This window comes from Anabrus simplex, chromosome 1 (assembly GCF_040414725.1).
Source record: "Anabrus simplex isolate iqAnaSimp1 chromosome 1, ASM4041472v1, whole genome shotgun sequence".
NCBI classification, from domain to species: Eukaryota; Metazoa; Arthropoda; class Insecta; order Orthoptera; family Tettigoniidae; genus Anabrus; species Anabrus simplex.
In genome coordinates, this window is record NC_090265.1 from 129,091,878 (window position 1) to 130,245,310 (window position 1,153,433).

Sequence of the window (1,153,433 nt, forward strand, 5' to 3'; positions counted from 1 at the left end):
TTCCAGGCCAGCGACTTTAGAAATCCTCGACAATACAGCCAAGGGTATGTTACATTTTTGCTCTAATTGTACGTAAATATTCCTTAAAGCATCACTATCGACAACATTTTCATACTTTTCTTTCTTTATCCCTCTTCTCAGATTAAAGCCGGGATTTTTTAGATTATCTTTCTGTTAGTAGACTTCATGTTAGGAGGAAAATTGTCCAGCTATTAAATGTTAATTCGCCGGGCTGAGTGGCTTAGACGGTTAAGGCGCTGGCCTTCTGACCCCTACTTGGCAGGTTCGATCCTGGCTCAGTTCGGTGGTATTTGAAGGTGCTCAAATACGTCAGCCTCGTGTCGGTAGATTTATTGGCACCTAAAAGAACTCCCGCGGGACTAAATTCCGACACCTCGGCGTCTCCGAAAACCGTAAAAGAGTAGTTAGTGGGTCGTAAAACAAAAACATTATTATTATTATTATTATTATTATTATTATTATTATTATTATTATTATTATTATTATTATTATTATTATTATTATTATTATTATTATTATTATTATTATTATTATTATTATTATTATTATTAAATGTTAATTCATTGCATCATATGTGTAAGGAATATCTTTCTGTTAGTAGGCTTCATGTTAAGAGGAATATTGTCCAGCTATTAAATGTTAAAGGAATGTGCCGATATTGTTATTGACAAGTGTCTTAATGTGATGATACAATGTTTTTAAATGAGAAAAAAGAGGAATCCAACCGTAAGAGTTCAGGCAGGAATGCTAAAGCTAACAAAGTAATGTATAAATGAAAGATCTAGCCATTTCACACCAGTCCATTTCACTTCTTGTTTATATGTCTAATTTCAGTCTTTGAATAATATTCTTCATTCATTTATCCAGAATTGCTTTAGCAACTTCGAAGTTAATATCTCAATAGCACTTTCTTTCTAGACGTAATTTATTTATCCATTTCCGTATATACAATTCCATTGATATTTGAATTTAGCGCGATTTCTTCAGGTCAAGTCACTAGGAGCGCCACCGTCGAATTGTCTCCCATTTTAGCAAGGCGAAATCCGTAAGTGTCGCGTATTATCTGTACTGTATTTGATAGGGTTAATATCTCATTTAGAAGGATTTTAGAATTGTTCTGGAGGGAATTTGAACGTAGGGGTTGGCAACGCTAGTGACAAGTCATAACAAGTACCTCGTGCATGTGTGTTGGGTGGGCTGGGCCGCACCGTTCGAAGCCGCAGGAACCGTGGTGTCTAGTGAATGTGTGTATTTTGTTTGTGATGTGATCATTGACATTCTTTTTAGTGAATTTTATCACCACCCGTAAGACTGAGACGACGAGGCTTGATTGTCAGTTTGTGACTTGGATATCTTCATACCAAACAGCCAGCTTTGGTATGTGGAAGGAAATAAGCGTAGATTCTGAAAGATATCTAGTGAAATACGCTAGGCAGAATACAACTTGTATTATACACTTAACGAACCTAGTCAACATCTGGGCCGAAGAAGTGGCGACCTCCTCTCTTATTCAAAGGTGCAAGGTAAACAATCTCTGTTAAAGAAGGTATAATTTTTTAGAGTGAATTGTTTGGCAGTTTTAATACTGTCTTTAAATTGACCAAATAGAAAACTATTCTAAAGTAAAACAGACTTGTATGTTATTGGTTAAGAGTTATATTTGCAGTTGAACATTTAAGGATAAGCACAAGGAAGAGGTAGGATGAGTTCACCCTCTCATTTCACTCTATCGTCCCATTAAAGAAATAAAACAAATAACATTCTTTCTGGGCCTTCAGTAATCATTGTACCCATTTATATTTCAGTGGCCCTTACAAGGTTGTTCCACTGGAGACACAGCACATAATGTGAGGTCCATCTGGTTTCATTACTCCAGCACCCTTTAACATAGTACCAAATCAGGAATTGCAACCTCTGCAAGTGAATGTGACAGTTAGAGCTGCCTGATTTGTAAAAACAAACAGGAGGACGCTTTATCTAAATCACATAATAATTTTTCTGCTTGTTAATACTTCATGGTTTGTCTAATTACTCTAGGCCTATTATATTATATTGTATTGTATTTTTTTTTTTTTTTTCAAGAAATGAAAACTGACAGGTTATGGTACACAAGCTGACCAAAGCCAGTTGACTTGTAGGCGCTGTCAAATGCTATTAGACTCCCCTATATTCATTAGAGTACAAGGAAGGAGTAGAGTGCAAAAATACTGGGTTTTTGTACTATTACCTGATGTGTACAAGATTGAAGAGTACACTATATATGAATAGGAGTGCACATGGCGACCATGTTTACTTGGTGACTGAGGAGTCACTTCGGAAATGATGATCGACAATACTTGATCTGCTCTCTACTACTATTTTTGAAAACTTTTCTGACTATATTAAATTTTTGACAATTGTGAAGAAAAGAAAAAAATAAGCATGAAGCAGTCAATATGAATACCATATGATAGGCCTGTATCAGATTACCCAGGTAACTCAGTAATATTACATACTTCAAATGAAGTAATTAGCGTGACGTCCCTAAATTTCACCAAACCTACCTGCTGCATTCAGTATAGGCTAATTTCAGTGTAATAGATGGGATATTCTCTTGTAATTGTCAAAGATCCCTTATTGTACAGAGGACCATTACTTTCATAACTTATTAAGATATTTGTCCATTTGAGATCAACGCCATATACGGTAATAAATGAGAAAGATGCACTCAATTGAGCGTTTGTATATAAGTTATTCCTTGCTATATTCAGTTATAGATTTTAGTCTGTTTTTGTACTTCATTATGTGATAGGCCTACATATCACAATTGTTATGGTATCTTATGTTTACACAGATTTTATGGTGAAAACTGTGTATGGCCAGTCGGGTAGTCGTACGTCTTTGTTCTTGGTACACTTTGATTCAGGTCCTCTCTAGCATAGCAGGCATGCTGTAGAATTTCCTTTTTCCATTTCTGATATTTACAAGCTCTTGGTATGGCCTTTTGGACAGTAGATGGTGTTTTGCCCAGTGGTGTATGCTGGGATCAAGACGTGGGCTACCACTAGACTTACGTTACCCCTTTTTGATAGTTGGTTATGTGAATGTCAAGCCTTAAGCGTTTTGAGCCACCGGAGTAGCCTGCTGTGTTGTCAAAGCTCTTTCACAAGCTACTGCCCTGGCCTCTGCCATTGCTAATACTTAATACTTGATCAGTGGAAATGGTAGCCTAGGGTTTAGCAAATTAAAGCCCTGCTTTATTGCTAACTGGATAAAATGCTTGCCTTTGGTCCAAAGGCTCTGGTTCAATTCTTGCAATCAACTTCCTTGTACAACAACAACATGAAAGATTGCGTTTCATTTTAGCAGATTACCTATGAAAAGAAAATTACTGGTATATTACTCCTCGAACAGTAGCCATACAGTGTCTCCCTATAAGGATGCAGAAGTAGACAAAAATAAAATTCCAGCACTCTGTTATCTATACAGCTAATTAAGTCAGAAGTATGAGATCAGGACATCTGTATGATGAGGAACGTATGGTTGTTTGGAATCGATTCCGTTTTCACAAGTCGGACACCACCACTGATCTACTGAGGAAGCTAATAAACCAGTGAAAGACGGGTAGGACCACTGGGTAATGCTGTAAAATTCCACATTTGAATTATATAATAATTAATAATAATAATAATAATAATAGCAGGTAGGGACCCTCTTCGGAGGCAGCCCTGCCCAGGGAGTGGCGCCCCTGCCTATGTGAGTCCCAGAGCACACTGACCCGGTGTGTATCATCTGGTAAGGGTCCCAGCTCAGGGTTACGAGTGAAGACCTCAACGGCAGTGAAGGCGGAGATGAAGATCATTGGTACGGCGGAACTGGCGGAGGAGGCAACCTTGCTTTTTGGGATAGTAATAAAAAGCCTGTTTAAAATCCAGGTGCGTCTGAGTGATATCCACCGGCTTCCTGGTCCGCGTCTGACACCTTGTAGGTGCGGCGGCAATATCAAGCTCCAGGAACTAACAATCCCTGGTTCTAAGCACCCAGCACTGCTGGATCTCCTATTACAAGCCAAACATGATTCGTGAGCGTAGTAACAACATTACCCCAGGTGGTATCCAATCCACCCGTCGCATTGAGACGGCAACCAGGCTTTCGAATTCTGGGGAGCCTGGACAACCACGAAAACATGGGAGTCGGAGCTCTCTGGTAAACTATCCCACAAAACCCCCACATACATTGGTACATTCAATATCAACACTTTGATACAACCAGGAAAATTACTAAATTTAGTCACAGAACTTGATCGGCAAAAAATTCTTATCCTTGCCCTGCAGGAAACTCGATTTACTGATGATGCCACCATGGATTATGGAAATTACCGTATATTCAAAAGTAAAACAGACCAAAACATTCTAAATAGGACCCCTTTATTTGGTATGAGCTTCGTTGTTCATAAAAGTATATTGAACTCGATCCAGGAAGTTAATTCCATCAGCAATCGTCTAATGACCATGAGGATTCAGTGTGCCAATAAAAAATATACATTAATAAATGCACACGCCCCTACAAATATAGACAACAAGAAGAATCCCCAAAACGTGGACAAATTTTGGAACAAACTTGAAAAAGTAATGTCAAAAATTCCAAAGGATGATGTTAAAATCCTCTTAGGCGATTTCAATGCACAAATCGGCCTAGAAAAGGAACACAGGAAAACTGTCGGACTCTACCCGGCGCACAAATTTACCAACAAAAACGGTTCAAGACTCATTGAACTATGTCAACAGTGCAACCTTAAAATCATGTCCACATCCCTCAGGAAGCATCCCAAGAAACAAAAAACCTGGAGGTCCCCCAATGAATCCATTGGTGAATTTCAGATTGATCATGTAGCTATCTCGTATCAGCTACAGAAAGAGATACATGATGTACAAGTGAGAAGAGGAGCAAACATCGACTCTGATCACTATCTCACAAGAGTTAAAGTAAAATTTACTCCAAGAAAATACCACCCCAAGAAAATCCAACAACAGAAATTTGACATAAAACGGATTCCTGTTACGGATCTAAAAGAAGCATGGGAAAATCAGCCAGCGAAAACATGGGAAGAATTCCACACCAAAATCATACAGAAGGCACGAGAAATGGTACCCTTAAAAAGGAATACAAAACACCCCTGGTGGAACTCAACATGCAATCAAGCCCTGGAGATAAGAAAATCTGCGTTTCAGAAATACAACAGTAGAAAATCCCAGAAAACTCAACGAGAATTTTATGAGACCAGAAAACAAGTATCCAAAACCATCAGGCAAGAGAAAAGAAAGCACCTGAAAGAACAACTGGAGTCAATTGAAGAAAACTTTAGAAACCACAACACAAGGGATTTCTACAGAACATTCACAGAAAAAATCCGAGGATACATTCCACAGAACTTATGTTTCAGGAAACAAGACGGAAAATTGGCGCTTACTAATAAAGAAAACTGCCAAGAACTTGCACGGTACTTCTCAGAACTTCTTAACTGCCCCGAGCCCACTGAAAGATTTCTTGAAGAAGCATCCAGTTTCACTCACCCAGAATCACCTCCACCAAGCCAGGAAGAAATTCAGAGCCACATTAAACGACTAAAGAACAACAGAACCTCGGGAAGAGACGGGATTGTTGCAGAATTCCTTAAGAATCTTGGTCCAAATTCACTCAGAGAACTTACAGAAATCATACAGAAAATTTGGAAAAATGAAAAACTCCCAGAAGACTGGAAATGTGCCTTAATTCACCCACTTCACAAAAAAGGAGACAAAACTGATGTGAACAACTATAGGGGAATCTCCCTCCTTGAAGTTGGCTACAAAATTTTCTCTGCATGCCTGTTGAAAAGAATACAAGAACAACTAGAGCATAAGATTGGTGAATATCAAGCTGGGTTCCGCCCTCACAGATCATGCACTGAACAGATATTCAACCTCAAAACCGCTCTAAAATTCAGGGCCCTCAGAAACCTTCCAATCATCTGTACCTTCGTAGATTTCAAGAAGGCTTATGATTCAATTGATCGTCAATCTTTGTTCAACATCCTGAAAGAAAAGGGACTAGACTCCAAAACGCTAAACTTGACCAAACAGACCCTCACTGACACGAAGTCAAGAGTGAAATTCATGGGAGAAATCTCAGACGAATTCCTGATAAAAACTGGTGTCAGGCGAGGAGATGGACTGTCACCCCACCTTTTCAACCTCGTCCTAGATAAGGTGATGAGGGAATGGGAAAAAGAACTGAAAGCACAAAATAGCTGGAACCCAGTAAACATCGGGACACGAAAAAAGAAGCTTGAAATTCCATGCTTAGCCTTCGCGGATGACTTGGCCCTTTTGTCCAGCGATGAAGTCACAGCAATAAAGCAAGTTGAAATTCTCCAAGAATGTGCCAGAAAGGTCGGACTCCATATCTCCTTCCAGAAAACTGAATTTTTCTGTGCAAAACTAGACATCCATAGTCTCAATACAAAATACGGAAAAATCAACAGAGTCCTTCACTTCGAATACCTGGGCGAAATTCTCGAACCAACCGGACAAGAGAAAATAGCCCAAAACAACCGTGTCCAAAACTCAGAAGAGCTTATGGGAGAACAAGAGAAATCTACAACAAAAAATGTATGTCTCTGCACGTTAAGATTAAACATTACAATACTGTAATCAAACCTGAGGCTTTATATGCAGGGGAAACTCTAACGCTTCATAGAAAGGGCGAGCTGGAAAATATCCTAAAAGAAGAGCGAAAAATCATGAGGAAAATTTTAGGACCAAGACACACGGGAGAAGGGTACCGCCTCCAAACCCAGAAATCCACAGAAAAATTATCTAATATTGCGGCAGACCTCAGGAAAAGAAGGCTGAAATTTTATGGACATGTTAAGAGGCTTCCAGAAAATAGACTAACCCACCAAGTTCTTGAAAGAGTTGATAAACTCAAGAATTTCCCTTGGATACAAGAAACAAAAGTGGACATGAAGAACGCACAAATTCAACCTGAAGACATTTTGAATCAAAATATATATAGAAAGAAAATTGACAAGTGGGAAGTTACTCCAGAGAATGAAGTACCAAAAAGAGCAGGTACCAAGTGGACGGAAGAACGGAAAAGGATCTTTAGTCAACAGATGAAAGCGTCCTGGATCCTCTGCAAACGAAATCATAAATAAAGCTTCGTGTGTTCCAAAAGGGACCATTCACATATAATAATGATAATAATAATAATAATAATAATAATAATAATAATAATAAATAGTCTCTGGAAAGGATTGGTGGTGACCTAATGAGGATAAAATGAATTGCAAAGATGTCATAAACACACAGCCTCCTAGCCAGGAGAATTAAGAATACACGGAGGTTGATTCTGAGGAGAAAGATGTGGGGTAGGCTTATCATTTTAAACTATTGGCAATTTATCTGCATTCTTCAGTTGTGAAAATGGTTTATCCAGTACTTGTTTTATTACGCAAGGTTCAGCCATAAAGTAACTCCACACAGTCAGTCATGTTATACACTGTAACTTTAAATAAACTAAAATTGTCCTCAGAACAGTAATAATACCCAATTATAGAAATGATTTTCTCAACTATAAACAGTCCATAAGAAGGCTTTGTACATGCAACAGCAAACACGTGGACTTGATACTGTAGGCCTAGTACATGGATCAGTCGTGTCTGTTTGGAGGCTTCCGGACAACTTTGAATCTGAGCTCTCCCTTTCTTGTGCTGAACTGACGGAGTGGAGTCTTCCATACCTATCTGCTCAGTCCCTGCATCTATCACACATTCAGCAGTGAGCTGGACGGACGAGGTGAGTCGAGGGGAGAGGGAAGCAGCGCTTCGGCTGCAATGTCAGTCGACAAACTTGACCATATCGGTCCTTAATTGGTCCGTATTGACTCGTAATAACAAGAATGTACAACGGGCGATTGTTTGGTTAGCCGTGTCAGTATATTTTTAATATTTGAATCATTTATACGTACATATTTCGGGAGCCTTAACTCCCTTTATCAGCATATTTACATCAAAATCTACCTTACCCAAGTCTCAAGATACAACATCTTATCTTATTAACATTAAGCACTGTTCTGTATAACCTCAACTCTAGACCACTATAGGCTATGTACACATTGCTTTTTGTATAATAATGCCTGTTGTAACCCAACACGTAAGACATAGAAGATATTTAAAAACACTTTTAAATAATTCACTCATTCCTCCTATCCTTTACACTCTTACAACATGTATCATCACCTTGGATGGATCCATTAGCTGAGTCAGCCACTGATAAAATGTTACTTGTCACTGCTTGTATTGCTGTTGCCACTACGAATCTATCATCTTAACGTCCAATTTGACATCTTTTGAAGTTAATACATTTTATGATTGCATTGATTTGTTTATAGTTATATACATATTAAAAATTTTAACCATGTATGTGCCGTCAGGGCAGATGATGTTTGCTCAATTGTTGCAGGACCAGACTTTTTAAATCAGAGCAGAACAAACCTCCTGTTATGTTTCTGCAATGCTCCTCTAGTGATAAATTGATAAAGTGGAGAAAGCCTATCCCCTCGCCGGCCAGCCACTAAACGTTTGCCCTGACGGCACATACGTGGCTAAAATTTTTAATATGTATATAACTATGAACAAATCAATGCAACCATAAATTGAATTAACTTCAAAAGATGTCAAATTGGACGTTAAGATGGTAGATTCCTAGTGGCAACAGCAATACAAGCAGTGACAAGTAACATTTTATCAGTGGCTGACTCAGCTAATGGATCCATCCAGGGTGATGATACACGTTGTAAGAGTGTAAAGGATAGGAGGAATGAGTGAACTATTCAAGAGTGCTTTTAAATATGTTCCATGTTTTACGTGTTGGGTTACAACAGGTATTATTATACAAAACGCTATGTGTACATAGCCTATAGTGGTCTAGAGTTGAGGTTATACAGGACAATGTTTAATGTTAATAAGATAAGATGTGGCATCTTGAGACTTGGGTGAGGTAGATTTTGATGTAAATATGCTGACGAAGGGAGTTAAGGCTCCCGAAACATGTATGTATAAATTATTCAAATATTAATATTATATTGACAGGGGGGACCAAACAATCACCTATTGTACATCATTGCAATATCAGTCTCCAATGCCTTGCACTCAGAAATACGAATGACGTTTTTTCTCGTTGCTTTCATGTTTTATAAAAGGAACAATGTGTCAAATGCTTACATTATAATGTGTTTTAGGTTTCCTTGGTCTAATTTGCGGTTTGGGTTTTACCGAGAGCCATGGCAGCCCTCAGTAAACACCACTGATATCCTTAATGAAGTGCGTTTCTCTCACAAGCTCGTATACTAGACGCTAGGGTGCTATTTTTCCTACCCCCATTTCTCTTTTCATGAACATTACTTTGACCTTTTCAGTTTTGATTAAATCACAGATTGTAAGATTTTTCCCATATGATGTGAATTCCATAAGTTACGGTAGTAGGAGCTATCGCTATGTTGAATAGTGACATTGCCATGCTGATAAGAGAGATTGGTTGTGCTTTTAATGTTGTACACGCAGGCACAGAAATGGTGTCCCGATATAAACAAAGCATGACGTCCCCCACCTCTGTGCTTAGCGCATTGCTGCAGGTAGACAGCCCGCTACAAGACTGTTGTAATTGAAATGGGCACAGTGGTGGTTGTATAGCGATACACACACTGTGCCTTCAATACTACCTGTTCACTCCATTCCCCTCCTTTTCTGTGATGGAGTGGCCTTCAACACTGCCCCTTCACTCCCTCCCCTCCTTGCTATTATTGGAGTAGGGTAGTGTTGATTGTTTATGTCAGGACACCATTTCTGTGCACACTTGTACATGGCTGATAGCTGGTGCTGACCACTGTTGTATGTGAATACTGTCGGATGTTGCAATTGCCTATAGTGTGATTCCTAAGTATTTATATTTCTTTACAATTTCTAGTGGGTTACCTAGTAGTGATATGATATCTCCAGCTGCAGATTCCCCTCCTTCCTTGAAGGTCATCTGTACACTCTTCTCCTGGTTGACCATGAAGTAATTCTCCCTAGCCCATTTCTCAAGTTTGTCAATTGCTTCTTGTTCTTCCTTCTTGCTTTTAGAGCCGATCACCATATCGTCTGCATATTAGATTATAGTTACTGGTACCTTTGATTATGCTGTTTTCATTTTCACTTCGTGTGCATCAATATGGGTCTAATTATGAAATTCATTGCTTATACGTATGCCGTGTAGATTTTAAACAGCGCACGATTGATTGGGTCTCCCTGCAGCATGCCATTTGTTTGAATGATTTTCTTTGAGGTTGCGACATTGTTCTTTTTCTAGTATTCTAGTTATAGGTTGGTCATTCCCCATAATTCTTTTCAGTTTTCCCATTGGATGGTAACAGATGGGAACTCATTCAACAGAAAAAGATAGTATGGGAAACCGACCCTCCAGGAAGCTGGATCAAGACCTGCTGAAACAAGCCACCGGAGAAGTGGAAAAACCAAGAGGAATGGTAGAAAATGGAAACCTCGATGAAGACATGCGGATGTCAATGAAATTAATATACAGCCACCAAACCCAGGAGGTGGCGGCATGTACCAATATGGTTTGACACGGAATGTTACGTGGAAGGAAAACTAGCCTTTTCTTAAATGATTTCAATGACATTGGAAATTTATTGAACATCTCCCTTGGTAAGTTATTCCAATCCCTAACTCCTCTTCCTATAAATTAATAATTGCCACAATTTGTCCTCTTGAATTCCAACTTTACCTTCATATTGTGGTCTTTCCTACTTTTAAAGACGCCACTCAAATTTACTCGTCTCCTAATGTCATTCCATGCCATTTCTCCGCTGAGAGCTCAGAACATACCACTTAGTCAAGCAGCTCATCTCCTTTCTCCCAGTTCTTCTCAGTCCAAACTTTGCAACATTTTTGTAACGCTGCTCTTTTGTCGGAAATCACCTAGAACAAATCAAGCTGCTTTTCTTTGGATTTTTTCCAGTTCTCGAATCAAGTAATCCTGGTGAGGGTCCCATACACTGGAACCATACCGTAGTTGTTGTCTTACTAGAGACTTATAAGCCCTCTCCTTTACATCCTTACTACAACCCCTAAACATCCTCGTAACCATGAGTGGAGATCTGTGTCCTTTATTTACAATCCCATTTATGTGATTACGCCAATGAAGATCTTTCCTTATTACTAACACCCAGATATTTACAGTGATCCCCTAAAGGAACTTTCACCCCATCAACGTAGTAATTAAAACTGAGAGGACTTTTCCTATTTGTGAAACTCACAACCAGACTTTTAACCTCGTTTATCATCATACCATTGCCTACTGTCCATATCACAACATTATCGAGGTTATTTTGCAGTTGCTCACAATCTTGTAACTTATTTATTATTCTATACAGAATAACATCATCTGAAAAAGCCTTAGCTCTGATTCCACTCCTTTACTCATGGAAACATGGGACCAGATAATATCTTTGCAGGGACGATGACCTTAGATGTTGGGCCCCTTTAAACAACAAGCATCATCATCATCAATATCTATGCAGAACACCTAAAGGACTCCATGGATATGAGGAAATATATCTGGGTGTATTTAATGAACTAGTGTTTAGAAGTAGGGGAAATACCTGAAAGTTGGAAAACTGCAACTAAGCTCACTGGACACACACACAAAAAAAAAACAAGTCACCCCTGGAGAAATCATTACAAGTATCATTTAATACTGTGTAACTCTGCCTCTGGACTTGATAACCACCTGAATTTGATTAGGAAATGAGTCCACAAGGTTGTGTAGGTATTTCACATCCTGGATAAAACCACTTGCTGAGGATTTGATCGTGCGATTCCAACAAATTGCGGGGATGTTGATGTCAGCATTTTACCCGCTGTTCCAATATATCCCACAGATTTTCAATGGGGTACAAGTTAGGTTATTTTGTAGGCCAGTCGAGATGTAATAGGGTGGGGGAGTGTTCATAAAACCAGTCACATATGCGTCCAGCCCGATGAACTTTCCTGTCGTCATCTTAAGAAATGGGGGTATCAGTAGCATACTCATCATGCAGATGTTGACTGTTAGGCAACACCTGATCATCCAGAATGTTTAAATAAACATGCTGGTTCATCTTACCCCCCTGTGAGCGGGCCCAGTTCATGAATTTAAGATACTACCAAAATTACCCAGTTCATGATACGAAAAACATCCCCAACACGACACTACCCCCGGTGAGCGGGCCCAGTTCATGGTACGGAAACACCCCCAACATGAGTCAGACCCACCTTTGGCTTGAACCTGACCTTGCACACATCCAGGATGAAATGTTTCATTTGGCCTTCACTGCACTCAGTGACGTGCATTGTTGGAATACAGGCAAAAATGTGATTCGTCAGACCACATTTTATTCTGCCAGTCAGCTACTGTCCACGTTCAGTGATTTCTAGCCCATTGAAGACGCGCGGCTATATGTGGCTGTGTGAGCAATGGCCTCTCGCGTGGTGACCAACTCCAAATGTTCATTGCATGCAGTTCCCATCGCAGTGTTCTCTCACTAACAGGTTGGAATGGACCTTCATACACTGACTGCAGCAATTCCTGTCAGGTTTGGAAGTGATTTTGATTCGCAAGCCGTGAAACGCATCTCCGGTCCCTCTCAGCTAGGATCTTTTTCAGACCAAAATTCTGCCGTCGTGTTTTGTGGCCACGTGTAGTACATCACTGCTTGTAACACATTGAACAGTCTACTGCAAAACACCAACACATCCAGCAAATTCACACACCGTATGGCCATGAGCACGACCAACCACAATTGCCCATTTTTGCCCCTCTGTCACATCCTTACATCTACCCATGTTGATGTACACTGTCTACTTGAAATATCAATGTCTCACTGATCGCATGTGGTTGAGGACGAGAGTTGTTCGCTGCGCCATCTGTACAAGCTTATGAAAGAAGTGTCTCTTGGAAGTCCACCTTTTCAATACATTATTTTTTGAGTTATTAGCAATAAAAAACTTAATTACATGTTAAAATTGAGACATGTTTTGCCTATGATGTAGGCATCATCAGCCATGCTATCCTTAACATTAAGGTTAATTGAGGAAGTAGAAATGACATAAGGCTGTGCTGAAAGATATTACATAAAAAGGCTTATAACACTTAAAAAATATAATCACACTTATTAAGCTAAAAAATGATCACTTGGGTGAAAGTAACTTATGTTGAGTTGTAAAATATCGTAGTGAATAAAATAACAAAGGTCATATCTGGCAGTTAATATTTGTGAACATTCATGTTCACTTGTATTTCTGTTCTTAAAACTTGTTTCTTCTTGGAAGGAAAGTGCTATCACTTAAGGTCGTATTTCGTAATTGTGGCTGTTTAAAATCAAAATAAATGGGCTTGACATTGTATGCTTCCTGTGGACAAGGCAGTTGAGGGGACTTCCAGAGAAGGTTCTTCCTATGAAATGAAATAGCGTATGACTTTTAGTGCCGGGAGTGTCCGAGGACAAGTTCGGCTAGCCAGATGCAGGTCTTTTGATTTGACTCCCGTAGGCGACCTGCGCGTCGTGATGAGGATGAAATTATGATGAAGACGACACATACACCCAGCCCCCGTGCCAGCGAAATTAACCAATTAAGCACGCTAACCATTTAGCCATGGAGCCGGACGGTTCTTCCTATAACTGAATGTTATCTTTAGTACTAGAAATTGCTGTTGACAGCTTTGGTGCCAGAGTATGTTGATGCAGTTGAGGCCAAAGCTGCGTGTCTAGTGTTGTATTTGCTGTGTGTGGACGGGTATGCTGGAGAAGGAGAGCGGGGAGGGAGGGAACTATGGTTGTGGGGGGATGAGGAGGCCTGTTGGTGGGCGACGTTAAAGCCAGAGAGGATTTATCTGTGATTTGAATAGACATATCTCTTAATTTCAGTTTATTTAGGAATTGTGGAAGCAGTCCGTAGAGGGGACTACCTAACTCAGTGACGTCATTCAAGTTACGATCTCGGTTGGTAAAGGCGATCATAATAAATATAGATATTTTCATATTCGTTCCTTAACCTACCCTTCTTTTAATCTCTTTAAATTAGTTAGATCTTGCTCTGTAGTAGTATAAGTATGTCCTGTTTCCCTCATGTGGATACTCATTGCCGAATATCTTTGGTATTTGTTAGAGTTAAAGTGCTGTAAATATCTGGTGGAAAAGCTTCTCCCTGTCCATCCTACATATGAAAAATGGCATTGTGAACAAGTGAGCTTTTAAATCCCTGAACTGGAAAACCGATCTTTTGCGGTGTTAACGGTGTTGTGATTCAGAGAAAGATTCTGGTTTATGTTACTAGTGGTGAACGAAGTACTGAAATTACAATTTTTAAGTGCATTGGAAATTTGATGTATGCTAGGGCTACTGTACGTGAAGGTCTTTTTTGGTTTGTCAGGGATCAATGTTGAAATTTGTTTTTTTTCTACTTTATTTATAATTTTGTTGACCATTGCCATTAAACTTAGCTATATTTTGTATGAATTGCAACTCCTTATTATGGTCCTTGCATGAAAGAGGGAGTTTGAAAGCCCAGTATATTAGGCTGTAATAAGACTCTCTTTTTCTGGCGTTTGGATGAAAGGAATTGTTTTTCATTGTAACCGGTAAAAATGTGGTCTTTCTAAAGATTTGGTAATTAAATCGTCTACTTTTCATGAATGTTCACAGATATTAACTGCCATATATGATCTTTGTTATTTTATTCATTACGATATTTTATGACTCAACATATGTTACTTTCACCCAAGTGTTCATTTTATCTTAATAAGTGTGATTATATGTTTTTTTAAAGTGTTGTAAGCCTTTTTATGTAATATCTCTAAGCTTAGCCTTAAGCCATTTCTACTTCCTCAATTTTAACCTTAATGTTAAGGAGAGCATGGCTGATGATGCCTACATTATAGGAGAAACATGTCCCGATTTTAACATGTAATTACATTTTTGAATTCTAATAAATCAAAAAATAATGTGTTGAAAAGGTGGACTTCCAAGGGACACTTCTTTCATAAGCTTATACAAAGTTCAATACGGACCCCAGTATGAAGTTTAATAACTTGCAATCTGTACAACCTTTCTGCATGAATTCTAACACTCACAATATTATAAGTACTTTCAACTTTCTCAGCTGGTCATTTCCCGCCATGTAAGAATGGTGGCGTCACGATTATGACACCGCGGCCAGATAATTTAGTTCTGATGCCAGGAAATCCTTTACCGGTACAGGCTTTATAGGTTGAAGGAAGGTAAATAAACCACTGTCGGTTGTTATGAATGACTCTAGCTCTTCCACCATAACATTTCGATTTAAAGGCAATCATACCACTAGGCGTGATTGCAAATAAAACTTTTGCAGTGTAGCAACCCTAAATTCTGTGCAGTCAGTTATGACTTGGCAATTTCTTAAATGCTGGAGGCATTGTTTCTTGAACACTTTCCTTAGTAGGCCAGAATATGAAATTTTTCATACACAGCACGAGTTGTATAAATTGTAGTCCTGTGAACACTGAATAGCACTCTCAAAGTAGAATAGGACAGTCCAGTTTTCATTTTCGCTAGGAAAATTAATAATCTGGTTTCTTTACATACTTTGGCAATGTTACAGTTTGGTAATAACGCAAGGAGTAAGGCAAAGACTTTGAAGTTTACACCTGTTAAATCATGCATTTGTATATTGTTCTTTATGGAACTGTAACCTTGGAATCGTGGGCTCTTGATGTCTGCACGATCGTCTTCAGTGCCACATGTTTGATAATGTTTTAAAATATTCCCTTCCAGACTGAAATTAAGTGGAATACATGCTTGTGTATTTATGTCGTTTTCATTATACAAGAACAAGTAAACATGAAGTCTGAATAATGAAAATCAGATACATCTGTTACCATGGATGCATCCTTGGTTATGTTACTTGCACAAACTGTAGTTGAAAATTTTCCGTCTCATTCTTCCTTTTTTAATAGCTTGAGTTGTCTGTGAAAGCACTGCAAGTTAGGGCCTGGCAACACATTCCTCTTCTTGTATTCATCAGGAAATATTTTCGGAATGTAGGCTGGGCTTAGTGGGTGTCCAGATCTTTTTCCGATGAAATGTGCACTACATATTCTTGATAAATAGTAGGTTACCAAAGTGATCCACCAATGCTAAAAATTAACACCTAAATTAAATTGGGTCTCTTGAACTTACTGCAAATATTTTCCGTATTTATGTGTGCGTACTTCCTCTGGTTAACTGTTTGTATTCATTGCTTCCTTCAGTCCACTTCTATCACTTGTTAAGGAAAACAATAAAATTGTACTTCACTTGCTGTATTTGCATAAGTATGGGAACATCTGATGACACAACAGTTGTGTTTACTTGATCTCCTTTTCTTTGCCATTATCATCTGAGTGACTACACGCTCATAGAAGTGCTCATAAAAAAATAAAAAAACTAGGGATGGCGAGTCTGGAGTCTGCCTCACGTATGGTTCTCCTCCCAGCCGCTAGAGTGACACGCATGGTGCCTATAAGCTACTTTTGATCTTTTGCAAAATCTTTGTAAAACATTGGTTTATTTTTTTAAACAAATTATCCATTAGGCCTTCACATTTTTTCTTACAGTAAAAATTTCTGAGCAAATTAATAGTTTGTGTGGGTCTTTTTGGCTGCGAGTGTCCAGCTCCCTCAGAGATTAGTGTCGAGTCTGCTGGATGACCTGGCAATACTGCGGACTGCCTGCAACTATTCACATGCTACCGAGGTAGCCACCTGATGACATATTCATCATTATTTATGTAAACTCTTGGTTGTTCATTGTGTAGTGAACAAGAGAAGTATGAACCCACTATTGTGTCTAAGTTTGGAGGTTTCAAAAATAACCTTATGCTCACGGACCATTTTAAATTTAAATGAACTCTCCCTCTTCTGCTTCATTGTCTCCATATGATGGTATTACTACTGCAATTGTAGAAAATCTAACCCAACAGTGATGAGTGCAACAGCTAGTAGATAATAAATATACATACTGGTTCGTATCCACAGCCTTCTTCCATTGAGTTCATTCCTAATATAGCCTTTATCTCTTAATTGGCAGTATGGACCTTCTATTGTTATCAGTTGTTTGTACTGACAGTCATTCTCGCTACTTTCATGTCTGTTACTTCCTGCTTCTTCTCCTTCTTTCTACTCCTCCTCCCCTTTTTCTTCTTCTCTTCTAAGGCTGTATCTCGTTTGAATGTGACGATCATCATGGTAATCCTATTCTTCTTGACAGTTCCTCTGAAGAGTTTGGTGGATGCCAGTCTGAACCATTGTTGCAGATTCCTGAGCCATGAAATGCGATGACATTCTGAGCCTCTTCTCTTGGATATATCCCTCTGAAGCCATCTCTTTTCAGTTTTCATTTAATTTATAAATGATAGGTTCTTAATTCTGCCAAAAATAATTTTGAATAAATACATTTATCAACTATATGAAAAATAAAACATATGGTAACAAAATTATACCTGAAAAAATAATTAATTTATGCGACAGTTAGGGCTGCCAGATTTTAAAAAAACAAAAAAGGACATTTTATCTAAGTCATATAATTATTCCTTTTCTGGTTTCTAATACTTCAAAGTTTGTTGTAATTACCCTAGGCCTACCATATTAGACCTATGTATATTTTTCAAGAAATAAAAACTGACATAAGGAAAAATGGCTAACATAGAAACATTACAGTACAACAGATAGGCAGAGATAAAAAGTGTTCTATAGAACACTGTCCAAGAGTGTAAACTGGAACGTTTTGGTCATATCATGCAGAATGAAGACCGTGTACTCCAGCTCAATGATTAAGGGGAAAATATCTGGGAGAAGTGGCTCAGAATATCATCACATTACTTCAAAAGAAGTAATTAGCTGATGTCGCTAAATTTCACCAAATCTACCTGCTACATTCAGTGAAATTTCAATGTATTAGATGGGGCTAGCTGATGTACCCGTGCTTCGCTACGGAATTCTACATTGTATACAGAATTCTATGTTAGGTAGTGTACACGTGAGTAAGATTGTACTAAATTGCATAACTCTTAATGTTACCCCAGACTCTCAGTGGGGAAGTCACCGTAGTCACCGTATATCTTTCCTCATGTGAAGACTGGGTTAGGGAATTTTCATTGTCACAATCAAGTTGGAGAGTTTTCATTATAATGGCAAACACTCACTCTCCACCTGCTTTTTTTACATCCTCAGAAAGATTGGATTGGACTAGACAAAAGAGTGTCCGAATGGGTTGCTATATTTCTAGAAAATAGATCTCAGAGAATTAGAGTAGGCGAAGCTTTATCTGACCCTGTAATAATTAAGAGGGGAATTCCTCAGGGCAGTATTATTGGACCTTTATATTTTCTGGTATATATAAATGATATGAGTAAAGAAGTGGAATCAGAGATAAGGCTTTTTGCAGATGATGTTATTCTGTATAGAGTAATAAATACGTTACAAGATTGCGAGCAACTGCAACGTGACCTCGATAATGTTGTGAGATGGTCAGCAGGCACTGATATGTTGATAAACGGGGTTAAAAGTCTGGTTGTAAGTTTCACAAATAGGAAAAGTCCTTTCAGTTTTAATTACTGCGTTGATGGGGTGAAAGTTCCTTTTGGAGATAATTGTAGGTATCTAGGTGTTAATATAAGGAATATAAGGGGTAATCACATAAATGGGATTGTAAATAAGGGGTACAGATCTCTGCATATGGTTATGAGGGTGTTTAGGGGTTGTAGTAAGGATGTAAAGGGAAGGGCATATAAGTCTCTGGTAAGACCCCAACTGGAGTATGGTTCCAGTGTATGGGATCCTCACCAGGATTACCTGATTCAAGAACTGGAAAAAATCCAAAGAAAAGCAGCTCGATTTGTTCTGCGTGATTTCTGACAAAAGAGTAACGTTACAAAAATGTTGCAAAGTTTGGGCTGGGAAGAATTGGGAGAAAGAAGACGAGCTGCTCGACTAAGTGGTATGTTACATGTAACTAATCTCATTATTAGACCCATATTGAACTATGCTATGATATACTAATTAATTTGTATTGAAAAGGTGGATCAAAATAACCAATTGTATTTGTATTGAAAAGGTGGATCAAAATAACCAACAAATTGTTAGTATATCATAAGTGGTATGTTCTGAGCTGTCAGTGGAGAGATGGCGTGGAATGACATTTGTAGACGAATAAGTTTGAGTGACGTCTTTAAAAGTAGGAAAGATCACAACATGAAGATACAGTTGGAATTCAAGAGGACAAATTGGGGCAAATATTCATTTATAGGAAGGGGAGTTAGGGATTGGAATAACTTACCAAGGGAGATGTTCAATAAATTTCCAATTTCTTTGAAATCATTTAAGAAAAGGCTAGGAAAACAACTGATAGGGAATCTGCCACCTGGGCGACTGCCCTAAATGCAGATCAGTATTAATTGATTGATTGATTGATTGAGACTGTCTTAGTGGTTTTCCCAACTGAAATCAACATAGGTCATTAGAATAACGTCAGTAGGAATGTCGCAATTAAAAGCAATGGTATCGTATGAAATACTGGATCAGATGAAAAACCCACACGTTTTCTCTCTTTTAACAAACCGTACTGTGTTCAAATTTCTATAGAACACTTTCACACCTTGTCAGTACTTCACACATTTTATTATACTTAATTACCATACATGTTTCGAGAGCTCACTACTCTCTTCTTCAGCGGTGCCAAAACATCGACTTGGTACATTGGTACAAATATACTTATCAACAGAATAATTATATATAAATCTTGAAATTGTTAAAATATTTCTTTGTGTTTCAACTTTTACTTACTTACTATTCATTTATTACAGACTTTAAAAAAGAAATTTTCAAATCATAAATGAATAAAATCTATTAAATTAGTCACTATATGCTAAAAATTTTAGGTACTGCTTTCAAGGAGGATTATTTGTTTAATCTTATTACTTTTATTTTACTCATTGTATTGTTTTCATATTGCATGTGGTGTCCGCCTCCATAGCGTAGCGATTAGTGTTATTAGCTGCCGTCCTCGGGGTCTGGGTTCGATTACCAGTACTGCCAGAAATTTAAGAATGGCAGGAGGGCTGGTATGTGGTTGGAATGGTACATGTAGCTCACCTCCATTAGGGGTGTGCCTGAAAAGAGCTGCACCACCTCAAAATGAGGACACAAGTTTTTTCTTATATTACATGTCTTTTGTTGTTTTTATTTTTCATTGTGCAACCTCCTTTAATTTATGTGAAATGACACAGTAACTTTGTGGTTTTTTTTTTTTTTTTTTTTAGTCAGCCAGGATCCATTTTGTATTTTGTGTGCAGGCCATTGCCTTTCCTTCCTGACATATGGATCTCAGTTTATGTCACTTATGCCCTATCCTCCTTGGCATACTTTCTTTGGGTTTCCATGTTAATTATGGCTGTGCGGGTGGAATTTCAGGTGGCCTACAAAAAGGTTTATGTGAATTGTTTTATTAATTTACCTTTTACTATTATTATTATTAGCGTATGATGTGTACACCGTAATCTATAATCTTCATTTCCGCATTGACAATTGCACAATTAAAAATAGGAGAGGATTTCCACCAATCAATACTTATTTATTGTGTATATTAAACTACAGGACCGGTTTCGACCTCATATTCAAGGTCATCTTCAGCTGAACCATACATACATATTTATATAATGAAGCTTTGATTAAGATTGTGGTGTTGAAGGAATGCCATATGATGATGATGTACATTTAGTCACATACAAATGGGGCACGTCTTAGCGTGAACTGGCGTATATGTCATTCTGTACAATATTGCAACTGTATGTCTAAAATGTTGAAGGTCTTAAAACTAGTGTATAAAACATGTCTTTGCCTAAACTAACTTATATATATGTACAAGATAAAAACAATATATAAAAACACTTCATGCATATGAACATTCCACGAACCTGCTACGCAGGCGTAGCAGGGGGAGAGGTGATACTCCCACGTGGCGCGTCCCAGGTGGCGGATAGCGGGGTCCTAACCGGCTTGCCGGCGGACTTGAGGGAAATAAAATACCTCTCGCGGACCAAACACACTACCCCCTGCGGGTGGGGGACGCACATATAGAATACACCCGCGGTATCCCCTGCCTGTCGTAAGAGTCCACTAAAAGGGACGACCAAGGGCTGACTGAATTAGAACCATGAAACTAATTTTGAATCGTACCATCATGCGGGGAACACCATAGGTTGCCTGTACTTGCGAGTAGTACCACTAAATTCGGTACGAAATAGGTTTGTGATTAGTAGCAGTAAAAGCCTGGCCTGGTGGATTCCAGTACCCGTGCGTCGTACCCATGTGAGCAACACCGCAGGTCTGGGCGTAGCCTGTGAGTTGTACCACTATATGAGCAGCACCGTGGGTCTGCGTTGCCTGTGATTAGTACCCACTATGTGAGGAACACCACGGGAATACCGGCGCCCGTGTTTAGTACACCTAGGTGGAGAACCTTCTCGGTTTGCGTTGGCTGTGAGTTGCGCCATTGTGTGAGTTACACCATAGGTCTGCGTTACTTGTACGTATTGCAATACTTGTGAGTAGTACCATCTTTTGTGGAACACCGTGAGTCTTCGCTACTTCTGATTAATACCCCAACATGACACGTACCATAGTCCTATTTTACTCGCGACATGTACCATTCTGTGGGGCCTTAGACGTGGATTTTGCACCCCTTTAGACACCAAGCATCATTTTGCTTTATAAGTGGTTCCTTGGTCGGTAATAATATTATTTTCGATCTGTTTTGAGTCTGTTCCACTGGTTTTTGTTAGTTTTTTTGTTTTGTTGGGTTCCTGTCCATCCATCCATTCATTCTTCATGACGTTTTTTTATTTTTATTTTGGTCAGTGGATGCCTTTAAAATTTTGGTTATTTCATTTCGTACCATTAGGGGCCGATGACCTTCGATGTTAGGCCCCTTAAAACAACAAGCATCATCATCATCATCATATGAACATTCATTCTTGCTTGGTGATCAATACATCGACTAACTTCCGTATTGAAGTCTTATTCACAGTTGTACACTTCAGCTGCTATTCTTGGAGTTTGTAAAATTGCATGGATAAAAGTTTTGTCTTCCTGTGCGTATGTGAGATAAAACACTTTCAATATTTTTTAAAAAGGTGCCAAATGTGTGGATGAAATTCAAGTAAAATATGTTCAGCTCTGCTGTGTGTGTTGCTCTTTTATTAGAACCAATTCATGTTGTCTTTTTGGCGTCCGTAAATTTGGATGACATTGGTTTCAAAGTAGTGGCTCCTTTCCCATTTGTAGCTGTGCAATGATGTTATGTTTATCTGTGGAAGATAAGATTGAGTTATAAGTGATATTGTGTGGAGGAATGTCTAAGGGTTATGTGTGTGAATTGGAATATGTACTTACTGTTGTTGGTGTAGCTGAGTTGTGTTTGACATGCGAGCTTGTAATGTACTACTTCGTGTTCTTCTTGGGCTTATACTAGCTGCTGTGAGGGGAAGGGAAGGAGGGGTAGGGAGAGTTGTTGTTGTGGGGGTAGGGATGGAGCTGGGTGTGTTGTTTGGTGTTTTTCTGTTGCGTGTTGCGTTCTGTTTATCGATTAACTTAAGGTAAGGGTTTTTTAGGGCGGGGATAACTGTATTGAAGATGATGTTAGTTTTTTCTGTGATTTCATTTATGTTGTAATTTGGATTGGTGTACTGATCTAGAGTGATGTAAAATTATTCTGTTATGTTGAGCAGGGGGCCTTTGGGGTTTATGTTTATGTACCCGAACATTCCCACAAAACGAACAATAGAAATCATTGAATCTAACCTAAAAAGTCATAGCAATCTAAGCACTTTGGAAATAGAAGAGTTCATTAAATTACTTAATTTTGCCATTAGTAACAACTACTTTAAATTCCATGATACTATCTATCAGCAACAGGGTTTACCAATGGGATCTCCCGCTTCTGGTATAATTGCCGAAATTTACATAGACTATTTAGAGCACACATTCATCAACAAGATAGACCATATATTTTTTTGGTGTAGATTTGTTGATGATATCTTTATCATCCTCGACAATAGGTCCACAAATGAAACTGATATATTAGATAAACTCAATACAATAGATTCCCATATAAAATTTACCATGGAATCCGAAAACAATCACAAACTGAACTACCTGGACATAACGACAACTAGACATGATGACCACCTTTCTTACAGAATATACAGAAAACCCACGCATACCTCAAATACAATTAAAATGGATTCCGTTCACCCCAACATACACAAAAGAGCAGCCTACTATAGCATGATACACAGAGCATTCAATATACCGTTAACAAAGGAAGATCTAAACAAAGAATTACAATTAATTCATGACATAGCTAAAAACAATGGATTCAAGAAAGAAATGGTTAACAAAATCATTCACAAAATAAAATCCCAACCCAAAACCAAACTAACAAAAGTAAACGAACCCAAGAAAGATTATGCACTATTCACTTTCAATAATGTACACATATACCCCATAACTAACATTTAAAAAAAACATAACCTAAGAATAGCATTCAGAACTACACACAATAGTACCAACATCATACACAATGTCAGGACAATCAACAGCAACAACAAATACAACCACTCAGGGGTATACCGTATCAAATGTAATAACTGCGAGACCAGCTACATCGGACGTACCGGTAGAAACTTCCTAACCCGATATAACGGACATATAAACGCAGTGAAACACAATAATTTTTCCTCAATAGGACAACATGTCGCAGACTATAAACACAGTTTTACAAACATCGATAACAATATGCAAATCCTAAACATAAACCCCAAAGGCCCCCTGCTCAACGTAACAGAAGAATTTTACATCACTCTAGATCAGTACACCAATCCAAATTACAACATAAATGAAATCACAGAAAAAACTAACATCATCTTCAATACAGTTATCCCCGCCCTAAAAAACCCTTACCTTAAGTTAATCGATAAACAGAACGCAACACGCAACAGAAAAACACCAAACAACACACCCAGCTCCATCCCTACCCCCACAACAACAACTCTCCCTACCCCTCCTTCCCTTCCCCTCACAGCAGCTAGTATAAGCCCAAGAAGAACACGAAGTAGTACATTACAAGCTCGCATGTCAAACACAACTCAGCTACACCAACAACAGTAAGTACATATTCCAATTCACACACATAACCCTTAGACATTCCTCCACACAATATCACTTATAACTCAATCTTATCTTCCACAGATAAACATAACATCATTGCACAGCTACAAATGGGAAAGGAGCCACTACTTTGAAACCAATGTCATCCAAATTTACGGATGCCAAAAAGACAACATGAATTGGTTCTAATAAAAGAGCAACACACACAGCAGAGCTGAACATATTTTACTTGAATTTCATCCACACATTTGGCACCTTTTTAAAAAATATTGAAAGTGTTTTATCTCACATACGCACAGGAAGACAAAACTTTTATCCATGCAGTTTTACAAACTCCAAGAATAGCAGCTGAAGTGTACAACTGTGAATAAGACTTCAATACGGAAGTTAGTCGATGTATTGACCACCAAGCAAGAATGAATGTTCATATGCATGAAGTGTTTTTATATATTGTTTTTATCTTGTACATATATATAAGTTAGTTTAGGCAAAGACATGTTTTATACACTAGTTTTAAGACCTTCAACATTTTAGACATACAGTTGCAATATTGTACAGAATGACATATACGCCAGTTCACGCTAAGATGTGCCCCATTTGTATGTGACTAAATGTACATCATCATCATATGGCATTCCTTCAACACCACAATCTTAATCAAAGCTTCATTATATAAATATGTATGTATGGTTCAGCTGAAGATGACCTTGAATATGAGGTCGAAACCGGTCCTGTAGTTTAATATACACAATAAATAAGTACTGATTGGTGGAAATCCTCTCCTATTTTTAATGATGTGTACATGACAATCAAAATATACAAATATAATACAAAATATACAAATATACAAGTTGGTGACAGCATCAGGACTTCACTTTTATATTTTAATGTCCAAATGTTTTATCCATGTAATCACTTCTGGTGTCACTTCAAAAAATTCCTCCACAGAGCCAGGAAATGCACGTAGGAGGCACTTTTGAACTATGTGCTTGATAGACTGCACTTGAGCACCACAGTCACAGCAGGGAGAATCTACCCATCCCCACAGATGTAAGGCTGCGCTAGTCCTACCGACACAACATCGGATCCTGTTCAGGGTTGACCAAACAGCACGGGGCAGACTAAAGCCAGCCAGTTTCATGCTGGGGTCGGAGATATCACATAAGCCTCTGGGTGATGACATCTTCCACTCTTCTCTCCAGGCATTCCTGGGATTGAACCGAAGACATGAGAGGTCCAAAGCTGTCTTCCACGCTGGTTTTCTTGATTTCAGCCTAGTTGTAGTGTGCTGTTTTATATCCTGGTGTATAGGAAGGGCCTCATTCTTCACTATTCTGCACCATGAGCTATTAAGTGCTTGTTGTCTCCTTATATGAGGGGGAGAGATGTTGCAAAGGACAGGTAACCATTGCACTGGAGTTGAGTACAGCGTGCCGGATACAATACGCATAGCCTGGCGAAGTTGGATATCAATTAGATTGCAGTGAGAGCTATTTAACCATATTCCGGCACAATACTCAGCTGTAGAATACACCATGGCCAAGGCGGTAGTTCGCAAAGTATTGGCGTCAGCTCCCCATGAAGTTCCAGCTAACTTGCTCAGCAGGTTATTCCGAGTCTTAAGTTTGGCGGCTGTTTTTTCTATGTGACTTCGGTATGTCAGTGAACTGTCTAATGTTACACCTAGGTATTTTGGTGTACTATTGTATTTCAAAAGTTGATTCCTGAACCGTATCCTAGGTTGATAAGTAGCCTCTAAGTTGTTCAGATGGAACGCGGCTACTTCCGTCTTCGAAGGACTTGGCTGAAGTCTCCACTTCCTGAAGTATTCATCCATCACCCATAGATCTTCAGACAGTATATCCTCAGCCTCCTTGAAAGTAGATCTCTGTACTGTTAGGTTTATATCGTCGGCATAAATGAATTTCCGAGCTGTAGTTTCTGGGATATCATGGATGTACAAATTGAACAGTATAGGGGCTAAGACTGAACCCTGCGGTAAGCCGTTATTCAATTTGTGAAATCTACTCCTGGAATTTTCAGAGAATACCTGGAATAATCGATTACTCAATACATTATCAGTGAGAGTAATCACCTTAAGACAAGGTACAATCTTGATGAGCTTCAGGAGGAGACCCTCTCTCCAGACAGTATCATAGGCCGCTGACAGATCAAGGAAGACAGAAACATTTTTAAATTTCTTCTCAAAACCAATCTCCAGATATGATGTTAAGGCAAGGACTTGGTCACTACAGTCTCGCTTGGGGCGGAACCCAGCTTGCTCTATTGGGATCAGGTGTTCAATTGCAGGAGCTATCCTGTTCAGAATTAGCCTTTCCAGTAGTTTATATGTAACACACAATAGCGAAATTGGCCTGTAGCTCTGGGGTAGAGAAGAGTCCTTTCCTGGCTTCAATATCGAGATGATTTTGGTTCTCTTAAATACTGGGGATACACGTCCAGTGTGCAGTATACTGCTAAAGAAGGATGCCAGCCAGCGTACAGTTGCGGGGCCACAGTTCTTCAGTAGCTCTGGATATACACCGTCAAATCCAGCTGCTTTACCATTCTGGAGGGACTTCAGGCCATGTTGTACTTCCTATGGGGGTTTAAGATAATGCAAGACAAAGCTTTGATGTTGCATATATTCTCAAAGACTAATCCGATATGTGTTTTGTGTTTTGATGATATATATTTTGGCAAGCTTGTTTAAGCCCGCACTTTGTTGCTGCACAAGAGTACTTTGTGAGTATTTATCCTTTGTCCATTACTTGATTTCTGTTGACCTGCTTTATTATCTCATCCCCTGGTTTTGTTTAATAAACTTCCCTTTCCTTTCAGGATGCTAGTATAGTAGATAGTTCCTTCGGGTTGTTATTTCTGACATCGGGTCCAAATTCAAACGGTTTCCTTGTTTGTTCCTGGGGGAAATCCATGGGCCATCAGTATTTTCCTTGACTGCTACCACCGTGCATCTATTTATCTCTGTGGTATTTTGTTTATTTCTGTTTGATTACTTGATGGGTATTATCATTGGGTGAGGGTCTAGGTTTCATCTTCTTCTTGGTCTCCATGTGGGGCTTCTACTAGAGATTGGAGTTGCATATTGTAACATCAGAGTAAGGTGTTCCAGAAATATTATGTTTCACTGGAGACCCTAATACAAAAGTAACTGTCTGAGCGAAACCAAGGGAAGGGTGGGGAGTTTCTGATTGACTAACGGATATTAGGAAGCATAGCAGCGTGCTTTAAGCGCGCACTCCTGCGCAGGCACAAGCGATAATTTTGTAACCATTTAGAGGCAATACTGATATTCCTACCCTGTTACTTCCTGGCCAGTTACAGATATTCTTTAGTTATTCGAAGTACTTTGCATTAGACTTACAGTTGGTGAGGCATACAGACGTGTAGTTCCTTGAAACAGTTATGCGTGGTCTTCCCACTTTGCATCTCATGTTTCACGCCGTGTTGTAGACAAGGAGCAAAAGACTTAATACGATTTATGTGGACAAAACCTCAATTATAGGGAAACGGTTTCTTAGAAATGCATTGTAAGAAGGTACCAAGTAATAATAATAATAATAATAATAATATAATTTTAAAAAATTAGAAATCAGTCACTATTGATCTGCATTTAGGGCAGTCACCCAGGTGGCAGATTCTCTATCTGTTGTTTTCCTAGCCTTTTCTTAAATGATCGCAAAGAAATTGGAAAATTATTGAACATCTCCCTTGGTAAGTTATTCCAATCCCTCACTCCCATTCCTATAAACGAATATTTGTCCCAATTTGTCCTCTTGAATTCCAACTTTATCTTCATATTGTGATCTTTCCTACTCAAACTTATTCGTCTACGTATCCATCAACCGGTTCCTGTAGTTCTCATTGATGATCATGGTACTCAAGTATCAGGACCTGAAAGACCATTGCAAGTGTCATCATATGTATCTGTCCCCCTGAAACTTCGTCATTTACTGCAACCTAGCAACAGCTGCTATCATAATTTTACTAGAGAAAAAGACTCAGGACAAGCCCTTTACACATTTGTTTACTGCATATTCCCCGCCTTCTTCCTTTCTTACTTTTGTACTGGATTTCAAGAGCGAGTTGGCTACACAGTTTGTGTCACATAGCTGTTAGGTTGTATTCGAGAGATGGTGTGTTGTAACACCACTGCCGGCAGCCCTGCAGAATGTTTTCGCTGGTTTCCCATGTACACACCAAGCAAATGGTGGGACTGTTCCTCAGTTGAGGCCATGGTTGCTTCCATCCTAGTCCTGTCCTGTTCTATCCCATCGTCACCATAAGATCTGTCTGTGTTGGTGCGACGTAAAAAGACAAAAAATAAGAAAGAAAAAAGAGTTCTGGATTAAGTTCTGCTTACATCTTGGCTGATATGACTGTTTCCCCTCATCTCTCATTCTGGTAGCACCTGAAGTGTTTATGACACTCGTTCGTCAACATATTTTATAATGTCGGGTCCCAGTGTCTGTATAACTACAAATCCTTGGACATCTAGGAATACACAGATCTACCTAGCAGTTACGGTGATTTTTATGTATTAGTTCTTGGAATGTAAATGGGTCATTGCAAATATTAAATGGGAATAGTCAAGAATGTGAGTAACGAGCTGGCGAAAGGGAGAGTGGGAGAGAAGAAAGCGAGACGATTGCTATTTATAAGTACTTAGTAAGTTGCGGTTAGGGGCTGCAAGAGGCAACATATACACTAGTGTCCAGAAGTTCAGCATAAGTTACGAGTAAGCAGGGCAACAGGAAATAGACCGCAAATCGCACAATATATGCACCTACCAACCTTACGTATTCGTTCTGTATAGGAAAGGAGTGTTCCCTGCTTTGACTAGCGGCGTAACTGCAAGGTAAACGCAGCCAATGCCTGCACCCCATATTCCCTCAGTTGTGTTTGCCCTGTTATAGTGTGCAGAGTGTAGTCTCATGGTGAACGTGAAAACATAATGGCACAACGACGCCATTTGGACCCCGTTTTGCAGGGTAGAATACTCGGCCACCTGGAAGCAGGCCAGACACAGACTGAAGTCGCCGTATCCTTGGATGTGCCACAAAGTGTCATTTTCAGGCTTTGGAGACGATTTTGAGACACAGGAGATGTTAGTCGTAGGCCAGTACCAGGTCGACGAAGAGTAACCGCCCCAAAGCAGGACCGATATTTGGCCTTAACCGCCCGACGAAATCGGAATGCACCTGCAAGACAATTGTCGGCAGAGCTTGTAGCCGTCTCAGGGGTTGCCGTTTCCCGGCAAACTGTATACCGGAGGCTCAGAACAGCAGGGCTGTTTGCCCAACGTCCAGTGGTTTGCATCCCGCTCACTCCAGCACAGTTTACTGTGGAGCCGGCAACATCGAAACTGGACCATGAATGAATGGAGGCATGTGCCTCTTCACAGATGAATCCCGCTTCAGTTTGCAGAACGATTTCCATCACGCATTAATCTGGAGAGAACTGGGTAGCCGATACAACCACAGGAACATCATGGAACGGGACCTGTATGATGGTGGTGGCGTCATGGTGTGAGGCGGCATCATGTTGAATGGCCGTACGGACATGCACATCTTCATGGGGGGTCTGAGGAACACTGTTAACGCTCGGAGATACTGGGATGAGGTACTGAGACCACATGTTCGACTCTTCAGAGGTGCGGTTGGTCCATACTTCCTCTTTATGGATGATAATGCTCGACCGCACCATGTTGTTCTGGTGGATGAATTTCTGGCTGGGGGAGACATTCATCGCATGGACTGGCCAGCGAGGTCTGAAGATCTGAATCCTATAGAACATGCCTGGGATGCATTGGGGAGGCGAATTGCATCTCGTCAGCCTCCACTAAGGACCCTCCAAGACCTTCGCATTGCCCTTTCAGAGGAATGGGATTGACTGCCACAAGAGCTGTTGGACCATCTGATAGAGAGCATGCCACGTCGCTGCGAAGCATGTGTGGCTGTTAGGGGTAACCGTACACCCTATTAACAACATTCCTATCAGGCGGTATGGCCTCGTTTAGTGATTATGATTAACTTTTGGACACTAGTGTATAATGAATGTTCCTCCCAAAAGTTGACCTGCAACTTGTATTATGTTACTTTTATATCCTAATACTCCAACCTAATACTACACTGTAATGTATACACAGGAACATAATACTGGAAAGTAACCATTTGTCCCATCTGTAGCTTGTACCTATTACTTTCCTTTCAAATACTTGCCTTGCAGTTCTCCTTTCCTCCATTTTCTCTGCAGGTGTTCAAACCATGTGACTCTTCCATCCTTTCACTGAGACAGTTTATTCTGAGCCTCTCTATTACATCTGCATTCCTTTCACGATCCCTTCTTGTTTTTCTCAGCATACTCTATTCTCTTTGCACAAATAGTTCACATTCTTTATCTTTTACTTACACTGTGCAATAGGACTTGCCAGTTGACTTGTTTCTATATCTCGGTGATAGTTATCATGTTTCCAAACACTTTTATCACATTGTTCCTTACATCCCTTTTAAGTTATAGAATCCATTCTTCCAAATAGCATGAAAATAAGACATTCAGACACCAGTATTTTTAATATTATGTGGCTGTTATTTGTAATGATTAGTGCAGTAGCTTAGCTGCTGGATTTTCATAAGAATGGGCAGGATTCAAATCCCAGTTGATCTTGACTTGAAATTTTCATCTGAAAAATTGCATGGCCTTAAATGCCTGGCCTAAACCAAAAATATGCCAAGGTGTCTCCAGAAATATCTGGGATAAGCAGAAGATAGTTTATATGAATATATTGTTGCAACTGTGAAACAAAGAATGAAATTTCAAAGGACTGAACTTTTGAATAGGCTAGTGGTGACATGCTTACCTATGGACACTTGGTCGATTCCTGGCTCACCCAAGGAATTTAATTCTGGACTGTGGGCTGGAATAAGATTCATTTAACATCGTGTGATCAACTGAGATGTCTGATATGAGTGACAGTGGACCCAGCCAAGAAAGCCAAGCTGTAGTCCGAGGATGTCATCGTGCAAATGATGTGGCACTCTGATATCTGGCAGTCATTTTGGAAGACTTATTAAATTTTAACCAGCTCAGAAATATTTAAATTGATTGCATCACACACCTCTATACACTGTGAATCATGCAACAAGGGAAGGTGGTCTTTTTCATCACAGTTCAGAATTTTGTGTTCCAGTTCTATCCATATGGTATCCTTGTCCACTTCACCACTGGAGGAGAGCTGCTACGTAGCTGTGGAGTTGCTTGCTGATGATAACAGCAATTTCTGGGAATTGGTGGTTCCATCATAAATCTATTTTTGTCCCTCTCCAGTGCCTTTTGATTTTTGACCTTTCCACCAAGTTTCTTGAAGTCAAACAGTGTCAACACTATACCGGTTCATGATGTCAGCAAGTTCTCGGCTTTGTGCTGTTAACATGCCAGTGTTTAAGATGATAATTCTTAATGATTTAGGTTGGACTCCCTTCTGTACTGGCCCCGTCTTTGGGCGAGACTGTAATATTTAACCCATGAGTTGCCAGCCAGCTTGTAGCTGCTGGGCATTTTACACCTACTGCCAGGTTTGTATTGGGCATCTGTTAACCCGGAGAACATATCCTCACAAAAGCAGTCTTCTCATCCAGTATAGATGTTACCTACAAGAAATCACACCCCAAGCTATGCAAAAGCTCAAATCAAAACATATCTAACAAATCAGTGGAACAGCCTCTGGATCCTGAGTGTTAAAGGGGTTTCTCACAAGAATCTTTCCTGACTTACATAGCAGACTTCAGTGAGAAACATTAGTAGCTGAATTCATTCTCGCTCAGTTTCTCTCTGGCAATGGAAAGTTTGCTGCTTTGAATGCTTTAAAATTAATACCGTGGAAGACTATCTTTGCTTTTGTGGATTTTCTCAAACAGTAGAGTATTTTCTGTTCGACTGCCATGTTTGGAAGGATAAGATTCAAGCTCCCATCTATTCAGAAAATCCTGCTACTGCCAACAATTCCTAAAATTAATTCATCACATCTTCAGTATCTTAGTTTCCAATTTAAGTGTCAAGGACCAAAAATAAATTAACTGATTGTAAACTATAACATATAAACTATAACAAACACCTTTGGTAGCCACTCCTAACTTGGAATACAGGCACTATTTGGAACATTTCAGTGGCTTTTCTTCCACTAAGTGTTTATCACCCTCCTAAAGGGCTCACCATCCACAGCCTTTAGCTCCCTAAGGGTGTCACATTATTTTCCGCTGTCCAACATTTAGTGTTGAGTTGCTGACTGGTACAGTAACATGATGAACCTGGTCACAGTTTTATCACTTTCATGTTATTATTTAGTATTGCATTCACCTAACCCACATCTTACTACCTCTTGTTGTGTATTTTCAAATAATATTGTTGTTGTGTTTAGAGTTAGTTACAACACTGGATTCTGAAGGCATTTGGTAAATTTACAGAGGCCTGCAGACTGAATGCTGAAAGGTATAACAGGAGACCTAGTGTTTATAGTGCACTATATCATCTGGTATGGGCTAGAGCAAATTTTGTTAACTTTCATTGCTCTGGCTCAGTCTTATCCTTGGCTTTGACAATATGAAAGTGACTGACGTATGAGCGATGCTAGTAATGCCATTCTTACCGAGCAAGTGGCTGTGCGGTTAGGGTTGCGCAGCTGTGAGCTTGCATTCGGGAATTAGTGGGTTCGAACCCCACTGTAGGCAGCCCTGAAGATGGTTTTCCATGGTTTCCCATTTTCACACCAGGCAAATGTTGGGGCTGTATCTTAATGAAGGCCACAGCCGCTTCTCTCCCATTCCTAGCCCTCTCCTATCCCATCGTCGCCATAAGACCTATCTGTGTCGATGCCACGTAAAGCAAGTAATAATAATAATATTAATAATGCCATTCCTTATGCAACCAGTCCTTGCTATGAATGGTGTGAAAATGTTGCTCACAGGGTCTGTTGTTACATGCATTTCAGTGGGCTTGGCAGACTGATATGTAATAGCAACTTCTGGCTCAGTGAGGAAAGAAACGGGAAACTACAGTACCTCATTCCCCATTCCCTAGTATACCTCTTCAGTGATGGCTAGGCCATTTATGACAGCTGATAACTGAGTTGATGAGGATCCAACCAGCCTTCGGGCTGAGGACTGAAAAAGGATGTAATGTATATATGTATGTATGTGTGTGTGTGTTTGTAGAAAATGAATAAACCTTAATTCTGTTAATTATAATAGGAGACCTTTTGCTTTCAATGTTGTTAAATGTTTTTGGATTGCTTTAGGACCAGAACCCTCTGATAGAAGCTGATGATGAATCTCTCATCCAGCATCTATTTTCATTACTTGAGGATCGAAAGGAAGATATTACATTTAGAAGCAATCTGAAGGATGGGGATCGTACGTTAGAATTGAAGAAAAGGCTTGCTGGAGTCCCATTTTACTTCACATTCAATTTGAAGTTGATGAGCCCTGAAGTTGTAAGTATAATATACCAGTAAGTTTTGATCTCTGTGTAAGATAAGTATACCTACTTCTTATAAAGTTCGAAAGCTTCACATGGCAAGCGATTTACTTTAGCTGATCATACATGAAACTGCTTGTTTGGACAGTATGGAAATATTTTTTCTTTTTTCTTTCTTTCTTTACATATTCCTTAATTCATTGATGTTCTAACCTTTTCTGGTCAAGTTTTGACTGTGGTATGTAAAACTTCCATCTCCATGTACAGTAGGAATTTGTATACATTTGCTGTCATGGGAAATGATTCAATTGGTCAGCAGTCCGATTAGAAAATGGAAAGCTTCTCATTTTACTGCATATTTGTCTGTATTCTGTTAATAAAAAGAAAGTATGATTTCTCTTCTTGTTTATTATTTAGAGTACTATATTATCACTGTCAAGCCTTTTAAGCTACCTTCCTCAAGGTGTAATATAATTTTTTTGGTAAATTTTTTCTTGTTTCTCAGCTATTCCAGGAAGTGACCAAGCCACTTTTATTACTGGTTCGTCAACTTTTCACCTCTCAGAACACCTTATGTGAGCTTTTGGAAGCCAAAGATGCTGAGATAGCAGAATACAAAGTAGAGGGAGCTCAGCTCAAGAGAAGTATGCATTTTATTTCTTCATCATCATCATTATTATCATCATCATTATCTTAGGACACTGTCTCCCTATGAAGATTGGTGATCCAATTGATTATTGATTATTCACAAACTAATGGCTAAAACTATTTCAATAGGGGCTCATCCATACTAGCAGTACCTTTTTAAAAAGAACTACAGGAAATAGAAATCTGAATTTTCATCATACCTTAAAACATGAGGTCTAGTAGAACTTGAGTGGGTGGTATCTTGTGTCACACATTAAGTGTTAAAAATGACTGAGTACCTCATGAAAGGGTGTTAGCAGTCTATTGCTCTGTGTTCAACTTTATTCAGTATAAATAAAGAACAAAAGTATGGTCCAAAAATATATTTACATATAGCATTACACTCCCTGCTGGGTGTATGTTTACTCTTTCCTTAACACTGATATTTTTGCCAAATGTAACAGATGGAGGGCAAAAGTACTGAGAATCATGATCAGCATTTTGTTCAACAGTAGTAATGCTAACACCACCAGCACTTTCACTTCTCACAAGAATGAATTTTTGGACTCATTTTCACTGTCTGAGGGAATCAAATTATCCTCTGAATCCTGATTAAATAGTATTCTGTATACCATTGATATCTGCCACGGACAAAGGCCTATCAGTTAAATAATAAGTTTTATTTCAGACACTGCGCGCAGAGTGTACGCACCAAGCACTGGCTGGCTACATTGCTGCCACATGACTTCCAATGACTAGCAGAAGCTAAATAACTTTGTTGTTCAGGCTGAAATGTTACAATGAAGTGTCCTCAGTTCCCTTATACTGACAACGAAAATTACTACCAGCTAAGTTAGTGTCATTCTTTCGGAAAAAGAACAGGAAACCTAAACACAGTCTTGGAAATGACTTAAACTCCTTTAGAAGGCAAGCGCTGGCTATCGTTAGAGGAGTTAACTCCTCCACAGCAATTTCTATATAACACTTTTCCGCCTTGTCAGTGCTTCACATTTTATTATATTTAATTAACGTACATGTTTCGAGAGTAAATACTCTCTTCTTCAGCGGTGCCAAAACATCAAACAAAATCTTTTTTTTCTTGATACATTTGTACAAATACAGTTATCAACAGAACAATTATATATAAATCTTGAAATCGTTAAAATATTTCTTTGTGTCTCAACTGATTATGTACTTACTATGTCTGTAACAGAACAAGGTATATTGAAATGAAGGAAAATTACACAATTCATAGTCTTGATATTAAAGACATGTATTCCAGCATCCCCATCACTGAAACAATAAATATTGTTAGAAGGAATTTAACAGAACATAGCGGTTTAAGTAAAATAGAGATTGAAGAATTTATCATATTGTTAGCATACACATTAGAGAAGAGCCTCCGTGGCTCAGATGGCAGCGTGTCGGCCTCTTACCACTGGATACCATGGTTCAAATCCCGATCACTCCATGTGAGATTTGTGCTGGACAAAGCGGAGGTGGGACAGGTTTTTCTCCGGGTACTCCAGTTTTCCTTGTCATCTTTCATTCCAGCAACACTCTCCATTCTTATTTCATTGCATCTATCATTCATTCATAAATCACTTTGGGAGTGGCGACCCCATCGTACTAACAGCCTATGTCTGCTTCATTCATTACATCCCTGACCCGGTCAATGACTGGAAAACAGGTTGTAGGTTTTCATTTTTTTTCACACATTAGAGAACAATTATTTAGGATTTAATAACAAAATATACAAACAGGAGAAAGGGTTGGCTATGGGTTTCCCAGCGTCGGGTATTCTGGCAAATATTTACATGGACTATTTGGAATCAAATAAAATAATTGAGAAAATTAAAGGATTAATCAAATTTGTGAGATATGTGGACGTCTTTTTCGTTATTATAGATGAAAAAGAAATAGGTCCGGTAGAAGTATTGAGAAGGGTGAACGAAATAGACAAAGATATCAAATTTACAATGGAGTCAGAGGAAGGAGGATTGCTGAACTACTTAGACGTCAAAATAACAAGAGATGGTAGGGAATTAGAGTACCAGGTTTTTAGAAAAGAAACGACCACTAGCACTATTAATAGGAAGGACTCCAACCATCCAGGGCAGCAGAAGGAGGCAACATTTTACAGTATGATCTGTAGAGCCCTTAAATTCCCCTTAAAAAGACAAGCTTTCGAAAAAGAGATGAATACTATATATGAGATTGTGAATAGAAATGGATATTCAAAGAAATATGTAGATAGTGGGTTCGAATCCCATTGTTGGCAGCCCTGAAGATGGTTCCGTGGTTTCCCATTTTCACACCAGGCAAATGCTGGGACTGTACCTTAATTAAGGCCATGGCCATTTCCTTCCCATTCCTAGGCCTTTCCTGTCCCATCGTCGCCATAAGACCTATCTGTGTTGGTGCGACGTAAAGCAAAATAGCAACAAACAAACAAAATAGATAAAGAGCAAGTTAATAAATAGGGACCAACGTTGGAAAAAGAAAAGAAAGAAAGGAAGAATGTAACGGTAATAACATGCCACAACAGACACTTGTACGGAATAAAAAATATTTTTAGCAAAAAGGGCATTGACATTGCGTTTAAGACAAACAACAGTAATAAGAGAATTTTATTCAGTTCACATAAGGTTAATAGGTCCAGTAGGTTCAATAAATCAGGAGTATATTGCATTAAGTGTCAAAGTTGGAGTAAGAAATATATAGGACAATCAGGTAGGAGTTTGGAGAGGAGATACAAGGAGCACGTGAATGCAGTAAGACACAAAAGGTTTCTCAGCAGTGGGTGAACACAGGGAAGAGTACAATCGTAATTTTATGGAAATAGATAAAGATATGGAAATACTGCACACGACAGTGAAAGGAAAATTAATGGGCGCTCTAGAGAAAATAAGTACTGTATATGTATTGTCTAGAGAAGCAATAATGAGAATAATTTAAACGAACCGCTGAATGAAGAAAATGCGGTGTACAGATTAGCATACAATCATATAAGGAAGAAGGAGGGAAAGAGAGAGCGGAAGAAATAGTTCTGGTCGGTGACACACTCCCCCTCTCGCCCCTACATTACGTAACCAGCAGCATAGCGACAAGTAGCAGCTCGTCTCGTAAGGTCATTGACAGCAAGCAAAGTAGCAAGGACATGTTTGTTTGCTTCAGATTAGTGTAATGTTATTTTAATTTTTGGATAAATTTGGCACCCGCTGAAACTGAAGTAAAATAAAATTCTCTAATCATCTGAGTTGTAGTCTTTTTTGCAAAAAATGTCTCTAAAATTAGTTTGTTGGTTGTTTATTTTATAGGAATTTGACGGTTAAATGGCTTGCATAGTTGGACGGGATTAAGAGGAAGAATTTCTGATTTATGTGAAAGGTCTCAGAAATATGGCAGTAAGGGAGTAAGTTAATTGACATATTAATGGTATAAATAAGATAATTGAATTACAGATTAGAAATGTTTTCTTTTTTTCTTAGTACTTAAAGAAAGGAGAAATTTCAAGAAGAGAGCAGAAAATATTTTAAATTCAACATATAGTGACTAACATAATAGTTTTTATTTATTTTATAAATCAGAAATTATTCTATTTAAAGTGTTTGCTAAAGATATAGGCCTAGTAAGTGTAAATTTAGACAAAAAGAAACATCTTATTTCTTTTTTAGGTGTAAATAGGGACTTGAGTTAAAGTCAAAGAAATATTAATGTTTATTTTATTCCACCTATTCAATACATAAAGAATGATTTTAATTAAGAATTAAATCTTAAGAAGAAAATTACAGGGACATGTTTCGCCCTTTATTTAAGGGCATCTTCAGCCTTAATCTCAAACCTGAAAGATAATAAATCAGGATCTTGATTGTTCTTAATTGTAGTTTTTTAAGGTAAATTACAAATGATAAAAGTGAGGATGATGTAGGTATATGCATCAAAAGATGAGCGAGAGGATTGACAGTAGTTAAAATATTCTTGCAATAAAGCCTTAAACAAATAGTCGTAATTTATGTACTTTTTTGAATTTCCTTGTCTAAAAATGTGGTAACAAGTTGCATATTGGTAGTTCTATAAGAACACAAATTGCTGTGTCGAATCTTGTTAAACGGCACCCTGTATTGGTTGGGGCATTAGAAATAAGTTTGGAGTCTAAACAGTTCAAACATCAGAATAATGACAAAGAAAAATGTTATTGACTGTTCCAAGTGGAGTTTAAATACATTTTAAAGCTAGTGATGAGACATTTCTGCCGCTCTCTCAAATTTCGCTGTAGGGGCGAGGGAAATGCTTGACAGTAAGTAGCCACAACTATAAAGTTTTATGAGAACTCAGTTAATTCTACTAAAAGGCGCCCTGTAAAGGTTGAGGGCGTAAGAAATCAAATTTGAGCTTAAACAGTTTGATCTTTAGAATAATGACGAAGAAAAGTATTTCTGATCACTCCAAGTGGGTTTTATAATAAAATTTAAAGTTGTTAATCTCGTGTGAAGAGATAAGTCTGCAGTCTTCTTAAAGCACGCACGAGTGAGGAAGAGTGCTCGATGGTAAGCAGCTGTGTTAAATATTAGCTGGAAGGTGCGACTGTAGCTGTAGGGAAATTTGGTTTAAAGTCTCTTTATTAATTATGATGTTAAATTGGTTAACGTAAAGTTGAGTTAAAGAAAAAAAAGTTGTATGTAATTTCATTCATTTTATCGACTCTATAACAGTTATCACTGTTAACACAATGTTTTTTTCTTTAACTCAACTTTACGTTAACCAATTTAACCCTGGAGTGCTCGCGATGGGTCTACGAGACCTGGACGGACATACTTTTTGGTGTTCCTGTTGTTGGAATGCACCGAGCGCTTCCCCATCCCTGGTAGCTTCTTCGCTCACAACCATCAACTGAACACAGTAGTCTGCTCTGAGTTGCCTTGGAAACTTTGCGCGTACAGGCTGTTCAGGGTCTCGCAGACCCGGTGCGACTGTTAACGTTGGTCTTTGTTGTCAAACTTCGCATTGTTAGTTTAGTACACTTTTTCTTCTGTGTAACAAAGGATGAAGCTAATTCTGCCTGGATTTGTTCCATATTGGAGGAATCTGAAGATGAAGAAGCTCTTGGTCATTTCTGCCCAACAAACAAAGACAGGAAGACATCCTTCATCTGCCCCAAGTGCCAAAATTTCATTTGCGGAGAACATGGACAACTTGTCTGCAGAATGTGCATAGAAATTGATTAAAGCGATGTATCCCTGTACTTAGATCTGTTTCTAATACTAATTTGATTTTGATTTTATGAATTATGACACATGATTCACACATACCTAAAAAGATCCATTCGCCGCCATAAGACCTATCTGTGTCGACGTGACGTAAAGCCCCTAGCAAAAAAAAAAAAAAAAAAAAAAAAATCCATATTTTTGTACCAATAGTTCAAGTGTGAAATTCTCAAAAATATGTTTTATTAAGACTGTGTAGAAAATAGATTAAAGTGTTGATTTATGCATGTAGATGCAAGAAAAAGTGAAAAAAATTATGTAAAATACATTTTACCGTTACCATGTTTTACTTTTCACAAGTTAACAGAAAACAATAATTTCTTCAGTGTAATTATAAAAATACATTTTTTTGTTAAGAAATGGGATAGTTAAATATCGTAGTCATGTAAACTGCATTAAAATAAACTAAATAATGTCATACATTACTGTAATTGGAAATAAAGTATAAAAATCTAATTGTAAAACACTGAGAAAAAATGGGTCTGAGAGCCCCGGTGCGATCATTAATATCGACAAAACCTATGCAACCACTCCAGGGTAAACATCATAATTAATAAAGAGACTTTAAACCAAATTTCCCTTTCGACTCTATATAAGAAGCTACAGTCGCACATTCCAGCTAATATTTAACACAGCTGCTTACCATCGAGCACTCTTCCTCACTCGTACGTGCTTTAAGAAAACTGTAGACTTATCTCTTCACACGAGATTAACAACTAACTAACAACTTTAAATTTTATTATAAACCCCACTTGGAGTGATCAGAAATACTTTTCTTCGTCATTATTCTAAAGATCAAACTGTTTAAGCTCAAATTTGATTTCTTACGCCCTCAACCTTTACAGGGCGCCTTTTAGTAGAATTAACTGTGTTCTAATAAAACTTTATAGTTGTGGCTACTTACTGTCAAGCATTTCCCTCGCCCCTACAGCGAAATTTGAGAGAGCGGCAGAAATGTCTCATCACTAGCTTTAAAATGTATTTAAACTCCACTTGGAATAGTCAATAACATTTTTCTTTGTCATTATTCTGATGTTTGAACTGTTTAGACTCCAAACTTATTTCTAATGCCCTCAACCGATACAGGGCGCCATTTAACAAGATTCGACACAGCAATTTGTGTTCTTATAGAACTACCAATATGTAACTTGTTACCACATTTTTAGACAAGGAAATTCAAAAAAGTACATAAATTACAACTATTTGTTTAAGGCTTTATTGCAAGAATATTTTAACTACTGTCAACCCTTTCGCTCATCTTTTGATGCATATACCTACATCATCCTCACTTTTATCATTTGTAATTTACCTTAAAAAACTACAATTAAGAACAATCAAGATCCTGATTTATTATCTTTCAGGTTTGAGATTAAGGCTGAAGATGCCCTTAAATAAAGGGCAAAACATGTCCCTATAATTTTCTTCTTAAGATTTAATTCTTAATTAAAGTCACTCTTTATGTATTGAATAGGTGGAATAAAATAAACATTAATATTTCTTTGACTTTAAAGTACAATTCAATACGGACCAAAATATGAGAATTATAACGTGTAAGGACTAAGTTCCAAGAGGAGAGCGGATTTTAAATTTTAGTATAAACAGTAGAACCTTGGTAATTCAAAATCGCTTAATTCAAAATCACGTCTAATTTGAAGAAGCTCTCATTCCTGGAAACATGACGTACGGTTTTGCAAGTTATTTAAATTGTTTATTTCAAAATATGGATGATTCGTAATTCGAAGGACAATGTCGGTCCCATTACCGAAATTCAGACTTTAATTCAAAACTGGCTTTATGTTTTTTAAAAAAAGTAGTATTTTACAGAGTAATTTAAATTCAAAATTTATCCGCGTCTTGATAGAACGCGTCTTCTGAAACGTACAGGGGTAACTAGCCCCACTTTCACTCACTTCAGTGTGTCTACAGTGTGCTTCATATTTGCTAAGTTCAAGTGAAATCGTAAGTCATTTGTATTCAGCGTTTTAAGGAACGCCATAATATCATGAAGCAGACAGTGTGTGGAGAAGCAGAATCTGTGAATACTGGCGATGCCGACAATTGGCGAAAAAAGAGTGACTCATATAATCAATTCGTACGCACTGAACAATATTGTCATTGTCAACTAAACTGCATTTTTTTAATGCTGAGCGCAAACGGACTGAAGATTTTAAACAAGAGAAGCGCCAGCCGGGATATCGCACAACGGTGGGGGTCATTGTACTGTGTTGAAACTTGTATTGCACACGGAAGTGAGAGACTTCCTCCCCTTGTCATAGGAAAGTTCGATAAGCCACGATGTTTAAGGGCATTGGGCACTTTCTGTGCAAGGCATCTAAAAAATGCAAACAGTAAAGTAATAAAAAAGGCATTTGCACAGGGGAGCCAGCAATATTTGTCTCCGTCTTTGAATCGTGTGGATTTTTTTTCGTTGCACGAGTTTATGTTTGCCAGTGATTTATCCAAGTGCATTATTTGAATAGGACTAATGTCAATGCACTTTGTTGGATACATTTCAGAAATAGTTTTCTCCATGGCACTTGAAAGGTTTAAACTGTGAATCAAAGTGATTGCATGCATCAATGGGTCTTAGAATACTTTGTGACGCGGCAAGGGCTGACATTTCTGAATTTCGAGGCAGGTGCCGTGGCAGGAAATCAAAGCATGTTGTAATGCAGACGGAAGCGAGAGACTTTCTCCCTTTGTCACAGGAAAGTTCGATATGCCGGAATGTTTTAAGGACATCGGGTACTTTCCATGCAAGAATAGGGCATCTAAAATGCATACAGTAGTCAAATGAATACAGCACGTGCACAGGGGAGACAGCATAGATTTATCCTCATGTTTGAATCATGCTTTTTTATTTCTTTCATTGCGTGGGGTTATGTTTGTCAGTCAGTTATCCAAGTGTATTGTTTACATAAAGCGCTCCTAGTGATGTGTTGAAATAGTATTTTGTCACACAGACACATGGTTGACATTATTATATGTTATGGTTAGCGGCCTCCTCTGCGAACCATGTGACCTTGCCGCGGTGGGGAGGCTTGCGTGTCCCAATGATGCAGATAGCCGAGCCGCAGGTGCAACCATATCGGATGGGTATCTGTTGAGAGACCAGACTAACGAATGGTTCATCGAAAGGGGGGTAGCAGCCTTTCGGTAGTTGCAAGGGCGGCAGTCTAGATGATTGACTGATACGGCCTTGTAATAATACTCAACATGGCTTAGCTGTGTTGATACTGCTCACGGCTGAAAGCAACGGGAAACTACAGCCGTAACCACCTCCCGAGGACATGCAGCTCTCTCTGTATGAATGATGTACTGATGATGGCTTCCTCCCGGGTAAAATATTCCGGAGGTAAACTAGTAACCCATTCGGATCTCCAGGTGGGGACTACACGAGAGGGGGCGATCATCAGGAAGATGGATACTGACATTCTGCGAGTCGGAGCGTGGAATGTTAGAAATTTGAATCGTTGTGGTAGGTTAGAGAATCTGAAAAGGGAGATGGATAGGCTAAAGTTAGATGTAGTTGGTATAAGTGAAGTACGTTGGCAGGAAGAACAGGATTTTTGGTCAGGCGACTACCGAATTATCAACACGAAATCAAACAGGGGTAATGCAGGAGTTGGTTTAATAATGAATAAGAAAATAGGGCAGTGGATAAGCTACTACGACCAGCATAGTGAAAGAATTATTGTCGTCAAGATAGACACCAAACCAATGCCCACCACAATAGTGCAGATCTATATGCCTACTAGTTCAGCGGATGATGAGGAAATTGAAAGAATATATGAGGAGATAGAAGATTTAATACAATATGTCAAAGGTGACGAGAATCTAATTGTGATGGGAGACTGGAACGCAGTGGTAGGCCAAGGAAGAGAAGGTGGCACAGTAGGAGAATTTGGATTGGGACAAAGGAACGAAAGAGGAAGTCGGCTGGTTGAATTCTGCACTGACCATAATTTAGTCCTCGCCAATACTTGGTTCAAACACCACAAACGACGGCTGTATACGTGGACGAGACCTGGAGACACTGGAAGGTATCAATTAGACTTCATTATGATTAGGCAGAGAGTCAGAAACCAGGTGTTGGATTGCAAAACTTTCCCAGGAGCAGACGTGGACTCTGACCACAACTTGTTTGTCATGAAATGCCATTTGAAGTTGAAGAAATTGAAGAAAGGAAAGAATGCAAAAAGATGGGATCTAGACAAGTTGAAAGAAAAGAGTGTGATGGATTGTTTCAAGGAACATGTTGCACAAGGACTAAATGAAAAGGCCGAAGGAAACACAGTAGAGGAAGAGTGGAGAGTCATGAAAAATGAAGTCAGTAGGGCTGCTGAAGAAATGTTAGGAAGGAAGAAAAGATCAACTAAGAATCAGTGGATAACTCAGGAGATACTAGACCTGATTGATGAACGACGAAAATACAAGAATGCTAGAAATGAAGAGGGCAGAAAAGAATACAGGCGATTAAAGAATGAAGTGGATAGAAAGTGCAAGGTAGCTAAGGAAGAATGGCTGAAGGAGAAGTGCAAGGATGTCGAAGGCTGTATGGTCCTGGGAAAGGTAGATGCTGCATACAGGAAAATCAAGGAAACCTTTGGAGAAAGGAAATCTAGGTGCATGAATATTAAGAGCTCAGATGGAAAGCCACTTCTAGGGAAAGAAGACAAAGCAGAAAGATGGCAGGAGCATATCCAACAGTTGTATCAAGGTAACGATGTAGATAATTTCGTTTTGGAACATTAAGAGGCTGTTGATGCTGATGAAATGGGAGACCCAATTTTGAGGTCAGAGTTTGACAGAGCTGTGAGTGACCTAAATAGGAACAAGGCACCTGGAATTGATGATATTCCCGCTGAATTACTGACTGCCTTAGGAGAAACCAGCATGGTAAGGTTATTTCATTTAGTGTGCAAGATGTATGAGACAGGAGAAGTCCCATCCGATTTTCAGCAGAATGTTGTTATACCTATTCCCAAGAAAGCCGGTGCTGACAGGTGTGAAAACTACCGCACTATTAGTTTAGTATCTCATGCCTGCAAAATTTTAACACGTATTATTTACAGAAGAATGGAAAAACAAGTTGAAGCTGAGTTGGGGGAAGATCAATTTGGCTTCAGAAGAAATGTAGGAACACGTGAAGCAATCCTGACTTTACGTCTGATCTTACAGGATCGAATCAAGAAGGACAAGCCCACGTACATGGCATTCATAGATCTAGAAAAGGCATTCGATAATGTTGATTGGACCAGGCTATTTATGATTCTGAAGATGATAGGGATCAGATACCGAGAACGAAGAATTATCTACAACCTGTATAAAAATCAGTCTGCAGTGATAAGAATCGAGGGCTTTGAAAAAGAAGCAGCAATCCAGAAAGGAGTGAGGCAAGGCTGCAGTTTGTCCCCTCTCCTTTTCAATGTTTACATAGAACAGGCAGTAAAGGAAATCAAAGAGAAATTTGGAAAGGGAATCACAGTCCAAGGAGAGGAAATCAAAACCTTGAGATTTGCCGATGATATTGTTATTTTATCTGAGACTGCAGAAGATCTCGAGAAGTTGCTGAATGGTATGGATGAAGTCTTAGGTAAGGAGTACAAGATGAAAATAAATAAGTCCAAAACAAAAGTAATGGAGTGCAGTCGAACGAAGGCAGGTGATGTAGGGAATATTAGATTAGGAAACGAAGTCTTAAAGGAAGTAGATGCATATTGTTACTTGGGTAGTAAAATAACCAACGATGGCAGAAGTAAGGAGGACATAAAATGCAGACTAGCACAAGCAAGGAAGAGCTTTCTTAAGAAAAGAAATTTGCTCACTTCAAACATTGATATCGGAATTAGAAAGATGTTTTTGAAGACTTTTGTGTGGAGCGTGGCATTGTATGGAAGTGAAACATGGACGATAACTAGCTCAGAAAGAAAGAGAATAGAAGCTTTTGAAATGTGGTGTTACAGAAGAATGCTGAAGGTGAGATGGATAGATCGAATCACGAATGAAGAGATACTGAATCGAATTGGTGAGAGGAGATCAATTTGGCTAAATTTGACGAGAAGAAGAGATAGAATGATAGGACACATCTTAAGACACCCAGGACTTGTTCAGTTGGTTCTTGAAGGAAGTGTAGGTGGCAAGAACGGTAGGGGTAGACCAAGGTATGAATATGACAAACAGATTAGAGCAGATGTAGGATGCAATAGCTACGTAGAAATGAAAAGGTTAGCACATGATAGGGTGGCATGGAGAGCTGCATCAAACCAGTCTATGGACTGATGACTCAAACAACAACATTGTTTGAATACTGTAAATGCACCTTCTTGGATACATTTTGAAAATATACTTTTGCCATGGCATTTGAAAGGTTTAAACTGTGAATCAAGGTTAATTGCATTCAGTACTGGGTCTTAGAATATTTTGTGATGCAGCATTTCTGAATTAGGAGTTGGCGGTTAATTTGAAATCGCATAATTCAAAGTCCGATTTTTGCGTCCCAGCGACTTCGAACTAACAAGGTTTTACTGTAGTGACTAATTTCATAGGTTTTATTCATTTTATGATTTGAAATTATTCTATTTATATTGGTATTATAAATTTACTAATTCGGGACAAATATTTCAGGTTCCCTATGGGAATCAACATCTTTATCATCTGATGGCCAGGCAGGCATCAAGTTTTGGTAATGAGATATAGTGCATTGGCACTGCCGGTAGCACCAAGTAGCCTACACAGTAGCCTCCACGGTATGCACTAGCCATGCATCTTGGTGGGTGTGCTATTTACCAACTGATGAGCCCAACTTAGCACACTGGGGCGAAACTCTGGCAACCAGAAATGAGTTAGCTGGAAAATTTATGATGTCCAATAACGGACCATTGATATTGATATTATAAATTTACTCATTCGGGACAAATATTTCAGCTTCCTTATGGGAATCAACATCTTTTTCAACTGATGGCCAGGCAGACATCAAGTTTTGGTAATGAGATAAAGTCTCTCAGAGTGCATTGGCACTGTCGGTGGCTTCACGTAGCCTACGCAGTGGCCTCCACGGTATGCACTAGCCATGCGTCTTGGTGGGTGTGCTATTTACCAACTGATGAGCCCAACTTAGCACACTGGGGCGAAACACTGGCAACCAGAAATGAGTTAGCTGGAAAATTTATAATATCCAATAATGGACCATTTATATTGGTACCGGGCGAGTTGGCCGTGCGTGTAGAGGCGCACGGCTGTGAGCTTGCATCCGGGAGATAGTAGGTTCGAATCCCACTATCGGCAGCCCTGAAGATGGTTTTCCGTGGTTTCCCATTTTCACACCAGGCAAATGCTGGGGCTGTACCTTAATTAAGGCCACGGCCGCTTCCTTCCAACTCCTAGGCCTTTCCTATCCCATCGTCGCCATAAGACCTATCTGTGTCGGTGCGATGTAAAGCCCCTAGCAAAAAAACATTTATATTGGTATTATAAATTTACTCATTCAGGTAAATATTTCAGGTTCCTTATGGGAATCAACATCTTTATCATCTGATGGCCAGGCAGGCATCAAGTTTTGGTAATGAGATAAAGTCTCTCATAGTGCATTGGCACTGCCAGTGGCTCGAAGTAGCCTACGCAGTGGCCTCCACGGTATGCACTAGCCATGCGTCTTGGTGGGTGTGCTATTTACCAACTGATGAGCCCAACTTAGCACACTGGGGCGAAAAGCTGGCAACCAGGAATGAGTTAGCTGGAAAATTTGTAACGTTCAATAACGGACCATTTATATTGGTATTATAAGGGACCTTTTGTCGAAAATTTTGGATATTGAGTTATTGATACTTTTATGTTCAGCATTGAATCCTGAACAATTTTTTTTAAAAAGTAGATTTTTATCTAAAAATGTGAGTGAGTTATGGCAGGTTGAATATTTGTGACAGGAAAACTGTGTTTTGAAAAAATGCATTTTAAAATGGTTTACAACATTACCATTGTTAAATTTTACTTATTTAAAAAACAAATTTTACATAATTATTACCTCTCAAATGTCCCTTTTTGAGATGTTGTACGTTTTTTAAGTTAAAATTAATTTACATTAACTGGTTAAAGCTCTTTTAAGTACAGCATTTTTGCCTCTACTTTGGTTCTGGTTTATTTAGTTCGTTACGTTCTTCTTCAGCATCTCCTTTGCAACTGGCTTCAGTAACTGGTTCACTTTCTACTTCAGGACACAGAACGTCTTTGTATTCTTCTTTACAAAAGGTCCTTTTGTTTTTGAACAGATAATGTTTTCGTTGCTCCGTCATCCTTGCTGGAATCAGTGTATCGGGAAAACCCACAGGTCCATTGTTCTCAGGAAAGATGCTATACACAAATTCATTTCCATCCAAGTTCATTTTACAGTGTACACTACTTTTGTAGCTAACATTGAAATCAAAAGTGGTTATGTTTAGTGATGTGAGATACTTTGTTAGCATTACTATTCTTCAGGAAATTTAGCCAGTCATACACATTCACAGAAACTTCACCTTTTTCATTTCCAATAGCTACAGCTGAGTTAACATGCGTTGTAGGTGTAGAATTCTCAGTGCAATCAACAAATTCCTAGGTACCTATACTTTCCAATATCAGATAGTTCACTTGTTTGTTTACAGGTTCTTTCACACCTGGCAAATGCTGGGGCTGTACCTTAATTAAGGCCACGGCCGCTTCCTTCCAACTCCTAGGCCTTTCCTATCCCATCGTCGCCATAAGACCTATCTGTGTCGGTGCGACGTAAAGCCCCTAGCAAAAATTGTTTACAGGTTCACACACAACACCAAATATTCCAATTCTGAATGGAAACAAAAAATAAATAGACCCAGGCTGTAACCGATTACTGGGTGTGTGAACCTGCTGGGCCTTTTCGAAGCTGTAGTGTACACAAGTTTTATCACCATTTTCAACATTTTCCTTAGACTTTTTGATAGTTCCCTTGTAAAAACCCCTTTCGTTTGCAATATGTTGTAGATGGGATCTCACTTTTTCAATAGTTTCCATTTTCATTTCTTTAGATAATAAAGCCATTGCAGTTCCAGATGTGAAATGCCTCTGGCAAAATGCACAAAGATCTGATTTGGGCTTCATAACAACTATTTCTGGGCAGACTTGCTTCCAGATGTTAGAAAACACCCTACTTGATACAGGTTTTCTGGGCATATCATTTGTAAGAGAAGACTTATAAGTTTCACAAATTTTGCCTTTACTATCACTTGAAGGCAGCAGTTTTAAATTTGCATTAAACACAGTGCTACTTCTGCGTGGCAAGGTTATAGCATGTTGTTCTGCATAACTGTGCACAAATCTTACAACAAACTCTGTATCAGAAAAGCCAGTCACATTCTTAGGAACTCTTCCTGCATTACCATGTTTTTGGGCAGTCAAGTCTGTACCATTATATATTTTTGTTAGGTTCTTCAGTCTCTTAGATTTAATATGATGGGCAAACATGTGAGTGTTTTCACAAACTTTTTGGCCTTTTACAAAATAACTGGTATGAGGCTGTTTCCTCTCAGGTTTGACTTGATGATTACGAGATGTCAAAGTAGAATCTAAAGTTAAGCACTGAAGTTGGGCTAAAATTACTTGATCTAATGTGTTAACATTGCCTTCACAATGAACAGTCTCAGCACATTCACGGCCCATTTTTCCATACTCACCAACAGAAAAGTTATTATCACATTTTTCCTTACATCCACAACCTGTTTCTAAAAACTTCAAAACCAAAGCATGATCTTCTCCAGGATCAAAAGTGTCAAGAAAATTTATGCAGTCATCAGTTATGACTAGGCCTTCCCTTCCATCATTTTCATCTATTACTTTCTCATTATTACCACATTGTTCTATTTGTATTTCAACAATAACATTTTCTTTAATATTCTTGTAGCTACCTGTAGCATCATCAAACTTCAGAAGATCTTGCAATAGAAAATTATTGGAAAGGTTACCTGACTCTTCTCTATGAGGTTCCAGTTCATCACCACTTGATTCATCACTACTACTGAGTCTTCTTTCAGTAAAATAACCTTCAAACACTTGATAGTCTTTATCACTAATATTGCTACCATTGCCAATATTATTTAATAGTTTCACAACTTCATATTCACTAACTTTAAACTTCAAACTGTAACACATTTTTGTTGTTGATCAGCATTCAATGAGAGTAACCTGACGTCAGCTGTTTTAGAGCTGCCAACCACTTCACAATTCACAACAGCCATAGTCTTATCATGCATCTGTAGACACTGGAAACATTTTTTGTCATTCTTCATCATGTCCAATATTATTAATGATAATTTGATAATTAGATTTAAAGGAAAATGCTGAATGGGGGAAAGAGAACTGCAGTTTCATAATGCCCATCGGCATTCATACCTCTCAAATGAAAAGGGACATCTTGTTGTGGCAGGCATTATTATAATCAGAAAACCTTCCTCTTTTATACAGCGCTCTTTAAAGTTCCCTAATATGCCACTAGAATTCAGGAGAGGCTATTTTGTGTAGCAATGCATACGTAGCAGCGAGATTTAGAAAAAGGCCATCTTGTCGGGCCAAGGTTATTTTCCCATAACGACAAGAGGTCCCTTTTCAGAAGGCTGACATTGATTGCTTCTAACATTATTATCAAGTTCGTTTCGGTTCCAATCACTTTTAAAATCAATATTGGTTGGTAGAGAAAGAAACAAACTATTATAATTCACAAAAATCCGAATATTTATATTTTCGACCTCAACCACTTAATTTGCTTGTACTGAAAATGTTACTTCTCCGACAAGAGGTCCCTTTTCACTTTCCATCTCATATAGAAAGTGAATATAAATCAATATGGACAGGATTGAACCAACATGGTTAAAATAATCAATTCCTCCACAGCAGTCAGTGCGTTAATCTATGAAATGTTAGTTTTCATGCCCCTATATTTTGTTATTGTATGACTGATTTTTCTATCTTGTTCATCTTTATACACAGTCATGTCACATTATTATGACCACCAGCTAATATCCAGAGTAACTGCTGTGTATAATACAGACTGTGAGTGACTCAGTAAGATGCTGGTAGGTTGTCACAGGAATCTGGAGCCATGCTGCCAGTCAGGGATCTCAAGTGCTGGTGGGTACATGGTGGAGAAACCATCAGGTGAGCAAGAAAATCAAGGTGATCTCGCAGATGTTCAATTAGTTCAAGTGCAGGGAATCTCGGAGCCAGAAAAATACTCTGAAGTCTTGGTCTTTCTCTGTTTCCTATATTTCTAGCCCAGTGACTAGTTCCATTGTCTTGCTGGATGGTTCCATCCGCCGCCGAACACGTAATCAGTATGTCTCATAGGGTTGGGAAAAATCAAAATGGCCGTCTGAACCCATAATTGTGAAATGTGATTTTCGTAAAAAAGAAGAAACTCAAGGACACAAATAAAACGATTAGAGAGGGTATAACTCCAGAGAGACTTCGGCTTCTTCAGGATGTTATCTGCAAATTTAAGGTGCGGAATGGGTGGTGCAAGCATGGTATAATGTAATTTAAGCGGGGAAACCGTAAAATATTCATATCAATCTGCGAAGATTTTGAGTGTTATCGGTAGCCACGAACCAAGATTCTATAACTAAAGACCTCTATCAAGAACCGAGCTTTCCTTTAATTAGAATTTCTACTAATCAGTATAGCTGTAAATTTTGTAATTAATTTCAGTTTTAGTCCTTAATTTATGTCCAATATAATTTTTCCTTTTATATCTGTAGTTAAGGGAGCCTCCGTGACTCAGACGGCAGCGCGTCGGCCTCTCACCGCAGGATGCCGTGGTTCAAATCCTGGTCACTCCATGTGAGATTTGTGCTGGACAAAGCGGAAGCGGGACAGGTTCTTCTCTGGGAACTCCGGTTTTCCCTGTCATCTTTCATTCCAGCAACACTCTCCATTCTCATTTCATAGCATCTATCAGTCATTAATAAGTCACTTTGGGAGTGGCGACCCCATCGTACTAATATCCTATATCTGCTTCATTCATTCCATCCCTGACCCGGTCAATGACTGGAAAACAGGTTGTAGGTTTCCATGTGTAGTTAAATTTAAAGTTGATAGCAATAAGGAACAGATGCCTCTAGTTTCAGCTTTTCCTCCCCACATTCTCAATCTGGTTACTACTTGCATCTCCCAGTCCCCACCCTTAAGATCTGCCAGTGGCTCCAAATAGCCTACGCAGTGGCCTCCACAGTATGCACTAGCCATGAGTCTTGGCGGGTGTGCTATTTACTAACTGATGACCCCGACTTAGCTCACTGGGGCGAAACACTGGCAACCAGGAATGAGTTAGCTGGAAAATTTATAATGTCCAATAACGGACCATTTATATTGGTATTATAAATTTATTCATTCAGGACAAATATTTCAGGTTTCCTATGGGAATCAACATCTATATCATCTGATGGCCAAGCAGGCATCAGTTTTTGGTAATGAGACAAGGTCTCCATGGTGCATTGGCACTGCCAGTGGCTCCAGATAGCCCACGCAGTGGCCTCCACGGTATGCACTAGCCATGCATTTTGGTGGGTGTGCTATTTACCAACTGATGAGTCCGACTTAGGACACTGGGGTAAAATGCTGGCAACTAGGAATGAGTTAGCTGGAAAATTTGTAGCCTAATGTCCAATTACAGACCATTTATATTGGTATGATAAGAGAATGAGACGGCCCAGCCATTTCTCTGCGATTGAGTAGTCTCTAGCCTGTGAAGCAAAAAAAATATATATATAGGCCTATATATCTGTGAAATATTTGCTTTTGCTTTTGGTGCTTCCCCTTCATAAGAAGAAAGAATTTTCAAGTTAGTAAGTCACAAAACATTCTCGAGATGGCAGGAAATGACATACCTTCTAAATCGAGCACCTTGAAACTCGATAGAGCATGTTTCATGTTCTATCCCTGATCGATATGAGTCAAAAGCAACAGATATGGATCAGTTTTGTATTAGTTGTAATTATGAAACAGAAGTACATAACTTCTCGATTCATAAGGTGAAAAAACATCCCGCGAAGCAGCAGTGTTACATGTGTAATGGGTATTCGAACTTCTGTCTGCACCGGCCATTTGTGGTACGATATAGATGTTGATTCCCATAGGGAACATGAAATATTTGTCCTGAATGAGTAAATTTATAATACCAATTTAATGGTCCGTTATTGGACATTATAAATTTTCCAGCTAACTCATTCTTGGTTGCTTGCATTTCGCCCTCGTGTGCCAAGTTGGGCTCATCAGTTGGTACTTAGCACACCTACCAAGACGCAAGGCTAGTGCATGCCATGGAGGCCACTGCATAGGCTGTTTGAAGCCACCAGCAGTGCCAATGCACTATGAGGGACTATGTCCCACTTCCAAAAATAGGTGCCTGCCTGGCCATCATATGATATAGATGTTGATTCCCATAGAGAACATGAAATATTTGTCCCGAATGAGTAAATTTATAATACCAATTTAATGGTCCGTTATTGGACATTATAAATTTTCCTGCTAACTCATTCTTGGTTGCTTGCGTTTCGCCCTCATGTCCCAAGTTGGGCTCATCAGTTGATACTTAGCACACCTACCAAGACGCAAGTCTAGTGCATACCATGGAGGCCACTGCATAGGCTATTTGAAGCCACCAGCTAACTCATTCTTAGTTGCTTGCATTTCGCCCTCGTGTGCCAAGTTGGGCTCATCAGTTGGTACTTAGCACACCTACCAATACGCAAGGCTAGTGCTGGTGGCTTCAAATAGCCTATGCAGTGGCCTCCACGGTATGCAGTAGCCTTGCGTCTTGGTAGGTGTGCTAAGTACCAACTGATGAGCCCAACTTGGCACACGAGGGCGAAATGCAAGCAACCAAGAATGAGTTAGCTGGAAAATTTATAATGTCCAATAATGGACCATTAAAGTGGTATTATATCATTTGTGGTACGTCGAACCAGCTGAACGAGTAGAGTCCAGATGGACGTGCAATGTACGTCGAACCATCTTGAGTGGTTAATGTACCTTAGTTTGCAAGATTAGATACTGTACACCCTCTCGAAACAGTAGTTAAAACTGAGAGGACTTGTCATCTTATTGAAACATATAACCTGACTTTTCATTCTGTTTCTCATCATACCATTCTCTGTAGTCCATCTTATAACAATGTCAAGGTATTTGTTGTAGTCGTTCAAAATCCTGTAACTTACTACTTTGTATGATATGCAAAATGCCTTATCTATGATTCAAGCTCTTTACTCATATTTATATACATTAGTAAATATAAATGTTCAGTAGTACTGCTTGCGGGACCTCCTCTTAATCACTACGGGAATAAATAATTTTCTTTGTTCTATTTTCTAGAAATTTAGCCTCCCATTCAGTGACTGTTTTGTCTAATGCAGTAGCCCTCATTTTCTTCAGTAATCTCCCACGATCTACCCTATCAAAAGCCTTGGAGCTGTGAATAGCGATACAGTCCACTTGATCTCCTGAATCTATATTTGTGGCTAACTCCAGGAAACCATACCTTAAGTCGCACTGCAACATTTTACGCTGTGAAGAAAAACGGCAACAATGGCATGAAATATAGATTTTTATATCTGAACGCAATCTGTTAGCCTGATTCTTGAACTAAGTAACATTTAGCCTTGGTGACTTAAGGTATGGTTTCTTCAATGAAGTTCCTTCATTATCTTCTGGTACCAAGATATAAAATAATGAGTTTATGCATCAAGATAACGTATGGTTAGAATTATAGACTTCAGCGCTGCATATTTTATAACGGGTAATTTTAACCAAGATGGACTGCTTACACAGGAGGTCAGTCATAGTGCTGTGATTTGTTTCTTCATGCTGACAACTGTATCACACAAAATAAAAATAACAATATCACGTGTAGAGCTTTGTCTAGTTTACATGAAGAAATACTGTAATGATTTCTTTTCTGCCCGTGGGTCATAGGAAATTTTTTGTGACTGTGCTTTGGTTTCATGAAAAGAAAGTACCGCCTGACGTATACTTCTTCTCTGACAGATAAATGGTCTCGGTCATTAAAGATAGCACTCTTCAGTCAAAATTTAATAAAGCTGTCATCATCAGAAAAAAACTGGTAAGCTGTTAGTAAATATGTAAGACTGGCAATAAATGTTCACTGCTCATGATACGAAAAAAGTGCCTCAGATCACATCTTTCAGTCATTTTACTATGAAAAAGGATATGCGTGGGGTCATTATGTATCAACAAAAATTGGATGATCCAGCAGTAATTGTGAATATTTGGGAGGCAGATAGTCTCCCTCAGATCCTATCTAACAAGTTGGAAGTAGAAAGCATGACTACAGCAAGGACTAAATATCTGTTTGACAACATTCGAAAATACTGCACAGCAGAAACAAGGAATTTGTAGTGCCCAGGGCCGGGCAACGTCAATGCTGCTGAACCTGGGCCAAGTAGTGTGATGGATTGTGTATACAAAAGGAAAAGACATACATAATTAAGAATATTCCAGAAAAATGAGCAGTAATTCAGTTTTGTTACCGTACTGCAGGATGCAAGATAGATTAGTAATTTAAATCCTTAATTGGATACTGACTTGTGTGTAGCTTCAGAACAATCTTTTACAATATCCATTATTATTAACATTAGCATTACTGCTGTTATTATTGTATCCTAATCTTCTTTGTACATCATAAGGCAGAACGTCTGCGTAGATGAGTGTCGCAAAACTGAAAAAATCCTTTTTAATGTTTTAATAAACTTTGAACATGTTTACATGTTTAATTTCCAGACAATAAAACTCCTAAATATTTATGAAAAGTATTTGTATTGTTATCTAGTGAAACAGCCAGATTTTCTTAAATCCTTAATATATTTTCTGTGTACTATACACCTTTTTCCAATAAATTTTCTCAAAATTCAATAAATCCTGTCTTACAATTTCAAAGTTACATCAAGTGATCAGTTTTAAAGCTGCAGACTTCTTGTTTTCGCAAAAATTATCACAAATTCACCTACTATCAAAATATAAAATAAACCTAAAGTGAAATTTTCCAACTTAAGATATGGTTTCCTGGAGAGCATCACATTTTAGGGAGAGGAATTATAGACTGGAATAAGTTATCAAGGTAGATGTTCGATACATTTCCAAGTTCTTTGAAATAATTTAAATAAAGACTAGGTAAGCAGTTGATAAGGAATCTGCCATCTGGACAACATGCAAGGATTTTTTATGCACAGCACAAAAATTCTCTTTTGACTTTATCATAATCAGTGGGATAAAACCAGGTCTTGTTTTTTTATAGAAGGTAACATCAAAAATATTAGCAGTATTCCTTCCACAAAAAATTGAAACCATTCACAGTAACAGATTTGTTTTTAATGATTCTTCAATGTTTCCTGTACCACTTTATGTGCTGTTGCGAGCCTAATATCTTCCTCTTGTGCCAACCTTCTCAGTAATCTTGATGAGCTGCACAACATAAAGTCAAAAATGTACAATTTCTCTTGATGTAGTTTTGGTACCCTTCTGCATTGTTCGCCAACACTGAACATTTCTTTTGAAATATTTCTAATTCAATGAACTTCATTGCTATTAGGTACAGTTGTTTCTGGGAATTTTTCAGCAAATGCATCTTACACTAAATCTGTGTATTTATTGCCTTATGAAAGACATGTTCAACAAGAAAAACACATTCCTCACTTAAAAGAACAAAACTAAATTGAACAACTGAGTATGATTTTTTCAGTAGCTGTTTACTAACTGAATATTGAAGTCAGACAGTTAAATGTCACATGACAGCAGAACAAATGAGTACCAGTACAGAAAATATCACATAACCCACAACCATGAACAATCAGTTCTGCCAATATTTCTTCTTCTTCTTGTTCGTCTACTGCTTTCCCCTCACTTTGTGGGGCCGCGGGTGCGAACTGAGTCACACTTGTGGATTTGGCTCTGGTTTATGGCCAGATGCCCTTCGTAACACCAACCCTATGTGGAGGGACGTAATCACTATTACGTGTTTCTGTGGTGGTTGGTAGTGTGTTGTGTTGTCTGAATATGAAGGGGAGAGTGTTGGGACAAACACAAACAACCAGTCCCCGAGCCAGAAGAATTAATCACACGCGATTAAAATCCCCAACCCGGGACCCTCTTAACTGAAGGCCTCAACGCTGACTATTCACCCAACGAGACGGACCAATTCTGCGAATATATCTAGCTAGAAAACCTTTCTTTGTTTCCAGCTTACAACCTATTATTATAATTATTTAGCATATGGCAACACATTGGTATATACAACAATATATAAATTATATACCAAAATAACTAGGTGTTATTACTCTTACAAGGGAACATCCACAATGGTGAAGTCGCCGATCGCAATGAAACTTAGAAAACACGTTGAGGTACATGTAAAAACAATGCCAGCATCAATTTTAGGCGCCAACATTCATTAGCGCGTTAACTAAGGGGCCTAAAAGTTGCGACATTTCAAGTTCTGCGCGATCAGCGATGAATACCTGCTGGCCAATGCTAAGCCGGCACACACACTTCCCGTCTGGAGACACACCCTCTGCACCGCCTTTTACCCTCCAAGTGGTTCTCCCCGGCACGTTCCCCTCCCTTCTCCTCGCGCTTGAAGGCTGCTTGACCGTTCAGCCAGCGAGTCTGACAGAGTTATCGGTATCAACATATCATAAACCTACAATTTCACATGCAGCGCAAAAGACCACGCTTCAATCTACGTTATTACGGCCTATGTCCGCAGTGTGACATCTCCCCGTGAGCGTCAAAACCTATTTGACAATAGTTGACTGCTTAACACTCACCCTCAATCGCGTCATAAAGCTGCAGCTCCCGAAAGTTCAGCGGACCTTCTTCACCGTGACTTCCGTGCTTTGCTTGAAGATGAAAAATAATTTTTGACACGCTCAGTGACATTGCCCCTAAGGACTCGTCGCAAACGTTTTCATAAATATTTCATAAAATGTAAACTGCCTATACAATGTGGAAATTCCAAGGGAGAGCTATGAGGAAGGCTGATAGCGTACGCAGTGTAGCACAGGTTCTGTTCGACAGGTAAGCAGACGGCAGCGCGGGGAGAGGGAAACGAGTGGTGCTGAACCAGGCGGGGCGGAGGGGAGGAGGAGCAGAGGTGTGGCACAAAGCAGTGTTCCGGCTAAGCATTGGTCAGGAGGAATTCATCGCTGTTCGCGCGGAACTTGAAATGTCGCAACTTTTAGGCCCCTTAGTTAACGCGCTAATGAATGTTGGCGCCTAAAATTGATGCTGGCATTGTTTTTACATGTACCTCAATGTGTTTGCTAAGTTTCATCGCGATCGGCGACTTCACCAATGTGGATGTTCCCTTGTTAGACATAAAACAGAGTATACAATGACAATATATGCACTTTTATAGTGAGAGTTAATTTGTCTATCCAGTTAACAGCATCTGGAGTCAATGTTAGAAAGTCTTTCATATCACCTGAGTATGATGTAATACTACACTGCTGCACAATGTGTTGGATGGTCTGGGGCGTCGCTCCACAAACACAAGATGGATCAGAAATTTTTTTCCATTTGTAGAGGAAGTCATTACATACATACTCCATGGTTTGCAAAAATCCTGTTGGCAGTTTTTCCACGTACATCAAGGCAGATCAAAACCAGCTGGTTTAATTTGAGTATTTAAAACAGTTATAATGTCTGGTGGTGCTTGCTGGATCCATTTTTCTTCCCAATTAACATTTATATTGAAGCCTGTTATTGAAAAGTTCAACAGCAGATTTTATTGCTGGATGTCTGGATTTTAACCTGCCAGGTATTGCACTTGGAATGTAGTCAGGAATTGGAAGATCAGGTTGATCCAATATTTTCTTATATTCATGGAACAAAGCATCCTGTCTTCTCAGTGCAAGTGGATGAATGTGACTAAGTTGGAAGCCAAAATGTTGGTGTAATTTTTAGACAACCTGTGATTATATGCATTGTAGTATTGAGCTGGATGTCGAGTTTGCTGGTATGGTTGCTGTTTAGCCAAACGGGAGCACAATATTCTCCTGTAGTATAAATTAGTCCCATTACAGAGCAACGAAGTGATGCAGCTGTTGATCCCCATGTAGTACCACACAACTTTTGAAGGATGTTGTTCCTGGAATGAACTTTGGCTGCAGTATTATTCAGGTGTTATCGATAAATTAGGGATCTGTCAAGTGTGACACCCAAATACTTCAAGGTAGGATTATATTTAACTAGATATTCATTAAAATAGATTTCCAGTTGTCAGTTTACCTGTTTGTTATGAAGATGAAAACATGAAGATTCTGTTTTACTTGGGCTTGGTGTGAGTTGCCATTTGTGGTAATACTCCCATAGAATTGAAAGATCGTTTGTCAATATCCTTTCAGTTTCTTCTATGCATTTCCTACTGATGCCAATGGCTAGATCATCTGCATGAACAAATTTCCTGCTTACAGTATGAGGGATATCTGCTATATATAGATTGAAAAGGATTGGTGCAAGTACAGAGCCCTGTGGAAGACTGTTTTTCAAAGTTCTTTGCTTACTGATGTCCTTGCCCAGGATAACTTGGAAATATCTATCACATAGTATGTTATTTCATAATTGGGCTAGAGTTCTGCAGGGGATTACTCTTAAGAATTTTAAAATGAGGCCTTCTCTCTCTACTGTGTCATAGGCTGCTGTCAATTTAATAAATACTACAGACGTCTTCATACCGTCTTGAAAGCCTGCTTCGATATAAGTTGTAAGACTAAGGACTTGTTCTGTACAGCTCCTCCCTGTTCGGAAACCAGCTTGTTCATGCGGGATATGATCCATAATTTTGCTATTGATTTGATTTAGAATCATTCTTTCCAGTAGTTTATAGCATGCACTGTGGAAAGCTGTAGGGCGATAGTTTTCTGCCTTATTTGTTTCCTTTCCCGGTTTAGGAATTGCTGTTATTTTTGTTTCCTTTAGCTCTTTAGGAATGTGACCAGTCTTCAGAATATCACTAAAGATCCTTGCTAACCATAGTTTGGCATTTAGACCAGTATTCAGTAGAAATTCATTATGTATACCATCAAACCCACAGGCTTTCCCAGCTTTTATGCTTTTAAGTGCTGAGCTAACCTCTTCTTACGTAAATGGTTGTGAATATTCTGTATGAGTTTGGCAATTAGCTTTGACTTTTTTAAATTCCTGTTTCACCATTCTTGTATGTATTTTATCTCTAGGAGATCTTGATAAAGAGACAATTCAATCAGCAACTTGGTAGACGATACCAGGGTTTCCTTCCTCTGAACAGGTGGGCTAGCTCCAAGCTTCTACAATAAGTTCCAATCTTTTCTACTGGAATGATTGAAGTCAAGATTTTTTGTAGTTTGCATCCATTTCTCCCGACATGCTACATCAAGTGTCCTAAGTAGCTACTCTCCAATTTCATTGTCACCACTTCTGAGAAATTCTTCATAAAGATCCTCACTTTCTTTATTCCAACCAGTTTTATACTGTACTTCTTTCAATAACCTCTTGGGATATGTTTTTTAGCTGTTGAACATATTACAGCGCCTACAAACCACTTATAATTAGATGATATGGATGGTATCCATCTCGAGCATTGGTCAAGATCTATGGAAAAATTCTGCCAGTCAGCTTTCTGGAAGTTCCATCTTGGTCTAGGAAAAGATGAGATGACAGGGACCTGGATACCAAGTTCAAGAAGAACAGGTCTGTGCTGGCTTTTGGGGAAATCTTGAAGAACCTTTCTGTTGGTGTGAAGTGGTTGATTTGTAGTATCCTTGGAGACAAAAATAAGGTTAGGATTGAAATTTTTGTTCCAAGCAGCTGATCAGAAGGAGTATGGATCTTTGGCATAAAGAATTAGGTGAAGGTTGTTTTCATCTGCCTAGTTTGAGAAGTGTTCTCCATTTATATCATTCAAGTTATATTTCCAGTCAGCATGATGGCTATTGAAATCACCACAATAGACTGATGGATGTTGATAAACTTCCATGACATGTGACGGCCAAAGGATTAGAGGAGGTTTGTATACATTTACAGTTATTAATTCACCAACTTTGATTGTAATTGTATGGATGTCATATTCGGTTGATGTTGTTAATAGACAAGTATCTGGAATATTACTGCAAACATATGTTATATTACCATAATGACGATGATAGGTTATCCCTATCACATCATATCCAGGAATTCTCGCTCTCTTTCTGGCTTGTTCTTCATTCTCTATGTGAGATTCTTGTACAAGAAGTATGTCTACTTTAAATTTTCGTAAAAGCCTTGAGATATATTGGCAGTTAGACTTACTGATGCCTTCTATGTTGATCTGACAAATACAGTTGTTCTGTCCTAGTTTCAATGTGTGGTGTTTCTCAAAAGGACCATTTACTTCTGAAGTATCATCCATGTGTATTATGGCCAGGAGATCAATGGCTGTTAATAGTTTGGCTGCCAATGAATTATTGTTGCTCGCTTAGCACCACCCAGGGGACACATGTAGGGTATTGAGGAGGTAATTCCTACATCTGTAGTCTAAGTGTACAGTGACTTTCCAAATATTCTGTATAAAGAGGGTTGACTTCAGCAACTGTGAGGATCTAGTGCCTGATTGATGTATTGTCCCAATGTATTTTGAACAACAGTGACAAAGGCATGAGTTGAAAAAGAGGAATCGTAGGAAAGAATGAGTAAATCAGAGAGGAACTGACAACTTAAGTTCTTCAACAACGAGGAGCTTTGGTGGAATTGATGTGCCAGCATTGTGATGGAGCTTTTGGTTCTAGAATTAGTCTTTCGTTTGTTTTCTAGGAACCCACGATCAGCAACACTGATAGACTTATAGAAACCCACAGTCAGCAACACCGACACACTTCTAAGCCAATCATTGTACTTGCCAGAGAGTGAATATGTAGATGATGATGAGTGCAAAAGTATTAGACTTTCATGAATCAGGTCTATTTTTTTAGTTAAGTGTCATAAAGTGCATGCTTCATCAATGAAGCAAAAAATAATTTAATGCATGTTTCTAAAATGTTATTTTCTGTAATCGCTGTTAACTTGTTTTCTGCAGGAAAGTTAGAAACCCAACAATTTAAAAGAGATGAATTCATTGGAAGCAGTGTCGTGCCTACTAGTATGATCTTCAGCAACTTGGCCATTATTAACCAAGACACACAGCATAAAGAAAACTGTATGAAGAGTAGCGGGTAAGTGAATGGTTACAAGTAACAACTCTCATTATTGTTCCGTATTGAAGATGACGTTAGGCATAGATATCAAGGATAATTAAATAAAAAACCACTTATTCAATACTTTCCACGTTTAATGTGGTTATTATCTACATGATTTTATGTAGACTCATTAGGTCAGGTACATGTTTCACCCATTATTTTGGGCATCTTCAGCCTGTAAACAACCTTTAGGTCAAGGTTTGGGACCTTTTTAACTAATATAAACATACTAATATATACATTATATACAACATATACATTATATACAATATATACAAACATAAGTCAATACAGTAAAGTTTTTTGGTCCTAATCTATTTAATATGGAAAATGTCCAAAACTAAAATGGATCTTCTTTTCGATTGCAAATCGGGGTTTATGTGACCCCTATATCATATTAAGTACTTGACGTATCCTGTCACCAGCCATGGTTAGCAATATCAAATAATATGCATCAATACAAAATATAGTACCAGATTATAATTATCCAAATTCAGACACCATGGCTAAATGGTTAGCGTGTTGGCCTTTGATCACAGGGGTCCCGGGTTTGATTCCTGACAGGGTCAGGAATTTAAACCATAATTGATTAAGTTCGTTGGCATGGGGACTGGGTGTATGTGTTGTCTTCATCATAATTTCAACCTAATCACGACACGCAGGTCGCCTACGGGAGTCAATTCAAGACACCTTCATCTGGCGAGCCGAACTTGTCCTCGGACACTCCCGGCAAAGCCATCCGCCATTTCATTTCATTTGATATTGTATCAAACTCAAAAATCAATGTACTGTATTCCCATTGAGCTACAGTTACAAGAAGTAACTGTAGAAAACAAATCTTAACATTACACCGTTATAATAAGTTAACTCTGATGCAAGTGTAGAATAGACTAATATAACTTAGAATAATATTCTTTAACCCATGGGTAAATAATGCCAATATTGAGCTTGAATTATCATTACTATTATTATGACTTGTGAGGTATGGCTATAAAGTGTTGACATGTATTAGTATTATTAGTATATACTTAGTTGTGTACAAACTTTATTTGGTAAAAATCATGATCGTATTATTTGTGAGGTTATGGCATGAAACATCTGCTGTATAATATGAGTTTAATTAATGTAAGAACACATAATTAATAGTATATAATTTATTGTTACCTGTGTATGTGAGGTATAATCCACTGCAATATTGTGCAACACACTGTAATATCCAGAATAACGTATCTTTGGCACTAGAGTTACAGAAAATTCTTTTTGTTGTAACTGGGTTATTGGAGACTCTCGAATTTACCAGAAAATATGTTGTGTCATATTCTTCTAGAAGCCCGGCCAGGCAACGTATGTAAAGAGGTAGTCTTGATGGTAGAGTTAGGTTGTTTTAATGAGACTTCTGTGGAAGCCATGTCAGCCGAGTGTTTGAAGTCAAGTATATGAATTGGTTTTGTTGGGTTGGTATTTGACATGCATCTGTTGTAGTCTTTGTCTGATTCTTTGTAGTAGGGTTTTGTTTTATGATGGCAGCTTATTAGTTTGTGTCTATAGAATTGTATAAATAAGTTGTAAATAAAACAGTGTCCACAACTGACAGCATTTTGTGTTCATCTTTGTGGATACATCAGCTTAACAACAACAGTGTTAATGACTGTTGGCTTTTCTTGTATGATGTTTTAACCTATTACGGTACTGAAAGAAATTTTGTCCATGTGAAACTTCGATATTAGAGATCAATTTAAAGTGGAAAAAGAGAGAGAATTGATTGGCCAATGTACAGAAATAATCACACTAATTATAGCAACTTAAAATTTCAGTTTGTGTTGGAATTCACCATACAGATGTAGAAGGAATGGCCCTGATGTCTTCTTTTTTTCTTTAGCGTTTGTTCTGCTATCTCTATTTCTTCCTATCTTGGGCCATGTCATAGTCGAGACTTACGCTTTTGAGGTCTTTTGTAATCTATCGGCCCATGTTGCCTCAGTTGCCCCTTTGGTCTTTTTCCAACAACTTCCAGGGTATAGCTCTTCTTCGTGATGGTATCTAGTCATGATCGCATCATGTGTCCAAATCATTATAAATGTTCATCTCACATATTCTCCTCAATAGGTGAAACATCAGAATTGTCTGCTATATATTTATAAAGTGTCTTTCAGTCCATAGGCTGTGCTGAGTGTCTCAGATGATAAAGCACTGACTTTGTGAGATCAAAGTGGCAGATTTGATCTCAGCTCAGTCCAGCTGAATTTGAGTGTTCAAATACACCAGCCTTGTGTTGTTAAGTTTAATGGCACAGAAAAGAACTCCTGCAGAACTATATTTCCATTGCCTTGGTGTGTCTGAAAACCTTACAAATTGTTAGTGGGATGTAAAATCAATACTGTTGTTATCTTCCTGTTTATACATTTTGGATGTTTGGCCAATACTTTCATTTTTATCTCAGACAAGGTGTATAATAGTCCTTTCCACTGTCGGTTAATTTTTGTCTATCTGGAAGCATTATGGCAAAACTTCTAAAGCGTTTGGCATGGAACTTGGAATGCTGCAAATTAGTACAATATTCCTAAGCAGAGGGGGAGGGGGATTGCAGGGCCCTCTTACATGATTTTTGCTCATATTTTCAAAACAGTTCACTTTTTTAAAAAGAAAAGTTCAAAGTTTCATTGTAATGGTAGGCCCTCTTGTCTGCCATCAGTCACAATCAAGTTGGGGAATTTTCATTGTAATGGCAGACTCTCACTCTCAATCTGCCTTTCTACATCCTCAGAAAGACTGTCTTAGTAGTTTTCCTAACTGAAATCAACATAGGTCATTACAATAACACGAGTAGGAATGTCACGATTAAAAGCAATGCTATCATATGATATACTTGATCAAATGGAAAACCACACATTTTCTCACTTTTAACGAACAGTAGTATGCTGCCAGTCTAACGTCCAAAGTTCCAGAGCTGGAATGACCAGGCCACAAACAGCCGTGAGCCGTGACCACACTTTAATTTTTATGATGAGAGGGGGGCAAAGAGTGGAGAGTCCCGTGGCAAAAACTATCCTTTTACTCTCTGTTTCCTGAGTACCCGATGAGTTGGAAAATCTCAATTTACTACACTACCCCCCCCCTAACCCCATGGCACTACATCTCTGAAGGGCCTGGGCCTACCAAGCGACCGCTGCTCAGCCCGAGGGCCTGCTGATTACGAGGTGTCCTGTGGTCAGCACGACGAATCCTCTCGGCCATTATTCTTGGCTTTTTAGACCGGGGCCGCTATCTCACCGTCAGATAGCTCCTCAATTGTAATTACATAGGCTGAGTGGACCTCAAAACCAGCCCTCAGATCCAGGTAAAAATCCCTGACCTGGACGGGAATCGAACCCGGGCCCTCCGAGTAAGAGGCAGGCACACTACCCCTACACCAAGAGGCCGGCCAATTCACTACACTGGTGGGGGAAAATCTACCTGACTTGGAGGCAAATTTTTTCTCCAAGCCAGAGGAGAAACCCCCTCCTGGCTGCTAATTTGGAACAAAGTGAATGTAAATTTTATAAAAGTGAATAGGAAGAAGCTTTCCTTAAGAAACGCCTCATTTCAGGGTTGAATTTTGGGTTCCTTAGTGAATTGTGGTGCTATAATTTGGAATAGGCAGAAATTATAATTCTAGGCCAGGTCATAAGTGAACATCTGCCATTATTCCATTAACTGTGCACACTGATCAATCCAATCAGCACGTCATGTGTATGAACCAGAGGAATGGTATGCTAGAGAAGAAAGCTATCTTACTTCCCTGCTATTTCCCACCAGTATTCAGGCAGGCTGTTATACTCGCTACACAGCAGTAATCCCATCTATCGGAGATGAGTGGCAGAGTAAGAGACAAAGAACATTACAACAAACAGTGGTCAGCGTAATGTTATTGTTGATTAATTTTATGAGCTTTCGATATTGTAGGCCACACTATAGTACACAACCCATTTAGCAGGCAGTTATTCTAATTCCTACCTTCCTTTTCTTCTTTCTCAGATTTTTTGACTTTACCTGAGTGGAATGCAAGTATGAAGAGGGGAGTACTCACACTTACTTTCATTGATTTCAATACGTCATACACAGCAACTTATGCCTCAACAAGAAGTCTTATAAAAAACTAGCATGTTTATCAGCAATGATATAGACTGAGAATGAGCATAGTACCTGTAAAACAAGTTACAGAACTTCATATTCTACTGAACACAACGTTCCCCGCATATTTGCGGCCCAACATTGCACTTTTGAATCTACCTTATACAACCATTGGACATAATGTTGGCATTACAGCATAAGATATTTGAACTTGACACCAGAATGTCAGTGACTCTTTAGACTCTAAGAATTGTATCCTATTTTTAACTTTATAGCAAATATAATTTTTGGAATATGTGGCATTCATGGAACTCTAGGAAGTCAAAGCCCTTTAACTTCAAAAACTGTACCATGTGTATATATCTCAACATTAATTATTTTATTAGAGTTGTGGCACTTATGTTTTATTCTGTACAGTCGCTATTGAATAAGCAGGTTCATCAACAGCTGACGATGACCTATTTAACAGGTCGAAACCAGTACTGTCTTTTAATGTAAAAAGTTTTAGACACTTCGTAAAATAAAGTATTGATTAGGTGGAAAACTCTCATCCTTCTTACTTGTGAGCTCAAACTATCAATATGGACCATGAAACTGATAGATTATAGTATTGTAGGCCTTCACATTTAGTTTTCTTCTGACTCTCAAATACCACTTTTATCATAGTCGGTACGGTAAAACTGTGTAAAAGAAAAATGATTGGAAGTTTTATTCTGTACAAATTCTGTTATGTAGTACTTTTCAATAGGACGAATAACATAGGTATTTAAGAATTAAATTTTAGGCACCTTCCCCTAAACTACCATTTCATACAGGGTGAATAATATTGTTTATAGCTTAGGCTGTAGTTTCTTATTACCTGACTATATACCGATTTTCATTAAATTCGGGTATATGGCGTTGATATGGACTTAGCAACAAAAATACAAATTCATGAATATCTCTGTTATCATAGCCGGTACGGTAAAAATGTATAAGACATAAATTATCGGAAATTTAATTCTGTATACCTTTAATTTCGCCGTATTTATCGGCAGGACTACTAATAACATCAATATTTGAGAATTAAATTTTAGGTCTTCCCGTAAACTACCATTTCACTCAGCGTGAATAAAATTTTTTATGGCCTGGATTGTAGCGACCTATTTCCCCAACTTAGCATACCAATTTTCATTAAATTTTCTTCAGCTATTTTCTTGTGATGCGTGTACATACATGCATACAGACAGAAATTACGGTAAACTAAAAAAGTGCATTTCCTTGTTACTGTGGATACGACCGATACAGAAATACCATCCTTTTTAAATTCTGAGCAATGTACAGACAAAGCTCTTATTATATATATAATGCCTTTGCTGGCGAGATGTAGTGTTTACAGTGCACTATGTCTTCTGGTATGGGCTATATCAAATTTGTTACTTTCATTGACCTGTCTCAGTCTCATCCTTGGCTTTGACAATATGAAAGTGACTGAGGTATGAGTGATCCTAGTAATACCATTGCTTATGCAGCCAGTCCCTGTTATGAATGGTGTGAAAATATCGCTCATAGGGTTGGTTGGTGCATGCATTTCAGTGGGCTTGGCAGACTGATATGCAATAGCAACGGCTGGCTCAGTGAGGAAAGCAACGGGAAACTACCTCACTCCTCATTTCCCTAGTACGCCTCTTCAGTGATGCCTAGGCGATTTATGACAGCTGTTGGCGGAGCTGCAGAGGATCAAACCAGCCTTCGGTCTGAATACCCAACATACCCAACACATACATATATATATTAATGGAAGAAAATGCAGTGAAATATTGGCACGCGGTGTGGCGCAGCAAGTCTGGAACCTATTGACATCTATAAAGCGATCATAGAACTACACTCAGCAACAAAAAGGGATGAGATAACACGTCCCACCCAGCAGATAACAGTTTGTGAAGGCTCTAGACCAGTTAACTCGTCATTACCAGACTATTGGTAGACGAATTTACTCGTCATGCGTGGTTATGAGGTTAAGATATGTCAAATATTCATAAAGTAGGTGGTTCAACACTTCCATTATCTGTTTGAGAGCATGCTAATCATATCATATTTACATTATGTTCATTATATACAATACATCCCTGCCCCATGGTCTAGGAGTGGCAGGCCTGCCTCTTAGCCAGAGGCCCTGTGTTCAATTTTCTGCCAAATCAAGAATTTTTACCTGGATCTGAGGGTTGATTTGAAGTCCACTCAGCCTACATGAGATCAATTGAGGAACTGTTTGATGGTGAGTTTGCAGCCCTAATCTGGAAAGCCGAGGATATCGGCTGGGAGGATTTGTCATGATGATCATGCATTATCTCATAATCTGCAGACCTTCAGGCTGAGCAGCGGTCACATGGTAAGTCAAGGCTTATCAGATCTTTTGTTCCATGGGGTTGGTTTGTTTGTATACAATATACGGCTATGGTGATGTGCAATTGTGATTAAATATTGTTTTGGCTGTTGACCAAACTTCGTGGGGAAACTGACTCTGTTGCTCCTAGTTCTTTTGTACTGCCACTGGTTATGTTTCCCAGCAAGTACCCTGTAGAATGTTTGAAATAGACTAACCGACTGTGTCCCATTGGGTGGTCCACAGGCCCCTGGGGATCATGGGACAAATTTAGGGTATCCATGGCTTTAGTTACATGTCATAATTTATGATGCAGTCAAGTTTTCAAAACCAACATTTTACAAGCTCTTTGACAGTACAGGTGAAAGAAGGCCACGATGTAATATGAATTTTGCAAAAGATGCAGATTCACGTGTTTGTATCTTATCTACATGAGTCAGACATGCAATTGCAGCATGACCAGTGAGCAGTGAATCCCCTATTATTGTTTGTGTACTGAACTATATCTTGCCACATCATCAAATTCATTGTTGATATTTATGGACATTTCTGAACCTGAATAGCAAAGTAAAGTCATCTCCATACAGGCCATGCAGGCCCTTGAAGGGGTAGAGTGGTTAGCGCTACGTCCAGCTACCTTTCCCCCCAAGAATTAACCTGGTACTCATTTTTGGGGTAGGCTGAGTGAACCTCAGGGCCATGTGCTTGTGGAAATCTTGTTTCTTAAATTTTACGACTTCCTGACGGGGAGTTAACGTAAGAAATTTCATTTTTGTCTGTATTGAACTGAGATTACAATGCATAAACTTTTTAATGTCCACCTATTCAATACAATAATAATATTGTTTATAGATGTAATTACAACATTCTAATTGTATTCAGCACTAGTTTCGACGCATTTTTGTGTCGTCCTTAGCTGTACAAAGAAATTGGAAAATTGGTAAATTATATAAAACTCATGATAAATATTAAATTTATGTGATATAAAACCACTATGAAATCTACATTAAAACAATGACACATAATAAAACCTTATTGAACAAGTTAAAGACTTGCGAGTCAAAAATATACTGAATTTGAATAACAATTCTCAATTGATTCATATCCCTGTGGACATACAGTAGTAAGCTCAATAAATTTGGTGAGTGATTCACAATAATAAAATAGCTTATGTTTTAAAACAGTTTTATTGAGCTATTTAAATTGAGCAATAAAAAGTTTATTCATTCCTGACGGGGATTCAAACCCACATCCTTTCGGGCGAACTGAACATGCCTTTACCGCCTCGGCTAGGCAGCCCCTTCTGAAGCTGAATCTTCTGCTAAAATCTCGTAGCTTTGTTCATTGTTATCAGTCATCACTAAAGTTCCACATGCTCACGTCAGCTCGCCATTGAGGTACTGCCAGCCAGAGAGCAGATAGGAATTTTGACAGACAGGCTATAACAAACAAATATAGGCCTAATACTGGTGGCTTTCAATTGAACAATTCTCAGTACATGCTCAAGAATTGCAAAAACATGTATGCATTATTAACTGCTGCTTTGTTAACAGTTCAGGTGTGAGCAGTAGCGGGAAAGTGCCAAGTTGACTAAAGTTGATTGTTGCAGTGAACAGTATATTGAAGTGAGTCGACAAAAGTCAATTGCCTCTGCAGAAGAGTTAATACAGTATTGATACATGCTTTTATTGCCTTCTACAGTTGGTTGTTTTTCACTTCAAAATGACAGCATGGTTAAAGAGTGGTTCTCTGCTGCAGGAAGCAGAAGATTCTGAACTGGTATCTGTTATTGTTGATTTGGAGTGCAGTGTTTGCTCTAGCATCTAGCGTCGGTAATTTGACTTCTATTACGAGTGAGGTACAGAAAAATTCTAAAATACGTAAGTCCAGCAATGATTATCTTAAGTATGGTTTCATTAAAACTAAACAAGGATCACTTCTGGAGTCAAAGCTCATGTGTGTTTTATGCTTTGATATTCTTGCTAATGAATTTATGAAGCCAGCTAATCTCAGGCGACATTTGGAAACTATACATATGAGCTCAATAGCTGCAGTCGCTAAGTGCGGTCATTATCCAGTGTTCGGGAGATAGTAGGTTCGAACCCCACTGTCAGCAGTCCTGAAGATGGTTTTCCGTGGTTTCCCATTTTCACACCAGGCAAATGCTGGGACTGTACCTTAATTAAGTCCACGGCCACTTCCCTCCCACTCCTAGCCATTTCCTATCCCATTGTCGCCTTAAGACCTATCTGTATCGGTGCAATGTAAAGCCAGTTGTTAAAAAAAATCATAATAATAAGACACAAACATTTTTAAAGATAAAAGCAGTGGGGTTGGAGAGAGGTCAATGAACTACAGAAAAGGATAGCGATGTTGGCTCCTTATGATGTTGAAAGATCATTTCCAAAGCAGGAAAGGCTCAGGCTGTAAGCGAGGAAGTGATTTAACCTGCCTGTGTGACTTACAGTATCTGCAAACATGTACTTGCCGAGTTGGCATCTAGTGAAATAGTCAAAGTGCCTCTATCAAACAACACAGTGAAACGAAGAATATATTATATGACTGCTAATAAAAAACAGATTCTGATTTCAAGGATACAGACTTGCAACATTTTTTCATTGCAGAGTGATAACAGTACTGACATCACAAAGCTATTATGCTAGTGTATATATGCTATGTATGGAAGATTTCTTGTTTTCAAGTGAACTTCTACAGTGTACTACAATAGGGTGTATTTTTAAGACTTTGAATGACGTTGTTTTGAGGAGAAATTTCTTGATGATGTTGTTAAGATTATAAATTTCATCAAATCTCAATTGTTGAATTCCAGAATCATCTCAGAATTATGTGAAGAAATTGTAAGCCACTATATGCAATTACTTTTACATACAGAAGTAGTGTATTGATTGTCCAGAGGAAATATTTTTCTGAAATTCTTTGAGTTAATCGATGAAGTATGACTATTTCTGGATGATACTAAATTTCCATGTGATGAGTTGAATAAATTCTCTTGGCTACATATGGCATCCTACTTAGCAGATATGTGCACATAAACACACTTGCTGTGAGTGGCATGAATATTTTTGACATTGGAGATAGGATTGAAGCAGCAATCATAAAAATTTGGCTATGGGCAACCATGGCTGAAGATGGTAGTCTCAACATCTTCCCAACATTGAAGTCAGTTTTGACTCCACAAATGAAGAATTGTTGCAAGAAGTTCAGTACCATTAATTGGGAAAATCTTGAATCTAGAAGAACTAGAGCTCACTTGTATGGGCTTTATAAGAGCTATACAGGAAGGACTGCCTGGAGTATTAGGAATAGGTTGGAACCTCCCTCGTACTTATCAAGAAATGATCACAAGCATAAAATTAGGGGCAAAACCAGCAAACAGATGTGGGCAAGTTTACCTTCGTAAACGGGACCCTATGGGGTTGGAATAAATTACCTGCAGCAGTCTGTGATACATTTCCTTCTGGTACCAAGTCATTTAAGATCATTAGTGCTAGTGTATAGTGAAAAGTAAACGTTGTAAATTACGGACAGTGAATTTGTGATTTTCTGCTTGATTTAGAATGTTGAACTAGTAGTATTTCTTGTAGTATTCTCTTTTCAGGGAATTGTTTGTTGTTGGGTTGGGTAATTACGTATGTTTTTTACTTTATTATCACTTGTAATGTTAAGCTAGTAGTAAGCTCAACCTATAGTATTGTAAGCTATAGTGTTAAGCACTGGAAATACTTAAGTTGTGTGTGAAATTGTATGTGATGATGCTGGATTTAGAATGTTAAACTAGTAGTATTTCTTGTCATACTTTCTTTCCATGGAATTGTTTGTTGTACTCTAGTTATTGTAGTGGTGTTGTTGGGTAGTTAGGTTTTATCTTTATTGTACTTGTAATGTTAAGCTAGTAGTAAACTCAACCTATAGCATTGTAAGCCATAATGTTAAACATTGGATGTACTTAAGAATGTTAGACTAGTAATATTTCTTGTAATATTTTCCTTCCATGGAATTGCTTGTTGTACTTTTGTTGTACATTTGTTTTGTAGTTGTTGTTATTGGGTAATTATGTTTTAACTTTACCTTATTATCACACTACTGCAAGTGACCATTGCCACTGGGATATTTCCCAATTGTGATGAATTTGTTAATAATAATAATAATAATAATAATAATAATAATAATAATAATAATAATAATAATAATAATAATTATATTATATTATATTATATTATATTATATTATATTATATTATATTATATTATATTATATTATATTATATTATATTTCAGCAACTAGCTTCAGAGGTTACTTTTCTCCATCAGATTTTGAAAACTCAGTTTTTGTATATTGTGTAGTTGATTGAATTTTTTCCATTTTGCATACCGGATAACAAACATATTGTGATCCCAGTGGCATTGTATTTTGACAAGTACATGTGTAATGGGCAGTTGATAACTGTGACATTTATTCTCGAAAGATGATGTAACAGTCCGAGCATAACATTTACACCAGGGGAGTTGTCATTCATGATGGCCTGCAGCACATTGGTAATTTTCTGCTGGCCCTAATCTAGTCTGGTGTGTTTCAATCAAAAACTTGTCTGGGGAGGAATAAAATGAATTTGTTGATGTTTCTTGTAATGGCTCATTTAAAATTTTTTTCAAAGAATCTACACTTGATCAGTTTTTCATGTAAGTATTCTCGGAGCATAAAAAAATAGGTTAAAAGGCATTGATACACCTCGTTCCAGTTTTTAGCTCATATCTTTGTGCGCGCAGCTTTGAGCTCGGATCTGGGAGATAGTGGGTTCAAACCCCACTGTCCCCAGCCCTGAAGATGGTTTACCGTGTTTTCCCATTTTCACACCAGGAACATGCTGGGGCTGTATCTTAATTAAGGCCATGGCTGCTTCCTTCCCATTCCTAGGCCTTTCCTGTCCCAACGTCGCCATAAGACCTATTTGTGTCGGTGCAATGTAAAGCAACTAGCATATCTTTGTGAAAAAAGTTTACAGCACTTTGTTTCCTGAAAAACAAAGATGTCACCTCGATGTTGAACCTGATATAAGGCTAAAAGTAGCAGATATGGAAAGAATTGTAATGAATCTTTATGGAAGCCTGGCCAGGATACCTATATAAAGAGATGATCTTGACAGTGAAATTAGTTATTATTTGGAAGTTACTGGAAGTTAGTTATTGGTTGGAGAGAGTGATTGGTTTACGAGTTGTTGTTCAGTAGAGTTATGGTATAGCAAGAATATATTTGTGACTTTGTGACATGGGTGGATGCAGTTGCCATTTTGAAGTTACAGTCAGTTGTTTTAAATGGCAGTTTGTTATGTGAGTGTTTTGTTGTGACAGCAGTGATCAAGGTTATGTGTGTGTTTAATTTGTAAATACATGTAAATAATACAGTATAATTGTACCAACTGACAGCATCTTGTGTGCTTCTTTGTGGATACGTAATGCTGACGATTTGGTCTTAATGGCAGATTGTGTTGAAAGTCTGCAGTCTAATATCTTGGAACTTGAAAATAGGTGCAATGAGTATGGTATGAAAATGAGCCTTTCGAAGACCAAATTGATGTCAGTAGGTAAGAAATTAAACAGAATTGAATGTTAGATTGGTGATACAAAGCTGAAACAGGTAGATAATTTGAAGTATTTAGGTTGTGTGTTCTCCCAGGATGGTAATACTGTATAGTAAGTGAGATTGAATCAAGGTGCGGTAAAGCTAATGCAGTGAGTTCGCAGTTCCAATCAACAGTATTCTGTAAGAAGGAAGTCAGCTCCCTGACTAAACTATCTTTACATTGGTCTGTGTTCAGACCAACTTTGCTTTACGGGAGCGAAAGCTGGATGGACTCAGGATATCTTACTCATAAGTTAGAAGTAACAGACATGAAAATAGCGAGAATGATTGCTGGTACAAACAGGTGGGAACAATGGCAGGAGGGTGGTCAGAATGAAGAGATAAAGGCTAAGTTAGGAATGAACTCGATGGATGAAGCTGTACGCGTAAACCGGCTTCGTTGGTGGGGTCATGTGAGGCGAATGGTGTGTAATGGGTTACATAGGAGAATAATGGACTCTGTTATAATGGGTAAGAGAAGTAGAGGGAGACCAAGACGATGATGGTTAGAGTCAGTTTCTGTCAATTTAAAGATAAGAGGTATCGAACTAAATGAGGCCGCAGCACTAGTTGCAAATAGAGGATTGTGACGACATTTAGTAAATTCACAGAGGCTTTCAGACTGAACACTGAAGGGCATAATGGTCTATAATGATATTGTATGCGTGTATCAATCAGTCAGTCAATATTCTAAAGGCTAATGCCTTGTCGATGCGACCACTCTTTTTTTTCATTGGCTGTTCGTTTAAATTCCATGTAATTGACACAACCTAACCTCTTCTTGATGTCGTCCAAATACTTCATCCTAGGTCTTCCTCTGCCTTTCTTTCCCAGCACTTTCCCTTCAAGTATGTTAGTGATGAAAGTATTGTGTCCATGTCCAATAAATTTTAATTTCCTGTTTTCCATTTGGTTTAAAAAACTTATCTCTTCTTTAACATCCCTTAAGACTTCCAGGTTGGTTTTTCTTTCCATTTAGCTTGTTCTGGTCATTTTCCGCCATATCCACATTTCAGCAGCTTCAAGTCGATTCCTTTCCAACTTACTCAGAGTCCAACTCTCACTTCTATACTGAAGTGTACTCCATACAAATGATTTTGCAAAGGATTTTCTGACATCTATATTCATATGTGTGCTGGTTAAAATGTTTTTCTTGCTCATAAATGCCTGTTTTGCCAATGCTATTCTTCTCTTTACTTCCAGGAAGCATCTATTCTCCTCTGTTATCATACTACCAAGATAACAGAATTGTTTGACCTGATCAATTCTGACATCATCAATTTTGATATTGGTTTTAATTTCTTCCATATTTTTCCGTACTACCATTACTTTTGTTTTCCGTTTGTTTACTTTTAATTTCCATAGTTTAAGAGTGCCCGAGAGGACTTTCAGCATTCTATTCATTTCTTTTTCTGAGTCTGCAATTAATACTATGTCATCTGCAAATCTGATACAATGTATCCTTTCACCATTGATTTTATTCCCTTTGTCTTCTCCTTCATGACCTGAATAGCTTCCTCAGCAAACATATTAAATAAATACGGTGATAGGGGACAACCTTGTCTAACTCCTTTCATAATCCTGGCCTTTTCTTCTACCTGATTGATGATTATTTTTGTGCTTTGGTTCAGATACAGTTGATTAATCATTCTTCTATCCTTCTAGTCCAGTCCTATTTTCCTCATAGTTCTAAACAGTAGTTCCCAGTTCACATTGTCAAAAGCTTTTTCTAAGTGTATGTGTGTATGTAGAAAGAAAATTGAGAAAGCGATATCTTTAAATAAATAATTAATATGAAATAAACCTTTTCTTAAGAAACATTAAATACTAGCCAGTATGTTTACTCTGATACAATCAATCTACTTAAATTGAAATTTGCTTCAACCTAATTGAGTTCCACGCAGATGTTTAAAGAATAATCATGGTAACATGGTCACATACTTGAACTCAGAATGTGACCTGAATAGAAATAAATATTACACAGATTAATAAATAATCAATTGAAATTATAAACTATTAAATAGTAGAACATTCCCTGAAACAATTAAAGAATTTAAAAGAAAAATATATTATTGTTCCACAAATACTACAGAACAATTACACACGAACAGAAAAATGCAGCTTCCCAAGCCAAGCTATCATTAACAACAGGCAAAGCCTGCAAAATCAAGGCGTACACCACAAGAGAAGTGATGCAACAAAACAATAAAAAGGAGGGTGGGTGGGGGGAAACACAGGCATGCATAGGTCTGGTGCATGTTTACTGAATGAAAATTTAAGAATTAGGAGAACCAAATTTCAACTTTCATTGCATTTAACATTTCATATTACAGAGTACCAAAATAATTGTTATTAAATGTAATGTGAGGTGGCCTTCGAATCAGCATAATGCGCATATGAGCTAGAATTTAAACCCGAGCCCAGAAGAAGCAGAAAAGAACAATCCCATTACAGGAAATCAGCCAACACGGTGTCACACAATAAATAATGGTACATTTAGAGACCACATTACAAGAACAGGGAAATATAGATATAATGAAATACACCAATAATAATAATAATAATATTAAAAAATCCCCAAAAAGTAATAGGAGGTGAAAATTAAACACAAACAATAGTCTCAATAAATGAAACTAATAGAATGACTTTAACACTCATTGGCCCATATACCACGTTTCCAAATTACCTCGTAATTTAAATACCTTTATAGAATCTGGTTTCCTAAATTTCTACTTCAGCAATAATTTATTTAATTATTTAGTTCATATTAGGAAATTTTTATTGCTGAAAAGAACGTTGTTCAAATTAACGAGATATATAATTACCGAAAAGTCGCTTAAATAGATAGGCCTAATTTTAATAATGCTCCATAACGACGCTTTCCTTGTTGATTCAGTTTACGGTAATATCTTCTTCAACTAATCCACAGCTGTTGAAATCAAACAAAAGTTTTAATAATGTATAATTACATTTTCACAGTAGAATATCCAAATATAGGTAATCCAATGACTCACACAAGTTAGCAATCACATGACTTAATTTATTTGCAGTACAAAATACTGAAGATAGTTAAATAAAATGAGAAATTAAAGTGTAGCCGTAGTTTTCATTTATGTTATCCTGGAGTATCATACTCCATTCTGTCCACAGCCAAAGATGTCTGCACCGGGCGAGTTGGCCGTGCAGTTAGGAGCACGCAGCTGTGCGTTTGCATCCGGGAGATAGTGGGTTCGAACCCCACTGTCGGCAGCCCTGAAAATGGTTTTCCGTGGTTTTCCATTTTCACACCAGGCAAATGCTGGGCCTGTACCTTAATTAAGGCTACGACCGCTTCCTTCCCACTCCTAGGCCTTTCCTGTCCCATCATCGCCATAAGACCTAGCTGTGTTGGTGCGACGTTAAGCATATAGCAAAAAAAATGTCTGCCAAGACAAGCGCCAGAGAACCACCATCTTGCAGCCTGGTCAATTTCAATTTCAGTCAATACTGATCTACTTTTAGGGCAGTCACCCAGGTGGCAGATTCCCTATCTGTTGTATTCCTAGCCTTTTCTTAAATGATTTCAATGACATTGGAAATTTATTGAACATCTCCCTTGGTAAGTTATTCCAATCCCTAACTCCCCTTCCTATAAATGAATATTTGCCCCAATTTGTCCTCTTGTATTCCAACTTTATCTTCATATTGTGATCTTTCCTACTTTTAAAGATGCCATTCAAACTTATTCGTCTACTAATGTTATAATAAATTATTATATTTATAATATATATGAAGAACCACCTTTCCAATACACAAAATCCTTATGTTTAGGATGAAACCATTAAATCACAAATTGGACATGTTTCGCTCAATCTTAGTGAGCATCATCAGCAATAGAAAACCTAAAACATTGGTAGGTCAGGGCCCTGATCCTGGTGTATATCACAAAAGAATGTCTAAAATACATTGATAAAATGTATGAATTTAACACTTTAAAAATAATCAATAAGATGATTTATGTCTATTAAAACAAAAATTAATCATTCAAATCGTTTAAAATGTAAAACGGAATGGATGGCTTAAATGTTAAAAAGCCATAGTAATTAGATGTTCTTAAAAATCGTTGCCCAATATATCTACGTTCGATTGGACTAAACTGTTTATGATAAAACCAGTTTTTTTTTAAATATCTGGGTGAGCTCTTATTATAAACTATGTTGCTGTTTTTAAAAAAATAAACATGATGAGAAACGCCAAAAATCACACATAATGGTTGAAAAACGAAGTCCACTGGTAACAAAACATCATGTAAATCGGCGTAAATTAGCCCTTATGGGATTCCTTGCGCTGTAATTTCAGCCATTATTTTGTGCAGTAATGTGTTGATTATTCTCCTAACGGAGAATTACTGATCTAGTATGTGAAATTAAATCGGATATATCCTGTAAAAGAAGAAAAAAGAGAGGGGGAATATGAGTGTCATCCATTGGAAATTTAAGGAATGTGGCACTGTAGGAGATAATAACAGAAAGCGCTTACCCGTGTGTGAACTGGTCCCTTGGTTGTTTATTGAGGTTTGATGGTAACTGGCTTACTGCTGCGTGTGTTGTACGAATGCATTCGTGTGTTATACGAATGCGGTCGTGGAGACGGGGAAGGTAGCGGTAAGGGGAAGGGGGCGGGGCATTACGCGAGTTATCGGCCAATAGAGAGAATGCAGTGGTAGGAAGCGTTGTGGGTGTGGCTACTGTTGCTACGGGAGGATTGAAAGCATGTTTATAATGGAAAATCTTCACAAAATTATTAGCATTAAATCCGAATTTAGCAATTAATTTGGGGATTTGCTCAATTATGGGGCTGTTAATGTCCGAGACTTCATTTAAATTGCTATTTTTATTAAAGTATTGGTCCAAGGAAATGTAAACATTTTCATAACCGGTCATTAAACTGCTTTTATTTACGTATTTGATTATTTGCATATCTCGATCGATAGTACTGAAATTATGCCCTGTGTCCCTCATAGGAATACTCATAGCGCAATGCTTTCTGTGTTTCAGGGCATTATAATGTTCTAAATACCTTATTCTAAAACTGCGGCCAGTTTGCCCTATATAAGAAAAATTGCACTGTGTGCATTTAAGTCTATATATTCCCGAGTTTGAGAATTTGTCGTAAATTGTATTGACGGAATTGGAATTGAAAAAGATATTACAGTTGGTGTTACAGGTTCGGTATGCAGTGTTAATATTATGCTTATTTAATGGTTTAGTGACATTGTGAATAGCTGGGTTGGTAAAAGTAAAAATAGCGAAATTTGTTTTTTTGGTTTTTTCGGGAACTAGTGTAGTTGAACTCTTTAATCTAATTTTACCTATGATTCTGGTGATCATATCAGGTTTAAAACCATTTGTCATGGCTAGTTCTTTGATGAAATGTATTTCTTTTTCTCGATTAGCATTAGAAAGGGTAATGTTCATGGCCCTGTGAATCAAGCTGTAAAATGTTGCTTGCTTATGGGAGTGAGAGTGCAAAGATTCGTTTTTTATTGTTATAGGGGCGGCAGATGGTTTCCTGTAAATTTGGTAAATGAACTTATCTTTATCTCTAGTCAAGGTTAAGTCTAAAAAGTTGAAGGAGTTGTTGATCTCGTCCTCTTTAGTAAACTGAATACTAGGGTTAAGGTTGTTAAGAAGCCTGAGTACGTTGTCACTATTATTCAATTGTTTATCTATGATTACGAATGGTTTTAAACCTGATATGATCACCAGAATCATAGGTAAAATTAGATTAAAGAGTTCAACTACACTAGTTCCCGAAAAAACCAAAAAAACAAATTTCGCTATTTTTACTTTTACCAACCCAGCTATTCACAATGTCACTAAACCATTAAATAAGCATAATATTAACACTGCATACCGAACCTGTAACACCAACTGTAATATCTTTTTCAATTCCAATTCCGTCAATACAATTTACGACAAATTCTCAAACTCGGGAATATATAGACTTAAATGCACACAGTGCAATTTTTCTTATATAGGGCAAACTGGCCGCAGTTTTAGAATAAGGTATTTAGAACATTATAATGCCCTGAAACACAGAAAGCATTGCGCTATGAGTATTCCTATGAGGGACACAGGGCATAATTTCAGTACTATCGATCGAGATATGCAAATAATCATATACGTAAATAAAAGCAGTTTAATGACCGGTTATGAAAATGTTTACATTTCCTTGGACCAATACTTTAATAAAAATAGCAATTTAAATGAAGTCTCGGACATTAACAGCCCCATAATTGAGCAAATCCCCAAATTAATTGCTAAATTCGGATTTAATGCTAATAATTTTGTGAAGATTTTCCATTATAAACATGCTTTCAATCCTCCTGTAGCAACAGTAGCCACACCCACAACGCTTCCTACCACTGCATCCTCCCTATTGGCCGATAACTCGCGTAATGCCCCGCCCCCCTTCCCCTTACCGCTAACTCCCCGTCTCCACGACCGCATTCGTATAACACACGACCGCATTCGTACAACACACGCAGCAGTAAGCCAGTTACCATCAAACCTCAATAAACAACCAAGGGACCAGTTCACACACGGGTAAGCGCTTTCCGTTATTATCTTCTATAGTGCCACATTCCTTAAATTTCCAATGGATGGCACTCATATCCCCCCTCTCTTTTTTCTTCTTTTACAGGATACATCCGATTTAATTTCACATACTAGATCAGTAATTCTCCGTTAGGAGAATAATCAACACATTACTGTACAAAATAATGGCTGAAATTACAGCGCAAGGAATCCCATAAGGGCTAATTTACGCCGATTTACATGATGTTTTGTTACCAGTGGACTTCGTTTTTCAACCATTATGTGTGATTTTTGGCGTTTCTCATCATGTTTATTTTTTAAAAAACAGCAACATAGTTTATAATAAGAGCTCACCCAGATATTTAAAAAAAACTGGTTTTATTATAAACAGTTTAGTGCAATCGAACGTAGATATATTGGACAACGATTTTTAAGAACATCTAATTACTATAAACTATTTTTAACATTTAAGCCACCCATTCCGTTTTACATTTTAAACAATTTGAATGATTAATTTTTGTTTTAATAGACATAAATCATCTTTTTGATTATTTTTAAAGTGTTAAATTCATACATTTTATCAATGTATTTTAGACATTCTTTTGTGATATACACCAGGATCAGGGCCCTGACCTACCAATGTTTTAGGTTTTCTATTGCTGATGATGCTCACTAAGATTGAGCGAAACATGTCCAATTTGTGATTTAATGGTTTCATCCTAAACATAAGGATTTTGTGTATTGGAAAGGTGGTTCTTCAAATATATTATAAATATAATAATTTATTACTCTGAACTCCAATAAGGTTGAAAAATGAGATTTATAACTTGTAATAATAATACTAATGTCATTCCACGCCATTTCTCCACAGATAGCTCGGAACATACCACAGACCTAAAACGAAACGCTGGTTAATAGAGCAAATACCTGAAAAGTCTTACATCTGTTATGTTATTGATATTTTTGACAAGCTCTATTGGTGAAAAATACCTAATTCCCTCCATGGGAATTTAGAATTTTCCATCCGGAATTGCTAGGCGGGCAATAATTCCATTGTGGAGATTTATCTCCCCTATGCAGTTATCAGACTGTGCCTCTTATAAGGGCTTCTGATAAGTCCACCTGCATACACCCCAGCGTCAGTGGGTAGGGTCCGACACATCCCACTCTGATGAGTCTAGTGTCAGACCTAAGACAAAACGCTGGTTAATAGAGCAAACGCCTAAAAAGCCTTTCATCTGATGTGTTATTGACATACCACTTAGTCAAGCAGCTCGTCTTCTTTTATCCCAGCCCAAACTTGCAACATTTTTGTAACGCTACTCTTTTGTTGGAAATCACCCAGAACAAATCGAGCTGCTTTTCTTTGGATTTTTTCCAGTTCTTGAATCAGGTGATCCTGGTGAGGGTCCCATACACTGAAACCTTACTCTAGTTGGGGTCTTACCAGAGACTTATAAGCCCTCTCCTTTACATTCTTACTGTAACCCCTATACACCCTCATAACCATGTGCAGAGATCTGTATCCTTTATTTACAATCCCATTTATGTGAATACCCCAATGAAGATATTTCCTTATATTAACACCCAGATACTTACAATGATCCCCAAAAGGAACTTTCACCCCATCAATGCAGTAATTAAAACTGAGAGGACTTTTCCTATTTGAGAAACTCACAACCTGACTTTTGACCCCGTTTATCATCATACCATTGCCTACTGTCCATCTCACAACATTATCCAGGTCATTTTCAAGTTACAATCTTGTAATTTATTACTCTATAGAGAATAAAATCATCTGCAAAAATCCCTACCTCTGATTCCACTCCTTAACTCATATCATTTATATATACACTGACTGACAGAGCAAATGCAACACCAAGAAGGAGTGGTCAGAACTTTATGCCAATTGCAGGGTAGACTGACGTCACTGAGGTATGCTCATGATGTGAAATGAGCCGCTGTGCTGCGCACGTAGCGAACGATAAATGGGACACGGCGTTGGCGAATGGCCCACTTCGTACCGTGATTTCTCAGCCGACAGTCATTGTAGAACGTGTTGTCGTGTGCCACAGGACACGTGTATAGCTAAGAATGCCCGGCCGCCGTCAACGGAGGCATTTCCAGCAGACAGACTACTTTACGAGGGGTATGGTGATCGGGCTGAGAAGGGCAGGTTGGTCGCTTCGTCAAATCGCAGCCGATACCCAAAGGGATGTGTCCACGGTGCAGCGCCTGTGGCGACGATGGTTGGCGCAGGGACATGTGGCACGTGCGAGGGGTCCAGGCGCAGCCCAAGTGACGTCAGCACGCGAGGATCGGCGCATCCGCCGCCAAGCGGTGGCAGCCCCGCACGCCACGTCAACCGCCATTCTTCAGCATGTGCAAGACACCCTGGCTGTTCCAATATCGACCAGAACAATTTCCCGTTGATTGGTTGAAGGAGGCCTGCACTCCCGGTGTCCGCTCAGAAGACTACCATTGACTCCACAGCATAGACGTGCATGCCTGGCATGGTGCTGGGCTAGAGCGACTTGGATGAGGGAATGGCGGAACGTCGTGTTCTCCGATGAGTCACGCTTCTGTTCTGTCAGTGATAGTCACCGCAGACGAGTGTGGCATCGGCATGGAGAAAGGTCAAATCCGGCAGTAACTGTGGAGCACCCTACCGCTAGACAACGCGGCATCATGGTTTGGGGCGCTATTGCGTATGATTCCACGTCACCTCTAGTGCGTATTCAAGGCACGTTAAATGCCCACCGCTACGTGCAGCATGTGCTGCGGCCGGTGGCACTCCCGTACCTTCAGGGGCTGCCCAATGCTCTGTTTCAGCAGGATAATGCCCGCCCACACACTGCTCGCATCTCCCAACAGGCTCTACGAGGTGTACAGATGCTTCCGTGGCCAGCGTACTCTCCGGATCTCTCACCAATCGAACACGTGTGGGATCTCATTGGACGCCGTTTGCAAACTCTGCCCCAGCCTCGTACGGACGACCAACTGTGGCAAATGGTTGACAGAGAATGGAGAACCATCCCTCAGGACACCATCCGCACTCTTATTGACTCTGTACCTCAACGTGTTTCTGCATGCATCGCCGCTCGCGGTGGTCCTACATCCTACTGAGTCGATGCCGTGCGCATTGTGTAACCTGCATATCGGTTTGAAATAAACATCAATTATTCATCCGTGCCGTCTCTGTTTTTTCCCCAACTTTCATCCCTTTCGAACCACTCCTTCTTGGTGTTGCATTTGCTCTGTCAGTCAGTGTATATATAAACTAGCAAGATACCCGTGCTTCGCTACGGCATTATTCTGAAATTTATAATTGAATGCTTAACGTTTTATATATAATCCTCCAAAATTCGCGATCTGACTTGTTTTCTGAGATAATCTGCCAAAATTCGCGATCTGACTCGTTTTTTGAGAGATTATGGCAAAGTTCCTCACATTTTCAATTTTTGTTTCCAGTAATCGATTTCGTACTTCCCGGGCTAGGTCCAGGTATTCCACGCGGTCAGTTGGGTCCCTAAAGCTTTGCCATCTTTTCCTATAAGCATTTTTAGTATGGATCAAATCCTGAAGGAGATCCGGCGTGGTGTCGTCTTGGGTGCCTTGGCGGTACTGAACCCGGGGACGGACTGTATTCGCAGTCGTTACCAGGCCAGGAGCCGTTTCCAGCGCGGTCCGCACAATTTGACGACGGTCCAGAACATTATTATTATTATTATTATTATTATTATTATTATTATTATTATTATTATTATTATTGGATGTTCAGGATACCACAGCAAGATGCAAGACCGCTACTTGGTGGTAAATTACATCTGCTGCCATTGTCATTGTTGACAATGTGACCAGCCCCATTGTCGCGCGGAGGCAAGTGTGCGGGATTTCTGGCGATACGAATGACATACTTCCGTGCATTATTGACCTTATTATAGAGGTGAACAATTTGACGGGCAATCTCATTCCTATCGTTTATTTCAAATGTGTTTAAATTTTTATTTATATGGCAGAAGAGTCTACTGTAATCTAAGAACGTTCTCCGAAAGAAAAGATGGCTATCGAAATCGAACCCAGGAAAGATTAAAAATGATCGATTTATGATCAGAATAAGTACATCGAAAATCTATAGCCTGTTTCCAGTCATTCGACAGGATCAGGATTGGAATGAATAAAGCCTCATCTAGCGGCGACAATAGGAATTGTGCCGGCTGCCGAAGCACTCCTCTGGGGCAATGATCGATGAATGACAAATGAAACGAAATATTGGACAGTGTTGCTGGAATGAATGATGACAGGGAAAACCGGAGTATCCGGAGAAAAACCTGTCCCGCCTTGTTTTGTCCAGCACGAATATCACATTGAGTGACCGGGATTTGAACCACGAAACCCAGTTGTGATAGGCCGGCGCGCTGCCACCTGAGCGACGGAGGCTCCTTACGAGTACATTATGAACAGTAAAATCAACTGGTCTCACCTCCATTTACAACACACCGCATTAAAGTTTATTTATCCCCCCCCCCCAAAAAAAAATTAAAAGAAGGCATGTTTCTTTATGTTTAAAGGAGATTCCAAACACCAATGTTCACGTCTGTTACCTTTAATTTTTTGAGATATAAGAATCCCCATAAAAATAATTCACTTTGTTCACTTCCTTTCACACACCTCCCCCCCCACCCCTCCACTAAGTGAATTTTACGGCAAAAAATATTGTTTCTTTAATAGTAAACGATCTTCTAAATACCAACTATCACGACTCTAACTTGTTCAGTTGTTGATTTATGTGTCCTCGTGAAAGGAATTTCTTTTCACTCACGCCCTGCAAGATGTTTTCACCCCCCCCCCCCCTCCCACCAAACGTTTTTCTTTGTTTCTAAAGGAAATCCAAATACCAATTTACATGTCTGTAACACTTTATTTTTATTAGATGTATATATTCTCATACAATTAAGTCAATTAATTTTTCAATCCTTTCACACACACACACCCCCCCCCCCCACTTCATTGGATTTTTCGAAAATACGTGTTTATTTACTTTTAAAGCAGATTCCAAACATCAAATTTCATGCCCGTAGCATCTTCATTTTTGAGATATCAGTATCCTAATTAAAAGAAATCAACACCATTTTCAGTTAATCCCCCCCTCCTCGCAAGTGATATTTCCGAAAACTAAAAATAAACGTTTCTTTATTTTAGTAGAGATAAAAAAATACCATTTTTCACTTCTGTAACACGTTACATTTTTTTATATATACTGTAGAAATTCTCATTTTAAAATTTCACCCATTTTTTCCCCTTAAGGGGAGTTTCCAAAAACAAATCACCTGTATTTCTTTACATTTACAGGAAATTCCAAATACCCACTTTTTATGTCTGTAACATTTTACGTTTCTCAGATATTCTGTAGATATAGTCTTTCAAAAAATTCACCCCAATTTGTCACTCCTGTTCAACCGCCATTAATTGGATTTTCCAAAAACAAAAAATACGTGTTTCTTTATTTTTAAAGGAGATCCCATATACAAATTTTCAGTTCTGTAATATCTTCAGTTTCTGAGATATGTGTATCCTCATTAAAGGCATTCAACCCTTTTACACCCCTCCTATTGGGATTTACAGAAAACAAAAAATACGTGTTCCTTTATTTTTAAAGGAGTTTCTAAATACCAATTTTTACATCTGTAAACATTTAAAGTTTTAAGATGTAGGCACACTCACTTTAAAAATTCACCCCCCCCCCCCTTTTCACCCCCTCCCCCCAATATTTGGATTTTCAAAAAACAAAAAAATACCTGCTTCACTATTTTTAAAGTAGATCTCAAATACCAATTTTCAGGTCTGTAATATCTTCTGGTTCTGAAATATCAGTAGCCTCATTAAAGGCATTCAACCCAATTTTCACCCTTTTCCACCCTTCCCATTGGGATTTTCCGAAAACAAAAAATACGTGTTTCTTTATTTTTAAAGGAGATTCTAAATACCAATTTTTACATCTATAAACTTAAAAAGTTTTGAGATATAGATACACTCATTTTAAAAATTCACCCCGTTTTCACCCCCCCATTAAATGGATTTTCCAAAAACAAAAAGTACGTGTTTCTTTATTTTAAAGGAGATCCCAAACACCAATTTTCAGGTCTGTAGTATCTTCAGTTTCTGAGATATAAGTATCCTCATTAAAGGCATTCAACCCATTTTTCACCCCCTTTTCACACCTTCTATTGGGATTTTCCGAAAAAAAGTACGTGTTTCTTTATTTTTAATGAAGATACTTAATACCAATTTTTACATCTGTAAACTTTAAACGTTTTGAGATAATGATGCACTCATTTTAAAAGTTCACCCCCCTTTTCACCCTCCCATAATTGGATTTTCCAAAAACAAAAAAATACATGTTTCTTCATTTATAAAGGAGATCCCAAACACCAATTTTCAGGTCTGTAATATCTTCAGTTTCTGAGATATAACTATCCTCATTAAAGGCATTCAACCCATTTTTTACCCCTTTTCACCCCTCCTATTGGGATTTTCCCAAAACAAAAAAATACGTGTTTCTTTATTTTTAATGAAGATTCTAAATACCAATTTTTACATCTGTAAACTTTAAATGTTTTGAGATATAGATGCACTCATTTTTAAAATTCACCCCACTTTTCACCCTCCCATTAATTAGATTTTCCAAAAACAAAAAATACGTGTTTATTTTTAGAAGAGATCAAAAGTACTAATTTTTAGGTCTGTAATATCTTCAGTTTCTGAGATATAAGTACCGGTATCCTGATTAAAGGCATTCAACCCCTTTTTCACCGTTTTTCACCCCTCCTATTGGGAATTTCTGAAAACAAAAAAATACGTGTTTCCTTATTTTTAAAGAAGATTCTAAATACCAATTTTTTCATCTGTAAACTTTCAAAGTTTTGAGATATAGATACACTCATTTTAAAATTTCAACCCCTTATTCACCCCCTTAGCGAAGGAATATCCAAAAATCCTCTCTTAGCGAGCACTTACATCTTAATATGAATCTATGCCCAGAATTTCATTTCTTTACGTCCAGTAGTTTTGGCTCGGCGATGATGAATCAGTCAGTCAGTCAGGACAAGTTATTTTATATATATAGATAAGAAAACATAAAGGTCCAATAATACTGCCTTGAGGAATTCCCCTCTTAATTATTACAGGGTCAGATAAAGCTTCATCTACTCTAATTCTCTGAGATCTATTTTCTAGAAATATAGCAACCCATTCAGTCACTCTTTTGTCTAGTCCAATTGCACTCATTTTTGCCAGTAGTCTCCCATCATCCACCCTATCAAATGCTTTAGACAGGTCAATCGCAATACAGTTTATTTGACCTCCAGAATCCAAAATATCTGCTATATCTTGCTGGAATCCTACAAGTTGAGCTTCAGTGGAATAACCTTTCCTAAAACCAATTTGCCTTCTACCGAACCAGTTATTAATTTTGCAAACATGTTTAATGTAATCAGAAAGAATGCCTTCCCAAAGCTTACATGCAACGCATGTCGAACTTACTGGACTGTAATTTTCAGCTTTATTTCTATCACCCTTTCCTTTATATACAGGGGCTACTATAGCAACTCTCCATTCATTTGGTATAACTCCTTCAACCAAACAATAATCAAATAAGTACTTCAGATATGGTACTATATCCCAACCCATTGTCTTTAGTATATCCCCAGAAATCTTATCAATTCCAGTTGCTTTTCTAGTTTTCAACTTTTGTATCTTATTGTAAATATCATTGTTATCAGATGTGTTGCGGTACATTGGTATAATTAAATATGAGTATGTATTTGCAAGTACTTGCAGCAATCGCTAGGCAAATATCAACAAAAGTTGGATATGAAGGAAACGAAAGACTCCCAGTAATATGTGCTGGTATGCCGCACAGAGAACTTAGCAAAGCAGAGCGCAGGGAAACGTGTAGAATGGAGTAATGGCACTATTCAAATGTCATGCTTCGAATAACCACAATCAGTACAGATCACATCCCAAGTCATGTGCCGATTACGATTATGGGCCTTTTCCCAAGGGGAATTTCCGCGGTAGGTACATATTAAGCAAAACGAAAGGGAACACAGAAATGAGAACTCCCAAAAGCACAGGTTTAGAAAAGATGAACATATATATTGAAACAACTTCAAAAGAGATAACAAATGTTTTCACAACAGAGAGTAAAATTGGACCATTTGATACACCATATAAAAAGGGAATCATACAAGTTATTGGCAGGTCTTATTTTGGTTCATACAGGCACTAAAAGGGGTAACCACACAAATCACAATAAATCTTTGGTATACTCAGGTACGAGATAAGGGCTATAGGAATAAATTAATGTTCTCATTACATTCAAGTTCCAATATGACAACGTTCACATGAATACCGCACCAAAAACAGCAAGAAATTTTAAAAAGGAACAAGTAAAAATTATACAAATTAAAGGGAACTTTCCAGTACCTAAAATGGTATGCAATAAAACGACATCATATCCCCCAAAAATCGAACACACACTTGTTTAAGACAGGAAGATACTAGAACATTCGAAATGTAAACTGCAGACGCAGTGCAAAATTGGCAGAGCACAATGTTACCAAATTCCATTAGCCAATTATGAGAAAATAGGAACGGGAGACGAAAAGGAGAATGGAAAGAGGAACGGGAAAAGAAAACCAAGAAACAAACAGCAGGGAAAGGGAAATGATCAGGCTGTCAAGTCCCACTTCAAAACGAGGGAAGGCAAAGTTCATGCACAACACTTTAGAAGTTGAAGGTCACCACAATATCGCTAGTCCATCACACTTCTTCCCTCACATTTCCACCACAAGTCTAAAGCCAATAGTTTGGCACAGCGTAATTTCGTAGAGTCCTGAAGGGACTAGAGTTCGAAATCCAAGCATTAGCCAAGCCCATATGGAGAAAGAGAGGGCAAAATTGAATAGATGACAATAATAATAATAAAAGTCTGCTCACCCAGTACGTAAAGAAGAATGAAGTAAAATTGAAATGCACACGGTCCAGCCGTGTACACTGCTCAAGCTCTCACTGCCGATTACAACATATCAATCACACCTGATCGCCGGACAAGAGAAAGCGGCGAGTATATATACGGAAGCGAAGCGAGCTCGAGAAAACACTGGAACCGGGTGACGTCACGGAGATTGCGCGTGGAGGGGCAACAGTCAAAGCAGTGGTGAGACAGACTTGTAAGCTGAAAGTTCGTGAAGCAGCGCAATATAATGTGCACTAAATCGGAGCGGAGAAGTATGCATAAGGTAAGCGAAGTTGAGCTCGTAACATACTCCCACCACCAGAAGAAATCCGAAGGATTGGTGTCCAAAGTTGACGAGACGGCACGATGAGAGCTGAAGGTGGTGAAAGCAGTACAGGTGATCCAAAGCAATGCGGACGAAGATGAAGAGTGGCGGAGATCCGACTACGGTAGAAACGACGACAGCAGAAGAAGCAAAACCGACGAAACGTAAAGATGAAGACAGGAGAAGCAGCAGGTCCCACGAAGTCCCAAGGAGGCGCCATCTCAGGGACAGGCAGGATGATGCAGCATAAAGGAAAGAAAAAATAAAGAGAATAAGTAACAAGAGAGAATAAGGGAAGAAAAGGGGGAAAAGGACGGGGGGGAAGGAGAGGGCAAGGAAACGAACCGGATAATTTTAGTAATAAAACATGATTATCTAGTGCTCTGCATGACAATTTGACAATAGAAAATTACAATATTATCAATAATATATCCCGAAGGGATAACAAACAAACAAAAAAAACTTAGTTATAAGAGGGGGAGGATCAGGCATGAAAATTTAGGCAGTGGGAGGTGAGCTGGGTGAGCAGAGGCAAAAGGAAAAAAATAAACAAGAAATATGAAGGAAGGAGAGTGATAGACAGCAAAATAATACCGTAGAACCAAGGAGATAAAAAAAAGATAACAGAGCTGATCAATACCCATCTCCCGCCCTACCAAAAAAAAAAAAAAAAAAAAAAAAGGGAGAATAGGGATTAGGTATGGAATGGCTTTAGTCGAGAGAAATGAGCCTTTCGGAGGTCAGTAGGGGATTCCACAAGACTGGAGCTGAGCGGTATTAGGCGAGGGAAAAGAAAGAATACGGAAGGGACCCAACCAAGGAGGGGAGAGTTTAGCAGAAATATTCTGAGGTGTAGAGCTGAGGGGGTGATTTTTAAGAAGAACTAAATCAAACAATTTAAATTTAGAAGGTAAGACACGAGAATTACACAGTTTCTTATGAACTTTGCTGGCCTGAAGGAGCTTTTGATAAGCAGAATACAATTGGGAATGATTAAGACGATCGGAGGGGGCGTCCAAAAGCGAGGGTAGATGCCACGTTAGAGCAAGAGGGGTATTCAACTCACGGCTGAGAAAGAGTTTAGCCGGAGTACAACCAGTAGAGGAATTAATGGTGGAGTTGAGGGCTAGAACAAAAGAAGGAAGTTCGGTGTCCCATGATTTCTGGTTGTGGGAGTGAAAAATAGATAGAAACGTTTTCAGGTTACGGTGGTAGCGTTCAATGGTATTTGCCTGAGGGTGATACGGGGAAGTGCAAACTTTTTTATGCCGAGAGAAAAACAAAAATTATAGAACTGTCTAGAGGTGAAAATCGAAGCATTATCAGAAATGAGAACTTTAGGGAGACCAGTGATAGGAAAGATGTAATTGAACAAAAGATTGATAACAATTTGTGAGGAGATATTTCTCAAAGGACGAACAATAAGAAATTTAGAAAAACCATCTAACAGAGTGAAAATATATCAATTGGATTTAGAGGATTTGACAATAGGCCCAACAATGTCAATGTAATACTTTTCAGACGAGTAAGTAGCAGGAGAGGCGGCATAGGAGCCGTAAGGAAGGTGATTTAACGGTTTATGTTTCTGACAAGAAGGGCAAGATCAAACCCACGAAAAAATGTCTTTACGCATTTGCGGCCAAAAAAATTGGGAGGCAAGGCGAGCGTAGGTCTTAGCTCTCCCAAGGTGGCCGCCCATAGGCGAATCATGGAAATATTGAAATACCATAGATTGGAGAGTGGGAGGAAGAACCAGGCGAGGAGTAGCTTTAGGGGTAGGTTTAAAAAGAAGGAGTTGGTGATGGACCCGAAATGGGCCAGAATAATTAGGAGAAGTAATTTCTTGAGAAATTTGTTGACAGTACGGGTCAAGCTGTTGATGGTGCAAGCAAGATTGAAAAGAGAGGGGAAAGTTAGTTAAAGAAGAGACGGAAATAACAGAGTTAATGGGAAGGGAATCAAGTTCGGAGGGTTGAAGCTGGTGGTCATCAAAGAGACGGGAAAGAGCATCGGCGACAGAATTATTATAACCGGAAACGAATTTTAAGGAGAATTTGAAACGAGACAGGCGGAGTAACCAACGACCAGTACGACCAATTTTTGGGGCATTATGTAGGAGCCAAGAAAGAGCCTGGTTATCAGTGCTGACAATGAATTCACGATGGTCGAGGTATTCAGAAAAATGTTCTATTGAGAGAATAAGAGCCAGGGCTTCTTTTTCGTAAGTAGAATACTTTTGTTCAACAGGGGATAACAGGCGGCTAAAATAGGCAACAGGAAGCGTACGGTCATTAAGAGTTTGTTGAAGGACAGCACCAATGGCAATGTCCGAGGCATCAGTGGATAATTCAAAGGTAAGATTAAAGTCCGGAATTTGTAAGAGGGGAGCATGGGATAATTTCGATTTAAGAAGATCAAAGGCCATTTGTTGCTGAGGGGACCAGTGAAATTTCACCCCTTTCCTTTTGAGTTTATTCAATGGATCAGCAATGGATGAAAAATTAGGGATGTACTTGGCGTAAAAGCCGACCATTCCCCAAAAGGATCGTAAATGTTTCAAGTTAGTAGGAGGGGGTATCTTATTAATGGCGGAGACACGGTCAGGATCAACAGCAATACCATCAGAGCTCAATATGTGGCCGAGAAATTTAATCGAGGTTTGGGCGATCAAAACTTTAGAGGGATTAACGGTGAGACCGACATTGCGAAGACGAGTAAGGACTTCGCGTACATGAGACAAATGCGATTCAAAATCAGGAGAAAAAACTAAGATCATCAACGAAAGGAAAAAGATACTTATACTTAATGTCAGCAAAAAGGGAGTCCACAAAACGCTGCATTATTTGGGAGCCTAGATTAAGGCCAAAAGGAACTTTTTTAAATTGATAGAGCCCATTAGGAGTAATGAACGCCGTATACCGAGAACTGAGGTCATCTAAGGGAAGCTGATTGTAGGCAGAATTGAGGTCGAAAATTGAGAAAAATTTTGAACCGGAAAAATGTTGGAATGCCGAATTTAATTTAGGCATTGGATAGGCGTCGTAGACGATTTTCTCATTGAGCTTCCTGTAATCAACAATAAACCTCGCAGAACCATCAGGCTTATCCACCACAAAGGCAGGTGAGGCATAATCGGAAGATGATGGAATAATAGTATTGTCTTTAAGCATTATCTGAATCAACTGATTTAAAGTGTTCATCCGAGGAGGGCTAAGGAAATAAGGAGAAGAGCGGACAGGAGTAGAATCCACTAGATCAATATGTGCAAAAAAAATTCTTAACCGTACCCAAATGAGGGGTAATAACGTCAGAAAACTCAGTGAGCAAAGCTTGAACCTGGTCGGAATGAATAGAGTTAATAGCAGGAAGTAGGGAATGTGAACGAAAAGGAAAATCAGAGATGTTAATCAACGGAACAAACTTGTCCGAAAAGGAAAAAAAACTTTAGACTGGGCTGAATCGAGAAGAAGACCAGTATGCGAAAAAAAAATCATATCCTAAGATAACCGGGAATGACAAGTCCTCAACAATCTGAAAAGTGAAAGGCCAAGAAAGGTGCTGTAGTTTAATATGTAACAAGATACTACCCAAAATTTGCAAGGGTTGATTAGAAACTGAAAGACATCGAAGAGGAGATGGAAGATATTTCAAATGAGGATTATTGTGAAGTAAATCTTTATAAAATCGGGAACTAATAAGTGACACTGCCGCCCCAGAATCGAGGAGCGCAACAGAAGGAAGGTTATTAACAGTAAGCAAAACATGACAACTCGGGGGTGAAAGAGAAATAGAATTATGAATGGATTGGGAAGATGCGAATACGGAGGTAAGCTGGGAGGAATGAGGCAGATTTTCCCTATGTGAACGCCTACTGCCTAAGGACGCGGGTGAAGGGTGTTTCCCGAAGGTAAATTAGTACATTGACGGGCAATATGGCCCGGTAATTTACAGCGATAGCAGGTTATGGGAGGACGAACACTAAGGGGGGGTACTGCAGACAAAAAAGAACGTAAGGGAGGAGCAGTAATAGGTGGAGGAGAGACGGAAGCATAGTAGGAACGATCCCCTAAAGAATGTATGGTATGTTGTTGAGCAAGATTGTAGAGTTGAAAGAGGGAAACAGGGGGGGGGGGCAAGAACATTAAAAAGCATGCGGAATGATGGGGCGGCATAAAACTGAATAATAGATATCAGTTCGGAAGTATTATATGAAATATTTAAAACATCACTATAAGTGATGATAGAGTCCAAATAGTCGTGCGCAGGTTCGTTGGGTAGCTGGTGGCGTCTGATGAACTCGGTACTTAATTTGTGACGGACTTCTAGGGGTAAGAAATAATTGTGTATCGCATGTCTCAATTCATACCAATTTGTAAAATTTGACATATTATCCAACCAAAAGGTGGAAAAAAAACCCGTAGTTTTGGTGGACAGGAGGCCGATTAATTGGGGAAAAGAGGCAACTTTTATGTTTAAGAACTTGCGAACCGAAAACAGCCAAATGGTAAGATTTCGGGGATCTGTTGCTAATAATTGGGAAACTTGTAATAACGACTGCTTAATGATTTGTACATTAAGTGCACTATCAACAGAGGGGGTAGTAGGTACTGGGGGTTGAGAATAAGGAGGAGGAGGTGGGGCCATGTGATGTAGTAAAACGGAAGGTTTAGTATCATCAGATTGAAAATCAGGTGTGTGGTTGGATGAAGACGGGTATAGGGAGGGAGAAGACGAAGCAGAAGAAAAGGAAATTAAATTCGGTACAGGAGGGTTGGGCAATGATAAATTTGGTGGTAGCGGAGAAGATAATAATGAAGAGTCTTCCCCTAAAGGGAAGTTATCGGAAAAGCAAGCCATGAATGAAAGCACACAAGAGAATAAGGGCAGTCAAAATAGGAAGTAATCTGCTACCATGTGGTGCGGTACATTGGTATAATTAAATATGAGTATGTATTTGCAAGTACTTGCAGCAGTCGCTAGGCAAATATCGACAAAAGTTGGATATGAAGGAAACGAAAGACTCCCAGTAATATGTGCTGGTATGCCGCACAGAGAACTTAGCAAAGCAGAGCGCAGGGAAACGTGTAGAATGGAGTAATGGCACTATTCAAATGTCATGCTTCGAATAACCACAATCAGTACAGATCACATCCCAAGTCATGTGCCGATTACGATTATGGGCCTTTTCCCAAGGGGAATTTCCGCGGTAGGTACATACTAAGCAAAACGAAAGGGAACACAGAAATGAGAACTCCCAAATGCACAGGTTTAGAAAAGATGAACATATATATTGAAACAACTTCAAAAGAGATAACAAATGTTTTCACAACAGAGAGTAAAATTGGACCATTTGATACACCATATAAAAAGGGAATCATACAAGTTATTGACAGGTCTTATTTTGGTTCATACAGGCACTAAAAGGGGTAACCACACAAATCACAATAAATCTTTGGTATACTCAGGTACGAGATAAGGGCTATAGGAATAAATTAATGTTCTCATTACATTCAAGTTCCAATATGACAACGTTCACATGAATACCGCGCCAAAAACAGCAAGAAATTTTAAAAAGGAACAAGTAAAAATTATACAAATTAAAGGGAACTTTCCAGTACCTAAAATGGTATGCAATAAAACGACATCATATCCCCCAAAAATCAAACACACACTTGTTTAAGACAGGAAGATACTAGAACATTCGAAATGTAAACTGCAGACGCAGTGCAAAATTGGCAGAGCACAATGTTACCAAATTCCATTAGCCAATTATGAGAAAATAGGAACGGGAGACGAAAAGGAGAATGGAAAGAGGAACGGAAAAGAAAACCAAGAAACAAACAGCAGGGAAAGGAAAATGATCAGGCTGTCAAGTCCCACTTCAAAACGAGGGAAGGCAAAGTTCATGCACAACACTTTAGAAGTTGAAGGTCACCACAATATCGCTAGTCCATCACACTTCTTCCCTCACATTTCCACCACAAGTCTAAAGCCAATAGTTTGGCACAGCGTAATTTCGTAGAGTCCTGAAGGGACTAGAGTTCGAAATCCAAGCATTAGCCAAGCCCATATGGAGAAAGAGAGGGCAAAATTGAATAGATGACAATAATAATAATAAAAGTCTGCTCACCCAGTACGTAAAGAAGAATGAAGTAAAATTGAAATGCACACGGTCCAGCCGTGTACACTGCTCAAGCTCTCACTGCCGATTAAAACATATCAATCACACCTGATCGCCGGACAAGAGAAAGCGGCGAGTATATATACGGAAGCGAAGCGAGCTCGAGAAAACACTGGAACCGGGTGACGTCACGGAGATTGCGCGTGGAGGGCAACAGTCAAAGCAGTGGTGAGACAGACTTGTAAGCTGAAAGTTCGTGAAGCAGCGCAATATAATGTGCACTAAATCGGAGCGGAGAAGTATGCATAAGGTAAGCGAAGTTGAGCTCGTAACAGATGTAAATTTTAATGCTTCTTTAGCATTAGTCACCTCTATCTGGACATTTTCCTTGTAACCAACAATCTTTACATACTGCTGACTGAATACTTCGCCCTTTTGAAGATCCTCACATACACGCTCTCCTTGTTCATTAATTATTCGTGGAATGTCTTCTTGGAACCTGTTTCTGCCTTAAAATACCTATACATACCTTTCCATTTTGCACTAAAATTTGTATGACTGCCAGTTATGCTTGCCACCATGTTATCATTAGCTGCCTTCTTTGCTAGATTCAATTTCCTGGTAAGTTCCTTCAATTTCTCCTTACTTCCGCAGCCATTTCTAACTATATTTCTTTCCAATCTGCACCTCTTCCTTAGTTTCTTTATTTCTCTATTATAATAAGGTGGGTCTTTACCATTCCTTACCACCTTTAAAGTTACAAACCTGTTTTCACATTCCTCAACAATTTCTTTAAACCCATGCCAGAGTCTGTTTACATTCGTATTTACCGTTTTCCACTGATCATAATTACTTTTTAAAAACTGCCTCGTGCCTGCTTTATCAGCCATATGTTACTGCCTAATAATCCTACTTTTAAAACTTTCCCTTCTATCACATTTACTGTAGAGTAAGTCCACGGCTAGAAGAAGATCGCCATCCAGAAAAGAGTCCAGCGCATGTGCGCCAGTATTGATTTCCCATTGACTGAATTGGATTCAGCTCAATTTCAATACAATAATTGCAGATCACACATTTAAATAATTTGAATTGTAGATCGCACCAGTTGACAAATGGACGATTAAGGGGAATAAAATCCCAGTACATAAGTCAAATATGTTCAAATAAATACAGTTTCTCTTATTTACATCACACTGTAAGAGATATGGCAGTTTGCAGTTATATCATGAAATTTCTCCTTGACGATTAATTTCTTCATCATGTCAAGTTGTAGACATTTCTCTCAAAATGAAGGTTTGCTATTCATCTCTTGAATATTTTTTTGAAGATTTCCAAGTTTGGTTAAAGAAAGTGAACATGACAAACTTGAAGAAGAATTTGCAATTTACCAGTGTGATATTTTCCCTGAATATATTGTACATGAACCTAACTTTGATGTGAACTGGGGCAACATTGCAGTGCTTAAAAATGAAAGTAGACAAATTAAGTATAAAACCTTAAGTAATGTTGTATTTGCAGTATTAAGTGTACCTTTCAGTAACTCTCCCACAGGAAGAGTTTTCAGTGTTGTTAGGAAAAATCAGTCAGAATTCAGGCCTACATTAAGTACATCTACACTGGAATTGCTTATGGTTCTGAAGAGGAAAATGTCCTCTCTACACTAAAAAGCAGCTGCTGGATGTGAAACAAGCTGCAAAGAATTTTTTCTCACAGAACTATCAAGTAATGAGCAAATTTTATTGTGTAATATGATATGCTGTAGAATAGATTGTTGTTGGAAAGGGCAAACGGGGTGCTTTGGATTTGACTCATAAATGTTTTGAGGGGGGTGGTGCACGAGTTAAAAATGGGATTACTGATAACCCACTTCAAAGGTTGGCATGTCTGTAATTACTGTCACATCATCATCATCATCATCTCACAGATATAAAATTACAGAAACAAAAATTAGTCACTTGCTCTTTAACAAAGCATTAACCAACAATTTTACAAAGAATACATAAAGGATTATATCTGTGCATTACAGAATTTAAAAAAAAGCATTTCTGTTATATGGATACACTTTAACTGCAACAATCAGTATCATTACTTTTATCTTCGCCATCAAAATCATTATAAGGTTAAAAAAATACATTAAAAGGATCTAAATTTAGAAACAGACCCATAATCTCAATAAAACGAAAGAAACACTAAGAATAAATTGAAAGCTATGAAAAGGTTAAGTAGTAATTAAATGTCAATTCTAAATTTCCTGCTGATAATTGTGGGTGTTCTATACAGTTATCCTCCTGATTTAATTGTTACAGCGATGTTCCTGTAGAGAGTGAAAATGCTTTGCTTCCACCAGAGATACAAGAACCCCCTGTAGATTCACTGCATGTCCAAGTTGAAATGCAAGAATCTGAATTGAATCCTCCTCCATCTGAAATCAAGGTTTGTGCCTATTTTGAAAGGAACCATTATTTATAACAATTAACAATACTCTAATACTCATCTTCTGTTCCAGGAGGAACTTGGAACCCAAACTGAATCAGGAAATGCTAAGAAACGCAAACAAGCAAGCAAGCCTAAATTGCGGCTCTGAACTTTGCTTCATTAACTCTTTTCACTGCATATTTCCCTCAGTGGTGACTAGTTCATAATTTTATTAATGTTTTAATTTTATAAAAATATAAAAATTTTAAATTATTCATAAGGAAAGCTGTTTGGCTGAATGTCACATTGTGATTAAGGTACAGCTGCTAACAAGAGCTTTTCTGTCAGAAGCCTTTATGAGTAAGTTCAGAATGATGATACAAACTTCCCTGGGTAATTGGGTAGTTTTATGATGGAACTGAACAGTGATGCAAGTTTTGTAGCTAGTATTTTAAAGAATTGGAATCGGAGATTGGTCTGTAATATATGAAGATAGGAAAAATTTAATGAGAATGTTTTTCTGAATGGAAACTGAAAATCCATAATTATTGTCTGTAGCTTTTAATTGTATATACTTGTTTAGTGGTTTTATATTTAGCTGATTTAGAAACAGTTCATGATCTGGTTTTACCCTGGCATTAAACAGAAGTCAAAATGTTGGTTTGGTGATTTCTTGCCCGAAAAGGGAACTAATGGTTTCCAAGGGTACCTGCTGTTCTAGGTTAATATTCTTTGTATCACTTTTGATTTCTTCACTACTCCTTCAAAAGTTTGAATGGCCAGGTTTCATGCAGTTTCTGTATGTTGTGTGGTTTTTCCATTTTACATATCGGATAACAAACATACTGTGATCCCAGTGGCATTATACTTTGACAAGTACCGTATTTTCTCACATAATTAAAGCACTTTTTTGACAAAAAATATAGGCAAAAACTTTGGATGCGTAAATTACTCGAGGAATTCAGGTATTTAAAAAATGATCTACAATTCATTTACCAAAAGATATATCAAATATAATATACATGCAATGGGTTCAACTCGTTTGCGGGCAATCGTCTTTTGGCATAAAATTCTGACGTGATATTTTTTTCTATAAAGTCAAATGGGTACATCAGGTAAGTTGGACATGTGAGTTTGAAGTACCGACACTGGAAAATATTCTTCCCGATACGAGCTGACAATACGACCTGAAGTAAAATAAACATGTAGGTACTAATGAAAGTACAATTCATGTAAGTACATAATAATGGCATACCGGCAAAAAAGAAAACTCTCCAACATGAGAAGGGCCGGACATCGAAAGAGGGATCCCTTCTTTATTTCCCAAAACTGTTCGTATCCAATCTCATACAAGTGGCATGTCCATCCACCCCTTTTCTTGGATACGAACGTGGATCCCTCGTGGAAATTTTACTTTAGGCATTGTTTTTTGTTTTAGAACAACAACATAAGGTGCAAGCTTTCTGCCATCACCTTTTACAGCAAGAATTGCAGGAAAGAGGATAGAAATGCATTGCAGTACATCGTTCTTTTTTCACTTCCCGTGTGATAACACTCGATGTCCCTTTCTTATCGATTGTTTGACTTTGTGGCATACGGAAACTGATCGGTGTCTGACCTGTGGTTCCTTCACTTTACATGCCTCAATCACAAAGCGATGAAAATCAATTACTTTTTGGTGTAAATCATTCGGCATTTTGTGGGCATAATGATGTTCTTTGTTGAAGAGAAAGTCCATTTCTCTTCATAAAATTAATCATCAAGCCTCGGCTAACGTTCAAATCTGAGACACAGATTCCATGTGCAGCAGGTATTTCTCGTCCTTTAAAATGCAGCATTTCGTGAGAAACGGCATATTCAACGTTGCATAACGAAATCACATATTTAAGCAGATCCTTCCCTGCTTTCAGAAACTTGCCACTTTTTGGTCTGCGAAGTGCTTTGTAGACTTGTTGGTCGCTTGAAGTGCACTTCTCTGTTACCACGGTAGTGCACGTTGCATTCGGACACTGAATACTTGCGGCCCACTGCCCTATTCCCGTATGTTTCGGCATAACTGATCACCGCGAGTTTTATTACTCGAATACTTGCTCACTGTGGACTAACAAACAATTTTGAGATCACATAAAACGCATGTTCCGTATCCGAAACACTCGTAAAATACGTTTGTACGAGACTGGAATAGACCAGCACTAGTGACTTCTGGGCTGATTCTCTCACTGAACTAGTGCAATGGTATTTCCTACCAGCTGATAACAGCATGTTGCCCGGTTTGGAATGCCCGGTTTCGCAATAGGAAGGCTGCTACCTGAGTAGTTGAAATCTTTATTTCAAAATGCACCCGGAGCTGAGTGATGGACATTCGAAGAAGTGGGTGTGTCAACTACGTGAACATTTCTTTCTCTCCACTTTGGATCCAAAGATATTGGGATGCGTAAATTATGCAAGGGTTATGCGAGAAAATACGGTACATGTGTAATGACCAGTTGATAACTGTGACATTTATTCTATAAAAGATGATGTTACAGTCTGAGCATAACATTTAGACCAGGGGAGTTGTCATTCACAATGGCCTGCAACACATTGGAAATTTTCTGCTGGCCCTAATCTAGTCAAACCAAACAAATGAACTAATGAATGAATAAATCAGTTAATCAATTGATTATTCAGTTTACAGAAGAACATTTAAAAAGTATTGTGAGAGTTGTATCAAGCCAAAAGTGTTCACCAGATTTTAAATGACTTTAAGGTGAGAAGTGATGCCAGACTTCCGTTATAAGATATTTATTTTATCCTACATGCCCATGTAACTTTTAAATACTGTATACCTGTATTGTATGTTCATATGGTGTGTATCTGTTTTTATAATTCATTCATTTACTGTATTATTTTTATACCATATTCAGTTACATAAGATTCTAAGAGAGTAGCATGTTTATTATGTCAATTGCAGTAAAATATATGGGCCAGTAATCCCACATTAAAATTTTATTGTCTCGATCAGCGGCCTGTGGTCTCCTGATGATGTTATACTAGTATGTAAGCCTGTTTTCAACAGCCAAAATTATTATGTGGAAAGTAATTTAAAATTTGAAATGAGCATGTTAATATATCTTATGAATAAAATGTACACAGGATTGACAGCCATAATTACTCCTATAGATGATGTTAATGTTGCTACTTGCACCAAAGTGACAGTCTCACCTCGCTGAACATAAAACATTTTATTGAGGAAGAACCAAGCATGCGGAATTCCACCTTGCCTGAATCGTATCTCTACTACGGAAGTACCTACAACAAAACATCACGATCAAAATATGTCAGCTTTCACTCATCAAACTCAGTATTGTTGCTGCATACATCAGAATGGTGAAGGTTCATTCACTTTACTAATAGATTTTTGTACCAAACTGTTCAAATATGATAGTAATCTATACCTGTTGCCAGTTTCAGCCTTCTAAACATTCTTGTATTCTTAGTATCACTGTGGAAGGTGGCACACATCAGAGCACAGCTGGCTTATTGCATCACTCTAGTTAGCTGAACGTAGATCTAGTTGGCCGTGTTCAAACATTTGTAGTTCAAACTCATACCGATTGATAGAGATGTGGAGATCAACATGGCGAGGATGATATGTTGCTGAAAGAAACATATCTTTCTTTGAAAAGTTCAAAAATTGTGGCCAGGAGAGATTCAATGTATTTTTCTTGTAAAGGAGAGGTAATAAGCTCAATCTGGTGGCAATTTCAACTGTTGAAATATTCTCATTTTCTCAGTATCACTATGAAAGACACAGAAATAGATAATTTATACATACAGGGTGGGCCAAAAGTAGCCTTACAGTTGTTTCACTATTGGTTTCACATTTTTAATCTAATTTTTTAAAACATTAATGCCAAACCAGTATTCTGTATCCTTTATTTTTGAAAATATTTATTAAACGACCAGCGAAAACCATCCATCAGAAAGTGTGGAAAACTTTCCATACATCGGCAGTGTTGTGTCTCAAGATACACCAGCCACAAAGGAAGTGGCAAATAGAGTACATAAGAGCTCTCACTTTTACCAGCAAGTATGAACACTCCTCTGGGATTCCAAAATACCAACAAAATCAAAGCTGGTGATGTTCAGTCAGTACTTCATACCAATCTTAACCTATGGTATTGAAACCTGCACCCTCACTAAGAAAGACTCATCAAGGTTGCAGGCATCTGAGATTAAGTTCCTTAGGTCTACAATTCAGAAGAAATAAACTGGTCAAGTTAAGGAACAGTGTGGTTAGAAAGGAAGCTGGGATTGAGACATCATCGTTCGATCGAGCCAGCATGTCCAGATTGAGGTGGTTTGGGCATGTAATGAGGATGGAGCCATCAAGGACAACATATATTAACTTGGAGAGACATGTGGCAGGAAAATGGATGGACATCATAAAGATGGACATTGCAGGTGAGGGAAGGACACTGGAGGATGTCGTCAACAACAGAACATATCTCAATAAGACAGAATGGAAGAGGTTCGCCAACAGTACCCGGGAAACTGGAACTGTAAAATATGTTGATGATTTATTAAATACTCCATGTACATAATTGTAATTTGTGTAAAATGTTAGCGAGTTAGTCCTGGTGGCCATGATCGTTAAGGCGCTGAAGTCTAAACGGTCTAACACCGAGGTTAGCCGGTTCGAGTCCCGTTGGTCGAAAAAATTTTCACCATCAGAATGTTGGCCGGCAGGGTAGGGGAGGTGGTGGTATACAATTTCTAATCACTAGATTGCGTGCCAAAAGCCTGGATTAAATTCCAAACCTCTCCGCAGTGCTCATATGGAGTGAGGGCATATGACGCTGTTGATGGTGATTCGTCCGTCGGATGGGGACGTTAAGCCTTGAGCAGACCCCTTGGTGCTATTCGACAGGAGTAGGCTATGTGCCGGCACCGGGTTTCACCCTCTCCCTACTATCATATATCACGTCATTCATTTCATCTCTCATTAACTCCTCTGATGAGGTTGACGTCAGGAAGGGCATCCGGTCATAAAAAACGCCACGACAAATTCATCTCACCTCATACCCGACCCCGTAGGGAAACGGGACAAGGGCTGGACAAACAAGTTAGCGAGTTAGTCCTCGCTTTGAAATCTAGTAAATGATACTGATAACATCGTTGTCCACATAGGATGCAGGAGCATTGAAGTCAAGCCTGGTGATATCTTCTTTGGTTACAGATTCTGAAGTAGTATCATTGTACAGCTTTTCTTGTAAATACGTGTTGCAGCGGAAACTTACATTTTAGAAATGTTATTAAGCCTTGATTTTGATTGTCTTTAAAAAAAAAAAGTCAGGTCATTATCAGCAATGGCAAAGCATTTAAGTTTAAAGCAAAGAAAGTGGATACTAAAGTAGTATTGGAGTGTGAAAATGCAGAACAGGTGTGCACAGCGTGGCAAGGAGCTTTTAACACTCCCCCACGCCAGGCAATTTATCACATAAGAAATGAATTTGAAACCGCAGGTTTGGTAGTTAATTTACCAAAATCTGGTCATCCTAAGACAGAGCAAGACAGATTCAGGTGGTGTGACATGTTGGAACGAAGAGCAAGCCTATCAGTTTGTATAATGTCACGTCAGGCGGGAGCTATGTAATGTAATGTTACTTAGATGAACGGTATTGTGAGTGTGGACAGGAGGAGTCAGCTGAAGCGCTCTTGATGACAGTAACATGTGTACTCCTGATATTGGTCTCTCTGAAGGAAAAAAGAGCAAATTCTACAAAAACTTTGTCACTAGTTTGAGTCCAGGTTTCAAAGTGTAGAAACATTTCTACTAGGTTTCCATTTTTTGCAACTCCTTATTCAGTCTATGGTAGCAGTCTTCCTAACTAACAGTTACCAATTGGAACTGTAATGTTTTACTTCATAAGAACACTGAAATGTCATAGGGTTACTGATTTATTCTTACAAAGAATCATCCTCTGCTACAACATCATCAAAACATCACCATGACTACTATACTATTACTTTCATGGAGTCCATATTAAGTAGATAGCAAGAGTATGTTAACGTCCATGGAGGCTCAAACTCCTTAGCTGTGTAGTGAACAGGTACGGTCAGTTAGATAATTCTCCACACTCCCCACCTTGAGCCGTATCACGGTTGCTCAACTCCAATGGATGTACCAGTTGAATGGGTCTTCGAAATACTCTCCCCTCTTTGTCAGTCAGCTCACAGGACCTGATCTTCCCATCTCGTCCCATGATGAGTTTGGAGATTCTAGCTATCTTCCAAATTTGCCTTGGTAGTTTATCGTCGCTTAGTAGCGCCAGATCTCCATGTTGAAGAAGTGGACGATTCTGGTTCCGTTGCTGAACTTCATGGAAACGATTTAGATCCAATAGATACTCGTTCCTCCACTGCTTCCAAAATGTGTTCAGTGCAGACTGTTTTTCTATCCACATCTGATTCATTTCTTCCTTTGTTTTGTTACTATCTTCAACATTGGTCTTTCTGTCTGGTAGCCTTGTTGTGTTATCACCAATAAGAAAATGTGCTGGTGTCAGCGCACGATGCTGAGGATCGTTTTCCACATACGTCAAGGGTCTACTGTTGATTGTTGCTTCAATTCCGACGAGAACTGTGTAAATTTCTTCATCATCGAACCGCCTGCTTCCTAAGGCTTTCTTCAAACAGCTTTTCACTGTCTGTACCATTCTCTCCCAGAATCCTCCCCACCAAGCAGCGCGTTCGACTATATATTGCCAATGAATATTTTTACCATTCAAAAAATGTACAATGTCTTCTGTTTTCAGATTTTCCCATAATGTGCTAAGTTCTCTTTCAGCTTTCTTAAATGTTCGTGCGTTATCGGACCAAATTGTTCGACATAAACCTCTTCGTCCAATAAATCGCTGTAAGGCGTGAATGAATTTCTCCGTACTCATATCTGTCACAAGCTCCAAGTGTACAGCGCGTGTGACAGCGCATGTGAACAATGCAATGTATCTTTTCCGTAATATGCCTCCATTCTTGGAATATAACGGACCTGCGAAGTCCACACCAGTGGTCTCAAATGGTCTGCTAGGAGTTACGCGTTCTGCCGGAAGAGGGGGTTCAACTTCCGAAGCTGCCTTTGCTTTAAGTTTTTTGCACGGTAAGCACTGTCTAATGATTTTCTTGATGATCTGTCGTCCTCGAAGTATCCAAAAGTCTGTCCTTAAAATACTCAACAAAATTCGAGTTCCTACATGGAATTGGGTTTTATGTTCCTCTTCTACTAACAGTTTTGTGAAATGGTGGTCACCATTTAAAATAATGGGATGTTGCTCGTTTTCATCTAAACCGGCAAATTGTAAACGTCCACCAACTCTAAGAATGCCATGTTTGATGAATGGAGAAAAGTTTCTAATTTTGGACTGCTTGGGTAGTTCTGACCTTTTCTGTAGTGCTTCTATTTCTTCTGGGAACGATTCTCTCTGTGAATGTTTAATCCAAAACAGCTTTGCAGTTTGAATTTCGTCTAATTGTAGTGGGCCTAACGTTTTTTCTTGCCAGCGTGTATTTCGTGTAAATCGCCAAATCCATGCTGTAATCCTGAGAACTTTGGTTAATCTGCTATATCTTGTAATATCGAAAATCGCTTCTGTCTGTTTAGCTGCGGTAGCATGGGAAACTGTTTTCTTTCGTTCTATTCCTGTTTTATCAAGTTCTGTTTGTGATATTTCAACTGATTTCGGCCAATACTCTTCTGGTTTTATAAGCCAGTCTGGACCATGCCACCATGAGTTACTTTCACGCAGTTGATTTGCTGTTAGCCCTCGTGTTATATGATCTGCAGGGTTTTCCTTGCCGGGGCAATGACGCCACTGTGTTGGGTGTGACCTTCGATGAATTTCATGTATTCTGTTCGAGACGAACACGTTCCATTCCGACGCGTTTCCTCTTATCCAGTGTAATACAATGGTTGAATCGGTCCAAAATTGGACGTGGTGTAGTTCCAAGTGTAGTTCACGTTTGACATACTCCGAAAGACGAACTGCTATGATAGCTCCCATGAGTTCTAGTCGTGGTAAGGATATTTTCTGAACTGGTGCGAGTCGATTTTTGGCTGTGATTAATTCGATCCTGACATGTTCGTTTATGGTCGTCTTGATGTAAACTGCTGCGCCATATATTCGTTCGCTGGCATCACTGAAAATGTGCAGTTCTCTGGTCTGGTCTTGCTTGATCCAAGATCCTATCCATCGTGGAATTTTAACTGTGTGTAAGCTTTTTAAACCTTCTAGCCAGTGGTTCCACTTCTGAACTAAATCATGTGGCAAAAGCTCATCCCAGTCGAGGTTTCTCAGCCAAGTTTCTTGGAAAATAATCTTTCCTGTAATTGTTGCTGGTGATAGGAGGCCTAATGGATCGTAGATTCTTGCTGCAGTCTTCAGAACAACTCTTTTAGTACAGGGCATGAGTGCTGCTGTACTTACGGTATTCTCGAACGAGAAGTAGAATTCATCTGTATCCGTATCAGTTGGAATGCCTAAAATAGATGTATTTTGGCGGACCACTTCTTTCGTTTCTCGCCACACGTGGTTCATTGTTATTGAGTTTGATAACCATTTGGAAAGTGGAATGCTGATCTCATTGAAACAATTCTTCATCTCTGTATAAAGGTCTATCAATTCTTCATCCGTGTCTCCACCTGCTGCTAGATCGTCAACATACACGTTGTCTTCTAGAATTCTTAATGCGTTTGGATATTTGTCTTTCATCACCGTTGCTAGTTGTCTTAAAGTTGCTGCCAGCAAATACGGGCTGCATGTCAGCCCAAATGGGAGTCGACAGAAACGGTATATTGTGGTCTCATTGGTTCTCAGCCACCCTTCTTCTGAACGAATCATTTTAAACCAGAAAAAACGAGTGGAATCTCTGTCTTTCTCATTCAGAATCAACTGTAAAAAGCTCTGATTCCCGTCTGCTGCAATGTATTTGTTGAACGTTCGTAACCGAAGTAAGGTTGCTGTTGAATCTGGATTCAGATTGGGGCCAGATTCTAAGTTGCTGTTCAAAGACAATTCGCCTTTCTCATGTGAAGAAGCGTCAAATACGATCCTCACTTTGGTTGTTTCATGATCATCCCGAATTACTGCATGATGTGGCATGAAGAATGTTTTTCCTCTTTGTGATTCCTCACTACAGAATTCAACTTGTTCGTTCTCAATGTGTTTCTGCATTGCTTGTACATAGCGTTCTTCGTATTTCTTATCTCTTGCAAATCGCTTCTTCAAACTATCGAAACGCTTTAATGCAATATTCCTGTTGTCATGTAGATTAGGTTCATCCTTTTTCCAAGGTAGGAATACTGTGCACCGTCTTTCAGTTATCGCAAATTGTTCATTGGTTGTTGTCAAGATCTTCTGTTCCTTGGCTGTGAATTTGCGAGTTTCATCATCCCTGATTCCGATGCTCTCTAGCTCCCAGAATCTCCTCAATAGGTTGTCTGTTTCTGAGTGAATGAAGTATGAATTTGTTTCTTTTATCGAAATCCCAGTGCGACTTCCAAATAGAATCCAACCAAAAATACTTCTGCGAATGGTGAGCGAGTCTGATAAGCGGATGATGTCATCTTGGAAGATACGTTCATGGTAATCAGCGCCAACTAATATTCCAATAGAGATGTTCTTCGATATTTCATCAGCATCTGCAAATTTTAAACTGCTGAATTGTTGCCTAATATCCATTGGAACTGGTCTCAGAGCTTGAAAAGTATGTGTAGCTTCTAAAGCTTCTATGTTGATTGCAGTTCCCGTGGCTGCTCCTGTAAGTTGAAATCGTACTCGGTTGCGTATTGTTGCTTTACCGTGATGTTCAAGCGTTGAAATAATTAAGGACTCTTTTCCAATGTTTTCCAAGTTTAGTTTATCTGTTAGATCTTTGACGATATAACTGCGTTCACTTCCGGCATCAAGTAGTATTTTTGTCATATGCTGATTGCCGTTGCGATCAGAAATCCATACTAAAGCTGTGTTCAAAAACATCTCATGCAATTGTGTATTCTTTGTCTCTGCAGTATGGACAGCTGTAACAGTTGTTTCTTTCGTAAGTGACTCCCCTGTGGTTACTGCCGTTATTGTATCCAAGGATGACTTGCAAATGGATTTATGATGTCCTGTGTTATTACAGACTCGACATTTCTGATCTTTCTTTCTACAGTCTTTCATTTTGTGGTTTTTGCCTAAACAGATGAAGCATCGTCCATCTTTCTTTAATTTTTCTGATCTGGCTGCAACTGAGACTATTTTATGGCATTCGTTACTCCAGTGGCCTTTTCTATCGCAAAAGGCGCATGTGATTGGGTTTGTTTTTATTTCACCGCTGTACGTTAGTTTAGGTGGATTATTTTGCTGTTCAGTATGCTTACTCTTTTTTATTTCTTTCTTGTATTGACTGGTGTGTAGATTCATTGTTGTAGAGAACTGTTCTTCTAAACTGTCACTGAACTCGTTCAACTTCTCTGATTTTTCTTTGCTGAGTACCCATTTGTCCAGGAAATTCATCAGGGCATCCAAGTTAGCATCATCGCCCTGCGTAGTGTACCAGGCGAATTTTGTTTCATCTGGAAAGGCACGTAAAATATCTGCAGATAAAAAGGAACCAAGCATGCAGGCATCAAACCCAAGTCCTTTAAGAGCTGCAATATTCATCTGGCAACTGTTATATATGCTTCTCAACTCGGTAGTAGTTGGATCTGAATGTTTTCTCAAGGTACGGAAGAAATCGATATGTTCCTGTTGCTGTAATTTAATGTTGTCGAAGCGTTCCTTCAGCTTCTGAAGTGCGTTCTTGTAATTTTCCTCTGACATTTTCAGCCCACTGATGAGATGTCTGGCTTCTCCTTCTACCAAGTTCCATAGATACAGATGTTTGTCAACTGGCGTAATTGCCGAATTATTATGAATTGCTGATTCAAATTGCTGATAAAATCTTGGCCAGTCTGAAAAGGTGCCCATGAAAGGTTTAATTTCAAGCTTAGGTAAGCGTGGTCTCACGATTGCAGACTGAAGAACAGTTGTTTCATTCTTTGCGTTTGATTGCTGCTGGGGAAACCTAATTTCTGTGATCTTCTTGTTTGCTATTGCAATTAGTTTTCGGCCTTCTATTTGACGGTTTTCACACTCTTCTGCATCCCGTTCGTTCGCATCGTCTTCCTGCAACGCCTGTATCCGTTTCTGAATTTCGCTCAAATCTAGTAGTAGTTCGTGTAATCTTTGCGCTAATATTTCCATTTCGATGTCATCATATCCATCTTCGATCGCTGTTCGTAGTCTTTGAACAAGTCTAGTTTCCGACGATCTGGTTGCTGTTCGAATGCGTCTTTCAGTTTGTAAAATGTTTGCATTTGAAACTGTAAACTGAGCAGTAGGTGCGTTAATATTCGTATTTTCCATGTTTCACTGAACTGAATTATGCACGAATACCGTTAACGAAAATAACATACACTACGTACATGGACATTACCGTATTCCTGTCTTTAACCTATATCTGTACTGTAATTGGTATTTCACTGCAACCTGAAGTTACACTGCATTCGTAAACAGTCCGGGTTTCCGTATTATGTTTTTACGACGGTTAAATCTTAAGTGTTGGTTATAGTACTGATCCTGTCAACAGAGGCTTTACACACTTGTAATATTCACTGTTTTTGCGACGCACTTTGAAATGTACACTGATGTTTCGTAACACTTCAAATGAGTCTGTTCGTAATGTATATAATTACGTATATTCCTTCAAATGTATATCCGTTGCTTAAGAAATTGAATGTAAGTAGAGATCTTACTTGGGTTAGCTGGTTTCTTGTTGATACGGCGATGTTGCGTGATGCTGCTTACCGTTGTCTGTCCGCGTTTTTCTAGCCGCTAATCGTTCCATAAACGGGTTTCGGCACCATTATGTAATGTTTTACTTCATAAGAACACTGAAATGTCATAGGGTTACTGATTTATTCTTACAAAGAATCATCCTCTGCTACAACATCATCAAAACATCACCATGACTACTATACTATTACTTTCATGGAGTCCATATTAAGTAGATAGCAAGAGTATGTTAACGTCCATGGAGGCTCAAACTCCTTAGCTGTGTAGTGAACAGGTACGGTCAGTTAGATAATTCTCCACAGGAACTGTTACATTTACAATGTGATGATTTCTTGAAGGTCAAATATAAACACAAGGAGGCCTTGGTTGATTTTTAGGAGGGTTTTAAATAGAATAGTGTAGTTTTAGTGTTCTTTTATAACATTTATGATCTATATAGCCTATATAAATCGCTAACATGTATGTTTCACAAAACTCAAGCTCTTAAACCAGAAGGAGTTAAAAGGTGCGGTTTGAACCAAATCTTCCAAATCGTCTCAATAGTAGAGGAAAAATCTTGCATTTCTTGAAAAGCCAACAGAAATATATTTATGTAATTCATCTATTCTAATAATATATTAAAGAGAGAGTGCAAATTCTAAAAATTATTTTACTAATGTAAATATACATTATCCCTGAGGGACATGGGCAGTATTTTATTTTGTCATAGAAGGATGAGACAAAGCTCATTTTAGCCCCTTGACGCAAAGAACAAAACTCTGTAAGCCCTACGGGCCCAAAAACCAACTGTTATGGAGATATTGGCACCACACTACCCCTACTCTAGGAATCGGATAAAGAAATGAACTGCCGTAACCATGGCAACGTCAGCTCCAGGATTCTAGAGCAGCGAGATTATGCATGTACGTTTGGGGATAGCTGCCATCCAGAATTGGTACATATATGACTTGCCATCTGGAAAACATATACTCTTGCGTAAGACACTCATAGGACTCCTTTGGGCAGGGATGGATAAGGGATGAAGTATAAAAATAATAGAAAACGACCTATATTAATGCAGAATCCATAGTTTTTGGGGTTGCTGTGGTGAATAGTCACACTCCAGATATAATTTAAGTACAAGATCGGCCCCATTGGCACACCGAGAGGAACTGTGACAATCTGAATGCCGTTTAAGTCATAGTTCAGCCCCAGTCGGAATGTTCAATATGACGAAGATTATGGATGTATGCATGTATTCTCAAGCATACATTTTTCATCAAGTCATAGCAATTGTACGACCGAGCTTGGTATGGTCTATCTTGTTGTGTTGAGTGTAGTCAGCAGTACGGTAATGTAGTGAGTGCTTCAAAACTTAGCCAGATAGGTTAAGAGGGGAGGGGGATATGAAAATCCCTGGTTAGCCTTATTATCTGACCTGTGATTGACTGTCCGTGAATATTTGACTGATGCTTGGTTTGGTGTGGTTTGGTGTTCTTATGGAAGTAATGACTCATGTTTGTTTTAATGCATAAGGAATGTATAATACAGTGGGGTAATTACGGTTAAATGATACTCAATACCAATGATACCACATCAAACATTGTATGCAGAGTAGCTTAATAAGTCAGATATAAATTCACCCTTCATACGGATGTGGGGAGAAATTGGGGGTGGGACTGGGGAGGCGGATTTCCACATGCAAGAGTTTTTGCACGGGAACACTAGTCTATTTTATTTTAATTATGACACACATTAGATTTCTATTAAGAGATGTTTAGAACTTGGTGTTTGATGTGTAATAATATGTTAGGAGGTCCAAGAGATAATTGGTAAAGTGAAAAATCTGCTGAGTAAGGTCCTAAAAACATGTGCGGTATATGAGGTGATAACAAATAATTAATCAAATAACTCCTAAGTATTGACAAGGCTGATTTTGAATTTCAAAGGTGTATTAATTGGAATACAGTTTGTAGTCAATACAGACCATTATAAATCAATTCACAATGGTTAAGTTAATAAACTCTGTATAGATGGCTCGCACACCAGTTGAGTTTGACCATCAGCTTCAACTTAGAAAGGAGGTTTTCTTATCTCCTGGGGAATGGAAATGTGAGGTTCATGAAATATAATGTCGGAAATAAAACGAAACGCTGGTTAATAGAGCAAACGCCTGAAAAGCCTTACATCTGATCTGTTTTTGACAAGCTCTATTGGTGGAAAATATCTAATTCCCTCCATGGGAACTTAGAATTTTCCATTCGGAATTACAAGGCATACCATCATTTATAAAATTTATAGCTTTGAATTAGGGGCTGCCTAGCCGAAACGGTAAAAGCTGGAAAAAAATGGGTTTGATTCCCTGTCAGGAATTTGAAAAAGTTATCAAGATGTCCACGTCTGGAGGGACATATGGCTCTGAGGCTCACTTAGTGTACGCCATAAATAGTGGGCAAAGGCAGCCGGGCATCGGGCTAACCACACTTGTACCCCACTTAATTCCGAGGTTACGGGTAGTGGAAACCTTCACCTTCCACTTTTCTTAGAGGCTTCGTGGCCTGTGTTATGGAGATGGCTTTACTTTCATAGCTTTGAATTAGGGAAAGTTCTGGAGCAGTGGTGTTCTGCTGGTGGTGTGCGAGTTAATTTTCTTAAGTTTGAGAGTGATGGCTTATGGAAGGAAAAGAGATTAGGAGAGGAGATTATAAGGTATTCTTAACAAGTGTGAAAAGGAGAAGGGTAGTGTGGGTTAGTACTGTGTTTCTGGAACTGGAAAACCATAGCATTCAACATGGTTTCTGGTAGGCACATAAATGAGCAGGTGATGTGGATAGATTTAGCGTTCAGAGGAAATTCTCTCAGTGTATTCACCATGTGGAGGAACAGATGAGGATCAACTAGACAAGTTTTAGGGGGCACTGAGTGGCAGTGACGATGACGATGATGATGATGATGATGATGATGATGATGATGATGATGATGATGATAATCATGTGGCCTCTGCTAACTTGTGCAGACATTTTGATTTGTTGCTGTTTAGGCTGCCTGTGTTTCAATTTTGACATTTTGTTTTACTCTACAAGATGGCAGAGTTAACTGGGTCTTGTTTGGCAGTCTGTGGCTGAGTTTTAATTATGTAAACACCAAATATGTCACCAGAGCTCCTTTATGTGCCAACATAACAGATTGTCGAGTGGACTTTTTTCTCTTCAAAAGTCTAACTAACTCTTTTGGGTTTGAACTGGTGATCTTGGGATCCAGAGGCTGACACTACCAGTGATTCATGGAGGGAGCTTCACTAAGGGTATGAACACAAAGAAAGCAGATTCATTCTTGTCAGTGCTTGTAACATGCACTCATCAGTTAACCAGATTAAATAATTTAGTTCTTGCGTGCGGATTGTTGTTACAGGTTGAGTGCAGATAGAAATGAAAATGGATAGTATTTAAAATGCTATTGCCCATAGCAAACTTGTGTGGGAGAGGGGAACAGGTATTGTAGTAACATAGTTTCAAAAAATGCTCTTTCGAGTGCCTAATAATAATAATAATAATAATAATAATAATAATAATAATAATAATAATAATAATAATAATAATAATAAAAGTGTGGTGGAAAAATATTGGACCAAGCGAGTTGGTTGTACGGTTAGGAGCGTGCAGCTGTGAGCTTGCATTCACATAATGGCAGCCCTGAACATGGTTTTCCGTGGTTTCCCCGTTTTCATACCAGGCAAATGCCATGGCCACGGTCGCTTCCTTCTGACTCGCAGCCCTTTTCTGTCCTTTTTTCCCCATAAGACCTATCTGTGTCATTGCGAAGTAAAGTAATTTGTAAAAAAAAAAAAAAAAAAAAAAAAAAAGAAGTATTGGAAAGAAAGAAATAAGTGCCAAAATGAAAGAGGGTGATGAGTACAAAATAATAATGTTATTAAAATGATGATAATTGATTGTTTACCTCAACTACAGTGATTGATTGTTGGTCTTTTTAATGATGAATATACAATAATAAATAATACAATGGTGAAAGACAATGCGATGGTAAAAACAGTGATTGAGCAAGTTGGCCCTCAGGGCTAGGTCATGTAGCTGTGATCTTACGTGGAAGATGGTGGGTTCCAATCCCACCATGGCGCTCTTTAAGATGGTTTTCCATAGTTTGCCATTTTCAGACCTGCGAATACTAGGTCTGTATATTAATTAAGGTCACAGCTGATATTTTCCTAATCCTAGCCTTCCATCACCAAAAACCTTAAACAGCATTAAACCAGTAGTAAAAAAAGGTTTCTAAAGATATTCTGTTGTGTATGAAAAAAACTTTTTTCATCTACCTTTAGCCTGCTAAATAAGTGAAGGCATTCACTGTGTCTTTTCCTACATCATTTTACACCAGTTGTTGCTGTTCTTAGGTGTAAGATGAATTTATCAAGAAGAAGAAGAAGAAGAATGTCTCCCTTAGACAAGCTGGACTATAGCAACTGTAATCAGTGTTCTTTGTGTCCACAACTCAACACCGTCCAGTACAGACAGTTTGTGCAGGCTGTCTGAAATCAGGGCATCTGCTGCCTTTTATGTACATACCCTGATGTAGTCAGAGTGAGCGCCAAGGACAGGATAGTGCTACAAGGATTAGAAATATAACTGAAAGATATAAGAATATGATAGATAAATTTGGGGAAGATATGGAAGCAAATAGGACTGGAAAGCATGTATTGTATTTCTGTGCCAGTATGGAATTAACAGTTATGAATTTTGTCTTCAAGCATTAGCTTTTCAGCCTTACACATGGGAAGGAAGGGCCTCCGTAATAAGCTATATAATCAAAACTAACATTGAATTCAGGAAATCTGTTAGGTATGTATGGGTATTCCAGGGATTTTTTGATGATCTGTAGTGGACTTAGTATCACTAGGCTTAGGATAGAGTCTGTCTCTAGATGGTTTGTACAGCCTGACATCTTAAGCTGAGGACCCATGAAATATGTGAAACTGGTGGCCTCCCATTGCCTCTCTCAGCCCTATATATTACAAGATCTACTATTATTTGTTCCTGCAGTGGGTGTGTCTTATACACTACTGCGCAGCACAAATCAATAAGAGGTAGTTTAATGCAGTGCTGTCAGATATTACACTGTGCATTTCACAACAAGCATTCACAGAGTAAAGTTCCATATACCGAGCATTTTGCCTCATCTGCTCTACGCTCTTCTGTTAACAATTGGCAGTCTGACAACACTGCCCTGGTGGGTGCATGGGTATACTTTTCCAATGTTGTAATTTGTATGTACCACATTACCTCTTGCTTGTTATCCTTATTCAGTGTGAAAAGCGAATGTGGTGGCAGCGTAAGAGGGTGTGGTGACTTATTTTGTGAAATGAATCTGTTTTAGTTGTCATTCATCACAATGTCCGCTTCCGGCGGCAAGAATAAAGTTGTTCATAGTCAAGGGAGAGAAATTGTGGCAAATAATATAGCTTTTTACGATTCGGAGAAAGCCCCTTTCAAGCGAAAAGGGAAGCCGAAGAACGAACAAGAAAGTACAACCGGAAAAATACCGTAAGTTTAAAATTACTTAACAGAAGTAGAAAAGAAACATGTGCAATTAAAAAATCAAATGTAGGCTTTGAAAGAATATGTGGGTAAAAAATAAATCATTGATCATAAAAAAAGAACGTAGATACTTTGAAATAGTATAGCCAATAAGAAAAACAAGTGCGCGGAAGAATATATTGCGTCATCAGGAACCGGTAGTAAATGAAGTTGCCGTTAACGAAACTGTAACTTGACAAAAATCATGAGAAAATTAGGTACGGTAGTTATAACATGAGCAAGACAAGCTTTCCAAGCAGGCAGTTGAGGTAGTAAAGTAGTGGTGGGAATCTCGAGACCGATTATCCTGTCCTGCGATCTGTACGACGTCCCAGTAACTACGAGCGTATGCTTGATAGTGTATCATAAGCCGTTATCGCGTGAAACGTTCTCATGTGGAAACGTGTGCCCCGTAAATGTAGTCAAAAGCATGGAAAAGTAGGTACTGCATGTTCAAATATGAGCCCCTTAGGTTACATACCATTAACGAAAGTGAAAACAGAATGTCAGTAGGTATCTTAAACGGTTCACGAGTTATTTGAGGTGGACATCTTACCTGAACAACCCTGCATAATTTGTGAATAACTGTAGATAGGATGTGCACCTACCTGGATACTAGAGGTGTGCAGTATTCGAACTTATAGACGGGTAACCAAGATGGAGCAAGATGCGCCTTGCTGCATATGCAACTACCATTACGCATGGGTGGCATGTGTAATCTAAAATGTCCGAATTTGCTCCAATTCGTTCGAGAGAGCATGTTCGCTGTAAAGCATACTGACCTTGCTTTACTGACGCTCCGAAAAAATGTGTTTCATCCAAAGATGAACAAGCCCTTCTTTACAAAGAGCACAGGCCGGGAATTAGGAGGTATAAAAGGATGATGGAATGGTTGAATTAACCATTAGTTTCGAGCTGAAGTTCACCATGCCACGTGAATCGACGGACAGCGTTATTTGGCTAAATTTAAAACGGTGATTATAAACTAATCCAGAGAGAATGGCTTACTTCTAATGTTTGGAAGAAATTCCTCCTCGTGGTCACTACAGACAGTCAGGAGACAGGTTTTACTGTATTTCCCGTGAAAGGCTGTGTGCACCGTTAACATAAATACGGCATAAATAATTAAAAACACGTTAGCAAATTTAATTCTAGCTCTTCTCACCGAGTTTTCCCCGGCAATACAAAGCAAACCCATAACTAGCGCGTGTGTTTTCGTGTGTACCAAAGATTTCCGACCATTCACTACTGGTGCTGCTAATTTTAGGAAATTAGACAGTCAAAACCGCTTATTTCGACATCGCTTTTAACGACGTATTGGGTATAACGGAGAAATCTAATGGTCCTGTCTGAATTCTATATAAGCACCCTATTTTTTTTCTTCAAAAAGTCGCTTGTGTAAAACTACGTAGTTTTGATCACATTTTTATATCGGCTGTAACGTCCAATGATTTTTTTTGTACGTATTTGGGGATTATTGGCAACAATGTACCGCTTATTACTGTACATTTCCAATCATTCTGTGTGTTAAATAGTCTAGGCAAGCATCGTTGTGAAGATGTCGCAAAAGAAAACGAAAGTGTTTAATACTGGAGAAAAGTCGCACAATTTTCCAACTGCAAAATGGGGAAACAACGTCAATATGGCGAAGGAAATAAGAGTACCACACTGAACGCTTTTTACCATTTGGAAGAACAGAGAGAAAATACATTCTCTTTCCTAATATTAAAAAAAAGTAAATCGGGGGAGATCATCTGAGCACAAAGATAGTGAGGAACAAGTAATGTGCCGATCAAGAGCCCTGTTCATCAAGTGAATGCCAATTAAATTCCTCTCAGTCCCACTCTACAGATTTTTTTAGTTTTTTTAACTTAATATTATATTAATTAGCTATGTAAGTGTGGAGCCTAAAACTTAGATATTATATTTTTAGCAAAAAATAAAAATAAAACCGGTTTGTGCGACCATCGGCTATAACGACCGTTATTTGGCGGTCCTTTCGGAGTCGAGATAGTATTGTTCATGTGTTACCACATCCTTCCACCATTAGCAGAAACAAGGAGGGGGGGGGGGAATCACGGGAATCACTTGTACCTGTGACTGAGATAGAGCGTGTAGAAGAGAGTATCAGAGGTCAAGGTCGAAATAACATAGCTCGCCTCACATTTTAGAAACAAAATTCGGTCATGGTCATGCTTGAAAAATATGAAGCGAGCATAGAGCGTTTTTTGCATGACACAACTGCATACCTTGCAATTGTTGTCGACAGAGTAGCTTCTTGTTATGAAGACCGGGCCGGAGGTGTTCCTGCGACGATTCCTCTTCAGCGATATTATGTGCTTTTAAGAACCGGATCATCGCAGAAGTAATTCTGCTGATGTACCGGTATTTTAATTCTTTTGAATAAACAACACCACAGCTAGCTGTGCTGTGTGTGCTCAAAATAATCCCGCGTCCACGGCTTACGTAGCGTTTCGGACATCGTCTTAAAGTTGTCACGTACAATTAGAAGACACAATTACACCGCCATATAGCGAAGTACCTAATTATGACGCGAATACTCGATAACACTGTATGGAATTATTTCCTTCCCATAATGTCGGTAAACACAAGCACTGGTCAAATGGATATTGAATGTGGGATCTCATAAATTATGGGTGATAACGATGTACACCTACAGTAGCTGTCAGATTGTGTACTTAGCCTACTCATTCGTAGGCATACAATGCCAGAATGCATATCCTTTATAATTACGGTATACTGCATCAAAATAGACAACGGTAGAAATGAAACAAATGCACGCCTTAGTCGCTTAGAAAAGCTGCACAAACAACATTCAGCTCCGTCTACCTGTAGGCCTATGGCACGCTGCTCGACACACAATTCGGGGACAACGCTTTTGAGATCTCTCGAAGTTTTGTCGCGAGAAACAGTGCCTGTGCTAGCCTCGAGACATTGTCTCAGACTGCCCATCACTATAGTAAAGTGTAACCCGTGAAGAAGGGCCGTAGCGTCAAAAGCAACTTCAAACTGTTGTTTAAAGTGAAGGAAGAACAAATCCTCAAACGCAAGTACAAACTTTAACTTTGATTAATTGGAACGTAATGTATTAAAACTGAGAAGGAAAAAGATGTCTAGAGCGATTAACGTACATCATACATACATCTTCATTATAGACTGTTATGTCTTTCAGCGCTCAGTCTACAAGCCTCTGTGAATTTACTAAACGCCGCCACAATCCTCTGTAACTAGTTCTGTGTCCTCGATTAGTTCTTTACCTCTTAACTTTAAATCGTTAGGAACTGAGTCTAACCATCGTCGTTTTGGTCTCCCTCTACTCCTCTTACCCGCCATAACAGAGTCCATTATTCTCCTGGGTAATCTATCCTCCTCCATTCGCCTTACACGACCCCACCACTGAAGCCGATTTATGCATACAGCTTCACCAATCGAGTTCATTCCTAACTTGGCATTTATCTCCTCATTCCGAGTACCCTCTTGCCACTGTTCCCACCTATTTGTATCAGCAATCATTCTCACTACCTTCATGTCTGTTGCTTCTAACTTGTGAATAAGATATCCTGAGTCCACCCAGCTCTCATTCCCGTACAGAAAAGTTGGTCTGAAAACAGACCGATGTAAAGATAGTTTCGTCCGGGAGATGACTTCCTCCTTACAGAATACTCTTGATCGCAACTGCCGGATGACTACATTAGCTTTACTGCATCTTTATCAATCAAATGCTCCATACTAGAAATCCTTAATTACGGTGACATTAATAAGTATCGGGACATGTTTTATCCTTCTTTTTGGACAACATCAGCCGAAAATTCTCATAGGATAAGTAAAATAGACAAAGTCACAAATACACATTAAAATACTATTCGGGTTACCGAATACGTCAAGTTAAAATACATTATATAATTCGAAGAATGCTCTTAAAATGTTGGAGCTCAATTGCTCTTTTTTGTTCTGTTGAGGATAAAATTGTTGAACACACGTAATAGTTCCATTAAAAGTTCGTTGACAGAGTTCTTCTCATGTTGGTGTGATGATGTACTGTTAATAATTCTAAGTTAAGAGGTTATGAGGCAGGCGGAATATTTGACTGTAAGCGCACAAAAGAAGAAAGGTTGTGCCATAGTTGAATATTCCTAGAACGAAAACGACAGCTATTAGCAACGTTAAAAGTAGGCAAGGTTGAAGCATCTTATACTGACAAGTGGAACTGAACTAATAGCAGACACATCTGACTACTTACGTTCTCATCTGTCCCAGAGAGTTGAGGCTCGATGCGTGTTTTCTAAGATGTTAAGTAAATTATCCTTATTGCTGAAGCAAAGAATTTTTAAGTTCTGTTCTCTGGAAGTGGACGTGTAGTTGGATTCTGTTACATGGGTACTCATGGTGGAATATTCGCTGTTTCTGGAAGCGTTGGCGTATTCTTTAAACCTAACAAAGAAGTTTCTTCCAGTTTCAACCACGTAACTCGCTGGACATTGGTTACAATTTAATATGTATACGCCTGATTTGTGGTATTTGTTATTGGTGTTATTGACTTTGTACTGGTTATAGAAGAGATTAGCAATGTTATTGAATGCTTTGCAAGCAATGTTGATATTATGCTATTTAAGAATGTTAGTAGCGTAGCGAGGGTCGGCCGATGGATGTATGGGGGTTTGTACTTACAAAATGATGGTAGAATACAATGCAGATGCATGAATGACTTGTCATTATATGGGTGCTGATTTAGTTATTTAGTTTATTGTCAGTTTATGTGTATTTTCTTTTCGTGTAAAAATTCTATGGGGGTTTATGACCGCTAGTAACCCTCCCCTGGCTACGCCCCTGATATTAGTGACTTCATAAGTATTTATGTTGGTGTAAGTGCAAGTGACATAGTTGTCTGCTTTCTTTTTGGTCTCTCTGAGTAGATTTGAGGTGGATTTGTTTACAATTTTACTGACAATCCTACGAAATGTCTGTCAAAACCGTTTTTACTCGCAATAAAGTAGATGATGTTGAGTTCTTTCCTTCGATTCGCGTCAGATAAAGGAATTTAAATGCAATATGAATTACACTATAAAAAGTCGCTAGTTTTGAGAGTCCGTGTGCGTGGAATCTTGACGAATGGTGTTTACAGTTTGGGCAGGCTTCCTATAGTTATAAGAAAGTTTGTTCGAACTACTATTAATCGTGAGATCTAAAAAGTTTAAAAAGTGATTTGTTTTCAACTTCGGAAGTGAACTTAATCCATGGGACAACTGCATTTAATTGTTCAAGGATGATATCGCCGTTGGTGATGTCGTGGTCTATTAAAGCAAAAGTGTCATCGACATTGTCCAGAACACAATTCCTTTAATTTTGTTTCGAATCTTGGTATTTTCCAAATGGTCCAATTAAATTAGCCTTTATCCCCGAAGCCCATAGGTGGACTTTCTTGCTTATAGAATTTACAATTAAAATTGAAGGAATTTCTAGAAGTAACAAATTTTGAAATATTTAAGAACTATTCAATTTCCAGTGTGCTTAATTTGCTATGTTTCCTAAGATTATCCTTGATTATCTTTAAGGTTTTTGTGACCGGTAGGTTGAGAAACATGTTTTTATGCCAAATGAATACATTTTGTGCCAAATGAATACATTTTGTGATGTGGCTGAAAAACTAAGTTTTTGGTCAATTTACAAAATTCTGTAGAATTTCTAATGTAGCTGGAGTTCTCGAATTTGCAATTTTAAAAAAGTTGTGAATAAATTTGGAAGTCGGGCTGTTCTTGTAGTCCTCCTGTGGGTGGGGGACGCAGACGAAAAATACACCCTCGGTATCCCCTGCCTGTCGTAAGAGGCGACCTAAAGGGGCGACCAAGGGATGATCGAATTAGAACCATGAGACTACTTGTAATTAGTACCACCAAGCGGGGAACACCATGGGTCGCTTTTACTTGCGCGTAGTACCACCATGTTAGGTACAAAATAGGTTTGTGATTAGTGGCAACAGTGTGCTTCCGGCTTTTACAGTATCTGTAATTAGTACCACTATATGAGCAACACCATGGGTGGGCATCACCGTGGTTCTGGCTTGCCTATGATTAGTAACCACTCTATGAGGAACACCACGGGATAGTATGAGTCCCTGTGGTTAGTACACTTCTGTGATGAACATCATAGGTTTGCGGTGCCTGTAAATGGCGCCGCAATGTGCGAAACACCATAGGTCTGTATTACATGTGCGAATTTCATTACCTATGAGTAGTACCACAATGTGTGGAATACCGCGAGTCTACGCTACTTTTGATTAGTACCGCAACATGACAAATACTATGGTTCTACTTTCTTAGCGATAAGTACTGTTGTGAGGAGCGAATGATGTGGATTTTGGACCCCTTTAGACTGCAAGCATCATCGATTCAGTAATATGCTATACAAGTAGTCCCTTGGACAGTATAACTCTCGTTATACGTCAGTTTCTGTGAATATGAGGCATTACGGGTCGGATCCACTGATTGTTTTAAATTCATTTCCATCCATTCATTCTTCGTCCTCTCGTTTTGAATTCTGATCAGTGGAGGATTTTGGACTTTTGATTTTCACTACATTTCGTCTCATTAGGGGCCGATGACCTAGATGTTAGGCCCCTTTAAACACCAAGCATCATCATCATGTTCCTGTAGTTGGCTAAGGGCCTTATGGGGATGGCCGTTTATTTAGTATTGGAAAGGTGGAACCTTTGATTGTACCCTTAAAAAGTATACTATCGACAATGCGGGCTTTACTAATATTCTTTAAATCACTATAATAATGATTTTAGCCGGTAACACCATTAAAGGAGAACACAACACAAAAATCAAGTTGCCTCAGAATCAAAGAGTGTATCGGACAGTGTTCAACTATATATTTGCTTTTGCTGTGCGCCACTCCGTAGGCCGGTGAACTAAGGAAACACGAGTACCTGTGACGTCACTGCGCTGTAAGCGCTGAGCGAGCCATCCAGTTGATTACTGTAGTACGCGCTCAGCCGCTCTTCCGTTTACTTGAAGTGTTGTTTATTATAATAGTGCGTTGACTGTTTGTCGAAATGCCTTCCTGTAGTGTGTACGGCTGTAACAACACAACGAATAGAAACCGAAAGTGTAGAGAGAAAGAAATACATTTCCATAGGTTTCCAAATCGAAGTAAGTCGCCTCGAAGGTTTAGCAGTTGGGTACAATTTTGCAAGAGGGAACACTTTTCTCCCGGTAAGGGAGCTACTGTGTGCTCAGTGCATTTCAAAAATACAGACTATGATGAAACGCAACTTTTGAAAATGAAGGGGATGCCTACGGAAAGGCTGCAAGGTCCGAAATTGAAGCCAGGGTCTGTTCCTTCAATAAGCTGTCTGGCGTCGACAGATGGAGATACTTCTCAGACAGGAATGCTAATTCATACGGAAGCCGCTTCACAAAATACACTGTGGGAGTACTCGTCAGAAACTAAAAAGAGCAGGACGGAAAGGTATGAGGCTAAAAGACGAAGGGAGTTTGTTGACACAGTATTAAACGGAAGTGATAACGATAATGGTGTACACGACGTTCAGAATGATATGAGAGAAAATATTTCACCAGACAGACACGAATGTAGTGTAGAAATACAGTGAAATACACTACGTTCACACCGGAAGCCTAGAAAGTTATCACAACCTTCGTTTGAATTTCGCTCCTAAAAGAGTTCATTTATCGTACAGAGGCTTAAAGCTCAGGTCAATGATTGCTGCATTGGACTATAATTGGAACATCAATAAATTGAAAGCTGGTGTCAAAACTCAGTACTCAAAATCAACAGGAGCCTGGGTGATAAAACAGAAATATGAAGCGTCAAGCGATGGATGGAAGAAGGCAATAATGAACAAAATAAATCTCTTGCAAACTAACTATAGTAGAGCCTCACCTGAAGATCAAGCAATGGATCTGTCACTGCCTAAAAACATCGCTCCAATACCTCGACCTTCCAATTATGATCTGATCAAGAAGCACTTCTCACAATTTCACTCGCAGCAATAAATGAGGTACCGTACTTCATATCAAAATGATACATTATCTATATTTATCATACAAACAAGCTTAGGAAACTCTTACATAATTCTACTGTTTTAATTTCATTTTTTCATTTACAGCTTGAAGCCCACATAGGTGCCATCGGATTCCGGAAATGTGTTCCTTATGGTGTTGACAACACATGATGGTATGACAACTCTTTTCTTTTTACCAATCGCAGTCCATGAATTTACCCACGAAGTAAACTGTTTGTAACAAATAAAACGCCAAGTTCTATTTCATGGATTTAAAGCTGTCAGTAAACGTTTCCTTGCCATGTTCTTTGCTTTTAAGCTCATGTTATGCCTTGTCATTGTCAATACTTCACGGTCTAAAATAAGCCTTGTAAACGAGGGATTTCTTGTTATACACATAAATTTCTCAGATTTCACTGCTTTTACATTGTCTAATTCACAACAGCGCACACTTTCTTCATCCGTATCCATGACGGTACACTCATTACATTTACACCAAATTCGCGTGGCGGCACGGCCTGTAGTGTTTAGCATATCCATGTCAAGATCGCTGTCTGAATGGACATCAGTAAACGTCGTTCGTTCTGGCTCATACTGATACGGACGAATGATATTTACATCAATTATAAATAAAAATAAGCCCACTAACACTGGCAATAGAAGAACACAGCAGTAGCAGATGGAGTGCGGGAAAAGACTGCTCGAGTTTACTCCCAGCGTCAAGGCTGCCAGGTAGACTCTACAGCGCAGTGACGTCACGACCTGTTACTACTTCCGCACATAACTTGAGAATGGTTGGATATAGAGCCACCGGATTAACGACATTGTTATTACATTCCCATAATACATCTTTAGCAATGAATAACGAAATATGGGTTTTTGTGTTGTGTTCTCCTTTAAACAAAGCTCAACGCATCCAGGAGCACATAAGAAAGCGGCGTACAAAAGCATGTTATATACAGCTTTCAAGATCCCTTTATCTAGCAAAGATTTCAAAGACGAAATTAGGACCATATACGCCATAGCTGATGGTAATTGTTATAAGAAACAGTATATAGACAATATATATAACAAAATTAAATAAACCGAACACTACTTGAATCAAGGATTCGACCTCAGACAAGAATTATGCTGCTTTCACATGCAGCAGTAATACTATTTATCAAAATACTAACACTTTCAAAAGACAAGGCATAATAATAGCTTAAAGAACTAAAAACACCAATTCAAGTGTACTATTCAATTCACATGCATAATAATAGCTTAAAGAACTAAAAACACCAATTCAAGTGTACTATTCAATTCACATGCCGTTGTTGACAATAATAATAATAATAATAATAATAATAATAATAATATCAAATATATCAGGTCAGGGGTACATAAAATCAGCTGTGAATCCTGCAAAGTATCGTACGTTGGTCAAACTGGGAGAAAACTTGCAATAAGATATCAAGAACACTTAAATGGTATTAGATATAACCGTTTCGCAGCGTAAGTATATATATGAAAGAATCCAACCATGATTACACGTCAATCGATCGAGACTTGAAGATTATTAGTCTGGCACAAAAATACCCCGTACTCAATATCTTAGGGAACATATATATTCACATGCATCAATGTACTAACCCTGAATACAATTTAAATGAAATTAATAAAAAAATATTCTTTATTTGAAACTTTTATTCCGCTACTTTGCAGATTCACGTCTAATAACGAAAGGTCCCGCCCCCAACCAATGATAACTTCGCATGCTTCGCCTACAGTTCCTTTACCAATCACGCCAAGTTCAGTCCCCCGCACCCTTCTGGCGATCCTCCTCAAGATCCTGAGCCTACAACACATGATACGCCGGGTTAGTGTGCACAAAATCACGTATGTAAACACATCGTTCAACTGGGCAAAGAAAGTTTGTCAAAACTTTGTTACTCAAAAACACATGATACCACATTTTCGTGTTTCTTTGGTATTCCATTTACTTTAACTTTCCAATTACAGGCAATCATTCCACTGAGATTTTTGCAATTATGATGATTCTTATTGGCACCAAACCAAATCACATATCAATCAATAATCAGATACCGCCTAGTCCAGTTAGTAGACTTGCAACTTATGATAACTTCAAGAGGACATCACACCAAGTGGGCATTAGTGCACACAGAAGATTTTAAACCACGACCTTATATGAACATAAACTTTTCTTAATGAGAACACTTTACATACATAATATCATCCTCATTTCAGTTTTAAATGTTTTAACTACAATATGTAATGTCAATTTTAGCAATCAAGTGTAGATGATCCAATTAGGATAGAAACATGTATAGTTGTGACGAAGGTGAAATTTAAGTTTTTTAAAAATAACATTAACTATAACGTATTCAATAAGGAGGATATGTTCAACAATAAATCATTGTTACAGTGATTTAAAAAAATTAGTTTCGCTGTCAATACGGAAACATGAAATGCATATTTTGTGGTAATACGGGCTTTGCAATGAAATTCATTTTATGCCATCTCACCGACAATACTACCATCCTGGGACAATACACATCCTAAATACTTGAAATTATCTACCTGTTCCAGCTTTGTATCCCAAATCTGACATTCAATTCTCTTGGATTTCTTACCTACTGTCCACCGGCGTAGCCAAGAGGGGCCCAGGGGGCCGGACCCCCAAAAATATTTCTTGAAACTAGAGCGAGGATCAGCCGTTCTTTTACGTACGGTGCGAACAACATAAAAACATTCACCGAAATGTTAAATTAACGTAGCGACAAAGAATCTACTAGCACGGTTCAGTAGGGCCATACATAATTCTCCATATTTGTACTGCTTGAATGAAAGGAAAACTGGGGATTGTGATGCGCAGGGATATTTTCCTGTAGAGGCCTCAGTATTGGCAATATAACCGTGTGTTGACAACAACAGATGACGAAAAGGGCAATTAGCAAGGGATTCCTCAGTAGAGGGCCGGAATGTGACTACCGAGATAACGGGGGGCCAAGGCCAGAAACAGTTGCAAGCTTTCGCACATCGGTTCCAGGGAACAACAATGTCCTAGGGCTTCATGGTTGAGAGGTGTGCTGTGTATAAGTTGCAGCGTTGGGAAGACTGTGACAGGATTGTGAGGTGCACGTTAGCTCCTCGTTTTATGTCATATTAGCGCCTTTTAATTATGAAATGCCTACAAGCTGTTGAAATTATTAAATGGATAAATGGTGACTAAAATAAGTATAAATAACAAGATTGGGCGCCACCTACAAAACAATTGCAGGAATAATTAACTCTTTAGAACAACGAGCAACTCCCTCCCCCAAGGCGACGGTCATCAGGCTGACGAAGCTCCAGAATTACTTTACAACCTTACCTGTTGCTATTTACACCTGAAATTAACTTTAGGTAGCATGCTAGGTTTTTCCTCACTCCACTTATAAAATATTTACCACATCAATTTACTCCCCAAAACAAAATAAAACAGAAACCAACAATTATCATCACGTGATGAGCGTAATATAAAGATACATAAACCATATCTACAAACTATATATCACAACTGTACATAATTCTGAAGACCAAGCTTCAAATTGATTATTCTACGGATATGAAGACTGTCGCTTCCTAACCTTAAATACATTAGCACAATGGCATCATCATCGTAGAATCTTACCACATGTCATCACTGTACAAAAAAACAAATCCAGCTACCTCACTATACTCTGTTACTAAGCCATACACATCCACAATGTAAAATGTCTGCTGCGGGATTAATAAATGACGACAAGCATGTCGTAATATTCAAAGAATGGGCAAGTAATAAACACCTCAGCTACGTTTCCGTCAAGTCGTAATCAGCTCTGTGCACAATATATTACCTCCAAATTACACATATAAAAGACGGCCCACAATGTGCATTTCCTCGGCGAGCAATCCATAGTCTTACTCACAAAAGAACACCATGTATTATTTTCCACCAACCGCTCACCGGGAATGTGAGTTAACTTGTCATTACTCGGTAATTGAGCAATAATGCACCCGTGAAGAACTCGTACAGCCAAGACTTCGCAGTGGCACTCGTCTTCCAACAACAACCTCAGTATCAGTGATCAGTAACCGCACACTCGTGCACATTATAAACTCGTAGCACGCATGCACAATATGTTTCGTCCATCACTCCATAAAAAGCAAGCTGAGAAATTCGTTGCACGTGCACACATATATAGGCTCGCTCCATGTGGCGTAGCGTCTACAAAAATCCACAGGAAACAACACTACCACTGCCACATCTTCAAGCGTCTCTTGGTTAAAGCAACCTCGTTCGAAATCGGTTTGTCCACATTAATGAATTATCATCCTCAGCATCCACATCCCGGTCTAAGCCCGGGTTTCTAAACCACACGTTGTAACACTACCAACTGACTTCAACCGTCTTTCCCGATATAGCCACTGTTTCCCGTGTTGCACAATTCTTGAACAACCTACACTGCTATGCCATGTGCAGACTCTTACACAAATTAAAGTTACATATATACAAAATTCCCTACTACAAATTCTTCTTATAATATTATGTTTTTACATATAAATGAACAAAATTACATGATTTCCATGAATTCAGTACTAAGAATTATCTGACTAAAATTTCCTAACCTAAAAATTTGGGGATCGTTCATTCGTACGGTTACAAGTATGGGCCATTTTGTCATAAAGAAGCCAAAACTATGTGCATCCTCGGTAAGTAATGAAAAAGTATTTTATTCTAACAGTAGCAAGACAGATCGCGAATGCGCGCCTTTCTATATTTAGGACTATGTATTTTATCAAATACCGGGGACTGATTGGAATCTCAAATGGCATAATCAAAAGTGCAGGTAACTATTTTGTAATTAGCGGGCGTGATATCTCAGTTCCAATGGTTCTATCTTCTCATCAAGGCGGCCGAGGCTTGAATCGCAGTTGATGCATAACACATTTTTAGAATGGGAAGTCACGTTCTATTGATTCGGGTTCTACTTAAAATACTAGATGCCGTCCCTTAGCATTCTTTAGTACTTTTGAGCCATAACTGCATCATTTATGGTGGTGTATTTTGAGTATCAAACCATTCTTCGGGCTTACCTTGTACCTTAAATGGTGAGTGGATGCAGTGGCGTACCCACAAAATAATTTCTTCCAGGCCAGTAGCGTGGACAAAACTTTTCCTTGCTAGGGGTTGTGGAAAGAATTTTTATTTAGAGTTTGCTTTACGTCGCACTGTAGATCTTATGGCGACGATGGGAAAGTAAAGGGCTGGGAGTGGGAAGGAAGCGGCCGTGGCCTCAATTAAGGTACAGCCCCAGCATTTGCTTGGTACGAAAATAGGAAACCATGGAAAACCATCCTTAGGGCTGCCGAGAGTGGGGTTCGAACCCACTATCTCCCGGATTCAAGCTCACAGCTATGCGTTCCTAACCGCGCGGCCAACTCGCCCGGTGGATATGAAAAGAAAGCCGGTCATACCGAGTGTAGTGATTGATCTTCAGTAGATATTGATAGTTTTAATTGTTACCATGCAATTATATCCAACAGTCGAAATAATGGTTTTTGTACTCTTAAAATAAACCGGTTGCATTATTGAATACGTTCCTAGAATTGATAATATCGTTCTTCGTTTGTGAGGAGGTACAATCTTCATTTAATTTGTCTTCTTAAAAAAGGAACCACTTTGGTACAACGCCCTGGGAAGTTGACTACATTCCAGGTCCAAAAACAAGGCTGTATCTTTCCTATCCCATGCCCCTCTTAACTCTGCCAGTGCCAGGAACTGAATGAAGGATACCTGAAGACAAAATTTAAAATAAGGAGATCTAAAAGTAAATAGCTGGCCCCACGGTGTAGGGGGAGTTTGTTAGCCTCTTACCGGAGGCCCCGAGTTCGATTCCCGGCCATGCCTGGGATTTTTATCTGGATCTGAGGGCTGGTTCGAGGTACACTCGACCCACGTGCTTATAATTGAGGAGCTATCTGACGATGAGATGGCGGCCCTGGTCTAGAAAGCCAAGAACAACGGCGGAGAGGATTCTTCGTGCTGACCAAACGACACCTCGTAAACTGCAGACCTTCGAGCTGAACAGCGGTCGCTTGGTAGGCGATGGCCCTTCGGGGCTGTTACGCCATGGAGTGTGGCTTGGAAAAGTAAACAGAGAAGGAAGCGACATCCCTGCAAAACTCTTTAGCTTCCAGCCCGTTCTTCCGTCCGATCTCGTGCATTTAGGACAGTTGGAAAACGTACGCCTTAACAAATGCTCCTCATAAGTACTTTGTAAACATACTAACTGCATATCTATATGATGATGATGCTTGTTGTTTAAAGGGGCCTAACATCGAGGTCATCGGCCCGCATATCTATATAACAATAATCACAAACTCCTTCTTTTCATGTGGCTCGGTTGAGTCGCTGTCCTTCTGAGTCCGAGTTCGCTGGTTCAAATCCCGGCTTGGGTTGGTGGCCCTTAAAACGGTGTTGAAATGGCAACAGCTCCATATCATCGGTTTCTGGCACGTTAATAAAAATTATACATACCAATATTAGCGTCACAAAACTGTAACTTTATACTCCTATATTCTGTATCTCAGGCTTGCGAGGAAAATTAAGAGGACAAGGTAAACCTTACCTAGCACATGTTGTGACGTGTAGTTTTCTTCACCAACTAACAAAATATCTATACCCCTTACATTCTATATATGTGATTTGTGTGTGTGTATGTGTGTATATTTCTTCACCGCATTATTTGTATAAAACGTCACTAATTTATAGCTTATCACATGACCATTATTATAATAAAATTACCGTATTTATTCTAAAACGAAATATTGCATCTTTACTCAAACTCTTTATCCTTACATTCATTTTGTTTGTACTCGAAGTATATGAAATCCTGCAGTTATGTTGGGATGGGAATAACAGAGATTGGTGTGTGGGGGGGAGGGCTTGTCGTCCAAGGAGACCAGACACCCCAGGAGTTTTAATGAATGTAGTTTCATTAAGCCTTTTATATATAATGTATATTATTGTTATTGGCTTCCGGAATCCGCACGAATCCTCCATTCTTACTTGGATCCAAGGACACTCATTTCCATTTTAGGTATTCTATACCACCAAAACTGGAAGTTTGGACACCTATCAAAATAAAATTATGGATGAAACTCTACTTGACATCAGTGTAGCCTTGGAAAGGCTACTAATCATACCATACTCATTGCACCTATTTTCAAGTTCCAAGATAAGAGACTGCAGGCTTTCGGCACAATCTGCCATTACGGCCAAGTCGTCAGCATAGGCCAAACTGCTTACTACATTTTCACCTAACTGAATCCCTCCCTGCCATTTTATACCTTTCAGCAGATGACCCGTGTAAACTACGAACAGCAAAGGTGAAATATTGCAGCCTTGTCTAACCCCTGTAAGTACCCTGAACCAAGAACTCATTCTACCATCAATTATCACTGAAGCCCAATTGTCAACATACATGCCTTTGATTGATTTTAATAATCTAACCTTAATCCCATAGTCCCCCAGTACGGGGAACATATTTTGCTTTCGTACTCTGCCATATGCTTTCTCTAGATCTACGAAACATAAATATAACTCTTTATTCCTCTCATAGCATTTTTCAGTTACCTGGCGGATACTGAAAATCTTTGTGGTGTATCAATCAGTCAGTACTGATCTGCATTTAGGGCAGTCGCCCATGTGGCAGATACCCTATCTGTTGACTCCTAGCCTTTTCATAAATGATTTCAAATAAATTGGGAATTTATTGAACATCTCCGTTGGTAAGTTACTCCAATCCCTAACTCCCCTTCCTATAAATAAATATTTACCCCAATGTGTCCACTTGAATTCCAGCTTTATCCTCATATTGTGATCTTTCCTACTTTTAAAGACACCACTCAAACTTACTCGGCTATTGATGTCAACCACGCCATCTCTCCACTGACAGTTCGGAACATACCACTTTATCGAGCAGCTCGTCTCATTTCCCTCAAGTCTTCCCACCCCCAAACTTTGAAACATTTTTTCCAACGCTACTTTTTTGTTGTTGAAAATCGCCCAGAGCAAATCGAGCTGCTTTTCTTTGGATTTTTCCAGTTTTTGAATCAAGTAATCCTGGTGAGGGTCCCATATAGATTAATTGATAAGATTAGCGTGGAGTGTTGGTAATGTACCTTCAGATTGGACAAAAGCAGTGAGCCATATTTGCTTGGCAAATTCATAAATGTAACTATTCTGTTATTGCTAATGGCCTCTTCCGGCTTCTCATTGAATACATACATACATTATCATTATAGACTGTTATGCCTTTCAGCGTTCAGTCTGCAAGCCTCTGGGAATTTACTAAACGTCGCCACAATCCTAGATTTGCAACTAGTGTTGTGGCCTCATTTAGTTCTATACATCTTATCTTTAAATCGTTAGAAACTGAGTCTAACCATTGTCGCCTTTGTCTACCTCTAATTCTCTTACCCTCCATAGAATGACTTAACTATTTCCATGATTGTGCAAGAGAGGGCAGCTCCCTCGGTTGTGAACACGGAAGATCATTCTTTCCGACGAGACTGTAATTTTATCTCTTTGGGGTCGAATCTTTGCTTTGTTTTAGAGAGTAGAATATAAAGTGGACTCCACGCAGATCGGAGTGGCTTTTCTGAGCTACAGGAGGGTTTTTAAAAGATCCAAACTTAGCCTGTACTGTCATCCTTCTTCTTACTTTGATGGTTAATATTCCAGGTATGGTAATTCTTTCATATTATTCTTTGTTTTACGGTTCTTGTGCGATGTCTGCACTATTATTCATAGCTGATAGATATGTATTTTTGCACTCCGGAGTATAAATGGGATGCGTGTTCTCTTGTGGATATTTTGATTATGATATGTTTATAATTGGGTCTCATGTTACCCCTTTTTATGTGCACTGTATTCTAATGTGTTTCGCCATCAAATGACTGTTTGCTCTTCGTGTCGATTTGAGCCTCCACTCGTTTCGTACGAGGTGCGAACCCTGATGGGTTTGTGCATGGCCACGGAATTTTTTCTGATCTCTCAGCTGATTCGTTTGTGTTGTGCACGCTACTTCTGATATTAATGGGACGTCGTTTTGACCTGGGAGTCATTCTATATGAATTTGAGTTCGCCTTTTTAACTGGAGATGGTGCTCGTTTTGGTTGCCGATACCGGCTATATTTGAAACTGTGCACGTATATTGGTATGAGAGGGGAGTGAAAGGATGACGTATCGGTCAGCTAAATTTACATTTTTAATCTTGTTTCTGTATCTTATTCTTGCATTTTCGTACGGTGCACCTCTCCTGGGCGGTCGCTTACCCATGGGGCCGCCATGTTAGTTTTTTCCTATATTTAGGCTATGTGCATACCTGAGATTCTCCTTCGGGTTATTTATATTGTTTCTTTGGTCCAGAGATGTTTCTCTCTGTGCCATGCTGTTATCTAACATATTTTATTTTTCTTCATGCCCGGGGTTTTTCTCCTTGAGGCGTGGGAGTTTGACGATCTATGGTGATTGTTGATTTAATGGTGGAGTGGAAATGCGTATGAAAAGATGGTATTGAACTCGTGGAAAGAACGACCTTTTTGATCTGTGTCACATATATTGATACTGGCATATTTAATTATGATTCTCCATTTATCTGAGTGAGCTCGTCGTAAGCTTAATTTAACCATTCTCGCGCAATAATGTTACGACAAACGACTGAACAAAATCTACTCATGCATGTACCTTTTTCTTATATCTTTAATTGGTTGATTTATTCTTTCTTTCGGTTTTTATTTACGATGTCAATAAACCCTCATTAAATTCACTTGAATTTTATTGCTTGTAGTATTAGTCTCTTAGTATTCTTATTGGTGATGAGGGTCTTTTCCAGTTCAAGGCTGTGTTATTTGGCCTTTCCTAGTCGCGGTCTACGCCTCAATTAGTATTGGGATTGTGTACGTGATGGGAGGTGGTGTGTCTCAGCAGTAATTGCACCTATCTATGAGCAAGGGAACAGGAAGGACTGCAACAACTATCGAGGTATCTCGTTGATTAGTATGCCAGGCAAAGTATTCACTGGCATCTTGGAAGGGAGGGTGCCATCAGTCGTTGAGAGGAAGTTGGATGAAAACCAGTGTGGTTTCAGACCACAGAGAGACTGTCAGTTTCAGATTTTCAGTATGCACCACGTAATTGAAAAGTGCTACGAGAGGAATAGGCAGTTGTGTTTATGTTTCGCAGATCTAGAGAAAGCATATGACAGGGTACCGAGGGAAAATATGTTCGCTATACTGGGGGACTATGAAATTAAAGGTAGGTTATTAGAATCAATCAAAGGCATTCATGTTAACAATTGGGCAAAAGTGAGAATTGATGGTAGATTGAATTCTTGGTTCAGGGCACTTAAGGGGGTTAGACAAGGCTGTAATCTTTCACCTTTGCTGTTCGTAGTTTACATGACGGGGTTAAAAGTCAGGTTGTGAGTTTCACAAATAGGAAAAGTTCTGATCCTGACAACCCCTCTGTGACCTGAAACAACACTGGTTTTCATCCAACTTTCTCTCAATCACTGATTGCACCCTCTCTCCCAAGATGCCAGTGAATAGTTTGCCTGGTATACTGATCAATGAGTTAACTCGATAGTTGTTGCAATTCTTCCCTGTTCCCTTGCTAATAGATAGGTGCAATCACTGCTTTTGTCCAATAAGAAGGAACCTTACTAACACATCATACTAATCTTATTACTCTATAAAGTAATTTCATCCCCACCTTCCCATAGTATTTCACCATTTCAGGTCTAATTTCGTCTATTTCTGCTGCTTTATGACACTGGAGTTTGTTTTCCATCCTTTCCATTCCATCAAACGTAATTTCACCAGTATTATTGTCCTCCTTCCCATGAGCTCGGTTGTTTGCGACGTCACCATAAATGTTTCCTTTTAGGATGAGAAGATTTTCAGAATATTCCTTCCAACTTTCCAGTGGTTCTCTGGGATCAACAATAAGTTAACCTTAATTACCCAAAACGCTATTAATTTCTTTTTTCCCTCCCTTCCTAAGATTCTTTATTACTGTCCAGAAAGGTTTCCCTGCTGCTTGACCTAGCCTTTCTAGATTATTTCCAAAATCTTCCTACGACTTCTTTTTGGATTCAACAACTATTTGTTTTGCTCTATTTCTTTCACCTATGTACAATTCCATGTCTGCATCAGTCCTTGTTTGGAGCCATTTCTGATACGCCTCCATTTTACGTTTACAAGCTGCTCTCATTTCATCATTCCACCAAGATATTCCCTTACTATTTCTACTACAGCATCCCTGTATGCCATACATTCCCTTTCTATTTCCTGAAACTCCTTACTATCCATTGTTTGGAACTTTTCGCTAGTCATATCCATTTACTTCTGTCTAATCTCCTCGTCCTGGAAATTTTCTACACTTATTCCTCTGCAGACAGATTTAGCTTTTTGTATCCTAGGCCTTAGTTCACTACAGATTAGATAGTGGTCTGTATCATCGAAATATCCCCGGAAAACCCAGCATTCCTAATAGATTTCTTTAATTCGAAGTCAGTTAACATATAGTCTATTATGGATCTGGTGGCCCGACGCTCCCACCTGTAGTGGAGATAAGCCTTATGCTTGAAGAATATATTCGTTACTGCTAAACGCTTACTAGCATAGAAGTCCAGCTAACGCTTCCCATTCATATTAGCTTCCATATCTTCCCCACATTTACCAATCACCTTTCCGTTCCCGTCAGTTCTACTTCCAACTCTCGCATTGAAATCGCCCATTAGCACTATCCTATCCTTGCTGTTGAATCTTACTACGATGTCACTCAATGATTCATAAAGTTTGTTAACTTCATCCCTATCTGTACCCTCACATGGTGAATATACTGAGACAGTTATCGTCCTTATTCTTCCAACTGACAAATCTACCCAAATCGTTCGCACATTTACGTGCCTAACAGAAACTATCTTGCGTGCTGTGGTATTTCTGATTAACAATCCAACCACACACTCTGCCCTCCCCTTTTTTAACACAAGTCCACTTTATAATCTCCTATCTCTTTCTCGTAATCTCTCTTTACCCGAATATGCGCTTGAGAACGGTTGGCTGTTGAGAGAGCTCTTGCATTATTGTAGTGATAAAGTAGTGAAAACCTAGTGAAATAGCTTAATTTTGTGTATATCTGATTCATTTAGTGCTGTTTATATAGTGGTGTTTAGTGCTTGTTGGTAGAAATTGGGAGTAGTAATAATTATTTAAATTTTGTAACAAGTAATTCAGTTGGTCTTCAGTAAATTACGTTTTCTAGGTTAAGTAGGCTAGTTAGGTGCACCTTGTTTCGAATTTAGGTTTAGGTAATACTTTAGGTAACAATATTAACTTTAAAAATATTTGTAAATATCTGTAGATTCGTTGGTTGTACTTACAAAGGCAGATTATCATAAGGAATAGTACCGTAACTTCTGCAGCAACTTTTCCAGTATTTCGTATAGATATACATTCAAACTATCGCGAAGGTAATAATTTACTACATTAAAAGACACGATACGCCTGTAAACTTCCATTTAAAAAGAAGTTAAAGAGATTACACGGTAATAGTTAACAGTCGTATTGTTATTGATTATTGTTGCTCCTCATATTCAAATATTGCATTGTTGGCTACAGTCGTAAACAAAGGGTGTAGTGTAGTCAAGTAAATATAAATAAAAATCAGCTGACCTTGTATTCCATTCATTTGTACTTCTGAGTAGGTAGTTAGTATCCGTAATTTATATTTCGCTCCCTCGATCTTTCAGTATTTATGAGCGGTTAGCTAATAATAATAAAGTTCATATATCCCAGTAATTGCAGTTCAAGTCCCTGGAGTAGTAGTAGTAGTAGTACCGTAGTAGTTTTGATAGAAATATTTGAGAAATTATTGTAGACAACCTCGTATTTTTCAGTAGGCCTAATTAAGGACATTTTTTTTCTCCGTCCCGTGGAGTAGGGAAAATAATAGTAATCCACCAGCTGTAATAATCACATAACCACATTTCAGTAGAATTGTAGTGAAGATAAGGTATAATATATTAGATAGTATCTTGCCAGTTATATTCGTGTTTTTTTCTTCGTGTACGGCAATCCTTTTGATACTTAAGCATTTAACCAAACGCAGTGTAGTGTAGTGTAGGTACATTGTAGTATAGATACAGTACATTTAGATAGTGCCGTATCTTGCTTGCTATATTCGTGTGTTATCTTTCGTGTATATCTATTAGACCGTAATACTAATAATAATTTGTCTAACCATTTAGCTTCGTTGGTAATCTTTGAGTACAGTAGTTCTTGCAAATTTAATTTCTGTTGTGCTTAGTAGTGACATACGGTACGGTACCGGTATCGTAATTACGATACGTCTGAAAGTAGTTTAAAAATTACTGTAGTGTACTGTACAGTAGTATACGAGTAATATCCTATTAGAATTTAGTGTGCTTATTTTATTATTGTAAAATATTTGTGTAGTACTGGTGTGGTAGAGGTATCCGTAGAAACTCTTACTAAAATATTGTTGAAATTAGGATAGGCTTAATTGCAGTTTGGAATTGCGTAGTTCTTGTGTATTACTTTCGATATTCAGTAATTAACAGCAGCTTTTATCCTGTTAGGGGTTGTAGGATTAAAAAAAATAGAGCACGACTAAGTAGTATTGTAGTGTAGTCGTATATTAATTACCTTATTGTTGTGTACTATCCCAGACAATATATCCCTCCGTTCATTTATTTATTTTTTTGCAAATAAGTTATTTTATTTTTTTAATTTAAAAATTTTCCCCCCGTAAAGAATGGCTAAGGAGCGCGAGTGTACTTATTGTGGGTGTGGTGAGGCATTGAGGGGTATGAGGGAGGAGTTGGAAAGTTTGAGGGAGATAATTAGGATTCTCACAGAAGACGGGAAGGAAGATAGGACTCCCCCAAACAATGTACAGGTTACAGTAGGAGGGGAAGGAGAGGGAGGAGTTGTAGAAGACAGGTGGTCTAATGTTCTAAGGGGAAGGAGATTGCAGGCCAAGGGGTCTATTCAGGATCAGAATTCAGGACAGGTGTCTGTGCGAAATCAGTACGAGTCACTCCAGGTAGAACAACAGAGGGAAGATGAGGGACAGGGAACTGTTGCTGAGATGCGTGGAAGTAGGAGGAAGGGAAAAGGTAGGAAAGGGAAATGTAGAGTAGAGGATAGGAAAAGACAGGTGGAACAGGGTCATGGGAAGGAGAAAAGGGAGGAGGAAGTAGCTTCTGCAGCTATCAGGAAAGATAGGGCTGACCAGGAGGGGAGGGGATCAAATGAGGTGGGTAGGGTTGAGGCTCTGGTCATGGGGGATTCCATCGTTAGACATGTGGGGAAAGTGTGTGGAGGAAAGGGAACCAGGGTAGAATGTTATCCAGGAATTAGGTTGAGGCAGATGTTGAGGAAAGTAGAAGAGAGGGAGGAGGGGAAGGAGAAGGTGGTAGTGTTTCACGTTGGTACCAACAACGTAAGGCAAGCTGATATAAGTACCAACATAGTTGGAGATGTGTGGGATCTGGTAAATGCAGCACGGGTGAAGTTTAAGAAAGCGGAGATTGTTATTAGTGGAATACTGTGTAGGAGGGATACTGACTGGAGGGTGATTGGGGATTTAAATGAGACTATGGAGTGGGTATGTGGGAAACTGGGAGTGAAATTTCTAGATCCTAATGGGTGGGTAGGAGAAAGGGATCTGCGCTCGGATGGCCTTCATTTAAACCGCAGTGGTACGTATAAGTTAGGAAATTTGTTTGGAAGGGTAATAGGGAGGTACATTCAGGGAAACGGGATGGCCTAGGGAGCGGTGATAAGGGAACAGGGAACTGGAAATCAAGTAGGGATGACATAAAATTGTTAGTGTTGAACTGTAGAAGTATTGTAAAGAAAGGAATAGAATTAAGTAATTTAATAGATATATATTTACCAGATATTGTAATAGGAGTTGAATCATGGCTGAGAAATGATATAATGGATGCAGAAATTTTCTCACGGCACTGGAGTGTGTATCGTAGAGATAGGATAGGAAAGGTGGGAGGGGGAGTTTTCATTCTGGTGAAAGAAGAATTTGTAAGCTACGAAAAAGTTAAAGATGAGACACATGAAATTCTAGGTGTAAGGCTCATTTCTAAAGATAATAGGCAACTTGATATATTTGGAGTGTACAGATCGGGAAAGGGTAGCACTGATGCGGATTCGGAATTATTTGATAGGATAGTCAGCTATGTGGGAAACGACATGGAAAGAAATGTGATTGTAGCGGGAGATCTGAATTTGCCAGATGTCAATTGGGAAGGAAATGCGAACGACAGGAAGCATGACCAACAAATGGCAAATAAGTTAATATGGGAAGGACAGCTGATTCAGAAAGTGATGGAACCAACCAGAGGGAAAAATATTTTGGATGTGGTTCTGATAAAACCAGATGAGCTCTATAGGGAAACTGAAGTAATAGATGGTATTAGTGATCATGAAGCTGTTTTTGTGGTAGTTAAAAATAAATGTGATAGAAAGGAAGGTCTTAAAAGTAGGACTGTTAGGCAGTACCATATGGCTGATAAAGCAGGTATGAGGCAGTTTCTAAAAAGTAACTATGATCGGTGGAAAACGGTAAATAAAAATGTAAACAGACTCTGGGATGGGTTTAAAGAAATTGTTGAGGAATGCGAAAACAGGTTTGTACCTTTAAGGGTGGTAAGGAATGGTAAAGACCCACCTTATTATAATAGAGAAATAAAGAGACTAAGAAGGAGGTGCAGACTGGAAAGAAATAGAGTTAGAAATGGCTGTGGAAGTAAGGAGAAATTGAAGGAACTTACTAGAAAATTGAATCTAGCAAAGAAGGCAGCTAAGGATAACATGATGGCAAGCATAATTGGCAGTCATACAAATTTTAGTGAAAAATGGAAGGGTATGTATAGGTATTTTAAGGCAGAAACAGGTTCCAAGAAGGACATTCCAGGAATAATTAATGAACAAGGGGAGTGTGTATGTGATGATCTTCAAAAGGCAGAAGTATTCAGTCAGCAGTATGTAAAGATTGTTGGTTACAAGGATAATGTCGAGATAGAGGAAGAGACTAAGGCCAAAGAAGTAATAAAATTTACGTATGATAACAATGTCATTTACAGTAAGATACAAAAGTTGAAAACTAAAAAAGCGGCTGGAATTGATCAGATTTCTGGGGATATACTAAAGACAATGGGTTGGGATATAATACCATATCTGAAGTACTTATTTGATTATTGTTTGGCCGAAGGAGCTATACCAGATGAATGGAGAGTTGCTATAGTAGCCCCTGTGTATAAAGGAAAGGGTGATAGACATAAAGCTGAAAATTACAGGCCAGTAAGTTTGACATGCATTGTATGTAAGCTTTGGGAAGGCATTCTTTCTGATTATATTAGACATGTTTGTGAAATTAATAACTGGTTCGATAGAAGGCAATTCGGTTTTAGGAAAGGTTATTCCACTGAAGCTCAACTAGTAGGATTCCAGCAAGATATAGCAGATATCTTGGATTCTGGAGGTCAAATGGACTGTATCGCGATTGACATGTCTAAAGCATTTGATAGGGTGGATCATGGGAGACTACTGGCAAAAATGAGTGCAATTGGACTAGACAAAAGAGTGACTGAATGGGTTGCTATATTTCTAGAAAATAGATCTCAGAGAGTTAGAGTAGGTGAAGCTTTGTCTGACCCTGTAATAGTTGAGAGGGGAGTTCCTCAGGGCAGTGTTATCGGACCTTTATGTTTTCTTATATATATAAATGATATGAGTAAAGGAGTGGAATCGGAGCTAAGGCTTTTTGCGGATGATGTTATTCTCTATAGAGTGATAAATAAGTTACAAGATTGTGAGCAACTGCAACGTGACCTCGAAAATATTGTGAGATGGACAGCAGGCAATGGTATGTTGATAAATGGGGCTAAAAGTCAGGTTGTGAGTTTTACAAATAGGAAAAGTCCTCTCAGTTTTAATTACTGCGTTGATGGGGTGAAAGTTCCTTTTGGGGATCATTGTAAGTATCTAGGTGTTAATATAAGGAAAGATCTTCACTGGGGTAATCACATAAATGGGATTGTAAATAAAGGGTACCGATCTCTGCACATGGTTATGAGGGTGTTTAGGGGTTGTAGTAAGGATGTAAAGGAGAGTGCATATAAGTCTCTGGTAAGACCCCAACTAGAGTATGGTTCCAGTGTATGGGACCCTCACCAGGATTACCTGATTCAAGAACTGGAAAAAATCCAAAGAAAAGCAGCTCGATTTGTTCTGGGTGATTTCCGACAAAAGAGTAGCGTTACAAAAATGTTGCAATGTTTGGGTTGGGAAGAACTGAGAGAAAGAAGAAGAGCTGCTCGACTAAGTGGTATGTTCCGAGCTGTCAGCGGAGAGATGGCGTGGAATGACATTAGTAGACGAATAGGTTTGAATGGCGTCTATAAAAGTAGGAAAGAACACAATATGAAGATAAAGTTGGAATTCAAGAGGACAAATTGGGGCAAATATTCATTTATAGGAAGGGGAGTTAGGGATTGGAATAACTTACCAAGGGAGATGTTCAATAAATTTCCAATTTCTTTGAAATCATTTCGGAAAAGGCTAGGAAAGCAACAGATAGGGAATCTGCCACCTGGGCGACTGCCCTAAATGCAGATCAGTATTGATTGATTGATATCATTAACTCCTAACACGCCTAGACGCATCCTCTTTGCTGATTCAGCCAGTTCTACTTTCTTTCTTCCAAAACCCCATTAAAACTGATAGATCCCATCAAATTTCTTTTCGTTCGCGAAGTTGTTTCCAAGGAGTCCCTCGCCTGTCAAATAGGAATGGTACTCCGTTACCCCCATAGGGCCGAGCCTTGCTTGAAACATTCTGAGCATGCTCGGTGAAAATTCTGTGAAAAAGGATGCTACCCCACTTACACATAGTCTAAGTAAGGATCACTCCTCTAACGGGACCACCGGTGGATTGTATAGTCCTAGCCGCCTGAGAACAAGGAGGACCATGACTCAGAATTTGTCTGAGATTCCCACTCCCATTTCATTGCAACTGATTTCCCGGTTCTCAGGACCACTTACTAGGCCACTCAGCCGTTCCCCATGGTTTACTTATTAGGGCATGGCTACAGTAACCCACACCATGAATCATGCGATTACTGTAGGTAGCGAAAAAGTATGAAACTTCCGGAATCTTCGTGAAAACTCCATGGTTTTATTTTGCTGCCCCACCCAGAAGGGGAAACGAATGTCTAAAATGGCAGTTTTGAATACTACTTCGGTATTCTGTTGCTGCGGACCTATCTGCGGTGTGCCTAGCCTTTACTTGATCGACTACTAGCTGATGTACCCGTGCTTCGCTACGGAATTTTACATTGTATACAGAATTCTAGGTTAGGCAGTGTACACGTTGTGAGCAAGATTGTATTAAAATGCATAGCTCTTAACGTTGCCCTAGAAAGGCGACGGGGAAGTCACAGAACGTCTTTCCTCATATGAAGACTGGGTTAGGGAGTTTTCGTTGTGATGGTAGGCCCGCTTGCCTAACGTTAGTCAAAATCATGTTGGAGAGTTTTCATTATAAATCGCTCTCCACCTACGCTTCTACATCCTCAGAAAGACTGTTAGTAGTTTTGCCAACTGAAATGAGCATAGGTCATTACAATGACGTCAGTAGGAAAGGCGCGATTAAAAGCAATGCTTTCATATGAAATACGCGATCAAATGAAAAACCATACAATTTCTCACTTTTAACGAACAGTACTTCGCAGCCGATCTAACAGTCCAAATCTCCAAAGCTGAAATGACAAAGCCGCAGACAGCCGTGTTCCGTGAACTCTCTTCGTATTTTTTCGCGGTGAGGATGGGGGTCGAATAGGGGAGAGTCCCCGGGCAAAAACTAGTCCCTTTTACTAATCTGTTTCCTAGGAATACCCGATGAGTCGGAAAATCTCAATTCACTATACTGGCGGATGAAACGTCTATCTGACTTGGAGGGAAATGTTTCCTCCAAGCCAGAGGAGAAACCCCATCTTCACTGCTAATTTGGCTACTACTAAGTGAGCCTCTGCCTTAAGTGTGCACACTGCTCATTCAAAACACCGCGTCAGAGTAGGGATCGAATAGCTGGAATACTATGATGAACCAGTGTGTTACGTACCAGCAGTATCAGAAAATGTATGAACCAGAGGAATGGCATGGTAAAGAAGAACGTTTTCTAACTCCCCAGCTATTTCACGCCAATATTCAGTCAGGCTGTTATACTCGGTACGCAGCAGTAATCCCATCTATCGTAGTTGAGTGGCAACATAAGAGACAAAGTACATCACAACAAACAGTGGTCAATGTAACATTATTGTTGATCAATGTTATGTGCTTTCGCTTTTGTAGGCCTTCGCATTTAGTTTTCTTCCGACTCTGAAATACCACTCTTATCATAGTCGGTACGGTAAAACTGAATAAAACATAAATGATGGGAAATTGTATTCTCTATAACTTTTGTTATGTGGTACTTCCCAGTAAGACCAATAACATAGGTACAAAATTTTTAGGCGCCTTCCTCTAAACTACAGTTTCATCCAGGGTAAATAAAATTGTTTATAGTTTAGACTGCAGTTTCATATTCCCCGACTCCACATACTGATTTTCATTAAATTCTGTTAACTTATTTTCTCGTGGCTCGGCGTTGATACGGACTTAACAACAAAAATACAAATTCATGATTATCTTTGTTATCATAGCCGCTACGGTAAACATGTATGAAACATAAATGATCGGAAATGTAATTCTATATAACCTAGTTATGTAGTAATTATCGATAGGACCACTAATAATATATTTGAGAATTAAATTTTTAGGCCTTCCCCTAAACTACCATTTCACTCATCGTGAATAAAATGATTTATAGCCTAGATTGTAGTGGCTCATGTCCCGACTTTACATACCAATTTTCATTAAATTATCTTCAGCCGTTCTGTCGTGATGCGTGTACATACATAGGCCTACATACATACAGGCAGACATAAATTACGGAAAAGAAAAAAAAAGCATTTCCTTGTTAACTGCGGACATGACCGATACAGAAATATAATTCTTTTCAAATTTTGAGCAATGTACAGACAAAACTCTTATTTTATTTATATAGATGTGTTATCAGTCTTAACAAGAATGTTGAGCCTCTATAATAGTTTAATGCTAATAATAGCAAACCGAGGATGTACCTTGTTTGTTGTTCACGAAAGTTAATGCAAAACCCATGGACATTGGTTGTTTGTACCATAACCCGTTATGATGTCCTTTAAGCCTCGGAAAAATACCTGCTCGCTTTGTAGCAGTTGCGGATATCTCCATTTTCGCGCTGATAGATGACCCCTGAACGCTAGCTTCAGCATGTTTTGACTGGAAGCAGCGACTTCACACCGGCAGCTTTGCCGCTGATGGGTTTGTTATTTAAATATTTCGGTTTCTCGAACACTTCCGTTTGTTGCTGAAGCTGTACGTCCCGAAATAATTGGAATGAAGTTGTTGCAGACTACTTCACCAAGTGGAATGCATTTCACTTTCAGTGCAGATGAGGAAGTTATTAACATTCAAAGCAGTAGTAAATTTTTATCCAAGTAATTTCTCTTATATATATTTGGAAACTTAGAGACAGTACTTTCTATGAACTTCTGTATTACACTTAAAAGTGCTATATTCCTAGAGGCTGAGTAACGGAAGGTACAGTTCTTGTTGCGCTTAAAAATTAGATCCACGAAGGCCGAATGGCAGTTTGTAGTGATCAGTTTGCCTTTGAAAGTAGCACAGTATACCTCAGTCACGATCTTCTTCACCACGAAACCTCTTACGCACACCAGTGAAGATAACTGTATGGTAATTTGCGTAGCAACTAAAACAAGTGAAATACTGACACTAAATTTTCGAACTAAACAGAAAGAAATTCAATGAAATTATAAATATTATTTATTCTATTACATACCCTGAATATCATTCGTAGATACGTAGATACGCATAGTGTAATTCGGTGAAGATGTTTTCGGAATATCGCATGTACTACCTTCTATTACTTGTTGACTTGTTGAGTCCATATTGGTACTGTCTTCTGCGAGATTTCAACGTTGGTGGAAGAGGGCAGACGCAAAAATACCTTTTTAAAATAATTTCATTCGTACTAAAGGTAGCAGTTCTGCAGTCCAGCATGTCGTTTGCTCCTGAAATTCGTCTTAGTCCACTGAAGTACAGTTAAACGTAATCGAAATTAAATACCCTTGTTAAAACACAGTGAAAGCCGTTCTTGATCAGGTACCTTACACAGTTTACTGTGGATGCTGTCGTAATAAAAATAAACATTTGGAATTTTCTGCACAGTCTTCCGAAAATAAGAAGTGCTCAGTGTTTCTTAAACTATCTCTGAGTTCCAAGAAAATTCGTGGTAACTGATACCTGTACTGTTAATTTTCGTCTTTTTATTTTTACAGAATGGAACGCAACAGTACACCATCTGAAAAGAATGAGATTGTATGTCTTCAGTGTGACATTGATATTGGATGCTAATCACTATGAGTACAGATAACTGTCTGAAAGATTCAATGCGAAGATCTTGAACATTATTATTGAAAACTATTATCGTAATTATTTAACTGGCTTTCAAAATTATAGGGAAACATAGATTTTAAAACAAAGAAACTCTCAACTATTGGCAATCTGCTTCATGAATACACTCACATCACAGTAAACAACGTAATCCCGTTCAAATCTGGCGAACTGCCGAGGCTTAAAGGATATCGCAGCTGGATATAATTTGTACATTACACATTTATTTCTCTAGAATGATTTTTTCCCTACCCTTGTATGATATACAAATATTTCAAACAGTTTTACATGATCAATCAATGAATCATCACTGATTTGTATTTAAGTCAGTTGCCCAGGTGGCAGATTCCCTTTGAGTTGTTTACCTAGTATTAACTTAAATAATTTTAAAAAGTTGGAAATTATCAAACATCTCCCTTGGTAAGTTATTCCAATCCCTAACTCCTCTTCCTATAAACGAATGTTTGTCCCAATTATTCCTCTTGAATTCCAACTTTATCTTCTTCCTCTACTTTTAAAAGCACCACTCTATATTATTCGTCTACTGATGTCACTCCACGCCCTCTCTCCACTGACAGCTTGTAAAATACCGCTTGCCGGGCTGAGGGACTAAGACGGTCGAGGCGCTGGCCTTCTGGCCCCAACTTGGCAGGTTCGATCCTGGCTCAGTCCGGTGGTATTTGAAGGTGCTCAAATACGTCAGCCTCGTGTCGGTAGATTTACTGGCACGTAAGAGAACTCCTGCGGGACTAAATTCCAGCTCCTCGGCGTCTCCGAAAACCGTATTATTATTATTATTATTATTATTATTATTATTATTATTATTATTATTATTATTATTATTATTAAAATACCGCTTAGACGAGTAGCTCTTTAATCCCGAAACTTCCCAGACCATTTTCGTAACATTACTCTTTTTTGTCGAAAAATCGTGGGTGGGGGACGCAGGATGATGGAATTGGAACCATGAGATTACATTGGTCGACGTTATTTTCAATTAGTACCAGTATGTGAGGAACACCATGGGTCTGGGCGTTACCTGTGATTAGTACATTCGTGTCCGGCTCCATGGCTAAATGGTTAGCGTGCTGACCTTTGGTCACAGGGGTCCCGGGTTCGATTCCCGGTAGGGTCGGGAATTTTAACCTTAATTGGTTAATTTCGCTGGCACGGGGGCTGGGTGTATGTGTTGTCTTCATCATCATTTCATTCTCATCACGGCGCGCAGGTCGCCTACGGGAGTCAAATCAAAACACCTGGACCTGGCGAGCCGAACTTGTCCTCGGAAACTCCCGGCACTAAAAGCCATACGCCATTTCAGTACATTCGTGTGTATTCCACCGAGGCGTGAGGATCTGCCGCGCTGAATAATTTACAAAATAATGTATTATTACACACATTTTGAAAACATTCTTGTTTTATCACTGAATAAGGATATTAAATTTTGAACTATGATAACACTACATTCTCAGCCTACTACTGTTCCAGCAAGAGTTGAGGAACTTTAATTCAGTCATTACACATTCAACTCACACATGGTCCCAAGCCTTCAACATCTTCAGTTTACTCCAAGGTATGGTAAAGTGGCGGTTTGAGGGATGCATGTATTCACAATAGATCTAAGATCCGTTCTTTTTCTTCCTTGCGGCAGGACCAATGCATTCACGTGGAGACTCCCCAATTGCTGCGGAAGACAATATTTTGAATTCGATGTGGTTCTCGGCGCCTCTTGAGGTCCAATTCCAGGAATTTATGGTAATCCAAATTAGTTTTATAGTACATTACTGAATTTGAATTCCTGTGGTACTGAATCCACCTGATGTTTAACCATTAGTGTTATCTTTTCTCTGTACGAAACTCTGAGAATGCTCCGATGAGAACTTCAGGAAATCATTCTGTTTAATTTCTGTTATTTGTGTTTGCAACGGATCGCTGTGACTACATTTATCCAATCTTTGGGTATATTTATTCTTACACTTGCCAAATAGTTTCTAGCTTTTTCAGTCAAAGCGTGGATGCTGTGGGCTTCAATATGCGTATGGCCTGGTAGAATATATTTGTGATCGATTATCTTCAGAGCCTTCTCAGTCTGAGGGACACAGACCTTAAACAGCCAGGGGCATAACAGAGAAATAAATGTTACGGGTTTGCCTGCTGCAGCAGTCACTGTATAGTTTACCTCACTACATGACGACGTAATGACTGAAAGTATTTAAGCATACGTGATGCCATTTCTTGGCCCACTTTGCGTGTTGTGGTTTCATCTCGCAAGTAGCAGTCTGCATGTATCCCGCAAACTATAGCTGAAAAAACTGTTCAATTGCAAGTCCATAGGGATCGCTTGTCAAAAGACAAGCCGCTACGTGATAGGAATATTGGTAGATTACTGACGCAGATCGAAACAAGCGAACATAAACTTGCAATTTTCTTTTTTCCTGGTGGTTTAAAGTCGCAGTAACACATTCAAGGTTTTCGGTGACGCAATAATGGGAAAGGGCTTGAATTGGGAAGGTACCGGGCGTAGACTTAGTTAAGGTACAGCCTATTGTGAAAATGGGAAACCACGGAAAACCATCTTCAAGGCTACCGACGGTGGGATTCAAAGCCACCATCTCCCGAATGCAATCTCACAGCTACGTGACACTAACTTGCTCGGTGCAGTTTTCTTTAGCTTTCATTTCTCGTATCACTTTTCCTCATATATCTTTTCAGGCATTATCAAGTGCTTTTCGTATTCGACCTGAAGAGATTCCGTATCTTCCGAATTAGCTGTTTCTGAAAGAACTATGAATATGTCATACCTATAACACGTGTCATTCTTTGGTTTCTTCAGCCTGAAATTAAAATCGTCGACGAATGTTTATGATAGGCTGATTCAGTCTCTGTAGTTTTAAAGAATTTTTCAAGCTTGACTGAGTTTATTCATAACAACGCTATCATCGGTGTAAACAAGACAAAGTGCGAAACACAGGTGTAAACGAAAACAATGACTTGCCTGCTATAGACTTTGTTTGTAGTCACTATCTATTTGTTGCCCACTTTCGCCGCACGTCTACAACCAATATTAACAATGGTTCTCTCCTGGCCCCCAGATTTGCGAAATACTGTATTGACGATGGAGATTGGTTGTGACAGTGCAACAAAATATTCAGAGACGATATAAGTCATTGGAAGTTGTTCGGAAATATACAGTAATATCACGTTAAAACGTGAAAATGTAACAAAAATGGACTTCGGTTTTTCTCCAAGCCACAGATATTATTATTATTATTATTATTATTATTATTATTATTATTATTATTATTATTATTATTATTATTATTATTATTATTATTATACATTTAGGTCTATGGTCTGATACAGCGTAATGATCTTGACCTCTTGACCCAAGCTTGTTTTTAAATTCTTCGATCGACTAGAACACATTCTAATTCTTTCCGAAGTCATTCAAAAGTGTTGGAAGTGTTGTAAGGCTTCTGACAAGAAAATCAGTAAGGTATTGAATTTTCTGAAAAAATCGTGGAATATATCAAGTTTGATGAACGAGCGGTTAATGCATAACTTGGTCTACCTTGCGATCTATCTACTATTTCAATATTAGTAAAAAATATGCAAAACCATGGAATCACTTATGGAGTTATCTAAATATTCCACAGAATACAAATATTCTTACCGTCTCCTCCGCCACTGTTTTTTCTTTGGTTTATAAAATAGTGTATTTACTACGTCTAACCTATTGACCATTTACGCTCATAGGTTGATAGTCGATAGTACGGTAGTTAATAGAATGGTCGAAGCTTCCGAATATTTATCAGCTCTTTTCTACCCAATATCTTTTTGGTGCTCCTTGATATAACCAAACATCAGAGCGTTATTAGCTGTCATACTTATAGGTTATGGTCACATGGTGTGTGTACATAACACGACGAATTGTTTCAAGTATGTGCCATCTCCGTAACTGGTGCCGAGGTTTATTGATTCGCTCCAATAGACAAGAAGCAGTAGACCCCGGTAAGTCTACACGTGACATGAAGCTTTGTTAATTTTACATTTGCATATCCAAATCTCCTTCCATCTCATCATTTACACGCATTTTAATCCATCGGGTAATGTTTTTAGTCTGGCTTGATGTTTGTGAAGAAATATTCTTCCTCACTGTATTATTCTCTTCATATTCTTATATAGTTGCTGGATAAATTCATTCCTTGTATATTGGGAAAGCTGTCTACAGATTGGTGGCGAAGTGGGAGATTATTGTTTCATCATCTCCTCTTAATCATTAACTGAGCGATAAAAACGAGAAATGTATACGCACTCCTTGAAGAATGAAGGTGTTAGCTGAAGAAGGGAAGGGTCGTGAAATGTGGCAAAATTAAGGTCTTCCTAGGTTGAAAGTGAACATAAGTTTACCAAGGGGAGTTCTGGCTGAAAAAACAATGCTAGACTCAGCCCACTCACCGTTTCTCACAAAACGTGAGCATCTTCAGCTGCTGTATGATAGGGTGCCAACACCAGCAAAACGCGGGATGCAAGCCAGAGACCCAATTTGAATCAACATTACTGGTCTCAAAAGTTACATAACAGTATAATTATTTAGTATTTTTCTTCTTAAAATATATAATAGGGAAAACAAGGTCATAAATTATTATTTAATTTTATTGCATGCGACCATGGAGGTTTGGCTGACGCGTGCTTGTATAGGGATTTGTGAGGATATCTTTACTGCTACACTGCTACGGACTCTGCCCAAGAGAAAACCTCTTCCCGCGCCCTTCCTCCACCAGAAACCGTCTATCAGTGCGCTTCCCACTTCCATCTCAAACCCTTAACCACACACTGTATCCTCGGACGAAAGCTCGAGAGTCCGTGCCTTTTCTTCAACCTGGAAAACCTTTACCAGTGAACTGCACGCTGAAAGTCAGTCACCTTAGTGTGATATTACCGAACACTCTTCCTTATTGATGATAATTTGCAGTTTTACAGTGAAATGTAATTGTTTTGCATTATTCGGGTCCAATATCTGACTTCAAATGTCGAGAGAAAATAAAAGAATATTTTCATTCTCTAGGGAGGACACCGTCCGGGAGTCCTTAACGGCCGGCCGTTACTGGGATTGGTGTAAGCTCACATTTTTGCTGTTAGTATTCTTGGTTCAATTATAACATAAATTACGACAGAGTTGGGTTGCTGCATTTGAAATGGAAAGCTGTTTAGAAAATTATGAGTTGGTATGTGTTTATTTCTCTCGAGCTTTCCTATGTGAAAACTGATGCCCCAATATATCCTCGTGAATTCAAAATTTATATTATGATACATCCTACTTTAAAAATCTCCAAGAGTTCCTGCGCTCGATTAACCACGCCCTCAATCAATCAATCAATCAATCAATCAATCAATCAATCAATCAATCAATCAATCAATCAACCAACCAACCAACCAATCAATCAATCAGTCAATCAATCAATCAATCAATCAATCAATCAATCAATCAATCAATCAATCAATCACAAGTGATCTGCTGCAACGAAATATGACGAGTGTTCGCCAATGTAGTAGCTACCGGTACGTGTTACTGCGCTTAAGTTCTAGGATACTGGATTATATTACAGTTATTTTTTAATGAAACCTGTGTAAGACATATATCTAAATTTCTATCACTGAATGATCCTTTCACATAAATTTAAATTATTAGTTCTGTGTGGATTGTGGTTCGTTTAGGCTATTTATTCATTTAATTATCGTATGACCTTTAGAGCCGGGAATGTCCGAGGATATGTTCGGCTTAGGTCTTTATATTTGATGCCCATGGCAGACATGCGCATAAGGATTTGGGATGACATTGTTGATGATGATGATGATGATGATGATGATCATGATCATGATGATGATGATGATTATGATGTAGGGAAACCCAGTGTCGGCACATAGTCCACTTCTGTCAAGTGATGCCAAGCGGTCTGCTCGATCCGGCTAACCACGATGTTAGACCATGTAACATTGACGCCATAACGATCATGTTTATCGGGCGAGCTGTGGATTGTGACGGTGATTATTGTTTTAAGTCCACTGGCAACCATCCTCCCATAACTGTATTTAGAAAATAAAAAAGAAGAGTTTTGCTGCTTCAAAGAATGAAAATATGAGTTGGGGGGGGAAGGAGTAGTGCCACGAAAGGGGACATAATGAAAGCCTCTCTAGGCCTCTCAAACTTAAATCCGTCGGGGTCGGAAGAGAACTGGTACTGACACGGGAAGTAGGCTAGGAAAGTTGGGAATAATTAGTCTGATCCATTTAAATAGAAACAATGACAGGCTAAGCAAGGTGCCATGGTCACAAAACGATGCCCTCAATCAATCAATTAATCAGTCAGTCAGTCAGTCAGTCAGTCACCACTGATCTGCATTTAGGACTATGGCCCAGGGAGCAGATCAACTGCTTACCTAAGCTTTTCTTGAATGATTGCAAAACAGCTGGAAATTTATCCCAGATTATCCTTGGTAAAGTATACCAATCCCTTACTTCTCGTCCTATAAATTAATATTTGCCCAAATTTGTCCTCTTGAATTTCAATTTTGTATTCATATAACGATCTTTCTACATTAAATAACTCCACTGAAGCTTATTCATCTACTAATATCATTTAACGCCATCCCTCCACTGATAACATAATTATGGCTTAGGTTAATTTTCAAATTACTTTACATCGCACCGACGCAGATAGGTCTCATGGCGATGTTGCATGAAATAGGAAAAGGCTAAGAGTCGGAAGGACGCGACATTGGGCTTAATAAAGGTACAGTCGCAGAATCTACTTGGTAAGAAAATTGGAAACCAGAAAAGCTATCTTCAGGGCTACCGACAGTGCGGTTCGAACCCACTATCTCCCAATTGCAAGATGATAGCTACGTAACCAAAACCAAGCGGCCACTTGCTCGATTATACGGCAAAGTCGAAAAGCTCGACTCCTTGCTCGTAAGTCTTCCCAGCCCAAATTTGCAACATTTTCATAACATTACTCTTTTACCGGAAATCACCCAGAACAAATCGTGCTATTTTCCTTTGGACCAAGTACAGTTCTCGAATAAAGTAATCCTTGTCAGAGTCCCATACTCGGGAACTGTACTCTAAATGGGTCTTACCAGTGACCTATACGACTTCTCCTATACATCCCTATCACAAATCCTAATTACCCTCGCAACCACTTGAAGAATTCTGTAATATTTATTTAAATTCACGTTAATATGTTTACGCCAAGGAAAATCTTTCCTGTTAACATCTATTCCATATTATGTTCTTTTTTTGTCTCACATATAGATCTGCATGTACCAGGACCTAAACCTGGTCCTTTTACATGTATGTATCTGATTATTTTTTAATTAAGGAAAGAGAAACTCACCTAAGGTGAGTTTCTTCTGACCTTAAAGATATTCGCTATCGGGGAATGCATCTTCGAGAGACTGAATCATTGTGTGACATAGGCCTGTGATACAATCATTGATCTCAATATATATCAAAAGAGTTCTCTGGATACAATCAACGAACTTTAGTGTGGATTGGATCCAGTAGCCAAATAGTAGGTACTGCAGAACTAGACGAGAAAACGTTTGAACGAGCCTATGCAGAGCCATCTGTATCGGGCATCCAGAGAAGTTGTATAAGCACTAAATACCTACGTGAGTTAATCTGGTTTATTCCTTATTTTTCAGTACTTTTTCCTTTCTACAATGGGAGAAGCTCAGAAGAGAGCTCTTATTATCAAAAGACGTGCTACCATTAAGGCTCCCGTAACTAGAATAGCTACAAATAAAGGCGGCAAACTATCGATAGTAATCGCCATCGAAATTTTCCGATATTATTAGCTCTACTATCTTTTCTTTCTGCTATTTGCTTTGCGTCGCACGGACACAGATATGTCTTATGGCGACGATGAGATAGGAAATGCCTAGGAATTGGAAGGAAGCGGCCGTGGCCTTTATTAAGATACAACCCCGGCATTTGCCTGGTGCGAAAATGGGAAACCACGGAAAACCATCTTCAGGGCTGCCGACAGTGGGGCTCGAACCCACTATCTCCCGATTACTGGATACTGGCCGAACTTAAGCGACTGCAGCTATCAAGCTCAGTAGCTCTACTATCGATAGTAATCGATACTTTTCAAAAAGTGGTACGAATCATACCATTATGCCCGAAAATAGAACATGTATTGAACACAATCTACAAAAAATCAGCAGCAAGCACAACTATTTCATGCTATGTAATTTCTTAAATTCAAATCGGAATCGCTCATAAATCTCTTCAGTGGCACGTCCGAGACATTCTCGGGCTGCACGCGCTTGCCCATAACGTGACCGCCCGAGAAATTATCGTTCAGCTGCAGTGTTCATTTTGCGATCGCCCGACATTTTCTTGGGTATTGTAGTATCTTTGGAAAAAGCCTCCGTGGCTCAGACGGCAGCGCGTCGGCCTCTCACCGCTGGATACCGTGGTTCAAATCCCAGTCACTCCATGTGATATTTGTGCTGGACAAAGCGAAGGCGGGACAGGTTTTTCTCCGGGTACTCCGGTTTTCCCTGTCATCTTTCATTCCAGCAATACTCTCCATTCTCATTTCATAGCATCTATCACTCATTAATATTAGTCACTTTGGGAGTGGCGACCCCATCGTAATAACAGCCTATATCCGATTCATTCATTACATCCCTGACCCGGTCAAAGACTGGAAAACAGGTTGTAGGTTTTCTTCTTCTGTAGTATCTTTGTAAAAATGGTTTACAACATTCTCAACAGATGGCAGGAGAGTTTTCAGGTGTTTTCATGAAGTATTTGATCTGGTGGTGGTGGTGATTATTGTTTTAAGAGGAAGTACAACTGGGCAACCATCCTCTATATAACACTAATCAGAGGGGAAAAATGGAAGGGATCCGACACTTCGAAAAATGAAGATATCGGCCAAAGGAAGACAAGGGCCACGAAGGGCGTGAAAATGAAAGACTCCCTAGCCCTCGCAAACCTAATAGCGTCGGGGTCGGAAAAGAACAAGAGTTGACCAAGAGAGGTCGAATAGGATAGATGAAGGTGAGGAGCCTGGCACAAGTAAGTGGAAGGAATGCCAGGACTCAGCTGAGGGCCCCGTGGTCGCCAACCCACGCTCCAAAGTTCAGAGCCCCTGGGGCAAGTATTTGATCTAAAATGTGCCTCATCTTCTCTCGCCTACATACAGTCTCTGACAACATATAAATCTCATTTTTTTGTCCCTTATTGGCATCAAATCAACTAAGGTTAGGTTGAATGGAGAATCCCACCTTCCAAAATCCTAAATAGTCTTTCTGCCGGCACTGAAGTCGCAGGTACTCAGAGATACTTAAATGCACACCTTTGAATTAGAACACACTCCTCAGTCCTCACCAGTTAACTGCAAAAAGCTGTACATTTTCTGTTAGCTCGAAAAATAAGCCAATGAGGCTAAAAATATCGTTGACTATCGATAATAGGTAACTAATAGGTGACTATCGTTGTATGACGATAGCGGTTGCTATCGATTACTATCGATAGCGCTATCGATAGTTTTCCGCCTCTAGCTACAAATGTTGCTAATTTCTCTATCTTAACGATATAAAAGTAAGACAGAAACACTTGTAGACTAGTATAGAGGAATACAGCGAGATTCAGACACAATTAGAAATTAATGATCCCAATGAACCTCATGATTTAGACCGAGAGTGATTTGAAGAATTCTATTTCGAGTTGCAGTCAAAGATGGAAACATTTTAGAGGTTAAACCGCCGTCATCTACATTGAACTATAGTACCTATAGTTCAATGGTCATCTATTAGTGAAAGTAGTGACATAAGCCATAACAATAATAGTGATCTGAAATTGCCTGCCATTTCTCTTCCTAAATTTAATGGACTACTGTCAGAGTTCATGCATTTTCATGACACGTTTAACAGTTTAGTAACTGATAACGATACTCTGACAAATACTCAGAGGTACAAATATTTACTGTCGTACTTATCGAATGAGCCACAAGTTGATAGAGAATTTACCAGTTACACAGAATAACTTCAAATTAGCATGGGAATTGATCTGTAACCGATACAACAATCCTAGGTTGATTATGGATAGGCTATAATAATAATAAGAAGACAAAGGTGCGCTCAGTTGAGCATCTTAGTCCTTACTGTAGTCTGTAATCGACTTCGTTCTTTTTGTGCACGTTAGTATGTGGTATGTGTCACAATTTTTGTCGCACAGCACACACACGCAATCTACGTCTGGTTTGTGAAATCGCTTGTTAATACACAGCTTGTAGTGAAAGCCGTGTACTTAAAGTCTGGTTATCACATGTCTTTGCTTCTGGTTTTCTCTGGTCCAGGACTTTTCCACCATAGCAGGTGAGCTGTAGAATTCCAGCTGTATTTCTTCGCTCTTCTTATTTCGGTTCCTTAGTAGCTCTTGATATGGTCCTGTTGATGGTAGGTGGTGTTGGGTCCTGATGTCCTCTATGAAGTAGATTTCTCCCATCATCTCGTATAGAAGTCGTGAGGGGGCTGTCTTCCCTACTCCCATTGCTCTTTTCATGTACATCGCCTTCACCTTTTCAATTTTGGTTAATTCACCTATGTTTAACTTTTCCCAGATGATGTATATGCCGTAGGTGATGATCAGGGCTATTGCACTTCTAAATAGTGCCATCGCCGTGCTGATAGACAGGTTCCTGATATTCTTTATGTAGTATATTGCCCTGATTGCTGCCGCTGTCCTTTCTTCTACGTGAAGATTGTATGATGGTGCTGTTGTTTGCAGTGTAACCCCTAGGTACCGTATTTGAATTTGTTAACTCACTCTAGTGGATTGCCTGAAAACACAATTTTGTCAGTCGCTGCTGCTTTTCCACCCTTCCTAAAAGTCAACTGTACAGTTTTCTCTTGGTTTATATTGACATCGTTTTCCCTGGCCCAATTCTCCAGCTTGTTAATTGCTTCTTTTACATCTGTCCTTATAGGAGACCCCATCACCTAGTTGTTATCGTTGCCCTCTGCCAAGAGTGATCATCCAAAGGAGCGGAGGGCATTAATAAACCAAACCTGTAGTAATTTAAGTGCCATTGAATAATGAAGATTCAAACCCCTTTACATAAAATTATAATGCCGCATTACATTTTAGAACGAATCAATGTTAGTCTTAGAAAACAATGGGAAGTCAAAACCTCAGGCCAAACGTATCCTAGGTTGTAAGAACTAATATCATTCCTTACAAGTAGTTGTCAAACTTTAGTGATAGTACTAATCAATTAATGAATGAAAGACAATCCCAAGGAACCAGATACAGCAGTAGTAAGGAGGAAAGTGTAGGGCAAGCCTTTGTGACCACATCATCAACGTGTGACTTCCGTGACGCTCCCCATGTCTTATTCCGGTGCTTAAAATGTAGGGATATGGGAATTAATAACAAATTAGAGTATATAAAACGGCATAAGCTTTGTTACAATTGCTTGAAGAGTGGTCATCAAACCAACCACTGTACCTCTCGAAACTGCAAACTGTGCAACAAAACGCATAATACATTACTACACAAGGATACCGGTAACATTTCCCAACAACAATCATATTGTTTTTAAGGGGAAATTACCACACCTGTGAAGTGTTGCTCTCAACTGTAATCATTAGGGTTAGGTCGCACTCATGACTGTCGCACTCCTCTGGATAGTGCCTCACAGATGAACTTCATGTCGGAAAAAAAGCTTGCTGATAGATTAGGATTAGCTCTCAGCCAACTCCACGTTCCTATTCAAGGAATTAGCAACTTCAGAGCCTTTGAGTCATCACACATTTGCCAAATTCACATTTCATCTAGGATGTATGATTACAGCTGCAATATTCATTTTTCAGTTTTGCCTACAATTACTGGACAGCTTGATTCTTCTCACATCGGCTGTACAGATTGATATTTACCTTCTGACATTAACTTGGCAGATCCATGATTCAACGAACCAACGATTGATTGATTTATTTATTTATTTATTTATTTATTTATTTATTGATTGATTGATTGATTGATTGATTGATTGATTGATTGATTGATTGATTGATTGATTGATTGATTGATTGATTGATTGATTGATTGATTGATTGATTGACCTACTGCTAGGAGCAAGCGTATTTCTTGAAGTTTTTCGTCCAGGCCAGTTCACCTAAGAAAGACATACTACCATCCAGAATACAGTATTTGGTTGGATGCTGGCAGGTTGCATACCTTCTACAAACGTAACTCAGGAAAAGTCTGCTGCCATAAGTTGTGTTTCTGGCAACAAGAAGAGTTTCAAGAAAAAGTTGCAAGAACATTTTATGAAACACGCAACTCAAGGCAAAACGGGAAGGTATACGGTGAAATTGCCTTTTCGAACCCAGCCAGAGCGACTTAGAGATTCCTTCAACAATGCCATGCATTGTTTTAAAAATAGGAAAAGGAGACTGAAACCCCAATCATCCATGAGGAAATCCTATGTTGAGTTCATGGATGAATATGCTGCATTAGGTCACACGGAACCCATTGAAGAAATTTGGCCGAGTCAATCATCGTACTACACGCCACATTACGCTGTTATCAAGGAAGATAGTACCACCACAAAACTTAGTGTGGTATTCAATGCATCAGCTAAATCTACTAATTCCCTGCCATTAAATGGCATTCTGATGGTGGGCTCAACAGTAAAAGAGGACCTGTTTTCCATTATTTTAAGATTTAGAATGCATAAATATTCTCTCTCTATAGACATTGAAGAAATGTACAGAGAAATAAAGGTGCATCCAGAAAATTAAGATCTGCAAAGAATAATTTGGAGAAGCTCATATCAAGAACCTATCAAAAATCTATAAATTGAACATCGTGACATACGGTACTGCAACAACTCCTTTCTCCTTTTCTGGCAACCAGGTGTCTTGTGTAGCTAGCTCATGACGAACAAGAAATATAAACTTGGACTGAGGAAATCCTGAAGAGAGACTTTTACGTGGACGACCTACTTACAGGAGCGGACACAATTCAAAACGCAGTTGAGCTGCCAAAGGAGTTGGTGAGATTGCTTCACAGCGGCGGTTTCACACGTAGAAAATGGTGTGCTAACCACCCCAAGATCATTGAAGCCATCCCTAAGGAATTTCAAGAAACTAGAGTTCCATGGAGTTTTGACAGTAAAAAAAGAATGGCGTGTGGCTTTTTGTGCCGGGAGTGTCCGAGGACAAGTTCGGCTCGCCAGATGCAGGTCTTTTGATTTGACACCCGTAGGCGACCTGCGCGTCGTGATGAAGATGAAATGATAATGAAGACGACACATACACCCAGTCCCCGTGTCAGCGAAATTGACCAGTTATGGTTAAAATTCCCGACCCCGCCTAGAATAGAACCCGAGACTCCTGTGATCAAAGGCCAGCACGCTAACCATTTAGCCATGGAGCCGGACTCTTGAGAGTAAAGAAGAACGCATAAAAACCTTGGTTTGTTATGGTACCTATCGAGTGATCGAACCCAATTTGTCGGCTTTAAGCATACACAAAAAGCAACAACTTGGATAAAACAGAAAATACCGGGCAGTGTAGCCGTAATATATGACCCACTTGCTTACTAGTTCCTGTCATAGTAAGATGCAAAATAATTCTTCAACATTTGTGGGAATTACGAGAAAATTGGGATGAAGCATTATGTGATGAGCTCCAAGAAAAGTGGCAGCAAATATACAACACAATTTCATCTCTTAATGATATACACATTCCTCGTTATGTTCTCGGAAGTAGTAATAGCACCCGTACAGAGCTTCGTGGATTTTCAGATGCTTCAGAGCAAGCGTATGGTGCTTGCATTTCCTTGCGATGTGTACGCACCAAAAGAAATGCAATTGTTTCATTGTTAACTGCCAAATATCGAATAACACCATTAAGAAAAGTATCCTTGCCACGTCTTGAGCTGTGCGGTGCCTTACTCCTAGCTAGGCTAATGAAGAAAGTGTGGACTGCTATCAAAGACGGAGCAGAACGTGAGTTCTATTGGACTGATTCTAATATAGTCTTAGCTTGGATAGCTGGACGCCCTAACTCATGGAAGACATGTGGGAAATTGTGTTTCTGAAATACAAGAGCTGTCTGATACAAAGAAGTTGAGACATGTTCCTAATAAAGATAACCCTGCCGAAATCATTCCAAGAGGAGTTGATCCTCAAAATTTGAAGCTAACTCGGTTGTGGTGGGCGGGACCTTCTTGGCCTAAGGAACTTCAAACCACTTGGCCAGAATTATGTCTAAGATTTATACACGATATCAAATACAGTGATACGAGACAACACCTGACTGGAAGTCTGACAACCACAGAGCTTAATAAATCTATGATCATCATTGTCCTTAATGTTCAGCGAAGTACTTATCATAAAGAAATCAAAACGCTGAAACAAGTTCGGTCAGTTCCTGTTGATGGCAAGTTAAAATCTCTGCATCCTTTCCTGAATGCCAATTATGGGCTCAATGTGGGCGGTCGGTTAGAGAATTCATCAGCACCCTATGATCAAAAACATCCACTGATAATGCCTCCAAAGCACCATGTAACAAAACTGTTGATATAGTACGAACATCAAAGGTTATTAAATGCCGGCCCTCAATTGCTTCTTGCATTTCGAAGACAACGTTTTTGGATACCCAGCGGGCGATCTGCCATCCGAAAGACCATCCATAAATGTCTTCGTTGTTTCAGACTGAAGGCTAATACAACAGAACAGTTCATGGGTCAGTTGCCTACTGCAAGAGTTGAACCAATTAAGCCATCTTTTAATTGTGGTATAGACTATGGTGGACCATTGTACATCAAGCAAGGCACGGTACGCAGCAAGGTGAAGATAAAATGTTATATTGCCTTCTTTGTATGCTTGGCTATTAAAACAATTCACCATGAGTTGGTGAGCAGTTTTATTACAAAGGCGTTCATGGCTGCATTACGAAGATTTTTAGCACGGAGAGGTAGATGTAGTAACATTTACAGTGACAATGCCACATGCTTCGTGGGTGCAAAAAAATGAACTTAAGGAATTGCATCTTCTATTTAAGTCACGGAGTCATCAAAGTGAAGTACTGGGCTTTGCCTCTCAAGAAGAAATTGAGTGGCATTTTGTCCCCCCTCAAGCACCACACTTTGGTGGATTGTTGGAAGTCGGGATAAAATCAGTGAAGTATCCTTTAAAGAGAGTAGTGGGGAACACAGTTCTGACATTTGAATAAATGTACACACTCCTCACACAGATTGAAGTTTGCCTCAATTCCAGACCCATTATTCCTTTGCCTAACAGCACTGATGAATTATCCTTCTGAACACCTGGCCACTTCTTGGTAGGTGAACCCTTTATTTCCATGCCGGAGCGAGATTTGCTTCCAGGTCCAGTGTCACGTTTGTAAATATGGGTACTCATTCAGCGATGCTGACAAGAGGTCTGGAAAAGATGGTCTAGCGACTATCTGTCCCAAATTCAGCAACGCAGTGAATGGTCTACAAGACAGCCCAGTCTACAAGCTGGCACACTGGTAATCGTTAAGGAGGACAATTTACCCCCTCTTGTGTGGCAGACTGGCGTAATTGAGGCGGTTTATTCTGGGACTGATGGGAAAGTTCGTGTTTTATCAGTGCGCACTCTAAAGGGCGTGTACAAACGCCCTATTACAATACTTCGTGCGTTTCCTCAAGAATAATTTGTTCAACAACGTTTAAAATTGTTCTTTTAACTTTTAAAATATCCTGAACCATTTTCTTGCTCTTGTATGTTCCTTCGTTGTTATTTATTTGAAGTTTTATTGATTCTGGTTACGTAATTTGTTCCTCAAATTAGGTGGGCGGCATGTTGGTGACGCGATCTGAGACTGATACATGTTCTTTGGATTGTTATTTATTTTAATTGCATCTTGTTATACTTACGTTTTATGTGGAAATAAACACGGCTCTGCACAAAACATTATTAAAACAGCATTGCTTACATGGACCTACAAGGAGTGAACACATCCCCTTTTAGGCACCCATGATTTCTCGTGATTAAAGAATATAATAATGTACTTTATATTGTATTCTGAAAGAAAGAGAACAGGACGAGGCATTTTTGCCCGTGTTTTATTACAATAACTGCTTACATTTTCTATTTCATAAATATATTAACAGGGAGGAAGAACAATGGCGGGAACAGCCATCAAACAGTTGACTTCCTTCATTTTCATTTTTTATTGCTTAGGTCATGTAACACGTAATCGAATGCGTTACTCTGTTAATCGCAACAAATTTATCACTGTTTAAGAAAAGTCATCTACGTATTTTTTGCCTGAGTCATTTAGCGTTTATATAAATGAATACTTGCCTTGTGTTGAGTGTTACGTGCGATTACTTTCTTTAACATTAATACAGTGATTTATTTGCTTTATGGCTGAGGCTGTTCATAGAAATGAGCAGGGAAAGATTCTTAGGAAGAAACAAAATCAAGCTGTGCTTATGTACCACTTAATTGTCTTTCTCGAAAGAATACAAATAAAAACATCAAATGAGTGATTGCAAATAAATGCTGAAACAGCAGAATTTCCTGAGAGGAAATAAGTGTGATCAGCAGCTACTATATGACCTTTGGCTCCTCCGGTTAAAATAAGTGAACGTAAGTTCCACGGAAAGACAGCAGGTCAGTCACGTTTAATCATTTCGTTCGTAGTTGTGTAAGGCGTAACGCGGGCGAATTTTTTCATAAAAACCAACCTCCAACATTACAGCAAATGCTACAGTTTGTGAATAATGATAAACAGTTTCCCGGTTCAAAAGACCAACCTTGTGTTGTTTGTTGAAGGACATGTGTTCCGTGTACTAGAAGAAAGGACATTCATCTCTTATGACGGAAATAGAGGACATATATCTCGGGGCCATATCGATTCGATAACAATTAGGAAATACAGAGCCGAGGCAAAGAACTTTTTACACTGACGAATCATGCGTTAACACAGGGCAGACTGTTGGGAAAAATCTGAAAGATAAGCCCGTTTCAACTCCACACAATGCTGTTCTGTTAGGAATCTCCTGCGGTCTTAATTTACCTACGGGGCTCCGTTCACAAAATACGACTCCGTGTAGAGTTGGAGTAGAGTATCGCGGAGTAACCAGTAAGGTTAGCTCTGAGTAGCTAATGATGATGATGATGCTTGTTATTTAAAGGAGCCTAACATCGAAGATCATCGTCCCACTCTGAGTAGCGGTATTTCGTGAACGCTTGGAGTGAATACAGAGTAACAGAATATGGCTAATAAATTGAGGCAGGTTATTTGTTTTAACATAACCTCATTTGCGAGGAATTTAATATCTAACTTCCAGGTGAATTTCCTCATAGCAGCGTGCTATATGAGTCGCTACTCCTTTCCTCACCAAGCTGTGCCTTAAGACAGTATCCGTTATTCTTTATTTCGTAGGAAAAATCTTATTACATTGATTGCATTACCAATACATCGGCTCCGCACTGGTGCAGGATAAGCTATTCAGGACAACTAGCTGTGTAGATTATGTTTTTAACAACTACGACGAAACTAAATTTAAACAACACATCCGATTGCCGGGATCAGCATTCGAACATCTACTCAGTCATTGGCCCTAAACTTTCTACATCCAAAATCGGGGAACGAGAAACACCATTGCAAGAACCACGAAAGCAACTTCTGGTTGTAATTTGGCTCTTAGCACCTGATTCGTACAGATCCGTTTTGTGAGAGTTATAAATGCACTGTGTGGTTTGTCTGATCATATAATTAAACGGTCTCATGCTGAAGGTCATCTAAAATAAAAGAGTTACGTATTACACATTTACCAAGAAAATCTTAGAAAGTTGAGCTTAATAAATCAACTGATCATTCATAATATGGGCATTCTTATAAAAATTCCATCGTGTTACTTCCGCCGATTATTAAAGTTGGTACCTATTTTTCCTGTTTTAAACGAAAATATCTCCATCTGTATTCAATACAGAACACCCTCTTTTTCTACAACTAGAAAATAACTTGAATTCATTGCCATGTCAAAATACTCGCATTTTAATATTTTACCGCCACCAATGAATGCATTACTGTGCATGTCAAGTGAAATCTACCCACTTATTTACGCGGAGCAAAAAGAGTATACTCTGAGTTAACTCGAATGCATTTTCTGAACACCTTGTAAAGTTAACTCTTTACTTATGTGAACGGATAGAGTAAACTCTGAGTTTACTCGGAGTTGGAGAGAGTAATAATTTGTGAACGCAACGTTGGTCGTTGCCCACGGTTTCCGTTAGTATATGCCAGTTAACAAGCATGGAATCATGCCAGGTGCGAAGTATGCATTTCAATACAAGATGAATACCGCAGACGTTCACGTCGAAATGGACGGTGATTATTACGAGGAATATTTTAAAAGAATGTCTGCTACAGAACCAGCCACCAGACTCTGTCACTGATCTTGAGAATGGCTCATTATCACAACCGCAAGAGAGGAGCTCTACCTACAAATGCGTGGAAAGAGATAACATCCAGGCATGACTCCGAAAAAGCGGTGTGGTGTATGAGAACACACTAATAACAGACTTGATGGCCCTCGTAAACAGTGTGCAAAGGAAATATGATCACAACAGTATGAATGAAATGGCAAGAGAAAGTGGCGTCACAGTTCTTTGTTTACCATTGCACACTACTGGACTTGTTTGGGCACATGTGAAGCACTATGTTGCTATGAACAGCACATCTTTCAAAATAAAAGGTCAAAAGTCTCATCGATGAGGGTTTCTTACATGTTTCTGTTGAACACTGACCGATGTGTGTGAAATTCTTGAATGATATAGAAGCGGGTATGTGGAAATCTGACTTAATCGAAGACGTATTGGGGCCCTTCATCACCGTTGTCAGCAGTAAATCTAAGTGATATTTGTAATGAGAGGGGTCTTCAACCTACAGTGGTGAGGAAGTAACATTTGGTGAGTGCCAGCAAGTGGTTGTCTAATGGCAGATATTTTGATTTGGATGTATATTGCATAGAATTTGTGTGTATGTTCTTATATTATCGTGCTGTACAGCAGTTGTTACTGAAGATTTTAATGCTGTGATGTACAGCGATAGGTCAATGCATAGTTTGTATTCATTGTTATTTAGCTGTTGCTTCTTAAGGACATTTTATATTTATCACTTTGTCACAAGCGCACTTAATTTATTACATTTTTCTGTGGGCCGAACAGCGGCATAGTAGTGCCCGGTGTTGCCCGGGCAAATTTGTTAAATACAATTACGTGCATCCCCCAGCGATCTATGCCATAATATGTATATGTTGTCAATTCTCTCTCCCAATTTGTCTGAACCTCATTACTGAGGTTTCGTATGTGTAGTAGTTTAGCGTTGTTGCTGTAAAACCAAAATAAATTCCCTCCAAACACTCCTTACCAGAGATATAATAAAAATAATTGTAGCTTAGATTTGTCCCCTTTTATCTTGGAAATAAGTATTGATTTTCAGAAATTGATATGCCTCCGTTTTCCCGTGGCTTTGATGGGCAGAGATGTTCGATATAACAACCCTGTTGTAATAACGCCAATACTGACTTCTTAGCAAGGAATTACTTACAGGTCACCTCGTAATCTGCAGGCTTCGGGCTGAACAGCGGTCGGTTGGTAGGCAATGGCCCTTCGGGGCTGTTACGCCATGAAGTTTGGTTTGGAAAACTAAACAGAGAAGGAAGCGACACCCCTGCAAGGTTCTTTAGCTTCCAGCTAGTTCTTTCGTCCGGTCTCGTGCATTTACGACAGTTGGAAAACGTACGCCTTAACAAATGCTCCTCATAAAACCTTTGTAAACATACTAACTGCATATCTTTATAACAATAATCACAAACGCCTCATCTTCATGTCACTCAGTTGGATGAGTCGCTGTCCTTCTGAGTCCGAGTTCGCTGGTTCAAATCCCGGCTTGAGACGGTGGCCGTTAAAACGGCGTTGAAATGGCAACAGCTCCATGTCGTCGGTTCCTTGCACGTTAAGAAAAATTATACATACGAATATTAGCGTCACAAAATAACTTTATACTACTATATTCTGTATCCCAGGCATGCGAGGAAAACTAATAGGACAAGGTAAACACTACACAGCACATGTTGTGACGTGTATTTTTCTTTACCAACTAACAAAATATCTGTACCCATACAGTTTACATTCTATACATATGTTGTGTGTGTGTATTTCTTCACCGCATTAGTTGTATAAAATGTCACGTTTTATAGCTTATCACATGACCATTATTATAATAAAATTATCGTGATTATTCTCAATCAGAATATTGCATCTTTACTCAAACTGTTTATTCTTGCATTCATTTTACTTGTACTCGGAATATATGAAAGCTGCAGTTATGTTGGGATGGGAATAACAGAGATTGGCTGGGGGCGGCGGGGTGTCGTCCAAGGAGTCGAGACACCCTAGGAGTTTCATGATGCTCTTTTAAGGCTTTTATATATAATGTATATTATTATTAGCTTCCGGAGTCCGCACGTATCCTCCACTCTTACTTGGATCAAAGGACACTCATTTCCTTTTTAGGTATTCTATACCACCAAAACTGGAAGCTTGGACAACTATTAAAATAAAATTATGGATGAAACTCTACTGCACTATTGGGCCCTACCAAAACTGAAACCCTGGCTACGTTACTGTTTCCAACACAAGTTCCAAACAGCTCCCCTCCTACTTTCTGTTCTAGCCTTGGAGGGAGGTTACGTTCGAAAGAAAAGAAAGGAAAATACTTAAGATGGAGTCCTATCTAATTTGAAAGCAGGATTTTCTGGATTCAACTATCTACTGGATACCGCTTAGCACTGCTAGAAATGACAAGAATCATGAAATGGGGTCACAAATACTAATTACTTCTGAATTGTGACATAAAAGAAACGACACTATACAATAAATACTCCGCCTATGGAGGGAAAAGGAAAATAAGGAAGCACTTCAAAGTAACTCGCCTGAGGGGAGTTCACTGACATCACTCAGCATAAACTTCATGTAGCATACAGGTATACCGAGCTCGATAGCTGCAGTCGCTTAAGTGCGGCCAGTATCCAGTATTCGGGAGATAGTACGTTCGAACCCCACTGTCGGCAGCCCTGAAAATGGTTTTCCGTGGTTTCCCATTTTCACACCATGCAAATGCTGGGGCTGTACCTTAATTAGGGCCACGGCCGCTTCCTTCCCACTCCTAGCCCTTTCCTGTCCCATCGTCGCCATAAGACCTGTCTGTGTCGCTGCGACGTAAAGCAACTAGCATACAGGTATAATTGAGGTCTGGTGATTAACATTGTCTATCTTTCCTTCGTTAATTTCATACTTCTGTCGATCACACCGTGTAATGTGAGAAGATGTCCTCTACATAATACATTATATTCTTGTTGTTGTTTGAGTCATCAGTCCACAGACTGGTTTGCTGCAGCCCTCCATGCCACCCTATCATGTGCTAAGCTTTTCATTTCTACATAACTACTGCATCCTACATCTGCTCTAATCTGCTTGTCATATTCATACCTTGATCTACCCCTACCGTTCCTTCCAACTACACTTCCTTCAAAAACCAACTGAAAAAATCGTGGGTGTCATAAGATGTGTCCTATCATTCTATCTCGTCTTCTTGTCAAATTTAGCCAAATCGATCTCCTCTCGCCAATTCGATTCAGTATCTCTTCATTTGTGATTCGATCTATCCATCTCACCTTCAACATTCTTCTGTAACACCACATTTCAAAAGCTTCCATTCTCTTTCGTTCTGAGCTGGTTATCATCCATGTTCCACTTTCATACAATGCCACGCTCCACACGAAAGTCTTCAAAACATCTTTCTAATTAGTATATATCAATGTTTGAAGTGAACAAATGTCTTTTCTTAAGAAAGCTCTTCCTTGCTTGTGCTAATCTGCATTTTATGTTCTCCTTACTTCTGCCATCGTTAGTTATTTTACTACCCAAGTAACAATATTCATCTACATCCTTTAAGACTTCATTTCCTAATTTAATATTTCCTGCATCACCTGCCTTCCTTCGACTGCAACCCATTACCTTTGTTATGGACTTATTTATTTTCATCTTGTACTCCTCACCCAAGACTTCGTCCATACCATTCAGCAGCTTCTCTAGATCTCCTGCAGTCTCAGATAAAATAAAAATATCATCGGCAAATCTCAAGGTCTGGTTTCCTCTCCTTGGATTGTGATTCCCTTTCCAAATTCCCCTTTGATTTCCTTTACTCCCTGTTCTATGTAAACATTGAAAAGGAGGGCGGACAAGCTGCAGATTTGCCTCGCTCCTTTCTGGATTGCTGCTGCTTTTTCAAAGCCCTCGATTTTTATCACTTCAGACTGATTTTTATACAGATTGTAGATAATTCTTCGTTCTCGGTATCTGATCCCAATCACCTCCAGAATCTTAAATAGCTTGGTCCAGTCAACATTATCGAATGCCTTTTCTAGATCTACGAATGCCATGTACGGGCTTGTCCTTCTTGATTCGATCCTCCAAGATCAGACGTAAAGTCAGGATTGCTTCACGTGTTCCTGCATTTCTTCTGAAGCCAAATTGATCTTCTCCCAACTCAGCTTCAACTTGTTTTTCCATTCTTCTGTAAATAATACGTGTTAAAATTTTGCAGATATGAAATACTAAACTAATGGTGCGATAGTTTTCACACCTGTCAGCACTGGCTTTCTTGGGAATAGGTATAACAACATTCTGCCGAAAATCGGATGGAACTTCTCCTGTCTCATACATCTTACACAATAAATGGAATAGCCTTGGCATGACCGTTTCTCCTAATGCAGTCAGTAATTCAGACGGAATGTCATCAATTCCAGGTGCCTTGTTCCTATGTAGGTCGCTCACAGCTCTGTCAAACTCTGACCTCAAAATTGGGTCTCCCATTTCATCAGCATCAACAGCCTCTTCTTGTTCCAGAACCAAATTATCTATATCTTCACCTTGATACAACTGTTGGATATCTTCCTGCCAACTTTCTGCTTTGTCTTCTTTCCCTAGAAGTGGCTTTCCATCTGAGCTCTTAATATTCATACAGCTAGATTTCCTTGGCTTGCCTGTATGCAGCATCTACCTTTCCTAGGACCATACAACCTTCGACATCCTTGCACTTCTCCTGCAGCCAGTCTTCCTTAGCTACCTTGCACTTTCTATCCACTTTATTCTTTAATCGCCTGTATTCTTTTCTGCCTTCTTCATTTCTAGCATTCTTGTATTTTCGTCGTTCATCATTCAGGTCTAGTATCTCCTGAGTTATCCACTGATTCTTAGTTGAACTTTTCTTCCTTCGTAAAATTTCTCAGCAGCCCTGCTGACTTCATTTTTCATGACTACCCACTCTTCCTCTATTGTGTTTCACCTTTTCACTTAGTCCTTGTGCAACATGTTCCTTGAAACAATCCATCACGCTCTTTTCTTTCAGCTTGTCTAGATCCCTTCTTTTTGCATTTTTTCCTTTCTTCAATTTCTTCAACTTCAGGTGGCATTTCATGACCAACAAGTTGTGGTCAGAGTCCACGTCTGCTCCTGGGAAAGTTTTGCAATCCAACACCTAGTTTCTGAATCTCTGCCTAATCATAATGAAGTCAATTTGATACGTTCCAGTGTCTCCAGGTCTCATCCATGTATAAAGCCGTCGTTTGTGGTGTTTGAACCAAGTATTGGCAAGGACTAAATTATGATCAGTGCAGAATTCAACCAGCCGCCTTCCTCTTTCGTTCCTTTGTCCCAATCCGAATTCTCCTACTGTATTACCTTCTCTTCCTTGGTCTACCACTGCATTTCAATCTCCCATCACAATTGGATTCTCGTCACCTTTTAAATATTGTATTATATCTTCTATCTCTTCATATATTCTTTCGATTTCCTCATAATCCGCTGAGCTAGTAGGCATATAGACCTGCACTATTGTGGTGGGCATTGGTTTGGTGTCTATCTTCACGACACTAATTATTTCACTATGCTGGTCGTAGTAGCTTAGCTGCTGTCCTATTTTCTTATTCATTATTAAGCCAACTCCTGCATTTCCTCTGTTTGATTTTGTGTTGATAATTCGGTAGTCGCCTGAACAAAAATCCTGTTCTTCCTGCAACCGTACTTCACTTATACCAACTACATCTAACTGTAGTCTATCCATCTCCCTTTTCAGATTCTCTAATCTACCACAACGATTCAAACTTCTAACATTCCACGCTCCGACTAACAGAATGTCAGTATCCATCTTCCTGATGATTGCCCCCTCTTGTGTAGTCCCCACCCGGAGATTCTAATGGGGGACTAGTTTACCTCCGGAATATTTTACCCAGGAAGAAGCCATCATCAGTACATCATTCATACAGAGAGAGCTGCACGTCCTCGGGAGTTAGTTATGGCTGTAGTTTCCCGTTGCTTTCAGCCGTGTAGCAGTATCAACACCGCTAAGCCATTTTGAGTATTATTACAAGGCCATATCAGTCAATCATCTAGACTGCCGCTCTTGCAACTTCCGAAAGGCTGCTACCCCCCTTTCGATGAAGCATTCCTTAGTCTAGTCTCTCAACAGATACTCATCCGATATTGTTGCACCTGCGGCTCGGCTATCTGCTTCACTGGGCACGCAAGTCTCCCCACCACGGCAAGGTCACATGGTTCGCATGTAATTAACAGGTCCCTACGCTACATGGCTGACACATTAGAAAAGTATAACACAAAGAAACACACAGCACTGAGCTTGAATCTCCGGACGATCCCTAATCTGGACACCAAGACAGATAACGTTGTACATCGGTTCTGTTTGAACTTAAAGAAATGCACACCAAACACTGAACACAATCATATTTTCACTTCATATATAAAGTGGGCCATTCCTGAAAGAAAAACATGGATATAATTTTCATCTGCCCCGGCGAAAGCTTAAGGTAAGCTAGAACAAGCCGGCCTATTCTGACCTGAGCTCGAACCGGGCTCCTTCTGACAGAGAGATACATATCTGAAATACCTAGACTATCCGTGACCTCATACTGAACCCTTGACGTTACCGTTCCATCGTTAGTCGTCTGCCTCGGCTGCTTCAGTAGAGCAACATCGAACTCTTAGATTTGGGGTTGTCGCGAGATTTTTCTGGCACTTCTTCGACCAAACGATAAGGTTCAGAAGAGAGCCTAACTTTTTAAATGAGGAACATATATGTGCAAATATTTATTCAAATTAAATCACGATAAAAATTTATTAAATTAGAAAAATCACTCATATTTTGACCACGTTGTAATGCAGTCACAATATATAACGCGAGTCTTAACTTTTTATTATTGTTCACCACATTGTTTCAACGAATGAAAATGGAGTGTAAAAGTCGTGGACAGCTAAAACCAGAAAACGAGAATAAAACCTGAAAATCGGGCACCATTTATCCAAACGATAACTGAGAGTTAATGCACACGATCCGTGGAAAATCTGTCCTTTAAGAAGTAGAATCCCAGATTTACATTTAATGAAGGTTATCCACCAGTTTACTCCCCTATCGGTTATTGGAACTTCCCCCGGGTGGACCCTTAATCGAACCAAATCGACTATCAGTTGGTTTGAATGGCTTGCAAAATATTACTGGAAAGCATGGTGTTCATTACAAGTTAACAGCAATTTTCACAATCAAAAATAAAGTTCAATCATGTATTGTCATCTTGTGACACCCTTAAGTTACAGAAGAATCCCGATGCTGAAACATCCATCCCCCAAACAGGTGTTCAGAAGGAAACAACAACACTTGATCCGAGGGTATCTTACGTTACGTCCTCTTTCAGGTACAAAACTGCTAAATGCAGGAAAACATTAATTCATTATGCATTTACAAGAAATACCAAACACTGAAATGACAGAAAAGTGATAGTCACTTGAAAATGTTCTTACTAAACCAACTTTCGGGTTATAAAACAATTATGTCGTTAAGTTTGTTAACATACACGTCCACAATATAAAACACATAAAAGGAAATCTTTCCAATACTCTAGAACTACGACTACCATTACAAATCTGTCTACCTACACTTGTCCCATTAAACTAAACTACGAGGGCAGATCAGAAAATAAGTTGCACTTCCCAGTTATGGCCATTTATTACACAACCTACACAACAGCAACACGACTATAACGACATATACTGTAACGTCACTTTCCACATAGTTTCCAAGTGACTCCAAACATTTCTGCGAACGCACAACCAACTTGTCAATGCCGGATGCGTAGAAATTTACTCCAGCGTTCTGCAACCACTCGGAGACAGCAGCCTTCACCTTCTCATCGGTCTGGAAACGTCGACTACCGAGCTCCGTTTTGAGTTTACCGAACACATGAAAGTCACATGGCGCTAGGTCGGGACTGTAGGGTGGATGTTGCCAGACCTCCCACTTGAAACGCTTCAGCAGTTCTCTCGTTTGGCGGGCCTTGTGAGGTGTTGCGTTATAGTGCAACAAAATCACACCGGAGCACAATTTCCCCCGGCGCTTCTCTTTAATCGCTTTACGCAACCGGTGCAACGTTTGACAATACGACGCCGCGTTGATCGTCGTTCCTTTCGGCAGCACGTCATATAAATTGAAGACATTTAAAGTGTTTGTATTGTAGCCCTAGACTTCCTCTTTCACTTGAGCCAAGTGTAATAACAGTCCGATCGGCATTTCTTACGTAATCAGGCTCCAGGCATTAATTACATCACTCGTGACCACTCGAGTGAGGAGCTACATTTGAAGGCAATTCTCGGCTGGAGAGACGCCCTGTATTCATACCTATTAGCAATACATTACAGCTGGACATCTGGTGACGTCAATGCGCCCCGTGAATAAAGTATTTCATATTTTCAGTCTGGAATACGCAGAAAATTCAACTCTATTCATTGGTGTGCCACACATAATTTTCATATGTCTGGATCAAAATATAATTTTATGCGCCAAAATTCGACATTGGCATCCGTGAAACGTGCATAAATAACAGGAAGTTACTTCTGTTAGTGTGGAACCCTGAGAATCTAGGCCACACATATGGGCGTATTAGACTATCCTTGCGACGCGTCGTATCTCCAACTCTGTCAACAACTTGAGAGGGCGTTTTCACGCGGTCTTGGCTTCAGCCCCACCTTTCCTTTGTTTGCCAGGCTATCATTCGCGGGAATGCTTCTGGCCACACGCCGCTAGTGTCCCGGGGATGTTCATTTTGTCAATCATTCTACAAATAACGCGACTTTTGAAATGATCTTAATAGGGTAGAAAGACACAGTTGTTGTCAATGAGCTGCACAGGACACTACGCGTTTTCATTACTCCCCCGCTTCACAGAAGAAAATTCACGATCTAGGGATTTTCTTTCCGTTTTCAACTGTCTCAGAAAGTAGTCTCTGGCGAATTCGCGTAACTTGCTGACCCTCTCAGTCAACTCTATGTGCTCCAGCTGGACCTGGTAACACAGTTTGATCATAGCGTGCATAAGATCGGCCCTCTCAGTGCATTCTGGACAATCTTCACAGACTGGTGCCTCGGACGCGCTTCATTCTTCCATGACGACGTGATTCACGGCATTATCTTCTTCATCAACTTCCATTTCTTCCACCGGATCCGGGTTTTTCTCGCCATCTTCTCCGGGTTCTTCATCCCCGGACCTTTTTCAGGGTCCTGTCCTGGGGCGTGGTAAAGTTTGATATTCGCAGCATTGAAAGTGGTCTCTATTCTTCTGTCCATTCACTATACCTGGTAAGCGTTATTCTCTAGGTTCTGGATTATCCTGTATGGCCCGATGTAATGTTCTGCAAATTTGAGGTAACACTTCCATGGAGGTTCGGACATAGCTGATCGCTTGACTAGGACCAGTTATTCCACACGGAGTGGCCGATGAAATCGCCAGTTTCGGTGAGGCCTCAGCCTCTTCTCTGCTTATGCTTTGATCTGGTCCAAAGCTATTTTAACACGAAGTTCAGATGAAGGCCTGGGATCTTCGGGACTCTGCATCACGCAGTGCCACGGTCTATCGGGTTTCTGGTCAAAGTGTTCCACTATAGGGATATGCCGTGTAGATTCGTGATTCGTAGTGTTGATGCACTCCATGACTGGGAGGACATCAACCCGTCGCCAATGTTGCCTGGCGTAGTAAACTCTGAAAAATTTTGCTATTTCGCGCATGTTACTTCCTGATGGATTTGACTCGGGATGCCTAATAGAACTAAATACATGCTGGACCTTGAGTGACTCGATCTCGCGTTTAAACATGGTGGACGTAAATTGAGACCCATGGTCACTCAGTATCTTGTCTGGCTTCCCCATTGATAGAATGATTTTATTTCGGATCTGTGTCAGTATCGAACTGGTAAAGTTCGCCTGTTGTACTGGGCACAGCATCACATATTACGAAGAGACGTCTACGCAGACCGAAATGAATTGTAGCACTCTAATCACCTTGGGTAGGGACCCATAAATGTCTGTCGCAAACAATTCTCGTGGGTTCTCTGGCAACAGGGAACTTGCCAGAAAACCCAGACCCTTAAATCAAGATCTATGTACAAGGATCTGGGTTCCAGGGAAGTTCTCAACTCATGAGTCAAACGTTACCCAATTGCAACAGTCAAGTTTTAGGGAGGAAGGAGGTCTGAGATTGCTCTTGGTAAACTGTCAGAGTGTAGTAAATAAACAATTAAAATTCGGTACATTGATGGAATCTTATGAGAAGGATGTGGTGATAGGAGTGGAATCGTGGTTGAGAGAAGGGGTGGGTAATACAGAAGTATTTCCAGAAGGGTATACAGTCTATCGTAGAGACCGAGGAGATAAAAAACGAGGAGGGGAATTTATTCTGGTGAAGGAAACTTATTGTTCGCATGAATGGTTTACTGATGAAAGGGATGAAATATTAGGGATAAAATTAGTTTGTGATAATATGAAGGAGATGGGAATTATAGGAACATATAGGCCTGGAAGAGAGGAAAGAGATATGGAAATATTTGAGAAAATAATAGATTATACTCATAAAAACAATAATGATACGGTAATAATTGGGGGAGATCTAAACTTGCCTGAAGTTGAATGGAATGGAGCTGCAAGTGAAGCCCATGAACAGAAACTGGCAAATAAGTTAATTTGGGAGGAAGGATTTACACAAGTAGTACAAGAACCAACTCGTCTCAATAACTTGCTAGATGTATTCTTGGTTAAACCATGGGAAATTGTTGAAAAAACTGAGGTAATTGAAGGAATAGGTGACCATAAGGCTGTAATGATGGATGTAGGACTCGTACCAAAAATGTTTAATAAGAGGGTCACAAAAGACAAGAAATTATACAGAAAAACTAAAGTTGATGAATTTGGGACTTACCTTAAATCACAATTCAGTTGTTGGATAAGTGAAGGGAATAATGTGGATACACTTTGGGCTAAATTTAAAGGAATCATTTGGGAAGGAGAGAAGAGATTTGTACCTGTTAAGAAGGGTAAAATGACCTCAGACCCTGTTTATTACACAAGGGAAATAAGAAAATTAAAAAGAAAATGTAGAATAGTAAACAGGAAAACCAGAGAAGGTAGGGAGAATAGAGAAACTAGAAAACAACTAATGAGGGAACTGAATAGAGTGAAAAAGGAAGCAAAAGAGAATTATATGAATGACATTCTTCAAGAGGGTAATGACCACAAAGGGAAATGGACAAAAGCTGTATTCATATATTAGGAATCAAAAAGGAAAGGGAATCCAAATTCCTACAATGGTGGGAGAAGAGGGTGAACACTATTTAACAGATATTGAGAAAGCAAACCTCTTTAGTAGGGAATTCCGAGATTCAGTAGAAGATTGTCAGGACTTGGAAACCGTAACAGAAGATAGAGAGGGAGAGACACAGAGGGAAACAAGAAGCTTCTCATTCACAAATGAAGATATTTTCAGAGAAATCCAACTGCTTCAGCAAGGAAAAGCAGCACGAAGTGATCAAATTACTGGGGAGGTATTAAAAACAATGGGGTGGTATATAGTGCCTTATTTAAAATTTATCTTTGACTATGTCATAAATAATAGTGTGATACCAAAGGAATGGAAGGAATCTATAATAATACCAATTTATAAAGGAAAGGGTGATAAAAGGAAACCAGAGAACTACAGACCAATCAGCCTGACCAGTATAGTTTGTAAAATACTGGAGAGTTTAATAACAAAGTACATCAGAGGGATATGTGATGATAAAAATTGGTTCATGAGGAGCCAGTATGGATTTAGAAAGAAATTTTCTTGCGAGGCACAACTGGTGGGATTTCAGCAGGACATATCAGATCAGTTAGATTCAGGAGGCCAGTTAGATTGCATAGCCATAGATCTTTCCAAAGCCTTTGATAGAGTGGAACATGGAATATTATTAAAGAAATTGGAGGGAATAGGATTAGATGTAAGGGTTATACGTTGGATAAGAACATTCCTAATTCAAGGGTTCAGAAAGTCAAAGTAGGAAATAATATATCACAGGAAGAGAAAGTCTGGAAGGGAATTGCACAGGGTAGTATAATCGGTCCGTTACTTTTCTTAATATACGCAAATGACTTAGGAAACAAAATAACATCGAAATTAAGATTGTATGCAGATGACATAATTGTTTACAGGGAAATAAATAACATTGAGGATTGTTCAGAATTACAAAGGGACCTTGACAGTATCCAAGAATGGGTTGAAGAAAATAATATGAAGATTAATGGAGGCAAATCAACTGTTACAACATTTACAAACAGGAGCTTTAAAACTGAATTTGAATATACTTTGGATGAGGTAGTTATCCCAAAAGATGGCAAGTGCAAATACTTAGGTGTGAGATTTGAAAGTAATTTGCACTGGAAGGGTCATGTTGATGACGTTGTTGGGAAAGCATACAGATCGTTACATGTCATAATGAGGCTACTTAAAGGATGCAACAAAGAATTAAAAGAAAAAAGTTACTTAAGTATGGTTCGTCCATTATTGGAATATGCAAACAGTGTTTGGGATCCTCACCAGAATACCTAATAAAAGAACTAGATGGTGTGCAGAGGAAAGCAGCAAGGTTTGTAACAGGGGATTTCAGGAGAAAGAGTAGTGTATCAGAAATGTTAAAGGAACTTGGGTGGGAAACTTTAAGTAAGAGAAGGGAGAAAAGTAGACTTATAGGATTATATAGAGCCTATACAGGAGAAGAAGCATGGGGAGATATCCGTGAGAGGCTTCGGTTGGAAAATAATTATATTGGTAGAACTGACCACAAGTACAAAATTAGAAGGAATTTTAGCAGAAGCGATTGGGGTAAATTTTCTTTCATTGGGAAGGGCGTGAAGGAGTGGAACAGTTTACCAGGGGTAGTGTTTGATCCTTTTCCAAAATCTGTACAGATATTCAAGAAGAGAATAAACAACAACAGAGATAATAAATTAAATGTTAGAGGGCATTCGACCAGTGCAGGGTATTGTAAATAATAAATGTGTGTGATTAAATTAATTCCATCCCCTGGTCTAAGGAGTTTGGACAGCCCAAGTAGGGGACTGCCTGTAGGGGTGAAGTACAGTGGGGACTTCGAGGTCCCTGGGACCGCTACGGTAGCTGTGAAGGCCCTTCAGGAACTCTGAAAAGTGGTGGCAAAAGGGGCTCTGGTTAAGACGCAGCAGGTCGTTATGCTACTTAGGTTCCAAAATGGGTAAAATATAAATATGTAAATAAATTCAATGTTAATTTTAATCTTATACCAGTTGTATAGTATTATTAGACGTAATTTCACATACCGTACTGTATATGAGTTGACTATGTTTGTAAGATATTATAAGTAGAATTTTGTAAACAATATAAATTTACTAAGGATAATGTGTGTGTTTAATAGAAAAAATTATTAGCGTAAATTGTATAATATTGTATTCTAGGAAAATTTTCTTCGTCTCCTGTTAATTTAAAATTTAGTGCTTGACAATAATGTATTTTAGTGTACCATTTGCCACCGAGGTAGACACCTCATTTGCAGATAAAGAGATTTTGATTTTGATTTGAACAGTTCTTTTGGTGGTTGCCGCAGGAGATAGGTATTGGGTTTAATCCGTTGACAGGTGTCACATGTTGTCAACACGATCCTAACCATTCGCCTCATTCTAGGCCAGATAAACGTCTCCTGCAGTGTGGAGGTCAACTTATCGATTCCCGCATGACCGATGGAATGACGCGCGAGCCAAATTAGTTCTACTTGATGCACGGGCGGAACAACAATACGATATATTGTATGGTCTTCATCTATAAATTGGTGAAAGATCCCGTTGAAATAGTTATAATATTGGACGATTGTCTACAACCTCCTGGTGCTCAGGCGATTCTGCTGGTATCCTCTTTTCGAAGAAATCGATCATCCGTCTAGTTGCGGGCCAATTCTCTTGTTCTTCGCCGATGCGTCGCAGCCTGTCCAATGTTTCACGGTCACCGTCGCTCAGCTCGATGCGGTGAATAACTTGGGTTTCCGGTTCGGGGTTTCGGGTCAAAGCCTCAGCAATCACGTTGCCCTTCCCTGCACAATGTTCGATCTCCAAGTCGAATTGTTGGATGAATAACGTCCAGCGATTTACCCTCTCGGATTCCATCGTTGACTTCAAAGCAAAGTCACAGCTTTATGATCTGTTCGCAGCACGACTTGGAACCCATATATGTATTTCCTCCAGTGACTGAGGGCTCTGACGATTGCCAAAATCTCCAACTCCATAACGGTATATTGGCATTCATGAGCCCGAAGTCTACGGCTCATGAACGCGATGTAGTTCCTGCGATTTTCTTGATCCGGCGCCTCCTGGTACAATAACGCGCCTATGCCAATAATGGATGCTTCGGTTTGGACCACGAATCTGCGCGAAAAATCGGGGTACCAAGCTTGATGCTATTGGCAAGTAATTCCTTTGTCCTTCGGAGAGCCTCGTCACAGGTCGAATCCCATTTCCATTCGTTATTCTTCTTCAGAAGGTCTTAAAGGGGAGCGACCGCGTCGGTGTATCCAGGGCAATGATCGGCGAAAAATCCGCAGATTTCTAAAAATTGTCTAATGAGCTTGACTTGTGTTGGTTTGGGGAAATTTTGAATAGCCTGAATCTTTACGGGATTCGGAGCGACACCCTCCGAATCTATGATGTGTCCCAGGAACAATATGCTTTTCTGACAAAAGTTCGACTTATCCAGTTTAAATTTGAAGTTATTTTTGCTCAGCCCCGCTAATATTATGTTCAAATGTTCCACATTCCCTTCAGAGTCTCGCTCGCAATCAGAATGTCGTCTCCATAACGCACCGTGATGTCCTTCACTTACTTTCTCAGATTCCTATCAAGTGCCCTTATCAAGGCGGATGCTGCGTTCTTGATCCCCAACGACAAGCGATTGTAGACGTACGTCTGTACGTCGAAAATGAATCCCGTCAGTACCTTGGATTCACCTGACAACTCAATGTTACGGTAGGACTATCTCAAGTCTATCCCAGAGAAATAATTTTTGTGGCTAAATTCCTTCAGAATGTCTTTAATGTTTTGTGCACTGTCGTCTTCCGGTACTAGAGGATCGTTAATGGCCCTTGTGACCAGACACACTCTAAGCGAGCCGTTCGTCTTCTCCACGATGACTAAAGGTTTTAAAATGGCGTTGGAGCCTTGGAAATTGACTGATTCTCTTCCATATCCTTGATAATAGATCGAACCTTGTCATAATGTTTCTCAGTAATCGGGTATGGAGTCCGTTGAAAAGGTTCCCAACTGGCAACGACGAAATTGTATTTGAAATTTGAAATTTTCCCCGGTTGTGATCCAAATACATCTCGCGGGGTTTCAAGATATCCTTCAGTCTAGTTCCTCCCTATTCACTTATCATGACTTCATTAACTATCGATATATAAATACAAATCTTATGCAAGAGTTCATTGCCCTCTGAAATTTCATTGTTTGTCTACAGTTCCATCGGTTAGTGCACCACAGTAATAAATTATTGGAAAAATGTGTGTATGAATAGGTTTTATTTTAATACAAAGATGAGGAACGGATTGTTAATTTTTTAGGGGATTAAGAGATTATATACCTTTCTCCGGGCGCTTGTTATGTAATCATTCCAGTTTAATGTGTCATTCATGACGACAGCTAGGTTTTTACAGACCGTAAAAGGTATAGCTTCACCACAGAGCATCAGATTAGGCAGATGTGATGTTTAGGGTATTTAAAATCCTAGGCTGTCGTATTATGTTTTCTTGCATTTTCTACGGATTAATTAATAGGCAGTTCACTTTTGCATAGGAGCCAATTGAATTTAAAATCGAGTTCATTTGATGGATTGCATTGTCAATGTCGGAGATTTCAAATGTGAATATATTTGAAGATCATCGGCATAAAGGTGATAGTTGTAGTCATCTAATAGAGAAGAAATGTCATTAATTTATATTAAGTATAAAATAGGTACCAGAACAGACCCTTGAGGAACGCTTGATAGCTTAATCCTCCATTCTGTAGTCATCGTGTGTGATACAAATCGCAATCACCTTTTTGAGGCATGAGACCAAGAGCTGAATATCAGAAGGAGCCATGCGACGTTATTGTAACTTGGCTAACAATATGTCTACATTAACAGTCTAAAACGCACTGCTGAATTCTAGAAGGATAAGTATGCTCAGTTTTCTTTCGTGCATTGCCCGTCTAATCTCGTTTGCAATATTGACTAATTTTGTTGCTGTTTTACTATATCCTTTCTTAAGACCAGACTGTGCGGGATAAATAAAGCATTCTCCAAGTATTTAACCATTGTTTATGCATGATTATCTCCATAAAATTAGAAAGTGCTGTGAGAATGTAAACAGATTGGTAGAAAGATGTATTGCTTTCTGGAGAGTTTTTGGGATTGGAACAATCATTCCATCTTTCCGTTTAACGGAGTGGTAAGTTGGTAAGAGGGTGGAGAAGAAATGGGAGAAGGTTTTGAAGGTAGGTGGGCTAATGTTTAAACGGGAAGGAAAATGAGGACTAAAAGGTATCATCAGGCAGTGACTGCAGAGAGAAAATTGGGAACAGGAAAATATTACAGAGGATTGAGGAGGCAAGAGGATAGGGTACGACAGAAAATGGAAACGTAGAGTAGAAGATAGGAAGAGTTAGGTAAACTAGGGTCGTGAGAAGGAAGGAACAAGTAGATTCTGCAGCCGCCAAAAAGTTAAGGTACACCAAGACAGGAGGGAATCTAGTGAAGTGGCTGGGGTTGAAGCTCTGGTCATGAGCGACACTATTTTTATGCATGTGGCGAATGTGTGAGGAGGAGACGGAAATAGTGTAGAGTATTGTCCAGGAATTAGGTTACGGTAAACTTTGAAGAAGAAGCGAAGGTAAGCAGGAATGATTACCTACTAATACGCAGTATTTGGGAATGTGTGAGATCTGACAGAGCGAGAGAATTTTAAGAAGCGGATGGAGTGATCATGTGGGATGTTGGAAGCGAGATTTGTAGATCCTAATAGGTGGATAGAGGATAGGGATCTACGCTCGTTTGACTTCACTTGAACCGCAATGGTACATAAATTCAGGGGGCTTGTTTGAAGGGCCAAATGCAGGTACATCCAGGGGAAATGAGTGGACTAGAGAGCGGTGATGAAAGTACACGCAGATGGAAATCAAGTAAGGATGACTTAAATTTATAAGTGTTGAATTGTACAAGTATTCTACAGAACGGACTAGAATTAAATAATTAATACATATTTACCAGACGTAATAGGGGTTGAATTACAACTGAGAAAATATATAAGGTATGCGGAATTTTTCTCACTGAAGTGGTGCGTTTTTAGTAGACAGGATAGAATTGATAGGAGGGGGAGTATTTATACTGGTGAAATAAGAATGGTAAGGTACAAAAATGTTAAGAATAAGAAATATGAAAATCCATGTGTGAGACACATCTCTAAAGATAATAAACAACTTGATGTTTTTGGAGTTACAGGCCTGGAAGGGGTGACGATGACTCTCAAGCGGAATTATTTGATAAGAAAGTGAGCAATGTTTGGAGCCATAAAGAAAGGAACATGGCTGTAGCGGGTGATCTCAATTTACCAAATATTACCCGGAATGGTAATGCGACTGACAGACCAACAAAATTATATCAATCAGTCAATGTCAATCAATCATAGATATGTATTTTGCTGGGCTGAGTAGCTCAGACGGTTGAGGTGCTAGTCTTCTGATACAAACTTAGCAGTATTATTGGACCTTCATGGTTTCTTGTATATATATCAATGATATGTGTAAAGAAGATGGATCAGAGATATGATCTTTTGCAGTTGATAGTATTATGTACAGATTAATAAATAAATAAGTTATAAGATTGTGAGCAACTGCAAAATGACCTCGATACGGTAATGTTGTGAAATGGACAGTAGGCAATGGTATGATGATAAACAGGATTAAAAGTCAGGCTGTGAGTTTCACGAATAGGAAAAGTCCTCTGTTTTAATTACTGCGTTGATGGGGTGAAAGTTCCCTTTGGGGATCATTATAAGTACCTAGGACTTAATATAAGGAAAGATCTTCATTGGGGTAATCACATAAATATGATTGTAAATAAGGGCACATATCTCTGCACATGGTTATGGGGTTATTTAGGGGTTGTAGTAAGGATGTAAAGGAGAGGGCATATAAGTCTCTGGTAAGACCTCAAATAGAGTGTGGTTCCAGTGTATGGGGCCCCTCACCAGGATTACTTGATTCAAGAACTGGAGACTATCCAAAGAAAAGCATCTCGATATGATCAAGATGATTTCCGACAAAAGTGTAGTGTTGCAAAGTTTGGGCTGTGAAGACTTGGGAGAAAGGAGACGAGCTGCTCAACTAGGTGGTATGTTCCGAGCTGTCAGTAGGAGATGGCGTGGGAGGACATCAATAGACGAATACGTTTGAGTGGTGTCTTTAAAAGTAGGAAAGATCAAAATATGAAGATAAAGTTGGAATTCAAGAGGACAAATTGGGGCAATATTCATTTATAGGAAGTGGAGTTAGGGATTGGAATAACTTACCAAGGGAGATGTTCAATAAATTTCCAATATCTTTGCAATCATTTAAGAAAATGCTAGGAGAAACCAGATGAATCTGCCATCTGGGCGACTACCCTAAATGCAGATCAGTAGTGATAGATTTAGGGCTGTCACCCTGGTGAAAGATTCCCTGTCAATTGTTACATTGTTTTAATTGATTTCGGAGAACTTGGAAATTCATCCAACATTTCCCTTGATAAATTATTCCAATCCCAGGCTCCTCTTTCTATAAATGAATATTTGCCTCAATTTTTCCTCTTGAATTCCGATCTCTCCTAACTTTAAATGTTCATCCGAGAAGGACACCTGAATACGAAAGTGGTGGAATCAACTAGATTGAAAGATATACTGCCGGAAAAAATAGAACACCATATATGGAGTTTCTAAATCAGCCAAGATTTATTGTGTAAACAATGTGGATTAAATAAAATTATTACATTTACAAATCAGTAACTCAAGAGGTTCTGAAGTACGAGGTATGGACCCTTTCTGAAATACCTATAAGTAAGCGGTGTAGCCTCTACGGGCGATAATGCAGACGCTGACTCTGGCATGCTGTCGATCATACAGGTCAAGAATACTGTCTAGTGATCCGTTATGCCTCGCCTGCTCGCAATGTCCCCGTAGTTCTGTAAGAGTAATGATTCCATCATATCCATTATGTGCTTGATTGGAGACAAGTTCAGAGATCGTGTCGGCCAGGAATTTGCTGCACGTCTCGCAGAGAACGTTGAGTTTCACGGGCAGTGTGTGGGCGAGCATTATCCTATTGGGTCAGCAGATCACCTTCCGATATTCTAAAGGCAATGGTTTGGGATATAGTACCGTATCTGAAATAATTATTCGATTAGTTTTTCATGAAGAAGTTATACGAAATGAATGGAGCGTGGCAGTAGTAGCCCCATTGAACAAGGCAAAGGGTAATAAACATAAAGCGATAATTTCAGGTCAGTCAGCTTGACATGTGTTCTTTTTTCAGGGAAAGCATTTTTCTGATTACATTGGACATGTTTGCGAATTTACTCAGTGGTTTAGTAGAAAGCAGTTGGGTTTTAGGAAATGTTATTCTAGTGAGACACAAATTGTAGGATTCCATCCAGATACTTACCAGAGATTGTAGATTTAAGTCAAATAGACTGTATAGCTATTGACTTATCTAAGGCTTTCGCTAGAGTAAATCATGGAAGACTGCTGACGAAGTATTGGACTAAACAAAACAGTGGTTGATTGAGTACTCAGAGTACAAGAGTAGATGACAATATCTGATTGTTCCCTCAAGGCGGTATTATTGGGCATATATGTTTCCTTTCGTATATAAATACTGTGAGTAAAAAAGAAGTATCACCGATAAGGCTTAATGCAAATAATATTCGACTGTTTAGATTAGTACATAAGTTACAGGATTGTGAGCGTCTGCAAAAAATCCTCAAATTCCGGTTGTAAGCTTCACAAAGAGGAAAATTCCTCTCAGTTTTAATTATGTTATTTACTGGATGGTTGTGCTTCATGTGAATCACTGTATGTAGCTAGGTGTTAAAACAATGACAGATCATTAGGTTAATCATATTATTGATACTTGTAATAAAAGTTACTGATGTCCTTCTGTGGTTATGAGAGTATTTAGAGGTTGTAATAAAGAGTGAAGGAGAGGTTGTGTAGGTTTCAATGGATGAGACCCACACCTGGAATACTTGATACGAGAATTGGAAAAAATCCTAAGGAAATCAGAATGATTTGTTCTGGGAGATTTCCAAAAGGAGAAACTAGTCATACAAAAATGTTGCAAACTTTGGGCTGGTAGGACTTTAGAGTACAGTATCAGTAATCTCTTCCGCATAGGTGTGATCAATTCTTCACAGTGTGTCATTTCCCAGACAATGTAACAATACGAGCTGTTTAAAGGTGCGTTTTCCAAGGTGCGATTATAGCCGCAACAGTGATAGCAGTCTCCATCTCCGCGCATGCGCAGTTTGAATTTGGTCTGCGACTCGCTGCGATTGCGGCTTGAGCCGCCACACTGGTGCAGTGAGCAATGCTGGCGGTCGCAGTCGGTGCGACAGAAGTGACTATTGCTCAACACCTTCTCCGCAAGCGCTCTCCTCTGTCAATCAAGGGACGATAAAAGCCGAGCCGTGCTCAGATGTAAAGTCTTGATATCTTGTCAAGATTACTGGGTCAAAATTTATAGGAATGAATATACAGTGTAATATATACTTTTTATATAAAATGCAAATCCCACTCTGCATTATCATTTTTATGCGTTTTATTGATTCCTTCATTCCCTAGATTACACCGGTGGAATGGCATGTATATAAATGACATATTGGTGCAATTAATGTTGTGTCACTCAATTAAGTTGCGGGTTTGTTAAACTTGAAGTTGACCGGGCCAGTTGACTGTGCTGTTAGGGGCGCGCAGCTGTGAGCTTGTATCCGGGAGATAATCGGCAGTGCTGAAGATGGTTTTCCGTGATTTTCCATTTATACACCAGGCAAATGCTTGGGCTATACCTTAATGAAGTCACGGCCGTTTCCTTCTAGTTCCTAGGCCTTTACTATGCCATCGTCGACATAAGACCTATCTGCGTCGGTGCGACATAAAGCCACTAGCAAAAAAATTTTGAAGTCTGTTACGACCACAGATTTACTTATCGTTATGTCTTACTGTAAAAACACTTATTCAGCTGAGCTAAACACTGTTAAAGTAAGATTAAAATATCCGTACCTGAGAGTGAGTGCAAGTTTCTCAGCTGGGCTGATAGGCTTCTTGTACCGATTGCTCGGGGTTTTCAAAATTTCACTTTTAAAAAGTTAGAGAATATAACTAAACACTCAATCTGAAATACTTCCTGAACTTTGTCTCATCACTTAAAAGATGCCTGTTAATTAAATTGTTATAGCGCCCTTCTTCATAGTGCGATGCAAATATACTGTTGACTTTCCCTTCTTTCCAGCCGAGATACCACATTAACAATTCTTCTTCTTCTTCTTCTTCCATTCAAATGTCAAGGAAAGCCCTGCCACTAACGAAATCGCCCGTTCTCTCGTCCATTTCTGACGGACTGGACTGCGCGACTGGCGGCTGGATTCGTATCTAAGAAAACATGCCACGTTCCCGTCGCTTGCGGCTGCTGTCGTCAACGTATATGTCGACCCCAGTCGTTGCGGCTCTGGCCGCCGTGGCGGCTACAGCCGCACCTTGGAAAACGCACCTTAACTAAGACGTACCGTACGTTGCGAACTGTCAGTGGAGAGATGGCGTAGAATGGCATTAGTTGACGAATAAGCTTGAATGCAGCTTTTAAATATGGGAAATATAATAATATGAAGGTAAAATTAGAATTCAATAGGACAAATAATTATTTATAAGAAGAGGAATTAGGATGGGACTATGTTATCAAGGAAAATGTTCGATAAATGTTCAAGTTCTTTGAAATCATTTAGGAAAAGACGAAGTAAATAATTAATGATAGAGGATCTGACACCTGGGAGACAACCCTAAATGTGTATCAATTATGATTGATTGATTGATTGATTGATTGATTGATTGATTGATTGATTGATTGATTGATTGATTGATTGATTGATTGATTGATTGATTGATTGATTGATTGATTGATTGATTGATTGATTGAGAGCGAGGTTGCGGAGAGCACATGTAACCTTGGATATTTTAGAGTAGGACGAATCATAATATAAATTTGAAAATCAAGACGACAAATTGCGGCAAATAGAAACAGTTTTCACATAGCAAACTTGGCAGTTTAACAGCATCTCCTTACGTCCTTGATCATTCTTCCGTCTTCCTTATTTTGTGAATGTAGTTTTGTGAATCTGACGGTGGAACTTCTCTGTGAGAATGGTTGTTCTTGGCTTGCATATTGTTGATAGGCAGGTGATCGATCAGTATTTCCTGGAATCAACTGATGCAGGCTTGGTTTTAGGGAATAGACATGTTAAGCCTTTAGTCAAGAAGCATGGAACTGTTTCAGGAACATTGATAGCGTCACTACATTACTCTGCTAAGTTTACTTGCATATATGTAAATTTCTTTTGTGGATTTTTTCGCCCCCAAATGATTTTCAGCTGTTGGCCCTTTTACAGCTCATATATCTTCGAACATCATCTCGTGAGTCACCATTTCATGCGAGTAGTTCACTCTCTCCTTTTCGGCTTGAATCGCAATGTTTGTCTTCATTCGGGAATAATTATGTTTCAACAATTAATGTTAACGCCTGGATTGTGTAATCTATATATTTAAAAAATACTAGAAACTGCTCTGAAAAGTCCGCCAGACCGTCTTACTGTACCGAATTTCTTCATCCTTTTTTATTCTCTCAAGTATTACCAACCGGTGAATCGTCAAACATTGACAGGTTTCTAAGTTCAGTCAACTTTGAGTAGTCCTAAAATCAAATCACTAAATGACCACACCAATAATTTCAGGCGAAGGCTTATCCTAGCCCGCAATACATTCTGCACGTAGCGAGTTGCTAAGCAACTAACGCTTTCGTTAATCTTCTTCTTCTTCTTCTTCTTCTTCTTCTTGATACTTATGGACTTTTATACTGTCGTCCAGCCACTATGCGTATTAAAAAGAGATCACACGCCAGATAGAGCCTAAAAAACATGGGATCAGTGCATTTTGCACATGTTATAGAGGGTTGAAAACTAATGTCCTTGAAAGCGGTCTAAGGGATCACTGTTCACATATAATCAAAACTTGCACTGAATTCAAAGATGGAAACCAGAACAGAACGTCTAAGGATAGAGATAAACTTGTGGAGAGATCAAAATATATTGAGCACCTGTAAATGTGATCGAACTGCGGAAATGTCATGTAAATACTCGTATGGAACGTAATATTTTGAAGCAGGTGAGGAAGGGGGAAAAGAAGGGAGTGCGACACAGAAAAAAGCACAGGGACACAAAGGTTCCAATCTTCACGCCGAAGTGGCCCGTCTTGGCGACTTATCTACTACTCAAAACAACACCGGGCCTACAATTGGGATAAACAAACACGTAGGAAAAGTGTAGTAGGGAGGAAGGAAAAAGTTAAAGCTAATAGGAGTATTAATTGAAGGAATATGGAGGAGTTTAGGTATATACCAGAGAATTTAGTGCAGAGATGAGAGTACTAACCTAAAAAGAGCAATGCGTAAGGTTCTGATTTAGTTGGTGAATGACGAATGTACCGGAATTACGTATGATAATGTTTGGAGCACGGGGGACGTGAGTAACAAAAGACTGTAGTTGTGGATGGTAGCGAAAAAAGAAAAACAGTAGCAACTAAAGTGAAGTATAACGGGAGCCAAAAAAAGAGATCAAATGAAAATGAGTGAATAAATGTATATACTAGTGAAATGTGTAATTAAAGGACCATGAGCGTGGAATGATTATAGGATCAATTGAGCATCGTCAACAAATTGATTAAGAACTGCAATGATATCAGGTGAGAGATCAATTAATAGACAAGTATGACTTGTAGGAAAGGGAGTTTTCATTCGTGTCAGGCTAGTGAGTAGCTTACGCTACGGGGTGCAGAATAGACAGGACATTGAAAAAATAGATGGTTACTATCCCCTTCTAATTCACCACATACACAGTTAGGCTGATTAACTAAATGAAAACGAAACTTGTATTGCGGCGTAAGGGAATGATTGAAACGTAATCTAATTATGTTAGTGATGTGTCGACGTGTGTATGCACCCCTGGCAAACCAGGGTTTTGTGGTAATTTGTGGTTGGAGTTGATAATAATACGTGCCTCTATAACGCGCAGATTGATTCCAGTCATCTTGCCAGGAGCTGTAGGCAGTGTCATTGAGACTGGGATAGAAGTCAAGAGGTGGTATAGCTACTATGAGAGGGGGGCGTTGGGAGACGGCTAGCTTCTTTAGCAGCAGTGTCAGCTAGATCATTACCAAGAATATTGGAATGTCCCGGTATCCATACAAGTGTAATATATATGCCATTTTGTTCAAGTTGATAAAGTAGAGATTTGACAGTATATATAAATTTAAGGAGGGAGTAACTGATGATAATGCCTATAATACACTTTTAGCGTCGGTATAAATGGTAGCTTTTGGCAAGGAATGTTGTTGTATGTAAATAGCTCTGCAGAAAAGATAGAGAAGTAGTCGGAAGATGAAAACGTTCAATTGTGCTGGAGTCTCTAATAACAAACGCAGCACCGACTCCTTGAGGATGTTTTGCCCCATCTGTGTAAAAGTCTACACCGATAACAGAGGGAGATATGCTTATTTTTTGACATGGGGAAGGAGCAATCAGCGATAGCTGACGATCCTGTTAATAAAGATTTATGAGAAAAAATAATTGTGGGTGTGTAGTGTAAGCTTGCAAATGGAGTAGAATACATGGGTATGGAAGGAGTCCTGAGAATCGAAGTGCAGGATCTTATACTGATATATGCAGTATATATAGCTGGAACGCGTCCAGATCTAGGCGGACATTGTTGATAGTATTCTTGTAATAGCTGTAACTTTGGAATTAAAGGGGAAGATGAAAAAGCAAGCCTTTTAATCAGATATTTTTGTGCGAGTAGTAAACGCCTTATCACAAGTTGGACTTCACTCATTTCCACTAATAATGCGTTGGTTGGAGTAGTCTTAAGTGCTCCAATACAAAGACGTAAAGATTGAAATTGAAGGGTATTGAGTGGAATAAGCGAGGTAACTGAAGCGATGTCTATTATATGAGCTGAATAATCAAAAATGGGGCGTATAGTTGCTTTGTATAACGAAAGAGCAGTATTGGGGTCAGCGCCCCAGTTACGACGAACTACAGTTTTAAGAATTTTGATAAATGCATCAACTTTTTGACGTATCGATGTAATATGTCGTTGCCAGGTGAGTTTTTGATCAAAGATTATGCCGAGGTATTTGTGATGAGTAGTAAGAGGGAAACTATATCCCTCAAAAGTAAAGGGAGAGCGTTCATAAGAACGTTTATGAGTAAATATCATTGCCGCACATTTTTCGATGGATAGTTGAAGGCCATTATCTTGAAACCATATATGCACTTGACTCATGACCTGGCTCATCAGCTGTCGTGCAATATCAGTGTTGTCTTGCGATGTGTACAGAACTATATCATCTGCATAAATAAGTACTCGGGCATATTGTGAAATGAGATGTTCCAAATCACTGATATAAAGGGCAAATAAAATTCCACTTAATAGATCACCCTGAGGCAAACCATTACAAGCAGAGCGGCTAGGTACATGATGATACGAAGATTTAATATTTAATGAGCGATATGTATATAATTTTTGCAGGATAACAATAAAGGCGGGAGGTATGCCTTTCGCAGCTAACTTTTCCCAAAGACGGTGGAGTAAAACTGAGTCATATGCACTTTTGATATCCAAAAATATAGAAAGAGTACTTTGCTTTCGATGTTTGGCTAGGAGCAGGTCAATAGTAAAAATATTAATAGGATCTTGGGTGCTTTTTCCTTTAAGGAAGGCATATTGATACTTAGGAGTTAACTGATAGTACTCAATAGTCCATAACAGCCTTTGTAATAATACTTTTAAGAATGTCTTACGAATACAGGATCCAAGTACAATACCATGATAATTATTTGGATCTGTTGGGGATTTTTGTGGTTTGAGGATCGGTATCAGAAAAATTCATTCCAATGCGGTGGAATATGCGTATTCAGTAAAATATCATTATAAGAATTTATAAGTGCATTTTGTGCTCTCAAGGGTAAGAGCCGGAGCATATTATATGAAATATAGTCCGGACCTGAGGTGGATTTAGAGGCGGAATGAAGGACAGCTGATATTTCGCTTAATTGTATGGGTTGTAGAAGAGTGGAGTACTGTGAATGAACATTATATGGGGGAAGTTCAAAATAAGGTACCACATAGTCAGGGGTCAGAGAATGCAGGAACTTATTGATGATATCACGTGGGATGATTCGATGTACCTGATGTTGAGAGGCACGCGACAACATACGAATAGCGTTCCATAAATGTAAAGCTGACATATGGGAATTGAGAGAGGAGATGAACGACTTCCACGCAGCACGTCTTATCTGATTAAAGTTTCGTTTTGGCAATATGATTCTTCAAACGTAAATAATTATCTCGCGTTAGGGAACGGCGATATGTGCGGAATAAAGCCTTGCGGGTTAATATTAGTTGGTGACATTCATTATCCCACCAATGGATATATTGGAACGGGCGAAGGGTAGAAGAAGCTAATGTTTTAGGAGGATGATAGATATCAAGATACTGATGGAGAAGTGACACAAGGGAAGAGTACGTGTTGATGTGCTCTGAGCTATGACGTAGATGATATTGCAGATAAGATATATATATGTCTGTTCATCAAATGATCGTATGTAGCGTACATTGCTAGCTGATAAAGAAGTGGGTTGGGATTGTAGGGGTCTACCAACCCCATACGTAATCCATATAGGATAATAGTCGCAGGTGTATGTATCGGAGAGTCTTGACCACGTAATTATAGGGGTCAAGATTGAGCGACAGAATGTTAAATCAACCGCACTAGGTGTGGATCCAGGTACAGTGACGCGAGTGGGGAAGCCATCATTGAGAAGGGTTAGGTCATGCTGTTGTGAAACTGTGAGGAGATATGAGCCTCGTGGGGTATCACTAGTGCCACCCCATGGTGTATGGTGCAGACTGGAGTCCCCGAAGATGATAATATGTGATAAATGATGAAATTGTTGGAAAAAGTGAGACCAACTCGAACCCGAAATATAAATATCAGGGGGGGGGGGCAATAAAGGTTAATAAGGTGTAATTGCCGATAAGAAATGGAGACAATAAAAGTATGTGGAATGTAATACTGTATAGGTAATGATTGATATGAGATCGTAGAATGAATTAGAAACCCGCCCCTCCATACCCCGGGCCATCATGCCTTACTAGATCGTATCCTGGAATTAGAAAATTTGTTTGTTCGGAAAACCATGTTTCCTGTAACGCAATAACATGTGCATGAGTTTCATTAATAATTAACTGAATGTCACTCTTCTTATGATGGACACTCCTAGCATTCCATAGGACGATATTGATCATATAAAGAAAAAATATCACTTAGTCGGTCACGTAATTGGTAAATAACATGCTGTATAGAAGGGTGACCACCTACCGCTTGCAGTAGTAGGATAAGAATTTTATGGATGTCCTGTTGTAGGTCGTCTTTTTGGCGATAAACGGGACGTTGTGGCTGGTCAGAAGATGGAAGGGGGGAAATGACATTTGCTAAAGGAGTCGGGAATTGCGGCTGTGAAAGGGGTGGGGGAGCATTAATGTTCACAGGCACATTAAGTGAATTAGGGGTATCCCGAAGGATAGCCATGTGTGCAGGTCGATCATACCCCTGAGCGGGTTGCGGTCTGGGTGATTGAGTAATAATCTGAGTAAACTTTCGTTTTCGCGGATTTGCAATAGCAGGAGGGGAATGTTCAGCAGCAAGGGGGGGAAATTGTTGGGGGTTTTGCGCAGGGCAGTAGCTAGGTGGTGAAATCTTGGACTTGGCCTCAAGAAAAGATACATGCTCGGTGCTCATTATTTTCTTAATAAGCTGTTGGTGTTTGTGCTCAGGGCATGATTCTTGTCCTGTGGGATGGTCCCCATTACAATGAGCACATTTGGTATACTGCTCTGTACACTTATCCGTAGCATGCGACAAGGTGCATTTGCCGCATCGGAACGTTTGCGAACGACTCTGTCGGACTGTATGGCCGTATCGCTGGCATTTTTTTACAAATTATGGGATTAAAGATAAACGGTTCCACCTCCAGAAAGACACTGTATAGAGATACATATCGTGGCAACTGCTGGAATCGAAAAACTACTTTTACTGATCCAGTAGGAAGGAATTCGATAGCCTCATTAACAACAGCTTTCCTTTTTAATCTCTGGACAGATTTAACAATGTAGTCAGATTTGAGATGTCGAAGGATAGATTCCTCAGTCAAATTTTTACCAACCCCTCTTATGATACCAACACGGAATATGCTTGTGCTTGGTATATATGCCCGGGCACAAATAGATTCTAATAACGGGGGACTCAACAATTTATTTGCTTGGGCAGCATGCTCGAAATGAACCTGGAGACGATTTCTGCCTTTACGTATAATGGATTTTACTGGTAAATTTCGATCATAAAATAAACGACCTAAGGTATAGGATGCAGCCCTCCAACATTTTTGTTATTTACAGATTCTACTAGAACAATGTAAGGTCCAGAATGTTCTCGAGTGTATTCTTCCAAACTAACCGGAGATGTTGACTTTTGAGTATTCTGAGTGGTTTGTTTGTTAGGTATTGGATCCTGAGAACTTTGATTATTAGATTGACTATTGATTGACTATGTTTGGGTTGGGAAGAATTGAGAGAAAGAAGAAGAGCTGCTCGACTAAGTGGTATGTTCCGAGCTGTCAGCGGAGAGATGGCGTGGAATGACATTAGTAGACGAATAGGTTTGAATGGCGTTTATAAAAGTAGGAAAGATCACAATATGAAGATCAAGTTGGAATTCAAGAGAAAAACTGGGGCAAATATTCATTTATAGGAAGGGGAGTTAGGGATTGGAATAACTTACCAAGGGAGATGTTCAATAAATTTCCAATTTCTTTGAAATCATTTAAGAAAAGGCTAGGAAAGCAACAGATAGGGAATCTGCCACCTGGGCGACTGCCCTAAATGCAGATCAGTATTGATTGATTAGAGAAATATCGTCCATTTCCACCTCAGTCTCCTTTTCAACTGGTAACTTGGAGATATCCAGAAGGGACCTCCCATCACTGGCGGCAGCCATCACACGCTAACTTCACAAGACACAAAGCACGAACAAACTCCTCACGACCACCAAGTAAATAACTTGCACACTGTACAACCGAACTGATTCGAAGCACAGCGTAGACTGTTTCGTTAATGTTCTGGCATGCGTGCACCCATGTTTGGTTACTACCTGTCAAGCCAAAGCGTACACACTTCCTCTGATCATGGAAGAATACTGTTCTCTGCTAGATGCTCTTTGATTCTCTGACATTCCCCAGCTTCTAAATATACTCAACATATGGAAGAACTTACATGCTGATAAGAGAAAACAGTCGACATACGCACAGACGGGAAGGTATCAAGTCGACTAGCCTTCAATATGACCATTGATAAAGCGCAGGGACAAAATTTTGAAAAAATATGTGTCTACTTACCCGAACCAGTATTCACTACCGATAACGGCCAATTGTATATTGCACTATCCCGGGCAAGATCGTTTGAAAATGTTTAGATCCAGATACTCCTGATTGATCGAAGCACAGTGTATGTTATATGGCCAGAAGTGCTATAAACTCCACTATGAATGAATCAGTCATTATAATGGACTAGTATTAAATGTTCATAAGACTATTGAAAAGGGTAGGCAAAACAATACGACTACGACAGGCATATCAAGAGGAGTTATCTGACCTATTTCTAACGAATGCATCACGGGTCCACTAGTTATGTAATTAAAATAGGTAAATGAATCCATTTTTGCGATTAAATGCCCTTGTTGTGCAATTACTGTAAGAGATGTCGCAGGTTCGCCAGGCAGTGTGGACATATCGACGGATTGCTGCACTCATAATGTGTCCATCCTTTGGCAATGTTCTAAAAAATGTTCAGTTAAACTGAACTAAACCCGTAGATTATGTTTGAAATGATCGTGTAGTAGCCTAAAGACGTACCGGTTCGTCAAGATAAACATATTCTAAGGTCATATTCTAGTGCATACGCAGCAGAAATCCGAGCAAACATCGCAAAATGATGTGTAGAGATTTCATTGAGAACCGTCTACGAGCAGCAGGATTATGAACACTTGTGCTTTTGGCCTGGATTCCTCTTCTGCAACAACACAATCGAGCACGTCTCATGTGGTGTCGAGCAAGGATTATCCGGAGAATGGAATGGTGCTCTGTTGTGTTTAGCCATGATTGAAGGCTCTGCCTTATGCAGTAATGGCTGATTACATGTGCGGTCGATATCTAGAGCGTTCTTTTCCAGAATAATTCTTCCCTGAATTACTGAAGTAGAATGCGGCGATGTAGTATAATAGAATAAAGATACACTGCTATCACTGACTACACTTATATATTCTCACTCAACAGAATTAAAAGATAACATTTTAAAAATATATACGCAATAATTTACAATCGATCTGCGAAGCAGTATAAATACGGTTTTACTGATCAAATATAGCTCACTACATCAACAACTAACTACTCATCACTCTTACTTGACCACGATTGATCTGCTGACTCAGTATCAACAACCCAACTCCATAATAACCCAATTCCGATCCGCGATCGCCGCGGTACCGAAACAGCTGAAATTTATAAGAGCACCAACTGACTTACATCTCTGCACAACTCCCTAGGATTCTGGTTAAATCTACTTTCATACAATATAATATTACTACGAGATACCTTGAAGATTCTATAATAAAATGCAATTTTGTTGAGTAAAAATTGTAGAATTGCCTTGAAACATGTTTGTCATTGTGGTACATAATCTAAAGGTATCTACAAACGCCCAGAATAGTATAGAACTTGTGCTTGGTAATGGAGAATCCAGAGCAAACTTACGTTAACACACACAAGTGGAGGGTCCCTGAGCAACTTGGAAAAATCGGACGACTATTTACAGTAATAAACATGTAACCTTAACCTAATTTCCATTTAGTAATATACTGTACCCTACAGGGCATAAACAACAATGCATAATCGAACTTACCTTCTTACCTGTTACTAGATAAATGCACCAGCCTAACTGCAGTCGACAGTAGGTCGTTTACAGGGTTCTTGTGACGAGAGTATGGGTTTTAGGAAATTATACTATTACATTAAATTACGAAATGAGGAACACTGTCGCTTTACTTAATTTTTTCGAGCATAAGTTTCTGTATTCATAAATCAGTTTCTCTTTACAATTGATTGCACTAGTAGTGCTAAAATAAATGCCCCAAAGGCTTATATCTATAATTCCAAAAACAAAAAAATATATACAATAGCTTGATGATGCTGTGCGGAGGAGATGATCAGTGAACCAAAAAAAGAAAGGATGTGTTCCTTACACGGAACAGCACCACTATACCTACAAATAAAAAGACATGATGGTAGGGTCAGAACTGTCTTGCAGAAATAAAGCCATTGAAAGGGTCCCCACACATATTTGGGGAGTACACACAACAAATAGCAAGTTCGAATCTACTACTACAGGCATATCTCTCCCTATCTCGCATAGAAATATATATATATATATATGGATGATAACACAGGTCCATTTAACAATCATTATATTTACAAGATATACTAATTAAACTAGTTCCTTAGTGCCCTAGTTCCTACATAAGACACCTCTATTAACAAGTAAAAAAGAAAGAAAGAAAGAAAGAAAGAAAGAAAAAAGAACCGCTGTCACATACACGTCTTGCCTGAAAAGAAAGAATTCTTCTTAACCTAGCCCTTTAAAATGGCTGAGAGCCCCCCCCCCCTCCGTCATGCGGGCTGGGGGAATGACCTCCAAGTCTCGCCAGTGAAACCTCCCTCACTACAAAAAAGTGTAACACGGCCTAGTTTCCAAGCGCTCAGAGCTCCTTCACAAAGTGCTTTTACCCTCCTCTACTCATGACAAACTAATAGCCATATAATGTGTGAGGAATCACATCACATTCTATATATCCAACGCAAGCAACAGACCGCCATGGGTCTCATTTATAACATATAAAGTACTTTGCCCTGTTATTCACATAAAACATCACCGTCAATCCATCTGACGTGTTCCTGCTAACCCTCAAGTCTAGGGTTCAAATCCTTAGTTGGCAGAGTAAAACGGGTCGCAGATATTCATGACTCAGCCGACGGTGTAGTTTCATTACACCCACAGTTGATCAAATAAAAGCAAGCATTGAAGTAAACACCCCATCCAGGCAGCATGCATGCTCTACGTTACGCAGATCAGACTACCCTTTCCAACATAGAGAAATGGAATACTGCCTTAAGTAACCCATAGTTATAAGCAGATTTTTTTTCGAGGCCAGACACCAAGGAATACTGGTCTAAGCTCATAAACAAGCTCCCGTACTACTATGTATACTACATCCTACCACATAAGCTAACTTAATCCTTGCTTCCTACGATAAAAATATATATGCCTTACACTTGAATATATATAAAAATAACATTTCAATAAATGGCCTGATGAACCGTAATCATGTCTCCTACTATATTTACAAATTTAATCACTGTATTTCTGCGTAACAACCCCCGATCCTACAAATGCGTACTAATTATGGTTCCCTTATCTATCATCTTGAAGACCTCTTCCTCTCCTTCCGGGTTGACAGTGGTTGCTTAAGCCATCATGGTGGTGATATAGTCCTGGGTCGATCCTCTAGGTCCAGTCTCCAGGTGTAGCTCGTTCATGATGTCTTCTTCTGTCTGGGTGGCCCGTTGATCGTCCTCTTGGGGTTGTGGACGGAAGTTCGTAACACCCGTCTCCTGCACACAGCACCGGTCTTCACTAGAATGAAATATCTACTTTATTAACGGCACACCATCTCCCGATATATTTTATTCCCTTTTGACATGGGAATCGGTACTGGCTATCTGTAACCTCAAAACTGAAAGCAACACTGAGTCATTCGTAGCAATTAACTATTTCCTGCTCCTCTGATCTAGTCTTCTAAGTCTAACAGGAATAATACCAACTATTCTAGCTTATTGGTATTGGTACTTCCTTTGCACTTCGCCACTTCACCCTCACCGCTTCATAATGAAGTCTATAAATACAGCATACTTTAGCGTCGATTAATTAGGCACTCGCGATCGCACTTCAAAGCGTCTAATATTGTCATACACTTGAATTGCTACCGGGAAGTTTATAAATCTCCAATCTACTGAATAAAAGTTATCGCAACTGCACTTATTATTCACAATCTTTGTCTTAGACAAAGGTTTCTGGCGTAAATATCAGCAGAGACGCGACACGCACGGACAGCGATCTTATCGTCGAAATAATCCCCTGCTTCCCCATCTCTCAGCTCTTATACAAGGCAGGAACCCACGCGACGCCCTGAGAAGCCCCGGGGAACAACTTAAGTTTGGTATGCGGCCTCTAAATATTTTTATACTGTGGTCGGCTTACTACGTGGTTATTAATCTAATTATTTGTGAACAGCACTAGACGTATCGTTGGCTTCGTAGAATTCTGGAGATAATTTCCATTCTTTTATCATCCAGGAAAACCTTCAGACAGAGGAGATATCACTCGATTCCCGTGATGTGGTGAACCTGACTGCTCCCGCTTAAGAATTTTTGTTAGGATGGCATGCTTCTCCCCCGAACAAGTTCTTATCTCTTTTTCTCCCTTCCACACATTCTGTCTCACCCATGCATCGCCTAGAGAAATCACCATCTGGATTCCCGCGTTCTATATGGCATCACGCCCTTCCAGTTGGCGTCATGTTGCGCAATATTATTTCTGCGTTAAATATCCTTTGTTAGTGACTGGACAGAATGGTACAATACATATGATCAGAAATTTCCGGAATGACTTTGGTTACGCCATGAATACATGAAATGTATTCAGTTATACATAACTTGCCTCAATCTTCACTTCTTGTAAACTCTTTATAGAGTGCAGGCTAGGTCTTGGTTCAGCATCTTCACCCGTCATGCCTCCTGGTTCCGAATATTCTTCCTGGATTTGTGGGTTCAGTTTCCTCCTTGCCTTCACTGAATTGCTCAATATCTGCGGTTATGGGAACCACGCGTTCATCCGTCTCAACTCTAGCTGGAACAGATTTCTTCGCTGCTTCTGGCTCGACCTAGATTTTCAGTGCTGGTTTCAACAGTCGCTGCTCCTTTTCGTAGACGTTGTCTGGAAGGATGGTCACCCGCACGTACACCATCCCGATCTTCTCCTTGTCATGACCGGATTGCTCTATGTTCGGGATTGTTGGCACCACGCTGTCATCCGCCTCCCCTCCAGCTGGAACATATTCCTTCGCAGCATCCGGCTCACTATGGGCATGACCCAGCTATTCATCCACTTCGGCAAGCCCAATCGACCTCTATGGGGAGATCTGGTCCTCTTCAACGCCATTTGCCTTCGTCAGGGTAAGCGTTTTCTTCTCGGCAAAGAGATGTATTCTCTGGTTCTCCTGCTCCTGGTGGTACTGCCATTCGTTGAGGGAGAGTGCCCTATGGCCTTGACCAGAAATAGGAAAAGTTTCAATTCCCCCACAAACACTGCAATGCTGTTGGTGGACTGAGAAGAAGCCCTCTGATGTCCTCTCCAGAGATGTTATTTTAATGGCCTTAGAGTCTACTTGTCCGATATTCGCTGGCAGGTTTGACGATGAAACTGTCTCACTAATATGACCTGAGATGTCTTCGGCAGTATGTAAGATATTGGCGGCTGGTGGTATCTGAAGCTGGGCGTTCCATTTTTAAATGAGAAGCTTACAGAAATAACAAAAAACACTAGTGTCCTTAAGTAATGAACTGCATTCCTATTAAAACTGAAATATATCCAGCAATTAAAACACAGAAAATAAGAGGCTAATTATACAATATAACTACAGTTATTCTTACCCCACTTGAATTGAAAATTTGACTTCCTGTTTTTCATTGATGCAAACTTTACAGTCACCCGTTGATTGAAGTCCTCGATTTCCATCACCAGATCTCCTTCTATAGAAAGCATTGCCAAGGCCGACAACCTTTACTGGGCCATAGAGTTCCTTAAGACAATTTTATTCTCTTAAAAGTAGAAACACACCTTTCTGCTTCGACGGACGTCATAGGGATTGTAAGAATTATCCTGAACAGTTTCAGGCATTCACTGAACGTCCTCTCCAGGTTGTTGGCTATTATCAACTCTGCTAGACTAACAGCACCCGACAATGATCTGAATTCTTGTGTTAAATAGATGGAAGATTTCATTTTGCCCAAAAACGTATACACTGAACACACTGTCTGTAAGGTACCTTCAGGGAACTTAGAACAGTACAAGGGGGATTCTCAGGAAGAAACAATGATGAAGCTAGAAGATGACTAAAGAAGCTCAAATGATCTTTAGCCCAGTGGCGGCTCGTGGGTTGTAAGTTTGGTGCAGCCCAGCACTCGCATCTGCAGTAAATGTGTAGCCTACATTTTGAATAGGTGTGTTGGATAATCTAGCTAGGAGGATATAAGGGATCGGGGAGATCTTTTGGTATGATAATGGTCTACAAATATCCGCTGTGTAATTTTCATGCAATTACTTTAAAATGCACACTGTAAGTATAACATTAACTAAAAAACAAATATTACATTCGGTAACGTCTATTGCTTGTATGCTAAATCTATTCTTCGGTCCTTTGAAGCAGCGAACTTGTCATTTATGACATCGTAAAAGGGCATTGTATCCATCAAGTCGCTGAGCAGTGACTTCTCCAAGGATATGGTTGCCAGCGCAGTCAACCTCTACTGCGATGTTGAATTCCTTAAGTAGGTTTTTATCCGCTTAAGGCACGAAAAGCTTCTTTCTACTGAAGAGCTGGTAGACGGTATGGTAAGTATTAAATAAAATAATTTATACGCTTCTTTGAAAACGTCCGTGAGTTCATTTTTATTGAGCGACAGAATTATTTCCTCCAAACTGGTAACTTATTTTTGTAGGTGGAATCAGAATAGATAAACTGAAGTTCATTTTTTAACCTGTGTGTGTCAAATGTCGTGGGTTAAGAGATTTTTAAGTTCTCTAGACCATCAAGAGGGAGGATTTTAGAAAATTCTTCAAACTTAGAGCTATCCCCTAAGTAAAGAAATTGGAGCTTCTGCATATCATGAAATCTTGTATCAGTCTCTACGGAGACTAAATCCAGTATCTGAAAATAAAGCACTCGATACTTTGGAAAATTTTCTCTTTCTGTTTTTAGACCAGAATGTCTTTTTAGTTCAATTTTGGTTTTCTTCTCAGCCATACGAAAACTGGTTTTAAATGTTTCTTCATTCCTTTTACCTAGTATCAGTTGCCGTGTGGGTCTTACGTTTGAGAGGCAGAACTAAACGTCCAGAGACTTCTTTTGAAGCACGTTAAATAATATATTAGCAAGCTCAAAAATGTCATTGAATACTATTGATAAAAATGTGAACTGGAAGCTATTAAAGTTATTAAACAATCCCTCTGATTGGCGAATGGTTTTTTCGTCTGACTGAGGATCGTACATGAGTCTTTCAAAAATTTATTTCAATCCCTCCCACTCCTCGACAACCACTCTCAAAAGTTTCCCATGTGACAACCAACGTGTATCCACACCAGATGGTATTCGCTTCGCAATTACTGAATCAGCGACGAAAGTTTTTTGGCTGATAAATGAATAAATGAAAGAATACCACCAAGACTCGCAAAAAAAAAAAAAAAAAATACGGCACTCTGATAATGTTGGTAATACTTTGCTGTACCACTAGATTTAATCAGTGTGCCGAGCAATGTACAAATAGTGCTTGAGGGGCATCCTCCTTGACCTAAGTTTGAAGACCATTTAGATGACCTGCCATGACACTAGCTCCGTCATAACACTGGGCAATCAATTTAGTTTTGTAGGAAATTTCACTCAATACAGTCTGCAGCAAGCTGAATAAAGTTATCGCCATACGGTCCGAACTAACTTTTAAAAAAACCAAGAAAGCGTTCAACTAGCGCACCTTTGTGGATAATATACCGAAGTATCACCGAACATTGCGATTTCTTTGTGATATCAATTGAATCGTCGACCTGAATTGAAAAGAAAGATGTTTCTAAAATTTCTTCTTTCACAGCATCCCTAATGAAGGTATAGATGCAGTCTATTAACTCACATTGTATAGTTTTCGATTCTGCGCTAAAAACTTTCTTTATAGAAGCATAATGCTGCTGCATTTCTAATGAGCTGTTGGAAACTAGAAGTTTCAACAGTTCTTTGAAATTCCCTCTATTTAAGGAGTCGCCGCTCTCATCATGGCCTCTAAATGTCATTTCCTGCTTAGAAAGAAATAAAACTGCATCGATTTGCAATCGCATGAAAAGTCTGTTAAGCCACACATTCTCATTACATGTTGTGATGTATAGACGAGCATTTTTTCTTAAAGCGTCAGCAATTTCATTCTGATTCTTCTTAAGTTCTTTAAATCCCACGGCATTTTCATGTGCTCCGAGGAACCTTCGTGCTTTTGGAAAGACCTAGTAGCACAGGACATATTTTCAAATCCTGTGTGATTCCAGACTCCGTTTCACTCCAACAATAAGACAAGGCCAACAAAAGTGTTTCTGCAAATAATGGCTACCGCATAACCACGGATAACTACTATACCAAGATACTTGGAAAGTTCGTGTGTGCATCTTTCCGGAGGCAGTATCTGTTATTTTCTGATAAGTCATATCTGGCTGGGGACGATTGACTGATAAAATTTCTCTTTTATCCTCCTCCTTCCATTTCGAAAATGGAGTTTCTCTTAAAATACAAACTAAATTCACGGAGGGTTCCATGTTAAAGCACGCTTTGGAGGGAACACTATTCTTTCACACTATAAGAAAATATTTAAATACTATAATACTACATATTTATATCCCTAATGAATTTCAAACGCACTTCCTCTCCAAACATCCATACAACAATAATTATCCTACGCTTCACATAATAACTATGAAAACGCCAAGAGCTCACCGTGTGAGCTGTGCTACTAAATGCTCTTCAAATGCGCTTATGTTATTTACAGTTCATTGACAATTAATCCGCCACACGGCCACGATTCACATTATAACAACGGGCATTTATTTTCACTATGAAAGAATACTCCGTGCACCACACGTTCAAATTTATAAGAAGCTTCTTGTTACAGCTGGTGTAACAGTAGCCACAACTCTCGCGACAAAATATACTAGTGTCTTTGTTTGATTGTGTTTTAGCGTGAGATTGAGATACTAATATTGGCAGCAATGCTGTAGGAGCCCGCATGTGTTCAACCTAAGCAGAGAGGGCGGGTTACGCGTTCGGTTGGGTTCGGATAATATCATCCCAGCTCGAGCCAAGCAGCCGAATATCCCAGAAACTCGCTGGGCTGCACCACGCAAAATACAACCGTATGCGTACTCATGACAGTCTTGAGCGTTGTCATGGCAACCGTTGTGTTACACGTCACAAGTCAGCCCGCACTGCTGTGAGCATTGAGAGGGCTGCACTCAAGGCTGCACTCAGTCCGCAGCACTCGTAAGTGAAGCGAACAGCGGTACTTGCTTAACTATGAGCGCTACGCATGTTGAGTAATCACAACATATAGAGCGCACTCTTCGGTTTTTTCAACGAATATGTTTTAAACAGAAAATGTAGGGATACGGAAAATGATAGACAATTGTTTTGAGAAGTGTTAGTGCAGCCGGGCTGTACCTGATGCACCTGAAAAGCCGCTACTGCTTTAGCCTGGGAAATTATCACATTGCACACTTCCTTTGCTTCTCTTATTCATTCGGTCTTGTCCAAATTGTTTTCCTTCAATGAGCAATCGGTAGGTTCGTTACCACTAGTGAGGTAAATTTCTTCTCGGGTCTTAAAGATATTTACTTCAAATCCTGAAACGGCCTTAACCCGCATCATTGTCTCCATGTTGTAGCTGACCGAAGAGAAGTTCGACGAGGGGCATAACTTTACGGAAGAATTCCAGTCAATATTTGAAAATACAAGTGGAAAGAACTTTTTTATGATCAAGAGCCTGACAAAATGTAGTTTCACTTATTATATAGTTACCTCCCAATATCTGGTTCATACACTGAAAAATGTCTTCCTTGCAGTCATAAACTGTATTTACACAACGCGATTGAAAATTCCACCTAGTAGGATAAGCCCGTGGTGAACGTGTCCTGATCACCTCATCAAGTTTCGCGGTCCGCTGTTGGCTGTTGGAGAAGAATTAACAAATTCCATGCAAACTTGAAAAATATATTTCCACATTGGGGCTGATTGATACCGCGTTGATCATTACAAGATTAAATTGATGGGCATAGAAACTCACATATTCTGCGTTGGGATAGGATTCTTTTTACAATAGCTTGTACCCCACCAGAGGAACACGACATAACTTATGCCCCGCTATATGTCCCTGCAATTAATGTTTGGGGAGTTTCATTTACTTTGTGCTTCTTTAATGCTTCCAATAAACACGCAGCTTATGACTGTGCGTCAGATTTTGCTGGAGACAGGAAACTCCAGAACCTTTTTGTTGGTTTGCCTCTTACTACGTAACGGTACACAACAGCCATTTGGAATATATTCGAAATGTCACTGGTTTCATCTGCTATAATAGCTAAAAATTCTGATTCCCTTATTTGTCTTTATATTTCTTCTTGGCATAACTCCAACATAATTTGCAAATGTTCATTTTGAATTCTTTTGAATGTTCCTTTGAAAACAGTTGCCTTTTGCAAACGACCTTTTAGCACGGCATACAATTCAGCGCTAAAATGAATTAGTCCACTGGAAATACCTGGGTTTGATGGTGATTCATTTTCATCGTGCCCCCTTAAGGCCAGTTAAAAAGAATCGCAGAAACGAATACAGTTTATTAAAATATTTAACACATATCAGTTATATACAATATTAAATAGAAGTAAGGGACCACCTTTCAATACTCCGTTGTTAAGTTGAACCAAATAGAAGTACGTGATATGCGCACAAGTACAACACGGTTCAACCCGGAAATTAAATTAAATAGAAGTTACAACCTGTTCATTTGGGACCCGTTTCAACACATTTGAAGTGTCATAACCAGCCAATTAGCAAAGCAGTGCAAACATTAGGTCATAAAGATCTAAAAATAATTAACACAATGATCGCAGACAAAATATTTACACTATTTCGTGCCGAAGCAATTCCAGTTGATGTTCATAACACAGTGATCACCTCAAAACACACCAAGACCTACACGTGATAAATGTAAACACAACGTCTACAGGAACACGAACAACTCCATGTCGCAATAGTCTAGCCGTTTACCCACATGTGACAATGTTGACACAAAGCTCGTTTTATGGTTGACAAAAGTATAACATGAAGTTATGCTGATGAGAAAACGTTTTCTCCAAAACAGTGATCACAGTGTCTTTACAGTAAGTTTCTCCTCGCCAGAAAGCTGGCAAAACTTTCGAACTTGTAAATTATTTACAGTATTTACTTTCACTCACTTTCAACTACACATGGGATAACGCCTTGGAAAGTTAATATTTCAACTAAACGTTCATTTACAACAAATTACTAACACACCCACAGGTGATAGATATGAGCAGTAATGCCATGAAATGACACCAACAAACAGTCAAACTAAACTACGCAAACACGGCAGCTTTGCGACGAACTCGTATTCACAATCCAGAATCCATCAGTTATAATAACGAACAGAAAAACTATCTAGAACCAAAACACTCAATCACCCCAAAACACACCAAGACCTACTCGTGATAAATGTAAACACAACGTCTACAGGAACATGAACAACTCCATGTCGCAATAGTCTAGCCGTTTACCCACATGTGACAATGTTGGCGCTAAGCTCTTTTTACGGTAGACAAAAGTATAACATGAAGTTATGCTGATGAGAAAACGTTTTCTGCAAAAGAACCATATTCTCACTACAAAAATGGGGAATGATTATGATTGCTGATGAAATAACAATGTTGGTAACATTGTGGCAGGTACGGTACGGTGTACCGTAAAAGCGTGGAGAAGAAATAACCGTTGCGAGAAGAGAGAAAGCAGGGATGAAGTCATCTCTGCAGAGTGGTGCAATCTAACGGGGACATTTAGAATTGTTCGATAGGGGATTTGCTGGTCTCGTGCAACTCCCTAGGACCGATACTTGGGGGGTGGGGGGTTCTATCTGATGCTGTACACTGTATACAGGCGTAGGCTCGTCCCTTCTGTAACTACAGAGATGCGCGCTGTGAGCTAGGGAGATGCCGTAGGAAAGTCAACCCCCTGAGTTTGATTCGAAGATGGCAGAGTTCATTGGTCCGTTACGAAGTATTAGTACATCGAACGACCAAAGATTGTTGGTTTTAACACATTTTATAGCATAATGTTAGGTTTATTAAACTCCAAAATAGGAATAAAAACAATTGAAGAGTAAAATTATTGGGAGTTGTGCAACACTGCAACAATACCACGCACCACTCTTGATGTAAGATAGATTCTTCCGTATCATGAAAGAGAACTACATTCTGCTCTAAAGAGGAAATATTTCCTTCGGTCTGTCTCTAATCCGTCCCAGCCTGATTCTAATACAGGATAACTGTTCTGTCAAGTTAGTATTCACTTGTAAGATCTGTTGCGAGAGTTATGAATTGTGTGATTTTTGTTCCTCTGCTTTTGAGTATCAAGACAGGAGTTCTGAATTTAAACACTTAATCGCAGTTATTATGTCAGAATACATGTTTAATCCTCGTAGGCTGTCCGAACATTGAACACCCTCCCTTCAACGCTTCCACTACCTTCAATGTCGTCACACACTACAAAAATACACTCTTCAATTTTTGTGAAGAACCAAACTGTCCTTCAAGTAACGGATTTCGAACAGTTTGTTGCATGACTGTGGTGCCAACTGCCGCTCGAATATCTGCTGCAGATGCAGTCCACTGCGCCAGAGCCATACGCCGAATGCGGCGGTCCTCCCTCCCGGTGGTGCCATGGTGACGTCCGGAGACCGATCTTCTTGCGAGCGTACATTCTCGTGACCATTGATGCCAGCAGACATGCATAGTGGAGACATTCCTGCCAAGTCGTTCTGCAATAGCTCGAAAGGAAAATCCCACCTTCACGTAGCCCAATTATACGGCCTCCTTCAAACACTGTAAGCTGTTGATATTGGCAGCTTCGTCGTCGTAAAGGCATTCTTCACCCGCTCACAGTCACTCTGTCCAAATCTCACAGGTAACTAACGCTCTCGCACCCAGTATTTAAAGCAAACCTAACGTGCAAAATAATGGGACCGCTACTTGCGCCACGCTAAAGCGATTTGCGGGAAATTTGAATCAACGCCATCTCTCAGATTTTAAGCACGCCTACCAACGTTCGTTTATCTAGCACAACCCCGTCTTGGTGTTTGGATATTTCATATAATACAATACGATTAAGAAATTACACTTAAAATATAGTGTGATTCAGCAGCCCCTTCCAATATCGTTTGCTGAAGCCCATCTAACGTGCACATGGGCACAGGTGTGATATTCCCCTGTAGGCGTACTGTATGGTACTAACGTTCAGTGACCACATTTTGCACATGATTCTGAACTCTAGCGAAATGTTGTACGAACCGTTCGCAAAACATGACGCCTTAAAATCATGTGAAAACATCATTTTACCATTTAACTAAGTTAATGTGTCGTGCCTCGTGACCGTGTGTAACGAAGAGGGGAATAAATACATAAAACCAGATAACAGTGCAGTAATTAATATCTTAAACACTGAAACGGATGGCGTATGTACTCTGCTCTCGTCGTACTACCAGGATGTTTCCAGCAGTGTAGCGTAGCGGATGTGGTTAGGCGTTCGCCTAGTAATGGACGGAATGTGCCAGTGGCGATTCGAATCCTGCATCGTTCAAATATTTTTGCATCGGTATGATGTTTGAATACGTCAACACAGACCCAAGTTTGCCACATTCAAACAGTAAAATGACGCAATTATTCATCTTGTGCCATGCGCATACTCCTCTGATTAGGGCCTGAATGTACTGTAATCTCTGCTGTCATTCGACATGTTTTCCACAGATCAATACCTTGACATGCTCCTCGTTTATGGGGAAGTATGGCGAAACGCGTGCGAGGCACTACGTCTGTACCACGATCGGTATCCTGTCAGGCGACACCCGGCTGCTACGACATTCCGCCGTGTTGAAAGACGCCTAAGAACAACAGGTGTGATTTCCAACCAGCCACCATTCCGCGATAGGCCCATTACATCGGGTGAAACAGAAGAGGCCGTTCTGGATGCAGCTCGTAATATTCCACACATCAGTACAAGGGCGATTGCACGACAGGTGAACACCAACCAGCCGTCCATCTGGCGAATACTGCATGAACATGAATTTCACCCATACCATCATGAGCCTTACCAAGAGCTCCATGGGGGGATTTCGAAGCTCGAATGGAGTTCTGTCGGTGGCTATTAGGCTGGACAATGGTGCAGCATTCGTATCGCATACCTTGTTCTCGGACGAATCGCGATTCCACAATACTGGGAACCTCAATCGTCACAACATGCACTGTTGGAGTCCGGACAATCCACACTTGGTGCGACAGACGGTTCGTCAAGTACAATGGTGAGTGAATGTTTTGTGTGGAATCTTGAGGGATCGCCTGATTGGACCTTAGGTATTTCTTTTGAGGACCATTGGACGGATCTACGCTACCTGCACTTTCTGCGTCAGGAACTCCCATTGCTACTGAAGGATGTGCCCTTGCACGATTATTTGACGATGTGGTTGCAAAAGGATGGAGCTCCACCACATTCGACTTTGCCCGTTCGTAACCATCTGAACGAGGAACTGCCAGGATATTGGATAGGACGAGGAGGTCCTATTGCTTGGCCCGCGAGATCACTGGATTTAACGCCGTTAGATTTCTTCATGTGGGGATATTTGAAGAATGCCGTTTACACTCAATCGCCGGAAAAGCCCAACCAGCTCCAGAAACTCTACACAGACGCCTGCCGAACAATTACACTTGGAATTCTTCAGCGCGCAAGACGATCTATTGGACACCGCGCCCGAATGAGCATAATCCAAAACAGTCATTTGCTGCGATAAAACATTGTCAGGACAGTTGTGTTCCTATACTTTCCGGTCTGTATGTCTCCGGTTTGCTAACTAATAGGCCCTTCCTAGGGCTACATACACATTCATTGACACACAATTTGCATGAAAGCGGATATAAAAGTTACATTTTGGCCTACGTCCTTAGATTTTAGGCCCCTTTAAACAAGCATCATCATCATCATCATCAAGCAAGCACGCAAGCAGGCAGGCAGAACTTACATTGCGTGCGATACGTATTAAAAAGATATGTAGTCTTAGTCCCGGACTCAAACCTCCCGCCTGACATGCAAGTCCGCTCCTCCACGCGTTCCGTACGGCACACTAGGCAGCTTATAGCAAGTATTAGGTTTATTGCGGTCACAACAACAATTTAGTGTTTCCCAGGAGTGTCAGCTTCATATGATCTGGAAGGCATACGCATGTCTTCCAGTAATTAATACGAATATAACATTACGGCGTCCTATCATGGTGAGGCAGTAAATACCAAGAGATATCCGTTTGTGTTGTCTGAGCATACCGGCAGAGCAGATGTTTTCAGGACGGAATGAATATTGTGGGTTGCATAAAACTGCATTGGAAGGGGTGGCTGAATCACGCTGTATATACACACAATTTTACAATCGATCTGTGAAGCAGTAACAATATGGTATGACAGATGTACGATAGCTCGCTACATCAACAACGGAATGTCAGCACATCGCTCTTACTAAACCACGATTGATCTATGGATGCCAACAAGCACAGAATAATATATAGTCGCCAATACACTGTAGTAGTTGAAGCCAGCGGACAAGCGCAGCCGCAATTCTGGTTGTACCATAACATTGGAGACTATATGCTCTAGTTAAGTACAGTATCAATAACTTATTTATTGTAAATTTCCTGTGCGTCGTGTGGCTGAGGAAATAGGCCGTGCTATTTACCCTTTCTGTTTTACCCAAGTATCAGCTAGCAAAATCAAAGATATGTCCCTTCATTTTAATCATTTGATGTGAGAAATACGACGGAGTACATATATAGAGTGTACTACATTTAAGATTTATTTTACAGGTGACGGGGGTCCTTATAATCACTCCCTAAACTGTAAGAGTTGTTTAATTAGACTCCTATATGTTAGTATAGGATATTTATGATGTAGACATGTCTTTAATGAAAATGGAGAAAATTGTGTTAACGTCCAAATTGACCCATTGAAGAATAAGGGAATTGCTTAAAAAAATAAAATATTACGGTGCTGAACTAAGCACCATTGTTGACAATCTTTAGGCTCGTATTGGTAATAATTACTGTATGACGTTGAGTGCTTTGTCATCATTGTATCGGTATAGACGGCAAGTAAGGCAAGACTTCAGCTAAAAAACTGAAAAATCTGAATAAAATTTTAAAAACATTAGCACATTATCCGAAATCACACCAGTATTTATTTGTGAGAAACATTTTCTGCAATTACATTTCATTGCATTATAAATTAACTCAGATAAATAAATAAATAAATAAATAAATTTATCATTATTTCGTCCAATGAGCCTCCTACACGGCTGGGAATCGAACCCGGCGGATTGAAGGTCATACGCTGTTCAGCCATGGAGCCGGACAATTTATTTTTTCAAATGTACTGATGCCTAAATTTTTCTCTTTTCCTGTGCGTCGTGTGGCTGAGGAAATAGGCCGTGCTATTTACCCTTTCTGTTTTACCCAAGTATCAGCTAGCAAAATCAAAGATATGTCCCTTCATTTTAATCATTTGATGTGAGAAATACGACGGAGTACATATTCAGTGTGTACTACATTTAAGATTTATTTTACAGGTGACGTGTACGTGTACCAAGAGTAAGCCCTCTCTGTCTATTTAAAATTGCCCATCAAGTGTCTGCTGGTACCTGTGTAAAATCCATTGAACTAACATGTATTCTAGCAGTTTTACCGTCTGGGACTAGATGTCCCTAGCATCGATTTCGGACTGCTCCCTGGTGTTCAAGCATATTATTAACAAGGAAGAATCTTAGTGTTTAGAAATTGGGCAGCCTATCTGCTTAGTTTGTTACTATTAAATCATCCAGATGTTATAAATACTGAAAGTGATTTCACCAGTGGCGTATCCTGGAATCTCCGCTGAGGCATGCAACTAGTAACCATGCAGTTAACACAATGTATTAAGTAAATTTCAATTCTACTCACCCTAATTACATGTGGGTGAACTCGAGCCAAAGAGTTTTACTGTAAGTTTCTGGATTGAACGTGCGTACACAATTCTTGTTTTCTGTTTTTAAATTTACGAGGGTCCGCCTCTGTGGTGTAGTAGTTAGTGTAATTAGGTGCCACGCCCGGAGGCCCGGGTTCGCTTCCCGGCTCTGCCACGAAATTTGAAAAGTGGTACGAGGGCTGGAACGGGGTCCACTCAGCCTCGGGAGGTCAACTGAGTAGAGGTGGGTTCGATTCCCACCTCAGCCATCCTCGAAGTGGTTTTCCGTGGTTTCCCACTTCTCCTCCAGGCAAATGCCGGGATGGTACCTAACTTCAGGCCACGGCCGCTTCCTTACCTCTTCCTTGTCTATCCCTTCCAATCTTCCCATCCCCCGCAAGGCCCCTGTTCAGCATAGCAGGTGAGGCAGCCTGGGCGAGGTACTGGTCATCCTCCCCAGTTGTATCCCCCGACCCAGAGTCTGCAGCTCCAGGACACTGCCCTTGAGGCGGTAGAGGAGGGATCTCTCGCTGAGTCCGAGGGAAAAGCCAACCCTGGAGGGTAAGAGATTAAGAAGAAGAAATTTACGAGGGAAGGTAGAGGTCTCGCGGCTTTAACTATTTGAATCTTTTCATCAAACGAACGGCCAGTAAATGGCTTTTCAAACTGATTTACAATTATATCCATTTTAGAAGCATCCATCGTTAATACCACATGTACGCAAAATATAATAAAACACCAAAAAACGACGAATAGCACAGGAACAGCACACACAGAATGAACTCACTAATCAGCAAAACACACAATGAATTAATTCACTAGTTAGCCACAACTCAAGCACGGGAGGTAAGTCACCCCAGTTGCATTGGTCAGTTTCGTCACGTTGGGTTCTCGCTGGGGGGTAATCTGTGTGTCCCGTTCGCTGTAAACATGTCGACTTTCTCCAAGTTGCTAACAGATGGCAGAGGGTAGCACGGGTATGGGGTGACAAATTCTGACCAAGTTTCAATTGCAGCGACATCGTTCGGAGGGTTTCAGAACTACGTCTGCCACTGAATGCAATTTACAGATTGAATGCCTTACATCCTTAACTCCTCCATTTGCTGTCTCTTTCTTCCGAGAGTGTAGCAGACGGCGAGACTACACCAGCAACACACGTAATCAAGCAACGGAACTTGTACAGTTGCGCGGACATTTTGAACTTCTGAGAGATGAAATCGTTAATATTTGACCTGAAACAACCTAAAATCGTAAATCAGACAGTTCTTTATGTTATCATAACGCATGCAATGAATGCCTTGCATTCAAGGAGAATACGCCCCTGGATTTCACCCACCTATCAAATTAAACGATATCCTATGGATTATCCAATCAATTTGACCCTATGAATCATCCTGCTATCCAATCCATGGAACTAAAATCTTTTGGGAATATCGAAGGATCCTCTGTGTAAAAGCGAAGTTTCTTTCTGCAAAGGTGCCTTGCATTGATCCAATAGTGTGTGTATCATCCATCGGAGATCTGAGGAAGCCTCCGCAGCGAGAGGAGGCGGGGAGCAACGTGAACAGCATTTAGTTTACCAGGTGTATGCACTATCCAGCGTATTGGTGGGTGTGCTAGGTATCAACTGATGAGCCCAGCCTAGCACACGGGGGCGAAACGCTGGCACCAGGAATGAGTTGGCTGGAAAATTTATAATGTCCAATAACGGATCATTTATATTGGTATTATAAATTTACTCATTCGGAACAATTATTTCTAATTCCCTACGGGAATCAGCATCTACATCATCTGATGGCCAAGCAGGCATCAATTTTTGATAATGACACAATGTCTCTCATAGTGCATTGGCACTGTCGGTGGCTACAATTAGCCTACGCAGTGGCCTCCACAGTATGCACTATCCAGCGTATTGGTGGGTGTGCTAGGTACCAACCGATGAGCCCAGCCTAGCACACGGTGGCGAAACGCTGGCAACCAGGAATGAGTTGGCTGGAAAATTTATAATGTCCAATAACGGACCATTTATATTGGTATTTACCAGGTGTGGCAAAAAACTTTCCTTTATAAGTGAAAATATTGAATGTGAAGCTCGGGAAGATTTCTATGGTTTTAGTTAGCATGTAACTGCTTGATTGTCCGTCTCTTTTCTTAAAATATTGTAGGGATGTTATTTTCGAATTGTAGTCATTTAGAGAGTCTTCAGACCTTGAAGAACATTCTCCAAGGGGAAAGTGTAAAATATGGAGAAGCACGAATGGTTACCCTCGTCACGTCACACAGTTTTGATTTTGAGCGACTAAAGTCTCTAACCGTCCAAAGTTAATTTTTCTCTTTTTGGGTTATACTATTCCTTTTCACTTAGTCACCCGTAGAATGCCTTAACCTCTGCGTCATCGGGGAGTGAAGTCCACTTATGGGCTTTTTGGCGTAATTTATTTCGGAGTGCATTTTCGCCATCCGTTTTCATAATGCTCTTGTAAATTAAATTTAATATTTTAATTGTAGTATGCTTTAGCCTCGGTATTTTAGTGTCATGTTCCTGAGTAGGTGTCCATTAGTAATTTTGAATTTTGGGAGTGGCGATATTCCTGCTTCCAATCTGATGTAATCTCATGCCTTTCGATTGTAAAAGCTGGAATTCCCTTCTTTCTTCTTTTGCGCCCGAGCAGCCCCCTTTTTATTGGGGGATCTTCTGATCCTCCGAGGTTTGGGTTTCATGAAGTTTAGGATAACAAAGTAACAGCCTAGTCGTGTAGGAAGTGTTATTGGGTAGTAAGCAGTTACGAGGTCAAACAATTTTAAATGATCAGCTCTACAGCCTCGACTAAGGATATCCCGTAAAACCAATGTAAATTGAATTCAGGGGTACGAAGACCCGAGTAAGGTTAAAATAATAATGGCAGCTATAAGCTCCTATGTAAAGATTAGTTCTCCAAACCTAGTGTTGATGACATTGTGCTCATAAGTGAAAATCTAGATGAGCTAGAAAGCATGATCCAAGAATTAAAAACTGCTTCTGCTAAGATTGGTTTGGAAATGAACATTAATAAAACGAAAATTCTAAGCCCAGAGAGTCGACCACTCAAAATGGGAAACCAATATATAGAAGCTGTCGATGAGTACATCTATCTTGAACACAAGATAAAACTTGGAAAAGACAACCAACGTGCAGAAATTCCTCGCAGAATAGGTATGAGTTGGACTGCATTCCGAAAACTAAGGTTCATCCTCACCAACAAGGTTGTTCGAGCTCCCTGAATTTTGTAACATTTCAGAGCTTACTGGACACAAGGAGTAATCTTTCCATATTATTGTAAACGTCTCGAGAGTAACAGCTCTATTAGCTCTATTCCAAATTGTCTTGTCGTTTACTGTTCCTTTTCCTAGAAAATAAAGGGAATACAAGTCTTAAGAGTTTATTTTAATAAATACTAACTTTTGATCAGTGATCGTGCGGCCTTTCACATTCACGCTTGTTTTCCCACTCTGCTCCGCGAATAATAACGGTAACAATGATTCACTTGAATATCCATCTTTGTTTTAAATAACCCTACATAATTATTACGACAGATTGTTTGTGTAGTATATGAAATTCATAAAATGTGCATTACTGGCCTTGTTATTATCTAATTCATTCATAGGCCTTCTGTGTATTTTTATTGTGTATGGTATAATGTGTATAGTATGTGCCAAATACTCATGAGCCGTTCATAATGTTGTTCTAATATACGCTATACCTTTTTTTTAATATTCCATTATTATAGCTATACCTTGCAAATCTGCAATACGTTTGAGCTAATAGTAGATTATTTGAACGCATAATTCTGAATCTTGAAGTTATTGCTATTTAAAAAGTGTCCTGTGGAGTCGAGTACGTAACATTACATCTAATATGATATTCTATTGGGTCAAACTGATAAAAAGACGAAGTAAAAATACGGAAATGCCTTTGAAATGACTGATTCTCTTAGGAATAAACTGTCACTTGGGATATGGCAATTATGGAGAAGCGTAAAAAACTCGGCTACAGAGAGCGAGAGTTTTGCGGTACGCCTCATCATCTCTATAATATTCTCTGCTCGTTGGCGGCCGCAGCATCATCAACACAACTCCATAACTACTCAGTCCCCATCCACGACCGTCGTGGTATCAAAACAAATAAATGCCATAACAACACCAACTCTTACATCTCTGTATACCTCCCTTTTATATAATTTCTTCTTGGTTTTGCCTCATGACTGAGGCGTCGTGACTATCACAATATTCAACCATCTAGCCGATGAACCATACTCCGCCATTCTTCCTTATCTAAAGCTTTCAGTGTGGTTGCTCTGAGAGAACTCTCTAGGGGCTGTTCACCATGTCAATCCATCGTGTTGGTACTCGTCCTCGTTGTCTAGTTGCCTGGACTTTGCCCTCAACTATCAACTTTTGAAGACTGCCATCTCGGCGCATTATATGTCCAAAGTAGCGTACGATCCGCTGGGAGACCTTACACGATAGACGAACTTTTATCTGAAATTGGTTCAGGATCGATGTGTTCGTGCGATGAGCTGTCCAAGGAATCCTCAACATTTTCCTCCAGCACCACATTTCAAAGCTTTCTGTCCGTTCACGATCACGTTTGAGGATGGTCCACGTCTCTGCGCCATACAAGAAGGCTGAGAAGACTAAAGATTCAACGAGCTTCTCTTTTGTATTGATGGTGATGTTATTATCTTTCCAGAACATCCGCAGACGGATCATTGCTACCTTTGCTATTTCAGTTCTTTATTTCATCTTTGGAATCACCAGAATTTGATAGCAAGGAGCCTAGATATACATACTGATGTACAACGTCTCAACCTCCAATCTGTTGGATATGTGGACTGTTGTTTTTCTTACGATTACAATAATGACTTTGGTTTTCTGTCGATTTAGGCGTAATCCAATTTCAAGGCTTGCTTCCTCCACTCTCTTGATCAGCTCTGTCAACTCCTCTTCCTATTATGCTATCAAGGTGGTGTCATCAGCAAATCTCAAGTTGTTTTATCTTGCATCTCCCAATGGAAACTCCTTTGTCCCAGTCATCTAATGCAGTTCTTTTAAATCTTCACAGTGGCTGCGATTTCCTTATGCAAGGACTTGCTGTGGTTTTGATTGGCAAACCCATGTCATCTAAAATTTTCCAAATATGGTTCCAGTTGACGGTATCGAAGGCCTTTTGGTAGTCAATAATGCATAGGTATACCGGAACATTGAATTCTCGAGCCTTTTCTGTGATATGTCTTAGGCTTAAGATCTGTTCTCGACTGCCTTTTCCTTTTATGAATCCAGTCTGGACTTCAGGAATTTGATACTCTAGGAATGCCCGTAGTCTCTTATGCAGAATATGAAGCATAACTTTACTGGCATGTGAAATCAAAGCAATTAAGCGATAATTTCCACATTTTTTCCTCGATCCCTTCTTGTGGATTGGGACAAAGATTGACTGTACCCATTCCTCGGGCCAGCTTCTAGAATTCCATATTGTTTGGCGTAATTTCAACAGCATTTCAATTCCAGCATCGCCTGTAGCTTTCATGACGTCTGCACTTATTCCATCAGGTCCACACGCTTTTCCAATTCTCAGCACTTTCAAAGCCAATTCTACTTCATCTCGGAGGATGTCAGGTTCAGGACCTGACTGTTTGTCTATCTTTACTTGGTCTTGTGCATTGCACTGTTCACTGTACAGATCCTGGCAGTACAGTCTCCATGTTTCCAGAACATTCTCTATATCCACAACATCATCACCCTGTGGGTTCTGTACAATCCAGGAATATGGCTTGAAATCTCGAGTGATTATTCTAATTTTGTCAAAAAGATCTTTGCTGTGGTTTTGATTTGCATGGTCTTCAATCTCATAACAAATGTTCTTATCTCTTCTACAAGAATACTGAATCCTTCGATCAAGAGCAAACATTTGCTCTCTTTTTTCTTTAGTACCGATGGCAGATTTTTGAAGTCACATTCTTTCTTCTACAAGCTGAAGGCTCAAGTCAGAGGTCCACTGTTGCCTTCTAGTATTTGGTTCTCTAGATTCATTCAAATAGGACTCTATCCAGTTTTTGGTCACATTCCACAGTCCTTCTGCAGTTGTTACTGGATCCTGTAATATGGAGGATCTTTGCGCCAGTGATTCCTTGAATGACGACATATTAACTATTTGTGGTATCCTGTAGATCTTTTAACTGGTGTTTGAAGTTTTATTCTTATTTCTGTTCTAAGAAGCTGATGATCACTGCCTCGTGCTGCACATGGACAGGTTTTGGTGTCCATTACAGAAGACCTCCATCTAGAACTGATCAGTATGTAGTCGATCTGATTTTTATAGTGACCATCGGGCGAAGTCAATCTGTACATGTGCCGGATGTGATGCTTGAAGACTGTGTTAGTTATAGTGAACCTGTTATGAATTGCAAACTCAAGAAGTCTGTTCCTCCGTTCATTTCTTTCTCGAAATCCATACCTTTCTACCGATGTTCTGACTTGCTCATCCTGTTGTATTGAACCCATTTTGGCATTGAAGTCTCCCATAACAATAGTTAGTTCCCTGCTTAGAAAAGCTGAAACAGTAGCATCAAGATCTTGATAGAAGCGGTAGATTATTTCATCAGACGCACCCGCTGTTGGGGAATAAACATGAATGATGTCGATTGAAAGTGACTTGCATTTGAGACTTAGTGTTATAATGCGATCATTATCAGGTTTATATCCTTTCAATGGGTCGCTGATCACAACTGAAACACCGTTGCTGCTTTTTTCATCATTTTCAGAAAAGTAGACCCAATGATTACCACTTCTAAAATGGCCATTGTTTTTCCAGTGAGTTTCGCTTAGCCCAGCCACTCCTATATTATACCTTTCCAGCTCTTGTATTATCAGGAAAAGTTTTCCTGAATCTAAAAGTCCTCTCACATTTCAAGTAGCCACATTGTGCTTAGTTCTTCCAGTCGCAAGTTTTGCATATGTAGCCTGGTTGCCTACATGCACATGCCTAGTAGCACATTTCACAATTTACAGCCGGGAACCGCAAAAGCGCCGGTTGTCAGCCGGGTCGCATGACGAATTAGATCCATTTAAAGCAGGTATCATGATAGTGTTCATGGGAATAATAGTGTAGTGAGGTCCCTCTTTCATCCACACCGCAGTACTACAACCGTAAAACCAGTCATTCTGGTGACGCTTGAGGCTCCCCGCTCTTGACCCATCTCGAGCATGAATTGCTCTGTGCATCAAGTCGATATTGATGGTGCTGCTGCCTGACATCTGGTTTTCAGTGGATTCCAGTGGCATTTCCTCCACTGAGGGACCACCGCCCTTCCTCAAGGAGCTCATCCGCCCGAAACCGTTGGCTCCCTGAGGGTGTCAGGTTATTTCTCGCCGCCTAACACTCGGCGTGGAGTCTCTGGCTGTACGGTCTACTCCATACCGTAGCAGAGCAAGATTCTGGCCAGACAGACCTTTTATATCATACATATATAATGGCTATGATTGTAGATCATCGGAAAACTTGGTGAGTAGAGCCTACCTGTTCTACAATTATCATGAAAAATGTTACTGTGGCATATAACCTAGGGATATATACAGTACGCGCAACTATAATGATGCCTGGGCTCCCTCGGTTATCTTCGAGATTCGGTATGGCAACCACTGAAACACAAACTATGCATCGAGTATGCATCGCCGTGAGATATCTGGCGTACACTTCTCGTACTAGTACTGTTATTTACACAACAAAGCCAAAATATAGGTTAGGATTGAACATGAGTGAGGAAAAGAGGCTTCCTAATAAAATGTATGCTGTTGACGTCATGGCTGGTGAAACAGGTTACGTTGTCCTTCGTCTTCCCCCATACAACTGTGATCTGAACGCCATTCAACTGGCATGGGAAAAAATAAAACGCTAATTGAAACGACGCAATATTACGGGAGACATGTCAGCAGTTAACTTACGACGACTGACCATCGGGGCATTCAATTTAGTATCTGCCGCAGATTGGGAGGGGTATTGTAGGTAGATGAAAGAACTGGAAGAGGAATACTGGAGGCACGACGGTATCATGGAAATAACCATGGACGAGATTGTAATTAATAGTGCTGCAGATAGCAGTGACGATTGTGAAAGTGATTGTGGAAGTGATAAGTCTGAGAATGAATAGTACTGCAGATAGGAGTGACGATTGTGAAAGTGATAGTGGAAGTGATATTTCAGAGAATACATGCTAATATAATAAAGGTTTATAAAATTCATATCGATCAATAATATTATCGATTCAATTCAGATTTAATTTCCATTCAGTTGGCAGTATTTCCGGAACCGGGAGAGCTCCCACCGTAAAACTAGGTATCACTAAAATTCGCGCGTACTGTACATACATCTAAATATACAACATGTTCTTCGTACATGAAGAATACAGAGCTCACTTTCGTTAACACACACACACACAAACAAACACAACTGGGATTTTCCTGAGCGACTTGGGAAACACGGACGACTATTTTCAGTGATAAACATGCTGTAACCATAATCTAAATTCTGTTGAGAAATATACAAAGGACCAGACGTTTTCTGAATGTATGTAAATACGTCAGAGGTTATTTACAACCTAACCTATTATACATGATTTATAAACACTTGATGAAATTCAAATACATAACCTAACCAAACATAAGTGAATACTTTTTTCAGTTATACATATAACCAAACTTGCGTCATTACACGTCCATTCCTTGTCATCACGGTGTGGGTCAAAATATGCTACATTCCGCTCACTTCGGTGTTTGTGAATGGTCCGTATTAAACAGTATTCCTACATTCAGAACATTGTTCGACCCATTCTGCAGCCACTCCTGCAAAGGGAAGTTGATGCACTGTATCAGCAGAATAATGCTCGTCCACATACTTCTATTCTAAGTGACGTCCTCTGCATGGTGTTCGATAACTGCTCTCTTATGCACATATCCAGACCGCCTTCCAATTGCACGTGTTTGGAACGACGTCCGACCCAGCCTGTACGTCTTGTTACTAGCCATCCACATTTTCACACTTGCGACAACAGGTGCATGAACCTTCAAACACTATATTGAAGGATCATACACGTCACCTGTACTTTTATGCGCATACGATAACAGAAACTTATGAAGCATTCTGTTCACTGTATATTAAAGTGATATTGAGCACTTACAGTACTTGGCGTCTATTGCCTACTTTGGGCTGTATCGGAGACCTTGTAATGTCTTCTTCTACTACTACTACTACTACTGCTACTACTACTACTACTACTACTACTAATATCACTTGGCTACTACTACTACTACAGGTGATCCCTCTCCCTAGTGTGGTCGCGTGTGCGGACTGTGTCACACATATCTACTTGGTCTTGTTTTACAGTCAGGTACCCATCCTGACGAAACACTGTGTGAAGGGAGTTAGTCACTATTTAATGTTCCTATATTGGTTGGTAGTGTGGTGTGTCGTATATACACGGGTAGGAGTGTTTTGAGACAGAAATTAAGTCCTCAAGTCAGAAGAAATAACAAGACATAGCTAAAATCCCCGCCCCTCCCGGGAATTGACTCGACGCTGACTATTCAACCAAGCGTCTGGATTATTGGTCATGTATCCTCATCAAGCTGCATTGCCTAGGACGAATCGCGAATAAATTAACATACGCAGTCAAGGTATTGCATGATTGTGACTCTGCATAATCTACCTCCAACATTAACACAAATGACACATTCTTTGTGATGTGAAGGTTTCCATTTTCACTCACAGGAAACAGCTGAGACTGGGCTCAGTGGTTCTGACGATATAGTGCTCGCGTTTTAAGCCCAAGTGGACGGGTTCGTTCCCGGCTCAGTTCTGTAATAATTTATGAAGGTTCTCAAATTCGTCAACCTCGTGTCAGAAGATTTATTGCTACATCAAAGAACATCCACGGGACAAAAATTCTCCACAGCGTCTCAGAGAACGTTTATCTTAGTTAATGTGACATAAAACCGTTCTGATTCACATTTGTATTATTATAAGTACACTGACTGACAGAGCAAATGCAACACCAAGAAGGAGTGGTCAGAACTTTATGCCAGTTGCAGGGTAGACTGACGTCACTGAAATATGCTCATGATGTGAAATGCGCCGCTGTGCTGCGCACGTAGCGAACGATAAATGGGACACGGCGTTGGCGAATGGCCCACTTCGTACCGTGATTTCTCAGCCGACAGTCATTGTAGAACGTGTTGTCGTGTGCCACAGGACACGTGTATAGCTAAGAATGCCAGGCCGCCGTCAACGGAGGCATTTCCAGCAGACAGACGACTTTACGAGGGGTATGGTGATCGGGCTGAGAAGGGCAGGTTAGTCGCTTCGTCAAATCGCAGCCGATACCCATAGGGATGTGTCCACGGTGCAGCGCCTGTGGCGAAGATGGTTGGCGCAGGGACATGTGGCACGTGCGAGGGGTCCAGGCGCAGCCCGAGTGACGTCAGCACGCGAGGATCGGCGCATCCGCCGCCAAGCGGTGGCAGCCCCGCACGCCACGTCAACCGCCATTCTTCAGCATGTGCAAGATACCCTGGCTGTTCCAATATCGACCAGAACAATTTCCCGTCGATTGGTTGAAGGAGGCCTGCACTCCCGGCGTCCGCTCAGAAGACTACCATTGACTCCACAGCATAGACGTGCACGCCTGGCATGGTGCCGGGCTAGAGCGACTTGGATGAGGGAATGGCGGAACGTCGTGTTCTCCGATGAGTCACGCTTCTGTTCTGTCAGTGATAGTCACCGCAGACGAGTGTGGCGTCGGCGTGGAGAAAGGTCAAATCCGGCAGTAACTGTGGAGCGCCCTACCGCTAGACAACGCGGCATCATGGTTTGGGGCGCTATTGCGTATGATTCCACGTCACCTCTAGTGCGTATTCAAGGCACGTTAAATGCCCACCGCTACGTGCAGCATGTGCTGCGGCCGGTGGCACTCCCGTACCTTCAGGGGCTGCCCAATGCTCTGTTTCAGCAGGATAATGCCCGCCCACACACTGCTCGCATCTCCCAACAGGCTCTACGAGGTGTACAGATCCTTCCGTGGCCAGCGTACGCTCCGGATCTCTCACCAATCGAACACGTGTGGGATCTCATTGGACGCCGTTTGCAAACTCTGCCCCAGCCTCGTACGGACGACCAACTGTGGCAAATGGTTGACAGAGAATGGAGAACCATCCCTCAGGACACCATCCGCACTCTTATTGACTCTGCACCTCGACGTGTTTCTGCGTGCATCGCCGCTCGCGGTGGTCCTACATCCTATTGAGTCGATGCCGTGCGCATTGTGTAACCTGCATATCGGTTTGAAATAAACATCAATAATTCGTCCGTGCCGTCTCTGTTTTTTCCCCAACTTTCATCCCTTTCGAACCACTCCTTCTTGGTGTTGCATTTGCTCTGTCAGTCAGTGTATTATTATTAGTAATAGTAGTAAATAAGGTTGTCTGCACGACGTTGATCCTACAGCTCTGTGCACTGATGCATACATTGTTATGTTCTTAAACATTAATAGTGTGTGTTCTTAACTTAATGTAATAATATATTATGTGCTTGCTATAGAAAACTTTTCCTGCGACTGTTTACTTAAAATATTCGTAAATACCATTTTGATTTACCTCTTGGGTTCGGAACTTAGTTCGTATTAATCCTGTAGTTTCAAATGTGTCTTAGATTAAACAACTTTTACAGATGTATCGTACTTGAGCATGTAGGACTTTGTTAACTGTGTTTCAGTTACGCTAATCGCAGTACATCCCGTGGAATCGGTTCCTCTGCAACTTAACACCGTACCTGTCGCAATGGAAACTCCATCCGTCTTCGAGCCAGAAAATTATCGGAGACAGCGTTATCCAATACTTAGCAGTCAACCTCAGCGGACTCATCTCTCTGTTTTACGGCAGGCTTTAGATGATCTACAAATCAAGTATGAGAATAAATATTACTCCAATTCTTTGAACATATATCCAAGTGTGTTCACAAATGTAAAGCAGATATAAGCTCACCGGACCAAAAATTAGTCACCCTAGTGCGCACGCAGAGATTGCCCTTATACAGATGGCGCAGAGAAGGAGTGCCGTGCTCAACCGCACGCGCACTGCCTCTTCGTGAGCATAAGGCAGTTAGTCGCGATCCGTGAGACATTAATATTTCAAGTGTACAGTGTACGTTAACATGGGTAGACGTAAGGATATGACAGATTGGCGAAAGGGGCAATCGTGTTTGGCCGTGCCCATGACGTTGTTCGATTTGTTGGTGTTTCGCGGCGGAGTGTTCAACATGTCTACAAGCAATTGTGTACTACACGTGGTCACGAAACACGATGCCAGAATTTTGGTCGGAAAAGATCTTGACTGAGAGGGACCGAAGATGAGTTTAACGGCTTGTGAATCAAAATCGCTTCCAAACCCGACAGGAATTGCTGGAGTCAGTGAATGAAGGTCCATCACAAACTGTTAGTAAGAGAACATTGCGACGGTAACTGCATTCAATGAACATTTGAAGTTGGTCACCTCGCAAGAGGCCATCTCTGACACAGACACACAAAACTGTGCAGCTTCAACTGGCTAGAAATAATCAAACATGGAACAGTAGCTGACTGCCGGAACGTAAATGTGGTCTGACGAATCACGTTTTACCCTGTATTCTAATGGCGGACGTCGTCGAATGCACCGAAAGCCGAATGAAGCATTTCTTCCTGGATGTGTGCAAGGTCAGGTTCAAGTCAGAGGTGGGTCTGTGATATTTTGGCGCTGTTTTCCGTATCATGGATTGGGCCCGCTCACTGAGTTGACCACGACCATATACCAGCATTTAAACATTCTGGATGATTAGGTGTTGCCTTTCAGTCAACATCTCCGTGATAAGTATGCTATTGAAAACCCGACTTTTCAAGATGACAGCAGCAACGTTCATCGGGCTGGACCCATATGTGACTGGTTTTATGAACAGTTCCCCATACTCTTACATATCGATTGGCCTGCAAAATGACAACGACTTGAACCCCATTGAAAATCTGTGGGACATGTTGGAACAGCGGGCAAAACGCTGACAATATCCCGCAATTTGGTGGAATAGCGCAGATCAAATCCTCAGCGAGTGTTTTAACTTGGATGCGATGTACCTGCTCAACTCTGCGGATCCTCTTCCTAAACGAATCCACGTGGTTACCAAGTCCTGAGATGGAGTTTCACATTATTAAATAATCATTAAGTAATAATTTCCCCAGGGATGACTAATTTTTAGTCCGGTGAGATTAATTGTGTCATACGACGGGCTGAATTATAGAATATTTAATAAATATTTATTGATACAGTATTCCGTGTGTTACCCGAGTGATATAAAAAACTGCCACCCTTACATTGCCGACTATTGCAAGGGTAATTTTTGAAAAGAATTTCACGACCCTGTGATCGTCTCCCAAGAAAAACTGGAGGCGCCGCGGCTATGATCACTATATTAGTCGTCACAATCAATCAATCAATCAATCAATCAATCAATCAATCAATCAATCAATCAATCAATCAATCAATCAATCATGAATGAATGAATGAATGAATGAATGAATGAATCAATCAATCAATCAATCAATCAATCAATGAATGACCTACAATTAGGACTGTCGCCCATTTGTCAGTTTCCCTATCAGTAGTTTACCTAGCGTTTTCTTAAGGGTTTTCAAAATACTTGGATATTTATTTAACATTCCCCTTATTAAATTGTTCAGATTCTTTACCCTTCATCCTGTAAATGAATATTGGCCCTAGTTTCTCCACTTGAATTCCAACTTTATCTTGATATAATGATCTTTTCTGTTTTTGAAAGCTCCGCTCAAACTTGTTCGTCTACTAATGCCATGCCACGCCATTTCTACCATTTTAGTCGAGCATCCCGTCTTCTTACTCCCAAGTCTTCCCAACCCAAAGAGTACAGTATTTTCGTAACACGTTTGTTATGTAATGATAAGGGTGACCATTTCTTACAGAAACAAATCGCTCACTCAGCCACACTCAACTGATCTTTATTTAGGGCTTTCGCCCAAGTAGCAAATCTCCTACTTACCTTATCTTCCTTAAAAGAGTTCAAAGAAGTTGGAAATTTGCTTAAGATCTCCCTTTGAAAATTAATCTAATCCCTCATTCTATACAGTCAACGTGTCAAATGTTCGACCATCCTCCGGATGGAAATACTTAATATATATTTTTAAAATAAATGAATAGGGCTTTTTTCTAAAAGTAAAACCATCGCCATTTCACCTAACCAACATTACAATACAAATATTAATTGTACCGGGCGGTACACCTCTACACCGTTTATTTAAAAGTTGCGCCAGTTGATACTCCTCTTCTGGAGGAAGGTTGAACTTTATCTATTCTATTAATTCTCTACTTTCTCAGAAGATGTCACCACGTGGAAAATTTTGAGTTTTTGAACTGTGTCACTTTTGATGTGTTTTTGTTTCGCTTGAAGTAAGAAGTGTGAACTTTCTCTTCTAGAGGACACTACTGAAGATCAACAATAGCGCACCCTAGTGCGGAGTCAAAGAACTATTTTGTTGGAGAAATTTTTATTTCAAAAGTTTGTTTCTTGTTAAATTTCTTTCTGTTATTGTTTAAGTTGGCTGTATACCCCTCTTTTTCCCCTTGTTTTAGATTTATCCAATCCCGAATTTCTTTTAGTAATTTCTGACCAATCTGGTGTATCTTCCCCCAACTTGTATCTGTTGCGGGGTCCTATCCAATAAAAACATTGTGGGCGGGTGTTTTCATTCCCCTAACGCCTAGAAACTTCCGCGAGAGTATATAAACTGCTGATTTTGGGGTCTCCGGGCCACTTCTGTTCCATCTTTCAGTGTATTAAGTACATAGCAGGAGGCGGGAAGCGCCTCTTTCTTCTTCAGCCGTTCAACACCAGGTAATGGCCTATTAATAACTTCTTTTCTTGCTAGGTCGGCAGTTTAACACTCGCGGCGGGTTCGAAGCATTTCCATCATGTAACCTTTTCCCAAAATGTAATTACTCTTTTCATCTTTTTCTTGTAAAGCTACATATTGGGATAGAGAGTGCTAACCCTCTCGAGCTCCCACTCACATTTGTTTTGAGGTGGACTTATTTTCTCAAACTATTCTTCGTTTATGTAATGTAAAGTGTTCTTCTCTAAGTCACCTCTGTAGTATGGGATTAGCCCTTGCGTTAGCGGCCCAGAGCCAGATTAGGTTTTAAAAACAAGGTGTATTAGGAGTGCAAGATCGCCTCCTCTCAAATTGTTATTTTAGAGGTCATGTAATCAACCTTCTTTTCATGTAATAGACCTCCGTAGGTTGGGTATTTTACCCCTGTGAATACGTCCTTAGAGGACAGCTTGAAGGTAGAGTTTGGTGTGGCCTTGTGATAGGCTTACAATTTTGAGAGCGGATCGCTCTTTGAAATTTGTTTCTGTATGCCTCGTGCAGGCTTTATGTGTAATGTTTGGAGCCAGTGCCCCTGGGCATGAATGGGGTTTTCTGCCCCTTGGCTAAAATTTTTTTTTTTTTGGAGTAAGGCGGGGCTGATTGCCCAAGAGTTATGAAGTAAGGGCACTGAGCCCGAATCCAGTAATATTGTACCTACTTTTTTGCTACTCTGTACCTGTTATGATTGTTATCTCTTGTTTTTGAAAAGAAAATATAATCTAGTTAAATTTTAAATTAATTTTACATTGCACGTTAATTTCGTAGCTTGAAACCCATTCACACCCGCACCTTCTTTCACCTCTACCTACCACGGATATCTCCGTAACAAGTGGTAGCAGAGCGTGGTTGAATGGGTCTCAATTTAGCCCCTTTTGACGGCTAAACATTGCTTTGATTCGAACTCTAACAATTTTCTCAGTTGCTGGAATTTTTTGAGTTTTTCAAAATTGTTCTCTCATCATGCCCGGCCCTCGCGATGTTCTCCTCCTTAACTACTTGCGCAAAGAGGAGTTGATATACGAGTTAACTATCAGAAATGTGCAATCTGGAGGCACGGTTGCAATCGACACCAACAAGCTTAGAGAGTCCCTTGATTTGCCCATTTCCATCCCCAATTTGGGAGAGAAAGAAATTGATGACTCTCTTTCCACGATCGTCGAGAATATTACTGGGCTAGCATCTGTAGTCAGCTTTTTTGATGAAAACGATCCGTCTCCTAATCAAATTAAGCGTGTGCAAGGCAGGCTGTATCACTTTGCAAATAGAGTTAATGATCTGTTGTCTCTAAAGGTGAATGACGTTCAGAGGAAGGACGCTAATACGCTCCTTGAAACTATTTCTGAATTGTCTAATAAGGTCACTCAATTGCTAACCGGCGAAGTTCCTCCCAAAACTGATCAACCCGCCACGGTGAATGTAGGTAACGAGGAAGAGCCTCCTCAGGGAGAAGTCAATAGGATAACCGTTGCTGCTCAAACTATCTCTGCCCCATCGAACAACGAATCTGAACGCCGTGCGTCATTGGGTAACATCCGCTCTGAATTAACTTCCTTGCCATTGAAACCTTTAACGACTATGTCACCTGGGTTCAGTAGCTTGCCTCATCCATTGGCAATGTTGCTTAGAGGTATCTCTAAGTTTTCCGTCAACACCACCAGTGATGTAATTTCATTTTTAAGATTTCTAGTGGAATTTCAGGATCATGCTCTTGTTTTTTCTCTTTCGCCATGTCAAATTTTGCAAATTATCTATCCGTATGCTATTGGTATTCTCTCTGATAAAATCGTAAGAGCCATTGCCGAGCAATCATCTATTGAGGATTTCCATGCCCATTTGCTAGCTAACTTCATCCCGGCTAGGGCCAGGTCCTCCCTGATTCAGAAGTACTATTACCGTGTACAGCGCTTGGATGAAAACTTGGCTGATTTCATTCAAGATATCAAATTCTACACTAGGGTGTTTGCTCTGCACTTTCCTGAAGATCAGATTGTGCAGGCTATTGTAGAAGGTATTTCGCCATCCTACAGGTCATATTTGTGTTTCGCGGCGTGTCCGCAAACCTTCTCTGAACTTGAAGCATTGGCCGTCTCAGCGGAAGGAGTTAGATACGCCGATTCTTTGCGTGTCGCGAAAGAACCCCCGCCTTCCTTTAGTAACACTCGGCCTCCACCTCGCCGACCAGTCAATCCCCGTAAATGTTATGCTTGCGGGTCGCCTGACCATCTGCGGAATAAGTGTCCTCTGATCAAGTCAAGTGGGACAAGGAATGGAGCAGGGTCATCACAAGGCTGTTTTAAGTGTGGGGCCTTCTCACATATCGCCAAGAATTGCCCAAACTCAAATAGCACCCCCTCCTGCTCAACTTCTGGTGCAAATTCCAGCTATGCCAATAATAAAAAGTGACTAGTGGCGTCGGCTGAGCCGACTAATCCATCTTCCCGAGACTTAGCCCCTAGTAAACAGGTTGTAAATGCAGAGAACGACCAGCCTTCAAATTCATCTTTTGAATGCCCTAAAGAGTGTCTTAGGATTGCGGCGGATACCCCCGCACCTGTTCCTTTTCTTAAGATTGAGTTAAATAACGAGCCTATAACAGCTCTCTTAGATTCAGGCAGTGTTTGTTCCATTATTTCGGCTGAATGGTATTCTAAATTGAAATCTGTTTGTAAACTCCCTGACTATGACTCATCTCCTGTTAAATATGTTTCGGCTAATTCATCTCCATTAGAAATTCTAGGTTCCTTACATGTCAAAATTCGGGTTTTTAAATTTACATGGAAGATCAAATTGTTTGTGGCCAAGCGTTTGTCTTGCCCCATCAAATTGGGAGCGGACTTCATTTCTCACACTGGTCTTGTGCTCGATCTCCAGAGTAGGTCGTGCACATTCAAATTTGCGTCCAATTGTAGAATTCCCTTGTTAAAGTGTAATTCTGTATCATGTTCATCTATTTCGCCTACCCAGGATGAGATGTTGTTAGACCTTAGGCATCTACCTGAGGAGCAGGCTGATAGTATTCGGAAACTGTGTCAGTCGTTTCCCGAGGTGTTCTCTGATACTCTTGGTGTTACTGACCTTATTGAATACAAAATCGAGGTCACGGATTCTATTCCTGTCCGTTTTCCACCGTATAGGCTATCTCCACCTAAAATGAAGGCTCTGAAAGAAATCATCGATCAGATGTTGAAGGATGGTATTATTAGGCCCTCTAAGTCAGCGTATTCTTCGCCTATTTTTCTAGTCCCGAAACCCCAAGGAGGCTTCAGGCCTGTCATTGATTACAGGGCTCTCAATCGGAAGGTGGTGTTGCAATCTGTGCCCCTTCCCGACCTTCATTCTTGTTTTTCATGGTTTCGTAAGGCCAAGTTCTTCACGATCTTGGATTTGAATCAGGCCTACAACCAAATTCCCCTTGCCGAAGAGTCTAAACATCTTACAGCGTTTGCCACGGACTGGAATTTATATGAATACAACCGCGTGCCTTTCGGGCTCCCCACGGGGGCAGCTGTGCTCACTAGGCTACTAGATAGGGTCTTTTCCGACATCAAATTTGAGTACTTATATCACTACTTGGATGATGTCGTCGTATTTTCCGAAACCTTTGAAGAACATCTAGATCATCTGCGAGAAGTTCTCAATCGCCTTCGTAAGGCTGGGTTAACTGTTAAGTTGTCCAAGGTTGCCTTTGCTAAGCCCTCTATGTCATTCCTAGGGCATATTGTGTTACCTGATGGTGTAGCAGTCGATCATTCTAGAACACAGGCCATCCGTGATTTTAAACCTCCCAACGACATTAAAGGTATCGCCAGGTTCATTGGCATGGTGAATTTCTTCAGGAAGTTCATTCCTAATTTTGCTAATAGAGCGGCGCCCTTAAACCTTCTCCGTAGGAAAGGCATCAAATTCGAGTGGGGACCGTCTCAACAAGCCGCTTTTGAAGACCTTAAATTAGCTCTCTGTAATGCCCCTGTACTTGCTATGCCTGATTTCTCGAAGAAATTCATCGTCCAAACCGACGCGTCGTCGTCGGCGGTAGCTGCAGTCCTTCTTCAAGAGACTGAACTAGGGAGGCGCCCCATCGCCTATGCATCTAGGACTCTCTCGGCTCAAGAAGCAAAGTACTCCATATATGAGCTTGAAGGTTTGGCAGTTTTATTTGCCTTAGAAAAGTTCCGTCTCTATCTGGAACATGTCAAATTCGACTTGGAGACAGATAATCAAGCCTTAAGCTGGGTCTTAGGTAGGCCGCGTCGTACTGGTCGTATAGCCCGTTGGGCCATCCGTATTTCTGCCTTCCAATTCGATGTACGACATATCAGAGGTACTGAAAATGTTGTTGCTGATGGACTCAGCCGTATGTTTTCTAACGACGTCGAGACCCATGAACCTGTCGACAGTTCATCACCTTCCGAGTCCATACTATCTGAGGTTAATGCCATCCTAACAGATGCTCCCATGCTCTTTAGGGATATCGAGAAATACCAACGTGAAGATCCGACGCTGGGTCCGATAATGGAAACCCTTTCTTCTGGGGAACATGTCGTCCCTTATGTTCTGAGGAATGGTGTTTTATGTTGCCCATCGAGGCATGATAAGATGATGAAGGTTGTCGTGCCAGCGGTTCTTGTGCCTATGATCTTCAAGTATTATCATGAGACCCCATTAGGAGGGCATCTTGGAATCTTTAAAACCCGTGAAAAAATTCGTGAAATGTTCATTTGGAAAGGTATGGACGGTGAAATCCGTGAACTTGTAAAAGCTTGTAAACCTTGTTTGCTTAGTAAACCCACCATGTCCACCAAGGTAGGCCTTTTGTCTTCGCATCAAGCGTCGCGCCCCATGGAACGCCTGTATATCGATTATGTAGGACCCTTCCCCCAGTCAAAGGGTAATGCTAACAAGTTCATCTTTGTGTGCGTAGATGGCTTTACTAGATTTTCTTGGTTATTTCCGACTAAGCTGGCTACCGCTCAGTCCACCATTACTTGCCTAAATTCTATTTTTGCTTCTTTTGGTCCGTGCCAATACATTGTATCTGATAATGCTAAAGCTTTTACGTCAAATCTGTTTCGTAAATTCTGTTTTGACTTGTCCATCTCTCATGTAACTACATCTGCTTATTACCCTCAACCATCTCTGGCTGAACGGGTTAACCGTAATCTCAGGTCCGCACTTATTGCCTATCATCATGAAGATCATTCTAGGTGGGACACGTCCCTGCATTGGTTAGCTTTTGCTTTGAATTCGGCGGTTCATGAATCACACAAATTTACTCCAGCTTCTTTGATGTTTAAGTTCGTTCCCAACACGCCGCTCTCTAACCTCTGGTCTCTGAATGACATTCTGCCCGAGACAATAGATCCGGACAACATTAAAGATCTTTGGAAGAAGGCTAAAGCCAATCTTAAAGTGTCTCATGAAAAGGTTAGGGAAAGGTATGATCGTGGACGGAGACCCACCACTTTGAAGGTAGGTGACCAGGTTATGGTCAAAAATTTTGTTCCCGCGGGCAAGCTTGCCCCCAGATTTCATGGGCTTTGTATCATTCTCGATTTTCTTACGCCGGTTACCTTATTGCTAAGTAATCCAGCCACCGAGAGGATATTTAGAGTTCACCTGTCCCAGGTGAAACCGTTGTAATTTCTGTGTTAACTTGCTTCATATTATTTTGAAAGGATATGAAGGTTATATTTTTTTTTGAGTTTCACTTTTAAGGCATTCTGCCCCTTCTGTAATATTTTGGTTTTAGATGTAAGCCTTGTGTAAAACCTGCCCCGACCCGTTAAACTGCCATCCTGTTCTTGCCACGGCCATTACCACGCTCCCGTCTCCTGCTCCACCTTACACTGTGGCTTCATAATAGTAAATGCCATGGATATCTACACGCCGCTGGCCCCTCAACCTCTCCACAAGCCTGTACCCTCAAAGAAGATGATAGTCCAACACAATTCTGCCGCCTAGCTTTAATGTTTCAGCGCCCCCGCAGCCGCGCAGCGCCGTGCAGCGACTGGGGAGGGGGATGGGCCCCCTCCTCTCCAGCGAGGACGACATGTGCACGGCGAGCCGGAGCTCTCCTCCCGGCCAAGGCTGATGTGCGGCGCACGACCTGCTACATGCCCGCAGCCTGTATCTGTTCACCGCGGGCGCGGCGTACTTCAACACCTCTGCTCCCCTCATAGTGCGGGCGAGCGGTATCTCAGGGTACTTGAGGGGTCCGAGCGGCCTCCGTTGGACGCAAGCTGCAACGGCCGGTCTGGCCATCCGACTCAATCTACATCAACTACATGGACAGTCACCATAAGCAATAACTACACTTGGGAATTCAACAACAATATTTGGTGGACATTGCAAAATTTTTCTTCACCTTTAAGTATTAAAAGTTTATCTTCAGAAATTCAAATTCTACAAACATAAAGACTTTCATTCACCTGTAACAACAACATTTTGAAACTGAATTAAGAAATCTTGTAAATGCTTCTGCTATCTATCTTCGTATCAAGATCATTACTTGGACTTTGTTTCAAACTGATTTCATGTGTCACCCCTGGAGGAACTTTTGGGGGGGGGAGGTCTGTACCGGGCGGTACACCTCTACACCGTTTATTTAAAAGTTGCGCCAGTTGAAACTCCTCTTCTGGAGGAAGGTTGAACTTTATCTATTCTATTAATTCTCTACTTTCTCAGAAGATGTCACCACGTGGAAAATTTTGAGTTTTTGAACTGTGTCACTTTTGATGTGTTTTTGTTTCGCTTGAAGTAAGAAGTGTGAACTTTCTCTTCTAGAGGACACTACTGAAGATCAACAATAGCGCACCCTAGTGCGGAGTCAAAGAACTATTTTGTTGGAGAAATTTTTATTTCAAAAGTTTGTTTCTTGTTAAATTTCTTTCTGTTATTGTTTAAGTTGGCTGTATACCCCTCTTTTTCCCCTTGTTTTAGATTTATCCAATCCCGAATTTCTTTTAGTAATTTCTGACCAATCTGGTGTATCTTCCCCCAACTTGTATCTGTTGCGGGGTCCTATCCAATAAAAACATTGTGGGCGGGTGTTTTCATTCCCCTAACGCCTAGAAACTTCCGCGAGAGTATATAAACTGCTGATTTTGGGGTCTCCGGGCCACTTCTGTTCCATCTTTCAGTGTATTAAGTACATAGCAGGAGGCGGGAAGCGCCTCTTTCTTCTTCAGCCGTTCAACACCAGGTAATGGCCTATTAATAACTTCTTTTCTTGCTAGGTCGGCAGTTTAACACTCGCGGCGGGTTCGAAGCATTTCCATCATGTAACCTTTTCCCAAAATGTAATTACTCTTTTCATCTTTTTCTTGTAAAGCTACATATTGGGATAGAGAGTGCTAACCCTCTCGAGCTCCCACTCACATTTGTTTTGAGGTGGACTTATTTTCTCAAACTATTCTTCGTTTATGTAATGTAAAGTGTTCTTCTCTAAGTCACCTCTGTAGTATGGGATTAGCCCTTGCGTTAGCGGCCCAGAGCCAGATTAGGTTTTAAAAACAAAGTGTATTAGGAGTGCAAGATCGCCTCCTCTCAAATTGTTATTTTAGAGGTCATGTAATCAACCTTCTTTTCATGTAATAGACCTCCGTAGGTTGGGTATTTTACCCCTGTGAATACGTCCTTAGAGGACAGCTTGAAGGTAGAGTTTGGTGTGGCCTTGTGATAGGCTTACAATTTTGAGAGCGGATCGCTCTTTGAAATTCGTTTCTGTATGCCTCGTGCAGGCTTTATGTGTAATGTTTGGAGCCAGTGCCCCTGGGCATGAATGGGGTTTTCTGCCCCTTGGCTAAATTTTTTTTTTTTGGAGTAAGGCGGGGCTGATTGCCCAAGAGTTATGAAGTAAGGGCACTGAGCCCGAATCCAGTAATATTGTACCTACTTTTTTGCTACTCTGTACCTGTTATGATTGTTATCTCTTGTTTTTGAAAAGAAAATATAACCTAGTTAAATTTTAAATTAATTTTACATTGCACGTTAATTTCGTAGCTTGAAACCCATTCACACCCGCACCTTCTTTCACCTCTACCTACCACGGATATCTCCGTAACATTAATATTTAAAGAAAAAGGTAAACATTTGACTCAGTGTTCAGGACAAGTTTCAGAATCCTTATTTCAGTAGATTTGACTTCTTCAGAAGAAAGGGGTCTTTTCTTCTTCATAAAAGGTTCAGAGCCAGTAGGTCTACAATAGATCCCAAACGAACACATCCAAGCAAAATTTCTAATAATGTTTCACTCTTTGAAACGCACCAGTCAATTGACAGCGAATCAGCTTTTGCACAGAGTATAGGTGAAACAGTACTCTTTCTTTCTTGAAGGAAATCTTCCTCTTCAAACTATACTTCGGCTTAAGGCCAACTGATACGCTGTTGGTACAACCATTCAGGTCACTCCCAGCATCATGTATCAAGTAACTTTTCCCTACAACAACCTCTAGATGGCAGTTCATCAGGGTTACAAATACCTGGAATATGATGCCGCTGTTCTACTTGAGTCAGCTTCCTTATTTCATTCAGACGGTTCACCACAAAGATAACCCACTGATCTTGCCTTCTATTCCGTGCTAAGGCTGTGGATGAATCATTCCAGGAATCAGCCAGAGAGAACAATACTTTCCCTCCCCACAGGTGAATAATTCATTTCCCGCGAAGTTCCCTTCAAGATTTAAGATCGTTGTGACCCTGTATCAATGACTGCCTTCATCGTATGTTCAGACACTTTTCCTCGAACCTTCACCAGTAGCGTAAGAACCAGCACATTAGTATCACGTGCCAGATTGACAAGGGATTCATCTTTCTGTGGAGTCATGTTTTCAAGCCTTGGAGGGAGGGGGGTGTCAGTACAGATAGCTACATTCTTAATTCTTGTTAAATAGTCGAACGAGTTAGTAGGAAAATTTAGGAATACTGCCTGGAAAGATGAGAAGTTGTAGGTCATGGGATGAAAGATAGTCATTACTTACAGCATTTTAATAACAAACTGTTATAAATACAATAATAATTTAAAATTTGAGAATTTCGCAGAGGGGACGTTGTATACTGGAAAGTTAAATAATTGATGAAATATTGCATAGTTAACTTGGAAACGAGGTGGAGTACCTCATAAATAAGTTTGATACTGTAAAATGGCGAAGAATAGCCTAAATGAATATAACAGGTTCCGAGCTTGTAAGCAAGGTTCACTAGTTGGCATGTTTTAGCGGGGAAAAGAAAATAGTCGTTGTAGATGGATGTTATAAAATATAGTTAGTTACAAATAATTTTGACGCAAGTGTGATAAACTGATATAATTTGAAAACAATAAGATACAGTCTACGACCGATGCAAATTCGACGAGTGTGACAGACTGTGGAAATTGTTACAAGTTATACGGGGATATTGACATAAGTGTGATAAACTGATATAACTTGAAAACAATATTCTCTCACTCGTGGGTAAATGATGCAAGTATCGATCTCGAATTATTATTATTATTATTATTATTATTATTATTATTATTATTATTATTATTATTATTATTATTATTATTATTATTATTATTGCTTTTAATGTATGGCTCAGATGGCTGACGGACGTGCGTGAGATCAGCTCCTCAGTCAAAGTGAATTAGCAGGTGATATTTCCTAGTGATATATATCAAACATTGTGTTAACGTGTGCAAACATAGTCTGAACGTGTTTTCAGTGAAAGTGTCTCCCTGTCGTGGCCATATTTTGTTTTATAATTTCATTCAATATTTCATTGTGAAACAAGATGACCAGGAGCAACAAGCGCAACAGCAAGGAAGCGAGCGGTAGTGCCAACCTCGTGGAAGAGACCGTCACGAGGATCCTGAATGAGACTCTCAGCTCGGGTAAGTTTCTGGACAGAATTATAGAGGCGATATCGGAGCGAGTGACCACACTTGTCGTAAAGGAACTGGAGAAATCTCTCCAATTCAACGCTGAACTCGTAGCGAATTTAAAGAACAAACTTGAGTGTCGGGACAAGGAAATCCAGGCACTTAGGGAAGAATTCGAAGCTAGAAGCGACTCTCTCGAACAATATAGTAGGAGAAATAATCTTAGAATCTTTGGAGTGCAGGAGAGCTCACAAGAGAATACTGACGAACTTGCCGCAAACGTATTCAGAGATATAGGCGTGAATATAAATAGCAGTGATATTGATAGAAGTCACCGTGTTGGGCCTAAATCTGTAGGGAAAACTCGGCCTATCATTGTAAAGTTTACTTCCTATCGTACACGACAAGAAGTATTCCGTAACAAAAGGAGGCTAAAGGGCACTGATGTTACCATCCGCGAAGATCTCACGTCCACTAGACTCTCGATACTGAAGGCTTCCATTCAACGTTTCCATGTAAGCAACTGTTGGACTGCAGACGGTGATGTCATCATTAAGAAACCCGACGGGGGCAACGTGCGCATTAACCGGCTGTGTGACTTACCGGATAGAAATAGCAACTAAGCGGACAATTCACTTGACTGTTCTGATCTCTATTTACTATATTTCATTTTATATAAATTACCACCTTTGTGTAATTTAATTAGATTAGCTTACTGTAGTTAGTTTATTCATTCACTTAATTATTAATTTTTAATAAGGTGGCTACGACAACTAATGGGTCACTCTCCTCTGACAGTACGGGACATTCCTTCCCAGCCGCAATCCCTTTCAAGGCCTCACTCACCCCTCCACTCTCCACAAACAGAACACGACCTTGTGACAACTGTCCACTTACCCCTCCTGGAATTACCCCCCTTCCTTTTCTCTCAACTAGAGACCTGCTCCTAGCTAAAGTTTCCTCTTTCACTAAAGGTCTCCATATAGCTCATCTAAATGTACATTCATTGTCTGCCCATTTCTACGAACTTAAAGGACTTGTCCCGGATGTATTTGATGTTTGTCTTCTCACTGAAACCTGGCTTCATGATCTGATCCCTTCGAAGACTTTCAACATTCCTGGCTACTGTTTACTCCGAAACGACAGAGCAGGAAAGAGGGGAGGAGGTGTGGCAGCGATAGTCAAAACCAGTTTTAAAAGCCTAGGATATTTGCATGTTCAGATAGCGAATACAATAGACTACCCGAGTTCCTGCTCGTGGAAATAATCGTAGCCCATCAGAAATGTGCTGTCTGTGTGGTTTACAAGCCACCTGCTATTGGACATTTGGAGGACGTAGAGAATGCATTGTTACGCGTACTCCCGCAATATGAACATGTAATTGTCATGGGCGACTTTAACACAGACACCGGAAACAACAATGCCGAATGTCGGCAACTCATAAACATGACTACGTCTTGCGATATGAGTATTTTGCAAACACTCCCTACTCACCACACCGGCACGTCACACACGACAATCGACTTAATGATTGTCAAGAATACAGACAAAGTACTACAACACGGACAGACATGTGTACCAGGAATTTCAGCCCATGACCTAATATACTTGTCCTACACCTTAACGACCCGAAAGACAAAACCAAGGACTATTACATTCAGAGATTTCTTTAAAATTGACTACAGTATGTTTACTGAAGACGCAGTAAATGTTCCATGGCAACATATACTGACAGTTGACGACGTGGACATTAAAGTAAATATATTTAACGAATATCTGACAGCGCTCTATGATCGACACGCCCCGCCGAAAACAGTACGGGTAACGCGAGCCCCAGCACCGTGGTTAAACCTGCAGCTAAAATAGTTAATGGCAAGACGAGATGCCGCACACAGAAAGTTTAAGCGACAACCGACACAAGACAATTTTGACGCATTTAAACAGCTACGAAATAAAACATCACAGGCAGTACGCAACGCTAGAATTAGACATGCACATACCCTGTTCAAACAAAATACTAAACCTGGTATGGCTTGGAAAGAACTAAGACACTTGGGAATAGGTACCGTAAACAAAGAGACGATCATCCTATTGACATATCCCTGGACTCCCTCAATACATATTTTACCACTCCCGGACATACCACTGACAGAGAAAGGAAACATAGAACACTATACAGCAATTACAACTCCCTTGCAACTGACAGAGAAAAATTCTACTTGTCACATGTGACACCTTCGCAAGTTAAACAAGCCATATTTAGAATAAAATCGAAGTCCAAAGGGATAGACAACATAGAAATAGAAATTAAGATGGAAAGCTACCGTTGTCGTCCTGCTCGCTAAAAAAAAATCACCGCCTGAAGACGTAACCGACTATAGACCTGTGAACATATTATCGGTCCTTTCAAAAGCCCTAGAATACATTGTACACTAACAAGTCTCCAACTACTTGCAAACACACGATATTCTTGACGAACACCAGTCTGGTTTTCGACGTTACCACAGCACTAGTACTGCACTACTTAAAGTTACCGACGACATTCGCAATGCGATGGACAAAGACAAGTTACCATCTTAGCTCTTTTTGACTTCTCTAAAGCTTTCGACTCAGTTGACATAGACACACTACTTTTCAAATTATTTAAACTTCAGTTCTCGACAAACAGTCTTCAGTGGATGAATTCATACCTCCGCGGTCGTCTGCAGTGTGTAAGAAATAACAGTAATGAATATTTCCCCTGGCGATCCATAGAAGTTGGTGTTCTACAGGGGTCTGTCCTAGGACCGCTTCTATTTTCTGTCTATATTAATGGTATTACGCCGTCGCTAAACAGATGTAGACACCACATGTACGCTGACGATATACAGTTATATTTGCACTGTGAACCGGAAAGACTAACCGACGAAATTAAAAATTTCAATAGGGACTTACAAGAAATCTGTAACTGGACTGACATGCATGGACTTAGATTAAATAACGTAAAATCTCAAGCTATATTAATTACACATCCTCGGCTTTGTTCAAAAACCATAAGCAACTTCACTTTACCAAAACTCTACCTACAAAATTCACCCATTGATTTCAGTGAATCTGTCAAAGATCTCGGTGTTACTATAGACGAACATCTTTCCTGGAAGCAGCAGGTTACCAGCATCTCCAGGAAAGTATTTGCGACACTTAACTCACTTAGAAGATTCCGCAACATATTTTCTCGAGTATTAAAAGAACGCCTCATTTGCACTCTTGTATTACCTCATTTCGACTACTGTGACACCGTGTACTGCTACTCTTAACGGCAAACTACAACGCGCGCAAAACGCCTGTATTTGCTACATATGTGACCTACGTTACTTTGACAATGTTGCACCTGCCTACGATGAACTCGGTTGGCTAAAACTCAAACAGCGCCGTAATCTTCATGCTTTATGCCTTCTTCATCGAATTTTCTCCTCATGCTCACCTCTCTACTTGTACAGTAAATTTCACCACCTCTCATCCAATCACAGTTTCAGAACACGGTCAAAATCTGATACACTCTTATCTATTCCACCTCACCGCACCATACGATACACAAACTCATTTGTTATTTCTTCGGCACGGCAGTGGAACACACTACCCGTCTCTGTTAGAGGAGCCTCACCTGCTAGTTTTAGGCAACTTTGTCACCGGTACCTAGTAAGTAATAGATGAAGTCCTATATTGTTAGTTGTATGTTATGGAAATTTTGTAGATTTAGCCTTCCTCAAATTATAGACCTTATATAATCTCACTGTTATTATCAAGGTTAATTGAAATTAGGTAATCATGTCATAATGGTGAAATAATAATAATAATAATAATAATAATAATAATAATAATAATAATAATAATAATAATAATAATAATAATAATAATCATTTTCCTATTTTTAATTTTTTGCTTTTCATAATATTGCATTGTTTAGTAGTTGCAAGATGTTTCAATTGTAGGCCTAAGTCTATTTATTTTAATTTGCACATGTAGATACTGAATTTTCTGGTTAGATGGAAGAGAGGGCCTAATGGCCTTAATCTTGCCAGACAAAATAAATCCATTGTATTGTATGGTATTGTGATGTATTGTATGAAGTGTTTACATCCATTTATTATTATTATTATTATTATTATTATTATTATTATTATTATTATTATTATTATTATTTACGTCATATGTACAGACGATAAGATCGGATTATTTGTGAGGTTATGTCATGAAACATGTGCTGTGCATATATATAAGTTTATTTAGTGTAAAATCCTGTAATTAATAGTATGCAATTTTATTACCTGTATATATGATTTGTAATCCACTCCAGTATTGTGAAACACACTGTAACATCCAGAAGGCACTACGTAGGCGAGAAATTTGGAGAATATTCTGTACATTATGTCTATGTATTAAGCACTCTAGAATTTACGAATAGGTATTTTGTAACTATCTTTGTAACGTATAGTAAAGTAAACTCGTGTCCTCATCCCGAGGTGGTGCAGCTCTTTTCAGGCACACCCCCATTGGAGGTGAGCTGCATGTACCATTTCAATCACATGCCAGCCCTCCTGCCATTCTTAAATTTCTGGCAGTACCGGGAATCGAACCCGGGCCCCCGAGGACGGCAGCTAATCACACTAACCGTTACGCTACAGAGGCGGACGGCACCTATATAAAGAGGTGGTCTTGATGGTAGAGACGAGTGACTGTTTAGCTGGAGTTATGATTTAACAGGAGGTATACATGTGACCACGTGTTGTGGATATCATGCTTGTAAGCAGTCAATTGTTGTAAAGTTTCGATATCCATGTGGCAGGTGCTTAGTGATAGGCATTTTAAAATTGTGGTTTTGTTAATGTTTTCGGAGTGAAGTGTTTTATTTGCGATGGCAGTGATATAATTTGAAAACAATAAGATACAGTCTACGATCGAGGCAAAGTCAACGAATGTGACAGACTGTGGAAATTGTTACGAGTTATATGGGGATATTGATGAAAGTGTGATAAACTGATATAACTCGAAAACAATATTCTCTCACTCACGGGTAAATGATGCAAGTATCGATATTTTCACACTTTTCACACTCATTTTCTTGATTTGGGAAACTCGAGAAGTACCTGACGACTTGAAGAATGATATTATCATCACTATCTTTAAGAAAGGCGATCGTAGTATATGTGGAAACTAACGTGGTATATCGCTCTTGATGTTTTCGTAGTGAAGTGTTTTGCGATGGCAGTAATTAAGGTTATGTATACTTTTCACATCATCCTCTTGATTTGGAAAACTCGAGAAGTACCTGACGACTTGAATAATGATATCATCACTATCTTCAAGAAAGGCGATCGTAGTGTATGTGGAAACTACCGTGGTATATCGCTTTTGCCAACTGCAGGTAAAATTCTCGCAAGAATTCTATTAAACCTGCTCCGAGTTATCTCACAGAGGATTTTGCTTGAGTCTCAGTGTGGTTTCTGAATCTCCAGAGGCACAACAGATATGATTTTCTGTATTAGACAACTCCAGCAAAAATGAAGAGAACAACAGCAGCCTGTGTATTTAGTTTTCTATGATCTGGAAAAAGCCGTTGATTCAGTACCAAGATCTGCTACGTGGAAAGTATTGAGACATTTTGGATGTCTTGTACGTTATATGGAATTGGCTCAAGCTCTTCATGATGACATGTCTGGACAGGTTCTTCATGGTAACTCAGTATCAGATTCGTTCCCGATCACTCATGGATTGAAACAAGGCTGTGTGCTGGTTCCTACACTCTTTGCACTGCACACGGCTGCCATGCTGCACTAATCATCTGCAAACAACTTAGGCATGGAGATTAAATTGCGATTTGATGGAGGCCTTTTCAATCTGGAAAGACTTCGCTCACAAAGACGTACTCTGGTTACCCGGGTGACTGAACTGCAGTATGCCGAAGACAACGCATCTCCTGCTCTAACACCTGCAGAGCTACAACAGTCAGTCAACTGCTTTAAAACTGGATGTGATCGTTTTCGTCTTGCCATTAATTCGAAAAATTTAAGGTACTTGCACAACCTGCTCCAGGATTAACTCTCCCGGAATAACTTTATTCACGCTGAGGGAAATGGTAGTTTAGGGGAAGGCCCAAAATTTAATTCTCGAATATTTGTGTTATTAGTGGTCTTAATGATAATTACTATATTGATAAAGTTACATAGTATTAAATTTCCGATCATTTATGTTTTATACATTTTGACCTACCAACTATGATAACGGAGATATTCATGAATATGGATTTTTGTTGCTAAGATCATATCAGCGCCGTCACGAGAAAATGTGCAAACAGAATTTTAATGAAAATCGGTACCGGTATATGAATTCGGGGAATAAGGAACTACAGTCTACGCTATAATTAATTGTTTAAGACGGCCTTATATTACAGAGTCGAAAGAAAATTGAATGTGAAGGCCTACAATACAGAAAACACATAACATTGATTAACAACAATATTACATTGACCATTGTTTGTTGTGATTTGCTTTGTGTCTCTGTTGCCATTCATCTCCAATAGATGTGATTCCTGCTGTATACGGAGTTTTTAAATTTGCTGTACGTCGCGCCGACACACATGGGACTCATGGCGACGATGGGATACGAAAAGGCTAGGAATGGGAACGAAGCAGCCCCTACGTTAATTAAGTTACAACCCCAGCACTTTCCTGGTGTGAAAATTGGAGACCACGGAAAACCATCTTCAGGGCTGTCGACAGTGGAGTTCGAACCCTCTACCTTCCGGATCCAAGCTCACATCTATGCGCCACTAACCGCACAGCCAACTCACCCGGTCGCACCGAGTATAACAGCCTGCCTGAAAATTGGCGGGAAGTAGCTGAGGAGTTAGATAAATTTCTGATACTACTGATACGTAACAAACTGGTTCATCATAGCATTCGAGCTATTCAATTCCTACTCTGCGTCACTGATTGGAATGAGCAGTGTGCATATTTAACGGAATAATGGCAGAGAAGTGTTCGAGGCTGTCTGCGGTCTGGTCATTGAAGCACTGGGACTTTGGACTGTTAGATCGGCACAGTAATACTGTTCGTTAGAAGTGAGAAATTTAATTTGATCGAGTAGCCTATATGTAACATTGCTTTTAATCACTACATTCCTTCTGACGACTTCAGGTAGGAAAACCACAAAGACAGTCTTTCTGAGAATCCCGTAGCGAAGCACGGGTACATCAGCTAGTTATACTAATATAATCATGCCTTGATTCAATTAGAAGGGTGTAGCGATCTATAATAAGCTTAACTTTATTATTTCCAAGTGTAAATAACATTTATTTGTAGTAGGGATGTCAATAGATGGTCGTGACCCTACATTATCTGCCTCACATGGGTTAGATATATTGGGCCGATTGCAGAAACGATATTTAGTCGATGTCTACGGTTAAACAATGCCTAAGTATGGCTGCCGCATTGCAGAGAAGTTATTTATCACGTAGACACTGTCTAAAACCGATGTCCAAACGGTCATGTTCAAACACTGCCGAGAGCACTGTTTAACCTCAAATGAGAGGAGTGAATCACAATTAGAGGTTATGTAACATGAAATATGTTATTTCTATTTATCATGTTGAGACGATTCCAGGAAGAAAACTTAGTCCGACGGCCTCTCTGTGGGTCGCCCGCTGCTAAATCGCAGCAATTCCATTGACGTGCAAATAAGGTTTCGCTTTTCGAGAGACTTATTTCTTGAGACTGACAAAGTGACAGTCCGGTAACTGTCAATTTGAATACAATTCTTGGCAACCGATACATTTTATTATATACATGGGGTAATTTCCATGGAATTATAGGTCACTTCGACTACATACATATCAGAATTACGTATCCCGATCGTCAGAGGGCTGTCTTCACTTATATTTAAAGCCAAGTAAACACAAATAATAGTGAAAACTAAAAAGTAGGTTGTATGGGGTTTATATGTATATGTAGAATCGTATAAGTTTTCCGCAACTATCAGATAGGAAAAGGTGGTGGTGATTATTCTTTAAAGAGGACTGGGGAAGAATAGCCGTGGCCTTAATAACAGCCCTAGTATTTGCCTGGTTTAAAAATAGGGAAACTACAGAAAACAATGTTCACGGCTTCCGATGATGCGTTTCGAACCTACGATCTCCAGAATGAAAGCTGCATCTATATGTCCCGCACAACACATTCGGTTACACATTACTATTGCTTCATCTTCCCTCCGTCGAAGCTACCGTAGTTATGAGTAGATTACACTCACTGTAACAACGCTATAATGAAAGCTACACTTCCTCGTACGGTGGCGTGTCGCTTTAGTGTCGATAATATTATGCGATTTAATTTCCGCCGAAAGGGATACTCCTATCTGTGGGCAAGTCATGCTCAGCATATTTGAGTAATGTGTAGGAAGACAAACAGCTGACTGGCGTTCGGCGTGCGCACCGATGAATTTCCTTGGTTGCGACAAGCAAAGAGTTGCATGAAAGATACTTCTGTCTCCATTTTCAAACCAAAACTTTAAGAGATGTCTAGTTAAACATCGACTGAACATTGTTTATGCAATGGAAGATCGTGCTCGATTTAGACGTTGTTTAGGTAGACGTAGTCTAAGGCTTAAAACTAGTCATCGTTTCTGCAATCGGCCCATTGCCATTACGTTACTATGTATTTATTTGATGAGATACACTCGTATTCACTACTAACATATGCGATCCTAGCTTGCGTCAACACAACTTGAAATATTCCATCACTTCTCCATTCACGACGTATAATCTACTTTCATTTACTTCATATATCATTCTCATATCAACTCCATAACTTCATAACTAAACATTTTAATTCGTATCTCTTCTCATGTCCGCCTCTGTGGTGTAGTGGTTAGCGTGATTAGCTGCCACCCCCGGCTCTGCTACGAAATTTTAAAAGTGGTACGAGGGCTGGAACGGGATCCACTCAGCCTCGGGAGGTCAACTGAGTAGAGGTGGGTTCGATTCCCACCTCAGCCATCCTGGAAGTGGTTTTCCGGCCACGGCCGCTTCCTTCCCTCTTCCTGGCCTATCCCTTCCAATCTTCCCATCCCTCCACATAGCATAGCAGGTGAGGCCGCCTGGGCGAGGTACTGGTCATACTCCCCAGTTGTATCCCCCGACCAAGAGTCTGAAACTCCAGGACACTGCCCTTGAGGCGGTAGAGGAGGGATCCCTCGGTAAGTCCGAGGGTAAACCTGGAGGGTAAATAGATGATGATGATGATGATGATCTCTTCTCATGATCATTACCTCTTCTTAATAATGGCCCCTTTCGACGCACACTCTCCACATATTCCTATATTACTGTATCGGATCCATAATAATGCCGTAACCTTCATCCTATCGTATGTCAGTTCAGTATTTCTTATCATTAAAAAACAATCAACATATCACCTACACGTGTAGCTGCCTCTGTGGATCAGTGGTAGAGTGTCGGCCTCCGGATCCCAAGATAGCGGGTTCAAACCCGGCAGAGGTAGTCGGATTTTTGAAGGGCGGAAAAAAGTCAATTCGACACTCCATGCCGTACGATGTCGGCATGTAAAAGATCTCTGGTGACACATTTGGTGTTTACCCGACAAAATTAATTAAATCTCAGCCATAGACGCCCAAGAGAGTTTCGGTTTACTCGGTCTGCCATCTAGTGGGCCTGGAGCAAAACGGAACATCGAAATTGACGAGCAGACAGCCATATGGCGTCAAATTGAAATGTCTGCACACGGTAGCTGAGGCCATACGATTATTATTATTATTATTATTATTATTATTATTATTATTATTATTATTATTATTATTATTATTATTATTATTCACGTGTCCTCTGGATCTGTCATCAGCATTAAAGGAGGCCACACATGCTACGTTTTGCTTGACGACTTGCATGCACAAGCCAAAGTCGTAGTATAAAACTGAACTTGTGTGTTAATGTCGTACGATTTAGTAGGGTTGCGCAGTCTTGGGCATGGCATGATTGAAGTCTGGAGCTGCTTGAAATATTCTCGCGTGTACAAGCAAAACGCCGTGCAAGTTGTAGCGCGTGTGGTGGCCGATTGCGTTCAGTTCCAACTTGAGTTAAAACTGCGTACGGAAATGTGTGATTTACATGTGTTACCGCGTACATTCTTATCAGAGTTCATTGATATCTACAGACAAAATACTTGTCTGTGGAAAATTAAATCAAAGGAATATTCAGATCGGAATAAGAAAAACATGTTGCGTACGATTTGTTGATAGAAAAACTCAAAGAAGTTGATCCCGAAGCAAATAAAGATAGAGTTATTAAAAATATTTCCTCGCTTCGAACTTGCTTCCGGAAGGAACTAGAGAAAGTGGGAGACTCAAAGAAATCGGGAACTGGCACTGATGAAGTTTTATCATCCTACGCTAAGGTATTTTTTTTTAATTTTAAATAGTTCAATATCACCTACTCTTATTTACCCACTCCAAGTTACTCCCCTAAACAAGTTCCTTCAAACGTTTCTATCAGATGCGGATAAAATATTAAAGAGTGGAACTAAAGAATTATTAAAACTACCAGCAGGCGTTCCGGATCACACGGTGTACACCGAAAGCAAGTATAAAGGACTCGGTTTGTTCGGCGTCACTTGGGAAGCCAAACTACAGCATATTAATATCTATAATAAATTAACGTTTGCAAATAACGGCTACATTAATGCAACTAGGAACTTGGAGCAAGAACGTACAAATTGTTTGCAAGATCTAGGCATAGTAATGAATGATTAAGTTATGTCAAAAACAGCCATCTCCCCAATGTAAGGAAGGTCCGACACATACTACGAGACAGAGAAATTCAGTCATGGACGAAGCCGCCAACAAAGGACAGGGCGTTGGGCTCTTCCAGGAATACACACCAGCGAACAAATGGGTAATAGATCACCGAGGCTTATCCTGTGCGGCATGGAGAGAGGCCATCAAGATGACAGGTAATATGTGCGACGTTCTCTTCGTGCCGGGAAGGTCCCATAACAACATCCTCTGTCATCGTTTCCACAGAGAGCACGAAACTCTTGCCCATGTCCTGGGTGCCTGTCCTCACGGGGAGGTATTGAGAAATTCCTGCCATCATACAATTCGATACATGATCGCGACCTCGCTGAGGGATCACGGTTTCACGGTGCACGAAGAGATTTCTGGTCTACCTACCGGCGGGAGTAACAGGTGTACTGACATGATAGCCTTTCAACCAGCTAGCAAGCAAGGATTAATCTCAGATCCCACAATACGTTTCGAGTCGCACGCTGGCCAGGCCGAAGAGGTGGACATCGAGAAGAAGTCAATTTACCAGCCAACCGTGAACTACTATAAGGACTTATATCACCTAGATAATATTTCCGTCAATGGACTCATGATCGGAGCTCGAGGCAAAATCCCTAAATTTCTCGTACAGGTATGGGATTCTCTCGGCCTCAACCGAACACGACTTCGTGACATCTCTATCGCCACAATACAAGGTTCAGTAACCATACTCCGCAACCATCTATATAACATTTAGAGAACCATACATCATGCCATATTCCAAATTACTTCCAAACTTATTCCTGAGCCTTGTGACGGGTATTTCTATCTGGCATACTAGCAAACTTAGAAGACTAAATACTGTGTAGTGGATATACTTTGTCCTTGTGGCAGCCTCCTCATGGAGGAAGTTGTATTAATAAAAAAATTGGTAGATCAAGAAACCCCAAGTTCAAGTGTCTGTACAATGCAGGAATCATTGCAAGAAGATGACATAACAAATCAGGTAAGGTAAAAATGTATTTAGGGATATTATTGCGATTCAATTATCTAATTAGTACAAAACATATGGAAGCCTTTCTTTTACATGCAAGTTAAATTATTGTTTCCAGAACGATGACGACAATATTGATGAGGTTGAAATGGAAGAAGTGATATCGCCGTCTGCTCCATCCTCTGCGTCCTCTTCATCAAGGCGTCCAAAGTGTAGTCAAAATCCCGTCCCAGCTGATGAGGTACTGAAAATTATTGCAAAAATCTCAAGTCACAAGAGGAGAGAAAATATTTGACATTTGGCAGGCACACTGCAGAAGAATTGGCTGCACTTGGTGACAACATGGCAACATTCTGCAAGAAAGTCATCAATGATGCAATTTTTGAGGCTCAGATGGGGACACATAAACGAACAACAACTGTAGTGACGCAGGGAGTGTCATCCCACCTACAGTCAGTTGTGTACATCCGGACGGAGGACGACATGCACTACGGAAACTCACAGACTTCCTCCAGCAGTGTCACTGGCTAATACCTGTCAAGTTTTCAAGTAAGTAATAGCATAACGTTATGTAAGCCTACATTGAAAATCACTGCTACGCTTAATCGATCATTTGGCCCTGCCATTCTACCCTGCCTTCATTATTAAAGAATTGCATGAACTCCTCTCTTACATCCTTCGCCTCTTGACCATAATTCCTATTGAATCCTCTTTGTAGTGGAATGAGCACATTATCAGCTAGCTCTGTATCCGCCGCGTTGAATCCTTCATGACTGAAAGTTTGTGGAGACCAGTACGACGTAGATCGACGTAAATAGTTATGCAACCAGCAACAAGCCAAAACAAACAGTTTCTATACGATATAAAAACGATTTATGTGTGAAAAATTCGAAATCGTGAGGCCATTTTTCGTAAACATTTTCCACTATCCTTCTTGCTCGTGGAAGCCGGTAGTTCAACACTCTTCATTCTATAGTGAGATCCTTTTGCCCGAAGGTCTTTTTAAAGTCTCTGCGCAAGGCGAATGCTTCACCTCCCACAAACACAAACGGAAGTTCGATTGTCCTATTTTGTGGACGTCTTGGTTTCGGCAAGTGGAGATGACCACCCGTTAATTTTTGGTAGAACCTTGCGTTTTCCAATATTCCCCATCTGAAATTCGACCATTAGTTCCAATGTCACAGTAAATACATTCATAACTTGCATTCACAGTAGCCATTAACACTAAACTGTTTGATCCCTTGCAATTCAAAAAAACGATCCTCTTCCTCCAGGAGGGATTATTTTTATGTATTTCCCGTCAACAGCCCCCAAGCAAAGCGGGAATTGCCATCTGTCTTCAAATTCTGTTGCAATTTGTAACCACTGTTTCTCGCTTGACGGGAACTGAAAAAATAACAGAAGTACAAATATTAGAACTTTTCTCTTTCTTTTCAGGAAGCAGAAAATGATCTGTGAAGAGCTGTGCATATGCACGAGTTGCAAATAACGACGAAATATTTTTCCTACCGATGCTTATATTTTTATAATTATAAATTTTGTTCTACTCATCAATTTGAATAAATAATACCATACCCTGCAGTATTCTTTCTTTAGTTCCTCACAAATTGCTCCACATGTTTCTGAAATAATTACTCCAAAGGCCTGACTTGAAATAGCAGCAGAGAAATTCCGATCTTCATAATTCCTTCCAATGGCTAAGAAACGGAGTGTTGCAGTGAGCCCTTCGTGTGGAGTAATTGCTTGTCACATGACTGTGTCTGATTTTTAAATTCGATGAGTTATCTTATTAAGAAGAGTTAAATATGTCTCTTCATCCATGCGCAAGTAATAATACCAGACACTTGGATCTAACCTCAATTCACTCAGTATGTTCATGTGCGAAAAATCTTTACGTTTCAGTAGCCAGTTCTTCGACCATCTCTTTCTAGAAAGTGTTTTTCTCCCTTTCTCTTTTTGCACATTATGGCAAGAGCTACGTATATACTATCGTCCGACATGTTTCCACATAAGCCTGCGAACATAACTTGTGAGAAAGAATGAATGGTGTGTGTCAGTCTCCGCGTTCCGGCTTGCTAGCGACGTAGGTTTGCGCATGCAAATCGTCAAGCAAAACGTAGCGTGTGCGGCATCCTTTCTTGGTGACAACATAAATAATAATTATACCGGGAGGTACACCCCAACGCCGCGCATTTAAATCTAGCGCCTAAAAGACTCCACTACTGGTGAAGCAGTGAAATTGAAACTAGATCAAATTATACATTTACTCAGAAGATGTCACCAGAGAAATCTGATGTAATTTTGTTTTTGTGAAGATTCCTGTACTGTGTGCATTTCTACTTGTTTTGTTTGCCATTCATCAAGAAGTTTGGATATCTCCCATAGATGACACTACCAAAAAACTATGATCATGCACCCTGGTGCGAAGTGAATGAACTTTTGATTTAAAGAAGTTTTATATTCATAAGCTTTTTCTAATTGATGTTCATTTATTTTTTGGGTTGGCAATATTTATATTTTCTTTCCACCACTTTTGAATCTAGCCAATCCCAAATTTCTTTAATTAATTTTCAACCTATCACAGCCTTCTTCTCCGATTCTGAGTGTCACTTTTGAACTCAACCAATAAAATTCTGTGGGTGTGTCTTGATCATTCATGAATGATATCGAACCTTCCCTGAGTGTTTATAAACTGCGGATTTTCACGTCTCTTGGCCAATTGATCGTCATCTTACTGAGTGTGTGTGTTAAGCAGGAGGCGGGAGGCCTCTTCGCCAGCTGCTAGAACTTCTACAAGGTAATGGCCACATAACATCTTTCTTTCTTTCTTGCTAGCTCCGCAGTTTAACCCGGCGGAAAGGCCCGAATCATCAACCATGTAACCTACTTTTATGAAAATGTAACTTCTGCCGGCTAATATAAAAACTCCATAAAACCTTTAACTGTAAATCGGGGATAGAGAGTGAAGTACCCTCTCGAGCTCCCCTTCATCTTGGTTTGAGGTGACTACGTTTGTAACTGTTCTTCTTCCTTTCCGTAATGGTTTAATTTAACGTTATACGAGTCACCTCAGTAGTTTGGGAATAGCCCCTGTTTTAACGGCCTAGTGCCCCTTAGGTTTAGAAGATTTCACTGTCTTGGAGCACTGTACGCCTCCATTCAGTTTGTATTTTGGGCCATTTTACTTAACCTGTTCTTTCCCACAAAGGTCCTGTAGGTTGGGTACAAGATACCCCTGTTTCATATTGTAAGTTGGGCCATGGAAGGCCAGAGAGTGTACGATTTTTTATATTGTCTCGAGGAGGCTGAAAGGAAACGGAGAGTCTGTTGGCTCTTTCTCAAATTTTGTAATTGTAAAGTGTGCCTCTGGGAGGCTAGATATTTCAAATTTAAGAGCAAGTGCTCTTTGATTTAGGGGATTTCTGCCCCTTACTAAAGTTGTCCTCCTTTAAATTGTATATTTGAGCTGGGAGCTCAAGTATTGTAAAGCGAGGGTCTCGAAGCCCAGGACCTGTCGAATTCACTAATATTGCATTTTCCTTGACTTGTTCCAAAATTGCTAATTGTACCTGTTATATTATTATTTGTTGATTTTTGAAATTCTAAAGAAATATAACCTTTGTTATAGTTTTAAATTAACTTTGATATTGTAGTTAGACCCATCACCCCAGCAACTTCTTTCACCTCTTTCTGCTCCACGGGTACCCTCGTAACAAGTGGTAGCAGAGCGTGGTTGAATGGGTCTCAATTAAGCCCCTTTTGACGGCTAAACATAGTATCCACACCAAACTCTAAGAATTTTCTCAGTCGCTGGATTCTTCTTTTCTAAATCTGTAAATTGCTTTCACCATGTCTGGCCCTCGCGAAGTCCTCCATCCGGGCTACTTGCGCAAGGAGGAATTGATTTATGAATTACTTATTAGAAATGTTCAATCTGGAGGCAAGGTTGCGGCAGATACAACCAAACTGAAAGAGTCATTAGAATTACCAATTAGTATCCCGACTTTGGGAGAGAAGGATATTGATGAGGCTCTATCCACTATCACGGATAAAAAGCAACAAAGGTAATATTTCACTACACTGCCACCTACTAAATTAGTCTTAGTCTGAAGCACATCATAAAATGCACATATCACATTTGAAGTACAAATAACAGGAGGTAACATCTGTAGAAAAAAAGAAAACATCTAGCAGTGTTCTTCCCCTAGTACAGAAACAAGACTTGCCAATAGGTGAAGTAGTTTAAGAATTAAATTTATGCACATCAACCTGACTCACTGACAGAGTGATTAGAGGGAATATGAAAAAGGACTTATGCCTATGAAGTAGAACACTAGGTAATACAAAATCATCCTTCGTCATGAACCTACACACTATAACGTGTCTACTTGGTAAATATAATAATTTGTATATTATAATGTACCCTAACCTTACATTATTTGCTCCGGAAGAGACCAGTTTTTTGTGAAAGCTTTGTATCTGATAACTATGAAGATTTTCTGTTTCAAGTCATGTTTTATTTTGGAATCTCACTTAGAAATACTCCATCAAAGTTCCCCACTTCAGCTTAGAGATGTGGTTGTCAAAGCGTGGTGAATGAAATGTATGCCATGCTTTACTGTCTTTGAAATACTCCATCAAAACTCCTCACTTCAGCTGATGAATGTGGTTGTCAAGGAGTGGTGAATAAATGCATGCTAAAAATCAGTTTTAAATATGCTGTTCACTATTACTGCCTATAACACAATGTTCAAAACTCTCCTGGTATCCCACAGTCAGCTTATCGAGATCTCAACTACGTATGAGTTCCAAGATCGAAGGTTGTAATTGTGTACTAATGTGGTACAGAACTGTGCCATTAAAAAGTACCCAACCAGTAGTATCACTAAGCAAATTTTTATTTTCTGCAAATGGCAATTTAGGTAGGAGTGAGTGTAGCATCAAGAAAATGTACTTTATCATTTTAAATGTGAACGTTTTACTTCTTCACATATGTATACATCTATATTGTAGACTTTTCTTCTTTTTAGGATTCAGTCTGTAACCCTCTGTGAATTTAAAAAAATGTCACCGCAATTTTCTATTTCTAATTCCATGGTGTTGTTTAGTCCCATAACTCGTATCTATTATTAAAGAAAGTGAGTCTAACCATCTTTGTCTTGGTCTTCCTCTACTTCTCTTACCCACCTTGACCGAGTCCATTATCCTCCCACGTAACCTATCCCCCTCCATTCGTCTCACATGACTCTCGCCACCAGGGCCAGTTTAGGTATGCAGCTTCATCAATAGAGTTCATTCCTAACTTCGCCTTCATCTCCTCATTTCGTGAACACTCCTGCCATTGTTTACACCTGTTTGCACCACTGATTATTCTTTCTAATTTCATATTTGTTACTTCTTACTTATAAATAAGATATCCTGAGTCCACTCAGCTTTCACGCCCATAAAACAAGGGTAGTCTGCTTCATAAAACTTGTAAACTTCATCCTCATCTGCACCCTCACATGGTGAATAAGGTGAGGCCATATTTGTCCTAATTCCTCCCAGCAGATAGATATACCCCCGTCATTCACTCATTTACATGCCTAACAGAAACTGTGTTGCGTGCATAGTTTTCCTGATTAACAGTCATACCCTACACTCTGCCCTTCCCTTTTCAGCAACTGTTAATGATACTTCATAATCTCCTCTCTCGTCCTCGATATCTCCCCTTATCCTATTATTATTAACTCTTAACATATCCAGACGCAACCTCTTCGCTGACTCAGCCAGTTCTACTTTCTTTCTTTCACAAGCCACATTAATATTCATAGCTCCCCATCAAATTCCATTTTGTTTGCCAAGTTGGTTCCTAACGGTCCCTCACCTGTCAAACTGAAGTTGGACAATGTTACTCCCATACGTCCAATGCTTGCTTAGAATGTTCTGAACTCTGTAAATTCTGTGAAGCAGGATGCTACCCAACTTACACATTATCCCAATAAGGATCTCTCCTTCAACGGGTTAGGGAACATCGGTGGATTGTATAGTCCTAGCCGCCTGAGCACAAGGATGGCCATGAATCGGAATATACCCGAGATGCCCACTCCCATTCCCTAGCTACTGGTATCCCGACTCTCGGGACCACTTACTAGACCACTCAGCCGTTGCCCATGGTTCACGAAATAGGACGCAACTACAGTAACCCACCACAAACCACTACTGTACAGAAATATACTATATACACAAAGCTATATAACAACAAAAATAAGTGCACGGAACTAGAACAAAACGATTATCCAATAACAATGAAAATTGAAGTGTCTATTAACAAATCCTGAAAGAGAAACTAGGCCTGAAACAAAAATTTTATACTATTATAAGCAAAACAGGGTAAATGATGATTAAAAAATATAGGATAACACTACAAAGAACACGGTGCAATAAGAAAAGGGAAGGGGTGAGGAAATGGATAGCAATTCAACATCATAAACAATTTTATAGCATGATTACAGAAGGGAGATAATGGCAATTCTGCAAGAAATATAGAGTTACCGGTACGTATAATAATGAAAAAGTCATACCATGTTGTTTGTTGGACGAAGTATTCAGCACTGGCCCTTGAATAGGATGAGCTTAGTGAGAGTTTGTCTTACTTGAGTTCCTCTCAGTATGTGTAAATTTTTCCTAAGGTCATGATGGAATCTTCAGGAATAATACTTCTGTAAAATAAGTTTGATAAGAGCAACGTAATGAGAATCCTCACTGGGTTCGGTATCAGTAAAAATAATGTTCATGGCCTGAGAATAAACATGTAACATTCCTTAGAGGATGGAGGTAATGATAATGTACTTGTAATTCTCTCTTTATTGCAACAGAATATACAAGCATTAAAAGCGGAGAATGAGATTTTAAAGGAGAAGGTACGTTTACTGGAATCGAAAGTACCGGTACCAGTAAACACTCAGAACACAGATGACTCTGTGAATTCTAGCGTGTGGTATCAAGTTGCTTCAGATTCTAGGAGGAAAAGTGTACACTTAAATAAGGACAATTTTGTAATTGACACCAAAAATAGATTTTCAGCCCTGAGGGAAGTAAGCGATACGCAAGGTATCCGTACGGGAAGCAGTCAAACGTATAGCGCAAAATCCGTTACGAGAAGCGGCAAAGTTAGGCCTAAAATCCCACACAGTGCACCGGCGAAAGTGTCGAACATTCTTATATTTGGTGATAGCCAGGCGAGGGGAATTGCGGAGAAAATGAACAATAAAGATATTGCAGCATCGGTTGTCGTCTATCCTGGGGCCCCAATGAAGAAGGTATTGGAAAACACGAAGCAGGCGGCAAGAAATCTCGGAAGTCGTGATGCAGTATTGATCATCGGCGGGACGAACGACGTAGCTCACAACGACTCTAAGAATGTCATTTCTGAACTTAAATGTACACTAGGTAAGCTGACTCACATTAACATCTTTGTAGTGAACGTGCCCCACAGGCATGATTTGATTAGAGACTCGTGAGTGAACATTGAAGTGGACAAAGTTAATACAGATATGGTTAAAATTTGTAAACATTTTCGTAATACGCAGGTAATTGATAGCAGCAGTTTCGAGAGACTCTGTTACACAAAGCATGGCCTTCATCTAAACAATTCAGGTAAACGAAAGATAGCAAATATTGTTCTAGATTTTATTAAATCATTAGTCCAGCCCGGGAGGCACTCACGCGTAGCGACTGTCGTTTGTTTCCTCGCTCGCGGCTTACTCGGAAAGGATGTTCTCTAGCAGTGCTCAGCGCTGCCAACCTCTGTACTTAGGAACTATGCTTGCTTCGATAGCTGGTAGTAGTGGTGGTGGTGGCGGTGATTATTAGTTTGATTCTTGCCGTGGACAAGACCATTGGTCTGGATAGTTAGGATTCTTGCCGTGGACAAGACTATTGGTCTGGATAGTTAGGATTCTTGCCGTGGACAAGACCATTGGTCAGGACGTTTAGAAGCCGCGAAGCGGCGTTAGGCCCCTAGTTCCGTGAGGAAAGACGATTGGTCTGGACAGTTAGGATTCTTGCCGTGGAGAAAACCATTGGTCTGGATAGTTAGGATTCTTGCCGTGGACAAGACCATTGGTCTGGTCGGTTAGAAGCCGCGAAGCGGCGTTAGGCCCCTAGTTTCCTGAGCGCAGCCGTAGCCCTCTAGTTTCGTGGACTGGGACGACGACACATTTACTTGCGCTTTTATTGTGCTGCGGTTGGTAACGCATTATGATGAAGTTCCTTCTCGGGAAGGAGATCACGTGCCAGTTTACATTGACCAATAGGAATACAAGAAGCTACTTGAGAAATGAATATGGCGTGTAATAATCTTCATTAGGTTATAAAAGTAAATGTCATTTTTGGGGCGGGTTGGTAGGTTCCTGGACATCGCAATGAACACCTCTCTCCTCTCGGACGTTCTCCAAGTAAGATTGCATTAATTTCCACTCACTTATAACATTACAAATGTAGTGCCTCCCGAGCTGGATTAATACCTTTATTAATCTTAGGATATGTACTGTAATAAATGGCAACTCCCTTGAGATATAATACTGACCAGGAAAACTAGTAGAAAGAGCCAGCTGTACTTCAAGCTGGCTCAGCCAACTAGAAAATGAAACTCAGGAAAGTAAGGAAATTCAGGTTACCCAATTGCAACAGTCAAGTTTTTAGGGAGGAAGGGGGTCTGAGATTGCTCTTAGTAAACTGTCAGAGTGTAGTAAATAAACAATTAAAATTCGATGCATTGATGGAATCATCTGAGACTGATGTGGTGATAGGAGTGGAATCGTGGTTCAGAGAAGGGGTGGGTAATAGAGAAGTATTTCCAGAATGGTACACAGTCTATCGTAGAGACCGAGAAAATAAAAAGGGAGGGGGGTGTTTATTCTGATGAAGGAAACTTATTGTTCACATGAATGGTTTACCGATGAAAGGGGTGAAATATCAGGCATAAAATTAATTTGTGATAATATGAAGGAGGTGGGAATTATAGGGCCATACAGGCCTGGAAGAGAGGAAAGAGACATTGAAATATTTGAGAAAATAATAGATTATACTCATAAAAACAATAATAATGATGTGGTAACAATTGGGGGAGATCTAAACTTGCCGGAAGTTGAATGGAATGGAACTGCAAGTGAAGCCCATGAACAGAAACTGGCAAATAAGTTAATTTGGGAGGGAGGATTTACACAAGTAGTACAAGAACCAACTCGTCTCATTAACTTACTAGATGTATTCTTGGTTAAACCATGGGAAATTGTTGATAAAACTGAGGTAATTGAAGGAATAGGTGACCATAAGGCTGTAATAATGGATGTGGGACTGGTACCAAAAAGGCTTAATGAGAGGGTCACACAAGACAAGAAATTGTACAGAAAAACTAAAGTTGATGAATTTGGGACTTACCTTAAATCACAATTCAATTGTTGGATAAGTGAAGGGAGCAATGTGGATACACTTTGGGCTAAATTCAAAGGAATCATTTGGGAAGGAGAGAAGAGTAAAGAAGGGTAAAATGACCTCAGACCCTGTTTATTATACAAGGGAAATAAGAAAATTAAAAAGAAAATGTAGAATAGTAAACAGAAAAATCAAAGAAGGTAGGGAGAGTAGAGAAACTAGAAAACAGCTAATGAGGGAACTGAATAGAGTGAAAAAGGAAGCAAAAGAGAATTATATGAATGGCATTCTTCAAGAGCATAATGACCACAAAGGGAAATGAAAAAGCTGTATTCATATATCAGGAATCAAAAAGGAAAAGGAATCCAAATACCTACAATGGTGGGAGAAGGGGATGAACACTACTTAACAGATACTGAGAAAGCAAACCTCTTTAGTAGGAAATTCAGAGATTCAGTAGATGATTGTCAGGAGTTGGAAATCGAAACAGAAGATAGAGAGGGAGAGACACAGAGGGAAACAAGAAGCTTCTCATTCACAAATGAAGATATTTTCAGAGAAGTCCAACTGCTCCAGCAAGGAAAAGCAGCAGGAAGCGATCAAATTACTGGGGAGGTGTTAAAGGCAATGGGGTGGTACATAGTGCCTTATTTAAAATTTCTCTTTGACTATGTCATAAATAATAGTGTAATACCAAAGGAATGGAAGGAATCTATAATAATACCAATTTATAAAGGAAAGGGTGATAAAAGGAAACCAGAGAACTACAGACCAATCAGCCTGACCAGTATAGTTTGTAAAATACTGGAGAGTTTAATATCAAAGTACATCAGAGGGATATGTGATGATAAAAATTGGTTCATGAGGAGCAAGTATGGATTTAGAAAGAAATTTTCTTGTGAGCACAACTGGTGGGATTTCAGAACGACATATCAGACCACTTGGATTCAGGAGGCCAGTTAGATTGCATAGCCATAGATCTTTCCAAAGCCTTTGATAGAGTGGAACATAGAATATTATTAAAGAAATAGGAGGGAATAGGATTGGACGTAAGGGTTACACGTTGGGTAAAAACATTTCTAAATTCAAGGGTTCAGAAAGTCAAAGTAGGAAATAATGTATCGCAGGAAGAGAAAGTTTGGAAGGGAATTGCACAGGGTAGTATAATCGGTCCGTTACTTTTCTTAATATACGTAAATGATTTAGGGAATAATATAACATCAAAAATAAGATTGTATGCAGATGACATAATTGTTTATAGAGAAATAAATACCATTGAGGATTGTTCAGAATTACAAAGGGACCTTGAGAGTATCCAACAATGGGTTGAAGAGAATATTATGAAGGTTAATGGAGGCAAATCAACTGCTACAACATTTACAAACAGGAGTTTTAAAACTGAATTTGACTATACTTTGGATGGGGTAGTTATCCCAAAAGATGGCAAGTGCAAATACTTAGGTGTAAGATTTGAAAGTAATTTGCACTGGAAGGGTCATGTTGATGACATTGTTGGTAAAGCATACAGATCGTTACATGTCATAATGAGGCTACTTAAAGGATGCAACAAAGAATTAAAAGAGAAAAGTTGCCTAAGTATGGTTCGCCCATTATTGGAATATGCAAACAGTGTTTGGGATCCTCACCAAGAATACCTAATAAAAGAAATAGATAGTGTGCAGAGGAAAGCAGCAAGATTTGTAACAGGGGATTTCAGGAGAAAGAGTAGTGTATCAGAAATGTTGAAGGAACTAAGGGGGGAAACTTTAAGTAAGAAAAGGGAGAAAACTAGACATAAGATTATATAGAGCCTATACAGGAGAAGCAGCATGGGGAGATATCCGTGAGAGGCTTCAGCTGGAAAATAATTATATCGGCAGGACTGACCACAAATATAAAATTAGAAGGAATTTTAGCAGAAGTGATTGGGGTAAATTTTCATTCATTGGGAAGGTTGTGAAGGAGTCGAACAGTTTACCAGGGGTAGTGTTTGATCCTTTTCCAAAATCTGTACAGATATTCAAGAAGAGAATAAACAGCAACAGAGAAAATAAATGAAATGTTAGAGGGCATTCGACCAGTGCAGGTTAATATAAATAAAAACATGTGTGTGAATAAATTAATTCCATCGCCTGGTCTAAGGAGTTGGACAGTCAAAGTAGGGGACTGCCTGTAGGAGTGAAGTACAGTGGGGACTTCGAGGGTCCTGGGACCGCTACGGTAGTTGTGAAGGCCCTTCAGGAACCCTGAAAAGTGGTGGCAAAAGGGGCTCTGGTTAAGACGCAGCAGGTCGTTATGCTACTTAGGTTCCAGAATGGGTAAAGAAAATAAAAAGTAAATAAATGCAATGTAAATTTTAATCTTATACCAGTTGTACAGTATCATTTGAAGTAATTCCACATACTGTATACCAGTTGACTATATTTGTAAGTAGTACAGGAGATATTATAAGTAGAATTTTGTAAACAATATAAATTTATTAAGGATGAGCTGTGTGTTTAATAGAAAAATTGTTAGCGTAAATTGTATAATATTGTATTATAGGAAAATTTTCTTCTCTTGTTAATTTAATATTTAGTGCTTGGCAATAATGTATTTTAGTGTACCATTTGCCACCGAGGTAGACACCTCATTTGCAAATAAAGAGATTTTGATACATCTGACTGATATTACAACATGATATTTCTTCGGTTTTTCCCCAAAGTAGAAAGATTACTTCTAAAGACATTCTCTGCGAATTTACATAGGTATCTGATATCCTCGTAAGGGTTCAAAAGTACTTATTTACGTCTATACACTTCGTCAATCCACATTTTGTATCAGTGCTCACACTCTGCAAGTCACACAAACACTGCACATATTTCATTGATTTAGATGCTTTTCATTGGACTACGTCTAATATAATCAACAACATGTTCACTATATAAAGAGAGGGCTTCATAATTGGTGACATAATCATGATCAAATATGGTAAAATATATTTGTTGTGGAACTGTCTTTACATCATCAGGGTTCAATATAACACTATGATTCAAAGACACGTTTGAATTTCAAGACAGGTCGATCTGACCAATGAGACACTTCCTGTATGCAGCTTTGACCTGAGCAGCATTGGGTTTGTTTCTATTTCCCCCTCTGTTCCTCACACACGAAAAGTATAATTCCAGGTGATCCTGGCTCAAACTGCGTGTAAGGAGGTATTTTCGTACAGAATCATCTCCTCAGACATATGTTTCTGCAAGGCCTTACACAATTAACAAATCAAAAAATACAATTCACAGCACTTTTTCTTAGAGTTACCACGGGAAGAACAATCAGTTCATGTAATATTTTTAAGGTAACTTATGCGTTTCTCAACATAGGCACATATTATGGCCTTGTTGAATTTTCTGATTGCAGTCTTGGTTCCCTTACCTATAGGTAGAGGTATGAGTTTATCGCATCAATTTATGTTCGATTTCGCGAAAAGGAAACTATTTTTCGCATTATTTCGCGAAGTAGGGCTGACCACATCGCTTTAATTTCGCGTTTATCAGTTCCTAAAGTTATTAAGAAAGGTTCATTCGTGGGATTTGTGAATTATTCATGTGAAATATAGGTAAATAAAGAGAAACAATATTGATAACCATTCATTGTTACTTATTTAATCTCGATTAGAATAATATACCCCTAATCAAGATTACATAACTAATTACCCTTTCAGCCTACATGGCCATCGCTTTCACCCTATACCGCCATACCGTTAAGGGATTTTATAGAATATTAATACGAAGCGATACTTCTGTCGAAATGAGAAATCCTTTTTCTGCCTTGCCTCCCATCACGCACGGGATATTGGAATACTATTTCAAGATTGTTATTTTCAACGAATTTCGCTGCAGTTTCACACTTATCGCAAATAAGTAAATTTCGCTTTAAACTGGCCTTATCGCTGTAATTCGCTATACGTCGCGAAAACAAAATCACAAATTTCTTAACCAGAATCATATGATCCGTTAAGCTATTTCAAAGTCACTTCTAAATATTTTTGTCGCGTTTATCATTAATGCGAAAATATCATGTCTCTACCTATAGGATGGCATGAATTTAATAAATCAAATACAAGATTATGATAAACTGAATGGTATTTTCACAATCAGAAAACTCTTCAAAGCCAAATTCTCTGCAAAATTACAGAATTACTGAAGATTTATGCAGCTTAGGAAACCTTCAATTTCTATCTCTACCACTCTAAATGTTTATTACCAGTATGCGGGCCTTCTTCTTCTAGTAAGTTTCCAAGTTTCTCCAATTATTTCCACTCAGTTTTATTTTCTTGCTCTGGAGCACGACCACCTATGAAAACCTGCTTTTTTGCCAGCAAATTCCTTGCAAGTTTTATAAGATGAGCAGCATCAAATAAAACAAACACATTTTGTTCAGAATCTGCTGGATGGGGAAAACAACACTGAGAGTTCAGTCTATGGCCTGAGAATTAAACATCTGTCTAACATGCCATCAAATTTCACTCCTAAGCCTTGCATCACACACCTGTTAGTCACAGTCCCATCACACATTACTGCAACAATTTTCATACCTGTCTCATGCAGTTTTCTCTAGTATTGTTTCACCAAATTTAACTTCACTTCTTTGGGAACTCCACTGACAAGACAATAATCTACTGGTATTTTCAGCTTCGATTCAGTGCTGTCACTATAAATACTAATGCCTCCTCGGCTACTTGGCACTCCTCAGTGTCTAAATACCCCTAACCTAAGTCAACATAGCCACAATTCTGTTTACCGTTCCAAACTAAGTCCTTTTAATAGCCATTTCATCAAATATTAAAGTTACCAGGATTGGCTGAACTATCCCAACTTCTTTTGAATTTTTTTTAAAACCCTCCTATGTAAAACCTGGAATACCATCAACAGATGCCGCCCAATGACGAAGAGTTCTAGGATGCGGTAGTTTAAAAAAATTCGTGGGGTAACAGTATGCCTGAGCTAAATAAAGGTTTATAGTCAAAGCAAACTTCCTCACAGACTGGGAATACTGATGCACAGTTGGACTGGCCTGAAGTCTGATTAGGTCTTGTCCACCTCTTAGAAGTAGGTACCTTTGATGATTTCTTGCTGATTTAAAGTTTTCTTCTTGTGCTTCTTTGCTTTCTGCACCATGACTTTACATTTCTCTTTCAGCCGTTTTAATTTCCTGTCAGTCTGCACCAATTGCTTCTTCAATTTCTTAGGGCTGGGATAGAAATTGTAGTTGTGGTCATCGGTCTAGTGATCTGAACGATAAAAGTAATTTTAAAACAATGTCATTCAGCACACCAAAATTTTATATTGTATAATAAATAGGAGTAGCGGGTGATTAATAATGTAAATAATTTGTAATTATATAATAGTCCCTACTTTATACACCTACATCGTTTAGCAGGATGTCCCTCATCAATCACCTCAGGTGACTTTTCGTGGTCACGTTTCCTTGGAGGTGCACGCTCCGTTTTCTTTGCCTGTAAATGAGGAGGAAATTAAATAGGGTTGGGACGGCCTTTGGCGCTAATTGCCGTTGGTTATTGGTTTCGTACATGTACTTATCTTCAAAATGTACAGAGCATAAGCGACTGCATTGAGCGGGATGCAATTCGCTCTTTTCGTCTTCACAACCCACTTTTGTGTTAATTCCTTGTTCTTTAAAAGAAACCTGAAACATAATCTGACAAATAACTACTGTGGCTGTCAGCATTTTCTTTGTGTAAGCATTAAAATGGGTTTAATTACAAACAGATATCACAAAACGTGATCTTGGCTATCACTCAGTAATAATTACCGTACTTTTAATGCGATATATCCTTGGTTATATTACTCCGATTAGTACAACCGTACGTGAGCATACGGCTGGCATTCTTGAAGGAGAGGGTCTTTCTTTTCACTCCTAAAAATTTAGAAAACTTACGAAATTAAATTGCCATGCACTATCTCCTGGTCACCTCAACTTATGTTCTCGCGCCAACAAGCTTTGTTTTGACAACCGTTAACATAGCTGCCCTTTATCAACTCGCCTCATCAGGGAGCGCTGATATCAGGCATACAGCCCCTCTGAGTTATTGTCGCACATTATAGTAAACATACTAACGCGATTGTTCAGAAAGTTTACAGATCTCTTCATATGGTTATGGGGGTATTAGTAGCTGTTGTAAGGATGAAATGGAAAGGGCGTATATGTCGCTGGTGACTACAATTAGAGAATGGTTCTAGTTTACGGGGCCCACTCCAGGGTATCTTGATACGAGACCTGTAAAATATCCCAAGGAAAGCAGCACGATATGCTCGTTGTAATTTCCGACAAAATAGTAGTGTTACGAAAATGTTGCACATTTTGTGTTGGAAAGAACTGGGAGTAAAGAGACGAACTAATCGAATAACCAGTAGGTTCCGAGTTGTCAGTGGGGAGATGGTGTGGGATGAAAATCGTAGACGAATAAGCGTGAGTGGAGCTTTCAAGTGTAGGGAATTTCATAATATGTATATAAAGTTGGAATTCAAGGAGACAAATTGGGACAAGTATTCATGTATAAGACGAGGAATAAGGAATATGAAGGAATATATCAAAGGTAAAGCTCGTTTCCAAGCTTTGAAAATGTTTTAAAGAAGCTAAGTAAACTATTAATTGGTAATCTACCACTTGGGTGACAGGCCTAGATGAAGATCATTGATGATTGATATATGAGGCTAATTATTTTCCTTAGTACCATCCTCCAAACGTACAAATTAGTTCTTCGAATACATGAATAAAAATTCAATCCCTATATTGTCCCCTTTTTTTCGGTCCATCTCAGCCTGTTCGTTCACGGGCTGTCCTTCTATCGAGGCATTTAAAGGGTAGTACTGACAACCAAGGAAAAATAGCACATAAAAACCACAGGTGTACATTTATTACTTAAGCAATCTTAAATTATAATTACAAAATATTCGTGCTGACTCCAAACCGTAACATTTCGCGTGGATAACTTCTGATTTGACTGTACAATATTAATCTGGAATGGTACTTCGGCTCCGTAGGCAAAGGATTATCCGCTGGAAAATAACTAAAATCAAGATTAGGCCTCTACTGGCTTCAAAGAAAAATAATTGAGGAGACGTTGTCCTGATAGTCATTCCTACCAAATAAAATTCATTCTATCTGTTTCCTCATTTGTACAGATTAATCCAAGCTCTCAGTCAACCATGTGGTGAATAACTTGTTTAAATTCTTAGTTAGTACTTATTCAATAATTACTTCATTGCTGCTCAAATCTAGGTCATTATTCGCTTCATTCATTCAGTAATTAATTAAATAATGAATTAACATTAGTAATTATTCAATTGCGTAGTTGAAAATATTTGCATCATGATTTGGCTTTAGGATCACAGATACATCTTTGGATAAAGTCCTGTTCGCAAATTATTCGCTTTACAATTCAAAACCTGATTTTAACTGCATATTTTAATTTAACACTCTTATGTTGACTTGAGATGCCTTACTTTATATTAAATACCTTCACTTGTTAAATTGGATAAGCCTACTTTGAATTTCCAAATAGTCAGCTTTTACATAGTTAAATCATTGCCTTTATATTTGAAACAAAATGATCTTTGGTCTTGTAATTAAGTTCTTTGCTTTAAATTCAATCAAAATATAAAACGAACGACGATAAAATAATAATGAAATGAACATTCTTACAACAAGAGCTTGACCAAAGCAACGCTGGAATAGTCTAGAAGATCACGGTGAACGTATGATCAGACCACAACACAGTATACAAAATTCATGTCAGAAAATATCACTATCTACTCCATTCAATCATCCATTAATACAAAGGATACATGAAATATTTTATATATACACTATTTAGAGTCGAATCCTAGTCAAATTATTACTGAGCGATTTTTAAGTTATAATCGGGTTATCTGAATCAATTGATTAACTTTAAATCCATGAACATAGTCGGCAATGTATGTCACCTGTGACTGAATCAAGGTAATCACTTAAAAAATTGCTTGCTTGTTGTTTAAAGGGGCCTAACATCTAAGGTCATCGGCCTATAAAAGAATTTAATAATAATATCCCGACGACGATCGATCTGAATGAAATACACCTCAAGGATCTGATAGAAAATAATCATCACCACCAGCAGATTGGTTAACGACTCGGATTGACAAGTATGTGGTCAGTAAGCTTTCACAACATTATTATTCACACAATGAAGTGAGACTCAAGCGTGCTCAAATTAAATATCAGAACGGAGTGTTCTCAAGACACATGCTTCCAAATAAGAACAATTTAATCCCAAAGGATCCCCCAACATATCAGGCAAATTCAACATCAAGAGCACAATACCTTTGTTAACAAGGATAATCAACCACCAATTATGCTTACGACCTTTAATTTAGTCTTTAACTCGGTCTTAAGATGGGAATTTATTATTATAATCAGTGATTATTAACTCTATCCTTTCACCAAAATAAGTCTAAAATTCAGATGACATCACCTTAACAAAGTTTCGAACAAAACTTAAATGAATCTCACGCCAATGTAATGCAATGGAACTACACTCCATTCAATCTCATAATCTCAAACTGTCATAATTACTGGTTTAATTTACTGTTAAACGAATGGTCACTTCCTCGCTAGGAGAATCCAGTTTGTCACGTGACGGACAGGTTGACTCGGTCGATTTCCGCTCGCCGATCAATGCTTAGCTCCCCAGAACTTGTTAGACGACTTGACAAATGCTGGGAAGACTTAATGTTAATAAAATCTGACCCTTCACCATAAACCAAATGATTTATGCTGGCTCACGAGTAAATGTTAATCAATGGCCAAATTTGTCGGGTACAATGTAATGCAAAAATATTGTCTAGTATTACGAAGAGAAGACAGTGTGATTTCGATATTGATGTTGTGATCATAGCCACGAGACTTTCTGTAGTACGCAAATGCGACCATAGATACATGAGTGCTATTCAAAATTACATATACTTTGGACGGATTTAAACCACTGTTACCTTTATGAGAAGCTAGTGATGATGTCAGTATATTTATCACCAAGCTTGACATATTTCATATATGTTATTGGCGTCTGTCGTTAATGGTTAATAGTTATTTGAATAAAGGTTAAAGGGTTGAACACATTTCTATGAAATTTTGCAAATAACTGAACTAACTTACACCAGAATGGATCTACTTAGGCAGTGCACCCAAGTTTCACCCGCACATACCTGATTATAACCTCCATCGTCCCTCTTGGTTATGCACCAAAATGTGTTAATATACGCACAGTTGATTAATCTATAAACAAATGAGAAATTTACTGCTATACATGGTAACAAGAATAGGCTTATGTTCCATTAGTCATCTTCAAAATATATTTTTTTTAATATGTATCTGTGTTAAACAGGTGTGTTATTTTATTTTCAGTGAGATTCCTCCTAAACCAGTGAGTTCAAAGAAGTCATTGAAACGGGCTGATGGCAGCAAGACTACTTTAAAACACTGAAAACAGTGACTGGTGGACCTGAGGTGTATTGAATAACACAGCCCGCATTTCAACTTAACACCCCTCTTTATAAGGTACCTTATCTGCTCACTGATATTTATTCTTCCTTGGAAGTTTTTGCAGTTCCTGTGCAGATACTGAATATACTTTTTGAATCTTAATTATTTAATTTATAACTGTGATGTTATTCAGTATGCTGAACGAATTCTGTTTAACGTAAGTTTAGAAAATTTCTGAAAAAACAATTTATTAACAGATTATACCTGAAAAATGACATTCATTGTAAACAGAATGGCTCCTGAAAGAAAATCATAAGATTCTATCAATTACACATTTACTTTCTTTAATATACATTATGAATTGGTGACCAGGAAATAAGAAAACAATAATTATGTTTAAATACTGATCATACTTTTCTAATAGTGGCATCTTATGACATATATTAATGAAATGCTCCAACTGTGCTTCCTAATCCTTTATTAATCCAGCTAAGTGTGCAAGGTCGTTCAATACACTGGCAGTGGCATGAGAAGTGCTGGATAATTGTCGATCATTTTCCGTTTCGTCATCAGCTTTCGTGGAACTGTACTTGTAGCTTTATTATTATTATTATTATTATTATTATTATTATTATTATTATTATTATTATTATTATTATTATTATTATTGTACCGGGCGGTACACCTCCACGCCGCTAATTTAAAATTTGCGCCTGTTGAAACTCCTCTGCTGGAGGAAGTCTGAACTTTATCTACGCTATTAATTCTCTACTTTCTCAGAAGATGTCACCACGTGGAAAATTTTGAGTTTTTGAACTGTGTCATTTTTGATGTGTTTTTGTTTCGCTTGAAGTGAGAAGTGTGAACTTTCTCTTCTAGAGGACACTACTGAAGATCAACAATAGTGCACCCTAGTGCGAGGTCAAAGAACTATTTTGTTGGAGAAATTTTTATTTCAAATGTTTGTTCTTTGCTAAACATTTTTCAGTCATTGGTTAAGTTGCCAATATTACCCCTTCTTTCCCCTTGTTTTAAATCTAGCCTATCCCGAATTTCTTAAATTAATTTTCCACCAATTATGTGTTTCTTCTTAGTATTGTGTAGGGGGTTTATTGATCAAGCAATAAAATCCTCGTGGGAGGGTGTTTTCATTCCCCTAACGCCTAGAACCTTCCGCGAGAGTATTTAAACTGCTGATTTTAGGGTCTCCGGGCCACTTCTGTTCCATCTTTCAGTGTATAAAGTACATAGCAGGAGGCGGGAAGCGCCTCTTTCCTCGGCAGCGGTCAACAACAAGGTAATGGCCAATTAATAACTTTTTTCTTGGCTAGCTCAGCAGTTTAACTCTCGGGGCGGGTTCTAAGCGTTCCACCATGTAACCTTTTCCTAAATGTAACTACTCTTTCATATATTCTCTTTTAAAGCTACATACTGGGATAGAGAGTGCTAACCCTCTCGAGCTCCCACTCATATTGTTTTGAGGTGAACTTATTTTTCTCAACCTATTCTTCGTTAACGTAAAACAAATTGTTCTCTTCTTAAGTCACCTCTTTAGTATGGGATTAGCCCTTGTATTAACGGCCTAGTGCCAAGTAGGTCTTAATCAAAGTGTATTAGGAGTGCAAGTTCGCCTCCTCTCAAATTGTTACCTTAGAGGTCATTTAATTAACCTTCTTTTCATTTTATAGACCTCAGTAGATTGGGTATTCTACCCCTGTGTTTAGGTCCGTTGAGGACAACTTGAAGGTGGAGTTTGGTGTGGCCTGGGAGAGGCTTAAATTTGAGAGCGAGTGGCTCTTTTGAAAATTGAGTGTTGTACGCCTCGTGCAGGCTTTTCTGTGTAATTTGGAGCAAGGGCTCCTAGGCATGAATGGGGTTTTCTGCCCCTCTGTTGAAACTTGTGTTTGGGGTAAAACTGGGCTGATTGCCCTAGCATTGTGGAGTCAGGGCGCGAAGCCCAAATCTTGTAAATATTGTAACTACCCTTTGGACTTGCTACTTTGTACCTGCCATGCTTGTTATTTCTTTGTTTTAAAAAAGAAAATATAACCTTGTTAAATTTTAAATTAATTTTACTTTAGTAGCTTGAGACCTGTTCACCACCCCGCACCTTCTTTCACGCATAACTACCACAAAAACTCGGTAACAAGTGGTAGCAGAGCGTGGTTGAATGGGTCTCAATTTAGCCCCTTTTGACGGCTAAACATTGTTTTGTTCCGAACTCTAACTATTTTCCCAGTTGCTGGAATTTTTTGAGTTTTTCAAAATTGTTCTGTCACCATGCCCGGCCCTCGCGATGTTCTCCATCTTAACTATTTGCGCAAGGAGGAGTTGATCTATGAATTGACTATTAGAAATGTACAATCTGGAGGCACGGTTGCAGTAGACACAAACAAGCTTAGAGAGTCCCTAGATTTGCCCATTTCCATCCCCAATTTGGGAGAGAAAGAAATTGACGACTCTCTTTCCACGATCACGGAGAATATTACTGGGCTAGCTTCTGTAGTTAGTTTTTTTTTATGAAAATGATCCTTCTCCTAATCAAATTAAGCGTGTGCAAGCTAGGCTATATCACTTTTCAAATAGAGTTAATGATCTGTTGTCTCTAAAGTTGAATTACGTTCAGAAGAAGGAAGCTAGTACGCTGCTTGAAAATATGTCTGAATTATCTAGCAAGGTCACTCAATTGTTAACAGGGGAGGTTCCTCCCAAAAGCGATCTACCCACCACAGTGAATGTAGGTAGCGAGGAAAAGCCTCATAAGGGAGAAGTCAATAGGATAACCGTTGCTGCTCAAACTATCTCTGCCCCATTGGACAACGAATCTGAACGCCGTGCATCGTTGAGTAACATCCGTTCGGAATTAACTTCCTTGCCATTGAAACCTTTACCTACTATTTCACCCGGGTTTAGCAGCTTGCCTCATCCATTGGCAATGTTGCTCAGAGGTATCTCTAAGTTTTCGGTTAATATCACCAGTGAAGTAATTTCATTTTTAAGATTTCTGGTTGAATTTCAGGATCATGCCTTTGTGTTTTCTCTTTCTCCATGTCAAATTTTGCAAATCATCTATCCTTATGCAATTGGTATTCTTTCTGACAAAATAGTAAGAGCCATAGCCGAACAGTCATCTATTGAAGATTTTCATGCACACTTGCTTGCAAATTTTATTCCCGCCCGCGCGAGGTCATCTCTGATTCAGAAGTACTATTATCGTGTACAGCGCTTGGATGAGAACATGGCTGATTTCATACAAGACATTAAGTTTTATACTAGGGTGTTTGCCCTTCATTTTCCTGAAGATCAGATTGTACAGGCTATTGTAGAAGGCATTTCACCATCTTATAGGTCATATTTGTGTTTCGCGGCGTGCCCGCAAACTTTCTCTGAACTTGAAGCGTTGGCCGTCTCAGCGGAAGGAGTGAGGTACGCTGACTCTTTGCGTGTGGCAAAAGAACCCCCTCCTTCGTTTAGTAATACTCGGCCTCCACCTCGCCGACCAGTCACACGCCATAAATGTTATGCTTGCGGGTCGCCTGACCATCTTCGCAATAAATGTCCATTGGTCAAAACTAGTAGGGCAAATAATGGAGCTGGTTCAGCACAAGGCTGTTTTAAATGTGGGGCTTTCTCACATATCGCCAAGAATTGCCCAAACTCGATTAGCACCCCCTCCTGCTCAACTTCTGGTGCAAAATCTACCTATGCCAATAATAAAAAGTGACTAGTGGCTTCGGCTGAGTCGACTAATCCATCTTCCCGAGACTCAGCCCCTAGTAAACAGGTTGTAAATTCAGGGAACGAGCAATTTTCAAATTTATCTTTTGAAGGTCCCAAAGAGTGTCTTAGGATTGCGGCGGATTCCCCCGCACCAGTTCCTTTTCTTAAGATTGAGTTAAATAACGAGCCTATAACAGCTCTCTTAGATTCAGGCAGTGTTTGTTCGATTATTTCGGCTGAATGGTATTCTAAATTGAAGTCTGTTTGTAAACTCCCTGACTATGTCTCATCTCCTGTTCAATATGTTTCGGCTAATTCATCCCCATTAGAAATTCTAGGTTCCTTATTGGTCAAAATTCGTATTTTTAAATTCACATGGAAAGTTAAATTGTTTGTGGCCAAGCTCTTGTCTTGCCCCATTATATTGGGAGCGGACTTTATTTTTCACACTGGTCTTGTGATTGACCTTCAGAGTAGGTCTTGCACTTTCAAATTTGCCTCTAATTGTAACATCCCTTTATTAAAGTGTAATTCTGCATCATGTTCTTCTATTTCGCCTACCCAGGATGAGATGTTGTTAGATCTTAGACATCTACCTGAGGAGCAGGCTGATAGTATTCGTAAGCTGTGTCAGTCGTTTCCAGAGGTGTTTTCTGATACTCTTGGTGTTACTGACCTGATCGAATACAAAATTGAGGTCACGGATTCGATTCCTGTCCGTTTTCCACCGTATAGGCTATCTCCACCTAAAATGAAGGCTCTGAAAGAAATTATCGATCAGATGTTGAAAGATGGTATTATTAGGCCCTCTAAGTCGGCGTATTCTTCGCCTATTTTTCTAGTTCCGAAACCCCAAGGAGGCTTCAGGCCTGTCATTGATTATAGGGCTCTCAATCGGAAGGTGGTGTTAAAATCTGTGCCCCTTCCCGACCTTCATTCTTGTTTTTCATGGTTTCGTAAGGCCAAGTTCTTTACTATCTTGGACTTGAATCAGGCCTATAATCAAATTCCCCTTGCCGAAGAGTCTAAACACCTTACAGCGTTTGCCACGGACTGAAATTTATATGAATACAACCGCGTGCCTTTCGGGCTCCCCACGGGAGCCGCTGTACTCACTAGGCTGCTAGATAGGGTCTTCTCCGACATCAAATTTGAATACTTGTACCACTACTTGGATGATGTCGTCATATTTTCAGAGACTTTTGAAGAGCATCTAGATCATCTGCGAGAAGTTCTCGATCGCCTTCGTAAGGCTGGGTTAACTGTTAAGTTGTCCAAGGTTGCCCTCGCTAAGCCCTCTATGTCTTTCCTAGGGCATATTGTGTCACCTGATGGTGTAGCCGTCGATCATTCTAGAACACAGGCCATCCGTGATTTTAAACCTCCCAAGGACATTAAAGGTATCGCCAGGTTCATTGGTATGGTGAATTTCTTCAGGAAGTTTATTCCTAACTTCGCTAATAGAGCGGCGCCCTTAAACCTTCTTCGTAGGAAAGGCATCAAATTTGAGTGGGGACCTTCTCAACAAGCCGCTTTCGAAGACCTTAAATTAGCTCTTTGTAATGCCCCTGTACTTGCTATGCCTGATTTCTCGAAGAAATTCATCGTCCAAACCGACGCGTCGTCGTCAGCAGTAGCGGCAGTCCTTCTTCAAGAGACTGAACTAGGGAGGCGACCCATCGCCTATGCATCTAGGACATCGTCGGCTCAAGAAGCCAAGTATTCCATCTATGAGCTCGAAGGTTTGGCAGTATTATTCGCCTTAGAGAAGTTCCGTCTCTATCTGGAACATGTTAAATTCGACCTGGAGACAGATAATCAAGCCTTAAGCTGGGTCTTAGGTAGGCCGCGTCGTACTGGTCGTATAGCCCGCTGGGCCATTCGTATTTCTGCCTTCCAGTTTGATGTTAGGCATATCAGAGGTACCGAAAATATTGTCGCTGATGGACTCAGTCGTATGTTTTCAAACGACGTTGAGAACCATGAACCGGTCGACCGTTCATCACCTCCCGAGTCCACACTATTTGATGTTAATGCCATCTTAACTGATGCCCCCATGCTCTTTAGGGATATCGAGAAATACCAACGTGAAGATCCGACGCTGGCTCCGATAATGGAAACCCTTTCTTCTGGGGAACATGTTGTCCCTTATGTTCTGAGGAATGGTGTTTTATGTTGCCCATCGAGGCATGACAAGATGATGAAGGTTGTCGTTCCAGCTGTTCTCGTGCGTATGATCGTCAAATATTATCATGAGACCCCATTAGGAGGGCATCTTGGAATCTTTAAAACCCGTGAAAAGATTCGTGAAATGTTCATCTGGAAAGGTATGGACGGTGAAATCCGTGAACTAGTAAAGGCTTGTAAATCCTGTTTGATTAGTAAACCAACCATGTCCACCAAGGTAGGCCTTTTGTCTTCCCATCAAGCGTCACGCCCCATGGAACGCCTGTACATTGATTATGTAGGACCCTTCCCCCAGTCAAAGGGTAATGCTAACAAGTTCATCTTTGTATGCGTAGATGGTTTTACCAGATTTTCTTGGTTATTTCCGACTAAGCTGGCTACCGCTCAGTCTACCATTACTTGCTTAAATTCTATTTTTGCTTCTTTTGGTCCGTGCCAATATATTGTATCTGATAATGCTAAGGCTTTTACATCTAATTTATTTCGTAAATTCTGTTTTGAAAAATCCATCTCTCATGTAACTACTTCTGCTTATTACCCTCAACCATCTCTGGCTGAACGGGTTAATCGTAATCTCAGGTCCGCACTTATTGCCTATCATCATAAAGATCATTCCAGGTGGGACACGTCCCTGCATTGGTTAGCTTTTGCTTTGAATTCGGCGGTTCATGAATCACATAAATTTACTCCAGCTTCTTTGATGTTCAAATTTGTTCCCAACACGCCGCTCTCTAACCTCTGGTCTCTGAGTGACATTCTACCCGAGACAATAGATCCGGATAATATTAAAGATCTTTGGAAGAAGGCTAAAGCCAATCTTAAGGTATCTCATGAAAAGGTTAGGGAAAGGTATGATCGTGGACGGAGACCCACCACTTTGAAGGTAGGTGACCAGGTGATGGTCAAGAACTTTGTTCCCGCGGGCAAGCTTGCCCCCAGATTCCATGGGCCATGCATTATTCTGGATTTCCTTACGCCGGTTACCTTATTGTTAAGTAATCCAGCCACCGAGAGGATATTTAGAGTTCACCTGTCCCAGGTGAAACCGGTGTAATTTCTGTGTTAACTTGCTTCATATTATTTTGAAAGGAATATGAAGGTTATATTTTTTTTGAGTTTCACTTTTAAGGCTTTCTGCCCCTTCTATAATATTTTGTCTTATATGTAAGCTTTTTGTAAAACCTTCCCCGATCCGTTAAACTGCCATTTTGTCCTTACCATGGCCATTACCACGCTCCCGTCTCCTGCTATACACACTGCGGCTTGATTACATTAAATGCCATGGACACCTGCACGCCGCTGACCCCTCAACCTCAGGGGGCTCGTCCGGGATCTGAACCCGGGACCTCTCTGTACCGGGCGGTACACCTGCACGCCGCTGACCCCTCAACCTCTTCACCAAGCCTGTGCCCTCAAAAAGATGATGGTCCAACACAATTCTGCCGCCTAGCTTTAATGTTTCAGTGCCCCCGCAGCCGCGCGGCGCCGTGCAGCAACTGGGCAGAGGACGGGCCCCCTCTTCTCCAGCGAGGACGTCAGGTGCACGGCGAGCCGGAGCTCTCCTCCCGGCCAAGGCTGATGCGCGGCGCACGACCTGCTACTTGCCCGCAGCCTGTATATGTTCACCGCGGGCGCGGCGTGTTTCAACACCTCTGCTCCCCTCATAGTGCGGGCGAGCGGTATCTCAGGGTACTTGAGGGGTCCGAGCGGCCTCCTTTTGGACGCAAGCTGCAACGGCCGGTCTGGCCATTCAACTTAATCAACACCAACTACATGGACAGTTACGATAAGCAATGACTACACTTGGGAATTCAACAGCAATATTTGGCGGCAATTGCAAAATTTTTCTTCACCTCTAAGTATTAAAAGTTTATCTTCAGAAATTCGACTTCTACAAATATAAAGACTTTACTTCACCTGAAACAACAAAATTTTGGAACTGAATCAAACCAAATTAAGAAAATCTTATAAATGCTTCTGCAATCAATCTTCATATCCACAGCATAACTTGGACCTTGTTTCAAACAGATTTCATGTGCCACCCCTGGAGGTACTTTTGGGGGGGAGGTCTGTACCGGGCGGTACACCTCCACGCCGCTAATTTAAAATTTGCGCCTGTTGAAACTCCTCTGCTGGAGGAAGTCTGAACTTTATCTACGCTATTAGTTCTCTGCTTTCTCAGAAGATGTCACCACGTGGAAAATTTTGAGTTTTTGAACTGTGTCATTTTTGATGTGTTTTTGTTTCGCTTGAAGTAAGAAGTGTGAACTTTCTCTTCTAGAGGACACTACTGAAGATCAACAATAGTGCACCCTAGTGCGAAGTCAAAGAACTATTTTGTTGGAGAAATTTTTATTTCAAATGTTTGTTCTTTGCTAAATTTTTTTCAGTCATTGGTTAAGTTGGCAATATTACCCCTTCTTTCCCCTTGTTTTAAATCTAGCCTATCCCGAATTTCTTAAATTAATTTTCCACCAATTATGTGTTTCTTCTTAGTATTGTGTAGGGGGTTTATTGATCAAGCAATAAAATCCTCGTGGGAGGGTGTTTTCATTCCCCTAACGCCTAGAACCTTCCGCGAGAGTATTTAAACTGCTGATTTTAGGGTCTCCGGGCCACTTCTGTTCCATCTTTCAGTGTATAAAGTACATAGCAGGAGGCGGGAAGCGCCTCTTTCCTCGGCAGCGGTCAACAACAAGGTAATGGCCAATTAATAACTTTTTTCTTGGCTAGCTCAGCAGTTTAACTCTCGGGGCGGGTTCTAAGCGTTCCACCATGTAACCTTTTCCTAAATGTAACTACTCTTTCATATATTCTCTTTTAAAGCTACATACTGGGATAGAGAGTGCTAACCCTCTCGAGCTCCCACTCATATTGTTTTGAGGTGAACTTATTTTTCTCAACCTATTCTTCGTTAACGTAAAACAAATTGTTCTCTTCTTAAGTCACCTCTTTAGTATGGGATTAGCCCTTGTATTAACGGCCTAGTGCCAAGTAGGTCTTAATCAAAGTGTATTAGGAGTGCAAGTTCGCCTCCTCTCAAATTGTTACCTTAGAGGTCATTTAATTAACCTTCTTTTCATTTTATAGACCTCAGTAGATTGGGTATTCTACCCCTGTGTTTAGGTCCGTTGAGGACAACTTGAAGGTGGAGTTTGGTGTGGCCTGGGAGAGGCTTAAATTTGAGAGCGAGTGGCTCTTTTGAAAATTGAGTGTTGTACGCCTCGTGCAGGCTTTTCTGTGTAATTTGGAGCAAGGGCTCCTAGGCATGAATGGGGTTTTCTGCCCCTCTGTTGAAACTTGTGTTTGGGGTAAAACTGGGCTGATTGCCCTAGCATTGTGGAGTCAGGGCGCGAAGCCCAAATCTTGTAAATATTGTAACTACCCTTTGGACTTGCTACTTTGTACCTGCCATGCTTGTTATTTCTTTGTTTTAAAAAAGAAAATATAACCTTGTTAAATTTTAAATTAATTTTACTTTAGTAGCTTGAGACCTGTTCACCACCCCGCACCTTCTTTCACGCATAACTACCACAAAAACTCGGTAACAATTATTATTATTATTATTATTATTATTATTATTATTATTATTATTATTATTATTATTATTATTATTATTATTCCTGGGTTATCTGTGGAACGCAGAGATGAAAGACGGTGCTGGTGGGAATAGGTCTATCTACGATAGTCAAAGATTAATTTAAAACTTTCAAATAAAGGTTACATTTCTTTTCAAATATTAAATTTCAACAAAAATTAAATTTTCAGGTACAGAGGTAGTTCGTACAAAATAGAAAAACCAATAATGCTAATTTACAATTTTGAGCTTCAAGCTCATAATTTACAAAGGTCCTAACTCCCAACATCTCTAATGTTCAAGAGCACTTTGCTCCAACGGTTACAATTTACGGCCCTCTGAAGGCACCACTCTGTATTGCACAAATGTCTATTACATTATCAGGGAAGAGCTTACATGCTCTACAAATTCTACCAAGGAGGCTGTGCTCCCAAACCCTTACGGCCTAGTCAAGGCAACTTTTAACTTTTACATTTGCACAATACTTTAAAATTCCTGGCCTCTCTAGGCACAACCTACATTTGACAAGTTAGTGGCAGTTGTATTTACGAAGCAATACAGGGGTATCGAGTTCCCATACTACTGGGCCTTCGTGAAAGAACAGGTTAAATTACTGGCCCAAACTCAAAAATGTAGGGAGGCGTACACTTGCGCTCCAGAAAATGAAGGTTAAAACCCTACTTGGGCTTGCAGCCCGACGATGCAGAGGCTAATCCCACATTACTGAGGTGACTAGAAGGACAAGTTCATTTACAAGAGAAAGGCAGTTACAAAACCTTAGTAACCTCAAGATTAATTGAAGAGGAATTCGAGACGGTAACGCACTCTCTATCTCCGATTTACAGTTTAAGTCCTTAGGACTTACATGAAATTTTACATAAGAAGGAAGAACGTTTACATTTTAGGAAATTGGCTGTTACGTAGTTAAAGACTGGAATCTTCCCCTCGAGTTCAGCTTGCGAAGATAACTACAGAGATAAAAATCTGGTGGCTATTAGCTGGGCTGATGTTCTGCCTGGCGAAGAATTGGGACCCGCGTCTCCTCGCTTAGCATACACACTTAATAACGCGGCGATCAGTAACTCGAAAAAGCGACCACTTTTATACCCGAGAGGAAGTGTCGGGAAGGCTCTGGACTAAATCCGGGCACACCCTCTCCTTTTATTGGATAGTCGAAAAGTTACAAGAAGCCTATGATTGGCTGCAAAATAAATACACAAAATTTCTGATTGGTCAGAAGTCAACGCTGGCGGGATGAGTAAGAAGTGTTGCAAACCTTGAAGTATCAAACACAAAGAAAGTCCATCCAGTTCAGAAAACCTATAAACAAAAAATTTCTTCAAATCTCTAGTTATTCCACTTTGCACCAGAGTGCATGACCTCATTTCTTTAATAGAGACATGTATGGAGAAAAGTCCCAATTTCTTCAAATAGGTTTTGCAACCACTGATACACCAAAACAAAACAAAACAAAACGAAAAAATCCAGTCAGTTTAGGAAACTTTAAAATAACATATTACTCCATCATTTAGTACTGATCTCTTCTGATCAACGTCCCATCTTCTTGTACTACATGTTTCAATTTTTATGTGATAGATAGCGTTCTTCAAGGCGCTTCATTTAAATGCACGGGGATGACGTGTACCTCCCGGTATTATTATTATTATTATTATTATTATTATTATTATTATTATTATTATTATTATTATTATTATTATTAATAATAATTACCGACATATTATAAATTATTTTGGTAATTATATCGGAGTTGAAAATGAGTATTAGTGAACTGCCAGATTACGTGAAGTAATGGATTTTGAATTCTTGTGCTATAATGATGTGTGGTTTGATTTAGTAGAATAAAGAGTGGGGAATTTTTGGATGTGTTTGAGCGTGGAAGATTATACTGGATGGCTTTTTAGTGATGAATAGTTCTCTCGCGCCTTTTATATATAATCTTTTTCGATGAGTAATATTCAAATATCTGTGCTGGTGTTAGGGAATTGGTGGGCATTTTCATATATGCGTTTGCAGAAGGCCGTGTTTATCGTGTGTAACTGCGTTTTTATGTTCTTGTATCTGGTGTGGAGATGACGATTTGTTTGGCTGATGTATGTGGCATTACAACTTGGCTTTTGGCATTTGAATTCATATATTCTTGATTTGGAAAACATCTTCTTATTTAGAGTGCATTTACTATTTTCATTCTGTAATGTGTTGTTTGTTTTGAATGCTATTTTAATGTTTTGCTTTTTGAATACATTACCTATTTTGTAACTGTTTTTCCCCACAAAATTGAGAACTACGTATTGTAGGATTTAGAAGAGATTTATTATTTTAAACTATTATTACCTGACATGGAAGCAATTAATTGAATTAAAGACAAGACAGAAAAACAGCACACAATCATAACTTCTCTACATACCAACTGTCCTACAACTGTACTACATTTATTTTTGACACAGCCCGCTAGTTTCTCCCTCCCACAGACGGCCATTCTACTGGTCATCAGTCCCTAATGACATATAACCATCAGTCCATGTTTCATATACTCCGCACAGCTTATAGTTTGTCTGGAACTCTCATTTGACATTCACGACACACGTCAAAATGCACAGATAAAGGAGGCGACTAATACTGGTTAATTACTGAAAATTACATATGATAAGAAAGATATTTACAAAAAGATATATTAGTTGAAGGCTAGAAAAGCACTTGGGTTGATCATACTTCTGGGGATCTATTAAACGCAATGGGATGATATAAGGTCTCATATGAGGGGGTTATAATCAAAGGAGTATAAGAGCCAAAAATATACTTCTGAGAAAAAAGTCTGAAAAGTTTGAGAACCCTGGCACAAGTAAGTGGAAGCAATGCCAGGACTCGGTTGAGGGCCCTGTGTTCGCTAAACCACGCTCCCAAGTTAAGAGCGCCAGGGGCCCTTTCAGTCGCCTCTTACGACAGGTGTTATTCTACCGCCCCCACCCACAGGGGGTTATACAGGCACCTTAAGTTGTTCTGTCGTAGCATTAATCCGCATTGTCTGTCTCCGCTGTTCATTAATATTAAACCCGCTCTCAACTAACATCCTTGCAGTTTCCAGGGGTGATGGTTGAGAATTTTGTCTGTAGTTCTTTGTACTCTCGTACAAGTGCTCTTTCCCCCTCTGGCTAAGTATGAGTAGCCAGAAAGTAAGTGTGGGTCTGATTGTGCTGGTTATAAGATGCATGGTTTGGTTGAGCTGTACGTCAACAAGTCTTGTGTGAGTTCTGTTCATCCAAGCTGGAGAGCAATATTCCGCAACAGCGTAAACCAACTCCAGAGCTGAAGTGGGGAGTGTCGATGCAGAGGATCAACTTGATTTGCCACAGAGAATCTGGAGAATGTTTTTCCGAGTTTTGATTTTGGCAGCTGTTCTAAAATAGGCGTTGTTTGTAAGTGAGCGCTCTATCAAGCGTGATTCCTAGATATTTCAGGTGTCTCTTATAACTGAGTAGCCTGCCTTCAAGTATACCGTGAGTTCTTTGTTGAATAAGTTGCTTTTTAGGTGAAACATGATACTCCATTTGTAGAAATAGTCAAAAATAATTGTTAAAAGTATTTCTCAATACGGACTTGGTAACTTCAAGATCTCTATGCCGCACTGCGAGTGCTCAGTCGTCTGCATACCCAACTTTTCTTTTGTGGTTTCAGGCATATCTGATATGTACAAACTGAACAGGAGGGGGGCAGGAACAGATCCTTGTGGTAGCCAATGTTTAGCTGCATCTGTGAATTCATTCTTTTTCCCGTTAGTACTTGGAAACAACGGTTACTGTGCATTCCATTGAAAACGTTGCCAATTTTTGGGCTTGTGATGACTTGTAGAAATTTTAGTATGACTCCTTGACTCCAGACAGTATCATATGCAGCTCTCAGATTAATGAATATGTCTGATGACTTCTCTTTATTCTGGAAAATAAATAGCTTCTATGAAGGTTGTTAGGGAGAGGATTTGATCTGTGCAGCTGCGATTAGGACTGAACAGCCTGTTCGGCCGGTATAATTTCAAAGACCTTTTGACATATTCTAGTCAACGCGCTTCTTTCTAGTGATTTAGGTAACTTACTAATTAAACCTACGGGATGATAAAGTCTGGCTTGTCACTTGGTTTACCTGGTTTCAGTAAGGTTATGACTTTTGCTCGTTTCATTTATGTGGTATGTTTCCCGTTTGCAGAATGTTTATAAAGAACTCGACCAGCCACTGTTTCACATATTTGCCACGGTGCAAAAGGAATTCTGCGTGAAAGCCTTCAAAGCCTGGGACTTTCCTTGGTTTCAGTTCTTTTATAGTAGTTGTTACTTCTTCAATGCTGAATGTTGGAAAATAAAAAAACAGATGATACATAACCGTAGAAAACATACACCTAACAGAAGATACAAGGTTATGAGACATGGTTATGAGGGCATTTAAGGGTTGTAGTAAGGATGTAAAGGAGAGGGCATATTAGTCTCTGGTAAGACCCCAACTAGAGTATGGTTCTAGTGTATGGGACCCTCACCAGGATTACTTGATTCAAGAACTGGAAAAATCAAAAGAAAAGCAACTCGATTTGTTCTGGGTGATTTCCGACAAGAGAGTGGCGTTACAAAAATGTTGCCAAGTTTGGGCTGGGAAGACTTGGGAGAAAGGAGACGAGCTCCTCGATTAAGTAGTATGTTCCGAGCTGTCAGTGGAGAAATGGCGTGGAACGATATCAGTAGACGAATAAGTTTGAGCGGTGTCTTTAAAAGTAGGAAAGATCACAATATGAAGATAAAGTTGGAATTCAAGAGGATAAATTGGGGCAAATATTCGTTTATAGGAAGGGGAGTTAGGTATTGGAATAACTTACCAAGGGAAATGTTCAATAATTTTCCAATTTCTTTGCGATCATTTAAGAAAAGGCTGGGAAAACAACAGATAGGGAATCTGCCACCTAGGCGACTGCTCTAAATGCAGATCAGTATTTATTTATTTATTTATTTATTTATTTATTTATTTATTTATTTATTTATTTATTTATTTATTTATTTATTTATTTATTTATTTATTTATTTATTTATTTATTTATTTATTTATTTATTTATTTATTTATTTATTTATTTATTTATTTATTTGCTAAAGGGATGAAAATAGAGAAGAAGGCATGGACAGCTGGGCAGAGAATCAAAATATTACAAAGAAGGGGACAAGACCGTAAGAAATATGCTCACTGAAGGCAGGAAAGCATAATGCGTGGCTAACGGATGATAGCTTGACATCATTGTTATCAGAGATCTTGTCAAATTTCAAAAAGGTCTACTATATGAAAACGTCCACTATTTGGTAATGTCAACCTATGGAAGTCCTCCACTTGCTTAAAATATATCTATTCAGAAAAGTCCAGAATTAAAATATCCTCGTTGTTAAAAGGTCATCGTCATCATCAATGTCCTATTCCATGTCCCGGGTATGGTTTATCAGAACTAAAATATCCGTGACACGAAATATCCACATCCCATGGTTAGATAATATAATGTCCAACATGAGGAAATGTGGAAAATTTATAAAGTTTCAACAGTTAAAATTAACAACAGATATCTTCCTTTTACAAGAAAAATATAACAAACCTCCCACGACCACAAATTTTCAACCTTTTGAAGAAGAATAGTTTCATTCAGCAAAATAACGGTTTCAGTTTTGCCATGTTGACGTACACATCTCTGCACAGCGTTACTTGTCGGTATGAGTTCGAACTATGAATCTGTGAGCACTGCACCGCCAACTAGATCTTCACTGAGTTAACTAGAGTGACACAGTAAGTCGGTCGTGCTCTGTTTCCTAGCCTTCCACAGTGATAATAAGCAGTATAGAATGTCTAGAAAGCTGAAATTGACATAAACACGGCCTTCGTGATGTACAGGCCGTAGTCTACTGTAGCTCCGATGACGTCACGCAAAATGACGAACAGTTTCCTCCGTCCGACCCGTGCAATGCAATGATTGATACATCTGTACCTAGTAATTATGAAATATTCACAAATGTTGTATTAATATAACAGATGAGGTCACTAACACCTGTAATCGCATCTTAATTCGTAAGTCAGGTCTATGTAATTTTAGAAGAAGTAGGTTTGAAGTGCGATCTACACGGTCAAAGATTGAGTGTTCTACTCGTCAATGTACCCAACAAATAATTGGTATGCATTAATACCAATATAGAGACAACAAACGTACAATAATAATAATAATAATAATAATAATAATAATAATAATAATAATAATAATAATAATAATAATAATAATAATAATAATAATAATAATAGACTTTACCTCCTTAACTCTAGATGGCCATAAATACAGTAGCTTTCTTGTTTATTTTCTTGACACTTCTGACACTATTCTTCGACGACTTTCTTAAGACCCTTTCTTCCACACAAACATCTGTATCATTTTTTGTTTAGGAATAGCCATTTCCCACATTCTCGGAAACTGCTGAGGAATATTCCTTAATTATTACTTAAGTATTAATTACTTAATTGTTAAGGTGCATTGCTTCCAATATATAAATGTTTTCTACCAGCAATAACTTTATTTTTTAATTTTAAAATGTATGCAGAAAAATGCTAAAATCATTTAGCAGAATGTTAGGTTTTATAAATCGCATTTAGTTCTACATTTTTAGACTGGGTTTTGTTTTGACTCTCATTAATTTTTGAGGAAAAGGCAGTGCGTACTCAACATTACTAACACAAGAAATAACAATACGGTATGTATGTTCGGTTGTTTACTTTCATGTTTGTTCTGTATCAACAATAAAACGCCCTGCTGTAAATCTGCGCAACAAGAAAGTCAAAAGAAGAACTCATCATCAGCTCGGGAAACTGAGTGAAATATACTCCTTTATTCTTCGCTAGGAGTTTCGTTTTCCATAAAAGTAACCTGCTCTCATACGAAAAAATTAAAATATCAATGTATATTTACTTGTACAGTTGTATTTTCGCCGTGGTTCGCACAAGTTCTTAGCATTGTGGCAACTGCGAACTTTCACTAACTGTATTTAAATTCGCAACACATTATATTTCCACAAAAACGTATTATAATATAACAATTAAATGAAAAATTCCAAGAGAGTTGTTACATCCCTTGAATTTATATTATCGTACTCACCTCGTGATGATACCATACCTATCCTAAACTATGAGGTCTCATTATCTTAATGACAGCTGTTTACGTAAATCCTGATATGAAAAAGTTAAAGAACAAACAATCAAGATGCTTAAATACAAAGTTATGTCTTTCAACAGTCGGAATTATCAACAGAATTCTTACAATTCTTATGAATTACGTTTACAAGTACAATTTGTAACATTTGCATAACTCGCCTCAATTAATCAGCTGGTGGGCTTGGCGCGCTTTCTACCGTACGGCCTGTACATTACGGAGGGAGTGTAATAAGATATAGATTATAAAATACAATGATCACCATTCTATATTTAGCGAAATTATCTTCTGTCGGTGACATGAATGTATCTCCACCATTCTGGAGTATGCAACTAAATTACCTCCATCTGCAACAACGTGACTAACTCTTGTCACTGTGTTTGTGGAGTGATATATAACAAATTTGTATCGAATGTTTTCATTGTAGGTATTAATAATAATAATAATAATGTTATTTGCTTTACGTCCCACTAACTACCTTTATGGTCTTCCGGGACGCCATTGTAGGTATTCCATTGTATAGATATGATCCGGGCAAGGTGGAATACCGCATTAATACTTCTTTCCCAATAATCTCATTCAGTGAGGTGTGATGTGTTGTCATTTTTGTGTAAGTAGCAGCATTACCATCATCTACTGCAGTAATTACGAATGTCGAAACTGTATAGATTTTATTCATACGATACATTCATATCTTCATTTCATATTTCAAATTAATTCTAATATAGTAATTTTGGCTGCAAAGATCAGCCTTTCTTACTTGTTTGGCATATATATATATATATATATAGATCAGCCTTTCTTACTTGTTTGGCATGTATATATATATATATATATATATACATTTTGAAAATTCCATTTGTTTCGGCATTAGGGTCACAGTGTAAGTTCATATATATCAGATGGCTTTTAGATAAGGCAACAACGCTTTAATCTCTGTAATTTTGGTGATTTCCGACTATTTTGTATGTTGGACCTTTTAGTATGTATAATGTTATTGTACGGTGGACGAGATGGTTGTAGGACATTCCGTTTGTTAGACCAGTTGAACACTGGAGCCTAAAGATGAATTGTTTAGTATATGGATATATTTTCGAGTCACTTATGTCGATGCAGACGTGTTTTGATGGACATTATATCTTGAAGAAAATTAATAAATTATGTAAGTTGTGAAAGGTTGGAAACTAAGGACACTAATACAGCATTCAAGATTGGAATTTCATTCAAACACCTTCAAGTAGTTAATACACCTGAGTTTAGACCTGAACGAGTGTTTGCTGGACGTGATAATTTTCGTCGTAATCTTTGATCCAGAGTCAACAAATCTGGGACTAGAAAGCAATGAACGAAACACCCACTCATATAAAATGTATGACTTGGAGTATTTAAGCGTTAAGAAATGCTGTAAATAATTTACCTACAGAGTTATTTCATGGATATGATGTAATGATATTATCTGAAACGTTTCTTACATCTGATTGGTCGGCGCATGATATTTACGCTGTACTGGTTTCGCGGAACAGGGCAAAGTGGATCGCCGTCTAGAGAGTATATCCTGTCCCTTAAGTTTAGAATGGCACCAGTCTGTGGCATTTACAAGACAAGCAATGTGCTGGGACTAAGGACAACCCCTGGTATATTCAAGAAGGTTTATTTTCAACCAGAATTACAATAGGAAGTGGCAGTTGATATGCCAAATGAAACAACAACAATGGTAAGGACACTAGGCCTGAGTTCATTTTCAAACAAACTCCAACAAAAATTGAACCATTTACTACGAAGTAGAAATCGTAATACATAAAAGTAAGGAAAGGAAAGTTGGCGGACCTCAGACTGACAGATACCATTCTTTAGCGTGCAATGAAAGGACTATCTCAATATAGCAACTTTGCAGTCGAAAGACAATTTATTATTGTAATATTTAACATGCACATTGTGCGCTTTTCTGTTTAATTGATTACCGGTAACTGGAAAACTTCAACTTTTTCGACCTTTTCCAAATTCTAACAATCTTCAACTAAATAACTAGAAATTCAGTTTGTTTCTAAGAGAGATTCCCCTTTATGCTTTTCCAAATTCCTCCGACCACATTTTGTAACTATCAGTTTAGCGATGAGGAAGTTTCTATTCTGATAATGGGCAAACATCGCCTCCATGACAGATCGTTTCCACCCCCGCCAGTGCAGTACAGTACAATGGAGATTTGAAGGGTGAAAATGAAAAAAGGTGCAATGGTGGCACGGTGGCACGGTGGCACGATGGTGATAATTTTTTTCTGGGAACTGTCCGAGTGCCATATCTGCCATGATGAAGGCTGGAAGTCTGGAGACGCACAATATGAACTTCCAGCCGACATCACCCGGAAATTTGGAAATTTCCTATCAGAAAGCTATTTCGTCATAGACGATAGCATATACACTATAGAGAATACGTGACACTTCGCGAGATATCGCAAGACATTGATTGCCAGCGCACCTAGCGGGGCAATCTTAAAACTGAGTGTAATAATAATACCGACCAGCTTATGTAGTGTAAAATTTTGATCTTGGATTTGCGTTAAGAAGAAGATTTTAGTGGAAATTGAATTTATCCGGTTACAATTGTTTATGGAATTACATTTATACAAAAACTGAACCATGTTTGGTTAAGGTTTGTGCTGTTTTCGGCTGCAATAACTTTGAAATTGTTCACCTATCAAAATCTTTCTTCCGTTCACCTCGAGACAAAACTTCGTACATAAATTCTAACATTGTAAAATATTAGTATACACATCACATTAGTTTTACATTTAGTTTTCAAAAAGTATTCTTACCTTAGATTAATTACACGAAGAAAATTAATACAAAATACAGTACATAAAACAAAAATTCTTCTTTTTCTACCCGTTTTCTCAGATCTGTGGGGTCGCGGGTGCGAGCTGTATCGCACATGTGGATTTGGCCCTATTTTACGGACGGATGCCCTTCCTCGCGCCAACCCTATATGGAGGGACGTAATTACTAGACCTTGGATTTTAGGGAAAAGCCTATTTTGTTCTTGAAGACAGAACTTAAAATGAAGTTGTGTTTACACGTTTAATGTATTTATATTGTTAGAAACGGTAGTTTTATAGTGCCTAAAATGTCTTAATTGACGTTAGAACCCATATTTGCATATATTGCTCTAATTCCTGTTTTTAACACTAAATCGGTTAAAACGCTTTTAATATATTCCGAGAAAATACAATATTTGCTGAATCGTTTTCAGAATCTTAAACAAAATCTTAAAATCAGAAAGCTGCAAACCACACACCGCGAAAAGCCTTAAGAACCTCCCGCAGCGAACACGTCCGTAGTCTATCACGAGGCTGGAGACAGTATCCACTGATCTGGTGGAATAAAATCTCTATTTCATTATGTGAGATCATTTCGGCAGTCCTGTTTGTTCAGCGTGTGAATTCTGTCGAAAGTGTCAGGTTCCAAGTAGTTTTTAATTAAAAAGTTACACGAGTTTCCCCATTTCACCTCGAATGATAAAATTATATTCTGTGACGTTTCAGCAAGATGAGAGAACCTTGTTTTATATACATTATATTTTAATTAATGCATATTAAAAGACGTAAAATTGAATCTGTCAAAAATATACGGTAATTTAGAACTTATTTGAGAGCCTATTTTAGGCAGCAAAATAACATTTTAGCACCTGAAATCCGAGGTCTCGTAATGACTACTGTATGTCTCAGTGATGGTTGGAAGTGTAGTGTGTGGTCTGAACATGAAGCGAAAGTGTTGGAACAAACATAAACACCCAGTCCTTGAACCAGAAGCATTAATTAGACGTAATTAAAATCCAGATCCCACCGGGAATCGAATCCGTGACCTGAACAGTAACCGTCAACGCTGACCATTCAGCCAAGAATTTGAACAAAACGAAATCATTATTGAGTTTCATTGTTTCTGTTACGGGGTTACCCGTGGAATGCAGAGGTGAAAGAAGGTGCGGGCTGGAATGGGTCTAACTACAAGGCAGACATATGAATTAAAACTGCATTAAAGGTTATATTTTCAACAACAGCAAAACTTAACAAGTTTCACATAAAACTTCAGATTTTAACCAATAACAACAAGTTAAAACAGGTACAAGACCAGGAAAGCCAAAATTTAGAGACACTTTAACGATCTGGGCTTAAAGCCCCACTTTTTACAATTCCTGAGCTCTCAGCTCACAACCACATATTACCAAAGGGCAGAAAACCACTAATTACATGGAGCACTTGCTCCCACCTAGCAATATCAAGCCTTCTAGAGGCACATATCCAAACACAAGAAAGAGCGGACCCGCTCTCAATGTTCTGAGTCTATCAAAGGCCACAACGGACTTTACTATTAACTGCCCTCGAGGCACACTTACAAAGAAACAGGGGTATATTGTACCCAACCTAATGGGCCTTAGTAGAAAAATAAGTTAATGAAGGTTAAGTTAATGGCCCGGAACACCAAGTAGAATGGAGGCGTGTACTTGCACTCCTACATGAAATCTTTTAAAACCTAAGAGGCACTAGGCCGATGAATCAGGGGCTATTCCCAAACTATGGAGGTGACTCGTATAAGAAAATTTAATACATTAAGTAAGAAAAAGTTACCAAAACGTAGTCACCTTAAGGCAAAAATGAAGGTGAGCTCGAGAGGGTAAAGCACTCTCTATCCCCGATTTACAGTTAAAGATATAGGAAGTTTTACAAAAGTGACGGCAATTTACATGTTTGAGGATAGGTTACATAATAAAGGTTTCGGACCTTCCCCGCGGGTTAAACTGCTGATCTAGCAAGAAATAAAGATGGTTAAGTGGCCATTACCTTGTTGAAGAGCTGCTGCCGGATGAAAGAGGCGCTTCCCGCCTCCTGCTACACTTCCATATACTAGGCTAGATATGGTTCGAGTCGCGGAGAGACAGGAAAATCAGCAGTTTTTATACTCTCGGGGAAGATTCGAGACCTTTCAAGAATAATTAAGACACACGCACAGTCGTTTATTGAGTAGCTTAGAGTTACACATCAAAATCGAAGAAGAAGGACACGATTGGTCATAAATTAATTACAGAAATTCTGGATTGGCTCAATTCAAAACTGGCGGAAAGAAAAGATTAATATTGCCAACCCATAATGAAAAAACGAAATTTAGTAAAGATAAAACTTATGAATACAAAATTTCTTCAAATAAAGTTCTTCCACTTCGCACCAGGGTGCATGGTCATAGTTTTTTGTAGAGACATCTATCAGAGACTGTCCACACTTCTTGATCAATAGAAAACAAAACAAGTTGAACTCCACACAGTAATGACAACTTCATAATTACAAAATTTACGGTAGTGACATCTTCTGAGAAAAATGAGTTGATACAGTTGTTAAAGTTCAGAGATTCTCCTGTAGAGGAGTACTTTAAGGCGGAAAATTTAAATGTGCGGCGTAGAGGTGTACCAGCCGGTACAGTTTCTATCAGTATTAACATTCAATTTTTGTAGTAAAACAACGCAAACATAATTATTTAGTTTCATTATTTCTATCAATTTGAAAATGAAACTTGGATAGTTTCAATCGTACCGCCTGATGTTTAAGGTCGCACCGCCAGGTGCGCCACTGTCAACATGCCTCGCAATTTATTACGGGAAAATGCGGAAGTGTCCAGTGTTGTCTATAGTGTATTTGACGATAGCAACATTACCTCCAGTCCTTTGCTAGAATTTTTTTGCTACTTTGTTTTACGTCGCACCGACACAGATTGGTCTTATGGCGACGGTGGAATATGAAAGTCCTAGAATGGGAAGGAAGCGGCCGTGGCCTTAATTAAGGTACAACCCCAGCATTTGCCTGGTGTGAAAATGGGAAATCACGGAAAACCATATTCAGGGCTGCTGACGGTGGGGTTTGTACCCACTATCTCCCGAATTCAAGCTCACAGCTGCGCGCCCCTAACCGCACGGCCGACTCGCTCAGTTTTGTTAGAAATAGTAGGCGTACTTCAGGTGGGTCCAGTGCGTCCTCTGGAGACGGACAATATGGACTTCCTGCCTTCACCATGTTACGCAGTACGGCCCCTTTCAATCAATTCCAGGCAAAAAAACACAATATCCCATCGTAGCACTTTCAACTTTTTCCAGTTTCACTCTTCTTTTTCCCAATTCATTGGGTATTTTCGGTAAAAGGTGTGTAAAAGGGCATAGTTTTCGTCTTGGGACTCTCATTTGCTGGCTCTCAACACATATATATATAAATAAATAAACAAATCTTTGCTTGCTTGCTTGCTTGCTTGCTTGCTTGCTTGCCTGCTTCCTTGGATGTAGTTTGTAGAGAAGGTTTGGTCAAGACCGACTCCAATCCTGAGACAGTAATGTAAAAAAGACATGGCGGCCGAAGTAGCCGGATTGCAGGTATTGGCTAAGAAGAAAATATCACGTACATATTATATAAACGGAGGTAAATGAACATGTTAAATGTAATATCATAGGAAAAATCACTTTTAGACGTATGAAAACGCTTCGCCAACAAAAATCACATATATTCTACTAGAAAAGAGACCAACAAGCTGATTATTAAGAAATTTCAATTCGTCAAATAACGCTTTTTCTTACATTTCACTTTGCTGGATAGATGAAAATACATGATAAAACTGTTAAAATGATACTTCTAACGTCATTTTGAATGTTTCAAAATAAATTAAGGTACGAAATTCCTCGATTTATTCACTCTCGTAAGAACTGTGAAACACCGTTGCCTTAGTTTTGAAGTGGTGGACAATTTCTTAAATTCAGCACCCAACGAAAAGGAAATACACCAGAAGTAAAATGTTATTGGCTCTGCGTCCCACTAACTACATTTGTTACGGTTTTCGGAAACGTCGAACTACCGAATCTTAGTCCTGCAGTAGTTCTTTTACATGCCAGTAAATCTACCGACACGAGGCTGTCGTGTTTGCGCACCTTCAAATACCACGGGACTGAGCCAGGATCGAATCTGCCAAGTTGGGGTCAGAAGGCCAGCGCCTTAACCGTCTGAGGCACTCAGCTCAAGTACACCCGAAATGATTATGTTAACCCAATGAACGGCCCTGGTAATGTTAACATAATGTTGACATATGGCACAACAGCACTTCACACAATGATAGTTATCTTATGATGAAACGTTCAGACACTAAAGATATAATAGGCTTTTACTCATTAAAGAACATGAGTGGAAAAACTATATAGACTGAACACTGATATTTAACCACATGTACGAGCTTCAGTTCGGCGCAGTCTGCTTGATAACAGATAACCACAGCATGAATCGGAATGTGTTGGTAGTGTAAAACCCTACGTTACAAACCCAGCTAATCCCTCTAAGTCACTATTTCTTTTGTGTAACAGTATACAGGTTGCTCCAACTGTCACACTTGTAAGTTTTGTTATACTCCAAGATCCAGCCAAACATTTCCGCAGGCAAAGCACATATTATTGTAAAATAAACTTGTATCTAAATCACTCGACACTTTGAAGCACATCGACACTGACGGAATAACACAATATCTGTTACAGTATATTCTATCTAAATTTATATTTTTCGAGGAACACGAATAGTTTGGAAGTAGAGAAACGGCTTCCCTAACCTCAGACTTATTCTCAAAATGATGTATGCACGCTACAGTTTTTTCATGGACTTCAAAGTATTCACGATGTATATTCCTAATCCATTTCTATCTTAATGTGCTATTCCGTAGGAAACTTAAGAATAATTGTATGAGAGGCATTGCCATAGTTAGACTAAAAACTGGTCCACCTAGTGCACTCATGTTCTTTAATGGGTAAAAACACGATCTAAACAAGAATATTCTCACATTACTGCGTATAATTACAGATCGTATGTGTCCACTGACTCATATAAATACACTTGCACACTTACATTCTACAAAGAAACTAACATTTATCGTCAACTTTCATAAAATTATACAGACTACATAGATAACAACACACCAAAACAAACCCAGATTTCCAACAATTCCGGCAACTCGATTCGCCATCTTTGAACAATCGAGAGTAGCATTAAGGTCTGAGGATTGGAGTCGGTCTTGGTTTGGTTTTGTCACAGGCATATAGTAAAAAGGCAGACGGCGTTCTACCTCGTTGTATTGGTGCTAGTGAAGCCGAAAACATGCGGCCAACGCCATATTACGTCACTACAGACCCATACTTATATTTTGCTGTATTACGTGGAGTTATGGTTTATGTTACTTTCATGTACATTTCACTTTTATTTTCGGCAAAGTACTGTGTGGTAGAATGGTAAACACCCGCGTAGTGTTTAGGTGTGTTTTTTCCTAGTCGCAAAGAAAGAAAAACGAAGGAGCAGGAGTTCCAGTATACCGGTAAGTGGCTCATATGTGCTCATGTACACCTTTTGTCTAGTTATTAATGCTATGAAATTTACTATTAAAGAAGTTGGAGACAGAGATAAGTTCCTTCCGATGTATATTTTTTGGCGTTAGCCCCCTTGTGATGGTGTGGGTAATAATAATAATAATAATAATAATAATAATAATAATAATAATAATAATAATAATAATAATAATAATAATAATAATAATAATAATAATAATAATAATAATAATAATTGTACCAAGAGTTATTCTCCCTCACCGTATTTACTTGTATCTTTTATTTACCCAGATCGATCTGTGTATGTATCGTATATTTTTAACCCAGCATATTTTCCCTTTTGTTCCTTAATAAAATATATACTTATATCGTCCCGTCCCCCTTATGGCCCCAGGGAAAAGAGAATTATTTCCGCTCTGCTGGCGTTTTCCACCTTACGTTGGCAAGCCTTCTTCCGTCATCCACTCTTGTCTCGTTACCTCCCCGCCTCGCCCCTCTTCCCAGTGGCGAGGGAGGGCGCGGTGCTGTCTGCTGCTTAGTAAAGGTTGTTCAGATCGCTCGCAGCGAGTAAGCTGCCTGGTCGATAAGCCGTGAGTGTGGAGGTAGGAAGGGTGTTTGTGAACTATCTTCTGGCCTAGGGAGGGAGTCATTTAATCTTATGAATGTAATATATTGGTTGTGCTGTTAGTAGAGGCTATGGGCCTCGGCCATTAGAAAGAGGGTTTCCTTCTGAAAATGTTAATGTGTGAGCCTGGTTTTAATGTAATTCGGTATGTTGTATTTAATGGACATTGTTCACGAGGCCGAGCCTCGGTTTCCTGGCAAATTAGAGTTGCCCTCATTAGAGTTGAATTGATAGGTGGCCCGAGGCCCCTGAAATTGTTAAGAATTTGAGAATAGTAGAGTTTGAATTGTGAAAGGGCAGGTCCCCCAAGGATACGAACCTTATTCTTGTTTGAATCTTATCCTGTAATAAATGTTTAGCATAACATACGGCTCGGTTTTCGCTGGCTATACTACCGCTTCTCTTTTACGTAACTGGTATTCAGCTTCGATCTTAAAACCCGCACCTTCCTTTCCATTACCGCTGCCAATCCTTGGTGCAATAATAATAATAATAATAATAATAATAATAATAATAATAATAATAATACTGCAACACTTGTTTATACGTTGAGTTTTTCGGTTATGCCTTTGCTGGCGGGACCTAGTGTTTACAGTGCACTATGTCTTCTGGTATGGGCTAGAGCAATCTTGTTACTTTCATTGATCTGTCTCAGCTTTAACCTTAGCTTTGACAAAATGAAAGTGACTGAGGTATGAGTGATGCTAGTAATGCCATTCCTTCTGCAGCCAGTCCCTGCTATGAATGGTGTGAAGATATTGCCCATAGGGTCGGTTGGTGCATGCATTTCAGTGGGCTTGGCAGACTGATATGTAATAGCAACTTCTGGCTCGGTGAGGAAAGCAACGGGAAACTACCTCGCCCCTCATTTCCCTAGTACGCCTCTTCAGTGATGCCTAGGCCATCTATGACAGCTGATGGCAGAGCTGTTGAGGGTCCAACCAGCCTTCGGGCTGAGGACTAAACATACACATACATAGTGATTTAATTAGTGATGTGCTTGAGCCCGGCTCGAGCTGCTCGAACAGATGACGTCAGAGCTCGAGCCTGTTCGAGCTTTGCTCGAGCTTTTGCGCGCGCCGCAACCTAGCGCCTTGCTGTTACTAACACCCAGCAAACTTGAGAAGGATATGTAAGAGTATTTATGCTGGACAGTACCGGTTCGTCCTCTCTACTGTTACTTCCGTGTATTTTGTACATAACATAATTTCGACCCATACCTATATATTGGAGACAGTCAAAATTTGTGTTTGTGCGATGATTCGTTACACATGCCTCCATCCGAATAAACCAATTCTCTACTAAAATGTGTTGTTTGGGCCGTATAAAGAGAGAAAAAGTAAACCATTCACGTGTCGTAATAGTTACATATTTAAATGGTTACAAGACTAAAAATGTATATTTTACCTGGAGTTGTTGTTGACACGTTTCTCGCTCGGGTGCATGGCTCAATGGTAAGCGTGTTGGCCTTTGGTTACAGGGGTCCCGGGTTCGATACCCGGTAGGATCAGGATTTTTAAAACCATAAGATGATGTCTTGTTTTATTTGTTCCAGATGGGCTCGAAAACTACTGAACCGATTGACCTGAATTATTGTAAATGATACAGCTTGAAATCGCGAGTCACGTTTGAGTTTCATATAGCCTATATTTCACGCAATCAGACAGTAACATTGCTGCATCATAATATTTATACATGTATTTGTGTATACGATTGATGAGATGTCAATCCTTTCTTACTCAAAGTCTTCTATACGAGCAACAAGGGTAATACTCTCCCAAGGAGTGGATTCAAACCCCCCAACATTGAGGAGAGAAGGAGAACCTCGCCTGAGGCGCTACCAGCTGTCTTAGCCGCCCAAAGCATCGCATTGTAAGAATAATATTACCGTGTTCATAATTTTGCACGGTCTAGAAAGCCAAGATTAACAGACGAGAGGATCTGTCGTGCTGACCACACGACACCTCGTAATCTGCAGACCTTCGGGCTGAGCAACGGTCGCTTGGTAGGCCATGGCCCGTCGGGGCTGTTGCGCCATGGGGTCTGGTTTGGTTTTTTATTCATAATGTTGCGTCCAACGTGCAGTTGTTACACGGCACACAAGTACTGCCTTGGGAGGAAATACTTCTGTTAATACGCGGGGAATATTACGGGTACATCCTTCGTCATTTTCATTGCATATTATCATAATCTAAGCCTTCTAATTTTATGGCCAACCTTTATTCCTCATAAGATATACGTCAATGACTGAATGTAGTAAGATGTGAAAGCACGCACCTTCGTTATAAATATTATACACACACATGTGTGAAAGGTGCTTCACTTCATATGCTGTTTGCAAATCGGAACGTTCTATCTGTAGCCCGAGGCAGACTCCGCCTTCGATCACGTGACTGCTCGAGCTTGCTTCGAACCTCGGCGCGTATCGGGTCGGCTCGATCCCGCTCTCTACGCGTGTGATGGGCTAACGATACCCGTATTCAAGCGGAATCGAGCCGACCCGTTACGGGCCGAGGTTCGAAGCAAGTTCGAGTAGTCACTTGACCGAAGGCGGGTTCTGACTCGGGCTACAGCTAGTGCTAAGCAAACGATACCTGTGTTCTAGCGGGATCAAGCCGACCCGATACGCGCCGAGGTTCGAGCCTGTTCGAAGCAAGCTCGAGCAGTCACGTGACCGAAGGCGGGTTCTGACTCGGGCTACAGCTAGTGATGGACAAACAATACCTGTGTTCTAGCGGGATCTAGCCGACCCGATACGCGCCGAGGTTCGAGCCTGTTCGAAACAAGCTAGAGCAGTCAAATGACCGAAGGCGGATTCTGACTCGGGGTACAGCTAGTGATGGACAAACGATACCTGTGTTCTAGCGGGATCGAGCCGACCCGATACGCGCCGAGGTTCGAGCCTGTTCGAAGCAAGCTCGAGCAGTCACATGACCGAAGGCGGATTCTGACTCGGGGTACAGCTACTGATGGACAAACGATACCTGTGTTCTAGCGGGATCGAGCCGACCCGATACGCGCCGATGTTCGAGCCTGTTCGAAGCAAGCTCGAGCAGTCACATGACCGAAGGCGGATTCTGACTCGGGGTACAGCTAGTGATGGACAAACGATACCTGTGTTCTAGCGGGATCAAGCCGATCCGATACGCGCCGAGGTTCGAGCCTGTTCGAAGCAAGCTCGAGCAGTCACGTGACCGAAGGCGGATTCTGACTCGGGCTACAACTAGTGATGGACAAACGATACCTGTGTTCTAGCGGGATCGAGCCGACCCGATACGCGCCGAGGTTCGAGCCTGTTCGAAGCAAGCTCGAGCTGTCACAAGGCCGAAGGCGGATTCTGACTCGGGCTACAACTAGTGATGGACAAACGATACCTGTGTTCTAGCGGGATCGAACCGACCTGATACGCGCCGAGGTCCGAGCCTGTTCGAAGCAAGCTCGAGCTGTCCCAAGACCGAAGGCGGTTTCTGATTCGGGCTACAGCTAGTGATAAGCAAACGATACCTGTGTTCTAGCGGGATCGAGCCGACCCGATACGCGCCGAGGTTCGAGCCTGTTCGAAGCAAGCTCGAGCTGTCACATGACCGAAGGCGGTTTCTGACTCGAGCTACAGCTAGTGATAAGCAAAAGATACCTGTGTTCTAGCCGGATCGAGCCGACTTGATACGCGCCGAGGTTCGAGCCTGTTCGAAGCAAGCTCGAGCAGTCACAAGACCGAAGGCGGATTCTGACTCGGGCTACAGCTAGTGATAGGCAAACGATACCCGTGTTGTAGCGGGATCGAGCCGACCCGATACGAGCCGAGGTTCGAGCCTGTTCGAAGCAAGCTCGAGCTGTCACATGACCGAAGGGTGAGTCTGACTCGGCCTACAGCTAGTGATAGGCAAACGATACCTGTGTTCTAGGGGGATCGAGCCGACCCGATACGGGCCGAGGTTCGAGTCTGTTCGAAATAAGCTCGAGCAGTCTTCACGTGACCGAAGGCGCAGCTGACTCGGGCTACAGCTAGTGATGGGCGAACGATACCCGTGTTCGAGCAGGATCGAGCCAACCCGATACGCGCCGAGGTTCGAGCAGTCACGTGACCGAAGGCTCAGTTGACTCGGGCTACAGCTAGTGATGGGCGAACGATACCCGTGTTCGAGCAGGATCGAGCCGACCCGATACGAGCCGAGGTTCGAGCCTGTTTGAAGCAAGCTCGAGCTGTCACATGACCGAAGGCGGATTCTGACTCGGGCTACAGCTAGTGATAGGCAAACGATACCCGTGTTGTAGCGGGATCGAGCCGACCCGATACGAGCCGAGGTTCGAGCCTGTTCGAAGCAAGCTCGAGCTGTCACATGACCGAAGGGTGAGTCTGACTCGGGCTACAGCTAGTGATAGGCAAACGATACCCGTGTTGTAGGGGGATCGAGCTGACCCGATACGAGCCGAGGTTCGAGCCTGTTCGAAGCAAGCTCGAGCGGTCACATGACCGAAGGGTGAGTCTGACTCGGGCCACAGCTAGTGATAGGCAAACGATACCTGTGTTCTAGGGGGATCGAGCCGAGGTTCGAGTCTGTTCGAAGTAAGCTCGAGCAGTCATCACCTGACCGAAGGCGCAGTTGACTTCGGCTACAGCTAGTGATGGGCGAACGATACCCGTGTTCGAGCAGGATCGAGCCGACCCGATACGAGCCGAGGTTCGAGCCTGTTTGAAGCAAGCTCGAGCTGTCACATGACCGAAGGCGGATTCTGACTCGGGCTACAGCTAGTGATAGGCAAACGATACCTGTGTTCTAGGGGGATCGAGCCGACCCGATACGGGCCGAGGTTCGAGCCTGTTCGAAGCAAGCTCGAGCAGTCACATGACTGAAGGCGGATTCTGTCTCGGGGTACAGCTAGTGCTGGACAAACGATACCTGTGCTCTAGCGGGATCAAGCCGACCCGATCCGCGCCGAGGTTCGAGCCTGTTTGAAGCAAGCTCGAGCTGTCACATGACCGAAGGCGGATTCTGACTCGGGCTACTGCTAGTGATAGGCAAACGATACCCGTGTTGTAGCGGGATCGAGCCGACCCGATACGAGCCGAGGTTCGAGCCTGTTCGAAGCAAGCTCGAGCAGTCACATGACCGAACGGTGAGTCTGACTCGGGCTACAGCTAGTGATAGGCAAACGATACCTGTGTTCTAGGGGGATCGAGCCGACCCGATACGGGCCGAGGTTCGAGTCTGTTCGAAGTAAGCTCGAGCAGTCATCACGTGACCGAAGGCGCAGTTGACTCGGGCTACAGCTAGTGATGGGCGAACGATACCCGTGTTCGAGCAGGATCGAGCCAACCCGATACGCGCCGAGGTTCGAGCAGTCACGTGACCGAAGGCGCAGTTGACTCGGGCTACAACTAGTGATGGGCGAACGATACCCGTGTTCGAGCAGGATCGAGCCGACCCGATACGAGCCGAGGTTCGAGCCTGTTTGAAGCAAGCTCGAGCTGTCACATGACCGAAGGCGGATTCTGACTCGGGCTACAGCTAGTGATAGGCAAACGATACCCGTGTTGTAGCGGGATCGAGCCGACCCGATACGAGCCGAGGTTCGAGCCTGTTCGAAGCAAGCTCGAGCTGTCACATGACCGAAGGGTGAGTCTGACTCGGGCTACAGCTAGTGATAGGCAAACGATACCCGTCTTGTAGGGGGATCGAGCCGACCCGATACGAGCCGACCCGATACGAGCCGAGGTTCGAGCCTGTTCGAAGCAAGCTCGAGCGGTCACATGACCGAAGGGTGAGTCTGACTCGGGCTACAGCTAGTGATAGGCAAACGATACCTGTGTTCTAGGGGGATCGAGCCGAAGTTCGAGTGTGTTCGAAGTAAGCTCGAGCAGTCATCACGTGACCGAAGGCGCAGTTGACTCGGGCTACAGCTAGTGATGGGCGAACGATACCCGTGTTCGAGCAGGATCGAGCCGACCCGATACGCGGCGAGGTTCAAGCCTGTTCGAAGCAAGTTCGAGCAGTGACGTGACCGAAGGCGGAGTCTAACTCGGGCTACAGCTAGTGATGGGCAAACGATACCCGTGTTCGAGCGGGATCGAGCCAACCCGATACGCGCCGAGGTTCGAGCTCAAATACTTCAACCTCTTGTCGGTAGATTTAATGGCACGCAAAGAACTCTTGCGGAACTAACTTCCGGCACCTTGGCGTGTCCGAAAACGGTAAAAGTTGTTAGTGGGACGTAAAGCCAATACAATTATTATTCTTTTTTGGCCCTTATATTTTTCTAGCCCGATTTCCCCAGCGCTTTAAAACGAGGATGTAAGGGGTGTTTATTTCCTGTTTGGGGCCATAACCATAGAAGTAAAGAACCCCATTGTTCGTTATTGGCTTTACGACCCACTAGCTACTTTTTCGGTTTTCGGCATCGTTTTCTTTAATTGCCCATCTTCTTCTTCGTCTTAATCTGCTTACCCGCCAGGGTCGGTTTTTCCCTCGGACTCAGCGAGGGATCCTACCTCCACCGCCTCAAGGGCAGTATCCTGGAGCTTCAGGCTCTGGGTTGGGGATACAACTGGGGAGGATGACCAGTATCTTGCCCACGCGGCCTTTCCTGTTATGCTGAACAGGGGCCTTGCGGGAGGATGGGAAGATTGGAAGGGATAGACAAGGAAGAGGGAAGGAAGCGGCCGTGTCCGTAAGTTAGGTACCATCACGGCAATAGCCTGGAGGAGAAGTGGGCAACCACGGAAAACCACTTCGAGGATGACTGACGTGGGAATCCAACCCACCTCTACTTAGTTGACATCCAGAGGCTGCGTGGACCCCGTTCCAGCCCTCGCACCACTTTTCAAATTTCATGGCAGAGCCGGGAATCGAACCCGGACCTCCGGGGGTGGTAGCTAATCACACTAACCACTCCACAACAGAGGCGGACTAATTGCCAATCAATTAATAAATTGATGGTTTCATGACGTAATACTTACGCACGTAAAATCGGTATAAACTGTATACCTCAACAGTAAACTATGTAGACCCTGTCTAGGCGGACATTCTGAGCCATTCGCCAGTCAAATGCGAGCGGCCGTCCACTGTGCTATTCATGAAAAACAAAACGGAACCTATTAAGAATATTTTACCTGCATATGTCGACGTCGTTTACGTGGAGGTGTCTTCCCCCTCATTTGGAATGGTGTCATTCGACGAAGGACGAATATTATGAATTTTTAAGCATCTTATCATCGTCGATGTATTTTTACTATCGTTTTAATATTTTATCACATCGAGTGCATTTTACTCGTTTGTCTGGAAGCTCTTCAAAGTAGTCCCAAGTCCATGACCTTTTTCTACCGGCCATTGTCTGCTCTGTCTGAAGTAATAACAAATTCGTCTATTATAATAATGTATTTTCTTTCTTTCTTAATCTGCATACCCTCCAGGGTCGGTTTTTCCCTCGAACTCAGCTAGGGATCCCACCTCTACCGCCTCAAGGGCAGTGTCCGGGAGCTTCAGACTCTGGGTCGGGGGATACAACTGGGGAAGATGAGCAGTACCTCGCCCAGGTGGCCTCACCTGCGTAGCCTTAAGTTAGGTACCATCCCGGCATTTGCCTGGAGAAGAAGTGGGAAACCACGGAAAACTACTTCCAGGATGGCTGAGGTGGGAATGGAACCCACCTCTACTCAGTTGACCTCCCGAGATTGAGTGGACCCTGTTCCAGCCCTCGTGCCACTTTTCAAATTTCGTGGCAGAGCCGGGAATCGAACCCGGGCCTCCGGGGGTGGCAGCTAATCACACTAACCACTACACCACAGAGGCGGACATAATAATGTATTATTGGGAGATAGTGTGTTCGAGCCCCACCGTCGGCAGCCCTGAAGATGGTTTTCCGTGGTTTCCCATTTTCACACCAGGCAAATGCTGGGGCTGTACCTTAATTAATGCTACGGCCGCTTCCTTCCCAGTCCTAGCCCTTTCCTGTCCCATCGTCGCCATAAGACCTAAATATCTGTGTCGGTGCGACGTAAAGCCAATAGCAAATAAAATAATAATGTATTACTAATTATTAATGAGAAAATAATAGCTCGTAGCATACGAAAAACATGTTAACTATCGGTACTTGAAAGTAATGATTAACAACATTAAGCCTGCAAAACACGACAAAGTTATACAGAAACGTATTTCTGAAGAGCGGACAAAATGTAAAATGCAAAGGTACATATTAACGAAATAAATATTGTTCGTACTGCCAGAAAGACTTAAATAAATGCTCTTTCCGTTCACTGAGAACGTTGTGTTCACCCCCCCCCCCACACACACACATAAATATACTGAGTGTACCTAGTAGTAATCTAATAGGACGAATTTTCCGTCCGCGCTCCGCTTAGTCGATGTGTGGTGTCGCCTGACAGTTCGAACAGGTTCGATACGGCATCGAGCCTACGTAGCGTATCGGGCCGACTCGAGCCTGCTCGAACTTCCGTATCATTCGCCCATCACTAGATTTAATAATATTGGTTCTGTGTCTCTTCTGTTCTTTATCGATGCGTTCTAAGGATGTCGAAGTTACTGTTAAAATTAGAGTGGAAGAAATAGTAAGCTTGCATAAATCGATATGTTTTAGGTTTATTATCACAGGATATTAACGAATATACCCCAGGATTTGTGGTAAAGATGTGATTGTGATATTTGTAAGAAAGCAGCTGTACAAAAATAAAATCCTTTTCCGTTCATTTCTTTGAAGAATGTGGGTAATCTCTATGTTCCTACGAAATATGTTGCTTGCGTGTAAAAACTTACTGAGATGTATTTTAGGGAGAATACAGCTAATGGTTTAAACTCAGTCATGAATGGGAATATACCTAATGAAGCCACAGCTCATTTGTATGAAAGAAATTTGTTGTCAAGGTTAAGCCCACATGCTTTAGATCTGAACCCAACGGATACGCATATTTATCGACTTTTTAGCATAATTTCATCACTGTTTTCGAAAATATGTGTGAATCATGCTGTAAGGAAGTTGATTGGATATAGATATGATCATAGGTCGGTCTTATGGTTGATGGCCTTGGATGTTAGGCCCCTTTAAACTAAAAGCAAGATCGGTCTTTAAGGGTTTGGCTATTTTTATGCATTTGTAAATTGATATACCAATGTTTCTCTTTTAACAGTAAAATAAAGGACGTAAAAGGCGCAATTAATCTTTATTATTGTTATTATTTCGATGTTTTTAATTATTTTAATTATCTCCTGTCCAATACTCCCGTTTCTGCTACCATATTGCGTCGGGATAGTGTAGTGATGTAAGATGGCTGCGACCGCACGCTTGCGTCTTCAGAATACTTCTCTTTGGAATCTTGTTGTTCTTTGCCGGTACAAATCTACATGTCGGTGAATTTTGATAGATACATTTTCTGTGGATTTTTGGATACATCACACGTGTTGTTAGCGGTGTTTGTTTTGCGAGATTTTTATTGTAAAGGTGTGAAGATTTGAATTTTTATGCTTATTGTATTTTTCTTTGACTACTGAGAAGGACAAGTACATAGTTAAAATGGGTAAAAAATCAAAGGAAGATGACGCAGAGTGTCCAAATACAGGTGACGTAAAGGACGAAGACATGAGTTACGAAGAAAAGGTTAAGTTTGCGAGCGTTATAGCCAAACCTATGGCATCACGTAAACTCGCAAAAAGAGTTTATAAGGTTATCAAGAAGGGTTGGTATTATTTCTTGTGTATTTCATTGAATTTATTCTTCATTTTTACGTAAATTTAGAGCTGTGAGAAAGTTTTACATTCAGTTTAAGAGCACGGATCTGTCGCTATTCGTTTCGAAATGCCTTCGTAGAAGTCTAGTTCTAGGTAATATCATGAATTTTACCTGTATCGGAACTTACTCGTACTGACTCCTGCTGGTAAACAACCTGTAGAGTTGAGGGTTGCCTAGTATTGATAGAATTTGTCTCCTTGACAGTGATTTGTGTTACAGAAAGTTACACCACGTGAGTATAATTCTTCCAGCCGTTTGCTTGTAAAAGGCCAGTTGAACTGTGTCAAAAAATTAAGTTCCCTGAAAGTAACTTGTCCATAATTTAATTTCACCAATTGCAAGTGTTATAAAAGTATTGTATTTGGTTTCTTCACTGCTACCTATTTCAGCAACAGATGGTTGTCTCATAGTTGCATAATACCGAGCTCGATAGCTGCAGTCGCTTAAGTGCGGCCAGTATGCAGTATTCGGGAGATAGTGGGTTCGAACCCCACTGTCAGCAGCCCTGAAGATGGTTTTCCATGGTTTCCCATTTTCACACCAAGCAAATGCCGGGGCTGTACCTTAATTAAGGCCATGGACGCTTCCCTCCCACTCCGAGCCGTTTCCTGTCCCATCGTCACCATAAGCAATATGGTGGCGTGTGCAGAAGTGACGCTTAGTGTTATGTGCAGTATTATTATATTTTTGGTGGTAAAGAGTGTAGTGCAATACTCCAAAAGTGCTACAATCGCTTCAGACAACCCTCCTGGATACCTGGAAAACATAATTCTATTGGAAAAACTATTGGTGAGTGAAAAATGTACTCTTAGGCTAACTGTTTGACGTGGTGCAGTTCTGAAAGTCTGGGGATGGCAGCCATAGGCCGGCCACGGCGAAGGGACGGGAGCGGTGTTGTCAGACTGAATGTAGATAATCAGCCACTGCTGTGCTTGGCACTTGCCCTAAGTCGGGACATCGAACTAAACCCAGGTCCACAACAGTGCACAATTTGTGGAAATAGTGGTAGGAGGAACCAATTATTTGTCCAGTGTAATAATTGCTTGCTAAAAGGCCATAGAACCTGCGCAAAACTCTCAGTGTCTGAATTCAGAAAAATAAAGAACGGTTCCCATACATGGTTATGCTGGAAGTGTGAAATGCCGCCGTTTTCAGACTCGTTCTTTACAGTTACCAGTGATACGCCCAGTGACTTAGTAAATAATCCTAAATGTACATATGTAAATAAAAATATATAACTTTTTGCTTTCAATGCACGCAGTATTATGCAACGTGGACGGTTACAAAATATCCACGCATTGCTTGAAAGCCTTGACCCGACCATCGTATGTGTCAATGAGAAGTGGTTGTCCAGCAAAATTAATGACTCAGAAGTGTTCCCTGACTCGCTGATATTGTTCCGTGAGGACCGATCCCACCGGTCTGCAGGGGGAGTTCTAATTGCAGCCAAGCCAGAATGTCATCCAACTCGAGTTCATCACCTGGAGACAGCAGCCGAAGCACTGTGGGTGGAAGTGATGTGAAACAAACACAAATTCTTTATTGGATCAATGTATCGCGCCCCTAAGTCGTCGCCGGAAATGAATGATGAACTAATCCTCTCTCTCGAGCGTGTGCAACATGTACAACAAAATTACAATGCCATTTATATTGTCGGTCCAGAAATGCTGCACCTGTTCCAAATAACCCCCTCGCCAATAAATTCCTTTCAGCTTTCTATGATTTATTCCTTCATCAATTAATGTTCGAAGCCACGCGTATTACGCAAACAATGCACTCAACCCTTGATCTTTTCCTTTAACATACCATAGTCCGTCCAATCTCTTAATACTATTCCTGGATTCTGTGACCATCAGGCAATTCTTGCAACACTGACCCATATAAAACCATTCCCCAAACTCCATACCAGAACAGCTTATAATTTTTTCCGAACAAACTGGAACGATCTATCCACTTTACTATCTAACCGCCTCCCCGTTCTCACCTCAGATTTCACCGGCTGTACTGGCATAAACAAGTTCTTTCAATGCGTAGATGAAACCACACCAGTAGTAAATATAACCAGCAGACGGAAATCCCCATGGATTACCAAGGAGATGGTGCGAGAAATTTGAAGAAGGGACCGCCTGTACCAGAAATGGAAAAGAAATCCAACCGATTGTGAGTGGGAGAAATACAGGCTGGCTAGGAACAAGGCTAAACAATCTATCAGAGATTCCTATGATTCTTACATCCACAGTCTCAACACCAACTCCAAGGAACTCTGGGCTTTTCTCAGAAGTAATGATTGCAACAGAGCTCCATCTGTATTTAAACATAACGGTACGGCAGTCTCCACACCACAAGAAATTGCAGACACCTTCAACAGGAAATTTATCCCAAAAGTAACTTCTCCATCCCTACTGAGGAAGAGAACATGCTATATTCAAGGACAACATCTACCCCTCTCTTCCCTCTAACCAACCTGTATTTCTCAACAAATGAAGTAAAGGAGAGCCTTCTGAAAACAAGACATCATGCCACGACCAGGCCGACCGAGCGCCAGCAAGAATTCTCAAGAACTGTGCAGTCGCCTTGGCCCCCTCTCTTTGCGCTCTCTTCAACTATCCGTTAATACCGGGTCTGTACCTGTGGAGTGTAAAGAAGCCAACGTTGTGCCGGTTTTAAAAGATGGAGATAAGGAAAACGTAGATGATTACCGCCCAGTTAACATCAGGGGTCTGTAAATGTATGGAACGTCTAGTGGCTAAATGTATGTTGGATTTTCTCAAGGAGAGAAACCTGTAGAACTCAAACCAGCACGGCTTCATTCCGGAAAAATCCTGCACAACACTTTTAACAAAAGTCATTGATGACTGGCAGTTCTCTTTGGAGGAGACTGATGTCTCACATGACTCTGGACTGGAGCAAAGCTTTTGACCAGGTGAGGTGTCACATCAAATACTTCTGTTAAAACTTAGCAACTACGGCATTCGGGGTAAACTGCTGTTGTCATGGTTGAGATCATTTTTGGTGGGTCAAACGCAATGTATTGTGTACGGAGGAGCCAAATCAGACCAAACCACAATTACTTTTGGAGTAATTCAGGGCAGTGTGATAGGGCCCCTCCTGCACACGATTTATGCTCTTGACTTACCGGATTGTGTAAATTCGACCATGGCGCAGTATGCCGATGACACAGTCATTTACAGAGCCATGAAAAATAGTGATGATATTGTACAATTCCAGTCGGATCTGGATAATATAGCTCTGTGGTGTGAGGGAAATAAAATGCTTATAAATATTAAGAAGTGTACATATATAAGACTAAGCAGAGCTAAACAGCCACTCCAGAACCAACCTACTCTATGTGGAATCCAACTGCCGACTTCTAACTCCATCAAACTGCTCGGTATTCACATTACGAACTATCTGAAATGGAATAAACACATGGAGGAAGTGAGGTGTAAGGCATACAGAGCGCTAGGTTTCGTCCGTAGATGTCTCTCGGGAGGAAGAAGTAAAGCCCTACGAACGGCTCATATTTCCCTAGTGCGGCCCATACTACTATATGGCCTTCCTTCCTGGTATCCAACGACAACGGAAAATATGAGGAAACTAGAGGGTATCCAGCGACGAGCAGAACGTTTAATTAACAAACACATCCCCTTAAACACAGTCAGGTCATTGCCACCAGTGAACTCGTTATGTACACAAATAGACGTAGCCTTCCTTAGGAAATCCCTGACAGACAACACACACCTCTCCCATTTCCACCGCCTGCAGCTTAATTACTGCTCTGTTAAAAGAGGCCAAGGAGTTACTCTTGTCCCTCCCTTCGCTAGAACAACCTCATATTTAAATGGTTTTTACGCAAGGGCTGCTCATACCTGGAACCTTCTACCATCTGAGGTAAAGCTGCTTCCTCTTCCTCACTTCCTCCATGCAGTAAAGAAAATGTATATGTAAATAGAAACCCATATGTGATGTATTTAACTTGTATAAAGTAGAATTGCAAGTAGGATGGGTGCAAGTACAGGTGTAGGTGGGCAAATGTCTATGCGTGCACATGTAGGAGTTGTTGTGAATGAGTGCGTATACAGGGGTATGAGTGAGAGTATAAATGACTGGGTCTTCTTACTCTAATATTTTCAGGATAAATTAAGATACTTATTATTCTAAGGGAACAGTGTTTGGAGTGTAAATATGTAAATTTAAACTTATCTACATAAGTTTATTTGTAAATATTCAGTAGAGTTTATGTATACATGTGGAGATGGAGGCACTTCCGTGTACAACCCCTAAATTGTACATTTAAGGAAAATAATAATAATAATAATAATAATAATAATGAGACCTATCTGTGTCGGTGCGACGTACAGCAACTTGCAAAAAAAAAAAAAAAAAAAATAAATTGCATAGTTGCATAATGAAGCTGAACGTTTATTATACAGATACTGACAAAAATATTAATGGGACAAGACTAAACTACACTCATTCGGTTTCGATCAAAGATGGTAAGTGTATATCGAGGAAGATTATTGCCATCAGTGAGTCGTTTGTTAATCCACCGTACATACTCTTTAACACCTATTTTCTTTCTCTTATTTTGTATGTATATTGCAGAGTTGTTGACGTGAAAACTTGCTTGGGAGTAGACAGTTCAACTGAATTGTGATATAAAGCTAAACTGTACCGGTGCTATCTAGAGAACTGTAAACCATCTTAGTGGTACTAATAATTAGTACACAATTAGTCCAATACTATTCAACATTGCAACTGCAGGCATATCGAAAATAGTAGAATTCAGTGAAACAGTATCACAACACATATATGCTGACGACATGGTAGCCTAATTGGGTCACCCAACCTGGAAGACCTTCAGGAAGTAGTGAATAAGCTGGAAACATGGGTAGAAGAAAATGATCTGCAGATAAATGAATCTAAGACAGTAATGATGAGCTTCAGAAAGGAGGAAGAGCTGCAACAAAGGACAAAATTAAATTTCAGAACAGAGACCTAAACATAACAAATTCCTTCAAATACCTTGGAACTAGAGAAATCTCTCCAGTTCACTGCTGAACTTGTAGCAGATTTAAAGAACAAACTTGAGTGTCGGGACAAGGAAATCCAGGCACTTAGGTCAGAATTTGAAGCTAGAAGTGACTCTCTTGAAAAATATAGTAGGAGAAATAACCTTAGAATCTTTGGAGTGCAGGAGAGCTCACAAGAAAATACTGACGAACTTGCCGTAAACGTCTTCAGAGATATAGACATGAATATAAATATCAATGATATTGATAGAAGTCAAATAAATATGAAAGTTTATTTGTTCCACTTTTTCAATACATAAAAAGATTTTTTAAAAAAGAATTAAAACTGTAGGGACATTGAAGAGCGAAACATATCCCTACAGTTTTAATTCTTTTTAAAAATTCTTTTTATGTATTGAAAAGGTGGAACAAATAAACTTCCATATTTATTTGACTTTATTGTACATTTCAATAGGACCAAAATATGAGAATCATAACATGTAATTGATAGAAGTCACCGTGTTGGGCCTAAATCAGTAGGGAAAACTCGTCCTATCTTTGTCAAGTGTACTTCCTATCGTACATGACAAGAAGTATTCCATAACAAAAGGAGACTAAAGGGCACTCATGTTACCATCCGCAAAGACCTCACGTCCGCTAGACTATCCATACTGAAGGCCGCCATTCACCGTTTCCATGTAATCAACTGTTGGACTGCAGACGGTGATATCATCATTAAGAAACCTGATGGGTGCAAAGTGCGTATTAACCGGCTGTGTGACTTACCGGAGGATAGAGATAGCAACTAAATGGACAATTCACTTGACTGTTCTGATCTCTGTTTACTATATTTCATTTTATTTAAATGCCACCTTCGTGTAATTTAATTAGATTAGCTCACTGTAGTTAGATTATTTCATTCACATAATTATTAATTTTTCATAAGGTGGCTACGAGAACTAATGGGTTACTCTCCTCTGACAGTATCGGACATTCCTTTCCAGCCACAATTCCTTTCAAGGCCTCACTCACCCCTCCACTCTCCACAAACAGAACACGACCTTGTGACAACTGTCCACTGACCCCTCCTGGAATTACCGCCCTTCCTTCTCTCACAACTAGAGACCTGCTCCTAGCTAAAGTTTCCTCTTTCCCTAAAGGTCTCCATATAGCTCATCTAAATGTACATTCATTGTCTGTCCTTTTCCACAAACTTAACTTGTCCCAGACGTATTTGATGTTTGCCTTCTCACTGAAACCTGGCTTCATGATCTGATCCCTTCGAAGACTTTCAACATACCTGGTTACTGTTTACTTCGGAATGACAGAGCTGGAAATAGGGGAGGAGGTGTAGCAGCGAGTCAAAACCAGTTTGAAGCCTAGGATAATTGCATGTTCAGGTAGCGAATACAATAGACGAACCGAGTTCCTGCTTTTGGAAATAATTGTAGCCCATCGGAAATGTGCTGTCTGTGTGGTGTACAAGCCACCTGTGACTGGACATTTGGAGGACGTAGAGAACGCATTGTTACGCATACTCCCGCAATATGAACATGTAATTGTCATGGGCGACTTTAACACAGACACCGGAAACAACAATGCTGAATGTCGGCAGCTTATAAGCATGACTACATCTTGTGATATGAACATTTTGCAAACACTTCCTACTCACCACACCGGCACATCACACACGACAATCGACTTAATGATTGTCAAGAATACAGGCAAAGTACTACAACACGGACAGACATCTGTACCAGGAATTTCAGCTCATGACCTAATATACATATCCTACTCCTTAAAGACCCGAAAGACAAAACCAAGGACTATTTACATTCAGAGATCTCTCTAAAATTGACTACAGTATGTTCACTGCAGATGCACTAGATGTTCCATGGCACCATATACTGACAGTTGACGGCATTGACATTAAAGTAAACATATTTAACTAATATCTGACAGCGCTCTATGATCGACACGCCCTGCCGAAAACAGTAGGGGTAACACGAGCCCCAGCACCGTGGCTAAACTTAGAGCTAAAAGAGTTAATGGCAAGACAAGATGCCGCACATAGAAAGTTTAAGCGACAACCAACACAAGACAGTTTTGACGCATTTAAATGGCTACGAAATAAAACATTGCAGGCAGTGCGCAACGCTAGAATTAGACGTGCACATTCCCTGCTAAAACAAAATACTAGACCTGCTATGACTTGGAAAGAACTAAGACACATGGGAATAGGTAAACAAAGAGACGATCATCCTATTGACATATCCCTGGACTCCCTCAATACATATTTTACCACTCCCGGACATACCATTGACAGAGAAAGGAAACATAGAACACTATACAACAATTACAACTCCCCCTGCACCTGACAGAGAAAAATTCTACTTTTCACATGTGACACCCTCGCAAGTTAAACAAGCCATATTTAGAATAAAATCGAAGTCCAAAGGGATAGACAACATGGAAATAGAACTTATTAAGACAATAATTGACATAATTTTACCTGCTATAACTCACATCTTTAATTATTCATTAATGACTGGCACGTATCTCTCCTTATGGAAAGCTGCTGTTGTTGTCCCACTTGCTAAAAAATCACCGGCTGAAGACGTAACTGACTATAGACCTGTGAGCATATTATTGGTCCTTTCAAAAGCCCTAGAATTCATTGTACACTAACAAGTCTCCAACTACTTGCAAATACACAATATTCTTGACGAACACCAGTCTGGTTTTCGACATAACCACAACACTATTTAAAATTACAGACGACATTCACAATGCGATGGACAAAAAACAAGTTACCATCCTAGCTCTTCTTGACTTCTGTAAAGCTTTTGACTCGGTTGACATAGACATACTACTTTCACGATTTCCTTTCCCCTAACTAAGGTTAAGTTATAAGTAGGTTCCCACCTTCCAGTACTTATCAATTTCTATATAATAGTTTTAATCTCTAGGAGTATGGGCTTTCCTTGTAATGAGAGATAAAGATTGAACTTCTTAATTATGGCTATATGTTTTTCTCCTTTTTATTTCAGCATCCAAACATAAAACTTTCCTAAGAAATGGGCTCAAAGATGTTCAAAGACGGATAAGAAAAGGAGAGACCGGGTAGGTGTTATATAAAATCATCTCTCTTTCACAGTATAGAGAAAGACATCTTTCCATTTTTCTGTAAGTTCTTTATGGAATAAAAGCATCTGTGCTGCAGAGATGATTTTAATAAAATGATGCCATCACTTTATTTAATAGTTTTAATTTCTTATTGACTTTTTTTTTTTTCTTTTTAATGGGCCAAGAAACATTGGTTGTTTCTTGTTTATTCTGAAGCCTCAACTGGTGTCTCTTTCTTGCAGCATTGTGATACTGGCTGGTGATGTGACTCCTATAGACATTATGTGCCACATACCTGCAGTGTGTGAGGACAGGAACATGCCATATGTGTACACTCCATCAAGACAAGATTTGGGTGCTGCAATGGGTGTGAAGCGTGGTTCCCTTATGGTTCTTATTCGAGAACATGAAGAGTATAAAGACTTATATGATAAGCTTCATGAGGAACTTAAGTTGTTACCAATTCCCATGTAATATACTTTCTTCTTTTATACTGATCTGCTGCTGTTGTAAAGTCAGTTTCAAGTTATCTTTACAAAGACATTTGCTTAATTTAAGTATTGTGTTGTGGATAACCTTTTTGATGTTGTGGGAGCAAGTTTTTGGTAGAAAATATTGCAGACCTCCAATACTACAGAACTGCTGCTGTTTTTCCAATTATAATGAGCATTATCATACTAGTATGCACAACTTGGCATATTTGTTGGAATATGTGTAATAACTTATTTCACAAGAATATGTGATCAGTATGTTAAATAAGTTTGCAGTGATTGTTGAATGTCAGATAATGTGAAAGTATATTGATTAGTATGTCATATTTACAGAAATACAACTTTATTGTTATATTTATGAAGTTATTAATCTCTCCAGATGTTCTTTTATTCCCTGAAATGCTATTCTGAATTTCCTAGTTAATTTTCTTTCCACCTTAGTTAGTTATGCAGTATCCTGATACCACCTAGATTATTTTAAACCAGGAAGTTCTATAAATGGATTTTTCATTTCACTCATTATTGATTTTTCATATGTTTGCATCAGTCATACAATTATGTTAACGATTAACAACAAATTAAAAGATAGTAATGAATTAATGAATATTGAATTTTTACGACCGCATTGTAATCGAAACAGACTTTCAACGTATTAGGTCGTGTTACGTACATGTAGTACGTGTTGAAGAGATGTTAAGTACAGAACAAAAATTATAATGAGCATTATCATACTAGTATGCACAACTTGGCATATTTGTTGGAATATGTGTAATAACTTATTTCACAAGAATATGTGATCAGTATGTTAAATGTGCCACATATCCGGCTGGCCATTTTTGTTCTGTACTTAACATCTCTTCAACACGTAATACATGTACTAACACGACCTAATACGTTGAAAGTCTGTTTCGATTACAATGCGGTCGTGAAAATTCAATATTCATTGACATGCCCCACAACGGGCGACTTAAACGCACTCTACAGTGTGCTAGCAGCAGTGCCAGATCTGTAGTTCAGATCCTTTCAAACAGAACAAAGATGGTCTAGGCCACCATAGCTCAATTGGTAGAGCAACCGACGCGAAATCGGGAGGTTGTGGGTTCGGATCCCACTGGTGTCCAGCTGGCCATTTTTGTTCTGTACTTAACATCTCTTCAACACGTACTGCATGTACGTAACACGACCTAATACGTTGAAAGTCTGTTTCGATAGTAATGAATTGTATTATTCGTTATCATTAAAGTTTAGCTTCTTGATTGTGAATTTGTAAGCAGTTTTGTGATAACTGTCCAATGATCTTTCCCCTTTTTTCCCCCCACACACGTAGTCAGAGCACATGCAGTCGCCAACCTGAGCATGAATTTGCTTTTATTTCTCTTGCTCAGGTGATGCAAATGCTGTGATGATACAGTCAGTCTAACCTTAGGATTCTCTTGCAGCATCTGGCTTTAAGCTGTTTATATTTACATTTGTTTGTACAGACATCATAGGCTGTCAGCCAACCATTAGTAAGTTCTCAGTGCAAGATTGGCAGCAGTAATCTTAAACCCCTTAATGGTATTTTAATATATATATATATATATATATATATATATATATATATATAGTTAAAACACCAAATCAATACACACATTACAATCTAGAAAGATTATTAATGGAATATCAATCAATCACTACTGATCTGCATTTAGGGCAGTCGCCCAGGTGGCAGATTCCCTATCTGTTGTTTTCCTAGCCTTTTCTTAAATGATTGCAAAGAAATTGGAAATTTATTGAACATCTCCCTTGGTAAGTTATTCCAATCCCTAACTCCCCTTCCTATAAACGAATATTTGCACCAATTTGTCCTCTTGAATTCCAACTTTACCTTCATATTGTGATCTTTCCTACTTTTAAAGACACCATCCAAAATTATTCGTCTACTGATGTCCTCCCACGCCATCTCTCCACTGACAGCTCGGAACATACCACTTATATATCAGATGTAAGGCTTTTCAGGTGTTTGCTCTATTAACCAGCGTTTCGTCTTAGGTCTGACACTAGACTCATCAGAGTGGGATGTGTCAGACCCTACCCACTGACGCTGGGTGTATGCAGGTGAACTTATTAGAAGCCTGTATAAGAGCCACAGTCTGATAAACTGCATACGGGAGATAAATCTCCACAATGGAATTATTTCCCGCCTAGCAATTCCGAATGGAAAATTCTAAATTCCCATGGAGGGAATTAGATATTTTTCACCAATAGAGCATGTCAAAAATATATCAGATGTAAGACTTTTCAGGCGTTTGCTCTATTAACCAGCGTTTCGTCTTAGGTCTGACACTAGACTCGTCAGAGTGGGATGTGTCAGACCCTACCCACTGATGCTGGGTGTATGCAGGTGAACTTATCAGAAGCCTATATAAGAGGCACAGTCTGATAACTGCATACGGGAAATAAATCTCCACAATGGAATTATTGCCCGCCTAGCAATTCCGAATGGAAAATTCCTAATTCCCATGGAGGGAATTAGATATTTTTCACCAATAGAGCATGTCAAAACTATATCAGATGTAAGGCTTTTCAGGTGTTTGCTCTATTAACCAGTGTTTTGTGTTAGGTCTGACACTAGACTTGTCAGAGTGGGATGTGTCAGACCCTACCCACTGATGCTGGGTGTATGCAGGTGAACTTATCAGAAGCCTATATAAGAGGCACAGTCTGATAATTGCATACGGGAGATAAATCTCCACAATGGAATTATTGCCCGCCTAGCAATTCCGAATGGAAAATACTAAATTCCCATGGAGGGAATTAGATATTTTTCACCGATAGAGCATGTCAAAAATATATCAGATGTAAGGCTTTTCAGGTGTTTGCTCTATTAACCAGTGTTTTGTGTTAGGTCTGACACTAGACTTGTCAGAGTGGGATGTGTCAGACCCTACCCACTGACGCTGGGTGTATGCAGGTGAACTTATCAGAAGCCTATATAAGAGGCACAGTCTGATAATTGCATACGGGAGATAAATCTCCACAATGGAATTATTTCCCGCCTAGCAATTCCGAATGGAAAATTCTAAATTCCCATGGAGGGAATTAGATATTTTTCACCAATAGAGCATGTCATGCTTGAATTTTCCATGCGGAATTGCTAGGTGGGCAATAATTCCATTGTGGAGATTTATCTCCCGTATGCAATTATCAGACTGTGCCTCTTATATAGGCTTCTAATAAGTTCACCTGCATACACCCAGCGTCAGTGGGTAGGGTCTAACACATCCCACTATGACGAGTCTAGTGTCAGACCTAAGACGAAACGCTGGTTAATAGAGCAAATGCCTGAAAAGCCTTACATCGGATATATTTTTGACATGCTCTATTGGTGAAAAATATCTAATTCCCTCCATGGGAATTTAGAATTTTACATACCACTTAGTCGAGCAGCTCATCTCCTTTCTCCCAGGTCTTCCCAGCCCAAACTTTGCAACAGTTCTGTAACGCTACTCTTTTGTCGGAAATCGCCCAGAACAAATCGAGCTGCTTTTCTTTGGATTTTTTCCAGTTCCTGAATCGGGTAATCCTGGTAAGGGTCCCATACACTGGAACCATACTCTAGTTGGGGTCTCACCAGAAACAAATATGCTCTCTCCTTTACATCCTTACTACAACCACTAAGTACTCTCATAACTATGTGCAGAGATCTGTACCCTTTATTTACAATCATGTTTATGTGATTGCCCCAATGTAGATCTTTCCTTATATTAATACGTAGGTATTTATAATGATGCCCAAAGGGAACTTTCACCCCATCAACGCAGTAATTAAAACTGAAAGGATTTTTCCTAGTGAAACTCACAACCTGACTTTTATCCCCATTTATCATCATACCATTGCATACTGTCCATCTCACAACATTATCGAGGTCATTTTGCAGTTGCTCACAATCTTGTAACTTATTTATTACTCTGTACAGAATAACATCACCTGCGAAAACCTTATCTCTGATTCCACTTCTTTACACATATCATTGATATATATAAGAATACATAAAGGTCCAATAATACTGCCTTGAGGAATTCCCCTCTTAATTTTTACAGGGACAGATAAAGCTTCACCTACTCTAATTCTCTGAGTTCTATTTTCTAGAAACAGAGCCACCCATTCAGTCACTCTCTTTTCTAGTCCAATTGCACTCATTTTTGCCAGTAGTCTCCCATGATCTACCCTATCAAATGCCTTAGATAAGTCAATTGCAATACAGTCCAATTGACCTCCTGAATCCAAGATATCTGCTATATCTTGCTGGAATCCTACAAGTTGGGCTTCAGTGGAATAACCTTTCCTAAACCCAAACTGCCTTCTATCAAACCAGTTATTAATTTTGCAAACGTGTCTAATATAATCAGAAAGAATGCTTTCCCAAAGCTTACATACAATGCATGTCAAACTGACTGGCCTGTAATTTATAGCTTTATGTTTATCACCCTTTCCTTTATATACAGGGGCTACTATAGCAACTCTCCATTCATTTGGCAAATTTCCTTCATGCAACCAATAATCAAACAAGTTCAAGTAAATGTGAACATGTTTCAGCTCTTAGAGCCACCATCAGCACAAACACATAAGATTAAAATCGCAACATAAATGCACTTGAAAGAAATGAAAGCAGCGTTGATACTTGATTTGGTGGTTTAACTATATATATATATATATATATATATACACACACACTCAAATTATTAGTCAATATGGACCATGAGCATGATTACTTGTAATGATAATGAAAATCCATGGCCTGTTTTCAGTCATTCGACCGGGTCAGGAATGGAATGAATGAAGCCCCCATCTAGTGGGAAGGATAGGAATTGTGCCGGGTGCTGAAGCCTGTCGCACTCCTCTTGGGCAATGATTAATCAATGACAGATGACATGAAATGATATTCAAAAGTGTTGCTGGAATTAAATATGACAGGGAAAACCAGAGTACCTGGAGAAAAACCTGTCCCGGTTCTGCTTTGTCCAGCACATATCTCACATGGAGTGACCAGGATTTAAACCACAGAACCCAGCGGTGAGAGGCTGGCGCACTGCCGCCTGAGCCACAGAAGCTGCATTACTTGTAAAAATAATTTTAATTTTGTTAATCGAGAAGAGCCGATAACATCATCTTATCATGTTTTTCTTAGATTAGCTGTACTACCCATCTCTGACAGTCAATTGGACAAATTATAAGCCATAAGGTTAGCACGGGAAGCTGATTAGGTAACACCCTTGTAGACCCTGATTAATAGGGATTGAAGTGTGCGTGATTTTGTACTTCATAAAAACTACCACAATCTCCACTTCATTAATATGGTGACTGATCACAATTTCCATGTTAGTGATAGAAAACTTGATAAACTCCGAAATAAAATTCTAAACTTGAATAACTCTGTTATCCTAGTTCATAAGGTAAAAATGTCCTCTTCATTCGCATAACTCATCTCTGAGTATCGTGATGTCATGTTTACTGTTCAATAGAGTTCACCAGCAGTCTTCTGCTTTCCAGAGTGTCACTCAAAGAGGTGCGTGAGTGCGTCTTTGATCTGGTCTATCCATCTTCTGGGAGCTCTTCCACGCGGTCTGACCCTATTTACTTTTCCTTGGCCTACTAGTTTTTCAAGGCTATTTTCTCTTCTTACAACATGTCTTTCTCTGTCTAAAACAAGAGTTGAAAGACACTTCGGAATACCAAGCTCTTTTATTGTGGAGGAATTAGATCTTCTTTCCATCCAGAGTATTCTTATCAATGCACTTTTGTCCTTGTTTTTACCGTCCATGATTCTCAGCCATAGAAGGAGACTGAAAAGACCAGGATACAAACCAGATGTTTCTTTGTATTTTTGATGACTGCTCAGTCATACCAGATTGTTACAAGCTTGTCCGTAGCAACTTTTCCAAGAGCAGTTCTTCTGATCTCTTGCTTGGAGTTGAACTGTTCTCTGCCAGCATAAGGAAATAAATACCACGATATTACCTCGTAATAAACTCTATTATGGAAGTTGTTACTTTCTTAAATTAATTTAAATTAAGAGAATGGTTCTGTCTCGACAAGAAAACAGCATCACAGGCTACTCAGTTGTCTTTTACTTGAAAAGTATATTTCACTTATTTGTTTTTTTGGTAATGCTTCCATTGCATGAGGCTGTCCCATTACTTCAGCATTTGCATGTTACTTTAAATGTACACATATTGGTTAAGGAACGCATAATTGTTCATGCAATTAATATAAAAGCCTAAAATGCCCAAACTTGCCTAAAGTTATGACTTTTCTCGTACAACTGGTCAACTGCCCTCTTTTAACACCGGGAAAAATGGAAGAGATTCAACCCTGTGAAGAATGTAGGTGTCGGCAAAAGAAAGGGAAGGACGTGTAAATGAAAGACTCCCTAGGCCTTGCAAAACTAATACCGTTGGGGTCAAAAGAGAACAAGGAGAGATGAAAGTGACAAGGCTGGATCAAATAAGAGGAAGTAATGTCAGCCTCAGCTAGAGACCTGTGTTGTCAGCTGTGGGTCCCCTTTCAGTCCCCTCTTACAAGAAGCAAGGAATAATATGGATGCATTCTACTGCTCCCATCCAAAGTGAGCAGACAATTTTACTCCACATGCAACACTCTCCATTAACATTTCATCTGTCATTTCATATCTTCGCCACCAGGTGGGGGCTTCATTCTATTCCCAACCCGATCAAATGACTGGAAACAGGCTGTAGATTTTCATATTGATGGTTGCTAAAGACAGCTTAAGCAAACCATTACCAAGTCGACATGGTTTTCAGTATTCAGCAACAAAAGCCCATGGTAAGAGGTAATTAAAAGGGACGATTCCCCCAGAGGGTCGCATCTTGGGAGCATTTGGTGACAACCATTGTATGTGTCAAATGGGAAGTGTTGTGGCTTCGAGAGACCACTCAGACTTGTCAAACCAAGTAACTGCTATGTTGTCGCATTATCTCACTTGCTCAATGCATTGCGCTCCATAGAAAATTTCACTACGTTAAATACCGCTTTTACTTCATAAAGACTACCACATTGGAAATAGCTTCCCACTTACAATAAGTTGCTTCAATTTCACTTTAATCTTACCTCCCTTGGTCTACCCTTGTTCTCTTCCAGACCCAACATTATTAAATCAATGAAGCCTTCCGTTTCATGTTGAAATCACCAGTGATCAGTTTAATGTCACAAGAAGTTAAACTCTGGTCGACCTACTCCAGGGTCATAGGTAATCAATTTCATATTATTCCGCATAGAAGAGGAATATAATGTAAAACAAAAGTTACAGGTTTCCACGTATTCAATACTATTTATTGTAACCTTTAAAAAGTTACGTATATTTGATGAATCTAATTTTTGTCTTACCGAGCTGGATAGCTGCAGTCACTTAAGTGCGGCCAGTATTCGGGAGATAGTGGGTTCGAACCCCACTGTCGGCAGCCCTGAAAATGGTTTTCCATGGTTTCCTATTTTCACACCAGGCAAATGCTGGGGCTGTACCTTAATTAAGGCTATGGACGCTTCCTTCCCATTCCTAGCCCTTTCCTGTCCGATCGTTGCCATAAGACCTATCTGTGTCAGTGCGACGTAAAGCAACTTGCAAAAAAAAAAAAAGTTTTGGTCTTGCTAGAGACGATCATCAGTCAAAATAAATAAAGTTAAGGCAAGACATGAATTATAGATAAAATTTATGTAACAAGCATGTGTTGTTGATAATCAATTCAAGGCGAGAAGATTTGGATGTTAAACACACATCGTGATCACACGTCTTGTGTAAGTTCTCAGTTTTCTTCCAATTTGAAGAATGCAATTCACAGAAGACCGGGTGAAACACTTAAAATACTAGCACTTGAAGAAGCTTCCCAAATTCAGTCCAGCTGAAACAAGTGTGAACAGAATAATGTTGATGGGAAAGTATTGGGATGTTCATTTGTTTCCAATATGGATCATTGCTTTTGCTCTTTTAACTTTTTCAAAGAAACAGAATAGAGCTGAGTTGTAGATGGGAGGTATAGTGTAGCCTAAGGATGGATGGGTGGGTGCTGGAGGGTATTTGGAATATCTCATTAAGGTTGAAATTGGGATTAAAGAATTGATCCTGATGGATGAAACAATTTTCAGAGATATTGAACAGAGAGCCCTTATTAACCTTTTTTAGATCTTGATCAGTATTTGTTAATTTATGGTTTGAGTCCATCGTATGTTTTCCCATAGCTGAAAATCTATTATACACTTAAGAAAATGGGATTTGCAACACCATGAAGGCATTGGTCGTTTGTGTTGATTTTCAAGATATGGAACGATGCCATGTAGGTATGTAAACGATCAAAATTTCAGACCCTTTGGATTGTTGCTGCAGGTCTCTCCATGTGATTGGTCGCGGAGGAATCAACTCCAGTATACGGACTCTGATGTAGCGTAGTTGACATGCAGTGAAGTGTTCCCCGTCAAACATGCCTCAACGACAGAGAAGAGCATGCTATCAACTACTGTCGCTGTTTGAGAGGGCTCGGACAATATTGGGCTGTGTGAGGCTGGGTTATCTTTAAGGATTGTCGCTGCACGTGTTCGCCGACAGGCATCTACGGTACAACGTGTATGGCAGTAGTGGTCAAATGAAGGGACCCACACTCATAGACCTGGCACAGGCCCAGCGCGACAGACAACTGTGAGAGAGGATCGCCACATCATTCAGATGGCCCGGATGAAACCCCATGCAAGAGCAGCGCAAATTTGAGCAGCTGTGGCACCCCACGTTACACAACAAACAGTTGGTAATCGCCTGTGTGCAGCTGGTTTACGAGCCCGTGTCCCTGCAGAAGGTTTTCCATTGACCCCACAACAGCGACGTGTAAGGAGGGCCTGGTGTCGAGAAAGATCGACGTGGGTCGATGAATAGCATAGGGTCGTCTTTAGTGATGAAACACGCTTCTGTCTTGCCCGCAGTGATCGCCGGAATCGTGTGCGCCAACGTACCGGGGAGAGGGGCCGTCCAGATCTTATTGTCGAGAGGCACTCAGGGCCAACACCAAGCATTATAGTCTGGGGAGCTATTGGCTTTAATGTGAAATCACAATTAGTGCTTGTTGAGGGCACTATGACTGCTCGACAGTACATTGATAGGGTACTCAATCCAGTTGTTGTCCCTATGATGGCGACCATTGCTAATGAGACGTTTCAGCAGGACAATGCCCGGGTTCACACTGCACGCATCTCCAGAGAAGTTCTCCACAACATCACAATCTTAGAATGGCCCGCCAGATCCCCGGACCTCAGTCCTATTGAGCATGTGTGGGACATGATGGGTCGACAACTGGCCAACCGTCCTCAGCCACCCACAACTCTGGAACAACTGACCCATGCAGTGCAGCAAGCATGGACCACAATTCCTCAGGAAGTGATCCAGGGCCTTATTGACTCCATGCCTCGACGAATTCATCAGTGTATTGCAGCTCGTGGTGAGCACATCCTGTATTGATTGTTGTCCAAACTTGCGGTCAGAGCGAACTGAAAGTGTAATCATCGAATCACAACTGAACACTTGTCCTGCATGTTCAACTGCAGCAATGTAGCACCACTCCTTCTGGGTGTGGCAATTTCCATTTTCTTCAGTGTATTTACAAGTTCTAAGTACCTTGTGTCAAAGTTTCTACCTGTTTGGCCAGTATAGCTGGACAGACAGCTACTACATGTAAGCATATAAACACCTGATCTATAGGATTTATTATTATTGAGTTTGTGTTGTGTAGAATTGATGCTTCATTATTGTCTGTTTTAAAATATATTTTTATATCATGTTTCTTGCAAATGTTGGAAATCTGGTGTACCTGTGGTTTATTAAAAATGACAGTGGAAAATAAGGTTTTGTTACTTTTTTTAAGTGAGGGTAGTGGAAAGTTGATGTCTGACTTTATTTATTATGCCTTCAATGAAATGTTTATTACATCCATTAGCCTTGGCTATGTTTCTGATGGTGTTTAATTCATGTATAAGTTCTTTTTTTTTAACATTGGGATATTGAATGGCACAAAGAAGTCTCCGTGGCGGCAGCACACCGGCCTCTCACTCCTGGTTCAAATCCTGGTCACTCGTGAGATTTGTGCTGGACACAGCAGAGGCAGGACAGGTTTTTCTCCAGGTACTCCAGTTTTCCGTGTCATCTTTCATTCCAGCAACACTCTCCATTAACATTTCATCTGTCAGTCATTTATCATTGCCCCAAAGGAGTGCGGCAGGCTTCAGCAGCTGGCACATTTCCTATCTTCGCCACTAGGTAGGGGCTTCATTCATTCCATTCCTGACTCGACTGAATGACTCAAAACAGGCTGTGGATTTTCATGTTGAATGCACGATGAACCATGCTGTAGTATGCAGTACGTTTGTGGACTTGTGGATATAAAGAGTCTTGATGAAATCTACCTCGATAATTTAAAACATACCAGAATTCTTAACAGTAATATTTTCAACAACATTCAATTTTGGACCAGATACATAGATGATACTATAGTTATAATGGATGAGAACTTAGTCGACGCTACCACCACCCTTTCAAACTTACCATCAGATTCACTCTAGAATCAAAAACTGAATGTAAAATCAAGTTTTTAGACTTAACAATCTCAACACACCATAATCCCCTTATACAAAACTAGCAAGATACCCGTGCTTCACTACGGCATTATTCTAAAATTTATAATTGAATGCTTAACGTTTTATATATAATCCTCCAAAATTTGCGATCTGACTCGTTTTCTGAGATAATCCGCCAAAATTCGCGATCTGACTCGTTTTTTGAGAGATTACGGCAAAGTTCCTCACATTTTCAATTTTTGTTTCCAGTAATCGATTTTGTACTTCCCGGGCTAGGTCCAGGTATTCCACGCGGTCAGTTGGGTCCCTAAAGCTTTGCCATCCCTGTCCTATAAGCAATTTTAGTATGGATCAAATCCTGAAGGAGATCCGGCGTGGTGTCGTCTTGGGTGCCTTGGCGGTACTGAACCCGGGGACGGACTGTATTCGCAGTCGTTACCAGGCCAGGAGCCGTTTCCAGCACGGTCCGCACAATTTGACGACGGTCCAGAACATTACTATTATTATTATTATTGGATGTTCAGGATACCACAGCAAGATGCAAGACCGCTACTTGGCGGTAAATTACATCTGCTGCCATTGTCATTGTTGACAATGTGACCAGCCCCATTGTCGCGCGGAGGCAAGTGTGCGGGATTTCTGGCGATACGAATGACATACTTCCATGCATTATTGACCTTATTATAGAGGTGAACAATTTGACGGGCAATCTCATTCCTATCGTTTATTTCAAATGTGTTTAAATTTTTATTTATATGGCAGAAGAGTCTACTGTAATCTAAGAACATTCTCCGAAAGAAAAGATGGCTGTCGAAATCGAACCCAGAAAAGATTAAAAATGATTGATTTATGATCAGAATAAGTACATCGAAAATCTACAGCCTGTTTCCAGTCATTCGACAGGATCAGGATTGGAATGAATAAAGCCCCATCTAGTGGCGACAATAGGAATTGTGCCGGCTGCCGAAGCACTCCTCTGGGGCAATGATCGATGAATGACAAATGAAACGAAATATTGGACAGTGTTGCTGGAATGAATGATGACCGGGAAAACCGGAGTATCCGGAGAAAAACCTGTCCCGCCTTGTTTTGTCCAGCACGAATATCACATTGAGTGACCGGGATTTGAACCACGAAACCCAGTTGTGATAGGCCGGCGTGCTGCCACCTGAGCGACGGAGGCTCCTTATGAGTACATTATGAACAGTAAAATCAATTCGTCTCACCTCCATTTACAACACACTGCATTAAAGTTTATTTATCTCCCCCTCCAAAAAAAAAATTAAAAGAAGGCATGTTTCTTTATGTTTAAAGGAGATTCTAAACACCAATGTTCATGTCTGTTACCTTTAATTTTTTGAGATATAAGAATCCCCATAAAAATAATTCACTTTTTTCACTTCCTTTCACACACCTCCCCCCCCCCCTCCCACTAAGTGAATTTTCTGGCAAAAAATATTGTTTCTTTAATAGTAAACGATCTTCTAAATACCAACTATCACGACTCTAACTTGTTCAGTTTTTGATTTATGTGTCCTCGTGAAAGGAATTTCTTTTCACTCACGTCCCGCAAGATGTTTTCACCCCCCCCCCCCCCACCAAACGTTTTTCTTTGTTTTTAAAGGAAATCCAAATACCAATTTTCATGTCTGTAACAACTTTATTTTTATTAGATGTATATATTCTCATACAATTAAGTCAATTAATTTTTCAATCCTTTCACCCCCCCCCCCCCACTTCATTGGATTTTTCGAAAATACGTGTTTATTTACTTTTAAAGCAGATTCCAAACATCAAATTTCACACCCGTAGCATCTTCATTTTTGAGATATCAGTAGCCTAATTAAAAGAAATCAACATCATTTTCAGTTAATCCCCCCCTCCTCCCAAGTGATATTTCCGAAAACTAAAAATACACGTTTCTTTATTTTAGTAGAGATAAAAAATACCATTTTTCACTTCTGTAACACGTTACATTTTTTGATATATACTGTAGAAATTCTCATTTTAAAATTTCACCCATTTTTTCCCCTTAAGGGGAGTTTCCAAAAACAAATCACCTGTATTTCTTTACGTTTACAGGAAATTCCAAATACCCACTTTTTATGTCTGTAACATTTTACGTTTCTCAGATATTCTGTAGATATAGTCTTTCAAAAAATTCACCCCAATGTGTCACTCCTGTTCAACCGCCATTAATTGGATTTTCCAAAAACAAAAAAGTACGTGTTTCTTTATTTTTAAAGGGGATCCCCATATACAAATTTTCAGTTCTGTAATATCTTCAGTTTCTGAGATATGTGTATCCTCATTAAAGGCATTCAACCCTTTTACACCCCTCCTATTGGGATTTACAGAAAACAAGAAATACGTGTTCCTTTATTTTTAAAGGAGTTTCTAAATACCAATTTTTACATCTGTAAACATTTAAAGTTTTAAGATGTAGACACACTCACTTTAAAAATTCACCCCCCTTTTCACCCCCCCCCCCCAAATATTTGGATTTTCCAAAAACGAAAAAATACCTGCTTCACTATTTTTAAAGTAGATCTCAAATACCAATTTTCAGGTCTGTAATATCTTCTGGTTCTGAAATATCAGTAGCCTCATTAAAGGCATTCAACACAATTTTCACCCTTTTCCACCCTTCCCATTGGGATTTTCCAAAAACATAAAATACGTGTTTCTTTATTTTTAAAGGAGATTCTAAGTACCAATTTTTACATCTATAAACTTAAAAAGGTTTGAGATATAGATACACTCATTTTAAAAATTCACCCCGTTTTCACCCCCCCCCCCCCCAACCATTAATTGGATTTTCCAAAAACAAAAAGTACGTGTTTCTTTATTTTAAAGGAGATCCCAAACACCAATTTTCAGGTCTGTAGTATCTTCAGTTTCTGAGATATAAGTATCCTCATTAAAGGCATTCAACCCATTTTTCACCCCTTTTCACACCTTCTATTGGGATTTTCCAAAAAAAAGTACGTGTTTCTTTATTTTTAATGAAGATACTTAATACCAATTTTTACATCTGTAAACTTTAAACGTTTTGAGATAATGATGCACTCATTTTAAAAGTTCACCCCCCCCTTTTCACCCTCCCATAATTGGATTTTCCAAAAACAAAAAAATACATGTTTCTTCATTTATAAAGGAGATCCCAAACACCAATTTTCAGGTCTGTAATATCTTCAGTTTCTGAGATATAACTATCCTCATTAAAGGCATTCAACCCATTTTTCACCCCTTTTCACCCCTCCTATTGGGATTTTCCCAAAACAAAAAAATACGTGTTTCTTTATTTTTAATGAAGATTCTAAATACCAATTTTTACATCTGTAAACTTTAAATGTTTTGAGATATAGATGCACTCATTTTTAAAATTCACCCCACTTTTCACCCTCCCATTAATTAGATTTTCCAAAAACAAAAAATACGTGTTTATTTTTAGAAGAGATCAAAAGTACTAATTTTTAGGTCTGTAATATCTTCAGTTTCTGAGATATAAGTACCGGTATCCTGATTAAAGGCATTCAACCCCTTTTCACCGTTTTTCACCCCTCCTATGGGGAATTCCTGAAAACAAAAAAATACGTGTTTCCTTATTTTTAAAGAAGATTCTAAATACCAATTTTTTCATCTGTAAACTTTCAAAGTTTTGAGATATAGATACACTCATTTTAAAATTTCAACCCCTTATTCACCCCCTTAGCGAAGGAATATCCAAAAATCCTCTCTTAGCGAGCACTTACATCTTAATATGAATCTATGCCCAAAATTTCATTTCTTTATGTCCAGTAGTTTTGGCTCGGCGATGATGAATCAGTCAGTCAGTCAGGACAAGTTATTTTATATATATAGATTTATAGAAAACCTACACAAACCATAAACACTGTTCATCAAGACTCTTTACATCCACAAGTCCACAAATGTGCTGTATACTACAGCATGGTTCATCGCATATTCCCCAATGTTTAAAAAAATTCTTGTACATGAATTACACACCATCAGAAACATAGCCAAGGCAAACGGATATAATAAACATTTCATTGAAAGAAAAATCAATAAAGTCAGACATCAACTTTACACTACCCTCACCAAAGAAGAGAAAACTAATAAAATCTTATTTTCCACTTTCACTTTTAATAATCTACAGATACACCAGATTTCTAACGTTTTCAAAAAACATGATATAAAAGTGTATTTTAAAACAGACAATAATAATGCATCAATTCTACACAACACAAACTCAATTAATAATAATAAATTCTATAGATCAGGTGTTTATATGCTTAAATGTAGTAGCTGTCCGTCCACCTATATCAGGCTAAACAGGGAGAAACTTTGACACAAGGTACTTAGAACATGTAAATTCATGTAAATATAATAGATTTTTAGCTATGGGAAAACATATGTTGGACTCAAACCATAAATTCACAAACATTGATCAAGATCTAAAAATCTTAAAAATGGTTAGTAAGGGCTCTCTGCTCAATATCTTTGAAAATTGTTTCATCCACCTGGATTAATAACTTGATCCAAATTTCAACCTTAATGAGATATCAGAAAAACAAAGGCCTTTATTTGCTCTATTAATTCCTATTTTCAATAAAAAGATTTTAAGTAAGTAACTATAACCCCCTTCTTTATTTTTCTCCATATTCCCTCCAGCAATCACCCACCATTCCACATCCGTTAGCCCTACCTTAGGCTACACTATACCTCCCATTTACAACACAGCTCTATTCTATTTCTTTGTTTTTGCTCTTTCAACTTTTTCAATGATCCACATTGGAAACAAATGAACATCTCAACAATTTCCCATCACCATTATTCTATTCACGCTTGTTTCAGCTGAACTGAATTTGAGAATATTCTTTAAGCGTTTCACCTGGTCTTCTGTGAAGTGCATTCTCCAAACTGGAAGAAAACTGAGAACTTAAACAAGACATGTGATCATGGTGAGTGCTTAACATCCAAATTTTTACTTGTCTTGCACTGAATATCAACAACACACGCTTGCTTCATAAATTTTATCTATAATGTATGTCTTGCCTTAACTTTATTGACCGAAACTAATTTCATCACATATATGTAACTTTATTAAGGTTACAATAAATAATATTGAATAGGGGGAATTCTTTAACTTATGTTTTACATTATTTTACACTACTCCAGTAGATTATAAAAATAGTCGTTGCTCTCATTCAGGCAGATGTGTACAGTTAGTTACTGATAAAGTTATCTGTCTCAACTCTTGAACATTCTAAATCATCAATGGCCATACCGCAAAAGCATATTCGTGTAGGAAAAAAAAAAACCTCAAGCTAATATGTATGCCCGCCTATTGCCATTCCTTGATGGATGCAGTACTTTTGTATCCATCTCTTGGCACAGGCCAGAGCAAAGTGTAGCTTCCACTGAAGTCCCATTCTCATCCATGGCTGTGACAATATGGAAGCTGCTGGGGTATGGGTGGTACTGAGTAATAACACTCGGAGCACAAATAGTGTCTGAGTGTTATGAAAGGTGTTGCTCATAGGGTCAGTCGTGCTGCAGTGGCACATTCTCTGGCCCAGTGAGGAAAGCAATGGCAAACTACCTCACTCCTCATCTTGCCTAGTACGCCTCATTTGGGCTCTGCCATTGGTTTTTGCGGTTTCCCTATAACTGCATAGCCTTTGGTGGTGCTATTTGAGGATCCAACCAGCCTCTGAGCTGATGACCTAACAGAATATGTATGCAAGTTAACTTTGAAAGAGCATTTTTAGATGCAATTATTGATCACTGTCCATTGATGTGCTCCGAATACCTCTACTTTCATGTTTGGAGGTGGATTCTGTAAAAAGAAAATGCACTCCTTTTTCTTTTTAGAATTCTAGTATAAATAAGCTATCGTAGTTTGAAAATTGTTAATACCAGCAGTTGTCTGCTCTATATGCCAGCTCTAACTTAAGAGAAAGTGAATAAACAAATTCTTTGTATTTTGAAGAAGGAAGAGAATTGGCCTTCAAAAGTTGTGTTCAGAATGACAACCACAAGCTTCCAGTCTGCCATGAAAAGATTGATGCACATTTTCTAGCATTTCAGCAGAAATTTCATCACAGGCAGCAGTAATACGTCATTTCACATTATCAGATGTAGTCGGTATGCCTTGTAAACAGTGTCTAAAGGGGTCAAATCTGGTGAACAGGTCAGCTAAGGTACAGGTCCCCTTCATCCAATCCAACAATTTGGAAACATTCGGTGGAGACAAGTTGTAATACATCGTGCACTATGCGCCAGACGGCCATCATGCTGATATAGTTGTGGCGGGCAACCGGCTCCCAGCTGGCAGCAAAAAAGAACGGCATGCGTTTGATCTCCCGGCCCCTCGCTTGCCCAGCAGGGTGTTATGTATGATGGTAGTGGGCTTTAAAATGGAATATTTCATTCCCCAACAGAAATCCTCAGTTCCGTTGCCAATGCACATCTTATTACAATTGACATCAGCTCCGACAATTTGTACATGCTGTTTGAAAGTCTTGTAATATTTACTTTATTAATTAATATTTGTGAAATATATTGCTTTAGCTTCATGCAATAATGTGGAGGCCATGGGAATCAAATTTGGAAATTAACGCATAAGAAAATCCTAAATTTAATCTACCAGTGCGCACAAATGATCCTCAACCCAGCACCAGTAGCAGTGATACTCGACCGAGTAGAAGTAGTTTCGTGCCCGCAAGTGTTACTCAACCAAGTAGTAATAGTTTTGCAAAGAAGAGAAAGGCGACTAAAACTTTAGGTAAGCAAAGTGAATGGCTGGTATCTAACGCATATGGATACGTTACAAAGAACAATGTAGGCAAGGGTTATATTTCAGACAGAGCTAAAATTCTGAAACTTGGCAAGAAAACTATTAGGATAATCGTTCAAAGGGGTCCTACATCTCTGAATAAGTGTGGTAATAATAGGGTTATTTTTAATACAATTGATGATTTTTGTTGTGACTTGGTGAGATGTGAGGTATATACATTTTTTAAATAAAGGTAAGTCATAGGAACTGTTAAAATATTTGAAAAGTGTGTGTTGCTTTCCTTATGAGATAATTATTCTACGATAGCTGTTAATAAAACTTGAGTGGACTGTAATGGAATCTGCTAGAATAGTAGCTTGGAAATATAAATTCATACACCCTCTCCAGAAGTTGTGTTTCGAGAGGCGCAGAGTTGTCTATCTAGATGAAACTTGGTACAGCACTCATGGCATTGTAAAAAAAGGGTGAGATGATGGAACTTGTAATTGCATACTGAAGGCACCAATATCGCGAGGAAAGAATATTATGGTACACTCGAACCTGCCCTAACGGATACCCTCCCTATATGGACAGTTTTCCTCGGAAGCGGATTTTATTTTACACAAGACAAGTGTTAAATTGGCCTCATTTAAGCGGACGGCGGACATCCCCATTTGTCCCGTCCACTTGACCTAAGCGGACACTTTGCATGTTGCAGGACAATTTATTACGCTGGACCACATGTCATCCTTTCTTTTAAAACCCTTCTTTGGACATAAGGAATGCTTGTACTGTTTCGAGTGCAAGGGGAGAGATGGTACGAAGGCCATCCGGAAAGTGGTACCCGTTTGCGCAAAAAAGACACAGGAGTAAAAATTAACAAATATACACATTTTTATTGGAAAGAGCATACTTTACACTATTCTCCACATAATCTTCAACCAAATTTAGGCATTTGTCATAACGTGGGACGAGTTTTTGTATTCCAGCGGCATAGTCCTCTGCCACCAGCGTATTGAGATACGTAGTCACGGCTCATTTAAGTTCTTCATCGCTGTCAAATCTTTTTCCCACCAGACAGTCTTTAAGCTTTGTAAAGAGATGAAAATTTGAAGGGGCCAAGTCCGGGCTATACGGGGGATGGTCGAAGGTTTCCCACTTGAATTGCTGCAAAAGTTGTTGTGTTGTCGCAGCTGCATGAGGCCTGGCATTGTCATGAAGGAGAATGACGCCTGTAGACAATAGACCTCGCCATGGATTTTGTATTGCCCGCCGTAATTTCTTTAATGTTTCACAATATGCATTAGCATTAATTGTGTCTCCACGGGCCATAAAATCAATGAGCAGTACACCTCGGCGATCCCAGAAAACGGTTGCCATGAGTTTCCTGATGGACAGAACTGTCTTGAATTTTTTTCGTTTGGTTGGTGAATGAGCATGATGCCACTCCATTGACTGTCGTTTACTCTCAGGTGATGCATAACAAACCCATGTTTCGTCCCCAGTAATGATGCGAGTCAGGAAAGAGTCTCCTTCATCGGAATAATGTCCCAGAAACGTCAGTGCTGCAGCCATACGCTTGGTTTTGTGCTCCTCTGTAAGCATGCAAGGGACCCACCTTGCACAGATTTTTGAATAATGCAGATGGTCTTTGATAATTTCATGAACAATTGTTCGAGACACATTAGGAAAATGTTCACAGAGTTCATCAGTTGTGACGCGCCGATCGTTCCTCACGCATTCGTCTACTGCACTCAGCAGTTTGTCTGTAAAGACAGATGGTCTCCCTGAACGCTCCTCATTGTGTGTTTCCCCTTCCCCAGGTTGAAGTTGCGACACCAGCGCCAAACAGACGACTTGTCCTTCACATTGTCTCCATATACCTCCGTTAATTGGCGATGAATATCACAAGGTCAAACGTTTCGTGCATTAAGAAATTTAATCATGGCCCTCACTTCACAACTGGCGGGGTTCTCAATTTGTTTAAACATTTTAAACGATCACAGACATAACACAGGCAATGCTAGCATCACGCAACCTTGCACAGAGCAGGCAGACAAGCCACTGACGTGGTCTGACATTGCCCAAAGGCTACCCGAGTCGTCAGCGCTTCATGCGGCGCTAACGGGTACTGCTTTCCGGATGGCCCTCGTACATCGGAATGCAGTTCTACCTAGTGGTGTATAGGCCTATTCCGAGAATTCTAATTGCCCGGAGATGCTGCCAGAGACTTGACTTACAAGTTACCTGGGGATTTTCTTCCCTTCTTGCATCATTCTATTCACAATTCAGATTGTCGCTGATAAGGTCGAGCTCAGGTAGTCAACTTGAGAAGGAAAAGACAGTACAGGCACTAATTAGTGAGACAGAAATACCGTAGCATTTTGGTTGTCTGTTAATAATAATAATAATAATAATAATACGATTATTATTATTATTATTATTATTATTATTATTATTATTATTATTATTATTATTATTATTAGTTGTTTGTTTAACATGAGTTACAAGAGACAATCACGTTTAGATCTCGAGGCAAGAAGAAATGTGGTTATAGAAAGTGACAAGGGACTTTCAGTGAGAAAGCTTGCCGAAAAAGTCAACTGCGGGAAAATTCAAATAAACACTATTGTGAAGAATAGAACTGAAATTTTAAAGGAGTGGGAGGAAAATAGGAATCGAGGAGTGAAAAGAAAGCGGGAGTCAGTAGTTTCAGAAGTGAACGTTGCGGTATATGAGTGGTTCAAGTGTGCTCGAGTGAAGAAACTGTGTGAGTGGACCAATGTTATAAGAGAAAGCTTGAGAAATCGCAAATAATCTGAAAGTGAGAATTTTGTAGCTAGCAATGATTGGTTAGATTGTTTTAGAAAACGTCATAACGTTAGTTTCAAAACAGTCTGTGGAGAAGGTCTGCGACTGAAGTAGCGGATTGGAAAGATAGGTTACCAGACATTTTGAATGTTGATGAAACTGGTCTGATCTTTAGGGCGATCCGGAAGAAGTCAATAACTTTGCCGAATGAAAGTTGCAAGGGTTGGAAAATGTCAAAAGAAAGAATCACCGTCATGTTTTGTTGTAACACACTCGGTGAAAAGGAAAATCCTCTAATAATCAGTAAATCCTTGAGACCCAGGTGCTTTAAAAACATGGACTTAAATTGTCTTGGTGTCAAATGGCATGCAAATAAAAAGGCATGGACGACATCAGCAATATTCGAGAATTGACTCCTAGTTTTGGATTCCAAGATGAAGGCCAGAAACCGTAACGTGATCTTATTGCTAGATAATGCTACATGTCATCCACACCTACGGCTTTCAAATGTAAAACTCTTGTTCCTTCCACCCAATACCACTTATCTTCAGCCATTGGATCAAGGAATCATTCAAGCATTCAAATTAGACTATCGTAAGAGGGTTTTACGGTCGTTAGTGGCACACGTGGATGAAGCGGACTCAGCTTTTGATTTGGTGAAGAAGATCAATGTTGGCGATGCAGTTTCGTGGACAAAGGCAGCCTGGAATGCAGTCAGCAAAACTACAATCAGGAAATGCTTTGCAAAATGCGGCATTGCTAATTCTACAGTTGAAGAACAAGCAGAGGTAGAGGTTCGAAATGAATATGATGAATGACAGCAACGACAGCTGGAATGACATATGACATTGAAGCCGAAGAAGAGAATATTCCTTGCTGTGCCGATTTCGAGGGGAACTGGCAGTCCTGACTCCAGGACGCACTTTGCGATTAGCTTTCTGTGTTATCAAGTTATACAGTAATTGTGTGTTGCACGTATCGTTAGGTCCATGTTTGTTTGCACCTCAACTCCTCATTCATTTTCTTCTTGTGATAGACAGCTTTTAATTCTTTTAAGCTAAATTTTCAGCTTTAATTTATTTCACTGCACTTCCTAGCTATCCATAGCAGCCTTCATTAGTCATACAAAAGGACTATTTTGAATAAAACTTGTTATCGTTTTACAGAGCCCGTATCAGGAACGAAAAGTGACGATGACGGTGAGGCAGAAGAAGAACAAGAAGTTCTGTCAATGAAGCAAGGACTAAATATGCCACGAGTACAGCGAGACCACTATGGAACCATTTAACAGACTTGATTCCGCTTTTGAGAATATCACAGTTAAGAAAACCTGTGCTAAATTTACACAGATGAAGCTTCACGATTACTTCACGAAGCTGTAATGTTTGTAAATGATGTAAAATCACTTATAATTACTCTCTATGAAATACTAACACAGAAATTACTTAGAATAATAAAAATAAAGATATGGATGCTTATATTTAAGGTGGATGTTCTTTGCCATTAAAATGTTCGGTTATTTTTACAAACTTGTTTTAGCGGACACCTCTCGTAACATACATTTTTCCTTGGAACCGACAGTGTCTGCAGAAGGGCGGTTCGACTGTATTGCATGCTGGCGGCATTGAGGGCTGGGTGGAGAATTTCCTTTATTTGTCAGCTAAAAGCATTGAAGACTCCAAATCTGATTGCCATGATGAAATGACAGCCCAAGTTTTCGAAAACTGTTATGGGTCCCATCTTCTAGAGAACCTACCATGTGCAATCGTGAGGGACAACGCTAGCAATCATTCGTATTAGCTGATTCGATGAAGCAATGTTAAGAACGTTATTAAGTTTATGGAGTAGAATAACATTCCCATGCCAAAACCTATACCCATCAAGGCAGTTATGTTGCAGAAAGTCAAATCAGCCAATATCAGTAAAAGGTACTCTGTAGAGGAGATCGCAGCCTCATGCAGACATGAAGTGTTGCAACTCCCTCCTTATCACAGTATTGAAAAGATCTGGGCTCAGCTGAAGTCATATGTTAGGAAAAGTAGTGTTACTCCAACTTTGAGTGCTAGTGTGTGTCAAGTGCATGAAGGAGCTGGAGCAATCAGTCCTGAGAACTGGTGTGCTTATGTTGGACACACCTTTAAGATACCAGAAATACATGAAACACGACACGGAGAGCAACCAAGATAGATTTGTGATTCACCTAGCAGACAATGTACCAGGATAACGAATAGAGCAAGGTAAATACTGCATTTTATTTTCTTAAATAGCTAAGTTTGTTGGCTATTTTATGTCCAAACTACTCATTCCAACTTTTATTTTTATTATGTCCTGCTCTATGGCTAAATGGTTAGCATGCTGACCTTTGATCCAAGCTGCATTAGTTAAAAGGGCGTAAAACCCATAACATTATTATGTCCAGCTCCATGGCTAAATTCTTAGCATATTGGCCTTCGATCCAAGCTGCACGAGTTAAAAGGGATGTAAAACCCATAATATTATTATCATCATCATCATCCCAGTCTCTAGTTTGTGATTTTACTTTCACTTTCATTACTGAAAGTGAGATACTGATATTGGCAGCATAAAAGTAACATTTTAATAGGCCTACTTTGTTATGAATTTAAGTTTAGTGTTTTGAGAGACCTGCTATTTGTATGCATAAATATCTCATGGCGATCATTTATGGCTATATGAAAGTTCTTTCTCGAGTTTATTTGCTAATTCCTTCTGTCTTTCTTCTAACATCTGCAACCACCACACGGGTTATGCATGAAGCAAAATATTCTGCGATATTGGTTTGTACTATAGCTCGTGATCTGGTTTTTATATTTTATCTTAAGAATCATGCTAACATGTTTAAATACCCCCAAACCCCATGGCACTACAGCCCTTGAAGGGCCTTGGCCTACCAAGTGACCGCTGCTCAGCCCGAAGGCCTCCAGATTATGAGGTGTCATGTAGTCAGCACGACGAATCCTCTCGGCTGTTGTTCTTGGCTTTCTAGACCGGGGCCGCTATCTCACCATCAGATAGCTCCTCAATTCTAATCACGTAGGCTGAGTGGACCTCGAACCAGCCCTCAGGTCCAGGTAAAAATCCCTGACCTGGCCAGGAATCGAACCCGGGGCCTCCAGGTAAGAGGCAGGCACGCTACCCCTACACCACGGGGCCGGCACATGTTTAAATAATCAATGAAAAATATGACAACCATGCTCTTGACAGCACTAACTTGTCTTTGAAACGACATGCACCCCTTGTAATTAATCTCATATTAAAACCGTATTGAAGGTGATATATTAAAATTATAAAATTCTTTTATTTATAACCACCTATTCAATACATTACAATACACTCATTGAATTATAATATAATCATGAAGTGACTAATATTGGACATGTTTCGTTCGACATAGCAAACATCATCAGCCATTAATGCAATAAAAACTAGGTCAGGGCCCTGAGCTTAAAATATACAGAATGTTATCATCATATTAAAAAATTAACTCTGACCTAGTTTTTGTTGCATTAATGGCTGATGATGTTCGCTATGTCGAACGAAACAAGTCCAATATTAGGCACTTCATGATTATATTGTAATTCAGTGAGTGTATTGTAATGTATTGAATAGGTGGTTATACATAAAAATAAAAGTAAAATTATTATTTTAATGAACCACTTGTGTCCAAAGAAAAGAAACCGACTGACAACCCTCACTAGGGCCTGCCATGTTTTGGGATCAGAGGCTGCCAACTGGGGATATGTTTGCTGTCCCAGCTTTATCATATGTTCCTCCTAGTCTGCAGTGGAATGTTTTCTAACATCTGTGGAAGTTGATCTGTGAGATACTTTGGAAAATCTAGTGTTCCTTCAATGGAAAAAGGGCCTATGAGCTGATGGTTCACTATTCCACATCACACATTTAAACCCCATAGATGCTGACGTCCCACCTGACAAAGCCAACTGGAATTGTTTATGGACCAATAGTATGTTTCAGAGGTTCACTTGGCCATGATTTGTAAGTGTTGATTTGTCACTAAACAAGATACATGGCAAATCTGGTGTATCTTGTCTTAATGCCCATGTGATGGAGACATATGGATGGAACTCATGACGGTAGAAAATACATAGTACACTTGCCTCACTCATGCCACTTCCTCAAGTGATTGCACGGTAATTAATGTGAGGATCTTCAGCTACAGCAGCTAGAACATTAACTTCACCCTTTCCTCCAGTCGCTCGTTTGTTTCTGTTGAGTTTTCTAGTTGTTACACTTCCATAATTGGTTAAAGAGGTTCACAAATAATTGTCAAGATGGGTGAAGTGTATCGCGACATTGTTCTGCATACAGAGCACCAGAATGAACAGGACTCTTCCTACATTCTCCATACACCAGAAACATTGGTAAATATCACCTTCCACTACCTGCTTCTTCTTCAATTATTACAAAGTAACTGACAAGGGACCCTCTTCGGAGGCAGCCCTACCCAAGGAGTGGCGCCCCTGCCTATGTGAGTCCCGGAGCACACTGACCCGGTGTGTAACATCTGGTATGGGTCCCAGCTCAGGGTTACGAGTGAAGACCTCAATGGCATCTATGGCAGAGAAGGTGGACTTCGGCACGGCGGAGATGGCGGAAGGGGCATACCCGTAGCGTCTGTCTCCATGTTAGGGGCGGCCTAATTTTGAACCTGGCAGTAGGTATAAAATGCCTTTGGGTGTGGCGAGCCCATCGTAACAATAGCCTATATGGACAAAGCAGATATGGTGCCTCGGAAAAGGTTAGGGCGTCCCCTGCTAAAAGCGACGCGTAGCTCTTCAGGTGCTGGGGGAACTGTGAAAAATAGGCAACCAGCACCAAACTACATCAAAATTGCAACAGTAAATGTACTGACACTGACGGGAAAGACAGAAGAACTGGTTGACTTCATGATAGAAAAAGATATAGCCATACTTGGACTGTTCGAGACCAAGAAGAGGGGTACAGGGGAGATCCCTCTGAGAGAAGGATACAGGCTGTATTACAGCGGAGGACCTGAAGCAAAAAATGGAGTGGCCATCATACTTAGAAGAGAAATCCAAGAATATGTGGAATATACAAAGTACATCAGCGATAGGATGATGATGATGAGACTCCAGTTTGAAAATGGCGTGAAAAATCTATTTCAGTTGTATACCCCACAAACTGGTTGCATAGATGAACATCTAGAGGAAGTGGAGAGACAGATAGAAGATAAGGAAGTACTATTGATGGGAGATCTAAATGCACAAGTTGGAATGGAAAGACAAGGAAAGGAAGATGTTGTAGGGCCCTTTGGATATGGAAATCTTAATTCAGAAGGCGAGTTGGTGGATTTTTGCATGAGGAATCAAATGATTGTTGGAAACACCTGGTTTAGGAAGAAGAACAGTCAGAAGATTACAAGGTATGGTTGGGGAAACAGACAAACAAAGACCATGATTGATTATATAATCATAGAGAAAGAACACCGGAAGAACCTTGTAGATGTAACAGCCATGCCTGAAGAAGCCTTTGGTGGAGATCATAGAGTTGTGATAGGAAAATTGAAAGTTGGAAAGATTGAAAAACCCCAATTAAGAAGAGAGAAAAGAATTAAAGTATGGAAGTTGAAGGAGAAAAGCATACAAGAAGAATTTCAAAGGGAAATAATACCCTTGGTACCCAGGACAGAGGTGGGGAATGTTGAAGAGGAATGGAAAAGGTTTAAGGAAGCACTGGTTGGATGTGCAGAAAAGGTATGTGGTAGAACATCAGGAAATATGAAAGACAAAGAAACACACTGGTGGAATGATAAGGTAAAGATTAAAGTGAAGGAAAGAAAATGGCATGGAAAACATCTAAGACTGAAGAAAGTAGAGAAAATATGTGGAGGCAAAGAATTTGGCCAAGAAAGTAATGGAGGAAGAAAAGAGGAAAAGCTGGGCCTTATTCACACAGAAATTGAGAGATGATACACAGGGCAGCAAGAAATTACTGTATGGTATCTTAAGAAACAAAAAGAGAGATCAAGTAAACACCAGATTTGTGAAGGATGAAGGTGGCATAATTTTAACAAAGCCAGAAGAAATAAGAAATAGATGGAGAGAGTATTTTCAGAAGCTGCTGAACATAAGAACAGATGCCAGTCATTCAATGGACGACCAGGAAAGGCAATTAGTTGATGATGAAATGGATAAAGAAATTACAATGAATGAAATTGAAACGGCAGTAAGAAAGATGAAGAATGGAAAAACTGCTGGAATAGATGAAATTTCAGTGGAGATGATAAAGGCAGCTGGGCTGTAGGCTTGCAGTGGACATATCGGGTTCTCAGGAATGTCTGGGAGAATAAGGAGGTCCCTGAGGATTGGCAAAAAGGAATAATCATCCCAATTTTCAAGAAAGGTGATAAGAAAGTTTTGAAGAACTACAGGGGAATTACTCTAATATCCCATGTTGCTAAGATAATGGAAAGGATACTGGAAAGTAGAATATGGTTGAGGGTTGAGAATCAGATACAGGAAAATCAGTTTGGTTTCAGAAGTGGAAGGTCAACAATAGAGCCCATTTTCATTATGAGACAACTAATGGTAAAGCATTGGGAGTACGGGAATGATATGGTGATGACATTCACTGACATTGAAAAGGCATATGATAGTGTCCCCAGGACGAAAGCTTGGGACAGTCTGGTGCAAAAAGGAATTGGACAGGGATTAATAAAAATGATCATGGCATTGTATAAGGAATGTTGTAGTTGCATGCAAACACAAGTTGGTTCAAAATAACTAGTGGGCTGAGGCAGGGAAGTGTTCTATCACCAATCCTGTTTACAATAGTAATGGATGACATCATGAGAACAGCAAAAGCAGCATATGGAGGAAGAGAAATGAACATGATGTTATTTGCAGATGATATTGTGATTTGGGGAGAGGACGACAGGAAGGTTCAAGAACAATTGAATGTGGTGAATAGGAAGATCGAAGAATGTGGATTGAAAATAAGTGTAGAAAAGAGTAAAACTCTTGTTATGACTAGAGGGGAGAAAGAAGGGAAAGGTCAGATTAGACTTGCAGACAAGCCCCTGGAAGTAGTGGAAACGTTTAAATACCTGGGGAGTGAATTAATGGAGAATGCTCGACTGGATGCTGAGATTAGTAAAAGGATTCAAGCTGGAAGTTGTTTCTATCATAGTGTAAGAAACATGTTATGGGACAAAGATGTGCCAACGGAAGCAAAGAATACGATGTACAGGATGTATTAGTACCCATAACAACTTATGGAGCAGAAACTTGAACAATGACAAAGAAGGATGAGAGTCGAATACAGGCAGCCGAAATGAAGTTCTTGAGAAGAGTAGAAGAGACAAAATAAGGAATGAGAAAATCCAGGAAGAAATTGGAGTGGAAGAAATGAATGATATAATAGAGAAGATCTTGATTAATAACTACTACTTACCGAAACTGAAGCACAAAATCTCATAGTTATGAACCCCCAACTACCGAATGCAAAAGCTCTTCCAAAAATGCATAAGGACAACATACCCATGAGACCCATAGTAAATTACAGAGCAAGTCCTACATATAAATTATCGCAATTCATCCAAAAATTCCTCAAAAAGCATTATTCATTTCAAGCCAATAAAACTATACACAATTCAGTAGACTTTTCAAGCCAATAAAACTATACACAATTCAGTAGACTTTTCAAGCCAATAAAACTATACACAATTCAGTAGACTTCTGCAACAAAACTAAAGAGCTACAACTAGAACGATACCATTCCTTAGCGTCATATGACATTACCAATATGTACCCCAATATCCCCACTAAAAAACTATAGATATAATCTCATCCAACCTCAAAACTTACAGTAAACTAAGTAATTTAGAAATCGAGGAATTCATAATAATTTTAGAATTTGCCGTCAATAACAACTTTTTTAAGTTCCATGACACAATTTATCAACAACTAGGCTTACCAATGGGTTCTCCCGCCTCCGGTACAATTGCTGAAATATATTTAGACCACCTCGAATACAACTCAATCAGTACAATAAACGGAATATTCTTTTGGTGCCGTTTTGTTGATGACGTGTTTGCTATCATCGATAATAGACTAACTAATGACAACACTTTGTTAGACACATTAAACACCATAGACCCACATATACAGTTTACAAAAGAATCAGAAAACAACTGCAAACTGAACTATCTCGATTTGACCATTACTAGACAAGACAATCATTTATCTTTCAAAATTTATCGCAAGCCCACCCATACAATAAATACAATAGCAACAGATTCCATTCATCCTAGCTCCCATAAAAAAGCAGCATATTACAGTATGGTTTATAGAGCCTTTAACATACCGCTTTCGAAAACAGATTTTAATGAAGAGATACATTTAATCCAAGAAATAGCGAGAAAAAATGGATACAAGAAAGATACAGTCAATTCAATCATTCATAAATTCAAATCAAAACCCAAAACTAAATTATAAAAAATGGACAAACCTAATAAAAACTACGCAACCTTTACCTTTAATAACACGCACATATACTCGTTAACCAACATTTTCAAAAAACATAACCTTGAAATAGCCTACAGGTTACACATAACAGCAACATCATCATACATAACACAAAAACTATCAACAATAACAACAAATACCTTCATTCTGGAGTTTACCGTATCCGCTGCAATAACTGTCTAACAAGCTACATAGGACGTACAGGCAGAAACTTTACTATCAGATACAACGAACACGTCAATGCCATAAAACACAACCATTTTTCGGCAATAGGACAACACATGGTTGATTACAAACATAACTTTACTAATATAGATAATGATATGATAATATTAAGCACAAACCCCAAAGGACCCTTACTCAATATTACTGAAGAACTATATATAACAGTAGACCAATATGCAAACCCTAATTATAATATTACTGAAATAACAGATAAAACCAATATTTTATTTAATAAAATCATCCCTTTTATAAAAAACTATTATCTGAGAACAGTCAATAAACAACACCACGCGCAATCCACAGTGCAGGAGAAAGACACAACTAACTCCTCCTCTACACAGTTAGCAACTCCCCTTCCCCACCCCTCCATTCCCCTCACGACAACAGACACTAATACCACAAGTTCACGATATAGTACACGCCAAGCTGCCAAGCGATACACTTCCCAATCATCTCACGACAGTAAGTAATCTCTACAATACACACACACACACAAGTTTAACACTTTAACATCTAATACGCTTCTAATTGATTTCATTTACTTTTTACAGATAGTTAGCAAGTATCATAGACCGAAAAAGAACCACCTACAACAACAGCTTTCATAACCCCAGCAGCACATTCATCTTCAATCTGTATATTTAGCAAGACAATATAAGTTTATAGTGATTGGACTTTAGCAAATAGTGGCCAATAGTGCCCCATTTGAACTTGGCATGTACACGTGAAGAACAGTACTTCATATGAAGATTTACAAATTTGCAGGACTGCCCCTTACCTTTTAACTTGCATATTGAAATGTACCATTGTCTTATGTTGCATTTAATGTATTTTACACAGTATATATTTGAAGAGGTCATTCAATACAGGTTTTAATTACCTGGCATTTCATTTCTCAACGCAATCTCAAATTCAGATTCACATTACTTAATTTGACAAAGTTTATATAAAGTATACTACCCCATTTGAAATTGACACATACGCATGAGGAAAGAACAATACTTCATATGAATTTCACAAAACGTATATGATTGTCTTATACCTTTCAACTTTTATATATTGAAGTGTGCTAATGTCTTCTTTGCATGAAATGTATTTTAAATAGCATATAATTGCAGGAGTTATTCAACAGAGGTTACAATTACCTAGCTTAATATTATTTCAAACGCATTTCACTTTGTTATTGTAATTTCAACTTCGAATTCACATTACTCATTTTGACAAAGTCTAAGCCTACTAAGAAGTATACTGTATAAGCACATGTGGCTACATTTAAGCATATTTAGTAGACTAAAAACAACACAATATGAAAGTCCTTTTAAAGAACTATTACTAGTAAAACTTGAACGTTAATGCTATATTCAAGGTCAGGTGTAAATAACAAATTTTATCATGTGTCATAATTTTTTTAATGTGTTAAAGATAGAAATCTTTTTAATATTCTTGATCCTTTAAACTTAGATGTAAGAAGCAGAATTTCACTTCTAGACATACTACCTAATGTCTATCAAACATGACATGTTTATTTGTAAGATACAACTGTTAAAACATGTATTCTAATGTGTATGTAAATAACAGCTGAGGATGACTTGTGATAAGTCGAAACCGGTCCTGTTTTAAAAAACATTATTAAATTTAGTATTGATAAGGTGGATCTCTTTCTTTCTATGACAGACTTTCTATGACATAATAGAGAAGAGCCGACTAAGATGGTTTGGGCACATAAAGCGGATGAGCGACGAAAGAATGCCAAAAAAGGTGATGGAAATGCAAATCCAAGGAAGGAGAGGCCGTGGACGACCACGATTGAGATGGAAGGATACCATCCAATGCAGCATTATAGTAAGAAACATGGACTGGGACACAGTGTTGGAGGAGGAGTGGTGGAAAGACCGAAGAAAGTGGAGAGGAACCATATTTGCCCCTACCCGGCTACAGCTAGATAAAGGGAAATGATGATGATGATGATGATGATGATGATGATGAACTGACAAGGGAGACACAATGCAATCAGTGTACTATAATGGAAACAAACATAAGATCTTGGCTATATTGTCAGAGCCTGTTTACAGACTGAGCTCATGTGACCCCACCACTTATGTGTCCAACACCACCATGAAGCTCTTAAAGCAATCTTCAGTTCCAAAAGAGGAGGCTAAACATCTGTCTCCGGGGGGGTGCAGTGCCACCTAGATTATATGGACTGCCTAAGATCCATAAAAAAAGATGTTTCCCTCAGACCTATTGTTAGTGCGATAGGTTCTCCTACGTATGCTCTGGCTAAATACCTAAGCAAATTGCTTCAGCCACACATAGGACGTACTGAATCATACGTCAGAGACTCTCTGTATTTCGCAACAAGCTGTCAACCATAACCGTTCCACCTAATGCACTTTTGGTGAGTTTCGTATGTGGAGTCCTTGTTCACTAAAGTGTCAATTACTCGGTCATGTCTCTCATTGAACACCTGTTCCCCGAGGACATTACTAAGCTATTTTACCACTGCATGACTTCTAGCTATTTCTTGTGGAGTGGGAATTTTTACGAACAGATGGAGTGGCTATAGGAAGTCCACTTTTGTCCGTAGTGGCTAATTTCTTTATGGAGCATTTTGAGGCGGAGGCTATTGTTTTGGCGCCCGTCAAACCTATGATATGGTGGAGGCATGTTGATGATGCATTTGTGGTCTGGACAGAAGGTCTTGAGAAACTTCATCTATTTCTAAACCATCTAAATCAGCAACATCCTTCAATAAAATTCACTATGTAGATGGAGTCGGATGGATGCCTTCCTTTCTTGGATGTTCTAGTAAGAAAGAAACCGGACGGCTCCTTAGGACATTCCGTCTATCGTAAGCCTACCCACACAAATCACCATCTTCATGCAGATTCTCACCACCATCCAACACAAAAACAAGGCATTCTCACGACACTCGCCAAAAGGGCGAAATGAAATTGTGAGCCATCAAATATCCAGGTGGAGATGGACACGCTCAAAGTCACATTCAAGGGTAATGTTTACAGCGATTTGCAGATTCATAGAATCCTGCTTTCCAGAGAAATAACCAAGCAAAGCTCACAGAAGGAAGAAGTGAAAGGAACTGCCTACTCTCCTTACATTCACAACACCACAGATCAAATTGCCAAGGTCCTCCGCAAACACAATATAAAAACTGTTTGGCACCACCACTAAAATTGCTCACAGTCTGAATGTAACCAAGGACAAATTGTCCCCACTTTTACATCCTGGGGTATACAAAATTCCCTGTACTTGCGGTAAGGTATACGACGGTCAAACATGCTGGTCCATTGGTACCTGTATCAAGGGAACATGAACATAATATTCGTCTCAACCAACCAGACAAACCAGCTGAACATGCTGTATCGTCGGGTCATGATGTCATGTTCCAAGATGCTCGAGCTCTTACCCACACTAGACACTACAGGTCTAGGATTATACAGGAAGCTATGGAAATACGCAGAAATCCTAACAATTTCAACAGAGACACCGGCTACCAATTAAGTAATACATGGTTGCCAGCCATTAAGAATTTACGTAGGTAGTTCCCTTCACTACTGTTACTTCGTCTCAGGGTTTTCCAAATTCGTACGCTCCTCATCGCCAGATGTTTCATTCCAGGCTTGTGTTATGTCACACACCTGTCAATGTCATATATTACGTATACATGTCATATATTACGTATACATGTTATGTGAACCCCTTAGACTGATTCTGATGGTTCGGTAAGCCTCCGATTCGAACGCTAGCGCTGTGCCACGTCCTGGGAGCCATCTGGTGGCGAATGAATGTATCATTTCCACATCTATTATAACGTCTAAATTTAAAGAGTCATTGTTTAAGAAGCCTTTCTCATGGACAGTCGAGATCTCTTCTGATGACACAGAGCACAGTTCTCTGTAAAATGTAAAGAATTTCACCTTATTTTCTTGACATGGCATAAGCCCAAGAGCCTATACAGTATCATGTCTATAAGTATGGGCCGTGAAAGCATCAGTGGCTACACTCATGTCCATAAAAAATAGAACACCTTGGAAAGACTAGAGACAGGAAGTTCATATTCACAAGACATGTTCATTAGTATGTTCTGCAGAAATGATTAGCATTTCAGTCACGTAGATTCAGCATGTATCCTGTTGCCTAGCAGGCAATGGGTCCTCCATGGGCACTGATAACTTCATGCAACAACGTGTGGTTGCGCATTGCCCTGGTGAAATATGGTGTCTGTGGTGTCGTGAAGAAAGGATATGGCTACGGGTCGCAGGATGTCCTTCACGTAGGTCCAACTGGTCACAGTGCCCTGGACACACATCAACTGTGATGATTTGTGGTTGTATCTAATAGGACCCCACATCATAAGAGCTTGAGTTGGCGATGTATGTCTTGTGCGAATGTAGTCATTGTGATGACTCTCCCCCAGTCTGTGGCGAATCAAAATGTGGCCATCATTTTCAAACAAACAGAACCTGGATTCATCCGAAAACATTATCTGTTGCCATTCCTGTCCCCAGTGACGTCGTTCCAGACACCATTGCAGTCTAGCATGTTAATGCACTTTAGTCAAAGGTAGGCGGAGAAGTGGATGATGCACCGGTAACCCAGACCATAATAAATGATGACAGACTGTCACTCCTGAAAGTGTACAATGTGTTACACATTCCATTGTTGCACCAGAGCTGAGGAGGATGCAGATCTGTTCTGCAATGCCATTCGGATGAGATGTCGACCTTGTCTGGGTGGTGCGACCAGACCCATCTCATCGTGTTCTATGGCCTTTTGTAAACCATTCAGTACACACCCGTTGCACTGCCGACACACTTCGTCCCACGTGAGCAGCAATTTCCCGGATGGATGCATCACATTCTCTCATGCCAATAATGCACCCTCTTTCAAACTTACTCATTTGACGGTACGGTTCTCACATAAGTCTGCGAGGCATCCTGCATGACTGCTCAAGTCACACTGATCAATTACTTTCAGATTATAGCGACAACGAAGCCGCAGGCATGTTTTACCAGTCAGTGGTTGTGCGCCGAGATATCGATGTGGACCTTGAACCTGAGGGCCGACATCGTTCAAATGCTAGTCATTTCTTCAGAACATATAAATGCACATGTCCTGTGAATATGAACTTCCTATCTATAGTGTTTCAAGGTGTTCTGGTTTTTATGAACATGAGTGTAACATAGGAGATAGGATGTCAGAATAAGTTTGAAAAACAGAGAAGTTTCATGTTATTTTATGGTAAAGGTGAAAGGAATACTGATGAAAACTATTTTAAAATATAATCAAGATTCATGTCGGGTATAGTAAAGAATGACAGACAGAGTAGACATGAATCAAATAAATTCTGAAGAATTAAAATATATAAAAGATCATATTCTGTATTCTATCAGCAAGTAAGTCCCATTACACTAAACCTACATGATAGTAAATATAAACATCAACAGAAGACTGAATTATTGTGAAATTAACTTCACTATCATTCATTGTATATTAGTGAGTTTGTTCCGGTGGTTTAAAGTCACACTAACCTAGGTTTTTGGATGAGAATGAGCTGAGACTAGAAAGGTAGCAGCCTGTTGATTAAGGTCATGTCTCAGCATTCGTATGGTGTGAGAAATGGGGAAACCACAGAAAACAATCATCAGGGCATAGTGTACCATTCAGGGGCAATAGCATCATAATACAGCCAGCTTGTGACGTACCCACTCTCACATCATGGATGTGCAACAATATGTGACTTTCAAAAATAATAAAGGTGCTCATTAATCCACTTATTCAGTACTTTATTTCCACTTATATTGGTTACATAAACACAATAACACTTATTTGGGACATCTTTAGGGCATCTTCAGCCTAAAATACCTTTAAAAGTACATATAATATTACAAATAAAAGCTAAAAGATTAGCTAGTTTCTAAAATTTGGTACATATAATGTGAATATTGATACATTAATAAAAACATATTAATGGAACACTGTCAATGATCATACTAAAACTATCTTGTCAGAGACTAAAACTTCCTCCAATAAAAATATGTAGTTCTAATTAAAATGGTTCAAATAAAATTGTTTGTGGATTCACCAATGTGATAATGCATATATTGCCAACAAAATGAAGGCGTTAACATAAGCACAAAAACGTATGTCACGTACACAATATGTTCAAGGCCGCGGTTTCTAACAGTAAATGTGAGACGTCATATTGGCAGGTAGGGTCCCTAAACTGTACGGTTACCGACACTGAAAAATAACTGCAAAATACCCAACAGAAAGAAAACTATAAATCACTACCTTAACATTACAGGGGAGAAAAGGTAAGGTTGCACCCTTAATGTATGGCCTTACATGGAGAGGACTATAATATATGACGTGCCGGGTCACCTTCATTTTAATATAAATATATACTTGCTCATATACTTCTCCATAAGCAATATCCCATAGGCACCAGACTTCAAACTTATGGCTTGAAGACGATAGTTGATAATTAATAATAATGAGTAATGAGACTCTAAATAGGCTACTCCCAGAGGTGGGGTGACGGAACACCAACTATTAAGTACACACTAACTTGGAAATCAAGGATCGTTAATAAGAATTTCTGCAATAACCAATTAAATAACTATTTCTTAGAATGAAATACGTGACAGCACATATACAAACTCTGAACTTACGGACACAAAAGAAAAACTGAATGAAATAAAATTTAATAAACTGAACTGCTGCATGGAGACTTGCAGTAATTTATGCCATTAGCTCACCATTTGTAGACTCTGTTATCTGGACACGATCTGTGTAGCAGCTTATGTTTGATGGACCTCTCGTGGTGGCATCGTCATCTCTCGTTGTAGGTAGGCCTACTAGTCCTATTTCTGATTCATGCATAGCTCACTAAGTGAACAATGACTTTCCTGACTTTAACACTTCCTACAGTACTGGTTACATAAAGTTGTAATGAGTCCTACTTTCAATAGCACAACCCTTGGGTTACGTTCATGGAGAGAATACACTTGTATTGTTCCATATTATAGAACTGTAGCATAACTAAATACATAACAAAATTTCTCCTGTCCTATACCAGTCTCTCATTAACTTTAACTCCCGTCACGGAGATAACCAGGTCTCAATGAGAGTAATTCTGAGTAGTGCTCTACTCAGATGCAAAGTGAACTAAGTTAAGATCTTCAGCAGTTAAGACCTTCTCCAATGTCAAGATGTACAGCCTTCCTCCGATGTAATGACAGAATAGTTTAGAATTGACCAATAGACTTGCCCTCTCCAGCTCTTGTCATGGATGTATAAGGCTCCAAAATCTCCCTCGCTGTACCATATCACATGGTCCATTAAGATCTGATGTACTATCCCTTCTCCTATCCATCGTTGTATATCCATCATCTTGTTCCATGACGTCCATTCACATAGGTTGAACTTTCCCAGGCAATCAAAGCGGCATGTAGCGAACTTCGAAAAGTAGGCGTTAACAAGGCTTTAACTGTCTCTTCAGAGTATGGAAGGGGTAAGGACTCTTGCAAGCTTGATGACGTCTATTTCCTGGTAATGGGCTAAAATAAGCATGGTGAGTCCGGTCACCTGACCTCGGCTACTGGAAATTTACCCCAAGCTATTAATACGTGTGATGTTTTAATACCTTACTCAAGAAGCCATTCATTCAGAATACGTTATAGCCATGATACAAAGAAATGAAATGATGATGTGAAATGGATGACTAAAAACCCTATATAAAAACATAATAATTAAAAATGATCTACCACTAATTAAATCTCTCCAATTAATTACACAGTTTAAAAATTTTGTACATACTGTGATGTTCCAAACATCACAAGCTAGACAGACTATTTTCTTCATGTCAAGCAAAGTTCAATTGATTACAAGCCAAAGATTAGACACAGTTTGATGGAAGAAATCAATTTGTTCCAGCCCATACCAGAGGACATAGTTCACTGTTAACAATATGATACGCTGGAAATGGATTTGAGCTTGTTGTAAATGTTACTGTCCTAAAAGTGAGTGAAATTCAGCCAGATTTTTAAAAAAAAATAAGAAAGATGAATTGTGAAAACATAGTGACAGGTGATTATAATGTAAGGAGAAGGAGGGTAAGAATAAATCTTACAAGATCAATAACACAAAGTTACACTTACGATCTTCAGCAGTATGTGCCTAGATCATTCCCAACTGTGTAGTATTTTACAGAAGGTAACTGAGGATCTTTAATCTCATAATCCACAACTACGCGTTTCATGTATGGTGAACATACATACATACATACATACATACATACATTATCATCATAGACCATTATACCTTTCAGCGTTCAGTCTGCAAGCCTCTGTGAATTTACTAAACGTCGCCACAATCCTCTATTTCCAACTAGTGCTGTGGCCTCATTTAGTTCTATACCTCAAATCTTTAAATCCTTAGAAACTGAGTCTAACCATCATCGTCTTGGTCTCCCTCTACTTCTCTTACCCTCCATAACAGAGTCCATTAGGATCTGTCTTTTGTTCTGACAACTGTGGGAGATAGAACATGATTTTGCACACTTCAGTACTGACTTGTATGGCAAAGGTAAGTCAAGCCTGGCAGGAAAGTGACAATGAGTTCTTAGAAAGTGGGCCCACCCTTATGAAAGCTGATATTGACCACGAGTACAGTAAATAGAAAACCAAAAGAAAAGATTGGAAATGACAATTTGCAAGCCTCACTTGAATGTCAGCTAGTGACTTCAGCTGGTAAAAAGAAGTTAAAAAGTAAAATGTGTGCAGTTTGATCGGAATGTTTTCCTGATCCTTGAAGGCATTCCTTTTACTGATAGGTCAAAGTAAAGAATATTGGAGTGCAAGATGATTGTTTCTGTTAAACCTGCAAGTTTTCATCTAATCAATTACAAGAAGAGTTTTAGTGAAAATGACATGTTCAGAGGTTAATTTTATATGACAAAAAACTGATTCTTTCATAAATTGGCATCTGATAAATGTTACAGTGACATCTTAACATTTGTGGAGAAGAAAAGGCACTTCTCTTTGCTTCCCCTCATAAAATATATAATCCTATCATTTTGTTTTTGTTCAAAATAAGGGCTGTTTATTCTCAGTCCTCGTTGAGCTTATTCCTGCTTTCCAGCTTCATGATGAGATGAGGGGCGCACCTATGTGATGATGCAGGAGTTTTCCTTGTCCTTTTGTCTTTTCATGTTTGTCCTAGCCTTTTTTTTAACATTGCTCCTAAGACTAACCTTTATTGTGATATGCTAGTAGGCTGATATGTTCTTATCCTTGTTTATTCTTTCCCATCACTTAATTTTTATGAAGAGATATATGGAAATGAACATCGAGAAGATCATATAACAAGAAAAGTAAATGTTAATTGTTCCTTTTGATGTTCCTATCATTCTATACATTACTCGATTTTCACCTGTTTGTTCCTTTCCATTATTTAATCTTTATGAAGTGTAAAGATGCAATCTCCTTTCTCTGGCTACTTCCAAGACACTCCACCATGTGTGCATATAGCTGACATATGCTCCATTGTTGCTGATGGACTTTACTCTCCCTGATGAAAATTTGCACTCATATTCAATTGCTGTGAAATTGCTTGGTTTTGGGATGTAGTCAAGGTCATTTAATAGAATGTCTTCTATTGATACATCTTCAGTCAGTTCCCCAGAAACATTCAGAAGCATAAGAAATTTCAATTCCTGCTTCTTCATATTCATTCATTCATTCTCCGCTTCGAGGTTGAAGTTACATTTCTGTCTTTTGAAGTGGAAGGTGAAGGTGTTGTTGTTTGAGTCATCAGTCCATAGACTGGTTTGATGCAGCTCTCCATGCCACTCTATCCTGCGCTAACCTTTTCATTTCTACGTAACTATTGCATCCTACATCTGCTCTAATCTGCTTGTCATATTCATACCTTGGTCTACCCCTACCGTTCTTACCACCTACACTTCCTTCAAAAACCAACTGAACAAGTCCTGGGTGTCTTAAGATGTGTCCTATCATTCTATCTCTTCTTTTCGTCAAATTTAGCCAAATCGATCTCCTCTCACCAATTCGATTCAGTATCTCTTCATTCGTGATTCGATCTATCCATCTCACCTTCAGCATTCTTCTGTAACACCACATTTCAAAAGCTTCTATTCTCTTTCTTTCTGAGCTAGTTATCGTCCATGTTTCACTTCCATACAATGCCACACTCCACACGAAAGTCTTCAAAAACATCTTTCTAATTCCGATATCAATGTTTGAAGTGAGCAAATTTCTTTTCTTAAGAAAGCTCTTCCTTGCTTGTGCTAGTCTGCATTTTATGTCCTCCTTACTTCTGCCATCGTTAGTTATTTTACTACCCAAGTAACAATATTCATCTACTTCCTTTAAGGCTTCATTTCCTAATCTAATATTTCCTACATCACCTGCCTTCGTTCGACTGCACTCCATTACTTTTGTTTTGGACTTATTTATTTTCATCTTGTACTCCCTACCCAAGACTTCATCCATACCATTCAGCAACTTCTCGAGATCTTCTGCAGTCTCAGATAAAATAACAATATCATCGGCAAATCTCAAGGTTTTGATTTCCTCTCCTTGGACTGTGATTCCATTTCCAAATTTCTCTTTGATTTCCTTTACTGCCTGTTCTATGTAAACATTGAAAAGGAGAGGGGACAAACTGCAGCCTTGCCTCACTCCTTTCTGGATTGCTGCTTCTTTTTCAAAGCCCTCGATTCTTATCACTGCAAACTGATTTTTATACAGATTGTAGATAATTCTTCGTTCTCGGTATCTGATCCCTATCATCTTCAGAATCATAAATAGCTTGGTCCAATCAACATTATCGAATGCCTTTTCTAGATCTACGAATGCCATGTACGTGGGCTTGTCCTTCTTGATTCTATCCTCTAAGATCAGACGTAAAGTCAGTATTGCTTCACGTGTGCCTACATTTCTTCTGAAGCCAAATTGATCTTCTCCCAACTCAGCTTCTACTTGCTTTTCCATTCTTCTGTAAATAATACGTGTTAAAATTTTGCAGGCATGAGATACTAAACTAATGGTGCGGTAGTTTTCACACCTGTCAGCACCGGCTTTCTTGGGAATAGGTATAACAACATTCTTCCGAAAATCGGATGGGACTTCTCCTGTCTCATACATCTTGCACACTAAATGAAATAACCTTGCCATGCTGGTTTCTCCTAAGGCAGTCAGTAATTCAGAGGGAATGTCATCAATTCCAGGTGCCTTGTTCCTATTGAGGTCACTCACAGCTCTGTCAAACTCTGACCTCAAAATTGGGTCTCCCATTTCATCAGCATCAACAGCCTCTTCTTGTTCCAGAACCAAATTATTTACATCTTTACCTTGATACAACTGTTGGATATGCTCCTGCCATCTTTCTGCTTTGTCTTCTTTCCCTAGAAGTGGCTTTCCATCTGAGCTCTTAATATTCATACACCTAGATTTCCTTTCTCCAAAGGTTTCCTTGATTTTCCTGTATGCAGCATCTACCTTACCCAGGACCATACAGCCTTCGACATCCTTGCACTTCTCCTTCAGCCATTCTTCCTTAGCTACCTTGCACTTTCTATCCACTTGATTCTTTAATCGCCTGTATTCTTTTCTGCCCTGTTCATTTCTAGCATTCTTGTAGTTTCGTCGTTCATCAATCAGGTCTAGTATCTCCTGAGTTATCCACTGATTCTTAGTTGATCTTTTCTTCCTTCCTAACATTTCTTCAGCAGCCCTACTGACTTCATTCTTCATGACTCTCCACTCTTCCTCTATAGTGTTTCCTTCAGCCTTTTCATTTAGTCCTTGTGCAACATGTTCCTTGAAACAATCCCTCACACTCTTTTCTTTCAACTTGTCTAGATCCAATCTTTTTGCATTCTTTCCTTTCTTCAATTTCTTCAACTTCAGATGGCATTTCATGACCAACAAGTTATGGTCAGAGTCCACGTCTGCTCCTGGGAAAGTTTTGCAATCCAACACCTGGTTTCTGAATCTCTGCCTAATCATAATGAAGTCTATTTGATACCTTCCGGTGTCTCCAGGTCTCGTCCATGTATACAGCCGTCGTTTGTGGTGTTTGAACCAAGTATTGGCAAGGACTAAATTATGATCAGTGCAGAATTCAACCAGCCGACTTCCTCTTTCGTTCCTTTGTCCCAATCCAAATTCTCCTACTGTATTACCTTCTCTTCCTTGGCCTACCACTGCATTCCAGTCTCCCATCACAATTAGATTCTCGTCACCTTTTACATATTGTATTAAATCTTCTATCTCCTCATATATTCTTTCGATTTCTTCATCATCCGCTGAACTAGTAGGCATATAGACCTGTACTATTGTGGTGGGCATTGGTTTGGTGTCTATCTTGACGACAATAATTCTTTCACTATGCTGGTCGTAGTAGCTTACCCGCTGCCCTATTTTCTTATTCATTATTAAACCAACTCCTGCATTTCCCCTGTTTGATTTTGTGTTGATAATTCGGTAGTCGCCTGACCAAAAATCTTGTTCTTCCTGCCAACGTACTTCACTTATACCAACTACATCTAACTTTAGCCTATCCATCTCCCTTTTCAGGTTCTCTAACCTACCACAACGATTCAAACTTCTAACATTCCACGCTCCGACTCGCAGAATGTCAGTATCCATCTTCCTGATGATCGCCCCCTCTCGTGTAGTCCCCACCCGGAGATCCGAATGGGGGACTAGTTTACCTCCGGAATATTTTACCCGGGAGGAAGCCATCATCAGTATATCATTCATACAGAGAGAGCTGCATGTCCTCGGGAGTTAGGTACGGCTGTAGTTTCCCGTTGCTTTCAGCCGTGTAGCAGTATCAACACAGCTAAGCCATGTTGAGTATTATTACAAGGCCGTATCAGTCAATCATCTAGACTGCCGCCCTTGCAACTATCGAAAGGCTGCTACCCCCCTTTCGATGAACCATTTGTTAGTCTGGTCTCTCAACAGATACCCATCCGATATGGTTGCACCTGCGGCTCGGCTATCTGCATCATTGGGACACGCAAGCCTCCCCACCGTGGCAAGGTCACATGGTTCGCAGAGGAGGAAGGTGAAGGTATGTGCTGTAATTTCTCCACAGAAATGTTTTCTCCTGCCACAATGTACAGCCTCTTCTTTCAATAATTATTCTGATCAACAACTTCCTTCCATTTTCCTTCCAGGTATAGCACAAATGATTGGGAAATACAATCTGAATCTGCTGATGCATCAGTGTGCTTGAAAGATGGTAACTGTTGCAGCACTGGAGGTACATTAATGGGGAAAATGCCTGTTTCCTTAAAGTCAGGTTTCAGGTTTGCTACTGAGTTTACCTGAATTGTTTCCCCACAAGATTTTTAGCAAAGAAGGGACACATTTTTAGGGATAGTGGGAGATCTCTGTCCTTCATGAGATGTTTCCCATCCAACTAGAATTTGGCACCACTGAAATTTTAGCAGCCTACAATAGGCCACATCTAAGGGTTGCAACAAATGAATGCTACTTAGAGGAAGAGTCACAAATGCAATATTATGTTCCTTGCATGCTTTCAGGACTTGTATGAGAGCTCAAAGTGTCACCCATGAGCAGCTTTTCCCTTCTTCTCTACAGAGAACCTGCAAAACTGAATTTAAAAATGTTGTTGTTTGAGTCATCAGTCCACAGACTGGTTTGATGCAGCTTTCCACGCCACCTATCCTGTGCTAAACTTTCCATTTCTACATAACTGCTGCATACTACATCTGCTCTAACCTGCTTGTCGTATTCATACCTCGTTCCACCCCTACTGTTCTTACCCTCTACACTTCCCTGAAAAACCAACTGCATAAGTCCTGGGTGTCTTAAGATGTGTTCTATCATTATATCTCTTCTTCTCTTGAAATTTAGCCAAATCAATCTCCTCTCACCTATTTGTTTCAGTATCTCTTCATTTGTAATGTGATCTATCCATCTCATCTTCAGCATTCATCTGTGACACCACATTTCAAAAGCTTCTATTCTCTTCCTTTCTGAACTAGTTATCATACATACTTTACTTCCATACAATGCCATGCTGCAGACAAAAGTCTTCAAAAACATCCTTCTAATTCCTATATCAATGTTCAAAGTGAGCAAATTTCTTTTCTTAAGAAAGGTCTGCCTTGCTTGTGGTTGTCTGCATTTGATATCCTCCTTACTTCTGTCATCAATAGTTGTTTTACTACCCAAGTAACAATATTTATGAATCCTAGGTACTTCCTTTAAGACTTAATTTCATAATCTAATATCACCTGCCTCATCTGACTTTGTTTGCCTGCACTCTATCACCTACTTTTGTTTTGGACTTATTTATTTTCATCTTGTACTCCTTACCTAACACTCCGTTCATACCAGTCAGCAATTTCTCCACATCCTCTGCAGACTCAGATGAAATAACAATATCATCAGCAAAATTGAGGGTTTTGATTTCTTCTCCTTGGAATATTATTCCTTTTCAAAATTCCTCTTTGCTTTCCTTTACTGCCTGTTCTATGCCCGTACTTTATTCAGTGGGGAGAATGGGCTTGACGCCAGGGTGTGTACAGTCCATGTTTAGGAAATGTCAGAGAGAGGGTAGTACAATCAGTTCTTATAGTTTTAAAAATTTTGTTTTTTCAAAAGAAACAAGCAAATCATATCACCTTGTCATAGATGAACAGCTGAATTTACAGAGTGCAGGTTTGGAAATGAGGACGTCGTCCCCACGGCATCGGTGTCGAGGACATCCCGTGATGACGAGCTCCTTTCCCTCACCATTGGACACCTCTCTGCACCATGGAACCACGTAATCCCTCAGTGGTCGACCGTTCTGGAAGTTCTGGTAGAGGCTCAAACCACGGAGTCTGATGACAGGTGAAGTGCAGCATGGAATGTATAGTTAATGTTTGAATTCCACTTAAGTCCCAATAAGGGAGTAAAGAAGTGTGTAACACCAAACAGAATGTCAATAAAATCTGAACGACACTTCCTTACAGCACTGTACTGGAGATATTTGCATATCACTGTTCATACGAGTTATGAGTTCCACTGTTTGTAAACTTTAGCACACATAAATAAGTTTTAAATGATGCTTTCATTGAAGAGATTAAATCAATTTTACAATCTACAATGAAAGGTAAATTAACATTGTTCAAAAGTGAAATAATAACTGTCTGATTCATTCGTCGGAAAAATAGAAATTAATGTAGTAATGTGAAAAACTCAGTTCGTAACCTTCTCCATCAGTAAGGTTAATGCAATGAATTTAACACTGTTTTTTTAAGAACAATCTAATGAAAATCAAATTATGTCATTGAGACGTAGATTTATAGAACACTTGAAACTATAACAAGTGTCGTAATGAAGTACAGTCCCATTAACATACTACAGCACTGTTCATAAAATGAGAACAATCGCTAAGACAAGGTCGAATGAAAGAAAGTAAAGTCCTTTCTCGATACACCGTCTTTCGAAGTTTCCTAAAGCATACAGTCTTTCAAAGCACAATCTCATAAAATTAACATAGTTCTTTCATTGAGAATAGTCATTCAAACTTAACACAGTTCTTTCATTTAGAATAGTCATTCGAAATGAACACAGTTCTTTCATTTAGAATAGTCATTCGAAATTAACACAGTTCTTTCATTCAGAATAGTCTTTAGAATTATGAAAAGAAATTAAGTTCACATACGGAAACACTGTCTGAAAGAGCACAGTTCCTACGAAAATAAACAAAGTTTTTCACTGACCACAGTCATGAAGATAAGTTATGGCATAGTCTACGCAAGAGGCGAAGTTCCAACACTGAGGCACAATCAATTCATATATGATAAGGCACAGTTTTTCAGAAAATAAAGCACAGTTTTGTAAATGCACATTCGGATTGTTATTCAAACGAAATAATTTGAATGCACAGTCTTTAAGAGAACAACTAAGTTTTCTTATGAAGCACAGTCTTTCAGAAAAAGAACTGAGTTCTGACGAATCACTTTGTGAATATTTGTTCGTAGAATGAGTGTTACTTTTACGAGATAAATTCTATCACACTAGTGTCACAGTTAAATGTTAGTCAATCACTATAAATGACTTGTAATATTCTAAACACCTCTTCTCACACTTGAAATTTAGAGTTCGAGGTTCACACCTCGGATTAGAAAATTTACTGAATATTCGTATTTTGCGCGTAGAACATCGGCGTTTCGCCAGGCAGAGTAACGATGTAGAATTAAAGTCCCACAGTTGGTCGCGCACGAGACAGCTGGGGCGACATGAAGATACTGTTTTACTACCGTCTTCTTTTTTACTGTGTGTGTGTGTGTGTGTGTGTGTGTGTGCGTGTGTGCGTGTGTGCGTGTGTGTGTGTGTGTGTGTGTGTGTGTGTGTGTGTGTGTGGGTGGGTGGGTGGGTGGGTGGGTGGGTGGGTGGCAAAGCGCCCTCCCCCCGCGTGACAATCAACACAATCTATGTTGCCTCCGACATGTCATTAATTTCTAAGAAGAAAAGAGATAGCAGGGAAGAGTGGGAAATGTTCTACATGAGTACCTGCCTGTCTGCATGTTAGACATGCGACCAGGCAAGGTTTGTGTTGGTGAGGTGGTGTTAAGGCGTGGTATTAGGGGTCAGGGAAAACCACATAGGCAGAAAAGAGCCTACGTGCAGTAAAACCTGACAAATTTTGATAGCACATGCAAAGGATGTGGTTTCTGGATAGGTCCAGATGTTTGTATTAGATGAGAAAAAGGTATCATGCACCAGCCATGAACCATAATCTCGCCATTCCAGTAATCAGGGGATCAGTCCGTGTGGGCACTGCCGTGACTAGCGCGGGCCTTGCTGGTTGCGGAACCATATGTCAAGTACCACTAGGGCCCGCCGCACAGCGCCACCACCTTGAGGTCCCTCGTACCCAGTCTCCAATCCTGGAGAATGAGGCCAAGCCCACTGGGGCAGGGGCCTCCTGGATGGGGGTGGGTCATGGCACCGGGCCTCCTTCCTCTCTGCCCGTGCCATGGCTCGAAACACAGGGCAACTGTGATGAGAGGCCAGGTGGCCCCCCGCGCAGATGACGCACACAAGTGCCGCTTTAAGAGCTGCACAGGCTGTGTAGTGGTGATCACCCCCACAATGGTTGCACCTCACTAAGAGCCCGCACCTCTCCTGCCAGTGGCCCTTCCTCAGGCAGCGGGAACACTGCAAGAACAGCCGAGGGGGACGTTTCGGTCTCACCTGATTGCCGCTTCCTGCTGAGGTCCTTTCCTGATGGGCTCCTTGGTCGGCTGCTATCCTGGGTTGCAGTTGGGTGGCCCTCCCCTGGTGGGCCGGCGGCGTCTTCTTCCCGGGGGTGGGAGGCTCTGGCCCTGGGATTGCTGGTGGTCCCGCTGTAGAGAAGGCATCTTCCTCCTCCTGGTTGACGCCGGTGGCATCGGTATGTGCTGAAACCCGACTGCGTTCCCTGTCCTGGGGGGCGCACATCGATGTCTGCATCTCGACTGACAGGCTGGGAGGCCGGGCCTGGATAACAGCTTCCAAGCGCCAGGGGGCATCCTCCTCCACTGCTGTGCTGCCGTCCACCATCTGGGGTACTTTCCTGGATTGCGCCCGGGTAACAGGCCCTTCCTGGTAGACCTTGGCCTGCATCCAGTTTGTAGTGCCGAGCCACTCGGCCTGGGTCGCACAGTCGCGGCACCAAGGAGTGGCATGTTCCACCTCCGTGGTGGCGTCACTTGTCTCCAGCGTGGATGGGAAGACTAAGTTGGTATTAAGCGCCTTATTCCTCGTCCATCGGTCCTTCCTGGCCGCCTGGGTGGCAGCTGAGCTGGTCTCCATCTCAGCCCTCCTCCTGAGGGCGCTGGAGTTTGTGCCTGGCACGCCGTCCCTCCCTTGTAGTCAAACGACCTGAAACAGAGAAAGCTCATTCTCCAAGTCGCACATCTGCTCCTAGTCGTGATGCCTGATGATGAGGCCTCCTGGCAGAAAACTCTCCACGGACAGGGTCGTCGAGATCTTCTTGCCTCCGTGTAGAGGGCGCCGCATTCTATCCAGGATGAGGCCCTGTTCAGGAGGAACAGGGTGCCCCACCCGGTAGTAGATGAGCAGTGCCTCGTATTCCAGCTTCATGTAGCCCTCGGAGAAAAAGAAAACGTTAGGAGGGTCACACCCGTCCCTGTACTGCTCCGTCTCCACCTTGATCTCTGGCACCAGCACTGGTGGCGGTGTCTCCGGTCCCATGAGATCTTCCGTCTCTCGTGTGGGTAAGCGCCCGCACTCTATCGCAGTTTCTTCTGGCGTCATCGCCTTCACCTGGCTGTTGTTCGCCGCAGTCATCCTGGACCACCTGTAATAAAACGCCTGAAAGAGAAAGCGAGCACTGAGAAGTGCTGCAGCTCAGACAAAGCTCTTTCGAAAGTGTACCAACAAGTACAGCTGCCTGACTAGTACTGGGAGAGTACAGATCGCCTGGCGAGGAGAGATGAGTCAGCGGGAAGCACATAGTCCTCTCGCAGTGACTGCCAAGTTCGTCTTTTCCTGTTTTATTACCGACCTCGTGGCCCTCTTTTATACGTGAAGGTCGGACCTCAGGCTTCAAAGTTCATACAGATCTAACTTCTAATTACTTGGCTATCTTGCTGCCGATCTTCTTGAAACTTGGTACATCACCATATTTAATACTGGGCTATATGATGGTGTAGTCAGAAATTTGATATCATGTTTCATTCAAGAGATAGTGACATAGAACGTATAGAAGGTTCTATTGTGACGTCATTTGCTGTTGGCGAGCTCAGAGCAGCAAGCAGCCGCATAACTCGCCGTCATGTCTGCTGCCTATGTTAGCTTGCGTTGTCCCAGAAATACTTTGGGCGGAAAATGTCGGCACAGCATTCCCATTTCAATATAAACATTCTGGATTGCTGCTTCTGTTTCAAAGCCCTCAATTCTTATCACTGCAGACTGATTTTTATATATATAGATAATTCTTTGTCCATGGTATCTGATCCCGATTGCCTTCTGAATCTCAAATAGCTTGGTCCAATCAGCATTATTGAATGTCTTTTCTAGGTCTACGAATGCCATGTACGTGGGCACGTGTTTCTTAATTCGATCCTCTAAGGTCAGACGTAAAGGCAGGATTGTTTCATGTGTTCCTACATTTCTTCTGAAGCCAAACATCTTCTCCCAACTTAGTTTCAATTTGTCTTTCCATCCTTCTGTAAATAATATGCGTTAAAATTTTGCAGCCGTGAGGTACTAAACTAATGGTGCGGTAATTTTCACACTTGTTAGCACCGGCTTTCTTGGGAATAGGTATAACAACATTCTAATACCAATATAGTTGGTCCATTATTGGACATTATAAATTTTCCGGCTAACTCATTCCCGGTTGCCGGCATTTTGCCCCAGTGTGCTAAGTTGGGCTCATCAGTTGTTAAATAGCACACCTACCAAGACGCATACCACGGAGGCCACAGAGTAGGCTACTTGGAGCCACCGGCAGTGCCAATGAACTATGAGAGACTTTGTTTCATTAAAAAAAAATTGATAGCACACTGGGGCAAAATGCTGGCAACTAGGAACGAGTTAGATGGAAAATTTATGATGTCCAATAATGGACCAACTATATTGGTATTATAAATTTACTCATACGGAACAAATATTTTAAGTTCACTATGGGAATCAACATCTTTAACTCGGATGCCACTTTCCTGTCTCATACACCTTACACACTAAATGGAATAACCTCGCCATGATGGTTTCTCCTACGGCAGCCAGTAATTCAGAGGGAATGTCAAAATTGGGTCTCCCATTTCATCAGCACCAACAGCCTCTCCTTGTTCCAGAACCAGATCATCTACGTCTTTGCCTTGATGTAACTGTTGCATATGTTCCTACCGTCTTTCTACCTTGTTTTCTTTTCCTAGAAGTGGTTTTCCATCTGAGCTCTTAATATTCATACACCTAGTTTTCATTTCTCCAAAGGTTTCCTGGATTTTCCTGTATGCAGCATCTACTTTTCCAAGGACAATACAACCTTCAATATCCTTGACTTCTCCTTCAGCCATTCTTCCTTAGCTGTCTTGCACTTCCTATCCACTTCATTTTTTTAATCACCTGTATTCTTTTCTGCCCTCTTCATTTTTTGCATTCTTGTATTTTCATTGTTCATCAATCAGATCTGGTATCTCCTGAGTTATCCATTGATTCCTAGTTGATCTTTCCTTTCTTCCTAATATATTTCTTCAGCAGCCCTAGAAACCTCATTCTTCATGACTTTTTACTCTTCCTCTGTTGTGTTACCTTCAGCTTTTGTTCATTTAGTCCTTGCACAACATGTTCCTTGAAACAATCCCTCACACTCTTTTCTTTCAACTTGTCTAGATTCCATCCCATTGCACTTCTTCCTTTCTTCAATTTCTTCAACTTTAGATGACATTTCATGACTAAATACTTGTGATTAGAATCCACATCTGCTCCTAGGAAAGTTTTGCAATTCAGCACCTGGTTTCTGAATCTCTGCCTAATTATAATGAAGTCTATTAGATTCCTTCCAGTGTCTCCAGGTCTCGTCCACACACACAGCCATCGTTTGTGGTGTTTGAACCAAGTATTAGCAAGGACTAAATTATGATTTGTGACAAATTCAACCAGCCGACTTCCTCTTTCATTCCTTTGTTCCAATCTGAATTCTCCTACTGTATTACCTTCTCTTCCTTGGCGCACCACTGCATTCCAGTCTCCCATCACAATTAGATTCTCATCACCTTTTACATTTTGTATTAAATCTTCTATCTCTTTGTACATTCTTTCAATTTCCTCATCAACTGCTGAACTAGTAGGCACTTATACCTGCACTATTGTGGTGGGCATTGGTATGGTGTTTATCTTGACAACAATAATCCTTTCACTGTGCTGGTCATAGTAGCTTACCCGCTGCATGAGAGGACTCTTCCTATTTGTGAAACTCACAACCTAACTTTTAACCCCATTTATCATCATACCATTGCCTGCTGTCCATCTCACAACATTATCGAGGTCATGCTGCAGTTGGTCACAATCTTGTAACTTATTTATTACTCCATACAGAATAATATCATCCCCATAAAGCCTTATCTCTGATTCCACTTCTTTACTCAATAATACTCAATAATACTGTCTTGAGGAATTCCCCTCTTAATTATTACAGGGTCAGATAAAGCTTCACCTACTCTAATTCTCTGAGATATATTTTCTAGAAATATAGCAACCCATTCAGTCACTCTTTTGTCTAGTCCAATTGCACTCATTTTACCCAGTAGTCTCCCATGATCCATCCTATCAAATGCAGACAGGTCTATCGCAATACAGTCCATTTGACTTCCTGAATCCAAGATATCTACTATATCTTGCTGGAATCCTACAAGTTGAGTTTCAGTGGAATAACCTTTCCTAAAACCGAACCGCCTTCTACTAAACCAGTTATTAATTTAGCAAACATGTCTTATATAATCAGAAAGAATGCCTTCCCAAAGCTTACATGCAATGCATGTCAAACTTACTGGCCTGTAATTTTCAGCTTTATGTCTATCACCGTTTCCTTTATACACAGGGGCTACTATGCCAACTTTCATTCATTTGGTATAGCTCCTTCAAACAAACAATAATCAAATAAGTACTTCAGATATGGTACTATATCCCAACCCATTGTCTTCAGTGTATTCCCAGAAATCTTATCAATTCCAGCCACTTTTCAAGTTTTCAACTTTTGCATCTTAATGTAAATGTCATTGTTATCATGTGTAAATTTTAATACTTCTTTAGCATTAGTCACCTCCCCTACCTGGACATTATCCTTGTAACCAACAATCTTTACATACTGCTGACTGTATACTTCTGCCTTTTGAAGATCCTCACATACACAGTCCCCTTGTTCATTAATTATTATTCCTGGAATGTCCTTCTTGGAACCTGTTTGTGCCTTAAAGTACCTATACATACCCTTCCATTTTTCACTAAAATTTGCATGACTGCCAATTATGCTTGCCATCATGTTATCCTTAGCTGCCTTCTTTGCTAGATTCAATTTCCTAGTAAGTTCCTTCAATTTCTCCTTACTTCCACAGCCATTTCTATCTCTATTTCTTTCCAGTCTGCACCTCCTTCTTAGTCTCTTTATTTCTCTATTATAATAAGGTGGGTCGTTACCATTCCTTACCACCTTTATTGCTTTAAACCCATCCCAGAGTCTGTTTACATTTTTATTTACATTTTTCCACCGATCATAGTTACTTTTTGAAAACTGCCTCATGCCTGCTTTATCAGCCATATGGTACTGCCTGATAGTCCTACTTTTAAGACCTTCCTTTGTATCACATTTATTTTTATCTACAACAAAAACCGTTTCATGATCACTAATACCATCTATTACTTTGGTTTCTCTATAGAGCTCATCTGGTTTTACCAACACCATCTTCAGGATATTTCTCCCTCTAGTTGGTTCCATCATTTCTGAATCAGCTGTCCTTCCCATATTAGCTTATTTGCCATTTGTTGGTCATGCTTCGCATTTTATTCCCAATTGACATTTGGTAAATTCAGATCTCCTGCTACAAGTACATTCCTTTCCATGTCATTTCCCACATAGCTGATTATCTTATCAAATAATTCTGAATCCATGTTAGCGCTACCCTTTTCCAGTCTGTACACTCCAAAGATATCAAGTTGCCTATTATCATTAGAAATGAGACTTACACCTAGATTTTCATGTTTGTCATCTTTAACTTTTTTGTAGCTTACAAATTCTTCTTTCACCAGAATGAATACTCCCCCTCCCACCATTCCTATCCTATCTCTACGATACACACCCCAGTTCTGTGAAAAAATTTCTCCATCCATTATATCATTTCTCAGCCATGATTCAACTCATATTACAATATCTGGTGAGTATATATCCATTAAATTACTTAATTCTATTCCTTTCTTTACAGTAGTTCTACAGTTCAACACTAACATTTTTATGTCATCCCTTCTTGACTTCCAGATCTCTGTACCCTTATCACTGCTCCCTAGACCATGTAAATATTTAACTATGTTATACTTAAGGTATTGAAATGGACAGATCTGTTGACATAATACTACCTGGCACCAGACCTCGTACAGTCACAGGTTTATGAGGGATTTCCTCTTGCGACAACTACTGACATATAGAGTGGTTCCCTTTCCACTAATTGCGGGCAGGAGCCAGTTAGGCTTAGGTCCGATTTATGGATTTATGGTCTCAATGCTCTTTACATATCACCATTCTCCTATACCAATGCCAAGGGTTGCTTAACCACAAGCAAAAATAAGAGTATGCCTGTGTAAAAATCAATAAACTTCATTAAGAAATTATCAGCAGCATTATCCGCACTGCAATACACTTTGCATCCGCCAAGACACTAACTTCACGGATATCCACATCCGTGCAGGGCTCTACATATAGTGGAGGCCACTGCGTAGGCTACTTGGAGCCACAAGCAGTGCCAATATACTGTGAGAGACTTGGTCTCTTTTACAAAAATTGAAGCCTGCTGGGCCATCAGACGGTTCCCTTCTATATCATATATTCAAAGGTTAATATGAGACAAAGAGGGATCTTGCTGTCACAAAGGATGCCACCTGTGACTTAGCGCCACTTCAACCAGGCGGCGTTAACTTGTACTTATCAGCCATATTGTCTACACGTGTCGCCATCAACTGTCATGCAGGAGCGAAGGTGACAGAACACAGATGTCTTCGATGGTGGGATGTCGTCAACCAATATTGTTCAATATTGTGCCCCACTCCAAGTATCCTGTTTTTGCGAGGTTAAGCCACAATTCAAATGTTTCCAGCACATAACCAATTCATTAATCCTGTTCCATGAGTCACTAGCCAGCATAAAGTCATCTGCATAGTGAAGGGTTGATGGATGGGGTGCTTGCAGGTCTGCAGTTACTGTGTTTGTGCACAGGATGAACCGGAGTGGTGATAGAGCGGATCTTCATAAACTCCCACTCGAATGTCAAAAGGTGTTGTGATGCCAGCTGCACAGTAGACAGAACTTGTAGATTTGTGGTAGAGGATCTGAACCCAATGGACATATTTCTCTGGAACACCATGTGTACGGAGTGAAAACCAGATGAGTTTGAAGGGAACACAGTCAAATGCCTTTTCTAAATCTAGAAAGACCACATGGACTGTTCTTCTCTTCTCTCTGTGCCTCTCTGCCAGCAAACGGATAGCATCTGTTGTTTTGCGGATTTTAACAAAGGCACGTTGGTTTGATGAGACATTAATGATATTTCTAGGTATGCGTCAATCACCCACTGAAAGATTTTCATGTTGTGGCAGAGGAGATGAATTGGGTGGTAACTGGTGCAGTACCTGCCTTTCCAGATTCGCATGGTGATACTGGTCTTCCAGGTGGATGGTCTTCAATGCATTTGTTGAAGAATTTTGCAAAAAATTCAGTGCAGTTCTTTTCCTGTTTTTCATTGCGTGGATTGCAGCTGCAACCTTGGCAGGCGTGATGGGTGGAACTGCATTCTATACTGGATTGGCTGTGGTGATTCCTCATTACAAATGAAATTGAAGTGCTCACGCCAGCATCTAAGCATATTCCCTGGGTGTGGAAAGAACTGTTCGCATTCATCCTTAATGTGGATGACATGATTAACATCTTCAGTGGCACGTTTATGAGATTTGGTCATCCTGTATATAGCACTGGCTCCTCCAGGTTTATTAATCGTTCATAGAGGTCATGTAAGTAAGTGCCCTTGGCAGTTGCTATTATTTGTTTGCTGACAGATTTGAGTTCCCTATAGCAGACCAGATTAAACTTCACTGTGCACTGGACCTCGTCAATCCGCCACTAGATCTGTTTCTTCACAAAACACTTTCCTGGTTTCATCATTCCTTATCCAAAATCTTTATGCTGGGCATCTTACCTGTTGTGCATAACATGAGACATGGAAATTACCACTGCATTTTGGCAGGATGTTGTGCCATAGTACAAGAGAGATCTTTCACCAATGCCACAGGCTTTTGCACCTTTCCACTTTGTCTACTGGATAAAGGCAATGTCTAGCCATTGTAGCTCGAGTGATTGGACCAACTCGCGGCTGATGGCTAAGGCCATTCAATTAAGACTTGTTATTTTGGATTGGGAGACAGAAATGAGAGGTGAGAAAGGTTGATTGAATTCTGTAATGAAAATTGCATGGTGGTTGGAAACACTTTGTTTGACAACCACAAAAGGAGAAGGTATACTTGGATATCTCGATTAGATGACAAGAAATATCAAATTGATTATATAATGATACAACAACGGTACAGAAACTGCCTAAAGAATGCTAAATGTTACCCAGGAGCAGACATTTATTCTGACCATATATTAGTTGTAGCAGAGGTAATGATTAAATTGAAAATAGTATGGAAAGGAAAGAAGAGAGAAGAAATTAATATTGAGAAACTGAAAGATAAAGACAATGTAGAGAACTAGAGGATGAGTATTGTAACAATAATACATTAGGAAATGAAACAGAAAATGTAGAAAGGAGATGGGAAACTTTTAAAAATGGAATAAAAGAAGCACCTAAGAAAACGCTTGGAGTCAAGGAGAGGAAAAGGGCAAAGAAGGAATGGATAACATCAGAAATGATAAGTAAAATGGAGGAACACAGGAAATGGAAAACAGTAAATACAGAAGAAGGAAAGCGTAACTACAGGAAGTTAAATAATGAATTAAGAAGAGAAACAGAAAAGGCAAAGAAGAAATGGTTGACAGAAAAGTGTGATGAGATAGAGCAACTGGAAGGGAAATATGACTTGATGTACAAAGAAGCAACAAATATAGTATTCAGAGAAAAGAGAAGGAACAACAGCAATAAGGAAATAGAGGCTACAGATGGCACAATGACATATGAACCCCAAGAAATAATGAAAAGATGGGAAGAATACATAGAATGGCTATATGATCGGGACAATCGACCAAATGAAGAAGAACTTGAATTAGAGGAGGAAGATATGGTTAAAGAGGATGATAAAGGGGAAACCATACTGAGAAGAGAGATCGAAGCATCACTGAACGAGATGAAAAATAGAAAAGCAATGGGAATAGATGAGATTCCTGTTGAACTGTTAAAAGCGTTAAATAATGAAGGGAGAAAGGAGTTGATTGGATTATGTAATCAAATATACATGACAGGAAAATGGCCAAAGGACTTCAGTGAAATCATCTTAATTCCTATGGAAAAGAAAAAGAACAGCAAAAAATGTGAAGAACATAGAACATTGAGTCTGATTTCACATGCAGCCAAAGTCTTACTGCGGATGCTCAACAGAAGGATATATGGAAAGCTGAATAACTTTATAGGTGAAGAACAGTTTGGTTTCAGGAGAGGAGTTGGAACAAGAGATGCCATTGGACTTCTGAGGGTGATAGGAGAGAGGTACATAGAGAAAAACAGGAAGGTTTATGCTGTATTTATTGACCTTGAGAAGGCTTTTGACTGTGTCAGATGGGACAAATTGATGACAATCCTGAAGAAACATGGAGTTGATTGGAGGGATAGAAGGCTAATAAAGAATTTGTATATAAACCAGAGAGCAAGAGTGAGAATAGGAGATGAGTTGAGTGAAGAAATTGAATTAGGAAGAGGTGTAAGACAGGGCTGCTCTTTATCACCGACACTGTTCAACATCTATCTCGAAGAAATAATCAATGAAAGTTTTAATGGAAATAGTGGAGTTTGTGTTGGAGGTAGGAGAGTAGAATGTATAAGATTTGCAGATGATATGGTTGTGATGGGAGAAAGCGAACATGAAATGATACAAATGTTAGATAAACTCAACATGAAACTAGAAGAATATGGAATGAGAATTAATAAGAAGAAGACCAAAAGTATGATAATTGGAAGAAAAGGTAGAAGTTGTCATATTAGTATAGGAGGAGAAGAAATAGAGCAAGTCAGTAACTTCAAGTATTTGGGAAGTATGATCAGAGATGATATGTATTGCACAACAGAAATTAAGAATTGCCATAGCAAAAGAAGGCTTTAGGAAAAAATCAAAATTATTTTGTGGACCACTAAACAAAGATTTGAGGAAAAGACTTGCTAAGTGTTACATTTGGAGCATAGCGCTATATGGCGCAGAGACTTGGACATTGAGAAAGAAGAGAGAAGATTGGAGGCACTAGAGATGTGGGTATGGAGGAGAATAGAACGAGTGAAATGGGAAGACCGGGTAAGGAATGAAGAGGTATTACGAAGAGTTGGAGAAGAACGAAGTATGTTACAAACCATCAGAAGGAGAAAAATGAACTGGATCGGACATTGTTTGAGGAGGGACTGTTTACTGAAAGAAGGAATAGAAGGAATGGTGAAAGGCAAACAAGGAAGAGGAAGGAAAAAATATCAAATGTTGGACAATATCCAAGGAAATAAATATTCGGACATGAAAAACTTGACATAGGACAGGCAACAGTGGAAGAGGTTCATCCCATGACAAGACCTGCCATAAGACAGAATACCTAGATAGATAGATATTTTACTTGAAATTTGCCACCAAGGTTAATACCTCTATTTGCAAATAAAGCATATTGATAGTCGCAAATCAGGTAATTTGGCCTTGCTTCTTTAACCTGCTCTGGCCTTGGGCAGGTAGGCCTTGCACGTTTCTCACACCAACCAGACAGCATCAGTTTTCTGAAGACTACCAAAAAAATATATATATATATATATATATCCTCAGCACTCCATGTCATATGATGTCGGCATGTTAAGGATCTCTGGTGGCACATTTGATGTCTACCGAGCAAAATTCAATAAAAATTCAGCTATAGGCCACCCAGTGGAGTTTTGGTTCACTATTGCAATCTGGAGGAGTAATATGGCAGGTTGAAATTGGCAAGCAGGCAGCCTAGATAGCATCACCTCAATATGCCAGCACCTGGTGGCTGAAGCCACTCAATTATAATTTTCATTATTATTATTAGGCCTATATAGTACCTGAAATTTGCCACTAGGGCTAATACATCTATTTGCAAATAAAGCATACTGATTGACCAATTAATCTCTGGAGAAGCACTTTCAAACACTTTCAAAGTATAAAGGTAATTTATATTTTGGGACTAGCTGATGTACCCGTGCTTCGATATGGAATTCTATATTGTATACAGAATTCTAGGTTAGGTAGTGTACACGTTGTGAGCAAGATTGTATTAAATTGCATAGATCTTAACGTTACCCTAGAAACGCGACAGGGAAGTCACCGAATGTCTCTTCTCATATGAAGACTGGGTTAGAAAATTTTCATTGTAACGGTAAGACCTGCTTGCCTACTATCAATCACAATCAAGTTGGGGAGTTTTCATTATAATTTGTAGGCACTCAATCTCCACCTGCTTTTTTACATCCTCAGAAAGACTTTCTTAGTAGTTTTCCCAACTGAAATAAACATAGGTCATTACAATAACGTCAGTAGGAATTGCAAGATTAAAAAGCATACTTTCATATGAAATACTCGATCAAATGAAAAACCACACATTTTCTCACTTTTAACGAACAGTACTACGTTGCTGATCTAACGATCCAAAGTTCCAGAGCTGGAATGATCAAGCCACAGACAGCAGTGATCCGCGAAAACTCTTCGTCTTTTTTCGGCGGTGGGGGGAGGGGCGAATAGTGGAGCGTCCCAAGCCAAAAACTATGCTCTTTTGCTAATCTGTTTCCTAGGAGTACCAGATGAATCGGAAAATCTCACTTCACTACACGGCCGGCAGAAAGTACTACCTGACTTGGAGGCAAATTCTTCCTCCAAGCCAGAGGAGAAACCCCCTCTTCACTGCTAATTTGGAATAAAATGAATGTAGAATTTAATACAAGTGAAGAGGAATAAGCTTTTCTTAAGAAACAGCTCTTTTCAGGGTTAAATTTTAAGTTATTTAGTGAACTGTGGTGCTATAATTTGGAATATTGTAATTCTAGACCAGGTCATACTACTACTAAGTGAGCCTTTGCCTTAAATGTGCACACTGCTCATTCAAAACAGCCCATCAGAGTAGGGATCGAATAGCTGGAATACTATGATGAACCAGTGTGTTACGTACCAGCAGTATCAGGAAATGTATGAACCAGAGGAATGCCATGCTAAAGAAGAAAGTTTTCTAACTCCCCAGCTATTTCCTGCCAATATTCAGTCAGGCTGTTATACTCGGTCCTAGTCTCGAAAGCCAAGAATAACGGCCAAGAGGGTGCGTCGTGCTGACCACACGACCCCTCGTAATCTGCAGGCCTTCGGGCTGAGCAGCGGTCGCTTGGCAGGCCAAGGCCTTTTCAAGGGCGTTAAGTGCCGTGGGGGTTGTTATACTCGGTACGTAGCAGTAATCCCATATCGGAGTTCAGTGGCAGCGTAAGAGACAAAGAACATCACAACAATGGTCAATATAATGTTATTGTTGATCAATTTTAAGAGTTTTCGATATGTAGACCTTCACATTTAGTTTTCTTCCGACCCTGAAATACCACTCCTATCATAGTCAGTACGGTAAAACTGAATGAAACAAAATGATCGGAAATTGTATTCTCTCTAACTTTTGTTATAAAGTACTTTTCGATAGGACCAATAACATAGGTACTTAAAAATTAAATATTTGATGCCTACCCTTAAACTACAATTTGATCCAGGGTGAATAAAATCGTTTATATTTTAGACTGTGCTGTAGTTTCTTATTCCCTGACTCTATATACAGATTTTCATTAAATTCTGTTCACCCATTTTCTCGTGGCTCGGCACTGATATGAACTTAGCAACAAAAATACAAATTCATTAATATCCCTGTTATCATAGCTGGTACGGTAAAAATGTATAAGACATAAATGATCGGAAATTCAATTTTATATAACTTCAGTTATGTAATAGCTGCAGTCACTTAAGTGCGGCCAGTATCCAGTATTTGGGAGATAGTGGGTTCGAACCCCAGTCGGCGGCCCTGAAGATGGTTTTCCGTGGTTTCCCATTTTCATACCAGGCAAATGCTGGGGCTGTACCTTAATTAAGGCCACGGTCACTTTCTTCCCACTCCTAGCCCTTCCCTGTCCCATCGTCACCATAAGACCTATCTGAGTCAGTGCAACGTAAAGCAACTTGTAAAAAAAAAAAAAAACAATAATTTGGCGCTATCTAGGCAGACTGTGTGTCAGTTTCGTGTTACTCCACCAGGTGGCAGAGAAACTGAAAGTCATCATCATCTTCATTTCCCGTTTCCAGCTTCCCGGGTCGGGTTCTGAATCAAGGACCTCCATCGCTGCCTGTCTGTCCACCACTCTTCTTCTTTTTTAAGTACATCTTCTGGTTTTCCTTCCCTCTTCTCTATGCATTCTCACACTGAATCTGTCCACCTCTTTCGGGGTCTTCCTTGTGGTCTTTTTCCTGTTAACTTCTCTGAAAAAGCCTTTTTCTGGCACTTTCTCTTCTCCCATTCTCATCATATGCCCATACCACTTTAGCTTCGTTGTTTCTATCCTGTCTTGAAGTTTCAAGATTCCTGTCCTTTTCCTTATCTCTTCATTTCTAATTCTATCATTTCTGGTCTTGCCCTCGATACCTCTTAGGAATGTCATCACCGCTGTCTGTATTCTACTCTCCTCTCGTTTTTTTGTAGTCCAAGATCCAGCTGCATAGGTTAGTATGGGTTCATAATAGGTTGAATACAATACTTTCTTACATTTCTTCGGGACATCTTGTTCCACAAAATACCTACCCCTTACACTTTGGTAGAAGCTGTTTGCTTGTTGTATTCTTTTCCCAATTTCCTTGGTTATCTTTCCATCTTCTGTGATCACTAAGATGAGGATTTATAGGCACTAAAATTACCCAAAATAGGCAGGCAAATATGGACTTAAAAATTGCAATATATGCACTAAAGTGGCAAAAATAGGTACTAAAAACCAACCCGAATATACCATCTGCTTATCATTTAAAATTACTCAGTATATGTGAATCATGTCACTTCGTTCTCGGTTAAACGGTTTACGCCAAGAAACAAGTGACCACCGAATCTTTTCCTGTTGTCAGTTGATATATTTTTAAATTGTGAAAATGACTTTTCAACTTCACATGAGGTCAGGGGACAGTATGTAAAAGCAGCTAGCTCTGCTGGGTGAAACCTGGTAGTGGTGATGCTGCATCGTTCCCTGCGAGAACAGCAGAGAAGACCAAAGCATCCTTCCATCCGGGATTCCTCTGCATTTTGCTACGAAATTTAGCACCGATCTTAGCTTCTATTGGTCCATTAAGGTTAACAATTGTCACCTGCAGTGCTCTGTATTGAAGGTTTTCTGAGAATTGTCCTCCATTTGGTGGAGAAATGGCTGCAGGCCTGTTGCTTGTTTTCTTGTCTTCAACATACATATGTGTAGCAGTGTTCTTATGCTGGAACAGAAAACAAAACAGAAAATTAACTTTGAGAAATCGTGTGAAAAACATTAGTAGGCCTGCCATATAGGAAAGAAAAGTATTAAGCATTTAATAAACACTGTACTTACTTCTTTTGAACAGGCTTGGCAAAATATCACTTTCCCATTGGTAGTGAAATTTGAGTCGCCACTGATCCACTGCCAATACAGAATAGATCTGCATGATTTGTCCTTCGGCATTTGCTCCAGAAATTATTGCACTTGTTTAGAGAATGGAAAGCACCGCCCGCTATTTCCTCCCTGACACCTTCAACTGTATTAACACCAATGTACGTGGTCCACTAACAATCTGGCTTTAACAAATATTTTTAAGAGTCCAGGTATTCCAAAATTACTTGCAGCTTAACACAAAACGAGTAAACTGATGTGTAACAGCTCTTCCCACCGTGCGCGCTCTCTTACTCTCTCTCTCTCTCTCTCTCCATACCTTCCCCACAGCAGGGTGCAGATTCGAGGCCATCTCGCTCCAAGCAGAATCAGAAGATAGAGAGAACGCTGTTGTCCTCTCTAATCCCATTTAAGTGCCTGTCTTTTGTAGCTACCCGCAAACAATACCTGCTTTCAGCGGCTATCTGGTCAAGAAAACTAACAAAGTAGAGATGGGTGGAAAAATACGACTTAAAAACTTAATATTTGTCGTTTTGGGCACTTAACATGAAAATATCTTCAAAATAGGCACTTATGCACGAAATAGGCATTTATTGGCACTATAAAACCCATGTATTTCCTTTGAAAATCGACTGAAACAGATTTTAGACTTATAAGCATACGATTGAAACTTTTAACCACTTCCAGAATTTTACCATTCAGTTTTATCTTTCCTCTTCCTTCCTTCCTTCCTTCCTTCCTTCCTTCCTTCCCCTTGTCATCACTATTGCTTTACTTTTCTCTGTGCTTACTTTGATCCCAATTTTTTTTCTACCGGCATCTCTTGATTCCATTCATCTACTTGTTTTTGCACTTCCGTTTCATCCTCACCCCATCATCATCATTTCCCTTTATCCAGCTGTAGCCGGGTAGGGGCAAATATGGTTCCTCTCCACTTTCTTCGGTCTTTCCACCACTCCTCTTCCAACACTGTGTCCCAGTCCAGGTTTCTTTCTATAATGCTGCGTTGGATGGTAAATCCTCACCCCATATCACTATATTATCTGCGAACAACATGGCTTTTGTTGCCTGTCTTCCCAATCTCTATTTAATGTTCTTATGTTCTTATGAATTTCATCCATGACTATGATGAATAGTATGGGAGATAGTACAGTTCCCTGTCGGAGACCAGTTTCAACTTTAAACCATTTTGTTTTTCCTATACTACACTAACACAATTTTTGTACATAGCTTTTATCATTTGCACTTCCACTCTGTTAACTTGTTTTTTCCTTGGTGTGTCGCATACCGACTATCTGGGCACACTGCCGTAAGCTTTCTCATTGTCAATAAATGTCAACACTATGTCTTTTCCAGACTCCCACTTTTTCTCCATCATATGTCTTAATGTAACTCCTGGGCAATCTATGATTTGGTTAATTTTGTTAGGTAAACACCAAAAATTATGTTCTCCAGAGATACCACATCGCACGCCATGGGGTGCCGAATGAACCTAGACTATTATGTCCTTCAGAAATCCGACTACCTCTGCCGGGTTTGAACCCGTGATCTTGGAATGCGGAAGGTGACACTACCACCTCGGCCGTGCTACCACTAACCCACCAAGGAACTAAAATCCCCATATCATATAAAAATATAAGACTTCTATATTGTAGACAAAGACATACAGTAACATCAAGTTTTACAGTTGCTGAAGACAGCCGAATATAATCGGTTGAAAGTACGGTAGGTTTACTCCAACGCGGTAACTTGTTTACCATTAAAAAGAACGAGTTAGGTATGTACCTTTCACGGTAACATTTAGTTTTCAAACAGTTAAATCTCCTACCTTCACGTAGGTACCTAAATGAAGCGATTCTTTACTTGTAGGCCTACCTTTATTTCAGTGCATTATGGACATAGAACTCGAACTCTTTCTCTTCCACACTGAGCTCGATAGCTGCAGTCGCTTAAGTGCGGCCAGTATCCAGTATTCGGGAGATAGTAGGTTCGAATCCCACTGTCGGCAGCCCTGAAAATGGTTTTCCGTGGTTTCCCATTTTCACACCAGGCAAATGCGGGGGCTGTACCTTAATTAAGGGCCACGGCCGCTTCCTTCATACTCCTAGCCCTTCCCTGTCCCATCATCGCCATAAGACCTATCTGTGTCGGTGCGACGTAAAGCAACTAGCAAAAAAAAAAAAAAAAAAAATTCTCTTCCAAAATAATAATGTAAAACATCAATCCCTATCGAGCTGAAATCCTTATCAAAGAGAACCGGAACCCTATTTATTCAATTTGGATCCGCGAGAGCTCTCCCCCCCCCCATACACACTTATAACTTGGCTTGGTGGGAATACATCGGTACACATGCTATTGGTGGTAATAATAATGGCGTATGGCCTCTGGTTCCCGAACGGGAATTGAACCCGGGGCCCATATTCTAGCCAGCTAGTCATGGAGCCGATCGAGCCGGATGTCATGACCAGATCAGGATCGTATTAGAACAGGCCGATTAGTACCGTACTTGTTTCGTTAACGACGCATCAACCCGATTTATTTCACATGATTTACCCCTCTCACAAATATAAGCAACACAACTTCTACAAACTATTATCTGTTGAGTAGTAAAGCATAGGTAAGAATTTCAACAGTTCGATTGTCTTTGGTCTGCGACCAAAATATACAATGTTACCATTGTTCGGGTCCATGCTTTCTCCTCCAGCTTAATCACAACCTACCTTCTTAAGAATGTATTTGGCCCTGACGTTATAATTTCATACGTGTATACATAGAGAGAGAGAGAGAGAGAGAGAGAGGGGGGGAACACAGTTTATTAACAAAGCCCTTGATTGACCATTCAAGTGATGCGAGACAATTTTTTAATTTTGCGTTCCATCACATATGCAACAAAATAGGATCGTTGAAGGAACATTATCTCTTACGGTCCTTTACACTTCCATACCTAAACTATTGAAGTGAATTTCTACCGAATGAAATGACAGTGTGCGACACGAGTGGTTGGGAGAAGTTGGGAGAGAACACTGCAGCACAACAATTTTGCCATGCTATCGCGGTGCTATCGATCTACCGTCGATCATGACAACTTAAAGTCTTGCTAGCACCAAATACACCACTGTATTTGCTAGCACATAGAAAACCAACTGGCTGTGTTCAATATTCTTTATAGCGTAATAAGAGTATTTGTGCTTATCATCTCGCTAAATGATTTGCGTGATACCGGTTTCTTAGGTTGTCAAGAGTATTTATGCTAATTCTATAAGACCTGGGCTGTGAAACAATTGGCAATGACTCGGGCTAGAAGGGGAAGTGTTATAAAGCTTAGGTTAATTGTTCATCGAGGAATTATTTAATGTTAATGTCAAAGTGGACTATGTGTGTGCACTAATTTTTAAATTGTTTAATTTCCTTACCGGCGCAACGCAGTAATTTTGTCGAATGTAATGGAAGTCATGTGAGATATGTGACAAGTGACAGTTTTAACCCATTATCTTGAGTTCATACTGTGCTCCAGCTGTGCTTTGTTTGAAACGTCAACCGAATTTTAATTGTGTGTATGTTTTGTATTTCCCTTTCAATACAGTACAAGTATTTTAATTCTTCAGACGAATTATCTCGTTAGTGGCGAAAACTTCTTAACTCTGTTGTGTGAATGTGTTTAGTGGTCGTTAGTGAAAACTATTGTGAACAGGCAGTATTCTACCGAAAACATCGGTAATAACCTTTCACAAAAATGCTTTCCTACATTTTTCATCCTCCACTGAAGGATGAATTTATAGTGTATGTATATATTTTGTTTCCAGCAGAGTTATTTTAGGGTGTTATTGAATTGTTTTAGAGATCCAGGTAGTTGCGTATCTATTTTAATAATTTCTTGCATGAAAATTATAATTATCAAGATATTCTAGTTTTTCGTCTGGTAGTTCCTCCATAGAAGGTACTGTACTCCTTCACAACATGAAAAAAGTGAAATTTCATTAGCAGTTGGCCTAGGCCTACATGTTCCTGAATAATTATCTTTCGTTATCTAGTTGAGTTATTAGTGCGCCGTTCATCATTAATAGGGGTAGTTAACTCCTGTGTTTACGAACTGAGTGAGAAGTGTATCAATGTGTTCCTAAACCTAGCCCTGTATAACGTTTCAGCATGCTTGTTTTATCCCTTCCCTTCCCTCCCTCCTCAAAGATTTTGAGTAATATACAAGCAGCCTAGATCTAGCCAGTACCAGTACTTTCATTCTGCTCCCAGTGGTAAAATTTGAATGACACACATACCTGAACAAAGTCTAATCTCAGCCTTGTTCAGCATATATTCTCTAAACCCAATAAACAGTAAAAAGAACCTTGCCATAATAGGCCATTGGTGATAAATTAACATACTGGTAATTTATATACACCTAAACAAAATTTAGGCCAAATACCCCTTATGCCTCACTTTGTTTGGCATGCATACTTAAACAGACTTATAATTGGGACAATATCTTTGTGGTTATGACGATGTGTATTCTTCACAACATTCAGTTGACATTCTCCGTCCGAGAGTTTTGCCTATTTTTTTCTGAGATAATTTGCTGGATTTCTGCAATTTTATGGGATGTGAAGTGAACAATAAAGTAAGACAAATGATGTATGTGATAAATGATAGCCTTTTATAGAAATATGGTTCCTAGTATGAGCTCTTGTAGTCTTGTCCTAGTTCATGAATCTAGTATTGGCTACTGAATGCATGATTCGAAGCAGTGTATCGATTCATTCAAGTGTCCGAGTGAATCGATTCACAGTTACGGTGAGCTCACGGCACACGATTTAGCTTACTCACAGCGGACAGTGCTGAGTTGCGCACTCACGGCTCACTAGCGGGACACTGGACTTTGGAAAAATAACAGTAAGTTAATTTATTAATTGGACCACCTAATCAATAACAATAAGTTAAATTATTCCAACAATAAATTAACTTATTGTTATTATTCCAATCAAGTATCATCAATACAGATCAAAAATGATATTTATCACATGTAACACTGGAGTTGGCGGGGAGCCAAGCTTCCGCTGCAGCGAGACAGTGAATCATGGCACACCGAAAGAATTGTGCGCAAGCACGGCTCAGTGAGACACAACACACACACGGTCCATTATCGGTTCACTGGACATTGGCGGGGAGCCAAACTTCCTCTGAAGCAATACATACAGAGCCATGGTACAATGAAAGAATCGTATGCTATAATGGACTCTTGAGCTCAGCTCATTTGAAAATAATACCCACTTGCATTCACTGTCCTCTTCTTACAGGGAGGTTTAAATAATGGATGGATTTATTTGCAGTATTAAAAAGGTAGTCAAAACGTAATTCTAAAGTAGCTAGTAAGTAGGTAGGCTATTAGGTTATACTATTTATTAGTTTAATGAATCTTAGTACCGTATTATAACTTAGTAGACATTTGACAATTAATTAAACTCGACTCTAGCTTATCCTATGAGTCATGCTCATGACCACTCAAAAGTACCTATTTTAGAAGAACGGCTCAATATTCTCTCAGTTCGTATGTCACATCATTGCACAAGACTTCAATCATATGTGGACAGTAAGTGAGCCGACTGACGCAACAATTCACCAGCAGTATGTTGAATCAGGAAACCAGTGGGCTACTGTACATCTCAGGTAGCCTATACAAAATATGACAATTTTAAAAAATCTGCTGCTGATAGAAAAATACATATTTTCAAAAATGACTGAGCGAGTTGGACGTGTGGTTAGTATCGTGTAGCTATGCGCTTGCATTTGGGGGATGGTGGGTTTGAATCCCACCGTCGGCAGCCGTTAAGATGGTTTTCCGTAGTTTCCCCATTTTCACACCAGGAAATGCTGGGACTGTACCTTAATTAAGGCCATGGCTGCTACCTTCCTAATCCCAGACCTTTCCCATCCTGCGTCGCCAGAAACCTTCGATGTATTAAAGTGACTAGCATTTTTTTCTAAGAAAGGGGTTCATAGTATGAAGACCAGATGGCAGCAGCGAGCACTGAATGCTGTTGCTGCTGTCTTACCAGTACATACTACACAACTGCAGTAGGAGCGGTGACTCTAATGTTACAAGTAATTAGGTTGAGAAATAAATTAATTTATTGTTATTATTTCAATCAACTCTAATGTGCCGTGAATCAAATGAATTGATTCAGTAAAATGAATCAAATGTCCCATCACTACATGAATCATGGGCAACAGCTGAGTGACCTAATAAGTTGACCCAAGATTCGTGATATCAGTTGGTTTGGAAAAGGCATTATGGATATATTCAGAGTTATGGCTCCCTTTGTGTTCATGCAGCTGATGCAATCCAATTCACTGAGTGAAAATTCTTTTTTGGAGCTATGTATAAGGTCAGCACACTACTTCATACTGGCACACACAAAATGTTTTAACTAAGCATCAGACATGTTGGAGTGACAGTCCCTCTTCCATTTTGACAGGCTAGGGACTCCTTGGAAACAACTTGGTGAATAAAATGGAATTCAATGGGATTAAAGTGTGGGGCTTATGGAAGAAGGAAAATGGAGCTGGCTGAATCGGCAAAGAAAATGCATCTCAATATTGTAGGAGTTAGTGGTATAAAAGTCTGGGGGTAACGGGGAAGTGAGATAGGATGTAAGGTGTTTTTAAGAGAAATTAAGAGATGAAGGAAGAGTGCAAAGTGGTATTATTCATTAGACAATCCATAGGGTACAACATAGTTTCTGTTTGACACGTAAATAAACAAATTATATAGGTAGGTTTGGTGGTCGCTGGAATTAGGACTAGGATTACCTCAGTGTATCCACCATATAAAGGAGCAAATGAGGAGGAAGTAAAGAATTTCTTTGCCTTTTGCCTGTAATTTCACACTAATTCAGATATATGGGCCGATTACCGAGACGTTAGGCCCCTTCAGACAACAAGCATCATCATTCAGATAGATTTTCAGTGACAATGGGATAGGGAAGGAATTGGCTCTGCCCTTTCTTTAATAAATGTTTTATTGCGCACAAATGTGCGTGGACAAAATTCTTATGAGCAATCGTCTGTACAGAATTTTGTTAAGGATTCAATTTACACTTAAGTACGTGATAGCGTTCACAAAGTTCACCGCATCCCTTTATTTAATAACATCCCCAACATTTGCTCGTTGTGAAAGTGGGAAACCATGGAAAACCATCTTTAGGGCTGCCAATAGTGGGTTTCGAACTCATCTCCTCCCGACTGCAAGCTCACGGTCACGTGGCCCATACCACAGAGTCAGCTTGCTCGATAGACAAGTTTTATGAAGCCCTGATTGTCATACACTGAGTCGGCCAACAACTAGGATGTGGTAGTGTTAATGGGCAAGTTCAGTGAGAGATTTGGAAGCAGAACTGAAGGATATGAGAAGGCATTGTTGGATAGATAAGGAATTATAATCATTATAAAATATCAAAGCCATCTTATTAACAGTGCTGATGGTAGTACTTATTATTATTAATCATATACAGTTGTATCAGCACACTAAATTTTATTTCAAAACTGGTTTTCGGACTCTACGGTCCATCATCAGTGTTGAAATTATACTGAACTCCTGTGCTTATATGAAATTAGCATTTGATAATTCATTCTTCAAGCATAGGCCTAAGGTTATTCATCATGACACATGGGAGGGTAGGGGTACCAGAAAGGGCCTATATTCAGGTCATTGGCACACTGGGCAAAGTAAATGTTGGACCTCCCTGCTATACTTTACTCCATCTTATCTGTCAAACACCTGAAACAATAATTGTATCTATTTTACCTTACCTTACCTTACCTATGGCGCGACGGCCCGTTTTATGGGCCATGGCCTCCCCAGTTGTTCTCCGCCAAACTTGTCAATCTCGCACACCAACTCTCCAATTCCGGATCTTGAGGATGTGTGCTGCATCCTGATGTACACCATCTTTCCATCTGTTATGTGGCCTTCCCACAGGCCTTCCTCTTCCAAAGTCTCCTAAGAATACCTTCTTTGGGATTTGGTGTTCTTCCATCCTAATTAGATGACCTGCCCATTTAAGTCTCTTAATTCGAATGGCATGTGACGGGTGCCTCCCCATACAGGGAATATAGTTCATTGTTAAATCTAATTCTCCATTCCCCTTGTACACATATGGGTCCATAAATTCTCCTCAGGGTTTTCCTTTCAAAGGAATCGTATCTTCTCGACGGCTTTCTTTGGGAGGGTCCACGTATCACTTCCATACATCACTATACTGCGAATGAGGGTTTTGTATAGCATAACTTTTAGGCTCTGGTGTATATCTCTACTTCTGAAAAGAGGTAGTACTGCAAAGTATGCTCTATTGGCAGCTTGAATTCTTGCCTGTATTTCTACCATTTCCTCATTCTTGTTGGTTAGATGTACACCAAGGTATTTAAACTCATCTACCACTTCCACTTTGGATCTTTCAGGGACAAGTTGGTCATTTGTATACTTCCTTCTCCGAGCCTGCACCATTACTACCTTCGTCTTTTGTTCATTGTTCTTAAGTCCAATCTCTTTGCCTTCTCTACTCAAGTCTTCAAATGCTTCTTTAACTGTCCTTGTTGTTCTTCCCATCAAATTAATGTCATCAGCATATCCAACTAGTTGAGCTGTTTTGTATAGAAGTGTTCCACTGGTGTCCACCCTTTACTTTCTAATCACTGATTCTAGTGCCAGGTTAATTGGTGCTAAGCCATCTCCTTGCTTCAATCCCTGATTCACTTCGAAGAAGCTGCATACTTCAGTCTGATTCACTCCCACCATCGTATTTCTCATAGCTAATTCTGGTATCTTGAACTCTCTTAATATCACCATAGAGTTGTATGCTTGTTGAAACACATAATAAAGGAGAGTACAAATGATCCACCTTATCATCATCATCATCATCATCATCATTTCCCTTTATCCAGCTGTAGCCGGGTAGGGGCAAATATGGTTCCTCTCCACTTTCTTCAGTCTTTCCACCACTCCTCCTCCAACACTGTCTCCCAGTCCAGGTTTCTTTCTATAATGCTGCGTTGGATGGCATCCTTCCATCTCAATCGTGGTCGTCCACGGCCTCTCCTTCCTTGGATTTGCATTTCCATCACCTTTTTTGGCATTCTTTCGTCGCTCATTCGCTTTATGTGCCCAAACCATCTTAGTTGGCTCTTCTCTATTCTATCATTCATTTTTTCCACTCCAATTTCTTCCCGGATTTTCTCATTCCTTATTTTGTCTCGTCTACTCTTCTGTATCATACTCCTCAAGAATTTCATTTCGGCTGCCTGTATTCGACTCTCATCCTTCTTTGTCATTGTCCAAGTTTCTGCTCAGTAAGTTGTTATGGGTACGTAATACATCTTGTACATAGTATCCTTTGCTTCCATTGGCACATCTTTGTCCCATAACATATTTCTTACACTATGATAGAAACAACTTCCAGCTTATATCAATACCTTATCAATATCACCTTATATCAATACAAAATATGTTGCTAATACAAGATCACAACATTTTTATTAGGGACCGGTTTCAATGTCCTTGGACACCATCATCAGCCACAATAGGTCAAATGAACAAAGATATATATATATATATTACAATACAAAATATAGACTATTACTAATAAAATAACATAAAATGGGAGAAATATACAACGTGATGGTGCTTAAAAATCATTCTTACGAAATTTACAAATTTACTTGATGGTCAGATAATAAAATAGGAGTGAAAAAATTAATAAATGGTTTAAAAAGTCTTTGTCACTGTGTAATGCCTAAAAGTCTTGAGCATGGCATAAATAATATGAAGTTTTTAATATTAGATGCTTGTTGAAAGTCGATAAACATCTGTACCACATCTATGCCCCGTTCCTAATACTTCTCCAACACTTGTTTCACAGTAAATATCTGATCAATAGTGGAGCTTCCCTTCCGGAACCCTGCCTGGTATTCTCCTAGAATTTCTTCTGCCAGGGGTTTTAGTCTCTTCTTCAGGATGGAGGTGAACAGCTTATATACTGTACACAGCAGTGTGATCCCTTTATAATTGCTACATACCAGCTTATCCCCTTTCTTGTATAATGGGCATATGATGCCTTTGCGCCAGCCTTTAGGCATTTCTTCTGTATTCCACACACTTACAATTAGATCATATATAGCTTCTTGTAATGGGGTTCCTCCATATTTCCACAACTCTGCAGGGATTCCAGTGATACCTGGTGCTTTATTGTTTTTCAATTGCTGTAGGCCTATGGCTTCTATCACTTCTTGCATAGATGGTGCTGTGACTTCTGATTCATTTGTCTCATTGTTATTCCTTGAGGTAGTTGGTGTTTTCCCTTCCATTTCCACTGGGTTCAGGAGGTGTTGGAAATATTTCTTCCATCTATCTTGGATCCCTTCTTTATCTTCCAAAAGCTGTCCATCTCTGTCCTTACACATGTTTGTTCTTGCCTTGAAACCTTCTTTCATTTCATTAACTTCTCTGTAAGCCATGTAGCTATTATCTTTAAATTCCTCCACTATTCTAGCCATTTTCTCATTTAATTTTCTTCTCTTCTTTCTTCGACATACATTCCTTACTTCTTTATTCTGGTTTTCAACCTCTTGTTTCTTCATCCTTGTTGGTCTCTCTTTAGGAATGCTTTATATGCTTTATCTCTTTCTTCTATGGCTTTTTGGCATTCCTCATCAAACCATTCCTTTTGGGTACAATGTCTAGTGTGTCCTTTGCCACGGCCTTAACGCTTTCCTTCAGAGCAGTCCGTTTGGTTTTGACCGTTGCTGTTTGGTCCTTATTATATTTCTCTACCAGAACTTCTGCCATTCTTTCCCCGTATCTTTCTAATACATCCTTATTCTTCAGTTCACTAGTATTGTACTTTTCTATCCTACTCACTCCTTCCTTGCTTTCATAATGTGGCACCTTAAGATTGCCTTAACTAAAAAGTGGTCGGACCCACAACTTGTTCCTCTGAATGATCTGACATCCATGATATTCGATGCCCATCTTTTCTTCATCACTGCATGGTCTATTTGATTACAGGTTTTTCCATCCGGCGATATCTATGTTTGCTTGTGTACCCCTTTATGAGGGAAACAAGTTGACATCACTTTCATGTTTCTGCTGGTAGCAAGGTCAAGCAATCTCTGTCCATTATCATTAGTATTGTTGTGTACACTATGGATCCCTATTATTCCTTGATATATCTCCTCCTTCCCAATTTGTGCATTTAGGTCTCCTATTATCTTAGCATTGCTTGATGGGTTTGAATCTAGCACTTGTTCCAGCATAGAACTGATCCTTGACTATCTGCTCCTTGTCTTCCGTTGGTGCATGTACATTTATGATTGTTAAATTATAGAATCTCATTTTAACACGCAGTGTTGCCAAAAACTGTAGTACATCACCTTTGACTTGTTTTCGTACTATAAATGCTACTCCTCCTTCTTGTGCATTCCTTGGCTTCCCACTACTAAATATTGTGTGGGTTTTGGTGTCCCATATCTCATCTCTTCCTGACCATCTTGTTTCTTGGATGACTGCTATGTCCACTTTGTTGACTTCTAGTTTCTGCGTCAATACTTTCAACGCTCTGGCTCGTAGAAGGGTGCGTACATTCCAGGTACCAATTGTTTAATCCATTGCCTTTAGCTTAGCTCATCGTCTATTAAATCCACCATTCCGAGGCATATTCTGGGGCTTCGTAACAGTTTGTTTTCCGGAATGAGGTTGTTAGCCTTGCTTCAACCCCCAGCAATCCTGGTGGACCAATGTTTTCTGTTAGGGTTGTCTCCCTTAGCTGATTGGTCCCCATTTAAGCATCGGGAACTCGCTTTCTGCCCTTACATGACTTAGCCGTGTACCTTGAAGAATGTGCCCAGAGGCCACGGCGTGGACGTGCATGGTAGGAATAAATGGCATTTCCTGTGTTTTGCTAGTGCACTCCCATCAGCAAGAAGTGCACCCACAGGACCACATACTACCCCTTCGACCCCCAATTGTATCTATTTGCCAGACAAAAAGACTCTGGGTAAAGCTTGAGAAATCTCTCCCCCCCCAAGCATAAATCGCATTATTTTGAAAGGTGAATCATCTAAATCTTACCTCATTTAGGTGAAGTGTAACCCCTTATTCCTTGCTTCAATCAGCATAAAAAACCAGTGGTGAAAAGTTATTATATGCACTCACCTAAGTCCAACCCCTTAAATGCTGAGAAAGAAGACTAGTACTAAACCTTCGGTTGGTACAAATTAAGTAATTCCGTAATAATAATAATAATAATAATAAAACTGATTTGCAGGAGAAGATATGGGAACCTGCAACTGTCATGGCTGGAATGTGTTTCCTTACGTTCTATCAAGCTCTGTTTATTGTGAATATTGTTGCATATTTAACTAAAAGTAATAAATAATGCTCTTTTGAGTACCTCTTAATTTAATTAACTAAAAGTAATGGGAAACTTCAAGAAAAAAGTGTTACATCCTTCTCAGAAGGTATTAACACAATTGCATTCATTTTACTATCTCTAAGAACTGATCTTTTAGCCCTCTTCACTCTGCTTAGGATATAAAACCTTCTTTCTACTGTGTGGGTAGTGACTGCTAAGTGGGGAAAGTCCTTAATACAATTTCTACTCGTTCTCAAAATTGCTGTTAATGTCTACTGGATGGCACTGGGCTGATGTCATTTTGCTTTTATATCAATATTAATTTAATAGCTTACATGCAGTATATTCTTGATTCAATACCAGTGATAGTAAATTCCCTGAATCTGTTCCTTTGTTTAATCAACTTTTTCTTTCAAACACTCAACAAACTAACTGTTCTCATGGTTAACTGTAAGAGAGGACCGTGAGCCCTAACTTCGGCACATACAAAGGCATAAAATAAATAAATAAATAAATAAATAAATAAATAAATAAATAAATAAATAAATAAATAAATAAATAAATAAATAAATAAACACCTGATACCTGCTTAGTGCATTACACAATATATACAGGCTAATTAGTTATGGATGTAGTAACAGGGCCTGTTTTATAAAAAGGCACACTGGGCAAATTCTCAGGCCGAAGTTTTTTATGGGGGTGCATTTTTAAAGCTATCTTTTGAAATAAATTGTTTAAAAATCCCTTAACTGATGACCTGACAATTGGTTTACTGTAAGCACAGTGCTCTGTTATTAAGGTTGTATAAATTTAATAAGTTTTGGAACAAAAAGTCCATTTGGCACTTGATATTATATGACGTTGGCATGTAAAGATCTCTGGTGACATATTTTGTGTTTATCTGACAAATGTAGGCCTAATTAAAACTCAGCCATAGATTTTTCTTGTTTTTGCTAGGTCCCTACTTGTTTGACATCATGCGATATTAACATTCAAAGGATTTTGGTGATGGAAGGCTGGAAAAAAGGAGAGGACTGGGAAGGTAGCAGCCAAGGCCTTAATTAAGGTACATTTCCAGCATTTGCCTGGTGTGAAAATGGGGAAACCACAGAAAACCATCTTCAAGGCTACCGACGGTGGGATTCAAACCCACTATCTCCCAAATACAAGCTCACAGCTGCACGACCCTAACCTCAGCCGTAGATTGCCCAACAGAGATCAATTTCTCTACCATTTGGAAGAGTAAAATGGAATGTCAAAATTAACATGCAGGCAGCTTAGATGGCATCAAATCAAAATGCATGCACATGGAAGCTGAGGCCATACAATTTTTCTTCTTGTTATGTCTCTTGTATTATTTAACATTAAGTTTTCTTGTATTTGTAATACACCAGCCCTACTCTCTAGAAGTAGCTAGTCTGCCTCTTGCCCAGAGGTCCTGGGTTCAGTTCCTGACTAGGACAGGGATTTTTACCTGAATCTGAGGGCTGATTCAAGGTCCACTCAGCCTACGTGGAAACATTTGATGAGCTACCTGATGGAAAGATAACAACCCCATCTAAAAAAGGATCAAATTAATCTGGAGGCCTCTGAGCTGAGCAATGGTCAAGGCACATAATGACTGTTGCATCATGGATTTTTTTAAAATTAGCCTGTATCATAACTAACTGACTATGAATTCAAGAAATTAGTTAGGAATGTATGGGTATTGTGGGGATTTTTCGATGATACGTAGATTATCTGATGTGGAGTGAACTAAGTATCACTGGCCTAGGATAGAGAAAGTGAAGTCTTTCTGAAGACTGCTAATGGTGGAAAATCTGCAGGCCAAGGAAATTAGACAGAAGTACATATGGATATGATTAGTCAAAAGTTTAAAAGGATTGTAAGAAGATATAGATATCTACAGAGAATTTTGGCATTCAGGGATGCCTTGGTTCAACAATGTGTAAAGATGGGAAAAGATGAATTCAGGGTACCTTGTAAGTGTAAAAAGAAGGCATGTCAAAAATGGCTCATAACAAGGAACTGAAGCAGGTAGATTTTGTACATGGAGTAAAACATATAACTGAAGTCTGAGGAGAAGAAATCATGAAGATTTTGGAAGTAACCTGGAAAGGCTAAGGTACCCGTGAAACCTTTGTCGACTGTACTAAGGAATTGTAGAAATGGAGCGGAAAGGGAAATATCTTATGTAAACCAAATTAATTCATTGTAGATCCTAGAAAATCACCAGACAGATGAAAGAAATATTTTGAAGATGTTCTCAAAGTGATATATATATTTTTCAAAAGACATCAGTTCACAAAGCGTGAATGACCACAAGGATCCTGAATTTTTACAATTAAGGCGATGATATAGTTGTGAACAAAACATGACGGCCTGAGTTCCTGGAAGCGAGCTGGAGCCAGCAGTCAATCACACCCTGCACGCTGCAGAGCTAACGAGGTCTAAGTGATCCTTGTTTGGTATGGAGAGGTTGCCAAACCACTTTCTTCCATACTCTCTTCAATCTTTACCTTTTCTTCGTGTCGAGTGCAGTAGACGATTTGGCAACTCCTGCTGCAATAGACTTAGTAAATCCTATAAGTTGCTAATAGACACTGGGCTGCCACTGGAGAGTAGTGGTGTAAGACGAGGTCGTCATGTTTTGTCCCCAAGTATAAACGAGAATATTAAAATTATTGTACAGAAAGGAAACACTAGATTACTTATCATTTAGGAGTGGTTTAAGTGATTATATAAGATTGTCACTGAATCATTTAAAATGTCCACTATAACTTTTTCCAAAGTTGTGTGCTGGATTAAGCTTTTTCAATATTTCCCACATATGTTCGTACCCCACCATTGTCCTGTACCAACTGGTACCTCAACTCATCTGACCGGGCAAACTTTTTCCACACTTCAAGTCAGAGAGGGTGGGGGGTAAAGGAACACATATAATAGGACGAACACAATGGCATGTCAGTGTGGGAAGAGAGAACACAGAACTAGGAGACTAGGACAAACATGGAAACTCAAAAGGACAAGGAAAATCTCCACTCTTCATAAACTGCCATCTTCAAATAGATAGTTCTTCTTCATCCATCTCTATACTTATATTTTTCCACACTTTGAAAGTCCAAAGGCAGTGTTCCTTTGTCCATGTCAGTCATTATGCCATCTGACATGTGGTGAGCACCTTTGAAATAGAGCAGTTGGGTGCAACAATTACAATACTGTTTTCATCCCTCGTTGCAATCAAAACGTCTTCATCTACTTTTAAAGACATAGTTCCTCTTTTTCCCTTTATGATTTCTGTTGGTTTGGGTGGACATTTTTGTACATAGTTTTCTCGTATACCAGTTCTTGTATCACTTTTTTCACTCGGAGAAGTTATAAGCTGGTAAATGAAATTGTCAAAATATTGTGTGATCTGTGATTTTCAGGCAAACAAGAAAGCAGTTCCAGCACTACAGCAGCTCTCAATCCTAATGTATCCCGATGAGGAAGAGCAGCTAACTTGGCTCCTTGATAAGGCTGAAATGTAATTAGACATACGTGTTGCAGCTGATCATAATTTATAACCAAATTGCACAGATTTCCCATTCATGTGCTGTTTGGTACTATGCTTTACATAATATGATACATTGTTTCATACACAGCAATGTGTGAAGATGGTACTTAGGAAAAATGTTTCAAAAGAGTTGTCATTTAGCATCTGACCATTATTATTATTATTATTATTATTATTAATTTTTTTTTTTTTTTTTTTTTTTTGCAAGTTGCTTTACATTGCACCAACACAGATAGGTCTTATGGCGACGATGGGATAGGTAGGGGCTAAGAGAGGGAAGGAAATGGCAGTGGCCTTAATTAAGGTACAGCTCCAGCATTTGCCTGGTGTGAAAATGGGAAACCACGGAAAACTATCTTCAGGGCTGCCGACAGTGGGGTTTGAACCCACTATCTCTCAATTACTGGATACTGTTCAACAATAATAAAGGTGTTTTAATTTGTTCCACCTATTCAATACTTATATTTTTACTTATAGTGGTTACATAATTAGATTCTTAGTTACATGGGACATGTTTCGCCCTCAATTAAGGGCATCTTCAGCCTAAACACAATCATCAAAAATAAAAGTAAATTAAAAGTGGAAGTTAAAAGTTTAGTCAGTTATTAAAATTCGGAACATAAAAATGTGAAAAGTGATAAAATATAAAGATGCTAATGGAAAACTGTCTTATGATTAAATTATAATCTTGTCAGAAACTAAAACTTCTTCTATTAATATTTTATATGAACTGTTTTAATTAGAATTTTAATAGAAGAAGTTTTAGTCTTCGACAAGATTATAATTTAATCATAAGACGGTTTTCCATTAGCATCTTTATATTTTATCACTTTTCACATTTTTATGTTCCGAATTTTAATAACTGACTAAACTTTTAACTTCCACTTTTAATTTACTTGTATTTTTGATGATTGTGTTTAGGCTGAAGATGCCCTTAATTGAGGGCAAAACATGTCCCATGTAACTAAGAATCTAATTATGTAACCACTATAAGTAAAAATATAAGTATTGAATAGGTGGAACAAATTAAAACACCTTTATTATTGTTGAACTGTTAAACTTTCAATACAGACCTAAAATTAGGTTTATAACATGTAATTATAACATGTAATACTGGATACTGGCTGCACTTTCCCATTTTCACACCAAGCAAATGCTGGGGCTGTGCCTTAATTAAGGCCACGGCCGCTTCCTTCCCACTCCTAGTTCTTTCCTGTTCCATCGTCACCATAAGACCTATCTGTGTCGGTGCGACGTGAAGTAACTTGCAAAAAGAAAAAACGTCTGACCAATATTTGCAAACTTATCTGTTGGCAAATTGAAATTATCACAGAGATGCACATACTGTTAAATTTCAAAGGAGCAATTTAGATGGATGCTGTTTGCAGCTATTTCATTATGAGTATCTGATTTTACTTTGTATAACATTTTTGTATATCTGAGGCATAAGGTAATTATTTAGTAATCAAATAGCTAAATAAACTCTTATCACATCAGCTGTTAGATTGAGTGTGTGTGGTTTTGATGTAACGCGTATAGGTTTGACCTTTTTACTATGTCAACAGTAGTGTCAGTAAACAAAAGCTCAAAACATTGCCAAAGGGACAAGTTCAGCTCATTCCAATCTCCAGTAATCTCTTCCTGGTCACCCCTCCCTGATTTATGAATAAAGATCTCATTATTATACCATTTCCTTGTTAACATTTTTGTGGATGAAATTGTTTGCCTTTGGTATTTTCTGCTATTGTTTCCTTCCTCACATTATCTTGTGAACCTAGTGGACTGGTGCATGCCAAAACATTTTCTGGTTGTTTTGGTGTTTCCCCTTGTGTGTTCATGGTAGATGTTAGGTTTATTTCGGCTGTTGCAGTCGGTAAGTGTCCAGGAAGGTGGTTCATGTTCACTTCTGCTTTGTCATCATTCTCCTCATCCATCTGGTGACCATCTTCCGGGGGTATGAGGGTGATATCAGTAAATGATTCACCGCCAATACAAAGGTCTTCATCGAGAAGTTCTAAAACCTTGTGCAGTTCCAAACTGTTGTGTGAGAAACAAAAATTACGATTTATAAGTTTCACTAAGTTAATTGAAATGTCAGTGACGAATGTGATATGTTAGTAGTATGAACAATATTACATAATATTGGATTTATACATTCACCTTTTATGGTTGTTCCCAGCCTTACAGTGAGAGTTAGAAGCAGAACTTCCTCTTACTTGCAGACATATTTAATTTCCAATTGTAACTAAAGGAATAACACTCCTTTATTGTGAATTTCCTGTTACTAGCTTTTCATACTGTTGTACTAGGTAACTCATAGATGTGCTTACAAACTTAATTATATTACGGTCAACCATTTATATGCATTTCAAGTAGCCACACCTATAGGTGACGCTGGGAACTGACTGGTTAATTAAGTTCTACTGTATAATAATTTTAGTTAGTACTGATACATGTATTTGTTCACTTTTAGCACTATATTTAACACAAGCTTTACATTTTTCTGCCTGTTGAATAATATCTAGTGTGGCAGTGATTCATAAAGGAATTGACAGTTCACTGAGAGGACTCTCTTCAGTTCAGTTCTCGTGGATGTTTCCACGTGGTTTCTTTGTTTTTCAGTCTTTCTTTGTACATGGGAGGAATCTCTGCAGGCTGCTGGATTAGGCTCGGTCTTCTTAAGAAAGGCTGAAATTCATTATCAATGTTAATTTTGTAATGCAGTAGATATGTGTGGAACAGTTGTACTTAAAAGCTCATGTTAGTTAGTGACAGGTTTGTCCTTGACTATAGGTCTACATCCTGGCCAAATAGTCATACACTAAAGTTTCCTTTCTTGAATATTCCTATACTGTGGAGGTAGGGAAATGGTTTGTCTTGTGCCTCCTTTGTCAGTAATACATATTGGGTGTGAAGTACAATTTCCCATCTCTTCAGTTTACCTTCATTTGCACTGTGTACAGTCACACTCCATTTGAGTGTATCTTCTTTCCAGATATTTCTGTTGAATTTTTCTCTTCATTGTTGAATGTAACAAGACATTGGAGAGGACCTTACTCCTATACCTCTAATAACGAAAGTGGAAGTATGACAGCTAGGGTTGGAGGGAGGAACATTGCATGTGCCATTTCACGATGTTGCCACATTACGGCATCGCTTCTGGCTCACTTGTTCCCTCGTTCATTCTGACCGCTGTGATCTGTTGTAGACTACCTGGCCAGGTGGTGTCGTCCCATTTGCGATCACTCTTACCAGTGACATACAAACAGTCAGGTTGCTGTGAGGTAATTCCTTACTGAAGGACTGGTACAGGAAGACATCCCTCAAGTAACTGGCGAAACTGGGATTCTTACAAATCGTTTGTTGAAACTCATTAAATTACTTATATTTACCGGGACTGACAGAGAATAAACAGGACTCAAAGAAACCTTTTATTTAGAGTTACCAGATGGTTGTGGGTGTAAAGGCAGTTAAATGAGTTTTAAGAAGTTTGGACAAAAGATGGGCGTATTAAAACTGTTGAATTTTACACTCCGATTTCAAAACAAAGAATTTTGCTGTAACACTTAACTTCTTCGACAGTGCTACCCTTTTTGTGAAGCAATTGTAGCTCATCTCATACTTAACAGTTAACTTACACTTTCTTATACAATAGTGGACAATATTAAATTAATGCTTACATAATGCTCAAACTGTTCAAATATTCATACTGAGACGTTACGTAAGCAGCTGCTCAAAATATAATTAGCCTACTTTCCTCTGTCTGTATGTATGTCTACCCCTCCCCTCGCTTCTTGATACCGGGTCATCATGAGATGAGATTATATTTATTCAGCATGTTTCTTGGCTGGATGCCCTTCCTGGCACCAACCTCAGTTGAGGAGCTAATGAAGACGAAATGTGTTATGGTGAATGAAATTGGGTAAGGGGGTGCGAGGATTCAGCTCTGGCCTATGGATAGGAACTGTACCGGCATTTGCCTGGAAGTGAAAATATTAAACTACAGAAAACTATTCTGAGAACAGCCGACAGTGGGATTCGAACCCACGCGTTTCCCGAATGCAGAGCTTGGCTTCATAGCAGTAGTGCGTTAAAACGTGCGGCCACTCAGCCTGTTTTCACCTATATAAATAAAATTATAATTTTTATCTGTACGCTGGGATTAGATGTACAAGATTCTAGAACTTAATGTTAAGATAATGTTTAGATTAAAATAAGTTGAAAAAATGATAATTCTATAATGATAGCGCGAAAAGATTATATTACATTCGGAAAATAGTGGGTTCGAATCCCACTGTCGGTAGCCCTGAAGATGGTTTTCTGTGGTTTCCTATTTTCACAACAAGCAAATGTTGGGGATGTACCTTAATTAAGGCCACGGCCGTTTCCTTCCCACTCCAAGCCCTTTCCTATCCTATTGTCACCATAAGACCTATCTGTGTCGCTTTGATGTAAATCCAGCGGTAAAACAAACCCATGTCACCAAACATCCCCAACTTTTCCATAAATTTGTGTAAGAGTATCCATTATATAAAGCATAAGGCTTGCCTTTCTTCGTCTCATTGACCTGTATGTCATAAGTAAGCACACAGATAGCATAACAACAAAAGCTACGTCAATGATGTGTGTCTACAGCTGGATTAATTACAGTATGTTAAAAAGTATAGACTAATATTACCTAAAAAACCGTTCAAGAGAGAGGGGACGGGTTGGGAGAATCCTTTTCACACAGTTGCATGGAGTACACCCTAATTAGCAGTCCCCTTGCTGCATTGACGTTGGAAAACCCTGACAGGCTGCTGATAATTTTACAGTGATCACAAATGGGACATGAACTGGTCTTTCTTCACATTCTTGTTTTCCACTGTAGGGTAATGGGAGTGATTGCAAATGGGACACAACCGGCCAGACTGTGACTGACTTGGTCTCATGTTCCGTCTGATAAGCTCAGACAATAGAGCGCTGGCATTCTGATCCCAAGATCTAACTCAGAAGTGAAAGGTTTGGTAACTCCAAGCAAGATGAGCTGGCCAGAAGATTTATTTCCATAAAAATAAAAATAATAATCGTATGGTCTCAGCTACCGTGTGCAGACATTTTTAATTTGACGCCATCTGGCTGTCTACTCATCAATTTCAACATTCCATTTTACTCTACGCCCACTAGATGGCAGACTGAGTACACCAAAACTCTCTTGGGTGTCTATGGCTGAGATTTAATTAATTTTGTTGGGTAAACACAAAATGTGTCACCAGAGATCTTTTACATGCCGACATCGTACGACATGAAGTGTTGAATGGACTTTTCTCTTCCCTTCAAAAATCCGACTACCTCTGCCGGGTTTGAACCCATTATGTTGGGATCCGGAGGCCGACACTCTACCACTGATCCATGGCAACCGCAGTCGCCCCAGCCTTGTTTCCATGGCAACCATGCCCCCACTCCCTTTATCCCGCCACAGCAGGCAGTAAACGGACCTTCCTCTAAGAAATGTTGGACTTCAACTTTCGTTATTAGAGGTATAGTTTGGTATAAGCAACCATCAGACCATAAAATGACAGATTTATGGTTACTATGCCAAGGTTGATGCTACTGGTTTCCTATTGTCCCTACAGTCTGGATTGTATAAAGTTTTGTACATTCACCTTCATTTTATAGTAGAGTGTACTGGCATTTAAGAATGGTAAATCTTGTGTTATTGCATGATAAGTACCTTTTCTGCTCTTTGCAGCATCTTTTAACTGAATGCAAGTGTTGTATTTCTCTTGAGAGATATATTTCACTTCATAGCTGCAGAAAATGGCACATTTGTCCTTTTTAGGTCAATTTGGAACTGGTTTTCTTTTTCTTTACGTTTCTCAACATAAAGATTGAACAACTGAGTCGGGGAGTAACGATCGGCTCCTAGTATTTTATAGATGGTTTTCCATTAATCAAAAAAGGACTTAAAATATATATTAGCTCTTTTTTTTAAACCGATGAAATTGTGCACCAGGCTATTCTTGACCATAGCACTATCACATTTAAATGTTGCTGGTATTTCCGTCTGTCCTCAAACACTCCCTAGAGTGGTAACAGTTTAGAGCATTCACTTTGCCCTTGACCTCCATTGGTTGTCATCCGAAACAAAACAAACATGAACCTGTTGCCTTGAAGGTGCAAGAGAGAGAGAGAGAGATTGAGTAAACAGCAGTCTGTTGCCAGTTGTTTGTTGCATAGATTATGCTATCAGATTAATGTGTTCTTTAACTTTACTGCATTTTTACTTCGTTAGTGGTACGAGTTGCACAATATGTCATATGCAGGAAAAGGTGAAAAACGTGAACACAAAATATTGACTGTGGTCAAAAAGGCTGAATAAGTAACTGGACAAAGAAGAAAAATTTAATGACGGGCTAATTTTATGGTGTTGGACGTGCCACCATTTAAAAAAAATTGAGAAAAATTGAAGGATTTGTGAACAATTTGAACAGCAAAAGCAGCGACAGGAAAGTAATAAAAGCTACTGAGTACGCTTTAGTAGAAAAGGCTTTGTACACAATTTCTGTAGAAGTGTAATAAATACACTCCCATTTCAGGGGATCTTATTAAGGAAAAAGTGAGATATTTCTATACGCAAATAATGAAAAAAATTAATTTTTGCTGGCTTGATAAATTGAAAATATGATTTAGAATCTGCGTTCTAACCACAACAGGAGAAAAACTGTCTCGTGACTTTGAAGCCGTTGAACCATATAAAGAAAAATTTTAAAAACTGTAGTGTTATCTTGGTCCTGATCAGATTTATAATTGGGATGAAAGCAGAAGCTAGTGCTCCTGGTGGATATATGTCTAAAGATAGTCGTTTATGCCATGTTCTAATGCTACTGGAATGCACAAGCGCAAGCTGCTATTGGCAAATCCAAAATTCAATGGGCATTCAAAAATATAAAAGAAATCTACTAGTTAAATTATAAACACCAGAGCAAAGCTTGGAGGACATGGGATTTGTTTGATGAGTGGTTTCACAAGGAATTTGTACCATCGGTTAAAACGTTCCTTAAGAAGCAAAATTTACCACAGAAAGGTTTGTTGGTTTAGGTAACTGCCCTGAACGTCCAGATGAGGATGATCTTAAATCCATAAAAGGTATGTTTCTTCTCTTCCCAGTAGCCTGTGACCCCTTTACTCCAACTTATGGAACAAAATGTTATACATACTGTTAAGTTTAAACCTAGGAATTTCATTTTTGTCCGTATTGAACTGAGAAAGGATGATAGGAAAAACTTAAAACGGTCCACCTTTTCAATACAAAAATGTTATAGTTTATTTATAACATGTATTTGTACTTGGAACTAGTTTCAACGCTGATTTGCGTCATCATCAGCCAAAATGTGGGAATAGGCAAGCATTTAGGCATTTATATTACACAAGGCGTTACATTAAACAATACACATCTTACAAGGAGATAAAAACATGGACGAGTATAGAAACAAATGAATCGTTGAGAAAACAAAAGTTATACATATTAAAAATAACCTTAACCACACATCTTGCAGTGCGAAAGGTTAAGGTTCATTACAGAAAAAGCCTTCTATTTAGTGTAATAAGCAAAGAGCAAAGCATTAGTCGGTCATAAAAAGACACTAAATTGGGCAAGTTGGCCGTGCGGTTAGAGTCGCGCAGCCGTGAGCTTGCATCCAGGAGATAGTGGGTTCGAGGCCCACTGTCGGCAACCCTGAAGATGGTTTGCCTTGGTTTCCCATTTTCACACCAGGCAAATGCTGGGGCTGTATCTTAATTAAGCCCATGGCCGCTTCCTTCCCACTCCTATGCCTTTCCTATCCCATCGTCGCCATAAGACCTATCTATGTTGGTGCAACGTAAAACAAATATTTAAAAAAAAAGACACTTATGTAGTTGTTTACAATCTGCTTGAGGTTGGAAAAATGTGTCTACTAAAGTATTGGTAACTGCATGGTGCAAACTGTGGCCAGATCTTCATTTATTAACCCATTACTAAACGAAATCTAAAGAAGGTGAAGTGATTGAAGAAGATCTTGATTCTGCTAACAACTTCAAAATCGTGCAGCTCCAAGAGATAAATGAAGAGATTTGCACCAACGATTCTGAAACAGTCTTTTGATAATGTAAACGACTGGCTGGTTGGATATGAAGGTAAAAATTGTCATCTGATGCGTGATGATCAGACACACCGGCCATATCCTCCTTCACTGCAGCTGCCCATAGAGTGGTACATTAAGTTTTGAGAAGAACAAGAATTCGAGACATTCTGGTGTTAAGCATTTGAGACAACCGTAAAACATAAGGAGCTTCTCGGGAGCACTGATTCCTGAAGATGGAGATTAATCCTTTCAGGGCCAGCACTGCAATCTTCTTTAAGATGTCTGTTTGTAGAGAAAAAGTTTGTCAGAAATCTGCAAAGAGGCGAGGCTCCTTAAAGCTCAAGCACCTTAAAATCCTCCAGACCGAGCTGAGATTGAACCCACCAACATGAGTTCAGAACGCCAGTGCTCTACTGTGAGCTACTCAACCTGGCTCTTGATGGTTATCTGGAGGTGGGATACCTGCTAAGCAGTCAACTTCAACTGATGTAGACCTCGGACAAACTATTATGAGTCTGTAGATTTCATTTAAAGTGATATCCACCTGCTTGGCATGGCTAGACCTTTGCCAGACAGAACATGCATATTTTTTAGCTGAGTAACAAAGGGTTAAAGTAGAGAAGTTCTCATTATGCAATGCTGTGCCTCCCAACTAGTACGAGAGATTATTTTATATAGTATTGTTTCTTGCTTAAACCTTCCTTAGGGTGTTTGTCCAGTGTTCTCTGCAATAGAAGGTCTCAATCAAGAGTTACTCCAAAATGTTTGGGAGTTAAGCAGTGTTCTCTTTGTATACCCTCCCACGTCACCTGCAGATTTCTTGTTGTCTGTTTCTGCGATATAAGGCACAGAGTTATTTTTATGAGGTTTTTTTTTGCTGGTTTTCGATGTAATACTTACTCAGATGTTGCAGAGCAGGCCTAGGCATCAAGTCTATTGCAATCGACTAGTAGATTTTTCTTTGTGTTGATCAGTATTGTGTTCTAACTTGTAAAATGTTATGTTTATGAATTTACTATGATATAACATGATGTTCGGGTTACAAAAGGTTATAATACCAATATAAATGGTCCGTTATTGGACATTATAAATTTTCCAGCTAACTCATTCTTGGTTGCCAGCGTTTCGCCCTCGTGTTCTAGGGTGGGCTCGTCAGTTGGTACCTAGCACACCTACCATCACTGTTTATTAATTGTAGTTGATCTATTATTATTGTGAATAGATAGTGAATATATCCCTAAACAAAGAGTTTGTGTCAGGAAAGGCATCTAGGCATAAAACTAGGCCAAATCCACGCTTGGTACTGATCTCAAGAAATTGGGGAAAAGGCCAGGAAGAATAATGTTGGTTTTCCCTCTGCGCTACTGGCATAATTTGACTTTTAGAAGCATAGACTACAGGATAGGAAATTATTTAATTTTATTTAAGACTGAAGTGTACATTAATACAGGATTATTGATTTTGAAAGACCTAAAAACTAAAATAAAATACAATACACTAAAAATATTGCACTTTTTATTGGAAAGACATCATATTGTTGCTGGAAAGCAAGTGACCGTGTCTTTATTAAGGTACCTATTAGTCTTCTGACACACTGCAGTTTCACTGCTCAAATTTGAAAGAAACCTCGTATGCTTTTCTTTTTCGTAAGTTTGCATATAAACAAAATTTTCTATCTTAGCATGGACAGTGGATATATTGGCATGATAATAAAACCAGTGATGAAGTGTACTCTAGTTGCTTTATGTCAATTAGTATGGTACCGGTATCTAAATACAAAAGTTTAACAATCTGAAAAGCAAAGATGTGAAACCAGTGACTCCAAATGGAAAAATACATTTCTCAAAACTGAAAGTCTTGTGCAAGTTATAATGTTTTTTATCGGTAGTTTTCAGTTGTAAGAAAGCAGATTATTATCAGTTATTATGAAGACATTTGTAATGTGACCTTTTTGTTGCTGTTGGTATTGGTGTTGCTGTTATTTATATAACTTCCAGGGAGAACAGTGTCCTGGAGGAATTATTTCAAATATCTGATTATGCTGCAGTGTACGAATGTGGCAGGTGAAAAAATAATATCACTTATTGGAAAGACATCATACCCTTGCTGGAAAGGAAATGACCATTGCCTTAATTATGGTACAGCCCCAGCATTTACCTGGTGTGCAAATGAGAATTAACAAAAAACCATGTTCAGGGATACCAACAGTGGGATTTGAAACCATTTTCTCCTGAATCAGCTTGCATCCAAACAAAAATTCCAATCCTATCACATACAGTGGATGTATTGGGACAATAATAAAACTAGTGATGTGGTGTACTCTAGTTGCTTTATGTCAATTGTTATGGTATCTAAATACAAAAGTTTAATAATCTGTGAAAAGCAGTAATATGAAACCAGTGACTAACAAAACTCTCAATGAAATGGAGAGCTAACAGGAAAGCATGAATAACACAAGAAATTGACTTGTTTTGTTATGACAAAGAATTAAAACTTTTTATTTTTAGATAGTCCTATCTTCTATCCTGAATTGTTGAATATTCAATTTATTATTATTATTCTTACCTGCAAACATTACTTGCATCTGTCAGCTGCATGATCAAGAAATTTTACAGATTTTTAATGTCAGTATGAACAGTTTATACTGATAAAGCTCGTAGTAATTCCACATTGCATTTTATGCCTCTCCTCTCACCAAAATAAGAAAAGCGGTGACAAAGAATACAACTTTGAATGGATGTTCTGCAGATGAGATTGTGAAGGATGTATGGTTAAGAGAACTGACATCTGGTGAAAATGTATGGCAAGAATTGTTTATTGTAACAAACAAGCGACAATGGCTGATACCACTTTCAGTATGGGTAATAACCCCAGGCATGTGTCTAATATGTCACTGCAGTATTCTTTAGGTGCAATGTGTGGCTCTGTGGCCAAATGGTCAGTGTAAGGGCCTTTGGTTCAGAGGGTCCTGACCTGACCAGGAATTTTAGCTGTCTCTGATTAATTTCTCTAGCTTGGGGACTGCATGTTCGTGTTAACACACATCTCTTTTTTCACACATTAAGAAGGACAAACTAGACCAAGTTGTACGCCCACCAGGATGTGGGAAAAAATAGGTGTTTTTTAGCTTCCATAGGATATGTGAAGTGCAGACCCACCAGAATTCTCCTGCTTACTTCAGCAGGCACAACGGAAGGGTATACAGTTGTGGACTTGTGTGCTTTAAATCAAAGAAACTAGAGAACAACCAGAGTCAGAGGAGACTGTGAAACATCATCTATGTGATGTTGGGTTGTGTGGATGTGTATCCGCCAAAGAGCCTCTTTTTAATATGCAGGCATAAATTTCAGAAACTTTGTTGGGCCAGACAACACAATGATTGGACCATTGACTGGTGGAAACGTGTGGTATGAATTGATGAGTCAAAATTTGGGAAGTTCGGATAAAATCGTCATCAGTATGTCTGCCGTCGTCCAGAAGAAAGAATGGTAGAAGGCTGCCTAACACGATCTGTGAAACATGGGGGTGAAAGCATTATGGTTTGGGGTTGTTTTTAACAATAAGGTGGTAGATTTGGTGAGAGTGGAAGGGATCTTAAGGAGCAGTACCATCACATTCTACTGTAGAGGTAGGTTGCATCTTATGGCTAGCCCGGATTCCAATCCATCAGCTTACTGTAAAGGTAGGTATTGAGATGTAAAACTATTAGAAGGAAGCCATTCTTTTTCAATGTTGACTCAGTTAATACAACTGTACAGCTTTTTAGTCTGTCAAAAACACAAAATGTGATGTTATAACATACCTGTAAAATATGGACTAGCCGTGCTGAGTGGCTCAGGCGGTTGAGGCACTGGCCTTCTGACTCCAATTTGGCAGGTTCGATCCTGGCTCAGTCCGGTATTATTTGGAGGGGCTCAAATATGTCAGCCTCGTGTTGGTAGATATACTGGCACATTAAAGAACTCCTGCGGGACAAAATTCTGGCACCTCGGCGTCTCCGAAAACCATAAAAGTAGTTAGTGGGATGTAAAGCAAATAACATTATTATAAATATGGACTATATTATTGTCCATTTTTTACAGATATGATGATGATGATGATGATGGATCCTTGTACTCACTGTGCTGAAATGGTATTAGATACTTTTGTTATTGTAATGTCCCTCTGCATATGTCCCCTAGAATTTTCTATGCTCACTCCTAACTGGTGATTCCTTGCTGCAAGTCTTGATGTACCTTTCTAATCTTAGGCCATGATCGATATTTTTTAAAATAGTTTCTCATGCTATATACATTTTAATAACATGTTATTTTTATTCTTGAAGCTGTAGCAGAATAAGCCGGCCCCATGGTGTAGGGGTAACATGCCTGCCTCTTACCCGGAGGCCCATGGTTCGATTCCCGGCCAGGTCGGGGATTTTTACCTGGACCTGAGGGCTGGTTCGAGGTCCACTCAGCCTACGTGATTAGAACTGAGGAGCTATCTAACTGTGAGATAGCGGCCCCGGTCTAGAAAGCCAAGAATAACGGCCGAGAGGATTCGTCGTGCTGACCATACGACACCTCGTAATCTGCAGACCTTCGGGCTGATCAGTGGTCGCTTGGTAGGCCAAGGCCCTTCAAGGGCTGTAGTGCCATGGGGTTTGGTTTGATAGCAGAATAAATAGATTTTTTACTTTATATTGTACAGAGTACTGAACAAGTAGCTATACGGTTTGAGTTGCGCAGCTGTCAGCTTGCATTCAGCAGGTAATGGTTTCAAACCCCACTGCTGGTATCCCCGAAGATGGCTTTCTGTTATTTTTCATTTTCACACTAGGTAAATGCTGGGGCTGTACTTTAATTAAGGCCACGGTTGCATCCTTTCCAGTCCTAGCCCTTTTCTATCCCATTGTTGCTGTAAGACCTGTCTGTGTCAGGGTGATGTAAAAAAATTAGAAAAAGGAATGATGTATAGAACAGAGTCTCAGTGGGCTTACATGATGTATCACTATGGATTATTAATGAAAATACTGTTTTATGTGCTATCTCTGTTTCTTTTAATGCAATCATTTGTCCACTTTTACTACAGGGTTGCCAGGAAAAAATGTTGGTCCTTCAAAGAGGTACTCTTTTCTTTGCAGATGATGTGTGGGGACGGTTTTAGTCAGCAATTATTATTTAAGGTAAATAATTGTCCTATAACCCGACCATAGTAAGTAGATGCTTTCAAGTGTACTCTCAGTTGAGGAATTAAGATTTTGCTTTGCCTGTGCAACTGAACTTAGTGCTCGTCTGCCAATGAAGAGGGTATGACTGCTTGTTCATCATCCCATCGGCCACTTGATGTGTGTATGATATATATTTTTAAATAGCTGAGATTGTTTATTTTTCTGCACTTTTATATGTAGCCCACTGGTGTTTGTTTGTGCCAGGTATATATTAGTACAAAGCGGTTGCTATTTATATAATTTAGGCCTAGGTTTTAAGTCTTTGCTTTTCTGCAATATATGAACCTTAATTATAAGTATTTTGTCTGGACAAGATTGTTATTTATCACTAATACTCTTACAGTATTCATATTTATATGTCCTCCTCCTTTGCATGTATCCTTAAACCATTCTAAAATAGGACGTTTCCATACACGGATACTCGTCCTTATCCATTTTAGAGTGTTTTGCTCATTGGAATGACTAAGTGCTAGTGCTGCCTGCATGATTAATTATATGTAAAGTGTCATCATTTTATAGCTGCAAGGCTGCAGTTTTTTTATTTATTAATGTACAGGCAAAATCTCACATAAAACATTAATGAAGCTACCTAAGGGAGAACTCTGCCCATAGTTATCAGTGGCGTATGTTGGGCACAAGATGTGGGCTACCACTAGACTTATGTTGCCGCTTTTCAATAATTGGTTTAGTGAATGTCAAGCCCTAAGCGTTCTGAGCTGCAGCCATAAACCACGGAGTAGCCCGCTGTGTTGTCAGTGCTGTTTCACAAGCTACTACTCTGGCCTCTGCTACTGTCAAAAATCAACACCTGATCAGTGGAGATGGTAGCCTATGGTTTAGCAAATTAAAGTCTGGCTTTGTGGCAAATTGGATAGAAAGCTTGCCTTTGTTCGGATGGTCCCAGTTCAATTCTCATAATCAACCCCCTCGCACTCTCAATTCCCCTGGCGTGGGGACTGAGTGTTTATCACGTCTTTGCCATTCGTTTCATCCTCATTAGATCACCATCAAGCCTATACAGATGCCATGCACTGTTATTATTATTATTATTATTATTATTATTATTATTATTATTATTATTATTATTATTATTATTAAATTTTGAATTCTACAGCATTACCAGCAGTCTTACCCACCGTTCACTGGTTTATTAGCTTCCTTGGGAGATCAGTGGTGGTGTCCAACCCATGATCACAGGTTCGATTCCAGCCAACCAGAGAGAACACTATAAACTTAAAAGGTTGCATTTCATTGTAGCAGATCAACCTATAAAAAGAAAACTATATTACTCCTATAACAGTAATCTGCAGTGTCTTTCTACAAGGATGTAAAAGAAAAGGGAGTGAAATACCAGCACTGTGTTATCTGTGTAATTAAGTCAGATGTATGAGGTGAGGAAGTATATATGATGAGGAACGCATGTGTCAGTTTGGAAACTTCCGGAGAACTTAGAGTCTTTGAGGTATCTCTCCTTAGCAGTAGTTATCGGATGGACCGAAGCCTAGCACACCTATCTCCCTGGTCCCCACATCTATCGGGAATTCAGCAGCAAGCCGTGCGGGGTGAGGCACGGGGAGAGGGACGAGAGTCTGATCTGCAATATCTTTCTCCGATGCCTTGCACTCAGAAATACAAGCGACGTTTCATCTCATTGCGTTCAAGTTTTGTAAATGGAACAATGTGTCAGATGCTTACATTATAATGTGCTTTAGATTTCCATCATTCTCATTTGATGTTAGGACTTCACTGATAGCCTTGGTAGCCCTCAGTATATGCCACTGATAGTCGTTGGTTCTCCTTTTGTGTCTTAGGTTTGATGATGACCAGTCACTTGCAGTAACAGGATGTTGCTGACTTGAGAAACTTTAAGAATACTACTGATAAGGATTTTGTGTGTGTAGGGGCTGGATTGTTAGTGGTAATGAATGTGAAGGGGAAGAGACAACAAGGTTATCAGCTTTTCATAAAATTATCCAAAAGAGGAAGAAAGTGAAAAGTGGAAAAACGGTGATTGCAGACTTCATTTGTTCTCCTTAACATTCTGTTTCACTGCTGGTATATTGAAATGCACTTTCAATGCAACAAAGGCAAATTGCTAGATATTACAGTCCAAGTTCAATGAAGAAATCGGATCAGAGGTATCAGTTATATGCTTAATTTTATCCACACAGAATTATTGTAAGCTGCTGCATACAAACATATAGTGTTTCATAATTATGTCTAATTATGAGACAGTTTTTCCATTGACGGTACATGGCATGTAGCACAAGTGCATATCCAATTGTGAATTTATTATTTTAAGCCCTACTAAATTCTACAGTTCACCGTTTGTTTAATAAGAAGCTTGGAGTTGTGAATTTTGGATACTAGCGAGTTAGTACCTGTTTCTAATTCAGAAGTTGGCTTTGGAAGAAATTGTGATATTGTGTTATATGAGAAGTTTTTTTTTCTTACTTCTGTGAGGAAATAAAGAAAAATCCTTGAAATTTACCATCATTCAGGCCAGGCTTGAGTAGCTCAGATGTTTTGAGTGCTGGTCTTCTAAACTAAAGCTGAGTTTGGTCCTAGCTCAGTGCAATAATATTTGAAGGTGCTAAAATATGCCAGCCTCATGTCAAAAAATTTACTGAGGTGTTAAAAAATCTTGTGTGGGACAAAATTTTGGCACCTTAGCATCTCTGAAAATTTAAAAAGAAGTTAGTGGACTTAAAATCATTAACATTATTAACAGTGTTCAGTTTCACATCGTGGGTCTTACATCTAATGATAGCAGTGTCCAAAATTTTACACTCATGTTCTTAAAAAAACAGAACACCTTGAAAGACTAGAGATAGGAAGTTCATATTCACAGGACATGTGCATTAGTATGTTCTGAAGAAATGATTAGCACTTGAAACGTGTCGGCCCTCCGTTTCAAGGTCCACATCGATATCTCGGTGCACCACCACCAACTGGTAAAATGTGCCTGCGGCTCTCGTCATTATAAACCGAAGGTAATGGATCAGTGTGACTTGAGCAGATGTGCAGGGTGCCTTGCAGATGTATGCAAGAACTGTGCCGTCAAATGAGTGAGTTTGAAAGAAGGCACATTGTTGGCATGAGAGAACGTGATGCATTCATCCGGGAAATTGCTGTTCGTGTGGGATGAAGTGTGTCGGCATTGCAATGGGTGTGTGCAGAATGGTTCACAGAAGGCCGTAGAACACAACGAGATGGGTCTGTTGCAGGTTATAAATTTAATTTTTGTCCTTATTAGCAAGATCGCGAAAGACATGGTTTTTAAAAGAATGTTTAAAATTCAAACTAGTACCAAAGTTTTTGAAATCTGTACAAAGACGAAACTTATCTATATAAAATTTAGTAGACACTCAAAACAAAGTAAATGAAATCTGGCTATAAATGCGATAAAAACACATTACAGAAAAAAGTCGTTTTTAAACTTACACCTTTATCGTACACATTTAGAAATTTCTGAGCTTTTAACCCCGTTAGAATGGCAATCAATACATTTTACTAATGAGAAACTTGTTGATATATTAGAAAAGAAACGATAAACTTTAGAAAACAAAATATCACATTTAAGAGAACAAAACAAAATCCGAAAAACGTAATACAAGAGTAAAACGGACTAATTCAACCTTAAAAACATCCCAACCACTGTAAATTTTACGGATAATGAAATGAGCTTACTAAATAAAGGAGCAAAATTTAATAACCACTATAGCTGAAGTAGAATATAGGGAAATTGCCTTTAGGATCACAAAATGATACAAGATTCGAGGGTAAAAAGAAACCTCTAACTTTAGTAAAAGAGATAAATAATAACTTAAATCCCGACCTCACTAAACAAATCAAAGAATTAAAGACTAAGATCAACGAAAGTGATATAATAGTAACCAAAGCTGATTAAGGGGAAACTACAGTTATTTTAAATAAGCCTGATTAGATTAAGACAACAGAAGATTTTTTTTCGAATAAATAGAATTCTGTGATAATCTTAATAAATTCGAACTTCAACCGCATCATAAAATGTGTTCATATGATATAACTAACATGTACCTTTGCATACCGATTAATGAAACCATTAATATAATCAAACTCAATTTATTCAATCACAGCAAATTAAGTAGGTGTGAAATAGAAGAATTCATTAACGTATTGAGATTCGTTTTAAATAATAATTACGTTACATTTAACCAAAAGACATATCATCAAATGTTCTTGGGAATGGTCGACCGTGCATCAGGTATACTAGCTAACATTTACATGAATCATTTAGAACATGTTAAAATTTTGAATAACATAGAAGGACTGAACCTTTGGCTGAGATACGTGGATGACACGTTTGTTATAATAGACGGTAAACTGAATAATAGTGGCAATATTTTGGATTTTTTAAAATAAATTAGACAGTAACATAAAATTCACTAAAGAAGATGAAAGCAACGATTCGCTAAATTTTTTAGATATAAATGTAAAGAGAGCAGGAAACAAATTCGATTTCCAGATTTATAGAAAACCGACGTTTACTCCAATAACGATTAAGAACGAATCACTCCACACCAATTCTCACAAACAGGCGGCATTTTTAAGATTGGTTTATAGAGCCTTAAAAATTCCACTAACAAGTAAGAGTTTATAGAACGAACTTAATTTTATAAAGGACCTGGCACTCAATTCTGTTTTATAGAGATGGTTAACAAGATCATTAACAAGGTGAAAATAAAAGTGGCCACAAATCTCATACCAGATAAAAATAAGCCAAGTTTGCAACTTTTACATTTACTAACCAGCTATACACCAAGTCACTAATACCATCAAAAAACGAGATATTAACATTGCCTTCAAAACACGAACCGAAATATTTTCTTCAATCACAATAAAGTTAAGATAAATAGCGATCAATATCAAGGATCTGGAATATATAGGCTTGCGTGTGCAGATTGCAATTATTCGTATGTTGGCCAAACTGGCCGGAGCTTTATGATAAGATATCTCGAGCATGTAAATGCAGCGAAACATAAGAAACATTCTGCAATGGGCGCACACATGCAAAAAACGGGACACAGTTTTACAACTATTGAAAGGGATTTAAGAATTCTAAGAAGGGTAAAAAAGGGAAAAGAAATGACGGAATTTGAAAATAGATACATTTATTTAGATCAGCAATACAACAAGAATAAAAACCTAAACGATGAAATCGCAATAAAGAAACAAATCTTAGTACAGTTACCGGAATTAATACAAATGCTTAAATCTGATATAAATTCTATAAACATTTTAATCCGACAAAAGTTAATGGCTTATTGACGCAAACAAACTCAACTCCTCCCCTTACTTTTTCTAGGCAGTCCCCTCCACAATATACTACAGCCATCAATGCACCACCTACCTTCATTTCCCCTTGCCATTCCCCGCCAAAACGCAAACTCATCCACACTTACTCATACAAGGAGTGCAAACAGAACAACAAGTAGTTCTCAAGAGGCTGTTAGTAACACTAGACAATTACGCAACAGCAAGAAAAGTAAGTGACAATTCTTTCGATAAGAAGTTTATACAGAATTATAATCAAAACCATAAACATATTTTTATCTTTATAATAATAATAATTTCGTATGGCTATTTCTAGCCGAGTGCAGCCCTTGTAAGGCAGACCCTCCGATGAAGGTGGGCGGCATCTGCCACTTGCAAGTAACTGCGTGTTATTGTGGTGGAAGATAGTGTTTTGTGTGGTGTGTGAGTTGCAGGGATGTTGGGGACACCACAAACACCCAACCACCGGGCCATTGGAATTAACCAATGAAGATTAAAATTCCCGACCCGGCCGGGAATGGAACCCAGGACCCTCTGAACTGAAAGCCAATACGCTGACCATTCAGCCGACGAGTCTGACAATCTTTATTACAGATATACCAACAAGCTTAATTTGGGAACGTACAAGGTCCATTTAAATTCTACCTCACATTAGAAAGTTCCATTTCACCAACAAGTTTGTTCATAAATTACACACTTGTATTCACAACATAGGATTAATGCCAACACATTTTGTACAGATGTTACTCCAGTAACACCGAGAACAATTTAAATGTTCATAACATAGGCAAGTATCAAATGTAGAAAATTGTTAATGTAGTTAACGAAATTTCAACGACAATCATACAAGTCGAGCAACATCGAATCAATACAATTAGCCAAATCTCAAAAGGTTTTAAGAATGATTTTAAAAGGATGTTCACAAATTGAGTTTCGTCAATAAATTTTAGACTTAGATTTAGACAAATGTGTTTTAACTTTTAAAACATAACTGTATTTGTTATATGACTTGTAAAATTTTATAAGATGTGTCAGTCAGGTTTACAAGCATATTTTAATGCAATAGAATAGATTCACGATCTTATATAACCTTAAGTAAATGATAATTGGCTGATGATGTTCACAAAAAGGAGCGAAATATGTACCATATTAACAATTTAATAAATATGTAAGTTCTTATTACCTTATTATTGTATTGAATTGGTGGTATTTAATGATACGGGTCTGGTCGCATCACCCAGACCCCCCCCCCCCCAGAGAATATCGACACCTCATCTGAATGGCATTGCAGGTCAGATCTGCGTTGTCCTCGGCTCTGGCGCAACGGTGGAACACGTCGTACACTATCAGGAGTGAAAGTCCATCGCCGTTTATTACGGTCTGGGTTACCGACTCGTAGTCCACATCCCCGTCTACCTTTGACTAATGTGCATAAACATGCTAGACTGCAATACTGTATGGAACGACGTCACTGGGAACAGGAATGGCAGCTGATAGTGCTTTCGGACGAATCCAGGTTCTGTTTGTTTGAAAAAAGGCTGCATTTTGGTTCACCGCAGACAGGGGAAGAGGCCTTACGGTGTGGGGTGCTATTGGGTATATCTACAAATCACAGGTGGTGCGTGTCAAAGGCATTGACCAGTTTGACCTACATTAATGACATACTGTGGCCCGTAGCCATACCCTTCTTGCACGACACCCCAGGCGCCATATTTCAGCAGGACATTGCGTGACCACATGTTGCTCCATGAACACGTGCCTTGTTGTCACAGGAAGTCAGACTGTTGCCCTGGCCCCCGCGATCACCGGACTTGTCGCCAATCGAAAATGTGTGGGATATGGTAAAACGACAGGTGCGGCGATGTGACCCAATGCTAACCACCAAAGATGAACTGTGGAACCAGGTGGATGCTGCGTGGATGGCTATACCCCAGGACATCATTCGCGCCTTATACGCGTCGAAGCCATCACGCATGGAATAAGTTATCAGTGCCTACTAGGCAACAGGACACATGCTGAACCTAGGTGACTGAAATGCTAAGCTTTTTAGCAGAACATACTAATGAACATGTCCTGTGAATACTGCATGAACCTCCTATCTCTAGTCTTTCAAAGTGTTCTGTTTTTTATGTACTGTACGTACTTAGGAAACCTGAGATGTATTTATGGGTAACCAATTACAAAGGATTTTGCTGAGCTTTAGAATCACAAATTTTAACTATTACTAAGTATTACTAAATAAAACGGTATCAGCCTGAAACCTTCCAAATCGTGAAAAAGGTCAAGAGATTCGGTAGCAAGAGAAAGTTACTGTAGCTGTTATTTTTTCTCCATTGTCAAGCTAAATGCAATGATTGTAGAGTATTTTTACAAATACTACCAATGTAAGACAAATCAGAATTTTTGAGTATTGCTGAATAAAGCTAACATCGGTTTGAAAGCTTCCATTATCTGGAAAATGCATAAAGGTCTTGACTTAAATTGATTCTGAGCTCGATCATCTGTGTCAATAAGTAAAAGCATATATTTTGGAAATTCAACAATTTCAAGAATGTCTAACACAGTTTAGTGTTCGTTCCCAAACATTCAATGAATTTATCCTCACAATTCCTCAACTGTTTTTAATTAAACTGCCCATTTATTACTCTTGAACGAGTATCATAATGTACCTAACATGTCTGTCAAAATCACAATCATATTATAGAAGTATTTTCAGACCGAAGTATTTTTCTTATTCACTTTGAAAAATACATTTTGATGTACACTGTTTATCGAGCAAGGAATTACTACTCTAAGTGCCTAGCGTTGTTCTAGTCTGATCAGTGTGTATCTAAGCATGATGTAACCAGGTGACCACCCGAGCTCTAAGCGCCTAGTAATCTACCTTCGGTAGGAACGTAGCTTTACATGGATATTCTGGAAACAAGGTGATGCATTGTGGAGTCCACATGTTTTATCTAGCTTTGACTAGTGCATAGAGTAAGTATCCTCCCATTAAACGTCTTCTTGATGCAATAAAAGATATATGTTAGATGTTTCATACATCAAGCGAGAAATAATTCTTCATGATATACAGGTGATATTGGAAGATCCTTGTTTTTAAAATGTCAAGCCAACGAATAAAAACTGATTTATTGCTGAAACAGTAAGAGAACTTATGCAAATAATACCAGCGTCTTCCACAGAATGTTTAAGGGGTTTTAGTGTAATCACTAATCAGTAACACTCTTTAAACTCTGGAATCTAATGTAAACTACAACAAAAAAAACACAAGCGTCTGTAATGTTCAGGATATTAATGGGCCATGTGTAAAAATATTTCTGCTGAATAATTTGCAGCAGAGTGGTCTGCGGCAGACACCCAGTAGGCCTATAGGAAGAGTCTCTCAGAATTACGTCAAACCCCCTGAGGAAGGGGTGGTAGAATATAACAACCGTATCCCCTATATGTCTGAGGAGGCTACTGAAATGGGGACCAGGTGCTTCGAACTTTGGAGCATGGATTGGCGACCATGATACCCCTAGCTGAGTCGGCATTGCTTCCACTTGTGTTAGACTCCTCGCTTTCATATTTTCTATCAGACCTCCCTTGGTCAACTCTTGTTCTCTTCCGACCCTGACGGTATTTTGTTTGCCAGACGAAGGGAGTCTTTCATTTTCATGCCCTTCGTCGCCCTTCCCGTTCTTCTGCCGACACCTTCATATTTCGAAAGTGTCGGACCTCTTCCAGTTTTCCCTCTGATTAGTATTAATAGAGGATGGTAACCCTGATGCACTCCTTCTTAAAACAATAATCACCACCATCACCAATTTTGTCAATTCGAAGCAAACTGTTCTTGTAAATTCGGTGAATGTATTATTATTTGGAATACTTTCATAGATTTCAAACGTTTTTCCTTTCAAATATTCAGCAGAATCACTGGTATTGCTATTTATATTTTGTGCATGGTTAAATATAATTATGATAGTATATTGCACAAGGACTAAATGAACAGGCTGAAAACACAATAGAGGAAGAATCAGGTCTCTAAGGCTGCTGAAGAAATGATAGGAAGAAAGGAAAGATCACCTAAGAATCAATGGATAACTCAGGAGATACTAGACCTGATTGATGAACGATGAAAGTACAAGAATGCAAAAAATGAAGAGGGCAGAAAGGAATACAGGCTATTAAAGAAGGAAGTGGATAGAAAGTGCAGGACAGCTAAGGAAGAATGGCTAAAGGAAAAGTGCAAGGATGTTGAAGGTTGTATGGTCCTAGGAAAGGTAGATCCTGCATACAGGAAAATCAAGGAATCCTTTGGAGAACGGAAAACTAGGTGTATATCTATTAAGAACTCAGATGGAAAACCACTTCTAGAGAAAGAAGACATGGCAGGAACATATCCAACCGTTGTATCAAGGTAAATATGTAGATGATATGGTTCTGGAACAAGAAGGGGCTGATGATGAAATGGGGGACCCAATTTTGAGGTCAGAATTTGACAGAGCTTTGAGAGACCTAAATAGGAACAAGGCGCCTGGATTTAATGACATTCCGTCTGAATTACTGACTGCCTTTGGACCAGCATGGCGAGGTTATTCCATTTATTGTGTAAGGTCTATGAGACAGGAGAAGTGCTATCCGATTTTCGGCAATATGTTATTATACCTATTCCCAAGAAAACCGGTGCTGAGAAGTGTGAAAACTACCGCACCTATCTCACGCCTGCAAAATTTTAACACGTATTATTTACAGAAGAATGGAAAGACAAGTTGAAACTGAGTTGGGAGAAGATAAATTTAATAATAATAATAATAATAATGTTATTTGCTTTACGTCCCACTAACTACTTTTGCGGTTTTCGAAGACGCCGAGGTGTCGGAATTTAGTCCCGCAGGAGTCCTTTTACGTGCCACTAAATCTACCGACACGAGGCCGACGTATTTGAGCAACTTCAAATACCACCGGACTGAACCAGGATGGAACCTGCCAAGTTGGGGTCAGAAGGCCATCGCCTCAACCGTCTGAGCCACTCAGCCCGGTGAAGATCAATTTGGCTTCAGAAGAAATGTAGGAACACGTGAAGCAATCCTGCCTTTACGTCTGATCTTAGAGGATCAAATTAAGAACGACAAGCCCACATACGTACATGGCGTTCGTAGATCTTGAAAAGGGATTTGATAATGTTGATTGGACCAAGCTATTTGAGATTCTTAAAGTGATCGGGATCATATACCGAGAGCGAAGAATTATCTACAATGTATAAAATCAGTCTGCAGTGACAAGAATCGAGGGCTTTAAAAAAGAAGCAGCATTCCAGAAAGGGGTGAGACAAGGTTGCAGTTTTTCTCCCCTTCTTTTGAATGTTAATATGAACAGGCAGTAAAGGAAATCAAAGATGAATTTGGGATGGGAATCACAATCCAAAGAGTGGAAATGAAAACCCTGAGATTTGCTGATGATATTGTTATTTTATAAAAATCAATCACTTTATCTGAGACTGCAAAAGATCTGGAGAAATTGCTGACTGGTATGGACAGAGTCTTGGGGGAAGAGTAAAAGATGAAAATAAATAAGTCCAAAACAAAAGTAGTGGAGTGCAGTCGAACAAAGTCAGGTGATGCAGGAAATATTAAATTATGAAATGAAGTCTTAAAGTAAGTATATGCATATTGTTACATGGGTAGTAAAGTAACTATACGATGGCAGAAGTAAGGAGGGTATAAAATGCAGACTAGCACAAGCAAAGAAAGCCGTTTTTAAGAAAAGAAATGTTCTCACTTCGAGCACTGATATGGGTATTAGAAAGATGTCTTCGAAGACTCTCGTCTGGAGCGTGGCATTGTATGGAAGTGAAACATGGACGATAACTAGCTCAGAAAGAAAGAGAATAGAAGCTTTCGAAATGTGGTGTTACAGAAGAATGCTGAAGGTGAGGTAGATCGAATCACGAATGAAGAGATACTGAATCGAATTGGTGAGAGACAGAGCTCGATAGCTGCAGTCGCTTAAGTGCGGCCAGTATTCGGGAGATAGTAGGTTCGAATCCCACTGTCGGTAGCCCTGAAAATAGTTTTCCATTTTCACACCAGGTAAATGCTGGGACTGTACCTTAATTAAGGCCACGGCAGCTCCCTTCCCACTCCTAGCCCTTCCCTGTCCCATCGTCGCCATAAGACCTATCTGTGTCGGTGCGACGTAAAGCAACTAGCAAAAAAAAAAAAAAAAGAGATAGAATGATGGGACACATCTAAAGACGCCCAGGACTTGTGCAGTTGGTTTTTGAAGAAGTGTAGGTGGTAAGAACGGTAGGGGTAGACTAAGGTATGAATATGGCAAGCGGATTAGAGCAGATGTGGGACGCAGCAGTTACGTAGAAATGAAAAGCTTAGCACAGGATAGGGTGGCATGGAGTGCTTGCATCAAACCAGTCTACGGACTGATGGCTCAAACAACATTGCACCAGCATGTAACGTCTTCCCGTTGTCAAAACATTTGATTCGAACCGTAACCCACAATGTGATTGTTGCAAAATAAAGATGAGAAACAGACCGCCATTGTCATCGTTATTTGCGGTCTGCATTTCTTGGCCAAGGAAGAAATTCTCCATACTAACAAATATGAACCTGTACCGCGTGATACTGAAAAACAATAAAACACTAAATGACTGGAGAAATAATAAAAGTTGTTGCTCAACTTATGTAAGCAGGGCAGTGGTTAGTGATGCTTTAATCTTTTATTGACAAGGTTTTGGACCAGCATGATTTTTTTTAGAAATACAGTTGAGTTGCATTTTCATAATCCATATTTTTTTAGTTAAATCTGATTCAGTGGCGGTTTCTGGTATATCGCAATGGAGCAATGGACCTCCAGTTTATATCAAATTGTACTTAACTACTTAATTTTCACAACTGCCTTGTCAATCTCGAAGCCTTTGCTAAGCCCATCTATCCGTAATATACCCGTACTGACTTTCAATTCAAGCGAGCCGCGTGAAGTCCTGGCTGGATACTCGTCTGGAATGCACCCCCAATGCAAGGCCACATCTCCGTCCGTACCTAGGCGAAGGGTGTGGTGAGGTGCGGGGAGATGCCGACCAACACGTAGAGAAGACCAGGATATCGCAGAAACGGATATCTGTGATTTCCGCATGCGTAATATGCCACTCTTTCTCACCCGTCTTCGTAATCGCAAGTCGTGTTGGGGTTAGAAAACTAGTACATGCCTGCCATCTGTTGCCCTTACAGGAATTTAACTACGGCAGCAGAGAATAATACACATAGTTAACACTAGTGTTGGAAAGCATCATTACCACCAAAAGTCACATTAAACTGCCAAATTCCGATTGATATTTTGTCCCAAATATATTAATACTTACTAAACATCTATTCATTTGCCTTCTTTGGAGTAATTACTTCTTGGAGAGAAACTTAACTTAATCATCGAGGCAAAAAATAACGGGAAGATAATAGCAATGAAAATGCTAACTGTCCAGCCCACACGAGTTCGTAAAATTCAGTTACCAACGTTGTCAACAGTGCGAACACACATGCCTAAAGTTTCCTTCTGTTTTTCAAATGTGATACTAGTGTTTATAAAACTTTGTAGTATTTATCATAATTCTTTATATTATTGTACGCTGTGCAAGCGTGTCAGTGTACTATTGTGTCATACAGAAACTTAAATTTTAGAACATAAAGAAGTTACAATCTCATGTCCGTGTGTGTGTTTTTGTGCATTGTGGTTGCGTCCACAATCTTTGTGCCCGGGAAAGGTAAGGAGCTACAAAATGAGTATGAACAGTGTCCAGATACCTAGGAAGACAACATTTTCTTCTCTCTCTCTCTCTCTCTCTCTTGAGCGCAAGCTTGAGATTAAGAATGCCGACCGCCCACTGCCTGATCGTGATATGACGAAGCAGATTAAAAGTAAAGAAATCGTGCGTAAATTCAGAATGGATATAGACCCTATGCAAAATAATCGAGTGGATCTGTGGGTGCGAAATTACCAACAGGATGTTTATGTTTCGTGAGTGATGAAAGCGAAGGGACTTGGACCAAAGTCGGAGAGGTAGTGTGTGGGAGCGGGCACAAGAATTATTCCTTCTGTTGAACCCCCAGTGTCGAAAGTCACGCGCCGCCACTGATCTGATTCATCCAAAACTTCAGAAAGGTAACTTATTCCAGAGGTTCCTAAGTTTGCTATAGACTGCTTTAACTATATCCATTTTAATATGTACATCAGAACGTTTTTTTTCCGCCTTGAGAAGTTTTAAAACTTACCTGCACAGTACTATGACGCAAGTAAATTTGAACGACAATGCAGTCATGCATGTCTATAATCAGGAAACAATTGAACATTTTCATCAAACGATCGACTATCCATAGGAACACATTCTTTATGCGTGAGAATTAGAAATTTCGCAAAGATTTTAAATTCTGTACTAAATAACTTACTTAAGACTTTCAGTTTCTCTCTTATTATTATATTAAGGATAAATGTCGAATTTGAGGCAATTTACTTTCTTAAAACTCAATTTGGTACCAATCTACGAGAAAACTAGGCTATCATATTAAAAAATACATTAAGGTTTTAGAGACCCAATTTGTATTTCTTTAGCTTCCATCCTTTTAATGATTATATCACACCATTACCTTTTATGTCGATTGTATGTGAATTTATGTAGACTTTCGTTTGTACTCATTCATTATTGTTGAAAAAGCGCCTCAGAAACAGTTTGTCTTCCATCAAGTATTGCTCATTCAAAAACACCTAAAACTGTATTTTCATGGGGATTAAGTTTCGACATTTTTCGAAATCCCCCCTCTTTGGACTGCGAGATTTTACAATTTGCTTTAAGTCGCACCGACGCAGATAGGTCTTATGGTGTCAATTGTAAGGAACTAGGAGTGGGAAGGAAGCCACTGTGGCCTTAAGTTACAGCCCCAGTATTTGCCTGGTGTGAAATAGGAAACCACGGGAAACCATCTTTACGGCTGCCGACAGTGGGGTTCAAACCTACTACCTTCCGAATGCAAGCTGATAGCTACGTGACATAAATCGCGGAGCCACTTGCTCGATTGGACTGAGAGTTAGAGCACCCCGACTAATTTTCAAAACCCATCGCCCCTGTGTGCAAGAATTCTCGAAAATAAAAGTCCATATAGATAAATTGATTGCTTGCACATTTGATGGAAAAGCGCCATTTTCAGGCATTATCAATTATCTGAATTAAGGGCTGTCGCGCAGGTGGCAGAATCCTTATCAGTTGTTTACCTAGCCTTTTCTTACATTTTTCAATGAACTAGAAAATTTTTACCGTGTATTTCCCTTGATAAATTTTTCCAATCTCTTATTCTTCATCCTATAAATTAATATCTGCCCCAATTTATCCTTTTTAATTCCTACTTTATCTCCAAATTATGATCTTTTCTACTTTTAAAAGCTTTAAGAGCTACACTCGGGCCGATGACTTTAGATGTTAGGCCCCTTTAAACAACAAGCATCATCAAAAGCTCCACTCAAGCTTATTTTGTCTACTAATATAATTTCACGCCTACAATTTTCATCCTCCACGGACCACGGGGATTTCCAAGATGACTGAAGCGCAAAGACAAGCCCGATGTGGATGGGTGTGAATACTAATATGTAACGCCGCGACCAGGATCCTGTGGACTTCATATCGAGGATTGTGACTAGGGATGAGACATGGTTTCCTTACTATGAAACGACGGCCAAACTCTGATAAATGCAGTAGAATTATACGGCCAGCCAACCCTCAAAGAAACTTCAGACATCATTCTCGGTCGGCAAGCACATAGCTGTGGTGTTTTGGAACACGAAGAAGATATTCCTCAGTAACTGGCTGTAACTTGGCACCACTATCATCGCGTTTGTGGCAAATCCAAATTGCGTCGTGGAGTATGGACGAAAGGTGTTTTGTAATATGACATCGCGTATCCCCACATGACTCAGGAGACAAACTCCACCATTACCGTGCTTGGATTCCAGGAACTAACCACATCCAACTTATTCACCTTACCGCCCCGACATGGCCCCGCTTGATTGGTAGGCCTACTTATTCACACCGAGCGAGTTGGTTATGTAGTACGGTCAGTTAAACGTAGCAAAATTTAGTTTTATTTTCAAAACATTCCAAAGACAGCAGTGCTCAAAACTTTCGATATGATGCTGTTTTTAAATTAAAAGAAGCAGAATCTGACAGATTTTCTGATTATCAAATTTGATTTAAATGACATAAGTTGAAGGAAATGAACTGGGAACTTACCAACCTTGGCTGCAAATATCGCCGCGAGTCTTCTGGCATGCTCTTTAAGCCCCTGTACGTTCTCCTCTTTTTCTTGCGCCGTCAACTTTTGATCAGCCAGATTGTTGGAAACTCGGCGCCGAAGGCAACGACCTCATGTGCCACGCATGCTCGATAGGGTCGAGGTGTGGACTCCTTGCTGGCCAATTCAGAGTGGGAATGTTGACCTCCCGAAGGAAATCCGTGACAAACTGAGCAGCTTGGGGGCTTACATTATCGTGCATAAGCACATAGTTTTCATTGAAAGGAATATGAATGTTATTACGTGATTAACGAGAATCTCCTCAACGTGACTGTGTGCCGTGAGGGAGCCGTTCTCAACGATCACAAGATCAGTATAGTTATCTGAAGTTAGCCACCCCACACCATTACGGAACCTCCTCCAAACGGTGTAATCCCGGCGAAGGTATAGGGAGCAAAATGTTCTCTTGCCCTTCTCCAAACCCCTCTCTCTTCTGTCAGATGACCTCAGGTTGAATCTGGACTCGTTACTGAAGAGCGCGTTTGGCCACTGATCCTCAGTCCAGTGTTCATGAACCTGCCCAAAATGAAGACGTTCTCTCCGAAGTTTGGGAAGAAGTGCCGGTCCTCTGGCTGCTTGTCTAGAAGCTAAATTTGTCTCATGGAATCGCCTCCTGTGTTCTCACTCACGCTTAAGCTACTTTGTGGACTTGCATCAGAGTACTCCGAGCCTCAACCACTGTAAAATGTCGGTTCCCCAACGCTTGCATCCTCACAGAGAGATTTTTGCAAGACAGAAGTACATCTAGGACAGCCTGAACCAGGTTTTCTGTGGTATCAGGTGTTACGTTCTTTTTTGAGGGCAGTGTATACATTTTTAAAACGTTTCACCGTCCGATGAATGCTTCTTAGAGACTTACTCGAAACCTCTGCTACATAGCGGTAGGTTCGTCCATCATTCACCAATAATACTGCTTTTGCTGAGTCCACAGGACTTGGAGGCATATTGATAAGTTGTTTATGGCTCCGAAACACCTCGAGTAAAATTTAGATAATGGTCAGTGAGCATTCAAGGTACAAGAGCGGCTATACTGCTGAAATATCGGTTTTCACAATTAGCTCTTAATGAGTAAGAAATGTGCGGGAACACTCAACATTGTTTGAATGGGTTACAATATTCCATTAAAAAGCATTCTGTTGTAGTTTATTGGTGCGGGAACACTCAACATTGTTTGAATGGGTTACAATATTCCATTAAAAAGCATTCTGTTGTAGTTTATTGTTGCGTCACCTTTAGTAATGTTCGCCATAACAATAGCCAATCAATAAAAATTATTGGAAAAAGCATGGTAATTGTATTCATTGTAGAATTTAACTGAGCTTTCTACCAAAATACTGTATCAAGTGTTACGCTCTTTATTGAGGGCAGTGTATGAACTTAGTTTTTACGTAACCTACTTTTTCTACTATTTATGGAGTCTTCGACTAAACCATACCAACCAAACCCCATGGCGCTACAGCCGTGACGGGCGTGGACCCACCAGTCGATTGCTGCTCAGCCCGAAGTTCTGAATATTATGAAATGAGTCATGATCAACGCGGCGAATCATTTCGGTCGTTATTTTGGCTTTCTAGATCGGGGCCGCGATCTCGCTCTCAGATAGATCCTAAATTATTTTCAGGCAGGCTGAGTGGACTTCTTCCACTGCTTTTCCCACTCTTGTGGAGGTCGCGGGTGCGGACTATGTCGCACATGTGAATTTGACCCTAATTTACGGCCGGATGCCCTTCCTGACGCCAACCCTATATGGAGGGATGTAATTATTATTGCGTGTTGCTATGTTGGCTGGTAGTGTGGTTTGCTGTTTGAATTTGAAGAGGAGAATGTTGGGACAAACACACAGACTTCCAGTTCCCGAACCAGAAGAATTAATCAAACGCGATTAAAATCGGAGTCAGCCTCAACGCTGACCTTTCGGTCAAGGAGTCGGACCGAGTAGACTTCGAACTAACCCTCAGATATAGCTAAAATGACTTCATCTGACTGGGAATCGAACCTTCGGGCAAGAGAGAGGCTTGCTACCTTTAGACCACGAAGCGGTCGGCTCTTCGGCTATACCACAGTCGCATCAATACGGCCATTTAGTTTACGACCACTGTAGAACCCATATGGAATTATTACCGTTTATTTTGAGTGTTAATAGGACTATGTGCACCCACTATATCAAAGAAATCACTGTAGTTGAAGATTATTCATGTATGTGTACAGAAAACGTCTATAGTTTCGTTCCAGTACTGGGTCCCTCGGTAAAAATCTCCGTGTGCCAGAAACTTCTATACCAGACTTCCTTCAATAATTTCAAAACTATACAAGCTAGCAAAAATATAATAACTGGCTTGAAAACAGGGAGGTCCTATCGAAATAATTTTCAAGGTCATATGGCGTAATAGTGAGCGGTGCGCGCGTCCATCATTTTGTGGTGAAATCGGATCTCGGAGCGTGCGGTAAATTTAGAATAACTCGGGACCGCTACTTGGTAGCGAGGTGTCGTTTGTTTCGTCTGCGCGGCATCTGTCGATGTCTCTAATATTTGTGAGTAAACTTGACTAAGTGCGTGAGAAATAATGAAATAGTTGAGAATTTTGTGAAATTGTCCGAAATATCTCGCTGTCGTAATTTGCCTACGGCACATGAAAACACGTAGAAAGAATAAAAGAGAATCGAACAAGTCCAAGATATCTGAGATAGGGCATAAGCCTATGCACGACGTAAGAAACCTGAGGCGGTCGAGCGCCACGATCCGCAGCTTAGTAGGCCTTAAATTCCTGCTCCCGTCCTGCCTATGGGGACAGATAAGCCCGAAAACTCTGATGTAATCGAGTTATGGAGATTGGAAATAGAGTGATTTCAAAACATTTGCAAGAGCAGAGTCCAGTCAGAAAGAAAAAGAAATATATCTAAATTTAACTCTGCGCATTCGTCCGTTTCTTCACATACACACAAAAAAAAAATGATAATAATGATTATTATTGTTAACAAATACATCGCAATTGGGAAATATCCCGGTGGTAATGATCACTTACAGTAGTGTGATAATAAAGTAAAGTCAAAACATAATTACCCAACAACAATAACAGGAGTAGAACAAGCAATTCCATAGAAAGAAAATATTGCAAAAAATGCTGCTAGTTAAATCCAGCATCATCATACACAGGGTGAGCAACATAAAGCGGAACTAATCCCGCAGCCCAGCAGCGCAGCCTGCACACGGGAGGTGCATACGTGACAGGAAGTCCGCAGTAAATACATTGTCGTGTGAGCTATTTCTAACAAACAAACAACACAAGAAATAAAAGTACTCACATACATCATAACAGGAGATGTTGAAATTGCCTTCTTTCGTTGTTCATGCATTTCTAGCACATAAGAAATTGTTCATTACCCTTTGAGAAATGGCAACAATTTCTTGACGAATGTCATTTCGTAGTTCATCGAAATTGTGTGGATTTGTTTTGTACTCCTTCAATGCCCCCCCCCCCCAGTGATAAAAATCGTAGGGGGTTAAATAGGGGTACCGAGGAGGCCATATGTTGTGATAACTCTATCTTCAAACATTGCATGGATCATGGAGTCAGTAAATAATACACTAGAGGTAGCAGCGGCGCCATCGTCTGCGAGAGAATCACTGTAGCGAGCGGAGCATGTTGAAATCACAGCAAAAAGCTCTCTCCGCTGTAATTCTTCAATGTTAATAGGGGACTTTTAAAACTGTGTGGATACAGTATAGATATGGTTTAATATTCTGACATGTAAACATTCTTAGATAGTATAGTATACTTGCGATGTTTCTCTCCAATAAAAAAGAAAGCCCAAAAAGCATATGAATACAGGACAAATGCGTGATTAAAGAGGACGGTGTTCAGGTGCAGTTAAGTAACACAATCAATTGGTGGACGAAAAATCAGTAACCTGGGCTTTGCTGATGACTCCACTCTACTTGCCAACAGTGAAGATGAACTTGCAGAATTACTAGCAAGGGTAAAATATGCAAGTTTAGAATATGGGCTAGAGATCAACCTGAGCAAGTCCAAACTAATGGTAGTTGACAGAGCGGCACAGATCCAGCTGACAGGTCGATTAAGGGAACTGGAAATGGTAAATGACTTTATATACCTTGGGTCGACCATCTGTGATACCGGAAGTTCTGACAAACAGATTAGGATACGTATCACCTTAGGGCGCGTTGCCATGAGCAAATTCACAAAAATATGGCAGAGCAGAGCAATGACAAACAGTACGAAGGTTAGACTAGTTGATTCTCTTGTGTTCTCCGTCTTCCTTTATGGTTCCGAGACCTGGACCCTCAAGGCAAGAGATAAGTACCGTATCGACGCCTTTCAGATGTGGTGTTTGAGAAGGACTCTCCGTGTACCTTGGACCGAAAGAAGAACTAATGCATCTATTATTCAAGAACTGAATATCTCCGAACATCTCTTCTCGCGTCATAAGGAGAATCGTCCAATTCTTCGGACATATTGTAAGAAGGGATAGTGCAAATCTGGAGAAGTGTATCATGGAAGGCAAAGTTGTCGGCAGAAGACCACGAGGAATGACATCGAGCAGGTGGATTGATCAGGTTCTGCGTACCACCGGTCTGACCCTTCAGCAGGCTTTAACAGAAGGTGAACATCGTGAAAGTTGGCGCCGCTTAATCAAGAATATTGTGTGAAGTCAAATAGGATCACGACGCTCAGCAATGCGTTACACGACCTAAGATGATGAACAACATACGTTTAGAAGGAGGGCACGTATATTTAGCTATCTTTTGTGTAAATTACCAGGACTTTCGTATCATTCTGCCCAACGACCGAAAATGTCCTCTCTCGTACGAAGTGAATGAGCAAGTTTTTAGGCCTAAAAGCGTTGGCGAGATTTTCGGGGTAAAGCAGAGAAAATATTGCCATCGCCGGTTTGGACGCTGGCTTTCTGAGCTCAAGTTAGGTTCGAGCCTGGCTCAGTCCGGTAATACTTAAAGGTGGTCAAATATGTCAGCCTCTTTTTAGACAGATTTACCGGCACATGAAAGAACTCCCGTGGGAAAAATTCCGACACCTCAGCGTCTCCAAAAACCGTGTAAATAGTTGGTGGGACGTAAATCCATTATTATTATTATTATTATTATTATTATTATTATTATTATTATTATTATTGCTGCCATCGATGTTTTCTAAACGTGATTACAAGTGGAAATATGACACGGGGTTGTGGTTTCAGCCTATTATGGAGTTTTTGTTTAGCTTTTCCTGAAATATATGATTTGCTTTAAGATTTTAATTTGTAAAATGATTTTCGTTAATGGATAGGGAGAGTAGTGCGCCATACGTGGTTATTGGGTATCCTCTCTTTCTTCCATTTAGCCCACGCTGGCTTTCAAGAAAATCCGCAGCTAAAATCGGAGAACATCTCAGGGATTATGTTAAACATAAAATATTTTACGTGACTTGGACTGAGAATTATCCGTTTTCTCTCCTTCATTTGCGATATTTAAGTTATACGGACCTTTGTGCCTTAAAAATTCAACTGCAGATTTACAACTTATTATCAACTATAAGCTCTTTCAAGGTCTTGACTTCATAAATAAATTATAATTCCTCTCCTTGAAGTTTGCTCGGATTGACATTACGTAAATGAAAATCATCTTGACCTCACATAAATTACTATTCACATCTCCTGTGTCTCTCATTGAAGAATAAAAATTCAAGAATTCTTTATGTTGAAAATAATAAATAACTCGATTAACATGTTTGAAAGTATCGAAATTACACAATAGGAATAAAGTAAAATTCTTCGGGTCAACCAAGAATGATTAATCTAGGTTATTTCATTCATCTTCGATGTATGCGATTAATTATTTGATTAAACATACGCAGGATAAGCTTAGTTTCACTTTTCTTGCTTTCAGTGGCTACCTATCATAATTAGAAATATATTATTAATCATGACTAGTTATATTCGAAATACTTTCCTAAGAAATAGGTAAAATTGTCCTAAATAGTTTCAACAAATTTGTTGACAGGTTGTATTTAAGTCATATCACTTCATAAAATTCAATCATATGATTGCAAGTCGACAAGGAATACCATGGATGAACTTCCTAATTCTTTATAGTGATAGGCTAACATAATGAAGACACTAAGATCGTATCTGCTATCAATGATCTGCTGTTTCAGCTTAAATCAGCTTAAATCTTAAATATAATATGAAATTCTCTTTGAAGTTGCCATCAGAGTCTTAATTATAGGTTACTTGAAATTATTTTTGATGACCATAATCTATTATTGTCTCTTAAATCCATTATCAAATTGCCATAAACTCATATTATAGGTAATTCCATATTTCAAATCATTACTAGCATCTATTATAACCTTGTTCCACATTTGCGTTACCAAATCTTTCATTAATTAACCTTACATAAAAATCTTTCCTCATACGTCGTCATATTTATCATAATAATTCCTCAACTATTTTATCCAAGATAATATTATTCCTTAATCTCACATTCCTTACCTCCTATTTTCATCGTATATTTATATCGCAGCATATGCAAATATTATTTAATCAATTCACTGTAACGCACAACTCAATTAACTTCTCAACTCAGTAAAATTAATATTTCATGGATCAACAACTAACATATTCCTAGCAATATGCACTTCACTTATTAAAACATTACCATATTTAACCTATATTGACTTACATTTGGCAATCAGTTGCCAATATTTATGACCTCGGTAACCTATAACTTGATATAAACCTATATCGTACTTCATATTCATCAAAACTCACTATCTTTGGTATTGCTTCTTGAGAATATACTGAACTATTGTTAGCATAACACTTCATTGACATACGCATCTCTTCCTACACTTGGATGTGTTTAAATATTTCGTAAGACTACCTATAACCTTCCTTAAAACATCACTATTAATTCACTCGCGCTGAAACTACATATTTAAAACACTTCACGAAGATATAACGACCCATTCCTTACAAACATCACAATCAACAACTCACTACAAGACAGAAAAACATAATTAATTGTAAAAATAATTCGTGAAACTTATCTTATTTTGCGTGTGCTTGTGGGCCGGAACAGTTGTTGCTACATCCTTCCTCGAGAATGTTCCTCTCTGGACCTCGGTTCAGCCATCTACGAGTCTCGGCAGTTTAACTCGTATTCACGGGTAGAGTCTGCTGGATTCTATCAGATGTCAATCCCATCTTTGATTTAGCAAGCCATCGTGACGTTCTCGGGCACATGCATGAAAAGCATATCCAATCTTCTTAGTTGCAAAGCCTTCTTGTACTATTACTATGTTTTGTAAGGTAAAATATGACGTCAAATGATCTGCTACAGAAGTTTCTATGATGTTAATGGTAGTTTAGGATCGTCTAATTCATCGTTAATTCGTTTTAAATATTAGCGTTTTCGCACCGACACATATAGGCCTTACGGCGACGTTGGGATAGGAAATTTAAGTGCAGCCAGTGTCCATTATTCGGGAGATAGTAGGTTCGAACCCCACTGTCGGCAGCCCTGAAAATGGTTTTCCGTTGTTTCCCATTTTCACACCAAGCAAATGCTGGGGCTGTACCTTAATTTAGGCCACGGCCGCTTTCTTCCCACTCCTAGCCCTTCCCTGTCGCATCGTCGCCATAAGACCTATATGTGTCGGTGCGACGTAAAGCAACTAGAAAAAAAAAAGGGATAGGAAAGGACTAGGAGTGGGGAGGAAGAGCCTGTGAGCTTAATTAAGGTAAGGTACTTGCCTGGTGTGAAAATAGGAAACCACGGTAAATTACCTTCGGGGCTACCGACAGTTGGGTTTGAACCCACTATTTCCCGAAAGCAAGCTTACAGCTGCGCGGCCCTAACCGCACGGCCAACTCGTTCGGTCAATAATTTATTATGCTTGTATATAGTCCTGTATGACATTTAAAGGAATAATGATATGACGAAAGTAATCAGATGTCCACACGGTGTTGCACATCTAGTCTCTAAATGGTAAAATCGGGTAAGGTATGAATGGGAACTGCTACACGTATTGTACGAAGGGAAAGCAATAAACTGTATATACAGAAAATATATTCAATAGCTTTTAATACTATAAATACACACAAAAAGTGAAAAACGGAGCACAATTCCAGGCTATCATGCACATCTTTTCCTATTTTCTTTTTTGTACCAATTTGCTTTACCAACACAGATATGTCTTACGGCAACTATGGGACAGGAAAGGACTAGGAGTGTGAAGGAAATGACTGTGGCCTTAATTAAGGTACAATCCCAGCATTTTCCTGGTGTAAAAATTGGAAACCATCTTCAGGGCTGCCGACAGTGTGGTTCAAACCCACTATCTCCTGAATGCAAGCTGATAGCTACGTGACCTAAAGCCTGCAGCCACTCGCTCGGTATCATGCACATGTTTTTTCTGGATATTCGCTTTCGAAGGCATGGCCATTCAGTGAAACGAAAATGTCATCCATTGTATTTCGTAAAACATTAATTTCAGTTTTCAGTGTAAGATTCAAAGAATCTCATTCACGCCGACCGGGGGAATCAGTCGCGAAGTCAGCCCAGGTAGGCCAATTCATATGACAATAAGTGTCACGCAAAATATTATTTTATACACACGGAAATGAATTTCAAGGAAGCATACCTGTGAAATGATATGCCATTGCCCTTTATGAACCTTTCTATGCAGCCATAAGCTGCACAGGAGACTGGCATTTTCCTTCAGAGAAGTACCGTATATACTTCAATTTATCGGGAAGCTCCAATAGTGTGAGTGGCAAACAATCCAGCTTTTGCCAAACAGCGTGCTCGCTCAACTTCGCACGCGACTGCAGCACCAGTGCTACCTCTAGTGTATTATTTAACAACTCTGTGGCATGGATTTCCTGTAAGGAGAAGTGCGCTGTATGTGGCGTCTAAGACTCTTGCTGAAAAAACGCGACACTTCTTTCCCTCTCAGTTAATTCTCCAAAAATACGGCCGCAAAATGGTTTTCACATACCTATCACTATTAATAGTTTCTGAGAAAAAATGGGCCTATTATTCTCTCCCCGCCAATAGCGCAGCACACTCCTATTTTTGCATCATGCAGGGGGGTACTTGGTGAAGCTGATTAGGCTTTTCAGTACTCCAATAACGATTATTTTGTTTATTAATATACCCACTTAGGTGAAACCACGAATCGTCCGAAAATAACAATTAGACTAGGGTCAATTTCTCCATCACGTTGTAACTTTTTGATGATAATAATAAATAAAATCATGAATAAAAATATATAAATAAAATTACTCAAAAAGTTAATAAAATTAATAAGCATAATTAACCGAAATGTCCGTAGTATGGGCGCCAGAGTTCACCAGAATGGATCCCTCGAATTTAGATAAGAGCATGATAAACTTTATATCCCAGGGCGTGTACATAATGCTGCGTGCTGGTACATCTGCTGCAGGCCTTACCTAACCTCCTGAAAACGACTAATTGGGTAGGAACTGCACCTAGATCCATCAATAACACTGATTCTAAAATAGCTAACTATATTCTGAACAAATTCCGTGCATGAGCACCTCATCAACATACAACATTATACATATAATACACACATAAAATATTGCTGGAAGACTCCATATTTACGACAACAACAATAATGAAAACCGTGGGAAAACGAAAGTGAGAACTAAGCTACCATTTGTAGATAGTCCGATGAACAATGTACATGTATGAAGATAAATACCCTTCACTGTCTCTATATTAATTCGACTTACCGATTCTCATAATCGGCAGTTATCACATCACACAGATACTGTACCTTGTACTCCTGTGTTCACATATTTTAACACTTGTTGTAAAGATATATACACACGTCTGTCGATCCTCAACATAAATTTATGGAAAGTCTGAGATAGCTTTCACCAGCATACAATGCTAGGCCGCCACTAGTGCTACCATACTTAATGCGGAAGCACTCTCCACAATCAGTCACTTTCCACGAACATAACAAGACTACGCTCCACGAACGTTTGAAGTCCAGTCCATTGCAGCCGTGTCACTCCAGTACCGTGTATCAGCACCACTTCCTCCCCGTACAGTGCGTCAGTTGTAGTTGTAGTTATCTTCCTTCTCGTTCCTTTACAATCACCTCTACAATCACCCTTACAATGTTCCTGGTTGCCGCCGTATGATCAACCTTTATAGACATCAACATCCCCCTCCTCTCAGATGATACGTCTGGATTGGTGCTTGCCAGCCAATCATGGGTGGTCCTCTTCTCAAGCCCAAGCCCTGAACTACTTCTTCCTCCCAAGACAATAACAAACTCTGGGGTATATTCCACGAGTCACCAAATTTTCCTAATACAACAACAAGCTCATCTCATCAGGCTGGGATATATACATGACTCATGAATTTTCTCGACACAAGTACATCACAACAAACACTGGGGTAGCCATATGACTCATTCAAATTACCAGAGTTATTAAAGCAATGTTTTCCCACTCGTGCAAAACAAATTACTCATACCTACATATGTGGATATCTTCCAGCTTACCAATATAAATGGCAAAATATCCAAATGAAATACTGATAATAATAATAATAATAATAATAATTATAATAATAATAATAAATCGAATACAGACAATAATATCTCTAACTTCTACATATAATTCTGGGGTGTGATATATGTACTATCACAACGTATCGCATTCAAAACCCATTCACAAAATCGCATTCATAATGTAGGGTCACCCGGCTTAAGTTCTTGCATTGCAGTATGTTACACGGCTTTAACTTCAGAAACTGTCTACCCGTTCGAACAGAACCATAGGAAATTTCCCCTTCCTGAGCAAGGATTATGTAGGAGAACTTTCCAGAGCGTTGCCATGTTACCTACAGTTTCTAGTGTGAGTACCGGTACTGTACGTGGTTTATTACATTTCTTATAAAGAAGACTTAAGGTCTTTCGTAATATATTTACTAATCTATGAATCGAAGTCCGACCTGGAACTTGAACATCAGGAAACTTATCTTAAAATAATCTCCTTACGGCCCTTACTCTTTGGGGAACACTATACCGATACCTGACTTGAGCCACGTGAGCCATTTCACTGAATTCACACACTGTACTAATGTTACCAACGAAACACGTGCCACGTTTGCAAACGTTCAACAGAGACTGAAATTGGCGTGGTAGCTCGGCCTTGAGTACATTCGGCACTCTATTTCGTCACCGGCCGACTCACTCGGGAATGCGTGCGCGCACACACAACTTAAGAATTTCAAAATTTTACACTATGTCTTACAACAACAAGAATATTGCAAGCAACTCCATGGAAAGAAAATATTACAAGAATTACTACTAATTTAACATTCTAAATCCAGCATCATCATATACAAATTCACACACAACTTTATTTCCAGCGCTTAACACTACGGATTACAGTACTATAGGTTGAGCATACTAGTAGCTTAACATTACAACAACGCCATATACAAATTCACACGTACCTTAAGTATTTCAAAATTTTGTACTTACAGTAGATTGAGCAGTCCAATTACTATTATCTTAGCATCGTAAATACAGTACGTTCGTATACAAATTCACACAAAATTTAAATAATTCATATGCCTTAATACTACAATTTACAGAGGATTGAGCGTTGTATTAAAATATGACACCATCACATAGAAAGTTACACACAATTTACAGAATGGTGGACTCTGTTCTTGAAGCAGCTTACATTTTTGGGAAAAGGCTCTAAGACAACTGCAGGTAATGCATTCCAATAATCAATTCCCCGATTTACAAATGAATATATACCATGGTTAGTTTTCTACAATCTATCTTTTACTTTATGCGCATGGTATGTCCTGCTTATGTAACAGGGTTTTAATAGTCGACTGTTCAACTCTCTCCAAGCTGGCTTATTCGTGTAGGCATTATACATGGCACATAATCGTATTCGTTTCCTTCTAGTCCCCAGTGTATTACACCCAAGTTTTTCTATCATACTTGTCAAACTACTTCGAGGATTGAAATCGTTAAGCACGAATCTTGCCGCCTTTCGCTGTACCATCTCAAGTTCGTTAATGAGTCCTGTTTGTTATGGATCCCATACGGCTGCTCCATGTTCCAGAACTGGCCTCGGAACTGCTGCCCTTTAGCACCCTCATCACGAAGTGTAAGGACTTGTACGCTTTAGTAATTACATTTCCTACGTGGGTGTCCTATTTTAGATCTCTCTTTACGTGGATGCCAGTACATAGGACACTGGGACATACATAGCATCAAATGATCCCAAATATCGTACGAAGTTTGAAGACTTGGTGCAGAAATTTGGGGCCCAAGCCAGGTGAATGCTGAAGCCTGGGAATTACAACGAAAGGATCCCAAATGTTTTCGCACGATTTCGATCTGTAGCGTTTACACTTACCACAAGATTTATAGCTGCTATGAACAATAACCAGAGGAGCATAGAATTGATGTATAATTACAAGAAAGGAATCGACCTACATTTTTAACTGACATAAAATACACATAAATAACTACAGTAATGTTCACGTAACGAAAATATAGCATTTAGCAAGACCGAAGGTCGATAATGACAGAGTGGTCAACACACAAACATTTCTCGCAATGAGCACATCGTATGAAGACAAGCTGGCCAATTCTCACCTGAAACACCCTTCTGCAAGTCCACTTTAGAAACAGTAATATAAAGATGTTTGAAATTGCCTTGTATGCTCACTGGAATATCTACATTAACAAAGACATAACGGAACAGGTTTTTGAATCTATTGGCCGAAAACTGGAAATGTACAAATGAATGAAGATGAAGAAAATTATCTTTATGCCTCACATTAAGGTTGTTTACTAATATCAGTTTATGCGTTATGAATTGTATGTATCATGTTCTTGAATGGACGAAAGAAAGAAAGAAAGAAAGAAAGAAAGAAAGAAAGAAAGAAAGTAATATGTCAGCTGATTGTACTAGTCCTGTACATTTTACAGGAATTATCTTCTTGTGAACCTCTGCGTCTTCTGGAGTTGGTTCGTTGTAAAGGTCGTCATTCTTGTTTGATGCCTACAAAAAAGAAGAATGCTGTTTCTACCTTGCAAATCTGGTCATAATATCTCCACAAGGAACAGTTTCAAATAATGTTTGACAAGGTTTGCTGATTTGCTAGTATATGATTTCATATTAGGTATTGTCGTACTACCTGGAAACTGTCCATTGTGCTCCGAGACAGGGTGTATCTAAATGTTTGTAACAAACGTCAGGGCGTGATTCCTGGATTAAAACAAGAAAAAATGTCCCTATGAGCATATATCTTACAATGTTTTGATATTGAGGAATAGGAATAGGACGTTGCTACTGCCATACAGGCATTTTTTGCCGTCCGTCGTCCGTTTTTTCCTTTACCGACAAAGCCACATTTGGAAGAGGTGGCATCATAAACTTGCATAACACACACACGTGGGCAGTTGAAAATACCAACGGTACTGTTGTTGCTAATCATCAAGAGGGCTTTGGACGCAATGTGTGGTGTAGCATTACCCATGATCAACGGATCGGTCCATACATGCTATCCCGTCGACTGAATGGATCAACGTGTCTGACCTCCTTGAGGGACACGCTGCCTGTACTACTGGAACTTGTGCCCCCCACCAGCAGTTCACCGCGCCATGTGGTTCATGCATGATGCGGCTTCAGCGCACTTCAGTTTACATGTAGTCTGGGTTTTGGACAACACCTTCGCACGACGGTGGATCGGGCGTTGAGGTCCATTCCATTGGCCTGCCGGGTCTCCTGGCCTTAAACAATTGGACTTTTATCTGTGGGGACACACAAAAAATGTTGTGTACGCTAGTCTGTTAACGATCTCAACGACCTGGAACAACGTATCAGTAACGCCTGGAACTGTTCGACAGGACACAGGTATCTTCGAGAGCCTCGCCAGTCATATTGAGGCTGCACATATCGGACACTTTGAGAATCTCCTGTGATGTGGCCAATGTACGTCCTGTATTTCTGTCGTATGTTACTCAGTAAGAACGCATTATTGGGCATAATATGTTCATAGGAACATGTTGTTGTTATTTTGATCCCAGGAATCATCCCCATAACGTTTGTTACAAATCTTTAGATACAATCTGTATATGTGGAAATAGCGTACCTCTAATGGCAAGAGTTTTTCCAGAATGTAAGAATTATTCTTTATGGAATCATCATTTAATATCTGCTCTGGAGTCAAATTGTGTTTATCAATGAAATGCCCTATGTTGGCAAAAGCTTCTACAGCTTTCGCTTGTACATCCGTAGCATGGAAAACACTCCTTTTGCTAATTTTGTACGGTAATCTTACGCGAAACTGTTTTTTTTTCTCCTCTCGAATCATTTATGCCTTGGTTCGAATGCTTTAAACAATAAGGTGCTGTTTAGGTCACTTTGTTTCTGAATACTCATCGTTCGGGCATGGATAATTGCATTTTGGTTTCTCCAGTTGTTTTATCTCCAGTTTCTTCCCCTCCGTAGCGTAACGGTTAGTGTTATTACTAGGGCCCGGATGTTTATGCAGTAATAGGTTAGAATGCAAACTTACTGAAGCAAGTAATAAGTAGAGTCTACCCGCACGACGGTAATGCTATGAAGATTGCATAAACATTAGGGGTTCGGCCCATTAGAACCCCTAGAATTTATGTTACTCCCACTAGACTACGTTAGAGCGGGATAGTCGACATTTTCTACTAACAAAATTATTTAGTAACAAAATTACTTAGTAGGATATGTCGACTAGCCCGCTCTAACGTAATGTAGTGGGAGTAACATACATTCTAGTGGTTCTAATGGGCCGAACCCCTAATGTTTAAGCAAACCTCCTAGCATTACCGTTGTGCGGGTAGACTCTACTTATTACTCGCTTCAGTAAGTTTGCATTCTAACCTGTATGTATGTTGGGTAGTCAGCCCGAAGGCTGGTTTGATCCTCTGTAGCTCCACCAACAGCTGTCATAAACAGCCTAGGCGTCACGGAAGAGGCGTACTAGGGGAATGAAGAGTGATGTAGTTTCCCGTTGCTTTCCTCACCGAGCCAGTCGTTGCTATTACATATCAGTCTGCCAAGCCCACTGAAATGCATGCACCAACCGACCCTATGAGCGATGTTTTTACACCATTCATAACAGGGACTGGCTGCATAAGGAATGGTATTACTAGCATCACTCATACCTCAGTCACTTTCATATTGTCAAAGCCAAGGATGAGACTGAGACAGATCAGTGAAAGTAAGAAATTTGATATAGCCCATACTAGAAGACATAGTGCACTATAAACACTACATCTCGCCAACAAAGGCATCATTCTAACCTATTACTGCATAAACATCCGAGCCCTAGTTATTACCTACCGTCCTCGGTGGCCCGGGTTTGATTCCCGGTACTACCAGAAATTTAAGAATGACAGTAAGTCTGGTATGTGTGAAGGTTCCTGGTTCAGGCGGCAGCGCATCGGCCTCTCACCGCTGGGTTCCGTGGTTCAGATCCCGGTCACTCCATGCGAGATTTTTGCTGGACAAAGCGCAGGTGGGACAGGTTTTTCTCCGGGTACTCCGGTTTTCCCTGTCATCTTTTATTCCAGCAATACTCTCCAATATCATTTCATTTCATATGTCAGTCATTATTCATTGCCCCAGATGAGTGCGAGAAGCTTCGGCAGCCGGCACAATTCCTATCCTCGCCGCAAGATGGGGACGTCATTCATTCCATCCCTGACCCGGTCACTGACTGGAAAACAGGTTGTAGGTTTTCATTTTCAGTAAGTCTGGTATGTGGTTAAAATGGCTCATGCAGCTCACCTCCATTGGTGTGTGCCTGTAAAGAACTGCCCCACGTCGGGATGAGAACACGAGTTTACTTTACTTGCCTCCAGTTTGTCATTTGGTAATGATTTTGTTTAATTTCAAGGGGGCAAATAACGAGACTTTTCATCACTCGAACAAAAATACAGTACGTAGAAGTCCAACTTCTCGATCAGTTGGGGAAAGAAGAGGAAAGTCTTTCAAGAGCTCTATACTGAAGTACTTCGGCCTCCCAAACCTAATATCAGTAGTGTTATGAAAGTATAAGAATTGAATAACAGAGGTTGGGGAGGAAAGGTAACTTAGGAAAGCTGGAAACAAATAGTGAAGACAATGATAGATTCAACTGGGGCTCAATTGGCGCTATGCGCATCTCACAAGTATTGAGTCCCTGATGAGTACCTCCAGTTTATAGAAAATAATAATAATAATAATAATAATAATAATAATAATAATAATAATAATCATTATTTTCTGCCGAGCTGAGTGGCTCAGACGGTTAAGGCGCTGGCCTTCTGACCCCAACTTGGCAGGTTCGATCCTGGCTCAGTCCGGTGGTATTTGAAGGTGCTCAAATACGACAGCCTCGTGTCGGTAGATTTACTGGCACGTAAAAGAACTCCCGCGGGACTAAATTCCGGCACCTCGGCGTCTCCGAAGACCAAAAAAGTAGTTAGTGGGACGTAAAACAAATAGCATTATTATTATCATTATTTTCTTCTATCGTAACCTGAATTTGTTACACGCTGGACTGTCCTGAAAGGCGTTCTGTATATAGACACAGTGTTCACTTGCGGAGCTGAATTTAGATCGTAACTAGAGTAGATATTCTATTTCCTAAACGAATCGATATCTCCTCATTTAATGAAGGCTGGGAATAACTACTTATTCAGAAACCTAGAATCCGATGCGATAGTAAAATATTATTGGATACGATTGGGTTAGGTACTGCCCATTGATCCGAGAGAGAGAGAGAGAGAGCGAGAGAGAGAGAGAATTGATAGTATTCGTGTACTTCTAAATTTTAGGGAAGATGTTCGTCCTCGAAGAAGTTCAGAAGATTGAACATTGCTGTAATATAGATGTTTTCATGAGATAGTTTTTTTTTTTTTTTTTTGGTATCAAATTGTATCCAGAATGTACCAATACGTTGCTCCTTGGTTGAATGATCATCGAACTGACCTTCGGTTCATAGAGCTCCGGGTTTGATCTCGGCCGGTTCAGAGATGTTAACTGCGTCTAGGCAATTCTTCTGTCTCGATGTCTGGGTGTTTGTCATTGGATCATTGAATCATTTATTTGGCATTAAACAACAAGTGCAGTAGTCTTTGTCATAATACGTTAATGTATACATATACTCCATATAAACTAAACAACCCACTGCGGGTGGGGGACGCATATGTAGAAGACACCCGCGGTATCTCCTGCCTGTCATAAGAGGCGACTAAAAGGGGCGACCTAGGCGCGGACATGGATTGTGGTTTGGTATAATGTGTTGGACCTCCTGTGGTTGGGAGGGGCTGAATACCTTCACAGGTAATCCCTGCCTGTCGTAGAAGGCGACTTAAAGGGTCATGTGGCCATGGTCCCCTCTATATTTTTTATTGTTTTTTAGGGTTAGATGTAGACCATTTCCAAATTTTGATGTGCGTGATGCTCGGAGATGGACCTCCTACGTGTGCGACTACGCTCGAAAGCCCGTGTCACTAACCACCCAGAAAGCGGCGGGTGAGAGTGTCATGTACCCTTGCAGTAGTATCCGCTTGACAACACAGGTCACCGCACAGCCGAATGCCTGAAGGACATATTATTATTAATTATTTTTCTTTATTTCTATCTATATTTATTGCTGTGTACAGGCTATGGGGTACATGCTATTGCGGGTGACTGGAGGAAGGGAGTCCTGGTGCTCATTGCCTCAGTCCTCCCGTATTAGGCATCGTCCAACATCGTACCGGCTATGACCAGGTGGGTATTGCCTTGGCTGCTTGATTCGGCTACAGAGACCCCTGATCGGAGTGGGTGGCATTCGGGGAGGATGCTTTCGGGCATGACGTCGAAACAATTTCCGCCTGCCACCTCGGGTAGTTCGCTACCCAAGTCTTTAACATTTGATTCCCTAAGGGGGGCAACCCCTTGGGAACAAGCGCAGCGTATTGGTCTGGGTTCCAGCTTCTCTAGGTTCATGGTTGCTACCAGAACCGATGACCAAGATTTCAAGCTGGTTAGATCGATTCTTTTCAGTCGACACATTGAAGGTGTATACGGTGAACTTGAGGATCTGGAGAAAATGCACAATAGTGGTTTGCTTCTGAAGACGAGCACTGCGCTCCAAGCCGATCGGTTGCTTAAGTGCGACCACTTTGGCGACATCCCCGTCAAAGTGGAAGAGCACAAAACCTTGAATCTGGTTTGTGGGGTTATTTTCCACCGTGATCTTATTTTAAACACTGACGATGAATTGATGGAAGACATGAAGCACCGTGGCGTGACACACGTCCGGCGCATCACGCGCAAAATCAGTCTGTGTGTGGTACATGTGTGAATGCATACCTCCGTACAAGTGCACTAACTGCTCTGGTCTTCATTCTCCTCGAGATCGGAACTGTCCGACCTATCTGAGTGAGAAGAAGATCCAGGAGATCAAGATCCTGGATGGTCTTCACTGCCAGGAAGCGCGCTGTAAGTTTAATTATCTGAATGCACCGGCCAAGACACTAGACTTCAGCACGATAGCAGTCTCTCCCAGGTTCGTCATTTTCTATTGACACACCTTCCAAGAAGATCGCTGTGCCCAAGGCGGTAGTTGCTCCTGTGAGCTGGAAGGCGGTTCCATCCCGACCTTCGACCACCAATAAGCCTGTGCCGGCTAAGAAACCTACGCCGGCACAGCAGGGGAAGAAGACAACGTCTCTTTTCCTCCCAAGGTCGGCGAAAACCGCGCCTAAGCCGGCGGAGGTGGCATCGTCGACCAGGGCTGGGAGATCACCTCCCAGCCCGTCTAAACAAGAATCGACGGGGGGAGAAGAGCGCCCTTACTAGGCGTTCTTCCACTTCTGCTACAAATGGGGCCTCACGCCCTACACCCGAAAGGTCTGATTCTGTGCCAGCGGGTTTTCCTCCTGGAAAACCTGCGCGCTCCCCTCGTAGGAAGAAACCCCGCCCCCGGACTGCGTCGAAGAAATTCAAGGCATGCATCACCTCGTCTGGTGCCGAGGTGATGCACATGGAGCATTTATCTCCATCTTCGGATGGGGATGTGAGTGCAGGTTAGGTAGCATTACGCTGCTTCTAACCTAAATCTCAGAAGTCCACACCCACACTATGGCACTCTTACAGTGGAATTATAACGGTTATGACAGCCATCTTGCTGAGCTACGTCAGCTCATTAGTGAGTATGCAGCGAGTACAGTCTGTATTCAGGAGACAAACTTCAAACCAGGTCATCATAAGGTCTTGAGAAATTTCAGACTATACTCGACAAAACGATATTATGCCCACCGGGCGTCTGGTGGCGTGGGTATTTTTGTCCATTCTGATACTTATAGCGAAGAGGTTCCTCTAACGACCCCACTGGAAGCAATTGCGCTGCGGGTACCGCTGTGTGTCATAGCAACAGTGTGTAACGTTTATTTTCCACCAGGCCAGTCTCTTAACATAAATGATGTCACTGATCTTATAGATCAGCTTCCACCTCCCTTCCTCTTATTATTAGATTTTAACGCCCATCACCCCATATAGGGCTCTGGCTCTGAGGTGCACCCGGGGATGAGAGCTGGAGAGGTTAGTAACAGACCTGAATTTATGTATTTTGAAAACAGGGGAACCAACTCACTTTAGTGTACGTTACGGCACATATTCTCGCATAGACGTAAGGCGAACGTTGGTTCCGCTGTTTCGGTGGAATACACACGATGATCTCTGTGACAGTGACCATTTTGCCATCATCCTTACTTTGTTGAAACAAAAATCCGTCAAGGCACGATGAATTCTTAAACATGCTGATTGGCCAAAGTACACATCACTAGCTGTCTTTAACGACGATATCAGGCGGACCGTCGGCAAGGAAATAACTTACATCACCCAAGTTATTCTTGCTGCTGATGAGGAGTCCATTCCGTCCTTATCGGGGACTCTTCGCCGAAAACTCGTTCCTTGGTGGAACGAAGAAATAGCAGCAGCTATAAAAGAACGCCGTCGCGCTCATAAACGTTACCGTAGACAGCCTGCTGTGGCCAACTTGGTAACATTTAAGAAACTCCGCGCTAAGGCGTGAGTTCTTATTCGTCAAAGTAAGAAAGCTTCGTGGACTAAACTTCGACGTACTTCGGGTATCCAAGGTTCATCTTCGGGACCGGGAATTTCCATTGCAGGCAGTGTCGTCACTGAACCACTCTCGATTGCTAACCGTCTAGCTAGTTATTTTGCGGATGTATCTGGCTCCGGGAATTACCATCGCGATTTCCTCACTCTGAAGCGGGAGGCAGAACGTCATAAACTTATTTTTGCCACACAAGCTTCAGAGGACTACAACGTGCCCTTTACGGAGTGGGAAGTCCGCAGCGCCTTAGCGCTCTGCAAGGACACGTCTCCTGGACCAGGCAATATCCATAACCAGATGTTGAAACACCTTAGTGAGGATAGTCTACTATATCTCCTTCGTGTATTCAACCGAATCTGGATAGAGGGTGAGTTTCCGTCTCAGTGGCGAGAGGGCATCGTCATTCCTGTCCTCAAGCCTGACAAAGATCGTAGGTATGCAGGAAGTTACAGACCGATTTGTCTTACAAACTTCGTGTGTAAGCTATCTGAGAGGATGGTAAATCGCCGACGTGTGTGGTGTCTGGACAAACGAGGACTCTTGTCCGAGCCGCTCGCTCGACCACTGACCACTTGGTACGCCTGGAGAGCTCTATCCAGGATTCATTTCTCCGCAAACAGCATTTGGTAGCTGTTTTCTTTGTCTTAGAAAAGGCCTATGACAACACACGGCGATATGGTAGCCTTTCAGTCCTGCATTAGCGGAGATTCCGAGGTCACTTGCCGGAATTTATTGCGAATTTTTTGTCCCTCCGTCTATTCATTGTCCGAGTAGGGAGGACATGTTCGCAATACCACGTGCAGGTATATGGGGTTCCACAGGGATCGGTCCTTAGTGTCACTCTGTTTGCGATCGCCATAAACGGTATTGTTGCTGCTGCTGGTTCAGCAGTAATACCGTCGCTAAATGTGGATGATTTTACTCTACACTATAGCTCGCGTAATATGGCAGTCGCAGAGCGACAATTACAGCAAGCTATTAGGAGAGTGGAACAGTGGGCCTTAGAACATGGCTTTCGGTTTTCCGCCGCAAAGTCCTCTGTTGTCCACTTTTGTCGGCTCCGTACTCTTCACCCACAACCTGAGCTATACTTAGGAAATGTCGTATTTCCCGTTGTTGACACCGATTTCTTGGGCTCCTTTTCGATAGCAAATTATCGTGGGAGCCACACGTGCGGCAGTTAAAAGTGCAATGCACTAAGAAGCTGAATATCATGAAGTTTCTTAGCAGCACTAATTGGGCTGCTGACTTCACGGTGCTCGTTCGTTTCTATAGGGCACATATTTTATCCCAGCTAGACTACGGCAGTGCAGCATATGGCTCAGCAAGACCAAGCGGGGTTAGGTTGGCGACGGGAGCTTTTCGTACAAACCCCAGCTAGCCTGAGGCGTCAGCAAATGCTTCTTTCGTATGCTGCTAATTTGTGACAGATGCCACTTCATCCAAGTTATCCTTGCGTATTCAACAATGGCAACCGTTTGCTGTACGCTGCGTGTCCTCGAGCAACGCGGCCGGTTGGAAAACCTTTGGATAGCAGTCACAGATTTTTTCACGTACCTTCGGTTTCTTGCCTTGTCAGACAACCAAGTGGGGTACCTGCGTGGATAGTACGACGTCCTGAAATAATCCTGGATCTGCACACTGGCCCGAAGGAAAACGCGGACTTTTCGATTTATCGGAGGCTCTTTCTGTCCGTTGTTGGCCGGTATCCAGGCTCAGTCGTCGTTTACACGGATGGCTCGAGAACAGACAGTAAAGGGGGCTGTGCGTTCGTTGTCGACACTGATAGGTTTCTTTTTGCTCTCCCGGTAACCTACAGCGTGTACACAGCAGAGCTCTATGCTATCTGTGAAGCTCTGCGATACGCACTGTCCGATGAGTGCCGACATTTTCTTGTGTGTACTGACTCCTTGAGTTCGCTACAGTCTATTGATACCTGTTTCCCTGGGCACCCTCTGGTGCAGCGGATCCAGGACCTGGTGGCTGGATGTTCGGATGCCCGCACCAGAATCACGTTTCTGTGGCTCCCAAGCCACATGGGTGTAGGGGGAAACGAGTTAGCAGATCAGGCTGCCAAGGAGGCAGTTACACTTCCCCCCATTGCCGTACAAGGTTCCAGCAAGTGATATTCGCTCTCAGCTGAGACATCTGGTTATATCCCATTGGGAGATGGAGTGGCAGGCCACTCCTCTTCCAAATAAGCTGAAAGCGAGAAAAGGTACAACGAAGGTATGGAGGACTTCCCTTCGGGTTCTCGGACGGAAGCAGTGGTATTATATCGTTTTCGGATCGGCCACGGTATCCTGACGCACTCCCATTCATTGAAAGGAGAACCCCGTCCGGTGTGTAATTGCGATGATCATCTTACCGTGGTACACATCCTTACGGAGTGCGTGGACCTGGTCGATCTGCGCCGGTCTAAAACTCCCGGGTACCATCTCCCTCATCTTGCGAGAAGGCGAGCAGTCAGCAGACCTCCTCATCCGCTCAGTGAGGGATAGTGATCTTTTTTATCGTGTGTAATGATGTCCTTTGTCCTAGTGTATTTGTGTTAATTGCGCTTTTATCCCATCGACCTCATTTTAGTTTGTGTTGCGTATTTTAATATGTTATTTTAACGTCTAACGTAAATTATATATATTATTTTATTAGAAAAGAAGGCATTGCGAATTAGATCCACTGATTGTTTTAATCTCATACTCATTTTTCTTCATCACCATTTTTTTAACTCTAGTCAGTGGATAAATTTTAAAATTTTAACTGTCATATATCATGTCGTCCATCTCGTTCCATTAGGGGCCGATGACCTTCGATGTTAGGCCCCTTAAAACAACAAGCATCATCATCATAAACTAAACGAACTTTCTCCACTGATAAACCTATCTACACCTCAAAATATCTTACATGCCAATTGATACACTTCTGTATCGATATAAATTTATGTTCTCTAGAAACTACATAATTATATTCGAGTAAATTGACAAATATGCAACTAAGAACAAATTGATATTATTTAAAAAAGTTCATCGGTGGAGCAGTGATGCTGCTGTCCATCCACGCCCTCGGTCAGTCCATCTCGGCTATAAATCCTGGTAACATTTGGCAGATAACTCTCATCCAGTTCAGTGCGTAGTGGTCATTCAAATGAAATCAGAACAACAACAACAACAACAAATGTTAAAAGATATCGTCATGAAGCCAATTATACATACCGGTAATGCATTTAAGTAACTAGATATACCTACATTATATTTAAACAAATACGTTGGAAGACAATACCACTTCTGAAGATAAAGATGTAGACACCTAGGAATTAACACTCGAAGTTAGTGTAGACCGCTCCAGTCCTCTTCAGTGCACTCCACAGTGGAGTACCATGGCTTTTCCAACAACCATTTATAAGAAAGTTATTTGAAAATGTTAAATAGGAGCTGACGGAATTCTTGACCTAATTTATTATATAGGGTTACACTTAACAACATATGGCATTGAGTTTTCTTTAACCTACACCACGGCATATCGAGATGATAAGATGACCTGGTACTATAGGTATGTATGGTGTTCCGACATATTGGCAAATCATTACTGGGCTTATTCTTCATGTATATCAGAAGATTATATGCGTATAAATTGATTACTGTTAAGACAGACAGCTCAATGAATAGTGGTTTACAGAGACTGTAAGGGGGAACGCCAGCAATGGTGCGAATAGCTTTCTTTTGCAACTTTAAAATATCACCTACGTGCGCACTGTTGCCAAAAAAAATTAGACCATACCCAAAAATAATCCGAAAAAATGCAGAATATGCAGAACGCACATATGCTTTAGTTACTAGGCTTCAGATGACGGAATAGGTATACTGCTTGGGATATCCTGACACAAATATGGTTAATGTGGTATTCCCATGTTAGCTTTATGTCAAGATTTAATCCAAGAAATTTAACATACTTTAATTCATTCTCTTGATTTTTGAGGTTAAAAATTAGGTTTCGAGTTTTCCCTTCATAAAGAAGAAAATCATTTATTTTATACCATGATTTAGCTTCCTTAAATGTGTGTTCGAACAACAACGTTAGTTCATGAAGATTTTTACATGAGCTCAGAAAAGTTGAATCGTCTGCATATAGGACTGTATTTGTTTGTACATTCTCTTCTAAGACATTTATCATGATCAGAAAGAGAAAGCGACCAATGACGTACCATTGAGGCACCCCATATTTCACCACAGATTCTTTTAAGGACACCCTATTTACCTCCAAATACTGGGTTCGACCAAATATGTATGATCTAAAAAATTTAAGTTCGTTCTCAGAAATGCCATAATATGCTAATTTATCAAGTAGAGTATCATATGGTACACAATACACTTCTCTTCATTTGCAAATGAGCCAGATCTGTTTCTAGTGCCGAATCCCTTCCCTCTCCCGAAATGAAAAAAGTCATGAAGAAGATATAGAATATACAACTAGCATGCCAGTTCTTTAAACACTAGCATGTTCATCTCAGGTATAAGATAGTATTCGTTCATCAACCGAAACGACTACATTCAGTTATCATAATCCTCTGTTCCTACGCTCACTACCAATCCTAGTTCCAAGTAATTATACATATACTGTTTATGCCGGTATAGATTCCAACTCCCCAACACGAACCAACAACAGCATATTAAGCTAGAAGGTGTGCCCAAAAATTCTCACATAGTATAGATTCGTTAGTCACTGTTAGACCGGGCGAGTTGGCCGTACGCGAGAGGTGCGCGGCTGTGAGCTTGCATCTGGGAGATGGGGGGTTCGAATCCCACTGTCGGCAGCCCTGAAGATGGTTTTCCGTTGTTTCCCATTTTCACATCAGGCAAATGCTGGGGCTGTACCTTAATTAAGGCCACGGCCGCTTCCTTCCAACTCCTAGGCCTATCCTATCCCATCGTCGCCATAAGACCTATCTGTGACGGTGCGACGTAAAGCCCCTAGCAAAAAAAAAAAAAGTCACTGTTAGGTCCAAAAATAACTGCTTCCAAGATGGTGAATAGGTAGAGAGGGAGAAAGTTTTGAAAATAAACAAGGTTCCAGATAAAGAACATAGTGTGTAAAAGTCGTTTGTTAAAGATATAAACGGAAAAAAAGCTAGTAGTTCTGTTAAAAGGTATGGGAGAAAGTTACTGTCCATGTGTGTTATATAAACACCTGAGGTATCGGCGATTTTCACATCACTGAAGGTCCCTATGAGTGGGGGTGGTAGAATAACATCCACGGTATACCTTGCCCCTCGTAAGAGGCGACTGAAAGGGCCTCAGAGGCTCTTAACTTGCGAACGTGGTTTGGCGACCACGAGGTCCTTAGCTAAGTCCTGGCATTGCTTCCACTTATTTGTGCCAGGCTCTTAACTTTCATCTATCGTATCCGACCTCCCTTGGTCAACTCTTGTTATTTTCCGACCCCGACGGTATTAGAGCATTCGAAGGCTAGAGAGGCTTTTATTTTCACGCCTTTCGTGGTCCTTGCCTTTCTTTGGCCGATGCCTTCATTTGTCAATACAATTACAGAACAGGTTGCAGTGACAGCACAGAATTCAAAATATTTCACGAATCTTTACTCCTCAGTTCAGTGTGCCATAGCCTTCACGGTTGCTAGGTAACATTGTCTGGCCATCCATCCGTACCTTACATCACAGCCTGCACGGTTGCTAGGACTACAATTCATCACGCTATTTCCGTAACACTAATTGTTGGATGACCTCTATCCATAAGTCACATTCATGTCAACAGAGGATAACCTCATACAACCTTGTGACTAGGAGGAAAGAAGTTAACAGCCGAAAATGGAAGAAACTGTTAAATTTGGATATCCTAGTCACAAGAAACAAGATAGAGAAAAGGGAAATGAGGGTCCACATTCGTGCTTCGTTTTAAGACAGTACACTCTAATGAGTGTAATATTCGTTGCTTGAAGAAGCTAGAAAACCTACAAGACAAAGAAATAAATTAAGTTAATAAAATCCTTTCAAAAACTGAAGCAGGTACGGCACTACCCTAAGCTGTACATCCATATGCCACTCGTTCTCAAGTCACATTGTTTAGGATGTAGAAGCCTACCTTAGTAGTTTCCCCTGAACGCCAGCTGCCTTAAGCGAGGTGCGAACCTCAGTTGATGATCTGACGGTCAAGACAACCTTCCGCAGGCGTAAACCAGTCTCTTTTGTAATGGCAGGCTAACATTGGATTGGTTGAAGAGAACACAGTAGGAGCAACCCTTAGAAGTGACTTAAAAAGATGTGCCAACTCGTAACCATTACATTTCTCTCTAAATTGACGTTACAGTATAGGCTCCTAGGTGGCAACCTCAAACAAGTAAGTGATACCTATAGACAGACTTCAGAAATGTGTACTAGGATAGAATTCAGGGTATCGCCGCAAGAGGACACTGAAGCCAGATGTTTAAAGTGTTACCTAACTCTAGGCAGAGACCTTCTTCATGTCACAATAATAATAATAATAATAATAATAATAATAATAATAATAATAATATGCTGTTACGGAGTTATCCGTGGAAGGCAGAGGTGAAAGAAGGTGCGGGCTGGAATGGGTCTAACTACAAGTCTTAAAGATGAATTAAAATTTCAACTAAGGTTATATTTTCAAAACTTAACAATGGTGACATAGAATTTGAAAACTTAACAAGTCAACAACAAGCCAAAATCAGATACAAAGAAATTACAAGTGTTAGGGGATTATCACAAGGTCTGGGCTTCGAGCCCCACAATCACAATCCTTGAGCTATTAGCCCAACTTTACCAAGGTACAAAATTGAACAAAGGGGCAGGAAACCCCATCATGCCAAGGAACACTTGCTCCTAATTACAATGTTAAGCCTCCTAGAGGCACACAGAGATCAAATTTAGGAAAGAGCAGACCCGCTCTCAAAGTTCAAGCCTACCAAAGGCCACAACGAATTTCACTTCTATCTGCCCTCAAGGCACATAAAGAAACAGGGGTATTTAATACCCAACCTACAGGGCCTTCGCAATGAAAATAAAACATCAGGTTAAGTTACTGGCCCAAAGTACAGAGAGGACTGGAGGCGTGAACTTGCACTCCAAATACACTTTTTAAAACCTAATTGGCTCTAGGCTGGTACACAGGGGCTAATCCCAAGCTAGGGAGGTGACCCGTATGAGAAAACTTTAATACATTAAGGAAGAGAAGAGACGGTTACGAAAACGTGGTCACCTTAATTTCAAAAATGAAGGGGAGCTCGAGAGGGTGAAGCACTCTCTATCCCCGCTTTACAGTAAAAGATATTTGTAGATTTTACACAGACAGAAAAGGAATTTACATTTTAAAGAGATGGGTTACATATTAAAGGATTCGAACCCTCCCCGAGAGTTAAACTGCTGAGCTAGCAAGAAATAAAGATGTTAACAGGCCATTACCTTGTTGAAGAACTGTTGCTTGAAGAAAGAGGCGCGTCCCGCCCCCTGCTACGTATTCACACACTGAATTAGATGTTATATTAGTGGCACCGAGACAAGAAAATCAGCAGTTTTTATACCCTCGTGGAAAATTCGAGACCTTTCAGGAATGAGTAGACACACCCTTTCGCTTTTATTGGATAGCTTAGAGCAACATATCTATGTCGAAGAAGACATACATGATTGATTGGAAATAAATTAACGAAATTTGGGATTGGCTAAATTCCAAACAATGGTAGTCAGAGTGGACGAAGACCTCATCACCAATAAAATCCCAGTTGGCAGAGGAGTTCGACAAGGTGACACAATCTCTCCAAAGCTGTTTACCCTTGCCTTGGAAGATGTATTCAAAACCCTTCATTGGGATAATAAAGGAATAAAAATAAACGGGTTATATTTGAACCACCTGCGTTTTGCCGATGACATTGTGCTCATAACTGAAAATCTAGATGAGCTAGAAAGCATGATCCAAGAATTAAAAACTGCTTCTGCTAAGATTGGTTTGGAAATGAACATTAATAAAACGAAAATACTAAGCCCAGAGAGTCGACCACTTAAAATGGGAAACCAATATATAGAAGCTGTCGATGAGTACATCTATCTTGGACACAAGATAAAACTTGGAAAAGACAACCAACGTGCAGAAATTCCTCGCAGAATAGGTATGAGTTGGACTGCATTCCGAAAACTAAGATTCATCCTCACCAACAAGGATGTTCCAATTAACCTGAAGACCAAGGTTTATAATACGTGCGTGCTGCCAGTTACAACTTACGGTCTGGAAACGATGACTCTGACGAAGGAAAGTGCTCGCAAGCTTCAGCGAACACAACGAGCCATGGAGCGACAGATGCTAGGGATCAGCCTTAGGGATAAGATCCGTTCAGAGGACATCAGGAGAAGAACTAATGTAACAGACATCCTAGAGATAGTAGCAAGACTAAAATGGCAATGGGTAGGACACGTAGCTCGACAAGACTACAACAGGTGGACCTCTAGGATTGTTCACTGGAGACCATGGGGACACAAGAGAGGCATTGGAAGACCCCTGAAGAGATGGCTCGACGACATAAAGCTGTTGGCTGGAACACGCTGGTTCCAAGTGGCTCAAGACCGAAGACGATGGAAGCACATGGAAGAGGCCTATATCCAGCAGTGGATTGAAATAGGCTAGAAAAGAAGAAGAAGAAGAAGAAGAAGAAATTCCAAACAGGCGGATAGAAAGAATTAATGTTGCCAACCCAAAGATAACAGAACAAAATATAGTAAAAACAAAACTTATGAATACTAAATTTCTTCATTAAAGTTCATTCCATTACACCAGAGTGTATTACAATAGTTTTTTGTAGAGACATCTGTTAGAGAACGTCCACACTTCTTGATGAATTACAAACCAAAACACATCAAAATTCACACAGAGCCATCTTCGGAGAAACTGTTGAGTTAATACAGTTTTTTAAAGTTCAGGCTTTCTCCTGTAGAGGAGTTTCAATTGGCGCAATATTTGAACAGGCGGCGTGGAGGTGTACCGCCCGGTACATATACAAAAAGTATTATGTTAGTGCCCATGATGTAATTTTTGAAACTAAATTATTTTGTAGGAAATTATGCAATAATATGAACATCCAGTCCTGTCAGTCGGTCAGATTGATCTGAGGTAAATGTATGGGGTCCTCTTGAGGGGGCCAAAATTCCTTCAATCGTCCCTGTGTAAGGTATCTTCTAATTGGACGAAAGCAGTAATTGCAGCAAGGGAACAACAAGGATTGCAACAACTATCGAGGTAATGATCAGTATTCCAGGCAAGGTGTTCAGTGGCATTTTGGAACGGAGGGGGAAATTTAATTTAATTTTCGTGTGGCTATATCTAGCCGAGTGCAGCCCTTGTAAGGCAGACCCTCCGATGAGGGTGGGCGGCATCTGCCATGTGTAGGTAACTGCGTGTTATTGTGGTGGAGGATAGTGTTATGTGTGCATCCGGGAGATAGTAGGTTCGAATCCCACTATCGGCAACCCTGAAAATGGTTTTCCGTGGTTTCCCATTTTCACACCAGGCAAATGCTGGGGCTGTACCTTAATTAAGGCCACGGCCGCGTCCTTCCAACTCCTAGGCCTTTCCTATCCCATCGTCGCCATAAGACCTATCTGTGTCAGCGCGATGTAAAGCCCCTAGCAAAAAAAAAAAGTGTTATGTGTGGTGTGTGAGTTGCGGGGATGTTGGGGACAGCACAAACACCCAGCCCCCGGACCATTGGAATTAACCAATGAAGGTTAAAATCCCCGACCCGGCCGGGAATCGAACCCGGGACCCCCTGAACCGAAGGCCAGTACACTAACCATTCAGCCAACGAGTCGGACAGGGGGGAATCAATGGTTGGGAGTTTGTTGGATGAAAACGAGTGTGGTTTCAGACCACAGAGGGGCTTTCAAGTTCCTGTGGCTGAAAAATGCTAGGAGATGAATTGACAGTTATGTTTCACCCCTGTGGGTGGGGGCGGTAGAATAACACCCACGGTATCCTCTGCCTGGCGTAAGAGGCGACTAAAAGGGGCCTCAGGGGCTCTGAACTTTGGAGCGTGGGTTGGCGACCACGGGGCCCTTAGCTGAGTCCTGGCATTGCTTCCACTTACTTGTGCCAGGCTCCTCACTTTCATCTGTCCTATCCGACCTTCCTTGGTCAACTCTTGTTCTTTTCCGACCCCGACGCTATTAGGTTTGCGAGGGCTAGGGAGTCTTTCATTTTCACGCCCTTCGTGGCCCTTGTCTTCCTTTGGCCGATATCTTCATTTTTCGAAGTGTCGGATCCCTTCCATTTTTCCTTCTGATTAGTGTTATATAGAGGATGGTTGCCCAGTTGTACTTCCTCTTAAAACAATAATCACCACCACCACCTGACAGTTATGTTTATGTTTCGTAGATCTAGAGAAGGCAGATGATAGCGTACCGGGGGAAGGATTATGGGATTAAGGATAGATTATTGAAAGCAGTCAAAAGCATTTATGTTCAAAATTGGGCTACAGTAAGGATTGATGGTAGAATGAGTTTCTGGTTCAAAGTACTTGCAGGGGTTAGACATGGATTACCCTTTTGTACTTCATAGCTTACATGGATCGTCTGCTGAAAGAAGTGGCAGGGAGGGTTTAAGTTACGTGGAAATGTAGTAAGCAGTTTCGCCTATGCCGGCGACTCACAATTTCTACCCGGTGACAGAGCAAGTTTTGTTGGGTGTTAATGGCAGACTGTGCTGAAAGCCTGCAGTCTAATATCTTGGAACTCACAAATAGGTGCATTGAGTATGATATGAGAATTAGCAGTTCCAAGAAAAAAGTGGTGTCAGTCGAGAAGAAACGTAAGGGAATTGAATACAGTATCAGCTTGTGAATACAAAACTGGAACAGGTAGATCATTTCAAGTATTTAGGATGTGTATTCTCCCAGGATGTTAGTAGTTAATTAATTAATTAATTAATTAGTTGAATCAAGTGCAGCAAAGCTAATCAAGTTGCAATTAATAGAATGCTGCAAGAAAAGAAGCCAGCTCCCGGACGAAACTGTTTTTACATCGGTTTGTTTTCATATCAACTTTTCTGTACGGAAGTTACAGCTGGGTGGAGTGAGTAATCTTATAACTTAGAAATAACAGACATGAAAGTGATCACTGGTACAAACAGGTGGGAACAATGACAGGAGGGTACTCGTAATGAGGAGATAAATGATATATTACGAATTAATTTAATGGATGAAGCAGTACGCATAAACCGGCTTCAGTGCTGGGATCATATTATGAGGCGAATGAAGAAGGATTGGTCACCTAGGAGAATAACGGACTCGGTCATGGAGGGTAAGAGAAGTAGAGGGAGACCAATACGACGATAGTTAGACTCAGTTTCCAGTTATTTAAAGATAAGGGTTTTGGAACTAAAATTGGCCACAGAGCTTCTTACAAACAGAGGATTATACAGGCGTTTACTTAATTCACAGAGTCTTGCGGACTGAACGCTGAGAGGTGTAACAGTGTATGTATGTATGTATGTATGTATGTATGTATGTATGTATGTATGTATGTATGTATGTATGTATAGGAACTTAAGAATGAAATATTTGATTCCTTGAGACCGATTGCTTTCCTGTCGTGCGCACAAACATCGTTTGCCCTTTTGAGAATGCAAGAAGAAATAACGATCAACACTTCATTTTAGACCTTATGTGAGGTGTGTTACTAGCACCACTTCAATCCAAGAGATGGAAACGACCGGGCGAGTTGGCCGTGCGCGTAGAGGCGCGCGGCTGTGAGCTTGCATCCGGGAGATAGTAGGTTCGAATCCCACTATCGGCAGCCCTGAAGATGGTTTTCCGTGGTTTCCCATTTTCACACCAGGCAAATGCTGGGGCTGTACCTTAATTAAGGCCACGGCCGCTTCCTTCCAACTCCTAGGCCTTTCCCATCCCATCGTCGCCATAAGACCTATCTGTGTCGGTGCGACGTAAAGCCCCTAGCAAAAAAAAAAAAAAAAAAAAAAGAGATGGAAACGGGAATCTTTGTGGTGACCTCTCAAACTGTTGTTGTTGTTGACACGTCTTACACATGCTAAGTTACTAATGTAAACAAGTCCACAAATAGCAGCTGTAATTGGTTCACCTATTAAAAGCAATCGGAGGCATTTATGTTGAAAATTGGGCTAAAGTAAGAATAACTGATGGTAGAGTGAGTACTTGGTTCAAGGTTCTTCCATCTGAATCCAAGAGATGGAAGCGGGAAACTGTGTGGTGGTCTCGCAAACTCATAATGAGGCCCTTACAGTTTTCAGAGAATATGGACGTGTATATTTATTTTAGAAAACGTTTCTGTATTTTCCTCTCGTGTTTGTACCAGCGGCCGGCCCCATGGTGTAGGGGTAGAGTGCCTGCCTCTTAACCGGAGGCACCGGGTTCGATTTCGGCCAGGTCAAAGATTTTTACCTGGATCTGAGGGCTGGTTCGAGGTCCACTCATACGTGATTACAATTGAGGAGCTACCGGGCGAGTTGGCCGTGCGCGTAGAGGCGCGCGGCTGTGAGCTTGCATCCGGGAGATAGTAGGTTCGAATCCCACTATCGGCAGCCCTGAAAATGGTTTTCCGTGGTTTCCCATTTTCACTCCAGACAAATGCTGGGGCTGTACCTTAATTAAGGCCACGGCCGCTTCCTTCCAACTCCTAGGCCTTTCCTGTCCCATCGTCGCCATATGACCTATCTGTGTCGGTGCGACGTAAAGCCCATAGCAAAAAAAAAAAAAATTGAGGAGCTATCTGACGGTGAGATAGCGGTCCTGGTCTAAAAAGCCAAGAATAACGGCCGAGAGGATTCATCGTGCTGACCACACGACACTTCGTAATCTGTAGACTTTCGGGTTAAGCAGCGATCGCTTGGTAGGCCAAGGCCCTTCAGAGCAGTAGTGCCATGGGGTTAGGGGGTTTGTACCACCGATCATTCTCGCTACTTTCATGTCTGTTACTTCTAAATTATGAACAAGATATCCTCAATCCGTCCAGATTTCACTCCCGTACAGCAAAGGTAGTCTGAAAACAGCCCAGTGTAAAGACGATTACGTCCTGGAGTTTACTTTTTTAGTAGAAATATATGTTCTTTCCAGAGATACTATTTTTTTAAACCATGCGTACAATACTTTACCATAATTTTCTCGAAGAATGGAGATGTCTCCTAATATGAGGCCCTTACAGTTTTTCAAAGAATTTGGGCGTATACTCTTTTTGTTAGAAGAAAAGTGTATTTTGTAAACTTCCAGTCTAAAAGGCTGAGAAAAATGTGATTTTCTATTCAGAAGTGTTAAAGCCTCTTTATTTATTTGTATCCAGTATTCGGGAGATAGTAGGTTCGAACCCCACTGTCGGCAGCCCTGAAAATAGTTTTCCGTGGTTTCCCATTTTCTCACCAGGCAAATGCTGGGGGCTGTACCTTAATTAAGGCCAAGGCCGCTTCCTTCCCACTCCTAGCCCTTTCCTGTTCCATCGTCGCCGTAAGACCCATCTGTGTCGGTGCGACGTAAAGCAAACTAGCAACTAGCTAAGTATGTCAGTAGCACCTCAAGTTTTTATATAGCGTATGACGTGTGGCTTTTAGTACCGGGAGTCTCCGAAGACATGGGTCTGTCCCCAGCCGACAGATGAATCGCCATGAACAGCGCCATATGCCCTCACTTCATATGAACAGTGCGGAGAGGTTTTGAATTTAATCTCGGCTTTTGGTACGCAATCTAGTGATTAAATATTGTATGCCAACACCTACCCTGTTGATTAACATTCTGATGGCGATTTTTTTCCCACCAACGGGACTCGAAGTGTCTAATCACGGTACCAGATCATAGATAATTTACGCCTTGACGATTATGGCCACCAGACGGGCAGCACCTGAAGTAGTCACTTACAGGAATTGGATTTAGGAAAACTAGCGGGAACTTCGGGATTTCGAAATTATAGTTATTCCTTCAGTTTCTTAACACGGAACGAAATATGCAAATCCGGATCTTTTGAAGTATTTTAAAATCTGCTGTATAAAGTTGAACTGATTGGATAGGATAGTTATTTCCTTTAGTAAAAATAACCATTCTCATCATTCTGTAGACTTCGTCATTTATAATGAGTATTTTATTGTGATTACCGTGCGAATTGTCCGTGCGGTTAGGGGCGTGCAGCTGTGAGCTTGCAACCGGATATTCTGGACTCGAACCCCACTGTCGATAGCCCTCAAGATGGTTTTCCTTGATTTCCCATTTTCACACCAGGCAAATGCTGGGCCTGTACCTTAATTAAGACGAGGGCCGCTTCCTTTCCACTGCTAGGCCTTTCCTATTCCATCGTCGCCTAAGTTCTATCTGTGTCGGTGCGACGTAAAGCAAATTTTAATTGAATTGAATTTTATTGTGATTGACACTGAATGTGCCTGATAAACAATATTAGTCTACTAGACTACTTTGTTTGTTCGATTTCATTTCCATGTTAGTCTCTTATCTGTTAGATTCATTATTTCAAGGTTTGTTTTCAAAAACAAGAAGTGATTACATTGCGACAGGTCCATTGTCTTTCACTGTGGGCCAAACAGTTAAGAAATGTGTTTACCAATGCAGTTTGAGGTACTGGCGGAGAACGATCTACTGCAGTTTAGTGTGTGCTCATTGCAGAACTTGCGCAACGTTAATATCTTGAACCAGCGCTAGTCACAAATATGCTCATTAAGCGAACTTAAGTAACGTTAGAGGCGGCATTTGGTTATTTCTGATTTATGTGACTTATTCCATATTAATAAACTGTATTTATTTGATACAACTTGCGTGTATGAAACCATTCTCTTAACTAACGAGCAAGTATACTATATTTATCGAAAAAGCAAGGAAATGTTCTCCTACTGGGCATCGAAGGTGCACAAGTACGTCAGCCTAGTGTCGGAAGATTTACTGGCACGTAAAACAACTCCTGCGGGACGAAATTCCGGTGCCTCGGTGTCTCTGAAAACAGAAAAAGTAGTTAGTGGGACGTAAAAGCATGATTATTATTATTATTATTATTATTATTATTATTATTATTATTATTATTAGTTATTTCACAACTTTATATTTGGTAATATAGCACGTATTTCGTAATTTTTCATATAAGGAATTGAGCTTAATCATCATTTACATACATTTGTAATATACGCCTTCATCATTCTCTTCGTTATAGAGGTTGCAGCCTTTTCTATTTATGGTCCATACTGAGCATTCAGAAATGTTCTGACGTTGTTGCAGATCTTCACAATTGCAGCATTTTCTGCCACATTTTGAGTGTAGATGAGGAGCTGTAGTGTCATTAAATTTTCTGGAAATGAGTGTGGTGTGAGTCCGGTGGGACAAAGGAGAAAAGGAAAAATTGTCAGTAGGGGAGCAGTGGGAGTTCTAAATCCGCTGAGTCAGCATTTTTTCTGCTGAGTCAGCACCCGAGGTCATTGACCCCTAGTAGTGTACCTAGGCGGGTTCTGACCCCCGAGGTCATTGACCCTAGTATAGTATAAGGGCTAGCCGATTTGTGGATTTTTGCATAAGAGAGCGAGCCTGACCTCACAGTCGCCATCTTGAGGGGCGTAACCTCACTTTAACGGCTAGTTGCCCTTTCCGACGCCTAAAAGAGCAAGCCTAACCTCACATCCGCCATCTTGAAGGGAGTTTTACGGCAAGATTCCCTTCCCGACGCCAGTTGTACAAGATGGCGGCTATACACAGTTTCTTATGGGACAGCCTAGGGGCGCTTGAACAAGATGGCCGCTGCTTTTATGAGACTCCCTAGGGGCGCTTGCACAAGATGGCGGCTATACACGGCTCCTTATGGGACGGCCTAGGGGTGCTTCCGCAAGATGGCCGCTATACATAGACTCTTATGGGTCTCCCTAGGGACGCTTGCGCAAGTTGGTGGCTATCTAATTGCACAAGATGGCGGCTATACACAGCTCCTTATGTGACGGCCTAGGGGCGCTTGCACAAGATGGCGGCTATATACAGCTCCTTATGGGATGGCCTAGGGGCGCTTGAGCAAGATGGCCGCTATACATAGACTCTTATGAGACGTCCTAGGGGCGCTTGCGCAAGATGGCTGTTGCTCTTATGAGACCCCTAGGGGCGCTTGCGCAAGGTGGCTGCTGCTCTTATGAGACGCCCTAGGGACGCTTGCGCAAGATGGTAGCTATACACAGCTTCTTATGAAGAATGATGACGGCTATAGGCGCTTGCGCAAGATGGCTGCTATACATAGGCTCAGAGCATCGTGCAGCCATCTTTGCAGCACTAAACCTCACGGCTACCACCTTTGGCATGTGGTGGCGGGCAATTTGAAATTACATGTGCTCTTGTTTGTAAACAAAGCCGCGTGCTTTTTGACAGCTGACAAGCTGCCATCTTTAATCAACAGAGCACCGCCTAGGTATTCTACTAGGGGTCAGTGACCTTGGCCGGGGTCAATGACCTCGGGTGCTGACGCAACAGAAATGCTGACTCAGCGGATTTAGAACTCCCACTGCTCCCCTACTATTGTTATTCTGTCTTGTTTCCAGATCTTTGCTACTTCCATAGCCAGAGGAGTATATTTATCGACCTTCTTTCTGTATTTCTGTTTCATATTGTGCTCATGTGGGATAGTGATGTCAATGAGACATGTGTGTTGATTCTTTTTGTATGTTAATGTTATGTTTGGTCTATTGTGCGGGGTTGTTTTTATCTGTTTGAATCTTTCGATCTCAGTAGAGTTTAAAATTTTCATTTTCCAGTACACTTAGTGAGGGGGTATTTGTTGTAAAGGCACTATGTTCTGGATAAAAGATCGGGTTAGGGCAATTTCTTGATGTATAACTTTGACTACATCATTATGTCTGTCATTGTACGATATTGGCGCTAGTAATCTGCACTTAGTTGCTGATGATGTGTTCAATGGTTTCTGGGCTACTGTTTCATTTCCTTCACTCGCCATCCTTAGTAGCAGGATCATTTAAAGATGTGTTCCCTATAACGAGATTATCTTGGGTCGCCTGGTTGAATCCCTCCGTTTCTGGAAATAACTCTGCCCTAGACAGCCGTGAGTTTTAAAGTTATCTGTCAATGTCTCATCATTCCCCTGGTTGTAGTACCTTCCATGAAGTTCTTTACTGGCTCATCTCTCTATCTTCTCCCTGTGCAGGATGTTCGTGTCTTTGATATTTATGTGGCGTTCATGTAAATTCAGAGGGGCGTAGTTTAGATTTGCTTCAACTACAGCTTTACATAGAATGCTGTCATCTGTCCGGCAATCAATATATTTCCTCAGGTTTATTATTTGTTGATTGTGTAGAGTTATAACATCAAGAATTCCTCTGCCACCCTCTCTTCTCGACATTGTAACTCTTTCTATGCATGAATTAAGATGCATCATTTTGTGCTTAGTAACCATTGTCCTTATTGTGCGATTGATGTTTTCTAGATCTGTTCTAGACCAGTTTAGAATGCCAAATGGATGTGTAGTGCAGTTACAGCACCCGCTAATCCTCTGAGTCCCAGACTAGCATTTATCTCAGGGGTGATCGGTTCTTTAGTAAATGTCTAACAAACATCTGTATACAAATTGGGCGCTCAAGTAATGAGCATGCAAATTTAAGTAGGGGGAGGGCTCACCTGTAGACACTCAAATAAAAGACTTCACAATAGGACTAGGAAGTGACGGAATTGATTTCCATGGGCATGACTAACATCGACAATAAAAATATAATGTAACTCTTTCCTTTTGAAATTGCAACAAGGAACAATTTATTCATGTAATTTGGCAACATTTACGTACTGACAATATTTTCAAATGTGACAATAACAAACCTGAAAAAGAAATACAATTCGTTTCGTACCATCGTAACAAACTGATGGTGTGGATGAAATTACATGAGGTCGAACAGCAACCCGTATGCTTATACAGGTATGCTTGCATTGGCCGGACAACTGATCCATAGGGATCGAACTAATAACCCGTGTGATTAGACACGTAAACCTGAAGCCATTTCAGGAGCACAATCTGTATTGCGGTCGCCTCCACGATCCATTTGATGAGTCACTTCCGGGTATTTGCATATCAGATAGTCCGGATTCCTATCCTAGACATGTTATCGTAACAAAAAGGGGACAGCTAGACGGAAGGACCCTAGCGAAAATATCCAGAGTCACGAGCATGCCAGTAATAGCTCGTCAAATTAAAGCTCAACTTAATATTTACCATTGTCAATGCGACAATAAAGTTATCGGAAGGTTTTCCCACAAATCTCATATAATTCTGACATAAAACGTCCGTGGTCTCATTCGCACAGTTATGAACCCAGGCCTCGAAGGGAAACCTAAGTTGTTGGTCAGAACCAACCCAACTCACGGCGGCTACATGTATTATTATTATTATTATTATTATTATTATTATTATTATTATTATTATGGTTATTATTTGTTTACGATCGTCGTCGTTTCAATGTAATTGTCATGATTACTGGTAAACAATCTTATAAATATTATTATTATTATTATTATTATTATTATTATTATTATTATTATTATTATTATTGTTGTTATGGGTCCCATTTACATTCGTTTCATCTGTCACGATTTAACATTCCCCCTTACGGTCATTCATGTGGAACTATCAACCTCTCTGATCTCTGGGGTCGACATATTTCAAATAACTAAACATACAACCTCTACTTCTCCTACGTACTATAACTGGGTGCGATCCCTGCACTCTCTGTAACTCAGTCTTATTCTGTCTATGTCCCACGGGCTGATAATTCCATTTTCCAGTATCCGGACACTAACAATTCTCTGTGTTTCTCATAGATTAATTTTATATTTCATCGTAGCTTCACTATGTTTCATCGTAGCTCCATTACATATATTTCCTCGTAGATTCCCCATTAATATCCCTGATACGGACATCTCTCTATCCTCATAGACCAGGGTAATATTACTCTATTATCATTCACAGATTTCACGACTGATTATTGACGACAATGGTTAGACTTAGTTCGTAACGATTTAAAATAAGATTTATAGTATTAACTAAACGAAGCCAGAGAACTAGTTACAAATAGAGGACTGTGGCGGGGGTTAGTAAATTCACAGAGGCTTGCAGACTAAACACTGAAAGCCACAACAGTCTATAATGCAGTATGTACTATCTACACACTTTTTAGCGATAGATTTGTGTACGGGTTTGAGGAGCAAGGAGGGAGCACTTCCGGTTCCGTTATACTGCCAACTGAATGGAAATTAAATATGAATTGAATCGATAATATGATCGATCGATATGAATATTCTAAACCTTTGTTATCTTAAGCCAACAACTGTGTCACACATACATTATATAACGTTTCTCGATGCGAATCTTATTCCTAGAGTGAATTCTATAGTTTAGCTTTGCTGTGTAAATAACAACAGTACTAGTACGTAAAGTGTACGCCAGATGTCGCACAGCGATGCATAAGCGATTCATAGTTTGTGTTTCAAAGGTTGCCAGTACGAATCTCGAAGATTGCCGCGGTCGACCGATTCAGCACTAGGGTGTAAATCTATCGCTAAAAAGTGCGCAGATAGTATGTAATGCATCTATGCATGCATGTATGTATGAAAAGCAAGCAGCCAGTGTTTTACATCTTCTGCGAGCTGTGGAAGAGAGGTGGAAGAGAAGATGTACTACAAGAACTAGAAATAGCAGTATCTAATAGCGACATAGACCAACGTGCAGAAGAAGGCGTATATGTATACTTTGGTGACGATGATATATGTATTTGGAACGAATTTGTGCTCTTGCTGGAAAATATGGGGTTACTAAAACGGAGCAGTACAGCCTCCTCAAATTTCGCGAACGCGAGTACGACATTGTGTCTCATTTGCCGAATGTAAAATCTGCAAGTAGAAGAGCGTCATCTCGCACGGAAGCCAAGAATCTTTTTTTTTTTTAAAGAATATGTTAGGGGTTGCCTACCACCCAGGAATGAGCATGATGTTACGGAGAATGCCAGGATCGAACTTGTCAAGTTGGGGGCGGAACCGTCTGCGCCACTCAGCCCGGCTATGTTGTATCGAAGTGCGAAGTATGTACCTACATAAAATGTAGTAAATATCATTGAAATATATAATATGTAATGTGAAATGTAAAATAGTATTAATGCACAACATTTACAACGATGTTCGCATATTCCTTTTATTATGACTTACGGTTATCATAACAAGCAATAAAATGAATACATCCATATTTTATGACAAAGTAATCGTTGTTGCTTTAGATAAATCATATTCTCTACTGTTTTCTAATTTTGAAAGTATTACATAATCAAACCATACATACATCATCATTATAGACAGTTATGCTTTTCAGCGTTCATTCTGCTAGCCTCTGTGAATTTACTAAACGTCGCCACAATCCTCTATTTGCAACTAGTGCTGTGACCTCATTTAGTTCTATACATCTCATCTTTAAATCGTTAGAAACTAAGTCTAACCATCGTCGTCTTGGTCTCCCTCTACTTCTGTTACCCTCTATAACAGAGTCCATTATTTTCCTAGGTAACCTATCCTCCTCCATTCGCCTCACACGACCCCACCACCGAAGCCGGTTTATACGTACAGCTTCATCCATCAAGTTCACTCCTAAATTAGCCTTTATCTCCTCATTCCGAGTACCCTACTGCCATTGTTCTCACCTGTTAGTACCAGCAATCATTCTCGCTACTTTCATGTCTGTTGCTTCTAACTTATGAATAAGATATCCTGAGTCCACCCAGCTTCCACTCCCGTAAAGCAAAGTTGGTCTGAAAACAGACCGATGTAAAGATAGTTCCGTCCGGGAGCTGACCTCCCCCTTACAGAATACTGTTGACCGCAACTGCGAGCTCACTGTATTAGCTTTACTGCATCCTGATTCAATCTCACTTGGGAGAACACACAACCTAAATACTTGTCATTATCTAACTGTTCCAGCTTTCTATCGCCAATCTGTCATTCATTTCTCTTGGATTTATTACCTACTGACATCAGTTTTGTCTTCGAAAGGTTAATATTCATACCATACTTATTGCACGAATTTTCAAGTTGCAAGATATTAGACTGCAGGCTTTCGGCACAATCTTTTATTAAGACGAAGTCGTCAGCATAGGCCAGACTGCTTACTACATTTCCACCTAACTGAATCCCTCCCTGTCACTAAGCATACGATTATGTTATTTTGTTCATATTTTATTATTGTTAATAATACATAGACATGCGATAGTTGTTGCAATCCTTTCTGTTCCCTTGCTTACAGATAAGTGCAATTAGTGCTTTTGTCCAATCTGGAGATACCTTACCAACACTCCATGCTAATGTTATTACTCTGTGAAGCCATTTCATCCTCACTTCTAACAATACTTCACCAATTCAGGTCTAATTTCATCTATTCCTGCTGCTTTATGACAGTGAGTTTATTTACCACCTTTTCCACTTCATCATGCGTAACTCCATCAACATAATGTCCGGCTCCATGGCTAAATCGTTAGCGTGCTGGCCTTTGGTCACAGGGGTCCCGGATTCGATTCCAGACAGGGTCGGGAATTTTAACCATAATGGGTTAATTCCCCAGGCACGGGGACTGGGTGTATGTGTCGTCTTCATCATCATTTCATCCTCATCACAACGCGAAGGTCCCCTACGGGCGTCAAATCAAAAGACCTGCACCTGGCGAGCCGAAATCCTCGGACACAACCCGGCACTAAAAGCCATACCATTTCATTTCATTTCATTTTTCCTCCACATGAGCTCGGTTGTTCGCGACACCACCTGCAAGATTTGCGTTGAGAAGATTTTCAAAATATTCTCTCCACCTGTCAAGTGATTCCCTGGGATCTATTATGAGTTCACCTGAATTACTCAAAACACTGTTAATTTCCTTTTTTCTTCCCTTCCTAAGATTCTTTATTACTGTCCAGAAATGTTTTCCTGCTGCTTGACCTAGTCTTTCCAGGCTAGTATCAGAATCTTCCCACGACTTCTTTTTGGATTCAACAACTATTTGTTTCATCTATGCACAATTCCCTATCTATTTGGAGCCATTTCTGATAAGCCTTCTTTTTACATTTACAAGCTGATCTCACTTCATCATTCTACCAAGATGTTAGCTTTTTCCCATCTTTACACAGAGTTGTTCCTAGGCATTCCCTTGCTGTTTCTACTACAGCATCCCTGTATGCCACACATTCTCTTTCTATATCCTGAACCTGCTTACTCTCTTTATCTATGTACAAGTCCCTGTCTGCATCAGCCCTTGTTTGGAGCCATTTCTATTAAGCCTTCTTTTTACGTTGACAAGCTGATCTCACTTCATCATTCCACCGAGATGTTCGCCATCTTTACACACAGTTGTTCTAGACATTCCCTTGATGTTTCTACTACAGCATCCGTGTATGCCATCAATTCTCATTCTATATCCTGAACCTGCTTACTGTTCACTGTTCGGAACTACTCACTAATCATATCCAAGTTCATCTGTCTAATATCCTCGTCCTGGAGATTTTCTACCCTTAATCGTTTGCAGACAGATTTCTCTTTCTATATCCTAGGCTCAGAGATACTTAGTTCACTACACATCTGTATCATCGAAAAATCCAAACAAAACAAAACAGTATATTCTTAACATATTTCCTGAATTCGAAGTCGGTTAAGATATAGTCTATTACGGATCTGGTAACCCTACTCTCCCATGTGTAGCGGTGAATAGCCGTATGCTTGAAGAGTGTATTTTTAGCTGCTAAACCCATACTAGCACAGAAGTCCAGCAAACGCTTCCCATTCCTATTAGCTTCCATATCTTCTTCACATTTACTAATCACCCTTTCGTATCGTTCAGTTCTATTTCTAACTCTCGCATTGAAATCGCCCATTAGCGCTATCTATTCCTTGCTGTTGACCCTGATTACGATGTCACTCAATCCTTCATAAAACTTCTCAACTTTATCCTCATCTGCACCCTCACATGGTGAATACACTGAGACAATTCTCGTCCTAATTCCTCCAACTGCCAAATATATCCACATCATTCGCTCATTTACGTGCTTAACAGAAACAATGTTGCGAGCAATAGTATTCCTGATGAACAGTCCTACCCCACACTCTGCCCTTCCCTTTTTAACACTCGTTAAGTGCACTTTATAATCTTCCTCGTTATCTCCTCTTACCCGAATAGCATTTACTCCTAGCACATCCAGATGCATCATCTTTGCTGACGCAGCCAGTTCTTCTTTATTTCTTCCGTAAGTCCCATTAATATTGATAGCTCCCCATCGAATTCCAATTCGTTCGCCAAGTTGTTTCCAAGGAGTCACTCGCCTGTCAAATGGGAGTGGGACTCCGTTACTTCCATAGGCTTGCTTAAAACGTTCTGAGCTCGGTAAATTCATGAAGCAGGATGTTACCCTACTTACACATAGTCCAAGTGAGGATCTCTCCTCTAACGTGTTAGGGACCACCGGTGGATTGTATAGTCCTAGCCGCCTGAGCACAAGAAGGGCCATGACTCAGAATATGTCCGAGATGCCCACTCCCATTCCGTAGCAACTGCTATCCCGACACTCAGGACCACTTACTAGGCCACTCAGCCGTTTCCCGTGGTTCACGATCTAGGACGTGACTACAGTAACCCACACCATGAACCATCAATCATATTGATGGCATAATCAAAATACTTCCAGTATTTAAAAATAATGTTATGCACTGTAAATCGCACAATGTATTGTTGTAGCTTATTTTGTGTTGCCCTCATGCCATAAAACGGAACAAATATAATGTTACTGAATGAACATAGAATGTCTTTACACCCTAATTATGTAACGCAAATAAGTATGCTAACTCCTTTTTATATCGTGATGCGCATTGTCACCATGTACTTCTCTCCATGTTTTCTATTGTGATGTTGTGGTGGCGCTGATCCGACAAAATTCTCTTGTAGGCTGACAAGGACCGTTCAACATCGCAGGAAGACACCGGTGCCTATTTTAAAAGATAAAGCTAGCTGACCGAAATTTCTTCCAAGGGCTCTTCTTGTTCACCACTAATGATCTGGCAAACAGGTAGAGAACTTGAATAACCTGGATTTCGTTTCAAGACTACATGGAGTTTATTAGAAACTCTGACCAATGGAAGGTACCTAGCCATCCCAGATTTTGAGAGAGGATTAGTACTCTTTCATGCAGTTGAGGCATTCGTACCTACTGTACTTCGCAGACAAAGGGTTAGAAATCCCAATTTGAAAGGAATTTTAAAGCCAACTTTATTAATTGAAATATATTCTTTACTAGCTGATGTACCCGTGCTTCGCTACGGAATTCTCAGAAAGACTCTCTTTGTGGTTTTCCCAACTGAAGTCAACATAGGTTATTATATTACAATGACGTCGGTAGGAATGTCGCGATTAAAAGCAATACTATTGCACCCTACGGGTCAGGGTAACCACAGTATTTTCCCAACTAGTCAGTTACATATCTCAGGGTATTCATGCCTCCAGAAAAATGGTTAATTTTTCTATGTTTTGGTTTAACGTGTGTTCAAAGAGAAAGTAACGGTATCATACGCGGTTCAGAATTACGTAATTCAACGCTCAGTAGTGGATTTTGCGAACATAAACTTCAATCAACCTTTCGAAAAACATATCCGCATAACGAGAACCTTACTCACTAAGTACAACTACTGACTACCATTATAAATGAAAGCTCATTCCATTATATAAAAATTAATCAAGAAACACATTTATTAAACTATCAAGATTCGCGAAAGAAATGGTTAATGTCAAATATTGCTCATAATCTTCCAATTATCAACCTAATAAATAAATATTTTAATTACTGAATCAAATATTCTAGGTCAGCGCTGCCTTACTCCTAAACTAAGTTTACATATCTTAACATTCTGGGTCGCGTATTCCTGAAATGAATTGTTGCTTTGTTTCATCTTCCCATTAAAATTTACATCTGGTCACTTAAGTATATATTACATCTAAGTCTTCAGACCACGGTCAAAATTCGGTATACCAATAAGTTATTCCATCACTCACGGTGTTAATTATACACCCTAATCAAAAATACAACCATAACATTGTTCAAGTTATCGCGGAAATGAACTGAATTTGAATAAAGTGTCCTGAATACAAATATCAGTGACCTAAGTTACATTGAAAATTATCTGAGTTCGTTGGTGCAGACTACAGTGAAGAAAATGAAATATTGAATGACGCACTAAGTTTCTCAGTCCGATTGCCACTTAAATTACGGCTCCTAACTAAATATTCGCTCTAATAATATTTCATATTAACAAAACATCGATGATATCCTACGTAAATCTCAAATAATTTCCCTACTCTAGCTAGATAATTTCTTATGTAACGTATTCCAGTTCAATATACACATAGCCAATAAGCATTTTTCATATATAGATGTGCAAATGCCTACACAAAGATATTTCAACACTACATTATCATACTAGTTGCATACAAGTTTGATCTTCCACGCAATTACCATTCATTCAGAATATGATACAATCATGTATTCATTTACCCATCACCGGTTGTTATTATTGTCAAACCATTTTCACACTTCATTAAAATATGCGTAATTTTATTGTCCATACCTTGCTATAGTTCCTTCCTGGGGCATACTTATATTCCGTAGTCGCTTTACATGTGCTCCTACATCGCACATTATATATATCATATACGTTTTACTCCCTGTTAATCTGCGCAATATTTCATTTAAAATACCATATATACTTCCATTATTTCATTATTAACCTTCAATTCAACCCATATTTAATTCATTTAACATCTATAATTACCGCGTTTAACCTCCAATATTAATTAAACACAACGATACGTATCTCTTCAATAGCGCAGAATTCGTTCCACAAAACGCATTTTGTCATACAATTCAACATGTAACCCCAAATTCAGTATCTATTCTTTCAATATATTCACACAGCCAAGAGTATGGTAATTTAACTTAACCAATTCAAACATGCATCCCTCTGTGACGTAACTGGGTTGACTGGTATTACATCACTCATGGATCTTTCCAACTAACCGGGATTCTTTGAAAACAGCTGTTACACTATGTCACATTTTTAAATCGTATTCCTTCATCCTTGGATAAAATAATGTAGTAAACACGTTACCATTCTGTCACGAGATATCGTCTTAAATATTTCACACTGCACTTTCTTATATTCACTGCACACTTAATTATCTCACGCTTAGGCTATTCAGATCTATTGCATATACTGGTAATACTCTACATAAGAAATTATACTACTTAATACTATTACTTAGCTCGCCATTCAATATCTCGGGCCTTAGTTGCTCTTCAGTCTGGTCGCAAGCCTTGGATTGGGAACTGGGCAGGATCTCCACCATTGGTATCTCAGGTAGAGTGACCTCCTCCACACGGGTCGGGTGGTTTTAACAGCCAGGATGACATCTCCCTCCAGGTTGGTCTATGCCGATTTAGCAAGCCATCATCTGTTCAGGAACACAGTAGACAATATGCGTCGATTAAGGAAAATATGATTTCATCATGGTTCTGCGTAGTATATATATATTTTTTATAGTGATTGCTTCTTTATTTAGGCTGTCCTTGCTATTATTTCCACTAAATATAGCTCAACCTCGAGCTCTCACGTCTCAATCAACTTCTTGTTTCCAAACGACTTTGCGTCTAAGTATTTGGACGGACTTTTCAAAGCTTCTGGATTTTATTCCCTCTTTACGGTATTTCAACGTTTATCTCTTCGTTTCGTTCAATATTTCCGTCCTCTCAGCTTAAAATTTCACGTTAGATATTGCAAATCTTGCTTATTTTTGAGAGCGATGTTCGGAATATCTTGTCCTTAAAACGTCAATTTTTTAAGTCAGTTTTTATAATAATCTGTTTGATCCTTCTTATTTTTTAAAAAACAATTCTATCGATTCTACACCATTGTACACCGCCTTCATAGTGGTAGGTTTAAGTTAGTCATGGCCTTCTAGCATACACCAATATCGATACCCTATTACACATTTCTTTGCCTTGGCTGGCCTCTACCTTCCGTAGGCGCCATTTTTAATACGTCCAGTAAATGCATCGGGTACATTATCATATTAAATACTCGATCTATAGAAAAACCGCACATTTAAAAATATTAACGAACAGTCCTATGCTGCTGATCTAAGAGTCCAAAGTTCCAGACCTGGAATGACCAGGCCGCAGACAGCCGTGAACACTCCTCTGCCATTATTCTGTTAAGTATGTATGTGTGTATTGTATTTGTAAAGCCGTACGCTAAATAAATCCGTTAAGTGTGCACACTGCTCATTCCAATCAGTACCGGTACCTCTGTGTAGGGATTGGATAGCTTGAATGCTATGGTGTACCAGTGTGTTACGTACCAGTAGCATGACGAATAGAAGAACCAAGTGTGAGGACTCAGCCGTTATAGCATGGTAGTTTGTGGCCCCACCACTGCAAGCACTGCAAGCGATTCTGTCCAACACGTGCTCCAGTAGTTACGGTAAGCCTGGAAAGTAATTAGTGGAAAACTGAACTCAAAATCGATGTGGGGCGAAATATTTTTTTTATTGTATCGATTCCATAGACAAAATTTCAGCTCCACGAACCTACTACGATGGCGTAGCAGGGGGAGAGGTGATGCTCCCACGTGGCGCGTCCCAGGTGGCGGATAGGGGGGTCCTAACCGGCTTGCCGGCGGACTTGAGGGAAATAAAATACCTCTCGCGGACCAAACACACTACCCCCTGCGGGTGGGGGACGCACATGTAGAATACACCCGCGGTATCCCCTGCCTGTCGTAAGAGGCGACTGAAAGGGGCGACCAAGGGCTGACTGAATTAGAACCATGAAACTAATTTTGAATCGTACCATCACGCGGGGAACACCATAGGTTGCCTGTACTTGCGAGTAGTACCACTAAATTTGGTACGAAATAGGTTTGTGATTAGTAGCAGTAAAAGCCTGGCCTGGTGGATTCCAGTACCCGTGCGTCGTACTCGTGTGAGCAACACCGCGGGTCTGGGCGTAGCCTGTGAGTTGTACCACTATATGAGCAGCACCGTGGGTCTGCGTTGCCTGTGATTAGTACCCACTATGTGAGGAACACCACGGGAATGCCGGCGCCCGTGTTTAGTACACCTAGGTGGGGAACCTTCTCGGTTTGCGTTGGCTATGAGTTGCGCCATTGTGTGAGACACACCATAGGTCTGCGTTGCTTGTACGTATTGCAATACTTGTGAGTAGTACCATCTTTTGTGGAACACCGTGAGTCTTCGCTGCTTCTGATTAATACCCCAACATGACACATACCATGGTTCTATTTTACTCGCGACATATACCATTCTGAGGGGCCTTAGACGTGGATTTTGCACCCCCTTTAGACACCAAGCATCATTGTGCTTTATAAGTGGTTCCTTGGTCGGTAATAATGTTAGTTTCGATCTGTTTTGAGTCTGATCCACTGGTTTTTGTTTGTTTGTTTGTTTGTTTTGTGTTTTGTTGGGTTCCTGTCCATCCATTCATTCTTCATGACATATTTTATTTTTGATTTTGGTCAGTGGATGCCTTTGAAATTTTTGTTCTTTCATTTCGTACCATTAGGGGCCGATGACCTTCGTCGACGTTAGGCCCCTTAAAACAACAAGCATCATCATCATCATCATCAAAATTTCAGCTGATCCTTCAGGAGCTGGCTGTTGTCTTCAACATATTATGGATATAATCCTCCATTATCTAAATCTAGTATCTCATGCCTGCAAAATTTTAACACGTATTATTTACAGAAGAATGGAAAAACAAGTTGAAGCTGAGTTGGGAGAAGATCAATTTGGCTTCAGAAGAAATGTAGGAACACGTGAAGCAATCCTGACTTTACGTCTGATCTTAGAGGATCAAATTAAGAACGACAAGCCCACATACGTACATGGCGTTCGTAGATCTTGAAAAGGGATTTGATAATGTTGATTGGACCAAGCTATTTACGATTCTGAAGGTGATTGGGATCAGATACCGAGAACGAATAATTATATACAATCTGTATAAAAATCAGTCTGCAGTGATAAGAATCGAGGGCTTTGAAAAAGAACCAGCAATCCAGAAAGGAGTGAGGCAAGGCTGAAGTTTGTCCCCCTTCCTCTTCAATGTTTACATAGAACAGGCAGTAAAGGAAATCAAAGAGGAATTTGGAAAGGGAATCACAATCCAAGGTGAGGAAATCAAAACCTTGAGATTTTTTTTGCTATTTGTTTTACGTCGCACTGACACAGATAGGTCTTATGGCGACGATGGGATAGGAAAGGCCTAGGAGTTGGAAGGAAGCGGCCGTGAAACCTTGATATTTGCCGATGATATTGGTATTTTATCTGAGACTGCAGAGGGCCTCGAGAAGCTGCTGAATGGTATGGACGAAGTCTTGGGTGAGAAGTACAAGATGAAAATAAATAAGTCCAAAACAAAAGTAATGGAGTGCAGTCGAACGAAGGCAGGTGATGCAGGAAATATTAGATTAGGAAATGAAGTGTTAAAGGAAGTAGATGAATATTGTTACTTGGGTAGTAAAATAACTAACGATGTCAGAGGTAGGGAGGACATAAGATGCAGACTAGCACAAGCAAGGAAGAGCTTTTTTTTTGCTAGGGGCTTTACGTCGCACCGACACAGGTCTTATGGCGACGATGGGATAGGAAAGGCCTAGGAGTTGGAAGGAAGCGGCCGTGGCCTTAATTAAGGTACAGCCCCAGCATTTGCCTGGTGTGAAAATGAGAAACCACGGAAAACCATCTTCAGGGCTGCCGATAGTGGGATTCGAACCTACTATCTCCCGGATGCAAGCTCACAGCCACGCGCCTCTACACGCACGGCCAACTCGCCCGGTAAAAAGAGCTTTCTTAAGAAAATAAATTTGCTCACTTCAAACATTGATATAGGAATTAGAAAGATGTTTTTGAAGACTTTCATGTGGAGCGTGGCATTGTATGGTAGTGAAACATGGACGATAACTTGCTTAGAAAGAAAGAGAATAGAAGCTTTTGAAATGTAGTGTTATAGAAGAATGCTGAAGGTGAGATGGATAGATCGAATCACGAATGAAGAGATACTGAATCGAATAGGTGAGAGGAGATCGATTTGACTAAATTTGACACGAAGAAGAGATAGAATGATAGGACACATCTTAAGACATCCAGAACTTGTGCAGTTGGTTTTTGAAGGAAGTGTAGGTGGTAAGAACAGTAAGGGTAGACCAAGGGTTGAATATGACACGCAGATTAGAGCAGTTGTAGGATGCAGTAGTTACGTAGAAATGAAAAGGTTAGCACAGGATAGGGTGGCATGGAAGCTGCATCAAACCGATCTATGAACTGATGACTCAAACAACAACAACATCTAAATTGCCGATTTTTCTTCAGAATGAAAGAAATCCGGTGAGATTTACAATCCTGAGCATCCGCCAAATCTTCACGCAAGCTTTTGTAAGTCCAGTAACCGACAAACTGAGTTGATTAGTAGAGTATTGCCTTTAAATAGTTCATGGATGTTTGTTTTAATATGCTGGGTGTTATGTTATTTATCTGTATTTATACACTCGAGTAACCAGTGCTTTTCGCAACTTGGGATGAAGGTCGTAGCTCTTATTTCTGTGTATGATATTTTCCATTGTACTCTGCCGTGGTATTGCAATTGTAATCTCTCATTGTTTTTAAAAGACAGTGTATATACTTATCAGTTACGGAGTAATAAGTTTCCTCTGGCCTCATTTCTAAGAGTAGCTGATCGGTACTGTGGACATAGCCAGCTCTAACGCTGCCTGGCGGGGCGCGCTTGAACTCGATGAGTCCTCACACTTGTTCTTCTATTCGTCATGCCAGTAGTATAAGAAAATGTATGAACCAGAGGGATGACATGCTAAAGAAGAGAGAGATCTAATTCCCCAGCTAATTCCCGCCAATATTCAGGCAGGCTGTAATATTCGATACCACGCAGCTGTAATCCCATCTATCGGAGATGGTGGCAGCTAGGCGCCTTCCCCTACACTACCATTTCAACTAGGGCGAATAAAATTATTTGTAGCGTAGAGTGTAGTTCCTTATTCCCCGACTCTACATACTGATTTTCATTAAATTCTGTTTACCAATTTTCTCGTGGCTCGGCGTTGATATGGACTCAGCAGCAAAAATCGAAATTTATGAATATATCTGTTATCATAGCGCTGGAATAGCCTTAATCCAGTATGTATAACAGCGTGTGTTCGCAGTTTACTGTTAGTTGTAAACGCCTTGTATTCTTGCACCGGGTTGGACTGTCTTTAGTAAGATGCGTCATGTGTTTTCGGAGGCTAGGTCTTTTAGTCTTTCAAACATTGTTACAATCCTGGCACTGCGAGGACCTTTCGCCATTATGAACAGACTGGAGGGTTTGGAGCCAAAATCCTTCGGTAAACGTTTTATTGCGTTCCCTGCACTGGAATTACCTTAATCCCGTATGATAAATTTCGTGTCTTTGTAGAGTCTCCTTTCTGTAAATCGCCATATTGCATTGTTTACAGCGGAACAGCCTCTCTCCAGTATGCACGTTGGCGGAGTTTACCCTTGGTAGTAAACGCTTTATTGCATTCGACACAGCGGGACGGTTCCTCTCCGGTATGTGTACACCTTCGTCTTCGCTGACTTACCTGGACCCTTGGATAAGAGTACACAAAATAATTCTTCGTATTCTTGACTAAAGAATCTCCAAGTACGACGGGACGTAATTTAAGCTTGACCTCCTTCGATCTACTCTGTTTATTAGGACTCACTCGCGCGTAATCGGCTGTTAGTATCATGTTCTTATTATTTTTATTGACCTTGTGTACATAACACCTGTCTACATCATAACATGCTCTATTTACACTTGCACGTTTCCCCACTCTATCTGTATACCGGTACTACCGTTTCTAATCATGACTTAACAAATTTCATTACAGTGTACTTCGAGTCTGAATGATTTGCAACAACCCTCGCATTGATGTACCAGACCTCTGGTTCACATGAGTTTCGTTGTTTAGGTGGTTGATTTGCAACCTTCATAATGCGATTAATATTTGCATGAGAATCTACTACATATAATTAATGAGCACAAAGTTCCATAAGAAAGGAAGAGTTACATTTATCAATTAAAGTTTCAGATGCATTTACCTTGGGTAGTACCACACATCCTACCCGACAACTGCGAGAGAAACATTAAATTGAATTTACAAATATATTCTAGAAGATCTGTTTTACACGAAATGTTTGTAGAATACTTTGATTACGTACGAATTTCAAACGTTCCAGTATTTACAATCGCCAAAGTTAGTTATCGAAAAGGTTGCCGAAATAACATTCGAGTTTTAGGCCTAATTTCACGGCATCCGGACACCGTTATTTACACTTTAAAATCACACTGGGAGGAACCAAAATATATCTTCAGACGCAAATTCACATAGTTCCACCCGATAACATTTCTCAGATATCTTCTTTAAAATGTTGATTTCCAAATTACAGTTTTGTGGAGTACTTACAGTTCAGATGAGTTTACTACAATCTAAAGTACAGCGAGTATAGTCATACCTCTGTTTGCACTCAAGAAGGACTTCCAACCAGCATGGTAAACATTTATAAGACATAAATGGTCGGAAATTTAATTCTATATAACTTTAGTTGTGCAGTATTTTTCAACAGGACCACTGTTAACATAAATATTTGTGAATTGTGTTTTAGGCCTTCCCCGCAAATATAAATATAAATGTAAATATAAATTGTACAGCTTTTCGTAAAATAAATAATTTACATTGCCAGCTAAGGCTGCTTCGTTTCATATTGGTATGTTAGAGACTACCTGAAAAATATATAAGAATTTGGACATAAAACAGGCGTTCTCTGGAGGATTGTCGCATGGATTAAAAGAACTATCCGGAAATGGAGAGAGACCCTATCCGTGAAAAATTAAACGAAACACGAAACGAAGTTCACTAGACATCAACATGCACGGATAGATCCCGCGCTTTCACCCTGGCCTCCACTGGACGTTGCCAAACTTACATGATTCCGGCTTGTAACTGTAGTCGGCTATGGTTTCCATTTATTTTCTTGTGCTGATTATTGTGACGTGCAGACACGTGAGTAATACAATTTCTTATCTGCACTTTTCCATTGTGTTCCTGAGAAGTTGTTGCTGATACTTTAATCAGGGTAGAATTACATTCTGGATATCACTCCATTATTATTCAAAATAATTGAAAAGACAGAGACATCTTGACATCAGGTCCATGTACTTGTACGAATTTGAAACCTATCTGATGGCCTGTATTTCTGTGACATATCAATGGGTTTCTAAAATTGCGTGGAGCAAAGATGATTAAAGATAATGAGGATTCCGTGTGGCTGTTGCCAGTCTGATGCAGTCCTTGTAGGGCAGACCCTTTATCGAAGGTAGGCGGCATCTGCCTTGTATGGGAAACAGCGCGTTATTATAGTTGGGTGTGGTGTATGAGTTGCAGGGATGTTGGGGACAGTACAAATAACTAGTCCTCGGGCCAGGGGAATTAATTATTTAAGGTTAAAATATCTGACCCGATTAGGAATCGAGTCCGGGGTCCTTTGACCCGAAGGCGACTTCCCTGACCATTCATCCAAGGAGAATGAAAGATGCTTCAGCACTACATCAGTTCCACCTGAGAACCTAGAGAAAGGAAAATCCATCAATCGGAACTCATTGGAGCTCATCCGAGTGTCTCATGAACAGTTATTTATTCAACAATTGTTGTTATATCGTTATTTTTATCTACGAATTATTAGTCGATTTTAGCTGTCTGGGGATACTGATTACCTCGGATCGAGTAACCCTGTCACTAAGAAACTACTTATTTTCCTGAGAGTAATATCGGGAATTATACTGCTGATTTACGTGCCTTTCCCCTGTTGACATCACCATAGTCTTGCTTTTCTCTGTACTGATTTTCATGCCATAATTCTCAGTTTTTGTTCAGTACATCTAGTTGTTGTTCACATCATCTGCAAGTAGCAGTACCTTCATCCATTTATCTCCATAGGCTTCCTTTGTTTCCTTTACATTTTCGTACATGACCATAACAATCAAAAGAGCTGACAGCACACTCCCCTGTCTTAGCCCAGTCTTACTCCTAAACCATTCTGTCTTTCCATCTGGGGTCAGTACTCTGCTAATACAGTTCTACATTGCTTGCACCATTTCTACCATTTCTCTTCTGAGTCTCTCTTTAACCATCGTTTCCCAAACCTTCTCTCTGGGGACAGTGTCATATGCCTTTTCTATATCTATGAAAGTCATGACCAGATCCTTTCCATATTCCCAGTTCTTTTCTATCAGCTGTCTCATGCTAAAGATTGGGTCCACTGTAGATCTTCCACTCCTGAAGCCATATTGTTCCTCTTGTAACTCTCCTTCAGTCTTCCTTCTCATTCTTCTTTCCAATATCCTTTCCAGTATTTAAACTACCTGTGATATAAGTGTGATTCCTCTATAGTTACTATAAACTTTCTTGTCTCCTTTCTTAAACACTGGTATTATTATCCCTTTTCTCCAGTCGTCTGGTACACATTTGTGTTTCGAGATACACTTTAGTAGTCGGTAATGAAATGAAATGGCGTATATCTTTTAATGCCGGGAGATCTCAAGACGGGTTCTGCTCGCCAGGTGCAGGTCTTTTGATTTGACGCCCGTAGGCGACCTACGCGTCGTGATGGGGATGAAATGATGATGAAGACAATAAATACACCCAGCCTCCGTGCCAGGGAAATTAATCAATGATGGTTAAAATTCCCGACCCTGCTGGGAATCGAACCCGGGACCCCTGTGACCAAAGGCCAGCACGCTAACTATTTAGCCATGGAGCCGGACTAGTTGTCGTTACAACCATCGCATACCAACAGGTCCCGCAGCCTTTATCATTTCCACACTGATTTCATCCATCCCTGTTGCTTTTCCCATCTTCATCTTGTGTACCGCTAACTCCACCTCCAGCATTGCTATATATCATCCTCTGTTGTTGAGTCCTCACACTGTATTACTTCTATCTCCCATGTACAGTTGTTCACGTTCAGTAGCTTATCAAACTACTTCTTCCATCATCTTTATCTCTTCTGGGTGTGTTAACAATTCCCCATCTTCCTTTTTCACTAGCTTTGTGGCAACTCTTTCTGTCCTCTTACTTCTTATAAGTCCATACAGCATCCTTTTACTGCCACTTACATCCACTTTTGTGTACATTCTTCCCAACTCTTCTTAGTTCATGAGGAGCCAGTATGGATTTAGAAAGAAATTTTCTTGTGAGGAACAACTGGTGGGATTTCAGCAGGACATATCAGATCAGTTGGATTCAGGAGGCCAGTTAGATTGCAAAGCCATAGATCTTTCCAAAGCCGTCCGGCTCCATGGCTAAATGGCTGGCCTTTGGTCACAGGGGTCCCGGGTTCGATTCCCGGCAGGGTCGGGAATTTTAACCATCATTGGTTAATTTCACTGGCACTGGGGATGGGTGTATGTGTCGTCTTCATCATCATTTCATCCTCATCACGACGCGCAGGTCACCTACGGGTGTCAAATCGAAAGACCTGCACCTGGCGAGCCGAACATGTCCTCGGACACTCCCGGCACTAAAAGCCATACGCCATTCCATTTCATTTCCAAAGCCTTTGATAGAGTGGAACATGAAATATTATTAAAGAAATTGGAGGGAATAGGATTGGACGTAAGGATTATACGTTGGATAAGAACATTTCTAAATTCAAGGGTTCAGAAAGTCAAAGTAGGAAATAATATATCACAGGAAGAGAAAGTTTGGAAGGGAATTGCATAGGGTAGTATAATCGGCCCGTTACTTTTCTTAATATACACAAATTATTTATAAAAACCAAACCCCATGGCACTACAGCCCTTGAAGGGCCTTGGCCTACCAAGCGACCGCTGCTCAGCCCGAAGGCCTGCAGATTACGAGGTGTCGTGTGGTCAGCACGACGAATCCTCTCGGCCGTTATTCTTGGCTTTTTAGACCGGACACAAATGATTTAGGGAACAATATAACATCGAAAATAAGATTGTGCAGATGACATAATTGTTTATAGGGAAATAAATAACATTGAGGATTGTTCAGAATTACAGAGGGACCTTGAGAGTATCCAATAATGGGTTGAAGAAAATAATATGAAAGTTAATGGAGGCAAATTAACTGTTACAACATTTACAAACAGGAGCTTTAAAACTGAATTTGAATATACTTTAGATGAGGTAGTTATCCCAAAAGATGGCAAGTGCAAATACTTAGGTGTGAGATTTGAAAGTACTTTGCACTGGAAGGGTCATGTTGATGACATTGTTGGGAAAGCATACAGATCGTTACATGTCGTAATGAGGCTACTTAAAGAATGCAACAAAGAAATAAAAGAAAAAAGTTACTTAAGTATGGTTCATCCATTATTGGAATATGCAAACAGTGTTTGGGATCCTCACCAAGAATACCTAATAAAAGAAATAGATAGTGTGCGGAGGAAAGCAGCAAGATTTGTAACAGGGGATTTCAGGAGAAACAGTAGTGTATCAGAAATGTTAGAGGAACTTGGGTGGGAAACTTTAAGTAAGAGAAGGGAGAAAACTGGACTTATAGGATTATATACAGCCTATATAGGAGAAGAAGCATGGCGGGAAATCCGTGAGAGGTTTCAGTTGGAAAATAATTATATCGGCAGAACTGACCACAAGTATAAAATTAGAAGGAATTTTAGCAGAAGCGATTGGGGTAAATTTTCATTCATTGGGAAGGGCGTGAAGGAGTGGAACAGTTTACCAAGGGTAGTGTTTGATCCTTTTCCAAAATCTGTACAGATATTCAAGAAGAGAATAAACAGCAAATGAAAAAATAAATGAATAAATAAATAATTTCTATGTTACCCACCCTGTCACTCATCTGTGAAAAGACTATCCACCAGCGTCTTCTTTCTTTCACATTTCCTTATATATCATCCTAGCAGCATGGTTTTCTTCCTGGTAGCTCCTGCCTAACTAATCTGTCTGTTCTTCTCCATCGTGCAATATCTGCTCTTAATGCCGGTTCTCAGCTGGACGTGTGCTACATTCATATTGCAAAGGCTTTTGATACCGTAGACCACGCACTTCTTTTCTATAAACTCTCAGAACGTTTTATGGTCGCTTCCTAACTCTCCTGCAGAGCTTCCTCAATACCAGATCTCAGCGTGTGGTTCTTGATGGGTTCAGTTCGACTCTTGTTATGGTACATTCTGGTGTCCCACAGGGCAGTGTCCTAGGTCCGCTTCTTTTTGTCTTATTTATTGACGATCTCATTAATACTATATCCTCCGTTTCTTGTGAAATTCTACTATTTGCAGATGACTGTAAAATATTCAAACAAATCGATTCATTATCAGACGTGAACTCCTTACAGAATGGGCTTAACTCACTCTCTGAATGGTGCTCCACATGGCGTCTTAAGCTTAATCCTACCAAGTGTTCCTCTATTTCGATCACGCTTCATAAATCCCCTATTCTCTGTAAATACTCCCTCCTCGGTAACCCGTTCCCAACTCTAACAGAACAAAATGACTTAGGAGTGTTGTTTGACAGCAAATTGTTATTTGTCTCCCATATACAAAAGACAACCTCACGAGCAATGTCACTTCTCGGTTTGTTGTCTAGATTTTCTGATATCACCGCCCTCCGAGTCTACTATGTATCTTACATCCTACCGATTATTGAATTCGCATCTCCTATTTGGTCTACCTCTTCACCCACTAATCTGAATCACATTGACCGCGTGCAGTCATTCTTCTGTGCCATTGTTAGAGCCAGAGTATCTGATTGTCGAAACTTGAGCAGTAATCAGATACTGAATAAGTTAAACCTTTGCCAGTTATCTGGTCACAGGAAAGTAGCCGACCTTAGATTCCTATATAACGCTGTTAACGGTTCATGTCGTTCCCCCCGAACCTGCATCCTTCTTTTCCTTACATGTTCCAACTCGCAAAACCAGGACTAATCCGTCCCTTCATATTCCGTATTCCCGCCTCTCTCTCGTTCAAAGAAGTTTATTTATCCGCATACCAACCCTCCTTAACTCTTTATCTTCTGACAGGAACTTGAAAGACTTTTCTTCATATGCCTCCTTTAATCGATTCTTCCTTAACTTAACCTAGTTCATTTTCTTCATATTCCTTTTTTCTCTTCTCATTGATGTCTTCTCTTTTGTACATAATGTAATATTCATTCATTCATTCATTCATTCATTTTTTAACTGTACTATACCATTACTTATGTGTTATATCTGTATTTATCTTACTGTGTCTAGCTGTAAGTTCTTCTCTTCGTTTTACATTCGATCATTTTTCCTCGTTGTTTCTTTTGCCTTTATATTTTGTTCTTAATTGTTGTGTCTCTACAATTATTTTGTTAGTTTTTAATTTTTTCCTCTATTTTTATCATTGGATGTTATTTCCTCATTGTTCTTCCACTTATTTTTTTATGTTTGCCTTGTGCTACTCCACTGTAAATATATGCATCCTTTGCGGAACTCTGTAATTCGGCTTCTCGCTGTTTTGGTTAAATAAAAAATAAAATGAAATAAAATAAAATAAATAAATAAATAACAGAAATTAAAAAAATGTTAGAGGGCATTCGACCAGTGCAGGCTATTGTAAATAAAAAATGTGTGTGAAAAAATTAATTCCATCCCCTGGTCCATGGAGTTTGGACAGCTAAAGTAAGGGACTGCCTGTAGGGGTGAAGTACAGTGGGGACTTCGAGGGCCCTGGGACCGCTACGGTAGCTATGAAGGCCTTTCAGGAACTCTGAAAAGTGGTGGCAAAAGGGGCTCTGGTTAAGACGCAGCAGGTCGTTATGCTACTTAGGTTCCAAAATGGGTATTAAAAAATTAAATAAATGCAATATAAATGTTTATCTTATACCAGTTGCATAGTATTATTTGAAGTAATTCCCCATACTGTATATGAGTTGACTATGTTTGTAAGTATAGGAGATATTATAAGTAGAATTTTGTAAACAATATAAATTTATTAAGGATGATCTGTTTGTTTAATAGAAAAATTGTTAGCGTAAATTGTATGTTATTGTATTCTAGAAAAAATTTCTTCTCCTGTTAATTTAAAATTTAGTGCTTGACAATAATGTATTTTAGTGTACCATTTGCCATCGAGGTAGACACCTCATTTGCAAATAAAGAGATTTTGATTTGATTTTGATTTTCTTCTCCTGCCACCTTCTTACATCTTCGTTTGTTGTTGAGATACTTCCTTTTGCTTTCTTCTGTGTGATCTCGGTTCCATTCTCGCCAGGCTGTCTTCTTTTCTTTCACCACTTTTCTCATTTCCTCATTCCACCACGGTGTCTCCTTTTCTTTCATTCTTGTAGATGTCCTGCCACAAGCACTCTCTGCTGCACTAACAATGGCTTTTTAAATTTGGCCCACTCCTCTTCTACATATTCCATTTCAGTAACTGGGATTTGTTGCTTCAGTTTCTCCTGAAAATCTTCCTGTACATTTTTGTCTTTCAATATTCATACTTTTATTTTTCTTTCTCTTATCTCTTTTAGTTTTTCCATTTTTCCCAACCGTAATTTTGCTACCACAACTCTATGGTCCCCATCAAATGCTTCTCCTGGTAAAGCTGTCGCATTACATGTAATAAATATCATTTTTGGTCCGTATTGATGATATTAGATTGAAATAATAACATTAAGTTATTTATTAGACCACCTAATCAATACAAAATCGTCTTGGATGATTTACATAAATTTGTTAGCTAATAATGGGACATGTTTCGCCTTCCCTGAAGGCATCATCAGCCATAGTCTTAACCTTAAATTAAAAATAAGCGTCTAAATAACATGTAGTAATGAAATGAATTTTAAAAATCTTGAAGAGATTTGAAGTAAAATAACATTAAAAATAACAATGATGGTTTGAAAATACAATGTGATGAGATACAATAGTGGAAGTATTAACAAAATTAACATTAGAAGGCTGCTAAAATAAGTACAATGGATAAAACAACAGATTGTTATACAACAAGTAGTAAGATTGCATAAAAGTAAAGTTGATAGTCAAGGCGGTTATAATTAGACGATGGCGAAAAATCTTATATAATCAAAGTAAAGAGGAAAGAATAAAAGTTGAAGTTAGTAGAGAGATCCAAAGTTCATCATGATCTTGAAGATAAAAGACGAAAGTCAGATGCATATGGTGAAGTTGAAGAACAGTTTCAAATAGGATCACTATGGACCATCTCAAAATTTGAAGTGATGTTCAAATGTTGTAAATTGTGAGTTTGTAGATATTCTAGTTGAAAAAGCATATAAAAGTGGAATCTGTAAATGGAAGCAAGAAACGTAGAGTTAATTGTGTGAAAAGATATTTGAAAAATATTGAAGTAGAATCGTATGCACTTACCATTTGACGGTGACAAAGATAGCTTGTAATATTATGAGTTAGAAGAATTTGCAACCGTAGACGTCTTGCTACGTGTGTTATAACTGAAGTTTTGTGCTGGAGGGGGATCTGTTTGCGTTGACGTAACTATTGGAGGGGGGCTGCTATTGGTGGGAGGGAAGGAAGAGAGTGTATTACTGCGCGTGTTGTAACGGTGTAAGGCTATTGGAGGGAGCGATGTTCCGGTGGGTGTGGCTATGGGTTTATTGGTTGTATTTGAATTAGAGGTACTAGCGGCGGGGGGAAGGGAGGGGGGTATATTAGCTGTAGGGGAGGTGGGAACTCTAATTGATGTGAGGTTGAAGATTTTTAAGAATTTGTTGGTGAGGGAAGTTGATTCTCGTAATAAAATAAGAATCTGTTCATACAAGGGGCTTTTTTATCAATAGTGTCGTTTAGATTTTTATCTTTATTAAAATGTTGGTCGAGGAAAATAAATAAGTTTTCATATTCCGTCATGAGTTTGCTTTTATCGACTCTTTTTAGGATATAGAGGTCTTGTTCTATTGTGGTGAATTTATGCCCGGTGTCCCTCATATGGTTGGCCATTGCGGAGAATTTGTTGTGTCTTTGGGCATTGTAATGCTCGGCATATCTGGTAGAGAAGCTGCGGCCAGTTTGGCCAACATAAGAAAAATTACATGTAGAGCATTTCAATCTGTATATTCCTGATCCAGAGTAACTATTGTCTGTGATGTTGATAGAGTTGTGATTGAAGAAGAAATTACGATTAGTGTTTTTTGTTGTGTAGGCTATTTTTATTTCGTGCTTCATTAATGAATTGGTTATCGGGTAAATGCTATGGTTAGTGAACGTGAATTTAGCGTATTTTGGTTTGACGGGTTTTAATGGGGTTAAATTGGTAGCTAGTTTCAGTTTGGTTTTATTGATGATTTTATCAATCATACTCGTGTTAAATCCATTGAATTTAGCTATTTCCTTGATGAATAGTAATTCTTTCTTTAAATTAGTAGAGGACATAGGGATCTTTAATGCTCTATATATTAAACTGTGATAAGTGGCTTTTTTATGTGAGTTGGGATGTAAAGAATCATTTTTTATGGTTGTTGGAGAAAAGGTGGGTTTTCTGTATATTTGGAAGTCGAATTTGTTCAATGCTCGTGTGATTTTGATATCTAAGAAGTTCAAAGAGTTATTGAACTCATCTTCTTTAGTGAATTTAATATTATTATCTAAGTTGTTGAGGAATGATAGTATGTTATTGCTGTTGTTGATTTGTTTATCAATGATAGCTATGGTATCATCAACATAGCGATGCCAAAGACAGAGTCCGTTGATGTTATTAATAATCTTACTATGTTCGAGATTATCTAAGTATATATCGGCTAGTATTCCAGACAATGGGTCTCCCATCGCTAGACCTTCTTGTTTGTAAATTTTCTTATTGAAGGTAAAATAGTTGTTGTCTAAAACGAAATTAAGTAATTTTAACCATTCGTCAATTTCGATTTTACTCAATGTGCTATGTTTCAACAGATTGTTTTTTATGATGTTAATAGTATTGTTGATAGGGATATTAGTATACATGTTGGTGATGTCAAAAGAACATAAAACGTGGTTTGGTTGTAGACTGAAATTATTTAGGGAATTACAAAGTTCAATCGAGTTCTTTATGGGGTTGGAGTTGTGAAATTTGAAGTGTTTTTTTAGGAATTTGTGTAGGAATTGAGAGGTTTTATAGGTAGGACTATTGATACTATTAATTATAGGCCGAATGGGGACATCATTTTTATGAATTTTGGGCAGTGATTATCAGAAACTAACTGTAATGAACCCAAAATTACCTACAGTCAGATCACTGCCCAAAATTCATAAAAATGATGTCCCCATTCGGCCTATAATTAATAGTATCAATAGTCCTACCTATAAAACCTCTCAATTCCTACACAAATTCCTAAAAAAACACTTCAAATTTCACAACTCCAACCCCATAAAGAACTCGATTGAACTTTGTAATTCCCTAAATAATTTCAGTCTACAACCAAACCACGTTTTATGTTCTTTTGACATCACCAACATGTATACTAATATCCCTATCAACAATACTATTAACATCATAAAAAACAATCTGTTGAAACATAGCACATTGAGTAAAATCGAAATTGACGAATGGTTAAAATTACTTAATTTCGTTTTAGACAACAACTATTTTACCTTCAATAAGAAAATTTACAAACAAGAAGGTCTAACGATGGGAGACCCATTGTCTGGAATACTAGCCGATATATACTTAGATAATCTCGAACATAGTAAGATTATTAATAACATCAACGGACTCTGTCTTTGGCATCGCTATGTTGATGATACCATAGCTATCATTGATAAACAAATCAACAACAGCAATAACATACTATCATTCCTCAACAACTTAGATAATAATATTAAATTCACTAAAGAAGATGAGTTCAATAACTCTTTGAAATTCTTAGATATCAAAATCACACGAGCATTGAACAAATTCGACTTCCAAATATACAGAAAACCCACCTTTTCTCCAACAACCATAAAAAATGATTCTTTACATCCCAACTCACATAAAAAAGCCACTTATCACAGTTTAATATATAGAGCATTAAAGATCCCTATGTCCTCTACTAATTTAAAGAAAGAATTACTATTCATCAAGGAAATAGCTAAATTCAATGGATTTAACACGAGTATGATTGATAAAATCATCAATAAAACCAAACTGAAACTAGCTACCAATTTAACCCCATTAAAACCCGTCAAACCAAAATACGCTAAATTCACGTTCACTAACCATAGCATTTACCCGATAACCAATTCATTAATGAAGCACGAAATAAAAATAGCCTACACAACAAAAAACACTAATCGTAATTTCTTCTTCAATCACAACTCTATCAACATCACAGACAATAGTTACTCTGGATCAGGAATATACAGATTGAAATGCTCTACATGTAATTTTTCTTATGTTGGCCAAACTGGCCGCAGCTTCTCTACCAGATATGCCGAGCATTACAATGCCCAAAGACACAACAAATTCTCCGCAATGGCCAACCATATGAGGGACACCGGGCATAAATTCACCACAATAGAACAAGACCTCCATATCCTAAAAAGAGTCGATAAAAGCAAACTCATGACAGAATATGAAAACTTATTTATTTTCCTCGACCAACATTTTAATAAAGATAAAAATCTAAACGACACTATTGATAAAAAAAGCCCCTTGTATGAACAGATTCTTATTTTATTACGAGAATCAACTTCCCTCACCAACAAATTCTTAAAAATCTTCAACCTCACATCAATTAGAGTTCCCACCTCCCCTACAGCTAATATACCCCCTCCCTTCCCCCGCCGCTAGTACCTCTAATTCAAATACAACCAATAAACCCATAGCCACACCCACCGGAACATCGCTCCCTCCAATAGCCTTACACCGTTACAACACGCGCAGTAATACACTCTCTTCCTTCCCTCCCACCAATAGCAGCCCCCCTCCAATAGTTACGTCAACGCAAACAGATCCCCCTCCAGCACAAAACTTCAGTTATAACACACGTAGCAAGACGTCTACGGTTGCAAATTCTTCTAACTCATAATATTACAAGCTATCTTTGTCACCGTCAAATGGTAAGTGCATACGATTCTACTTCAATATTTTTCAAATATCTTTTCACACAATTAACTCTACGTTTCTTGCTTCCATTTACAGATTCCACTTTTATATGCTTTTTCAACTAGAATATCTACAAACTCACAATTTACAACATTTGAACATCACTTCAAATTTTGAGATGGTCCATAGTGATCCTATTTGAAACTGTTCTTCAACTTCACCATATGCATCTGACTTTCGTCTTTTATCTTCAAGATCATGATGAACTTTGGATCTCTCTACTAACTTCAACTTTTATTCTTTCCTCTTTACTTTGATTATATAAGATTTTTCGCCATCGTCTAATTATAACCGCCTTGACTATCAACTTTACTTTTATGCAATCTTACTACTTGTTGTATAACAATCTGTTGTTTTATCCATTGTACTTATTTTAGCAGCCTTCTAATGTTAATTTTGTTAATACTTCCACTATTGTATCTCATCACATTGTATTTTCAAACCATCATTGTTATTTTTAATGTTATTTTACTTCAAATCTCTTCAAGATTTTTAAAATTCATTTCATTACTACATGTTATTTAGACGCTTATTTTTAATTTAAGGTTAAGACTATGGCTGATGATGCCTTCAGGGAAGGCGAAACATGTCCCATTATTAGCTAACAAATTTATGTAAATCATCCAAGACGATTTTGTATTGATTAGGTGGTCTAATAAATAACTTAATGTTATTATTTCAAAGCTGTCGCATCCATCAATTTTCTGCGATTTGACCTTTCCACCAAAAAGTAGTCAATTACTGTTTTTTTTCCTTCTGTCATATCTCGTAATTTGCCTGCTGTTTTTCTTTCGAAACCATGTATTCCTCACTATAAGTCCAGTAGTTCCTCTCCTTCACGATTCTGTTTCCGATATCCATATGGTCCAATGACTTCTTCCTTTCCTTGTCTCTCGTTTCCGATCTATGCATTTAGATCTCCCATATATAGGCTATTATTACGATGGGGTCGCAACTCCCAAAGGTATTTTATACCTACTGCCAGGTGTTATTCTAGGCCGCTCCACTGGAGTACAGACGCCTTCTTTAGCCGCTCCACTGGAGTACATACGCCTTCTTTAGCCGCTTCACTGGAGTACAGACGCCTTCTTTAGCCGCTCCTCTGGAGAACAGACGCTACAAGTTTCCCTCTTCCGCCACCGATACCGTACCGAAATCCACCTTCTCCGCCACTGATGCCGTTGGGGTCTTCACCCATACCCTGGGCTTGGGCCCTCCATATTTGTTACCCCTGGAGAGAGGGTGTCGTAGTATTTTAAAGCCCCCAGAAACTGGGCTGCCTGTTCGTCCGAGGGTTGTATTAGGTATTTCAACCAGCCGTACTGAATTGTAGAGACCCCCTATCCGCCACCAGGGGACGCACCCTCTAGGGGTTGGGCGATGTATTTCTAAGAAATTTTTTCTTACTATTAGTTACAGGTTGTTTCCCTATATTTACTCTTGGAAACCGGTGTTACTGCGAACGTGTTTTACGCATGCCTGTGTTCTTGTTATTTGAGTCAACTGGTTTGGTGCAGCCTTCTACGCCACCCTATCCTGTGCTAATACTTTCATTTCTACGTAACTACTGCATCCTACATTTCCTCTAATCTGCTTGTTATAGTCATACTTTGGTCTACTACTACCGTTCTTACCACCTACACTTCCCTCAAAAACCAACTAAACAAGTCCTGGGTGTCTTAAAATGTGTCCCATCATTCTATCTTTTCTTCTCGTCAGATTTTGCCAAATCGATCCTCTCTCACCAGTTCGATTCAGTATCTCTTCATTCGTGATTCGATCTGTACATCTCACCTTCAGCATTTTCTGTAACACCACATTTCAAAAGCTTCTATTACCTTTCTTTCTGAGCTAGTTATCATCCATTTTCCACTTCCATACAATGCCACACTCCATACGAAAGTCTTCACAAACATCTTTCAAATTCCTATATTAGTGTTCTAAGTGAGTGAATTTCTGTAACAGACTAAAACGTTTCCTTCAAGTTTTGAAGCGGCCCATTAGGAAACAAGCTTGAAATCAAGGCAAACCACTTCCACACTTTTGGCTTAAACGAGTAGACGAGTATTTATTCTATGCTTATGTTTTTTTAATATTCCGGAACGAGTCATTATCCATGAGAAAAATGCTATATTAATGTTGTAAATTTAAAAAATATTAGATATGCCAACGTTTTCACCAAAGTTCATGAGCCGTCACTGGTTACATCAGTCGCCTTGACTTAGAAATGTATTCAGAACTCCTGCAACCTGTGGATAAGGTATATGAAACGACGACGCAGCCCAATCTGGACGAAGAACGTAATGACTTTGGAAGGACCACTATAAGAATGTCTGCATGCTATGAAAGATGTCATTCATGGAGTTTGTCGTGCTACAACGGCTCTTTCTGGATCCATGGTAATCTACCTCACTCCTAACCTTGCGCAATGCGCCTCATTATAGCCTCTCCATCATGTTTTCTTCTTTTTTCCTTTTACCGCGAAACATTGAATTGTATTACTTGAGGGTCCAGGATAACGTAACAGGTATAATAGACACAGGCATTGTCTATTTAAGTGCCTAAACAACTTTGCCTAATAGTTTAAAAAAATGCTTTACGTCGCACCGACAGAGATGGGTCTAATGGTGACGCCTACTAGTTTAATATTACGCTGCCCTAGAGTCACACTTTTTGGAACAAAGTGTTGTAAAGTTTGTCTGTTGAACCAGCTGTATGTTCATTCACCTTGTGGTGAATTGATCTTGGCGTGTGACGTCAGCACGGGCGCCTCAGTCGATGCGTATTGGGCCGTGGCAGGTGCAGCAGTGTGGCGTTTGTGCCTGCATGCATGGCGCACTGCAGACCCCGTGCTTCGTCTCCTCATTCCTCTTCTCTTGGTGAGTTGTGTACCAACACTACGTCTCGCCTCACCTACTCGAGTTTTCTCGGACGACGGACAAGTGTCGAGACTTTTACCGCTCCCTGTGAAGCAATCATGGTGACGTATGAAAGCATGTCAGTTCCGGTTCTCTCGGTTTCCGGCCCGTTTATCGACATTCATGAAAACACTGCATTCTTCTCAGACGAATCTCTCTTGTTGCAACTATCGATCCAATGGATTACCTTATCACGTGCGCATAGTGACAGCGGACCGCCACATTTGAAACTGCAAGGCATGGCTTTACCTCGAGAAGTCCTCACACGTGTCTAGCTTCTTTAGTTGGGTAGATGTAGATTTATACTATTTTGAAGGCTGTTGGTTTTTTAATTAGTGGTGTGATCTACTTTGGAATGAGAATGCAGAGTTGTCACTGTTCTTAATTTTCGGCATATTATAATGATCGCTTAATTGTGCCACAATATGTAGTAGTTTCTTAGCTTTGCATGAATATTCCGGCAGAGTTGCTAGTGCATGTTAGGTACTAACAATTAAAGGCTCATTAGTTGAGTATGCATTTTCTTCGAATCATTGTACATCGTAATAGCGCGTAGTGTAAGTACTTAGTAGGAAGTACAAGCTAGCATGTGATTTGAATTCCAATAACGCATTATTCATTTTCAGTAAATGTTGAAATCTATATGAATAGGTTATATACGGTGTGTAGTATTGTTGTTAATGGATTTTATTCTCTTATACATTGTAAATAATAATAATAATAATAATAATAATAATAATAATAATAATAATAATAATAATAATAATAATAGATGTTGTTGTTTGTTACGAAAGCAACACTTAAATCCTCAATGGAAGAACAAAGAATACAATTTTCATTTGTGGAATGCATTGAATTCTTTTTCATAGATTTGTTTTGACTTTTTGGACACAATTTTAGATGCTGTGTTGTTTTTTTTCTGATTCATACAATATGTCCGTTAGAACTTATGTCTGTTCACTAAAATAAATATTTGTCCACGTTTCACGAAAGGAATAATTATGGTATCTATATTCAAACTGACTAGACCGGGCGAGTTGGCCGTGTGGTTAGCGGCGCGCAGCTGTGAGCTTGCATACGGGGGATAGTGGGTTTGAACCCCACTGTCAGCAGCCCTGAAGATGGTTTTCCGTGATTTCTCATTTTCACACCAGGCAAATGTTGGTGCTGTGCCTTAATTAAGGCCACGGCCGCTTCCTTCCCACTCCTAGGCCTTTCCTATCCCATCGTCACTATAATACCTATCTGTTAGGTGCGACGTAATCCCAAAATTGTAAATAAAAAAACGAAAAGAAAAAAGAACTGACGTCATTTACAAACAAGAAGTTGTTATAGTAACTGTTGCTATGATACCAAAACTCATAACAATATTGATAATACTTCATTTATATTGAAAACTAGCAATTACCCGCGGCTTCGCTCGCGTGGATTTCGTAATTTGATCAAAGAAATCGTTCCCCGACATTGTACTAAGACATTATCTGAAAATCCCCAAAGGTTAAAAACTCACCTAAAAAGTGAGTTACATTTGTCCCAGGAATTCTTTGTAAACTATGTTTGTGGTATTACCTTTTGGGGCTAAGACGACCATGCGACATAGAACTGTACATGTGAGAAACAGTCTTCTCTCAAGTCGAAAAAATAAATACATGTGTCTTCAGTTTTTGAGTTATACATAAGTATCCCCATAAAATGAATTCAACCCCTTGATCAGTCCTTCCCCCACCTGATCTAAGTGTATTTTCCGAAAACAAAAATACATGTATATCTTTAAAGGAGATTCCAAATACCAATTTTTTTCGCTTGTAACATCTTAAGTTTTTAAGATATAAGTATCATCATAAAAACAATTCAACTATTTTTTCCTTCTTTTCAACCCCTGTTAAGTGCCTTTTCCGAAAACAAAAACGTACAGTTTCCTGTATTTTTAAAGGACCTTCCAAATACCAAGTTTCTTGTCTCTAAAATATGAAGTTTTTGACATATAATGTAGATATACCGGCACTCATTTTAAAAATTCACCCGCTTTTCCAAATCTTTTCAGTCCCGGGACTGGATTTTCCGAAAAACAAAAAAGTACGTGTTTCATTATTTTTAAAGGAGATTCCAGACACCAGTTTTCATGTCCGTCTGTAACACCTTCAATTTTTGAGATAAATGTATACTCATACGAATAATTCAACCTGTTAGTCTTCTTCTTCTTCTTCTTCTTCTTCTTCTTCTTCTTCTTCTTCTTCTTCTTCTTCACTTCTTTCCAGCCCTCTCCGCCTTAAGTGTACTTTCCGAAAACAATTCATGTTTTTTATTTTGAAAGGAAATTCAAAATACCAACTTTCACGTCTGCAACAGCTTCAGTTTTTAAGATAAAGTAACCTTATAAACATATTTCAACTCCTTATTTACTTATTTTCAACCCCACCTCTCTTAAGTCGATTTTACAGACGTCAAATTTGGTATTTGGAATCTGCTTTAAAAGTAAAGAAACACGTATTCTCGGAAAATCCAATGGATGGGGGGGAGGGGTGAAATAATTCAAAAATTAATTGTATGAAGATACTTACATCTAATAAAGATTAAAGTTGTTGCAGACGTGACAATTGGTATTTTGATCTCCTTTAAAAGCAAAGTAAAACGCGTTGGGGGTGGGGGAGAACACCTTGGGGGCGGGAGTGAAAAATAAGTTGAATTCCTTTTATGAGGACACATATCTCAAAAACTGAAGATGCTAGAGTCGTTATAATTGGTATTTAGAAAATCCTTTACTATTAAAGAACAAGTACTTTTTGCCGGAAAATTCACTTAGGGGGTGGGGGAGATTGTGAAAAGAAATGAAAAAATTAATTCTTTTTTGGGGGAAACTTACATTTCAAAACTGAAGGTAACAGACGTGAGCATTAGTATTTGGAATCTCCTTTAAACATAAGGAAACACGCCTTATTTTTTCTGGGGATGGGGCGTAATCGACTCAACTGCGGTGGGGTGAAAAAGGAGTTGAGACCAATTTATTTTACTGTTCATAATGCACTTATTAGGAGCCTCCGTGGCTCAGGTGGCAGCGCGCCGGCCTCTCACCGCTGGGTTCCGTAGTTCAAATCCCCGTCTCTCCATGTGAGGTTTGTGCTGGACAAAACGGAGTTGGGACACGTTTTTCTCCTGTTACTCCGGTTTTCCCTGTCATCATTCATTCCACCAACATTCTCCAATATAATTTCATTTCATTTCTCATTCATCAATCATTGCCCCAGAGGAGTGCGATAGGCTTCGGCAGCCGGCATAATTCCCATCCTCACCGCTAGATGGGGGCTTCATTCACTCTATTCTTGACCCGGTTGAATGACTGGAAACAGGCTGAGGATTTTCAACGTACTTATTCTGATCATAAACCGATCATTTTTAATCTTTTCTGGGTTCGTATTCATTCAACGTATTCAATTATAACTTTCAGTATAATACCGTAGCGAAGCACGGGTATCTTGCTAGTATACTATAAATATTATTTTTAGTGGTTCTTTCGTTATTCGTGTAAAGTAAATACAGTGTGTTACTACGGACGTCTTGGTTATGTTTAATTCTATGTTGTGATATGGAACAATCTTCAGAGTAGTTTTAATTCAAAAGCCAGTATTTCTCTAAACTGAAAGGGTGTTAGAGCAATAACGAAGACACTGCTCTTGTTATTTATTCTTGTGTCGAAATGATGTAAAGGTAACTTGGCATGTATTTGTACGCAATGTAAATATGGAACGTGGGAATTGATTGATTTTTGTTGTGTGTCTGTGTCGTAAGTATACTTGCGGCGATGATAATACTACCAGTCGCGGCTCCTCGGCCTTAAGTACGCCTACGAGTAATTACCATGCGTGATATCTATGTAGAATTTGTGTTTCTGTTAGACTGAACTGTCTAAGTAAGATGTGAGAAAATTCACACATAATTTATCTTCTTGTTTTCAAACGCCGATGTTCGTAAGTGATTAAAAGGAACAAATTTATCCTAGTTCTTATAATTCCTACTCAGATAATAGGTAATGCAAAATGTTTCGATTCCAGAAATTTTCCGTGGCTTTTTACCACGAGTTTCTTAGAAAAGGTGAATTTTGTAAGTTTTGTCTGTGACCGGTGTGAACAAAGCAAGTGGACTTGAGATGTTTTTGAAATCAGTGCTCCTTATATTGATGTAACATGAGTTTTACTCTGGTTGAATATTTTTATTGCAAGATTGGCGTGATAGTAAGATATAGGGAAAAAATGGAATACTTGTGTTGTTGTAAATATTGTAAATGTATACCAAATATTTCCAAACATACCCACTGCACAATTCGCAAAGCATTCCTTAAAGTATTCTTTCTCGACTTTTCTGCAACAGCACCATCATTTCCGTCCTTGACATTTACAGTAAGATACAAAAGTTGAAAACTAGAAAAGCAGCTGGAATTGATAAGATTTCTGGAGATATACTAAAGGCAGTGGGTTGGGATATAGTTCCATATCTGAAATACTTATATGATTATTGTTTGGTTGAAGGAGCTATACCAAATGAATGGAGAGTTGCTATAATAGCCCCTGTGTATAAAGGAAAGGGTGATAGACATAAAGCTGAAAATTACAGGCCAGTCAGTTGGACTTGCATTGCATGTAAGCTTTGGGAAAGCATTCTTTCTGATTATATTAGACATGTTTGCGAAATTAATAAGTGGTTTGACAGAAGACAGTTTGGGTTTAGGAAAGATTATTTCACTGAAGCTCAGCTTGTAGGATTTCAGCAAGATATAGAAGATATCCTGGATTCAGGAGGCTAATTGGACTGCATTGCGATTGACCTATCTAAGGCATTTGATAGGGTAGATCATGGAAGACTACTGGCAAAAATGAGTGCTATTGGACAAAACAAAGGAGTGACTGAATGGGTGGCTATATTTCTAGAAAATAGAACTCAGATAATTAGAATAGGCGAAGATTTATCTGACCCTGTAATAATTAAAAGGGGAATTCCTCAAGGCAGTATTATTGGACCTTTATGTTTTCTTATATATATCAATTATATGTGTAAAGAAGTGGAATCAGAGGTAAGGCTGTTTGCAGATGATATTATTCTGTACAGAGTAATAAATAAGTTACACGATTGTGAGCGGCTGCAGGGTGACCTCGATAGTTTTGTGAGATGGACGGTGGGCAATGGTATGATGATAAACGGAGTTAAAAGTTCGGTTGTGAGTTTCACAAATAGGAAAAGTCCTCTCAGTTTTAATTACTGTGTCGACGGGGGTGAAAGTTACTTTTGGGGATCATTGTAAGTACCTAGGTGTTAATATAAGAAAAGACCTTCATTTGGGGTAATCACATAAATATGATTGTTAATAAAGGGTACAGATCTCTGCACATGCTTATGAGGGTATTTAGGGGTTGTAGTAAGGATGTAAAGGAGAGGGCGTATAAGTCTCTGGTAAGACCCCAACTAGAGTATGGTTCCAGTGTATGGGACCCTCACCAGGATTACTTGATTCAAGAACTAGAAAACATCCAAAGAAAAACAGCTCGATTTGTTCTGGGTGATTTCCGACAAAAGAGTAGCGTTACAAAAATGTTGCAAAGTTTGGCCTGGGAAGACTTGGGAGAAAGGAGATGAGCTGCTCGATTAAGTGGTATGTTCCGAGCTGTCAGTGGAGAGATGGCGTGGGAGGACATCAGTAGACGAATAAGTTCGAGTGGTGTCTTTCAAAGTAGGAAAGATCACAATATGAAGATAAAATTGGAATTCAAGAGGACAAATTGTGGCGAATATTCATTTATAGGAAGGGGAGTTAGGGATTGGAATAACTTACCAAGGGAGATGTTCAATAATTTTCCAATTTCTTTGCGATCATTTAAGAAAAGGCTAGGAGTACAACAGATAGGGAATCTGCCATCTGGGCAACTGCCCTAAATGCAGATCAGTAATGATTGATTTAATTGTCCTCGACTTCGTTACATGGATCGTCATATCCAACAACTGATGTACTGAACTTCACAGCATGTGGTTGTAAAGATCAGAGGCCTAACTTCATCAAGCTTCTTTTTCAATTTTGATTGCTTTGTTGTAAGCCCTACGTTCGGGTGTTATCGGCTTCATATTAGATTTTAAAATGCGGAAGTTCTCTGGCATCATCCCACTCATAGTTTTATCTACGCTAACTTCATTCACATGGCGACTATCAAACTTGTAACGTAAGACCTCTATTGTTCGTTTGTCACGCTGAATGTAAGGTGCCTTGAAACCTTCTTGGAAATCAATCACGTATTATATTTCTAAGCAATGCACAGGAAATTTCTTCTTTATTACTACCACTCATCCTCCTTCGCTTGGTGACAGCAGGATTATGCAAGACTGAAGGTGAGTTCATGAACCTCCCAAGTCCTGGACTTGGGATTCTCTTGAAATCACTGTAACATTCAGTTGTCATTATACAGGTCAGTTAAATCCAAAGTTGGGTAGTTTTTCTCGTCACTGGATGCGGTCTACTTCATACAACAACATACAACGAAAACCCCTATTTGATAAAAACATGGACTTGCTCTTTTTTCAAATCGCCGTTTCAATTGCAGTTTGATAGGCGATCTTGGCACAATAAGCTTAGGCATAAATGTTTGATTTCATAGCAACTTTGCTTGTGAATATAGCAATTTCCGTATTCATACGAATCATTATTGGCCAGAAACCTTGAATTTGTCAGTTTTTCGGCAGAAAATTTGACGTTGAATAGGCTACATCCAACCGTTTTCTTGTGCACCCTACGTCGTTCCACAGCGGTGCACAAAACTTAGCAGTGCATGAATGAAATTTTTTTTGAAAGAGTAATGGGCATGATAGCCGAGTGGCATACTCACTGGCCTCTTTCTAAGGCGGCTGCAGATAGAATCCCGACCAATACATATGTGGGACTTTGGAAATGAAAAGTTACATCCCTGTAGTTTGGATTCCACATCATACTGGAGTTTCCATCGTGTAACTCCGATATCAATAGTCACGTAAAACTACAAGCTGTTTTTTTCTTCCGAAAGCGCATTTGAAGTTTGTTCGAATTATGATCTCACCTCTCACGTGTAACGTTGTTTCGGGAGTAAGGGAGGTTTCATTAACTTTACATAAACTGTGCACGCGTGTTGTTTCGAAGTACTCACGATAAAAAGGTGAATATAAGAAAACAGCTGGTCGAAAACTGAATCTCTTCTATGTTTGTATATAACGTCAGTGTCAGCACCGAGAACATTCAGTTATCTCACATCGTGTGAAAACGAGGGTATCTATATTACAGTTTGCTTTACGTCGCACCGATACAGACAGGTCTTATGGCGACGATGGGATAGGAAAGGCCTAGGGGTAGGAAGGAAGCGGCCATGGCCTTAATTAACGTACAGTCCCAGCATTTTCCTGGTGTGAAAATGGTAAACCATGGAAAACCATCTTCAGGGCTGGTGACAGTGGGTTCGAATTCACTATCTCCGGGATGCAAGCTCACAACTGCGCGGCTCTAAAGGACCCTTTACACGTTCAGACTTGTCTGCACAGACCACGTTTGCAACGACCGTCTGCACATCTGGTCTGTACTGTTCACGCTGCGTTTACACGTTCCGACCATTTGTACAGCTTTCGCACAGTCCTGTATTTCTAATCGAGACGAGCGCAGGTAGTATTTCCTGACCATGGCCACATTAAGTCAATTAACTTACAAAGTGTACTTCTGTCTAGTGTTGTTATTTCGGAAGTTAAAAAGAGGAAGAAATCACAACATAGAAGGTGGACAATAGACTGGCTTCTACAACACGTTTCGCTTTCCAACGTTGATCTTTTGAAGGAGTTAACATTGGAAAAATATGAGTGGTGTAACTACTTGAGAATGGACGAAGAGAAATTCTTAGTGCTGTTACAGTATGTCACACCGTATATAAGGAGAGAAGACAGTGTAATGAGAGAATCGATAAGCACTTTAGAAAGACTTGTAGAAACATTGAGGTTTCTGGCAACGGGAAAAAGCTATGCGGACCTTACATTTTCTGCTATAGTGTCTTCTTCATCTTTAAGCCACATCATTCCGGAAACATGCCGTGCTATATATGACGTTCTAAGAGAGGAATATTTAAAGGTGAGAATTCAAAGGCATTATTTTGCTTAGGTAAAATAGATTGCGTGTTCCTTCTTCAGCTGCTGGAGTTCCGTAGCTGTAAGTTGAGTGCATTCATTCATTCATCCATCAATAATAAGGGCTCTCTTTTCATCTGGTGGTTATCCGTGACAGGGAGAAAAGAGTAGCGGTATTTATTGGGTCATGCAAATATGCATGAATACAATTCAATCGTGCAATCAATCAATCATTCATTCATTTATCTATTCATGCAATCATTCACAATGTGTGTTGTAATTGTAGTATAACTGGATCAGGTACAGAATTGTGACATGAAGCATTAATTGAACTCACGAAGTGTTAAGATAGGCCTGCATGTTGTCCTAGATCATATAACACTGTTAACATCTAGGACAAAATGAATGAATCAATTAATTAATTAATTAATTAATTAAAAACAAAGGTGTAAATAGTTAGTAGGCTTAATTTTAATGTTTAATATCGTGATAGATGGGCAAGATGTGATAAGGAAATGTTGGTTTAGAAACTAATACATCATATGCCGCGTTTTCTTCATTGCGCACACTGTATTCTTTGCTCTTGATCTTCCAAACACTTCGCAATGATTTATAGAGTTCTATGAATTCAATCATAAATGTACAGGTACAATTACGCGAATCTTGAGGAAACTCACTCATAGCTGTTTCTGTATTGAGAGCAAACAGTACGCTACAGTACAACACTACATACACGCTCCCAGACGAAGGACTGTGCTATCTGTCTGCAGCGTTGTCTGCATAAGCTTTACACGCTCACACTTGTCTGCGCGTGGTCTGTGTTAATTCAAACTCCGCCAGACTTTGCACAGGCCGAACACAGACCGCAGTACAGACCGAAATTACGGTCGGCGATTCGTTTACACGCAACGACTTGTCTGCACAAACACGGTCTGTACAGACAGATCTGTGTAAATGTCTGAGCGTGTAAAGGGCCCTTAACGGCACGGCCAACTCGCCCGGTAAATGAAATTGTTAATACTGCTTTTTGAAATAATGTGGTCGGCTTATCTGATAATCTGTGTGAATAAGCTGTCAGTAATTCAGTCTAGGGGCTTTACTGAGGGAAAACAATAGGAACACTGCAAATATGTGTATGGAATATTACTTCCTACCCGCAGCTGGACTATATGTATATAGATTTCTCTCTTCTGAGAAAACGTCGACTTTGGCTCCACTGAGCTCCTCCGTTAGCGAGGCAGCAAGTCCTTGACCTGCAGAAGAACATGGCGTACTGTGTAATTAAGAGGAAGCCCTTGGAGTGTAGAGTGCCTGGCTTAGAAATTGGTAGATTGTACGAGTTCAAGAAAATCTGTACTCTTTCCCAAAGTTCACAAGTATCTGGTGGGGAGGTAAGTCCAGTCGTATCGCCATTTAGCACGCCTGGAAGGTATGCATAGCCACTTAACGGCGTGGACGGACAAGTTGCTGGCTTAACTCCTTGACATTTCAATGCAAGACCACTTTTTAGCGCTGCTGAGCAGGTTGTGACCGCTGTATGGATTACAGTCTCCACCATATATTATCAGGCGCAACTTCTCATGAGGTTCAATAGTTCAGTGAACCCCCTGTCATTAAGAAGCTCCATATTTTCCTGATTATTATTTTCCTAAGTATAAAGCCAGGAAGGATATTGCTGGTCATTCAGCTTTCTTGGCTTAGAGCATAAGAGAGCTATAACCATCTCATACGCCTGGTTCAATTATGCCGAGTGAACTAGCAGAAGCTTCTAATATAACCCGGCAGGTTCGATCCTGGCTCAGTCCGGTGGTATTTGGAGGTGCTCAAGTACGTCAGCCTCGTGTCGGTAGATTTACTGGCACGTTAAAGAACTCCTGCAGGATTCAATTCAGGCACCTCGTTGACTCCGAAAACCGTAAAAGTATTTAATGGAACGTAAAGCCAATAACATTATTAATTCTAAAATAACCCTTTCCTGGTTACAAATGTTAGAAAGTATAGGCAACCGTTGCAAAAAAAAAAAAAAAAAAAAAAAAATCAGTAATCACTACGGAAAGTTGTCTCTCATATATCGCATCTCTGTGAAAACATTACCCTTTTCTAACATTACTCTCGTCATCACTCACACTATCTTTCTCACACTGCCCTTAACCTCCTCCTTGCAAACGTGTTTGGACCCAGCAGAACAAGAGCAATTTTCATTTCTGTGTGGTACACACTTAATATAGGCTGGAGGGAGGATTGGTCGATGTATTTCTAACAAAATTGTTCTCACTAGAGTTACAAGGTTGCTCTCCTGTGGTGCAGATTTCTGCTTACTCATGAAAACTAGTGTTATTGCGAAAATGAGCCCTTGCTGGCTAGATGTAGTGTTTACAGTGCACTACGTCTTCTGGTGTGGGCTAGAGCAATTTGTTACTTTCATTGACCTGTCTCAGTCTCATCCTTGGCTTTGACAAAATGAAAGTGACCGAGGTATGAGCGATGTTAGTAATACCATTCCTTATGCAGCCAGTCACTGTTATGATTGGTGTGAAAATATCGCCCATAGGGTCGGTTGGTGCATGCATTTCAGTGGGCTTGGCAGAGTGATATGCAATAGCAACTTCTGGCTCGGTGAGGAAAGCAACGGGAAACTACCTCACTCCTTATTTCCCTAGTATGCCTCTTCAGTGACGCCTAGGCTGTCTGTGATAGCCTTTGGTGGAACTGTAGGGGATTAGACCAGCCTTCGGGCTGAATACCCAACATACATACATTGCGAAAATACTTTTTGTAGGCGTGTTCGAAACAGAAACAGCCTAACACGCGTGCTTTATAATAGCAGAAAGCAGTGTTAGACTAATGTTCTCAAGGAAACTAACTTTTCAAGTCTTCCATTAGAAAAAACTTGAAATGAAGGCTTTGAGAAGGCCGCTTCCGCTTCTGAACATTTCTTAGGACCGAATTTGTAGAGTATTGAGGCCTCGAACTTATTTTCGTTACAAAATTTTAGCAGCAACACTATACATTTCCACATTTCTTAAATAGATGTATAGTTATCGTTGATATCCATGGCAAAAGTGCTACGGTATATTAATGTTGCAAATATTTATAATAATAATCGTATGGCGGCAGCTATCGTGTGAAAGCATTTAATTTGACGCCTCTAAATCTAGCCTCGTACTCATTTCTGATAGACTGAACTTCAAGTTTCTTTTTTATATTTTTCAGCTTCCTGACAGGGAATGGAACCTACTTTACATTAGTTTTGCCTCTATTTTGGATGTTCCTTTAGCATCTTTTTGATCAGTTAATACCTCGAGCACGAGCAACTACTTTCTTAGGGGTAATTGTAGATGAAATGCTATCGTGGAGTAACCATGTTTATTCTATCTGTGACAAGGTAATTCCAGCTATTGGCGTGTTTGACAGATTAAAAACACAAAATTTCCCGTGGATTATTGAAAGTCAAATTACATGAGTCACATCTGGTGTTGCTGTTGTAAAGGTGTATACAGAAATGTTGAGATACTGCGGAGAAGAGCACTGAAAATCGCTTTTAACTTGCCTAATTTAACACCAACCTCGTAAGTATATAAACTCTACAAGGTCCTGGTGTTCAAAATTAAACACAACTTAAGTCACACTAACCCAGTATGTAAAATAAATTCAAATATGCATAATTACTACACAAGGAGAACTTAGTAAAATTCATTGCACTTTTACTTCTACTAATATGGCATGAATTCGTTATAGCACTGTTTCACTGTTCTGTACAATACTGATGATTTATAGAAATCTATTCCCTTGTCAATTTTCAGAATTCAAATAATGAGATACCTAATATTGTTGTATAATACTCGTAATAGTGACTATTTTGTAGACTACTTAATATTATTTGTTTCACGATACTGTTATTTTGTTAATAGTTTGTATATTTTTTGTGATGGGAATCATCAGAAAATCCTCAGCCCGTTTCCAGACATGCGACCGGGTAAGGAATGGAATGAATGAAGCACCCATTTAGCGGCGTGAATAGGAATTCTCCCTATCGTATGTCGCTAGATGTCTTCCCTCCTCTTCCTCCTCTCCTCCGGATGCCCTTTATAACGTAGAGAAAATAATAAGATAAAATGAATAATGTAAAGAAACAATCATGTACATCTACTTTTACGGTTTTCGAACAAAACGAACATCATAATTTTGTTATTAATACAATTGAAGAGCTATCTGATATCGATCCCCCGGTCTAGTTTGCAAGGAATAATGGATGAGAGGATTAGACTAAATAATTTAATAAAGTATCATTACATGTTAACTATACATTACCCCGTTTTGCTGGAGATATACTTACGGTATTGTTATGATATTAAACTCGTAAGCATGGTGCAGAGTACCGTCGCCATCTTGCTCAAGGCTTTACGTCGCCGTCCGACGACGTCATAGCGTGACCTCCCTCTCCTTATCGAACAGAGCACAAGCAATCTGTACAGGTTCAATCCTGTTGCAGAGGACCGGAAATGCATTGTGCTGTGTCCTCTAATAAGAGCAATATGGCAACAATTTTGTGTTTAGAACATACATAGTCTGTTGTTATCTTACCTTACTTATAAATTACAAACATACAAGTAATAAACAGTTACACGCATGGATTCGAACACTAAAAATAAACGGCAAACTACCTCTCTCCTTATTTTGCGAGCTCACAAACACACAGTCACTGTAACAGAATTAGGAAAAAATCTCTCTATTACAGTTATGGATTCGATCCCTGTTCTTTCTGTTAATCGCCAAAATAAAAACATCTCTATTACATGCAACACATTGTCACCGTAACAGAAAAATCTCTATTACAAACATGGGATTCGAACCCTGATCTTTGTTTTATGTTAGAATAAAATATCTCTGAAACTACCTTACTCATTACTTCGTGAGCTGTCTACACATGATTCATGGCACAATTACATAGTTAGAGTAACAGAATAAAAAATTAAAAAAATAATATTACATGCATGGGATCGATCATTAAAACTCACTTTTGTGTAGTAGAAAACAATGTGTAAGATAACAACAGGCCATACATGATAACAAACACACTGCATTAGGTAAAGAAACTACACCACTTCTCATTTTCGCTAGTACACTTCTTTAGTGTTATATATACACACACACACACACGCGCGCGCGCGCGCGCGCGCGGGTGCGCAGATTTAATTCGCTTGAACTCTCTAACGTAAAAAAACACAAGACGCAACATACGGAATTGATTGTTACATAGAAAAAAAATATTTTTGCGACAAGACACGCGCATTAAAAGTAACTTAGATATAGCAAACACGCACAAGTTTAATTCTCTGCAAACTTCATTCACATGCGGGCTGTAAAAACGTAGATATTGCAAAACACACGAGATTAATTCTACATTCGCATTTTTTAGTATTTAACTTTGTTTACCTGAGATACTTACATGTGAAAAGGGGAGGGTGAGGATTATTAAATCATATATTAAGATTTTTGTATGTAGATGTGTGCTCTGCGTGAAGCCATAGAATGAAATGAACGAGACAGTGTCTGCCAGCACGTCGCTAGTAGCTAGACAGGATGTTTGACACAGCAACACGTATGCAAGTACAGCACACTTTGACTTACTTACAGTACTAGGTTGTCTTACATGTGTTATTACTAATGAAAGTATATTAACTAATCCCCCCCTCCCCCGCCTGTTATTGGAGAAATATATTTCTGTTGGTGGAATGAAATAAATAAAATACTAGTATTATAGTATAATAATTACAACGCATTTGCATAGAAATTCACAGATAACTTAAATATTTCCAATCCCTTAACATTACGATTTGGTGTAGAATGAGAATGTACACAAAACATCTTATATTGCATTTCAGTGATCAGTTCTCCTATTTTCAAACGGATATTTATCATAGTTTGTTTTCTGAGGCATACTTTTTACTTTACGCGGATGTTCGATGTGACTTATGTAGCACATAACCGCGTTCTTTCTCTTCTAGCCTCCAGCGTCTCCCACTCTTATCACACTGTTGTACATATCTGTCTTCCACACGAGGCGATTGAAAGGGGTACCAGGAGCTCTCAAATTGGGAGCGTGGGTTGTTGACCACGGCTCCCTTAGCAAAGTTTCTCATTGCTTTTATTTACTTGTGACAGGCTCCTCGCTTTGACTTTTCATTCCCGACCTTCCTTGGTCAACTCTTGTTCTTTTCCGACCCGGAGGGTATTAGATTTACGAGGCCTAGGGAGTCTTTCATTTTCACGCCCTCCACGGCCCTTCCCTTTATTTTGTCGATAACTTCATTCTTCGAAGTGTCGGACCTACACCATTTTCCTTGTGATTAGCATTGATAGACTGTGGCTGCCTAGTGTACTTCTTTTTATGCCTGGTTTCTTCAACTCTATGTTAAATTATACTTAACAAATGTTAATTAACAATTGCTATTAATTTACCACTTCGGTAAAACGTACACTGTTACATACATTTCCAACACATGTTACGAAAAGAACTTTTAGAGACAAATTAACACGTTTCCGTGACATTTCTGAACATGTTTGACAGTGAGCACCTTTTGTTTCTTTACATGGAGTGTTCGGAACGGTTTTTTTTAAATTGTATTTTGTCACACTTGGTTGAGGATATTATAGATTATGTTTAGCGGAAATCGAGAAGACGGAGACATGAACAGTAAGAGGCAACAAAAGCGTTGTTATGATGAAAAAAGATAGTCGGTTCGAATCCCATGAGGAGAGTTTTTCGTGGTTTCCCACTTTCACATCGGGAAAATGCTGGGGCCGTACTTTAATTAAGGTGGTGCCGCTACCTTCCCAGTCCTAGCCCTATCTTGCCCTTCCATCGCTGAAAACCTTCGATATGTTGGTGTGACGTTAAACCAGTAGGAAAAATGAAAGTATGAGATTGTGCTTGGATAATAAAGGAACGGACAGGTATATCACAATATTCAATATATTATACGAGTGCAATCTAGGGCTCCTGTAACGCTGGAAAAATAAGTTAATTGATCGCAAAGTTATTGACAAATAATTTTAATATTGCATGGATAATTAATGCTCCTTATGGCACAGTTTCCATGTTTTGGGGCTACAATTTGGCAGGCTTGTCAAAAATAATCCTATATCTAAAAACAACTCCGGATTTTACAGTCAGGTATTAAACTGTTGGATGTATATTTTTTCATTATTCATTCAATAAGCAAAAATGTAGTTTCGTGCTCTTTCAGGAGTAAAAATGTGAGGTAATATTCGTCTGATTATAACATGCAGAATTACTTTTAATTTCTGGACATATTCAGGTGAATCCGATTAGAACTCTGTCGCAAGGAGCATTTTATGCATTGCAAAGAGCTGAAAAGATTTTAAGGTAGAAGCAATTGAAAGTTTTAAGAAACATACGTGCTTTAAAACTGCATTTGCCGTGCGGTTAGGAGCGCGCAGCTGTGAGCTCGCATCCTGGAGATAGTGGGTTCGAACCCCACTGTCGGCAGCCCTGAAAGTGGTTTTACGTGGTTTCCCATTTTCACACCAGGCAAATGCTGGGGCTGTACCTTAATTAAGGCCACGGCCGATTCTTTCCCATTCCTAGGCCTTTTTGTCCCATCGACGCCATAAGACCTATCTGTGTCGGTGCGACGTAAAGCAACCAGCAAAAAAAAAAAAAAAAAAAAAAATCTGTCCTGGACAGTAAATTACTCCCTCAGATGTTATTCCTTTTACGCACAGCTTAGGCCTATTACAAGGTGAATGAGCGGTATTATTGAAATGGTAGTGTAATTTAGGCTGACAGCGTGGAAGAAAGGGACGTGGGCTTGCTCTACAGTATATACTGTACGCTGACCGCTAAATCCGGAATTTAGAGCTTTAAACATAGCGTTAGCGGAAACCTGATAACGATATTTGAAAGAGGAAGAATTACAAATCGAAAGTCAATTCAATTTTTTGGTAAAAAATTCGCAACATGTTAGTGAAGACTCCCCTTAATTATTGTTGTGTTGGAGGTGGTTGTCAGCGCAGTTCTGTTGTTGCTGTTATGTGACCGCTGTTTTTAAGTGCCAGTGTTGAATAGTTCACTGTTTCGAGCGGCCACGTGAATCTTGTTGACTGTATGTGTGTGTGTCCAATAACGGACCAACAATATTGGTATTATAAATTTACTCATTCAGGTTCCCTATGGGAATCTACATCTGTATCAAACTCTAACCTATTTTCAATTTCTTCTAGTACCTTGTTCATTATAGCTTTGCAAAATCGGTATCTTTATGGAAAAGCTCTTCTGAAAACTCTAAAATGTCGTATTTTCTTAGTACGGGTCGTCCTTTGTATTCCTCAGTTTATAGACAGTCTTCATACAGCAATAAAACTTCAAACATACGTCTTCTACATGTTGTCATTTTAAAGTTGTAATTGTTGAGATTAACCAAAGAGTTGGTGCCATGTTAAACACAAGTATTAATAATTTGTTAGTGTTAACCATTCTTGATGAGACGATCATTTTGTTAAATTGTGCGTGTCAACTTATCAGCAGTGTTAACAGTGAATATTCGTTGAAAAAATCAGGTATTAAAACAATAATCACCGCCACTTGTACTTCTACGATCAAAGTCATTTAGCACGAACTTTGCAGCCTTTCGTTGTACCTACTCTATTTTATTGATTATACCTATTTGGTACGTTTCCCGTATGGTTGCTTCATATTCCAGGATTGGCCCCACGAGCGATAGACAGCCCAACGCCTTCGCCTGGGAACTGCTGCATCTTCATCACGAAATGCAAGGACTTGTACGCTTTAAAAATATTTACACTTCCCACGTAAGTGTTCCTTTCAGGTCTTTCTTTTTGTGTTCTCGTAGTTATTTACACGAGTCACTCTCCACAAGAGCATCCGATTCAAGACAGTATTGAAAGCCTTTGTTTTTTTCTCTCTATTCTGATGTATGTTGGGTATTTAGTCGGAAGGCTGGTTTGATCCTCAACAGCTCCGCCATCAGCTGTCATAGATGCCCTAGGTGTCACTGGAGAGGCATACTAGGGAAGTGAGGAGTGAGGTAGTTATATTCTTATGAGACTGACGTTGAGGAGTTGAGTCACTCATGTCCAGCTGCTTTGTAATGAGCGTCGTGTCTCTGCTGCAACGTGGGAGAATTCGACGGAGGATCGGAAAGGAACAGAACGAATACTGTTGTGACTGTACGACCAGTGGACGAGGCCCAGTAGCCGTATTGACGGACAGTGTACGACCTACAAATTGTGAGACTGGGTAGGGTGCTGGCTGTGAAGTGTGTGTATTAGTGTGTAGTGAATAAGATTTTTTTTTTTTTTTTTTGCTATTTGCTTTGCGTCGCACTGACACAGATATGTCTTATGGCGACGATGGGATGGGAAAGGCCTAGGAATGGGAAGGAAGCGGCCGTGGCCTTAATTAAGGTACAGTCCCAGCATTTGTCTGGTGTGAAAATGGGAAACCACGGAAAACCATCTTCAGGGCTGCCGACAGTGGGGTTTGAACCCACTATCTCACGATTACTGAATACTGGCCGCACTTAAGCGACTGCAGCTATCGAGCTCGGTATAAGAATTAAGAGCTAATAAATATTAGTCATAGAACTTAAACGCTACCAGTTGTGTTTTCGTTACAGTATCCTTCGTTCCACTTCCCGCCGCAATTCAGACTGAACTAGAAAAAAGGGGATTTAGGTTGAAACCTTACCTCATTCCCTTCTGTAGTTACTTTTGTTCCATTTTCCCCGACATAGAGATCTATAAAAACGTCATGAGCGTGGGCTTCCTGTTCTGTATTCGGCCTTCTGTTATCATTATCAACTATAGGTGTTGTATTTCTTCCTGGATTCCTATATTGTTTCGGATACAACTCTGATTTTAATCTTATCGGTGCTTTAAGTTTTATATCTGTTCTGCTGAGAATAATTCATTTTAAGAGTTTTCGGTGGTATTCTGAACTGATGATACGGTAATTTTTCAATCTGCTCATCTCCTGTTCTGTTAAGTGTAGTAAGAAACAAACTTCGTAAAATCTTACGGCAAGTCTCTTTTCTCATTTAGTGTGGTTATTGCTGTTTTGTAGTTCCATTCCTATATAGGGTTAATGAAATACACAGGCCATTTATATTGGACATGCCTATCTTATCAGCAGTAAGTATAATTTTAAGTGTTTATGTCAGTTGTTTGCAACCGGATTTCGTTCCTTTCTTTGCGAGTTATCGGCCTCATACTATTTAAGCCATTTTAATTGGTACCGATTAAGTTCGCATTTATTGGAATTTGATAACACTTAATTGTTCATAGGTACTGGAAATAAGTTCGTTTGGTTCTTAGTACTCGATTTTTACATTTTACAATTTGAGTATACCTATTCGTACTTTAGCACTATGCGGAAAACATTGGTCATTGAATACGTCAGTGGAAACTAGATGACGCAGAAAAACTGAGAATAATAACTCGGTTCGTAATAATAATAATAATAATAATAATAATAATAATAATAATAATTCTCAGAAAAATCCTAGGACCAAAGTTCGAAAATGGAATTTGGTTGAAAAAGAAACCACATGACATTTTTCAATTTACAGAAAAATCACAGATACCATCAGAAAGAGACGACTGAAATTCTACGGACACCTACACAGAATGGATAACAACAGGCTGACAAAGAAAATTCTAAATCTAGCTCTAACCCTGAAAATCCGCAACAATTGGTTAGCAGAAATTCATGAAGATCTACAAGAAATGGGTATTGAGGACAAAACCATTCAAGATAGAATGAAATTTAGAAGCTTAGTAAACAAACATAAATTTGTAGAGAAACCAACAAGAAAAATACAGGCTGGACAGAAACACGCAGAAAGGAACACGGTGAAAAAAATGAAGAGATATTGGGAAGAAAAGAAGAAGAAACATTGTGCAAAATAAGTTTAAACGCGCTCCAGTTGGGCACAACGAATCAAAAAAATAATAATACCGAGGACTTTCACTATCTGTAATCTCGGCATTAAGGGCGATAGAGAGGTTAGCTCTATGACTGGTCGCCTTTGCCTCCAGGAATTCAATTAGGCCTAATACTATTTTTTTGTAGGCTGAGTGAACCACAGGGCTGTGTGGAAATTTTGCAGTTTTTTCGACTTCTTGACGGAGAATCGAACTCACGCCTCTCGTGAGTTTTTGTTTATATTATTATTATTAACTGAGTTATTGTTATCAGCATGTCTTTACCTTCTCGGCCAGGCAGACAAGTAATAAATTATTATTATATTGTTTAAGTGTTGGATGGAGTAGTTACGCAGAAATGAAAAGATTAACACAGGATAGGATGACATGTCCAGTGGATTGGTAAATTTTGTCAAACTGGACACAAAGAGCGAGCACCATTATCTGCTCTCATTTCACAGTAACTGGTTTCTCGACTGCTCATGTCTACTTAATAGGCTACTCTGTCGTCCGTAGTTCACAAAAAACTCTTAAATGTAAAGAAATAAAAATTAATTAATTCACCAATTCATTGAGGTGGAAGGGAGAACTTGCTGTCAAGTATCCCATTAGATGAGATGTCTTAGGGGCAATGGAAGATAACTGTGTCTATTGTACTTATTTACAGTATTGACAACGTATAACTGCATTTTTTCCAGTGACATTATAGAAATTCATTGCCCCAGGGAGAAAGTTCCTGTTTCTAACGCACATTCTGATACTCAAAGTGAAAGGAAAACTTGTGTTACTAGGTAGGATATTATGGATTTATGTCGTGTGTCGAACTGTCGAGTTCTTGGAAAAAATGTATTATTACGTCGAAATGCACCTATGTAGAACAGAAAAGCATTACGAACCTTGGGAACAAATATTGTATTCCTGTACACGGTCAAGAGGTTAATAGCTGGTTGATGCTGTGTTTTTTCATTTGCCTACATTTACGCTTTTATTTTTATTTTTAGAAATAGCTGTAAATATTCTGTGAGCTACCATGGTGTATCGGCTGTCGAATTACTCAGTGTTTATGTTTTGAATTATATTTAATTATTTATGCTATAGTTGTTGAGCTGGGTTGAGTCGCTCAGATTATGTCCACGTTAGCGGGTTAAATCCCGGCTCATTCCTGTGGTATCTGAAGCTTATCAAATATGCCAGCCTCGTGTCGGTATGTTTACAGCGCGCAAAATAACTCCTGCGGGCTATAAGTCATTGCTAACATGAAAACAACGATCTCAAGAAAAGTCCTGAAGAACAGATGACCTAGAAGTTACACCCTTCGAAACAACAATCATCATAATAAAAAATAATGTACAATTGGATCAGAAGATTCCAAGTGGTGAAAATTATGGGATCTGAAAACGACCGTTAGCATCATTATCACATAGAACACCGTGCAGATTGATTCTGCATGGGCAACCGATCGCCATTGAATCGACAAACAGGGTGCGTAATAAGAAAGCAGCGTTCAGGCAGTATAGGTACTGTAGACTATGGAAAGCCATTACACCTACAAGACCGTTAAAATGAAAGCGAGAAGACTGTTGTCGAGGCCCACTACCAGCATGTACCAGGCGGCTCGCGAACGCCGTACTTTCTATTTACAAGTGTCCCGCATGCATTAGTGATGTATGGGATGCCTAGCCACTTTTCTCGAAGGGGCGCTACAACGTGCTCTATTTCGGATGTTGTGAAACAAATCGCAGTCATTTTACTGCACACGTTCCATGACAGGGTGCATTTGTAAATCCGCTGAAGATGCAGAAAAGAAAAATTTAATAACGTATAACGTACATACACTTGGAGACATTCCACTCTATAAAAGAGTTGTTTGTATGAAACACAAACTAATATTAAAACATTGAGCTCTTTAGGCTTTTTCGATGGTGAAATTACCAGCGTCCCCCCCCCCGCCCCAGTGTATCAGTGGGCTCATCAGTTGGATTGCTACAACTTTTCAAGACGTTGGAGGCTAGTGCGCCGTTGAGACACCACTGCAAGCCTCTTATGAAGTATTGTAGTGAAGGTGCACTAGGGGAAGCATGCGCCTCCACTTGTATAAATGCCTGCCTTTGGCCTTATATCAAAAATAATATTGTCCGGTGAAATACCTGTATAGAAAACAGACGTCTGTTTGGAAATTCCTATGCATACAGTCTGTAAGTTTCGGCTGCCCTCCGACCAGATTCTCTGCAGATTAAAATGATATCTGTGTATTCGTCGTTCCTGAACGCACTAACCATTGCCGATATGCAGGCAGCGAATGTAGTGCTGCTGTACCATACACCAGCCTAGTATTACGCGGTCGAAAACGTGGCTTACTAATGCAAGGCGTTGCATTAGATGGGTAGCACTGAGAAACATGCTGCGAGCGACCAACCGGTCGTTGTCTCTTTATATTTTGACGTAACCTGCCTGCTGGTAGTAGTGCCCCCGGGAAAATCAGTTAGTAGACATCCCATTCACCATTTCTGCATGCGGGGCATTTTAAAGTAGAAAGTACGGCGCTCGCGAGCCGCCTGGTCAGTTGGAAACAAAACAAGGCGAAAATATAATTTACGATTGGCACGTGCACGCTCAAAAGCGGTCAAGATATCAAACACTGTGTGCGTGAAAGATAAGGATGGTTGGCGATTGTTTGACGGGTAACGGTTGCAAAAACATTGCAATTACCAAACGAATGGTGTACGAGCTGTAGCATAACAACATTACTATATGGATGAGAAACCTGGGCACTTTACCGTCATGATATAAAGAAACAGGAACGCTTCCACCAGCAGAAATTTAGATCCATCATGAAAGTCAAATGGGATGGCTGCATAAGCAATGTGGCAATTCTTGACAAGGCGCATGTGAACAGCATAGTAGCCTTCGTCATCACTCATCGGTTTAGATGAGTTGGTCACATCCAGCGTATGAATAATAGCAAACTGCCTAAACAACTTCTCTACGGTGAAATTGGTCATGGCAAAAGGCCTCAAGGTGCTCCTTTGAAACGTTGTGAGATTGGTCATGGCAAAAGGCCTCTAGGTGCTCCTTTGAAACGTTTTAGATGTGACCTGTGTGGCCGCATGTTTCATGATCAGTCATCGGTGACATCTCCACAGAACCAACAGTAAAAAGAATTGCAGAAGAAAGACATATTCTCGGAAACGAGTAGAGGCCGATCACGGCAATGGGATGTGTAACATTGAGCTTTTACATCCATCAACCGCACATGGGCAGTCAATTGCTGGACCAGTCCAGGACATAACCACCGAAGTAGTAAATAATGCAGTCGTAAGCATGAATAACAAGAAGGCATTAGGTCCTGATGGCATTCAAATGGGTATACGAAAAATCAAGGAACTTCTTGACAAACTGACAGATTCCCTTAACATTATAATACATTCTAGCTGTGTATATAATGACTAGGGAGCCAGCATCACAATTTTGATCTTAAAGAACAAAAGGCAATCAGCAAACTGTGCTAATATTACAAATAAATTCATTTCTTTTCCCAAATCATAAAGATCTTCGAATGAACCTTACCATCGTTTACGTAACATCGACAATTCGTTAATAGATTCGAAACAACGGACGCCAGTTTTCAGTTCGACAACTGATCTAGAAACACCGGTAGAAAAAAAACCCATTTCACATGGCGTTCCTTGATTTGTAGGAAGGCTTCAATCATATGTCACGTAATCTGAGCTGGCATGCTTTGCGAGATCCCGCAACATCCTCTATTTCATCTTACAGAAAGAGTGTACTCTGTGGGATCTAACTGAACTTGACCATGTTTGTAGCAGTGCTATCCTGTGACTGATTGATCTGGCTGAAAACAACGAGAGGATGCGTGAATGTCATCTTCACTTGTAGGGACATATGATGAGAGAAACACTGGTCATTGTCATAAAAATTTCATTTCTCCTACACGTAGATGATCGAAGACCACGAGACAAATGATCAAGCAAAATTACGTTTATTCATCCAAACAACGGACACCGTGACCATTGGATTAATGCTCGAAATAATAATAATAATAATAATAATAATAATAATAATAATAATAATAATAATAATAATAATAATAAGGCGTAGGTGACGTGGTGCACCCATCGCCCAGTGGAAAATAATTACAATTAGCCACCCGAGTACCGTGGGAAAACCGAAGCGTGGGGTTTGGAGGAAATGCCATCCGTAGCCGAACATCAGGCACTCTCCAGGGCTTACAACCTTGCCAGGAACTTGGTCGATGTGAAACACCAACTACCCCTAACGACAAGTTTTCAGCTGTAAAGCATGAATGAAAATTCAGCAGGAACTAGTACCCCTGGTGGTAACCAGTCCACCGTCGTCTTGAGCGACGCATGCGGGCCTTCGGATTCTGGGGAGCCTGCACCGACATGAATGAAGGTATCGAAGAATCCTAGAAACAAGATCAGCCACAAACACTGAAACTTCTTTGCAACCTTCAGTGCCAACTCCCTCTTGAAGGTTGGTTAACTCAACTCACGGACATCGTCTCTCATCGTGAAATCCTAAATCGCGGCAGAAACAAGGTTTACTGGCGAACATGTTTTGCATCACAAGGTTATAGAATCTTCAATGGGAACACTGGAAAACGTGTGATGAAAACTGTTCCACACCTCCGCACAGGATTTACAAAGGGCACTAGGAAAGTTTTACAATACGCGAAAACGGTTGGCTGGACACCCCTGTTATAATGAGGGGTGAAAACCGGTCTAGAAGACAGCAAGGCGCGACCTTTACACCAGTTTTTACCAAGCAGTGGGATTGAAAGCAATTTAAGATATCAGTGTTGTCTAAAGGTTAATATTGCGCAATTATCCGCTACAATTTTGCTCGTGGATTAACTGTTGACCAGTGCCTGTAGGAAATAACTCATGTGCTGAGAAACACTGTCCATATCGGACAACAATTTTTCGCTTGTACAAAGAGTTCCAGAGGGGAAATTCTGGGGTTGAAGACGATCCTCGTTCTGGGCGACCGTCTGAATCAGTGACTGAGGAAAACATTGAAGCTGTGAGGAAAATGTTGCAGCAAGAGATGCGGTTGACATATCGGCAGGTAGAAGAGACCCTCCACATCTCTGCACCAGCTATTTATTCAGTTCTGCACGACCATCTCCATGTTAGAAAGGTTTGTTCCCTTTGGGTGCCCCATTCACTTTCAGAGGAACAAAGAGCACATCGAGTGAAATGGTGCCGAGAAATGCTAAAACAGTTTGAAAATGGGACTTCACGTAACGTCAAAGCATCGTTACAGGTGACGAAACTTGGCTTAATTATTACGATGTCCCAACAAAATCCCAGAACAAGGTGTGGCTGTTTGAAGATGGGGGCACTCCTGTGACTGCGAAAGTCAAGGTCAGTGAAGAAAAGGATGATTGCAGTATTCTTCACTAAACGGGGCATCCTGACTCGGGTTGTGATAAAAACACAAAGGACAGTTACTGCGAAGTGGTACAGTGAGACTTGTCTGCCTCAGGTCATCCAGGCTCTCAAGCAGCTCCATCCAAGGTCACGGCTCAACACTTGGCTCTTGCATCACGACAATGCTCCAGCACATCGTGCTAATGTAACAATGGATTTTCTTGCCAGATCAGGGTTTACTGTGCTTGATTACCCTCCATACAGTCCTGATCTTGCCCCATGTGTCTTCGCACTCTGCGCAGAAGTGAAGATGAAGCTGAAAGGGCGGCGTTATACATCCGACGAGGAGCTTCTGGCAGCATGGGATCAAAAGTGTGAAAATGTAACCGAAGAAAAGTGGCAGAGTTGGTTCAGTGACTGGTTTCGACGTATGGGGAAGTGTATTCAGTATGGTGGAAATTATTTTGAAAAAGTCTAATTCGTTCCAAAACTTTCCTAGTGCCCTTTGTATTGTCAGCAAGAAGATTTTAGACTCTGTCACCGACTTCAACTTTCCAAACATCCGCGTCTCGATGCTTAGCTTTCGTAGCTCGAACAAAGTCTACACGCTTGTGAATCAATCAGGCAAACAAGAATGAACCTGATGGAACAGATACATTTTGGGAGGAGCTGGAAGATGTCATGTCGAAAAGTTTTGATAAACACGCGATCATTTTGCTTGGAGACTTCAGTGTTTAAATTGGCAAAGAAAGGAAATTCCAAAACATCGTTGGAAACGACTCAGCCCACCGACGAACCAATCGGAATGGAGAAAGACTTATAGAACTCTGTCAAACATTCAATTTTATTTTAAAATCGACAGCCTTTAAATATCTGCCAAGGAAGCAAAACATATGGACATCCCCAAATCTTAACCTGGGTATCAAATTGATCATGCCGCCATTGCACGAAAAGGAACAAAAGAGATTCAAAATGTTAAAGTACTGAGAAGCGCTAACCTTGACTCAGACCTTTCTCTCTCCAAGATCAAAATCAAGCTTCTTCCAAGAAATATCAGGAGAGTCCGGACAAAGAAAACCAGAAAAGTAGAAAACCAACAGAAAAACAGAAAAACGCCATTGTTAAAACGGCCGAGGAGACAGTCTTGCTTACGAAACCAAAGAAGCACCTGTGGTGAACTCACGAATGTGTTGAAGCTGATGAAGCAATAACACAAAGACAACTCGCCTGGCAAAGATCGAACTCTCGGAAAAATCAAGGTATGTATGAGGATTTCCTGGCGTGGAGGAAATATGCAGCAATGGTCATCCGTCGGGTAAAGCGACCATTTGAAAAAAAAAAAACTGACACAGATCGAACAGGATTTCAATAAGTACAACACCAGGGGTTTCTGTAGAACGTTCAAACGCAACCTCACTAAATACACTCCTTCATGTCTACATTTCAGAGACTACAAAGGTAAACTTCCCTGCAACGACAAGGACAACTGTCAAATCTTGGAAAAATATTTTGAATCTCAACTGTGAAGAACCAGAATCACAATTCGCCTTTGAAGAAACCACGCGTCCCAATGCAGACTCTTCTCCACCCCCAAAAGGGGAAATCAGGCAGATCATCAAATTATTAAAGAACAACTAAGCACCTGGCGAAGATGCGATAATTTCTAAACTCTGGAAATCCACACGTGACAAGGTGATATGCAAACTTACAGAGATTATTCATGAGATCTGGGATAGAGAGAAAATTCCAAGTGATCGGACAGCAGCCCTGATTAATCCCCTTCATAAGAACTCACAAGAACGGCGACAAAGCAGGTGTAAACAACTACCGTGGCATCTCCTTCCTTTCGACCACGTCCGAAATTCTCTCGAAAGCCCTTCAGACCCGGGCAGTAGAGCAACTCGATTAACGATTGGCCGAATATCAAGGGGGGTTTAGGAAAATACGAACATGTACAGAACAGATCATGAATCTTGTCTGTTCTTTCCGATATGATTCTCAGAAATAAGACGTTTGTGGTTACCTTCGTCGACTTCAAAAAGCCTACGATTCTATAGATCGACATACGCTCCTCCAAATTCTAAATAATTAACAATAAAAAATTGTACCGGAGGTACACCTTCTCCGTGCATTTGAACTGAGCGCCTTTTGGAAGGCCATTTATGTTATCAATCTGAAACTGTGTATTGGAAGAATTGTGGACCTTTAATCTTCAGATGTCTCTGCTATCGAACTGTGTGCCCCCTCTGGTGGGAGGACAGACAATTCATTTTTCGAAGGGAAATTGCTAGTGCTTAAGTTGGTAAACCTTATGTGTTTGTAAATAGTTTTCTTATGTGCTGAAGTCGTCAGCAATTCTATGTACTTCCTTATTCCGTAAGTTATTAGCCAGTTCAGGAATTTTTGTAACTATTTTTGTAGCCATTTAGAATTGGGGTGTGTACAGGCATTCTGCCTAGAGAGTTCTGGAACTGCCCCTCTGCTATAAAAGCTGGGAGCTTGGGCCATGTTGTCTTCTTCATCGCTGCAGTCTAGAATGCCTGCGGTTAATGGAGGCAGGGAAAGCCTTGCCCGTCGTCGGTAGGCCCACCAGTTCAAGGTAATGGCAGACATCTTTTAAATATGTGATAACTCCAGATAGCTGACTTGAGGGGAAGGTTTCGAACTTAATTCCTAATGTAAATTCCCAAAGTTTAACATCATCTTTTAAATGTAAATTTTCAAGCAAGTCTAAGGACTCTATTAAAATCCCCGTTGGGAAAGATGTCACTTAGGGAATAAAGAGCGTTCACCCTCTTTTAATACCCATTCAACTTGGTATGGGGGTTGACTATGATTTTATAAAACTCTAAATTTCTTCAAAACCTTTTGGAACTTAACTTTGTTGCCATCTAGTCACCCTCTGTAGTACAGGATTAGCCTCTGTAACTTCGGGCCATAAGGCCATGTAGGATTGTAAGTGTTTTTGAAGGTGTATTTCAAAAGAAGCTCAAGTGTTTCGACTTCTAGAGCATTTTGTTTATGGCCGATTCCTTAAACCTTTTCTTATGGCCCCTAAGAGCATTTTGCATGGGCACTTATTGCCTCTGTTTAAAGTGTCATTGCTTATGGATGAGTGTGTAACAGGCTGTCGAGCTGAAATGACAGTGAATATTGTTGTCAAGGTTTTTTCTAGTGTAAATTTCGGAGAAGAAACTTGTACCTTTGAGAGGCCGGGCTGTAGTAAATTTTGGAGCTCAGTCTCCTAGAGTGTAAATTGAGTGGATCAAAAGTGCTCTTTGAAGTAGTGTAACTTTGGAGCTACAAGCTTAATTTTGTAAATTATTGTGCACTTGTAGTTTCCTGTTATCAGAACTCATGAACTCATTGTAATTCTATTTAACTGTTATTTGTTGTCGTTCATCAAGTTTTAAAGTCAGAGACAAAGTAAAGAAGAAAATTTCAAATTGTAATGTTTTAAATATGTTCTCATCTTTTCTCGGTCCACCCATTCACGCCCGCACCTTCTTACACCTCTGACAACCACCAAAACACGGCAATAATAATAATAATAATAATAATAATAATAATAATAATAATAATAATAATAATAATAATAATAATAATAATAATAATAATAATAATAATAATAACATACCTGCCAACTTTTCCGATTTAGGCGGGTGACTCCCGATTTTCGACAGTTCTTCCCGCCTCCATTATTCTATTATTTCTCCCGATTTTAGCTTATTTTTTGGTGAACTTCAAACATTTGTTTTCAAATCCCGCCATTTCAGCTTTTTTACGCCAGTGGCCGAAAGTCCTTCGCTCATTGGCCGCTTTCAAACGAAATATCGACGTTTATTAATGCGAGAAATGTGCACGATGTTTATTGAAACATCGCGACAAGTGTATCGATTGTCAGTCTCTCGTTCTCGCGTGCTATGTTCGTGCAAATACAGTATAGAAACAATACGCGACACTCAGCGAGATATCGATGGACAGCTATTAATGCTCTCTCTAGCGGATTGACCTGAAAACTACTGATTCTGTCATAAGAGCACGTGTATTTGTGTGTGAAGTTTTTGGTGTTATTTATGCGTTTTCAGTGAGTTGACATAATTAAATAGTAGCGTGTGTCATTCCTTGATATCTCCTCAGAACATGAGGGGAAAGGTATATGCTGTGTTTGGCTGCAATAACTATGAAGTAGAGAAGAATGCACGGTCTTTCTTCCGTTTCCCTCGTGACAAGTAAATGTAAGTAATATTGTGTTTGCATATATATTCTTCTAGTGACAATGATATTTTTATAGTACTTCATAATCTTCTGACCTGCTCGACCCATATTTTAACTGGCTTAAAATATAATAAGCATATTTTATTGTATAGTGCAGCAGTTGACCTTCAATACCGATGTGTTGTTGTAGGTGTGATCTGTGGGTTTGATTTAATTCAGGAAAGTACATATGCGTATGAGTGTGGCTGGTTGTGTTCCAAGTTACCCAATTTGGAATGCCGTAATGCGTTGTCAAGCACTGAAGAAAATATGGGTGATTTAAGGAATGTACATATTTTGTTGAAACAATATGATGATGCAAATTTGCTTTACGCTAATGTAATGGCATTATGGCAAGTATTGCTTATAGGGAAGGTTTGAATGTTTTTGAGGCTAAATTTATGTATTTTCTTTCTGTTAGTAGGCTTCAAGTTAAAAGGAAAATTGACCAGCTCTTAAATGTAAATTCATTGAATCATGTGTGTAAGGAATGTGACGATATTTTTGTTGACAATTGTTGTAATATGATGATACAGTGCTTTTAAATGAGAAAAAAAGACAAATCTAGCCGTGAACGTTCAGGCAGGAATTCTAAAGCTAAAAAAAAGTAATGCATAAATGAAAGTCAAGCCCTTTCACAGCAGTCCATTTCACATCTTGATTATATGTCTAATTTCAGTCTTTGAATAATAACCTGTTAAATAATTCTTCATTCATTTATCCAGAATTGCTTTAGCAACTTTGAAGTTAATATCTTTGTAACACTTTCTTTCTGGACGTAATTTATTTATCCATTTCCGTATATACATTTCCACTGATATTTGAATTTAGCGCGAATGTTCAGGTCAAGCGACAAGGAGCGCCACTTGCGACTTGTCTCCCATTTTAACAAGGCTAAATCCGGAAGTGTCGCGTATTGTCTCTACTGTATTTGGTTCGTGTTCGTTCACATCAGTCTAGTCGATTCCATTCTCTCTGGTTTATTCTGGAGACTAGTCGCTAGATATTGAGTCTTTCTTAGTAATTTAGTGATAGAATTTCAATGATAACGACTAGTGACTTTTCTAGAGATTTTAGGAGCCATTTGGAGACAATTCTAAGTAATTGTTATTTATCTCAATATAAATAAGAGTTTTGTCTGTGCATTGCTCAGAATTTAAAAAGAATGATATTTCCGTACCGGTCGTGACCATAGTAACAAGGGGAAATGCACGTTTTAATTTTCCGTAATTTATGTCTGTCTGTCTGTGTGTCCGTATGTATGTATGTATGTATGTATGTATGTATGTATGTACGTACGCACGCACGCACGCTCATCATGAGAAAAGGGCTGGAGAGAATTTAATTAAAATCGGTATATAACGTCGGGGAATAAGTCGCTACAATCTAGGCCATGAATAATTTTATTCGCGCTGAGAGAAGTGGTAGTTTAGGGGAAGGCCTAAAATTTAATTCTCAAATATTTATGTTATTGGCCCTAGCGATAAATACTACATAACTAAAGTTATGTATTGTTAAATTTCCTGCCATTTATGTCTTATACATTTTTAACCGTAGCAGCTATGATAGAGATAGAATTAGGATTTTTTTTTTTTTTTTTTTTTGCTAAGTTCATATCAGCGCCGGGGTACGAGAAAATGGGTGAACAGAATTTTATGTAAAGTCGGGGAATAAAGAAGTACAGTCTACGCTATATATAATTTTATTCGCTCTGTTCGAAATAGTGGTTTAGGGGAAGGTGCCAAAAATTTAATTTTTAATTACCTATCCTACTGGTCATATTGAAAAGTACTACATAACAAAAGTTATAGAGAATACAATTTCCGATTATTTATGTCTTATTCAGTTGTGGAAGAGACAATTCTGATTATTGATCCGCATTAAAACTGACTTTAACAAATTATCACAAAAATAATTTATTCTGTTATCACCACCTATTCAATACAAGCCACGCGCTGCATGGATGAAATCTACATAATACTATATACACTTCTCAGGGACATGTTTCGCCCCTTGTTAAGGGCATCATCGGTCTGTAGGCAACCTTATGTTCAAATGTATGAAACATTATCTATTCATACATGGATTAATGTGTAACATATTTTTATGTTCGGCTCGCCAGTTCTGTTGCTGCTTTTCCCGGTACACCCCATGGAAGTGAGATACTTGTACTACTGTATGGGGGTGTTGTCTGTGGGTGTAGGTGTAAATGTACGGGCTAGGAATGGGAAGGAAGTGGTCATGGCCACGGCGTTGCCATTTTGACCCTGCGATACGAATTCCTGGTGGATAATGCCATTGCTGTCGAAAAAAAGGCGATCAACAGTGTCTTGATCCTGAACTTTCGGAGGTGATCTTTTTAGGACGTTGAGAACCCGGTAAACATCGTGCCATTGATTGATTGAGACCAGATGACATTATTATTATTATTATTATTATTATTATTATTATTATTAGAAAAGGTGGATCTCGATTACACGTGCCAATAAAATCTCCAGCAATTTCCATCCGTATTGTCTTTTGTTCATCAGCCAGTGTGCGCGGCGTAAATGCTTACCCAAACTGTTGTGAATGATGGTGTTCACACGCTGTTCTTGCTAATCCCTAATTCCTCAGAGACAGTCGCTGATTTTGTGCCAGCATCTGTTACAGTTGGTCGATGTTTTCTGCACTTCTGCTTCTTGACGGTCGACCCGGACGTGGTGTATCATCAAGAGTTGAACCAGTTGTGAACACATTTTCTGTTTACGGCTTCTGTTCCGTACACTTGCATCAACATCGCATCCGTCTCCGTCGCTGTTTTTCCAAATCTTTAGCAAATCATGTTTTTGCGTTGCTCCATTGCACTGTGAGGACACGAGCCTTCACACGCACTACGTTCGACTGGCCGCAGCAGATTAACCTGCTTCAGCTCCGCGTGTTCAACGCTACGTGACGCTTCTCAAGATATCTCTCTATTCACCACACGCTGTTATTGCGATATTGTTCCATTCGCCGTGATTTCTAGACACATCTTGTAATAATACTAATACTACTAATTAACCGACTGCGTCGAGATTCGTCTCGCAACTTTGACCACACGTGGTGAGTGTCTAACGAAGAAAGATGTGCCTGGACTTGGAATGTAGCAGCCATGACCTTATTCGAAAAACCATGTTCAGGGTTGCCGACGCTGGGAATCGAACCCACTATTTCTCGGATGAAAGCTTATGGTAACCCGACTCGTACCGAATGACCAGCTTGCTCGGTTCACCATTTTTGAGACGTGATTGGTGAGTATGGGTTCATAGTTCGGTTTGTGGTTGCCTTCATTTTTTTTTCAACTTTATTCTCCCGTGTCCTATGAATTTCTGTTCCGGTGCAAATTTTGTAAGCCACAGAATGTTCTTCATTTTCTAGCCTTCATGATTCTTCAATGTCTAACGTTTCAAAATGGCGGCTATAAATATTTTGCTTTACGTCGCAACAACACAGATAGATCTTACGGCGACGATGGGCTGGGAAAGGGCTAGCTAGGAGTGGGAAAGAAGCGACCGTCGCCTTGATTAAGGCACACACCCAGCATTTTGCGGATATAAAAATGGGAAACCACGGAAAACCATCTTCAGGGCTTCCGACAATGGAGTTCGAACCCACTATCTCTCGAATGCCAGCTGACATTTACGTAAACTTAACCGTGCAGCCACTCGCTCGGAAAAAATAAATAAATAATTAAATAAATAAATACCAAAGTAATGGACAAATGGCCAGTTCTATCACAAAAAGAAACCAGCGTGCCTACTTAAAATTAAGAGTGTTTTACGAAAGATCATGCGCGTTTTCTCTGTAACTCTTAATGGCTCTCCAGGAAATTAAGCTTTTACGTGTTAAATAACATTTTTCAGGGCACTGGTAATTGGACTACACCGAATAAATATTGAAGTGTGCTCTGTGTTTTGTACTGCCACTCATATTCTTTGGATAGCATTACTGCTACAAATGTACAAGATCGGGGTAATTAGTCGCAAGTCGAGCTGTGATAAGGCTGCAGGTGGGTTCGACAAACCGGCCACGTATGCGTGCTGCACTGTGAACACGGCTGTTGTCATTTTGGAAAATGGGAGTGTCCACAACATACTCATCTTGAAGATGTTCAATGAAGGGCAACACTTGGTCACCGAGAATGTTGAAATAAACATACTGGTTCATGTTCACGGTAACCTGAATGAATGCGCCCAAATCATAGTACGAAGAATATCCCTAAAACATAACAGAACCACCTCTGGCCTGAACTACAACCTCCACAAACTGCGGGTTAAACGCCTCATCGGGCCGTTCGTGAATTCGACACATCGCTTCATTTGGTTACAGGCAGAATTGTAACTCGTCGGACCACACTACACGCCTCCTGTCAGTTACTGTTCACGTTCGGTGTTGTTTCGTCCATCGAAGACGTTCAGCTTTATGTGCGGCTGCAAACAATGGTCTCCTACGAGGTAACGGCCTCCAAAATGTTCATTGCGTACGGTCAGTTCCCTTCGCATGTTCACTCGGAAACTGGTTGGGATGAATCTTCTTTCACTAACAGCAGCAATTCCATCAGGTTTCAAACCGATTTTCATTGATAAAACGTGACACTCGTCTCCGATCCATGTCGGCTAGGATGCTTATTTACGACCACAGGTCTCACGGCTGGCGTGTGGTACATCATTCACAGTAGACAGTCTAGACACGTTGGGCAGTCCGCGTTGATACACCAACAAACCGGGTAAAAAATTAGTCACCTCCTGTGAAGTGCAGAGAGAGAGAGAGAGAGAGAGAGGGAGAGAGTCAGAATGTCGTATGGTCCAAACACGGTAGCTCCCTTTTGCCAGCCTGTCACGTCTTTGCTTCGATCCATTGATGCACTGTTTCCATACGACCTTCTGACTCTCTCTCTCTCTCTCTCTCTGTCTGTCTCTCTGCACTTCACAGGGGGTGACTAATTTTTTGTCTGGTTTGCTTATTATATGTGTTATTTTACAACATTTTGATAGTAGATGACAATGTAAAGTTTAATAGCCTTACGTTGGGAAGATTGGAAATGAGTTCTTCTTAAGGTCCGCATGTTCTCCTTATTTCAGTGGGTTGTTTTACCTTGATTACTTTCGAGTTATGATTTACAAAGTAGAGCATAGTATTACTTCATCGTATGAATACGGATTTTAAAGTTAATTTATTGTGCTGAAAGTAGGTACCTAATTAATTTAATGTTGTTGAGTAAAATTAATACTTGTATGAAGACTACAGGAAAGTAACTAAAATGTTGATATATCTTGTAATTCTGGAAATAGTTGGTTCGAACCCCACTGTCGGCAGCCCTGAAGGTGGTTTTCCGTGGTTTCCCCTATTTACACCAGACAAATGTTGGGGCTGTGCCTTAATTAAGGCCACGGCCGGTTCCTTCCCACTCCTAGCCATTTCCTCTCCCATCGTCGCCGTAAGACCTATCTGTGTCGGTGCGACGTAAAGCAAATTGTAAAAAATAAAAATGTAATTCATAACTAAGTGTGACCTTTAATAGTTTGTAGCTGTAATTATAATATTACAACATCAAATTAATTCATTAATTAACTTGTTTTAATATTACCACGTTGAAAATATGTTTTAAGGACGGATGTCCCGTTTTGGACTTTCAGAAGTTTGGTTACTCCGGCTGCGCTACAAGGCATTTATACCTCACACGACAGAGTGATGCTGTCTGTCACCTTCAATCCGTTCCGATCATTACGCTGTATAAATATCTCTTCAGGAGTGGTTACACGTCTTAACGACCTGAATGGTTTTCCTTTCTATTCTGATTTAGATGGAGTGGATATATGTGATCAGTGCAGTGGGTCATTCTGCATTCGCCACTCATGGTGCAATTTAAAATCTGATTTGATCATTTTGTGAACTCTTATAATAACCGTTTTGTGGAATGCAACTTTTATCTTTTAGAGATCAGCTTCTTATTCAAAGTGGAATACTTATCGCACCACCCAAAAGTAAACTTTCCATAGTTCTCCTGTGGGTAAAGTTTTCCTGTAGCAGCTGATATTGCGCGTACTGTGTAGACGTTGTATGACGTTTTCAGCGATATCAACAACATTGTGCTTTCCCGAGTTCGAAGTAAGGTGGGTTCTGCGTTACGGCTCTGAAGAAACTTTCATCGTATGCGATTCCTCTTCAGAAACGTATTTGATATTGTAATTCCATCGATTGAGACTGTGTATAATTTTTCCAGAGTATTAATGAGTACACCTGTCAAATCGACTGTGTATACAGCATGTTAAAGGAAAAAATGTAAATATTTATGAACATCGTAGCATGGACTATATCAAGTTCAAAAGGTCATATTAACATGTGTCCAATTTGCAGTGTGTGTGGAATTACAAATTTTTCGCTCAAGAATATACAAAAATATTGAGGGCACACAAAAATTTTACTGACACATTTATTAATACAAAAATGTTAATGTGCAACAGTTCAACACAAATGACGTATTGATGCAAAAGCCTGACATAATGTGCAAGAGTTCAACACAAAGGACTTTTCGCTGCATTTATTATTGCATAAACCTACGTCCACACACATTGCAAATTGAGCATATGACCTCTTTTTCTTGAAATAACCCATATTACTACCTCTTGACTTATCTACTATTCTTCTTGAAATACCCTGTGTAACGTCCTCTCTAATTTCAAAATACTGGCGATAGTTAATAGAGCCATATGATATAGAAATAGCATGGGTTTATCTGAATACAAAAATCTTAAAACCTTAGACAGAGTCAAAGCCAGATATATTAAAAGAACTCTCTGTATTTCAAAGTTTGTCCCAACCAGCCGGCAGAAACTACATCTTTATGGAAGGAGAATTTGCTTTATATCGTGCCGATAGACATAGGTATTATGGCGACGATGGGATAGGAAAGGGCTAGGAGCGGGAAGGAAGCGGCCATCGCCTTACTTAAAGTACAGCTGTAGGATTTGCCTTGTGTGAAAATGGAAAACCACGGAATACCATCTTCAGGGCTGCCGATATTGGGATTCGACCCCAATATCTTCCGAATACAAGCTGACAGCTACGTGCCCCAAACCACGCGGCCACTCGCTCGGTAAAACTGCATCTTTCATAGAGGAAATAATAATAATAATAATCGTATGGCCTCAGCTACCGTGTGCAAGCATTTGCATTTGAGCCGTCTGTCGGCTTGGTCGTCAATTTCGACGTTCCGTTTTTCTCTAGGCCTACTAGATGGCAGAGTAAACCGAACCTCTCTTGGGCGTCTATGACTGAGTTTTAATGAATCCTCTCGGATGAACACGAAATGTGTCACCAGAGATATTTTATATGCCAACATCGTACGACATGGAGTGTTGAATGGACTTTTTCCACCCTTCAAACATTCGACTAGCTCTGCCGGGTCTGAACCCACTATCTTGGGAGCCGGAGGCCGACACTTTACCACTGACCTGCAGAGGGAGCTATAGAGGACCTGATGACCGCTTACAAGTTGATGCCTACCCTAGCCAGTAAACAGAAGAATGATTACAGAAAACAGCAGAAATAGGTTCAGAGTTTTTCCGCTTCCCAGCCGTGATCAACGAGGAATGGAAAACAGCCAACTGCGAGCTGAGACATCTATACACGCGAGGAGCAAGACATGGTTTTCACTATTGCATCTGTGTTAGAGAAGGCTATCATCAAGTGCCCAGTGAATTCATGTGGGAAATCTGCGGACTATGCTGCTCATTATACCACCTGTTCGAGTGGAAAGAACCCTGCCAACCTCCCATTATGCTAAAGACGATAACTGGTATTGACAGCCAAACTTTTTACTGTAATCAATCTATGCGCATTGTGTGTAATAAATCTATTATTATTAGAGTGAATATATCACGCCATTCATTTAATCTCATTAACTCTTCTGATGAGGTCGACGTCAGGAAGGGCATCCGGTCGTAAAAACTCGCCACGAAGATTCATCTCATTTCATAACCGACCCCGTTGTGAAACGGGGCAAGCGTTGGACATACAAATACATTAGAATGAATCTACGATATGTATGTATGTATGTATGTATGTATGTATGTATGTATGTATGTATGTATGTATGTATGTATGTATGTATGTTTTGAGTACTCAAGACCGAAGACTGGTTGGATCCTGAATAACTCTGCCATCAACTGTCACAGAGTGTTTAAGCGTCGCTAAAGAGGCTTACATAGGAAATGAGGACTTAAGCAGTTTCCCCTTGCTTTCCTCGCCGAGCCGGGATTTGCTATTATACAATGAGTGGCCAAAAGTCACGGGAAGGGGTGTCCCGTTAGAAAATGTCCCGTGTATGGCCCCTTAGCGTTTCGGCTATCTGCAGCGTAGCTGAACAGTTTGTCACAGACACCAGTGTCGTGAAGATGACAACACGTCGCGAGTTAACCGACTTTGAACGTGGGATGATCATCGGCGCACGGTGCATGGGTCATAGCATTGCGGAGATTACACGCGAATTCGGGTTTCCGAGGTGAACAGTGTCGAGGGTGGATCTTCAATATCGCAGAGGGATGTTACCACCCGCGTAAACCGCCACAGGGTAAGACCACAGGTGTTTAACGAACGGACATCAGGTCGTCTCTGCAGAACCATACTGGACGCTCGACGGGCTACTGTGAAGTAGATCACCGCTCAGTTGAGTATTGGGAGTCCGGAACCTATTTCTACCAGGGATGTAATGAGGTAATTGCACCGCATAGGCTTCATCAGCCGACGACCAACTCGCATCTCTTCGCTGACACCTCGACACAGAGCTCTACGAGCATCGGAAATGGACCATGAAACAGTGGCGGCGTGTGTTGTGGTCCGATGAATCCCGGTTCCAGTTGTATCGAGCTGATGGGCGCGTGAGAGTGTGGCGTATGCCCCATGAAGCTATAGATCCTGCGGGTCAACAAGGTTGTGTCCAGGCGGGAGGTGGCTCCTTGTCGCAATTGTCCGACTGCAGGGATGGTGGCAGGTGCACGTTATGTGGCCATTCTTTCAGACCATCTGCATCCCTTTCTGGTCCTAGAGTACCCTGATGGAGATGCCATGTTTCAAGAGGACAGTGCGCCAAGTCAACGCTCTGTGGTGGCACACAAATGGTTGGAGAGGCATTCCAGTGAAGTTACGACCATGGATTGACCCTCCACATCCGCCGATCTTAATCCAATCAAGCATTATGGATGCTGTCAATGCTGGTGTACGCTTCATGAATCCCGCGCCAACTACACAAGACCAATAGCGGGTAGCAGTCCAAGATGAGTGGGTGCACACTCCTCCAGAACGATTCCAACACCTTGTAGAGTCGATTCCTCGCCGTAGTGCTGCCGTTTTGAAGGCTCGCGGAGGAGCTACTCGTTATTAACATCGCATTCACTGTCTTCCCATGACTTTTGGTCATTTAGTGTATATGTATCTGCCTGCCAAGCCCACTTAAATGCATGTACCAACCGACCCTATGAGCTATAATTTTACACAATTGATAACAGGGACTGGCTGTATACGGAATGGCATAATTAGCATCGCTTATACCTTAGACGCTTCATATTGCCACTGTTAAGGATGACACTTAGACGTATCAATGAAAGTAACATATTTTTTCCAGCTCATACCAGAAGACAAAGTGAACTGTAAATAATTGGTCTCGCCAGCAAAGGCACAATCTGCAATATAAGCTTATGGTATATAATACCCGCATTGCAGTAATATTGCTGTGGCTAGAAAGGTGTTGGCGTCTCTGAACTCTGCAGTGGGGGACATAGTATTCATACAGCCTGATATCGACACGAAATTACTGCTTGTCGTACGTACTCAGCAGTGGCGGTTCAGGCAACAGACACCAAGACCACAAAGTTCATAAAATGATTATCCTATCTGAACAGCTAACTGAAATGTGCAAATCTGGCCCACTACTTCTATAGATATTAACTAAAGGTTTTCTTTACAGTTCGAAATTTGTGGGTTCGTTAGCGTGGCACTTTATTGTTGTGATCAACCTTGGACTTCAGAAACATCTATTCTAACAGTAGGGTATATTACAAATACATGAATCGTACCTGTTGAAATGGCTGTCACATACTGTGTATACGCTCAAAGGATCCATTGAGCATAAGTCCATGTACTTCCTCGTATACTTCGTGTTGACGTTATCAAGGCATCAGAGATCATGGTTCGAATACAATGATGTCGGGCATTTGTACGTGCTTCATTATATTTAAAGGCATCCAAAGAAGTGTGCAAGAGTTTCTGTTGATTTAAAAATCAAGCAAGTTCCACCTTTTTCAATACAAAATACAATGTTGTTGGATGGTTTTTACAACATATATTTTATTACAGAACTGGTTTCGGTGTTCATTTAGACACCATCATCAGGTGCATAGTAACTGAAAAAACTTGGCGATATAAACAATGAACAATAACAACATATTGCTATACTTAACTCCTTAATATCTACATTATGCTAGGTTAAAAACTCTAATTTGTAACAAGAAAAACCTTGTAAGTCAAAAATATAAAATCTCTGAGTGATGGGTTGTCTTCAAATTCCGTAATAGCTATTATTCTATACACTCGTAAATGTCGGGTTCATATACGATCTTAAAATCGAGGAATTAAAGTTGTATACAGTCCTTTAATGTTAAAATGTTCATTTCATATATACGTTGTTAGCCATTTGTTGGATAAAAACTCGTTGTGTACAATAAAATTATTAAACTGCGCCGTCTTCTTAACTTTGTTGGTGTTCAGAAACGTAGTTTTTATGCTGTAAATATAATGGCTGGAACTGTGATTTTGATTTACCCTAAAGTTATTAGGCGGGCATAGCTTCTCAGTTCAATGCAACCCTGTAACGATGAAAGCCCAATGTTAGTATAAAAACAACAAAAATTGATGAAGACCTGATTGAATCAAAATTTTGATGAGGCCGACTCACCTTCTACGGCTGTATATTTCGCGTGACGACTGCAGCACAACGAGTGTCTGCTCGTATCGTGTGCTATGTGATGAAGCGCTACGGAGGGGGAAGTAGGGGCGGCAAGGGGGATGTTTCTAGAACGTTGACGATGTAGGAGAGGGTCCGGGGGGCGTTGTGGACGAAGACCGTAGTACGAAAAACTGTTTCGTAGAATTCGAAAGACGTTCGAATTTTCTGGAATTCTTAGCTTGTTAAGTAATAGAATCAAGCAATCGTATAATACTTTGGGTTCCTCCGAAATTTCATTCAGATTAAGGTTAGCGTTATAATGCTGGTCTGGATGTATTAGACACGCTTCCGTAATGTCAAGCCTCGGTCCCTTAGCTAGTGTTTCCATGATCTCAAGATCTTTATCTATATCTGTCAATTTATGTTTGTACTCATGGATATTCTGGCCTACGGCTGAAAATCTATTATATTTTGCAGCGGTAAGGTGCTCTTGATACCTGACATTAAAGCTACGTCCAGTTTGCCCTATATATCCGCTCCCACAGTCGCTACATTCGAACCTATATACACCTGATTTAGAGTATGGATTGACTTTATTAACAGCTGAAGCATTATGTAAAACTACTGTACTTCTGTTATCTGTCTTGAACGCAATGCTAATATTACGTTTCTTGAAAACATTTGTAATTCTATAAACTTCTTTATTAAACGTGAAGGTCGCAATTTCTTTTACTTCTGGTTTATCTTTAGTCAGGTTCGTGTGAGGGTGATATTTAAATTTACTTTTACACTATAAAATTCCCTTTAAAACCGTATGCTAAATCCGCGATTCACCAAGCTGTTAAAGGTCGCGCATTTGTGAGCTAAGGGGTGTATTGAATCCTGTCGTATTGTGACTGAAGTTTGTGTGGGCTTTCTGTAAATGCTAAAAGGAAATGAAGAGGCGTGCCTATTGATCTTTAGGTACAGATAATTAAAGGATTTTTCTATTTCGGATTCCAAAGTAAATTTTATATCAGTATCTGTTGTATTAAGATTATTAAGAGTAGTAGAGGCGTTGGTTATGCGTTCATCCAGAATAACAAAAACATTGTCTACGTACCTGGACCAAAATAGAACATTCTTAAAGTTGTCATTTAATTATGTGCGTATCTTCTAAAAAATCTAAATAAATGTCTGCCAAAATTCCTGAGGCCGGAGACCCCATTGCAAGGCCATCCTGTTTATAAATGATCTTGTCAAAAGTGAAATAGTTGTTATTGACCAGCAATTTTAAAATCGTCATAAAGTCTTCGATTTCAAAATTGCTTAGGTGACTGTATTTCTTCAAATTTTTTGCAATGAAAAATGAAATGTCGTATGGCTTTTAGTGCCGGGATATCCCAGGACGGGTTCGGCTCGCCAGGTGCAGGTCTTTCTATTAGACCCCCGTAGGCGACCTGCGCGTCGTGATGAGGATGAAATGATGATGAAGACAACACATACACCCAGCCCCCCTGCCATTGGAATTAACCAATTAAGGTTAAAATCCCCGACCCGGCCGGGAATCGAACCCGGGACCCTCTGAACTGAAGGCCAGTATGCTGACCGTTCAGCCAACGAGTCGGACTTTGGCAATGATAGGAAGCAGTTTATTAGTTATGATGTTTGGAAGCATGTTTACTACATCAAAAGAATGTATTGTATGGTGATCCTATAATCGAAATTTACTTCATTCTTTAATTAATTCCACGGAATTCTTTATGGATTTATTTACAGAAAGCCCACACAAACTTCAGTCACAATACGACAGGATTCAATACACCCCTTAGCTCACAAATGCGCGACCTATAACAGCTTGGTGAATCGCGGATTTAGCATACGGTTTTAAAGGGAATTTTATAGAGCGAATAATAAGTAAATTTAAATATCGCCCTCCAACGAACCTGACTAAAGATAAACCAGAAGTAAAAGGAATTGCGACCTTCACGTTTAATAAAGAAGTTTATAGAATTACAAATGTTTTCAAGAAACATAATATTAGCATTGCGTTCAAGACAGATAACAGAAGTACAGTAGTTTTACATAATGCTTCAGCTGTTAATAAAGTCAATCCATACTCTAAATCAGGTGTATATAGGTTCGAATGTAGCGACTGTGGAAGCGGATATATAGGGCAAACTGGACGTAGCTTTAATGTCAGGTATCAAGAACACCTTAACGCTGTAAAATATAATAGATTTTCAGCCATAGGCCAGAATATCCATGAGTACAAACATAAATTGACAGATATAGATAAAGATCTTGAGATCATGGAAACACCAGCTAAGGGACCGAGGCTTGACATTACGGAAGCGTGTCTAATACATCCAGACCAGCATTATAACGCTAACCTTAATCTGAATGAAATTTCGGAGAAACCCAAAGTATTATACGATTGCTTGATTCTATTACTTAACAAGCTAAGAATTCCAGAAAATTCGAACGTCTTTCGAATTCTACGAAACAGTTTTTCGTACTACGGTCTTCGTCCACAACGCCCCCCGGACCCTCTCCTACATCGTCAACGTTCTAGAAACATCCCCCTTGCCGCCCCTACTTCCCCCTCCGTAGCGCTTCATCACATAGCACACGATACGAGCAGACACTCGTTGTGCTGCAGTCGTCACGCGAAATATACAGCCGTAGAAGGTGAGTCGGCCTCATCAAAATTTTGATTCAATCAGGTCTTCATCAATTTTTCTTGCTTTTATATTAACATTGGGCTTTCATCATTACAGGGTTGCATTGAACTGAGAAGCTATGCCCGCCTAATAACTTTAGGGTAAATCAAAATCACAGTTCCAGCCATTATATTTACAGCATAAAAACTACGTTTCTGAACACCAACAAAGTTAAGAAGACGGCGCAGTTTAATAATTTTATTGTACAGAACGAATTTTTATCCAACAAATGGCTAACAACGTATATTTGAAATGAACATTTTAACATTAAAGGACTGTATTCAACTTTAATTCCTCAATTTTAAGATCGTGTATGAATCCGACATTTACGAGTGTATAGAATAATAGCCATTACGGAATTTGAAGACAACCCATCACTCAGAGATTTTATATTTTTGACTTACAAGGTTTTCTTGTTACAAATTAGAGTTTTTAACCTAGCATAATATAGATATTAAGGAGTTAGGTATAGCAATATGTTGTTATTGTTCATTGTTTATATCGCCAAGTTTTTCACTTACTATGCAGCTGATGATGGTGTCTAAATGAACATCGAAACTAGTTCTGTAATAAAATATAATGTTGTAAAAACCATCCAACAACATTGTATTTTTTATTGAAAAAGGTGGAACTTGCTAGATTTTTAAATCAATTGTGATCTCAGTTCAATACGGACAAATAATATGAAGTTCCTTACGTGTGACAAGAGTTTCTGTCTCAGTATGACAATGGCGACAGTGGTTTCCGTCTAGGAAGCTACTTGGTAATGCTCGGACTCTTTAGAAGTTAGAAATGATTGTGAGTGAATTATTCGCTCTTTGATAATCTCTGGATAACTCCTTCGAAAAGCTGGATTCTCAGGAGTTAATTTTAAAAGGCAAAGGTGTTTAGAGATCGTCTCGTGTACTGCTTTATATTCTAATTAATTTTGTTTCTCCTTTTCTCTAGGTGAGTTGTGGCGCTACAAAACATGAGGCTTGAAGACGGTTATCTGCTGTCGGTGAGTTACTGATAGTTTAACTATTATAGTTACTAATATTGATCTTGTAATTAAACGAATTATATGATGCATTCTATTATTCCATTGTATTCTTGTGAATATGCCGCATGGAAGCACTAGAAGACGGCTGTTAACCAGGGGCGTAACCGGTGTGATACGGTTCCACCTGCAAAAATAAACATTCGGGCCCCATTAAATAAACTTGCGAATAACTAATATAACTTTAATCACAGCTGGTAGATAATATGCAGTAATTTTGTCAAATTATATACCGTAGACAAACGGATTTTTCACTATTGTAACGTTATTAAAAATAATGCTCAAATATCTGGGATCACTTATCCAATTGGAGGGTGACACGCTCCCAGAAGTCCGAAGCAGAATCAACGTTGCCTGGATGATGTGGCGTCAAGTCACAGGAGTCCTTTTTGATCGGAGGGTGCCAATGTATCTGAAATCCGAAATCTATAGAACCATTATTAGTCCAGTGGCACTGTATGGAACCGAGTGTTGGCCAGTAAAAATGAAATGGCGTATGGCTTTTAGTGCCGGGAGATTCCAGGACGGATTCTGCTCCCCAGGTGCAGGTCTTTTGATTTGACGCCCGTAGGCTACCTGCATGTCGTGATGAGAATGAAATGATGATGAAGACAACACATACACGCAGCCCCCGTGCCAGGGAAATTAACCAATGATAGTTAAAATTCCCGACCCCGCCGGGAATCGACCCCGGAACCCCTGTGACCAAAGGCCAGCGCGCTAACCATTTAGCCATGAAGTGTTGGCCAGTTACAAGGAGACACGAACAACAGCTGCATGTCATGGAGATGAAGATGCTTCGCTGGCCAATATGACTCACTAGACTGGATCACATCACACATGAGGATGTTCGGATGGCATTTGGTGTGGCCCCAATCCCTGAGAAAATGCGAGAGAATCGTTTGCGATGGTATGGCCACGTGCTACGCAGAAACGGTTCTTCAGTTGCTAGAAGGACAATACAATTAAGTCCTGAGGGCCGCAGATCACGAGGGTGACCAAAGAAGCACAAACTCGACAAGCTGTGGGAGGACATGCATGTGGAGAAAGTCTCTCCTAAAGATGCACAAGACCGCATCAAGTGGAAGAGAAAGGGCACAGTAGCAAACTCTGCAATCAAGCGGGATAAAGAAGAAGAAGAAGAATGTTTAATAGCGTTTATTTGGCTGGCTCTGTGGTTTAACGACTAAGCTGCTAAACTATGCGACACTTGTTCGTACTAAAAATTGGTTTCATTTTTCAGTAACTAAGGAACTGTACTCTGTAATCGATACCGAAGTCTCAGTTATAATAAGTTATTCGATTACAACACAGAAAAATATACAAACAAAATTAATTCAAAACTGTTCAAGTAAAGTTTGAAAAATATCAAACAGCACAACTGATCTTTCGCGCAGAGAGTGGAAACTCACTTGACTGAGTACACCTGACTTAACCTATCTCTTCTTAGCGTTATACATTGTTGTCGAATAAATAATTTCAGCAAAATTTGTGCATAATACGTTATCAGGTGCACTACACATGAAGAAAGTATAATTTTCTAACGAAAATTGATATTTTCGTATCAGTTTTCACTGCTGCAATTATTTTTAAATAATTTGGTTCAGGACTTGTGTGAAGAACGCGCCGCGGTGTTGCTAAAGACGGCAAGGGCAAGAATTTTTCACAGCTGCGATGTGGTTCGCTCATCACAATTATAATAACTCCAGCTAGGTGCAACCAAATGGCAATTCCTCTACGTACAAATTGTAAAACAAACTGTTTATATTGATTCTACAAAACTGGCATTAGAATTTTTTTTTTTTTTTTTTTTTTTGCGAGGAGTCTGCGGAGGCCCTTAAAGGCCCGGGCCCGTCTGAATTGCAGGCGCTCAAGGCCGTAACGTTACGCCCCTGCTGTCCCTGATAATCGAAATGTCAGTTCGCTCGGCTCCTTTTGGTGTGGTTTAAACTTACTGCAACTGACTTTATAATGTACTGGTACCCAATTTTATCACATGCTTGACTTACAACAAGATAAATTTATCACTTACTGAGACTGTCAGATGATTAAGTCAAATTATCAGAAACATTATCAAGTTGTCGCTTGGCAATTTCATTTCGGGAAGTTCACATTCGTCCTGCTGGATATTGTAGAACCACCAGTACGACATCGTCAGAGTTTATTGTCGCTATGAGGGCAAGGTTCGCAGGCAACGTGTTTGTGTACTAGATGTTGTGTATTTGTAGTAGTAGGATGAGAATGATTAGTAGAATAACTTTTGATCCTTTTCTTTCATTAAGAGAAATGGCACCACTCTTCGTCGACTAGCGCGCAAATCTGAATAGGCGTCATCTTTCAGATGTGCAAACATGCCTTCCGAATTTCCTTTATCTACCACAACTCCTTCTTGGTGTTTGGATTTCATTTTTCGCCAGTGTAGAACAATGATGGAAGAACCGGAACATTAAAAACAGACTTTTCTCCTCCGTAGGCTGTAGGGGCGTCTGTCTACCGCACCACAATCACGCTGTGGAGAGGGTAACTTGTTCCATTTGAACAGATCTGCACATACTCTCAAGTTGGTCCTAATAATTGATCTTGACCATATCCTACAAACAAAGCAAAAAGCAAAGTCATCTCCGAGAGGGGTGAAAGGTAAAGGCTTCTACTATCCGTAGCCTCGGCACTTAGTGGAGTAGGGTGATTAGCTATACGCCCGGCCGCCTCTGCCCCCAGGAATTAACCTGGTACTCATTTTTGATGTAGGCCATGTGCATCTCGTTTCTTAAAATTTTCGACTTCTTGACGGGGAATCGAATCCTCGCCCTTTCGGGTGAACCGAGCACAACTTTACCGCCTCGTCCAGGCTGCGCCTGACCATATCCTACAGGGTAAGTCGAATCCAAGAGCAGTTGTCGTGACTGATGGTATGTCGTGAAGATGTCGCGAATGTAGCCCGTTGTGGTATGCATTACTTTCGAGAGCATGAATAGGAAGGGCTTGATTTAGATGTAGCTATAGTACTCCTTAATCAGAGCAGAGTACCTGCGAAGGTGTGCTGGAAGGTATGGCTCGAAACTGCAAGCCACTGAGTTGATTCCAGAGATCAGCCGTTAAGTCTTGTAAATATGGACATCGACCTTTCACGTATAAAAATTGTTTTGCCACATCTCCATATTGTTCTGCACAGTTTCTGAAGAATGTTGTTACGAGACCTGAGCTCTGCAGCAGTCTTAACCGGAAGTCGTTTGAAAGATGACACCCCAAGACTTGGGATGTTGACTGTGTTGCAAAAGGCTATTGTCAAAAAACACTCTGAGACCTCTGTTAGCCGGGCTGAATAGCTCGGACCGTGAAGCGCTGGTCTTCTGAACCCAACTTGGCAGGCTCGATTCTCGCTCATTCCGATGGTATTTGAAGGTGCTCAAATACGTCAGCCTCGTGGCGGTAGATTTATTGGCACGTAAAGAAACTCCTGCCAAACAAAATTCCGGCACCTCGATGTCTATGAAAACCGTAAAAGTAGTGAGTGGGACGTAAAAAAAACATTATTATTATTATTATTATTATTATCGGGTTTTCCGTAGCGTATATAGGGAAAGAAGCGCGAGGGTTAAATAAGTAGACAGCAAAACATTCATGAAATCAAGTTAAAATTTGGAAAGTGTGTATTTTCTTTCTCTTTTCAGTCGAAATCAATATAACACAGTAATTACTATAAACTATATAACAGTTGAGCTAACGGCTCAAACAACAACATATAATGAAATATACATGACTCTGTATAACTTATACCAAAGGAAGAGTTTAGTATCTCTGGAAGCATTACACCAAAGTACCTCGGGTAGAGATAGTAACTCACGGGTACAAATATCCGAGGTGTCAAATACCTCGTAGTTAATAGGGGTGAAGCCTCTAGCAAAAACAAGCATAGAAGCTTAGGTTCATGTTAGTAACAATAATCAGCTCATCTTAACCATTATAAGATCATGCACAGTTACGATTAGGCCGGCCTGTACAGTGACCAAACTATTCTAGTAACATTAAGTAAAGAAGCCGTAGTTCCTCGCATCATTACAAGGGTCGGAACACAACCCAGTTGTCCACTTGACCAAGAAGGTCATATCACAATAAAGAGGTAATAAATAACCCGTTGCCTAAAAGCAAGTACACTCGTTATTTCATGAAAAGGCACAAGAAAAAGCATCGAGAGATCCAAGTAAACAGGAGCAGAAGGACCACACTATATGACCATGAAATGGAACAGAAAAAGAAACGGTTGAATTTAGGCTGAGAACAAAATGTAGCCTACGGAGGCTACCACAAGCACTCATGACAAGTTTACATTAAATCCCTAACTGGGCGAAAGTTTTAAGGGCCGAAAGCAAGAATTTAAATGTTAAATGTTAGCAGAAAACTTAGCCACTCAGTAAAAAGTTGAGTGGAAGCTTACGAGGTTACCACACTCGTGCTACCTCATATTTCACAAAGACCCCTCAGGTTAAAATTAGAAGACCAAAGACCGAGAAAGGAGCCGACATTACAGTACAGAACTAGACAAGTTCCTACCTACAAAAGTTAAGTTTTGAACGAAAACAGAAAATTTCATTTTAAAAGGGGCCATAAAATCACACAGTCACATAGCTGGTATTCTTCCTACCTTGTCAGTCCATTTCCGGGCTAGCCGTACCCCCACCTCATCGCTCCCCTTCTCGGAGGAACTTTCCTCTCAGTAGCACCACTCAGATAGTACTGTCGCTCCACAAGACAAGGAAAAGAGCTACTACTACTAAAATGTTTTCATTCCTCCCCTGAAGGGGAAGGCGGGCCTCTTAGACGGTGACGCCGTCTCTCAAGCTGGGAGATTTGTGGCGGTGAAAAAGATGCTCGGAGAAGGTGAGGGGGTTGGCGGCCGTGGCCTATACTAGGAACTGTCCTGGCATTCGCCTTAGTACAGGAGAATGGGAAACCACGAAAAAACATTCTCAGGATAGCCGACGGTTGGGACCAGCCATGAGGTCAGCCCTGTCCCGTCTCCCGAATGCAGAGGCGTAGAGCCGTGGCCACCCCTTCTCTGCTCGGTTGGCCGGTCAGAGTGGGTCAGAGTGCAGAGCTGATGGACCACGGACCAGCCGTGGCCACTTACGGAACGAGATCTACTCTGCATCTACCGACCAAGGATTTTTTTTCTTTTTTCGGGGGGGCCCCCGAAGCCCGCTCCCCCCGCGTGACCAACGACTCAATCTACATGGCCTCCGACATGCTATTATTTCTAAGAAGAAGAAAGAGATAGCAGGGAGGAGTGGGAAGTGATACAAGGAGTATCTGCCGGTTTCCGAGTCAGACTCGCTACCACGGCAAGAGTTTGTGTTAGGTATATGGTGTTGAAGTATGGTATTGAAGGGTCAGGGAAAAACCACATAGGCAGAAAGAAGAAAGAGCCTACATGTAAAACCTGACATCTTTTGATAGCACATGCAAGGATGTGGGCTGGAAAAAGACCAGAGGTTGTGTTAGTTAGGAACAGGTAACATGCACAAAACATAAACCAATTCCTCGCCATTCCATCGCCTGGGGATCAGTCCGTCTGGGCACTGCTGGGACTAGCGCGGTCCTTGCCGGCTGCGGAGCCATGCGTCGAGTACCACTAGGGCCTGTCGCACGACTCCACCTCCTTGGGGTACCTCGTACCCAGTCTCCGATCCCGGAGAATGAGGCCAAGCCCGCCGAGGCGGGGGCCTCCTGGAATGGGGTGGGTCATGGCGCCGGGCCTCCCATGGCCCTGTAGACTGGGCAACTGCGGTGGGAGGCCGGGTGGCCCCCCGCGCAATTGGCGCACACCGGCGCCTCCTTAAGTGTTGCGCAGGCCGTGTAGTGGTGATCACCACCACAGCGGTTGCACTTCACTTGGAGTCCACAGCTAACTTGACGGTGGCCCCACCTCAGACAGCAGAAACACTGCAAGAGCTGCTGAGGGGGACGTTTTACTCTCGACAGCGAAACCCATCCCTTAAATAGCCATCGGGCGGAACATTCCAGAGAGAAAAAGAAGCCAAAACGCTGATTGGTCAACAGGATACCAGGAGAGGGAAAACATAATGTGATGCCACTTTACTAGCAGGAGTGGAAATACATTCATAAAAGTATTTCTCGTTACAGAATCAGAAATTTTCTTCGTGCAATGATGTCTCTGCACACATGGCAGCGCAAGCCTCTGTTTACTAAAGTCCAAACTACTTCCAGAAGAAGCGACATCTTTTTGTTTAAGTTTCATCTTTTCGAGCAGAAGTTCACGAATATGAAGTATGGAACACAACAGTAGGACTAGCGGACGATTTGAATTGCCGGAGAGGCCAATCTCACGATTCACTTATTATTATTATTATTATTATTATTATTATTATTATTATTATTATTATTATTATTTTATCTCTGTTATCCATTCGATTGCTCAGATGGAAAGAGCAAACTTCTGTATTGAAGCCCCCATTCGTGAAAATAGTTCCCAAGAACAATTTTATCTCCCATGAGCGTTTCCTCATTGGTAGTAAAGCTCACATTCTTTGCGGGAATTACCTAGTCATCAGCGTGGCCAAACGTTTTAGACCGTATTGCAGACACATCAGCTATGTGTGCTGATGAGTGAAATTGGTTGCTAATCTGATGGCTCAGTTCCTTTCCAGGTTTCAAAATAGCAACCACTTTAGTTCATTTAATAACTTAGACAGATGGCCATTTCGCAAGATTTCATTGAAAAATTCGATTAGCCGTTGTTTCGGGTCTATTGATCTGAGAAACTATGGGCAAAACCAGCAGCTCAATTCATCTTAAGCCTATTGAAGGCTGTATCCAGCTCCTCGACACAGACGTCCCGTGAATCAACAGGATATGGTGTTAAATTAGATCTCCTTGTTTGCTACTCTCTCCTTACTGCTCGTCCATGACTCTTGTCTACTTTTGCCTTTGCAGCCCATGTCATTCTGGAAGCCACTGCATTTGGATTCAGCTGTGAAGTTTCGCCCTGCATGTCTAAAAGCTAGTTGTACTGTAGTTCTATACCATTTCTCCCTCCTGGATCTGTTAGGAGCCCATTCGCTACAACTTAGTCGCGCTTCTTCTGATACTCCGCATATAATTTATTGCGTTTTTTTGACCAGCCTAGTATAAGCTTTCCGGTAACCCCCCAAACCATATCCTAAGGCCTTCTTCGCACTTAAAAGATGAAGCACTGGTTCTCAAAGACGAAGCACACAACACATAATGCTGCCCATTAACGATGTTATATTATTCAAAATTAAAATCCGCACACTCGCATAAAATTGTAATTCATAATTACAGATATATGAGTCACTGCGCAATACCACCGGTACAGTCTCATTGCAAACTTCCTAACGCAAATCGAGCGTGGTCAGTACCTGGATGGGTGATCAGCATACCACAATACCAACACACAGGTAACTAATGTGTCAGCCAACCTCGAAAGCATTGATCCCCTGAACACCCACACACATACAGCGCACAAATTATATTTCCACACAAAAGTTAACTTACACTCAACGGAAATTAATTCTCTTTAATAATTCTTATAAATCATAAATTTACAATTCATTACAGACCGGCAGCAGAACACGATAAGGAGCACCGGTATTGGTACCTCACAAACCACCTATATCTCCGGAGATAGGTGGAATATACAGATAACCAGGGCGTGCGATCAACCTTGCTGTATTGACGTTCACTGTATTGACAAATCGTTTGTATTTAGCAGAAACTGGCGGTTTCCACTGAACAGCATCGTCAAGCCCCTTTGCGAAAAGGTTTCACTTTGCACTCTGGATTTTGAACGTCGTTGAGTTATTGATGGGACTAATGGAATTTCTACACCGTATTGAATGATAACTGATCGATCTTGACTATGTGGGAAAGATTTTAGTACACCCCTTTGTGCTATATAGCCATTTCTAGGCGATAATTTGGATACTATACCGAGATTAGGATAATAATACTTTTGCTGCCTTGCAGATCTGAATGTACCGGTGGCGTCTATTGTGTACTAGGTTGAGGTTATTTATTTCTATCGATTTTAGTAACCCCATTACTATTCTAATATTCATATCGCTACACTTGGCTCTTGCTCTTAAAATCTCTCATGCAAATCTAGATGACTGAAAGAACCTATTGGGGAGGTATACCAATGTTCTCCCGGGGTTTTACAGATGTTTATAATCGCGATGCCAGAAAGTTCTGCAGCCAGATCGGAAACATGTATCTCATAAGTTGCATCACCATATTGTTTATCATTGATTACCCCCAGTTTTACAGTGCAGCCATCTATTTTACCTCTCCTGTAAAGATCAGCATCATCTTTAGTATTGGTCTCCTGTTTTGCACTGATATCTACTCTGTTTTCTAGCATAAGACGCCAGAGATATTGACTTTTCGATGATGAAATTGATTTTATGCTCAAGTGACATGTCGAGTTATTACGAAGGTGGATCTACAAGTATTCTGGGTCTGGTTCGCCCTGAAAAGGACTTCTCATGGAACTATGTATGTACCTAGCGTGGCGTCTTTATGGACGAATTAGCCGGTAATGTACGGTTGACCAGAGAACGCCCGATTGCTGTTATCACAATCTTCGGGCAGGCTTCTTCAAGCGATGACACACATCGTGGAGGACTGCCCAATTAGAGCTCTCGAAAATGGTTTGGAGAATCTTCAGAGTTTGACAGCAAATTCACAAATCTGGTTGACAGTTCTAGATATTACTCTTTAACAATGTACTTATTTGTTGTTTATTTCTGAAGGGAACCGACAGTTGGAATCGGATACGTTGATAGGGAGGTCTAACTTTACTCTATGTATGTTTCATAGACACTACTTCCTCCAAAGTCAACTTGGCTAATTCTCCGAAGCAATCAGAACTGCCATTAAATTATCCCGCCCACCTAGAGGCGTGATATCATCAACCTATCATAAACGATATTAAAACCCCTTAACCCACTCAGAAAGGTGCTTGTTTAAAACATCTAGATTGTTCTGCCAAACCACAATATCAGGAGCGAATTTTGAGCATAAGCTGTCCGATCTTGCGGCAGCTTTATTGTGTGTTCTGCGGACGGAGGATAGAGGGGATCTCCTCCAGGAGTTGAGAAGCGGGAGTTTCGGCATCATTGTAACGTTCCAGATGTTACAGTGTAATTATGTTAATTTTATTATGTGTAATTAATTCAGGAATTTAACGTCATGATATTTATTTTGGTATGTAATTGTATTATAATTCATGTTTAATCATTTGCTCACTATCATTTCATTACTTTGTAACTACGACTTGTAAACGAGGGCTGAATATCCTCATATTCACTTAGATTCTTGCGACAGTCGGTTAAAATTAACTTGCAGTAGATTTCCTCTATCTTGCCACATCACCGAGGAGGAAGGAAGGACAAATTTAGACATCAAGTTCTGAGAAAAGCGAGCACGTGTTCACGCGTCCTAACGTAAGCTACCGTATTTCGACCAGAATTATTCGAACTGATCACCGCCTATATTTTCAAAGGAGCGTCATGTTGCCATGGATACTGAGTGAAAGGACGAATAGAAGAACAATTGATATTTTGGTTATGGCCCGTCAACTCTAATATCTGGAGTGGGGAGAGACGTGTCATCTGATTGGACCACGTGTAGCGACCTGTAATTAGCGCGAGAGAAGGTTATAAAAGGGCGTGTTGGAGCTCCTGGCTTCATCTTCTACTGATCTTCTGATCTTCTACGAGACTTCTCTCTACATTATTCTACGTATTCATTCGCTAATTGATCTTCTACTTGATTCTTCGTCTCGATACTTAGAAATTCTGAATGAGGGGTGTAGAGCCACTCTCATCAAGAATTACGTACAGCACGGCTACAAGACCGGTTTGAACCAGTCTAAGTCAATAGATAGTTTTAATCTAGATAGAAATGAAACTTCAGAGAACATTTTCAGTAAAGTTGGAAGGATTCTTAATTGAGTATCCTCTCCATATAACCCAAGGTGGTTCTTCTAACTATGACTTAGGGCTTATCTCCAATATATGGGATAAAGCATAATAGGGAGTGTTAGTTTTGAAGTCATTTTCCAATTAGTGGGAGGTGCAATTGGCAAGGCAGGAATGGTACTTAGCTGCAGATGAAGAGATCTCAAAGACGACCGATGATGTTCCCGCTACAAGGATGGAAGCTTTCCCAGGACCAGCAGAACAAGACTACATGGTGAGCAAGCGAGTTAAAGATATTGCAAGTTTTCGCGAAGTAGAGTCATTCAATTTTTTGTTAAATTCATTTTCTATTTTTAATTCAGTTCTCGTTAAACCGTCGTCATTTATATTAAATATAATAAATAGTATTTTTCTTGTTCACTTTAATCAATCTGACTTAATTAGCCTTTTGATTTTTAATTCTCCTGCTTAATGATTAGTGCACTATCACCCCACCCCTGTGATAAGAGTCTGTCCAAGCTTGATTATAAATTTTATCTTTAAGTCCTCAACTTAAAGATTGGCGCCCTTTGCTTGCTTGGTTGCATTTCTCGTTTGATGATTGTTCTCCGAGAGGGGAAGTCACATCATGACATCATTATAAAGAAGGCATGGGCGGTATAGCTCTCAAATTTATTAAGTGAATCTACTGCGTGTGAAACTATGAAAGATGTCTACGTTCCATGTAGTATGTAATTGCTAGGTCGCCGGCTCCTTCCTCAAACAAAATGTAGGGCTTTCTCTTTTCTAAAAGAGATGTAACTTCCAGTCTTCGGACTTTCATATTTTCATTTCCTCGTGGGAAATAGTTTAAATGTAAGGAAGCACGAGTGGTTACCCTCGTTAACCTTTCGATAAATTAACCTAAATTTCTACTCGTTTTTCGGATTTAAATTTGTGTTATTCTTACTTAATCACCCGGTTGCATGGGGTTAGCCTCTCTGTGTCATAGGGCCTTACGCCCACTTAGGTCTCCTGTTTTAAAATTACGTAATTCGGAGTGCTTGTATTTCCGCCTCCTTTTCATTGTTTACTTTCGGCTTAGTAAATGTAGCCTCCTTTCTCTTTCTGTGGCCGAGTAGTATGGGCTTTATGCCTCTGAAAATGTATATTCTTCTTGAGGATACAATATACAATTAGATACTTAGGAGTAATTGTACAGCAGTGTATCTACTGCATCAGCTGTGATTTTGACTGATGTGGTCATGTATGAAAATGCATAGCCTACAAAGGGCAAATTGTACTGTAATGTAAAGTTAACTCCCAGGGTTCGAACCCCTGAGTGTTGTAAAACTTACTGGAAGCCAAGGCTTATTTCGCTAAATTTGTAAATTCTGGAAAGGGTTACATCCCCCTTGCAAGATTCTGAAGACCGGCGGGTTTGGACTGTTTCACTCAAAACGTCAGATGTATTCAGTTTTGTAAATACTTATTCTTCTTTGTAAATACTTTGAGCCTATGAGCTTCGGATGTTGTATAGTTTCTGAATTAACTAATGTAATTTCTCGAGCCTCTCAGCTGCTTGGTAAAACAATTGAAGGTACCTGTCTAATTTCAGTTATATTAAAAATGTTAATACAAGGAAAGAAAATGAATAAACTTCAAGTGTGATTTTGTCATCTATACTTAAATTCTCGATAGCCCTTGTCCAGCCATTCACCCCTCACGCTTCTTTCCCCTCTCTGCTCCTCAGAAATAAAGTGTAATAATAATAATAATAATAATAATAATAATAATAATAATAATAATAGTAATAATAATAATAATAATAATAATAATAATAATAATAATAATAGAAAACAAGAGAAGAGCAGTTTCGATAAAGCATTTTTACTTACTTTTGGTCAGGCCTATCGTATAGTAATTTTGCGTGGGTTTTTTTGGTTGTTGCTCAACCATGGAAGAAAAGAAAAAGATGTTCAGCTTGAGAAAACTTGACAAACTGAGGTAATTTCCTGGCATTCAGTACCATACCCTCCTAATTATTATGCTGACTATTGGGTGGCTTACACTTTCTTGAAAATTGCCTCTAAATAGAACATTGCGCTTATTCATTTAACATAACCTCATGCAGTTACGTGTACACGCATTACAATGAATAATAAATTAACAAGCCACTTACCCGTGGCATAATATATTAACGCAATTAGCAGTTGTAATATTGGAGGAATAGGTGGTCCTCTTTGATGATGATGATGATGATGATGATGATGATGATGATAATAATAATAATAATAATAATAATAATAATAATAATAATAATAATAATAATAATAATAATAATGATAATTTGAATTTCGTGTGGCTATTTCTAGCCGAGTGCAGCCCTTTTAAGGCAGACCCTCCGATGAGGGTGGCTGGCATCTGGCATGTGTAGAGGTAACTGCGTGTTATTGTGGTGGAGGATAGTGTTATGTGTGGTATGTGAGTTGCAGGGATGTTGGGAACAGCACAAACACGCAGCCCCCGGGCTACTGGAATTAAACAATGAAGGTTAAAATCTCCGATCCGGGCGGGAATCGAACTCGGGACACTCTGAACCGAAGGCCAGTGCGCTGACCATTCAGATAACGAATCGGACAATAATAATAATAATAATAATAGTAATAATAATAATAATAATAATAATAATAATAATAATAATAATGTTGGTTTTACGTCTCACTAACTACATTTTTCGTTTTCGGAGACGCCGAGGTGTCGGAATTTTGCCCTCCGGAGTTCTTTTACGTGCCATTAAATCTACTGATACGAGGCTGACGTATTTGAGCACCTTCAAATACTACCGGACTGAGCCAGGATGGAACCTGCCAAGTTGGGGTCAGAAGACCAGCGCCTCAACCGTCTGAACCATTCAGTCCGGCCAGTCCTCTTTGACTTTCTGTCATTAGTACATCTTCGAACATCGCGAAGATGTATAATACAGTTCGTTTCTAGACACTGTGCCTACCTTTGAATTCGCTATCCCTGTAGAACTAAATCGGGTTTTGGACATCTCGTATAATACGTGCGGCTTGGATAAGACCCTCAGTTATGTTACGTGGGGTAAATGCACATTTTACAGTAGGCCATTCTAAGTGGGCAGCCCGCGGGATTATACCATGGCTGCCCGGGGTTCTCAGGCCTGAGAGAGAGCCGCGAATGAGAGAGACAGCGAGTGAGCAGGAAAGAAACTGAAGGGTATGAGGTTTATAAATGGCACATTGAATGAATCTTAGAAAGAATTCAAGAATTACAAAAATCAGCCTTTAAAAAAATACAACCTCCTATAAAACGCAAGGAGGTCGCCTGTATATTGTAATAATTGTATCGTATTTGTTATTGTTTTGAAATAATGAACTATCTTTGTATCGAAGCCGTATCAGTTCCCTTTGAAATTTGATTTTAAGAAACTGTTTTTAAGCTCGATTTTTTAGAATGCGTCTATAAACTGATGCCATTCTGCAAAAGTGAACACTCAACAACCTGCTACTAGCCTAGGCACACTTTCAAGGGTGATGTCTGATGAGGGACAACATCAAGTGTTCCGCTGTAACTCAAAGGCTGCCGTTTGTAGGACTGTCTCGGAGGACTATTCGATTATATGTATTAGTATGTTATTTGTAAAATAATAATATGTAAAAAAAACAAGCTTGTTATTTTACATGACTTCTTGTCGTGATAATAGCCACTTACTTCAGTTTTACGTGGAATTTAAACCACAGGGATATGAGTTTCCATTTCAAAAATTAGACATGCGTTGGTCGGGTTTCGATCCACGGCCACCTTGACGGGACGAGACGATGCCACTCGGCGATCACACCCCCATGCATATTTGTAATTAATTGTAGCTAGGGTATGGAAAGAAGCATAGCTTGTCTGTTGGTCACTGTCCTATATTCGTCTGGCAATGTGTGAGGAAACTGCGGTTTCTAGAACGGCCGATTCATTTATTTAGGAACAACCTCCTGTATTTACGGGCTGCCATTAAAACAAGGTTGAACATATCAAATTTTATCTATACAGTTCTATTAATTGAGGAAAATTCTAAATTCTAACGAAGATATGGTGAACTATATAACTAGTGGTGCATTTCAGTTCATTTCTGTACCTATTCGTGTTAGTTTAAGCCGAGTACACCCGCTTCAGCCCCTCAGCCCGATCCGAGTTCCGAGACAGTCTGGACCACATGAACAAGAAGCTATTAGAACATGCGGCTGATATTAACCGTGCCAGCGGTCCAAATTATGTATCGCCGGGGTGAGTGGCTCAGACGGTTGAGGCGCTGGCCTTCTGACCCCAACTTGGCAGGTTCGATCCTGGCTCAGTCCGGTGGTATTTGAAGGTGCTCAAATACGTCAGCCTCGTGTCGGTAGATTTACTGGCACATAAAAGAACTCGTGAGGGACTAAATTCCGGCACCTGGGCGTCTCCGAAAACCGTAAAAAGTAGTTAGTGGGACGTAAAACAAATAACATTATTATTAAGTTATGTATTATGTTATTCCTTGAAAAGTGTTGCGCCAGTGGTCACTTCAGTGTTCATAATTCTTCGACATTTAGTGTCGAAATACATACCCGGCGAAACAAATTCCAACATCGATTTACCTGTAGCAAATATATTGCAATGTATTTTATAAAGAAAGAAAGTACTGTAGTATTGTTTTCATTCCCTTGAATGTGACAAAATGTGATCAAAGTCAATTTAATTATAAAACTTTAAATCCATTTTACAGTAACTTTCGAACTGCTGATGTTGAGTGGCTTTGTAGGCCTAATCAGCAGCTAGTATAAAATTGTAAATTTGCTCCAAATGACCACTGGCGCAATTGACATCCTGTTAAGGGTCTATCCCCGAGTCTAGAAAGCCAAGAATAACGGCCGAGAGAATTTGACGCGCTAACGATACGCCACCTCGTAATCTGCAGCCCTTCGGGTTGAGCAGCGGTCGCTTGCTAGGCCAACATCCGTCAGGATTGTAGCGCTGTGGGGTTTGATTTTTAAATGCCTGTCCCCCGACCACCGGCGCAACTTATGTACAGGACTTCTAAGACCCTATCACCCGACCGCTGGCGCAACTCGCATAATCCTCAACATGATGTTGGAAGTCGATCTTGGGAGTTATAGTGTCACCGACTGTCCTGCATTAGTTAAATTTATCATGCACGCTCAGTCCTGCAACGTGAGAGGAATTTTGTGTGTTGCAACAAACTGGACTTCGTTGACATAGAGAGGAACGCAGAGACTCAATCTGATGCAATTGATAGAGCGTTATCTTCCTTTGAAACTGTGTCGTAAGGTATTCTAGTTAAAGATAAGTCACTACCAACAGGCGTTTCCAAATATATGAACCACAAGTTCAGAATAGCAGTGCCCCGTACTCTTCAACTGTTGAGTTAAAGATCGTTAAACCTATTTTATTACAAATAAATAATTTAATCAATTAATTAATTCGGTCAGTCTTCTGTAGGCTACGTTAATAAAGGTAAGCATGCCTACAGCGAAATAAATAGCCATTGTTCTGTGACATTTACACTTCAAACATATACAATATAAAGTTACTTGTCCTTAACTGGGCTGAGGGGCTCAGATGGTAAAAGCGCTAGCCTTGGTGTGTTCGGTCACAGCTTAGTCCGGTGGTATTTAAAGGTGCTCAAATACGCCAGTCTCGTGTCGGTTGATTTACCGGCACATAGAAAGAACTGCGGGGGGAAATTCGGGTACCTCGCCGTCTCCGAAAACCATGGAAGTAGTTAGTATCTTGTTCTTAGCGGAACTTGTCGAACGGGGAAAAAAATGAAATCCATCCATCCATCCATCCATCCATCCATCCATCCATCCATCCATCCATCCATCCATCCATCCATCCATCCATCCATCCATCCATCCCTCCCTCCCTCCCTTCAATTTACAGCATATAATTCTTGATTGATTCGATGTTCTCCAATCTCGAGACGTGGGGAAGGGGAAGCTGTCAGAAAATGTTCACAGTCTGCTTGTAAATAGCTGTTTATCGGATGGATCACTGTCTCAAAAGGTGGCAGTCATACTTACTGGGGAACGTCAACAACCATAAGAAAATTGACATGGCTTTACAACCCGAAAACCCACTCTGCAGTTTGACCGTGAAAACCTACACCAATGAGTCATTCCTTGATTATTTCCCAATTAAATACAGTGTTTGTTTGCTGGCTATGTCTTCTATTTAATGCCTTCTGAAGGTGAACGGTGTACAGAATGACTCATCAAAATATCCTACAGTTCTCCACGGAACTCCAAAACACAATAGGTATGCAAACTGAGTCTTACGGACGGAAATGGAATTATCCACCAAGGTCAGGTTTCTCTGTAGTGCCCACTCGGTCTGTTCGTGTCTGTACAGTGCGACACATTCAAATGATTCACAACATGCTTATGAAGTAAGATATCCCAAATGATGCCTGGGTCTTACTTTGTGGTCGAGATACTAATATTCTCGAAATTTTATCATAATGCACATTGTGATGCTTTTGTTGGATTGAAGGCGGTTTCCTGACAAAATGGAACGCACATCAATCACCATATCCGAAGCGTTGTCAAACTGTAACGCCTCAGAGCGCCTAAACCATGCAATTTAGGACATAGGTCCCTACTAAAAAAATAATCAGTTTGCCCTCCTCCTCAACATACACATTCATTCTGAATTTTCCTGGTTGCTTGCTATGGCCCATTAGAATTAATTATTTTAGCTTTCCGGACCGCATTGTACTTATAATAGACTTTCACCGTATCCACTCTTAATAAAGAGCTAGCAGGGCTGAGTTACTCAGATGGTAGAAAGCTGTCTTTTTGAGCCCAAGTTGGAGGCTTCGATCCCTCCTCTGTCCGGTGGTACTTGAAAAGTACTTAAATTCGTCAGTCTCATTTCAGGATTTCATATAAAGCAACCCCCGAAGTCGCCGATGACAAGCTCCATTTACGAATCTCGGCTGCGTGGCATTGCCTCGACCCAAGGTCGTTCACTGCCGTTATACTATGCCCTTGAGGAATGTGTCGCAGTAGAGCTATGTTTAGTATATCAGAGACCTGGTCGTTTGGCGCTAGGAACGTGGGTTCGCTGGGGGCTGTTACCACATAGTCCTGGGATAGCATGTGGTTGTAAAGCCTTGTGCCTTCTGAGTTAGGTCTCAGGCAGCCCCAGCTGGCGTGTTTCGAATTTAGGTCTCCTCGTAGGATCGTGTTTCGATTTAGCCTTAGTACTGCTTCTATGTCTTGTGTGTTTAAGCTTTTCGGTCTGGAGTATGCCGCTATGACATTTATGAGTGTTCCTCGGACTGGCATCGCAATTCCGCATGCCTCCAGTTCGACCAGCTCTGGTATGTCCACCTCCATATGTTTGATGTCCTTTCTTACCAGAGCTGCCACCCCTCCAAGTCCGTTGGCCTTATCGCTTCTGTGTATTTTGTAGCCTCTTATGTTGAACTTCTTCACCGGTGGGCCCTCATCTACACAGACATGCAGGTCTCCTAATAGGCCGTCTACGAGGAAAAGACCCACACCAGGCTTCTCCGGAGGCCATACGCCATTATTATTACCAGGAAACTAAGAGAAGACTGGTGTAGCGTATTGCAAATCAAATTACGGACAGGAAAAATAGGGTGTGCAGTGTAAAATGAAAGCGGAATATGTATTTAAGTGTGTTTCTTCACGTTTGTGTTTGTTGTGTTTTTTACATTGTTTTCTTACAGCCTTACTAATTGATTTATCATGTGTATTGATTGACACACTGCGTCTTACCTAGGAGACTTGTGCATGTATTTTTAGCAGTGAACACTGATAAATTGATACATCTCACAAACTATGCACTGATTGTTTGTATTAGTCGAACAGTCGCAGCTGGAAGTAGTGCGACTTTTTGTTTTTCATTCAATAGTTTATCCATGATCATGTTTTTATATAGTGGTGTAGGTGAATCGCGTGAGTCTAGTAAAGGAATGTTACGTTTGCATTTCATACAAGTGTTTAATAGTATGAAAATAAGCGCGTACTTAAATGCATATTTCATAAATTTCTGCAGCATAGTTACATGCTTATATTGGTGATTGACACAGCATTAAATCCGATGTCTAATCATGACCCACTTTGTTGTCTAGTATGATATTGCTCTTATTTCCCTTAGGGTCGTGCTCTCCAACTTGGGAGACACGTCTTTGAGCGACGTTAGGCAAATTAGGAATTGCTCGCTTTTGGAGTCTCTAGTGATAGTCACGTCATTTCATTTTCTTTAAAAGCCTCCTCGACGCTCATTTCCCGGGACCGAGCCAGGTGGGGGCGTGCTACGGACCGCATCAATCTGACTAGGAACTAACCATATATTATGCCTGGAATGAGTGTGGGTGCACTTTCATGGCACATGCTAAGAACTTGTAGACCCATTCATATTCATTGTTCCCTTCGAGTAAGAGGGAGTTGGCCGGCTTAGAACACCTTCGGAAGCAAGCTATTTCTGTGCGGTGTATTTTTTTACAATGCGATCTACAATTTATACAGAAATAAAATTAAGAACTATAGTTTTTAATATTTACACTAATTGTGACTTGATAATCAATCAATGAACCATCACTCATCAATGATCCGCATTTAGGGCTGTCGCCCGGGTGGCAGGTTCCCTATCAATTGTTTACCTAGCCTTTTCTTAAATGTTTTTAAAGAACATGAAAATTTATCGAACATTTCCTTTCATAAATTATTCCAATCCTTTACTCCTTGCCCTATAAATAAATATTTACTCAAATTTGTCCTCTTGAATTCCAACTTTCTCTTCATATTATTATCTCTCCTACTTTTAAAAACTCCACTCGAGCCTATTCGTCTACTTATGTAATACCACGCCATCCCTCCATTGGCAGCTCGAAATATGCCACTTAGTCGAGCATCTCATCTCCTTACTCCCAAGTCTTCCCTTCCTGAAGTTTGCAATATTTTCGTAACACTACTCCTTTGTCGGATACAATCCAGAACAAATCGTGCTGCTTTCCTTTGAATCTTTTCCAGTAGTCGTCCTGCTGTGGTACACTGGAACCATACTCTAATGGGGTCTTACCAAATACTTATACGCCCTCTCCTTTACATCCTTATTACAACCCATAAATACCCTCATAACCGTGTGAAGAAACCTGTAACCTGTCTTTACGTCCTTGTTAATGTGATTACTCCAATGAAGACCATTCATTACATTAACACCTAAGTACTTACAGTGATCCCCATGAGGCACCATCACGCCATCAACACAGTAATTAAAATTAATTGCATCCGGGAGATAGTAGGTTCGAATCCCACTATCGGCAGCCCTGAAAATGGTTTTCCGTGGTTTCCCATTTTCACACCAGGCAAATGCTGGGGCTGTACCTTAATTAAGGCCACGGCCGCTTCCTTCCAACTTCTAGGCCTTTCCTATCCCATCGTCGCCATAAGACCTATCTGTGTCGGCGCGACGTAAAGCCCCTAGCAAAAAAAAAAAAAAAATGAGAGAACTTTTCCTCTTATTGAAACTTATAACCTGACCTTTCATCCCGTTTACCAACATACCATTGTCCGCTGTCCATCTCTCGACATTGTCTACGTCTTTTTGTAGCCGCTCACAATTCTGTGCCTTATTTACTACTCTGTGCAGTATAACATTATCCGCAAATAGCCTTATCTGTGATTCCAGTTCTTTGCTTATCTTATAACTAGGGCACGGATGTTTATGCAGTAATAGGTTAGAATGCAAACTTCCTGAAGCGAGTAACAAGTATAGTCTACCTTCACAACGGCTATGCTACGGGGTTTGCATAAACAATAGGGGTACGGCCCATCAAAACCCCTGTAATTTATGTTACTCTTGCTACATTATGGAAGAGCGGGTGGCCGACACTTCCTACTAACCAAATTAGTTTGCAATCTAAGCGGTTACTGCATAAAAATCCGGGCCCTGCTTATAACATATATGCCTTTGCTGGCGAGATGTAGTGTTTACAGTGCACTATGTCTTCTGGTATGGGCTAGAATAAATTTGTTACTTTTATTGACCTGTCTCAGTCTCATCCTTGGCTTTGACAATATGAAAGTGACCGAGGTATGAGCGATGCCAGTAATGCTATTCCTTATGCAGCGAGTCCCTGTTATGAATGGTGTGAAAATATCGCTCATAGGGTTGGTTGGTGCATGCATTTTAGTGGGCTTGGCAGACTGATATGCAGTAGCAACTTCTGGCTCAGTGAGGAAGGCAACGGGAAACTACCTCACTCCTCACTTCCCTAGTATGCCTCTTCAGTGACACCTAGGCTATCTATGACAGCTGTTGGTGGAGCTGTAGAGGATCAAACCAGCCTTCGGGCTGAATACCCAACAACATATAACATAAAGATCATAAAGGTCCATTGGCGTTTACCTGCCGGGCTGAGTGGCTCAGACGGTTGAGGCGCTGACCTTCTCAGTCCTGTGGTATTCGAAGGTGCTCAAATACGTCAGCCCTGTGTCGGTGGATTTACTGGCACGTAAAAGAACTCCTGCGGGACTAAATTCCGGCACCTCGGCGTCTTTGAAAATCGTAAAAGTAGTTAGTGGGACGTAAAGAAAATAACATTATTATTACGTTTACCGTTTATTTACAATTTATGAACAGAGTCTGAATTAAAATAACCCGAATACTCGTGCAGTAATAGGAAATCTAACTTCGGTTAAGTGCGGCCAGTATCCAGTATTCGCGAGATAGCGGGTTCGAACCCCACTGTCGGCAGCCCTGAAGTGAATTTTCGTGGTTTCCCAATTTCACACCAGGCAAATGCTGGAGCTGTACCTTAATTAAGGGCACGACCGCTTCCTTCCCATTCCTAGCCCTTTCCTGCCCCATCGTCGCCGTAAGACCCATCTTTGTCGGTGTGACGTAAAACAAATTGTAAGTTTGTATTGTTCACGTAATTCACCCGTAATGGTGTTTTCAACAGCCGCAACAACTATGTCTGGAGTGAGGGCAATCCCCACGGCGGCCACCAGTAACTATTCTCTGTCAACGTATGGGCGGGCATTGTCCAAGATCACCTAATAGGATCTTATTTGCTGCCTCTCCGTTTGACTGGTCCACGTTACCTGGGGTTCCTGCGAGATGTGCTGCCACAGTTTCTGGAGACTGTACTCCTTTGTCGTCCGCAAAAGGATGCTTTTTCTACACGACGGCGCACCAGGCCCCGTCTGCGGGCACATGAACAACACGTACCCTCATCGTTGGATTGGAAGGGGAGGTCCTGTCCCGTGGCCAGCGCGATCGCCGGATCTCACACCTTTGGACTTGTTTCCTCTGGGGTTACGTCATGTCGTCGGTGTATGAAACCCCCATTGAAACCGATGAAGACCTGCTTGATAGGGTCAAAGCTGCCTGTCTCCTAGTACAACAGACACCAGGGATCTTTGAGAGAGTGCGGCAGAACTTCATGCGCCGTTGCCATGCATGTATTGAAACTGGCGATCGTCACTTTGAAAAGTTACTGTGAGCTGCGCTGTTATGCGGTGTACGCAATGTACGTCCATAACATAATAATAAATATGCATTTCCGAATATTGGTTCCCTATATCAATATAATCGGTTGTGGACCCACTATCAGTGTTTCAATTTGGCCCAAAATGTTTAAGATACCATGTAGAGCCACATTATGTTGTAGCAGAGGCGATGCTGTTGAAAAGTGTCTTAACGATACTTTCCTGTTCTGTTACACGCTTAAAGAAACATTGCTAGGTCATTAGAGCCGTTCCCAGAAACCTTCTACCAATAATGTGACCATTGTCACTTATGCATAGAGTCATTGTAATGTGTTGTGAGCCTGTCACCGACATCCAGTTGCAGTACTTAAGATTGTTTCCGAAGACGAGGTCTACGCGTTCCGCAACTTGGTAAGAGAGGGGTGAGGTTATGTCAACCACTTTCTCGTATGCCGCGCTTTAGTCACTCAATATTTGGTTGACGTGTAAAACAAGGGAACTCGACTTTGTACTCTAATACATAACCAAAGCGAACTTACAGTCGTTCATAAGATGCAATGTTAGATTCATCAATCGAAACCGAGCGAGTTGGCCGTGCGGTTTGGGGGCCCGCAGCTGTGCGCTTGCATTTGTTTCACACCGGGCAAATGCTGGGGCTGTACCTTGAGTAAAACTACTGTCGCTCCCTTCTCACTCCTAGCCCTTTCCTATCCCATCGTCGCCATAAGACCTACCTATGTCGATGCGACGAAAAATTAAATTGTAAAAACGAAAACAGAAAAAACTGATAAGTACATGTCGGCAGTTATCTCTGTGAAAGGATCAGTGACCACTCTGTATGCTCTGTGAGACAGACTACCCAAACCCGCTTACGGCGAGAAGTTCCCCTAATATCCTCGAATTTTAAGACTCTCCTTGTGAGTTACTTCGTTTTTTGCAATATTTCATAAGTAAGAGAGCGTAGAAGAGAACGGCAGGAACTTTATATAGTAGCCTACCCTATTGTCAGTTTGAAACTACTTTAGTAAAAGAGGCTATTGTGTCATATGACATAACTGCAACATTGCATAAGCTGCAAATAATATTGTGGAATGAATGTTTTTCTGATTTGGTTGATCTTATTCGCTACTCTGAAAATTATATGTTTAATAAGTAAAGGTTATTTATCCATTCACCATTTAAACTGGAAGAGGACAGGGATGGAACTCAGATGGTGTTCATGCATACAATTTCTGGAAATCGTATATGCATTTATACTATGTGTTAATGAATGATTTAGGATAATATGTTATTAGGTCCATTATTGTCTGCTGCTACGTTATAGAAAATAGACTGATTAACCGTATAATATAGCCTATATCATTTACAGAACGACAGATGGATTTTCTGGGTATTTTGGATTATGTATGGACTTATTGTGATACAGCATATGAACGCTATTCTTTTGATTTAAATTTAATTACAGTGAATGCCCTCTTAACCCGTGAATAATGTCGCTTCCTGTTTCCCCTGCCCTGCCTCATCGGGCTCCCGTACAAGATTGCAACTTTTTCCATATTGCTTATAGCGGATGTCATTTTAGTCGGTTTCAACATATTGTTTAAGCCATCTTAAATTATAGTACTGTAAATTGTTGTTTAGGCCCTGTATTTCAATATTATTTATGTGACTTATTATCCCATCAAGATTCCGGCCCCAAGCAGACCGGTTAAGAGAGCGTACAGTGTACTGCACCTGACAGTTGTAGTGACGTGGGCTGTGTTCGTCATTCCGAATGAGTTAAATCATTTCGCCAATCAAGATGGTAACTAATGCTGGGTACGTAGTGGTTGAGCTGCTGGCTTCACACCCGAAGGCCGAGTTTCGAATCCCAATCGACCCCAGGTTGAAATTTTCACTTGAAATATCACGAGGTGTCGGAAGGGACATTTAGTTAAACCCCTGGCAGTGGCGGCGCGTTCAATATGTTCAGTGGTTCAGTGAACCCCCTAGAAATAGATAAGTCTAGGTAAAATGGTTTATCAGAGCCTATACCTTAAATTTGCTCTGTATATCAGCGCGCGTAGCAGTGTTTTTTGACATCAACACTCGGTTGCTCTCAGGAACCAGCGAGTAGGTTCAATTTCAGGACTGATGGCGCGGAGCCGTGAGACGTAAGGAGGGTGCGCAAGGCGAGGGGTTATGGGAAGCAGGGAAAACATAGCCCAGGAATCGCTGGCAACTGGACCAGCGATAGATACGTGTTACGTCGAGCAGTTCCGAAATTAGCCGAAGCAAAATTTTCCGTATGTGGTAGGTTTTGAAGGGATTTTAATTTGGCGATTTTGCCATTCTGATGTAATTAACCGGATTGTATAGCATCAGTAGACGTACGCAGGCTAAGTTTATGTAATTAAATGAAACTGTTCATTAGTAATACGTGTTTTATGAAAAGTAAACAGCAATCTACGTCAGCACATAAATAACAGTAGGTTAGTCTGCCTAACACGTTCTTGAAGAAGTTATTCCTACGCAAGCAACGTCTTCAAAATGAGGGGAAATTGGATTAGCTTAAATTAATTGCACCTCATATTCTCTGTCTTTCATTCTTCATTGTTTTGGTAACTTCTTCGAGCTGTAGCCGTGTCTCTGCAAAGCAAAGTCGCGTTTTTAATCAAGCGATGCCACTATTTTACAGCTATGTAAACATCAAGTAACAATAATAATCTGAACACGTTATTTTCCACAGCAGTGAACCCCCAGACGTTTTATCCACGCGCCGCCACTGACCCCTGGCCAAAACAAAAATCAGCCTGGTTGGCTCTAGCAACCCAAGAATGAGCTGCGATAATCTGCAGTAAGTTTAAGGCAATAATTTGTGCAATCATAATTACATGCTCACACATTATTTCCACACAGGTTAGCATAGTAACACTTCACAAACACATCGCATACATGGGGCCTATGATCATTATGTCCAGTCCCATGCGTTAAGCAACTACAGTCACATAAATATAAGAATCAGGAGAATATACGAGGGCCATAAATGAAGTAATGAAAACGCAGTCCAGACACTCACAGAAGATCGGGCATGCGCAAATAGAATATGGGAGCGGTCAGGTGACGCTGTTGTCGATGTGTAGCGTGCATTTGACGGGCGTTCAGTTAGGAGTATTGTTGTGTGGCGTTGAAGTGAAGAGTGTCGATTTCACCGCTCTAAAGCATGTTTTCATAAGGTGATCAGCGTTCGTGGATGAAAATTCGAGATTGCCCGTGGCAAAAATGCATCAGTTTTCGAGGACTACGTGAAGCCTGTGACGGGAATGCATTATCGTATAGGTAGAGCCCTGCACTGATGCGGATATCTGCGGACATCCGCGAAGTTAATATCTTGGCGGATACAGAATGTATGGCAGTGCGGATAATTTTGCTGATAATTTCTAAATAATGACGTTTAATTATTTTCACTTAGGTGTACTCTTGTTTTTGCTTGTCGTTAGGTGACCCTTGGCATTGGTGTGGGAGAATGGTGATACATATAAAGAGCCTTGAGACCATACAGCCGTAAATCTGACCTAAGCCTAACTGGCTCCTGCCCGCAATTAATGGAAGGAAGGAAGGAAGGAAGGAAGGAAGGAAGGAAGGAAGGAAGGAAGGAAGGAAGGAAAGAAGGAAGGTCAATACGTCAGTAGTTGTCGCAAGAGAAAATCCCTCGTAAACCTGTGACTGTAGGGGTTCTGGTGCAGGTGTCAGACCTATTGTATTAAGTTAACAGATTTATCCGTTTCAATACGGTACCTTGGGCGTAGTTTACTGTAGTTAAATTATCAGCGGATAATCATTTTGCGGATGCGGGTGCGGAGCGGATGCCGATATTATTTTGTATATCCGTGCAGGGTTCTACATATAGGACGGTTGCACAATGGGTCAAGGCGTTTCGTGCAGGTAGGAATGAGACTGTGAATTTGCACCGCACAGGTCGGCCATCCATTCCTTGAGATGAGATTGTCATCGTGAAAATAATAGTAATCCACCGAAAATAATAGTAATCCACCAGCTGTAATAATCACATAACCACATCTCAGTAGAATTGTAGTGAAGATAAGGTATAATATATTAGATAGTATCTTGCCAGTTATATTCGTGTTTTTCTTCGTGTACGGCAATACTTTCGATACTTAAGCATTTAACCAAACGCAGTGTAGTGTAGTGTAGTGTAGATACATTGTAGTATAGATACAGTACATTTAGATAGTGCCGTATCCTGCCTGCTATATTCGTGTGTATCTATTAGACCGTAATACTAATAATAATTTGTCTAAGCATTTAGCTTCGTTGGTAATCTCTGAGTACAGTAGTTCTTGCAAATTTCATTTCTGTTGTGCTTAGTTTATTGACATACGGTTCGGTACCGGTATCGTAATTAGGATACGTCTGAAAGTAGTTTAAAATTACTGTAGTGTACTGTACAGTAGTATACGAGTAATATCCTATTAGAATTTAGTGTGATTATTTTATTATTGTAAAATATTTGTGTAGTACTGGTGTAGTAGAGGTATCCGTAGAAACTCTTACTAAAATACTGTTGTTGTAATTAGAATAGGCTTAATTGCAGTTTGGAATTGTGTAGTTCTTGTGTAGGCTATTACTTTCGATATTCAGTAATTAACAGCAGTTTTTATCCTGTCAGGGGTTGTAGGATTAAAAAAAATAGAGCACGACTAAGTAATATTGTAGTGTAGTCGTATATTAATTACCTTATTGTTGTGTACTCTCCCAGACAATATATCCCTCCGTTCATTTATTTTTTGCAAATAAGTTATTTTATTTTTAATTTCATTTTTTCTCCGTAAAGAATGGCTAAGGAGCGCGAGTGTACTTACTGTGGGTGTAGCGAGGCATTGAGGGGTATGAGAGAGGAGTTGGAAAGTTTGAGGGAGATAATTAGGATTCTCACAGAAGACAGGAAGGAAGATAGGACTCCCTCAAACAATGTACAGGTTACAGTAGGTGTACAAGAGGGAGGGGAAGGAAAGGGAGGAGTTGTAGAAGACAGGTGGTCTAATGTTCTAAGGGGAAGGAGATTGCAGGCTAAGGGCTCTATTCAGGATCAGAATTCAGGACAGGTGTCTGTGCGAAGTCGGTACGAGTCACTCCAGGTAGAACAACAGAGGGAAGATGAGGGACAGGGAACTGTTGGTGAGATGTGTGGAAGTAGGAGGAAGGGAAAAAAGGTAGGAAAGGAAAACGTAGAGTAGAGGATAGGAAAAGACAGGTGGAGCAGGGTCATGGGAAGGAGAAAAGGGAGGAGTAAGTAGCTTCTGCAGCTATCAGGAAAGATAGGGCTGACCAGGAGGGGAGGGGATCAAATGAGGTGGGTAGGGTTGAGGCTCTGGTCATGGGGGATTCCATCGTTAGACACGTGGGGAAAGTGTGTGGAGGAAAGGGTACCAGGGTAGAGTGTTATCCAGGAATTAGGTTGAGGCAGATGTTGAGGAAAGTAGAAGAGAGGGAGGAGGGGAAGGAGTAGGTGGTAGTGTTTCACGTTGGTACCAACAACGTAAGGCAAGCTGATATAAGTACCAACATAGTTGGAGATGTGTGGGATCTGGTAAATGCAGCACGGGTGAAGTTTAAGAAAGCGGAGATTGTTATTAGTGGAATACTGTGTAGAAGGGATACTGACTGGAGGGTGATTGGGGATTTAAATGAGACTATGGAGTGGGTATGTGGGAAATTGGGAGTGAAATTTCTAGATCCTAATGGGTGGGTAGGAGATAGGGATCTGCGCTCAGATGGCCTTCATTTAAACCGCAGTGGTACGTATAAGTTAGGAAATTTGTTTGGAAGGGTAATAGAGAGGTACATTCAGGGAAACGGGATGGCCTAGGGAGCGGTGATAAGGGAACAGGGAACTGGAAATCAAGTAGGGATGACACAAAATTGTTAGTGTTGAACTGTAGAAGTATTGTAAGGAAAGGAATAGAATTAAGTAATTTAATAGATATATATATATTTACCAGATATTGTAATATGAGTTGAATCATGGCTGAGAAATGATATAATGGATGCAGAAATTTTCTCACGGCACTGGAGTGTGTATCGTAGAGATAGGATAGGAAGGGTGGAAGGGGGGGTGTTCATTCTGGTGAAAGAAGAATTTGTAAGCTACGAAAAAGTTAAAGATTAGACACATGAAATTCTAGGTGTAAGGCTCATTTCTAAAGATAATAGGCAACTTGATATATTTGGAGTGTACAGATCGGGAAAGGGTAGCACTGACGCGGATTCTGAATTATTTGATAGGATAGTCAGCTATGTGGGAAACGACATGGAAAGAAATGTGATTGTAGCGGGAGATCTGAATTTACCAGATGTCAATTGGGAAGGAAATGCGAACGACAGGAAGCATGACCAACAAATGACAAATAAGTTAATATGGGAAGGACAGCTGATTCAGAAAGTGATGGAACCAACCAGAGGGAAAAATATCCTGGATGTGGTGCTGATAAAACCAGATGAGCTCTATAGGGAAACTGAAGTAATAGATGGTATTAGTGATCATGAAGCTGTTTTTGTGGTAGTTAAAAATAAATGTGATAGAAAGGAAGGTCTTAAAAGTAGGACTGTTAGGCAGTACCATATGGCTGATAAAGCAGGCATGAGGCAGTTTCTAAACAGTAATTATGATCGGTGGAAAATGGTAAATAAAAATGTAAACAGACTCTGGGATGGGTTTAAAGAAATTGTTGAGGAATGCTAAAACGGGTTTGTACCATTAAGGGTGGTAAGGAATGGTAAAGACCCACCTTATTATAATAGAGAAGTAAAGAGACTAAGAAGGAGGTGCAGACTGGAAAGAAATAGAGTTAGAAATGGCTGTGGAAGTAAGGAGAAATTGAAGGAACTTACTAGAAAATTGAATCTAGCAAAGAAGGCAGCTAAGGATAACATGATGGCAAGCATAATTGGCAGTCATACGAATTTTAGTGAAAAATGGAAGGGTATGTATAGGTATTTTAAGGCAGAAACAGGTTCCAAGAAGGACATTCCAGAAATAATTAATGAACAAGGGGAGTGTGTATGTGAGGATCTTCAAAAGGCAGAAGTATTCAGTCAGCAGTATGTAAAGATTGTTGGTTACAAGGAAAATGTCGAGATAGAGGAGGAGACTAAGGCCAAAGAAGTAATAAAATTTACATATGATAACAATGACATTTACAATAAGATACAAAAGTTGAAAACTAGAAAAGCGGCTGGAATTGATCAGATTTCTGGGGATATACTAAAGACAATGGGTTGGGATATAGTACCATATCTGAAGTACTTATTTGATTATTGTTTGGTCGGAGGAGCTATACCAGATGAATGGAGAGTTGCTATAGTAGCCCCTGTGTATAAAGGAAAGGGTGATAGACATAAAGCTGAAAATTACAGGCCAGTAAGTTTGACATGCATTGTATGTAAGCTTTGGGAAGGCATTCTTTCTGATTATATTTTTTTTTTCTAGGGGCTTTACGTCGCACCGACACAGATAGGTCTTATGGCGACGATCTGATTATATTAGACATGTTTGCGAAATTAATAACTGGTTCGATAGAAGGCAATTCGGTTTTAGGAAAAGTTATTCCACTGAAGCTCAACTTGTAGGATTCCAGCAAGATATAGCAGATATCTTGGATTCTGGAGGTCAAATGGACTGTATCGCGATTGACCTGTCTAAAGCATTTGATAGGGTGGATCATGGGAGACTACTGGCAAAAATGAGTGCAATTGGACTAGACAAAAGAGTGACTGAATGGGTTGCTATATTTCTAGAAAATAGATCTCAGAGAATTAGGGTAGGTGAAGCTTTATCTGACCCTGTAATAATTAAGAGGGGAATTCCTCAAGGCAGTATTATCGGACCTTTATGTTTTCTTATATATATAAATGATATGAGTAAAGGAGTGGAATCGGAGGTAAGGCTTTTTGCGGATGATGTTATTCTCTATACAGTGATAAATAAGTTACAAGATTGTGAGCAACTGCAGCGTGACCTCGAAAATGTTGTGAGATGGACAGCAGGCAATGGTATGATGATAAACGGGGTTAAAAGTCAGGTTGTGAGTTTCACAAATAGGAAAAGTCCTCTCAGTTTTAATTACTGCGTTGATGGGGTGAAAGTTCCTTTTGGGGATCATTGTAAGTATCTAGGTGTTAATATAAGGAAAGATCTTCACTGGGGTAATCACATAAATGGGATTGTAAATAAAGGGTACAGATCTCTGCACATGGTTATGAGGGTGTTTAGGGGTTGTAGTAAGGATGTAAAGGAGAGGGCATATAAGTCTCTGGTAAGACCCCAACTAGAGTATGGTTCCAGTGTATGGGACCCTCACCAGGATTACCTGATTCAAGAACTGGAAAAAATCCAAAGAAAAGCAGCTCGAGTTGTTCTGGGTGATTTCCGACAAAAGAGTAGCGTTACAAAAATGTTGCAATGTTTGGGTTGGGAAGAATTGAGTGAAAGAAGAAGAGCTGCTCGACTAAGTGGTATGTTCCGAGCTGTCAGCGGAGAGTTGGCGTGGAATGACATTAGTAGACGAATAAGTTTGAATGGCGTTTATAAAAGTAGGAAAGATCACAATATGAAGATAAAGTTGGAATTCAAGAGGACAAACTGGGGCAAATATTCATTTATAGGAAAGGGAGTTAGGGATTGGAATAACTTACCAAGGGAAACGTGCAATAAATTTCCAATTTCTTTGAAATCATTTAGGAAAAGGCTAGGAAAGCAACAGATAGGGAATCTGCCACCTGGGCGACTGCCCTAAATGCAGATCAGTATTGATTGATATTGATATTGATGGTCCCGTTTGCGTAGACGATCGATGGACTGTCCGGGAATTAACCGTAGAGTTTGGTCTCAGTCTTCAAACGGCGTGGCACATACTGTCGAAATGTCTTAACACGAGGAAAATTGCATCCCATTGGGTTTCACATCAACTCACCGACGTACAAGAAATGGCACCGTATGCACTGGCTGGCATCTAACTGGACACATACTGCAACGAAGGAGACGCATTTCTGCAGCGTATTGTCGCCATTATGAGACGTAGGGCTCGACCCTCAATTAAAGCGTCAATCGAATTAATGGCGTCACTCAGGTACGTCACGTCAACAGAAATGTCGACAGGAACCCAGTCGGATGAAGCTAATGCTGATTGTGGCGTACGACTGCGAGGGTGTTATTCTTACGCATGCTGTGCCCGAGGGACAAACCGTAAACAGTGACTACTATTGCCGATTTCTGGAGCGACATGTGCGTCCGGCTATGCGGCGCAAACGTCCACGTTTAGTGCGAGACGATCGCCCTATCGCGTTACATGACACGTTGCACGTTGTCATATCGCAAACAGTGCCAAGCTCTTATTGAAGCGGTGGCATTGGGACGTCTTGGAACACCCTCCGTACTCTCCAGACATGAGCCCTTGTGACTTCGACCTGTTTCTGAAGTTGAAGGAACCCGTTTGAGACCGCCGATTTCCTGACGTGGCGTGTATACTCTGCGCAGTAGAACGCTCCCTCGTTGTGATCAACAGAGAACCCCTTGCCATTGGTCCCCTACGGCTTCCCAACATTTGGCAAAAGATAATAGACTTTGTGGGTTACTAAACTGAAGGAATGTAATGCGACTGTACTTGCTAGTTCATAAAATATTGCGTTCTATCAATATTGCCCTTACTTTATTTACAGCCCTCGTATTATTACTACTTGGGATTTCACATCAATCTGTATTTTTCTTATGTTGCGTCTTTAGATAAGGTTTTATGGTACCAATTATTAGTACTGTACCATACTATTTATTTGTTTATTTATTTATCTCATGGCTATAAGCATAAGTATTTACAGGTCTGCATCCACCATGTAAACATCACTAGTTTGGATAATGTTTTGACCCAGTGAGTTGGCTACACGGTTTGGTCACGTATCTGTGAGATTGCATTCGAGAGATAATGGGTTCCGACCCCTCTGTTGACAGCCCTGAAGATTGTTTTACGTAGTTGCCCATTTTCACACCAGGCAAATGCTGGAGGCCATCGACGGGAATCGAACTCAGAGCCCTCTGAACCGAAGGTCACTACGCTGACCATTCAGCTTAGGAGCCGAAAAAGCAACGGGCATAAATAATTGGCAGATATTTGGACTTTAACCTATTTCTGTTGAGAGCAGGGATGTAATTCTGTAATGTATGTTCAGACATTCTAAGTGAGTTATGCTGTTCGGTTCGAATCTTCAAAGTAAGTTGTTGAGACAGAAATACATGGTTTCAGCATTAATAGGAAATTGATGGTTCACTTCTGAGGATGCAGAGCAAAATATTCGTGAAATATATTTTTCTTACAGTTTGTGTCCTTTCGTACGGTATACGCCCGAAAGATTATTAAGAGCCCTTTACACGCTCAGACATTCACACATTCACAGACCGTGTTTGTGCAGACAAGTCGTTGCGTGGAAATGAATCGCCGACCGTAATTTTGGTCTGTACTGCGGTCTGTGTTCGGCCTGTGCAAAGTCCGGCGGAATTTGAATTAACACAGACCACGCGCAGACAAGTATGAACGTGTAAAGCTTACGCAGACAACGCTGTAGACAGATAGCACAGTCCTTCGTCTGGGAGCCTGTATGTAGTGTTGTACTGTAGTTTAGTGTTTGCTCTCAATACAGGAACAGCTATGAGTGAGTTTACTCAAGATTCGCATAATTTTACCCGTACATTTATGATTGAATTCATAGAACTCTATAAATAATTGCCAAGTGTTTGGAAGATCAAGAGCAAAGAATACAGTGTCCGGAATGAAAAAAAACGCGGCTTATAATGTATTAGTTTCTAAACTAACATTTCCTTATCACAACTTGTCCATCTATCACGACATTAAACATTAAAATGAAGCCTACTAACTATTTACATCCAATCTTTATATTGTACTTTAATTAATTAATTGATTCATTCATTCATTTTGTCCTAGATGTTAACAGTGTTATATGATCTAGGACAACATGCAGGCATATCTTAACACTTCGTGAGTTCAATTAGTGCTTCATGTCACAATTCTGTACCTGATCCAGTTATACTACAATTACAACACACATTATGAATGACTGCATGAATAGATAAATGAATGAATGTTTGCACGATTGAATTGTATTCATGCACATTTGCATGACCCTGTCACGGATAACCACCAGCTGAAAGGGAGCCCTTATTATTGATGAATGAATGAATGAATGAATGAATGAATGCACTCAACTTACAGCTACGGAACTCCAGCAGCTGAGGAAGGAACGCGCAATCTATTTTACCTAAGCAAAATAATGCCTTTGAATTCTCTCCTTTAAATATTCCTCTCTTAGAACTTCATATATAGTACGGCATGTTTCCGGAATTGTGTGGCTTAACGATGAAGGAGACACTATAGCAGAAAATTTAAGGTCCGCATAGCTTTTTCCCGTTGCCAGAAACTTCAGTGTTACTACAAGTCTTTCTAAAGTGCTTATCGATTCTCTCATTACACTGTCTTCTCTCCTCATATACGGTGTGACATACTGCAACAGCACTAAGAATTTCTCTTCGTCCATTCTCAAGTAGTTAAACTAGTCATCTTTTTCCAATTTTAACTCCTTCAAAATATCAACGTGCGAAAGCGAAACACGTTGTAGATGCCAGTCTTTTGTCCACCTTCTACGTTGTGATTTCTTCGTCTTTTTAACTTCCGAAATAACAACACTAGACAGAAGTACTCTTTGTAAGTTAATTGACTTAATGTGGCCATGGTCAGGAAATACTACCTGCGCTCGTCTCGATTAGAAATACAGGACTGTGCGAAAGAGGTACAAATGGTCGGAACGTGTAAACGCAGCGTGAACAGTGCAGACCAGATGTGCAGACGGTCGTTGCAAACGTGGTCTGCGCAGACAAGTCTGAACGTGTAAAGGGCCCTTTATAACTAGTATTCTGGGCTGTGAACGTATCAGTTAACAGAGCTAGTTGGCCGTGCGGTAAGGGGCGCACAGCTGTGAGCTTATATTCGGGAAACAGTGAGTTCGAATCCCACCGTCGGCAGTCCTCATGCTTCTCCGATTTTCACACCATGCAAATGCTAGGGCTGTACCTTAAGGTCACGGCCGCTACATTCCCATTCCTAGCCGTTTCTTATCCTTCTGTCGCGAAAACCTTCGATGTGTTAGTGCGACGTTAAACAAGTAGCAAAAAAGGTATTTAATCTTTTCAGGGGTCTGTTTCCTCCAACAGACTGAGTATTTCTCGAAATGTGGCCTCCTTGAATGCTTAATTAATCTCCGAACGTCTATGTTCGCGCGGTAGTTGTCGTTAATGGTGTCATTAATACGAACCACTCACAACGAAACGTTGTACGAAACATGAATTATATTTAAAATCTCTGCTTTATAACATTAAAAATACATTATTTAGACATAAATCGAAAAGGCGTACTTTGCATTATTTTGGACATTTTAAGCCACCATTCCAAGCTGTTAGTTATGGTCTTCTGCGTTTATTAATTCCTGATAGAGATAACTGTGCTACGAAAATCTGAAACAGAGAAGCAAGTGCAAGCACCATTTCACCACAAAAAATAGGGGCCGATGACCTCGATGTTAGGCCCCTTTAAACAAGCATCATCAAGCATCATCACCATAAAAACTGAGTACATTTTAATAGACCCTGGGTCTGCATGGGTTCAAACATATGTTGTTTAGTCTAGAGGCGGCTATGAATACTTCTGCGTCACAAATGTGCCAATGTAATGATAATTCGCAACTGCTTAGCGAACAAAACAGACTGCTCGGCATTCCTAGAGCTGATTGCGCTTCATGTGCGAGAATATCTACTCTACTTTCACTGTATAACATACTAACATACCCACACGTGTACAGACGATATTTCATCAATAGTGCACAATATATTTAACGGAAATTACGTGAATAGAGAAACTGACGCTCAGTTTCTTCAACGAATGTTGAGTGTTTACACTGCTGTTAAGGAGATTTAGCATATAATTGAACTAAATGGCCGTCTCATTAAGGCCCGGTTTCTTCAACTCTCTGTTAAATTTTACTTAACAACTGTTATTAATTTAACACTTATATTAAAAGTACACTGTTTCACGAACACATTTCCAATATTTGCTACAAAACAATTGTTAAAGACAAATTAACACATTTCCGTGAGATTTCTGAACGCGTTTGGCAGTGAGCGTCTTTTGTTTCTTTGCATAAACCGCTCCTAGCGATGTGTTGAAATAGGATTTTGTCACACATGGTTGACATTATTGAAGGTTATGGTTCGCGGAGACCGCTAAGACGTTAACATGTCAAGTAAGAGGCAACAAAAGCGTTATTATGATGAATGCGAGACAAATGCTGTTATACATTTAATTTGAAAGTATGCGAGTGTGCTTGAAGAATGAAAGAATGGACTGTTTTATCACAACATTCAATATATTTTTAGATGAGTGCAATCGAAGGCTCCTAATTACCGGGAAAATGTCTTGAATGATTTTCGGGCATTCTTTTATTACGGGGAAACTATTTTTTAATGTTGCAATTGTTTGTTTGACCAACCATTGTCCCGATTTTCTACGGGATCGGGTATGAGGTGAGATGAATCTGTCATGGTAGGTTTTTAGGACCGGATGCCTTTCCTGACGTCATCCTCATCATATACGTTAATGAGAGAAATAAATCACGTGCTATATTATAGTAGGAAGGGAGAGGGTGAAACCCGGTGTCCGCACATAGCCTACTCCTGTCGAATAGCACCAAGGGGTCTGCTCAAGGCTCAATGTCTCCCTCCGACGGACGAATCACTATCAACAGCGTCATATGCCCTCACTCCAATGAGCACTGTGGGGAGGTTTGGAATTTAATCCAGGCTTTTGGCATGCTATCTAGTGATTAGAAATTGTATACTACCAACCTGCCTGCCAATATTCTGATGGTCAAACTTTTTTCGACCAAGGGGACTCTAGCCGTCTAACCACGGTGTCAGACCGTTTAGACTTCACGCCACCAGGCAGGCTTTGTTGGTGCTGCAATGACAGCGGAATTCTTTGCAGAATTCTAAACACTATTGTCCTGCACTCATGAACATAGTCGCCTACAATTATATGTAAAGAATCTGAAGCGTAACATGTAACAAGGAGAGGCCAGACCCTGCGACCATCTTTTTTTTTTTTTTTTTTTGCTATTTGCGTTACGTCTCACCGACACAGATATGTCTTATGGCGACGATGGGACAGGAAAGGCCTAGGAATTAGAAGGAAAGGGCCGTGGCCTTAATTAAGGTACAGCCCCGGCATTTGCCTGGTGTGAAAATGGGAAACCACGGAAAACCATCTTCAGGGCTGCCGACAGTGGGGCTCGAACCCACTATCTCCCGATTACTGGATACTGACCGCACTTAAGGGACTGCAGCTATCGAGATCGGTACCATCTAATTTCAACGATCGTCACTGTACCTATGGGTGGACACTTAACAGTAACTCGTGTATGAGGGTTTAGGTCAATACGTTTTCGTTTTCGAAAAAAAAAAAAATGAGGTCAAATGTCACGATGCAGGATCCGCTTTGGACAAACTAGAGAGATGATAGAACACTAAAAGGCGAACAAATTGTACTTAAACATGTCAGGTCTACAACCGAATAATTTCCGAGAAATTGATTAACAGTATCCAGTAATCGGGAGATAGTGGGTTCGAACCCCACGGTCCGCAACCCTGAAGATGTTTTTCTATGGTTACTCATTTTCACACAAGGCAAATACACCTCAATTAAGGCCACGGCTGATTCCTCGGACTCCTAGCCTTTTCCGGTCTCATTGTCTCCATAAGACCTATATATGTCGGTGCGACGTAAAGCAACTTGTAAAAAAATTGATGAATCCCCGATACCAATGCAACGCATATGTACTTGGAGAGTTACATCGCAGTTAACCGGAGTGGTGGCCTGGTGGTCACTGAACTTGTATGAGAACCTCGAAGACGTGAGTTCGAGTCTCGTCACAGTTATATTTCTTGTACAAAATAAGTTAATATTTGAGAGAACGTGAATATAAAAGTGGGAACAAAAATATTACGCAAATTGCAGGAGGCTACACTTTATTTTCTACCCGAAATTAATATCGGCTTAAACGTTCTCACAGTAATTCCTAGAACAGAATGGAGAAAGTATAATCCTTGCCTGCTTTTAAGATGGGAATAATTATGCACCTTAGAACTTTCCTACAGCCCAGTAAAAGAAACATCACGTCAAGACGAAAACAACGAATAATTCAGAGATTTTTCTTACGTTTTTTTCTCCTTTCTCAGTAAATTAAAACACAGTTCTTATTAGCTGGGTATCTAACTTACGAAAAACGTAAACTGAAATTTAAGCACATTATAAAAACTCGGCCAGGGGGGCGCATAAAATGTCTGCCCTGGTCTACGCTGTTACTGTAGCCGAATGAACCTGGCCAGACCACATTTGGAGTCATCTATATAGCTTACAGAGGATACTTTCTGGTCGGAATGAGTGAAAGACAAGTGAGGAGTGTCTGTTCACAAGGTGATATTTCCATTTCAAATATTTGTTTAGTATTTCATCCACTTGCATTGCAGTACGTAGTTGAATACTATCGATTGAAATGAGCAATCCAGACCAGAAAGATGTAATTCCTTAAAGGTAGTACCATGCCCGATCATGGTACACTCCATGTGCCTTTTATTATGCTTCCTTGCGTTTTTCCACAACTTTCTTAGGGTGAAAATAGCGCTTAACCATTTTCTCCCAGGTCTTTATGTGTCTCCTACCCTCCACGTCCTAGTCTATGAGCTTCGTACAGTAGGTAACCTACCTTCACAATGTTTCCATCACCCTAGCAAGTTCATACGATATTTTCAAACTTATCCGTTATATCCTCATTCTCATTACGAACACTCTCGCGCCATTACTTCAATCTGCTCGTTCCGGCTATCATTTCCATCACTCTTTTGCCTATTACCGCCAACCTACAGTATGTGTAAGATACCTCGTGTCTCCCGTTGGACAAAGACGGCCTGAAAATATAACATTATAAAGGTTTTCTTCACAAAGAGTGACGATGATTAGAACTGACCCTAGGACTTGAACTTAGGAAATGTTAATTGCTACTGTTATCGCATGACTTCAGCCCTTGAAATGCAAATCTTGTGAAGTTACGCTACCTGGGCGTCATTGAATGCCAATTTAGACGTTCCGTTTGCACTAACAGGCCGTGCCACTATATACATCTGCGAAACCGAAACTGCTGAACCAGTGAGAAGTTCATCACATAAAATGACAGAAAATCTGTTAAACAATACGATCATTTCTCAACAACTGGAGCCCATCTTTTCTTCCTCTTCACCTTCTTCCTGGCCTTTATCCCAATTAATTAGGATCATCATTTGATATGGATGTGGCCCAGTTTTACGACTGGATGCCCTTCCTGACCCCAATCCTCTGAGGAGGGATGACTTCACTATTGCGTGTTTCTGTAGTGGTTTGTCGTATGATGTGTTGTGTGTAAATGGAGATGCGTGTTAAGACAAACACCAACACACAGTCCCCGAACCAGAGGAATTAACCATATACAGTTAAAATCCTCGGTCCGGTCGCTAATCGAATCCAGGGCCCTCTGAACCGAAGACGAGTACGTTGGCCATTCAGCCAAGGAGCCGGATTGCTGATGTATATTTTATTATTTTTCTTCTTCTAGCGCTTTTCCCACACTGGTGGGGTTGCGGTTACGAACTACATTGCACATGTTGATCTGGCCTGGCTTTACGGCCGGGTGCCCTTCCTGACGCCAACCCTACATGGAGGGATGTATTCACTGTTGCGTGTTTCGATAGTGGTTGGTAGTGTGATGTGTTTGAATGTGAAGAGGAATGGGTTGGGACAGACGTTTAGCTTCTTAATGACATTTCATGGTGTTCGATTGTGGTCTTAAACTTTGACCGGTGCTGTACGTACGCAGATTTAAATGTTGTGTGTACACCAGAGCATTTTTTCATGTCAACATGAACGGCAAGGGGTGAATCGAACTATCCCTTCTTCAGAACTCCACCGACCTCAGCTAGTACCAAACCAGATAGAAGAAGTACCACTCGAGCCCCGATGTCGACAATGACTATCACATACTTTTGGATGCTTGCTCGTTTTAATGTCACATTTCGCTTGTCCTCGAAGTAGCTTCTTACAGCTTTCCATCCTCCCTTCTTGCGACATCTTGCTTGTGAAATACCGAATTCTAATAACTGTTTACATCTGCAACGTGACTAAGTTTTATTGGAATTTGTTCCATTCCAGGGAGAGGTGAACAAATTTTCTTGTCTGCGTAGGACAGATAAGGAAGTCTCGCTCCGAATTTGTTGCCTGTTTGAAGATCTTGTGTGAATATACGTTAGACTTGTAACTTCAATTTCTAGAATATATCTCGATTGTTATAGCACTGTACGTCTTGTAATATTCCCTAGGGCCTCACAACTATGAGATATGGTTAGCGATTACAAAGGGCTGAGCTTAGTCTGTTTTTGGCCTGAAATACATTTTTCGTTTCGTTCGTGTCCTGTGCCCCACGTACAATTTCGAGCGTCACACGGAAATGCACAGTAAATTCGGCTTCGTAACTTTGCAACTATAAATTATATTCAAATGGTTAATGCACGGTTAAAGCGATAAAGCATGAATATATTTTTTGAAATTAGCTTTGATAATCAATTGTCATGGTAATTGGTGGGGACGTCCGCCATTTCGTGTTAAAATCGAGATTTTCGCGACGGAATAACATTCATACAGCTCGTAACTCCTTGGTGCTAGATTGTTGCAGGTGGTATCAGTGCACTCGTCTCGTGGATCTCTCATCATAATACTCAAGTTACCATTTGTCACTATAACTTCCTGACCAGGTCAGGTGTAAATTTGAAAATTGTGCTAAATTTGCAAAATGTCTAAATAACTTCGACCTAAATAGATCAGGAGGATAGAGGCAAATCTGAGAAATGAGTGATCCCAAGAATCGTAAGCTATGATTTTCATAATGATGCATATTGAAAGACAATTACAATTCAAGTAGAGAAAAGAAAGGGTTCCATCTATTCAATACACGTTGTATTATTAATGTAAATGCTTGAAACATTATGGTACTAGTTTCGACCTCCATTGAGGTCATCTTAAGCCATGAGAACCATGAAGATGACCAGTCAAAGACATGAATATATACAATAAATGAGTGTTAAAAATTGAGTTCTGTTTTAAAAACTTGAAGATTAAAATTCACAATGTTGATTACGATACATCACCTCGTAATTGAGAAGTCCATCGAAGTTCCGTTCTAGAAACATGAAATAGACGGGCGAAAAATGGACAAAGAGTAAGTAACTCCGTCGCTTCTCTGAGCTGAGCGATACTCAAGCGATAGACGTTGGAAGAGATCAATTTCTATAGAGGCAGAGAAGGATTTCCGGAGAAAGATCAGGTCAATTTGTATGGCTATTGTCTCAATGGAAGGTAATCTTATTAGATGGGAGTGGGTGTAACTGTTAATTAGCCTTTCGGCACGGCGCTGTACTTTCCGGATCTTGCTCATGTTCTCCGCTATTGTGGGATGCCAGGCACGTAGATCATACACCAGTACAGGCCAAACCATGCAAAGGTAAGCTGACCTTATTGCTTGTGGACTGAACCCTCTTAGCTTTCTAAACAGGAGCCCTAGGATTTTTGTTGCCTTGCACCTTGGCTCTTTACACTGTATATTCCACTTTAAATTGTCAAAGGCAGTTATGCCAAGCAGTTTGAAACTAGTGCACTGCGGAATGATATTCCCTAGTTTGTAACTATTCGTGACTGGATTTATGGACCTACTCATTCTCATATACTTATTTATATTTATATTCAGGCTGTTTACACCGCACTAGATCGACAGATTTTCCATATCAGATTGTAAAGCAAGGGCGTCTTCCTTGCCGGCAGCTCAAGAAAGCATCCGCATCGTTATAACAGGAGATGTCCACGCCATAATGAAAAACTGTTGGATCTTCTGAAGAAAAAAGTCATTTTAGATCTTTTCTTCACTCGGACGCTGACTATGCTCGGCTTTTTTTTTTTTTTTTTTTCGGGGGGGCCCCCGAAGCCCGCTCCCCCCCGCGTGACCATCGACTCAATCTACATGGCCTCCGACATGCTATTAGTTCTAAGAAGAAAAAGATAGCAGGGAGGAGTGGAAGTGTGATACTACAGGAGTATCTGCCTGTCCCCATGCTCAGCATGCTACCAGGCCAGATGTGGTGGTGGGTATAAATAGTGGTGTAATCAGGTAGTAAGGGTCAGGACAAAACCACATAGGCGGAAATAGAAAGGTGCCTACATGTAAAACCTGACATTTTGTAGATAGCACATGCAAGGATGTGGTTCTGGAGAGGTCCAGGTAATTGTGTTAGTTGGGAATAGGTATCATGCACCGTCATAAGCCTATTCCTCGCCGTTCCAGTTATTCAGGGGATCAGTCCTTCTGGGCACTGCTGTGACTAGCGCGGGCCGTGCCGGTTGCCGAGCCATGCGGCAATAGCCACTAGTGCCTGCCGCACCGCCCGACCCCCTTGAGGTCCCTCGTACCCAGTCTCCAATCCCGGAGAATGAGGCCAAGCCCGCCGAGGCGGGGACCTGCTGGATGGTTGTGGGACATGGCGCCGGGCCTCCTTCCTCTCTGCCCGCGCCATGGCCCGGTATACAGGGCAACTGCGATGGGAGGCCGGGTGGCCCCCCGCGCAGTTGGCGCACACCGGCGCCTCCCTAAGTGTAGCGCAGGCCGTGTAATGGTGATCACCACCACAACGGTTGCACCTTACTTGGAGCCCACAGCTGACCTGTCGGTGGCCCCACCTCAAACAGCGGAAACACTGCAAGAGCTGTTGAGGGGGACGTTCTGTTCTCACCTGACTGTCGCTACCTGCTGAGGTCCTCTCCTGATTAGCTCCTCGGCTGACTGCTGTCCTGGGAGCAGTCCTGCGTTGCAGCTGGGCAGTCCTCTCGTGGTGGGCCGGCGTCGCCTTCTGCTTCCTGGTCCGGCGTCGTCGTCTTCTTCTTCCCTGGGGTTTCTTCTCGGCGGGGGAAGAGGCCTCGTCCTGGTGGCCCTCCTCCCGGCCTGGTGACCCCGGGGTGGCTGGTGGCTTCGCTGCGTCGCCGTCTTCTTCCTTCTCCTGGCTGGCGGCGGCGGCGTCGGTCGGTGCTACCACTCGACTGCGTTCCCTGTCCTGGAGGGCGCACATCGAGGTCTGCAGCTCGACAGACACGATGGCAGGCTGGGCCTGGGTAGCAGTCTCCGAACGCCATGGGGCGTCCTTTTCCACTGCTGTGCTGCTATCCGCCATCAGGGGCGCCTTCCTAGATTGCGCCCGGGTGACAGGCCCTTCCTGGTAGGCCCGGGTCTGTGACCACTTCGTGGAGGTGGCCCTTGGAGGAGCGGTCTGCGTCCACTTCGCAGTTCCGAGTCGCTCAGCCTGGGTCGCACAGTCGCGGCGCCAGGGGGCGGCATGCTCCACCTCCGTAGTGGCGTCGGTGGTCTCCGGCTGGGTGGCTTGGACTAGGTCGGTGTTAACCGCCCTATGCCTTAACCTCCTCGGCGTCTGGGTGATGGCCTCCTTGGTCTCCGGCTCAGCACTCCTCCTGAGGGCGCCGGCGTTCGTCCCTGGCACGCCGTCCCTCCCAGGTAGACGGACAACCTGAAGCAGAGTGGAGAGCTCCATCTCCACGTCGTGCATCCGCTCCTGGTCGTGATGCCTTATGATGAGGCCTCCTGGTAGAAAGCTCTCCACGGACATGGTCGTCGGTAGCCTCCTGGACTATGCTCGGCAACACACTCATAGACCTCACCGTCGCTCGCAACATGTCGATCTAAACGTCTACGTGAGTTGCTTCTCATACTACCGGACTGTCACCAACAAACCTGTTATCCGACGTTTCTCTGCATTGTCTGCCACATTACAATCTACTCGATAATATACCGGGTGATTCACCAGCCCCTTGCGATACAGTTTTATGCATCCCTTCATATTTACGACAGTTCTGAAAGACATCGGTCCCATTCCCTAAACTGGAGTTGTATAGCGAGATGTGTGTTGACGGGCTAGAAGACAGCAGGAATGTGAGCGCCACTATTAATTCATTATGGGTACCTCGATTGAACCCGTAAAACGAGTACAGATACGCAGAACACGTACTTTAAAACAGGAGGTGGACGCACAGACCGGGAGCACGGTACTGTATAGGCTGGGAAGTGGGCGCTCTACGTCAAGTGTCGCAGTAGCTCACATGACAAGCGGGCGGGGAGATATGTGATAGTGGACTGTGCTCGAGGTAGGAGGTTCGAATCCCACATAAGAATTTTTTAACAGCCAGTTGCCTCGAATGTGGTAAGGTTGCGTACTTGATAGCGTCTAAGGACTGATTTGTTTATTTGACCCTGTAAAATACCGTATTTATCGTTGCATTGGGTATGGTGCTGGGTTGGACGAGGATGAGATGATGGTCTGTGAAGGGATGCATAAAACTGGATCGCAACGGGCTGGTGGACCACCCGGTATTAATCTATAGTCATTGTTTTAAAATAAGGGGAGCGTGATTAGCCCAATGGCTTCCCATCCAGGTTCGAATCCCGGTGGATCCTGGGTTGAAATTTTCATCTCAAAAATCACGTAGCGTCTGGAATGGCATTCGACCTTAAGCCCCTAGCCAAAACCAAAATGAGCCTGGATGGCTCCAGCGACCCCAGAAATAACTGGTATAAGCTGATGAAAGCTTTTTATTGTAATTTTAACATAATATTCAATAAATATTGCTAGCCTACATCTAATTTCAACTGAAACACGTATTCTACGCCATATCCTTTGCGACAGTGCCTCCGATTCAGCCCGTCCATTTTTTCTTCTTCCTCCCATTTATTTGCGACAGGTCCTCTTTCATAGACCTCCTGGCCTATCTCTCTCTTGTGCGTAGCCAGTTTCTGTTCCCTCTGCGTGCTCTCATTCTTCGAATAACCTTTATATTTATATACTTAAATACTTGTTGCTTTCATTTGTCTCAGTTCCACCCTTGACTTCAACACTGTGCAAAATAAAGCAGTAAAGCAGTAATTATGTAAATATATTACTTTTTCCTGAATGAAAAACATAAATGTTACTTTAAAAAATTTGAAATACTGTCATTCCTATCCAAAGAATTGTAAATCGTAGCTTGTACGCTTCAACCCTGTACCTTTGTAAATTTTAATACAAAAATTATAACGTGTTAGTTTTCTTTGAATGTATAAATATAAAAAATAAAATTGACTGTTTATATCGAGCGCAGTATGAATCAAACCGGAATATCTTGAAAACGTCGGTTTTCTTGCGATTATAGCGTTTTTAAAAGGATACTTTACCCCAATCAGCATTTCGCTGATTAGTGGAGGAGAGCTTCGTAATCATAATCGAATGTCCTTGCCCCCTTCCCTGCCTTGCTTCACTGTGACATATGCTTGCTACGTAAGCTGCCCGCATTTACGTCAGACCAGCCGGGCCGCACTGGGCTAGCCTCAAGTGCGCTCAGCTGAGCACGATGACAGCACGAATACAGATGAGTGTAGTGTGTAAGGGTAGAGGAAGGAGAGTTGCACTGTTTATTACAACGCAGCAGAGTCAAAAAGTCTAGGCACAGTTCAGTGTTTTCTAATGGACATTAACACAGCAGTGAATGTTCAAAAATCCTTTGACAATAACCGTTTACATATTTCATTCTCATATGTAAATTTCTGTGTTTTCCAAGGTAATTGAAAATCATTACCTAGTTCAGTGCTACCTCCTAAGCGTAAATGATATTCCATAAGGCTAGTACACACCTAGCGACAAAGTCGCGGGACATTGCATGGGGACAGTTGCGAGACACTGTCCCTAGACTGTTGCGATACAATGTCCCGCGTCCACATCTATAGAGCCAGGTGCACCACAGGAATCGGCGCGAAATGGCGCAAGAAATTGCTGAATGTGCTTTTAATGTTGTGAATCTTTTTCTCCATCTCGTGAATGGACAAAGTGAACTTTTTAGCCAGACACTCCATTGCTCCCCTCCTTTTGTCTCTGTTTTTATACTCGGTAGACATAACATCCCAAAGACAAGGAAGGGTGTGCAAATCCTCAATGATTTTTAGAGTAGTTTTCATCGCAAACCAACAGAACACGAAACACAATACCAACACGTGGAGGCTATCTGCACACTGACATCGGCGTGTCCCGGGACTTTGTCTCCAGCCTACATCATGTTGCGCAACATTTGTATCATGCATCCCATTTCGAATGGGAGACTTGCGACTTGCAACTTTTGTATCGCGACAGTCCCAAACACATCTCTGGAACTTGTCGCGATACACGTGTTCCGCAACTTCGTCGCTTGGTGTTTACTAGCCTTTAGAGTTTAAGGAAGCAGTAATATGTTACTTGCAGGAGGGGAGATCTCAGGCAGAGGTTAACATATCAAGTCAACTAGTGTCTTCCTGGAAAAACTGTACACTGCACGTGGCCATGTCCACAATAAACAACAAGGTCGACCTCGAAAAACAACGGAGGGAATAGATAAGTTAATTAGAAGGCAATCAGTAGCAGAACCAGAAGGACAACTCGACGTATCACTCCTGAAGTGAGGCAGAAATATGGGGTAGGTGGCCATGTGTATGTTGGCCCAGCGGTGTAGGGGTAGCGTGCCTGCCTCTTACCCGCAGGCCCCGGGTTAGATTCCCGGCCAGGTCAGGGATCTGAGGGCTGATTCGAGGTCCACTTAGCCTACGTGATTTCAGTTGAGGAGCTGTCTGACTGTGATATGGCGGCCCCGGTCTAGAGAGCCAAGAATAATGGCCGTGAGGATTCGTCGTGCTGATCATACGACACCTCGTAACCTGCAGGCCCTCGCGCTAAGCAGCGGTCGCTTGGTAGGCCAAGGCCTTTCGGGGCTGTTGAGCCATGAGGGAGGGGGGGGGGGGAGGGCATGTATCTGCTGTAAAAGGTAGGTTCAAAGGCCAGAATTGGTTAGCTCGCCGCCCTTGCAAGAAACCCGTCATAAGTGTACACAACGGAAATAAGAGATTTGCCTTTGTAATAGAGCGCCGTAACTGGACACAGCAGGAGTGGTCTAGGGTATTATGGAGCGACGAAAAAAAGTCATATGGTGGTATTCAGTGTGTTCGTCGCCCTAGAAATAAAAGATGCCATCCACGCTGCCAAGTTCCTACTGTAAAACATGAAGGTGGGAAGAAGAAAAAAAAGAGCAATGCCAGGACTTAGCTAAGGGACCCGTGGTTCCCAACCCACGCTCCCAAGTTGAGAGCCCATGGAGCCCCTTTTAGTCACCTCTTACGACAGGCAGGGAAAGCTGAGTGTTTATTCTTCGTCTGCGTTCCCTCATCCACAGAAGACTAAGTGTGACTTCCCGCTTTCACCCCCACTGCCAATCAGGCCACACCTCTTGGTAAAGTAGAAGTACGTTTTAAAGAAAATCCAGCCAGAGCTGTTGTTATTATTAAGCGCACAACATTGTTACATATTACATTATTATTACAGGAAGAAAACAGTATAATATATGGCAAAACTATTTACTGTTGTACAAATAACTTATATAGCCTCTGATGTACTGTCCAAGACATCTCTGGGATTTCCAGGATGAGAGCTTAGACAGCACTCTTCAACAATATGTTGGACTGTCTGCAGATACACTCCGCGGAAGGTACCTTTCTCTATTTCTGTAGTACAGTACATCAGCACATCCGCCATGGTTTGTACGGATTCTATTGAGGGTCGACCGTGTCCTATGAGGTAGATCTTTTCCCAAGTGGATGTTACGTTTTGCGTTTTTATTGAGGCGGAGGAAACTATGGAGGTGTGGTGATCTACTATTACACCATTCTTGCAGCCAGTTTTGTTGAAGGTTGACGTTCTGTTCTAACAATGTGTTATGAATGAAGAATGTCTGCAGCGGACCCCATTGATTTCAGTGCCAGTAATGCCCTCATGGATTAGTAGCTGATGGTTGTAAATGACCTTCTTGTATTCCCTTAGAAGAGCATTTATCCTTCTAGATGAGGCAGAGGAATATGTTGAGGATGTACGAACATGGTGTGACAACTGCTCATTCTACCCGTAGTACTCAGGACCAAGAGCTGACGAACACAGGTGGATGCTTGCTTAGGAACCCCCTTGTTGTACCACGTAGCTTTTGCAGGATGTTATTTCTTGATCTGAGTTTCCTGCGGTCTTCATCAGGTACTGTTTAAAGGACAGTGTTCTGTCAAAGGTAACCCCAAAGTACTTTGCACGTTTGTTTTATACTAGGCGATTCCCCTCAAATCAAATGCTCTGTTCGCGGTTGGCTAACATGTTGCTCAGGTGAAAACATGTATAGCTGTTGGTATCCGCCGTCAACGGTTGATAATATATAATCAAGGAAGAAGTGCGCTGTATGGTACTATTGGGCAACCAACAGACTCTACGCGGTCAGTAATACTCCATACTATCAGCAGCACCAAATACTGATTGTAATGTGGATCATGTAGGAACATAATATTGGAATGAAGGTGAATACTAAATACGATTCAAATATTTTGATATAGGAACATCAGTATTGGTAATCCTGTCAGTGCAACTAACGCATAGAGTGCTTGCATCGGTAGTTAGTTCAGTATCGCTCTATTCACCACTGAGAATTGGGCATCTGCTGCTACTTAGCTTTTATCCGACACACTTTAAATCCCCGAAACTCCTTCCAGTTGCATGGTAGCTCAATATCATTGCTATTCTCTTTTCAATTGATCCACATACCTACATGTTCGTTTACTGTCCAGATCACTAGAGACTAGAGCATTAGTTTATTGCAATCTAAATTTTTTAAATAAATTAATTTAAATAATTCTTATTACTACATTATGTATTATCTAATAAATGTTAACGTGCTACGCCTATGGAATCAAACTCTGCATTTGGGAGACGAACATGAAACTTCGGCAATAATACTTACTGTAAGGTCACTATGATACTTGTGTGTACTGTTCAGTATTAGTGACCGTGTAGGATCTGCTATACAGTCATGCTAGTTCAGAGCTTCCTGGCAGACAGCGTTTATTGTTCTACCTTGATTTGCGCAAATATAGTGAGACGAGCTGTTATTGACGCGAGAGCAGGTCGTGGGAGAAGCAGCTCGAGCGGAAGTAAACACCTGCAACTTTCAGAGCCTGCCTTGTGAGGTATTTATCATCATTGAGCGTACTGGTGTTTGGAAACGTTTAAATTCGAGCGGACAATTCGTTGCCGCAGCTTGCAACTGCAATGATTAATTTTTATTACAAAGCTTTGGAGGACTTTATATTTTAAGGCGAGTGTCATTAACAAGTTTGAGGTCTTTCATATTCCGAAGTAGCATAAAATGAGACTCGCACTTTTAGCAGAGCTTATGGGTAGTAAATCCAGGAACTGTGATTGAATTAAATAACTCCATAGGTTAGTGTTGGCCTTCTGCATCTACTGTCGGCTGTCATGAGAACGGCTTTCTATGATTTCCCCTTTTCAGTTCCAGGCAAATGCTGGGCCAGTTCCTATTCATAGGCTACGGCCGATTTCTTCCACCTCCTTTCCAACTTCCATTCACCATCATTCATTTCATCTTTCCTCTCCCGTGATTGGAGATAGGAAGGGCATCCGGCTGAAAAACATCTCATATCATTTCATATCACCTCATCCCCGACTCTGTATCAGGATACGGGACTAAGGGGCAGACATACATACCGAATTTTATGGCTGTGGCTGCCACGTGGTATATATGACGTCTGGAAACATTAAGAACTTCATATTAAGAACTTCAACTGAATCCCTTAAGTATGCCAATTACATTTGTCAGACGACGCCGTTCCACCATTGTGTTTACCCAGCTGTAGCTGAGGCCATCAAGATTGGCCAGATTCTCGCAGTGACATCATGTAAGTTCTTGTTGAACCCACATTCAGTACATTACGGCGCAGGAGTTCACATGCAGAGGGTGCAACAGAATACTGAATTCATTGACATAAATACATTCAAAGAGCAATCAAAAAGACTCAATATTTTGTTTTAACGTTAATTTTTTTATTGGACTAGATTTTTCAAAGCTTTACGTCGCACCAACACAGATAGGTCTTATGGCGACGATGGGATAGGAAAAGCCTAGGAGTGGGAAGGAAGCGGCCGTGGCCTTGATTAAGGTACAGCTCCAGCATTTGCCTGATGTGAAAATGGGAAACCACGGAAAACCATCTTTAGGGCTGCGGACAGTCGGGTTCGAATCCATTATCTCCCGTATGCAAGCTCACAGCTGCACGCCCCTAACCGCACGGCCACCTCGCCCGGTTTTTATGCATTGAATTTATTTTATATTGAATGAACTGTGTAATATGCAGATAGTACTGAATGTATCCATTGAATCCGGAATCCAGAATTGAATAAATTACATTCTGTATTACACAACCTATTTTTGTTGCGTATTTTCTCACTTCAACCCACGCCTCCTCGTGGCGTCCTTGGTTACTTCATTTCCTTCTCTTGAACCTATTGACGCTGGGGTAAATGACTTGAGTCACTGTCATGTCATAAAATTAAATACATGTTTGGCAGAGCAGTTGTAAATGAGGATTACTGTAATGATCCGGAAAAAGCCAGGATACAGCTGTGCACCAACAAGATCTCCTAGCTATTGTTCAAGTGCACCAGCTTAACAACTATATTGTAAAACTGGGATGGCGACGTACCGTGCCAGATAAACCGTGATAAGGACGAGAGAGACACTTGTCTGCAGACAGTCGTTTCCTATACAAATATGTAATGATAGCGGAGTATTGTGGGGAGCTAATTTGCTGTCCTGTATTGCTGCAGCGGTTCGGTCACTATAAAGAGTTGATGAAAATCGGGAAGAAGCCGAAACTAGGATATTTTGGACACGTCATGCGCAGTGAGGAGAAACATAGAACATTCCAACTCATCATTCAAGGCAAGGTATTGGCGAAAAGAGGTCCTGGATGCCGGCGGATCTCTGGCTGAAAAAATAATCTCAGTCAATGATTTGAACTGACTCTTCCGAGCTGTTCCGAAAATTTGTGAACAAAACTACAACAGGCCTGAAGATCACCAAAATCCGGAACGGATAGGGCACGAGAAAAGAAGAATAAGAATAAGAATAAGAGTTTGCTGCCACTCAGTTCCTTGCCCATTAGTGTTTCTTAGGTTTAATGGGAAGTTCCAAGTGGAGGTATAATACATTATAGACAGTACCCAGATAATCGCATCTAAGTTGTAACCACCCAGGGACTCACAAACTTGAAGACTTGTGGTTATCATGCGGCTCCAACTGTATCTTGTTCAAACTGCTCTCCTTAAACTTCACGATCAAATATCCTGTGGTCGGTATCATTTTTGAGACTGTTATATTCTCTCTTGTATGGGTCTTTATTTACCCAATATCCTCGTTATTTTCTATTGACTTGCTTTTCCTGGCTGAACTATGTTATCGTTGCCGACGTTTCGAATATATTGCGCTATTCTTAGTCAAGGCTACTAATATACGTCTACGAGATCCAATCAATCAATCAATCAATCAATCAATCAATCAGTCAATCAATCAATCAATCAATCAATCAATCAATCAATCAATCTATCTATCTATCTATCCATCTACCTATCTATCTATCTATTTTATCTATCTATCTATCTATCTGTCTATCTATCTATCTATCTATCTATCTATCTATCTATCTATCTATCTATCTATCTATCTATCCATTTTCTTTATCTAAGTGACTGATGTAGGCCTACCTCTACTCGATCTGAGGTAATCAATTTCCCCAGGCAGCTAAAATCAACTGCTAATCAATGTTTTCACCCCTGAAGGGGGAGGCGGGCCTCTTAGAAGGTGACGCTGTCTGTCAGGCCAGGAGATTTGCGGGGAAGATGAGAGAGCTTGCTGCCATGGCGTACTGTCCCGGCATTCGGCTTAGTGCAGAAGAATGGAAAACCACTGAAAACCGTTCTCAGCACAGCCGACGGTGGGAATCAGCCCCCTCTCCGTCTCCCGAATACAGAGGCGTAGAGCCACGATAGAGTCGTGGCCATCCCTCTTTTTGGAAACGCCTGGAACATACCTCTCGCTGGACAGTCAACTGGGCGTTACCGGTGCTGTTATGTACGCAACTTAGAGATTCGTCCTGTATTTTCTTGGTCAGGTTGGTGTCAGAAAAGGTAACCGGGTGTAAAACAGGGCCCAATCCACATGTGCGACATAGATCGCTCCCGCGACGCCACCATCGTATGAGGAATAATAATAATAATAATAATAATAATAATAATAATAATAATAATAATAATATACCCGAAATATTAATTCAGTAATAATATACTTTGTGTTTTACGCCATTTCAATTGCTCTCTGTTTAAAAGAGATGCCAGAGTGAATTTGCACTGCAAATAAGTTCCTTAACGTGCCATTAAATTTACCGACGCCTATCTGTTCGGGGATAATCCACCTAAACATTCGAGAAAAAATTGTTACTTACGGGATTTTCTTTCTTCACCATGTGTTACATCCGTAATACGTGTACTATCAGATTACAAAGCGGTTTTTATTGAAATCGAATAGTAAATTACTTTAAAATTTGATTTATTAAATAGCTGCAACAGGAATGAGAAGGCGTGTCGCCAGGTTCCTTAGCACATCAAATGTTCTGGAGAGATGCCGTGGTGTTTCTTCAAACGTGGTGTTGCCGAGAGAGAAAAACCGAAGGCTCACAAGACAGAAATGCACACAACCTTGGACTCATCAATTATTGTCTCTAAAATAATCCCTGTTTATAAGAGGTTGGCTCGAGCAAGATGCAGTGTTGCTAAAACCCAGAACCCTAACAAAAACCTTCATATCGTCATGTGGTCAAAGCCATTCCAAGAAAGTGGATACTGCCTTGAATGAGACTGTGACGTTGTCTTTGTGATTCGAACCAATCAATGTCGAAAAGGTATAGCACTCGTGTAGTATAGCACCACCCTCTGTTCAGCCGCAAGTAGCAGCTGAAACTGAGAAACCAAAACAAGAGCGAACAATCCTCGTCCTCTGCGCGGTCACAAGCACTAAGACAACGTCTCAGATCACAGGAACCAGTACTAGCAGTAACAATCGACACTCTCAGACTAAAACAAGTTAACAGAAGGCATTCAACTTATGTCTCACAACCATAGCCAGTATGGAGAACATTTAGTAAGACAAGAATTAGTATGGCAAGAACTAGAAAAACGAAGGAACTAAAGTAAATGGAACTCTGACTGCCGTGGTTTTCAAGACCTGGATCGTCTATCCCATTGGCCAAGTTGCCCCGTGGAAACTCAGCGTGAAGATTTCAACACAGTCGGTAACAAGGCCATAGTAGCTGCTTGATACTGGAGCAACTTCAACATTTGAGAAGAATCGGATATGATTGTATCATGTAGTCAAAGTACTCTCAGGAGAATTGCACAAGCTGGTATCTCTTGTGAATCAGGGATGCTACAAGGCCGAGGAATCCACGACTCCAGTGAAGAATCTGTCACACGTTAAGTCACATTTGAACAAGCGGCAGCGAATAAAGCAAAGTGTGAGGGTTAGTCTGGAAGCAGAAAAAAAGAGAAGAAATTCAACCAGAGTGACAAAAATGAGCCAACCATGGTATGAGATCATTTATTAGGAAAAGAAGTGGTATGGCAAGAACTTGGGCTACCCAAAAATGAAAGGGGCTATTCACAAAATTGTGCCTATGACTGCGTTGCATTTCAAGACCGGGACCTTTTACAATTTGCTCTACGTCGCACCGACACAGATGGGTCTTAAGGCGCCGATAGGACAGGAGTGGGAAGGAAGCGGCCATAGCCTTAGTTAACGTACAGCCCCAGCATTCGCCTCGTGTGAAAATGGGAAACCAGATTCAGGCCTGCCGACAGTGGGGTTCGAAACCACTACGTATCTCCCGAATGCAAGCTCACAGCTGCGCACTCCCAACCGCACGGCCAACTCGCCCGGTAAGACCTGGATCAAGTGAACAAGGATGGGAAAACACAATATGGTGCCTAGTGAATTCTAAGTAGGCCTATTATGTTTAGGAAAAAATAATTTTCGATCACATTTTGCCTAAACTTTGTTTTTCAAGCATTCAAGTAGCACATTTTTGTAGCAAATATTGACCAAATTTAATGAATTTTTTTACAGCACATGCTGAATTATTTTTGCTGTTGTCAGTTTTACTGCACTACTTCTTCTTCTTCTTTATCTGCTTGGCCCTTTCCCAAGTACATGGGGTTGGCGCAATGTAAGGATTTAGTCCAGTTTTGCGGCCGGATGCCCAACTTATGTAGAGGAATATATTCACTATTGCGTGTTTTTGTGGTCGTTTGTAGTGTGATGTGTTGAAAGTAAATGAAAATGCACATTAGGACGAACACAAATACCCCTTCCCTGAGTTGATGAATCAGCCAAAGATAAAATCTTTCACCCGGTTGGAAATCGAACCTAGGGTCCTACCCCGATGGTATTGGAGCATTCGAGGCCTAGGGAGTCTTTCATTTTCATGCCCTTCGTGGCCCTTGCCTTTCTTCGTCCGTTACTTCATTTTTGGAGGTACTGACATAGCGTCGAGACATATACTCCGCGATATTGGCACACAATACACCGCCCACCTGTTAAACCCAGACATGATATCGAGAGTGAATTAGCGAACATAAGTTGATCGTGAACGTAGGTCTTGTTAATCAGTGAATCACGACGAATTTTTGGAAGTGACGGATCCCTTCTTTTTTCCTTTTTTTTTTTCTCTCTGTACCCCCTGTGGGTGGGGGATGCAGACGAAGAACATACCCACAGTATCCCCTGCCTGTCGTGAGACGCGACTAAGAGGGACGACCATGGGAACGTTAGAAGCATGAAACTACTTTTGATTAGTACCATCACACGGGGAACACCATGGGTCGCCTTTACTTGCGAGTAGTACCACTATATTAGGTACACAATAGGTTTGTGGTTAGTAGCAGCAGAGAGTGGTTCACTGTGGGTTTCCAGTACCCGTGATTAGTACCACTATATGAGCAACGTGCCTTTGCTGGCGGGACCTAGTGTTTACAGTGTACTATGTCTTCTGGTATGGCTAGAGCAATTTTGTTACTTTCATTTATCTGTCTCAGCTTTACCCTTGACTTTGACAAAATGCAAGTGACTGAGGTATGAGTGATGATAGTAATACCATTCCTTCTGCAGCCAGTCCCTGCTATGAATGGTGTGAACATATTGCTCATAGGGTCGGTTGGTGCATGCATTTCAGTGGGCTTGGCAGACTGATATGTAATAGCAACTTCTGGCTCGGTGAGGAAAGCAACGGAAAACTACCTCACTCCTCATTTCCGTAGTACGCCTCTTCAGTGATGCCTAGGCCATCTTTGACAGCTGATGGCGGAGCTGTTGAGGATCCAACCTGCCTTCGGGCTGAGGACTAAACATACACACACATATATGAGCAACACCGTGGGTTTGGGTTGCCTGTGATTAGTACCCACTATATGAGGAACACCACGGGAATACCGGCGCCCGTGATTAGTACACGTAGGTGAGGAACACCATCGGTTTGCGTTGCCTGTGAGTGGCGCCATTATGTGAGAAACACCATAGGTCTGCGTTACCTGTACGACATACAATACTTGTGAGTAGTACCATCATGTGTGGAACATCGTGAGTCTACGCTAACTTTTGATTACTACCCCAATATGACAAATACCATGGTTCTACCTTACTAGCGATGGAATACCGCGTGTCTACGCTACTCTTGATTAGTACCGCAACATGGGAAATACCATGATTCTACTTTTCTAGCGATATATATCATTATGAGGGCCGATGACCTGGATTTGGACCCGTTTCGAGAACGAGCATATTCTAATCGATTCAGCATCGTGCTATAGAAGCAGTCCCTTGGTTCGTACTACTATTGTTTTTGTGCCAGCTTCTGTGCATGTGAAGCACTGTGGGTTGGATCCACTGATCGTTTTAACTTCATATCAATCCATCCATTCATTCTTCGTCCTCACGCTTTGAATTCTGGTCAGTGGAGGAGTCTGGACTTTTAATTTGTCATCTCATTTCGTCTCATTTCGTACCATTAGGGGCCGATGACCTCGATGTTAGGCCCCTTTAAACAACAAACATCAATCAATCAATCAATCAATCAATCAATCAATCAATCAATCAATCAATCAATAAACTTTACTAGCGACACGTACCATTATGAGGGGCCGTTGACCTGGATTTTGGACCCCTGTAGACAACAAGCATCCTCGATTCAGGATTGTTCTTTAGAAGCAGTCCCTTGGTCAGTAATACTATTTTTTATGATAGTTTTTGGGTCGGATCCACTAATTGTTTTAAATTCATATCCATCCATTCATTCTTCATGGCATGTTTTATTTTAGTCAGTGGATGATTTTGAACTTTTAATTTGTCAATTCATTTCGTACCATTAGGGGCCGATGACCTAGATGTTAGGCCCCTTTAAACAACAAGCATCATCATAATTTTACTTGAACTTGTAGCCTTTACGTCTCGATATGATTTGTCGGAGCACTTGGACCGCGCAATGCCCGTGGAATGGCTAATGTTTACCCCTTCCCACATCCGATGACACTTGCATGTGAATGACGTATGCATGCTGTGCGTGTCAGATGCAGTGTGATGATGAAGGATGGAGGTACTGACATGGAGTCGAGACATATACTCCGCGATATTGGCACACAATACACCGCCCACCTGTTAAACCCAGACATGATATCGAGAGTGAATTAGCGAACATAAGTTGATCGTGAACGTAGGTCTTGTTAATCAGTGAATCACGACGAATAGGCTATATATTTAGATGTGTAGAAAAACAAACATGCATTTTGCACGCAAATTTTAGACTGGGGAGCTGCGATCCAGTATTCAGTATTGGAGTATATGTGACTTCACTTTACCTACACTTCCATCTACATCTTCTGTTTGTCTAATAGGCTGTAAGCCCGCAGGCCCGTTGGATCCTCAGATAGTGCCGCCAAAGGTTCTCCTGTTGCAGGGAAGCCGCAGTAACGGATAGTAGTGCCAAAATTAGGCGTACAAGGTATGACGAGGAGTGTGTTAGTTTCTTCACTCGGCCAGATAGCGGTATTGCAGCACGACGATTTCGATGAGTAGCACTCAGATGCGCTAGTCATCATCTAAACGTCAATACTGGGCACCACCATTCATACCTTAGCAGCTTCCATATCGTCACAGCCATAAATGGACTGAGACTTCGGTGGAAGCTACATTTTACCCTGGCCTGTTCCAAGAGACAGATGAAAAAATACTGTACCCATAAGAAAATAGCAACAGGCCGACTGCATTTACTCTAGGGGTGGCAAGTAAGGAACACTTTGATTTCTTTATCTTATAGCGCGGAAAAGAAAGGGCAGCCATTTAATGAATGAAAGAAGAGATCAAAGATATAAAATACCAGTGTAAAATGTTTGAATTAGTATAAACTTACAGTTCACAAGTACTTCTTATTTGAACATTTTACATTCGGCTTTATGTCGCACCGACACAGATAGGTCTTATGGCGATGATGGGATAAGAAAGGGCTGGGAGTGGGAAGAAAGCTATTGTGGCCTTAATTAAGGTACAGTACTAGCATTTGCTTGGTGTGAAAATGGGAAACCACGGAAAACCATGTTCATGGCTGCCGACAGTGGTGTTCGAACGCACTATCTCCCGAGTGCAAGCTCATAGCTGCGCGCCCCTAACCGCACGGCCAACTCGCTCAGTGAACATTTTAACAGCTTCTTGTTCAACAAAACTTTTTTGTGATATTCTTTAGAATGTTTGTCGTATACAAAGAATATTTTTAAATTCAATCTGCACAGCTTCTGTTTTCTTCCATCCTCCATTTTATTTCCGTATGATCGTTCGATGGAAATATACTTAAGTATATATAATATAAAATTAATTATTATTAAAATGTTGTTCATCTTTTCTGGGCCAGTGAAACCCTCTGGGAGAGCTGCTTTTAGTTTTCCACCACTAAGTTCACTATTTCAACAACTTCTCATTACCTTTTTCTCTGAGTCTAGTGACTCCACTAACTTTAACATATTTTGAAGATTTTTATCAAAGTTGCACACTTTTAACAATGGTACTATGATCTAAAGCGCGAGATTTTAATATAGAGAATTTGTTTTCAGACAAACGGAACATACAGTGTACGGTTTGAAGGATGCTCCGTATGCGAAACAAAATGAGAAACAAACGCGTTTATGCGGGTAAAACCGTAGTATATCTGGCAACCCTACCTCTCTCCCTCCATGAAACGAACTCAGGCCTTCACTGTGCATTCTCAGATCATACTGTTCGATCGTTTCTAATCAGTTCTTCGAATATCGTACTGTCGGAACGTGTAGTTAACGTAGGTTACACATAATTAATTAAACATAACTTCGTGGTGTATGACCCTTGGATGAACGGCCAACATCCCATTCTTCAGTTCAGAGGATCTCAGGTTCGACTTCTGGCCGGGACGGGTCTGGTTAATTCCTATGACTCGGAGACTGGGTGTCTCAGTACAAACCTCCTCTTGTACACACAACATACCACACTACTAGTCAACACAGTCATGCTATAGTGAATACATGAATACATCCTTTCATGTAGGGTTGGCGCTAGGAACTGCACCGGCTATATAAAGGTTCAAGTCCACATGTGCGACACCATTCGCACCCGCCACCCCACCTAGGCGTGGATAAAGCAGCAGCAAAATTAGAAGAAGAATTTCACAGGTAAAGCTCATAATTCGCGTAGAAGTCATGCTGTTGCAAACAGAGCTCTTAATTCACGTAGAAGATAATTGTGTGGTACAGGAGTAACATGAATCTTACTACGAATGCAGAGAAAATAGTAGTTCGTATGAAAAATATATCGAGTCGAAACCAAGGCAGAACGCTATAACGTACAAGTATAAACTTTACTAACAAAAATGAGGCCACCGACTGACGGGTGAGTTATAGTGTGTACCTCGTGACGAGAAATGACCTTGTGTTATACATATTCATTCAGGGAGTTATTGTTGGCTTTCGTCCGCAGCTGAGTGCAGCCCGCGCTGGGCCGACGTCTCGCGTCATATTAACAGACAATTCCCGCGCTGGTGGCAGCACGCGAGCAGTCCTCTGCAGTTTGCTGTTGAAAGATTAGTAAACTCAAATCTTAGTGTCATTACTAACATGTAATAATATTACCATCTGTTGGTATGCCATTATTATTATTTATGACTGTGTTTAGTGAGGTAAATTTCACCGGAGTGTACTGCAATAACGTGATAACAAGCTCATACGGGGTGATGTGATCAGGAAGGGAATATTTTGGCGACAGGGTCATTAATACAGGTCTATGGAACGGACGTTCCCCCAATCTTGATATGCGCGGCTTTTAAATATGGAGAATACGTCAGCCTCGCGTCGGTAGATTTACTGGCACTTAAAAGAACTCCCGTGGGACAAAGTTTCGGCATCTCGGTGTCTCCAACAACCGTAAAAATGTAGTTAGTAGGACGTAAAGCCTTTATTTTAAATATGGAGAACCTTAAAATGTGGAATCTACGGAAATAATCCGCATGCTGTAGAAACAAATGAATATGAGGGCGGGAATTGTAATGCAGTAGTAGTTACGAAGCAGTGATGTTGGCAGAGGCTGCATATTTCTTTAAAAGATGTGTGACCGAGAGAGTTGACGTGCGGTTAGGGACGCGTAGCTGTGAATTTGCATTCGGGAGATAGTGGGTTCTAACACCACTGTCGGCAGCCCTGGAGATGGTTTTCAGTGGTTTTCCATTTTACACCAGGAAAATGCTAGGGCTGTACCTTAATTAAGGCCACGGCCGCTTCCTTCCATCTCCTAACCCTTTTCTATCCCACAATCGCTATAAGACCTGTCTGTGTCGGTGCGACGTAAAGCAAATTGTATATATGGCCACCTTATTGTATATATAGCCTCCGTGGCTCAGGCGGCAGTGCGCCGGCCTCTCACCGGTGGAAACCGCGGTTCAAATCCCGGTCACTCCATGTGAGATTTGTGCTGGACGAAGCGGAGGCAGGACAGGTTTTTTCCGGGTACTCCGGTTTTCCCTGTCATCTTTCATTCTAGCAACACTCTCCATTAACATTTCATTTCATCTGTCAGTCATTTATCATTACCCCAGAGGAGTGCGACAGGTTTCGGCAGCCGGCACATTTGCTATCCTCGCAGATAGATGGGGGCTTCATTCATTCCATTCCTGACCTGGTTAAATGACTGGAAACAGGCTGTGGATTTTCATATATATGTATGTATGTATGTGTGTGTGTGTGTGTGTGTGTGTGTGTGTGTGTGTGTGTGTAGACCAAGCAAGTTAGTCAAGCGGTACGGTCATCTAGCTAAAAACTTACTTTCGGGAGATGGTGAGATCGAACTCCAACGCCGACAGCTCTGAATGTGGTTTTCCATGGCTTCCCATTTTCACTCCTCGCAAATGCCGGTGTTTTATCTAACTAGAAGATCCAATTCGCCTCATCAAAGACTATTACCATGCACGTAATCTGCAACGATGGATTCATACCATATCGGTGTGAATGATATCAGAAAATGTCACGAACACATTCTCCAGACCATTACACTGCGCTCACCTTGTGTTCTTCCAGCAATGGTTGCAGGTTGTTTGTTCTCCGCTGTTTCTCGCCTGACACTCCAACGCCCATAAGTTCGATGAAAAAGAAGAGGGGACTTATTGGAGAAGACATGCCTTCACTAATAAATAAAGGCCGATTCTAATTCCTAATGATGCCATTTGTTCACTCCCGATATACTTTTACCGCAGAAACCCATGATCATTTCGCGTACTACGCTGTTTCAGAAATACGGCCGCCTTTGTTCCGAAGGCTGATAATGAACGCTTTTTCAACTTTGATAAATAGTCCATTTTGTGCAGGACAGGATCGAGTGATAAGTATAAAGATGGACTATTGCACGTCTTGAATACCCTCCACACCAGCTTACGACACGTACTTCATGGACTACCGACATCAAATGTAGAAATTTATTATAATAATGTGATTTGACTGTGTAGTTTCTTGTATGTATACCTGTACTGTTTGTATTCTTCTTTATCCTTCCCTCGTTAGCAGATAATCTACTACCAGAAAGAATTACCCGAATATCGGATACACTCAAAGTGTCGCCTATTTCCAGATTTCTTGAGGTTGACACCGTACGGATTTCGCCCACTTTTACGGCCGGATGTCCTTTCTGGGGCCAATTCTATGTAGAAGATATGTATTACGACAGACAAAAATATCAGTTTCCCGAGTTAGAGGATTTAACCATACTCAATTAAAATCCGCTATCCGGTCGGGAATCGAACTGAAGGTCACTATACTGACCATTCAGTCAAGGAGTCGGACTCCCTTTTAGTTTAGTTTATTCATTCAAAACCTCCTACGTGTCATCCAGTGCAGATCAGTTCTTTTTCATCTGAACCTTCATTAGTAACGATAACAAATAGAGCATAGAAGTTTTCGGAAATTGCAACTGTAAGTTCTCCTTCCCCCAGATCCAGCAGTGGCAGTGTGGGTAGCATATTTTACGCTAAGCACTGTTATATACTCATGTGCATAAAAAACAGAACACCTTGAAAGACTAGAGATAGGAAGTTTATATTCACAGGACATGATCATTAGTATGTTCTGCAGAAACGATTGAAACGATTAGCATTTCAATCACTTAGGTTCAGCATGTGTCCTATTGCCTAGTAGGCACTGGGTCCTCCATGGGCACTGATAACTTGTTCCATGCGTGATGGCATCGACGCGTATAAGGAGTGAATGGCGTTCTGGGGTATAGCCATCCATGCTGTATTCACCTGGTTCCACAGTTCATCTTTGGTGTTTGGCATTGAGTCACAGCGCCGCACCCGTCGTTTCACCGTATCCCGCATATTTTCGATTGGCGACAAGTCCGGTGATCGGGTGGGCCAGGGCAACAGTCTGAGATCCTGTGACAACAAGAAGGCACGTGTTCGTGCAGCAACATGTGGCCGCGCATTGTCCTGCTGAAATATGGCGCCTGGGGTGTCGTGCAGAAAGGGTACGGCTACGGGTGGCAGAATGTCATTCACGTAGGTCAAACTGGCCACAGTGCCCTGGACACGCAACAACTTTAGTTTGTGGTTGTACCCAATAACACCTCACACCATAACGCCTTGAGTTAGCGCTGTATGTCTTATGCGAATGCAGTCAATGTGATGTCTCTCCCCCTGTCTACGGCGAACGAAAATGCGGCCATAATGTTCAAGCAAACAGAACTGGATTCATCCGAAAACACTATCTGCTGTCATTCCTGTCCCCAGTGACGTCGTTCCATACACCATTGCAGTCTAGCATGTTTATGCACTTTACTCAAAGGCAGGCGGAGAAGTGGACGACGCGCCGGTAACCTAGACCGTAATAAACGGCGACGGACTGTCACTCCTGATAGTGTACGATGTGTTACACTGTTCCACTGTTGCGCCAGAGCCGAGGAGGACGCAGATCTGTCCTGCAATGCCATTCGGATGAGGTGTCGTTCTTCTCCGGGGGGGGGGGGGGTTCTGGGTGGCGCGACCAGACCCCTCTGGCCGTGTTCTACGGCCTTCTGTAAACCATTCTGTACACACCCGTTGCACTGCCGACACACTTCGTCCCACACGAACAGCAATTTCCCAGATGAATGCATCACATTCTCATTCCAATAATGCGCCCTCTTTCAATTTGACGGTACGGTTCTCTCATACATCCGCGAGGCATCCTGCACGTCTGCTCAAGTCACACTGATCCATTACCTTCGGTTTATAGCGACAACGGGAGCCGCAGGCACATCTTACCAGTCGGTGGTGGTGCGCCGATATATCGATGTGGACCTTGAACCTGACGGCCGACATGGTTCAGATACTAATCATTCCTTCAGAACATGCTAATGCACATATCCTGTGAATATGAGCTTCCTATCTCTAGTCTTTGAAGGTGTTCTGGTTCATATGAACATGCGTGTATATTCGAGATAGCGAAGAAGTATATTCGATCTCAAGGGTAAGCATTAATTTTCGTGTATAAAGAACACTTTGGATTTTTGGCAAATGTCATTTCACAGCTGGGAGAGTTTAGTTTAGAGTTGCCAAAAAGCGTATAAATATTAGAAGTGTCCTCAAACATTAATTATATCAGTTATTAGAGCAATTAAAGAGCTCGTGAAGTCGGAATTCAGTAGTGTCCTTTGTAAGATTTGTGAGTACTATTAATACTTAACAAACAAATTTGATGAAACAAGAACAAATATGACTGATATTATCCACTCGTTGTAATGTAGAAATAACTTTTTCCGAGTGTAAACATTTGTGTAGGAAATAAGCGCTGGACGTTTAAATGAAAAGGATCCTGGACTGCTTAGGCCTACTATGTACTTATTTCAATGTAGGTTACGAAAGCAAAGACAACGAATTAACCATGTAAGATGCGCATAAAACAGTTTTTTATTTGTCACCTGACTATACTAAAGCACCACATAGATTTACCTGTTTACATCCAACGTCTATTTATGCACTCCTTAGTAATCGCGTCCATAACGTCATAGTTGAACGCCTTAATTACTGTTCCAAGTTATTACAAAAATGTTTGCTATCTAAGAAAACAATTCTAGGAAATGACATGAATGGCACTGGCTGTGGGTGATTGTAAACACTAAACACCAACTGTTGTTTAAACACGGCTGGTATTGTTTAACTTATTTTCTACACCGAAAAGTGTGCTGTAAATGGAAGCGCACAGGTTATTTTGACTTTATTTGGCGTATAACATGTTAGAAACCGTCCTGTTTTAACGAACGTTGCAGTTGTGGTTGCGAAAGGACATAACCCAATTAAAACATTTAATAATAGCTGATCGAAGAGTATGTTGCTATTATCATCACTAACTATCAAAAATACAGCTGTATACGTGCCGTGGAGAATATATACCCTGGCTTTAGTTTTTCGGTATAAAGATCACTCTCAACTAACTCAAAACTTTATTTTTACGATTACCTGTCTTTGTATCAGCTTAAATAATTTCAAATCAGAATTCATCGACCTACCCTTCACTGAATTATATATTACAGACAAAACTCCTGGTAAATGGTCAACACATACCCGCTTCTCGAAGCAACCGTCGCAATCAGCTGAAACTGGGTATAGGTATTGGTCATAATATAACTAATTACAATCTCTCATCTTACCAACAGTGAATCACAAATATTTTAAAGATATTCTTAGTAAGGTGCCTTACCGTCCCTATCATCGAGACATACGATGATACGGTCGGGTGAGTCTTAGAGACGTTTGATGTACTTCTGAGGAAGATCATGTCACAGTCATTACAATGGAAGCTTCAGATCCCTCTTATTCGATGCTCGCCGAAGTTGTCTTCTCACCTGAACCCAACCATTCATCGTGGCAACGGATGTGAAGACTGTCGACTAACAACGCACGCCTATATCACGATGGCAGTCGAGAACTATCTGAGCTGCATTTAGTCGGGAATATGGGATTCTGGAGCTACTCCAGCATAACGGGTAGCAGAATTTCTTACACGTGTCGCTGTGACGCATTGCTCTGTAGATTATCATCATGGGCATCGGAAGTCATTGGTTGTGGCACCGCACATCACGACGCCATCTGTCCTGCCGGTGTGGCGCTTTATAATGAGCCTTGGATTTGTGTGCTACCCAGGACGTCTCCATTCTTGCATTCTGTGGTTATTCAGACGTAGATTCGTCGCTAAATACCACTTATTGCCATTCCGTTACCAGCCGTGCCGCTTACGATAGCGGCATAAACGAATCCATCGCTCATGATGCATTATGGGAGACGACTTACGGAACGCTGATGTCAAGGATTGTGTTCTGCAGGACGACTCGCTAGAGTGCGATCAACAGAGGATTATTCAGAGATGACGTTCATCTTTCTTGATGACGATCAGCGACATCCTTGCACTGGTTACCGGTACTGCTTGTTGGACGATGAGACTAGCCACTTGTTTTGAAGTCCAGCGGTGTCTTCCTGAGCCTTTCCGATGCATGCATGTTCATCGTGGTCTCATTCCTTCCACCGTCGTCGCGCAATGTAGTCAGAAGGGCTCGAGCGGCGATCAGTTCGCCGAAATTATCAGCCTTCCTCCTAAGTCCGACGTTATGGCCTCTTTCAAACTCCCTGAGTTGTTAGAAACTTATGCAACTCCTTTCTTGACATGTGTCATGCTGAAACGCAAGCATTCACCAGCAAAACGTCATCAGCAAGACAACAGCCTATAATGATACTGTTTGTCAAACTTCGCTTTTCACCATTCGTTTTGGTTGCTCATTTTTTAGAGAATTGAGTGTATAACCTATTGCAAAAATTCCTGGAAGATGAGGATACGATGATAAAAGATCCACTAAATGAGATTCTTCAGTTGCCAGTAGATACACCTAATCCAGTAGATACACCCAGAGAATCGTGTAAGTGACGGCGTGGTTTGAGTCACATAGCTATAAGCTTGCATTCGGGAGATAGTGGGTTCGAAACTCACTGTCGGCAGCCGTGGAGATGGTTTTCCGTCCCATTTTCACACCAGGAAAATGCTGGGGTTGTACCCTTAATTAAGGCCACTGTCGCTTCCTTCCCATTTCTAGTTCTTTCCTATCCCATCGTCGCCAGAATACCTATCTATGTCGGTCGGTTGGTCGGTCGGTGCGACGTAAATCAAACTTGTAAAAATATAAACCTAGAGAAACTCTAAAGGTCTCGGATTGTTCAGAACACAAAGGAAAGCCGCGTTTCAACAACATGATGGTTTGAGATGTATAACGGAAAAATGAACCATGCTGAAAACAACTGAAGTACTATGTCCCCAATACTCTCAAGCAAGAGGGATAATTCCTTTGTTTTTCCTTACTGAGGATCGAAATAGACCGTGAGTTCGAATTGTGGTGTCAACTACGATTCAAATTCTAGAGAGATTCCCAGTATTTCATGAAGGTCGATGAATGGCTGTTCTGCTTCATCTAGAGCAGGGCCTCTCAAACGCCCAAAATCTCACGCGTGCAAATGGAGGCGCAAGAGCTCCGTGCACTGTGCATCGCTCCCGCTCGGCTCGACTCGGACCAACGCTTCGTCTCTAAGCTACTCGGCTAAGCTCGGCTCAACTCGTCTCAACTCGTCTCAACTCGGCTCGGATTTGGAACGCTACGGAGCAAGTGAGGAAGAGGGAGACAGGGAGAGCGAGCGAGACAGGCGAGGGGAAAGAGAGAGACAGCGCTATTGCTCCAAATCGAGGAGTGGGGGGCTGCACTCTGGTCAACCAAGCGCAGTCGTCTTTTGCACCGTGCACAGTGCATGCACCAAGCGCATGGACCCTGAGAGGCCCTGCTCTAGAGCGACAGTCATTATTTCATGTAGGAGTCGATAAATGGCTGTTCTGCTTCATCTGGTCGGTTACTGCAGCATAGGCCAACAGTAACACGTTATTTGCCGTAGTCTTCGGCTTGCCACGAATTAAGACTGGTTTGGGGGACTGGAATCGGGCGCATTCAGCTTCAGGTAACATAGGTGAGCAGAGAAATGGTCTAAAATCCCCCTAGACCATCATTAAAGTGATTTTCTCTTGTACAGTACCCCCATTTCAACTCCAAGAGAAGCCACGACTGCTTCGTTTTTTACCCTAACTCCTGTGAATTCCAAGTACACACATTCGCTAGTACAGTCACCGTATCGACACAGATTGTCAGAAAAATAATCACGCACACCGACTACACGGGGTCGATGATCGAGACAGAAAGAAACAACATTGAATCGAATCACCACAGGAATTTACTCGCTGGCTAGTATGATCATGTCATCTTAATGCATCAAGGTCGTCGATCGTATGGGTTCTTGGATGGCTGAAGAGACCTATTCTTGAACCACAAGTTTGCCGTAGTGCTGGCACATCAAACTGCCAAATCTCCTTGCTGTTATAGATAGATAGATAATTTGTTTTACTGGCAAAGTTAGGGACATTTGTCCTTGCTTTACACTTGTAGAACCCGGTGGTTATTTCTTCTCTGATTTTCTCGTTGTACGCCATCTTTACCTGACTCATGTCTTCGTCGTTGTTGTTCAGAATGTTGCGTGTTCTCATGGGCAATACCGATGGCCATTACCGATGAGACGCTATTTCATCCTGGTTACCGATGTCAGTTTAGCGTTTCTTCATAATAGAAATATTCTGCCGTTACACGGAGAGGATGGTTGTCCACGTGTACTTTCTCTTAAAACAGTAATCACCGTCACCACCACGCTACCGTTACATACCATAACGTGACTGCCGGACTGCCTGGCTGCAGTGGTGCTCGCCTAGAAGAAGGAATAGCAAATATATTGTTTTCCTATTAATATTTCTTCGTTTTAAGCGAACAGGATGGGTACATCCTCTTCGGAAGACGACCTGATGAGTAGCGTAATAAGGATTGCGTTCACACAGCGCCTCCAACACCATGAAAGGCATTGTGGTTTGGGGTAATATTGGCTACAACAGCAAATCTAGTGGGTATCCCTACAAACATCACGAGAATCCATTACTGTATGCCTATGAAGATCTGATACACGGAGGACTTCAGTTCTAGCAAACTAACCCATAGGGCTATTTTCAACAAATATTTCCAGGCTGCATACGGCCTTTGTAAGGGATGACGATATTCTACTTATGCCGTAGGCCACTAGATCATCGTACTTGTCACCTACTGAAAATATGTGGGTTATGATGAATCAAAGGATACCCCCTGTGGGTGGGGGACGCAGACGAAGAATACACCCACAGTATCCTCTGCCTGTAGTAAGAGGCGACTAAAAGGGGCGACCAATGGATGATCAAATTAGAACCATGAAACTGTTTGTGACTAGTACCACCACGCGGGGAACACCATGGGTCGCCTTTACTTGCGCGTAGTACCACTATGTTGGGTACCAAATAGGTTTGTGATTAGTAGCAAATGTGGGCACGACGGTTTTTACAGTACCTGTGATTAGTAGCACTAAATGGGCGACACCATGGGATGAAGGAACCCATGGTTCTGGCTTGCCTATGATTTGTACCCCCTATATGGGGAACACCACGGGATAGTACGAGTCCCTGTGGTTAGTACACTTAGGGGAATGAACACCATAGGTTTGCGTTGCCTGTCAAGGGCGCCGCAATGTGCGAAACACGTTAGGTCTGTAATACATGTGCGAATTTCATTACCTGTGAGTCGTACCATAATGTATGGAATACCGCGAGTCTACGCTACTCTTGATTAGTACCGCAACGTGGGAAATACCATGATTCTACTTTTCTAGCGATAAATACCATTATGAGGGCCGATGACCTGGATTTTGGACCCGTTTCGACAACGATCATATTCTAATCGATTCAGCATCGTGCTTAGAAGCAGTCCCTTGATCCGTACTACTATTGTTTTGTGCCAGCTTCTGTGCATGTGAAGCACTGTGGGTTGGATCCACTGATCGTTTTAACTTCATATCAATCCATTCATTCATTCATTCATTCATTCATTCATTCATTCATTCATTCATTCTTCGTCCTCACGCTTTGAATTCTGGTCAGTGGAGGGGTATGGACTTCTAATTTGTCATCTCATTTCGTCTCATTTCGTACCATTAGGGGCCGATGACCTCGATGTTAGACCCCTTTAAACAACAAACATCAATCAATCAATCAATCAATCAATCAATCAATCAATCAATCAATCAATCAGTCAATCAATCAATCAATCAATCCAATCAATCAATCAATCAATCAGTCAGTCGAAGGATACAGCATCGTAGTCGTTTGGCTGCAAATGTTGATGTATTTAGACACATGTGAATGGCTATTCTTGAGGAAACTACATTGCTGGCTGTTACAATTGCTACACCATGAAGGTGGCATGCAACAAACGTCAAATTTGTATGAAAGGTACAACATGCTAGTGCACGCAAATGATTAGTATTTCAGCGCATGCGCAAAAAGCAGGTAAGAGTAACACCATCTACAGTCTGTATAAAAAATATTTCACAACGGGTTTCTCAGTCGGAAGTCGTATTCGAACGTAGGTTGTTTGTGTATAGGTCGTGTTATGCCTCGTGTAAGTAAGACCAGCACGTGTCGGAATTTGACCGCGGCAAGACCGTGCCCCGACGAAGACTGCGGTCCATCGTTCTGAGATATTGCTTCTCACGTTGGTCGGTATCCCATGACTGTAATACCAATATGAAATCGATCATACAGAACGTCATGCAGGATCTCAGTAGGCCCCAGTCGTGTTGTCTGCGCAATCTTCCTGGAGTGTACAGCCATGCATCGTTTGCAGGACGACGAGTATTCGGACAGCGCGACGTCATCTGCTTCATCATGGACTGTCAGCACGGTGACCGTAGTTGTGACCTTGCCGCCACAGTAGAGACAGTTGCGCTGAATGACGACCATGGGCACAGGAGTAGCTTCACAACATCTTTTTAGACAAATCCGGGTTCTGTGCACAGCATAATGATGGGCATATCCATGTGTAGAAGCACCAAGGAGAACGAACATTGCCAGGTCGCATTCGTCATTGTCATACGGGCCTAGTACCTGGAGTGATAGTATGGCGGTGAAATTGAGTACCCATTCCGGCCACCTCTTGTTCCCTTAGCCGGCAATTTGGACAACCGCCGTTACATTTCTGTTCTTCAAGGCCTCTGTGATGCTACCTTCCAACAGGTAGAGGGTTTTCGATTGTTGTCCTGGCCAGCACGTTCTCCAGATCAGTCATCCATTGAGAATATCTGGTCTTGGGATTGCCGTGAGACTGGGACGCCACCATTTGCCAGCTACTGCGACTGATTAACTTTGGCACAGAGTTGAAGCCGCATTCAATGTTGTAGCAATATCTGTCGTCTAGTCTCAGTCCGACTCGATGACCATCCGGATTACAGCTGTTATTGCTGCCCGAGTTGGTAGCTCTGAGTAGTCATTTGTGCATGCTAAATAATGTATTCCGACCACCATACTGTATTTGAACAATAAGTATGATTCTGCTTTCTGCTTACCTTCCTGATGTAGCCATTTTAGTGGCCAACAGTTTATTAAAATATTGTTACGAATAAAACTCCGTCTATTTCATTACTCTAATTTATTTCAGGATGGCCTAATAAATGCACACGCACATATTTAAACACAAATAATTCTAACCAGTTATTAATGGCCACAATAATTACCAGTCTATTTACGCAGCAAGGGTCCAGGCCGTTCATTTACCTGGGACACTAATCCTTACTTTCACTTTCTCCCAAGTCCAGTCACCTCCTACAGCCACTGTGCGTAGACAGCTGGATTTGAACACAGTGCCCCTGGTTATACAACAGATGACGACTGTTTGTCGGTTCGACTCCAGTGATAGTCCAGTACTTCGCACAGTCCCATGCAGTGAACAGTTGAACAGCTCAGCAGTATTCAACAGCAGGACGATACTCACAACAGCGAACATTAACTCATGTCCATTCATCCTCGCACTCACGCGTTTCCTCGCTGGCTCACGGCAATTCTCAGTTCACAGAATTACACGAACACATAGTACAGCCTACCGTTCTTTCGCCTCCAGTTACACACTCACTGGTCTCTCCGACACTACAACTGCTCATCGTTCAGACCTCGGTGGGACACTGGCGTCAGCCAAGACCTCCGTCGCCCTCAGCCCAGCCACCGAACTCCGACTCACTGAGTCTCACACTGGCTCTCCCATGGAGTCCAACTCTGACTGACTGTCCGCGGCTAGCCTCTATTTTTATAACTCGCGTGATTTGATCCAGAAATTTCACGATGTCACTACAGGCAGAACATTCCCGTTGAATCTCAAAGAAGGCGGCCGCCAAGAACAATACACAGAAAGGCCGGCCGCACCCCACAGGCCGGCTGGGAGATTCCAGGTCGTCTGAGTCACCAGCACCTTCCTGAAAGTACGGAAAGGGGCGACCACGGGGCTGGCACGTAACAATATTATTTTATTCCGTACCAAGGAGCGTACGGCAAGTTGTTGAGGGTAGGCCGTAAGTCACGGGAACCGCTCTTTATTTTATTTTATAAGTACTACAAAGATATCGTCATTATCGTAATACAACTGAATACGACGCCATGTTCGATGAGAGGTTTTGTAAAGAAAATCTTCCGTGATGGATCCGAACGCTTCTCTCACAACAGCCCACAATTCGTTTGATGTTCGGTAGCACAGTTGCCTGACTTTTACCCTAATGAACCCCCTTAAAACGTTGTCTGGAGTGGACAAGTCGGACTCCTATGTGACCTGGTCAGAGAGGCGAGGGCCGTGCTGCCTCGGATCCGTGTCCGATTCACCTGTCTGGAAACAGTTCATTAGGGCAGTGGTTTTAAACGTCTTTGATCCAATGGCTGCCCTGACCAAGAAAATTCTTTCCGCAGCTGCCCTGTGGGATACCCAGTAAACACAATCAATATTTTGACATATTCCTAGAATACGTGAAAAAATATACTAACCAACGAACAAGAAAAAACTCGCATACACAAAGTGGTGTATAAAAAACCCTTAATAAGTTATAAAAACCGTACAAAAATGTTCTTCTCTTTCTAATATTTTTGAAAACTGAAACTAAAATTAAAGGAAAATTTAAAAATATCAAAATATTTTGAATAAATTACATTTCACCATAAAAACTGTTATCGTTGTGAAACTTGATTAGCATTTTGTTTCAGAGCTTGTCAAATCTTGGCATTAATTAAGATATAGCTACTCTTATTTCCTTCTCTACACAGAGTCTTCATCTGTACCTTTTGTTTAAACACTCTGTGCTGAATACCCACATTCGCAAAAGTAGGAGGTTGCAAAAGGAATTAATAGCTTCAGTGCTGTCTTGAGCTGAAGCTTGGGAACTCCTGTCTTACAGAATACCAAACGTTTGGCAACGCCATGCATGGAAAGTTCACTTTTAGGGAAGAATCTGATGAAAATTCTATCAATTCTTCTTCTTCTGCAGTGCATCACCAGTGAAAGGAGTCATACTTGTCTCAGTTTCCGGGTAGTTACGTTTCAAAATGAACACTGAATTAAGATAATTGTCCTTCAAAAACAATATCTGCGGTAAAGTCTATTTCATTTTCTGTTTTGAAATGCTGCAAACATAGGAAGTAATCTATATCTCCCCCTTCACTGATTTTCCTCTTCCTAAGAAGCTCCCTTTTAAAGGCCGAAACTTTGTTATAAGCTGAATCAAGTGGGCTCCATTTCCTTGCAAAGGCACACGCAACAATTTCAGTTTTGCAAACTGATCACCTAAATAAGTAATTTTCAACAGTCAGTGTCCAGAAAGCACTTGACACTGACATAGATCTCTTCTTCTATATAAGAAAGATTTTCCGCCGAAGTTAAAAAAACGCACGACAATACATTTCCTCTGGAAAAACATCGAGTGCTGCTAATAAAATAAGGCAGACGTAAGCTCAGCTCCCATATCTTGGCACATTTTACTGAAAAATCTATTTTTAAGAGATCGAGTTTTAATGATGTTCGTCACATTCATGACGCAGTTTGCAGGACTTTATTCAAATCGACACGCTGCGCAGGTTTCCGAGGCAAGCTTACGTGTGACCCAATTCACACGAATACGCTATTCCTTGAGGGGACGCAACGAAAGAAAATACAATTGAAGGGTGTGGGGAGAACACAAAGTAAAACTGTGTGACATTTTCACAAAGACCGGTTGAAAACCTGTGCGTTAAGGCATTCTCTAACACTGATAGTAAAATCCCCATACGATTATGATATCTGCTATTCGAGCTTCCGTGAACTGCGGATAGAACCATTGTCGGAGCATATCTTTGTATGACTGTCCATTAACAGGACCATTAAAAAGGTATCGCTCAAAAATGCGGTTCGCAGTTGTGCCGGCTTAGATGTGGTGGATTCTTTTCCAATTCCTGTGAGAAATGCGGATTGTCCTTAACCCAAAACACAAACTTACGAGTTCCTGAACTTCGGTAGATTGCGTACTCATCTGTGAATGTATTGCGATCACGTTCCTAACGGAATCTTCGGAAAAGAGCAGCACAAGCACGGCGTCGAACATCCATATCAGCGTGTTCAGTTCGCTAACAGGCCGTGGTTGAAACGGTTTTAGGCCTAAATCTTTCGTCATATTACGTTGTAATGTCCGGGATATGATTTTTATTTTTGGTTGAGAGCTAGCACTCGATAGTTCCAGGGCGAAGACTATGCCGTTTTACTCAACTGGTTGCGAGAATACCCGATGAGTCGGAAAATATCCATTGTTCTGTCATGGAGGCGGTATTTTGCCTTATGTTACAGAAGAAATCTCCTATTTACTAATCTCATAGTTATAAAATGGGTCGGAATAAAATTTGGAAAAATTGAGAGAGAACCTCTGGTCGTAGGAAACGAAATTTTTAGACAGTTAGTGAGAATTTACTTGAATTTGGAGAAGGCCGAAACAAGTAAAAAGTTTTAACAGTTAAAGCAGGTCCTAAGTTAACTAAGTGTCTTGATGTTTGAAACGTGCGTTCAGGTTCTTGGCCCTTACGACCTGTTTTAAGAGTAGGACTGACTAAGAAGGATTCTATATTTGGTGATCTTCACTATTTTATTAACCTGAGATCTAATAAGCGGAATACGAAGTTCGGTTCGTATCTTTTTATTAGATAGCTGTAATGGGGCTCTTGACGTCATTTGTAGAGTTTTGTTGTGAAACGTTTGTAATTTGGAAAGTGGACTTTTTGGAATATAGCACCACGCCAATCGTACAGCAGGATGGGCCTGATACATGCTAAATAAATGATTCTCTTCATATTAGTAGAGATACATTATGCAGCAGAGGTCTGAGGGCTGTCACAAGCTTTCAGCTGATCGTTTAGTGTTCATTTAACAAGCGAATGCTCCACAGATTTGTCCACGATGACACATGTTTTCCCTTCTCGTTACGGGGCTTCCGCTTCGTTCCCGCTCCCTGTTTGGAATGCACCATTTTTCCAGCATAATAATGTAATTGTCGGGGGTGGTGAAACTCCAAACCTTTTTTAGAAGCGATCTATAACGTCCGCCATCGCCATACCGATATTGGGTCTCTCGTGCACCCACACTACGCAACCAAACGCTGTTCAACAGAATACGAACTGGTGTCGACCGCCCTCATAAACAGACGTTCTACTTAGTTCGAAAATGGATGCATGCTACAATTTCCCGCATTGTTAAGATTGTTGCGCATTATTTATTAAACAAAGGGAATTACGCGACTTATGGGCCATCCTGCACAAAACAAGCGTTGACTTACCGCTTACGAATTCATCCTGCATTTCTTGTATGTACTCCATGTCAGTTATATCAAACAGCTGTCACAACTATCTCGTGATGTCGGATGTACGAGTATATGTGTTTTCTTTACCGCTAGTGGTTGAACGTCGCACTGAGACATAGGTTTCCGGCGACCACAGAAACCAAGTTCAAGGCTGCCGATGGTGGGATTCGAACCCAGTATCTCCGGAAAACAAGCTCACAGCTACGAGACTCGCTTGGTGGCATGGATGTGTGTTTATGTACTGTATGTGTGTGTATATATGCTCGTTTTTGTTCGTTTATTTGTTTGTTGAGTCTGCAGCCTGAGAACTGGCATGCAAGTAAGCGAACCTATGACTGCGCCCTCACATCATTTACAATAGACTGGCTGGATAATGAATGTGGTGACCATCATCGCACGAACCTCAGTCACTTTCATATCGTCGAAGCCAAAGATCGGACTGAGATAACCATCTTGTTCTAGCCTATACCAGGATATACAGAACACTTCTTCTTGTTTTTCTACATGTGGATTTGGCCCTGTTTTACGGCCGGATACCCTTCCTGGCGCCAACCCTATATGTATGTATGTATGTATGTATGTATGTATGTATGTATGTATGTTCAGTTTCAGGCCTAAGGCTGGTGGGATCCTCAACAGCTCTGCCATCAGCTGTCATAGATGGCCTAGGCATCACTGAAGAGGCGTACTAGGGAAATGAGGAGTGAGGTAGTTTCCCGTTGCTTTCCTCACCGAGCCAGAGTTGCTATTACATATCAGTCTGCCAAGCCCACTGAAATGCATACACCAACCGACCCTATGAGCAACATTTTCACACCATTCATAGCAGGGACTGGCTGCATAAGGATTGGCATTACTAGCATCGCTCATACCTCAGTCACTTTCATATTGTCAAAGACAGGGGTAAGACAGAGACAGATCAATGAAAGTAACAAAATTTCTCTAGCCCATACCAGAAGACATAGTGCACTGTAAACACTGCAGGCAAAGGCCCTATATGGAGGGATGTAATCACTATTGCGTGTTTCTGTGGTGGTTGATAGTGTAGAGTGTTGTCTGATTATGAAGTTGAAAATGTTGAGACAAACACAAACACACAGGGTTATGTCTCAAAACTCACGACTACAAACTGTTAGCTAAAGTAAACATTCTAATGAGTCTCAAAATTCACGACTCCGGAATGCAGGTGCTTGCGATGACCGCAGGAGGGATGAGGTGCGCGGTGACTCACGCTTCCCGTACGACAGGGATACTGCCGATGTCATTCTCCCACCCCAACCCACAGGGTAAAAATAATGGCTGGTGAGTGAAAGACATCGAGGTGTATTATTACTATTATTATTATTAGAATATTTTGCTGTTGTCTTAAAGCTAATATCATACATTTTTACCTTTCACATATATTTATAATAATGACGTGTGGCCTCCGGGGAGGTCTGGTGCACGTCTTTAGACTTGACGTCGTATAGGTGACCTGCACGTCTCTGAGGATGAGGCCCTACCTAAGATGAAGTCTAATGCTAAAAACGGCACGAATACCGAGTCCCCGAGCCATAGGAATTAACTAATGAAAACTAAAATCTCCGACCCGACCGGTAATCGAAGCCGGGAACCCCCCCCCCCGAACCCCTTGGACCAAAGGCCAGCATGCTAACAATTGATGCATGCAGCCGGACGACATAAAATTAAAGTAGGTATATTGCCCGCTGCTACTTAAAAAGGAACTGTCAGTTGGTAATACTGGGCTTACTTCCATTTTGGGGCCAGAAAGTGGCATTTACTTCAATAAGGTATTTTATTTAGAGATATTAACGATCAAGATTGTTAAGTCACTCATTTAGTTTCAACACTTTGAGATTCATTTGGAAAAAAGGCGTGTTTCTATTTTTCGCTAACCGAGCTCGATAGCTGCAGTCGCTTAAGTGCGGCCAGTATCCAGTATTCGGGAGATAGTGGGTTCGATCCCCACTGTCGGCAGCCCTGAAGATGGTTTTCCGTGGTTTCCCATTTTCACACCAGGCAAATCTGGGACTGTACCTTAATTAAGGCCACGGACGCTTCCTTCCCACCCCTAGCCCTTTCCTATCCCATCGTCACCATAAGACCTATCTGTGTCGGTGCGACATAAAGCAGCTTGCAAAAAAAAAAAAAATCGTAAGACTTCACCTACTTGATTTTTTAAATGGATTGTCTACCCGACACACATAAACCGAAAAAAAAAATCTCATGACGCATCCGATTATTCTGTGCAATATAACTGAATGATATTTGAATCTTATTCGATTATTTAAATAATCGGATGGAAGTTATTCGATTATTAAAAGTATTCCATTATCCCATCACTAATATGTTGGATATTTATCCATTCAAAGAAGAACTGGCCCTGTTTGTGAGTTTTGAGACTGGCCCAGGTAGAGAAACCTGTTCTTACTAATCCTCTTCCTGGAATTCGTGAGTTTTGAGACGACACGAACACACAGTCCCCGGACCAGAAGAATTATCAGAAGCGATTAAAATCCCGGGTCCGGCCGGGAATCGAACCTGGCACTCTCTGAACCGAAGGCCTCAGCGCTGATCATTCAGCCAATGAGTCGGGCCAGGATATACACATCACTGTAAAGACTGTATCTTACCACGGATGAATCTGGGCAGATGGGGTATTTATATTTTTTTCATGTCATGTTGATCGTCGCATGAATTTCTTTAAATGTTTTTGGTAACTTTGGGGAAATTAGGAATGGGATGGTGGCGGCTTTGATCGTAATGAAGGCTGAGTATCGGCATTTGCCTGGTTGATGATGTTGCCGCTATCGTCGTTGTGTGGCCTCCTGGGAAGCTTGGTGCAGATCTTTATAGTTGACACCAATGGACGACCTGCGCGCGCGTGAGTGTGCGTGTGTGTGACAATGAGATAGGGAGAGGGTGAAACCCAGTGTCGGCACGTACCCTGTCGAATAACACCACGGGGTCTGCTCAAGGCTTAACGTCGCCATCCGACGGACGAATCACTATCAGCAGCGTCATTTGCCCTCACCCGATACGAACACTGCGGAAAGGTTTAGAATTGGTACGCAGTCTGGTGAGAAATTGCAAACCACCACCTCTGCTGGCCAATATTCTGATGGTGAACTTTTTTCCACCAACTGAACTCGAGCCGGTTAACCTCGGTGTCAGACCATAAAGACTTGACGCCTTAGCGATCATGGCCATCAGGCGGGCTTATTTACCAGGCGTGAAAATGGGAAACCAGGAAATACATTTTTGGGCTGCTGACTGTGAAGTTCGAACCTGTCAACTCCCGAATGCAAGCTAACAGCAGCGCCACTTGTATTGCGTAGCAAACTTGCTCGGTCGGATATATGTGAATAGCAGTGCACTGCATTACTTCACTTACACTCCTTGTTATCGTTATATTATCATTTACTGCATTTACACATCCGCGTACTACTTTTATGTTAAGCTTTCTCAGTTTAGGTAGCCTTGGAATGAAGGAAGTAATAAAAGACGATTCTCTACAAACAACTATTCTCTTTAACAGCACGTTTCTTCACGTACGAAGTAAATATCAAGTTCCTAGCCTCAAGGGACCGTTTTTAATGTTATCAGTCAAGTCTTTTCCTCAATTAAACAATCCGTCTTACTACTGGTCTACTTAGAACGAAATGAAAACCACTGTTCTGCCATTAGTAATACACGAATAAATAATAATAATAATAATAATAATAATAATAATAATAATAATAATAATAATAATAATAATCATGTTATTGGTTTTATGCCCCTCTAACGACATTTTTATGGTTTTGGAGACACCGAGGTGCCGGAATTTTGTCTTGCAGGAGTTCTCTTTACGTGCTAGTAAATCTACCGATATGAGGCTGACGGATGTGAGTACCCTCAAATACCATCGGACTGAGCCAACATTAAATCTTTCAAATTGTGCTCAAAAGGGGGCCAGAACTGAAATGAAAGGCAAATGCCTGAATATTTCAAACCAATCTGGAGGATCTACAGTAATACAGGGCCCTTTTCCCAATGTCCTGGGCTCGACACTTGATATGGATTTTGGCTCAGTTTTATGGCCGGATGCCCTTTCTGACGCCAATGCTGTTTGGTGGGATGCATTCGCTATTGTGTGTTTCTGTGGTGGGGTGTGTTGTATGTAGTTGCGGAGAAGTGTATTTAAACGAACACAAATTCCCAATTCCGAGCTGTATGCAGTTAAAATCCTCTACCCGGCGGAAATCGTCGGTCCTTCTCAACCGAAGGCCAGTACGCTGACCATTCAGCTAAGGAGCCGGGCAGTCTAGTGCAGCGGTTATCTACAAGATTCTGCACTGCTAAGTGTGTAGTATAGAATAGCTTAAATAAATAAATGAATTAATTACAGAAATTGTTTCTTTAGAATTCGATTGTAGCTACACGTAAACAATCCTGCAGGTGTAAATCAGTTAATCGTGATTGTTCTTTTCTTCTTGAAAAAATTCATAAATGACAAAGCTTTCTTGCACAATTAAGAGAATTAAAATGAATTTAAATAAATCACAAACTAAATATGAATTTCAGATCATGCGTTCCGTATTTCGGAGTGTTCAGTTTATTATTTATTATTTCTGATTATTTATTATTTTGTATTTAATTGTTGCACGCTTTTACTGAAGTGCCGTATATTGAGCTCGATCATTTCTTTGTCCGCGAAATTAATAAACGAGAAATTCTCAAGCTATTCTCAAGCTTCAATAAAACAAACTTAGGCTTATCGGAGAGTATGGACCGCCAGTCGCACTTTTCCTTCATCTAAAACAGGAATGATCAACTTAATTTGCGGGCGGACCGGATAGCAGATTTCTTAACGAACGGCGGAGCACATTATTTTCCCGCTTTCAAATCTCCCCGCCCTCCCGGGCGCGCGTCCATTAGCCCACACATTTGGCTGTCCCCCGGTATTTTAGTATGTCCTACACCCACTTCCTCCAGGTTTTCATCTCCGCCTTTCTTGACCCTTCCGTTCTTCCACACGGAAATCCTCGGCTTTGGAGAAGAGGATGTAGGTGTATTTCTTTAAGTCAGAGTATTTAGACCACGAAGTTATATTCCCCACCGACTCCTCCTTCAACAACTAACCAACCTACCGACCGACCTCACGCACGGCTATTGGGTAACACAAACAAAACTGACATACTGTAAAAAAAAAAAAAAAAAAAATGTTTAAAGCTGAGAAAAGTAAATAGTACTCTGTAACTTTGAATTAATGAAATGTCTGGGCCTTCGCTTGAAGTCACAGTTTTGAAATGTGTTGAGATGTGAACGTAGGTTTTCGTGGCTCATAGTATTAACGTAAATAAATAAATTAATACAGGATTAAAGCCACTATATTCATTTAATGAAGCCGAGCTTTCAGCCAAATTGCATTGGCCTTCATTAGGGCATGTTAAGTTCTGCTTCCGACAGCGAGCAACGAAATTCAAAGAAACATGGAAGTCATGACCGTACTATCCACAGTCTACCCCACTAATTGTACTCAAGGATCATCGTGCTGTGATTCACCGCCCTCTGTCGATGGTTTCGTGAGTGCGTCCCGCTGTTCCATGGTGGTGTTATGCATGTATTTCTGCAGTACAGGTCTCCATGTATTTGATAAATTTGGAGACTTGTAGCCATTAACGCTGACCATTGAGCCAAGGAACTCATTATTAACCGTGGATATTCCTCCCCATCGACTTTTCTGCGTTTGTAAGGGAACATTCCCATAACCAGAATAAAGTATTAAAACGCTCTTAAATATCAATAATTAGAAATAAGGCTGGTTTACAATCAGCTTTCCAGAACTCTTTCCAGGTGTAAACTCTTTCCTATGGATCTCCCAAGTTAATCCTCAGTGGATGGAACGCAGCAAGTACTGCAGCTTTAATTCCAGGAAACGATTTAGGAAAGTTTCGTTCTTACCTGCTTTTAAAATGGGAATATGCATCTTAGAACTTCCCTATTGCCCTGTAAAAGTATGGAAACATCACCCCAAGAAGAAAACTACGAATACTTCAGAGATTTTTTCCTACAGATTTATCGCCTTTCTCTGCTAAATTGAAACGAAGTTCTTGGTCACTACGTTTTTCGGTCACTGCGAAAGGCATGCGCTGAAACTTAAGCCGTAATCAAAATTCGACCAGGGGGCTAACCTTCACTGGCCGTATCCGACCAGCAGTCTGTGTGTTCAACACCCCTGGTCAAAAGTGTTCTAATTTAAGATGTGAATCACACATGTTTCTACATGTTATTAATTAATCCCAACCAAAGAACGATCCGCGCAGAATGTATAGTTTTCAGCGAATGTTGGGAAAGACTTTGAACGTTCACTTCTTAACAGGTTGCACTGTCGGCTCGTTCTGTTCCCATTTCTTTATCTCAAAGTAGGACGCATACCTTTAATATCTTAACTGCACCTTGAAAACGAAGCCTGTAGTATGAAACTCAGTTACTAATTAAGGACTTTAGCCTAGCATTGACTGTGTTCACTTTCTGATGCCCAATGGCGCCACCAATTAATGTACAGTGCTTCTATTTTAGAGAGAAAAATATTCTACGTAAGAAAGGAAACGTACTTTATCGTTTCGAGAAAGGCCTCATGTTAGATATACAGTAGAATACGATAAAAAGATGTAGTAATTTAGGCTGTAATCTCTGGCAGTCGATGTGTCCTATGAGTTAAAAGAAAAATTGGTGTTGCTATGTAGAGATAAATCAATGTGTATGTTTTTTCTTCTAAGCTGTCTCCTCACAGAAAGTTGGTAATCGTCATGGAGTAATTTTTCCTAATTTGTGTTTCCCCTATCAGAGTTAACATATCGTGAATTTAGAACCACTGTCGGAGATTTCGCGCCCAGGATAATATTTTGCGCCCAAGTCCTCGTATCCTTCCTGTGATCAATTTCATGAGGCTGCATTTATCGTTTAGGAAGATGTGACCGAAAGAGGCAGCTTTCCTGCATTTTGTGATTGCTCACAAGTCGCCCGTTATGGGCCAATTCAATGAATATTTATTTTTCACTTACGCACACTCGCCAGGCTTAGATCCTTTCCAACAAAACAAATATCGCCTGGGCCTCTATAGATCAATTGGTAAGAGCATCCGATGCGAAATCGGAAGGTTATGGGTTCGGATCCTACTGGTGTCCGGTTGGCCATTTTTCTCCTGACGTAACATCTCTCGATTAGTACCGAACACGACCCAATACGTTGAAAGTTTATTTTGAGAATTACACTGTAATTATTAAAAAATAAGGAGAGGTCGCGAAGCGATTGTAATATGATTTGATTAGCGACTTGGTCTTTTAGAGGGAGGGTTGAGTGTCCTCCACTCACCTTTTAGGAGGTGGTACGTAACTTGTTCAGTCACATTGCTGTAAGCATGCAGGAGTGGACAGAGGCTGGCACTAGAGAAGGCGATGCTACTAGACATTTCATTACCTACCCAAATCGCCATTCTAATACGGGCCAGATTTTTGCTCTCACGTGTACCTAATCGTCGTTGACGCGTTGAATCCATGGGATCTTCAACATTCTGCGATACATTCACGTTTCAGAGACTTGCAGTCGGTTCGATACTTTTAGTAACTACCGCAGAACAGCACCGGTAACAAACAACACTTCCTGTGTTGCCAACATTTGATGATGAACAGTAGCAAAAACTTACTGATAAAATGGTCAGAAATGGCTATGAAATAGCTTGCAAATAGTTGCTGCATGCATAGGTGTAAATCATAAGACAGTGTAGCTTCACGCACACATAACACTTTATTCCAGTGTAGGGAGAAGAAAAATATATGTAAGTACAATTTGTTTTAAATGATACTGAACTCACCTAACAAAAGTATACATCATCATCATCCGTTCTCAACTGCACCCGTTAGAGAAGCACTTGGGGTGTCCGTTAGTGTTGGCTACTGAGTGTATGATTCGAAGCAGTGTATCGATTTATTTCAGTGTCCGAGTAAATCGATTCACAGGAACGGCGAGCTCACGGCACACGATTCAGTTGAGTCGCAGCAGACAGTGCTGCGTGGCGCATTCGCGGATCAGTGAACACAACACACACACGGTTCGTTATCGGCACACTGGACATTGGCGGGGAGCCGAGCTTCCGCTGCAGCGAGACATACAGAGCCATGGCACACTGAAAAAATCGTACGCTGTAACGGGCTCCCGCTCTTAGCTCATTTCAAAATAAGACCCACTTGCATTCACTGCCCTCTTCTTACAGGGAGGTTGAAGTAATGAATGGATTTATTCGAGTGTTACAGAGATTGTTAAAAAATTGCAAAGTCCCTAACTAAGTAAATAGGTAGGCGAAGGGTATTCTACTTATTAGTTTAATGAATCAATATCATAACTTAGTTAACATTCGACAATTAATTCAACTCAACTCTCTAGCCTACCCTAGGACTATGAGCCATGTTTATGACTACTCGAAATGTCTGTTTTATATTGGGAAGAAACGCTCAGTATTTTCTCAGTGCGTATGTCGCATTATTACAAAAGATTTCTACAATCGAATCACGAGACAGTGAGTAAGTGAGACGACTGCCGCAGTAGCTTAAATAAAAGATGTTGAATCATGGAATCAACCAATCAATCAATCAATCAATACTGATCTGCATTTAGGGCAGTCGCCCATGTGGCAGATTCCCTATCTGTTGTTTCCTAGCCTTTTCTTAAGTGATTTCGAAGAAATTTAAAATTTATTGAACATCTCCCTTGGTAAGTTATTCCAATTCCTAACTCCCCTTCCTATAAACGAATATTTGCCCCAATTTGTCCTCTTGAATTCCAACTTTTATCTTCATATTGTGATTTTTCCTATTTTAAGTCACCACTCAAACTTATTCGTCTACTAATGTCATTCCATGCCATCTCTCCGCTGACAGCTCAGAACATATCACTTAGTCGAGCAGCTAGTGTTCTTTCTCCCAAGATGGCGGCTAGAGCAGACACGCGCAAGCGTAGTGCTGCTGCAGTTTGTGTTGTTTGTGTGGTAATAATTAGAGTTGTTGCGCTTTACAGTTCTCTGTACGATTCTATTTGAATTAAGGAATCAGTGTGTGCAAGTGAAAAGTGAGTTCTCCTTTTACATGGCTACTAGCAGAGAGAAACTACTACATTACGGCGTTCTCTCTGACTGGATGCTCCATTTTCCAGACATATAGGCGCCTCCCTACTCGCTCGGAGCCGAAGGTGCCTAGGTCTGGTCGCTCAGCGATTAGGGGCTTGCTTTGCCTCCTACTACTGACGGGAGATATCCATTTAAACCCCGGTCCCACCACTGGTGAAATGAAAACAGATCTAAACATCTATTGTCAGAACGTGCAAAGCCTAAATAATAAGCTGTCTGACTGTGAACTATCCCTGCCAGACTTAAGAGAAGTTGACGTGATCGGACTTACTGAAATATGGCTCTCGTGGGCTAGTGACAGTGAACTACCACTCAGCGCTAATTACAGCATATTTCGTCGTGATCGCGCTACTCTAGGCGATGCTAGCAGTGAACAGTGCGTTACCGTGTAAACGAAGGACATATCTCAAACGGAACTGTGAGTTAGTGTGGGTGGAACTACTTTTTCTTCGACGCCCTGTACTTGTGGGATGTTAATATAGACCACCAAACGCCCATTCTGTTACTTTGAACAGTGCCTGGACCCAATCATTGCATCTCTCCCTCACGGTGAAGTAATTTTAATGGGTGACTTTAACTTGTCTATAAAGTAGTCTTCTCCAACTACCGGACTGTCAGATAACAACTGTGACACATATTTTATAGACAGTTTTATTAATGGCCTCGGACTGAAACAGTTTAATATGTACCCAACCCGTGGACCCAACACCTCGTGCTTTCCTCATTAGAACTTAAAACAATAACTCCAAGCAGAAACCTTTTCCTCTGCGACAACCAGTCTCTCGATGCTACATTCCTCCTACCCTACCCCTGCTCAAAGCCTCACAGTAGGACATCCTCCCGCCCTACCTACATCTGGCGCCGTGTCGACTTTCCGACAATGTGTCGTGCCCTAGAATGCCTTCCCTGGAGCCTTCTCGAAATAGCTGATATCGAATCGGCTCTTGACCTGCTGTACGACTGGCTGTAAACTGCAATTAAAGACTTCGTACCTGCACAACGGGCTACTACCAGCAAATATAAACACTGGATATCACAAGAGACCAGACTGAAACCATTTAATAAGAAGAGAGCTTGGCGCCTTTGGAAAGACTTCCCTAACCCACACATTCACAACACCTTCGTTTAAAATCCGCCAGCGCGCGAGGTTTATGGTCACAAGAGACCACAAAACACACGAAGATACTGTCACTGAAAACGTCTGCAGCAATCCAAAATGCTACTGGAGTCTCATCAACACACGGAGAAGGACAGAGCGGATTTCTGTCAGCGTGAACCACAACGATACAACAGCAGACGGCGCCGATCGCAGTGAACTGAAGTGTTGGCTACTGAATGCATGATTCGAAGCAGTGTATCGATTCATTTAAGTGTCCGAGTGAATCGATTCACAGGAACGGCGAGCTCACGGCACACGATTCAGCTTACTCCCAGCGGACAGTGCTGAGTGGCGCACTCACTGGACGTTGACAGGGAGCCGAGCTTCCGCTGCAGCGAGACAGTGAATCATGGCACATCGAAAGAATCGTGAACGAGCACAGCTCATCGAGGACGAGCTTGACTGTGCTAGCGAGAACACGTACGTGTCTCTCGCTCCGCTGTCCCTCTCCTCGCCAGGCGAACTGTACTTCTTAAGTGCAAGTCAGGCAACTGTACTTATTAGTACTTTCCCGAAGGAGCATTTGTCTAAGCTGAGCACTTCTCAGTGCTCGCTTCTCTTTCAGGATTTCTATTTCAGGAGGATTACTGCGGACAGCAGAGGGCAGTCAGATGGAACTGAGGAAGCCCGAAGAGGTTGCGAGGGAGTTCGGGCTCATGGTCCGGAACCTCTTCAGCCGAGTTCCACCAGCGACTGAGATCAGCACGGAGCCAGAGACCCCGGTACCCGAGCCGGAGCTGGAGCAGGAGGCGCCGGAGATCGAAGTGGAGACTGAGCCGTACAGGGACGGGTGCGACCTCCCTAATGGCTTCTTCTCCGAGGGCTACTCCGACCCGGAGTGCGAGGCGCTGCTGGTGTACTACAGGCCGAGGCGCCCTGTAGCATCTGAACGGGGCCTAGTTCTGGACAGAATGCGGCGTCCCCGCCACGGAGGCAGGATCCTATCGACGACCATGGCTCGAAAGTTTCCTACCAGGAGGCCTCATCATTAGGCACCACGACCAGGAGCGGATGCGCGACGCGGAGAGGGAGCTCTCTACTCTGTTCCAGGTCATCCGCCTACCAGGGAGGGATGGCGTGCCAGGGACCAACGCCGGCGCTCTCAGGAGGAGGGCCGAGACGGAGACCAGGGAGGCCATCACCCAGACGCCGAGTAGGCTGCGGCATAGGGCGGTTAACACCGACCTGGTCCAGGCCACCCAGCCGGCGACCTGCGACGCCACCACGGAGGTGGAGCATGCCGCCCCCTGGCGCCGCGACTGTGCGATCCAGGCTGAGCGGCTCGGTACCGCGAAGTGGACGCAGACCGCTCCTCCATGCACCACCTTCACGAAGTGGACGCAGACCCAGGCCTACCAGGAACGGCCTGTTACCCGGGCGCAATCCAGGAAAGCGCGTTCTGAGACTGCTGTCCAGGCCCAGCCTGCCAGCGTGCCTGTCGAGCTGCACACATCGACGTGCGCCCCACAGGACAGGGAACGCAGTCGAGTGTTAGCACCGACCAACGCCACCACCCGCTACCCCGAGATCACCAGGCCGGGAGGAGGGCCACCAGGACGAGGCCTCTTCCCCTGCCGAGAAGAAACCCCCGGGAAGAAGACGACGCCGCCCCAGGACCAGGAGGAAGAAGACGCCGGCCCACCAGGAGAGGGCCGCCCAGTCGCAACCCAGGACTGCTCCCAGGACAGCAGTCTACCGAGGAACAAATCAGGAGAGGACCTCAGCGGGTAGCTACAGTCAGGTGAGATGGAAACGTCCTCCTCAGCAGCTCTTGCAGTGTTTCCGCTGTCTGATGTGGGGCCACCGGCAGGAGAGCAGTGGGCTCCAAGTGAAGTGCAACCGTTGTGGGGGTGATCACCAATACACGGCCTGCACAACACTTCAGAAGGCGCCGGTGTGTGCCAACTGTGCGGGGGGCCACCCGGCCTCCCATCGCAGTTGCCCAGTCTACCGAGCCATGGCGCGGGCAGAGAGGAAGGAGGCCCGGCGTCATGACCCACCCTGTTCCAGGAGGCCCCGCCTCGGTGGGTTTGGCCTCGTTCTCCGGGATCGGAGACTGGGTACGAGTGACCCCAAGGAGGTGGTGCCGTGCGGCAGGCCCTAGTGGTACTCGGCCCATGGCTCCGCAGCCGGCAAGGACCGTGCTAGTCACAGCAGTGCCCAGACAGACTGATCCCCAGGCGATGGAATGGCGAGACTATGGTTCATGGCTAACTGGTGCATGATACCTCTTCTGAATTACCACTACCACTGGACCTTTTCCAGCCCACATCCTTGCATGTGCTATCAAAAGATGCCAGGTTTTACATGTAGGCTCTTTCTTTTTCCTGCCTATGTAGTTTTTCCCTGACCCTTCAATACCATACATTAACACTACCTAACCAATACAAACTCTTGCCGTGGTAGCGAGTTTAAATCGGAAACAGGCAGATACTCCTTGTATCACCTCCCACTCTTCCCTGCTATCTCTTTCTTCTTAGAAATAATAGCATGTCGGAGGCCATGTAGATTGAATCGATGGTCACGCGGGGAGAGCGGGCTTCGCCCCCCCCCCCCCGAAAAATATCACGGCTCAGTGAGACACAAAATACACACGGCTCCTCATCGGCACATTGGACGCTGGCGGAGAGCCGAGCTTCCGCTGCAGCGAGACATACAGTGAGCCATGGCACACCGAAAGAATCGTGAACGAGCACGGTTCAGTCAGACACAAGATACACACGGCTCCTTATCGGCACACTGGACACTGGCGGGGAGCCGAACTTCCGCTGCAGCGAGACATACAGTGAGCCATGGTACACTGAAAGAATCGTATGCTGTAATGGACTCTCGAACTCAGCTTATTTGAAAATAATACCCACTTGTATTCACTGTCCTCTTCTTACAGGGAGGTTTAAATAATTGATGGATTTATTTGCAGTGTTAAAAAGGTAGTCAAAACATAATTCTGAAGTAGCTAGTAAGTAGGTAGGCTTATTAGGTTAAACTATTTATTAGTTTAATGACAATTTGACAATTAATTAAACTCGACTCTAACCTGCCCTATGACTATGAGTCATGCTCATGACCACTCAAAAGTACCTGTTTTATATTGGAAAGAACGGCTCAGTATTCTCTCAGTTCATATGTCACATCATTGCACAAGACTTCAATCATATGTGGACAGTAACTGAACCGACTGACGCAATAACTTAACCAACAATATGTTGAATCAGAAAACCAACGGGCTACTGTACATCTCGGGTAGCCTATACAAAATATGACGATTTAAAAAAGTTCTCAGCTGATAGAAAAATACATATTTTCAAAAATGACTGAGCGAGTTGGACGTGCGGTTAGTATCGCGTAGCTATGCGTTCGAATCCCACCGTCAGCAGCCGATAATATGGTCTTCCGTAGTTCCCCCATTTTCACACCAGGAAATGCTGCGACTGTACCTTAATTAAGGTCATGGCTGCTACCTTCCTAATGCTAGACCTTTCCCATCCTGCGTTGCCAAGAAATCTTTGATGTATTAGAGTAGTAGCTAGCTTTTTTTTCTAAGAAAGGAGTTCATAGTATGAAGACCAGATGGCAGCTGCGAGCACTGAATGCTGTTGCTGCTGTCTTACCAGTACATACTACACATGCAGTAGGAGCGGTGACTAATGTGCCGTGAATCGGATCACTGTATCAGTTCAGTAACGTGAACGGAATCAAATGAATCGATTCAGTAAAATGAATCGTATGTCCCATCACTAGTGTGTTCAACAGGTATTTCTTCTCCAACTTCTCCCCTCCCTTACAAAAGCAACCGCTCCCTCCCATAGGTACGGTTTCAAACAGAACCCTATCAAGCATAACTACCACACCAAGTGAAGTTCATAACCTCCTTCAAACTCTTCGTACCAATAAAGCTACCGGTCCCGACACTATAGGACCTCTTTTCCTAAAAAAATACTGCCGGCGCCCTTTGCGTCCCTCTCTCTAAATTGTTTAACAGGTGTTTTGCAGCGGGATAATTTGCTATTATCTGGAAACAGGCAAATATTGTTCCACTTCTCAAATCAGGCAACAAATGTAATGTTTCATCTTACCGACCAATTTCTATTCTTCCCACACTATCTGTTATCTTCGAAAAAATATACACCAGCGTCTCCTCGCATTCACCTTACCCTATATCTCAACCAATCTGCATGGTTTTCTACCAGGTGGCTTTTGTCTGACAAACCTGGCCACTCTGCACAGCTTTGCATCACATGCCATTGCAGCTAAATCACAGCTGGATATCTGCTAGGCAGACATTTCTAAAGCTTCCGATTCTGTAGACCATACTCCATAAACTCTCCGAACGATTTAATATACATAGCAGTCTTCTGACCCTTCTTGCTGGCTTCCTACATAGGAAATGGCGTATGGCTTTTAGTGTCGGGAGTGTCCGAGGACAAGTTCGGCTCGTCAGATGCAGGTCTTTTGATTTGACTCCCGTAAGCGACCTGCGCATCGTGGTGGTGATGATGATGATGAGATGATGATGAGCACGACACATACACCCAGCCCCGTGTCAGCGAAATTAACCAATTATGGTTAAAATTCCCGACCCCGCAGAAAATCGAAGCCGGGATTCATGTGACCAAAGGCCAGCACGCTAACCATTTAACCATGGAGCCGGACTAGAGGGTGGTAATAGCAGGCAATTCATCCTCATGGTTACCAGTCATCCCCGGTGTCCCACAAGGCAGTGCTCTTGGCCCTTTGCTGTTTTCCTTGTTTATGGACGATCTTCCGCTCGAACTCAACGAAACGGCTAATACCCTACATTTTGCAGACGACTGCAAGATATTTAGGGAGATCAGGAATCCAGCAGATGCAGCTCTGCTACAGTCCTCACTTAACGCCCTCTCGAACTGGTGCCGTACTTAGAAACTTATCCCCAATCAAAAAAAAAATGCAGCCACGTGACCATAAAACTACGTAAATCTCCTCTACTGACATCATGTTACCTACTCGACAAGCCCATCACTGTAGTTACGGAACAGCGTGACTTAGGTGTAATATTCGATTCAAAATTACAATTTAAGAACCACATACAACCAAGGCTATGAGATTACTAGGCATTCTTTACCGCTTCACAGAAATTTGTGATCCCACTGCTCTTCGTCACTTCTTCCTCACGATCATTGAATCTCTCTTGAACTACTGCTCTCCGATTTGGACAACAGCCTCCCACTGCAATATTAACCAGTTAGACAGAGCAGTATCCTTCTTTGCTGTAATTGTTAGGAACAGAAACCCCAAGCTCAGAAATCTGTCTACGCAGCAGGTATTAAGGGCAATATATGTGTCACCGCTGCACATCGGGCGACAGGTAGCTGACCTGTGTTTCTTCCATGGGATCTTAAATGGGCATTACCGCTCGGAACATCTTGTCTCACTCTTCTCTCTCCGTGTTCCTTCCTACTCCACAAGAACCAAAGACCTTCTCCACATTCCCCACACTCTGCACTCAATACTTCAACGATCTTTCCTAATCCACCTCCCAACTGTCATTAACAATATTAATAGGAGACAAGAGCTTGATATAGCATCAAGTAAAAGTATATTCAGGAGGGGTGTAGACAGTCTCCTAAGGATAAGTTGATTGTGAAGAGGTTATAACGCCATTTTGACCCACGACGACTTGGCTACGAACATGGACATTGTCATGGTTTTCGATTCGGACAGTTGCTATTAGTAGGCTGTGTACCTGATCTTGTTATCTTTTTTATATTTGTTATATTTTATCATGAAAGTTTACATTTGTTAATTAGTCTGTTGACAGTGCAAGTGAAATTTGCTCAGTGTAGCTGTACCTTGTGATTTGTGAATAAATAAATAAATAAATAAATAAATAAATAAATAAATAAATAAATAAATAAATAAATAAATAAATAAATAAATAAATAAAGTCTTCCCAGCCCAAACTTTGCAACATTTTTGTAACGCTACTCTTGTGATTTGTGAATAAATAAATAAATAAATAAATAAATAAATAAATAAATAAATAAATAAATAAATAAAGTCTTCCCAGCCCAAACTTTGCAACATTTTTGTAACGCTATTCTTTTGTCGGAAATCACCCAGAACAAATCGAGCTGCTTTTCTTTGGATTTATTCCAGTTCATGAATCAAGTAATCCTGGTGAGGGTCCCATCACTGGAACCATACTCTAGTTGGGGTCTTACCAGAGACTTATATGCCCTCTCTTTTACATCCTGGGCCGATGACCTTCGATGTTAGGCCCCTTTAAACAACAAGCAACAAGCACCTTTACATCCTTACTACAACCCCTAAATACCCTCATAACCATGTGCAGAAATCTGTAACCTTTATTTATAATCCCATTTATCTGATTACCCCAATGCAGATCTTTCCTTATATTAACACCTGGATACTTACAGTGATCCCCAAAATGAACTTTCACCCCCATCAACGCAATAATTAAAACTGAGAGGACTTTTCATATTTGTGAAACTCACAACCTGATTCTTAACCCCGTTTATCATCATACCATCTCACAACATTATCGAGGTCATTTTGCAGTTGCTCACAATCTTTTAACTTATGTATTACTCTATACAGAATAACATCATCCGCAAAAAGCCTTATCTCTGATTCACCTTCTTTACTCATATCATTAATCAAACAAGCAGAGGACTACTGTACTGTACATCTCAGGTAGCCAATACAAAATATGACGATTTAAAAATCCTCTTCTGAGAGAAAAATACATATTTTCAAAGATGGTCGAGCGAGTTGGCAATGCGGTTGGGGTTGCGTAGCTATGAGCTTGCATTCGGGGGATGGTGGGTTCGAATCCTACCGTCGACACCCATTAAGATGGTTTTCCGTAGTTCCCATTTTCACACCAGGCAAGTACTGATGCTATACCTTAATTAAGGCTACGGCTTACGCCTTTCCCTCTCCTAGCCATTTCCTATCCCATCGTCGCCTCCATAAAACCTATCTGTGTCGGTGGGACGTAAAGAAACTTATTTGAATTATATTTAATACCTATGCTACTTATTGTGAACACAGGTATTTTTACATCTAATTTTATATATATATATAAGAGTTGTGACTTTCAGAGAACTGTGGAGAACCGTAAGTTAGTGCATACAATTTGAGTTATGTCAGTTATTATTTTTACTATTCGGTACGTAATTTTTTTACTGTAACTTAATAAGACGTATTGATGTACCGGAGTGGTAATTTTACATGCATTTCATTTTAAACATTTATTTTATGTTAATATGTAGGCTACTTATTTTAAAAACAGATATTTTTACATCTAATTCTCTATATTTTGTGGAGCTGTTACTTTCTCAGAACTATGAAAAATCATAAGTCTCTGTACAAAATTTGAGTTGTATTATTATTATTATTATTATTATTATGAACGTAATTTTTGTACTGTTTCTTAGCATAAGGAGGTATTGGTATATCAGATAGTAGTTTTTTCAGGTATTTCTTTTAACTTATTTGTGTCTTAATGTGTAGGCTAGTTAATGGGAATACATACATACTATCTGCGCACTTTTTAGTGATAGATTTACACCCTAGTGCTGAAGTGGTCGACTTCGGTTATCTTCGAGATTTGTATTGGCAACCTTTGAAACACCAACTAAGAATCGCTTATCATCGCTGTGCGACATCTGGCGTACACTTTAAGTACTCGTACTGTTGTTGTTTACACAGCAAAGCCAAACTATAGAATTCATGCTAGGAACACGTTTCGCAACGGGAAATGTTATATAGTATTACATATTGTGTGTGTGACACAATTGTTTGCTTAAAATAATAAAGGTTTATAAAATTCATATCGATCGATCATATTATCGATTCAATTCAGATTTCATTTCCATTCAGTTGGCAGTATTATCGGAACCCTTCTTACTTCTCCAACGAGTACAAAAATCTATCATAAAAAGTGCGCATACTATATTTACACACCTAATTGTGTGTATTCAGTGGAGTTGTCACTTCCTGAGAACCGTGGAAAACCACAAGTGAAAGTATAAATTTTGAGTTCTATTATTATTATTATTATTATTATTATTATTATTATTATTATTATTATTAGCTACGTAAGTTTTGTATTCTAATGTAATAGACATGTATAGTACTGCACAAGTACCTATTTTTTCATGCATTTCATTTTTCAACTTATTTTTCGTATTGTGTACTTACCGTGAATAAAATGAAATTTCCATGTTCTTTGAAATCATTTAAGAAAAGACTAGGCAAACAATTGATAGGGAATCTCCCACCTAGGCGACAGCTCTAAATGCAGATCATTGATGATTGTGTGTACAAATATTTTTTCATCTAGTTCTATATACTTATTTAATGGAGTTGTCACTGTGTGCGGAAGGCTTTGTAACATCAAAACTTGACATGAAGATGAGACTGCAGCCTGCAGGAGAAACTTGAATCTGAAAGCTAGATGATGCATAGGAAAGCAGTTCATAGAAAGAAGACCATATGGCAGCAGCAAGCATTGAATATTGTTGCTGCTATCTTATCAGTACATACCACACAGATGCAGTATGAACGGTGACTCTAATGGGGTGAATCGGATCACTGCATCGATTCAGTAACGTGAACGGAATCAAATGATTCGATTCAGTGAAATTAATCGAATATCCCATCACTACTGTCCGTTAAGTTACTTGATGACGCGTGAGCTGCACTTTTTCCAACAAATCGAGGAACATCTGAAAAACAATATTTTTCTGTACGGATTTCTGCATTTGAATGACGCAAATTTAGGGCCGAAAGAGCAAAACAGACCCATTCTGAATGGGGATTTTCGACTGCAGCATCTTTATGCTCATTAAATGTTAGCCAGAATTAAGTCGTGTAGGACTTATTTTCCCCACTTATGAAAACGTATAATCCTCCACTGATTTTCATTTTTATCAATACTCCTTTCAAATCCTACCGAGCTCGATAGCTGCATTCGCTTAAGTGCGGCCAGTAGGCCTATCCAGTAATCGGGAGATAGTGGGTTCGAGCCCCACTGTCGGCAGCCCTGAAGATGGTTTTTCGTGGTTTCCCATTTTCACACCAGGCAAATGCCGGGGCTGTACCTTAATTAAGGCCACGGCCGCTTCCTTCCAATTCCTAGGCCTTTCCTATCCCATCGTCGCCGTAAGACATATCTGTGTCAGTGCGACTTAAAAGCAAATAGCAACCTTTCAAATCCTACAGCTAAGTCTGTGACAATCTCTTGAACTGTTTTTCATACTTCATTCACACTTCGTAGTGATACTTTTCGGAGGATTTCGATGTTGCCAGGCAGCCAATTTTGAATTTCTGATACTTTTTATTTTCCTATAAAATTTGCGTACTTAGTTATCTCTTAAATTCTCCTTGGTGTCATGTGATAAATTGGAAATTGTTATTTCATTCTCAACTGAGTGACCAAAATATCGAACATGTGAGAAAAGTCGAATCGAAATTTTTGGTGGTTATTTATGGAATAGATGCTCATTTACTTTTAACATAATTAATATGAGAATTATTCCACAAAATACCCAAACTAGTGATATTGAAATCATTAACTGCACTGTAAATCACAGTAAAAGCATCCAAGGTAAATATAGCTAGAAATGGCCATGTTAGGAAAAGAAATTGGCTAAAATGCCACTGGTGATTTTTTTCGAACATTTGTGGTCAACTTAATTCTCTAAGTGGCCATATTTAGTCACATAGTCGCAAAATTGACAACCTTGAACACTTGACGACTCGTCAACATGTTTCGAATCGAAAGTTACGGTTGAACACAGGATGTTTTCATTTCAAAAGCACTCGTCTTGCAGAGCCGGTTCTGGTCTTGATTTCTGCATCTGGTTCCCAATCTTAGGTTAGCATTCTAGGTACTTCAATGGTGTTTCCATCTGGAGTGATAACAGCGTTGATGATTTTTTGCTTGCTGATTACCAACAATGTTATTGTCTGTGTTTAATGCTGAACTCCTTATTCACTTTTCTTGCGCTGTTCAAAAGGAATTGAAGGTCTTCTAACTTGTCAGCAAGTATCACGGTGTCATCTACATACCGGAGGGTGTTTACTTGCATCCCATTGAGTTTGATTTCTTTATTACTTCAGAAAGGAAAATTCAGATATTAGCTTCAGAGTATAAGTTACAAAGGATTGGAGAGAGGATACAACTTTGCCTCACATCTCTTTGTATATTGATCTATTCAGTAAGGTGGTCTCCAGTTTTGAGGTGAACTTCTTGATGATGTTCACATCTTTACTGTGGAGCCCAGTCTGTTTCAGCGGATGTAAAAGGATATAAAAAATGTTATTTGCTTTACGTCCCACTAACCATTTTTACGGTTTTCGGAGACGCCGAGGTGCCGGAATTTAGTCCCATAGGAGTTTTTTAGTGCTAGTAAGTCTACCGATACGAGCTGGCGTATTTTAGTACCTTAGAATACCACAGGACTGAGCCAAGATCGAACCTACCAGGTTGATGTCAGAAGGCCAGCGCCTCAACCGTCTGAGCCACTCAGCCCGCTTATGTAATGTGTATATAATATCATAATTTTCCGTAAGCTTATGGTAGTGGATGAAAGCTAAATTATTTTCGGACAAGTTTACAAAATTGTCCGAGTGTGAAATAACATCTTAGAGTGGAGCTTCTTGAACATTCCACATGAATAAAAACGGTGGCTTTTACAGGCCGACATAACATTATTGGTTTAATTTGCACTGTATACAAGGTTTGTTATAATATTGTTATATTTCCCCACCAAATGTTTAAGAAATGTTTTACTCGTTATGAATTGTACGTGTTATGTTCCATATTTTTAAATTAGTATAGTAATTGAATATTAGTCATCAGGTTTGACGTTTAACTTAGATACGGGCTTTTTGTAGCACAGTATGAATTTTGTAGATTATGTTATATGAGATCGTTACACTAAAAACTATTGAACTGTCGAACTAAAAGCTTCATAATGTCCTCCCCCAACACCCCAACACCCCCTCACCCCAACCCCCACTCCCATTTTCCCTATAGTTTCTACAATTGAACATTGCCATCCACCATGGTGCACTTTGCTAACTTTGCAAGAAAATATTGAGCTTTTGAGTTTGCTTTAAACATTAACAAGTGTTGCCTGTGATCTTTGGATAAACAAAACATATCATGTGTGTTAAAGTTCCAGTAAATCACGGAGATTTCATCTCATGACTTCTCTTGGTCCTGTAGAGCGACGCTATATCTGACCACAGAGCTCCATCTCTACGGAGGTCTAGTCTGTATCAAGTAACCGGCGAGCACTTGACCTCCGTAAGTAGTGTGTTCTGACCTTTGAGTTCTTGACCTCCTCATCAGGGGTCCAGTCAGTGACAATTGAATGCTGCTAACCTGCCTGCCATCTGCAGTCACTGCTGGGTTACTTCCACTCATATGAAGTCGCCGAGTTGCTCATGTAGGTAGTTTGATGAAACCTAGAAATTCAGGGATGAGGGTGACTTTCGATTTTTAAAATATCATATGTACCGACTGGTATTGAAACCATGTCTATTCTAACAGCGATGTTTGTGCAACTGAGCGATCATCGCAAGTATATGCTAAGTAACAGGAAATAAACGGTCATTATCAGGCAAATTATTCACCGACTATTTGGTGAGAGGGGTGCGAGCAGTGATGGAAGAAGTGTTGAATAGAAATTCATTTTCATACTGATCTCAAAAGGACAGTAAGGATTATACTTACAGCTTGTATCTAATAATTGAAATAATATGTTACGAGCAGAACACTCTTAGGTAATATTCTACGTTTGAAGTGATGTATACGTAGGGAGCCGCTGCAAACCATATTGTCCGGTTTGAAATCGAACGATAACTTTTACTAATAATCTAAGGAATGTTCAGAATCAGGTTGCTATTTGAGCGTAGTAGTAGTAGTAGTAGTAGTAGTAGTAGTAGTAGTAGTAGTAGTAGTAGTAGTTGTTGTAGGAGTAGTATTTGTTGTTGTTTTAGTTTTTGTGTGCCAGGGGAAAATATTTCAAAGACACCAACCACTCTGTGTGAGAGTTGGTTTTCCACCAACTATCCTGCCCTCTTCACTCAGCCCATTCTGGAACTGCTTGACGGCATGACATCAGAATGGAGTGATTTATATTCCTTTCTCTCCTTTCTCCTTCATCCCCATAATGCATGTCGCCTTTGCCTTTTCTTTGTTCCAGGCAAGCGGGCTCTCCGCGATTTGAACCAGATTCCCTGGCGCGAGTCGTCGGCCAAGTTGTTGGCAGGCTTTCCTTCCTTCTTCTTCCTATCGAACACAGTAGAAAAAGGTGTGTTCTACTGTATTCCTTTCAGAACAGTACCAACAAATATTTCCCTGCGTCTTTACCATCTTCATGGCGTACACGCCAAATCTTCCATGTCCTGTCAGGACCTGTGACAAAAAGTAATCTACCTGCCGATGTCTACATTTAAGCCAGCCTCCTACGTCGGGTATTAGCTTTTTTGTCCATTGGTCAACATCGGTTGTGCCATCCCATTGGCCTTGCCAGTCTAGTAAGAGCTGGTTCCTCAAGGCTTTATTTTCTTCAGCAGATATAGCCGTACTCCTTTCATGCCAAAGTTTTCTCTCTACCACGACTAGGTCAAAGGGGATACTGGCAGCTACAACTTATAAAACTGCTGTCGAATCACAGTTCGATAAGCACGGATAACTCTGAGCAGCATTTTCCTCTGTACTCTTTCCATAGCTCTTCGGTGTATCTTCTTCCCGAGTGCATTATCCAGATAGGTGCGGCATAGAGTAAAATGGAATATACTGCAGATCATTATGTAATCTGTCTCTTAACTGTTCTCGGTCCCTCGATGTTAAGCAGAATTCTAGCTAATGCCGATGCCTTCTTCTCTGCCTTTTGAGTTACTGCCTTCACATGTGCACCAAGTGTGCAATTCCTGTCAATAAGAAACCCAAAGTATCATACAGACTTCCCTGGGACAATCTCTTTATCATTTAATAAGAAGCGGATATTTTTCCAATTCCTGGAACCTTTCAAAATTACAGCCTCAGTCTTATGTGGTGCCAGTCTCAATTTATTATTTACCGTCCAAACGTTAACTCATCTCAATTATTCCTTTACTCGGAAGGTTAGTTCCTCTACTTTCTCTGCTATTACAACTATTGCAAGGTCACCTGCATAACCGATAGATATTGTCCCTTTCGTCAGCTGCAGACGTAGGACGCCATCATATAGAATGTTCCACAAGGTGGGTCCTAGGGCAGATCCCTGTGGAACGCCAGCACTCATTTCAAGGTCTTCTAAATCATCAAGCGGCAGCAGCAGTAGTAGTAGTATTAGTAGTAGTAGTAGTGCCAGATTAAACCCTATATGGGGCCATAGGCAGTTGAGTTCTTCGGGACCTCTTGACAAATACTTCCTACCAAATACCGTTTCTAATTTCATCCCCATATTTTAACGACATAGCTAACAAAGCACCAAGCGTGTTGGCCGTATGGTTAAGGTCGCTTAACTATGCGCTTGAATTCGAGAGATGGTGGGTTCCAATCCTATGGTTGGCAGCCCTAAAGATTGTTTTCCATGATTCCCCATTTTTACACCAGGTAGATGCTGGGGCTGTACTATAATTAAGGCCACGGCCACTACCTTCCCAATCCTAGCCCTTTCCCATCCCCAACCGGACGCGTTGGCCGTGCGGTTAGTGGCGTGCAGCTGTGAGCTTGCATCTGGGAGACAGTGGTTCGAGCCCCACTGTCGGCAGCCCTGAAGATGGTTTTCCGTGGTTTCCCATTTTCACACAAGGCAAATGCTGGGGCTGTACCTTAAAGCCACGACCGCTTCCTTCGCATTCCTAGGCATTTCCCATCCAATCGTCGCCATAAACCTATCTGTGTCGGTGCGACGTAAGACCAATTGTAAAAACAAAATCCATCCTTGCGTCACCTAGAAACTTCGATAGGTTAGGGAGACGTTAAACCAGTAACAAAAAAGTAACAAAGACGAATATTATCAAGTCATTAAGTTTATATGAAAATTCCAGTTACTTTAGTGGAAACGATACCAATATGAACACAGTTAAGCAATGTAATACAGCACTACAGAATAGAAAAGAACATAACTTAAATATCAACAAACTAACTTTACACATTCTCTTCTTTTTATTTTTTGAAATGAAACAATTTAGATTATCTCGAAAGTTTTTTTTTTCTTTTCAAGATGTCCTATTCAGCAGTAGATGTAATGGCAAAAGAATTTAGTCGTTTTTGTGCCACTGAAGTTCGATAACAACTCTTCAGTAGTTCTAAATGAAAAATGTCCGTTCAGCATACGCATGGGGCTCCTACAAATCTTCAATGCTGTCATGATATTTGGAAATATTGATTGCACTTCGTTTTAAAAAATGAATCTGTAAGACAACAAATGGAATTTGGACAGTAAAACTGGTCGCTAGGGACATCCTTATGTGTCAACTATGGTAACAGGTGTCGATCTGCATGCTTCATGAACTGCATGAAAGACAAGTGTTATTCGCACGACAGTCATCATTTTAAAGAAACTCAGCTCGCCATTGTAATTCAAAGAGTGCTCGAAAATTTGTTCGTAAAATCCGCAGTTCACGCAGCCACATAATTTACTATATGGGGTCTAAACTGTATCTGGTGTCTTGGGGCCCCTGACACTGCAGGACCCATAGGCGGCAGCCTACTCTGCCTATTGGGTAATCTGGCACTGAATAGTAGTAGTAGTATTTAACCGGTACTGTTTGCTTTATATATGAACCGTAAACTGAACTAGCTAAGAGGTGTTGAATATAGCAGAAAGGCTTGTCTCATGTTGGTAACTGAACCTCGGATTTTAAGCAAATATGTATTCGCTTCTGGCTCCTTGGCTGAATGGTCAGCTTTGCAGCCTTAGGCTCAGAAGGCCCCAGGTTCGTTTGTGGCGGCTTCTTATTAATTTCTTAGCTCAGGGACTGGGTGTTTGTCTCAGTTCAGATCTCTGTATAAACACAGTACCAACCGCCACGTAAACACGTGTAATAAGTTGATGACTACTGATAAATAAAATCATGAATAAAAATATATAAATAAAATTACTCAAAAACTTAATAAAATTAATAAGCATAATTAACCGAAATGTCCGTAGTATGGGCGCCAGAGTTCACCAGAATGGATCCCTCGAATTTAGATAAGAGCATGATAGACTTTATATCCCAGGGCGTGTACATAATGCTGCGTACTGGTACATCTGCTGCAGGCCTTACCTAACCTCCTGAAAACGACTAATTAGGTAGGAACTGCACCTAGGTTTATCAATAACACTGATTCTAAAATAGCTAACTATATTCTGAACAAATTCCGTGCATGAGCACCTCATCAACATACAACATTATACATATAATACACACATAAAATATTGCTGGAAGACTCCATATTTACAACACAACAATAATGAAAACCGTGGGAAAACGAAAACGAGAACTAGGTTACCATTTGTAAATAGTCCGATGAACAATGTACATGTATGAAGATAAATACCCTTCACAGTCTATATCAATTCGACTTACCGATTCTCATAATCGGCAGTTATCACATCACACAGATACTGTACCTTGTACTACTGTGTTCACATATTTTAACACTTGTTGTAAAGATATATACACACGTCTGTCGATCCTCAACATAAATTTATGGAAAGTCTGAGATAGCTTTCACCAACATATAATGCTAGGCCGCCACAAGTGCTACAATACTTAATGCGCAAGCACTCTCCACAATCAGCCACTTTCCACAAACATAACACGACTACGCTCCACGAACGTTTGAAGTCCAGTCCATTGCAGCCATGTCAATCCAGTACCGTGTCTCAGCACCACTTCCTTCCCGTACAGTGCGTCAGTTGTAGTTGTAGTTGTAGTTATCTTCCTTCTCGTTCCTTTACAATCACCTCTACAATCACCCTTACAATGTTCCTTACAATGTCTCTTACCATGTCTCATACAATCCTCTCTTACAATGTCCTAATACAATCATCTGGTTGCCGCCGTATCATCAACCTTTATAGACATCAACATCCCCCTCCTCTCAGATGATACGTCTGGATTGGTGCTTGCCAGCCAATCATGAGTGATCTCAAATTAAGACCAAGCCCTGAACTACTTCTTCCTCCCAAGACAATAACAAACTCTGGGGAGTTTTCATGAATCACCAAACTTTCCTGGTACAACAACAAGCTTATCTAATCAGGCTGGGATATATACACGAGTAATGGAATTTCCTGACACAAGTACATCATAACAGACACTGGGGTAGCCAGATGACTCATTCAAATTACCAGAGTTATTACAGCAATGTTTTCCCACTCGTGCAAAACAAATTACTCATACCTACATATGTGGATATCTTCCAGCTTACCAATATAAATGACAAAACATACAAATGAAATACTGATAATAATAATAATAATACTGATAATAATAATAATAATAATAATAAATCGAATACTGACAATAATATCTCTAACTTCTACATATAATTCGGGGGTGTGATATATGTACTATCACATAACGCCCCCTTGGTGAATCGATGATATCATATATTATGATTCACCATAAAACAGAACTTCATACATAACCTTATAATGACATAACTGAACACTTAATTTACTGTAATAATGATATATACATTGCGTCTACTGCATTGTATTCGCACACACGAAATACAATTTGTCCAAACAATAATAATAATATGTCTATATACACACAACTGATTGTTTCATATACCATTGAACACAATCCCTACTTGCTACTGTACACATAACTCATAATCGATAATATACACATCCAAGGTGCAGATCCTATTTCTTATATCTGCGAAGGCTATAGATATTAAATGTCCCAAGGACCTTATTTTGTCAGTGGTTAGGAGCCTATAAGCACACTTGCCTATTCTACTGTCCACAGTATACGGACCCTGATATAAATAAAAAAACTATACATAAACTTAACATTGGCATCGATAAGCGAGGAATGCGTACCGTAATAAAACTAACTACTTCTAGAATACACTCTATCTCACACACAAAGATTCGTACCATCCAGTCACACAAGAATTATACAAACTTTCATTCGGAACATTCATAACCAAGAAATCCCTCTTTCTGAAATACGTGGGAATCTCACTACGTTTACTCTTCCACAAACTCATAATTAATGCAAGCAAACAAATCACACACTTTTTCACACATTCCACATCGATATCACACAGCACGTCATTCAAATCATTCACACAACTCTCAGAATTAAATAAAACATTACACACCCGCTTGAAAAGACTTTCTTTTATCTCACGCACACTTCCATTCTCACACACGCTCACTCTATTATTGAAATTCTTACCATAATACACTTCGAAATTGCTGTCATTACTACTTAATGACCCAACAATTAATCCATCTTCACCACCTTCCATATCAGCTCCTACTTGCACCACTTTCATGCCAACAACACTGCTACTCTCGACTCTCTTATCAGAAGTTTCATTAATCTCAAAGTCACCATTTTCACACATAATGGACCTAACTTTACTCTCCTCACGTACACTTAAATTAACACAAACATCCTCATGATGTATATTCCGTAAACACTCTTCACTCACAAAACAACCTTCATCTTCACAAAAAACTTCACTTTCAATTTCAGAAACCTCCACAAGATTATCGATCGCAACACCGCTATTACCATCACCACTAGCACAAAGTAAGACATCCGACACATCTTTCTTACCTTCGTCATGCCCCCTATTCTCAAAATCACAAAACACATGGTCATACAATAATTCCTCTTTCACGTCTAAATCATAACTTACCTGTTTCATCACGTGAATAGGAATTTCGGTATCGGACTGCCTATCTGACCCAACTAAGAAGTCCGATTCCGGTTTAAATTACTTGACATGGACTGTTCACTATTATCATGTCTCTGCACTTGATCTGGAGGTCTCTGATCCGTACGCCCCCTACTTTCTGATTCCCCTTGATTAGGTCTTCTGCCATAATATTCCTGGTGATTAACTCCCTGATTAGACTGTCTGTTTCCCCTTCCGGAATTACCACCCTGATTCCCTTGCCTAGAATGACTGAAATTCTGATTATTCCTATCTCCCGCTACCTGATTACATTGTCTCCCATTATCCCCGTAATTTCTACCTTCACTTTGCCTAGTCCTCCCCTGCCCTTCTAAAGCATCAAACCTCTCTAACAGCTGCTCTAATTCCTTAATCGTAACAATATTCTGCATACATGCAGCTAATCCGACCTTCTCAGGAAAATGCCTCAACATCTGGCGGACTGTATCTCTCTCCGATGCTAGACCTTCAATATTCTGGCTGATCAGAACATGCGCTAAGAAATACTCCGTCATAGATACACCTTCCTGGGGTTTATACTTGCCAAATAGCACGCGATCTCTTTCCCTTCCCTGAATAGCTTCACTCCAAAATTTAGAACTAAATTTCTCCCTAAATTCCTCTAAACTCGAAATACCCTGTCTATAAACTTGAAACCAGGATCTCGCTTCTCCAACAAATGCAACATCCAACAGCTCATCAACCATACTCCAATCAATCAAACCATCGTCAAGATTCTTGGAAAACCGTTTCTCCACTGTTTTCAAGAATTCCATCGGATTAAACTGCCGACCATTAAACTTGGGCAATTCAGAGTCCTTCGTACAAGATACGTACCTATTACATATGCTGCTACCTAATTGGATTTGACTGATCTCCTGCCTTAATTTCACATGACATGATTTAATTCCTTCTTCCACTACCATTCTGGCATTTCCTTCTACTGACTTGAGGTCATCTTTTACTGACTTAAGGTCTTTCTCCAATTTCTCATTCTTCTCATCTATTCGCTTCACTAAAACATTCTGACTGGTTTTCATTCTGTCTATTTCTTCGACTTTATCTTCCACTATTTTTATTCTTTTATCACATTCCTTGCTGTTTTCAACAAATTCTTTCCTAACTACATTAAATCGGCATTCAATTTTCTCAGTCAATTCCAAGCGTTGAGCTTCTACCTTATTGTTGACTTCCTGAATTTCCCTGCTTTGATGGTCAAACTTCTGGTTTAATTTGTCTATTCTACCATTCACAGCAATACTTAAACTATCAATTTTACTAGACAATTCAACACTAGCTAAATTTAACTCCTTACTTTGATTCTCAATCTTACTGGACAATTCCGTACTAACTGAATTTAATTCACTATTAATACTGTATATTTCATTACTTAAAAAACTCAATTCACTCTTCAACTCTTTACTCTTGCTATCAATCTTACTGGACAATTCATCACTCTTACTGTTTAATTCAACACTCTGATTATCGATTTTACTAGACAATTCATTAAATAGCGATTTAATCATACTAAAAGTTAAAGCCTCCCCTTGAACCGTTTCCTTAACAACCCCTACGTGCTGAGTTTGAGACGGGTTATTCGGTTCCTCACCCATCGTTGCCAATAGATCCTTCCCACTATCAGCCATTTTGCTACTCTTACTTAAATTAGATAAACTCAATGTGGTGGAATTCTTTTGCCTTCTCTTCTCCTGATTCTTAGTACCAGCAACTTTAAAAACCTCTCTACTTCTCAATTTTATAATACTGGACTCGCTACAACATTTCTTCATACTCCAAAATACACATGAAATATATAAAACACTTCACTGACATAGTTTGCAGAATTCCAACCACACCTGACAAGTGCACCTACACTTATAAGCCTAACAGATGTACCAATCATTCAGCCACACGTTGGGAAGCCAATTGTAATAAGTTGATGACTACTGATAAATAAAATCATGAATAAAAATATATAAATAAAATTACTCAAAAACTTAATAAAATTAATAAGCATAATTAACCGAAATGTCCGTAGTATGGGCGCCAGAGTTCACCAGAATGGATCCCTCGAATTTAGATAAGAGCATGATAGACTTTATATCCCAGGGCGTGTACATAATGCTGCGTACTGGTACATCTGCTGCAGGCCTTACCTAACCTCCTGAAAACGACTAATTAGGTAGGAACTGCACCTAGGTTTATCAATAACACTGATTCTAAAATAGCTAACTATATTCTGAACAAATTCCGTGCATGAGCACCTCATCAACATACAACATTATACATATAATACACACATAAAATATTGCTGGAAGACTCCATATTTACAACACAACAATAATGAAAACCGTGGGAAAACGAAAACGAGAACTAGGTTACCATTTGTAAATAGTCCGATGAACAATGTACATGTATGAAGATAAATACCCTTCACAGTCTATATCAATTCGACTTACCGATTCTCATAATCGGCAGTTATCACATCACACAGATACTGTACCTTGTACTACTGTGTTCACATATTTTAACACTTGTTGTAAAGATATATACACACGTCTGTCGATCCTCAACATAAATTTATGGAAAGTCTGAGATAGCTTTCACCAACATATAATGCTAGGCCGCCACAAGTGCTACAATACTTAATGCGCAAGCACTCTCCACAATCAGCCACTTTCCACAAACATAACACGACTACGCTCCACGAACGTTTGAAGTCCAGTCCATTGCAGCCATGTCAATCCAGTACCGTGTCTCAGCACCACTTCCTTCCCGTACAGTGCGTCAGTTGTAGTTGTAGTTGTAGTTATCTTCCTTCTCGTTCCTTTACAATCACCTCTACAATCACCCTTACAATGTTCCTTACAATGTCTCTTACCATGTCTCATACAATCCTCTCTTACAATGTCCTAATACAATCATCTGGTTGCCGCCGTATCATCAACCTTTATAGACATCAACATCCCCCTCCTCTCAGATGATACGTCTGGATTGGTGCTTGCCAGCCAATCATGAGTGATCTCAAATTAAGACCAAGCCCTGAACTACTTCTTCCTCCCAAGACAATAACAAACTCTGGGGAGTTTTCATGAATCACCAAACTTTCCTGGTACAACAACAAGCTTATCTAATCAGGCTGGGATATATACACGAGTAATGGAATTTCCTGACACAAGTACATCATAACAGACACTGGGGTAGCCAGATGACTCATTCAAATTACCAGAGTTATTACAGCAGTGTTTTCCCACTCGTGCAAAACAAATTACTCATACCTACATATGTGGATATCTTCCAGCTTACCAATATAAATGACAAAACATACAAATGAAATACTGATAATAATAATAATAATACTGATAATAATAATAATAATAATAAATCGAATACTGACAATAATATCTCTAACTTCTACATATAATTCGGGGGTGTGATATATGTACTATCACACACGCAACAGTGAATACAACACTCAACATAGAATTGGCATCAGGGGAGGGGTATATGACCGTGAAACAGGGCCAAGTCAGTATGTGCCTTTTTTTAAAAAATTTATTTGGCTTTTGGTCCATCGACCATACAGCCAGCAAAAAACATTACAAATTCACAAGTCACACAGTAATATATATATACATATGACAGACACAGAAATGAAATGACATAAATGGCAGACAGAAAAATCGCCTGAAAGTCTCTTTCACTTCACAAACTCCTGGATGTTCTGAAATTTACATTTTTTTAAAAACATGACTAAAATCAATATAAATGTCTGGTAAAATAAGAGCGGTCAAAAAGATACAGATTATATATTTAAAACGCTATATTTGAGAAATTGTGCTAAAGTCACTTACATTCTCTGTTTGATAGGAGAAAGAAGAACTGGCACGCTGGTTAGAGACAGTCTCCTTCACACACATATGCCTTGGATATTCTGACACTCACAATACATGACTTGCACTTTTTTTTCTGAACATGACGAAAACCATTACAAATTTTTGATTAAGAGAGGTAAAAATAAAAATAAAAAGGACACTAATTAGATATTTAGATCACTATTTTATACGGTAGAGATGGTCGGCGTAACATCCGTGTCCGAGTCGCATGCGTATGAGAGATGTGATGTGACGTCTGGCCAGTTTGATGCTATCGAACCATGGTTTGTTAGGGATATTAGCTTGAAGTGCGGCATAATATCGTCCTTTGTGCAGATCCTGTGTATTCCATTCCGTTGACCATTTTCTTTGAGCTTTCATACGGATAATGGGGAGAAAGTCCAGTATGTGCCTTCGCATCCACAACCCCATCAAGAAGTGGAAGAAGAAGAAGAAGAAGAAGAAGAAGACATACATACATACATACATACATACATACATACATACATACATACATACATACATACATACATACATACATACATACATACATACATATATACATGCGCGCGCGATTTGTGGAAATGTATGGAACCACTTTTCGCCTATTTTGCATATTTTTCTCTTAAATAACAAAAGAACTAAACAAGTTCCGTGGTGCTGCAGCCCCGATGGGCCATGGGCTGCAAAGTGAGCGCTGCTCATCGCGAGAAGGCCTGCAGATCACGTGGTGATGCATGGTCAGTTGGACGAATTCTCTCGGCCGTTATTTTTGGTTTTCTTGACCGGGTAAATAACAAAGAGTAAACTTTACTATTATTGCTACTAAAAAGTTTTCATTCCGTACCCTCCTTAGAGGATAACGCCCTCTCTCAGGCCAACGAGATTTGAGAAGGTGATTTGAAGTACGGAGAAGGTGAGAGGGTTGACGGCCGTGGGGTATGCTAGGAACTGTTCTAGCATTCGCCTTAGTGTAGGAGAATAGGAAAGCACGGAAAACCATTCCCAGGACGGCTGACGGTGAGGACCAGCCCCTTTCCGACTCCCGAATGCAGAGGTGTAGAGCTAAGGTAGAGGCGTGGCTACCGGCACTCTACTCTGTTGGTCGGAGTGCAGAGCTATCTGACCACGGTCCAGCCGTGGCTACTTGTAGGCCGAAGCCTACTCTGCATCCGCGACTGAACTTTTAACTCCAGAGAATACACTGCCTGACAAAAGTGAAGCTCCGAGAAGAAATGGTCAGATGTCAATGTAACTTCGTACACTTTCACACCATCCGTGGATATGTAAATTATTAAAGTTGCAATTCTCTGTGACAGGTAGAACGGCCACCAGAATGTTGTTCGTGTTTAGTGTTCTTACCAGGCCTGGTAGGGTATATAAGGGGCGTGAATGGCATCATATGTAGAGTGATCACTCTGATGGACACAGAGATGCCGCGTACTCATGTGAGACAGCGTTATCAGCACCTGATAGTGGCCTCATTGTCGGGTCTCCATTTGGCTGGCTGGTTGTATCTTGCAATTTCGGGATTTTTAGAGCATTTAGATGTGAGGGTGGTCCACTGTTAATCTGCATAGGAACGTGAGGGCAGGTATAGTCGTCGTTAAGATTCCAGTCGACCACGCCTGACCACCACATGGGAGGAATGATGTATTGTGCACCAAAGACTCATTACCCCTTATAATCTGCACCTGTCATTCGAAAACTAGTATTAGACTTCCTGCAACATTCTGTGTCATACCGCACCATTGGTTGAAGACTAGTAGCAGCTGGAGTAGGGAATTATCATCCCATGCGTAGACTGCCGTTAACACCACAACACAAACGGCTGTGTTTGGAGTGGTGCCATGATCGGGATGGATGAACTACTGACAATGGAATCGCATTATGTTCAGCGATGAATCGCGGTTATGTACTATCCCAGATGACCAACGTCGGCAAGTATGTTTTGGAGAGGCACAGCAGTTTTACTCCTGGAGTCATAGTGTGGGGAACCATCGAGTATGACTCCAGGTGGAAGTGATTGAGGGAACTTTGACGGCACAATGGTATGTCGCGGACATCCTGCGACCTCATGTGTTACCTCTCATGCGATAGTATTGTGGTGCCATTTTTCAACAGGACAGTGTTCGTCCACACACGGCATGTCTCTATGTGTGATGTTGAAGTACTGCTGTGGTCAGCAAGATCCCAGATTTATCCCCGATAAAACATCTGTGGGACCAGCTCGTACGTCAACTCCGCTCCAGTGCCGGTATGCATTATATCAGGACCTGTTACAACAGTGTGGTCCAGCTTGCTTCAGGAGAGGATACAATGGCTTTATCACACCCTTCCCGAGTGAATCACTGCATACATCCAGGCCAGAGGAGGTGCAACATCATACTGACAAGGGGGCTCGTACTGTCAAGTTCGTTGTAAATTTGACTCGATTTTGTAATCACTGAAATAACGCATACCGTGTCAACACTTGCAGTTTCATTTCATTTCCTCTTCCCCCTCTGTGTGCTTCAATTTTTTTGTCAGGCAGTATATATATATATATATGTATATATATTCTGTAAGAAGGAAGTCAGCTCCCAGACGAAACTATCTTTATATTGGTCTGTTTTCAGACCAACTTTGCTTTACGGGAGCGAAAGCTGGGTGGACTCAGGATATCTTATTCATAAGTTAGAAGTAACAGACATGAGAGTAGCAAGAATGATTGCTGGTACAAACGGTTGGGAACAATGGCAGGAGGGTATTCGGAATGAGGAGATAAAGGCTAATTTAGGAATGAACTCTATGAATGAAGCTGTACGCATAAACCGGCTTCGGTGGTGGGGTCATGTGAGGAGACCAAGATGACGATAGTTAGACTCGGTTTCTAACGATTTAAAGATAAAAGGTATAGAACTAAATGAGGCAATAGCACTAGTTGCAAATCGAGGATTGTGGCGACGTTTAATAAATTCACAGAGGTCGTCGCCATAAGACCTATCTGTGTCGGAGCGACGTAAAGCCCCTAGCAAAAAAAAAAAAAAAAAAAAAATGCACAGAGGCTTGCAGGCTGAACGCTGAAAGGCATAACAGTCTATAATGATAATGTATGTACACTGACTGACAGAGCAAATGCAACACCAAGAAGGAGTGGTTCGAAAGGGATGAAAGTTGGGGAAAAAACAGAGACGGCACGGACGAATAATTGATGTTTATTTCAAACCGATATGCAGGTTACACAATGCGCACGGCATCGACTCAGTAGGATGTAGGACCACCGCGAGCGGCGATGCACGCAGAAACACGTCGAGGTACAGAGTCAATAAGAGTGCGGATGGTGTCCTGAGGGATGGTTCTCCATTCTCTGTCAACCATTTGCCACAGGTGGTCGTCCGTACGAGGCTGGGGCAGAGTTTGCAAACGGCGTCCAATGAGATCCCACACGTGTTCGATTGGTGAGAGATCCGGAGAGTACGCTGGCCACGGAAGCATCTGTACACCTCGTAGAGCCTGTTGGGAGATACGAGCAGTGTGTGGGCGGGCATTATCCTGCTGAAACAGAGCATTGGGCAGCCCCTGAAGGTACGGGAGTGCCACCGGCCGCAGCACATGCTGCACGTAGCGGTGGGCATTTAACGTGCCTTGAATACGCACTAGAGGTGACGTGGAATCATACGCAATAGCGCCCCAAACCATGATGCCGCGTTGTCTAGCGGTAGGGCGCTCCACAGTTACTGCCGGATTTGACCTTTCTCCACGCCGACGCCACACTCGTCTGCGGTGACTATCACTGACAGAACAGAAGCGTGACTCATCGGAGAACACGACGTTCCGCCATTCCCTCACCCAAGTCGCTCTAGCCCGGCAGCATGCCAGGCGTGCACGTCTATGCTGTGGAGTCAATGGTAGTCTTCTGAGCGGACGCCGGGAGTGCAGGCCTCCTTCAACCAATCGACGGGAAATTGTTCTGGTCGATATTGGAACAGCCAGGGTGTCTTGCACATGCTGAAGAATGGCGGTTGACGTGGCGTGCGGGGCTGCCACCGCTTGGCGGCGGATGCGCCGATCCTCGCGTGCTGACGTCACTCGGGCTGCGCCTGGACCCCTCGCACGTGCCACATGTCCCTGCGCCAACCATCTTCGCCACAGGCGCTGCACCGTGGACACATCCCTATGGCTATCGGCTGCGATTTGACGAAGCGACCAACCTGCCCTTCTCAGCCCGATCACCATACCCCTCGTAAAGTTGTCTGTCTGCTGGAAATGCCTCCGTTGACGGCGGCCTGGCATTCTTAGCTATACACGTGTTCTGTGGCACACGACAACACGTTCTACAATGACTGTCGGCTGAGAAATCACGGTACGAAGTGGGCCATTCGTCAACGCCGTGTCCCATTTATCGTTCGCTACGTGCGCAGCACAGCGGCGCATTTCACATCATGAGCATACCTCAGTGACGTCAGTCTACCCTGCAATTGGCATAAAGTTCTGACCACTCCTTCTGGGTGTTGCATTTGCTCTGTCAGTCAGTGTATGTACGTGTATATACACATTTGCCGTCAAGAATGTTATTTTCGATGTTTAAAATGGATTTCTATTCTTGCTTGAGTCATTGATCCCTGATCGGAGGTAGCAGATAGCCACTGAAGTAACGCATACTTGAAGTCGCAGACACTAGCTAAACAGTTCACTAGTTTCTATGTCATCCTGTGGAAATAGCCGCTCTACAGTTATGTCGGTGAGTTGCATGTTACGGGTTCTCACAGTTCAGATCGCTAATATTTATGCAAATCTCAATGCAGAACCGTTGTGCGGGCTAGAATACACTTGCGCCTAGGTTAAATACGTTTTCATTCTAACCTATCCGTGCCTAAAATACTTTCCACTCATCCCTGTACAGGCTGAGGCCCCTCCGGAATGGAAATCTGGTTTTCAAACATTTCAACTTCATAACGGATGAATCGCGAGTCCTTTGGATGCTCCGGTTCCTGTAGATAACATAAAAAGTAAAGACCGAACAAGTGGCTGCGCGGTTTGAGTCATGTAGCTATCAGTTTGCATTCGGGAGATGGTGGGTTCGAAACTTCATTGTCGGCAGCCCTGAATATGGTTTTCCGCGGTTTTCCATTTTCACACCGGGCAAATGCCAAGGTTGTATCTTAATTAAGGTCATGGTCGGTTCACGTCTAGCCCTTTCCTATCCCATAGTCACGATAAGACCTACCTGTGTCGGTGCGACGTAAAGCAAATTGTAAAAAGAAAAAGTAGAGAACCATTGAAGTGAGTCTTTTTTTTTTTAAGAGGCCCTTGAACGGTGAGTGAAATGCAGCCATGTGTTGAACAGTTGCCATCATGTTAAGAATGCCTCAATAGTACACTGACTGACAGAGCAAATGCAACACCAAGAAGGAGTGGTCAGAACTTTATGCCAGTTGCAGGGTAGACTGACGTCACTGAGGTATGCTCATGATGTGAAATGCGCCGCTGTGCTGCGCACGTAGCGAACGATAAATGGGACACGGCGTTGGCGAATGGTCCACTTCGTACCGTGATTTCTCAGCCGACAGTCATTGTAGAACGTGTTGTCGTGTGCCACAGGACACGTGTATAGCTAAGAATGCCAGGCCGCCGTCAACGGAGGCATTTCCAGCAGACAGACGACTTTACGAGGGGTATGGTGATCGGGCTGAGAAGGGCAGGTTGGTCGCTTCGTCAAATCGCAGCCGATAGCCATAGGGATGTGTCCACGGTGCAGCGCCTGTGGCGAAGATGGTTGGCGCAGGGACATGTGGCACGTGCGAGGGGTCCAGGCGCAGCCCGAGTGACGTCAGCACGCGAGGATCGGCGCATCCGCCGCCAAGCGGTGGCAGCCCCGCACGCCACGTCAACCGCCATTCTTCAGCATGTGCAAGACACCCTGGCTGTTCCAATATCGACCAGAACAATTTCCCGTCGATTGGTTGAAGGAGGCCTGCACTCCCGGCGTCCGCTCAGAAGACTACCATTGACTCCACAGCATAGACGTGCACGCCTGGCATGGTGCCGGGCTAGAGCGACTTGGATGATGGAATGGCGGAACGTCGTGTTCTCCGATGAGTCACGCTTCTGTTCTGTCAGTGATAGTCACCGCAGACGAGTGTGGCGTCGGCGTGGAGAAAGGTCAAATCCGGCAGTAACTGTGGAGCGCCCTACCGCTAGACAACGTGTCATCATAGTTTGGGGCGCTATTGCGTATGATTCCACGTCACCTCTAGTGCGTATTCAAGGCACGTTAAATGCCCACCGCTACGTGCAGCATGTGCTGCGGCCGGTGGCACTCCCGTACCTTCAGGGGCTGCCCAATGCTCTGTTTCAGCAGGATAATGCCCGCCCACACACTGCTCGCATCTCCCAACAGGCTCTACGAGGTGTACAGATGCTTCCGTGGCCAGCGTACTCTCCGGATCTCTCACCAATCGAACAAGTGTGGGATCTCATTGGACGCCGTTTGCAAACTCTGCCCCAGCCTCGTACGGACGACCAACTGTGGCAAATGGTTGACAGAGAATGGAGAACCATCCCTCAGGACACCATCCGCACTCTTATTGACTCTGTACCTCGACGTGTTTCTGCGTGCATCGCCGCTCGCGGTGGTCGTACATCCTACTGAATCGATGCCGTGCGCATTGTGTAACCTGCATATCGGTTTGAAATAAACATCAATTATTCGTCCGTGCCGTCTCTGTTTTTTCCCCAACTTTCATCTCTTTCGAACCACTCCTTCTTGGTGTTGCATTTGCTCTGTCAGTCAGTGTATAATTTATGTTTTTAAGTTTACAAGTTTTTAATAACGTGTTGGACATTAGAGGAAAATCTAGGATATATGTATGCAATTGCACACTTTCATGACGTATTCGTACTGACAACAGAAATATTGTATTAATCGAAGTGTTACTTCATCAGAGAACGGATCAAAAGCAAAATATCTAGTTTGAAATTGGCCATGTGAAGTTAAATTTCTAAAATTATGATTATATTTCATTTTAATAAGGCCCTACACTTCCTGCACGTAGCATTCTTCTACGTCCTGTTGATGGGGGTGAAAAAATCCACCCACGGTATACCTTGCCTGTCGTAAGAGCTGGCTTTGAGAAATTTCAACTTTCGAGCTTGGCTTGACGGCCACGAGTCACCTAGCTGATTTTGGCCTTCTTTCCACTTACTTGTACCAAGCTCCTAACTTTCATCTTTTAATATCTCACCTGCGTTCACATTATTTAGTTTGCGAGGCCTAGAGAGTATCTTCGGTACCTACGACACTCTTGGCCAATCCACTTCTTTTCCGCTACCTTCATTGTTTGAAAGGTTGGACGTCTTCCTTTTACCCTCTGATTAATGTTAATAGAGGACGGTTGCCCAGTTGTACTTCCTCTTAAAACATTGATCATCATTAATAATGTTCTTTATTGTTATGATGTCCGAAACATTTCAAAATACTAAAGAAAGTCTCTGTTTTTCGAAACCTAGCCTATAAAATATATATTATTTTATTTTCAGAAATACCCCCGGACATATACTTAAACGCTGGGCATACCTGAGATTTTCCGGATACTTACAGCTGTTACGCTTATATCCGGCTACTTACTAGAACATTTTTAATTTGTTATTAAAGAACTTTACATTTATATTAAAGTAAAACAGATGTAATACTTTTTCCGTAGGGAAACTGTGAATGTAACATATCAGTTTGTAATACAACCTGTGACAGTAAAGTTTGGTAAATGAAGTCAGAACTGTCGATCCGGCAACACTGGTGACACGCAACGCTGCACCTGCGTAGCAGCAGGTTTTGACCACCTGCTCCCAATGTTGTTCAGTTGAGCATCGTGTGTGTGCCGTGTAAGACCTGTTTGACACAGTGCGTGTTTAGTGCGTTGGTTCTGAACTACGAACAGGATCATGAACGACCAAAAGATCAATGTACAATTTTGTTTTAAACTTGGCAAGACACCGAAAGAAACGCATGCGATGCTGGTACGTGTTTATGAAGATGAAGCACTGTTCCTCAAGTGTGTGTTCGAGTGGTTCGCCCGTTTTTGAGGAGGCCAGAAAGTGTTTCTGACAACCTCTGTAGCGGAAGGAAATCATTGAGAAGGTGAAGACATTAATCACGAACGATTGGCGATTCACTGTGCGCATTATAGCGGATGAACTGCAGGAAAGAGATTTGACGATATTCCTGACATCCAACGAAACGTGACGAGGCTTTTGAAGACCATCCCAAAGGAAGCCTTCTTGCAAATTTTCCAGGACATTTATCGCCGATCTCAGCAGTGAATAGTTATGGGAGGGGACTATTTCGAAGGACTATTTCGCCCGGTGTGTACCTTAATTAAGGCCACGGCCGCTTCCTTCCCACTCCTAGTCCTTTCATATTCCATCGTCACCATAAGACCCATCTGTCTCGGTGCGACGTAAAGCCAATTGTAAATAAAACAACCGGGCGAGTTGGCCTTGCGGTTAGGGGTGTGCAGCTGTGAGCTTGCATCCAGGAGATAGTGGGTTCGAACCCCATTGTTGGCAGCCCTGAAGGTAGTTTTCCGTGGTTTCCCATTTTAACACCAGGCAAATGCCGAGGTTGTACCTTAATTAAGGCCACACCAGGCACGTAAAATAACTCATTTCGGACAAAATTCGGGCACCTCGCGTCTCAGAAAACCATGAAAGTAGTTAGTGGGACGTAAAACTTCTTCTTCCTCTTCTTTTCCTCTTCTTCTTCTACTTCTTCCGTTGCCGTGTACTTACAGAAGTTGGCAACCGTTATGGAGTAATGTATCCCATTTTGTGTTTTTCCGTATCAAAGTTGCCGCATCGTGGATGTCGTACCACTGTGGAAGGTTCCGCGTCCAGGATGATCTCCACCGACTCCACATTTCCCTTCTATCTTGTATTTTAATGTTCGTTGTATAAAGGTGTAGTTATCATTTAGGACGATGTGGTTGCTGCTTTCCTGCCTTTTGCGAGGTTCAAGACTTCCTGTGATTCCCGGGACTACCTCCGCGCTAGTAATGCGGTCTTCCCATAGGATCTTGGACATTGTATGGTACATCCGCACTTCAGAGGTTAGTATCCAACCTTCAGCACCGTCAGACATCCCTAGAAACACATAACACTTCGCGACTTGCCAACGATTTTCGAATCGCAGGTCACGGTTGCCCACAAGATATTTGAATTTCAGAAACACACTTCTTTCGTTATCGATTCTGGTTTTTATTTCTACTCTGAATCCCGTTCTTATGTTATCCAGCATCCTAGATACTTGAAATACTTCTCAGTGGTGCTTCTGCCCAGGGCGATAACAGTGTTGTAGATTTTCTGTTTGTTTATTACCACGAATTTTGTTTTCTAAACGTTTGTTGTTGATTTCGTTGTTGCTGTTTGAAGGTATTATAACTTGTTAACACCACAGCATCATCTGCATAGTGTTTATTTGTTTACCGTTGATATTAAATCCTTTATCATTTAAATCAGGTGCAGTTCAGAGTACCATTATCCTAGTAACATAGTCTCCAAGTTTGATAATAATAATAATAATAATAATGTTAATTTCTTTACGTAACTACTTTTACTATTTTCGGATCCAACTTTGATGTGAACAGTTTGATTTCAATACAGCTTCTTGATGATCACATGTTTCCGCTGATATATAGAAGGGTAACATGTTCAACGTTGTCAAAAGCTTTCTCAAATTCGATGAAGCAAGCCAAGAAAGTTTGTTGTTGGTTTGATATTTTTGAACTAGAGCTAGAACCATGAATGTTTGTAAGCCCCCAACTGAGTTTTACTGCTATTTTATCCATAAAGGAGATATAGAAGTCTTAAAAGCACTTTATAATGATGATTCATTAGTCTTATTAGCTTGTAATCACTACATCGTTTAGAATCTTACTTCTTCGGCAGGCTGATAAAAGTAGATTCCAGCCAGTCTGTAAGTGTGTTTCCTTTGTTACAGAAGTGGTTGAATGCCTTCAAAAGGGCGTCATTATATTTATGTAATTAATACTGTCTACAACAGAACATTTCTCCAATTACAATAGACTAATTGAAGAAATACATTGAGTCAAAGTTACAAAAAGACAAAAACATAAAGAAAAACTAATAGTAAATGTGTATATACAGAGTGTCCCATAAAAACACCGACAACACTTAGTATGTTGTGCGGGAAGGCAAACTGATCCATTTTCAAGAAGGAACCCTTATCCAGAAACGCACGGCTTGTACGCTGTAGCGCTTCGAAGTGTGAGATGGGTGTGCTCTTTGGTACGCCTTAAAGATGTTTTTAAAGAGTCTCCCACGCCAGTGAGTATGAAGGTACCTGAGCACTATATACACTTTTAAAATGAGATGGAAAAGAGTCAGTAATGCTCTGAGCACTAGTTAAAAGATTACTATATGTTGAGCGGATGTCCTGTTATTTGTTTTGGTTTAATAAAATTCCAAAAACATTTAGGAAAGTTATATATATTTATTCAAAAACAAAACTTATCATACAAACGCAAATTGAACTCTGAGTGCTTAGCACGTTTTTCATGATACTCATTGAATTGTAAAATCTCTATAACATTGGTGAGCCAACATGGATATATTTTCCTTTTATAGCATGTTTTTCTTAGGCACGGTTTGATTTATAATATTATTGACCACGTCATAAAAGGAATCCAGGGCTTTGTTTAGATCAGTAAACTTTGTTAAATCAATCCTATTCACATTTAGTAAACTCATACAAATGTCATAAAAATTTGCTTTGGCAAAATTATAGACTACTCTCGGAATAGTTTTGGATTGTTCATATTTTACGTTAGATAATAATTCCAAAGTAAAGGTTGGGTGATACGATCTTCTAGTAAGAGCGGATAGCCATTCTTTGTCACTCTTAAATTGGCATTTCCATTAGTTAATACAAGATTCAATGTTCTGCCGAATTAATTTTGAACCGAATTACGTAAATGCAGGGTGTCCCAAAAAAAAAAAAAAAAAAACCACCGACAACACTTACTATGTTGTGTAACGGTTCAAATCCCGTTACAAGATGGTATCTGTATTTTTATTACTGTATGATTTTATTTGTATTATTATTATTATTATTATTATTATTATTATGTCAGTATTATTATTATTTTATCTGTGATATTGTTACTATTATTGTAATTATCCATTTTATTCAATTTTGCAATTGCCTGTTGCTTGCAAGATTGCACTTAGATGTATACATATATACGTATGTGTAGATTATCATTAAACACCTGTACAGTGAGAATTGTTGTATATATCAGAGATTAGAAGTGACGTTGTTATATTGCGATACCAATGGCGATTCTGCCAAGTCATCGGCGCGCCTTGGCTACGTCATCGTATTTATTTAGCAATGAGCGCACGACTCAATCGCCGCAGGGCTATTTCACCACTGGATGTAATATCTGTCGCGTAGGTGGGAGTATGTCATTGTTATTTCTGGAGATTACGTAGTTGTGTCAACCAACGTCTATATAAGGTAGCTCCATATTGTAGCGTCAGTCATTACTTATACGGATGCAGTACAGTGAAGTAGTCTACTAGATCAAGAGGCCTTAAGTGGTCAGCCAACGGGTGTGAACGAGAGATGGCGAAGACTCAGTGAACCATTAATTATTGGTCATTGAGAGAGTGAGACCAAATGGTTGGTCCGTCACTTAGTGGAAGACGCGGACGCAAGGCTTACCAAGGAGTCAGAGAGGGCAACCCTGGACCTGCCAAGAGGTCATACCATGTTGACTTACAAAGAAGTCAGATGATATGGAGAAGAAGCAGTCGCAAGGATGTATCACCACGTTAGGCGTGACACATCTACAGTAAACACCAGAGCAATGGATTACGTCGTAATTACACTCAAAGTGTTAAAGGTACAGTCAAGTGAATCAGTGAGGGAAATATTTCGTATAAATTGTTAAATGTCCGGTCAAGAAGAATTCAAATTCATGCCTAGATTCTTTCAGTTGCAATGTCATAATTTCACATTCTCATCTGTTTTATCGCAACAAGACTCACTATTTTTGATATATTATTTAAAGAATATATATTGTTCTATCAAACGAATTCAGTTTCATTTCATTGACAGTAAAATATCTTAACCTCAAAATTAATGGGGAAACCGAACGCCAATCTCCTTTTCCCAGAACTTATATGGTATGTTGTCAAAAGTAAGCTTATTACCCCACACCCTAGAGATGGTCAAGAGTCTCATTCTATTATTGCTGTACTGAGTGACAGCTGGCGCCCTTCAAATAACGTATGTGTAAGTAAGCAGGTAACTAGTAAGTGTGAGTACAAGGTTCGACGAGTGTGTATTTTATTTAATAAATGTTAATTTTCATAATTTACATGTTAAACGCAGATATTCAGATTTTTCAAATTAAATGCAGATTTAAATATGTTTGTAAATTTAGTCAGACAGTTAGGAACATGCCACAGTTGTGCGGGAAGGGAAACTGATCCGTTTACAAGAAGGAACCCATATCCAGAAACGCACGGCTTGGACGCTGTGGCGCTTCGAAGTGTGAGATGGGTGTGCGTTCCACATGTCGTCAATAAACCCAACATGAGTAGCACATCGTGCTCATTACAAACGGAGTTCGAACTGTGTACCTCCTACGTCGTTGCAGAGCCTACATCTGCGGTGCTGGGTCTCACGCCCATGACCCAGTACGTGCGGTTGTCTTTTAAGAATTTCAGTCGCTCCGTGGATTCGAGCAATGAGGTCCTCCGCTGACGTTACAGGAGTGTCATACACCATACCTATGTGGAACTGTCCGGCTTCTCGTAGTCGTCTCTCGATGGCCACGTACGTGGAATGATGTGGGGTGAACGTTCCGCGTACAATCTTGCAGCAGCTCTACCATTGCAAGCACCATGTCGGTCATTTCCACAGCTGTGTACTGGTACATGTCGGACTGCTGTTAACAACGTTACTACAGTACACAAGTAACGCAGTAGGATGCGCATCAAGGACTGTGTGGAGGAATCTAGCGCTTGCGCAAGAATGTTATTAGGCTGAAGTCGTCCGTTCGCAGTACACAGACGGCTAAAGAGTTGCATACCTTCCGTATTAAGACACCAAATCGGAACAAATTGTTACAACCGTTCGACGGTCTCCAGCGCCCAAACCGTTCATTTCCGGACAGGGGCTCCTTCTTGAAAACCGATCAGTCCGCTATCCCACACAACATACTAAGCCTTGTCGGTGTTTTTTGGGGACACCTTGTATAATGTAAACTATACAAAGACATCAAATTTGCTAGGGAAATACACTTAGTACCTCTTTCCAATAGATAACAGCCAGGATCAATGACTGCTAAATTAAAATCTCCAACAATAATGGCATTATTGTACTGTAAATCTGTAACACTTCACAGATACTATAAAATTCATAATATGACTCAATTTTAGATGGGGGGGGGGGGGGGGGAATATACTTCGAAAGAATAGTATTTCATATAATACCAGAACAACTTAATACACACCAACTCAACCTCATCATCTCTTACTTCCTAATTTACTAACTGTTATACTTTTATCTACACCCATCAAAAATCCCTCCAACGAGTTCATTCATACGATCTCGCCGAAAACTGTTATACCTAACATCAACTATTTCACTACTACTAGACAACCAAGTCTCAGTGAGTATCAGAATGTTGTGTTCTGCTGCACTAATATTCATGTAACGGCAAGTCCCCAGTTATGGCCCATATTTTGTTTATCGCACGTATGCGAAGATAAAAATTTGCAAAATTAAAATACATGCAGTCCTGAAATTGCTTTGTCCATAGCTTGCATTGGTTCCATGTAATAAGTAATTTGGTGTAAATAAAGTGGTTTTTTTAAAAAAGAGAGAGGTTTCACTGGACATATAATATTGACTCCAAATATGGCCCCACCTACAATTAACTCGAGGGAAAAATTATTGGTGTAATATTTAACCAAAACCATATACGTAGTGTTACAAATTAATTATTCGTAGTGAAATAATTCTTTCAGTTATTATTTCATTGTTTTTCACAAAGAGGTGATTTAAATATCTTCGTAATTTTGCCATTGCACTTTTCATGGATCCACAGGAAACACTTAGTTCTCCGGATCCATTTCTGGCACTTGCTACCTTCTGAGTACAGCTTGTTGCAGATGGGACATTCAGCATCTTCTTCACCACTATTGTTATCGTCGGTTGAGGCAAATTCCACTTCATCTCCATCCTCTTCGCCACTGCTAGACGAACTCACCTGACGTTTTAGTTCGCCATTTCTCTTTTCTTTCCTAGCGGCATCCGCTGCTTCCTTCTGCTGTTTCTTTTCAATCGCTGCTTCAACTGCACTTTTATGTGGTGAACCAGCGACCGAAACAGTGGAACCTCGTCGAGTGCATGTACTGGGTTCGATCACTGGAACAGATCGAATGTCACCGGGCAGCACGTAATCATCGTTGCCATAGTTTGACTCTCTATCAGACCTCTCCTTTAAGAAGTCTGCATGAGTAAAAATATCCTTGCCAGAGAGAAGGCGTTACCTTCTTGTTGGTCCGCCCCTTCCCTTCGAGGAGGGGAATGAAAACCTTTCCTAGGTTCTAGGTAAATATGTTCACATTCAGGGGGTAAATCCCCGTTGCCCGGAATCCATTGGTGACTGTTGTCTTGGTAGCAACTTTAACGTCTGTTCTAATTCAGTCTGCAAAATTATTTTCCTGCCTAGTGGGACGTTAACCATTTCCTCGCGTTTCAGGTCATTAGAGTGCTTTATTTTCCTTAAATAGTTCCTCAAAGTTGTGCGAATTACTTTCAAATCCCTTACATCCTGCTTCACTGATATTTTATCTTCTTTAACACGCTTAATAGCTTTCGGCATTGTTTCTTTATCCCAATATTTTCGTGTCGGTATCTGGAAAGATGAGACAACGACATGAATAGCATTTATTCCACAGCCTACCTGAGTTCAATACAGTTCCCAAATACCGCCTCAGGGCCATACTTGGGTGCGCATACTTAGAGATCACTAACTTTACGATATGCCTGAATATAGCTCCGACCATGTTTTGGATATCAACAAGCAAACTAGATCATAGGAAAGTACAATACAGAGAGTACTTATAGAAAAAACTACATCTTTAAAACATAAAAACTAGATACAGAAATATAATGAAGATATGTCAGTAAAAAACTCATCTCTTCAAAGAAATTCCAGTGTTAAAAAAAAAGCACTACGCGTATGATTTGACTTCGAAACGTTTACGACTAATAACAGCAAACTGAGTTTTAGAAGTTTTCGCCAGAGTTCACGACCTAGCAGCTGTGTCCGTAGATTACAACAATTCATCATCATTTACATTGTTAATATCTAATCAAATCGATCGTTTTCTTTTTTTATCTGACATTTACAGCTGTTTTATCTACATAAGCAAAATTCGTCTTCTTTTTTTAATTTCCGAGCTTTTGAAAATAAAAATGTCCTCTTGGTAATCAAATTCTGATTTGTATAAATGGGCATACCTGTAGTAAAACTTATATCCTTAACATTGAGATATCTCTTTATTTTGCGTCTAATAACAATTATGTCCTCATCAGTATGCCTCACAAATTTAACAGTTATATTGGGAGCATTCTGGTTATTTCCTTTCTTTAGGCGATGACAAACATCTATCATTTCATTAGTTATATTTAGATGTAACGCGTTACCATTTTTTTACATGTCTCCTCGTTAGCACCTTGTGCAATACCTACAATCTATCAGTATTCCTCCTCCCATACTGCTTGAGATCATCGAATTCAGATTTCAGTTCCGATAATTCTTATTAATATCAATTAATATCAATGTATAAGCAGTTTTGCGTTAATTTGAGCTGGTCCAACGGCTTTGCCACATTTTGATTTACCTAAGGCTTTCTCTAGTTCATTCTAAAAAGTTTCTGGACCATCCAGTTCCTGTTCGACATCATCAGATTCTGAGCGATCATCTCTGAAGAGATCTGCGATGTTGTTCTTCCATGCTTCCATTGGTTCTTCCTTATCCAACAAGTCTGTTTTACTACCGACTACTTTCACGGTCATACTTTTCCAGATAGCGAACGTTACCTCATTCATTCTCATATGCAGACTGAAATTTTCATGCTTATTTTCAAGATTTTAATTCCTTTAGGCCTACAGTGTTCGTTATTTCATTCTTCTTTTGCTTCTCTTATATTTTTCCTAATAGTTCTTCGGAAATTATAATAAGCGACCTCGCCGTTCATGTTAACTGTCGTTATTGATGTACAATGAATTCCTGTCAGAGGTTTGTGTGTGTGTTCATTACTTCTATCGATAGCTTTTTACACTATGGAAAGGTCACGCAGTGATCCTTTCACCGGTACAGCAAGATCATTCTGTGAAGTGAAATGAAATGGCGTAAGGCCGGGAGATCCCAGGACGAGTTCGGCTCGTCAGGTGCAGGTCTTTTGATTTGACACCCGTAGGCGACCTGCGCATCGAGATGAGGATGAAATGATGATGAAGACAACACATACACCAAGCCCCCCTGCCAGAGAAATTAACCAAAGATGGTTAAAGTTCCCGACCCTACCGGGAATCGAACCCGGGACCTCTGTGACCAAGGACTACTAAGGCTTTAGGTAGAATTGAGGAGACATTGCATTGCTAGGCAGTGTAAAAATGCGGGTAAGAACTGAAGTCAGATCCCAATTCCCAGTACCCCTTATGGGTGGGGGACGCAGACGAAGAATACACCCACGGTATCCCCTGCCTGTCGTAAGAGGCGACTAAAAGTGGCGACCAAAGGATGTTGATATTGGAACCATGTGATTACTTGTGATTTGTACCATTATGTGCGGAACATCATGGGTCGACGTTACTTGCGACTAATACCACCTTGCGAGGAAAACTATGGGTCTATGTTACATAGGAGCAATACCATTATGCGAGAAACACTACGAGTCTGGGCATTGTTTGTGATTAATGGTCATCATGTGCATTCCACCTGTCGGTTCCCACTGTATTCAGAATGGGTCTGCGTTACCTGTGAGCTGTACCACTGTATAAGGAACACCATGGGTCTACGTTGCTTGTGGTTGGCACCACACTTTGAGGAACACCATGGGTTTGTGTTGCCTGTGGGGGTTACCATAGGCCTAATGTGTGATACACCGTGAGTCTACATTGCCTATGATTAGTAGCACTACAGTATGTGAGCGACACCATGAGTATACGTGGCATAACAAAGTTCGGACTATCCCAGCTGTACCTGAAGAATATGAACGTTTTGTTGATGATGTGAATCTATGCTCTCGGACATGTATTCCAAGAGGCTGTAGGACAAGCTGTATCCAAGGGGTAACTGCAGAGACAGCAGTATTACCAGATGAATATTACAAATCATACAACGAAAACCCGTTTAGTGAGGAAACCTCCAACGTTGCAACGCGTATTCTCTCTCTGAAGCAAAGAAAGACCAATGGGAGAAACTGGTGGAAAACTGTGATATGAGTAGAAGCAGCCAAGGGGCTTGGAGGTTACTACGGCGCCTAAATAATGACCGTTCTCAAACAAGTACACATGTAAATGTCAAAGCTGATGAAATTGCACACCAGCTCATTGAAAATGGAAAAACTACTAGAACCATCAAGACTAGTAAGAAGACATTTGAGAGAAAACCTGATAAAAAAAATCAGCATTCTGGATCCACCTTTCACTCAGGCTGAGCTCTATTATGCACTGAGCAAAATTAAGAATGGTAACGCTGCTGACCTTGACGACATAAGAGTTGAGCAAATTATAAACATCGGTCCAGCCACAAAGCACTGGATAATAGAGCTGATGAAAGCCAGAGTTATAGCTATTCGCAAGCCAGGTAAGGATCCAAATGATCCAAAGAGTTATCGGCCTATCTCGCTCCTTTGTCATCTGTACAAGATCCTGGAAAGACTCATACTCCATAGGCTAATGGAGAAGTTGGACAAATTGTACAGTCTTGCTGGTATTGCCCCTCCTGATATCCGTCGAGAGGTTGCAGCAAAAAACAAGAGGAAGAAGGCGGAAACATCTGAAGCTCACCCTCTGTATGGATACAGGCCATTTACTCCAAGACTCAAATCAAGGAAAAGCTTCCTCAGAACAACAGAGGCTCTTAACGGGACACCTCAGCAAACCCGAATCGATATGTGCGGCGCAAGCTGCACTCGCTCCGAAGAATGGTTGACACCAAGTGAAGAACTACCACCTGGTCACATGGAGAAATGGAGTACCTGGAGATCACTGAACAGATTACGGACAGGTGTGACAAGATGTAAAAGCTACCTGCAGAAGTGGGGTTTCAACATCGAGTCCTCATTGTGTGAGTGTGGTGCATTTGTTGCAGTGTAGTAGGTGCCCTAAAACATGCACAGTACAAGATCTACTTCAGGCAACAGAAAATGCACTGGATGTCGCCAATTTATGGGCAAAAGTAGTATAGACCTTTCTTTGATAAGTTTGACTTTGTCTATAACGTATATAATTCAGTAAGAATATATTTGTATATATATTTATAGTATTAATGCTTCTGATACGAATAAATAAAATAAGTTCCACTAAGTGAGGAAGTCCACGGGAATACCGGCGCCCGTGATTAGTCCCACTATTTGAGGAACACCATGGGTCTGCGTTGCTTGTGAGTAGTGCCCTTATGTGCGAAACACCATTTAGTTTGTGTTACCTGTGAGTGGTGCCGTTGTGTGTGACATACCATGGGTCTACATTACCTGTGATTAGTACCACTATAGGACGAACACCATGGTTCTGCTTTACTAGTGATTAGCACCATTATGAGGGGCCGGTGACCTGGATTTAAGACCTCTTCAAATAAGAATCATCCCAGTACTTAAGGCATTATGAATAGAATCCACTGAGTGTTTTTGTTTCACGATCATTTGTCATCGTCATTCGTTTTAGACTCTTGTCAGGGAATACATTTTAAAGTTTTATTTTTTCGTTCACCTCATATCATTAGGGGCCGATGTCCTAGATGTTAGGCCCTAACAACAGACATCATCATCATCATCATCACCAATTCCCAGTAATAGTGGGACATGTGTGAAGAAGACACAACCCGACGATTTTGATAAAAGTGTAGTACATCAAACATTTTGGAGGATTATGAAGTATCTGCGGGAAGAAATCCCTACTGACGCCGTAACGAGCAGGAACTCGAAAGGATTGTGACTGATGTTGGTTTGGAAAGCAGTGGTCAAAGTGATGGGACAACTAACATTATGGGTGTGGCAGACTGTGACTTTGTCGATGCGGTGAACGAAGATTTCGACTCCAAACGTTTTACTTTAGCACCTGCGCGTTAATGGATTACTATAACCAATGTCTGCATGAAGTTGGCAATTTGCAATCTTTATGCTGCATTTTCTGGCTGCTAATAATAGCTATTAGTGCTTTCAAATGAGTGTGCGTGCTGCCTTCTTGCTTCGCTGGCGGGCTGCTACGGCACGTACTCTATAGTTGTCTACAAACGTCAGTGCGCTAACTCGCTTGCCAAAACGATTGATAAGGCAAGTAATCTACACAGGGTCTATCAAAACGGAAAAACTTCGAGAATGGATTCCTCTTATAGCGCAGAAAAAATAAAAGGATATAACAACATGGGTCTGGAAATCCACATTAACAAAGTTATCCGACCTTTAGTTACGTTAGTGCAACCCGACACTCCCAAATCTGTTGCACTGACAAGGAGACACTATACATATGTGATCTGGGATCCGGGGCATCCCCACAACGTCTCATCACACGCCCTATGATTTTTTCGGCTGGCTGGCCCTCACCTCATCAGCAGCTCAGCCGGCCCAAGAACAATAAACAGGCAGACGCCTAGTTGGCTGTCGCCTCCCCTCTCCACCATGCTGTATACCTGCCTCATTCAGGGTCTGGGCACCTCTTTCTCCAAACTCTTCATTCAGCTTGAACTTCGCCAGTCCGGCACCCCAGTCTTCGACGTTCCCCGGCTCCGCGAAGGATCAACTATGTACTCAACTTTCACAGCAGGTCTTGGCCTTCCTCCTCGATCCAGATGCCACGGCGGCCCTCATAACCAACGTCGCGACCATCTACGGTAGACTACATGAAGTGGTTCCTACTCCCGAGGAAATCATACAGGAAAGGCGCCATCATCCTCACCCCATCTCCACTGTTCATGTCCGTCACCTTTGCACACCTCAACAGTCTCCACCGCCCCCCACCGTCATTACGTCCATACTCACCACCACCACTACTACTACTACTACTACTACTACTACTACTACTACTACCACCACCACCACCACCTTCACCACTTCTGCACATACTCTTCCGCGCACTTCTGCCGTTATTACCACGACTAGCCACCCCTCTCCTATCATGTCTACACTCGTCACCTCCTTATCTACCACATTACGCAGTCCCCAGCAGCCCCCTGCCAACTTCGGATGCCACCACCACAGCTCAACTAGCCCCTTCCGAACAAGCAACCGCTGCAACAGCCCATCATACGCTTCCATCTCCGAGCTGTGTCATCCGTGGCGTTGATCCAGCTATCACCGAAGAGGTCCTTCTGAACGATCTTCACATGGCAGGCATCCCGGCACGTCGAGCATACCGTATATTCAACGCCAACGGCCCAACATTCATGGTCCGCCGATGAAGACGTCCACCAACTGATCTCCAACGGCGTCCGACTTCACAGGCGAACCTACAGAGTGGAGCACTCTCGTTCTCCTCCCCGTGCCGTACGCTCCCCTCCTCATAGCCGCCAATCAGCCCCCTCTCCCCCCCCCCCCCTCCGCCGCAAACCGTTTACCACCGAACCCCACACCCCACCTTCGTCCTTCCGCCCCTCCCGATATTAGACCTTCTTCGTCTTCTCGCCACCTCCATCACAAATATCACCACATACCTCTACTACCTTATGTCGCAACACTACCCCAGTCCTTCTTCCTACAACTTCGTATCGAACCCGCAAACTGTGCAAGCACAATACATGTAAAATCTTTTTCATTCTATGTAGCACTTTTCTTTCCATATTGCGCGCCCGAGATACGTAAATCATTTTCTGGTCATTCATAACTTTGGTGTTTGTGGGATTCTGCTTGGGCGGGGTGTTTTGTGGGTCTTTCCTGGGGTCCGGCTTGTTGTCGCGACACCTTTGCACCACTCCCTTATCTTTTCTTCTTTTCTTGTATGTACAGGATATACAACCACTTTTATATTTATTTTCCACTCTCTTCTTCTCACCCGACGGCCTAAGAGCTCCCAGTTGAGCTGATGGCCCGCCCCCTCCTTGTATGAGGAGAGGGAATGAAATGACCTCATGATGATGGTGATGATGATGGGTTCCGATTCATTTTTGTGGTATTATAGATCATTTTCAGAAGAATTACAGATCAAAATATTAGGACGAAACTCCTACCCTCTCCCCCACACTATTTTCGAGAAATATCGATTTAAAACTTTCACTTTGGTTTAAATAGATTAAAAGTTATACGAATGTATTAGAGTATGCTTAGCGCTTGTGGGAGAGCGTCGGTCTCTCATCCCGGCGACGTGGGTTCAAGTCCCATCATTGACATCTTTTCATCACATTTGTGTTTGATACTTTATTACTTTTATAATAATAATGTTACTGGCTTTACGTCCTACTAACTACTTTTTAGGTTTTCGGAGACGCCGAGGTCCCGTAGGAGTCCTTTTACGTTCCAGTAAATCTACCGACACGAGGCTGACGTATTTGAGCATCTTCAAATACCACCGGACTGAGCCAGGATCGAACCTGCTAAGTTGGGGTCAGAAGACCAGCGCCTCAACCGTCTGAGCTACTCAGCCTGACTATTAGTTTCATATACCGGTAGGCTGTTTACAGCAAATATACAAATGTCATTGAGTTTATTTGTAACATTGTGCTCATGTAATGAATTGCCCAAACGTCCAAACATTAATTATCTTTAAAGAACAAATTAACAGGCTCCCACAAGCGCTATTTCTTCGGGGTGTCGACCTAAGAAGATCTTTTGCCCCTACTTTGCACCATATGTTGTGAACCTACGTGTATTTGGAAATGGCGGGAGTGTAAAGTGTTAAATGTGAGAAAAAGAACATTAAGAACGACACAAACACCCAGTCCCCAGACCAGGGATATTAATCATTTACAATTTTAAAAATCGCACCCGGGGCCGTCGGGCAACAGGCGGACGCGTTGCCCCCTACACCGCGGGGCCAGACAGCGCTAAGCATACTCTAATACATATGCGTAAACCAAACCAAAATGTTTATTTCTCGAAAATGGGGGTGAGGAGTTGCGTCTTAATACTTTGACCTGTAACTCTTCAGACCATGCTGCATAACCCCACAAAAAATGAACCGAATGCCCGATGGCACGTGTGTAGTGTCTCCTTGTGAGTACGTCTTTAACGACAGCGGGAACACTCTGTTCACGTTTCAGAAGAAATGTTCAAAGTGACCTCCTTCTGTCTGAATACAGGCCTCCGTTCGTCTTCTCGTTGAATGCAAAACACGATCAAAAATGCTTGTAGTGGTGCGTACTGTATGACAGGCTGGTACAGCGTGCGGTCGGAGAGTTCGTTCGTCATCATCACCAATAGAAATCACACAGAATGTACGTGTTCCTCAAAGGTTTTTTTATTTAGTCCGGAGAGCGTGGTAGCCAAGCAAAGGTCGGATAACTCAGTTATGCATTTCCTGTGTCCTTTTTTTCTTCTTTCTACAAATGAAGAATGGTTCCTGGTGTGGGTTGCTGTAGTCACGTCCTAGTTCGTGAACCATGGGCAACAGCTGAGTGGCCTGGTAAGTGGTCCTGCGAGTCGGGATACCAGTTGTTAACGAATGGGAGTGGGCATCTCGGACATATTCTGAGTCATGGACCTCCTTGTGCTCAGGCAGCTAGGACTATATAATCCACCGGTGGTTCATAACCCGTTAGAGGAGAGATCCTCACTTGGACTATGTATAAGTAGGGTAGCATTCTGCTTCATGAATTTACCGAGCTCAGAACATTTTAAGCGAGCCTCGAACCCCATTTGGCAGGCGAGTGACTCCTTGGAAACAACTTGGCGAACGAAATGGAATTCGATGGGGAGCTATCAATAGTAATGGGGCTTACGGGAGAAAGAAAGAAAGAAAGAAAGAAAGAAAGAAAGAAAGAAAGAAGAACTGGCTGAGTCAGCAAAGAGGATGCATCTGGTTGTGTTAGGAGTAAATGCTATTCGGGTAAGGGGAGATGACGAGGAAGAGATAGGAGATTATAAAGTGCACTTAACGAGTGTTAAAAAGGGAAGGGCAGAGTGCGGGGTAGGACTGTTCATCAGGAATACTATTGCACGCAACATTGTTTCTGTTAGGCACGTAAATGAGCGAATGATGTGGATAGATTTGGCAGTTGGAGGAATTAGGACGATAATTGTCTCAGTGTATTCACCATGTGAGGGTGCAGATGAGGATGAAGTTGACAAGTTTTATGAAGCATTGAGTGACATCGTAATCAGGGTCAACAGCAAGATGAGATAGCGCTAATGGGCGATTTCAATGCAAGAGTTAGAAATAGAACTGAACGATACGAAAGGGTGATTGGTAAATGTGAGGAAAATATGGAAGCTAATAGGAATGGGCAAGGTAACTAGAATAAAAGGAATGGGAACCGTTTGCTGGACTTCTGTGCTAGTAGGGTTTAGCAGTTACGAATACATTCTTCAAGCATAAGGCTATTCACGCCGCTACACATGGGAAGGTAGGGATACCAGATCCGTAATAGACTATATCTTAACCATAGAGTTAGTAAATTAAACACTAGAGGTAGCATTGGCGCTGCAGTCGCGTGCGAAGTTGAAGGAGCACGCTGTTTGGAAAAAGCTGGATTGTTTGGCACTGTCACTACTAGAGCTTCCCGATAAATTGAAGTATATACTTCTTTGAAGAAAAATGTCAGTCTCCGGTGTAGCTTATGGCTGCGTAGAGAGGTTCACAAAGGGCCATAGCATATCATTTTACAGGTATTTTCCTTGAAATTCATTTCCGTACGTATAAAATAATACATTGCATGACACTCATTGACATGTGAATTGGCCTATTTGGGCTAACTTCGCGACTGATTCCCCTGTCGGCGTGAATGAGATTCTTTGGATCTTACCTTGAAGACTGAAATTAATGGCTTACGAAATATAAGGGATGATATTTTCCTTTCTCTGAATGGCCATGTGCTTGATACCGAGCGAGTGGCTACAGGCTTTAGGTCACGTAGCTGTCAGTTTACATTCAGGACATAGTGGGTTTGAACCTCACTGTAGGCAGCCCTGAAGATGGTTTCCAATTCTCACACCAGGCAAATGCTGGAGCTGTACCTTAATCAAGGCCACAGTCGTTTTCTTCCCACTCCTAGCCCTTTCCTGTCCTATAGTCACCGTAAGACCTATGTGTGTCGGTGCGACGTAAAGCAAATTGGTACAAAAAAGAAAATAAGGAAAGATGTGCATGATAGCCTGGAATTGTGGTCCGCTTTTCACTTTTTGTGTGTATTTATAGTAGGCCTATTAAAAGCTATTGAATATATTTTCTGTATATACAGTTTGTTGCTTTCCCTTCATACAATTCGTGTAGCAGTCCCCATTCATAGCTTACCACATTTTAAAATTTAGAGACTAGATGTGCCACACCGTGTGAACATCTTATTCCTTTACTTTCGTCAATATTATTATTCCTTTAAATGTCACATAGGACTATCTGTCTGTCTGTTAGGTCATCAGCCCAGAGGCTGGTTGGATCCTCAAATAGCACCACCAAAGGTTATGCGGTTATAAGGAAACCCCAAAAACCAATGGCAGCACCAAAATGAGGCGTACTAGGCAAGATGAGGAGTGAGGTAGTTTGCCATTGCTTTCCTCACTGGGTCAGAAAGTACTATTGCAGCACGACTGACCCTATGAGCAGCACCTTTCATAACACTCAGATGCACTAGTCATGCTCCAAATGTCATTACTCAGCACTACCCATACCGCAGCAACTTCCATATTGTCACAGCCATGGATGTTGACTGGGACTTCGGTGGAAGCTACACTTTACTCTGGCAAGAGATGGATGCAAAAGTACTGTATCCATCAAGAAATGACAGCAGGCAGACATAGGACTATATACAAGCATAATGTATTATTGACTGAACGAGTTGGCGGTGCGGTTAGGGCCACGCAGCTGTAAGCTAGCTTTCGTGAAACAGTGGGTTCAAACTCCACTGTCGGCAGCCCCGAAGATGGTTTTCCGTGGTTTCCCATTTTCACACCAGGCAAATGCTGGGGCTGTACCTTAATTAAGCCCATGGGCACTTCCTTCCCTTTCCCAACCCATCATCACCGTAAGGCCTATCTGTGTCGGTGCGATGTAAATCAAATTGTAAAAAATATTGTAAGTATTTTTTTCAATTCTCTTCAATCGTATATTTTACCACTCACCCTTTCCTCTAACGGAAATCATTTTATGAGTTAAATCTTAAATCATACATTTCAGGAAAATCTAAAAACTCCATAATAGGCCGAAATCACAACCGAGCGACATATTTTCACTTTTAATCACGTTTAGAAAACATCAACAGTAATAATAATAATAATAATAATAATAATAATAATAATAATAATAATAATAATAATAATAATGACTCCTACGGGAGTTCCTTCATGTGCCGCTAAATCTATCTATTTACAAGAGGCTGACTTATTTGAGCACCTTCAAGTATCACCGGCCTGAGCCAGGCTCGAACCTGCCAATTTGGGCTCAGAAAGCTAGGGTCTAAACCGGCGATGATAATATTTTGTCTACTTTACCCCAAAATCGCGCCAACTTTTTAGGCCTAAAATCTCGCTCATGCGCTTCGTACGAGAGAGGACATTTTCGGTCGTTGGGCAGAATTATACCAAATTTCTGGTCATTTACACAAAAAATAGCGAAATATACGAGCCCTCCTTCTAAACGTATGTTGTAAACAAGACTTAATATGAACAGTAAATTGATTTTGTGTTAATTTACTGCACCACTTAAATTACGCATTTAATCCTGTATTCATGCTTTTTGGGCTTTCTTTTTTACTGGAGAGAAGCATCACAAGTATACTGTAGTATCTGAGAATAATTACATGTAAGAATTTTAAACGTTATGCATATCCACACAGTTTTAAAAGGCCCCGATTTAACATTGATGAGTACGGCGGAATGAGCTTTTTGCCAAACAGCTGCGATTTCAACATGCTCCGCTCGCTACACTGTTTCTCTCGTAGACGGTGGCGCCAATGCTACCTCTAGTGTTTCATTTACTAACTCTATGATCTTAACCGACTTCGAATTCAGGAAATCTGTTAAAAATGTACGGGGTTTCCGGAGATTTTTTGATGATACAGACCACTGTCTGATCTGTAGTGAACTAAGTATCTCTGAGCCTAGGGTATAGAAAGCGAAATCTGTCTGCAAACGAATAAGGGTAGAAAATTTCCAGGACGAGGATATTAGACAGAAGAACTTGGATATGATCAGTGGGTTGTTCCGAACAGTGGACAGTAAGCAGGTTCAGGATATGGAAAGAGAATGGGTGGCATACAGGGATGTTGTAGTTGAAACAGCAAGGGAACGCCTAGGAACAACTGTGTGTAAAGATGGGAAAAGGCGAACATCTTGGTGGAATGATGAAATGAGAGCAGCTTGTATACGTAAAAAGAAGGTTTATCAGAAATGGCTCCAAACAAGGGCCGAGGCAGACAGGGATTTGTACGTAGATGAAAGAAACAGAACGAAACAAATACTTGTTGAATCCAAAAAGAAGTTGTGGGAAGATTTTGGTAATGATCTGGAAAGGCTAGATCAAGCAGCAGGGAAACCTTTCTGGACAGTAATAAAGAATCTTAGGAAGGGAGGGAAAAAGGAAATGAACAGTGTTTTGAGTAATTCAGGTGAACTCATAATAGATCTCAGGGAATCATTGGAGAGGTGGAGGGAATATTTTGAACAACTTCTCAACGCAAAAGGAAATCTTTCTGGTGGTGTTGCGAACAGCCAATCTCATGGGGAGGATAAAAATGATGTTGGTGAAATTATGCTTGAGGAAGTGGAAAGTATGGTAAGTAAACTCCATTGTCATAAAGCAGCAGGGTTAGATGAAATTAGACCTGGAATGGTGAAGTATAGTGGGAAGGCAGGGACGAAATGGCTTCATAGAGTAGTAAGATTAGCATGGAGTGTTGGTAAGGTACCTTCAGATTGGACAAATGCAGTAATTGCACCTATCTACAAGCAAGGAAACAGGAAGGATTGCAACAACTATCGAGGTATCTCATTAATTAGTATATCAAGCAAAGTGTTCACTGGCATCTTGGAAGGGAGGGTGCAGTCAGTCGTTGTGAGGAAGTTAGATGAAAACCGGTGTGCTTTCAGACCAGGGAGAGGCTGTCAGGATCAGATTTTCATTATGCGCCAGGTAATTGAAAAATGCTACGAGAGGAATAGGCAGTTGTGTTTATGTTTCGTAGATCTAGATAAAGCATATGACAGGGTACCGAGGGAAAATATGTTCGCCATACTGGGGGACTATGGAATTAAAGATGTCTGTTGGGTATTCAGCCCGAAGGCTGGTTTGAACTTCCATAGTTCCGCCAATAGCTGTCATAGATAGCCTAGGCGTCACTGAAGAGGCATACTAGGGAAATGAGAAGTGAGGTAGTTTCCCGTTGCTTTCCTCACGGAGCCAGAAGTTGCTATTATATATCAGTCTGCCAAGCCCACGGAAATGCATGCACCAACTGACCCTCTGAGCGATATTTTCACACCATTCATAACAGGGACTGACTGCATAAGGAATGATATTACGAGCATCGCTCATACCTCGGTCACTTTCATATTGTCAAAGCCAAGGATGAGACTGAGACAGGTCAATGAAAGTAACAAATTTATTCTGGCCCACACCAGAAGACATAGTGCACTGTAAACACTACATCTCGCCAGCAAAGGCCGGGAATTGAAGGTAGATTATTAAAATCAATCAAAGGCTTTTATGTTGACAATTGGGCTTCAGTGAGAATTGATGGTAGAATGAGTTCTTGGTTCAGGGTGCTTACAGGGGTTAGACAAGCTGTAATCTTTCACCTTTGCTGTTCGTAGTTTGCATGGATCTTCTGCTGAAAAGTATAAAATGGCAGGGAGGGATTCAGTTAGGTGGAAGTGTAGTAAGCAGTCTGGCCTATGCTGACGATTTGGTCTTAATGGCAGATTGTGCCGAAAGCCTGCAATCTAATATCTTGCAACTTGAAAATAGGTGCAATTAGTATGGTATGAAAATTAGTCTTTCGAAGACTAAATTAATGTCAGTAGGTAAGAAATTCAACGGAATTGAATGCCAGCTTGGTGATACAAAGCTGGAACACGTCGATAATTTCAAGTATTTAGGTTGCGTGTTCTCCCGGGATGGTAATATAGTAAGTGAGATTGAATCAAAGTGTAGTAAAGCTAATGCAGTGTGCTCGCAGTTGCGATCAACAGTATTCTGTAAGAAGGAAGTCAGCTCCCAGACGAAACTATCTTTACATCGGTCTGTTTTCAGACCAACTTTACTCTACGGGAGCGAAAGCTGGGTGGACTCAGGATATCTGATTCATAAGATGAAGTAACAGACATGAAAGTAGCGAGAATGATTGCTGGTAAGACAGGTGGGAACAATGGCAGGCGGGTACTCTAAATGAGGAGATAAAGGCTAATTTAGGAATGAACTCGATGGATGAAGCTGTACGCATAAACCGCCTTAGGGGGTGCCGTCATGTGAGGCGAATGGAGGAGGATAATGGAGGAGAATAATGGACTCTGTTATGGAGGGTAAGAGAAGTAGAGGCAGACGAAGACAACGATGGTTAGACTCAGTTTCTAACGATTTAAAGATAAGAGGTACAGAACTAAATGAGGCCACAGTACTAGTTGCAAATAGAGGATTGTGGCGACGTTTAATAAATTCACAGAGGCTTGTAGACTGAACGCTGAAAGGCATAACAGTCTATAATGATAATGTATGTATGTATGTATTGTGCCGGGAAATATGGGGCCAGAGCATGTAAAGGATCTCAGGTAGTGTGCGATTGCGATTGAAGTCGGTACAGAGAACGATGATTTCGCAAGGCGAATAATAGATGATAATTAAAATTTTTGACGATATTTATTGATAATCTCAAGCAAATCACCCTGCTTCTCCTTCATCAAAATTAAATTTTCAGTTGATCTCTTCAGAATGCAATTAGGTAAATGAAATATATGCGCTGTCACAATCCAATACCTCCACTCGATGTTAATATTGTTCAGAATAAATATCAGTTTTCTAAGATCTCAATACACCCTACAAGTTCATCTAGGATCTTCTAATATACACTCAAATTCAAAATAACACTCTGATCATAGAACTTCATTCAACCACTCGTTGATTTACCAATATTTTTAAACTGTAAATTAAATCCATCACTTGTGGTAAAAACCTAGTCTTTCTAAAATTATTAAACATAATATTATCTTATACTTGCTTTAGCAATCTTATAGTTCTGATTAAATATTTTCAATCACTTGCTGAAGAAGTCCTACAGTTCATCTAAGAAAATATACAAGATTGTTAAATTATGCACTTGTTAAATGGCAAGCCCTACAGTTCATCTAGTTATTGTGAAATAATTTCTGTTTACACAGCTTCGAAGAGAAACCTAAAGTTCATTGAAATATGACTTGAAGTCTCCTACAATTTCTACCAGCAGAATTCACACGATTAAATATTACGAAGCACATTTCATTTGATCAACGTAGCACTGTTGAATGATTGAGTGCATTATGAAAAGGTCAGTTATTGTCTAAGTGTAATTACTCACTTAAGAAAAGGTAAAATACACTTATATCACCTGCGTTCTGCTCATAAGAATGGATGAAGTGCAGCTCTGTAGCGTGGTGACAGGAGCTTCCGCAGCGAACAGTCTGAACTCGAACTCAGCACCAGCAGCGTACCACGTTCCATCCCACGACGACACCACGTTTAATCCCTCGTAGATACCACGATTAATCCCTCGCTGGATACTACGAATGTCCCTCGAAGACACCACGAATAATACCACGTTGGATTTGACGTTCTACGTAGTGTGATATTACGACACTTCGCCAAGATTTCCGGTGTTTTGAAAAGAAATGTTGAAACACGGGAAAGTTCAATTGGCACTATACAGCGAGTTGTAGGACTATTAATTATCATTAATGAATTGTATTTCACACTGAAATAAGTCCTAATGCACAGTTTGTACTCGCACTTTTGTACTATAGCATTAAATACGTGACTTGGAATAGCACAGTCTATGTCACAGTTCGAGCTATAAGTCAATTTACGGTAGTAATAAAATGATTTCGCTTCTGCAGTCGGAAGCACAGCCTTTCACCACATAGTTTATAAGACATGAAATGAGGCACTAACACAGTTCATAATAATCACAGATTATGTCGAAATTCAGTATAAGAACAACAATCACAGTCCGTTAAATACTCGAATAAATGCAATTAAGGCCACTTCTAGAACAGTCTCTTGAATCCTACTATTCACTGCTTAAGTGGTTTTTATGAATGAGTTCTCATAATAAGAGTTCGTATGACCTAATATCACCATAAAATGTCCTTAATATTCAGTTCTTTTCTTATGACACTAATCGAATTGTCAAGGAAAAACGTAAAATTAGCCACACTCAGTCCTATTAATTACTGAATATTTGAGTGGAATAGTACTTCAAATAGTTCACAATCGCAATTGTATATGAGAAATGCGTCTGAAGACTAGTGAAATTATCATTAATTTAAGGTTGCCTTTATCAAGCACAATTTCCTATAATGCTTGTCACTGTAAATAATCACGACAGAGTTCAAAGATGCGAGGAATTAACAAAGTCCATAATACTGTCGGATGGTAAATTAAACACTGGTATTCTCAGTTCTACCTAAATGCACAGTCTCTGTAGCAAGATCACTATGTTCAAGAAATCCGTAAACCTTATACGACGAAACTCGGTTTGATAGAACTTTATAACATCTCACACGTCCACGACACGGTTGAAACCTCACTTATTACAATCTCGCACAAATTCTAAGTTTTAGCATATGAGTTACACATCTCTCGCGGTGCGCGACGGAGCAGTATGACTTCTAGCCATGATCGAGTTGTAGATTTCAACTGACTATACCCTTGAGTGGTTGACCTATTTATATTCTGCTGGGAGCGAGCTCACTGGGTCAGACGACAGAGGGGTGGTTATGCATTCCAAACTTCAACTCGTCATATCTTCTAAACTACTGGGTGAATTGCTCTCAAATTTCGAACATTGTACATTTGAAATATGGGCTGCATGTTTGTGTTTGTCTAGTTTTTATCTGTCGAGCCATTTAGAAGTTATAAAATCATTTCTAGACGTTTCCATGGGGAGGTGGGATACATGTGGCGCTGACGTCGCATGACCTTGTTCCCCTCTCTTGCTGTCTCCCTCACACTTACACGGAGCAGTAGAGACGAGAACATTCCCTCGGACAGCTGTTCCTTATGTCATAACTCAGCCATTCTTTCATAATTAAACATTTTATAACCTGTGTCAGGCCCTATGTCTTTCTGGTACAGTATGTATGTATGTATGTATGTATGTATGTATGTATGTATGTATGTATGTATGTATGTACATGAAGAATCCATTCCTAAAGTTTTGCCATTGAGTTTTGATACACTCTGTATAAACAAAATTAACATTTTTACTGTATGCATGAAACCTTACTTCATGCTTCGTTTTTATCTTGGATTGAATAGGCTGTATAAAAGGCGAAAGTAGGTCTAGCTCTCTTTTCTCTGTTTGTTTGTTTGTTTGTTTGTTTGTTTGTTTTGTCGACATCACGGGAAAACGGCAAAGCAGAATTTCTTGAAACTCGATATTTAAGTTTAAGGGTGTGCAGTAGGCTTCTGTATACTGTAAATATGATTTGATTAGTATTCAGTGGTGTAGCAATATTACGAGTGCCAAGGCAGGAAGTGTCAAATTACTTCATTAATGTCAGCTCTATCAAAAATATATACATAACAGAGGCTGTGAAAAACTTGACTTCCGATCTTTCATGCTTCATGTATCTTTGTTCGAGGAATAATAACTTCCAAATATCTATGAAAATACTATTTCTGTCTGAAGTCCGACTCGTTGGCTGAATGGTCAGCGTAATAGCCTTCGGTTCAGAGGGTCCAGGTTCCATTCCCGGCCGGGTCGGGGAGTTTAATCGCTTCTGATTAATTCTTCTGGCTCGAGGACTGGGTGTATTTGTCTGTCCCAACACTCTCCTCATCATATTCAGACAATATACCACACTACCAACCACCACAGAAACATGTTGGAAAAAGCGGTAGGAAAAGAAGAAGAATATTTCTCTCTGAAAGGTGCATGCAAATAAAAATGATAGAAAATGCAATTTCCGCTTTTTATTGTCTGATACATATTATGTCCTATGAACTATAATGATGCAGATATTCATGAATCCATAAAAAGGCAAAGGAAAATAAATCATAAACTCAAGGTTGAAAGCCATACCCCGATGGCAGCCGGTGTTCTAAGTTCCTAAAACTTACCAAAAATAATTGACTTGCTATTGTGTTGGGGCGTGCTCTTGTCTCGTTCGCTGCCACTCTGCTTCGCTGGTTGGCATTATTGTTTCAGATACAAAAACGAACCCATCATAGGCGATTGCACAACTAGTAATACATAAATTATTCGTAAATAACATTATTCTTGGTTGAGATATTAATATGCTAATTAATGTTTAATACTCTTATGTTTACGACGAATAGTCATTAAATGTTTGAGTAAACTGAAGAAAATTATTACAAGTAAGGACTGTAAATACAAGTTTTCTCAAAAAATAACAGCCACACAAACAGCTATCAGACGGAACCCGGAGTGAAGACAGACCCTAAACTCATCCCGCCACCCACCTCCGTCAACCCCCCCCCCTCTCTCTCTCTCTCTCTTCCACAGTTCCCTCCTTCACAGACTCCTGAGAGCTCTAACATATTCCAAACCAATTCACCAACGCCTCAGGAGCCCACAGCTCGCTCCAGCCCGCTCACAACATAGAACCCAGGTTACCCGGTACAAGCCACGCCCACCTCTCCCAACACCCCCAATTACCATACGGTGCTTTAATTGTCTCATATTAAACCATCCTGCTGCCTCTTATTCAGGAACCACCCGCTGCAACAGATGTTGAGGTCATCACCATCACACTGAATATAGGATCAGGCAAGTGTGCAAATTGCCACGGCAATCATGCAGCTTCAGAATATTTTGGTTTCTCGTGCGTAAAAAATAAAAATAGAAAAATAATATAAAGCGAAACAACACAAACACAACAGGCAATACACACCCATACACACGGCTACGGACTCACGCACAACCATCAGTCTATCCCCTACTCAGCCATCAAACAAACCTCCCTTCAAACCCCGCCACGCCTAGTCTCAACTACCGCCAAGTCAAAAAATGTTCTCACCCTTCCTACCAAAATACTAGTACAAACAGCCGGATCCAGCATCTCCTCTCGGAACACTAGGGAATAAGCCGAGGTGGTGCCTTCGAGAGATGCTGCAACACAAAGCTGCTATTTTTTTAAATTCAAACATTCTAAATTAATTCAAAATTACACCTTACTCCAAACTTGCCCGCTAAAATGTATTTATAATTCAATTAAATTTAATGAAAAATCATTAAATTCCAGGAAGTTATCAATGACACCTAGCTGTTTTAATTAAGCAACATAAAGCTTGGTCAGTACATGGATGAGTGGCCACTCAGGTCGACCACACACCATTGGCTTTTAATCTAGAAAATGTGTCAGTCGTATCACATTGCAATGCAAATAATAATAATAATAATAATCGTATGGCCTCAGCTACCGTGTGCAGACATTTCAATTTGACGCCATCTGGCTGTCTGCTCGTCAATTTCGACGTTCCGTTTTACTCTAGGCCCCCACTAGATGGCAGACCGAGTAAACCGAAACTCTCTTGGGCGTCTATGGCTGAGATTTTAATGAATTTTGTCGGGTAAACACCAAATGTGTCACCAGAGATCTTTTACATGCCGACATCGTACGACATGGAGTGTCGAATGGACTTTTTTCCGCCCTTCAAAAATCCGACTACCTCTGCCGGGTTTGAACCCGCTATCTTGGGATCCGGAGGCCGACACTCTACCGCTGATCCACAGAGGCAGCTAATGCAATGTAACGCGCTTCGTAAGCTAGCCCCAAATTCAATCTTCTCGACCTAAAACAGGCACAAGACTCCACAAAAACAATTATACTACTACTACTACTACTACTACTATTATTATTATTATTATTATTATTATTATTATTATTATTATTATCGTCTTGAGGTCACCTTAAAGTAAAATATACTATTTTACTTCCGCCTTTTCCGCTTCATGTTTTAAAAGGCAGAAATTACCGAAGAGTAGGCATCAGGGTTATCACGCCTAGCAGTGTCGCAAAATTACCCGACTTTCAACCAAACCCAAAATACCGCCTTTTAAGTAAAAGGTTGGAATGAATTACCTATTTTGAAAATGTCAGTTCAACCATCAATAGCCACGAATAGACAAAAGCCATTATGTTTACCGTTTAAAATACAACAAACTTAATTCTAAAATAATTTTACATCATAATATCAGGTGTGGAAATTTAAATATTAAGCCCTGTTGTTTTATTTACTCACCAATAGTAACCGTAATTTATTCCATACACACTTGTTTTTGTAAGCCGTTTTACAGCTTTAGAGCATTGAAGCCCCCTTCAACAACCTACAACTTCTGCATGGAAGGCAATGAATTCGTTTCCAACCCCATTCGCGCAAAAAGAGCTATCGCAATATTGCATAGTGCAGTGTGAGCATTCCTAAAATATTTCTCTCATTGCCCCCCCCCCCCCAAAAATCTGAATTTCACATTAGCCTCTAAAATGCCCGGACCTCATAAAATTGGCAACACTGGTAGGGATGGAATTAGCAGTCAATTTTGGTTAACAGTTATAACATTTATCAAGAAATAGTTCAAGGGCGTGCCGGTATAAAAGGTATTTAATGTTCGCTGTACTTCGGAAATACGCTACCTGTAATAACAGCAAGGTAGACACACGTAGGCTTAGCTAAGCTTTTTTTTTTTTTTTTTTTGCTATTTGCTTTACGTCGCACCGACACAAAGAGATCTTATAGAGCGACGATGGAATAGGAAAGGGCTAGGACTGGGGAATGAAGCATCCGTTGCCTTAATTAAGGTACAGCCCCAGCATTTGCCTGGTGTGAAAATGGGAAACCACGGAAAAGCATCTTCAGGGCTGCCGACAGCGGGGTTCGAACCCACTATCTCCCGGATGCAAGCTCACAGCTGCGTGCCCCTAAACGCACGGCCAACTCGCCCGATTAGCTAAGCTTCATAATTTCCCGTTACGTACAAACCACTCTATTGTACAGTCGTTCAAAAGAATAAGTGCATGATATCATCCAAGGTCTCCGCAGGTATACTTTTCTCAGAAACGGTAAGGGGTGGTGTTATGCATCACTTGAACAAGTGCCAAAATGTTTTATTTTTTATTTTTGATAGTTTTATATTTTATTTTTATAATGTTTTTTACATTTATTTTAGATTGTTGCTTCATTTAATAGCTACAGGTGTAAACTTTACTGCATTTAGGGCAGTCGCCCACGTGGCAGATTCCCTATCTGTTGTTTTCCCAGCCTTTTCTGAAATTATTGCAAAGAAATTGGAAATGTATTGAACATCTCTCTTGGTAAGTTATTCTAATCCCTAACTCCCCTTCGGTAAGTTATTGCAATCCCTAACTCCCCTTCCTATAAACGAATATTTGCCCCAATTTGTCCTATTGAATGCCAACTTTATCTTCATTTTGTGATCATTCCTACTTAAAAAAAAACACTCAAATTTATTCGTCTACTAATGTCATTCCACGCCATCTATCCACTGACAGTTCGGAACATACCACTTAAAGGACCGGTTCTACCACCTACGGCTAAAGTAAAGTAACTTGCCCTCCGCGTAAAGGATATTTCCGTTCGAGCACTCCCGGGTAGCGCTGTTGTTGTTTGAGTTATCAGTCATAGACTAGTTTGATGCAGCCCTCCATGCCACCCTATCTTGCACTAACCTTTTCATTTCTACATAACTGCTGCGCCCTACATCTGCTCTAATCTGCTTGTCATATTCATACCTTGGTCTACCCCTACCGTTCTTTCCCCCTACACTTCCCTCAAAAACCAACTGCACAAGTCCTAGGTGTCTTAAGATGTGTCCTATCATTCTATCTCCTCCTCTCGTCAAATTTACCCACAACGATCTCCTCTCACCAATTCGATTCAGTGTCTCTTCATTCGTGATTTGATCTCTCCATCTCACCTTTCTGTTACACCACATTTTAAAAGCTTCTATTCTCTTTCTTTCTGAGCTAGTTATCGTCCATGTTCCACCTCCATACAAAAGTCTTAAAAAGACTTTTTTTTTCTAATTCCTATATCAATATTCGAAGTGAACAAATTTCTTTTCTTAAGAAGGGCCTTCCTTGCTTGTGTTAGCCTGCATTTTATGTCTTCCTTACTTCTGCCATCGTTAGGTATTTTACTGCCAAGAAACAGTATTCATCTACTTCCTTTAAGACTTCATTTCCTAATCTAACATTTCCTGCATCACCTGACTTCGTACGACTGCACTCCATTACTTTTGTTTTGGACTTATTTATTTTCATCTTGTACTCCTCGCCCAAGACTCCTTCCATAACATTCAGCAACTTCTCCAGATCTTCTGCAGTCTCAGATAATAAAATAACAATATAACTGGCAAATCTCAGAGTTTTGATTTCCTCTCCTTGGATTTTGATTATCTTTCGAAATTCCTCTTTGATTTCCTTTACTGCCTGTTCTGTAGAAACATTGGAAAGGAGGGAGGACAAACTGCAGCCTTGCCTCACCCCTTTCTGGACTGCTGCTTCTTTCTCATAGCGCTCGATTCTTATCGCTGCAGACTGATTTTTATATGAATTGTAGATAATTCTTCGTTCTCGGTATCTGATCCCGATCACATTCAGAATCTCAAATAGCTTGGTCCAATCAACATTATCGAATGCCTTTTCTAGATCGATGAACGCCATGTATGTGGGCTTGCCCTTCTTAATTCGATCCTCTAAGATCGGATGTAAAGTCAGGATTGCTTCACGTGTTCGTGCATTTTTTCTGAAGCCAAATTGATTTTCTCCCAACTCAGCTTCAAAATGTCTTTCCATTTTTATGTAAATAATACGTGTTCGAATTTTGCAGGCGTTAGATACTAAACTAATGGTGCGGTAGTTTTCACACTTGTCAACACCGGCTTTCTTGGGAATAGTTATAACAACATTCTGCCGAAAATCGGATGGCACCTCTCCTGTCTCATATGCTACATCTTACACACTAACTGGAATAACCTCGCCATGCTGGTTTCTCCTAAAGTAGTCAGTAATTCGGAGGGAATGCCATCAATTCTAGGTGCTTTGCTCCAATTTAGATCTCTCAAAGCTCTGTGGAATTCTGACCTGAAAATTGGGTCACCCATTTTATCAGCATCAACAGCCTCTTTTTGTTCTAGAACCATATCTTGTCTTCTTTCCCTAGAAGTGGTTTTCCATCTGAGCTCTTAATATTCATACACCTACTTTTCCTTTCTCCAAAGGTTTCCTTGATTTTCCTATACCGAGCTCGATAGCTGCAGTCGCTTAAGTGCGGCCAGTATCCAGTATTCGGGAGATAGTAGGTTCGAACCCCACTGTCGGCAGCACTGAAGATGGTTTTTCGTGGTTTCCCATTTTCACACCAGGCAAATGCTGGGGCTGTACCTTGATTAAGGCCACGGCCGTTTCCTTCCCACTCCTAGCCCTTTCCTGTCCCATCGTCGCCATAAGACCCCTCTGTGTCGGTGCGACGTAAAACAACTTGTAAAAAAAATATTTTCCTATATACAGCATCTACATTTCCCAGGACCATACTACTTTCAACATCCTTGCACTTCTCCTTCAGCCATTCTTCCTGCACTTCCTATCCACTTCATTCTTTAATCACCTGTATTCTTTTCTGCCCTCTTCTTTTCTTGCATTCTTGTATTTTCGTCATTCATCAATCAGGTCTAGTATCTCTTGAGTTATCAGTTGATTCTTAGTTGATATTTCCTTTCTTCCTAACATCTGTTTAGCAGCACTCTTCATGACTGTCCATTCTTCTTCTACTGTATTTCCTTCAGCCGTTCCATTTATTCCTCGTGCAACATGTTCCTTGAAACAATCATTCACACTCTTTTCTTTCAACTTGTCGATATCCCATCTCTCTGGATTCCTTCCCCTTTTCAATTTCTTCAACTTCAGATGGTATTTCATGACCAACAAGTTGTGGTAAGAGTCCACGTCTGCTCCTGAGAAAGTTTTGCAATCCAACACCTGGTTTCTGAATCTCTGACTAATCATAATGAAGTCTATTTGATACCTTCCAGTGTCTCCAAGTCTCGTCCACGTATACAGCCGTCGTTTGTGATGTTTGAACCAAGTATTAGCAAGGACTAAATTATGATCAGTGCAGAATTCAACCAGCTGACTTCCTCTTTCGTTCCTTTGTCCCACTCCAAATTCTCCTACTGTATTACCTTCTCTTCCTTGGCCTACCACTGCATTCCAGTCTCCCATCACAATTAGATTCTCGCCACCTTTTACATATTGTATTGAATCTTCTATTTCTTCATATATTCTTTTGATTTCTTCATCATCCGCTGAACTAGTAGGCATATAGACTTGCACTATTGTAGTGGGCATTGGTTTGGTGTCTATCTTGACAACAATAATCATCTCACTATGCTGGTTGCAGTAGCTTACCCGATGCCCTATTTCCTTATTCATTATTAAACCAACTGTCCGCCTCCGTAGCGTAACGGTTAGTGTTATTAGCTGCCGTCCTCGGGGGCCTGGGTTCGATTCTCGGTACTGCCAGAAATTTAAGAATGGCAGGAGGGCTGGTATGTGGTTGAAATGGTACATGCAGCTCACCTTCAATGGGGGTGTACCTGAAAAGAGCTGCACAACCTCAGGATGAGGACACGAGGTTTATTTTGTCCGACTCGTTGGCTGAATTGTCAGCGTACTGGCCTTCGGTTCAGAGGGTCCTGGGTTCGATTCCCGGCCGGGTCGGGGATTTTAACCTTCATTGGTTAATTCCAATGGCCCGGGGGCTGGGTGTTTGTGCTTTCCCCAACATTCCTGCAACTCGCACACACCACACATAACACTATCCTCCACCACAATAACACGCAGTTACCTACACATGGCAGATGCCGCCCACCCTCGTCGGAGGGTCTGCCTTACAAGGGCTGCACTCGGCTAGAAATAGCCACACGAAATTAATATATTAAACCAACTCCTGCATTTCCCCTGTTCGAGTTAGTGTTGATAATTCTGTGGTCGCCTGACCAAAAATCCTGTTCTTCCTGACAACGTACTTCACGTATACCAACTACATCTAATTTTAGTCTATCCATCTCCCTTTTCAGATTCTCTAACCTACCACAAAGATTTATACTTCTAACATTCCACGCTCCGACTCCTGTGGGTGGAGGCGGTAGAATAACATCCACGATATCCTCTGCCTGTCGTAAGAGGCGACTAAGAGGGGACCCAGGGGCTCTCAGCTTGGGAGAGTGGGTTGGCGTCCACAAAGCCCTTAGCTGAGTCCTGACATTGCTTCCACTTAATTGTGCCTGGCTCCTCACTTTAATCTATCCTATCCGACCTCCCTTGGTCAACTCTTGTTCTTTTCCTACCCCGACGGTATTAGAGCACTCGAGGCCTAGGGAGTCTTTCATTTTCACGCCCTTCGTGGCCCTTGTCTTTCTTTGGCCGATACCTTCATTTTTCGAAGTGTCGGATCCCTTCCATATTTTTCTATGTGATTAGTGTTATATAGAGCATGGTTGCCTAGTTGTACTTCCTCTTAAAACAGTAATCACCATCTAATTGGATCTGTTAGGTCCTTTATTTTACTGTTAAAAAATAAACACTGGTATATCAATTTATAAATGCTTAAAACTAGCCAACCTGTTATAAACCGATCTATGGTCAAATCTGTTTCCATTCAACTCTCTTACAGCATGATTCATACATATTTTCAAGTACAGTGGTGAAATTACACTAATAAGGCGATAAACATGTGTATCCATTGGGTTTAGACCTAAAGCATGTGAGCTTAACTTGTCTTTCATACAACTGAGCTGTGACTTCGTTAGGTATGTTCCCTTTCATGACTGAGCTTAAACCATCACATGTATTTTCTCTGAAATACACTGACTGAGCAAATGTCATGGGATAGCGGAGCACTGTTGCGCAGGTGTGTTGTCTGCGCACCACACTCCCCCTGTGCCAGCGGCAGTTGTATAGGAAACCTTGTGAGCAGTGGCTGTGCACGTGACTGGTGTAACATGGAACGTTGTCGTGAGCTGACACCGTTCGAACAGGGTATGGTGGTCGGTGCCCGATGGATGGGAAGTGCGATTTCGGAAGTGGTGCGGGAATTTGGTTTCAACCGTATCCAGGATGTATCGTGAATGGTTGAATGCTGGTGTCACCGTCCACAACAGACGAACGACCGGCCGTCCAGCCACCCTCGATGACCGTGACCGGCGACATCTGAGACGGATTGTCAATAGTGACAGACAGGCAATCGTGCAACAAATCACGGCTCAATTCAACACAGGGCGTGCTAGACACGTCTCCAAGTGGACAATCCGTAGGAACATGGGTTCTATGGGGTATGGGAGCCGGCGCCGCACACGGGTGCCACTCGGTGCCACTGTTAACCCAACGTCATCGGGCACAACGACGCGCATTTGTCGCCAGTCACCAGGGATGGACACTGGAACAATGCCGTAACGTGATATGGTCGGACGAATCGCGATTTCAACTGCACCATGCCGATGGGAGGCACCGTGTATGGCGCAGACCACATGAAGCGATGGATCCCGCCTGCCTCGAAGGTGTGGTCCAGGGCGCTGGTGTGTCTGTAATGGTCTGAGGTGCATTTTCCTGGTATGGAATGGGCCCCCTAGTTGTTCTGGAAGAGACTTTGAATGGTACGCGGTATGTTGAGCTGCTCGGAGACCATCTCCACCCACTTTTGGCCTTCCAGCGCCCAGACGGTTCTGCGGTGTTTCAAGATGATAACGCGTCGCCACATCGCTCCCATGTCGCCCGGGAATGGTTCCAGGAACATGCAGTGGAGGTCCAACGACTGACATGGCCACCCAGGAGCCCCGATGTGAACCCTATCGAGCATATCTGGGATGTTCTGGAACGCAGGCTCCGTGCCATGTATCCTGCACCCACGAACAGACCAGCATTTGCGGCCGCTCTGCAAACGATTTGGTGTCAGCTGGGTCCAGAGGACTACTAGGGACTTATCGACTCACTTCCACGGCGTCTCACTGCAGTTCGCAGGGCCAGGGGAGGCCCCACACGCTATTAGGTGACTATCCCATGACATTTGCTAAGTCAGTGTACATCACAGTAAGTTTGCGCACGTGAATAACATCTTTCATAGGACCATACAGATTACCCTTATTCTTGGAAAACATGAACGGATAAGGATTTTATTTTTGTACAACTGCTTCCTTACAAGCATGAATCACACTGTGGAGAATTGACTAATATCTTTACCACAAATCCTGAGTTACATTCAGTAATATTCTCTGATAATAAACCTAACACCAATTTCGATTTATGCAAGCTTACTAATTCTTCCATTCTAATTGTAACAGTAATTTTGCCATCCTTACAACATGTTTAAAGAAGAGACCGAGACCACTATTATTCAATTACTAGCATAACCAAAACAAAAGCTTAACCTATAACCAAGTGTTGTAGTAACATTATTATAATATTATTATTGCCCCGTGGTGTAGGGGTAGCGTGTCTGCCTCTTACCCGGGTGCCCCGGGTTCGATTCCCGGCCAGATCAGGAATCTTTAACTGGACCTGAGGGCTGGTTCGGGGTCCACTCAGCCTACGTGATTAGAATTTAGGAGCAATCTGACGGTGAGATAGCGGCCCCGGTCTAGAAAACGAAAAATATCTGCCGAGAGGATTCGTCGTGCTGACCACACGACACCTAATAATCTGCAGGCCTTCGGGTTGACCAGCGGTCACTTAGTAGGCCAAGGCCCTTCAAGGGCTGTAGCGCCAAGGGGTTTTGCTTGTTATTATTATTACTATTATTCCGCATTCCATCACAAGGGGGCTAACGCCAACAAATATGCATCGGAAAGAAGTGATCTCTCTCTCCTACATAATCAGGCATCTTTAATAGTAAATTTAATTACATTACTAACTGGAAAACATGAGCACGTGTAAGCTACTGTTCTTTCCTCCCTCATTCTTCGTGAATAAGAAAAACTACAACCAGACACTACGCAGGTATTCACCATTCTGCCACACAGTAGTTTGCCAAAAATGAATGTGAAATTTGCATAAAAACAATATAAACCAAAACTGCACGGAACACAGTAGCATACATGTTTATAGTGGATTTGTAGTGACGTGAGATGGCGGGGGCTGTAAGCTAAGGGTACGTCCAAGATGCACGCTGGTTTTCTGAGTCAGACAGTCGGCGCTGAATGTCTGACTCCGAGTGGCAGGTGGGATGTGGCCATTATGAAAGCTGGTAGTCAGCGCAGACAGAGCTGCCACAAAAGAAAAGATATGAAATACAACTGATCAGTGTAGCATGGAACTAACAAGAGAACAGGCTGCAGCTCTATTGCTGCTAAGTGACAATGTTACAAAACGAATGAGAAGTGATATACATCCAATTAATGAATTAAGATCTAGTTACGGGGAGTACAAACACCTTTTTCCACAGTTACTTGTCGACGAAAACAGATTTTTGAATATTTCAGAATGAGTTCGGATACGTTTTGTTTTATTTTGTTAAAATTTGAACACAGGCTTACGAAGAACTGGGCGAATTACCACACTCAACACGAAAATCAACAGCCTGCGCGGCAGGTTGTCTGAAACCAGAATGAACGAATCATTCCGGTAAATATCTGAGTCAGACTACCAGTGCGCGGGCTTCCTGCGCGCAGGTGCATTATGGCCAGTCCCGCTTAAAAACACAGGACATACTTATATCGACTCGGCGCCGACTGTCTGACTCAGAAAACCAGCGTGCATCTTGGACGTACCCTTAGGCTTCACGAGCACCCATGCTACGAGATAGAGCGCTGCCTGTCTATTTACTACATGTCTGTGATCGCTCCTTACATGGAGGCGCCGCGTAGTGGATTCCAGTAGCATTTCCTTGGATCACTGCTCCACCTAAGAGGGCTAATCTGCCCAAAGCCGTTGGCCCTCTCAGGGAGTCGGGTTATTTACCGCCGTCCCAACCCTCCGCGACCGTGACACAGGTTTGCGTTATATGAAAACGGGAAATCACGAAGAAAAACGAACACCACCTTTAGCGTTGCCAACAGTGGGGTTCGAACCCACCATGTACCGAAAGCAAGCTAATAGCTACCTGATTCAAACCGCGTAGCCAACTCGCTCGGCCAGGTACAATTTTACTCTACGGACTATAATAATGAATATAATCACGAATTTAGGTTTCTTATCACCGAGCCCACCACAACGATCATCGTTGATGTGAAACTATTGTTCAAGCGTCATCGAAACGAACCTGATGGCGATGATGATGGTTGTGATACTTATAAGCAGTAAACCTGCTGGATATTAGACCCTATCGACCAGGAAATACTTTCGAAATAAGTATAAGAACATGAAGGCTCGATCGCTTGAGGAATGAGGGTAAACGGAATCATAAAAGAGGGAGTTAGAAGCAGTGGTATCAGCCCTGGAGGCCCCAGGGCACATTTTTAGATAACAATTGAAAATATAATTTATGTTCAGACACGTTCACTCAAGTGACATAATCTTATATTATGCTGTTTAACTCGAACTGAAGAGGAATTAGGATATTGCAGGTCAAGAGGTTTCCCTGTGTAGGCAGAGTATCTATAGTATCATTGCAGGCTTGTAGCAATAAACGCCCTACCGGCTACTTCTTGGGCAATCATTGTTAGGTTTTAACCCTTACCAAGACACATCGGATTCAGGTCAAATTGACTGTATTGCTATTGACTTATCGTAGGCCTTTGACAGGGTAGATCATGTCAGATTATTGACGAAAATGAAGGTTATTGGGGTAGACAAAGAAGTAACTGAATGGGTGGCTAAAATTCTCAAAAATAGAACTCACAGAATTATAGTAGTTACCTGATCCTGTAATAATCATTGGTGTTCTGTGGTAATAATTAAGAGGCCGGTTCCACAAGGCAGTGTTATTGGACTTCTGTGTTTTCTTATATCTATAAATGATATGAGTAGGAACCGGAATCACAGATACCTTTTTTACGGATGATGTTTTAGTGTATGGAGTAATAAATTAGTTACAGGATTATGAACGACTGCTAAAAGACTTCGACAAATTTGCGAGATGAACAGCAGATAATAGTGAGATGGTTAACGGGGTAAAAAAAATCAGGTTATAAGTTTCACCAAGAGAAGAAGTGTCCTCTGTGTTGATGGGATCACTGGGTGTTAAAATAAGGAAATATCTTCATTGGGGTAATCACATGAATGGGATTGTAAATAAGGGTTACAGATCTCTTCGAATTGTTATGATGGTATTTAGGGGTTGTAGTAAGTATGTAAAGGAAAAGGCGTGTACATCGCTGGTAAGACCCCAATTACAGTATGGTTCTAGTGTATGGGACCCTCACCAGGACTACTTGATACGAGAACTGGAAAAGATTCGAAGGAAAGCAGCACGATTTGTTCTGGGTGATTTTCGACAAAAGCATAGTGTTACGAAAACGTTGCAAACTGTGGGCTGGGAAGACTTGGAAGCAAGTAGACGAGCTGCTCAGCTAAGCGGAATGGTTCGAGCTGTCAATGGAGATATGGCTTGGAATGACATTAGAAGATGAATAAGCTTTAGTGGAGTTTTTAAATGTAGGAAGATCATAAAATGAAGATAAGGTCGGAATTCAAGAGGAAAATTGAGTCAAATATTCGTTTATAGGAAGAGAAATTTGGAATTGGAATAATTTATCAAGGGAGATGTGTAATAAATTTCAACTTCTCTGAAATCATTTAAGAACAGACTAGATAAAGAAATAGTAGGGAACCTACCACCTGGGCGAGAGCCGTAAATGCAGATCAGTCGTGATTGATTGACTTTATAGGCCAGACGAGTCAGTATTGAGATGTGCTCGGGCTCAGCAACAGCTAATAGCTGCAGTGTAATATTACCATACTTGTCCGGCTCCATGGCTAAATGTGAAGTATGCTGGCCTTTGGTTCCAGGGGTCCCGGGTTCGATTCGTGGTCGGATTAGGGATTTTAACTTTAATTAGTTCATTCCTATGGAGGGCTGGGTGTTTTTGACGTTTACAGCATTAGATTTCATCTTACGTAGGTCCCATCCTCACAGACGCGCTGGTCGCCTATACGGCGTCTAATCGAAAGACCTGCACAAGGCCTCTACGGAGGTCACAACCAAAATTAAAAAAAAAAAACTGCTTTTCATGTGTTGGCAACTGGTTTTCCACAATGAAATGTTCTAAAAACCACAGATTCGTTTTTCAGCAAAACGTTTAAGCCTGATCCCATTAACAAATGAATGTAATAGTGCAAGTACAGCTGAATCAATAGATTCCAGTTCTAAACAAATCCAGAATACCGACAGCAACAACGGTAATAGTTTAAGCGACTCAAACTTTAGTAGTGGCAGTGTCAACCTGTGCAACATTGAGGTAGTGGATAATTTTCCGTCTGTGATAATATCACCTGTGTACAATCGTTTACAGATGTGTGGACTGAAGAACAATGGAGGGAAAAGTAAATTAATATGAATGACTTGTCAATGAAAATGGTTTGTTGTGCTGCAAAGTGTGTTCACGTTTTGGGGATCATTAAATTCACATAAATCCCAATGTTTATATCTAAGTTCAGAATGGTTCAATTACAGCATTGCGTAGAATGGTGATACTGGGAAAAATCGCCTAAAACTCTTCGAATAAAAATGTCATCTTATGAAATGCCAGAAGCACACAAAAAGGCTATGGAAAATCGAAACAAAGGTATAGATATCCGATTGCAACATTATGTGTAAACAACAGTTAAATTGTTTAATACTACTTTCTACCTAGCAATTGCCAACAGGCCTTATGTCGATTAAGTTATTGGCGCTACGAAGCAAAGACGAGTTAGACAGGAATTTGTCTAGTCGCGTAGCCTATTAGTGCAACAAATATACTTGATCACGTTGCTACGGAATTTAAAGTGAGATTAATCAGAGAATAAACATATAACAAAGAGAAAAGAAATAAATCAATCAGGCAATCATCAATGATCTGTATTTAGGATTGTCGCCCAGGTGGCAGATTCCTCTAGCTTTTTCTTAAATATTTTCAAAGAACATTTCCCTTGATAATTTATTCCAATCCCCTACTCCTCGACCTATAAATGAATCTTTGCCCCAATCTGTCCTCTTGAATTCTAACTTTATCTTCACACTACGGTCTTTCCTACTTTTGAAAGCTCCACTCAAGCCTATTCTTCTACTTATGTCATTCCACGCCAACTCCCCACTGACAGCTCGAAACATACCACATAGTCGAGCATCTCGTCTCCTTACTCCCAATTGTTCCCAGCCCAAAGTTTGGAACATTTTAGTAACACTAATCCTTTGTCGAAAATCGTCCAAAACGAATCGTGCTGCTGTCCTTTGAATTGTTTCCATTTCTCGTATCATGTAGTCCTGGTGAGGGTCCAATACACCGGAGCAATACTCTAACTGAGGTACCAGAGACTTATACGCCCTCCCCTTTACATACTTACTACAACCATGTGAATTGATCTGTAATCTTTCTTAACTACCTCGTTAATACGATTGGCCCAATGAAGATCATTCCTTATATTAACACCTAGGTACTTAAAGTGTTCCTCGTGAGATACTTTCACCCCATTAACACAATAATTAAAACAGAGAGGACTTTTCCTCTTGGTGAAACTTACAACTTGACTTTTCATCCCGTTTGGTACATTCATACCATTTTCTGCTGTCCATCTTACAATATTATTTAAGTCTCCTTGCAGTCGCTCACAATCCTGCAACTCATTTACTACTTTATACAGTATTACATCATCCGCAAATATCCTTATCTGTGTTTCCAGATCTTTACTCATATCATTTATGTACTATATAAGAAAACATAAATGTCCAATAATACTGCCCTTTTAATCATTACAGGAACAGGTAACGCTTTACCTACTAATTATCTGAGTTCTGTTTTCTAAAATTGTAGCTACCCATTCAACCACTCTTTTGTCTAGTCCCATAGCCCTCATTTTCGGGCATATGCCGCTGTTGATGGTTATTCGTCCGTCAGATGGAGACGTTAAGCCTTCAGCAGACCCCTTGGTGCTATTCGACATGGGTAGGCTACGTGCCGGCACCGGGTTTCACCCTCTCCCTTCCTACTATCCTGTATCACGTCATTTATTTAGTCTCATTAACTCCTCTGATGAGGTTGACGTCAGGAAGGGCATCTGGTCATAAAAACCCGCCACGACAGATTCCTTTCACCTCATACCCGACCCCGTAGAGAAACGGGACAAGGACTGGACAAACAAACAAATAATAGCCCTGATTTTTGTCAGTAATCTTCCATGACCGTATCAAAAGTCTTGGATAGGTCAATAGCAATCCAGTCAATTTAACCTCCTGAATCGAAAAAAAAATAATACATCTACTATATCTTGCTGGAATCCTACAAGTTAAGCTTCACTGGGATAAAATAAGAGTATAAGAAAATAACGAGAAAAATGTCCATGATAATTGACGAGTCTACAGCAATTTATCTCTCAGTCTAGGCTTATTTTATATCTTCTAACTTTCATTAATTCACAGTACACTACCATTTTCTAGGATATTGTTAAAATAACTGACCAAAAATCTATCACCGTTAACAGTGCACTATTAGATATTTAGAATGTTTGTCTACATATGGGTTAACTTAAAATTACTTATGCAAAAATGTGCTGTGTTTTGTCTCGGATGGAGCGACCGTAATACTTGGAGATAAGTCGGTGATCGGCAAACATGTATGCGATACATGTTCTGAATTTATTATTTGGCATTGTTTGATTGGCAGTAAACGATGTTCTGCAGGATCAAAATTATTGTAACCACTTTGAAACTTTTGTAGAATTATATTGTTTATATAATCAGTCGCCAAAGAAGTTGCATCAGAACTGGGGGGTAGAAATATTAAACGTTGGAAACTTTTTCGATATGAGATGAGTATCTAGTAGTGCAAGAACAGTGTCTGCTGCATGGAACTGTTACCCGGTCTTCGCACATTTTAAAGCAGCAATGTATGGTGGAGAAAGGAGTAAAACAGAACAATCAGAATACTGTATTATTTGCTGAATAGGCTTGAATCTAGTGAATTTCTTGAAAATTTAGCCTCTCTCAGTGTGTGTGTGTTTTCTTCCTATTCGCCGAACTAGCAAATATTTCGTTGCATCTTCAGAACGGACAGTGAAGTATAGTTCGAGCGGACAGACTTATTCATAGGACCATCTTTATCATGATTCTTTGAAAAATAATAACAATTTTGGAGACCAAACAAAGAGAGCATGGTAAGCAGGAACAGAAAGGGAGTTTAAAGGGATTGCTTGAAGTGTAACACAAGATAACAACGGATTAACAGGTTGCAGTTTCTAAGTGGCATTAGTGATATCGTGATAACTTGAAACGTAGATGATTTACAACCCAATCTTCAAATGTAAAGAGTGCGGATTTCAACGATAAAAGTAACAGAGGTTTGTACACGCAACTGTTGACGGATATGGATATTGTAAACCTTGACTCGTGGCCATGTGATTTCAGTGGGAGTCAGTGTTAAGACACACAGAGCGGTTTAGATTGGAGAATAAACAGCAGATCTTATGTGGTTTCCGGGACTATTTAGAGAACGGTGGAAAGAAATACCCAATTAAAGCCCCCTAGTGGACTGTATCATTTCACTTCCGTCTAGTTCCTTTGAATGCGAGCGTGGATTTAGTTCAATGAAACTCATGTTAACAGAACTACATCTTCGCGTCTATCATCTTTGATGTTCATTTAAATTCAATGCACCCCCGTTTATTAAGTGGAACGGAACGCACTGCCATATATAAATAACATCTTGGCTTGGGTACCACCATGCAGCTACATCAACTAAAGGGAAATAAACGCATCGCTCAAAATGAGGATTGTACCGCATATAAAGAGGAGTCTCCGTGGCTCAGACGGCAGCGCGTCGGCCTCTCACCGCTGGATACCGTGGTTCAAATCCCGGTCACTCCATGTGAGATTTGTGCTGGACAAAGCGGAGGCGGGACAGGTTTTTCTCCGGGTACTCCGGTTTTCCCTGTCATCTTTCATTCCAGCAACACTCTCCATTCTCATTTCATAGCATCTATCATTCATTAATAAATCACTTTGGGAGTGACGACCCCATCGTACTAACAGCCTATATCTTCCTCATTCATTACATCCCTGACCCAGTCAATGACTGGAAAACAGGTTGTAGGTTTTCATTTCACCGCATATAAACACCTTATTTTGAATTGGTGAGTTTGATTAAATATTAATTTATTAATGCATTTTATTCATATTCTTGCATGCATTGTTTTACACTATATATAGACTGTACTGTACAGTATATACATAGAAAAACCCATGGCGCAACAGCCCCGAAGGGCCATGGCCTACCAAACGACCGCTGCTCAGTGCTCAGCTCGAAGGCCTGCAGATTACTAGGTTCCATGTGGTCAGCACAACGAATCCTCTCCTCCGTTATTCTTGGCGTTTTGCACAGGGGACGCTTTGTCACCGCCAGATAGTTCTTCAGTTGTAATCACGTAGGCTCAGATGCAGGTAAAAATTCCTGACTTGGCCGAGAATCGAACTCGGAGCTCCCGGTAAGAGGCAGGAACGCTACCCCTACACCGCGGGGTCGACAGTATATGCATACGGCAATATATATTATTTGTCGGTACACATTCAGATATATATATATTTTTTTTTATTTTTTTTGCTAGTTGCTTTACGTCACGGCGACACAGATAGGTCTTATGGCGACGATGGGACAGGAAAGGCCTAGGAATGGGAAGGAAGCGGCCGTGGCCTTAATTAAGGTACAGCGCAAGCATTTGCCTGGTGTGAAAATGGGAAACCACGGAAAACCATCTTCAGGGCTGCCGACAGTGTGGTTCGAACCTACTATCTCCCGAATACTGGATACTGGCCGCACTTAAGCGACTGCAGCTATCGAGCTCGGTTCAGATTTTCTCATCGGTTATTAATTTATAGAGTGTTTTATTTTCTTATCTGTAACAAAACGGTGTATTCGCGCTGAGGCTTCCACGTCTGAAGAAATTAATAACACTTCTCTGTACCTTAATTAAGGTCACCGTCGCTTCCTTCCCACTCCTAGCCCTTTCCTATCCCATCGTCGCCGTAAGATCTATCTGTGTCGATGCGATGTAAAGCATAATAATAATAATAATAATAATAATAATAATAATAATAATAATAATAATAATAATAATTGTTACGGAAACTAGCTGGCTTAAAGGGGTCAAGGAGGATATGGAGGAAAATAATATATCACAGCAGGTAGTATACAACAGACAGGAATACAGAAAAATCATCAACAAAATTAAGGGATTTCAAGATCAAAGTAGCAAAAAACGGACCGGCAACAACTGGTCACGAGAACATAAAGAAGCCCACTCCGAAAGGCCGATCGAAAGAGGAAGAACCGTAAATGAATGATGCTTAACGTGGTCCATAGTAGACCCATTCGAAAACAAGAAGAATTGTTACGGAGTTATCCGTGGAAGTCAGAGATGAAAGAAGGTGCGGGCTGGAATGGGTCTAACTACAAGTTCGAAAGATGAATTAAAATTTCAACAAGGTTATATTTTCAAATCCTAACAATGGTGGCATAGAATTTTGAGCTTACAACAAATAACAAGAAGTTAAATTTAAACAGTTTCCACTAGGGGGAAATAACAAATAAAATCAGGTACAATGTCGCTTTACAAGAAGGCATCAGTTAAGAGGTCTTTACAAATTCTGGGCTACGGGCCCAAATTCATATATCCTTGAGCTCTCAGCTCACAATCACAAAACACCAAACGGCAGAAAACCCTTAATTACATGGAGCATTAACTCCCAACCTTACATTTCAAGCCTCTCTAAGGCACTTTTACCACAACTCCATAAAGAGCTGACCCGCTCTCGATCCTTCAAGCCTATATAGGCAATAACAAACCTTTACACAAACTGCCATCAAGGCATAAGAAAGAAACAGGGGTATCTCGTACCCAATCTACTGGGCCTTAGTGTGCAAAACCAGGTTAATTTAAATGGCCCAAAACAAAAGGATGGAGGCGTGAATTTGCACTCCTAAATCTATATTTTAAAACCTAACTGGCTCTAGGCCGATACACAGGGGCTAATCCCAAGCTAGGAAGGTGATTCGTATGAGAAAACTTTAATACATTAAGGAAGAGAAGAAACGGTTACGAAAACATAGTCACCTCACTTTCAAATTAAGGGGAGCTCGAGAGGGTAAAGCACTCTCTATCCCCGAATTAAAGTTCAAGAAAACTGAAGTTTACCAGGAAAAGGGTTTACATGTTTAATAGTTTACATATTAAAGGTTTCGAACCTTCCCCGGGAGTTAAACTGCTGAGCTAGCAAGAAATACAGATGTTAAGAGGCCATTACCTTGTAGAAGAACTGCTGTCTGAAGAACGAGGCGCTTCCCGCCCCCTGCTACATATTCACACACTGAGTTAGATGTTATACTAGTGGCCCCGAGACAAGAAAATCAGCAGTTTTTATACCCTCGTGGAAAATTCGAGACCTTTCAAGAATGAGTAGACACACCCCCTCATTTTTTATTGGTAGACTATGAATTACACATGGAAATTTGAAGAAGAAAGCTATGATTGGAGGAAAATTAATTACAGAAATTACCGATTGGTTACATTCAAAACAGGCGGAAAGAAAGAGTTAATATTACCAACCAACAAACCACAGAACAAAATTTAGTAAAGACAAAACTTATGAATACAAAATTTCTTCAAGAGAGTTCATTCCATTGCACCAGAGTGTATTACCATAGTTTTTGGTAGAGACATCTGTTAGAGAAAGTCCACACTTCTTGATCAATAAGAAACAAAAGCAAATCAAAAACACACAGTGACATCTTCTGATAACCAGTAGAGTTAGTTCTGTGGTAAAGTTCCGGGTTTCTCCAGTAGAGAAGTTTCAATTGGCGCAAGATTTGAACTTGCGTCGTAGAGGTGTACCGCCCGGTACAATAATAATAATAATAATAATAATAATAATAATAATAATAATAATAATAATAATAATAATAATAATAATAATGGCGTGTGACCTCCGAAGAGGCCTGGTGCAGGTCTTTCGATTTGACGCCGTGTAGGCGACCTGCCCGCCTGTAAGAATGGGGCCCTACCCCTGATGATTTCTAATGCTTAAGACAACACACACCCCCAGCTCCCGGAATTAACCGGTGAAGGTTAAAATTCCCGACCCGGCCGAGAATCAAACCCTGGACCCACTGCACCAAAGGCCAGCACGCTAATCATTTAGCCATGGAGCCGGACAGAACGTATAATGAAACTTGTGTTGCTTAGTTTCCCGATTAGCGGATGGTAAATAAATAAATAAATAAATCTATATATACTGTATAAAATAAGAGTTTTGTCTGTACATTGCTCAGAATTTGAAAAGAATGGTATTTCTGTATCGGTCATTTCCATAGTAACAAGAAAATGTACTTTTTACTTTTCCGTAATTTCTGTCTGTCTGTCTGTCTGTCTGTCTGTCTGTCTGTCTGTCTGTCTGTCTGTCTGTCTGTCTGTCTGTCTGTCTGTCTGTCTGTCTGTCTGTCTGTCTGTCTGTACACGCATCACGAGAAAACGGCTAAAGAGAATTTAATGAAAATCGGTATGTAAAGTCGGGGGATGAGCCGCTACAATCTAGGCTATAAATTATTTTATACCGGGCGAGTTGGCCGTGCGCGTTGAGGCGCGCGGCTGTGAGCTTGCATCCGGGAGATAGTAGGTTCGAATCCCACTATCGGCAGCCCTGAAAATGTTTTTCCGTGGTTTCCCATTTTCACACCAGGCAAATGTTGGGGCTGTACCTTAATTAAGGCCACGGCCGCTTCCTTCCAACCCCTAGGCCTTTCCTATCCCATCGTCGCCATAAGACCTATCTGTGTCGGTGCGACGTAAAGCCCCTAGCAACAAAACAAAAATTATTCACGCTGAGTGAAATGGTAGTTTAGGGGAAGGCCTTAAATTTAATTATCGAATATTTATATTATTAGTGGTTGTGTCGATAAATGCTATATAACTAAAGTTATATAGAATTAAATTTCCAATCAGTTATGTCTTATACATTTTTATCGTACCGGCTCTGATAACACAGATGTTAATGAATTTGTATTTGTGTTACTAAGTCCATATCAACGCCGAGCCACGAGAAAATGGTTTAACAGAATTGAATGAAAACTGCTGTATAGAGTCGGGTAATAAGAAACTACAGTCTAGGCTATAAATAATTTTATTCGCCCGAGATAAAATGGTAGTTTAGGGGAAGGCGCCTAAAATTTACTTTTTAAATACCGGTACCTATGTTATTGGTGCTATCGAAAAGTACTACATAACAAAAGTTATAGACAATACAATTTCCGATAATTTATGTTTCATTCAGTTTTACTGTACCGACTATGATAAGAGTGGTATTTCAGAAGGCCTACAATATCGAAAGAGCATAACACTGATCAACAATAACTTTACATTGACTATTGTTTGTTACTGATCAACAACAACTTAACATTGACCATTGTTTTTTGTGATGTTCTTCGTTTCTTATGGTGCCGCTCAACTCCGATAGATGGGATTACTACTGTGTACCGAGTATAACAGCCCGACTGAACATTGGCGGGAAATAGCTGGGGAGTTGGAAAATCTGCATTCATTTAATTCCAAATTAGCAGTGAAGAGGGGGCTTCTCCTCTGACTTGGAGGGAAAAATTGCCTCCAAATCAAATAGATTTTTCCGTTGCCAGTGTAGTGAATTGAGATTTTACGATTCATCGGGTACTCGTAGGAAACAGATTAGTAAAAGGGCATAGTTTTTGCGCTGGGACTCTCCACTATTCGCCTCCCCTTCCACCCCCCCCCCCCCCACCCAGCGCCGCAAAAAGACGAAGAGTATTCACGGATCAGAGCTGTCTGTGGCTTGGTCATTCCAGCTCTGGAATTCCAGCATAGTACTGTTGGTTAAAAGTGAGAAATTGTGTGGTCTTTCATTTGATGGAGTATTTCATATAAAAGCATTGCTTTTAATCGCACCATCCCTACTGACGTCATTGCAATGACCTATGTTCATTTCAGTTGGGAAAACCACTAAGACAGTCTTTCTGAGGATGTAACATGACTGGTGGAGTGAGTGTCTGCCATTATAATGAAAACTCTCCAACTTGGTGGTGACTGATGGTAGGCAAGCGGGCATATCATTACAATGAAAATTCCCTAACACAGTCTTCATATGAGAAAAGATGTTTGGTGACTTCCCCGTCGTGTTTCTAGGGTAACGTTAAGAGCTATGCAATTTAATACAATCTTGCTCACAACGTGTACACTACCTAGCCTAGAATTCTGTATACAATGTAGAATTCCGTAGCGAAGCACGGGTACATCAGCTCGTAAATAAATAAATAAATAAATAAATAAATAATGATAAATTCGAAATGTGACCCCGGCCAAGTTTTAAAATTTAAAATGTAGTGTGCCAGGGCACTTTTTCCTTAGAACGGCATCACTGGTTGGAAGCCTAGACCCTGAATACGTGAATATGTGATAGCCTACAATGTCCTGAGTCACTAAAACTTACCACTAATATAATAACATTACCCTGACTGACTATTGTTAGTTAGGTGTGCTCTGTGTCGTCTGCTACCTACACATTCCACAAATTTTGTAAGAAATTTAATTTGCATAACCAATTCATTAAGGACATTGGGTTAGCAATAGTAAAAATATCACTTATACTCCTAGCTATATCTTTGTCCTATGAGGAATTTCTCATGGATTTCATAACTATTGACTGATACAATTTTTTATTATTTAGGATTTACTGTAGTATACCTATTTATAGACACATTTTAAACGGCCCTTGCAATTACTAATCAGTAAGCTTTGTCTTCTTGGCAGCCTCCAAATGGGGGAAGCAGAAATGCATTTCTTTATATATATTTCTAGATGGCGTTGCTGCTGCCATTATCCAAAAGTACCCCGTTAACGATGGATATGTCCGGCTCCATGGCTAAATGGTTAGCGTGCTGACCTTTGCTCACAGGGGTTCCGGGTTCGATTCTCGACAGGGTCGGGAATTTTAACCATAATTGGTTAATTTCGCTGACACGGGAGCTGGGTGTATGTGTCGTCTTCATCATCATTTCATCCTCATCACGACGCGCAGGTCGCCTACGGGAGTCAAATCAAAAGACCTGCATCTGGCGAGCCGAATATGTCCTCGGACACTCCCGGCACTAAAAGCCATACGCCATTTCATTAACGATGGGCATGGCAGCTTAGTATAAAATATTATTTGGCGTGTGTTTTAGTTCTGCACATTCTTCATATAATCTTTCATTATAATGCTTGTGACTGTACAACGCAGACGAAATAGAAAAATCTGCAAAGCTACAGTAGGTATTGCATTCAGGAGATAAGTGTGTTTGAACCCCACTTTCGGCAACCCTGAAGATGGTTTTCCGTGGTTTCCAGTTTCCACACCAGACTAATGCTGGGGCTGTGCCTTGATTAACGCCACTGTCGCTTCCTTTCCTATCCTAGCCTTTCCTAACCCATCGTCACCATAAGACCTATCTGTCTCCATGTGACGTAAAGCAAATTGAAAGAAACTCCGTTGAACTGCTAGAGAACGATTCGCTAAACAAGAAAGAAAATTGAATATAAAAGATTTTGCCATTAGCAGATAATTGTCGATCTTAAGGAGATGCCTAGATATTCAACTATCAAAATTGAGAATATATTTAAATTGTCGTTTTATAATAAGGATTTTACTCTGCTTTCCTATCTAGACTGTCCACTTCAGCGTTCGTTAAGTCGTAGAGAGGGGCGTGTTTCAAAATAAATGAGTGATTCTTCTCTGCGAAAGACATTTGCAACATTATGTGTGTATTTTAGGAAGTCAAGGGAGCCTCCGTGGCTCAGACAGCAGTGCGTCGGTCTCTCATCGCTGGATACCGTGGTTCAAATCCCGGTCGCTCCATGCGAGATTTGTGCTGGACAAAGCGGAGGCGGGACAGGTTTTTCTCCGGGTACTCCGGTTTTCCCTATCATCTCTCATTCCAGCAACACTTTCCATTCTCATTTCATAGCATCTATCAATCATTAATAAATCACGTTGCGAGTGTCGACTCCATCGTACTAATAGCCTATATATGCTCCAGGAATGCGTTGCCTGTGATTAAAAGTATGGAGGTTAAGGAATGGGGTGAGTCTCATCATCTCCCAATTATTGTCAGAATAAAAGTTAGAGAGGGTAAGACACCAACAAGCAATATGATAAAATACAAAGAAAAGATAGTCACTAAATATAGGTGGAGAGAGGAGCTAAAAGACGAGTTTATGAATTATTATGATGGAGAAATAGGACAGATAGTGAAAGATGGAATAGATTCAATGATCGAGAGTAACCAAACGAGTACAGCAGTTAAAATAATTGAAAATTCTGTAAAGATGGCAGGGGAGAAGATGAGGATAAAGGAGGGGCAGAATATAACAGGAAAAGGCTGATACAATGACGAATGCAGGCATAAAAAGTATGAAGTGATGAAAGCACTGAAAGAGTTTCGGAAGCATGGGGGAGAAAACCATAGGATGGGATTCTGTAACTTGAGAAGAGAATATAGGGAATTACTGTATGCAACTAAGTCTGAATGGCAGGAGTAGAGAGTTGTCGAATTCAATAGCAATGCAAAACAGAATTATAGTAGAAAAGTTTGGAGTACAATTAAGGGGATTTGTGGAATACGGAAGCTGCCGCGGCAGACGGTAATAAGTCAGGCTATCTGAGTGGAGCACTATAAGAAACTATTAGAGGCTGAAGATAGGTGGAGACCGAGATTAAACGATACTGGTATATCGGTAGGGCTAGGGTGTACTGTGCCGGCATTAGATAAGGAAATATCGAAAGAAGAAATAAGGGAGGTACTAGGGAAAGCCAGGAAAGGCAAATCAGGAGCGATTTCGGGTATCACTAACGAATTTTGGAAGCAGCTGGCGCAAAATAAGGATATCCTAGAAAGTATGGCGAAACTATTTAACAAAATATTTGAAGGAGGTGAGTTCCCAAAATCTTGGCAACAGGGAGTGACCTGCCCAATCTATAAGAAGAAGGGAGATAAAAAAAACCCTAACAACTACAGGGGTATAACGTTGCTAGATACATTAAGTAAAATACATACAGGGGTGTTAGCAAAAAGGATAATGAAGTGGGCAGAGAGGGAATCGATTCTGGAGAGGCTGCAAACAGGTTTTAGAGAAAGGATGAGGACAACAGATAATATTTTTGTAGTGAAAACAATAATAGATAAGTATGTAAAAAAGAAAAGAGGAAAAGTATATATTACTACTATTGATTTGGAGAAAGCATTTGATTCTGTGAGCACAGGGGCGGTCGTGGCCAAGATGAGAGGGATAGGGGTGTCCCAGAAGATGATAACAGCGGTTGAAAATATATATTCAGAAGTAAGGTGCGCAATAAAAACTAAGGAGGGCGTAGTATTTGGAGAAATATTCTCTAATGTAGGATTAAAACAGGGTTGTAAATTGTCACCAGTACTGTTTCTACTCTTTATAAATGATATCTTTCAATCGAAAGGCTTCGAGGCAGGAGTTTACCCAAGTCTTGAGAACCGGGATATTCCGGGCCTCATTTTTGCTGACGACATCCTTCTGCTCACTCTGACACCCAATAGTATGCAAGGTAGTATAAATGTGGTGGTAAACTACTGTCAAGAATGGAACTTAAAAATCAATGTACAGAAAACCAAGGTAATGGTGTGTAAAAAAGGTCATAAATTATCAAAGAATGAAAAATGGTGGATGGGCGAGACGAGGTTAGAAGTTGTCAATAAAGTAGAATACTTGGGTATGATTTTAAGTGGAAACGGAAAGTGGTCAAAGCAAATAAATAGATCAAAGCTAAAAGGCATGAGTGCACTGTCAGCTATTAGCATACTGGAGAAGAAGATGCCCAATACAGACTACAGAGTGTATAAAAATGTTTTTAATGCAGTAGTCAAATCTAGAGTGTTGTATGGAGCAGAAATTTGGGGAGTTGAAGAAAGGGTTGACTCACTTGATACAATTACGAGTAGATTTGGGAAAATAATTATGGGTCTACCCAGCTGTACAGCTAATTGTGGAGTGAGAATGATGTGCAAAGATATAAGTCTGCGAGTGGACATTATTAAAAGGATAATAAAGTATTGGTTGAGAATGAAGTTGCGAGAAGGGGGCGAAATTTTACAGATAGCATATCAACACCAAATGAAACATCAGAACCAAGGATACTGGGTGGATGGGGTACGGAATATTTTAGAAACGATTGGAATGGGATGTTACTGGGAAAAAGAATGTATAGAGAAGTGGAAAATATGTAAAAAAAATAGTTCTAAGAATTAAGGATATTGAAAAACAAGACATTGATACACAATGAAGAAATAAGAGGTCATTAGAAGAATTTTGTAATATATATGGGAGAATGAGAATAAATGTAGAGTTTATAACAAAAAAGAGAATAAGGGGTACAATATGGTGGTTAATGGGGATAAATAAAAATAACGCATATAGAAGGAACAGGGATGAAAATAAATGTTTAATATGCTCTGAAGAGATGGGATGGGCACACCTTATAAAAGATTGCCCTATGACAAAGGAAATACGAGAAAAATTCATAGACGATGAGGATGTAAAGAAAATTGAGAACGAAAATCAGTTGTATACAATTGTAAAGTTATTGAACAGAGAATGGATGCATCCGGATAGAATTGCAAAATTATTTAACATTATTAGGGGAAGGTGGAGCAGGAAATTGAAGGAAGGAAAGGATGTGATACATGTCAGCCAGGAACCGAATTGTGCCTAAGGCAACCTAGACAGTATAACTCCGTTGAAGTCTAGAGCCATTAGGTACATAGGCTTAAGGGTTAGCATGGAACTACCTCGTTACATTAGTTCTAATAGTTTTATGTATTGTAGAACAATAATTTCCGTTTTCTCTCTTTTCTTAACAGCCTGAAAAGGCAATATTATCTTTGATAATCTGAAAAGATATCACTATAAATAGATGGTGTGGTTTTTTTCCTGCCATAATACTATATATGAATGGAACTTTAACAGTCAGTTTATAGTATTCTTTCTCTGTTCAATTTCTATGCACCTGCTTTATATGAACATTCATTGCATGTAACAATTATTAACACTATTCACAATAGTTATTTAAGTTACTCATTCTAATTTTGTATACGGCATGTAACACAAATTATGAAATTATGAAACGATTACAATAAACAATGCCCTCTTCCTAATCTATGATTTTCGAGACTAACGGAGACGGGTATCTTGAATCTTGAATCTTAATAGCCTATATCTGCTTCATTCATTTCATCCCTGATCCGGTCATGACTGGAAAACAGATTGTAGGTTTTCATTAATTTAGGAGGTCGAGAAATATCCACGCGTGGTTTGCACCGGTGGCAAACAATTCCTATAAACCCAAGTGTACAGTTTGTAACAGGTAATCTTATATTACTCATGTGAGAGTATCCGGCTCCGTGGTGTAGGGGTAGCGTGCCTGCCTCTTACCCAGAGCCCCAGGTTCGATTCCCGGCCAGGTCAGGACCTGAGGGCTGGTTTGAGGTCCACTCAGCCTACGTGATTAGAATTGAGGAACTATCTGACGGTGAGATAGCGGCCCCGGTCGAGAAAGCCAAGAATAACGGCAGAGAGGATTCGTCGTGCTGACCACACGACAACTTGTAATCTGCAGGCCTTCGGGCTGAGCAGTGATCATTTGGTAGGCCAAGGCCCCTCAAGGGATGTAGTCCCATGGGGTTTGTTTTTTTGCTTTTGTTTTCATGGACGAGTAACGTCAAACAACCTATAGCTCATTTGTTATTTCTTGTTTTTTTTTCTGCGTATTTCAATGCAGTCATTTATTTATTACTTATTTCTAAAATACAGATTTCTGTAAACATCATACAATGCGAGTTAGAAAATCACAAGTAACGAAGGAAAAGGAACTGCAAACTAAATCTTCAATAGAACTAAACCATACATTGAATTTGAAGCAAACCATACATCAAAATAATGCTGCAAAGATATCATTTCATGGAGTATTCAGTCCAGTTGGCAGAGTACATGCTGAATTTGCCTTTCCTGTTTGTCGCACTCTACTCTTAACTCAAGCTGCCTTGCGTGTTCTGAGGGTTTTTTACAGCCCTTTTTTTAGATTTATTGATCAAATAAATAAATAAATTACAGATTTTTTAATGTTACGTCTTCAAAGAAATATTGTAATTTCGGTACGGACTGGATTGTCTTTTTTTAAATGCTGTTTACATGTTACATGTTAGACACACCTAAGAAGTGATACAAACTAGTTTCACAGAGTATTCTAGACAAAGACATTACTGTACTGTGTTCAAATTTCTCTCTGTTGAGGTTTTAGTGTCTGTAATGTATCCAAAATTCCTGTGGCACTTTCGTAAAACCTGTAACAAAACCAAACAGACACGAAAAACAAAGTACTACTTATCACAAAGCACTTAAATAATGTCCACACACGTCGTTGACTCGGTGAGAAACAAACTTCCATCTTGTTCTCTTCAGGTATGCACCGTAAAGTTCCTTGTCCAGCTGCCTATCAGTAGTCATTATAAAATGGATAGTGTGTCCAATTATCCATAGTGAAGAATTGTGCTTTGTCCTTGGGGTAGGGAGGTGATCTGGTCTTATGAATTGGTCCTCTCTATTGATTGTGAAGTTCAGTTGGTGAAGAAACGCTTTAGCTTGCATATATACCGTTCTGACCCTCAGACAAGTGGTCAGTCTGTGAAGTATTGAGTCACGTTGAGCACAATATGAGCAGGAGTCCGAATCAGTCATTCGTATTCGGTATAGTCGTTCTTTTGTTGGTACAATGTCATGGACTGCCATATAACATGTAGATCGCACTTTAGCAGGGAGATGAGGGGCACTAATGTTTTCCCAAAGCTGTTTAAAGTCGGTGTTTGAAGGCACTTGTTGAAATAAACGCATGAGTGGTGTAGGTGTTAGACGAAATAAATCAGCATAAACCCGACGTGTTAATTGTACTTCTGGTACGAACTTGGCTTCCGTCTAATAGCACCATTCTTGCAAATAAATGCGGAGATACTTCAGGACAGACGGGACAGTCCGAAGATCAGGTGGATTGCGCAAATCCGTCACAGTAGACCAGTGTTTCAGCCAAGCAGATGAGAAGCTCCGTTGGTTCATTTCTATTTTTCTTCCACGACTCAAGAAGAGGGCTTGACATTTAAAGACGATATTTACCAACCCAAGTCCACCAGCTGTTGGTGGAAGACACAAGGTAGTTATCGGTACTCGGAAGATATTGCCACACCATATGTACCAGGAACTAGCACATATTATCTGTCTAGCAAACGTTGCAGGCAGTGGTAGTACTTGTGCAAGATACCAGCATTGTGATAGAAGGTATGTGTGGACTTTTTCAGGGTCGATGATATTTGATTGTAGGGAAGAGCTTCAGACATGTTCTTTATTGTATTCTTATAATCTTATAATCAAATAAAATCAAATCATAAAGCTAGCTACCCTATCTAAGCCTACTGCACAGCTGGATTAATAACTCAACACACACATCATGTTTGAATCTCTGGGTATTCGTAGTAATTATTTTGGAACGTTTATTATCAGCGACAGTTAAGCCTGGTATACTAATAAAACAGGGGCCTTCTTACATTTGATGATTATTATGAACTCTAGATAAGATAACTCAGTTGTTTCCCTTAGATAAGTAACCAGTCTGCCCCAAGTTTGAGATAAGTCCTACCATCGATATTAGTGACCTGAATCATAGGACACAACCGGAAATAATTAACTGCTATTATGACCTTTCTCTTGTTCTTATGCCTCAGCATTTTCCCCAGTTTATTGTACTCGGCACTTGATGTGGATCTGGCCTAATTTTACGGTCCACGAACCTGCTGCGCTGGCGTAGCAGGACGAGAGGTGATACTCCCACGTGGTGCGTCCCAGGTGGCGGATAGGGGGGTCCTAACCGGCTTGCCGGCGGACTTGAGGGAAATAAAATACCTCTCGCGGACCAAACACACAACCCCCTGTGGGTGGGGGACGCCGACGAAGAATACACCCACGGTATCCCCCGCCTGTCGTAAGAGGCGACTAATAGGGGCGACCATGGGATGATTGTCTTGGAACCATGAAACTACTTGTGACTAGTACCACCACGCGGAGAACATCATGGGTCGCTTTTACTTGCGCGTAGTACCACTGTATTAGGTACCAAATAGGTTTGTGATTACTAGCACACAGGAGCACCGTGCGGTCGGCTTTTGCAGTACCTGTGATTAGTACCCACTAAATGAGGAACACCACGGGATAGTGGAAGGTCTCTGTGGTTAGTAGTCTTATGTGATGAACACCATAGGTTTGCGTTGCCTGTAAATGGCGCTACAAAGTGAGAAAAACATAGGTCTGTATTATATGTCGAATTTCATAACCTCTGAGTAGTACAATAATGTGTGGAATACCGCAAGTCTCTGCTACTTTTGATTAGTACCGCAACAGGACAAATACAATGGTTCTACTTTCCTAGCGATCAGTACCGTTATGAGGGGCCGATAACTTGGATGTTGGACCCCCTTTAGACTGCAAGCATCATCGTTTCAGTGTTATGCTATAGCAGCAGTCCCTTGGTCAGTAATCCTATTCTTTTACGTCAGTTTGTGTGAATGTAAAGCATTGCAGGTCGCATCCACTGATTGTTTTAAATTCATGTCCATCCATTCATTCTTCGTTCCCACGCTTTGCATTCTGGTCAGTGGAGAATTTTGGACTTTTAATTTGTCATTCCATTTCGTCTCATTTCGTACCATTAGAGGTCGATGACCTCGATGTTAGGCCCCTTTAAACGACAATCATCATCATCATCATCATCAATTTTACGGTCAGGTGCCCTTCTGACGCCAACCCTATATGGAGGGATCTCTTCACTATTGCGTGTTTCTGTGGTGATTGGTCGTGCAGTGCGTTGTATGTTCTGTAGATGAAGAGAGTCCGCCTCTGTGGTGTAGTGGTTAGTGTGATTAACTGCCACCCCCGGAGGCCCGGGTTCGATTCCCGGCTCTGTCACGAAATTTGAAAAGTGGTACGAGGGCTGGATCCACTTAGCCTCGGGAGGTCAACTGAGTAGAGGTGAGTTCGATTCCCACCTCAGGCATCCTGGAAGTGGTTTGGTTTTCCGTGGTTTCCCACTTCTCCTCTAGGCAAATGCCGGGATGGTACCTAACTTACGCCCACGGCCGCTTCCTTCCCTCTTCCTTGTCTATCCCTTCCAATCTTCCTATCCCCCACAAGGCCCCTGTTCAGCATAGCAGGTGAGGCCGCCTGGGTGAGGTACTGGTCATCCTCCCCAGTTGTATCCCCGACTGAGAGCCTGAAGCTCCAGGACACTGCCCTTGAGGCAGTAGAAGTGGGATCCCTCGCTGAGTCCGAGGGAAAATCGACCCTGGAGAGTAAACAGATAAAGAAGAAGAAGAAGATTAAGAGAGCTGTATTAAGATGAGCCAGATTAATTAATTGTACGCAGTTAAGATTCTCGACCTGGCCGGGAATCGTAACCGGGTCCCTCTGAACCAAAAGCCACTACGCTGATCATTCAGCCAGGTAGCCGGTCTTTTAGGACATTATTATATTTAATGTAAGTTTTGAATTGATATTGGATTTATTTGGAAATGTATGGGAGCCTTCGTAGCTCAAATGGCAGCGCGTCGGCCTCTCACCGCTGGATACCGTGGTTCAAATCATGGTCGCTCCATGTGAGATTTGTGCTGGACAAAGCGGAGGCGGGACAGGTTATTCTGCGGGTACTCCGGTTTTCCCTGTCATCTTTCTTTCCAGTAACACACTCCATTATCATTTCATAGAATTTATCAATCATTAATAAATCACCTTGGGAGTGGTGACCCCATTGTAATAATAGCCTATATATGGTTCATTCATCCCTGACCCGGTCAAAGACTGTAAAACAGGTTTTCATTTTCATTAGAAATGTATATTCCTGGCTCCCAGCTTCGATGTTTACACGTTGTAAAATGTAATCCTGCCGATAAAACTCAGACACTTATCATGGTTCTTTCATTGTGTACGGATATTTACAGCAGTGTAAAAATGAGCCAAATTCACATCAAATTCCGATCCCAACAAAATGGTAAAATGCATCTCTTTTTTTTGCACAAACAGACGTATAGCTTTTCGGCTTCTATTTCGCCATTAGCAGATAATTGTTCTTCTTAAGAAGATGGGATGATGGTGAAATGTGTCCATGTCAGAGGGGAAGCGCCAACCTTTGTCCATCACTATCTTGCCAATGGATCGATTTTGACCCCATGTTCACTGATGCGTTTTAGCTTCTGCTATACTGAGTGGTTTAATTTTTGCGGTAATAATAATAGAACCAAACCAAACCCCATGGCACTACAGCCCTTGAAGGGCCTTGGCCTACCAAGCGACCGCTGCTCAGCCCGAAGGCCTGCAGATTACGAGGTGTCGTGTGGTCAGCACGACGAACCCTCTCGGCCGTTATCCTTGGTTTTCTAGACCGGGGCCGCTATCTCACCGTCAGATAGCTCCTCAATTCTAATCACGTAGGCTGAGTGGACCTCGAACCAGCCCTCAGGTCCAGGTAAAAATCCCTGACCTGTCCGGGAATCGAACCCGGGGCCTCCGGGTGAGAGGCAGGCACGCTACCCCTACACCACGGGGCCGGCTAATAATAATAGGCCTAATGATAATAATAATGTTATTATAATAATAATAAAATGATGGAATGAAAATCAGTGTGGAAAAGAGTAGGACAATGATGTTGAATAGATGAAAAATGGAAGGAAAATGAATTATAAAAAATAAACGGACAGAATCTTGAAATTTGGAGAAATTCAGGTACTTGGAAAGCGAACTGATGCTGGGTTGGACATGGAGATTGTAAAAGGATTCATTAGGGTATAATAATAATAATAATAATAATAATAATAATAATAATAATAATAATAATAATAATAATCCGGCTCCATGGCTAAATGGTTAGCGTGCTGGCCTTTGGCCACAGGGGTCCCGGGTTCGATTCCAGGCAAGGTCGGGAATTTTAACCATCATTGGTTAATTTCGCTGGCACGAGGGCTGGGTGTGTGTGTCGTCTTCATCATCATTTCATCTTCATCACGACGCGCAGGTCGCCTACGGGAGTCAAATCAAGACCTGCACCTGGCGAGTCGGACATGTCCTCGGGCACTCCCGGCACTAAAAGCCATACGCCATTTCATTTCATTTCATTATTATTATTATTATTATTATTATTATTATTATTATTATTATTATTATTATTATTATTATTGGTGATTTGGCTTGTTGTACGCTTGCAATTGTGGAATGCTGGATTCGAATTCCACCGTCGGCAGCCATGGAGATCGTTTTTTGGAGTTTCCTATTTTCACACGAGGCATTTATTATTATTATTATTATTATTATTATTATTATTATTATTATTATTATTATTATTATTATTATTATTATTTCCGACTCCATGGCTAAATGGTTAGCGTGCTGGTCTTTGGTCACAGGAGTGCCGGGTTCGATTCACTGCAGGGTCGGGAATTTTAACCATAATTGATTAATTTTGCGAACACGGAGGCTGGTTGTATGTGTCGTCTTCATCATCATTTCATCTTCATCACGACGCGCAGGTCGCGTACGGGCGTCAAATAAAAAGACCTGCACTTGGCGAGCCGGACATGTCCTCGGGCACTCCCGGCACTAAAAGCCATACGCCATTTCGTTTCATTATTATTATTATTATTATTATTATTATTATTATTATTATTATTATTTGAAATGTACAAACCAGTCTTACAAAATATTACAAACTCTTTCTTTATCAGTTGATTACATACTGTATATAATTCATACGTCTAGGCCTACTAAATTTTCACAGTTTCACTGCCATGTTGTAACACCTTCAACTCCTAAGGCTAATTTGAATTCTGCAGTGCGCTAGTTCTGTATCAATCATTCTTTAAGAATTACACAGTATAAACAATAACATAAGAGTGAAGCCGACTGAGTATGTGCGAACTGTGCAAATACTCAAACGATGTAGGCTACGTTGCTACAAAACAACATACGCTCGCAACTCTTACTGCATGTTAAGCATGATAGACATCAAAATGTTAGCTGCATTGATTCATGATTCTGAGGTTCAATCCCGGTCGAGGTCGTTGTTCTCTAAAGAGCGGACAAAAATCTTGGCATGTTAATGACCTCTGTTGGCGCACCCAGCGTCCATCCTACCAAATTAACACATCGCAGTGCAGTTCAATCGTCGAAGTACGTAACGCAGCCACACGCGCAGACATCACTTCACAGAATCCGAAGTAGTAGTACCGAAGTGTCGTCCTAAAATCAGAAAAAAGTGTCGACTGGATTGGTCCCTATCATAAGAAACATTACTTCATTTTTGCGGTTTGCTTTACATTCCACCGACACAGATAGGTCTTATGGCGACGAAGGAATATCGAAGGGCCAGGAATAGGAAGGTAGCGGCCGTGGGATTAATTTGCCTGGTGTGAAAATAGGAAACCACGGAAAACCATCTTCGGGGATGCCGACAGTTGGGTTCTAACCCACTACCTCCCGAATGCAAGCTCACAGCTGTGCTCTCGCTCGGTATTTTAAGTGTGATAGGATTTCATTCAAGCACAACTCTTGTGTAGTTATCAGTAATTAGTTCCTCAATGAAACACCACCTGTACTCAGATCGAGTAAGTCAGCATCGCGGTGCGGTTCGTGAATCCGTAAGCTTGCAGTCGTGAGATCGTGAGTTCGAACCTCACTGGGGCCACCTTGCAGATGATTTACTCTGGTCTCCCATTTCCACATCAGGCAAATGCTGTGGTCGCATTAAGACCACGAGCGTTTTTTTCCCCCTCCTCTCCCATTGAAGCCGAAAAGCTATACACCTGTTTGTGGAAAAAAAAAAAAAAAAAAGATGCATTTTACCATTTTGTTGGGATCGGAATTTGATGTGAATTTGGCTCATCTTTACGGCCAGATGCTCTTCCTGACACTAACCCTATGTGCAGGGATGTATTCTCCATTGTGTGTTTCTGTGGTGGTTGGTAGTGCGGTGTGTTGTGTGTGGATGAAGAAAAGTCTGTTAAGTCGAGCCCAAACACAGTTGCTGAGCCAGATGAATTTACCATACGGTACGCAGTTAAAATACCCAGTCTGGCCAGGAATTGAACCCGTGGCCTTGTGAATTGAAGGCCAGTACGCTGACCATTCAGCTACGAAACCAGACGACATGTATATGTATATACACTTCAGTCAACACGCTGTTTCCTTATCTTAGTGGACTATACTACCAACGGAATCGTCTGAATAAAGGGAAGAGAACACAAAATCTATTTTAAATTTTACCCTTTCACACTGGAATTGTGAATTCTATCCTTTAAACTAAATTTGAAACCCTTCTTTGAGGTATCTACATAAAAGATCCATCTCTGGTGAGATATAGTGTTTACGGAGCGCTATACGGTATCCTCTGGCATGGGCTAGAACAGATTTTGTTACTGTCACAAATCTGTTTGTCTCATCCATGGCTTTCACGTTATGAAACTGACTTTTGAGCGATGCCAGTATTGCCATTCCTCATCTAGTTTGTCCCTGTATTAATATGAAGAAATTCTTCATAGGATCGGTAGGTATGTGCATTGTAGTGGGCTTGGCAGGCTCATAAGCTCCTTCTTGCTCATTGAAGAAAGCTATGGAAAATTAGCTCGCTCCCCATTGTACTAGTATGCCCCTGCAGTGACGCCTGGCATGGAATACATCCATCGCATCCCCTGCCAGTCGTAGGAGGCATGTAAAAGGTGGGAATCAAGGGGCTAACAACTTTGGAGCGTGGTGACCTCGGGGAATCCTAAACTGATACTGGCATTGCTACCAGTTACCAGTGCCAAGTTTCTCACTGTCATCTTTCCTATCCGACCTCCCTTTGTCAACTCTTGTTCTCTTCCGACTCATTACTGTATAAGAGAGAGAGAGAGAGAGAGAGAGAGAGAGAGAGAGAGAGACAGTTTCATTCCCGCGCGCCGTCGAAACTCCTCCATGCTTTCCTCTGATTAGAGCTAAGAGGGATTGGTTGCCTAGTTGCACTTACCTTTAAAACAATTAACACCTTCACCACCAGCCTTTAGGCTGAGGACATACATGCATACATAATAATCCGTTGCTTGTCAACAGTTCCAGTACCGAGAGAGGTGGCCGTGCGGTTATGATCGCGTGGCTGTGAGCTTGCACTCGGGAGATGGTAGGTTCGAATCCCACCGTCGGTAGCTCTAAAGATGATTTTCCGTAGTTTCTCATGTTCTCACCGTACCTAAGGCTACAGCCGCTACTTTTCCAAAACCTACCCCTTTCCCATCCTTCCGTCGCCGAAAACCTGCGATGTATGACGTTAAACCACCAGTAAAAAGGAAAAGAATAAGTTAGTACTGAAAAATATATTTTAAAAAGTAATACCTCAGTTCTTATTCCTGACCGGGATTTTAATCTTAAGCGGTTAGTTCCTGTAGCTCGGGGACTGGTTATCTGCACTCTCCTTACACCTCACACTAAACTACGTACGAGGACAGTTTGAAAAGTTCTAGGAATCACCGCTAGATGTCAATGCTAGAGCAACGAGGTTCCCGCGTAATAATCACACATCCTTTGTGAGTGAACACGTGGCGTGTCAGTGCTCTAGCTGCAGGAGTGTGGTAGTGACGACTCTTTGTTGTTGTTCCCGCGTAGTGATTTGTGACAATGGAAAAAACTGAGATTCGAGCAGTGATTAAATACTTTGTAAAGAAAGGTATGAAAGCAAAGGAAATTCATGCCGACTTTCAGAACACATTGGGGGACTCTGCTCCTTCATTTTCAACTGTCGACCAGCGAGTTTAAATTTGGTCGGGAGAGCTTGGATGATAATCCACGTAGTGGACGGCCAAAAAGTGTTACGACCCCAGAATTTATCGCAAAAGTGCATAAAATGGTCATGGAGGATCGTCGACTAAAAGTGCGGGAGATTGCTGAAGCTGTAGGGATGTCTTCTGAACGAGTATATTATCTTTTAACCGAAGAATTGCGTATGAAAAAATTATCCGCAAGATGGGTGCCGCGGCTCTTGACATTGGACAAAAAACTCACCAGAGTGGAAATGTCCGAACAAAGTCTGGCCCGTTTTCAGTGCAACCGACACGATTTTTTGCGCCGGTTTGTGACTACAGATGAAACTTGGGTCCACTACTATACCCCAGAGACAAAACAGCAGTCAAAGCAGTGGAAAGATGCTGATTCGCCACCACCAAAGAAAGCAAAGGCAGTGCATTCGGCCGGAAAGGTCATGGCCTCAGTTTTCTGGGATGCAAAAGGCATTCTGCTGATAGATTATCTTCCTACTGGCCAAACAATTACGGGGCAATACTATGCAAACCTCCTAGACCAATTACAGGAAAAGATACGCGAAACAAGGCCTGGTTTGGCAAGGAAAAAGTCATCTTTCATCAGGACAACGCTCCGCCGCACACAAGTGTTATTGCCATGGCAAAAACTTCATGAACTGGGATATGAATTGTTGCCACATCCACCTTATTCACCTTATTTGGCACCATCAGACTTTCATCTATTCCTCAAGCTAAACATTTTCCTCGGTGGACGGAGATTTTCTACAAGGGAAGATCTGACAGCCGAATTGGAGAGGTATTTTGCAGGCCTGGAGGAATCTCATTTTGGAGATGGGAGCAAGGCATTGGAACATCGCTGGACCAAATGCATCAGTCTACAGGGAGACTATGTTGAAAAATAAATGACGCTGCCGGAGCAGGCAGAGCAGTCTCCTTATTCAGAAAATAAAAATATAATGACACTTCTCAACCTCCAGTAGTTTTCGACAGGTGCCAGTAGTGTCACGTCTGAGCTGCGCGAGATAGCGGTGAACTTCGTTCGCTGAACCGACACATCTTTGAATACACCTGCAGTCGCAGAGGGTTGGCGCGTACAAATGTATTATCTTGATATGTGTCACATTTTGCGCAATGTTTCGGAGTGTCTCACCGATTGTCGGTGAAAGGTAAGTAATTTGTGTTAATAATGACAATACTTTAACTTCATCGCGGCGAATATTCGAACTTGTAGCCAAACTTTGCAGAAATGAAACAACAGAAGAGCGTTCTAACGATGAAGAACCAAACTAAGCCCCATGGCGCAACAGCCCCGAATGGCCTTGGCCTTCCAAGCGACCGCTATTCATTGTTTGTTGTCAGCACGATGAATCGTCTCGGTCGCTATTTTTGGTTTTCTGAGCCGGGGCCGCTATATCACCGTCAGATAGCCCTTCAACTGTAATCATGTAGGCTGAATGGATCTCGAACCAGGCCTCATATCCAGGCAAAAGTCCCTGACCTGGCCAGGAATCAAATCTGGGACCTCCGAGTAAGAGGTAGGCACGCTACCTCTAGAACGCGAAAATTATGTGAAGGGAATAGTGATCCCACAATTTCAATAATTCATGTACTGCAGTACAGTTATATGTTGGTAACAGGAAGTGTGATAACTATGAACCTGGATAAGGTACATAATCATTGTTAACATAATTTTGGGCATTTGTATATTTGTGTAGTCTATTACTTCAGGATTAGAGACACTTCTAAGTATAAATACTGAGTTGTGTCACAACTCAACCTTTTAATCAAGACGCAGCAGTTTAGAAATGATACAACTTGCCCTACCCCCGCTCTCCTTAACCAGTCGTGTCTCGCAGAGCGATCTTAGACTCACACTCCGGATGTTAAATGAAAAGTACTTCACCAGAGAGATGTCCGGCTCCATGGCTAAATGGTTAGCGTGCTGGCCTTTGGTCACAGGGGTCCCGGGTTCGATTCCTGGCAGGGTCGGGAATTTTAACCATAATTGGTTAATTTCGCTGGCACGGGGGCTGGGTGTATGTTTCGTCTTCATCATCATTTCATCCTCATCACGACGCACAGGTCGCCTACGGGAGTCAAATCAAAAGCCGAACATGCCCTTGGACACTCCCGGCACTAAAAGCCCTACGCTATTTCAACCCTTGTCGCGTTTTTCTACGGGGTTAGGTATGAAGTGAGATTAATCTTCGTTGCGAGGTTTTACAACGGGATGCCCTTCTTGACGTCAACCTCATCAGAGGAGTGAATGAGATGAAATGAATGACGTACTATACGATAGTAGGAAGAGAGAGGGTGGAACTGGGTGCCGGCACCAGACTACTCGTACCGGGCGAGTTGGCCGTGCGCGTAGAGGCGCGCGGCTGTGAGCTTGCATCCGGGAGATAGTAGGTTCGAACCCCACTATCGGCAGCCCTGAAAATGGTTTTCCGTGGTTTCCCATTTTCACACCAGGCAAATGCTGGGGCTGTACCTTAGTTAAGGCCACGGCCGCTTCCTTCCAACTCCTAAGCCTTTCCTATCCCATCGTCGCCATAAGACCTATCTGTGTCGGTGCGACGTAAAGCCACTAGCAAAAAAAAAAAAAAAGACTACTCGTGTCCAATAGCACCAAAGGGTCTGCTCAAGGCTTAACATCTCCATTCGACGGGGGAATCACTATCAGTTGCGTCATATGCCCTCACTCCAAACGAACACTGCGGAGAGGTTTGGAATTCAATCCATGGTTTCGGCACGCAGTGCTGTTTGTTGTTTTTATTGTTTGAGTCATCAGTTCATAGACACGCAGTGCAGTGATTAGAAATTGTAAACCACCACTTCTACCTTGCCGGCAACATCCTTATAGTGAACAATTTTTCGAGCAACGGGACGCGAACCGGCTAATCATCGTGTCAGACCATATAGATTTGACACCTTAGCGATCATGGCAACCAGACGGGCCCACACCCACACCCAGGGTGCGAATTCGCGGGGGAGAGGGAGAGATTTCCCCCACCGACGATTTTATCTCAAAGGTTACCCCCACTAAAATTGCCCTGGGGGGGGGGGGGGGGGGTTAATTTTTTCATTCTTACTGTGCGTATTTTTTTAAAAACATCAGCAATAATTCAAATGGCTGCCAACCTTGAGCAATAAAACAACGCAGCAGTGGCAACTGCGCATGTTTCTCTCTGGCAAGTCCATCTGAAACCCGGGAAAAAATGTAAATTACTTGAAGCTCTCCTCCCTTGTCATTGCTGTAGCTAAGTAGTTCGAACTTACACCACTCCTGTACTTCTTGGAGAGGGTGTGTTTCCGATAGGTAGCCAATAGGACAATATTCACTTAGGGTGCGTAAAAACCGACACATTAGTTCAGTCAGCACACAGCCCTGGTAGAAGAAGGTTCCACAAAGCAATAAATCAGGACAAATCGCGCCTCGTCTGGCCTTTCTTAAGAAAGGGGACAGTCTCTCGGCTGATTGGAATAACTTTCTAATGTTTATCATTCTTGTTATAACAAAAATATTCAAACAAAATGATCTAAAATGTACATGTTTTGAGGCAGGGGGTAATTTACTTACAGGGGAATGTTACACCCATTCCCCCGCCGTATACTGTCTGAAATAAACACTAGTATTTAAGCCTTATGTTCGTTCTACCCCCCACCTCCACAACCACCATTTCTTTCTGATTTCGCACCCTGCCTCCACCATAATAACTCGTAGTTTCCCATCCGCGACAGCCACCTCCCACCACTCACTGTGGAGGGTTTGCTTTACAAGGCCACATCGCGCAGCTTTGAGCTTGCATCTGGGTGATAGTGAGTTCGGATCCCACCGTCAGCAGCCCTGAAGGTGGTTTTCCATGGTTTCTCATTTTCGCACCAGGCGGGAGGTGTACCTTAATTAAGGCCACGGACGCCACCTTCCCAGTCCTAACCCTTTCCCCTCCTTCCGTCGCCGGAAACCTTCGATGTGTTAGTGCGACGTTAAACAAGTACCAATGACCACATGATATCACATGATTTGACAGATAACGAATGCTATTAACATTGTGGAGATTCTTTGTGGTTCTAAAAGGCGTCTTATACTCCTTCTCCCCACCTACAACCCAGATAATTCATGCATCCTCTATTTTTAGACCTCCGAGATATCAGTGATATCGAACTATCGTTAGTAAGAAGCGGAAGTGTGGTATATTGGCCGTGGTCCATGTGCCGTATGAGGCAAGGTGAGCTACTGCCTTCCCCTGTATCGCCCCTCCTTCCTCCCCGCCTCCCGCGGAGAGTGAACGAGCCGAGAATCTTGTAAACACATTTCAGTGCGAACGCGCGCGCCTGCACGACTGTTTATGTTGCTGTGTCCTCGTGGTCTATATATAAACCTGAGTGGAAACAAGTGTTGACACGTGTGTATGTGTGTGTGTGAGTGCTCTGTGTGGTTAAAAGGTAAGTATTGTAGGGGTGGTTGTCAGGAGCGCACCACCCTCCAGGGAGCGAGAGATTGCACATTATGGTATAGATTGCGGTAAGTAAATTCACAAAGGTTTTGAGATAGTTCATTGGCACAAAGAAAGCTCTTTGGAGACGCGGAACGCTATCAGTTGATGTGACCTTCGCTCTGTTCGACTATTTCGAGATAATCGTCTTTCATTTATCTGTCTGTGTCGTCCAGTGAAGTTTCTCTATTTTAAGAGTCAACTTGGTACGTGCAGATAACGGCATCTTATTTGTAGCATATCTTAATAAACTCTTCAAATATTGTTGCCGGTACCTTAAACTCTTCAAATATTGTCATAAACACTGGCGGCTGGGGCCTCCGTTAGGATAAAGCCAGCACATGGGTGGGTAGCGTACATTCTGAAGGAGTTGCCAACTGATTCATTTCTCTGAATCTTTGTTATCTGTTAGCTGTTACTGTTGGAAGACGTGTGTGCGAGGAACGAATCAGACGAAATGCGGTAAAATCTGGTTCCAGCATAATATATTAACGAAGTAGTGATCTGAGAGTATATGCATTAGCTTCCTATCACTATACTGTACATGCTTCTTTGACTCCATGGAGTTGTCGTATATGACAAGTGAGTTTCGATATCCTGTGAATGTTCCAAAGTCCTTATATCTCCCACGCTAAAATTACTACAAATACCATTCTGCTATATCAAGCCGAATTAAAAAGCTTGTCTTGCGTAGAATGTCGACGAATTATAAAAGCACGCCCTTAAAACAGTACCTTGGACCATTTGGTTGATTTTTTTTAAAATATTAACTTTTTTTGTTAATTAAATTTACGAGTAATTTTCAACAGCGTTGAGATGCTGGAGTGCTGAGATTCTTTGACGTGTCAGTAAATATACTGAAGCGGGTTTTCACATTTAGCATTCTCAAATGTCAGTCGATTGCTTCGGGTTTCGATCCCGCGACGCAGTCTAATACCTAAGACGGAATGAAATGGTTAGCATATAGTGACCGTACGCTGCGTGTTGAGTAGTAGATAGTCTGTGTTTTAGAAAGGTCCATAGTGAGTTGACGTAAACACAGCTATCGGGACTCTGCTTCCTGGTTGATAGATAACTTAATACTGCCTTGTAGACGGTAACAAAGATAGGTGTACACGGAAGACTTTTACTTGTTTTCAGGGTGACCCACGTGCACTAGACAAGGAGTTGATTCGGACGTGATTTATGCTGATGAAACGTGTGTTCGCCATGTAGCACGCTCTGAAGTGACACATCAGTCGTCTCACCGATTAGCCTTGTGTACTCTCGGGAGTCGGGTATGAGGTGAGGTGAATCTGTCGTGGCGGGTTTTTATGACCGGGTGCCCTTCCTAACGTCAACCTCATCAGAGGAGTTAATGAAATGAATTGACTGGCGTGATGTATGATAGTAGGAAGGGGGAGGATGAAACCCGGTGCCGGCACATAGCCTACTCCTGTCGAATAGCACCAAGGGGTCTGCTGAAGGCTTAACGTCGCCATCCGACGGACGAATCACCATCAGCAGGGTCATATGCCCTCACTGAAATACTTTCAAAGAACTTGGAGATTTATCAAACATTTCATGTGGTGGTGTTCTGTATTGTACACTGTAGATGGCAGTACCTGAGCCAAAATTTGGTCCGTCTGATGTGCCGAATTGTGCATAACATGTTCTGAGTTTCTAAATGATTTCTACAGCCAAATACGAGTGTCAAAATCGATGTGCATAATTATGTACAGTGCGAGACATAAGTATTCATACAGATGGGTTTATATGGAAACAACATTTTTTCAAATTTAATTATACAAGATAACGTATTTAAGTAATGAACATCTGTTTATTAAGATCTCAACTTAAACATATACATACAGAAAATCAACACAAAATGACTCCTTACTAAATAAAAAATTACAACTCTTTGGATTATCATTTTTTCGTAGGACATAAATATTCATACAAGAGCAAACGCATGTTGTTTCTATAAGTAGCACCATCACCAAATTGTTACTTAATACTTGGTATGCATTCCTTTGTTATGGATGACTTGTAAGTCATTTTGGCATGGAATATACCAATTTCCTTGTTATTTCGGAACCAATTGCGTTCCATTCTTGAAGTAACATTTCCTTTAATCTTCTTTACTCTTTTCCCCAGCTCGTTCCACAAATGCTCGATTGAATTGGGTCTGGGGACTGAGCTGGGGCTTTCAGGATGTGTGGTGTATGATAGAGCAGCCAGAGATGGACAATTTCCGCAGTATGTTTGCGGTCATTACCTTGCTGGAAATAGAAATTGTCCCTAATGCCCAGTTTGTCGACACTCTTCTACAAATTCTCCTTCAGTACATTCAATTAACCAATTCCATCATTGAACACTAGTTATCCTACCTGCCATTCAGCCCTATACCATCACTTCACCTTCTCCATGCTTCACAGTAGCCTGGATATTGTTCATGTCCAGCTCAGTATTAGGCTTTCTCTAGACAACACTCGTCCATCGTTGTGAAATATATTAAAATTTACTTTCGTCATTAAATAAAACTGGGTCCCAAAATTCATTATCTTTTCCTACATACTCACTGGCAAACTGCAATCTGGTTACTTGATTTTTCTTACTAATGTAAGGTTTCTTCCTGAGGATCCCTAGCTTTATAATCCGCGCGATGAAGGATTCTTCTGATGGTTCTACTTGTGACTTGTTTACCATAATCTTCGGATTCTTCGTGACTGTTTTCACTACCACCCTCGTTTTTCGAGTCGTCAGTTTGTATGGTTGGCCCGATCTTTTGCTGTTTACAAGGTTTCTGTTCGTTTTAAATCGCTGTATGCCACTTTGGACTGTTGCACGGATTCTACGTGCTATATTTGCGATTTCAGAATATGATTTATTTAGATTATGAAGCCGTACCATGATCTCTCCTCTCTCAGCAACCGTAGTTTCCTTGGTCTTGCGCCCCATTCGGATAACAATACCAGCTTGTACTCTGTACCGGTGCTGTGTACTGCCTGTACTGTTGAATGAGAAACCAGGTGTATGAATACGTATGTCATTGCGTTAATCCAGACTAATGACGTACTTCGTTATTATTTTTTTTTAATCCGCTTATTCACGTTGTGTCGTTTACGATGGTAAGTGATGAACCATCTCCGTTTACATTTTAGTGATCTGAACTGTGTAAATGAGGCAAGTAGTAATTTCCTGTCGATATCAGGCTATATGAATACTTACAGTCACTCGCATAAGTATTCGTCCGCGTTCGTCATGTTAGGACAATAGCCCACAGCACCAATACAATAAAGAAGTTAATTGTAAACAAGTAATAGTATGTTTTATTTGCCATCTGAACAGCTGAGGACATAATTTATAGCACCCTAAGCGCTGGCATTTGGAATAAATAAAAAACAATCGCACTGCTTGCAGGAAAGTCACGTTGCAAAAGTATTCATCCACAATAAGAACTCAAGGAATGTTCAGTCATTGCCTAAGTATCAGAAGCACGTCGAACGTCCTTTGGAATCAATCACGGCTTGAAGGCGTTTCACCATGGATGTCACCAGTTTTTCTGTCACTTCCGGGCCTATTTTGTGCCGTTCTTCCATGAAGGATTGCTTCAGAGCTTCTTTATTGGGAATACGCTGCTTGCTCAATTCACACTTTAATTTCGCCCATAAATGCTCTATGGGGTTTAAGTCCGGGGACTGGGGTGGTGTCTGCAGCACATGAGGTGTATTGTAGAGTAGCCAGTGGTTGCCAGTGCACAAGGTGGACGAATACTTTTACGTTGCCATTTCCTAGGCCAACCACACTCATTATCATTTACTAAATAGTATTGACGTGCAAGATGTATATTCTGCCGGTATTATTGAGCGTATATATTGCATATGCACTGCGTATTTGTTTCTGAACGTACCCGAAGCCTTGTAATGCTTTTTTGATGTTCAGTATATGAACAGGACAGATGGACGAATACTTATGCGAGTGACTGTATGTCTCCCACTGAATGGTGGCTCTAAAGGGGCTATGGCTGGAGGAGAGCGCCGTACTCGTGTTTCAAACGAACAAGCACGTAATAAGAGTGTATCAACAATTACCCCCATTCCAAATGAAAGTGTGGAATATGCCTACCAGCATTTGCTTTCGAATAGTGGATTTAGTTATTAAACGATGGGAAGAATCAAAAAGTGTAACCGATGGATTTTGGAAGGAACTAAGAAAGAATAACTCATCCTGAAAAGCATAGCAAGGAGATTAGCACCGAGCTCGATAGCTGCAGTCGCTTAAGTGCGGCCAGTATCCAGTATTCGGGAGATAGTAGGTTCGAACCCCACTGTCGGCAGTCCTGAAGATGGTTTTCCGTGGTTTCCCATTTTCACACCAGGCAAATGCTGGGGCTGTACCTTAATTAAGGCCACGGCCGCTTCCTTCCCAGTTCTAACTCATTCCTGTCCCATCGCCTCCATAAGACATATCTGCGTCGGTGCGACGTAAAGCCAATAGCAAAGAGATTAGCGATGGAGTGAGGTCGTCACATGCAATGGTAGAAGGGAGTAATCTGTCCTATATGGTCTGTTACGAGATTTGCATAGACATTTGGAGTATGATCTGTTGTGACCCCTATTGGCTACGCGGTTTATGTAACGTACCTGTTAGATTGCATTCGGGTGATTGTGGGTAGCATTGAAGATTGTTTTCCGTAGTTTCTCATGTTCACACCAGGAATGTGTTGGGGATTAAGGTCACATTCGCTTCCTTACCAGTCCTTGCCGTGTCCTATCCCCCGTCTGAGTTAGTTACAAGGTATCGTGTGGTCGGCATGAGGAATCCTCTCGGCCGTTATTTTTTATTTTGTAGACCGGGGCCGCTGTCTTACCGTCAGATAGCTCCTCATTGGTAATCACGTAGGCTGGGTGGACCTCGAACCAGCCCTCAGATAATGACCTGACCAGGAATCGAACCCGCAGCCTCCGGGTAAGAGCAGGTACGCTACCACCACACCACACCAACCCACAGGGCCGGCAATTATTGCTGTTATAACCCGTACCAATTATGCATCATTGGCATTCACTCGCTGATGGCGAGTGTAAAGATGACTTCCGAGGATACTAAAGCTGTCAATTATGGGTCCGTGGGTGGCTGAAGAGACCAGATCTCATAATCAGTCTTGTTGCTTTCTCGTGATGGATGCAGATTTTCCCTTCGACACTCTGAGGTTGGAAGTGTGAACTGTGTCGGACATGTGGACGTTGGCAGAATTCTTGCAAGGTGTCAGTATCTGCTGAGATCAGGCTGCGAAATCAGAAAGAAATTGGGGTGGGGAGAGAAGGAACATGGGATTTAATACTAGTGTTTATTTTAGGCAGTATCCGGTAAAAATGTGAATTTTTGATCTTTTTCTTTGAATTGTGTTGTTATAACAAGAATGGTAAACATTAGAAAGTTATTCCAGTCAACTAAGAAAGGCCAGACGAGGCGCGATTTGTCCTGATTTATTGCTTTATTAGTGGAACTTTCCTCTACCAGGGCTGTGTGCTGACTGAACAAATATGTCGGTTGGTACACACCTTAAGTGAGTATTGTCCTATTGGCTACCTATCGGAAACACACCCTCTCCAAGAAGTACAGGAGTGGTGTAAGCTCGGGCTACTTACAGCAATGACAAGGGAGGAGAGCTTCAAGTAATTTACATTTTTGTCCGGGTTTCAGATGGACTTGTCACAGAGAAACATGAAAAATAGGCTGCAGATGCACAGTTGCCACTGTTCCGTTGTTTTATTGCTCGAGGTCTGGCAGTCATTTGAATTATTGCTGATGTTTTAAAGAAAATATGCACAGTGAAAATCATTAATTTCAGTAATAAATATGTGTTCTACATTTTCCTCAGTATTTTATAATGAAAGGTCCCCCCCCGGGGCAATTTTAGTGGGGGGGGGGTCCTTTGATATAAAATCGGCTGTGGGGAGGAGGGAATCTCTCCTTCCCTCCGCGATTTCGCACCCTGGCTGAGATAATGAAACCGATTTTTTAAATGGAACCGCACTGATATTTTTACACCTAACATCAGAGATAAGCATTGCACGTGTGAAGACATTTCATTTCCTCGGTAGGTACTTGTCGGATTTTGAAAATAATAACATCCCTGAATTTGTTACGCCCGCACACCTAATGCTAGGTGTAGAAAACAGCGTACTTCCTGTTATGAAGGAAAGTTAGTTAGTTCGATTATGAGCCCCTGGGTAGCATTACTGAACGTGAAAACAGATTTTTCGATGTCTTTAGTTGTAATAATAATAATAATAATAATAGGCCCTAATAGCAATAATGTAATTGGTTTTTACGTTCCATTAACTACTTTAACGGTTTTCGTTGACGCTGAGTGTCGAAATTTAGTCCCGCAGGAGATCTTTTACGTGCCAGTGAATCTACCAACGCGAGGCTGGCGTATTTGAGCACCTTCAATACCACTGGACTGAGCTAGGATCGAATCTGCCAAGTTGGGGTCGGAAGGCTAGAGCCTCAACAGTCTAAACCACTCAGCCGGCTCTTAGCTATATACGAGCTTTTTTGAAGTTGACATCTTAGCTGAATCATGTGTGTAAAATAGGCTCTGAAAGATCAAACCCAAGTACAGTAATTATAGAAGGGTAACTTTGTTCATACCGGGCGAGTTGGCCGTGCGCGTAGAGGCGCGCGGCTGTGAGCTTGCACCCGGGAGATAGTAGGTTCGAATCCCACTATCGGCAGCCCTGAAGATGGTTTTCCGTGGTTTCCCATTTTCACACCAGGAAAATGCTGGGGCTGTACCTTAATTAAGGCCACGGCCGCTTCCTTCCAACTCCTAGGCCTTTCCTATCCCGTCGTCGCCATAAGACCTATCTGTGTCGGTGCGACGTAAAGCCCCTAGAAAAAAAAAAAAAAACTTTGTTCATTATAAGTTGAACTCGGGGAAATTGACAGAAATACTCATAAATTTGTTGGAGGAGGGTGGGAGGGTTTCTTGGTCCTGTGAAAACTTGAGTCAGGATGCAGAAAGGGAATGAGGACAAATGATAAATATGATGGTAGCAAAACTTATTAATGGACAAATACACAAATAAGAAAGGAGGCAAATTGTACATCATTGTAATTACTTCAGTTGATCTGGAGAAAGCTTTCGCTTGGGTGAACAGACGGGCTGTCGTCTACAGTTTGTTTATAATTTGGGTCAGATCGGAATATTAAGGAAAATTATAAGAGCAGTCTGCCTCCGTGGCTCAGGCAGCAGCGCGCCGGTCTCTCACCGCTGGGTTCCGTGGTCCAAATTCCCGTCACTCCATGTGAGATTTGTGCTGGACAAAGCGGAGACAGGACAGGTTTTCTCTGGGTACTCCGGTTTACCCTGCCAGTTTTCATTTCAACAACACTTTCCAGTATCATTTCATTTCATCTTTCAGTCAATAATCATTGGCCCAGAGGAGTGCGACAGGCTTCAGCAGGCGGCACAGTTCCTATTCTCCTAACCCTGTTGAAACTGAAAATAGGTTGTGGATTTTCATTTTCATAAGAGCAATTCAAAATATATACTTGGAATTTTCATTTTCTGTTAGAACGAAATATAGGGTAATTGCTGGAGAGATACAGTATTTTCAAATCTGGGTCTTCAGCAGGGCTGTCAGTTCTCTCTATAATAATATTTTTTAAATTATTTACTAGTGGTACCCATGAGCTTCGCTACACGGGATGCAGAGTGGGTCTCGGTCCACAAGTGGCTACGACTGGTCCGTGGTCCGACAGCTCTGCACTCTGGCCGACCGACGGAGCAGAGGAGGGGTGGCTACGACTCTACCTTGGCTGTACGCCGCTGTATTTGGGAGACGGACAGGCGCTGGTTCCCCCCATCGGCTGTCCTGAGAATGATTTTTCCATTCTCCTGCACTAAGGCAAATGCCCGGACAGTTCCTACTATAGGCCAAGGCCGCCAACCCTCTCACCTTCTCCCATACGGCGTCACCGTCTAAGAGGCCCGCCTCCCCCTTCAGGGGAGGAACGAACACATTTAGTATTAGTAGTTTGCTACACGTACAAATCATAAGGCGTTTTTAGAAAAACTTGCACGATAAATGCAAATTACCAATCGAATAGGACAATGCTACATAATATTAATAAACAGATAAACCAGGTCCATAGCATTTTTCATATTAAAGGGTCAAATTTCATTCTGTAAGATATGTATTAGCATTATTTCCTCCCTGTAGGGGAACAATTTGTATTGCGGATACTTTAAGTCAGCGTAGTCAGAAACTGCCAGTGGTGGCTTTCATGGCGCTCGTTTTACCACAAGCCTCTGCCCTACCTCTTCGTGCCTTGAGCTCAAAGGTCGCCACGGCAATGATTGGAGATAGACACTATGCGAATAATGTCTGCGTGTTTCAGTTTCACGAACGAATTCTGAGGCTTACAGACTAATAGGTGAAAGGCCTAACAGTCTATAACGAAGATGGATGTTGTGTAGGCCTATCTATACTTGTAATTACAAAACAGAGGTGACACTTATTTTCGTGTTGTAATTTCACACACAACAGACGATGTGGTTTAGACCTATGTTTATTATTATTATTATTATTATTATTATTATTATTATTATTATTATTATTTAAATACAGCATATGCTTAATTAGATCAGACACTGGCTTTCTTCCATTATATCGATATCCTGTGATTGCATTTATTGAATAAAATTATTTGTAAGATTTTCGTTCGGACGTAGTAATGTGATCACTGATTTAACCGTAGCAGTTGCATTGCTATTATGCTTTGTCTCCTCGCTGAACCTGCTGTAGTTGCGTCATCGCTGTATGCAGCTGTAACTGCTTTTCGTATCAATACACGTGGTTTGTTCCCGAGCACATAGTTTCAGTATCGTTCTTCCCCTTGTACCGCTTTTTCTTCACACCCTGATGAGATCGCAGCTGCGAACTGTATCTTACATGTGGATTTGGCCCTGTTCTACGGCCTCATGCCCTTCCTGACTCCAGCCTTATATAAAGGTGTGTATTCACTGTTGCGTGTTTCTGGGGTGTTTGGTAGAACAATATGTTGTGCGTGTGAAGAGGAGATTGTTGGGACAAACACAAACACCCATTCTTCGAATCAGGGGAATTAAACACACCCGATTTAAATCGCCGATCCTACCCAGAATCCTCTGAGCCAAGGGCCAAGGCGCCGGTTTCAATATGCCTTACTTATTTTTAGTTAATCTTGGCATTTATTGATCGAGTAACGAAGACTCTCAGTTGATCCACGTCCGACTCGTTGGCTGAACGGTCAGCGTACTGGCCTTCGGTTCAGAGGGTCCCGGGTTCGATTCCCGGCCGGGTCGGGGATTTTAACCTTAATTGGTTAATTCCAATGGCACGGGGGCTGGGTGTATGTGCTGTCTTCATCATCATTTCATCCTCATCACGACGCGCAGGTCACCTACGGGTGTCGAATAGAAAGACCTGCACCTGGCGAGCCGAACTTGTCTTCGGACACTCCCGGCACTAAAAGCCATACGCCATTTCATTTTTTTTTTCAGTTGATCCACATATAATGTTTTACTGTATTTTAGGCAGGCCCCTTCACCTACTGCCTACCAACGGGATCATTTCAGCTTCCTTTGTTGATCTGTTTCGTATTCTTTTCTCCTTAATATCTCAATATTTTCTCGGGTGTTGCTTCCGAGTATTAATTTCGAATCTCCCAGCTCGACCTCCCAGGATATTTTTTTTGAATTTTTATGCCTACCTTTATAGTTCGCTACACTTCGACTTGCGCTGTGTCTCCTTACCGTACCTACTCAGTAGTTCGTTTCCTTGTACGCTTCATCGGGGACCGAGCGAGATGGCTTGCATGTGGGAGATGGTGTATTCGAATTCCACCGTTGGCAGCCCTGAAAACGGCTTTCCATGGTTTCTTACTTTCATACCAGGCCATTTCTCATCATCGCGTCGCCGAAGACTCAGATCCGCCTCCTCCGGAAGGTTTGGGAAGGTTCGACTGTTCTAGGGATTCTGCGTGTGTAAGGTACGGAGTTTTGTTTTCATTTGTGTACCTTCCTTTAATACTTATATTTTTTATTTACAAGGTTTGTGTGAAAGTAGCTCTTCCATGTTTTTGAGTGTCAGTATATTCCAGCCCTGATCATCACGGACGATATCCTTCTACTCTACACTTGTCAGGGTGCAAAATAGTATTAAACCAAACCCCATGGCGGAACAGCCCCGAAGGACCTTGGCCTACCAAGCGACCGCTACTCAACCCGAAGGCCTACAGATTACGAGGTGTCGTGTGGTCAGCGCGACGAATCCTCTTGGCCGTTATTCCTGGCTTTCTAGACAGGGCAAAATAGTATTAACGAGATAGAAAATTGTTGTAAAGAGCAGGATTTAGAAATTAATCCACAAAATACAAAAACAATGTGATGGTGTGCTAGAGAGTGACAATCTTTCAAAGAGTGAACAATGATGGGCGGGTAAAACAAACCTTGAAGTTGTCAAAATAATTTTGAATACCTAAGGGCGATAACAACCAGCAGTGGCAGATGGTACGAGGAGGTAAAGGGAGCGGAATTGAAGGGAATAAGTTCTTCAATTAGTATAAAAATATTGAATAGAAGGGTGCTAAACATCGAATATAAATTTCAGAAAAACGGAGTTCATTCAGTAGTTAGAGGAAGGATGGAATAGCAGCTTTGGATGTAGTCGGTCAGTCTTTCGCTCCAGAGGCAGCAGGAAATCGTGGCCTAAGCCGGTACCACACCCACACTGTTTCTGTGGGGCCATGGCAATCACGTTCTTGATGGTCTTCTTCCAATTCAATCTGTTTTGGCCTGCTTCCTTCAGTTGTTGTTTCGTTGACCTCAGTCGCATGGCCTCTGCTTCTGCTTGGCTGAACCACGTTTTCTTTAGAGCCCTGCGTATAATTTTTCAATCGGGAAGACGACAGCGATCCAGTAGTTGGAAGTCGGGTTTCCTTCATCCTGCGGATGTGCCCAAACCTACAAAGTGGCGACTCTGTTTTATTTTTGATGACAGGTTAATAAGAGCATGTCTTCCTAATCTGTGAGTTCTGTCAAAGGTGTAAAAGCGAATTGCCAAGAATTGTATGTAAACACCGCGTTTGAAATACCTACAGCTTACGCAGGTCTGCAGCTGACAGTGTCCATGTGTCGGAACCATAAAGAAGAATTGGACGTAGTCGTAAGTAAATTTGCCAAAATGTTAATGCTATTGTCAAGTTGTACTCTAAACAGTGGAGTAAGAATGATGTATGAAGAGATGACTATACAGGCATATATTGAACGAATAGTAAACAGAATTGGTTGAGACAGGAGGGGCAGGAGTTTAAATACCAAGGATAACATATCATCACGAAATGTAACATTTAACAAAAAAGGTGTGCTGGGTGGACGCGGTGAGGAATCTGTTAGGTGGCATAGGAATGGGGTACTTTGGGAAACATTATCAAGGAAACAGAGGAAGTTGTGAAATTAGGTGGTCCAAAAAGTAAAAAGAAAAAACCGTATAAAGATAGAATATAAAATAAAGAGATCACAAATGACATTTAAATATAGTCAAATATGATAATAAGGGCCGAAGTATTAACTAAATGGGAAGTGAGAGGTAGCGAATGGGAGTATATTAGAATGAAACTATAAGAAAATAAAAAGAGGAAGTCAAGGTGGCACACGTACCAAATGGCTGTAAAGAGACGAGGAAAGTCACAGGATTATGCTGTATTTGGACGAGTAAGATTTTGTCTGGAAATATTAAGGCCATCTAACCACAAAATACAATATTTACATTTTCAGAATTAAAAGAAGTTGACTACAAATGAAACATCGTGCATTCACTAAACAGTACAATATTATAATAAAAGTAAAAATAACAAAAAGAATATGAGGATGATATGGACGAATATCCATCGAAATCTTTCGAGCCGCTGTTTCGAGAGTTATCAGTAGGGAGCGGATTTTTATGTGCTAAAAATGTGAAAAATATTTATTTTTTATGTGCTGAAAAACTTTAAAATGTGTGATAAAAAATTGAAATTATTTTCCTTTAAATATCACATAACTACTCGCGCTCAAGAAGTAAATAAGTACAATGTTTTGTATTAGAATATGGTGCTACCAAACGTGCTCCTTAAGGCAAAATGGTGTCTGTGTATGGAAACGTGCTGTATGGTATATTCATTTTTGATATGCCATAGTAGATATGGTTATTTTTTAAAGGTAATGTTTTGTTTAAATATGGCAAAAGCAACCTATCATCTTTGAAAAAATAGTACCAGTTCGTACTCACCCATCACACGCTGGAATATTAGTTGCTAGAAGTAGTCTCAGAATTGCAGTGAACAACAAAGGTCATCTCCAAATTGTCCATCACAGATGCATGCCGATTATCTCTAAGGAACGCCTTATACTGCGAAACGGATCGCTCCACATCACAGGAAGTCAGACGAGCATAGTTAACGATAGGAATGTCACCAAAAATAACGCCATCAATTTCGCCAACATGAGCACCCTCTAATACATTAGAAATTTGGCACATTGTTTGAAATCCTCTGTTTTTCCTGAACAAATTTTGATATTTGACCTTTAACAGTCCCTGTACCTGCGAATCCGGGAGTGAATCTAATTTATTTTCAACAGCGCGCACTTCCTTCACTGTTTCGGACAACAGGTTAGTGGATTTTTCAAGTATGTCTATAGTTTTACACAAGAAGCTTAGATTGGCAGATATAAACGCCAAATCACTTTTCAAAGAGCTGTTTTAGTATCTCTTGAAGAACCTCAATTGACGACGCGTCGTTTTTATCTAGCATGTTCACAACGGATGCAAAACTTTCGAAATTGTCTGCGTAGTGTACCACAGCGCTAAACCAGGTACCCCACCGCGTAACAATAGGCAGAGGAGGAAGCGCAAGATCCGGGTTTTTCTCTTTAAAGAGATCGATTCTTGAGGGTGTTTTTACGAAGACTTTTTTGCCATTAGACACTAATTTATCCACTTGAGGATACTGAGCCCGCACAGTTTCACATAACCTGTGTAGAGCATGAACAACGCAAGTTACGTGTACCGGTATCATTTTCGGAAAGCTCACAGAAAGGCCTTCGGCTGCCTTTTTCATGTAAGCTGCACTGTCAGTAAGGAAAAGCAATACGTGGTCGTATTTTATACCTTTTGGCCAAAGTAAGTGCATGGCATCATTGAATAACCTAGCTACAGTGACATGGTTTGCATCAAGCATTTCTTTACACGCTAGCAAATAAGAATGTTCGCAAGCAGTTTTGTCATTCTTCAACACACCAACTACAACATTTCCTACTTTTCTGCCACTTGAATCAGTAGTTTCGTCAATGCTCACCCACAGTTTTTCGCTATCACATACTGCCCGAATTCTCTGTAAAGTTTCTTCGTAACATTTTGGGAGATAGTTTTTCCTTAATGTGGATTCGTCTGGAGGCTCAAAATTAGTGTACTTTGTTAGGAAATTTCTCAGTCCCGGATTATTTATTTTACCAAGAGGAATGTCGGCGCAAACAAATGCTCTGCACACATCTAAATTATATTGGGAATATTTAGATGGACCTGCATTTGAAGTAGCTGGTTCAGCTATTAGTAGCCTAATTGTCGCGAACGCACACGCGAAGCAGCCGCAGTATGCTTATTTCCAGACAAATGCTGGATTACTTGAGAACGTTGATCTGCACGTACTGTTTTACCACACGATTGGCAAAATAATACCTTTCCACTGGTAGTGAAAATGCTTTTAAATTCCACTACATATTGTTGAAGACGCGACCTTGTACTCGACTTCTCTTTTGGCATTATTTTGCAGGTTACGACACACGCATTTACGGTGGATCACTGTTTCAATAAAAAGAATAGCAGCGGACACTGAAGGAAATATTTCTTATAAATCCATACAAAATCACACGACCACGGGAATGATATATGGACCCGAACAACTAACCTTACTCTTAGGAGTGATGAAATTCCACTACCCAGTGGTGGGGCAATATTCTTCCGAGTCTCCCATGTCGTAACTGAATTACGTCACCTTATCTCTCTGTGATTGCCTTTTGCTGATATTCTATAAACAAAACCCGAGAGGGCTGACTCATAAAGAGTTGGAATGACATCATGCAAGGAAACATCTTGTGCAGCAAATCAATCGCTGTCTAAATGTAACGACGTAGCCAGTGACCAGCAAGTTTTAGAACTTAAGGAGGGAAGTCCATAAATAGCCGAAACGTCCAGATACATTATGTTAAATACACTGTTAAAAACAATACCGTAATCGTAAACACAAAAGCATTTTAAATTTTATTGATCAACAAATATTGCCGATTTATGTGCTTATTATAGATTTTCTTAAAATATGTATTTACATTTTAAAAATGTGAAAATATGTGTTTTTATGTGAAATAAGATTCAGTTTTTACACTTGGGGATGCACAATAGGAATAATGAACTTCGGAAATTGCGTTAAAACTTACGCAGAAAAAATATGTAATTACATAAAAATCCGCTCCCTAGTTATCAGTTGTATCGCCAACCTTCGTAGGGAGAGGATGAAAATGAAAATCCACAGCCTGTTTCCAGTCATTCGACCGGGTCAGAAATGGAATGAATGAAGCCCCCATCTAGCGGCGAGGATAGGAACTGTGCCGGCTGCCGAAGCCTGTCGCACTCCTCTGGGGCAATGATTAATGAATGACAGATGAAATGAAATGATACTGGAGAGTGTTGCTGGCATGAAATATGACAGGGAAAACCGGAGTACCCGGAGAAAAACCTGTCCCGCCTCCGCTTTGTCCAGCACAAATCTCACATGGAGTGACCGGGATTTGAATCACGGAATCCAGCGGTGAGAGGCCGGCGTGCTGCCGCCTGAGCCACGGAGGCTCCATTAGGGAGAGGATGATGTACAAAATTTTTTTTTTTTTGCTAGGGGCTTTACGTCGCACCGACACAGATAGGTCTTATGGCGACGATGGGATGGGAAAGGCCTAGGCGTTGGAAGGAAGCGGCCGTGGCCTTAATTAAGGTACAGCCCCAGCATTTGCCTGGTGTGAAAATGGGAAACCACGGAAAACCATCTTCAGGGCTGCCGATAGTGGGATTCGAACCTACTATCTCCCGGATGCAAGCTCACAGCCGCACGCCTCTACGCGCACGGCCAACTCGCCCGGTGTGTACAAAATTATAACATGACTATAGTATTAAAAAAAAAGTTAGCTGATTTCTATTATCCTTAATAATTACAGTTTATTTATGTACCGTGTATAGTTTGAAGAAATGCTAATCTACAATATTAACACAACATACGAACAACAGTGCAGGACTTCTTATATTGCTGGGAGTGGCTCAGGCGGTTGAGGCGCTGGCTTCTGATCCCAACTTGGCAGGTTCGATCCTGGCTCAGTACGGTGATATTTGAAGGTGCTGAAATACGTGAACTCCTGCGGGACACAATTCCGGCACTCGGCGTCTCCGAAAACCAAAAAAAGTAGTTAGTGGAACGTAAAATTGACATTAGTATTACTTTGTTACGTATTACTTCATGTATTACCTACTAGATATTGGTGACAGCGTTGCCTGGAACTCTGACAGAGATAAGTAGTGTATTCCATTGTCGTGCCGAAGAAATAACAAATGAGAGTTGTGTACCTTGTGGTGCGATGGGGTGGTATCGATAAGTGTGAATCAGTTTTTGACCGTGTTCCGAAATTGTGGTTTGATGAGAGGATTTTAAATTAACAGTTCAAGTAGGGAGATGGGCATGAGTAGAATATTCGATGAAGAAGGCATAAAGCATGAAGATTAAGGCGCTGTTTAAGTTTTAGCCAGCCAAGTTCATCGTAGACATGTACAACATGGTCATAATAACATAGGTCACATACCATGTATAGCAAACACAGGCGTTTTGCGCTTGTTGAAAAGTTAGCTGATTTCTATTATCCTTAATAATTACAGTTTATTTATTTACCGTGTATAGTTTGAAGAAATGCTAATCTACAATATTAACACAACATACGAACAACAGTCAGGTCGTCGTACACGGCGTCACAGTAGTCGCATACCAGGGTGCAAATAAGGTTCCTTTAATACTCGAGTAAATATGTTGCGAAATCTTCCAAGTCAGTTGTGTCGCAAGTACTTTTCAGTAAACGCTGATAATCTGCTGCTTCCATGGAAGATGATCGTCTATGATTAACACCGAACTCTTTGACTGATTCGCTGAAATCTTTTGGTGAAATTTGTAGGTAGAGTTTTGGTTAAGTGAAGTTGCTTATGATTTTTGAACGAAGTCGTGGGTGAGAAATTGCTATATCTTGAGATTTTACGATATTCTGTCCAAGTCCATGCGTGTCAGTCATTTTACAAATTTCTTATGTCTCTATTGAAAGTCTTAATTCCGTCAGTTAATATTTCCGGTTCACAGTGCGAGTATAATTGTATGTCGTCGGCATATATGAGGTGTCTGCAGCTGTTAACCGACGATGAAATACCGTTGATATAGACGGAAAATAGAAGCGATCTTAGGACAGACATCTGTGGAACACCAACCCGTACGGATCGCCAGGAAGAATATTCATTATTTTTATTTCTTGCATACTGCTGACGACCGCGGAGGTATAAGTTTATCCGCTGTCGAAAATTGGAGCTTAAATACTTTGGAAACTAGCCTTCCTAAGTCAACTGATTCAAAAGCCTTAGAGAAATCAAGAAGAGCTAAGATTGTAACTTGTCTTTTGTCCGTCGTCTTGTGGATGGCGTCTGTAACATCAAGTAATGCGCTACTAGTGTTGTGGTTGCGTCGAAAACCAGACTCTTGCTCGTCAAGCATATCGTGTGTTTGCAAGTAGTTGGAAACTTATTGATGATCTTTTTTATGGAGCGGGACGACAATGTCAGCTTTCCATAAGGAGGGATACGTGCCCGTCATTATTGAACGATTAAAAATGTGAGTTATAGGAGGTAAAATTATGTCAGTTATTCTCTTAATAGCCTCCGTGGCTCAGACGGCAGCTGGGCTCAAATCCCGGTCACTCCATATGAGATTTGTGCTGGACAAGGCGGGTACTCCGGTTTTCCTTGTCATCTATCATTTCATTTCACCAGTCATTAATCATTGGCCTTAGAGGAGTGCGACAGGCTTCGGCAGCCGGCACAATCCATGTCGCTAGATTGGGGGGGGGGGGGGTGCCTTCATTAATTCTATTCCGGATCCGGTCGAATGACTGGAAACAGGCTGTGGATTTTCATTTTCATTCTCTTCATAAGTTCTACTTCCATGTTGACTATCCCTTTGGATTTGGATTTTGTTCTAAATGTGGCTTGTTTAACTGGCGAGGGAGTCGCATGAAAAAAGTAGAGATTTTTTTTCTCTGACAGGTGCAGGGCAGTTCTAATTGCTGTGAAGTGTTCCACGTTTCTTTCTCTGTCCTTTGTTTGTCCAGAAGTGTTGAGTGAGTCCACGGGTACGTCAATAAAATGAATGTCTCTTCGTTTACCTATTCTCAAGTTTTTTCCATCTTTCCACGCCGTAGCATTCGATGATGATGATGATTATTATTATGATTGTTGTTTAAAGGGGCCTAACATTTAATTAATCGGACCTTTCTGGTATTCTGTTTTAATAGGGTATGTTGCGTACCCCTTGCGACGTCTTCGTAGCCGTTTAAATGCGTCAAAATTGTGTTGTGTCGGTTGTCACTTAAACTTTCTGTGTGTGGCATCTCGTCTTGCCATTAGTTCCTATAGTTGCGTGTTTAGTCACGGTGCTGGGGCTTGTGTTGTCCGCACTGTCGTAGAGCGCAGTCAGATATTAAACCACTTTGCTGCCATTGTCGGCAGCTGTCAGTAGGCTACATGTTGCCATGTAAAGTTATTTTGCTATTTGCTTTACGTCGCACCGACACATATGTCTTATGGCGACGATGGGATTGGAAAGGTCTAGGAATGGGAAGGAAGCGGCCGTGGCCTTAATTAAGGCCCCAGCATTTGCCTGGTGTGAAAATGGGAAACCACGGAAAACCATTTTCAGGGGTGCCGACAGTGGGGTTCGAACCCACTATCTCCCAATTACTGGATACTGGCCGCACTTAAGCGACTGCAGCTATCGAGCTCGGTCTTGTAAAGTTAAACATGAGATAATTGAACAAACTAGAGTGAACAACAAAATGTACAATACCACCAGAGGGATGAGGGGAAAAAATCGAAGGAAGGTGAAAACGGAGACAGTACATGCTGCAAATAGGGAGGATATCTGTGAGGAAGTTTCCTAGACTCATGACTTAGGAAATAATAAAGTCAAGGCTTGATTAATTATTCATATAGTACAGTATTTAAGTTCGTGGATGGCCACATTCGGCCGCTGTGATGCACAATAGCGGTCAGGTTTCACTTGTAGAAAGTTCTGTCGAAATTGGGCAAATCCGCTAACGAAACATTTTATACGAAGAAGCCGAAATCGCTCTTATCATTACGACGAAAAAACTGCAACAAGACAGGTGAAAAGACGAGGTGATGCTTAAACTGCTTTTTGACTCGTTGGAAATTGCGCACATGAAGTTCATCGCACAAGGAGCAAATGTTATCCAGTAGAAGATCTTCGCCGTCCACGCTATTCAGTTCTTCGTAAGCGTTCTGAGCTGTACCGTTGGAAGAACTGACCGTTGATACGCGACAGTGCCCTTGCACTTCGCACCGTCCATGGTTCCCCGATCTCACACCATGCGATTTATTTCTCTTTCCTCGCTTAACAGGAAAGCTACATAGGCGTACATGAAATTCCGCTGAGGAGACCGAAACTGCCATAAGAGCATCCGTACAAGGTCTTTCTGCCTATGTCTTTCATTAACGTTGCCAACAGCTTGATGTCAATAGCAATTCGAATAAATAACAGCAAGCAGCGACTGTTGTGAGGGACAATGTGGAGCTGTGTATATAAATGTACGCCGTGTGGCGTGGCTGCCAACATTGTAGGCGCCAATCCACGAACTTACTGGCTGTGGTAGTACAGTATAAGTAAATTATGCTTAAATTAGTTTGTGTAACATTTTTATTTTGTGGGATATATTTAGTATTTTGAATTATAAATAATTAAGTGCATGTTCAATAAATGGATACTCTATCCTCAGTTGCTGGTCAGCGATGATTATGATCATTCATTCATTCATTGGACCACGTTTTCCCTATGTATCTTCGCCTTGAGTTGCATACGTTGATTGCCGGGATGGCGTCATATTTTTAAAATTTAAATCTAATCCTTTAAAGACTAGTTTCTAGTTTTTAGAATCTCATTTCTGTGTGCTAGATATTGGCATTATAACGAAATGGAAGTAGTCTGATAGCATTGTAAGAAAGACAACACTTCCATTTTGTGGCCTCGGCAACTTTCTGTATTGGGGTTAGAATCGCGTGATTCTAAATCGCACTGGAGGTCTATAATCCAGAACCTAAACCTCATTGCATCTCTGACACGAGATGATGTAAACTGCGTTCTTTATTATTTGTTAAATTTACTTCCTATTACTTATCAAAGTAAAAAGGAAAAAAGAAACAAAAAAGAATTGTAAAATGATTTCTATACTAATGAATACATAGTTGGTGATGTTCGATACCATGTTAAAGATTAAATACTTCGACTTTATCCTATTGAATTGTGATTTTGCAGTTATTGTTTTCTATAAGAACCTCTACATACTGCATGTATTACAGTGAACAAAGATACTGAGATTTTCATAGATTTATCTATATGTATGTTTTTGAACAAATAACGTCGCTTTGACGTCCCACGAACTACCTTTTTTTACGTGTTGTTTGAAGACGCTAAAGTATCGGAATTTTGCTCCGAAGTTCTTTTATGGGTCAAGCTGGCCAATACTCCACCGCCTGAATTACTCTACCCTGCATATGTTTGGATGTATGGTACATCGGCCATCTCAAAATATTTTTACCGGGCGAGTTGGCCGTGCTGTTAGAAGCGCGCAGCTGCGAGCTTGCATCCGGGAGATAGTGGATTCGAATCCCCCTGAAGATAGTCTTCCGTGGTTTCCCATTTTCACACCAGGCAAATGCTGGGGCCGTACCTTAATTGTAGCCACGGTCGCTTCCTTCCCACACCTAGACCTTTCTTACCCCATCGTCGCCATAAGACCTAACTGTGTCGGTGTGACATAAAGCAGATCGTGGCTAAATAAATGAGTAAATAAATAAATAAATAAATAAATAAGTAAATAAATAAATAAATAAATAAATAAATAAATTAGATAGTTTAACAGCCTGAATGGTTAAACTTACAATCTTGAGTTCATACCACTATCTTGGTGTTCATCTAGTGTTTTCATTGCAAACTGATGGTGAAAATACACACCGTGTATATCGTACATTGTATATCGTCAGCAAATATGTGGTATCTGCAACTGTTAACCGACGGAAAATATAACTGGTCTTCTGTTTAGTTATTACTAACTGATGTACCCGTGCTTCGCTATGGAATTCTCTATTGTATACAGAATTCTAGGTTAGATAGTGTACACGTTGTGAGTAAGATTGTATTAAGTTGCATAGCTTTTAACGTTACCCTACAAATGCGATGGAGAAGTCACCAAACGCTTTTTTTATGTGAAGACCGGGTTAGGGAATTTTCATTGTAATGGTAGGCCCTCTTGCCTACTATCAGTCACAGTAAAGTTGGAGAATTTTCATTATAATGGCAGACATTCATTCTCAGCCTGCCTTTTTACATCCTCAGAAAAACCGTCTTAGTGGTTTTCCCCAGCTGAAATCAACACATCCCATTACAATGACGCCAGTAGGAATGTCGTGATTAAAAGCAAGGCTATCATATGAAATACTCGATCAATTGAAAAACCACACATTTTCTCACTTTTAACGAACAGTACTACGCTGCCGATCTAACAGTCCAAAGTTCCAGAGCAGGAATGACCAGGCCGCAGACAGCCGAGAGCCGTGAACACTCTTCAATTTCGGTGGCGAGGGGGGAGGGTTAATAGTATAGAGTCCCGGGACAAAAACTATGTCCCTTTACTCATCTGTTTAATAGGAATACCCGATGAGTCGGAAAATCTCAGTTCTTTACACTGGCGGGGGGAAACAACTATCCGACTTGGAGGCAAATTTTCCTTCCAAGCCCGAGGAAAAGTCCCCTCTCCGCTGCTAATTTCGAATAAAATGTATATAGAATTTTATAAAAAGTCAATAGAAAGAAGCTTTTCTTAAAAAACGGCTCTTTTCAGGGTTGAACTTTGAGCTATTTAGTGAATTGTTGTGCTGTAATTTGGAATAGACCGAAATTGTAATTCTAGATCAGGTCATAACTGAGCCTCTACTACTACTACTCAATGGTTTTGTTCCTCCCCTGAAGTGGGAGGCGGGCCTCCTAGACGGTGACGTCGCTTTCCATTATTCCGTTAAGTGTGCACACTGATCATTCCAATCAGCGCGCCAGAGTAGATATCGAATAGCTGGTATACTATCATGAACCAGTGTGTTATGTACCAGCAGTATCAGAAAAGGTATGAAGCAGAGGAATGGCATGCTAAAGAAGAAAGTTATCTAACTCCCCAGCTGTTTCCCCCCAATATTCAGGCAGGCTGTTATACTCTACAACAGTAATCCCATCTATTGGAGATGAGTGGCACCATAAGAGACAAAGAATATCACAACAAACAATGGTCAGTATAATGTTATTGTTGATCAATTTTATGAGCTTTCGATATTGTAGGCCTTCACACTTAGTTTTCTTCCGGCTCTGAAATACCATTCTTATCATAGTTGGTATGGTAAAACCTAAATGATCGGAAATTGTATTCTCTATAATTTTTGTTATGAAATATTCGATAGAACCAATAACATAAGTATTTAAAAATTACATTTTAGGCTCCTTCCCCGAAACTACGATTTTATCCAGGGTGAATAAAATTGGTTATGGCTTAGACTGTAGTTTCTTATTCCCCGATAAATATACCGATTTTCATTGAATTCTGTTTACCCATTTTCTCGTGGCTCGGCGTTGATATGGACTTAGCAACAAAAATACAAATTCATGAATATCTTTCTTATCAAAGCCGGTACGATAAAGATGTAGCCTGTGACATAAATGCTCGGAAATTTAAGTCTGTATAAGTTTAGTTATGTCGTATTTATCGATAAGAACACTAATAAAATAAATGTTTGAGAATTAAATTGTAGGTCTTCCCTTGAACTACCATTTCACTCAGCGTAAGTGAAATGTTTGTTAGGCTAAATTGTAGTGGCTCATTCCCCAACTTTACATACCGATTTTCATTAAATTCTCTTCAGCCGTTTTCTCGTGATGCGCGTACATACATACATACATACATACATACATACATACATACATACATACATACATACATACATACATACATATATACAGACCGAAATTACGGAAAATTAAAAGTGCTTTTCCTTGTTACTGTGGACATGACCGATGCAGAAATACCGTTCTTTTTAAATTATGAGCAATGTACAGACAAAACTCATATATATAGATTACTGTGCATGTAATTCTGGCCATTGCTTATTCGACTAAAGAAACGACACACGATGTGATCATGCTCAGTAGTCCAGAAATCCTTTTATTATGGTTAGCCTTATCTCATCCACTACTGAAAATGTGCTGGTGTGTCTGGTGTAAACTGGTCTTTACTGAACTGAATCTTATCCCACTCATACATCCAGTGACTGGGGATTTTTCATATAAGATTTTTAATTGTAATTAGAGCTGTATTACGTTACTAGTCTCCATTTGAAGATCCAAACAACGTAAAATAATGTGAACAATGATCAGTATTCATTAATTTTATCCTTTACGCATTAAGAAGTATTACCTTTGTTGTTTGCTGTACGTCGTACCGACTCAAATAGGTCTTATGGTGACGATGGGATGGGAAGGGGCTGGGAGTGGGAAGGAAGCGACCGTGGCCTTATTTAAGGTACACCCCGGTATTTGCCTGGTGTAAAAATGGGAAAGAACGGAAAACAATCTTCAAGGCTGCCGACAGGGGGGTTCGTATAGCCTAATAAGCAGCCGTGTCACACGATTAGACTGATTTTAAATTCGCCTTTACTAACACTTTTCAAAATAAATTGATGACATATTTTCGAGAAATGGCATGAATAAGCGTACACACCTGACTGTGAAGTACACAATCTAGCCTCAGTTTTATAGAACTATACCTGGACCAAATGCACTGTGCAAGAAAGAAGCAGAATTATGTAAAAGCTCACAATGTCTGATATGAAAGTGAATCAGGTTATGAAAACCTATTAATACGCTGAGGAAATTGTCTCGCTGACCACATGACACTTCAAGTGGCAGGCTTTATTAGCCACCGTTTTATTGTGTTTGTCAAATAGGCTACATATCCCACATTTCATCGCATTTCCGACACTGGGCAATGACGAAAGGGTAAAATTTGCCTAGAGGTTTCCTGTACTGTTTTTTACAATGACAAAATGCTTGTGACTTCTGATTCCGCATTCTGTAGACAGATTCCATAAATATACGCGATTAATCACCTGTGGTTGTGGGTTGGTAGAATACATTCACGTTATCTCCTGCCTGTCGTATGAGGTGACTGAAAGGGATAACCACCAGGGAACGAAGATTGGTGACCTCGGGGCTCCTAGCTGAGTCTGGCATTGTTTGCACTTGTATCGACTTCTCACGTACATTTTTCCTTCAAGGCCTTGTTCGGCCAACTCTTGTCCTTTTCCGACTCTCATGATATCAGATTTGCGAAGCCTACGGACTCTTTTGTTTTAATGCCTTTCATGGCCGTTCCCTTTTCTTGGCGACACCTTAACTTATCGAAGGATTGGACTTCTATTATTTCATCTGATATGTTTAAAGAGGATGGTTGCCCAGATTTTCATTTCAAAAACAAATCACCTCCAATACCATACACGATTAATGGATAACGTCTCTACTCGACCTCTTACTCAGAATCCCCGACTCGATTCCTGGCACATACAAGAATGTTAATAATTATGTTCTTTGTGAGATGATCTTCGTGTTCACGCTGTCTTCACTAATACTGTTCCCAGTCCAGTCAATCAGTAATGATGTGCATTGAGGGCAATCGCCCAGGTGGCGATTTCTTAAATGATTTCAAAGAAATTGGAAATTTATTGAACATCTCCCTTGGTAAGTTATTCCAATCCCTAACTCCCCTTCCTATAAACGAATATTTGCCCCAATTTGTCCTCTTGAATTCCATATTCATATTGTGATCTTTCCTACTTTTAAAGACGCCACTCAAACTTATTCGTCTACTGTCATTCCACGCCATCTCTCCGCTGACAGCTCGGAACATACCACTTAGTCGAGCAGCTCGTCTTCTTTCTCACAGTTCTTTCCAGCCCAAACTTTTGCAACATTTTTGTAACGCTACTCTTTTGTCGGAAATCACTCAGAACAACTCGAGCTGCTTTCCTTTGGATTTTTTCCAGTTCTTGAATCAAGTAATCCTGGTGAGGGTCCCATACACTGTAACCATACTCTAGTTGGGTCTTCCCAGACACTTATATGCCCTCTCCTTTACATTCTTACTACAACCCCTAAACACCCTCATAATCATGTGCAGAGATCTGTACACTTTATTTACAATCCCATTTATGTGATTAACCCAATGAAGATCTTTCGTTATATTAACACATAGGTACTTACAAAGATCCTCATAAGGAATTTTCACCCCATCATCGTAGTAATTAAAACTGAGAGGACTTTTCCTATTTGTGAAACTCACAACCTGACTTTTAACCCCGTTTATCAACATACCATTGCCTGCTGTCCTCTCACATGATTATCGAGTTCACGTTGCAGCTGCTTACAGTCTTGTAACTTATTTATTACTCTATACAGAATAACATCATCCGCAAAAAGTCTTACCTCTGATTCCACTTGTTTACTCATATCATTTATATATATATAAGAAAACATAAAGGTCCAATAATACTGCCTTGAGGAATTCCCCTCTTAATTATTACAGGGTCAGATAAAGCTTCGCCTACTCTAATTCTCTGAGATCTATTGAGTGCAATTACAATAGTGGCTGATAAAAGAGCCAACGAAAAAGCCTCCGTGGCTCAGACGGCAGCGCGTCGGCCTCTCACCGCTGGGATCCGTGGTTCAAATCCCGGTCGCTCCCTGTGAGATTTGTGCTGAACAAAGCGGAGGCGCGACCGGGGACTCCGGTTTTCCCTGTCATCTTTCATTCCATCAACACTCTCCACTATCGAAACCGACTTTCAACCTATTAGGTCGTGTTACGTACAATTGGTAGTGTTGAAGAGATGTTAAGTACAGAACAAAAATGGCCAACCGGACACCAGTGGGATCCGAACCCACAACCTCCCGATTTCGCGTCGGTTGCTCTACCAATTGATCTGTGGTGGTTTAGGCCATCTTTGTTCTGTTGTAAAGGATCTAAGCTACAGGTCTGGCACTACTGCCTTCACACTGTAGAGTGCGTTTAAGTCGCCCGTTGAGGGTCAAGTGAATGAATATTGAATTTTCACGACCGCATTGTAATAGAAATCGACTTTCAACCAATAATTTCATTTCATCTGTCAGTCATTAATCATTGCCCCCAGAGAAATGCGACAGGCCTCGGCAGCCGACACAATTCCTATTCTCGCCGCAAGATGGGGGGCTTCATTCATTCCATCCCTAACCCGGTTATCGACTGGAAAACAACTGGTAGGTTTTCATTTTCATAAGAGGCAGCGAACCCAGTGGTGAATAACGAATATTACAGCTGATGGAGTCGTAACGCTGGCATTTACATACAATTTAACAGGACATCAATCGTCATGTCGGGCCGATGACCTTCGATGTTAGGCCCCTTTAAACAACAAGCATCAATCGTCATGTCAAGATTCAAGTTAAAGACTGATCGTTATAATGCGGGGTTCCATGAGGAGTTCGCCACTTACGGAGATAATTGCTGAAGACATATCGATCAAAAATTGTCATAGGAACCTATGTCCTGTTCTCAATATTTCCACAATTACAATAATTTGAAAGGTGGTCCTGCTGTTCGAAGTGTAAAACTAACTTTTCACAAATCATCTTTATTTAACTAGCACGGTTTTTTTTTAATTGCTTTACGTCGCACCGAAACAGATAAGTTTTATGGCGACGATAGGATAGGAAAGGTCTGAGAGTGGGAAGAAAGCGGCCGTAGCCTTAATTATTGAGGTACAGCCCCAACATTTGCCGGGTGTGAAAATGGGAAGCCACGGAAACCATCTTCAGGGCTGCCGACAGTGGGGTTCAAACCCACTGTCTCCCGGATGCAAGCTCACAGCTGCGCGCCCCTAACCGCACGGCCAACTCGCCCGGTAGCTCGTGTTCTGAAGCTCAACATGTTTTGAATTCCTTCGTTGCTTTGTATAGAAATGTTTATATTTGAAAATTGGGCACAGGTTCATGCGACTTTTTCTACTCAAAATGTCTTCAGAAATCAGTTTTTGAGGTAACTCATGAATCACTCTGTAGTTCCACGCAAGAGTGTTAGTTGCCGCTGGTAATAAATAGGCTTATCGCCAGTAGGTCCAGAGGGCATATTCTCAGAGAAAGTGAACGTTTTTGTTTTATAATAACGTCCATTTGATGGATGATCGGCTTCCTCTTAGCAGAAGCCTAGTAATTTGAGAGGCTTATTTTTAGAAACGTTCTTAGAAAAACATTATGAAAGGTCTTTAACTTTTGCCTCAGTTGCCTCGTAGGAGTAATTAAAGGCGGTGTTTTCTTCCACTGTGTCCTCACAGATAATGCTTGTTCAGAAATAAATCTTACCCAATACGGCTGTCCCAAACATTTCTCAAGATTTAGTAAGTGGACGATGGGAACTTTGAAAGCCATAGTTATATTTTCAGCTTTTAGAAACGTTACAAGAGTTGTCAAAACGAGAATATACATTGCCAGAAGTGTATTTCGGAAGGTATTTCCTGTAAGCATGGCCTCTGATTCGAAATTCGTTGGCGTGCCTTGGAAGTGTTGTGTGTTACCAGTGCTGCTTTATCGGTGTCGAAGGTTGGACACTAAAGACTTCGTCAGTGAACCCACTGCAGGTCCTTGAAATGTGGATGTGTCCCAGAATGTTCATGATCCCGCATTTATTATTATTATTATTATTATTATTATTATTATTATTATTATTATTATTATTATTATTATTATTACCTGCTTTACGTCACACCGACACAGATAGGTTTTGTGGCGACGATTTGATAGGAAAGGGCTAGGAGTGGGAAGGAAGCGCCCGTCGCCTTTATTAAGGGAGAGCTACAGCATTTACCTGGTGTGAAAATGGGAAACGACGGAAAACCATCTTCAGGGCTGGCGGCAGTAGGGTTCGAACCCACTACTCCCGAATGCAAGTTGACAGCTACGTGACCCAAACCGAAGAGCCACTTGGTTGGCGATCCCATGGTTAGCCCACATCACCAACGAGAAGAAACTCCGTCGCGCCGGGAAATCGTGTGAAGTTTTAACCCTCGCAAAACGCAGAAAAGCAGCCTATTTTGGTCACATATTCAGAATGACGAATACAATCTGATACAACTGATCATCGGATGGAAGGAAAACGTGGACGTGGGCGGAGAAGATCACACAGAATAGGAAAACTTAGCCTACTCCTTGATGGTCGCTAACGTTCTGTGAAGAAACGGCACCGGAAGAACAACACCCCTTTCCGTGTCGGGAAGTGATAAACACAATGGCCTAGAGCTAGACTTACCGGGCGAGTTGGCCGTGCGCGTAGAGGCGCGCGGCTGTGAGCTTGCATCCGGGAGATAGTGGGTTCGAATCCCACTATCGGCAGCCCTGAAAATGGTTTTCCGTGGTTTCCCATTTTCACACCAGGCAAATGCTGGGACTGTACCTTAATTAAGGCCACGGCCGGTTCCTTCCCACTCCTAGGCCTTCCCTACCCCATCGTCGCCATAAGACCTATCTGTGTCGGTGCGACGTAAAGCAAAAAAAAAAAAAAAAGACATTGGACATTCGATTCCTGGTGGAACCTAGGATGGAAATTTCACATGAAAAGTCACACGACATCAGGAAGGGCATGCAATTGTAAACCCCAGACAGAACGAAAAGGAACCATGGTGGCTCCAGCGACCCCAAGGCTGACTGGGGTAAGGTGAAGAAAGGAAGAAAGTTTCGAGCAGACCCTGCCTGCACCTGCGGAACTACGCTGGGAGTAGGAACAACGGTGTTTATAATTTAAGCCAAGATGATATAGCGTCAACTGAAAAAACACACCTACAATATGCATCGAATTTGAAACTCAACTTTCTAAACATTATCTGTTTATTTTCTCCTAAGCTCTGGGGGCAACGCGTCCGCCTGTCACCCGGTGGCTCCGGGTTCGATTTCCGGCTGGGTCAGGGGGTTTTTAATTATAAATTATTAATATCCCTGGCCTGGGGACCGGGTGTTTGTGTCGTACTTAACGTTCTTTTCCTCACATTCAGCACTCTACACTTTCTCCATTTCAGTTACACGGAGGTTCATATCACATGGTGCAAGTAGGGGCAAAAGATCTCTATAGATCGACGCCCCGAACCATTTGAACTGATAACAACCTTACGAGATACCGCGCTGCTGGACCTTCAAATTGATTGATTGCGCAACATTAAAGACACGCAGCGAGTGCGTAGTAAGTTGCACAGTTTTACCCGGTTCCCGTAAGTGGATATAATGTAAAAATCTCTTCCAATAATAGTCAGATGGCGTCTGTCTGCGTGCTTCACTGTCACGTATAGGTAGCTGGAGTGAACATTAATTTTCCAGTGTAAAATTCAGTTACGTGGAGCAGATGGGTGTATTATCAACGAAAATGTAAAGGATATCGAATGCACAGCTGAACCTAAACCTTATAGTTACGTCAGAATAACATATTTTTATAAATGTATAATTTTCGGTGGCGTCTACTCGCAGAACGTTGTGATTATCATGGAGTTGTCGTGATCCTAAGGATTAGACAGGCTGGGGACTTGGGTTCGATTTTTAGGAGCTTACACAAGGCCATAACAAGGCTATACTTCCCATTCACTAACATTTCCCTTCACCTGTATTACTTAAATACATCTGTACATTATTACAGGTACACAAATTACACAAATATGTACAAACTTGTTTTTTGAGATAGATTTTCTCAAGTCCTTGTACCCTCAAAATCTCTCTACATACGTTAGTTTACATATGCGAAAAGAATTGAGAAACTTGGTGAATACTTTGCTCGTGTTCAAGGGTCTTCTCTTCTCTTCTTCTGTCTTCTCTCTTGATTCTTCTTTCTGTGACGCCGTAGCCGTCTCGGTCGTCGTGATGACTAGTTGAAGCGGACATGCAGATCCACAAAGTCGAACTCGGAACGCTTAAATATTATTGTTCCCTAACTCAAGTCCAATTTTCTTTACTGTGTTTGTCTGGTTGATTATGCATTTGTTGAGCATAATAACACTCTGCCGTTACTTACATTTCTTTAACAGTGGAGTGCCGTTACTTACATTTCTTTAACAGTGGAGTAGATTCACTCTCTCGGTGTCTCTGTGGCTCACGGCCACGATGCGTGATTTCACGGTAGCCGGAACAGTTTTCCCTTTTCTTTAACTCTCCCTGTGGCTCACTGCCACGACACGTCTCTCACAGCTGCTGGACAGAATCTCCCCCTTTCTCTCAAACTATTACTTATATCTTTCGTTGCTACCTTCTCGAATCTTTCCATTGCCTTCCCAATCACCAACCCCTATTACTGCAGAGTTCTGTTGTATCTCAGTCTGATCGGCTCCCGTGTTCCTCCCACTAAACTAAGGGAAGTATCGTGGAACATTCTAGAGTAAGGTATTTTTATGATGCATCAAAATCACAGCGTGCTCTACGTGACACTTTTTTTTTTCCACTAGCTTCTCGAACTGTCCTCCGGGCTTTCTGTTGCGTTTGTATTTCTACATTGGCGCCGTTCTTTCGGATATTTCACCATGTTATACACACACTAGACTGGAATATCCACTAGACTTCGCTTTATGTTAAATTTGTATTGAATTATATGCCTTGAATATTTCGAATTTCCACTAAAATAAAATTATCACTCACTAAAATATTCGAAGCACTATCACTTTTTCTCAATCTCGGAGGTCGTGGATTGGAGACTCACTCGAGTCCGTTCGTTCGGCACGGAGATGTGAGAGGGGCGCGTCACGATACGCGGTCGTGACAGAGTATTATTTCCTGTTTTGCTCTCCCCTTATCAGAGTTGCCATCTTCTGTATGTCAAACCACTTTCGGGTGTTCCACGGTCAGCATAATCTTCATCCCTACGCTTCTGCGTTCGGGAGACGGAAAGGGGTTACTCCCCACCATCGGCTGTCCTGGGATTGGTTTTCCGTGGTTTTCTATTCTCCTGCACTAAGGTGAATGCCGGAACAGTTCTTCTTTAGTCCACGGCAGCATCCACCTTCACTCCACTTTTATCAAATCTCCTTGGCATCACCGTTTAAAAGGCCCACCGTACCCTGAAATATTTCTCCCCCACCGACGTCCAACGTTGTTAGGCAGCGTTTAAAAAATCCTGACTCTCTAGAGGAGCTCCTTTAAGTGGAGGAAATGCCCATAAAATTCAATATGCAGCGTCTGTTCTCTAGGTTAGGGACGGCTGCTAAAGGCGCCCGTTCTCCAGATTAGGGGCAGCTTCATTAAAACCTGACGGTTATGGCTTTGGATATGGCCAGCCCGCCGCTGTAATAGCCTATATGAAGCGTCAAAGTGGATCAGGACAAGGAGAGAACGAAAGGGAGGCCAGTGATCCAGTGATGTAAAACTGCTTCAAGGTTTGGGACCGTTTCATTCGTAATCTTAATATGTTAGTCGGATGACCACTCCTTTCCCTGGTTGCTAAATAAAACCTCAAGTTTAGAACCCGAAAAATAATGTTAGTAGGTCTATATAAAACAACAATGTCTGTTGAGTCTTCAGCCTGGAGACTGTTTGGATACCCAAAAGGCACCCCAAAGGTTATGCTATTATGGGGAAACCTCAAAAACCGTTGGCGGTGCTATGTTGAAGAGTAAGGTAGATTCCCATTGATTTCCTCACTGCTCCAGCATGGCCGGCTTATGAGTAGCACCTTTCGTAGCATCCAGTTATGCTCCGAATGTCGTTACTTAACACCAGCCATACCTCAGCAGCTGTCATATTCTCACAGCCATAAATGAGACTGTCAATAGAAATTTAGAAATGTCAATCAATAATAATAATCAATAATGTGTGGTCTAAATATCGGTTGCTGATAAGAAATTAAAAGAAAACAGGATGAGATTGAGACGTCTGTGGAAGCTACATTTTGCTTTGGTCTATGCTAAAAGACAGATACAAACAGTGCTGCATTCGTCATGAAACAGCAACAGGCTAAAATCGACAATAACAATGACAAAGGAACGTAATTGTACCTCTCACTTGTCTAAACCGAGCGAATTAGCTACGCAATACGGGCCGTGCAGTTAAACTTGCATTCAAGAGACAGTGAGTTCGAACTCTACCACCGCCAATCCTCAAGATGGTATCGTTTCCCATTTTCATTCCAGGCGAACGTCGGAGCTATACCTTAATTAGTATCGCGGTGCTACCTTCATGGCTACGCTGAAAACCTGAACATGTTATCGCCGCTAATAAACACACTTATAACACTCGCCCAAGAATAGGGAAGGGGATTTATGACAACAACTTGCATATTATGAATTTGGAGCATGGCATAGCTGAAATTAAACAGGTATTCACGGTAGCGATTGTTTACTTGGTATGTGGAATGCAGGAATGTATTTCTCAAACCGGATGTTTGTCAACAGTTCAAGAAAGAGTGTCGTTCGAATCATCAGCCTTTTAGAGAGAAATGAAGTTCTAACATATCAGGTTTCAAAATGTGTTATGATGATTTGTCAAGAGTAATGTCAAATACCATGACGCCAGCAGCAAATGTGCAACTCGTGCGATATTTCGCATAAAACTGAAAACAATTTAACAAAGAACAGCTCTTGAATAACCCTGAGGAGAAGGGACCGTATTGACTCTTAAATCAATATAATTTTACATTTAAATATTATTTTCTAATTCCATAGAATATTTATAGAAAAAACAGCGAAGAACATTCGTTGTCGGTAGTTTTTGAAGAATGTAGTTTGCAATGTCTTTCTCCTTCAACTGTAGAAAGAGAAGAAAAACATACACGCACGCACAGACGACATTCTTAGTAAAGATGTATCAAGGTCCTAACTTTATTTCTTCAGCTCTTCCCTTTCTTAAATCGTCTTGGCTTCTTTTGTGTTTCGGATCCAGTTTCCTTCCTGACGCCTCATGGTATTTGAGATGAAAATTACACGTTAGGGTGTACTACCGAGATTCGAACCTCATCTGTCTCGAAGGAAAATCAACAGCTAAGCCACTGCACTGTGAAAAGTGCTGGAGACCATAGTTGTCAGTCAGTCAGTCAGTCACCACTGATCTGTGTTTAGTGCTGTCGCCCAGGTGGCAGATTCCCCATCATTTGTTTACTTCGTCTTTTCTGGAATGATTTCAAAGAACTTGAAAATGTATCGAACATTTCCCTTGATAAACTATTCCAATCTCTAAAATCTCCTCTTATAAATTCATATTTGCCTCAATTTATCCTCTTGAATACCAACTTTATCTTCATATTATGATCTTTCCATTTTTCCTATTTTTGAAAGCTCCACTCAAACGCATTCGTCTCCTAGCCTACCGGGAAAGTTGGCCGTGCGGTTAGGGGCGCGAAGTTTTGAGCTTGCATCCGGGTGATAATGGGTTCGAACCCCACTGTCGGCAGCCCTGAGGATGGTTTTCCGTGGTTTCCGCATTTTCACACCAGGCAAAAAAATAGCCTATATTCGTCTACTAATGTCATTCCGCGCTATTTCTCCACTGACAGCTCGTACATGCCGCTTAGTCGGGCAGCTCGTCTCCTTACTCTCAGGTCTTCTCAACCCAAAGTTTGCAACATTTTCATAATACTACTCTTTTGTCGGAAATCACCCAGAAGAAGTCCGGCTCCATGGCTAAATGGTTAGCGTGCTGGCTTTTGGTCCAGAGAGTTCCGGGTTCGATTCCCGGCCGGATCGGAGGTTTGAACCTTAAATGGTTAATTCCCTTGACTCGGGGAATGGGGGTTTGTGCTTTCTCCAACAACCCTGCAACTCACACACCACACATAACACTATCCTCCACCACAATAACACGCAGGTACCTACTCATGACAGATGCCGCCCACCCTCACATCGGAGGGTCTGCCTTACAAGGGCTGCACTCGGCTAGATATAGCCACACGAAATTATTATTATTATTATTATTATTATTATTATTATTATTATTATTATTATTATTATTATTATTATTATTATCATCATCATCATCATCCAGGAGTAAATAAGCTGCTTTCTTTTGGATATTTTCTGGCTCTCGAATCAAATAATCCTAACGAGGGTCCCATACATTCATAGAGTGAAAATAAGTTTATTGATATAGTAACACTGCTATTGGTTTTACGTCCCACTAACTGATTTTGCGAGTTTGGGAATTTTGTCTCACATGATTTAGAGTTTGCGTGTAAGTAAATTTTTAACCCGAGGCTGACGCATTTGGACACATTAAAATACCACCGACAGAGCTACAGTCGAACCCGCTATCTTCAGTTCAGAAAGCCGGCGCTCTACCGTTTGTGCTAATTATCCCGGCCTTAGTTTATTTAGGTTGAAGTCATCAGCCATGTGACAGGAGAAGAAAGAAGGAAAGAAAGAAATTTCCTACTCCTAGAAAAATATTATGATAACTATCAGCTAAAAAGAAGAGGAATGGAGAATATTTCTGAGGCGCTAGAAGTTGGAAAAGAGCAAGAAGGATTAACAAGAGGGGCTCATCCCATGAGAGAATCTGAATTCAATCCCAGATGACTGGGATTGCGTGATCGTGATCTTATAGAGCATGTGAACAACGGTCGGCATTGTTTAGGTGCTTGCTAAGGCCTCGCGTTCAGCTGCTAGTTTGCGACCAGCCTAGCGCATGGAAATTGCCCTTAATTGTGTACCTGATGAAATACCCTTCAGTTCATATCGAGATGGCGACAAGTTACAGTGAGAGAATTTCTGAGTACAGCGTATTGAACGTAAAATTCGTTCGTCCACTTCACATTCCTTAAATGTCTGCCTCCTTGGGTGAATGGTCATTGTAGTGGCCATTGGTTCAGAAAACCACGGATTCGATTTTCGGCGGGGCCGGGGATTTTAACTGCGTATGGTTAATTCCTCAAGTTCGGGGATTAGGCGTTTGTGTTCGTCTTAATACTAATCTTTTCATCTACTGTAGGCTACATAATATAATACATCACAATAGGAACCACCACAGAAACACGCAATAGTGAATCATCTTCTTCTTTTTCTACCGCTTTTCCCAAACCTGTGGGGTCGCGGGTGCGAACTATGTCACACATATATTTATATTTATATATATATATATTTTTTGCTAGGTGCTTTTACGTCGCACTGACACAGATAGGTCTTATGGCGACGATGGGACAGGAAAGGGCTAGGAGTGGGAAGGAAGCGGCCGTGGCCTTAATTAAGGTACAGCCCCAGCATTTGCTTGGTGTGAAAATGGGAAACCACGGAAAACCATTTTCAGGGCTGCCGACAATGGGGTTCGAACCTAATATCTCCCGAATACTGGATACTGGCCGCACTTAAGCGACTGCAGCTATCGAGCTCGGTTATTTATATTTATATTTATATTTATATTTATATTTATATTTATATTTATATTTATATTTATATTTATATTTATATTTGGCCCTGTTTTACGGCCCGATGCCCTTCCTGACACCAACCCTATATGGAGGTATGTAATGAGTGTAATCACTATTGCGTGTTTCTGTGGTGGTTGGTAGTGTAGTGTGTTGTGTGAGTATGAAGAGGAAAGTGTTGGGACAAACACAGCCAGCCAGTCCCCGGGCCAGAAGAATGAATCAGAGGCGATTAAAATCCCCGACCCGGCAAGTTATTTGGTGTGTTGTAGTTGTAAGCTTGAGTTCAAGAGATGGTGAGTTCGATACCTACCTAAGGCAGCCCTGAAGATGCTTTCCCATAGTTTCTGGGACTGTATCTATATCTTCGAAGTTCTAGCCTTCTCTCGTCCCAACGTCGCCGAAACACGTGTGTTAGTGTGACGTTAAGCCGTTTACTGTCTGTTCTGGCTGTTAACATGCTTAGCAGACACCAGGGTTTGAGATTTTGTTTGACATTTTGTCTCGTGGGCGTTCTTCAATGTGCTTGAAGGCGACGACAAGAAGCTGTTGCATTTAAACGCCCTCAAACTGCCAGCGACCTCAACCGCCGATTAACCATGTGCGCCACAATGGTCGGGCAAGAGATGTCAAATGCACAGCACCATCATTACCGTTATTAGTTTCTGTACTCTAGTTGTCTTATGGTTCAAAAACTAGGACGACTGCAGCAAGGGAAAAACATTTACTGTGCACAACGATTGACCATTTCGATAACACCGTCCTTAGCTTCTCACTTATTCAACAAACAAACAAACAAACAAACAAACAAACAAACAAACAAACAAACAAACAAACAAACAAACAAAAATCTAAATCCGTGGTACTTACTGCTCGTTAAGGGGTTTGTGCTGCCAATATGACTGCTGCGCACCCAGATGGCCTTGAGATATTGGAGAGCCTTTTGGTTATCACGACGACATCTCAGCCTATTGCTTGATTGTGTACCGAGCTCGATAGCTGCAGTCGCTTAAGTGCGGCCAGTTTCCAGTAATCGGGAGATAGTGGGTTCGAGTCCCACTGTCGGCAGCCTTGAAGATGGTTTTCCGTGGTTTCCCATTTTCACACCAGGCAAATGCCGGGGCTGTACCATAATTAAGGCCACGGCCACTTCCTTCCAACTCCTAGGCCTTTCCTATCCCATCGTCGCCATAAGACCTATCTGTGTCAGTGCGACGTAAAGCAAAAAAAAAAAAAAAAAGCTTGATTTTGTGAACCGGTCCGCTGTGTTTCGTATCGGAACAGACAGCTCCTCAGTTCGTCTCACGAGGCTGAGTGAACCCCGTTCCAGATTTCAATCTAGAATTGAAATCATTGGACTGGCCGGGAATCGAAACCTAGCCTCCAGATAAGATTCGCTTTTTGCTATTGGTTTTGCGTCGTGTCGATTCAGACAGGTCTGATGGTGACAATGGGATTGATCAGGGCTCGGACTGGGAGAGAAGTGACGTGGCCTTAATTAAGGTACAGCTTCAGCACTCGCCTGGTGTGAAAATAGGAAATCATGGATACCGTCTTCAGAGTTGGCGACGATGGGGCTCGAACCAACTCCTGAATGTAAGGTCATATTACACGACCCAAACTGCGCAGCTTACTCGCTGGGTATCAGGTAAGAGACAGGCATGCAACATCTACTCCACGGAGCTTTCTGACCTATTGGTATTCCAGTAAATTTATGTGATTGTTTTTCGGTATAAGAACTCTTGTCCTCGTGATTGGATTTTACGTTAAACTGTTGTTCATGTGACTTATGATAATGGTATTTAAAGAAATGTACCTAGAGTAAAATTCAATGCTTCTCTCTCTGCTAATATATGTCAAGTGTCTCAATTTAAATGCTTAGGCAGTTATTGTTTAAAATAGGATTCCCCCCCCCCCCCCTCTGGTTGTTGTCCATTACCTGAGTAAAACAGCAATGGGATGTCAGTCTGGTCTGAACTAACCGCTCGCTCCACTCATGATTTCGTAACGAACATGATTGCCTTTAAGTTCTCTTCATTGAGGTGTCTAATGGTCTTCAACTTTTATTCCTTTTTGGGTGGTGAACTCTTAGATATTATCAGCGATTGCTGAGTCACCTGGACTAAGGATCTCTCTGCAGCGTGTTTCCACAATGAACAATGTTCAGCCTTCAGAGGAGAGAGATTCTGATTCCTAAAACGAATTGCTCAGCTTCACAGGCTTATTGCATCTAGTATTATTTTAATAAATTTCGAAAGTAAGTGATTGAAATCATATTTAAGTTAGGGAAGTTCAAATTATCATCGATCTGCATTTAGGGCTGTCGCCCAAGTGGCAGATCCCTATCATTTGTCGACTTAGACTTTTCTTGAATCATGTCAGAGAACTTGGAAATTTATCAAACATTCCGCTTGATAAATTATTCAAATCCCAAATTCTTCTCCCTATAAATTTCCCCAATATGTTCTCTTGAATTCCAAGTTTATATTATGATCTTTCGTGCCTTCAAAAGCGTATTTTTTTTCTTCTTCTTCTAATAATAATAATAATAATAATAATAATAATAATCGTATGGCCTCAGCTACCGTGTGCAGATATTTCAATTTGACGCCATCTGGCTGTCTGCTAGTCAATTTCGACGTTCCGTTTTACTCTAGTCCCACTAGATGGCAGACCGAGTAAACCGAAACTCTCTTGGGCGTCTATGGCTGAGATTTAATTAATTTTGTCGGGTAAACACCAAATGTATCACCAGAGATCTTTTACAAGCCGACATCGTACGACATGGAGTGTCGAATGGACTTTTTTCCGCCCTTCAAAAATCCGACTACCTCTGCCGGGTTTGAACCCGCTATCTTGGGATCCGGAGGCCGACACTCTACCACTGATCCACAGAGGCAGCTATTCGTCTACTAATGTCATTCTACACCATCTCCCCACTGACAGCTTGGAACATACCACTTAGTCGAGCAGCTCTTCTCCTTACTGCAATACTTTAAGGATTAGCGTATATTCAATCATGCGAACTTTCTCAGTTCTCATCTTTAAGATAAGCAAGAACCTCGTTCTGCATTACATTTATTAAATATTTTAAGGTTGTAACCGCAGATGTTTGGTAGATAAAGGGGTATACATTTAGCAATTTTAACAGCGACCAGATAGCGAGTTCCAACTCGCCCTTAAAATGAAAAAAAAAAAAAAAAAGTCTCAAGATGGGGTTAAAGTTATGTTAGGAGTGAGCACGATGGCTGGAACTGTGCGCATGAACCGGGTTCAGTGATGGGGTCATATGAGGCGATTGGAGGAGGGTAGGTTATCTAGACGAATAATGGACTCTGCTGTGGAAGGTTACAGAAGTAAACTGAGACACGGCGAGGATAATTAGACTCGGTTTTTAATTATTTGAAGGTAATGTGTGTGGAACTAAACGAGACCACCGAGTTGGTTGCAAGTAGGGATTATGGAGATGCTCAGTTCATTCACATAGGATTGCAGATTGAACGCTGAAATGCATAACCGTCTATAATGATATCTGTATTTATGTCGATGACTGAGTATGTATTTTAGATATGGTTTTGTACGGTAGCTTCTGTCAACGCGCCTCTTATCTAAGGTGAAAGCGATAAAATGTGACCGTCCTCGGCATTTGAACTTTATTCCCTCCTTTCTGGTCGGATGCCTTAACCGTTTTCACTTAGACGGCCTAGGCGCGACGGTCATATTGAGCTTTTTGATGTTCAATTAACTGCTTCTGGAGTCATCTACAAAACGTGCTGAATCGTCTAAATGATACATCAGCGCGCTCGTTCGAGCATCTCAAAAACTAAGGGTTTCTGTTTAAATTAGCGTCTTGAGGACGCGAACCTGAACAAGCCTTAATTAAGGTACATTCCCAACATTTGCCTGGTGTGACAATGGGAAGCCACGGAAAACCACCTTCAGGGCTCCCGACAGTGGGGTTCGAACCTACTATCTCACGAATCCAAGCTGATAGCTACGGGATCCAAACCACGCAGCCACTTGCTCAGTAGATGTAGATCCGTTGAGAAGTCGAAATATTTAGAAATGAGACTTACACTGCTGGGGAAGTACTTAACTCTGGACACCGCCCAGCCTACACTTTAAATGAGTGCCAGGTAAACTGCTGGGGGTGAAGGAGGTCGGTAACAGAGCTAACCACTCTGTCCCACTTAGTTATAGACAATGGAATCAGGTACCTTTCTGTGCTCTAGCGGTCTTCGTGGCCTGCACTTTTGCGGTTTTGCCTTTTTCTGTTTTTAAATGTTTACGCACTGCTATGCAAAACTTAAGGACGGGATAGATAAAGCAACATATCAACTACTCGGTGGTAATGAATGAATGTGCGGTAACATGCAGCCCCACAAAACGAGGCAGTTGAAGGAACGGGACTAGAAAATGTGAGTCAATCAGCGAGCTGTTACGGTGCACCGTGGTGGTGTTATTCATTACAACATTTGGATGACTTCACACTGGGAAGAATCACCGGATAACTGGAAGAAGGACGAAGTGCGACGAGTGTGGCCCAGGAGTTTGGTATTGCTTACAGCATTGTTTCTCGTGCATATAAAGCATTCCGAACCACACGCACTGCTACCCGAAGGAGAGGAGGGGATCGACGACGGTAAACTACAGCCGCAGATGACCGCTACATTGTGGAACAGGCAAGAAGAGACTCACGTCAAACAGTGAATGCAGTTGCAACCAAATTTAATAGGACTGCAAGGCACATAATCTCACGCTCCACAGTAGCACGGCGACTGCATGGGGGTGGTCTGTTTGCCCGACGACCATTATGTTGTGTTCCGTTGACACCCGCACATCGGCGGAATCGTTTGTGATGGTGCCAAAAGCATCAGGTCTGGATCGACGAGGAGTGGGGTCGCGTGCTCTTCTCAGATCAGAGTAGATTCAGTCTAAGTAATGATTCTAGACGTACCCTTATCTGGCGAGAAGTGGAAACACGTAATGCATCCAGGAACATTGTCGAACATGTTCTTTTTGGTGGCCCAAGTGTTATGGTGTGGGGAGGCATAATATTGGGTGGGGGTACTAACCTCCAAATCTTTGAACGTGGTACATTCATCGGTCAACGTTATTGTGACAGTGTACTCCTTTACCATCTGCGTTTTTTCAGGGGCGTATTTGGCCCTGACTTCATTGTTATGGATGACAGTGCACGACTGCATCGACCATCAGGTGGAGGGGCTCTTGGAACGAGAGGATTTTCGGCGAATGGACTGGCCTGCCCGTTCCCCCGACTTAAATCCCTGCGAGCACGTGTGGGACGTACTGCAGCACGTCCACATGCACCACCGACCATTCAGCAGTTGTCAACCACGTTGGTAGAGGAATGGAACGCCCTACCACAAGAAATCACCAATCTTGTAGTCAGCATGTGAACACGTTGCAGGGCATGCATCGCTGTCCGTAATGATCACACATCCGTTTAAGAACTATGTCCCTTCTTTTGTGATGTCCAGGGGACCGTTATGAGTCGCAGTGAACTTACGCGTAATGTATTGTCTCTGTATAAAAGTGTCATTTCTGTTCGTCTCATCGCATATTCCTTTCAGCTTCCTACCGTAATACTGTAGCAGCTCTTCCTATGTATGGTTCAAGTTTCATCGAGCTATGTTACTTGGCAGTGACACAACATGCGAAAGTTACTTTCGTCCTTAAATTTTGCAGAGCAGTGTATTTGTTTGCCAAGCGAACCTTTAGCAGCTGTCAGGGAAATGTAGTGTATTGTCTTTTGTTCTTGTTTCGCAGCCACTTGACTGTAAAATACAAGGTAAGATGGCCATCGGGTCGCTATGTTTACTGTAATTTTATACTGCATTAACTATTGTTAATATGATGTCTGGATCGTGAACCTTTGTAATTCACAAAGACTACTATTTAGAAGGCATTCCTCGTGCTTGAACGTAAGTACCATCGTAGAATTTTCCACTGTTGAATGGGGGAGGTAGATACCGCTTGTCACCTTCGCCTGAACTCGAATAACTAACTTCAGGGTTTGTAGTTCTCGCTAAGACGTGTTTTGCACATACAGTAAACCCTCACCTGCCTAAGATCGTTGTCACCGGCTTCTCTACAACGCGGTCACGATTCGAACTTGTGGGAATTTCTGAAATGAAAAGTCATGTCCCTGGATTCAACTTAAAACTAGAGTTCTCGCATCTATGATCACGGTATCTGCAGACACGTAAAACTGGCCTTTAATTGTGATAGTTATGGACATTCTTGCTTTAAAGGCCCTAACAAAGTTCTTACATGTCTCTAGTCGTTGAGTATATCCTCTTCCTAACAGATGGACGCAGTGACAGGACTGCCACGTGGTTTGGGTCGCGTAGTTGTGAGTTTGCATTCGGGAGATAGTGGCTTCGAGCGCCACTGTCGGCTCCCTGAAGACTCTTTTCCGTGGTGTACCATTTTCAAGCGAGGAAAATGCTTGGGTTGTACCTTAATTAAGGCCACGGTCGCTTCCTTCCCGTTCAAACTCCATCGCTGCTATAAGACCTGTGTCACTGCGACGTAAAACAAATAGAAAATAAATAAAAAACGGTGATAGGATTATAAAGCTGCATTCATTTCCAGATTTCTCCTTAAGCTGACAGCAGCTATCCTGAATTTGATTTCCCCATATTGTTTCTCACTCTCACGAAGGGAAAATTCCACAATAGTGCCCTAATTTAGTTCCCAGACCGCCTACCGCTATCCAGTGCTAGTTGGATACTGCAGTTCGAGAACCATCCTTTAATTCTGATGTCATTAAGTCAAATTAGTCTCTTTCTGCTTTTGAATGACGTTAGTTTCACGTTCTCACGATTAGCCTTCTGCACGACTAATTTTGATATTCACGTAACAGTGTTCTCTAATCTTCCATTGTGACTCGTCTGGGAAAAAGGTGTACGTACTGTCTGTGCAGGATAGGTTGAGCGACGAAATAATTTCTTAAGTGCAGATTCAGACCCAGCAGAAGTAATCTGTTGTTTTGAAGTGAGGAAAGAAGTCCATTCGCTACTCCATGCTGTACGATTTTGGCTAGTAAAATACTGTATATCTCGTGACGCACTTGCTATATATCGATCTAAGCTATAGGTCGGCCAACAGAGTTCCGATTTCTTTGTCATCTGGTAGAGTATAGTGGAACGTCGAAATTGATAACAGGCAGCTTAAATGGTATAAAATCAAAGTGCCTGTAACATGGTAGCTGAGGGCCCATACAATTATTATTATTATTATTATTATTATTATTATTATTATTATTATGACTTGTTTTGGTGTTATGATTAGCGCAGTGGCTTGGCTGCTGGCTTTCTATCTGGACGGCTGAGGTTCGAATCCCAGTCGATCCCGGGTTGAAATTTTCATGTGATAAATCACGTGGAGTCAGAAGGGGTATCCTGTATTTAAACCCCAAGTGAAAACAAAAATGAGCCTGAGTGGCTCGACCGACCCCAGAAATAACTGGGATAAGCTGAGAAAATATTTATGTATGTATTGCCTCATTTCCGTTCTTAGCTTGGAGATAAAGAATGTCATCTGTTGTGGGTATGTCGTGTCAAGTACTAAGGACTAAGCAAGTTGGTCGCGTGGCTAGGCTCGCATAGTTGTGAACTTGCATTCAGGAGGTGGGTTCGAATTCACCGTCGGCAGCCCTGAAGATGGTTATCCGTGGTTCCCATTTTCACAGCAGGAAAATGTTGGCGTTGTAACTTAATTAAGGCTATGGCTACTACCTTCCCAAGCCTAGCCCTTTCCCATCCCTGCGTCGCCGAAAGCGTTCAATGTATTGGTGCGACGTTAAAACTACTAGCAAAAAGTAGGAACTACTGAGGATGTGTCTCTCTCTCTCTCTCTCCAGTCGTTCCACTCATGACTGAGTATCGTGACCCAAGGACTTTGTTGTTTCTTTTATAAGCTGATACCATTCTGTACGTACTTGCGTTTTCCGGACAGTAACTCTCCATGGTAAGCCCATGATCTCTCTTACTTGATCAACGCATCTTTTTGCGACCCGTTCTCGTGTCCTTGAACCAGAAACTTTTCCTTGGACAATTAATTTTTCCAGGTTGTCATCCTCTCTTCTCATAATGTGACCAAAGAATTGCAGGATTCTCTGGTACACAACTTGACATAAACTTTCTTGTATTCCAATTTCCCGGATGACAGAATCATTTGTTCGCCTGGCTGTCCACGGTATTCGCAACATCCTTCTCCAACACCACATTTCAAAGGCGTTGATTCGGTTCCTGTCTTTAGCTTTTATGGCCCAAGCTTCGCATCCATACAGGAAGATCGAGAACACAAGCGAATGGACTAATATTTTCTTCGTATTCATAGATATTGCTCTGTCTTGCCAGATCTTCTTTAATTTTGCCATAGCTGTACGTCCTAGAATGATGCGACGTTTGATTTCTTTTTCGCAGCTACTTTTATCCTCGATTATTGAACCAAGATAAGGAAACTGACAGACTCTTTGGAGATTGTTAAGGTGCTGTGGCAGCTGAATCTCTGCACCTTTGTTGACAATCATTAGTTTTGTCTTGTTCCAATTAATTTCCATGCCAAGTTTGTGACTTTCCTGTTGTACACGATCCATTATCTCGACAAGCTCCTGTACACTGCTGGCTACAAGTGTGGTGTCGTCTGCAAAACGGAGGTTATTAATTCTCCTCCCACCAATCGAAAATCCTCCTTCCCAACTGTCGAGGGCATGCCTCATGATATATTCACCATAGATGTTAAGCAATTGAGGTGATAAGATGCATCCTTGTCTCACACCTTTGGAGACTTTGAAACTTGATGATAGATCACCATCAACTCTGACTTTGGCCAAGTTGTTATCGTATAAGCCTTTTATAAGTGAAATGAGATGAGATGGAATTCCCATTTCCTCTAGAACACACCACAACTTCGGCCACAAAACACAATCGAAGGCACAGAAACAAAGGAATGTTGAATTCATGTGCCTTTTCAACCAACTGACGTATATTTAGAATCTGTTCTCTAGTTCCTCTTCCCTTGACAAAGCCAGCCTGTTCTGACGGGATGAGGATGTGTATCCACGTGTATTTTGCAAGAAGGAAATGACTTCGCACACCAGATTTCGTACATCGCTCTGTTTTCACCAGCTTTTTATTTACTTTATAGGAACGAAGACAGATAAGAACAGACATGAAAATAGTGGAAATGGTTACCAGTACAAATAGATGTCTCAGTGCTCTTTGTTCATTCACGGAGGGGTTCAGACTAAAAGCTGTTAAGCATAACAATCTACCATATTAAATCAAATGAATGAAGAAAACCTCTCAGTTTCTGACTAGGAAGTCAGTGCTCAGAGTTAACGCAGCTGTTCATCTATTGTTCTTTAGAATATCTGATATTGCAAACCGTTTTGTTTCCATATGGAATGCTACATTTCCGTGCCGTTGGTTATGTGAGCAAAGGCTGCGGAAGTCTGCCTCATGCATTTTGTATGTAGGCATCTGTACATTCTTGTTGCGATATGCCTTTTTAGTTTACTTCGGATATGGTTTCTAGAAGGACACGAAGGTGTGTTCACCTACCTCCTTCATTCCAGTTCTTCCGGAACGACTATAGACCAAGTCTTGTTGAGAACATTTCCATTCAGTTCTAAACTAGGGACCACCATACAGTAAGCTGCCATAAATCAAAGAAGCTTTGAGTGATGTTCAACAAGGAGATGCCCTGTTAAGTTGTCTCATTTTCCCTCAATCGTAATCATAATTATTGTTGCTCCTCTCACTTGTTATACCCCTGAACTCTGAAGGGGAAGATGCTCTTAAGCTGTCAAAGTAATTTGTCAGTTATCTTTTGTAAATTGTCTATTAAATTATCAGCCCGGAGCTGGTTGGATCAAATAGCACTACCAGAGGTTGTGTGGTTATAGGGAAACCACAAAGACCGATGACGGCGCCGATATGAGGCGTACTAGGCAAGATGAGGAGTGAGGTAGTCTTCCATTGCTTTCTTCTCTGGGCGAGTAAGTGTTACTGCACAGTGTGTACACTGGTCGTACTTTGAATGTCATACCTCAACAGCTTCCGTAGTGTTTACGACAATAAATGGGACTTCGGCGGAGGCTATGGTTTGTTCTGCGTGTGCCAAGGGACTTACGTAAAAATACTGAGTCCATCCAGGAATGACATTTTTTTCAAATACATATGTTGTAAAATTTTATAAAACTTACTTTTATTATAAAGAATTGATAAAAGGGATGATCATCTGGACTAAGCTTAGTTTGAATCCAAAATTGCGTATCGTAAGTTCAGCTGGAATGTTGCGACGACGACGACGACGACGATGATGATGATGATGATGATGATGATGTTAGTTGTTTACAAGGGGCTAACAGCTAGGTCATCGGCCCCTAATGGTACGAGGTGAACGAAATGAAAGTGAAAATTTCAAAGTGTATCCACTGACTAGAAACTAAAACGAATGGTGATGAAAAATGATCTTGAAACAAAAACAATCAGTGGACCCAATTCACAATGCCTTAAGTACTGGGGTGATGCTTGTTATCTAAAGGAGTCCAACATTCAGGTCTCCGGCCCCTCATGAACCTATGGTGTTTCGCACATAAGAGAACTACTCACAAGCAACGCAGACCCATGGTTTTCATTCCATAGTGGTACTAATTACGGGCGCCAGCCAAACCCGTTGTTTTTCTCACATAGTGGTAGCAATCACAGACAACGTAGACCCATGGTGTTTCTCATTAAGGTACTACTCATAGGTAAGCGCAGACCCATTCTGAACACAGTGAAATCGATCGGTGGAAAACACACGATGGCCATTATCACAAACAACGCCCATACCCGTAGTGTTTCTTGCATAATGGTACTGTTTCTGTGTCACGTAGACACATGGTTTCCCTCGTAAGATGGTACTAGTCGCAAGTATCATCGACCCATGGTGATACGCACGTAATTGTAGTAATTACATAATAATCTCATGGTTCTAAAGTCATCATCACTTGGTCGCCCCTTTTAGTCGTTTCTTACGACAGGCAGGGGATACCGTGGGTATATTGTACATCTGTGTCCCCCACCCACAGGGGGTTGGAATGTTGCGAAAACCACTTTGTTTATTAAAGAGTATGAATTAAGTGCAGTTGTAATTTAAGTCTGTTTAAGAGAGAGAGAAAATAAATACAATAATACCTTTGTAAATTTATCTTCCCTTGACTGGTCATCCATCACCCCTGGTTTGCGTTTAGGCTTGTCGCTGAAATGACTGATTCCGTATCGGTTGTGTAACTAGTCCTTTCTTAAATGATTTCAAAGATGTTTGAACATTTATCAAACACTTTCCTTGGTAAATTATTCCAATCTCTAATTAATTCCTTTCCCTATCAGCGAACATTTGCCGAAACTTGTCTTCTTGAATTCCAACTTTATCTTCATATTATGGTCGTTCCTACATTTAAAAAGTCCACTTAATGTTATTCGTCTACTAATGTCATTCCACGCCACCTCTCCGGTGAGCGCTCAACATGCCGTTTAGTAGAGCTGTTCGCTTCCGTATTCCCGCGTCTTCCCAGCCCAAATTTAGCCATATCTGAGAATCCAGTTCTTTACTCCTGTCATTTACATACATTATAAGAAAACATAAAGGTCCAATATTACTGCCTTGCGCAAGCTCCCCCCTCCCTCCCTCCTTTCCCATCTTAATCGTTTGAGGATCACCTACTCTAATTCTCTGAGTTATATTTTCTAGCAGTTTGGCCTTGCATTTCTCTGGAATTAACCCAGAGAGTTCATTGAGGAATTCGGGTAATGTGTTGTAGACTTGAAAAACTTTCTCTTGCCGGGCTGAGTGGCTCAGACGGTTGAGGTGCTCGCCTTCTGAGCCCAACTTGGCAGGTTCGATCCTGACTCAGTCTGGCTGTATTTGAAGGCGCTCAAATACGTCACCCTCGTGTCGGTAGATTTGCTGACACGTAAAATAACTCCTGCGGGACTAAATTCCGGCACCTCAGCGTCTCAGAAAACCGTAAAAGTAGTTCGTGTGACGTAAAGGGAATAATATTGCTTATTAAACAATTTCTTTCGTTGCTAGAAACGGCTGTGTAACTATAAGGAGAGCGTATACAATTTCTCTGGAGAGTATTTTGTTTGGTAATGGATACACTAGAGCCCGGATATTTAGACAGTAATATATTAGAATGCTAGTAGGAAGTATCGTTTAGTCCTTTCTTCTGTAATGAAGCAGGAGTAACATAACTTCTAGGGGTTCCAATAGGTTGGGCCCCTAATGTTTATGCAAATCGCAAAGCAGAACTGTTGTCCGGGCTAGAGTATGCGTGTTATTCGCTTCAGTAAGTTTGCATTATCTCGTTGCTGCAGGCATTTTAGGTATCCACTCAGCCATTAGCTATGGAATTCGTCACTTTCGTAAAATTCTAGTACATTCTGACTCACAATATGCCCTTCAAAAGCTACAAAATTCTCGTTGGGACCTGTCTGTACATCAGTATATATTAGACATTTTGGACTTAATCTATACCGCCTAGAAAGCAGGTCAGGAAGTACATCTCCTACGGATTAAAGGCCACGTTGATTTAACGATGACGGAAATGGTAGACCGGCTAGCGAAAGAAGCCTATACAAACAGTTACCATATTCTGATTTCCTAACCACAATCAAACAACAGGTCTACAGGGAATGGCCTGAGTTCTGGAAAATGTCACACCTTACAAGAGGAAAGCACTGTGCTAAAATTCAGCCAACCATACCAACGCAAATCTAACTATCCCCCACGGCACTACAGCCCTGAAGGCCGTTGGCCTATTAAGCAACCGCTGCTCAGCCCGGAAGCCTGCAGGTTACGAGGTGTCGTGTGGTCAGCACGATGAGTCCTCTCGGCTGTTATTCTTGGCTTTCTAGACCGGGGCCGCTATCTCACTGTGAGATAGCTCCTCAATTCTAATCACGTAGGCTGAGTGAGCCTCGAAACTGCCCTCAGATCCAGGTAAAAATCTCTGACCTGGCTGCGAATCGAACCTGAGTTCTCCGGGTAAGAGGCACGCACGCTACTTCTACAGCACGGGGCCGGCTTCGACGCAAATCCGGTTCAAGAAGTTGAAATTGACTCGCAGGCACCTTTCATCTTTAATAAGAATGCGTCTGGGCCATGGATGCTATCCGAGTCATCTACACAGGATGCAGGTCTTAGACAACCCTCACTGCCCAGAAGACCATGGAGAAATAGCCTACTTGAACCACATCATACTGTCATGTAAGAAGTACTCCCAACAATAGAACCATCTGCACTCTTCTTTAGTGAAGTTAAATACCCCACTGCCAACTTCGATTGCCATCCTGTTATCAGAACTAACCCCACAATTTTGCGCTGTAATTTGCCAATATGTATCGGACTGTAGTATTAGTTTATAAGATATGACTTTTTTTCCATCTACGAAATGTATGCTCCCTCTGTAAATGTTGGCTGCAGGGTCTTCCGAGGCCTAACGCCATTAGTAGTAATAAAACCGAGCTCGATAGCTGCAGTCGCTTAAGTGCGGCCAGTATCCAGTATTCGGGAGATAGTGGGTTTGAACCCCACTGTCGGCAGCCCTGAAGATGGTTTTCCGTGGTTTCTCATTTTCACACTAGGCAAATACTGGGGCTGCACTTTAATTAAGGACATGGTCGATTCCTTTCGATTCCTAGCCCTTTCCTGCCCCATCGTCGCCATAAGACCTATCTGCGTCGATGCAACGTAAAGCAAATTGCAAAAAAGTAGTAATAAAAATAAGAAAATACACCTAAAAATCCTCAACATCTGGGCTCTAGTAATACATAGTGACACCTTTGATGTAACTTAACCGTGCACGTTTTCTTTTCAATTGCTGTTTCTTAACAGTAAACATATTGAAACTATTGTAGAGGTGCAATGACTGCATATTGTAATTTTTTTACTAGCAAGTGTACCCGTGCTTCGCTACGGTATTCTACATTGTATACGGATATCGAAGTAAATTACTGTACATGAAGTGAATAAGATTTTTTAAACTGCATGTCTCTTGACGTTATCCGAGAAACAGCATAGGAAGGTCCGCAGACGTTGTTTCCAATGTAAAGTGCGAGTTGAGGAGTTGTGATGATAATGACAGGTCCACTTGTCTACCGCAATTCACTATGGGTAACGTCAGTCACATTTTGATGGGTAATTTTTTTTTTATAATTGGTAGCACCCTTGCAAGGTATGTATTACCCCCACGTGGTTTGTCTCCTGATACTAAAAATCTGTTGTCGCTATTCATCGCAGTGATCCCGAAAACAATGGATTCGACACTATTTTCTATTATTTTTATATATTACCCCTCATCGCCCCCACCCCGAAGGGGCTGAACTTGGACATTAAAAAATTCCAGAGTGTCACTATTTATTTCAGAGAGCCCGAAAAGTATGAAGTCGACACTACTTTCGATGATTTTAATATCTCACCCCCTCGCCCTCCCTGCCCCTAAGGGTTCCTGGGCTGTCTTACCCCCTCGTGGTTTGTCTCCTGATACTAAAAATCCGGAGTGTACAATTCACCTCGGCGACCCCGAAAACTATGTATTCGACACTGTTTTCGTTTAATTTTATATATCACTCCTCCCTCGCCCCCGCCCCAAAGGGGGCTGAACTTGGACTTTAAAAAATCCGGAGTGTCACTATTCATCTCAGCGACCCCGAAAAGTATGGATTCGACACTATTTTCGTTAATTTGTATATCTGAACCCCTCGCCCCCTCACCCGGAAAGGTTCCTGGGCTGTCTTACCCCCACGTGGTTTGTCACCTGATACTAAAAATTCGGAGTGTATAGTTCAACCTCAGCGACCCCAAAAACTATGTATTCGACACTATTTTCGTTTAATTTTATATATCACTCCCCACTCGCCCCCCAACCCAAAGGGGGCTTAACTTTGACTTTAAAAAAATCCGGAGTGTCACTATTCATCTCAGCGACCCCGAGAAGTATGGATTCAACACTATTTTCGTTAATTTGTATATCTGACCCCCTCGCTCCCCCCACCCGTAAAGGTTCCTGGGCTGTTTTACCCCCACGCGGTTTGTCTCCTGATACTAAAAATTCGGAGTGTACAATTCAACCTCGGCGACCCCGAAAACTATGTATTCGACACTATTTTCGTTTAATTTTATATATCACTCCCCCCCTCGCCACCCATCCCGAAGGGGGCTGAACTTGGACTTTTAAAAAATCCGGAGTGTCACTGTTCATCTCAGCGACCCCGAAAAGTATGGATTCGACACTATTTTCGTTAATTTGTATATCTGACCCCCTCGCCTCCCCCCCCCCTCCGTAAGGGTTCCTGGGCTGTCTTATCCCCACGTGGTTTGTCTCCTGATACTAAAAGTTCGGAGTGTACAATTCAACCTCGGCGACCCCGAAAACTATGTATTCGACACTATTTTCGTTTAATTTTATATATCACTCCCCCCTCGCCCCCTATCCAAAAGGGAGCTGAACTTTGACTTTAAAAAAATAGGTAATGTCATTATTTATCTCAGTGACCCCGAAAACTGTGAATTCGACACTCATTTTTTAATACCTTGCCTCCCCCCTGACCCCCACTCCTAAGGGAGCTACGGATGGCTTACCCCCACAGTGCTCGTCTCCGGATAGTAAATCATAAGTGTACCAAGTTTGGTTGAAATTGCTCGAGTGGTTTAGCAGGAGAAGTGTCATTTACACACATACATACATCCATTTTTATATATAGTAAGTAAGATTTTACAGAATTGGAAAACTCGTTTGATAAAATAAAGGTACGTAAAGACTTCGTAAGTCTAAATATCGTGTCAAGATTTGTCTCTTTTTTCCCTGAATGCTACTGCGTAGAGTTTATCTGCGGCTTGGAAGGAGATATTTTCCATTATTAGAAGTTAAAACACGAATTTAAATATATATTTTATCCAAAACTGCAATAATACTATTTTAAGCAGGCAGGGACTCTTTTAATTTATACGTGTGAATCGTCAAAATCATCTTCATGCTTTCCATATGCCGAGCGGTGGAAATGGCAGCACTCTAGATGAACCACACGGAGCGCGTGCCCGTTCTAAAAACCATCAACAGTTATAAATTAATCACTTAAATAGAGGATAGACAGTTAGTGGCTCCTCTTACCATATTGAAGTATGTGCTGGTAATACTCTCCATTAGCCGAGACAAGCGACGAAAATTTGATCACGTAAGGAGAGAAGGGATTACATTGAATGTCTATATTAGTAGTGGAGCTGTCACCTAGGGCTGTTAATCACTTCCTCGCGTGCATTGGAATCCAACATAAAGCAATATACCACAGTTGCAACGATCGGCAGAAGATGATGAAAGGAAGTCACGAAATTATGGCTGTGTTAATGGTGACAAAAAACACACTTGTCTTTAAAGCAACAATTTTATCATTGTTCATATACATTTCATGGGCGCCGTGAGGGGGTTGCAAGGGCTGCACTTGCACCCTCCAACTCATGAGAAAGATGAGTTGATGAGGGGATTACCGCAAGAAAAATAGGTTGTGTAATAATTAGAGACCGTAATTTATTCGCTAGAACATACATATATTGCACAAATTTAATACTAATGTTTCTGTACAGTAGAACAGGGTGTTTATTTTTATCCAATAGAAAATAAATACACATTTCATGAACATGCGAAATAGATTTGGAAAATCTAGTCCATTTAGAAATAAATTAACGTTAAAGCGAAGTCTAGAGAGCCTTCTTGGTTCCTGTCCAAAATAGTTTGTCACATTGTCAGTGAATTCAGTGTTTTGTTGCACTCTCTTCCTGTGAACACTTAGCCTCCCGTAGACCGATTCCAAGTCTTACCACGGCATGATGTACCGTACTGAATGTGCGTTCGGAGTCATGTGGATCTTGATGGTCTCAGCTATAGCTGCGTAGAACGGTATTGCCTGACAAATTTAATCGGCATACTTAGGGGATTCATTTGGGGTTCCTTCATATTTCCATGTGACAGCCTCAGTCTTTAACCATAACCTAAGACATATAGTCCTCGTTACTACGTAAAACAGACCCACTTTTACCTCGGTTTAACAATAAATAAATAAAAATTGCTAAAATTAATTGCAATTAATTGAAGTGAAAAGGACGTATTTTAGAGGATGAATAGGGGTTTGATTTTGTGATGATTTCCCCCATTCCCCTTACTTCAGTGCTTTAAATGGTGAAAAACAGGCAGTTTCGTACATAATTCACACCTTAAAAATGTCGATAAAATGTAAGTGTAGCAAATTCAGGATATAAGCATCATGTTAGGAACCCGAAAGGCAAGCAGTAGCACACAAGAGAGATATTACGTCTGGACCGCTACAGTGAAATTTGTATTAAGAGATATATAAAATACAAATTAGAAATTAAGGTTGCGCAGCTGTGAACTTGCATTCGGAACATAGTGGCTTCGAACCCTACTGTCCGTAGCCCTGAAGATGGTTTTCCATGGTTTTCCATTTTCACACGAGACAAATGCTAGAGCTGTACCTTAATTAAGGCCACGGCCGTTTCCTTCCCACTCCTAGCTCTTTCCTATTCCTCCGTCGCCGTAAGACCTCAAGACGAGAACCGAGAACAGGGAGTTCTCAGGAGAAAATATCGGCCATTTTGTGCTACTCTGTGCAGATAGAGATTTGAAGTTGTGTACGATCTGGTTTATACACGTCGAATTTATTTTGTATTCTGCTGCACGTAACGAATCACGAGACAGATTCATTTAATGTTTTTCTTTGTGCCCTAATTTAGTAACATAGAGTATATTTGAAACAAAAGTGCCCACCACGATGGAGAAATCCTTTTGAATGTTTATCTTCTCTTGTTATTCGGTTATATTTGGTCAGTTCTTAAAATCTTGTCCCGAACAAATTATCTTACTACGCTCATAAATATATTAAAGTGATAATTTGTCAGTTTTCCGTGTCTACTCGTAAGTATGAAAAAGAGTTATTTTAATTTTACGCCATAGCGTAGCTGTGCGAACGTCCGGCCACTTGGCTGAGTGATCAGTCTACTGGCCTTAGGTTCAGAGGTCCCCAGGTTCGATTCCCAGCGGGAGCTGGGAGTTTAAATTTGGTTAATTCCTCTTGCTCGGGGACTGGGTGTTCGTTTTTGTCTGAATACACAACCTCATTATTATATACAACACATCACACTGCTAACCACCACAGAAACACGCAGTATTGAATACTTCCCTACACATGGGTTAGTGTCACGTAAGACATCCGGACGTAAAACACGGCTAAATCCATACAAAGTGTCGACGCCAAGAAATTGAGAAGAGGCAAGGAAGAAGAAGAAGAAGAAGACGAATAATAATAATAATAATAATAATAAGAAGAAGAAGAAGAAGAAGAAGAACTGTGCGAACATGCTTATTTTAATGTGCAAAATCATGTATATATTTGTATTCCTTGTAAAATGTCAGCTAAAGTTGTAGTTCCCCATAAATAATAATAATAATAATAATAATAATAATAATAATAATAATAATAATAATAATGGCATCATTATCAGTCAGTGAATTTCTCTCCAGGAAGTATACGTTGTTCTGTTTGAGTGTAGCATTCAAGAAGTAGTTGGGTGAGCGTAAAATCTTTACTCTTGTTACTACATAGATTATAGTGTAGCACTCGAGAACATGATTTCATTTATAGATTTTAATATAGCGTTGAACATTATTTTGAATACAATATTCGATTCTGTCCGTCACTAACGTGGAGCTCTCCTTTTACCGTCCTCTTGAACGCGCACGGTATAATAAGATACGAGCAATTTTTTTCTCTCGAAGTTGCCGTGTAGCTAATCTCTTTCAAAGCTGCCGAAAGCTTAGGTAACCGGAAGAACTGAAAGAGTAATTCCTTTGTCCTTCCGAAGGGGAAACATGACTCTCCTGAGCCGCAGAAAGTGATTATGAAGTATTCAGTGTACAATTAAATAAAATCGTAGAACAAATATTCAGATATAAGATATTTTAGATTTGAATCATTATTCTGCGTGTTTAAAAAAAAAAAAAAAAATACAAACTTCGAGTCCAATCTCCCGCTCCATTCCTCCTATCTCACTTCTCTTGTTGTGTGTCGCAGGCAGCATCGTATGATGTCACATCGACTGCAGTGGGTAGCCAACGAATTTGGAAATTGGAAGATATGTATTTCCCAAACGTTTTTTTTTTCAAGGAACCCTACAAATATATAACTAGACCTAGAGAAATCCTGGTTGCCTGTCACATACATTCGGAAATAAAAGTCTACATACACCCCATTATTCCATATTTCGTGGACAACCCTTACTGTATGTTGATTGTTTTGATACCTGCGCTTGTGACGTCATCCCGGACAGTGAATGCTTCTGTTCTTGTAGTAAAAGTATGCGATATAAACACACACGACCCTATGAGTCGTACTGAGCGAAGTACAAATGTCAACATACACTTAAAGAGACAGTCACAGGTACCACCGAGTTATGTATTGAGGTTTATTCTACAACTGTGTTATCGAGTTGGATGTTTTATTCACCAATGTGTTCCAAAAGAATTGAAATACCAACTGGACAGAAGGAAGTTATAACTAGAGACGAGAATTATAGGCACTAAAAACAGTTAAAATAGGCAGGCATATAGGCTCCTAAATTAGTCAGGCATGTAAATAGGCACTAACGTGTAAAATAGGCAACAAAATAGGCATGAAAAATACTTGTATAATTTAATAACACGTTCAATTACTATAAAAGGAATTTACAACAAGCAACGTGTCAATGTTTTCCGGTAACAATCTCGTTCTCCTATCGGGCAGAAGGTTTCGTACTGAGAAAAATCTCTCTGTGGTGTAGTGGTTAGTGTGATTAGCTGCCAACCCCGGAGGCCTGGGTTCGATTCACGGCTCTGCCACGAAATTCGAAAAGGGGTACGAGGGCTGGAATGGGGTCCACTCAGCCTCGGGAGGTCAACTGAGTAGAGGTGGGTTCGATTACCACCTCAGCCATCCTCGAAGTGGTTTTCCGTGGTTTCCCATTTATCCTTCAGGAAAATGCCGTGATGGTACATAACTTAAAAACGCGGAAACTTCCATCCCTCTTCTTTGTCTGTCCCTTCCAATCTTCCCATGCCTTCACAAGGGCAAGGTACTAGTCCTCCTCCCCAGTTGTATTCTCCGACACAAAGTCTCACGCTCCAGGACACTGCCCTTGAGACGGTAGAGGCGGGATCCTTCGCTGAGTGCAAGGGAAAAACCTACCCTGGAGGGTAAACAGATAAAGAAAGAAAGAAAATATTTCAGTTGTAAATCTCTATTTTCAGGGGAATTGAATCAGAGTTCAGAATACCGATTTTTAATTTTCATCCACTCTGTCACAAGAGACCACCGGCGTTCTAACTCCTCGTTCAGTAATTAAATGATTATTTACATTTTATCAATATAAATTATTTTCACGACTACAGCATTGCAACAAAACAACCTTCCACAATACGTAAATGAATAGGCCTATAAATGCTACAATGAAATGCGATCGTAGTTCAGTCACAAAAAAGATAAAAGGAACAAACGAACTTACCTCCTTACAGCAAGCTTGGCAGAAGACTACCTTCCCATCCGTGGTGAAACTGGGATCCCCTGTGATCCACCCATTTAGCCAGTAGGACTTCCGCGATTTTTCTTTGCAATTACAATTTTTTTACGTCACGCCGACACAGATAGGTCTTATTGGTACGATGGGATGGAAAAGGCCTAGGAGTGGGAAGGAAGCGACTGAAGTGGTAGACCTCCAAACCTCTCTGATAGAAATAAACGGCACATAATAGGGAACATGCATGATCCGGGGTTTTAATTAAAAATATGCTAATCTGATTCAAAATTTCGTGCAGAATTCAAAAATGTGATCATAATGTACAAATAATAACTCCAAACATGATAAAAATCTACGAAAATGTCACGTCACGCAAGTACGCGATCTCATTGGTCTGACGTCATCGTACAGGTTGACTGAATTAGCAGACGAAATAACGCATAGTGCGCTGTGAGAAGCAGGATACACTTCGCGTATTTCTACTTTACGTTAGTGTCTAGTATGATTAAATTCGAGGTCTATACATCGGATAATAATCTGAGTGGTATATTTTAGACTTAAAATGAATCCTGCGCAGACAGTGAGGCAGAAAACTTATAAATGGTGTAGAGTTCCGATGTGCAATAGCACATCGCATACCATACCAAACAAATTTTTTATACATGTTCCAAAGACGCTAAAACTAGGGAGAAATAGATTTTGGCGAGCCGGAAAAATGCTGGTGATATATCGGAAAAGTCTACAGTTTATTTTTTTGAAGATTTTAACGTAAGATGAATTTGTTTGAATTTTCAAATCATTTTTCCATGTCAGCTGTTCTAGTGGTAAAACTTTAAATTTCAATGTATGATGCTTTATTTAAATGCTTCAATTACATCTTGGAATATGAAAGTAATAAACAGTGCATTAAATAATGCTGATTATTAAAGTATTCTCCAAACCTAACCTATGTTTTGGGTGATCCATGTCAAGATAATAAATCAAAGGGGTTATGAACCATTTTGACAGCTCTAATTCTACCAATATATCTTGGCATGGGACAGTTATGTATGTCTTTATTGAAGAGCTTAATTGGTAAAGAAATTTAGGCTATATCTAAATAGTCTATAATGTAACAAAGAATAGGCGTGTACATCACGAAAGGAAACAACGTGAATTTAACAAATGTATAACTCTACACAAAACCAATGCTTGTTTGTTGGGGTCTTATAAGTTAACAATGCTCAATTATAATAATTATCATAATATTAATGAAATAAATAACATAATTGCACACAGGTGAAAATAGTGATGTAGGTGTTTAAAATATTATCCAACAGCCTAAGTTTTCGGTTATACAAGCCAAGTCAATAAACCGAAGGGTAAAAATACCGCGCGAGTTGGCCGTGCGGTTAGGAGCGCGCAGCTGTGAGCTCGCATCCGGGAGATAGAAGGTTTTGAACCCCACTGCTGGCAGCCCTGAAGATGGTTTTCCGTGGTTTCCCATTTTCACACCAGGCAAATGCTGAGGCTGTACCTAAGGCCACGGCTGCTTTGTTCCCATTCCTAGGCCTTTCCTGTCCCATCGTCGCCATAAGACCTATATGTGACGGTGTGACGTAAAGCAAACAGCAAAAACAAAAAAAAAGTAAAAGTCACAGCACCCAAAGACATTCCTGTATTGAGCGACTAAAATGTCACCAGGACACTTTTCTTTCCTGATATGCTCAGCTTGTTAAAAGCCAAATGTAATTAATGTTATTGGCTTCACGCCCCGCTAACTACTTCTACGATTTTCGGAGACGCCGATGTGCAGGAATTTAGTCCTGCAGGAGTTCTTTTACGTGCCAGTAAATCTACCGACACGAGGCTGACGTATTTGAGCACCTTCAACTACCACCGGACTGAACCAGGATCGAACCTGCCAAGTTGGGGTCAGAAGGCCAGCACCTCAACCGTCTGAACCACTCAGCCCAACTTGTGAAAACTAGATGAAGTCATGTTTATCTTTATCATGTTTAACTTTTTCCCTCCACCAAGATATTTAATTCTCTTTCATGGGCCCCGGAAGTGGGTAGGCCAGTTGCCCCAACCATAAATATATATTTTTTTAGAAATGATAGGTTATAGACCTACAGTACTATGATCTTTCTTTCTTTCTTTCTTTCTTTCTTTCTTAATCAGTTTATCCTTCAGGGTCGGTTTTCTCTCGGACTCAGCGAGGGATTTCACCTCTACCACTTCAAGGGCAGTGTCCTGGAACGTGAGACTTTGAGTATGGTGATGAAACTGGTGAGGAGGGCCATTACCTCGCCCAGGCGGCCTCACCTGTTATGCTCAACAGGGCCTTGTTGGAGGATGGGAGGATCGGAAGGGATAGACAAGGAAGAGGGAAGGAAACGGCCGTGGCCTTAGGTGCCTGGAGGAGAAGTAGGAAAATACGAAAAACCACTTCGAGGATGGCTGAGGTGGGATTCGAAACCCTTCTACTCAGTTGACCTCCCGAGGCTGAGTAGACCCCGTTCCAGCCCTCGTACTATTTGTTTTCAACTTTCATGGCAGAGCCGGGAATCGAAACCAGGCCTCCGGAAGTGGCACACATTAACCACTACACCACAGAAGCGGACTAGTACTATAATGCTACCTATATGTTTATGTTAGTGCTGAAATCCGATTTCTTACTTTACTAATGCTGAAAGCCCGAAAATGTAATGTTATTCTTTAATAGGGGAATCAGTCCAGAAGGAAATATTGAAAGTGATGTGATATCTATCCAGGTTCGTTGTTATCCTAATACTATGGGTTACAGTACATTGCACATATATAAAAGACGCCACTTACAAACTTGCTTGTTATCCGCTAATTTCTGCGGCCACAAAAGTCACATTTTTCAAGAATGATGACATCTACACATAGTAGATTGACTGTGCTGTTTTGAACCTTTCTTCTGTCATTTCGAAGTTATTCGCGATCATGAATAATAAACGATCGGCTTTTAGCAACGGCTGATGCACAACGGCTGGTAGAGCTCCATGCGGTACTGGATCGTGACGTCACAGCGCGCCGCTTACGTCAGAGGCCGTTTCACTCGCCTTACGGAAAGGCACTATTAAATATTTTTTTAATGGTAGAAAACAAGGCAACATACCACAATGTAATACGTTTACGTACTATTTCATTGGTGTACTTTTCAAAAAAAATATTTTTGAAAATGATGCATGTTCCCAATTAGAACAATCAATACTTAGATGAAGTACCACAGCTACTGAATTGGCAGTAGATATCTCACAGGCTAGTGGAAAGACTGTCCATCCCATTACAAGAAAAAGAACACTAAAACGTGCGGGTTTTCGGAACAGATCAGGAAGAAAGAAACCTTGCGTTAGTACCGGTAATGAGAGGAGGCGACCAGATTTTGCAAAATTGCACGAAGATAAGGACTCCAGTTATTAGAATAATGCTCTCTTCACAGATGAGAATACCTTCAATTTATTTCGGTGTGATGGAAAGCAGAAGGTTTGTAGAAAACCTAATGAAAGCCTCCAGAAGAAAAATCTTGTTCCATAAGTGAAATATGGAGTTGGGAAAATTCTTGTTTGGGGTTGCATGTCCAGTGCTGGGGTCGGCAATTTAGTGTTTATTGAAAATAAAATGGATAAATGGAAGTATCTGGATATCTTAAAGGAAAATCTGAAACAGTCTGCTGAAAAACTGGGACTAGGAAATTACTGGGTCTTTCAACAAGGGAATGACCCTAAACATACTGCTATAATAGTGAAAAAAATGGCTGCTTTACAATATTCCCAAGCAGTTGCATTCACCTCCCCCAATCCCTCGACGTTAATCCCATCGAACACGTTTGGAAAGAACTCCATAGGAGGATTTATTCCATTAAGAGGAAGGACAATTTGAAACTTGCCATACGAGCAGAAGGAGTACAATTTCACCAGAAGTCGCCAGAAACTTAGTGGAATCGACGCCTCAGCGTTTGGAAGCTGTGATAGCTGCAAAAGGTGGACGCATAGAGTACTGAAGTTAATATGAACGTAGAAAATTGTGAGTGTATGTTTACTTTTGTTCCTAACATTACTTCCCTTTCAGAAATGAACGATATCTTGCCATTAGTTGTATGTTTAAATAAGAATGCCAAAATGTGTCCGCAAGTCTATAATTTCGTTTTATAAATGTAGATAAGTAAAATGTTCTGTTTTGTTTATATTTACATGAAATGTGGAGGTGTATGTAGACTTTTGTTTCAGACTGTATTTTAACTTGGGAAAAATATAAAATAGTGTTGTAGAGTACGTGAGTCAATTTGCAATTCGTTTTCAGTACCATTTCAGAGCAGTGTTTATTTAATGTTCTTCACTGAAGGACATTCACTTTAATTTTACAACTCATCCGGGAGATAGTGGGTTCGAATCCCACTGTCGGCAGCCCTGAATATGGTTTTCCGTGGTTTCCCATTTTCACGCCAGGCAAATGCTGGGGCTCTACCTTAATTAAGGCCACGGCTACTTCCTTCCAACTCCTAGGCTTTTCCTATCCCATCGCCGCCATAAGACCTATCTGTGTCGGTGCGACGTACAGACACTAGCAAAAAAAGATAATTTTACAACTTACAAAACCTGTTATAAGCAGAAACAGTATTTTTATATTTACACGAAAGCACTTCACATAAAGAGATTAATATTAATTCTGCCTCTGCAAGGCACGTTCGAAATTTTCACTCTCGCTTAACAAAGTAAACAGGTCTTGAATTGCATAATTCTTCCGACGCTAGTAGTTCAGTCTGATATTCGGGCTTGTTTCTTGGAGCACACAAATTTTATTCTTGATCGCAAATTAAATAGGTTGATACGGACTAAAGTATGTTTTTGTTTGGTTTCAGTGTTCGTCAAACATGACAGTTATTGTTGACATACATGAAAATAAAAATCCACAGCCTGTTTCCAGTCATTCGATCGGGTGAGGAATGGAATGAAGCCCCCATCTAGCGGCAGGGATAGAAAATAATAATAATAATAATAATAATAATAATAATAATAACACTTGCTTTACGTCCCACTAACTACTTTTAAGGTTTTCGGAGATGCTGAGGTGGCGAAATTTAGCCCCTCAGGAGTTCTTTTACGTGCCAGTAAATCTGCCGACACGAGACTGACGTATTTGAGCACCTTCAAAAAGCACTGGACTGAGGGATAGGAATTGTGCCGACTCCTGAAGCCTGTTGCACTCCTCTGGGTCAATGATTAATGAGTGATAGATGAAATGAAATGATATTGGAGAGTGTTGCTAAAATGAAAGGTGACAGGAAAAGCCGGAGTACCCAGAGAAAAACCTGCCCCGCCTCCGCTTTGTCCAGCACAAATCTCGCATAGAGTGGCCGGAATTTGAACCACGAAACCCAGCGGTAAGAGGCCGGCTCGCTGCCGCCTGAGCCAGGGAGGCATGCATTTGTTGACACACAGATGATGTGGAAAATTATTTTTCCACCAATAATTACAATACGCCACAAGACTGTTAATTGAATTTGACTTTTAATATCCGATCACATTTCATTTCAGCCAATTGTTTTTCTTCTTGCAGGCTGAATAAATGGTCTGAACTGCTTGAGTACTTCATAACAGGGTTCTTTCTGATCCAGTTTTTAACAGGGATTCTAAATAATAATAATAATAATAATAATAATAATAATAATAATAATAATAATAATAATAATAATAATAATAATAATAATAATAATCGTGTGGTATTGCTAGCCCTTGTAAGGCAGACCCTCCGACGAGGGTGTGCAGCATAGGAAATTACGCTTCGGTGTGGTGGGGGATTGTGTGTGGTGTATGAGTAACAGGGATGTTGGGTACAGTCTCCAACCCAAGGGAATTAACTTTTTAATATTAAAATCCTTTACCCGCCCGGGAATCCAACCCAGAGCCTTTTAAACTCCTGCCTGTCGCAAGAGGCGACTAAAAGGGGCCCCCGTGGTAACCACAGAGCCCTTAGCTGAGTACTGGCATTGCTTCCACTTACTTGTCCCAGGCTCCTCACTTTACTCCATCCTATCCAACCTCCTTTGGTCAACTCTGTTCTTTTGCGACGGAGACGTTAATAAAGCATTCGGGGCCTGGGGAGTCTTTCATTTTCACGCCCTTCGTGGCCCTTGTCTATCTTTGGCCGATGCTTAATTTTTCGAAGTGTCGGATCCCCTCTCTGATTAGTGTTATACAGAGGATGGTTGCCTAGTTGTACTTCCTTTTAAAACAATAATCATCTTCATCACCGCCACCACGCTGACCATTCATCCAGGGAGCCGTACCCTCGTCCCGCGGCGGTGCAGCTCTTTTCTGGCACACCCCCAATGGAGATGAGCTGCATGTACCTTTAGACATGAATATGTCTTACGGGTGGGGTCATCTGAAAATTTGTGTAACGTAACGCGACAAAATGTGTGACAGAAGTGACGTCACATTAGTCGTTACCGCAGACCTTGTCATCAAAGATGCTGCGGCTGTGGATTTGTATAAATAGCATGTGTTGAAATAGAAAGCGTACCGTCAGTGACATCACATTAGTCGTTACCGTAGGCCTTGTCATCAAAGATGCTGCGGCTGTGGATTTGTATAAATAGCATGTGTTGAAATAGAAAGCGTACCGTCAGTGACGTCACATTAGTCGTTACCGCAGGCCTTGTCATCAAAGATGCTGCGGCTGTGGATTTGTATGAATAGTATGTGTTGAAATAGAAAGCGTACCGTCAGTGACGTCACATTAGTCGTTATCGTAGGCCTTGTCATCAAAGATGCTGCGGCTGTGGATTTGTATAAATAGCATGTGTTGAAATAGAAAGCGTACCGTCAGTGACATCACATTAGTCGTTACCGTAGGCCTTGTCATCAAAGATGCTGCGGCTGTGGATTTGTATAAATAGCATGTGTTGAAATAGAAAGCGTACCGTCAGTGACATCACATTAGTCGTTATCGTAGGCCTTGTCATCAAAGATGCTGCGGCTGTGGATTTGTATGAATAGTATGTGTTGAAATAGAAAGCGTACCGTCAGTGACGTCACATTAGTCGTTATCGTAGGCCTTGTCATCAAAGATGCTGCGGCTGTGGATTTGTATAAATAGCATGTGTTGAAATAGAAAGCGTACCGTCAGTGACATCACATTAGTCGTTATCGTAGGCCTTGTCATCAAAGATGCTGCGGCTGTGGATTTGTATGAATAGTATGTGTTGAAATAGAAAACGTACCGTCAGTGACGTCACATTAGTCGTTACCGCAGGCCTTGGTCGGCAAAGATGCTGCGACTGCAGTTAAGTTCCTTTGACGTAGAGTTGCACTTCTCCTTTGTATAACAGTGAGTTTCATTTCTTGAAAAACACATTCTTGATCATTAACTTTTCGCAAAGGAAAACTTTTCATTTTAACCACAGTTGTCAATCTTGATTCCTAACAGCACCGGGAATCAAACTCGGTACCCCGAGGACGGCAGGTAATAGCGCTGACCGTTACGCTACGGAGGTGGACACCCACTGAGGTGAGTTGCGCCGACTTTTGACTACTACTGGTGACCACTGGGTGAATGCGGTAGAATACATCCAATTATCTACAGCCTGGCTTAATAACAGGAGTAACCCCAGAGGTTCGGAGCGTGGGTTGGTGACCACTTGCCCCGTAGCTGAGTCTGGCATGCTTCTGCTTATTTGCTTTCGGTTCCTTGTCCGAACTTCCGTGGTCAGCTATTGTTCTCTTCCGATACCGGCGTTATTAGCTTTGCGAGGCCTATGATGGCTTTCATTTTCGCGCCCTCCATGGCCCTTCCCTTTCTCTTACCCATACTCGCATTCATCGAAGGGTCGGGACTCTTCTCCTCCTCCCAGTTATACTTCCTCTTAAAAGAATCACCAGATACGTTGCTCGTCCAAAGAGTCAGTATTGAAAAATCAATCGCAGCTTAATTCAGTGCCATCGAAGCCTTACCGTGACACTAATTGTGCACCTGAAGTCCTCTATACGTCCTCTTCCTCTTCTGACCTTGGAGGGATTGAACTCTTCGTTATTCCTTATTAGGGCTGGCAGTCCTTTAACATCAGCATCAAATACTGCTAACATTTCAACTGAGCAAACATCACGTTCGTTCACCCGCGTGCTGATCACTTATCAGAAAGCGTGAGCTGCTCAACAGCAGTTTGATTGATTAGGGGAATGTTTATTAAAATTCAGCGTGAATATACCGTACGTACAGCACAAGTGTTTAACACAACTGCATCTTGTTCCAGACTACCAGTGTTGCCAGGTAGTTGGCAATTCTGATACCTCTAAATATGTTTTTAAACCTGACAACTTTCCACAACGAAGATAAATGTTGAACTGAACAATACAGTATTGGATTCCTACCCTTGCCCGCATATTATTAATAGTATCTTGTACATATTCCATAATAATCCGGCTCCTTGGTTGAATGACCAGCATAGTGGCGTTCGGTTCAGAGGGCCTCGGGTTCGATTCTCGGCCGGGGTGGAGATTTTAGCCACGTCTGGTTATTCCTCTACCTCGAGGGCTGGATGCTTGTATTCTTAATACACTTCCTCATTTACATACAACACACGACACTACTATCACAGAAACACGCAAGAGTGAATATATTCCTTCACATATGATTGGCATTAGGAAAAGCACTCGGTCGTAAAACTGGGCTTAATCTATACGAGATGTGGACCTCAGCTAATTAGAAAAGGCCAGGAAGTAGTAGTATATGAAAGTCATAAAACCAGTTGTTACATCTATAAAATCTACTATGTGCAATTATTACAATTATTATGGTCGACTAAAAGGGGCGCCAGGGGCTCTTACCTTGGGAACGTGGGTTAGCGACTACAGAGCTCTTACCTGAGTCATGGCATTGCTTCCACTTCCATATGCCAGGCTTCTCACTTCCATCTATCCTGTCCGACCTCCCTTGGTCAACTTTTGTTCTTTTCCGACTCCAGCGGTATTAGATTTGCGAATCCTAGAGAGTCTTTCATTTTCACGCCCTTCGTGGGCCTTGCCTTTCTTTGGCCGATACTTTTATTTTTCGAAATGTCGGTCTCCATTCTTTCCCTCTGATTAGTGTTAATAGAGGATGAGTTTCCCAGTTGTACGTCCTCTTAAAACAGTAATCACCACCACCACCACCACCACCACCACCACCACCACCACCACCACCACCACCACCACCACCACCACACCCTGACGCCACAGTAAGCGTTCTTCAGCTCTTCATAGTATAAGGCGAAAAGGTAGGCCATTGATCTTCATTTGATCGAACCGTCTATTTACTCTTTTTCCTCGAGATATTCTGCATTCTACTTTGCCTTGTAAAATAGTCTTCTCTGAATGTTGCCCTTTCGTCCTCAAAACGTGCCCTTGGTAGAACTGGACGTAGCTTTCACTCGCATGGGAAGATAGCAGTTTAGTGATGTTTAACTCTTCTCTTATGGATACATTTATTCTTCTCCGTCCATGTTCCTTGTTGCACCCTTCGCCAACACCACATCTCGAAGGCATCAATTCGACTCTGCACAGGTGTGTATGTCGCAAAAGACGGACAACACCAGATTCAACCAGACGTACTTTAGTACCTGGTTCTCCCAGATCTTAGTTTAACGATGCCTGCTTTACTAGAACAGTGCGTCTTTTAATTTCCTTTTCGCAGTTTCCCATGTCACTGATGACTGAACTCAGGTGTGCAATATTACTTACTACCTCCAAATCCTTTATTCATCCTGTAAATTGGGTTTGAGCTCGTCAGTCACTTGGTCTTTTTCATATTGATTTATAAACCGTAATTTAAGCAAGTCTGTAAGCTCTGCTTCACTACTAGAAGTGAGGGTTGCAATGATTTTGTACATTCAAAAACGTTTATCATATTAACCAGTTCCATTAATAATTATGAATAATATCCGGCTGTTATATGTCAGATTTATAAGCTTTGCCATAACGTATAGGGCCTACCTACCTAAAAAATTTAAAAAATCAGGATCCTGGAGAATGTTTGCGTTTATAGCAAACAACTAACAAACAAGGCACATTTTTGAGCTATAACACGATGCCTGCAACAGCTCCATTACACAGTATCTCATAAACTCAACATTATATGAAACATCTTCGATATTGATGTTTCATTAGAGGAATGAGCAAGCTAAATCCGCTTGCTGTCCTTCGGCAAACACGTCGATTACACAATCAGCGTATGGCACTCCTTTGTCTGATGCAGTCTTCGTATGAATGAAATTCAGATGTAAACTGTGTACTGGTATTAATGTATTATAGCCACGAAGGGTATGCTATGTTTTAACGCTTTTCTGCCTTGTGAAGCTTCGAAACTTTGTCATTTCGCAACGACCACAATTTGTTTTTAAGAGGTGACAACAACAACAACAATAATAATAATAATAATAGCCTGGCTGAGTAGTAAGACGGTTGAGGCGCTGGCCTTCTGATCCCAACTCGGCATGCTCGAACCTCGCTTCGACCGGTGGTATTTGAAGGTGTTCAAATACGTCAGCCTCATGTCGGTAGATTTACTGGCACGTAAAATAACTCGTGTGGGACTAAATTGCGGCACCTCGACGTCTCCGAAAACTGTAAAAGTAGTTAGTGGGACGTAAAGCCAGTAATAATAATAATAATAATAATAATAATAATCCTACAATACTGCATCGTGAAATTAAAACTCGAAACAAGATATATTGCGTTTATTGTGGATAGTTATGGAGCCATGATAAAATGAACGATTGTGACCGGAAAACGGGAAATCGCACAGAAAACCTCTTTTTTACTTGATCATCTGGGGGGGGGGGGGGTTTAGTAGTGACAGGTCAACGTCAAAGGCCCTTAGCCTTTGAAGGACACATTTAACCTATTTATTCTGGATTTTTAGACAGCGCACGTCTTTAAAACTTCTTTTTACAATGGGAAAAGTTGTAAATCATTTCATGGTCGTAGTTACATTACATGTTTCGGTCATCTACTCGTGCATTTTAAATTCTGTTAGGGCAAATAGTAATTGTCTGTTAGATTAAATAGTATTAATTATAAAATCGAGCGAGTTAGCCGTGTGGTTAGGGGCGCGCAGCTATGAGCTTGCATTCGGGAGATAGTGGTTTCAAACCCTATGTCGGCAGTTCTGGAGATGGTTTCCCGTGGTTTCCCATCTTCACACCTGGCAAATGCTGGGGATGCACCTTAATTAAGGCCACGACCGCATCCTTCCCACCAAATACAGTAGAGACAATACGCGACACTTCCGGATTTAGCCTTGTTAAAATGAGAGACAAGTCGCAAGTGGCGCTCCTAGTGGATTGACCTGAAAATTCGCGCTAAATTAAAATATCAATGGAAATGTATATAAGGGAATGGATAAATAAATTACGTCTAGAAAGAAAGTGTTACTAAGATATTAACTTCAAAGTTGCTAAAGCAAATCTGGATAAATGAATGAATTATTTGACAAGTTATTATTTAAACACTGAAATTAGACATATTATCAAGATGTGAAATGGACTGCTGTGAAAGGGATTAATCTTTCATTTATGCATTACTTTTTTAGCTTTAGGATTCCTGCCTGAACGTTCACGGCTAGATTTTTCTTTTTTTCTCATTATAAAGCATTGTATCATATTAAAACACTTGTCAACAAAAATATCGGCACATTCCTTACATACATTATTCATTGAATTTACATTTAAGAGCTGGACAATTTTCCTTTTAACTTGAAGCCTACTAACAGAAAGAAAATCTATAAATTTAGCCTCAAAAACATTCAAACTTTCCCTATAAGCAATACTTGCCATAATACCATAACATTAGGGTAAAGCAAATTTGCATCATCATATTGTTTCAACAAAATATGTACATTTCTTAAATCACCCATATTTTCTTCAGTGCTTGACAACGTATTACGGTATTCCAAATGGGGTAACTTGGAACACAACCAGCCACACTCATACCCATATGTATTATCCTGAATTAAATCAAACCCACAGATCACACCTACAGCAACACATCGGTATTGAAGGTTAACTGCTGCACTATACAATAAAATATGCGTTTTATATTTTAAGGTGGTTAAAATATGGGTCGAGCAGGTCAGAAGATTGTGAAGTACTATAAAAATCTCTTTATCACTGGAAGAATATATATGCAAACACAATATGTTCCCACTCCTAGCCCTTTCCTACCCATCGTCGCCATAAGACCTATCTGTGTCGGTGCGACGTAAAGCAACTTTAAAAAAAAACATTGTGAATATGCGTTGGTGTTGTTTTGTGGGTCATAATTCTATAGACTGGTTTGATACAGCCCTCCGCGCCACCCTATCCTGTGTTGACCTTTTCATTTCTGTGTAACTGCTTCATCCTACATCTACTCTAATCGGTTTGTCATATTCACGCCTTGCTCTATCTGTACCGTTCTTCCCACCTGCACTTCCTTCAAATACTAACTGAACGCGTACTAAGTGTTGTAAGGTGTGTCCTATCATTCTATCTCTTGTCATGGTCGAATTTCGCCAAATCGTACTCGTCTCACCAATTCGATTCAGTATCTCTTCATTCGTGATTCGAGCTGCCCATCTCACCATCAGCACACTTCTGTAACATCACACATTCTCTTTCTTTCTGAGCTTGTTATTGTTCATGTTTCAATTCCATACAATGCCACACTTCACAAATATATTTCTAATGTGTGTATCAATGTTTGATGTGAGCTAATTTATTTTGTTAAGAAAGACCTTCCTTGCTTATGCCAGTCTGTATTTTGTGTCCTCCTTACTTATACCATCGTTATTTTACTGCCCAAGTAACAATATATATCTGCTTTCTTTAAACTGATCTAATATTCCTCCATCACCTGACTTCCCTCGACTATATTCTCTTACTTTTGTTTTAGATGTATCTATTTTCATGTTGGTACTCCTTCTCCAAGACTATGTCCGTACCATTAAGGAATTTCTCTACATCTTCTGATAACAATATCGTGGGCAAATCTCAGAAATTCGATTTCCTCTCCTTGGATTGTGATTCCTTTTTCCATATTCCTCTTTGACTTCATTTTTCGCCTGTGCTATATAAACATTGAAAAGAAAAGGGGACAAACTTCAACCCAGCATCATTCTTTTGTGGATTGCTGCTTTTTCCTCTCTCTTCATAGTCCTCGATTCTTATCGTTGCAGACTGATTTTTGTGCAGATTGTAGTTGTGCAAGTTAACTTTTAAAATTGTGGCTGTATTGTTGGTATCATTGTTGTTTTCATTAAGGTAAATGAGTGTTAATTGCACGTGAAATTGCTTTAGTTACAATGGATTAAATGTTCCTCCCTCGGTTGCTGGAGTTTCGTAGCTGTAGGCCGAGAGCATTCATTCGTTCATTGATCTATTCATTCAATTCATTTACTCATCCAATAATAAAAGCTCTCTCCCCAGTTGGTGGTTATCCGTGACGGGGAGAGAGAGACATTTTTCCATGCGTACATGAATTCAGTTCATTTTTCACTCTTGCATTCATGCCGGGCTGTGTGGCTCAGACGGTTGAGGCGATGGCCTTCTGACCCCAACTTGGCAGGTTCGATCCTGGCTCAGTCCGGTGATATTTGAAGGTGCTCAAATACGTCAGCCTCGTGTCGGTAGATTTACTGGCACGTAAAAGAACTCCTGCGCGACTAAATTCCGGCTCCTTGATGTCTCGAAAACCGTCGAAATTAGTTAGTGGGACGTAAAGCCAATAACATTATATATATATAATTCGCTGGGGCCATCAAGGACCACGTTAAGTCTTGTTGCATTTGACACTGAACTTGGCCTTCTTTAGAGCCCAAATTTCCCTCATTCTTTGTGAGTGGGCCTGCTTACGCTCCTCTGTCCAAGGGGCACCGTGTCTTCTCTTCGGTTGCTCGTCTCGGTTTAGCCCGTTCGTCAATATTTTCTTGCGGAAGAGATCTCTGTTAAAGGCGTCTTCAGGTGAGATATGTAGCATTTGCAGGTCTTCTTTGGTATTTCTAAACCAGGGAATTGTGGTTTTGGGGTTTGAATCAAAAAAGTGAAAGATTTATTTAGTTAACTTTCTTCTGTCCATTCTTTTCAGATGACCGTAAAATCGTGCCCGTCTTTTTCTGATTGTGTCGGTAATTTTCTCTATTTTGCTGTAGACTTCCTTGTTGGATCTCTTTTGATGGATTCCATTTCTGTACTTTGATCCCAAGATTCCTCTCACAATTTTGCGTTCTCTTTTCTCCAGTTCTTCAAGGAGTCCTTTGTTGGCATTTAGAGACAGGGTTTCGGCTGCATATAGAACTACTGGCCTCAGAACTGTTTCATAGTGACGTATCTTGGTGTTTTGGGAAAGTCATTTTTTGTTGTAGATTGTGCGGGATGTTTGGTAAGCTATTTCCAGTTTGCGTACTCGCTCCTGAAGTGCTTCTTTGTCCAGTCCATTTTTCATGATGATCTCACCCAGGTAGAATATTTGAATTTGTCTACTCGGGTGATGTCCGCGTATTTTGTATGGAGTTTTGGTGGAGCCTCTTTGATGTTAGTCATTATTTCTGTTTTCTCAAACGATATCTGCAAACCAGTTTGTTCGGCAATTTCCTTTAAAATTTCAACTTGAGCTCGAGCGGTTTCTATGTCGGTTGAGAGAACAGCAATATCATCGGCAAATGCTAAGCAGTCTGTTGCGATCCCCTTGGATTTGGTTCCTATTCTCAATGGACTGTAGTTGGTTTCCTGTAATCTCACCCGCCAGGTTCTGATGATCTTTTCAAGAACACAGTTGAAGAGTATCGGGGATAGCCCATCACCTTGTCGGACTCCTGTTTTGATGTCAAAGGAATGCGAGAGACATCCGTGGAACTTAACCTTGGATTTTGTATCGGTCATGGTGGCTCTAATTAATGCAAGCAGTTTCAAATCAACTCCAAATTCATTTAAGATGTTTAGCAGGACTTCCCGGTCAATGGAGTCGCACGCTTTCTTAAAGTCCACAAAGACAGACACATACTGCTTGGACCTTAGTGTACAATATCTGATGATCGTTTTGAGATTTTGGATCTGTTCAGCTGTTGAGCGACCTTTTCTGAACCCTCCTTGGTATTCACCTATTTGATGTTCGACTTGTGCTTCCAAACGCTCCAGGATGGCAAGTGATAGAATTTTGTAAGTCACGGGTAGCAAAGATATTCCTCTGTAGTTGTTGATGTTCTTCATGCTGCCTTTTTTGTGTAATGGATGGATCAAAGCTATTTTCCAATCTTCGGGTAGGGTCTCCTTGTTCCAAATTTCTTCTATTTGCTTTTGCAAGATATCAAGTGATTCCTCTGGGGCATATTTCCATAGTTCTGCTACTACTGAGAGTCTTCCCCCGGCGCTTTGTTATTTTTGAGACGGGCAATGCGGCGCTTGATTTCATCTCTGTCGGGTGGTCTGGAATCTGGGTACCTGAGTAAGGGTTCCTTGGTCTCAATGGCGCTTTGCGGTTTAGAGAAATTAAGTAAATTCTTGAAGTAATCTGCCAGAATGCTGCAATTTTCTTCATTTGACGTCGCCAGTGTGTCGTCCGTTCGCTCAAAGCATAGAGATGGTGGTTTATAGCCAGTGAGTTTGCGTTTGAAGGCTCTGTAGTACTCTCTGCTTTCATTCTTCCTAAAGTTTTGTTCTATTTTTTCAATGAGAGATTCTTCGTATTTACGTTTCTCAGTTCTGAACACCCTAGCTGATTGGGCACGTTGGGTTTTGTAGGTTTCCCAATCATTTTCTGATTTCGTAGAGTTGTACTGTTTCCACGCATTGAGTCTTTCTTGGAGGACTAATTCGCAGGTACTATTCCACCAGGCATGCTTTTTGCTTCTCTTGATTTCTGCAACGTCTTTGGCGGCCTCAACAAGGAGACTTTTGGCGTTGTTAAAGTCACAGTCATTTGGTCTAGCCTTCTCCAGGAACTCCTCGACCCTTTGTCGAAGTTTATCATTGTCGAAGCGTGTGATCTGTTTGGTTGTCTTCCTTGTGTTTGCGGGAATTGGTTTGAATTTGATAAGAGACATATAATGATCTGAGGCCACATTGATGCCTTTCTTTACCTTGACATTCATAATCTCAGGGCTGTTTCTCCTGGAGATCGCAACATGACCAATTTTGAACTCTCCGAGAGCTTGGACGGGAGAACGCCAAGTCATTTGCTTTCTGGGTAGATGGCGAAAGTGGGTCGACATGACCTGCAGGTTGTGATTTTCGCAAATGGTCACCAGTCTTTTGCCGTTGGGATTGGTTCTTTTGTGAGCAGGGTAATTTCCTATAACTTTCTTGTACTTCTGCTCACGACCTAGTTGGGCATTGAAGTCACCCAAAAGAAGCTTGACATGGTGTTTGGGGATTTTGTTCAATTTTTCATCCAGTAAGTCCCAGAAATTATCAACTTCGTCTGGATCAGACTTGTTCTTATCGTTTGTAGGAGCATGTGCGTTAACTAGGGCGTAGGTTTTGTTCGCGCATTTAATTGTGAGTATAGACAATCTGTCATTCACAGATTCGAAATTTGCAACCGATTTAAGGATCTTGGTTCTAACAGCAAACGCGGTTCCAAGCATCACAGCCCCATTGAGGATTCCTTATTATTATTATTATTATTATTATTATTATTATTATTATTATTATTATTATTATTATTATCCTGCATTCATGCATTAATCATCCATTCGCTCATTCAGTCATGCATTGATCCACATGGAATGAACTCACCTTATTTGCTGGAATTCCGTAGATGTAGGTTGAGAACATTCAACTCATCCAATCACTTATTCATTCATTGTCCCATATGAAACGTTCTCGCCTTATCTGCCAGAGTGCCGTAGATGTTGGCTGAGAGCATTCATTTACTCATTCATTATGGAATGCTCTCTCTCCAGTTGGTGACTATCCGTGATTAGGAGAGAGGAGTGTTCATCCACTGACGAAATGCTATCCAATCAGGCAATTAATTAATTGAGACAGCCACTCATTCATTCATTTATTTTATATTAAAAGCTCTCTCTCCATCCGTGACTGGGAGAGAGGCCTCTTTTCATGTATACATGAATACAGGTCATTCATTAATCATGAATTCATTCATCAGTCATGCATTCGTCCACATGGAATGATCTCGCCTTATCTGCTGGCTGGAGTGCTGTAGAAGTAGGCGGAGAGCATTCATTCATTCAGTGTACTAATATAACCCAGTCAGGCAAATCATCAATTCATTCATTCATTCATAATGTCTCTTATAAGCTAAGGATAACATTGTTTAGACTAGTGACACAATTAATTACTTGCACTAACACGAATCAGTAGGTGTGAGATAATGTTCACCTAGACTATTTAACACTGTTAACCTCTAGGGGGAAAAAAATAAAAAATAAACCTCAGTTTAGAGATCGGGTGTAATTAGTGAGTAGGCGTAATTGTATTATTTAATGCAGTAATACTCGTAGGTAGGCCTAACTTAATTGTAACTAAATTGTGCATGAGGCATATAATTTGGGTTGCAGTTAGCTACGTGTGAGTCAATGCTTTACGATGTCGGTGAACACCCACTGCAGACTTCTTAACGCAACAGGGCATGGTTAGCTCCTGGACACCCCAGAACTACCACAGCCGACACACACGTAGTGCTGTGTCAATCTGACACTGAATGTAGCGAACTACCTGGTCACACACACATAATGCACACAACTTTAACACACACACATACAGAAAAAACTAAAACAATACACACAACAGTTAAAAGCAACAACGGGCGTGGTCACCCACTGGATGGGTGACCACGCGCCCACATAACTGGTAAAAACAACTAACTAGAAAACACACAAGTCACACACAACTGACACACTCATTACAGGCCGACATAGGAGCGCGGAACAGCGCACCGGTACCGGCACGTCACAAACCACCTATCTCTTCGGAGATAGGTGGAACATACAGATAACCAGGGAGAGTCTCCCCAGTTCTTGGCGATCCGGAACTAGGGGACGGGAGTATTCTATTCTATTCTTGTAGCTTGCTTGTAGGTGTGCAGATTGCAGATCATCTTTCTCGGTATCTGATCCCGATCACCTTCAGAATCTCAAATAGCTTGGTCCAATCAACATTATCGAATGTTTTTTTAGATCCACGAGCGGGTCCATACCTTTCTTCTGAAGCCAAACTGATCTTTACTCCCGATTCAGCTTCAGCTTCTCTCTTCATCCTTCTGTAAATAATAGGTGTTAACATTTTGTAAACGTGAGGTACTAAATTAATGATACGGTAGTATAATGATATTCTTTTTAAAATCGCATTACACTTCTCTTGTATCAAACATTTTACACACTAAATGGAATGACCACGCCATTCCACTTTTTCTTTAGACAGTCACCAATTGTCAATTCTAGGCGCGTTGTTCCTATTTACATCTCGCAATTCTCTGACGAATTCTGACCTCGAAATTGGGACTGCCATTATGTCAGCATCAACATGCTCTTCTTGTACCAAACCCTTATCATCTACTTCTTTCCTTTGATTGTTAACTTAAATACCATGTGTTCATGCCATCTTTGTACCCTGTCTTCTTTCCCTAGAGGTGGTTTTCCATATGTGATCCTGATATTCATACACCTATTTTTGCTTTCTCCAAAGGTTTCCTTAATTTTCCTATATGCAGCATCGACCTTTTCTACAGTTATACAACCTTCAACATCCTTGCACTTCTCTTTCAGCCATTTATCCTTAGCTGTCCTGCTCTCTATCTACTTCATTCTTTAGTTGCCTGGGTTATTTTCTGACTACCTCATTTTGAGGAATCTTGAACGTCCACCGTTCGTCAATCAGGTCTAGTATCTTCGAGTTCGGGTTCGATTTCCAGCCGGATAGAGGATTTTTAACTGCGTATGGTTAACTCCTCTGGTTCGGGGACTGAGTGTTTGTGTTCGTCTTCAACATACATAACACACTAACAACCACCCAACATACATAACACACTAACAACCACCCAACATACATAACACACTAACAACCACCCAACATACATAACACACTAACAACCACCCAACATACATAACACACTAACAACCACCCAACATACATAACACACTAACAACCACCCAACATACATAACACACTAACAACCACCCAACATACATAACACACTAACAACCACCCAACATACATAACACACTAACAACCACCATAGAGACATGCAATAGTGAACACTGTATCCCTTCATATAAGTTGGCGTCTAGAAAGGGATTCAGTCTGGAAAATTGACCATATCAAGTGCCGAATCTAATTAATTGGGTTAAAAGACCCGGAAGAACAAAAAAAGAAAAGAGTTGCGGATAGTGGAAGCCTTTACCTTTTACTCCTCCAAGGGCCTTGATCGCCTTAGCGGAGAAGGCGTTCTTCTTCTTCTTCATCATCATCATATTATTATTATTATTATTATTATTATTATTATTATTATTATTTTAATTTGCTAATCTTATACTCTAGGGAGCGTATTTTTATGCCCTAATTGTTAGCTTTCCTTCTCATTGTTGAATTTTTCAAGATTTTACGAACGTGTACAAAAGTGATAGGGGTACAGCATTCTAGAACTCTTAACATATATGCAAATCTTATGGCAAAAACTTAGTGCGGGGTATATGACCCTGGCACCATAAACGATTATCATTTTTTTCAGGGGTTCCAACATTTCAGGTTATTGGCCAGCACCGTAGAAGAGATCGTAGTCTTGAACTATCAGGATATGAAAATCTGTTCACTGCATTTCTGTCCTGCAGATGTAGTACTTTCTATATGTGAGGGATTTTACGAACGTTTACGAAATACGTGGTAAGCCCCGTTCACAGCGACTGCTCGCAGTCACGTAGACTAGATTCAGACAACACGCTGACTCAGCAGAGGTGAGGTCATTTCAGCCAAGACTGGCATTTGAGGTAGTCAAGTAAACAAACCAGAATATATATAGACCATATATTGATTCTTGGTTCTAAAATCTTGCCAATTTGGTGTACAATACAAATGAAGTCTGTCCCTGTAAACGTAGGTAAGCTCCCTCTATGGATCAGTAGTAGCATGATCCTCCGGGTTCCAAGATCGTGGGTTCAAACCTAGCGGAGGTAATCGAATTTCTGAAGGGCGGCAACAGATCCATTCGACACTTCATGTAGTACGTTGTTGGCATTTAAAAGATCTCTGATGACACATGTGGTGTTAAAAAACGTAATCATAAATCGTCCAAGAGAGATGCGGTGTAAAACGGAACGTCGAAATTGGCGCGCAGGCATCCTAAATGTTGTCAAATTAAAAATACCTGTACACAGTGACTGAGGTCATATTATTATTATTATTATTATTATTATTATTATTATTATTATTATTATTATTAGTATTATTGCCGGCCCCGCGGTGTACGGGTTGCATGCCTGTCTCTTACCCGGAGGCGCCGGGTTCGATTCCCGGCCAGACCAGGGATTTTTACCTACATTTGAGGGTTGGTTCGAGGTCCACTCAGCTTAATTACAATTGAGGAGCCACCTGACGGTGAGATCTAGAAAGCCAAGAATAACAGCCGAGAGGATTCGTCGTGCCGACCACACGACACCTCGTAATCTGCAGGCCTTCGGGCTGCGTAGCGGTCACTTGGTAGGCCATGGCCTTTCGGGGCTGTTGCGTCACGGTTTTTATTTTATTTATTTATTTATTTATTTATTTATTTATTTATTTATTTATTTATTTATTTATTTATTTATTTATTTATTTATTTATTTGTTCGTATCGGCCTACTAAGGACCACGTCATTTCAGCTGTCTTCTCTGGGCTTTGATCTTTGCCCAGTGCTTCTTAATTCGTTGCCGGTGTTTCGTCCGTCCACGTCATTCCCGTTTTCAACTTGAAAACCCTGGTGATTTTAGTTTCCTCCTGAGTGGGTTGCGTTCTTGTATATCTATTATTATTATTATTATTATTATTATTATTATTATTATTATTATTATTATTATTATTATTATTGATAGGTGTAATATCTGAATATGTGATAAAGGCAGCAGTGGCTCAAACGCAAGTCAAATTTCCAAAATAGAATATCAGTAGTTCGGATTCCAAGGAAAAGTGTAGGACAAGGAGAATGACTTCTGCAGTTTCTTTTTGTCTAGTGCAGAGTTGGCATGGGGTCCAAGGGAAAGGTTAGTGGTCTGGCCGCGCGACAACAGCACAGTCGCCTTGCAAGACTGTCAGCCGGCCCGCTTTCAAAGAGGTCTCAAGAATTCCAAGGGCTCAAGACTGACTACAATATATTCACCAGAACTTCCTCGCTTTTGTTTGAGAATTTTCCTCGTTTCTTCCAGCTTGAGGTGATAGATCTTCAGTGTGACATCCGGTTCGAGCATACATTTTTGCAATCCCGAAATGAGCACAATTTTTATAAAACTACTTCCCCAACAGCAACAGCCTTGACTGCACAGGCAAGCAGCTCAAGTTCTTTCTGCGTTCGGTTCCATCTATGCATGCGAGCGTTTTTCTTTTCTGTTATAGGATTGATAAATCTTGGCAACGTATGGGTTCCATGCGGTTGGTTGACTTCATCGCGTGCCTTTGTTCCGATCAGAAAAACATCGTACTCTCCAAATGTAAATAAACTAACACACGTTCCACCTCAGGTCATTGTGTTCATTGTTTTGCTGAAAAGAGTGTTCTTGCTGTTGGTTTAACGTCGGGCAGACTAAGACAGGTCATATGATATGATAATAATAATAGTAATCGAATGGCATCAGCTACCGAGTTCAAGCATTTTAATTTGACGCCATCTGGCTGCTTGTTCGTCAGTTTGTACGTTCCGTTTTACTCTAGGCCTACTAAATGACAGAGTAAACAGAATCTCTTTTGGGCGTCTCTGGCTCAGTTTTAATTAATTTTGTCCACCAAACACCAAATGTGTTACCGGAGATCTTTTACAATCCGACATCGTACGACATGGAGTGTCGAATTGACTTTTTTCCCGCCCTTGGGACCCGGAGGCCAACACTGTACCAATGATCCACAGAGGGAGCTGGGTCATATGGTGACGATGGGGTAGGACAGGGCTAAGTTGGGGAATTAAGTGCCGAGGCCTTGGTTAAGGTACAGCCCCAGCATTTGCCTTGTATGAAAATGTGAAACCATCGAAAACTATTTTCAGGGCTACCGATACTAGAATTCGAACCTACCATCTCCCGAATGCAAGCCAACAGCTACACGACTCAGCCGCGCAACCAGTTCGTTCTGAGAAAAGAGTGAATGAATATGCCTGTATGCATACGTGTTGTGAATGAGGAGTTTGCTTCATCGGCAGATGTCGCTACTGTTCAGCATACATCCGCCCCTGGAGCGCAAGTCTTGCCCATTGCCAGTCAATGTAATGTGATCACCACTAAAATCGAACGGTCTTTACTTCAGGGGAAATTTTATGCTGGAGGAAACCCCTTCATTACTTATTTGGAATGTTGACTAACCGCAACCACTGAAGGGAAGAGGAATAGTTCTTTATTCCCTGCTACTGGTGGTGAGAAAATCACCTGTTGCTCTGTCGGCCATATACGTGTTTACACATGTAAACAGAGCGCGTTGGCTATGTGGTACGGGTTGTGTAGCTGTAGTCATGCACTTAGGAGATGATTGGGTTCGAACCCCAGGTCGGCAGTCCCACCGGTCGTTTTCCGTGGAGACCCATTTTTCACAGCACGCAAATGCCGGCGCTGTACCTTAAGTAAGGCAGTCACTACTTTCACAGGCGTAACACTTTTCCATTTTACCATCCACGAAAACTTGTATGTCTTATTGCGACGCTAAGTCGAAAAGAATTTGGACTGAGTTCTCACCGTTCATTTGTCTCCCTATTTTATTTCCCAGGTCAATGGGAGCTTATCATACCTTCTTTTGTTACGGCTGCTCTGTTGTCACTTGAATGTTTCTTGTCTCCTCTCGAAGTTACGTGGGATTTACTCCCTGAAAAAAGTCGTTGTCCTTAGAAATTACCTGATATTACGGCAGCTTAAAGTGAGTTTATTTGGACAAAAATCTGCAAGCCTGTTTCCTTGCAAAGAATAAAAAGTAAAATTGCTTACCCTCTGGTGGAATTTGTTAAAAATGTGCAGATCAGATGATCAGTCCTTTTCTTTTCAGCATGCCTTCTTCTTAAATACTATTTAATTAATTAGTTAGTTAATTAATTATGCCTGTAGTTTTGGCATCAGACAACTGGTTCAACAACAATAATGAAATTGAAACTGCATTGATAAATAAGTTACTGTAACTTCTACTTCGAAACGAAGACAAGCAGTAAGACATACCAAAACGTAAATCATCTGGAAGAAAGAAAGAAAGAAAGAAAGAAAGAAAGAAAGTAGTGTTAATTGATCTGTACACGAACTTCATGTTAGAATTTTGCTACATCGTTGACCTTGTCATGAGATTTTAATTAGCCACTGCAAGTGCTGTTGTAATCACATCGGAAGACATTAGCAGACAGAGCTGTGTGATATCTTGCTAGTGATGCCACCAAGGACGAACATATAAGTTCAATGCACGGCTTCTGAGCCAAGTTCTTCTAACATGGATATGCTTTTAGGCGGGGGGAGGGGGTCTATGTAGAATTAGCGTAGACAGTTTAGTGTCGACAATTTTCCGGCACCATGGTAACCGTAGCAACCAGTGTATGCCATCTATGTATATTAGGACAGGAAAAAAAAAAAACATATACATGCTTCTATGATTCTCCGTGTAACGGAGGAACTTGGTTAAATTTCATTTTACGGTTTATCTTGCGCCGCGGGATGTTGAACCACATTTATGCATCCGGAAGATAGCGAGTTCGAACCTCACTGCCGGCACCCCTGGAGGTGTTTTTCCGTGATATACCATTTTAACACCAGGCAAATGCTGGGACTGACCTTTATTTAAGGCCACGGCCGCTTCTTCCCACTCCTAGCCCTTTCCTATCTATTGTTGTCATAAGACCTATCTGTGTCGGCGCGACGTAAACAAAAGTGATTTTGTTCTAGCCTAAACATATATATTTTATAATGGCACAAACTGCTTTGTATCCTCTGTTAAGAAAATTATTAAATATAGTCAAATGATAATAATTCATTGTTATCATTGTAGTCTATTCGCCTCATTTATCCATGAATGCTTATCATATCGTGTTTGAGACCTTTCCAAAATTGTACCAACTTCGTGCATAGTTTACAGTTTAAAGTTGACTTAACAAACGCACCTTCCTTTTAATCACACAACATGAATTGCATTGATTTTGATATCAGATTCTGTTTGGACCTACGCAACACATCGGTAGAAGTCGGAGCTTGAGTTAAATCTACTGAGGATTTACGCACGTTTGCTCCGCATGAACTTTACTTAGGCCTACTACATGCGTATTGCAATTTTCTTTTTCTGTGCAGTCGCCCACTAGATAAATCGCTGAAAGAAGCCATTATTTGTCAGTGTCGACTCAGTTAATATCACTTACAGTTTTTCGGCCTGTCGAAACACGAAATGTAACACTATAACGTATCTGTAAAAAATGCTCTCAGTAAAAAAGGGAGAGAAGCCTCTGCGTGGGGTTCGAAGAGTAGATCTATTGGATGTGCCTCACTAGTTCACTGTGGATATATAAGAAACAAAGCATACGATGAAGGTGAATGTGGTTACAGGTAATATGCTTAATTTCTTAAATTTCTAAATTTAGACTGTTCATTCCATAGTCAGGTTCCGGCTCCTTGGCTGAATGGTGAGCGTACTGGCCTTCGGTTCAGAGCACCCTGGATTCGATTCCCGGCAAAGTCTAGGATTTGAACTGCGTATGGTTAATTCCTCCGGCTCGGAAACTGGGTGTTTGTACCCGTCTTAATACACATCTACATACAACACACCACACTACCAACCACCAAAGAAACGCACAGTAGTGAAAACATCCTTCTACATAGGGTTGGCGTCGGAAAGGACATCCGATCGTAAAACGGGGCCTAATTTTCATTAATACTGACATCACATGATTGAGGAAAGACCAGCAAAATAAATAAATAAATAAATAAATAAATAAATAAATAAATAAATAAATAAATAAATAAATAAATAAAGGACAGTTTATTCATTACTGCCTCCTTGGTTGAATGGTCAGCGTACTGGCATTCGGTTAAGAGAATTCCGGGTTCGATTCCCAGTCGGGACGAAGATTTCAACTGCATATGGTTAATTTCTCGGGCTCGAATACTAGGTATGTGTATTCTTCGTCTGAAGCACTTCACTTCATCCAGTATATACAGCACATCACCACTACCAATTTTTTTTTCCTTTCAATTTTCTTTACGTCGCACCGACACAGACAGTATGGCTGCTCTGTTCTTCGACGAGGTGTACTTAAGCCGTCTGTGCTCACGAACGGTGAGCAAACACATTTCTGTTCCGCGTCAGTGGCTCCCTCTAATTCCCTCATATGGTATCGTAGACGCTGTGACTTGGTTAAAGTCTAAAAAGTATCTCAAATGCTGAGTTTACATAGCCATTAATTAAAGGAACGCCCAAGTACTGTGTATGGGATATCTATCTATCTATCTATTGTTGTAATAATGAAGTGGTGTCTGCGTGTTTGTTTGTTTGTTTGTTCCGGATAGGCTCGAGAACTACCGGACCGATTGAGCTGAAATTTGGTAAGGGTATAGTTTGATTCTGAGTCACTCAGGGATACTTTTGATTTTGATATATTTCACCGTTTCGAACTAGTAGAGGATTTTTCGGGGGATGTCCCAAATTTGGGCAATTTTGACCCTACATTAACTAAAATAACGGGTAAACGGTTGGCCCTATCAAGAAGTGAAGTGTACCGCGTGACCTTGACATTACATTCTCTACAACAGGGCTTCTCAAATGCCCAAAATCTCACAGTGCAAACAGCGGCCCAGAGTTCCTATGTACAGTGCATCAGTCCCGCTCGGCTCGACTCGGACCAACGCTTTGTCTCTGGGCTACTCGGCTAAGCTCGGCTCAACTCGGCTCAACACAGCTCGGATTTGGAGCGCTACGGAGCAAGTGAGGAAGAGGGAGACACGGGGAGCGAGCGAGACAGACGTGGGGAAAGAGGAGACAGCGTTATTGCTCCAAATCGAGGAGTGGGGGTCTGCACTCTGGTCAACCAAGCGAAGTCGTCTTTTGCACCGTGCACAGTGCATGCACCAGGCGCATGCACCCTAAGAGGCCCTGATCTACAAGAAACGTCATAGGCATTTTCTTCGTAACTCAAATGGTTTTAGAGAAATTCAACTTTCTTGTGTTTCTAGCTGTGGTCGCCTGCGCTAATGAACATGTTACTCATTTCGCGCATAAATAAGGGTCACGTGAAGCCATTTTCATCATCATTTGTACAAAAAGTCGTTCGGTTCTTGACAGGCCAGCTGAAGAATGAGCGCGCCATTCTGTGGAAAGCGTACTGTTGTACGTTTGCACTGTTGAGTGTGTTGAGCGTGCTTACCCATATTTGGGAACTGCTGGAAGCTGTAGCTTATTCAGCCATTTTAATCATCATCGTCGTCGTCTATTATGTTTATATTAAGTATTTCTACCTTTTTTAAATATTGTGTAGGTTTCGGCTTCATATTTAAACAGGGTTGAACTGCAAGGGATATAGCTTACGAGAACCACACTAATATTCGAAATACTTAAATAGCCCAGTATCTGAGCAGCTTGTTGTTTCGACCTCGTAGATTTCATGTTCTCTGAGTGGTACAATAGGGAGGCATACGATGGAATATGTGACAAAGCACGTTGTACTTAACTTGCCGCGCTGAGATACACTTTCTGTTCGGAATAGTTTTAAAAGTTATTTGACTATCAAACTTCCAATTTACTTCCAACTTGTCGGAGCTGTTTTGCTTTCACGTAGGTTGAATCAACATCTGCCTCTATTTAAAGAACTTTTATGTTGAGACAAGTACAGTCCGTGCGAAGAACAGTGTTGATTCACATTCTTGGCCCCAATTTCGTCCTCTACAAACGGTCTTATCTTTGTCCCGGGGACCAAACTGGGGCTTCAGTTGTCTTATCTCGAAACTTGCAGTCATCGCTGAGATAATTTACGGTATCATTTGGTTTCCAGAGACTCATGTGAAAGCGGCTAGTATGATTATAGCGGTCAATGTCTCTCTTTCACAGTATTGAGTTATTATGATGATGGCGGTGAGATAGTTGTTTTAAGAAGCCAAACATCGTGGTCATCGGCCCTCGGTTCTTTTATGCCTCCAGTTTTTCTAAAAGACAACTTTATCTCCTAGAAAATGCAGAATCCTGATCAGGTGGACTTCTAGGATCACTGTTATAAGCCCAAAGGACATTAAAACCGGGCGAGTTGGCTGTGCGGTTAGGGGTGCGCAGCTGTGAGCTTGCATCCGGGAGATAGTGGGTTGGAAATTCACTGTCGGCAGCCCTGAAGATGGTTTTCCGTGGTTTCACATTTTCACACCAGGGAATGCTGGGGCTGTATCTTAATTAAGGCCATGGCCGCTTCCTTCCTACTCCTAGGCATTTCCTATCCCATCGTCGCCATAAGACCTGGGAGCGACAATCCCCTGAATAGATTTTTTTAGTGTCCCTGTAACAAGAAAACAGAATACGAATGTGATCACCATAACTCTTGTGTTCATAATGCAAGTCTTGAAGAATTTGCTTGAATTGCTTTTAGTGAAGATGACGTAGAGTGTGGAGATGACAGAAGATCAGTTTGGATTTAGGAGGTACAAAGGGTCTTGAAAAGCAATATTGGCTTTAAGAATGAATATAGAGAAACGACTATGGAAAGGTCCTGATACACACATTGCCTTTATAGACCTGTAGGCTTTTGATAAAGTTGAGTGGGAAAAACTATTTATTATGTTGAAGGAACTGGGTGTCAAATACAAGGACAGGGGGACAATTAATTTGAATTTTTTTGAAAACAAGATAGCTGTTATACGATATGGAGATAGCAAAACGTAGGCCAACGTCAGGCAAGCAGTTCGGCAAGGCTGTTCACTCTTACCGATTCCTTTTAATGCATACATTAACAAAGCAGTAGATGAATAAATGGTAATTTACCAGTGACTGGAGGCGTCAAGGTTCAAGGAGAAAGAATCACCACGTTTCGCTCTGCAGACGATATCACAGTCCTGGCAAAAAAAAAACGAAGGAGGCCTGATCGATACCTTATCAGAAATGGAATCCGCCTCTAGTACGCACAACGTGAAGACCAATGAAACAAAAACCAAATCTTTCTCAGTAGCCAGCGGTACGCAACGCCTCGCTGTACTTTAGATAATCAACAGTTGAGAATTGTGCAAGAGCTTGCTTATCTCGGTAGAAACATAACCACTGATGGAAGAAGTAGAGAACAGAAACTGCGACACGCATCAACCAAGCCAAGAGAGCTTTCAGCAAGAACAGAAAATTCTTTACATCCAATAACTTCAATAGGGTTCGCAAGTTTATGACCTCAAGAAGTACAAAATATGCAAACAAATATGCGCTAAAAACTAGCTAAATATGACCTAAAATGGTAAAATATGACTTAAACATTTTAGAGATAGGTTATTACTAACATTAAACGTGTCAAAAGTGATAAGCGATAATACAGCAGAAGCATTTAATTATGCAGACTGACAAAACTGCAGTAGGTAAATTAAAAACATAATTAATTCAGTATCATAACCCCGAGGCGCAGTTCTCGCTCTTTTTTCCTGAAAAGAAACCAACAGTTAAGTGTTAGCATGCTTTATGCTATCTGCCGGCGTACGTTCGTACAGCATCTCTTTGTTGGAATCATGTCTTGTAAAACTGCTACCTATCTGTTTCTGGAAGAACAATACATCTACTACAGTATTTTGAAACCCTGTGTTTGGAAATCGACGCAGATAACATGTACCTTGTCAAAAACGGCGCCTCAACTTAAACAAAAATGCTCAACATATGACCTTATATCATTGAGACGAGCAAAATATGACCAAATCAATAGAAATTGCCGAAGTATGCATTTACACGCAAAGTAAAATCGCTTTAAACGGGGTCGGGGACCCATCATTCACACTTATTTTTCAGATATCGAGTAAAATGACCTCAGGAAAGAAATATGACTTTTCCTTAACATCCGAAACTTAAACATCAGTATGCGCCTCAGGTAATGCCTGGTGAAGATATATATGTGTGTGGAGTGTACTGCTGTACGGAAGTGAAACCTGGACCCTTGGCTGGGCCGATAAGGGACAGATTGCTGCTTTCGAAACCTGGACCCATGGCTGGGCTGATAAGAGACGGACGGATTGCTGCTTTCGAAACCTGGAACCATGGCTGGGCTGATATGAGACGGACGGATTGGTGCTTTCGAAACCTGGAACCATGGCTGAGCTGATATGAGACGGATTGCTGCTTTCGAAACCTGGAACCATGGCTGGGCTGATATGAGACGGACGGATTGCTGCTTTCGAAACCTGGAACCATGGCTGGGCCGATAAGAGACGGACGGATTGCTGCTTTCGAAACCTGGAACCATGGCTGAGCCGATAAGAGACAGATTGCTGCTTTCGAAACCTGGACCCTTGGCTGGGCCGGTAAGAGACGGACGGATTGCTGCTTTCGAAACCTGGAACCATGGCTGAGCCGATAAGAGACAGATTGGTGCTTTCGAAACCTGGACCCATGGTTGGGCTGATAAGAGACGGACGGATTGCTGCTTTCGAAACCTGGAACCATGGCTGAGCCGATAAGAGACAGATTGTTGCTTTCGAAACCTGGACCCTTGGCTGCGCTGATAAGAGACGGACGGATTGCTGCTTTCGAAACCTGGAACCATGGCTGGGCTGATATGAGACGGACGGATTGCTGCTTTCGAAACCTGGAACCATGGCTGAGCCGATAAGAGACAGATTGCTGCTTTCGAAACCTGGACCCATGGTTGGGCTGATAAGAGACGGACGGATTGCTACTTTCGAAACCTGGACCCTTGGCTGGGCCGATAAGGGACAGATTGCTGCTTTCGAAACCTGGACCCATGGCTGGGCTGATAAGAGACGGACGGATTGCTGCATTCGAAACCTGGACCCTTGGCTGGGCTGATAAGAGACGGACGGATTGCTGCTTTCGAAACCTGGACCCTTGGCTATGCTGATAAGAGACGGACGGATTACTGCTTTCGAAACCTGGACCCTTGGCTGGGCTGATAAGAGACGGACGGATTGCTGCTTTCGAAACCTGGAACCATGGCTGGGCTGATATGAGACGGACGGATTGCTGCTTTCGAAACCTGGAACCATGGCTGGGCCGATAAGAGACGGACGGATTGCTGCTTTCGAAACCTGGAACCATGGCTGGGCTGATAAGAGACGGACGGATTGCTGCTTTCGAAACCTGGAACCATGGCTGAGCCGATAAGAGACAGATTGCTGCTTTCGAAACCTGGACCCTTGGCTGGGCCGGTAAGAGACGGACGGATTGCTGCTTTCGAAACCTGGAACCATGGCTGAGCCGATAAGAGACAGATTGCTGCTTTCGAAACCTGGACCCATGGTTGGGCTGATAAGAGACGGACGGATTGCTGCATTCGAAACCTGGACCCTTGGCTGGGCCGATAAGAGACAGATTGCTGCTTTCGAAACCTGGAAACATGGCTGGGCCGATAAGGGACAGATTGCTGCTTTCGAAACCTGGACCCATGGCTGGGCTGATAAGAGACAGATTGCTGCTTTCGAAACCTGGAACCATGGTTGGGCTGATAAGAGACGGACGGATTGCTGCATTCGAAACCTGGACCCTTGGCTGGGCTGATAAGAGACGGACGGATTGCTGCTTTCGAAACCTGGACCCTTGGCTATGCTGATAAGAGACGGACGGATTACTGCTTTCGAAACCTGGACCCTTGGCTGGGCTGATAAGAGACGGACGGATTGCTGCTTTCGAAACCTGGACCCTTGGCTGGGCTGATAAGAGACGGACGGATTGCTGCTTTCGAAACCTGGAACCATGGCTGAGCCGATAAGGGACGGACGGATTGCTGTTTTCGAAACCTGGAACCATGGCTGGGCTGATAAGAGACGGACGGATTGCTGCTTTCGAAACCTGGACCCTTGGCTGGGCTGATAAGAGACGGACGGATTGCTGCTTTCGAAACCTGGACCCTTGGCTGGGCTGATAAGAGACGGACGGATTGCTGCTTTCGAAACCTGGAACCATGGCTGAGCCGATAAGGGACGGACGGATTGCTGCTTTCGAAACCTGGAACCATGGCTGGGCTGATAAGAGACGGATTGATACTTTCGAAATGTGGAACTATAGGAGGATAGTGAAAAATTCATGGGTGTGTAGAATTACAAATAAAGAAATGCTGACAAGAACTGAAGGGAAGCGATGCTTGTGGAATAAGCTAACTCATAGAAGAGATAATTGGATCGGAAATATCTTGAGGCACGAAAGTGTTTTGCACACGATACTGGAAGACAGTGTGGAAGCAAGAAATAGCTGAGGCAGACTACTATTATCGTATATCAAGGAGATAATGCAGAACAAAAGTTTTCATAATTATTAGGTACTGAAGAGATTAGCCGCAGAACGGAGTTATGGAAAGTCGCTACAAACCAATATTTAGATTAAACACCGTAAGAGGAAGTTCAAATCACCAGACCGGCCGGGAATAGAACACTGGCCCTTCTTAATCGGAGGGCACCATGCCGACCTTTCAGCCAAGAAGCCGGACGACTTGTTAATGTAGTTCTACTTCTTCTTTTTTTTTTTTTGTCTAAAAATTGTAAGAATGTAGTGCTATCTGGTCTGAAAGTCAAAGCAAAGTCATCTCCGTACAGGCCATGAAGGCCCTTGGAGGGGTGGAAGGTAAAGGCTTCCACTATTGTAACCTCGGCACTTGTTGGAGTTGAGCGGTTAGCTCTACGCCCGGCCGCCTTTGCACGCAGGAATTAACTGTGTTCTCAGTTTTGGTGTAGGCTGAGTGAACCTCAAGGCCTTGTGCACCTCCGGAAGTGGAATCTCGTTTCTTAAATATTACAACTTCCTGACGGGGATTCGAGCCCACGTCCTTCCGGGCGAACTGAGCACGCCTTTACCGCCTCGGCCAGGCAGCCCCTTATCTACTCTGAAGGCTAACGAGTTTTATACTTACCTCAGACTGAAATAAAATACTTCAAAATATTAGATACGTTCGAGAAATGCAGAATTTGTAGGTACGTTTCTCTTATTTACTCCGTATACAGTAGTACGTCTCGACGCAAGCATCTCGATGTTCGTTTCATTGTAGAGGTTTTGGAGCAGAATTGCGTCTCTTCGTTTTTATTTGCTTTGTTTGTTACTACATCCAGCAGCGTCTCTTGAACTATTCTGAGTATGCGAATAGATATAGTGTGATATTGCATTCAGTAGCTATTCATATTGACAGGGAAAATCTATTCCAGAAACCATGAAAATAGTGATACAACATAATATTAATAATGTGATGTTTGGAACATCACAGCATGTGATAAATTATTGAACTGTGTAATTAATTGATAATATGTATATATTTAATCACTGGTAGATCATTTTTACATTAATATATATAGTGTTTTAATCGCCCATTTCACATCATCATTTCATTTCTTTGTATCGCGGCTATAACGTATTCTGGACGAACCACATATTGGGTAAAGTATTTCAACATCATTCATATTAATAGCTTGCAGTAAATTTTCCAATAGCCGTTGTGAGGTGACCAGAGTCAGCAGGCTAATTTCAGCCCATTTCCAGGAAATGGACGTCATCAGGGTTACAAGAGACTTTACCCTCTCCACCTTCTGAAGAGACAGTTGAAACATTATGAACGCCGACTTTCGAAGTTCGCTACCTGACGCTTTGATTCCGCGGGAAAGTTTAGCCTATGTGACTGGACGTAATGAAGCAACGTGATGGATTCACAGCAATATATAGGAGAAAGGATGAGACCTCGAATCTTACTGGACCATGTGATATGGCTGATGGAGGGAGACTTCTGAACATATATACTTCGAAGAAAAGAGCTGGAGAGGACATTCACATTCTTACTCTTAGACACAGAGACACTCTTGGAAGACACTCTTACTACGATTCTACGTCTGCACATCGGAGAAGATTTTAACTTAGTTCACTTCGCATCTGAGTAGTACCGTAGGATACTACTCAAAAGTTACTCTCATTGGGACTTGTTATCTCAATGACGAGAGGTATAGTCAACGGGCGACCGGTTTTGACTAGTACAGGGAAGGAGACCTTTTATTGTGAATTTAGTTACGCTACTGTTCCGTAATACGGAATAATACAAGTGTATTCTCTCCATGAACATAACCCATGGTGGTTTTTCTTTTAAAATTAGAACTCATTACGACTTTATGTAAGGAGTACAGTAGGAGTGTTAAGGCAGGAAATTCATATTACAGCTAGTGTATTATGCACGAAGCAGAAGTAGGACTGGAATCCAACAACAGCTGACGCAGCCGGTACGAGAGATCCATCGATCATCAGCTTCAAGATAACAGAGTCTACAAATGGTGAGCTAAAGGCATAAGTTACTGCAAGTCTTCGCGCAACAGTTCATTTTCTTAGAGTTAATTTCATTCAATTTTTATTTTGCTTCCGTAAGTTCAGTTCATCACTAAGACTCGATGTCTTTGGGGGAAAATTACTGAAAAGACGCCCTACAGGGCGTGTTCAATTTTAAGAACATCGTTGGTATAAGAATGATGTCTTTAGAAGTAGGCCTACTGGAGAGGCAAGTACCTCATCCAGAAATGGTGAAGATACTAGATCTGCTGTAATAGAACTGCAATAATTATCTTAATCATCATGTTGTCCCCCATTTCTGCTTCCGTGCAATATACGAGTATACCAGTGACTAGAATACAATGATTACTAGAAAGTAATGATTACATTTTTAATAATAATAATAATGTTGTTTAGTTTATTTTCCGGGTTACGTCCCACTAACTACTTTTACGGTTTTCGGAGACGCTGAGGTGCCGGAATTTTGTCCTGCAGGAGTTCTTTTACGTGCCAGTCAATCTACCGACAAGAGGCTGATGTATTTGAGCGCCTTCAAAATACCATCGGACTGATCCAGGATCGAACCTGCCAAGTTGGGGTCAGAAGGCCAGCGCCTCAATTGTCTGAGCCACTCAGCCCGGCGATTATATTTTTATGTCAAGAAATTACAAGTAAAATGCTTCTTTTTTAAATAAAAGTAGCGATTACAAGTAAAAAAATACTACGAATGCATTCTTTCAAGCAATTCGATACTTTTACTCAATTACTTCTCAACTCTACTTGAAATAGACCCCTCCCAGCGAACCGAGAATTGCGTTTTGATCGCTAGGTTAACACATTTTATTTTCTGTAGTACCGTATATTTTCGTTCATTGTGAGGAGCAAAATATATTAAAGACACTGTGAAATTGCTATCGGGAAATGTATGTGACTTGCGACGTAAACAATTAAGCATGATCGTTGAGTACGAGTGTAAATCGAAATGTAGTAAACGTGTGGTTTCTCGTTATGTACGGAAGCGAGGGAAAAAAAGAAATCCCATTATCACTAAAATGTGTTGTAATAACAAAATGCCACATAACATTTTTCACACAATTGAACTTTCTTGATTGGAATAATAAACAATTTTATGATATTCCTCTAAAGAGATTTTCACTCGCTAGTGTTCTTGCCCTTAGCCGTTATTCACATCTGACCTCTTGGAGACTTCTTGAGGTCCTGGAATGCTGACGATATCTTGAGATCAGGCGGTCAATACAAGCTAGGCTGGTGGCTATGACGACTAGGACAGTTTTGAATTGCTGTTTTAAGTAGGCCCGCTGGCAATGCGTGTATCGACTTTCACAATATGCTGAACACGACGTAGATTCTTGCAGAGAGCAGAAACGTGATGTTTTATCTTGATGGTAAAGTTCTAGAACAGTGTGAAGTTTGTTATCCTACATTATCGTATTTTGCGTCCGGCTCCATGGCTAATGGTTAGCTAGCTGGCCTTTGGTTCATGGGGCCCTCGATTCGATTCCGGCCTGGGTCGGATATTTTAACCTTCATTGGTTAATTTCCCTAGCTTAGGGACCACCTGGGTGGGTGTGCCGTCTTCAACATTATAATTCATCATAAGAAGGGCCCCCTCCTCACAGACTCGCATGTCGCGTATAGGCGTCAGTTCGAAAGACCTACACCAGGCCTCTCCGGAAACCATAAAAAAAAAAAAAATAATAATAATAATAACCTATTTTGCAATTGGTAGATCACAACTACCATGCCATTTAGGTTAGATTAGTTCTTTGCTCTGTGAGAGTGGTGATGGTAGTGTTGTTAAGAAGTATAACTGGGCAAATATCCTCTTACTGTTAGTGAAGAACCACACGTAACGTACTGTCGTACGCATCGCGGATGGGTCATGCCGGTGACACGGGAAACATTTGTGTTTGAAAAATTCCTTAAACTTAAGAAATTCATATGACTGTACTTCGTCATAGGAATTTAAAACTGTTTGCACCAATCCTTATCACTGGTGTTTAATCAGGGTATATAGAGTTAAAGTAATTAAATTCAGAACTGTTTGCATCAGAGGAAGCAGTGAGGTAGGTGGGTTCGAATCACATCGCCGAACTTCCTGGAAATGTTTTCCCATAGTTTATCCGTTTTAACCAAAGACTTTAATATTACTTTTAACTACTTACTTTTAACTAAGAATACATACATCACAGGAATGGTGATTACCGGACAGAGTATCCATGTGAACCAAGTGCAAAGGACTGATGCTTATACAAGGTGTTTCAAAAATTCACAGCAAAATTGGAGGATGGAAGCTCGAGCACTTGCGAAGAAGTAAACCCACTGCCTGCCGTAGTTCCCTTGAATAAAAACTCATGGCGGTAACAACTATTGCTGGCCACTGCCTTAAAGATTAAGGGGTTATGAAACTAAATTTCTGAAATTTTATATAATTAATGGAGAATGAACAATGCGGTACTACACGAACTATTTACAGGCATTTTGTGCTTTATGCATATAAACTAGGAAACCTTAAAAATGATTCATTGAATTTATACATAAAATGGATTATATCGTATACTCTTTCTTCGACTTTCCGTCCTATAATTTGTGCTACGGCATGTGCCTACAAGACACATGGTTGGTCAAACCGGCAGATTGCTGCAAAATTAGGCATTTCTGAGTTTTTGCGTGATTTCCCATTTTCACTTCATGCACATGCTGGCTGGGGCTGTGCCACAATTAAGGCTACGGCCCATACCCTCCTACTCCTAAGATTTTCCCATCCTTGCGTCGCCGAAAACCTCTGATGTGTTAGTGCGACGTTTAACCACTAGCGTTCGCGCTGCTTTGAAGCGAAGACAAAAGACAGGCACTCACAAAGATGGAGTACGTAGTGGACGTCCTAGAAGAACATCTGCTGCTGAAGATAAACCCATTGTGATATTAAGTAAGCGTAACGGAAGCTGTGGACATCTGCGCTGAAATAAACAGAACTAAAGAACAAGCAGTGTCATTGTTGGCTGTGAAATTCCTATGTTTGTATTTTGATTAAAATATATGCCATTTGAAATATCACTAATAAACGACAAGAAGCGGAGTTTTCTTAAGGCGAGTTAAAACTTTTTGACACTAGCGTAAGTGTAGGTAAGAGAGGTAAAGTAGTGTGTGTCTAACCCTTGTTCCGTTTCTCTAGGGGGGTCGGATATGCAGTGAGACGAATTTTCATACCGAGTTTTTATGATCGGATCACCCTCATCAGAGGAGTTAATGAGATAAAATGTATAACGTGATATATGATGGTAAGGAGGGAGAGCGTCAAACCCGGTGCGGCACAGCCTGCTCTTGTCAAATTAGCACCATGGCTTAATGTCACTATCCGATCGACGAATCACCATCAGCAGTGTCGTATGTCCTCACTGCGGAAATCGAGAGGTAAATTAGTAAGATGATAAGTACACGTAAAATATTTTGCAGTGACATGCCCACATGTACAGAAACCAAACCAAACCCCGTGGCACTACAGCCCTTGAAGGGCCTTGGCCTACCAAGCGACCGCTGCTCAGCCCGAAGGCCTGCAGATTGCGAGGTGTCGTGTGGTCAGCACGACGAATCCTCTCGGTCATTATTCTTGGCTTTCGAGACCGGGGCCGGTATCTCACCGTCAGATAGCTCCTCATTTCTAATCACGTAGGCTGAGTGGACCTCGAACCAGCCCTCAGGTCCAGGTAAAAGTCGCTGACCTGGCCGGGAATCGAACCCAGAGCCTCCGGGTAAGAGGCAGGCACGCTACCCCTACACCACGGGGCCGGCTCCACATGTACAGGCGTGGTTAACATTTTATGTTGTATTTGAAATTAAACATTTATTTCATTAATAGAAATGACATAGTCACCTAAAACAGTTTAAAGAATTATATCATCTTCATGGATCATGTCGTGGTGTTTCGCCAATTCATCCTTTCTTTTTGAAGTATCATATGAAGTCGGACTTGCGAATTCATATTGGGTATTGGGTTATCTTGTTGGTTGCTGCCATATTGTATATACTCATTCTCGTGGCGTTTTTCTCTGTTCTTGATTGAAAGGATAATTAGCTCTTCATTTTTATGTAGTAACATTCTATTTTTTTTGAAGAGTTATTGGTAGATATTGGTAGGATAAGGGGAATGTTTCCAGGTGAAGAGGATATGTTGTTATTCGGGGATTGGAACGCGAGAATAGGGGAACAGAGCCCAGTTTATAGTAGGGAGGATGGAATGTGTTTGTTGGAAAGTAGAAGAGTGAGGACAAAATTACAAATAGTTATGGAGAGAAGCTCCTAGAGATGTGTGCTGTGGGAAATTTGTATATTCTGAATGGGTGGATAGAGGGTGACAGGACGGGGAAATTGACATATGTTACTGAGAAGGGTGGTAGTGTGATAGATATGGTTTTAAGTTCGGAAGGGATGATTGAGGAAGTTGTAAGAATGGAAATAAGAGACTGGATTGAATCACACCATTTCCCGGTGAGGGTTATGCTGAAAAGGGGGGAAGAGAAGTGTACAATGAAGGAAGATGAGGCAAATGATAAACGAGGGAGTGGTTATAATAAGTATAAATGGACAGAGAAAGTGGGCCGGGATTGGAATAGGGTAGTAAAAGAGGAGTTACAACTTTTGAAATATGGGTGGGAAGGGGCGTTAGAAGAGAATAATATTGATAAAGCCTTGGAATTGCTGCTACATCCAATAAAAATAATAGCGCAGAAGGCGAAAGATAGAAAGGGAAATAAGAAAGAGGGAGAAGAATGGTTTAATAGGGAGTGTGAAGGAATGCGGAGGAAGGTGATGGACGCGTTAGGTGAATATAGAAGGAAAGGTGGGAGCCAAGAAAGGGAGTTTTTCTGTAGATTGAGGAAGGAGTATAAAAAGAAAATTTGTGAGACAAAAAAGGCGTGGTTAGAGGAACAAATGGAAGCCATAAATAATGACTGCAAGACAAATAATTTTGAGAGAGTTTGGGATAAGATTAATAAAATTATTAAAGGTGGAAGGAATATAGAGAAAACGAGTATTGAGGAAGTGCAATGGGTCAGACACTTTGATGAATTACTAGGGAAGAAGGGGGATGAAAGATGCAGAGGTTCGGGAGAAGAAGTAATTTGGAGGAATAGGAGAGTGGCAATTTATGACCTGGATAAAGAAATCACAAGGGAGGAAATCCTGAGAGTGATAAGCAGAGCCAGAGTGAAGTCGGCCGGGGGGTGTAATGGTATAAATAACAAGTTTTGGAAGGAAATTAGCAAAAATGAGATAATGATAGAGGGCATGGTTAAACTATTCAATAGGATATTTGAGGGAGGTAATTACCCTAAGGAATGGGAAACAGGAATTATATGCCCTATATACAAGGGGAAGGGTAGTAGGAACAATGTGAACAGTTATAGAGGTATATCTCTCTTGGATTCTTTGAGTAAAATATATACTGGGGTGTTGGCGAACAGAATAAGCGGGTGGGCGGAAGAAAATGAAATTTTGACAGATTACCAAGGGAGATTTAGGAAAAAGAAAAGAACAGTGGATAATATAATGATAGTAAAGACTATTCTAGAAAAGTATAAGAATATGGCTAGAAGTACGGTTTATGTAGCAGCAATAGATTTTGAGAAAGCTTTTGACAAGGTGAATAGAGAGGCCCTATTAGAGAAATTAGGCAGGCTAGGAATTTCGGAGAAGATGTTGAGGGCAGTGGAAGGAATATATAGGGTTGTCAGGTTTTGTGTAAAATTGGGAGAAGGAAGACTGAGTGGACCATTAGAGTCCAAGGTGGGTTTAAAACAAGGTTGCAAGTTATCGCCAATACTGTTTATTTTATTTATCAACGATATTTTAGAGGGGTTTGGGGCAGAAAATTGGGCTGTGCCAGTGATTAATGGTTTAGAAGTACCAGGATTGATATTTGCGGATGATGTGTTATTGATGACGATAACTTCAGGGGCGATGAATAGGGCCTTAAAGTCAGTGACGCTATTTGCGAGGAAATGGGGATTGAGAATTAATGGAAATAAGTCTAAAATATTCAGGGAGAAAGATTGGAACAGGTAAGGAAGTTGGAATATCTAGGAGTTATTTTTAATGATAAAGGAACTTGGAATGACCAGATCAAAAGGGTGAAATATAGAGGATTGGCAGCCTTAGCCTCAGTCAGAAATTTGCTAGTCAAATACCCGGGGATCAGTTATAAAACACTGAGGCTAGTGTTCAGGTCGGTAATCTTTGGGAGGGTATTATGCAGTGCAGAAGTTTGGGGGCTAGATGAGAAAAGAGAGGAACTAAGAAGGATTGTTAGTAGTTTTGCTAAGTTAGTTATGGGCTTACCGAGGTGTACAGCAAATGTAGGGGCGGAATTAATGTGTGGGGAGGATTTGGAATCAGAGGGTGTGAAAAGAATAGTAAGATACTGGATGAATTTAAAAAGACAGGAAGGTGGGAGGGTATTACAGGCAGCGTATGCACAGCAATGTAAGAGCATGTATAAGGGTGGATGGTTAGAAAAAATAAAGGGATATTTGGAGAGGATAGGATTAGGACACCTGTGGGGGGAGGTTTGGTCGAAGACAGAGGTGAGAGGGATGAATATACTGGAAAGGAGAATTAGAGATATCCATAGGCAGAAATTATTGGGGGAAAGCAGACTAAGAAACTCGCTAACTGTTTTGACGAAAATAGAGGAGATAGCAGGGTTGAATATTAGATACGTCGATAGGTCAAAACGGTATGGGATGATGTGGTGGCTTTTAGGTTTGCAAAGGAATACAGGGTGGATACAGGGGAGGGATAAGACAAAGTGTGTACTTTGCGGAGATGTGAATGATGATTTTCACTTGCTAGGAGATTGTGAGGTAACGAGGGGGTTAAGACATGGATTATTGAGTGCCGAGCATCGGGAAATATTGGGGAGAGGGGATGAGAACGCAATCCTGAGATGGATTATTAAACAATGGGAAAAGGGGGGTGAATTGAACAGGTATTTATGTGCGACAAAAAAGGCCTGCGAGGGTAAAATGAAGGAGAGTGAGTTAGAGGGTGGGCAGGGGAATAGGGGGGTGGAATAGTTATGTATATAAGGGAAGGGGATAGTATGATAAAATTCTAATGGATTAGGGAATATAGGGACCGAGTACTTAGTTATGTGGAGTTGGGTAATGATACAGGATTGCATGGTCTGTTTATTTTAAAGTTAGCTGGAATGCAAGTGCTGAAATGCTGAGTGTTGTTGTTTTGATTATTGATCAGGTGTAGGTCAGGAACAATAATGTGACGCAAGTACAGAATACAATAAGGACACTGGATGAGTATGTTTGAACATTGAGTGAGTGACTGCTACAGCTAATAACTGTTAGAAGAATACTATATTATTCTTATTATTATTATCCTTATTATTATTATTATTATTATTATTATTATTTATTTTACTCTGCATGTGAACATGTTTAGGGGCGAAGTCGCCTGTTATGTTCAATAAATGTATGTATGTATGTATGTAGTAATATTCTTGACTCTTAAAATGTAGGTGATAATGATGATGCTGATGATGCTGGCGATCGTTGTTCTAGACACACACTGAACTTAGATGGTTGTGCCCATACCACTGCCCATACCTATACAGCGGGTGGAAAAAAAATGTTCGTCTAGATAATAGTCCACTAAATTATCACAGAACTCATTCATTCTTGAACGATTTGTTTGGAAGTCGTGAGTAACGTTCAACAAAACACACCCACCAAAATGTCTCTTGGTCTCTTGGCACCTCAATACGTTCTCCGAAAAATTGATGTAGTACATTATCGTGCTATCCGAATATGTCTAGGGACAATGAAATCTTCTCCTACGAACGCACTACTAGTGCAAGCCAAGGAGATGCCTCTCACGATAAGAAGACAATATTTGGCGAAAACCTTCTTTGTTCGCCGTTCAACATTGGGGACCAATAAACTGATCAGCAAATTAAGAGTACTGCAAATGACAATCGACAGAAGTAACATCGGTCATAAACACCGGACAACATTATTATATGAAAGCTTCAAGAAATTCCTACAGATGATTCCCGACATACTTCAGTCTGAAAGACTCGTTGTATTTAAAAGAAAGCACGAACTTCTTATATTTACACCTCGCATATTATTTTTACCATGCTTCATTAGTAACTATTTCCATCAATAAAAGTTTATCAGCTTTACTCAATACCACATGACCCAGTTTTGTTCATATCTATACTGACGGATCCAAGGCCTCAACGGGCGTACATTATGCATTCTTCTGTGCTGCATCTCAAGTGTCAAGAAAGTACTCCTTACCTCAAGAGACGTCTATCGTTACAGCAGAAAGTTTAGCTATCCACTGAAATATTAGCTATGAAATTCATCACTTTCATAAGATTCTAATACTTTCTGACTCACAATGTGCTCTTCAAAAGCTACAACATTCACACTGGATCTTATCAATGCATCAGTATGTATTAGATATTCTGGATTTATCTATACCGCCCAGAAAGCAGTTCAGAAACCGCATCTCCTATGGATTGAAGGCCACGCTGAAATACCGATTAACGAGATAGTAGACAAGTTAGCGAATGAAGCCGCAACATGTGAACACCGCCTCTACAAACAGCTACCATATTCTGATTTCCTGCCCACAATGAATAGTTTGAGTACTGAAAAACATCAAGAGGAAAGCACTATGCTAGAATTCAATCCACCATCCCAGCGCAAGTCTGTTTTTTTTCCTTTCTTTATTATGACCTTCGTCCATATGACATTTGGCCATCAGTAATGTACAATGATAAAAAAATTGTTACAGAAAAGAGAAAGAAAAAGGGACAAGTTAAAAGACATACAAAATAACAGAAATGACCTAGAACAGAGCAAAAAAGGAAGCAAGACACACTTAAAACAAAGACACTTATTCTTTAGATATTAACATCAGTTTTTGTGAAGTATGTTGCAATTGCACTGTACACACGTGAGTATCCAGTTGCCAGTAATAGCTGAATATGTGTGGGTAAAGGAACCCGAAGGTTCACAAGGGTAGCGAACAATTCTCTTCGAAAGGATACAGTTCTACTGCACTCGAAGATAATGTGGTTCACATCTCCCGTGGTTCTTGCACTCCACGGACATTGTGCTGATTGGAGAAGTCCAATCCTGTTGAGGTGAGCGGGGAATGAAGCATGGTTGAACCTCTTCCGAATGATGGTAGTTACTTGGCCTCGGGCCCATGCAAATCTGGTTCGAAAATTTGAAGTTAACACGAAGACACCTTACATCTTTAGTAAGAATACGTCTTGGTCATGTATGCTATCCGAGTCATAGAATTGAACACATCCTGCTGTCATGTAAGAAGTACTCCGAACAGCAGAACCATCTGTACTCTCTTCTGTAGTGAAGGATACCCCACTGTCCAGCTCAGTTGCCATTCCCGTATCAAAGTTATGACTCTACTTCAGCCACGAAGATCTCTGAATATATGAACACTCACTGTGTGAATATTGGTCGCATGATCTTCCGCGGCCGAACGCCATTATTAGTAATCATCTTGGCCAGTTTACGTATTGGGTGGTATGAATGGAACTAGAGTTCTTACTTGAACTTTATTCTTATGAGTATGTTGTCATGTACTCATTTTTGTAGGAATAAAAAAAAGTTCTCAATCGACTGTCCTGTTAAAATCAAGGTTTTGGAATTAATTCAAACTAAATTTGGTTACATTTTGAGCGTTTTTGCTTAAATTGGGGCGTCGTTTTTAACTAGGTACAGGCTATCTACGTTGAGTTTCGAACACAGGATTCCCATTTAATTTCCTTTTTTTTTCTCGGAACAGACAGGTGGGAGGTTTAGAAGAACTGATTCCGAGAAAGAGTTGCAGTGCGGACGTCTCACTTAGAATGATGTCACTCCATTAGATATATTTTGCTGAGTATCAGTTAGCAAACAAGGAAATTCCATGGTTTTTCTCGGCTAGTCCATCCTTTAAGGGCCCAGTTACAGCCCTCCTCCCCTTTCACAAGAATGAATTTCAATAGATTGGTCACACTTCTAGTACTGCAGTGAACCCTTAACTTTGTGACGTTCCTGGTAAGCCTACTCATACTTGGCGTTGGTGATTTGGGATTTTTTGTAATTCTGACAAACAGCTCTATCCTTTTGAATGCATTATCGATATTTTTAAAGCCATTTATGACCTAAAGTGAAGTGAGGATGTTAAATTAAGAAATTATGTGTCAAGAGTTCGGTGAAGTATTAACATACTGTAGCTCTGTCCGCTGTGTTATCACTATCACGTTTTGGTACTTAAGACGTTTAATGTTGGTAATACTGTCATATTTGCTACCTATCACTAAATTTCGTAAGTCATATTTTACCTTTTGGGTCATATTTATCTAATGTTTAGGGCATATTTGCTTGCATATTTTGTACTTCTTTAGGTCATGCACTTCCGGACCTTACTATCACCTTAACATGAGTACAGTCAAGAGCGCCTATTAATAGCAAAGTCATCTCCGTACTGGCCATGAAGGCCCTTGGAGGGGTGGAAAGTAAAGGCTTCCACTATCCGTAACCTCGGCACTTGGTGGGGTAGAGTGGTTAGCTCTAGGCACGACCGCCTTTGCCCCCAGGATTTAATTAGATACTCATTTTTGGTGTTGGTTGAGTGAACCTCAGGGCCATCCGGACATTCTGTGAAGGAAGTAGAAATCTCCTTTCTTAAATTTTTCGACTTCCTGACGGGGAATCGAACGCACGTCCTTTCGGGTGAACCGACCACGCCTTTAGCGCCTCGGCCAGGCAGCCCCTAAAGAGTTTCTTACCACTCTTGTTATTAACGTCAAATTGTGTATCAGTATGAGGAAATTTAATATACGCTGCAGCTTTAGCCACGATGAAGTCTGTAATATGGAAAGGAAGACTTGGTTGTTTGTTGTTTGCCAAATTCCCTACGCTATACTGTTAATCCAGGGTCACCCACTGGTGTTAGAAACGCTTTTAATTCAATTCTATTCTTATTAGCAACTCCTCTTGTTTCCGGTTTCCCTGATCTAAATGAATTCAATTTTGAAAAAGGTGGACTTCTAAAATTCTTAAAATTCACATGTTCACGTGTTTTGTTTCTTATTTGCTAGTGGTTTTACGTCGCACCGACACAGATAGGTCTTATGGCGACGATGGGATACGAAAGGCCTAGGAGTTGGAAGGAAGCGGCCGTGGCCTTAATTAAGGTACAGCCCCACCATTTGCCTGATGTGAAAATGGGAAACCACGGAAAACCATCTTCAGGACTGCCGACAGTGGGATTCGAACCCGCTATCTCCCGGATGCAAGCTCACAGCCGCGCGCCTCTAACCGCACGGCCAACTCGCCCGGTGTTTGTTTGTTTGTTTGTTTGTTTGTTTGTTTCGGATAGGCTCGAGAACTGCTGGACCGATTGAGCTGAAATTTGGTAAGAATATAGTTTGAAATCCCGAGTCACACAAGGAATTCTTTTGATTTTGGTAATTTCACGTTTCGAACTAAGCGGGGATTTTACAGAGGTATGTCCCAAATTTGGGCAATTTTTACCCTACATCAACTAAAGTAACGATTGCCCCTATTGGAAAATGAAGCGCACGCGTGGCCTTTAAATTACATTTTCTGCAGAAAACAGCACATTTTGCATTTTCTTCATAACTCTTAACGGTTTTCGTGAAAATTCATTTTTTTTTGGTATTTTTTGGCTATGGTCGCCTTCACTAAGGAATAGGTTACTCATTTCGCGTTGAAGTATTGTTCGTCATCACTATTCGTGTAAAATCTTTGTCCCTTTGTTAACTGACCAGCTGAAGAATGAGTGCGCCATTCTGCGGAAAGTGTTTGGGTGTTGTTGAGTGTTATAAGCGTGCTATCCCATTGAAGAACTGCTTTGGGCTGTAGTTTATTTGTTCAACCATTTTCATTATCATCGTAATTGTATTAAATGTTATATTTCCGTGTTTTTATCTTTTTAATATTGTGTAGGTTTATGATTAATTTCTAGTGGGTTTATATTTTTACATTGCATCATTATCGTCATCATATTATATTCATATTCCGTGTGTTTCTATCTTTTTAATATTTTTTAGTATTCATATTTAGTAAGTATACATTTCACATTTCATTTTGCGTAGCCTTTGATTATCGTATATTCTTATTACTTTCATTCTTTACAGTCTCCCACTTTTATGTATAGTCAAATACTTTTTAATATTTTATTATGAGACATGGTGTGATGACCAGGGGTCCCGATTAGAAGGTTGTAAATATTGTCTACAAGACTGTGTTGTAAGCCACACACACCGTTCGATTCAGCCGCCCCTTCCAATGTAGTTTTATGCAACACAACTAACGTGCGACATGGTTATTACTAGTAGGTGCCTAATCCCTTGCAGGCGTACTGTATGGTACTAATGTCCAGTGAGCACATTCTGCGCACGATTCTGAACCCTACCGACAGGTTATACCGCCCACTCGCAAAACATAACACCTTGAAATCATGTAGCGACGTTCTTTGCCCATGTAACTACATTAATGTATCGTGTCTCGTGACCGGGCAGATGTTTTCAGGATGGAATTAATATTGCGGGTTGCATAAAACTACATTGGAAGAGGGTGCCCTGAAGCACACTGTATATTAATTTAACCATTTTAATTCTTGCTCATAAATAGGTACGCAGAACGGATAATTCTCAGCCATTTGTTTTGAATCTCTAACTCTTTAAAGTCAGTAAAGGCTCTGTCAAACAGTAAGCGGACTGTCCGCGCGGGCGCTGTACACTGTGATATTACATCACCTGGTCAAACAGAAGGCGGCCTACCGCAACGGACCAGATTAGTTCTCAGCGGACTGGCGGACAGTTGTACATTTTCAGAGTTCGCGCGGCCAACACTGCACAATGTCTCCAGAAGAGACGAAGAAATTAATTGATCTAGTGCGTGGTCATGAACACCTATACGACAAACGGCACGTAGATGACAAAGATCACAAGTAGTCTCATGGTTCTAATGTCAGCATCCCTTGGTCGTCCCTTTTAGTCGCCTCTTACGATAGGCTGGGGATACCGTGGGTGTATTTTTCGTCTGCGTCCCCCACCCACAGGGGGTGCTGGACATTTGATTAAACAACAAAATGATAACAACAGTTCAAGAAAGAATGAGTCGGTATGCACTTGATTGCGACTGCTTTCACACTGATTCGCGACGGCCTTATGGTCATTTCGTCCGCGCGGACAGTCCGCTTCCTGGTGACAGAGCCTTAAATCAGTAGATATGCCTCAGACAACTACCGGCCATACTAAAAAAAAAAATTAAAAAAATGAGCCTATAATCATAAGGTTCTCTCTTTTATTCACACCACAAATGAGAATCTACTCCCAGTGTGTTCGAAATGTGAGTTTGTACCTCACCACATTCATAATATGAGTAGGCCTTTATCGTCGTTGCACCTCGACATACCGTTATGTGACAATGTTGAGGGGAGAAATACTGACCCGCAGCACAAGTACCACTTACGAAGAAAATAATTCTTGACACAGTTCATGCAATACTGAACCTTAGATGACAGAATCTTTCTGGTCAGAGTTCTAAGCTGAAATATTATCACATAGCGGTTGTTCTAGGCGCACCTAAAGAGAATAGTCTCAAAAACTTTATTCTTATGAATTGTAGTATTTGCTCAGAAAGTTGAGTAAATGACAGCTGATGGCGGAGCTGTTACGGATCAAATCATCCTTTGGGGTGAATACTCAACATACAACATATTAAATGTCCATGTTTATTGATACCCTCCCAATTTCCTTTTCAAATATACGTAGGTCGAGTCACAAGTCATGGCAAGTATTTTTTTTTTTCTCGCGAACTGGAGACAACACGGAAAATGTAAGATATGCATTTGGAAACGTACGGTATGCACTTGCGTATGATACCACTAGATGGTGTATGTAAACAACAGTGTGGGTCTAAGCATGCCCGCAAGTTTAGTGTGTGAGAGCGTCACAAAGTGGAAGTCAACAAGCAGGAGCAACGATCGTATATTAAAATAGCAGTTCTCCGCGGCAGAAATTCACACCACACCCGCGTTATTCGCCTGAACTGAGCCCATGTGACTATGATCTAATCCCCAAAGTTAAGAAGCCATTACGTGGATTACGATTTGCTAACAAAGAGGACATCGTAACAGCATTTCGGAGAGAGGTGTCACACGTTAGCGATACACATGCAGCGAATGGTATTCAGCGCCTGCCCCACCGCTGGCAACGCACAGTGGAAACCTTGGGTGATTATTTCGAAGGTCTTTAACCAGTGGAGACCTGTCCTTTGTACATAGGTAGTCTTGTGTATTTGCTGTCTATACCATAATAAAACAATGTTTACCAATGGCCTGTGTTCTGTCACTTTCCTACGAGAATCTCCTGAAGTCAGAATTTGTCTTCTGGCACTATGCATAAGTACATGCCCTATATTTCCAAATGCATATCTTGGATTTTCCGTGTTGTCTCCTGTTCGCGAGAAAAAAAATAGTTGCCGTGACTTATGACTCGACTCTCGTATCATTAGTTTTCATCAATTTGCGTACGTATCTCAAATCATCTCCAGGTACAAGTTTTGCTTTGTTTACCTTCACCTCATGAGTAAAGCCCGTTGAGGATCACGAATACAAGCATCCTTTATGCAGAACGAAGTGAAGCTTCAGTTATCATCGGATGTGTTAGAGTAGCCTTGTCTAATAAACTGGTACTGCGTGATTTAGGGGTGATTTTCTCGCTCGAGTTGAGACTTATACCTTCAGCAGAAGCGTAATGTGGTGAGGGCATGAATGTAGACTCAGCTTCAGAACGGACAGTGCATCACTGGTTCGAAAACTTTCTTTCCGAGGACTAGAGTCTCCAAGACGCCGACGGCAGAGAACCCACTTCAAGGGAGAATAACGACACTTGCATGTATGGAAGAAAATCCACGCACCACCATCAGCAACTTGTCCGATTGTTCAACGTTTCCATTTCAACACATTAAAAATATTTGCAGCAAATAGAGAAAGTGAAAGAAATCGACAGCTGGGTACCGCAAGAACTAAAGGAGAATCACAAATAAATGCACGTGGACATTTGCTGAACAGTAACTTGTTGGTTCTTCACTAGTATGAACTCCTACTCACTTGTACTGTGAAGTGCCATGAAAGACAGATCCTGTACTATAATTACAAGCAAAGTGGCTGTGGTTGGAAGTTGCTGAAATCCCTAGAGGTGCCGTGCTCAGTGGCTCAGATGGTTGAGTCGCTGGCCTTCTGACCCCATCTTGGCAGGTTCGATCCTGGCTCAGTCCGGTGGTATTTGAAGGTGCTCAGATACGCCAGCCTTGTGTTTGTAGATTTATTGGCACGTAAAATAACTCTTGCGGGACTGAATTCCGGCACCTCGGCGTGTCCGAAAACCGTAAAAGTAGTTAGTGGGACGCAAAGCTAATACCATTATTATTATTATTATTATTATTATTATTATTATTATTATTATTATTTTACATCGTTATGCCCTACTCAGGAGCACGGTTGAACTTGCTTAGCTGATGTGTTGGCCTTCTTTTCCTCCCAAAATCTCTTTATCCTCTCGCTGAGCTTCTTCCTTCGTTCTTCTGTCCAAGTTATAGTAGCTCTGGTGTTGGGTTTGTCTTCAAAGTGGTGATTGTCGATTTTGGTTCTGAATTTACATCTGTCCTGTACAATGTCTTCTGAGATGTTGATTTCCTGGAGATCTGTTTCAATTTCACGAAGCCAGCTGTTCTTGGTTTTAGACGAAAGGGCCAGGTTGAAAATTCTTTTAGTTAGCCTGTTAGTGTTCATTCTGATAATGTGTCCATAAAATTTCAATCGTCTTTTCCGAAAAGTGTGAGAAATTTTTTCAGAATGACAATATATCTCCTGGGATGATTTTTTCTCCATATTCCATCTATACAAACTGGGCCAAAAATTTTTCGTAAAATTTTCCTTTCTTGTTTCTCAGTGTCTGTGGTTAAAGATCCACCACCAATGATTAAGGTTTCTGAGGCATATAACGCTTCAGGTTGATTTTTTATTATACCTGTTCCAAGTGATCCTGTATGCTTTCTGTAATTATTATTATTATTATTATTATTATTATTATTATTATTATTATTATTATTATTATTGAAATCCCTAGATACTTTTCAAACCGAAGATTGACGACACACCGTTTTCTTGTTAATGCGGCGGGCAGCAGTGGGTGTATTCCGTTACCAGTTCTTCATCGTAGTGCAATCATTACTATGCAGAAATTGGCGAATTGCAGTGACAATTGTGTAAAAAATCTGCCATATTTGCTCAGTGGGAATGATCCTCTGTTCCTTGGAGACAACGCCAAACTCCAGGACGAAATATTATAAACCTGAGTGACTTGGAAGTATGACGTACTCCTGTATCCTCCATATTTACCTGACTTAGCAACAACAGGCTAATGCGTAATTATGTTTCTAAGCAACTACCTGAAAGACAGGGTGTTCAAGAACGATTCCTTCCGAGACTTCATTGTCTCACGTAAGCCATTTTTCTTTAGCAATTACACTAATTACTGTATATTGAGAGTCCGATGAATCGTCGGCAGAAATTTGTCACTACAAGCGGAGACTATTTTGAATGAAGAAGATATTTTTCTCCCTTCCAAAACTCAAGTGAATGTATATAGTAGTGTGAGTAACGAAGACCAATCATTTCCAAACAACCTGGTTTGTCCCCTGACAACAGTGCTATTTCCAACTTCTATTGTATTATGTTGTTATTGGCTAATCATTTTCTATTGCCATAGTGATGTTATAATCGAATGCGTGTGTTTCCAAGAAATTACGGTTGTAGCCGCCCTTTCGTTCATGTTGTCCATTGTGGGATCAAAGAACAACTTAGTGTTTGTTTAGGATAAGGCCGCTTCTGAGAAGTATATTGCGCTAGAAAATCATTGTTTGCCTTCGGTGATGTTGAAATAAGTGTACTTGTTACATACTTGATATCCACGATTTCCCGTGCTGTACGGTAGTCTTTTCGCAATGAAATAGTTCTTTGATATACATTTGTCCAATACCACTTTGCTAAAAATAAGAAAAGAAAAAAGGCTTGCATAGTATCAACAGTGTCCAGCTCAGTGGCTAAATGGTTAGCGCGCTGGCCTTTGGTCACAGCGGGTCCGGGTTCGATTCCCGGCGGGGTCGGGAATGTTTACGATAATTGGTTAATTTCGCAAGCACGGGGCTAGATGTATGTGTCGGCTTCATTTCATCCTCATCACGACGCGCAGGTCGCCTACGGGAGTCAGATCAAAAGACCTGCATCTGGCGAGCCGAACTCGTCCTTGGACACTCCCGGCACTCAAGAGTCATACGCCATTTCAGTATCAACAGTATTCAGAGCGATTTGTAGTGCATGTTTTGATTGATTGATTGATTGATTGATTGATTGATTGATTGATTGATTGATTGATTGATTGATTGATTGATTGATTGATTGATTGATTGATTGATTGCGTGTGTCCTCCGGCGAAGGCTGGCCCAGGTCTTTCTATTTGACGCCCATAGCCGACTTGTGCGTCTGGGTGTGGTGATGGTAATAATAACATAATAAGGTAACGAGAGATGTGGGCACATAGTCTACTCCTGTCGAATAACACCATAGGTTCTGCTCTAGGCTTAATGTTCCCATCCGACGGACGAATCACCATCAAGAGCGTCATATGCCCTCACACCATATGAACACTGCGGAGAGATTTGGAATTGAACCCAGGCTTCTGACAAGCAATCTAGTGATCAGAAATTGTATATCATTACCTCTCCTACTCTGTCGCCCATCATTCTAATTGCGAATTTTTTCACCAATGGGACTCGAACCAGCTAACTATGGTGCCAGACCAAAAAGACTTCAATTAGAGAATTAATCAATATAAGTCAATACTGTTCTGCATTTAGGGCAGTCGCCCAGGTGGCATATTCCGTCTCTGTTGTTTTCCTAGCCTTTTCTTAAATGATTTCAAAGAAATTGGAAATTTATTGAACATCTCCCTTGGTAAGTTATTCCAATCCCTAACTCCCCTTCCTATAAATGAATATTTGCCCCAATTTGTCCTCTTGAATTCCAACTTCATCTTCATATTGTGATCTTTCATACTTTTAAAGACGCCGCTCAAATTTATTCGTCTACTAATGTCATTCGACGCCATCTCTCCGCTGACAGCTCGGAACATACCACTTAGACGAGCAGTTCGTTTTCTTTCTCCCAAGTCTCCCCAGCCCAACCTTTGCAACATTTTTTTTTAACGTTACTCTTTTATTTGTCGGAAATCACCAGAACAAATCGAGCTGCTTTCCTTTGAATTTTTTCCAGTTCTTGAATCAAGTAATCTTGGTGAGGGTCCCATACGCTGAAACCATACTCTAGTTGGGGTCTTACCAGAGAGTTATATGCCCTCTCCTTTACAACCTTACTACAACCCCTAAACACCCTCATAACCATGTGCAGAGATCTGTACCCTTTATTAACAATCATATTTATGTGATTACCCCAATGAAGATCTTTCCTTATATTAACACCTAGATACTTACAATGATCCCCAAAAGGAACGTTCACCCCATCAACGCAGTAATTAAAACTGAGAGGACTTTTTCTATTTGTGAAACTCACAACCTGACTTTTAACCCCGTTTATCAACATACTGCTGTCCATCTTACAACATTATCGAGGTTATTTTGCAGTGGCTCACAATCTTGTAACTTATTTATTACTCTGTACAGAATAAGAGAAAGAAAACATAAAGGTCAAATAATACTGCCTTGAGGAATTCTCCTCTTAATTATTACAGGGTCAGATAAAGCTTTGCCTACTCTAATTCTCTGAGATCTGTTTTCTAGAAATATAGCAACCCATTCAGTCACTCTTTTGTCTAGCCCGATTGCACTCATTTTTGACAGTAGTCTCCCATGATCTACCCTATCTAATGTTTTAAACATGTCTTGACACCTTAACGATCATGGTCACGAAGCAGGCTCACGTTATCGTTTAAGCTCTTACTAAAAGCATGGAAGTGCATTCTTTTATTGTCGAAGTGTAGATAAACTTCCCTATTTTCACTGTCGCAGCCGAGTAATCGCTGCGGTTACGTGCGCTTTCCTTTCATACGTGGTTAGCTTGCCTCACACCGACACAGACAGGTCTTACGGCGTCGATGGGATAGGAAAGGATTAGGACTGGGAAAGAAGGCACATATATATAAACAGTAACGGCGATTAAAGGGGAAGGGGGGGGGGCAGTCGACCTCTCCACTTTTTGGAGAGGGCCGATGACCTTAGATGTTAGGCCCCTTTAAACAACAAGCATCATCACCATCATCATTACATTTTTATTCCATTTTAGTCGGCTGAAACTAGGAATTATTACAAAAAGCCATTTATAAAAGCCCTGTTGTTTTACCAGATAATTCTTTTATTTTCTTTAATCATTACCAAAATTATTAGCGGAAATACGCTCAAAATATCCTTCGTCCCGGCTAACCGATTTGTATAGCGCCACAGCAAATAATGGAGGCTTTGCCTGTGCAATGAAGGTGGGTAGCAGGGCTATATTTTTTTTGCGAAGGTCGTAGACATTGGGGTATGATTCACTACCTTGCCGCGTGCATTCGTTAGTCTGACGGTCTCTTTATTGTCTGTTAGTTTTTTAGTGTATAGTTAAATAATTTACTAAATGGTTTTAATTGAATAATCACGCCGTATTTCTTTTTAATTGTAATGAATGTATAATATTGTTCCTGTAGCAAATGTTTTATATTGAATCAAAAAAAAAACAAAAAAAACGATTATTACCGCATTCAAGTTGGTATCTGTCAGTTTACCTCTCTGCCGAAATTCGCTCAGAGAGCATAAAAAACTTACCATTTTATGGCCTTTTTTAGTTTTGACGTATATAATGCCCCCCCCGCCAATCCTCCACTATATCCCACAAACCCGGGTACTGTTTGTTGTCTATATATTTTTGCCCCCGCACTTTTAATTCCCAGTCGCCGCTACTGTATATAAAGCTTAAGTTATATGAGTGAAGAACTGCAACCGCCTTTTTGCGGATGATGTTATATTGTACAGGTTACAAGTTACAGGTTTGTGAGCGGTTGCATAAAAACCTCGACAATGTTGTTCATGAAAGAACTATACCAAATTAATGGAGAGTTCTTTCTTGTTGCCCCAGATGGACAGCAGATAGCGATGTGATGGTAAACGGGGTGAGAAGTTCCACCAAGAGGAAAAGTCCTCTGTTTTAATTACTGTGTTGATGAGATGAAAGTGCCTCATGGAATCACTGTAAATGCCTAGTTGTTAATACAAGGAAATATCTTCATTCGGCAATCACATGAACATGATTGTAAATAATGACTACCGGTATCTTCATATGGCTATGAGGTTATTTAGGGGTTGTACTAAGTTTGTCAAGGAGAGGGCGTATAAGTTCCATTATATAGGATCTTCACCAGGGATACTTGATTCAAGAACTGGGAAAGATCCAAAGGAAAGTAGCACTATTTCTTTCTGTGTGATTTCCGGAAAAATAGTAGTATTTTGAAAATGTTGCGAACTTTGGACTGGGAAGACTTGGGAGTAAGGAGACGAGCTGCTCAACTAAGCGGTATGTTCCGAGCTGTCAGTGGAGAAATGTCGTGGAATGTCATTAGTAGACGAATATGCTTGAGTGGAGGTTTTTTTTTTTTTCAAAGTTGAAAAGATCATATGGAGGTAAATTTGGAATTCAAGGGGACAAATTGGCCTATTCGTTTATAAGATGAGTTATTAGGCGTTGGAATAATTTACCAAGGGAGATGTTCGATAAATTTCCAACTTGTTTGAAATCATATGAGAAAAATCTAGCTAAATGGTTGATAGGGAATCTGCCGCCTGTGCGACAGCACTGACTGCATACCAGTGCTGGCTGATTGATTTGCTAATTGATTGATTGTAGTCTGCTTGGGGACTTGAAAAGTTCAGTCGATCACTTTTTTATTTGTTTGCAAACGTGGAAGGAAGAACAATGTCGTGTCGCATACTTTAAAATTAACATACTATGTTATGTAGCTCAGTTCGATTTAGTTAGTCTGGTTTTTCATAGTAAAAATCTGGTACTGTATTTTAAGATTCCCACCGAGCGGACTGGTCGCACGTTGGCCGCACGTGGGTTCGAAGCCAATCGTCGGGTATCCTGAGAATAATTTTCTGTGGTTTCCCAATTTCACTTCGAGGCAGACGCCGGGCGGTTCTTATTCTTAGGCCACAGCCGATTCCTTCCACCTCTTTACCCAATTTCGTTCGCCATCGTTCAGTTCAATCATAGACTCCTCAATTGAGATGGCTACAGGAAGGGCACCTGACAGTAACAACATGCCATTTAATTTCATCTCACATCATCCCCGACCCCGTACCAGCAAATAGGACTAAGCGGTAGACATATTATGAAGAATCCCCACGAATTCGCCTTGCATATTTAAAAAACTATATATATGTTTCCATTAGTGACCGAAGATGTAGTGAACAACAACTTCAAACATATTTAGCTAAAATTCATAGATTCGCCTATGTAATCTAGATACATCATTACCAAAGGATTTTCTCTGGCATTCAAGGTGAAGAAAAGAAAATTGAAAACTTAAGAAGATAGTCCTAATGAATAGTTTTGTACATAACTTGATTATTAAAAGCAGAAATTAATTCGATCGTCGGTTCGGACTCCGATGTTTCGTGTGGAAAATGACATTCCAGCCTACGATACCGTACTTGATAGTCTGATACCGCTAAAACTTCTGAAGCCAGTATATAGAGTTTGTCCGCAAAACATATTATGAAGAATCCCTGCGAATTCGCCGTGCATATTTGATATCGCTAAAACGTCTGAACCCAGTTTATATAGTGTTTGTCTGCAAAACATATTATGAAGAATCCCTGCGAATTCGCCGTGCATATTTGATACCGTATCGCTAAAACTTCTGAACCCAGTTTATATAGTGTTTGTCTGCAAAACATATTATGAGTGTTTGTCTGCAAAACATATTATGAAGAATCCTTGCGAATTCGCCGTGCATATTTGATATCGCTAAAACTTCTGAACCCAGTTTATATAGTATTTGTCTGCAAAACATATTATGAAGAATCCCTGCGAATTCGCCGTGCATATTTGATACCGTATCGCTAAAACTTCTGAACCCAGTTTATATAGTGTTTGTCTGCAAAACATATTATGAAGAATCCCTGCGAATTCGTCGTGCATATTTGAAAAAACTATATATATGTTTCTATTAGTGACCGAAGATGTGGTGAACAACAACTTCAAACATATTTAGCTAAAATTCAATATTCTAATTTGGTGTTTATATTCCGTGAAGTGGAATATGTTATTTATTTGGTAAGTTTCAGTAATCAACATGCTCTTTGTTGTAGTCTTGGCTAACTCTTGTAATCGGCTGTGAAGGTTCATGAATAAGAATTACTATATCCAATGCGTTTTGAAACCATAATCTAAGAGTAGGTAGGCCTACTTCATACAAAGGTTTCGCGACACGTAATAGTGTCTGAAGTTCCCTGGAGGTGGTGCTCGCTCCAAGTTTTGTAGTTGACTCATTTTTGCATATACGCATACACTGCTTACATTTTCTTATTGAACACTCTTGTCAACAGGCTTGTTTCCATCGCAAGATGTAGTTGTACAGTAGATCTCATCCTGCAGAGAACTGCCGTCATCGCCAGAGGATCATGACTGACACGAAGCGTCGAGTATGTTTTCTCCTAGGCCTATTTTCCTAACCTACCCTTCCTGTGGACATAGACATAGAGACTGTTATTTACCTTTACAGTCCAGCTGTCGAGAGATGACTTCTTTACATTTAAAAAAGAAAGGGTTTAATATTTAGCATCTGATTTCTTTTATGAACAAGCTATTGATTTTGGTTGTTTTATTTTAAGGGGCAATCCATGATGTGACGCACCATATTATTTGAAATAGCTCTGCTGGCGAGATGTAGTGTTTACAGTGCACTGTGTCTTCTGGCATGGGATAGAATAAATTTGTTACTTTCATTCACCTGTCACAGTCTCCTCCTTGGCTTTGACAATATGAAAGTGACTGAGGTATGAGCGATGCTAGTAATACCATTCCTTATGCAGCCAGTCCCTGTTATGAATTGTGTGAAAATAATGCTCTTGTTGTCGGTTGGTGCATGCATTTCAGTGGGCTTGACAGACTGATATGTAGTGGCAACGTCTGGGTCAGTGAGGAAAGCAACGGGAAACTACCTCTCTCCTCATTTCCTTAGTATGCCTCTTCATTGACACGTAGGCTATCTATGACAACTGTTGGTGAAGCTGTGGAGGATCAAACTAGCCTTCGGGCTGAGGACTGAATACCCTACATACATAACAGCATTGAGCTGAAAGGTGCAGAACATGACTGGGACTCGAGCCCGTGCCTTTAAATCCACCGTAGCGTTATTATTATTATTATTATTATTATTATTATTATTATTATTATTATTATTATTCCCTCTGTGGATCGTTTGTAGATAGTTATCCTCTGGATCCGTAGATCGCCGGTTGAAACCCGGCTGAGATAGACGGATTTTTATTAACATGTCCACCGATGTCGGCATGTAAAAGATATCTGGTCACTTTTTTTAATTTTTACATCTTTTAAATGCAGCTTTCACTGCGTACCCTAATGGCGTACGGCGGGACTCCTAGAGGGTGAGGCCAGGAGATGTTTTACGGTGATTTGAAGCGCGCAGAAGGTGAGAGCGAAGCGGTCGTGACCTATAAGGGGAACGGTCCTGGTATTTTGCCTCGGTGAGGGGAGTAGGAAACCACGGAAATCCATTCTCAGGACAGCTGAGATTCGACCAGCCCATGGCTTCCCGAATGCAGAACTGTAAAGTCAAAGCCACTGTGCTTGGTGCATGTTTGATGTTTACCCGACAAAATCGGTTAAAACTCAGCCATAAGATTGTTGAAGAGAGATGAAGTTAATGCTGCCACCTGGTGGGGTAAAATAGAATGTCATTGACTTATAGGCAACCTCGATGGCATCAGATTAAAATACCTGCATACAGTAGCTGAGGCCGTACGATTTATTATTATTATTATTATTATTATTATTATTATTATTATTATTATTATTATTATTATTATTATTATTATTATTATTATTATTATTAATCCACCAGACGTTCCTCTTTCAAGAGTTCACTGTGCCCCTTGGCTTGCTTTTGTCTTGGCTGGGTACCATTCCTACTCTACAATGTTCCTATTGAACATACCATGTGCAATTCGAATTCAGGACACTCAGTTTGTCACACCTGTGTCTAGACCAGTCCACAATTGCACCCTTACTATTACTACTGCATTTGGAAGTCTTACTATTTTAGTTTAAGCAGGTCATACCTATGTAATAAGAAAATATGGGATAACTGAGACATCATCCTTGTTGGGATGATAATCATGTTGTTTTGCCCCTTGAAACTAAAATGACATCACCAATTAATTCTTGCATGCATTTCTTATCTATGTCACACTTTCCAATTGTCACTTTCCTCTCAACCTCTTGAGCTGTTAATGTGATGATGTCAGACTTTTACCTTCCAAATGTTAAAAAAAAAAGCTTAGGTTTTTTTAGAAATTTGAACACTTTTAGCTTAATTCTATTTTAAAATTTTGTTTGTTGATTGGGTATTTGCTTGTGAAACTTTTGCATGAAATTTATACTAACTTATTTCTTCATACTTGATTTTTCTCCCGTGTACAGTGATATAAATTTCAGTGAGCATCAATCACATGCTGAATTGTTAGGCTAACTGTCAAAATGTATTTGGAGCAAAGGTTAACTTCATGATTGATTTTCAACCTCACAGTGACTTTAATGACTGAAATACCTTAGTTCTGATTTTCTTACTTTCAGCCTTGATTCCTGCTGCTTGTTTTCATACAACTTCTTGAAATCTCATTTGTGGTCTTAAAGAGTAGTCAGTGGTGAAAGAAAGGAAGTGGTTAGGATGTATTAGGAACATATTCAAGAGAGAATATTTCATCTGAAGGAGAGATTAGAGTGAAATTGACTTTCAGTGATGAACAATTTAATGTGTTTTCACCTAATTCCTTACATAGCTCCTCTATTTTCATCACTGTGTCTCATCTTTCCTTTGCGTAAACTTTCTGAAATCAAAGTCATCATGTTAGATGTCTCCCATGCAGCATTGCCACCAAATTCTCTTCATCATTCTGTCCTCCGCAGTCTAGACTCGAGCTCTTTTCAGCTTCATTCACACAGTGCTCCTACTTTACCATCTCGATGAGCCCTTGTCATTTATGTTAGTCCTCATACGAGTGTTCCCATCCCAGTGTTAGCAAATGAATCTTTGAAAATTTAGTCTTGAGTACCCCCAAAAAACCAGCCTGAACATTCATCCTACTTTCTACTGTATTATGGTCATCAATCACCAGAACTGTCATACTGAAGTGTTACAGCTGCATGCTGATACCACCCATCTATGTGCTGACTGATCTGCAAGACTATAAGCTTTCTGCAGTAGAAACCTCCATTCAGGACCATTCCCATTCTTCCTCTTTTTACGACGGGTACTATTCAGCTTCCTCCAAATAAAGGCTGCCCAGTGGACAAAGCGTTCCAGACGTACATTACATGTCTTTATAATAGAGATGGTGAGAGAGTAATGTAATGACAACAAAGGTTTGTTTACCTACGTCCTCTTAGGCAAATGATAATCGCATTTCATTGTCTCTCCTGACTCCTGGACCACCCAACCGGCTTTCACTGAGAACATGCACTGTTCTGCATTAGATAGTTAGTGTACATTGCAGACAAAAGTATTTTGATATTAACGTAGCTGCATGTTGCTACTTAGACTTTACACATCAAACCGTTTGTTATTTACAGGCAGAAGCTAACAAGTGATGGAATTAACTAAAGATCTAAAAATGGCTGCAATCACTGCTCTAGGGGAGGGCTGTTTTCAAGCAAATGTAGCATGTGATTTCAAGGTGTCTAGAAAAATTACAACTGTTCAACAAGAGCAGTATTACTTTGTATTTGCAATAAGCCAAGGTCTGGATAATCAAGAAAACCTCCATAAAGACAGATAATCTCATCAGATGGAAGTCTAGCAAATCTATGCCATACTACTGTTGACATAATTATAACATAAAGTTGCATGTTTCTACAGTAAAAATGTGCTTGAAATGGTTGGCAACCAAGTAAGAAGACTCTTATCTTTACTCATAAGTACATACACTGGACTTCTGCAAACTCGTTTCTGCTTCCCAGCTTCAGCAGGATGTTATTTACAGGCAGAAGCTAACAATTGATGGAATTAACTAAAGACCTAAAAATGGCTGCAATAACTGCTCTATGGGAGGGCTGTTTTCAAGCAAATGTAGCATGTGATTGGCTCTCTCCTCATCAATCCCAGCCATTTATTCTCAGCCCCCCAACAAGCTCAGTTCTGTTTCCCAGCTTCATTGATGATGATGATGCTGATGATGCTTGTTGTTAACCATTTAACTGATAGTATGTTTATGTTACCACTATAAGTGGAAATTAATATATTGAATAGGTGTATTAAAGATCGCCGTTATTGTTTTTGAAGGTCTATATGAGGTATCTTGTTACTGTTTATACATTTGGTATGGTACTCAGTTGTACTGTAGTAAAGTGAATACACAAAGGGTGCCAAATAGTTTGTCAAAATATTTACGAGTGCTACTGTACCTGAGAAAGGTCAGCTGTTCCACATGCCACCCATAACTGTTTCATCATCATTATCATCATCATCATCATCCTCTCCTCTCTTTTCCATTCTATATTTTATCCATCTCCTTCAAGAGCCCCTGACAATCTATAGCATATCTTCTCCCTGAACTCTATTAAGGTATAACAGTGACATACCGGTAATGGTAATCTTTCTTGGTTATATTTTAATATATACATATGTGTCTATATGTGTCTATATGTGTAACTGTTTTGCCTTCCTATTTTATTCTTATATTTGACAGTTGTTGACTGTATCAGATGTAACAAGAGTAATAAATAGAGCCCATATTTTTGTGTATCATCAGACTCCAAATATGTATAGAAATATTATAATTAAAATATACTGTATTAGTAAATTTTGTTGTTTGTATTTTTAAAGTATTTTTCTGTTCAAAGATGTCTTTAAGAATACTAATTAAATTAAAATTTGCATTTTTCAGTATAAAATAGTATTAACAGAAAGTATTCCTTGTACAACAATTATTAAGCACACACTGAGCCAGCCACAAGTTAGGCTGCATTTTGAAATGACCAAGTGTTGAAATTAGGTAGTGGTCATGTATGCTTATCTTTACATTGCAAGATGTAACAGGTGTTTACTACAACAGGTAGAAATGACTGGGAGAAATATTTTCTGGAGGGTTTTGCATTTTACCACTGAGAATCCAGCATGCTGATAAGCTGTGTAACACAAGTTTCATTCTAGTACTGCTGGAATTTTCTTTGCATTTCTGTTTTCCTCCCTGCATCTCCAGGCACATTTTACATCAGTTTATGGTGTCCATGAATTCCTGGTAGGGGCAAATGACAGTCTTTAATGCTTCAGTCCAGGCAAATAGTAGTCCATGTATAGCATATTTCAGGATATTTGGAATATTTTAACAATCTTTGACTATTTCCAACTAATGTCAACTCTGTTAGAAATTAGTCTAGAACAGACTAAATCAATGAAAATGTTCATGATAAAAATTAATTGCCTGTATCTGTGCACCACATTAAGTTAACATAGGTTGAGCAGGATGAGGTATGTTTGGCAGTTGGACCCTATGAACTTCCATATATCAAGATGCCTCCTTGAACACTTCCTTCACAGAAGTTATATCTTGAATGACCTCAGAAATATTACCCCTAATATCTTTTTCAACATATCAGAGAACACAGGTTTTGCAAGTGAAATGAACCATGGGAGGTTAAAAACTGTTCTTCAACATACTCAAACCACTGTGTGTAATTACAGGAATGCTTTCTTCATGGATCTCTCCCAGCTGCAGCACTTATAGATCACTGTTGAGAAATAAGTTATCCTGAAGAGATGCAAACATTCTAGCTCTTTGCTTGCAAAGAGATGTAGTTTGGATGAAGCATTGGCATTTAACTTATTGACAGAGTGACTTCCTAAAGTCTAGAACATCTACAAAAAACCGTATGAAAGAATGACTTTTCAGCATCAGATAATGAGTCTCTTTTCCATTTTTTTCTGCCTCTCCATGTCTTGCCAACATCGAGGATTCAACAGTAGACATTACCATTTTCACTGTATTCTCCACTGATGAAAGTGTACACTAATATGCTGGACTTGTATGTTGCTTCCTTCCCTTTATGTCTATTCTGTCAACTTGGAGGGTTCTGTAAACGTCTCTGGGTGGTAAGGACAAACTCAAATTTGGTAATTTAAACAGATCTGTAGCATCCAGCACACATACCACAGGAACATTTTTTGGAGTTTGCCCACCTTTCTCATATGATATAAGGTTTACGAAGTAAACAATGATTTTAATCACTCAAAGTACAGGTAGTAAGGGTGAATTCCACTACTCCCACTCCTTACCAGTTCCGTCTTGTCCATACCTCTTTATCTGATTTACTGAAGTTTATTTATAACACCAGTTTAGTGGTTGTCTCAGGTTCAATTATGTTCATTCATAATCTGTCCCATTTATCCTAGATTAAAATCTTAAGGAATAATAATATTATAATAAGGAAATTAGGTACCGGTAGATAAACTATTGTTGAGTTTGCCCAACGTGGAAATCTCTTAAACTGCATTTCCTCAAAATACACCTTTGTAGAGTTTGCCCTTCCTACTTGGAATGCCTCATATTTGCATTCCAATCTTGTTAGCTCAAGTCCTAACATCGCCACTGCTAAATATAAATAATTTAAAGTGGAGTAATATAAAAATAGATATATTGTTACTACTACTACTACTACTACTACTACTACTTGTTATGCTTGATTGATATAAGGTGATAGGAGTAATCGTCATTGACAACAGCAACAACTTAAAATTATTGAAAAAAGAAAAGATATCTTTTGGCTTCATTTCTTAAGATTTCATTTTCCATATAGCTGTTGTTCTGCTCTCATTTCTGAATATGTATGTGAAAACAGCACATTCATGTGGTCTGGGACAGGTCTTTCTCATAGTTCTTACATTTTACACGAAGGTGTAGCCTGTGTTTGACAGTTAGCATGCATTGTGATTGCTCATCTAGGACCATATTGGCCTCTCCTCATATTTTCCCTCCTGTGACGTGGAAATGACTGACTCACTGACCATACTTATCCTTCACCTCTGGCGGGGCGGCCTTGAATTCCAAGGTAAGTATCAAATTTCATTTTTATTCTTCTTTTTACTGTCAAGGGAATCTGATGGACATTTTACTAAAGTCATTAACCATGTAGCTTATCATTTTTGTGTATGTTTGTATTTTTATGTTACTGTGGTGGATGTATTCTTATTACTGCTGTTTCAACTTAATTAAATTTGTATGTATGACAATAACTCACTATCAATTTTAAAAGTATTTTTGGGTCATTGTTAATATTATTGCATGTAGCTAATATACTTAACATCATGGAAGAGAAGTTTGTAACTTAAAGCCTTGTCAAATAAGTCTGCCTAAATTTTTTAAACTACAGTTTATATTTCTTTCTATATTGGCTTAACTACCAAATTAATATATAGCCACCACAACACCTGCAAAACTCATAGCATGGATAGTCCTGTCCCCATCCACACCTGGCACCATCAAACCATCTTTGATGATTGTTTCACAGTTAAAGTCCTTTAACATTTCAACTTCCCTTTTTCTTGCCCTTAGAGATTCCGAAGTTAGACATCAATTGGTGCTCAGTTCTAGTACCCAGCACCATCATTAGATAACTGCTCTGTTTTTTCCATTCTCTCGTTTTCATTCTCTCTTATCTTCATCACTTTACTCTTTCTGATGTTGATAGAGAGTTTTTTATCTTTCAGTACCTGTTCATTCTGTGACAGCTTCCTGTAAGCTGTTGTATGTAAGCATATACAAGTAGTCAGAGATTCAATAGCCTTATTCTCCTATTACCAATCTTTGGTCACCTCGCCCTTGCCCTGAACACCCTGAACACTTCATTTATGGATATGATGAAGAGGAGTGGGCTCAAGTTGTCCCTCCCATTTTTTTTTTTTTACAAATTGCTTTATGTCGTATCAACACATATAGGTCTTATGGCGATGATGGGATAGGAAAGGGCTAGGAGTGGGAAGGAAGCAGCTATGGCCTTAATTGAGGTACAGCCCTAGCATTTGCCTGGTGTGGAAATGGGAAACCACGGAAAACTATATTCAGGGCTGCCGGCAGTGGGGCTCGAACCCACTATCTCCTGGATGCAAGCTCACAGCTGCATGCCCCTAACCACATAGCCATCTTGCCCGGTAAGCTGCCCCCTTGCTTCATGCCTACATGTACACTACTGTTCCATTTTGTAAACTATTTCCTTTCTGTCTTTACTCTTCTTTTCATTCTTGTTCTTCCTTCTCAAAAGAAATTTTAATCCAAGTCCCTTTCTTATTTATGAAACTTTCATTCTCAGGGCTTGTTACATATTTCTTCATCATCATCATCTTCTTCTTCTTCTTCTTCTTCTTAGCTGTTTCTTTTAGTTGAGATTCTTCCTTAGCTTCATTTACTTTGCTGTTCTTTCCTTGCAAGTATTTTATCTCCTACTTTCTCATATTTCTATTGCTTAGGTTTATTGACAAAACCACCATATTTGTTGTGTGTTTCATTCTCAGTTGCTCAGTTATTCTCTGAATCTAATCAGACTTATAGCAAGCTAAATGTCTTTGTTTATATTCATTTAGAGCAGGGTTCTGATATGATAATGTTGATTATACAGCCCTACAACAGTCATTGAATATGTGTAGTCTGTTGCAGTGCCGTGACTCCTGGATACATTTTAAAATTGCTATGCTCCTTGGTGAATTGCCCACAACTCGTAGAAAAATAAACTTCCATGTACCAGACAAGTGCATGAAATTTAATCATACACTGTCCACAAATTGGCATAGAACTCACAACGTATTCCATGGACCAGTTGAACGAATGTCAAGATTGCTGTACAATGCAGATATTGATGTACCGGTATTTAACTGATCATTGTCAGAATTGAGAAATCACTTACTCAGTCTCCAGAAGTGATTATTACTATCCTGTGCTTACTTGTACTATAACCTACGTATATATTTGTACATTTCCTTTATTTCTAGTTTGTTGCTGGTTTATCCTCTCTATTATGTTGTAAAAAATGGTATTACCATTAACAGGGAGACAGACTTTCCCCCTTGTCTTCAACTGTTCATTGGACAAGGTCATCAGAGAGTGGTGGAAAGGACTGGAAGAACAAACAATACCAAGTGGTATTTACCTGGGACACAAACGGAAGGGGCTACTAGTTGACTGTTTAGCATTCGCAGATGACCTGGCACTTCTGGAAAACTCTGTAGAAGTAGCAGTGAAACAACTCAATAAACTTAAACACCAAGCTGCCAAGGTGGGATTACAAGTATCTCTAGAAAAGACAAAAATACTTCACCAATATAAGTGATACTCCCAGTAAACAACAGTAGGAATAGGCCAGATTGAGAAAGTCAACAGATTTAAGTATCTGGGAGAATGGCTGGAACCCAATATGTCAGAAGGCGTAGCTCTAACAACCTGGATTAACAAACTCTTAGCATATCGACTGACCAAGAACATTTATAATAAGAAGAAATGTCTCTCGTAACACCAAATTGAGGCACTACAAGACAGTCATCCGCCCAGAAGCCCTATAAGCCACAGAATGCTTGATGCTGAACAGTTGTTGAACAAATTGGAGGTTTAGGAGAGGAAGATATTGAGAAAGTTATTAGGACCAATCAAAGTAGATGGCGAGTACAGAAGATGACCAAACCAGGAGCTATACAGTTATACTGAAAAAATCACAGACAAAGCCAGGAAGAGACGTCTGACCTTCTATGGACATGTCACGAGGATGAACCCAACTAGGATGACTTACCGGCTTCTCAACTACTGGGCAGACAGAAAGATAGGAACACCATGGCTAACAGAAGTGAAGACATGCAGGAACTGAGAGTAACTGTAAACGACATCAGAACCCGAGCACCTCTCAGAAGAATAATCAAACAAAAGAGGTTTCAGGACAGACCATCATGTAAAACAAGAGGTGCCCTTTGGACAAAAGAAAGAAGGGAGAAACATAGCCAGAGAATGCATGAGTATTGGGCAAATATCAAGTCCCTCTCCAAACAGAAAAGTTGAACATTGTTCTTAGTTGGCCCATTCAAAGAAAGAAGAAGAAGAAAATTTTACTAAGATTATGTAGAAGCTATTTTGTAGCTTCCTTTCTTTATCCTCTAAACTTTCTTCAACTGGGTATTTTTAAGTTCACGTTTTTTTCCTTCTTCATCTTTTCTTCTTTCTTGCGATGAGGATCTATTCATGTCTCTTCCCTAGTGACAGTCTGGGATACTGAGAGTGGGCTCATGTCTCGAGAATAACGTTGACACATCCTTCTACTGTAATACTCTACTTTTGTGAGTCAGAGAGTAAAGAAAAGAAACCTGTATATATCTTCTTGGAAATATGTTTTAAAACTTGTTGTTCTGTTGTTGAACATTTTTGTGTATAGGAAGTTCCATGACCAATGCTCTACATTTGCTTTTGATGAAATATGAAGGCAAGGTAACTGCAGACAAATCACACATCAGATCGCTTGTGAATTTTCTGTGATATATTGCAGTTGTAAAACAACTAACATATAATAAGTATGTTGATTATATTTTTTATCTATATAGTGCATAATTGAAACAGGGTACATCATTTGAACTGATGGTGGAAGATAGTGTTCTAAGCAAACATCTTCAAACACATTTCTCCTATCTTAACTATTAGTGCAGAAGAAAAGAAATCATAAAACTTCTGTCAATGTTTTTAAGATGTCGGTATACAGTAGGTAATTCCCTTTGCTAAACAGAATATCAACACAGGTATGATTTCCCTGCATCACCCTCCCCTTCATGGCTGTGCAATGTTCTAGGTCATTGTGTTTTGAGGTCATTCTACTGTGACCTTGCTTAAGAGTGCATCATCGATTCACATCGCTCAATTTTCTTTTGTCGTTTAGACCTTGCCCAATGAGAAACTTTATTTTATTTTATTTCACTCTTAACCCTCAGCACAGTGAGGGAATTTATTTTTATTTTATTTTATCTTTTAGCCTTCCGCATAGTGAACAGCCTTTTTTGTTCCTAGTCATTCTCAATCGAACCCTGCATTCAAATCTTGGAAGGACAGTGCTTGACAGACAGTGCAATAACACACACACATGTTTTCAAAAATATACTTCCTCTGCAGGACTGATTATTGAAATTATTTTGTCCTTTAAAATCAATCAACAAATCAATCATTGACTTCCACACTTGCTAGGTAGGCTGCACAGTACTACTGGTACTAATATCCCAATCCTTTATGTTAGGTTCCAGCAGCAGCAAGATCATTGACAACAATGGCAACAACAACAATTTGTTTACAAAAAGATTTTACAAGAAGAGCACTGCTGTTCTTTAATCAGCTGACTCCCTCCCATCCATACCAACAGACAAAGTCATGCTTGGAGTACGCAACAATTTCCCCTTACCAACCATGCCTCACCCCAACTCCATTTAGCTACAGCATATTTCCTTGCAGGAGTAGTTATATTGAAGCACGGTTCAAAGAACTCCCTGTACTCCTAGATATCAACTTATTACTTTTATAATGTGTGCTTTATCTACTTAAAAACTTCATTTTGTTCCGTATTGAACTGAGATCACAATGTTAAAATTTTGGGTAAAAGTTTAACATTGCAACTGTGAGCTTTCATTCGGGCATTTAGGAAATAGTAGGTTCGAACCCCACTGTTGGCAGCCCTGAAGATGGTTCTCCGTGGTTTCCCAAGGCCATGGTCGCTTCTTTCTTACTCCTAGCCCTTTCCTATCCCATCGTTGCCGTAAGACGTATCTATGTCAGTAAAAAACTCCAAAAAAACAATAAACAACTCAATTTGAAATGCTAGTGGATTGAAAACTTAACCAACATATTATAAGATGCATCTTTTAATATTTAAGATAATTGATCAGAATGGTCTGTTTTATAACTAATCTAAATCTACATTATGTTATAATTAATATTTGAAAGTCCTACTAATAATTCCTCAGCTTCATCAAGTATAATTCATTAGTGAATATTATGTTGTTGCAGGCTACCCCCTAGAGTATGGCTCTTGATAATGGATAATGAACAACCTCATCAGGAGCTGGTCAAGTGTGTGGTGGTCGGGGATACAGCTGTGGGCAAGACTCGGCTCATCTGTGCTCGTGCATGCAACAAGCATGTCTCGCTGTCCCAACTGCTGACGACGCATGTACCAACTGTCTGGGCAATTGACCAGTATCGTATCTACAAAGATGTGAGTATTCCAGAAAATAAGAGGGTTCCATCTCTTGAGGTTACTTCATTCACCTGGGGAAACTTCAACCATTCCATTTCTAAGTAATTTATCCTCAATTGCCTTCTTGAATTTAGTAGTGATATTAATTTTAAATTGTGCAGTCAGAAGTTCTTTTTACCAAAATTGCAATCTTTCTATATCAAGATAGCTTTAAATGAAATTTGAAATGAGAGGCTTTCCTTTAGGTGGGCATCCGTAATGTATACATTTCCCAGAACATTTGCATTTTTTAATGTATGCAGGTATATCAAGAAGCATTAATATGTTTGTGCAGCATATTCAGTGGACAAATTTAAAAGAAACTAATTTCAGTAAAACATTTCAAAATTAACTATTCACTCCGTGCTACTCCTCAGCATTCATTATAAATATGTCAGATAAATCGTTTTGATATGCCTGTCGTAGTCATATTGTTTTGTCTGCCCTTTTCAGTAGTTTTTTGAACATATAATAAAAATCTTCCGGGCTATTATGCCGTGGTCCACTCCAGCAGGATACAGGAGAGCGTATCTACATGATGCCACAGAAGATGACTAATTAACTAACCCGGAAGATTTTTTTTATATTGACACCGGCCATGAAAGCCTTCATACTTTAGTTTTTTGAACATTTTAATAGTGGTATATAATAACTGATTCATTCGTAATGTAATTTGTAACACTTCTTTCCATACAGTATTCATTGTATGTCTACCATTAGGGTATATTTTCAAACGATCTTGCCCGAGATAGTGCAGCATACATTGGTCATGACTGAATTACTGGTTCAGAAAAATAGACACCCACTTTTTCAAGAGTTCGTCCCTTTGCTTTATTAATGGTCATGCAGAAGGCTAGTCGACTTGTTACTTTTCCGTATGTGTGTACGTTGACTGTTTTCTTTTATCAGCATGTAAGTTATTTGGGACAGTCTGCCATCTGTTGAGTATATTTGGAAGCTGGGGAAGGTCAGAGAATCAAAGAGCATCTAGCAGAGAGCTGTCGCTTAAGTGCGGCCAGTATCCAGTATTCGGGAGATAGTAGGTTTGAACCCCACTGTTGGCACCCTTGAAAATGGTTTTCTGTGGTTTCCCATTTTCACACCAGGCAAATGCTGGGATTGTACCTTAATTAAGGCCACGGCCGCTTTCTTCCCACTCATAGCCCTTTCTTATCACATCGTCGCCATAAGACCTGTCTATGTCGGTGCGACGTGAAGCCAATTGTAAAAAAAAAAAAGACACCCAGTCCCCAGGCCAAGGATATTAATCATTACAGTTAAAAAACCCTTACCCCGCCAGGAATCGAACCCAGGGCCGCTGGGTGGCAGGTGGATGCGTTGGCCCCTACACCGCAGGGCCAGACAGGGTTACCATAAAGCACAGCCCAATAATTAGTTTAAAGATGAACTTTCTCATATTAAATACCAGTAATTAAAAATGAGAAATCCAAAGGCAGCTACCCTGCAGAGGAACTACTTCATTTTACTTTGTAATGAAACCATACAGGTGATGGTATATAATGTACAGGGAGTCTTTTAATACTGTTAGGGCTATTTCTTGTGCTATGGATGAATTTATCTCAAAAAGTTGGAAAAAGATCGACTGATAAATTTGGAGCTGTCCTTTTGAGCACCAACCAAGTCATATCAGTTTTGGAAGGAAAACAGCAGGAAAAATTGCAAGATATGGCTGGGGTGATAGAAGAATAAAATCAGTAATTGATTACTTTCTGGTGGAAAGGACAAATCACAGACAGTTGTATTTTTCTTTCAGATATTTGAAGGTTCATGGTTATTATGTTGATTATGTTCATTATGACTCATTGCCATTATGTCATTTACATTTTGTGTATGCATACCAAGTGCACTGATATAAACTAAAATACTATCATCTCCTAGTATTAAAATTTAACAAAGTTTCAGAACTTGATTAAATGGATATAAATACAGGGGTCCGAGATATATATTAATGAATTAAGAAGTATATAGCCCTTCATAATTTCAAGACAGCTGGAGGAATATGTGGATATGGTAGAGTACATCAGTGACAGGATAATGAAAATTAGACTGAAAATGAGGAACAAAGTGAAGGACTTGATACAAGGACTTCATACACCTTAGGCAGGGAACAAAGAGGAGGATGTTGAGGGATTCCTGGAGAAATTAGAAAAGGAGATAAGTGATGTGAAAGTGATTATAATGGGAAACTTAAATGCACAGGTGGGAAATGATATACAAGAAAAGGAAGAAGTAATTGCACCATATGTATATGAGAAAAGGAATGAAGGAGGACAGAAACTAGTTGAGATTTGTGAGAGGAATGGAATGATTGTGGGAAACGCATGGTTTTGGAAGGAAAACAGCAGGAAAAATTATAAGATATGGCTGGGGTGACAGAAGAATAAAATCAGTAATTGATTACTTTCTGGTGGAAAGGACAAATCACAGACAGTTGATGGATGTAACAGCTTTACCAGAAGAAGCATTTGATGGAGATCAAAGACTTGTGATAACAAAAATGAGAGTGGGCAAAATGGAAAAATTAAAATAAATGTTATTGGCTTTATATCCCACTAACTACTTTCACGGTTTTCGGAGATGCCAAGGTGGCAGAATTTAGTCCCGCAGGAATTCTTTAACATGCCAGTAAATCTACTGACATGAGGCTGACATATTTGAACACCTTTAAATACCACCGGACTGAGCCAGGATCGAACCTGCCAAGTTGGGGTCAGAAGGCCAGCGCCTCAACCATCTGAGCTACTCAGCCTGGCTGAAAAATTAAAGGAGATAGTAAAATAAAAGTGTGGAAATTAAAAGATAAGAATGTACAGGAAGAATTCCTAGAGAGACTGAAACAATAAATTCCAGTTACTGAAGTAGGAAACGTGGAGGATGAATGGTCCAACTTCAAAAGGGCATTTGTAAATTGGACAGTGAGTACCTGTCATAGAACATTGATGAGAGTGAAAGAAAAGGAGACACTGTGGGGGAAGAGAAGGTGAGAGAAGCAGTGAAAGACTGTGCTGAGTGGCTCAGGCTGCTGAGGCACTGGCCTTCTGAACTCAGCTTGGCAGGTTTGATCCTGACTCAGTCCAGTGGTATATGAAGGTGCTCAAATACATCAGCCTCATGTTGGTAGATTTATGGAACATAAAAGAACTCCTGTGGGACAAACTTCCAGGACATCAGCATCTCTGAAAACTGTCAAAGTAGTTAGCGGGACGTAAAAACAATAACATTATAATAAGCAGTGAAAGAAAAGAAGAAAGCATGGCAAGAATGGAATAGAGATAAGAAAAAGAAGAAAGCAAAAGGAAGTATCTTGATAGTAAAAGGAAATATAAGAAACTGGTAAGAGAAGAAAAGTTGAGAAGAATTTACACAAAAGATGGAAACGGATGGAGGTGGCAGTAAAAGAATGCTGTATGAAATTATAAGAAGCAATAGGAAAGAAAGAGTTTATACAAAGCTGATGAAAGAGGAAGTTGGAGAGCTGATAACACACCCAGAAGAAATAAAGAGTAGACAGGAGGAGTGTTTTGATAAACTGTTGAATGTGAGAAATTGTACTGAGGAGATGGTAGTAATACGGTGTGAGCGACTCAGCAGTAGATGATGATATGATGATATGATCTGCATTTAGGGCTGGCACCCAGGTGGCAGATTCCCTATCAGTTGTTTACGTAGTCCTTTCTTATCTTAAATGATTCAAAGAAGTTTGAAATTTATCAAACGTCTCCCTTGGTGGATTATTCCAATCCCTAGTTGCTCTTTCTATAAACAAATACTGTATTTGCAGTTTGTCCTCTTGAATTACAACTTTGTTTCATGTTATGACCTTTCCTAGTTTTAAAAACTCTCTTTTCAAGCTTATTCATTTACTATTGTCATCCCTCCACTGACACCTGGGAACGTACTGCTTAGTTAGGCAGCTTGTCTTCTTATTCCCAAGTCTTCCCAGCCTATTGTTTGCAGCATTTTTGTAACACTACTGTTTTGTCAGAAATCACCTAGAATAGATGATGTTGCTTTCCTTTGGATCTTTCCCAGTTCTCGAATCAAGTAATCATGGTGAGGGTCCCATACACTGGAACCATATTCTAATTGAGGTCTTATCAGTGACTTATATGCCCTCTCATTTACTTCCTTACTGCAAGGTACCACCCCTAAATACCCTTCTAACCATATGAAGAGATCTGTGATTACCCCATTGAAGATCTTTGCTTATGTTAGTCAATACTGTACTTGAAAATGAGAGGACTTTTGCTCTTGATGAAACTTTCAACCTTTCTTTTCACCCCATTTACCATCATGCCACTGTCTGTTGTCCATCTCACTACATTTCTGTAGTCGCTCACAATCCTGTAACTTATTTATTACTCTATAGACTATAACATATTTCCATTAAGCCTTATCTGTAATTCCAGTTCTTTACTCATATCATTCGTACGTATAAAAAACCATAAAGGTTCAATAATACTGTCTTGCTGAACCCCTGCTTTGTCATTATAGGGTCAGATGATGCTTCACCTATTCTAATTCTCTGAGATCTGTTTTCTAGAAATGTATCCACCCATTCAATCACTCTTTTGTCTAGTTCAGTAGCCCTCATTTTCATCAGTAGTGTTATAATAGATGGCAAAAAATCAGAATTGTTTAGAACAGACAGAAGAGTTCAACAAGGAAGTGTACTTTCACCAGTGCTTTTCAACATAGTGATGGACAACATTATGAGGAAAGTTCGCCAAGGGTCAACAGAAAATGATATGAAAGTCGAAGTTAGCTAACTGGGAAAGGAAACATCAAGGAAGACATTTAGGAGAGGATAGGAAATTGCGATCTTGGGTAAAACAAGGAGAGACAAGATAAGAAATTAAACCATACAAAACACGCTACAGATCAACCCTCTAAAAGAAACTATGGAGAGAAATAGGCTGTAATGGTTCGGCCACTTCAAAAGAATGGGATAAGAAAGATTACCAAGAAGAGCTCTGGAATGGACAGAATCCCGAAGAAGACCAATTGGAAGACCATGAACAAGATGGAGGGATCACGTGAGGGATGACGTAAATTGGAGAGGACTACAATGGGAGACAGTGGTGAATGATAGAATGTGGGGAAAAAAGAAGATTGGAAGAGGCTCTGTGAATGACCTGCATAAGCAGAAACGTATCAAGAAGAAGAAGAAGAAGAAGAAGAAGAAGAAGAAGAAGAAGAAGAAGAAGAAGAAGAAGAAGAAGAAGAAGAAGAAGAAGAAGAAGAAGAAGACTTCCATGGTCTACTTTATCAAAAGCATTGGATAAGTCAATAGCATTGCCATCCATTTGAAGTCATTGCCATATCTTTCTGGAATCCTACTAGTTGAGTACAAGTACAGTTCTCAACAAAACAATGGGTGTTGATAACGTATCTCATAAGGTTACAGATATACATATCATCTGTAAGATAACAAAATCTTGTATCTTAAAAATGTTGTCTGACAATGCTTTTAAATGCTTTCAATACTTTTAAAATATGAGATTTTTCTATCTTAACAATGATAGTTAACAAATATGTTTGTACACTAAAGCTGCGGCAATGGTAATAAACTATACATATTTGAAGGTGACAGGAATGTGCTTCTCAGTACTAGCACCAAGCTGGATCCAGGTACTGTGGGCAACTCAAAGACTAAACAGAAGTCATTGTTTTATTATGTATAAAACAAACTCAAAAGTATTTTACAAGCAGGTTTAATCAGTATTGCAATAATTCAGTATATTCTATTGTTTTCCTTCACAATGAATTTGTTCCAGATGGATATTACATACTTCATATAAAGTTCACTTCTGCATGTCCATTAACTAATGTGGCAACCACCTTGCACAGATCTTGTGCATCTCTTAAGTTCTGTTGCAAAATTCAGCACTCTGATGACATAGAAGTACTCATATGAGTGAATAATTCTTGCACAGTCCATTGCCTGTCTTCCAGTTGGGAATTATTTTTATAACAGCCACTGACACTTCACACAGGACATTGGCTGCATTACGGTCAACCATTGCTATGTGTCCATGTTTGAAGGACTGAATCCAATGTACGTCAGCTTGATAGATATGACCCAATGTTTCTCTTAGCTCCTGCACAACAATGACGTGCATTACTTTGACAAAAATTGCAATTTCCATGTCTGACCACTGTTTAACTTTACATAAATCTATCATAGAGCACAGCCGGTAGCACGTAAATATGTCTGTATGCTATTCACTAATGAAATCATTGTTACATTTCAAAATCAGCCCTGCCAGTACTTTAAAAATTCTTAATTATTTATTTCCTCATTAAACACCGTACATGTTTCGAGAACATTTTACGTTCTCTTCCTCAGTGGCTCCAAAACTACCGAATATTTCTTGGACCTACCTATTAACTCATACATAACATCAATCAATTTCATGTCATGTCCTCTTATAACATGTAAAAATGTATATACTGTACTAGGAAAAATATGCCCATACTTAGCTAGCTTGAAGAGCATGGGTTTACATAGGGCGTGCACGTACACTGGATTGGAATGTGTACAAAGAGAGGTTTTGCTTTTAAATGAATTTTTAGTTGGTACATTTTGTTTATTCAAGAAAGAAAAGTTCATATCACCTCTAAGTACAGCTGATATTGGGAAAGGTGTGTTGTTTCCTGGTCTTGCAGCTGGTGATGTCCTACACTGTTTCTGCTCCTTCCATCCACACCAGAGAACTCTAGACATTCTGGAATTTCTAGAAGATCTCGACAGTCTGGGAGGTCGAGTTCCAGGGCTTACTCACTCAGTAATATTACGAACACTCGACTTATTTGAGGGGAGATTTGAAGTGAAGTTTGAAAGGTTTTTACTATTCCCATGAAGGGATTAAAGAAATGCAAAAGCACCGTGTTGAATGTGAATAAGATCAAACACGAACATTTCTGTAAGGTAACTGAACTTGTCACAGATTTTAGAGGAAATAAAGAGACTATGCTGCGGTCAAAGGTTGATGAAATTGAACATGCACTCTTTAACATAAATTTCACTGTTCACTGTTTAACGAAAGAGGACACAAATGTTTATAGAGTTTTACTACAACCTACTATTGCTCTGGATTATTTACAAGTTTGCATATCACAATGCTATGCCACTGTTCACTGCAATAATTTCACTTTTAGTTGAAGAAGTTAAATGCCTATGCATGAAATTAATTCTGTTCACATGTAATTATGGCACAAAGATAACACTTAGTAGATTATTTACATGGAGTAAATTTAGTTCTGTTCACTGATACTACTACGTTATGTTTAAACACAAATGAAGATATTGATATGATTTTCTAATCTCTTGCTAGTGAAATTAGTTCTTTTCACTGAAGTTACTGTGTTCATTTAACTGTAATATGAGGTTAAACATCAACCAGCATTTGAGCTGTACTCAAGAAAACCTAAGTTTCAGTGCAGTGTTCTACAGACTCAGAGTTAATGTTTCCACTTGAAAACACAAGTTCTAATATTTGAATTCAGTATCTGAATTCCACTTGAAACACAGTTCTAATATTAGAATTCAATATCTGACTATAAGTTCAAATTCACTGTTCAGAATAACGACTGAATGTTTCCTGACATGTAATGTCACTTGGAAAAGTACAAGTTCAAAGCTGCACTACTTGAGATGCAAAGTTAAAGTTCCTTACTGACTGAAAACATTTTAGTCACCTTGCATGATGAACTATGTAGAGTTTAACTCCAGACTTTCAACACTGACAGTGTCACAATGTAGAACTTCCATCAGCCAACTGACATGGCTGGGCTGTGGGATAATACTGAACCTAGGCTTGTCACTTGGCTTCTTTTATACTGAATCTGCTGTATACATCAGGGAATTCAGGTATCACTTCAACCTGCAATAACCCCATTAATCCTTCACTGATTTTTGTAAAAGTTGATAGTTATGTAGGTTCTAATACTGGCTACACAATGATATAGTTCAAGTGATTGTATCATTTTTATTAAGCTACTTATTAACCATATAAAGAATGGAATGTTCAGAGTGACGTAGTTTGTCCTTGACCAGCCAGCAGCAAGTTCACACCAAGTTTGCTAGCAGCGATTGGCTTCCGTCGCATGCAGCACATATTTTAAATTCAAAATGCTTCAAGTACAGACACTAGACCTGCATTCAGGGTTTAATACGAAAGAGAGGACTTCTTACAGCCTATCATTATCAGTCATGATGACCTGAGCCAGAGCTTATGAACCACAGCTGAAACTCCAATCGAGCGAGTGGCGTCATCACGGGTCACCAAAAAAAGAAAAACAGTTTGGCAGACCCCCACCAATGTGAAGGCAATTTTGATTCTTGCCTATCATTGGGATGGGATGATCTTAACACATACCGTTCCCCCACAGCAGACCATTAGTGCAGCATACTACTGTTCATTTTTGCAAAATAATCTGAGAGCAGCTCGGAGAAGAAAATGACGGCTCTTTATGGATAACCCGCCCATCGTTCTGCATGACTGTGCTAGGGCAAACACAGCAGGAATTGAATAGTTTAATCGCTGGGGCTGTGGGGAAGGGGTGCCCTGTCATACCCCATACTCTCTGGATTTAAGTCCCTGTGACTTCGATTGAATCCCTAAGATGAAGGAGCCACTATGCAGGAAGTGCTTCTGTACAATTTAAGATGTTTTACAGCTCTCTTCACACCATCGACAGACTGGGCAGTAAATACATTTCAATACGGACCTAACATGAGAATTATAACGTGTAGACTGGGCAGTGCTGACGGGATCCAACGGCTTCTGTATTGCTGGAAATGCATTGTACGCAGTGCTGGTGACTATATTGAAGGCTGTGTATGCTATGTGTCAATGCATAAAATAGTTGCCGAAACTTAAAAACCAACCCTTGTTTGTATGTTGGCTATTCAGCCCAAATGCTGGTTTGATCCTCAACAGCTCCACCATCAGCTATCATAGATGGCCTAGAGAAATGAAGAGTGAGGTAGTTTCCTGTTGTTTTCCTCACCGAGCCAGAAGTTGCTATATTCCATATAGATTCCATATAGATGCCCAACTTGGCAAGTTCAATCCTGGCTCATTCCAGTGGTATTTGAAGGTGCTCAAATACATCAGTCTCATGTCAGTAGATTTACTGGCATGTAAAAGAACTCCTGCGGGACAAAATTTCATCACATCAGCATCTCCGAAAACCATACAAATAATACCAATTACATTGGTATTATAAATTTACTCATTCAGGACAAATATTTCAAGTTCCCTATGGGAATCAACATCTGTATCAAACCATAAAAATGCCGTTAATGAGACGTAACACAAAAAACATTATTATCATGGCACTGATTTGCAGCAGAATGCACAGGCAATGAATTCCAGTCTCAGGCTCCCGAAGAGGCCAAACCCACTATATTTCTTTACCACCTACCATCATCCTATATTTTAAAAATTGCTAGTATTTATAAACAAGCATTCAACCTTCTTTCTTCCTCACCTCATGCTTTGGGTTCTTCTCTTCAAAAGACTTCCACTTACATTCAGCTATCTACCAAACCTCAAGAGCCATTGTCATTCACCATGAATCATATTAGCCCCCACCTACTTTTGCCCTTTATCCCTTAAGAACATAACAACTGTTAAACCTGTTATTTACAGGTATCCATCACTGATATTACCAGTAACAAAACCAATAAGTTATATACCATAAGTTATAATTATACCTGAACAAATATATTGTATCAAGTTCTATGTTCCCACATTTGCTGAACAACCAGTATTCTAGTCTAATGAATGTGTAGTCTCTATAGTACCGTGCCTGTAGAACTCCAATACCAATCTAAAATCTCTATTCACATGCAGATCCATTCCAGCAAATTTGGTTAATATTTATCTGTTGCAGTTTTTTGGTACATTCAGTATTTGCCTGCTGATGTATCAAGCTGGCCTCATTCTTAGATTCTGTATTATTTTACTTCTTTTTTTCTTATTCTGTTCTTTCTCTCATACTCCTCAATTTCTTGTGCCCTGCAGCAGTATCCTTATTCTCCACTGATGACAAATTTATCTGAAAATCCTGAATTTCCTTTCTGTACTGTATATTCTGTCTACATGTCTCTACTTCATAAGTCACTGTTCTTCATCTGTTTCGTATATTTATATGTATATTTTTTAACAATGTTACAGGTCTTGGAGAGATCATGGGAAGTGGTGGACGGAGTCAATGTGTCACTCCGATTGTGGGATACATTTGGTGACCACGAGAAGGATCGTCGCTTTGCGTATGGCAGGTACGTCTTTCATTATTTAATGATAGACAGCTACAGAATCAGTGTTTTAGTGACATTCAGTGCAGCATATTTGATATCTGATATTTCAACACTTCATTACATGGGGATTACATATTCTCTACCACGTTATAGAATCTTCATCACTTATTATTCAATGATTTCTTTTTTCAAAATTAGCCAACTAACACACAAACGTCCTACCCTTCACACATCATTGTAGAAATGTTAGAATATTACTTCCATGTGTGTACTTTTACAGGGTGCTTGCCAGGAAACTTAAACTGCATGCTTTCTTGCTGAGGGTATCCCAGTGCAAAAGGTGTGCGGCAGCTCCCCCTAAGTGGTATCGTACATCAATCACTTTCGATCAGAATTTAGGGCTGTTGCCCGGGTGGCAGATTCCCTATCATTTGTTTACCTATCTTTTCTTAAATTATTTCAAAGAAGTTGGAAATTTATCAGACATCTCCCTTGGTAAATTACTTCAATCCCTAATTGCTCTTCCTGTAAACGAATACCATATTTGTCCCTATTTGTCTTCTTGAATTCCGATTTTATTTCATATTATGATCTGTTGTATTTTTAAAAACTCCACTCAGACTTATTCATCTACTAATGTTATTTCATGCCATCTCAGTGTTGACAGGTCGGAAAAAACTGCTTGGTCAAGCAGCTATCTCCTTACTTCCAAGTCATACCAGCTTAAAGTTTGCTACATTTTCGTAACACTGCTCCTTTATCAGAGATCATTCAGAACAAATCATATTGCTTTCCCTTGGATCCTTTCCAGTCCTCAAATCGAGTAATCCTGGTGCGAGTCCCATACACAGGAACCATAATCTAACTCTAGTTGGGGTCTTACCATTGACTTACATGCTCCCTTTAACATCTTTTACTAAATCCCTAAATACTGTACTCTCATAGCTATATGAAGAGGTCTATAACTTTTATCAACCAATCCAATCCAATCCAATCCAATCCAATCCAATCCAATCCAGTCCAGTCCAATCCAATCCAATCCAATCCAATTGAAATCTGCATTTAGGGCAGTCACCCAGGTGGCAGATTCCCTATCTGTTGTTTTCCTAGCCTTTCCTTAAATGATTGCAAAGAATTTGGAAATTTATTGAACATCTCCCTTGGTAAGTCCTCTCGTCCTCTTGAATTCCAACGTTATCTTCATATTGTGATCTTTTCTAATTTTAAAGATACCATTCAAATTTATTCATCTACTAATGTCATTCCACACCATCTCTCCACTGACAGCTCGGAACATACCACTTATTTGAGCAGCTCTCGTCTCCCTTCTCCCAAATCTTCCCAACAACATTTTTGTAACACTACTCTTTTGTCGGAAATCACCCAGAACAAATCGAGCTACCTTTCTTTGAATTTCTTTCAGTTCTTGAATCAAGTAATCCTGGTGAGGGGTCCCATACATTGGAACCATAATCTAGTTGGGGTCTTACCATAGACTTATATGCTCTCTCCTTTACATCCTTACTACAAATCCTATATACCCTCATAACCATATGCAGAGATCTGTACCCTTTATTTACAATCCCATTTATGTGAATACTCCAATGAAGATATTTTCTTATATTAACACCTAGGTACTTAGAATGATCCTCAAAAGGAACTTTCATCCCATCAATGCAGTAATTAAAACTGAGAGGACTCCTCCTATTTGTGAAACTCACAACCTGACTCTTAACCCCGTTTATCATCATACCATTGCCTACTGTCCATCTCACAACATTATAGAGGTCATTTTGCAGTTTCTCACAATCTTGTAACTTATTTATTACTCTGTACAGAATAACGTCATCTGAAAAAAGCCTTATCTCTGATTCCACTTCTTTACTCGTAATGGTATCATTTATATTCATAAGAAAACATAAAGGTCCAAAATACTGCCTTGAGGAATTCCCCCCTTAATTATTAATTACATGTTCAGATAAAGATTTGCATACTTGATTTTCTGAGTTCTATTTTCTAGAAACATAGCCACCCATTCAGTTACCCTTTTGTCTAGTCCAGTTGCACTCATTTTTGGCAGTAATCTCCCATGATCTACCCTATCAAGGCCTTAGATAGGTCAGTCACGATACAGTCCATTTGACCTCGTGAATCCAGGATTCTTGCTGAAGTCCTACAAGTTGAACTTCAGTGGAATAACCTTTCCTAAACCTAAACTGCCTTCTATCGAACCAGTTATTACTTTTGCAAACATGTCTATTATAATCAGAAAGAATGTTTTCCCAAAGCTTACAAACATGCAGTGCATGTCAAACTGACTGGCCTGTAATTTTCAGATTTATGTCTATCACCCTTTCCTTTATACACAGGGGCTACTATAACAACTCTCCATTCATTTGGTATAGCTCCAAACAATAATCAAATAAGTACTTCAGATATGGTAGTATATCCCAATCGATTGACCTTTGTATATCCCCTGGTATCTTATCAATTCCAGCCGCTTTAGAGAATAACATCATCCGCAAAAAGCCTTACCTCTGATTCCACTCCTTTACTCATATCATTTATATATATAAGAAAACATAAAGGTCCGATAACACTGCCCTGAGGAACTCCCCTCTCAACGATTACAGGGTCAGATAAAGCTTCACCTACTCTAATTCTCTGAGATCTATTTTCTAGAAATATAGCAACCCATTCAGTCACTCTTTTGTCTAGTCCAATTGCACTCATTTTTGCCAGTAGTCTCCCATGATCCACCCTATCAAATGCTTTAGACATGTCAATCGCGATACAGTCCATTTGACCTCCAGAATCCAAGATATCTGCTATATCTTGCTGGAATCCTACAAGTTGAGCTTCAGTGGAATAACCTTTCCTAAAACCGAATTGCCTTCTATCGAACCAGTTATTAATTTCACAAACATGTCTAATATAATCAGAAAGAATGCCTTCCCAAAGCTTACATACAATGCATGTCAAACTTACTGGCCTGTAATTTTCAGCTTTATGTCTATCACCCTTTCCTTTATACACAGGGGCTACTATAGCAACTCTCTATTCATCTGGTATAGCTCCTTCGACCAAACAATAATCAAATAAGTACTTCAGATATGGTACTATATTCCAACCCATTGTCTTTAGTATATCCCCAGAAATCTGATCAATTCCAGCCGCTTTTCTAGTTTTCAACTTTTGTATCTTATTGTAAATGTCATTGTTATCATATGTAAATTTTATTACTTCTTTGGCTTTAGTCTCTTCCTCTATCTCGACATTATCCTTGTAACCAACAATCTTTACATACTGCTGACTGAATACTTCTGCCTTTTGAAGATCCTCACATACACACTCCCCTTGTTCATTAATTATTCCTGGAATGTCCTTCTTGGAACCTGTTTCTGCCTTAAAATACCTATACATACCCTTCCATTTTTCACTAAAATTTGTATGACTGCCAATTATGCTTGCCATCATGTTATCCTTAGCTGCCTTCTTTGCTAGATTCAATTTTCTAGTAAGTTCCTTCAGTTTCTCCTTACTTCCACAGCCATTTCTAACTCTATTTCTTTCCAGTCTGCACCTCCTTCTTAGTCTCTTTATTTCTCTATTATAATAAGGTGGGTCTTTACCATTCCTTACCACCCTTAAAGGTACAAACCTGTTTTCGCATTCCTCAACAATTTCTTTAAACCCATCCCAGAGTCTGTTTACATTTTTATTTACCGTTTTCCACCGATCATAGTTACTTTTTAGAAACTGCCTCATACCTGCTTTATCAGCCATATGGTATTGCCTAACAGTCCTACTTTTAAGACCTTCCTTTCTATCGCATTTATTTTTAACTACCACAAAAAAAGCTTCGTGATCACTAATACCATCTATTACTTCAGTTTCCCCTATAGAGCTCATCTGGTTTTATCAGCACCACATCCAGGATCCTCACATACACACTCCCTTTGTTCATTAGTGATTCCTGGAATGTCCTTCTTGGAATCTGTTTCTGCCTTAAAGTACCTATCAGCCATATGATACAGCCTAATAGTCCTACTTTTAAGACCTTCCTCTCTATCACATTTATTTTTAACCCTCCAAGTGGCAAATGCCTGATATCAGGCGTTTTATGTGTTTGTGCAGTGGTAGCGCCTGGTGACAGGCGTTTTGACATGCTCTTTATTTTATTTTGATAATCAAGTTATTATTTATCAGAATGTGCTAATTACAAATCAATTGAAGGAGAAATGTTCAGTCATAATCATGAAATATTTTGTATAATAGCATGTTGCACTAATCTAGTGTAAATCGTTGCCAAAGTAGCATCATAATCCCACTGTCTTGTGCTAGCTGCTACATACTCTTACACGTATGTCTCAGCTGAACCAGCTATATTTAGTCACCAGTTTTCCTTCTGATATCAATCTGAAGTGTTGATATGTACTCATGTCAGCAATGCTGAATCATTTCCTCATTCTTCTGGTGGAATGAATAGCTGGCTAGTGAGATAAATTTTGTGTTAGTCGTTAGAAAGATATCTTGTTGACATTGTCAGGAGTAAAGTTCCACGTTGTGTTTGTAACCTCTAAATATTGTGGTAATTGTCTATGTAGAGTTTCCGGTTCATCATCATTATCATCATCATCATCATCATCATCATCATCATCATCATCATCATCATCATCATCATCATCATGAACCAATTCTACCATTACATGATGTGGCCTCTTTAAGTCGTGAACTCAGGTAAGTCTTTAGCAGAACTCTCCAGGTAGAACAGTCTCGAGCTGTTCTCTGCCAGGTGTAAAGATCCTTATTATGGCAGATCATTTTCTGGAGCGTTCCAGTGATATTCAAGAAATTCTCGAGGCTGATTTCAGTGATGGTGAGGGATCAGATTTTGAAATTGACGAGGTCAGCGAAGTGTAGTTGGAAGATTTTTCATCAGGAAGTTGTGAAGGATATGTGCCATCAAACTGTAACACGTCTGATAGTGAAGATGAAAATGTGAAAGATGTTGTTCCAACAGTAGGACTAGGTCATATAAGTTCAGCAAGTGCAAGTAGAGTTCTTCTCCAGCTCCTCCTAATGTGTCTCCAGTTTGGGTCAGAGTTTATCCCCTGAACCTCCAAAGAACCCTGAATTCAAGGTGAGAGAAGCAAGTGCAGGTATAAAGAACTGTCCACGAAGAAATTCACACCCTATACCGTAGATTACTTTTATTTGTTTTTTTACTCCAGCTGTGTAGAACTTGATTGTAAAACAGACAAACATTGCTCTGGTGAAGTACCAAGGCACAGCAGAATACGCGGGTGGGTAGATGTCACTATAGCTGAAATAAAGAAATTTATAGCAATAATCAATATGGGCTTGACGTTTTGCAACAATATTATACATTATTGGGACACGGCTCCACTTGAAAGTATACCCTTTTATATAGAGACCATGTCACTAAGGAGATTTCAGTTGATATCATCAATGATACATTTGAACTCAGGACATCATATTCCTAAGGGGCAACCTGGTCATGATCCCTGGTTCAAAGTATGTCCTTTTCTAGATGCCATCAATGCATCATTCAAGAGGCTTGATACCAACTCAGGAAGTATGCATCGTCGAATCAATGATAGGCATGAAGAACCGATGCGTGTTTATACAATACATGCCAAATAAGACATGCTCGGTTCAGCATAAAAATTTTTGAAGTGTATGACAGTAGGACCTCATATGTTTTGCATGTGAAACTTTATAGTGGGAAAGATTTCCTATCTGATGGAAATGATCCATTTACTCAAAAGGTCATTTTGGCTTTGCTAGAAAGAACCTACTTATTAGACAAAGGGTACAATTTATTCACGGATAACTGGTATACAAAAATCCCCTTGGCTAACAAACTACTTGAATGGGATACATACCTCATGGGAACAGTGAATAAATCTTCAAAGGGACTGTCTCAGATTGTTTTAGGTACAAAACTTGAACCTAGGCAAACCGTTTACTTTAGGCAAGGTGACATTCTACTGGTTGCTTATAAAGAGAAGAAAACATAGAAACCAGTTTATTGTCTCACTGGATGTCACGCTGAGGACAATGTTGTAAGGAGTCAAAAGGGAAATGAAGGGTTGAAACCACTACTGATTCACGAGTACAGTATCTTCATGGGAGGTGTAGATAATAAAGATAAGTGCATTTACCATGCCACTTGTTCCAGTCCGACTAGAAGGTACTGGAAGCAAATTTTTTCAAATCTTCTAGATATGACATTGCCTTTAGCAAGATGAGACTTCATGGTCAGTATAGTTAGGGGTTTGCTAAATGAACAGTTCCCAATTCCAGTTGTGAGGCCAACAGGTCATGCAGGAGGCCCCTCTCATGTTCTCGAAAAATTGCCACAGAACAACACTTGCATATGTGCTGTGTGCTTGCAAGAAAAGAATAAGAAGAAGTCTACATTCTGGTGTCCAGAATGTAATGGTGGTATTCACCAGGGGTTTTATCATAAACTAGTGCACTTCTGGAGGCCTGACAATCGTGGAGTGAAAAGATACACCCACCAAGTGACTGAGTGAAATGTACAAGTGGTAGCATACAGTTGTTGTATATATTGTTATATATTTTTTCTTAGCTGGAAACTATAAACTATATACCAATATGCAACTATTTACTATGAACTGGTGCTCCTTTTGTATATGTCATTTTTTTTAATTTACCTAAATATAAACATGTTATATATAGCAAAACTTTTGCAAAAATGAATAATATAAACAAATTCAATATATTTTTGGTCTTACACGTTTTGGATGATAAATAACAGCTTTAGCATCATCGTCTTATTCCTTGTACTTCTGAGGATAAAAGGGTGTGCTGGTTATGTATGTATAACATGTCAACAATTTTGAACACAATTTATACTAGGAGTCTGCAACACCGGTAAAATATTGCTGCCACTACAGGATAAATGACCGCCACTTCGAGGGTTAAATGCGACAAAAATAGCTTCTTGATCACCAATACCATCTAATACTTCGGTTTCTCTATAGAGCTCATCTTGTTTTACCAGCACCACATCCAGAATATTCTTCCCTCTAGTTGGTTTCATCACTTTCTGAATCAGCTGCCCTTCCCATATTAATTTATTTGCCATTTGTTGGTCATGCTTCCTGTTAATGCTGTTACTCCAATGAAGATCTTTTCTTTTATTAGCACCTAGGTACTTTCTCACCATCAACACAGTAATTAAAACTGAGAGGGCTTTTCCTCTTGGTGAAAGTTATGACTTGACTTTTCACCCCATTTGCCATCATACTATTATATGCTGTCCATCTCACAACTTTGTTGATTTGTACAGTTTCAACTGTAGTAAGGGGGAAGCAAGTAGTTAATCACTTCCTTGAAGTAAACTAATTTTAATCACTGACCACTAGCTGTCATGAATGATTCTGAAAACACTATCATTTTGAGAATTAGAAACTGCTAGAAAGCATCAGTGGAGTAGACAGGAGAATATTCTTTGTTGGTTATAAATTTACTTCACTCAAGACTCCAGACAATCACAGATAAATAGTCTAATTTGAATTCCTAATGTTATACTAAAATAATAGATTTTAAATTTGTACTCTCCAATTCCCCCTCTCCATTTATTTTGTTGAATTTCATTTTGTTTGTTTACCTTTGCAGGTCTGATGTTGTGCTACTCTGCTTCTCTATCAACAATCCAGTGTCATTACGGAATTGCAAGGTGATGTGGTACCCTGAGATACGACGATTCTGCCCGCAGACCCCGGTACTTCTTGTAGGATGCAAGAATGACTTGCGCTATATGTATCGTGATGAAACTTACCTGAGTTTCTTTCGGGACCGAAGCCCTTTTGTCAGGTCTCTCTCTCTTACTGCTTAATTTATTAGATTATAGATTATGCATTATTATCTATCGTCATAAGTATTTATGATAATTCACAGTCCTCCGTAGGAATGGAATACCAATAGTCCAAGATTTTAATTCATGTGCTCCCAGTAAGTATTCTATGTTTTTCAGCACCAACTTCAGAAAATATGTGGATCATACCTCATTTCAAGTCCTGGGAAATCTATGACATTTCTTGGCACAAACGGTTACATTTACACACCACAATAATGTAGGTTATCAAACCATATATATACTGATAGAAAAAGGAAAAATGCAATAGTAATGACAATAAACAAAATCAATGAAATTCTTCAATACAAATTCAAAGTTTATTATCCTATCTTCTTCTTCATCCATTCCCTTTTCCAGATTATCTCTGTGTAGGGTAGTATATCAAAGCCCTCCACCTTGCTCAGTCTTTCCAATTTCCAATTTCTTTGACATCATTTAGGAAAAGCTAGGAAAACAACAGATAGGGAATCTGCCACCTGGGTGACTGCCCTAAATGCAGATCAGTATTGATTGACCACTCCCCTTCTAGTACTATATTGCTATTGATTCATCTAGTTTCACTACAGTCATTATCCAAAATAAAAATTAAATTTATAAATTAATTCATTTTTTGAGAAGCAGAAAGATTGTGGTTTGTAATGAAACCAGACTTGATTAGATTTACAATAACCTTAAAATATATTGTAATAGAAAGTTAAAATTAAAAACATTATCACACATTATATAATACGGTACATTCAAAGCTGAACAAAGACTGTGCTGAGCCAAGGCTACATCGGTTGCCACTCTGTTGATGGACAAGTTTCCACGATATTTCTACTCGTACAATTTTGATCGTGCATAATATGCTTATAATATTACTTTCAGTTCATAATGAATACAATTGGTAATGAATATTATATATTAATTGGGAATTTACTGTACTCCATTGCCTATTGTTTTGTAAATTAACATAACCCTGTCTTGTGTAATTAATGTTGTGAATTGATGCCACCATTAACTATGTTCACCAAAATTAATTTATAAAAATTCACTTGATTTACTCAGTTGTGGACAAACACTCCCTGTATCTTCAATCATTCACCACTGATCTGCATTTAGGGCAGTCGCCCAGGTGGCAGATTCCCTACCTGTTGTTTTCATAGCCTTTTCTTAAGTAATTGCAAAGAAATTGGAAATTTATTGAACATCTCCCTTGGTTAGTTATTCCAATCTCTAACTCCCCTTCCTATAAACAAATATTTTCCCCAATTTGTCCTCTTGATTTCCAACTTTTATCTTCATATTGTGATCTTTCCTAATTTTAAAAACATCATTCAAACTTATTCATCGACTAATGTCATTCCAGGCCATCTCTCCACTGACAGCTCAGAACATACCACATACCACTTATTCAAGCAGCTCATCTCCTTTCTCCCAAGTCTTCCCAGCAACATTCTTGTAACGCTACTCTTTTGTCAGAAATCACCCAGAACAAATCAAGCCTCCTTTCTTTGAATTTCTTCCAGTTCTTGAATCAAGTAATCCTGGTGAGGGCCCCATACACTGGAGCCATACTCTAGTTGGGGTCTTACCATAGACTTATATGCCCTCTCCTTTACATCCTTGCCGGGCTGAGTGGCTCAGAGGGTTGAGGCGCTGGCCTTCTGACCCCAACTTGGCAGGTTCGATCCTGGCTCAGTCCGGTGGTATTTGAAGGTGCTCAAATACGTCAGCCTTGTGTCGGTAGATTTACTGACACATAAAAAAATCTCATGCGGGACTAAATTCCGGCACCTCGGCATCTCCAAAAACCGAAAAAGTACTTAGTGGGTCGTAAAGCCAATAGCATCATTATTATTATCTTTACATCCTTACTACAAACCCTATATACCCTCATAACCATGTGCAGAGATCTGTACCCTTTATTTACAGTCCCATTTATGTAATTACCCCAATTAAGATATTTCCTTATATTAACACCTAGGTACTTAGAATGATCCCCAAAAGGAACTTTCACCCCATCAATGCAGTAATTAAAACTGAGAGGACTTTTCCTACTTGTGAAACTCACAACCTGACTTTTAACGCCGTTTATCATCATACCGTTGCCTACTGTCCATCTCACAACATTATCAAGGTCATTTTGCTGTTGCTCATAATCTTATAACTTATTTATTACTCTATACAGAAGAACATCATCCACAAAAAAAACCTTATCTCTGATTCCATTTCTTGGTAAAGTTTTCTCTTGTAAACTGTTTTCTCACTATGAAGTAAAGTGATTTTCCAAACAATCTATAAACTGCCAGAAGCTCACATTTTGAAAGGTGCAGGCAAAGAATAAAATTTCACTATATTTCCACAATATTTTTACAAATATTATCATTTAGGTCAACACAAGGCCAAAACCATCATATGCCATCAAAGTGCTGTGCTATTCTGAAAATGTAATATCATAATATTCAGGAGCTGTTTATATTCACCATGACAAAGTGGGGAAGAGGTTAATTCTTTCTACAACATTTTCATGTTAATGACAGCTTCTATACTGTTGATGTCATGCTATTTGTAAACATTAATTTTGATTGAACCCAAATACCTCCAAATCCTTAGGAACATGCATAATATAAATTTTCATCTGTTAAGACTATTAGCTAACTTTAATGGTGTTGTTGGTTAGCCTTTTCTCCCAATATTTCATATTAGTTAAGGTTGGTATCATTTATGGGTGTTAAAATGCAACAACTCCAGTTTATTGGCTTCCAGTACGGTATGTTACAAACTCTCTTGGTAAAAAAATTCTGACACCTTATATCTATTAAGATCGTTAGCAATTAGAATGGATATTAAGCAAATAAGATTATCATCATCTTCAATGAAATTCAAGTACTGTAGTCAAATAAAAGCATTTTGAAAGTTTAAAAATAGATACATTTTACCCAAGTACTGTGTATACGTGAATAATCCTTGCCATCGAATTACCCCCCTCCCCCATACATTTTAAGAAGGGAAATAAAAAAGAAAAGTAGTCTTGTTAAATATTTGTGTTGAAAATTATAAATAGTAAAAGTAGTTATAAAATTATGAAGCAACTTGTTGTGTCATAATCTTCATTAATATAGTCCAGCAGCATTTCAAAATAAACTGACATCTGGTCTGCATTACAGATTTGTGAGAGTAAGTACAAATTTCTGTGGTGCAAACTGATGATAATCTGTGAAAATTGACATTCATTTCTTCAGAATTGGCAGGTAGACATTGTCCAGTACTAGCTTTCCTACGAGAACTGAAATTATTTTGTTCAGAATCATGCTTAACCCATTCACGGCCAACCTGCAACCTGTAATTTTTAATTCTCCTGCTGTTGCTATAGCTTTCAACTGATACATTTCACTTGTGGCTGCACATCCAAACTGTCTCTTTTCAGTCACATATCCTGTTTTGATGTCAAGAAAATTATCTTTCTGTTGTAGTTACTGCTCGTCTGTTCAAGACTTTTCTCCAATTACATATGCAACTCTCATCTACATTGTTCTTTTTCCTCACAGTGTGATTACCAATTTGCTCTGCCTGTTCAATAATGTGGAACTTTTCTTTAGCCATGAACGACCTATACTGAGAATTCACACCAGCCATCCTAAACACGCTACTTCTTAATTCCCTCTTATCATTCCCTCAAATCTGAAGATTGTGATCTTCGGAGAGGCTATTGTTCAGTTTTCTCCCTCTCTTTTTGTCCTTTGCCAGATGTGCTGCACCAAAGAGGTTCAACCCAGTTCCATTACTTACACTCATGCCCTGTAAATGACGCGATATGTGCGCAGCGTGCTTCTTACTTGTGGCAGGACCAAATTTGCCAACAGAGTGGGCAGAAAAATAACAAATTCCAGATTTCTGTATGTCATGAGCACTATACCAACTTTGACATGAATAATACCTGCTCCCCAGCTTTCTTTTCAGTTTAAAAAAATAAAAAAATTTGCAAGGATTTTAAATATATATTCAGTATATTTGAAGTGCTTAGTTTCAAAAATGATACAATCCTATCCACTTTTGAAATTATGCCAATATAGAATTATATTTAAATCTGGCACAAAATTCACTAAGCACAATAATTTCAACAAAATAAACCAGCACAAACGACGCTGAAATAACCTGAACCCACCGTGGTGAACACGTGGTCAGGTCAAAACCACATTTCAATAAATAACATGTGAAAAACATTGCTAACTACATCTTTCTCTCTCTCTCTTTATTTATTTACAGATGGATTCTAGGATTTACTTCTTTTATTTTATGATTTTATATCATAACGTCTCGTAAAATGGAGTAGGCAGATGACCTTCTCTTATAAGTTATCAAGTCCAAAAAATAAGTATCACTTTAAAGAACATCATGTGAGCATTACAACATCGATCTGTCGAAATTGAACATTTTTATAATCGGAAGAACTGGTAGACAATCATCACGCACATCACCTGGGTTAAAATTTTTATGTCATCAGACACGTGGTCATTGAGCACGATAAATTAAAACTCTTGTGCTCCAAATTATCACAAAATGCATGGTAGCCCAAGACACATACTTCCAAAAATTCCACAAATCTCCTGCAGGATAGCCATATTCCAGGCCTATTATACAATAACAGAGCACACATTAAATATTCCATAAGAGCATCAAATATCATTTATCACTCATGACCATTAAATTCCTATTTAATCCAATCTCAAAATTTATTATTAGTGATTTTTAAATTTACCATCAATCTGAATTTATCTTTGAATTAGATGACACAATTCTGCATAATTGCAGAGTAATGCATTAGATGAAACACAACCTAAAGTTCATTAAGTGAGATGCAACCCAAATCTTGTCCCGCAATGTTTCATAAATCTGAAATTATTATTAAAAATTTTTCTTTTATCTGAGAGGTCAGTTATCTTTAAATATCATGTTTCTACATAGATGGACAGACAAATATAAAAAAAATTTGTAATGGAACTCGATCCCCGGAGCGGTCTACTCTGTTCTCATGATGAAGATCGTCTATCATGTGATCCCTTTTATGTTAGAAATGCCTACATTTAGCAGGGCATGATGACAGCAAAGTCCATTTCCAACGATGAATAAGCTGCTCTTCTTGAAGGTAGGTGAAGCATCCTGGAGTGGGCGATGAACTCGAACTGTTGAGGTCCTCTTCCTTCTTGAAGTGTTGGTGATAGCTGAAACTGACACAAGTGGCTTTAATATTTGTTCAAGATAGAACACGCTGAATAATTATATCAAAGACGAAACTTAACTTGTGGGCTTTCGCAGAATTGCAGCAATAAGGGGATGATTAATGAATGTCCCAAGTTTTTATATCCTCTCATTGGGAGGTGTGGCACACTCTCTACTCATAATTGGCCCGTTATTGTATTCTGTAATTGGTTAGAATCATTCTGGAAGTTACTTGACTTAAAGCGAGTCAAGACACTCCCAGCAGGCGGGCGGAAGCAACCTTGAAAAGTTCCAGTTCATCACATGGTTTGCACATGGTATCGATCGATGAGCTAGAATAAAATAAATACTCTGCACTCGCCATAAACCTGTCAAACCACTTTCTGAATGATAACACACCTTGCTATTAAATAAAATTTAACACCTCTCTCACAATGAAGTAAATGATGTTGGTCATTGCGGACACATAATAAATGCTTATTTAGGCCCTAAATTGATGGGGACAATGCATACATACATACATACATACATACATACATACATATGATGAGCATCTGATTTCCAGATATAAGAATGGATACCTCAAGCTGTCCCTTCCTTCTTGTATGAATTTTTGACATAGAATACATCTGTCATTTTGTTCCAGTTCTGGGTCCCTTTGTAAAAGTCTGTGTGTCCCAAAAATGTGTAGCCTACATCAGACTTACTTCAATAATTTCAAAACTATAAAAGCTAGCAAAAATACAATAACTAACTTGAAAAGAGGAAGATCCAAAGAAGCTACCTAAAATGCTTTCAGTATCAGATGGCTCATTAGTGAGTGGGGTGCAAGTATATGCCATTTCATGGTGAAATTGGAGCTTGGAGTATGCAGTAAAATTAACATAACTCAAGACTGAGATGTGTTAGCACATACCACAAAGTGTCGTTGGTTTCATGTACATGAGATCTATCAATATCTGTAATAATATTTGTAAGGACACATGACTAGGTGAATGAGAAATTGTTGAGAATTTTGTGAACATTTCTGAAAAGTCTCAATACTTTTGATTTAGTCAAAGAGAATTGAACGAGCCAAAGATATATAAGAGAGACAATGTAGCCTACAATCTAAGAAATCTGAGGTGGCAGAGCACCATGATCTGCAGCAGAATAGGTCTTATCCCACCTAGCGTATGAAGGTAGATAAGCCCCAAAACACCCAGAAAATGTAACTGAGTTGATGGAGATTGGAAATGGTGTGATTTCAAAACATTTGCAAGAGGAGAGCACATTCGGGGAAGGGGGTGGGGGGAAAGAAAGAAAGAAAGAAAGAAAGAAAAAGGACTAACAACTCTCTAAACCTTAAATATATGCATTCTCTTATTTCTATTACCCACACAACATATTTTCCACCCTTAAGACCTGCGGTCTTGCCTTCAACTCAGTCCCTGCACATTTTTGTTGTTGACTTATTCTCTGTTTGATGTTCACCCATAATCCTTTTTACTTTCTTCCTTGCCCTGACTGGTACATTATTATATTTTACTGATAATTGTTAACTTGATTATGAATATTCTTGTGTTTGGCAAATAGCCTTCAACATAGACTAATGGAAGTTTAAATCATGTGTGTGTAAGTAGTGAAACAAGTCAACATAGTAGATATTTGTGTAAATGGCAGCTTTATGGGATTTATGTGAGTTTAGATATCTTCATCTATACTGCTGTCTTTTCTGGGCAAGATTTGTAATTTGTTGAATTATATACCCTTTAAGGTTCTACCATAAGTTCCATATTTTTGTTAGTAAAACTGCCTACAACCCATAAAATAAATGGAATAACTTTGGTTAATATGTTCACTCAGGCCAACACGAAAAAGTGACTTGGTGATGCCGGACCAGGCCCGAGCCATTGCCAAAGAGCTTGGAATATACTACTATGAGACTAGTGTCCTCACTTACTATGGAGTCAATGAGGTTTTCGAGAATGCGATAAGAGCAGCCCTCATTGCCCGACGCCAACAGCGCTTCTGGATGACCAATCTGAAGAAGGTGCAACGACCTTTACTGCAGGTATGTCATTGTATCTCACTCACTTTTATAGGTTTCTCAAAACTTTTGAAACCCAAAGTAAAAGATATAATAGCATTTTGTTCATAATTACAAACTTTATAACTGTTAGGTTCTTCACTCTCCCAAAACTATTTTTGAGTAAATAAATTTATAAATGTATTCAAAATTAGTTTTCGCAGACTGAAAAACCTAAACTTATTAACTGAGTCGAAACTGAAGAGGGATATCTTAGGATATCACAAAATAATTACAAACTGACAATGCTAACCTTCAGACATACATTCTTCTTTATAGATGACTCTGTCTTCATCAGCCTTAATTTTTCTAGATCTACCGTATTACATGTTTTCCACCAGTGTTCTTGTTTCTACTTCTTAGCTTTGTTTTGGGGGAGGAGATGATGACAATGATGGTGCTTTGGTACCCATCCCACATGTTTGGAATCGTAGAAAAATTATATTTTAATGTACCTGAAGTAGCAGAGAAGAGAGAACCTTTCTTGATGCTTGTCAGGGACCCACCAACCCACCTCAGAAAGTGTTCTTACTTGTATAGAACAATTAAAACTGAGATAACCTAAAACTGCTAAACGTGACCATTTTCTTTGTTGCTATCAGTCAGCTGTGATCATCTGTAAACAAGGGAATGTATATAATTTCTCTGATGGAGCTTTGATCATATGTGGCCGCAGTGTGGCCACAGGGCTGCCACGTTAGGAGAAAATAAGAAAACCACAAAGTTTGAAACTGTCATGGCATGTGCTGGTTGTGATCAGTCTATCATTGATGTGAGTGGATCTCTAACCTATCTATTGTGTTTGTCACTTTGTACGAGTGTCCAGGCCAGTCTTCCCTTCAAGAGGCTCTTCTGTGGCTAGAGTGCATACTGTTTGCACAAGAAAAAAAAAAGACATTCAGTAGCTCCAACCTATCTTTCATGTTAGTCACTTTGTAGGAGTGTCCACGTCAATTTTTTTTTTTACAGAAACAGTGGCCCCTGTGACACCGCACTCCCTTTGTAAGGCTCTTTTCTATGGCCATGGTGCATATTGTCCAGGCAGTAAGAATAAAGACATTCAGTAGCCGTGAAGAATGTTCTGAGTTTGACAAGGCTGTTTAGTCCATTGTGAGATTGTCCAGGCCACGCCAAGTTGGATTTCTAACTTATTTTTCATGGAACGGGTACAAAAGTTTTACCATAACACTATTCACTCTCTCTGAAGGGACTTTTTCTTGAGAGATCTGTAATTTTGAAGTGGAAAGTGCAGGAGAAGAATAAAGCAAAAATAACATCTAGAGATAACTTGAAGGTTTATACAGGAAGACATGGAACACAGAACAAACTCCGAATGAGAGAAGAAACCTGATTAGTTTGATAGATAATGTAGTTGTCATGTTCCAGACACATGAGACACTCTGATTCATTGGAAATGACTATTATGCTTGGGAAGGTGGAGGAGTCTTGGAGACGAGGGCGGCCAGCATTGAGATGGATTGACTCCATCAAATTCAACATGAACGTGTCACTGAAGGATCTGAAATACATGGTTGAAGACCAAAACATCTAGAGGCAGTCCATCCATGCAGTTGCCAGGAGTCAACATTGACTTGATGGCACCTGATCATCATTATCGTCATCATCAGTTGAGTAAAAGATACAGCAAAAGTTTGTTTGCCGCTGCCTTGTATTTGGCATTCACATTGTGTGACTGTGGAGAGACAACAATTGGCATGGACAGTGATGAGTGTGGCTAGCAGGGTAAGACATATGGTTGCATTGTTGAGACAACATCAAGAATTTCATTGTTTGTTCCATATTGAATCGAGATTCACATTGCAAAGAATTAAGGTAAGAGGATCCACCTATTCAATATAAATTATAAGTGCATTGGTTAGACTTATGTTAGGCTGTGAAATAAGGGAGCAGTGAGCAGAGTATGGCCAGTAATTTTTTGTGTTAAACTAGGAAAGACATTTATGGAGATGTTCACCTTGTTATTGTAAGTGCATTAGGAGGATGTCATGCTGTGAACCCAAGAGTATGAATGCCACAGGTGATGCAAAATGAGTTGCATTTCCATAGAAGACTATCAGCATCCTGGCAAATCCATGTCAGTCCAATATGAACACTTGTTAAATTACCTGGCAAACGTCATTAGGAATCTCTAAGGATTCTGTAAATTGCATTCTCCACAATTATTTTAAGATGAGCTCTGTGTACCAGCACATTTTTTAACATATGAGCAGTGATACAAGTGAGCTCTGCTTATTGGGAAACTTATTGACAGATTGGGCAAAGATAAAGGCCTTCTGAGTAGAGTGATTACAGGTGATGAGACTTAGTGTATGCTGTATGATCCGCAATCTAAATAGAATCAGTCATTAACAAGGAAGTGTGACTGTACTGTAACTTCGCTTTCAGTCAATCGGTCACTACTGATTAGCATTTAGGCCTGTCACCCATATTCCAGTGTTGGTCTTCTTCTCTACCTAGCTAATTCTCTGCATTCTACTCCAAAACTATATCTCAAAAGCTTCTAACTTCACTGTCTCTTTTGTTTAGTGCCAGGTTCAGCCAGTACAAAAGAACAGACCAAACATATAATTTCAGTATTCTTTTCCTTATGCTTAAGGACTTTGTACTTTGACATAAAAGAGCCTGTTTGTCACAGAAGCTATCCAGATTTTCAGCTCATCTCAACAAAAAATATTTTGTGTAGACAGATTATAAGCACAGTTTATGCTGGTCATGTTTTTAATGTCACGGGAGTGTACAGTATGAAATCACTCCCAAAGATGAGACTCTTAATGAAGAATCACATGTTACCATTCTTGGATACAAAAGATACCTGATTTGTGCCAAGGAAACAACTAGGCACTGCACCAAGCACAATGTTCCTATTCTTCCACAGCCTTTGTATTCTTTGGACTTCACTCCAGCTTATTACTACCTCTTTTTCCAAGCTTATCAAAGAGTGCAACTTCACATTGACAGAAGAATGAATGAATAAAATATTTTCTCCCAGTCACAGATGACAACCAACTGGGAAGAGAGTATTCATTTATTGTAACCATAATTAATACATGCAGTTAGTTTTTACCATCATTATTGGTTTGCCCTTCCAGCGAGCCAGGTAGGGTGTTTGAAAAAGACGTTTTCCAGAGTTGCCTATTCAGAAAGATTTTTTTTGTCCATGACATATTCCCAATTCCATCCTCTTCTCTCCATGTCTTCCCTTAGTTGGTCCATCCATCTTCTTCTTGGTCTTCTACCTGTTATTCTCTTCAAATAAGCACATGGTAACCTTGTGCTATTCATTCGTTTAACATGCCCAAACCATTTAAGTCTAGATGACCTAAGTCTTTTCTCCATCAATGTATTTAGGCCTAGGTTAGAGCAGATCTCATCATTTTTCACGTGATCAAGGGTCGTTTCTTTTGGAGGGCAGTTCTAAGAAATTTCATTTCACAGCCTTGAATCCTACTACAATCCTTTGACATTAGTGTGCAGGTTTCCAGAGAATATGTAAGGATGGGAATGAAATATGACTTGTACAGGATCATTTTTGTTCTTTGTGGGACCTTCTCATCCCATAGTAGGTGTCTAACGATACTGTAAAAGTTAGAGCCTTTGGTTACTCTGTTTGTTAATCTCAGCTCTATTATTACTAGCCGTTACGCTTCCTGAAACCTACAACCTGTTTTCCAGTCATTGACCGGGTCAGGGATGGATGAATGAATCATATAGGCTATTAGTACGATGGGGTCGCCACTCCTAAAGTGATTTAATAATGATTGATAGATACTATGAAATGAGAATGGAGAGTGTTGCTGGAATGAAAGATGACAGGGAAAACTGGAGTACCCGGAGAAAAACCTGTCCCGGTCCGCTTTGTCCAGCACAAATCTCACATGGAGTGACCAGGATTTGAACCACGATATCCAGCGGTGAGAGGCCTACGCGCTGCTGTCTGAGCCACGGAGGCTTATTTGTTTACGCTTCCTAAATATCTGAATTGGTGTACTACTTCAACTTGGTGGTCCTGTATTTTTATGTTGCATTCTGTATTATGTCTGCTGATTTTCAATGCTACTGTTTTTGATGGGTTCATTTTCATTCCATAATCATGGGAATACACCATGCATTCAGATTATTTTGCACTCCCTCCTCTGTTTCATCGCACATTGCCACATCGTCTGCAAACACCAGAGCCTGAATATCTTTATTACTGCCCCCATCATGTCGGGCTCAGCTCGCCGGTGAGCGAGAGTCTCAGAGGTAGACCATTCGCTTATCGGCTGTGCAGAAAATTTTAAAGGCAGGAATAGATGAAGGACTAGCAACAAATGAAAAGAAGCTAAAATAGGTTTATACATTTATTAAAAACTATCACTCTTCCAATAAACAATTAAATTTACAAAATCTGGGACTAATTCTTCTTCTCCTCGTGCTATCGTCTATAAGGAATCTTGATCAAATTAAAGCTCAACGAATGTTCTTGTCTGGAATAATAATAATAGGGATCATTAATTTACTATAAACTGGATTGAAAATCAAAATACTATCTGGTATTACTCTCTCCAATAATGATAATCAAATTTCTTAAATTAAAATATTCCTTGTGGATCTCACTTAATTCTACAAGAAAATGATCATTTTCTTTCCCTTATTAAAATTATTGAAAAATGTTTAATTCAAGAAATTGTGGTTAATAAGTCTTCCTTAGACTTTCCCTTCATCAATCAATTCATTTTTATAATTATTAAGTGACTGAACTTCTCATAATTAATTCTTATTTGATCTCATATCAACCTAAACGTTACTCGTTGTTATGCAATAAGTGACTGTACAATAACTAAAAATTCAGCCTCGTGACATCAATCCACGGACGTTGCCTTCTCTTATTCAGTTTATTTTAGTGAATTAGATCCTAATCTACCTTAAATTATAATAAAATCTTCTAAAGATTCATAATTCATCAAATCACGGACACGCGAAAATAACGTAAATCAGTCAAATTTTGACGCGCGCAGTGGAGAAAATCATCATAAAACCGTTCAAGAAATATTCACAAAACACGGAATATAATCAAATCACACATCACCCATTCACACATAGGTACACGACAATATTACAATATTATTTACACGAACACTAACCCATTATTATTAAATTTTGGATTTATTCCAAATTAGGGAAATCATTCTCTAGATGACAATATCATGTATATTCCAGGTATCGATCTAGAACGTGATAGAGTTGAGGTTATCACTTTTATGTAGAAATTAATTATACAACGATGTTCAAGGGAATCCTTTAAACAGAAATCATTCAAAATAAGCAAGTAAAATACCTACAGCACAGGTCAAAATATTAGAATACGCGCTTACGGTACATGAGTTGCGGCATTTATTCTTATTCTCCTACTATATCGTGGCTCTCGATTAATCTGCACTCAAGCTCGAAGAAATCATGTCCAGTGACACATTTCTTCCAAAAATGACTCTAATGGATGCATAAATTATCACACAAAATATAATGTCCATCTGCAAGTTATAATCAAATTAATAGCCATGTTCCAGGCCTACTTTACATAAAGTGAGTACACGATAATTCTTTCCAAGAACAACCCAACATTAAACCCATGACCTTATTCAAATTTTAGCCCGTAATTAGGTTTAATTATTTTTACTCATTATTATTATTATATTTATTGACCGTGCCTAATCACACTTGCAAAGTTATCGTACGAAATTATTCAGATGACTCTAAACGAACTAAAGTCCACATAAATGTCGTATAATCGTAGAATGAAATTTGACACTTAGAAAAACACTAGAATACTGTCCTAATCTGTCTCAATTAATTTTAAAACTATTTCAAAATCATTCAAGATTAACGCGGAGGTCATTTACTTTTATTTCTCCTGCCGTCTTAAATTTTTAGGACAGTTGAGGTCTCTCTCGATGACAATCACTCTTATCTCTAACTAATAGAACCGAATACACATTCATTCCAGAGCACAAACTACCTCCCACCGAGGAAAGAAGAATGAAAAGTCAAACTACTGCTAAACTAATAGAAAATCTAAGTGAATAAGGTAAGGCTACGTTTTACAGACATTTTACAGAAAGATAGAAAGATGAATTCTTAAAGAATACTCATGTGGCTGGTGTTAACTGGATTCTGGCTGATGACCTAGTACGTGGTCACATCACCTTCCATCAAACAAAGTCTTGCCCATGTCCGACGCCTTACATAATTAGTGACTCATGGAGGAGATGAAGGTGCACAGGAAACAGTAGGATTCATCTCGAAAAGGGATAGCCATCTTGAAGCGAGCTCGAACCAACGATCTTCCTTCTTTTGAGTTCTCGTAGAAAATCTGAAACTAATAAAAGTCTTAGCAATAGTCCAGGATATACACGCGATGTTTAATAATTTGGAGATGGACACTTATCTTATGACAGTCATAAATAAATCGTAGAGAAGTTTTTCAAATGCCTGAATTGCAGTTTATTCAGTCCTCAGTGCCTTCTCTAATGCAAAGTCTCCCAGTAAAGCAAACGACGTCCAGTCTCGACCGTAGCTGCATTCAGAGTAACGCTCAAATCAAGTATTTAGAAGTAAAAACCCTCTATAAAATTTCCTTTTGAATTACCATAAATTCACTGTCTTAAGATGGAGGTGTGCCTCTTAATTATATCTGATTGGTGGATCAGTTGCATTCCTGTGAAGGTTGTCATTTTTATTGGCTGCCCTAGTTTCACGTCACACGACCTTGCAATTAGTGATCGATTATAATCACGCTGCCCGCCCGATCACGTGGCACACACACACATGTGTCTGAAGGACACCTAACAGGAATTTCACCCTGCTTCCTCGTTCTCTTGGTAGGTTGGGAAAACAGGTTCGCAAGCGGCTTGTTCACGCTAGCACAGGAGTGTAAAATCTCACCTTCCTGGCGATCGAAATAATGTTTCAACTCACTGATGAAATAAATCATTCTCCCTTAATAAATTATTTCCACTTTTGAAGGGGACATTACCTTTTCCTTTTATTTCCTTGAAAATAGTATCCATGACTACTATGAATAGAAGAGGTGATAAGGCCCTTCCCTGTTGTACTCCTTTGGTTGTATTAAACCATTCAGAGTGACCATCTCCAATACTAACACAGCTTTTGCAATTAATATATAGCATTTGGATCTTCCTAATAAGGTACTCCGGTACACCAAGTTTTCTAAGACTTTTCCAAATAGTTGATCTAGGAACATTATCATACACCTTTTCAAGGTCCATAAACACAATAATTAGGTCTTTTCCTCTTTCCCAGTGTTTCTCTGCCAACATCCTCAAAGCAAGTATCAGATCTGTTGTGCTTCTTCCAGCCCTAAAGCCATGTTGTTCCTCTTCTAAGATAGGCTCTAGTATATCCCTTACTCTGGCTTCAATGATCTTCTCCATAATTTTAAGGCCATGTGATAGCAGGGTAATGCCTCTGTAATTTTCACTTTTCCTTCTACTCCCTTTCTTAAAGATAGGAACTATCATCCCTTTTGTCCAATCTTCAGGTATTTCGTTATCCTTCCATACTGTTCTGAGAACTCTATACAGCCAATGTATTCCTGGTGGGCCAGCAGCTTTAATAATGTCAGCTGTAACTTCATCAGCTCCTGCTGACTTACCACTTCTCATCTTATGGAGAGCTTGCTCTACTTCTGTCCATGTAATTGGTATATCTTCCTCTATTGTTTTCTGTTCTACATCCTCAACAGAGATCTCCTTAGGGCCATTTAGGAGCTTGTCAAAATACTGTCCCATTGTATCCCTGATATCTTTCATATTGCGAACTATATTCCCATCTGCCGTCTCCAGAGCTGTAATTGCTTCTTTATCTGTTCTTTTACTTTTTACTATTCCATATATCATTTTCATATTCCATTTACTGTCTTCTTCCAGTTTAGTTGTAAATTCTTCCCAACTTTTCTCTTGAGTTCCAACTTCCTGTATCTATATTCTTTCGCCATCTCTTCCAATTTATTGTTGTTTATTCGGTCGCTGTTTATTCTTCTGTCAGACTTAGCCTCATCAAGAGCTTTTTTGCCTTTATTTAGTTAGTTTTTATAATACAAGATATTAATGACATCCTACTAAAAAAATGTTACAAAATCATTTTAAGTACAATTGATAATATACAGTATATCCCATAAATACTTTTTGGACATATCTTTAATTGCTGATTAGATAAACTTAGCCTTTGAGGTATTTCCTAGACCAGCTTAGACATAGAAAATAGGATATCTCCACATGCATATCCTTACTACTAGTTGCATTCATCGTATATGTGTTTACCTTCTTTAGATTCCTTTTCCCATATTCCTCTTATAATATTACATAGTTTTGTTGTTCTCTCTGGTGTTTACCATTCTCTGATTAATAACTTAACAAGAGTGTAAGATAAATTTCTGGTTTATTTTTGATTTATCTATCTCCTTCCCATCTATATACTTATTTCTGATCTTTCTTGTTTCTTTACAGTTTTTTAGTAGGTGGTGCCACTTCCACATCTTTATTACATAAAATGCATCAGTTTTCCCAATTTTTTTGTTTTATGGCTTTATTCTTTTATACAACCATTAGCTACCGAATTATCCCTATCATTTCCCTTTTTGTTTACCTTTCAGTCCTTATTGCCATATTTTTACTTACTTTACAAAATTCTACAAGTGTTCTCTTGCTTTTACATTCTGTCCTTATTGTTTGTCTTTCTGTGTCTTTCACTCTTTGGACAACCTTCTTACACAATCCCATACCATCCCTTGATAAATTTCTTTCCCAGTGGTACCCCATTCCTATATCACTAATAGTTTTTTCACCCCATCCATCCAGTCACCCTAATTTTGATGTTTCATTTGATCTCCTGCCCCCGTTTTCAGTCTCAACTAATATTTAACTATTCGTTTAATAATATCTGCCCGTATACTCATTGCTTCACACACCATTCTCACTGCACTGTTTGCAGTACAACTTGGCAATCTCATTATTATTTTGGCAAATTTGCTTATGACTACATCTAGTGCTACAATTCCAACATCTGCTTCCCAAATTTCTGCTCCATAAAATAACTTTGTTTCAACTACTGAATTACATACATTTTTTGAACTTTATATTTTATGTTTGGCATCTTTCTATCCAGTATTTTTATACTAGCCAGAGCACTTATTCCCTTCATTTTTGTTTTTTTATCTGTTCTGTCCATCTGCCATTGCTGCTTATAATCATCCCTAGGAATTCAATTTCTATAACAACTTCTAGTTTTGTCTTACCCATCCACCATTGTTCAGTTTGAGAGTCTGTCACTCCTTTTACATTATATGTATTCATTTTTTAGAGTCCATTCTTTACAATATTTACTATCTCATTAATAGTATTTTGCAACTTGACGGTGGTGGTGATTACTGTTTTAAGAGGAAGTACAACTGGGCAATCATCCTCTATTAACACTAATGAAAGGGAAAAAATGGAAGGGGTCCAACACTTCAAAAAGTGAAGGTATCAGCCGAAGAAAGGCAAGAGCCACGAAGGAAGGGCATGGAAATGAAAGACTTCCTAGGATAGATGACAGTGAGGAGCCTGGCAAAAATAAGTGGAAGCAATGCCAAGACTCACCTAAGAGCCCCATGGTTGCCAACCCACGCTCCCAAGTTAAGAGCCCCTTGGGCCCCTTTTAGTTGTCTCTTATGGCAGGCAGGAGATACCATGGGTGTTATTCTACCACTGCCACCCACATACATAATATAGAAATAGATTTTTTTTTAAATATATAATTTATCGGTCTCAGAGACCGAATAGCTCTAATAATGCCTACAAGAGGGATGGCTCCATTGCAGTAAAGGTTTTTTGTCTTCTTAATCTTCATCTTCTTTCACCACTCTTCCCACACCTTGGTGAAGATTCAGGGGCAAAGTTGCACATGTGAATTTGGCCTAGTTTTGTGGCCAGATACCCCTTCTTGATGCCAACCCTAAGTTGAGGGATATATGCTGTTATTGTAGATTTCTGTGATGATTTTTAGCATATAATGTTGTGTGTAAATGAAGTGAGTATTGAGATCACCCAGTCCCTGAGCTAGAGGAATTAACCAGACATCGCTAACATCCCAATCTATGGCAGGTATCAAACCCGAGATTCTCTGAACCGAAGGCCTCTATGCTGACCATTCTGTCTAGGTGCCAGACTAAGAGCTTGTGTACTGTGTGTAACAAATATTGTCATAAATGTTTGTTTAAAAAAATGGAATGGATAGGGAACAACAAGATACAGTATTTGGCTATAGACCAAAGGCAGGAACCCAAGAGAGTATTGTTTTCTTGTTACTTATGCAAATGACTAGAGATATCTAACTGTATGTGAAGTTATCTGATAAGCTCTGGTAATCTGGTGTCCGTAATGGTGTATGTATTTGTAATTAACTGTAGCTAGGATTGGAAAGGAAGTGTTTATATTCTATATATTAGGTATCCTTCCAGTATAATATGAACATAAGGTGGGTGAAACCATGAAGTCACTTTTATGGTGGGATTTTGGTTTACTTTTCTTATCAGATGTTGGGTGTACCAAATTCCAGTCCCTCAGACCTCTCTTATTTTTATTTCCTACCTGCAAGAATGGGAAATCACATGCATCCAAGGCCTGCCAAGGGCTTCCGATGGGTGATTCGAACCCATCATCCCCCAAATGCAAACTTTTCTTGTGATTTTGTGAATATGAAAGGCATACTTTTAAACTAGAGGAGTAATAGCTGTTTATTGTGAGTTATTGTGTTTGCATATAGCTTTTGAACTGTGATACTTGTTTCAGATGCTTGCACCTTGCCTTAGTTTTTATTTAAATTTCTGGCTATATTTTCTGCTGGGTGAGAAGTTCACAATTACTTTTAGAGTGGAGGCAAAATTTCTACCTCATCCTGAATCTTCCTTATGTGCTCCTCTGAAGTTGCACATTTACAATTGACACTTTCATCATCATCATCATCATCATCATCATCATCATCATCATCATCATCATCATCATCGTCGTCGTCGTCGTCCGACTCGTTGGCTGAATGGTCAGCGTACTGGCCTTCGATTCAGAGGGTCCCGGGTTCGATTCCCGGCTGGGTCGGGGATTTTAACCTTCATTGGCTAATTCCAGTGGCCCAGGGGCTGGGTGTTTGTGCTGTCCCCAACATCCCTGCAACTCGCACACCACACATAACACTATCCTCCACCACGATAACACGCAGTTACCTATACATGGCAGATGCCGCCCACCCTCACCAGAGGGTCTGCCTAACAAGGGCTGCACTCGGCTAGAAATAGCCACTCGAAATTAAATTAAATCATCATCATCATCATCATCTTGATCTTGAACTAGCTTCAGTTTCCCAGGTGTGGTGAATGAGTGCTCTCCACTCATGTCTGCCCATGTAGGTATCTTCTTCCATAATCTGCTGCAAATCCGGTTTCCGTGGTTTCCCATTTTCACACTAGGTTAATGCTGGGGCTGTACCTTAATTAAGGCCATGGCTGCTTCCTTCCCACTCCTAGCCCTTTCCTATCCCATCATCACTATAAGACCTGTTTGTGTCGGTATGACAAAAAGCCACTAGCAAAAAAAAAAAAAAAAAAAAAATTCTCCTTGTTTTCTGAATCATAGTTTTTAAGAACTTCAATTCCACTGCTTGTAGTTTGCTAATGTTTCTGTTGGTTTGGATGCTGATTTCTAGACTGCATGTAGTAACTGGTACAAAGAAGCTTCTGTAGAGTATTAGTTTTGATCTTAATGGAACTTGCTTATCACAAAGAAATTTTCTTACAAGATGATAAAACTGTGCTCCATTCTGTACTCTGCTAGTGATTTCTTCTCAGTGTCTAGGAAAATGAAGATGACATCTTTTCTTTTTTCCTCAGTGCCTCTCCATGATCATTCTTACCGAAAAAATTTAGATCTGTTGTTGCTCTATTCCTTCTGATACCATACTGTTCCTCTTCAAGCTGTGGTTCTTAATCTCTGTTCTGTGATTTGTTCCATTATTTTGAGTCCATGAGATAGAAGAGTGATGCCCCTTTAGTTGCTGGACTTCTGTCTGTTTCCTTTCTTGTGGGACAATGACTCCTTTAGTCCAGTCTTTAGGTAGTTTTTCTTTTTTCCAAATGGTGTTTAGGACTCAAAACAACCATTGCAATTCTTGCACTCCTACAGCCTCAATCATGTCAGCGCTTACCTCATACAGGCTCCACATTTTTAATATTATCTTTTGCCGTGGTCTCCTGTTGTTGGATATTTTCACCATAATATAAATTTTCAAAATACTGTCCTCTCTCATCTATTATCTCTTTGTCATTCCAAGTGATATTTCCATCTTCTTTCTTCAGGACCAGTATGCCTTCATACCTTCTATTAAGAAAAATTCATGTAGACAAAAATAATTTATAAATATAACAGTCGGAATACCATTATTGTACTTACAATTGTTACAGGCACCTTTCCGGCCACCTAAACCATTGCCACCCGAGTTGTACGTGGCAGCCAGCACTTTTGTAGAGAACATGCAGTCCTTATGGCTGCATCAGGCTTATACAGATGTGATCTTTGTTGCTGGTAGCGTTGGTTTCTCTGCTCACCGATTTGTGCTAGCAGCTGCTTCACCCACATTTCATCGTTTACTGATGATGGATCTGAACTGTGACTTAGGTGCACGAAGTTCTAGTGAATCCAGTATGGTAAGTACCCTACTCTCCACATTAATTTTTAATCACAAAATTTCAGTCAATTTATGGATGGTAATTCCAAGCATTTCTACCAGAGTATGAGCGGTCTGGTATTGAATGATAATGCGAAGAATTGTTGTTGTTTATGACCTATTTTGTCCCTGTTTTAACATGTGGCATAGAAATGTGGACTACAAAATCTAGAGAAGAGAGCAGGATCAAGGGATTGGAAATATCGTATTTGATAAAGAAGAAAGCTTTAAGTAAAGAACATTAAAGTATTAAATGAAGAACAGTAAATGTTTGGAATGAGAAGACAGGACAGAATAGAGAAGTTGTAACTTGATGTAACTATGGAAAATGAGTTAACGTACGTGTATATTTGTACTGAATATTATACAGTAACTCATTGTTGGCAATAATTACACTTTGTTGGTAGCAACATAATTTACCAGGATATGTATTTTAATAACAGACTTGGTTAATAGATCTTAGTTTAAAATTATCCTGTTTAAAATATAGATTAATTCTAGATATTACAGAGTCCGGAAAGAAGTTCGGATTTATTTTGATGAACACACATATTCTGAATAGTCCAGAAAAAATTCAGATGGTTGGCAACTCTACATGGGGTCATCCTCAGTGGTATTGGTTGGCTTTCTTGAGGTATGGTCTGCTACCTCTTGTATCAGACAGCTCCTCAGCTGTTCTCACGAGTTTGAGTGAATTCTGTTCTAGCCCACAGTCCACAACTAAAATCTCTGGACTGACTGGGAATTGAAAAGTCAGAGGGCTGACTTCAATAAGATACAGTCAATAAAAATTCAAGAGCGATGCTGGAGTGGAAGGCGACTTAAACCCATAGAAAATGGATTAGTAAAGTAAGTGGAAGCAGTGGAATAATAATAACAATAATAATAATTGATTGGCTCAGGGTATTCATAGATGAATTTTGAAAGAATTGGAAGAATAGGCAGAAATAGAAGTTAGTGATTGATTTTCTTACACAGTAGCTTGGCAGGATAGCAGTAAGTGGAGACTGATTCTTGTTATCCTGTATAGGAAATGAGGATGGTTTGAACATACCTTGATCACCCTTTATTGTCTGTATAAATCCTTCAGTGAAGTAAATTCCTCCCATTCCCCATTAGCCGAATTGGAGCTGCTGGGAAGGTAGAGAAAATAAAAACACAATTTTTTTTTTTCTATTTTGCTTTACGTCACACTGACACAAATAGGTCTTATGGCGACGATGGGATAGGAAAGGGCCGAGACTGGGAAGGAAGTGGCCGTGGCCTTAATTAAGGTACGGGCCCAGCATTTCCCTGATGTGAAAATGGGAAACCACGGAAAACCATCTTCAGGGCTGCCGACAGGGGGGTTCGAACCCACTGTCTCCCGGATGCAAGCTCACAGCTGCGCGCTCCTAACCGCACGGCCAACTTGCTTGGTAAATAACAGATTAATAGTACTACTACTACTACTACTACTACTACTACTACTACTACTACTACTACTACTACTACTACTGGAGATTTAACTGTGGCCTTTCCAATTGGAAAATTTTGCTTTAAGCAGTAGATAAACATGGCTCATGCATATTACTTGTATATTAAATTTAAATTATGAGAACCTTTTTACTTTTAGGATCAAAACCTGGATGAAAATTCCTGATGGGCTTTTATTTCAAGGATATGTGATATTTAAATACAAGTATCTTGTTGTCCAGTTTATTTTAACAAAACTTTCTGCTCCTCTCTGTCAAAGTATATATATATTTTTTTACATTTTTTAAATTTTTTCTTTGCTGGGCTGAGTGGCTCAGACAGTTGAGGCACTGGCCTTTTGACCCCAACTTGCCAGGTTCGATCCTGGCTCAGTCTGGTGGTATTTGAAGGTGTTCAAATATATCAGCCTCGTGTCGGTAAATTGACTGGCACATTAAAGAACTCCTGCGGGACAAAATTCCTGCACCTCGGCATCTCCGAAAACCGTAAAAGTAGTTAGATGTAAAGCAAATAACATTTCTTCTTTTTTTTGTTTATTTCCTCTTTCTGCCACTGCAATTACTGCAAGACAAAGAATACCAAAGACAAAACAATAATAACTGCATATTATAAAGATGCCATAATGAGCAATAGTAATGATGAATGTAAAAGAAATGGCTCAAGATCTGTATGGATTCCTTCAAAGCAAGAAGGGCTACGTCATTGCCTAGCTGCTTGCTGATGGAAAATAACTGCAAAAATTTAGAAGCAATTTTGTCAATCAATACCTGTTTTCAATATCTTTCTGCAAGAAGTACTTCGTCTTAAAGTATTCCACAGGTTTGTGGATATCTCTCTTCTCTTGGTCGACTAGCTGAGGTTATTCTTTGACAACTTCAAAACATGTAGTTGGGTCAATAATGAAGCCTGACTTATTCTTCTTGTCAATTGCAAGAATGTCAACTTGTGTTGTACTCCTGTTATTGGCGATGCAGTTAACTTCCTCAAAGACTTCAAAATTCTTTTCAGCAAGTGAAGCTGCTATCCTGCTCCTAGTTCTGTGATGGTGAGAACTTCATAGGAGTCCTCCATATTGACAAGAGCCTAGAACGTGTGCTAGAGTTTCAGTCTCACTGCAGTGCCTGCAGCAGGTTCCGTCCTGTCTGTTTCCATGAATTGCTCTTACGGGAGCCACATTCCCTCGAAGGTTGATGGCATCCCTCCATTCAGAGCTGCTGATTCCTTTTCTAGAATTTGACCCCCTGTTGGCTGATGGGCAGTCTTCATATGGAATAACACCTTTGACATGAGTACAAAGTTGACACCAGGTCTTAATTTCTCGTTTCCTCAAATATCCCCGTATTTCAACAGATTTTTGGTCATCATCAAATCTTTGTCGTGAATGCCTAGTTCTTCCAAACATTAAAATTTTTCTACGCTTAGATCCCTGGCTGCAATGATTTACTCATTTTGAGACTTTTCTAAAATTTGACATGTATCGAATTGCTGAATTAAGGCTTCCCATTGAGTTTTGAAGATCCAAAGCCCTTTTACGTTCTGTGATAAATGAATCATTGCATCTGGGGTGTCAGTCAGCAATTGTAAAATTTCCTTGACTGTGCTCTTTATAATTTTTTTCAAAGCTACGAGAAGTTGTTGATATTCTGAAAGCAATAAATTAATGAAGGGAAAATACATTGATTATGGACATAAACTGTTCTGGCTTCAGGAGCGGACTGCTGACTAGCTGATAACATTAAGTTCTTGCACTATTCTCTCTTCATTGAAAACCAACCTCTCTGAAAAATTGACTCCAAGATATGTAATGATCTCAGATTTGTCAATGGAATGAATTGCAGGATCTGAATTATCTCATTTTATAACATAGCCTTCTCACTTCTCTTTTTTGTACTCGTTTGGATTATTGTCTGTTACTACAGCTTAGTTTATGCTATGGATGTTCCATTGGGATTTTCTGCTGTTTCTCTTTGAGAAGAATATATTTCTTTCAACATATAGCAACATATAAGGGCTACCGGTAACGTATGGGAAATAACGTCATTGCAGGAATTACCAATTAGGCCTGCAGAGGAACTTAGTACTAACACTAGCAGGCCTGATAGTGAAGCCTCGATGGCTGATTCATGCGTGACTCATAAAAGATTAATTACGTCGTACGTCACCAAAAATGTTTCAACTGCCCAAAAGAAATTAAATGATGGTGACTGATTATTAATTACCTGGTAGAAAGACAGTTTCAAGTGTGATGATTCCTGCACTCTACCATCAACAGTTTTCTTTAATAAGGGACACGGTAACCAATAAAGCAGAGAGTGTGTGCATAACAACAGGTTTGTAGACATTGTTAGTTACCGTATTACATTGCCATGACAGTGCATTACATTATGAAGGATTTTTCCTTCAAAACCATTTTACTGAAGTGTTCTAGTTTTTCCAGAAGCAATACATCTGTTGTGTTAGGAAACAAAAACATACTGACTTGAAACTAAATGACAAAGTGAATTTTGCCATTTCTGATAATGCTAGTAATATAAGAAATGCATTTGAGGAAGTTCTGAAGTGAAAACACTACAACTCTTTTTGCTCACAAATTGAATTTGACCATCGAGGGTTCTCTTCAGGAAATGCAAGTCACCACTGAGAAAATCAAACAAATTGTCAATTACTTCAAGAGAAGTTCGCTAGCAAACAAAAAACTATGAAGTACCAGACATCAAGTGGAAATGCCCTAAATGCTTTTCCCAAGATGTCATGACACAATGGAATTCAACTTTCTATATGATACATTGATGTTGAACTCGAAGAAGCGATCAGGGTCATTATTGCTCTCTTAGATAAACATCTGCCCATAATAACTGGAGAAGAGTGTCAAGCTTGTCATCAACTTTCCAATGTGCTAACTCTGTTTGCAGAAGTAACTAATTTGCTGAGTGGAGAAGCATATATGACTGGTAGTTCTGCCTAAAGGATATTTGCAAAAACACTTGGCCAATGAGGCAAGTACACGAAAGTGAAAGTGATGCTGGTGGTGTGAACATGGGAAGCCACGGAACCAACTAGAGGGGAAGAATATTCTGGATGTGGTGCCGGTAAAACCAGATGAGCTCTATAGAGAAACCGAACTAATAGATGGTATTAGTGATCACGAAGCTGTTTTTGTCGTAGTTAAAAATAAATGTGAAAGAAAGGAAGGTATTCCAATGAGGACTATTAGGCAGTACCATATGACTGATAAAACAGGCATGAGGGAGTTATAAAAAAGTAATTATGATCGGTGGAAAACAGTGAATAAAAATGTAAACAGACTCTGGGATGGGTTTAAAGCAATTGTTGAGTAATGTAAAAATAGGTTTGTACCTTTAAAGGTGGTAAGGAATGGTAAAGGTCCACTATATTATAACAGAGCAGTACAGAGAATAAGAAGGAGGTGCAGGTTGGAAAGAAAAAGAAATGGCTGTGGAAGTATGGAGGAATTGAAGGAACTTACTAGGAAATTGAATCTAGCAAAGAAGTCAGCTAAGGATAACATGATGGCAAGCATAATGGACAGTCGTACAATTTTAGTGAAAAATGAAAGAGTATGTATAGGTACTTTAAGGCAGAAACAGGTTCCAAGAAGGACATTCCAGGAATCATTAATGAACAAGGGGAGTGTGTATGCGAGGATCTTCAAAAGGCAGAAGTATTCAGTCACTAGTATGTAAAGATTGTTGGTTATAAGGATAATGTCCAGATGGAGGAGGTGACTAATACTAAAGAAGTATTAAAATTTACCTATGATAACAATGACATTTACAGTAAGATACAAAAATTGAAAACTAGAAAAGCGGCTGGAATTGATAAGGTTTGTGGGGATATACTAAAGGCAATGGGTTGGAGTATAGTACCATATCCAAAGTACTTATCTGGTTATTGTTTGCATGGAGCAACTATACCAAATGAATGGAGAGTTGCTATAGTAGCCCCTGTGTATAAAGGAAAAGTTGATATGCATAAAGCTGAAAATTATAGGCCAGTCAGTTTGACATGCATTGCATGTAAGGTTTGGGAAAGCATTCTTTCTGATTATATTAGACATGTTTACAAAATTAATAACTGATTTGATAGAAGGCAGTTTGGGTTTAGGAAAGGTTATTCCACTGAAGCTCCTCTTGTAGGATTCCAGCAAGATATAGCAGATATCCTGGATTCAGGAGGTCAAATGGACTGTATCACAATTGACCTATTTAAGGCATTTGATAAGATAGATCATGAGGGACTACTGGCAATTCAGTGCAATTGGACTAGAAAAAAGAGTGACTGAATGGGTGACTATATTTCTAGAAAATAGAACTCGGAGAATTAGAGTAGGCGGAGCTTTATCTGTCCCCGTAACAATTAAGAGGACCTTTATGTTTTCTTGTATAAATCAATGATATGTGTAAAGAAGTGGAATCTGAGATAAGGCTTTTTGCAGATGATGCTATTCGGTATAGAGTAATAAATAAGTTACAAGATTGTGAGAAATTGCAAAATGACCTTGATAATGTTGTGAGATGGACAATAGGAAATAGTATGATGATAAACGGGGTTAAAAGTCTGGTTGTGAGTTTCACAAATACGAAAAGTCCGCTCAGTTTTAATTACTGCGTTGATGGGGTGAAAGTTCCTTTTGGGGATCATTGTAAGTACCTTAGGTGTTAATATAAGGAAAGTTCTTCATTGGGGTAATCACATGAAATATGATTGTAAATAAAGGGTACAGATCTCTGCACATGGTTATGAGGGTATTTAGGGGTTGTAGTAAGGATGTAAATGAGAGTGCATATAAGTCTCTGGTAAGACCCCAACTAGAGTATAGTTCCAGTGTATGGGACGTTCACCAGAATTACTTGATTCAAGAACTGGAAAAAATCCAAGGAAAAGCAGCTCAATTTGTTCAGGGTGATTTCCGACAAAAGAGTAGCGTTACAAAAATGTTGCAAAGTTTTGGCTGGGAAAACTTGGGAGAAAGGAGACGAGCTGCTCAAATAAGTGGTATGTTCTGAGGTGTCATTGGGGAGATGGTGAGGAGCGACATCAGTAGACGATTAAGTTTGAGTGGTGTCTCTAAAAGTAGGAGAGATCACAATATGAAGATAAAGCTGGAATTCAAGAGGGCAAATTGGGGCAAATATTCATTTATAGAAAGGGGAGTTAGGGATTGAAATAACTTGCCAAGGGAGATGTTCAATACATTTCCAATTTCTTTGCAATCATTTAAGAAAAGGCTAGCAAAACAACAGATAGGGCATCTGTCACATGGGCCACTGCCCTAAATGCAGATCAGTAGTGATTGATTGATTGATTGATTGATTGATTGATGGATGGATGGATGGATGGACGGACGGACGGACGGACGGGCCGACCGACCGACCGACCGACCGACCGACCTTGCAGCTGTAGGTAATGTCAAAAAGAGGGTGCATAATTTAGGAGTGGATCTAATAAAGAGGATCACCCAGACCAGTGAGAAAGGGAACAGTGACATTCAGGCCTCACTTGCATCCACACCTGGTACACTTCAGCCCTCTTGTCCAATAAGCACTTGTAGCATTTTCAACGTTATTAGAGATAAATGTCCTCACACCATACTTCTGCCACAAGCCATCAAGGAAGTGGATTTGTATTTGAAAGTTGTCATTTAACCTTGTGTAAATGAAGCAGGAAAATCTAATTGCCCCTTTGACTGGTGGAAAAATCATCAACATGTGTACCCCAATTTAGCACAAATATTCAGAGAAATATGCAACATAGTTGCCACATCAACTGGGCTGAGTGGCTCAGACAGTTGAGGGGTTGCTCTTTTCACCCCAACTTGGCAGGTTCGATTCTGGCTTAGTCTGGTGGTGCTCAAATACATCAGCCTCATGTTGGTAGATCTACTCGCACGTAAAAGAACTCCTGTGGGACAAAATTCTGGCAGCTCAGCATCTCAGAAATCCGTCAAATAGTAGTTAGTGGGATGTAAGAACAATAACATTATTAAAGTATTATTCTTAGTGGCCACATCAGTGTCATGTGAAAGACTTTTTTCCCCTGAACTGGACTTGTTAATGAAAGGAGAACAAGATTGTCATCAAGAAAGTTTGAAATGTTGATGATCCGCAATTTAAATATGAAGCATTAGTGCTTAAGTATTTTTCATAGTGGTTATCATGTGAACAAAATAAGGAAATGCAGCATAGTGATCACATCGTTGCCATGTGAAAGACTATTTTCCCAAATTGGATTGATAAATTAATGACAAGAACAAAGCTGTCACAAAAAAAGGCCAAAATGTTAAATGTTCCTTAATGTAAATATCAATATTTTTTTTTGTAATATTGGGCATCTTATGAATACTCTCATATTATTTTGGTATATATTTCTCTTATCATAACAGACATGAAAGTAGCAAGAATGATTGCTGGTACAAACAGGTGGGAACAATGGCAGGAAGGTACTCGGAATGAAGAGATAAAGGCTAATTTAGGATTGAACTCGATGGATGAAGCTGTACACATAAACCGGCTTCGGTGGTGGGGTCATGTAAGGCGAATGAAGGAGGATAGGCTACCTAGGAGAATAATGGACTCTGTTATGGAGGGTAAGAGAAGTAGATGTAGACCAAGACGACGATGGTTAGACTCAATTGTAACGATTTAAAGGTAAGAGGTATAGAACTAAATGAGGCCACAACACTAGTTGCAAATCGAGGATTGTGGCGACGTTTAGTAAATTCACAGAGGCTTGTAGACTGAACGTTGAAAGGCATAACAGTCTATAATGATAATGTATGTATGTATGTATGTATGTATGTATGTATGTATGTATGTATGTATGTATGTATGTATGTATGTATGTTTCTCTTATCAATAAAATTCTGTAACTACTATTTCATACAATAGTGCTTGTTGAACAATAATCCTATAATTATGCTATATGATGAAAATTTACTCTGGATAACACTGCTGTAGATACTTCAATAATAACGGATTAGTTAACAACAACTCTGGGTGTGTGAAACCGTACTGGTGAGCAGACCGCCGTGATCACAAAACACAAAAATGTCAATTGATAACCTAATGATAAATAAATGTCTTTGAAGTTCGTATATTACATGGACTATATTCTTTGCCTAAAAGAGGAGTCGTCACTCATCTTACCATTCTTCCCGTGTATCCCTCATATAGGTATTTTGTCAACCGTCAGCTTGTTCTGTCTGTCTAGACGAGTCAAGTTAGAATGAAAGGTGGTGAAAGATCCCCTTTTCTATCTCATAGCTCTCTTGTGCATTTGACTCACTCGACTCACTCATCTTTCACTGAGACCTGTCATGAACGAATGACCTATTGTCTTCAACCTGTTAGTGAAAACATTTATTTTATCGGTAAATCTGCTTCTGCTGTACTGATGCTAGTTACTGCTGCCATAGAGTTCTATTGTGACAGATTTTATAAGCTGTTGTTTTCAAACTGTTTGAGAAAATGGTTGGTTTTAACAAACAAACAGTTTGTTGGAGTTTTCCTAAAACAGCAGAAATGACCACCACCAAGTAGACTTGCCCTTTAAGTAATACAGGGTGAGCAACATAAAGCGGAACCAGTCCCGCAACCCTGCATTGCAGACTGCATACAGGAGGTGCGTGCGTGGCAGCAAGTCCACAGTAAATCCACCACCACCACCACCACCACCACCACCACCACCACCACCACCACCACCACCACCAAATTGACTGTATCACAGAATTTGATGCAGTGAGAATTGAATCTAATTTCACAGTTAAAGGTGCGTTTTCCAAGGTGCGACAGCAGTCGCCACCTCTGTGCATGCGCAGTTTGAATTTGGTCTGCGACACATGCCAATGGCGTCTTCAGCCGCCACACATGCAGTGAGCAGTGCTGACGACCCCAGTCGCTGCAACAGTAGATAAAAGTAGCTGCTGTGTAGTAGTTAATTATTGACTTTGGGTACGATGTTGAAGCAACGAAAAGTCAAGGGAGTGTTTAGTCACTCACATGATATAGCTCTATGCCACTTAGTTTCTGAGCATAAATGTGTGTGCAATTTTCATGTCTATTATGACCATAGATTTACTGATTGTTATGTCTTGCTGTAAAGACATTTACAATTTATTCACCTGAGCTTAACACTGTTAAATTTCCATACCTGAGAGTGAGTGCAAGTTTCTCAGCTGGGTTGATGGGCTTCTTGTACTAATTGCACAGGGTTTTCAAAATTTCCCTTTTTATAAGTTCCAGGATATAACTAAACTGACTTAACATTCAGTCTAAAATATTTCCTGAACTTTGTCTCATTGCAATTTATTGAAATTCAACAATATTGAATAAGGTGGATACGAATTTTAATAAATTGTAATCTTGGTTCAATACGGACGAATAATGAAATTTATATACTTAACTTTGTCTCATTGGGTTAAAAGGTAGCTGTTAAATGTTATAGCATACTTCCTCTTCATAGGATTCAGTTATACTGTTGACTTTCCTTCTTTTTGCCGAGGTACCACATTGACATTATTTCACCATCTTCTTCTTCCATTAAAATGTCAAGGAAGTCCTCCCACTAATGAAATCACCTGTGCTCTCGTCCAGTTATGACGGACTGGACTGCACGACTAGCGGCTGGAGTCGTGTCTTAGAAAATACCCCACATGCCTGCCATCAGCGTATATGGCGATCCCAGTCGTGAGGCTCTAACTGCCGTGGCGGATACTGTCGCACCTTGAAAAATGCACCTTAACAGTTACGACAAGTGGATTAAATAGAGATTATCATATAGAGTAGGTTTGATTCATGTACCCTTGTAGTTTTACTGTTTGGTATGACTCGTAGTGTCATTAATGTGTTGTTTGTATTCCGAGAAGGTTGGACCACAAGAGGTGTGTACGAGATCTGCCTGCGTGAGATTGAAATATTGGCGCATATCCTTGGCCACTGCCAGTTTAGCTTATTGCTTAGAAAGTATTATCATACAATATGAGGCCAAATTGCTAACACTTTCTGTTATGAAGCCTAGGAGGTTTGTGAGGAAGTTCATTGCCTGGTTTCAGGAGGAAGTACAAAAACATCCGATGTTCTAGCTGTTAAGCTACAAGACATGAATCTCAAGAAACAATCTACTTACTTGCCAGTTTCCTTGTACATCAAACAAAAATATCGAGTGGAATCTGTCACAATTATGATTTATTAGTGGGTGCATGAGGAACTGTACCAAACACTGATAGTTGATAACTGGAGGAACTTTTAATTAAAGGACCTATCAGTGATTGCTGAGGAAGCAATAAGAGGGCCAGCATTCCTTCTGAGAAATCTTGATGCCCAGTCATTTGTTTAACTATGCTGTGTCTTGTGGCTGTCCCATTGGGGGCTAGTTTCTGTAGTACACCTTAGTTTTTCTCATTGCTCTAATCATCCTTCTTCTTTCTTAGGTAAGTACCTTTGGTGAGGCAACTGTGGGGGATTTCAATGATGACACGGAGTATTTGATTCGTCAGTCTGACAATTATTTCAAACCATCAAGGTGAGTTTTTCCCTTCATATATTTTTCAAATTGAGAATGTCCTGTTTGGTTTTCTATAATAAATGTAATTAATACTAAGAAATAAAATTTTTCAGTACCGGTATCCTGTATGATCATTTATTATGAATGGAATTAATACTAAGAAATAAAATTTACTAGTCAACCTTTCTATTAATACAAGATTTTAAATGAAAATTGGTTTATTGGGATGGGTCAGATTGGAAGTTTCATTGTAGCAATGACAGCTTTGTCTCTATGTTACCACAAGCCAATATGAACATTGATTTCTTGACTGAACTAGATATGATTATGTTACAAGATGCAGTTAAAATGAAATTAGACTAGACCAACAAAATTGTTAACATCTAACTTAATATCTGGCCATTTAAAAAGTGATTTTACTGATTGTTACATCTCAGATACTCCCTAGAAGTGTATGTTTCTAACAGCACCAATCACATGTTGTGCTGTGGTGTGGTTGTTCTCATTAGTGTTGAAATGCTGCCCTTTGAGCTTCAATTTTATCTGTGGAAAGGAAGTGTGGTCACAAGGGGTTAAGTGTGATTATTATCTTGGATGCAGGATGGTGTTTATTGCCAAAACCACTTGGGTTTTGTAAGCTGCACAGCAGTGATATGGTGCAGGATACCTGTCATATCACAGTTGTGATCTGTTATAGCAGAAGTTTTCATACAGGCACTTCCAGGTAGCATAGTTAATTGACTTAATCCCTTACTGTCAGTATACTGTTCATTCATCCTAGACTTGAGTTCACTTGCAGTAGAGTAGGGCCAAGTCAGTTTCCCGCCACTCCTCTACCAGCCAACATTTCATCTAATGACCAGCCAACAGTTCATCTAATTAAGTTCTGATAACTCCTAAATCACTTAACTTTGGAGGCCTCATGGGATCTGGTATTTAAATATGACTACATCATTGACTTTATTGCCTAGGACATATACATTTCCTAAACAGAACTGTTTTGATGTTGAAATGAAAAAAACAGTTGATGTGCTTTTTGTTGCACTTCTGACTTGCCTTGCCTTCTTGAGTCTCGTAGATTGTTTGGCTCTGCAGTTTGGGTGACCACTGCTTGGTTATTGTTCGAAAGGCAATTGTCACCCCCATGTGATGATCTGCAACTTGATGGTTGATCCTGATTGGCTTGTTCATGAGAACAGTCATAGATCTTGATACAGGTGTCATGAAAGACAAGGGGTGGGGATCAGTTTACCAGTGATATATATTGATCAACTGTGTTGATTTCCTGAAATGTTACAAAATTTTCAGTACTTTTATGTAATTTGTTTAACAAGTTCAGGAAAATAATTGTACATAGTTGCCCGGACTTATTGTTGTTCAGTCGTTTCTGGAACAAGAGTGTCCTTCAGAATACTGAATTCCATCTGTGATATTTCCTTACTTCATATGAGACAGTTAAACTCTATGGACACTCTTTTAAATAATATTACAAACATTAAATATATACGTTGTTCTTTTCCATGTGACTGGAACTTTTTCTTTTAAGCACGGTCCAACTGTGCCAGAATTCAATCCTGCTGCCTTGAGCACATGATGCAAGTTCCTAACCAAGTGCACTATGCGCCCAGCTTCAGTTTTCTTTATCTTGCCTAAAATAAGATTCTGAAAATCACTGTTGCTTTTTAAATTTGATTTTTTGAATATTGTTTAATTATTGAAGATGTTCTCTAGCCAACCAAATTTTTAATTTTAATTACAACTGAATTGAATTTCTTCAGCTTATCCCAGTTATTTCTGGGGTTGCTGGAACCACCCAGGGTCATTTTCGTTTTGGCTGTGGGGACTTAATACCAGATACCCTTCTGATACCACATGATTCTTGAGACGAAAATCTCGACTCAGAATCAACCGGAATTTGAACCTTAGCCCTAGAACCTTTAGAATTCATGTCTAAAGCATTGGACTTCTCATTGTGAACATTCAGGATTGCAAGATGGTTTAGGCGCTTAGAAGTCATTGTTGACCTTGGTTTTTCTTAGTCTTCTGAGACTTGAAAATCACCTTTCTACTATAGAAGTTGATGTAGGGATTGTCTGTAGGAGTTAACTGAACTTCAACAACTCTGGAAGTATGGTCTTCATTCTCTTAATTGTCTAGTTTTGCAGGGATCTGGCCTCTAACCAAATACTTTTCGGGAAAGACGAAAGGATCTGGGGTCTATAGAGTTGGAGTCCCTGGTCTATAATCATCAACTGCAGTTGGAATTTCTTTTCATAGAGAGTTCTTATTTCCTTCAAATAATGAAATCTTAAAATGCCAGTGAGAAGCCTGTCGTCATTGTCTAGGAGTCACTTGTACATCTTTATCCCAGCTCTTTGCCCTCCTCACTTATAGCTGGTCATCTGAGATTCTTCTGTTTCAGGTATAAGGCATTGAGTATAAGTAGATTGCTTCATAGACAGAAATTAAAAAGTGTGGCTGTTTGTACGATGTAAATGTAGACCTGCTTATGTTGAGACCGGCTCCATAGTTCTAATTTTATTGATGGTTTCATAAATAGATAATTCCAGGTTATTGGTAATAATGTATATGGTTGATGCCTGTGAGTTTTCTGCTGGTATCCTCTAAATGCACGTGTTAATGATTCTTTCTTTTTCAGAGTATGGGAACAATTGAAGAGGCGTTCCAGTTGCCAGGTGCTGAGTACAGACACCAACAAACGACTCGGGATGTCTCGGGAATTGAACCATCCTGCCTTCCAGGCGATTCGCGTTGAGCAGGTACTATTGTATGTATGTAAATTTAACAAAAAACTTTTCAGTCTCTCAAACACACTGCAATTTTGATATAAATTATAAGACTATAAACATACCTGTAAAAATACACACTGCATCCGGGAGATAGTAGGTTCGAATCCCACTATCGGCAGCCCTGAAGATGGTTTTCTGTGGTTTCCCATTTTCACACCAGGCAAATGCTGGGGCTGTACCTTAATTAAGGCCACGGCTGCTTCCTTCCAACTCCTAGGCCTTTCCTATCCCATCATCGCCATAAGACCTATCTGTGTCGGTGCGACTTAAAGCCCCTAGCAAAAAAAGAATACACACTATTATACAAAGAATGAGATGTTTCGTTCTACAAGAACATCCTCAGATTTCATCAAATGACTTAAAACATGCTTATATATGTACACTATTGTTTTCGTTTGTAAACTTGTCAGTGATAGAGAGTTTAGTGATAATATGAACCAATATTGACAAAAAATAAATGTGCAAGTATTAATATAATGAAAAACTTCTGTACTTACCTAGACTGCCGATGCTAAGTCCATTGTCACCAAACACTATTTCAGGACTGTGGTCATGGAGAGGCAAATGGAAAGTTTTGGGTATAGCACACTGCTCGCGGAGAGGGGAGGGGAAGCATGGGAGAGGGGCATGTGGAGCATTGTGGATCTCTCCTATTTGATGTTAAAATCTAGTATACTGTACCATGGAGAGGGGAGGGGAAAATAGGGCAGAGCGAGTGGAGCACTGTGGAACCTTCTTTCAACACTGGAGATGGGATAGATAGATAGATAGATAGATAAGAAATGGGTGAGCCCTGTCTTCGCAGAGCTCCACACGTAGGTCTATGAAGACCCTTTGTGCCCCTTAAATGGGTTTGCCTAGTCCAGCCCTAGTGCTCCTATAAAGGATACCAGTGTCCGGATATTGGCATTCCTGATGTCTTCCAGGCTCACAAAATGTGAGCCAAGGTATCGATGTCTAGTGCTAGCAAGAGTATCGCACTGACATAACACATGCGCAGAGGTCTCCTCCTCCTTACCGCATCTTCTACACATCGGATCCTGGGTGATTTTCATGATGTGTAGGTGTCTCTGTAAGGTATTGTGGCCTGTTAACAGTCCAACTACCATTCTCATTCTGGTCCTATTCAAATTCATTAGGACCTTTTTATAACTTTGGCTAGGCCCTTTGATAAGTTCACGTGCCTGCCTTGCTATAGTTAACCTCTTCCAAATATCTAAGTGAGACTGGTTTGTCCACTGGGATATTACCAGTCTCACGCTTCGGAGTGACACTCCCAGGAAGGGCTCTGGTCCTGTGAAAGAACCTTTTGAGCCTTGTTTTGCTAGTTTGTCAGCTTCTTCATTTCCACTGATACCTGTGTGCCCAGGGACCCATAATAGGGTAACTAAGCTGAATTCACACAGCTGATCTAACATCCTTTGGCATTCCCATACCAGTTTTGATGTTGTTTTAACTGCACATAGTGCTTTTAGCGCTGCCTGGCTATCACTACAAATAGTGATGCATCTTCTGTGTCCAGGCATATTCCATATATATACAGCACAAGCTAGTATTGCATATACTTCAGCCTCGAAAACAGTAGCATATTTACCCATAGGAAGGGAGAGCCTTGTCTTAGGCCCCCAGACCCCGGCGCCTGTGCCCGTCTCCGTCCGCGAGCCATCTGTGTACCATGTACAGCCCCCAGACTTAAGATGGGCCCCAGCATCCACAGCCCACTCCTCCCTTGTGGGTATCACCACTGTAAATTTATAATTCAAATTAAAGCTAGGCTTCATCAGATCCCCGATCATCATTGTCATAGGGCAAGTCTGGTGAAGCCTTGTAAGAATAGAGGCATGACCTCTATTCGGGTTTTTGAAGGACCATCCTCCGAGTGACCAGAGGCGATAGGCACTCATTCCCGCAATTACCTTAACATATAAATGTAAGGGGGGGGGGGAACCTAGGATGGCCTCCATTGCACATAATGGTGTAGTATCCAGTGCCCCTGTTATTCCTAGACACGCAAGTCTTTGGACACTGTTTAACTTGGTGGTCACAGTTTTACTCTCCGAACCTGGCCACCAGACTAAAGATGCATAGGTGATCGTGGGCTGTACAATAGAGATATAGAGCCACTGGACCACCTTAGGTCTTAGGCCCCAAGTCTTCCCGACGGCCCTGCGACAGGCCCACATAATCTTGCGAGCCTTATCCACCTTATAATCTATATGTTTCTTCCAACTCGGTCTTGCCTCAAGGATTACCCCTAGGTACTTAACTGAGGTTGTCTTAACTAATTTTTTCCCAAATAGGAAAGGCTCTGACAGTCCGTCTAGCCTCCTCCTCCTGGTAAATACCACGGGCTCCGTCTTATCAGGATTAACTGACAAGTCTGTCTCGTGGCACCATCTTTCCACCCTACGTAGAGAGCTCTGTACAAGCTCGGAAACCGTGCTGGGAAAATTTCCTACCGCCATCAGGCTTATGTCATCTGCATAGCCTTGGGCGTATATTCCTCCAACATTTAACCTGGTAAGTAGTTCATCCACTACCAGACACCATAATGTTGGTGATAATACTCCTCCCTGTGGACACCCCCTATCTATATTAGCTCTCAACATTACAGCGTTGAGGGTAAACAGAATTTGACGGCCCTGCAGTGAGGCCATAATCCATTTTATGAGCATACTGCTCACTCCTCTTCTCTCTAGACTACGTTCTATGGAGCCCCAAGATGTATAGTTAAAGGCCCCTTCTATATCTAGGAATACAACCATAGCAAGTTAATGCTGATCCAAGGCACTCTCCAGCCTAGAAACTAGCTGGTGTAGTGCCGTCTCAACCGACTTCCCTGGTTGATATGCATGTTAATGAGAATGCAGGGGAAAGTCTCTTAATACTTTCTCCCTGATATGTCTATCCACCAGTCTTTCCAAGGTCTTAAGTAGAAAAGACGTTAGACTAATGGGTCTATAATCCTTAGGTCTAGTATATGAAGACCTTCCGGGTTTAGGTATATACACCATCTTTGCCTGACGCCACAAGGAGTACACGTACCCCATAGTGAGACAGGCTCTAAAGATTCTGACCAGGTATGGTATAAGGACCCCCCCCCCCCGCTTCCTGAAGAAGTAATACCAATATAAATGGTCCGTTATTGGACATTATAAATTTTCCAGCTAACTCATTCCTGGCTGCCAGCGTTTCGCCCTCGTGTGCTAGGGTGGGCTCATCAGTTGGTACCTAGCACACCTACCAATACGCTGGCTAGTGCATACCGTGAAGGCCACTGCGTAGGCTAACTGGAGCCACCGGCAGTGCCAATGCACTGAGAGACTTTGTCTCATTACCAGAAATTGATGCCTGCTTGGGAATCAACATCTATATCATCCTGAAGAAGTGCCGGGCAAAGGTTTCTAATGCCCACTTAACCCTTTTTGGGGTAACAATCTCTGCGGCTTCCTTCCAGCCACTTTTATCGGGTCTGAAGGATCCGCTCGATTCTACCTCACTATTCGTGACTACCGAACCGGGAAAGTGGGCATCAAGCAGTAAGTTCAGGGTCTCCCTCTCTGTGGATGTGTATCCACCCGAAGGCGACTCCAGTGAGCCCAGCCTTGCCCTTCTATCCAAGGTTAAAATTTTATGAAGCCTTGCCGCTTCATGTTGACTTTCAGTGGAGTCACAAAACTGTCTCCAAGATTTCCTAGAAGCCTTTTTGACTTCTGACTTGTACCTTCTTTGTGATTCATTGTAAGAATCTAGGCTTTCTTGATCCTGAAGTTCCCTGTATTTATTCCAGAGCTTTCGTGTATTTCTCCTCAGGTGTTCAAGATAACTATTCCACTTGAAGCTTCCTGTTACTCTTTTTGCCTTAATAATAGGGCAGTTTAGTTCATAAGAGGTAACCAGTATCTGTGTGAGAAAACTCACACTGAGCTCCAGCTCCTCTTTGTTTTTAATTATATTTGAGGGTCCTCCCTCCAGTCCCCTCCTCACGTCCTCCCTAAAAGACGTCCAATCGGTTCGTCTAGGGTTTCTATAAGGCGGGACCTCGAGGGAGCCCTCTATATAAAACACAATGTGTCTATGATCTGACAAGGAAGGCTCCAAAGAAACCTTCCAGTCTTTAAATTCCTGTATGATTCCCATGGAACCCAGGGTAAGATCTATGATCCCCTCACTCCTATTATTAATGAAGGTAGGGGTATCACCAATGTTCATGATCTCAAGATCAGTTGTACATAGAAATTCTATGAGGTGCTCTCCCCTTCGGTTTGTATATTTACTTCCCCAAATGCTGTGATGAGCATTGGCGTCACATCCTACTATGAGGTTTAATCCCTGCTTCCTACAGTATATCACCAGTCTCTTGAACTCCTCCGGTGGGGGTGGAGATTCAGAGTCTCCTGGGAAATATGCAGAGCAGACAACCAAGTCTTTTGGCTGTCCGCCCTCTTCATATCTCACTAGGACTGCTACCAGATCTCTAGTAATGAAGCCTGGTATAGCCCAGGCATTGTGATCTTTAACTAGTATACATGCTATAGGATTCTCCTCTGCTATTCCACTGAATAAAGTGAAACCTGCACATTTTAGTCCCATGATATGCCCCTGTCTAAGCCAGGGTTCTTGTATCAGGACGACCGAAAACCTGCCCTTCTGGATACTTCTAATAAGTACCCTAGAGGCCGCTATACAATGTTGTATATTTGCTTGTATGAAAGTAATCATTCTTACCTTCATGCAATACTTTACCTTATGCGGTCTCCGGAACGTGCTGGCCCGTCTCCCGCGATGAGTCTTGAGGCTTGGCTGGCCCAGGTTCCTGTCCGGGCTCCCGCTCTTCGCCCCTGTTGGTCTCGGTATTGTCTGTGGTGGGGTTGGTCCTCTGCTTGTCACGCTTGCCCTCCACCAAGGTGAAGGTAGCCACATGCACCCCGCAGAAGATCCCCACCACTTTCTCCATGTCTCTGGAGTCCATGCTGACCACAAGTCGGACACCTCTCTTCTCCTCCTTGCGGTCATAGACCCTCCAGCTGGTGGGATTTAAGCCATGTTCTGGCGTGCCATTCTTCCCAAAAGGACATTATTGTCCTTTGGTTGTCCTGGTATCCAGACCATGACTCTCTTGTAGGAGAGAAGTTTATCCATGCCCACAATTGTGAGCCTAGCTCCTTCCCACGGTTGTATACCTGTAACAAGACTGGAAAGCCATGCTACAGTCTCGTCATTTTCTGCTATAATGACGGCCACACCTCTCGACAGATAGCAATCCAGGAACTGAGGCTTAATAGGCCCCTGCTCCAGAAGCTCATCTATCAGATTGGTGATAGCCTCTTCCACAGCTTCCACCTGTTTCTCGGTTAGCTGCTGGTCAGGATATCCTACAGGTACTATGGCCATCCTGATCCCAGCTTTAGCTATCCTGGCATATTCCACCTTGGGTTTTTTGCGGGTCTGCAGGTCTTCTTCTGGGGTTGCCCCCGACAGAAGTCGTTTCCCCGCTGGCATCTTGGTGGGTGGGGTCCTCTGTGCCCTAGAAGCAGAGCCCTTTTCAGGGTCCTGCCTCTTGTGCCCATTGGATCCCCCCACAGTTGTTACTGTCGTGGTATTAGAAGGCCCTTCAGCTCCTGGAGTTAAGCCCTCTTTGGCCTGCTCTCGGGCTTTTAAGGCCTTCTTATATTTCCCCTTCTCAGCGCCAGAGCGCTGTTTCTTCTTCTTCTTCTAGATCTGTAGATTGCCCACCTCTTGAGTGAGCCCTCTAACTGTCGAAGATGAACTATCCGAGGGTATCTCCGAAGAGTCCCCTTCGGTTGTTGATGTAGTGTTTCTCTCGGAGGCCCCAGAAGAGCTCTCCGGTTTATTGATGGCTACCGTATTCATTCAAGTCCCACGAGTAGCTAGGGAAATATATGTCCGCCCAGGCAGAGCCCCGCATACCTGGGTAAGGCTACTTACTTCGAGAGGGCGCCAAGTATCTCGAAGGCTCCGTTCAAGACACATCTCCCATGTGCCATGCATCCCATCGGCACAGGTCGCATTACACCTTAGGGTTGGGCGGTGCTTTAGCTTCCTCCTCCTTGTATACCGAACGGTTACCCAATAGGGCTCCATTCGGCATCGCAAGAAAGGAGCTACTAGTCCCCCTCACCACGAAGAGGATCGTCAATTGAAGAGGGTAACCAGGGTTAGCCCCCTACAATTGTAGAAGCACACACGAGGGGGCTGGAGATGGGAGAGAAGGTTATTAACCTACTTCATGTTATAATGCACTTTTATGTAATATGGATAAATGCAAGTTAATGATTTTAGGTAAATAAAGTAAGGAATTGAAATAGAGAATATTTATTATATGTTATTATTATGATAAAAGTGAATTTAATGAGTAAGTGTTGTCCAGTTGTTATGCAAGTAGAGCAAAGAGGGAGGGAAATTTTTAAGTGTGTATGGTCATTTAAGTTGGTTACATTAGCATTTTTTGCAATGTAAATTTTGATTGCTTACTTTATATTAAAAGATTTACTTTTATTTTCGATGTGTAAAATTTTTAGATCTGTGTTGATGTCTGTGAAATGGTGTGAACAGTGGTACATGTGCTCCCCGAAGGCTGAATGCCGATTATATCTGATCGTGTTTTTGTGTTCTTTGTATCTTGTGTGGAAATTACATTTCATTTGACTTATATATGTGGCATTGCAGTTAGATTCTTGGCACTTGAGTTCATAGACTCCTGACTTTGAGAAAGTTTTTTTTTTTTAGGTTGCTCTTGCTGATGTGTCTCTGTAGTGTGTTGTTCATTCTAAAGTCTACTTTTAAACCTTGTTTCTTGAAAATATTAGCTACTTTGTATGTGTTCTTGTTAACGTAGTTGAGAAACATGTATTTTTCTTTGTCGTGTGTGGTGGTTTCCCGGGGATTTTTCTTATGTTTATTTAATAGTTTATCTACTCTGCCCGGAGGGTGGTTGTTTTCTTTCGTGATTTGTTTAATGATTTGTATCTCTTCATTGAAATCTGTTGTGCTCATTGGTATGGAATAGCTCTGTGTATCATTGTATTCAGTCCTGCTATTTTGTTAGTTTCTGGTTCCATTGTGAACCTGATGGACTTGTATAAAGAATTTAGTGTGTTTAATAATTGGTGTGCATTAGTGATGTCATTATCGTATATGCATACGACATCATCTATGTATCTGCTCCAGTGTAAGATTCCTTTTGAATGCTGGACCATTAAGAAGATGTTTTCGAAGTTATTGAGAAAAATGTTTGCTATTATACCTGATAATGGTGAGCCCATGGCTAACCCTTCTTTTTGGCAATAGATTTTGTCACTGAATGTAAAGCAATCTTGGTGTAGCATTGTTCTTTGGTTTCTTATATACAGTGTTTTCTTGAAGAAGATTTTCATATAATTTTAATGGATTCATCTATTGGTGTGTTGGTGTACATGTTAGTGATGTCAAAGGATATCATGCGTGTGCTCTCTGTTATTTTAAGTTTATTTAGTACTAGGCTGTTTTTAATTGATCTGTCTTCTTTAAGTGAAATTTTCTCTTTTAGAATTAGATTGAGTTGTTTGCTTAAATTGTAACTTAGCTCCTATAGGTCAATTAATCAATACTGATCTGCATTTAGGGCAGTCGCCCAGGTTGCAGATTCCCTATCTGTTGCTTTCCTAGCCTTTTCCGAAATGATTTCAAAGAAATTGGAAATTTATTGAACATCTCCCTTGGTAAGTTACTCCAATCCCTAACTCCCCTTCCTATAAATTAATATTTGCCCCAGTTTGTCCTCTTGAATTCCAACTTTTTCTTCATATTGTGATCTTTCCTACTTTTATAAACGCCTTTCAAACTTATTTGTCTACTAATGTCATTCCACGCCATCTCTCCGCTGACAGCTCGGAACATACCACTTAGTCGAGCAGCTCTTCTTCTTTCTCTCAATTCTTCCCAACCCAAACATTGCAACATTTTTGTAACGCTACTCTTTTGTCGGAAATCACTCAGAACAAATCAAGCTGCTTTTCTTTGGATTTTTTCCAGTTCTTGAATCAGGTAATCCTGGTGAGGGTCCCATACACTGGAACCATACTCTAGTTGGGGTCTTACCAGAGACTTATATGCCCTCTCCTTTACATCCTTACTACAACCCCTAAACACCCTCATAACCATGTGCAGAGATCGGTACCCTTTATTTACAATCCCATTTATGTGATTACCCCAATGAAGATCTTTCCTTATATTAACACCTAGATACTTTCAATGATCCCCAAAAGGAACTTTCACCCCATCAACGCAGTAATTAAAACTGAGAGGACTTTTCCTATTTGTGAAACTCACAACCTGACTTTTAACCCCGTTTATCAACATACCATTGCCTGCTGTCCATCTCACAACATTTTCGAGATCACGTTGCAGTTGCTCACAATCTTGTAACTTATTTATCACTCTATAGAGAATAACATCATCCGCAAAAGCCTTACCTCCGATTCCACTCCTTTACTCATATCATTTATATATATAAGAAAACATAAAGGTCTGATAACACTGCCCTGAGGAACTTCCCTCTCAACTATTACAGGGTCAGACAAAACTTCACCTACTCTAACTCTCTGAGATCTATTTTCTAGAAACATAGCAACCCATTCAGTCACTCTTTTGTGTAGTCCAATTGCACTCATTTTTGCCAGTAGTCTCCCATGATCCACCCTATCAAATGCTTGTCTAATGGGACACCATTGTTTGTGTATTTTGCAGAGGGCTCTTAGTGTGGGGAGTTTGGGATTTTTGATGGTGAGGCTTTCTTTTTCTTGTTTTGTGAAAATATAGTCTGTTTCATTGATAGCTTGTTTTATTTCGCTTTTAAATTTATTTGTAGGGTTGCATTGTAGTGCTTGAATTTTGTTGTTGTCAATGAATTCTATTGTTTTCTTTCTATGTACTCATCTTTTTTCATTATGATTGTTGTTACCCTCATCTGCTTTCATGATGATAAAGTTGTTGTTTTTAATTTTTAATTTTAATCCCTAAGTACTTCTTTTTGTGAAAAGGGGTTATCTTACCACCATAAGATACTGTGTTCTAGTGCAAATAATTGAATGCATTTGGTGAAATTTTCTTCTTGATATTTCAACAGATACTGATGCTGGGGAAGAAAGTGAAATATTGAAACATTAAACTAATATAGTTGATTCATCTCTAAACATATACCATATACCATTATAGGACTTGGAAGTTTAATATTGATTAAACAGTTTCTAAAAGTAGCATATGGACAATTGATGTAATGCTTTTTGTTGGTTAGAAGGCTAAATCAAGAATTAAATCTTGGTGAGTTGACCAGCTTTGTTGCTTTGTTTGATATTGAGAGATTACTTAGTGAAGAAAGCCAGAATAAAACAAGCTGGATAAAGAAAGTACGGTAGAGAGGAAGGGCAACTTACTTGGAAAAGGGTACAAAAGATGCACATTTAGAGAACGTAAACGTTGCATCTCAGTCAGTTAGAGAACTGGTACTGATTATCAAAGTAGCCTCTTATCCCAAGGACATGGATTTTTTTTTTTTTTTTTTTTGCTAGTTGCTTTACATCGCACTGACACAGATAGGTCTTATGGCGACGATGGGACAGGAAGAAAAGAAAGATCCACCTGAACAATACTTATTTATGAAATTTCTTAATAACAGAAGATGACTTTGTGAGGAGTCTAAACCGGTTCTAAGAAATTTAATAAATAAGTATTGATCAGGTGGATCTTTCTATGATATATGGTAGATATCAATACGGAACATAATGAAATTAATTAATCAAGATGTTATTGCCAACCAGGCAAAACGCAATGCGTATAGATACAAAGACAGCTGAAGATGACTTTGTGAGGAGTCGAAACCGGTTCTGTTATTAAGAAATTTAATAAATAAGTATTGATCAGGTGGATCTTTCTTTTCTTTCTATGATATATGGTAGATATCAATATGGAACATAATGAAATTAATCGAAACAGACTTTCAACGTATTAGGTTGTGTTACGTACATGTAGTACGTGTTGAAGAGATGTTAAGTACAGAACAAAAATGGCCAGCCGGACGCCAGTGGGATCTGAACCCACAACCTCCCGATTTTGCGTCGGTTGCTCTACCAATTGAGCTATGGTGGCCTACGTAACACGACCTAATACGTTGAAAGTCTGTTTCGATTACAATGCGGTCGTGAAAATTCAATATTCATTGACATGCCCCATAACGGGCGACTTAAATGCACTCTACAGTGTGCTAGCAGCAGTGCCAGACCTGTAGCTCAGATCCTTTCAAACAGAACAAAGATGGCGTAGGCCACCATAGCTCAATTGGTAGAGCAACCGACGCGAAATCGGGAGGTTGTGGGTTCGGATCCCACTGGTGTCCGGCTGGCCATTTTTGTTCTGTACTTAATATCTCTTCAACACGTACTACATGTACGTAACACGACCTAATACGTTGAAAGTCTGTTTCGATTACAATGCGGTCGTGAAAATTCAATATTCATTGACATGCCCCACAACGGGCGACTTAAATGCACTCTACAGTGTGCTAGCAGCAGTGCCTGACCTTTAGCTCAGATCCTTTCAAACAGAACAAAGATGGCGTAGGCCACCATAGCTCAATTGGTAGAGCAACCGACGCGAAATCGGTAGGTTGTGGGTTCGGATCCCACTGGTGTCCGGCTGGCCATTTTTGTTCTGTACTTAACATCTCTTCAACACGTACTACATGTACATATCACGACCTAATATGTTGAAAGTCTGTTTCGATTACAATGCGGTCGTGAAAATTCAATATTCATCAATATTCATAATGAAATTAATTAATCAAGATGTTATTGCCAACCAGGCAAAACGCAATGCGTATAGATACAAAGACAGCTGAAGATGACTTTGTGAGGAGTCGAAACCAGTTCTGTTATTAAGAAATTTAATAAATAAGTATTGATCAGGTAGATCTTTCTTTTCTTTCTATGATATATGGTAGATATCAATACGGAACATAATGAAATTAATTAATGAAGATGGGACAGGAAACGGCTAGGAGTGGGAAGGAAGGAGCCATGACCTTAATTAAGGTACAGCCCCAGCATTTGCCTGGTGTTAAAAAGGGGAAACCACAGAAAACCATTTTCAGGGCTGCCGACAGTGGGGTTCGAACCTACTATCTCCCGAATACTGGATACTGGCCGCACCTAAGTGACTGCAGCTATCGAGCTCAGTGGACATGGATTCAGTCCTGGCCCAGGTTGTTTGAAATATCCATAGCTCACTATGCAATTTTATGTTAGCATGTAAAAGATCTCTCGTGTCTACATGACAGTATCCTAATTCTCAGAATTCTGATATGTTTATTGGGAAGAATCGAATTATTAAATTGATGTGCAAGTTGCCTAGGTGGTGTGGTACTGTGATATTATTATTATGAGTTGGAGTTGGAGAGGAAGTAAGGAGTGTCAAAGAACTCTTGTGTAACATACAACTTTTGATAGTTTGCAATGTTCTCTTATGTGAATATCATTTTATTTATTCTGATTTAATAATTTTTTAAAGAACTATTTAGTAGTATTAAATAAAAATTAAATAAATTCTGCTTATTCTAAACTTAGGTTGTCTTAGACAAAACATACAGAACATTAGCCTGAAGACTGGCTGTCATACATTCGACCCAATATTTAACCCAATAGCATGAGTGCCTTGTCAGGTAAGGTATAAAGCAAATGTTCCCAGATGAAATTAAAATATACCGGTATTTATTTCAAGATATTTAGAAGTAGGACGAGAGATCCCTTTGGCTGTAACAAACTACTACTACTACTACTACTACTACTACTACTACTACTACTACTACTACTACTACTACTACTACTACTACTACTACTACTACTACTACTACTACTACTACTACTACTACTACTACTACTACTACTACTACTACTACTACTACTACTACTACTACTACTACTACTACTACTACTACTACTACTACTACTACTACTACTACTACTACTACTACTACTACTACTACTACTACTACTACTACTACTACTACTACTACTACTACTACTACTACTACTACTACTACTACTACTACTACTACTACTACTACTACTACTACTACTACTACTACTACTACTACTACTACTACTACTACTACTACTACTACTACTACTACTACTACTACTACTACTACTACTACTACTACTACTACTACTACTACTACTACTACTACTACTACTACTACTACTACTACTACTACTACTACTACTACTACTACTACTACTACTACTACTACTACTACTACTACTACTACTACTACTACTACTACTACTACTACTACTACTACTACTACTACTACTACTACTACTACTACTACTACTACTACTACTACTACTACTACTACTACTACTACTACTACTACTACTACTACTACTACTACTACTACTACTACTACTACTACTACTTGAATTAATCAGTTAGTATAAGGTAACCAAATAGTAACTAAGAAGATACTGTACATAAAAGAACATAAGACGATTTTTAGATGTGGAGTGCTGTAGTAGTACCCAACATACAGCCTGTGCATGAAGTTACCATCTGTTGTAGGTACATAGTTCAAAGGGAGGTACTTCATGAGGTACTTGGCCCAACAAATGAGAAAGAGTGTTTTGCATTGTGCCAAAATGTGTGTACATATGTGATGAAATTACTGAGTTACAGCATTTCCAGTATCGCACATTTTCTTCTCCTAACTCACAGTGAGTAGTGGCCTCCTCTTGCACTGGTAAATGACACATACTATGACTGCTCTTGCACTGAGCAGTTAAGAATATTGAAAATTCTATATGCTTTATAATGAAGATTCTGGGGATGAACTTATCCATGAATTAAACGATTTGGAAAGTGACAGTCAAGACAAATTATTGCCTCCAGAAATGAAGGAAAATTAAGTGCATACACATCATTTCATTTACTAGGCCTACTCATATGTTCCACCATTCATGGCTATTACAAGGTTGACCAGTCAAAGTGTTAATGAAATTTTGAGTACATATGCGAATGAACAAACAAACATGTTCCCAAGTCAGGTAATTAGTATGGCACTGCAGCCTTTCATGAGGTCTCAAATTACAAGCTGTGTGACACGAGAGTTGGCAGGGTCAGTCAAGAAAGCCAAGCAATATGACTCAGGATGTAGCCACGCTGACCACATGACATTACAATCTCAGAAGGCCATTTGGCTGGGTTGCAGTTGCCTTGGCAGGTCAAGGTTCTTCATTAAATGTTCCTGAACTGACTGAAACACTTTTTAGGATTAATGATTAATGTTTGTAGTGGGCATAATACAGAAAGTACAGGTTCATTCAAATGGCTGGCTGACTGGCAGGTACTAAATTTGTTAATACACCATCAAGAGAATTTAATTAAAATCTTTCAGTGTTACATGAAAGAAAAATAAAGCTAACTGTTAGGTTGTTTAGTGTTGCAAAACTAATTTATGAATGAATACAATTTAGAAAATACCTGAAAAAGAAACAGCTTAATTAAATTAAATTAAGAAAAAACACATAAGAACAGTCGTGGTTTACCTTCTGAGGAATGTTAAGTTTTCCAGCAGTTTGTTTTGTTTTGTACTGCATAAACCGGGAAGACCGTCATGTGTAATAAAGACAGCATTCAAATAATCAAAAGGAAATCCAAAATTCTTCTCATAAAAACTGGTATGACTCGGGAAGAAAATACAGATGGAGTTGTACATCTTGCTCCCAGGATTCGATCGTGGCTCAGTCTCAAATACACCAGCTTGGTGGATGGTTACTTTTAACTGTGCATATTAGACGTAATCTAAATCATATTTAGGTCTACAGAAGTGATACATAACATCCAAGGCACATATTTGAAGCTTTATCTAACATTAAATTGATATTTTGTGAAATAGTAATAAAACACACCATCTTTTATTCTGGAGAACAAATCTCACTGCGGAAAGCCAGCCTAAAATTATTGTAGCCAGGCACATGGATAGAATGTATAGGTGCACCCCACTTGATCGGGTTAACAGGAAAAGCTGAGTTCGCTCAGCATACCCTGGCAGTTCGGCAACAACAAACCACTGTTCGCTTGCTAGGTAGAGCTTTCCTGCATGCATATCAAGAAAACAGCTGAAGAGAACTTGATGAAAATTGGTATGTAAAGTTGGGGAATAAGTCGCTACAATCTAGTCCATAAATAATTTTATTCACACTGAGATAAATGGTAGTTTAGGGGAAGGCCTAAAATTTAATTCTCAAGTATTTATGTTATTAGTGGTCCTATCGATACATACTACATAAGTTATATAGAGTTATGTAAAGTTATATAGTATTACATTTCTGATCAATGTCGGGGAATAAGGAACTAAAGTCTACGCTATATATAATTTTGTAAGAGGCCCTAATATCATAGAGTCGAAAGAAAACTAAATGTGAAGGCCTACAATATAGAAAGCTCATAAAATTGATCAACAATAACATTACATTGCCCATTGTTTGTTGTGATGTGCTTTATATCTTCTGCTGCCACTCATCTCTTGAATATTAGCGGGAAGTAACTGGGGAGTTAGATCTCTCTCTTCTTTAGCATGCCATTCCTTTCCTCTGGTTCATACCTTTTCTGTTACTACTATTCCAGCTATTCAATCCCTACTCTTAGGCACTGATTAGAATGAGCAGTGAGCACATTTAACGGAATAATGACAGAGCAGTGTTTGCGGCTGTCTGCTTCCTGGCCATTCAAGCACTGGAACTTTGCACTGTTAGATCGGCAGTGTAGTACTGTTCGTTAAAAGTGAGAAAATGTGTGGTTTTTCATTTGATCGAGTATTTTATATGATAGCACTGCTTTTAATTGCTACATTCCTACTGACGTCATTGTAATGATCTATGTTGACTTCAGTTGGGAAAACCACAAAGCCAGTCTTCCTGAAAATTCCATAGCGAAGCACGGGTACATCAGCTAGTTTCAAATTTAAAAAAAATATTTCTAGAACATTTCTGGGAAAGTTTAGCTTATCCTGTCTACTCTCAAACTTTGGTACTGGTAGCGGGTCATTTTTCATCTTCCCTCGATCTCAAAAAATGTAGAGAGTCTGCTTTTCTCCATACTCTTGGTTTGTTTTCAGTCTGTTTATTATCTCTTATGTAGCTATTCTCTTGTTTACGCCTCTTCCCATTACAATGTTGTATCCTTGCTATACTCTGCATTGTAATATGGTGAGTGTTCTGTTATGTTTTGCTTATGTTTTGTCACATTACATGATTTCAGTGTGAGGGTCAGGATGGCAGCAGAGGTCGATCGAGTAGCACTGTACAGACCATCATAACTCTCACCAAACTCGTCACCCCTCAGGCTATGCAGCAGTGCCTCCAGTTTCTGTACACAGGAACAATTGATACTCGTTTCAGTGAGCTTCAGGTAAGTGTTTGCATTATGTGCTAAAGTGGCTGTCATTTAGTTGTGCTATACATACAAATCTGTAGATAGATTTTTAACCATGAGAAATAGTGTTTGATAGTTACCACAGTACTTTTTATCTACTGAGCTGGAGAATAGAAGACAAGAACGATTAACGAAAGAAGCGTAGGCCTGCAATAGGCAGAGACTTTGTAGGAGTCAGCTATACAGTAACTCCTTGTTATTCAAGCTCATGAACAGGAAAATATTAGTGATAAATCAAGAAACATGAATAATCCAGTTCAATGAAAATTTGATAAAGAACATAATAAGTAAACGCAAAGTTTTTCTCTTGCACACTCTTGAAATTCAGTGCGAAAAAATCTCCCACTGCAACAGTGGACTCAGCCTTTCTCCTGCATGGTAAGTTCATGGAACCCATGATTCTGCTAAAAAAAAAAAAAAAAAAAAAAATTGATGGTCCACCACTACTATCACTGTTCCATACAAAATCCTGCTGCTTTGCTTTCCTTTACTTAAAGCCACAGGCAGTTTGTTTCCTATTCCAAAATATGTCACCAGCTTAGCAGCTGAGTCTTCCGTATTCAAAACCAGGGAAAAAATAATGTATATAACAGTATTCTTTTTGTTTTTATAGATTGCATGAATAACCTTCAAGCCAGATAACCCGCACTCAAATATTCAGGAGTTTACTGTATAACATTGTTTTTTCAAAAGTTTGTGTGTGAGATGAGAATTGAAAAGCATGTAAAGCATGATAGTGATGGTGATCATTGACTTAAGAGAAAGTAAAACTAGTTAACCATCCTTCAAGTATAACATGCTCCATTGGAATGCTCTCTGGAGGTTATAGAGGAGGGGTTAGAATTGGAGAGGAGATGGCCAAGGTGGAGCTATATATCAGTTCTGTACTTGAGAATAAATATACAGTAAAAGTCTGTTATAGTGAGAATTCATAACAGCGAAAAATTTACTTGCTATAGCGGATTGTCGTTATATCCGATTTTTGTGAAAGTTGGGGGGAAAATCCACACACATTAAAATAGTTATGGAATGGCAATCCGTTTTTTCGAAACTTGAGTTTGCACTAATTTCCATACTAAGGCAGTTTTCTAATTCCGAGACAACGTGAACGCGTATGTTCAATTTCATTCTGAAAAATTTGAGTAGTATTACTCCAGTGGCTTCCGTGGCAAACATTTCAGTTTTCTTATTCAAACAGAGTCACCTAACTTAACTTAACCTCATATGTATTATGAAAGCATATTTCAAGCACCAGTAGAGTAATGATAACATTTTCACTATAAATTACTCGGAAATAGCCTTTCCGAAATTTAACCAGACGCGAGAAAATACAGTGAAACCTCATAGTGCGTTCCTCATTAAGATGATTTCTTGCTTAGCACGTCATAAATTTGAAGTCATGATTGATGTCATATTAAATCTATTTAAACATACCGCACCTCGCTTATCACATCACAAATTTTCATTATCACCTCTCGGTACGATCACATTTTTCCCAGCCCTGAAATTGTTCATTGTCATCCCTTGTGAAAGGAATGTTAATTCCAACACAGATTAGAGCCCTTGCCACAGGAGCCAGGTCAGAGAAAATTACGTAAAAGGGGAAATGGCCTTGAATTCTGGAAATTTAGAGAGTAAATTATAGCTTCGGGAAGCAAGCCATTAACCTCAAGAAAGTTCAGTTTTGCTTTCCAGTTTTCATTGATATTGCTGAATAACCCAGTAAGCCTGTTTGTGTTCATATTTCGCATTCCATTCTGAAGTTAGAAATTTATTCTCTGTTGAGTGACACAGTGAAGGGTACCAAATATTTGTTGCATGGATAGACTACGTAAGGATTAGGAACATAATCGTGTAAAGTTGACTAGCGTGGTGCATATTTGTCTTTTGGTAGCTCCGTTATAGATACTAAAAAATTTGTGAAATTGCTTACTAATGAAGACAAAATCCAGGAAGTGGACAGGCATCTACATCTTTCAACTGTGGCGCGTATGTTGAAACTCGCACCTTCGAGTTTCAACTCGAGTCGATCGAAGTGTTGTCGCATTCAAGATGACGGTTAAAGTCATTTGTCTTGCACATGGCTGAGTTTAACCTCCAAATTCATGGTCGAAAAGTGTGACCGGAAAATATCATCCAAAAGATAAGGCTTCAGTTGACATTTGTTTTATAAAGTGTGTGATCTGCAATAATGCGCTGATACTTTTATGGGGCCCCACTGCAAATGTTTTTATGTGTGTTGTTAGGTGTTTTGCACACCTTTTAATACACTATTTTTCTTTAATAAGCCCCAATAGAAAAGGTTTCCATATTTGTTCTCTAGTCTTTTTCACGCCTTTCAACACTTTGATCGCATCTTTAGAAATGGTAGGTAGCCTATATCTTTCACTGTACCCATGCATACACAATGTAAAATGCTCGCATGTTAGAAAAAACCATATTCGTATTGGCTAGTTTGTATTCGTGTATTCAGTAGTATGTTTTCTCGTTTAAAACATTATCTTTCCTTGTCCCCTGCTAAAACGCCTAATGAGTTTTTACTGAATAAACTAACCTCCGAAATTAGTCATCCATTCTGCACCCTATTTTAAGATGTATCACATCCTTGCTTAATTTCAGTACATACAGTAGTTTTAAAATTAAGTGATTGTTTATTGCAGTCTTATTTCTAACAAGTTAACTACTGCTGTTAGCCACATTATTAATGCATTTATTACAGAAACATGTTCTCTTTCATTTCGAATTATGCTTATAGAACACCAGTCGACGAGTATTAGTAATTGACTCCGATATCGCCTTCGAGTTCGTATGTCGATGAGAGTGTTCACTAGTTCACATAGCGAAAACTCTATACCGAAGATGATTGATCACATTCAACATAATCGCTGGAGTGCATAAATATTGATAATGGAAAAAAATTTAAAATTATGCACGCATAATCGCTCATAATAACGGATGCATCAGTGATAGGTTCTCGCTGTAACTGAAGGATAATATATAGTTTAGTATTGGAATTTTCAAGGGAAAGAAAAAAGCTGTCATTATACTGGAGTTCTCGCTGTATGCTGTACTCGCTATAGCGGACTTCTACTGTACATTTATTGTGGTTGAGGATAGTGTAAGAACATTGGTGTCGTCTCCATGCTGTCTCTCTTTGGATACAAGCACGTGCACACTCTACAACTAACACCATTTCCTGTTTCTAATCTGCTGCCTTTGATAAGTGATAATTGTCAGTAGATTAACTGTCATTGTATAATTTCCTGCTTTTAAAGCTGCCAAGATGATATATGTATTCTTTCTGTAGAACAGAGCTTATCTGATAGTTTGATTATAACCATGTCCCTCTCCGTCATTTGTTCCTCATCACCGGTTGTCCAATACTGTTGTTCCACTTCACTTTGCTCACTCATAACATTTAAATATTTCCATTTTTAGGTCATGTTATTGATATGATGTGGTCTTTCACTTCCTTGTTCAGTGATTTTATCTTCTCTTCCAGCTTTACAATGGTGCCTATAGTTTGACTATGTTTAGTAATATTGTGGATTAAGTCTTGTGAAAGTTAACAATTTATAATGGTGTGCTAGAAAGTGGAAGGAAAGTTTAGTGGAGTGAATGTGCCAGAAAATTCTACTGACTGACTGACTGACAATTCTGCTGAATTAGTAGTAGTCATGATTATTCAAAAGGTTCACGTTACTAATATTTGAAAGCTATCCTTTTTTTATAGCAGAAATTGGTTTATGTGTAATTCAAGGGAAATAATTTGAACTACTTATAATTAAGTTTGTGTTCAAAATAATTATTCTTAATGAAAAATAAAAGTTTAGAAAATTTTCACTTTAATGAAGATTTTAAATGTAAGTTCATAACTCTAACTTATTAATGGACCTTTCTTTTTTCACTGACACTTTTAAAAAGTTCTTCTAAAATTAGTTCTTTCTTGCTAATTATTGTACATAACATAGCATACTTGATCCTAAGACTAGTCATAATATCTACTTTTGATTTTTACGGGCTGTCATCCACCTCTCGAATAAATCTCGCTTTTTCTTCTGGAGAGATACATTTTCATTTTCTGTCATTCATGGCTGCTGTAGACATACTGATCAATCATCTGTGTTTACATGTAAATGAATACATTTTATTCCCACATTATATAGCGTACTGTTAGTGACAAGACACATTTCAGCATTTTGTCTCCCTCCCTTTGTGTACCAGCACCGCTATTGTAGTAGTGTGACTTCTCTTTCAGTTAGTTCCGTTGCACCATGCAATAACATGCATGCTACATTCTGAGAGCAAGAATGGGATATGTACTCCTCAAACTTAAGATCAAAAATATGTTGTGCATAAATGAAAATTACATTTAAACCTGTTACATGTAACTCAAAAAAGTATTATCTACAGTATATAAATAATGTTCTCATACTTTGTACTTTTCTCAGATTAGGTACACAAAATGCAAAAATATGTTCATTTCCATTATCGTCTCCCTGTCTGTCTGGATGTTTGTCTGAGCATCACGGGAAAATGGCTTCACAGAAAGTTCAGGAATATCTGGAGACTACACTAGGCTATACAGTATATTATTTCATTAGTGTACAGTGGTGTAACAGTATTAAAGGGATCTAAACAGGAAATGCTAAATTTATTCGTTAATATTGGTTGTCTGGAAGAACTGTACATTTTAAAAGTTGTGTAAAATATGCAATAATTTCTTATCTTTTATGTTTTATGCACTTTTTACCTTATGGAGAATAATAATCGAGATTGCCTGTGATCCATATTGAAGCTGAATGATCACTCTTTCAGAGATGTATAATTCCACCTTTTCAATATAAATTATGATTTATCAAATTACTAAAACTACACAATCACATTAAAATTTTTACAGGACATGTTTTGTCCCTATTTGGGACATATTCTACGACAATAATTTGCTATATAAATTCCAATGATGAAAATGTGCTTATATATGTTCCATTAAAATTAAATTTTAAAAGTTATCATAGTCCACCATTGTCTAACTGACACTGTATATATGTGTGTGTGAACACAATATAAAAGTGAAACACTATCTTTGTCATCTGACACACATTAAAATAGAAGAGAAATACACTCCAAAGATAGAATGTTCAATAAATGTCTTGAGGTCCACAGCGGCTCCACAGCAGTCAGGACTCAGTATTCAGTCTAGCACAGGCTCAGGGGCTAGTGAGGAGTAAGTACCTGTAGTTTATTTTCACATTTTCTTGTTTATTCAGTTTCATTTGCAGCTTTTTCAGTTTATTTTCCCTTCTTTTCTGGGTTACTGTAGTCACATCCTAGTTTATGAACCATGGGCAGTGGTTAAGTAGCCTAGTAAGTGGTGCTGAGAGTCAGGATGCCAGTTGCTGTGGAATGGGAGTGAGCATCTCGGACATATTCTGAGTCATGGCCCTTCTTCTGCTCAGGCAGCTAAGATTATTCAATCCAATGGTGGTCTCTGACCTGTTAGAGGCTAGATCCCCACTGGGACTGTGTAAACAGGCTAGTATCCTGCTTCACAGAATTTACCGAGCTCAGAACATTTTAAGCAAGTCTTGGACCTATGGGAGTAACAGAGTACCACTTCACTTTGACAGGTGAGGGAATCCTTGGAAATAATTTGGTGAATGAAATGGAATTTGATGGGTTGCTATGAATAATAATGGGGCTTACAGAAGAAAGAAAGTAAAACTGGCTGAATCAGCAAACAGGATGCTTCTGTATGTGTTAAGAGTTAATGATATTCGAATCATCATCATCATCATCATCATCATCATCATTTCTTCGCTCCAGCAAGCCGGATGCGGTTGTGTATGAGCCTCCTCCAGTTTGTTCTATCCATCCACAGATGCTGCTCATAAATGCGACACCAGTTCGCATCTCTAATTTCAAGGTCCTTCATTATCTGTTTTTCCCAAACATCACAAGGTCTTCCTCTTGTTCTCTTCCCAGGAACATTGTGGTCAGAGTATGTTCGAGGAGTCCTGTGAGGGTTCATTCTTTTCATGTGACCATACCATTGCAATCTCTTCACTTCTAGAGTCTCCAGCAAGCTTCTTTCCAATCCAAGCTGTTGTTAGATATCCACATTCCTTATTTTATCCATTTTTGTTTTTTGTAGACAAGAACGGAGAAACTTCATTTCTGTTGCCTGAAGACGACTCTTTGTTGGTCCAGTAAGTGTTGCTGCTTCTAGGCCATACGTCAGTATAGGTACTAGATATATTTTGTCCAAGCTGATCTTGGAAACTAACGGAAATGTTTCATCCCAAAGTATTTGACGTACAGCGTGATAGAATTTGGAAGCTTTCTGTATTCTGTTACTAATCTCTTGATGTATGGTATTGTCTGATGACAGAACACTACCTAAATACTGGAAATTGTCTACAATATCCATCTCCTCATCTCCAATTCTTAGATGAACAGTTGGAGAGTTTCTACTCATCACCAAGCCAACTGTCTTTGTTTTTCTGATTTTGAGACCGAAGGTTGTAAAAGCTTCATGCCAGAGATCTAGTCTAGTTTGTACTTCCGCTTCTGTCTCACCCCATACCATTACATCATCAGCATCGGCCAGGGCATTAGTTGTTGGATTCTTTCTCTTAACCGCTTTCAAAACTTCATCCATTATGATTATGAAGAGAAATGGTGAAAGACAACTTCCTTGCTGGACTCTACTCTTCATTTCAAACCAACCTTGACCTTCCATCCTGGACCTGGACACAACACTTGGTTTCATCATATAATCATTGTACTCATGCTATGATGTCATCGGGCACTTTCTTATGTCTCAAACATTCCCATGTATGCCTGCGTGGTACATGGTCATATGCTTTCTCGATGTCCAGAAAAACAGTTATAAGTGTTTTACTTTCTCACAATACTTCTCATAGAGCATTCTGGTGGAAAAAATGAGGTCTATAGTTGATCTATGAGGTCTAAATCCATGTTGTTCCTCCTCAAGTGTAGGTTCAACATATTTTCTAATCCTACTCTCAAGGATGGATTCGTAGATTTTGAGGCCATGTGACAGCAGAGTTTTAGCTCTGTAGTTGGTACATTTCTTTCTATCACCTTTTTTCAACAATGGGATGATGACTCCTTGCTTCCAGTCATTGAGTATTACATTCTCTTTCCAGATTCTATTTAGTACCCTGTACATCCACTGTTGCCTTACCTCTCCTAGTGCTTTGATCATCTCAACACTTAATTCATCTGATCCAGTTGATGTGTTGTTTTTCAGCTTAGATATTGCTGTCTCTACTTCCAACCATGTCAGATTAGTGGTATTTGTGCTGCCAAAATCATAAGGTTCGTCGTCTAATGGGGTGACATTTTCATAACAGTTCAGCAAAGTTTCGAAGTGCCTTTGGAACTCCTGTAATATTTTGGTCTTAAGGGGAGATAATGAGGAAATGCCATACTCACAGATGATGGTCATTTGCACTAGTGCAGAACTGCAATTCATCGCTGAACACAATGCAACACCATTCATCAGCAGTCCATGCTTCCTGGTCATGGCATCACTTCAAACATAGCAGTTTATGTTGTTGTGTTAATGATGGCCTATACACAGGATGGTAATTCCCTAGTCCAGCTACTGCTGATCTCCAACCTATTGTGCGGGATGACACAGAATGTTGCAGGGAGTCCATTACTTGTTCTCGGATGGTAGGTGCAGATGTGAAGGGTTTACAATCTACTTGGTGTACAATACGGTGATTCTCCCTTGTGGTGGTCAGACGTGGTCGATAGGAACCTAGCTCTCATATTCCCATGCAGTCCAACATCAGGCTAATGTTACATCCAAATGCCCCACAAATCTGGATATTTTCTGACCCCAACTTGGCAGGTTCGATGCTGGCTCAGTCTGGTGGTATTTAAATTTGCTCAAATATGTCAACCTTGTGTCAGTAGATTTAATGGCACGTAAAAGAACTCCTGCGGGACGAAATTCTGGTACCTTGGTGTCTCCGAAAACCGTAAAAGTAGTTTGTGGGACGTAAAGCAAATAAATTATTATTAATCTGGATATTGCACGATTTGACCAGCCAGCCTAATGGAGACCCATAAATAGGCCCCTTTCAAACTCTGTCAGGTGCTGATAATCCTGTCTTACATGAGTACATGGCATCTCCGTGTCCTTCAGAGTGATCAGTCAACATCTGATGCTGTTCACACCCCTTGTATACCTTACCAGGATTGGTAACAACACTAAACATGAACAACACTAATGTGGTCTGGTGGCTATTCTACTTGTCACAGACAATTGCAACTCTAATCATTTACATATCCGCCGATGGTGTGTACGTGTATTGATATCTGACCATTTCTTCTGGGTGCTTCAGATTTTTTTGTCAGGCAGTGTATGTTATCCAAGGTTTAGTCCAATCCTTATGTGATGGTTTTAATATGGATATGTTTTTTGGGTGGGGGTCTATCTGGAATTAGTGTCGTCAGTTTCCCGACACCATTGTAAGAACAGTAACCAGTGTTCGTCTGTGTATACTAGGTCAGTAGCATTGTCATATCACTGTGTGCTTTTTCCCTTTAACTTAGAGATTAAGAGAATTATCAAGTGAATGCTGTTCTACTCCTCAGTCCAGAACTAAAATCCTTCAACTGGCCAGAACACGTACTCATGGCCTTGGAATAAGAAACAGGCATGCTACCTCTACACGACAGGTGTGAATGATGATGGTGGTGGTGGTTGGTAGTGTTGAGTGTTTTCTGAATATGAAGATGATAAACACAAACACCTAGTCCCTGAGCCAGAAGAAATAATCAGATGCAATTAAAATCCCTGACCTGGCCAGGAATCGAACCCGGCACCCTCTGAACCGAAGGCCTCAATGCTGATCATTCAGCCAAGAAGTCAGACAAATAGTGTACATACAAGTTATGTTTGAAAGAAAATGCCATGTCTTATGCTACGACTCCACAGAATACCACCAACAAAATTAGATGACATGGTACAAATATAGGGTGTATTAAAATTCAGTACTCAGACTTCTAGGAATAGTAGAACAGACAGAAGTAAGTCTATTTTATTTAATAACCATAGGTTAGGAGATGTAAGGACACAATCCAATGCATTATTATAGAAAGAAACTTGGTCTGGGACACAGTGTTGGAGGAGGAGTAGTGGAAAGACCGAAGAAAGTGGAGAGGAACCATATTTGCCCCTACCCGGCTACAGCTGGATGAAGGGAAATGATGATGATGATGATGATGATGTTAGGAATAAATAGTTGAAGTACATTTCAAGGTAGTTGAGAATGAAACTTACATGTCAGTTTTACTGCAACTGTTTACAAAAACTGTTCAAAAGTATATCCTCCTGCTTCAGTACATGTTCTGCTTCTACATGTTCAAAGACCCCAGACTTGTATTGTAGAGAATATGCTGCTGTAGAGCTCTTCCTCAGATTCAGTTGGAATTTCATACACTGTCTTGCTGTGCTCTAAAGGAACAAAAATGTACTGTGTGTTGTCACAGCACAGATATTGCATTCTGACATCATGGCATGTTTAACAGAATGTGAAATTCGTGAGGAGCTGACAGACTAGAGTGCAGGACTCTGTAGTACTGTGTAATATTACAATTTGCTATCAGTTAATTGAAGTGATGTACAACTATTAGCAAGTTTTGTTATTTGTACTTCAAATATACAAAATGTAAGGAATATTATAAGCTGTTAATTAGATTTTAAAGAAGAGTAATAGCAATCTTCAGCAGTATCAAATGTCTTAACAGAAAACTGAGTATATGTGAAAATATATCATCATCATCATCATCATCATCATCATCATCATCATCATCATCATCATCATCATCATCATCGACCATCTCCAGTTGCCCGGGTGTGGTGTACAAGCCTCCTCCATCTTTGTCGGTCCATGAACCACTGTTCTCTCATAATCTTCTCCCAATCTTGTCCTCTCTCCTCTTTCTTTACCAGATCTGTCCATTTTCATCTGGGTCTGCCCACTGGTTTTTTTCCTTAAAAAAAAAAAAAGATATTTGTTCATGGCGTAGATCTCTATAGTTCTTTTGCCACTACTTTCACCATATGATATGAACCTGTGTGTAAGTGGAATTGCGGAAGTGTAGAGTGTTGAATGTGAGGAAAGGAACGTTAAGGATGACACAAACACCCAGTCCCCAGGCCAGGGATATTAATCATTTACAATTAAAAACCCCCTGGCCCGGCCAGGAATCGAACCCGGGGCCGCCAGGTGACAGGGAGACATGTTGCCCCCTATACCGCGGGGCCGGACTCTTTTTCCTTTTACTTCTCTTTCATACTCTCTTCTTGCAGTCCTGCTTGCACTCATCCTTCTTACATGGTCAAACCACTTCAGTCTTGCTTTCTGAATCCTCTATAGTAGGGAGTCTCCTATTCCCACCTCCACTCAGACTTTTTCATTCCTGAACTTGTCCTTCCTGGTCTTCTGTATCATGGTGCATAGGAACTTCATTTCTGCAGCTTGGAATTTTGAGTTGTCTTGTCTCGTTAACGTGGTAGTTTCCAAGCTATACATGAGGATGAGTGTATAATATGATTTACATAATGTAATTTTTGCTTTTAATGGTACTTGTTTATCCCACAACAGTTGTCTTACTTGGTGGTAAAATTGAGTTGCCTTGTTAATTTAACTGTCCACCTCATACTTTGCAAGGTTGTCTTTTGACACTGTACTTCCCAAGTACTTAAACTTTGGAACACTGTCCAGTTTGGTGTCATTTATTCTGATTTGTAGTTTGTCATCTCCTCTCTGTAACTTCATCACCACCATCTTAGCCTGTTGAATTTTAAATCATACCTTTTAAACTATTGACTACATTTCTGCAGCTTTTCCTCCACATCATTTTCAGTTTCACCCCAGATCACCACATTGTCTGCAAAGATGGAAGCTTGCAAGTCCTGCTGCTCCTTCCTTTTTTAGCCTTTATTATGGCATCCATCACAGTGATAAATAAGAGGGGTGACAAAGCACTGCCTTGCTGAACTCCTCTCTTAGTTTCAAACCATTTGGACAGCCTGCAACCCACTTGCACACAACTTCTGGTTTTATCATACTTCATCTTCACTTTTGCGACAGGACTGTCACGAACTCCCAGCTCTTATAGGCATTTCCAGATATACTCCCTTGGTACGCTATCATAAGCCTTTTCGATGTCTAGGAATAGTAGAAAAAGTGGTTTCCCTTTTTTTCTGGTGCTTTTCCATTAACATCCTGACAGCAAAGATAAGGTCTGTAGTTGTTCTTCCAGGCCTAAAACCATTTTGTTCCTCTTCTAATAAAGGTTCTACAGTTCTCTTAATCTACTCTCTATGATTTTTTCGAGAAGTTTTAGATCATGAAAGAGCAGAGTAATTCCACGGTATTTGATGCATTTCCATCTACACCCCTTCTTGAAAAGAGGTACGATTTTACCCTTCTTCCAGTCTTCTGGGATAGTGTTTTCCTGCCATATTGTGTTAAGGAGTCTATATAACCACTGGACTGCTGAAGTTCCTGCTGCTCGCAACATATCTGTACTTAAACTCATCCACTCCAACTGCTTCACCTTTCCTCATACTTTTCATGGACTTTTCTATCTCCAGCCATGTAATTGGGGGTTCTGTGCTTCGACTTTCCTCGTTACTACTACGGGGATCCTCACTGTCTGATATAGTGCTCATTACTCCATTTAAGAGTTTATCAAAAAAGGTTTTAAATTCATTCCTGATTTCATCTTCTTCTCGCACTAAGGTTCTGTTGTCCCCTTCTATTGTCTTTATATCCTCTTATTCACACCTTCTGTTCTTGACTACCCTATGCAATCATTTCCTATTTCCTCTGCTGTTTAATTTCAATTTATCCACAAACTCATTCCATGCTTTTTCCTTCTCTTCTCTTCTCTTCTCTTCTCTTCTCTTCTCTTCTCTTCTCTTCTCTTCTCTTCTCTTCTCTTCTCTTCTCTTCTCTTCTCTTCTCTTACTACCCTCATAACTATGAGTTTCTTTGTTCTATAAAGTTCCTGTGGTCTATTAACTTCTTGGCTTACATGGTCTTGGATAGTTTTTTTTGTTTTTATTTATCTAGCATCTTTTTTGGTTGGTTTCTTGCTTTAATGGCTGTTTTGACTTTGTCGTTCCACCAAGGTGTCTCTTTTTTCCTATTTGGTCAATCCTGTTAACCCACAGAGTTCTTTAGCTTCTCCCACAAATGTATCTTTAAAATTTTTCCACTCTTCCTCTACTATTGTTGTTTCTCCCCGTGGTAGGTTTTGTTGTATTCTACTCTGATATTCTTCCTGGAACTGAGTCTTTTCTAATTTCCATGCCTTTGTTTTTCATTTCTTCTTTGTTTTCCTGTGAATTTCTTTTGTCATGTGGTCCAAGTCCATGATCGGCAATCTGTGATCGTTGTCCATACTTTCACTGGGAATGACCTTGACATCAATCAACCATTCCCCCCGACCTTTATTTGTGATGATGTAAAGATTTATGTTTGCCATCCCAGCTATAACTTGTAATTTTGTGGCTCTCCCATTTTTTGAAGGAGGTGTTCTTGATTATCATGCCATTTCTTCTACAAAGATCAGTCAGTTGTTCACCTTCTGCATTTCTGTTCCCAAACCCATGTGGCCTAATGATATCCTCATAGCCTTGTCTGTTTGCTCCAATTTGTGCATTTAGGTCTCCAATAATGGTAACATTTTCTTCATCAAATACACCATCAAAGTCTTGAAGAAATTTTTCTTTGTCATCAGCACTGCATCCAGTCTGTGGGGTGTACACTTGTACAATCATGTGATATGTTGACTCTAATTGTATTATGTGAGTAATAATTACTAGAATGGAGATGTGCAAAGATCATTTCTATTAAAAACAGTTTGACAATAGTCACACAAACAGTGAGAAGAAAGCAATCAAAACGTTGATACCTTTCTTTAATTTTTGAATAATTGAGTGGATTTGAGCCAGAGCTGAGGTGTAATGACCATGTCATTTAAAGAATATTGCAAATTAATTTGTATATCAGTCACATCAAACATGAAAAGAATTTTTAAATGTCTCATACTGCCATGGAACAACAGAACAAATCAAATACATCAATGATCATGTTATTGGAAGTAATATGACAATTGAATTTGGACTTCAGTGGTGTCGCTCTACATCAGCAAGTCATCAGTTATGGTAACTGTTACTACTGGTCTTCAGATATATCCTATACTGGTATATATATATATATGCCTTTGCTGGCAAGATGTAGTGTTTATAGTGCGCTATGTCTTCTGGTATGGGCTAGAATAAAATTGTTACTTTCATTGACCTGTCTCAGTCTCTTCCTTGGTTTTGACAATATGAAAGTGTTAAGTATATAAATTTCATTATTCGTCCGTATTGAACCAAGATTATAATTTATTAAAATTTGTATCCACCTTATTCAATACTGAAAATGTTGTTAAGATGAAATTACAACATGTATATTTATTTTATCAGGACTAGTTTCGACGCTTTATATTGCGTCATCATCAGCTGATATACACTGGAAACATTGGCAAACATATATAAGTTTATCTACGTCACACACATTATAAAAACTATGATAAAGATTTAAAAACCATATTATAATTATACTATTTCCAAGTCCATATTGTCCAACACTTGCAATTATTAAACTTCGGATTGCTAAAATCTGATGCAGTTTGGTTTAAATCATTAAAATTAAACAAAACTAATAATAAAATCATGATCTTCTTAAAAACATTCACTTTGTTTGACGTTTTCTAAAAAATGTTTTTGTAGAAACATATTAAAACCATTCAATAAAGTCCTCAGGCTATTGCCATGTAGTGAACATAATGTCGCAGAATAAGGTTAAACAATCTTCTTAAATGACATTGACACTGTTTGACACTTCAAAATCTTTTAAAACCATATTAAAATTATTCTGTGAAATCTTCAAAATGTTGAAATGTGGCGATCGTGAAAAGAGGCGGACTCAGAAGCCGGTGCTTTATGAAGTTACCAATTATTTCATTCTCAGTTCAATGTGGACCTGAAATAATATGAATATATTAACCTTCACTTTAACTGAAAAAGTGTAAATTTTACGACTTATAACATGTCATTTATAAACAAGATGGTTTGGCAATGGGATCGCCGGCCTCGGGAATCTTAGCAGAAATTTATCTGGATGCTTTGGAAACATACATAATGAAGAATGACAAAGTCTTTGATAATATATTGTTTTGGGCTAGATTTGTAGACGATACATTAGTAATTTTGGACGAAAGTGTTGGATATGCAAAGGCTACTCTTGATTTACTTAACAATATTGACCCTCAGATTAAGTTCACGTTGGAGTCAGAAAGTAATAAATCAATTAATTTCCTCGACCTAAAAATCAACAGATCGGGTTCTGCTTTTGAGTATAGTATTTTTAGAAAACCTACACAAACGGCAGTCACTATTAGACAGGACTCGGAACATCCACAGAGTCAAAAAAGATCTACATATAATAGTTTAGTAGAACGGGCCTTTAAGATTCCTATGACAAAAGATAATTTGAAAAAAGAACTCAATATAATACGTTCAATAGCTAAGGCTAATGGTTTTAGTGAAGGCTTTATTGAACGTATTATTAACAAGTTTAAATTCCGATTGCAAACCGCTTTGGTCAAGGACAAACCCAATCATAAGACATTTGCAACTTTTACTTATAACAAAGATATTTATAAGTTTACTAATATTTTCAAAAAACATAACATGGAAATTTCATTTCGCATTGATAATAATAATACTATAGTATTGCACAATGCAACTTCGGTTAATAGGTCGAGCCCGTATACCAAATCGGGAGTATACAGATTTAAATGCAATGACTGTGATAGTACATATCTAGGCCAAACAGGACGCAGTTTTAAAATTAGATACACAGAACACGTCAATGCAATAAAATATAACAGATTTTCAGCGGTAGGTCAGCATGTACATGATCTAAAACATAAATTCACTTCTATAGAACAAGACATTGAAATTTTGGAGAGCTTAGGGAAAGGTAATTTGTTGGATGTTACGGAGGGCTGTTATATACATTTAGATCAGTATTTTAATCCAAATTTTAATTTAAATGAAATTTCTGAAAAACCAAATATTCTTTTTGATTTTCTTATTGAGTTTTTTAAAAATATACATATACCGGACAATAAGACGGTTTTTCATATTATGCGCAGTAGCTTTACATACTGCCTTCCACGATCACGGCCTCCGGAGCTCCAGCAGGTTGCCGCCCATCAGTTGCTCCTCTTTCCTTCCCCTAGTTCCCCTCTTTGACCCAAAACCAACCTTGGACACTGGATTGCTGACACAACAAGGTTCACTTAGCTGCATGATGCTTTGCAAGGACAGCGATCTCACGAGGTGAGTCACATGTTATAAGACGTAAAGTTTACACTTTTTCAGTTAAAGTGAAGGTTAATATATTCATATTATTTCAGGTCCGCATTGAACTGAGAATGAAATAATTGGTAACTTCATAAAGCACCGGCTTCTGAGTCCGCCTCTTTTCACGATCGCCACATTTCAACATTTTGAAGATTTCACAGAATAATTTTAATGAAAATGAAAACCTGTAACCTGTTTTCCAGTCATTGACCGGGTCAGGGATGGTATGAATGAAGCAGATATAGGCTATTAGTACGATGGGGTCGCCACTCCCAAAGTGATTTATTAATGACTGATAGATGCTATGAAATGAGAATGGAGAGTGTTGCTAGAGTGAAAGATGACAGGGAAAACCGGAGTACCCGGAGAAAAACCTGTCCCGCCTCCGCTTTGTCCAGCACAAATCTCACATGGAGTGACCGGGATTTGAACCACGGTATCCTGTGGTGAGAGGCCGACGCGCTGCCGTCTGAGCCACGGAGGCTCAATAATTTTAATATGGTTTTAAAAGATTTTGAAGTGTCAAACAGTGTCAATGTCATTTAAGAAGATTGTTGAACCTTATTCTGCGACATTATGTTCACTACATGGCAATAGCCTGAGGACTTTATTGAATGGTTTTAATATGTTTCTACAAAAACATTTTTTAGAAAACATCAAACAAAGTGAATGTTTTTAAGAAGATCGTGATTTTATTATTAGTTTTGTTTAATTTTAATGATTATTTAAACCAAATTGCATCAGATTTTAGCAATCCAAAGTTTAATAATTGCAAGTCCATAGTATAATTATAATATGGTTTTTAAATCTTTATCATAGTTTTTATAATGTGTGTGACGTAGATAAACTTATATATGTTTGCCAATGTTTCCAGTGTATATCAGCTGATGATGATGCAATATAAAGCGTCGAAACTAGTCCTGATAAAATAAATATACATGTTGTAATTTTATCTTAACAACATTTTTGGTATTGAATAAGATGGATACAAATTTTAATAAATTGTAATATGAAAGTGGCTGAGGTATGAGTGATGCTAGTAATGCCACTCCTTATGCAGCCAGTTCCTGCTATGAATGGTGTGAAAATATCGCTTATAGGGTCGGTTGGTGCAGGCATTTCAGTGGGCTTGGTAGACTGATGTGCAATAGCAACTTCTGGCTTGGCGAGGAAAGCAACGGGAAACTACCTCACTTCTTATTTCCCTAGTATGCCTCTTCAATGACATCTAGGTCATCTATGACAGCTAATGGTGAACCTGTTGAGGATCCAACCAGCCTTCGGGCTGAATACCCAACATACATACATACAAGTAGAGGCACCTATTTTTTGCAAAGCGCAAAATCACAATTTTTTGCAAAATTGTATACATGTGGCTCAAATTGCGAACTGTTTACTTACCTTTAAGCAAAATCACAAAACAGTTGACGAAATTATGTTGAATCACTTTGATCCAAGAAGCATAATGAAAGGTGATTTAGAAAATGGTCAAGTCTCTCATTTAATAAAGGAAATTATCATCCTACGAGAATTTTCAACATCAGAATATTTTGAACCCTACACAGTGTTTAGGTATCTAATTGGTAGTTCGTATACAGCACATAGGGATATTGATGTTCTTGCCATTGTTCTTTTCCTGAAATAATTTTGTGGAAGCTGCAGTTGATAATGGGAGGTCAGTTTCAACGTATTGTGATGTAAGGTCTGACAGGGAGTACAACTCTGACTCATGTTACCTCTGTCCTGTTCAGACTGATGTGTAAAATATGTGCGTAGGCCCTGGTTCTTCAAATGGTAAGATATTTTTTTCTCCAAACATTCATACTTTGATATATGTAGGGCCTAATATGTATTTTCATCAGAAGCCTAACTCTCATATTTCTGTTAAAAATTAAATGTATTGTTTTACTGCAAGTATGCTGTCAACTATGTTTGGTTTAGCTTTTATTGTTGAAAAAATGGAAATATAGTTTAACATAATTATTGACGAATTAAAATAAAAATAGCAAAAAATATACCAAAATACAATTTTTTAAATGGCAAAATTGGTCAAACATTTTCACCACAATCAGATGCCTCTATATATAAGATATATCTTTTACCTTAGGTCTCTCACGCTTAAACTACTCTAAATACCAACTAACTGCAGTGGGAGTCAGTTCTGAAACTTTATGGAGTCTAATCAGTTGTTGCAGGCAGAATTTGCAGAATTCATTCATAACTAAGAATAAGTACCACAATTGAAAGTAATATGGACGAATAATGCATATGACAATTGTTTTAACTCTGAAATACAATTCATTCCTTTTAATTATAAAGTATGATTATTGGTGATGGTAGTGGTAATTATTGTTTTAAGAAGAAATACAAGTTAATCATTACCCTTCAACACTTATCAGAGAATATTAGCAAAATACCAGAGAATGGCCACAGAGGCAGCTAAAATGAAAGATGCAATCTATTTTTTTGAAACAATCTTTTTCAAAGGTTATAAGGGAACAAGAATTGACCGAACAAGGTTGAATAGGAAAGATGATTGTAAAGATTGTCGAGACAAGTTTATACTTAGCTAGGGGCCCCATGGATGCCACTCCATGCTCCCCCTCATGTTAAGAACCCTTAGGTAGGAAGTATAATCCTTTTTATTGTTCAAGTTTCTGTGAACAAATCATACTAGTAATTAAAAATTAAGAATGGTAGTCAAATGCATTGCAATGGTACATAAATCAGCCTGTTTGTATTCATCTTAAAACAGTTTATTTGTACAAATGGTATCTCCAACATATGCTAAACAAAATAAGAGACAGATAGTGGATAATACATCATATTTGGAATAGAATGGACCATTTAATAAGCAGAGTCAGCTAGTATGTATACGACTGCTGTATCCCAAGGAATTGATATGGACAGTTATATGAAGGAGAAGGATTAGGTGATTTGAGACAGGCCAAACTTAGATGAGAGTGCCCACTGCTGCTCACTCATCATCATCATTTTCACTTCCCTTTGTCCAGCTCCTGCCAGATCGGGGCTGCTCACTCATCAGCATGTTATTTTCAGAGTCTGGAAGAAGTTCCATCTGGTGGAAATGTTAGTAGTTTAGCAGTGGAGGTTTGAAAGCATAGCACCATAAGAGGGTACAAATGTGTTGTTTTCTAGACTATTGGGCAGTAATCACACTTTGATTCATGTCATCGTTCACCTTGTAAGTAATACCAGACTCCCTCAAAAACCAAGGCTGCTTTCATGGACAGAGTGTACTAAAAGCCTTACATTTGCATTGAAATGAAGCTGTATTCTGGGAAGATAACACTTTCAAATAGATTCAGACAGTGAGAGCCAACGTCATTCCACAAGAGGTTTGGTATTTGAGTACATCTCTTAGAAGATACTATTTGAGTACAGCAGATGACCTTCCTAGGGACCTGTGATGTGACTTCTATTAGTCATAGTCATTTATTACTGTAGGCATATGTTATTTGGTAATCTCCATTTAGTCATTCACTCAGTGGATGGTTTTAGAAATTTATTTAAACTAAAAAGTCAAACTTTTTATTGGGATGAGGGAGAGAAAATCCACTAAGGATAACTGCCCTGATGCTAGGGAAACCTCAAAGGTTTAGCATAATAATTAATCCATAGGGACAATAATAAATTAAAATACATTTAATTTTCATTGGAATTTTTTATTATTTTTGGGCAGCTGATTCACATCATATTTATGTATTATCAGACACCTTCAACAACCGAGGCTGCTTTCATGGACAGAGTATACTTACATTGGCATTGAGAAAGGCTGTATTCTGTATTATTCAAATTACTTTTAAGTTATAGGCCTACAGAAACTTGTGTCAACTTCCAAACTGAGGTATAGAAATAATAGTTTTGCCTATAACTTTGATACATACCACAAGAAAAATAAATGTATACCTACTTCATGTAAATAGTTTCATCTAAAGTTTATTCAGAAATTTTCATGCCTGTAATTCCAATATTTTCACAATTTACAGAACTGGCTGTGATGAAAAATAAATAGGGAAAAAAGCTGTCAAGTGGCATTTTGCATTGCTTTCAGATATCATACATAAAATTAAATAATTACTGACTATCCCAAAGTTGGCTCTAATCTGAGATGTGGAAAGTGAGACGCTAAAATGTAACAAAATTTAACGGTATGAAATTTTGAAGTTTTTCAGTCTGTTAAAACTATCATAAGATTAATAAAACTAGAAAATTCCTGAAAAAGAAAACATTGAATTAATAACAGAGTATACCTGAAAAAAAGATAACATTTAAATACATTCATTTTTCAGGTATTGTTAGCCTATATTCTGTTATTAATTACATGTTTTTTCCAGGTATTTTCTAGTTTTATTAATTTTGCAATAGTTTTGACAGACTGTAAACTTTCATTTTAAAAAATTTATTTGTACTTCCTACAATGATAGGCTGCCTAAATCTGATAAAGTATACCATAACACTTGAATATTGAATGTATTGAATATATTAAGTCAAAACTGAAAAGAAAATGGCATCTGCTAGAAAAAAAGCCCACACAGGGCAATCACAGAAACCAAAGTCACTGTTAATTAATTCTTAATTTTCCTGATGTGTGACAAAAATGAGTAAAGGCATGTAAACTAATTTATACTCTGTATTTTATAGAGCCATCAGGATGTACAGACTGTACAACTTTCTCAGAGCCCTCCTTGTATTATTACCTATTGACTTGTTATTTTCATATACTGTGTTTGAACTTCATTGTTCAAATAGGAATTCACTGTGAATGTTTTCTGTGTGCAGTGGTACAAATTACTGACCGAAATAAAAGACTGTGTGGATCACAAGAACATTATATTTCATTGTTGTGATGTTGAGAGACAGCATCCAGTATGCACTTCTTTGCCTCTGAACTCATTACTGCTTTGAATAGTTTAACTATAACAGTTTGACTGCACAGATGAGCACCTAAAATAGCCTGCCTACTTTTTTCATTCAACGATTTTGCTGTGGAATGCATATATTGTATATTATTGTTTCCTTCTTTGCACACTGCTGTTCCAGGCCTTGCTTTCTCATATTCCACTACCTTTTTTTTTTCTCTGAACTTTTTCAAGTACATATTTTTAAAATATGAATTTAACATGAAAAGAAATAAAGGCAGAACTAATTTTATCTATGTGCATATACTTAGATAAGGCACGTGTAGCTTTTACCAAAATTGGTAGTGCATTCTATTGAACTCCATAAATTGCTTCATGTTCAGTGATAAAATATACAGCAATATTTCCTATTCACTTCTTCATCAGCATTGGCCATGATTATTGCATGATTCCATGCATTTTAAGTGCATTGATCAGCAGTTTTCTTACAACTAACTGTGACATTCATAAATGAATGTTTTGAAATTGGGCTAAATTAGAGTTCAGTGAGAGGTAACTGGCACAAAAGGATTTAGGTTTCTAACTGCCCAGATGGCAGATTCCCTATCAGTTGTATACCTGGTCTTTTCTTAAATTTACAACTTCTTAAAACTTCTTCTTGTGATGATAAATAACTGATATATTGATACCAACTTAATTTTTTTAAATGAAACTATAGTAATTAATACAGCTGGCATAAAAGTTTCAATTCTTAAGAGTTCAAAGATGTAAATATTTTAAAATCCAAACAGTTACTTTTTGAAATAGCAATAATATTTAAAATGCAATTTTAAGGCCTGAACATGAGCTGTATAGTACAGCATAGGATAGTGCAAAGCTGGACAGTACATTCTAGATGTGTTGACACACATGATTGTTATTACCTGGGCAATACAATGTCGAAAGTAGGCGGTCATGAACATATCTCACAAATTCAGCATGATGTCTCCCTTGCTTTCAAGGCTTTCAAAGGATACACTAGTTAACTAAATGTAGGAAAGGTAGGTTGAAGTTGTTGATGAATAATCAAAATAGTGGGTGGATAATTACATGTTTAATAAATGAGGGTGTTATTTAACACACTGCATACTTCTGCAACTTTTAATTCCTCTTAACATCTTGAAATTTGAATGGAAAATATTATGTTAATGTACACATGCAGGCCCTCATATCAGGGATAATGAACTCTAAATGTGACATTTTACATCTTCCTTTCCAGAAGGAGCTCTACAAGTTTTCCCTTGTATGTACAGTTCCAGTGTGCTTTGATATTTTTATTGTGGTTACCGTGTTCTCAAAACGAAGAAAATAGAGCATTTGTTATGTTCTTTTGTGACTCAGTCTGTTATTTCTTTTGCAAACTTCACCTTCCCTTTCCCACCTTTAGATAACTATTACTCGCACACTTTTTAGTGATAGATTTGTGTACGGGATTGAGGAGTAAGGAGGGAGCTTTCCCAGTTCCGGTAATACTGCCAACTGAATGGAAATGAAATCTGAATTGAATCGATAATATGATCGATCGATATGAATTTTCTAAACCTTTATTATCTTAACCCAACAACTGTGTCAAACACACATTATACAACATTATATAACATATAACATTTTTCGATGCAAATCTTGTTCCTAGCATGAATTCTACAGTTTGGCTTTGCTGTGTAAACAACAGTACTAGTACGTAAAGTGTAGTTTGGCTTTGCTGTGTAAATAACAACAGTGCTAGTACGTAAAGTGTACGCCAGATGTCGCACAGCGATGCATAAGCGATTCACAGTTTGTGTTTCAAAGGTTGCCAATACGAATCTCAAAGATTGCCGAGGTCGGCCGATTCAGCACTAGGGTGTCCATCTATCACTAAAAAGTGTGTGAGTAATAGTTTGCTCTACAAAACCTTTGAAATCAAGGGATACATCACTGTATTTACGAGACATGTTCATGACTGCCTACTTCGATGTAATGTAGCCTGCATAATAACAAGCACATGTTTCAACTTGTCCAGAATGTATTGCCTAGCCTTGTGCTATTGAACACTGTGTGATACGGCTCACATTCAGGCCCTCAAATTGCAAGTTAAAACATTATCGGTACTTCTCAAAGTAATTGTCCAATTTTAAAAGGATTCACATCTTTTGAACTTGTAACACTTTGTATTTTTATGCCAGCTGTGTTCATTCCTTTAAAAAATTTAAGTTGGTATCAATATCCTAGTTATTGATCATCCCATGGGACAATGTAGTATTGTTTTTCATGAGCTCTTTCATACTATTTATGAAAACAACTTATAGATACCAACAGATTAGAAGTTATACCACTCATCAGGATATTGAGAAATACTTTTTAAAGTTGATATTAGTATGTAATGAGAAATGTAATCTTAAGGAATCCCTGCCAATCTGTGGAAGAACGTCAATGTCCACTATCTCTTATCAGCATCAGTTTGTGAAAGACTACTAAGTTTTCTACCACTTCCCAATAAATACTAAACTTAGTTCTTATTCCTCTCATGTATCAAGCTAAAGTAGGTTAGTGGTTTAGGTTGCAAAGAAGGTAATTATTCAGCCCATATGACAATTCAGGCTCACTAATAGAATTGACTCCTGCTACTTCTTATTATGATGTAATAGTAACTAACGCTACTTACTATTGTACTGTGAGGGATTAGATTTGGTTTCTTCCTGTAGTTCATTAAGGACAGCGCAACTACAATTTATGATGGTGAAATCCAGTTATTTTAAAAGTCTCCATGATATGTAGTTCTGGGATAGTAACGTATATTATAAAGTGCAATCAAAAAGTTTCCGTTCATACAGTCCTGAATCAGAATGCCAATCAGGCAAAATCGCCACGACAATTGAGGAACTCATTCCACCGATGCACCAGGTTGGAGATCCCCATGTGGTAAAACACAATGTCCTGCTGCATGAAGAAGTCCATAACCGCCTGCTGCACATCCTCATCCAACAGGAAGCATCAACCCTGCAAGGCCTTTATTGAGGGCACCGAAGGCATGATAATCGCATGGGGAGAGATCAGGGCTATAGGCCTCATCCACTGCCCGCTTGTTGTTGTCCGTAATGGATGAGACAGGCCTCCCAGACCGACCGGCGTCTTGTGTTGAAATGCGACCTGCTTGGAGCTTGGTGCACCATTCTACGACAGTGGTTTTTGCCAGACATGCTGCCCCATACACAGTCTTCATTCTCCGATGGATGTCCACCAGTGTTTATCCTTCGGCAGCCAAGAACAGAATAACAGCATGTTGGTCCTGTTTGGACGCATTTGGTAATAACATTGCCATAGTTCACGTGGATGCATTTAACACACACACCTTGGCATGACACAACTGCTGCACTTAATCCCTTTAGCTACATGTCCGTGCTTATATACCCGCATCAGAGCCGCGCTACATTGTATGTCCGCTGCAGCAATGCTCTCAAACAGAAACTTTTTGATCATGCCTTTTATAATATGGCTCTCTTTACAATTCTGTACATGTGATTACTGTAGCTTATCTTAGAGCATTTTATAAAATACTGTGTCTGGTAGAGAAAAAAAGAACTTAAAGTAGTTGAGCGGGCAGCCTAGATGCATCATATCAAAAGGTTTGCAAAAGGGTTGTTGAAGCTATACAGTTATTATTATTTTGCCATTTGCTTTACTATATATTGCTCAGACATAAACAGGTCTTTAGATACAGCCCCAGCATTTGCCTGATGTGAAAATGGGAAACTGTGGAAAACTATGTTCATGGCTGCCACCAGTGGGGATTGAACCCACAATCTTTCTAATGCAAGCTAACAGCTATGTGACCTGAACTATGTAACTAACTCGCTCATTGTTGTCATGATGATGATGATGATGATGATGATGATGATGATGATGATGACTGATTTCATGAACAGCATTTGGAGGTCCAAGAATGAACACTATCCTACCAGCCCTACCAGCCCTACCAGCTGACATATGCATGTGATGTTTCATAGGCTGTAGCATTTAAACTACAATGCAGAAAGTGTAAAAAATAGTATAATTGCATGGCCCGAGAGTGGGAGAAATCCCAGCATTGTAGTGTTTGTTGTGGTGCAGAATTGCATTAAATTGAGTGTCCGTATTCTGAAATTTAAAACAAATTGTATGGGGCTGAAACAGATAATGGCAGCATTTTCTGCATGACCTGATACGGTACTGATGAACTGTGATCTATTCCACTGCACTGTACCAATGCGACAGTAGTTGAATGAAACATTCCTGCAAAGTTAGACTGCCAGGCATAGTCCTGTGGAATTGCCAGCTCGATTGTCTGATCTGACTCTACCAGACTATTTCCTTTTGGGTTACCGAAGTTCAGGGTTCTGCTAATGGCTAAGTTACTATTTCCTTCTCAAACATGGTTGAGGGATGTTTTCATTGTTACAGTATTTTTATTGTGTTATGGTACTCCAAAAAAAGAATATGAAATAATTGGAAGGGAGCTCTATTGGGATTTCTAAAAACTGTGCATCTGACAGCAACTATGGTGTCGAGCTCAAAGTTGTTTGGATAACATGGTTTATCCATTTTGATGTAGACTGTCTACAGTTTTCTTGCTTGGGGGAGTATATTTCTGTCTGTCTGCTATATTACCTTTGCCTGTTATGAGAAAGATTTTGGATAGGGTAAGCATCTAAAAGCAGCTGCATAGGGCATGAATAGTTCATACAGGGTTGCCAGATTTTCAGATGGCAAATAAAGACCACTCTATTTCTTTCCCTTATTGCATAAAAATGAAACACCACAGCCATTTAGTGAAAAGAAGAGGACAAGGATATATTAACAAATAATTATATATCGGTATGAAATATTTATCACAAACTAATGATTAATCACTTCCTTCAGGCTAGCAACCCATCGGAAGGACATTTGATTGCTTTCAAGTCTTGCAAAAAGAAAAATGCAAGACCGTAACGGGACATATGGCCCAATACTTGGAAGGAAGATGATGATGATGATGATGATGATGATTAATCATTTCACAAGTACTCCTTATTTGAACATGCCATGTTTAACAGTTTCTTGTTTTTTTGTTTTTTGTTTTTGTTGTGAACTCTCTTACAATGCTCATCATAGTTGAAGAACCCATACAATTAATTTTTATTACATCTACATAACTTGTGTTTTGTTCCTCCTTTTTATCACTGTTATTGAAAATATCCCATGAAGTTAATTCAACTGCCACTCACACTCCACACTATGCAACTTCCACTGGCAACTTCTTATTCACATCTACTCACAAAGTAATCAAAGAACAGTATGGTACCAGAGACACTGCTTGCAGTGGATTTGACGTAAGGAGCACAGCCTTTATGATTGGAACTGGTAGCAATTAGTGATCATTTGTCAGAATCATGCACAGTTTAACAGAGGTATTATGGTCTAAAGGGCAAAATTTTAAAGCAGAGACTTTGCTTTCTGAAAAGTGGAACATTCATTGTATGGTTTAAGGGTGTACCGTATGCAGTACAAAGTGGAAAAGAAAAATACCATTTTGGGTAAAACTGTACATCTGGCAACCCTAAGTTCGTACCATTAGATCTATTTTCTAACAGCATGATAAACAACAATGACAGGCTTGTTTTTGATCATATGGAGCTGAATATTTTATTGGGTCCGTAATTCAATTACTACTTCTGAAAAACTATTTAGAAAAGGAGAAGCACTATGGTGATAATTAGATATGTATTAGTCTCTCCCTTCATTGCTGAATGCAGTCTTAATTCACACTTAATGAATGTCTAATTGTCTCTTCTGTTCTAGTGAATGTCCATTAAATGTTTATTTGTGATTTATGAATACTTAAGACAGAAATCCTTGTGATGAAGGTGCAGTTGTTCAGCATTTTTGTTCTTAACTGATCTTCCTCTAAGGCTCCTTTTTTGACGTGAATACGTTTGATAAACTGGGATGCCAGTTTGATAAGTTGAGCAAGATGAAAATAGTAAAGATTTACAAATGTTATAAAATATAAACATATAAATATAAAATATATACTGTGCACAGTACAGTTGTGTGTCTGCCAATAAGAAAAATTATTAAAATTCACTACGAGGAATCTATACTCTTTTCAAGCGTTCAGTTCCGTGCAGCCAGTCTGTTTGGAAAGTGCATGGTGAATACATGCATTAACCGATTTAAGTTGAATAAAAGTAATTTTGTGCGGAATACAGTATAGTGAAATATACAAAATATGTTTAAAGGGTTATAACACTGTTACACTATAATAATTGAGACAAAATTACAAATATTAGTGCAAAAATTTGACAATGTCGAGAAATTTGGTGAATTTCAGGAAATGACAAATAGATTAAAGGGCTGCTTGTGGTGATTACAAAAAAGGTGCCACTTACTAGTGCTGAACGGAATAGATTCTACAGGAAGAGGAAGGAACACAAGTTCAAGGAAATCACTACATTACGTATTCACGTTAAAAAAATTTGTAGCCATGTTCCAACATGGTCTACTACAGTTTTTTCTTTTTTTCTTTAACAAAAGGTTAAAATCCATGGAATAACATTTAACTTCTCTTCTACATTTATGGATGACTGGTATGGTTTAAACAGTAAACAATAAAATGCTATGAATGTTTCACTGGATTGCATGGTATGATAACAGTATGTGGCTGCATGTTTTAGAGTCAGGCCTGAGAGTGTGACTCTTGTGTTTCAGACGATGCCCCTAGGACTCTTGTTGGTAATTACACTGCCTTGTCTCTCTCTCTCTTTTTCTTTTAGCTTAGCTCTAGTTTTAGCTGTTCTAATGCCTTGGCTGGGGATATCAGTTATTGCTAGCAGTGGATTCTTATGTATCATATTTCTAGATCATTCTTTTTCCAGTATGAAAGTAACTTAACTGTTATTTTATTATTGATGCCTGAAAAGATTTCTATATTCATCAGACATATTGCTCATACTGGGTCATCATTTTATTGAAGCCTGCTTCGAACAGCACCATGGCCTTTGGCACACACTGCTCACCTGCCGACACTCCAGTCCCTTCCTCGGGCTGACGTACACACATTCTTCTGAATCAGGATAAAGCGAGTGAACAGATAAGGCTACTGTAGAAACATTATTTAGAAAATTAGAACTTCTTACCGTTCTTCTTGTGCTGTGAGACTAGTTTTGTTGCATCTTAACAAATGTTCATTGTACAAATCTTCTTTCGAGATGTTGGCTGTTTTTTCCTTTACATATGCATAACTGAACAGCACTGCAGGTCTGCTGTTGAGCAACACAGTTCCATGGGCACAAACAACAAACTCGCCCATTAATAAATAGTGATAAACTCTGAATTGCAAGGTCATTTGAATACAAGGAAGTGGAGGCCACAGTGCAGCTCCAAGTGAGCTCAAATAAGATGATGATTCTGTATAATATTGCACACATTCATCAATAGCTCTTGTAGTTATTCTTTCTCTTTTTTTTTTAAGTTGTATAATCTCCCACTAATACACAGAAGGTTTTTGGCAACACTGGGAGAGGAAAGAGCTAAAAGGTAGAGTTCAGGGCTGCCAGTAGTGGAGTTTGAGCCCTTCATTCCCAAGTGCAAGCTCACAGTGTAACAATCTGAACCACAGAGCCAACTCACTTACTATGAGTGCCAGTGCTGTTCTTGTAGTTTGTACATCACAATGTAATCAGTCAGATTGCAGAAAGAGATGATAGTGGAGGGATTCCACTTCTTCTATATTAAACAGAGGGAAAGTACCCTATATTTGTGATTTGACATCTTTACATAAATGGAGTGGAATGGAAATTCTAAATTCCCTCCGTGGGAATTTAGAATTTTCCATTCGGAATTGCTAGGTGGGCAATAATTCCATTGTAGAGATTTATCTCCCTTATGCAGTTATCAGACTGTGCCTCTTATAAGGGCTTCTGATAATTTCACCTGCATACTCCCCAGCGTCAGTGGGCAGGGTCTGACACGTTCCACTCTAATGAGTATAGTGTCAGACCTAAGACGAAACGCTGGTTAATAGAGCAAACGCTGAAAAGCGTCTGATATGTTTTTGACCTTAAAGGTCACTTCATCCGTAATATAAAACAGCAAAAATATATTTGTGATATGACTTTTCTAAACTCTGGGAGATGGTCTACTGTTCTATCAAGACTTAAACTGTTCTACTGTATAGTCAATACTCCTATATTTGTTTCATATGTTGTATCAACTCTTTCTTAAACATAACGGCTATTATCAACATTTTGCTTCATATGAGCATGACTGTCCTAGTAAGAACATTGTTCTCAGCAAGGCAGGTGTGATTTCAGTGCATGTTGGATATTTGAAATACCGAGTGAGTTGGCAGTGTGGTTAGGAGCGTGCAGCTGTGAGCTTGCATTCGGGAGATACTGAGGTCGAACCCCGCTGTCGGCATCCCTGAAGATGGTTTTCCATGGTTTCTCATTTACACAACAGGCAAATGCTGGAGCTGTAGCTTAATTAAGGCCATGGCTGCTTCCTTCCCACTCCTAGCCCTTTCCTATCCCATCATCACCATAAGACCTGTCTGGGTCGGTGCGATGTAAAGCAACTAGTAAAAATCTATATATTTGAAATGAAAGTCACTAGAAATACTGTGGCTAGTAATGGTCACAATATCAACAGTTGTGTTATAAAACTGCTAGCTTGATTAAGAAACGTCATTCATGTATCTGTTATATGATGAAGTTAACAACTCAAGGCAAGTGCTCCAGTACAGTAGAACATGCCATTGATTGGAAAAGAACTCCAACTGGTACATCACTAACATTGAGGTCTCAAAACAATAGCATTCATTGCTGAAAATCAAGCTAAAGAGAGATGAAAGAGCTATGAAAGTGGATTGCACTTTTGATCTGTGTTGAGCTTTGTGCATTTTGTTGCTGTGTCTGTGTGGAATCATTGTCAGAGACATTCCTTTAATAGGCTGTGATTGGCTAATGTTTGTATTCATAATGGTGCTTCACTTCCACTGTTTCTTTGCCCCCACTTCTACATCTGGGGCTCCAAAGGTGAGATTTTTGAGGCTCAGGTTAATTTCGTTGAATGGGTGCTACACATGAAACAGTGTTCATATCAGACATCCTTTCTTGGATGAAATACAGTTTCAAAACAATGACATATTGTACAGAATTCTAAATAGAAGGTTAAGTACCTAGTAGACTGGAAACTACTGTAGGTCTATGTAGTTGTTTGCTGTAAATAGGAACTAAAAAGTAATTGATTCTCTTTTGAATTTATGTTTTACTTGCAATTTATTTATGGTAGTTGCAAGTTTTCATATTCCTCATAAGCCTTTGGAGTAGTAGGTTCAGAATTGTCTTAACAATTTTGGAGCTGTACTTACAACATTTCTTTTCTATCTTTAATTACTATGTGATTAAATTTATTTCAGCAACACTTAAATAGTTGAGGGATGTAGATTAACCATTATGATAATTTTACTCCTTTGTGTCATAAGTTTTTTACCACCTTAGAAACCTTAAAGCTTTTGTATTTAGCTTCCTAATTTGAGAATTTCATCCTTTGATGTAATTGCTACAGCCAGATAAATGATATTCACCTCATACAGAGGCAATCCTAAGTGAATCTACAGTGCTGGTTGTATTGGTTGATGCATGCCTCATTTGATATCCCAGCCAGGTCAAATGAATGCATGATTCCAGCTTGTTTTCCTATTTTAAATTACCAATAAATAATTCTTTAAAAAAAAAGTAACTCATCAGTTAAACATACTTTGAAATACCTATATTGTCATATTAGAGGTTATATGAGATAATTCTCTTACAGGAGATTCGCCAGGCAGCAGAATTTTTGGATCTTCCTGAGCTGCTGATGCTTGTGAGCAACATTCAGTCACATGAAGAATTCTTAAATACAGATCTCAGACAACAGTACCGCAAGGTAAACTGTTAACTAATTCCTAGTTTATACCTTATACATTCTGAATTCAAATAAACTTTACTTTTGTACTGTTTAAGTTAGAAAATGAATGGCAATATCAACAGAGAGAAAAGGATGGATACAGCCCATGTATCCCCCACTATCTCAATAAATATTTCCTCAAGAAACGTTACTTTGATTTGTGGTGATGATGTAGCCACAAAGATGCACCAAATGCTGTCAATTGTGTACACTGTTTTATTTACAAGTTGTGTACATATTTCACACACACGCACTAACGAACCGCCATCATGACAAACATTTGACTAATATCAATATAAATGATCCGTTATTGGACATTATAAATTTTCCAGCTAACTCATTCCTGGTTGCCAGCGTTTCACCCCCGTGTGCTAAGTTGGGCTCATCAGTTGGTACTTAGCACACCCACCAAGATGCATGGCTAGTGCATACTGTGAAGGCCACTGCGTAGACTACTTGGAGCCACTGGCAGTGCCAATGCACTATGAGAGACTTTGTCTCATTACCAAAAATTAATGCCTGCCTGGCCATCAGATTATATAGATGTTGATATATAGATATATAGATATATAGATATATAGATATATATAGATGTTGATATATGTCCCGAATGAGTAAATTTATAATTGGCACTGCTGGTGGGTCCAAGTAACCTATGCAGTGGCCTCCACGGTATGCACTAGCCGTGCTTCTTGGTGGGTGTGCTAAGTACCAACTGATGAGCCCAACTTAGAACACGGGGGTGAAACGCTGGTATTATAAATTTACTCATTCGGGACAAATACTGGTATTTCAGGTTCCGGGGGACTGGAATATTCAGTATAATAAACTACTCAATCTAGACTGTGGGAAGAACACCAAAGCCATAGCATTCGCTGACGACCTCATAATTGCAGTTAGAGCTCATACTTCATGAACATGGATTTACGGAAAGTTACGAAGTGGTCGATAGACAACAAAACCTACTTCAGTGAAAGTAAGTCGAAAGTTATATTACAGTGGTATCAAGAAGATGAAAAGTAATGAGGACAATTGATATCTATATATGAATCAGAAATGTCTTGAACAAGTTGAAAAGATGGAATATTTAGGAATAACAATTGACTCCTACGTCACGTTCAACTACCACATCAACAACGTTAGTGAAAAATGTATTAAATTAATAAATGCTTTATCAAAAATCAGCTTGAATAGGATGGGGCTAAAACACCAGGCTTTGGAAATAATCTATAAAGGAGCAATATTACCAATGTTGTTATATGCTGCACCAGTCTGGATAGAATCCCTGGAAAAGAAATGCAACATAATTAAATACGTGAGACTGCAAAGGCTTATCCTCATGAGAATAGCAAAAGCCTACCAAACTATATCTTATGAGGCACTGTGCATCATTACAGGAATTACTCCCATAGACATAAAGGAAAGAGAGGTGGCTGCTCTATACAATATAAAAACAGGCAAAACAGCTGCAGATTATGTAATAGATTACCCAGAAATACCAGCAAGATGGCTTCACCTGGCTGCGTTTCTAGGCACAGGAGACCAAAAAATAGCAGAAAAAGAAAGTACCCGATGGCAAATCTATACGGATGGAAGTAAAAGTGACGAAAGAGTGGGAACAGGAGTAGCTATATACAAATCAAATCAGTTAATATACCAACTCAAATTTAAACTCCTCGACAGATGTTCGAACAGTCAGGCAGAGCAGTTCACCATAATAAAAGCTTTGGAATCCTTAAGAACAACATGGGTAGAGGATGATGAAGATAAAAAAGCAACTATACACACGGACAGTAGAATAACAATTGACTCCACAGTGGATTACAAAATCCATAACCACCTAATTGAGAAAAAAGGCTATGGTCTTCCTAGTAGCAATGTATGGAAGTAAGACCTGGGCAGTAAGAAAGGTTGAACGTCGAAGAATAGATGTATTTGAACTATGGTGTTGCAGAAAACTCCTTAGAGTTCTGTGGACTATGAAGAGATCTAATAAGTCCATATATCAGGAAATCAACCCAGGCTGTTCACTGAAAGGTCAAATACTCAGACAAAAACTAAAGTACTTCGGTCATATTATGAGAAACCATGATTCACTGGAAAAGACCTTAATACTGGGGAAGACTGATGGTAACAGGAAAAGAGGGCGACAACAGATGAGGTGGATTGATGGCATCAAGAAAGCCATGGCTCTCAATTTTGGAAGACTTCGGAAAATAGTACACGACAGAAAGAAATGGTGCACTTTGGTCTATGGGGTCACGGAGAGTCGGAAGCGACTAAACGACTAACAACAACAACAACAACAACAACATGTGTAAGATGTATAATTCATGAAAAACTTTGTACCTAAGATGATTTGTTGATTTTATAATATAAACAGTGGTTTATACAATACTAGTTCTTCGATGTTTTTAAAACATTTTATTAGGTTTGGTAATTTGTAATATTTATGGCATACCCAGTTTATTTAGGTAAATGTAACTTGGTAACAGAATCATCATCGTCATCGTCATCATCATCATCATCCTTGTGTTAGATTATAAGTGTCGTCATATAGACTCTGCCCTTTTGCCTCCTATTGCTGGGTTTATCTTTTTTTCCTGGGTTCAGTATGGTGATTTTTCCATCTGAGTTAATTTTCAATACTTGAATGAGTCTTTTTTTAATTTCTATTTTATACCATTGTGCTTCCCTTTTCTCCTTATTTTATTGTGGAATTCTAAATTTGAATACTTTAGTAAAGAATAGAGAAAATGCCCTCATCATTATGTTGCAGAGAAAAGTAAAGTAGTCAGAACCAGTTACTGGCATATGAATTGAACCTGAGTATTGTAAATGATTTGTAGTGGTCTCAAACTAGTTCATTTCATAGGTAATAGAATGTCATTTATGAAGCGATATGATAAACACAATAACAGGTCAGTGTAGGAAGAGGGAGTAATGAAAATAGAAGACAAGGACAAACTTGGAAATCAAAAGGATAAGGTCAATCTCTACATCTTCACATCAGTGTCATCAATCTCATTCTTCTCAGCCTCCGATGACCTTGTTCTGCTTTCTAGCTTCATCAGGAGGGTAGGCATCAACACCCATTGAGGGTCATCTTAACAGCATGCTTATCTGGCTTTCTTCTTATCCTACAGTTCCTGCATTATGACTGAAGATCTGTGAGGATAGTCCCTCAGTGACTGTTGATGCCACCAAACAAGTGGCTGTGCGGTTTGGCTCCATAGCTATCGGTTTGCATTTAGGAGATAGTGGGTTCGAACCCCACTGTTGGCAGCCCTGAGGATGGTTTTCTGTGCTTTCCCATTTTCACACCAGGCAAATGCTGGGACTGTCACTTCCTTTCCACTCCTAGCCCTATCCTAGTCACTGTAAGACATATCTGTGTCGGTACAACATAAAGCAGATTATATGATATAGATCTTGATTCCCATACGGAACCTGAAATATTTGTCCCGAATGAGTAAATATCCAATAATGGACCATTTATATTGGTATTATAAAGCAGATTGTTAAAAAAAAACTATTCATTTATTTATTTATTTATTAATGCCTTGTTTTCAGTGGCGAAGTTAGGGCTCGAGGCCCTCTCTTCCACGTAACCACATACTAATCAAAATCAAAAATAAAATTATGAGATATTTAAAATAGTTAAAACCAAACAAAAAATTAATAGAATTGAGAACAAATTTAAATACATTACTAAGTTAATAATAAAACTAATTAATAGTAAGAACTCTTAATAATGACTAATCCTCAGACGCGCACACATTCATACTTCAGCCATTCAGTTAGCTGTCCTTAGCAGGTAATCTCGGCAGGTGACCTTAAACCTTTGTAAAGAGCTAGTTTCTCTGACCTGAGCTGGCAGGGAATTCCATAATCTTGCGCCGGTCACTACAAACGATCTATTAATTTTATTTGTGCGCTGCACTGGAATAGAAAGAGTGGATCTGGAACGTGTATTTAAGTTGTGAAACGATGATAAAAAGGTGAATTTAGAAGAAATATACAGTGGCTGACTTTCCGCTAGTACTCTAAACACCATCGTTAAAATGTGTAGCTGCCGACGTTTATCAGGCTTCAGCCATGAGAGAGCCTTATAGTATGGGGTAATATGAACATCGTATCCGATATTATAAATAAATCGCAGGCAGGAATTCAGTGCTCGTTGAAGTTTAAGTGTTTCTTATTTTGTCATATCTACTAGAACAACGTCACAATAATCAAGAATAGGGAGAACCAGTGTCTGTATTAGTTTGGCCTTAAGGTCAAATGGAAATACATCCCTTTGCCGTTTAAGAGGGTGAAGCGCTCCAAAAATCTTTTTACAGGTGATTTTCGTGTGATCAGACCAATCAAGTGTTTCATTCATAATTACGCTGAGATTTTTAACTGTTTTATTGTAGGGAATAATGTTACCATTCAGTAGGGTAGGCGGGATTGCAATATTGTTTGAGCAGTTCAGTAATTTTCGTGTTCCAATTATGATTGCCTGAGATTTTGTGGAGTTTAGTATGAGAGAATTTCGTTGTGCATATATACTGAGTCGTCGGAGGTCATTGTTAATATCTTGTATTGTTTCATCTAAGTCTGAAGTCTTGCAGTGTCGATAAATCTGAAGATCGTCAGCATAGAGGTGGTGTGTGTTATTTCCTGTCACAGATGATATGTCATTGATATAAATACAGAAAAGTAAGGGCCCTAGAATACTGCCCTGTGGGGCACCACTAGGTTTCATTTTCCATTTAGAGACCTTGTCGTTTACTGTTACACGCTGTTGACGGTTACTCAAATAAGAACTAAAAAACTTAAGCGCAGCCAGGTCAAAATTTAGTAGTTCCATTTTCTTTATCATAGTCTGAATGTCTATAGTGTCAAAGGCGCTACTGAAGTCAAAAAGGATTAGTATAGTAAGCAGTCGTTTGTCCATAGCATTTCTAATATCTTCAGTAACCTTCAAAAGTGCTGTCGCAGTACTGTGCCCCTTCTTAAATCCAGACTGCAAAGGGTCCAGTAGAGCATTTTTATTTAGGTACTCCAGAACCTGCTCGTATACTAGACGTTCGAAGGCTTTAGAAAGCGCAGGGAGTATGGACACCGGACAATAATCAGAGGGTGATTGTGGGTCTAAACTTTTAGGTACCGGTATAATATTGGCTGTTTTCCAGACAGTTGGGAAAGTTCCGTTTAGTAAACAATAGTTCAGTATGTGCGTCAGTATAGACAGGACAGCACCCATAATGTTATGTATAAAAGCAATAGGAATATCGTCTACACCTGTGGCCTTTGATTTAATCGAGTACAAAGCCTTTTTAACCTGATTTTCTGTGACAGTGTGAAATGTGAATGGTGGATTGGCTGGAGGGGAGGGCGGTGAGTCGGTGCAGTTAATTGGGGTAGGTTGAATATTTATTCTACTAAAGTAATCATTCAGTTCGTCAAGTGGAATGTCAGGAGTTGTCTGTCTCTGTTGATGTTTTCCAATTCCCAGAGCTCTAAGTTGGTCCCATGCACGATTAGAATTTATGTTGTTAGCTAAATTCCGGAAATATGCACATTTTTTATTTCTGATTAATTGCTTTGTGCGATTTCTTAAGATGCGGTAAGATTCGAAGTCTGTGTCATCTAGGGTTTGCTTATAATGTCGAAATAAAGAGTCACGGTGGGCCATCATTCTCTTGGTTTCATCATCTAGCCATGGACAACAATGGCGAGAAACCTTTATTCGACGTTTGGGGGCATGTCTGTCGTATAAGTTCTTTACCATCGTATTAAACAAGTTAACTTTAGCGTCAGTGTCATTTAGACTCCTAATGAAACTGGGTAGCAGAAACAAGCTAGACAAGACTGAGAAGAAATGGATATATTGCTCCTTCTTCACACACTGACTTGTCAATGTATTTGTGTGCTCCTTTTGATGTTTTAATCTCTCTATCATCATCATCATCATCATCATCATCATCATCATCATCATCATCATCATCACCATCTGCAGTTTCCAGCTGTTGGCCAGGTCTGCTTTTATCTCTCTCTACATAACTTACTTTGGCATTTGTTCATTCCTTTCAATTACAAATACCAATAATACTTCAATTTTATGTTCTAGGCTGTTCGCATGCGACTTCAAGACTTATGTCTGGGCCAAGGACTCTTCTCTGACATTGTTTTCCAGCTTGATGATGGGTCATATGCTGCACACCGGCCCATGCTTATGGCTCGATGTGATATGATGAAGGCAATGTTCTCAGGGGATTTTCGAGAGAGCAATGCGAAAGTGGTGAGTATTCTATTATGTTTTTCTTCTGCTATGACAGCATGTATATTCCTCTTTGAAATGAAATTCCTGTAGAGTTTTATTTCATAAAAGTAATACTAGGTCAGCAAAAGTGAATAATAATTTTGCATAACTGCAGCTGCCTCAAAAAAATACAAATAGTTATATGAAGTGAACTTCAAATATTCTCGTAGCCAGTAAGTTCATGAAAATGTTTGATGAATCTTCTGCAGTTTATAACTAAAAATTGTTCTGAATGTGAATTGATATGAGGTTGTCCTTTCTGCTTCAGGTTCTTTCTTAAGGCGACATATAAAAATTAATAGTTTTTCCAAAATACATTTTTTCTTTTCAAATTTTTAATTCAATTTTGTTCATGAAATTTAATCAACATGTTAATGTAAATTCGTAATTAGGTAGATAATACTTCTTTTAAAAGCACTTCATATCAGTTTTTCTGTACATAATTTATATAAGGAGATATATCGTACTAAAGTTTGTGTAATTTTTACGTTCTAAAATTTTGGACTTAAAAATCCCTACTACTTGAAAAAATTCTGCAATCAAAAATTCCATACGCAGTTTCTAAACATAGCTGTGGTACATATGCCATACAAATTTTGTTCCATTTGGCAGAATATTATGGGAGAAAAATGGGATTTAAATGTAAAATTACAGTTGGCAAACAAAGCATTATTGCAGTGATAAATTGTTTGAATTCAGCGGAATAACTTCGTGACAAGAAAAGAGAAACTCAACCCTTTCAATTTCAGTCATAAAAATAATTTCACCAAAATGACCTAAATATCGATTTTTATCTCCGGAGTGTCGCCTGAAGTGGTGTGAGGCTGTTGATTCATGTTTTGTTTGTAAAGGTTTGGGCCCTTTCAGTGCAGGATACCTTGAGATGGGTGTTTCTAATAGTACCTCTTCAGCTATCAGTTATGAGAATCTCTTCCAGAAATGTAATGGCTTGTTCTTGATAGAACCAGTCTCCTTAACAGCAGCTATGCTTATGTTATTCTGTTGGGATCTTTTCCTCCTTTTGTGTTTGTCCTGTGTCCTAATAACCAAATATATTTATCTTCATCTTATGTTTCTTCCATTTTCCTGTATTTATCTGGCTTTCTTCATATCCTACACTTCCTGTACTAAGACTGAAGATCTGTCAAGATGGCTTCACCAGGCGAGTTGGCTGTGCGGTTAAGGAATGTGCAGCTGTGAGATAGTGGGAGATAGTGGGTTCGAACCCCACTGTCAGCAGCCCTGAAGATGATTTTCTGTGGTTCCCCATTTTCACACCAGACAAATGCTGGGGCTGTACCTTAATAAAGACCAAGGCCACTTCCTCCCCATTCGTTGGCCTTTCCTATCCCATCATCGCCATAAGACCTATCTGTGTCAGTGCGACATAAGCAGATTGTTCAAAAAAAAAAAAAAAAAGCCTCCCAATGATGAAGCTAGGAAGCAGAAAGGAGCTCATCAGGGGCTGAGAAGAAATGGATGTAGAAGAACTGAGATTGATGAGGGGAGCCTATCTATTCAAAGACTGTACTGTGTGAAGCAGTGGAGATTATCCTTATCCTTTTGTGTTTTATGTTTGTCTTTGTCTCCTTTTTCCGTGCTCTCTCTTCCCACGCTGATCTGTCATTGTGTTTGTCCTGTTTTGTGTTCATTTTCTTGTTCATAACTGTCTGTATATGATTTGCATCCAAAATAGGTATCATATCCAATGTTGGACTGAGTAACCTAACTGATTTGGCGATCAACTCCTGTACTTTGTAATATTGCACAGTTTTGTTCTTGTTTTTAGTATTCCAAACCTCTGAATTTACGAGGGCTGGGTGACTACTTTTTTTTTTTCTCCTCACACTTGCACGGAGCTACCATACAGTGGTCATATGTCCTGGAAAGTGTGGCACTCATAGTAAATGGACACAACACAAGATAGGGGTGCGTTGGGCAGGTACTACACACAGGACGATGGAACTGCAGTAGCGAGTCAGCTTCTATTGAGAATGGATGTGATGAGGCAAGAGCAGTCTGCATACATCAAACCTGCCATTTGCTGGGATCGCAATAACAAATAATTTTTTAAAATATCTGAAGCCATCTCTTTTCACTTTTGACTCAGTTCATTTTGCACTGTTAGGTTCTTCAGTCCACTAAAACTAATTTTGAGTAATAAATTTATAACAACGTGACAAAGAAAAACGAATGGTAACAGTATTATAAGTTACCTTGAAAAGAAACAATAGAATTCTGTTTTAATTAAGTTGTTTCTTTTTCAGGTATAATACTGTTACCATATGCTTTTCTTTTTAAGATAGTAAATTTATTACTCAAAATTAATTTTGGCAGACTGAAGAACCTAACAGTAAAAAAATTTTCATTTTCATTTCTGTTTGTGTTTAGTAATATTATATTATATTATATTTAGGATACATCTGAACGTAGTTTAAAATTATTGTGGTGTATTGTAGTATCTTATTAGAAATTAGCATGCTTATTCTATTATTGTAAAATATTTGTGTAGTATAGTAGGAATATCTGTAGAAACTCTCTTACTAGAATTATGTCTTAGACCTATCTATCATCAGGATTGATGGACGTCTCCATCTGACGTATCATGAAATTGCATGTAAATGGATAATTCTACAGCTTTCTTATAATGGAAAACATCAAATAACACATCATATAAACCTTTCCTAAAATCATTTATTCAAGAAAATAACAATCACGTAGATGAAAAAGGTGAAATTGTGAAAATAAGTTTAGAATTCAGTTAATGTTTGTTCTTCTGATATGTAACAATAATCCGAGTTTGTGTAATCTTCAACAGTCATGCTATTAGGGTCATGTATCACAATAGAAATAGGTTATTGATTATATTCAATGAAATACTCATAAGGAAAAATAATAAATTGCACCTTGGCATGGGAAGTGATTGGTTATATCGATCTGAAGGATCATTTTATACATTATTTTTCATTAATTTTGCTTAGGACAAGCTTTGTTAATTCAAGATTATTATTTTGGTTTCATAGCATTTCAATGTAAGCTTCTGGAGAAATTATAAGTTTCTCACTCGACAGCACAAATCTGCTTCTATTCAAGTTAAAATTATTATATTAATTTTATATTAATTCATTTTAACGTAAATCATCATTGGGTGTATATAACAAGGTAATAAGATTCTCAAATGTGACCAAATATATCGATTAATGATGTAATATGCGAGTTATTCTGAGTATCTTGCCTAGGGAAAACCATTTTTGAAGACACTATGTAATCTACTCTCAATTATATTTGTCACACAATATGATAATAATTATCCATGTTAATCTATGGAATGCCATCATTATTTGGGAAAAATAGGATTTCTAAACAGAAATATTAAGTTAAAATATCCAAGTGCATAACCAATCAATCTTATAAGAATTCCTTTAGATGATTTAAAAAAAAAAAAAGCTATTTGTTCAGGGCATCGGCCCATTTGGATCTTTTGCACCTACTGGCACCATATTGTATGAACCTGCGTGTAATTGGAATGGCGGTAGTGTGGAATGTTCTGTGTGAGGAAAGGAAGATTAAGGACATCACAAACACCCAGTCCCCAGGTCGGGGATATTAATCATTACAATTTAAAACCCCTGAATCAACCGGGAATTGAACCCGGGGCCTCCGGGTGACAGGCGGACTCACTGCCCCCTACACCGCAGGGCCGGACTTAGATTCTCTTAATCTACAATAACATTTCACATATGTATAACCACATCACCATTAACATAGGATATGGATTCTCAGGAAATACACTGTCACTGCATAAGAAACATATATGATCCTACTGTGCATCAATATTCCTTTCCTTACTCTTCAAATGAATCATTTATATCTCATATTTCGTCGTAGCATTACATATTCATTCAATACACTCTTCATTCTCAACACATAACATCGTTATGTCTTCATCATAACTCATTTTACCTTACATCACTTTATATTCTTTCATATATTTCACCTGTATATCTTATTTGACGCTCAAATAACCTTATTTCCAAATATTCGTAGTATTGGATCAGTATCTTCTCAAATAACATTAACATGTCTTCAGTCTGCCACTATATGCATATTTAGTACATATCCTAATTTATTACGGTAACATATAATCTGTACATATCATAATGTCACTTGGCATTGCATATCGAAGATCCTAAAATTATCCCTCTTATAAACATTTCACATATGGTACGGTATAACATGGCTAATTGGGATTCTCTGCTTTCATTGGAACATTATTATCACTTTATTACATTCCCTAACTGGGGTTTGACTTATTTTTGATGAAGACTACTTATTCCCTTATATCACTGACATAAATAATCACTCACAAGAATCTAATGTAATTTAACTCATTCTGAAGACCCTAAACACATATCTGTTAATGTAGGCTTTAACTACAAACATTCTAATCTTGTTACTGCTTATCGATATATAGGTTGGTAGAAAAACTTATCTTTTTCCGTCGTTTTTCGGAATGATATCTATCATTTGGTCATCATCTGCTGCCGCTCTGGATTCTGGTCATTCTGCTTGGCCGGTCATCTCCGTCATGTCAGTCTAGCTCAAAATCATTCAGATAGTTGACTTCAAATCTTCTTAGCAAGCCATGGTTTCCTTCAACAACTCGATTCAAAAGACAAAATACAATGATGAAATCAGCTGTGACATAATAACATTTTCAAAGCCTTCTAACATGATTTATCTACTTGGTTCCGCTTAATAGTGCTTCATATAATATCAGTGTCTCTATATTAGATCTTCAATATGTCTGCAACTATTTCAATTTGTTCTCGTACAGAATGGCTTTACTAGTCGTTAATTGTTTATATTGCGATATGTTGAATATTGTTTTCTTTTAGTCACGGCCTTGTTGTAGCACTTCTCATATGCCGCTGCGAATCAATTTATAAGTTGCGTATTTTATTATTTACACGTATTTGATTAATCTTTTATATCTTCTTCTATTGTATGTTTATTTATATACTATAAATAGTTTTCCTTTCTTAATTTTCTTTTCTTGTTTTAGCAATTTTTACATGAATTTTACAGCCTCTTGATCGGAACATGTCCATTCACTCGAGTTAGTCTTTCATTTGTGTCCTTTTAAACAGTGTTGATCTTACATACATACATACATACATACATACATACATACATTATCATTATAGACTGTTATGCCTTTCAACGTTCAGTCTGCAAGCCTCTGTGAATTTACTAAACATCGCCACAATCCTCGATTTGCAACTAGTGTTGTGGCCTCATTTAGTTCTATACCTCTTAACTTTAAGTTGTTAGAAACTGAGTCTAACAATCATCGTCTTGGTCTACCTCTACTTCTCTTACCCTCCATAACACAGTCCATTATTCTCCTAGGTAACCTATCCTCCTCCATTCGCCTCACATGACCCCACCACCGAAGCCGGTTTATGCGTACAGCTTCATCCATCGAGTTCATTCCTAAATGAGCCTTTATCTCCTCATTCCGAGTACCTTCCTGCCATTGTTCCCACCTGTTTGTACAAGCAATCATTCTTGCTACTTTCATGTCTGTTTCTTCTAACTTATGAATAAGATATCCTGCGTCCACCCAGCTTTCACTCTAAATCTAAAATTGTTCAGGTAGACTGCGTGGCTTTGGACTGGGCTAAAGCTTTTGACCAAATCCCGCATGAATGACTTTTGTTAAAATTAAGACAGATGAATGTTAGGGGAAGTGTACTAGCATGGTTCCGGTCATTTCTCGAGGGTCGAACTCATCGTGTTGTGTTTGATGGAGTTCGATCATTGACCGTTAAAGTAACCTCAGGAGTATGTCAAGGCACTGTCCTGGGACCTTTATTATTTAATGCATTTGTCTCTGATTTACCTAAATGTGTGACCTCAACCATAGCCCATTATGCTGATGACTCTGTAATGTACAGGGATATACAATGTACAGATTATTGTCTGAAGTTACAGTCAGACTTGGACACTATAGTGGTGTGGTGTTACGTCAACGGTCTCAACATTAATGCTGGCAAATGTAAATACATTAGGTTAAGTAGGTCTCGACACCCAGGAGAATGTATATACAACATTAATAGTGTACATATTGAACGAGTTAAAACCATGCATTTGTTAGGAATAACCATTTCTGAACAACTAAAATGGAACACACGAACAGAGGAAGTGAGATGCAAAGCTGCCAGGGTGTTCGGCTTTATGCACAGAAGCCTCCGTGGGTGCAAGCCGAATGCTATACGGACAGCTTACCTGACACTAGTGAGACCTATACTAACGTACGGTCTACCTGCCTGGCACCCTACCACTGCAGCTAACCTTCACAAACTAGAAGGAATCTAACGTCGCGCTGAATGACTAATTAACAAGAACAGCTGCCTGTCTTCCCTCCCGTCAATCGCCTCCTTGTGTAAAAAAAGCCACATCACCTTCTTACACAAGTCCCTCACAGGGGCCATTCACCTTTCATCATTCCCTCGACTCTCCTTATCCTACAGCTCCGTCCGTAGAGTCAAAGGAGTGTGTCTTATACCCCCCTTTTCGCGAACTGAGTCATACAAACTAAGTTTCTTTGCTCGTTCAACGCAGTTTTGGAACGATCTACCCATCAACATTAAATGTAGAAATGTAAATATAGTTAAATGTTACGTTAGGAAGCACATACAGTGAGAAAATGCATGTGAACAATATCTGATGATCGTTTTGAGATTTTGGATCTGTTCAGCTGTTGAGCGACCTTTTCTGAACCCTCCTTGGTATTCACCTATTTGATGTTCGACTTGTGCTTCCAAACGCTCCAGGATGGCAAGTGATAGAATTTTGTAAGTCACGGGTAGCAAAGATATTCCTCTGTAGTTGTTAATGTTCTTCACGCTGCCTTTTTTGTGTAATGGATGGATCAAAGCTATTTTCCAATCTTCGGGTAGGGTCTCCTTGTTCCAAATTTCTTCTATTTGCTTTTGCAAGATATCAAGTGATTCCTCTGGGGCATATTTTCATGGTTCTGCTACTACTGAGAGTCTTCCCCTGGCGCTTTGTTATTTTTGAGACGGGCAATATGGCGCTTGATTTCATCTCTGTCGGGTGGTCTGGAATCTGGGTACCTGAGTAAGGGTTCCTTGGTCTCAATGGCGCTTTGCGGTTTAGAGCAATTAAGTAAATTCTTGAAGTAATCTGCCAGAATGCTGCAATTTTCTTCATTTGACGTCACCAGTGTGCCGTCCTTTCGCTCAAAGCATAGAGATGGTGGTTTATAGCCAGTGAGTTTGCGTTTGAAGGCTCTGTAGTACTCTCTGCTTTCATTCTTCCTAAAGTTTTGTTCTGTCTCTTCAATGAGAGATTTTTCATATTTACGTTTCTCAGTTCTGAACACCCTAGCTGCTTGGGCACGTTGGGTTTTGTAGGTTTCCCAATCATTTTCTGATTTCGTAGAGTAGTACTGTTTCCATGCATTGAGTCTTTCTTGGAGGACTGATTCGCAGGTACTATTCCACCAGGCATGCTTTTTGCTTCTCTTGATTTCTGCAACGTCTTTGGCGGCCTCAACAAGGAGACTTTTGGCGTTGTTAAAGTCACAGTCATTTGGTCTAGCCTTCTCCTGGAACTCCTCGACCCTTTGCCGAAGTTTATCATTGTCGAAGCGTATGATCTGTTTGGTTGTCTTCCTTGTGTTTGCGGGAATTGGTTTGAATTTGATAAGAGACATATAATGATCTGAGGCCACATTGATGCCTCCTTGACATTCATAATCTCAGGGCTGTTTCTCCTGGAGATTTGATCAATTTGGAACTCTCCGAGAGCTTGGACGGGAGAACGCCAAGTCATTTGCTTTCTGGGTAGATGGCGAAAGTGGGTCGACATGACCTGCAGGTTGTGATTTTCGCAAATGGACACCAGTCTTTTGCCGTTGGGATTGGTTCTTTTGTGAGCAGGGTAATCTCCTATAACTTTCTTGTACTTCTGTTCACGACCTAGTTGGGCATTGAAGTCACCCAAAAGCAGCTTGACATGGCGTTTGGGGATTTTGTTTAATTTTTCATCCAGTAGGTCCCAGAAATTATCAACTTCGTCTGGATCAGACTTGTTCTTATCATTTGTAGGAGCATGTGCGTTAACTAGGGCGTAGGTTTTATTCGCGCATTTAATTGTGAGTATAGACAATCTGTCATTCACAGGTTCGAAATTTGCAACCGATTTAAGGATCTTGGTTCTAACAGCAAACGCGGTTCCAAGCATCACAGCTCCATTGAGGATTCCTCTTTGCGCTTTGCTCTTGAAAAATCGGTAGCCTTCGGATTAAAAAATCTCTTCATCTGGGTACCTTGTTTCCTGTAGGGCCATTATGGATATCTGATTTTCGTGAAGAGCTTTGGTGAGGCTTTTCAGCTTGCCAGTTTGTGTAAGTGAATTTATGTTGAAAGTTGCTAGAAAGGTTTTAGATTTTGGCCTGATTTTTGACTCTTCGGGGTACACCGAGATGCTCCGACTCGTCTCTTGCATGACGTCGAGTCTCTCTCAGAATCCAAACGAGACTTGTGCGCCGTGGCGTTCACGACGAGGGATTTATCCGAAGATTTACCCCCTGGGGTATGTTTCTTAAAATGTTGTGCCATCATGCTTTTTGACTTAACTTTGCTTTGGACGGGTACCCATCCTTTTACAACTAGGGTTGTTAGCCCTAGAGGTTGCCTCAAGATATTTTCTGGCTTCTGGTCATTTACCAGTCTTCGCCGTAACCCTAGCAAGGGACCAGTTTTTTTTTTCACGGTGGTATTTTATTTCCCTACTACCCTCTGACTCTGCTGGCGGCAGAGCCAGCAAGCTTCCCCAATTCCAATGGGATGCGCCCGATGGACGTAACCGGTAAATCCCTACACGGGTATTATTATTATTATTATTATTATTATCCGAAATAATATAATAAATTCTTATTCTCTTCAAATTATTATTATTATTATTATTATTATTATTATTATTATTATTATTATTATTATTATTCTCAAAAACTAATATAATAAATTTTTCTTCTTATTTTGCTTCAACTTATTATTATTATTATTATTATTATTATTATTATTATTATTATTATTATTATTATTATTATTATTATTATTGAATCCTCCATGACTCAGGTGGCAGCGCACCGGCCTCTCACCGCTGGGTTCCGTGGTTCAAATCCCGGTCACTCCATGTGAGATTTGTGCTGGACAAAGCGGAGGCGGGACAGGTTTTTCTCCGGGTACTCCGGTTTTCCCTGTCATCTTTCTTTCCAGCAACACTCTCCACTATCATTTCTTTTCATCTGTCATTCATTAATCATTGCCCCAGAGAAGTGCGACAGCCTTCGGCAGCCAGCACAATTCCAATTCTCGCCGCTAGATGGGGCTTCATTCATTCCATTCCTGACCCGGTCGGATGACAGGAAACCGGCTGTGGATTTTCATTATTATTATTATTATTATTATTATTATTATTTCGAAAATTTATATTCTAAATTTCAATCTTTAGAATTTAGTCACATATGTTAAATCCCAATATGAATCATCAAGCTCCGAATTCACATCGGTCGGGACATAATAACGGTATTTGAACCCGCAACCTTATTTTTGTACTGCCGTTAATTTATGGGAACACCATGTCCTCCCAAGACAAATCTCAAATCCCATGGCACCTCGCAGTTTGGCAAATACATCCAATCTCTGCAAGTGCTAAATTATTCCTTCATTTTCATTTTGAAGTCCATTTATTCCACTGAAACTCTTCAAAACATTTAATTCACTAATTAATGCTCGGTGCGTAGACTCTGTTCTGCCACTCATAACACCGGAATGGGCATATTATATCGACGTAGCCCTCAGGGTACATCTATTTCTTCATCAACATCAGTACGACTCAATTTCATCTCATGCCGGATTTTTGTCCCGCACGAATTCAGACCTCAAAAATGGGCTCAAACCACTCTGGGCTTTCAACATAGCGTGACCATCATATACAAGTGCCCCTATCGCTTGTAAACAAATATTTATGATTATTATGGAGTCCAAACACGTTAAATCAACAATTAATATTAAAATCAAATTTACTGCCCGTATTAAAGTATTCCACGCCACATGTTATCTCCACATTTAAATTACTTTAACTTGCAATCATTCTATTAAACTAAGCCCGTGCCTTTACTCACAAAACATTGTTATTAAAACACTTATTTACGCATTACCCATGTTCATTATCACTCTGATACTTCTACTGATTATTATATTTCTGTCCACTGGCGAAACTTCACGGCACAAATAATCATTGATATTTACAGACAATTCAATGGACTTCATTCCGTCCCACAACAGTTAAATTCACTTGGCAACCCTCTACCTCTGAATAATCCTACAACATGCCTTAATATCTATAAAGTTTCTGATAACTGAAAAACACATTTGAGCACTTCTAAAATGAATATTTATCTTATCTTTACGTGAAACGTAAAACAAACATTTCAAGCACTTGAACAAACAAATCAACCCTAATCTACTCTATTAAATAATCAAAATTATGATGAGTGCTTGATCTAATTATGTACATATTAATTTTTCCATTTGTCTATCTATCTCTGAATTTACACGAGCCGGGAAACGGCTCATTTCACAATCAAGTTACCATTAAAAAAAAAATGATTTCATCCCGCTAACGTTAGCAATCTACAAATTTATATTAATGGGTACTCATCTCAGCCTTGTAGTTTGCTAAACTGGACGAGGAGCATCGCCCCCATCCAGTTTTAGCACTGCATTCTACTGGTATTTATGCCTGCTTGAAGAGGTAATCCTTGACACTTTTCAGTATTACACATATTTAAATCTTAGAAAACAAATAACTTTTTACACCTGGAATATTATCCACACTGAATTTAACACAGAAAATTTACACTCTTTGTTTTTTATCTAGCCCACTTAATGTAAATATACATTCTTCATTCCTTCCCCGGACACTAGGAACATGGGATACATCGGTATCATCTTTTACGGCCCAACGCACACTCGAAATTCCGACCCAGCACTTTCGTGTCTGTTCGCGTTTCTCCCGTTTCACATTCGCGTGGCTGACCAGGTATCAGTAATGGACTGTTCACTTGGTAAAACTACGTCGAACACCCGTGACCATTCTCACGTAACATACTTCCTATACTTGATATAGAATCTCACACTGCTAGCCGTAGGTTTTGATTTAATGAGTTCTGTAAATATTCAAACTCCTGCTAGTAGACTGTTCAAGACTGTAATATGAACTAATTCACCTCATGTATCACTGTGCTACGTAACATACTAACACCTCAAATAATATTCCACGAGTGAGTACACACACGTACTTGCGTAGTAACGGCTCGAACAATTCTTCACAAGTAAGTTACTTCCGTCGCCACGACCATGTATTTATATTCATCTCACCCCTCCTCCGAGTTCAAGAGAAGTCATCTCAGGGCGCACAGTTCCAATATCCTCATACGGCTATTTGCGGCCCTGCCAGTGGCTTAAACTAGGGATCTACCAATGTAATTATGTTATTATAGCCTCTATGCCAATTCTCAAATAATATCGTCCGCTGGTAATTAATATAATTGTGAATTTAACTCCCGTTTCCCAGGCGGGGTATTTCGTGCCGTTTGTAGCGTCTCTTGCCTGCAGCCAATCAACGGATAGCATCCATGAATTCCCAGAATTACACCAGTCAATCTCCCTCAATTAATAACTTTTAATAATTTTTATTATATGGTGAGGCTTCTAAATTTTACCATATCTCGAATTTATAATCCATTTCCTTCTATAAATTTAATCCGTGGAGATCCCTTTTTTAATGCTTTTTACAATACGAAGTTGTCGTGACTGCGTTTCCCCGGCGAATTTTACGATTGGTCCAAGCTTACGCGGAACTGAGAAGTTTCATATTTTTCTTCTTTAAGTACCAACTGTGCGCCCAGCCCTCGACTAGTACACTGGAGTTACCCTGATCTCATTTCTAGGAACTCTGGTCTCGGCATGTACGTTGTTCCAACTATAACATCGCCCGCGGCCGTGGAACTTTCCACTGACTCGGAAATAACTCTGCCTTTCTCTTTCCCTCATCGTCACAATTTCTGAGAAAACTAATTCTGCTGGCCATTGTATTTCTTAATCTTAGAGGAGATATCAGTCTGTGGTAGGTTTCACCATACCATTCAAACTGGCCCATACTTACAATATATAAAGTAAGATATTCTTGCTTCTGAAAATGAAATATATATTCCTCAGTTATTAATTACAATTGAATGACGCCTGTCACACACCCACCAGGGCGCAATAGATACTGTAAAGGTTTATGGTAAGTAAATAAATAAATAAATAAATAAATAATAATAATAATAATAATAATAATAATAATAATAATAATAATAATAATAATAATAATAATAATAATAATAATAATAATAATGTGTTAGTCCAATGTTGCTTAGGTCGTCCCTTTGATCTTCTGCCAAAGACCTCTTAGATAGTCCATCTTGGCAATTGTGTCGGCTCATGCTCGTAAAACATGTCCATACTGTGGGAGATGCATTTTCTCGTGATTGGTGCAATGCCAAACTGTTTCCTGATGCTGTAGTTGGAAGCGTGGTCTAATTTAGTCCATTATGCTAAGCTGACATTCTGCCTCAGCTGTAGTCAGTCAACATTTGCAGCCATAGAGTGTGACAGGATTTTTAAATTTTAGATGACCTTTCATCCTATGGTTGCAAGTGACTTCAGTTGTTGTTTGCCACTTCATCCAGACTGCATTAATTCTCGGATTGACCTCTTTGATGAGTTGGCCGTCATCGGCTACATTATTATTATAATCTTGTCAGGGTTACCTGCTATGGGATGGAGTAGACTGGACAGCCAGTGACTCAACACTGAATGTTGGATGATGGTAAATATCCTGACTCTCTAAAGGGGCCAGTGGCTTTGGGCAGAGGAGTTCTTTTAGTTGGGTGCTGTTCTCCCCAGTGGAGAAAATGCCACTGAAATCCAGCAGGTAGAATCTGTTCTCCAGTTACAAGTTATTAGTTTCATTCTGCATTGATGGTTTATACTTTCCAATAGAAAGGCTTTTATTATTTCCTCTTATTCAATACATATATCCATCTTTGGAGGGAAAGATTTTTAGCCAAACATATTTCAGCTCATCTTTGAGTCATCTTCGGTGAAGTATATTAAAAAGTTACATGAATTAATGTTGAATAAGTAACACTAAAAACAATGTGAAGGATCATGTAAAATCCAAGTAGAACATGATTAATATATCTAAAACAAGCAGGGTTATAGTGAGGTTAGAAATCTCTGTGTCTACAGATTTTTATATCCCTCTAAAACAAGGTTATTATCTCCATTACAAAGTTGGAACTGTCCATCTTCAATATATCACGTATGCATATGATCTGAAGGGAACTGTCCATCTTCAATATATCATGTATGCATATGATCTGGAGGGCAACAGAAGCCAGTGAATGTAGAATACTAGAAAAAAAGGTCTGGTACAGTGTTGTGTAACTCAGTTTATAGAAACCATCAATATGTTGATCTTATAAAGTCTAGATGTGATCTGCAATGGAAAGAAGGTAAATGAATGTGTGCAAAATACTGAAACTAAGAGACAAGAAACAATAGTGAAATAAACGTGTGACTTACTTATTGAGTAGTTGCCCTCTTGAATGGTCTGACCTTGTTGGTCTGGAGATCTTGTGTCCACTAGACTTGTGTGTGGCTGGCTCAGCTGTATTGGTATGGAGAGAGGAAAGAGTGGAGGGAGTGAGGGAGGGAGGCGCTAGGTGGTTGGGGAAAGGGAGGGAAGGTGCGGTGTTATGTTGATGAGCTGGAAGCGGGGCTTGTTCTTATTATAAAATTCTTGGCAAATAAAGGGAATGAACGTTTCAAGTAAGGTATTCTTTTTTCATTAATCTCAGTTAAATTGGCAAGAAGGGTTCCTGAATTGGTCAGCATTGATATGGATGCTCTCAAGAATACTAAGCAAAGGTCTTCTTGTTCATTATGTAGGTTCTTCAGATCTTGATCAATCATTGTGTATTCATGATTAGATTCTTTATGATGTTCATTGATAGCTGAAAAGTGATTATATTTAAGAGCATTGTAATGTTCAGTGTATATGATAGCAAAATTGTGGCCTGTTTTTCTGACATATGACAATCTGCAAAATTGACATTATGACGATCTGCAAGATTGACATTCTAATTTGTAAACACCAAAGTTCATGTATCTATTATTGTTGTTAATAGTATGTGAATTGGAAATTAATCTGGAATTGGTGTGGGTGGTTGTAAACTCTATTTTAATCCTGTTTTATTTTTAAAGACACAGGAAATTTGGTAAATGTTGTTGAGGGTGAATGTATCAGTTTCAGCTAGGATCTTCACAATTATCACCTTATGTTTCCAAGAGCCCTGGGAGTCATGAAATGTATATGAATACATAGATAACATCATGATAATTGGCATATGAATCATCCCAAGAACTCCTTGGATTATAGATGAATCAATCCCCTTTATCAAATATAGTTCATGAACTTACAGTAGCTTCATTCCTTGTTCTATTTTATAGTAACTGAGTTTGCACAAAGGTGCTCATGGTGAAGTGTATAGTGGCATGAAATGAGCTCATGTTTGAAACAATCATGGAAATCTATTGTTATTTGCAGCCAGGGAAGAAGCATCTGTTGTCATGCCATGCAATTTATCTATGCTCATTTGAACTGTATACACCATTTTAATTCCTCTTCAATAAATATTCAAACCTTTTGTGTCTCATTCATTGGCATGAGAGATATCATTTCTGCAGTTATCAGCACCATATAAAAGGCTGTAAACCTGTACGATGTCTGAAACATCCATTCTGTTATTGATAGGTATACATGAGGCACTTAAACTCAAGAATATACCTTGGAGGTTCTTGAACTCTTCCTCTTACCATCAGAAGATCGAGGCTCACTTTAGTATATCAGCAAATAATGTGTCAGCAATACTTTCCAAACATTTCTTCACTAATTTGCCATCTTCAGATGGTTTCAATTGCTTAGTATCTTGGAAATATCAAATCTCTCCTTCCTCCTATTTCTGAATCACCATTCTGTTCCTTAAGAAATGTTTATTGAGATATTAAAAACAATTTTAAATCAATCACACACTTTGTCTTTTCTCATCTGTAGAGACTATACTCATAATTTTCTAGCATTCTTTGTCTTAATATGTCTTCTTATGGTATACTCTTTTAAAACACTAATGTTTTCCTAAAAAACATATAAGTAAATTTCTCTGATGGCTTACTAGAGCGTTCTGTTTTCAATAATGAACTCCCACACTTATTAGAGAATATGTAGTTAGGTGAACTATTGATATGATTTACAGAAATCTACAGCATTGAAGATATGGAAGTTATGCTACTTTGCTGATAAGTGTATTGGATAAATAGGACTTTTCTCCTAATTTGCCAGATTATCTGATCCTATGTCCCTAAAACTCCTTCCTTTGCAATCTTTGAGAGCAGATTCTACCATAAGAACTGGAAAATGTTCATTCCTTGAGATGGAGATTAATTTAGGCATTCAAATTCAAACCTCAACATTTCTACTTTTTTCTGGAAATCAGTTATACTAAATAATAATTAATAATTTCGTGTGGCTATTTCTAGTCGAGTGCAGCCCTTGTAAGGCAGACCCTCCGATGAGGGTGGGCGGCATCTGCCATGTGTAGGTAACTGCGTGTTACTCTGGTGTAGGATAGTGTTATGTGTGGTGTGTGAGTTGCAGGGAGAGCACAAACACCCAGCCCCCGAGCCAGTGGAATTAACCAATGAAGGTTAAAATCCCCGACCCGGCCGGGAATCGAACCTGACACCCTCTGAACCGAAGGCCAGGATGCTGACCAAGCAGCCAGCGAGTCGGACATCAGTTATACACTGACTGACAGAGCAAATGCAACACCAAGAAGGAGTGGTTCGAAAGGGATGAAAGTTGGGGAAAAAACAGAGACGGCACGGACGAATAATTGATGTTTATTTCAAACCGATATGCAGGTTACACAATGCGCACGGCATCGACTCAATAGGATGTAGGACCACCGCGAGCGGCGATGCACGCAGAAACACGTCGAGGTACAGAGTCAATAAGAGTGCGAATGGTGTCCTGAGGGATGGTTCTCCATTCTCTGTCAACCATTTGCCACAGTTGGTCGTCCGTACGAGGCTGGGGCAGAGTTTGCAAACGGCATCCAATGAGATCCCACACGTGTTCGATTGGTGAGAGATCCGGAGAGTACGCTGGCCACGGAAGCATCTGTACACCTCGTAGAGCCTGTTGGGAGATGCGAGCAGTGTGTGGGCGGGCATTATCCTGCTGAAACAGAGCATTGGGCAGCCCCTGAAGGTACAGGAGTGCCACCGGCCACAGCACATGCTGCACGTAGCGGTGGGCATTTAACGTGCCTTGAATACGCACTAGAGGTGACGTGGAATCATACGCAATAGCGCCCCAAACCATGATGCCGCGTTGTCTAGCGGTAGGGCGCTCCACAGTTACTGCCGGATTTGACCTTTCTCCACGCCGACGCCACACTCGTCTGTGGTGACTATCACTGACAAAACAGAAGCGTGACCCATTCCCTCATCCAAGTCGCTCTAGCCCGGCACCATGCCAGGCGTGCACGTCTATGCTGTGGAGTCAATGGTAGTCTTCTGAGCGGACGCCGGGAGTGCAGGCCTCCTTCAACCAATCGACGGGAAATTGTTCTGGTCGATATTGGAACAGCCAGGGTGTCTTGCACATGCTGAAGAATGGCGGTTGACGTGGCGTGCGGGGCTGCCACCGCTTGGCGGCGGATGCGCCGATCCTCGCGTGCTGACGTCACTCGGGCTGCGCTTGGACCCCTCGTACGTGCCACATGTCCCTGCGCCAACCATCTTCGCCACAGGCGCTGCACCGTGGACACATCCCTATGGGTATCGGCTGCGATTTGACGAAGCGACCAACCTGCCCTTCTCAGCCCGATCACCATACCCCTCGTAAAGTCGTCTGTCTGCTGGAAATGCCTCCGTTGACGGCGACCTGGCATTCTTAGCTATACACGTGCCCTGTTGCACACGACAACACGTTCTACAATGACTGTCGGCTGAGAAATCACGGTACGAAGTGGGCCATTCGCCAACGCCGTGTCCCATTTATCGTTCGCTACGTGCGCAGCACAGCGGCGCATTTCACATCATGAGCATACCTCAGTGACGTCAGTCTACCCTGCAATTGGCATAAAGTTCTGACCACTCCTTCTTGGTGTTGCATTTGCTCTGTCAGTCAGTGTACTTATTAATGGAATCTCTGTACTGAAATCTTAGACATGTCAGTAAGGAACTATGAGGAAAATTGTTTAGGATTTTGTTGTATTGGAAGCACAAGTTCATTTCAAACCACGGTACTTCCATGTGACAGTGAAGTGCAAATGGCGGCATGAAATGTAAACATCAGCATTTCCATCAGCCAATAAGCTGTCCTGAAAAAGTTACAGAACTGGGAATGTTGGGGTATAAATTTGAAGGCCTCAATTATTACAATCCAAACAAGTGACAAGGTGCAAGAAGATCTGTTCAGTTAAAACCACAACAACCACCACCACCGCTGCCACCACCACCACCACCACCAATATCGCTGCCGTTGGTACTACTGCTACATGTAGGATGTTGCAAGGAAATGGAAATTCCTGATGTAGTTGACATATAAACATTGTATATACTGAATTTATTAATTTATTTCTTTGCTATCTACCAGTAGTGATCATAGTTACTATGTAACAAGTGTCATAATAATTCCATTTGCTACCAAATGTGGCATTTCTTTAATAATTGTAACACTAATGAAGAGACAGCAATACAGTTCGAACACCAATACATTCACTGTGTGGAAAATGAAAAGGATTTTCTGTAGTGTGGCACGTGATTTTTACAACATGGAGTAACAGTCCTCCAGCCAGCATGTCTCCTGTCAGATGTACCTCTCTTCCTGTCCTATTATTTGTTCTGACATTGGGCTGAGAGTGCCTACACATTAAGGTTATTGTTTGTGTACTTGTGAATGCACACAGGATGGTTGGAAAGTATGTTGTTGTACTCTTGGAGGTGAGAGTGTTTATTGTTTGCACTTACTGGTAAACAGTATCAATGAAGGAGGCAGGTCAACAGTAGTATCTAGAAAAGTTTGGAGGCTGACATCTGCTGAGCTAGTCCAACATTGGGACCTTGTCAAAGAAGCTGGAATTCTAGGGGACTTTAATTGGACAACCATCCAAGAGGTAATCCAAGAATATTAGAAGCAGTGATTCAGAATGTTAAAGACTGACCACTAGTATCTCCCATACAATCACTGTGGTGATTTTTACAGGAATAAGGGTTGTCTAGAAGACTTATGTCACTATACTGTGATAGGTGGGGGGGGAGGGAGGAAGTTGAAGAGAGTGGCCAATTAAAAAGAGTGGCATACTGTTGATGATTTCACTTCAGAAAAATTCAGGTATTCTGGTGATTCTTGGATGAGGTACGATATATTAATCCTCAATATAGCTGTATTAGGATGAGTGAAAATCTTCATAATAAATGAAGAAAACCTTCATTCAGAGGTTCTGGTCATGCAGGAGGATAAGTCCAATCTTCTTTTATACAACTGCATATAAGTAAATTTTCAACACTTTTGTAAATCAGTTGGAATATGAGAAACTCTCCATTGGATTGATCCCACAGAATAGAGGGACATAATACACACAACTTGCCATAGTGACCAAAGTCTCTTTTGGCAACAGCATCGTTTCAAAGAAACTTTGACCACTGTGCTTCTCTAAACTGATGTTACCCAGTTATTGATGGAGTTATCTGAAAGGGAGATTTTATGAAAGTAAGCTATGAACCACAGATACCTTGAAAGCAAAATAATCAAAATTCAGGCAGTGATAGCAGGCATAATGTCAAAGGACTTACCAAAGTTTGGTGCATTGGGTTCAGTCCTGCCTGGACACAAATGGTAACCACTACCAGCACATGTTATGATGTCATCACATTTACATATAATGAAGTAAGTCCACTTCAGATTTCATTACATCATTTTTTAGTGTTTAAATTATTAATTGGCATGGTAATGAGTGAAACACACCACATTTTCTTGTGAGAGGTAGATTGACCTTTTAAATCTAACTTTTTAGAGTTTAAAATTTGTTGTGCTTCAGATCCTGTTTCCTGGTGTCAGGGAAGACACATTCCACAAGTTGCTGCTATATTTGTATACGGATGATGTACCTCCCATCCCGCCAGCTCGATGTTTGGATCTGTTGGAGCTGGGCAATCGTCTCTGCCTACCCCGACTTGTTACCTTGGTAGAGCGCCGTGTCGTAGAAGAGTTAACTCGTCAGTGTTCCACAGAAGGATCTGATGTTGTGGAGCACTGTTTGCGCCTGCTGGAGCCTTGCAAGGTAATTTGTTAAGTTTGGCTATTATTAGATTAGATGTCTGACCTAGAATTTTCTCTCATTCTTCTGCACTAAAATTAACTCTTTTATGTTTGACTTCCCCTAGTACTCATTCAGTACTTAATTTTATTAGAAAGATAGCATATTTACTCTGTCTAAGCTCCAGCTATTTCCTACTCAACACTGAAGAAACCACTAAATGATGAATTTTAATAACTATAGGAATCTCAGTTACTAACCATAGGATTCTAAAAAAAAAAATTCTCTACCATGAACTCTGAAGAGGTAGGAGAGAAAATTTGAAATCATGTATTGCACGTAAGCACTGGGAAAGCATTCTTCTTCATTATACATTAGACATGTTTACAAAATTACTAACTGTTTGATGGCAGTTCAAGTTTAGGAAAGGTTATTTCAGTGAGGCTCAACTTGCAGGATTTCAGCAAGATATAGCAGATATTTTATATTCAGGAGGCCAAGTGGACTGTATCACTATTAACCTATCCAAGGCTTTTGATAGGGTAGGTCATGGGACACTATAGACGAAAATGAGGGCTGTTGGACCAGACAAAAGGGTAATGAAAGGGTGGCTACATTTCTAGCAAATAGAACTCAGAGAATTAGAGTAAGTGAATCATCATCTGATCCTGTTGTGATTAAGATGGTGGGGGGTGTTGTTCTGCTAGGGAGTATTATTGGACCTTTATGTGTTCTTATCAGAATAAATTATATGAGTAAAGAATTGGAATCACAGATAAGGCTTTTAGCAGATGATGGATGATCTTATACTGTATAGAGTAGCAAGAAAATTGTGTGGCCTGCAGAAAGACCTCGACAGTGTTGTGAGATGGGCAGCAGATGGTAAATGGGGTGAAGAGTCGGGTTGTAAGTTTCCTCAAGAAAAAAATGTCCCCTCGGTTTTGATTACTGTGTTGAAGGAGTGAAAGTACCTGAAGAGGATCTCTGTAAAGTACCTAGGTGTTAATGTAAGAAAGCATTTTTACTGGGGTAATCACATTAATAAAATTGTAAATATAGGACACAGATCTCGTCATATGGTTATGAGGGTATATAGAGGTTGTATGTAAGGATATAAAGGAGATGACTTAAAAGTCACTGGTAAGACCCCAGTATCTGGAACCCTCATGCTGATTTCTTTATTCTAGAACTGGAAAGATCCAAAGAGAAGAAGCACAGTTTGTTCTGGGTGATTTCCAACCAAAAAGTAGCGTTATAAAAATGTTGCAAACTTTTTTTTGCTAGTTGCTTTATGTTGCACTGACACAGATGGGTCTTATGGTGACGATTGGACAGGAAAGGCTTAGGAGTGGGAAGGAAATGGCCATGGCCTTAATTAAGGTACAGCCCCAGCATTTACCTGGTGTGAAAATGGGAAACCACGGAAAACCATTTTCTGGGCTGCCGACATTGGGGTTCGAACCCACTATCTCCCGGATGCGAGCTCACAGCTGCGTGCTTCTAACTGCATGGCTAACTCACCCAGCATGTTGCAAACTTTGGGCTGGAAAGACTTGGGAGACAGCTACTCGACTAAGTGGTTATGTTCCGAGCTGTCAGTGGAGACATGGCATGAAATGAAATTAGCAGATAAATAAGCTTCAACGGAGTTTTTAAAAGTAAGAAAGATCATAATATGTGACCTGTTACGCGGGAAGGGACCTAAAGTCGGAATTTTCAATTTTGAGTTTTCTGTGCTTCTAAAACTGGGATAAGTTACTGAGCATTTTAACAGAGATTTCATGCTTCTAGGTGCAATACTTCAGAAGATATTAATTATTGACTGTTGTTATTAAGAAAACTGTATTTTGAGAAAACCACAGTTACAGCTTTTGTTAATTTTCTTATCAATTGTATTAAATTTTCATGATATTGAGTTGCAAAGACTCAAAACCCCTGCATAACTTTGCTTGTTAAAAAGACCCATAGGTTGTGCAGAAAGTCAGAACATAGAAATGCAATTTTTACACCCCAGACACTTTTGTTCAGCTCTGTTGTAAAATTTCCATTGCCGACTTTGGGTCCCTTTTCATGCAACGGGTCACGTATGAAGATAAAGTTGGAATTGAAAAGGGAAAATATTTTTTTATAGGAAGAGGAATTAGGGATTGGAATAATTTACCAAGGGAAGTGTTCAGTAACTGTCCAACTTCTTTGAAGTCATTTATGAAAAGACTAGATAAACAATTGATAGAAAATATGCCATATGGGCAACAGCCCTAAATTCATATTAGTGGTGATTAGCTGGTGATTGATCGATTGTGTGAAGGCATTAGTCAATCTAAATACTTCGGTTGCCACTAGAGTTTATTCCTCACAAAAATATAACCAAGTCACATAAATATAGGAATATGAAAAAGAAACACATAACAGGACAAACATAATGATAGGCCAGTGTAAGAAAAGGGAGCAACAGAAAAAGAAGTTGGTGACAAACACAAAATTACCAAATGCATCTCTTCTCAGCCCCCAACGAACTCGTTTCTACTTCCCAGCTTCATCAAGATGGTAGGCATCAATACTCCTTGAGCGGCCATCTTGGCAGATCTTCCATTTTGATGTGGAAAGTGTAGGATATGAAGAAAGTGAGAAAATACAGGGAATGGGAAGAAACATAAAATAAAGATGAATACAGGTGGTAAAAGATTATTCCCCATTATTATGTTAGTTTCTCAGGAAAAATATTAAAACAAATGATGATATTAAAGGAATGCTAAAACATTGCTTTACAGTATTTCAAGTCGATTTGCTCTCACTTTGTTTCGGAGACCATTGCATTAGCACGTGTGATACAGTCTGGTGATTACTGACTTCTTTGTTCTTAATATTAGCACATTTATAGAAGGGCAGAAGATTAGGCCTATTTTTCTTGTTCATGGCAGTTACTTAATGACCGGGCGAGTTGGCTGTGCAGTTAGGGGCATGCAACTCTGAGCTTGCATCTGGGACATAGAAAATATGCCATATGGGCAACAGCCCTAAATTCATATTAGTGGTGATTAGCTGGCAGGCCTAAAGATAGTTTGCCATGGTTTCCCATTTTCACACCAGGCAAATGCTGGGGCTGTACCTTAATTGAGGCCATGGCCACTTCCTTCCCACTCCTAGGCCTTTCATGTCCCATCGTTGCCATAAAACCTATCTGTGTCGGTGTGACATAAAAGCCAATTGCAAAAAAAAAAAACCAAACTAAATTCTATGGTATATGAAGCACAATATTGTTGACTTCACTGAACGAACACTGAACTTGCAAAAATTCCCACTAACAACAGAAGAATGATTTCTAATACAAGAACCTATATAGTTAAAATAAACCGATATGAAATCACTGATGTCCGCTGTTGCCATTCATGAACTTGGTCCCTTGTTTCAAATTCTTGGTCAGCAATGGCAGCCTGGCGACTGGAAATTTTGTGCCCTTCAGATCTTTTTCAAGCCATTATCTTAAAATCAATCAATCAATCAATCATTGATATGCATTTAGGACTTTCACCCAGGTGGTAAATTCCTTATCAATTATTTACCTCATCGCTACTTTGTTTTTTATAGATTCCCTTTTGGTGTCCAAATTATTTTAACCCGAATCTTGGAGCTTACTATTATCTCTGCTGTTAATGTTGCAAGTTTTAAAGCTGTATGTTGGTACATAAAAAAAAAAAAAAAAAAAAAAAAAAAAAAGAGGCTGTTACTGAAATTGTGTTCTCCTAGAGAAGATTCCTGATTTGGTGGAAAAACTAAGCATCATTTTGAAGCTTGTGGGTAATTTTGGCAGAGGACTGACTCTCTCGTGTTAGAGCACTGCCAAGATATTGGACATGGTTAAATTCTTTCAGTTTCATTGCATCAGTTCATCCTTTACTATCTATTAATGATGTTAGAGCCATTCATCATATACTAACCATAAACAAGTGTAGTAGAGACATGATAGCCAAATGGAATAGTCACTGGCTTCTCACCATCCTGGTCACTGCATGTGGGATTTTTTAAATGAAATGCCGGATTCTGAAAACTGGAGGTCCCATGGCTGTGATCATGAAATCAACAGTCCTTTGTGTTTTATGCTGTAGTGACTTGAGAAACATTATTCATACATTCATATATATGGTCTGTATTTATTTCCTTTTATACAGTGTATATTGCCTTTCAGGATTGAGTTTTGAGCAAAAATGTGTGTGACATAGATGTATAAATACACCAGTTAATCGTTTGTGATGAACAAAATTTCTAGTTAATGTTGTCACTTTCAAATGCAGTTGAACCTGCCCTAACAGACACCTTTATTCAATGGACAAATCTGTATACAGACATTTCTCCATGGAACTGATTATTTTTTTTACATAAGACACATGTTAAATAAGCCTCATTTAAGCTGACACCTCGAATTCCAGATAGCGGACTTCGCCATTAGTCGTGGACTCTTTATGCATTCCAGGACACTTTCTTTACACAAGGCTATGTCATTCTTTCTCTTAATATCATTCTGCAGACATACTGTATGGGAATTCCTTTTGAATGTTTGTGCTATTTCAAGTCCAAGAAAAAGAGAGAAGAAACATACATAGAAATGCTGAAGTAGCCGTGAAGTTAATAATTGTTCTGTACATGGTTCTTCCCAAACCTTTTGTTAGGGTTGTCTTGTGTTCTAATTATTGTACATTCTGAGAATTCTAGTTGCACAGATTGTTTACTCACAAGTTACCAAGGGATTTTCCAGTATATCTTGCATCATTGTACTATATTTTTAACACAGATTGTTGCTGATAAGGTCGCAGTCAGGTTTTTCAGTTAAACTTGACAAGGAAGAGACTTTCATGTGCTGACTGTTGATGCAGAAATACCATAGCATTTCAGTCATCCAGTAAACATGAGTAGGAGGGACAAGCGTGTTTAGACCTCAAGTCAAGAAAAAGTGTAGTGTGAAAGGACTTTCAGTGAGAAGAGCTCCCTGAAAAATTAAACTGTGGGAAAACACAATTGTGAAGAATAAAAATGATATTTTGAGTGGGAGGAGTCAAGGAATGAATGAAAAGAAAGTGGGAGTCAGTTTTTTCAGAAGTGAATATTGCAGTATATGAGTTGTTCAAATGTGTTTGAGCAAAGAAACCGTGAGTGAATGGGCCAATGTTATGAGAAAAAGTGCGAGAAATCGCAAATAACCTGAAAGTTGAGGTTAATTGAATAAAGAATTTGTTTGTCGCGCTCGGTCGTTTATCCCTTTTTGAGAATATCGCAGTAAAGAAAAATGTGCTAAATTTGTACACCCATCTGAATGATTACTTCCCGAAGTCTTGTAATGAATTGAAAGGCTGTAAACTCACTTATAATATGTCCTAGGCAAATATTTAGTTAGTAATTATTTAGAATAATCAAAATAAAGATGCTTATATTTTAAGGTGGATGTTCTTTGGTGTTAAATTGTTTGATTAATTTTTACAACCTCTTGTAACTGACATTCATTCATGGAATCGACAGTGTCCACAGAAGAGAGGTGCGACTGTATCATTATTTTATTGTGTTAATATTCTTCCATTCAGTTATTGAAGTTCAGCTTATTCAATGATATATGGAATGACCAGAAGAAAAAAGTTGTATAGCATAATGATTTTCTGTGGAGTGTTTAAACAAAATAAACATAATATTTCAGTTACACAATGCTGACCAACTGGCTGACTGGTGTATGAATCATTTGTGTACCAATTACAACAAGCTGTGTAAGATGTCACCCAAATTACTACGTGGTCTTCATCCTGAAAATCAGGAATACCTGAGTGAGCATCGGTGGCCCCCTGTTTGGTAAGTTGCTCTGGTTTAACAGAACTATTGGTGTTTTTCTATAGATAAACCTGTTTTGAACTAGGAGACATTACAGATTAAATATGTAGTATAATAGCAGACACACAAACAAATATTACAGGTTATTGTAAAAAAAAAAATGCACAAACAAATAGAATAAATTGCTTCTCAACAGGGAAAACTGAAAGGCTAGTATTGCACAGTCAAGCAATGTACAATGTTGCAAGTTTGTATAGAAATGGTTTGGGAGATTCTTGTAAGTATAATAAATAGTATGATGTGGATTCAGGACTCAAAAGCCCAAGCTATCCTAGTTTTTAAGTCTGTAACATATAATCCAGTTTCAGTTCAATACTATTCAGAACATTTGATGCAATATCTTGATTTGAATTTTTGACATCCAGAATAGACAACAAACTTGACCATAAGAGAGGTAAGTTAAGGGGTCCACTTTTTCAGTACAAATAAATGTTATAATGGTTAAGTTACAACATGTTTACTTGGAGAAATAAGCATAGGTACATATATACAAACATATACATTACACAAAATATTATAGCATTATGATTAAATAAGAGTAAAAAGGGGAATAAAATTGTGAATAGATATTTAATCACAAGTTCAGAACTTGGCACTCATTATCAAAACAACCCATGGAGGGTGAATTAAAATAGTAATCTAATTGTACAAACATGAGTTAGGGCTCAACAAATATATCTTTCTTTTAAAAATACATATAACATTTTAAAACTTTGCTTAAGTCCGAGATGAACTTGGTAGTCAAAGATTCACTTTTTCAGTACAAATAAATGTTATAATGGTTAAGTTACAACATGTTTACTTGGAGAAATAAGCATAGGTACATATATACAAACACTTTTGATGTCACTTATTAACTAAGAGTGTAGTGAACATTTTCTTTGAGCTTTTGACAGAAATACAATATTTAATTTGTGTAATATGTTCCTCTGAGAGCTTTGAAGTTGGTTTTACATCATGGCTGTGCTCTTGTCTGTGGTCTGTTGTTTTTATGTTGCAATGAAACGTGTAAGGTGGAGACCAAGTGTTTGAGCCAAGGTTTCTACGCTGTTCGCAGTTCAATGCAGAACCTGTGGTGTAAAAAGGAAATATTTATATAAGTTGAAATAGTGAAGAAAAAGAGAGCTTAGGCTATGACTGAATGAGACTCACCTCGGGTGGCAAAGCTGTGATGCGTGATGAAGAGGAACTGAGCATGATGGATAAGCCTGGGTCAGGGGAGCAGCTAGCGTTGGGGTAGGAAGGGAGAGGGAAGGAGGAGGAGCGGTAGGGGAAGTGTGAGGAATGGAAGGAAGGGGAATTAGGGAGGGTGATGCGGTGAAAGCGCGTGGCGTGAGAAAGTATTACGCATAATATGAAAGACAGATCTATTATTCGGAATTTTAATATTTTTGAAACATGCAATGAGAAAATCGAACAAGATCTTTGGTTTCTCGGAGATATCATTTAAGTTTAAGTTTGAATTAAAATATTGATCTAAACGAATGCAGGAGTTTTCAGTAACATCTAGTAAAGAACCTTTATTTAGAACTTCTAATACCTCAAGATCTATTTCAGTAAAGTTATGTTTAAATTCTTTCATATATGTGTTACAGTGTATTACACAGAATTTAACCCCTAATTCTTTTAAAAGTGTCACAAAACAACGCTTTGTTCCTCCCCATCGACAGAATGTTCAGTTTAGAACAAACAGACTTTGGTTAAAGAATGAACTAAAATTTCTTTATGAGAAAAAGTCGTTTTTTAATCATCGCTTGTATGAGGCTCACCTCGAGGCTGCTACCTCACTCACAAGGGCTCAGTGGAATCTCTTTTAAGATCAAGTCCAAGTTAAGCTGTTTGGCTGAAGATGACGCTAAATAGTGTTGAAACTAGTTCCAAGTAAACATGTTGTAACTTTACCATTATAACATTTATTTGTATTGAAAAGGTGGATCCCTTAAGTTACCTCTCTTATTTTCTCAGTTCAATACGGATATAAGATGAAATTCTTAAATTTAAATAAACTTGACCATATCGGTCCTTAATTGGTCCGTATTGACTCGTACATTATTATTATCCAGAATAGAGACAATATTTTCATTAGGTAGCTAAGGCTCTCTTGGTAGGTAGTCCTGTATATTTTTTTCATGTTCATTGCAAAAATTGCAGTGTGTGACACTGATCCCACTTGAAAAATTGAAATCTATGTAATGTTTAAAGATATTTTCTTTTCACTGAAATTATTACAGTACACTATTATGTTTTGAATATACATCGTAGCCTGGAAACCAGGAATAAAGATATGAACAGCCCCACCCCCAAGAAGCTTGTTTCTACTTTCCAGCTTCATTAGGAAAGCAAGCATCCATAATCACTGCGTGGATCTTCTTGAGAATTCATTTTTCTTCATGTGAAGAGTCAGGGACTGGGAAGAAATAGATTTGGAAGAACTGAGATTATTGACAGAAGAGTCCATCTATGAAGAAGGCTGCATTGAGTTTGTCTTTGTTCTTGTCTTTCCTTTGTGTTTCTCCTTGTGGCCACTCTAATCAGTCATTGAGTTATCCTTTTCTCCTTTCCAAGACACGTGACTTCCCCCCCCCCCCTTCTATTTATTTTAACGTAATTTAAAGGCCTTGAAATATTCGGGTTATGACAGTATGCAGTAAATAAACTTAAATTTTATGCACCTAGTTACTTCAGTAGCCACAAAATGGAATATAACTTCACTTTTTCTTTTCAAATTCACAGATAAATTCCTGCCACAGTGCAAAGGTGTTAACCACCATTACATAGCAGCGCATCACTTGACAGGATAAAGCAGGAAATGTGCTTAGAGACACTGAATGTTTTTACTTGTTTTGATGTAGAGGACAATGGATCCAAGACTGATAATGTTGATTTTTTGTTGATTTTACACAATGAATTTTCACATGCTTTATTTCAAATCATATTTCTGTTGAAATGTAATATATGTACTTGCAGAGATTAACCATGTGTTTGATTTTCATTATAGCACACTTTTTGGCAAACACTTTCATGTAATTATTTTTTGTTTTTATCCAAATGCTGCATTTAGTTTTGTTGCATTTTTCTTCTCTGAAGAAATTTTTGCTCCCTGGTATCTCTAGTTATGCTAGTAGCTATGTGCACTTAATCTTCTTAATCTGACTCTATGTCACCCAGTATGCACAGGATAATAGCTGAACTAATGGATGTAATAGTAATTAAAGAGAATTCAACAGAAGAAGTATAATTTTCTAAAACATTCTTCCCTCATCTTCTCAATACAGGTACCTCAAAGACTATGACTACTACCAGAAATGTGCAACAGAGCGTGAGAAGGAAGAGAAACCATCACTAAAACGGAGCCGCCATAACTCGGGCTGTTTGTGTTTCACGGGAGGCAAGTCCCGAAGGGAGACTCTGGGTAGTGCAACGGTATGACAATGCTGTAGCGAGCACCGGCGCCCACTGACTTTGGCTGTGGTGATGGCCGTGCTCGTGTGTACCGTCTTTGCCACCTTCATGCTGCTCCTCACATGAGGAGAGTGCGACCAGTGGAAAGTTGATGCCTGCTCACATAACTCTGCTCATGTGTGTTCTCACTCTGGGCTATGTTGAGGTATGACAGTGCTGCTTTTTTGTGCCATCTTTGCTGATGAGGCTCTGTCAGTGAATGAATAATCATGTGCCTTTTTTCTTAATGTTTTTCTATAGCTTCCATCTTTAAAGAATATGTACTTAAGAAATTGTTCTGCAGTCTTATAAGTAGATATATGCATAAATAGACTAGTTACCCCCTCAGTTGAGTTTGTTAAGTTTTAAGGAAGTAAGAACTGTATGTGGACATTAATGAAACCATCCTGAGTAAGCTATACACTATCCTTGTGACATTGTTTGAAAGGATATCTCTTGCTTATAGGTGTTGAATGTTGAGTGTTGGTGTATTTTACCCATCATATGGTATACAGTTTCAGAATGTTGTATTTTTTTTATTCCTTTGTTGTAATTTGAAGCAAACTCTCATTGTATGGGATCATATGGGGAACACAATGGTATAGCAAAATGATACACTGCTGGGAATGCAGTGTATCTTAGCATAAGTAATTTGTATTTAGGTAGGACTGATCAAAATATGGATTGTAATGATAATGTTGTGATTCATATGAAATGTTTGTAATGCAGCTAAGAATACTGATTGTAAAGATTATCTCTGTGTGGCCCTAAAAGCCTACCTGTTCCTTGTTCATTCATATAGAAAATGTGTATATTCAGAAATGTATGTATTCATTTTAGGTGGGAAGGTTTGAAAACAGTTTGAAAATATGGAATTAAGATTGTTAAGGTGCAACTTCTCAATCACTGACATAGCCTTCAACTAACCTTGCCTTGATGGGCACTACTAATGCTTCTTGCATTGAAGAATCATTGGAATTGAATGTTAATTAATTGTGATATTAATTTTCCATGAGGAGGATGTTATTCAAAGAAGAGACAATCAGCCCTTTTGAGGAAGTTATCTTCATCTTTTGGAGAGGGTTAAAATTCTCATCTATGAGACATGTCTTGCTTCATAGAGGAAAAGTGCTGAATAACACTGGCTATATTTTCAATTACTATGAATTGAAAATTGAATGATCATATCGTGAAGGAAGCAATAATTTTATAACAACTTGCTTGTTAAGCAGCTGGCTTCTTGAAGGAATTTCATAGTTTATGGAATTACAGTCCTCACAAAAATTTACTCCTCCACACCAAAGTAAGAATAAGTTGATTTAGGTTGGTAAATATTTCAGAATTGCTTATCAGACTTTTTTAATGAATGCTTCTATTGTGATAATTATTATATGATCAATGATTCATACATTCCACATTAACTACACTTCCATAAGGGAGTAAATCACTAAGGAACAGTTTGATTCCATCAGAACATTGTACATCAATTTTTTAAAGTGAAATACAAAGACTTTTGAGCATTTCTTGTTTTTTCAGCTCACATGTGCTCACTTTTGAATTTCTGTAAGTGATGATGAAATGACAGATTTGTAAGTAAACCACTTTTTGCTGTGCCATGACTGGAATTTTGAGTATAAACTATGTACGTGCAATTGTAGCTATTGAATGTGTGTATTGAATGACCAAGTGAATGTGCAATAAGTTGCTGCTTGGAGGGAGACTGGACTGTCACTGCCTTTTAGTCATGTAGAAGAATGGCAGGAGAGTGTTACTGGGGACTGGCTTGTGAAAGTTGCTCTTAATAAATGACTAGTTTCCTGATAATATTTTAGATCAGATTTTTCTACTTAGCCCAGCACTCCAATAAATTGTACTCTGTTAACAAAGAAACTGGAAGATATCTACCCAACAAGCCTTTTCAGATGCCAGCCAAACACCAGATTGCTTCAACATTTGAAATCATCCAGCACTGCGGCTGCATTTCATGTCACTGCTCTCTTATATTTGGTATAATAAACAATGTGATCTCTGAAGGTAAAATTTGAGAGTACTTACATGAATTGTGGATGCCAATAAGCTTGTTTTTATGGAACCCCTTTCTCATACTAAATTTAATTATGATCAGCATCAGTAAATATTGCTAATTGATTGTGGTAAAATTCTTGTTCATTCTGTGAAATTAGGTATTGGATAAAATCTAAAATGTACTTAATGGGAAGTTGAGACATGGAAACAAGTTTGTTGATCTATTCCTTATGACTCCAGTCCCTTTTCATCACATATAGGGCAGTTTAGCTCATTTCATTAAGAAAACATGCACGGGTATTTAGAGCAATTAAGTCTCTTCTCTTATTTCTATTATACATAAAAATTTTATAATAATACAAAATGTGCACAAGTTTATACATTATATTATATGTAAAATATAACATAAATTAGTTTTTGTTGTCTTCCTTTCTTCCTTTCACTCAACAGTGTAAGATCCTTCCATCCTTCCTGGGCCAAGGTTGTACTGATCAGTAGATGCATCATTCACTGGCCATTGTCTGGCTCCATGGCTAAATGGTTAGCATTTTGATTACCAACAGGGTCAGGAATTTTAACCATCGTTGGTTAATTTCGCTGGCACGGGGGCTGGGTGTATGTGTCGTCTTCATCACCATTTCATCCTTATCATGACGCACAGGTCGCCTACGGGTGTCAAATCAAAAGAACTGCTCCTGGCGAGCCAAATATGTCCTCGGACATATGGCATTTCATTTTTTTCACTGGCCATTGAAACCTGATAGCTACTTTGTAGTTTAGTAACCAAACATTCTTTTGATCATGTAAATTTGGGGAAGACTGCTTGCTGCTTACTCATATGTACCAAAAATATTTGTGTGTGTTATATTAATTGAATCTGAAGCTGCCTCCTTTATGCCCAGGTTCTCTCCATATTGGTAATGGAATAAAAGAAAAAATCAAATCAAATAATATATAGAAACAGGAATATGAAAGGGAACACATAATGGGATAAATACAATGACAGGTCAGTGTGGGGAAAAAAAAGAGCAACAGAAAGAGGAGGATCAACAGGAAAACTCAAAAGGACAAGGAAAATCTCCACATCTTCAAATACTGCCATGTTGAAGTAATAAGCTTTCTCCTCATCAATTCCAGTTCTTCCACATCCATTTCTTCTCAGTCTCCGAAGAGCCCATTTCTGCTTCCCAGCTTTGTTAGGAGGGCAGGCTTCAACATGCATTGGGGGGCCATGTTGACAGATCTTCATCTTGTTGTGGACAGTGTATGATGAGAGCAAAGCTGGTTAGACTCAGAAAAAGAGATAAAAAATTAATACAACTGGTAAAAGACTAGGAACATAGGACAAACATAAAAGGAGAAAAGGTACCCAATGGATGAATATAAGTAATGAAAAGGAACATGATGATGTTAAGATTGTCACCTTCTCATTTTCACAGTTTTAGCACTAGTGTGTTTTTGAGAAGATTTGTGGAAAATTAAAGTTCATACTCATTCAGACATGTAGAATAAATACATGCTTTCTTATTTTATTGTGAAATTAAAACTGACCCTAATTTCCATAACAAAATACCCATAATGAGATTTTTTGTTCATTAGGCTGATACCAGTTTTCAGGTTATGACAATATACATTGGCACATCTATTTAATGAACTTGAGGTTCCTAAAAAGAATAAAATTAAATAGAAATGTTCTTATACAGAAATTACCCTTTTAAAAATAAGAAAACATGGTATTATTTAATATGCATGTGTGTAGATAGGTTCCAGTATTTTTGTACTTGGTAAAAACACTACTCATCTAAAATAACATCAACCACGTAGAAAAATGCCTGATGTCTTGCTGAACCATTTTAGTAGAATGCTGGTTCCAAAAGTGTTCGGATTTATTGAAGCAGTGGAAGGTGTCTTTGGGTACATTTTTGGTAAGCTGAAATCCACAATGAATGGTGTGAAAAGCAGTCATGATTTCCTTTCTTTGGAAGTAGGGAGGGAAGGAAGAGGGGAAGGGTTGTCCCTACCTCATCTTCATTTTGGACGAAGTTGAGAATTTCATCATCTGGTGGATAATTAGCTACATCATTATCTACATTCTCTCTTAAAAATTCATATAGTGGTTCCTCATTAATTTAACCTGCTGCTTGCAGTTGGTCCCCGCACTCTTTAACTTAGAACACTGCACTGTATTCTTCTTCTGTTGCTTTCATAGAAAATGCTGGTTTTATGAAATGGTTCCTAAGTGTTGTTTCTGAAACACCATTTTGCCATACCTTTGACAGTTTTGAAATAGACATTCTTAGATTAATGGTATTATCAGGTAGTACACCATTTTCCAAATGTGGAGTGAGATATTCGAGAATCTGTGTTTGGTAATAAATTTGCTGATTCCTTGGTTCAAGGGTTGCAATTTTGATGATGTGTTTGGTGGGAAAAGACAAGCTTCATATTTACCCATTTGTTTGCTGAAAAAAGGCAAGTGTGCTAGGCATTTGTCTATAAAGAGAACAAACAACTTCTCTGCTCTCTGGAACCATTTAAACAAATGGAAACGCACAAGCCACTTCTTGAAAATATTACCTGCCATCCATGCTTTCTTATTGAAATCATAATAAACTTCTTAAGATTTGATCCCTTAAAACATCTTGGCTGCTTACTTTTTCCTATCACAGGAAGTTTTTTTTTTTTTTTTTTTCCCTTCCTCTCCCCCCCAATATGTTGGCACAGGCAATAGCATTCTTTGGTACGTTTTCCTCCAAAGCATTTGTCAGTCTTAAAAGCTAATGTCTTGTTTGGTAAGCACTTAAAAACAAATGTCCTGTGTCATCCATGTTGAAAACATTGTCAGGCTCATACTCTTTTAAAAACCTTTCTAAGACTTTAGTTTTCCAAATGCTGCAATTTTCCTCAGATGCTTCTTGAATTCTTTTCACTATCTGGAACTTGTTTGAATATTAAATGCCCCAAATTTTCTGCATATTCAGCTGCCTATTCTTGAATAGGCATGGTTTTGTCACAACCATATTCACCTACTAAATACCTGTTCTGTCTACATCCTCATAATTCATTGTTTTGGGCCATTTTTGGCCACTGTCAAAAGGTGTCAGATTCTCCAAAATAATGTCACGAGTTTTAAATACTGTCGACAATGAGCTAGGCGGAATCCTGAATGTCACTGCAATATCGCTTTTTTTTTACATCATTTCCCACTTCTTTCAAGATAAAAACCTTCTCCATAATGCTCAGAAATTTTCTTTTCGACATACTGTACTAATCTGCACTGGTTTGGTAGCATTTACAACAGAGACGTCCAGAAATGAGTGAAATATGAAACTGTTCCTGAATTGCTATTAAAACATAAACATACTTTTGGTGATTATTCAGTGATGCCATTTGTTAAAACAACAATTGAACTCAGAGCACCTCAATAAACAAACAGCTTTTATTGCCAGGCCGTGTTATAAAATTTTTTCAACCAAAATTAGTTTGATAAATAGAATATATTTGTTTAAATAGAAATATTTTGCAAAGGAAGCTTCACAGTTTCCCATAAAGTTCAACATATAGAGTGTTTCATTAAATATAAGTTTGTTAATAGAGGTTCCACTGTACTTACCTGCTAGTTGAAACTTTTTCTATGCTAGGGGAAAATATAACTGTAACCTAGAGATTGCTGGGCTGGGTAACTTAGGTGGTAGAGTGTAGGATTTCTGAGCTCAAGTTGGCAGGTACAATCCTGGCTCAATCAGGTGGTATTTGAAAGTGCTGAAATATGTCAGCCTCATGTCGGTAAATTTACTGGCATGTTAAAGAACTCCTGTGGGACAAACTTCTGGCATCTCAGTATCTCCAAAAACGGTAAAAAGGACAGTAGTTGATGGAATGTTAAATCAATAACAGTATTATTATAATCTAGAGATATGTGGGACTTGCAAAATTACCGTATAAAACTAACTTCCAGAAAATGCTAATAAATTAATCATTCAGTTAGTAAAGGGATTTAACCCATCACTGGCCACTATAGGAGCATTTTGGTCATGATGAATTTGGAATCACATTTTCATGGAAGTGATGAAGGTTTCATTAACAGAAATAAGAGGCTAGGCTATCATGAAAGCTGTAGAAAGGAAAGACCAGATGAAGACGACAAAGACTCTTCCCACACTGATCTGTCATTGTGCATTCCTCTTCATGTTTCAATCTCTGTTTTTATCTGTTTTACACCACTTAGATTTCAAAAAGAAATATACTAACAGAATATTTAATATTCTGAAGTATGACCATCCTAAGTATACAGGGTGTTACAAGAAGGAATACAGGAGGCAGTAGTATGGACTATTTCAAGAACAAAAGATAATATAAGCACGTGTCGAATGTCCAAGATGTGTGGAATTACAGTTGTGTGTATTTATTGCATTGTATTCAAAACAAACTTCAAGTACACTTTTAAAATCTATTCAGAGGATTGCCGCTCACCCAGTTGCCTACACCGCAAGCCTCTCTCCCGCCAAGTACTTGGCCGCAATGCGGCCAGCGCATATCCGGCACCGAGTCATAGAGTGTTTTCACAGAAGATTTCCTGTACTTTATGAAGGTATTATGTATATCTACACGCTAACGTAATGAAAATGGCATTGGAACAACACACTGAGCACTAAACACGTGAACCATTGACTAAACCGAACCTTACGCTGATAAAGTACTCAGCAGACTGCAAGGGGAGGGGAACTTGTGACGCCGAGAAGTGCATCACGACAAAGTGCTTAGCGGGAGACAGGCTCGCGGCGTGGGTGACCAGGCAAGTGACAATCCCCTGAATAGATAAAAAAAATGTCCCTGTATTTACTTTTAACATGTAGGTGATAACACAACAAAAGTCAGGTAGAGGGAGAGACAGTGTTTTATGCAACCTTACAGAAACACACAAATTACTTATTCCTACACAAACCCTACGTAATGTGCGATAGTTCAACCCACAGAACTTATTGATGCAAAAACCTTGTATAGTATGCAATGGTTCAACACCAGCATTTTTTTCTGGAAAAAAAAAAAATTACTGGTATTCATTCGACCTGTCCCAAACATAGAATACTGGAGTCACAGGTGTCATATAACCATATTATACTACCAGGTTGCAGAGGAGGACATCACTATACCAGAGACCTCCATCAGATTATACTAACAAAGTGATCAAATTCTACTGCTTTATCGCGAGACTTCAGAAACAGCATCAGTTTCTCTTCTCTTCTCTTCTCTTCTCTCAAACTGGCAACGCTGATAAGATGCCATTGTTCTTTGATATGCCATCAAATAACACAATTAATGCAGCCGGTGCATCAACCGCTCTAGTTAACACTACTGGAAATGAAATGAAATATTACAATACACTGCGATTTAACAGTGACCACCGATGGCAGAGAGCTTCCACTGTATTGCATATTTAAAAGGAAAACATTGTTGAATGAAGATTTTCTTAGGGGCATTCTTGTCTGAGTACCTACAAGAGAAAGGTTGAATGGAGGCCAAATTAATGGAGGAATGGTTGAAGAAAGTGTGGAAATGTTGACCAGGAGCTTTGCTGAAAGGAAGTCTATGCTGGTGTTAGACAGCTTCCACGGCCACTTAGTGGATGCTGTGAAAAAGCAGATGAAAATTATGCAAACCTGTTCAGCCATAATCCCAGGAGACTTTACTTCAGTTTTACAGCTGTTGGACGTCTCCATAAATAAGCCATTCAGAGATTATGTTGGGAGGTTCTACGCAGGTTGGATAGTAAATCATAAGCATAAGATGACAAAAGGCGGCAAAATCAAGCAATTGTTCTTTTGTGTAATCTGCAAGAGGATCATAAGTTTTTGGGGACTAATCACACTTGATATCATTATTTTTATTTATTTTACTTTATTAATTAATTCCAATGAGCCAAAGGCTCATATACAGGAATTGTACAATACAATTTGTTTAGCATCTAAAATTAATATAATACATATACATTGGCTGCAAATAAATACATAAATTTGTTATAATGAACGTTACTCTAAATATTTCTTTTATGTTACCATTGCACAAAGTCTTATCAAAAAAGTCGTCTACTTACTTAGGTACTGATTCCATAGTACTTTTTTAAATTTAATTTCGAAAGGTGGCAGATTGGAAACTGATTTCAAACCTCTTGGAAGATGATTATATGAATGAATGGCTGAGAACTTAAAACTACAGTTGCCATACTTATATGAGTGTATTTGAAAGAGAGCTATGTCACCTGTTTGTCGTGTGTTATAATTATGAATGTCTGAATTGAGGAGCATTTTTGCAAAACTCGACATTTGCAGCAAACATCATTTTTCAGGAAATGTGTTTTTTTATTTTCACTTAGAAGCATATGCATGAAACATTTCAAATTTTTGTCGATATTAGTTCCAATAGAGACAAGCACAGTACCTGAATAGAACTTGTTGAAACTTAGGGTGGATGAGATAAGATTAGAAGATAATTTTCTCAAGTCTTTTCAAAAGTTGATGTATGCAAATATTCTGAAACTTCACATTACCACTTAATACACATTAATACTCTAACTGAATGATAATACTTTTGTTTATCATATTATTTACTTATTTTTATTTTTGTTACTTTGTGAATAATATTTTTTGAATATTTATTTATTTTTTAGCTCCATTGTCATACATTTTATAATATAGGCTACTTGGTATTGTAAGATTACTTAATATTATTAGATTCTAATATACATAGCATCAAGCAATGTAACATAAAACAAAATAAGGTATTAACCTATATTATCAGTCCTATTTTAATGAATGAACACATTAAAATCACACAGCTTAAATTTAAATTAAGTCTTACAAAATAAAGTCTACTCAACTCATCAAAACACATAGCCATGAGAAGTCTGTTACTTGTTTTCTAACACGACCCTGTAGAAATCCACAGTATCATCCATTATTTCAAAATATTTCAACAGAGTTTGAACATCCTTCTTTTCTTTGCTCACCATATTTTTCTTTGGTAAAACAGAAGATTTCTAAATGCTTCATGGCTGGATTTCATTTTCAGAACTTCAACTTCCACTGAGTATGCGAAATAGGTATCCTGTACTGATACGGAGACTCTCTTATGTCTCTTATTATACGTGACAACACGTTGACTATTCATTTTAAATGGCAACCTTGTTCGTAGTACCTTTTAAGGGTGCCATGTTTCTCTAAGATATCATAGTATTATTGGGAAGCAGTATATTTTCCCTGTCTTCTGTAAGATTTCTCACTTCTACTGAACACTCTGTCTGGAGCCATGTAGCTGTGTTCCCGAATAAGGAAGAAATGGAGAATATTATTGAATAATGTACCCTTTTTCCAAGAAATCAGTAAATGTGGCCAGGATGACACTGTTTTTGTTTTGGCTGCTACAAGAGTCTGAGAATAAATGTATCGTGGTAGGGCCATCATTGTGCAGTTTTTTTTCCTAGGTTAAAAAGAAAGTCCAATAAAGCCGAAGCAACTTTGTTGCAACCTCTTGAGGATTCTGTTTCTATCTGAGAGATATGACAGTAGACTTTCCTCTGCCATGATGGCTCTCTCTGCATTTATACCTTTTGATGTGATTTTTAATGGCAACCGTTATGTCCTTGTGTTCCTTGCCTGTTGTGTCACCACCTCGATTTTCCTTAGGTAACTTCCCAGTACGATGAAACCTACTAGCCAGATAAGATAATCTGTCCTTTGACATGCCAGAAATTCCAGACAGGAAGTATTTTACCAGTTTTCTTCCTAATGCTGTACTTCGCAGAAACCATTTTCCTCTTCCTAGCACTTTCAATGTTCACTACACTGCGCTGAGGTGTGGAAATGTGCATATACTTCAATAGAAACTTGTCTTGATTGATCTTGTTTAAAGAAGTCACATGATGATAGAATTCTGTGATATCTTCATAGCAGAGTTCAGCAGCTTTGCATTGTTTCATCCTTTTAGTTTCTGTACTTGTGAGCAAGTCTTTGAGTCCATGAATGCATTTAATATTAGGTTCGCTTTTAGTTCTTGCCAGCTTTCCAGGTACTCTCTTCTTGTATCTAGACTTTCTTCCACCGACACATTCCTGAACTGGCACGCCAGCTTCAGAATCTTCAGATTCATTATTCATACTGTTGCAGAATGACAGTAACTTGCTTAGAACTTCTCAAGGAGTGAGTTTTATTCTGTTGACGACAATGAGGGCTAATCGCGGGAACATGTGGCATGCAGTTCCAAGAATACATCCTTTCAATAAAGGAGTCCAGCGTTCCATTGTTCCACAGAACAACACTTCCGATTATCCATGAGAATGCCACGTGATTAATAGTTAACTGCATTTATCGAGTTTTGCTTTAACTTTCTGAGAGTATATATCAACTTTTGCAAAAACCTAGTGATTTCAACCACTTCTATACACGGCAAATATCGACTTATGCAAAGGATGATTGCACAGGATGGTGAGCAAGGTCAAACTGATAACATTGGCATGCATAACTCAATTTAAAAAATGTTTGCATTCATCGAGTTTTGAAAAAACGCTCCTCAATTCAGTGTGTAGTTACTATCGTGAAGGACACTGTTTAGTTTATTGTGAATTAATATTGATGATCTAAAAGCAGTGCCATAGATAAGGGCATACTTTTACTATTAGCGTATAGAACTTGAGTGGGTGTTTCAAAAGGAAGATTATAGATATTTTTGATTGCTCTATTTTGTATTACCGTAAGTTCATAGAGGACTGTCTTTCTGCAACAAGACCAAATTACGTTTAGGTACTGTAAGTGACTGTGAATGAGTGAGTAATATACTGTAAGTAGAACTTTCCTACGGACTATATATCTTAATCTTCTCAATAGCCCAGATACTGGAGCTATCTTTCTTGCAATATAATCAACATGCTCTACCCAGCTTAAATGTTTATCTATTATTAGACCCAAATATTTAAAGTGATCGACCTCACCTATTTCCATGTTGTTAATACCTACCTTTGAATGATTAATATTTTTTATACTCAGCTTACTTATTATCATATATTTAGTTTTATTGATGTTCATAGTTAATTTATTGATACTGAGCCACATGATTATTGCGATTATATCTTCTTGCATATTATTGATTACCGAGTCCACTTTATCACCAGTGTAGAATACATTTGTATCATCAGCGTAAAGCATAATTTTACCTTTTAAATTTAGAATATATCATTTATGTATATCAGAAACAATGTAGAGCCCAAGATAGACCCTTGTGGAACCCCACAACTCACCTCTTTGTCCGTGCTTTGATAACCATTGATGGAAACAAATTGCTTTCTTCCACTAAAGTAGCTGCGGAACCACTCTAATACAACGCCACGAATTTCAGCATCTTCTAATTTTGGTAACAGAATTTTGTGATTAAAAAAAGTTGTAAGTAAACAGGAATTTCGTATCCACTTAGTCGACAGAGAACATACCAAGTGGGACCAACAACTACATGAGGCTCTTCTGGCCATCAGACAGTGGTTTAACCCTGCCATGGGTTTCTCACCTGCAGAACTTTTCCTTGGACGTCCCATCAAGAGAACTGGCAACTGGAACTTCATTCGTGGACAGAGAGAGGGACAGGAGGATTCTACTACATGACTTGTGAGGAACCAGCAGCAGATTCAACAGATGCACCACCAAGCTGAAGAGCGTTCAAGGAGGGGAGCCGAGAGCAACTAGCGTTCCAGGTCTGAAGTCCCTTTCCTCCAGTGTGTCGTTGTGTAGTGAACCTGAGATTGTATATAGTATTATGCACAAACCCATGCTCCAATGTTCAGAACCCCTGGGGCTCCTTTTAGTCGCCTCTTACGAAAGGCAGGGTATACTGTATGTGTAGGGCGTTTATAGGTGGTGTAGTATTGTAAAGGAGAGGGCATACAAGTCTCTGGTAAGGCCCCAAATAGTGTATGGTTCCAGTGTATGGGACCCTCACCAGGATTACTTGATTCAAGAACTGGAAAAAAAAAAGAGCAGCTCGATTTTTTTTTTTTTTTTTTTTTGGGTGATTTCCGGCGAAAGATTCATGTTACAAAAAATGATGCAAAGTTTGGATTGGGAAGACTTGGGAGAACGGAGACGAGCTGCTCGACTGAATGGTATGTTGCGAGCTCAGCCAACTTACTACTATCTATTTTCACTAGATCGGTCGAAACTCGCTAAGAAAATCACGAGGAGCTAAAGCCGTGCCTCTTAAACTTATATATATATATATATATATATATATATAAACTTTATTGCGCACAAGTTGTGCCGTATTAGGATAATTAATCAATACAGAGGTCTATGATTGATTTCACACGATTTTAACACGACAGTACGTGATATCGGTCACAATGTTTATCACAGAGTTCACATATGCACATCGAGTCTGGGTCGTGGTATGTCTTCGACCTACAGATTTTGTGATGGTAGCCATGGACTGCCATGGAATTTACAAAATGTCTCAGCTCCTGGTTTGTGCCGGTCCATGCTCTGTTCATCATGGCCTCTGAATAGTAGAACTCTGGCCATATCTCCTTCTTTTTCTTCTCCCTCTCTAACCGCAGTTTCTTCCAGTTCTCTGTACAGGGCAGATTGAATTTCCATCTCAGGTCCTCTATTAGAAATGTTTCTCTCGCGAGTTCGTACGCTAGTCTTGACTTGGTGTACTTTGAAATTCCGAGGGCTGCTTTCAAGAATCTGGCGTTCACTTTTTCCATTCGTATTAGGTCTTTATAGCTTAACTTTTCCCATGTTATCTCTATTCCGTATGTTAGAATAGGAACGATTTTGGCTTCAAAGTAGACTATAGCTGTTTCCAGGGAAAGTTTGCTTAATGGCATGATGTCGTAGATGGCTTTGGTTGCGGCAGCTGCTCGTTGTGTTGTGTGAATTCTGAATGAGTGTGCTGTTGTCTGGACCGTTACGCCCAGATATTTGAAGCTGTTCGTAGTTTGTAGAGGTTCATGTTTGAGGTAAATTTTGTCCCTTGCGGATAAGCGTCCTCCTTTCCTGAAGACCATGTGTACTGTCTTTTCTGCGTTTATTTGCAGTCCGTTGTATTCAGCCCATGTTCCTAGAGCATTTATTCCTTTCTGGAGTTCGTTAGTATCGTGAGAACCCATCACCATGTCGTCTGCGTATATATAAATATTGAGGGACGGAGCAGAAGTTCTTATTGCTTGGACCACGTCATGTGTGGCTACGTTGAACAGAAGGGGACTAAGGGGGTCTCCTTGTAACACTCCGTTTGTCTGTATAATTTCTTGCGAGGTTGTTACGTTGTCTGAAATTATGATGGTGTTTTTACTCAGGATGTTGTGTATCAAGACGCTTAGTTCCTTGTTTTGTTCCACCATCTGTTCTAGTTTGGCGCATGTTAAGGTCCTGTTGAGATTGTCGAACGCTTTTGTAAAATCGACAAATACTGCGTGGAATTTTCCTTTCGGGAATCTTATATCCTCCTCGATGTCGTCTATGAGGTTTTTGACTGCATGTAGGGTGCTTCGGCTTTTCCTGAATCCAAATTGTTCCTCTGGGATCTTCTTGTCGATTTCCTCTGTTAGTCTTATCTTCACAACATTCGTCAGAATTTTGAGAAAGTTGTTCTCTAGCGCGATTCCCCGGTACGAGTTTGGGTCAAGTGGCTCTCCTTTTCCCTTGTATATCATTCTAATTTTCGAGGTTTTCCAGCTCACCGGGATTTGTCCTTTATACAGACATAAGTTCATCATGTTCGTGATTGCTGGGATTAAAACTTCCGAGGCTGCTTTGATGTGCTCGTTAAATATCCCATCCGGGCCTGCTGCCTTGTTTTTCAATGTTGATATAGTGTTTCTAATTTCCTCTGTTGTAAATCTTCTGATGTCATCGTATTGTCTTGTTATTTCATGAGCTTCGTTGACCCTTTGTTGGTTTAGGATGTTCGTGAAGTGAGCCTCCCAGATTGGCATCTCTATTTTCCCCATTGTCTGTGACTGTCGTGGCTCTAGAGTAATGTAGGGGTTTTCTTTTGCTTCTTCCACCATTCTTCTAGCCTCGAGTTCTGTGAAATCGTCTCGTTTCTTCTTTAAAAGGTTTTTATATTCTTTTCTGAGTCTGCTATATGTGATCAGGTCGTCCTGATTTTGAGTGCGTTTGGCCACGTGAAGGGCAGATATGACTCTCTTTCTCTCTGTATAGCACTGTTGATCGAACCATTTCTTTGCCTTTCTCTCGTTTATTGTGGAGGTTGCGGCTTTGATTATGTCTTCTAGCGCTGTTGCAGCAGCATCTAGGTCCTTATAAACTTATAAACAGATTGAAAGAGGCACGTCCCAAAAATAACAAAATTACGCAAATCTAGGGTTAATTTAAATGAAACATATTTATTATCACAAACCGGGAAGAAATCAGTACAAGACTGGCATAAAAGAACAAATAAATAAGGATATGTGAAGTCAGTTACTCACATACATGTTCAACAACGGTCCATCCAAAGGGAAATTTACACAATCTCAACATTCTTCCAGATCTAGAAGGCACGGTAGAGGAAGCTGTTTAATAATATAACATTTCTCTCACCACACAGCGAGTACAGCGCTTAAGATATCGAAATCCCTCTCAAAATAGGAAAAATAATCATCTCGAGATACATCATCAGAATCTATACCCTCACCTTTTTATATAACAAGCCCCACGGAGATTAAATCCCCAATAAAATCAAAGATGCCAGCGAAATCAAGACCGGCTGAAAAGAACAGTCATGAAACACAGAAGAATAAAGAAAAGGGTTGCCACAGTAACAAGAAATAAATAAACACGCGGCAGAAAGGCGTGAAAGTGAGGTTAAAATCCAAAATAAACAGATAAATCGGCTAGGAAGGCAAGAATTGAAAGTAAGACAAAATGAGAATAATGATATTTTTTTCCTCCTTATGAGAACGCATTGATGCGCTGCATTTGCCACTTAAGTGGGTTTCTTCTTGTACTTTCGCATTCCATCGTAATAATAATAATAATAATAATAATAATAATAATAATAATAATAATAATAATAATAATGGCTAGTTACTGAAAAGTAGCACAGGCCCGGTAATCACACCACACTCACGCACACACATAGAGACAAGCATACGAAATATAAAGTTCTATACTGCAGTGGCACGACTCACGACGACAAGCGACAAGAATCGTGCAGCATAAAAATACTTCTGTCAACGGCTCAGGAGTTCGATCTGAAAGCACAGATCAGAAACCTGGATTGCCGCAAAAGGGGTATGGCACACCCAGTCCAGACACACAACGTAAACAACTTACTCGCTGCATAACAAGTATTCATACCAGGCAGAAAGACGAACATGAATCATACAGTATCAGCGACAAAACACAGTGTAGAGCACGAACTCGAGCCAAGACATCGAAGTAAATAAAAATTAAAGGTCTCCAACCAAACACAACAGCAAACCCATCACGTACATGAACAATCGGGCCGATGCTACTTTTCGCTCTTAGCCGAAATGAGCACACATAAGTAGACATGTAAAGGAAGGGAGGTAACAGAAAATAAGTCTGCAACAAGATAATAAAAGAAATAACACACAAAACGAGATACCTCCTTATAAACAGGCTTACTACCTATGGCAAACAGGAAATGATAGGAACGAACATTACCTCGAGAAGTAGTCATAGTTCCGACTCAAAACTCTGAGAGTCGTACAGGATAACGTTTCAAAACGTTTATAATACCTTCTGTAAGAGAAGAAAGCCACATTACAAAAAAGTCTCCATCTTATTCTTTCTCAGCGTCAGACTGTCAAAGATCACACAACATGCCGGTAAGATAGAAAGAAATGCTTCGGCGATCCTCAGCTGCCATCTGTATAAATAGCGATAAATTACACATCGGGCACGGCGAAGAAGCCACGACAGACAGACATAAGACATCGCATGAAATGCGGCATCTGAAGAATATGAAAAGAAAACAAGCAGGTTATGAGGTGTGGCTCAGAGCTGTCAGTGGAGAGATGGCGTGGAATGACATTAGCAGACGATTATGTTTGAGTGGTGTGTTTAAAAGTAGGAAAGATCACAATATGAAGATAAAGTTGGAATTCAAGAGGACAGATTGGAACAAATATTCGTTTATAGGAAGGGGAGTTAGGGATTGGAATAACTTACCAAGGGAGATGTTCAATAAATTTCCAATTTCTTTGAAATCATTCAAGAAAAGGCTAGGAAAACAACAGATAAGGAATCTGCCACCTGAGCGACTGCCCTAAATTCAGATCAGTAGAGATTGATTGATTTTAAATGTATTTTACTATGACGGTCCTGAGTTATGTACAAACAGTGTGATACAGACGGAAATAAACAGTTTCCATCAGCGACTATTGGGATAATTCGGCGTTCCACGTTTATAACATCGTAACGAAAACGACGACGAAGAACTGAAAATAAAACACCATAAAACATCACCATACAGGACAATGTAATATGGAGAAATAATAACAACGAAGGAAAGTGAACAATAAAAGCGACAATGCACTAATGCTTTGCTAGGAACCGTTACAGAGAGTAAGCCACATTATGAAACGGCGGAATACTGCAAATTCAAGGTTAGGAAAGTCAGAGAGCAGCATTGAAAATCTCTCTACGCAGCAACACTGAAACCGGACATGGACAGAACATGCACTGCTTTCTATAGTCTGGAGGAAGGGCGGAAATAATTGTAATCTCCCAGCGACTAAGGTTTCATATCTTCACCAATATCTTTGACCATATGCTAGAGTGCAATACAAGGTCTAATACAGGTCAGACCGGGTGAGTTGGCTGTGCGGTTAGGGCCGCGCAGCTGTGAGTTTGCATCCAGGAGATAGTGTGTTCGAACCTCACTATCGGCAGCCCTGAAGATGGTTTTCCGTGGTTTCCCATTTTCACGCCAGCCAAATGCTGGGGCTGTACCTTAATTAAGGCCACGCCTGCTTCCTTCCCACTCCTAGCCCTTTCCTGTCCCATCGTCGCCATAAGACCTCTCTGTGTCGGTGCGACGTAAAACAAATTGTAAAAAAAAATACAGGTCAGGACACGAATGCTACTTATGGAGCCGCTATCTTGAGTCTCGCTGTGGGCGCTAACATTTATAACGTGATAATCTGCCAAGTAGAAGTCGTTCGCGGATTGTAGACAGAAAGCATACTTGTCGCATGTGGGCGAATAACATTATGAGCATGTTAATTTCGTAAAATAAAATACTGATAATAGGACAGTTCCTAGTATAGGCCACGGCCGCCAACCCCGTCACTTTCTTCGAGCATCTCCTTCAACGCCACAAATCTCCCGGCCTGAGAGACGGCGTCTGAGGCCCGCCTCCCCCTTCAGGGGAGGAATGAACACTTTTAGTAGTAGTAGACCCTACTTATAATACGAGGTAGGTAAATGCAGAGTGGGTCTCGGCCCACAAGTGGCCACGGCTGATCCGTGGTCCAGCAGCTCTGCACTCTTACCGGCCAACCGATCAGAGGAGCGGTGGCCGCGGCTCTACCGTGGCTCTACAACTCTGCATCCGGGAGACGGGAAAGGGCTGGACCTCAGAGCTGGTCCCCACCGTCACCTGCCCTGAAAATGTTTTCCCATAGTTTTCCATTCTCCAGCAGTAAGGCGAATGCCGGGACAGTTCCTAGTATAGGCAACGGCCGCCAACCCCCTCGCCTACTCCGTGCGTCTCCTTCACCGTAACAAATCTTCCGGCCTGAGAGACGGCGTCACCGTCTAAGAGGTCCGCTTCCCTCTTCAGGGGAGGAATGAAAACTTTTTAGTAGTAGTAATAATAGCGGAAATAAATAAAACAATAATGATGGCACACATATATATATAGTCTACATGTACCTTTCATCTAAATCACATTTCATAAAAATCGGTCCAGTGGGGAGTTGTTGGCGAATTGCAAAACTACTACTACTACTAAAGTGTTTTGATTCCTCGCCTTAAGGGGGAGGCGGCCATCTTAGACGGTGACGCCGACTCTTCGGCCGGGTGATTTGTTATGGTGAAGGAGATGCTCGGAGAAGGTGAGAGAGTGGGCGGCCGTGGCCTATACTAGGAACTGTCCCGGCAGCAGACATGTTAGCCACTCTACATTCTTTCTAGCTTGTTGATCTGTGCAAAGTATAATGAAGATGAAATGAATGATAGTGAAAGAAATTGGGTAAGGAGCTGGAAGGATTGGACTGTGGCCTACCAATAGGAACTCTCGGCGTGTGCCTGGAAGTGAAAATGCGAAACCACAGAAAGCCATTCTCAAGACAGCTGACGGTGGGGCTTGAACCCGCGCGTCTCCCAAATGTAGAGCTTGGCTCCATGTCCGCAGCGCGTTGATATGCTCGGCCACTCCACTCGGTAATCTGAAACAATATACTGAAATTAAAATTTAAACAGAGTTGACGTGTCATATTTCTCTTATTTATTTATTTTATGCCTTTGTATGTGGCGAAGTTAGGGCTCACGGGTCACGGCCCTCTCTTACACTTAACCACTACGTACAGTACATAATCACATACTTTGGTAAAATAACATTAGCAGACCCTAGGAGCTACCTAAATTTATGGAGTAATATTACAACAGATTATAATTGTTTATTTTTTTTATGTTTTCACCACGCTCATATACTAACAGCAGCACTTGAAGAATTTTAAAACTCTAATTGAACAATGCCGCTTTATCTCAAAATGAACATCGGAAGACAAACATATTGAATAATATCCGTGTGGAAAAATTACTATGTATCTAAAGGCTATGGATAATAAAAGTTATTACTATCATTACTCACAGTTACGAAATGTCAGTTGGACTACTCCATTTTTTGTAGTTTCATTTCACGATATTATTTTGGCAAATATCAACGAAAGTAGATTTAGGATTAATACTTTTAACAGTATTATCCAATATAACAATCTCCATAACTCTAAATTAAGATAAATCGGGAATCAAAGTCAATACCTTTTCCACAGAGGGGTATTCATTTTTACCGCACAGTCGTAGGCCGTCAGCGCCACGTGTCGAGCTATGAAAGTTTTTTTTTTTTTTTTTTTGCTAGTTGCTTTACGTCGCACCGACACAGATAGGTCTTATGGCGACGATGGGATAGGAAAGGCCTAGGAGTTGGAAGGAAGCGGCCGTGGCCTTAATTAAGGTACAGCCCCAGCATTTGCCTGGTGTGAAAATGGGAAACCACGGAAAACCATTTTCAGGGCTGCCGATAGTGGGATTCGAACCTACTATCTCCCGGATGCAAGCTCACAGCCGCGCGCCTCTACGCGCACGGCCAACTCGCCCGGTAGCTATGAAAGTACTCAGATTACAGTGCACGGACCCGTTTCTCAAGGCCGGTAAGGAGCTAGCTAGTGCAGGGAGTATGGCCCTTCGTCCACCAGTATAACGTAACCCAACTTAAACCCAACTTGTTTAGACAGTTGTATGTTAGTTGCGTTGCACGTTCTTCGTCCCAGTAGCGGCGATTAGGGAAGGCGACGACGCCCCTCCACCCCCACCCCCACCTCGTGGAGAAAACTACATTTCTATTTCATTTTAGCCGGTTGAAACTAGGAATTATAAAAAAAAGCCATTTGTACAAGCCTTGTTGTCTTATCAGCTAATTCTTTACTTTATTTTCATTAAGTATTAGCGAAAATACGCACAAAATGTTCGTCGCTGCTAACCGGCTTGCATAGCGCCACAGCAAGTAGTGGAGACTTTGCATATGCTCTGAGAAAGGGTAGCAGGGGTATACTTTTTGCCAAGACTTGCCGCGCGCATTCGTCCGCCTGGCAGTCTCTTTAGTGTCTGTTAGTTTGTTAGTATGTAGTCAAATACTAAATTATTTTTAATTGCATAATCACGCCGTAGACTATTTCTATATAATAAAATTGTAATACATGTGTATATTGTTCCTTTGGTGAAAACCTATTATTATCGCACTTAAGTTGGTAAAACCTTTTACCTGTGGAAATTCGCTCAGAGAGCATCAAAAACTTACCACTTTGTAGCTTTCTCTTTTTCAGTTTTCATATATGTATCCCGCTGCCCCACACCCCAGCCACCGCCCACTATATCCTACTAACTCGCGTAGGCTACTTTTTCTTGTCTGTACATTTTGCCCTCCCCCCCCCCCCCCGCACACACACACACACACACACACACACACACACACACACACACACACACACACACACACACACACACACACACACACTCTTTTAATTCCCAATCGCCGCTACTGCTTCGTCCACTGCCGCAACTCTCCTGTGACGGTCAAATTCTGTTCCAGAATGACAAGCCGTGCGTTTCGAAATCGGAATGTTGTCGTTGCGTACTGATACTTGAGAAAGCTTCAAAGAAAGTGTAAATTTTCGTATTCATCCTTTCATTCGTGAAAATCAATCCCGTGCGTTAGCCCGAGAGCTTGAAGAAGACGAAAAACGGATCAAATGATTTTACAGGATGTCCATGGAACTGTTCAAGAAGCTGGTTGGAAAACTTGCCCCAGTAATCACGAAGAAAGACACAAACAGGAGGAGATGTATCTCATTGGAAAAAAGACTACTGATTACTTTGAGGTAAGTTGTATTTGTAATGATTGTATTTTACACAATCATTTTTAACATAAAGTTTCAATGATTCAAAAGTTCGATATATAAGAAAATTAGAAATGCTTGAGGGTGCTGAAAGAGAAAGAAGAAAAATGAAATATTAAACAGCCCCAAAGTTTATATTTAAATACACATTACGAATCATAAAACAAAAAGATTTTTCACAAAACAATGTTCGAATAGAAGCAAAGAACCAATAATAAACTACGCATTTGGTTTGGCAATGCGTTCCCACCAATCAGATGAGGAAGGCATTATTGATGGAGGTTCTAAAGCGCCTCAGTTGCAGGAAAATCAACAGGTGATGGTGTAGTCATCAGATGTGGTGACGATGGCACTGTTGAAATACCACTCCCTTCTGATGAAGTACCACTCACCTTGTGATCAGATGGGGGAAAATAATACATTATTATCAGCCAATTGTAGCACATCCCTTCTGAACTTTCTCTCTTAGTGCATCTGGCAGTAAAGTGAGTAAAAACGTATTTCTAGGTCTATCTTCAGTTTCGGTGGTCTGCTGCGTGCAGAAGTCGATGAAAGCTTTGTCGTTAGCTGTAATAGCTGGTTGACGTTTCCATTTTTGTTTAGCAGTGTTGTTTGTCTTTAGTTTCACAAATATAGTTGTAGGCTGGGACTGAATTGTGGTAGACGCTGACGGCGAAAGTGCTGAAGCAGCCTGAGATGCATTTGATGAATTGTATTTGATGGAGCAAGTTCGGCTGAAGGTACGCCTTCATGAAATTTTATGCAGTCAGCACCAGTGTCATATATTGTGCACGCAGGTAATACATATAAGTTGTGACATGCACAGATCGAAAATAAGCGGAATGCATCTTGCCATCGAGAGACCACATGATAAATATGGAAGCGCTACCATATCTTTGTTCATCCAGACATCCATATTCTATCCACGGCATCTAGAGGAAAATGGTGTTGAAATCTTCACTATGGAGACAGCTAATTGCACCATTTCATCCCTCTATAAACCACCTAGAGTTGAATTCACTGTTGACAAACCATCCAATTTTCAAAATAAACATGTTCAGATTGTGATTGGCAAGTTCAACAGTCATAGTAATGTTTGGGGCTATGACTATGAAGATGAGAATGAAACAGCAGTACAAGAATGGGCTAAAATGAATCACCTGACCCTAATTTATTCATGATGCACAGTTTCTCTCACATTTAACAGTGGCAGGTTGAGGCGAGGTTACAATCCCGACCTCATATTTAATGGCAGAAGTATTAGCCAACAATGTGTAAAAATCTGCCTGTTCCTAAATACCCAACTCACAGGACAGACCAATAATCTGCCAAATACAGTATTTGCTGCTGTGAGACCTCAGAAGGTATCCTTTCGGAGGAGGTTTAATTTCAGAAAAACAGACTGGTCGAGATTTGAGGAATTGCTGGACTCTGAAGTACCTTTCATAAAACCAGCTCCTGAATACTTTGACACCTTCCGTCACGGTCTTAAAGACATGCTTCAGAATGTCTATTCTCCGCGGATGCCGAACATCTTACATTCCCGGACTAACATAAGATTAAACCACCCTATTCGCAGAATACAATAACTTATTTGAAGAAAAACCTTTTAGTGAAGCAACTGTCGATGCACGAAACAAACTCATTTTTTCAATGAGAGAGACAAAAAAGGAAACCTGGATCTGAAAAGAGACAGTCACAAAGCCTGGAGACGTCTGAGACGCCTGAAGAATGATCCATCAGACCACTCTACAAAGCTACAGAGCCACCAGAATGAAAGATATAATGAGCTTGCATCCGGGAGATAGTGGGTTCGAATCCCACTGTCGGCAGCCCTGAAGATGGTTTTCCGTAGTTTCCCATTTTCACACCAGGCAAATGCTAGGGCTGTTTTTTAATTAAGACCACGGCCGCTTCCTTCCAACTCCTAGGCCTTTCCCATTCCATCGTCGCCATAAGACCTATCTGTGTCGGTGCGACGTAAAGCCACTACCGAAAGATATAATATACAGCGATTAGCGATTCCATCCTTCATACTGAGTGTTGTTATCGAGCCAAAGATTGATATCCATTCATATACTGGTGAAATGGCAACAATGGCGTATACTGAGGGCTACCAAGGCTATCGGTGAAGCCCAAACCTCAATTATTGAGAGCGATGGAAGTATAAAGCACCTTATAATGTAAGCATCTGACACATTGTTCGATTTTCAAAGCTTGAAAGCAGTGACAAAGTCGCACGTATTTCTGAGAGCTAAGCATCGGAGACTGATATCGCAGCCCAGACTCTCGTCCCTCTCCCCTCTACTCACCCATAACGGCTTGCTGCTGTATATCTGATAGGAGCGGTGACCGAGTGTGTGTGTGTGTGTGTGTGTGTGTGTGTGTGTGTGTGTGTGTGTGTGTGTGTGTGTGTGTGTGTGTGTGTGTGTGTGTGTGTGTGTGTGTGTGTGTGTGTGTGTGTGTGTGTGTGTGTGTGTGTGTGTTAGGCTTCGGTCCGTCAGATCGCCACTGCTATCAACCATGCGTTACTCATCGTATATACTTCCTCATCTCATACTTCTGACTTAATCACATAGATAACAGATTTCACTCCCGTTTCCTGCTGTTATAGGAGCAATACAGTTGTATTTTTATAGGTACAACTGCTAAAATGAAATGCAATCTTTCAGGTTCCCTTTAGTTGGTTGGAATTGAACCCGTGATCATGGGTCAGACACCACCACTGATCTCCCGAGGAAGCTAATAAACCAGTGAACGATGGGTATGACCGCTGTAAAATTCAGCATTTGTATTTAATAATAATAATAATAATAATAATAATAATAATAATAATAATAATGGCGCATGGCATCTGTGTAGGCTTGGTGGTGTCCTATTGAGGATAAAATGAATTGCGAAGATGTCATAAATACCCAGTCCCCAAGCCAGGAGAATTAACAGTATTAGGAGATTGATTTTGAAAATTGTTCCGGGGCCATCGGACCAAAAGCAAGCATTCTATCCATTTAGCCACAAAGCCGGACTTTAATTTGCTGAACCTTAGGATACCATATCACTGATGAGGTGTTGAGTATTGGCAGCAGCAGAGGTCAGAGCAGTAGCTTGTGAAGCAGATTTCACAACACAACAAGCTTCTCCGTTGGCTATTGGATGCACCTCAAAATGCTGAAGGCTTGACGTTCACTAAACCAACCATCGAAAAGGGGTAACCTAAGTCTAGAGGTAGCCCATGTCTTGATCCCAGCTTACGCCACTGATCAATCAATCAATCAATCAATCAATCAATCAATCAATCAATCAATCAATCAATCAATCAATCAATCAATCAATCAATCAATCAATCAATCACCACTGATCTGCATTTAGGGTAATCGTCCAGGTGACAGATTGCCTATATGTTGTTTTCCTAGCCTTTTCTTAAAGAATTGCAAAGAATTTGGAAATTTATTGAACAACTCCCTTGGTAAATTATTCCAATCCCTAACTCCTCTTCCTATACACCAATATTTGCCCCAGTTTCCTATTGAATTCCAACTTCATTTTCATACTCCTTTCCTACTATTAAAAACACCACTCAAGCTTATGCGTCTACTTATATCATTCCGCACGAATTCTCCACTGACAGCTCTAAACATACCACATAGTCGAGCATCTCGTCTCCTCACTCCCAAGTCTTCACAGTCCAAAGTTTGTAACATTTTCGTAACACTACACCTTTGTTGGGAAACACCCAGAAAAAATCGTGCTGCTTTTCTTTTAATTATTTCCAGTTCTTGTATCACGTAGTCCTGGTGAGGATCCCATGCACTGGAACCATGCTTTAGTTGGGGTCTTACCAGAGACTGATATACCTTTCTTGACAACCTCCTTAATATGATTTCCGCAATATACCTTGCCCTGTACTATTCGTTGGTTTCTAGTCAATCAGTAGTAACAAGGTTAATATTACGGGAATTACCCCCAAAAGACCAGAGATGAATGCTAGTCCAAATGTGATGCTCGCCATGCCTGTTATTTCTCTTCTGCCAGGCTTAAAGTTTGTGGGAGTTTTAATATACTTAAACTTGCCTTGTGGGTGGGGGCAGTAGAATAACACCCCCGATACCTCCTGCCTGTCGTAAGAGGCGACTAAAAGGGGCTCCAGGGACTCTTAACTTTGGAGCGTGGGTTGGCGATCACGGGGTCTTTAGCTGAGCCCTGACATTGCTTGTGCCAGGATACTCACCTTCATCTGTCCTACCCGACATCAGTTGATCAACTCTTGTTCATTTCAGACCCCGACGGTATTAGGTCACGAGGCCTAGGGAGTCTTTCATTTTCATGCCCGTAGTGGACTTTGTCTTTCTTTAAATTTTCACCATCAGAATGTTGGCCGGCAGGGTAGGGGAGGTGGTGGTATACAATTTCTAATCACTAGATTACGTGCCAAAAGCCTGGATTAAATTCCAAACCTCTCCGCAGTGCTCATATGGAGTGAGGGCATATGACGCTGTTGATGGTGATTCGTCCGTCGGATGGGGACGTTAAGCCTTGAGCAGACCCCTTGGTGCTATTCGACAGGAGTAGGCTATGTGCCGGCACCGGGTTTCACCCTCTCCCTACTATCATATATCACGTCATTCATTTCATCTCCCATTAACTCCTCTGATGAGGTTGACGTCAGGAAGGGCATCCGGTCATAAAAAACCGCCACGACAAATTCATCTCACCTCATACCCGACCCCGTAGGGAAACGGGACAAGGGTTGGACAAACAACAGTGGACTTTGTCTTTCTTTGGCCGATACCTTAATTTTTCTAGTTGTCGGATCCCCTCTACTCCCCCCTCCCCCGATTAGTGTTATCAGATTATGATTGCCCAGTTTTACGTCCTCTTAAAACAATATTCACCACCACCACTACCACCGCATTGACAACAATGGTGCGGCACCACATTCTCTTTGCGGTCCGTCCTTAATGTTATAAGTAGTTGCTAAAATAATATCCTAATTTGAAGGGGGTATGCGAAGTAGCTCCTTTGGGAAGAGCTTTCGCATTACTGGCCATCCGCATGGTCGTTTGCAAGACTACTTTTTATTTATTTATTCTCTCTCGACCGCGCATCAAAATTTATTTTTTATTTTATTATCTTTTTCATTTTCTACCTTGAAAGCCTTGCAGGCGGCCATGGACCGAGGGTGACAGTGGCTCTTGAGCGGCAGTGGTCTAGCGCCGGGGATGTCTTGGTATGTCCGCGACAGGGTAACCAGTGCCGAAAGGAGATATGGGATTGCCTGGTGGGTTTAGGGAGGTTTCTCATAACTTCTCCTTTACGGAGGGGTGGAAGTAGCTGGCAGAAGACTAGCCTTCGCACCTCAAGTTATTCTGTACTCTTGTACTAGGCTATGTTCCTGCGTTAGTACTCGCTTGTCGGTCATTTGTCCAAACAGGTAGGTCACCACGGGCTGTGAGGCGGGGCGGAGCCTCACGGCACCCCCCCCCCCCCAAAGCCACATACTAACACAGCTCTAGTCTCTTTATTTCACCTAGAAAAAGGCAAACCTTGTCGAGCTGGGCTGAGCGATGACCGTCCGACCAGGGGCCTATTCCACGAACGAACTTTGCAACTTTTCACTTTTCACTTTTCACTTTTCAGTTCAGATTTTGTTCCACCATCACTTTTCAAATTTAACTTGCAAAGTGAAAAGTGAAAAGTGAAAAGTTAGGAATCTTTTCACTTTTCAAGCCTGCTATGTTCCTCCATTAGTACAGAAATGCAAAGTGCAAAGAAATGAAGTGAAAAGTTTTCATAAATCTTGCAAAGAGATGATTCCCTTTTCATATGTTAATTAACAAGTATGTACACTAGTTTCTCGGCGTAGAATTTGGTTTAGTGATATAAACACGTTACGACGTGAGCTTTTATTAGCATCAAGTGAGGACAGTAATGAAGAATCCAATAAGAGAACGTACAAAGACGAGATTAATTTTCATAACCTCACTTCGACGGACTTTCGCGAGTGATTTCGTATTACCCCAACACAGGCTCATTATATTCTTGAAATGATCGGACATTTATTGAAACATGTAACAAAAAGAAGTCAATCCCTTTCCGGAAAAGAACAAATTCTTATATGCTTACATTGGTTAGTAAATGGTGCCCAGCTGCACGGTGTAACACCAATGCATGGGACATCAAAACAATTGTTTGCGAACTGTTACCAAAGTCGTAGATGTTATAGTAAATGTAATATTTCCTAACAGTACGTTAGCCTGATAATCCACTCAATATAGCGACGGCATTTCTAATGAAGGGTGAATTTCCTTCTGTGTGTGAATGTGTTGACGGCAGCCTACTCTCGTTAATATTGATGTGTCATAATTTGAGAGGTTATCTTTAAAGTTGTCGAAGAAGTATGTCACGTTTCTCCTTGACAACTTCCAGCACAGCCAGCTACTTGTAATAACCTTTTTTTCCCATGATAAAAACGTAAACTGTACGACAATTATACCGTCAAATTCGCCGCGAAAAGTAAAGCATTAAAATCGTAGAGTATTAGGCCTATACAGTTTGCTCATGAAATAAACTCGATCGTATCACTCATTCGCAAAGACTTTTCACTTTGCGAAAAAAATTGAAAAGTACAACCTAGACCATGGTGGAACAGAAAGACTTTGCACTTTGCAAAATTTCAAAAGTGAAAAGTGCAAAGTTGAAAAGTTGCAAAGTTCGTTCGTGGAACAGGCCCCTGGCCTCCAGTGATTTCCATCTCTTCGGATCGTCGACGAAGCACGAGGGTGAACGTCATGACGTGGCTTCAGAAACTGGAAGCAGATTTCTGTCTTGCCAGCATCGATGTCTTGTTGTAGAGGAACAAGAGCTTGGATAAGAATAGTGAGTATGTTGAATAGCAATGTGCACTACCATGTATTATCTGCCTATAAAATAAAGTTTCTCAGTGCAAGATCTTGTTTCCGGTCATCGTTGAAGGGTCTACCTTACAAGGGCTGCACCACTCTTAGTAATAAGCCATACAAAATACACCCTGGAGTGTACAAAATTCCATGTACTTGCGGCAAGGTATATATTGGCCAAACATGCCGGTTCCATTGGTACCCGCATCAAGGAACACGAACGTGTTATCCGTCTCAACCAGCCAGACAAATCAGCAATAGCTAAGCACGCCCTATCAACTGGTCATGATATCGCGTTCCAAGATGTTCGACTACTACTAACAACATGTTTTCATTCCTTCCTTGAAGAAGGAGGTGAGCGTCTTAGACGGTCACGCCGTCTTTCAGACCAGGAGATGCTTGGAGAAAGTGAGGGGGTAGGCGTTCGTTGCCTATTCTAGGAACTACTCGGCATTCACCTTAGTGCAGGAGAATGGAAAACTATACGGAAAACAACTTTCAAGACAACCGAAGATGGGGACCAGCCCATCTCCGTCCCGAATTCAGAGGCGTAGAGCCGTGGCCATCCCTCCTCAGCTCAGTTGGCCGGTTGGAGTGCAGAGCTGTCGGGCCACGGACCAGCCGTGGCCAATTGTGGGCCCAGACTCACCCTGCATCCTCCGACCAGATGTTCGAGCTCTAACCCACACTAAACTCTATATGTCTGGGATTATAATTCAGGAGGCGGAACAGGGCTGGACCTCACGGTTGGCCCCAACCGTCGGCTGTCCTGAAAGTCGTATTCCGTGGTTTTCCATTCTCCTGCACTAAGGTGCATGCCGCGACAGTTCCTAGCATAGGCCACGGCCGCTAACCCCCTCACCTTCTCCGAGCATCTCCTTCACCGTCACAAATCCCGGCCTGAGAGACGGCGTCACCGTCTAAGAGGCCCGCCTCCCCCTTCTGGGGAGGAATGAAAGCATTCTTTTTAGTAGTAGTAGTAGTAGTAGTAGTAGTAGTAGTAGTAGTAGTAGTAGTGGGAAGTGTGTGTTTGGTGGTTACACAAATGCCTGTATTTCATGTACATCATCCTTTAATTGGTCAGTTTCATTTGTAAATGGTCTAAAGGAATGCAGTTTATCAAGTTTCTATTGACTCAAGCGGAAGTAAGTATAGCTGGGCAACCATCCTAAGCAAAATATGAAAATTTCCAACAATGCTTAGAATGAATGTATTGGCCAAAGAAATACAAGCACCATAAAGGGCTTGAAAATGAAACTTGTAAACTCCCAGAGAATTTCGTCTTTTACAGTTAGATGGCTCTAACATCAATTTGCTAGCTCACTCTCACGCACTAAAAACGAACGTAGAACTTAGGAAATTTCATTTTTTTATTAGTAAACCTTTTTCTGAAGATTGTTTTTCTGGTTCCTCCCCTACTGTAATCTATCAGATGCTTGTAAATATGTTTTCTAGACAATCAAAACCGGGGTTGTGTACAGGAATCCAGCCTATCAAAAAATGTGGCTCAATTTAATCGGGAAGCTTTCCCTTAAGGAACTACATAAGCAGGGCACTTTAGGGCCGTCTTGTCTGAAGTGCTCTAGTGCCTGGGAGTGTGACTTGACGGAGGCCTAGGAGGCAGAGGCGCGGCCTGCTTGAAGAATATCCAGCGATACAAGATAATGGCAGAAATTTCCTAAACATGTGATAGCGCCTGCGAGTAGTTTGAGGGGAAGATTTTAGCCGTTTTCTTTTAACGCAATTTTGTAAACTGGTGGTTTAAATGTAGGATTTTCGGCGAAGTCTGAGGACTCTGTTTCTATTCCCTACCGGGAAATATGTAATGTAAGGGAAAGAAGAGTGGTGATCCTCTGCCGTCTCCCATTCAACCTTGCAATTGGGTGACTAAAGTTTTCAAACTCTAAATTTTATAAATCTCGTCTCGGCTTTAAAGGTCCCTCCTTTAGTCATCCTATTGTAGTATGGGATTAACCTCTGTATCTTTGGGCCGTAACCCCACTTACTGTAGGCCATTTCTGTAAGGAGTGTTGGAGTTTCACCTCCTTGCCTTTTGTTAACGGCCGGTTATGTGCAGCCTTTTCGCTTTTACTCTTAAGGCCATGCAGTATGGGTAATTATGCCCCTGTTTATCCTGTATTATCCATAAAGCAACTGCTCTTCGTTGCAGCTCAAAACGCTCAAAAGGCTTGACATTCACTAAACCAACCATTGCAAAGGGGTAACCTAAGTCTAGTGGTAGCCCATGTCTTGGACTCAGCATAAGCCACTGATTGGCAACCCTGTTAGGAGCTGTGAACGACAGAAAATTAGGTTGAAAACATGAGAGAGCGCACTTAACTACAGCTTTCTCCGATAGGTGGCTAAGAGTCGCCCATAAGCACGGCTAGCCTATTCGCTTGTATTGCATGTCCTGTGTCACTGAAACAGTAGAGTCAGTAAATAAAATATACTAGAGGCAGTACCGGCACCCCCTTCTGTGAGAGAATCACTGCAGCGAGCAGAACATGTTGAAATCTCTGCTGCTCATTAGTGTAAATAGGTAACTTTTAAAACTGTGTCAATATTGATATGGTTTAAAATTCTTAGATGTCAACATTACAATGTTTCAAAAAAGACCTTTCTTGCGCTTATCGAAAAAATGTTCATCTAGTATCGACACACTCGTATTTACAGAGGTTCTGAGGCCCGCATACATCTTTGGGAGCCGGGGAAGGGGGAACGGGAGGACATCATCTGATGGTGCTAACGTTCCTGCTTTTATGTTCATGACTACCTAGCTCGGAAGAATTAACCACAATCGTGGAGAAACATTTTCATGATTACTTGTAGGCCTAAGAACTCGCCCATTCGCTTGGTACGAGAGAGGATTTGAACAATCCACGTACAGTTGAAAATGGCAAAAGCACCGTTTTCGAAGATGGAGTCCTACAACTTTAAGCGATTGTCCTATGTCAAAATTTCAGGTCTCTATGTGCCATAGATTTGACTGGGCTTCGCAAGCATACACCCAAACACTTCCGAATATTACGGGCTGATGGCTCCTCGTGTCGCGGACCGAAAATGGCTTCCTACTCAATGGACTTACAGTCCGAGGAATACTACTTCGCCCGCAGCATGCTCAGTAATGATGGTGGCTTCAATAATATTCGTCATCAGTTTCAGAGCCGTGTACATTGCAGAGCATCAACAGAGTCATATGCCCTCACACCATATAAGACTAAAACCGGCTTCCTACGCCGTGGTGTAGAGGTAGCCTGCCTGCCTCTTACCCGAAGGCCCTGGGTTCGATTCCCTGCCAGGTCAGGGATTTTACCTGGATCTGAGGGCTGGTTCGAGGTCCACTCAGCCTACGTGATTAGAATTGAGGAGCTATCTTAGGGTGAGATGGCGGCCCCAGTCTAGAAAGCCAAGAATAACGGCCGAGAGGATTCGTCGTGCTGACCACACGACACCTCGTAATCTGCAGGCCTTCAGGTTGAGCAGCGGTCGCTTGGTAGGCCAAGGCGCTTCAAGGGCTGTAGTCTCATGGGGTTTGTTTGGTTTTGTTCCATCTACCTATGTTCAACATTTCAGATCTCTGCGTGCTTTAGGTTTTGCTGGGCATCGCGCACAGACACACAGACAGACAAAGACTTCCTTTTATTATTATCTATAACTGCCAATCAAATAGCACATCAGTCACTGCTGAACGGGAAGGCATCCCACAAATAAAAAAAGGCAAAATTGAGAAAGACGAGAAAATGAAGAGAGTAATGACCTTATCATTCAGTACAGAAGAACTGGGACAGGCTATCAAACAGAGCAGAAATGGAAAGTCAACTGGCTTGGATGACATAAGAACAGAGTAAATAAGCACTTCCAATTTCCAATTCTTCAACTGCTTGAAACCAGTGGCGGCCCGTGGCCAAATTATCCGGCGGGGCACAACTTATAAAATAATATGGACAGTCAAGTAGATATTTAAGGTATCGGTTGCAAAATATAACAATAATGCGCATGTGAATAAATACACTAACAACTGACTTGTAAATCAGCTTATTCCGTTTACAGTTGGTGCCAGTTAGATATTAACACCAAGGAAAAAGACAGTGAAAGGTGGGGTCAAAGGAAACGAACCCGTGACCTCTCCATTTCCGGTCAGGTGTTATTTCACTGAGCTAAATGGCAGGGGATAAGCTGATCCACATTTCGTTTATAACCTGTTCTCCTACAAGTCAAGTAATAATGAATATACTAACCTTCTCATTTTTAGATGAAGTCTATTCTTCGATCCTTTGCTTGAGCAAATATTTCGATAACTCGCTGGTTGAAGTCGGGAATCGAACGTAGGCTACCATTTTACTTTCAATTGAAAGCATCGCCAGGGCCGTTAGTCTGTCTTGGCTCATCGTATTCCTCAAGAAGGTCTTTATTCGATTTAGAGTAGAGAAAAACTTTTTACTTTCCACTGTCGACATCGGGTTTGTAACAATGATGCTCAGTAACCTAACGCATTCATTGAAAGTGTCTTGCATATTGTTGCGCAGGAAAAGTTGCAAAAGCGCTGCAGCACCATCTGCCGCACGGACGTCTACCCTGGAATATAACACTTCAAGTTCGGTCCTGAGCCTGTCTTTGTTCACTTTCGGGTACTTGTTTACGGTTGACGAGGAATTTTTTCCGGAAAGAGAGTACAAAATTCTCCAAAACTTGATACCCGAATAAGGTTGGCAGCTGCTAAATGGCCTATTAGAAACACGGTAACCTCATTTAAGATAACTTATTTTAATAATGAAAACATCTGAAAGCAACTAAATCCCTGCATGAGCGATATGGACGCATTTTTAAATAAACAAGACTAAAATATTATTGGATTTACTGTAGTTACAGAATTGGTGAATTGGCTACACTGATGTTTGTAAAGCGCGGATATTTCTCGTGATCTGTTATTTGCTCTATGCGCATGCGCTGCAGAAGGCCTCAAGGATCTGAGTGCCCAACCAGAAGTACTCCCCGTCGCCCGCTCACCCACACAAGCCCACAGCTGTCATGGACTTTCACCATCTTCAAATACTGTGTTCTAATGCGCAGGCGCGTCGTTTGGGCACAAGACGGTCTAGTGCCCAGAGCTGCACATTTTAGTGATGGGTCGAACTAGCTCTTTTGAGGGAGCTAGCTCATTCGCTCCCGCTCCTAACTGAGAGTCGTTCAAAAGAGTCGACTCTTGGGAGCGGGAAGGTAGGAGCGAGCCAGGAAGTCAGAGGCCGCTCTCCGCTCCAGGTTCGTTCGTTCATTCGTTCATCCGGTTTAGGGCAGACGGCTCTTTATGACTTCCGGTCGCTCTTCATGACTTCCGGTCGCTCTGTATGACTTCCGGGAACGACCGGTATAGCGCAAATAGTTCATATTTTCCACAACAGATGGCAGCACAACGTCTAGTTCAGAAAGCTTCTCTTGAAATAAAACAAATAAACAAATGCACTCCTGGCAACATTGGCAAATAATCTAACGATAAAGCTTTATATACAGTAACGAAGAAATGTTTAACAAATATGCAGTATTAATGGATAACATCTAATATTACTTTGCCCATGTTCCTTTCTTCTTAAAATGATGCTTTTCAAGACTGAATGCACCGTGACGAGACGTATGTTCATGATATTGGCAATACTTACACGTTAATAAATAATTGTTTAAGAATGTAATGGGATGTAAGTTACTATAGTATACACTAAGCCATGAGTTTTTTATTCATAAGCGCCCAAAATAGCGTGATTTTACATCTTCTAGATTAATCATGACTCCCGTCTTTATTTGAAGGAGCGAGATGGTGCGAGATAGTTCACCTTTTACACAACAGATGGCAACACAATGTACAGTTTGGTACGCTACTCTTGGAATAAAACAAATGTACATTGCTGCCAAAATTCGCAATTAATCCGATGATAAAGTTTTATACACAGTAACGAAGAAACGTGTCACAAATATACAGTGTTGATTGATGACATCTAATATTACTTTGCCTAACTTCCATTCTCCTTAAAATGATGTCTTTCAAGATTGAATGCACCGTACGGGACGTATGTTCGAGATATTGGCAATACTTCCGTTCCACCCCGGCAATCCAGATAAGCATAAGAAGAATTCCTATTCCTGTGCACTTAGTTTACATTTCACTCAAAAGATGTCATCAGAATATCCTCTTTCGACTGGAGCTGCAGAAATTTTTTCACTTGACACTCCGCGTTGGGACAACAGATTCTTTCATCCTTTAATGCAGCGTAGGAAACATAGCTGATTAAACGCGATCTTTAACGAAAATAATGGAAACTACTATCAGCACAAATGTACATATAACCAAGTATACTACAGTACGCATAGCATTTTGCCTATTTTTCGTGTACAGTATGGTCACACTCTCTTCTATTTTTATTTTTTTCAAGAACGATTAAACCGTATGAGTCATATATGTTCAATATATTGGCATTCCTTACACTATCTAAACTTACTTCTTCTTCTTCTTCCGCTTCGACCACTTTTCCCACACTTGTGGGTTCGCGGGTGCGAACTGTTCCGCAAAAGTGGATTTGGCCCTGTTTTATAATAAGTAATAATGTTACTGGCTTTACGTCCCACCAACTACATTTACGGTTTTCGGAGACGCCGAGGTGCCAGAATTTAGCCCCGCAGGGGTTCTTTTACGTGACAGTAAATCTACCGACACAAGGCTGACGTATTTGAGCACCTTCAAATACCACCGGACTGAGCCAGGATCGAACCTGCCAAGTTGGTGTCAGTAGGCCAGCGCCTCAACCGTTTGAGTCACTCAGCCCGGCTGGCCCTGTTTTATGACCGGATGTCCTTCCTGACGCTAACCTTATGCGGAGGGATGTAATCAATATTGCGTGTTTCTATGGTGGTTGGTATTGTGGTGTGTTGTCTGAATATGAAGAGGAAAGTGTTGGGACAAACACAAATACCCAGTTCCCGAGCCAGAAGAATTACATTCCCGACTTGGCCGAGAATCGAATCCGGGACCCTCTGCAGCGAGGGCCTCAATGCTGACCATCCAGCTAAGGAGTCGGACTTCTTACACGTCAATAAATAATTATTTGAAAATGTACTGCGTTATACACGTTGGTATGAGTTATTTAGCCTATATTTTAAAGCCAAAACTAGTGTTATTTTCTATTTGCCTTAATTCGATTTAAAACTACGGTATATTATTTTATCCACTGTACCGTAAAACCGAAACATTTTGGCAATATGTTAATTCATAACTACGAACTCATTTAAGAAACAGATGAGGATTTATCAGAGTATTTCTTAATTTTTTCAGACAGAATAAAACTACGCCGTTTCTACTTGCCGAGTGGTATATTCAGTATTCTGGATAGCGACTGTTTGTTCGTGCTTAGTTGAGGTTAGTTAACCCGAACTTCGTGTCGTTTATTTGCTCCTAACCTACTGGATCTATACTAGGCCCTAAATCCTTCATAGATTATGAGTGCATACAGGAAGTGAACAGGTAAGTATTGCTCAATAACATGTTGTTTATTTCATTTCATTGTTTCGTTACGTTGCAAGCTGCCAGAACTATGGCACAAAAACGTACCTAACAAACAGACCACAACCACTGCACTCAGAGCACTGACTGAATGCGGGAAGAGGCTACACTGGGCAGTAGAGATGGGCACTATCGACTGATAACTATCGAACTAGTCGATAGTTTAAACTATCGTAATAGTCGACTACTTTAAAAAACAAGTCGACTGAATTCAGTCGCATTCCCGCCACGCATCTTTCCACGTTTCACTGTCCAGTCAGCACAAAACAAGTCGACTGAATTCAGTCGCATTCCCGCCACGGATCTCTCCACGTTTCACTGTCCAGTGAGCACAAAACAAGTCGACTGAATTCAGTCGCATTCCCGCCACGGATCTCTCCACGTTTCACTGTCCAGTCAGCACAAAACAAGTCGACTGAATTCAGCCGCATTCCCGCCACGGATCTCTCCACGTTTCACTGTCCAGTGAGCACAAAACAAGTCGACTGAATTCAGTCGCATTCCCGCCGCGCATCTTTCCACGTTTCACTGCCCAGTCAGCACAAAACAAGTCGACTGAATTCAGTCGCATTCCCGTCACGGATCTCTCCACGTTTCACTGTCCAGTGAGCACAAAACAAGTCGACTGAATTCAGTCGCATTCCCGCCACGGATCTCTCCACGTTTCACTGTCCAGTCAGCACAAAACAAGTCGACTGAATTCAGTCGCATTCCCGTCACGGATCTCTCCACGTTTCACTGTCCAGTGAGCACAAAACAAGTCGACTGAATTCAGTCGCATTCCCGCCACGGATCTCTCCACGTTTCACTGTCCAGTCAGCACAAAACAAGTCGACTGAATTCAGCCGCATTCCCGTCACGGATCTCTCCACGTTTCACTGTCCAGTGAGCACAAAACAAGTCGACTGAATTCAGTCGCATTCCCGCCACGGATCTCTCCACGTTTCACTGTCCAGTCAGCACAAAACAAGTCGATTGAATTCAGTCGCACTCAAGCCACAGCAACATGGAAGCGAATGAAACTATCGGTTTATGGTCACTTCGGATATGTAATATATAATTATGTTAACTTCATATGTACGTACCTACTATATATGGCGATTTTCTCTTGTCGTTTATATGCTCTTTATTTCGTTGCATGTTTGTTTATGTTAATCACGTTAAGCCCTATTCATACATAAGGCATAACTATAATAATAATAATAATAATAATAATAATAATAATAATAATAATAATAATAATAATAATAATAATAATAATAATAATAATCTGAATAACTATAATAATCTAGAAAATACGGTAGTATTGTGTTTGGCTGTTCTCATATACAGTATATCTTGATTGTGTACTACAGCAACGCGTTTTACATATTATTATTGTTAGCATTGTTCGGGAATAGAGCCACATTTTCGTCTCTCTACGTTTCACTGTCCATTTAGCACCAAGAAAGGCCATTCGTATGATGTTGGTTCGTATTAAGGGCATCTCTCTATCTATTAGCCCCGTGTACGAACGAGTGCGTAAATCGGATTTTAATGGGTGTCTATACTTACATCAAGGAATTTAAATGTGGAGACCAAGAAGAGTTTTATTAAGTGCTATGTCTGGAGTGTGGCCTTGTATGGTTCAGAAACGTGGACTATTAGTGCACGTGATAAGAAACGTTTGGAAGCATTTGAGATGTGGTGCTGGAGGAGGATGGAAAAGATCTCATGGACAGAAAAACTCACCAATGAAGAAGTTCTTCGACGAATAAGTGAAAAAAGAACCTTTTTAGCAACAATAAGAAAAAGAAGAGACCAGTTAATTGGCCATCTCTATAGGCACAATGGATTTATAGTTAATGTCATAGAAGGAAAGATTCAAGGTAAAAGAGGAAGAGGAAGACCCAGACTGCAATATGCAAGACAGATCAGAGATGACGTAGGAACAGGCTCATATGTGGAAATGAAGAGATTAGCGGATTACAGAGAAGAGTGGAGAAGACGAATTGCTGCCAACCAATCTTAGGATTGAGAATTAAGAAGAAGATTAAGAAGATACAAGTGATATCTAATTATTGGTAAATTATGTTAAAATGAGTCGAATTCGTAAAAGTACGACTCTCCACTTTTGATACGGAGATTTTCGACTGGAAATATTCGAATGTTTTTCATGGACTGACTACTTGCGTTATATGAATACTTTCATTCGACTGTTCAGTCTTCTCGACGGGAAGTAATGAATACTTTTGTTCGGCTGAAAACATTCGACTATTTAGTCGATAGTTCGAAGGGATTATCGCCCGACTAGTCGATAGCGATTTTCAGTCGATAGTGCCCATCTCTACTGGGCAGCCTGTAAAAAAGAAAGCTGCTTCAGTACGTCACGTGATTATCTGAGGCACGGCATTGGCTAGAAATGAACGAGAGTCGATGTGACGAGCTAGCTCTTTCTTGGAGTCGCTGCTGATAAAAGAGTCGGCTCGTGCTAGCTCTCAGGGAGCAAGGAGGGAGCTAACTCATACAAGAGTCGACTCGTAATTGAACGACTAGCTGTTGATAAAAGAGTCGGCTCGTGCTAGCTCTCAAGGAGCAAGGAGGGAGCTAGCTCTTACAAGAGTCGACTCTCATTGAGAGAGCTAGCTCTCTCCAATGAGTCGTTCAAAAGAGTCAGTTCGTTCATGAACGACCCATCACTAGCACATATCGCCTGCCACTCGCTTCGCAAGACTACTGCAGTCATTATTGTCGCACTGACAGCAACAGCTTGTCTCTTTAAATACGAGTACAAAAGGTATCCTCTCTTCGTGCTTAAAGACATGGTGGGTTTAAATACCTACCAAAATCCGTAATCCAGTTAAGAATATAACATTTTGTCGTGATAATATTTGTAGAAATAATTCTGTTGTTCGGCTGTAGCCCAACTAAATTATAAATTATTTCCTGAAATTCTGAGTGCAAAAACTTGACAGGGCACATGCCCCTGTGCCCCTAAGGGCCCACCGCCACTGCTTGAAACGATGTCACATCCCAAAAGTATGGTGGAAGAGTAGAGTTATTGCTTTGCTGAAACCTGGCAAAGAAGGAAATAATTCAAAGGATGTTAGACCAGTTGCACTACTGTGCCACCTTTATAAGTAAAACAGTAAAATTAAATTCTTTCAAGGTCCACCTATTCAATACAATGACGTTTTATTGTGATTTAATCACATGTCAAATAGTCAAATGGTACTAGTTTCGGCATCTATGTGCCATCATCAGTATGGGCGCCCGCAGGATCTTTTCCAAGGGGGGGCACATTAACAATTTTCTTGAATATAAATACCAATATAACGTCAGCAACATTAATTTTTTTACAGAAATTTGCGAATATTACAGATGCTAGATGACTGTCAGTAAGTTCAGTTTATGAAATAATCTGGTATGATATTAAACAATTGAACATCAACTTTTTAGAATTCCAGGGGGGGGCAAGCGCCCCCCTTGCCCCCCTTGCGGGCGCCCATGATCATCAGCCTTGAGTACAAATTAAAACAAGATATATATTCCTAAAACATCTAAAACACATTTTAACTCATTATAAAATAACATACAATTAATGTGGTGATACATGAAATACGATAAAATTATGATACAATTGGTGTGATATAAAATTCTTAAAATTCCGGCTGTTCGTTACATAATTCGGTCTGTGTGCACTCGGGATAAGTGATTTTTTTCAGTTGTATGCTGTCTATGTGAATGACATCTGTTCCTTTAGATATAGGTGGTTCCAGGGAAGTTTACTTTGATCATATAAGATCGTGATGTAATTAGAGATGAATTCCCACTTCAATTTGAACCTGAAGGAGAAAATAGCCAAGTTAGAGATTGGAAGCAATGTATGGAAGTTACTAGAAACATTAGAATCGTTGAATGATGATTGACTCACCTTGAGCAGCATGTAAACGTGTTGTTACACAGACGGAGCCGGACGAAGTGTGCGGGCAACGGTAAAGGAGGCGAGGGGAAGGAAGGAGGCGCAGCACTTGCAGGGGAATGGAACTAAGGCGGGGCGGAAGGATGGGGTAGTGGGAGTAATTGACGGGAGTGTGTATTCCGGATTACTTGGAAAATCGAACTGTTTTTCGATAGTTTGGTATTTTTAAGCCAATCGATTAAAAGATCGAAAAGGATATTGGGTTTCTCGTAAATCTCATTTAAATTGTAATTGGGGTTAAAATATTGGTCGCAGTTGATGTAACAACTTTCAATGATATGATGTTTCAAGGGACCCATAATGAATACCGTACAATGGGGTGAAGTCGATCAGGTGGGGTGAAGTCGATCATTATGACATCTCGATGTTTTTTAATTGATGGCATCTTTATAGGTAGATGGAGAAGAAAGAAGAGGAGCTTCTTTGGAATGTGGAAGCTCCACGCTATTTATGCGATATTCTTTAGATGTAATGATGATGACAAGTAAAGTGTGGTTATGTATTCAATAAGTGTCCGTGTTTAGCATAGTTTGAAAAGGGTCGTAAAAAATCTGTCATCCACCGGTACAATTAATAACCTGACCTCATCACTGACTTCATTTGGTAACTTAATGTGTTGTTCTCTTTTCCTGCACTTTGGATTACATCCAATTTTCTCCGCATTCGGGCAATGATGCAATATGCCTAATGTTTACATTTTATAGGGTGAAGTCGATCATGAGACGAATATACCAGAAGAAGCCAGGTCCTGTCGGTAAACGAAATTATAATATGGAAGATGAAGAAAATAGGTGTGTTACCCAAGTGTGAGAGTCCTTCCATGCTCAAGAAGGCATTCAGTGTTGTGGGAGCCCATGACAGCTTAACTATTCTTTCTGGTTTCAAGGCTTGTGGGATTGTTCCAATAAATCGAGAAATAGTCTTGAAGAAATTGCCAAGCCTTAACCAGGATCCCGGAGATTCGCTAATAGGAGCAGAAAAGAGATGGAGTTATACACTTGTGGAACATCTGCACCAGGCACGAAATGGAGGAACAAGACCTAGTGAAAGACGTCCGGCAAGAGAAAAGAGAATGAATATTGCTGCTGGTAAGGGAAAATAGTGGTAAATGACCTCCTTGATTCTGATGAAGAAGAACTAGTTGAGACAGCAGCATTGGAGGAATACTATGATGATGATCGTCATAATGCCGAACATAATGAAAGTCACTCTGATGTGAATGAGAATACAATTGCAGTTTAAACAATCAAAGTGATGTCAAAGGTGAACTAGACACTTTTTGTGTTGATGATTTCGTTTTGGTTTCATTTCCCACTGAAAAGAGACAGAAACTTCGTATGACAAATTGTAAAAGAAGTTGACAATGGCCACGAGACATCATATCTGAAAAAGGAGGTGTCAAGCAAATATAATTCTCATCTCCAGATGTGCCCGATATTCAAGAAGCATTTGGTAGACAAATAATAATGAAATTGTCCTCAAAAAGTTTGCAGAGGGGACGCTATATCTTTCCAAACATAGATATCTCCAGTATTGAATGATATCGCAGAAATGTACGGTACAGAACATTAATTTAAATTAAATAGGGATTTTATTTTGTGATTTATATTCCATACTTGGAGACTAGGCATCCAGGTGTCAAATATTAGTTAAATGTAGTCATTTTGCCATTTTTAAAATGTTAAATCTTTAACGAAAGTTTTTTTAAACTAAACTGATGATCGATGTCACCCCACATCATTTATAAAGTCGTTTTTAGGCTGAAATAAATCTGTGATCGACTTCACCCCACCAGGTGGGGCGAAGTCGATCACACTTTAGCCAGTAATAACTTCGTAATTTATTGACATTGTCATGTTGTTACGCAACCTTTAGGAAGATAAAGATTCATTACATATATGTATGCTTTTTGAGAATTGCTTTCCTCTATTTTCATCCCGTAATATGCAAAAAACTATTTATTTTGATCGACTTCACCCCATTGTACGGTACAACTGAAAAAATTCACTTATCCCGGATGCACACAGACTGAATTATGTAACGAACAGCCGGAATTTTAAGAATTTTATATCACACCAATTGTATCATAATTTTATCGTATTTCATGTATCACCACATTAATTGTATGTTATTTTATAATGAGTTAAAATGTGTTTTAGATGTTTTAGGAATATATAACTTGTTTTAATTTGTACTCAAGGCTGATGATGGCACATAGATGCCGAAACTAGTACCATTTGACTATTTGACATGTGATTAAATCACAATAAAACGTCATTGTATTGAATAGGTGGACCTTGAAAGAATTTAATTTTACTGTAATCCCACTTAAATACGGAACCAATGAAATTCATAACTATAAACCTTTATAAGTTGCTGGAAAGATTGATTTTAAACCGTCTAACACCTTTAATTGAACCCTTTCTTATACCGCAGCAAACTGGATTTCGTCCTGGTAAAAGATGTTGCGGACAACTGCTGAATCTTACGCAGTATGTAGAAGATGGTTTTGAGGTTCTGTATGAGTTGCGCCGAGTATAATTTGCGCCGTGGAGATTCCCCGCCGGGAGTAGAAGTGGTTTGACAGCTGTCTTAAGCATCTGCTACCTGCGCTGCACCGCAGGGGGTTATTTCCAAGTTCAAGGAATGTCTGTGAATATCTGTAGTACTGAGATTTTGAAATTAATATATAAAAAATATCATTCACTCTATCTTTTTTTTGCTAGTTGTTTTACGTCGCACCGACACAGATAGGTCTTACGGCGACGATGGGACAGGAAAGGGCTAGGAGTGGGAAGGAAGCGGCCGTGGCCTTAATTAAGGTACAGCCCCAGCATTTGCCTGGTGTGAAGATGGGAAACCACGGAAAACCATTTTCAGGGCTGCCGACAGTGGGGTTCGAACCTACTATCTCCCGTATACTGGATACTGGCCGCACTTAAGCGACTGCAGCTATCGAGCTCAGTATTTGGGAAGGAAGCGGCCGTGGCCTTAATTAAGGTACAGCCCCAGCATTTGCCTGGTGTGAAGATGGGATACCACGGAAAACCATTTTCAGGGCTGCCGACAGTGGGGTTCGAACCTACTATCTCCCGTATACTGGATACTGGCCGCACTTAAGCGACTGCAGCTATCGAGCTCAGTATTCACTCTATCAATGTTGGTTTCTTGCATATTTAGAAAACCTGCATCGTATTTATATCAGTGGGTGAAATGTGTATAACTACGTAGTTAATTTACAAACCAAGTGTGGAAACATGTAATCAGTCTTTCAGTCTTATGAAGAATATCCACAGCCTTGTAGCTAACTGATAGGGTCAGGAATAGAAAGAATGAAGGATGAAATACCGCTAAAGGAAGAAAATACTGCCGAATGCGGGATCTGACATGCTTTTGCGGACAAAGATTAATGGATGGCAAATGAAATGTAGCGAATTTGTTGAATAAAGAATGACCAGTTAAAACAGAAAAAAACTGTCTCACCCTACGTTTCCCCGACATGCACCCCTTATGAAGTGATAGGGCTCAAGAATGAACCATAGCTACTAACAAAGAAAGGAAATTGTGTGCCCTGGCGAGGCCTGTCGCATTCCCCTGGGTATGCAAGATTAATAAATGACAAATGAAATTGTTTCAAACAGTGATGCTGATATAAATATGAAGAAATCAGAAATAATATTTTGAACGCCAGCTTTGTCCAGCATAAACGCTATCTAAAGTTATCGTAGATTTAACCCTCGGAGCAGTGATGGGAAGCCTACGTTCCATCAGCGTCATGAAGAAGCTTTTTTAATCTTAACAATAACTGAAATTTACTGTTTTCCGTCGCAAATGTTCATTCTATCAGGGTTGTTTCATTATGTCTTATTGAGACGATCTCCGTTGAACTTAAAACAACCGCTTAAGTATTACTTGAATGATTCGACATTATTTAACAAACCAAGTCTAGCAATACAGAAAGCGGCCATTCGGCCTTGTCATCCTTATGAAAACTAATGCCTATATACATGATTTAAATTTTCGGTAGGCTTATAACCTTGTCAGTGTCTTAAACCTAATATTTACATTGCATATTTACAAAGTAAGCACCGTTGAATGAACGGTTCAGTACTAAATGTCTAATCCAGTTGGAGGATATAAGACATGTTTCTGATGAATTTCTTTACATTACCGCTTTCCAAATAGACCTCCGTTGCTCTCAAGATCCTGTGGTCTGATAAGGGGTAAGTAGGGAGGGGACACTGTCACATTCTGAAACACTAAACTTCCCTGTGGAATTCCCAAACAAGACCTCTAGTTCCTAGAATGATTAATGACCACGGCGCAAGTTATACTGATTTTAACACGGCGCAACTTATACTCGGCGCAACTCATACGACACCGGTTTTGAGGCTCGAAAGGTAACAGGAGTGGTATTTGTCGATCTGTCAACAGCATATGACACTGCCATAACCAGGCTCATTGCCACTCGTTTACAAGATTGAATTTTTTGTCGAATTCTAACAACAGCGTTCTCGATGGAGACTGCAGAAGAACAGCCTTCCCCAGGGAAGTGTACTGGCTCTTATACTTTTCAATATAATATATACGAACGACTAATCCACAGCTCCTAATAGCAGGAGCTCTTGTATGCTGATGACCTTGCTCTAGTCACCCAGAGCAAAGATTTAGAATCTGTGGAGAATACCCTTACGAATGCCCTTGAAGATCTCTCCAGATACTACCGTAAAAATCAGCTTAAACCAAACCCCTCAAAGACGCAAGAGAAACAAGGAAGCCACTCGCAAGTTGAAGATAGTATGGTCAGGGATCGAACTGCAATACTGCGACACTCCAAAATATCTAGGAGTGGCGCTCGACATATCTTTTACTTTCAAGGAGCACTGCATGAACTGAAAGTCAAAAGTGTCCACCAGGAACAATCTCCTCAAGAAATTGATCGGATCACAGTGGTATAGTTCCACGCATGCCAAACAGGTAGATAACCTGTGGAATTATAACAGGCTGCTTGAAATCTACTCCTGTTCAATAGCTTTACCACTTCGCAGGGATAGCATCACCTCTTTTCGAATAAGGAAAGAAAGAAAGTGGAGCATGAAACAATCCATCTTTTGCATGGGTAAGAACCACATCCGCAACGACTGAAATAAGGAAGAGCTTCCTTTGAACATCAAAGCGCGGCTGTGAGCTTGCATGCGGGAGATAGTAAGTTCGAATCCCACTATCGGCAGCCCTGAAAATGGTTTTCCGTGGTTTCCATTTTCACACCAGGCAAATGCTGTGGCTGTACCTTAATTAAGGTCACGGCCGCTTCCTTCCAACTCCTAGGCCTTTCCCATCCCATCGTCGCCATAAGACCTATCTGTGTCGGTGCGACGTAAAGCCCCTAGCAAAAAAAAAAAAAAAAATCAAAGGAACTAGACCCACCTTTAATTCCTTTCACGAAAGGAATTAAAGATTGCAGCACTGTTTGCCTTCAGTACGACCCGGTTTCAAATTTCTTGAAAAAACAACATCCGGATGTTTCTCCACATTTCGCGACAAAGGCAACTATAAGAATAAAAACATATATGAATAAATTATATATATTAAGGAATATATTATGTTTCTGATGTTTATTATCTAGTCCGCCTCTGTGGTGTAGTGGTTAGTGTGATTAGCTGCCACTCCCCCCCCCCGGAGGCCCGGGTTCGATTCCCGGCTCTGCCACGAAATTTGAAAAGTGGTACGAGGGCTGGAACGGGGTCCACTCAGCCTCGGGAGGTCAACTGAGTAGAGGTGGGTTCGATTCCCACCTCAGCCATCCTGGAAGTGGTTTTCCGTGGTTTCCCACTTCTCCTCCAGGCAAATGCCGGGATGGTACCTAAAGGCCACGGCCGCTTCCTTCCCTCTTCCTTGTCTCTCGCTTCCAATCATCCCATCTCGCACCAAGACCCCTGTTCAGCATAGCAGGTGAGGCCGCCTGGGCGAGGTACTAGTTGTCCTCCCCAGTTGTATCCCCGACCTAGAGTCTGAAGCTCCAGGACACTGCCCTTGAAGCGGTAGAGGTCGGATCCCTCGCTGAGTCCGAGGGAAAAGCCAACTCTGGAGGGTAAGCAGATTAAGAAGGAGAAGATGTATATTGTATATATTATAAATTAATAAAATTACGAAATCAATGAAAACACAATAAAACAACTGTTATGAATGGCTTCACACAGTGTGGCAGCCAGGATTTTGCAAGGGGGATTTCATTTATTGAGATAATCACATTATGCTACAGATGTCTTTAGGGTATTTAGGGGTTTTAGTAAAGATGTAAAGGCGGGGGCGTATTAAGTCTCTGGCAAGACCTTAATTAGGGTATGGTTCCAGCGTATATGAACTACGCCAGCATTTCTTAATACGAGAAGTGGAAAAAATCCAAAGGAAAGCAGCCTGATTTGTTCTGCGTGATTTCCAATAAAAGAGTAGTATTACGAAAATGTTGCAAGCTTGTAGCTGGGAGGAGTTGCGAGTAAGGAGATGAGCTGATCGACTAAGAGGTACGTACCGAGTTGTCAGTGGAGAAATGGCATGGAATGACATTAGTTGATGAATAAGCTTTACTTGCGCTTTTAAGGGCAGGGAAGATCATAATTTGAAGATAAAGTTCGAATTCAAGAGGACAAACTAGGGCAAATATTCTTTTATAGGCAGGGGAATTAGGGATTAGAATAAATTATCAATGGAAGTGATAAATTTTGAAGTTCTTTGAAATCATTTACGAGGGGACAAGGTAAACAAGTCTTAGGGAATCTGCCACCTGGAGGACAGCTCTAAACACAGGTCAATGATGCCTGATTTCAACCTCGTCCCCCAACCATCGGCGGCTCCATGGCTAATTGGTTAGCGTGCTGGCCTTTGGTCACAGGAGTCCCGGGTTCGATTCCCGGCAGGGTCGGGAATTTTAACCAACATTGGTTAATTTCGCTGGCACGGGGGCTGGGTTTATGTGTCGTCTTCTTCATCATCATTTCATCCTCATCACGACGCGTAGGTCGCCTACGGGAGTCAAATCAAAAGACCTGCATCTGGCGAGTCAAACTTGTCCTTGGACACTCCCGGCAGTAAAAGCCATAAGCCATTTCATTTCATTTGATCACCGTCAAAGTGGAGTAATAATGTAGCAAAAATATATATACAACTACATTTTATGTTTCTGTATTCTTGTTCCCGATACCATGGAAGGGGATACAGTTTCTCCTCGCTATCATGTTATTTTGCTTGTGGAAATTGTACTATCGGAGGAATAGCGAAGGATTACCTCATGGCAGTACAGGATCATGGTTTCCATTTTATTTTGTTGCTGATGAAGCATTTCTTCTTAAAAAAAAATCTCATGAGACCATATCCCAGAAGATGACTCTACGACACCACACGTATTTTCAACTACAGATTGAGCCGGGGTCAGAAGTGTGTTGAATGTGCTTTTGGCATGATGAGCCAAAAATTCCAAATTTTGTTGAATGCTCTGACTTGTAGAAGAATGTCGTCAGTGATCACCATCGTGAAATATGTGTGTGTGTGCTGCACAGCTCCATCAGGAAGAGAAAAGGAGAGGCGTAGGCTATTCAGTAAGTGTTTACGACAACGATCAAGATCAATTTGACCATCTCCGGTCAGTGTAATTTGATAATATTGCTCCCGTTGACGACACATCAAAACGCCAATAGTTGTGAAACCATTTATTCCAATATTTCCTGACTCCGAAATGTGGCATTACCTTGGCAGTGGAAATATCGTGTGAATAATATTTGAGATGATCAAAATAATAACGGCAAATCCCAACTAAAGTTCATTTTGTGTAAAATGACCTTTATGTTTCTTTTCGCAGTTCAGCTAATTTTTAATATTAATACTTCATCTTTTCAGGGTTTGTGAAACACGCAGTTGGGATATGATATTTATTTTTGGCTACGGAGAAATTTTCAATGTCGAATTCGTGAGCTTTGATTTATCCCACTTCACTTGATACTGTAGTATATGATAGTGTTATTACTCTAATCGCCTCATTTAATCTATTAGCAAGGAACTATGTCCTAGATCTGCTTTAATTCACCCGCCCTTTATTTCGACTACGGATTTAATTCGCAACGATAAATCGAGAATCTAGTCTAAGGTAAAAAAAGAACATAGTTCTCGCAGAAAGCAATAATAACAACCACCCCTATCTCATTAGCCTCTTGTTGCTTTCTTTTCCGCTGATATGCATCAAGAAAATACACGATACATCATCTAGGCCTACGGCATTGTCCACCCGAAATGCTTCCTTTCTGAGATGTCTGATAAACATGTTTGTCAGTCATTAGTAGATTAATCAATATCAGCTGTCTACACCGTTCGTTTTGTCGATAGTTTCAGTTTTGTAATAGCTTTTCTCTTCATATTGGTTTCTCTGTTACGGCGCAGGAGTAGCGTGCCTGCCTCTTACCGAAGACTCCATGTTTGATACCCGGCCAGCCCAACTATGTTAATTCTAGACTGAGAGTTCAAAGAGGTTCATTCGGCCGCGTGAGACAAACGATATAGGTCGTTGGAGACCAAGTGACGAGCTTGCTGATATGAGAGGTGGCGGATCCGGTCGCGGAAGCCAAGCAATACATCTGAGGGTTCCGTCACGCTGACCTCGTGCCACTAATATCTGCTTACCGTCAGGCTGGGTACCAGTCGTCTTGGCAGGCCGAAGACCTTACTGGCCCACAGTCTATAGACATGAGCTTAAGCTCCCGATACTTCTTAAATATTTTATAGTTTAATATTTATTAGATCCGACGTTTATTTGTTTAGTGTTGCACTTCCTCTTAAAATAACAATCACCATCGGTGAGGCATTACACCACCTCACATTCCTTGTTGGATTAGCATTTCAAAGTGTCGGATTCCTTCATTTTTTCTCTCTAATTCGAGTTGTATAGAGGTCGGCTAGTTGCACTTCCTCTTAAAACAATGTGTCAGGACTTGTTCGGTCTTTCTATTTGACGTTGGGAAGATCAGCTGAGTGGAGTCGAACCTGAGCATTACTGGTCCCAGAAGATCTATTCAGCAGGTGCTTATGTTCTTTTGTGTCTGTTTTGCATTGTTTTGTGTTCTATGTTCTTCCTTTAACTACATCGCACGTGTTTCCTCGTACGGCAAATCAGTCCATATCACATTATATTCTTAAAAATAACCTCATAGGCGTCCGACTCCATGGCTAAATGGTTCGCGTGCCGGCCTTTGGTCACAGGGGTCCCGGGTTCGATTCCCGGCAGGGTCGAGAATTTCTACTATAATTGGTTAATTTCCCCTGGCACGGTGACTGAGTTTATATGTCATCTTCATCATCATTTAATCCTCATCACGACGCACAGGTCGCCTACAGGAGTCAAATCAAATGACCTGCACCTGGTGAGCCGAAGTCTTCGGACACATCCCGGCACTAAAAATCATACGCCATTTCATTACCTCATAGGCGACATTTCATATATCTCATGACCGTTCTCTGGTCACCATTATATCTTGGCCAAAGCGTTCATCTGTTATGCGTACCTCAGTTGTTCAATCTCCCGAATCACGGTCCTGGCTTCATACCTCACAAATGTACAAGGACAATGAAAAAGAAATCTCTTCAACTTTAAACATATTAATATTACTTTAGCTAAAACAAATAGTATACTGCATTGGTCACCAAAAATGAGCTCCTTTGTGAGGGCGGACATGAGTTTGAACCCAGGCATATTGCTCTTTGAACGGCACATCTCCATCTAAATGCACTATACCACAAATTATTGCAAGCTATTTTAAGACACGACTGCGTTATTAATCTACTCTACGCGTTTCTAAATCATGCACAATGAAAGTCTTTACGTTATGTAATATTACGTTGGTTACCCACTCATTAAACGTCCTAGCGATCTTTATCTTTACAATGTTAACACACTCCCTCCACTCTAAATCCTTCTAGTTGCAAATTCTTACGTTAGAGGTTCCCAAAGCAATATCCAAATGATTGTTATATGGCGGTTACTAAACTGAATGGTATGAACAATCCCAAATCACTATCTCTACTAAAATAATGCCGGGCTGAGTGGCTCAGATGGTTAAGGCGCTGGCCTTCTAACCCCAACTTGGCTGGTTCGATCCTGGCTCAGTCCGGTGGTATTTGAAGGTGCTCAAATACGACAGACCCGTGTCGGTAGATTTACTGGCACGTAAAAAGAACTCCTGCGGGACTAAATTCCGGCACCTCAGCGTCTCCGAAGACCTTAATAGTTAGTGGGACGTAAAACAAATAACATTACAAATTATTATGATTATTAAAATAATATAAAATAAAATAAAATAAAATACGGTAGGCCTAACACACACAAATTGCTTCCTACCCATTAACCCTTCATATGGGAAACATTAAGCCCTATATTACTGATTTACTATTTACAGACCTAGCATTCATTAAACCGGGTGAGTTGGCCGTGTGATTAGGGGTGCGTGGCTGTCAGCTTGCATCCGAGAAATAGTGGGTTCGAATCCCACTGCCGGCAACCTTGAAGATGGTTTTCCGTAGTTTCCCATTTTCACACCAGGCAAATCCTGGGGCTGTACATTAATTAAGGCCACGGCCGCTTGCTTCCAACTCGTAGGGTGTTTCCTGTCCCAACGTCGCTATAAGACCTATCTTTGTCGGTGCGACGTAAAGCCACTAGCAGAAAAATAAAAAGCATTCGTTCATTACATCATAATGAAAGTACTACTCGTCTCGTTACTGCATTGTGCATCCTTTCGATTCTCGGGAGGCCTATCCTGAGTTTTAAAATATTCCATCATGGCGCAGCTGGTCATAGAGGTGTCAAAACTGCAGAACTCAGTCGCCGTCCGCTGGTCCATCTTGCTGCTTGGATCTCCAGTGGTGAGTTCTGTTGCAGAACACGTAATGTTAAATACACGTCTCTGGCGTTCGATCACCACCGCCACACTATGATAACTATGAAAAGTACCGTTCCGCACTGAATTAAGACGTGGTTCAGAGTTCGATTTTCCCGTGCCTTTCTCCTCTACTCTTAGGCCCATATTCAACATCAGTTATTTTTGCTGTTATCTTAGATTTCCAAAATTCGGATGTCATCTTGGATAACGCTTACTTCCGTATTCACCACAGAATTTATTATCTCGGTTTACCAAAACTAAGTTTTCGTTTCAATCTGAGAAGTTTGAACCACATATTTTTCATACTGACGTACGGAAAACAAATGACTACGTGCTGCCGCCACTATCGAAATGTAAACAAGTTTTTGATTCCATCCGGGGTTTGCAAATAAATAGCAAAAATTGCGTTCGCTATTGAGCAGAAACAAAGAAAAGCCTAATATGACTTTCCAATAGAGTGAATTTTTATTGAACTTGGTGTCAGAAAGCATTAATAAAGGGAATAAGAAAACAACAAATTATAGCCTACTCATTGTATATCACTCAAAACATAAGGCAGTATTTCTTAACTGTTCATTAAAAAGTCACCCAGTCGTGTACCGTACAAGATATAAGCTATAATCGAGAATTCATCTTAATCCTACCTAGTCTATGTGTTGGGAATTCCAGGTTATGTTCGGAAGCTTTAGATAACCTAAAATGTGTCTGAAAATCGGAGTCGTCATGGTCCTGGAAATGTGTCGCACGTTCTTTTATCCATCTAGGACGTTTATTAATTGCATAATCTTGATCATATTACTCGTCGCTGTGATTTTATGTTTCAATTAGAAATTCCAGCCGCCTACGAGCTGCCATCTTGGAAGGCTATTATCTTAGATTTCCCATTTTACCGGCCAACCAATCTCCGGAAAAATTTAAAACCAAGATAATACCCGTTATCCGAGATAATGTTGTTGGTGAATACAAACTGTTATCTCGGTTTGCGTAGCTTTGAACTACGATAAAATATTTTACTCACATTGGTGAATACGGGCCTTAGTCAGCTCACCAGCACTGGCACTCCTACACCATCGGCATAGTTTTTGTCATGATGATACCGGTAATGTTAATGTGATCAGCGATTTCAGAAAAAATCATTTGAATAAAATTCAACTTTTCAGCGATGAATTATACAATCCCGGGGTGTCGGCTCACATAACTTTCTTCCCCTCTCTCGACCTGAAGCTCGCGGTATCCAGTTCCATTGGGAATCCTCATCATTGGTATTTCTTTGGCCTTCCTTGTGATCTTTGTTTCTCATGCTTGGGGTAGCGCGACAAGCTGTCCTCGCTTCAACCCTACGCCTATAGTACCAGTAGCGGCGATTGGGGCGAAGGGGGGCAGTCGCTCTAGAATTACCCCGCATGAATACTGTGTTTTCTCCAAGTTGTCTCACATGAGGAATCACATGTGGCAGTAAGATATCGTCAATGTTCCGTTGAGCAGTTAAGGATCCGTTGTGAATAATCGGGGGTTATCGTGTCAAGTCTTATACCTGCCCACAATATAGCAGATCAACCTCCATAAGCAACGGTACATTGAACAGCTGTCGGATGAAATCGCTCCCCACGTCTTCTCTTGATTCGCAGAAGACCATTGAAACGATATAACGCGAAGCAAGGATGGGAAGGAGAGGGCATATAAGTCTGTGGTGAGACCCCAACTAAGTGTACGGTTCTAGTGTATGGGACCCTCACCAGGATTACTTGATTCAAGAACTGGAAAAAAAAATCCAAAGAAAAGCAGCTCGATTTGTTCTGGGTAATTTCCGCCAAAAGAGTAGCCTTACTAAAATGTTGCAAAATTTGGGCTGGGTAGACTTGGCAGAAAGAAGACGAGCTGCTTGACTAAGTGGTATGTTCCGAGCTGTTAGTGGAGATATAGCGTGGGATGGCATTAGTAGACGAATACGTCTGAGTGGTGTCTTTAAAAGTACGAAAGATCACAATATGAAGGTAAAGTTGGAATTCAAGAGGACAAATTGGGGCAAATATTCGTTTATAGGAAGGGGAGTTAGGAATTGAATAACTTACCAAGGAAGAAATTATTTTATAAAACCCATATCGTTAATAATAATAATAATAATAATAATAATAATAATAATAATAATAATAATAATAATAATAATAATTTCAAAATTTGGGTGTATACAAATTGAAATGTGCGAGTTGTTTAAGTACGTATATTGGACAAACCGGAAGGAACTTTGTTACAAGATATCAAGAACATGCCAGGGCCAAGAAATACTACAGATACTCGGCCATGATTGATCACATGACAGACTCCAATCACATCTTTACAAACATAGACAATGACCATAAAATCTTGAAAACTATAAATAAAGGCCATTTATTGAATATATACGAGGACATTTACATTTATCTGGACCAAACGAAAATCCGAAGGGTAATATTAACGGTAGTAGGGGAGCAGTGGGGATTCAAAGCCACCTCGTCAGCATTTTTCTGCTGAGTCATTACCCGAGGTCAGTGACCCCGGCCAAGGTCATCGACCCCATGACGTTATGACCACGTGATCGTGACGTCAAGACCACGTGCACTTGTTTGTAAACAAAGCCACGTGCTTGGTCACGTGCTTTTTGACAGCTGTCAAGGTGACAGCTGTCATCTTGACGGACTCTAACCTCATTTTAAGGACAACAGAGCACCACTAACCTCACTGCTGCCATCTTGACGGGGCTAAACCTCATTGCTACCACCTTATGCACGTAGAGGCGCGGAATTTAAAATCCACGTGCTTTTTGATAGCTATCACTTTGACGGAACCTAACCTCACTTTTATGGACAACAGAGCATCACTAACCTCACTGTTGCCATTTTGATGGGGCAAAACCTCATTGCTGCCACCTTATGCACTTAAAGGCGCGGAATTTAAAATCCACGTGCTTTTTGACAGCTGTCAAGATGATAGTTGCCATCTTTAACCAAGTGGGCGCGGAAATTAAAATCCATGTGCTTTTTGACAGATGTCAGATCCTAACGACATGCACTTGTTTTGCTGAGGAGTTTAAACATGTGAACATAGCTAACCTAACTGCTGCCATCTTAACAGACCCAAACTTCACTGTTGCCATCTTATGCATGTGAGGGGGCGCGGAATTTAAAATCCATGTGCTTTTTTGACAGCTGTCAGTTCCTAACCACGTGCTCTTGTTTTGCTGAGGAGTTTAAACAAGTGAACATGGCTAACCTCACTGCTGCCATCTTAACAGACCCAAACCTCACTGCTACCATCTTATGCATGTAAGGGGGCGCAGAATTTATAATCCACGTGCTTTTTGATAGCTGTCAGGTCCTTTGAGCATATGGACTTGTTTTGAACGCGGCTAATCTCAATGCTACCATCTTAACAGTGTTAAACCCCACTGCTACCATCTTTACTATGTAGGGAGCGCGGAACTTAAATGATCTTAACAGGACTTAGCCACGCTGCGGAATTTTTTGTACGATCCTAAAGCTAGGTGTCTAACCTCAGGCTAGCTGCCCTCCCGACATGCCCCTTCCCGTTAGGATCTTGGAGGGGTCTAAGTTTTCATGCAAGCTGCCCTTCACGACAAGACCCTTCTCGGCATAGTTTTCATGCAAGCTGGTCTTCTCGACAACGGCCTCCCCGACAGTTTTCATGCAAGCTGCCGTTCTCGACTAGTCCTTTCTCGACATAGTTTTCATGCAAGCTGCCCTTCTCGACAATACCCTTCCTGACATAGTTTTCGTGCAAGCTGCCCTTCTCGACGAGACCCTTCGCGAGCTACCCCCTCTCGAGAAGACCCTTCCCCGACATAGTTTTCATGCAAGCTGCCCTTCTCGACAAAGTTCTTTCCCGGCACCATTTTTGGAGAGAGAATTATAGTTTCAAAGCAAGATTGGAGAGAGGATTAAGCAAGCTGCACTTCTCGACATGGTCCCTTCCCGACACCATTTTGGAGAGAGGATTAAGCAAGCTGCCCTTCTCGACATGCTTCCTTCCCGACATTATTTGGAGAGAGGATTAAGCAAGCTGCCCTTCTCGACAGTAAAAGAGCTAACTCATGAAGATATCCTAGACATACTTAAATTATTAAACTGGAAAGCATGGTGTAGCGTTGTCCCCTTATTCTTTTTACCTCATCGCATAAGTTTTTACTCTTTTCGATTGAGGAGGGAGCGGTAGGAGGAGGATGCGGAAAGGAGAAGGTAATACGTTTCCCCTTTTCGATTGCACGCACACAAAAATATAGAATTGGAAGTAGGATAAGCAAATGCTGTATGTCTCCATCCGACAAGACAAAACATGTGTACAGGTTCAATCCAGTTACAGAATGCAGTTAGCACACAAGCAAAAATATAGAATTGATTGTATGACAAGCAAATGCTGTATGTCTCTATCTAAGAAGACAAAACATGTTAACAGGTTCAATCTTGTAACAGAATGCAATCAGCACACAAGCAAAAATATAGATTTGATTGTATGACAAGGAAATGCTGTTTGTCTCCATTCGACAGAAAAAAACATGTTGACAGGTTTCATCCTGTTACAGAGGACAGTTGTTATCTTTGAATAGACAACATACATTTTCTAAACAGAAAAAATCCTTACCTTGATTGTATGATAAGAGGAGGTGGACGCGCGGTATCTTGTCGATTGATGTAATTTTAAAGTGTACTTCCTCTTAATCACCGATAAAATAATTTTTACTACTTGGCAGGGGATACCAATGAAAAATCGTTGTCCTGCCTATATTGTGTTAAGGAAATGGATTTTGCGGGATTCGTACACTGACACATGCAACAGAAAGGATATCTGTAGATTTCGTTCTCTGATTTAGTTACCGCAACAGAATTAAAAAGTCATGGGTTCAATCCCTGTTCCCTTAACACAAACGCAATAGTAAAAAATATGGGATTCTAACTTTGATCCCTTTCTATTAGAAACACTGACACATGCAACGGAAAATAAATCTGTCCCCGAGTATGGTGAAAATATTCCCCCTCAGCGTTCTGTTATATGCTTTAAATCAATGTTCACTACGTAGATTAAGTGATTTCACGTCAGCTGTGGAAAGGTATTGTTAACTGACCTTGTTTATAAACTGATTTTAGTCACTACTTAAAGGCGATACCACAATCTAATCTAGCTATAAATCGAACATTAAAAACATTAATCTGTTATGCAGAATAGCTCGGACGGCTAAAAATCTTTGTCCTACCTATATTGTGTTAAGGAGATGGATTTCGAATACTGACACATGCAACAGAAAAAATCTGTATATATTTCGTTCTCTGATTTAGTTACAAAAATCATGAATTCAATCCCTGTTCTCTTTACGCAAACACAATAGTAAAAAACTGTGGGATTCGAACTTTGATCGCTTTCTATTAGAAACCCCCGACGCATGCAACAGAGAAAAATATGACAAGCAAATGCTTGAGGTAGCCCCTTACACACATCACTACGCGCAAACACACACATATATTTGAGTTACTTCTTTCGCATATCATTGTGAGGTTAGCATAAGGCTTTATGTCCCCATCCGACACACAAATAACAGTGTCCTCTCGCTGCGGAGAGGATTTTTACACATGATATACATTTACGCTGAATGAGTTGAAAGGTGTTGACCTTCTTGATGATGATTAGGGCCCGGATATTTATGCAGTAATAGGTTAGAATGCAAACTTACTGAAGCGAGTTATAAGTAGAGTCTACTCGCACTACAGTAATGCTATGAGGTTTGCATAAACATTAGGGGTTCAGCCTATTAGAACCCCTAGAATTCATGTTACTCCCACTACATTACGTTAGAGCGGGCTAGTCGACATTTCCTACTAACAAAATTATTTAGTAATAACAAAATTACTTAGTAGGAAATCTGGACTAACCCACTCTAACGTAATGTAGTGGGAGTAACATAAATTCCAGGGGTTCTAATGAGCCGAACCCCTAATGTATATGCAAACGTCATAGCATTACCGTCGTGCGGGTAGACTCTACTTATTACTCGCTTCAGTAAGTTTGCATTCTAACCTATTACTGCATAAACATCCGGGCCCTAATGATGATACTTTCTTCTAACTCAAGACAATACGATTTTCTGCGACTGTATCTTCTGTCGATATTCATATTAGAATTCACAATATAACACAACACCTATACCGACCATCTTCTAACGAATATTGTAATCCCGGGAATCGAACACGTGAATACTATCTTACTTAGTTGTGCAACCACAGCGCTGTGATCATTGACAGGGAGTAACTCCATGTCTTGAGAGGTAAACGCGTAGTCAGCGGAACGATAGACATGCAGTATTAACAGAGGACAGATGCACTTACTCTTGAAACAATAATCACCACTACTACTATTGATGTGATTAGCGCGCACAGGCTATATACTACTAGGAATCGAACCCCAGTCTCATAAACTGGCTCATATACCAAGCAACTAATAGGACTGTATCGACTGGATACCTTTTAGTCGACACTTACAACAGGTGCTTAGAACACAAAAAAGTTTAAAATCGATCTACGAAATACAGAATTAAACGTTACATTTCAATAATCACCACCACTACCGATAATATTACGGTTTGAACCGACTATCTTGCGATCCGGAGGCTAACACTCTACAGAGGCAGGTATAATACCTGTATTCGGTAGTGGTGGTGATTATTAAGAGGTAAATCGAGGACTCAGCTAAGCGCACTGTAGCCACCAACCCCACAGTCTAAAGTTATAATTCCATTCAAAAAGATGAAAAAATAATTAGCTGCTTTAAATCAATAATCACTATGTGGAGAAAATGATTTTACGTCAGCTGTGGAAATGTATTGTTAACTTACCTTGTTTATAAAATGAGTCGCCACTTACAACAGGTGTTTTGTGTTTAGAACACTGAATTTTTGATTTAAAATTTTAATCTTATAGAATTGAATACTAGATACAATTAATTGTCTACTGTAATGCTGTTATTACTAGGTAAAACATAACAAACCACGTAAATCTATCTGACGAACCACATAAATCTATTAACATGGCTGACGACATAGGTTCTTCCCCCTCTCTTACTTTCAACGCATGCTCTAACGGCGTAGCCAATTCACTCGGTGTTACAATGCCATTGACACATAACGCTACTGTACAGTATAAAAATATATGATTATTATGACTCTACAGCTATGGTAAGATACAGCCCCGAGCATTTGTCTGGTGTAAGGATGAGAAACCGCGGAAAAGCGTCTGCATTATCACACGCACAGGTGTTTAGAACACTCAGTGTTTAATTGTGTAACTCTGCAACACACATGCAATAGTTTCCTCCTCCTCAGTTGTATCCCCCGACCAAAAGTTCACGCTCCACGACACCGTCCTTGAAACGGTGGAGGTGGGATCCCTTGCTGAGTCCGAGAAAGAAACCAACCCTGGAGGGTAAGCAGATAAAAAAGAAAAAGAAGTGGTTTTGTTTTCTGTGTATTTTTTCCTCTATGTTTTTAATTTGTGTTTCTATATACTGTATATAATTCCTTGTCTTATACGAAATTGTGAGAGTACCATAACACCTATAATAATGCAAAATATCTCATTCGATTTGTCATAAACTCAAGAAGTGTGCGAAATTGCTAGAAACTCAAAATGTTTGTTTATAAATTTATAAATACAATAAAAATAAATCTTGAATCAAATACCACTCATTGACTCGTCACCATATCTTCAATACCCCGTGATGTAGGAAGTTCAAGTTTCACACAATAGTTGGCATTATATGTTAAATGCTCACAAAGAAAGTGTCTGGAAAAGATACCTACAAAATATTAATTCCCCGCCTCTGTGGTGTAGTGATAAGCTGCCTCCGCCGGAGACCCGGGTTCGTTTCCCGGCTCTGCCACGAAATTTGAAAAGTGGTAGAACGGCTGGAACAGGGTTTACTCAGCCTCGGGAGGTCAACTGAGTAGAGGGAAGTTCGATTCTCACCACAGCCATCCTCGAAGTGGTCTTCCGTGGTTTCCCACTTCTCCTTCAGGCAAATGCGGGGATGGTACCTAACTTACGGCCACGACCGCTTCCTTCACTCTTCCTTGTCTATACCTTCCGATCTTCCCATCCCTCTACAAGGCCCCTGTTCAGCATAGCAGGTGAGGCCACCTGGGCGAGGCACTGGTTCTCCTGCCCAGTTGTATACCCCAACCCAAAGTCTCACGCTCCAGGACACTGCCCTTGAGGCGGTAGAGGTGGGATCCCTCGCTAAGTTCGAGGGAAAAGCCAAACCCCTGAGGGTAAATGGATTACGTAAATAAGTAAATATTAATTTCTCCAAAATAGTTTGCCGTATAAGGTTAAAATTTCACATAATTGTTGCTCCTTTACCTCCTATATGTTAGGTAAGAGATATTCTCAAACATTACATCGGTAAGGGGTTAGCTTAATATACGTGCTCACCACACAAACTCGTCCTGAAAGCTGGTGCAATTGTTTTGCTGGTCGCCTCATCAGTAACATGAACATGCCTTTCTCCATGATACGACTGCAGTTGCCTGCTGCCATTTCTTGATGGATACAGTACTTTTGTGTCCATCTCTTGGCACAGGCCAGAGTAAAGTGTAGCTTCCACCGAAGTCCCAGTCTCATCCATGGCTGTGACAATATGGAAGCTGCTGGGGTATGAGTGGTGCTGAGTAATGACACTCGGAGCACGACTAGTGCATCCGAGTGTTATGAAAGGTGTTGCTCATAGGGTCAGTCGTGCTGTAATAGCACTTTCTGACCCAGTGAGGAAAGCAATGGCAAACTACCGCACTCCGCGTCTTGCCTAGTACGCCTCATTTTGGTGCTGCCATTGGGTTTTGCGGTTTCCTTATAACCGCATAACCTTTGGTGGTGCTATTTGAGGATCCAACCAGCCTCTCGGCTGATGACTTGACAGACAGACACGACTGCAGTTCTCATTAAGACTGGCATTTGCAACGACAGTAAACAAAGCCCAAGCATAGACAGCCAAGAAAAAAGGAATCTATCTTCCCAAACCAGTGTTCTCACACACGAGCAACTATATGCAACATTTAGCCGCGAAAAAAAACCCAGGGGATGCAAAAATCGTTTTAAAACTATGCGAACAAGGTGAAAATAGTGGCACATTTTTTATAAACAAATATTACTATAATACAACAGGCATGTATATTCATTTTGTTTTCATGACTTGGTTGCAGTTTTTAAATAATCATAAGCAGCTTTTGCTGGTACAGGCCATTAGTTGATTATTAATTTCATTGTCTTTCTTTCTATTATTTTTTACCTACACCGGCGATTTCGTTTGAGCTGCCTGGGGGAGGGGAGGGGGTGGCAAAAATATTAAATACGTCCCTACGAGTGACTTCATAAAGTTGTATGTTTAAATGGGTTATTATACTGGTATCAGCAACAGAATAACATGCAATTTGTATTTGTATTCTGCTTTCTCAGACTGCTGACAATAATTAATAGTGCTTTGAAGTAACTACACGAACTGATGCCCATACATGCACCAAATCAACATAATTTAATTAACAGATGTTGGGGAGAAAATTTATTTATTTATTTATTTATTTATTTATTTATTTATTTATTTATTTATTTATTTATTTATTTATTTATTTATTTATTTATTTATTTATTTATTTATTACAATTTGCTTTACGTCGCATCGAATATAGGTCTTATGGCGACGACGGGATAGGAAAGGGCTGCAAGTGGGAAGAAAGCGGCCGTGGCCTTAATTAAGGTACAGCCCCCGCATTTGCCTGGCGTGAAAATGGGAAACCACGGAAAACCATATTCAGGACTGCCGACAGCGGGATTCGAACCCAATATCTCCCGAATGCAAGCTGATAGGTAGGTTACCCAAACCGCGCAGCCACTCGCTCGGGGGAGGGGTGCAGAATCACACAATATTGCAAGTTTCAGGTTGGTGGCTTCTAGCTTTCGGAAATACCACATTCATTGACTGGGAATCAAACCCGGACTGACTTGGTGAGGAACGAGCAGCCATGACATTAAGATTGTTGCTATTACACCCCATTTTATTTCGTTTTTGCTGCGATTCGGAGGATATAGGAGATTTGGTAGAGTTCAACGACCGGATGCCCTCCTTGACGCCATTCATTAGAGGAGAAATACTACTACTTAATGTGTTGGGTGCTGTGTCGTGTTATGTGCTGCGTTTAACTGTCGAAGACGACAAAAACACCCAGTACCCGAGTCAGAGGAATGTACTTGTTAATGTAACGATCCCTGGCCCGGACGGGAATCGAACCCAGTGCCTCATGGGCGGACGAATAGTAAGCTAGCCATTCAGCAATGCAGCCGGACAGTTGTGTTGTCATGGTATTATTTATTAACGGGCTGGCCATTCCGAGCAGCATGGCGCAGTTGTCAGTGGCTGCAATATGATGGTGAGTGGTTTGTATCCCACTGCCGGCCATATTGAAGACAGTGTTACGCGGTTTCCCATATTAACCTTCAGGGTACAAATGGGGGGCAGAAATCATCATCATTGGAATAGGCCAAGTTACACTTTATGTCATATTATTGATTACTTACCGAACGTTCGTTATGTTTATTAAGTTTAGAGGGTGAAGTTACACCCTGTACTGTCACAAACTAGGTCAATGCATTAGTGCTAGTCGTTCCTCTGGAGTGGTTATTGTTCTTGTTGACAGCGAATGCTCGATTATGAAGATACAACAGCAAACCGCAACAGGTTTCAACAATTGCATGTACTCCGGCAGACTCATCACAAATACAGTAGAGACAATACGCGACACTCTGCGAGATATCGAAGGACAGCGATTAGAGCTCTGTCTAGCGGAGTGATCTGAGAGTTACTGATTCTGTCATAAGAGCACGTGTATTTTTTTGTGAAGTTCTTGGGGTTATTTATGCGTTTATATTAAGTTGACGTAGGTAAATAGTAGTGTGTGTCATTCCTTTATATCTTCTGTGAATATGAGTGGAAAGATATGTGCTGCATTTGGCTGCAATAACTATGCAGTGCAGAAGTATTCGCGGTCTTTCTTCCGTTTCCCTCGTGACAAGAAAATGTAAGTAAATACTGTGTTTGCATATATATTCTTCCAGTTACAAAGATATTTTTATACAAGGCCTACTTCCTAAACTTCTGACCTGCGCGACCCATATTTTAACTGGCTTAAATATAATAAGCTTATTTTATTGTATTAGTGCAGCAGTTAACCTTCAATACCGATGTGTTGTTGTAGGTGTGATGTGTGGGTTTTGATTTAATTCAGGAAAATGCATATGCATGTGTGTGGCTGGTTGTGTTCCAAGTTACCCCATTTGGAATGCCGTAATGCGTTGTAAAGCACTGAAGAAAATATGGGTGATTTAAGAAATGTGATGATGATGCAAATTTGCTTTACCCTAATGTAATGGCACGTATTGCTTATAGGGAAATTTTGAATGTTTTTGCGGCTAAATTTATAGATTTTCTTTCTGTTAGTAGACTTCAATTTAGAAGGAAAATTGTCCTGCTCTTAAATGTAAATTCATTGAATTATGTGTGTAAGGAATGTCCCGATATTTTTATTGTCAAGTGTCCTAATGTGATGTACAATGCTTTTAAATGAGGAAAAAGACACATCTAGCCGTGGAAGTTCAGGCAGGTATGCTAAAGCTAAAAAAGTAATGCATAAATGAAAGATAAAGCCCTTTCACAGCAGTCCATTTCACATCTTGATTATATGTCTAATTTCAGTCTTTTAATTATGTATGTATGTATGTTTGTTGGGTATTCAGCCCGAAGGCTGGTTGGGTCCTCAACAGGTTCACCATTAGCTGTCATAGATGGCCTAGATGTCACTGAAGGGGCGTACTAGGGAAATGAGGAGTGAGATAGTTTCCCGTTGCTTTCCTCACTGAGGCAGAAGTTGCTCTTGCACATCAGTCTACCAAGCCCACTGAAATGCATGCACCAACCGATCGTATGAGCAACATTTTCACACCATTCATAGCAGGGACTGGCTGTATATAAGGAATGGCATTACTACTGTCACTCATACCTCAGCCACTTTCATATTGTCAAAGCCAAGGATAAGACTGAGACAGGTCAATGAAAGTAACAATTTTATTCTAGCCCATACCAGAAGACATAGTGCACTGTAAACACTACCTCTTGCCAGCAAAGGCAGCTTTTAATTATAACCTGTTAAATAATTCTTCATTCATGTATCCAGAATTGCTTTAGCAACTTTGAAGTTAATATTTTAGCAACACTTTCTTTCTAGACGTAATTTATTTATCCATTTCCGTATATACATTTCCATTGATATTTGAATTTAGCGCGAATTTTCAGGTCACGCCACGAGGAGCGCCACTTGCGAATTGTCTCCCATTTTAACAAGGCTAAATCCGGAAGTATCGCGTATTGTCTCTGCTGTATTTGCTCATCAGTAGCAACCGCCAGCCACTGCGTTGCAATTCTTGCAGTTCCCAGAACACGACTTTCCTCTGGAATGGTGCAAGCTACAGACCTGAAACTTGCGACGTTGTGATCCTCTCCCCAAGGTCTATTATTTTTGTTAATTTAGAGCATCGCCGTCTGCTATGCTTATGATGTCTCTGATTTGCCTCCACTTCGTAGTTGACGTTTTGCTCACAGGAGCACTAGTAGGATGTCCCTCCTGACAGGTTTCTCAGTTCCAGTACGCAAATATTTCCCTTTTCAATACACTTGTTTGATGATTAATGAAGTGTTTGTGAACGGGTAGCTACGACTGAAGAAGTATCACCTAGGGCAGCGTATCTATTAAGGTCTTGTTTATTGTTTGTTACTGTCTAGAGTGCCATCGGTTATTTTCCTTTAAAGTCATCATGAAACGCATCACCTGAATTCATTTAGGTATTGGATTACATTACATATATGGTAAATCGATTCGATTGCGTGTTTCATTATTTTATCTTGCAAACATCACTGAAAATTACATTTTAATAATACATTTTAGTAATAAGGTTTGCTTTAACCTAATAACATTTGTAAACAAATATGGCCATATAATTAATTGAGATGTACTTATTTATTAAAGCGTAATATTCAAGTAGCCTATGTTGCTAGATTTCTCACCTATTTATTACTTGAAAACATGGCGTATGGCTTTTAGTGCCGGGAGTGTCCGAGGACACGTTCGGCTCGCCAGATGCAGGTCTTTTGATTTGACACCTGTAGGCGACTTGGGCGTCATGATGAGGATGAAATGATGATGAAGACGACACATACATCCAGCCCCCGTGCCAGTGAATTTAACCAATTAAGGTTAAAATTCCCGACCCTGCCGGTAATCGAACCCGGGACCCCTGTGACAAAAGGCCAGCATGCTAACCATTTAGCCATGGAGCCGGACATTTATTACATGTTAAAAACATCCAAATACGGTATGCTAGTATATTGTCTGAAGTGTCACAAAAGTCGTGTTCGCGTGTCACCTAGTGGCACATGTGTCATAGGTTCGCCATCTCTGTCCCAGGGTATGCATATTTGTTGCGTAGGTTCAGTTTGCTTTAATTGCACCTCATTTTTATTTTGATTATTTTAATTATTCTGTGCGTACTTAGCACTATGCATGCATCCAGATAAAGTAATGATAAAGTAATGATAAAGTAAGAGTAAAGCGGATTTCATTTCATAAATGTCCATGCCATTCAAAGCTCAGACATAAATGGGTCAGTGTTATTTCTAAGGGCGTATTTGTACTCAGTTTTGAGTCAAGAACGTCGTTCGTATGTGGGTGGAATTTTCTTCAATCTGATTTTCGCCCTGGACTGAAAATAAAGACATTGATGGATAATGTTTTCGCCAACATGTTTGAAGAATATCCTGCATATAAACACATAAAATAACCTCAAAAAGGAGAACGACTGTAAAACATAATGTGTACAGTTGAAAGAAGAGGAATATAGACTATGAGTACATAGTTCAAGACCGGGTGAGTTGGCCATGCGGTTAGGGGCATGCAGCTGTGAGCTTGCATTCGAGAGATAGTGGGTTCGAACCCCACTGTCGGCAGCCCTGAAGATGGTTTTCCGTGGTATCCCATTTTCACACCAGACAAATCCTGTGGCTGTACCTTAAGGCCACGGTCGTTCCATTCCCACTCCTAGCCCTTTCCTATCCCATTGTCGCCATAAGACCTATCTGTGCCGGTGCGACGTAAAGCAAATTGAAGAAAAAAACATACTTCAATGCAATAATAACGCTCGACAGAAATAGGAAGAGGTGATGAAAACCCACACGACACTCAATGTACCAAGCTGACCGATCATAACAGCAAGTCCATTGAAGTTCGGAAGGAAAATAATCGTAACAATAATAAAAATGCTGCGAGGCGTTTGTCGTCGCTATAAAATAAAATTGTGGGGTGAAAATAAAACATGTAAATCTCAGAGTAAGCGTTTCAATCAATCAATCAATCAATCAATCAATCAATCAATCAATCAATCAATCAATCAATCAATCAATCAATCAATCAATCAATCAATCAATCAATCAATCAATCAATCAATCAATCAATCAATCAATTACTGATCTGCATTTAGGGCAGTCGCCCAGGTGGCAGATTCCCTATCTGTTGTTTTCCTAGCCTTTTCTTAAATGACTGCAAAGAATTTGGAAATTTATTGAACATCTCCCTTGGTAAGTTATTCCAATTCCTAAGTCCCCTTCTTATAAAGGAGTATTTGCCCCAATTTGTCCTCTTGAATTCCAACTTTATCTTCATATTGTGATCTTCCTACTTTTAAAGAGACCATTCAAACTTATTCGTCTACTGATGTCCTCCCACGCCATCTCTCCACGGACAGTTCGGAACATATCACTTAGTCGAGCAGTTTGTCTCCTTTCTCGCAAGTCTTCCCAGCCCAAACATTGCAGCATTTTTGTAAAGCTACTCTTTTGTCGGAAATCGCTCAGAACAAATCGAGCTGCTTTTCTTTGGATTTTCTCCAGTTCATGAATCAAGTAATTCTGGTGAGGGTCCCATACACTGGAACCATACTCTAGTTGGGGTCTTACCATAGACTTAAATGCTCTCTCCTTTACATCCTTACTACAAATCCTATATACCCTCATAACCATGTGCAGAGATCTGTACCCTTTATTTACAATCATATTTATGTGATTACCCCAATGAAGATCTTTCCTTATATTAATACGTAGGTATTTACAATGATCTCCAAAGGGAACTTTCACCCCATCAACGCATTAATTAAAACTGAGAGGACTTTTCATATTTGTGAAACTCACAACCTGATTCTTAACCCCGTTTATCATCATACATCTCACAACATTATCGAGGTCATTTTGCAGTTGCTCACAATCTTGTAACTTATTCATTACTCTGTACAGAATAACATCATCTGCAAAAAGCCTTATCACTGATTCCACTTCTTTACACATATCATTGATATATAAGAAAACGTAAAGGTCCAATAATACTGCCTTGAGGAATTCCCCTCTTAATTATTACAGGGACAGATAAAGCTTCACCTACTATTCTATTTGCACCAATATGACAATCAGCACCAGTGCTTTCTTTCTAAGGAATTTTTAACGGGTACTCTCAGTTGTACTAGACAAAACATCAGGATCTTATAATTTTCAGCAATTATGCACAGTTCGGTTATCACTTTTGGGGCTGACATATTTGTAGAAAAATTGATTACGCTATTTTAATTGTGGTTAACAAGTGAAAATGATAACTGCACACAGTATTTCTAATCATTTTAATTATTTTGCTCAATGATGAGTTGCCAACCGAGAAGAACTAAATCTATAGGTTGATTTAAATCGAAGATTACTTTCCAGTTGTTGTGAACAGCGCGTTGGCGCAACCTGATCGATGAACTTTCAAGTCGGAAGTTTGCCGAACTAGATTAAAATTTACCAATGTTGTTCTTAAGCAGTCCTCAATTATTTAAGTGATACGCGTACCCCCGCGTTCCCCCTGTAAAAAGAAGCCCTCACCAGCACTATGCATGTTTAAAAACCATGCTAAAAATAACATACGTAATCCTTCCAACACAACATTTTCGTTTATTCTGGATCGAATTGTATACTTTAATAAAAATAAAAACTCACACAGATAGCCAGAGAATTCTTTAAAATAATGTGTAATTTGATAATTTATTTCACTTAAAGGATACAACTTCGCTAGAAGCAATTTGTTTATATCACCAACAAAGAGCACACTGAGCCGCTATATAGGAGAAACATCATGTGAAACAGTCGTAACAGATCTAGGAAAAGCCAGGATTCAAGTAGAACGGGTGGGCTAAATTAACTCGAAAGAATGAAAATTTACAGCCTGTTTCCAGTCATTCGACCGGGTCAGGAATGGAATGAATGAAGCCCCTATTTCAAGGCGAGGATAGAAATTGTGCCTTCTGCCGAAGCCTGTCGCACTCCTCTGGGGCAATGATTAATGAATGACGGATGGAATGGGAGAGTGTTGCTGGAATGAAATATGACAGGGAAAATCGGAGTGTTCGCAGGAAAACATGTCCCGCCTCCGCTTTGTCCAGCACAAATCTCACATGGAGTGACCGGGATTTGAACCACGAAACCGAGCGGTGAGAGGCCGGCGTACTGCCGCCTGAGCCACGGAGGCTATAAGTCGAAATAATGTTTTCTCTAATTATTGATGAGTATCAAACAGTAGAGTTAGAGTTTGGCAAGGATCTAGATACATTTCTTGGTCGTACGGACACTTCAGCACATACAAAAGCTTTTAGTTGTGAAAACAGATCCGATAACGTACCTATTCTTCAAGTTGCGAGAGAAAATAGGGCAGTACTTGCGAACCAATCATTGTGCTTCCATTATCAACCAACTACTGAATTCCTGTGGCATACTTCATCTCGAAGTAACTTTCTGCCCTCGAACTACACGCCCTAACGCTGTCAGTAATTAAACAAGTGGACGCTTGTGGCTTTGTAATACTGAGATTAGTTACCGATAATTACAAAACTAACGCAAACATCACCAGACCATTGTCGGAAGGAAAAGCAATAAAGCCACAAATATGTCATCCGGAAGACCAACGCACACCTTTACTTCCAGCTTTCGACCAGTGCCACATATCATGTTAGAAGCTTTCTTCCAGAAAAGACAATGCTAGGCGAACATGAAGAAATAACAAGACGACATTTAGAAAACTTGAATGGACTGCAGTCAAAGTAAATAATTAATCCTGTTCAGTTCCTAACAAGGAAATACATTGCACCTTGGAACTTCGAGAACATGAATGCAAAAGGAGATAAAGAAGCTTGCTCTACAGAGATCACTGCTCTGAAATATCCGAATGAAACTTTTCTCATTTGCAAGTAAAAGCTTTCCAAAACTGCGGTGCAACTATTACTTTTTTGAAACTCATAAAGAAATAATTCGAATTTCGTGATATAATTAGCACTAACGCACGTCACCACAAAGAGAAAATGCACCTTTTTGACATAAGTGACGAGAAACTTTGTTGGTTGGAAAATGAATTTTCTGTGTACTTGGTGGAAATTAAGGAACGCAGTGAAGAAAAGGCTGCTGGGTTTCTGAAAAGAAACGTATGAAGCTATTCTATTGATTACTTCGTCAACTGTTAAATGTATCAAGTACCTTCCGTCTTCTAGATTTCATGTTGTACTAAGTAGAACACTTAGGTTAACGGCGATTCAATAGAAAATTTCTTCAGCAAATTAAGACGTATTTCGGGAAGTAATGATATTCTGGATTGTAGGACAGTATGAACAGCATGAACAGGATATTGAAAATGGTATTATTTTCATCATGATTCCACGCACACAAGGTGCTACGATTCTGATGTTGAAACTAATTAAATAACTTATGTTTACCGCTTGAGGCTGATGGGTTAATATGGGGACAGAGAAACAGACTAAAATTAGGACTCAAATGTACCTTTTATTTAGAGTCACTGAATGGTTGTGGGTGTAACGGCGGTCAAGTTATTTTTCAAAAGCAGGACAAGAGGGTGTATTAAAATCATTGATTTTTATATTTTTCAAATTCAAAACAAAGATTTTTACTGTAACACTTTGCATCCTCGACATTGCTACCCTTTACGAAGCAATTATGGCTCAATTCTGACATAGTAGTAAGTTGACACTTTCTTTTCTCCACTATACAGTTGGGGACACTTAAATTAATGCGTAAATAATGCTCAAACTGTTCAAATATTCTAACTGACACGTTAATAAACAAATGCTTAACATATGATTAGCCTACTTTCATCTATCTGCATGTCTACCTTTTAGTCCCCTTTCTTGATTTGGGATCGGGGATGAGGTGCGATGAATTTATACGGCATGTTTTTACGACCGGATACCCTTCCTGGTACCAACCTCAGTTGAGGAGCTAATGAAGGTGAAATGTGGGTAAGGAGGTGTGGGGAATCGCATAGGAACTGTCCCGGCATTTGCCTGGAAGTGAAAATATGAAACCACGGAAAACCATTCTTAGGACAGCCGAAGGTGGAGTTCGAACCCGCACGTCACCCGAATGCAGAGCTTGTCTACATTGCCGTAGCGCGTTAACAGGCGCGTTCACTCAGCCTACTTTCACCTAAATAAATAAAATGATAATTTTGTCTGTACGTTCGGATTAGATGTACAAAATTTCAAAACTTATTTAGATTAAAATAAGTTTAAGAAATAATAATTCTACAGGGTGTATCCGTGATGATGTTACAAACTTTCAGGGATGATGGAGGACGGAAAATTGATCATTTTGAGATGAGGAACCATAGTCCGGAAACGTTCGAGTCAAAGGTTATTAATATTCCTAGTTGTTCGTCCGTTCTTAACAGTTCAAACGACACCGGGGATATTCGAACGGGTACGACAGAACTTTGTGTGACGATGCCATGTCTGCATTGACGCAGGGGGACGCCATTTCCAACATTTATTGTAAATGGAGCAGCTTGTGCAGGTAAACGGACTTAAATGAGTAGAAAATTGGTTAACTTTTGACTAGTTCGTTTCCGGAATATGGTTCCTTATCTCTAATTGATCTATTTGCCATCCTCCATCAACCCTGAAAGACTGTAACATCGTCACGGATACACTCTGTGTAATGATAATGAGAGGTCAACTGTTAGCGACAGTCAGAACTGCGTGTCTTCTTCTTAAATAGGCACCGCAACAGTTTTGAAGTGAGTTTGTCTTGTCGTCTCTCACCAGCTCAAGATAGGTGCTCATGTGACCCACGGACGCCATGGACCCACTCGATCTTCAATTGAAGACCTTGTTGCCCTTTTGGGATTAATCAAATTTGAGAACGTAAGGCATCGTCGTAGAAAACTTTTCAACATCAGAATCTTCTTCGTAACTTCCAGTAATCCTTGCTATTCTTCCATCCAACTCTCTATTCACCTTTATCATTTTCAGTCTTTCCAAATTCAAGTCCATCTTCAGAATCATAGGATTAGATTTCTTAGCTTGAGATTTTAAGTACTTGATGAGGTCACTCATTCTGGGATGTGGTCTTCCAATCCGACCGTTCAGTTTATGATTCCATCCTACTGAATTATTCGTCGTATGGCGTCGCCGATAGCAGTTCCATAATTCAGGCGGTAGTTCAGGATTTTGTAGCCATTGGTCCGCTAAGCAGTCAAGGAATTCGACGAGCTTTTTCTCTTTTGACGCTTGCCCGTGGATATATAGCCAGCCTTCTTCAACATTTTCAGGCTTGAGAAGAGCAATGGCAGCACACAGTCTGACGTTATCATTTCACTTGTATAGTGCAGTCATACCAATATACTGAACTCTCCTTCAGAGACAATGAGTAAAAATAAAAATAAAAAACATCCGCGAATATTAACTAAGGGAAATACCTGCTTTAAGGCCGAGATAGCCAACGTTTCGAAATCAGGATATACCGTCTCCGGCTGTCAACCAGGTAATTCTCGTAGAAGCACTCGTAGCATTCCTATATAAATTTCTTTCTTTCTGTCAGAAAGAAGAGCAAAGATGACTGGTATAACGTTTGTTTAATCTTCTGTGCTCCTGTGCATGTATGGAACAGATTTTATTAAACTGACTACTGCAGCTTTTCAATGTGGCGTCCGTTCTCTTCTCAAAATCTCCCTTCCTTTGCCTCTACTGAACACCAACAACTTATCTTTTACACAATCATCGGCAGGAGAAAATTCCCCTCGTCAGACATTTCCTCACGAAGAACAACCTCCTCGGAACTTCTTGGCTATCTTTGTATTCCTTGAACATACTGTAGCTTCTGTCTCGGTGTAGCGTACTCATTAAATCGTAGAACTGCGGCGTCCTTGTGACGAATTCGTAACTCCTGTTTAGTAGAGACTGAATTTCTTTGTCGAATACCTGAGGAAATACCGCACTGTTGTCCTCGCGGGATCGCTTCTTCGCTTGAAATGTAGGTTTCCTTACGTCCAAGTTCGCCTCGTCTGAAACGCACTGGTGAGCGATCATTCTTACCATCGTTTTGACACACTAGTCATCTTACACATTGAGATTTCTTCTGTTTTAGACATACCCATGTCACCAAAGATCCTTTACTTTCCAGTAAATTTCTGTAAGAGTATAAAAAGATTATAAAAGAGTATAAAAGTATAAAGAGCACAAAGCTTGTCTCTATTCGTCGTAATGAACTCCATGTCGTAGGTAAGGACGCAGATAACAACAAAAGTGGTGGTGGTGGTGGTGGTGATTATTGTTTTAAGAGGAAGTACAACTAGGCAACCATCCTCTATATAACACTATTCAGAGAGAAAAATGGAAGGGATCCGACACTTCGAAAAATGAAGGTATCGGCCAAAGAAGGTCAATGGCGTGAAAGTGAAAAAAACCCTAGGCCTCGAATGCTCTAATACCGTCGGGGTCAGAAAGGAACAAGAGTTGACCATGGGAGGTCGGATATGATAGGTGAAAGTGAGGAGCCTGGCACAAGTAAGTGAAAGCAATACCAGGACTCAGCCAAGAGCCCCGTGGTCGCCAAATCACACTCCCAATTTCAGAGCCCCTGGGGCCTAACAACAAAAGCTACATCAAAGATGGATGTTGGAAACTATAGACTAATATTACCTCAAAAACGTTCAAGAGAGAGGGGCAGGTTGGGAGAATCGCTGTGCCTAGCTTTATCATACGATTATCTGTAGAACGCCCTAATTAGCAGCCCCCCTGCTGCATGAACTTTGGAGAACCCTGGTAGCCTGCTGGTAATTTTACAGTGATCGCAAATGAGACATGAACTGGTCTTTCTTCGCATTCTCTTTTTGTTTCCTCTGTAATGGGAGTGATCGCAAATGGGACAAATTTTGCTGTGATCGCAAATGGGACTGGTCGCAAATGGGACACAACCTTACAAAGTATTATTCCAAGTTCAGTGACAAATATCTTAAACAGTCTTAATGAACCTCCACCTAAGTTGTTATCCATAACATTTTCCCACACTATTTAGGTTTTTTTCTGTTTACTGTATTTTGCATGCTCTTACCGTTTATCTAAATTTCAGGTCTTGGATCCATTACTATGGAACAATCGTCGATGACGTATATTGGAGGTTTTATAGTATATAAAGCGCAGAAGGAAACTTAGTGTAAACTGTGTTATCGGCAAGAGTAAAATTAGTTCCCCACTGACAGATTTAATTTACATGACAGATGCTTCAGATAGCCGCAGTATCCAACAGAAGAATTAGTGTGAATAATTGGCATAATTTTCCAATTCATGTGTAAAGTTGCAAATGTTATAGTGTGTGAACCTTAAACTGAAATTTTTCTGCCTGTACTGATGAAAATCCCCTTTGTTAATGTGCATCTCATCTTCTGACAGCAGTCGTAACGAGCAGTTTAAGCAAGCTGATTTGTAAAACAGTCCTTGCCCCACTCCCTTCCGTCTAGAGCATCAATAGACACCTGCAACCTTTCCTGGACACATTTACCTCTTGGTGCGACCGATGGTACCTCAGCCTCAATTCTTCCCAAACCCAATCCACCCTAATCCGACCTCCCAAACGGCGCTTTTCCATCACTCGCAATCCTGCCAGCCTCCGAATCACCATCGATGACTCCCCCATCACCCCTTAATCTTCCCTCAAATACCTTGGCGTTACCATAGAATAGCACCTCGCACTTCGCCCCCATTTAGAGAACCTACACACCAATTCCTCCAAAGATCTCATCTGGTACGTCGGCTTGCCGGCACCAGTTGGGGTATTAACACCAAACTACTTCTCCTAACATACAAAACCTTTATCCGCTCAACCATCAACTATGGTCACCCTGCCTGGGCAGCTGTGGCCCACACCAAGCCCATCCTATATCGTCCCCTCCTGTATATAGAACGCCGAATAGTCCACATTGCCCTCCGACTTCCTCTCTTATTCCATACCAAGGACCTATACGACATCTCCCCCCTCCCCAAACTTGACACACACGTCTCCCTTCTCTTCCAGAGATTCTTCGACAAGGCCCTAGATCCCAACAACCCTGTCACATCCCATTTCCTACAATCCACAATACGATCCCCCCTATATAGCGTATCCCTACTTCACTATCACCGCATCCTCACCGAACCCACAGACCGTCCACCTCCACAGGAACATGCTGCACTGGGATAATACTTATCCCCCCCTCAAGTCCACCCTCCCCAGCAATGGTCATCAGTGGATAACAGTTATGTGCTCAGACAACCTGTTGGCTCTCCTCACCGTTGACCTCTCGGTTGTACCATCTGTTATCTCATATTCTCCATATTCAGTGTACCTTATAATCCATACTCAGTTCATCTATCATTGCATGTATATCAGTATTGTGTAGGCTATATAATTATGTCCTATTCAAAAGTAGTTTGTAAGTCAGTGTTAACGTAAATTCTATCCATCTATTCATTGTTCATAGCCTTGTTCCAATTCATTCTGTGTTTGTAGCAGTGGCGTATACTGAGGGCTACCAAGGCTATCAGCGAAGCCCAAACCTCAAATGCAAGCGATGGAAATCTAAAGCACATTATATTGTAAGCATCTGACACATTGTTCCATTTGCAAACCTTGAAAGCAATGAGAAAAGACGTCGCACGTATTTCTGAGAACAAGGCTTCGGAGACTGATATTGCAGCCCAGACTCTCGTCTCGCTCCCCTCGACACGCCTCACGCGGCTTGCTGCTGAATGCCTACAGGCGCAGGGACCGGCGGTGGATAGGTGTGCTAGGCTTCGGTCCGTCAGATCGCCACTGCTAACTATCAACCATGCGTTAATTCCTCACCTCATCCTTCTGACTTATATATATAACGGAGTGCTGGTATTTCCCTCCCGTTTACTTCTACATCCTTGTAGGAAGACACTGCAGGCCTGCTGTTATAGGAGTGATATAGTTTTATGTTTATAGGCAGATCTGCTAAAATGAAATGCAATCTTTCAGGTTTAGTGTTCTATTTTGTTGGTTGGGTCATACACCACTACTGATCTTCCGAGGAAGATAATTAATCAGTGAACGATGGGTACGACCGCTGTAAAATTCAACATTGTTATTTAACGATTATGGTGTGTTTAATAATAATAATAATAATAATAATGGTGCATGGCATCTGTATAGGCTTGGTGGTGACTTAATGTGGATAAAATAAATGGCGAAGACGTCATGAACACCCAGTCCCCAAGCCAGGGAAATTAACAGTATGAGGGTGTTGATTCTGAAAATTGAACCGGGGCCGTCGGATCAAAGGCAAGCATTCTATCCATTTAGCCTCAAAGCTGGACTTCACTTTGCTAAACCTTAGGCTACCAACTCGATTGATCAGGTGTTGAGTATTAGCAGTAGCAGAGGCCAGGGCAGTAGCTTGTGAAGCAGCCTTGACAACACAACAGGCTTCTCCGTTGGCTATTGGCTGCAGCTCAAAACGCTTAATGCTTGACATTCCCTAAACCAACTATCGAAAAGGGGTAACCTAAGTCTAGTGGTAGCCCATGTCTTGAAACCAGCATACGCCACTGGTTTTTAGCTTTGTAAACTTCTAAACATTCAGATGCAACTTTTGTTCTGTGTTCCAGTAGAATGCAGATTGAAAAAAAAAAAAAACACCAGTCAGACCCATATCTGTAATAGTGTATTCAAATTCAGATATCACCAGTAATCCTATCTTATATATATGAATAAAAGGAAAAAAGAAAGAAAATATGATGACCCACTACCACCAATAGTCACTAAACAAATAAATAAGATATACCCCCTATATCATACCCCCTTACCCACAAAACCGATTAAAACTACCTCTAAGATATCACCATAGCCTTCCATCCCCCTCACTTATAATTCTCATATCCTTTTATCATGGCCACTCTCCCGGCCCACCTCACCCCTTCAAGGTGGGGAATGAAAGTATTACAAAGAAAGTAAAACAGCAATTCCAATCTTTCTTGAAAAACTGCTTCCGAAACAACAGAACGATTTGAATATGTTAAGTAGCCTACCTAAATGGGAAGCTTTTAAGACGGAAGATATTAAGAATTTAAGGTGCCTGCATCAGATGGGAAGACAGCGATGGGCATGCTTGCAGCGGTCTGAGGTCAGTAGTGGAGGGCTGTAACACTACTGCGTGCACAGGGTTCCGACTAAAGTGAGGAGGCGTTATAAGCATAGGAGACGGCGATGGGCATGCTTGCAGCGCTCTGAGGTCAGTAGTGGAGGGCTGTAACACTACTGCGTGCACAGGGTTCCGACTAAAGTGAGGAGGCGTTATAAGCATAAGAGACGGCGATGGGCATGCTTGCAGCGCTCTGAGGTCAGTAGTGGAGGGCTGTCACACTACTGCGTGCACAGGGTTCCGACTAAAGTGAGGAGGCGTTATAAGCATAAGAGACGGCGATGATTTGGTGCATCAGTTATCTTCCACCCCTTAGATATAAACAAATGTCAGCGCGCGCGCTCGCTCGTTAGCGGTAATGACTGAATTAACACGCAATACTGTACCTTTCAGGTACTTCATTTTCTTTTTCTTTTTGTATTTTCCTGGACTTCGCACAGTGCTCTGTCCAGTCACTACTTTGTTCTTTGATTGTCTCAAAAGTATTTGAATTACTGGGAGATGGCTGTTAACTATAGAAACTTCACTCGACTGATGTGTGATGCCACGAGTAAACATCTACCGAGGGCTGCGTGATTTGGGCCACGTAGCTATCAGATTGCATTCGGGAGATAGTGGGTTCGAACCCCATTATCAGGAGCCCTGAAGAGGGTTTTCCGTGGCTTCCTATTTTCACACCAGGCAAATGCTGGGGATGTACCTTAATTAAGGTTTCCTTATCGCTTCTAGTCCTTTCCTATTCCATCGTCGCCATGAGACCTATTTGTGTTGGCGCGACGTAAAACACTTCAATAGAACTTACATTAACCACGTGAAATTTGTTGTCAAAAATAAAAAAATGGAATGCTCCCTTCCTGATTGTACTTAAATTTCATTCCCTATCTCCTGAAAGGTTAGAACCTGATCCAATTTTATTTTTGTCCACAGTGAGTCTACCTAAAAATCTTGAACCTCTATGGCATGTGCTAGAAATGCACAGTTACCTAATGAATTACAAAACAAAATACTTTGATGCCGTGGCTGAGGATCGAACTTTGTGTGAAGCACGTGCCACTTGCCAGTAGCTCTTTTCTTCCACAGAAGACGAGTTTTCAGACGGACACCCCATCATGTGTAGGTGATACTTATTGATACTGCGTAATTATAACTAAATATGTTGTCGCAGTTCCCACAAACGCACTTAGCACATTTAGATCTAAAGTAAACATGCCAAAGGCAGTAAAATTAATCTTACAGTGAAGTAACTGGATCGAAAATGAAGTCAATTCTTTCAGCGCACAGCCGATGACAGGTTCATTCAAAATCAGTTTCGTGACGATGTCGATGGACCTGCTGGCCTCTGAGCGTGCCAAATGGCATATAGCGGTAATGGACGTGAGCTGAGCTATGTGGATAAAGTCCCATATAATTGTAAGCACAAACTTACTGAAGTTGTAATTATACATTTCTTCGAAACTGTTGATTAAACTGTGCACATCATAGAGAATGCATATAAAAAAGTACATCATTCTCAGTAGCAAATCAAAGCCGAATATGCAGTTGATTGTTCGTGCCGCATCACAGAGGTCACTGTGGACTGTTCTGAGGTTTCTAAGCTGTGTTATGCGAACTGCTTCTTCTCGAGGGGGCATACACATGGCCAGGTTCTCCGAGATAACACTGTAGGGGAAGAGGCGATGCCGCTCAGCAGTGTCTGTAGGAGCTATCCTTACTTCTTTTTTCTCCTGATCCTGATCGTCCTTAATGTATGATACCAGAAGTGTATTGAGAAATTTGAAGCGGTTGTGGAGGTAAAGAACCAAGTCGATGAACTGTAGATGTACGACACTATTAACAAAGTGAGCAAAGAAGTGTATGATCATATGGTACCGATTCTCCTTGTAGTAGATAAACACCATGTTGCTGATATACGTTGCCAATAGGAAACATGATACGGAGACTAGCTCTATGATCAGATACTTTCTCAAACTAAAATAATGGACTACTTTTTCTTTAAACAGCATTCTGTCAGCCTTCAGACATTTGTTGTAAATGTCTCTAAACTTGGGTCTGTTGATCGTTGCATTTGATACTAATGAAACAAGGGATAGTAAAAATATCTGGAACACAAGAAATGCTCGTATTACTTTGGCCAGAGTACCTCTTGTATCAGAAAATCCAAGATGTGCCTCATACCACAGATTGTAAACCATTCCACCGAGGAGAATAAAGAAAACGGTATTGGTCCAGATTACTTCCCGCACAAAAAATTTAAATTTTATCTTCACTACATTACACGCGACAGGATACAGTCCAAGGAGTCTCAAGAACTGCAGAAATGGCAATACAGCACTGTACAAATTAATGCTAACAGGCTGAATACTCTTCATTACTACTGTTTTGTTTTTCTGTGTAAGTTCTATGAAATCTCCCTTTCCTCGTGCACACTTACTTTAGGATTGAAACCCTGTTATAGAAATCGTTAAAGGAGTATATTGCCTACGTTGTTGTTCTTCTTACGATGTTTTTCTGTAATTTCTTACTTGGAGACAATCTTCCAATTGATCTCTTCTGACAGTATTGTCATGAAGAAGTCCGGGTTATACACCGTACTTGGCAGAGAAGACTGGTGATGGCGGAGGTGATTACGATGAGACGATCATTCTCTACAGAGAGGACTACACGTCATTGTATAATACCCAAGTTCATGTGACGAGTTGTTTCTTCTCAGTACGCTGGAAAAAGGAGCGTAACATTAAATTAGCGATTTGTATTGCTGGATCAAGAATGTTCAAGAATAAAATATTCATTTCTGAAACAAGTTTGATCAAGTTACAGGCGAAACCAGAGATCTGGCGTAACGCAGTCTAGACTTTGCAACTCAAGCTCGAAAGCATTTCCACATTTGAAAGCACCAAACATAGAATTTGAACAAAAAATGGTTTTACATTTGTTCATAAAAATCTCGCATTCTTAATAGCATTCACAAAATAAATACCACAATAAAAGTTGAGGTAGAGCCTCATGATTTTCCTGCAGGAAAGAAACATGCCATTCTGTTATAAATTGCATGCTTTCTTTTCTTGGTATTTTCTAGAACCACATTTCTTAATCTTGTTTCGACGGACTGGAAAACTTAAAAGTTATATGTTAAAATATCAATTTTAAAATTAGGACCATGTTTTCAGATTAATATCACAAACAAAGGGCACTAGAAAAGCTTTGCAATACGCAAAAACGGTTGGTTGGACACTCCTGTTATGGTGAGGAATGAAAAAAGGAGTGAAAACCGGTCTAAAAGACAGCAAGGCGCGACCTTCACAGCAGTTGTTACCAAGCAGTGGGGTTGAAACCAAGATGTCAGTGTGGTCTAAAGGTGAATATCGCGCAATTATCCGCTACAATTTTGCTCGTGGATTAACTGTTGACCAGTGCCTGGAGGAAATGACTCCTGTGCTGGGGAAAGACTGTTCACATCCGGCAACAATTTTCCGCTGGTGCAAAGAGTTCCAGAGGGAAAATTTTGGGGTTGAAGACGATCCTCGTTCTGGGCGACCGTTTGAATCAGTGACTGAGGAAAACATTGAAGCTGTGAGGAAAACGTTGCAGCGAGAGATGCGGTTGACATATCGGCAGGTAGAAGAGACCCTTCACATCCCTGCACCAGCTATTCATTCAATTCTACACGACCATCTCCACGTTAGAAAGGTTTGTTCCCTTTAGGTGCCAGTTTCACTTTCAGAGGAACAAAGGGCACATCGAGCGAAATGGTGCAGAAAAATGCAAAAACAGTTTGAAAATGGGACTTCGCGTAACGTCAATAGCATCACTACAGGTGACGAAACTTGGCTTTATTATTAGGATGTCCCAACAAAATCCCAGAAGAAGGTGTGGCTGTTTGAAGATGAGGGTACTCCTGTGACTCTGCGAAAGTCAAGGTCAGTGAAACAAAAGGATGATTGCAGTTTTCTTCACTAAACGGAACATCCTGATTCGGGTTGTGCTAGAAACACAAAGGACAGTTACTGCGAAGTGGTACAGTGAGACTTGTCTGCCTCAGGTCATCCAGGCTCTCAAGCAGCTCCGTCCAAGGTCACGGCTCAACACTTGGCTCTTGCATCACGACAATGCTCCAGCACATCGTGCTAATGTAAAAATGGATTTTCTTGCCAGATCAGGGTTGACTGTGCTTGATCACCCTCCATACAGTCCTGATCTTGCTCCATGTGACTTCGCACTCTTCCCAGAAGTGAAAATGAAGCTCAAAGGGCGGCGTTTTGCATACGACGGGGAGCTTCTGGCAACATGGGATCAAGAGTGTAAAAATGTAACTGAAGAAAAGTGGTAGAGTTGGTTCAGTAGCTGATTTCGACGTACAGAGAAGTGTATTGAGTGTGGTGGAAATTATTTTGAAAAGGTCTAAAGCGTTCACTCACATTGCAAAACTTTCCTAGTGCCCTTTGTAACCTACGTCTTCATTACAAATTTCTATGCCTTTAGTCTCAGAAAACCGTAAAAGTAGTTCGTGGAACGTAGAAAAAAATCTATGTCTTTCAGCGTTCAGTCTGCAAGTCTCTGTGACACGCCTCCACAATCCTCTAATTACAACTTACTCCGTGGATGCGTTTAGTTCCACACAACTTGTCCTTAAATAATTAAAAACTCAGTCTAGCCATCGTCGTCTCTCCCTAGGTAACTTATCTTCCTCCATTCGCCTCACATGACCCCATCACCGAAGCCGGTTTATACGTACAACTTCATCCATCTTATGTATTCCTAACTTACCCTTTGTCTCCTCATTCCGAGTACCTCCTACCATTGTCCCCGCCTGTTTGTAGTAACAATAATTCTCGCTACATTCTTGTGTTACTTGCAACTTATGAATAAGGTATCGTGAGTTCAATCCTTATCACAATGGATTTTAATAGCCTCTGTAATCTTATTAAGATAAAAATCCCCCTTAGAGTTTATAATTCGCATGAATTATCTGGATATTACCGTCGTTTTAATAAAAGCGCAGGGAGGGTTTCATCGCAGGGGGTAAGAGGCAGTCGGCCGGAAGGGCTGTGGAAAAAAGTCGTATTGAGCTAAGTAAATACATCAAGAGAAAAACAATTGAATCTGACTCAGTAGCTCAGGCGGTAGTGTGATGGCCTTCTTAGCCCACCTTGCCAAGATGTTCAATCAAATCAATCAATCACTACTGATCTGCATTGAGGGCAGTCACCCAGAAGGCAGATTCCCTATCTGTTGTTTTCCTAGCCTTTTCTTACATGATTGCAAAGAAATTGGTAATTTATTGAACATATCTCTTGGTCAGTTATTCCAATCCTTAACTCCCCTTCCTATAAACGAATATTTGCCCCAATTTGTCCTCTTGAATTCGAACTTTATCTTCATATTGTGATCTTTCCTACTTTTAAAGACGCCACTTAAACTTATTCGTCTACTAATGTCATTTCACGTCATCTCTCCGCTGACAGCTCGGAACATACCACTTAGTCGGGCAGCTCGTCTTCTTTCTCCCAATTCTTCCTAGCCCAAACTTTGCAACATTTTTGTAATGCTACTCGTTTGTCGGAAATCACACAGAACAAATTGAGCTGTTTTTCTTTGGAATTTTTCCGTACTTGAATCAAGTAATCCTGGTGAGGGTCCCATACACTGGAACCATACTCTAGTTGGGGTCTTACCAGAGACTTATACGCCCTCTCCTTTACATCCTTACTACAACCCCTAAATACCCTCATAACTATGTGCAGAGATCTGTACCGTACCCTTTATTTACAATCATATTTATATGATTACCCCAATGAAGATCTTTCCTTATTTTAAGACCTGGGTACTTACAATGATCCCCAAAGGGAACTTTCAACCCATTAACGCAGTAATTAAACCTGAGAGGACTTTTCCTATTTGTGAAACTCACACCCTGAGTTTTAACCCCGTTTATCATCATACGATTGCCTACTGTCCATCTCACAACACTATCGAGGTCATTCACGACCACGCCTTTTTTCCTTTCTATTACGTGTTTAGCCACTGTTTTTCTTGTCGTTTATTAAAGCGATTAACGTTCTTTTCACAGAGATACAACCCTTCAGCATGTTGTTCAGTACCTACAGCAGCTTACCTGCTAGTCCATTTGCCTACTGCATACTGTTTGGTAAACAAGTTCTGAGTTGGAGTAAATAATCATTAATCTCTGTTTTCACTGCTGGCAGTAAATACTCACATCAATTATCGTTAATTGTTACACTTGGCATTTCACACCAGCGCTTTCTGTTTGCTTCTGACATCGACTGTTGGCTGGTAAATAACATTGTCCACATATATCTTCCTCTTGTGTGACTGTCAGCCTTCTCAATGGGGAGAACCTCACTGGCCCAGTAAGATATGTCGTACCTGAGAATGAGGGATACGTATTATCAGACATGAATCTTCATATTGTTAATGCCAATGTGCGGTTATGTATATTCACATACTAGTACAGGCAATGGAGCAGCCACGGGAGGGGATAAAGGGACTTAAGCCCTCCCGCCCTCCCTCTCCCCACCACATACACAGACACGCACTCAATCAAGCAATCAATAAATGATCTGCATTTAGAGCTGTCACCCATGTGGCAGATTCCCCATCAGTTGTTTACCTAGTATTCTTTTAAATGTTTTCAAACAACTTAGTATTTTATAGAACATTTCCCTTGATAAATTATTCCCATCCCTTACTCCTTGTCCTATAAATGAATATTTGCTCCAATTTGTCCTCTTGCATTCCAACTTTATCTTTATATTATGATCTTCCCTACCGTTAAAAGCTCCGCTCAAGCTTATTCGTCTACTAATGGCATTCCACGCCTTGTCCGGCTCCATGGCTAAATGGTTAGCGTGCTGACTTTTGGTCACAGGAGTCCCGGGTTCGATTTCCGGCAGGGTCGGGAATTTTAACCACCATTGTTTAATTTCTCTGGCACGGGGGCTGGGTGTATGTATCGTCTTCATCATCATTTCCTTATCATGCCGCACAGGTCACCTACGGGCGTCAAATCAAAAGACCTGCACCTGGCGAGCCGAACATGTCCTCGGACACTCCCGCCACTAACAGCCATACGCCATTTCATTTCATTCCACGCCATCTATTCATTGATAGCTCGGAACATACCACTTAGTTGAGAAGCTCGTCTCCTTACTCCCAAGTCTTCCCAGTCCAAAGTTTGCAACCTTTCCGTAACACCACTCCTTTTTTCGGAAATCACACAGAACACATCCGGCTGCTTTTATTTGCATCTGTTCAAGTTATTGAATTAGGTAATCCTGATGTGGGTCCTATACACTGGAATCATACTCTAGTTGGGGGTCTTACCACAGACTCATCTTTACTGCAACCCCTAAAGACCCTCATAACTATGCGAAGAGATCTGTAACCTTTCTTTACAACCTCGTTAATATGATTACCGCATGAAGATCATTCCTTATATGAACACCAAAGTACTTTTTTTCCTTTATTTATTATTTATTATTATTATTATTATTATTATTATTATTATTATTATTATTATTATTATTATTATTATTATTGCTATTTGCGTTACGTCGCACCGACACGGATAGGTCATATGGCGACGATGGGACAGGAAAAGGCTAAGAGTGGGAAGGAAGCGGCCGTGGCATTAATTGGCATTTACCTGGTGTGATCCCGAAGTACTTACAGTGATCCCCATTGCATACTCTTACTCCATCAACACAGTAATTAAAACTGAGAGAACGTTTTCTCTTGGTGAAACCTACAACCTGACTTTTCATCCAATTCACCATCATACCATTGTCCACCATCCATCTCACAACCTTCTCTGTCTTCTTGTAGTTCCTTTCCTCGCAGATGCTTTCCTTCTTTCCACCTAATGGCTCGTTGACTTTTAAGAAACTCTTTTATAGCCTTCAAAACTGTCCGTTCAGGAATCATTTTCTTGTTTTTCACACAAATATCACTGTTGGCTACCGTAAACTATTTTTTTTAAGTTCTCTTGCATCGTGGTGGTGATTATTGTTTTAAGAAGAAGTACGACTAGGAACCGTTCTCTATTAACACTAATAAGAAGGGAGATTGAAGATTGGAAGTACCACCAAAAGAAAGGGACGGGCCACGCAGACTCCCTAGGTCTCGCTAACCTAATATCGTCGGTGTCGCAAAGGGATCTCGAATACCAAAGATGAACGCAAAGAGCCTGACACTAGTAAGTGGAAGCAATGCCAGACTCAGCTAGGGGCCCCCTGGTTCACCAAACCCGCTCCTACGTCACCTTTTAAGGTAGGCTGGCAGGGAATACTATAAAAGTATTCTACCAGCCTCACCCACACTATACAAAGTGATAAACTGTAACACTGTTATAACACTATACAGTACAATGTCAAAACACTATGCACTGTTATTATACTATAATAAGTGCGACCCGTATCCAGTATTTGGGAGATAGTAGGTTCGAACCCCACTGTCGGCAGCCCTGAAGATGTTTCCCCGTGGTTTCCCATTTTCACACCAGACAAATGCTTGGGCTGTACCTTAATTAAGGCCACGGCCGCTTCCTTTCCACTCCTAGCCCTTTTCTGTCCCATCCTCGCAATAAGACCTATCTGTGCCGGTGCGACGTAAAGCAACTTACAAAAAATAATACTATAGCAGTGTTATAACATTATACAATATTATAACACTATTATAACTAGTGTTAGGATTTTTAGCTGCGCACCTTTTTTGTTAGGTTAAATTAAAACTCTTCGGAAAGATATCACAGTGTGAAATTTTTGTTTCTAGTTGAGAAAAGAGGAATTTTTCACGCACCTTTTTCCCTTTCTTAGAACCTTCATTCCTTTTCCCCCAACCATACCCATAAACCTCTTTTCCCCCCTTTTTTATTTTAAGTTTAAATCCAATTTATTCTATAAGATTTCTAATCAATGTTGTTAAAAATGCATGAGCTGCGGAAAGCAGTAATGCAATCAATTATGGACTTCTGCCAGAAACTCTGGCCTACAGGTATCGAGTTTGAAAAACTTCTTGTTGTGGTTACGGTTTCAGCTGTTAACCAATTGAAACCTTTATTTCCTAAGTTGAAGCATGTGACATGCTTGGTTCATCCCCTTCACAAGGATTGTGAATCAATACGGAACGAATACGACATCGCAAATCAATTAATCTCTGTCCTGAAGAAGATTCTACTGAAAGCTCCGAGTCATGTTGTTGCCTACAGGGAAACTACTGGTCTGCCCCTTCCAAATTTCCCGGTCATTACTCATTACTCGTGGACTGAGTGTATTGCTATGTTGTGTGAGAATTTCGACAAAATTAGAGAGTTTGTGCTTTCTTTGTATCCATCGGACGCAAGTGCAATTTCCAAGGCACAGCAAGTTCTGTTACCGGAGAAAATGCATAATTTGCAGGCAGAACTATATTGTGTCCGTAGTTACAAGTACCTGACTGCAGTTATTAAACGATTAGAAGAACAAGGTCTGGAAAAGGAAAAGCATTGGGATATTTTTACTTCCGTGAGGGAGCAGTTAGATGGCTTTGCCGAAGACAAACTTGAGTCTAGTTTTCAGAAGAATCCAAACATTGAGGAATTCGCCACATCTGCAGAGTTGCCATTCCAAGTGAATACAAGGTTTGCCCCACTGGTTTCTGTGGATGTTTAAAGAGCTTTAGCATCTACAAATACATTCTATCTCCTAATAGAAACAGGCTTACTTTTAAAAATTTAGAGATGCCTAATGTCTTGAAGTACAGCAGCTTCATATTTTTCCTTCTTTTGATGAGTGATAATTTGACGTACTTGTTTGTAATTCAATAAACTAGAATAGAGGAGAGAGAAATCGTTGAATTAGTTGAATAAACCAGCACCTTTTTGTGCCTTTTTTAAAACCTCATTTCAGCACCTTTTCCCTTCCTTTTTTCATCTGAAATTTGCACTTAAAAATCCTAACCCTGGAACACTGTAACACTGTTATAACCCTATACAGTGTTATTACACTATAACACTGTTATAACACTAGTTTCTGTAATGCAGGTGAGCCCGGGCCTTTAAGGAGCCCCGTAGACTCCTCGCAAAAAGATAATAATACAGGGTCCGCCAGAAAAATGTATACACTCGTTACGGAACAAAAACGGTTTATTATTTATTTATTTATTTATTTATTTATTTATTTATTTATTTATTTATTTATTTATTTATTTATTTATTTATTTATTTATTTATTTATTTATTTGAAATATTGATCACGATGTAGTGCTGTCTTCAGTTAAGCATATGGTTACATTAGATGTTCGCCGTAGATAATATTTTGTATAGAAACGCAAGTCCATAATCGTTCCGTTTTTCCTCCATTATCAAAACAAGGAAAGAGAATAGGCTATGGTGGCACAATTAATTGACCTGCACGTTCGCCGGATTTGACACTCCTGGGTTATTTCGTGTGGGGCCATATGAAGAGTTGGATTTTCGAGACTCCGATGAAGTCAGAGGATGATCTGCTTGCACAGGTTATGGCAGCGGCGGATGTTCACCTACCAGGTGTTTGTGAGTGAGCGTACCAGAACATGATCGCAGACACAATGTTTATATCGAAACGAGTTGTTGCCACGTCGAGCCGTTCTTGTAAGTTGAAGTAGAAGGCCTACAACAACAATGTGCGTACTCTGCAACGTTCATTGACGCAGCAGACGCGTGACATTTAAACGCGTGGTAGTGTTTTGCTTGCAGCAGGAAACGGTACGTTTCTGGACATGGGTTCCTCTTCAACATGTTACCCATTCGGTCATGTTTACAAGCCATCAAAGTGTGTAATAGGAATTTAGATACATCATGTAGACCAATAATTAAACCTTATAAAAATAAAAATAAAATCAAGCAAGAAACTAACTTTTCACTAGCTCGTATTATGATTTTACTCATTTTTTGATTGTTTTGACTTCAAAATTATTTAAATATTTGGTTTTATAACGAATAAAATGCAAATTCTAAGACTCCTTAAACTGTCAATGAGAGGAAGAGAAGAGACAGTTCGTCGCCATAAGACCTATCTGTGTCGGTGCGACGTAAAGCAAATAGAAAAGAGAGAGAGAGAGACAGTAAAATCGCTCTGAATAGGTCGGGAAATAGCCACATGGGTATCATATCGCAATAAATCTCTCGCTTATGATTGGAGAGACACGCCTGAACGATCCTGAACGATCTTGGACATATCGAGACGGAGTGAGGTTGAGAAAGTCTACACATACGTTGGGAGGACGCGATCCAAGGACGATTACTTGAAACGCAACGAGGAACTATTGACTATTAACGATTGATTATTGACGAACGGAGCAGCATTGTAGTTTACTTCCCAATAATTATACAACTCTTGTTCTAGTGTACTGATCTAGCATGTGTACTTGGTTTTCTATGTCTCATGGCAACTTTCGGTAATCTATGGCCTGGTTTCAAGGCATAGACCAACAACGTGTGTTTGTGCAAGCGAAAGTGTCTCTAAAACCAAGTGTTAGAGTCAGTCCTTAAAGATGTACAGTATCAAAGTGGTATATCGTGGGTTCATGGTGAGAGCCGGTAATTTGTGCCCATACACAAACGTAGGGAAAGGTAATCTACCTATATAAGCTATATGCATTGTAACTATTGGTCATCGGGCTCACTACAAATGGTAGTGCAGTCCTCGCTGTCGCTTCGCCTTGTGCTTCGTTCTGGGATAATTGAATGTACATAAGGAGTCTTCCAACAGTTGTTAATGTCTTGTGTGTAAAGTATGTACCTTCTGTACTGATGAAGTGCTCATACACTGATATTTTCAGAATATAGGTAGATATTTTAGAATCAGTGGAGAAGTTATTGGGAAACTTAGGTGCAGTTCCTACCGGTTTAATCGTTTTCATAGGGTTAGGTAAGGCCCGGAGCAGGTGTACTAGTACGCAGCTGTATATACATGCCCTGGGAGAGATAAGTATCATAAAACCAAACCCCATGGCACTACAGCCCTTGACCGCTGCTCAGCCCGAAGGCCTGCAGATTACGAGGTGTCATGTGGTCTGCACAACGAATCCTCTCGGCCGTTATTCTTGGCTTTCTAGACCGGGAGATAAGTATCACGCTCTACCAAAATTCTAGGAATCCTTTTTGATTAACTCTGGCGCCCAAAGTCCGGAATTTTCAGTTTAAAAATTCACAGTTTTATTAATATATTTATTTTTTACTTATTTATATTGCAACTGATTTAACCAGGCAAACTACTAATGAACCAATTTTAAATTTTTATTCGGCCGACATGATGCGCATAGAATATTAATGAAATCATTGATGTCCTCCAACAAAACAACACAGATGACCAAAATGTATTTTTCATCGATAGTCCCATAGGCACTCGAAAAAAAAAAATATATATACTGATAACTGATACTTATAACTGATACTGATAACTGATTTATATACTGATAACTGCTCTGTTTTGGTGCCCAACAATCGAACAGTGCACAGTATATGGTTTGCATACTTTCGAAGTTATCTTACTGGTAAGGAATATCACACAAAAGGTGGTAACCAACCGTAACATACAGTACATAAGTATGAAACCAGAGGGCCAGACAATTATTTTAGAGTACGGTAAGTGTCAACAAAGAATTTTCTGAACAGGATTCTTTTAAAAAGGAAGTAATATTTTCCAAAAAACTCCCACAGGAAATTAAACTCCTGTCAGATTTAATATTCAAGAAAAGATTAAAAAGGTACTTAGAAAACAAAATATTATATTCTCTACGTGAGTTATGATGATTTTCAAATATACCATGAAGATATAAACATATGATGTTTATCACTTCGTATTTCATTGTATCTAACAAATTTTAAATTTTATAAAAGAAATGGTAATATAGAACTGAACTTTCTGTACTGATAACTTGAAATGTTAGTTTTACATTGTTACTTGGAAAATCTGATTCATTCTTAAAAACGTGATGTATATGGACTTATATTATGAAGATTTCAGAATATGTTATCCTAGTTTAACATTATGTTCTACACTATATCCTTAAACATATGGTGCTTTTTAACATAACCTATTTGTAAAATGTAGGTGAAGGAAATAAATTTGAATTTGAATTGAATTTGATTTCAAAATTCCTCTAAATTTAAAAGAAAGTTCGGTGTCTGAATTAAAACTAAATTCCAAAGAAGCTGACGATATACGATTAATAGAGCTCATGATATAGGATGGAGTCCCAAAGCAAATTACCATTCATTAATGTGTGCAAATTGTCTTCTAAAAGATTAACAACATTCCCTATGGTGGGAAAAATTATTGGTCTTGGCTGAGATTACAGACAGGTTTTGCCTGTTGTGCCATACGCTTCTCGCCAAACAAGTATTCACAATTGTCTTAATTAATCTCCTCTTTGGTTCTTCTTCAAAATTCGCTGCTTACATAAAACATGCCGCCAAATCCACAACAAATGGAATTTGCTGATCTTTTGCAAGAAACTAGTAACGGCGACTACCCATCCGTGGATGGTGAGAGATCAAATGTTATTGATTTACTAGCCGGGATTTTAGCACATGATGATATCGTGACTAGAATTTATGACAAAACATCCACTTCTGCGAAAGGTAACATCAGTTTCTTGAAAATATTGCCATTCTTACACCAAAAAAAATGAACTTCGTTTGAAAGGCATTCAGCGTATACGAGGCAATTCATAAAACATACTATACACTAGCGCCAACAGATTAATTATTGAAGCTACCTCAGTTTGCTGTAGAATTCTTGAATTCCTCGGAATTAAGTGATTTGTCCCCACATATTCTTACTCTGAATACTGGAGCCTTAGTTATGCCCCTTCTACCGAGCGGAGTGGCCGCGCGTGTTAATGCACTACGGCTATGGAACCAAGCTTAGCATTCGGAAGACGCGTGAGTTCGAACCCTACCATCAGCTCTCCTGAGGATGGTTTTCTGTGGTTTTCCATTGTCATTTCCTGGCAAATGCCGGGACCAACGAGCTAGAATAAGAGAGGCGGAAGCGCTGCCTGGCTGAAGCGAATTGAACGAACATCCGCCATGTTTTCAGTGGTCACATAAGCAAGGGGGCGTAGCTGTCGAATGACGACAAATGTTGAAAATACGCTTTATAGAATCACTGGTGCAAAATTAAAGACCCTTATTCGAAAGCTTAGAACATTAATAATCACAGAGTGCGAATAGTGCCACTTCACCCTTGTTGCCACTCGAGACAAACGTTACGATCAGCTGACTACAGAGTAGTTCGATAAAGATAAGGAGAATCATCATACAGTGACACACGAATAGGCCATGAATTCGGAACATGAGCGTTATACATAGTTTACATGAGGACAGTACACTGGACAATACAGTGGGCCAAGACAATGTTGTCCTCGTGTGAACGAACTAGCCGAGGACAGGACAATGAATAAGCTACTGTCTTACGAGTTAGCCTCGCTTCCTATCTATCGGGACAATGTCTTCCTCCCCCCCCCCACTAACGCTTTTGTTGTCCTGTTGATAAGTATGTTACAATCCATAATTTGTAGTTTTTTCTCTGGCGGGTATTGCTTCTCTCATTAATGTGCTGTTACGTTGAAACATCGGTGAGACCTTCCTCAGAAGGTCTTCAAAACATTCAGTTGACATCCTCATGCACATTTTATATTCTTGAGAATCTTCTTCTTCTTCTTCTAATTATTTTAATAATAAAACAGACGATCCTAATGAAGATCTGCGTGACAACCATTTCCGTAACCACAGTCTCTTCTTATTTTAAGTTATAACGTCTTCAACTATATCTAACACTTCTTCGTATAAGCTATGAATCAATTTTCTTAATTTTCCCTGAAGAGCACGGCGTTGTGGATCCATTTTGACGATGGAAAGCGGACGACTTGATATTGTCTTGTCCTGCGCAAGTGAACTGTTCACTGAGCACAGGACAATACAGTATTGTCCTGTCTTGCATACTGTCCTCGTGTAAACTCGGCTTTACGCTGCTTAGCTGTTGTTGTTAAGCGTAAATTACAATAAAAACCGTGGACATAAATATGTATGAAGGAAGTCCTTAAGACGATAGCACCAGTTTCCTTCAACTTTTGAACTCGAAAGGGAGCCTTCAGGAATATTTTCTTGCCATTTGCAATTAACTTATCTACTTCAGGGTAGTTGATCAGAACTTCTTCAGCCAATCTATGCAAAGCACCGGCAAGGCACGTTACGTGAACCATTTTCGGATAAAGTAGATTTAGTACTTTGGGTGCCTTCTTTATGTACAGGGCGGCATCAATTACAAGTAGTATGTTGTTTCTTTTTATTCTATCTGCCCACAGTAACTTCATAGCATTATCAAACAGCACTGCAATGGAGGAATGATTTACTTTCTATAAAACCGCACACGTCAGGAGAAACACAATGCCAATAATTACGTTAGCTACATACCTCCCATTTACGTCAGTTGTTTTGTCCAATGAAACTCATATCTTGTGGTTGAGAACTTCAGATCTTATCTTCTTTAAAACATTTCATAGAGACTCGAGATATAAAATTTTCTCAAAGTTGATGCATTGGGAATAGGTTAACTGATATACTTCTCTAAGAAGGACCTGAAACTGGAACTGTTCAGTTTTTCAAGGGAATATTTGGAGTAACCATCATCCTGCAGAGATCCTTACAGAATTCCGTTCTGTTGTCTGATGGAGCAGTAGCTGCTTTCATAAAGCAGACGCTGCCTGTTCTCTGCCACGGAAGATTTTATTAGGCACTTCTGATATTTAGTTGTAGCGCAGTTTTGTTGCACATTAAAACGCTTCAGAGCACATACCTTCACTTCATACAGTTTACAATATAAAATAACACCATCATTACTAAAATTCTGCTCTTTAAATTCCCTAACAAACTGCCTTAATTTCACACTCTCCAAACACTTCGGTTTAGGCATGTTGAAACTACACTGAAGAAATGGTTCTCTAAACAACAAGCCAGACAGTCCTCTATTTTCTAGGAAGTAGACATACTAGTTCATTAGCTACGTATGCACCCTAGGATGCCTTTCGCCTGATTATTGTCCAATCACTTTGTACTCCTCACTTAAAAATTCCAAGAAGATCCCTTGTTCATAATTCCAGTTACTTGCTACCTGCCCATTCTTGCATACAGATTAATATTCAGTCCACAAATAATCTCCCTAACTATTACAGTAAAATTCCGTCGCTGAATAGATTGCCACAAAATTCACTGAATATGAAAATCCTTAGAATATGACAGGAAATATTACTTTATTGCGCGTCAAGCAGAAATATGACCAATATCTTACATTTGTCCAAAATATGACTTTGTCATTAAAATCCGCCTCGTAGTCATTTCTGTTCGTATCATGGCATATTCCATTCAGTTGTCTACCGTACCATACTGTAGCAGTTCTTCCTATGTATCGAACCCATAATTCTACGATGAGAAAATTATTTTTATTTATTTCAAATATTTATTTCAGCTACAAACTACTTTTTGAGAGCAGCCATGTTTTTATTCCAAGAGTCTGGCTGTCTCGTGGGAACGAGCTCCCCGTGTCGAGCCAGCCGCAAGCTCGTGAAATACCGGGACACTTCGGTGGACTTCGAATATTGAACAATTTATCAAATTCAAGGAATTATTCGTAACGAGAGATTTTGGCGACGTGGTAAATCCAGGAATAAAGAATCTGAATTATTCTTAAACCCTATGATAATACAGAACCCCCAGGGTAAAAATAAATATAGTTAAGCCTAGAGAAGAATTTGTGTCCGGCCCGCAGATCAGCGACACGTGCCAAGGCCGATGGATGAAGAAAACCCGCGAAACGCCAGGGCAGAAATAATTCATTTCACCGGTTGCGAGTATGGGAAAAATATGAAATTAACACGGTAATAAATCGTAAGTCTGTCCGAAGTTATGGAACAAATTTCAGGAGAATTGGTCTATTGGATGCGGAATTAGCAGACTGTGCAATCAAGCTTCATGGTGTGAGTAGCGTCCTTCCATAAGGTATAAAAGAAGTCTCCCTTCGTGTATTTCACATTCTCTGTCTGGTTGTTTGAGCAGCGAAGCCCACGTCACTCGTCAGCAGAAAAGTGCGGAGATTTGTTCTCCCAGTAACTTACTACATGTTCGTGTCTATGGTTCAAATATACTGTTAAAGTAGAAGATTATAGAGATTTTCTGAACTGCCGTTGATGGGGACTTTGAAGGTTTAGATATTTGGGTGAATAAGTGATGGAGTTTCTCTCTGTATTCAGTGTGTGCGTATAATATTTGTTAAAGTCTGGGAGTTCATTGCGAGATCTGTTTTTTTATCTGTTGGAACACCTGGCCCTTAGTAGGGCGAGAGGGAACAAAGTCTTGCGAACGCAGTGGCCGCATTCATTTTGAGAAGAGTGCTCGTCACCTGTTAGACGTGGTAGTAAAAATCCAAGTGACTAGTTACGTAAAGTCAGTATAATTAATATTAGAATAATATGACCTCAAGGATAGAAGAGCATTCTGAATACACGGTTGGTGTTGTTTGACTGTAATGACGAGTTTCCAATCAGTAAAGTTCATAAATTACAAGGCAGTAATTTATCATTAAATCGGAAACATTGTGGGATGAGATATTGGACGTTATTAAAGCGATATGTTTGGCTGTGTAAATTTATTGAATTTCGTTTCACTGGATAGTCATGGATATGAATATTTGGAACTAGCTGATGTACCCGTGCTTCGCTACGGGATTCTCAGAAAGACTGACATGGTGGTTTTCCTAACTGAATTCAACATAGGTCATTACAAAAACGTCAGTAGGAATGTAGCGATTGAAAGCAATGCTATCATATAAAATACTCGATCAAATGAAAAACCGCACACTTTCTCACTTTCAACGAACAGTACTACGGTGCCGATCTAACAGTCCAAAGTTCCAGAGCTGGATCAACCAGGTCGCAGACTGCCATTAACACTCCTCTGTCATTATTCCGTTAAATATGCACGCTGCTTATTCCAATCAGTGCCTCAGAGTAGGGATTGAATAGCTCGAATGCTATGATGCATTTTTTTGTTTGTTATTTGCTTTACGTCGCACCGACACAGATATGTCTCATGGCGACGATGGGTTAGGAAAGGCCTAGGAAGTGGAAGGAAGCGGTCGTGGCCTTAATTAAGGTACAATCCCGGCATTTGCCTGGTGTGAAAATGGGAAACCACGGAAACCATTTTCAGGGCTGCCGACAGTGGGGCCCGAACCCACTCTCTCCCGATTACTGGATACTGGTGAATCCTATATTTGAACCAGTGTGTTACGTACCTGCAGTATCAGAAAATGCATGAACCAGAGGAACGGCATGCTAAAGAAGAAAGTTTCCCAACTCCCCAGCTATTTCCCGCCAATGTTCAGTCAGGCTGTTATACTCGGTACGCAATAGAAATCCCATCTATCGGAGTTGAGCGGCACCATAAGAAACGAAGAACATCACAACAAACAATGGTCAATGTAAAGTAATTGTTGATCAGTGTCAAGCGCTTTGGATATTGTAGGCCTTCTGAAATACCACTCTCATCATAGTCGGTACAGTAAAACTGAATGAAACATACATAATCGGAAATTGTACTGTCTATAACTTTTGTTATGTAGTACCGTACTTTTCTATAGCACCAATAACATAGGTACCAGTATTTAAAATTAAACTTTAGGCGCCTTCCCCTAAACTACCATTTTATATCGGGGAAAATAAAATTATTTACAGCCTAGACTGTAGTTTCTTATCCCCGACTCTATATAGCGGTTTTCATTAAATTCTGTTAACCCATTTTCTCGTGGCTCGGCGTTGATATGGACTTAGCAACAAAAATACAAATTCATTAATATCTGTGTTATCAGAGCCGGTATGGTAAAAATGTATAAGATATAAATATCTGGAAATTGAATTCTACATAACTTTAGTTACATAGTATTTATCGATAGGACCGCTAATAATATAAATATTCGATAATTAAATTTTAACGCCTTCCCCTAAACTACCATTTCACTCAGCGTGAATAAAATGATTTATAGCCTAGATTGTAGCGGCTCATCCTCCGACTTTACATACCGATTTTTATTAAATTCTCTTCAGCCGTTTTCTCGTGATGCGTGTACATACATACATACATACGTACAGACAGACAGACAGACAGACAGACAGACAGACAGACAGACAGACAGACAGACAGACAGACAGACAGACAGACAGACAGACAGACAGACAGACAGACAGACAGACAGACAGACAGACAGACAGACAGACAGACAGACAGACATTACAGAAAAGTAAAAAGTACATTTTCTTGTTACTATGGACATGACCGATACAGAAATACCATTCTTTTCAAATTCTGAGCAATGTACAGACAAAACTCTTTAGATGGCACCCAAGCATTGGGCAATGATTGTGGTGAATTATTTTTACAGTACTAGCGAATGTACCCGTGCTTCGCTACGGTATTCTACATTGTACTCGAATATCGAAGTAAATAGTGTACATGCAGTAAATAAGATTGTTTTAAAATTGCATGTCTCCTAGCGTTATCCGAGAAAGAGCATGGGGAGGTCCCCGTACGTTGTTTCCAATGTAAAGTGATTGTTACGGATTTGTGATATAACGGCAGGCTCACTTGCCTACTGGCATTCACAATCGAGTTGGGAAGTTTACATTATAATTGCAGGCCCCATTGCCTACTACGCGGACAGAATCGATTTGGGGAGTTTTCGTTAACATGGCAGCCCCCTTTCCTACTTCCAGACAGATTACAGTTGAGGAGTTTCTATTATAATGGTAGGCAATTACCCTACTTTCACTCGAAATTGAGTTGTGCGGTTATCATTATAATGCCAGGCCCATTTTCCTACTGCCAGCCAGCTTACTGCCAGTCAAACCAAGTTGGTGAGTTTCCATCAAAATAGCAAGCCACTATGACTAATGCCAGTCACATTTTAGATGAGGACATTTGTTTATAATTGCGGGCACCCTTTCCTACTGCCAAACACAATCGGGTAGGGGAGTTTTAAACAAAACTGCATGCTCACTTGCCTTCTGCAAGTCAAAGCAAGAAGGGAACTATTCATTACAATTGTAGGCCTTCCTTACTAATGACAGTTACACAGGAGTTGGAGAAGGAACCCTTTCCTACTGCCAGTCAAAGTCGGTGTGGGGAGTACTGATTACAATATCAGACCCACCCTTTCTCGATCGCTACAAATCGACATCAGTGAATATATATAGATCGACATACGAAAGTATATGCGTGTTTACAATATTGAAGACCTTCATTTACAGATTAACTGCTACTAAACGTACGTCATATCGACAAAGGATTATACCATAAGACACGCCGGATTTACAGGCCTAAATGGCTGGTCCTATGATATGTCATCTATTCTTGGGTCAGATTGAGTTAGAAACGTGGAACAGGGTAAAGGTTTTGTAAGATTATCTCACATTACATTACTTTTCGGATAATTATGTGACAGCTACATACATAGCATTTGGCTCACATATGCCTACTGGGTGGGCCAATTTTCGTGAAGAGTATGATGATTCTGTATTTCATATAAGTAATTGAAAGTATGAATTATGCATGTGAAAATTCCAAATTGACTTAACATCGATTAATAGAGAAAAATCAAACGTAAAAGGGATACAGATACGGCAAAAAGTCATAAGACCAAGGTTGTAGATCATTCCAAATTGAACGGAGATTGTGCAATCTGTGATGTGATAGGAATTTCCGAAGGTCTGCACCATCATTAAAATTGCCTGCATATTTCGATATTCTTCGGGGATAAAAAGTGAAATATTTAATGATCTAGGATGTTTTCCGTTCGTTACAGGCTAAAACGTATAATTTTGTCAAATTTCAATTATCTTCTTTTTCTTCTGGCAGATTATGCCGCAATCTGGATTTTGGGCGAGACGGGTAAAAATTAGGACTTTCAGGAAACTAAACCAAAAATTATGGAGATAGTCATTATTACCCCTTAAACGGAAAGCTGTACGAAAATTTCGCCAAAATAGTCAGTGTAGAGGCACACAGTCGTTACGATTTGATTTATGTAGATAAGGAATCTACTCCATGTAAAACACCTTTTGGGTCTATGTCCGCTGGACTTAACCTGAAAAAGTGACCATTCATGATATCTTCCTTATTAATCCTCCTGATGAAAAAATGCACATGAAAAAAAAAAGGTTTAGAGGTGGAATTCCATCACGTTTGGTCGATTTCCAGTCAGGTTGGTCTTGTTCTGTATATATTGTGGAAGAGTAAAATCATCATTTGTGTTCCCTATAAACCGCCAGTCCATTCCGGAACATTAAATGTTATTTACGTTTAAAACCTACCTTTGGACAGGTGGATGCTAAATATAAATTTTGGTTCGAACGTCTTCAGTAGTTTTCAAGTTGTAAGGAATACGCTTTACACCGCACCCGCTCGTGAGTCAAGTCCGATGGGACTTGTACAGGAAAAGGGTCCGTAAATGATATCTCCCTTATTAATCCTCGTATCGAAATGATGCACATGAGAAAAAAGGTTTAGAAATTAATTTCTACCAAGGTAGGTAGATTTCCATTAAGTTTGCTTGTGTATATTTTGTGGAAGTGCAAAATCACTGTTTCGGTTTCGTATAAACCCCCAATCAGTTCAGGGATCTAGAAACAATATTTGCCCTAAAACCTATCAAGGACAGGTATATTCTAAATATGAGTCTTGGTGGAAATACATCCAGTAGTTTGTAGCACTCGCGTACATACGGCGTAATTAAGGAAGAAAATGATACAGTTAAGAAAGTTGAAAGTAATAGAAAATGGATTATAATCGAGGACAGCCGGGTAACGACAACATATGTAAATGCCAAGTGAATGTATTGGAAAATCAAATGCCCCTCAATAAATTATGCTAGTGTGAGTTATAGATATAATAAAGCGGTAACAGAGGAGAAATTTAGGTCCAGTGATTCTTAGGTAAACAAATAATAAGATGACTAATGGTGTTATTACTTAATCTATTCGAGGGCGGTTGTAACATCCAACGATATTCTGCCAATATCCCGCAGATAGGCCGATTGACGCCTTTCTTGCCTTCTACCCAAGGAACAACCATGAATTTAAAAGCATGATAAGGTAAAATGGCACCTACGTTACTTCCCTGCTGGCATGCAGTGAGAGACGTTGCCATGGTAACCTGTAGGTTCGTTGTCGGTCTGTCGGTCACTCAATGCAGAGCATGATACCAGTGGAAAATTGTAAATTTCTCCGTCATTTGAAGAGTAAGGTAAATTATGAACATAACGAAAGTTGTTTATAATAAAGAGACGTTTCACGTACGGTAAACGAAGTTTACAGAAAATCAATAGTATAAGAGAAAATGGAGGAAAACCATTCTGGTTTTCCTATAAACCCCCCGTCTATTCAAAGATTTTAAAATGATATGCATATCGAAACCTTCCACGGGATGAGTATACTCTAAATATAAAGTTTGGTTGTGATCTATCGAGCCGTTTCGACGTGATGGTGGAAAAACCATTCTGGTTTTCCTATAAACCCCCCGAGTATTCAAAGATTTTAAAATGACATGCATATCGAAACCTTCCCCGGGATGAGTATACTCTAAATATGAAGTTTGGTTGAGATCTATCACGCCGTTTCGACGTGATGGTGGAACAGACAAACAGACAAACAGACAAACAAACAGACACGAAACGTAAAAACCACCGATTCGGTCTTGAGTTGACCTAAAACGGATAAATATCTGAAAAATTGGCAAAACGAAAGAAGTTACAGACATCGGACCCCCTACAATTTTATTTATATAGATTATGAGACGGTAGGCGATTTGAGGGCTTCACCCTAAAACTACAGTGTGTATTTTTGCGGTGGTGATGATTATTGTTGGGCGATAGTCAAGTAGTGTCAGACGTGTGTTGGAAGTCATTATTATTTTTCCAAACTTCATTGCGCATGCTGAGATCGTGTTTGAGTTGTGGATTGCGCGCCACGCGTCACTTATTTTCAATTTCACGTTTTTAGTAACAAGATAGGGACTTAGTTGCATTTCCCGACTTGCGTTCATTTTGTGGCAAGATTCGTTCATTGTGTGTTATCAGTTTCGACAAGGTTTACAGCTAAAATATCCAAGAGTGTGTTTGTAGTTACGATTTAGTCTGATATGCTAGAGGAAGCGTATACGACCCAATTTCCACTCGACAATAGATTTAGGACGTCACATGTTATCCTAGGAGTATACTGGTGATGAGACGTCCTAGTTCACGCTCAACGATAGGATTAGGAAGGTATGTGTACATAGAGGTTAGTGTTAGGGTGTGCAGACGTTAGGTAAGCCCGACGATAGGTCTGGGATGTCAGCTGTACATACTCAAGTCTTAGATTAGATGTTTTTGCGAAGTGACTTGAGCGATGGTAGTGTCTGCAATAGTGTATACAATGCGAAGAGTGTTAGCTCAGTAATTTGATGCCAAGCTTGCGTGCAGTCTCTTACCAGCTGGAAGGTGCTTACCTAAGATTATGGAACCACTAACGGCATATGAGGGCTGTCCAATATTGGGTACTGAGTTAATTGTGATTGAATATTTACTGCAGTTCGCCATGCGTGTTTGAGTTCAGTGAACTTCAGTATTTTATTTTACGGACTTGTCGTTCTGACGTCCGTTGTGCTTTGCTAGTGTGCGTGCTGACACTCGGCGTATTTGTGTGAGACTTGAGTTACGAATGCGGGTTCGATTCGTCAGCCGGTAATACATTTAATTTTAATTTTTGTCGTTCTTTCATGTTTATACGTAATTGAGTGTGGTCAATTGATAACTTTGTAGGTAGTGTGTTGGGACAAACAATAAGTAGATGGATCTGTGATGGTAGTCATTGTTAAAAAAGGAAATAATTTTAGTTTATTTTATTTTACCACGTGGACTTGTAATTTTATTAAGCGTAACGTAACCATTTATAATCTGAAAGTCGGTTTTGTAATAATATTTTTCAAGTGATTTACCACTTTGTAATTAATTTCAGTGTTTGACATTTCTTCTAAATGCGTGATGAATAAGTGTTTCTGCATTTCACAGTTTTGGTTCCGAACGTAAGATCCTCTCGGATCGTGTTGCTGTTGGTTTCTTCTGAACAGCTGTTTGGGTGATGCACGTTTTAGCATCGGGATTATTGTAAGGGTGTCATGAAATGACAATACATGGTGGAATTTTTGTTTCAATTGTGAATGCTGCTGTTAACTGGTAGTGAACACCATGCTTTCCAATAATATTTCGCAACCTATCCAAAGCAACTGATAGTCAATTTGGTTCGATAAAGGGTCCATTTGGCGTGTGTTCCGTATCCGAAAGGGTATTCGACTGGTGGATAATCTTAATTAAGAGGAAATCCGGCGTTCTACTTGTTGAAGGTCAGATTTTCCACGGATCGTGTGGATTAATTCTCAGTTATCGTTTGGATTAATAGGTGCCCGATTTTTCAGGCTTTCTTTTTCACTTTTTCAGTTCCGCTGTCCACTAATTTATGAGATTCCTACTTTCTCCGAAGAAAATTCTTCGATATTGTAATAAATAAAATAACGCTATGCAATGTGACTGCGTTTGAAACATTTAATAATTAATAAACAATTTTTGGTCAAGGATTTATATTAATTTTTTGTGTGCAATTAATGGATTCAATAACAGTTAGTAAGCACACATTTGATCCTCATTTCAAGTAGTTAGGCTCTCTTCTGAACCCCATCGTTTGGTTAAGATCGTGACCGAATTATTTCCGCAACGACCCCAGGACTTAAGAGTTCAATATTGCTCTACTGCAGCAGCTGTGGCCGACCAACGATGGAATGGTAAGTTAAGGGTTCAGTATGGTCCAATTTTCGTCGAGCTATGTTACTTGGCATTGACACAACATGCGAAAGTTACTTTCGTCGTTAAGTTTTGCACAGCAGTGCATGAAACCCGAGATCATATAGGTGACAGTATATCACAATTCTCAGGATATACGAAAACTATTAATTACATTTAATCCGAGGCAAATAAAAGTAATTTTAATAGCTTTTGTGTTGTTACATCCATTTTAAAAATTCGAAACCCGTCTATATGCAACATGGAAATGCTTTCGGGAACGCCCACACTGAGTCCCAAAATGGCGGCTTCATAAGTAACATTTGTGTCCTGATCTTTGTACATAAAGACCCTGACAAGTCCGCACAGCTCTATCTGTCGACACGAGTTCGAAATAAGGATCTTTGAGCATGCACGACCAAATGGACTGAATCGCTATTGACATATCCAGGGCCTTTGACAGGGTAAGGCTACTGACGAAAATGGGGGTTGTGAGTGATGGAATGGGTGGCTAAGTTTCTAGCAAATAGAACTCAGAGAAGAAGAGTAGCTAGGTGAAGCATTATCTGACCTTGTAGTTATTAAGAGGGGGTTCCGCAAGGCAGTGTTCTTGGACCTTTATGTTTTCTTTGTTCTGCCAAAGAAACCGGAACTCTGTTGGGTAACCTATTGCTAAGTTTTTATTTTGTCACGTAAACACCAAATATTTCACCAGCGATCCTTTACATTGCAACATCGTACCACATGGGGTGCCACAACGTCTTTTTTCTAGCCATCAAAATACGATTTCCTAGCAGGATTTGAACCCGTGGACTTGGAATACGGAGGTCGATAATCTACCACTAACTTATACTGGAGAAACTGTAGAATATATTTTTACAAATTTCCAGCAATTCAGGAATACTTAAAAGTCAATGATTTACAAGACTTATAAAGAGTTCTTTTATTTCTTCACGATATATGAGAGGTGTAGATGCAAAACTCACAATCTCCACTTTTCCAAACTTTCGGAAAAAGGTGAAAAACTGTTTGATGTTGAAGGCCATGGTATCGTACTTTTTTTTGTTACAAGTTTGTTTCAATCTGAACTGTTTGCCCATACTGCAAAGCTTTGTTTAAAGAGGCTCTTTTGTAATTTTAAAGTAAAATTCAGACAACGTGAGTTTTGAACAAAACTGTGGTCAACTGTGAGTTTGCAACATTCTTGGATAAGTTAGTTATGAAGCAAAACGGTTTAACTTTGAAAACGGACCAAGGAAAATATCGTAGGTTGGTATGCTGTTATAGGCTGGCTTTAGCAAAACGGAAACAAAAAGCATTGAGAAAAGAACAAATTTTAATATCTAAAATGTTAGAAACTTTATAGTAGACTATAGGTTTTACACATTAATGACAATGACTTCTTCAATCGGCTCACAAACTGGTTCCTCTTCTTCAGTGTCATATCAATAATGTTTTTGTAAAATAGCAACTCCTCGTTTTCTCTCCAGTGGTCCCCGTAATGTTTCGTCAACAAGTTGTTGTCATCAACCTTCTTGGTTTATTTTTTTGTGTTTGACGCAGGAATAACATTAGGACTCATGTTAGAAAGCAGTTTCCCTGGCTTGGTTAGAGATTTGGACGCTCCAAGGTCTGACTTGTATGTGTACTCTCCCCTAACAAGTACGTCCTTCGCTTTAGTTCTTGTCAGAACAATCCTCCTGCAGGCCCCCAGCCGTAATAATACAATATTAATTAATTAAAAACTTGCTGCGTAAACTGAGAGGTTAATGCTAAGAGTGAGGTGAACAAAACATCTACAGAGTGAAGACAATCCCATAATTCCCTGGGCGCACCACATGCTCTCAGATTGGTTGGAATGGAGAGAGTGAATTTTGCTGCAAAACATCTGTTGGATAATGTGACTTATGTTTCAAAACTCCATTTTCGGTATTCTTTTCAGTGTTATAATGTGCGTTTTGGTTCAAACTACCATCACAATTCGATGCGCCTTTACAAGACGAACATGGTGATATGCATAACTCAATACCGTACCTTAAAAAATTGGAGATCGTCGCCATAAGACCTATCTGTGTCGGTGCGACGTAAAGCAACTAGCAAAAAAAAAAAAAATAATAAAATAAAAAAAATAAAAAAAAATTGGAGAATGTGAGTTTTGCATCTACACCCCTCATATGACCATCCTTAATTGAAAAAAATTTAAAAATCCATTTCCATTTTCTACATTCTCTATCTAAAACGAGTTGTCAAAAATAGGTGTTGTGGATTTTTGTCTCAGTTGAATATATGTATGAAACTACCAATTCAGATGTGAGATTTTGGGTATTTGTAATTTCAAAATCCCCAAACTGAGTTTCGACAACAGAAAGGCCAAAACATATTTTATGTTCACACGACTAGCTGAAGACATGACGGTCAATGGGTAAACATTTATTGAAGGTTTTCCTTATATACAACATTCCTTATACTTAATTTTTTACAATGTTCTTTACATCACACCGACACAGATAGGTCTTACGGCGACGGTGGGATAGGAAATGGATAGAAGAAGAAGTGACCGTGGTCTTAATTAAGACACAGTGTGAAAATGGCAAACCACGGAAAAACATTTTCATAGCTGCCGACCGTGGGGTTCGAACCTACTACCTCCCGAATGCAAGCTGATACCTACATGACTAAAACCACGCAGCCACTTTCTCGCTGCACTCCTTGTGTAATTACCTTTTGGCACTATTGCAACTTTAAATATCGCTCTCTTGTATTTTCATTATTGGCTCCGGTTTCAGCCAAAAATGTACATGGCCAACTTCTACAGAAATCTATTTTTTCCTTCCAATACCAGACATTCATTCATAGGTTGTTTTGCCATCCGGCAGGTCCAGTCATGGCTGTGACCTCCATATCTCTCGATCTTGTGCCCTTTTCTTCACTGCTGCATAATCTTCCTTTCTTTTTCTAATGCTGTCTAATAACTGATATCGTCTCCTTCCCCTTCCTCGTTTTCCTTTTATCATCCCTTCAATTGTTATTCGTAGTAAAGTGTTGTGTCTTAGATTATGCCCTATCCAATTTTTCTTCCTATTTTGGATTACGGTCATCATGCTCCTCTCTTCTCCCACTCTCTTCAGAACTTCCTCATTTGATATTTTATCTTCCCACTTTACTCCTTCAATTCTTCGCCAAATCCACATCTCAGATGCCTCTGTTCTTCTCTGTTCTTCCTTCCTTAATGTCCATGTTTCAGCGCCATATAGAGCTATACTCCATACGTAACACCTTGCAAGTCTCTTCCTCAGATCTTTCTCTAGCGGGCCACAAAGCAGTTTTTTCTTGTTGAAGCTTTCCTTGGCTAAGGCAATTCGAGCTTTTATGTCTGTTACAGAGTGAAGGTCTTCAGTCACAATACTTCCAAGATACTTAAACTTATTCACCTGTTCAATAATTTCTCCCCCTATCTTGATTGTTGCTTTTTCACCTTTACCTCCAAGTATCATGAATTTGGTTTTCTTTTTGTTTATGCTCATTCCACACTCTTCACACTTTTTGTTTAATTCTCTCAGCATTTTGCGGAGGTCCTTCACATTTTCAGCTATTACTGCCATATCATCAGCAAATCTTATACATTAAATTATCTTGCCTCCAACGTTGACACCACTTTTACCATCCAAGCATTCACAAATAATTTCCTCCAAGTAAATATTAAACAAAGTTGGTGATAAGCAGCAACCCTGTCTAACACCTTTCCCCAGTCTGATTTCTTCTGTTAATTCACCTCGTATTCTCACTCTCGCTGTTTGGTTGTAATATAATTCCTTGATTAATCTTCTCTCTCTCCATTCCACTCCATGTTTTTTAAGTATCTCCAAGAGTTTATCCCACCTCACTTTGTCAAATGCCTTCTCTAAGTCTACAAAGACTGTGTATACTTTTCTATTCTTCTCTATGTACCTTTCTCCTATGACTTTCAGTAAACCAATGGCATACCAGACAGTATGGGGTTAATTCTCGGTGACCAGTCAGCTAGAAACTAGAGCTTGTGATTAGTTGGCATTCTTCAGTCGATAGTTTAGGCCTACCTGTAACATTGTTTGAGAGGGGGGTAATTCTACTAGCCCGCCAGTGACGGTCTAAAGTAAATAATTTGGAATTAGAAGGTAAAATCAAACTCTATCAACGACTCATTTTCAATTGACGTGACCGTGTATACACTACCATGCAGAGGCGGATCCAGGGAGAGGCTAAGTGGGGCTCTAGCACCGCACCCCCCACCCGCCAAGTTACATTTAAAGGTAAAAATTGAAAAGTATGATTAAACTTTCAAGATTTTTCGGGCTCAGGGGTTTGATGCTGGATCAAACGTGTCAGGTAAATTTATTGGAACCCAAGCATTAATTTTAAATGAGCAACCTCTGGCGTTTTACACACACTGCTTCAGCCATCAACTGAACTTGTGCATTACAAAAAGGCTGTGATATTAGGAGACTAAAGAATATGTTACGGATTATCTCACCAGTGACAACGTGTGTTTCTGCTTCTGGAAAAAGAATGTCTGCTCTTCAAAGAGTGTTATTAGTGAACCTGATATCAGTGAGTCAAAAAGGACCAAATTTAAACAATTTTGTCCTCCTTACTCATTGGGTAGAAAGCTTCATTGTATTTCAGGAACTAATGTTACATGTTGTAGGCCTAAGGCTTCTTGAACAAATATAAGATCTAGTTAGTGAGACGTTAAGTACCTAAACCTGTTGCTCTAGGCGCAACTTTGAGAAGAAACGAAATTATTATTGGTTTGGAAACAGCTGTTCACTCTGTGGCTCACACTGTGAAACTAAGCAAGTTCTTGCAAGATCCTAAACAATATCACCTGCATTGTCTTACATTGGCACCTTTCTTTCTTTCTTAATATGTACCCTCCAGGTTGGTTTTCCCGTAGACTCAGCGTGGGATCCCACCTCTACCGCCTCAAGGGCAGTGTCCCGGAGCGTGAGACAATGGGTCGGGGTATATAACTGGGGAGGAGGACCAGTACCGTGCCCAGGCGGCCTCACCTGCTGTGTTGAACATGGGCGTTGTGGGGGAATGGGAAGATTGGAAGGGATAGACAAGGAAGAGGGAAGGAAGCAGTCGTGGCCTTAAGTTAGGTACCATCCTGGCATTTGCCTGAAGGAGAAGTGGGAAACCATGAAAAACCATTTCGACGATGGCTGAGGAGGGAATCGACCCCCCCCCTCCCCTACTCAGTTGACCTCACGAGGCTGAGTGAACCGCTGCTATGTTAAATAAGGGGCTTTGTGGGGGATGGGAAGATTGGAAGGGATAGAAAGGAAGAGGGAAGAAAACGGCCGTGGCCTTAAGTTTGGTACCATATCGGCATTTGCCTGGAAGAGAAGTGGGAAACCACGGAAAACCACTTCGAGGATGGCTGAGATGGGAATTGAAGCCCTCTCTACTCAGTTGACCTCCCGAGGCTGAGTAGACTCCGTTCCAACCCTCGTACCACTTTTCAAATTTCGTGGCAGAGCCGGGAATAGAAATCTGGGCTTCCGGGGGGTGGCAGCTAATCACACTAACCACTACACCACAGAGGCGGATATTTTTATTCTTATTCCTTTTATTATCTCCCCCACTGGTGCTTCTCTATCCTATTCCCGTATCTTTCAAGGGACGAACTGTACCGAAACATGAGGACGATCTCCGAAGAAGTAAGACTCAAAAGAGAGTAAGATATGCTGGAGATGTGATCACGATCAGGATGGACATGGAGTATGGGAGACAACGGGTAGGACGAGAGGGAAGACGGAACTAAGTGGGTTGTCAAACTGGACTGAGATGGGGGATCAAGCTGGGACAGAGAACTGGAGAAATAAATATCACCAAGCAAAACAACAACAATGATTTAGATCTTTCAGCTCGAAACTGAAAACTTTGTGTGAATTAAGAAAAAAAGAAAAACATGTAGACCGCTCATTTGTTTCGTCGAAGTCATTATGCAGGTCACGAGTTGCGTGTTGTATTCTGTAGCCCGTTCCAGACTGGTAGTGCGTAGTAGACCCGGAAATAGAAATCGGGCCAAGTTCATGAGAATATAAAAACCAAACCCCACGGCACTACACCCCTTGAAGGGCCTTGGCCTATCAAGCGACCGCTGCTCAGCCCGAAGGCCTGCAGATTACGAGGTATCGTGTGGTCAGCACGACGAATCCTCTCGGCCGTTATTCTTGGCTTCCTAGACCGGGGCCGCTACCTCACCGTCAGATAGCTCCTCAATTCTAATCACGTAGGCTGAGTGGACCTCGAACCAGCCCTCAGGTCCAGGTAATAATCCCTGACCTGGCCGGGAATCGAACCCGGGGTCTCCGGGTAAGAGGCAGGCACGCTACCCCTACACCACGGGGCCGGCTCATGAGAATATACTGTCATAAAATCATGGGAACTTATGTTCAGTACGTTGGCCAGTAAAGGCTTTATCAACGAGGGATATCGCGCATAGTTGTCAGCCATCGCGATAATGAGCCTGCTTAATTGAGAGACTAATTAACTGAGACACGGAATAGTCACCTAACACGGCGTAGTCTCGAGTGAAGTGATGACAATTTAGTATTTACCTTTTTAACGACTGCTACATCAGTCACTTCAGTATAAAAGATAATATGTATCTGCATTTTTATATATTGTACACGCAATCATGCTAACAATTGAATCTGTCGTTTTGAAAACATCATTTATCCACACGACCTTTTTTTTTTCAGGAGGCACGAAAAACTGAATTGTACACAATAACACTGCTCAAGTGATGTAATTGGTTCTACACATTAACTTTCCCTGTTGAGATACTATCTGAGATAAAACAGTCCACTGTACGCCATCCTGAAGTTTTGTAAGTAAAATCTCAATGAGGACAAGACATATAGGATTTTCATTTCTTTTACAAGTTGTCTTACGTCGCACCGACACAGATAGGTATTATGGTGATGATAGGACAGGAAAGGGCTAGGAGTGGGAAGGAAGTGACCGTGGCCTTAATTAAGGTACAGCCCCAGCATTTTGGCTGGTGTGAAATGGGAAACCACGGAAAACTATTTACAGGGCTGCCGGCAGTGGGGCTCGAACACTCTATCTCTCCAATACTGGATATTGGCCGCACTTAAGCGACCGCAGCTATCGAGCTCGATCAGAATTAATTAATAATAGTAATAATGTTATTTGTTTTACGTCCCACTAACTACACTTTTACGGTTTTCGGAGACGCCGAGGTGCCGGAATTTAGTCCCGCAGGAGTTCTTTTACGTGCCAGTAAATCTACCGACACCAGGCTGACGTATTTGAGCACCTTCAAATACCACCGGACTGAGCCAGGATCGAACCTGCCAAGTTGGGGTCAGAAGGCCAGCGCCTTAACCGTCTGAGCCACCCAGCCCGGCTCAGAATTAATTAATAAGCTTTGTAGAAAAACTCATATATTGGCAGTTAGTTTTGGAAACCATAGTTCACTTAACATTTCTGACTATATTACCAACTCAGTAATCGACGTGCGGAAAGAAAGGGATCGGGAGAAAAATAAACCGGATGTTACTAGAGACGAGGCAAAGATCAGAAACCTCGAACAATTATACCGAAACCAGAAACTGTACGTTTAAAGAACAGTTACAGAAGGAAAGGCCAAGGCATGCAACATATTCACTCCGAAACTGGAGGAAGACAGCAGAGGCAATAAGAAACTACTGTATAGTGTTATCAGAGGTAAAAGGAAACCAATGAATACCATAAAGGCACTTGAAGATGAAAATGGAAATATGGTTAGGACAGAAAGTGACATGAGAGAAGTCCTGAAGAACCATTTCGACCACCTGCTGAATAGACCAGTTCAAGAAAAAAATACAGAACCGAAAATCCAAGCCTACAATGAAGAACCTCCCATCACCTGGACAGAAACTGAGACAGCCTTAAAATCTATGCCTGAAGGAAAATCTTCAGGTGCAGATGAAATGAATGAGGACAATATAAAGGCAGCAGGCATCTAGGTTATACAATGGCTGCACAGAGTACTAAATGCCATGTGGACAGACAACAAAATACCTGCAGATTGGAGCAAGGGCGTTATAATTCCCCTGTTTAAGAAAGGCAGCAGACGGAAACCCACCAACTATAGAGGAATAAACCTGCTGTCTCATGGGCTAAAATATCTAGAGAAGATAGACTCTCTTGCCTACCATCGGTCACAGTCAAGTTGGGGAGTTTTCATTATAATGCCTTTTTACATCCTCAGAAAGACTGTCTCTGCGGTTTTCCCAACTGAAATCAACATAGGTGGTTACAGTGTCGTCAGTAGGAATGTCGCGATTAAAAGCAATGCCATCATGTGAAATACTCGATCAAATGAAAAAAAAACACACATTTTCTCACTTTTAACGAACAGTCTAAGGTTCCAGAGCTGGAATGACCAGGACACAGACAGCCGTGAACACTCTACTACTACTGCTGCTGCTGCTGCTGCTGCTACGACTACTAGTAAGTGCGCACACTGTTCATTCCATTTAGAGTCTCAGAGTAGGGATCGAATAGCTGGAATACTAACTTATGATGATCCAGTATGTTACGTACCAGCAGTATCAGAAAATGTATGAGCCAAAGGAATGGCATGCTAAAGAAGAAAGTTGTCTTATTCCCCAGCTATTTCCTGCCAATATTTAGGCAGGCTATTACATTCAGTACGCAGCAGTAATCCCATCTATTGGAGATGAGTGGCAGCGTAAGAGACTAAGAACACCACAACAAACAAATTTCAATGTAATGTCATTGATCAATTTTATGAGCTTTCGATATTGTAGGCCACATTAATTTTCTCCCGGCTCTGAAATACCACTCTTATTGCAGTCGGTACGGTAAAACTGAATAAAACTTAAATGTTCGGAAATTGTATTCTCTACAACTTTTGTTTTGTAGTACCTTTTGATGGAATCAATAACATAGGTATTTAAAAATTAAATTTTAAGCGCTTTCCCCTGAACTTCCATTTCATCCAGGGCGAATAAAATTATTTACAGCCTACATTCTAGTATCTTATTCCCCGAATCTATATACCGATTTTCATCACTGTCAATCAATCAGTACAGATCTGCATTTACGGCAGTCGCCGAGGTAGCAGATTCCCTATCTGTTGTTTTCCTAGCCTTTACTTAAACGATTGCAAAGAAATTGGAAATTTATTGAACATCTCCCTTGGTAAGTTATTCCAAATCGCTAACTCCCCTTCCTATAAAGGAATATTTGCCCCAAAACGTCCTCTTGAATTCCAGCTTTATCTTCATATTGTGATTTTTCCTACTTTCCTGACAGCTCGGAACATACCACTTAGTCGAGCAGCTTGTCTCCTTTCTCCCAAGTCATCCCACTCCAAATTTTGCAACAATTTTGTAACGGTACTATTTTGTCAGAAATCACCCAGAAAAAACCGAGCTGCTTTTATTTGGATTTTCTCTAGTTCGTGAATCAAGTAATCCTAGTGATCTGTGTATCTTATTGTAAATATCATTGTTATCAGAGGTAAATTTTAATACTTCTTTAGTATTAGTCACCTCCTCTATCTGGGCATTATCCTTGTAACCAACAATCTTTACATGCTGCTGACTGAATGATTCTGCCTTTTGAAGATCCACACAAACACACTGGAACCATACTCTAGTTGGGGTCTAACCAGAGACTTATATGCCTTCTTCTTTACATACTTACTACAAACCCTAAATACCCTCATAACTATGTGCAGAGATCTGTACCCTTTATTTACATTCATATTTATGTGATTACCCCATTGAAGATCTTTCCTTATATTAACACCTAGGTACTTACAATGATCCCTAAAAGGAACTTTCACCCCATCAACACAGTAATTAAAACTGAGGGGACTTTTCCTATTTGTGAAACTCACAACCTGACTTTTAACCCCGTTTACCATCATACCATTGCCTACTGTCCATTTCACAATATTATCGAGGTCATTTTGCAGTTGTTCACAATCTTGTAACATATTTATTTCTCTGTACAGAATAATATCATCTGCAAAAATCCTCATCTCTGATTCCACTTCTTTACACATATCATTGATATACCTACATAAGAAAACATAAAGGTCCAATAATACTACCTTGAGGAATTCCCCTCTCAGGGTCAGATACATCAGATACTTTAACTCTCTGAGATCTATTTTCAAGAAATATAGCCACCCATTCAGTCACTCTTCTGTCAAGTCCAATTGCACTCATTTTTGCCAGTAGTCTCCCGTGATCTACCCTATCAAATGCCTTAGATAGGTCAAACGCAATACAGGACTTTTGACCTTCTGAATCCAAGAAATCTGCTATATCTTGTTGGAATCCTACAAGATGAGTTTCAGTGGAATAACCTTTCCTAAATCTGAACTGCCTTCTATCGAACCAGTTATTAATTTCGCAAATATCTCTGCTACAATCAGAAAGAATGCATTCCCAAAGCTTACATGCAATGTATGTTAAACTGACTGGCCTGTAATTTTCAGCTTTATGTCTGTCACCATTTCTTTTATACACAGGGGCTAATATAGCAACTTTCCATAACATTAAAAAAAACTTACATTTCTCAACAAGCTTAAATCCAAATTACCATTTGGTATAGCTCCTTCATGCAAACAATAATCAAATAAGTACTTCAGACATGGTACTATATCCCAACCCATTGTCTTCAGTATATCCTCCGAAACATTATCAGTTCCAGTTGCTTCTCAACTGTTGTTATTATTGTATGAGTCATCAATCCATAGACTGGTTTGATGCAGCTCTCCATGCTACCCTATCCTGTGCTAACATTTTCATTTCTACGTAACTATTGCATCCTACATCTGCTCTAATCTGCTTGTCATATTCATACCTCGGTCTACCCCTACCATTCTTACTGTCTAAACTTCCTTCACAAACCAACTGAATAGGTCCTGTGTGTCGTAATATGTCTCCTATCATTCTATCTCTTCTTCTCGTCAAATTTAGCCACATCGATCTCCTCTCACCAATTCGATTCAGTATCTCTTCATTCGTGATTCGATCTCACCTTCAGTATTCTTCTGTAACACCACATTTCAAATGCTTCCATTCTCTTTCTTTCTGAGCTGGTTATCATTCATGTGTCACTTCCATACAATGCCACGCTCCAGATGAACGTCTTCAGAAACATCTTTCTAATTCCTATATCAATGTTTGAAGTGAGCAAATTTCTTTTCTTAAGAAAGCTCTTCCTTGCGTGTGCTAGCCTGCATTTTATGTCCCCCTTACTTCTGCCATCGTTAGCTATTTTACTACCCAAGTAACAATATTCATCTACTTCCTTAAAGACTTCATTTCCTAATCTAATATTTCCTACATCACTTGCCTTGCACTCCATTACTTTCGTTTTGGACTTATTTATTTTCATCTTGTACTCCTTACCCAAGACTTCGTCCATAAAATTCAGCAGCTTCTCGAGATCTTCTGCAGTCTCAGATAAAATAACAATATCTTCTGCAAATCTCAAGGTCTTGATTTCCTCTCCTTGGACTGTGATTCCCTTTCCAAATTCCTCTTTGATTTCCTTTACTGCCTGATCTATGTAAACGTTGAAAAGGAGGAGGGACAAACTGCAGCTTTGCCTCACTCCATTCTGGATTGCTGCTTCTTTTTCAAAGCCCTTGGTTCTTATGACTGCAGACATATTTTTATACAGATTGTAGAAAATTCTTCGTTCTCGGTATCCAATCCTAATCACCTTCAGAATCTTAAATAGCTTGGTCCAATCAACATTATCGAATGCCTTTTCTAGATGTACGAACGTCATGTACGTGAGCTTGTCCTTATTAATTCGATCCTCTAAGATCAGATGTAAAGGCAGGGCTGCTTCACCTGTTCCTACATTTCTTATGAAGCCAAATTGATCTTCTCCAACTCAGCACCAACAGGTCTTTCCATTCTTCTGTAAATAATACGTGTTAAAATTTTGCAGGCATGAGATATAAAAACTAATTTTGCGGATTTTTTCACACTTGTCAGTACCGGGGACAGGGAACTGGAAATAAAGTAGCGATGACATAAAAATGTAGGTGCTCAACTGTAGAAGTATTGTAAAGAAAGGAATAGAATTAATTTAATAGATATATACTCACCAGATATTGTAATAAGAGTTGAATCATGGCTGAGAAATGATACAATGGATGCAGAAATTTTCTCTCGGAACTGGAGTGTGTATCGTTGAAATAGGATTGGAATGGTAGGAGGAGGAGTATCCTTTCTGGTGAAAGAAGAATTCGTAAGCTACAAGAAAGTTAAAGATGACAAACATTAAATTCTAGGTGTCTTTGATGTCTTTGGAGTGTACAGACCGGGAAACGGCAGCGCAGACGCGAATTCAGAATTATTTGATAAGATAATCAGCTATGTGGGAAACGGTAAGGAAAGGGACGTGATTGTAGCGGATGATTTCAATTTACCAAATGTCAATTGGGAAGGTAATGCGAACGACAGGAAGCATGACCAACAAATGGAAAATAAGTTAATACGGGAAGGACAGCCTTTTCAGAAAGTGATGAAACCAACTAGAGGGAAGAATATTCTGGATGTGGCCCTGGTAAAACCAGACGAGCTCTATAGAGAAACCGAAGTAATAGATGGTATTAGTGATCACGAAGCTGTTTTTTTTGTAGTTAAAAATAAATGTGAAAGAAAGGATCGTATTCAAATTAGGACAATTAGGCAGTGCCATATGGCTGATAAAACAAGCATGAGGGAGTTTTGGAAAAGTAACTATGATCGGTAGAAAACGGTAAATAAAAATTTAAACAGACTCTGGGATGGGTTTAAAGCAATTGTTGAGGAATGTGAAAATAGGTTTGTACCTTTAAATGTGGTAAGGAATGGTAAAGCTCCAATATATTATAACAGAGAAGTAAAAAGACTAAGAAGGAGGTGGAGGTTGGAAAGAAATAGAGTCAGAAATTGCTGTGGAAGTAAATGTTTGAAGTGAGCAAATTTCTTTTCTTAAGAAAGCTCTTCCCTGCTTGTGTTAGTCTGCATTTTATGTCCTCCTTACTTCTGCCATCGTTAGTTATTTTACTACCCAAGTAACAATTTTCACCTACTTCCTTTAAGACTTCATTTCCTAATCTAATGTTTCCTACATCACCTGCCTTCGTTCGACTGCACTCCATTATTTTATTTTTGGACTTATTTATTTTCATCTGGTACTCCTTACCCAAGACTTCATCCATACCATTCAGCAACTTCTCGAGATCTTCTGCAGTCTCAGATAAAATAACAATATCATCGGCAAATCTCAAGGTTTTGATTTCCTCTCCTTGGACTGTGATTCTTCAACGTTCTTTTTCAGCCGGATATACTCGCAGGACGAACTTAAGTGAGAGACATTTTTTTATTGCTGGCATGTGAGGAGTCGCGCTGCGACGCCCGAGTGCGCGAATTTCTCTTCACCCTGTATATATCAATGATAAGTGTAAAGAAGTGGAATCAGAGATAAGGATTTTTGCAGATTATGTTATTATGTACAGAGTAATAAATAAGTCACAAGATTATGAGCAACTGCAAAATGACCTTGATAATGTTGTGAGATGGACGGTAGACAATGGTATGTTGATAAAGGGGGTTAAAACTCATGTTGTAAGTTTCACAAATAGGAAAAGTCCTCTCAGGTTTAATTACTGCGCTGATGGGTTGAAAGTTCCCTTTTTTGTATCATTGTAAGTACCTAGGTGTTAATATAAGGAAAGATCTTCAATGAGGTAATCACATCAATATGATTGTAAATAAAGGGTACAGATCTCTGCACATGGTTATGAGGATATTTTGGGGTTGTAGAAAGGGTGTAAAGGAGAGGGCATATAAGTCTCTGGTAATACCCCAACTAGAGTATGGTTCCAGTGTATGGCATCCTCACCAGGATTACTTGATTCAAGAACTAGGAAAAATCCAAATAAATGTAGCTCGATTTGTTCTGGGTGATTTCCGACAAAAGGGTAGCGTTACAAATATGTTACAAAGTTTGGGCTGGGAAGAATTGGGCGAAAGGAGACGAGCTGCTCGACTAAGTGGTATGTTTCGAGCCGTCAGTAGAGAGATGGCGTGGAATGACATCAGTAGACGAGTAAGTTTGAGTGGTATCTTTAGAAGTAGGAAAGATCACAATTTGAAGATAAAGATGGAATTCAAGAGGACTAATTGGGGCAAATATTCGTTTATAGGAAGCGGAGTTAGGGACTGGAATAACTTACCAAGGGAGATGTTCAATAAATTTCCAATTTCTTTGCAATCGTTTAATAAAATGCTAGGAAAACAACAGGTAGGGAATCTGCCACCTAGGCGACTGCCCTAAATGCAGATCAGTAGTGATTGATAGATTTCTTGGGAATAGGTATAACAACATTCTGCCGAAAATCGGATGGGATTTCTCCTGTCCCATACATCTTACACACTAACTGGAATAACCTTGCCATGCTGGTTTCTCCTAAGGAAGTCAGTAATTATGAGGGAATGTCATCAATTCCAGGTGCCTTGCTCCTTTTTAGGTCTGTCATAGCTCTGTCAAACTCTGACCTCAAAATTGGATCTTCCATTTCATCAGCGTCAATACCCTCTTCTCGTCCCAGAACCGAATCATCTACATCTGTATCTTGAAACTACTGTTGGATATGTTCCTGCCATCTTTCTGCTTTGTCTTTCCGTCTGAGCTCTTAATTTCCATACACCTAGATTTCCTTTCTCCAAAGGTTTCCTTGATTTTCCTGTATGCGGAATCTACTTTTCCTAAAACCATAAAACCTTCGACATCCTTGTACTTCTCCTGCAGCCATTCTTCCTTAGCCACCCTTCACTTTCTACCCACTTCATTCTTTAATCGCCGGTATTCTTTTCTACCCTCTTTATTTCTAGCATTTTTGAATTTTCGTCCTTCATCAATCAGGTCTAGTATCTCTTGAGTTATCCATTGATTCTTAGCTGGTCTTACCTTCGTTCCTAACATTTCTCCAGCAGCCTTACTGACTTCATTTTCCATGACTATCCACTCTTCCTCTATTGTGTTTTCTTCAGCCTTTTCGTTTAGTCCTTCTGCAACATGTTCTTTGAAGCTATCCTTCACACTCGCTTCCTTCAACTTGTCTAGATCCCATCTCCTTGTATTCCTTCCTTTCTTCAATTTCTTCAACTTCAGATAGCATTTCATGACCAACACGTTGTGGTCAGAGTCCACGTCTGCTCCTGGGAATGTTTTGCTATCCAACACCGGGTTTCTGATTCTCTGCCTGATCATAATGAAATCTATTTCATACCTTTCAGTATCTCCAGCTCTCGTCCACGTACCATACAGCCGTCATTTGTTGTGTTTGAACCAAGTATTGGCAAGGAATTCAACCAGCCGACTTCCTCTTTCGTTCCTTTATCCTAATTCGAATTCTCCTACTGTATTACCTTCTCTTCCTTGGCCTACCACTGCATTCCAGTCCCCCATCACAGTTAAATTCTCGTTACCTTTTACATATTGTATTAAATCTTCTATCTCTTCATATGTTCTTTCGATTTCCTCATCATCCGCTGAATTAGTAGGTATATAGACCTGAACTATTGTTGTGGGCATTGGTTTGGTGTCTATCTTGACGACAATAATTCTTTCACTATGCTGGTCGTAGTAGGTTATCCGCTGCCCTATTTTCTTATTCATTATTAAACCAACTCCTGCATTTCCCCTGTTTGATTCTGTGTTGATAATTCGGTAGTTGCCAGACCAAAAACCCTGTTCTTCTTGACAACATACTTATACCAACTACATCTAACTTTAGTCTATCCATCTCCCTTTTCAGATTCTCTAACCTACCACAACGATTCAAACTTCTAACATTCCACGCTCCGACTCGCAGAATGTCAGTATCCATCTTCCTGATGATCGCCCCCTCTTGTGTAGTCCCCACCCGGAGATCCGAATGGAGGACTACTTTACCTCCGGAATATTTTACCTGGGAGGAAGCCATCCTCAGTACATCATACATACAGAGAGAGATGCATGTCCTTGGGAGTTAGTTACGGCTGTAGTTTCCCGTTGCTTTCAGCCGTGTAGCAGTATCAACACAGCTAAGCCATGTTGAGTATTTTTACAAGGCCATATCAATCATCTAGACTGCCGCCCTTGCAACTTCCGAAAGGTTGCTACCCCCTTTCCATGAACCGGGGTCTCAACATATATCCATCTGATATGGTTGCACCTGCGGCTCGGCTGTCTGCTTCATTGGGACGCGCAAGCCTCCCCACCGCGGCAAGGTCACATGGCTCGCAGAGCAGGTATCTTACTGTAAATGTCATTGTTTTCATAGGTAAATTTTGATACTTCCTTAGTATTAGTCATTTCATCTATCGGGACATTATCGTTGTAACCAACAATCTTTACATACTGGTGACTGAATATTTCTGCCTTTTGAAGATCCTTACAAACACGCTCCACTTGTTCATTAATGATTCCTGGAACGTCCTTCTTGGAATCTGTTTCCACCTTGAAGTACCTATACATACTTTTCCATTTTTCACTAAAATTTGTATGATACCAATAATACTCACCATCATGTTATCCTTAGCTGATTTCTTTGCTAAATTCAATTTCCTAGTAAGTTCCTTCAATTTCTCCTTATTTTCACAGTCATTTCTAACTCTATTTCTTTCCAACCTGCACCTCCTTCTTAGTCTTTTTATTCTCTGTTATAATATAGTTGGTCTTTACCATTCCTTTCCACCTTTCAAGATACAAACATATTTTCACATTCCTCAACAGTTGAGTCGTATGCGCGAACAAACGTCTATGTTACCTCCCTACGTTTTGAGAAAAACGGCAATAAAGATTATTGTTGACCGCGGTACATGCCTACGCGAGAGAATGTAACATAGACCTGTGTTCTGTAAACCAACAGCTTAGAAGTGCACGCGCTCACTCATTCGCAAATAATGGACGCATACAGAGGAGAATAGTGTTATTTTAAAGTTTTAGCCTTATTATAAAGACCTGATGCCTACAAATACTATTCCATTAAATATAAAACGCAATTGAACACGTTTCTTTACAGCGGTTAATATTTTCGTAGAAAGTAACTACTGTGCTCTTCATTCTGGTGATTCAAGACAATAATTTGCACATGTTTATAATAATTATCATTATATCATCTGGTTACACATTCACGGCAACATTTTAAAATGTATGAAACATGTATTCAAATTGGTATACACTGAAAAGAATCAATATTAGCTGTACCGGGCGGTACACCTCTACGACGCAAGTTCAAATCTTGCGCCAATTGAAACTTCTCTACTGGAGAAACCCGGAACTTTAACAACTGAACTAACTCAGCTGTTTATCAGAAGATGTCACTGTGTTTTTGATTTGCTTTTGTTTTTCAGTGATCAAGAAGTGTGGACATTCTCTAACAGATATCTCTTCCAAAAACTATGGTAATACACTTTGGTGCAATGGAATGAACTCTCTTGAAGAAATTTTGTATTCATAAGTTTTGTCTTTACTAAATTTTGTTCTGTGGTTTGTGGGTTGGCAACATTAATCCTTTCTTTCCGCCTATTTTGAATTTAGCCAATCAGTAATTTCTGTAATTAATTTTCCTCCAATCATGGCTTTCTTCTCCAAATTTCCATGTATAATTCTTAGTCAACCAATAAAAATTGAGTGGGTGTGTCTACTCATTCCTGAAAGGTCTCGAATTTTCCACGAGGGTATAAAAACTGCTGATTTTCTTGTCTCCGGGCCACTTCAGTAACATCTAGCTTAGTGTGTGGATATGTAGCAGGGAGCGGGAAGCGCCTCTTTCTTCGGGCAACAGATCTCCAACAAGGTAATGGCCTTTTAACACCTTTATTTCTTGCTAGCTCAGCAGTTTAACTCTCGGGGAGGGTTCGAAACCTTTAATATGTAAACTATTAAACATGTAAACCCTTTTCCTGGTAAACGTAAGTTTTCTTGAACTTTAATTCGGGGATAGAGAGTGCTTTACCCTCTCGAGCTCCCCTTCATTTGAAATTGAGGTGACTACGTTTTCGCGACCGTTTCTTTTCTTCCTTAATGTATTAAAGTTTTCTCATACAAGTCATCTCCCTAGCTTGGGATTAGCCCCTGCGTATCGGCCCAGCGCCACTTAGGTTTCAAAATGTGTATTTAGGAGTGCAGGTTCACGCCTCCAGTCCTTTCTTTAATTTGGGCCAGTAACTTAACGTGGTGTTTTTTCTCTTCATGCGAAGGCCCTGTAGGTTGGGTACATGATACCCCTGTTTCTTTGTAAGTGTGCCTTGAGGGCAGTTAGTGGTAAAGTTTGTTGTGGCCTTTGATAGGCTTGTAAAATTGAGAGCAGGTCAGCTCTTTCTGGTATTTTGGAAGGTGCCTCCAGGAGGCCTGACATTACTAAGCGAGAGCAAAAGCTCCATGTAATGAAGGGGTTTTCTGCCCTTTGGTAATTTGTGGTGGTGAGCTGAGAGCTCAGACTTTGGGGCTCGTAGCCCAGAATTTGTAAAGTTGCATTGTGCCTGATTTTCTTTGTTATTTCCCCTAGTGGAAACTGGTTAAATTTTTCTCTAATTTTGGACTTCTTGATCGTGTACCTGATTTAACTGGTTGTTATTTGCTGTACGCTCAAAATTCTATGTCACCATTGTTAAGTTTTGAAAATATAACCTTTGTTGAAATTTTAATTCATCTTTCGAACTTGTAGTTAGACCCATTCCAGCCCGCACCTTCTTTCACCTCTGACTTACACGGATAACTCCGTAACAATAGCAACACTGTAAGTTATATATATATTTTGCTAGTGAATGTCAAGTTAGCGTTCTGAGCTGCAACCAATAGCCAACGGAGTAGCCTGCTGTGTTGTCAGTGTTGTTTCACCAGCTACTGCCCTGGCCTCTGCTACTGTCAATAATCAATACCTGATCAGTGGAGATGGTAGCTTAAGGTTTAGCAAATTATAGTCCGGCTTTGTGGTGAAATGGATAAAATGCTTGTCTTTGTTCCGATTGGCCTGGTTCAATTCTCAGAATCAACTCACTCATACTCTTAATTCCCCTGGGTGTTTAACACGTCTTCGCCATTCATTTCATCCTCATTAGATCACCACCATGCCCCATGCACTATTATTATTATTATTATTATTATTATTATTATTATTATTATTATTATTATTATTATTATTACACTTTGAATTTTACAGCATCACCAGCAGTCGTAACCATCGTTCACTGGCTTATTAACTTTCTCGGCAGATCAGTGGTGGTATCCGACCCATGATTACAGGTTCAATTCCAACAAACCAAAGATTGCATTTCATTTTATCAGATCAACCTATAAAAAGAAAACTATATTACTCCTATAACAGTAGTCTGAAGTGTCCTTTTACAAGGATGAAGAAGCAAAAGGGAGTGAAATACCAGCACTCTGTTATCTGTACAATTAAGTCAGAAGTATGAAGTGAGGGAATATTATATACGATGAGGATTGAGGAACGCATGTGTCAATTCGTAAACTTCCGGAGAACTTCGAGTCTTTGAGCTATCTGTCCTTCGTTAGCAGTGGCGATAACGCATCTATCCCGGCGGTCCCGCACCTATCGGGCATTTTAGCAGCAAGCCGTGCGGGGTCAGGCGAGGGGAGAGGGACGTACCGCATGGGCTCCAATATCTTGCTACGACTCCTTGCACTCAGAAATTCTAGCGACGTTTAATCAATCAATCAATCAATCAATCAATCAATCAATCAATCAATCAATCAATCAATCAATCAATCAATCAATCAATCAATCAATCAATCAATCAATCAATCAATCAATCAATCAATCAATCAATCAATCAATCAATCAATCAATCAATCAATCAATCAATCAATCAATCAATCAATCAATCAATCAATCAATCAATCAATCAATCAATCAATCAATCAATCAATCAGTCAATCAATCAATCAATCAATCAATCAATCACTACTGATCTGCATTTAAGGCAGTCACCCAGGTGGCAGATTCCCTATCTGTTGTTTTCCTATCCTTTTCTTAAATGATTGCAAAGAAATGGGCGTGTATCTGTCAAAAGATGTCACCATAGAGCAGCATAACCACATCAGATCCCATACGTAATGTGGCTAATGGCGAATGTTAAGTCAATTTTATAGTTTATGACATTTACAAGCGTGAATAATGCCAAGTACGGTACGTGCTGCTGTGTACTACTGTGTAAAAACAGCGGAGGGCATAGGTTTCCAAAGGATCCAAGTTTAATGGATAAAACAAATTCGGCAGATTAAATGGAATCCAACTGACAGCAGTGTTGTTTGTTTCGAGCATTTCGCACCCAAGGATTATAATTATAAGCTCTACTTGGCGAGGTAGGACATGTAATTCAATCATCAGTAACATACTGTAGTTTAGAAACGAATGGTCCCTTAAATGCCTGATTGGTACTTAATTAATCGCCTCAGGAATTCCCTCTTTAATTCTAAACTTTAATCCTGTACGTATAACAGGCATGTGCAGTAGGCATACAGTTATTGTCCTATATATTAGAAAGATCTGCAGAAGTCATAGCTACTCTTAACTTATTTACATTAAATCTTAATCCCCAAATACGATCTGCTATTCTATAACATCAAATAAGATTATTAAAATTTTATTAGTCAACCTATTCAATACAAATGATATTTGCAAAGTTAGGACTTACATCCTATTAAACTAAGGTGCCTTCATAGAGTAAAGTTCCTCAAAAGCTTTTACTGCCACAGCTTCATACATTCTTCCATTAACAATAGCAGGCGTAGACAATTCATGACTTGATGTTACTTGAGCTAAGAATTGTTTTGTGTCAGTCCTCTTGGTAAGGTGACAAACACGTTTAAACAATGAGCTAGGTATTCTGATGGAGCGTTCTGTGAACCAAAGTGGATTTGCACACTGTCCCTTTGTTTTAAGTTCCACATCAGTACAATCACCTGGAGAAACATCTTTCAACTTTCTAGAAGTTAAACATTTCTTTTCACCAGATCCAAAATATCTAATCATGATAATTATAAACAGCTATAAGATGTGGAGAGGGATACGACTCTAAGATTGGCATGGGATTTGGGGATGGGTAATTTGCAGTGAAGTTTGTGAATAAATTTCTGAAGTACTCATTATAAGAAGAAGTATTTTGGAACTGTTGTGGCTGGGGATCGTGAATTCTTATATCCATTAGCCTTAACTGGGAAGGTACTAACTTTTTTGAACTTGTGGAAGGATTGTAGCTGGCTGGTACAGGTTTCCTGGCAGATGAAGGTCTTGCTGGTATTGAAATCTAACAAAGCGTGTAATGTAGTAGGCCTACACACATGTTTGCAGTGAGCAAATGGCCCCATACCAGCACTACATTCACATTGGCACTCCTCAATTAAGAAGTCTGCTATTTTCAAGTCTACATGGTATACCACACTTTTCCTATACTCCGATGCAAGTCTGCCTTTTAAAAATGTAAATTCACCTTCCTGTGCCCAACGCAAGCACAACAAATACCTCTCTTTGTACATTTTACTACCCAAACCTGAATCACGTTGCTCACAGTTCTTTAAATATCCTTAAAAACACTGGGCTGTCACAGTTGGAAGGTCTATACTTTCATTAACGTCCTTGCATACTACTGCACTTGGTACTTGCATCATGAAAATATCCTCCACCTCATCCTGCCGATTTTCCACATTAAATGTGGCATCATAATCTTCGAGCCTATAAAGGATAAAATACGAAATGTTACGCGGATATTGACGATAAGCATCCATAAAATTGACATTGTACTAGGCCTATGTCAGGTTAAGAAAATATACAGCAGCTATATTCCAAACAACAATACCTCTTTATAAGTTCACCCTTCCTTCCATGAACTTTCGCATTTCTTCTTTTGAGTTCAGCCTTCAACTGAAATAAATTCTAGTTCCTATTTTTTTCACTCATTTCTATGTCTGACAAAACAGTTGATTGCATTAGAAAGAATGAAGCATGTCCGCCCATTCGTATGCGCCAGGACCAACGAGCTGGCCAGGACCCTTCCGGTCCTTACCGCATTATTGTGGCGGCAACACGAAGTTCGCCTAGAACACTCCCAATGGAAATGTATCGAACATCTCCCTTGGTAAGTTATTCCAATTCCTAACTCCCCTTCCTATAAACGACTATTTGCCCCAAATTCTTCGTCTTGAATTTCAGATTTATCTTCATATTGTGATCTTTCCTACTTTTAAAAACACCACTCAAACTTATTAGTCTACTGATGTCCTCCCACGCCATCTCTCCACTGACAGCTCGGAACATACCACTTAGTCGAGCAGCTCGTTTCCTTTCTCCCAAGTCTTCCCAGCCCAAACTTTGCAACATTCTTGTAACGCTACTCTTTTCTCGTAAATCTTTCCAGAACAAATCGAGCTGCTTTCCTTTGGATTTTTCCATTTTTTAATCAAGTAATTCTGGTGAGGATTCCATACACTGGAACCGTACTCTAGTTGGGGCCTTACCATAGTCTTATATGCCCTCTCCTTTACCTTCTTACTACAACCTCTAAATACCCTCAGAACCATGTGCAGAGATGCGTATCCTTTATTTGCAATCATATTTATGTGATTACTTCAGTGAAGATATTTCCTTATATTAACACCTAGGTACTTACAATGATCTCCAAAAGGACCTTTCACCCCATGAACGCAGTAATTAAAACTGAGAGGACTTTTCCTATTTGTGAAACTCACAACCTGATTTATAACCTCGTTTATCATCATACCATTGCCTGCTATCCATTTCACATCGTCGAGGTCATTTTGCAGTTGCTCACAATCTTGTCACTTATTTATTACTCTGTACAGAATAATATCATCTGCAAAAAGCCTTATCTCTGATTCCACTTCTTCACTCATATCATTGATATATATATATAAGAAGAAATAAAGGTCCAATAATACTGCCTTCAGGAATTCCACTCTTAATTATTACAGGGTCAGATATAGATTAACCTACTCTAATTCTCTGAGTTCTATTTTCTAGAAATATAGCCCCCCATTCAGTCACTCTTTTGTCTAGTCCAATTGCACTAATTTTTGCCAGTAGTAATAATGTTTTTTGCTTTACGTCCCCTAACTTCTTTTATGGTCTTTGGAGACGCTGAAGTGCCGAAATTTAGTCTGACAGTTCTTTTACGTGCCAGTAAATCTACCGACACGAGGCTGACGTACTTGAGCACCTTCAAATATCAGCGGACTGGGTCAGGGCCGAACCAGCCAAGTTGGAGTCAGAAGGCCACCGCTTTGCCAGCAGTCTCCCATGATCTAACCTATGAAATGCCTCAGATAGGTCAATCGCGACAGAGTCCTGAATCCACGATATCTGCTATATCTTGCTGGAATCCTACAAGTTGAGCTTCAGTAGAATAACCGTTCCTAAATTCAAACTGCCTTCTATAGAATCAGTTATTAATTTCGCAATCATGACTAATATAATCAGAAAGAATGCTTTCCCAAAGCTTACATACAATGCATGTCAAACCGACTGGGGTGTAATATTCAGCTTTATATCTATCACCCTTTCCTTTATAAACAGGGGACATTATAGCAACTCTCCATTCATTTGGCGTAGTTCCTTCTTGCAAACAATAATCAAATAAGTACGGTACCTTCGGATATGGTACAATATCCCAACCCATTGTCTTTAATATTCCCCCTGAAATCTTATCAATTCTAGCCGGGTTTCTAATTTTTAACTCTTGTAATTTATTGTAAATTTTGTTGTTAACACAGGTAAATTTTGATACTTCTTTAGTATTAGTCATCTCCTCTATCTGGACATTATCCTTGTAGCCAACAATCTTTACATACTGCTGACTGAATACTTTTGCCTTTTGAAGATCCTCGCATACACACTCCCCTTGTTCATTAATGATTCCTGGAATGTCCTTCTTGGAACCTGTTTCTGCCTTAAAGTACCTATACATACCCTTCCATTTTTCACTAAAGTTTAAAGGACCGCCAATTATGCTTGCCATCATGTTAACCTTAACTGACTGCTTTGCTAGATTCTATTTCCTATTAAGTTCCTTCAATTTCTCCTTACTTCCACAGCCATTTCGAACTATCTTTCTTTCCAACCTGCACTTCCTTCTTAGTCTCTTTACTTCTCTGTTATAATATAGTGGATCTTTACCATTCCTTCCACCCTTGAATGGACAAACCTATTTTCACATTCCTCAACAATTGTTTAAACCCATCCCAGAGTCTGTTTACATTTTTATTTACCGTTTTCCACCGGTCATAGTTACTTTTTTTTTAAACCCTCATGCCTGTTTTATCAGCCATATGGTACTGCCCAAACGTCCTAATTTTAATATCTTCCTTTCTTTCACATTTATTTTTAATTACCACAAAAACAGCTTCGTGATCACTAATATCATCTATTACTTCGATTTCTCTATAGGGCTCTTCTGGTTTTACCAGCACCACATCCGGAATATTTTCCCCTTTAGTTGGTTCCATCACCTTCTGAATCAGGTGCCCTTCCCATATTAACTTATTTGCCATTTGTTGGTCATCCTTCCTGTCGTTCGAATTACCTTCCCAATTGGCATTTGGTAAATTGAGATCACCCGCTACAATCACGTTCCTTTCCTTATCGTTTCCTACATAGCTGGTTATCTTATCAAATAATTCTGAATCAGCATCTGCGCTACCCTGTCCTTGTCTGTACACTCAAAAGACATCAAGTTGCCTATTATCTTTAGATATGAGCCTTACCCCTAGAATTTCGTGTTTGTCATCTTTAACTTTTTCGTAGTTTATGAATTCTTCTTTCACGAGAATGAATACTCCCCCTCTCACCATTCCTATCCTATTTCTACGACACACCCTCCAGTTCTGTGAGAAAATTTCTGCATCCATTATATCATTTCTCAGCCATGATTCAACTCCTATCACAATATCTGGTAAGTATATATCTATTAAATTACTTAATTGTATTTCTTTATTTTCAATACTTCTACAGTTCAACACTAACCTTTTTATGTCACCCTACTGATTTCCAGTTCCCTGTACCCTTGTCACCGCTCCCTCGGCCACCCCGTTTCCCTGAATGTGTAACCCCCTATAACCCTTCCAAACAAATTTCCTAGTTTATATGTACCGCTGCGGTTTAAGTAAAGGCCATCTGAACGCAGATCCCTATCTCCTACCCACCCATTAGGATCTAGAAATCTTACTCCCAGTTTTCCACATACCCACTCCATTGTCTCAGTTAAATATCCAATTACATTCCAGTCAGTATCCCTCCTACACAGTATTCCACTAATAACAATCTCCGCTTCCTTAAACTTCACCCTTCCTGCATTTACCAGATCCCACACATCCCCAACTATGTTGATACTTTTACCTGCTTGTCTTACGTTATTAGTACTAACGTGAAACACTACCACCTTCTCCTTTCCCGGCTCCTTCTCTTCTACTTTCCTCAACATCTGCCTCAACCTAATTCTTGGATAACACTCTACCCTGGTTCCCTTTCTTCCGCACACTTTCCCCACATGTCTAACAATGGAATCCCCCATGACCAGAGCCTTAACCCTACCCACCTCATTTGATTCCCTCTCCTCCTGGTCAGCCGTATCTTTTCTGACAGCTTCAGAAGCTACTTCCTCCTCCTTCAACTCCCTCCCATGACCCTGTTCCACCTGTCTCTTTCCTATCCACTATTCCACATTTCCCTTTCCTACCTTTTCCCTTCCTCCTACTTACACACTTCTCAGCAACAGTTCCCTGTTCTTCATCTTCCCTCGGTTGATCTTCCTGCAGTGACTCGTACCGATTTGTCACAGACACCTGTCCTGAATTCTGATCCTGAATAGAGCCCTTGGCCTGCAATCTCCTTCCCCTTAAAACATTAGACCATCTGTCTTCCACAATTCCCCCCTTTCCTTCCCATCCCTCGTTTACAACTAATGTATCCTGAACATTGTTTGAGGGAGGTCTACCTTCCTTCCTGTCCTCTGAGAGAATCCTAATTGTCTCTCCAAACTCTCCAACTCCTCCCTCATACTCCTTAATGCCTGGCCACACGCACAGTTCCTACACTTGCACTCCTTAGCTATTCTTTACGGAATAATGAAAAGGAAAGGAAAAAATAAAACAACATTTTTGTGCAAAATAAAAATGAAAGAAGAGAAATATTGTCGAGGATAGTTCACGAAGATCTCACGACAATAAGGTTATTAATATAGGCTACTTCTACACTACAATACTACTTAGTTATACTAAATTTTTATCCTACAACACCGTAACAAGATGAAAAAGGTTGTTCATTACTGAAAACCGAAAGGAATACACAGGAATTATACAATTCTAAACTACAGTTAAGTCTACCCTAATTACTACAACACAATTCTAGTAAGAGTGTTACTACAGATACTTCTACTGTACTACACAAATATTTCACAGTAATAGAATAAGCACACTAACTTTCAATGAGATACTAAAATGCACAATAATACTTTTAAACTATGTTCAGACGTGTCCTAATCAAAATAGGCTATTACTAAGCACGAACAGAAACGGAAATTACAATCAAATTTGAAATTCGCAAGAACTACTCGTAGATTACCAACAAAACTAAATGCGTAGACAGATATTTATTAGTACTATTTTATCCTATTACTCTCTAATAGAAATGAAAACTGCCGTTTGGTCAAATGCTGAAGAGCGAGAGAGCTAAAAGGTACACACGAATCCATCAGGCAAGATACTATCTAATATACCGTAACTACACTACAGTTCTTAACTGAAATGCGGTTATGTTATTTTTTACAGCTGTGGGATTCCTATTATTTTCCCTACTACGCGAGGCGGAGAAGGACGTGTCCTTAAATGTTGAAAAATAAGAGGTTGACTACAACAATTATTCTAAAAATCTTTTGTCGAATTTATGCCGGGGACTTGAATTGCAATTATTGGGACATAAGAATTTGATTATTAACTTTTACTCGATTATTGATCGAAGGTGCAAAGTACGAAGTATGCTGGGGATTTGGAACTACAAATTATCGGAATACAGTAATCAGCTGATTCTTGTATTATTGTTTACTCAGCTACCCCCTACTCTTTGATCTCATCGGAATGCAGCAAACAATCGTTAACAATCCAAAGACTGCTGAGTAATTCTACAGTGAAATACGGTGTATTCTGTTTAACTTCTTTCTTAAATCGAATTTTACAGGCGTATCGTGTTATTTAATTGAATAAATTATTACCTTCGTGATAGTTTGAACGGATATCTTTACGAAAAACCTGTCTATTGTCTGCTCGAATGTAAAAGCTGCAGAAGTTAGAACTCCTTATGATAATCTTTCTTTGTAAGTATTAAAATTACGAACCTACAGATATTTAAATATTTAAAAAAGCTAACATTATTACCTTAATTATTTCCTAAACTTAAATTCGAAAAAAGTATACCTAGCTAGACTACTTAACCTAGAAAACGTGATCTACTGAACACCAACTGAACTACTTGATATAAAATTCAAATAAATATCACTACTCCCAATTTCTACCAACAAGCACTAAACACCAATATATAATTAGCACTAAATGGATCACACACACACACAAAATTAAACTATTTCATTAGGTTTTAACGACCGGTAATTTTTAACTGCGATAATGCAAGAGCACTCTCAACAGCCGACTATTCACAAGCGTATCCAACAATGTGGCATTGCGTTTAAATTTTGTAAATGGATCAATGTGTCAGGTTCTTACATTATAACGTGCTTTAGATTTCCATCATCCTCATTTGAGGGTTAGGGCTTCACCGATAGCCTTAGTAGCCCTCAATATACGTCACTGGATATACCGTAGGAGTGAGTAAATACATCATGCAAACATCCATTACTATAGTACGGTAGGATAATGCTTGTTCGCTTTTCTTTACACACTTATAGACAAATCAATACAACTAAATTTGTTCTAATGGACTGCATGTCCATAGACGGCAGGGAGGCGTGACCAGTCTTAAGGAATATAATGGACAGGAAGTGCACTATGGCATACGAGGTTTTATTTCTTCAATGACGAAATGCAAAGATATACTTCCCAAAAGGTTGAGACTTAGAGATGAGAATTTTAAGAACCAGTTATACTGTAAAGAAAATCACAAGTTATTTGAAATGTTAAATTTCACTAACTAAAATAAACATTATGAGAAAATTTTGAAAATAACACGCTATCGTGCTTAGTCTCACTTAATGATGATAGTCACTTAATGTCTCTGTGCTAATGAATCTTGTTCTTTGAAAACTCCTTGCCAAAAGAAATGTCAATGATGTCTTAAGACTGGCATTCTATAAAGTAATTGTAATTTCACTGACTACTTCTTGAAAAAGTAATTTATAATTATTGGAAAAAGTAAAATATTTCTCAGATAACTGTAATTCAGCCAAGTTACTTTCTTCTTGTACTTTTTCCTTTACGGCTGGTTGCAAAATGACCGATTCAATTATTTCTAAGTCAGGTAAGATCTTACACGGCTGCCTCTAACAAGTTTTAAGTAGGCTAATGAATTAATTTTTTTATACCGAGTGTAGTTTATGAAGAAGTAGCCTCCGTGGCTCAGGCACCAGCGCGCCGGCCTCTCAATCAATCAATCAATCAATCAATCAATCAATCAATCAATCAATCAATCAATCAATCAATCAATCAATCAATACTGATCTGCATTTAGGGCAGTCGCCCAGGTGGCAGATCCCCTATCTGTTGCTTTCCTAGCCTTTTCCTAAATGATTTCAAAGAAATTGGAAATTTATTGAACATCTCCCTTGGTAAGTTATTCCAATCTCTAACTCCCCTTCCTATAAATGAATATTTGCCCCAGTTTGTCCTCTTGAATTCCAACTTTATCTTCATATTGTGATCTTTCCTACTTTTATAAACGCCTTTCAAACTTATTCGTCTACTAATGTCATTCCACGCCATCTCTCCGCTGACAGCTCGGAACATACCACTTAGTCGAGCAGCTCTTCTTCTTTCTCTCAATTCTTCCCAACCCAAACATTGCAACATTTTTGTAACGCTACTCTTTTGTCGGAAATCACTCAGAACAAATCGAGCTGCTTTTCTTTGGATTTTTTCCAGTTCTTGAATCAGGTAATCCTGGGGAGGGTCCCATACACTGGAACCATACTCTAGTTGGGGTCTTACCAGAGACTTATATGCCCTCTCCTTTACATCCTTACTACAACCCCTAAACACCCTCATAACCATGTGCAGAGATCTGTACCCTTTATTTACAATCCCATTTATGTGATTACCCCAATGAAGATCTTTCCTTATATTAACACCTAGATACTTACAATGATCCCCAAAAAGAACCTTCACCCCATCAACGCAGTAATTAAAACTGAGAGGACTTTTCCTATTTGTGAAACTCACAACCTGACTTTTAACCCCGTTTATCAACATACCATTGCCTGCTGTCCATCTCACAACATTTTCGAGATCACGTTGCAGTTGCTCACAATCTTGTAACTTATTTATCACTCTATAGAGAATAACATCATCCGCAAAAAGCCTTACCTCCGATTCCACTCCTTTACTCATATCATTTATATATACAGTATAAGAAAACATAAAGGTCCGATAACACTGCCCTGAGGAACTCCCCTCTCAACTATTACAGGGTCAGACAAAACTTCACCTACTCTATCTCTCTGAGATCTATTTTCTAGAAATATAGCAACCCATTCAGTCACTCTTTTGTCTAGTCCAATTGCACTCATTTTTGCCAGTAGTCTCCCATGATCCATCCTATCAAATGCTTTAGACAGGTCAATCGCGATACAGTCCATTTGACCTCCAGAATCCAAGATATCTGATATATCTTGCTGGAATCCTACAAGTTGAGCTTCAGTGGAATAATCTTTCCTAAAACCGAATTGCCTTCTATCGAACCAGTTATTAATTTCACAAACATGACTAATATAATCAGAAAGAATGCCTTCCCAAAGCTTACATACAATGCATGTCAAACTTAATGGCCTGTAATTTTCAGCTTTATGTCTATCACCCTTTCCTTTATACACAGGGGCTACTATAGCAACTCTCCATTCATCTGGTATAGCTCCTCCGACCAAACAATAATCAAATAAGTACTTCAGATATGGTACTATATCCCAACCCATTGTCTTTAGTATATCCCCAGAAATCTGATCAATTCCAGCCGCTTTTCTAGTTTTCAACTTTTGTATCTTATTGTAAATGTCATTGTTATCATATGTAAATTTTATTACTTCTTTGGCCTTAGTCTCCTCCTCTATCTCGACATTATCCTTGAAACCAACAATCTTTACATACTGCTGACTGAATACTTCTGCCTTTTGAAGATCTTCACATATACACTCCCCTTGTTCATTAATTATTCCTTGAATGTCCTTCTTGGAACCTGTTTCTGCCTTAAAATACCTATACATACACTTCCATTTTTCACTAAAATTTGTATGACTGCCAATTATGCTTGCCATCATGTTATCCTTAGCTGCCTTCTTTGCTAGATTCAGTTTTCTAGTAAGTTCCTTCAATTTCTCCTTACTTCCACAGCCATTTCTAACTCTATTTCTTTCCAGTCTGCACCTCCATCTTAGTCTCTTTATTTCTCTATTGTAATAGGGTGGGTCTTTACCATTCCTTACCACCCTTAAAGGTACAAACCTTTCTGAATCAGCTGTCCTTCCCATATTAACTTATTTGCCATTTGTTGGTCATGCTTCCTGTCGTTCGCATTTCCTTCCCAATTGACATCTGACAAATTCAGATCTCCCGCTACAATCACATTTCTTTCCATGTCGTTTCCCACATAGCTGACTATCCTATCAAATAATTCCGAATCCGAGTCAGTGCTACCCTTTTCCGATCTGTACACTCCAAATATATCAAGTTGCCTATTATCTTTAGAAATGAGCCTTACAACTAGAATTTCATGTGTCTCATCTTTAACTTTTTCGTAGCTTACAAATTCTTCTTTCACCAAAATGAACACTCCCCCTCCCACCATTCCTATCCTATCTCTATCTCACCGCTGGCTTCCCTGGTTCAAATACCGATCACTCCATGCGAAATTTGCGCTGGACAAAGCGGAGGCGGGAAAGATTTTTCTCCGGGTACTTCGGTTTTCCATGTCATCTTTCTTTCCAGTAACGCTCTCCAATATCATTTAATTTCATCTATCAGTAATTAATCATTGCCCCATAGGAGTGTGACAGGCTTCGGCAGCCGGCACAATTCATATCATCGCCGCCAGATGGGGCCTTCATTCATTCCATTCCTGACCCGGTCGAATGACTGGAAACAGGCTGAGGATTTTCATTCATAGTTTATGAAGAATGCTAGAAAGTCGCTCTAATATTAACATTCGGTCTCTTGGACCCCGGACTGTATTTGGTTTGTGAGTCATAGGGACTGTTATATGAAGTCCTTCCCTTTCTTCGCGCTTCTTCTTCGAGGTACGGTATGGAAATGCTTCCTCTTTCTCCTCCAATTATATGAGGGGCTGGTAATCTCATTTTCTTGCCTCTTAAAATAACACCACCTGTGCACTTAGTAGGGCCTAGGGTTTTCCAGACCTATAAATAATTTAGAAATGCCCGATAAATAAGGCAGTTAAGACATAAAATCAAAAATGTCCTAAAATTTTAAGAAGTCCTAAATTCTTCTTCATCATCATCAAGTGCCATATCCGGTCCCCTAGACCCTGGAGATCACCCTGGAGAAAGCGTCCCTTTCTTCAGCTAACTTGAAGAGTTGTTCGATGTTGTTGATGCAAGTCCAGTCTTTGATGTTTTGGAGCCATGATATCGGTGGTCTACCAGCTCCTCGCTTGTCTTCTATCTTTCCTTGTACCATGAGGTGTAGAAGCCCGTTCTTTCCACCTTGTAGATCATGGTCTAAATAAACTGTTTTCCTGGTTTTGGTAATGTATGCCAGCTCTCGTTGAGCTCCAGCTCTCGTTAACACTTCGTTATTGGTCGGCAGCCCTGAAGATGTTTTTCCGTGGTTTACCATTTTCACACCAAGGTCACGATCGCTTCCTACCCACCCTTTCCTATCCCATTGTCACCATACGATCTATCTGTGTAAAAAAGTAATTTAAAAGTCTCAATGCCCGGCCGCCTTTTCCCTCAGGAATTAACCTGGAAATCATATCTGGTGTATATTAAGTAATCTTATAGCCACGTGCCTCTCCAGAGGTTAAAATATGCATATCTAATATTGTCTATGATGGCTCCATTTACATTCACACCTGGCTTAGTATCCTAAATTACTATTCTAAATTAACTTTTAGGAAAAGGCTCTTTTCTTACTATTTAGGCATAATTCGAGTCGAAGACTTTCATTTCTAAAGTTTTCTAATTCCTGACCAGGAATGGAACCTATATCCTTCTGCGTGAAATGAACACACCATTACCGCCTTTATCCGGCAGCCGGTAATGCCCTGAGAATAGCCTACAACATAATTTAGAGAGCTTTTATCGATTTACTGATAGTGACTAAATAGGAACCATGTCGTGTGATTAATGACACAGATGTGATCTACATGATGCATATGCACGGAAAGCTATTACGACAACACATCGCTCTGGGTGTTCTAATACACTGTTAAGTTGCTGCCATGGACGTCTGCCTACGTGAAAAAGTGCTCCTGTTTATTTTACTATGGTTAAATATCTTTCAGCAAGTAGAGGGGCTGACGAAATCGAAGTACGAGCTCATAATAGCGCTGCAGACACATTTCTCGTCCAACTATGTCGTTATTGTAGTTTCTCACTCAAGAAACTGTGCAAGTAAGTATTGGAAACGAAACTGTTGGCCAGGGGCGTAATAAATGTAAATCTGGCCCGACTGCTAAAATAAACATTCGGGCGCTCTCAAATAAAATGTAACACCAATGAATAACTTAATATGAATTTAATTACAGCAGGTAGAAGTAATGCAAATTACACAGCGAGTTTCTCTCAATGGTTGGCCGGCAGGCGCGCCCAGCTTATATTGCTCCCGTTGACTCATCACTTCCCTTTACACAGCGCAGCGATAGCACGGGAATGCCCGCACTTCGCAGTTCAGGTCCGTGCTCAGAGCGTGTATTAAGTGTTGATCTGTCGCTCCACCTGTTCTCGAGTTGTGAAGTGTTACTTCAGGTATAATTCCCATAATACCTCCACATGTGTACACGATAGAGGACAGAGTATTTATGTACGATAATTAAATGAAAACAGAGTCTTGGAGGGAAGAGATTTGTAACACAATTTCCAGGTGTACGCCCTCCACATAAAAATACCGTGTGGAAACACGTAAACAAATTGAGAGGAACTGGTTCTTTACTCGATAAGAAGCGAAGTGTTAAGAAACGTGTGTTTGAACGAGATGAAACTTGTTTTGCTCACGATCTAACCTTACCTCTAGTGGTTGCATATAATAACCACACGTTCGGAGGACCACTTAAATGTTATTAAGAAAATACATGTTGTAAAACATAAAGAGCACACAAGTTACTGATTTATTCAGTATAGCCTACGTGAACTAAAAACACACCAGTACTGTAAGTAGTGCTTGTACATATACAATTATACATTCAAACATGAGGTACGCACTGACACTAAAAAACACTAGACATTCTTTACACTTGAAAGGACGAAATTGTTATTGTGCCAATGGTTTGGCTGCACTTAAAATGTTAGCACTGTTGTGCAATTACATGATTTCATGAGACTGTTGTCTCCACATGTTAGTCGTGTCATGTCTGACGCGCTTCTCCCCGCGATCCTAGCCAGTCACTCGCGCCAGAAAACAGTCCCAGAAGCGAGGTGCTGCCCTCTATTCACAACTTCATTAATAAATAGCAAAGTAAAGTCACCTCCGTACAGGCCATGAAGGCCCTTGGAGGAGTGGAAGGTAAAGGCTTCCACCATTGTTAACCTCGGCACGTGATGGGGTAGAGTGGTTGGTTCTACGCCCGGCCGCCTTTGCCCCCAGGAATTAACCTGGTACTCATTTCTGGTGTAGGCTGAGTGAACCTCAGGGCCATATGCACCTCCGGAAGTGGAAATATCGTTTCTTAAATACGGAACATGCATGATTCGGGGTTTTAATTAAAAATATGCTAGTCTGATTCAGAATTTCACGCAGAATTCAAAAATGTGATCAGAATGTCCAAATAATAACTCCAAACATGATAGAAATCTAAATTAAAGTAACGAAAAAGTCACGTCACGCAAGTACGCGATCTCATTGGTCTGACGTCATCGTACAGGTTGACTGAATTAGCAGACGAAATAACACATAGTGTGCTGTGAGAAGCAGGATACACTTAGCGTATTTCTACTTTATGTTAGTGTCTGGTTTGGTTAAATTCGAAGTCTATACGTTGGATAATAATCTAAGTGGTATATTTTAGACTTAAAATGAATCCTGCGCAGACAGTGAAGCAGAAAACTTATAAATGGTGTATAGTTCCGATGTGCAATAGCACATCGCATACCATCCCAAACAAATTGTTTATAAATGTTCCAAAGACGCTATAACTAGGGAGAAATGGATTTTGGCGAGCCGGAGAAATGCTGGTGATATATCGGAAAAGTCTACAGTGTATTTTTTAAAAGATCTTTTTAACGTAAGTTGAATTTGTTTGAATTTTCAATCACTTTTCCATGTCAGCTGTTCTAGTGGTAACACTTTGAATTTTAATGTATGATGCTTTAGTTAAATGCATCATTTACATCTTGGAATATGAAAGTAATAAACAGTGCATTAATTAATGCTGATTATTAAAGTATTCTCCAAACCTAACCTATGTTTTGGGTGATCCATGTCTAGGTAATAAACCAAAGGGGTTATGAACCATATTGACAGCTCTAATTATACCAATTTATCTTGGCATGCGACAGTTATTTATGTCTTTACTGAAGAGCTCACATTTGTAAAGAAATCTAGGCTATAGCTAAATACTCTATAATATAACGAAAAATAGGCGTGTACGTCATGAAAGAAAACAATGTGAATGTAACAAATGTATATCTCTACACAAAACCAATGCTTGTCTGTTGGGTTCTTATAAGTTAACATTGCTCAATTATAATAATTATCATAATATTAGTGAAATAAATAACATAATTGCACACAGGTGAAAATAGTGATGTTGGTGTTTAAAATATTATCCAACTTAGCCTAAGTTTTAGGGTATACAAGCCAAGTCAATAAACCGAAGGATAAAAATACCGGGCGAGTTGGCCGTGCGGTTAGGAGCACGCAGCTGTGAGCTCGCATCCGGGAGATAGTGGGTTCAAACCCCACTGTCGGCAGCCCTGAAGATGGTTTTCCGTAGTTTCGCATTTTCACACCAGGCTGTACCTTAATTAAGGCCACGTACGCTTCCTTCCCATTCCTAGGCCTTTCCTGTCCCATCGTCACCATAAGACCTATCTGTGACTGTGCGATGTAAAGCAAATAGGAAAAAAAAAGAAAAGTCACAGTACCCAAAGACATTCCTGTATTGATCGACTAAAATGTCACCAAGACACTTTTCTTGCGTGATATGCTCAGCTTGTTAAAAGCCAAATGTAATTAATGTTATTGGCATTACGCCCGCTAACTACTTCTACGGTTTTCGGAGACGCCGATGTGCAGAAATTTAGTCCTTCAGGAGTTCTTTTACGTGCCAGTAAATCCAAAGACACGAGGCTGACCTATTTGAGCACATTCAACTACCACCGGACTGAACCAGGTTCGAACCTGCCAAGTTGGGGTCAGAAGGCTAGCACCTCAACCGTCTGAACCACTCAGCCCGACTTGTGAAAACTAGATGAAGTCATATTTATCTTTATCAATCAATCAATCAATCAATCAATCAATCAATCAATCAATCAATCAATCAATCAATCAATCAATCAATCAATCAATCAATCAATCAATCAATCAATCAATCAATCAATCAATCAATCAATCAATCAATCAATCAATCAATCAATCAATCAATCAATCAATCAATCAATCAATCAATCAATCAATCAATCAATCAATCAATACTGATCTGCATTTAGGGCAGTCGCCCAGGTGGCAGATTCCCTATCTGTTGCTTTCCTAGCCTTTTCCTAAACGATTTCAAAGAAACTGGAAATTTATTGAACATCTCTCTTGGTAAATTATTCCAATCCCTAACTCCCCTTCCTATAAATGAATATTTGCCCCAGTTTTTCCTCTTGAATTCCAACTTTATCATATTGTGATCTTTCCTACTTTTATAAACGCCATTCAAACCTATTCGTCTACTAATGTTATTCCAAGCCATCTCTCCGCTGACAGCTCGGAACATACCTCTTAGTCGAGCAGCTCTTCTTCTTTCTCTCAATTCTTCCCAACCCAAACATTGCAACATTTTTGTAACGCTACTCTTTTGTCGGAAATCACTCATCTTTATCATGTTTAACTTTTTCCCTCCACCAAGATATTTAATGTTTTCCTTTCATGGGCCCCGGAAGTGGGTAGGCCAATTGCCCCAACCATAAATATATATTTTTTCGGGAATGATAGATTATAGACCTATAGTACTATGATCTTTCTTTCTTTCTTTCTTTCTTTCTTTCTTTCTTTCTTTCCTTCTTAATCAATTTATCCTTAAGGTTTGGCTTTTCCCTCGCACTCAGCGAGGGATTTCACCTCTACCGCTTCAAGGGCAGTGTCCTGGAGAGTGAGACTTTGGGTATGATGATACAACTGGTGAGGAGGGTCATTACCTCGCCCAGGCGGCCTCACCTGCTATGCTCAACAGGGGCCTTGTTGGAAGATGGCAAGATCGGAAGGAATAGACAAGGAAGAGGGAAGGAAACGGCCGTGGCCTTAGGTGCCTGGAGGAGAAGTGGGAAAATACGAGAAACCACTTCGAGGATGGCTGAGGTAGGATTCGAAACCCCTCTACTCAGTTGACTTCCCGAGGCTGAGTAGACACCAACCAGCCCTCGTACTATTTGTTTTCAACTTACATGGCAGAGCCGGGAATCGAAACCGGGCCTCCGGGGGTGGCAGCTAATCACATTAACCACTACTCCACAGAGGCGGACTAGTACTATAATACTACCTATATGTGTATGTTAGTGCTGAAATCCGATTTCTTACTTTACTAATGCTGAAAGCCCGAAAATGCAATGTTATTCTTTAATATGGGAATCAGTCTAGAAGGAAATGTTGAAAGTGATGTGATTTCTATCCAGGTTCGTTGTTATCCTAATACTATGAGTTACAATACATTGCACGTATATAAAAGATGCCACTTACAAACTTGCTTTTTATCCGCGAATTTCTGCGGCCACAAAAATCACTTTTTCAAGAATGATGACATCTACACATAATAGATTGTCTGACTGTGCTGTTTTGAACCTTTCTTCAGTCATTTTAAGTTATTCGCGATCACGAATAATAAACAATCGGCTTTTAGTAACGGCTGATGCACAATGGCTGGTAGAGCTGCATGCGGTACTGGATCGTGACGTCACAGCGCGCCGCTTACGTCAGAGGCCGTTTCACTCGCCTTACGGAAAAGCACTTTTGAACATTTTTTAAATGGTAGAAAACAAGGCAACTTACTTCACTGTAATACGTTTACGTACTATTTAGTTGGTGTACTTTTCAAAAAAAATATTTTTTAAAATTATGCATGTTCCCTATTTTACGACTTCCTGACGGGGATTCGAACCCACGTCCTTCCGGGCGAACCGAGCACGCCTTTACCGCCTCGGCCAGGCAGCCCCTTCATTAATAAATATATTTCATAAATGAAATACTACAATATTGTAGATTTTAAAACACAAATAAATGACATAATTTCTTAGATATATTTGTTAATGCGATATGTGCAGTAACATACCGACCCACTTAAAATGTGCTCACATTTTATATTTACAAATTAAATGCAATAACAATGAAATTAAATACCATGAAAATAAAGCAAGTAATGCATTGAGTTCTGTCTCAAACAAACCTGTCAAGGCAAAGATAAATACATATGCACAAATACACAAGAAAATATTGACGACGCACTACACTGAGGTCACTAGTCAGTTGGGAGTGGGCATAATTTGCACACATGTCTCCTAAACTCCTGAGGGTGTACGGACATCAAAGACTCTCACCAACCCGTCCTTGCCTGGGAATGTTTGCTCAATAATGCCTAATCTCCAGTCCAATGGTGGAATGTTGTCATCCTTAATTAGGACAACAGTTCCTGTACATACACTGGGCTGTGCTGACCTCCATCTCATGCGCTGCTGCAAGCTGCCCAGATAGTCGGATGACCACCTGTTCCAAAAATGTCCCTTCATTTTTTGAAGATGATTCCACCTGGAAATCCTTGAAGTATTTGATAAGGTTAGGTCTGGTTCAGGTATGGCCATCATGGGTTCTCCTATCAGGAAATGTCCTGGTGAAAGATAGGAGGTGTCATTTGGGTCATTGTTCAGGAGAGTGATTGGACGTGAATTTAAAATGGATTCAATCTGACAGAGAAGAGTAGTCATTTCTTCGAATGTCAAGTGAGCGTGCTTGGTAACTCTAGTAAGATGAAATTTCATAGATTTCACCCCAGCTTCCCAAAGACCTCCGAAATTTGGTGCTCGTGGAGAAATGAATTTCCAGATTAATCCTTCTTGGATTCCAACATTATCAATCTCACGTTGGTGTTGCTCTAATTGGAATAATTCGTGAAGTTCTCGAACTTGATTTCTGGCTCCGATGAATGATGAACCATTGTCACTGTGAAGTTGAAGTACCTTTCCTCTCCGGGCTATCATTCTCCTTAAGGCAGCAATGAAGGCTTCGGTGGTTAAATTGCTTACAAGTTCCAAGTGAATGGCCTTGGTGGCTAAGCAAACCAAAAGTGCAACGTAACATTTTACTCTCGTGTTACTACGCGGAGAACCTTGTTTAATGAAGAAGGGTCCCGCAAAGTCTACACCGCTATATAGGAAAAGACGAGTGGGCTTAACTCTTTCAGCAGGCAGCTGGCCCATCAACTGCGATGAGCTCTTGGCCTTGAACCTGTAACATGTCACACATTTGCGAATGACACCTTTGACAGTTGTCCTGGCGTGAGGAATCCAATACTTCATTCTAAGTGATGCAACTAGTAGCTGAATGCTAGTATGTAGTAATCTTAAGTGTTCGTCACGAATAATTAATTTCGTGACATGGTGATGCGCTGGTAATATAATCTGATGTTTTTGGTCATATGCTGCGTCTGCATCACGTAATCGCCCGCCCACTCTGAGACACTAGTTTTTATCAAGAAATGGAGCGAGAGATTTTAACTGACTTCTCTTGTCAACTTCTTTTTTCAGTTGAAGATATTGAATTTCCTTCTGAAATTCCTGGTGTTGAATATATCGTACACAGCAAAGTAGTGCATTGTTGCATTCTTCCGTGCTTAGATTACCTGTATTCGCACGAGAGTGCTGTAGATTGCAGATGAATCTTTTACAGTACGCAAAAACACGTTTCATTCTTGATAACGAGGAAAACCTTGTAGTGATGTCTTCATTATCGCAGCTGTTGATTGCACATGTAGTGGGTTTGGCTTCAAGTGCTTCTGAGGTACATTCTGCAGTACTGATTGGCCATAATTCTTCAGGCTGGCATAACCAGGACGGTCCATGTCACCAGAGGTCGTGTAATTTTAATGCTTGAGGCTCGCTTCCTCGTGACAATATGCCAGCTGATTCTGTTGTGTAGATACATGATGCCATGTGCAGTTTTCTGCCGTGTCCTGGAGTTCAGAGACCCGGTTGGCGACGAATGTTTTCCACCTTGTCGACGGTGACGAAATCCATTGTAAGACAATTGTGGAGTCTGTCCACGCATGAACAGAACTAATATCCAGGTTGAGACTCGTGAACGTTCGCTTAAGTAATCTTGCTAACTGGAGAGCGCCGCACAATTCTAAGCGTGGAATTGACAACTGTTTAAGTGGAGCGACTCTTGATTTAGAGCAAATCAAATTGCATGAAATAAGCCCTTGTTCATCTGTGGTACGAATGTATACGCACGCCCCGTAAGCACGTTCCGAGGCATCACAGAAACCATGTAATTCACAATTTACAACTTTAGTCTTACTTAAAATGTACCTGCCAATTTTTATATCGTTAAGTTTTGGTAATTGCGAGTAAATTGCATTCCAAGTGTTAAGAAGCTGACTTGGCAGGTCTTAGTCCCATTTTAATTGAAAAGTCCAGAGTTGTTGCATAAAGACCTTGCATGAGAGAATAACTGGACCCAATACGCCCAGAGGGCCAAAAATTGCAGCAGTAGTTGAGAGTACACTTCTCTTGGTGCATGGGAAACCCTTTTAACAGTTATGTCGAACTGAAATTGGTCTGTAGAAGGGTGCCAGAGTATTCCCAATGTTCTTACTGTGTCTGCATTGTCCAGTTGAAGTGGTGATTTGGTTTCTCTATTTTCTTCTGGTATTTTTGGCATGACCGTACTGCTGTTAGAACACCATTTCTTAAGTTCAAATCCTCCTCTTAACAGTAATGTCTCTAATTCTTGCTGTAAGCGAATGGCTTCTGATTCAGTACTGGCTCCGATCAGGAGGTCATCAACATAAAAATCCTTTCTAAGGACAGCTGCTGCTTGTGGAAATTCCTTTGACTCTTCATCAGCTAACTGTTTCAAACATCTCACAGCGAGAAAGGGAGCACTTGCTGTACCGTAAGTAACTGTCGTGAGTTCATAACACTGGAGTGGTTCGGTGCTAGTGTTTCTCCATAGTATTCGTTGTAGTTTCATGTCCTCGTTGTCAACTTGAATTTGTCGATACATTTTTGTAATATCTGCGACAAGAGCAATCTTGTGTGATCTGAAACGTAGTACAATAGAATACAAGTCGTCTTGTATGGTAGGACCTACGAGTAACTTGTCATTCAAAGATACGCCACTGTCAGTTTTAGCAGACGCATCAAAGACAACACGAGTTTTAGTGCTGGTACTTGTCGGTATCCTCCATCTTCAGTGCACGTGGGTACTGGTTTCATGTGGCCAAGTTTCAGATACTCATTCATGAATGCTGAATATTCTTCTCTTAATTTGGGATTACGATTAAGTTTCTTCTCAATACTGTAGAATCTCACTACTGACTGTGGGTATGAATTCCCTAACTGCGATGAAGTCTGTTTAAGTGGCAGTCGAACTCGGAACCTTCCTGTAGCATCTCGCATTGTGTTCTTGGTGAAGTGTTCTTCGCAATCTCTTTCTTCTTTGGTGATTGGTGGCATATTCAGTACTTCTATTTCCCAGAATCTTTTAAGGTATGTGTCTAATTGGTCTACCTGGATGAATAGTGATGTTGCATGTTCCCCTTGGTGTTGTATGGGTGCCTGGCCAGCTACTACCCAACCCAGTTTCGTATTCTGCAATGTTGGATACCCATCACGAGTTTTCTTTCCCTCCAATATAACCTTAAAGAATATGTCTGCACAGAGTAGCAAATCGATCTTGCTTGGAATGTGGAAATTTCTGTCGGCATATTTTATATTGGTGGGTAGATTCCATCTTGAAATGTCGATTTTTCTACTCGGCAAATTGTTTGTAATCTTTGGTAGCACTAAGCATGTGGCATCTATATTGAAAGGGCTAACCGCAGATTGCAAATGAACTGTAATGCAGTGTGAGGTTTGAACTTCTGCACCGTTAATTCCAGTCCCTGGTGTAACATGTTTTTGTTTCCTGAGGCGTAATAATTGAGCTAGTTCTTCGCTCACGAAATTCGTTTGAGAACCTGAATCCAAAAGATATCTAGCCTCATGCATATTACCGTGAATGTCCTTAACCTTGACTATCGCTGTTGATATCAAGACTGTAGACAGATCGGATTCCTTGACAGCGCAGTGAGTAACATCTGTTGAACGGTTGTGTGATTAGCTACTGCCTGGCGCGAGCTGTGTTCTCTCTCTGTTTCCCGTGAGCTAAGCATTGGCCTGCTGCGGTCACGTCTGGTGTCATCATGCAATAGTAAATTATAATATTTTCCGCACATCCTGCACGAGCCTGATTGGCACTGATTGACATTATGATTATTGCCCAAGCAGTTAAAGCATAATTTATAATCTCTCACAACATTATGTCTCTCGTGGACATTGAGCCTTTTGAAGGACTCACACTTATATAGGTAGTGTGAGCCCTTGCAGAGTACACATTGGTAATTAACACTAGCATGCACATTGCTTACTTGATGTTTGGGTGTAGTTCTAATTGACTGTTTAATCTGCTGAACTTGAGTACCTGGCTTGATTGCCTCAAGTGCTAAACATCTCTTTTCTAAGAATGTCCACAAAGCCTCCAGAGATTCTAACTCAGAACCTGAAGTATGTATTTCCCATGCCTTCCTAGTCGCTGGGTCTAGTTTGTTGATTAACAATTGTGACATTAATAAATCTTCAATTGAACATCTAAGTCAAGGGCCTGTAATGCCTTCACATTGGCGTGACTTGTGTTTATAGCCTCTCTGAGAGAATTGGCATGGCATTCTCTTTCTGGATTGTGTCTTGCTCTAATATCTGTTTAATGTGAATTGACGAAATTAATTTGTTGTTTTGAAACCTGTCTATTAACCTTTGCCAAACTATGCTGTAGTTTTCAGCAGATAGAAGGAGACTTTGTGCAACTGAAAGAGGTTCGTTTCTTAAACTGCTAATTAAGTAGTGAAATTTCTGAATATCGTGCAAATCTTGACTGTTATGGATCATAGATACAAATGAATCGTGAAATCCTCTCCAGTCTTCGTACTCGCCTCCAAATGGTTTCAGTGTAATAGTAGGTAATTTGATGTGCGCCCCATTGTAATTATTGCTTACTGAGATATTCCCTTGACTGGAGTGTCTGGAAAGACCTGTTATTTCATACTGGGTGATTATTCTGTTTATGTCGACCTTTATCTGATGATATGTGTCTTCAAATATTTCTCTATCTGCTTCGTATGTCTCTCCCTCCTCACTGATTTCTAGCTGGGATTGAATGTCCTCATACTTTTGTTTCAATTCCTCTAAACTTTCTCTACGAGAGATAATAGCCACAATTCCGTGCTCACTGTTAAACCCATCTACGAAGTTTTTAATTCGTGTTTTGCTGCCCTTTATTACACCTCGTTTGCGTATTAGAATTTTAATACTCTCCTCTGCCATAATGAAAGGATAGGAATAAATATATGAATTGGATCTGACCTTGTAAGGTGTGGGAAGTAGTTGTTGTCATCAAGGAGCCATCTTGACATGACTCAGGGTTGCTACTGCCAACAGTCCACAGGTTGTACGTTCCACAGTGCGGAAGATTTGACCGGCGGGTTGGTATCTCTGATACAGCGGCGTGAGTTCGCGCGTAAATCAGCCATATGGCAGATTGCGTCATAAATTGCACCACGATACATCACACAATATTATCGGCATAATCCAGTCACTGTAAATGCACTATATTTGTTGTCACATAAGAACGAAAGTTCGAATATCCGGCCCGGAGGACCAAAATGTTTCAACGAGATGAAACTGTTGTTTTGTTCACGATCTAACCTTACCTCTGGTGGTCGCATATAATAACCACATAATAAAGTACACGGTCGGAGGACCACTTAAATGTTATTAAGAAAATACATGTTGTAAAACATAAAGAACACACAAGTCACTGATTTATTCAGTATAGCCTACGTGAACTAAAAACACACCAGTACTGTAAGTAGTGCTTGTACATATACAATTGAAGACATGGATGGAAGAAGGGCGTAACTCAAAAAACACTCTTTTGAGATAAATGAGTTTAAAGAATTACAATATCAAACACTTTTCACAGAAATACAAAATTGTGGTATATTATACTTAACTACATTCTTGATTATTTCATAATATGTACATCAAAAATATTTATACATTTTTTGGTTTGTTGTCAATTTTGTATTTTGGAGTTACGCCCTTATTCCATTTTCAAGAAACATTTTCATTGAATTAATGTTTTTTACATTGTTGGAAGCATGTAGACAAGTTTTACAGGTTAGAACATTTGACAGGGCACAACATATTATTAGGGGAGTCACTATATCGAGAATTTCCTACTCCCACAGATTCAGCTCTCCGGAAAATATTTTCAAACCATGCACGTGCACCTGCGCGTACAAAGCTTACTAAATCTTTAACAACTTTTAATTTTCTGGGTTCAATACCTACACGAGGGACTGGAAAGCTATCCAAATTATCTTACAGACCATATATCCTTCAATAACTGAAACTTGTCATGAAACGTAATATTATAATTCTGGCTTCCTGACACAGTTCCTTCAGGAGAGTGACATAATATGACATACTTTGGAATTGAAAACTGAAGTCCTTTTGTTTGTGGTGTTGCAAATGACAGTGGGCTGAGAACGGCAGATCATTCTGATAGTAAGGATTTAGTATCCGAATCATGTGAGGTTTCATTTGGTAAATATTCACTGTCATCTGCTGAAATATCAGATGTTTCTCCTCCTGACATTACTCCTGCGTCAGCTGTTTCGAGTCTGATGAGTGATAATTGCTGGATCGCCCTAAGTCAGCATTGAAGCGTATTTTAATTCGGACATGAGTAATATTTGGAAGAACGGCGCAACTCAATAGAGCACATCACATGCCATCTATTGACACTACCGATAAGCCATTTAGGTAGTATCTAGAAGAGCCTCCAAGGAACGTATATACGCAATTTACCGAATAACGCCACAACCTGACTTAAGCCCTTCTTCCATCCATGTCTTCAATTATACATTCACACATGAGGTACGCACTGACACTAAAAAACACCAGAAATTATTTACACTTGAAAGGACGAAATTGTTATTGTGCCTATGGTTTGGCAGAACTTAAAATGTTAACACTGTTGTGCAATTACATGATTTTATGAGACTGCTGTCTCCACATGTTAGTCGTGTCATGTCTGACGCGCCTCTCCCCGCGTCTCTAGCCAGTCACTTGCGCCAGAAAACAGTCCTGGAAGCGAGGTGCTGCCCTCTATTCACAACTTCATTAATAAATCTTACTATATATAAAATGGATGTATGTACGTAAATGACATATCTCCTCCTAAACCACTGGAGCAATTTCAATCAAATTTTGAACACTTATTATTTGCTATCTGGAGACGAGCACTGTGAGGGTAAGCCACCTCTAGCCCCCTTAGGAGTGGGGGGTTAGGGGGGTCAGGTAAAAAATAATCGGAAATAGTGTCGAATCCGTAGTTTTTGGGGTCGCTGAGGTGAATAGTGACACTCCCGATTTTTTAAAAGTCAAATTTCTGCTCCCACTTGGGTGGGGCGGCGAGGGGGGACTGATGATGGATGTATGTGTGTAAATGACACATCACCTCCTAAACCACTGGAGCAATTTCAATCAAATTTTGAACACATATTATTTGCTATCTGAAGACGAGCACTGTGGGGGTAAGCCACCACTAGCCCCCTTAGGGGTGGGGGTTAGGGGGTTCAGGTAAAAACACAATCGAAAATAGTGTCGAATCCGTAGTTTCTGGGGTCGCTGAGGTAAATAATGGTAATCCCGATTTTTTAAAAGTCAAATTTCTGCTCCCATTTGGGTGGGGGGCGAGGGGGGACTGATAATGGATGTATGTGTGTAAATGACACATCTCCTCCTAAACCACTGGAGCAATTTCAGTCAAATTTTGAACACATATTATTTGCTATCTGAAGACGAGCACTGTGGGGGTAAGCCACCTCTATCCCCCTTAGGGGTGGGGGATTAGGGGGGTCAGGTAAAATAATCGAAAATAGTGTCGAATCCATAGTTTCTGGGGTCGCTGAGGTGAATAGTGACACTCCCGATTTTTTAAAAGTCAAATTTCTGCTCCCATCTGGGTGGGGACGAGGGGGGACTGATATATAAAAATTAAACGAAAATAGTGTCGAATACAGTTTTCGGAGTCGTCGAGGTGAATTGTACACTCCGGATTTTTAATATCAGGAGACAAACCACGTGGGAGTAAGACAGCCCAGGAAACCTTAGGGGTGGGGGCAATGGGGTCAGATATACAAATTAACGAAAATAGTGTCGAATCCATACTTTTCAGGGTCGCTGAGATGAATAGTGACACTCGGGGTTTTTTAAAGTCCAAGTTCAGCCTCTTTGGGGGAGGGGTGATATATAAAAATAAATGAAAATGGATGTATGTATGTGTGTGTGTGTAAATGACACATCTCCTCCTAAACCACTGGAGCAATTTCGATCAAATTTTGAACACTTATTATTTGCTATCCGGAGACGAACACTGTGGGGGTAAGCCACCTCTAGCCCCCTTAGGAGTGGGGGGTTAGGGGGTTCAGGTAAAACAATAATGTAAAATAGTGTCGAATCCGTAGTTTTGGGGTCGCTGAGGTGAATAGTGACACACCCGATTTTTTAAAAGTCAAATTTCTGCTCCCACTTGGGTGGGGGGTGAGGGGGGACTGATGATGGATGTATGTGTGTTAATGACACATCTCCTCCTAAACCACTGGAGCAATTTCAATCAAATTTTGAAACTTATTCTTTGCTATCTGGAAACGAGCACTGTGGGGGTAAGCCACCTCTAGCCCCCTTAGGGGTGGGGGTTAGGGGGTTCAGGTAAAAAATAATCGAAAATAGTGTCAAATCCATTAGTTTTTGGGGTCTCTGAGGTGAATAGTGACACTCCCGATTTTTTAAAAGTCGAATTTCTGTTCCTGTTTGGGTGGGGGGCGAGGGGGGACTGATATATAAAATTAAACAAAAATAGTGTCGAATACATAGTTTTCGGGGTCGTCGAGGTGAATTGTACACTCCGGATTTTTTGTATCAGGAGACAAACCACGTGGGGATAAGACAGCCCAGGAAACCTTAGGGGAGGGGAGGCAAGGGGGTCAGATATAAAAATTAACGAAAATAGTGTCGAATCCATACTTTTCGGGGTCGCTGAGGTGAATAGTGACACTCCGGGGTTTTTAAAGTCCAAGTTCAGCCTCCTTTGGGGGGGTTGAGGGGGAGTGATATATAAAAATAAACGAAAATAGTGTCGAATACATAGTTTTCGGGGTCGCCGAGTTGAATTGTACACTTCGAATTTTTAGTATCAGGAGATAAACCACGTGGGGTAAGACAGCACAAGAACCCTTAGGGGTGGGGGTGAGGGGGTCATATATACAAATTAACGAAAATAGTGTCGAATCCATACTTTTCGGCGTCGCTAGGATGAATAGTGACACTCCGGATTTTTAGTATCAGGAGACAAACCACGTGGGGGTAATACACCCCAAGAAACCTTAGGGGCAGCCGGGCAAGGGGGCTCAGATACAAAAATCATCAAAAGTAGTGTTGAATCCATACTTTTCGTGGTCGCTGAGATGAATAGTCACACTGCGGGATTCTTTTAAGTCCAAGTTCAGCCCCTTCGTGGTAGGGGGCGATGGGAGAGTGATATATGAAAATAATCGAGAAGAGTGTCGAATACATAGTTGTCAGGGTCGCTGAGATGAATAGTGAGACTCCGGATATTTTATAAGTTCACCCCCCTTTGGGGTGGGGGGTCAGATATACAAATTAACGAAAATAGTGTCGAATCCATACTTTTCGGGGTCGCTAGGATGAATAGTGACACTCCAGAATTTTAGTATCAGGAGACAAACCACGTGGGGGTAATACACCCCAGGAAACATTAGGGGCGGGGCGAGGTGCTGAGATATACAAATAATCGAGTGTAGTGTCGAATCCATATTTTGGGGGTCGCTGAGATGAAGAGTGACACTCCGGAATCTTTTAAAGTCCAATTTCAGCCCCCGTCGTAGTGGGGGAGATGGGAGAATGATATATAAAAATAATCGAAAATAGTGTCGAATCCATAGTTGTCGGGGTTGCTGAGATGAATAGTGAGACTCCGGTTATTTTATAAGTCGAAGTTCATCCTCCTTTGGGATCGGGGGCGAGGGGGGAGTGATATATAAAATTAATCGAAAATAGTGTCGAATGCATTGTTTTCGATTTCGCCGAGGTGAATTGTACACTTCGAAATTTTAGGATCAGGAGACAAACCACGCGGGGGTAGGACACCCCAGGAACTCTTAGGGGCGTGGGGGGGGGGCGAGGGGCTGAGATATAAAATTCATCGAAATAGTGTCGAATCCATACTTTTCGGGGTCGCTGAGATGAACAATGGCACTCCAGAATTTTTTAAAGTTCAGCCTCTTTCGTGGTGGGTGGGAATTGGAGAGTGATATATAAAAATAAACGAAAATAATGTTGAATCCATAGTCGTCGGGGTCGCTGAGATGAATGGTGAGACCCCGGATATTTTATAAGTCCAAGTTCATCCCCCTTTCTGGTGGGAGTGAGGGGGATTTAGATTTAAAAATAATCGAAAATAGTGTCGAAGCCATAGTTTTCGGGGTCGCTGAGATGAATAGTAACACTCCCGATTTTTTACAGCTCAAAGTTTAACCCCCTTTAGGGGGAAGGGGGAGTGAGATATAATAATAATCGAATATACTGCCTAATCCATAGTTTTCCGGGTCGCTGAGATAAATAGTAACATTCCGGATTTTTAAAGTCCAGCTTCAGCCCCCTTTGGCATAGAGGTTGAGAAAGGGTGAAAAAATAAATTGTCAAAAATGCCCCCCTTTGGCATAGAGGGTGAGAAAGGGTGCAAAAATAAATTGTCAAGAATGCCCAAGGTAATAGACGTCTGTGTGTTCCAGTATGACTTTCAAGTATGACTTACTACCTGTAAAACATACTCCCCCTAGAACCACTTCGGAAGCGGGTGAAATATATAATCCATATTAATAAATAGAAGTCAGTTTGGCGCGATCTATATATACTTTACTATACATATATAAATTAAGGCATAAAAATGAAAACAGACGTGAATTAATGAGACCATTCTAGGCATCCTAGAAACTTAAAACTTGGTACCAGACAAACTGATGATTTCAGGATCCCTAGAAAAATCTAAAATTCTCAAAATTCTCCGAGAGGGACACGTTGGGAGTTTCAAATCTGCATAAGAACACAGTCGGTGATATTTATCCTGAACGATAACCTATAGGTTTCATGGGCTTAAAAGTTTACTGAAAGTCCTAATTTTTAACCCCCTCCCCCATATCAAGATGGCAGCACAATCTCCCAGACGAGTTAGAAAATAGAAATTTGGGAAAATTATAGCTTTTTATCTGTAACCGATGGAAAATTTACGAGATGTTTAACAAGTTATTTTTTTACCCCCAAAAAATATCGAAATATGGAAGCAATTTTAATGACGGTGCAGACCTTCCTTTCGAGGTATTTGGTGGCTAAATGGTAAGTCGTATCACAAAACGGATGGCGATCTAGAAAGGGGTGTGTCTTACACTGTAATTAATACTTCACAAATCAATAGTGACTCTCAGCAGGAGGGCGTCTGCTGTTGTAATCAGTACTCCCCACATCGACTTTAACTAGCTATAGGAATGGGGTAGTTCTCCAAAGCCTGTGTACCATTTTAATGCATAATTCCCTTCTTGATTTGACTATCAGAAGGCAAGGGAGCGTGCATTTTTTAAAAAACTCTTTTACCTGATTCTCTTTATCATTAGGTATAGGTGCCCCCGATTATAAACAAATTTACCCATCAAAATATGACTGGCGTTACGCATAGTGAATTGCGGCAGACAAGTGGACCTGTCGTTATCATCACAACTCTGCAACTCGCACTTCACATTGGAAATAACATCTGCGGACCTCCCAATGCTTTTTCTCGGATAACGCCAAGAGACATGTAATTAACATTTTTTACTCACTTCGTGTACAGCAATTTACTTCGATATCCGTATACATTGTAGAATACCGTAGCGAAGCACGGGTACATTTGCTAGTACATTTTATAAATGAAATACTACAATATTGTAGATTTAAAAACACAAATAAATGACATAATTTCTTAGATATAATTGTTAATGCGATATGTGCAGTAACAACGTGTACTCAACGAGAAAAAAGTAAATGAAATCGCAGAAAGATTAGAACATACGCCTACAAAATCCCTAAGACGACTTGGACAAGACGCCGGGGTTTAAAAGAGCTCAACATGACGAGCTACCAAAATGTTGAAATTGAAACAATTAGGTACGAGCTTATTTTCTTAATTAATTACTATCTTAATTCTTATTTTCTTAATTTTAATTGTTACCTCATGTCAGGCACGGATAAAGTGAGCGAAGTGTTGTCCTTGTTGCTATGGCGCGGAGAGGCAAATCAGCTGGCTGCGCCTAAACTCACTGTATGAACAAAGGGGTTATTCGTATCATCTATATATAAAATAAGATTTTTGTTTGTACACTGCTCAGAATTGAAAAAGAACGGGTATTTCTCTATTCGACGTGTCCACATAAACAAGGAAATGCACTTATTAATTTTCCGTCAGTCTGTCTGTCTATCTGTTTGTATGTATGTATGTATGTATGTATGTATGTATGTATGTATGTATGTATGTATGTATGTATGTATGTATGTATGTATGTATGTATGTATGTATGTTCGGGCAGCAAAAGAAACTGGATAAAGATAATTTAATGAAAATAAGTATGTAAAGTTGGGAAACAGGGCACTACAGTCTAGGCCAGGGATGGCGAACCTTTTGCAACTAGTGTGCCATTTTAACTCTGGTTTATTATTCTCATCTGTTGACTGTGCCATTTGTTGTTTTCCATTTCCATTACGGGATGTCTACAACCTACACCTCCCCCCCCCCTCGCAACTTCCTTTCAATTTCCCGATTATGTTTCATTTATTGAGTCATTTATTTATTTATTTATTTATTATACATACGGTATTTGCATAACGGGTGCAATATATCTTGTACATACATTTGATTGCATGTTCCGTGGGGCCGCGGCTGTTTCCTACCCACTCGTAAGCCTATCCCATCGTCGCCACAAATCCTATCTGTGTCGGTGCGACGTAAAACAAATTGTAAAAAATTTTTAGATATAAAAATCTAAAGTACTAATATTGCGAATGGACTTCACTTCCTCCATTAGCTTCATTATCTTCCCATGTTGTAGTTTGTACGCTCAACAATTAAACTAATTTCTCCCTCATCACATTTCCATAAGGAAATCTAAAAAAAACAGCTATCCTTGTTTGTAAGGTCACATTCATGCTTTCATCAAAACATAATGCATATATGTGGGAGTTACCCAAATTAGCTTTCAACTGCTCCGAAACTTCTTCACTCATTTTTATTATTCTAACCTTGACAGCAGTTCAGCTGGCTGGGATTCCTTTAATCTTGTTAATTATTAGTTGTTTGTTAGGGAAGTTTTCAAATTATGTGTCGGACGTCAATAAGAAACTTTCTTTCAACAACTCACCGTCAGAAATCGGTTTCCCATGCATGCTGTACTCTGCAGTGAGACAGATGGAAACAGCCGCACTACTGATATTATTCCTTGGCCGGAAAGATGATACAAAAGAACTAGTTTGTTTGTGTAATGCTGGATATTCTGTGAAACGAACTCTCTTCTTTCTTCATTTGAAATGGAACAAACATTTGAATGACCAGTCTCAAAATTGCGCTTTACATTAAATGTGGGGGATACAACTGTTTTCGAACACAGGCAACACATCTTTTTAACAGTCCGAATTCCCTTGGCCAGAGTTCGTGAAAAATACGGTCACCACCTTTGTTAAGTTTCTGGGTTGTTTTTTTTCGGCACCGAAAACATATTTGCGATGTCTGTACACAAAACCACCAGAAAACGACACCTCACTTGACTTTCGGACCTATGAGTGTAGCAGTGTTGCCACATTGCACGTCCGAATGGAACTAGTATTTAGATTTTCGATATTTATTTCTTACACGTGAAACACTGTAAGATATGCACTGTCTGTAGTACGAGACGTATATATAAAATAATAGTATTATGTTCATGTAGCGTGCCACCGAAATCGTGTCCGCGTGTCACCTAGTGACACGCGTGGCATAGGTTCGCCATCCCTGGTCTAGGCTATAAGTAATTTTATTCGCGCTGAGTAATTTGGTAGTTTAGGGGAAGACCTCTAATTCAGAACCCAGAAATCAATGTTATTGGTGGTCCTATCAATAAACACTACATAACTTAAGTTACATAGAATTAAATTTCCGATCATTTATGTTGTATACATTTTCACCGTACCGGCTATAATAACAGAGATATTCATAAATTTCTATTTTTGTAGCCAAGTCCATATCAATGCCGAGCCACGAGAAAATGGGTAAACATAATTTGATGAAAATCGGTATGTAAAGTCGGAGAATAAAGCACTGCAGTCTAGTCTATAAATAACTTTATTCACGCTGAACGAAATGGTAGTTTAGGGGAGGGTGCCTGAAACGTAATTTTAAATACCTATTGTGATCTTACATTGGGTGGCGGAAATGAATGACCTTTCATGGATGGTTCTGACTAAAAGATTCGAATAATATTATAGGTATGCAACGGCTGATGTCAACGGAGATCCATGAAAATCCACTCGCGGGTATGTAAGTTCGTTGAATACCGGTCACATGTTACAGCGTTTACCATCAGGCTCTTACCGACATCACAAGAATACGTATATTATAACTATCTGAGACTATCCTAATTCTTAATCTATAAATAAGAACATCGAGAATAAATTTTTGTTTGGAAGGATATTCCGATTTAATTAAACCATCCTTTAATGAAACATAACTAACAATAATAATTGAAAATAACAACATAATCGGATGATAAAGGAAATTGAATATGACAATCAACACAGTTAAATCTATATCTGTATGCTTTCGTTGGTTGTTATGTTCTTCGCACACAAGGCATTATAGTATCGTAAAATTAAGGAAACATGTTGGTGATCAATTTAACGTTAACTTAATATCTCAATCAATTCATCAAATCCAACATGACAATCTGCTGAAGGCTTAAAGTATCTAATTATTAATTGAATTATTTACATTATTCGTTCCCGTCCGCCGACAAGAATAACATAGGAAAACATTTATTCATTCATATCTGTCATTTGTTGGCCAAAATCTTGTCCTCCGGTATTCTATTAATATTTCGTAAAAATTATTGCGCAAATTAGCGAAAACCTACATAACAACTTGAGTGTTTGTCAATAACCTGCATTCAACGTCGTAAAACCTGACAACGACATGATCATGGACATCAAAATGAAACTCGTAGCTCATCTCCAATAAATAATGACCGAAATTGCAGAACAGGAACAGCATACTAATAGAATCCCAAAAATTGCTGCACTTAAATAAATCAAATATCTTGCTACACAACATCATGAAATATAATCATGATTTGGAGTTATCACGGTCCCACAGCATCTGGAATAATCCGTAGATTAGAAGTTCTAATACTGACTACAAGAAATGCGTAGTACATCAACAACTACTCAACAGGAAGTACTAAGTTATGCATTACATCATACGACACTAATATTATTTCCAGTTATAAGATATTTCGCATTTCTCATTGGTATTACTTGGCGTTGAAGATCTTCCAACCACAATTATCTATCAAATGCATGAAATTCGTTTCATTACCGTATCACGGGTTAATATTCTGACGACCATTCACACGTTCAATATGCCAGTATCCTTCGGGAAGTATTATTTTCAAAATACAACTGTCAACCTTTAAATGCTTGTCCATTTATCAATATCAATCAATATATTCGCATGACGAACACCTATTTTATTTCCCTCAACATTAACCTCATTGGGATTCTAGGAGACTACATTACATTACTGGTAATGCTTATTTCCCAACGAACTATTATACCATTATACTATTATACTTGACAAAAAAGTGACTGAATGGGTGGCTCTGTTTCTAGAAAATAGAATTCAGAGAATTAGAGTAGGTGAAGCTCTATCTGTCCCTGTAATAATTAAGAGGGGAATTCCTCAAGGCAGTATTATTGGACCTTTGTGTATTCTTATTTATATCAATGATATGTGTAAAGAAGTGGAATCAGAGATAAGGCTTTTTGCAGATGATGTTATTCTGTACGGTACAGAGTAATAAATAAGTTACAAGATTGTGAGCGGCTGCAGGGTGACCTCGATAGTTTCGTGAGATGGACAGTAGGCAATGGTATGATGATAAACGGGGATAAAAGTCAGGTTGTGAGTTTCACAAATAGAAAAAGTCCTCTCACTTTTAATTACTGCGTTAATGGGGTGAAAGTTCCCTTTGGGGATCGTTGTAAATACCTAGGTATTAATATAAGGAAAGATCTTCATTGGGGTAATCACATAAATGGGATTGTAAATAAAGGGTACAGATCTCTGCACATGGTTATGAGGGTGTTTAAGGGTTGTAGTAAGGATGTAAAGGAGAGGGTATATAAGTCTCTGGTAAGACCCCAACTAGAGCATGGTTCCAGTGTATGGGACCCTCACCAGGATTACCAGATTCAGGAACTGGAAAAAATCCAAAGGAAAAGCTCGATTTGTTCTGGGTGATTTCCGACAAAAGAGTAGCGTTAGAAAAATGTTGCAAAGTTCGGGCTGGGAAGACTTGGGAGAAAGGAGACGAGCTGCTAGATGCAACCAAGTGGCAATTCTATGTACAAATTGTAAAAAAAAAAAAATAGACTGCTGGCCTGAGTAGCTCGGGCGGTAGAGCGCAGGCCTTCTGAGCCTAACTTGGCAGGTTCGATCCTATTCAAATGTGTCAGCCTCGTGTCGGTAGATTTACTGACACGTTAAAGAACTCTGGCTTAAAACATATCACAACGACAAGACCTCAGGGGAACGGTCCTTATAAGAATCTAGGTCAAATGCAGATCAACGTAGAAGGTCTAAGCAGATCAAAGTGTCAGTTTTTATAAAGATTATCTCTGGAAAATAACATTGATGTATACAGGAAGCTCGCGTAGCAAAAGAAGATCAATTGCATAGCACAGGTAAAATATCAGGTTATGAACTTACAGTTGCAACATTCCAGCATGCATACTGTAACAGTAAGTGAAAGTTATATCGGCTAGCAACGCTCACGGGGTGTGTCCGGTCTCTATCTGAAGAGAGGGTAGTAAGAAATAAGTATTCTAAGTTCGTTGAAGAGTTTATTAATAAAGCAAAAGTCAAAATTCAACATCACCTCATTACAGTGGTTACAGTGGTTACAGTAAGAGTCTTTCCTTGGGTTGGGCTGGAACTGGTACACTGCGGTCTCGCAATGTTCATTTACAGCTGCACCATCTTCCGAGAAGGTCTGGAATATCTCGAATTTCTGGAATATCTTGAATTTCCATAAGATCTCGATGATTTAGGAGCACTTGTAGAAATGGGAATGACACTGCACTATTGTTCGAACGAACTCGTAAGGTATTCAATCTCTGCACAAACAAAGTTATTATTATTATTATTATTATTATTATTATTATCATTATTATTATTATTGACGACTTCACACAAATTACAGGTAACGATAGACTGTCCCTAAAGTCTGATCGAACTTGACGATAATGATATAACGTCACTGACGTCGAAGTTAACACAGCCAGTAAAAATAAAATATAAAATTGAACTCGTAATGTTACTTGAGATTGAATTTGTGATGTATCGGCCACTTAAGAAAGAAAATAAACAGGTCACTTTATCACAGTCAAATATGAATAATGTTGGCTGAATAATAACGCAGAAAATAAAGTATTTCACTTTCAAGTTCACACAGTTCGATTACGAATTGAAATAAGCTGTAATTAAAGATTCTTACTCTGTGAATTTAGCGTTCACAATTAAATAATGTTGAAAAGAAAACACTGCTTGTTGTGGAACTGTCCTGAGTTTGACACAAGCCCTATCCTCATAATTAATAAATGTCTTATGCACGTTAATTACACCACTTTATTTGAGAATAAGTTCTACGAAGACTCTGACCACTTAGAAAAATCTAAGTTCGTTGGCACTGTTAGACTCAATTAATTCTGTCAGTAACTTGGTAAAGTAAACGTACAGTTCGAAGAAATACTCTATCACCTTGGTAAATTTAAATACTGAATTATGTACAGGTTGACGTTCCACTGTCAGAAAAGTTCTAACACTTGTTAAATGTAAATACTGGATTATATACAAGTCGATATTTCACAGTCAGAAAAGTTTTATCACTTTTAGAATTCAAATACGGGGTTATGTTAAATCACTTTGTCAAGAAAACGTACATTTTGATGTTTCACTGTCATACGAATTCTATCATCTCATGAAATTCAAACATCGAATTATGCTCAAGTGCTTGGTAAAGTAGAATCGTACTCATGAGAAAAAATATAAGTTCGAACCACACTGTTCACGTAAATAATTAATCACTTGAAATGTACACGTCCTGTAGTGGAACTTCTATTGTCACACGCAACACGATGCTAAAATATTCTAATTTTGATCGAAGCGGACTTAAACTCTCGTCGAGATCGAACTGGAGACTCACATTACGGCGGCGAAGAATGACCGTCAGCTGACTGACCGGCTTCGACTGTGGCACAGAGTAGACTGGTTTAACAAGCGAAATGCCTGCCTGTTACACAGGATCTCGGAGAATTGAAGCTATTTTATCTTATTAAATATCTCCCATAATATTTGACATATTTCTTCCAAATTCGGGGACAATGATCACAAAAAACTGGGCTACACGATGATGTAGTTCATTTTCCCGTACGGTAGTCCAATCAAAATATATTGACAATAGAATATATAGAACTTTCCATCGGCTGACGTAATCTGTCCTTGCCCGTGTTCCTCAGGTCGTGACGTCACAACTCCACCTCGCTCTCAGCTGTCGTGCTTGCAGGCTGCCGGATGTGATCACTTGGCGCGGAATATAACTTTATACATCGGGGACTATCTCGGACCATCATTCCTAGTATATTTTCCCCTCTCTCCATGAGAGAGAAAATCCGAGCAAGGTTTTCTTTTGTCTAGTGTTTCCGATGATAATACTTCTTTAAATTGGCGGAATTGTAGATTCCTCCCAGGTTTCCATTCAATTTGCTTACTTTATAGGCTCCATTATCAAGGACTTCTGTGATCTTATAAGGTCCTACGTAAAGGGGACTAAATTTAGCATATACACGGAGTTCTGGATGTACTACTGCGGGTTCCCTGATTAACATCATGTAACCTACACGACGTGTCTCATCCTCCTCTCTCAGATTCGGGCTGCATGTCTAAGTTGTTCCCTTGTAGCTTCAACGCGAGCCTGGTGAGTGACTACAGTGCCTTGAAGAGGTGGTAGCAGTTGATCCCATGGCCTACTGCGTGTGACATCTTTATGGATCTTCATGGGAATGTCATTAACAGATTCATGGACTGTTGAGTTCACAACTCGCTGCATTATGGGAAGAACCTCGACCCACTTCAAATGTTGTGTCCCACAGTAGAGTCTACAAAATCTTGCGATTTCCCTCATTATCCTTTCAGCAGGGTTAGCCTCAGGATGACGTATTGAGTTCATGATGTGCTTGATGTTCATGTCCTCCAATGCTACTTGAAATTCCAGATAGGGAGAAAGGAGACGAGCTGCTCGATTAAGTGGTATGTTCCGAGCTGTCAGTGGAGAGATGGCGTGGGAGGACATCAGTAGACGAATAAGTTTGAGTGGTGTCTTTAAAAGTAGGAAAGATCACAATATGAAGATAAAGTTGGAATTCAAGACGACTAATTGGGGCAAATATTCGTTTATAGGAAGGGGAGTTAGGAATTGGAATAACTTACCAAGGGAAATGTTCAATAACTTTCCAATTTCTTTGCGATCATTTCAGAAAAGGCTAGAAAAACAACAGATAGGGAATCTGCCACCTGGGTGACGGCCCTAAAGGCATATCAGTAGTGATTGATTGATTGATTGATTGATTGATTGATTGATTGATTGATTGATTGATTGATTGATTGATTGATTGATTGATTGATTGATTGATTGATTGATTGATTGATTGATTGATTGATTGATTGATTGATTGATTGATGGGTACCGTGATCTGTAAGCAAATACTCCGGTTTACCCATTTCCGGAATAATATTCAGCTTAATCCTGCGGAAGATATTATTAGCATTTTCTATCTGTATGGGGAGTAGCATTGTGTATTTAGAGAATACATCTACCACAACAATGATGTGCCGGTTGCCGCGTGTTGCTTTGGGCAAGGGGCCGTACAGGTCCAAAGCCAGTATTTCCTCTGGTCTCTCCGGAATCAGTGGTCTAGGAAATTCCCTTAATAACCTGTTGTTTGGTTTGATCCGTAAACGTCGCAAGTGCGGATAATATCTCTGAATCTCGCCTCATGTACTCCCATGCCAATTTCTCTCTAATGAGCGCAGTCACCTTATCAGTGCTGGCATGTCCGGATAGAGAGTGACAATGTCACACAATGTCTGGTCTGAGCCTAGGAGGAGAGTTAATCCTACGCTTACTCTTGGCGGGATCTAGATACTTACAAATAAGCCCATCATGAAAACAAAAAAGATCGTGCGAGACGTAAAATGCGATCATAGTTGTCATCATCGACGAAAATCGAACCCTTAAAGAATCGAAGAAGTTCATGTATCTTTGCATCTCGTGTTTGAGCTTGTGGTAAATACCGGAGTTATCGAAGGAACTCTTCATCTTCCCTATTTAAGACCTCAATTGGAAGAACAGTAACAACATCAACTGGGTTGCGGGTTAGAGCGTCTGCAGGGATGTTTTTCTTCCCAGCTCGATGAACCACAGTGATATTAAATTGTTGGATAAAGAGTGCCCAACGAGTTACTATATCACTGCTAAAATCAGAAGTCAAAATGAAGGTAAGTGCCTTATGATCGGTATAAATGATCACAGGGTAGCCGTAGACTATCTTCTTCCAATAGAGTAGGGATTGTACAATGGCAAATGCTTCGAGCTCCGTTATTGTATACGATTTCTCATGCGGTCTTAATTTTCGACTCATAAAGGATATAAATATCCTAACATCAAGTTCTTCTGAATTGACTTGGTTGCATTCGTTGCAGAACGGCCATTCGAAATTCGGACAGACGAGTTGTACACTATCCCGGAGCATTAACTTTGTCTTATGAAATGCTTCGTCACATGCTTCTGACCATTTCCTGCGATTGTTTTTCTGTAATATTGACTGCAATGGTTTCTGTGTAGTTGGGACATTGTTGTGAGAAGAATTGACACAACCCTTAGAGCTGTCGTAAGAGCTTGATCTTGATTTGTTTAGGAAAGTCTAAAATGCTGCTGATTTTGGCCGGATTAGGCTTAATCCCAACTCCACTGATGATATGACCCAAAAATAACACCTCAGTCTTGAAAAATTGACTCTTATGCATGTTGATTTTGAAGTTCTTTTCTCGTAGTTCACATAATACAGTATTGACATCCTCAATATGTTTCTCAAATGACTCTGAAGCTACGAGAATATCATCAACATAAATGGTGGCAATATCTTTGACTTTGTCGGACAGTTGACTTTCTAAGGCCCTTATGAGCACGGCTCCCAAGTTCTTTACTCCGAACGGAAGTCTGTTAAAGGCGTATGTAATGTTTTCGAAGATAAGCCCAGTCAATTTCCGGTTATTTTCTGCCAACAAAATATGGAAATATGATGATGTCATATCCATCGCAGAGAACAGTTTCATTCCTCTAAACATCCTAATGACGTCTGGAAGTAGAGGTGGGCGCTCGTATTCTATTACTAGGCTCTCATTTAATGCACGCGCGTCGAGACATAGACGCAAGCTACCATTTGGTTTCCTTACTATAGCAAAAGGGTAAGGAGTAATACACTTGGAAATAATGCCATCGTTTTCCATCTGCCGGATTACAGTCCTAGCTTCTTACCGGTACTTTCCGGGGACAGGATAAGGTCGTTTTCCTTACGGTGAAGTATCTCTGACATTCAAATGGTATTGGAAATTCTTTTTTTGCTAGTAGCTTTACGTCGCACCGATACAGATAGGTCTTATGGCAACGATGGGACGATTTGCCGACAGTGGCACCTACTATCTCCCGAATACTGGATACTGGCCGCACTTAAGCAGCTATCGAGCTCGGTGTGGGAAATTCTTACTCACACCCGGCTTGTCATTGAAGACGTCTGAATATTCTTTATACAATGTCTGGGTCGCCTCTGCCACCTGAGAATTTAACTCTGGGCTTTCAGTTACACTGATAGGAAATACGAAGTCAGAATTACCCAAGTCGAACTCATCTTCAATGATGGGTGCTCCTTGGCCCTCGACTGGTCCCTCTTCATCGATAGCCGGAGCATCCAGGGGCATCCAGACCCTGGCACTTCATATCTTCACTATTCAACAGCTGTAACTCTGCAGAGTTTGAAAAACTTCAAGGTATTGGCAGGATAGTCAAAAACACCACCATACTTGACCAAAAAATCAGACCCCATAACGATGTTAAATTTCACCTGTGTGATTACTAGAAATACATGTTCAAAGTAGACACCTTCAGTTTCAATCGTTAAGAATGCCTGTGTCTTACACTTGATGAATTTGTCAGGTACAATTCCTTTAACCTTAAGTTGAGCGACTGGCATTAAGAGTACATCCTCTGTCTTCTTTAATTCGTCAATCAAACTGTCGGAGACTAAAGAAGCTTGAGCTCCGGAATCGACTAAGGCAGTTATAATGAGATGGGTTAGCGTGACATTAATAACTGGGAGACTACGTTGTATTCTAGGGTTGACAATTGTAGGATCTTCATACAGTAGTTCATTATCATCTAGGTGCCAATAGTTGATGTTCGTAATGCAAAACCTCTTCTCCACATCGGTTTTCAGGCAATCTTATTGCTGGGGAATTGAAGTTTTTATTGCGCCCTTTGATTCAAGATTTGGCTCAGACGTCTCGTTCCGTCTGTCAATATTTTCTTGATACTCCAGTGAAGTTGATAGTAGAGACATCTGTCGAAGAATGTCCAAACTTCCTGTAGTAGTAATTTAAAAGTTTATGTTGCAGATGGCCTTATCCAGGGCGCTTAATTTAAATGCGCGGGGCGGGTGTACCTCCGGTACAATTACGAGTATTTCTTCGGTATACCCATTCAAAGGGCGCGTTTCAACTTGTTCATTGGCGTGGTGGTTTTCGCCTTCTTATCCTCCCAAAATCTTTTCATGAATGCGCTATGTTGTATCTTGCGTCCTGTGGACCACTTCCTACCAGTTTTCTTCTTAGGTTTCTCCACGAATTTGTGCTTGGCTACAATTTGTGCTAAGGGCTCCACGATCTTCTATGATGTCCGTGATTTTCATTTCTTGGAGGTCCGCCTTAGTTTCTTCTAGGCAATATATTTTGACCTTATTTGAGTTGAATTATTATTATTATTATTATTATTATTATTATTATTATTATTATTATTATTATTATTATTACAATTTCGAATGATTCTACTAAACTTCCCAGATCATTTCCGTGCAGAGTGACATTATGCTAGACATATATCTATTTTTGCGAGGAGTCAGCGGGCCCCCTTAAAGGCTCGGGTCCGCCTGGAAAGCTCTAAGGGAGTTCGTTATAACACACTCGATAGAGGTAGATCATCGCTACGTTTACATGTCCACTTGTTCTCTTATTAATAATGGCAGCAGGCATTGCGTTCAAAACTTGAGGAGACTAAAGCGGAGTTTAATTAATCAGATCGACCGAAAATTACGATGCTAGAGAAATGGGGGCTTCATTGTTTTATAGCGAAGTTCAATTGGGCAACCATCCCCTATTAGCACGAATATATAATTTCGTGTGGCTATTTCTAGCCGAGTGCAGCCGTTGTAAGGCAGACCCTCCAATGAGGGTGGGCGGCATTTACCATGTGTATGTAACTGCGTGTTATTGTGTTTGAGGATAGCGTTATGTGTGGTGTGTGAGTTGCAGAGATGTTGGGGAAAGCACAAACACCCAGCGCCCGGGCCATTAGAATTAACCAATGAAGGTTAAATTCCTCGACCCGCCGGGAATCAAACTCGGGACCCTCTGAACCGAAGGCCAGTACGCTGACCATTCAGCACTAATGAGAAGAGAAACTGGAAGAAGTCCGATCCTACGAATAATGAAATGAAAAAGCCACGAAACACTAAAAGTTAGACTCATTGGGCCTCGCGAACCTAATACCATCGTGGTCATAAGGGAAGAAGAGATGCCCAAGGGAGATGAAAGTGAAGAACCAGGTACATGTAAGTGTAAAAATGCACTTAAGCAGGGCCCCCGTAGTCAATAAACCATGCTCTCATGTTGAGAGTCCTCTTAGTCACCTATTACAAGATGCAGATAATAATAATAATAATAATAATAATAATAATAATAATAATAATAATAATAATAATAATAATAATAATAATAATAATAATAATAATAATAATAATAATAATAATCATAATAATAATTTTTGTGTGGCTATTTCTAGCCGAGGTTAGCCCTTGTAAGATAGACCCTCCGATGAGGGTGGGCGTCATCTGTGTAGGTAACTGCGTGTTATTGTGGTGGAGGACAGTGTTATATGTGGTGTGCGAGTTGCAGGGATGTTGGGGACAGCACAAACACCCAGCCCCCGGGCCATTGGAATTAACCAATGAAGGTTAAAATCCCCTACTCGACCGGGAATCGAACCCGCGACCCTCTGAACCGAAATCCAGTACGCTGGCCATTCAGCCAACGAGCTGGACTTGCAAGGGATAACGCGGATATATCCCTTTCTCCCCCCGCAAAGGCTAATTACAACACTTACAAGTTTTTTAAATTTGATTTACGTCGTACCGACACAGACAGGTCTTATGGCGACCTTCAGCGCTGCCGACAGTGGGATTTGAACTTACTATTTCCGCGATGCAAGATCACCGCGCACCCCTAAACGCACGGCCAGCTCATCCGGTCTTATGCGTTTTATTAGCAAGGCTGAGTGACTCAGACGGTTGAGGCGCTGGCCTTCTGACCCCAACTCGGTAGGTTCGATCCTGGCTCAGTCCGATGGTATTTGAACGTGCTGAAATACGCCAGCCTCGTGTCGATAGATTTACTGGAACGTAAATTAAATTCCTGCGGGACAAAATTTCTGCACCTCAGCGCCTCCTATAACCGTAAAAAGGTAGTTAGTTCGGACGTAAAACAATAACATTATTAAGTTTTATTACCCGCATTTTTAAACAGGTGAAATCTATATATATAAAGGCAAGTCGGTCTGGAGCGATGTATAAATATTTAAAAATGAAAAAACGTGAATTAATGAGGCACTTCCAGAAATCTTAGAAATTTGAAACTTGGTACGGGAGAAGCTGATGACCCCAGAATCCCTAGAAAAATCGAAAATTCTCAAAATTCCCTCAAGGGGGCACGCTGGGGGCCTCAAATTTTGGGCTCAGCATAAGAACGCAGTCGTCTAATTTATCCAAAACGACAACCTATAGGTTTCGTATGCTTAAAAATTTTCGGGAATTTCCTAATTTTTATCCCCCGTCCCCCCAAATCAAGATGGCGGCACAACCTGCCAGACGAGGTAGAAAATTGAAATTTTGTAAAATTATAGCTCTTGGTCCCTACCCGACGGAAAAATTCCAAGATGTGCAAATTTTTCACTTTTTACCCCCCAAAGATATCGAAATATGAAGCCAATTTTAATGACTGTGCAGACATTCCTTTTGAGCTGTTTGTTGGCTAAACGGTAAGTCGTATCACAAAACGGATGGCACAATGTCGCTTCAATTCGGAGTGATCTACAACTTTGGTCCTATGACATTTTGTCGTATCTCTCTGCTTTATACGTTAGATTTGGCCGTATGTCTGGATTCTTCGTAAATTTGGTGATTTTTACAAGAATATTTCATTGTTTGACACACTTATATGAACGATAGGATCATCAAGTTGGGTTCACACATTGGCACAATCAAGGGCCATATGTGGACCAAATTTCATGATTCTAGCTTATACATAAGTAGGCAAAAAGTAATGTAAAACGTTACAAATGTACCTAAATTTCACCCTATTCAAAATTTGAACTCAATTTACCCACTAAATAAGGGCGATACGAGGAAATGGTATAGAAATCAACATGTAGGGCGATAAATGAGGCGCCTGATGGCGCAAACCGTTTGTTAATATCATGCACCGTTGAGGAGTTATGAATCTCGAAGTGGAAGTCTGCACTTTTCAACGTGCGCATGCTTATCCCTCATCTATATATATAAAAGCAAGTCGGTCTGGAGCGATGTATACATAAATATTTAAAAATGAAAAAAGACGTGAATTAATGAGGCACTTCCAGAAATCTCAGAAATTTGAAACTTGGTACGGAAGAAGCTGATGACCCCAGGATCCCTAGAAAAATCGAAAATTCTTAAAATTCCCTCAAGGGGGCATGCTGGGGGCCTCAAATTTTGGGCTCAGCATAAGAACGCAGTCGTCTAATTTATCCAAAACGACAACCTATAAGTTTCGTGGGCTTAAAAATTTTCGGGAATTTCCTAATCTTTATCCCCCGTCCCCCCAAATCAAGATGGCGGCACAACCTGCCAGACGAGGTAGAAAATTGAAATTTGGTGAAATTACAGCTTTTGGTCCCTAACCGACGGGAAAATTCCAAGATGTTCAAATTTTTCACTTTTTACCCCCAAAGATATCGAAATATGGAGGCAATTTTAATGACTGTGCAGACATTTCTTTTGAGCAATTTTTTGGCTAAACGGTAAGTCATATCACAAAATGGATGGCACAGTGTCGCTTCAATTCGGAGTGATCTACAACTTTGGTCCTGTGACATTTTGTCGTATCTCTCTCCCTTATAGGTTAAATTTGGCCGTAAATTTGGTGATTTGTACAAGTATACTTCATTGTTTGACACACTTATATGAATGATAGGATCATCACGTTGGGTGCGCACATTGGCACGATTAAGCGCCATATGTGGACCAAATTTCATGATTCTAGCTTAGACAAAAGTAGGCAAAAAGTAATGTATAATGTTAAAAATGTACCCAAATTTCAACCTATTCAAAATTTGAACTCAATTTACCCACTTAATATGGGAGATACGAGGGAATGGTGTAGAAATGAACATTTAGAGCGATAAATGAGGCGTCTGATGGCGCAAACCGTTTCTTAATATCATGCACCGTTTAGGAGATATGAATCTTGAAGGGGAAGTCGGCACTTTTCAACGTGCTCATGCTTATCCGTCATCTATATATATAAAAGCAAGTCGGGCTAGAGCGATGTATATATACATATTTCAAAATGAAAAAAGACGTGAATTAATGAGGCACTACGAGAAATCTCAGAAATTTGAAACTTGTACGGGAGTAGCTGATGACCCCAAGATATGGCCAGAAAGTGCGTCTTATCGCACAATCCGTTTTTCGATTTGATGTACCGTTTAGCAGCAGTTATTCTGTAAATGATGGTTAACATCCTTATACTTCCGTATGACGACTATATTCTTTCATTGACGTCGATTTGTAGCTATCTAGAAAGGGTTTGTCTACCATTGGTATTAAATACATTGCAAATCGATAGTTTTCAGTCCTCCCCACATCGACTTCGACAGGCAGTAAGAATGGGGTCGTCCTCCATCTCTTGTGCACTATTTTAGTGCATAATTCCCTTCTCGATTCGACTAGCAGAACTCTAGGGAGCGTGCAATTTTTTTTCAAAACTATTTTACCCGATCCTGTTTGTCAGTAGGCAAGGGTGTCTTCCATTATAAACAAATTGACCCATCTAAAGGCATAGGCATAGTGGCCTGCTATTATAATGGAATCTCACCAACTCGGTGTGACTGGCAGGAAGCTGACTGGCATTAGAAGATGCGTCTGCCATTATAAAGATAAGAACGCAACTCACTTTTGACTGGCAGTAAGGAAAGTCCTTGCAAATATAATAAAAGTTCCTCAACTGTAATCTATCTAAAAGTAGGAATCGGGGTCTGCCATTGTAATGAAACCTCCCCAAATCGATTTTGGCCGCGCACTAGGCAATGGGGTCTGCCGTTAAATGAAAATTACCTTCTTCGTTGTGAATTGCAGTAAACAAGTGGACTTGCCGTTATAATCGCAATTCCGCAAATCACACTTTCATTGGAAACAACGTCTGTGGATTTCACAATACTAATTCTCGGATAAAACCAAGACAAACCCAATTTAAAAATCTTATTCACTTCATGTGCACTAATTTACTTCGATATCCGTATACAATGTAGAGTACCGTAGCGAAGCACGGGTACATTTGCTAGTTAGATTATAAATTACATTTATTTCCAAATTGATAACGATAATTCGCGCAAATGTTCACGGCAAGAAAATATAGTACGAATAATATTCCTCTCCTCTGTTCACTTCTACTCTTTACGATCCTTAATGAAGTTCCTAATTTATTACCGATTGAACATCTGTTGTCAGGATAGATAGTGAAGAGCTTCAGGAATATCTACCATCTATTATTACAGAAACGAATTATTTCTATTACTTCACACTTGACTCTGAGTAGATGTACTATATAATATGAGAGTATATTAAGAGAGTGCGTAAGAATAACGGCCGAGAGGATTCGTCGTGCAGACCACACGACACCTCGTAATCTGCAGGCCTTCGGGCGGAGCAGCGGACGCTTAGCAGGCCAAGGCCCTTCAAGGGCTGTACTGCCATGGGGTTTGTTTGTCTTAAGAGAGTGCTTGCTTCCTCCCAAAATCCATCGCTGTTCGTAATAAAATGTAAGTGTATTCTGCATGTAATTTTTTTTCTTTTCTAGCGCTTTCCAGAGAAATGGAGGCTGTGTGGTTGCAGGTCAAACTCTCTGAAGGAGGCATACGATCAGTCACTTCACAGGGAGTTTTCAATTCATCAGCAACATTACCTCAGAGAAGTGCGCTCTTTGTATTGATCTCTGGCGAGGAAACGAAAGGACATCAATTGCAGAAGGTAAGCGCTTCTTGCCCATATCGATTTTTTAGAAAAGGATAACATAAATACTTACAATCTCATAAACTTTTACATTTTGTCTGTATGTAATGTCGGTTTGTTGGTATTTTAATGTTCATGTAGGTACAGTGGAAAGTGGACCCTAAAGTTGTGTGTAAATCTGTGTAGCCCTACCTATCGAGAAAATGACAATAGAAATTTTATCCCCAGTAATGAGGCATTAGAATCGTGTTCTGAGCAGTGTAGTGGCAAGGAGAACAATAAATTATTATTATTATTATTATTATTATTATTATTATTATTATTATTATTATTATTATTATTATTATTATTATTATTATTATTATTATTATTAAAAATACATCGCAATTAGGAAATATCCCGGTGGCAATGGTCACTTACAGTAGTGTGATAATAAAGTTAAAAAATAATTACCCAACAACAACACGAGTACAACAAGCAATTCCATGGAGAGAAAATATCACAAGAAATACTACTAGTTTAACATTCTAAATCCATCATCATATACAAATTCACACAGAACTTAAGTATTTCCAGTGCTTAACACTACGACTTACAATACTAGTATAGCTTGAGCTTAGTACTGGCTTAACATTACAAGAAATTTTTAGATTTTTTCTGCATAGTCACTTAGCTTCAAAAAGGATCGTCATCAAGGGGAAGTGGCTGGACATTTCAGACTGAATCAAAGTAATGCGAATCGAGCATGAAATTGTTTCAGAAAAGCAGGTAGAGTTCACGCTTCAAGCTCGCTCAAACCGTCTATATGTACCGTACAACTGTAGCCCATGATAGCCGTGTCAGACCCATGGCTCGGAAAACTCCGGAAATCATTGCTGCAGAACTCAGTTCAATGATTATTACGGCTAAATGACGTCGTCTGACAATTCAAACTGTTAGCAACACGTTACATGATGCCAATACGCATTCCAACGGACCATTACAAGATGCCATTTACTCGACATCGTGGAGCCCGTTACAGATGGGTAAGGAATCATCCTGAATGGGCTCCTCAGGACTTTCGTAGGCTAATGGACCCAATCGATCGTGGACAACACATTTTAAAGAAATCGGATGATATCACACGTCTCAGAGAGTGTGCTTGTTGTGTGGAGTAAAGTGATATTCTATAAGTAAGCGGGACGAACAATGACGGGTGACGCACACGGAGACAGAAAAAGTAATAGCACCAGTTATCCTCACGTTAGGTTAAGTTTTTTTAGATTTCGTAGGTATTGTAACGGTCGTAGTCGATGATTACATTCTTTACCCGATACCTCCATTTACTCGTCGTTGGGCAGCCTAGTTAGACGAAATGGAGTCGCTCAGCGGATACCTCAGGGTTTTCTAATGGCAAGTAAGACATGTAATCTTACTATAGAATACGCTTAATGTGAGTTCAAGAGAATCCCAACTCACGGGTGACACCTACAGACACTCACGACGTAATAGTAATAATCGTCGACAAATTTTATCAGAATTATTGACTTCGAGAGAACTTGCCATGATTAAATGGAACACTTAATTACGCAGTACCTCTCTTAGCTATCAACTAACTTACGAACTAGACAGAAATGGAAGAATTCATGACACAAGAAATTATAGAAAATAAATAAGATATTTATTGATAAAATATTGAATTATTAAATTAGCATATTATGCGAGGCATTATTTTAAATTGCATAAAATAAGTATGGATAATGAGTCAGCGCTGGCTCGTAAAAAACGAAAATAATATCTAGTATTTAAATTATGAAAATCAGTTCCTTATTGAAGTAAAAGTTAAGTATTTACACATTTACAATTGATCACTGGACATCTGAGGTCCACGTTGCAGTTAAGACGTAAGTGTAATACCAACACCATTAACTTGTTACGATAGTTCATTTCCTTTAGTCTGATTAAACAAGTCTCACTTAGACACAATGTTCAGCCGAAATGCATCTCAAATACACTAATAAGTTAAGTCTGAATAGATCTGAATAAATCAGAATAGATCTGAGTAAATCAAGATAATTCTGAGTAAAATCCGAAGTCATGATTTTGTTGCAACGATCTCGTTGTGCATGGATAACTACTTACGAACTAAGGCATTCGTTCCTAGTGCCTGATAAACACGGCTCCTACTCTAGCCTTTCCCTAGCTGTAGTTCGTTAGCAAAAAATGTACGTACAAACGGAGAATATTAATCGATCTAGCTATCTAAACAATTTCAACATAATCCTTGGCTGTCATACACATGTCCTTTTAGGTTCAATGTCCCTTTCCTTCGTTATATTCCAATAACATTCAACTTCAATGCAAGCTACTTTACTCTTTCGCAATTACTATTGAGGCGCTATGGCGCGAGGTTCAGAAACATACTCTCATATACATCGGTGTCGTAAATGCATTTGGATAAATACTGTTAATCAAAGTATCGTAATATCCCGATGTTCATTACAACTCATCTACATTGACATACGATTACGTCACGAGCATACATCTACAATAATAAATCCTGTTCATACCTTGGCTTGTGCCGCTCCAGCGGTGTGGGCAATCTTGCGTAAACAAATCAAAAATAAACTTGTAGTGTGGCATATCTTAACTTGCAGGTACTCGATGGTCCCTGCATTGTGAGAAACTTCTCATACCACTAAATATAACTCGAACCTTTCATCAAATTAGCATAATCGTATCCTTAATACAACATCCATTTAATATATTAATATCATAGCCTCATTAAACACTCGTCGCGTTCCCAAATTCACGACTACGTCAAAGTACCACACTGTTTCATAATACAACATTTACAGGTCGCCGTTTCTCATAACCTATGACTGAGTTCAATGCCATTTTTATGAAGCAAACAATGCGTAATTCCATTTGTTTATTTCTACACCACGCACCACCAATCGTGACGTCAACTTGTAACATTCCCTCTATGAAATCTCTATAATCTCCCAGTATGTCATTATAATCAGCTGTTTCCACACTTCTATTTCAAACCTCACGCTTCATACGAGTATTTTAGTCGATATATGTTGACGTATATATCCATTACATCATAAACTACTGCTATATTGCTAAACCATGTAACTACGAACTTAAATATCTCACACTTCGTTGGTAACTTTCACTTGCATTGCTTATGTATCGGTCTGCAATTAGCCCATCGGCACATACCTAAGGTACATGTGTAGGCAAACCAAAAATTATGCGATAAAATATTGTGAATGACTTAGCTCGCTCATGGTTGTCCCTGGTCCAGCTGTTCCGTTCCCAAGATGGATGTAGTTGGGTCTTCGGTTAGGTCATGGGTTGAACACCTGGTACATCATCCGCTCCTTCATTATGGAAGTACTATCTGGATTCCCGTCGCCTTCCTCGTCATGGCTCGGTCGGATGGTTTCCCGTCGCCTTCTTCATCATGGCCCGGTCGTATGGTAAGATGCTCTGTTCCCAGGTTGGTCCATCATGTGTATTTAGCACATCATCCTCATGATCTTCTTGTCAGTCTCGAAATTGGAGATTATAATGCAGTGTACAGCCATTATACAATTCTTTTCTGACGTCTGAAATCCTTAATTTTATCTTTTTTTATTTGTTCTTCGTGGCTCTCCGACGTGTCCGCGATTTCGTTGATAATGAATTCAGTGCGTCTATTCTCTGTCTGCACTTCTTGTAGATGTTGACGAAAACTTATTTATTATCCTGTTTCAACCGTTGGAGATATTTCTCTTCTTATATGTGATCCTTTGATTCTCCTAAAAGAATTATTCCGGAGACGGTAATTGCGTCCTCTCTCTACGTTGTGAAGATTCAAGATGAAGTTTTTTAATAATCAAGTTTTTTCTATTTTTTAAAAACAATACAGTAGACCGACCACTGTCCGTTTCACCCTGAATACTTGACCATTGCATGACGTATATGACCCTCTGTGTCATCACAACAGGTGTCTATTCCTTGCTTGCTATAGATTACATGGCCCATACCTTCAGTCGGCGCCATTTTGTAATCTGTCGCGGACGTGCGAACGGGCACATTTATTGTCCCCCGTCACGGAAAAAATATATTGGTCACAATATATTTTCCTTTCTTAAACTCGAATCATAAATGTGCCTTCGCTTCTTATACAGATTCGTTGTCGTTTAGCGACTGGCTAATCGATTTCCAAAATATCGACTGGTTGTTATCGATCCTGATTTAGAGATGTTCTTTTCTATGCTCGACTGTGCTCATATAATCAGCTGATTCTTTCCTTCCATAAACGTAATAAATCAAAATTTCAAATGACTTCCGGACGCAAATTTGATATTGGTATGTGATTTATAGATTCCTGGCCCCTTTGCTCTTCTAGTTCTGTTCCTTCAGTCTCATGCTCTAGGTAATAAGGCTTGATGTTACAAGCATTGTGTACATTACGGTACTTTCCATTCATGCTTGCTAATTCGTATGCATTGTTTCCTAGCACACGCTCAACTTTATATGGACCATTGTACAATGGTAGGAACTTCGCACATACTCTATTCGGTGCACTAGACATTGGCACTGTTTTAATTAATACAAGATCACCTCGTTCGTATGGTGCATGGAATTTCTTGTTTTGCATCCTCTGGGTCCTCTTTACTTAATAAGTCGACTTCCTTTCCCTCAATCTTCAAGTATTCCTCAGGTTGCAACGTGTCTTTAAGTTGGACCGTTTCTACTATTTTATTCCCATCATTCTCTATGATAGGGAATCGAATTTCATAACGTTCCATATCTATAGTCATTTGGGAAGTCATCATGAAGTCTATTCCGAATATTATACTGTATTTTATCCTCTTCATTACCAGAAATGGGTGTTCGAACTCGTGTCTGCCTATTCCTATGGTTAGATATGCTTGAGTCTTGCATTCTACTGATTTATCTGGTATGACACCCCTAATCTTAACTCCAGATACGGGTATTATTGGTATTTCCATCCTCTTTGACAATTCTTGGAATAATGTATTTGACATGACACTGATGCTGGCCCCGGAATCAACCAAACAATATATCCTGATATCAGCTACACTAATTAATATTACTGGCAATTTAAATACTGGTTCCTTGGTGTCGCATGTCTCATCTCGAACCAAGTCTTCTGGTCGGATGTTCCAGTGATCAAATTGTGTTATTATCCAACTGCTAATTTTGATAAAGTTTTTGTTTTCCTGACTATTTACACTTTCCTACTGAGCTAATGTCCCATCGGCGTTTTTTTTCTTTCCGATGGCTCGGAATCGGTCGATCCCCTGTGCGTGTTGTTTTGTCTCCATCTCTCCTCTTCTCTTTTCCTCTTGTAATCCTGTAGCTCGAGACTCTCTGCCCCTTCGAGGTCTCCATTGATATCTTTGTCTCTAATGGCTTCCTCCCACCGGGTTTTATTTTGCCTTTGCTCTCTGAGCTCTTATATATATCTTCTATTTTCTTCATTTCTGTTATACTCATTAGGCCGTCGTTTTTCGTTATACCATCTTCTATTTCTAGGATACGGTTGGCTCCTATTTCTATTATAACGAATGTTGTTCCTGTATTGTGGGTTACTTCTGTTATCTCTTTGTTCCCATCTCGTAGGTTGCTCTCCGCTGCATCGACAACAATGTCTTTTTCGTGCTTTATCTTGAGTGTTCAAATGATTCTCCGCCCTGTTTTGATCAGACCTGCTCACTCTACCGCTCGTGCTTTCTGAGCTCATGGTGTTGATCGCCTCGACTTGCCTAATATTTCTGGGATTTCTTTCTACCAAGCATGATGATGTTAAATCAATCTGTCTCAGCCGTTTTTCCATGTCTATAGCGGTCTGTATGTCCGTGGCGGCTAACAACCTCTGTACCTCTAACGGGAGTTGTCTCTGTATAGTCTTGATCGCCTCTAACTCACTCGGCGCGCAATCTAGGTCTTGGAAACGGTGAAATTGGTAAGAAAAGAAATCGCTGTAGCGCGTTTGCCCTGCATTCGAAAATTTCCTAGAATAGAGTTCCAGCCTCAACTGCTGCTGTATTTCTGAATCCCAGAATTTTCTCAGAAAAGCGGCTTTGAATTCATCATAAGTGTGAAAGCTGTACTTAAATGCTCGAAACCATATGTTCGGGTTCCCATCTAAGTGCTTCTCAATTATGCGTAATTTCTTATCCTCTTGTATTCTCCCTTCCTTAAAGTATTCCTCGATATCTCTGAGGAATTTTTTGGGAGAGGTCTTCGCTGAGCCGTCGAAATGTTTGGGTCGATCATCATAATTCTTAATGATGTTAATTATGGGAGTGCTATCACTCTGGTTGCTTCCGTTCATCATTTCCATATCTCGCCTACTCGAGTCAATTATTACTGAAGGTGTGTTTTCCCTTTCCTGTACTTGCGTTTCCATAGCTCTTTGCCGTTCGCTTGAGTTCGAAAACATTCGCTGATTGGTTTTATACCCTAATCTCCTGAAGTTCTTTCCATATTTGCTTCATTTCCTCATCGGTCTTCTCCATCTTCCGTTCCGAATCAGCCTTATCATTTTCTATTTTCTCTTTTAGTTCGTTTATTTTGTCAGCTACCTGGTCTGAAGCTCGATTAAATTTTCCTACTAAGTCTTGTTGTTTCAGGCTTAGTCCTTCCATGCCCTTCATTATTTCATTTATCTTCTCTTCTTCTAACCTCTTGATAGTTTCCTGACCTTCTGTTATCTTTTTCTTTATTTCGTTTACTTCTTCCCTTTTCTTCTCATTACTGCCTTTGATTTCCTCCAGCTTGTTAGTCAGTTTGGCAATTTCTTCATCCACCTGTGCTGTGATGATATTCGGATTCTGTGCCACTTCTGTTCTCATTCTGTTTATCTCCTCTCGCATCTCTTTGTTTTTATTTTCCATGGTTTCGGTCAACTCGGCACGCAAACCTTGTATTTCATTCCTGACTCCAAAAAATTCTTCAGTCATCTTTTCCTGTTTCCCTTTTAATTCTTGGATCATCCCTTTATGTTCGCTTTCTATTCTGCTAACGATTTCCTCCAGAGTCTCCTTTTGCTTCAGTTGCCACTCTTCTTGTTTCTTATATAATTCCTGTATCTCTCTTCCTCTATCCTCAACTTGTTTTTGTTGCCATTCTTCTAATCTTCGTTCCTTTTCTGCTCGTCTTCTTTCCTTCTCCTCTTCCTGCCTTTTCCTTCCATTCTCACGTTCTTCTTTCTCTCTCTGTCTTTCTTCTTCCTGCTTTTTCTTTTCATCTTCGCGTTCCTTTTTCTCCTTTCGTTTTTCTTCTTCCTGCCTTCTCTCCTTCTCTTCTTGCTTTTTCAAATATTCTGGGAACCATATTGGGGTTCCCTCGTGTCTTTCCTGTATTCCTCTCATTTCTTCTTCCTGTCCCCTTCTGGTCTGTATTCTTCCTTGCATCGCCATATTTAAGTTAAGTGTAATTCTATGCTTTCTCTAAATTCCTAACAGTTTCTCTATTTTTCCTAAGGTTCGCTAGATTTCCTAGCAATTCTCTAAGTTCACAGGATATAAATACACATATATATAACACAATCAACAATTCCTTAATCTACTTATGCTAGAATAGTCCCTTATATCACTATTGTACACTAGTTTAAAGATTCTTGTTTCCAATCACTTATGATATGGATGGACCTTGCTGGAGAACAGCATCATCTTACCAGGTAAACCATGAACAACTAGACCATGAGTTCGGATTTATCATTTTGAGTTCACTCCGGAACTGATCGCAAAAAAAGAAACTAAGTTATTACTATGTGGCATCTAACCTTCATTCAATATTCACAAGCCTACATAATCTTTAACATGTGCAGTATCCATTACAAATAACTTAAAATTAACTCGTATTATTAACATAACCAGAAAAAAGATCATTTTACAATCCTCATTTAATCCTCAACATTGTCCATTTCATTTGATATAACTGTATACTCATGTTTACTACACCTACTTCTCCTTCACTAACTCTCTTCATATGTCTTGCAAATGTCACAATCCTAATGAAACTTTTCCATACAATACCTCTACATTACTATCTATATTGAGCCAGATTATCTGTACTTATTGTATTCCATTATAATACGTTCCCACGGTGTCTTCTCTTCTCGCCTGCAGTATGGGAGCTAGCTAAAAATATACTAATATTCAATCTCTTTCTTGACGATCCCGCGGTGTCTTTCTCTGCTTGTCGCCACGCGTCAGGGAGTCAATTAAATGTAATAATTTATTTCTTCGTGTTCCCGTGGGGTCTTTCCCTTCTGTACCGTTGGAGCAGCAATTAATGTAAGCGGTCCATTTCTTAGTGCTCCCGCGGTGTCTCTCTCTTCTAGTCAACGTTGGAAGGCTAATTAATGTAACAACTTCCCACGGTGTCTTTCTCTTCTTGTCCCGCGGTGTCTTTCTCTTCTGCGCCACGTTGGAGAGGCAATAAAATGTAAGCACTTATTGGCGCTCCTTTACTTTCCTTTCTCGGGTATTTCTCTTTAATCGTCCACGTTGGAGCGACAATTAATGTAATGGTCCCGCGGTGTCTTTCTCTTTTGGTCAACGTTGGTGCGGCAATTAAATGTATCACATTCCCGCGGTGTCTTTCTCTTCTGCCCCACGTTGGGCGCCAATTAAATGTAACGGTCGTAGTCGATGATTACATTCTTTACCCGATACCTCCATTTACTCGTCGTTGGGCAGCCTAGTTAGACGAAATGGAGTCACTCAGCGGATACCTCAGGGTTTTCTAATTGAAAGTAAGACATGTAATCTTACTATAGAATACGCTTAACGTGAGTTCAAGAGAATCCCAACTCACGGGTGCCACCTACAGACACTCACGACGTAATAGTAATAATCGTCGACAAATTTTATCAGAATTATTGACTTCGAGAGAACTTGTCATGATTAAATGGAACACTTAATTACTCAGTACCTCTCTTAGCTATCAACTAACTTACGAACTAGACAGAAATGGAAGAATTCATGACACAAGCAATTATTGAAAATAAATAAGATATTTATTGATAAAATACTGAATTATTAAATTAGCGTATTATGCGAGGCATCATTTTAAATTGCATAAAATAAGTATGGATAATGAGTCAGCGCTGGCTCGTAAAAAACCAAAATAATATCTAGTATTTAAATTATGAAAATCAGTTCCTTATTGAAGTAAAAGTTAAGTATTTACACATTTACAATTGATCACTGGACATCTGAGGTCCACGTTGCAGTTAAGACGTAAGTGTAATACCAACACCATTAACTTGTTACGATAGTTCATTTCCTTTAGTCTGATTAAACAAGTCTCACTTAGACACAATGTTCAGCCGAAATGCATCTCAAATACACTAATAAGTTAAGTCTGAATAGATCTGAATAAATCAAAATAGATCTGAGTAAATCAAGATAATTCTGAGCAAAATCCGAAGTCATGATTTTGTTGCAACGATCTCGTTGTGCATGGATAACTACTTACGAACTAAGGCATTCGCTCCTAGTGCCTGATAAATACGGCTCCTACTCTAGCCTTTCCCTAGCTGTAGTTCGTTAGCAAAAAATGTACGTACAAACGGAGAATATTAATCGATCTAGCTATCTAACTAATTTCAACATAATCCTTGGCTGTCATACACATGTCCTTTTAGGTTCAATGTCCCTTTCCTTCGTTATATTCCAATAACATTCAACTTCAATGCAAGCTACTTTACTCTTTCGCAATTACTATTGAGGCGCTATGGCGCGAGGTTCAGAAACATACTCTCATATACATCGGTGTCGTAAATGCATTTGGATAAATACTGTTAATCAAAGTATCGTAATATCCCGATGTTCATTACAACTCATCTACATTGACATACGATTACGTCACGAGCATACATCTACAATAATAAATCCTGTTCATACCTTGGCTTGTGTCGCTCCAGCGGTGTGGGCAATCTTGCGTAAACAAATCAAAAATAAAATTGTAGTGTGGCATATCTTAACTTGCAGGTACTCGATGGTCCCTGCATTGTGAGAAACTTCTCATATCACTAAATATAACTCGAACCTTTCATCAAATTAGCATAATCGTATCCTTAATACAACATCCATTTAATATATTAATATCATAGCCTCATTAAACACTCGTCGCGTTCCCAAATTCACGACTACGTCAAAGTACCACACTGTTTCATAATACAACATTTACAGGTCGCCGTTTCTCATAACCTATGACTGAGTTCAATGCCATTTTATGAAGCAAACAATGCGTAATTCCATTTGTTTATTTCTACACCGCGCACCACCAATCGTGACGTCAACTTGTAACATTCCCTCTATGAAATCTCTATAATCTCCCAGTATGTCATTATAATCAGCTGTTTCCACACTTCTATTTCAAACCTCACGCTTCATACGAGTATTTTAGTCGATATATGTTGACGTATATATCCATTACATCATAAACTACTGCTATATTGCTAAACCATGTAACTACGAACTTAAATATCTCACACTTCGTTGGTAACTTTCACTTGCATTGCTTATGTATCGGTCTGCAATTAGCCCATCGGCACATACCTAAGGTACATGTGTAGGCAAACCAAAAATTATGCGATAAAATATTGTGAATGACTTAGCTCGCTCATGGTTGTCCCTGGTCCAGCTGTTCCGTTCCCAAGATGGATGTAGTTGGGTCTTCGGTTAGGTCATGGGTTGAACACCTGGTACATCATCCGCTCCTTCATTATGGAAGTACTATCTGGATTCCCGTCGCCTTCCTCGTCATGGCTCGGTCGGATGGTTTCCCGTCGCCTTCTTCATCATGGCCCGGTCGTATGGTAAGATGCTCTGTTCCCAGGTTGGTCCATCATGTGTATTTAGCACATCATCCTCATGATCTTCTTGTCAGTCTCGAAATTGGAGATTATAATGCAGTGTACAGCCATTATACAATTCTTTTCTGACGTCTGAAATCCTTAATTTTATCTTTTTTTATTTGTTCTTCGTGGCTGTCCGACGTGTCCGCGATTTCGTTGATAATGAATTCAGTGCGTCTATTCTCTGTCTGCACTTCTTGTAGATGTTGACGAAAACTTATTTATTATCCTGTTTCAACCGTTGGAGATATTTCTCTTCTTATATGTGATCCTTTGATTCTCCTAAAAGAATTATTCCGGAGACGGTAATTGCGTCCTCTCTCTACGTTGTGAAGATTCAAGATGAAGTTTTTTAATAATCAAGTTTTTTCTATTTTTTAAAAACAATACAGTAGACCGTCCACTGTCCGTTTCACCCTGAATACTTGACCATTCCATGACGTATATGACCCTCTGTGTCATCACAACAGGTGTCTATTCCTTGCTTGCTATAGATTACATGGCCCATACCTTCAGTCGGCGCCATTTTGTAATCTGTCGCGGACGTGCGAACGGGCACAGTATTTTATAATCATCCGATAAGATTACCTCGGAAGTTCTAGCCGTTGATGACATTGAGCTACAAACCTCCAGTATGCAACACACATTTAACATATAGGCTAATTTTTATGGATTTGTGTTCACATCAATGCATATTTGAACGAAGAAGCAATACAAATGTAAACTCTGTAAATAATATATTTTCATTTCTTGATGCATTGTCAGAGATTATAAGTAAACTAACTCCTCCATACCTCATTTATTGTTCCATGTTCTCCTCTCCATCACTTGTATCCGTATCCGATGAGGATTCTTGCCGGTGAATGATCACCAGTTCCAAGACGTTGGATTGTTTCAGCATGCAGAACACAGTCCGCCCATTTGCATTTGCGGTAATAAATTCAATAGCTTCGTGAACTAATTTCTCTGTGTCTGCTATTTTGAAAGTAGTTTCTTTCTGCCACGAATACTGCATGCTTCAGTAGTTCTTCGTTCCTATGACTTGGCAATGTCATGTATCGGCCTGCGAGCACCTGATGCTCGGGTAGAAATTCAGTAAGACTTACATTACTTTTATAGCATTATAAGGATGTAATATGTTGGAAATCTTAAGTGGAATACCTTGTGGAGGAGCGATGTGTTCACTGCGACAGTTAAGAACCCACCCGCTATCCCCCAGAAGTGATTTTGCTTTTATAACCTAATAGAAGTTATCACGCGCCATAGTCCATCGCCTAAGTAAGTACCAGAATTTCCATTGGGTGAGACACTATGGGATATGACGTCACTCCTAGCAATGAAGTAAGTTAATTCCGTTACCAACCCGCGCACAAGAAATACACAACTGTACAATAAATACACAGACCAATGGAGGTGTCACAATCACAATAAATACACAGACCAATGGAGTTGTCACGCGGGATACCAGAGGCCTAGGGCCGCTTTGCGGCTTCTAACCTAGGGGCTTACGCCTTCAGACCCCCTTTGCTTGATCCAGACCACTGGCTTTGCCACTGACCAATGGTCTAACCAATCCAGACCAATGGCTTTGCCACTGACCAATGGTCTAACCAATCCAGACCAATGGAGGTGTCACGCGGGATACTAGAGGCCTAGGGCCGGTTCGCGGATTCTAACCTGGGGGCTTGCGTCCCCAGACCGCCTTTTCTTGATCCAGACCAATGGTATAACCAATCCAGACCAATGGCTTGGTCACTAGCCTACTGTAACGAGATTCGTAAATAAAAGTAGCGCCGCTGCAGTGGGACTAATCTATATATATAAAATAACTTGTCCTGACTGACTGACTGACTGATTCATCATCGCCGAGCCAAAACTACTGGACATAAAGAAATGAAATTTTGGGGATATATTCATATTAAGATGTAGGTGCTCGCTAAGAGAGGATTTTTTGATATTCCGTCGCTAAGGGGGTGAAAAGGGGGGTGACATTTTAAAAAGAGTGTATCTATATCTCAAAACTTTAAAAGTTTACAGATGTAAAGTTGGTATTTAGAATCTTCTTTTAAAATAAGGATACACGTATTTTTTTGTTTTCTGTAAACCCCAATAGGAGGGGTGAAAAAGGGTGAAAATGGGGAAAAATGGGTTGAATGCTTCAATCAGGATACCGGTACTTATATCTCAGAAACTGAAGATATTACAGACCTGAAAATTGGTACTTTTGATCCCTTTTAAAAATAAAGAAACACGTATTTTTTTGTTTTTGGAAAATCCAATTAATGGGAGGGTGAAAAGGGGGTGAATTTTTAAAATGAGTGAATCTATATCTCCAAACTTTTAAAGTTTGCAGATGTAAACATTGGCATTTAGAATCTTCATTAAAAATAAAGAAACAAGTATTTTTTTGTTTTCGGAAAATCGCAATAGGAGGAGTGAAAAGGGGTGGAAACAGGGTTGAATGCCTTTAATGAGGCTACTTATATCTCAGAAACTGAAGATATTACAGACCTGAAAATCGGTGTTTGGGATCTCCTTTAAAAATAAAGAAACGCGTATTTTTTGTTTCTGGAAAATCCAATTAAGGGAGGGGGTGAAAAGGGGGTAATATTTTAAAATGAGTGTATCTATATCTCAAAACTTCTAAAGGTTATAGATGTGAAAATTGGTATTTAGAATCTCCTTTAAAAATAAACACGTATATTTTGTTTTCGGAAAATCCTAATAAGAAGGGAAGAAAAGGTTGAAGAAGGGGTCGAATGCTTTTCATGAGTCTACTTATATTTCAGAACCTGAAGATATTACAGACTTGAAAATTGGTATTTGGGATCTACTTTAAAAGTAAGGAAACACGTATTTTTTCGTTTTTGGAAAATCCAAATATTGGGGGTGAAAAGGGGGGGTGAATTTTTTAAAATGAGTGTGTCTACATCTTAAAACTTTAAAATTTACAGATGTAAAAATTGGTAGTTAGAATCTCCTCTAAAAATAAAGGAACACATATTTTTTTGTTTCCTGTAAATCCCAATAGGAGGGGTGTAAAAGGGGGAAAAATGGGTTGAATGCCTTTAATGAGGATACATATATCTCAGAAACGAAAGATATTACAGAACTGAAAATTTGTATATGGGATCTCCTTTAAAAATAAAGAAACACATATTTTTTTGTTTTTGGAAAATCCAATTAATGGCGGTTAAACAGGAGTGACAAATTGGGGTGAATTTTTTGAAAGACTATATCTACAGAATATCTTGGAATCGTAAAATGTTACAGACGTAAAAAGTGGGTGTTTGGAATCTCCTGTAAATGTAAAGAAACATAGGTGATTTGTCTTTGGAAACTCCACTTAAGGGGAACTCAAAAGGGGTGAAATTTTGAAATGAGAATTTTTACAGTATATCTAAAAAACTGAACATGTTACAGAAGTGAAAAATGGTATTTTTTATCACTATTAAACATAAAGAAACGTGTATTTTTAGTTTTCGGAAATATCACCTGGGTGGAGGGGGGGGGTAAAAGTGACTGAAAATGGTGTTGAATTCTTTTAATTAGGCTACTGATATATCAAAAATGCAGATTTTACAGACGTGAAATTTGATATTTTCAATCTGCTTTAAAAGTAAAAATACACCTATTCTCTAAAAATCCAATGAAGCGGGGGGGGGGGTGAAAGAATTGAAAAATTAATTGGCTCAATTGTATGAGAATATATACATCTAATAAAAACTAAAGTTATTACAGATGTGAAAATTCGTATTTGGATCTCCTTTAAAAACAAAGAAAAACGCGTTTTGGGCGGGAAACCATCTTGGAGGGCGGGAGTGTAAAGGAGTTGAATTCCTTTCATAAGTACACATAAATCAAAAACTGAAGAAGTTAGAGTCGTGATAATTGGTATTTAGAAGATCCTTTACTATTAAAGAAACAAGTATTTTTTCGGGAAAGTTCACTTGGGGGGGGGGGAGTAGTGTGAAATGAAGTGAAAAAAGTAAATTACTTTTATGGGGATACTTATATCTCAAAACTGAAGGTAATAGACGTGAACATTGGTGTTTGGAATCTCCCTTAAACATAAAGAAACAAGCCTTTTTTAAATTTTTTTTTTGATGGGGGCGGTAAATAAACTTAACGGCGGTGGGGTGTAGAAGGAGGTGAGACCAATTGATTTTACTGTTATTAATGTATTTATAAGGATCCTCCGTTTGTCAGGCGGCACCGCTCCGGCCTCTCAATGCTGGGTTCCGTGGTTCAAATCCCGGTCACTCCATGTGACATTCGTGCTGGACAAAACGGAGGCGGGATAGGTTTTTCTCCGGATACTCCGGTTTTCCCTGTCATCAGCTATTCCAGCAACACATAATAATAATAATAATTTTTTTTTTGGTAGTTTTACGTCGCACCGACACAGATAGGTCTTACGGCGACGATGGGACAGGAAAGGGCTAGGAGTGGGAAGGAAGCGGCCGTGGCCTTAATTAAGGTACAGCCCCAGCATTTTCCTGGTGTGAAAATCGGAAACCACGGAAAACCATTTTCAGGGCTGCCGACAGTGGGGTTCGAACCTACTATCTCCCGAATACTGGATACTGGCCGCACTTAAGCGACTGCAGCTATCGAGCTCGGCAATAATAATAATAATAATAATAATAATAATTGCACCAAGGATTGGCAGCGGTATGGAAGTAAGGAAGGTGCGGGCTTTAAGGCCGAAGGCTGAATACCAGTGACGAGCAAGGGAAGCGACAACACAGTCAGCGAAAACCGAGTCGTTGCAATGCTGAACATTTATTACAGTAGTAAGTGCGCACAAAATAAAGTCCGTATTCATTGGGGGACCTGCCCTCCGACAATTCAAATACTACAATTCTCGATTCTGAACAATTACAGGGGCCATAGGCCGCGTACCGATTCAACTATCATGAGGGCTACACTCATTTTACCAAGAATTTGAGGCTCAGCCTCGGGCACAAAGTCCTTTAGTGACAACATGTTGAATTACTTAAAAACCCAGTTAACACATTAACTTTTACAGAAGTAAACCCTCCTACTATTTACTGAGGCCCTTAGCCTCTACTAACAAGAGAACAAATATGTTACATTCTGAATATAAGACAACTCCCTCCCTAAGCCTGAAGTTGGTTGACAAGCATTTCTACCTCCACGCTCACGGCTAGGCGACTAAGCAGCTTGCTCGCTCCAAGCGATCTGAGCGAAGTCAAATCTATATATATATAAAGTAGCTTGTCCTGACTGACTGACTGATTCATCATCGCCGAGCTTAAACTACTGGACATAAAGAGAAGAAATTTTGGGGATATATTCATATTATGACGTAGGTGCTCGCTAAGAGAGGATTTTTGGATATTCCTTCGATAAGGGGGTGAAAACGGGGGTGAAATTTTAAAATGAGTTGCTCTATATCTCAAAACTTTAAAAGTTTACAGATGTAAAAATTGGTATTTAGAATCATCTTTAAAAATAAGGAAACACGTATTTTTTTTTCAGAAAATCCCAATAGGAGGGGTGAAAAAGGGTGAAAATGGGGAAAAATGGGTTGAATGCCTTTAATCAGGATACCGGTACCTATATCTCAGAAACTGAAGATATTACAGACCTGAAAATTGGTACTTTTGACCTCTTTTAAAAATAAAGAAACACGTATTTTTTTGTTTTTGGAAAATCCAATTAATGGGAGGGTGAAAAGGGGGTGAATTTTTAAAATGAGTGAATCTATATCTCCAAACCTTTAAAGTTTGCAGATGTAAAAATTGGTATTTAGAACCTTCGTTAAAAATAAAGGAACACGTATTTTTTTGTTTTCGGAAAATCGCAATAGGAGGAGTGAAAAGGGGCTAAAAAGTGGTTGAATGCCTTTAATGAGGCTACTTATATATCAGAAACTGAAGATATTACAGACCTGAAAATTGGTGTTTGGGATCTCCGTTAAAAATAAAGAAACACGTATTTTTTTTGTTTCTGGAAAATCCAATTTAGGGGGGGGGTGAAAAGGGAGTAATATTTTAAAATGAGTGTATCTATCTCAAAATGTTTAAAGGTTATATATGTGAAAATTGGTATTTAGAATCTCCTTTAAAAATAAATAAACACACGTATTTTTTCGTTTTTGGAAAATCCAAATATTGGGGGGTAAAAACGGGGTGGGTAAATTTTTTAAAATGAGTGTGTATACATCTTAAAACTTTAAAATTTACAGATGTAAAAATTGGTAGTTAGAATGTCCTCTAAAAATAAAGGAAAACGTATTTTTTGTTTCCTGTAAATCCCAATAGGAGGAGTGTAAAAGGGCGAAAAATGGGTTGAATGCCTTTAATGAGGATACATATATCTCAGAAACGAAAGATATTACAGAACTGAAAATTTGTATATGGGATCTCCTTTAAAAATAAAGAAACACGTATTTTTTAGTTTTGGAAAATCCAATTAATGGCGGTTAAACAGGAGTGACAAATTGGGTGAATTAATGAAAGACTATATCTACAGAATATCTTGGAAACGTTAAATGTTACAGACGTAAAAAGTGGGTGTTTGTAATCTCCTGTAAATCTAAAGAAACATAGGTGATTTGTGTTTGGAATCTCCACTTAAGGGGAACTCAAAAGGGGTGAAATTTTAAAATGAGAATTTTTACAGTTTATCTCAAAAACTTAACATGTTACAGAAGTGAAAAATGGTTTTTTATCTCTATTAAACATAAAGAAACGTGTATTTTTAGCTTTCGGAAATACCACTTGGGTGGAGGGGGGGGGGTAAAAGTGACTGAAAATGGTGTTGAATTCTTTTAATTAGGCTACTGATATCTCAAAAATGAAGATGTTACAGACGTGAAATTTGATATTTGCAATCTGCTTTAAAAATAAAGAAACACGTATTCTCGGAAAATCCAATGAAGGGGGGGGGGGGGGTGAAAGAATTCAAAAAATTAATTGAATTAATTGAATGAGAATACATACATCTAATAAAAACTAAAGTTGTTACAGACGTGAAAATTCGTATTTGGATCTCCTTTAAAAACAAAGAAAAACGCGTTTTGGGGGGAAACCATCTTGGAGGGCGGGAGTGTAAAGGAGTTGAATTCCTTTCATGAGGACACATAAATCAAAAACTGAAGAAGTTAGAGTCGTGAAAATTGGTATTTAGAAGATCCTTTACTATTAAAGAAACAAGTATTTTTTGCGGGAAAATTCACTTAGGGGGGGGGGAGTAGTGTGAAATGAAGTGAAAAAAGTAAATTATTTTTATGGGGATACTTATATCCCAAAACTGAAGGTAATAGACGTGAACATTGGTGTTTGAAATCTTCTTTAAACATAAGAAACAAGCCTTCTTTTAATTTTTTTGCGGGGGGGGGGTGCCGGTAAATAAACTTAACGGCGGTGGGGTGTAGAAGGAGGTGAGACCAATTTATTTTACTGTTCTTAATGTACTTATAAGGATCCTCGGCAGCGCGCCGGCCTCTCACAGCTGGGTTCCGTGGTTCAAATCCCGTTCACTCCATGTGACATTCGTGCTGGACAAAACGGAGGCGGGACAGGTTTTTCTCCGGATACTCCGGTTTTCCTGTCATCATCCATTCCAGCAACACATAATAATAATAATAATAATAATAATAATAATAATAATAATGTTCCGGACCGTCGTCAAATGTGCGGACCGCGCTGGAAACGGCTCCTGGACGGGTAATGACTAAGAATGCAGTCCGGCCGCGGGTTCAGTGCCGCCAAATCACCCAATATGACACCACGCCGGATCTCCTGAAGGATTTTATCCATATTAAAAATGATTATAGGAAAAGATGGCAAAGATTTACGGACCCAACTGACCGGGAGGAATACCTGAGCCTAGCCCGGGAAGTACGAAATCGATTGCTGGAAAAGAAGATTGAAAAATGGGAGGAAACATGCCGTAATCTAATAGAAAACGAGTCAGATCGGGAATTTTGGTGGGTTCTCGCAGAAAACGAGTCAGACCGCGAATTTAGGCGGATTATATATCTAAAACAATAAGCATTCAATTATAAATTTCAGTATAATACCGTAGCGAAGCACGGGTATCTTGCTAGTAGCTTAATATGATAATAGTGGAAACTCTCCTCACTTAGCACGCAGAGCAGCGGCGACAGCACGTAGTGCTGCTATCTACCGGCTCGCAGGGAACACTAACATAACGCGCTATTCAAACACTACACATTTCGACTTCCAACCCAGCAAAATACAGATTTTAAGACGTTTGCGTCGTTCTTGTAACATAATATAGGGAAGGAAAAAGGCTGATGTTGATCTGAATGAACCAGTGATAAGAATAAAACAAATGTATTATCAAATTAAACATTAGATCGTCATGTTATGACTAGGGCCTACAGTCGCCAAGAGCAAATCACACATGTAATATCTTTTTCAACTTGGTATTTTTACAGGCAATATTTTTCACTGTTGAGTCATTGGTTCTATTCACATATGCCTTTATAAGGACTTTGAAGTACTTGTCAGTCAGTAATTTTGCACAGCTGTTACATATGCCTACACTACATTCATTCAATGACAAAAACCTGTCAGTCAATTTTCTTCTAATTCCATCTGTGCTTTCTAACAGAAACTTACAAAAACTATCTTCAAATGTTCTTGATATTTTAGCACCTAACTTTCCCCCACAAATATTCGAAAACATCATTTTAGAATTGTCATACTGTTTCATTTTTATGTGCTAGTTTCCCATGCTATAATCATTATCATAAGATGACAATACATCCCTACACTCAGCATGGGGAAATTTGCTACATGCCCAGCCCATGACATAATGGTCTGCATTTTCCTGTATTACATCATGGTCATAATCAGTTACCTGATCACTTAACTCACACTGTTGAGTGACGTTAGCATCAAAATTGCACTTCATCATATCATTATGAGGCAGTAGAAAGTCTGCAACATCAGATTCACAATTGCTGTCATCAGAAGCACAGAGCAATTGATTTATCATAACAGTCCTTATGGCACTGCGAAATTTTGTTGCATCTGGGGTTACATTGTTACCTCCTCTTGCTCTGATAATGGAAAAAATGTTTTCAATGCAGTCCTGTGTGAGTCTCCTTGTTAGCAAATAATGAAAACCATAATCACTATATAATTCAGACCACAATAGCTTCAGTGCAGAAATATTGTCTATCCAACCCTGAATACAGAGAGGGTTGCCTTTGCGGCTATTTAAAACTTTGAGTTGTTTTAGACAATCACAAATTTCATCCAGCTTTTTCATATGCCCTGAGTCATTTCTTAAGGGTCTTCTGTACTCTTTAGGGCTACTGAGACTTGAAGAATTAAAAATATCATACAAAGTATCACACATTTCTATAAACTCTGCAGTGTTTGCAGCACTTGATTGCAAAGAATTGAACAACACATGAACTAGCATTCCAGAAGCTACAGAATGGCTGAGGACCCTGGTGGCTAAACATACCCTCATATTTGAAAAGGGGGGAAGTGTGATACATTTCTTTGTTAACTTTGGGGCTAACCTTGGAATCATTTTTGAGTCCTTGTTGTAAAATTCTCTTATGTGAGACCAACTACATATTTTACCACTAGAAACAAAGTCATACTTTTTCAGATTGTTTCTCACTGACTTGATTAAGTGAGGTGGATCATGAAAAAAAAATTTCTCATCATTTACCTCAATGAATGGCTTCTCTGCAGTAACACCTAACAGTTTCCTCACATTCATATTATTACTCCCTTGATCACACACAACTGCTTTAGGGACTAACCCTATTGCCTGAAGTTGACTGACAATAAATAGCACCAGCTCTTTGATGTAGTGTCCTTCCATACCATTGTTTGTTAGGAAGTACCCAATTATTTGTTTGTAATTGAGGTACAAACCTTTAATCATGAATACCATAGCCTGGTTACATTGTTGGCGCATGGGAGCAGTGATCGGCTGTACAGGAGTATCAACACCAAAATCTTCATAGCCCTCCAGCTGATCCTTCTGAGGATCATATGAGAGTGATGACTTGATGGAAATTTCATCAAATACCAGTGAAATAACCCTCTCCTCCCTTCTCATTTTCTTAGTTTTTATTTCCAGCAAGCTTAGAACCATTTTATTTACTCCAGGTTCCACTTGAGCATTTTGTAACCAGCTTCTTAATGACTTGGTACTTGGCAAAGAAAAATGCTTTTGCATGAACTTGTATGACTTTGGTGAACAATAATGCAGAGCTAAGGCAAAACTTTTGTCAGTACTTGAATATCTTCGACCCTGAGCTTTACGGTTCCCTTGATTTAGTTGAAAATTTATAAAGTTCTGAGCAACACTGTTATCCACAACACCTTTTCTCACAGTTACACTTTGACTGATTTTTCTGCAACACACACAATTTTCTTCTCAAACTTTAATTCACTGATCTGTACTTGGATAGCAACTTCTGAGAATTCCTATATTTCAACATTAAGTTTGAACAGCATTTACTCAGTCTCTCTTCTGGGGGCACTTTATCATCTTCCTGGACTGCACTTTCTGTTGGTACCGGTAACTCATCTGAAATTTCTGGGGTAGATTCATGCTCTCGTTTCCTTTTCTTCGGGCTACTCCTCAAGTTTGTCTGTTTGACATTGTGGCATAACAGTGATGGCACTGCACCTGGCCAGATTCTGTAACAAACATAAAGATTTAATAATTAGGCATTCACTAGTGATACAAGTTATAATGATGGAAAAATGTAATGTTTGTACTTCAAGCAAGTCCATACGCAAAACTAGAAGAAAATATAATATTATATACCTACCCTTGGCTTAAGAGATTTTTGTTTCTGAAATCCTTTTCTGTGAAGTGGTCCGAGCACACTACATAGCTTTTATTTAAATGTTCTGGGCCTTTGGTCCTCAGAATTTCATCTAAATCTGCTCTTCTGCTCTTCACAACCCACTGAGTACACCTAAAAATCGATTAAATGCATAGGTTTAAACAAAACAATACTTTAAAGAAAGTATGTTCTCATAAATAGAAAAAAAACAGACACGTAAAAACATTAACAGGTAGGCCTATACTCACAGCACTTTGTTGTTAGGAAATCTGTAAAATGACTTGCGATCACTTTGTCTTCTGTAATTAAAACACCCATACATAGCACAAATAACTCATCTTCCTGCCATTTCCAAAATCGTGATACATAACAAGCACAAAACTATCTGAAATACGAATAAGACACTTCTGGCATGCACAGCTGACAGCAGTAGCAAGAGTAGTTAGCCTCTCAAACCGCTAGATGGCACGCAGAAGCGGTGTCGCCAGTTTCTCGCAGGAGTTTCCACTATTATCATATTAAGCTATTTGGCGAAGTTCCCTACGAGCACCGTGCCATCCCTCTGCAGGGGAGAGGAGGGGCAAGGTGGAGAGAGAACGCGACAAGTGCGCAGGTCGGAGGAAAGCTTGCCAACACAATATGGAAGGTGCCACCAGGGCGGAAATAATTTTCGCTTTTCCCTGGGGCCATAAGGGGGGACAGGACAACATGTGTATTTTATTAAGATACAAGAAGAAAACATACTAATTACAAATATACAATATACGCAGATCGATCTGTATAAATTGGAAATTTAAAAGAATACGGCGAAGGAGAGTTCCTCTTGGTACAGACCTCCCTCCCTAAGTTTCCAACCAGGTTGGAAAAAGTCTTTCTTCTTTTACTTAGACACCACAAGAGCTCTTGATAAAAGGTTCATTTTTCAAAGAAATAAATAACAGTTTGCTTAAGCAATTAAAAAAACGCTTGGAGAAAGGGTCTTTGCTTAGGATACACCATCAACTGGCCTAACATTTCATCAGGTTAACACTTTTTAGCTTGGCCAAAGGCAATAAAAGCCAGTCCGTGAGAATCCATATTTCAAGATGAACATCTCAATAACAAGATTAAAATAAGCTGGAGCAGAATCGCCGGGCGAGCTACCGGCTTGCAAGTCCAAGTTACGACGAAACTGGCAGGGCTCAAAATAAATGACGAATGCCGAACACGTGGCAACCAGGCACACCAAGATGCAACAAGCCAGATGGACGATGCGTGCCACAACTGGCGGCGGATGCTAGCCAGCGCAGAACATACAACATGCAGAAAAACGGCCCGGAAGGACGGCCGATGGAGTCAGCGCATGCCAAAACACGCCCACATGAGGGGCCCTTCTCACGGAGCAACGGCGAAGATGGAACCTCCATAATTCTGAAACATACAAGTTTAAGGCCAGCAGTTTTGTCTTCACAAGAGCCGATAAGATCGAAGAGTCAAGGTGGAGGGAGACAATCCCGGGTCAGCGCGCCGGGCGTGGAGGTAGGAGGCAAGGTAGGGCTGCAGGAGGGCTCACATACCAAATTTAAAAACAGAAGTTAGTAAAGCAACAGGGGAACAAACCCCGCAAACATTAACACCACAGACGTATCGGTTCTCGCCAACCAATTAAAGCAAAAAACTTCACTGAGCAGACTGAAGCTGAGAAAGATGAACACGAAAAACTCCCTCGGTCACGGGGTCTCTCACCAACAGGGTGACCGGGGTAAGAAAATCAATAATCCGAAAAGGACCACGGAACCTGGGTGCCAACTTCCCAGAGGGAACAAAATTCTTAATGAATACCTCATCCCCGACAGCCAGGCTGGTAGGCTGACGCCCCTTATCGTAGCGCTCCTTTTTCCGCTGGTAGGAGACCTGAAGATTCTCTTTAGCTTTCTTCCAGTTAGCGCGAATATTAAGAGGATCCACCCTCTCAGGCAACAAGTCATTAATATGCCACAAATTGGAAAGCGGCGAGTTCGGAAGAAACGAAAACATGAGAGAGAAAGGGGAAAACTGGTGCGCCTCATGCACCGCAGTATTAAAAGCATAAGCCAGCCACGGCAAGGTGGTGTCCCACCTCTGAACATCGTGGTGATGGAAAGCAATGAGGGCCGAGCGTAAATTCCTATTAACTCTCTCCGCGTACAAAGGCTGGGGATAGTAAGGGGAAGTCGTGACGTGAGTA

The 1,153,433-nt window shown here is 40.1% G+C and overlaps 4 protein-coding genes and 2 non-coding genes across 14 annotated transcripts; 4 read left to right on the forward strand and 2 right to left on the reverse strand.

Annotated features, from left to right (window-relative positions):
• Window positions 1-1,217: 1,217 nt before the first annotated feature.
• Window positions 1,218-101,688, forward strand: LOC136884678 (non-homologous end-joining factor 1). The gene is made up of 6 exons (XM_067156948.2): window positions 1,218-1,544; window positions 33,634-33,828; window positions 34,318-34,456; window positions 61,806-61,941; window positions 98,430-98,556; window positions 98,630-101,688. The coding sequence occupies exons 1-6, from the start codon at window positions 1,401-1,403 to the stop codon at window positions 98,705-98,707; spliced, it is 819 nt and encodes a 272-aa protein (XP_067013049.1). The 5' UTR covers window positions 1,218-1,400; the 3' UTR covers window positions 98,708-101,688.
• A 199,871-nt stretch (window positions 101,689-301,559) lies between these two features.
• Window positions 301,560-310,899, forward strand: NHP2 (NHP2 ribonucleoprotein). The gene is made up of 3 exons (XM_067156957.2): window positions 301,560-301,863; window positions 309,979-310,051; window positions 310,297-310,899. Exons 1-3 carry the CDS (start codon window positions 301,701-301,703, stop codon window positions 310,526-310,528), a joined length of 468 nt encoding a protein of 155 aa, XP_067013058.2. The 5' UTR covers window positions 301,560-301,700; the 3' UTR covers window positions 310,529-310,899.
• A 43,312-nt stretch (window positions 310,900-354,211) lies between these two features.
• LOC137497342 (uncharacterized) lies at window positions 354,212-357,868 on the reverse strand. The gene is made up of 2 exons (XM_068225734.1): window positions 356,772-357,868; window positions 354,212-354,409 (listed from the first exon to the last, which is right to left on the reverse strand). The coding sequence occupies exons 1-2, from the start codon at window positions 357,369-357,371 to the stop codon at window positions 354,317-354,319; spliced, it is 693 nt and encodes a 230-aa protein (XP_068081835.1). The 5' UTR covers window positions 357,372-357,868; the 3' UTR covers window positions 354,212-354,316.
• A 16,379-nt stretch (window positions 357,869-374,247) lies between these two features.
• Window positions 374,248-965,415, forward strand: RhoBTB (Rho-related BTB domain containing). Of its 9 annotated transcripts, XM_067156984.2 has the most exons (16): window positions 706,096-706,110; window positions 818,008-818,103; window positions 824,641-824,746; window positions 829,714-829,921; window positions 840,151-840,254; window positions 847,905-848,102; window positions 855,193-855,400; window positions 867,924-868,166; window positions 879,111-879,202; window positions 881,844-881,976; window positions 897,307-897,456; window positions 927,688-927,801; window positions 933,941-934,111; window positions 953,445-953,687; window positions 959,347-959,495; window positions 962,810-965,415. In XM_067156984.2, exons 4-16 carry the CDS (start codon window positions 829,742-829,744, stop codon window positions 962,961-962,963), a joined length of 2,139 nt encoding a protein of 712 aa, XP_067013085.1. In that variant the 5' UTR covers window positions 706,096-706,110; window positions 818,008-818,103; window positions 824,641-824,746; window positions 829,714-829,741; the 3' UTR covers window positions 962,964-965,415. The 9 variants fall into 9 exon arrangements, with proteins under 9 accessions (XP_067013093.1, XP_067013080.1, XP_067013099.1 ...); XM_067156992.2 differs by lacking the exons at window positions 706,096-706,110; window positions 818,008-818,103; window positions 824,641-824,746 and adding exons at window positions 374,248-374,902; window positions 400,301-400,342; XM_067156979.2 differs by lacking the exons at window positions 706,096-706,110; window positions 818,008-818,103; window positions 824,641-824,746 and adding exons at window positions 374,248-374,836; window positions 400,301-400,342.
• On the reverse strand, window positions 892,064-892,140 carry TRNAL-CAA (transfer RNA leucine (anticodon CAA)). Its single transcript has one exon. It is a non-coding gene; the product is annotated as a tRNA-Leu (tRNA).
• Window positions 892,612-892,688, forward strand: TRNAS-CGA (transfer RNA serine (anticodon CGA)). The gene has a single exon. It is a non-coding gene; the product is annotated as a tRNA-Ser (tRNA).
• Window positions 965,416-1,153,433: the final 188,018 nt, after the last annotated feature.

Bases quoted from the DNA above. Each gene is read 5' to 3' on its own strand.
- LOC136884678 (XM_067156948.2), top strand. From the start codon at position 1,401: ATGTGGAAGGAAATAAGCGTAGATTCTGAAAGATATCTAGTGAAATAC. The intron at 34,457-61,805 runs GTATGCATTTTA...TGTTTTCTGCAG, and splicing joins GGGAGCTCAGCTCAAGAGAA to GAAAGTTAGAAACCCAACAA. The intron at 98,557-98,629 runs GTTTGTGCCTAT...CTTCTGTTCCAG, and splicing joins CTCCTCCATCTGAAATCAAG to GAGGAACTTGGAACCCAAAC.
- NHP2 (XM_067156957.2), top strand. From the start codon at position 301,701: ATGGGTAAAAAATCAAAGGAAGATGACGCAGAGTGTCCAAATACAGGT. The intron at 301,864-309,978 runs GTTGGTATTATT...TTTTTATTTCAG, and splicing joins TTATAAGGTTATCAAGAAGG to CATCCAAACATAAAACTTTC. The intron at 310,052-310,296 runs GTAGGTGTTATA...TCTTTCTTGCAG, and splicing joins ATAAGAAAAGGAGAGACCGG to CATTGTGATACTGGCTGGTG.
- LOC137497342 (XM_068225734.1), bottom strand. From the start codon at position 357,371: ATGGAGACCAGCTCAGCTGCCACCCAGGCGGCCAGGAAGGACCGATGG. The intron at 354,410-356,771 runs GTGAGACCGAAA...ACCTGTCATCAG, and splicing joins CAGCAGGAAGCGGCAATCAG to ACTCCGTGGTTTGAGCCTCT.
- RhoBTB (XM_067156992.2), top strand. From the start codon at position 829,742: ATGGATAATGAACAACCTCATCAGGAGCTGGTCAAGTGTGTGGTGGTC. The intron at 855,401-867,923 runs GTATGTCATTGT...CAATTGTTACAG, and splicing joins TGCAACGACCTTTACTGCAG to GCACCTTTCCGGCCACCTAA. The intron at 934,112-953,444 runs GTGAGTATTCTA...GTTGTGCTTCAG, and splicing joins GAGAGAGCAATGCGAAAGTG to ATCCTGTTTCCTGGTGTCAG.